Genomic DNA, 1,153,433 nt, shown 5'->3' on the forward strand with positions numbered 1-1,153,433 from the left:
AATTCCCTTTAACAACATAGATCTGTTTCTCTTTCCTCACTCCCTTATCCTTTTATTTAATAGGAGTTATTTTCTGTCTTACATGCCCCTGAAGGTGTTACCCTAACTACCTGAAAGCCAATGCAAGTAAGATTTGCATTAGGAAAAAAGTACGTGTTTTGTCAACTTTACATCCCACACAGAAATAGTGGGTTCTAAGTTTAGAATAGAATTTCAAACCCATGTAAATGGGATTTCATGCAGGGAACAAATTGGAGTTGTGAAAGACACCAGGGATATAAATTCATGCTATCTTTGCATGGTAAGTACGTAGAATAGATGGTTGGATATAAAGAATAAAGTAGAGGGTACCCTCATCCCAAAATGTGTCACCCAGTAGGGAAGGATCTTATATACAATTCAAAGGCTCAGTTCTATCATTTATAAATTGAATTTGAAATTTTTCTATTAAAAGGCAAACATTTGGAATTCAAAATTGTTAGCAACTGGATAGCACATACCCTTTTTTTCCAAGGATTGTGTCCTTTGCAGACACCACTTATTTTTTATAGCATTCTCTCAAGACTAGATACAGTCTTGAAACCCTCTCCAGCACAGCATTCCATGCAGGCGCTACAGTTCATTCCAGCTGGCCCTGATGATGAATTTAATTGCATGAGCTTGGGAAGGAAGTCAGAAGGACAGATTGAGAGGATTGAAACCCCACTGAAAGGACAAACAGGAGCATTTCCAATGCTAAATTTCATGAACCTCTAAATTTGGTGTAGGAGCTGCTGTTTCTCTGTGTACATGAATGCTCAGCATTATAATCTGCACAGACAATCAATTCTGACAATTCACTATTTCATTGAAACTATAAAAATCAGCAGTTACTTCAGCTGGTTCAAATTAGGATATATAATTTTGTTTTTGCTTTGGAGATGTTGTGGATTATAGACACTTTTGATTTAGTCCCTGATTACATTTACATTCCACTGGATTGCTCTGGCAACATCACACTTCTTTTAACTGAAAGCTTAAAGCGAAGAGAAGGGGGAAAAATAATGCTATTATAAGAAAAAAATATTAAGTACCTATTTAAATGTGGGGCACTTATTTCAAAGTGTAATTGGTTTAGAAGTGTCTGGGACATGCACATTCATAGTTTAAAGATCTTAGAATTAGTTGAAGCATTTTACAGAGGAGAGAGCTGAGAGTTGAAAAGTCTGACTTGTCCACATTTATGTGAATTACTATTAAAGCGCTTGAACTGGAAGCCAGTTGTCCACATTCTCAGCCCACTATTCTTGACATTACTCTTTGTTGGGTTATTGTTTTTATCCCATCTTTGGGGATTTGAACAGGAAACCTATTTATCATAAACCCCAATTCCCTTCTGTCTATTCTGAATCTTAAAGAGAGATGGATAGTTTTACATGTCTTTGAATCCAGGGACATAAATAATATTATTAGTACTTTCTCCATTTTTCAGCTCTGTTCTTATCTATATATTGGCTTCATTCTCTCCTATTTTATAAAGACATTTTCCATGTAGAGGGGCAAGTTATGGGCATGGCTATAGATAGCCCCAGGTTCATTCTAATTAATCAAAGTTATGATCCCAGATGAAAGAGAGAGATGTCCTTTTCCAGTGTCTGTTTATAAAAATTATAGGGATGGATCCTTATTGGTCTGGCTTAAATCACATACATATCAATCAACCTCTGTGACCAGGAGAATGGGGCACTTTGGCTCAAGCCAATCTCTGTGGCCCGAGTGGTTCAGTACAATGACTGGCAGGCTTACCAGAAGTCTTCACAATAAGGGGGGTGATTGGGGGAGGGGAACAGAGAGGAGCAAGAAGTAACTGCCCAAAGAGCAGAATGCTATTTTCACAAGATGATAAAAGGTCTACCAAGATGACCAAAATATATGCCTCCTCTTAATTCTGTATGAGTGCACACGCACACACACATTTCTCATATCCCAGATATATACATATATTAATCTGAATCTATAGCTAAGTGATACATTTAAATAATCTATACTCAATATGTAATAATGCAGAGAGAATAATCCCTTTAAAATGAAGACAAAGAGGTAACATGTGGTTGTCCCTGATCCAGAATATTATACACAATTTGGAAAGAAACAAGGATTAATTTGTTGTTTCCACTTTTCTAGAGAACTACACATGAACAAGGCCTCAGCACCATCTGAAAATTCTAGTCTCTCCTTAGTAAACTCAGCCAGGTGTACTCTATGTTCTGTCCCCTTTGCACCTTTCTGAGGATGCGCCTCTCTTTGGGGACCCCTCCTCACACAGCCTGTCAAGGAGGGGCAGTATTCCACTTTGTACCTCGGGCCTCGGAGGAACTGTTGGTGTCCTGCTGACGTCTCATCTTTTCTAAAAGGACAAACCTCCCTTTTCCAAATAGCACGCGTTTACTCTGTCTGCTCTTGCCATTAGCATCTTTTCACGACTCAGCAAGTCCCTTCATTCACTGAAAATGTGAGCACCTGCACCAACATCTCTCCATTTCTGCCCTGTCATACATCAGACAAGTGCTGCCCCGGGCCACATCAGACCCTGACAAAAGAAAACTGTGTACCCCAACACACTTATCCAGATATCCTTCAACATTCTGAACCGAGTTGGAAAAGTCAGGAAAGCTTTACAATAAAAAACATGACCGGAGAGACAAGATGGCGGCGTAGGTAACAGCTGCCCCCCGCAACCACATCAAAATTACAACTAAAACACAGAACCACCATCACTCAGATCCTCCTGAGACCCGGCTGCACAGAAGCCCCGCAGCCAGGGAGCTGAAGCAGCACCGAGACCCGGAGGAGGGGCGGAGACGCGGGCGGATCGGGGCTGAATCCCGGAGACACAGCCCAGGGCCCACACCCGGTGCCGCGGGTTAAACCCGGGAGGGAATCTCAGCGGTGGGGGTTTCCCGGAGGAGGGAGGGGTCCCAGCCCCACAGCAGGCCCCCAGCCCAGGGCTCCAGGGCCGGGAAGAGACGTCCCCACAACTCCCGGCTGTGAAACCAGCGGGGACTGTCCTGAGGGTCGCGGAGGCTGCGGGAGCCCCAGCAGCTCCTCTAAAGGGCCCGGCGCGGACTCACTCAGACGCTCCCTCTGAGCCCAGCGCCGGGCAGCAGCCTGAAAGGACCCGGGACACTCGGGGGGAACTGACCTGCCTGAGATCCGGGCGAGAGGCGGAGGGCGGCTTCCTCCCGGGCAGAAGGGCTGGCGGAGGCCATGGCTCCTGTGGCGAGTCCTCCCCGCACACAGCCGGCAGGCAGGCGCCATGTTTGAGTCGCCAGCACCTGACTCACACCTTTGGCCCCGCCCCGAGATTCCCGGAGGCCCCGCCCCCCCCACCTGCAGCTCATCCAGGCCATTTCCAGGGGCTTTTCTGTGCAAGTGGCTTCTTGAGCCTCATGCTTAGGACTTTCCTAAAATCTCTCAAACAAGCAGCAGCTGCCCCATACGGCTTGATCAGCGGCCCAGGCCTGGCACTAGCGGCAGCTGCATTGGCTCATAGCTTGGCCTCTCCTGGGCACCTCCAAGCCCAGCACAAGCAGCAGCCAACTACGGTTTGCTGAGTAGCTCATGCTGGGTGACCCTGGGCAAGGCACTGGCACAGGCTGACTTTGCACCTCCTGGGAGGCCCCAGGGACAGTGCACCTGGTGGTCAGACTCGACCACGCTGGATTACAACCCTACCACAGCCACAAGTGACACACTCAAGGGGCCCACTTGGTGAACACCAAAGCCCCACTGACGTAAAACCTGCTCCCCATAGGGGTGTCTCCAGCACAGCAGCTCTCTGGCCGTAGTTGCAGCTGCTCCTCACAGCCGACTGGCCTGGGGCTCAATTCCTCCCAGTGATGCCAACAGCAACCAAGGCTCAACTACAACAGGACAGTGCACACAGCCCACACAGGGGAGCACCTAGAAGGCCCAGCTCAGGTGACTGGGGAGGCTGAGCCACTGGACCCTACAGGACACCTACTACACAAAGCCACTCTAGAAACTCCAGCAGACATAGCAGCTCTACCTAATACATAGAAACAAACACCAGGAAGCAGCCAAAATGCAGGGGCAAAGAAACATGTCACAAAGGAAACAACAGAAGAAATATGTAGAAGAGAAACTAAATGAAATAGATCCAAGCAAGCTACTAGATACAGTGTTCAGAATAATGGTAATAAGGAAGCTCAAGGACCTTAGTAAGACCATTAAGGAAACTACTGAGATCATCAATGACATAATAAAGTATCAATCAGAAATGAAGGCTACAAGAACTGAAATGAAGAATATTTTACAGGGAATCAACAGCAGAGTAGAGGACACTGAGAATCCAATCAGCAATTTGGAACATGAGGAAGCAAAAACACTTAACCAGAAGAGCAAAAAGAAAAAAGAATCCAGAAATATGAAGAGTGTAAGGAGTCTGGGACAACTTCAAGCGGCCCAGAGACTCCTTATTATTCATATTATTGGGGTGCCAGAAAGAGAAGAAAGAGAGCAAGAAATTGAAAACCTATTTAAAAAAATAATGACAGAAAACTTCCCCTATCTGGTGGAAGAAATAGACTTACAAGTCCAGGAAGCACAGAGAGTCCCAAACAAGAGGAACCCAAAGAGGCCCACACCAAGATACATTATAATTAAAATTCCAAAGGTTAAAGACAGAGAGAATCTTAAAAGCAGCAAGAGAAAAGCAATTAGTTACCTACAAGGAAGCACCCATATGACTGTCAGATGATTTCTCAACAGAAACCTTGGAGGCCAGAAGGGAGGGGCAAGAAATATTCTAAGTGATGAAAAGCAAGACCTTACAACCAAGATTGCTCTACCCAGCAAAGTTATCACTTAGAACTGAAGGTCAGATAAAGAGCTTCACAAATAAGAAGCAGCTAAAGGAGTTCATCACCACCAGACCAGCACTACATGAAATGTTGAAGGGTCTTATTTAAGAAGAAGCTAATGAACAGAAGAATCTAACAAACTAAATTAATCCAGAGACATTGAAGCATGTAACAAACGATCATATTTCAGAGGGAAGAGAGAAGGGGGATGGAGGGTGTGAAGAGATTAACCAAAGAAGTTATATGCATATACGCATAACCCATGGACACAGACAATAATGGGGTGAAGGCCTGGGGAGGGGGTCAATGGGGGAAAAATGGGATACCTGTAATACTTTCAACAATAAAGATAAATTAAAACAAAAATAAAACATGACTGCATATAAAGCCCTCACTGCTTAATCTACTTGCATACCAATGCCTACCCCCATAAGTCCACCCAGTAGTAGATAATGCGGGCCCATAGGGGCTGAGAAGCTGCAGACTGTTGGAAATGACTGTGTGTGTTAATCAAAACAGCAACAGCATTTGAATGGGTGTTATATGCCAGGAACTGTGCTAGACACTTTTCACAGATTATTTCATTTAGTCATAGGTGTCTTCCCCTTTTCTATCTAAGCTTCATTAGAACAAGGGCTCTGACTATTTTGCTTACATTGTCATATTGTATTTCTAATACCTAGCATAGTGACAAGTGCCTGATATAGAATGGTAACAATACAAATATTGAAACAGAACTGAAAATGAAGTTGGATAAAAAACTTCAAATGACTTAACCTCTTTCCCAATATTTGTTTAAACCCTTTAAGATTGGACAAATTTGAATGGTTTTATGTTTATAAAAAGGCTTTCCTAATTGAATTAGAATATTCCTATTAAACAACATGCCTCAATAAATTGGATTTAGTTTCTAATACAATGAGTTTATATATGAAAAGTAATTCCACTTCTAGTAATGTCAGATGAGGTAATTATTACCAATTCTTCCACCAAAAACAGTAAGAAAAGCTGGACAATATATTTGTAAAACCCTGTATTTTAGAACTAATAAAACAATGAAGATTAGTAGGCCATGATACAATATGGATGGAGGCTCAGGTTATAAAATTCTCTTTCCCTGGGGTTATTTGTTATTTTAGAAGGGGCAACTGAAGGTTAGTACAATAGAGTTGTACTTTTGGCGGTCTTCATTCACTAGGCGAATAGAGCTTTAGAGTACAGGATCTCGCAAAATAAAATAGACTTGATGAACATCCTTCACTGAGAGACTGTACCTGGGAGTAAAAGGTAAATCCAAAATAGGCTCCTACCAGGACTGCGGCTCAGCCTCATGTAATATTAATCCGGAAATTAAGACAATCCTGAGAAGCTATTTCCCCAAGATGCATGACCAAAGTAATAATAATGATAATAATAATAATAAATACAAATCTGCTCTAGAGAAAGATAATATCCTAGACCACATATTATTTCTACCAAGTGTTTGCAAATATAGCTTGAAGATACAGTTAGAAATATCCAGACAATAAAGTCAGAAGAAACATGAATCAACAGAAGCAGAAACAACAGATAACAGAAAAAGACCCCCAAAGCCTTTGATATTAGAGACATCAGGTATTGACTTTAAGATAATTATACTATGTTCAAGGACATAAAAGAGTGAACACTTTGAAGGGGAACAATATACCTCAAAAATTGGGAATTCTAGAACTGAAACAACACAATAACTGAAATTAAGGACTCATTTGATATCTTCTTTAGATTAGGCATAGCAAAAACTAAGTTAATATATCCAGACTGAAGCTCAGAGAAAGGGCTGAAAAATACAAATGATAGGGTACAAAACAAAGATGATTGAGAGAATGTTTAGTAGGTGTACAATTGGAGTTCTCAAAAGGTAATTTAAAAAAAAATAATGATTGATAACTTTCCAAATGTAAATAATGTCATCAAGTCATAGATTTAAAAAGCATGAACAATTTATGGAGAATTAGTACCAAAAAATGTCCCAAGGGACATCAGTAAAACTACTGAAAACCAAAGATAAAATGGGAAAAAGTCTATATACAGCAAAATAAGATTTAAAAATCATCAGCTGAGACCTACAGCTGACTTTTACACAGGCAAATGTAAGCCAGAAAACAATGAAATGACATCTTTAAAATGTTGGAAGAAAATAACTGCAAACTTAGAATTATATTCCCACCTACAAATATTTTTTCAAAAATTAAGGTAAAATAAGGATGACTTTTAAAATGCAAAATTATTTATGAGTCAATCTGCAATAAAAATCATTGTAGAAGTCACTATTTAACCAGATAGAATGAGAGAACTGCAAAAAAATAAAATTAAGAAGCAACAAAAAGGTACACATGTGAGAAGACCCTTTTTCTAAATAAGGCCATATTCACGGGTACTAGAGTTAGAATTTGGACATGTTTGGCGGGGCTTCAATCAACTCACTAGGATGGCAATAAGCTTGAAACATTTTAGAAAATGGATAAACCTTTAGAAAAATACAAATGGTCAAAATTTACAAAAGAAAATATAGAAAACATTAATAGTCTAGAAAAAAATTAAATCCATATTTTAAATTTTCTTTTTTAAAAAACACACACAAAAACTTCAAGCCTAAATGTTTTCTGATGAATTCTACCAAATGTTTAAGGATAAATGAATGTCAGTGTTAATACAAAGTCTTCCAGAAAATAGATAAAAGAATTATCACTCTAATATATGTTTCATAAATTCATGATGACTTTGATATAAAACCAGACATAAACATTACAAGAAAGAAAAATTACAAACTACTCAATCTCTTCATAAATATAGATGCAAAAACCCTAAATAAAAAATAGCAAACCATCCCAGCAACACCTGAAGAGATGATACATCCATGTCCCATTTGAGTTGATTCCAGGAATATATGTTTAACATTAGAAAATCATTAACAAAATGTATCACATTAACCAAATAAAGAAGAAAAATAATATGACTATCTCAATAGATACAGAAAATTTATTTGATATAATAAAGTATTATTTAATATATGTGTGGGTATTTATAATATTAAGGATCTTCTTTCATCTGACAAATTGCCATTGCACAAAACTTAGAGCAAACAACTCATCTAATTATGAAATGCTGAAAGTTTTCCTTATAAAACTGGGAATAAAACACAGGTGTTTTCATGCAACATAGTACTAGGGGTGGTTGCCTTATTGCAATAAAAAAATAAAATAATAAAATGTTGAAAGATTTGAAAGGAAGAAATACAACCATCATTAATCACAATTTAAACACATTAATCAAAGTTAACATGATTGTGTACATAGAAAACACAAAATAATCTGCAGTTAAACTATTAGAATTAACAAGTTAGTAAACTAGATAAAAACTGGTAAGACCAACATTAATACTAATTCTACTCTCAAACACATATTCAATATAAATGCAAGCACATGTACCACATGTGTCCCAAAGATTTGTATGAGAGTGGTTCTAGCAGCATACATACTTTTTGAATAACATTTTACATGTATTTCACAATTTTAATGTTTAAAACAAAATGAATATATTTTCAAATTTGATCAAAGGCATCAAGAAAGCAAGTAATGGCAATAATTTATGAACAGGATAAGGATAAGGTTAGGATAAAATGAATGAGACACTCACCTTGGGTGCAAACTTTAAGGAAGAGCCAAAGAACTCACTAATCCCAAGTCAATAATATTGTAATGAAGTATTTTAATGAATCAATATTAATACAAGAAATTATGATGAACAAAATACCAAAAGGATCAATGACAAATAGCAAGCATGAAGACATGATCAGTATGCACCAGACACTGTTGTGAATGCTTTTATGTGTATTAACTGATTTAGTCTACGTGAAATCCTACAGGCTGTGTAATTATCCCTTATTTTACTAGTCAGGAACCTGTGGCACAGAGGAAAGTAATTTTCCCAAGGTCCATGGCAAAGCCTGAGTTCATACCCAATTCCAACTCTAAAAGGCATGTTCTTAGGGACAGAATGATGCTGTACCTGTCTAATAGCAGCAAATGCAGTCATGTTGTTACAGCCAGCGATCCCTTGATAGTACTCTGATTCCTTCCACCGTACACATGCCTTCCACATCCTATGTTTGTAAATGATTATTGTGTTCAGAAGGAAGATAAAATTGAAGGAAGGATATTAGGCAAATCAATATAATTTGGGATCTCATAATATCTTCATGAAGCCACTTTTTTCTTGAGTGTGATTCTCGTGGCATGGAATATGCCACATTTCCAAAAAAATCTTGTATTCTCCTAGTCAACTGATTCTATCCTACTACCATAATTCATGCTAGGACTCCCTTAAGGGTTAGGTCCAGTAAACAATAGTTGATATAGTTGAGTAAGAAAATACAGAAACTTTATTAATTAATTCAAAAATTACATCAGTATATTGCTAGATTCTAAAAGCATCTTAGAAAACTATAAAAAAAAAATCAGATGCCCTTTTGTAAGGATGAGGGCCTAAGAAGCCATTATATGGTCTCAAATTTTATTTGCCTTCTGAAATACCAACTCATTAACCAAATGCCATCAATTAGGTTGTTGCCTTCTAATAAAGCAAGCTCAGTCTAAGCCAGAAAAACAAATCAGAAAATCAGTTGATAAAAGTGCACAAAAGTCTCTCAAAATATAATGACTCTTAGTTCCCCTAAGGTACAAAAGTATGCTTGGAGAACAGAAAAAAAATTAAGGAGTTAAATAATTCCAATGAATATTAATGAAAGATGGGCACTTCTCAGGCAGAGTTTTGTAGGTAGAAAAGAAACAGATTTTGCAAGAAGGTAAATTTCAATAAACAGTTATTTATAGGCATGGGAAAACGAGTTCTGCTGAATGTCAATTCTTCTTAAACTGTGACAATGTCCATTTTTTTTTTAAACAAGTCAATTTTTTTGAGAAACAAGGCTTGCTATAAGCTGCCAACAAATCTCATTAGAACATGAAAAATTTCATTTAAAAACAGTTCTAAAAATGTTTCAGAAATAGCCAGTTTAATGGTTTCACAGAACTATCACTCCAAGTCTCTGAATCTTCAAAATTTCCTTTAAGTGTTTAACCATCCTACTTTCTGTTTTTGTCAAACTATGGCACAAAGTATCACTGGGAGGATAAAGTTCTTCTGCAGTAATGCTCTGTATATGACAATGATGGAAATCAAGTTGAGAAAGTAGAGCTGAAAAGCTGAGACGGAACCCTCAGCACTGATCTGGGAAGGTGGTGATAGAGTTAAGGTAAGACTCAGGGTACCAATCATAGTAGGAAAAAAATAGAATTAAATGTTTTAAAGAGCCATTGTGAAAAAGTCACAGTTTTTTTATTACTTAAGTTAGCAACCTGTGAAGCAAGTTTCTCTGAGGCTCATTTTGAAATTTTTAGAATGAAAATTAACAGAGGAAATGTCAGGTCCAAATTTTAGAATAATTTTTGTGATACTCGCTTGGGTCCCAAAGCCTTTCAATTCACCTCCTCCTCATTATTTTTTGTAACAAAAGGAGTTATTTTTGACTGTTAGTGTTTCCACGCAACCATCTTTGACTGTTAAAGCCAGAGATGGATCTGTCAGAGCTGTCAATAGCTTTCTGTGTTTGGGATTCCAGCCTTTCATCTGAATGTATAAATGTAGAGCTTCTGTGCTTAGCACTTTTGTTTTTTCATGAGCATAAATGCAAAAGAAACTGAGCTAAGAATGGCAGCTACAACTCGTCTGACAAAAAAAAAAAAAGATAACGCAAAAAAAGGCCAATTTTTAAAAGAGGGAAAATGTTTGGGGCATTAGAGGTTTTGTGACTCTAGCAATATGTTTCTCTTTTCCGAATTGTTACTCATTACTGTCAATCACCATCCGATCCTTAGAACTCTAGATCCTGTCATTCGCATTTCCAAATGCAAATGAAAACACACACACACTTTTGCCTTTTCAATTCAACCTTCAAGTTCATTTTAATTAGGTGTTTGGGGCTTTTTCCTGCACTGGAATCTAAGAAAATGCAAGCAATGGGGAGTACTCACCTAGTTGTAGTTCAAGGAACAAAAGCTCAACTCTTTCAAGAAGATAAGGCAATTTGTCCTGAATGTCAGGAGATTGCAGTGAACTGTGGACCACTCTAAAGGAAATGGGTATGGCCCCTGGAGCATACATGTAGATTCCACCAAGAGCCAACCATCCTATGGAGAGGACAAAGAGATTATCCAGTCCACCTCCACAGATTCTTCTTCCTTCCACCCATGATAACTGAATTCTACTCAGGTACTAACTGGATCTGGGGATATTATTGTGAGCAGTCCCAGCTTCAAAGAGATTATGGCCTGTGAAACAGAACTAACTAGACAACCACTAGGGAAACGGTGTGAGGGTCTCTGTGCTATTACCCTTTGCTTACTCCTAGAAGGCAGGGAGTCTATTAATATAATCATACAGCAGAGTCTGTTCTTAAGAAGCAATCAAAAAATTACAAAACGCTCTCTTTTAGGTGCTTCATTTTGAAGGCTTTGAAAGACCTGGAGCTTTACATGCGGACTAAATGAGAGAGGTTAATTTGTGAAAGCATGAGTCCTCTCACCTCACAGAAACTAATGAACTAATGATCAAACCAGATCACTGTCTGGCTCAAACCCCTCAAAGATTTCCCACTGCAACTGGAACAGAATCCAAACTTCCTCCAGGCCTGTAAGGCCCTGCATGCCATGGCCCTGAATACCTCCCCAAACTCCTCTTTTCATCCCTCTGATTAATGCGGCTGTCACGAGCCTCATTTCTGCCTTCAAATACGCCAAGCTTGTTCTCTTGCCAAGATACTAGTATGTTCTTTTGGCTTGGAAATCTCTTTCTCCAGATCATCATGGAGCTGCCTTTTCCTCCTCATTCAAGCCTCACTTCACAATTCTCTAAACTAAAATGACACCCTCTCCTCCCCTCTCCCTGGCTTCCAGTTAGTCGGCCAGATTTTCTTGTTTGACTGCTTCTAGCATTTACCTATATCTGAAATGATGTGTATGTTTATATGTTTATTGAATTTCCATAATCCTGTAGGCACTGCATTTCCTTCACTTGTCTGAGCCTCGGGTATTGCCTGGCTTCATCGTGAGCCTTCAGAAAATATTTGCTGACTAATTGCACTGACTCATTTCAAGGAATTCAGAAATATGACAGAAGGACAGGCAAGAGAGTTCCTATGGGCCTAAGGATTCAGACTAAAGAAATTAGTCATTTTGGGATTATGCAGTTTAATATGATAAGTGTTATAAAGAGAATAACTAAGAATTTGAAAGGTCAGAAATACCCAGAAAGTAATGTAGCTGAAACCTTCAAGATAAACAGGATATAACTAGCTTCTGGAAGACTAAAAGACAAATACAAAGAGTGCTTCAAACAAATGAATAGTATATACAAAACCCTAAGATGTTTGAAATCTACCACGAGAAAAAAGTCAAAGACATTGAAGTGTGAGGCAGGGAGAATGGCATTACATTTGCATAACAGGTAAATGGGAGAGTTGATACTCATCAGGGAACTGAGTTAGAGTGCTGTTGAAGAAATCCAGAAGAGAGATGACAGCAATCTTGAACATGGGTAGATCCACAGGGGATGGATAGAATTGAATGAATCAGGAGGCTTAAGGTTGTTGGAGAATCAGTTGGACTTGGTTGATTAGGTGTGGGAGTAAACAAAGGGAGTAACTTTATTCCAATTTTTCCTTTTAGACATTTAGATGTATGGTGGCTCCAGTCACTGACAGAGAGGATCTTGCAGGAGAGGCAGATTTAAGTGTTGAGCTTAAATTGTTTGAGGAACAACTGAGTGGAGATATCTAGGAGACGATTGGATATGATATGACATGTCTGGGAAGATACATCTGTGAGTTATCAGAATATGGCTGATAATTAACGTGATGGTAGTGAAAGAGGTCATACAGTAGTAGAACACAAACAGAAAATTATAAAACTAGGATGGAATTATAAAACATCAGTATGAAACATGCAAAAAACTATAAAAGAGCCAGTTATGATGTTTGCTTAGAATAGCTGGAAAGATGGGAAGAAAATAAACTAAGTGTGCCATCACAAAAGATAACAAAGATTTCAGGAGCAGGAGCTATTCAACAGTGTCAAGTGCTGGGGGGAAAATCAGGTTGCTTCTAATATTTAGTCAGAGGAAGCTAACAAACTAAAAAAGTTCCTGGTTTTAATGGAGTGGAGATGGAAGTGGGTTTAAGACTACAGAAATCGGCCCTGCTGGGCGTGGCTCAGCGGTTGAGCATCGACCTAGGATCCAGGAGATTGGGGTTCGATTCCCGGTCAGGGCACATGCCCGGGTTGCGGGCTGCAGCGGATCAATGACTCTCTCATCATTGATGTTTCTGTCTCTCTCTTTCCCTCTCCTTTCCTCTCTCTGAAATCAATAAAGATATATTTAAAAAAAAAAAGACTACAGAAATCAGAATAGGAAATGGGAAGCAAAATATGGCCATAATAAGAGGATACAGTCCTTCAAAGATATATGTCCATTGTTGTAAGGCGAGTGAATGATTGGAGCAGAAAGAGGGAGAGGGAAATGTTGTATTATGATGAAAGTAGCTGAGAATATTTAAATGCTGATGGAGAAGAGCCAGTAAGAGGGTGGTTTTGAAGGTATAAGAAGAATAAATAATTGAAGGAGTAAGATTACTGAGGAGGTAGAAGGAATGGCTATATAAGACTGAGGCAAAAAAACTGTGAAAATGGACACGTCTTTTTCGTGAGAGGATTATAAAAGAAAAGAGTATGTGTAGACCAAGTAAATTATAGATGTGCAGATAGGAGAGACAAATAACTAGAAGAACACAGGCAGATGACAGAGGGTAGTGATGATAGAGACTTTTCAAGACACCAGTATGTAAGTCTGTGATTTTTTTCAGCAGGGCTCAACGGCCTAAATCTAGAAATAAAAAGATGGTAGTTTTATTGGTCAGGGTTTCTGTTTTGTTGAGTATTCAAGGGGATGAGCAAAATAGCAAGGCAATTAAAACCAGTGGGAAGCTGGAATCATATTATCTGAAAAAAAAACACAAAACACAAAACAAAAAACAGGACATAAAGCAAGGCATAAAGTAGATGTTAACATAGAAGAAAGAAACAGGCTGGAAAAATTCCAAAGAGCTAACTTCTACTTATTTTAATTCTAATTCTCTATTTTTAATTAAGTCCAATAAAATCCCATCCCTGCCCACCCACAGAAATGTTTCCTGTGAAAAGCACTCAAAATCTCCACCTCACCGAGTACCGGCGGCGAGTGATCCTCAGTTTCCCTCTTCCTGGACCCCTGGGCAGCATTTCACACATGTTGATGACTCTCCCTTTCCTGAAATTCTTCTTTTAACTTGGGTTCCAGCACACCACACCTCTGGGTTGGCTCCTACCTTACCAGCCACTCCTTGGTGCGCTTTTCTGCTCCAGCACCTCTTTGTGAAGGGTAATTTCTGCAGCAACATTGCACAAGAGCTAACGATCACACTACTTAAAAGAGCCACGCGTATCTCATCACTTTCCACACCGTTTTTCTGCTGGATTTTTTGATAGCGCTTATCTCTACCAAAAATTATAATACATATTTATTTTTTGTTTGCTTCCCTCTCTAGAATAGACTGCCCTGGAGGAACCGGTCTGTACGTCTTGTTTAGCGTCTTCCCAGGGGTGGAACCTGGCGGAGTGCAGCGGAGGCCTTCAGTAGATGCTTGCGACGGAATGGATGCTGCTGCAGGGGAATCGCAACGCCGCAGGCCATGCCGAGGCGGACAGCCTGCTGGAACCAACCCGACGAGTGAGCGGGCCTGGTTCAAGGCTAGAGCCCGTCGTTTCTAAGCCCAGTTTTGAATTTGACACTCCAGGGGTGGAACACGTTTGGTTGCTAGGTCATGTGGCCGAAAGACTAAAACTTGTGCTGCCCAGACAGAGAAATCTCCCTTTTCCCCACACCTCTGATATCTATCAAAACCTGCAAATAATACTCCGTAAGTATCCTTTGAGGTCCCCTTTTGGAGAAAATTGGATATAACAATTTCCAAATGTGAACAGGCAGAAAAAAGTTATTTCAAAGTATTAAAGTCACCTCAAACAGAGGACTAGCTAATAGATTAAGTGGGGAAATGCTTTTATAAGAGAAATGGAGCACTCGAAACTGTAAAAGTAGTACTCGAATTATTTTAATTTGCCCATTAATGTAACAAGTAATTCGAGTCTGAGAAAAACTTCCTCTTCTTCCCTAATAACTTTTTACATAGTTGCCATATCAGAACATCTGTTCCCCTAATGGCTCTTCCAATGTTCTCGAAATAAAATGTCAATTGGCAGTAACATTTAACACTTTAAAATGCCCTGAAACTTGGGGTTTGTTAATTATTTCTCAGTTTTTCTGTGTTGTTACTATTTTCTTTTTGGAACAGTTCATTTTCCTGAAGGCTGTCTAATTAATGGTCAAGCACTGAGTACATGCTTAGCATTAGAGTGACACAAAGTCTATTAATTCTGACAGTAACTCCCTAACATTTTTATGCCAGTGCATAAACTCATGAACTCTGACTGAGGTCAGAATGAAAGTACTCCAACCCTTTCTTATGTGCCTGTGTCTCTCCAATCAAGAGCTGAAGTTCCAGAACAGAGATTCCAAATGTCCAGGCTTTGGTTAGCTGTCCACCATGCTAGAAGAGAACAGGGCACAGACCGTTTTGGGGAAAAGTGCCCAAAATGAAGTAGGGATGCTGCTCCTGAAAGAAGGGAGATGGCTGCTGTGTATTAAAATGTACTATACATAATACATATGTCTGTGACTTTCCTTAATGACAGCTAGCCAACAGACAAAACCCCAAGTTATTAACTGTAAAGTAAGTATGTTTGCAGAAATTTGCAGCACAATACAACTAAATTATTAATTAATTAAATACTTTACTGATTTATAATACTGATTTATAATTCTGACTATAAAGTACCTCCTAATTTTAGATAACTTGGGAAATAAATTAATATGTTATTAAATAGCAAAGCAAATCACTGATAATCTCATCCCTCAGAGAGAATAACTGTTACATTTTTCTATTTAGTTGCAATCATTTGTACACATAAATTCATTTTTTCATTTAATGCCAAATAATGATTTAATAAAATAAAATAATGATTGATATCATCAGTTCCTAGTCATATTTTTCATAGGTTTGTAAACAACCAAATTTATGAAATTTAGTATCTAGACACTTTCTAGGCTACCATGGCCACTTGGAGGTCATGAAAGTAATGAAAATATTTATATACCTTAAAAAGTTATTTATTCAATATCAAATCTGCAGAGCCTAAAAGAGCACTTTAACTATATGACTGAGCCTGTTCACATTCTCAGAGGTTCCTCAAGGACTTCTACACACAACATCCCTCACCCTTCCTGCCTGCTTCTGGACCTTGGATGCTATTACCATACACATTTCCTAATCAGGACACTGATGAACTCCTCAAATAAGATCTTGCACACATATCATTTTACACACACTTATCGCCCCAGGATACTCCTGTGTGAGGGGAGAGTTGGTTAGAGGAGGACACATCCCCACGCTTATATATGTTGTATTAGTTTCCTGCCGTTGCTATAACAAATTACCACAAACTTGGTGGCCTAAAATAACAAAAAGTTATTATCTTACAGTTCTGGAGGACAGTCGTCCAAAATCAGTTCTGTGGGGCTAAAGCCATAATGTTGGTAAGGCCCACTCTTTCTGAAGGCCTGGAGGAGAATCTGTCTCTTGCCAGTGCCAGCCTCTAGTGGTCCGTGGTCCTTGATCCTGCCCTTCCCTCCGTGTCCACAGCACATCCTGCCCGTCTTCTCCGCCTCCGCCTCCTTTCTCGTCCCTCTAATGAAGACCTTTGTCATTGGACTGATTACCAGCACAGTCCGGGATAATCCCCCATCTCAAAACCCTTAATTTAATCACATCTGCAAAATCCCTTTTGCCATTAAGGTAAAATTCACAGGTCCTGGGGATTAGGAAGTAGACATATTTGGGGGCCTTTATTTAACCTGCCGCAAATATTTATGACTTATGCTCATAGCTGTGCCCTGGACTACATTTACGTTCTCTTTCTGGTATTATTATATTGCTCCCCCTTTTGCTCATATCCACATCTTTACCTGAGCTATTCTTTTTGTTCTAGCAAATGCAAATATATTATACCTATCTCCCTGTTTTGGAACACGTAAGGTGATTTCGAAAATTCATAATGCTGCAATAAATATCTTTGAGCAAAAAGCACCTGCGTTTTAAATTATTCTCTTAGGAGAGATTCCCAGAAGTAGAATTACTAGGTCAAAGAATGTAAATATTTCATTATTCTTAAGAACTACTGCCAAATAATTTTCTAAATGTGTTGTCTTAAATGATATTCCAGTAAGTAGGAAAGGGCTTATCTCATGACATGTTTGCTGCCACAGAGTTTTTGCAATTAAAAAAATAATCATAGCTAACTTGCTTGGAAAAAATATATAGAGAAAAATGTTTTAGTTTATATGCCTTAAAGAATAATTATAGCAATTATTCCCTTTATTATTTAACTGTTGTTGCCCCCCCCCCCGAGTTATCTATTTATGTTTTTTTTAAACTGTGGTTTATTTCTTAACATTTTTCTCATTTGAAATAAAATCATCTAAACTCCTAGGAAAATATTTTGTTTAATGTATAATTATTTTTCTAATAAACCAATTAATTCTATTTCCTAATACTTTATTTAAAAGTTCCCATATTTGTGGATGCAGTAAATATTCTGGTATGCTATTGAATTTTCTTTTCATACCCCATCAGTCCATATCAACTAATTCTTCAATATACTAAAACACGGTCTGATCAAAAGCAAAGATTTATACGCAAGCTTCCTAGACTACTTGAGGTTAGGTTTGATAAAAGCTGAACATTTATTCTAGTATTTCTAGTATTTTTTATTCAGTTTCACAATTTTACTCTGATTTTTAAAATTTAAATATTTCAATACTTATCAACTTAGCTTACTAATTATTATTTTGAGTGTAACATCTTTCAAAAAGTAAACTTTATAAGTGCTTTGTAAATTATTTTGTACATTTGTAAATAAACATTGTATTACTTTTCTGCTAAATCCAGGTTTTAAAGAATCTACAAAATTATTTTTTTTAAATGTTTATGAATTTGATTTATTTAGGATTATTTTTAAAGAATATATATTGGAAGAGATGCATTATAGTATTTTCTATTGTTTTAAAAAGACATGTCTAAAATTACAATCTTAAATAAATATTTATTTATTCTATAAAAAGATAAAACTTTTTTTTTAATGTAATCTAAAATCTACGCTGCATGATGAAAGTTAAACTGGTCTGGATTATTTGTATATAATTTTATAGTAGATGCTTATATTAGCCTGACTTTACTTATTTATTTTGAGGTGGCTTTTCTTATGCTGATAATGAAACATTCTAATGGAATCACATTTTGGTACATTTTAATCATGTTTTATTCTAGTTTATTGCTCATTTCTCTATCTGACTGGCAAAGAAGTTTTCAAAAAGAAAATCTGGAATCATAGTAAATTGCCTTTAGAAATTTGATCAGTAAAAATATGAGGTAATTATATATTTTTATACCATATTTGATAGATGACAGGTGTATAGTTTCCTGTGGCTGTGTAACAAATTATTTAAAACAACAGAAATTTATTCTCTCACTATTCTGGAAGATAAGAGCCTGAAATTAGTTTCACTAGTATTGGCAGGGTGTACTCTATCTGGAGGCTCTGGGGACTTAAAAAGAAAAAAAAACAACTTTTCTTTCCACCTTCCAAGTTCTTCCAGGTAAGCTAATTAATCAAATTAACAGGAGAAAATCAAATGTTAATATTTATGAAGGGGGAATTCATATAAGCATGAAAATTCCCAAGACAGTGAGGCAAAAGTGGGTATACATGACATTTTAGACAAAGGAGAAAAGGGGAGGACTGGGGTCTTAGATTTCAGAAGTGAGAATGGTCGATTTACAGGTAGTCAAAGGAGAGCAGAACATATGTGGCAGGTAAAATTTTATTTCCGTGGGACAAAGTGGGGGATCTAGCTACCAGGCCCCTGCCTGCAGCCTTCTTACCTACCATACTTAATTCAAATCAGGCTAAAGGGAATGTGCTAAGATTTTCTTCCTGGTCTGGTCTTTCCATTTGAATCTCTTAGGCAGGAAAGGGGGAGGGTGAAAGGTTCTCTGAGTATTTTGTTTCTTAATTACAACTTAAAATCAATATACAATAAAGCAGTTTTAGGGTGGCAAAATTTTGGTCCCTTCAAGGCTCTAGAGGAGAATCTGTTCCTTGCCTCCTGCAGCTTCTGGTGGAAGTCCATTCCTTGACCTGTGGTTATATCACTCCATTCTCTGCCTCTGTCTTCAAATTACCTTCTGTGTGTATATGAGCTCTCCCTCTGTCCTACTTTCTGGATACAAGCGATGCATTTTGGGCCTACTTCAATAATCCATGATAATTTCATCTCAAAATCTTTAACTTAATCTGCAAAAGCATATGTTACCATAAAAGGGCCATAGACTAGGATCTGGTATCTGTGGGCATCACCTTTCAGCCCACTAAAACAGTATCCCAAAAGATCTTTTGATAGATGCAAATCTCCAGTTGCCCTTTGTGTCAAGGAGGAAAGAATCCAGCGAAGATTCTCTCAGGGTCTTACGTTTTGGAGAGTAGGTCTGGTATAAGCACTATGGGTGTTACATCGAGAAAGAGAGAGACGGAACAACAGAGACAGACACAGAGTCCTGGTTTTTCGTTCTGTTTTGTTTTTTATCTTGAACTATCGGTAGCTAATAAAATTTTCTGCTTCCCAGGGTCCTTATGACTTTAATTAAATGCAGTTTTAAATTCATATCTCTCTCTATCTCTATATATCTCTGTACATACCCCTCAGAGACCTAGCCTTCCCATCAGATAATCAGCAACCCCGAGGCAGCAGAGACGGTAGCCACGCCTGACTAATGGTCACAAGGTCTGCACCTCTGTCAGGCAAATGATAACATTTTGACCTAAATTATGTTTCAGCTCTTCAGCCCTAAAATGGAATAACCCTCTGGCTACTTACCCTTGAGACCAGACAGAAGGACACTGCAGCACGACCTCAGAGCTGCGCTCAAGACCTGAAGAAATGATTTATTACCCTTTCCTCACCCCCAACCAACCTGCTTCCAGCACAACCCCGAACCGCCTAACTCACGGTGTCTTGGGACTTTGTCCTATGTAATCTGTAACCCGCACAGCATCGCCACTGGGAGTCCAGTCTCAAGCATTAGCTTGCGGTCTCTGAATTGGCCAATTTAATATTAAACTATTTTACTTTCTAGACTGTAAACTTCTGCTCCTGCGTTTCTTTGGGCCAGTGTGTGCAGGTAGAGGGACTCAAAAGCATTGGGGTCCCGGTAACAGTAGGACTAGAGGAGAAAATGTTAGTACTAAAGAATATTATATTTCCCATGTATATGTGAAATGTTTGTTTCTGAAATAGGAGTATTCCAATGTTAAATAATGCCCTCACCAGCCAGCTCTGGGAATTATAATCTTAATGATAATAGATTGAAAGAATACTGGGTAAATCCAGCATTGTTGTAGTTATATGCACTAATCATTCATTTTTCAATAAAAAAGAACTTGATTACTTTAAAAATGCATTCCTATGCTTAAATATAATAGCATACTATTTTCTCTAAGTAGTTAATTACTTTATATCATAAAATATAAAAATTTCTATAAGTAGTTGAGCCTATTTCTACAATATCATATTTTTATTATTTTTAAAAAGCTTTTAAAGTAAAATCTATCCTTTTATGCACATACATGTAATACTCTCCATATGTTTATTTAACTCATAGAGCTATAGTGGTTTTTTTATTATAAGAAATGCAAGTACCTCTGTATAAACAGTTTATCCTTTGGGTACCTCTGTAACTCATAATAGTTACAAAAGAGCTTCTTAAGATTTGGCAGGACCATTCTCAAACATTTCAGTCATTTTCTTCTATAAAAACTCTTCCAAAAAGAAAAAAAAATGAGATTTTTAAACACACAATACCCTGTGTCTGCGATAATAAGACTGATACATGACAAAGGCAGGCCACCTCGAAAAAAGTGGTTATTCCTCCCTATCTTTTCTCCCTTCTTCCAAATACATTGGAAGTGTCTCAAGAGTGTGTTGGGAAAATTGATGGGGCATATGTAATGCAATACTTGGGCAGGAGAGAAAAATTTTCATAGTGTCGCACTTAAAATGTTCTTGAGGATGCATTAGATTTGAATCTTTATTTCTGCCATATTCTCCCATGTCTGTGTATATTTTTAATCCTAATAAAAGAATCAATTAATCACAGGTTTCTTTCTTGATACAGTTCTGGCAATTAATATTCACATTCACCTTAGAGATATTTTGCCCCCCACAGGCAGCCATTTGCTGACATTTCAATTGAGAGATTTGCAATTATAGACAATTGGTATCTAAATGAGTTGTGAGAGCTAAAAGAAAAATTACTGTTTCAAAGTTTTCTCTTATAGGCCAAATCATTTCATTGCTTAATTTTCAATGACACATTTAATGGCATTTTTCATCATGATAAAAGTAACATAATCCAGAAATCCATGGTCTTTTGACATGTCATGTATTTTGACATAAATAAAATAATCTATTGAAGTTTTAATTCACACCACATTATGGGTTTCTAGCTCATTGTTTTCTTATTTTTGGATATCTACAACCTATAAGGTCTCCTGAAAACATTTTAAAAGTCCCTGTCCTTTCTAAAACATGTTTGATGGTTATTTACTTTGTAAAGAGATTGAGAAAGTTTATTTACTAGACTTCCCTAGAGATGAGAGAAAATGTGGACATTTGAAAAATCCTCTGGCTGCAAGGATGTCTCTAGGGGGAATGAACTGCAGTGCACAAGCTTGACTACAAATGCTCGCATTATGTACAGCAAGGAGGCTTCCATATCAGGAGTGGGAGAGTAGATCTTAAATGTAAATTAAGAAGAGGAGACCTGTCACAGCAGATAGAGGAAGCAAAATTGGAGTCAACTAGAGGAAGAAATCGACACACTTTGTAAGATGTTCTCCCTGCCACCACTTGCAAATATTCACTGAAACCACAAATATCACAATGTGTTTGAGATAGAGTTTCTGTCAAGGTCATTAAGAGGAAGATGCAGTCAGTCTATTTGAAGTCGGGAATAGAGATACCTAGGAAGCTGAGAAAATAAGATGAAATTGGGAAATTTAAGTAAACCACCACATATCCTTGTGCAAGTAGTGCCTGCAAAATGCACTTGGCATAGGGGTCAGCAAGGGCTGAATTCAACATGAAGCCATGTGCCCTGAGTCAGAGTTGTGTCAGTCTGGTGCAAAAAGGACCCACAGGATATCTGAATTATATTTGGTGGCTCGTCTAGGATATTTGGACTGAGTACTAGAATTAGGAACTTAAATCACCATCTTTGCACTCTATCAAGAGTTTACCTTCCCCTTTGTTGAATGCACAGTCCTTGGAATGTCACTTCATAGTCGAGAAAGTCATTGAAACTGCTAACAGTAGAATCACAACCTTTGACAGGAAATGAACTATTTTATATTAAGTGGTCCAGGGAAGTAAGGAAGTTTATTGTATGACTTACTAGAGTGAGTAAATCAATTGAAAAATTTCAGACTAGAAGTTAGATTTCAATCCATCCTTGACTAACATCACCTTCCTTAAGAAACTGAAGTCTTTAGGGGAAAATTAGTTTATCTTGGCAGACACGTTTAGACCTATAAAGAACCCTATCCCAAATGTAAATTGGTATGTTCACTATGTAAAACAGTATAAAGGTTCCTCAAAAAAATTAAAAATAGAACTACCGTATGATTCTAGACTCTTCCTTTAACCATTCTGTGTATTATTTAAAGTAACACTAGGCACTGTTTAAACAAAACTCAAAAGTGCAGTAGCTTGAGAAAACAGAAAATTATCTCTTACTCATATAAAATTCAATGTGCGTTTTCCTGTTTCAAGGCCCCTTCCCTTCCAACAGTTGTTTAGGGACCAGGCTTCTATCTGTGGCTCTGTGATCTTCAGTGGTGGCTGTGCTCACCTGCATCAAGCCAGAGATTGGAAAGAACATGGGAGATGGCAAATGGCAGGTTTTTATGGATCAGTCCTAGAAGTGACATCACTTCCATTTATATTTTATTAGTTGGAACTCAGTTATATAAGCACATTTAATTGCACAGGAAACTGGAAAGTATGACTTAGTTGTGTGCCCAGGGAAACAGGTAATGGTCAGGTGCTCAAACCACAGTGTCTGTTATTATGCTAAATTTTCACTTGGACCCAAAGATCTATCTTGGAATAAACCTCTTTTCTGAGATGATCTCTTTTATTTGTTCTAAAATTAAGGTCAGGCAATATGGCCGAGGCCATCGTTATAAGTTTTCTAAACTCAAAAGATGCTGAGATCCAGTGATGCTCAACCCTAGGAGTTTTACTGAATTGTGAAAGAGGAGAAGCCCAGAAACTCTACTTACTAAGGTTGCTTAACTGTATAGGATAAAAAAGCTCAAACCAGCAGGCCCACCATATCAAATGAGCCAGTCAGAGAATAAAGCCAGTGCAGAGGAAAGCGGGGCCAAACGGTAGAGATACTTGAGTCCTGACAACGTTTGTGCTCCTGGATACACCCATGCTTGAAGCTAGTACATCCTCTGGACTTTTCAGTTATGTGAACCAATAAGTACTCTTTTTTGTATAAGTTTTTTAAAAATGCTGGATGGGCACAACATCACATTAACTTAGCAAAAGGTAGATAAGACACCCATCTGATTATGTTTCTTCCCAGTGTAAGACTCAAACCCAGAGGCTGGGGCTTTGAGTCAAATGATGACAGAAGTGTGGCCACGACCCAAGGTCAGAATTCAGCCTGCTGTTTAGATCCCTTTAAAAATGTACTGGTGAGTGTGATAGGGCAACAAATGCACATTCTCCAATCTCCGAGTTCTCCATGAGTTTTATTGACGGAGGAACCAGTTTTTGACCATCGGGCAGTGGAGAGCCCCATAGGTTGGGCATGATTGCTCCCCAAACATAAGCTGCTACTAGAAGGCATTTTCACCTAGAAAGTGACTCGGAGAAAATCTTCGTCCAACCACTAAGGGGGAGCATGAGTCAGAGAGATGTCAACTGAATTCCATGCTTTTTCTATACTTTCAATAATTATCTGTGCAGCAAAACTTGCTAGGGAAAGGGTGTTTTTACTTTTCACTCAGAAAGGGATTTAAAAGAAAATTTCCCCCAAATTCTTGAGTGTCTAGAGAAAGCAGATGCCTGAATACCAGGGAAGTTTATAAGACAGGACTATTGGAATTTGGAGGACCCCTGATTATTAGGGATTCTAAATGACCAACTATTCTGGTTTGCCCCCCAGACCTGGGATTTTCAGTTTTAAAACTGGGGTAGTTCCAGGAAAATCAGTGTGAGTTGGTCACTTTAGAGACATTTACAGAAGCTAAAAGTGGGGTTGAGACTACTGAGTACTTTACATTGTGACCTTCCTTCTTGTGATTAGATTCTTGGTAGAAGCAAAAGACAAGGCAGAGTTTTGCATCTTAGATGGTGGAAAGAATTCATCTAGGTGTCTTGTTAGGCACAGAAATAAGTCAGAAGGTTTGGCAATGAACCTAGCTGTGAAACTGACAAACTTCAACCTCTGAGGACCAAAAAAGTCTCCATAAATACTTTCACTGCAAGTTATACTTTTATAGGTTTATTTTGTTTCTATTTTATTGCCAAAAAACCCAAAACTCTATTGTTAAATATTTAAGCAGTTTTAGAGCAATAATAAGCTATCTTACTTTTAGCAATCATAGCCTCTCAGTTTCTCATATTCCATTTATTTTCATAATAAACTGTCAACAAAACAAGAAAGTCTATATATAATAAATGAAAGTAAAATGACTATAATAAATGAAAAGTGAAGTAAGATTTCAAACATTCTGTGTCCTGCCTCTTTATTTTAAGATAACTTTTTCTTTAGCCATCTGAAAAAAAGTTAAAATGATAAAAAGTTAAAATGATTGGTAAACCTTTAGGATTACAAAAAAAAAAAATCAGTTTAGCTTTGAGAAAATGCAATACCCACCTCTCTATTCATTGGAATATTTCTACTATATTCCCTCAAATTAGTGAATTTGTATTTCCTAGGTTACTGAACATACTTCTTGTCATCAAGTTTTAATCAGTAAGGATTTACTGATCATCTAAATATGGACTTGTGTAATGTACACACCTTTTAAAAAATATTTTTAATATGTCATTTTACAATTCATTTTGATAACATCAAGTATTTACTGAAATGTAAATTCTCTCCTTAGAAATTTTTAACAGATTACCATGCAAAAGAGTGCCAACATTTCAAGGTTTTGTCAGTATTTGAAACTACTAAATACTAGAAGATATGTGTTGTGTCTTTTGTTTCCAAAATCTAAATATTTTGATTAGTTAACCAACTTAAATTCTATTTTTTCAAATATAACTTTGTAAAACTGGGACCTAAATGCACTGTTTTTATAAACACTTGTGATTGCAAAGTATTAGAAATTCTGGACTATTACTATACCAATAAATTATTTTAAAGGTTCATGTAAGATTTTATTTAAAAATCAAATGTATTTGCAGTAATTCCTAGAGCAGTTATGGTTTTACAGCTAAAAATTTTCCATCTTTAGCCACTCTGAGAAAAAAGGATTCCAAATACTGTAGGTTCTAAATATAAGTACGCAGTGGAAAAACCAAACCATATCTTACTATCAGCTTTTCAAGCTGTACAAAGCTGCTAAGTTTAAGAATCATAGAATGTAAGAAAAATTAATGGAAACAAAGGTTTACATTTAAAAACATTTTTACAAAAAGAAAGAAAGAATGCAGTATTCGCAAGTGGAGACAAAAAAATCATAGATATGCCAAAGCACATCAGATACCTAAAAGCAATAAATTTTAGGAATTGTTATGTTAAAAAGAGTTGTGATACCCATGTTCAACAAAAGCTTTCACAGTGGAAAGCTTTTCTGGAAGAAAGGGTTTACCGAGCCAAATACTGGCCAGAAAAGGGCCAGGCGCTGGGACATGAAGTCTAACTCTCCAGCAGCAGGACTAGGTGGAGCTGCAAGCGTGTCTGTTTTCCTGGAGCTAATGGACCCTTTTATGCATTATGTCTTGGGGAAGAAGAAGGAGATACTTTGTTTAGAAAGAATTTACACTGGCTACAGTTAAGGGCTGTGTGAAAAGGTGAAGCAGGGCCAGTTTTAGGTTGGGTGATTTTGTTACTGTCATAACTAGCTAGATCACATTAAAATAGGAAGAAAGCAAAGGAGAGGCCAGAGATTAAAAGCATGGTCCTCTAGGCAGCTTCACCAGGAAGCTGTAACTTTACCCTCCCAAGGGGAAAAAACATATATCCATTAAGCAAAATGCAGGTTGAAAATACATCTCTGCCCTGGCTGGGTGGCTCGTTGGTTGGAGTGTCATCCTGTACACCAAGAGGCTGTGGGTTTGATTCCCAGTCAGGGCACAGGCCTAGGTTGCGGGTTCCATCCCCGGTATGGGAGGCAGCCGATTGATGTTTCTCTCTCACATCAGTGTTTCTCTCTCTCTCCCTCTCTCTCTCTCTCATCAATAAAAACATACCCACAGATAAGGAATTTAAAAAAAAAAAAAACAACTTGAAAAAAAATAAAATATCAGGTCATATCTGAAAAAAAAAAAAAATAGTAACAACTAGACATGCCCAGAAGTTCAGGAGTCAAATCTGTTCTTGACGGGTTTGGAGCGTTTCCCATGTTATAATGGTATCCCTATAGTTCTGTTGTTTTCACAAAATGATAAAGGTCAATAACATGCTGGAATGAGCTGCATTACCAGAGGACCTTCAGAAAATTTACTTAACACCGTGAGATTAAGGTCTTTTGAAAATGAATGGAGAGTTACTAGGCTACTGTTTGCTGATAAGAAAAGAGGATTGCTATTTCATTTGCTCTATTTGCATTTTTCTTAACGTGCACTTGAAATACCCACAGCTGAGAATGTGTTGCTTTTGAATTCAAATCAACAGATGAGCCATATCTTCCTCACCCAATGTTAATTCTGTTCCTTTATTAACTCCTATTTCTAAATAGCAGGTCACGCTAGTATCTTTTTCTCTTCAACAAAAGAAAGGCACTTCAGTGTTACAAATTTATTGCTGATCCATAACCCCAGCGATCAGAAAACAGCCCTGGTGACTCTTAGGGGTTTCACACCTGCCTCTAATTTAATCACCCACTGTGACTGTTGTTCAACACCAAAATATCTCAAGTAGTCTTCATCTGCCAGGAAAAAATATGAAATTTTTAAAAAGGAAGCTTACCAAGAGAATTTCAGCTACTCTGATACATCTCTAAGTAAAAAAATAACTTAAAAGCTATTTTTCAAGTGATTAACATTGATTAATTCACAACTAAAAGGATTATTTGCATAATTTTAGAATATATAATTAACTCGTGATTTGTCTGAATACTTCAGACATAAAGAGTTTAGTTTTTCAAGGTTTTTTCCCCCCTTGAATCAATTTACTATTTATACTCATACTTAATGTAGCTGAATCAAAGTATGAGCAATGTTGGGTAGAGGGAGCCTAGAAAGTGTGGAAGTTAGATCAGCTCGTTGGGGTTACAGACCTGAGTTACAATGTTGACTCTACCACCTACTAAATGACCTTCGACAAGTCATTTAATTCCTCTAAAACTGTGTTTCCTTACCTATAAATTAGAAATAAAATTTCAACCTCACAAGGATTTATAATTATCAGATGACATAGTATAGGTTACACATTTAGCCCATGACTGCATCAATAATCAGTTTCTGGCAGCTTTCGCTGTCATTATTTTGCTGGTGGAAATGGAATTCTTCCATTTGCTGGTGGAAATGGAGTCACAAGAAAAGCATTTCCAGGACCCACGCATGGGAGGATGAGGTGTAGTGGTAAGAACAATTGGACTGCCCCCAGGTGTCCGGTGTCTGTCTCATCCATTGCCAGGTGACTCGGCTCCATCCGGCTGTGGAAATTCCAGCCTTGTCTTCACCAAACCTAGAAGGGCCAGGGTGCAAAGATTCTGTGCCATTGGCCTGGCATGGGCAGGGCATCGAAGCTGCTGGAGTTTATTTTGTGCACGCCAAAGCTCAGCCCAGCTCAGTCTCTGCTCCAGGCTGTACTCTGCACCCAGGCCTGAGCTCGGACCCCTGCTTGGAGCTGCGTGGCTCATAGAGCGAGGACATGTGCAAATGGGCAGAAGTGTGTCACCTAGAGAGGCCTTTGTTAAGCTTTGCTTATGTCATCTCGGGCTTGGGAAAGAGCCTGCTTTCTCTTAAACTATCCAGCATCTTTCCTGGCTCTTCGCGGGCTTCTGCTGTGCTCTCTGCCTCTCCAACCTGATCCTTTCCCAGGCTGGATTCCTCCCCCTCATGGTTGCCCCCTTAGCTCCTACTGAGCGTGCTTCATAGAAGGACCTTCCCCTGAGCCATCTGGGCTTCTGCTGGGCATGTGCCCAGCAGCGGAATTGCCCCTTCATTTTTTTCTCTCTCCCTCAGCAAGGCAGGCTAATGGCCCGTGTTCCCCCTGGGGAGACTGGAAAGCCAGTCCTGAAGGGAGCTTAGTTAATCCCTTGGCCAGGGCCATGAGGCTATGCCCTGGAGTGTGTGAATTTGTAGCTTCCGACCTAATTAAGTGTAGCCAGTTTTGCTCCCTTCTCTTTTATTAATATCTAGCTACCTACAGTAACAATAACAGTGACTTTCATTGTTTTTTTATCATTGCCACTATATAAATTTCGAGGTCACCTTAACTCCACAGACCACTTAGTATTTTACTCAGTCTCACAAATGGTAGACTGCAGAAGCAGTGAGGGGTGGAGGAAAGGCAACTAGAGGGACTATGTCTCCAGAAGGTCTTCTCACTTAAAACGTGCGCCCGCTGAGAGCAGCGATAAAAATTCGCCTTTTGCGCTTCACATTGGACAAAGCCCTTCACGTGCATGTGTGTCTGTAAGGCAGCTTGGAGCTGCGCCAGCCGGAGAACGCTGGGCGAGCAAAGCGTCCGCAGAAGGCCCATGCTGCGGCCAAGGAGAAGCAGAGGAGAGATGGAGCCGCTGGAAAATGGCAATTTCTGCGCAGACAGACCCTGTGAATATAGTAAGTGGCAATAGTGAGTGGGGTCAGACCTTAATGAGCACCTCGCTTAGGCAGATCCAGGCTTAGGGAGGTGAAAAACTGGCATGCCTTGTGGGCCATGTGTAAGAAAAGGGGTACAAAAGTAGAAATACACGTTTAGGTAGACAGCTTCAAAAGGGGTCCATGCAGTCCAGGGGTCTTGAAGCTTCAGCTGCTTCCTGGTAGCTCCACTTTGGGTGCCTGACCCTCTGTTGAAAAAGAATATGCTACACCAGACGCTATGAACTCCCAAAGCCTCTGCTCCACAAGCTCTGCCATTCCAGGCAATTTTTCTTTCTTTTCTTTTCCTCTTTAAGCCTGATTTCCTTGTTTCACTGTGATGCTCAGGTAACTGTGTTGTTCTGAGGCTAAGTGAGAGGGATCAGGTGAAAGCAGGTGCCGTCCCCAATTCGCCGGCCTGCGAGGTCCGTGTCCCTAATCAGGCTGCGGCACTCTACTCTCTACTCTCATCAGAGCTCAGAGCGAAAGTGGACCTTCTGAAAATGTTTTAAAGTTTGAAGAGGAATGCAAAGTGTATGATTACTTTAGTACTCTTCTTTGTTAATATGTAAATAGTTTCAAAGAGGAACTAAGCCCTAGAGAACATATTACCAATTTGCATTCCCAATTCATGAACCAAGGCGAACTTCAAATACCAAGAAAATATGTCTGTAGACATCCTTAGTGAAAACTCAGACAGCGCACTGCTGCTCAGATGTTCTTGAATCTGTTTTCATTCATTTCCTTGAGGCCTGGGGCACTTTTTTTCAACATTTTTCCAATACAAAAAAATCACTTAGTTCTAAATAAGCTTGCTTAGAAAATGGGAAAAATTTTTTTTTTAAATTACAGAAATAGTAAAACTCTACGATCTTTTCAGCTTAGGAGTGATGCAAAGAAAATATGAGACTGTGTATAGCTGTGGTCTAAAGGAAACCACCATACGCAGGCCAAATCCAATACAGACAATCATTGATCTGATTTCTGTTACTATACATAGTTTACATTTTCTAGTATCTTACGCAAATTTAATCATGTGTTATATACTTTTTTTTTTTTGTCTAGCCCCTTTATTCAGCATAGTGATACTGAGATTCATCCACATGTTCTAAATAGTATTCGATTGAATAAATACACTACAATTTGTTTATTCACTCACCTACTGGATGTCTGGGTCATTGCTAGATTAAAATTTTTTTTTTAATCCTTGCCTGAGGATTCCATTGATTTTCAGTGAGAGTGGAAGGGGGAGAGAGAGAGAAAATCAATGCCCTTGGATGGAATCAAACCTGGGTCCCTTTAGTCCATGGGCCAACGCTCTAACCACTGAGCCAAACCAGCTAGGGCTAGATTATTTTAAATAAAAACTGCTACGATCATTGAGGCACAATTTTTTTTAAGAAGCTATATTTATAGAATAGATTTTTAAACTTTTAAATAAATTGGCAAACTATTTCCCAAAGTGCCTGTGCCATTGTACCTTGTGACCAGTAGTGCGTGAACATTTCAGTTGTTTCATATTCTAGCCAACACTTGGCATGATCAGTTACATTACTTTTGGTTATTCTAATGTTTGTGTACTAGTATTTCATTGTGGCTTTAATTTGAATTACTGTGGCTAATAAACTTGAAGATGTTTTTAAGTGTTTATTATATATTTTTTGTTGTAAATTCTATTCTCAAAACTTTTGCCCATGATTTAATTTTTATAATTGAGTTATAAGAGCCCTTTGTATACTTTACACATAATTAATTTGTGAGATATATGTGTTGTGAACATTTTTTGCAGTGTGCATTATTGTTATTTTCTTAATAGCATCTTTGGAAGAACAAACATTTTTAATTTTGATAAAATCCAATATATGAAATTTCAAGGTGATAACATACAAGTACAGCAGGGTCACCTTCCACACCCAGAGTTCTGACTTATGTTTTTCAAATATTTGCTGAGGAATTTTTAGGCAAGAGAATGATAATACATTCATTTTTAGAGACAGTAGGAAGGTGAGCATGTATATTTGCCTCTGGTATCCAGAGGTCAATGGGCATTTGGGTTACTTTCTCTTGCCTCAGGGGTTCAGAGGCTATGTCGCTTCTCTCTTTATATGGGGGAGGATCCTCGAAATAGTAGCCATTCTTCTACTATTTCCAAAACTGCGCCAAGGTGAGAAGAAATACCAACATTCCTGGGAAGGTGCACAGAGCTCTGGAGTTAGCTGCCTGGAACCGAACACCAGCTCTAACATGTGTTGATTCTATGACCTTGAGTATGTTTGTCCACCTCAGTGCCTCAGTTTCTCATCTTAAAATACGTCATAGGATTGTTTGGAGTTAAATTAGTTAATATACGTAAAGCATGAAGAACCATGCCAGGCACAGAGCAAGCACTCAAAATATAATTGTGATTGTTATTTCTCTTGTACTATTCTTAGCCTCCAGCCAACAATTAGCTTTCACTTGAAAATGAAATGTAATATCCTGCTTCATTCCTGGTCTTAGAAATGTCGATCTACACAGGAGATGCTAAGGGTGCAACTGCTCTGTCCTCAGCTTCATAATTCATTCATCGCGGAAGAAGAGAGGCAAAATAAGCTTTCACAAAGAAAACCGTTGATGCACACAAATGATTTTCTCTGCCTTGATAGTATAAAAATATTTTTATTTGTTGTTTTTTAGTTTTGAATTCTATACTATGACATCTAAATATAAAGTTTAAAAAAAAACACCCCAAAACAAAAAGGGCATGGAGCATGGAACCAGTCAGAGAGAAACTGAAAAATGGGGAGGAGAAAAGGAAAAGCTGCTTCTCCATAATTATAACAAAAATAATATTTGGGGAGGGGAGTGAGGTGAATAGTCAACTCTATTCTCATACACTCTATCTGCTACCCATCAGTACGTCCTGTCAGCTCTCCCTCTAAATATATTTCAAATATACAGCTTCTCACTGCAAATATTCACCTCAGTGAATGTTTCTGTGGTCCAAACTTCCATTATTTCTCCCTGGATTTTCAGTAGCTCCACTTAATTGTTCTTCCCGCCTATATCCCCAGTGTATGTCCACCACACAACCGGAACGATCTTTCTGAAGCGTAAAGGCTGTCATTTCACTGCGCTTTTACAACTGCAGTGGCTACCAGTTACTCTTAAATAAAAGTCTGAACTCTGTGTCATGTCCCACAAGGCCCGCTGTGACCGTCCCGTTGCCGTTTTCCTGGCCTCGTGTCCTTGCTCCCTCTCCCTGTCCCCTTCTCTACAGCCAGGGGCCTTTCCCTCGCCTTTGGAGCACCTCATGCCATTCCCTGGATCAGGGCTTTTGCACCTGCTGTTCTTCCTGCGTGGAGCTCTGTCCCCCAGGTCTCCACACGGCCGCCCCTTTGTCATCATTCAGGTCTCAGCTGAAATGTGCTTGGTCTGAGAGGTCTTTCCAGACCATCACAGGTAGAGCGGCATTCTCTGCTATTATTTATCTCCTTCATGACACCTTTCAGTACCTGAAATCATCTTATTTATTTTTAGGTTCACTTTTCATCCGCCTCAGTTGGTTAAACAGCCTGGAAAGACCTCTCAGTCTGTTTTATTTCTGTATCACCAACACCTAGAAACAACACATATTTGTAGCCTGACTGACCCATCCCCAGGTTCAGGGACCCCAGGCCTGACAGCAGCTCGCAAATGCTGCTTTTACACCATTGAAGCCCAGGCTCTTTCCAGCATTTTCTACCTCCTCTAATGTAACTCATAATTCTTTTAATCAAATATTTACTTTAAAAATATTGTCAATTGCAATAAAAGAAATGGAACTATTATATGTTCCCTTAAAAGTTATACAAAAGTCTGTAACATAAACCAGATGGATCTCAATGATTCCATGTTCCTAACCTAACTAGTTACCTCTACTCTTGACTAAAGGTTTATGTCAGAGGTTTGATACACCCAATAGAAAAATGTATATAGGTTAAACTGATTTTCAGAGATTACAGAAGAGAACATCCACATGGCACTACATTTTTCCTAAAATATTTTATTGCTGCCTTATCAATAAACACCATATCTATTATATCTGCCCAGGCAAGGAAAGGAAATATTTGTCTAGTTAATATAGATAGATAGAGAGATATAGATAATCTTTCTCAGAAAATCACATAAAATCACAGAACAGTAAATATATAAACAGTAAGTATACATATATATATTTGGCAATTTAAAGAGAAAAAATATATATTCAACTTATTCAAATTGATTACATTTTCACTTAAAATTATATCACACACTGGTACATAACTAATGAATATATTACTGAGCCACTGTTCTTAAGCAAACTCTATTAAAAGACAAAATGGTGTCAGTCCTTTTTCATAAAAATATTTGTACATACTTGATTTTTCAAAATAGTCTTTTCAACCCATTAAGGTGTGCTCATTATTTGTATCCTTTACTTAGAATTTATGGATCTAAACCTCTGACAAATGAGCCTATTAATTGTGTAAATTGCTAATATAATTTAGACTCTCATTACTACAAAATCACTCCACCATACAGTCAGGAAATCCAAACCTACTGCTTTGAGATTAAAGAATGCAGTTACTTCACTATTTCCGGTGAAAGTAAGGCAAGTTTGGATGCCATCTAAGTGTTAAAAATAAAACTCAAGAATTGACTGTCTAAAAATAATTTAGGTTGTGTGGGAAAGTACATTGTTAGAAAACAAGAAATTGCTCTGGGAAATGGATGACAGGACGGGTGGAAGGAAGTTGATTTGGAGGAAAGCAGCTGCATCTCCCACCTGCGGCTCACAGGAGAAAATGCTAAACATTACACAGCAGCAGATTTTTTTACCTCTCCATTGTGAGCACAAGAAAAGCCAATCCTGCTTCTGTGGCCGGTTTATAAGAACCCTTCTTCCTGATTTTAATGAGAGGAATTTTGGAAGGAAGGATCAGACATTTCATACAATTTAGCACACTGAAGCGAGGATCCCAAGGGATGGGATCCTTCTGCATGTTCACACTGATGCCAGCCCTGGAGAGCAGAGGGGCCTTCACCAATAGTAATGATCCCAGAATTTTAGACACAATTATTAGAATGAAGCAATGTAAGATGTTCATTTATCTGAAGAAAACTCAAATAAAATGGGATAAAATCTGCTTAGAGAAGTCAATGTTGTATTTGTTATGCAAATATTCTCTAATGGGTTTGTGAATTGAACTGTAGGATTTATTAGAATTAAAAGTAAATAAATAAAGTGATTAGGTAGCTTGGATTACTTAGATTTTTCTTCTTATCCCAGGGATTATATCATATCTTGGGTGGTAAAATAGTACATGAAGCAAGGTTTCCAGCTTCTGGTCAGTAGCACCGAACTGATAGGACAGAATATTATGTCCTTGGTCAAAATGAAGTAGAAGGAACGATGTTTAAAAATGTGATGACACAAGTGTGATGGGAATGAAACAACAAGGTGATGTAATATGAAAGAATCTCTCTTAACTAGCTAGAACTGCCTTAAGTCAGAAAGAAGAGAAGTTTTGGTAGAAAATAAGGTAGCTTGTTACAGGTATTTTTAGTTTGATGTGTCAGTAACGATTTCTAACTGTCCAGATATAGTTGGAAATTTGAAAATGAACATACATAGAAAAAAATTAGTAAGTAAATATGTTTAATAGAGGTTTTGAATTGCTTTACATATGAAGCATAACATAGCTACCCTACATGGGGGCAATGTAGAGTGGACGCTAATTTCACAGGTGTACCTATTTTAATAATCACAAGCATCCTATGTTTAAGTATTTGCTCATGTCACAGGCAAAACTGAGACAGAATGAAATGAAGAAACTTCCCTAAATCACGCAACTAACAAGTAACAGAACCTAGAGTTAAAATCAGGTCTTCTCATGCCAGTTTTCTGCTCCATTGTTTATGCTACAGCTCATGGACAAACAGATCATGGACAAACGATGAAGATAAAGGTCAAGAAAGAAACGTGGGCAAATTCATGACTCAGAATTAAGTTAGCACGAATTTTTAGTCAGCATAAGTTCGAGAATTTATTCAGCAAAGTCTATCAACCTGGGAATAAAATCTGGAAAACAGATGGTGGAGTGATTCACTTTTGAAGATTGGCAAGTTGACACAATGCAAGGCTAAATATACAAGGATATTTTAAGGTGGTGATGAGTACATCCCTGGAAGATTGAGCGGTGTTTGCAGAAAGTGAAGCCAGAAGGTGACTGATAGACGAAGGGGTTGAAAAAGACCTGACTGTCTCCTTTCTATCATCAAAGCTGAAAATATCAACTTTTCATTTTCTCAGCCTCTTTTCATTCTAGAACACAGGTGCATTGGATGTAGGGCAATTCTGCAAGCTTCCTAATATCCTCTCAATAGATTTCACTTCAACTCAAATTAATCAGAGGTCTGTGGTTTTGTTTCTTTTTTCTAATTGACTAATACAATATTTGATCAATTTGGGTTTATTTTTTCTTCCCTTCCTCTTATCCTAATTCCTTAAAATTACAGAAAGCATTTAAAACTAATCAAGAATGTGATCAACATCAAAGCAATTGGGAGAAACACTTAGAAGATTGAAAATAGATGGCGTTGGATTGACAGGAGTAGAAGAACCCACAAGCTTAAAACAAGCTCAGGAGGAAACTATTAGAAAGATTCATAGTAAGAGCAGATCCAAATACATTTATAGTAAAATGTACAAATGAAAAGAGAGCAGGTGTTCACGTATAATTATCTAAGCAATTAATGAACAGCATTACCCATAGCAAAACTGGCAGCCCAAGTAGGATTCTCTCTCCTTCCTCATATATGAAACACTAGTTGTTAGAAGTTGCATAATTCCCCAGGCTAAACAATCAGACCCACACCCTAAAGGAAGTGAAACCCCCATCTGGGGAAGATTTCTTAGGCAATGTAGGGGGGCTAGGAAATGAGCAGAGTCTAGAGCTCTGCAGAATTTTGGGACCTCCAGAGAGGAAAGCACATTAAAGACTGAGGCTGAAGACGAAGGAAGGAGTCAGTTTTCCCACTTTCTCCACACAGTCCCCTGAAAGTGAAGCTGGGCTGTTAACATACCCTATCCAAGGATGCAGAGCCCACAGTCAGTTCTTCACCTTGCCCAGAACATCAATCTAGCTACTTATGCTAATTCACATAACCAAAAACACATCCAAAGAAAGTAAAACATGTCTTTGTAGTGTTGGTATATCCTTACTCTATCATTTACTTTAAACCAAATCATTAGTTAAATCATTAGAAAACAGACTATTGCCCGGCCAGGCATGGCTCAGCGGTTGAGTATTAACCTAGGATCCAGGAGATCATGGTTTGATTCCCAGTCAGGGCACATGCCTGGGTTGTGGGCTCGATCCTCAGTAGGAGGCATGCAGGAGGCAGCTGATCAATGACTCTCTCATTATTGATGTTTCTATCTCTCTCTCTCCCTCTCCTTTTCTTTCTCTGAAATAAAGATATTTTTTTAAAAAAAGAAAACAAACTATTTAATGCTCAGAGGTATAGTCTCAATTCCTCTGAAATTGCCCATTGTCAGTGTTTTCTAGATTTCCCTTACCTAATAAGCCCTAATCTAGTAATCACCTATGGAACTTGTGGGGGCACACTTACACACACACATACACACACTTCTGAAGCCCAATCCAGACCTACTGAATCAAAATATTCATTTTGCCCCCATTGAGGGTCTCAGAAATATAAATTTTAAACAAGAGAACTAGGTAATCTTGTGATCTTACAAATTTGGGGAATACTGCAAAATATGGTACTATGCACAACCACAAGCACCACTTATCTGCCCCCTACATCCTTACACACACAGCATTTCTGCTTTATTGGAGACTCCCTTCAATGAATTTTTTATGTTCACTGTTTATTAGTGATATTAAGTGTTGAAAAAGGAGTGGTAACTTCTAGTGGGGTTCGCCAATTTTTTGTTAACCAGTATTATTGTTCTCAAACTTCAGTAGCCATGGGATCATCCCCAAAATGATTAAAGTAGAGACGCCCAGCGCCCCAGTGTCTCTGATCAGTCCTTTAGGAAGGGGCAGGAATCTGCATATGTAGCAAGCATCCCTAGGTGATGTTAGCCCTTTCAGGCACCCTTGCGTCCTCTCTCTTTACTTTCTCTCTCTGTGTCTCTCAGCCTTCCCACCCCACAACCTATTTATCTTTTTTGCCTTATTTTTTTGCTCTGCTTTTCCTGCCTTACCTAGCTCTCATCCAGTGACAGTGAACATGATGTAATTCATAAGTGTCATCTGTTTGGGTGGAGATTATCAGTCCTGTTTGCAAATACTATGTGATTTTACCCCAAGCAAAATAAAAAACACTACAAGGATATCCCTCATGAGTTTCCTTACTTGAAACAGGAAGGTAAGTGAAAACAAATTGGGTAAGAGTAAGCAGATCAATGGTTCTCATTCCTGGCTGCACACTGAAATCACTTGAGAAGCTTTTAAATCCACCCCCGGAGAGTCAGATTTATTTTGTGGGGTATGGCACCAGAAATTGGTTTGTTCTTTTCGGTTCTCAGGTAATTTCAACGTGTAGGAAGAGTTGACAACTCCCAAAGTAGATTTAGTGGCAGCCTATACAAAGGTCATGACAAGGAAGGACACACCACTAAGGCGTAAAAACAATGGAGGGAGAAAGATACTTTAAGGAAAAGAAGGAAGAAAAATAGATAATTATATGTAACCGGTGGAGGGGAAAATAGAGAGAAAGAAGCATTGTTAGGGCAAAGAGAGAAAGAAATCAATGAAAATGAACAGTCCTTCCTCAATACCTGCCAAAAAATTGGAAGAGTTTAAGTGGAATTGAGGGAAAAGTATTTTAGATGGATTACAAACAGATGCTGTAAAAGGAACATTCAATGCTTCCCACTCCAAAGATAATGAAGGGATTAGAGTCCATTTCTCCTTCCAGACTAAGCCCCAGAGAGAGAGAGAGAGCAAAAGTCAGAGCCTAACGAGAGAGAGTTTTATGAATGCCTATGAAAAGGGTGAGGGGGAGAGTGACTGACAGACGGATGAATACTTTGAGATGATAAACCTTGAAGCTCAGAGCACAAAAGGACAAACTAAACCAGAGTCAAGAGCACAATTAAGGGTAAGAAAAATAACTGCCAACACTATTAAGACTGAGGGGTCTCTAGACAAGTCATAGGAGGTTTGCATGAAACATAATCAGAAATAAAATAAAAGAGAAAATGAATGAAAAGGTTTGCATTACCAGAGCTCAGGTTTCCCCCTTTGGAAAAAGAGTGTTCCTATGAAAACTTTCATAAGCTTAAATGGCAAAAAGCAAAGAAGCAATGATCATCAATTTATATGGGAAAATTTTGAGTGTTCCCAGACCCCCCAAATAACCTATCAAATCATACGAAATAACACATTAAACCTAAAATAACACTAACATATAGTAAAACCATGAATATGATAAATATACTGTATAAAGTAAAATTAATACATGTGCAATGTAGTTTCATTTATTAAGACTGATTTCTGCTTACGTATAATATAATGAAACACCACATTTGTATACCCATCAATCCACTCAAGCAACAGACTTTCCATTTAATTTGTTACTGGATATTGACTATAAGGACCACTTTTCTACTATCAAAACCAACAGTAACTTTAGCAGCTTTAAAGATTTTTTTCTCTGTGTGTGTAAATATTATAAATGGTGGACAAAAGCAAATTCAATGCACACGCATGTCTTTATTTTGTTCACCAGGATTGAAACACTTAATTATGCCCAGAATTACACTAAGCATAATGCCCTTATGAGCTTTCTGATACCTTAGGACACATCTTGCTAACAAAGGCACACGATAAATCAAGACCAAGCGCAGCTGCTCACAGGCACAGTTCAAAGCTGTGGGGCTTGGTGCTGAGGTGCTGAGCATGGTTCCAGGGAAAGGAGCCTGGTAGGATCACTCTCCCTGCTCGGTGCTAAATGCTAGTTTTGCTTTTTTTATGTAAAAATCCTCTTCAGTTTTCTTTCAGTTACCAAAATGGTCACTAATGCAGGCCTTTTGTAAAAGCAAAGTAGTGTGACACATTTTTGAAAAGCGAAGAATACCCTTAATGGCATATTAGAAACTATTGTTTTGAAAGGACATGCAGAAAAACATATTTTAAAAATATTTTTTGTTTTAATACTAGAGATATGTCTACATTGGTTAAAGTTATAAAATATAAAATGATGGAGAAGGAGAAACGACAAATGTTTAAAATTTGCAAAAAAAAAATTTTAAAATCCTAAAGCAAAGAAAACGTCACTCTTGGAAAAAATGCCATTAGAAGGAGCCATAAGTCCAGCTAAGTTATTCTGCCTTATGCAGGAAGACAAAATGACTGATTTTAAATTCACTCGTAAGAGAGGACACTGAGGACAAACATTAACTCTTCGATTTTGAAAAATCAGCTCTTCTAAATAGATCAATTGGAAATGATTCTCAGAATAGAATGTTTCAGTCCAAATCAATCACACTCTTTAATGCAATGAAACAGCAGTGCCCGTGTAGACACACACGCACACACACACACTTCTCTGGTCTTGTTTAAACCTTGTTTTTCCTGGTCTTCACCCTCTTACCATGCATTTCACAGTCTGACACTCTGGAGAGAGAGTTACTTGTAACAGTATGAAATGCAATAAATCATAAAATTTGGCAGTACGTCTAATCAGGTGAATAAATAGTTCTGTTTATTATGTGACTTTAGTAAAAGTTTTTCATCAAGCTACAGATGTGAAAAAAAAAGAACAAAGGAGTACCATCTGCAGAAGAAACACTCCGTTACCACACTCAGTTTATTCTTCCAGATACAATGCTTTTGCTTGAGACATAATATGGGGTGAGAAGTGTAAATCAATGCATGAGAGTGCTTGTTTTGAATTTCTCAGTTTGTGTAACATGCGTTCTGGGGCTTTGCTCTCCATTTCCTCTGTTGTCTGGGTTTGAAAACCCACTGGTTTAATTTAAGTTCGCCTTTTACTTCACCTGATGACTGTTTGACACTATTGACCGTTCCGTGCTTAAACTCCTTTCTTGCCTTCTGTGGCAGCACTCTGCATTGACACTCATTCTTCTCTGGTCACTCTCTATCAGGCTCCTTTCCTGATTCCTCTAACTCCACCTTCTGTGGGAAATCTCATTCACAGCAACAAATCCCAATACTGCTAGTGATCATCAAATCTGTATCTCAGCCCTCGGCCTCCCCTCTGATCCCCAGGCCCGAACATCCAGCTCTTTGTTGAACAGCAGCTCCTGACAGGGAGCACTGTGATAGTTCTTTGAGTATATTCTCTTTCTTCCAACAGTGGCTCCATTTAAAGAATATCCCAACCATGTTAGTGACTATACCCTGTTTCCCAAACTGAATACCCTGCAGGCGCTGAAGCTGACAATATAGTTGGATTTTTAATTCAAACTAGAATATGTTTGATAATGAAATGGACACTCAGTATACTGGTCAATTAGAATATATAGTTCTGCTATACTTATCTTTTATTCTAAATTTCAACTAATTGGTCATTGTGTGGAAAAGTTGTTGACATTTTCAGGCCTATTTTTACTTAAGTGCTGACCATTTTATCCCAAGAATATTTCAGGCCTAACTCTTCTTGCTTCTAACATGTGCCTTTGACATTGCTTTTGAATTAGTTTTCTAAATCTCACATCTGATTATGTTATTCCCATGTTTAAAATCTTATTGTATCTATCTGCCTTTCAGGATAAAATTGAACCTCATATACATGTAAGCCCTAAATTATCTAATCCCCAGCTACTTTGGAAGGATAAGTTTATGTAATGATTAAAAACACAGTCTGGTTTCTGCCTAGGATATGGAAAGCTGGAATGAGCATCGCTCCTTCCCAACAGTGAGAGAAATCCGGATTAACTACAATATGTACATTTACTGAAAAATACACACACACATACAAATTTGAAATTAAAATCAAGGGAAAATTGCAGACTGCCTGCATGTGAATCCTGGCTCTACAATTTATTAGCCATACAACCTCGATTAATGTACTTAGCCTTCTCTGCCTGCATTCCAACATCTATAAAATAGGAACAATTATAAAGACAATACACCTACTTCACAGAGTTGTTGTAAAGAGTTAAAAATGTAATATTTATAGAGCAATTTACACATTAATTTTGCTATTGTTATAAAATTTCCAACCTGATCTCCCACCAATGTCACACAGTAGCATTCATCTAGTCATTCCAAACTACTGAAGGTTCCTTTAATTCACTCTACTGTTTTATACCATATGTCTTTGTGCCTGCTGCTTGATCCGCCTGGAATGCTCTTTTGTACCTTACCCACCATTCCCAGCAATAGCAAACTTCTCATCCTTAAAGACAGTTTACATGAATCCTCTGTGGGCTTGCGCTGCCATTTTCCACTCCTCTCCAAGTAAAGGGGATTTATGCCTATGTACCTAATACATATCTGCATTTTTTTGTATGAATCACACAGTGTTATAATTATTTCTTGAATATTTTTCCTATTCTCTCATATCACGACTTTGAATAGATGTCAGGCTGTCTTTAATTTTCCATCCCAGATCTTAGTTCGTGCATGACATATAATAGATTCTCAATAAATATTTGAGTAAATGAATGGATAAAGAAATCTAGTATGGTTCACTTCAATCCTGGTTACCTGATAACACAACAAAATGTTCTTGGCTGGTAACTCTTAAAATGCCAAGAATAAAGGAGCATCATAGCAAGAAATTATCTGTAATACCAGAGCATTAAAGTTAATACAATAGTACATGCTTTTTTTGGAAGTCAGAATATGCAGGAGGCTGAGGTCCAGGAAGATAAATGATGGATTAGTGATCAGGTAAGTGTCACAGCAGGTGGAAAGAAAGACCCAAAGCAGACTACTGTAGGCAACTAAACAGAATTAGGATGTCAGAGTCAGCTTGCGAAGGGCTTTGTGGGAGTCTGTTTCCATAGGCCCGCTGAGAAACGCAGGCTTCCAGACTCACTAGCTTTGTTAAGTTGATGGAAGTTAGATTTGGTGGCCTAAAGACCTGACAGCCTGATTTGCCTCTTTCTTGGAAATTTCTGGTTGTTTCTTATCATTAATCTGTACAGCACCCAGATCTTTCACTTTTGTTTCATTCTCTTGAGGTGGCCTTGTTTTACGTTTCGGTATGCGAGGGAGGCCGAGGAAGAATAGTCAGTGATGGGTCACCTGAGGCCATGGCACAATGCTGCGCTGCAAGGGGAACGAAAGCTGTGCAATAGTGAGAATGTGACATAGTGAAGGGGCAGAGCACCTGCAGAGCTGAGTATTTGCAACATAAATGATTCTGAAAACATGAAATAGTGTATGTCAGTTTATCTGCTCTCCACAATTGATAAAATCTAGAAGTGACTCTCAGGGGATGTTATTCCCAGTGATACCTCTGCTAAGGACATAGTCTAAGAATAGTTTTTGTTGGATGAAGGAAGCAGCTGTCATGGAAACTCCTAAACATAATGAGATTCCGGTTCTTTCTATCATCATTTGACTTTTCTTTCAAATAAACTGCAGTCTTCAGAAATTTGGAATTGCATTTTTTAACCTGCAGCAGCCCTGCTCTCTTGCAATAGGAGAATAGAGAGTCAATCCCTCATAATAAGATTCTCTCACCTGTAGTCATTAGGCTGGTGAACCATGCTAAGCCAGCATTTTACAGATATTCTCATCTGAATGAGACTTTGATTCTCTGATCTATATTAGAGGTCAAAAGAGGTCAAAAATTAAGTATTTGGACAGATAGAATATGCATTTCTGAATTAAGGAGCATGCAGAGTTTTAAAATACACACACACACACACACACACACACACACACATACACACACATTGTGGTCCAAACTCTTGCTATCTAATCTCAGGAACTAAATCTACTTTGAAAGCAAAGGATACATTTATCAGTTGGGACAAATTTCTTGTGTAGATTAATATTCAACTTCTATTTATTCAGTAAAGCATAAAAATTTATTTCTTCTTAAGTGTTAGAAATTAAAGATAAGTGAGATTTTTTCTGTCATTGTTGAGCTGATAGTGTAGGCAAGAGGGGTTTACTGCCATGTAGAAGGGCAGATGACAATATTACATAGTAATATTTAGTTAGGCCTAGTTATAAGATGACTCCAATTTTAAAACAAGTTTATCTCTGAATAAGGTTTTTCTTGCTCCAGCTAAATTCATTCATCTGTCAATGTGTCTGTGAGCTAGGAGCTATTAGCCACTAGAAGTTTAACAATGAAAGAAATACGTCCCCAGGGGTTTGAGTTACACAGGTCAAAGCATTTTTCAAAATTTTCCTGGAATAGAATACTTATGATCGAACATTTCCTTGTATATAAATTGTACCTCTAAAAAATCAAATAGAACAAAAAGGAATTATTCAACTCTAGTTAATGATGTGCACACTGAAGGGCTGTATCTGTAACTAATTTGAATTGTACCAAAAATAGGATCAATTTTAGATGTATAGCAGGACATATATGTGGTAAATTGCATGGTTAAATATTAACTGTAGAATCTAAGTGGTAGAATGTTATTGCATGTCTGAAATTTTTTATAATAAAATTTTGAGAAAAAAAAAAGGACTGGCCTGCTCCAGATTGAAAGTGAAGGAGAGCTCTAGTAAGATATAGGTCAGTAAGTTATTACAATTAAACTGAAGTCAGATACCAGACTGGCCAAGAAGAATCGTTATACCTGTGAGATGAATGTGGAAATCAGGTTCCAAGGTAAAATCTGCATCTGAAGCTAGTGAAATTTGACTAGAGTGCAAAGACAGGAGGTGTCCACAGGAACACGTGGACAGGTGCCGCTGCTGTTGGTTTTCTGCTGGTTTTGTTTTATCCCTTAGACTTTGCTTGTGAGAGTGTGCCTTTGTCAATTTCTTTGGATTCATTCAAATACTTATTGAGCAGCTAGGGAGACACAAAGCAGTATGAAACATGGTCAAAGAGATGAGGCAGGTGAACAAGTAGAAAGGAAAGTTCACCGAATTGCAGCAGGCATAAGAAAAATGCTGTAGGAGATTAAGAATGAGATCGCTTCGAGCCTGGAGTGGGCCAGGGTGGGTGGGAAATCAGGAAAGGGGACTGAGATGAAAATAGAAGACTTCAGTCCGGATCAGTGATGATACTCAGTACAGAATGTGTTTGTCTCTCCTTTCCTCTTTCCCCACCTTTGGGCTTAATTTACCAGTAGTGCCCAGGATTGTTCAGTGTGCTTCTTCTGCACTTGCTTGTATTTTTGCTTCCATGCCTTCAGCACAACTAGGTCCTTTGGTGTTTTGGGGAATTTTTTCTGTTTTTAGAAGGATTCTCGACCTTTTGATCTAAGTGTTGATGGTTTTGAGTCTTTTCTATTCTGGTTTGATTTTTGTGCATTTTTGGCTGGAGTGTATTGTCTAGATTTCTTTACTGGAGCTTTTTCTTCAGATTCATTATCCTCAAAATCATCATTGTCCTCATTATCTTCATCAGCAGCAACTTTTACTTTTTCTGTGGAAACTTGCTACCACTTCCAGGGGCAGAACACCTTACAGATAGACTAAGGAGTTTCACCAGCTTCTCCTCTTCATCTCTCGACTCTGCATCTCCCTCCATGGCTACTAGGTGCTGTTCACTCATGTGCACAGGCCCTGAACCACACTTCTACCACAAGGACACAAGTGGTGGTATTTCTAAGCCACCAAGGGAAACCATTGGCTGTAGAGACATTTTCAAAGTTGTCAGTGTCCATTTAATTGGCCTGCCTTCATAATTCATCGCCTCTGCTTCAATAATGTGCAATTCATCCTTTGCACGAGCCCCTACACTGACCTTTCATAAAGATAATTGGTATTCATCTTCATCATTAAATACCCTAAAGCGATCATCTCTGTTGGCCTTTAGTTCACAACCGAAAAGACAGTTCTGGGGTTCAGAAGGCTCATGCTCATGTCCATTGGATCTCCCATGGGGTGGGAGCATGCACTTAGGTGAGGGAGAAGGCAGATGGAGATAAAGGACCTCTGTTCCTCAGAATGTAGGCGCAAGACAGAACTGCACTAGAGCTGCCATTGTCCATTTTGATTGCAAGGTCTTCTAAATATATTTGAACAGAATCTACCTAATTAACATATATTTTCTGACTGTATATAATACATTAAGCCAGACAGTCATGCTTTATGATAAGCTTCTAATTGGATAAAATTAAAAGTCATACCTTTTTACCTTAAGAGGAAGCATTTCAGTTGGGTAATAAGTGCTAACAATAAGCAGTTTACCAAAAAAATAAAAAATAAATCTGACTGGAAAAATATGCTTACTATAGCAACCTCTGTGTAGCAGTTACATAAATTGTCCTTCCTTTTCTATTCAATAACACACAAAATTGTTAGCTTTCTATACTTTTCACGTGGTTGCATGTCTTTCTCTGAAGGGTCACATGACCTGGGTAATTCGCAGCACAGCTAAACAAAGGCAGGAATGGGAGTCATGCTGAAAAAGGGGCCGCATTACTCTCTTGAGTAGCTCCTAGCTACTGAAAAGCTCGAGAACGTTCGGCAGTTAGCACAATGTCAGTTTCCTGAGGATAAGTCCACATTATATCCATTTCTTGGCTGGTATGCACTTGATTTTCAGTAAATGTGACTGAATGGATGACTGATGAAAGTGGTAAACAGAAAGTGAAAGCATTTGAAAGGGGAAGAATCCAAATTGAGGGAGGAATAGTGCTGAGATTAATAAGCATATACTTGATGATAGAAATAAAAGAAAAAATATAAGTATGTGGAAAAATGTCTATGGTAAGGCAGGAAAAGAGACAGCTAAAACTGAGCAAAGTTTAACTTTGTTGGAACTAATGTAAAGATTTAAGAGAGGTGTGCTCAATTTAATCATGCTATTACCTCTTTTCTCTCCCCAAATGCTGTTACCTACTTCTTCCTCCCAGCATCACATTGAACTGAACAAAGAAATGAGCAAAAACTTAAGATAATTATCTGCAGGAGCAGCGAAAACTAGAAAGGTCTCTTTACAGGCCTGAAAATTTGATTAATTTCTGGGAGATAGGAGGCTTGTCAGCCTTCTAAGATAAGATTACTGTGCTGTCAGCTCATTATGAACCTCCAGCAAAGGCTGCTCCATGCAAAAGCAGGCAGGCTCGCCCAGCAAGCATGTGTGTTAGTCAGCCTGGGCCTTGTGAGAAGCACGCTGGGAGAGAAAGTGGGGAGGGCTCCAAGGGAGGCTGGGAGAGCCATCGGTCACGATTCCAATCTGACTCTGAGGAAGGAGAGGGGAAGGAAGGAAGCAATGCTGTGTGGAAACATCACTGACTGAAGTTCAAAGGAAAGCTTGGCAAGGCTGCTGGGAGCCAAAATTGCCATCAGAGGAGTCCAACCCAAGAGCAGGCCTGCCTTTGAGTCCTTGCCACCCTCACTCATTGGCAAGAACGTCCTGTGGGAAGTGTGACCTCCATCAATGTGACAATGGATGTGAGGAGACAGCAGCCGGGGCTCCCGGTGACCTCTGCTCCCTGCAGCCCCAGCCCTGAGAGGGGCATCCTCAGGCCGCTGCAGTCCCCCCGCGCCCCACTACACACATACAACGGAAAGCTTCCCTGTTCCACGGGCCTCCCTTCCCGAGGGAATTTGGAATAATATCAGTCATTTGAGTGCTGAACAGGGAGGTTTGTGAGAGGGATAGATAACCCCACTTGATCTGCACTTGATCTGGGAGCTGCCCCGCACTCTCCCTCCTCTGCTCTTTGTTCCAGAATCCCCTCGTCCGCGCTGTCACCCTGGCAGGTCACGGTGTCCGCCCCAGCCTTCATTGCTGAGGGCAGTGGCTTCTCGACACTCACACCCTTCTTATTCCGGGGTGGCTGCCCATGGCTGTTCGTAGTTACAGGTGGGCAGTGGAGCACCAACAGGTGTCCAAGCGGATTATCCTTTCCTGCCTCCACTTGTCGGAGCAGCCTTGCCTCCTCGTGAGGATCAGCATCCATTTCCCACATCACTAAGGCGACGCCTATTCTCGCCTGCTGGTCCCTGGCAACAAGGATTTCAAAGTGCCCCGGGGCCGCCGCAGCTTGTACCTTCATGGCACCCACAGTGCACACTTGCCATGGAGATGCCTCCTAAAGGCACATCATCTCCTCAGTCAGAATCGATTCCTCCTTGATAAATGAGACAACAATTTCTGGTGCGATAACAAGCATCACTTTTGTGATATGTTTCTGATTTTCTCTTTTTAATTTGCATCTTAATGCCATAAAATCACTTTGGAATGAACTATTTCCCCTCCTCCCACTGCACGCTCAGATTGTTGAAAGAAGGAAATAAAATAATGTATGCAAAGAAGATTAATGTAGTGCACAAAGTAAGAGTAAATAAATATTGAATCTTTATTCAAATCTTTCCCGATGATAAGCTATAATATACTTATAATGAACATTTTATTTCATATTCTATTATAGAATCTGTTTTTCATTTAACACACAATAATTGAGGGACAGTTTGTTTTGTGTGCAGCGCTAGGCATGGGCATGATTAAGGTGTGATTGCCTTTCAGACATTTGGAATTGAGCCCTATGCTCTCTAGTCCCCCTTTTATACTCTGTTTATAAAAATACCACAGGGGCTCATATCTTACACAAATAACTTAGACCTTACCACTTAACAAAATATTAAAATATCCTTGCACATTTTAAACATGTTATTATTGAAATGATGTCACTTTTTTTCCCAGGAAAAATTACCAAAAAAAATGCATTGTCCTCGATATGCTAATGTATAATTTGTACTTTAATAAGTAGCATAGTTTTAAACTAGTTCATAATAGATGCATGCAGTTTAAATTTGCATCTAGATATTACTCATATTTTGGATATTTAGTAAAGCAAACAAGTACTGATCTTTCTGACACTTTCTGAACAACTTTGGGACTTTTTTGGTTTTGTTGGCTGCTTAAAACTTTTCACTTTATATCCTCTGTAGTTTACATTGTCTGATAATAATTAGCAAGAAGAATTTGTTAAGAAATAGTCAATAGCATATCTCAGTAAAAAATCAGTATCCTAGTAACACCAAATTTTCATTGCCCAGAGGCATAAAAAACCATTATATTCTTTCTTGGTCTCTTCTTTTGTCCTGTCACAATATGTTGAATATTTTGCTTCTAATAATGTTCCTATCCTGGTGTTCTGTACAATTACAGTAAAAACCCTACACTTATCAAAAATATCAGGTTTGTAGCTGTGTTTAATTCACTGGAAAAATAGACTATTTGAGCAATGAAAAATGTTCTTTAAATAATAAAATACCAGTTGAAGAAAAAATAGCAAATATTTTAAATCTTTACAGTGAAAAAGTAAGATAGGTAAAGAGTCAGAAGAAGAAAGATAGAAGGATGGGCAAGGAAACAGATGGTAAGAAAGTTGAGAATATAATTATCATGAGATATAGAGTGTTGGGGACATTTTGAAATGTTTTTTATTCCATGTTATAGTTTAATCTTATCATATAAGTAGCAAGTTCCAAATATGGAACTTAAAGCCATTTTCTCTATTATTAGTTTGGGGTTTTGAAGCGATGTGATTCTGAAATTGCTCCTACTGACTAAAACATACAAGGTGCCAAGACAAATGGGATTTGGAGACTAATTCCAAACCTTTTTTGGTCACTTTTGAAATTGATAGTTTTATTATCATTATTATAAACAATAATCCACTCTAGTCTTCCAGAAATATAGGGAGAATAAATTCCTTTTATTTTGTGCATTATTATTTTTAGGATAAAAATACTGCACTGATTTTACGATCACAAAGTAAGAAATTGATTTATATTACACTATAATGGTTTGGGGCTAACTCTTGAGATAGGGGCAAAAAGGGCAGGTTTTTTGGGTGACCTAAAGTGAGAGGCTCCACAGTCTTACTAAAGAATACATTTCCCATGTGGGCTGGCCATGGGAAATTCCCAATAGAGTGATGTTAAAATTAAGTTAATGATTCCAGAAGGCCTCCATAATATTGCAAATGTTACATCAGCAAACTATTAATCTATTATCATTAACTTTTTAAAATTATGAATGGCTAGCTGCCACTTTTTAAAGTATGTGAATTACTGAAAAGACATGACAGAGGAACCCTGAGAGGACGCAGAAAGCATGGATCATGTCAGGTATGGACTCAGGACGCTGAAGTTCTAAGATGAGCTTCTGAAACTGGGGAAGTGTGATGAATAAATGTGTTAGGTATTGTCATCCTGCACTCAATGAAATGTTGCACTTTCTTCTTATTTTATGCTCCCAATCCCTGCATCACAGGGGCTGTGTGGCTAATGAACATATACCCCAGATGTCCTTGCAGCTAGTTTTCTGCATGAGATCTGCTTCTACCATTGAGATGCGCATATTCTAGTGGAGGAGGCCTTTGAGCAGCAGCCGCAGATGCTCTGTGCTAGTCAGCCTGTCCACACCAACACATGGGGGCCAGCGTCAGCGGTGAGGTCGGCAGGGGTGCGGCACTTTCCTGACCACTGGATGGCAGTAGCAGTTTTTTTAAAATGTCTTTATTGATTTGAGAGAGAGGAAGGGAGAGGGAGAGAGAGATAGAAACGTCAGTGATGAGAGAGTCATTGCTCGGCTGCCTCCTGCAGGCCCCGACCGGGGATGGAGCCCCAACCCAGGCACGTGCCCTGCTGAGGAAGGAAAAGGGATCTCCTGGATCCTAAGTGGACGCTCAACTGCTGAGCCACACCAGCCGGGCTGCAGTAGCATTTCTTGACTTCTAACTTCTCCAGCATAATCTGTGAGCACTTTAATTCTGGTATTGAATTCCTTTCTGCTTAGAAACGTTGAGTCATTTCTCTTCCCTAACATGAATACAGACAAGGTCTGAAGATTCAGGAATTAGGACTAGTAAAGAACTAACAAAGGAAGAAGGAAAATAGGTGCAAAGGGCTGCAGCAATGAAAGAGTGGCTTCTGCCAGGGAATTTATGTGTGCGGCGTTATAGAAGTCGCCAGTCCCCATGACATGCATCAGAAGCTCTTGGGCACAGGAGGGCTGTAAGGGGGCAGCGGCAAGAACGGGCGTTTGGGAAGGCAGACTGTGCACAGGTCGGGATCTAGGTGCTGCCTACGGGTGCTAGGCGGAGGCGGGCAGAGCAGCGGCCTGCTAAAAGAAAGGGCAAGGAGTGTGTCGCTCACTCTCTCCGAGCGGAGCTTGTGGCTTGTGCTTATAGACATTTGCTAACTTTTAGAAAAACTTGATGATGGATAAGAGTTTTTATTCATTTAAGTCTGCTTTGACAATTCAACATTTTATGGCACACTTCCATATCAGTGACAAGATCATCTTTCAAGTTTATAAATGACAGGGAGGTTTTTGTCAAGAAAAGAAAGGGTAGAAATACTTGATGAGAAATTGAGGTCTAGAGGGCTTTGTACACATCCCTGGTAAGAGGAGATAAAGCCTTATAGGAGATTCTAGGACAAGCCTTACCAATTGTCATTTAATGTTTTACTTTAATAGACTTAGTTTAGGTTCAGAAAGTCCTTAATATAAAGTATGTTAGAGATGCCACGGCTGACCTCATTGATTATAGGACCCGTAGGTGTGTGGTTCCATTTGATAGAATATCAGGTAATTTGCTATGTTATTGCAACTCAATTAAAATAATTAATCATTAGATTCTATAACCAAGATACAGTGCTAGAGAATGAACAACGCTCCAGAGTCCTGGCTTCATTCCCAGTTCAGTCAATATCTATTACAAATAAATAATATCACCTGCCTATTTCATTTTCTCCATTATAAATCAGAAATGCTTAGAGTTACTTAGCTAAGCCCTCAGAGCAAGTTGCAAAGATTAAGACGGCAACTGTTATAAAGCTGTTTGTAAATCCTCATTCATAAGTTATTACGCAAGGGTTATGATTATGCAGTTGCTGTATAAGTAAACAACATAAAATTATATTTAATCTTGAAACAACTAGCCAGGTAGAACTGCTGATATAACACACACACATAAACATACACACACACACAATGGCTGTTTATTTGCATATTTCCAAGATATATTCGAAAGACATAATATTATAAAAGGCAATGATTTCCATATGCCAACACAAAGGTGAAAATTAGAGTTAACTTATTTGAAAGTTTGAGGTCATTACCTGACAAAAGAAGGTTGCTGTCTGACACAAGTCAAAATCAAAGACAGAATTTAGCGTTCATCTACAGGACTAATGCTTTAATCTCCCAACAATCCAAAAACAATTCTACTCTCAGCTCTGTGAAAAACTGCAATTTTTCAAAAATTATCTTTTCCATTCAGGTTCCCAAATATAAAATCCTTGACTTCTTTTACTTCAAGCCTTAAGCCAACATATCCCTTTAAATTCTATCTTTTTTCTATCTCGTTACTAATTTAATTGGATAAACTTTAGTGATAGTGGATGAGGGATAATTTGATGAGCATACATGAAATTTTAAAGATTTTAAAATTAAAGAAAGTGCATTAAAGAAAATATAGCTTTTACAAGTATTAGAAGACAAGAAATCTTTAGGTATGAATTTGTGAGGAATGTTTAGTAATTCTATTAAAAGATTTAGATTAAATAAATTTTCATGAGAGAGCATTTTTTTATACTGTGAAAAATTGCAATAAGCTCAAATAGGTGACAGTGAGTACAAATGAATTATGCCTTGTGCATATAAAGAATTACAATACAGTTCTCAATTTGTTAATTTTGTATAATTTTAATATTATGAAAAGTGCTTAACTATGTTGCTATTTGAAAAATACAGCATAAAAACTGTAATACAGGATATTCCATAAATTTTAAAAATATTTAAAATAAAGAGCAACCATGAGGAAGGTATCCCAAAGTGGCAGTGAAATTATCAAAGAATTTTATTTTATACATCCTTACACACAATTTTATTTTTCAAACATTCTTCATTTGCTTAACATCTTAAGGAAAATTTATCAATTTGGATATGTACACTATGTACACTTTAATCAAATATTTACTTTTGTGATGCCATTTTAACAATTTATGTATATTCTTTTGAAATGCCTTTAGCATTCTATTCACTTAAAAGTTTTTAAATACCTCTTCTATGCTTCAAACACAAGTTTTCCAAAATCATTAAAATTAAAATTGAATGTAAAATGAGCTATTTTTTTATTCATGACATTTTGCTTCTCTATTCTCTAACAATTTATAGACTAAATTATTCCAGAAATACATATTGGCCTGTATCTATATGCCAGTTGCTACACATCAGAATTAAATTCTTTGTAATTTGTTCTAAAATATGTTTTTAACCTGTAATGGTAGATACTTAGAGGCTTTCTCAGCTTTTATTCTACCCATCATCTATTTGAAGAGGATGGAAAGCTAAAAGATACATTTTCCATACTTTCAAGTAGCTCAAATTCGACTAATTAGATGCATTTTCACAAAACTGAAAGTGCACATGAGGCAAAGGTAATCCTGTGACTTCTGGCTCTCACCACAGGTTAGGAAGGTCATGGATTCCCTGTAGTAGTTGCCACTGTTCCTTTTTCTTTCTTTCTTTCTTTTTAAATTTATCTTTATTGTTGAAAGTATTATAGGTATCCTATTCCCCCCCCCCCCAATTGACCCCCTCCACCTCCCTTCCACCCCCTCCCCAGGCCTTCACACCATCATTGTCTGTGTCCATGGGTTATGCATATATGCATATAATTTCTTAGGTTAATTTCTTCCCACCCTCCACTCCTCTTCCCTCTTCCCTCTGAAATATGATCCTCTGTACATGCATCAATGTCTCTGGATTTATTTAGTTCATCAGATTCTTTTGTTCATTAGATTCTTATTAAAGAAGACCCTTCAACATTTCCTGTAGTGCTGGGTTTGGTGATGACGAACTCCTTTAGCTTTTCCTTGTCTAAGGAGCTCTTTATCTGACCTTCAATTCTAAATGATAGCTTTGCTGGGTAGAGTAATCTGGGTTGTAGTTCCATGTTTTTCATCACTTTGAATATTTCTTGCCACTCCCTTCTGGCCTGCAAGGTTTCTGCTGAGAAATCAGCTGACAGTCATATGGGTACTCCCTTGTAGGTAGCTAATTGCTTTTCTCTTGCTACTTTTAAGATTCTCTCTTTGTCTTTAACCTTTGGCATTTTAATTATGATGTGTCTTGCTGTGAGCCTCTTTGGGTTCCTCTTGTTTGGGACTCTCTGTGCTTCCTAGACTTGTAAGTCTATTTCTTTCTCCAGGTAGGGGAAGTTTTCTATAATTATTTTTTCAAATAGGTTTTCAACTTCTTGCTCTCTTGTCTCTCCTTCTGGCACCCCAATAACACAAATGTTGGGCCTCTTGAAGTTGTCCCAGAGGCTCCTTAGGCTATCTTCATATTTCTGGATTCTTTTTTCATTTTGCTCTTCTGGTTGGGTGTTTTTTGTTTCTTCATGTTCCAAATTGCTGATTTGATTCTCAGCATCCTCTACTCTACTGTTGATTCCATGTAAATTATTCTTCATTCAGTTCATGTAGCCTTCATTTCAAATTGGTACTTTATTATGTCATCGATTTTCTCAATTATTTTCATCATACTCTTACTAATATCCTTGAGCATCCTTATAACCATTATTCTGAACTCTGTATCTGTTAGCTTTCTTGGATCTATTTCATTTAGTTCCTCTTCTAGAGATTTCTTCTGTTCTTTCCTTTGTGACATGTTTTTTCTGGTGTTTGTTTCTATGCATTAGGTAGAGCTGCTATGTCTCCTGGAATCGGTAGAGTGGCTTTCTGTAGTAGGTGTCCTGTAGGGTCCAGTGGCTCAGCCTCCCCAGTCACCTGAGCCGGGCCTTCTAGGTGCTCCTCTGTGTGGGCCGTGTGCACTGTCTTGTTGTAGTTGAGCCTTGGTTGCTGTTGGCATCACTGGGAGGAATTGACCCCCCAGACCAATCAGCTGTGAGGACCAGCTGCAACTACAGCCAGAGAGCTGCTGTGCTGGAGACACCCCCATGGAGCAGGATTTACTTCAGTGGGGCTTTGGTGTTCACCAAGTGCGCCCCTTGAGTGTCACTCGTGGATGTGGTAGGGCTGTAATCCAGCTCGGTCAAGTCTGACCACCAGGTGCACTGTCTCTGGGGCCTCCCGGGAGGTGCAAAGTCAGCCTGTGCCAGTGCCTTGCCCAGGGCCACCCAGCATGAGCTACACAGCAAACCGTAGTTGGCTCCTCCTTGTGCTGGGCTTGGGGGTGTCCAGGAGGCCAAGCTATGAGCCAATGCAGCCGCCACTAGTGCCAGGCCTGGGGACGCTTATCAAGCCGTATGAGGCCCGCTGCTGCTTGTTTGAGAGATTTTAGGAAAGTCTTAAGCATGAGGCTCGAGAGGCCACTTGCACAGAAAAGCCCCTGGAAATGGCCTGGATGAGCTGCAGGTGGGGAGGGGCGGGGCCTCCGGGAATCACGGGGCGGGGCCAAAGGTGCGAGTCAGGTGTTGGGGATTCAAACATGGCGCCTGCCTGCCGGCTGTGTGCGGGGAGGACTCGCCACAGGAGCCATGGCCTCCGCCAGCCCTTCTGCCTGGAGGAAGCCGCCCTCCGCCTCTCGCCCGGATCTCAGGCAGGTTAGTTCCCCCCCGAGTGTCCCGGGTCCTTTCAGGCTGCTGCCCGGCGCTGGGCTCAGAGGGAGCGTCCGAGTGAGTCCGTGCGCGGCCCTTTGAGAGGAGCTGCTGGGGCTCCCGCAGCCTCTGCGACCCTCAGGGACAGTCCCCACAGGTTTTTACAGCCTGAACTTGTGGGGACGTCTCTTCCTGGCCCTGGAGCCTTGGGCTGGGGGCCTGCTGTGGGGCTGGGACCCCTCCCTCCTCCGGGAAACCCCCACCTCCGAGATTCCCTCCCAGGTTTAAACGGAGGCACCAGGGGTGGGCCCCGGACGGTGTCTCTGGGATCCAGCCCCGATCTGCCCGCGTCTCCGCCCCTCCTACAGGTCTCGGTGCTCCTTCAGCTCCCTGGTTGTGGGGTTTGATGTGGTTGGGGGAGAGGCGGGTGCAGCTGTTACTTAAGCCACCAGCTTGTTTCCCACCCGCCACTGTTCCTTTTCAAGAAATAGTAGCATAGCAGCAACTTGACCTTGCCCTCTAATCCCTGGTTGCTAGCTTCATGTGTCCATTCTCTAGTTTTCCTATGTCTGGAGACTGTAGTGAGACTGATCACAACTTTGGACCTAGATTGGTACAACTGGTGGTGATATCAGATGCAGTAGCCCCCAGATGGTCAGTTTTATAGTTTTCTTGGAGTCATTCCAAGAGCCTCAAACTAGAAACAGCTGGTGTACCTCATCCAACAATTTTGCAAAGTATTTAAATCCCTATATTAAAATACTTCTTGTTTATCTAGAGTGTTTTCTATTTCTAACATTAAACCCTGCCTGATTATTTTCTTTAGCCACTTTACCTAAAATAACCACTGAAATATATAACAACAAAAACTGTAAGACAAAACAAAACAAAAACACATTTTTAAAAAAAGTTTCTCTCCCTCTTCATGAGCAAAAATATTTTTTTATTAAAATGTCTACTTGAGCCTGGCTGGCATGATTCAGTGGTTGAGCATCAACCTATGATCCAGGAGATCACAGTTTGATTCCCAGTCAGGGCAACTGCCCAGGTTGCAGGCTCGATCCCCAGGAGGGAGCCTACAGGAGGCAGCTGATCAATGACTCTCATCATTGATGCTACTATCTCTCTCTCCCTCTCCCTTCCTCTCTCTGAAGTCAACAAAGATATGGTTTTTTTAAGTCTACTTGAGGTAATAAAATAAATAAAGACTAAAAGTAGCACTCTTTATACGTGGAAATTTAGATGATAAAATTGATGTATGAGGTCAGCAGGCAACAGTGGATTATTTGATAAGTCAATTTAGCATAATTTATTATCCATTTAAAAGTAAGGTTAAATTGTTATCTCTCATCTTTCAAAAAACAAAGTTCAAATGTATCAATGAACATGTTTATTTTTTTAAAAATCAGTACGTTTATTAGAAGACAATGTCAGGGAATATTGTCTCCAATACAAAAATACATAAAAGCAAAATACACCTTCCCCATGAAGGAACAAGAATAAGGTGAATTCCCAGTCCATACTTCCCTCTGTCATGTCCTTGTTCTCTGATTCTGATGTAGGTTTTCTCCCAAGCCATACATGTGGGCTTGAGAATGATAATTCTGTTCCAGAGCCAACACTCATCATTCTTTTGCTATGGATCCTAAGATAATACATTTCTCAAAACATTCAATTGCTGGGGATTCCAAGATGGCAAACTGAGTGGAAGCTACACTGACACTCTCCTGGGACCAAACTGGAATTACAACTAAAATATAGAAAAACCAGCCTGAATAATCAACTGCAACTGAAGACGAGCTGAAGAGGACCTTCATAACCAAGGAGGAAAAGTGGAGACCACAGAGAGACTGGTGGGAAATGCGGAGGCGCGGAAGGGCTAGCTGAGCTCCCACAGGCAGCAGCTGAAGGTCCGGAGGGATATCTCAGCTGTGGGGGTTCCCACTGAGGGCTCTGGGGTCTAAACCCCAGGATGGGCTTCCCAGCCAGGAGCACCAGAACTGAGAAAGGTGCCCACATAACATCTGGCTGTGAAAAGCAGTGGGGTTTCTGTCTGCCAGGGAGAGATGGCTGGAAATGCATGCACCCTCTTAAAGAGCCAATGCTTAAAGTTTCATGTGCACCCACTCACCTTGGGTTCCAGTAGAGGGAGGGAAGAGTGGAACAGAGTGGTGTGAGAAGAATCTGGTGTTTTGGGCTCTGGAGATGAAACTCAGAGGGCAGCCATCTGGATTGCTGTGCTGGGTCTTTCCCTCAGACTGTAGTGGACATCTTTTTCAGGCAGACCTTTGCCAGCCAGGCAGGTTTTGCCTGTTGGGGAAGCAATTGCCCTACCCACTAGAAAACCTCTCACACCACTCTGTGTATTTTCTATAGTCTGAAGCTCATTAAGAGACTGAATAACAATCAACCACCCCAACCTGTGGAGTTTCTACAGCCTGAGTCTCATTAAAAGGCTAAGATTAATCAACCTGTGGGCAGAGGCAGACCTCTGGGAGCTTTGAGTCTTTGCCTGATCTTCTTCTGAACCTGGGCCTTAGAAAAGCAGACTTTGGTGTGCATCTTGGTCCTGTCCAAATCCACCCAGCCCAGCAGAGGGAACCACAAGCAGTGGGTTGTTGATAGCTCCAAACAGGGTAATCAAGGCCAGTCACAAAGAGTGTCTGACATTGGCCTGCACCAAAGACCCTCCAAAAAGGCTGAGAGTCCTAGCAGATCCACCTAATACATAGAAACAACCCAAACAGGCAGCCAAAATGGAGATACAAAAACCAAGCTCCAAATGAAAGAACAAGAGAAGTCTTCTGACAAAGAGCTAAATGAAATGGAGATAAGCAATCTATCAGATACAGAGTTCAGAATACTGATCATAAGGATACTCAACAGCATGAAAAACTTCCCTAACCTGGCCAAGGAAAAAGCCACAAAATTTCAGGAGGCACAGAAAGTCTCAAGCAAGAAAAACCCAAAGAGGTTCACACCCAAACGCCTCATAATTAAAATGCCGAAAATTCAAGTCAAAGGGAGAATCTTAAAGGCAGCAAGAGAAAAGCAATCTGTTACCTACAAAGGAGCCCCCATAAGGCTGTCAGCTGACTTCTCATCAGAAACTCTACAGGCCAGAAGGGAATGGCATGAAGTATTCAAGGTAATGCAGGGGGGAGGGGTTCAATGGGGATAAATAAAAAAGGGGATATCTGCAATACTTTCAACAATAAAGATAAATTAAAAACAAAAACATTCACCTGGCCAGGCGTGGCTCAGTGGTTGAGCATCAACCTATGATCCAGGAGATCTCAGTTTGATTCCTCGTCAGGGCACATGCCTGAGTTTTGAGTTTCGGGCTCGATCCACAGTGGGTGGTGTGCAGGAGGCAGCTGATCAATGACTCTCATCATTGATGTTTCTCTCTCTCTCTCTCTCCCTCTCCCTTCCTCTCTCTGAAATCAATAAAGATATATTTAAAATAAAAACAAAAACATTCAATCGTCAAAATGGACATACTTTTCCTTATGGCTAAATGGGAAATTATTGACATAATTTTATTGATAAGATTCAATGTTATATTCAGTATACTTAATATTTAAAATTGTGTTTAAGTGAAGTTTTAGCAGTTAAAATATAAGTTGAATTTAAATCACTTAAAATATTGTATAAATTTTAAAATCTTAGATTCATTAACATACTATGAACTCTTATTAATAAATATGATTATTTAATATTTTTGCCTTTATAACCTAAGATCCTTATTAGTATATCTTCCTTGTTTGGAATTATCAAATAGTTTCAATATTCTAGAACATACTTTTATAATGCCATTATATATTGCTAAAAATAGTATAAGCAACCAAGTAAGTAAAAATATTCTAACCTTCTAAACTAAAAATGTCTGATAGAATCTGGAATATTTCCCAGAAAGAATCCATTGAATGCAGGTTACCATGGTGATTAGCAAAAATGTGGAATGAAGTTCATTTCATGATAATTGCTACATATTTGCAGCTGAAGTGCATCTTTCAGTTTCACTCTCAGACTTTGAGACCATAATAATAGTTCTGGAATCTGAGTTATATATTTAAACCTATAATATTGTGCAGGGACTTATCTAATTCTGTGAAGATTCTTTTTTTGTTGTGACCACATGGTAAGTTTTGAAAGTTTACTTCTATTTATTGGGATTTCTGTGTATAGTTAATTGAGATTATGTTTGATTGATTCCTAAAACACAGAATTTATAATGTCCACAAATTAATTTAAAGATAAAATGAAAGAATTTTGTTATAAATTTCTCCCCCTTTAGGAAGAAAGTTGAATTCCTTTTTAAGGCAGTTGAATGCTCTTGCTTTGTAATTATTTCAGAAGAAATTCATGGTCTAATGCCAAATTTTTGAATTAATAAGTTTTGAAAAATGCTGCCAAATTCAGAAAATTGGTGCTTTAAAAAGCTATTTTAACTCCTTGAGGTTAGATGAAAATTAAACGTGAAATGTAACAAATTTCTAAGAGGTTAGTATGTGATACTGTAATTATATAAGTAAACCCAAAGATTCTTATTATTAGATACAGAATAGCTATGTTAAACTTACTTTTTATATAGTCCTACTTCAAGTTTGTGTAATGATTTGATTTTAGAATATTATCTGTTTTTCTTAATTCTTATAGCCCTCTGAATAAAAATATTAAAAAGAAAAATAGTAACATTCATTGAATAGTTATGTCAAAGACATTACATATACTAACTCAATACTTATAATAATACTAAGAAATAAGTTAGTAGTAGTAGTATTATATTCATTTTATGGATGATTAAACAAAGGCACAGAGAATTGAAGCAATTTGCCTGACATCGCAGTCAGTGTAGAGCAGAGCCAGAAATTAAATTCAGAAAGGCTGGCTCTAGCATCCACACTCTCAGCCGTATAATTCTACACTGTTGATCTGAGTATTATTATTCTCAATTACTAGAAACACAATTGAAGGCTCAAAGAAGCCAAGTACTGCCAATGCTACACAGTTATCAAATGGCAGGAATGGAACTGAAGTTTGCTTTCTGATTGTAAATCTAGGAGGCGCTCCATTATAGCTCATGGTCGCCTTTGACCTGAACGTAAATTAGTGTTCTTTCTACCTGGTCAATTGGAAATAAAACAAAGTTAGTTTAAACTGCCTGTTACAGTCCTGGCCTTCTGAAGGAATACTCCGTATCTCCTGGATATCGTATCTGCCCTTTCCATATGTCACTGATATAAAAGGGGTTGAAACCCCAAGTGAGCAGTGTGTCATGAACAACTAGCTTACCCATTAGCATTTCTGTTTTGAAAATTGTAGTTCAAAGAAAAAAAAGACTTTTCACTGTTGAGAAACCTGTGGAGTCAACCTTGACATGTTGTAAGAAATTCTCAGTCTGATCACAAGAGTCCTTTTAAAATTAAGAGAAATATAAAGAGAAGGGTAGGGTCACATAGCTTTGAGGGGCTGAGATTAGCTTTTTCCCTTGATTAGCCGAAGAGAGAGGCAGGAAGGATATTAGAATATCGAAATGTGGCCTCTAATAAACGCCAGAGAAGTAACCCTGCCCATGAAGAGGGTTCAAAAGTCCATTGTGTGTGTGTGTAAAAGAGGAGCAATTGAAATTGATGTCCAAATTTTTTTTAAAAATTCAAAACAAAGACAAACACACCAAAAAAATTTTTAAAGCCTACACCTCATCCTAATATAGTAGGACACGCTTCTATAGAAAGATACAAAGGAGTCTGACAGGGAAGGGAGAGCACATAGTAGAAAGAGAACCAGAGGAGCGGAACTGCTGGCTTGTGGCTCTCGCAGACATACCTCATAGAAACACTTGACTTTTATTTATTGATTTGAGAGAGAGAGACATGGGTTCGTTGTTCCACTTATTTATGCGTCATCGGTTGGTTCTTGCATGTTCCCTGACTGTGGATCGACCCCACAAACATTGGCGTGTCGGGACCATGCTCTAACCAACGGAGCTGCCTGCCAGGGCCCGTAGAAATACTTTAAATAGATATTTAAGATGAGAATTTTTATGTTGCTTTACATTTTAGGTTTAAGTCAATAGTAATCAAACACAACTGATATTTTTGACTCTCCAACATAGATTATGATATTAAAAGAACAGAACACCATTAAAATAACTTCTTTTGTAAGTGTCCTACTAAGCATGACTTATCCAGCAGCAGCATAATTATTTGGCCATGTTTATGAAAAAATAGTGTATTAGAATAAAGTATAATGAATGCCATTTAACTAATATTAAATATTTTTATAAAATGAAATTATAGCAACCTGCATAATAGTAGTAAATTTTGGTAGCTAAAATTAAACACTAAGTTGCAAAATTCTTTATCTTTACAGTGAAGTAATGGCAAGTGACAACTCTTTTGAGTACTTACATAATAAATACATTACCTTTGAGGATGCTATGATTGTCTTATCATCAGTGAAATAATAAGCCAGCTAGTTACTGAGTGTCCAAGTCTATGAAACATTTTACAAATCAATGTAAATGACAAATTTACACTAATTATGGACAGCTAGTTCACCACTTAGTGTTTGTTTGTTTTAATTTTGGTTGTTTACACCAATACAGTCCTTACTGGGTATTGCAATTAGTTCAATTATGAAGATTGTTTATAAAGGAATGATTAATATGAAAGTCTTCTGCTTTTATCTTGCTCAGCAAGCAAGAATATATCGATTCCTTATGGTTTGCAAAGTATAGAATACACTTGACATTGTCTAATAATACAGACTATTGTGACTCCTCAAATTTGTCAATGATATTTTAATACATACTATTCTCTATAAAAACACAATGCAATATATAGATGAAGTATCATAGCATTGTACATTTTAAACCTATATAATCTTATTAACCAATGACAACCTAATAAATTTAATCTAAAAGAAATAAAAATAAAATACACATTAAAATACAACTGAACATGTTAAGAAATGACTTAACTGATTCAACAAATTCAGAACAGAGATTATAGTTATTAAGTTTAATTTCCCTATTAAAACAAATAGGCACTATTGTGTATCTCATTTTATTATTAGTGTATCTAGATGAAGTTGCAATTTTTTTTTTTTCACAGCACAAGTATTGTTGCTGATGTTGCAGATAATAAAGTACAACAAACCCATGTCAGATTGTGGCTAGTGGGAGGTCGGCAGTCTCACCCATTAGCTATGAGTCTTTCCCACACATGTATTTCAACAAGCCGTGATTCAAAATGTGCCTCATCAAAATCACGAGTGAGTGCATATCACAGGCCTGCTAGTCACAGGAATAGAAACTGCAAGTGTTAAATTAGTAAATGCCAAGTATATGTTTGTAATTGAGACAGTTTCAAAAGAAAAATGGTATCTTTACAGAGCACAAATAATTTAGTTGGCAGAAAGAAGACTTTCATGAAACACTCAAAACAAACATCAAAATTACTACAAAAATAGAGTACATACTAAATGATTCTCCTCCTTCTATGAGAGTCTTCTTAAAAACCACCCTCTCAAAACAGTGCCCCTGACCTCTCAAAACAAATTGATAATTTCTTCCACTCTGAATATGTTTATTAAGTGTTTCTCAGTATCTGTTTCAATGGTTTTTCTATTGTGTCTGTCCTCAGCTGGAATTTGAGAATGTCAAACATCACAGTAACGCTGTCATATTCATCTGCATATTTCCTAATGCAATGCCTGAAATATATTATTGGTTATCAAATTAATTCATTCACATGAAGCTCTACTGGGCATGGATTGTTGGGCACAAATAATTATCCTGCCCCTGTTTGATCCAAGAAGGTATTTAATCAAGAAGGTGTTGTCTCTGGATTCAGAGCATGAATAGTGACACTTAAGTACATTCCATACAAGTGGTCACACGGTCTGGGCACCGTGCACACAGATACACAGAAAGGGGACATGTAGAGGTGTTATGATAGGTTAATGTGACAGTAGGAGGTTCCCTTCAAGAGGAGAAGCTGATGGTTTATCTTTGTTTTCTGCTTTCTCTCCAGATGAAAGATTTGCATGTTTACATTTTCACAAAAGACGAAGTACAGTGGCATATTTAACCGTTTGCTGTAGATCTATGTATTATATTTTATTTGCTGTCATGATTCAGACAGTTACATATTTCCCTTCTGTGACTTGCAGATGTTAAGCTGTGGTAGCAGGAGGCATTTAGATTCTGCCCCACCGGGATCCACCCCCTCCACAGCTGGCTGCCCATTGCTAGGAAAGTGGTGGTTTAGACCTGCTGGAGCACACCGGTCAGACACGCCCTCTACTGCTGAGTCCCTGACACCAGGCCTTTCATCGCTAGAGGTTCCTTATCATGATCTAATGAATTCTTCCAGTTTTTAAAAATAAAACTACTCATCAGAGAGAAATTGTTACTGTGACTGAACTGATCACATCACTTCCTTTCTAGATGGAAGGAATCTTAAAACTTCTTTGAAGGACTTGTTGCTGGAGGAGTACATGAATGAATCCTTGTTTTCCTCTCAAACTAATTAAGTATGGAATTTGGTTATGTTTTTAAAAATGTAATTTAGAAGAGGGTTCCAAGGTGATCCCTTTTTAGTATATTTTTCTTTTATATTTACCATAGGAGGTAGCATAGCATGACACTAACCAAAAATATCTAATCATTACCTTCTCATTTATTAGTTAATGAAATATTGGCCTTTTCTCTTTCAAATATCAAAGTGTTTTGCCTAAACTGTTAATATGATAGACAAGTAATGCTGAGATTTTTGTTAAGAAAGTGATTTCATTTAAAAAAAGACAACTCCAGAATTTTGATGCTTCATTTACCAACTATTCAGAAATCATGCTGAGTTAGCACTTACTTGGCAGCCTAGATTCAGTGGCACTATTGTGGAACCACTTAGCTCATTTAGAGAGTTGTACAGTCTAATTAAACACGATATTTAAACAATATAGAGGCTTTTCAGGAAAAGAAAATATGAAGATCTTAATTTGTGTTACACTAAATTATACCAAATATTGATATAATGTCACATAAACAAAAATACTTTTGCTTCTTTGCTTGTAAACCATCCTGAGAGTATTGCCTGTCCTTTCTTTTTTTTTCTAAAACTATTTTCAACTTATGCTCTTCTTGACTATGAAATAAAGACTAATGAGCACTTTTTGCTTCCAGAAGTGTGGAAATGTATTCCTTCTGTATGGTTATTTTCATAATTACTTTCTTAAAGCTTTCATTTTCTTTAAGATTGGTAGTAAAAAAACAACAACAACACAACACAATTTGCATGGATGATGGATATTTGGATTGAAAAATCAATTTCATACCACTGCAAATTTAAAATATATATGTATTTTTATATTTGGTCTTATAAATGTTTTGTCTATTATTGCATATCTTACTGTTCATATGTACTTCATTAGCTCAGCAAGTTTGAGATAAATATCCATATATTTATAAATATATACATATGTTTACCTTTTGAATATCCAGAGTTCTATTGGCAAAGTGTTTTATATAGCCAATAAGCAAGAGCAGAAAAGATAACCATTTTTTAGATAGAATCAATATCTAAATGAATTATTTGTCTAGTTATCAAAGATAAAAATATTATTTATGGTTACAGCATTTAAAGAAGGGTGATGTCAAGTTCTTTCACTCAAAACACAAAAATACATTAAGTGCCTGCTGTGTACTGGGCACTGTTCTGGGTCTTGAGGAAAATGCAGTGAACAAAACATTTAAAAAATTCCTACCATTGTATTTATACTGCTAATGGGGGAATTGCTATAAAATAAAAATAAGTAAAGTGAGATAAATGGTTATCTGGTAGAGAAAAAAATGAAGCAGAGAAAGAGAGTGACAATTTTAAAATAAGCTAGCCAGAGTATTTACACTAGAAGTTAGTTAGTTAAAATACTTACATATTTGTTGATACTCTGTGTGCGTGCATTTTTACAGTTTTTAGTGACCTAGCTGAGCTAGCACAAAAGTCTCTTCATAAACTCTGTAAACTCCAATGATGATCCTGAAACAGGATCTTTACTGTCTACCAGAGTCACCTTATTAAGCAACTGAAAACAACCCAGGGTAGGAACAGTGTGATTTTTCTGATTCTAGAGATCTTGTTAATCACTAAAAAAACCCAACCTGTACATTTTTTATTCAGCAGAAAAAGGAACATGTATCAAGACTGGTTGTGGGCATGGAAGGGGAGGTATGAAAGATTTTTTTCTGCTAAACAGAGGTTAGAATCTGATATTTGTTTAACTATTGGATCCCATCAAAGATAATACTTTTTTCATAAGTTGTAAGATTAATCATGAGTTTCTTTTGCATTTTGAAGCTTAGCTCAATAATAATGAAGTAACATTAGTGGGGGAGGGGGAGAAATCACTGTTTTAAAATAGAAAGTTTTATAATAAAATGAGATTTATAAGCTGAAATGGTAATAATAATGAGCTTAAAAAGATAAAAGAGCCAGAAAGATCAGGATGTATATCATGTAATATAATGCATATAACAGCAAAATCTATGAGAACAAATTATGTTGTAATTTTATCTTTTGTAAAAAAATTTAAAAAGTCAAATCATTTTGGGAACAAAACAAGTTTGTTTTAAATCTTAGTCTTATCCCTTTCTTTTAATGCTATTGGCAGAAAGAAAAAACTAAGAACTAAGCTCCATGTAGAATTATCTTTTACTCTGACATAGCAAGTTATGAGTAAACCAAAAATAATAATAGTTATAGTTGACATTTATTGAGGAGATATAATGTAGACATAATCACATTTGATCCCAACAGAAACTTTATGAATTAAGTATTTTTTCATTGATGAAGAAATTGGGGCTCAGAGACAATGTGACTTCATCAAGGTCAGGCAGGTAGTAAATGGCAGAGATTGGAATCCAGGTGGATCTATGGTCCATATTCCTAAACTACTAAGTCTGGCTCTTCTAAGTAATATTCTTGAATCAACTGTCATAACAGAAAAATTAAAATCAAAAGATTAAGAGAAGTAACGTACATATTGTCAAAATGAACATAATAAGAAAACTTTTGTATGATCTTGATTATAATGGAAAATTTTAGGGATTTTTAGGAAAATTGGGGTTGTATTCCAGCTATAAATAAATAAATAAATAAATAAATAAATAAATAAACATTTTTAGTAGTGGCAAAATTAGGCCAGTTACTAAACTAGATAAATGGAATGCAAACATGTGGGGTGGGGGATTGGGAGCAATCTGGGATCTCTTCATATCAAGGAACTAGTTCTATTCATAAAAACTCCTATTTTATGACCTAATCACCTCCTTTGCAAAAAATCTATTGTGTATAGTTATGTTGGTCTATTTCTAGGTTCTCGACTCTGTTTCATTGTTCTATATACCTGTCTCTCCACTGTTTCTTTGCTTAGATTTCTTTTTAAAAAATTTGTTTCAGAATAATATTATAATTAATTTTGAAACATGTTTATGATGGTTGATTTAAAATCCTTGTCAAATAGTTCTAACAACTGATTCAGCTCAGTGTTTGTGTCATTTAATTATCTTTTCTAATTTAAGTTGCAATTTTTCTTGTTCTTGGTATGATGGATGATTTTTAACAACATACTTGGCATTTTGTCTATTATGCTAGGAAATTTATTATGTTAAGAGATTCTGGGTCTTATTTAGATCTTTTATTGTCACAGTCACTCTCTTTAGGTTTAGCATGCAGGAAATGGCCAACTTTTGTGGGCTGTGGTTACAGTGACAAAGACTAAACAGTTTTGTTCTGGTTTATTTGTGTTTTATCTTGTGGCACTGGGGCTCACACTGTTGGGGAAAAGTGCTTTCCCTAAGCTGAGCAGTCCACTATCTCTTGGTGGGTGAGGGAGGTCTCAAGCCTACTAAAGTGTGGGATACAAACCCATTTTGACCCCTGGTGAAGTGTATCAGCATACATTGCTTCAAGATTATAGGAATATGAGCTGCAAGTTCAATCAGATAGGAGGCTATTTCCTTCTGATATATCTATTTTCTTGTTTTCAATCCTTTCACTTTTTCACTTGGTTCTTATCTTTCTTCATTTTATTCTATTTTTTTTTCCTTGTGATTTTGCTGCTGGAGTACTTAGAAAAAAATCTTAATGAGCCTTGCTGCCTTCCCCACGTGCCCAACCCTCCTACCAACAGAGAGCTAGCCAAGGTAGAGCAATTTTTTTTTTTTTTTAGCGTTTCTATTTATTTCAAAGAGGAAGGGAGAGGGAGAGAGAATTAGAAACATCAGTGATGAGAAAGAATCATCCGTCATCTCATCCATCATCAGCTGCCTCCTGTATGTCCCCCACTAGGGATAGCACCTGAAACTCAGGCATGTGCTCTGACTGGGAATCAAACCCTGACCTCCTGGTCATGGGTCAACACTCAACCACTGAGTCTACACCAGCCGGGCAAGGTAGAGCTACCTTGTGTAGATACCTAGGACTGAATAGCTAAAGCAGAGAAGGGGAAGTGTATGTGTATTTTAAGATTCATAAATGGAGAGTTTACATTTTTAGTGTGGAATATAGGAAAAAAGCTCCCCCAAAATATATAATTTCAGATATAGTAAGTGGTATAAGAAGGAAAGAAGAGGACAATGGTATGAAAAGTGAAAGGGAGTGTGTGCATAACTAATTCAGTAGTCTTCCAGAAAGACCTCAGAAATGCCAAGGCCTGTCGTGAGTTTGAACTTGGTGAGTTTAAGTCTAGTGGGGCTGGAGTATAGCTTGCTTCAGACCCATGGTAAAAAGCAACACTGTTAATCAATACATTTCCCTTTTACCAGGCTTCAGGTTAGTTTCTCTGACTTGGACAAACCAGTACCAACTAATTTCAGACCTGCTGAAATTAACTTTCACAGCCCATCTTGTAATCATAATGGTTTTTTGAGGGATAAGGGAATTTAAGTGGTTTTTAGGTACATATTACTATTACTTTTTTCCCCCAGATGATGAAACTAATGAACAGTTAAAAAATGGCTGAGTAGGAATTTAAATGCAGGTTATCCGAATCCCAAATTCATTCTCTTTAGCACCAGGCTACATTTCCTCATTATGCAATATTAGTTTCTCACCTCAAATGCTCAAATTAATGGAGAAGACAGACAAATGAAAAATGACAATACATTATGAAAAATGTATCCCATAAGGTGTTATAGAGGCTTTTTTGGAAGGTGTTGCCAGCTCAGAGAGAAACTTGTCAGAAAGGTTTCCTGGGGAGGAAAGTAGAATAGGAACTGAGCTTTGACACCAAATGTAGGTCACCATGAAAGTGTCAGGTGGGAGAGGCATTTTAAGCAAGCAAAGAAAATACCTATTGCAAAGAAACAAACCTGAGAAAGAAGGCAGTGGGGAAATGCAAGCGTCTTACAGGGAGGAGTAGGAGAGGTAAAGGGGATGGCCCCATACAAGGTTTTATACATCGTATCACGGAATTTTAAAATGCTAGTGGCTGTGTGTAAACATTAAAAGATCTCAAATAGAGAAGTTAATAACAAGTATATTTAACAGCAACATGGAAAATAAATTGAAGGAGAGAAACCCTATGCATTTGGAAAATAATGAGGAACTGAATTAAGATATTGGCAGTTGGGAAAGAGAAGTGAGAGAAGATTCAGCAGCTCTTAGGAAGGAGCATTTGACTTAAAAAACAAACTGATGGATAACCCCCAAAAGATGGAGGATGTGGGATCAAAGAAGATATTTTAAGAAGGCAAATTTTCACATGCTTTTTTACTAAAATGCAAGAAGTGCTGAAAGTATGCTGCTGCGGAAGCTGGCACACCGTAACTCAAATCATGACTCGACGGTCTGCAAACTGTATGACATGTGCAAGATATTTCAATTCTGCAAGCCAGAGTTTCTTTATTCCCTCTTTCTGAATGCCCTCTAGTCAGTGCCAGTGTACTATCACTTCTATTTTTTAAAAACAGTTTGAATCTGTACTTAGCCCTTTATTACATCTTGCTTGGACGGCAGAATCCTCTTAACCAATCTTAGCACCTTCTTCTAGTTCATCTTGCACATGACATCTTACAAAACAAATAAAGGAAATATTTTTTCTTTAAAGAATTCTGGCTTCAGTGTGAAAAATACATAATTGAGACAAGAGTTGTCCAGGGAAATTAGCTGAGGTTATTACAGTTTTGTAGAAGTGGCGTGATGATTCCAAAGTGATAGGTTAGAGGGGCAGCAATAAGGTGCACAGTGTGGCCGGATTTGGAAGGGACAGTTCTGGAAGGTGTGGGAAGGGAGAGACGTGTGAAAGATGACTCCTTGATATCTAACTTGAGTTACTAAATGGACAAGGGCCAAATGGGACAGAAAGTTGAGCTTGGTTGTGTAAATTGTTAGTGAAATGACTTTCAGAGATTCAAGTGGTTGTGCAAGGGAAGCAATTGAGTCTGAATCTGAGTTAGAGCTACACATGGGGGAGTCATGAGCATATAGGTGTCTGTGAATTTATAGATGTGGATAAGATTGTCCAATAGTGAGTACAGAATGAGAACATTGAAAGACTATGACATTAGAAATTCTAGTGTTTTATGGTAAACAGAAGAGAAAGAAACATAAGCAGCAGCCAGAAAGGTAGAAGGAATACCAGGCGTGTATGAGGTGATGGCAGCTGCCAGATAAACTGCTTCTGGAAGGACAGAGTAGCCACAATATTTCCATGCTGAGCAGTGAAGTAAAATGAAGTCTGCAAACTGTCCCTTGGATTTACTATTTAAATGCCATTTAAGGATATTAGTGGGCAATTTTCCCATGAAGTAAGGGGTAGAAAAGCAAGGAGTGGGTTGAAGAGTAAGTTTGATATGAGGAAAAGAAAAATAAATGCAACTAAGAAGTGAAACTGTGAAAAAAAGGAGAGGGGAGAGAGAGAAATTTTCTCTCAAGTGACATAGGTAACACACACACACACACACACACACACACACAAATGTATTTGGTGTGATGTCCATCAGTGCCCAGCAGACCCATATGGATCTCAGACAAAAACAAAAATGTGCACCCCTAATACACTTATCAATATACTCCCCCATATTTTGAAAAAGTGTTAAAAGTTAATACAAGCTTATAGTAAGATAGAATGACCGCATACATATACAGCTCTGCACTGCCCAGTATGTTCACTCGCCAATGTGAATCCTTGCGTGGGAACCTGGGAACTCAGCTGGTAGGAAGGCTGCTGTGCTCACAGTAATGGAAAGTCATAACACGAACAACTTATCTTTATTTAAAATTTTGCTATTTTATTTATCATGCGTTTTAAAAAGCACACTGAGTATCATTTATATTGATCACTGAGTTTATTAACATTCCTTCAAATTTGCACCTGAATTGAGTGCCATATTCTCCTCACTGCAGTGGTGACCCTAACCTAAAAGCAAGAACACCTAGTTTGACGTTTATGGTCAGTAGTGGAAATAATAGTATTAGGACTCTCCATGACAATTTAGGAAGTATGTTAAGTGCAGAGAGTCCTTAGGAAAGAGCTGTAAAAAAAAAAAAAAAGTGATGATGCAGCTTACAAGAAAGCAGAAATTAAAGGAACATTCACTTATTCATTCAAGCAGAAAACATTTAAATATTCAAAACAATAACTTGAATTTTAAAACCTCCATATTTACTTATATGACACAATTTCTTTTCTAATGAGTCCTGTGGTCTAAATTAATCTATTTTGCTTCCAAACTTTGTAGGTAAGAAATTATACTTACATGAATTGAGAAACATCATGTTATAACATATTTTCAAGTGAGAAAGGTTGCTGACTTTTAATGTAAATTAGTTAGCATTTAAACTAAGTTTGGATAGGAAGTTATAATTCAATGTCATTTTATTATTAATTTGAGTCAGTAATGTCAATAAAATTTCATCTTATGACAGCAGTAGTGGCTTGACTGTTTCTTTGCTGCACAAAAACACAAACATTGTACATATGCATTCTTTTCTTAGCACCTTATTTTGTACGTCGCGAAGCCTGAAAATATCAAATATTTTTGCTGAGGTCCTTTTACCAGTACTTTGACTGGTTTATCCTCATTCTGTTTATCTATATTAAATATTTCACTAGAATAGTGTTTAGTGCTTAACAAGAATATTACGAGTCAAACTTGGATCAGTGGATTTACCACTTCATGATTCTCCTTCTGAGCTTCTAGTCTACCTACGTACCTCATCCATGTAGAGAAAGTTATATATTTAAGGAGCTGGTGTTCTTTTCCCTGTCCCATTAGTTTATAAATCCAAACTATTCAAAGTTGTTTGCTTGGGCATATGTCTTCTTTTCAGTTTCTTTTCATTTTTTATGTAAATTCGAGATTTTTGACATACACCATTATGCATATTACTTAAAATTAAAATGTTACTTAACATCTCAAATGTGAAAGCTTTTATGTTTACTCCTTTGTTGCAGCTGACATATTTTCAGGGCAATATGGCTTTGCAGAGCCCAGCATATGTGCTTCCATTTGCTGGCATTTAAAGGGGTCAATAAATAACAGTCATGTCTTCTCCTCTTGTGTTCAAAACTGGTTGAGAGATTGGCACAGCAATCAGACAGATGAAGATAAATATTTTCACATTTAATTTTTCTTATAAATGCTTATCAGAAAAATGTGTTTTAAGATCTGTACAAAATGGACAGTGATACCCTAGAATTTGGCAGACTTTTAACCAGTCAGAGATTGAACCAGGCAACCCTAAGCCACCCACAATACCCCATTGCAATACTCTTGAATAAAGTCTTCCTTATCATTTTAACAAGTGTTAGAATAATTTTTTTCTTTAACAATATCTGGGCTAAACTTTAAATTTTATTTGCTGAACTTGCTTTTCAGGGTTGTGTCACACTGACTTGAACTGAGGGACATGATGGAAACAACAAAGTGCTAAAGAAGCAAAAGTTTTCCCTGGAAATCTTAAACAATTTTTATGTAAAAGGTAATTGAAGTTTTTTGCTTTTTCCCCCCGTTTTTTAATTACATTATAGTGGTGTTTCGGGGGAAACTCAGGAGAAATATCTCTCAGGTCTGAGCAACAAGGAACTGTTTAAGTATCTAGTTAGTTACTAATAAAGGAAGGGAGCTTTACTTTAAGCCTAATACACTAGGGAGCTGAATCGGACAATAAGCCTGATTCACTAAGAAGCCACAGCAGCACTCACTGGCTCCCCAGGGGACCACCACCACCGCATCCTCCGCCCTCAGGGACTTAATCCCCCCGAAACTAACTGGAAAAATCTCTGGGAAACAACCAGCCTGGTACCTGGATTATTAGGAGAGATGGGGGGAGAGTCCTTTGCCAGACGAATGTGCAGCAAAGAGGGTGACCCTAAAGGGGAGGTGTCTACTCTGGGAAAAAGACCGGATAGATTAGGGAGAGGGCCCAGCACAAGCCCAGGGAAAGCTAGGAAAAAGACTCATTAATTTGTTTTTAAAGCCTCTTTTTCCCAAGCCTAAGGTAATGTAATCAAAGCTTAACAAAGGCCTCTCTTGGTAGCACACTTTTGCCCATTCATTCATGGGCTCATGGGCGCAGGCTCCCGCCCTCTTGCTCTCTCTGGAACAGCTGCACGCCCAGGCGCAGGCTGCAAGCACAGCCCCAAGCAGGGGCCTGGGTGTGTCAAACCAAAGCTGTCCAGAGGACAACTGAAAACAGGGGCTAAGCTAGCTGGATGGGGACAGAGACTGAGCTGGACTAAGCTTTGGCATGGACTAAACTGAACTATAGCACTTTGGATGCCCTGCCAATGCTGGGCCAATGGCACAGAATCTCTGGACCCAGGGCCCTTCTTCCGGGCTTGATGAAAACAAGGCTGGAATTCTTTCACAGCCCGACAGCTGAGCCACCTGGCCCTGAATGAGACACTGGGAACCTGGGGCAGTCTTATTTCTATTGCAATAAATCTTACCACTACACCTCATGCTCCCGTGTGTAGGTCACCGAAATACTTTTCTCGTGATTCCATGGAGGGGCCCTATTTCCACCAGCAACAGAACATTGGACTGTACTTATTTTAACCCACTGACTTTTCCCTACATTGCAGAGTGGTCAGTCTTTTCCTGGCTGCTAGAAAGTTTAGGCTACATTAGCAGTGGTCTATTAAATGTACTTTTCAGCCTAAAAAATTTCTAGTATCCTCATCAAATTCCTAGCTTCAGTTTAGCTTCTCCACTCTCATTTTGTTCTCTATTCATATTTACTTACTCTTATCTACCCTCTTATTTTTTATGTTTTAGTTTTTTTAAGCCATCTCAAATCTTTTCCAGAAACTAGCAGAATTTCAAGAAATGATTCAAAAATAATAAGCTGAATAAATCACAGGGGCTGAGAAAGCAGTGGTTTTGAACTCATTTCATATCTACATTAAATATTAGTTATTATTTCCCCACATTTCTGGGTTAGAAAACAAAGGAAGAAGTGGAAATTGTAAATTTACAAGGCTAATGCTTTTATACTAATTAAACATGGGGACCTCAGGGTTTTTTGTGTGGTTTTTTCCTCCATAATTATTCTAGGATGCCTCTGTCACAGAGTGCCGCAACTTTTTCATTTGGAAAATTTACAGATCAGTGATATAAATGCAAATATAAATGAAAAGACTTAAAACATCCAAATTCCTGTCCTGACTAATTTACTAAAATATTCTCCCATATTGGCCTTTTTCTCCCTCTATGCAAAAGAAATTTATTTCTTTATTGAAAAACTCATTACATATGCTTGTGCAATGTCAATTAGCCATGGTGTAACAAGAATTTTATGTCTGAGCTACAATGAATTTCTAAGGAAATTTGTTTTCAAGGCTGAGGCTCAATTGGAAAAGATCCAAATCATTACCTAAATTTACATTCTATTTTTATGCATGAATCTTCTTACAACTTCCTACAGGGTATTTAGAAACAAACAAAAGTTTTGTTTGTTTTTTCCTCCTGCTTCTATTGTGTTAATACCTTTTTATATAGCTAGTATTTGGGGGTAAAATCTAAATTAGGAAAAATAAAGCCAAAGAACTAAGTCTCACTAGGAGCTTTACTTGGGAAAGAAGGAAACTGGTTAGAATCAGAGCTTCCTTACAGCATCACAAGAGAAACCAAAACCGAAAATAATACAGTAAAATCTTTATTTGCTATGAGAGTGTTTGCATTGTTTAGGAATTAATTTAGCCAATTATGTCTCTTTATTTTTTGTATCTAAAATCCACTTCTTTAAAAATAACATAAATGTATTTTATGATGAAAAAAGATTGGAGAAATACTATTGGGAAGGAGAAAAATTCCTCTTTACCTTCTCTGGTTCTTTTAGGCTGGCTGAAGACGCAAATCAGCAGAAGGCAGATTGACTGGAGAAAATCATGTTTAACCTCATGCTCATGCTCACACAACGCCACAGACATGAGAGAGCCAGAGACTCTCAGAGATAGAAAGGGGGCTGGAGGTATAGCAAACATCCTGAGCCGGGATGGGGTAAAGGCCTCGGGGCTTCCAAAGGCTGTTGCAGGGTGATAAGCGGGGCAGTCAGTTGCCCTGGTTTGACCCACCTATAGATAGGTCAAAAGAAGTCGCCTCTGATAATCTCTTATGGGAAAGGCCTCTAATTCAAATTCTTCTAGGTAGTTAAAGGGGAGTGGGGGACAGAAGTTTCTCTTGAGCCTGAAGCTAAAATTGCCTTTAGCTCAAAGTAATATGCATACCACTGAGGCTCCTCTTGGGGTGTCTGGTTCTGGACCCCCACAATATCACAAAGGATTACTGTTTCATAGTCCATCCCCCAGAAAACAGACTCCGAGATTGAGATTGGTGGGAAGGAGGTTGATGGGAAGGTTGCACCACAAAAACACTGTGCAGGGAAGGGTGCCAGTGCGACAATAGTGGATGACAGGGGCGTCTGGACCATTTATTTGTGCAACTTTGTCTTTGGGTCCTTCTTGTGCTAGATCCTAGACATACCATTTCTATTTTATAGTGGGTTGCTGCTGGGCTGGCTAAACTTATGACTTGATGCATGTGACCATATCCAGCCCAAGACAGGCACTTTTTGTAGCATAGTTGATAAGGGAAAACTCAGTCTAAAATGGCCAAGAATCGTGCCCCCCAACTTCTCCTTCCTGCGCCCCACCACTTTCCCGTGTGCTCCAAACTAGATAGGTCAGCCCCACCCTCCTACCGCAACATAGGTGGAAGCATGAATGGTATCTAAGTCCTTGGCCGATTGTGTTCGGGGCTCAGACTTTGGACTTGGACTCCTCTTGGCCCCTGGCGTAAAATAAACCTCCTGAACCCCAGGCCTCTGAGTGCCACTTGGTCTTTCCATAAGGTGAACGCCTCCGGTTCCGCAACATAGTCACTTGATGTCCCATGATTAGGGGCTCCGTCTTCTTCTACTGGGACTTTCTATAACCTCCACATGGCATCTTTCCCCCTCTGATAAAATAGATAGTCCTGGGTCATGTGGGTCAAATGCCAGGTCTGCTCAGACTCTTGCCTGGATCTACCATAGAGAATTTTCCTGGTTTGGGCCCCACTCAAAGCTGGTGGCCTTTTATGTCACTTAGTAATAAGGCAAGAGAAAACTTCCCAAAGGAGGAATATGCCTCTTCTGAATTCAAAGAGGCCTACCAGGCATTGTGCTCCCTTCTCACTGGTGGAAATCGCGGGATGCCATACTTTGTTCTTTATATTGAAAGGATGTCTCAGAATGCTCCAAACCATTTTACTGCTAAAAGAAATGCCTCTCATGTGGAAGTCTCCTGATTCTTTATAAGTTTTATCTCCTGAGTCCACTTCTCTCCCTACCCTTGCCCTCATGGAAGTCACTGATGTCAGCCAAACACACTTAATTGCTTCCTTTCTTAAAAATGTTTCCTCACTTTGCTTCCAGGACATTCTTAATCATCTCCTAGTTTACAGTTCATTCCTTAATAGTCTCTTCTGTGTATTCCTGCTCATCAACCTGATCTCTAAACATTAGAAGGCCCCAGGGCTCCCCTCTCAAAACACTTTTTCTATCTATACTCAATTTCCAGATGATCTCCTCTAGTTGCGTAGATTTTAGTAGCATCAATAATTTGACAACTCTCAAATTTTTAATTATTTTTGTAAATTCTCCCCGAAACCCCAGCCTGAAATATCCAGCTGCCTAGTCAACATGTCCACTGGAATATCTGAAAGACATCTCAATTTCAAAATGCTCAAAACCGCCCGGCCGGGCGTGACTCAGCAGTTGAGTGTCGACCTGGGATCCAGGCAATCGGGGTTCGATACCCGGTCAGGGCACATGCCCAGGTTGTGGGCTTGATCAATGACTCTCTCATCATTGATGTTTCTCTCTCTCTCTCTCTCTCTCTCTCCCTCTCCTTTCCTCTCACTAAAATCAATAAAGATATATTTTAAAAAAACCCACACAAACAAAAAAACCAAAATGCTCAAAACCAGTTTTTATTTCCCTCCTCTGTGCCCCTCTTCATCCCCTTCTGCGCAAAAGAATCTGCTTCTCCAGTCTGTATCCCATCTCCACAAAAGACACCTTCATTCTTCCAGCTGCTTAAGCCAGATATCTCCGGGCTCTCCTTGAATCCTCTTTTCTTTTATATTCTACATCCAACCCATTGGAAGTTTCTTTAAATTCCTTATACCTGATGTATGAATATTTTCACCCACATCTACCACACACATCCTGGCCAAACCACCATCATCTCTCGCCTGCACTGGACAATTTCCTAACGGGTCTTTCTTATTCCTTTCTCCTAGCCCCCATAGGCCATTATGTACCCCAAAGCCCGAGGGAGACTTTTACATGATAAGCCAGATTATGTTTCTTCTCAGATCAGATTCTTTAATGGTTTTTTATATTAGGATCAGAATATAATTTAGATGTATCACTAGAGCCTGGCAGGATCTGGTGCCGCAGTATTTCTCCAAACTCATCTCCAAACGTTCTTCACTAGAATTTCTTGCACACACCAAGTCTGCTTCTACTGCAAGGCCTTGCTTTTGCTGTTCCTCTGCCTGAAATGTTCTTCCCTAAGACCTTTGGAGTCTTTTTAAGTGCTCTTTATAAGAGATGCCTTTCCGAACCACCTTACATAAAATAATACCCCGTCACTCTCTGTCTCCCTTATCCTAACGTATTTCTCTTCATCATAACTACTTCCACTTGATGTACATTTATTTATTCACTTTCTTATTTCCTTATTTATTATTTATTGTAAAATCCACAAAATAACCCATCTTCTCTATTCTGTTTACCGTGGAATCATTGTGCCAAAAACAGTGCTGGCACATAACAGGATATTAATACATGTTTGTTACATGAATAAAAATAACTCTACCATAATTAAAACAGTGAACTGATTATAAACTTCCTTTCAGGCATGGAAATAAAATGTGCAAAATTTTATGTGGGTATATTTTATTATGATATGTATTTTTATTTCAGAGTACTTTGTATTTTTTTATTTTATTAGTTCTTTGTTTTTAAGCATCAGGATAATACCTGGACAAAGTTTTAAATATTGTCCTTGACATAGAGACGTTTTTTGCCACATAACCCTCTATGCAGTAAATGTGATATCAAACTTATTTTGTCTAATTACAATAAGAAGTCTTTCTAGATAACCATAATTTCTTTTTTGTTGTTGTTGTTAATCCCTACCCTAGGATATTTTTTTCCATTGATTTTTTAGAGAGAGAGAGAGAGAGAGAAACATTGCTCTCAGAGAGACACATTGATTGGTTTCCTCCCCCACACGCCCTGACCAGGACCAGATATTGAACCTACAACCCAGGCCACATGCCCCTGGCTGGAATGGAACCCAGGACCCCCTGGTTCACAGGCTGATGCTCCAACTACTGAGCCACACCAGCCAGAATTTCAGAGTAAAGCTCCAAAATTCACTTTAGTTTCCCAAGGAACAACTGGGTAAGAATAATATATTAGCAAGAATCACCTATACTACTTAACTGGTGCTTTCTTGGTCTAGGGAGAGAATATAGAAAATAAAATATAGAAAGGGCATTAGGTTAAAAAATGGTAGAAAAGATGAAGAAAATAATAAACTATACATTATATTTCAATTTTAGTTAAGAAAGTAGAAATATAGATGAAAAGTATAAATATTAAATAACAGATAAGTTTAATTAAACATCATAGCTCAGAATATTGAGCACTTACTATGTGCCAAAAATCTGTGAAATGCTATTTTAGTTCGTTTGGGCTGCTATAATAAAATATCACAGACTGGGTGACTTTTAAACAACAGAAGTTTAATTCTCACAGTTCTGAGGCTGGGAGTCTGATTAGGGTGCCAGCATGGCAGGTGAGGGCCTTTTTCCTGGTTGAAGGTTTCTCTTTGTATTTTCATAAAGGGGTTAGGGAGCTCTCTGGGGCCTCTTTTATAAGGGCACCAATCCCCTTCATGAAAGCTCCACCATCATGACCTATGCACCTCCCCAAACCCCACATCCTAATACCATCTCATTGAAAGTTAGCATTTCAACGTAGGAGTTTTGAGACAGACATTCAGACCATTCCAAATGGCATACATTTGTTTTCAAGTTTAGGACTCCATGAGGTAGATGCTGAGACCCTCTCTTGTTTCAGAGATGGGTAGTCTGAGTCTGAAAGAAGATAGTGAATGCTATCAGAATTGTCAGCTAGGTTTTTGTAGGCCAGAGTCATATTTTCTGTGCTCCTAGGAGAGATGGTGCATAAATTCTGAGTTTGGGAGCCGTATTCTGTCATCTACTGTACATTATATTAGGAATTTGCACTAAATTGGGCATTTCCTACCTAAGATCTTATTGGGGCAGTTGGATGCTTACCTATGATTTAACTACAGCAGTCCTTTAAATTGATGATAGAGGATATTACCCTTGATTAAAAAGAAAAGAAGGCTGCAAATTATTTTATTTTTAATATCATGTAATAGTTTGGAACTGTTGGTCTTCTAGCTAATAATGCAGTAAAATATTTTTGAGCCAATCATTGAGTGGAGGTTCTGATTATTAACATAGTTCAGGCTGGTGAAGAGAACTGCTCAGACACAAGAGAAATACAGACATTCCTCTAAAGTTATAAACAGTTGGGAAATGAAGCTCCAATGGTATATTTTTCATTTAGGCATTTAAATTTCCTAAATTTTTTAAAAAAATATATCTTTACTGATTTCAAAGAGAGGAAAGGAGAGGGAGAGAGAGAGAGAGAGAGAAACATCAATGATGAGAGAGTCATTGATCGAGCCCACGACCTGGGCATGTGCCCTGACCGGGAATTGAACCCCGATCGCCTGGATCTTAGGTCGATGCTCAACCGCTGAGCCACGCCCGACCATGCTAAATTTCCTAAATTTTTATTTAGGCATTTATGTTTGACATTTTAACCCAGAACAAGGAGTGTCCCTTGAGATGGAATTCAAAAGGCTTTTGGAAAGTTACATCAAGGTGCAAAGACCAGCACTGAGTGCTTTGGGTGACGCAAAGAAGTAAGATTTAATCCCTGGCTCTCAAGACACCTTATGCCAAAATATTAATCTTTGAACAATCTAACCTTATTAAAATACATAGAGTGAGTCCACATTGGTTCTTGGAAGGGATTGCATTGTGATTAGAGGCCTTAAAAAAGAAATTATGTTGCACTGCATGGGCAGCTCCAGTCGTCATTCATAGGGACATAAGCCTTGATGTATGGCACAGACCATTCTTCTGTTGCTCTTGTCTAATAGTTTCAGACATAAAGCATTAGCCACATGAGGTCACTGTTGCTCATGCATGAATTATAACTACTGTATAAATCTTGATTCTCCTGGTTGAGTGGCTGGGAGCTATGACTTGAATAAACAGTGAGTGTATGGTAAGGGGGTGGGTAGACTACTGCTCAAAGCATACTTTAGGAACACATTTCACTTAGTTATACTTCTGTAATATTTAAAAAATTATTTCATGGATAAATCAGCAATTATTTTCAATAAACTCAGAATTAAAACATTTTAGGGTAGCTTGCTTGAGAAAAAAAGATATAATAATGTGTACAAGAGCCGACTTTGTCCTTAGAGTAATTCTGTAATTATCCGCATATGAGACTCTTGGTCATTTAGTCTTCACAGGTGGTTTCATAATGAACATGCTAAGTTTCATAGTCTTATATTCAGTCAATTAGTTTGGAATATCTTTAGAAATATAAGAAATAAATTATTTATTGTTTAGATGGCATATTTAAAATTTTTTTTAAAATATATCTTTATTGATCTCAGAGAGAGGAAAGGAGAGGGAGAGAGAGAGAGAGAGAGAGAGAGAGAAACATCAATGATGAGAGAGTCATTGATCGAGCCCACAACCTGGGCATGTGCCCTGACCGGGAATCGAACCCCGACTGCCTGGATCGTAGGTCGATGGTCAACCGCTGAGCCACGCCCGGCCGGGCTAGATGGCATATTTTAAATCCATGGACCACAGCATTGATGCTGGTACTTTGCATAGTCAGAGGTGCATTTTGAATTAAGGCACTTAAGAGTTATTGAATTAAACAGTGTTCACACAAATACCAGGCTTTCCAGATAATGGAACGTCCTAGATCTAGTGTATCAGAGGACGCTATAATTGTGTGTGTGTGTGTGTGTTTAGTTAACCCATGGTGTCAGCAAAATCGATCTTGTCAAGGTTACTAACAACCTCCTTGATACTAAGATCAACACTGCTTAGCCCTCTAGTTATTGGATCTCCCAGGAACATTGGGCAGAATTGACCACACCCTTGTTCTTGAAGACTGTTTTGTCTGCTCTCTACAATGCTACCCTCCTATTTTTCTCCTACTTCAAGAGCTGCTTTCTGTCTATAATACCCAACTCTAAATCATTGGTATTTTGTCTCCCTCGAATCCTCTCCGCATCCCTCTCTACTCCCTCTCCAAGTGATCTAATTTCCATTTTTAAAATACCATGCATATTCTTATGACTACCTAATTTATATCTTCATTCCAGTTCTTTCTTTTCAGCTCCAGACTAGGACATCCAAACTGCCAGGTTAATAGCTACGTGGGTGTGTCACACAGACATTGCACCTCAGGACCTCGTGCGTTCCTGGCACACGGTGGCATGACAGATATACTTGTTGAATGAATCAGTGTGAGAGTGCACATGTGCATCATGTATGCACCAGCTCATGTATGAGTTATGTTTGGTTATCTTAACTCACTTACGTGGCTACAAGAGCCATAGAAAATGAAATTCTAGCATACAGGGAAGACGTCCCTAATGCTATTCTCTTTGCCAATATTTTTTTAAAGATCATAGGTAAACCACATAAAATATGCTTTCTTATCACATAAAATATTGAGAGTCATAGGGACTGATAATTGAATTTATTCTCACAATTGGTCATTCACACTGCTGTCCACATTTTTTCACATCCCTTCCCAACTCCATTTTTTCAATGGCCTTCTAGAGTTCCACTGTGGAGTCCTTTATTCCATATACTCCCTCTCAAACATTAGTAAATAAAAGGATATTGTGAAAGCTTCATTAAGATGTTCATATTCTTATAAATATTTCCATTGACTATTTGGCATCTGATTATTTTTTGCATACTTTTGAAAAACAAATTTACCAGCTTGAGTCTTTGGAGACATGAATGATAAAATCTTCCTTTAGATAAAGAAAAAAATTATTTATTGATAAGAGTATCATTCAGCAGTTTAATATGAGTATCATGTGAGATAAAACTAATAGGCACATTAAATAAAATAAAATGGGTCTGGTGCTTCTTCAGGGTATTTTCAATGTTAGAGTCTATCTTCCTATTCATTCTCTTTTTGTGATTAGTGGGCTAATTAATTTTGAAGAGCTATATTTGGCAAGCCCTTATTAAACTAGGATTATGTAGTCTTCATTGTCTCTTTTATGGGATCAGAGATAACTAATGAGAAAAAATATACTAACTTCAGATTTTGTTAATGTTTTTCACCTAATAAGTTCATTCTGGCTGGTTAATTTGAAGATTTATTTTGGTCACTAACTTTTCCAGTTCCTGTTACTGTAAATTATGAAATGTTGAGCTCCTTATCTCTGCTACTATTCCATACGGTTCAATTTAAACCTGTTTCTATTTATAAGTTTTAAGCATTCAATTTTCATCCAATGCAACATATGTTGAAGTCATGTATCAGGGCACTTGCCTATATTGTGTAAATACTTGGAATATTGATTGGCGCTTCTTAGGGTTAAAAATTACAAGGACATCATCATTGAAGACTATTTTGTGTTCTTTTAAATACCTATAATATTCCTGCATGTAGAGTGAACAATAAAATAATATATTTTTTATTTGGAAAATAACTTATTCTTTTCCTGTTTGGTAATAAATATACTCTCTTTCAAAGAGAAGAGGGCATTTTTCACCTTTCAAAGCAGTGCTATCAATTAGACACAGAACATAGAACCTGGCATGACAGGTAACAGCTGTCCTTCATGGTATTTTTTTTTCATTAGTCTCAGAAATTATTCCTAACTCAACTGACATCCAATTAAATACCTTGGGAGGCAGCAAAACATAGGGTCTTCAGAGATTGTTGATAACACCAGTGTGTGCGTGTGTGTGTGTGTGTGTGTGTGTGTGTGTACGCCTTCGCGCACCAGGGTATTTTAATATATACCCATGTCTGTTAATTGCAGGTAGGAGAAATAAGTAGATGCTATTCCAATAGAGCTATTTTTGCCCTATGATTTCTAGACCAGAGTTGCCTGGTTTCTATTTTAGTGCATAATCAAAATTCCTATGCTGTGGTTGCTATGAGATGTATCGTACGCGCTGTGGTCAGTTCTCTCATTCCCTGTTTTAGGTTGCCCTCCCTGTAAGAGGTTATACTTCCATGCTCTATTGACACTGGTTTGGCCACATGACTGGCTTTGGAAATGATGTTGCCACATCCTAGCAAAAGCTCTAAGTGCCATTGTGTGGTTTTGCCACTGATCTTCTTTTTTCTTTTTTTTTTTTCTGCAAGCACACAAAGAGTGTTTAACATTAGTGAGCTTTAGTTCTATTGAAATATTATTGGAATTATTCTAATAATACAGTCTCCCCAGATAGGGCCTGGTCTGTCAGCCTGGGTCCCATGTAGCAGACATGTGAAGCAAGGGGGTAGCTGACCTGCAGCTGAGACATAACTGAGTAAGAAATAACCTTTATTGTTGTGAGCCACTGAGAATCTGTGTTATCATGTCATTGCTTAGTAAAAGCTGACTAATACATGTACATAAAACTTCAGCATAGTAGGCCATGGCCAATATAAGTGTTATTCTATGATCTCTGCTTAATTCTCATGACAATAAACCAGTCAATTAATATATTTTATGATTTCAAATGTTTACTATTAAGCCAGAATGTAGTGAACCTTGTAGGCAAACAGGAACATTTACAATTCTTCAGAGCCCACCCCCCCATTCATTCAACTGAGAATAATTATTTTTTAAAAAGGCTTGAATGTTCAACCATTTGCATATAAACTTTCTTTTTGTTCCTTAATCAGCCTTGTTCAGCTGTTCTCCAGTGACACCTGCAAATAAGAACTACTTTAAGAGGTATATATACAAAAGTAGTGTATTATTCTTTAAGAGTGGTCCAGAACCTAATTTACAACAATGTTGTAATCTCACTGTATTACAGTGGTGCAACTAGTACTTTGTCTGTTGTATCATTGTAGTGAGCTTCAGTGTGTATGAGACAATTCTTATAACAAGTGCTATTTAAGTAATTTTTAGTTCTCAAAAAAACCAAGTTAGTTAAAATCCAGTATTATATTTTCCAGTTGAAGTACTGTGGCAGGTTACACTTTTTATATAATTATCTTTCTAAATTACAATTTGTTTTCTTGAAATTGTGGTAGAATGTCTCCATAGTCCTTTACCAGTTTAAGTAATGTGACACCAGTTGTGTGCATCTTGAAATTATCGAAAAAGGTTCTCTGAGATATGCTTATCTGTACCATGAAATGCTCATAGAAGATCTTACATACACTCCAATCAATGTTCTTAAAAAGAATATCTAACAATGTTTCTCCCCTCATCCCTGTATAAGTACTTCAGTTTCATCAACACTGATCCCACAGTCACTGAATACCTAAAATAATAAGACAGTCAGTTGAAGATACATAGAGCTTATGCCCGGCCGGGCGTGGCTCAGCGGTTGAGCGTCGACCTAGGATCCAGGAGATCAGGGTTCAACTCCCGGTCAGGGCACATGCCCGGGTTGCGGGCTCCATCAGTGACTCTCTCATCATTGATGTTTCTATCTCTCTCTCCCTCTCCTTTCCTCTCTGTGAAACCAATAAAGATATATTTAAAAAAAAAAAAAAAGATACATAGAGCTTACATTTATATAAGACAGAAAAAAATACTTTTATGTGTCAACAGAAAATAACATGTAGTATCATATGGGTGGCATAAGTACTCGAATGAAGGAGAGAAGAGTAAAAAAATGAATGTATGAATTAAAAACTGAACTTTGAAGGATGGGTTGGTATCTCAGAACTATTGTCCTTTACTGGATGTTCCAGGATGGGCAATGGAGACCTCCAAGGAGGTCACAGCTCCATATTCCAGCTCACAGCCAGAGAAGGTGAGCCCGAAATCTTCCTCCCTCATCCACCTCCAGATTTCAAAAGGACGATTTAAATTCAGGGTCCCATTAAAAATCCACTCCTCTTTCCAAAAGGGAATACAAACATTTGATTAGAATACTATATTTATATTATTGAATGTCTTTACTATAAAAATGACATGACTGTGTTTAGGGATTTATTTTTCTTTCCTCCAGAAGCTCAAAACATACCACAGTGTAAGGATTTTGAATTAATCCTATTATAAGTAAGTGCACTACATCTACTTTCCTAACATTTCTCTTTGTCACTTTCTAATATTCTATTAAATTGGTATTTATTATGGTTGTACAAGGATAAACTGGGGAAAGCACAGCAAATAAAGAAATTTTACAGTAACTATATTATCTGGAAAGATACTTTGAAACTGTGTAATAAATCTTAATTACATCGAAAAAATGTAGAGTACATATTACATTTGCCTCACTAAAGCCTAATCATTTGTTTAGTCGCATTCTATTGAATGGTTTAAATACTCTATTTCTCATCTCATAATTGTAGGAAATGAATTCCAACTTTTAACTTGCTCTTGAGAATGTGAAGTCATTTGAATGGAGAGAATGCATATCCTCTGTTTGCCTTGTCCACAGTATATGAGACCAAAGTCAAATTAATTTTAATCAATTTGTACTGTGGTTAATACAGAGCAACACTTTCTTTTATATTCAATCAGCTGGTTCCTCCGAGATGTAAGTATACAGGTAACTTTTTTATTGTGTCACAATAGCATTAATGTCTAATTTTATTCTTATTTTAATTTCCAGGAACTTAAAGGTAAATTCCCTTTAATTATGGTTCAGTAGAACAGAGGTTTGGAAACATGGCCCTCAACTTCTTTAGCATCCCTCCATTAATAGATGGGCATCTAGGTTTTCTTCCTTCCAAGCAGGGTGGGCAACTAATAGGTTATGGTTGAAGTGGAGCTGGGTGACTGTTGAGGCTGGGTGATAAAAGGCAGTGCTGTTTCTGCCTGGTTTGCCGGAAACTTGACCTTGGAACCCTCAGCTGCCTCTCAAGAAGTCAGACGACTCTGAGGCAGCCCTGTTGTGAGGAAACCAAGCTGCAAAGGAGAGCAGATCACATGTCTTCAGGTTCTTCCAGCTCATGTCCCAGACATGTGAGTGAATGTATCTTTACGTAACCCCTGCCCCCAGCCATGAAGCCACCTCCAGCCTTGGAGTCTTCCAGGCTGAAGCTCCAGACAGTGTGGAGCAGAGACACACTTTCCCCGCTGTGCCATCTTCGAATTCCCAACCAACAGAATTGGTGAGCATAATAAAATCATTGTTTAAAGCCATGATGTTTGGAGTGGGTTGTTACACAACAATAGCACCTACAACACTAGGTGTATCCTTATAGTTATTTACCAATTTTTTTTTTTTTTTAAAAAAACACAAACTAGAGGAAAATAAGGTGAAAAATATGGCTTTTCTAATCTCTGATAAATTTTTTTATTCTGAAAATTACATTTACTATATGAGATAACTTACTAAAATAATATTTATAATTAAAAGTTTTATATTTATAAAATAATTGTATTAATATCCCTTAGAATACCTCATATTAAATATGATTGAAATGTTACAAATATTCAAGTCAACGTATGCAGCTGATCACCAACAAGTAAGTACTGAGATCCCAGCATATTTATGGTAATACTTTACTTGATATTATATCAACTTTACAAAAATGACTAATTAAAATAATTTACTTTAAAAAGATATAACCTAAAAGGTATTTAATATAACTACATGATTGGTTAGGCATTGATCATAACTACAGTTCTGGTCATTGTCATGGCATAATCTGTCTTCTTGGCTTATCAGTATATCTTCAGTTTTCTCTGAAGGCCAGCATTTTGATCAAATAGATAAACGGACTTTTATTGCTAAGGTTCTATGTATACAATCTGTCATTGGATAATATTAGAAATGGAATTGAACTTTCAAGAGCAATCGTCACAGGAAGGTGAGAGACAATGTGATATATTAGAGGCCACAGTCCATCTTAGCATATTTACTGGGTATTTTAAAAAAATTATTGCATAAAAGAAATACAACTTAAAATGCAAGATGGAAAGCTCTTTCACGAACTGATAATATCCACTCCTGGTGCTGGCATAGGGAAAATGGCAACCACATTCCTTCTAAATATAAACTGATAGAACCCCTCAGGAAAATCGCTGTAATTTATCAAAAGCATGTAATTTTGCTCATTCTTTGACTCACAAGAGCACTTCTAGAAATTTACCATAAGGAAATAATCAAAACATAGGCAAAAACATACCTACAAGTATAATATTATAAAATTTCATTAATCATATTACAGCTCTATAGGTCAGAAGTCTGATACAGGTCTCAGTGGGCTAAAATCAAGCTGCGGGCATGAATGCATTCTTCCTGAGGGCTATAGGAGAGACCGTTTCCTTACCTTTTCCAGCTTCTAGATGACTCCAAGGTCCTTGACTCAGGGCCTTCTTCCTCTACCTACAAATCCAGCAAGACGCTTCTTTCACTTCTTCCATTATCCTCTGTTCCACACCTCTAAATTGGAAAAGGTGCTCTTTTTAAAGACTTAATTAGATCGGGCCTACCTGGATAACCCGGGCCATTCTCTCCACCTTAATCACATAGTCCTAATCACATGTTCAAAGTCCCTTTTGCCATATGAGTACCATATTCACAGGTTCCTGGGATTATGGTGAAGCCATGCTTGAGGGGCTGTTATTCTGCTCCCCACAAAACCTGTATGTCTAAGAAAAGAATATAATTAAATCACTGTGAAACACTCTTACATTGGAATGTTACATAGTAATTAGAGGTATATTGTATGCAGAATAATGGTAATTAAGAGTCTTAAAATGTTAACTATGTGCTAGGCACTGTACTAAAAGCTTTACTTATATTGATATGTCCCTAATCCTCTCAACAACCCTAATATATGTGCATTATTACTCCCAGCACCCTCTTAATAGATAAGGACACTAAGGCACAGATAGCTAAGTGATTTGCCCAAGCTCACATGGCTGCTAAATAGCAGAGCTTGGAAGATGAAGCCAGACTGGCTGCAGGGTCCGTGAGCTTAATAAGTTAACCAGTTGGACATATGTTATTGATCTATCGTTAAGTGAAAAAAAAGCAGACTAAAATATATTCTGTATGATATATTTCCATTTTTGTAAAAAAATGGTTTGTGCAAAAGTGAGATTATTTCTGGGTGGAAAGAGTATGGGTGATTCTTTTCTTTTAAAAATAAACTTTGAAAATGCTTTTATTTTTCAAACAAAAAATTCCGTTTGTATAAAACATTCAATGAATTAAATTTGTTGATTTTGTAACTGTAAAGATAATTGCGTCCTTGATGTTTTTAAACTATAATGAATTAAGTAAAACTCAGAGTGAAATGATCAGTGTTGTTACAAAGCCAGGCTGGAGCTTTTGCTCTTGATGAAATGACTGAGAGTTCAGCAGACAGGAATTCACTTTGTGGCTGTGTATCTATTGCATTCCATGAGTTTTCTGGGAGATACAGAAGATAATAGGTGTGAAACAACCTTGAAAAGTGTTTTAAAGTGGGAGGTAAGGTCAGCCAGATGGAGATGTGTATTATGTAACACAGTCTCTCCACAGAAACCAGATAATTAACAATAGTTAGGTCAACAGTCTAGTCAACTAACGTCTTATATAACTGAATAGCGTATGCCTTCTAATTGAAAGTGCAATTGACACGCCAATTTGAGATCTCTCTCTGCTTCATACACTTCTGTGGGATAGCTGATATTCTCTTTGTCTTTTCCACTAAGCCTCCCAGGTTAACAGGAAATGAAGCGAGAAGGGCACAGCCACCTTAAGGAATGGCACTGAATTCCTAACTAGGGCACCTTTATATAAATCAGGGATTGCTCACTCTTCTGAGACTACTGTGCCAGTGACGCCAGATCAGAATAGAAGCCATTGTAGACTGCCTTATGTTGGTTCCTCAAGGGGTAGCTCAGACACAAATATTTGAATGAAGTGGTTTATTTTGGAGGTGATGTCAGGAAGCACTGGTAGAAAAGAGGGAAATGAAGCAGGAAAGGCAGAAAACCACTTAAGAGTGCATGGCCCTGGCCAGTGTGGCTCAGTTGGCAGGGGAAGTGGGTTTGAATTCCTGGTCAGGGCACATGCCCAGGTTGTGGGGCTCCGTCCCTGGTCGGGGTGTCTTTGGGAGGCATCAATCACGTTTTTCTCCCTCTTCCCCTCTCCCTTCCTGTTTCTAAAAAAGCAAGTTAAAAAAATTAAAAAAAGAAGAGTGCATGAATGTGCAGGTTACTACTATGGGCAACTGTGGGCACTACGGGTTCAACCCTGGTAGGGAAGTTAATGGTGTAGACTAGACTATGTCTCAGGGGTTCCCATCCCTGGCTTGAGAAGCTGGGGTGTTTATCCATCAACTTCCATCCATTATTGGGTGAGAGCTGTTCTCAGGGCTGTAACTTGACTCTTGAATCAAGCACCTCCTGTGGTTAGAAAAAGCCCATAGTCAGTCCCAAGTGACTGCAGAAAGAAGATGCACATGTACTAAACGGCAAGTATCCAGGCACTCGGGGCAGGTCACTGAGAGTCAGCTACAGATAGCACCATGCTTCCCTTTAACCTATGTAGCCTAGAGACCTCTCAGGCTCTTGCTGGGTGCAGGGAAACTACTGCAGGATTATTGATGGATCCACATAAATGCATTATTGCAATTATGAATTTAAAAAAGTAATAACAGAATGCTTTTCACAATACGGCCGCAGCTTCTTCAATATTCAGCATCAACTTACAGCTTTCTTTTGGTTTGGCAATACAAAATACCTGCATCCCCAACAGCTACTGGACAGCTAACTGGTGTAGACAGAATAATTATAACTAATGGAAACATTTGCTACCAGATACCTCTGCCTTCAGTTTTACCAAGGGCTGCGGAGCAGCTATTACCTGCCAGGCCCGCAGTGGGTAAGAGCATACATTGGGCTTTCGTAATTTCATTAACATTGAAACAGATTTTTTCAGAGTAAAGTCCATTTACAAATGGGGCGATTAAAAGTCGGCATTTTCCTTATAGTAATAAAATTTCTGCATTGCATACATATAACAAATCAAATTCCTTTTCGATTCTCCATGGTTGACAAAACATTTCTGAAAATTCATTACTGGGCTTCTGGAGGCTGGGCTCCCTAAGCCCTGTTCAGTTTCTTGAAGTTTCGTTATTCTGATGCGCCACAATATTTCTTCAAAGAAAGCGATCACCTGGGATCCTTCCTTGCGGTTCCCAGCGGACCGTTATCCTACACAAGCGCCGTTTTCTCAGTCGGTCCAGGTCCCCTTTGCTACGGGGAGCTCTCGGCTTGATGTGCTTTCACCTGTCTTCATCTCCTAAGGGGGTGGGGAGATACCTGCTATTTTCCTAAACCGCTCTCCTTTCCTACCAACCTGGCACCTTGTGCCAAGGACTCAGAACCCTAGCAGATCTCAGCACCACGCCTTCGCTGCCCGGCGACACGGGAAACGGGAGCCCTGGCTCCCCAGTGCCGGCCGGCCCGCCTGGGACACGCAGCTCCGCTCCTCAGGCTTCGGCCCGCAGGTGGCAGCAGCGGGCTCCGCAGCGAGCCGGCGGGTTCCCGGGCCCGGCGGGCGCTCCCCCGCGGGGTGCAGGGCCGACCCTCAGAGCCCTCCCCCAGCCGGACGGCGCGCCGGGCCGGAGTCCTCGGGCGCTAGAACCACCCCGGTCCTTGCCTTTCTCCAGTGAGAGCCAACACCCGTTGTTAGCAGCAACTGCAACTCGCCGCGCCTCCACTCCCCGGGTCCCCGTCCCCTACCCACTCCCGCAGCACCGCTCCCCGTGCGGGCCCGCGTCGGCCCCGGGACCCCCAGCAGCGGCCCGCACCTCCCAGCGCGCCGGCGCCCGCGGCGCCCCTTCCCCCGGGCGCCCACTCTCCCCCACGCAGGCTTCCCGGATGGGCGGGATGCTTCGGCAGCACCCCCATTTCATCACCCCACCCCGCATCGCGACCCTTCCCCTCGTCCCTTCGCCCCCTGACACACACACACACGCACACACACGCGCGCACACGGCTCGCTCGCTCAGAGCGCTCCAGGCTCGACTGTGGGCGCGGGACCGTCACAAGCCCAGCAAGTGCGGACATGCCTCGGACCCCAGCGCCCCCAGCCCCGCAGCCGCCGCGCCCGCGCCGCTCCTTCCCGCCTCAGCTCCCTCCGCCGCAGGCCCGCACGGGCGGGAAGAAGTTGCGGTCTCGGGAGGGGGCGGCGGGGAGCGGGCTGCAGGATTTGTTGTAGGAGGATTAACACATCTGGGCGAGGGGAGGGGCAGCCGCTGCCAGGCGCGCGGCTGCGGGACGCGGCGCGGCTCCCGCATCACCGCGCGCAGCAGCCGCCGCCGCCGCCCGGGACCGCGGAGCCCGCGGAGCCCGGACGCCCCCTCCCGGCCCGCGCCGCGCCCCCGCCCGATTGGCCCGCTGATCCGGGCGCCCCGAGCCGCGCGCGGCGCAGGGAGGCGGGCAGGCGCCCCGGAGCCGGCGGGCGGAGAGCGAGCGGCCGGCGCGCGCGGGGCGGCGCGGGCGCGGCGGGGGCGCAACTCGGCGGCCAGATGCCCGTGGGCGCGGCGGCGCTGCGAGGCTGCCGCTGCCGCCCCCGCGGGCCCCGGGCGCGTCTCCACGGGCGGCGCGGCGCGTGCGGCGCGCGAGTGAAGGTATGTGCGGCGGGCGCGGCTGGAGCGGCCGGCGCCGCGGCGCCAGCGGGTCCTAATGCCTGTCCCCTCCCAGGGCGCCGGCGGCGGCAGCGCGGAGCCCCCGCGCCCTCGGCAGGTTCGCCTGGCCTTCCCGGCGATCTGATTGGATAAAGTGGGGGCTCGACGGTGGCCGACGTGGGACAGCCCGGCTTGGCCGGGGTCTCGGAGCCATGGGTTATTGCAACGGCAGGTGCACGCTCATCTTCGTCTGCGGCATGCAACTGGTAAGGGACGCGGGGTCCTCCGGTTCCGCAGCGCGCCCTGGAGAGAGTGGCAGGGGTCCGGAGAGGGCCCGTGATCGGTGGGAGCGGGGGAAAAGTAAGAGGGAGAGGTGGCAGATATGCTGCCCATTTATGAAATGACTTCGGGGCGCGCACCGGGGGAACAGGAGAGGGGCGCTTTCCAGCCCCCACCTATTTCTGTCCCTCTGAAGACAGTTTGGCGGGTGCGGGTTAAACTTGGCTTTAATTTATTGAAGCAGAGCAAGGCTCAGCTCTTGTTCTTTTATGCTTTGCATTCCTGTTAATCCAACAACGGGATCGCCACCTGTGATTTACTAGACAGGTGTTAACACAGAGACACGGAAGTGTTTACTTTTTCCCTATATACTGTGTTTTGCAGTGTATTTGTTTCTTCGTTGGCATGTGGTGTTTTTCACGGGACATACTGTCTTATAAGTACAGTGCTGGACGGACCACTAGTAGGGCAGATGGTATCTTGACAGTGGTTTCATCTGGAAGCCACACTGAGTTTTAAAAGTATGTAGATTGAAGAGAAATACTTGAATGAACTTAGCAACACCATTGTCATTGACTGAACCGGTCGCCTTCAAATCACAATTATTACAAACGATTCTAAGGAAAAAATATTCTGTCTTCCGTTATGTATGCGACGGCTCCTGAAATAGATACTGTTGTCTGATCCTAGAGGGTGGAGACTTACATGTGCTACTTTTTGAGGAATGTTGTTCAGTTGTAAAGAGGCAGGGAACCGATAATGGAAAAGTGTCATGTCCCTGAATTTAAATTCCCTAAGGGCAATAGAAAGAGGGGCTGAAAATACTTTAAAGGTGAAAAATGTACCACTGTAAGTGGGTAATTTGAGGTAGGAGGTACTTGCTCTCTCCTGTTATAAAATAGCTCTCCCTGGAAAGTATATATTAATCTGAATAGCCACTTAATGCTTCCAGCAGCTGTTTCGTAAAAGGCTGAAAGGACTACAAGGCTGAAGGAAATTTCTGAGAGCCCAGTCAGCCAAGTGTTCAAAAGAGCAAGGACTTGCTATTGGAACGGATAGAATTCCTTAAGTGTTCTTCTTTGTTTATCAGTTGTCATGAGTGGTGGTTGCTGTTATTGTTTTGTTTAGTATTTAGCTGAAGTAGTTCTTTTTCTTGTATATTATCTCAAGATGTTTTTCTTTTCAAGGGAAGTTATCTGATGTTGTATATTTTGATCTGTGAATTACTTGGTTTAAGAAAAAGAAGACAGACATATAAATATACTTTTAAAAATATAATATTTTCTCGATGATGTGTAAACCACTTTATTTTTTCCTACCACACATTAATTTAAATTTGGCAATAAAGGATTTTTACTCTTAATGAGGAAGCTGATCAGAACAATAAGCTAGCTTACTTTGTTAAAGTACATTAGGCTAAGTATGCCAAATAGCATAAACATTTTCAAAACATTTTTATATTCGTATATGAATCGGGAAATAATACATTTGCTTATTCATTGTGTAAAAGCATAAAACTGTGAGAGTGAGTGGGTGGGTAAGATCATTCGTGTGCTCTAATTTTTAATTTAAAAATATGATTTAACTTTAATCATTTAACATAGTAGGGCTTTGTTATGGCAAATGTGGCCATTAGATCTGTATGGTGTTTCGTGTGACTACAAACTCCTCAAGAACTTAAACAATTTTAGAAAAAGATAAATACACAAATAGAGAAGCTAAATACACAAAGTAACAGGATAGGGCTAAAGGTTTCTGTGTGTGTGTGTGTTCATGTGCATGCTTACATGCAATGGTATGTTGGAGAGGGGCTACATCACTTATGAAACAGAAATCTGAATCAAAGCTAAGTTCTCTAACAAAATAGAATTTGCTGCGTTATAGGAGTACTCAATGCAAGCAAGTTTATACATTTGAATCCCAAGGAATATTTTATGCTCAATAAGGATCCTGAGAAGTATTCTCCTATTCAGACATATGTGCTACCAGGATAACATAATTAGCAGCCATGTTCATGCAGATGCAGAACAAAAACAAAGGGTGAAGAATATCCCATTGGTTTGATAGGGTGAAATGATCACACTGAAAGGACCTCGGAGACTTCTGGTAATTGCTTCTTAGAAATATAGTACTTCATTTTAAGTAAAATAATTATTTTTTAAGTTAACAGTTGCAAAGCACCGAACAACAAAAAAATAGTGGGTATATGTATTTTCCTTTGCTCTTGATAGATCTTTAAAAAGTTTTTGTATCTTTGAGCTATTATGAGTAAAGATTGTTTTATAAGCAGCCAGGTTTCCAGAATAAGTTATGACTCCTGTACCCCTGATTGACACAGAAGTTCACTTAGTTTTGTTTACTTCTGAAGTGTGTAGTGTGGGTTCTTACAACATTTGGGTGTAGTCTTTTTGTAGCTGTACAGAACATTTTTAGTTTATTAAAATTGAAGACCATGATAGTCTAAGACAGAAACTTTATTCAGTTTCTTTCTTAAGTAACTTTATTAAGTTTCTGAAAACATTTACCTCCAATTCCGTGAGTAGAGTATATTTTCATTAGACTTAAAGGAATATTCATGTCTACCTAAGCTTGCAACTAATCTTAGGAGGAGGTGAGGTAGCTTTTGGTGTTGTGGAAATGGGAACCTCATTCGTTACTTTATGAACGATTGAAGGACAGAGACTATCCCTCCAGAGAAAGTTACCTGTCAAGATTCTAAATAGTTGCTTTTAATTATGTTAAACATGCTTTTAATTTAATGTTTGGCAGACTACAAGTGTAGATAAACATACATTCTTTTAAAAATCATGAAATCAGGTTATAAGACAAGAAATTAAAATTTCATACACTAGAGATTTAATACAAAACTTCCATGTCACGTCTCTGTCTACCATAAATTAAGATATTTGAGCTATATGGTTATTCTAACTTCAGCATTTAGGGTGATTCCTACCAAAAGGGGTGTGATATCTGGAAACTGATTTGCTGCATGTGCAGAAACCAGAGTTTATGCTCGTAATCTCAAGAAGGTAATTTTCTTTTTATCATTGCTGTTCTTAATGCTCAGAAACTGAAGATTCCAGTTAGTAATAAACATCACCATGGCATTTGAAGTGGTGGGTGTAGTGGGTATAGGATAAGAACAATTTAAATTCTTATTTACAATTTGCAGCAGTTTGAAAAAGTTTCAGCTTTAAAAAAATGTTTGATTGAATGAAAGAGTCGTTTATATAAATATTGAAAATTTTTACCAGATATTTCTCCGTGAAAAAAATCACTTAGTTATAATATGGAAGAATATAACTTATTTTAGATGACAAAGACAGCTTTGTTTTCAAGTAAGGAAATTCAAAATTGCTCATATTTTTGTTGCTCTAGACTCCTATGTGGCACAAAGCATGAGTCCTAAACTATTGAAAGAAAGTAGATTCACAGTCAACAGATTAACACTTGAAAATGTCATCCTTGCCATATGCTCTATGAAATATTGTTAACTTAGAGCAGGTGCAACCAACAGTTGGGTTAGTACACATGTGTGTGCAGCTGTGTAAGGAAGTACATTTGAAGCTTAAGAATGGTTGGTTGCTTTCTACTGCACAGTTACTAAGCATTTTCAGAGACACACATTTCTTAGAGAAGGCCATGAGTTCATAGGTGAGCTAAACAAAAAACACATTTATTACAATAATGGAATATTTTGTGGTGTCAGTTGTGATTTTGTGCAGTGTTCATACTTACATGCTTTTTGATTATGTCTTAGAAAATAAGGCATTACATGGAGTATCTTGAAAAGTGCAGATAGAATGTTTTACTTTTCCTAGGATACTTTTCCCAAGTTTGAAAGTTCTCCAAAAGTGCAGAATTTTGCCTGTCAGAAACACTCCTGCTCAGAGAATGAAACATTTTAGATTCACGTATCATTGATAATCAGATCTTGAGGTCATTAATCAATCTGATTCCTGGAGAAGACTAAAACTTTCCATGTAATATTTCAGAAACTTATGGTGTAAAAATATGCTGTGAGTTTGCTGAAATTACTTTCTTCTTTTTAGATGTTGCCTACATTTGCATCCCAACATTTTGACACACACACACACACATATTTAAATTTATTATTTTATTGTAACTCAGTACTACTCTCCTCTAATGTTTACCAAGAAAGATGTAGAAACTTCTTCCAGGGTCCAGTTCTCTTGGTTCACAACCAAGTAGTAGCTTTTTTTTCTCATACACCTGAAGTTTCAAATAGCCAATCTGTGCAGAGCTGTTTCTCTTTCTCAAATAAAAGAAAGCCTTGGATGGGCAGCATTTCCTGTGCAGAATGCCAGTCATCTCTGGCAGGGGCCCATATGTGGGCAATGGCCCAGAAATGCAAACGGGCATCGCCACCTCCTTTCCCTCTGGTGCTGCTTTCCTTTGGGGTCAGATTCTCTGCTTGCCCAGTCAAGAATTTCAGAATGGCAGCCAGGGACTCTTTAAAATAGGATGTCTTTATTTCTTGGTCTGTTTCTTTGTGTGTGTGTGTGTGTGCTTGACAAAAATAAAATCTGAGACACATTATGACATTTCTATATTTATACTAGATATAAAAATATTAAAATTATGCCAGCCATTGCATTAAATATTTGTATGTATTACTAATGGCTAAAATTTCATTGACTATACTTCAGTTATTTAGTAGAATTTCAAGCAGCTCAGTGTAATTTTTCCAAAAGTTGTTTTGGAACTAATATTGCTAATAATGGAAATGACCCTATCTCCGTGCTTTGTAACATGCAAACAGCAGAAATCAAGCACACATGCAGGAGAAATATTTCTAGTCTTTTTCATCTAGAAATATTATCTAGTTTTTTTCATCTAGATAATGAACTCTTCCAATCTTGGTGCCCTTTCTCTCCCATAGAAATTTGATTACTGTTTATTTTCAATATAATAAAATACACAGGTCTTTAAGATACCATGTTTATTTAGGATTCTTCCCCCCCCCCCCCCCATAACACCAACAGAAAAAAGTACTGTATTTACATCTACTTCATTTCAATAGGTTGGAAATATCAGTGTATGAAACATTTGTTCTTACCAACCCCAAGAAATTGAAGGACATGTAAAAATTGTGAAGACAGTTACATTGTTTCCTTTGCCCAGGTAGGGTGGAAAAAGAAATTTACAAACTGGGTTCTCTTCTTTTAATATTTCAGGAGTGTTTAGACTTGAAAGCTCTTGCCATGTAAAGGCATTCCTTGCTCCATCTTCTTGAAAGCAGCGTTTTCCTTTTGCTAAAACCCTAAAAAGGGCTCTGGGTGTAACTGATAGAAATAGTTGTAACTTTTAATCTAATGCGAACTATAGACTTTTTTTTCCAACCTGGAGTAGGACTAGAGAGACTTTTAATGCTAATAAATTGCACCTTTTAAATTACTTATGGATCACATGCTAAATTTGATCCCTCTAAAAACACTTTGAAAAGTTACAAATCAACTCACTTTTATATGCACTTTGAAAAAAAATAGTTTTTTTAATTTTTAATTTTGTGTTTTTAAAATTTGTTATGCTTTAAAAGTCTAGCTCTGTAAAGTGCTTTGTAAAGAATGAAAAGTGTTGGGATTTATTGGAAGCTTGTTCTGGGCTAATGCTAAACGTGTCGTTTTCATTGATTTCTTTCTAATAATCCAATGAGATAGGTAATAGGTATTAATATCCCCATTCATTCTACAGAGGAGGAAACGGAGGCTTTGGAAGTTTAAGGAACTTTCTTAAGTCACCCTCATCGTAGGTGGGAGAGCTTGCATTTAAAGCCAGGTCTGTCCAACTTGAAGACAGACTGAGTTTGCACTCCTGAGTCCTACTGCATCCTTTCCATGTAACGTAAAACGACATCAGGTAGCTTCCATTTGTTTTACTAATAAAGGCAACACAGACCTACTCATTACTGGTCTCAGAGGTGGGGTGGGGAGTGGGGGTTGGACTAGAGAATAAAAGGAGAGGCTTCCCCTGGCAGAATCAGTGTCCCTTGCTGAGTAAATGTGCTCTAACACTGTGAAACACTGTAGTTGTTCTCTACAGAAATAATCGCTGTTTCTGTCATTGTTTAAGTATAGGGGAAAGGGGTGTAGCTTCCATGAATTTCTGGTCAACTATTGAGAAATAACAACTCAGCAATGACTGGACACTTCCATAGGTATGCTTAAAAAGATTCTATGGGAAGAAGAAATGTATTCAGATCTCTCAAATGCCTGTTCTTTTTGAAACCAATCCCTGGTGAATGGCTAATGCGAAGGAATGATAGTTGCTTGTTTTGTTCTGTTTTTAACATGTCCCAATTCCTAAATCCATCCAGACCACTATCGGTGAGATTATTAGTTAAAATCATTATTGTTGGAAATGACTTTGAGTAATAGGTCATTTAAAACATGCATTGAATATCCTAGGGCATGTCTGGAGCTTGAGTGTGCGCCGGAAACACTGGCAGGCCTTTTCCACACAGATCAATGGGCCACACCAGAGTTCTGGTTCAGGGGGTCTAGGTAGGGCCTAGACCTAGAACTTGCACTTCAAATGAGTTCCCAGGGGACACTGATGATGCTGGTCAGGGACCAAACTTTGAGAACTCCTAACCTAGAACACAGGTCTTTATTTAATGATGTATGAATGCATGACCTATTTATGAAATCTTTCAACTCAACTAGATAATTAGCTCATTTCTTCATTTGGCCTCTTGCTTATGTGAAAGAAAACTTCTTCAGGACCTGATATGCCTATTTCTGACGTCTAGCTTAGTTCCTGTTCAGAAGTTTAAATAAAGGAGCTGGAAGGTCTTTTCACAGCAATTACGTCTTTGCAATAAATAGTGATGTAGAAAAACCTGAAAGCCATTCAGTGCCTCTAGTATACACCCTGTATGGCTGGTGATGCTGGAGCAGAATTGGTTTCTTCAGCTGCCTCTCTTTGCTGCCGTAGCCCCTCAGTCTAAATTTCTGGAACTGCTTCTCACTTTGCCTGGGGCAGAGAGAGGGAGAGGAGGGAATATGCTGAAAAGTCACTGGACTAAGTGAGCAGGCAGATTTTTCTCTGCCCAGTCTAATGCTTTCACACTGGACAAGTAAATAACTGTGACTTTGCTCAGACCATTTATATTCCCACGTGTCATTTCCTTATTTGAAAAATAGGGCAGGTAATTCCTGACCTATGTACCCTATGGAACACTTAGGAGTATCTGGGGAGAAAACTAAAAGTTTACATGAAACAGCTTCACGGATTTAAGGCTTTACTGTGGTGTTACTTCCAATACCTGGAAAATCTTTATAATCGTTAATACTTTAATATTTCAGAATGTTCATCTAGTGAGAGAAAGTAGGAGTAGTTATAGGAATGTTTATACTGTATATCATTTGACCAGTGGCCCTAGTTGCAATGACTAGTTTCCTGTAGAAACATTTTTTTTACTACCATCATTTGTGGGGGGGGGGGCTACATAAATGAGGATTTTAACACGAGGTGCAAATGGTTTAAACAGATACCATGATATGCTTATGTATCTGATATACCTACTCCAAGTGTTCATTAAAAATTAAACTTAGATTTCACAAACCAGTCAGCATGCTTTTTCTTTGAGCCTGCAATTCTAAAACTGTGCTCTGTGGGAGCTAGTTCTGCAAAATGTTCTACTAAACATGAACTCTGAGGTTAAATAAGTTTTGCAACGCTGCAGGTTTTATTCCCTCTCCACCTTACCCTTAAGAATCACAATACATATTAGCAGCTCCAGGAAGTCCAAACTAAAGAAACCCTTGCTTAATTCCATTTACCTCTGCAAATACTTACAAAGTGCTTACAATGAACCAAGGAACCTCTTTTTCTTTCTGATACCCCTATTAATCTTCCATGGAACTAGTATTTTCAGAAACACTTTTCAGTGAAATTTTCCTCTAGGCTAATGATACAGTCTAAAAGTTAATAATGTTATTATCTAAACACTATTTAAAGGCTAAGAATTAAGTATGGAAACTTATAACTCATTAAATAGGTATCTAACAAGTAGCAAATACATAAAGATATTTAAGAATATTATTATCCCATAGTTAAAATAAATGAGAGGAACCTTGTTTTCAGATACTCGGCCATTATTTTTTATGTGTACTTGAGTTTTCTTGAAATGTTTCAGCAACTAAAATCACAACCCTTAACATTGAAATTAAGTCTAGTCCATTGGCTGACGTTACGAGGAAGATGACTTGTTGCAATACGTTTCCAAGGATGTTTGGAACTTCAGAACACCTGGCAGAGGGCATCTGAAGAAGCACTTTCTTTTCAAAGCGGTGGGTGAGGAGCAGTGTCTGTATCCTACATCTCAAACCAAGTTCACTCTAGCACCACATCCTAAATCTTTGCCTGGTGGTGAGGAGTGAGTCCTCATACCGACTTTTGTTTTCTAATCAATGCATACACTCTGAGACAGTAGCACATTTCAAAACCCTAACAATGTTTCATTCTTTGAAAACAAATGGGCCTTAGTTTGGAATGGAGGGATCAAATCTCTCATGGTAACAGAAGTCTTTGTATGCATCTGTGTATGCTAATTACACAACAGAAGAAGGAGGGGTTTCAGGTCCTCTAACTGACAGCTGTGTGTCAAATGATAGTCAGTGTTCCGTCTGAAATGTTCAGTGGCGGGGAACTCACGGAGCCTTATCTGCATGGGCCTCCAGCCATGGGAGAGATACAAGGCAGGTCCCTCCCAGCATTACTTTTGGTCTCTGATGGCACTGGGGCACAGATCACAATGGGGAGGGATTCTACAGGCCCCAGTGAGCGGCGAACCTGACAGCCTGGTGGGGTGCTGCCCTCTGTGGTCTTTGCCCCCGGAGAAGGGGTCTGCTGAGTTGTCTTGGCCTTGAGCACCTCCTTTTCTATGGCACCTGCAGTGGCGGGAAGGCAGCTTACTCCTGGGCGTCATAATTCGTTTCTGTGGACACAGGGGTTCTGGCTTCATTCTCTCTATGTGCTAAGAATCGTGTACCTTGAGTGTATGGTGTACCCAGGTGCCACTGCTGATGGAAAGGAAGCTGAGTCCTTGGGAGCCCGCGCGGGCTCTGCGGCCCCGGGCGGCTGCTAGGCCCGCATGGCTGTGTGTCCCCTGGCAGGAGACCCCAGGAAGGAGCAGGCCGCTGGCTTACTGATGGGCCAGAGAGCTTTTCTTTGTTCCCCTGTTGTGACCAGGATCTTTTTCAAAATAACCAGTCAGCTTCCCAAGCTTTCCGGGCTTTGATGGATCCGCCCTCCGACCACTGATCCCTTTCCCAGGTGAGGCTGCCAGGCCTCTGTGGCTGAGCGCCACCCGCTGTGCCATTTTGACTTCTGCGACTGTGCTTGCCTCCTCCTGCCCCCCTCACAATTGGTACCAACAACTTGGTGCGATTACCTGTCCCCTGGGAGGGATTAAGGCTCCCTGGTGGGAGTCCTCCGGAGCATGTGTGAAGCTCTGGCTTCCTGGTGAGGCCGACAGGCTCAGTGTCCCCCCCAGTTCCCCAGCCCATCAGGCTCCACGGTGCCCCATTCTCTTTGCCTCCTCCCTTTAAAATCCAGCTACCCGAGGTAACGCCACCCGCTTGATCATTCTGAGGTGCAGAGACAAGATTGGGTCAACGAATGTGTTCAACTGCAGGTATTGGGAGCAGTGAGCACGCTAAATATTTGAAAGCTTTGGAAGATGTTGTGAATTTGATATTACGCAGGTGGTACAGAGAGTCCTAAGTCTCTTTTTTCCTTTTTTAATATAGCTTGCTCACAAATTTGATGATAGTGAACCTGCAACTTATGATTTTCTAAAATATTGGTGCTATGTGTTGGATTGTGTGTTTTTTACTCTTAGCAACAGGAATTAATTTTTTAAAAGAAGTTTTATTTGTGGCCATTATTCATAAAATACGGTTTCCTTTTATTTAATCGAAGGATAGTAGTTAAACTCTGGCTCTTCCGTAGCATTTATGAACCCAAGTTTTGCTTTTCTTTTGGCCCGGTGTTAAAGTTTCCCTTTTCCTTTATGGGACAGGGGTTCTGGTGGGGAACTGGTGAACGTCTAACAGTTTCGAAGCAAGTAATTCTACTCTCCTTAAAATGATGGATCTTTTTTTAAAGGACACTCTAGTGAAGTCTGTGAAGTTGACTGTGAATTCATGTATAGTTTTCTTAAGAACATATTTCTGGTTTCATATAAAACATTCCTGGGAAGTTCCATAGGCTCTTAGATGGATGGGGCAGTGCTGTCCCAGTTTACCATTTTATAGTGTCTCAGATTAGATTTGTTTTTGTTCAGTTAAGGTGCCCTAAACATCAGGGAAATGGCATATGTTCAGTTTACATTTAGTAACTGTAAATCTTGTGACAGCAGTGTTACATGCCTCTCTTACTTGAATCCTTAAGGGAAACCTGCTGGTTTTCACTTTGTTTCACAAGAATGAAGTAGTGATGATACCCCGTGACTGCACCTATTTTGTAGCTCTGGATTTGTTAGGTATCAAAATGGCCTAAAATGTTAGCTGGTCCCTAAAATTGAGAGAAATAAACCCCAATGGGTCCTTTTTGAGGTTTATATAGTATTTTGATGTAGACTTTACACATAACATAGTTCTGCTGCATTTTTGCTACTGATAGGCCCGTCTTTTAATTTAATCTTTCATGATGGCATGAATAAAAATGTTACATATTGAACTTTGATAGTAATACATGGATGAGAAATGTTAGCAAATTTGTTGACAGAAGCAGTGATCTCAATTTAGAGGAGAAATGTCAGCTTCTTAAGTGAAAAGTAATTCTGTGAGATTAAAATGTCTTCTTTACAAAACACATCTCTCTGAAAGTCTTTCTGATGGAGTTTGGATGCAGCAGAGGATGGCTCATTACCAGCCCCATGCTGAGAGCCAGCGTGCCCAGGGCCCTGCCTTGAGGTGCTGGGAGATGGAGAAGACCCAGGACAGCTCTAGGAATGAACCAGGAGTTGATTCCTACCCTACAGCACTGTTATGATTGTTTTATAATGAACGAATGAATTAATGAACAGTGGGAAGAAATTAAGTAATTACTAAATTAGCTTCATCAAGTGGGATTTATGAAATGTCCACCCATGAATAGCATAATGACATGTGCTGAATAAATTAAGTGTATGTTTCTACCCTTTTGTCAATTAGGATATGATATAACTGGAAGAGATGTCAAGCCGTGTTTCTGTTGTAAATTGATCTAATATCTAGTGGTTGTAACAAGTGAAGATTGGTTTAAATTGCAACCTGATCCTTATTATTTATTTTTTACTAGCCATATTACTTACTTAATATGATAGTAGCTAAAAATGCTTTAATTTTCTCTGTTCATTATGTGTGATACGATCACATCGAAGCTAACTATAAATAAGATCAGGGTTGGTGAAAAATTAAATATTGATGTGATCTCATCCATCATGGTCCATTTAAAAAAATGCTAATTTGTGGCCCTGGCCCGTGTGTGTGGCTCAGTTGGATGAACATCTTCGTATGGGCTGAAAGGTTTCCAGTTCGATTCCATCAGGTCACACATTCAGGTTGCGGGTTAGATTCCCAGTCGGGGTATGTATGGGAGGCAATCAATCTGTTTCTTGCCCACATTGATGTTTCTCTCCCTCCCTCTCCCTTCCTTTCTCTCTAAAAAACAAAAACAATAAAAAACATTAAAAAAGTGAGTTCTTTTAAAAAATGCTAATTATGTATCTTAAACTTATATTGCTTTATTTAATATAGTTGATACATTATTTACATATTACAAAGGATCTGTTAGATCTGACTATAAATAATGAGGCGAATTCTATCTTTATATTTTGTATCTCCAGAACAGTAGTTTTTTTAACTTTTCTGTGTGTCATAGGTGCTTTTGAAAGTCTGTTAAAAGCTATAACCTTTCTCACCAGAAAAATACTCATATCTTGAGGAGAGTCACACATTTTCACCCTAATCCATGAAACTTAGGTTAAAATACCTACAATTTTTCATCCCTCCCTCCCTGTTCCCTGCCTCCCTCCCTCCCATCTTTCTTTTCTCTTCTTTTTTTTTTTTTTTTTTTTTGTCTATAACATCATCAAGAGATTCTGCTTATCAACAATTTTAATTCAGTTACTTTGAATTTGGGAAACATTTGAAGAGATTATATATTTAATATACATTATAATATATTGTAAAGATATATATATGTACATATGTAAGTACATATGTGTGTCTATATGTGTGTAATGCAAGGTATAAGAAGCAGCTTTGAATGGTGTAAACAAACTGGACCTCTTTCAAGGAGAATAGTATCCTTGCAGCATAATACAGAATGATAAGAACTGTAAGAGAAGTCAGAATAAAGCACTAAGGAGATTTGGGAGAAGCTATCAGTTATGTCCTCACAGGCTGATCACACAAGGTATTCAGAGCCAGTGTATGGTGCGTAGGATTCCTATACCTAGAGACTGGCGGAAAGAGAATCTCGGGAGCAAGAAACGATCCCAGCGCAAGGGTGAGAATGAACGAGATCTATGTGGGACAGTGAAGAGCCAGACGGACTGGCCAGTGGGGGAGAATTGGGAGGTGAAGCAAGGAATGGAAGGGGTAGGAGTGCAGCTTGAGCATGGACTTCAGCACCTGTGGAGGGAGCTTACACTTTATAGGACAGAATGACCGTTTCTATAGTTGTTCATTCTCGAGATGAACGGCCCAGCTCCCCACAGCAGCGTATGAAACACCATGATGTGAAAGTGGGAGCAGAGTTTGGAGCGGCCCTGCGGGGAACGCGAAGGCCAAGTGCAATGCGTTGAAGGCCTGTCGAAGTGCCTCAAAGGCCTCAGTGAAGCCGCGTGGCCTGCATTTGTAGGGGAAACAATTACTTCTCCCTCGTTCCCCAACTTTCTAACAGCTGGATTGGAAAAGCAGAAAATAGAAGTTCCCTTGTTCTTAGATTGAACAAAACTGAGGGTTTGTGAGAGCGTTGTGGTGTCTTTGGGAAGTGAAATGCCTGACCACCAGTAGGACTGGGAGGGAAAGAGGGACGTCAGTGAGGTCACTGGAATGCCACTGCAGACGTTTGAGAACAGGCACGTGGGCACAGCAGAGGGAAGCAGTAGAAAAGCTGGGAGGTAAAATGATTGTGGTGACAGACAAGTGTGGTTTAGGTGTTGGAGGATCGCACTGCCTGGGTGGTGCAGGGGCCCTTGGTTGGCCGCAGAATTGGTGTAGGGCTCAGTGGCCGAGAAGGAGAGGCAGTGAGGTCCAGCTGTCAGAACCATCATTGTGTAATATAGTTTTATCAAAAATGATCAGAAAAAGGGGCCGAAGAGGAACACACCCAGGAGAGAATGAGAATTTGGTTTAAGCAGGTATTTGGAGCTAAAAAATAAAAAAGGGATGGTTGGGGACATTCTGGAGGCAGCTGGGGCAGGTAAGATGAACTGGGAGGAATAGAAATGTTTGTTTAATGAGTTGGTGAGTGGAGTGATTAGGGAAGAGGAAAGGTAAGTTGGGGCAAAGCACTTTCCTGCCTTCAGCAATGTTGCCATTCTGGACTGGGTAATTCTTTGCTGTGGGACGCTGTTCTATGCATTGCAGGATGTTAAGCAGCTTCCCTGGCCTCTACACTCTAGATGCCAGTAACACACTCTCAGTTTGGACAAACAAAAATGTCTCTAGACATTGTCAAATTGCACAATACCCTCCTTGTTGAGATCCATTGAGCTAACCCAAGGTGCTAGAAAGAGCTCTTAGAAATAGCAGCAGGATTTTTTTTCATAATAGATTTTGAGCTGTGTGGAGGCCAGTGGAGGTGATCATGAAGGGGAGATTAGCCTTGAGCCAGATCACTGTAAACCTGAGAGAGGAAAGCGCTGCTCACCATAGCCCAAGTCATAATCATGGGGAGCCTTCTGAAAAGTCAACACCAGAACACCCTCCTCTGGAAATAAAATCTTCAGGGAGGTAACCTAGCCATCTAGACATTTGGCAAACTCTCTCGGTGATTTTATTGTGTTTCCAAGCAGGTGGTGCATGAGGAAGGAGGCTAATGAATTAGTGCTTATGAAGGCACAGGGAAAGCAGGAGGAAAGGAAAGTGAGACTGGGAGGTAGGTTGACATACATTGGGGAAGGGTAGTGCTGAGTGAGCGTTTGTGGGAATATCAACTGGAGAGGCAATGTTGACTCTAGATTTACTTGAAAGCTACTTTTTATGGTCAGTTATGTGTTCAACCAAGCCATTGTATTCTTGGCTGTTTGGCTCACTTTAGTTTGAGCCACGTGGCTGTTATCTGAGACTTAGTGAATGTCATCTTGCCTTTGGTGCCAGTAAAAGCTGTCAATGAATATTTGACACTTATAATTTGTTCTCTCCCAAATCCATTAGTCTGCTAAAATGTGCAGTGTGTATGTGTGTATATCTTCATGAAATGTCCTGAGAAAGATTTCACGTAAAGAATACATATTAATTATGAGACAGACATGTAATATTTACATTGAAAGTGAAATGTCAGAAATTTTGGGTCAAATTATGAGTTTTTAATCCAATAAAATATTTGGATAAGAGTTACTATTTTGACAGTAAATTAAAAAGTAAACATTTTTTAACACTGTAAAGAGTTTGGAAACCTTTCCTCACTCTTATGGAAACGCATACACGCACATACACACAAATTATAACATTGCCTTTCAGGACTTAAAATTAAAAATATTTAAGGAAGTCATATTTTTAGGTGATCTCGTAAACCCAAGAATATTCAAAAGTATTTTAATATTTGATATCTTGATTCACCAGAAGGCCAAGTTATTGCTAAAGAAGTATAGTAAAACAGCAGAGATTAATCTTTTAAATTATCCTATCTTAGACTGTATAATTTCTCTTGGTCCAACTTAATTTCTTGTGGTAACTCTGTCTTTTGGTGGACTTTAATTTGCATGCCTGGAGGGAGGGAAATAAATTACATAACTTTGTGAAGGTTCTTTTAGTTTGACTCTATGATTAAGTCTTACATTTAACAATGCCTTTTTCTAGGAGATCCAGGCTAGAAGGTGCTTTTCCATCTTCATATTTGTACAGAGATCAGTTAATATTTCACCTCATGCATTTTTCTTTAACATAGTACAGGGCAAAATAGCAGTCACAGAGGGTAAAAGAAACAAACACCTTAATACACTTAGAAATAGATGAAGCTTTTTTAAAATTTGCATTTGTGCACAATCTTCCTAAAGATTTACATGGGTCCTATAAAAGTTTAGGGGTATGGAAGTGGTGTGTGTGTGTGTGTCTGTGTGTGTGTCTGTGCGTATTGAGAATAGTGGATGTAGGATGGGAGGAAGAGAGAGAATAAAATGATGCTTTTTATAGAAATTGACTTAGTCAGGTGTTCTGGTTATATGTGAGAAGAGAGATGCGGGTTTTCTTAGAATACACTGCACTTCTCAGTACACTATTTTTCTGGATGGGGTAGGTTTTCAGCAGGTCTTGTTAACTTGTAATGCTCAGGGTGAAAAACAGGAGCCCTCATAAAGCATCAATGGAGAATGAAATAGATACAGAAAATGGAAAAGACTACTGTATTCAGACGAAACCAGTGGAGGTTTTCATAGGCCAGATTGCTGTGATTCCCCCACTGGAATTTAGCCAAGACATACATTAGTGCATGCTACTTTCTGTCTAGCCTAATTAAAGGATTGTTGAGAACTAACAAACTTGGCTGACTTGCAAAAGTCAGTGCTTGCTAAAATTTGTAAGTTATAAGTGCTTAACACTGTGATCTGATTTTTAGGCTGGAGTCATCTTATTAATTAAAGTTTTCCAATCATCTAATTAGAAAATACAGCATAAACTGAATCTGAAGGATTCACAGTATTACTACTAATTTAAAGAAAAGTAATGCAGTAGAAAGCTGGATTCTGGACATGCCTTCAGAGATGCCCCATACTACTGGGATAATGATTTAGGATACACTTCCAGTAGAGACATTAAAGGGACACCAGTGAGTTAGCTTTTAAATGTAGAAATCCATGCCAGCCCCCAAAGTAACTCTTGGACTAGAATATGAGTACGCAATGGAAAGCTGGAAGGCACACCCAACACTAACGATTTAAACTAGCCCTGTGCTCACTGATGTTATGCCTTATTTTTCAGCTCAAATAATATTTTGTCAAAATAGCAGAAAGAGAAGGAAAAGTCTGATATGAGTTTAGATGATTACCTGACACTTAAAAGCATCACTTCTCAGAAAAAAAAAAAATGAAACTACATTGGTAAAATAATATTTGTGTTTTCTAAATGTAAGGTGTCGTCAAGTGAGATGCCATGCTTAAGTCCTTAATAGCCTGGACTTCAGTTGTCATCAGTTTCTTTATATTCACATCATACTAAGAGCTGTGCTGTATCAGAGAAATAAAAAAAAGGTTTCAAAACATTTTATAAAACTGTATGTGCCTCCTGGACTAAGCAGAGAGTATTAAAAGAAGGACACTGAGAGAGATATGTGGGCCAGTAGATGTCTGGTAGTTGAGTCATCAGTTTTTCTCATCTCCCACTTAAGTAGCCCAAATCAACTCACTATTTCTCTGCACTGCACTAGAAAATGAGATATTGATACAAAGAGGTTTTTTTTTTTTTAAAGCACTTATTTCTTCATAGTTGAACAAAAAGGAAAGAAGGGGACTTTTAATTTGTGTTGGAAATTTTAAAATAAGCTGCCTGTATTCTGAGTAGTCTCGATCAGTTCTCTAGACACCTTTGTAGGTGCATTTCCCATCTGTGTGGCAGGAGCAGAGTTCAGTGCTGTGGGACACACATTCTCCTTCCCCCCTTTCCATGCTGGCGGTGCAGATGCTTCACAGCTGAACAAACCCCGCCAGCGTCCAGGCGGCTGCGCCAGACCAGTCTCTCATTTTGTAAATCGTGAGTGCAGGTCATGGGCTGACCAGAGGTACATTTATTTGTCTCGTCACTGAATTGAATTTTAAAAATGTAATACTTGCTTTAAAATGAATTGGGATATTGTTGCCAGTCCTTTGCTATTTAGCCATATCCTCCAAAATACTTTTATTTTTTAAACCTAGAGGTAGATTCTACCTAACTTAATATTTAAAAGTTAAAATATAACTTATACCCATTTTATTATAAGATATTTAAAAATAATTCATGTTAAATAAAAATTGAAGCTTTAGGCCTCACTCAGAGATGCAGATTAAAACCACAATGAGGTATCACTTCACACCTGTCAGAATGGCTACTATCAATAAATCCACAAACAACAAGTGCTGGCGAGGGTGTGGAGAAAGGGGACCCTGGTGCACTGCTGGTGGGAAGCAGACTGGGGCAGCCACTGTGGAAAACAGTGTGGAGGTTCCTCAGAAAGTTAAAAATGGAGCTGCCTTTTGACCCAGCGATCCCAATTCTAGGAATATATCCTAGAATTACAAAACACCGGTCAGAAAGAATATATACATACCTATGTTCTTAGCAGTAATAGCCAAGATCTGGAAATAGCCCAAGTGCCCCTCAGTAGAGCGGATAGAAAGGCTATGGGACATTTACACCGTGGAATACTATGTACCCTTTGCAGCAGCGTGGATGGCCCTGGAGGTTATCATGCTAAGCGAAATAAGCCAATCAGAGAAAGCCAAATATTATACGGTCTCACTAATATGTAGAATCTAATGAACAAAATAAAGTGATGAACAAAATAGAATCAAAGGCGTGGATGCGTGGAACAGACTGACCGATGTCAGAGGGAGGGGGGGAGGACTGGGTAAAAGAAAGAGAAGAGATTAGCCAAAGGACATGCATGCATAGTCCTTGGACACAGACGACAGTGTGGTGAAGGCCAGGGGAGGGGGGCGGGGCTGGGTGGAGGTTGGCAAAGGAGCTGGGGAAATGGGACATCTGTAATAGTGTCAACAATAGGAAAAGGAACTTGTAAAGTGTTCCTCCCTGTTTTGCAATCAATAAAACTTAATGCAGTATATAAAAAAAAGTAAAACGGGTTACGTGTTACATTTCAATCACATAGTTCAGTTTTCTATGAAAACAAGTCATTTTTAGAAATGGAAAGATGACAAATAGACTCTGAAATATCATCTTTTTGTAAAATAATCACGAGTCTTGTTGCAATGAATTATTTTCCTTACAATATTCTTTATTTTTCAATATCTAGTCTAATCAACCTATCTTTATACAAAAAAAAAGTAGCAATTAGAGTGACTGTATCACAAACCATACAGAGTAAAACATCTTAGTTGTTTCACAGTGATTTGGCCTCAAAAGCAAAGCAGCTGATGGTTTATATCAACATTGCTCAGGACTCATTCATTTGGACTGTTGCTACTGTGTTTTTTCTGAGTAATATTACATGCCAGCCAATTACATATCACTAGATCCGTATGTAAATTGACAATTTAGAAGAAAATAAAGAACACTAACCTGAAATTATAGAAGTGAGGCATTTATGTAGCCAATGGAGATATATATATATATATATATATATATATATATATATACACACACATATATGTGTGTATTAATTTTACATACATACACAAATCAATTTTTAATTGAGAAATTGAATAACCCTTTAATGAAACATGGCCCCTTCCTATTACCCCTCACTATTTTAGATCTGGCGTCTTATTGTTACTTTGGAAGATGAGAGCAGCTGGTTCAGGCCAGGTGCTGATAACACTCATGTTGATATAAGATGCCACTCAGATGGATAGTGCGAAGGGAATCATTGTCCTCTGATTTGATCATGCAGGCCCTAAAGTTTATTTTTTGATCTGGCATTGGACTTTGCATTATACTCCTAGACTTGGAGATCACAAAGCTGTGCAGCTGCAGAGTATATATAGATAGAGACCCTGTAACATTGCCTCACACACCCAGCACTCACTGTTAGCAGTCTTTGTAAATGGAAGATTCTGTTGTGTCACAAAAGCCAGCTATTTTTCTTGTAACTAGAAGAGGCCTGTAGTGTGACCCCTCTGTGGGTATGTGAGGGAGCGAGCAGGTAGAGGATTGAGGCGAGGGGTGGGGCTGTGGGAGGATTAGAGAGGCAGCAAGATAAAAAATACGGTTTTCTTATAAGGTCTCCTTGCTCCTGGAATGTGTGTATGGATAAAGTGATTTTAGAATCTGATTCAGATTTTTATCTTGTTTTTAAAGCTGGTAACAGTAAAGGGGCTGAACTATGTGAAAAGATGTCAATTTTTATGCGTAGAGTTAATTTAAGTAGTTTTTTTCTGTCATACTTTTTAAAAATTTGATGCTTTTTTGTGTGAATGTATGATTGAAATAAAATAACCATTTACTTAACAAACTGTTTCAAAATCTTATAAGAGTTTAAAAAAAAAAACTATTGCTTGGAAAGGGTATTACTTTGCCCCCTGTTACCACATTTAATGAGATGATTTACCATATTCAGGTACTGGTTTTCAAAAGTGCTCTAATTCTGTGCAATGGGATAGCTGTGAAAAAAATTATTTCCAGGTTCTGACAACTTATTTTTATGCCTCTATCATCCCCTGGTTTTTCTTGCTTTCTAACTCGGGGCATTTCTGGAGGCTTAGCTCTCTCTTTGCCGTTCTTTAAGTTTTGCTCCTGGAATTATACATTCTGGAGTTGATAAATCAGTTGGTCAATAAATATTGATTCAATATATACAATGGGAGTTGTACTGAGCTTGATGTTGTAGAATATGTAGGGGAGGAAAAGGATTTTCTCCACACTCTTAGCATCCCTGGCTGAGACTGAAAATTAAACTGACAAACACAGTTTAATAGGAGAAAATCATACAAATTTGTTTAATACAAGTTTCATGTGGCATAGGAGCCTTCATAAGGAAATTAAGCCCTGAAGAAACAATTAGACCTGAGTGTATTTATGCTAGGCTTGATGAAGAGTGGGCAGCCATGTAGAAATATGATAGATTGAGGAGGTTGAGGTAATTGTAGTCACCTGGGAGGATCTTAGTGCCTTTTGTTGGAATTCCTCTTGGTGTCTGTCTTCAGAGGTAAGGGTGCTCCTTTCCCCCGGCGTAGGGAGGACGCCTTCCATATGAGTGTTGTATGACCGGTTTTAGGGAAGAGGGGTGAGGGGAGGGTCGGAGTGACTCTGCTTCTGTTATTTCCTCAAACTCCTTCCACTGAAAACATTGAGCATGCCAACGTGATATATTTTGGGGGTCGCATGTTCTGATGCCCATCAAATGCGAGGATGGAAGAAAATGATAGGGAGTTTTGCATCTGGTCAGCAGTACTGGCATGATTAGACTCTGTTCGGGAAGGTTCATTGCTGTGGTAAGTCTAGTTCAGTATTGAAGCATGGATAACATTTTGATGATTTAACAGCAGAGTTAAAAAGGGAGGCATGAGCCTGGCCGGTGTTGCCCAGTGGTTAGGGCATCAGCCCATTCACCGAAGGGCTGTGGGTTCGATTCCCAGTCAAGGGTATGTACCTCGTTGCAGGTTCACTCCCTGGCCCGGTTGTGGCACATGCGGGAGGCAACCAGTCGATCGATGTGTCTCTCTCACATCTACTTTTCTCTCTCTCTTTCTCTCTCTCTCTCTTTCTCCCCTTCTCTCCTCTCCCTTCCTTCCATTCTCTCTGAAAAGCAATGGGGGAAAAAATATCCTCAGGTGACAACAAAAAGAGAGGCATGGGACTGGGGCGATGGGAGGCATGCCTCCCCGTTTCCATTGGAATATTGATGCGGGTGCAGGGGGGCTGTGGATGCCTCGTTAGAGTTAGCCCCTGGAGTCAGATTGTCAAATGCTGACTCTGCGATATGTGTCACCTGGTTCAAAGTACTGCGCCTCTCTGCCTCACCTATTACTCTGGCAGTGATTATGATAATAGTGTTTACCTCATGCCGCTGTTGAAAGAATTAAAATGCATTAAAGTGGTGAGAACAGTCACTGGCACCAGTTAAGCACTCAGTAAATGCAGCTTTTGTCATGATGAAGCGTTTTGAAATCTGGCAAGAGTTTAAATTTTGAGTAATAAGTAACATACAGTCAGTACAGTTCCTTTATTATATAGTGACATGTTCAAATAGAGCACCAGTTCACGTGGAGGAAGGTGCAGCCAGCTAGGGAGACCACCTACCTTTTAAGCTGTAATAGGAAATATCCGGTTTTAAGAAAATGAGAGCCTAGGGTAGCAGCTACAACAAAAATGATGACAAAAATGTTTTCTTTACAAGGTACTTTGACATGGCGTTGCCTGTATTGATACAATACCTCCGGTTCAGGTGTGAAGAAATTGAAACTTGGTGCTGGCTTCCATCCTGTGGCAAACAGTAAAAAGCTGCTATCAGAGGAGCTTTAGAGAGGAAATTGTTGCTATGGAATGACAGCTAGGCGAGTTGGAGAGAGTGGGTAAGAGGGTGCTGGTCAGAGTTCTGAGGGAGGGAGGGGAGGAGTGACATTGGGGGGGTAATCGAGTGGGAGAGGGGACTGGTTAAGTGCGAATGAATAGGTTCTTGTTTTGAATTCTTTTGCACTAGTGACAGTAGTAAAATGATGGGAATGTCCCCCAGGCAGTTGCAGACTTTATTTAGAGGTCAAACATAGTAACTCAGAGTTGGGTCTTTCTGACTAGTGGGGAGCAAGAAGACGGCTGGGGGCTGTGTTTCCAGAAATGCCACTCAGGGTTTTGAAAAGGAAAAAGAATTGCTGAAGAATAGAGGAAAAGTTCAGTACTTGGAGTAGCAAGACAAGGATCATGTAGTGTATCATCCAGGGATGACACAGCACAGGGAGGAGCACCTAGGAGGAAAATTCCCTGAAGAAAAAGTCAAGAAGGAGGGCTGGGCTAGCGATTGGGTTCAAAAGTCAGGAAATATTTGATAAAACAGTTTTATTAGAATGGGGAAAATCAACTTGAGGGATTTAGGAAGAAATCAGTCATTAGGAAATGAAGGCAAAATATATAGAATATTTCTTTATATTTTGCCTTCATTTCCTAAGGCGTTAAAAATTCTGAGCTGGGAGGCAGGATTCTTGGAGTTTAGTTCTGAATTCGCCATTAACTGCCTGACCTTTGACAAATTGTAACTAATAGAATTTATCTGCACATAACCGAAAGTACTTATTTTCACATTTAGGAAGCACTTTTGACCTTTTTGATAATCTTAACATGTGTAATAATATAACACATAGGATCCTGACGAGAAGTGAACAAGGTCCCTGAGCAGCCAGGCTGACCGATGTCACAAAGTCCTTACATTAAAAGCCCCTGTTACCTACAAATAAGCGAGAACAGCAGGCCCTCGCAGAATTGCCTGTGCTTAGGTTGAAACTAATAGGCACGAATACAATTATCTGTGTTGTAAACCTCAGCCGACCACTTTTAGGGTCAAGGTAAAGAAAGAGCTTTGTGGCAGGTACGCTGATGGCAATAAAAATTACGTTACATAGTAAAATCCTAAAGGAGCAAAAGGTAAGTCCAGCAAATATAAGACTTAAAAAGTGTAGCATGTGGGGGCATTTGGAGAGAGGGTAAAATCAGCTCCTACTCACCTGACTGGACTTCGAAAGGCATTATTGTAGGAGCTTAAAGTAGTTTACAATTTAAAAGTTACTGGCCAGTTTGGCCCAGTGGTTAGAGCGTCTGCCTGCAGACTGAAGGGTCGTGGGTTCAACTCCAGCGAAGGGCATGTGGTTCCTCGGTTGCAGGCTCTGTCCCCTTCCCATCAGGTGCAGGAGGCAACCAGTCTCTCTCTTTCTCTCTCACTTTCTCTCTTCCCTTCCATTCTCTCTAAAAATCAATGGACAAAAATATCCTCGGGTGAGAATTAACAACAACAACAAAGTTACTGTCCCATAACCCAGTTAGCCCGGGAAGGGTGTGCTTTTCAGGACTAGATCTGATATGGAGCCAGCAGGCTGGCTCCTCTCTGCTTCTCTGCCTGCAGGAGAAGTTGGGTTCAGTGTGCCCTATTTTAGAAGTCAGGGAAGTGCATGACATGCTGTTAGAAAGATTTCCCGTCATTTCGGCTAAGCAAATTGATTTTTAAGAGGTAATCGTTCATTTTCTGGGAAATAGCAACTGTATTCAAAAGGTGTTTTTAGCTTAGAATAGATTATTGATACTAGCTAATTGATAAGGTTTGTCTAAAATTGTGTTTTCAAAGTATACTAACTTTTTGGCACCTATTTTGACACAAAAATCGTTACCAGTGTAATATCCTTATGCTGAAACGCTGCTGTGTCACTCAGCCCCAGTTCTGCCAATTTTTGCCCCGCATTCTCATCGTTGACAATGGATAATCTTTCTTTCCCTTCTCTTTATCTCAGATACCATTTAGGGGATCTTTAGAGTATTCAGGGTGGGTAAAAGTGGGTTTAGTCAGCTGTCTTAAAGCAAACTTTGAAGTTGAGGTTTGTTTGGAAAATCACTTAAATAGACTCTGTATAATTCAGTAAGATCAGACCGCCTTATTTTGCCAAAATTTAAAACCTCCCACTGTGTGTGTTTAAAGATTTCCTTTGCTTCTAAAACAATGATAAAAACCCTTATGCAGCGTTCAGAATGAGATGTGTTTTCAAACAGCAGCCCAGCTCATTTCAAAAGAAGCACTAAGTATCATTAAAATGGTAACTTGAATCAGTCAGAGCACTTTTCTGGAAGATTTCAATTAAAAGTGATTAAGAACTGCTGTGGTTTGCCAATAGACAGTATTTGGTATTACATTAATTTCCTCATTTAAAAATAGATGGCTGCTTTCAGTGCTGTAGGAGAACATTCAGTATCCCCTGAAATGCATAGATTTAGTGGGCTGATCCCGTGACAATCCTGATAGAAGACATCCCAGCAAGGCCCCTCTCTCAGCATCAGCAGATCCACCGCTAGGCCTGCAGGGAAAGGAGAGGTTTATTAGCTTTTGCCTCTAGATTGGCCAGGAGAAATTTGGGGAATAAAAATGTAAAGAAGTAGTTGAGCATTCCCAAAATGTCATTTTGAACAGAACTAGTTAGGCGCTTGGTCTTGAAGAGTGCTAATAATCTTGGCAGGAGATCAGGCAAATTAAAGAAATGGATTTTCTGTCCCAGATGTCTGCTTTGCTCCAGAACAACCGTGGAGTGACTTTGCACTTTTATGCATTTGCTTAATCCAGGCTTTTTCTTGTTCCTGTAGGTACAGATTATATAAAAAAGATAAAATTCAACTTTGTGACGGATTCTGTTTTCAGTGATGTTAGAATTGTCAAATTGCCCAGTAGATTAGGTAACTATATATTAGTACTTTGCTCTTCAAATTTTTTGAACAAACTTGATTTAGAAGAATGAGGAATATGTGAAATTATTAACTTAGATGTACCTTTTATTTTTGCAAAGGTGTCATTTGCATTTGAGCATTTTTTTTGAGATGGTGTTATGATTAACATAGTAAAAACTGGAACTACTTAAAAATATTTTGCAAGGTCTTTCTTGTTTTGAAAGGGCAACAGCTGAATCTAAAGCAAGATGAGACTAAAGGAAGAGAAGAGAAAAACAACATTGTTGTCTGTGAAGAATGTCTGAACCCTAGAGTTAGGCTTTCAAAACATCACAGGCTAGGAGCCTCATGCATTTAAATTGCGAAGATCTATTGGAATTGTTACTAGAAATGAAGTTTAAAGAAAAAAAAGTATTCAATTGCTAACCATTTAAAAGGTTTTCTCATGTTTTCCAATACTGAATAGGTAAAACACGGGAGCCTGATAAATTCCACATGTATTATCTCTAAACTTTGGGAGAAACTTCTGTATCAGACACTAAGGCAGAAGGCTACAGCACCCAGGCTCACCTCCTGCTGGTGTTTACCCGACAAATCCTAAATTCTGTTGTCTTTCTAGCAGAGCAGTGGAAGGTGGTGTGGGGCACGGAACTGGTCATCTAGATGAGCTGGACATGTTCCATCAAAAATCTTTGGGTTCTGGGAGTAAGCATCATACTCCAAGGATCAGTTTTATATTCTGAACATATATTGATTCCTCTGCAGTGCTAGGCAATTTGCAAGATGTAGGGAAATCTAAGACAAGACGACATCCCTGAAGAAGTTAAATACTCACTTAACTTGGTAGTATGTCATCTGTAGCAAAGCCTGTGGGAAAGGCTTGGGGACCGACAGGAATGGGCTCCCTGCTCTGTGTCCTGCACCTCACCCGGACTACTCAGCGCTTCAGGACAAGTATGTGGAGGAGATACTGTTAACATTAGTAACTTCATTAACTCGGACTCAGTCCTTCTTTCCCCTAAACACCTATTTGGAAAATGACTCAAGACTTATTAATTTACTAATTAATATGATGTTGGGTCCTGATTATACGTAAAAGATCATTCAGACAAACTCTCATTTTATGGTTGAGATTATGAGAGCGCAGAGGGTTGAAGACTTCCCAGAGACAGTCTTGTTCCTTTTGTTCCTTATAATCTTATTATTAATAAGCCAAAGAGCTACTGATACTGATTTCAAGGATGTAGGTTAATGAAAGACTAAAACAGTGAAAAGAAGCATTTCCCATAGCCTCTCTCTGGGGCATCTTGACCTGGGCACCACGAGGTCAAGGTAGCAGTTGACGGGCCCTCCTGCCCCCTGGGAAAAGCTGACAGGAAGAGGCGGCTTCCTCTTCAACTTGCTGCTTCATGCCCAGCCTTTCCGTTCCCGGGTTAGAGGTTTGAATTTAGAAGAAATTAAAAAGTAACCTCCATTTTTAAACTACTAATACTTTTGAGTTATCATTTGTGGGTTTTACTTTTTTTCTCTGAACATTTTGTGAAAACCCTGTAAAGTGTAATTTTACTAATGGCTGTTTGCATCAAGAAACTACAGTTACAAGAAAAAGTAAAATTGTAAGTCCTTTATTGGAACTTGAGTCATTTTCCCCTTTATTTCAAAATTAATTGCACCCAAATCTGTTAAATAATATCGTCACAGTATAAAACGATCTAGTCAACCTGTAGCGTACAGGTGTTCCGTTTTGTGATGGAGATGTCATTAAGGATGTTTCTGTAGAAATGTTAAAAAATTGTGCCTGAGCATGACTCACTATTAAGTAGAAATGCTCTTTTAATGGACAGAAGGCTAAATGTTTGCACAAGGGTTCTCAAGTTTACCTCAGCTAATTTTTTTTTAATTTTATTTTTGTTTAAAATATTACAGATGTCCCTTTTTCTCCCCAATGACCCGTTCCGCACTGTCCCTTCCCCCTCCCCAGTCCCTCTCTGCACCACTGTTGTGTCCTTGGGTTGTGCGCATATGCATGTAAGTTCTTTGATTACTCTCCCCCCTCCACCCACCTCACTCCCCAGCTAATTTTAAAATTACCTATAGAAAAAGCTCAATATTTTGCCAGATGAAATCTACTCTGTCTCTTCTTTTGTTGCCTAAAAGGAAAAACTTTATCTAATCTTCTGCAGAGTTTAAGATTGAACATGAACTGTGATAGACCAGATGGGGCACTAGTGAGGAGGTAATTGCGATATGCTGTTATGTTTTCTAATGGTATAAACTAAAAAACTTGCAACCCCTCTTTTCTTTCATTATTATTTTTTAAAAATTTAGAACAGCTTGCTTTCTTTTGTAAAAAATGCTGCTCAGGTAATCCTAATGCAGCTACCCTCCTGTTTTAAGTAACTATTGGAAGCTTTTTCTTGCACCTGTAAAACTGAAAGGAATCTGAAAAGCGAATGTAACTAATGGCCCATAAATATCCTGTTTTCACTGACTTCTGAAGTTTAGAGCACTAGTGGTAAATCCATTAGGCTTTTAAAACAATTTAAAATTAAGATATATTTAAATAGGAGAACAAAATGTCCTTTGTGTTTTGTGTTTTTAGAATCTACCTTCTGAATTTTGCCATGGAAATGTAAGCCAGGGCTTTGTAAAAAAAAGTTTTTACTCCTGCAATAGTCTTTACTATTAAAAAAAATGCAACTTACTTTGCAGGCTACCTTCCAATCTAGGGTAATTAAGTGTGTAATAATGTGCTTGGATTACTTCAATCTTGTAAACAGTTTTCCATTCTTTAAAGTAACCCTTGATGCTTTAATACTGTGTTTTTTTCTACCTTCCTCACTTCTTGCTTTTCCTCTCTTATTAAACTTCCAGAAAAAGAGGTGAATTATTTCTCTTTATTCATTGTTTTTGAGCAGCCCATTTCTTTTTCACTAAAAAAATACCATTATTCTCCTGAGTGATAAAATGAAAAAAGAAGTCCTTATGTAATAAAGATACCTAGAACTATATAATTTTAATTCAGTTAAAGAAGAACTTCAAAAATGTGTTCACACTCAGACACTTGTAGAATCCTGAAATCAATAGGAAAGATGTTTTGGAGCCATTTCCCCACCACTTTCAGTAGGAGCAGGATGATGTCAGTATCCTGTAGAATTTGATGTTACCCTCTTTAAAACTAATGTTACCCTATTACTGTTTCATGGTTGTTATTAGGAGACATGAGACTCCTGGGTCAGAGACAGATGAATTTATTATTCACAGCTCCCCAAGCAGCATGAGCTTCATTATAATTAGACCCCCCTGTGCCCTAGTCTTAAGGAGGGGATGGAGGGAGGGATGACTGTGGATCCAGATGGGTGCTATACATGCAGTAAAATTCCCTTTCTCAGGCTCCTTTTCAGGTAGGAGGAGGCCACGCGACTGGTTCTGGCCCGTGGGCTGTACAGGGACGTGGCGTGTCGTCTTACCAAGGCGGGGGATGTGATGACAAGAAACACCCTGTTTTGAGATGCAGGTGACATAGTGGAGAGAGGCGGGGGAAGAAATTGTTAGGATCTTGATTTCTAACTATTTTAATAACTTTTTATAGGAACTTTCTGTTTTGCATAACTTTTCATGTATACATATATTAGTGAAGTAAATATGGATTTAAAGAGGCCAGTGTACACATATAAGATGTGAACTCAAGTAGTTTTAATTGATAGGTATGTGCGATAAAAACATTTTGAAGACAGCTGACTGACTCAAAGAATGTTATTTTTATTAAACGTATTTATTGAGTATCTGTTATGTGCTTCGCACGGATCTAGGTGTTTTAGTTACTTCAGTGAGCAGAATGAAAAAGATTCCTGACTGCCTTGGTAATAGAACGTACATTCTAGTGGGGAAAGATAGAAAATAAGCAGTAAACATATATAAAGTATATATTGTGTTAGAATTTAAGTGCTATATTAGAAACAGCAAAGCAAGGTAAGGGAGATGAAGTTTGCTGTATGTGTCATTTCATAACACAGCAGTAATATTCAAATAACAAAAAAAGTTTGAGTTAATAACTTTTAAGAAAGTGGTTGGCAGGATGGAAGAATTTTCCCTTGGAAATAAAATATGGTGCTTAGATTGTTAAGCAACTCATAAAACCCCACTTAAAATCACAAACATGGAACAGAATTCTGGTGTCACTATTCTGTGCATTCCTCTGCTTAACATAATCAAATTGTGTCTCATCAATTCTGATAGAGTTCAAAATTCTTAAGTAGAACCTAAGTGCTCCTGAGTGATCTAATCCCTACTTAACTTTTGGCCTTCCTTTCCTGTTACCACCACATTGTCACTCTTTCGCTTCCTAAAATGTCTCAAGTGTCTTTACATCTCAGGAGCTTCATGCAGTCCCCTGGCCAGGAACGGTCTGCCCACCTTCCTCACTACAGCCAGCTTAGCTCCTGCTGAGCTTTTAGGCCTCAGCTTAAAAGATTCTCTATAAAACTCTCCCTGACTTTCAGGCCCAGGGGGGTCCCCTGTTATGTTATCATAGTGATCTTTGTGAGAACTTGATAAACATTGCTTCTGTGTGCTCCAGCGGTGCCTGGCATACAGTAGGTGCTCAATAAATATCCATGGACTAAAAACACATACTTCTTTTAAATTGGTGAATACAAGATGGTTAATAATTAAGATTTACAGCACTTAGAGATGGTATGCGGGGAACAAGATAGCAATGAGGGCTTCTGTGGTCTCTGCTCTGGTGCCAGCTGTTGTGCCCTGAGTGGTCTGGAAAGAAGGGGATTACTTTGACATTTAAAAGATACGTTATCTTAGATGCGAGAAGACAATAGACAGGCTCCCTTAAGGTAAAGATTGACCTTTATCAAGGAAGCTGTAGGCCTAGAACTTGATTACATGCCAAGACCTGTTATTAGTTAGGAATTTTTATGTTCAGACCATCCTATGTGGTTACTTTCGGTCTCTGAGTTTGTAAGGCCCGCCATGCAGGCCTCCTATGAGCTTGCCAGGTTTATATGGCCCCTTTTTCATCCACGCCAGTAACCATCTGCTGTACCTCTATGTCTGTAAGAAAATAACTTTATACTTCTGTACCTGCATAAGTTGTCTTCTCTAACTTTGAACAACCTGAGTCTTTCCCCTTCTAACTGTATTTTCCCCTTAAGCAATCTCATCCATGTCAACAGCTTTAATTATCATCATTACCCAGTTGACACTAAAATTAAAATCTTCAGAGTTCTCCCTTGAGCTCTATATCTATTTATCTCATCTACCTGACAGTCTCCCATGGATGTCTCAAAGGCACATCAACCTCGATGCATTAGTTAGGATATAGTTAGCTGTTGTAACAAACGTACAAAATTCTAGTGGTGTCGCCTAATAAAACTTGGATTTCTTCCTCATGTAACAGCCTGACTCAGGGTTCCTGGTTGGCAGGCAGCCTTCTATATTGTCATTTGGGGAAGCGGACTCCGTCCGTCCTTCCTGTAGCTTTGCTTTATTTTAAGGCTTGTAGAATTTTGCATGAGGCCAGTGGATGGGCAATGAGGAGATGGAAAAAAAACCCCACTACTCACTTCTTAAGGTCCGTGGCCCAGTACTATTGTCTGTATTCCATTAGTGAGAACCACTTGGGCCGAGCTAGATGCAAAGAGGCAGGGAAGCTTGGGAAATACAGTGCTCGGTAGACCAGCAAATTTCCACGATGATTCCCCACTATGAAATATCAAGTGTGACTCTTTGGCTGACAGCTAGTCATCTCTGACACATTCAACACGACCAAAATTCAACGAATTTTCCGAAATAGCCTAAGGAACCATCCAACCAAACAGACAAGATGAGCCCTGGACTTCTTCCAGTGTTTCTTATTTAGGATAATGCCTCATTTCTGCATGAGCTGGAGACAGATGTTGCTTTTGGCTCTGTTCCTTAACTCTTGTGTCAAAGAGGTATATAATTTGCCTGCTGCTTTAATTACTGTCCAAAAATCTGGGGGGGGGGGGAACCAAAAACTTTAAAGGTTAGGGAAATGGAGTCAGAGCCCCAGAAGGGTCATCCCTGACTCTTCCTGTACCCATCGCAGTCATTACCTGGTCCTGTCGATTTTGCCCCCTCAGTATATATATTGACTGGGTGCATGTCTCTTTTGCAGCCACCCTTCTCTTCTGGACCATGAAATATCCTCTTGTCCTCTGGCTCCCCTCTTGTCTTCTTTACACAGCAGCCAAAGTGAACATTTAAAATGCAGATCTAATCGCATTATCCCCTGCTGTTAACACTTCAAAGCCATCCTGTTGCTGTTGGCATAAAGGCACCACTCCTTAACAGGATTTACAACACAGGCATTGCCTGGCTCCTACCTGGATCACCCTCTTTTACTGTTTTCTGTCTTTTCTAGCCACACTCTTCTGGTGTTCCCTATGATGCCTTCTGCCATAGAGACTCATCTTCAAAATTATTTTCTCTTTTTCTCACCTAGTTAACACATATTCCTTGATATCCTTGTGAATTGTCACTTCCTCAGGAAGGCTCTTCCTGATCACCTTAATCAGGTCAACTTCACCCATGCAAAACAACTTATGTTTCTCTTTTGTTGCACTTATGACAATGAAAATCTCATATTTTTGTGTATAACTGTTGGATTAGTATCTATGCCTGCCACTGGATGTTTTTTCCTCAGTGGGCAGGGAATGTACATTGCTCAATTTTTTCTCTCCAGTGCCTGTATCACAGTCCTGACAAGTGATCAATGTTTAATACATTTTTTTGAATGAATGAATGATTTTGTATACTAGGTGTTAGCAACTGATGAATGAATGGCCATTATCTCCACAGGTATATAGAGATATTGATTTAAGAATTTTGACAGTCCCAGATATTTTTGTAGCTACATGGTTTTGTAACTTGTATATTTAAGGTTCTTTATGGAACAGTGCAAGCTTTGCAACGGTTAGTGCATAAAGACCAGACGTGAATTTGTTCTGCTTAGAGATTTCCATTGGATCTCTACATGGCTGAAACTCTGTTTTTCCTCTTTTCACTGGGTTTCTTAGCAATATATGTTGCCATTATTGTAGGACAGTCTATAGATAGTGATATCCTTTCTGTCTTTCTAAAGTGTTACATTTATCTACCCAGATATAATATGCTTTGCAATTGCACTCCCTAAATATTTATATCTATCTATATGCATACATGCATATTTATGATATTTGAAAATAGTATCATATATGCATATTGTACAATATTTAAATCGTTTGTAGTTATGATTCCCAAAAGTTTCCTTAGCAATAACATTTATTTTTAATTTCTGGGAAAAGTTATCCCAGCATCTAAAGGCTTAATTTAACTTTCTCCTCTCCTCTTATCACTCAGAATAACACCAAAGATCTTACTACACTCTGCCATTTTTCTTTCTGAAGTTGTCCCCATTATTACTGTTCACTTTAGTGTTGGATTTTTTCTTACATAGAGGAAATCTGAGATAGTTTTAATCACTGTTCCACTGTGGAACATTCTGTTCTGTGGAAAGTGATGTGAAAACTGCCTTTCAATAGATTCTTTCCTAGAAGTCCTTGTACATGGAAATAATGGCACTAATTGTGGGCAGTTTTGTAGATGGAACTTGGTTTTGATTTGAGAAAGAAGACACATTTATAAAAAGAAGTCATACGACTATTCCCGGACAATCAGATCTTAAGAAAGAAGCAATGGCAGATAGTAGGAAGAAAAGTGTACCCTGAATAGTATTTTGCAGAAAAGATTGGAAATCTAATGCCAAAAGTTTGTTTCATGAATGTAGAAGTGACTAAGTGGATTTTAATTTTCTCTTTTATCTCTGAGATAAATAGAGCTGCATTAAGGTAAATCTGGTGTTCTTATAAATGATAAGTAGGAGCTAAAATCCCGAAGTCAACCTTTTTGTTTCTAATATATATGATTAATTAACTGAAATGTGTTTGAATCCTACGTTATAAACTCTTTTTTATGAATCTATGTTCTTCAGCTTTTATTACCTCATAAATTCTGAGGGATGATTTATATAATTTTACAGCGTCCTTGTTTTTTCATTGTTGATCAAGAGAGCACTAAGCCAGTCTTTGATAGGAAAGTTATTCATATCTGCTGCTGGCAGAATGTAGTCATTTTTCTTTGAGTTATGTCAGTTTTCTACTCTTTGAAAGGTGTTTGATTTTATATTTGGAAAAAACACCACACTGTAAAATGCCATTTGATAAAAAATAACTAATATATTTATTTCATTTCCCATACAGAGTAAAAAGAAATGTGCCTCAGGCAAAACAGTCAATCAACAGAGTCCCAGTAAGCAAACACAGCACGTGGAGGGATCATTATGTTAAAGCAGTGTTTTTATTACAGTTCTGCTGAAGGGAGCTGGGGATCTGGGAATCTTTTCTAAAGGGGTAATTTCCTTTTAAATGTACATTTAAAATCAAGTGTCTTTCAAAGAGTGTGAGATTTCACCCTATGTGCTAAGAAAAGGCAATTTACCTCTCAAGGTTAGATTAGAGAACTCATCCTTTCTTTTTTTGCATGCATAAGGATGTTGCTAGCAGTGTGCTTTTTTGAATGTGGGTGGAGATCCCTTCTCACAATTTAACCTGCAGAATTGCTACTCATACACGGCTTGCAGTTCCATCTGCACAGAGCCAGTCTTGTCACGCTTCAAGTCCAGGGAGCAGAGCAGCTCAGGAACATCCTGTCCTGTTTCCCCTCTGCTTGTCCTGTTTGGTCAGCTCAAGGGGCTGGCAGGACAGAGCACACCCTCACATCTTAAACCTGCAGCAGGCAAAAGGGTCCTGAAAGGTTGTAAGACCTCCAAATTGAAATACTCCAAAAACAAAAAACAAAACAAAACACAAAATCAGAGACCATTTCAAAATAATTTTTCAAAGTTGTAAGATTTATGATTAATACAATTTTCTTTTTAGTAATTTAAGAAAAACACAGTGAAGTTATTTTAAATACTTCATAGACTCCTCATATGTAAAAGTTCTACTTTTATTTTGACTTGATTTAGAGAATTTCTCCATTTGAAAATGTTGAGAGCAGACAACACTTAAGTGTGTCTAGAGAGATTGCACTCCAGTCCTATCCTTTACACAGGATTTCACCTAAACAGTGCAAAAATGAGCTTACATCTCTTTTTTTGTTTCATACTTTAAAAGTTTCTAATTTATACAGTTTATTGTTACCATTAATAGCCCACTGTTTTTTCCAACTTTCAAGATTTGTTTTTATATTGGCTGTTAAAACTTTCCCCTGCCCTGCTTTTTTTTTTCCTCTTAGCACCACTGTCAGCTAATAATTCTAGTTTAAATAACTGAATGGTTAAAAGTATTTCAAGTCTCCATTTTTGTTTACAAGGTACATATTAAGGCTTAATAACAGAGGGAATATATGAATGGTTATGAAAGAAGATGTTCCTATGCTTCCTATCAAAATTAGAAGGCCTCTTAAAGGATAGAAGCAAATTTACTTGGAAAAATATTTCACATATCAAGAAAACAAATACTGAAGCCTGGCTGGGTAGCTGAGTTGGATAGAGTGTCGTTCCGATACATCAAGGTTGCAGGTTCGATCTCAGGTCAGGGCACACACAAAAATCAACCAATGAATTCATAGATATTAGAGAAACAAATCAATGTTCCTCTCTCTCTGTGCCTTACTCTTTCTCTCTAAAATCAATAAGTAAAGAAATTAAAAAAAAAAGAAAAAAATACTAAGCATAACCCCCTTAAAAGTAAATCAACCATTTAAAAACTGCCCCCATAACTGGACATGATTAAAAATAAATTGGTGTGTTACAATTTTTGTTTTCCATGTTTTCAATAAATTTGATGTTATTTTTGACATAAAATTGTGGATAACATAATAAACTCTAAAACTTTTTTCCCCCATGGTTTCTTTATAACCTGCGGAATTCAGTAAGTATAGCAGGAACTATAACTGAAAGATACTTTGTGCACGCTTAAGTATGTATGTTTTTGTATGTTTAATTACTGCTATTATCCAAAGAGTACTTAGGCAAATGCTATATTCTTATATGAGTATATGATGCTTCTAAAAATATTTACTTTTTAAACTATGAAAGTTGTACTCATAAAATTTGCATGTAAATTATATCTCTTGTGCCAAGAAATTATACAACACATAGGCAAAAAAATGAAACAGATTTTCCTTTCGCTTAGAGATGGATATTCAAGATTGCGAAACTCTAAGCAAAAAACTCACATATTTATGCCAAAAGTTATGTTAGATTGAGTGTAAACTTATAATTGTTTTAAGAAGATTATGTTTTTATAATTCCAAGTAATTGTTTATATATAATTATTGTATATCTTAAAATAAAAAACAAAGGAATTATTGATGTCAAAGATCTAAAATGTATTTGAGATACTTGTTCCAGTTTTGAAATCCACATTATTAAACTTTTATAGTACTTAGAAAAACATAAATGCATTATACAGATATTTTTGAATATCCAAAATGTACCCTGGTTTGGGGGACCAAAAGAGGGGAAAAATGTGCATTAAAACTATTTCATCATCCTGGGATTTGTGTGTGGTAGAAGGACCTTCCACCTTCATTACTCTTATTTGGTACTTTAATAATTTATGTACCTCTTTTGATTGTTTCCTGTAAGACTGTTAGAAAAATATTCAGAACATATTCTAGATAGGATTTTATAGCTTATACAAAGGGAAAATGAATTATTCTTTTAGAATTATTAATGTTCTTTCCATTTTACTATTGGCTGAGGTTGCAGACTAGTAGGACTTATTCCCTTTGTGTGTGTGTGTGTGTGTGTGTGTTTTATTATCTTTTTGTATTAATTTTAGAGAGAGGAAGGAAGAGACAGAAACATTGATGTGAGAGAAAAACACTGATCGACTGCCTGCTGCCTACACCCCACCCAGGAATAGAACCAGCAACCTGGGTATCTGCCCTGGCTGTTTATAGAACCTGCCATCTTTTGGTGCCCAGGACTCTGATCCAACCAACTGAGCCACACCAGCCAGGGCCCCTTTGTGTGTTTTAAGTACAATGGCAAATCCAATAAAAATCCTAAAACATGGGCACTTTAGGACCTTAGCACAACTGTTCTTTTGTGCCTCCACTAAGAAAGTAGCTTAGTCTGAGAGGTGTGAGTAGAGCAGTATATATACATAAATAAAAGAAGAAGCTTAAATTTCTTCTTTTTATTTTTGGGCCATATCTTTGGGAACTTTAACCTAGCATTCTCATTGGGACCAATTTACAGGTAAGATCATCTCATAACAAGGTAAGTTAGATATTCTTAATTAAATTCTCTTGGATGGAGTCCAAAGTAAACTGGCCTGATACCAAACTCTACCCTATAGTGAATGTTGTGATGGTGAAATGTCAGAATAAACTGTATGAGTTTTTAAGACACAATAAATATGAACAAATAAGGCTGAAGGGAGTGACCTGCTTTATAATGCTGTATGATACAGCTTCTTTGGAAACAAGGCAGCCTCTGCCCTTATAACTGCAGGGACGAAGAATTCACTTATGATGGTAATTCACATCTCTAAAACTTTCTTATATGGCATCCATCCATCATCAACAGCAGGGCTGTACACAGTCTGAAGAGGTTTCCCAGATGGGATATTCTGAGTAGGGTTCCCATCTCCTGAAGACAGTAATGCAACCAGGAGCTAGGGGAACCACTTCACTTCAACAACTCCTGAGACAGTCCTAAATAACCCTCAACACCCAGGCTGCTGAGAATTTTAGGACATTTCAATCATTTTCATCAGCAAGTGGAAAAACGGCAGAGCTAACCATAGCCACAGTCAAGAGATCCTCTCTCATTGTTAAGACCTTGGCTGGAGCTTTCTTGGATCAGTTACTGTGTAACCTTGTCAGTCATGCATTTTTGGAAGCAGCTATAGCATGACTTTTACAGAATGACAGATGCAGGATGGGCTGAGAAAGCCTCATTGAAAGTTCAATTTTTTGGGCCACTAAACTGTTGGATACGGTTAGCAGATAACGGACAAATTCCATAGCAGATGAATGGAAGCGTTAATTAGCTCATGTGAGTTTAGGAGGACTGTTTACCAACGTCAGTAGCCATCGTTTTGCTCTTTTTCCTTTTCTCCATGGTGGTAAAATAATGCTGACAGGACAAATAAACTCAATTCAATTTATTTTGACACATTATACATAAAAATTAATTTTGGTATATGTATTAGTCTGCTGGGGCTGCTGTAACAAAAACCAGCATGGGTGGCTAAAATAACAGAATTTATTTCTTACTGTTCTGGAGGCTGGAAAGTCCAAGATCCAGGTGCCGACTGATTCGGTTCCCGGTGAGGGGTCCCGTCCTGATTTGTAAGTGCCTTCTCCTTGTGTCCTCAGGTCATGGAGAAAGAGGGAGGGCTCTAGTGTCTCTTCCCCCTCCTATGGAGGCACCAGCTCTATCAGGTTAGGACCTCACCCTCTGACCTCATTTAACCTTTATAACCTCGAAGGCCCTGTCTCCAGATACAATTCCATGGGGAATTCGGGCTTCACCTTATGACTTCTGGGAGGATACAAACTTTCACTCCATAACAGTGTAGAAATAATTATCTAAATATGCTACTATGGGCTTCTTGGGAACTTCACCACTTCAGGATCTAGATGTCCTTGGCAATGATGACTAATTTAATTCTCTTCTACCTTTCGAAATGTACTCCCCGCTTAAAGGATTAGCTTTGCTCCATGCTGGAGGTTCAGTCTTGCTCAGAAACTAGGGACATCCAAGGGCCCCTACGCTGCTAGCTCAGTGAATCCTTAAGTATGTCTGGAGTGTTTGCTCTGAATTTCTACCTGACCTCCAGCAGTGATCCTCCGTTGTCTTCTCTGGTCTAGTCCTGTATCCTAGACCTAGAAACGAGGTCCTGGTCTTATGTATTCAGTGCTACAATTCATGCCATAGTTTACTGGTTTCTTGGGACACAATTGTTTTTAACTTCTTTATTCAGGTAACAAATACTTCATTGGTCTCCTTTTGGCCAGTCACTGTGTTAGGGACAAGCACCACAACTATGAATAAGAAATTCTCCAATATACCTTTCACAGTGTAACACTCATATCTTATATGCCTCAACTGCTAGCCAACTAGGTATTTTATTTTTCTAGCTACAATCTGATGTGGAATCGACCTAAATGACAATTTCAATATAGTACACTAAATGTTACAATAAGGAGGGATTACAGGATGATATACCAAAATAGTAGGGCACCCAAACATGACTTGGAGAGTTGGACAGTTTCTTGAACAAAATCGTAGTTACTTTAAGTCTTGACGATGAAGAAGACTTAGCTAAAGGGTTGGGAGGAGAGTGGTTCTGGCGGACGGAACCAGATATACAGGGCATTTTGAAGAGTTAAACGCCTGGCTGAAACATGAGTTTTGAGGGAGGAATTAGTTCTCCCTGGTTTCGACTAACATCTTCCAGATACTGGAATTGTGAGGTTGAATCACCATTTTTGTAGGACTGTTCCTCTGTACTTTCTGCATCTGCTGCCAGATCTCCTTTAGCTGCTGGCCTGTACCTAAACTCTGTTACTTGCCCTCACTGAACCATTCCTACGTAGCTGATATGTATGTGTTTTCTGATTAGACAAAATACCTTTCAGGCCATGCAGGTGTAGATTAGCACCAGGACAGATGTATGGGGCCAGGGAACAAGATCTAATTGCACCTCATGTACGTATAGTGTTTGATCGTGAATGACATTGTTTGAAGAAAGTTACCCATCTAGATTGTATGGCCAAGCTTACATATTTATCTCCACTGCGCTAGCGGCACGGAATTAAGTACTAGAAGGGAGCTAAGAGGTCATCTAGTTGTAACCTTGCTGTGCGAGCCTAACAGATGGGATGATTTCTGAGGGACAATTCTGAGTTCTTTCTGCATCACCGTAAGGCTGCCTTATTGGTGCATTGTTAGAGGCAGTCTCTTCCTCAAGAATTAGTTCCAATTTGGAATTATTTGAGGGGATATTTCCTATTGCAGGCAGGCCTGTGGATAACTCTCAAGTGAAGCTGAACTAGATCCCTTAGTTTGAGTGACAGATGAATATATATGTAAATAACGTTATCCAAGAAGAAATATGGGTTAAGATGTTAATTAGAAAACAACTTTATTTTCCAATTGAATAGATACCTTTTGGGTTTTGAGGACTCATTATAGGCTTTTAAAATATATATATATTTTTTAAATTAAAAAAATTTTTATTGAATTTATTGGAGTGACATTGATTAATACAATTATATGGGTTTCAGGTGTATAATTCTATAACACATCATCTGTATATTGTACTGTGTGTTCACCTCCCAAAGTCAGGTTTCCTTCCATCACCATTTATCCCGCCTTTATCCTCTTCTACCTTCCTCCACCCATATTAGGCTTTTGAGACTCAATAGGAGTTGAAGTGGAATATTCTGATTATAGTTGACCTTTAAAAACTTTGGGGATTAGAAGTGCCAACCCCTGTGCAGCTGAAAATCTGTGTATAACTTTCATCACCCCAAAAACTTAACTACAAATAGCCCACTGTTGATTGGAAGACTTTCTGATCACATAAACAGTTATCACATATTTTTTATGTTATATATATTATATACTGTATAATAAATATAATAAAGTCAGCTAGAAAAATAAAATGTTATTAAGAAAATCATAAGGAAGAAAGAGATGCATATACAGTATTTATTGAAAAAATATGCGTATGTGTGGATCCTTGCAGTTCAAACCCATATTGTTCAAGGGTCAACTGTATAGGTTTGTATACATGGAATAATATCAATATATGTACTTCTTTTCTCTTTGCTACATTTCTGTATTAGGTCTGAATACAAATACTATCAAATGTGATATCTATAACATACCACAATTCAATAATAAAAGAAATCCAGTCAACTGTGATAGTTCAGGAAAAGCCATGAAATTCAAATAGCTTAAAAGTCTTTTTACAGAAACAAAATGTAATAATTTTTAAACATTTCATAAGTTGACATGCAGTCGTCAAAAACAATGATACAAAAGCGACATGAGAAGTAGAGATTTAACAATTTTTGTCTTATGTGATGTATTTTCCGTTTACCCTTATGTCACATACTGTATTATTTATGTCAAGTGCCTTGTGCATTTTGTATTGCTCTTCATTTTCTTGATTTTATTATATAACTCGTACTTCTGATAGTTACAGAGAAGAGGCCATATCAGTGATGATAAAAGGTTCTAAATAAAAAGACTATTTGACAAAATCACATAACATTTTGGTTTCTAGGTTTAACTTGTATATAAACCAGTTTGCTTTCTTTTTTCTTCAGCCTCTTCAAGTCCTCTGCGTTCTTCCATGAAAGCTTTACCAAGTCTCTGTGACTCATCCCAACCTCTCTTTTGAATTCTTTCCACTCTCGTTTTATAACTGTGCTTGTAGAATCTTATATTTTTACTTAAATGTTTTATATGCATGTTATAGTTCCCTAAGTAGAAGGAAACGACTTTTTTGCCCTGTTAACATGCTATACTTGGAGCAGAACTCAGTGTGTATGTGCTGAGTTGGAATTAGGCTTTTAACTGTCTTTCTTAGGTGTATGTACACCTAGAAGTGGTAGAAAAGCCTGGGAAACTGACTCGAGCAAAAGCTTTTCCTTGCTAACTTAACTCCCCTCCCGCCACTGCAGCTAGGGCCCCGCTTGTGCCTCACTGCTTAAAAAGTGAGCCCAATACTGGCTTCTGTTCCTGTCAGAACACGGGGCCAAGTAATGGAGAGATGTATGTAGCTATGCGCTGTTTTTATTTGAAATCTCTGCCCCATGGGCTTTTCTTGAAATTATCTTGTCTAACTTGTAGACATCTGTTGCATAGACTTCTAATCCTTTGTGTTCTGTATTTTGCCTTTTAGAGGCGATATTATCTCAATTGTTATGAAACAAGTGGGATGTTAATGGGAGTAAAAGGGATTTTTAGAGCAACGTTGCATCAAAGGAACATTTGGTTGATACAGGATGTGAGGAACAGTAAATTCTTCGGAGTCAAAGGAAGCAAGCAGTGTTAGACTTAATTTTTTTAAAGCAGTTTTAGGTTCACAGCAAAATTGAGAGGAAGGTACAGAAATTTCCCATATACATCCTGCCTGTTATTAACATTCCTCACCAGAGTGGAACATTTGTTACTATTGACGAACCTACATTGACACATCATAAAACCCAAAGTCCATAGTTTACCGTAGGGTTCACTCAGTGTTATGCATTCTTTGAATTTGGTCAAAATGATAGCGACATGTATTCTTCATTATAGGATCATACAGAACAGTTTCCCTGCTCTAAAAATCCTCTGTTCACCTATTTATCTTTTCCTCCCCCTTGGGCTGTTATGTTTTGAAGCATCAAACCAAGGGGTGCATTCCTTGATAGATGGAACTCTGTGCTGAATTAGCAGTCGTGCCTGGTTCTGTTTATTGTCTATGACCTTGCATGCATCCCATACACTCTCTTAGGATTTGTTTCCTCTTCTTTAAAATGATTAAAATAAATACTATTTTTGTCTCATAGGTGTGGTATTCATGGGAATGCTTTATAAGCCAATAGGAATTATACAAATGTATCATTGTTTTTAATTGTTGGACCAACTACTGTCACCTAACACTCTCAATTTTAATATTGAAATTGATGTACCCAAGATTCAGACCTGTCAGTCTAAAGTGTTGGTTGCATTGAGAACCACCTAAAGAGCTTTTAAAACCAAACCACTGCCCAGGTAATAGGATAGGTTGGAGTGTGGGAGCCGTATTTTCTTTTTTAAACTCTCGAGTGATTCCACTGTGCAGTCAGGGTGAGAATTGTCTGTTTAAATGTCAAGTCCTTAAAACACGAGGACCTTTATAAATGGTCAGGCAGCAACGTTCCAGCCCCTAGAGCAGTGAACTCCATCTGTAGCCAAGAAAGAAATAGCAAATATTCTTTATCAGAAAATCATCACGGTGGTGGGGACTGTTAGGTGAAGATGGAAATACTGCTTCCGAGAGTATATCACTGTGGTCATGAAACTATATACATCAACGCCTGGAAATATTTTACTCTGATCTTGTGTCCTAAAGATGAAAAATGCTTTAGAAACCTGTACTGGAGCATATAGCTTGGATTGATCAATAGCCATACATAACAATGGGATACTAGGGAAGAAAATATGAGGCATCTACAGACTAATGCAGCTTGCACATGACTCTTGTGTGAGTGTTTGCACACTGCCACAGCCCACTTAAGGACTGGTGATCATTTGACTGAGACCAGGTGTGTGTGCTCACTTTCCGAGTGCACCTGCATTTCAGAATAGATTCTGACTAGTTGACAATATTTCTTCAATGCACTTCATACCATATTTGGAGAGAAAAGACTACAAAGCATAGCATCTCTGCTAATTTTGAAGAGGCCTCACATTACATCCATAAAAAACAGAGAAGTTGTAGGACTTTATTGATATTTTTACTGAATTATTCAAGCTAAACTTTTAAAATTGTATGATATGGCTTCTCCTACTTACAACCTTTCAAATGGGAAATGATTTTCTATCAAATAAGTTAACAAGCCCATTTTCTTGACACTCAAGGCCTTTTGAAAATTTGGCAACTTTATTTCCCTTTACTTTGTTATACAGCAGGTCCTTGAATAAAGTAGTGGTTTTGTTCAGTGTCATTTTGTTATAACATTGATGAGATGGTATAGGAACTTAATTCTTGTTTATATCCATTAGCCTGTGGTAAAACTGGTTTCATTATATGTCATTTTTGCCTCAGTTCCAGTAACCTATTGATGACATTAAATGAGGACCTACTGTACTTGCTAAATGATTTCTATCATTTTGTATAACTTTTAGGAAAACTATTTCATTTATCTTTATTATTTTCAACTATTATAATACATATAATACTCTTAGTAGTTACCTGTCTCTATAAGCTCTCCCTGAGATGGAATTCATGTGAAAGAGATTTGTTGGGAAGTGTTCCTGGAAAAATCCAGTAGCAGGGTGGAGAAGTAGATGTGGAATGGAAGAAGGAGAAGCAAGGGTAAGATACCCAGGAAATCTCACAGGAGTGGGGTGGTTGGACTCAGTCTTGCAGGATAGCTGTGGAGACAGCGTGAGACACACCGCAGAACTGTTCCAAGTAGGAGGCCAGGGGACTTGGGTATTTACATGTCTTCATCACTTATGTCATTGGCCAAGGGCTCAGGGTAGGAAGGTGACATGGACTCCCTGGTGCTTACCAGTCTCTCTGGATATAGGAAAGAAATTCTGCCGGTCTGGGTCTGGGGGCAGCCTTCCAACGAGCATCTGAGAGTACATGTGGGACTGGTGTGCAGGAAGCTGGTAAAGGGACCCAAGGGGATACAGGAAGGAATGCCATATTTTTTTTAACTTTTGTGTTAAATTACTTCTTGGATCAGAAGCTCCTTGAAAGCAGATATGTCATTTCTTTTCTGTCACTAACCACTACAACACCTTATTTAAAATACTAAAAAAAGTGCCTTCATAAATATTTATTCAGTAGTTGAATGGATGAGTCAGGGTTTAATATTTTCCTTTTCTTCAAGCGCTTCTTTCTATGTGTGCGGGTCCTGAGCATCCAGCTGCACATGTGCGTGGGGAATGCTAGTGGATGTGATCAGAATTCCCTCCCTGTTCTCATTACAGAACACCTCCCTGGGCTCAGTCAAGCAGCAAGGATGGCCGAAATCCACATTAGCTGTTATTTAGGGAGCTGATTTAAGATGCCTCAGAGTACAAAGGGCAAAATCACATTCCTCTACATAACTGGGGAGGACCAGGAGGAAAATGCAGATTATAGCACTTGTTAGTTGCCAAAACGATATATATATATTTTGAGCTAAGAGCTGATGATGGGTCTACAAGTGAATGCCACGAGCAGAGACAAGTATTTTGAATTGAACCCATAAACAATGAAAGGACATTGTACCCACGCTCATTATGGGAACTTTTGCACTGCTTAGTTGCTCTAGCTCTTCTTTGCATGAAACACTTCCAGTGTATTTTAGTAGAAGCTCCTCTTTCCAAGAGTTCACTTTGAACATTACTGGTCTCTTCCATACTCATTTTCATGGAAAGCCCCTGAAGGAATTTGGGGTGTGTAGAGTGGAAGTGGTTCTCCAAATAGCTTTTTGGAATCAGGAACAAGTCATATTTGTGCTATTCTACAGCATTAATGAAATTAAAAACACACACACATTTGCACCATTCTTTAGAAGCTTAGATGATAACACCATGTGTCTGTAGATTGGTGTCATTACCATCCTGTTGAGCACCATCACTGATGTAGCCTAAATAAGCACCATGATTATTTTGTAGCTCACGTTTTTTATAATGTGCACCACACAGTACAGTAAATAAAATTACCTATTTTTATGTGAATGACAAAATTGTTGATCAGTTTCCTACAACTGGTTAGTTTTTTACTTTAAAAAAAGATTTCTGTTGTCACAGTGGGAATTTAGTAATTATGCCTGCAAGAAAATACCTTATTCACCGTAAGCTTACTCAACTTGAATGAACATATGCCAAAGTTTAGGAAAATGCAGTGCCCTTTTTATACGCAATTCACAAATCTACAGTAGAAAAACTCAATGGTATCTTCAGCCTGCAGGCAAAGTATGGTGTAAAAAATATTTCTGAGGAAGAATTGCTCAATATTTTTCAAGCTAAGTAGTCACAAAGATGAGAAAACCAATAGGAAATTTAATATTAATCAAAAGAAAAGCAGAGAATTAAATCTGACATTCCATTCATTGATTCCTCAAATATTTATTATACTATAATGAAATCTTGGTTATTGCATTATCAGATAAGCAGAAACAAAAGTGCTGTGTTAGAAACACTAGCCTTTCCATTATATTTATGAAAATATAAGGAAAAATATATACAGGTGACACTCAGGTACTTGTAGTAATGACAAGAAAAGGAAGAGAATATTGAGTAAAGAAGTATCAGACTCGTAAAATAATTCATTTGAGTGATTTCTAACGTTAATCTACAGTTTACCTTTGGATGGAATTGTGAAGGAGAATTTTTCTTTTGTTATGTTTCTCTTAGAGCAGGGTAAGGGGTTTAAAGGTGAACCATGAGGAAAATTTAATTTCAAAGATGTATGGTAATCAATGCTTTCAAAACACAATTTGAAATATACTTTGCCATGCCTTTTTATGCTGTACAAAATACATCATTTATAAAGCTACTGATTCTGACAGCGCCTGTCTGCAACACAGGACAAAACACAGAGCAATCAAAAGGTATTTTAATTTTTAAAATGCTCTCATCTGCTTTTCCACTGCCTTTGGTAGCTTATACAATTTTAGAACATATGCTACAAGCCAAGTTGTCTGGCTTTATCTTCTCTAGAGGAAAAATGTCACCATAGCAATGCTTGACTGTTTGCTGGAAATGGAGATTATTTTATGGATCAGACTTATTGTGGATATTAAAATCCTAAGAATTATCATCAGTAGTTAATTATTACTACAATTAAGCACTTTTTATATGCCAGACACTGTGTCACATGATTTATGTACTTTGTCACATTTTATCTTCAAAGCAACCTTATAAAGTAATCATCAATATCCACATTTGACTGACCAGGAAGGTGAGATTAGTGTGCACAAGTAACTTGTGTGAGGTCCTCGATGTTAATGGAGGACAGCTGAAGGTCCCAGCAAGGGGAGGTAGGGGGTGTTGGGGAAGCTCCATCGTCTGCAGAGAGTGTGTGACTTGCCTGAGCTTTTCTTGGATAGAATTATAAGGTCATTAACTTAATTAGATCTTGGGGCCTTTCAGAGAAGCATGTTGAACACTGAGGCAGATCTAAAGCAGCTTTGGTCTTTCCTGGACCTTTCCTTGGCTGGGACAGGACCTCAGCAACTATTCCTGTTTTCATATGCTCTAGACATATCCCTGAAACAGAAACATTCTCTTTACTGTCTTTGGAGCAGCATTCTTACCTCTACTTTGTCCAGAATGTCCTTGTAGTCCAAAACCAAAGTCCATCAGGTAGAGATGAGTTTGAGAAGTGATAAAATGAAATATTATACTAGGAAATAGTATAAACATATTCCTTTACATAAACAAATTTAATATGTAAAATTTGCATTGCCTGAAATCCTTATTAATCCCTTCATTGCTGTAGGTTTTCAACTTACTGCATTTATGAGTTTTCTTAATAGCATCTCATTTCTAATTTTGATGATTTAAAATATTGTGAACAAATATTATTGCCCTTCTACCACAATACATATGGCTCAGGCAAATGTAGTGAAAAATATTCTTGGATATTTTAAGTCTGACATTTGGAAACTGGGTGGCATGTATAAAATACAACCAAGGTGACGTCATATTTCCTACTGATTCTGGAAACCAATTCAAATAGCAAACATTTAAATTTGTATTTTTATGTGAATGTTATTTAAAAGGTCTTTAACTATTGCAAATTGACCCAGAAGTGATGTGTGAAAAATAATGTTATCTAGCACTCATTTCCTTTCTGGTTACGAGTCTCCATGCTTTTCAGATCACCATAAGTGCCACCCACCCTTGTCAGACTGTTGTAGACCAGCCAGGGTTACTCCAGTTTCCTGGGCTCTACATGTCACGTCTGAGGGTGATGGAAATGAGACAGATATGCTGGGGTTTTTGAATTAAGAAGGCAGTTCCTGAGTGACAAGGTAATTTGTGTACCAAGTACATAAATATTGCCTAATGACGTCTGAGCTCACATGAATTCACTGTAGAAAACTTGCATAAATGCCAAAGAATTAATTGTGTTGCTTAGACTTACGGTGAAATGATTAGAATGATGGCTATATTTTGAGGAATTTTAGTTTGGCCTTATGAGTTGTACCCCGCAGGGTGTAAATGCATTTTTAGCAATTATCAGGGTTGTATTGTTTTGAAGTTTTACAATTAAGTGCATTTTACCCTTCCACAATACATTTTAAGATTTTATAGTTTCAAATGAGCTATTATAAATTGGAAATAATGGTAAAATGTTGCCCGTATCGTTGCTTTATTTAGATTTCTTACTCTTTCACTAATCATAATGAGCTGTCAAATTTATATGGCCTGTTTATTTTAGACCTTGGAATAAAACATCTCCCTTTTTTTTTTCTTCTAGGCATGTAAAGCTAATTAAATATTTGGGAATTAGTAAGAAATCTCATAATTTTTTGAAAACTTAGTGATCTTATAACCCCAACATTATATGGATATAAAAATCATTCTTGTTAAACTGAGGCAGTCTGGAATATAAAATAAATTTTATTTATATTTTCACCTTTAATCTCGCATTTATACCTAAACTTCAGGTTATCTGGTTTTCATTTATTCCTGTTTTAGTGATCTATAGTTAATAAAATGACCTTTGAGATCATCATTTGATATCATGAAAATTATTGAAAGTAGCATTGACGTGCAAGTATTTATTTTTTATAGATTTACTCTCTATTATAGTATCTATAAAAAGTTCGGTTGCATTTTGGGAAAAAATGCTTATAAACAGGATCTTGCCTCAGGGTGCCTGCTTTACAAATTACAACATAGCAGAAACCATTTTAGGAGAAATTGTTAATGGATTGGAAGGAAAGCAGTGTTTCTCACCAGGTGCTCTGTTGGCTGCTTATCTCTCTATCACCCCCTGTGCTTGTTAAGCAGCAGATTCCTGGCTCCAGCCGAGTGCTGCGGGACCTCCGAGTGTAATAAGCCCCAGGTAACTGAGCACACTTAAGTTTGGGCATAGCTGGCGTCTCAGTGCCCTCCTCCTCTAATGGAATAAGTCTTATCACACAGTGGCAATATAAATAACTGTGATTTCTGGCTCTTAAACAAAAAAAAATGTGGAGATAGACAGACAGACGTATTGAAGTACCTAATTTTCTCTTTCTTACCACAATAGTTAGATTTAATTCTTTATCTTTTTAATATTTTTATTTTTTGTAGTGGAAGTATGATACTCTATCTTTTATTTATGTTTTGATGGGGCAGTCTGATGGATGCTTTAGCAGTCTAGGAAAGCTGTGGAACCACTGTTCAGAAAAACACCTACCACATTTTTTCATGCAATATCAGGGGTTTCCGAAACACTTGGAGTTCACTTTGATTTCTAAAATAAGAATTCCCATACCAGTAGGACCTTAGGACCTTATGGTTAATATAAGACAGGCCTGTAATTTGGAGATTTATTTATTTATTGTATATATGATCATTGTTGGACAGTGTAACCAAGGGCTTTTCAATGTATATATTATTTACTTATAGTCTACAGTGGGTCCTAAGGAGCTATAAGCATGTAAAGTTGTAATTATGAAATTAAAAAAAATCTGTACAGTTCTTCAGGTAGTTCATAAATAGCAGTAATCTGTAAACATGCAATTATGCTCTTTTAAGATTACGCTTATTTCATAGGCCATGGAAATTTCAAAAATTTCTTTTTCACATTTGCAGAAAGATTAAATTGTAAAATTTCAAATTACAGCAAAGCATATTGTCAAATCAATATGGATGTACCTTATAAGAACTTATGATAAATTTTTACATTATAGAACATTTTTTTTCAGTTCTTTTGGATATATACCCAGAAGTGGGGTTGCTGGATCATATGGTAATTCTATTTTTAATTTTTTGAGGAACCTCCATACTGTTTTCCATAGTGGCTGTACCACTCTACATTACCTCCAACAGTGAGAAAGAGTTCCAGTGTCTGTTGAAGTGTCTAGAAGTGTCTATTTGATAATTTAAAAAAATCTGCCTCTATATTTCCTGTCTACATATGAGATTGATATATATTAATATTATAATTATCAGGTTTTGTTATTATATTTATACTTGCCTTGAAAATTATTTCGTGTTTTAAAAAATATTTTTCTCTGGCTTACTTACTTTAAATAATTTTGGAATCATCTGCTTTTAATGGTTACAATGGAATTCTTCTGTGAAAAAACGGACTTTTTTTAATATTCAGAAATTTAACACAGGGCAAAACACACACTTACTTAGTATAACTCCTCTGAGGTTTCAACATACTAAATAAAGACTTGTTTAAATAAGTTTGTTTGTTTGTTTTAGGAAAAAAGACCACACATATTGAAGCACAGAGCTAGCTATCAGTTGTATTCATCAAACACACTGCAGGCTTTAAGATCAAAGCCTCTCCTTTCATAATTTCATTTAATGTCTCCAAGATGTAGTCAGCTGTTCCATGTGTCAGTTCAATCATATTTGAAGAGTAAGAATGACACAGATTCCTGGCCTGACAAGGCTAACTGGGTAAACAAAGATATATCAGATTTTTCTGATAACTTAGAAAAATAGTGTGAATGTGTTTCTTTTGTCGTTTTGAGAGTGTATTACAGAGATATGAAAATGATGAATGAAAAGTATCCCCTCTGGGGAAGAAAGGAATTTAAATGTCCTCCCACATATTATGTACTAAATTTTCCTTTCTAGCATTATATTTTTAATTCTAACCCTAATTTACAGATGAGGAAATTGAGGCCAGGAGAAATTAAGGGGAAACATAATTTGCCCAAGTAGATGTGTATGTTTCAGGGAGAAGATAACCTGGAGCAACAGAGGAATGCAGGCTAAATCTCATTAAAGCATGAAGTTTTGCATTTACAGCTATGCAGATACTTCTCTCCCGGGCAGTAGAACTTGAGAACCTAGGCTAATGGACTTCAAGTGTGGATCAAAATCAGATCAGATTGGGCCAGTATCAGAAAATAATGAGCAGGAAATGAGTTCTACACACTACTGAGGATGCAGGGTTGTGTAAGCAGCTGAGGTCAGTATCAGGAAATTTGGGAAAACAGTGGGTGTTGTGTCAGAAGCTTTAATCAAGATCAGGGCTCTGAGGATACCCAAAGCTCAGATGGGCAAATTCATTTTTTCTTACAGAGCTTCTTACCCAAATGATAAGATTTTTATTGATATCTCTTTATTAGCATAAACATATATATGTTTTACGATTTTATATGTATGCCATATATAAATATGTGTGCCATATATATATAAATAATTTATTATATATATAAATAATTATTTTTAGTTACTAGAATGCTAATTTGCTGTTTTAAATGAAGAATTACCTCCCAGGACACGATTGCACAGTTTAGTAAGAGCTCATTATTGTTGAGTGACGTAAGAAATTAAAATCAGAATCTCTACAAGAATTCACTGTCACTGTGAATGGAAATACAAATTCCATGTGATCAGTACATTCTTTCTGTATAGATAGATTTACATGGGAAACAAAATTATAATTAAAAAGTTATGTTATGAGTTGGATGAATCAGTGTGGCTGATCATGACAGAAATACTCCAGTGTACCCAATGGGTTCAAAGCAACAACAAGCAAAATTTCCTTGGACTCCTAAGTTGCAAGACCTCATTTTAAAGAGACACCCCAATTTGGGACTTGAGAGATTTCTCCAAATCTTGTCTAGCAGCATTTTCAAGAGCATGTAGAGAAGGAATATTTTAAAAAGTGGTAACCACTGGTTTTGTTGTCTGCCCTGTTTCATCTGCAACACTCTCAGATTTCATCATGCTGTGAGAACAGTGGTCAGCTATAAGTCTTCCTGTCTGCTTTTGAGAAGTTTACTGGCCAAAATGACCCCTTCTTTTTAGTTGGTGAACTGATTTATCTTTAGCACTGCACTGAACGCCCTAGGAGGACATGGTGTCTAGTCCTGAGGCTCTCACCAAACATCAGCAGAGCATTTTCATGCCCACCAGCAGAAGCTGGAGAGAGATCCATGCACATAAAACGATGCACCCATCTTCCTCTACAAATGTTTCTCAAAAATGAAAAATAAGCTTGAAGGTATCCAAAAATATATATAACCTCCAGGAAAAGTAAACATAGGGCTGACAGTGTGGATTCACTTGAGAACCAACTGCACTAATGGGTTTCACAATTTTTAAATAGCGGTATGCATAATAATCTCTAGTAATAATCCTAGATCTTTCTGTATATGAAAAATGATCTTTCTCTCCTGTCTCTCTCTCTCTCTCATCCTTTCTCTCTCTTTTCTTAATATAATGTCTCTTTGCCTCTAATTCAGTCCAGGTTGGTGTTTGTCTCCTTGAGGAAGCTAAAGGAAATAATAGCATGTTTTGAGTCCTGTAGTGTTGCCAGTGCCTTGCAGGGCGCCTTCCCAAAGGCCCTCCTCCTCACCCAGCACTGCCACGGACGCCTGGAGGGGACGGGAGTGTCAGAGAGGCTGGGTGGGGCCACCCTGACCAGCTCCTAAATCTCTGTTCTTTCCACATCATGTCACCTCCCGTGCCTATTAAAGTACTTGGGACAGGTGATGATTTCCATATAAGTGTTCAGTTTACAGTCACCATCAAAGCCTATAAATCTTTGTCTTTTTAAAAAATATTTCTAATAAATCACAGTCTGAAAAAGGAAAGTAAATGTAAACTGAAGCAAGAAACAAATAAGAAGAAGTCCATTTTATTCCAGTAGCATTTCTTAGAGGTCAGGAGCAATGTTCTGAATATCTGTTTAGGGTCTGATATTCTGTTGTATGTGTGTCCAAATGAAATCAATCTATAAAGGGTAATCATGTAAAATGTGTTTCAGGTTAAAATTTATGGTGTGTCATAATGTGATGTCTCATTAGTTTATAGCTCTGGTGATACACATATTGGAAGACATTTGGAAGTGATAAAATAAAGTCAGAAAATACAGGCAGATTTCATCATTTCTCTATAGAAACAATAGCCTGAAAGTCACACAATTTCCTTGACATTCTATCCCTAGGTAACATTAAAATATGTTTTTTTTCTATTTCAAATTCTGTCATCTGTGGGGAGAAATCTAGAAAATATGTCAAGTAACCTAATAGGTAATTAATTTCATTGTTTTTATCTATGTAGTAAACACCAAAGTATTAAACATAACTTCTACATTTTTTCTTCTAGATTTTCCTTCTATCTTGATTTTGAGTATTGTTATATCACATATTTCAGATTAAATTTCCCTTTTTATTTTTAAAAATTTTTTTGATACCTGATTTGCATAAAAATCTTATTTGTACTATAACATTGCCAGTTAACTGTGTATTATAGAAGTGAGGAAAATGAAATAAATAAGGTTAATAGATTAAAAAATGCATGCATTTGATAATTTTATGCCAATTAGAAATCTGTATATCAGGGAACAACTTTGGAATAAAAAAATTGTGGTTCTGTCATTAGTATTAGTATAACCATGAATGCCCTCCTAGAAAGAAGTTATAATAGAATCTGGCAGTTTCCAATCCAGTTCCTTGATTTGATACTCACTACAGTGCAAGTTGTCTATCTTTTCTAAGCCTCAATTTCCTGGTATGTAAAATGGGAGTATTGTCATTTGTTGTGAGGAGTGAATGACGTATATAAAGTGCCTAGCAGGGTGTGTAGTACTCTCTCGTGTCGCTGAAACTCAGTATCGCAGAGTTGTCATTGATGTGCCCTTCTCCGGTGTCCCTGAAGCCAAACTGCCCATTCTGACTATCATCACTGTATTGGGACCCTTATCACAGCGTGGCTCAACTATGATGATTGCATCGTAATGAGCATCCCATCTCCTCACTCCCCCGTCTCAGTTCATCCACATTGCTCTTAGATTGCCGTTCATAATAAATAAACACAGCGATACCCTTAACCTTGTTTAGATTCTTTCTAATACTGACTTTTGCCTGTTGAGTTCACATGTAGCATCTTAACACCTGTGGCCTTCTGCCATGTGACCTTTCAGTCTCTTCGCTGCTGCTCCATGTCACATACCCTGTCATCTTAAAAATGAACTTTCTGTTCCTACTTATTCCTTACTTTCGCTTCTGTAGTTCCTTCTGACTACAGCAGCCATTCTCAAAGCCCATTTCTCATGAACTAGTTTCATACTGGGTTCCACAAATACATACAGCATCGTCGTCTTTGAACCTTCAGCTCCCTTGGCTTTCCTTCCCTTATGGCATGTATGTCATCTTTTCCTAGATGTATTATAATGAGACATGGTGTCCTTTTTCCTCCTACTCTATTGTAAAACCTTCCTGGGATAAAGACTGAGTCTTATTTACTATTGAGTCCCTCGGATCACTCGGAGTGCACATAGCAGGTGGCCAATGATGAATTGCTTAATGGGATAGCTGACTCTACCCCTCCTTCTCCTGTTACCAGTGCTATTGGTTTCTGTCGGCATACAAATCATTATCATAATAAAAGCTTTAAAATAGTCATTCTCTATTACCAGCTGGCCTCTACAGGAATCACGAGGGGTAAAGACATAAGGTCAGAGTTCGGTAGAGGTGGAGCAGGAAACAGTTATGTTGAAAGAGCTTCTAGGGTGCAAGTATATATTAAAATTAAGCGTTTTTATTTTCTAACTGAATTATTATAGTTTGCAGGCTGTTTGCTGTGATTAATGTTTGTCCGAGTTAGGTTTACAGGTAACTGCAATAATACCATAGTCTGAACTTCAAAATTATTTATTTAAAACCCCTTGCTGCTTAGTTTTACTTCCAAGTGAAGTTTTGTTTTGTACCATCTTATTTATATAGACAACATCTATGAACTTTCCACTGGTACTAGCAAATTGGAGAATTAAGATGCAACGGAATGAAAGTCTCCTGACCTCTTCTTACACTCTCCAGTGTATCATTAGTTAAGTTTTGATCAGATGATCTCACTCCCAAGAAGACGGTTCATAGCTATAGCATTAACTGACAGAAAAGCTGAGCTGTGTCAGGCCCTTTGGGCCTATGGGCAATGCTTGGAGCAGAGTTGGTACATTCCTTGGAGCCTTCCTTGCCTCACGTTCCTCCTGGGCCTAGAAGAGCACAAGTGCCTATTGCCAAGCTCTGTGCTGCGGGCTATAGGGCAGTGTGCTGAAGGTCAAAATTCTCCCCCCATCTGATAAATGCGTGCCTCATCTTCCTCTCCTGTTCACCTTGACTTTTTTTATCTCAGCTATGGAAGTGACCCTAATTCACCAAAGCCCAGCTATTTCTGCCATAACGATAAAGCTATATCATAAGTCAAATCATTTAGTTAGCATGAAAGGTATACTTAAATGGGAAAACACAGTTTATGGTTACATTCTGTGTATACCTTTTTTCTTTTTTCAGGTATAAAGATCAGAATATCCTAGAACATAACGATAATCTTTTAAAGACAGGTCTTACCTCCTCCAGCCTGTTTCTGTGTTCTTTTTTTGTCGTTGGTTTGCTTGTTTTGTTTTTCTTTTGTTCCTGTTGTTGAAAGCATGAGGAAGCCATAAAATGAAGTTTTGTGATCTGTCACTTAGGGTCTCTCAGATTGCTACAGCTGTTTTAAGTATTATAAGAACTAGTGAGGTTATAATTGGTTCCCGTATTATGAGCTTTATACTGTAAATAAATAGGCAGGGCCACATGGATAACTTAGAGTGGATTTCACTGATTCAGACTCCTCTGTTAATAGCTGCTTATGCTGGTAGTAACAAATCCATGATCCTCAGAAGAATTTTAGATCATTATTTCATTATGTCTATATTCTTTTTTTTTGATCACTTTATTTTTATTAACCTTAAGAAGTTCCATTGTATTGATTGATGAGTTAAGAGCAAAAGTTGTGAAATCAGATTACTTGAGTTCAAGTCTAAATTTTATGTGAATTGCACAAGTTACGTAGCCCTTTTGAACCTTTGTTAAATGAATGCTTATTGGTATGCCTGGTACATAAATAGGTACTCAAAAAGGCTATTGTTAATTGTTTGTGGTTTCCAGGTTGTTTTACACTATTTCAAATATGTACGCTTTTGTATAAACCATTCTCTATTCAGAAATGCACCTTCTTACCTTAACTTTATTATTCAAAATTTAGCTCAAGCTTTTCCTCTTCTCTGAAGCTTCCTTGAAGGGTCTATTGCACTGACCCTTAGGTATTTACAGCTGTGAATTCTGGGAAAGACGATAGCTCATTCATCTTTCTGTCTATCCAACGACTGAATGAGTGGGTCCCCTTCTTCAACCCTTCCCGAATGCTAAGTTCATGCAATTATGAATTGATTTGAAAGCGAAATTATTACCTCATTAAACTTGTATCAATCCTGAGTTGCAGTTTATACACAGAAGAAATAGGAAGAACATAACAGTTCTTCTGTCGTTAAGTGAGAGCTGGACAAATTGCGTAGTTCACCATCTACAGGGACACATTTTAAGTCACTCAACTCAAGTCATATCCATTTCTTGAGTGACTGTGCAATTTCAGGTGCTTTCTCCTGGGAAGGCTTTGGGAACACATGCTTTTCAATTTAGTTTACTTACAAAAGCTTCCCAACAACAGACTTGTTCTCTACTGTGCACCCATGTCCCACAACAACGCATTTACTCATGGTTGGTTTTCAGGAAAAGTCAATACTTGAAAGATAACCCTGATGAAAGCAAAAGTAAATAAACTAACTTTTAAGACACTGCTATAAGCCATTCTTTCTCAGAGGAAGAAGAGGTGCTGTGTTTAAGGACTAATCGTAGGGCCTGGTTTTCAGTAAATGTGTTTTCATCCATATTATATTTTTATGATACACTGAAAATGTTTTCACAAAAGTTGATAATCTCTACAACATTTTACAGTGAGTAACTAGAGTTGACAATATCATGTGGTGGTGGTAAAGAGCTCATATTCTAGATTCATGAATTTTCAAGTAAACTCAAGAATTTTTGACTGTATTATGAGCACCGAGGATAACACAGGTAAGAAAAGAGGCAAAATCTGGTTCTTGTGGAGCTTACATTTAATTGTTGAGACAGATAATGAACAATATAAATAAATGAATTATGTGACATTTCAGATGGAGAAGAACTATGGAGAAAAGAAAACACCTGGGTTAGAGAATGCCTCTGCTGGTGTGTGTGTGTGTGTGTGTTGGGATGGAGAAAATTGGTTTTCTTTTCAAATAGGGTGATCAGGGAAATCCTTCTAAGATGGTGAGATTTGTACACAGACCTGAAAGAGGTAGAACAGCGAGCCATGAGGATTTCTGGGGAACAAGCGTTCCCATCAGAGAGAACAGGAATCTCACCCAGTGTTGCTTTCTAGGTGTGAGATTTTGAGCAAAGATTGATATTTTCTAAAATGTAGTTTCCTTCTCTCTAATACGGGGACCGTTGTAGTAGGTGATAATGGAGTTGGAAAGAAATAGGCAGCTTCTGAAAATTATTTTGGAGGCAGTTGATATGCATATCAATTGTGAATAGATACGGGGCTGAGGAAAGGGTGAAGTAAATAATGACTCGTCGGTATTTCCAGGAGAGACTAAGTAGATGACGGCAAGATCATGTTCTGACCTTTTCTTATGTTCTGTGCTTATCAAGTACAAGTGGTTGTAAGCAGTGTTGCGTTACTCTTCATAAGGCACAGAGTTTAACTGTAGGTAAATGTATACTATTCATCCAAATCCTCTTTGTACTTCATGACAGAAAATTTTTCTTTTTTTTCCTGGTTTTAAATCTTCTTTGGTTAAAATACATTTTTGATATACAGGAAAAACAAGAAAAATTGTACTCATATGCCATCTGCTCCTTTTTAATTCCTTTCAAGAAAATTCTCCAAGGAAATGCATTGTCTTTTTGATGCCAATTTTGTTGCCAGACTGTTACATCCCAGGTTTGAATACTGTCTGGCTTACTGGATATGCCCTTACCTCGTGGGGAGCTTCCAACTGCCTCATGCTGGGCCTTGAGAAGGGGGATTCTTTCCTTCTCTCTTCTGATGTGGCGAAAGCTTGGGCTGACTTCCTAAATCCCGGTTTGTGATATGATTGCATTGTATTCGTATCTCAGTAGACTTGTAAAGTATTTATGACTTAAAAATTACATTACAAACTACAGATTACCTGGTTTATCTAAATAATCTCTTGTCTTTGAGTGATGAACCCTAACTTCAGAAGCATGTCCACCTGTTTGAAGTCCTGACTTCAAACAGAAAAAGGCAAGATTAAGGGGAAGCAGAGATTATGCATCATCATTACTGAATGCATCTCAGCAGCTATGTGAATTAGCATAGTTCCCAATACAGAACCTAAAGGCGCTTGTTGTGGCACTACATGAAATAAGTTTCTAGAAATGAAAATATCAATGCCACTTAAAAATGTAACTATTTGCTTTAGAAATGTATTTTTTCAGAATTATTGATTCTCATTACAATGAGATACAACATTACACTGAAAAGAGTTCATAAAAATTGAGTGGCTATATAAAAATATTTTTATTGTTTCTTTTGATTATAAAAATGTGTCTGCTATATAAAATTGGAAAAATATATGAAGTTGTGAAGAAGAAAATAAAAACACTTTATAAACCCACTGCCAGAAGACAACTACTGCTGCAATTATTGGTTAATTCTTTGATGTTTTCTCTCTATACATACATAGGTGTGTATACACACATGATCTGTATAAAATATATGAAGAAATTTAATGTCTATGTAGAGTTTAAAAATTTGAGATTATATTGTGTACACTATTTTGTATCCCACTTTTCTATATAATGATAGGTACACTGGAAAATTTAATCACTGAATTATATTTTATATACCATAATATATTTAACCTATTCCCTTATTTGGGGAGCTTTTAGGTTGTTTCCATTGTTTTTAGACCTTCAGATTGTTCAATAATATATTATGCTGAAATGAAAATTTTTTATAAATACTACATATTTAACATTTCTGATTTTTCAATAGCATAAATTCCTAAAATAAAATTATTTGGTTAAATTGTATGGACATGTTAAAAGTTCTTTTTCTGTATTATCAAGTAACTTCCTATATGCATAAAAACAATATATTTTGTTATGTTTTGACAATCTGTTATATTTTCAAATGTAGTTTGCTTATTTCAGTGTGCCTTACTTTAATTACTGGTAAAGTTGAACATTTTATCATATAAATGTATGCTTTTTTTCTGTGACTTTCACATCCATGTTTTTATCCTTGTTTCTTATTGGTGTTTTTATTGGGATATTAATAGTTTAATTATTCATTTGTTGGGTAAGTGCACCTTTCTCATGTGTTTTTAAAATTTTTCCCTAATCAGTCTTTGCTTTAAATCTTATCCAGAACATTCTGGTTATTATATACATTTTAAGGTATATATAATTAAACCTATTTGCCTTTTCCTTTGTAATTTTATTCCATATTTTTATGCTTAGGAGATTTTAAGGTATTAGAAGTATTTATTTGTCATCTATAGCTTTATTTAAAAGTTTAATCCATCTAATATTTACTTGACATAATTTTGGAGATGCTAAAACAGGATTTTATTACTTTGATCAGCAAACTATCCCAGAATCATTTGTGAAATTTCCTCTGTGAAATTGTTTTTCTTGCTGTTGCTGTTATTATTATTACATATTAAGTTTATATATAACCTCAGGAAATTTTAAGGCATTTTCTTTAGTTCTCCTATTCTGTTAATTCTTATGTATGATCATATTGTTTTAATGGTTTCCGTGTGTGCATATGTATACTTTATTCATTTTTCTATGTCTCTCTATTTGTTAATTTAGTCCAATTGATAAATACTGCTGAGATTCCTAATTATTTTTCTCATTGGAATTTCATTAGGTTTTACTGAAAATTGCTGTTATAGTTTCAGAAGTCTGCATGCTCGTATGTATTTTCTGCCCCAAAATATGGGATATTTTTTCATTATTTCAGAAATGTTTTAGTAGTGTCCCCTATAAAATCATATTGTATATTATTATGTATCCTGTTATTTTTGCTAGAAAAATTTAGGTTACTTAATGATTTTACAGTTATTTGTATTAGGAGTAATTTGATTTCTTTAACTATTTGCACATATACAGGGTGAAAATTAATTTTTGTTATTTTAATTTATCCTATTTTCTTACTGTTTTAAATGTGTAAAGTTTTTCTTGTATATTTCCTGGCAATTACTTGAAAGTATCAGTAATGTTATCTTCTTATTTCCAATACTTCTTATTTCTGTTCCATGTCTGATAGCATTGGCTAAAATATCTATAAAATTATCAAATAATAACACTAAGAAAAGTATTTTTGTTTTGTTTCAGATTTTATCAGAAATGCATATTTTGTTTTCTCTTTTGGTATGCCATACATCTAATAGTATTTAAAATCCAGACATACCTCATTTTATTGTGCTTTGCTTTATTACATTTTGCAGATATTATACTTTTTAGAAATGTATGTTATGTAGCAACCCTGTGTCAAGCAAGTCTATTAGTGTCTTTTTTCCAATAACATTTGCTCACTTTGTGTTTGTTACATTTTGGTAATTTTTGCAATATTTCAAACTCATTATTATTATATTTGTTATGGTGATCTGTGGTCAGTGATTTTTGATGTTACAATTATAATTATTTTGGGACATCACAAACTGTGCCCATGTCAGATGGCAAAAGTAACGGGTAAATGTCTGTTCTGACTGCTCCATTGACCAGTCCTTTTCACATCTCTCTCCATTTCCTTGGGCCTCCTATTCCTAGAGATGCAACAGTATTGAAATTAGGCCAGTTAATAACCTTACCTTGGCCTCAGAGTATTCAAAGTGAAAGGAAGAGTCTCGCATCTCTCACTGTGAATCAAAAGCTAGACATGGTTAAGCTTATTTGGGAAGACTTGTCAGAAACCGAGATAGACAGAAAGCTAGCTAGGCCTCTTGTGCCAAAGAGCCGAGTTGGGAATGCAAAGGAAAGTTCTTGAAGAAAATTAAAGTAATACTCCAGTGAACTCTCGAATGATAAGAAAGTGAAACAGCCTTATTGCTGACATGGAGAAAGTTTTAGTTGTCTGTATAGAAGATCATACCAGCCACAGCATTCCTTTAAGCCAAAGCCTAATCCAGAACAAGGTCATAACCCTCTTTAATTCCATTAAGGCAGAGAGAGGTGAGGAAGCTGCAGAAGGAAGGCTTGACGCTAGCAGAGGTTGGTTCCTGAGGTTTAAGGAAAGAAATGGTCTCTATGACATTGAAGTGCAAGTGAAGCAGCAAGTGCTGATGCAGAAGGTGTAGCAAGCAATCCGGAAGATCGAGCTGAGATAATGACATTAAACAGCAGCCTCACAGTTCTGTAGCTAGAGAGGGTAAGTCAATGCCTAGCTGCAAAGGCTCTCTTGTTAGGGGCTAACGAAGCTGGCAACTTTAAGGACCCCAAGTCCTAGGGTCCTTACTGATTGCTCCAAAGCTTCTCTATAAAGAGAACAGCAAAGCCCGATGACAGCACATCAGTTTGCAACATGGTTGACAGAATATTTTAAGCCCTTGTTGAAACCTACTGCTCAGAAAAAGAAGATTCCTTTCAAAATATCACTGCTTGTTGACAGTGCATCTGGTCACCCAAAAGCTCTGATGGAGATGTATGTGAGATTTATGTTTTTTCATGCCTGCTGACACAACATTCACTCTGTAGCCTGTGCATCAAGGAGTAATTTCAACTTTCAAGTATTATTATTTAAGAAATACCTCCCATAAGGCTATTGCTGCCATAGGTAGTGATTCCTCTAATGGAACTGCACCAGGTAAATGGGAAACCTTCTGGAAAGGATTCTCCATTCTGGATGACATTAAGAACATTTGTGATTCATGGAAGACATTAAAATATTAATATTAACAAGAGTTTTGGAAGAAGATGATTCCAACAATCATGAGTGACTTTGAGGAATTTAAGACTTCAGTGGAAGAAGTAAGAGTAGATACGGTGGAGATAGCAAGAGAACTAGATTTAGAAATGGAGCCTGAAGGTGTGTCTGAATTGCTGCAACCTCATGATCAAACTTTAAGAGATGAGGAGTTGCTTCTTAAAGATGGCCAAAGAAAGTCTTTTCTTCAGATAGAATCTACTCCTGGTGAAGATACTATGAAGATTGTTGAAATGACAACAAAGGATTTAGAATATTACATAAACTTGATTGATAAAGCAGTGGTAGGGTTTGAGAAGATTGACTCCAATTTTGAATGAAGTTCTTCTTGGCTGTAAAATGCCGTCAAATAGCACTGCACGCTGCCGAGAGAGAGTTAGTGAAAGCAAGAGTCAATTGATGAGACAAACTTCATTGTTATCTTATTTTAAGGAATTGCCACATCCATCCCAGCCTTCAGCAGCCACCACCCTAATCAGTGAGTGGCTATCAACATCAAGGCAAGACCTTCTACCAGCAAAAAGTGTGACTCACTGAAGGCTCCCATGATGGTTAGCATTTTTAGAAATACAATACTAAATGGACTATAAGTCTAATATAAACATAACTTTTATATGCACTGGGATACCCAAAAGATTGTGTGACTCACTTTATGTGATACTTGCTTTATTGTGGTGGTTAGGAAACAAATCTGCAATATCTCTGATGTATGCCTGTTCAATAAATTATTTTGTTTTTTTTCTCTTTTCTTTTGAAGTATGTTTAAAATCAAGAATGCATATTAAGATCTATTACATTTTTTTAGATCCTATTGAATTTGTCACTTTCTGTTGACCTGTTTCTATGTTACATTTGATTGTTAGATTTCTAAATGTTAAATCATCCTTGTGTTACTGGCATATTCTTTACCAGATCATGGCAGCTGTTGATTTTGATGTAATATTGAATTTGGATTGCTTGCATTTTATAAGACACATATTCTTCTATAATCAGCATTTAGATGGGCATATAGAGTTTACGAGAAATAGATTTCAGGTCGACTACAATCCATTCTTTTTCATGGAAATAATTATTACTATGTTGAGAAATAGTGAGATTGCTGGTTCAGGTCCATGGGCTTGTGACAGGGTGCTCCGTAGACCCAGATCTGTATTTTCCTCCTTGCTCTCGGTCATGTCTTATCCCTCCTCCATCTCCTCTTTCCCTTCCTGTGAACCTGTCATTCCCTCCTGCACCCTTGTTGCTCACAGTCCCCCCAGCACACCTGCATATGCTTTCCTACCTAGCAAACCATTACACCAGACTTCATTCAAAAACAGCTTCTCCGTGGAAGCTTTTCTTGACCTCACTAGCAGGGATAATGCTTCTTTCTACCTTCTGCTCTTGTGACCCTTCCCTTTTTTTTTTTCTGTATCATTGCTGAAATTGTTTGAGTGGCTTATTTTTTTTTTTTTCTAGAAGGTTCTGTTTTCATCTTTTAACCTCCAAACCTTAAAAAAGCACAATAGCATATGCATGTGATTTTATTGAGAAATCATATTAAATGTATTTCTTTTCTAGGCCTTGGCTTGCTTTTTGGGAACATGGAACTCAATATAGATAGTCCAAATAAAATGTTCTCTGTATTTCATGTCTGTTGCTCAGATAGATGTATTGTGTATTTTTAAAGCATGGTTATCTTTTAACAAATACATAAAAACGATGGACATCATTAATCCAAAATGCAGAATTTTACATTTTATCTTTCATGCTCTGTCCCACTCCATCTCATATTAGAGTGAAGGATGAGCTGCTGTAAGAAACCCTGAAATACAGCGCTTTAGGAACTAGCAATTCCTGTTTCTCATGTGACATTCTTGCAGGGAGGGGATTGGGTTGTTGGCACAGCTGGGCCCCTGTGGTCATGCAGGAACTCAGTTTCTTTCTGCCTCACCTTTCTACCATCACCTGAGGGCGTAGTCACCAACTGGAGCATGAGGACTTCAGTATCTAGGAGGAATAGGAAAGACAGGAAAGGGAACATTCAGGGCTCAGAAATGGTGCGCATCACTTCTGCGTGCATTTCTTTGCCATGTAAGACCTTAATGCCACGGGAATACCTGCAAGGGAGACCTGACAAAATATCCAGGCAACTGTAGCACCCTTACTGGTGGAGAACACAATGGAATTTAATGGTCCTTTAGCCACCCCCATCCCCACCCCACCACGCATCTCTACTCAAAGACTGCGTTTTTGATGAGGACATTTGGGCCTTGAAGAACTGAAAAGAGACCTAAAAAGATGGAAGTACAAAAAGTTTATCCTTAGCTTTATTTTAGAAACAGCAGCTTCCTAGAACTTGCAGTAAAAAGATAATGCTTATGTGATGTTTATCGGTGTGCTTTTGTTGCATCACTTGGGTACAGTCAAAAGTTAAACTGCTGGTTTTCAGAAAGTGTCCTTGGACAATAAAGATATTAATTTTCATGTCATTTTGCATCTTCAATCCCTTTTTTACTATAGAAAGTTATCTTTGACAGAATGGTAAATATTTCCTGAAAAACATCTAATTTGAAGTGGTTCTTTAGTCAGCTTTAGGGTGAGTGACAGGAATTGCCAGATATGATTCTGCAGATTTTCATCAAAGTCACATTAGAGGATGACAGGGCTGTGAGCGAGAAAAAAGTCCAACAGGGACTGCTGATAGTGTGCTGAGTAGACTGTGGCCAGGGATTTCATTGCAAAGAATGAGTCAGAAAAATAGAAACAAGCATGTGTATCTGAAGAATGGTTACATCTCTTCTGGCCACTGAATGGGAACCCAAGGAGGGCAGGAGGGGGAGTAATAGAGTATGGGAAATGAAATGAGGCCGTTTACAGCGAAACCTGATGTAGTGTGTCTGCTGTCATAATTTGGATTGCTCAGTAGGGAACAAGCTTGGCTTTAGCTGTAGGAAGAGGTAGGAGCCAACAGATTGCATAGAAAATGCACTATCTTTCTTAAGGAACTGTTTCCAGAGCCTGTTTTGTATGTATGCCCATTTAAAATTGTTTCCTATTTGTGCATTTCATATATAATGCTTCACTGGTGGTACTAAAGAAAAAATTGCAGTTCAAAGCACGAAATCATATTAAGATAGTTCCCTAGTGTCTGATATGACAGAAATATGAGACTGATTTTTTTTTCTATAAACTGCTATCATGATATAGATATATATGATATAGATATATGTTTCTCTCATGTATATCATATATATGTAAAAGAAGAGTGCACGGATTATATATAGGCCCTCCATACACAGGGAGCTGGAATGAGCAGGATACTTTTAGACACATTCTGTGAATCTTTAGTAAGATTTTGCATTTAAGTTCAATATAACTATTACTGTTCTTATTTATATTATTCTTAAAATTCCATAGTCCATATTACTGGAAAAGGATGATACCATATTTTAAATTTAGATTAACTTTTATTTGATGAATTATGTAAGAAATAGGAATGAATAGACTAAATATGCAATTTTTTTGAATTTAAAGAGATTATTAAAAAATTGTTAAAATTTTTCATATTGCTAAAGTATATAATTGGTAATTTCCACCATCTATAAAGATTAATGTCTTCATATTATTTAATTTTAACACTTGGTTTAAATTTTTGCGTAGTAAAGTATATCAATTATATATGTAAAAATAAGTTTATATGTATATACTGTCATTATTTGGGTAAACTCAGCACAAGGTATACTGAGACTTAGGCCATTCATTATGAAAAAATCGCTACTTTGGATATGATGTTGAAACAGATGAATATGTATTATTTGCATTCTGAAAAAAAATGTTCTCTCAAACTACTTGGAAATAGGGGAAGTAAATTTATTTTGGTTTTCAAGGATTATCTGTGAGTCTATGTAAAATGAATAGAAGTAAATAATTTACAGGTGTTGCCAATGGAATTGAATGCAAAATTATGTTGCATATTATTGTGAACTGACTAGTAATAACATAGTCCTTATTTAAATGGGATTTATCTTTTACTCAATATTAAGATCAAGGGGTGTGTGTGTGTCTGTGTGTGTGTGTGTTTGGGGGACATTTTAGTTTTATGTTAACAAAAATGCAAAAATCTCTTCTCCGATGAAAAAGTCAATTTCCTATCATGTTATTGAAGTAATTGTGCAATTAAAGGTTTGATAACTGGGATCTTTTAGCACAAATTTGTCATTCATTAATCATGCTGACTTGTTTAATACTTCAAAAGAGCACCAGAAAGTCTTATAAAAGTTGAAATGAAAAGAGTCATTGTTTAAGGAATAAGAAAATCAGAACAAAATATATTGATGTAGTTCACTCTAGGTGCCTGTGCATCTTATCATGTTCAGTAAATTTAAAATACACTGAAATTTGTCAGAAACTAAGCTGTTAAAACTTTGTGGCTTTTTATTTTGTCTGGATTGTGCCCTCGTGTTTGCTTCCTTTTAAAGAAGCAAACATAGGAATTAAGAAGAAATTGAAACATTGAATGCAGATAGTAAAAAGATTTTTCACACTTGGTGTGTGTGTGTGTGTGTGTGTGTGTGTGTGTGTGTGTGTGTTCTGTATGCTATGGGCAAACAACTTTTCTGAAGGAACTCCTTACACTTTTGCTTTTAGCTTAATACTCTAATGATTTGGTTTGAGTCAGAGAAATGTAGCAATGAAAAGGTAATTACAAAATTAGTTATTTCTACATTCCTGTAATTCTAATAATCTGTCCAAATACTTTCTAGGTCAACAATTCACAGACAGTAAAAGTAATTCATCATAATCAATCAATGCCCATTGGCCACAATATTAGATAAAGCATTCATTCAGTTCAGTATAGAGGCAGTGATTAAGTCTGTGACAAAATGAACATGGTAAACCGTTGTACCTCTGATTACTATTACAGCTGAGCAACAGACAGTGTCTTGATTTTATCCTGATTATTTCAGTTGCTTTAAGTGTATATGTATTTCTATATAATTTATTGTACTAAATATACAGCCCATTGTGTTGATTATCCATCCTTGTTCTGTCTGCCTTTAGAGCTCTCATTATCTCAGGTGCAAATAGGAAGCAATTTGAACAATTCACAAGGTTTGGTCCTGTTTTAAGTGACAGAAGAAAGTGATGATGTATTTATAAATCATATTTTTAAGTACCTTATTTGAACTTTTGCCTTTTAATAGATTTATTCACATAGAAATATGTTAGCATTTTTCTTATGCATATTTGCCCCCAAGCCCTATATTCTGGATGCCTGTCTTTCTGAACAATGTCAAGAGATTCTGGTGTGACTTCACTTTTTAATCAGGCTGCAAGGACAGTTGGCCTCTGATAGAATTACAGGGTAGCTTTGTATCAGATTTGCTTCTGATTAGCAGCTACACAACTTGGCCTTCTACAGCTTTCCTGTTTAACTCGTATCAGTATGCTGATAGTCCCTGTACAATAACTATATTTTAATTGTTTCTTACACATTGCTATTGAAAAGGGAAAAAAATGTTCAGATTAAAAGTTTTCTTGTTGATCAGATTTTGTATGCTTCAATGTTCTCAGAAAGTTTTTGCTTAGAAACAGTTACTATTTAGCCTGAAAATACTTGACAATAGGAAAATATACTAACAATAGGAAAATAAATGTGGCTCCTGAGTTTTAAAAGCAATTAACAATGAATCACTAAATTCTAAATTAGAGGCAAATACTTTTTCTGTGATACAAGAACAGCCACTGTTCTAAGGAAGTGCAAGAAAGAGACATTTGGATTGCTGAACTATATAATACTGTCTTGTATTAGTTTTATAGACTATGTTCGCCTGCCAATCAAAGGTCTTTTTTAGTTCATCATTGCTTCTTATTTGTAGGAATGTTGTATTTTGCACACAAAGACAAGAAAAGCAACCAAAAAATGGTACATTTTTTTCCTTTAAGTTTCTCTAGGGCAGAGTACTTTTCTAGACTTTTACTTTATGGTGGTGTTTCCACATCAGTCAATGAAGCGTCAAAAATCCAGCTGAGCTAGAGCAGTGATCAAAAGAAAAAAATAAGATTCCAGGTAAAAAAACAAAATGGCAAAGATACAGGCTGTTCAAAGAAAAGACAGTACGAATGGTTAGTAAGCAGATGAAAACATTTAAATTCACTTATAATAAGATAGGCAGATTAAATCATTTTGACCTATAAATTTAATGAGCACAAAAGCATAGTTTTCAATGATGATGAAGAACATACACATCAGCTGGTGAAAGGAAATGTCCATACAACCTTCAGGTCAACAGTTTGGCAGAAATTAATGCAATCTTTAAAAATGTTCATACTTTTGGCCCTAGCCAGTTTGACTCAGTGGTTAGAGTGTTGGCCTGTGGACTGAAGGGTACCAAGTTCGATTCTGGCCAGGGGCACGTTGCTCTGTTGCAGGCTTGATCCCTGGCCCAGGTTGGGGTGCTTGTGGGAGGCAACCAGTGGGTGTGTCTCTCTCACATGGATCTCTCTCTCTCTCTCTCTCTCTCTCTCTCTTCCCCCCCCCCCCCCCAGTCTCTCTGAAAAGCAATGGAAAAAATATCCTCAGGTGAGGATTAAAAAATATAAAAAAATGTTCATACTTTTGGATAAAGGGATTTTATTTTTAAAAACCTCTAAAGGAAAAAATACAGATGATAACTTGTTTATAAATATATATTAATAAAGAATTACGTTACTTCTACTTGATAGCGTATTTTGGAGTCATTAAAATATTTTGGAAGAACAGTAAAGAATTGGAATGTGCTCAGTATATGATGATAAATAAGAAGAAAAGACACCAAATATACATACCTTAGTATCTAAAGCCTGTAAAAGATATGTACATAGGGAAAAGTATGGAAGGAGCATTCTCTATTTAGAGAATGCTGCTAGACCTATATTGTGTCTGGGATTTTGATGAATTTTGTACAACAAACCTGTGTAAATTCTAATGTAATAATGAAAATTGCATATAAAAAGAAAATTGAAGACTAAACTCAAGCAAATAAATACCTTTTTCAGCCTAGAACATGTTGAATAGAGGGGTGGAAGTATATAAAGCTAATTTTTGCTGGAATTGTCCACAAAAACTGCCAATCAATTTAGTAAAAAGGAAAATCAATCAGTTTGTCTGTTCTTCAGAACAGTAAAACATTTTGTCAGTTGCTCCAGTGAAATTATTCCTCAATTGACTGTATCGACTAGCTGTTTTGCAGCTGTGTAGACATGTTTTTGGAGAAGAAAGTATTGCTAAAAAAATACTTAGTCAGTGAAATTTAATGAGGACACAGTGGGAGATCATTACAATGAATCCTCTTGCTTCATTGAGGCAATATATTGTAATGCAGATTGTATTGACTTACTGAAATACCTGTATGAAATTGGTGTTCCCTTAACCTGAGTCTATATATTAAAATGTGTATATTATAGAAATCAGAATGCAAGTTTGGTTGATATTGTTTTAACGAACAACCAAGCTAGTTAGACTATCATGTAGTTATTGGATCATCGTTAGCTTTCCTTCTAGCATTACACAGGAATTCATTAACTAATTACATTCTCTATTTTCTATCCCTAGTGGGCACTTAAAAGAATGAGCAGTTCATTCTACTCCTCTAAGTAGAGGAGTTACTTGCAAAGACGGTTCTGTATTTGTGACATTTCATGGAAATATATTATCCATTCACAAGGCCTACACTCAGGTACGACATGCTGTACTTTGCTGTGGGTTAAGAAGCAGCTCCCTCCTGTCTCCTGTGGTTTATTCACATAGTTTCTTTTCAGTAATCATTTACGCTTATCTTTACACTGAGTATACATTTTGAACAAAAAAGCAGTTGGAAAAATCAGGAATAATTAGCAGAAAGCTATGACAAAGGACACTAATTCTACAGCAGGTCATGCTGTATCCTTGTGTATATATATTCAGCATTTGGTGTCTTCTGCCTTTACACTCCCAGGTTTTTGGAATTCTGTTGCGGATGTTCTTAACTATTGTAAATATATTGAAGGGCAACAGTTCTCTGATTTATAGAATTTTAGAGAAAGAAGAGATCTTAATAAAGACCTCCCATTTCCTTAATGAAAAATGAGAAGTTCAGAGAATTCATGGAAATTGCCTAAGGTCTGGTATGGTTAGTGATAAAAATCAGAATTATACCTGTGTTCTGTTGTTCAGTTATCTAGCATTTCCTTCTTTGAGAGGCTGAAAATGAATCCTCTCCATAGCATGGCAATTAAGACCATGGAATCTGGAGCCAGACTTTCTGGATTTAAATTTTGACCCTACTCCTTACTAGCTTTGTGACTTTGGGAAAATTACTTAACCTTCCTGTCTATCAGTTTTCTCCTTTGTACAATGAGACAAGTGCACTACCCATTTCATGGGGGTAACTGTGATGGATGAGCTAATATTTGTAAGGTGCGTAAAATAGTTCCTGGGATAAATTAAGTGCTCTGTGTTTCTTAGTATAAATATTAAGAGAAAAAGAAATCTAGACAAAGAGGACACATTATCCCATATGCATATATGTTACTTTTAATATTCTAGCTAATGTTTGTTTTAATAATACCAATTTAATATAAAGGAAATATAGGCACCATATAACATGAGTTATAAAGATTAATGGAGGCCGTGTATGTTAGCTTTACTTAATATCTTCAGCCCTTGCATTTTTCAAACACACTATTTTCCTGTTGCTTAGAAATACTGTTCAATTGGGCCTTTTTGAATTGATAGTTATTTTAAATTTTATTTTATTTATTTATGAGAGAGAGAGATACATTTGTTGTTCCACTTATTTATGCATTCACTGACCGATTCTTGTATGTGCCCTGACGGGGGATTGAACAGATAACCTCCTTGGTGTATCAGGATGATGCTCTAACCAACTGGACTACCCAGCCAGGACCTGAATTGATAGTTTTTAATATGTACTTTTTGAAAACAAAGATAGAATGTTAACCTTGCCGGAAAATGAACAGAGGGACCATAGCAGGAGAAAATGCTGAGTGATGTCTAAACTTGATAATGCTTAAGTTTTGTTCCTTTATAAATCAGCACTTGACAATACTGTATTTTTAATCTTTTGTATTTCTCTTCAGTAACCCCCGAAAGATATTATTGACATGTTCTATTAACTATATGCAATCAATATTAAAGTTCTTATACCATACCTTAAATTTACGTAAGAATATTTTTCTTTGTTCAGATTAAAAAAAAAAAAAAGGAAACCAAGCCTGGTTTTTGCTTTCTTTGGTTTGAGGACTGAATCTTTCTACCTGATCAGAGGCCAAATGATCCCTCTGTGTTAATTCCTTTTTTTAAATGACCTCTATTTGCAGAGAATATTTTAGAGGGAAATTTTAACTATTTTTCTTAAGGACTGTCCAAAGTGGAGAAAAATAGCCTCAGACTTAACATTTTCTGTGCATGTTTGAAATGATAACGGTACCATCATGCGGGCTTTGCGTTCTTGAGCTATTTTCAGCTGTGGCTGCTTTTAAAACAGAGTGCAGCTACAGAAGGCGAGCTGGACTGTGCACTTTCAAGTCTAGACCTGGCCTTCAGGAACAATCTGCCGAACGGTATTGAAAGGATAAGACCCAGAAGAGATATTATTTTCTCTATTTTAATGCTTTCTGAGTGCCTTGAAAGTGATACTTGACCTGTATATCATAAATCCAAGCCAGAACATTTTAGAAGAGTCATTTATATCTCAGCTCTTCATGCTTCCATTGCATCCCCTGATAGTGCCTGTCATCATATTATTAGTTGGACTAAGTGCTTCTTAGGGGGCACTGTGAGTTGACATATGTGGAGCTCGCTGATCTGAATGGCGTATTCTAAATGAGGTGTACCACTTAAGTGACTAAGAATGGTTTCAGGGTGACCATTATATTTTGCCCTTTTCGGCACCAGAATGACCTAAATCGGAAGACAACTGGATTCATTCTGCTGAGAGTGAACCTCTGGCTCTGCCCGAATTTAGGTTTCTTGGCATTTATTCCAACTAGCAGAAGAGAGGATTGGAGAATCAACCGTATAGTTCATTTGCTAATGGTGACAGGAGCAGGCTGTCTCTATGCGAACAAAAGATTGAGAGAAGGCAAGGAAGGAGAAGAGGGAAGAAGGAGTTTTGGGATGATGGGGAAATACTCTCACCCTGCATCTTGAATGAATGTCCTTTATACCTCAAGTACAAAGGACTTGAAGGAAAGGCTTATTCTGGGCTTCTCTTTGAAATATTAGTTTGCTCAGAGAATATGGTTACATAAAACACTGATTGAGTCATTAAGTTTAAAATAAAATTAAATCAGCTCATGAATGTTGGCAATGCATAAGGTTGGGGGCACATGATTCACATGGCTGACATTCATGCTTTCACCTGTTTTAAACAGAATTCTGTTTCATCTTTGAATTTTTAAATAAACCCAGGACATAGAATTAATGTTCTAGGTATTTTAGTTTTCTTTTAATTTGGGGGTTGATTCTTGCTATATTTTCTCATTTATAAGCCACAAAGATGACATAATTTTTATGTGCTATATGTATGGCTACCATTCATCTTTACCTTTTCATTGATAAAAAATTTGCCATTCCTCTGTTCAGCCCATTTTTTAAAGTCCCCTGCTGTGATTTCAGCTGATCAATTTGGATGCTTTTGGCCTCAGGTACCAGAAACCCCACTTCACAATGGCTTTAAAAATAGAGTAGTTTCTTGCCTTACATAAATAACAGTGTGTGTGTGTGTGTGTGTGTGTGTGTGGGTGGGTGTGTGGCGGGGGAGAGGTTAATGAAAGAACTTATATGCATATATGCCTATATATGGACACAACCATTAGAGTGGAGCTCGCCTAGGGGGGCGGGCGGGAGTGGGATGGGGGTGGGGTGGATGCCAGGTAGAGGGGATCAGTGGGGGGAAAAGGGGACAACTGTAATACTTTCCACAATAAAGATAAATTTGGAAAAAAGCAAAATTGTATATTTAAAGGGAAGAAAAGACATTCACAGGTAGAGTGAGTTCTTTGGCTGACTGATTTTGGCGTGAGTACATCATCGAGGACTCAGATTTTTCTCTCTCTTTCTGCACTGTCATCTTTGGAGTTTCAGTCTTGTCCTCAGGCTGGTTGTAGTTATAACACACTCCAGGAAAAAACTAGGCAGCGTGTTCTCTATTTATCGTACTGGGGTGGATGGTAAGGTATAAAGAGAGATAGATTGTGGAACATCTTTTAAGCCCTTTTAAAGCCTTTTATTTTGTTTGATTGCATCTATCTTGGACCAAAATCAGTAATGAGAAATACCATGAGCCAAGCGGCTGACTAATCAGCACCACTGTCTGGAGCTGGCATTGCAGCTGATACTTGAGTATAATGGAATTCTTTGGAAGGTGGAGGAGTTTATTGGTGGGTAATTGTCACTGTCCGTCTTAACCACAAGTCTTATTTAAAAGACAATATAACCACTTCATACCCATTAGAATGGCTGTTAATAAGAGGAAAGAAAGAAAGTAAGTGTTGACAAGGATTTGGAGATATTGAAACCCTCATGCATTACTGATGGGAATGTAGTGTAGCAATTGTGGAACAGTTTGGCAGTTTCTCAAAGAAGTTTAACACAGAATTATCATAATTATACTCCTAGGTATATACCTAAAAGGACTGAAAGCAGAGACTTAAACAGATACTTGTAAAACCATGTTCATAGCAGTATTATTCACAATAACTAAAAGGTGGAAATAACATAAGTATCCATTAACACAACTGAATGGATACACAAAAGGTCATGCAGTGGGTTATTTTTCAACCGTTAAAAGGCATGAAGTTCTGACACATGCTATATATAACGTGGGTGTAACTTGAAAAAATTATGCTAAATGAAATATCAGACGCAAGAGAACAAATACTTATATAAGGTGTCTAGAATATAGGTACATTCATGGAATAAAGAGTAGAATAAAAGTTATTAGGACCTGGGGAAGGGGAAAATGGAGAGTTGTTTAATGGGTACAGAGTTTCTGTTTGGGACGATGAAAAATTCTGGAAATAGTAATGATGATTACACAACATTGTGAATGTGCTTAATGCCACTGAACTGCACATGAGAAATGGTTAAAATGGTAAATTTTATGGTATGTGTATTTGACAAAAAACTATACAGAACCAATTTGATATCATGTGTTGGTCGCTTCAAGATATTGTGAATTAACTTCAAGAATCAAGAAGTTAGTTTCTTCACTTTTTCTTATCCCAGCGCACCAAGGTAAAGAGGAACGGACTTTGGAGTATTGGTCTAATGTATTCCACTAATACTTGGCTCTAATTCGTCAAGATCAGATCTCAAGCATTGGTGTCTGTTCCCCATAACAAACTTGATTTCTTTAGCCATGTAAGGTTCTGATAAACTACCTTCAGCCATTCTTGTAAAGCAAATGTAACCACAATGGTTATCTTCAGTAATAAAAAATAGGGCAAATTAAGCTACATTTTTCCATGAATTTTTAGTCCTAGTGCTTGTTCTCAAATTTCTCACTCAACATACTGATAAGTTAGAAGCTGAAGTATAGAAGAAAATGCCCAATCTCTCTTTCTTGCTTTATTTATTGAATGAAATAAAGAATGGATGCAAAAATAAAATGGAAATGAAAGTAACCATTTTATTATTGGTTGTCAAGGACCCACATTTCCTTATAAAGTAGGACTCTGGTAATCAGTATGATATAGTAAGGTTTCTAACCACAACCCAGGTGGCCTTTTAGCTACTTTGGAACAGATCTGTGGGCAAGTCCAGCTTTGCAGGGCAGGCTTAACCTAACTCACCCAGCCAACCTCAGAAGACCTGAAAGAGTGAGAGGATGGTGTTCTTTCTTTTCTCACAATGAGTTGGTCCTGCCCAGATGTGCCTAAAAGTTGAAAAAGAAGTAATAATGAGCTGCTTTTGAATTTTGGAACACAGGTAGGTCAAACTGCATTATATACTACTTGACCTTAGATAAATGTGAGCAATGACCACAGAATATGATGCAATGAATGTCAGGCTTCTCCAATGCCATTAGCTGCTACTCCTTCCTTGGGGAGGAACATGCTCCTTTTTATACTCATGGAAAGAAGTCTAGATTTTCATCTAACAGGTGAAACTTGCTCTTTGGTGGCATCAAACAGACTAGTATGTGGAGACCTTCCAAGTGTATTTGGCTAGTGGGTTCTCTGCCTCAATCTTATTTCTCATACAGTACTGTCCTAAGAGTGAGGGTTCCAGATGTTCCTTACTTCATATTTATCTCGACATTGATTGAGCTCATACTTTTAGTATTGTTTCTGAAATAAAGTTAGGTAACAAACAGAAGGCACAAACAAGTTGTATGGAAAAGTTTCTAGCTCTTACAGCTCTTTCATTGAAGCTTATTAATATAGATCGATAACTTCTCCTAAAGGGTTCTCTTAGTTCAGACTTCTTTTTCTTGTTGTATTGAAAAACCAAAAAAATGTATATTATAAAATCTTAGAGCTGTAAGAGATGACACATATCTGGTCAATACACTCATTTTAAAGATTATTGATGCCTATAGCTGGTAAGTGACTTGTGAGCCCTATGTTATGTGACTGGTTGGTGGTAGGGCATCACCTGGGATGTAGGTTATTTGTTCATTTTAGTTAGGATTTATTCAAATATTCAAACAAAAGACTACACTGAGGCCCTTAGAAATACAGAGATATAATGTATTAAGATGTTGGGGAGGTCGTTAAAGAAACGTGGCCACCAGTTGTCCTGTTAGCTCGACCCAGGCAATTGGAGGCTTCCCATCCCTTCCCTGTCCTTGAGATGTGCATTCTGCTTTCCTTCCCCATTCCCAGAGGCTACCCCAAGGACACAGTCTTGAGATAGAAATCTGGGGTTGAGACTGCATGAATGGTATATATGACTGAACCCAGTAAGGTCTGTATATAAACTTACGACTTGGTGGAATGGTGTGAACATCTACTTGTCATGCAGCACCCAAGACAAGCCTTATAAATAAGTTCCTTCACTTATTAAAACTACTACTTACCAATCTGTACCGATCTGCCTCTTTCTTAGGTCTTTCTCTGCCCTCGGGGTAAGGGACTGGTTTCAGTTTTTGCCCAGGACGCTCCTGAAGAAGTTGCGGACCAACATAAGACCATATCTGACCCTTGGGTCTCATGCCAGGATCTTCTCTGTAAGACTCTGGCAGGGATTGTCCCAGAGGAAGGATACCCATTTACCTGTCTCAATTCAGAGAAGGCCTACAATCTTAAATTGAGATGGTTCACCTAATTTTCTGAGTAGCAGAAGGATATTGCCTGGTGTTTTTAGGTTAAAAGTGTTAATATATAAAATATGTTTATATTTTAGAAAGTATGTTTTAGAATTTTTTTCAGTTTTTGATGTCCCAGATATCCCCCAAATTGGGCTTTACTAGAGTCTCTCTGGATTTTTGAGCAGTCCTGTCCTTGGCTGTTGGCCACACAACCTGCATGACCAGGCACATGTTGCTCACTGTTGGGGAAGGAATTCAGTCGTTTGATAGCTCTCTCTGTCAGAACTGCCAGCTGTTTGGACCCTAGCCTTTTGAAAAACCCTTTCCAGGGTTTTTCAGGACTCAAGAATAATTGAAGGCAATCTGGATACCATTACCTTGGCAATGAAAGAGAAAACACTGAAATGGCAGGGAAGAGCCCAGGTTGTGAAGATTAGAGAAGGTTTTCTATAAGTTGCACAGATTGACTGTCGATGTTTTTAAGGGATTCGGGGGGGGGGGGGGATGAGGCAGAAAAGAAAAGCAGAGGAGAAAAAAGAATGAGAGTACCCAAGAAGGAGCAATAGTATAGAAGGAGTGCCAGTGAGAGGGACAACTGCCAAGAGTGGGCTTTTGGAGCAGAGAAACCCCAGAACTCCCGGAGACGAGTCATTTATACCCAAGTGTTCTCTAAAAGAATATCATGTCTCTACAATTTGATATGTGGATGGGGGGGGGAGCAGGGAATGGAGGAAGAGATGCACCTGAACTTTATCTCTAAGGTCAATCAAAACCTATGGCAACCACTGCAACTCAGCACATTATACAAGATGAACTTGACAGGCAGTATAAGTTGTGTTTTAATACCACTGTAATGTATCAGGCAAAACTAATGGAAGAAAAATATCCTCATAAGTTACTTCAGGAAAAAATAGGCGGTGTATTTTAAAGGGAAATGCAGAGTGGACGTGGAGCTTTAAAAGCCCTTGAGGCTCAGGGTATCTTTAGAGATAAGTGTGTTTCTCCTCTGGTCCCTTCTCATCTCTGTTTCTCTCTCTCTCTCTCTCTCTCTCTCTCTCTCTCTCTCTCTCTCTCAGCAGTTCATTACTTCCTCCTCTCTGTATCTTTACACTTTGAATTATATGTGGCATTATTTCACCATTAGCTGGCATGGTTTCTTGGTGTTTCCTTTTATACATTTTGAAAACAAAGACTCTAAATGGCTTAGCTCATCCTTTCAGATCTATCCATTATCTATGTCATATGCTCAAGTATAAATCAGGTGACCATGCGTCTGGTGCTGATTCTTGGGCCACTGACCTGGGGGCAGGGCCAGGGTAGGGTCACAGTCCTATGAAATGTGGATGCTTAGGCAAAAGAGACGGGATTGGGATGCGGAGTTAGCCAGGAGAGATCCTTTGTCATGGCTAGTGCAGGCTTAAGCTCTAAAGTATTGCGAGATAATGGGCACAGATGCAGTAAACAGAGCTGTGTGTACCGTTGTAGGGTGCCGTGTGGTTCAACACACATTCCAGGCTTCATTTAGAAAAGACAAGGCCAGACGCATAAAAAGTTGTGTTAGCTGTAAAAGAACAAACAAACGTTGAACTTGAGAGGTTGATGAATCACTATAACATTTGTTCATCTCCCCTCTATGATATCAAATCTTAGAAAGGCAGCTGTTCACATTTTTTTTTTTTTTTTTGAATGCCTGGTAAATCATCTTAAGCTCCTGCAGATTCAGTATCATGCATATGACAAAATGAGGCAAGTCAACTGTGTATTCCACGAGTGGCTCATCTTGCCTGATGCTCTGTTACATTTGCAGCTGCATCTGCATAGCAGACACGTAACATTAACTGATGTTCGTAATGATAACCCCGAGCCATTAAGGAAATGCTGTGTTATGTCTGCTGCAGTGCGCTTGAGAAGGAGAGACACAATGGAGAAGGACCCAAGACCTACTGAATGGCTGCTGAATCGCAGACAGAGAGGAGGTGTTCACTCTGCTTCCCTGAAGCAACAGACTCCTGCGAGGCAGGGACAATCACACCCACTTTAGAAGTGACAGGACATGTTCAGATAGGTTAAGTAAATTGTCCAAAGTCAGGTCAGGAATCCAAATCCATCTTACTGCAGAACTTATGCTCTCCCCTACACCACAAAGATGTTCAGTTTTTTTCTTAATAAGGTATTTTCAAGTCAGAATTTACATGAGTTACTCTTAGCCAGTCAAAGTCAGTTAATCATGCATCACACCCGAAATATCCACAGGGAAGAAGAGAACTACCGCTTGGGTATGACTGCCTGAGCGTTTATGATTCCTGTGAGCTATGTAGTAGTATCCTCAAGTGATATGAGTTCAGGAAATTGAAGTTCATTGAGATAAAGTGACTTGCCCAAAGCCACACACTTAGAAAGCTGTGGCTTTAGTCACCTTTGGAGGCTTCTCTTTCACAACTTAAATGTTAATTTTCTTAAGTGAGTTCTGACTCAGCTCCTTTTTACCCCTCCTACAATATAGTTTTCAAAGGTCGTTTCAGATGTAGTAATTACAGAATTAACTTTATACGTACCTCTCTCTCAGGGTCCCTACCTAAGTTAAATACTTCCCCCTTCACATCTTATGGCCTGCTTAAACTCAAAATATGGAATATGTTATTTTCATTAGTTTCCAAATGTGCCTTGCACTCTACATTCTTTGTCTCAGTGAATAACTCCAGTTCACCAAGTAAAAATCTATTTAACATTCAGTGTCAATAAATGCTGAACAATTTCCTTTGGCACCTTTGATATTCATCTTTCTATTCCCATGCATTTCTCTATTTTAGGGCAACCCTATATGGTTGCAATAGCCTTATTATCTGTCTTAATATCATAAGAGTGATTGTTCTATTGAATGATTTTGCTCATGTCATTTTCTTGCTCACAGTTCTTCAGTGGCTCCCCAAAGCCCACAAGATAGCATCCATACTTCTTTGCATAGTACACATAACCCTTCATTACCTGGCCATTTGCCTTTCTCATCTTACCACCTGCCACTCGCTCCAACCTTCATGATGATAAAGTAATTTAAAGATACTTACGGTTCCCCAGACATACCAAATGTTATTGCAGTTTTCTGACTTCAGATGTTCCCTTCACTTGCTGATGCACCTATTTGTCAAGGTTTATCTCAAATGATATTTGATTTCTAAGCCATTCCATTTTATTTCAGGGCTGAAACTACTCTTATTATACTTACGATATAGCAGATATCTCAGTATGCTATAATTACACACGGACCTTTGCCCTCTCAACTGATAATACTGAACTGAGATGCAGCAGGTACTGGAGTGGTCATACTGCTGTTTGTAGCAGGTGCCCTTTCGGATTGATTTGTTCTGAATAGTCAGTGCTCATGCAAGACACTTGTTAAATATTTTGAATATCACCTCCAGAGTTCTATCAAGCAGTGTGTGGCATAAAAAGGGCAATCAAAATATTGGTCCATTCTTGAAATTATGGATGATTGTTTGAGTTATGGTTGGCTCCAGAGCTTCATATCACCCTCTTTCTCTCAGTGCCTCTGGTGGTACTGTACTGACCCAGATGCTCCCTCTAACATATCCAGCTAAGTTAGTTCTGTGCTTTAGAAAAGCGAAGACTTAATGTATTTTATGACAAGCTTTCACTTATTTGAAAAAAGTTTGCAGGTGTCCTTGAGGCTTTGTGCTTAAACTAACATACTCACTTCCCTCAGTTATTTCTCTAATAGTTTTAAGACCTCATACTTTCTATAGATTGTGCTCTAATCATCAAGATTTCTGCTTAGCATGGAAATGAGAACTATGAATAATAAATCATTGCAGGATGAAGTTAGATGATTGGCTCCTGTTTGGATGCAAAATGTTTTTATGCATAGACTCTTGATTCTTGGCGTGTTTTTTTATTTTCTCCTGCTGTATGCCTTATCGGGTCCACAATATATAATTAGAGACTTAATTAAAGGCCTTACTTAGATTAATGAGTACTAGGTCTGAAACTTTACTTAATCTATCAATTACCTACCCTTATTGGAAAAGCATCATCATCATCATCATCATCCATCGTTTGAAATCAATTTACAGTTGTAAAGTCCACTCTTAGTTGTTAGCTGGACCCCAGTCCTGCATTTCAGAGTGATTTCTCATTTAGATTAGGCTCCCGTTCCATGAATTGGATGGTGTAAGTTCTCTCCAGGTGCTCTCCTGAGTCCCTAAACAGCTCACTCATCTGGCCTCCTTTGCCTGTGTCTCCTCTCAGCTGCCTCAGAAACTCAGATGCAAACTAATTTCAGTAGGGAATGTTGTTATTATTCTGAGATTTCTGTCATTGCCACAAATATATTTCCTCGTGGGGCAGAAGTAAATTTATAGTAGACATTTCCCTCCCTTCTGCCCCTACATATCAGTTATTTTTCTGCAAAGAAAGTGAAAATTTATTGAATGGGAAACTTCGAAACATCACACAACTCTCTCTGGGTTGTGGGTGTATTTCAAGCCTTTGAATGTAGACTTTTGTTCATTCTCACTTGATGAACAATGAGCTGTTGTTATAACTGGTCTGAAGCAAGAGTTCCCAAGATACAATTAATTGATAATTTTAGAGAATTGAGAAAAAGAGGATACATTGATCTATACTCGGGTCCAATCCTTTCTTTACCTTGAGACTTGAAGAACTTTAAATAAGGAGGCTGGTACTAGTGTTCTTGGTATGGTCTTGGTTATGTTAAGTAACTTTTATTTTAGTGGGCTATTAGGCAAATTTTGGGGAAGCAAAAGCAAAACTGTATAGAATAGTATTTGTCTCTGTAGAAACATAGAGTAACCTTTATGGTATGGACATTTAAAAGGGATGTAGATAATTTAAATACTGATGGACACAATCTATCAAACAGTAAGTCAGTTGCAAAATGACCTTGTAAAAAGATGACTATATTGAAGGAGGAAGTAAGCCATTTAGTAAAGCCGCTGCAGGTACACAGGAGGAAGCAGAAAGCTGCATAAAACAACCTTACTGGGGACTAGATGGATTGGATATTGGACATAAGTGGCTCTTAGGAGCAGAAGTTTTTGTGTTTATACTGCCTCTGTGCAGCAGAAGATGGTCTTACCCAGCAAAACCAAAATACAAAAGGCCCCCCAAAATGGTCCATTTTATTTTGCTTTAAAACAGGAATTCCTGCACTTAGTGTGAGGTAGGTAATTCAACTCCTTCAGTGTGCGTATTGCTGATATTAATATGTCGCACTACTATTTTTATATTAAATGGCGTTATAAACAGTAGGACCTACCTAATAATGATACTGAAACAGCACAATTTCCAGTCATGCAATTAATCCAAATTAAAGATTACTGCAACATCTTGGTGGTCAGGAAGTTTTTAGTGCCATCTTGAATTTTATGATTGCAGAATTGATTTAACAACCCTGTTAGGGGATACTGCATTCCAAAAAGAGACTTAAAGAAGGATCAATTTATTCAAAGGGGCTATATCTGCTTCATATGCATTCTTCAGTGGTATTCAAGAAACAGCTGTCAGATAAATTATAAAAATATATGATAAACAAAACCAGCTCATCTTTTTAATTGATTTTAATCTGGCTTCATCTAGGCAGCATAATGCTCTCCACTTACAGTAGAGTAAATGATATGTGTGCAATTGCTTAGCAGTTCACCACAAGTTAAAAATACACAGAGCTTTCATCTATTACTAATATAATCTAATGTCCACAATGGCAGATTATTGGTAGATCTATTGATGATCAATCGATAGTCATACTGCTTTGTTCAAGTTTAATTTCAAGAAACAAAGGAAGAGACTTGATTACTGGTAGTAATAGCAATTACTTATTGGAAATTGCGACTGAAAAAATTATTGATTGATAGCGACTGCAACTCAGTATCTTCTGATGGCTGTTGGCACAGCTAATGTGAAGCAATGCAACTGATGTCGGTCACGAAACCCCTGCCATATTAGCTTTTTCCTAACTGTTGCTTTGATTCCTCGCAGCTGAGAATGGAAATTAGATGGAAGAGTCATGACTGTACACTTGTTTTTTTTGCTGATGGAGAAAGTACTTTTCAGTTTTAAGTGTCTGCCAAAATAATGGGGAATAGATTTTGTTTAGTCACGTGCAGGAATATTAAATATTAAACTATGAAGGATATCAAGGTTCCTGAGTGTGGAGATGTGCTCTGTAATGTTCAACATCGAAGGTTAGTGCGGGCTCCTCTGTAAGTTGAGAGTGGTCCATGCTGCTATATCTACCATGTGAAAAGGTAGAACATTGACTTTGGCTGCTATTGTTGTTGTTCATTTCTCTTTCAAACTTAGCCCTCTCTCTTTATAGAAATTGGCTGGGTTTCTCTTGAATTTTATATTGCTTATCATGAGCTGTCAGGAATACAGTAAGATTTCAGGACAGGATTAATAGGATAGACCCAATTGTCTTGATATGTCAGATATTAGAAACATGCAGAAGACATAATGTGTAGTGATGTCATTTATTTAGTTTTAAACATGGTTAGTAAACACTAGTTACATTGTATTAATGTGATAAAAACATACCTTGAAAACTGTCAACTGATGATTTTAATCATTAAACTGTACAAAAGCTATTCCAAGTTATTATGTGGGATTTTCTATAAAGACAACAAGAGACAATCAATTATATGTGTCTGATTTAGGGACTGAATGTTGACAACATTTGTTTTCTAACAGATTTGGTTCATAATGAAAGTTTATCCGACAGTTATGAAGATGCAATGGCAGGTTACCTTTGTGTTCCTGTCATCTTCAAATTGATCAAATGTTTATTATCTGCCTGTTTTGTGCACAGAACTTGACCAATATTGTAAGCATATTACAGTAGACTTACCTAATGGGTCCAGGTGGTGGTTCTTCAGGTTCCCCTCCTCATGCCCTGGGAATGTTCAGCTCTGCTTTAGTGATTCTCATAATGCCCAAGTACATCTTCAATATGACAGCGGTGTTTTTTTCCAAAAGGCTTATAAACAGGAGTGTATGGGAGAAGAGTCTGTAAAACTGAGTAGTTAATAGCCTTTTCACTCAGTGAACATGTCCTTGAATCTGATATGCACTTATTTTCACATCTCAGAAATGATATGCTAAATGATATATAAACGTAACTAGCTGAACTTGATGGAGATGAAGAGAGAATGGGTTCTTGGGGGCAACCTGGTTTGACCTGCTTTGGAGGTGTGTCCTGTAAATCTTAATCCATCTGAGGTCAAATGGCCAGTGATTATATTTTTTCAGAAATCCGTAGTCCTGAATTAATCATATTATTTGTATATTTACAAACAATTACTAAAGGAACTGATTCATATTTTATATTCTTTAAAAAACTAGAAAATGGAAAAAATGCTAGGATAATTAACTCATTTTTTTATGAGAAATGTTTGGGTTCCTATCAAGAATGTGAAGGGTCTGAGAATTTATTCTACTTTCAGTCCACTATTTAGTCTTCAAGTCTCATGGCAGATTCTGGCAGGTGACATGATACTCTTGGATCAGAGACACACTATTCCTCACAGCACAGCAAGTAGCATGAACTTTCTTATCCCTCCAAGTGCTTTGGGGATGGCATGGAGGAGCCTGGGAGGATACTGTTTACACAGTGGGTTACTGTCACGGCTGAGGAACCTTGTATTTAGGAAACCTGAATCTTTATAATGGACACTAAGCAGATCTGCCTGAACCTTGTTCTGGAACGAGCCATTATCTTGATTTTACTGGACAGTAAACAAATCTGCCCCCAGTTCCCATGGGAAACACTATCTTCCCAAGCAGTTTACTCCTGGGCAGTTAATATCTTGTGCTCTCAATGTGCACAGAAATATGAGAGACCCGTGGAGATCTAGCTCCTAATGTACCTCCTAAACACTGGAGGTGGTGCTAGCTTATGGTGAGATGATGAACTTGCTTATGGTATATATTTCTGACTCATAAAATGAAGGGAATATACATAGATGAAAGTGAGCTAGTTTTACCAATAAAATTTTATAGTGTATCTAGGAAAAGAATATCTTTAATTCCAGTTTGAATTAATATGCACTGTCATACATCATATTCAGTGCTATTAATCTTTGATTGTGCATTTGAATATATATTTTATCTCATTGTTATTTTAACATGTATGTCTCATATATATCAAATTAAGATTGATTTTGGAATTGCATTCTGTCTTTTAAAATAATATATTTAACAAAAAAAACAAACATGTTACATAAGGTTTTGATTTTCTTTTAGCAGTCCCTGTTAAAGCTAAGTATTGAAATTCACAACCTTTTATGAGAAAGATTCAATCTAAACTATTTCTTCAATTATATAGTTATAATTATATCTGTGTAAAATTTCCTTTGATCTCCTTTTTTCCAGATTACTTTAAAAATTGTTTGGCCTTCCATACTTTTGTATAATCCTTCAATGGCTTTGGTAAATTATATCTTAGTGAAATTATTCACCTTAATTATCACCAATTTCTAAGCACAAGTTGAAAAGCTTACCTTCACTGAAAATATCTCCATTACCACATTTGTTTAACCTCATCAGACTTTTATCACCTCCCGTAGTAACTGTCTTTGTTAAATGAGGTTTAATACAAATTTGATACATGCCCTTTGGTAGGTTGTTATTTAAATTTTTATCTGATAATAAGGTTTTTCATCAAAGTACTTTATAATAATTTCTCATTTACTTAAAATTATTGGATAATATAGTATTCAGGTTAAATAAGCATTCTGGTGAACTGAATATTATTAACACATATATAGTACAACATTCATAATATAACCAATTTTTTAAGGGTTCGAAGCCAAGTATGTTTTAAACTAAGATTATGATTTGATCTTTCCCTTCCATTCATCTGTTCTTTTATTATGAATGCTGGTGATTTCTAAATACTTTTAAAGATTTACAGTATTTGACCACATCTTTATTCAACCCAGTATTTTATTTACTATTTGCTTATTTTTTCTATTAGTATGTTTCCCATCATGGTTTATTTTAAAAGCCTTAATACAAAATTTATAGGAAAAAATACTGGTTTCTTCTATTTTATATATATTAGCATTTCAAATGTATAGAAATTATAATGAACCAAGTTTCCCTGTATATATTTTAAGGTAGATTTGCTGCAGATATTTAAAATTAATGAAAATGTGTAATGTCATAGAACTAGAAGAGACCTCAGCAATGGTCTAGCCCAACATCTTCCTTTTACAAGTGATCAAATTGGGGCCTAGATAAATTAATAGACTATCAGTTTCCTAGATAATTATTTATTTAAAGAGTTGAGACCAGCTCTGTTCCGTTTGTCAGTTCATTGCTCTCATAACCTTATTATACCGAATCTAATGTGATGTTAATTCTAAGATGTACCATCGTTTCACATGTCACTAAGAAAGAAAAAAATGCTTGCAATAAAATTATGACAATTTCATTAATGATAGTCCTGCCCAACTCATGAATCCATCACATCTGTCCCTCATTGCTTAGAAACATTTTTTCAGCTATTCTGAGGGATTGGGCAATTTTGTCTTTTCTTCAGCTGTACTGAATGGCATGTGAAACAATTTTTTGCACAAATATCAGTAACTAAATATAGTAGCTCCATATATGTAATTATGGATATGTTTTTTGTGTTTCATAGAGCACACATTTCTTGCTTTGCGGAAAATCAGAAATTGTGGCCATCCTCCAATGAAGAATATTTTGCTAAGACCAAATTTATGTCCCATGATTTGTTGCCATGCATTTTAGGGTAAACAATAAATTTGTTTCACTGATGAATTATAATGCAAACATTCTGAAGATATTTTAAACAACAGTTCAACACATATTGTACCAACAGTGCACAGGAGAAAACTATTTGCTTTGCTATGGCTAAGAGCAGGTAATAGCAACCATGTAATCACTGTCCCTTGTATTTGTCTCCCCAGCATTGAAAGACAATATCAATTGTAAGAGGCATCTTGATTTCAGAAGTGTTAAAATGTAAAATAATAGTAATAGTAATAATAAAGTCAGTCTTGGAATTGGTGAAATATGATACCTCCTGAAAACTTGCTAGATGTATACCTCGAAAATTTCTTGTTGAATAGTATTTTTGCAGAATTCTATGATTATTTACCTATAAAAGTTTTTTTTTTAGTTAGCACATCTAACATCTGAGACTTTTGATTTCATGTACATCCCATTATATTTTTATATTTTGCCAAATCTAATAGGTTGCTTAGTAAATGCTCCTAGTACACGTGTCCAAAGTTCGAACTTTTGTTTGGCAGAAGGGCTCTTATTTTAGAAAACTTATTTACATGTAATGAATGCCATAGCGACGGTAGATTTTTAAAATTGAGAGTGGTTTATTCTTCATTATTCTTCAAAATTGAAATATATTTCAAGTGAACGTGGTTTCAAAATCATTCAAACACTCAGAGCATTTTCCGGTTATATATTGTTTATCCAAATCATGTTATTGGCTATTTGGTAATAAAGAGTTTGATTAGTGTTTATTTATAAATACCTTGGTTTGGAATATATTTAGTCTCTATAGATGACATGAATTTAATTTCAAATAAGTTTTCAGACAGTTCCTAGCTCACCAAGTCAAGGTTACTATTTTGACAGTTGTCTCATAGACATTTATTTTAATTGCATATGTTAGTAATTCATTTTAGCATGACAGTCTCTGCCATTGTTGTGTTGCTGAATTATGCTTACAGAAACCATGTCAGAAATTCAACATGTAGAGAACGGTAATTAACCTGAATCATCAGTTAGCTTTTGTGGATACAGATGTCCTATGAATACACTCTAGTTGTGTGTTTTTTCTTTTTAATTTAAGTAAAATCTCACTAATCCTGATGCTCTCTTCTCACCCCCTATTTCTAAGCCATCACTAAATCTTCTTGATTTCTTTCCTAAATATGTTTTGGGCCTGAACTCTTTTATTTCCATCATCATTACCCTCATATATCTTAACATTAGCTCTCATCTGGGTTCTGCTTGTAACCTGCTCTCTCCATGCACCCACTCTTGCCCCATCCAGTTCATTCTTCACCTTAGAAAGAGAGGAATTTTTATACATTGTACTTATACTTGTCAGACCTACTTGCTTGAAATGATTCATGGGGGCTGCTTAGGAAAAGACTAACATTCTTAAGCGAGGTTACAAGGCTGCACTTAATCAATCCCACTACCCTCTCTGAGCCTCTCCACGCGGCCCCCCATCTCTGCCCAGTAGCCACATTGACATGCATTCAGTCCCTTGAAGGTGGACCCCATACTTCCTCCTCCACAAGGCCCTTGCACATGCATTTGTTTCTCCTGCCTAGATGAGTCTTTCCACCCTACCTAGCTTTTCTAGGCCAGCTCCCCCAGCTTGCATCTCATGTCACTTCAGACATTGCCTTCTCTGACCACCCAGACTATGTTAGGTCTTCTTTATGTGTTTCAGTAGGAACTTGACCTCATCCTATATCATTCTCATTGCAGAGTGCGAACATATATTTGTGTGTTTATTTTAATAGGGTGTCTGTGCTGGACTAGTGAGCTTCACAAGGTTAGGGATTCTGTCTGTTTATCACAGTATTCCCAGCCATTGGTACAGCAACTGGCCGAAAATATGTGTGCAATAGTTACTTCTTAAATAAATAATACCTTTACTGCAGTGGAAGGGGTGATTACTAAATGTGGGGTGAAGTGAAGTTGACTTTTTTAAATGAAAGTTTACAGTGAAAAATAACATGATCCTTTTAAATGACCTTTGAAGAGTTTAACAATATATTTGGAAATACTCTTAATTTAAAAAAAAGGATCCTGAGATTTGTGAGTCAGACACCTTATATATTTGGTTGGACACTGACACTTTTTGGCTGTGTGAAAATGAACAGTTAATTACCTTTCTGAAATCTGCTTCCTGCTCTACCTGCTCTAAATATTTCTCTGGTTTGTTGAAAAGAGAAAGCAGGTGGGGGTGGGATGTGAACAAAAAAGCACTTTTAATTAAGTTTAACTGTTTATCAGATTTACTGGCAGCCATGTGACTTGTTTTTTACAGTATTCTTGAAAGTAGTTTCTAAAGTGTCTTTAAAATGTCTGCACTTCATATTTTGCAATAATTAAAACAGGCTTTCTTTAAGGGGACTTGAAGATTCATTCAGATGTCCTACTTAAAGTAATAGGACTTGTGAAATTGCTCTAATCTAGAATGAACACTCACTTTCATCTATCATCTATCTATCATTTATCTATCTATCATCTATCTATCTATCATCTATCTATCTATCTATCTATCTATCTATCTATCTATCTATCTATCTATCTATCTATCTATCTATCATCTATCTATCTATCTATCATCTATCTATCTATCTATCTATCTATCATCTATCTATCTATCTATCTATCTATCTATCTATCTATCTATCTATCATCTATCTATCTATCATCTATCTATCTATCTATCTATCTATCTATCATCATCATCTATCTATCATCTATCATCTATCTATCATCTATCTATCTATCTATCTATCTATCTATCTATCTATCTATCTATCATCTATCTATCTATCTATCTATCTATCTATCATCTATCTATCTATCTATCTATCTATCTATCTATCTATCTATCTATCTATCATCTATCATCTATCTATCATCTATCTATCATCTATCTGTCTGTCTGTCTGTCTGTCTATCTGTCTATCTATTGCACTTTACATTACTGAAACTAATCACGTCAGGGCTCTAAATTTAAGATATGATATTGATGTCATCATCAGTCTTCCCTAAAACTTTCTTAAATTGTGAAGTTGGTGAACACACGGAGGCCGGATACACCGATGTGTGTGAAGATGAGAGCAGTCATAACTTAGAACACGTGGAACTTTTATTTTTACATTCAAGATTGGTATTTTTATTAGTGATCTCAGAACCTCTTTTCTCTGAAGACAGATTTTGAAACTTTCTGTGAAGTTTTTTAAGAGTCAAATTCTTTAAAAATGAATGAAAGCAAGTGAGTTTGAATTTCACCCCTTTTGATTTTCCATTAGCATAAACATAATATACCAGCAAAATTCATGTGTGCCTTAGGTTGTGACTGTAATGCTTGCATCCTCTGTAGGCTGATACTGTTTTTTTGAAGGGAATATAAAGTATATATCCTAAGAACACTTTTCTCAAATTTGAACTTGAAATCATAAACCAGAATGTGTACTTATAGGCAACGACTCTAAAATTTAATTCTGTAGAAAAGTTTATAGCAAAACTATGCAATTGGAATTTCTCAGTATTTGCATTTATGTCATAGCACATGTATGTGAATAACCACATGTGAAAGGCCAGTCCTAACCAAATTCCAGTTTGGCACACTTCAAGTCTGCGAGAGAGTCCTCCTGGGTCTATTTCCTTTCCCACTTGTATTTTTTTTCCCTTTCCCTTCACATGTCTCCTCACTATCACTGTTCATCAGAGTTGGCCCTCAGGAGAGGAGCTGATGGGTGAGTTCATTATGAGTATTAATAACTGATAAGGCTGAACACATTACAGGAGGAGTTCATTATATTTTATTAATGCGAATCCTTGATTCCAAGTGAATTAAGTTCTTGTAAAATTTTCTCCACCAGCAATGCTTGGGAAAGGTAAAGCTGCAGTGACTTCCTGGAGCCAGTTTTATCAGCTCACCAAAGCTTCATTGTTAATATTTTAGGAATTGCTATGAGCTGGTGGTTAATATATTATAAAAATTAAATTATATGAACTAACAAGTAAATCTTATTCTTTTCTTTTTTTAATTCAATTTATTGAGGTGACATTGCTTAATAAGATTATGTCATTTTTAAGTGTACATTTCTGTGGTACATGATCTTCACGTTGCATTGTGTGCCCATTAACCAAAGTCAAGTAATCTTCTTTCACCATATATTTGATCCCCTTTACCCTTTACTACCACCCCCCCTTTCCCTCTGGTAACCCTCCATGCTTTTGTGTTTATGAGTTGTTTATCTTTATTGTTTGTTCATGTGTTGTTTTCAGTTTTATATCCCACATATGAGTGAAATCATATGGGTCTTAAATTTTTCTTTCTTACTTATTTGACTTAGCATGATATTCTCAGGGTCCATCCATGTTGTCACAAATGGCAGTATTCCGTCTTATCGCTGAGCAGCATTCCATAGTAGTATTCCATTATTGTACCACATCTTCTTTATCCAGTCACCTATTGAAAGACACTTTGGTTGTTTCCATGTCTTGGACACTGTAAGTAATGTTGCAATGAACATAGGGGTACATATGCCTTTGTGTATAAATGTTTTCAAAATTTTGGGGTAGATACCCAGAAGAGGGGTCTTACTAAAAACAAAGATTCTACTCAAAGCTTTTTACATGCTAATTATCCTACTACCTTCAATACTACCTCTGCTGTTGAGGATAGTTTCTCTGTTGGATCAGTGGGTTCTGTAGCTTCATGTGTTTCCCAACTTTGCTCATGTGACACTAAATTGGTAGCTCGAAATTGGCCAAGGTAGGTGTATTTATACTATAGAAATTAGCAAATACTCCAAATCAGAACGTTGTTTATTGTTTTGCTAATTATCTATACTTAAGAGAGTCCTGGAGAAAATATAAGCAATGCAAATTAAACTGAACAGTGTTATAGCTGTAGGTTTTACATTATTGAATAGCACAAAAATTGAGAAAATATTATTTTTGTGTTTGTAAAATATTATCCAGTCCAGCAAAGAAATCACTTGTCATTCTGACTCAAATTTTCTTCATTTCAAGTTCTTAGTGTTCATTAAGGCAAGAGAGAAGATCAACCAACATTCATGATGAAAATGCCCTGCTTGTCCATTGCAACCATAGGTTGGATACTGTCGTGGTTAATTTCATTTCTCAAATAGGCTAGACCATGATACCCAGATATATGGTCAGACATTATTCTAGGTGTTTTTGTGTAGTTATTCTTTAGATTAAATTAACATTTAAATCAGTATATTTTGACTAATGTAGATTGCCCTTCATAGTATCGGGCAGTGCATCCAATCAGATGAAGGTCTTACTAGAACAAGACGGACCTTTTGGAAGAAGAGGGATGCTGCCAGCAGACTCAGTTCAGACTGCAGCCTCAGTTCTTCCCTGGGTCTCCGACCTGCTGGCCTCCTTGCAGATCTTGGATTTGCCAGCCAGCACGATTGTGTGAGCCACTTCCTTAGATCAATTAATCTCTCATATAACACATTTATATATCTTCCATATATGATGTGCATATATACACATACACACACACACACACACACAAAACCACACATGCACATACATCCATTGGTTCCATTTCTCTGGAGAACCCTGGGTAAAACATACATGTGTGTATATATAGTTTTTCTTTCTCAGAGATTTAGGTGTTAAATGTTCTGCAGTAAAACACTGATAAGAGTATATGGAAGTTATTTTAATCAGTTTCTCTGCGTATGTGTGTATGTGAGATTTACTAAAAAATTAGAGCTTCTTAATTTTTATATTTCTCCCGGTACTTATGAAACATATTTAATATAGGGAAGGAAAAGCCATTCTTACCCATTATCAGCATTAATTGAAAGACAGATGTGAATCTGTTTTCTAGATGTGGAATAGCTAACATTGACCGTATTGTCTCTTTTAACGATAAACTCCAAAAGAAATTAACCATGATTTAATAAGTATAATATTGTCACAGACCATGCTGTTGGGAGGGGACACTGTTGTAAAGATAAAGTTCATGTGTGAATAACTGCAGGTGTTCTGTTTTCAAAGCCTCTGAAAACACTTAAACATTGAAACCTACGTGGTATTTCATCTCCTGAAGAGTTATATAGTTTGAGTGGATTCCTCAGTTGTTTGAAGTATGTAGTTTCATAATGCCCCAGCATTTCACATTCAAGACTTAATAATCTCTCACCTGCCAAGTCATCAAATGCCCTTTCATAACAGGATACTGTAGTACCATTCATTTCAGTGGCAGCCACAGGGTAATATGGTCTCAAGCCATTGATATTGATAAAGAACTTGCAGAGCATCAGTGTGGGGGGAAAAAAGAAAAATCCAGCCTGGATTTAATATGTTTTTGCTCTTTCAAATGGCAGGAAAATATTAATTTTTATTTATTCGGCTACTCTTTTTCCCCCCAATATGTTGCATTACATAATGTGGAAAATAAAATAAAAAGAATAGATATGCAAAATAGTAGTAATCCCTTTGTATGAACAGTGCTTTCTTAATTTTCAGTCATTGATTTTTTTTGCATGACTTGACTTTGCAATGAAGACGATGGAAAGGCAAAATCAATGTGAAATAAAATTTACATAAGGGCTGTTTTTTTTTTTGTGGCACACAGATTTTATACATTTCCAGAATATGTAGGTTTGTCTTTGCAGAACAGTTTAAAAAGAAGTATATGAGGTCAGTGGCAATAACACTATGACGGAATACATGCTTTATTTTGAGAATGGTGGTAATAAAATCCTGCTTTATAATTGCTACTTTGGCATTGACAGGTTTTAAATTGGACAGATTTGGGGTACATACCCCTCTAACTACTCATGGATTTTAACCCCATACTTAGAGCCAGTGCTACTTGATATTTACATATAGAGCTATGAACAAAATGTTTCCATTGCTGTTCATTTTAGATGCAGGAAATCCTAAGATGCAGGAAAGAACAAAGAGCGGCCACCATTCCCTATTTTCCGTGTAAGAATCTGGCATGAAGTGATGTAATGTCAGGTCTGATACGAAGGCTTTTTCATTCCACAGCATCATTGCCTGCGCCACTACGTCCCATCCAAGAATAAGTTATGAAAATAATTTGGATACTTTAAAACTTGATATAATACCCACATTCACATTTTGACTACATCTATTCAGTTGTGACAGATTTCAGATAGGATCATATGTAGCTTTATTAACCCCTGCTGTCTATCAAGATGATTTTAATGAACAAAAGCAGAAAATTAGCCATGTCTGTATCATCACTCAAATTGTCATCTTTAGAAGTTGTAAAAATAAATGTGTCAATATCATTGTAAAACAAACCAGAAAAGAAAAAAATACATCTGTAGGTATGGATGGTGTTTGTAATATAAGAGCTCGGTGCTTTTCCACCCCTGCTCCCCAGGACCTGGAGGGTGAGTGTGTGGTGGAGTAGTAGGAATAGAGGAATGAGCAGCCCAAGATTCGCTCTGTATTAATAGTGCTTGCTCACACGGGAGCATGGAAATAAGAATGGATTTTCAGGGCAGAGTGAAAGCACCAGAAATTATTAGCTTAAATGAGAAATGAGAGCACACAACAAATAAACTCAGAGGAGGGGAAGTCACAGCATCAGAGAGATTTTAAAAGTCAACCAGGCCAAATGCCCATCTGTGGAGCGCTCCCTGCTGTAACAGCCAAGGGAAATGGGCATAGCTTTGGGGCACACTCTGCCTTTAGAGACAGCCTGTTACATTGATGGACAGCTCTAATTTAAATTTTATCATACATTAAAGCAAAACTTTACCTTTCTATAACTTGTACCAAATTCTGTTATTCTAGAGTAATTTTCTAGCTCTGGAAATAATCAGCAAAATATTTGTATATTAATTGATTTATACCCTCACTCATAGAGTCAATATTTAATGAGTACCTATAACATGTAAGGCATTATTTCAGGTTCTGAATGCATCTAACCCTTATTTAAAGTCCTAAAGCCCTGAAAATATTTATTTTATCTCTCCAATGACATAATTCTATGTCTTTCACTATTCTGGTCTCTCTCTTCTGCTTGCATCCAGTTTGTCAGATGAAAAAATGGGAAGATGACCACTGGACATATCTAATAAGATGGGAAATTTTCTTATTTCATAACTATGGTTTATCTTCTTACTGCAGGAGATCACATAGTGTGTATCACATAGGAAAACTCAAATTCTGGTATTGTCACTTTGTGGCCATTATTCCATTGATTTGTTCTAAAATTGCCTAATTCGATGCATTTTAGTAGTATATAAATTATGAAGTGCTGTTTCAAGGTATATGACTATTATGCAGTGCCCATTAATTTTCTTAGGATTTCTGACCTTCAGTCTTCATTACAGAGACACCTGTCTAAATGTTTTCTCTTTAAAAAAAATCAAAATGAACTTGTTCAGCAACTTAATTTTCTTTCATTTCTCAAGAGGTTGCATATTTGAAAAAAATTAATATTCTCAGTTGATAGACAACTTAAATTGTCAAACAAGTTTCCAAATTTTTCAGCTATTGAGCATTGTCTTATTTTGAATTTATGCTATGCAGATTCTAAGGAAAAAATTATCTATGGAAATGGGAAGTAGAGAGCTTATCAGACTATGATAATAAATCCTTACCTGGATTGAGTATCATCTGTATGTGTTGTAAATTATTGGGGAGTAACTGTTTTACATATGACAATTCTGTTAGCTTTAGTAACTTCTTGGTCCATATTGATTTTTGTAGAACTTCTATTCAGATCTGAAAGCCCTATAGATAGAAAAATATTAGGGTTAATATTGTAAATTTCTTAAAAATTGTTCAGTCTTTTTCTTACAGGGTATCTAGTTCTAGCATTCCCCTGTATACAACTTTTGGTCAGTTTTGGGGTAGGAGAAGAGCAACTCAGATTTAGAATAAAATGCTACAGTCATAATAAATAGTGTCTGATTATTTATAGGATTGATGGGGTTCACTTTTCTCAATGTACATGGATTATAACACAGGAATCCTATCTATGTTTGTTCAGCAATATTTTTCAATTATTCCCTTGTTCTGAAAGTAAGTATCGATAGAAGTGCTAGTTAGGTGATAATTAGAAAACTAATATTTTACTGAATTGGTTTCTTCTTACATTATTGAAATATAAACCATAACTCCTAATATTTTAGTTTTTAATACTGAATAAATTTCCTGGGCTACAGTTAGAACTCAGCTCATTTACCACCCACTTTCTATTAGATATTATATAATTATGTTTTTTAGTATAATGGGGTTTTTCTTAGCTCACACTTAGCTTCTTTCTGTAGGTAGTGTCTAACTGGTGAGAAAGTATAGCATTATGGCTAAATGTGTCAGCTCCAGAGTCAGACTACTTGAGGGTTTTCCCTCCTAGGTGATCCAATCAAGGTTAATGCCTTTGCATTTCAACTTCCTCTTCTGTTAATTGGGTTTATAAAAGTCATTTATTAGATTAAAGAGTTATTGATGGGGCTAACTGATATCATACATATAAATAGCCATGTTAATGTTAGCTGCCCTTACTTTGAGGAAACAACTTATTAAATTTGACCACTTAATTTTGGTTCTGGGGAAAATAAACAAAGTAGATAATTATGACAATTAAATTAAGACTTTCAATGTTTCAGTTTGTATTACAGTTGACAACTGTAACTTTTCACTATAAGCTTTTAAAAAATGTTTTCCTAAGTGATTCTGAAGATGTTGCTTGCTTGCTTTATAGGAAATAAGGTTGGTTTTTCTTTTCTGTATTCATCATATTACTTGTCTCTAAAGAAAACCTTGGCACATTTAATGGATAGATCAGATTTTTAATGTCCATTCATAACAGACAGACATATCCATGTGAACCTGACCATGTCTGGAAAAAAAAAAAAAAAGAATTTGCTAAAGCAGGTAATGTGTTGCTTGTCAATATCAAGGATCTTTTCAAATGGGAACCTGGTTTTAATGGTTTTAAATATGAAAATGCTTAAGATTAATTGTAGTTTTGACAATTTAACATTTCTTGTCAAGCACTTTTCTATCCGTTTACAATTGAAATGAAAAAATATAGCTGACAATGATTTTGGCTATTGGGTTGGTGAAGGCAGTTTGAAAGTATGCTAAACTTATCCCATAAAATTCCATTAGGAACTCAGGATTGTTAAGTCTTTGCTCTCTACCCTGATATTACTCCCATAGTTTGGTGGTATAAACAATCATTTTATATTTAATCTTGTATATATGGGTGTAGAATATCAGAAACAATTCTCACTTCACCACCTGTGTGACTGAGTAAATCCCTTAACCATTTTGAACCTGTTTTCTGATCTATGAAAAAGAAGTAATCTTTCTATTATCACATCTCATAGATTTTATAGTAGGGATCAAAGCTTTATAATTTATAAGGAGTGAAAGGTTTATAAAATGGTGTTATTCTATGAAACTTGTAGTTTTCTGCAGAATTCATTTATTGCCCAATGATTTTTTTTCTCTGTAATGGGAATTTAACATATAGTAGAAAAGAGAACAGAGACGGGATTAAGTAGGGCCTGGAACATTTAGCTAAAATCTGTGTCTGTTTCTTCATCTTTTGAATGAATGGATTGGATTTGATGATGTCTACAGGTTGCATCTTGCTCTCTATTTTAACTATAATATGATTTCACAGTACCTTCTTAATTTTCTCCAGGAATCGTTTCTTTTGTAAAATCACAAGATGAAAGAAATACTTTTGCTTTTTGTACATACTTCAAAAAAGAATGAAACTAGGAGATAATGTGTTATATACTTAAAGATCATTTTACATATATGCATATATGTAAACTAATATATATGTCTTTTTATGTATGTGGATATCTTATAATTAAATTTGAGAAGCAAAATATTATATTATTTTATAATTGAAAAATGTGTAACTAAAGCTAAAAGAAAATACATTTATGAAGAGAATATAAAATTATAAAGTATGTTTTATTCTGTATGGAATTTTCTGATTTTCTAATTACTTGTCTAAGTGACCATAATTTTTATTATAGGTGCTAAAATGGGTGTGCTTATTCAAAGTACTAACTTTCCCTGTAACTATGATATATATTTTTAGCAGTAAATTATTTGAACTGCAAATGAAAGAAATCAGTTGGCTTATGTTTTTATACTTAACTCAAATTTTAAATGTGAAACCTTGTGTTATAAATAATTTGTATTCAAGAAAAGGAGCTCAGAATCATGACCCAAGTAAAAAGGCACAAGATCCAGAAAAACTAGCAATACTTTAGAAACATCCAAAAGCTATACAACAAAGGGATTTGACTAGAACTGTTTCCAATTTGCACTCGCCTCCTGGGTATCTGTTCCAACCTGCTTATGAATAGACTCTGACTGCTCTGTGAAGGGGGTTGGTTTTTGTTTGAGAGCAGTGTGAAGCATTTTTGTATAAGCCACACTAACTCACTGGTTATATATTACCCTGAAAGTTGTTTTTTTCTGTAAAAATTTTTAAAAGTCATGAAGCTAAAATGCAAACGTTATTTGCTGCTTTGGCTAGGTTTGCATTCGATACAGTTCTGAAGTCATTACTCTGACTGCATTAGTGAGAATTTAGGGCACTTTTTTTGGTGAACTTCTTTCTGATCATAGATAGCATTTCTGTGTTCTCTTCAGAACCATCTAACTGATATTTTCGTTTTGTTCACTGATTCCTTTTTCGTCTCTCCTCCAAGCACTGACATTTCTCGTACCTACCCCCATTCTCTTTGCTTCCTGCTCCGTGCGGCTCATGGTTGTGGCCGCAGCTGTATGAAATACTAGCTCCTTTAGGGGTACCCGGGAACACATTTACAACTCTCTTTGGAACATTTCTATGTAAATGATCCACGGTTATCTTCATCCAGCCTGTCGTAAACTTGACTCTCTACACTTCCTCAAATGCCTGCTAAGCGTTTTCTATCTCGGTTTCTTAAGCTCAAACCTTGAGCAGGCTTCACCGCTTCCCTTTCTCCCTACCTTCCACCAACACTTTTCTGTTCTCTTTAGAGATATTGTCCAAATGTTGGCCCTCATCTTTATTTTCCAGGACACCGCTTTAATCCGGACAATGTAAACGCTTTCCTTGTCTAGAATAGTGGCCTTCCAAAAGCTTTCCGTGTCACCAGTTCATCTCCAGTCAACCTCGGACATGCAGTCAGATCAGTTATTACCTTGTTGCTTAAAAGTTTGATTTGTGACTTACTCTTTGGGATCCTGCAGAATCTTCATCTTTAAGATCCTTCATAATTTGACCCAAATTCATTTTTGGTGTTTATTTCCCCCCTTCTCTTTGATCTCTCATTTATCCTAATGTGGAAGACGCTGCTAGGGGTCTACCCAAATCCAGTGTGTTCTGCGTGGACACATGCAAGGCTTGCAGCATTTTTGCAGTTAAGATGTGACGATGTGATTATGTTCCCAGTAAGGAAATGAGAACAAGTGATATGTAACACCTCGGGGTTTATACCCTTAAGGTATTGGACACAGTCTCTTTCCCCTTCCCTTCCTGCTGGCTAGAATCTGAGGCAACCATTTGGACAGTGGAGAGGATGACAGTGGGGGGAACCCCATTACCTTGATGGTTTCTTGGAGCTCAGCTGCCTCCACCTCCTTGGCTCTCTACCTTGAAATGACTATATGGAAGTGAAATAAACTCCTTTTCTTTTAGCCATGAGGTTCTTTGTAGTCTCTGGCCTCTAAACAATATTTCGTGATTTTTTTCCATAGAAACATTCTGTTTTGTCCCTGGGAATTCCAAATCTTTGCAGAATGGAGATATTAAAAATGGAGATATTAAAAAAGCCTCCTATTAATCAGTGAAACTGTCTCCAAGAATAGCACATATATTTTGTAGATATGCTTATCCTATATTCCAATATAAGGAATTGCCTCTATTTGCATGAGAATAGAAACTATAACCTGGCCCCTGGGTCCTTGAACTATTTTAGATATCTTCATCTCTAGTTTCCATGTGTTAGGATATCATTTGGTGTGTATGCAGAAGCAAGCACATTAAGATATTATTTAATATCCCCAGTTGGGGGCGTGCAGGAGGCAGCCGATCAATGATGACTCTCTCATCATTGATGTTTCCATCTCTCCCTCTCCCTCTCCTTTCCTCTCTCTGAAATCAATAAAGATACATATATTTTTAAAAAGTAGTTATAAGATACTATTTAAATTATTTTAACAAACCAAAAGAGAACATGCTTTAAGGAACAGAAATGCTTATTTCTAGAGTAAAATTCTAAAGCAATATACAGTAAACATATAATAAATGATTCCCTTTTCAGGTAATGAGGGGCGAAGAGGAAGTAGAGGCCCAGCCTTGTTATTAAGAACGTAACCTGTAATTTATAGAATGATTTCTGTCCAAAGCCTCTTGTTGAATCTTAATCACATGACCTCAACTACCTGCAAGGGAAGGTAGGGAATTTAATTCCAAGGCCATGAGCCCAGTTAAAACTTTGTTTAGTTCATAACTAAAAAAAAATGTAATGATGGGTATCAGAAAAAATGAATGATCTCTGACATCCTGCGTGACTATGTAAAAGCTGGAACATTACCTGCTAGATTGCTCTAAATGGAAATCTTTTTCTTCTTCTGAATATTCCTTTCCCATGGTCTACTTGATCTTGGCAAGCAGCACCAAAATCCACATAGTGAACAAAACAAAAAGCCCAGAATACTCTTTATTTCTTATATCCACACCTAGGCCATGGCACGCCCTGTTGGTTCTGTCTCATCATGTTGACATCGTGTTTACTCTTCTCCTTTCCTCTTTTCTGCGAAGATTGCAGTATAAGCCAGCACCATCATCTTGCTCGTTGACTATTATAGTGGATCTGTCAATAGTCTTTGGCCTTTTAATATTGTGTCCCTCTAATCCAGCCTTTGAAACCATAATTATCTTTCTGAAATTCAGGTATGATCATTGTATTCCTCTGCTAAAAGTCCTTTCATGATTTCTTACTGTCTATGAAATAAAATCCAAAGTCCTTAACAGAACACTTAAGACACTCCATGGTTTTACCTTTTATTTTGGAATATTTTCATCCTTACAGTTTATAATCTACACTTGACCCCTGCCCGCCCCATCCCAGTTTTCTGAATGGCATGCTGATAAAATCTCTGTTGACTTAACTCACAAATTTTCCTCTCCTGGGAAAGTTCTTTCTTTCTTCTTATCTCTGGCAGAAAACCGATCTTAAAGGCCTATCTTAATATTGTTCCTTTTATGAGGAATTTCTTTTTGTTTTTACTTGCTATTACTTTCATCTTTATTTTGTTTTGTTTTCCTTAATTATATTTTTGTTTAAAATATTACAGATGTCCCTTTTCTCTCCAGTGACCCGTTCCACCCTGTCCTATCCCCCTCCCCAGTCCCTCTCCCCACCATTGCCCGTGTCCTTGGGTTGTGCATAAATGCATATAAATTCTTTGGTTAATCTCTTCCCCTCCACCCACCCACCCTCCATCCCTCTGACATTCATCAGTCTCATCTATGCTTCCATGTCATCGAATCTATTCTGTTCATCAGTTTATTAAGTTATTTAGATTCCATGTATAAGCGAGATCATGTGATGTTTGTCTTTCTCTGCCTGGCTTATTTCACTTAGCATAATATTCTCCAGGTCCATCCATACTGTCCCAAAGGGTGCGAGATCCTTCTTCTTTACAGCTGCGTAGTATTCCATGGTGTAAATGTCCCACAGCTTTTTTATCCACTCATCTACTGATGGGCACTTTGGCTGTTGCTAGATCTTAGCTATTGTAAATTGTGCTGCTATGAACATAGGGGTGCATAAGTTCTTTGTGATTAGTGTTTCAGGATTCTTAGGATATATTCCTAGAAGTGAGATCACTGGGTCAAAAGGCAGCTCCATTTTTAATCTTTTGAGGAACCTCCATACAGTTTTCCAGAGTGCCTGCACCAGTCTGCATTTCCACCAGCAGTGTACTAGGGCTCCCCTTTCCCCACACCCTCGCCAGCACATGTCCTTTGTTGATTTGTTGATGGTGCCATTCTGACAGGTGTGAAGTGATACCTCATTGTGGTTTTAATTTGCATCTCTCTGATGATTAGCGACTTTGAGCATTTTCTCATGTGTCTCTTGGCCAACCGTATGTCCTCTTTGGAGAAGTGTCTATTTAAGTCCTTTGCCCATTTCTTAATTGGGTTGTTTGTCTTCCTCTTGCTGAGTACTATGAGTTCTTTGTACACTTTGGAAATTAGCCACTTATCAGATACATCTTTGGCAAATATGTTTTCCAAGACGGTGGGGTTCCTTTGTATTTTGAGGCTGTTTTCTTTTGCTGTGCAAAAGCTTTTTAGTCTGATGTAGTCCCATATGTTTATTTTTTCTTTTGTTTCTCTTGCCCTAGGAGATGTATCAGTGAAAAGTCCACTATGTGGGATGTCTGTGACTTTACTGCTTTTGTTTTCTTCCAGGATTTTTATGGTTTTGTGACTTATATTTAAGTCTTTTATCCATTTTGAGTTTATTTTTGTGTATGGAGAAAGTTGGTGGTCTAGTTTCATTCTTTTGCATGTATCTGTCCAATTTTCCCAGCACCACTTATTGAAGAGACTGTCTTTACTCCATTGGATGCTCTTGCCTCCTTTGTCAAATGTTAACTGACCATAGTGGCGTGGGTCTATTTCTGGGGTCTCTGTTCTGTTCCACTGATCTGTATGCCTGTTGTTGTACCAATACCAGGCCGTTTTGATTACAATGGCTTTGTATTACAGTTTGAAGTCTGGTAATGTGATCTCTCTCACTCTGTTCTTTTTTCTCAAGATGGCTGCAGCTATTCGGGGTCTTTTTTGGTTCCATATAAATTTTTGAAATGTTTGTTCTAGGTCTGTGAAATATGCTGTTGGTATTGTAATAGGAATTGCATTGAATTTATAAATTGCTTTGGGTAGTATGGACATTTCAATGATATTAATTCTTCCAACCCATGAGCATAGTATCTTCTTCCACTTGTTTAAATCTTCCTCTCTTTCTTTTTTCAGTGTCACGTAGTTTTCTGAGTACAGGTCTTTTACATCCTTGGTTAAGCTTATGCCTAGGAATCTTATTTTTTTAGTTGCAATGGTAAATGGTATTGCTTTTTTAGTTTCTCTCTCTGAAAGTTCATTGTTGGTGTATAAGATTGCCATTGATTTCCGGATGTTGATTTTGTATCCAGCTACCTTGCCAAATTCGTTTATCAAATCTAGTAGTACTTTGATAGAATCTTTAGGTTATTTCCTCCTGTTGGGTTGATCCCTTTAGTATTATGTAGTGATCATCTTTGTCTCTTGTTATGGCCTTTATTTTGAAGTCTATTTTGTCAGAAATAAGTATTGTTACTCCACCTCTTTTTTCCTTTCCATTTGCATGGAATATTTTATTCCATCCCTTCACTTTTAGCCTGTGTGAGTCTTTTGCTCTCAGGTGGGTCTCCTGTAGATAGCTTATATTTGGGTCTTGTTTTCTTATCCATTCAGCTACTCTATGTCTCTTGATTGCACCATTTATTCCATTTACATTTAAGGTTACTCTTGATATAAACTTATTTACTGCCATTTTTCCTCTTTATGCTGATGTACCTTTCTCTCTCTATTCTTTCTTTTTCTTAAAGCAGTCCTTTTAGCATTTCTTGCAATGCTGGTTTCATGGTACTGAGCTCCTTTAGCCTTTTTTTGTCTGGGAAGCTCTTTACTTCACTTCAATTTTAAATGATAGCCTTGCTGGATAAAGCAATCTTGGTTGCATGTTCTTTCTTTTCATTACTTGGAGAACTTCATGCCACTCCCTTCTGGCCTGAAGAGTTTCTGTTGAGAAGTCAGCTGTCAGCCTTATGGGGGTTCCCTTGTAGGTCACTGCTTATCTCTCTCTTGTAGCCCTGAATATTTTCTCTTTGTCCTTGCCATTTGCCATTTTAATTATGATGTGTCTTGGAGTGGGTCTCTTGGAGGGTTCCTCTTGTTTGGAACCCTCTGTGCTTCCTGAACTTGTGGCTTATCCCTTGCTAGCATAGGGAAGTTTCCTGTCATTATTTCCTCCACCAAGTTCTCTGTTCCTTGCCCTCTTTCCTTCTCCTCTTGCTTTCCTATAATGCGAATGTTGTTTTGCTTCATGTTATTCCAAAGCTCCCTTAGACTGTCCTCATGCTTTTTAAGTGTTTTTTCTTTTTGCTGCTCTGATTGAGTGATTTTTTTCTACCTTGTCTTCTAAGTCACTTATTTTGTCCTCTGCTTCATTGAGCCTGCTTTTAATTCCTTCAGTGTATTCTTGATATCAGATACAGCATTCTTTATTTCTGTCTGATTTTTGTTTATGTTATGTATCTCTTTTTTTATGTTTTCCCTAAAGTCCTCGATCTGATCCTCTATTGCCTTGTTTTTCTCATTAAGTTCCTTGAGCATCTTCATAATCTTTATTCTGAACTCTGTTTCTGATAGCTTGCTTAACTCTATCTTGTCATTGATTTTTTTTCTGGTGGTATTTCCTTTTTTTTTAAATTTGGGGGTGGTTTCTTTGTCTCCCCATTTGGTAGGTCTTAGTGTTTGTATCTATGTATTAGATATATTTGCTGTCTCCCAGTCTTGTGGGGTGGGATTTTGTCTTGTGAATCCAGTGGAGCCCAGAGGTGTGTTTTTTTTATACTTCTGAGCTCTTTGCTCTAGGCGTGTCCCTTTTGTGGGTGTCCCTTTTGTGGTTTCTTTATGTTCTCCTGTTGTGGTTGGGTCTAGATTGTCTTTGACCAGTCCTGGGAATGACTCTACTCTCAGGTTGGCTAACTGTGTGTCTCAGCCCCAACCTCGTCGTGTAAGCTGTTGTACGGGTGTGGACTGACTCTATGATGTTTCTTCAGTGCTCCCTACTCACACTCTGTCCACTCAGGTATGTTTCTCTGGCTGTGTAGTATTTTAGAAGTAAATAGCGTCTGTGGCTGGGAGCGGGGGCGTTTTGCTGCTTCTCACAGTGCTGCATCTTCCCTCCTCAAGAATTTCTTGACTCCTGTGTACATCTAGGTTTAAGAACTCACTCCTTAATACTTATGCTGTCTCCCATATAGTCACTCACAACGAGGATGCGTGTCATGAAGGCAGACGCAAAATTAAGATTGTACAGGTATTTACATTATAATATCTTTAGATGAATTTCTTGCATTTTTAAAATATATCTGTTACCTTTATTTGACTGAAAAGTCCTCAAGAAAATATCTTGTCTCTTACTTATATTTGCTGGCTCAGAAATTAACATGGTTTCTGGAATATAGTAGGTATGCGGTAAATGCTTCTTTAAAGATCTAAGAATATACTCTAAATACTAATGGTGGAAAAGTGAATTGGTACACAAATTTGTAAAACAGTCTGGCAGTGTTTACTGAAGTAGAACATAGTCTATTGTATGGCCCAGTAATTTCATTTCTCTTCATATATCCAATATAAGTGCTTTAACATGTATGCCAAGAGATATGGACAAAAATATACATAGCAACATTGTTCCTAATAGCTGAAAAGTAGGGACTAAGGCCAGCTGTCTATCAGTATTATAATGCATAAAGATATTGTGGTATAATCATACAATCTAATTTTATACAACAAATAAACTACAGATATATGAAATGCAATAATTTGGGTGACTTTCCCAAACAATAAAAGCAGAAATAAACAAAAATGCCTACTCTGTATGATCCTATTGGTGTAAAGTTATAAAACGAACTACAGTGTTAGACTCATGATGGTAGTTTCTGTGGTAGATGAAGAAGAAGGCATTGACAGAGGAGGGACGTGCAGATGCGCTTCTGGTTTACTGCAGTGTCGTATATCCTGACCTGGAAGTTGTTGCCTGTTAACTTTGTGGTAAGTGATTGAACTGTGTTTTATACTTCAGCAAAAATGCTGGAAAATGAACGATTGAACGATTGATATTCTAGAGTGAAAAAGGACCCAGAATGGCTCAGGTATCATTTGTTGCCATGGCTTTTTGAATGGGTGTGCTGGGAAGTCGCTCTGAGCTCCACCTGCTCTCACAGAGGATAAAGAAGATTGATCTCTGGTCCCCAATGACATTCCAGCTCTGGCATTTTATGCAGAAATTAGATATGAAAGGGCTCTATCTCATGTCTTTTCCGAGACTGCTGTACACATTATCTCAGGTCAAATGAAAAGAAAAAGTATTCCACCTTTTCTCTATGTGTTCATGCTTACATCAAATCAGAGTGCTGAGATACTTTGATTATAGGCAGCCGAAAAAAATAAATCCATTATGAAGTATTTACACTGCTATAACTTTTATTATATTGCAGATCAAATAAATTTCCTGGTTGGCATAGTAAAAGATGTGTACATCCCTCAATGTGGCATATAGAGCAAACATTGTGTAGCTCTTTATTACTTGTAATTTACAAGTGATATTGTGGGGCATTGTGTACTGAAAATCCACTATGAAGAGCAATCATCAACCTCAATAATTTCAGTCCATCCAATATATAAAACCAAGATCAATGTACAAACTCTCCAAAATTCAAATGAAAGTGAAATAATTGTCATGTGAATCTGGGTAATGATGACAGACAACATAGTTAAATCATTTCCAAGTATCATACTTTAAAATAAAATGCCAATTGAAATAATTTACTAATTGAGGAAAAAACTCTCAGTTATTGGACATTTAAAAAAATCAATTTTTGGTCAAAATTATTTGTATAATTCTTTTATTCATAATATTTTAAAATGTAGATTTATCCAGAAAATATTTTGGCTTGAGTTATCCAAAATATAATTATTTAATCCACATAGTTATTTAATCTACTTTCTTCAACTTTTTTTTGTCCTTAGTCCTCATGGTAGGATTGGGAATAGAATGTGTAATAATTCGGGTTTATTTTATTATAGCATATACTCAGTGATTAGACATGTCTCTGCTTCTATCATTTAGAATACAGCTTTAAGGAAAATGTTCTTTAAATTCTTGAAAGCTGGTGGGATGAAAAATTACTTTTAACTATGATGTCTTTGTTTTGACTTCTACAAATATTGCTTCTTTGGTATCTTGTTTTCTGCAGGTCATGTATTAGATTAAAAATTCAGTATATTAAATCCCCTAGAATAATAGAGGAGAGAGGAATCTTCTCTTTCTATGTGTTTATTATACTTCTCCCTCTTCTTTTAGTCAATTAGGAAATATTTATTGTAAGCCCACTTTGCAGACACTTGGAAGGACACAGATTAAGAATAAGGTATGTCTTCCTGTCTTTCTGAACCTTTAGCCAGGCAGAGATAAAACTCAGAATAAAGACGACAACAAAACAAAACAAAAGAACTTAGTAGAAGAGTGTTTAGTAACATGTGGAACAAACTATAAGGATAATAGTAATTCAGGAAGAAGGATGATTGTTGTGTACAGTTGCAATCTTAGGTGATTTCAAGAGGAAAATGAGCTTTAAAAATAACTACATCTATTTTGCCTGAGAGAAGGGATGTGGGTGTTGCAGGCAGTGTGAATACACAGAGTCAGTTAGAAGTCTTATTGAGCTTTTCTTTATAGAGGCTCTCACAGATGTTTCTACCTTCTCTCTCAGCAGGCGCGGTTCCCTCTTAACTCACTGAGACCATAAACGATTTCTGGCCTGAGTTCTTTCACATAAAACAGTTCAGTATAGCATCTTCTCATTTACATAGCTCTGTAGTTTCACAGGTTCTTGTCTCTTTCCTGCTGGCCTTTGATGAAGTGGTGTTAATGTTTTAATTCTTGGTCCCTTACCTTCCCACTCTATCACGATGCTTCAGTAACCTTTTCAGATTCTTCCATTTCTCACTCTCCGCTTAAATATTTACATGACCCTTTTGGATTAAAAATAACTTGCTTATTTATTTCTTCATTTTATTATGACCTTTGTTAGATTCTGCTTTGATATTTAGTTAACAATGGAATTGTAAATATATCCCCTACTATAAGTTTTCTGAGGGAAGCTCATATAGTTTCATTGTTGTTTACCTCCTGGTACCTTGCATATAGCAGATACATATTGTTGGATAAATAAGAGATTACTCATTTGTTTATGCTTCATTATGTTTTTCTTTTATTCATCCATCTGTCCCTTGATTACTCAAAGGACTGTAGGTGGTCTATAAAAATAATATAAATATTAGTTAATGGTAAAAACATTACCAATAATAAGTACATATTTTAAATGATTGTTCATTTACATTGAAACATTTTTTCTCTCTCACTTGATTCTATTAACCCTGCTCACCTCTCTTCTATTTAACTTTATTCTTACAAAACACATCTTAAAAATGAGCAGTAGAGGGAAGAGTCAAAGATGGCAGTGTAGAAGACCCAGAACTCTCTTTGCCATGAACACAGTGAACATGCATGTACATGTAGAACAGTTCTTCCTGAGGAACAACCGAGCAATGATTGAACATCTCTTGCACAATGAATGAGAGATGGACCACACAGAGAAGGATAGGAGATTTGGAGACAGGGCAACACTGGGAACCCTGCAGTAGGTAGAGCTGTCATTGAGGGCCCATGAAGCACACTTGCTTGCTCTGGGACACAGTGATAAAACAGTGATTTAAAAGGCACTGAGGCAATATCTAAAGAAAATCCATTTACTATCTCTAAGATATCTGCTATATGTATGGGGAGCTGTGGGAAACCTCTGTAATCTGTGAGAATTCTCCAGAATCAGAAGTGCTGGCTGGCAAAAGCCATTGTTTACATTGCTCCATCCACCTAGAGAGCATGTGGGTGCTCAGACCCAGGACTCTACCTGCCCTAAAATACCTCCACAGTGTGCCCTGTGCCACTTTGCTAGGGCCTGCTGCAAACCCGGCCTGCTGGTTCCCCAGGTCATCACCAGAGTTGTGTGCCTCAGGCCACCTCAGTTAGCACCTGCTGCAGCTCTGGCCAGCAGATCCTCTGGGCATCCCTGGAGTCTCACAGTCTGGGCCGTCTCGCTCCTGCCCATTACAGCTTCAGCCAACTGGCCACCAGATCATCCCAGATAAAGAAGCAGCCACTGTGTGGTTGGTAGAGGAAAGGGTAAGGAAGGTGTGGCATATTAGACAACGAAATATTCTGTAGAAATAAAAAAGAATGAAATCTTACCATTTGTGAAAACATGGATGGATCAATTATGCTAAGTGAACTGAAGTCAGACAAAGACAAACACTGTATGTGTGGAATCTAAGAAACACACAACTCAGGTGAACAAACGAGACAGGAACAGACTCATAAATACAGAGAACAAGCTAATGCTTGTGAGAATGGAGGTGAGGTGCAGGATGGGTGAAAAGGGTGAAGGGGAATGAGAGGTACAAATTTTAGTTATAAAATACATAAGTCTTGGGGATATATGTACAATAAGGGGACATAGTCAATGATATTGACCACTTCCTAAGATATATAACTGTAGAATCACTATGTTGTACACCTAAACTAATATAATATTCTATGTTAAGCATACTGTGATGAACTTTTTTTTTTTAAATTGAGCAGTACAACTGCAACCTGAATTTTATCACTACCCACTCAAACTTTAAACTCTCTAGTCTGACAGTTTTTGAAAAGCTACTTCCTGAGAGTGCTTTCTCCAAAGTCAGTTATGAATATGCACTTAAAAATTCAAAACACGTATCCTACCTCACTCTCTTTGCTCGATGGCTTGCAACACCATTCTACTCTTTTCTTCTTGAAAACATCATCTTCTGGCTTGGCTTCCCTGAGAGTCGCTATCCTCGCACTCCTGACACCCTTGACTGCTCCGTCTAGTCTCAAGCACAGGTTGCTCCTTTCGCCTCGCTCCTAAGCAGCGGTACCTCTAAGCTTTGACACCTGTCGCTTGCCTTCTCCCTCTACAGTCTTTCTTCCAGGGGTCTTCTGTAAATTCCACAGGGAACCCGTATGTCCATAACAGCAGCCGGATTTCCCTCAGGCCAAGGGCACTGTCCAGCATGGCAATGGACAGTTACTCTTCAATGCCTCTCTTCCATTTAAAAGTAAATATGTATGAAGTGGAGACTTTTGACTCTTTATTTCTTTTAATAACAGTGTGACTGTGGCTAGTGCCCAAGGGGTCGACATTTGGAGATAATTTTTTATTTCTCCCTTTCTTCTTCCTGCCATTTTGAGTCCCCAGTGCTTTCTTTAGATTCCCTTTTCCTTTAAGTATTTTCTTTCTTCTTTCTTTTGCACTCACTTCAGTGTAGGTCTTTATTCCTCACCGTTTTGTTATTAACATCTCAGGTGAGTGCCCCTGCATTTATTTCCCTTACTTCAGTCAGGCCTCCACAGATTAAAACTCATGAAATAGCTCCCCCTTCAAAATTCTTTACTGTCTCCCCACTACCTACACCAGCAGCCTTGATCTTCACATTTGTGCGGGCCGATTTCATCATTAGCAGGACCTGGTACGAAATGAAAATGTGGAGCTCCTTGTTCAGTTTTTTTTAAAAGTGCCATTAAGGGAACTAGACTATAAAATTTTTCTACTTTTCCAAGGTCTCTCAACTTGTCATGTTTTTTAAAATCTCGATTTAATGTTGTGTTTAGTAAAGAAAAATTGAAAATTTAAATTACTAGCATGGGTTTTACTGTTCATATTTACATTTTACGGTGACAGTTTTAAATGCCAGTATCAAACCATTTCACTTTTATGCAGAAATAGTGATGTTACACAATTTGTATTTTGTTATTTGTACATACATAGACCTTCCTTTCTTACCAGGATAATGGAAATGCTGCACACAGCAAACCAAAATGCTTTTATTTAACTTTTTTGATACATTTTAGTAGAGCTCTCATTTGCTTACAAATGAAGAAGGAAGGACTGAAAGTAAAAGAAACTGTCTTGTTCTTCCCTCTCTGTCATCGTTTTCAGTGCAAATGGTTGGCTAATAGAGGGAAGCAGTGCGAACCGGAAAGGATATGACAGGGTTCCATGGTGGTTTCAGTTGCTTAGAACGTGATTGTTTTTTCTGCCTTCAATGCAGATTTTGGGTTGAGCGGAAAGCGTGGCCACTGGGCCTGTCAGCGCGCCCCATTTCCTCAGCAATAGCTGTGTAGGTTTACCTGTATTCACTTTGAGTCTTACTGAAACCCTCCCTGCCAAACGCACGCTCACACATTTTGGGTCCACTGTTATCTTGTGCTCATGGGCCGCTGTGAACACTGTATATGAATGGAGTGGCAAGAATGGCAGCAGACAGGAGATCAGTGATGAAATTACTAAGAATTTCGTGATGGGTACAGCAGAATACTAAGTCTGGGGCCCTTGTTACCACGGGGCCCTCTGAGACTGGGTAGGTTGCAAGCTCATAACACAGGCACTGTCTCTGTGGATCCTTTTTAAAAGAGTCACAAATCCCAGCCCCTGGGAATCAGAATCTCTGGAGTGGGTCCTAGATATGTGTATTTGAAACTAACCACCACCACCACAACAAAAGCAACAATTTCACAGTAGATCTTGTGAGTTTATGTAACAGTCCGTATTTCCTTAGGCTAGCATTGAAAAATCTTTATAATCAGTTCGTTAACTACTTACTTAATTTTATAATTACTCCTCCTTACTTTGAGCTCTGTCTGTGACCCAGTAGGACTGGCTGCTGTTTCCGCTTACAGTTCCTGTTTTGGATGACCCTGTCTGGCTCACATCGCTAGCCCAATTCCAGTACTTACTCTGCTCGTAGGAACTGTGTTATTCTTTTCCTCAAATTCAAGCCCAACTTCTCTATAAAATCTTTCTCTGCTACTCCAGCCCATGGTGAACCCTTCTTTACCTCAGTTTTTATAGACCTTATGTTCTAGGCCATTTATTTAATGTGCTCTATTCTACCGTGTGCCATTCCCTACCCTTTTATGTGCATGTTCTTTTTTCCTCACGAGATTCAATGTGTCCTGAGAACCTGGTCTTCTACCAAGGTTTACAGTGGCCGTGATAACGTCTAAGAATTAGGACTGTCCCTAGAAAATCTTAAAGAATAAATAACTCTAGTATATAAGCTGGTTTCTGTTTCTAAATTTAACTGAACCATAGTACTTTTCAGAAAGGAATTTCTATTCAGAATTTATTTTTGTCAGTCACCATGACATCACTTTTAAATTAATTATTTTCTGTAATTCAAATAGGAATCATTGAAACTCATCTGAAATGTGAGGTCTTAGCTATGCTGTCACAAGTCTGTACAAGAGCTGTTAAATCTATTTTCTACAATTTTCACCCTCCCAAATGACACATGAACGGTTTTCCTGAAAGAATTTTCAAACACAATTAAGAAGCTCTTTTCAATGAATTAAAAAGGTAACTTTACCAGGCTTGTTTCTGTAGAATTGATTGGAGCCAGAAAGAAAGAGATAATTGGAATAGTTTTCTCTTATCTTGTTTTCTTGTTCCTGAAAATAATTGTCACTATAGAGGAATCTTACGCAGTGACATCTTTCCTGGGGAAGATGTGTGAACTAATGAGGCTGTGTACAAGTGGCTGGCCTGTAATTTCTGTAATTATTGTCAAAGCCAGTATTTTATAAAGTGAATTTGAATAGTAAGGTGTGGTCCTCCCAAATAAACATACACAGGCATGCATGTGGAATTCTTATGATAAATTAATTAAAATCATCACATTTTTTGATAAACTATTGGTATATCTAGATAATTTCTAGATATTTTATGATTCTGTGATTGTGTAGGTATAAGAGCTTTTTAAAGCTTACTCCTAATGAAAATCTTATTATATACCACTAGAAGAAAGGTATATTTAAAGATAAATATTTTCCAATATTATATCAAATTAGAAAAAGTTATATATTTACATATCAGTTACTTCTTGTCATTTAATCATAAAAATAAAATATCTCTGAGTTATAGCAGAGTTAAATACAGGATCGTCTCCTAATCCAAGTATTAAATTTAATTGTCCACCCGTGTGAGTCATGCTACATTTATAATCATCAAAAGCATTCCGGAGATTATTTCGTGCTTTTTTTCTTAGGCCACTTCGGGAGACTGGTGGGTAGCCATACTTCCCATGGCCATGCTTTCCTTCAGCCTCTCTTAAGGGGGGGTGAAATAGACGCCCCCAAAATAAGACGAAATTCATCTTTGCCGTGGCATTTCATGACACTTCTGCATTTGAGCATCTGGGAAGCCTAGAGTGACAGCGACAACCAAATTGATGAGGCTGCTGACTATATCCAAATATCACACACAACAAGACATCTAGGCACTAAAAGCACCACTTTAGTTCTGAAAAGCTCAATACAGTTTCTCCCCATTTGGGCCTTGAAGACAGAAAGAGAAGCCACATTTATTTTGAAGATGCATTCTGAGCATTGTGCATCACGCACATTGGAAAACAACAGTTCCAAAGAAAGGAACATGCATTATAGAAGAGAAGAGAGCAGCTGCAGAACCCGTCTAATTGCAGACCCTGGATGGATTTGATAATCAAATGACTGCTCTGCATAAGCGAGGAGTGAAATAGCAAAACATTGATTACTCCTATTATTGCTTTTAGATATTGAAATGTGGAACAAAATAACTGCATAAAACATTTTAAGAACAGAAATCTAAAGGAAAATAAAATTTCCATATTGAAATATCTGCAATGGTGATGAAAAGATGTCATGGGAAAAAATGAGTCCTAAAATAAAATGCTGACAGAAATAAAATAGAAGTTATATATCCACAGAATGCTATTACTTAAAGAAGTGATATGAGGGGAGGAAATAATATAAAGGGGAGGTAATAATATAAAGGTAATAAATGATTAAATGAACACAACATTTACAGTGTATCTTAGTCTGTTCAGGCTGCTATAAAAAAATAAACTAGGTAGCTTATAAACAACAGAAACTTATTTCTCCCTGTTCTATTAGAAGCTGGGAAGTTCAAGATCAAAGTACCAGCATGATTGCCTTCTGGTGAGGACCCTCTCCCTGGGTCATAGCCAGTGCCTTTTGTCCTCACCTGGTGGAAGGGACTAGGGGGTCTGTGGGATGTCTTATAAGAGTACTGATCCCATTCATGACAAACGCCACCAACAGCCTCACTTTCTAACACTAAGCATCACACTGGGCATTAACATGCCAACGTGCAAATTTTGGTGGTGGGGGCTGGGGATAGGCACAAACATTCTGACCATAACACAGTGAAATAATTTGGTTAATTGGCAGGAATTAAGCAAGACTTCTGTGTTGTTAGAGCTAATTATGCTGAGGTATTTTTATTTGTGTGCCAATAAACTTCATGTTTTACCTCAATAACCTGTGCCTGAAATTTAAGGACCTGTGATTCAGTAAGCAGTGAATTAATGAATACAAAATGGATTGATATTATAGAACATGGTCTTTGATATTATTATTCTAGAGGAAATAGCTCATTGATCCAGCAGTTTTTCTGAAATTAAAATCTCTCTGTTAAAAAGGAGCATTCTTCTGTTGTAACTAGGATTTGGAGATGTGTTTCCAGTTAAATTCTAGAGAAATTGCAACTAGCTTAGTGACCACTATACACTACTGCCCCCATAAGCAGCCAGTTCTATATGTCAAGGAGCAGTAAACCACCACCATCATCGCTGTCATCACAACCACAAAGGCCTTGCTTCTGACACGAGGTTCCCTGAGATGTCTGTTGCATGTTATTGTTTCCCCCTTGAACACGGATGTTTGAATAGGATGGCTGTGTAGAAGCCACAAGTCTAGTCCTTGCCCTGTACCTCAGGAATCACTTCTTAAACTGTTCTAGAAAGTTAAAATTATTCTTTGACCTAGAGCAAATTTATCTTAAATCTAACTGAGCTCTCATTGGAACTGTTTTGATTTCTCTGATAAGAGACACAAATTGATCTTCAATCTAGGTATTCCAATTCCAAACTTTCATTTTCTCTTCTAGTTAGTTAAACCTTTTTTTGTTTTTTGTTTTTTGTTTTTTTGTTTTTTTTTAGAACTAGTGATTGCAGACTGCTCTCCGGGAATTAGTTGTTCTAGTTTATATAATAAAAACATTGAGAGTATGCCATTGCATATGAAAACAGGGATGACATTTTCTAAAAACTGCTTAGTCACCACCAAAGGACTAAGAAATGTTTGGTGGTATCTTACAGTTCACATTATAAAGACTCAACTATTCATGAATACAGACAGAAAATATCTACATTCTTTGACTGATTGACTGTAGCTGGAGGTGGCATGAGGTGGTAAATTCTGTTAATTGCTAACTTGATACTCATTTCCACTGTCATCATTCTTAATAGAACACAATTTATTTTGGATAAATAGCACAAGCAATAGATTACTTGTTTCAGTTAACCTTGACGCCTTTTTTCCTAATTTGTACAGCTTTATTGGCAGCTGCAGGTGTCCATGTGACCCAGTCTGGTTGCTTAATGATTACTCAAGAAGTGCTTGTTTTCTAGATGAAAGAGGTCAGATGTGGCCAGCAGTGTCCTTTCTGCTCCCCCATCTTGTGCCTTGAGCATGGTTCTGATGCACAGATCTTCATAAGGAAACAGGCACTGGGAAAGGTCAAGGGAATCCCAGAAATTTCAGCTCTGATATTTTTTGAATTTCCGAACAGCAGCCATCTACCTCCACCCAGGCTTCTTTTGTGAGAAAAATATGCCCTTATTTGTTTAAGCTACTGTTAGCTGGGTTTTCTGTTGCTTATAGCCAAAAGCATTCCTCACTAAAATCACGTGTCTGAGAATTGAATAGGCTCATTGCTAACACTAGGAGAAGAGATAAAAGGGAAAGAATAAGTGCCAGGAAAACACACTCCAAAAATTGTTTTGCCTTCTTAGAAGTTCATTTGAGCATTTGTGGTTCACTGTGATCCCCTTTAAAATTCTTCTGTCGAGTGCCCAGAGATGGAACAATCTGCAGTTGCCAGAAAACCAGAACTCATTTACAAGGGCAGTTCTTCAAACATAAAATCCATTTTCTAAGGCAGACTCAGAGGATGGCCTGCATTTACTCAATATTGCAGGCCTACCTGATACCAAGAAGCTAGGAGGAAGAGCCCATCTATGGAGTCATGGAAAGACAGGTGGAAGTTGTTTGAACTCAGGCTCTGCTGGATATATTCGGACTTACACTAGTTGGTAAAGTTAGTGAAGGAAGAGTGAACATTGGCTGTGCAGAACTGATCCACATGGAGGAGCAGTCATTGATGTGCCGAGAATATCCAAAGAACATAGTAATGTCCAGCCTTGTATTTCTGGAAATGTTGATGGCTAGGATAAGGCAGAGGGAGTGCCCTAGAAGCAGGCAATGGTTCTGGAATGTGAAGTGCATATTGTAGCTGTAGTTCACTTTCAGAGCAGATCCCCAGGCAGACTTAGAAAGTTTAAACAAAAGGTTCTATATGATGAGAGGAAGAGTCTGGAAAAATTTGGGTAGAATGTCAAGGCTTGAACCAAGAGAGTTTGGGTTCTTGATAAGTCTTCAATCTTTATGAAGTCATGGAGTACCAATCAGGAAACTGAACTAGAGCCCAAAGATACAGTAGCTGAGGAGAGTGGTGGAGGTGGTGGCGGGTGGCCCTTGGCACACAGATACCCAGTGTTTGGTAAGGCATAGGAGATATTTATACACAGAGGCAAGCAAATTCCTTACCAAGCACACTTCTCAAGCTGAGATTTGTAATTGAGGGGTCAGTTCTGTATTTTCATTGCCCATTCTCTGTAGGGAGATACTTCATAAATTGGAAATGCTAACTCAGCATTGCTTTGTGGTAGTTTCTGCTTAGGTAATTGGCTTTCATACATTTTAAAATGTGACCCATGGCTAGACATTATATGACATAACCAGGACATACATTAGAAATGAAGGGAAAAAAATGTATGACCAATAGTTCACTTTGCTGTGAAAGACACACTGTGATATTTTCATTTTATTCAAATTTATCCTATTATTACATGAAAAAGGACCTTGATCTGTAGACTGATTTCATGACCCAATAGTAGGTCAGGTCCTGTGTTTTGAAAAGTCTTGCTTAGTTCCCGAGAAGATTCACTCTTAATACCCGATTTTGGTGTTCTGTTCCTCAAGTCAGGATTCCTCCAGCAGCAGGTAATTCCAGGTACCACTGGTGCAAGTGTTGTCCCAGCCTTCCGGGCTCCAGTGGAGTCAGTGGTGCCTTTCGTAATGCCAGAGACTTTCACCAATTCTGAACATCCTGAAGGTCTTTACCTAGTGTTTCCTCAACCATTTCCTGGGAGAGCCTGGAGCCATCATAATGCAGGCATGTCAACAACCAGTGCTATGCATTTTTAGTTTTCTGCTAAAATCTAGCCTATATTTGTCAGTCTTTAAGAGCCAGGACTGCTTATCAGAACCCAAAATAAATAGCAGAAAAAGACACAATAGTGAGGGAAACATACATAGATGAAAATATTTCACCCAGGATAAAGTTGTGGAGAGCTATTGGGCCAAAAGTTTCAGTGTCGTCAGGTGGACCACCATTGGCTGAAACCGTGCAAGCTGTGAGCTCCATGGTCACATGATACATATATAGTTTTTAGGAAGGTATTTGAGAGACAAATATTACAATTAGCACAGTAGCATTAAGCAGAATGCTTATTCGATCTGCTCTGCTGGTACATAACTTCTGGGAGCAGCTTCTCCGGGCGCTCTTCCTCTGCTTCAGAGTTCAGGAGGGAGTGTGCATGAGGAAATCCTGTGAGAAACCCCCTCGCGATTTCCTTTCTGTCCTAATGTGCACATGCACAGTGCTGCCGGGAGCCATCTCTTCTTTCCTCAGGCCCTTTGCAGATCCCGGCTTTGGGCTTCAGCTTCAGTTTGATTTCACTTTACCCTGTGGTTCTGCCAACCAGCCCCAGAGCATCAGAGCAAGATGTAGCCGTAAAACAGCTAGTTGACTTTTGCTAACATCATCATTTCATGGGTGTGGATAAAATTAGATCACTTTGTTTTCTACATCTTACCGATGAGTTCTCAGAACAGTTGCCCCTGTGGTTTCACTGAAATTTGTTACTGATTAGTATATGAGAAATAACTTTTTTGTTTATGAAATGAAATGAAAACCGAGCATATTGGAACAGAATGTTTCTGAATCAGTGCAATAGGAATATCCATAATAATGATGAATATTAGTGGAAAAAGACATAATATTAATGAGATTTAATAACTAACTGCAAACCACTGATACAGTTTTTCTGCATATATATAGTAGTTCTGCAGAGTGAAAAATTCCTTTAAGAGCATGATAAAATAAGATTAAAGTAAATATTGTAAAAATATTTGTCCCTGGAGTAAAGTTCTGAATTATACTAATGAGATACTGTTTAGGGATTTCATATTCTAAGTTAGATTCTTTGATTTTTACTGTGACACAAGACTGAATTTTACCCTGGAGCTCAGTATTATTTTCTGCCATGTGTTAATTTCTTGCATGAATGCCTTATTTACCTTCATTTAGACTATGCTGCAGGTGGAATACGAGCAGTACTTATTGCTGATATTTTTGTTGGCCGTCACTGAAGGACAACTCAGGGTCTTGCACAGCTCTAGGGTTTTCTGCCTCTGAAGACAATTTTGAGGTGTGATTTGTCATCGTGGAAGAAGATTGGTTTCTTAAATATTATCCTTTGAGCTATAATTTAAATTAATAAATTTTCTCAATAGCTTCAGAACAGTTGGTGTCTGTGTTAAAGGCTCTACTTTTTATTTAAGACTTCATTGTAGCAACAATTGAGTTCATTCCTGTAGGAATGCTTATTTATATAATAATTGAGTCAAGTACTCTAGTAAACCATTGTTAGGTTTTAGCTGCTATGTTAGAAGCGATTTTTTCTTTCTTAAAGCAGCCAAGATATTATTACATGTTATTCAATCGCATGTGTATTACAAAACACATGGCCATAAATATTGGAATGTGGTTTGCTTTAATTCGGTTGCATTTACTTTAGTAGTTATAATAGTTACATGTTTTCGTCAGGGATAGCTGGAAAAGAATGCGGTTGACAAACTGTTACATTAGGTCAACATCTGCTGGGCTTATAAAAGAACCTATTAATTATATCTGAGCTATACTTAATAAGTGTGTACAATACATCTAAATCTTTCAGAGGTTCTTATCACCTATTAAATATGACTATCATTATTTCCTTAAATACTTGTAAATCGGGACAGATATGTAGAGTTTACTTTCACTCTAACTACTAAACCAGTGCTTAAAAAGTCATTTCATACGCTTTGAATTACTATTGAGTCCTTCAGGGTCAATATTGATAAGAATACATGAGCCCGGCCGGGCGTGGCTCAGCCGTTGAGCATCGACCTAGGATCCAGGTGATCGGGGTTTGATTCCCGGTCAGGGCACATGCCCAGGTTGTGGGATCGATCAGTGACTCTCCCATCATTGATGTTTCTATCCCTCTTTCTCCCTCTCCTTTCCTCTCTCTGAAATCAATAAAGATACATTAAAAAAAACCCAAAAAACATGATTAATCCATCTTTAAGAATTCTCATATTCCTCTGGAGGTGATTCTTACCTTGTCCCCTTGTGGAAAGGGGACATGCTTTAAAGTCAGCAATCTTGGGATCAGTTCTTTGTATCCCCTAGCTTTATTGAGATATAATTGATATTTAACATTGTGCAAGTTTAAGGTTTTGATTTGATACATTTATAAATTGCGAAATGATTACCATCATATGTGAGCTAATACCTGCATTCTGTCACATAGTTACCATTTCTTTTTTATGGGGAGGGCATTTAAAATCTACTTTCTTATGGTATTATTAGCTATAATCACTATGCTATTATATCCCCAGAACTTGTTAATCTTATAACTGGAAGTTTGTACTCTTTGACCAATATATCCCCATTTCCCCCACCTTCCAGTGCCTAGTAATGACCACTGTACTCTTTCTCTGAGTTTGGCTTATTTAGATTCCACATATAAGAGATCATACAATATTTGCCTTTCTCTCTTTGAATTAGTTCAGTAAGCATAATGTCCTCAAGGTTCAAAATTGCAGATTTTCTCCTTTCTCTTGGCTGAATAATATTCTGTTGGGTATGTATACCACATTTTCTTTATCCACTCATCTTTCACGGAAACTTAGGTTGTTCAGTATCTTAGGTATGGCGAATAATGCTGCAGTGAACATGAGTGTGCAGATATCTCTATGAGATCCTGATTTCAGTTGCTTTGGATATATGTTGGGCTTGATTCTGACTCTGCCTCTAAGCTCAGCCTCAGTATTCCAGTTTGTAAAATGGAAATAATGTTCCACATCATTGGGTTGTTGTGAAGATTTTAGGAGAAAAATACATGAAGTATCTGACTCACAAATAGGCAAGCTATAATTATTAGTCTTCCTCATGAAGAGTCAATATGACTTTAATAGTCATCTCCACTTCATTAAAAATTAGACTTTAATGTGACTTAGCGTCATTGGTTATTCCATTCTTCTAGGTGTTCAGCTGAACCGAGTAGCTGAAAGAGATGCTTATGATCTTTATGTTTAGAGACACTTTAGGGAGGTCAGAACACTTTAGCTTGATAATACCATTTTTATTCCTTTATCAAATGCTTAGTGATGTAATAGCTTTAAAAAAGAACAAAAAAAAAAAAAATCAAACACAAACACATGCATTGTTCACAGGGCTATGTTATTGGACCTCATTGAATTCAAGTATTTACCTGTCAGATACCTCTGAGTGACTTCTTAGATAAATATTTGTAGGCACTAATTGATTCCAAAGGGATTCTTTGAAGTTTGCTCTGTAGTCCTTTGGGATGATTCTAGTTTCTTTCAAAATTTGCTGGGCCTAAAGCAAAAAAAGGTAAGTGTCAGCCTTTTTTTCTTTTCCTATACTTGTGCCTTCCTCTGTCTTTTCACCTGCGGGGTGCCCTTTTCCCAGGTTCTGATGCAAGCAGCGAATTGGCAGCCTATTGCCAGCCCCCTTTCCAGGTCGCCCCCACTCTGGTAGGATTTAGAATTAAATCGTTCTTCCAGATGGTAGATCCTGTGGCTTAGGCTGTGAGAGTTATGAGATTTCCACTTTAATCTGTAATCAGATTTTAGACCTTGGCCCTCTACCCCAAAGAATTAACCCCCAAGTCAGCTTTCTCCCTGCGTCCTGGCTCTGTACTGTTGACCACCCCCCCCCCCCCCAACCGTTTAGCTTTATGCTTTGATTTTTTATTCCTCAGCTAGTTGAGGAAGTTACTGAGAATCATGTCTTCATGGTCACAAAGCCTTATTGACCAGCCCTCCTTGGGGCTAATATCACCCACATCGTTGTGGCCATATCCCAGGTATTTGACTTCTACTCCGTCTCAGTTGCAAACACTTTGATAAGGGAGAACATAAAACTTGAGAAAGTAGTCTCCTGTTTAATGAGATAATTTAATTTTTGGATAAAGTGAACTCTGAAGCAAACATCCGGACTTGCTGTTATGTAGATACAGTGCAGTGAGTAGCAACTTCTCGGAATTATTTACCATGCCTTGGTATCTTCAGAACTCTTCCACTGAACTCCCCAACTGAAGGTCAGATTTTAAGATCTGGATAGAATTTTGCTTTACTTTGTTATGTTTATGTTTATATTTCTTTCACTTGGATATCTAAGGAATAGAGCAGTGTGAGTTGTGTTGTAGTAACTGCCAAATCACACACACAAACACAAGCACACTGACACATAAATTTTGTATGTGGAGAACTCAGCATTTATGAACCATAATTTAGATATTTGCCCAAAGTTATTAAGAAGGGTAAAATAGAGGGGGTTCATAAATTAAAGATGTGGTTAATGCTTAAAATTATAAAGCACTCACATTGAGCTCTCATTTTTTCTTCCTAGCTTAAGAATAAGCTAGGTCAGTATGACTGCTTCTATTTTTAGCAATTACTATGCTAAAAATCCCTGCTGTGATGGTTAGTACAGTGCTATTAAACTTACTAATAGTGATATTTGCGACAATATTCTAAAGCTATCACAATCTTGAACTTTATCTTCACTCTCTGCAATTCCTTGTTTCTGGGTTTACCAGGGCATCTCTGAGGTCAAAATTGGTCCAGCTACTTTTATTGTTGAGTTTACTGGTGCATTATAAAATAAAGACGTGTCTAATATTCTCATTACAGTTTTGGTATATTGATAATTTTAATTGAATGAGCACCTTTCATTCAATTGTTTCATTATATCTCAAATAGATATAACTTCCAAGTCTAAATCTGAGGTCCTTTGAGAGGGTGAGGTCCAGACTAAATGTCCCTCATAGCCCTTCAGTGTTAGGCTTGAGCTTCTTCCATAGTGATTGTGTGACTGTGAAAATGTACCTTTTAGTCTCTGCCGCTGTTCCCCAAACCTTGTAGCCCTGCGGTCAGGGTGGCAGCTGTGCACCTGCGGCCACTGCTCGATGCATCCTGTTTTATTGTGTTAGACTCACTCCCTTCTTTTCCCCCTCCTTGTGTTTCAGCAAGTAAACCTTTGTACTGTAACTTGTGTTGACATGAATTACCTTGGTAAGTGAAGTATTTCTATATAACAATTGAATTTCTGAGCTAATTAATCAATTTTGTCAAATTAGTCATGTATAATTCAAGTGAGATTAAACCATATTTAGAATATTTAGCCCTGATTCCTGTTGGGTAAGTCAAAAAGAAATCCACTATGGATGACTGAGCCTTCAGCACAATTTCACCCTTAAATTATTAGTCTGTAATTTACGGTAACATCTGTTTCTGATACCATATCATTCCCTTAAATTGCATATTTTCTTTATGCCAGTATCAGGTTCATTCCATTTTTATTATGGCTTTGGAGAATAATATGTAATTAGTAGCAGTTATTTCAAAATCTGTAACCACCTGTATAGTCTTATTTGCATAATAAAAGGGAGGGTAATCGGCTGCACAACAAGTTGCTGTACTGTGGTCGGTTCATGGGGAATTTAGTTTATGAGTAGAGAAAAGTAAGTATCTTGGAATTAAAAAGAACCTTAGATGTAAGTAATGTTTTTAAGAATGATACCTATAATTTCAGGGTCACACATCATTAATTTCCCTGAAATTGTATTTATTGCCTATATTTTTCCTTTAATGTTGATTGTGTGAAATATTATTAAAATATGTTTCTTTGAAATACATTGCTCTGTTATCACATTGAGGTAGGATGTGCTTTAAATGAAATTTACACTTTAATTTTTAAAACTAATTTACATGGTGTTTGAAAACTCTCACTGTGTTAATAAAATTATCACTGTGGAAATTTTACGTTTCCCTTAAGGAACTTGAAGTCTTTTCATTATTTTCAGATGATTTGCCTTAAAAAAATTAACCGAATTACATTATGTCTGATGATTATGTCATTGGTTGTATTGTACAAAGGAAAATCAATTGGAATTGGGGGCAACCTGCTGAATTGCTGCTAATTCTAAAGAACAAGCTAACTCTGATGGTATAAAACCTATAAATTCTGTAAGTCAATTTATTTATATTCCCAAGAAATCTCTATGTTGATTTTCATCCCCCCCCCCCCCTTTCTTGATGTTTGGTAAAATGTAAAGTAAAGTCCTGCTGAACCTGTGCTCTGGGCATCAAAGTGAGAGTCATTGCTTCGATGGAAGGCACTGATTGGCTGTCCCTCTATTTTGGGAACCTATGATTCAAGTGCCATCCTTGCGGGTTCTAGATGTTAACATACTGAGGAAAGAAGACCTTTCTTGCTGGAGTCTTTACTAATCTGTTGTATAGCTGGTCCTTCCAAGCTTGCCTTCCTACACTGACCAACAGGATGGAGTCTCAGACATGGGAGTCACCTTCATCTGGACCATAGTGCCGTTAGGGGCAGTGCCCCAACTGATGTGAAAAAGCGATATGGCTGCACAATTCAGTTATTCTAGCCCTTCATCTGCTTTGTCAGAACTTTGATCAAGAAAGCATGTTATAGCGAATATAAGATAAGGTTTATACAACTCTGACTTTTTCTTTATGAGCCCATCCAGCTTAAACTGAATATGCGTGTCTCTGTTTTTCCGTGAAAATTCAGATTATGGATTTTGGCACTGGGGCACAGATAATGGCATTTCAAATATTATATTTGTGACAGTTAACTGGTGTCCATTCCTCTGAAATACTCTTTCATGTTAGTTCCCCCCCCCCCCTTTGTACACCACCAGAGTATTACTAAAATCCTATGGTACAGAAAGCTTTATTTCAAGACATGATTAAGGATTTAAGAGCATATATCTGGCATTGTATACTTTTTTAAAGCCAAGCCAGAGGTCCAGGGACATGGGTTGCTAAGGATTAAGAGCTCTTTATGCTCTCCTGCCCATTCCCTTCCCTGCCCCCCAGCTGCCTCAGCCCCAGAGCAGCACAGCTGTTGAGTCCAGGTTCTTTGGGCCATCTCCCTGGCTTCTGTTTTGTGTTTGGTATCACACTGCCTTGTCCTTTTTGACATCTCATTTCTCCATTTGAGCCCTTTGGTACCCAAGAGCTGAACTTTCTGACCAGGGAATGGGGAGCAGGAGATGTGTTAAGAACGTTTCCAGCAGAAGAGGCTGAAGGCAGAGAAGGAAACAGTGGTTTGGGGGAAGTTCTCTGCAGGACCCGTGATCCTCAACCTGTGAGATGTACTTAGGGGAAAGTGTGCAGAAAGTGGGGAAGGGGGGAGGGGAGGAGAGGACACACGTAGATTGAGCTGATTAAACACACTGGCATTTTAAAGCAAACATTTACTATGACACATTTGTGGCTGTAGGGTAGAATTGTATATAGCTGACTCTCAAGGAGGTACTGGAGAACTGGGAAGATGAAAAGCCCAAACTTCAATTGGCTACGTAAATGCAGAACTGATTATATTAATTAATGAGAATTATTTATTATTTGTGGTTGTCATGATATAGACTAATGATTATGGATATCATGATGCACTTATTTGGCTGTTACACTAAACTGTTCACGTATATTTAATCTGCTCAACTTTCACGCTTGAGTACTGAGAACACAAATGTGTAGGGCATTTTGCATGAACACTTCATTCTTCAAATTCCTCATTGCTGAAATAACTAGGTAGAGTACCGATGAAAGGTTCAAAAAGCCAAATATGTAGTCATATTATTCCCTTAAAATCCCTGTTGGGTTAAACATTTATATTTAATGGCATTATTTTATTTATAAACTCGATTGCAATTAAATACAAAATGCTGTATGTATTTCTTTAAATGTTCTTGGATGCTTGACTTGGAAGGAAAACCAGTTACGTGGTCCTTATTTCACAAGTAGCAACATCTGTTCTGGAAGATTGGTGAGTTTCAACGTGGGAATAGCCACTCACTTGCTGCCTCTTCCTTGGAGTGCAGAACCATCTGATTCTCAGATTATTGTGGGAATGGACATGTTCCTAACCCTCCCGTCCAAGTCATAAGATGGATCAGGAGAAAGAAAACACTGCACTTTATACCTGATATGCCATTTGTCACTGTTTTACTCAAGAGATAAAGCTACCCCCTCTGAAGGTCCGTGCTGAGAGAATAAAAGTTAATTTAGCTAAGACTCCTATGATTCTATTGCCAAGTCTCTGTTTAAAATCAATTATTTTTTAATACATAAAATTTGGGATCAGAATTGGCTGTGGAAGTGTAGCATTGCATACAAAAATATAATTAGCTTATACAAAAATAATGTAATTTTAAGTACTCCACCAGTACTCAATTTAAACATAGATAAGTGAATCATCACTATACTGCATCACTAACTTTATCTTTTCAAAATGTGTCACACTGGAACTTCTTTGGAGCATGTCTGAGGTTTACTTTTATATCATCAGTGCCTGGCACAATACTGATCACATCATGGAAACTCAAGAAAAGTGCATTGAATACATGAATGCAGTAACATGGTATATATTTATGTTTTTCAATAAACAAAGTATTTTTCAGTTAATGTTATATTTAACAGAACTAGATCCATTTAATTAGTTTTGAAAATTCTTTAATTATAAGTGGTGATTATCTAATTATTGTCAAGGTTCTCAATTCTAACATCAGTTCTTATTTTTCTGACATAATTTTTGTTTTTAGTTTAGATGATTACAAAGTATATTCATGTGGTATGAACTTGAGTTACACAATGGAATTACCTACTTTGTAATATAATTTATTCTTAGAGGAATTGTATCTTTACAGTTGTTTAAGTTAATATACTACTGAAAACGTCAACTTATTTCTTAATATAATTGAGAAGGTACAAGGTTAAAATGCAATTTAAAAAATTTAATTTCTTTATATTAATCCTAAGTGTTTTTATTACATGATTGTTTCTTTTTACTGAAATTCTAGTAATTTAAATATGCAATGTGTGCATGATGCTGTTATGGTTAGGTTGGATAACTGTTTTATAGCAGGAAAATATGTAGGTAATATTTGCAAAGTGCCATGTATTATGATACTGGTAATATTTTTAGGAGTGGAGGGGTTATTTGCTGCTAGTATGTCTTCCCTTAATCATGGTTATTGTCCTAAACTTGCGACCCTGAAAAGGTAGAAAGAGAGAGGTTTTAGGGTTTCAGCTTCGCAATAGCTTGGAACTGGGCAGTGTAGGAGGATGTCCTTGAGTGCTGCTGTGCCTGTGACCTGGGAATTTGAAAGAGAACTTTTGTAGGATTAAAATAATTTGCAACTCATTAGAAGTCATGGGAAGGGGAAACAGGATTTCTAAATGTGAAACCGTATGCTGTCCCACCTATGGTCCTCCTCCCTGTGAAAGCTGTGGGGACTCGTGAGGCAAGATGCCCCAGGGACGGCAGTAGCGACTCTGGTCACCTGTTTCCGCATGGAGCCATCAGTGCCCAGGCCAGTCTTCCTGAATTTAGATTTAAAGTTCCTTGAGTTGGATTTAAAGTTGTTTCATAGTAGCTTCCTTCTCTGTCCAGTTATCTTCTCATCAGGCAACTGATGCAAGATGTGCCGGGTTTAAATATTGAACCCATTGAAATTTAGAGTCTTAGATTCAGTTTGCATTTTTACCATGGCTTGCCAGCTTTCCTTGGCTGACCTTGCCCACAAGCTCCTCCCCCAGTGCCACCTCTAATTCTTTACTATGCCCCAGCGGGAAATAATTGTATACAAATAGAAAACCGACTAATACATTACATTGTACAAATTTATTTGATGATAACTCTAAACTCCTTCTATGGATTAACATATCCTGTTGGCTCTATCTTCAAAATACTTTCCTGACCTTACTGCTGCTTTCCTCATGCACAGCACTAATCTTAGTCCCAACCATTCTCACTGTCTTGCTCCTAGACTTCTGCAGTAGCCACTTTTCATGCTCTCTTTCCACTGTCTGTATTTCACAGTATAGAAGGAGTGATCTCGCAGAAACATAGTCAGATCGTGGCATGCTTTGAGGAGAATCTCTTAGTGGCTTATAATTACATACAACTCTTCTCTGTGGCCTACAGAGTCTTAGAATACTTTGCTTCTGTCTTCTGAAACTTAGAATACTCACTTCATAACACTCCCTGTCACTCACTCCTATCCAGTCAGGTGGTCTTGGCCGTTCTTGCCATAGGAACTTTCTAATTATTTCTCCTTTTAACTAGAATATTCTTAACGTAGACCTTCCCTTTGACTCTCTTCTCTACTCCAATGCTGTCTCCTTAGAAAGACTTCCCAAACCACTTTATCTCAATAGCACCCTGTATTGCCTATCCTATTTCACTGTCACTGACGTTATATATTTCTTCATCTCTGTAATTAATTGCCTTAAATATAAGCTTCAGGAAAGCAGGGGTTGGCTGAATTGTTTACCTCTTCCTCAAAGTTTACGAGAGTGCTGGCCATGTAGTTAATATATCAATAAATATTTGTGGAGTGAATGCATGCTTATTCTTTATAAAGTGGAAGAAAAGAAAAGAAATTCCAATGGTCAATAATTTCCTTAGCAGTTATTGTCCATTGCTCTTGACTATGTGGCTTACATTAATGAGGGATTTTCCTTGAGAGGAACCCCAGTGAAGCTTTTACTCCTAGGTAGCTGAAAGGTTTACTGAAGTTGTCAGTGTGAGTATTTAGTGGCTAGGGACTGGGAGGAGGAGATGATATAGGAAAGAAAAAGTTTATGAGGAGGAGTTTATATATTCAGTAGGTCAATGGGTCTAGAAAATGAGCCATGTTTTGCCAGGTCTATATGGCAGTAGAATTAGATGGAGAATGGCATTCTCCCTTTGGGACCATTTAATACATTGATGCAGTAAGGCCCTGAGTTTGCTGTGGCCTAGGGAGTGAACCTGTCTCTATACATGCCCCCTTTAAATTATTGAGACCTCATAGAGTTGTTTGAGGAGTGAGAAGGCACTGAGCCAGAGGCTTATGTCTTCCTGCATGTGGCAGGCCTGCACTGTCAGGAGCCCTTTTGGTGGCTGGGGAAAAAGGAAGACAAATGAGAAACATAGATTTAATATTGGCAACCAGTGTACTCACTTTACAATGATTATTTTGAGAAAGTGGTTGTTGTAAAAACATTTTTTATACATCCTTGAACATGATATTCCTTCCATTTCTATTGTGATTGCCAAATGGATTATTCATATTCCTTTCTAAATGAAGAAATAGGTTCTCTAGCTCAAATTGGGTTTTGTCTTTCTTAAACCTGTTAACATCATGTATAGTGCAGAAATATATTAATTGAACATACAAATTCTTGCTAACTTGTTGTGTAGCTCAGATTCCAAATGACTACAGTGACTAGGGAAATGAGAATATTTTTCCCCCAAAAGACATATTGTCTTAGTTCAAGCAGCTATAACAAATATCATAAATTGGGTGGCTTATAAACAACAGGATTTTATTTCTCACAATTCTGGAGGCTGGGAAGTCCAAGGTCAAGATGCTGGCTAATTTAGTGTTACTGTCTGGTTCACAGATGGCTGTTTTCTTGCTGTGTCCTCACTTGGTGGAAGGGGCAAGGGAGATCTCTGGGGCCTCCTCTATAAGGGGCACTAATCTCTTTCATGAGGGCTCCACCCACATTATCTAATTACTATCCAAAGGTCCCCCTCCTAATACTGTCACATTGAAGAGTAGGATTTCAACATAACCGATTTGAGAGGAGGAACACAAATAATTAGTTTATCCCACATATCTCTCAAGATATTTTTTTCTCTTTTCCCTTTTTATATCATAGGCATGAATAAAACATAATTCATAGTCAGGAGTTGTAGAAGTCTAGGAACTGAGAACATCTGCCTTTCTAAAGAGATAAACACTCTGAGCCCCAGGTGATTATTATCATGTGGGTTTGCTGTAATGAAAGATTATATAATTTTTAAAATAAACTGGAAATACATCGTGAAAATTCTATATTTTAATATTGGCATCTAATTTACTTTTTTAAGAAAACAGTTGCTGGCCATTACTAGGCGGCACACCACATTAAAGATATTGATGAGTTGCTGTTGGCCTATGGCCATCATTTTTCTCTCTCTAATTGAAATCTAATGGCATCCATCTCACGTGTTGATCCCATCCACATCCCCAACACTGCTTTATGTGCTCAACAAGCCCTTGATATTGTCACTCACCTTGTGGAGGGACTGCTCTTCCCCCTGATTTTCAGTGTTCTATCTCCCTGAAGCGCTCAGCAAGGTGTCTATCACTAGACAGACTTTCCTAGGAAGCTGTGACCTTCTGTCTAGAGAGTTCCTTCTCCAGAGTGCTCAGCTGCCTCTGGGGAGCAGAGATGGAGGCCCTGACTCAGGTGTATACTTCCTTGACCATTCTTGAAATGAGGTCATCACATAATTTCAGCTCCAAAGTCCTCCTAAGGGGAGTCCTATGCCTGGGCCACAGGCATTTGCTACATGTTTTCATTAGGTGGAAGCGTGCCCCCAGCCTTTCAAGGTGAAAATTCGTATGTGGTGAGAGGCCCACAATGGCTCCAGACCCCCTTACTGTATAAACATTTCTTAGACTCTTTGTAGATGAATGAGAGCCCTAATGATGGACCTCTCTGATAAGTGGGGGAAGTGGTGTTTACTGTAGCCCTTGTTTGTTTCCTTTTCAGGATTTACCAACCTAGGCAATAATATCAAGCGTTATTTTTGACTCAAGACAGAAAGAAATCTCTTCAACTCTAGTTCATATTAAAAAAAATTTAAAAATAGTTGTGAGTGGCATTTCCCAGCTTGACTGCCTTTTCCAGACACTGCGCTGGGGGTTTCAGAGGCACATGCAGTGGCAGGTACAAAGCAGGAGATGTGTGTCATTCCCCTCGTACAGGTCTGCAGCCTGCAATTCTCGCTACTGTGCCCGGTGATCGGAAATGAACATTGGCGACTCTAAATCTGGAAGTGACATTCCAGTAAAGGAGACACAGCAGAAGGGGGAAAAAAGTGTCATAAATGCAGTGAGTTTCCTCCTGTGCCCCATTTTCTACAACAACAACGACGAAATAAGTCTTAAAACTATACATAAACCCTTTCTCGTCGTATACTGCTATTATTCTTGATTCATTAAATACTTTCGCGGCTGTAATCAAACTTGTTTAAAGCTCACATGCTCATGGGCTAGAAAAACACTTTAGAAGAAATGTGAACAATCATAGCACAATTGCCAGCATATTATTATTGGTATTTTTCAGCATAATGCAGTTTCTGTTCTAGCTTCTCCCCTTTCTGAACATTTAATGTCTTTAGGCATATGCAAATGCAAATCTCTGATAGAACTCTTATTATGTCAGCACTCGGGCTGTATTTACTTGCCAGAATATTCGTAACATTAGGTGCCTTATAAAAAACCTTCTTATCTCATGGCTGAGATTGTATTGGAGAGGTGACGGTGTGAACCAAGAATGACCACTGCTACTTGCTATTTTTCGAATGATACAATCTACTATCTCTGTTTGATAATAGATAAGGGCATATTTTTAACATCTGGTAGTAAAGCTTTTCCCTTTTCTACAACTTCTTGAAGCACAGTGTTAATGTTGATAGTGTTGAACTTGTGTAGTTTGAGATTGACATAATACTTTACAAACTTTACAAACCCAAATACCTGGCAAAGTGAGTGTGAGTGCAAAGCATCCTCTTGTGCACCCTTACGGCATAGTATCTCAAACTGCCCTACTCCCTTCCACTCTCTGTGCACACGTGCACACACATGCGTGCACACACGTGCACATGAGAGGATGGACCTTTGAAAACGCTGTTTGCATAATCCTGAAATAAAATGTCTACAAGATGAATTGTTCAAGAAGAAACTGGTGGTTCTTAAACCTTTACTTTAAACCAGGGGCCCCATTCCATTATATACAGGGTGAGACAAAAGTAGGTTTACATGCAAAATAATACAATAGTTAATAATACAAGCATAAACTCTGTGTTTTGAATACTCACAATGGTAAACCTACTTTTTCCCCATCCTGTATGTGATGAAAAGTGAAATTCAGTATTTATCAGCCAGCAATGGAAGCGTGGGATATAAAAAATGAAAAGTGTTAAAAGTATACACTCCCCAACATTATGCACAAATGATTATAGACTTAGAGCACTTGTAAATCTGAGAGACAGTAGGAACTAAAATATAAATAAGGTTATAAAGGCCTCAGAAAAAAGTCATTGATTCTAAGCACCTCTGTAAGGAGAGATAAGGAAATGAGAAAGTATCTGACTTTGAAATGATGAATGTCAAATGTGCTCTCCCAAAACTCATTAATCCCTCCACAAGAGACTTTTCTCCAGACTAATTCTAGACCAGAGCGATGAGTGGTGGGGCTTCATATAAAGTAAATCATTACACCAACATGCATTCCAAAATGACCAGGTGAAAAACCACATGTTCTTTCAGAGTAAATAGGGTTTGAAAATAAATGCTAAGTGTTTGGTTGGTGTGATACTGTTAGAGGTTTTCATTCAGATAAACTAAATAAGATGTTTACTTTCCAGTTGTCTTAAGATTCATTATTAAATGGTCAGGTTGCATATCAAAATAAATTTATCTTTTTGTTTCCATTAACATACAGTAGAAAAAGGGGTAAAGTTTATATGAACATCTAAACTGTTTGATGTAGAGATTTAAATAGTTGACTTTTAAATTATTTTTTCCTGTCCCATTAAAGTACTAATTTCAATAAAGCTTCTACTGGCATACTCCCGCTATGTTATAAAATCATATATTAAACTCTGATTATATATTCTTAAAATAACTGAATCTCTAGTCACCAACAGTTTTGGAGTAAAGCTAGTCAAATAATGGTATCTTTAAACTATGTTTTTCTAATTTACATACATACATTACACACATACACACATATGTATCACACACACACATGCATATTAGGTATAATAAGGCTTTGTGATTACATATAGTAATATCGAATGTAAACTAGAATAGAAAAACAAAAATGGAAAATAGTCCCTGGGTCCCAAACCTTGTGGAGGTAAATAAGGCTTCGGAAGATCTCAGCGAGGCCACGTTTTCTGCCCAGCGAGAATAGTGTGCATATATTGGCCCATTGCTACCACGCGCATGGTGGTGTTAGCTTACGGTGGTGAGTGAGGACCTTGCTTCATTCAGAAAGATATTGTTTGTGCAACGGGGAGGACATCGTTCAGGGGAGGAAAATAACGATCTAATTGATGTTGTCAAAGCCACGAAGCTCACACACTTGCCCGGCACCATCCTCATGAAGGAGGAGGGCTTGGCCTCATAAGCAGCTGCTTCCTGACACTTCTTCAGTTGCCTTTTTGTGGCCTCCTCTTACTTACCTTCTAGTAACAGTTAATGTTTTCAGAGTGAGGAACTAAAAGGGGAAGAGGTGAACTAGAGAGCCATAGGTGAAGCTCTTCCCTTCAAATCCTCACAAAAAGAGGTGAAGCGACTTTCTGAAATGAAAAAGCTCAGCTTTGGACACAGCTCAAATGGCATGGGAATGCTTCTGCTTGTTACACGGGAGTTTTGAGAGAAAAAGCATTTGTCCAGAGAGGTGGTGCTGTGTAGTTGTTTGGATCCCGGTTTCAAAACCTGGCTCTGTCCCTTATCGCCATGTGACTTGAGGTAAGTGGCCTCATCTCTCTCACTTATAAAGTAAGTGTAATAATTGCACCAGTATTATAGTGTTGTTATGAGGGTTAAATAAATTAGTACCTATGAAACATTTAGAAGAGAACCTACAACATAGCAGATATTATAGAGAGGCAGACAGATAGACAGACAGATAGATATGAATAGAAAGTTAAAAAAAGAAAAAGAAAAAGAAAGAAAGCAGATACTCAAGGAAACTTCCATCATACCTAGTTTCAAATTCCAATACTAGCCTTCCAAAATAGTCCCTCTGAACTCTGAGAAGGCACTCAATATTGTTGATTAAATATTTAAATTTTATTTATTATAGCTCATATATTCATTTTTAGATAGGTAAAATTTACAAGGCCGCTAAGTTGTAATATTATGTGCGATGTGTACAGCTTTATGGTTCATTTGGGTCCCTTGTATAATCAACATGCACTGTTCATTTATGCCCATTTTATAAGGGCTAGGAATATAATGATGATACTTTAAATTATTATATAGGCCTAACATTATTATGTCTTTTCCTTTATAACATATTGTTGATCATATCTCTGATTTATTTGAAAATGAATCCTTGTTCAGGTACAAAATATGCAATTACAAAATTAGTCCTAGAGGAAAATACAAGCTGTTTTATGGTGTGATTTCCAAGAATGCATTGTGGTGTAAAGTAGAAATTACCGACATCATTTTTTTAAAAACTACCTCTGCCTTCAAGTTTTACCTTCTTTGTTCTAGGATCCTAGAATTTAGTAAGTCAGTCAGCATGTTATTCCTGTACAAGTGTTCACTCATCCAGTGATCCTTCAGCGGCGCCTTTTCTTGAACTTTCTCTACTTTCATTAGATTTAATTAGTATCAATTTTCTGTGTCAGCAACATCGGATTGCTTTATAAGGCTGCATCAGTGGCCTCTGATGGTTTTAACGTAAACCCTAGTCATCTGAGCTCAGATGTAGAAAAACTGTTTAAAAGTGGTCTCTGCCATAACTACATAATTTCCCTCCCATCTCTGTGTCATGTCTGTTTCCTCATTTCATTACAGAAGGGACATGGGATGTAGAAAGGGCATATATAAAAGTTCCAAAAATGATTAAAGGTTGGAAAAATAGTTCTTAAGCAAAAATGTCAAATGGATTTTGGAGTGTTGCCCAGACATCCATGCAGGATCCATCTAGTTTTCCTTACCCCATCTGGAAGCTCAGCTTTGCTCCCGTTCCTGGAACCGGGCCAGCCCACACCAAAAATGGAATGAGCCCTGAATCCATTTCTTACCTAACGGATTCAAGCCAAACATGCTTCCCGGTCCTGTTATCTGGGCTCTTGTTTTATTCCTTTGCTCATGTTCTCACCTTGTACCTATCACAGCCTCCCATCTTTTCGTCTAAATTTGAGTCTGTGCTGAAACTTACTGACCAGGTCACCATTTCCCCTGGATTTTATCGTTTATTGTTACTGAGTCCCTGTCTTCTGTGTCAATCTGCCTTTTATGCAGAATATCTGTGTATGTAGCTTTCACTTCACTCGGTATTTAGAATGTCTTGCTAGCATCTGTGGTCTCTTTTTGAGAGATATACCCACCCATTGCCACTGGAAATCCCTGAAGTGAGAGCCTCCTCAGTCCTGTCCTGGTCACCTATGTCATTATTGAATCCAGAAATGTACTAAAATGTCCAGAGGTGCTGAAAATAAAAGCTGGGCTCTGATAACCTGGCCTTGCTTATCAAGAAGTATCAATAAGTTTATCAGTAGTAGGTGACTTTTAGTTTACAGTGAAAGGAGAGATTAGAAATGTTCGTGCAGCATTGGGAGATTAGTTTGATGGAGAGATTAGAACTGGAAATTTAGGTTTGGGAATGATCACCCTTAGCCTACTATGTTAAGGCCCCTTACTCTAGGTTCAGAAACCTCTGCTGTCTCCCAGTGCTGCCAACGTTTTGCTCATTCTTATCAGATTATTCAAGACTCTGCAGTTGGTATTAATTCCTTTAAATCCGCATGTGCTGCGCTTCCCCACTTATGCTCTGCGATCTAAGAAAACTGAACCACTACTTTATTTCCCAAACCCCTCACAATGGGCATCTTGTTGCGTTTGTTCATTTTGTTGCGTGTGTCTCCTCACTTCCATCTATCAGAATCCTACCTAGCTTTTGAAGGCAATTTGAAATGCCACTCTGTCAGTGATTCATTTTCTCTTTTCTCCAATCAGGTGAGAGTGCTTTCTTCTTTGAATTCACATAATGATTTGTTTTGGCATCTCTTATTGAATTGATCCTTAAATTTTGTCTTGTATTATTGGTGTACAATAAAACACAGCCTAATTAACATTCTTAAACGCTTAAAAGATTTAAAATGTTAGCTCACTTTATTGAGAAATTAATGCATTAAGTATAGGCGAACCTGAGTTGCTAGCTGGCGGTAGTTCTCAAGGTGGGGATGACTGACTACTAAAACCACCCCATCCTGCTCTTGGCTGTGGTTTGACGCCACCTGCTGGTCAGGGTCCTTAAAAGCTTGAATATGGGTGGGGATGATTCAGGGCCCTGTGGTTGGCGGAAACTTCTAGGATGATGGCGGCATTTTCAGGAATCTTCCCTTTGGTTAACTCTCCCACTGTTAATCTGACCCAGGGAATTCTGGCTGGGGGAATACTGGAAATTCAGGGGCACTTCTCTACTTTCTTGTTTTCTGAAACTCAGAAAACATCCAACACACTTATTCATAGAATTTCACTGCATGTGTATTGTATGCTTCACCAGGGCAGTGATTATCTTTGTAACCCGTCAGCAGGGGGCGCAGTGTAGTGATTGACACCCTTTGTGCACAGTGGTTTGTTACTTGGATTGAAGCTGAGACTGACTGAGCTCTCCCAGCAAGAGTTTGTAGACGGTGGATTTTCTTACAGAATGTACATGACGTCAACAGAAGCAAGACACCGCAGTTCATTTGTTTGTGTAGCAAAAACACCCAACATAGTTGAGCAGGTCACATAACTTTGAGCCTAGAGATCATCATCTTTAAAATGCTAATATTAATGCCTACCACAGAAGGCTGTTTTTCACTTAACAAATATTTCTTGGTCACTTATCATGTGCCAAGTATTAGGAACATAAGTTCCTTCAGTGAAAACCACAGACATGGTTCTAGATCTCAGGACATGTTTTAATATGAGATAGGATTATTTCATGCTTTAACTATTAAAATTAGAAAGGCACGGTTGACATAAATATTATAAAAATCCCTCTAGTCCTATAGATAAAAAACCCTTTGGCTTTTAGGAAGGATTATTGTAGGGATATCTATACTTTTATTCCCTTTCAGTAAACTCCAAAAGTATTTGTCCAGATGGAAGGAAACACAAAGCTGCCTTTATTCATAATGGGAACAGGCAACACTTTTGTTATATGTTTTGAGAAGCACTGGGGTGTAGCTTCCTCATAATTTCCTTCAAAAACAGCCTTACCTACCTATTCAAAGTTCAATGTCAGAAATATGTTGTGTGTGTGCTGAACAGGTGTATATTTTAAGCCATTGCAACTCTGAGAGTTCCCTTTGAAACAGAAAATGCTCTGGAGGTGATAAAAATTATTATCAGTTATAAATATAATTAGTTTCTCTGATTCTTCTCTTCATGGCACCTACCTGAGATGATCAGGAAGCCAGCTAGTAATGCCCTAAGCAAACACTGGGACAGGCACTATTTCTGTACTTAAGAAACTTAAAAGGTATTTTCCTTTTACTCTACTACTCTATTGTATTTTTTTGTCGCCTTGTCCTCTCTGTTATTTCAGCTTTTCATGTCCTCATTAATGTTTGAAGTACACTTGGTCAGAAATGGAGCTGGGAAAGTCTTAACTGTGGCTTTTCACCTTCACCTGTGGGAGGAGGTCTGTGTAGAGCACAGAAGTTTAACATGGACAATGCTTCATCACTTGACAAAAACATCTCATATATGTGCTTATACATACATATATATTTATGTGTAACATGTATATGTATATGCATATATATGTGTATGTGTAATATACACACACACACACACAAACACACACATAATATTAGTTCTTAGCACACGCTTTCAACTTATAAATGAAATATAGGATTGGAATTCTCTCTTTGATCAAGCCAACGCTCTGAATATGAAGAAACCGGCCTTGAGATACTGAAAGTGCTCTGAGGAACCGGCGTGCTTGATCTCCATGGCATCACAACATTTAACTAATTGTGCCTATAAAGTAACACTCCGAGGGCTCCTTAACAGGAGGAGAAGAGGGTTCAGGTGCCTCTCAGGATGTAAAATGATGAATTCTGCATGCACATTTTCAACAGATGGACCCGGCATTGCCAGGCAGCAGGTGGAGGCAGCGGGAAAGCGGTGCCACTTGCAGGAGCACTTGACATTAATTACACCTGTTGGAATTCTCGCCCAATCTTTTGTTTTCAAATGTGTTCTCAGTATAATCTCTGTGACGAGTGGGGGCAAGGAAAAGAAGCCGAGTACTGTAAACAGGACATAGAGCCCTGGCACTGTAAGAAGAAGGAAAAAGGGGGGTAAGTGGGGGCTTCTCTGGCTTATGTCTTCTGATTAATCACAGGCACAAAAAGAGGAACGAGGCGCGAGATTACTTGTAGTGATGCAGTGATTCCATCTTGGAGCTGAACAGGACACTTTAGAAACTGAAGGTTTAAAGCTGGAGTATGCATTCAGTTCTTCAGAAATTAAACATGTTCCTCTGTATCTGAAGAGATTAAATATATACAGTTTTCATTTTAGATCATCTGAACACATTTGAAAATACTTTCTTTTATTTGATGATTTTTTTTTTTTTTAATATGTCTTTATTGATTTCAGAGAGAGGAAAGGAGAGGGAGAGAGAGAGACAGAAACATCAATGATGAGAGTCATGGATCGGCTGCCTCCTGCACGCCCCCGACTGGGGATCGAGCCCGCATCCCGGGCATGTGCCCTGCCTGGGAGTTGAACCTCGATCACCTGGATCCTAGGTCGACGCTCAACCGCTGAGCCACACCCGGCTGGGCGATTCTTTTTAATGCTTAAGATTCTTCATCCATTTGTGCCTGTGGACTTGGGTCCTAATTTCCACTAGGCTGTGCCCTTGTCAACCAGCACAGTCTACATATCCTGCTACTGAAGTTCCATTTATAATAAACTTCGACCATGGACTGAAACTACCTGGGTGTCTTTTGTCTTCCCTCATGCCACTCTTTCTCTCTGGAATGCCTTTGTCTGCCTCTCAAATCTCTGCTCATCATTAAAGATCAACTCGAGGCTTAAAGCCGCACTGGAGATCTCAGTGATTGTCCCAGGTAGACCGGAGCCTTCCATCCCCCCAGCCACAGGCCCTGCGCATTCGTCCCGGAGGAGCCTGGCCCCGGCCTGTGCTGGGGCTGCCTCCCTCTCTGCCCGGGCTCCCAGGGCATGATGAACTCCCACTGCTGCTCTTCTCAGTCCCTCCCTCCTAGCCCAGAGTCAGCCCTTTATTTACTTTCCAAACTTACTCTCTTTGGACCTTCATTTTCTCATTTGAGAGAGGAGGACTTCATGCTAGATTTATTATTTTCTTCATTATTCAACAATATTAGTTATTTTGTAATAAGACATGGTTTCAAACATTTTATTGTTTGAATAATAAACTGTGGTGATCATAAAATAAACTGTGGTGATTATAAAACATCAAAATTGTTCACTTATTTAATTCATATTTATTAAATACATACTCTATGCCAGAGGCTGTTTCAGCATTGGGAATATGGTATAGAAGAAAAAGCCCTGTTCTGATGAAGATAATATTCTAGTTGGGGGAGATTAAAAATCAGTTCTATATATACCTGGTATATAACTGGTGATAAATCCATAAACAAAATGTAGCAGGATTAGAGAGTGCTTAGGACATGATGGCAGTAGTGCCAATATTACTTTAGAATCTAAAGTTTAGATACTTAAGGTTTCTTTGATAAGGGGACATTTAGTATAGAAAGAATCTAAAAATAATGATTTTAATTATATATGTGTTATCTATAATATAGGTTAATTATAATTATTTTAACTGCACTATATTTTAATTCTGGGTTTTATATGCTTCAGTGGGGTTTGCTCGTTTTTATTGCACGCACAGTGCTTTCCCTGGCAATATTACTGTCCTGTCATGATGGACACATTCTCTGCTTTCTAGTCAATCTCTTTGTGTGAGTTTGGATGGAAACCTGCGGTTTCATCCCTGCACATGTAACATTCTAGGCTGATATTTCTGAAGTACTCTGGTGAAAGTATCTCCTTTAGGTAAGCTTTTTGCCCTCATCACATCTGTATGAAGCAGTTATTAGATCAGTGTGGGCTGGTATTGGGAGGGTTCAAAGGATTTTCTTATCAGTGGTCTCCTGCCTCATGGACAAGTGAGATATTATAAGATCCAGACAGGTTATATGTCCATTTTCTGCTTGAAAGATTAGTTCTTGTGTCTGAAGATTAATATGGTAAAAGTTGATATATTCCTAAAAAGGTGAAAAGAGGGCTCTAAAAGTTAATTGTATTCTAGAATGATCTGGACAACACATATACATTATTATTCAGATTTCATCAATGTGAGTTTTTAATATGCCTTGATTTTAGGTCATTACAGAACTCATGGGGCTCGTGATAAATCGCATAGTGGAAGGTTAATTGCAAAATGCAAAGGTCTTAATATACTGTGAAAATTGATAATAGGAGCTAAGTTTTAGCATCTCAGTAACTGAGAATGCTGCCACTTAGCCCAGTGTCTGAAACATTATTGAATGATTGAAAGAAAAAAAATACATAATTGAACTGTGGTATGTTGTAGAAAGCTCCATAAGAGAAAAGAGCACCATATTAGCTTGGAGTAGGTCCCTCTTGACCCATTACTAGTGGCATGACCTTGTTCCTACTCAGAAAATGTCCACCATTGTTAAAACTCACAAACATTTTCCTACTTTTAGCCCTACATCATTTACTCTTTAACTTCTAGATATAGGCCCCCTTCCCTACTGTGCAGATCCTAGAACTGTAGATTTGGGCCTGCATACACGGCTGTTGTGTGGTCAACATAGATTATAGAAAACACATATTGTGCTTAGAAAGTGCCTGATACATGGTAAGCACATAGTATTTCTAAATTTATTATTATTAATCAAATAAACCAGGGACTGAATACTATCAAAATCAGAGATCAATATATTTTATACTTTTATATTTGCTGCCAGATTTTCTTTGTTCTTCAGATACCAAAACAAATATTGTATGTTTGAAAAAGCTAACATTTAATCAATTGATCCAGAAGAGTTCTGGCTTCATCTCTAAGCAGTCTTCTCTGTGCTGTAGTGTCATCTGGAAAGAGGGCTCTTCTCTTCCAAATACATTATTCCTGCTAGAAACCATGGAGTCTAATTTCACCATCAGAACTTACTGTTTTCTGTCTCCACATGCCTGAGCTATACATACTCTTCAAAGATAACAACTTATTGTTGATGGTAAAAGACAGCAAGTTAAATAAAATATTCCTGAAAAATAAGAGACAGGCTAGGATTTGAGGTATGAAGTAAATTTGGAGAGGGGAAGAAATGGGGGAGGATACTAGGAAAGAGGAAAGAGATGCCAAAAGGGCAGGGTAGGGCATTGGCCTTCTGTAGCCTATATCATTCTTGTGTCTGGAGCAGGCTCTGTCCTGTCTGTATAGATAGAAGAAAAGAAGGTTACTGCTTACCAATAGATGATTTAAGTTAAAGATTCCTAGACTTCCCATTCAAGGGTAAGAATCAGAATTTATCACCATAGCAGGACTACAGTTTGCTTCCTGGGTTCCTAGCTATTCATAATTCCAGGTTCCCAGTTTTTACTCATGAAATAATATGAGCTGTTTTACCATATCTATGAATCCTGCTACTCTGTTAGATCCTTGGCCAGTAGGTTTGAAGAATTATTAGAGGATAGAACTCTTCTTATATAGCCCAATGTTGTAATAGATTCACAACCCTAAAAATAAAGTAAAACTATTTATAAAAGAGAAGTCCCCTAGTTTTGGGTTTTTTTTTTTTTAAGGTGTAAAAAATAGGAAGGAACAAAATTTCATGGAAATTTTTGATATTATGGCTAAAAATCATAAAACTTTTTTGTTGCAAGAAAAAAGAAAAGTGGAAATAGAAGTGCTTTCATATAAATGATGAAAATGAATCTGTAATACCTATCCATTCATCTATAGAGAATGTTATTAGATCAGAATGAGAACATCCTAATAAAGAGAGGAAATTGAATAGGTACGTTATGAAGCATTACAGGACGCACAAAAAATGGTTTGGATCTTCCACAGCTGCCTGAGGTGAGTGCCATTATAACTCCCAAAATTAGTGAAACTGTAATTCTTCTAAAAAGGATATTTTCTCTGAAAGATGAGAAAAAGTCAAGAAATAATGTCTTTTTTCCAGATGAAACTTTGAAGTAAGGATCGCAGTAGGCTTGATCGGTTCCTGCTGTGCTTTTTTTTCTTTTAGATTAAAACTGTGTATGTTCAAGGGGAAACGGCCATATCAGTTAAAATAAAGATTAACATGGTTCTTGCAAGCATCTATTTTAGTGGCTCCCACAGAGGCCCTGAAGTTTTCAGTGGAGATCACAGACTGTGCGATGTAAGTATCGAATTCTGTGAATAACTTGAGACAAAACCCCAGTGTTAAAATATAAGCCTACTGTTTTGGCATTTTGGTTTGAGAGTTATCAGCTTGTATAGGCGAAAGGTTGGCTATTGAATTGCGGGATGTACTTTTCAGTATAATCAGTTCTTGCCAGGGAAAGGCCAGCTGACTCAGAGGTAAGATTATGCAATTGAGGTGGAGCGTGTCAGTGGGGACCCTTGAAATGGAACTGATATTATGGCAGACAGTATCTTCTATTTTTTAAGTTCTAACAGAAAATAGAATAGAACTTGGTGAAGTCTAAGTTTATTGCCTGTACATTCTTATTAACATTTTTTTCTTGTTCTTGAGAGAATATGTCTTGCAGAAGGTAAGAGAAGATAAAAGCACTTGTCATGCTTATAATAATGAAACGTTAGTGTGCTTGACTTCTGCAGCTACCCATCATTAAAGAATTAATTTTCTCGACCTGAATCCATGTATTGCCTCATTTTAGCTTATATTTAGTTATTAAGAGGAAGGAAGAGGAAAACTTTAAAAATGAAAGCAGAAAATAAAGTCATTAACCTGTCTTGCCAACAACCCGCTCCAAGTAATAGGGAAAATATTGAACTACTAGTTAGGTATTCTTTCCATAAAGTTAAATGGATAAAATAAAATAATACAGTTCTAAGAAATAACAAATGGTGACTAAACTGGGTTTGAAGAATTATTATTATACATTTTTAAAGGGAATGGAAATGCTTAGGGAATCCACTACTCAATTTTTGTTTCCCTTTTTTCATCTGAATATGAAAAAAGTACAGAATTTTCTTATTTCCATGTGGGTAAGAAACTGCACAAATGAATCACACTGCAACTAAGATATTCTCATGTACATGGAGAGCTTTCTGAAGTACTGTAACTCAATTATGGATAAAAAAATATCCTTTTATGGAAATAATTTTTAGAAGTTACTGGTCTTTCTACCATTTATTAGTCAGGTTTCCCCAGAGAGAAAGAACCAATAGGACATGTATAGTATATGAAGAGATTCATTATAAGGAATTAGTTCACATGATTATGGACCCTGGTGAGTTCTAAATCGGCAGTGTGGGATGGCAGGCTGGAGACCCAAGGTGGCCAATGGTGCAGTTATAGTCCACACGCAGTTTGCAAGAGAATTCCCTCTTCCTCAGAGAAACCAACCTTTTTGTCCTATTAAGGCTTTCGGCTCACTGGATGAGATCTTTTTACATGTCAGCCCTCCAAGTTGAAACCTTAGATTAACCATCACCTATCAGATATTCACACATGGCCAAGATTTAGGATGTGCTACCTTGATACTTAGCTGCATTGGAAACAAAATTTTTTACAAGAGGAATGAATTAAAAATCAAAGCATACAAATATATAAAGTTGTGAAATTTTCCCCTTCCATCATTTCAGTGTCATTATTAATTCATTTCAATTTCAATGGATTTAGAAAAACAAGATAGGGGCAAGAACAGTGGTGATGTTCACTCTCCTTTATCCACCTGACTCTTGTGATCTGACTTTCTCCAAAAAGAGATATGGGATATTAATATTCTACTCATAGATGCATTTTAACATTAACATTAATAGTCACTTAAAATCAGGAAGTCAGCTTTCTACTAGGGATTTAAAATTTGAAAAGAGAAAACTAGTTCAGGGTGATAAGGACTGTATATATTGGGCTACGTTTTAGTCAAATGATTCTCTATTGAGAGGAAGGCTGTAACTCAGTAGTGGTTATAGGATATATATCATTTAGGAAAAATATGCTAACTAACATGTAAGACAAATTTCCTTGCTAATTACTTATATCTTATCAAAGCCCTTTCTCCAACAGTTAGTTTAATGAATGCAGAGAGTCTTTCTTCTGTGATCTTGGTCATGTTTGCACTTCAGACATCCTTGGGCAGTTAGAACAGGAATAACAATAGGTTTTGCAGATAGATTTTCTAAATTCAGAATGTACATCCCTTGCATACAAAAAATTGCATCACTCATATTTTTATGTTAAGCAGAGGATTAATTTTTCTTCCTTTTATCTTAACTACCATTGGATGAAAGCCTGTATTCATATTTGAATTTATTTGAACAAACCCTCAAATTTCACAGATAGCCAACATGTTGTAGGGAACTTTTAAAGAACATAGTTCATGTATTTTGAGGAGGAATATATGATGCTAGATGAGCATGATAAGCAATACAAAAATGTGTGTATCAATTTAAAATATTAAAATGCTGCTTTTCACTTATAAATATTTATCTTTTTTTTCTGTATTATCATTAAAAACAATTCTTCTCTTTTCATTATACATGAATTTAAAAAACTTATCCTGTAGGAATTATTTTTTGTTTATTTATGTTAGATGCATATCAAATAAGATCTTGAATGCTCTTGCTCAATCGCAGTTGGACTCTGTTGGTTTTCTCACATTATATTTAGGTCAATAAAGTAGAGTCCCAGAGGCCTGTAGAACTCCAAAGAAATGGTGGTTAAAATATAAGTTGAACAAATTACAAATATGTGTACTAGTTTCCCTCTTGAATTATGAGTCTATAAATGCATTAAAATTTGTAACTTTAAATCATTTTAGAGTTGCGAATTGAACTTCATACTTTGGGGGAAAATGTAAATAGAGTATAGCCTGTTAACAGTTATTACTATGATACAAAGCAAATTTAAGCATCAAACAGTGAATGTTCGCCCCAATGACCCATGTTGATGTATAGTGTCGAATATGCAACTTGTCTTTATCATAGTCTCCCAGAAAATGAATGCATTATTGAGCAACTTAATTAACACAAGACAAAAAGTAACACTAAGCTTTTAAAAAATTCCTGTTTGGTTTTTAATTTCTAAAGCTCAAATATGCATGTGTTTGTGTATGAGTGAGTGAGTAAGCACACACATATTACACATACACGTATACATTATTAAGGCTTGTTCTCAACTGATTGAATTGCTTCTACAGGGCAGAGAATATTGTCAATAAATTCAAGAATTCAATGTTTATTAGGCCAATTAGCTTCATGGTTAAATAGCTATGGACTGACTGCCTTCTAAATCAAAGATGACACATTTTTCTTTTTTAAACTTTATCACAAAGTGTATGTATGTTGCTGATTAGGACTTTATTCTATAGGTATGAAAAATCATTGCATTTAATCAAGGGTTTAATATGGACTGAATCCCACACTCTCTTTAGGAGATATATTAAGATGAAACAGGTATTGTATAATTATTGATCACTTTTAAGCTTAAATTCTGGGCCATTATGCTTGTGACTGTTGCCTGGTATTACTGTATAAACATTTTTTTATATTATTCTTTTTTTCCCTCTCCCTATTTTAAAGAAGAATCAAACATCAATTCTGATTTGAGCTGGGCAGTGCCTAACTCTAAGACAAGTTTATGTATTTTTGAAAAGTATTATGTTGATGCCTTATCATTAGAAAACCATAAATTTAAATTATGTTTTCTAGGTGCTGGCAAGGTGATGACATTTATTATCAAGTGATTGAGCTGCAATTTCAGGACAGTGTATATGTGGGGTATGGTGTACATGTGTGTGCACAAACGTAACATGCTTCTGGCCTAAATTATCTACTTGTTCTACCGGATTGTCACCAAGACTTCTTGGTGTTTACTAGTATTCTGAGACCTTTGAAAGTCTTTGGATCTGTTAGACATCAAACAATGTCAGAGCCTAAATCCTTTGTCAGTGCAGTAGTTTACACCACCTAGCATCCCAGAGAATTATCTCTTTGCTATTTCTTTAGTTTTCATTTAAGAAGGCCCACTTACCTTACCAGGACCAGATACGAATATTATGAAAAACTAAAATCCCATTGCACTGCACTGCATTGTTTAGCTCTTCATCTGTACTGTGGGTCGACTTGTGGTCCTCATTGCCCAAGCCTTTTAGAAAGTTTAGTTAACTCAACAAGATGCATTATAGAATGAGGTTTTAGTTTTCTGTTTCTCCTTAACACCCTTCTGAGCTCGCCCTGGTCTGAATGAGTAATCAGGACAAGACAATGAAACCTGAGCAAAGGATGTAGCTCTTGTTTGTGTTTGTTTTTCTCTTTCTCTGTAACTTAAATGGCATCCAATTATCTCCTACAACTACCTACAGAATTGTTAGTCAACATTATGATATAGGTGTTAGAGAGTCATTTGTCTAATTAGTTTTGTGAACATTTGCATTTTCAGAGAGCTCTTAATAAATTGGGAATATTTTTGAATTTGATGTTCACATAGACATTTTGTGTCCTTGGGGACGCTTTGATAATTGCTGTTAAATTTCTGTATGCTTCATTATAGAAGCCAGAATACTTGCTAATAATAACATATAGGTAAATATTATTCTAGTAACACCTCCAAAGGTAAAGCAGATTTTCTAGGCATCTCCTGAAATAAATGTCTTTTGAAGATCCAAGACTGTGAAACTGCTAATGAGATATGGAAGGGACATTTGTAAAAGTGACAAGTTATTTTAATCAAAAAGGTCATGCATGTCAGATAGCATTATTGTTTCCTAAAGTGGCTTGACTTTGCTTAAGTCAGTGAGAATTAAGATTTCAATTATACATCACTAATGGCTAGGACAGAGGGTGAGTGAGGTAGAGGTTTAAAACCTAAGTGTTGCTGAGACGTCGTCTTGATTTACTGGTATCACTGCTAAGTACTCTGTAAATGTCAGCAGTTTATACCAGGTCACTGGTGCCCAAAAGTAATGCACATTAGAATTGCAAAGCAGAAGGCATTCCCCAGTTTGGGCAGCAGAGTTAAGTTCCAAGCAAGATCTGAATACTAAAATGAGTGCCATCTTTGAGAAGGAAAGCTTTGGAATGATTAAGTCAGTTCTGTTTGATTATTTAAGTGGGGCTTAGGGGATACTTACTCTCTGATCCCTTAGTGGAGTTTCATAATGCTGAACTTCTGATCCCTTAGTGGACTTTCATAATGCTGAATTGGGATCCAAGAAGATTGGAATAAAAAGAGAGATCCTGGGATTAAGTGGGGGTGTTCTATGCTACTTTAAATTATCGTTTTTTGTCCGCTAATCATTCCCTGCTAAGTGAACAGGGTAGTCTTTAATGGTGAAGATTTCTTTATCACATGAGCCCAATAATATGTATATAAATGTATTAATTTATGTAGATAGATTAACTAGTGCTGAAGGAATGGTGTCAGCTAGTAGTGGGCTTTATAGCTAGACCAGAATAGTCTTGATCATTTAGGGCCTTTCTGACCAGGAAAAGCAAGACATGTTCCATGTGGGCTCATGCACTTCGGCATGTCCTACAAGGCTGAATCCTGGCTTATCAAAGAGCCTCTGTAAATGTAGACTATCATGGCCATCCTGTTAGCCACTCTCTGGTCCCAGTTACTCCGGCTCCAGTAAATATGGAAATCAAATTAACTGCCCTAAGGAGAGGGACAACAAGTGTACTCTGCTCTACAGCCCATGGAGTTTTATTTCTCTTAAAGGACTGGGCTGTTTGCTCCTCCTAATGGCAGAAGAACTAAAATCATGGAGGGTGAGATAGTGTCCAAATTACTTGATTGATAATAGATCACTGGGTGTTGAGGGAGTACTGAACCAATGAAGAGGGTTAAGTCCAGAACACCATAATTTTCTTCAGATGTGTGTGTTTGTGTCTGTAGGGGGTGGGGAGGGGTGGAGACAGGGAGAGAACGGGGGGGGGAGGGGAGTTGGGAGGGAAGAGAGAGAGAGGGGGGAGAGAAAGAGAATCAAGCAGACAGAAGGCAGGGAGGAGATTTTTTTTGGGTCCAGATCAGTGTGTCTTACGAGGTTAGTGTTTATTAAGGTTGGTCAGTATCAGAGTGATTTGCTGGGTGTTGATTCAACCAATGTGAGGATCACTGGAGCACTGCAGTACTGTGAAATGTCAAGTTAAAACTATGTAACCTTTCTGATGAGCTTAAAACATTTTCTTTAGGTCTATCAAACATGTTCACGCCATTGACTTAATCTTTTCTTTCTAGAAAAGAATTTTCAGGTTGCTGTCCACCAAGTAGCCTGACATTCACAGAGCTGTTGTTAGCTCTGGTTTGGGTGCTGGAAGTGTAAACATGTATGAGAGGCAGACCCTGATCAACCTTCAGAGATGACACCCTAGGGAGTCCTGAAATACAAAATTATGTGCTAGTATTAGTTATGTTCAGATTAAAATGAATATTACAATACCTAAAATTTTGTAGACTCACAAAGAGGGTGGGGTTTCTTAATTCTGAAAGTGTCAAAGAAGGCTTTATAGAGGTGATTTTTAGGTTGACTGTTGAGGAGAGATTTAACTCCACAGGGTTTACATGAGAAGGAATTAGGTTTTGAGATTTCAATTTGTGAACACAGACTGGAGAATGGTGGCAAGAGCGCCATGTCCATGTCATGTGTGCCTCTGTACGACTTTGGTGTAGATGGGAGTAGGAAAAGGGTTGGGTTTTGGGCTGCCAGAGATGGAACTATGAAAGCATACTAAGAATAGGATTTTAAGGACCCAAGTAAGCTAAGGACTTTGAACATGATTTATAAGTAGTGGGATCCATTAATACATATTTTTAAACCAGAGGTGACCATTGCTATAAAAGATACTGTACAAGATTGATAAGTCTAATGGCAGGATAACAGTTCTGAGGGATGAGAGAATGGTGGATGGGTGACAGGAGACAAGTTAGAAGGCAATAATCCAACAACAAAAATGGAAGTGCGTGTCAAGGGTTGTCATTGTGAAAATATAGTAGAAACGTGGGTTCATGTGGGCCTCCATTTAACCCCAAACTGAAACTCCCTTCCCTCATTCTTCCCTTTTCTCTATCTATCCTTTCTCTTTTTTCCTTCCTCCATTTCCCCCCTTTATTTATATATTGTTATTCAGTTCCTGCTGTGTGCCAGGCTGTGGGAGTGAGGAAGGGAGTGGATCAAAGATAATGCCAGGAGGTCTAGCTTGGTGAAGTAGGAAGACTGTTAACTATGACAGGGAACATTTAGGAAAGGAAACAGTTTCACAGCAGGGAGTAAAATGACTTTGAATTTGGACCGATTGATTTGGAAATGCCTGTGGGACTTTCTCATTGAGATGCCCAGCAAAGAGGTGGAAGAGCTCCCTGACATTACTGTGAGTGTGTGGAATGAACAGTCTGCCTAGTGAGCCTTGAACCCCTGTCACTAGGAAGGGACATGACTTGGTCAGGTGGCCTTGGTTCAGACATATTACATGGAAGTCTGATGTGGGATTATCAGCGTACTTGAACCAAAGGGGATACAATGTCTGTAAATCTGCAGATGCACGTGTGTATCTATCTAGCCTACTAAGGATATTCTAATACTCCCTATTTCCCCACCACCCACTTACTTCTTGTCTAATTAGCAGATATTCATGGTATTTGCTGTAAACTAAATATCATTTGGTACTTTATATTCTCAACCAAATTAGGGTCAATAGTTGAGGATATATTTACTATTCACAATATCAAGTGTTAAGATATTCTATTATAAATTAGAAATGTAAAATTTTATAGAATGTTCTTGATGATTTTCTTTTGTTTATTAAATTTTTGTAAATAAAAGTAGACTAATATTTTGCCAGTGACTCTCCATTTTTTAAAGTGAAAGCTCAACGTGTATTATTATTATTATTATTATTACTGTTGTTGCTTCTATTAATTATTTACTTCCCACTTTAAAAATAGTAATTATACTTAATTTTTAACGTATACTTCAGTGGCCTTCTGAGGCTTTGGGAAATGTGTGAAATGGTATGCTTTCCTAAATTCAACATATGTAAAAATGTGCCCAGCCGGGCGTGGCTCAGTGGTTGAGCATCGACCTGGGATCCAGGCGATCGGGGTTCGATTCCCGGTCAGGGCACATGCCCGGGCTGCGGGCTCGATCAATGACTCTCTCATCATTGATGTTTCTATCTCCCTCTCTCCCTCTTCCTTCCTCTCTCTGAAATCAATAAAGATACATTTAAAAAAATATGTAAAAATGCAATTCACATCTTACATAAGAATCCAAAACATGGACATTGGCCTACACTGTAATATCAAAACTAAAAAATGAGATTGTACCTACCATCTTATTTTAAGTTTGTGCGTGAACTGCTGAAACTGTCTCCTACACATGAAAGTTAATATTAGATCCTGTAAGATTTTTTTACTGAATTAGGTTTGGGGTAAGCAAAGCAAATGCTTAAGGAAGCTGTTACTACCATTCAGTCATCTCTCATGAATTTGCTAGGTGAGTTAAGATTTAAAATTTTTACCTAGAATACTAGTTTGCACTATTCAGTTTTCACAGTTGTGTAGTCATTATTGAGTTATTTATTGAGGTTCATACATGCATTGATTAAGATAAATATAAATGGCTTTTTATAATAGTAAATAAAAGAAAATGATGAGTTAACTTTGAATAAATAAAAGAAAAATATAAACATTAAAATAACAATACTGATGAAAGTATAAATGAGAAAGAAAACTTGGAGAAAAATCTTGCAAAATATGTCAAATTAGAATTAAATTAAAATGATAATTTTTTGCCTCAGTGACCCCACCTGAAGTATTCTAAGCAAATAAATGTACAGGTAACCAAATATGTATGTATGGTAGTCCTCCTTATATACAGGGTGTTTGATCCAAGACCCCCAGTGGATGCCCCAAACTATGTATAGTACTGAACCTTGTATATGCTATGCTTTTTTCCTATACATACATTTTCACTTAAAGGAAGCACTTTTCAGCTTCTCTTTGGCATATCTGTATTGCCAGCATCACTACTCTTGCGCTGTGGAGCCCTTATTAGGTAAAATAGTGTTGCTTGAACACAACATTGTGATACCAGAACAGTCCATCTGATAACTGAGATGGCCACTAAGTCAACTAACGGGCGGCAGCTGATACACACGACAAAGGGATGATTCAGATCCTGGGTGCCATGATGCAGGGCAGGATGTGCAGGATTTCATTATGCTGCTCAGAAGCAGACAATTTAAAACTCATGCGTTGCTCATTTCTGGAATTTTCTGTTTAACATTTTCAGACCACGGTTGACCTTGGGTAACTGAGACCACAGAAAGTGAAACTGGATAGAGTGGAACTACTGTGCAAGGACCTTGATTGCACCGTAAGTTCTACTGATAAAAGATTGTATCAAGCTGATTTATAAATACAGAAGAGTATAAAAAATGGAATTCTATAAAGTTAAAGAATGAGTTGGATCTATCTATATGTACTGTCTTGGAAACATTCATAACATCCTGTTGAATAAAAAACACAACATACATGGTATGATCCCATTTATAAATATATTTATATGCATTCAAAATCCGGAAAGAGGCACACCACCCTGTTAGCACTGTTTCATTCAATAAATATTTAGTGAGCCCCAATTATGCACTGAGCAGGTAACAAGTGGCAAAGAGTTAAACAGTTAATAAAAATTGACCTTGATGGGTTATGCTGTGTTTGGTTTTCACTGAGGTTGCAAGGGTTGCCTGTGAGAGGGGAACTCTTAGTTTAGACACTGGGAAGACATTTCTGAAAAATTCATGTTAAATTGAAAACAGAAGGGGAATGAAGAATTAACTGGAGAACTATTTAAGGCAGAGGAAACAACATCTAAGAAAGCCTATAGGCCAGGGAGATTTAATTTATTCAAGAACTGAAAAAGGTAGGTACGAATGGATTGTATAGAGTGTAAGAGAGGTTTACCTTTGGGGTTGGCATTATATATGCAAATTTACTTCCTCTTCTATAAATTTCTCTTTTTGTTAATGAAGATGTTCCCATTGTAGTGTAAATAATTAAGAAATTAGCCAAAATTATCACAAAGAAAAAATAATGAAACAGTTTAAATAGGATGGAAAAATAATAAGACAAAAGAAGTTGTGAACGATTAAATTATGCCTGAACCAAAAGGATAACCTTATATATTAAGCTGAATTGAAGGAGAGGAATACAAACAGTGGTTTTAGAAGACAAAGATACTTCTTTTAAGTAGGTTTAAATAAGCATTAAATAAAACAACAATGTAAATCAGATTCCTATTGTAGAAAGGCCCACAGGAATATTTGCATCAGTAGAGCTGTGAAACTTTCAGCTGACCTTCCTTTCAGCCATTCTAAAGCCTTAGCTGCCTAGATGGAGGTCTTGAGGCAAAAACACAACCCCGTAGTCCATGTTAGTGCTTTTCTTTTTCCATTGCTTTCAATCCAGTTAATATTCCCTGTAGTCCCTTCCAGAGGGATGCTTCAACTCTCAATCAGTGGCGCTCAGCAGGCTCCATGTTAGAATTACCTGGAGAGATTTAAAAAATTTAGACACGCAGACCCCACTTCAGGTCAATTAGATCATTTTCTCTGACACTGGGACCCAGGCATCAAAAGTTTTAATGCTCCCAGGTGATTTTCATGTGCACCTGAGATTGAAAAATCACTACTCCAGGAAGGTTTATCCTATTAACAGCCTCAGTATGTAAACAAAATTGCCTAGCAGCAAATCAGGTAAAACATTACTCAAATGGACAACTCCAAAAGCTGAGTCAAGAACTAAGAATGAGAGGATTCAAAATTCATTGTCTGGTTTGGTGGTGAGGTTGTTTGGAATATGGCCTTTGAAAGGTGTTATATGCTGACTGAAGATGGGCTCTTTGGTAGAGAGACACCTTAGCTATAACATACAGGAGAGAGATAAGTTTGAGATAACAGATATATTAAGGATAGACTTCAATACCTAGGGCTCTTGTTTTCTCATCTGTAAAATGAAAATGTAACTACATCATCAGGAAGTTGTGGCAGTTAAATGAGAGTGCTGCACAGTGAAGTTCACTTACAGGTTAGAGGCTCAATCAATAAAATAAGAAATAGAGAAGTAGAGAAACATCTCTCTCATACCTTTTTTGTCAAATGTGTTATGGCTTCAATTCTTGGTTACCATCAAGTACATTTATTTTCCTTTTAGTGGATACCAATGGGCTTTTGTTTCAAGTACACAGCCCAAAATGATAGATAAACAGACACTGTACATACAGAAGTGGGCAAAAGTAGGTCCACAGTTGTTTGTATAGGAAATAATAAAATAAAAAATAATAACATAAGAATAAACTCTGTGTTTTGCATACTCACATCTGTAAACCTACTATTGCCCGTCCTGTATTATCTTGGGCAGGTATAGGGGCAATGCTCTTTTGGACATTTTGAAGCTATTTCAATTTCCTTATATACAGGTGTCCCCCAAAAATGTATACACATTTTGAATGAGTATAAAGTCAGTGTTTATTAACATACAGTTCATTTTCAAAATTTAAAAGAATCTACAGCAATGAATTTTTTTGTTGTTGTTAATGCCTGTTTTCAAACTGGTGACTGTTCTGGTCCAGGCACTGCTGATAATGCCAAGCAATGGAATCACAAACATCAAGAATCATTTCCTTCAGTATTTGTGTGCCCTCAATTCAAGACTGGGCCAGTTTTGTACCATAAACTTTATCTTTTATGTATCCCATAAAAAAAAATTTAGTGACACTTTAGGATAAACTTTCTTTGTTCAAAGCTTGGTCTGGCTTCACTCATTATTTCAAATCAGTTAAATCTGAAAAGGAGTGAAAATTCAGTGTGTTATCAGCTGTTAAGTGTGTACACATTTTCTTAGGACACCCTAAATTAGCTTTTTGTTGCTATGTAGCAAGTTACCCCAATGCCTCTTAGAGGAGGTCATCGAGAGGCTGTAACCTCTGGTTGACCCCTGAACTGGACTCGGGCAGGGGCTCCTCACCCCTCCTCTGTCCTTGGAGTGTATGTTCTGCCCACCGCCCCACAGAGGGAGCTGTTCCAGGAGGTCGCCCGGACAGAGGGAGGTGTTGCTGAGAGCACTGGATGGTACAGGGGACCCCTGTGTAAACTTTCAAGGTTCTGGCCGGGCAGGTGCAGAGACCAACTCCTCCGGAGGCGCTCAGGACAAGCTTCATACGTAAGTCCCCTTGCCGGTTAAAACTGCCATCTACGCATCTGCAGTGATCTACCCTCTTTCTTAGGTCTCTCCTTGCCCTCCATGTACAAGGCCCTGTTTGCAGACCAACAGCGGCTTAAAACACTTGTTTCTTAGCTCACAGTTATGTAGGGAAGAAGACTGGACTGATGAGGCTGGTTTCTCTGCCTAGGATCTCACAGAGTCAAATCAAGGTGCCAGCTGGGCTGCAATATTATCTGTAACTCAGGGTATTTTTGCAGGTCCATGTGCTAAAGGCAGAGTTCAATGTCTGGAAATTATAGGCCTGAGATTTTTGTTTCCTTCTTGGTTATTAGCCAGGGCTGCTCTCAGCTTTTAGAGACAACCTGCATTGCTTGTCAGTGACAGAGAATTTCCCTCTCACGCGTCCAGCCTCTGACTTTCTCTCTTTCTCTGACGCCTATATCTAGATTTAAAGGGCTCTTGTGGTTGGATAAGGCCTACTGGAGAGACCTGTGCTTTCTTCAAGTCAGTTGTTCCAAATAACCTAATCACGGAGGTGGTGATGGCCCATCATACCCACAAGCATCTCTCATACCAAAGGGAGATGGCTCCATAAGGGTGTGGGTCACTGAGGATCAACGACGAAGGGTGAGTGGGCAGTGTGGCCTGATAGGCGATTTTTAAAGCCAGGAATGAGCAGAATATCACTACTTCACTTTATCGGTGGTTACCCATTTCATTCCGTGTGGTGTATAAAGGTATTGTTGGAGAGGGGAGAGCAGCCATGATGTAGTTCCTACAGGAAAAAAGGGGGGCGGGAAGCATAGAAGGATATTAATTCGTAAGTTAAAAATATGAGCTTTTTTGGCATTATGGTTTTAATGCCTAGCAAAGGCTATGTGCTCTCTTATTTTCTTTTCATTCTTAATAAGTAAAATTTCTCATACATCTTAATCCCATGACAAATACATCCTAAAAATACAAACCAAAAAGAAACCTTCCTAAAGGAACTACATTCCACAGAAAAAGATTGACACATATTTGTTGTTTTGTGGAGGTTGTATTGTTTGATATAAGAAACCAACAATAGCTTGTTGTGCCTTCCGATACATTGAGTGTATGCGGTTGTTTGAGTTTCATGGATTTACCACAGAACAGGGAAAGCCTCCTAAAGCTGTAGAACTGCTCAGCACTTGCCTGAAGTACTTAGCTGCTTTCTTAATTCCCTGTAACTCTGGTTTTCATAGGAAACATTGTTTCAGGTTGAGCCAGTTTTCTGTTTCTCAGAACCTAAGGAAAGACACCTTCTAGTTGTTTTCCAGTTAAATGAATGGTTGTTACTAACAATGCAATGTCTTGTTTGGCTAATACAATCTTGCTGAAGAAAATAAAACAAATACTGACATTTTAGGGGAGCTTTCTATATAATTTGTATTAAAACTAAATACATTGCTATAAATATTTGAACCATTAATGTATGTGTGTATCTAGAAGGGGGGTGTGTGTGTGTGTGTGTGTGTGTGTGTGTGTGTTTGATGCTGAAGATAGGAAGATCCTTGGTAAATCTTTCATTTAAAGTATTTGATTCCCATCAACTCTGTGCTCCGTCTTTACTTACTGGTATACTCTTAAGGAGAAGTGAACATATCCAAATGTAATATAAATTGCCATCTTGATGGTGTGTAGTGGACTTTAAACTGGGGTGTGCGTATCCCTGGTGCTATATGAGGATTTTTCCATTGGGATATAGACTCAGAGAGCTTCCAGGATACGAAAGAGAAAAAAACAAAACAAAACAAACAAAAAACTGGAGAGGTGAAATAGCTCTGATGACTGGGTAATAAATCTATTTGCAAGTCAGGTGGTATACACTTCTCTACTTTAAGCAAGGTTGCAGAAGGGCCTAATTGAGTTGTCAGCCCATGTATGATTAAAATAATTTTTGATGAAAGATGACTGACTTTTAGCGTATAACTGAGAAGGAGTTCAAGGGATTGAGTGACATTGCTATAATGGAAGGAGTTTCTTGCATTTCCATCTATTTATGTGAACAAAGAATCTTCACAGCTATAGTAATAAAAACATAAACTAAAAAAGAAAAAAACAAGAAAAAGAAAACTGATTCTGATCCCTGTCTGTTTTTAGTAATACATAGCAGTCACTATGGAATACATGACAAAAAAATAAAGGGAAAAAAATTAAAACCCAATACATCCATACATCCATCTCAGTAAGAGATTCATTTCCAGTAATTGTGTAATCTGTGTTTAATAATAATTTATCACAATTTAATAATTGTTTTGATAATTGTGCTCTTCAAATAATTTTAATTATAAGTCAACCTGGAAGAAATTTTAGTTTTACCTTTAAGAGTCATATAGTCACAGGAAATGTTTTACAAATCATTTTTAAATACATATTGTTGTTGCAGAGAAATATTATTAAAAAGACTTTCAAGCATAAAACTTACTACTTTAGGATAAAATTCAGTGGAGATAGAAATGTGAGTTCAAAAAATAGGAATGAAGCAAAATTTCCAACTTTATAAAAGATCTTGTTCATGCAATTCTCTTGAGTATTTAGATTACTCTGGCTTCATTAAAAAAAAAAAAAAAGTGTTTTATTCCAAAACATCAATATTTTAATATGTTATAGCTTATATCCTTTGCTATTTAAACTTGTGAAAAAATTAAATGTCAACCTCAGATTGTGTGAGGGGTGTAGATTTATAACATTGCTGTAGAAGGGTAGATTGAAAACTAGTGCTGTGGAAAGACTCTCCATGTAACCGCCGGTGTTCTCAATGCTGCAGTAAGGGGCTTGGTATAGGGCCTAAGGCCCCAGCTGGCTGACACTGCCAGTGACTCGCCTTTCTCTGAACACCTGTGGCCCTCGCCAGTCACCTCAAACACTTAATGGTTTTTATGTTTCTGACATTGTTGACTCAGAGTTTTGGTCATATGTTAGATTGGATATTGGCTACATTTAGGGCAAGCTCTTAATAGCCAATCAAAACAGTGTCACAGTTGGTCTCAATGAAATAAGTAACCGGTTTGTTTTCACATACTTAAAATAACACTTCATTAAATGTAATTACTAGCTTCTAAGTCATAATACTAAGGTAATGATAATATATATCCAGACTGATTTTATGTATATGCATATTGTATATTTTAATAAGAGTGAAAATAGATGGTACAAATAATAGTAGTAAAAAAATAAAGCAAAGTTCTTCATTTTTCTAAAGAGATAGAAGATTAATTTGAGCCAGTGTTTATTTGAGGAATGTCAATTTGTTTTATTTAATGCAGTTTAAAAGCCTGCAATTACAATTTTGATTAACAGATGCATAATGAGTTCTTAAATACTCGAGCCTGCATTCCCTGAAGGGTTCTGCCCTTTGGAAGCATCAGTCCTACCCTTTGCAGTCAGTGACCTGGAGAGGGCATTGGAGGTTACGGGCAGGAAGGAGAGGGGGTAGGCGGAGAGTGTCCTGTGAGAACAGAAGTGGGGTCCTCTGATAGTAAGTGATGGTGGGGGAGGAGAAGTGAGGCTTAGAGGTGTCCTGAGAAGTAAAGTTAGAGAACAAAACTGGGAGCACACAGGGCTCACAAAACAGGGGGCAGTAGTGCCATGGGATACTTAGCAATGAATATGAGGGATGAACATGTCTACTGGATTTTTTTAACTTCAAATATTTTCAAGGACGTAAAAAATAATTCAAAGGGTAAAGCCTCATTTTCTGTAGGTTACGTAGATTTAGGAAAATAAAAACTTGGGGTGGCCTTTTGTGGTCAGTTTGTTCTTTCATGTCATACTTCTAGTGAGAAAGAAGCAAAAGGAGTAGCTTTCAGTGGTCTCTGGGGGCTGAAGGGATGGGGGGTGGAGGCGAGGGGGTGGCGTGGAGGGAAGGAGGGCAGAGGCTGAGATCTCCACTGACCTGGCTTCTACATCCTTTTGTTTTCTCTTCTCCCAAGAGAGAGAATGTGTGCAGGAGAGAGAAGGGCAAACAGGCTGTCCAGAGGTAAAGGAATGACGATTGCATATCCTCAGGTGGGAAGGAGAGGGAATGGGTGAAGCGCAGGCAGTGATGTGTGGCTAGAAGAAAAGTTTCCTTTATCTGCCTATGAAAATGGATGCTTCTGTTTTCTTATGAAGCATGAAGCAACTTCTGTTGAGAATGAATGTGTGTGGGGGGAGGTGAGTCCCAGTTGCTGTCAGAGGTTGAAGACGGTAGAACATTTTGGAGAACATGTGCAGGGTGGGAGAATGGATTGATCTGGAAACATAGCAGGTTTGCTGGACTTAATGGATGAAAATATTAAAACATTAACCCAAATCTAGTCTTCCTTGAGGAGAAAGTAAATTAACATAAAGATATATACTAATAATCAAATCAGAACAACAGGTATTTGAGTTTGCCACATTGAATGTAATGATTTGAGGGAACAAGTAATAAACCTTTGAAGAAGTACATAACAGAAAACACAAAGATTGCCTTTATGAAAAGAAATCGCTTGAAATGGATGGACTGTAAAACACTTAATGACAAGAAGAACCAAAGCTGGGATGGTCTTATTAGAAAAAATCAAATGACCAAAGATGATCTTTATTAGTGGGAATTTAGTAGAGTCATTGTCCCTTGTTTTTGCCATTCCCTTGTGATACCTAAATAAAGGCCTCTAGCTTTTGTTTGCCTCTAAAATAAGCTGTATAAGAAAATTATTAACAGAATTCTTTCTTTTTTAAATATATCTTTATTGACTTCAGAGAGAGGAAAGTAGAGGGAGAGAGAGAGAGAAACATCAATGATAGGAGAGTCATTGATCGAGCCCGCAACCTGGGCATGTGCCCTGACCGGGAAGTGAACCCTGATCACCTGGATCCTAGGTCGACGCTCAACTGCTGAGCCACACCAGCCGGGGAAGAAAATTATTATGAGCTCATAATCTTAGTCATGCTGACAGGGTTTGCAGGCCAGCTCTGCTACTTATCAGTTCTGAGAACCCAGACAAATTACAAACTCTCTTTTTTTCCTAACTAGTAAAACAGAGATAATAATACACCTATCTCATAGGTGTGTTGTGAAGATTAAATAGGATAAATTACACAAGCTTAGTACACTCTGTGGCGTAAGAAAACTTACTCAATAGTTGTTAACATATTATCATTATTAACTTTCTTAATAGGGCTCTTGAGGCCCAAGGGTATTCACCTACCTCTGTCCATATCATTTTCTGTCACCGTTGTACTGTGCTAATTAACCTAATTCATTTCATTATAATTAATACGTGATAATACAAGTGGGGTATGAAAAACTCATTTTGATCATTATAAGGGAATCAGTATGGTAACAGTATTCAGTTTAGCAGTCTGACCAGCTTTAGGTGAAGATCAGCAGTAGCCTGTAAATTTTAAAACTTGATAAAACTTGTTAATATATTAAATGTTTTGTTTTTCAATATATTGAAAAGGACAGTTTCTTTTTACGTTTCAAGATACATATGGGTATAAGACATAAAATGTCTTTCATTGGCATCCCGTTTTCTGACTTACTATTCTTAAGTAAAACATTTAAATGTTGAATCTTGTTGTTAACAAGACCAATACCACAGATTAAATGAAAGCCAAGTAGGTAGTTATTTTGACAATCAGTGCTTCTAGGGTGATCCACATCAGCTGTGCACTACCCAGTTATGTTGCTTGTAAATGTTATGATTTATACAAGGTTTATGTTCCAATATTTTTCCAAAGGCCATCTTTTATGTCTATGTGTCTGCTCTCAATTATGTCAGTAACTGTCCATTTTGTATTAAGGATCACACTGAAAGTAGTTTTTGCAATATTCCTGACTTATGAAAGAATTTCATTTCTTTTCCAATAGGACTGTGCTGCAGCTGACATATATTATGGCTGTCCACTAAGCTAATTGTAGGAAACATCATAATTTGGGTGGCCTTCCATGGTACTGGAATGGCTAATAAAACTCACTTTGTCTTGGCTAAGTGCAGATTTAAGGTATAGAGCCATATCACCCGCAGTCATCAATGCTACATCCCCAGAGAGGGTTCAGATTGTTGGACAATTTTCTATTGAGACTAGAATATGTTTGTTCTTGGGCAATAGTGGCTTTAAATTTGGTTGTTTTGCCCACAGGGCTCGCTGAAATAGATCTAGGTTTGGAGCAGAGAAGAGGGACAAAGAAACCAAGATTTTTTTTTCAGATTCTGTGATAGTATCCACCAACCTGCTCAGTGTACCTCTGGGACCCTGAATGGTGCATAGAAAGGCTGTTTTGTTTTCAGTTGTTTTAAAAATCAATCTGCTCCTAAACTTCTTCAAATATTTACTACTGTGGGTGGCAGGAAGGGATTTTTTCCCCTCTCAATTTTGCCTTGGGGAGGAAACATTTCTGTGCTCTCTCTAGCCCAAAAGGGACAGTAGGATTAGAGTTTCTGATCTAGACATAATTACCACCTTATTGTAGGTTATGCCCAGCCGCTGTGTAAGCAAATAGCAAGGCTCTTAGGACATTTTCCCCAGAGGTCAGTAGGCTCTCCACTTAGACCAGAGAGAAAAGCATGATCCAGCTACAAGTGCTGTCCCCTTACGAGCTTCCCCACCCCAATAGGCTGCACCCAAATAAACCCCAGGTGTCTTTCTCCTTCCTCAGCTTGTTTGTTGTTTTAATTTAAAAATAGCGTGCTGGGTGTTTTTTAAGCATTAACGTTTGATTTTCTCTTAAACGTGGCCTCCCTTTCTGTATATTAAAGACCCACACATTGTTGTGTACCTGCGCTCCTTGTAGAAATTCCTTAACACTGTGAGCTACATCTGTCTGCATTGTTGAAAGTCCCAAGAAACTTTATACTCTCCCATTACTTTGTGTTACGGCATATTTGTGTGCGAATGAAGTGTTATGCTCCCTTTCTGAGGTGAAAGCCAAACATAACTAAGGACCAGCTTGATGAAGAAAGTTCAAATTCTGATTCCTTTTAAGCCCTCCAAATGAAAAGCCCACGATGGCCTGGCAGAATCTCATTCACTCTGTTAGCATCTGCTGACTGTTAGCTGTGTGCCTGGCACTTCTGGGGAGCCTGGGGGCCCAAAGAAAAGAAAGACAGGAATCCTGCCCACAGGATCCTCACCGTCTACTCGGGGAGATGAAATGAAAAGCTCTGACAAGTGACATGATTGAAGTAGGCATCATATATACCAAGAATACCGGGGAACTGGCCAGGTGACAGAAAAGGACAGGAGATTTAGAAATGGGAGAAGGTAACAGAAAGAACCTGGCCTTCAGAAACAGAACCCCTCCCCACGACTGAACTGTGTGAGCTAGGATCCTGAAATGTAAAAATACAGGTAGTAATTCTTACCTACTGAAGGGTTTCCTGAGGTATAAATAGAATAATTTATGTGAGGCACTAAGCCAGGTATGTGGAGTTGCTCAAAAAGCATAAATTCCCCTTTATTCCCTTATACTAGCCCCTTAATAGTGACTTTACTATTTTAGAGGTGATAGATTTAAATGTGATAAAAACACGAGTAAGTAGTCAGATGAATTGACCCTTATTTTTGATGCAGTAAACTCCATGAGAGAGAAGTCCAAAATAGCCACCTTTGATATAAAGTAAGGCATTAAAGCATTACTAACTCTTTTGGAAATTTACATAAAATTTTTATTTCTAAACCTCTCGAGGATTTTCTTGGTAGATGCTTTAATAGTTACTCAATACTCCTCAGGTTGGTTATAAAAAAATTGAAAGTCTCCAATATGATCTGTTGGCTGAGTACATATTATATCTGTCATTTATTGTTATTGTTATTGCTGATTGAACAAAGGATTAATAAAATTTATGGTTGGAGTCAAGTACCAACCATACGCAAATTAACTTATTTTGATTTTTCAACAAATTAGCTTATAATCTTGATAAACGGGAAGGTTCCACTTTTAATTACAATCTTCATGAATCAGTGAGCTCTAGGTATAAAATCTAAAAGCTTGCATCTTAACAATATTTAAAGCAATAGAAGGATGTATGAGAAGGGAAAACAATCAACATATAGAGATGATGCCTTTCCTTAAATGTCACTTTTAAGCCACCTTTCCTTTCTCTTTTCTTCCTTCCTTCTTTCTTTCTTACTTGCACTGACTTTTGTTTTCTTCTACTGAAAGATGGAATGCATGTCAGGTCTATTAATAAGGGGAAACAATAAACAATGCTTTTTTTTCCCTAGTAAGGCTCACAGGACTTGGCCATTAATATTGACAGTAGCCTGCTATCATCAGAAAATTTCAATTAAATATTATGCCATTGTACTCTTAAATAACAGGTTATTTTCCAATAAAGAAAATAGTTTCCTTGGCAGTTGGGAGTTGGAAGTTAGCTAACAAGCTGTAATATCTCATATTAGTATTAATGTCTAAAGAAGAGCACATGATGACAAACTTTATATTTGAATTTGCTTAAAGTTCAAAGGTAAACATTTCCTTAAAGAATTTCAAATTATCAACTAGTAAACAAAGTCTTAAATATAATTTCCCTCATATTTTAGTGATAACTGCCTTGCCTTATTTACATCTGGGGCATCTGAAAATGCTTTGCTCTTATTGACATTACAGAGTATAGATTGTTTTCTCTTTAAACCTAAACTCCTTAATTATTTGAGATTAGCACATGTGAGAAATTTCTTAGAGTGTATATCTTGTCAAATCTTGGAAAATTTGTTTCTTGAAAGATGTTTATTCTGATTAAGAGGCCCTTTGAGCTTTATTTCAGCATATGCCTACTTAATGACAGATCATTTTACCCCACTAGAATGGTAAAATACAATAGAATCATTTATGAGTGGAAACAGAGCATTTTAGTGGTGAATACCTTCATTTTGATACCATCATTTGAAAGAGTTGTTTAGAAATACAAACCTGTATTTTATTCCAAATTACATATCTTTTTTTCTTAAAAGAATATTAGAGATTTGATATAATTGAGCTATGCCTCTCTGATGGGTAATGACATTCAGCACACAGCAACCATTTGTCACCTATCAGTAAATCTAATACAATGTGTGATCAGGAGATAAATGTATTATATTAAGGCATTTGAATAAACTTCTCTTTATTTTAGGCTAATGTGTTTTTAATAACAAACTCTAGTTGTCATAGATATCACGCATTAAGTACAATCTGTTTTAAGCATTTTCTCATGCAATATTTCTGTCTGTTCTCTATAAACGTAGCTAAATGGAACCAGCCTATAAAACGTGTTTCCTCTAATTCAATGCTAAGCATGTGTGGCTGTACCATGTGGGAGGAATCAAGAAACATCAGGTCTGCCATTCTCGTAACATTCAAGTGGCCTCCAGGTGATAGGCTTGGCCAACTGTCTTGGCCCAGTGCCAGTTCACAATGGCACTAGCAACCAGCACCACTTAGCAAATTACTTTGAGGCACTGAATTTTAGTGGAACAAGAAAGGATTTTGCAAAGCGGATATTTTTAAGTTCTCTTATCTGTGAACCAGGATGTGTCACTAGCTGGAGTCTGTTCTCTGTTGAAAGAATAATTTGCTTTCTGGCCTCTCCAGGGTTTTTCAAGTGGAATGCTGAAAACAGTTGTGTGCAGATTTCCTAGTCCTTCGTCCCAGTTCCCTCTAACTTCCACACCATTGAAATGTCTTTTTTCTTGTCTGCTGTTGATTTTTTGATCAAGTGCATTTTATGTTAATTAGAATTGTGGGTTTCACTCCTTAAATAACTTACATTGGTTTGGCTTTGGTTCTTCGACATAACAAAGATAGAAGGGAAAAAAGGCAACCTACCAGGAAATATAATTTGTTGGTATAAATAGAGATTATTTAATATTGAATTTCTCAGTTACACATTCTCCTTTTACTTAGAAGAAATCCTCCCAAGGGAAGAATGGGTATCTGTGTATTCTTACTGAGACTCATTGTGTATTATATTAAACAATAAAGATTAATCATATATAGACAATGTTAAATTAAACAATGAAAACAATGTCCTCTTTTTGTGGTGAAGTTTGGCTCTATCAATTTGATCATCTAAAGCAACAAAAACTGGAGAAAGCTATGCTCTGTTGCATGTTTTAAAATGAAAAACCCGAGAGAATGGAAACCTCAACAACTTCAAAATTAGGGGCAAATCTAGACCCTGAAATCAATGGTTCTTATAGGGCGTTGGCAGTGGCATCTATTGGCAGATATTTTAAAGAGACATGGTCAAATTAGTTCTTGTCTTTGGGGAATTTATAGACAAAGCATATAAAACATGTAATCAGGACTATAAAAATGGTAACAGGTATTGTCACTAGTTAAACAACATTTTTAAGAAGCTCAGTTATCGCTGGCCTAAACCCTAGATCCTTCGAACCACCATTGTTCTTGGTTGATGTGAGTTGATACTAGATGGCTTCCTGAACTCCGTGGTGGTACAAGAATCAGACTATATTTTGGTGTGGGTGGGTTGATGACATCAAAAAAGTAAAATGAATATTCCTCAATTATGCCTTCTCATCTTAACTTTCGTTTTAGTTTAAATTTTTCAAAATACTACCAGTTTTTATACTGTCATCATTGAAGACTTCATAGCTTTAATTTTACTTTAATAAACTTAAGTATTTGCTTGATTTTTAGGAGCCAGGTGTAGGCTCCTAAAGTAAATAGCTCATTAATTTTTATATCGGCCTTGGTGTTATTTACATGCATACAAATGAAACTAAACTACCCCAGGGAACTTGCAGAGGGTCAACTTCCGATCGGTGAATGAATACAAATGGTCAGGTTGCGTCACCTGGGTATAAGCTGCGAGCTTCGGAGAACGGAGGACAAGCGATCAGGTAAAACAGCTCTCTAGCCTGCATTATGTATGAACACGGAGACCCTGGCGTTTATACGCATCCTGCTGTTACCCGAGCTAGAGCTGCGGATTTGTGCAGGTCCGCGGCAGCGGTCACTGTGACACTTGGGCAGGGAAACCACTCCGCTGCATCTTTATTCACGGGAAATCCACAGGGTCTTTATTTGACCTACTGTATTTCTAATGGTTATTGCAACCACATCTGAAATCCCTACCGGGTGAGAGCAATTATATTTCATCCATTCTAAAGTGCCATCAATTCGAAGATGCATTATGTTCGATACACCACCGAGAGAGAAAAAGTACTTCCAATTAAAGTATGACTTTTGATCAACTGAAGATTCATCCCAATTTCACTGCTGTGAACATGTGGGGAAAAAAGTCACCTTAGAATTGTTGAAATACATGACTGCATTTGTTGTGTCACATGTGCTTGTCAGCTTGGAGGTGAAGATTAAACATTACTTCCAGAGGGCTGTCTCTGTTAGACATAGATATTACCTGCAGGGAATGAGAGGTCAGCGATTGCATCTCCCCCATTAGCACTTTAGAGGGAGAAATGTGGGGATGTTAGGGTTTTATCTGATAGAGTGCTTTCGATCTCTGCCTCTTTATCTATGTTTTATATTTAACTGCTGCCAGTGAATTTTAGGAGGACATAAATAGGCATATGAACACTTCTGCCAGTGTTTCGCATACTATACATCTATTAATAACATTTTTTTAAATTCTAAATTTTCTCAAATTAAAAGAAAGAAGGCAGACATTCTTAATAGAATGCCATAATAAAATGTATTTCTAGGAAGTTGGTTAATAAAACAAGCACAGTCCCATCTCCTTAACATCTCATCCTACTCCAAAAACCACTTCCTTAGCAACATCAAAGTGACAAAGATGGCTGGGAAAGGACATAGTAACAACGAATAACTTCTCTATTCTTGAGAGACCCAGAATTTCAGTTCTACCACATGTACACTTATTTTATTTATTAAATCCAAGAGTCCACAGACAAAAGGTAGTGCGCATAACTTGAATTTTAATAAATGCGAATGAGCCCAAAGTAGGAATAATCAGCTGAAGTTCCAGGGTAAAATATTTGTATTTACCTTGGAATTCATCAGCTTTTACTCGGAAGCCTCAGGAGTGAAGATAAAAGGTATGAAATTATTCCAGGAATTTGACAACTAAGAAATATAGGTCATAAGTACTTAGGATTTGAGCATAGGAAACAATACACATTCCATGAAGCCAGATAAAGAAATAAGACAGTCTCCTCATCTCTCTTCCATTTTATTTCCATTCCATGGATACCCTCCCCCCCCAATGTGTTTAGGACCTAGGTGTTTCAATTATCTCTTAAAAATACTCTGCAGGAGTTATAGCCTTTAAATATAAAGATAGAAGGTGAGCATGTCGTTCTCACCAGGTGATGGGTTACATTGTTTTAATCCCAACATCCCTGAATTACTAATAGAGTTCTTCCCTATTGGTAGGCTAAATCCTGTTATTTGTTGGTTTTGCTGTTCATTAGGAAAGGAGTTCAAAAATCACACCTAGAGACAAGTACAATTACTGTTTGTTAGTGGCGTTGCTTTGAGGTGTCCCTTCTCTCATTATAGTGTGATTCCTTGGTTAATTGTCTCTCTGCTCCAGTAAACTATAAAAATCTATAAAGGTAAACTAGTTGTTCATCATTGAGGTAAATACTCAATCCCTGACACAGCACAGAGCCTGGCACATAGTTGGTCCAAATATTAAAATATCACATGACCTGGTTTTAACATCACACGTATTTTCAGAATGATCTAGACCAGGCCCAATGAGAGATGCTATCTAGTGATGCTGAGAAACTCCCATTATAATCTCTTTTTTTTTTCATTGCTTTTGGAGTAACTTTATTTTGGAAATTTTATTTTTCCTTTACTTCTACTCACTAAAGGGAATGGCTTTGACTGTCAGATTATAAATTAGACTATTTAAAGAACTATTCAATTCTGAAAGTCTACTGTGACTGACTGAAGCTATATCTACATAGAAGGAAAAGGAGGTGAGCAATTTTGTAGTAGATCTGAGCTAATAATGTCAATTATATGAAAAATGCAGATATCCAGAGCTATTAAGATAATTAATTTCACTCCTCATTTTCATATGAATAAACAATAGTAAATAGGACAAAGTAACAATATTTCTTAAATGGACACTCACACACTGCTTTCCATTTGTAAACATCTTGGTTTTTGTAAAAAAAAAATCACAATGAATCAATATATTTTCTAAAAAAATTCCAGTAATGTTCCAACTAAATATACATATGTATGCATATATATGTGTATATATATGAAAATGCAGAGTGTCAACTCTTTAGAAAGGAATGAAAATTTATTGGTGCTAAATTGACAGATTTTAAGGAATTTTTGCTTAGAAAGGTGAACAATGAGTCATGCACATAAAATTCAAGTGAATTCTATAAGGAATGAGTACTATAAATCAGTATTTATGCCACTTTCTTAGTAGAATGTGTAAGATGTTCTCTTAGGTTCTGATTACATATGCAAGCATAAATGCTCTGCAAATAAGGGTTAGTCAAAGGAAAATCATCGTTTGCCTAGTGTTATGATCATGTTGGTATTTCTACATTGAATCATAGTCACTGTTAGTTTGAATACAATTTTATGCAATTTGTTCATTGAAAAATATTTATTGAACCCCACGACTACATCTGAGTGCTTCACCACAACGATACAGAGACAGATTAACTCCTGAAAGATTCTACTTAAAGAAGAATATTTCATATTTCACTTCCAAAAAATGTTAATATGTAACAATAATAACCAAGTTTTATTTGTTATAACTTGTACATTCTGCCTCTAACAGTAAATGAACACAATTTTTTTGGTGCCCTCTAAATGAATTAAGTGATCCAGGTGTATCTGATGCTTGAATATTATGGACATTCCAAGACTATAATACGATTGGGGGAGAGAGAGCAAACACTGAAAAAGGGTAATTAATGATATAGTATTCTCCCTTTATCCTCAGGTTCCCTTTGCATGTGTTCAGTTACCTATGGTCAGCCACAGCCAGAACATACTAAATATAAAATTCCAGAAATATACAGTTTTAAATTGCGTGCTGTTTGGAGGAGCACGATGAAATCTTGCAGTGTGCCGCTTCGTCCTGCCTGGAATGGATCCCCCTTTGTTGGGTGTATGCCACCTGCCTCTTAGTCAGCACCCCTCTCGGTTACCAGGCCGACCGTCTTGGTATACTGCTCGTGTCCAGGTAACCCTCAGAGTGGCTGGAAGCTGTGTCAATGCCTGCGTCACTCACCTCACTTCACCCGTCACACAGGCGTTGTATCATCCACAGCAGCAGCATCGTAAGGGGCGGTGCAGCAGGGTAAGAGATTTTGAGAGAGAGAGAGCACATTCATATAATTTTTACTACAGTAGATTATTAAAATTGTCCTATTTTACTGTTACCGTTGTCAGTTTCTTACGGTGCCCAGTTTATAAGTGAAACTTTGTCATGGGTGTGTATGTGTAGGAAAAAGCAGTATACAAGGGGTTAGGTGGTGTCTGCGGTTTTAGGCATCCGCTGGGGGGCTCGGATTATACCGACTGTGAATGGGGGAAACTATAAGGCCGCATAATCTGAGTCAAATGAATAGTCTATGAAGAAACAGGAAAGCCTTGTGCTGGTGCTGAATCACTGAAGAAACGACAGAACGAAGTGTTACTGTTTGTTTTTTAATTTATTTTTTTAAATTTATTTTATTTGGGTGAGATTGGTAAGAAGATTATTTAGGTTTCAAGTGTACAATCCTGTGACCCATCCTCTGTATATTGCATTGGGTGGCTCACCACTCAAAGTCAGATCTTCCACCATCATACATTTGACCCCTTTTACCCTTGACTAGCCCCCAACCCCATTCCCTCTGGGAACTACCTTACTATTGTGTGTGTCTGTGAGTTTTCCTGTCTGTCCCTCTTGTTTCTCCTTTCACTCACCTAATTCAGACTTGTATTTTCTTCCTGAGTTATTTTTAAAAATTATTATCCTGACCCATCACCCACCCTGCATATCATCACCAAATTAGTCTTTCATAAGTCAGCTTTGACTCGTATAAGCTCTACCTGCTTTATTTTGGCATGTAAGGTTGTTCAAAATTTGGCCTGCCTATGATGTTCATTTTACTTTGGCTCTATCCAGAAAAAAGTGCTAAATTTCCTTTCTACTATTGAAAAAAAAAAAAAAATTAGAAGAGTAATCACGAAAACAATTTAGTAAGAGAGAATTGACAACCATTGAAGTATTATTTTGTATTTGAATTTTCAAGTCCACTGAGAATGAGAAAGTTCTCAGTATGGATTATAAATAGACTTTGGCAAGCTTTGAACTGCCCACTCTGTGTCCTAAGCTTTGAGCAGAGCTCTGCTAGCCTGCTGAACCAACTTAAGCTCTGATGTGAGTTATAAAGACACAAGGATGAGTGGCTCCGTTTGGGGCATTATGTTAGCCAAGTATGTAAAATGAATTCATGGCTGGGCTTTCTTTGCACATCCCTTTCATTCCTCACAGGATAATTATGATATCCCTCCTTGGCTCAAAGCAGATAAATTTCACTATTTTTATGAAATGATACTTTATTATTTTAAATAATAGTATGAGGCGCCAAGATCCATTTCACTGTCAGTCATCTATCAAAAAGTGGTAACATCAGAGGTGTAGAGATCCATAATTACATCTTCATAGATTTACTAATTGATGACATAAGTTTGGTCACTTATGTGTTTTACATTTTTCTAAAAAAGAGTCATGTTAATGTGGGATGATCTTATATATTCTGAATTCACATTATACTCTTGCCATGACAATATATGCATAAAGATCATGTTTATGTGAACTCAACATTATGGAAACCAAATATCACTTTGGACAATACCATCATTTTCTACCTATTGATGTTCTCATTTTTGGTATAGCCAGACTTGCTCAAAACCTTCTTATGGAATGCAGCTGTCCACCAAATATTTTTCTGTGGTGTATTTAATGTTCTGGTACTGTTTTACTGAGTGTCCTATCTCTAGGGACATTGATAAGACATGGGATTTTGTACATACCAAGACAGGGCAGGTATGGCAGAGTGAGTGGGAATAATCCAAAATGCAACCTGAAGGGCTAAGCAGATTTGATATTGGGGGACAATAACTGCCCGCAGTCCCTGCCGGCTGATTGAACAGGTACAGAGTAATGACTACGACAGTGTGCAAAGGACACAGCCTTCTCCGAGCAGCAGCACAGAGCAGGGCCTCCCAATGGGGCAGCAGGGATCCTCATGGGTGAATGGAGCTCGGCAATGGAAATACAGTGTTAGATGCTTAGATATCAGTGAGGCAGGCAATCACCATCAGGTTTTGGCCAAAGGTCCAGACTTCAAAGACATCATGCAGAAACTAGACTAGAAACTGAGCCAGGAAATTCTAATACTAGAGGGGAAAGTGCATGGAGGAAGTGGATTTTTGTGTGCATGTCTAGAATTTGTATGGACCAAGATACTAAGCTAATTCCAGAGCAGGCAATATCATCTGCTAATTATTTCATTAGTAACTAACTTTTTCAGATAAATGATTTTCCAAACTGGTGACATGGGCCACTTTTAATACATTGGAAAAAATTATTTAGATGCTATGCCCATCTCAAGTCTCCTTGGTAGGGGGGAAGGTCTGTTTTAGCCTCTGGATGGTATAGTTGTGGCACTTTTCAGTTGAAAGAAGAACCAACTGATCACAATCACATTCTTTTATTCTAAAATATCTGCTTAGATGATTGATCTTCAGTGAAGAGAAATGAGGCTCATGAGCACCCAGATACACGTTTATGAGAAATAAAAAAACTCATTGAGTAACCACTTACTGGAAATAAAATTTCCAGAAAGAAGGTAGTTGAAAAGAAAGAAAGAAAAAAAGACAATGGATAAAGAAAAGGAAAGGCAGGAAGAAAAGGGAGAGGAAACAACTAAAATTTATTAACTTCTTTAGAAAGGTAAACTTAAAGATTGAAAGGATGTTGAGAAAAACAAAGTAAAACATTTCTACTTCTCATCTAATTCAGAAATGCAAATTCTTTTCTAAATACCTTTTCATTAATGCGAAAAAAATCCATGAATGACTACAGATATTTGCAAATATGTAAAACATACTACTATAGATGTGTTCTTGGAAACCAATTTAACACATGTTTAAACTTTATTTAAATATATATATATATACACACACATTTATAAGTGTGCATTTTTATATATGTTATATGCTATGTCATAGTAATATAATGGAGGTTCGAAATACTTAATATCTGTGTTCATGTCTCAAGTATTATGTCCCTTTTTATTATTATTATTTTTGCACCAATTCTGGCAAAGTGTCTACTTTATTTGGAGATGGCATAGTCATTTAAATATCAAAAATAAAATCACAGTCCTATGCATTTCTATAGCCAGCTCCATCTATGTGTCACCTAAGATAATTTTAGTTCTGATGGTCTGGAATGATTATAGCAGTGTAACAATGGAACATGATTCAGAAGACCTGGTTTTTGTACTTTATCTTTATTAAGCCATTTCAGCCGCTGGGGCAATCTGCCACCAATTTCATCCTTCTGCCCCAAAGCTTAGCGCTGCTCGTTCTTTTCATGGCTACGGTCACTCCTTGAGATGGGCCTTTGTTCTCTCACCATGGGAATCCTGTGACAGACTCCTGCCAGTTCCTAGGCATCTTTTTCTTCCCCTGCCCATCCATCCTTTTATTCCAACAAGCTAAATCTGTTCAAAACACTGCTACTTTATGCATATTGTATAGAATTGACTTGAAATAATCCTCTGTCTGTGTACCATAAAAAACTCAGTGTTTAAGGAGGAAACTCTGAGGTGCTCCCAAGAGGAGGCATGGCTGAGATTTTAAAAAGGACGTACACTTTCTGCAGGGTCTTTAAGAACAAGTGGAATTCAGACAGGAACATATTCAGGGAAGAGCAATGGCATGAACAAGATTTCAACAGTCGTGGCTTTTTCAAACAGTGGTGAGTAAAATGAGATTGAGGTCCCAGCATTTGTGGGGGATCAAGTTGTCGGGTGGCTCAAATCCAGACTGTGCAGGGAAGGGGCTGTCAGGCCAAATCGGAATTTCACTCTCTCAGCCTGGGGAGCAGAGTCCAGGAGGGCTGCATTAGTTGGCACTCTTTTCAGTTTCCAGTGATAGAAACGCAACTCAAATCTGACATAAAATGTAAAAGGGGGGATTTCTGTTGACTCACTTAACTGAAAAGTTTAAGTGGCATATTGGCGTAAGGTCCTGTAGAGCCAAAGGCTACACTTTAGAAATCAAACATTAGAATATTAGAAATCAAACTCTCTTTCCATTTTGTTTTCTACTCCCCTGCCCTCTGTGACCCAGCAGAGTTATACCTTAGTGTTTGCAAATCCAGTGTTATTGTTTTCTAACTTTTCTAGCAAAAGCCTTGGAGTTGCTTCTAATTTCCGTGGCAGGATGTGGGCCTCCAAGGGTCCTCTACACAAACCCGAGGCTGGGGGTGGGTTAGGACATCACCAAATGGACTAAGAGGAGAGCAGGACTGGGATCCCAGAAAGGAAAAAGCTCTATTACTAGAAGAGGGTTGTGAGTAGTTGAAACTAAAAGTAGTCATTCCAGGCGTTTGTCAGCAGAATATTGTGAATAAAATAGTTGCAATTAACTGACCTAAGCAAATATGTCCATTTAGTAGGACAGCCTTCTGATAAATTTTCTATAGTCAGTCTCTGTTGGTTAGAGATAAGTGGACTCTATGTCCCCCACCTTCACAACCTTGACATTGCAACCCGTGGGCCTGCATCCAGAATAAATGTTAAATGTACCAATATTCATTGTCAAACCATCACAAAACTGTCCCCCAGTTCCTTCTCGTAGCTCAGGGGCAGCTGCATTCTGCCTGCAGGCACCTGACTGGCCCCCTGCATAGAATTTACTGAGACAGATGCAGTGATATTTTTAAGGCAGGATTGGTTAAACCTTCTCGTTGGGTCAGGTGACAAAGTCATTGAAGTAGAGCCACACCGGACTAATGGGGGGATCTAGACCACCAGCTGTGATGTTTATTATAAGAGAGTTTGTTGTTGTTGTTGTTTTTATAAGAGAGTTTGCCAGACAGATCATTTTAACCAACTGTTTACACTGAGCACCTCTTACTACACCAATGAAATATGATTTTTTTACATCCATTATACTCTCTGCTGTAGACTTTGATACTTGAAGTCCTTAGTTTTACTACCCTTGGGTTTATTTCTATTCAGGACGCATCAAGTGCTAACCACCATGAGAATATGGATTAAAGTTAATTAACAATGCACAATTTTAAAAATGCACAAATCGGAGTTTAAATTTATTATTTCAAATTGTGATTAGTTGATCATGACATAAATTCACTGGGTCATGACCATCTTTTAAAAAGTAAAAGTAAAGATCAAAATAGAACAGAATAGGATTTTTTAGAATAAAACATTTAATAAGTGTAAGGATTGTTTTGTGAAACTTTAGTTTCAAGTTTTAAAAATCATATTTGTCATAACATATATTTTTGGTGGACTACTGTTAAAAATGTTGCGAAAACCACTAATTTAAAGTATGTGGGTATTTTATTCTCTGACTTTGTTACTGGCACAGCTGCTAGTTGGAGTTCAGTAAATACATATTTTATCACAGGTATTTTATGTGTGTGTTTTAAAGTTAGATTTGAGTATGTTTATATTGTATCTGTAGGTTATTTTTACACAAAATGCATCTCTAACTTTTTCATATACTAAAGGGGAAATTGAATTTACTTAACAGAATTATATTTAAAAGCACTTCTGCTAGAATGTACTTGCTCTCTCTTCTCTCTCACTCACTGTTATCTGTTTCTCTTCTCCTTCCCACTTCCTTTCTTTCTTTACTAATAATCATTGACCACTAAGCACTTTCTAAATATTATTTCATGCAGTCCTCTCCCCCTGAGGCACTTAATGTTGTCCCCATTTTACAGATAGGGATGTTAGGAGACTTGCCAGTAGCTTTCCCAAGCTGACCCTGTCAGTATATGAACCAGGCAGTATAACTCTAGAGCCTGTGATTTTTATTGACATGTTTTCTTTTTCAGATTCAAAAGAACTAGTTGGATCCCTCTGTCAATGCCTTTTGCATCTATTTGCCCTGAACACAGGGAACATAGGGAAGGAAAGCATTGGAGTGTCTCCACCCACTTAGCCACAGTATGCCCTGCCAACTCCAAAGCCTCATGTCTCTGGGGCTTTGAATTTTGGGATTACTGATCCAAAGGTAAAGAAATGAATAGGGAGATAAAAGATTGAAAACAAGTTGTGCACCTGGTAATTCAAAAGAGGGCAAATAGACAATGACATACAAAACCGTGTCCTCTTTAAAGCTCACCGTCTCCTGTTGGTCATGCTGACTCTGCAGTGACACATAAGTCAGTCCTGAGCACAGGGTACAGCCAGGAGGAAGACTCTCAGTTTTGGGGTGTTTTTGTGTGTGTATGTGTAGTTTTAAACTTAAGCTCTCCAATAGCTCTGCTTTGTCCGATGCTTTCAGTGGTGTCAAAAAGAGGAATGTGATCTTTCATCTCACGTGTTCTTATTTTTCCTCCACTTTGCATTCCCATCCTGCCAGTCAAGAGTATATGTACAAACATCAGTTATTTTTTTCTCTTGACAACTAAAGAGTCGAATTGTTGTACAAACCGAATGTGAACAGTTTTGTTCAAAGGGAACCAGATAATCTTAGGTCATGGCTTCTTTTATAAAAACAGAACTGTATATTATGTACATCTTTCTGTAAAATACTTGGGAATTAGTAGTTCAGTAAATGTGTGAGTGTGAAATTCGTTGTTGTGCCCTTTAACCTCTGAAGAAATCCATGTGCTCTGGGAGCCCCTGGGGTAGAAGAGGAAATGACATGTGTTAAGCAGTTCCAGAGAATCAACAAATCCCATTACGAGGCCTTAGAGAAGACCAGCCTGAAGTTAGTAATTGAGAAGTAGCAGGGGCTGTGGCAAAGCGCCTTTGCTTGGATGAGGGCTTATGGAAACTTGTGCTGATCCCGTAGATTCTAAAGGAGATATTCCATAACTAGAAGTTGGGTCAAGCTTTAAATCTCAGGTTTGTCATCCTAAAGAGTGATCCTGATAAATGGCTGTGTTGGCAACAGACAACATGTTAAAAGTGACACTTGACCAGCCAGGACAGGTAAACTCCTTAATGCAGCCCAGGTGAACTGTAGTGTGGTTGATGCAGTGGGAGACCCTCTGAGGGCCAATATATGTACCTGTGAGTAAACAGACATGTTGCCGATTGGTGGTTGCTCTTGGACAGGTGATAAACCTCTCATGAGATTTGGGCATGTGCTTTTAAGGATGGTTTTCCACACTTCTGCATATGAAAGTAAATTTTATATTAAAATTAAAAAGACATAAAATAGATTATTGGGCTCTACAGTATTTGATATGTCAAAATTAATATTGATCATAACAAATTTACACTGAACAGTTGTAATCCTGAAATACAGAGCTTTGTTCTGTCCCTTCTCTAGAAACTTGAAGTCCTTGTTCCTCATATTCACTATTTCTTGCTCTCTGTCTCTGTCTCTCTTGCTTTCTCTGTCTTCTTTCTGTTTGTCTCTGTCTGCCTGTCTTTCTCCCTCTGCCTGTCTCTCTTTGTCTCTCTCTTCTTTCAGTGTCTCTTATCTTGTCTCTTGCCTTTCTCTGTGTCTCTTTCTTCTCTCTGTCTCTGTCTCTCTGAAGAGGAAGACTGCCCAGTCTCCATATTTATCTAGCTATCCAGCTGTCTTGTATTTTCAACTGATACTGAGAATGTTTGTTATGTAAGCATAATGGTAAGTAATAATCAGAGCTGATTATTACGTTCTCAGGAAGTTCTAAGTCGTGAGTAGTCTACTTTCTTGCTTACCTTACCACGAATGGGGCATTCCCTTTACAAATGCGCAGGAATGATGCCGGGTGGCAGCTTCAGGGGACTAGCTGCTCCTGCCACTCCACGCCCCTCAGTGTCCTGTCCCTCTTCCTCAATGTCTAGACCTAAAGACTGTTCTTTACCAAATGGCTACTACTGATGGTTACTGCTTGTATTTCCACACTTGCCTTCATTCCTCTGACAGCTGAAATTACTTTCTGGTTAGGTTTAGTTGCTTTATGTGCTGACGTTTCTAATTCTGAAGTTATTGTTTTGATTTTTGTAAAACAAATAGTGGGAACATCATGTATTAATCAGGGCAGTGCATGGTACTAAGTAGGCCTTAAAAACTTTCCCACTGGTTTTTGGAAAGTGTCTGTTTTGCTTGTGGTGCCTCTCCCTCCCTCTCCCCCACTCCCCCTTCTCTGCCACACTCTCTGGCACTCACACGGGGAGTGTTTGCCCGTAAATCTTAAACTCTACTTGTTTTTGCTAACAACAGCCCTAACAAATAGTCATACATAATTTGAAGGAGGATGATGTGCCTTTTATTTTCTTTCTCGATATTTAAGAATCAGAATATTAGTAGTACTAGATAAAGCTATACTCATTTACTTATTACTGTTCAAAGGCATCTCTCAAAGTATGATTTGCAGACCTTTCAAGGAGTCAGGAAGGCCAAACTGTTTTTCTAATGATACTGAGACATTATTTACCTTGTTCAACTTGTTGACATTTGTGCTGATGGTGCAAAAAGTAATGATGTTTCAGTCACCTCAGCATGAATCAAGGTGGTGGCACCAAACTGTACTGGTCATTTATTCTTTACCCCCATGCACTCACAGTATAAAATCAAGCAAACAAACAAAAACTTTAAAATCCTTGATGAAGCAGTAAAAATTACGAATTTTGTTAATTCTCACCCTTTGAGTACACATCTCAATGTTTCGGGTGACAAAATGGGAAGTGTGTGTAAAGCACTTTGCTGATTGCTGTCTGGAGGAAAAGTGCTGGCAGTTGAATTGTGAGCTGAACTGGATGTTTTTTTCCATGCTTAACACCGTTTTTACTTGAAAAACAATTGACAGACAAACTGATTGTTTAGACAGGTATTTTCAGACATTTTCTTGAAAATGGACAAAGTGAGTTGTCACTTCAAGGAAGACAACTGATAGTATTGTTGTCATGGGTAAAATTTGAGTTTTAATTTTTTCAGTTTTGGAAAACTTGTCTCTGTCATTGTGGGTTTGTCAGCTTCCCAATACTTGAAGCCTTTTCTTATACAGTGGATGGTTGATATTAATGAATATTGACTCTAAATAAATATTGTTTAATGAAATTAATCAACATTTGGAAAATCTGAATGATCAGCAAACCGTTATTTTCAAATTACCAATGCAGGATATTACAAAATAATTCATGGGCAAAAAAATCCATTCAAAGTGCAAGATACACAAACTGATTATAATGATAGAAAATTTGAAATTATATTGATATAGTTTCAGATCCACATTGCAACTTAACTTTTAAAATTTATGACTTTCAACTTCTGGTGTAGTATCAATAATATTGAAAGGCTATTATATTACTCTCTCCTTATCCAACTACATATATGTATGAAACTAGACTTTCTACATATTTTTCAACCATGGTCTGTTTCTTAGGGGGTTGATTAGATCACTGCCATTTCATCAATCTAAGTTGGCTCCCCATTATACACACAGGACAGAGTTCAGACTTGCAACAAATTGTATGACAATCTGAGGCTTAGTTTACCTGTTCAACTGTATCACCTACTCTTCCTTGTATTTTTTTTTTTTTACAATTTATTGAGGTATAATTGACATGAAATGAAATGCACACAATTAAAGTATACTATCTGATAAGTTTTGGCATAGGTATACAGCATGGAACCAAGACCATAATCAAGATAAGGAATATATCCATCATTCCAAAAGTTTCTTTGTGCCCCTTTGTTTTCCTACCCTCTCATCTCTTAAGTCCTAATTCCACATAACAACTGATATCCTTTGTGCCACTATAGATTAGTTTCCATTTCCAGAATTTTATGTAATTGGTATCATATAGTTTCACTGTTTCTTTTGCTTGGCTTCTTTCACTCAGCCTGATGGAGAACCATTCTTATACTGCTGTACATATTCATGGTTCATCCTTGTCATGGGAAGAGTGCACCGGTTATGAATATATCAACATTTGTCTATCCTTTCACCTATTGATGGACATTTGGGTTGTTTTTAGTTTGGTGTCAAACATCTTGGGTTTTTAATTTTTTTTAAAAATTATCTTTGTTGATTTCAGAGAGAGGAAGGGAGAGGGAGAGAGAGAGAGAGAAACATCAATGATGAGAGTCATTGATCAGCTGCCTCCTGCATGCCCCCTACTGGTGGTGGAGCCCACAACCTGGGCATGTGTCCTGACCGGGAATGGAACTGTGATCTCTGGGATCCTAGGTGGATGCTCAACTGCTGAGCCATGCCAGCTGGGCAGATTTTTTGTTTTAGAATATACATTTACATAAAAAGAAGTTTTAGGATGACTGTTTACAAACTACCATCAATATTTTTATGTCATTATTTTGAAAGGTAACATACATATTATTTAACCATATAAACATTTCATTGTTTAACACATATCCTGCTAAGGGATACCTTATTTTTATTATTTTGATATTTTTTAACTTTAATTTTATTGTTTACATTATTACGGATGTCCCCATCCCTCTCCCTTTACCGACCTCCACCCACCCTCTCCTCTCCTTCCCTCTGCCATCACCACACTGTTGTCAGTGTCTATGGGTTATGCATATATGTTTTTTGACTAATCTCTTCACCTTATTTCAGCCAATCTCTCTCTCCTCTCTCCCAATATTCCAGTTGTATCATATGTATACTTTTTTACATTTTATTTGATTATTATGATAAACATTTTAGAGATAAATTTCCTATTCCAATAGGATGTGTAATTTGAAGGAATGGGAATCATATTACCAGATTATCTTCAAGGAAATTTTAATTCAGATCACAAATAGCAGAGTATGAAGGGAATATCCTGCTTGCCTGCTCAAAGGCATTTCTCCCATTTTCTTTGCCTATAGAACACATCTGTATTTGGGTTTTGACAGCTTAGGGAGAAGTATGTTTTCTCTTTCTTGAGAGTAAATTCTGATTGGTGTAAGCCAACCAGGGTTAACCCCCTTCCCTTTGTCAGTGAATTTTTTAGCAATAGGACTATAACCCAATTTTGGCCAAAATCTTTTTAAAAAAGGGTGTTTTTTTTTGCTTCTAAAAAGAGATACATTCATGTCCTCTTTCCCTCATCAAATTATACTTATCAATATTTCTGATAGTTTTGGTAGGGTCTTAAGTTTTACCTCCTCATTTCTTTAAAGTTTCCAGTTGAGTCCTAGCTTCTTAAATCCCATCACCATGAAGTAAGTCACACACTGTGCCTCATGCTTGAGAGGATCTTATTGGATCATTTCATAGTTCATTAAAAGAACCACATTTTAAATGGTTCAGCTGAGAATAAAAACCACCACGAGGTGCTGCAAAGCTGTTCTGTAAGTTTAACATAACTACTCAGGCCTCTGGTTAGCCATAAAATCATTAGCTGTGACTGAGTCATTAGTAAAGATAACATCTCCTTTTATATGTACAGCAGTCCAAAGAAGTTCTGTTCATTTTATTCTATGCCTCTCATCTGAGTCAGTATTTGTAAGTTCTTCTCTTGAGAAAATACTGTTCCAACTTTGCTTTTAGTCATCCCCTTAAATACACCTGGGGGGTAATCCACCATCTATGGTGACAAGCACTGGGACTGGTCTGATTACTGGATTTTTGTCCTGGAATACACCTTACTGCACACACATATCTCTCCCTCCCCCTCCTCTTTTGCAGTTGATCAGTCTACACTGCTGAAGTTCCAACAGTCCACATTTTATATTTTTGTAGTTGTTTATAAATCTAAGATTTTTTTCCTTTCCATCAGATATTTTCAATTTTGATCTGTGAATCTGATGATCAATTTGTAGAACAAGTTTCACATATAAAAAAAAATTGCATGAGAACTGTTTAGATCTTTTCTAATTTTTACATTTCAAATTTTATTTTAAATTTTTTAACAAAAATATTTAAGGCAACAGTATTACCAATTAATACATGAGTAAAGACTGCCAGTATTAGATCTCTCTTGGCAAAGATTACATGTGCAAAAGAAACCAAATATTCCTTTATCATTTTTAATGAACGCCAAAGACTCATGGTCAGGTTTTGTTGTAAAACTTGCAAATTTAAACACTGAGGAAATTTGTCAAAGCCTCAAAAAAGTGTACTGTCAAGAACTGGTTAGTCATAAATGTAATAATCTGAGTTGCTGGATATAAAAAATGAATTTGCATTTATATGCACTGCATGATGTACCTTGATTAACTTGGCAGTTTAGCGCATGCTTTCCCTGAAAGCAGTGATCAGTTTTTGCTCTAAATAGATTGAACTGCTGTATGAATTCATGCCACAGTCCACAATGCTAATCAGTTTTGAAGAAGCAGAAATTACGTTTTTAGTTGGCTTTGAAATAAAATTCCTTTGCTCAGCTTTCATCCCTCAATTTCACTTTCTCTGAGGCTACTTCCCTGGCCCACAGGCCTGTCTGTCTGTGTACATAAATTAGCCACCCCAATAGCAGCATCAGCCATCCCTCAACCATAGAGGCAACTTACGAGTCATCCATTTTGTTCCAAATACAGTTTTAAATTCTTTACATACATTTTCTCTTATAGTGCTTAGTTTTCATTATTTCTGTCTTACAAATTAAGAAAAATAACCAAAGACCAGAGGTTTTCATTAATTCACCTGCCTAAGGAATGTGTTGGAGCCGGTGTTTGAATCCACGTGTGCAGTGCTGCTGTGTCCAGTGCTTGTGTGAGACTTAGGCAACACCCCCAGACTGTCACCATGCCTATGGGACCATCACACCCGCCCACTCTGGTGCAGGTTCTCACCATGAAATGTAACCCATCAGTTACATGTGTGATTTTCTTAACATCCCCTCCTTAATGTGCAACCCTTAAGGTATATTCATTTTAAGTGATATTGCCTTGATTTTTCATAGCACGATTCCTGCCTCCCTCACTATGGCTGTGGAAAGAAAGCATATTGGAGTAAATGAATATATGTTTGGCATTTGAATCACGAAAACTTCTGAAATGTTTTTGTTTTAAGGCCTTTCATCTTGCAGTTTAAATTGTCAAATTTGAAAACAGATTTTTTACTAAATCCTTGTATTTTCTAGAGCAATAAACTCTTCTTGGTCACCTGTACCTAAAAAATAATGTCATCAATTTTGTTGGGAGGAAAAGGGTATCTTAGTAAAAACTTAGTAATTATAATGGATCATCTTATAGAAAAGATGAAGATTTTAGATCCATTTCAGTATAAGGATGTTTATGTGGAGGGAAATATGCAGCTCAGGCATGGAAATCTAGTTGTTTTGTCATCTGCATTTAGATCAATCAATGCATTAATATGATCAGAAACTGTAAATAATCTTTGGCGTGATCACAGTGAAAAATCAGTTCTCTTTGTACCCCAGTTGGACATAACCACGTTTTCACATTATAATTAAATATTTTATTATTTATTAAATAGGAAAGTCATTATATTTGGAAACTCATTCTTATGAAAAACAGTGTTCAATGGAAGCTATTAAAATATAGTTTATTGGTATTTATTATTATTTTTTTAGTAAACTTGAATCGTTTTAGGTGCTATAGGAGATAGGCTTTTTTTTTGCATATCCATTTAATTTTTTTAATACAACTGTTCACTTCAACCTGAAATAGTATTAGTTGGCGTGACCTCTCTGTTCTGCTGTATAATATTTGAACAGAGAAGGTAGCGGGAAGAGATGACTTTTCCCCTGAGACCCTGTGAAGGGCATAGCTATACCTATGCCGTCTGTGCTTATTCTTTGTATTTTCAAAAGCTAATGTGGAAATGAGTCATTCTTTCTTGGTGAGGGAGTGATACTCTTTCTGCAAAAATTAACAGACATATCATTGATCAATGTCCTTTGCATATTAATATTAGAACACTGTTTTGACACTTTTTTATTGGATCCATTTGCTTAGCATCATTTCTCCCTACGCAAGTTATCCAAAATTGGTGAGCAGGGATAACACTTCCTAGTGTTCTAACTTTTGTGTTTATATCTTCAGAATAGGCTGAAATAGAAGAACATAAAATGACCATTTCGGGAAAAGACTTGATATATATTATAGTGTTATATAAGGACAATATTTAATCTTTTGAAGCAGGATAAAAATAAGATAAGGACATTTTCTTGTATTGGCAGTAAGTGAAATAGTGAACTCCGGGTTTTCATTCAGCCAGTACCTGTTGAGCACCTATTACATTCTGGATACAGTTGTAAGTCCTGAAGACAGAGTTCTGAGAATTAAAAAAAAACAAAACAAAAAAAGGTTTTCTCATAAGCTTAAAGTCTAGTCAGAATTATTACCTATATTACATCATTTCAATTCATATAACATATATTCCCCATAGTATATCTCTGAATATTTTAATATTATATGTTGTCAACACTCCTCTCTCAAATTATTAGAAAATTTCTCTTCTAAAAGTGACTCAGAAAGAAGACTAAGGTTTAAACGCTTTTACCTTACATTTTTAATGAAAGTTTGAATCACATAAGGTTTATTTTAAAAAGAAAAAGCAATTTTTAATTTTTTTGCTTTATGGATTTGCTGTGTAGGCATATATTTTGTATGCCTTTGCTGGGGAATTTATTCAGGAATTCTCCCCCACCCCCCATATTTAACTGCATCATCTAGGTCTGCATGAGATTTCTGTGAAAGTTAATTAAACACATGTAGAATCTAGTCATTTTATGACCATACCCTTTCACCAGGTGGATATAAAAAATTGAGTTCCAATTCTAGTAGGTCTAGACATTTTTGACCATTATTTATCTTTTAAATGAAATAAAAGGAGGGTAAATTATAGCTTATTCCATTCGTTTCCAATTACAAAGGGTTAGAAAAGCCATGATCAGCAGCTAAAGACAAGTTATCTACAAATGCGCCTACTTGGAAACAGATCAGCAATTTAAATGATTAAGTTAATAAGATCCTCCCACAGGCTTCAGCGTGTGAGTGCCTGGCGGGAATCCCTGGGACAAGGGTGGAAATGCTTGTGGGACGGGAGAGTTTATAAGGAAAACACACACAGCCACACGGTACACCTGCCGCAGGAGCTCTGTGGGCTCTGCTGCCCGGGTGTGTGTGTGTGTGTGTGTGTGTGTGTGTGTGTGTGTGTGTGCGCGCATTCATTTTAGTTAAATACATGTATATATACACGTGCATGTTATATAGTGTGTATGTGTGTGTACTTGTGTATATTATATAATGTGTGTAAGTGAGTTGATGTACAGGGTGGGGCAAAAGTAGGTTTACAGCTGTTCATATAGAAAATAATAATTAATAAATAATAATACAAGAATAAACTTTCGTGTCCTCACAAATGTAAACCTACTTTTGCCCCACCCTGTATATGTATTATACAATGTGTGTAGGTGTGTGTATGAAATAATGTGTGTACAGGTATACACACTTGCACATCCATGTTCCAGATGACATGCTGAGCGCTCGTTTTCCTCTCTGCGGCCTGGTTCACCTTTTCCTACCTACTCCTTCACTTCACACTGCTCCCAGTTGTTGGCATACTGCCCATCTTTATTTGTGAAAGCTTTCCCCTTGAATCGTTTAATTTAGTCATCTTTAGTAATCCTGTTCCACCTTTCAAATGCTACCTTTTCCTGCTCTGAGCCTTAATTTTTTTAGATGTACTTTTGTTCATTTTTTCATCAACATGTGCTTTTGTTTACTTTTACATTCCTCTGAAATGTTAGCTCATTGATATAACATCATTGTTACGTTATTGAAGAAATGTTGGCATTGTCAGGAATAATATATTTCAAAGAATTTATGAGATACTAGAGAATTTCTCATTATTGAAGGACAGATTAACTTTACATTGCTTTTCTCATTACCACTGCTAAAATGCAGAATCTGTCTCACAAATGTTGCTCAAAAAAGACATATGTTTGTATTAACATGTTTCAAATTGAAAAGTTACAGGATGACAGTGTGGTGATTTGTGGGAGTTGGGAGATGGGTGGAGGTGGAAGATAAAGAGAAAAAAAAGAAAAGTTACAGAATGTAAAGCCAAATAATTGAAAGATCTGAACTAGGATTACCAAGGAAAACTAACAAGTGTGGCTTCTAGAGTTTAGAAGCAACCTCTATTTGTAGACCAGATGGGATAGGGAAAGGAAGGGACTGATACAGAAGAGCCACATGAAACTGACGTTTCTGGATGCAATCGAACAAAGTATAATATCCCCCCTCCTTCTCTCTCTAAAATCAATGAAATTATATCCTTGAGTGAGGATTAAAGGGGGAAAAAAAAACCCACTCACTAACTTACTTTTATACTTAATATATTGATTTTAGATAAAGCAGACTGTAAGATGAGCAATTGTTTGTGTGATATTATATATGGCAATAATTATGAAAATTAAAAAAGGAAAATTCACGACTCTCTTCAACAGAGTGCTTTTCCTAATTAAATATTCAAGTATATTTTATGAAAATTCATTATTAGTATGCATCCATTTTCTACATGGCCTGTGTCAAGGATAAGCTGTCTCACAACTGTGTGTATAATAAATACAAAGTACAGGGAAATGCATTTTGCATCAGTTAAAGCCCTATTTCTTGGTAGGGCTTTTATTCCCAACTCACTAATATATACCCATTTTTCTCTTGTCTATCTCTTGGTTACGGAGGTTGAGGATTTTGAGGTAGTAGCTATTAATTTTTCCAGTCAGTACTCAACTCACAGATCCTACTGTGTGTTGACTGTCTGGGACATGTCATAGGTGTAACAGGAGCTTCATATCTGTGATACATGAGGATCGGTTCTTGTCCCAACCCAGTGTACCCACAATTCTAGAGAAACAACGATGTCGCAACAGCAGAAAGAACCCCTTGCAGGTTCTTAGCAGCCAAGTCAAGATAAGAAGTGATAAATGAATTTAAAACATAACAACAGAAAGAATGAATGTCCTAAATGAGTGACAGGGGCCTCTTTCTTTTTCACCTTTTTTAAAAAGTCCTTCAAACACATTGTTAATTAGGTAAAATAATGCCTTGGTGTTCATATTTGTGTTTCTCTGATATTCTAGTAACCAATTTAGCGGATCCTAGGGAAGCCTATTTGTGTAGTAGCTCAGCTGATTGTTCCCGGTAGCTCCTTGATTGCTTTGTTCTTCAGTTGTCCTTCCCTTTTCTATCAGGCAGCTGTAATATTTATCAGCACGTCCAGTGTGCACCTCATGTACGGATAACCCGGACATTTGGAGTAAGCCTGCGAAGGAAAGGCGAGCCCAGCACGTCCCTGCCACCGCCGCTCCCCTCCGCCGTTGGAGCTCACTCATCGGCAGTCGCTGCTTTTTTTTTTTATACTCCTCTGAACCACACAGACGTCACGGTGTTCTTGACCTGTGTTCAGCCAGCCACTGCTGATCAGTGTTGGCAGAAAAAGAGAAAAAAACACTGCACAAAACAACAAAACCGGTTTCATATCTCTCCTCGGTAAACATGTTAAACTTTCCCATCCTACAGTAAAACAAAACCCTGACCCACCTTGCACCAGAGTCACTGTCTCTTAATCTCTCCTTTCCTTAGCTACACGTCTTGAAACAGTGTCTGCACTCGCGGGGCCCGCTTCCCCCCGCGCAGGTGCGGCCCTGCCTCTGCGGCCTGCCTTCTCTGCCCAGGACCCTTCGACGGGGCAAGTCTGAGAATCCCGAGACTGCGCCGGCGTTCAGCTCTCACCTGCCTGCTGCTCAGTCTTTACTCCCAACCCTCTCTTCCTCCCTTCCCTCCTACTGTCTTTTTGTGTCTCTTCCTGCCTGTCTTATCACAACCCATAAGCTGCCCACCCTTAGCATTTGTTTTCCCTGGGGTGTCCTTGACCCACTGCGGATCTCATTCTCTGCATGTCCCCTCAGGATTTTAGTTATTTGACTTACAGTTTGAGGACTCTCGAGTTCATAGTCCCTACCTTCGCCTCCCCTCTGATATTTATTTATTCTTGTATATATCAGAATTCCTGGTCATATCTTCTCAGATACCCACAGGAAGCTCACGTGTAGCATGGACACCTGCTAGAGTCTCTTTCTGAGGATGCCTTCATCATCTAGCCTGGCCTGCTTGGCGGGACACAGGCACTGGACATCACTCCCACATCACCTGCACCTCGGTCGCATCCACTGCCAGGTTTCAGATGACCTCCAAATAGTTCTTAATTCTGACCCTTGTCTCCATGTCTTCACTTCCCTAAGTCAAGCTTTATCACCTTCTAACTAGTCTTTTAATTTCTCATTCTATAGCCCTTATTCTCTTTGCTGAAGGTAAAGAAAAATAAATATCCTAAATGAAAATTCAACCATTCCATTCACCTAATAAAAATCTTTAAATGCCTCCTTAATTCCTGTAGAATAAAGGACAATCTCCTTAACAGAACATTTAGCCCTCCATGATCCAGTTCTTATCTAACTATACCTTTGGGTCTTAGACTTTAAGGGCACTGGAAGATGTGTTCTCTGCCCAATCCATGGTGCTTCATGGCATTATATCTTCATCCGTAGCACTATCTAGGACATCCTCTCCTTTCTTTGCTGGTCTAACTTACACACCCTTCAAGGTTCTGTATCTCCATTCACTCTATAAAACCTCCACTAAGGTTTCATTCGAGCCTACGATTTTTCTTCTCTGAGCCTCCGTAGCATTTTTAAACATACAGTGGGTTGCATTACACTCACATAACTGAAGATGTCAATTTTAGAATTTAAACTTTCAATAAGGAGTGGCTTCAGACTTGGGCTATAACAGCCAGTGTTCCAGAGCCTGGGAGTGATGATTATTAAGTGGCGCCACAGTGTCACCAGTTTTGAAAAACAAAGAAGCACATGGACAGTTTTACTCACACTTTTCAAATGCAGATCTGATAAAGATTTAGATCCAATCGAGCAAACAACTGCCACTGACTATGTGCTACTTAAGTTAGATACTTTTAAATGTATTATCATGTTTTAAATCTCATAAAAACAAAATCAACCTTCATTTAAAGAATCGAGGTTCAATATTAAAATAGAATTGAGTAAACATGTGGGTGAGCAGGCATTCTTTAAAATCCTCCACTGTCTCCCTATTTGCTCAATAACTTAATAATTATGAACAGAAAATATTGACTATCCAGTCATTTCCACAAAACTTTTTTATTCTTCCTTGAGTTTTACTCAGCAGTTCTGACAATGCAAAATCACGAGGACAGTGATGATGTATAAAATGCTGATACTGGATTTCATGGATGATTTAAGGAATTTACAGGGTAATTTTGCCTGTATGTACCAAATGTGCTTTCTTTAGAAACTAATTTTACTTAAGATGAGATGTCAATTATGACATAACTCTTAGCTGTCAAAACTATTTCCTTTGGGAGCAGACAGCTTCATACGCATTATAAAGATGCTTCTGGAGTGCATGAAATTATTCTTCTGTATGTCTGTATCCAGCTTAGTGCCTGGAATGAATTAAGTGCTCAATAAATCTGTTCAACTGAACTAAACTGGAGGTCAACACTACTAGCACCTGAAATGGAGGGGACCCGCGGGCTCCCTTTTAATGATTGTTAACCACAGAATGATCCTTGTGCTGTTTCTAGTTGGGTGGCTCTTATATCTCAAGAAGAACCAGCCAGGTTCTCTGTTGTGTGTGGTGACAGAGCTGGCAGAGGGCCGGAAGTAAAGAAGCAGCACTTTTTAAATCATTTGCTGGAAGAAAGCAAAAATAAAAGATGAGCCTGAAACGTGGGTGGGGTTGGGAAAGGTGAGTTAAAGGAAGTATCAGAGACCAACACAACACAAATGTGATGCCAAATACGGAGGAGTCTAGGTGTCCAGTATTACTGTACTGATATGTATGGTTCAGTACAAGAGATGGTCAGGAAGTAATCTTTCCACTACAGTCTTCACTAATCTGTCTCTAGAGTGTGAGCCCATCTTCTTAAAAGTCTTTAGGAAGAAATCGATGATTATCTGCCTGTGGAGTTTTATAACTTCATCTAGTGAAAGTAATGTATTTTTATATACCTTTCAGTTTCTTGTTGTCATTTTTACTATTTGATACAAGTAAGTAGGTGGGTAGGTAGATAACTCATTCATATTGGAACATTTATTAAAAGCCTAGGGGGAAGGGCACTATTAAATTCAAGGGCAGGAGCTACAAAGTGATGTAAGAAATGATCAGGATTGCCGTTAGTATAATAGTGAAATAATAACATTTTTAATGTCATTTCATTTTTCCCAATTAAAAAATAATAAAAAAAATTAAAAACAGAACACTCAAAGGCAAGATTTTTTCCCCTGAAAGATCTATCTGTTTAGCTATTCCTTCCTGTTATTGTCATGGCTGCAAACAAGTGAAGGTTAAGTAGCAATAATTTAACATTATTTCCTTTCCGGTGATGTCTTTTTGCCTAGTGCCCTGCTTTTGTCTGTAATACTTTGTGTTGGTTTGTTCTCTAGGAAAAAAAAAAATCAATAAAATGCCATTGATTAACAACACACAGCCTACATGTTTTAGTAAACTGAACCACTTTGCCTATTGCTAGCATGATAGACACTCTTTATTATAAAATGCTAAGCCAAAGGAAAGCAAATGTGTTTCTCTTTCTTTTACAAAATTGTAGAGAACATAGAGGCCAGTGATTCACAATATAAAAAGTTTTTAAAAAATCTTTGAAAATCACTCAATGCATTAGCCATTTATAAGTATGCAGGAGTAGCATATTGTCTGGTTCTCCTGACTTGAAGAAGGCCGAAGATTAGTGTTCTATTATGTAAAGTTAAATGTGTTGCATTAACGCCTTAAAATAACTTGGATGATTATGTAAAAACCTGTTACATTTTTAAATACCTGCTAGAACATATTTCAGTGAATATTATTTTGCCCTTCTTGTATTTGTTGTACAACTTATAAATTTTTTTAAATAAATTAGTGCTATACAAGTAGGTGGAAGAAAGCCAACCATTGTGTTTTAAACAACTGCTTCTTCAGAGTCCTTGGACATCCATTGTATCACGGTTATAAATGTACTTTCTAACTAGCATCCAGTGTAAAATTATCTGAGAATTGGTTACCAAAGGTTAAATCACATTTGGGACATTGAAAGGAAATATGATGGACAGATTGTTGATGGGTGATTCCATGCTCACTAAGAGAATATCCCAGCAAAAGAAAAAGAGCCCTTTGCATTATTTAAAGCCTGTTCTGTGACACTGTTGGGAATTTGGTTGGGTCATGAAGGCTGGCAGGTTGTCAGGGAAACAGGAATAACACAATTGAATGCATAGTCTTCCTGCAAAATGGTTTTAGCATTGCTCCTTTGGATTGTCTAATGGCTGATCTGGAATTTCTAAAAGTAACATTAATGGAGAAAAGCATATTCTCTAGTTTAATTACATATACCTCTCCGTTGGTACAGTAGTAATAAAAATATTTCTCTAGGTATAGAGTATTATGCTTATAATCCAAAAGGAAAATATTTTCTTACCACTAAAGTTTGAAATCATGTAGTGATTAAGTTTTTTTAGTAGCAATGTGGGGGTTTGTGTTAAAGTCAGCCACAATCACATTCTCATAACCCTTTTTTCTAACCAGTGCTGTTTAGAAAGAGGCCTTGGAGAGTCTATATCTAATGCATGCTCTCTGAGAAAATCAGACTTCCTGATCATTTGATTGGAACCCCAATAGTAACCACAAATTCGTAACGGCAAACATCTAATAATGCTTTATCACAAATATTTATAATGATATAAATCTATAGAAATGCAAGAAAATAAAGAAAATGGGCCTCTCCTGCAAGAGACAAATAAAACCTGAAGTGGAAAAGGGCTGTCAATCGGTTGTTCAAAAATTAGGGTTTGATCTTTCCAAAACAAAACCAATAACTGCATCATAATTAGTCAAATATTTGTGTTATAGGTCTAAGATCATTGCACATGAGCTTAGAAAGACTTGATATTAAATTAGATCATGTTTTGTGGATATAGCAAGCTTATCTTGAGGAATACCTTTTCCTCAGCTTGCTTAAGGAAACCACCTTTAATATCTCTTTAATACTTGTAGAATAAAAGTATTAACCTCATCTTATCCTGGCGGTCAGGACCCTGCATCAGCTCCCCTCAAAATCGTCCCCAGTTATTTTCCTGTGGTTTCCTGGTGGTGCCTTATTTCTTCAGAGAGGCGCCGCTCTTTCCCAAGAGACCTCACCTACTATGTGATTCTGTGCAAGTTATTTCATCCCTATGCCCCTTTGTTTTGTCGATGACTTGGTCTAAACAATAGTGGCTGATACACAAAGGTGCTTAATGACTACGAACCAGTGTTTTTATTATGAAGCTGCTTCTGCCAATAATGCTTCACATCCCTTTCACCACCATTCAAACCCTCCCATGCTTTTATGTAATAGTAGGATGCTTTTATTTAATATTGTGCTAAAGAAATTCAAGACACTGTCACTATAGTTTGGTACTGCTTGTGAGCTGGACATAATGTGTGTGGGCTTCCCTTGGGATAGCAGAAAGGTCAGGCCCAGTGTCCCAGAAGAACTTGTCAATGAGAAGTACCTCATGACAAGGATGCTGGCTGCTTGTGATAAGTCGCAAAGCTTGCCACTACGATAATGTAAAAAGAGCTTAGAATTACTAGATATTAAAATAATAAATAGTGGACATTGTTTCTTCCTTAAGATTGATATCATGTGAGACTGTGTAATTCGGAATTCTCTATTATATCTCAGCCCACTTGTTATACCCATAATATCATTGGTCTGATAGCCACAAAACCCACATTGTGTCTGGCAGGCGGGACTTTTCTCAAGGCCAGATCTTCCGGTAGGAAATCTTTTAGAGTATTGGTGTTGGAGACATGATCTTGACTTTTCCTATTTTTCCCTTTACAGACTTATATGGCCTTGAATTATGTATCTAGGTTTGATACACATATTTTTCTGTTGGACTCAGTTTATGATAATTTTCCTGTTTTCCTTCCTCTCCCCACTTCCTTGATGAAGATTGAATCTGTAGGTTCACTTGCTTCCGGTTCCCAATGCAACTTCTCTGTAGTCTAGTCCAAGTTATTTTTATACTGTGTTTGTTTAAAAGTTAAAATGGTGCCTTTACACCAAGCCTAAGGGGATAGTTTCTTTAGAAAGAACTTGTCATCTCCCTTTTCACTCTGAATATAACAGATACTTATCTTTTATTGAGGGACCTAAATGAACAGTCCACCAGCTAATCTCTCTCTTATATATCTATTTTGGTTCCTTTACAAACAAAATATCTTACAAGCCCAAGAGCAGTTAAAGAAATTCCTGACCCTGCCTATTTTTTTTTTTTAAGACTGGGAAGTTAAACTATGTCCCATAGCAATCAGGCATCAGAATCATTTCTTTTCTACTTCAAAAGTGTGCATGTGGTTTTTTTAAACTGCTAATGAAAGCATTACAAAGATTGGCTTTTGAAGTGGTGAGCAGCTTTCATTTATTTTCCTTCTGGTATTCCCTCTGCCTCCAGCTAAAACTCAGAACCTTAAAAATGTTGCTCTTTGTTGCTAAATTCAGTTGATGTTCTATCAAAGTGCGTTTGGATTATATAAAGCTCTGTTCTTATCTTGCAGCTCAGTATTCCTGAGAGAACACTCGTCAGGTTAGAATGGACAAGGCCTTACCTGCTACTTTCAAACCGGAGCGGCTCCCTTCCCTGCCACGGGCACCGGTTAACTCTTGCCCGTTGCCTTACAGGGAGATAGGTGCCCACACTGTTAGGGTAAAGGGGGCAGTGCCAAAGAGCAGCTTCATCTCTTATTACAATGGGAGAGAATCGTACAGAAGCTACCAGCAGGGAGCGAAACATGGTGATATATAAATAGATTCATAAAACTCAGGGAATTTAGAAACTTTTTGCTTCATTGTATTTTTACCTAAAGAAGGCTGCTTGATTTTTTGGGGTTCCTTTAATGACTTCTGACATGAAAATATTTGGATACTAATCATTCAAGTGATAATTTTACATCAATAGTCTTTCTCTTCTTGAATGTCATAAATTAGCAACTGCGATTATTTGTTTTCATAGTATTTCCCACATCCCATTTTTTTTTGAGTCCCCATAATTATAGGCTCCTGAAAACCTGGGTAATTTGGGATTTCATAGCATTTGCCTCCTTCTAAAATATTCAAACACATCAAATTTAATCATAGAAATCAGATTAAATCAGTATTATCTCCCATATGTACCAAATAACATCTTTTTTCAAAATTTATTCATTTATTTTTTGTTGTGGACAGTATTATAGATGCCCCCCTCTACCCAGCCCCAAAGTTGAATACATTGTAGTTATTTTAAGTTTTATTTGTTTAATAAATGTGTTTCGGGCTATGAATTTTCTTTTGTATACTGCTTTACTCCTATCTCATAAGTGTTTGTATTGTAGCATTCTCTTGGTCTCCTCTTTGCCAGAACTTTCTCAAGACGTAATTCTTATTTTGCAGACGTTTTGGGTTTTGTTGTTGTTGCTCTTGTTAGTTCCCGGTCCTTCTCCTCCTCGGCCTCTTTCCTCCTTCTCCCCCCTCTCCTCCTCCTCCAGTATTTATTATTGTTCTATTAGCATAAACTGACGGAGCATTGTATTCTATGCTAAGCCTTTCATCAATGATACCACTGACTGCTCCCAGACAACTGTCCTGCAGGTGTTTTCAGATGGACACTCTGGGACCACCCACATGGCTTTTGTGGTTAAGCATGTGCCTCTCTTCAGGCTGAGCTGCTTTAATTTAAATCTTTAGAGCATGTTACCGGCAACAAGTTATTTCACATTTTTTATCATTGTGTGCTCATTACTAAAAAGGGATGAAAGTGGTACCTATTTTAATGAGATGAAAATTAAACGATATAATGCAAGTAATTACCATAGAGATGAGCCATTATTATTACTATTATTATTGTTATTTATTTACTTACCTTGTATATTATGCTGCTACAGCCATACACCATTCCCAGTTTGCTATTTTTGTGCCCCTGTACTCATTTGGGGAGCTCACAAATTGGGGCGGGAATTTGCAATTGTGCATTAACAAGTCCACATTTTTAGGAAGCCATGGGAATATACTTTTGATTGAGCTATTGTTATAAGAATATTTATTACTTTATTGTTATTGCAACATCTATTGTGTCTCGTTTAGCCTTTGAGTCACAGATGTAAATACCACCCCGTCAATATTATCAACTGAGTGGCTTATGCTTTTAATAATTTTCCACATATTACCTCATGCTGTTGTGAGGACAGTAAAGGAGACTTCTGCCTTTTAAACCATGTTAGATAAGCAGAAATCCTGAAAACTGCGGGCCAAATTGAATTTGTTCAAACTAATTGCAAATACTTACATTCTGTTAATTTTATCCTATTGAATTTTTTTGGATTTGCTATTCAACATTTTAGCACTGCTTTCCTGCTTTGAAACACAAACATTATTTCAAATAGGGTAGCCTTATACCATTTAAAATGAAGTAAGATTTTATTTGAAAATCCCTATATTTGTGACTTGAGTGTGTTCATTTTAGTGTTTGTTATAAAATATTTATACTAAACAATAAAAATAGCATTTTTGTTGCTATTAATAAAATGAAATGTTGGCTCTCATATCTATGCACAGCACGAATGAAAAGGAAAAGAAAATAATTTATGAATATGTTCATTTTCACAGTCATTTAAATTGGGCTAAAAATGAAGTCATGGTAGCATAATGGTTTTAAATTTTTAAATAGAACCATGTTAATTCTTAATTTAATCAATAGGTATTCATTGATATGATACCCCTAATGATTAATTTATTTTCTGAAAATTAGCTCCTTTTTAGTTGGTTAAATTACTTGCAAGAATAAATAAGACATCCATGTCTTTCCTCACTTGGACAACTTTAAAAAATATATTATTAATACTTCTCAGTTTTAAATAAACTGGAATAAACGAATGGATTCCTTTGTTTTCACCATCTGAATGATGTTTGGGAATCCCACAGTGATAATAGAAACAACTGGTATTGATGACATTGGGCTCACTTCTAGAAAGGAAGTCCGGATTTAAATCATGGCCGAAATTGGTAGTTTTAGTCCACAGAAAACTTGTGCATGGTGTACAGCTAGGTAACAGATAAATTGTATACTCAATTTTCTAAAATTTTAAACTTTAAAAACACTATTGAGAATCAGAATACTTTTTTAAAAAAATGAACTGAAATACCTAGAGTGTCCAAGTGGAATCTAGAAAAACAATATTTTGAAAAAAGAGTTTGCAATTCTTTCCATTAGCCTTTTTTTCTGAGAAAGATTTGTCATACTCTGGATGAATGGAAAATGCCTGTGAAGTGAATTTTAAGTAGAAAGACTTGCTGTGATATATTTAGCACATGTAATAATTATTTTATTTTGATGAAGAATTAAACATTTTTAATATAAAATTTGTTTTATCCCTGTCTCTACTAAAGTATTAGGCAGATAGCTAAAGGATGTTTACTTGAAGGGCTGCTAATTTAGAAACCTTCCCTACTATGCACCATCTAAGCTCTCTCCTATATGACAGCAAACAATCTAAAATTTTTATTTTATACAGATACCAGAGCTCTTTTAAAAGGGATGAAAAATCCAATTTTGCTTATAAACTCAAACAAAATATCCCGTAGTCATTTGGCAGACAAGATCCATTTTGAGACTATTTAAAATAATATCTCCTTAAACAGAACCTGAGCATTAAAACAGAACTTACTAAAACACCTGTCAGACCAAACAACCAGATGGTAGCTGGGATCATATGTCTTTAGATTATAGCTTTTAAATATTATGGAGTTTGAAGAAGATTTTTCGCAGATTGTCTTATATTCCTTGAATGCTCAACTCTCAGACACGTGTATTTGGAGTAGCTAGGATATATAGGATGTTGTATTGGGGACTGACGATGTATGGAAATGGGGTCTTTGCTTGAAGGCAATATGTGTGGGGTCTTGGATCATACACATTAAACAATGACTTCTCTGGTGAATGGAAAACGACAGCCCGTAGTTACTGTAAGAGGCAAGAAGTGTAACTAGGTTCTGTTCATTATTACCTGGACGAGTGCTCTCCATATAAAACTCTAGTGAGTTGCAGTGGTGTGATGGAAAGAGACTTGGATTGGCACTCAGGACGCTGCTTTTAGCCCTTTATCTGCTTCTTGTGATTTTTAGCAAATTATTTAATACTTTAAAGCCTTAGTATCTTACATTACAAAGGAACATGTTAATATTTCTAGGATCCCTGTAAAAGATTGGGGTTCTTGCTTTTTCTTTTGTCTGTTTTTTGTTTTATTTTTTATCTTATAACTACACTAACCAGTAGGGTTGCAACTCCTCATTATTACATAGTAGACCTTTACAAGATGTCTAGGCATTTTAAGGAGTCACCACTTACGGTGAAATTAGTTTAGAACCAAAGCGAAGGAGTCATTTTCAACTGTAGGAAAGTTCTAAGGTTTCTGAAAGAGAGTGTAGTAAAATTCCCCAAATATAAAAACTAGGGAAGTGGTTTCCACGTACATGAAGTCAGGACTACTCTGAACTAATCCCTCATTGCTCTCCCATCTCAGAAAATGTCCAGTTTACCTTAGGATCATCGAAAACTGTCTTTTAAAGTAGTATCGCCGCAGTGACGGTTGCCAGTTGGAGATGGCCCTGTCTTTCAGCACAGGATCATGGGAGGTCAGTCCTGGAGACCAGAAGTTCCCTCTGAGTGCTGGACCCATTCATCTCACTCCTGCGCCAGAGGCACATCTGCTGATTCCACACCCACTGCCTGGGCCCCAGGCCCCTTGAGGAGACTCTCAGTGCTCTTTCCTCAATCTCTGTGCACTTAACAAGGTCATTCGCCCCTAGATAGACTTTAAATGGCATTTTTTAACCTCCTACTTTGCAGGTCAATTGCTTTGGCAGAATACTGACCTTTCTCCTGAGTGCCGATCAGTTATCTGTATTTTCTGTGACATCCTCAAATTATCATTACAAAATGTTAAGGGTGGAATTTTCTTACCAGCAAAGAGACACATAATCAGAAGAAAACTTCCTTTTGATGGGTAGAGCTGATGTTGAGTACACATAATCACTGTAAAGGAAAGAAGTATTATTATAGTGTGTTTCTGATTCTGTTGTTGTTGCTCTCTAGCCTGGTATCATCTCACATATCATTGGAACTGAATAAATACAGATTGAATGGATGAGTGAATGAATGAAAGAATGCATGTCCCTTTTCCATGGAAACATACAAAGAATCTGTGAAATTTATGCAATACCATATAAAAAAGATAAGAATTTCTTGGTTTTACACTTACAGTTAATATTAAACACATTCATAAGGAGAGGAAATGTTTACATATGTGGCTATAAATACCACATAAACATTTTCTTTCTTGTTTAGAAAACAATTTCTGTCTGCCCTTGTATAAGAGATTTGTGAAGTCCTCAAAATTAAGTACTTAATGCACATCAAATAGAAAACAAGGACCATAGCCTAGTAACCTTTGTCTGCATCAGAGGATTGGAAATGAGGCTAAGTGGTGTTTTATGAAGATGATGATTATGTGTTTCAGCTTATTTCAATGTATAAATGACATTTAAACTGTGTTCTGTAATTTGAAATTGATACATTATGGTTTTAAAAGGTTACTAACAGTAGTCCCTATCAATCTCTGACCCTTTCAGTAAATAACCAATGTTTAACCTAATAGCTTAATGATCTTTTGATATAGTATTAGAGACACATTGAAGTTTAAATTGAAATAATTATGAAATTCACAAATATGATTTAAGAATCGGGACTGTCTGGAAATGAAAACTTGTAAGTCTTTTGTGAGTTTCTGGTTTAGCCATCAAGTTTAAAATAAATTAACTAATTAGCTAGCTGGCATTCTAATAATAGCTACCCAGTTTAAGAGAGGGAAAATAAAAAATTATTTTACAATATTTCTCTGCAGGTTTTAAATTTGGATTTGGATTCAATAATAGGTGTAATAAAACCCACTTTCAATTGTGGGCTTAAATATATTGGAGTGAGTTATCTTAAAAACTAATCAACCTTTTTACAGATATATGCAGCATCCTAATATATAAATAATGCCTTCCTTTTTGAAGTGATATAAAAGAAAAATGATCCTACCTAATTTCAGTCAGTCAGTTATCTGAATCCTTGGGGAAAGGACACTATATCACAAATTATATTCCCAGAACACTAGTGTTCCATCAGAAAATAATTCCATAATGAAACAAGTTCTGTAAAAAGTACTATTACTACTAGTAGTTGGACAGTCACAATGCGCATTAGCTGACTTAACACACTGAGAAGTTCTCCAATAAAGAAACTTATTTAACTTTGCTTTACACAGAGTTTCCCAAACTCTCTTGACCACTTGTATCATTCTTGATTCTGTGTAAACCCTTCTGACATTTTTTATTGCAGTAGGTTTCAGAGGAGGAGAGTTTGAATTAAATGATAAAGGACTCTTACACCTTGCTAATTTGTTCTTTCTTCACATTTGATAAAGGAAAAGTTCTCTTCAAATATTAAAAGAGTGTTTTTGTTTTAAAGACTATGCTTTTTTAGAGTAGTTTTAGGTTTAAAGCAAAATTGAGAGGAAGGTACAGAGATTTCCCATATACTCCCTGCCCCCTTCCCACATGCATAGCCTCCCCCATTATCAACATTCCTCACCAGTGTGTACATTTTTACAAGTGATGAGCCTGCATTGACTTATCATGATCCTCCAAAGTCCAGAGTTTACATTATGGTTCACTCTTGGTGGTGTACATTTTTTGAATTTGGACATATGCATAATACCATGTATCCATCGTTATAGCATACAGAAGATTTTCATTGCCCTATGAAGGGTGCATTTTATTCAGCTCTGTGCCATGAACACAGATTCCAAATAAAAAATATTTTATGGAAAAGGAGAGAGGAGAGAGAAAGATAGAAGGAGGAAGGAAGAAATGGAGGTAAAGGTAACACATGGACCAGGCAGTTGCTGAATCTGTCTATAGCAATACTTTCTCATGATATCCCTGGACTAGCAGCATGAGAATCACCTGAGATCTTGTTAAAAATGCAAAATCTCAGACCTGCTGAATCAGAAGCTCTGGAGGTGGTGACCAGCAAGCTGTGTTTTAATCAGTTGTCCAGGTTATCCTGATGGATGCTAAATGTTGGAGACCACTGTCCCACAGATGTAATGATCTGAGAGAAGACTCTGCCACCAAGCATGGGAATGTGATGTTGAATTCTCAAGTCTCTCCATGTGATGAGTGAGCTCGACAACCTATCTTTGAAGTGCTTGCTGAAAAGCTGTCAAAGAGTAGAGTAGGGCAGTTCTGTGGTATCTGTTATGATGACAGAGCATGTATCAAGCTATTCCCAATGCCATTCCTGATTTATAAATACTTATTCTATATGTCAGACAAGGCAGAGCTCATGTGAGCTCATGTGAGCAATCTCAGGTTTGGAACAATATCTGCCAATATCTGCCTTTTTTTTTTTTCTTCTTCAAGACACCTTCTGGTTAACTCTTTATAATCTGATTACTGTCATGGAAAACCTTCAGATAAGTCCAGTTTGTGAGGTGTGAGGTCTTTGCATTTGCCTGGTGACATTTTCCTCTGGCAGGACTGTGGATGCAGTGCTCAATGTGGAGCATCTCAGATCTCTGCCCTTTCCTAAAATCAGGCTGTATTTGCAACCAATGGCTATATAGGTAATCTACAAATCCAATGTTTTGGACTCTTCCTTGATAGTCTAGTCAATCTAAGCTTGCTTTTTATGTGTCTATAAGTATAATATAGAGTAGAATAAAGAAGTGGGGAAAATGTACTCATATAAATGTATAATTAAAGAGCAAGCTGCATGATCTTAATGAGGTAAGAGAGTTGACATGGGCCACACAGTATCACACTGAGTAAGATAATATAGGAAATGGAGCTTTTCCTCTGGCTTCCAAGCTGCCTTTTAAATGGCTCTCCTGTAAATCCAGCAAACCCATTTGTCATCTCCCCTCAAAGCTCAGTGAGTGATATCAGCTCTGGGGCCCAAGATATTTTGGATAGTAACCAATTCCTTCTTTAAGCAGAGAGCAGGAGCAATTTGTATAATACCCAGCTAATTCTAGCCACTGATTTTTAACAAGGATAAAGAGACAGTGATGAACTTTGATCAGTCTGTCTCTTGGAATGTAGCAGTATTTACCTTATTGCTACATAATCAAAACAGTAGCTTAGCTATGAAGGGGAATTTTTTCTTATTTTGGTAGACCCCAGATCATGCCCCCCAGTTCCCAGGATCCCAGGCATGTGACTCAAATACTAATCAGGTCCAGCTGAACTTAACTTTGTGCTTGGGTATACTTGAGCACTTTCAGAATGACATGGCCATAAATATCATTATCAGTTATACTGCTGTAGTATTGAGCATTCTTGATATCTTTGTAGATAGATATCTTTGAACATCAGACTTTCTGACACACTTGTTTCAATAGTTTCCAATGTCTTTTCTAACACTCTTGCCCCTATTGGTGAACTTTCACACCATCCATCTATGGATGCTTTCTTCTTGCTTCTGGGTGGGGATATTTAATACTCAAAAGAATATTAAGCCACACACTAACTGTAGGAATCAAACTACGTTTTTGGTCTATGGTAAGTTCTTACTTTTGCCTCTTTTATTTTCATAAAAAAATCTGATGCTTGAATTACTTTTTTGTAGACTTGAAGAACATATATTTCCTTTATTGTACTTCCATTTCCCAGAGATTACTACTCTTTGGTCTATATTCCTTTCATTTTTCTGTGTATACACACACACACACACATACACACTTTATATGTTCAATATCCAGATTGGTATTCTACTCATTTTGCTTAATATTATGCATTGTGTGTTTTCTCATATATTAAAAATATTGTTGATAGACTTTTAATGCTCCATCATCTCCATCATATGGATGCATCTCACTGTTCCTAATGATGTCTATGAAGTTCTGTGTGATACTAAATAACTTGGTGAATCATCCAAAAAAGACTGGATTAGATTCAGTAATACCTGTGTTTATTATCTGTTTATTTTAATATTATTAATATATACATGGAATATAAATCATATGAAGTATACTAAATAGCATATTTTAAAACTAAACAATACAACCATGTAGAACTAAAGACTTGGCAGAATCATTAGTTTCTATCAGTGGATTTCTACCGTGGATTTGTGCAGGTTTGATGACTGCTTAGATTATGTTTCAAAGGTAAATATTTAACAAAAATAATAAAGTTGTTTATTTAAAATAACATTAAGTGCAGTTTTGGAATTTTGTAATTCCAGAAAATAAAGTGATGTTCTCTGAAGAAAATATCTAAGATTGATTAGAAATCTTTCAAGAAAACTTTACAGAGCTGGTTTTTACACTGATTAACACAGACAAGAAAAAGGAACAGACTAGAACTATGGTACTAAATTCACTGTTACCTTGCAGAAAAAACACAAGCAACTAAGTACATATAATTAAGTAAAGATGTTTACTAATTACCTAAACCCTTAAAAAAGTAATGAATTTTCATTAGATCATAAAGACAAGAATAAATTGGAGGATACATTTAACATTTAGGTAGCGATAGGAACACAAAGACTGTTAGTCGTCTAAAACTTAAGGAAGCATCCAAAAAAGGGTCAGAAAAGACATGAGCAATATTCAGATTAGACTTATATGTCCTTCTGTAGCTGAAGAATACGTATACTTATGACTTTCTATCCCATTTATGCCAAAATGAGATTTCTAAATCCAGGAAAATATATCAGAATGATCACTCAAAATATTACTTAAAGATAAAATAACTTAGTTTGATTGAGTGTTTGCTATAAACTGGATGGTTTCTTTCATTACTCCTTACACATTTTTAAAATTCTAATTGGCGCAACTTCCATTACAACGTGGTTTTCAAGCCCTTTTACTTTATGGTACTTTAAAATTCAGTGAGGAATGTTGAAAGTATATGAAAAAGATATAAGAGGGAAGGGAGAAAATAGTATAGTTCAGGATGTATCTTTTCAGATGAAGGAAAGTGAAACTGAAGGGTAGAAGAAAGCCTGAAGCAGTATATATGATGAATGAAAATACTTTTAGTACCTTGACAAAAAAGTAAAATAAAAATTGTCTCTTTGAATTACCTGTTCCATCTTGATGTGATCGCAAGAAGGAGGCCCTCTTAGAAAAGGAAGTGACTCTTAAACATGAGTGTGTCATTGCCTTTAGCATGGGTTGGAAGAAGACATTCCAGGAGGGAATGCACGAGAAAAGCAGAGACACCAGCAGCTTGTTTTACAGAAATTGAAGTAGTTGGAATATGCACAATGGGGAATGTAAAGTAGGCACAGTGGTTATGCCACAAAACATTCTGAGCTCAGATTATAAAAGCTTTTGTATAATATAATGTGGAGTTTGGACTTTCCGATATCGAATGGGGAGCTAGAGTAGGATTTGAATAGGGAAAGCCTATGACCAGATTTATATTTGAGAAACATTACTCTTACAGAATTACAGGGAAGGGAAAGGGATCTAGGGTAGAGTTAAGCATTGAATGTAATCATTGTCTAGTTGGGTGGCTAAGATGGTTCCATGAATGCACTAAATTAGGAGAGAAAAGACAGAGCCCTGGAGGCTATTTTGTGTGTACACAATTAAACAGGTTTTTATAGAGTTGATATTAAAAGAATGAGGCAGATTTAAACATTTCAGGAAGGATTTTCTGAACTGACTACTATTAAGACACTATCAGTAAACATTCCATTCTAACTGATCAATCTTTCCTTCCAGTAGTAGAAAATATGCCAGAATCTACACAAGACTGACGGTTACTTTGAGAATGCGCAAGAGAAAAAATGTCTTCTCGGCTCTAAATTCTTGGGGATATTTTTGAGTCTCTGAGATGTTTATCAATTAATTGAAAGCTATTTTTATTTTTGATGTAAGGAATTATTGAAAATTCAGCTGTCAATAGGACAGTAAACAAAGGAAAGGCAATGTTTTTGCAAACACAGCAAACTACTTAATGTAGTTTTGGTAATTTTTTCAGGTCTATCTCTCAGTCACATTTGTTCTGTATTTTGTACTCATTGATCATTAAAAGCTAGAAGACAATGAATTGAATATGACTGATAGTATGAACTTATCAAATATTCTTGAGAGTTTGTAGAATTTGTTTGAAAATATTTTTTATTGTGTCTGTTGTTTAGACTCTAGTTCCATTTATAAGATCACATGGTTTTTAAAACATACTTTGTTATAGTCAATATTGATTTTTATGTTGTCATGACCTTGACCATTTTTGAGTCAATTCTCTACATTTTATTTTTATAATTATAGAAATCCCAATATTAAAATGAGAAGTAAGGGCTTTTATACATAACTCTTTTTAAGTCATATGCTTGTTTGCAGTTGGCTTAGCATAGTTTCTTGCATATAACAGGTTTCAAAACAAATGAATACTAAATTATTTTGAAAAATAGGGCCTTATTCACATTCAATTGAAAACAGTTTGTGGAAATATTCCCCATTATACCCTAAGATGCAAGGGAGGTTCTGGAAGTTCCTGTGACCCCTTCTCTCTGATTCTTTTTTTTTAAAGTTTATGTTTATTGTTATGTTTACTTTTTTAAAATTTATGTTTATTGTTGAAAGATGTTTCCTTTTCCCCCCCCTACTGATCCCCTCTATCCGGCATCTCCCCCCGCCCCCCCTCCCAGGCCTTCTCCACACTATTGTCAGTGTCCATGGGTTATGCATATATGCATATAAGTTCTTTGATTAATCTCCCCACACACACACTCCCCCACCCCCGCCTTCCCTCTGAGATCCCTCAGTCTGTTCTGTGCTTCTGTGTCTCTGCATCTATTTGGTTCATTAGTTTATTTTGTTCATTAGATTCCACATATGAGTGAGATCATGTGATACTTGTCTTTGTCTGACTGGCTTATTTCACAATGGAGTAAAGACAATCTCTTCAATAAATAGTGTTCAGGAAATTGGATAAGTACATGCAAAAAAGTGAAGCTAGACCGCAGACTCACACCATGCACAAAGATAAAATCTGATTCTTCCAGGCCTCTCCCAGCCATTTCAGAGCTCCATTTGGTCTCTGAAAACTACCTGGAGGCAAGGTCATTAAATGTAGTTACTTCGTCTATCTATCCTCCATGTACTCCTCATTTAGAATGTGTTAAATACTGTGTCACACAGTGTGCTAATTGGGGACTGAAAAGTAAAATGCTCTCCTTGACCCATGGAGTTTATAGTTTTGTGGAGCATTCATACATTGGAGCAGTAAGGATGATGAATTTTGCCAAAAAAGAAATTTTGGTGATAATGGAACATAGGACGGGGCTTTCATTTAGTCTAACTGATCAGAGTACAGGATGAGGTTTCTACAGAAGAAGTAAAACATACCTATTCTTGCATTCAGCGAAGTTAATGAGAAGACCTTGGGTCCCATCGTCCAGTTGCATCATAAGCAGGGTCAGCATCAGCATCACTCTTCCCAAGTCTTAGCATAATTGTCACATGACTGAGAAAGACGGGGGCAGTGAGTTCTCTTCGCCTGACTTGGGGCTCAGTGGGTTTTCTTGGAAAACTACCCTACAAAGAGCTGATAAATAAAATTCATTGTGTGTTCTTCACCTGACTTGCCCAGTCAATAAATTGTGGTCAGTTTGTGCCTTTGCCATCAGTACAAAGAAGGCAAGCTCAATTCACTTATTTTTTACAGTTAACTTTGTTCCTTAGTTTAGGTAGGGCTATTCATCCAATTAAATTCAATAATTCTTAAATATAATTCATTCAGAAGAAGTTTATTTTTTCTATCTATCTAAAATTTTGAGTATTTCAAATGATATAAAACCCTAAAGTTAGGACCAGGACTGTGTAAAATCAATTGTACCTATTGAATCACAGAGAGTTTTAGGAATTTTGTGGGTGATTAAGATCTTTAAATACTTATTCTTTGTCATTTTGTAGGGGGAAAGAGAAATAAGTGTGAGTCAAAATAACTGAAATATCAAGCATATGCCTTTGAAATAATCTATTTTAACAGGTTAAATTTGTAGCATATAATAGTTGTGAATATAAATTGATTTTATTTTACAAGCTATCTAAATTATTTCAAGTGAATTCCTGTGGCTAAAGGCTTGTGTTGTGTTCATGTATTTAAACAGATAATATTTTAATGATAGTCGGTCGTGGTGAACTTTATGGACATTTTTGTCTCTCTAAACACCTCCTCAGAGCCTCTCTGCATGCATTAGGATTAATTAGATAATGTCTCCCAAGTGTTTAGAGCTTTTTGGAGAAAGGGAATGAAGCATTGTGTTAAAGTGATTATTACTGATTTCAAAGACAGCTATATGAGAGTACAGAAAGGCCAATTTTATTCATAGTGACTCATAAATGCCATTGAGAGATAGCCTTAGGTGATGTTACAAATGATCACTTATTTTGTTAGGAGGTCAGTCACCTTCTTTTCTTTATTAGATCTCTTGAGGAAGAAAGTAGGAGTTTGTGATACCGAGATACAGGATGGGATGCAATGAAGGGGACCAAGAGGATTTGCTCAAATTGGTTAAGTTCATTTATGGGCATGGAATGATTTTAGCGTTGGCCTCCCTGGGTGCATTGGTTTAGTAGTATGAGATAAAAGGCCAAAAGCAGATAAAGCTTACGGAATTTTACTTCTTACAAGTGTAGGGGAAGTGGAAGTAGTGTCACCAAAGGAGAAAGTTCAAAGAAGTTAAAAGTGGCCCCTAACAAGTCACTGCCTGCTCCTGACTGACTAGGGCAGTAGGGGGGTCAGAGTACCAAGTAGGTGGTAGATTGCAGTCCATACCTCTCTAGGTATATTTAAAATGGGCCAATAAGGACAATTTCAATAGTAACTTTCTTTGTATAGCACTTTGAATTTTATAGAGCTTTCACACACATATTATTTGATACTCAGAACAGCTCAGTGAGGTGGGTACTATTATGCTCATTTTAATGATGAAGAATCTGAAACTCACATAATTTAGTCGATGCAATCTACTAAATCTACTAGATCTATGCAATCTGAAAGAGACACAGATAGGATTGGAACCCAGTTTTTCTAATTCCATTTGAGTACTCATTCTAATACACAGTAATAGGATAGTAGCTCAAGCTTGTGTAAGCTAGCACAAGTATTAATGTGACGCTGTGCAACTATATAGTTGGTTTAGTGACATAGCTATGTCAGTGACATATCTGCTTATCCTCACTAACGTCTTCCTGGTAGCAGTCCCCAAACCTTGAGTTTACAAGAAATTATTACTTTTCAAGTGTAATTCAACTACCTTTGAGACATACTCAATAATACTCCATTGTTTTATTTTGCAACTTATTCATAGAAAAAAAAATCCCCATAAATTTATTGTATTATTGTATCTTGAAATACTGTTGTAGGAATTTTTTAATCTCCTTCATCACCTGTCCTAACTGATTTACCGTCTTTCCTGGTAGAAGATGCACTTCTCTTTGAGGTGACTACTGAGTTTACAATTCCTTTTCAAATTAAAAAATATAGCTTCACCCACTCATGTATTTTCCTTTAAATGCCAGGTGTATACAGTAATAATAATGGAAAAAAATGGGATATTCTTATTTTCACAGCTTAGTTTTTTGAATATTTTGCCATTTAGAGCACAAGTGTTATATGAAAAATGACTTACAAATAAAAAGATGTTCAAAGAGGGAAAACTGAATAAAATTTCACAAAGTAAACAATATATACAAAGAAACCTGTGCTGTGGATGTTCACCTCATTATTGTCTATAATAATCAAATTTCACCCTCCATGTCCATCAGTTGGTGACTGGATCGATAAAACATAGCAAAATCACATAAAATCAGCTACAAGCATAAAAAAGGGAGTAAAAACATCCATATTTTATCAACATTCATGGATGTTATATAAATAATTTTGAGTAAAAACAGTAATTTTCACAAGAATACAGGAACTGCTAAATTTGTAGTTTAAAAGGTACATACAAAACGAACTTACAGACACAAAAATACCACATACACAAAACAATAATATACATATTTTTCATCGGTAGATATAAGCACACAGTGAAGGTGGTTTGGGGAGGACATATATTAAATACAAATAGCAGCTGTTCACAGAATGTGGAACTGATGATGGAGAGCTAAAGGGAACACAAAAAAGTCAGGATTTTAACATATGATGTATTATTGTGTCACTAACGGAGGCTGATACTTGATTGAATCAATATACTCCTGTGTTTATAATTTGTGGGCAATACTCAAAATTTAAAAATGGATATTTGATTCATATTGTAAGGCTATGTCTGTGTAACCATATCAATAATAGCTTGGACAGCTCTGTACATCATCTTTTAAAACAACAGGACTTAGCCAGAATGTCACACGCTGTGGGTATATTGATCTCTGAAGAAAGGATTAGAATTACAGACTAATACTTTTTGCCTAATCCCCCAAAGGCTACTTTATTTGTGATGTCTGCAGTCAGATGACATAAATCCAGGCTCTTTTGCAAGTATTTTACAAATGTGATAAAGCATGCCCTACTAAGAAAACAATGTCAAGGAGCATAGATTTTATGCATAACACACACATATATATATATATGTTTCTAAGCATTTTACTTGAGGGATTTTTTAAGTTTTCTCTTAGGAAGGAAAAGTTCCTGGAGAGTACAAATTAAATTTATATAGGATTTTTATTAAATGATTAACAAAAAATACAATTATTGATAAAGGACAGCCTAATGCAGCAGTTACAAAATTATTAAGAAATGCAAATTAATTCAATGCTTTTGCCTCACAATACAACAATATAAGCTTTACAAGATGCGCTGTATAAAATTGATAAGCTATTTGTATGCAGGACTGTAACAGATGGCAGAATATGGCAAGTGCCCCAAATTATCTACCAAAAAGTATTCAGAGGTATTTACAGAATGGTAAACACCATTTTCATTTAATAGGAAGATGAAGGAAATCAAGAGAAATATGTTTTATAGTGGGAGGCATGTGTGAGATAGACCTTTATGTATGGGCCTTAAATCTGTGGATTCATCTCTGACTCCAGTGATCTGAATGTGGAAATAGAAAGGGTAAGCAAGTAAAGACTCAGAAATTAGAATGGAGGCCACCTGAAAAGAAAGGGGGTAAAAGAACAGATGGAGAGAAGGGAAGGAAGGAAGGGAGTGGGAGGGGGGAGAGGAGAGAAGAGAGATGCAGAGGGAGAACTCAAATGAATGAGCTGGGGAAAGGAGCAAAAATGATTAACTTTTTAAATGTAACATCTGGGCACTGACCACCCCGTATATGACATACAATAGGCAAGTAAAATACCAAACCAGAGGAGAAAGCTCTCCGCTTAAAATGTGAGGTGGAATAATGATTGAAAGCAAGAGACAGAATATTTTTAGTCATACCTCTTTTCTTTTTCTCTGACGTGACTGGCCGTTAAACACCTCCTGGTCCTAGACCAGCACCCTTGGCAATGGGCTGTTGGCTACACCAGAATAGGTGTCGGCAGAATCGTTACATTATTAAGTTCTGATGTCCTTGACAAAGAATTTATGACCCTGCAATTTCCCAAGGAGAGGCGGTGTTGTTACCTTGTTTAAACAATACTCAGGGCTTGATTCTTTGTGTGCTCCTCAAGCACAGTGAAGACCAGTTTTCTAACGAATGGATTCCATTCCCTGAATTACTAGATCATTTTTCACCCCCCTCTCGGTGGTGAGGTTTGAAATGGCTGCAGGGATGAGCATATGAGTATATCTAAAGGGTGTGAAGAGAAAAATCTGTTCAACAATCATACAGTTTTAAATCTGGATTAGTCTGGCAGTTAGGAGGTTCTTGGAATGATGAGTTTAGTGCGTTAGAACTGTTATCCTTCCAGATTTCAAAGTCCCTAAGGATGGAGAAAACAATAGTAAGATTGAGACCTACAAATGTAAGGGTATGGAAAGACAGTACAGTCCATTTTTAAGGAAGGAAAAGAAAGTAGTATAATAAATTGATGGCATGAATAGAAGTTTAATTAGTATTTTTATTTGGTAAAGCATTTTAGATGTATTATCTGTGTAGCTTCACAAGAGCACTCCAAAGAGAAGTCAAGCTAAGAAAGTCACTGGGATTTGAATAAAATCACATCAGATATAGGTAGCGAGATAGGTTTCAGGACACTGATCTTCTGCATCAAAGCCTTATTTTTCCTATAACTTCACATTTCCTCTTAAGTAAAAGTTACTGAAAGAATGCAGATGGGAGCCCTGGCAGGTGTGGCGCAGTTAGTTGGACTTTGTCCTGTGCACCGAAGGGTTGCCAGTTTGATTCCTGGTCAGGGCACATGGCTGGGTTGCAGGCACGATCCTTCAGAGGGGACCTGCAGGAGGCAGCCGATTGATACTTTGCTCTCACATCAATGTTTCTCTCTCTCTCCCTCTCTCTCCTCTCTCTAAAAAAAGTTCACAAGAGAAAAAGAGTACAGATGAGAGATCGAATTAGGCATTTCGGCTATGTCATTAGACTGGTGGGCTGGTAGAGGAGTCCTGGGGTATAAGATAGGATAGAGCTAGATGAAAATCAGTGGTTGGAGATAATAGGACTTATGCCTAAGGTTATGACCACCGAGGACATTTGAAAACTCCTTTGAAAATTAGATAAAGTGGGCTTTGTAAGAGAGGAGGAGTTATACGTTTTTATACAGACAGTAACGTTTGAAAAATGGGTAAATGTATTGTAAGAGTATTCCCCGGCTCTAATAATCTTCATAATATCAGGCTGAAAAAAATCTCTCTACCTGAACAGAATTATAGCTTTTTTCATCATACGGAGGTGACAGAAACAATTTGTATTCTAAGTTCCACAAAGTTTTAAGTACCCTTTTCTCCTAAATCATCACTGCATTTAATTTCTTTCTCATGAAATAACAAAAGGCAGCGTAAAGAGAATGCATAATTTATAGATGGTCAAACTAGAATAGTTAGCCTAGATATAGAAGAAACCATTGGTAACATTCAGCAAATGTGTCAGGTAGGGCTTTTTTCTGTCCAGGATTTCTGGGAATTGCACTATCAGAGTTTTGAACAACTTGTTCCCTTCCCCCTCACCCTAACTAAAGGGTCAGAATGGGAAATTTTGTCTCTTAGCAAACCTGATTTCCTGTGACCCAGATTGCTGTTCACAGTGATTAAGGAAGGAATGGGCTTTTTATCTACAGTCGGCACCTCCTAGAAACACACACACACACACACACACACACACACACGCACGCACGCACACGCAGAGCTTTACTAGCAGGCTGTGAGAAGCAGGGTTGGAAATGAGAGGGAGGGATCCTAACTGCATTCACGTCCCAGGGTTCTTGGTTCCAGTAGACTGACTCCTTCCTGGGGCTTGATTGGAGGAACCGATAGTTTCCCCTGTTTTGTTGAATTTCTGTCACTTGTGATTTAAAGTGCCCTCAGATAATGACCAAAGGATTTTCTTGAAGTAATATGTCACTATAATTCAAAGGTAAACAATCTTTACTAATTTGTCATTGGATATTAGTTTTTGGCTGGAATAAATGATTTACAAATTTGGCTTAAATTTAGTTGAAATGTATTTCAGATACTATTTCACATAGTTTGTCTTATATATAGGCCATTAAAAATCTCTCTACCTGAACAGAATTACAGTTTTCTTCATCAGAGGGAGGTGACAGAAACCATTCATATTCTAAATTCCACAAAATTTTAAGTACCCTTTTCTCCTAAATTGTCACTGCATTTAATTTCTCATGAAATAACAAAAGGCAACATAAAGAGAATGCTTAATTTCTAAAATAATACACTATGGCAGTATTGAATGAGTAATATTTTCCTTTCATATACTAGTGCCCTGGGAATTTTTTAAATAAGAAAAACAATAATTGTGTCATAGACTGAAAAATCTATTAGTTTTATAAGATTGAAGTTAAAAGTGGGCAGGCAACTTGAGAATTAGGTGGATATTTAGCTGTTTGTTTTCTCTACTTATCCACTGCTTTTTTAAACTCAGCAAGACAATTCACCTTTGAATGAACTCCTCTCTTTCATCCTCAGAGACTAAACATTTAGGAAAACTGGGAACAAGTGTTTTCCTAGTCATGTCAGCTCTGGGTGGAATGCCTGATTATTGGGTAATTGTGCAGCTCTAGAATGACACAGCACAGTTAATCACCATGCCCTTTAGGCCCAGGAAGAATCCGAAAATTCTAGATGAATATGGGGCATGTTCTCTCATTTAGACCGACTTTTAAAGACTCACTTTGCTATTCTGTCATTTGTTGAAATTAACAAAAATGTGCATCATTTTTATCTATTTTAGAATAAAACTGACAGGAAGTGTGATATTCAAAATGAAAGGCAATGGGAATAGCTTCAAATACCTTAAACTAGAATACCTAATATGTCAAGAATTGACTATTATGGTTGAAATTGTCTTTCATTTTTCTATCAACTGGTTGGTACCTTTTCTACTGTGTGTGTCTCCCACTGCTTTTAGGTGAGCTGATCCATTGCCCACATTTCTCTAAGTATGCCACAGATCCTATGCCTAAGCACAACCTTGCAGTAGATTTGGCTGAGCAATGCAGGGTAATAAAAGTAATGAGGCCATTGAAATCCCTTTAGCTTTGTGCTGATGCCTGGAAACTGTCATTTATTTTGTAATGCCTTTAATTGAGAAGGTTTTTTTTTTTTAAATTTCACACAGTAATTGGTACTACAATTTTTTTCCTCATATTAAAAATCAATATAGTTATGGATCTTGTTTCTTGATTCCTAATAAGCTTTGATAGTTTGTGGTTTCTTTCAAAATTTTATTTTTATCCATTTGTTTTGGTATTATTGTCACAGAAAACTTAAAGATTCTTTTTGGTATGGTGAAAGAAGAGATAAAGGCCAGTGCTTGTGAAATTTATATGCATGCAAGATTGAGAGCTCACCTTCTTCAACTGTTTCTTTTCCCCTTTGCAGTGCATAATACAGACTCTCTAAATATAGGTGAATAATAAATGTGCATCATTAATAATTAATAGCATTGTAACGAAACACAGTGTCAGCATAACCCTCTAAGACATTGACGGGTGCACGTTGCCACTTTAAACAATGGCATGAAAGGCAGTGGTGCTCTCCAGTATGGATCTGCCGGAGTAAATGAGTTTGTGTTACTGTATACATTTTGTTCTACATACCTAGTTATCAATAATCATCCTCATGCCTCTCCAAGGGCAGCACAAGCAGCAAAAGAATAATTGCCACTCTTCATGGAGCCAGCTTATTGATGAGGTGGACACAAGTAATATTTTTAGCCTGCTGGCTGTCCATCTGTAAGCAGTTTCCTGGAGCTGTCACTTCTCCTTTCTCTGGAATCTGTTATGGCTTTGTCTGCCCAAGAAAAATAATGAGATCCATCTATCAAGAAAAAAATAAACAATAAACCCTATACCTTCCAATTAGTTTGTTTTCACCTATGTTTACCTATGTGCATTCAGTTAACTTTCCATCATGCTATATGCATGTTGAGAAGTGCATTTTTCAAAAGGTTGAATCCATTAACCCCTTTTCTAACCAAATATATAGGCACCCCTTCCAGCTAAATCAGGGGCTTGTAAAAATCAATTCTTTCACAGAGCTCATAAACACTCGCTCTCTTTCCCTTGCATGCCCAGTGTTGATAAATCTGCAAGCTTAATATAAACCAAACAGGCTGTTCTCATTCATCCCTCCAAACTACAGGCATGTTTTTCCTTAAATGCATCTTTGATTTTAATGCCACCCTAACATTTTCAGAAATTGGTATGGAATGAGCCCCTTAAATCAGCAGCTTCAACTTGATACTTTTTTTTTTATTTGTTAACAACAATTTAGTGGAAAACGGTAGCATATATTAGCATTAAAATAGGATCTTTTTTTCTTTTCCCTTAAAAAGTATATATTTTTCTAAGAAAAAAAAAAAAGACACCGAAAATAATGATTCAGGCAGTAATTTGTTGATAGGGTTTTGCTGACACTTATAAACTATTTGAGCATTACTGCTGCTGCATTGCTGGCAAGACACTTCAACAGGGAAAGTGGTCCTGGAATTAAGTACCCCCCTCTTTTTTTATCCAGCTGTATTATCAAAATAGACAGCCACCATTAAAGAAACACTTGTCAAATGCGTTATAACCATAAAGGATTATGGCAGAGAAGACGGAAAGCCCCCAAATTAAAAGCAACCTGTGTTCAAAGAATTCATTTTAAAAGATAATTGTTTGAAATATAGAACCTATAATCCTCAATATGGGGGTAAAATTCTCAGGTTAATACTGTAGGACTATAGGGTATCACCTGTTTAAGACTGTGCAGTAACTTACTTGAATCTTTTAACTTGACACCATTTTATTATAGGTACAAGGAAAGAGAGAGAGCTTTAGGGATTTGCTCACAACACAGTTGCAACTGTTACTACGCTGGTTGTCAAAAGACTAGCATAGTGAAAGTAGATAATAGGTACATTTCTACCTAGAAAACTATTTCTTAAGGAGAAAGCATACTTCATTTGAGAAATATGAAGGGAATAATTATGCTTAGAAATTCTACAGAACTTACAACTATTCAGTGATTATATAGGTTGAAAGCACCGGTTCTTTAGTGTTTAGTTTTTAGTTTCTGGTCCTGACCAGTGTAACTTGGTTATCATGATAGTTTTGATAAGGATGAGAAGGGGGGGTATGAAAAAGAAAGCAAGAGGGAGTAATGAAGAAAGAAAGAGACTAAAAATATGCAAGAATTAGAAAAAATGAGAAAGAAGAATGCCCATCAGGAGGGTGCGTATGAAAGTGCAGAGTGCTATACTTAGCAGTGTGGTTAAGATGTGGGCTCTACAACTAGATCATCTGCCTGGAGACCTTGGGTGAGCTCCTGAGACTTACCTTTGTTTATGCCTCTGTTTCATCACATGTAACACCAATTACATGAATACTAGTATTTACCTCACAGGCTTGTTATGAAGAATGCCCAGCACATAGTAAGTAAGCCCTTAATACATGTTAGTCACTGTAAGGGTCACCATCTAATTTATTCTCTACACCAGAGATCAGCAAACTGCAACCCATGGGCCAAACCCAGCCGTTTATTTTTGCATGGCCTGTGAGATAAGAATGAGTTTGATGTTTTTAAGTGATTGGGGGGATCAAAAGAATAATACTTTTCACCATTATGGGTGGTGAAAAAAATGATGGAAGAGATAGCATGTTATGCAAATGATTGCAACTAGGGTCATTTATTAAAGTGTAAATCTTGCTGTTTCTCTCCTTGCGTCGAACTCATTTTCCAGAAAGCACATGGAGTCCAGCCCCTACCTACGCCTTGGTCACCTTCTCCAGTGGCTTTCTTTTTTTCACTGTGCTCTCAGCATATTCACGTTTCTCTTCCAGGAACATTTCCTGCTAGTCACCCTCTTAGGGACTTTGCAAGGAAGGAAGAAAAAAAAAAATTAAAAATTTTGCTTATTATTACACCTCTGGCTGGAAGGGTGCTTGCTCCTTCCCAGAGTTTTTCAAGTCGGGTCTCCGCCCTCTTTAACCCTATCTAATCTGGCATCACCCTTCTTTCCATTACTTGATTTTATTAGCTCCTCAGAACTACCACTCTCAGAAACCTGGAACCCAGGCTCCATGAGAGCAAGGATTTTTTCTCCGGAGGCCTGGCCTTTGTAGCTAGCCCCAGTGCCCATCCCAGTTCCTGGCGTGGAGTGGGCGCCCGTGTGTGTGAATGCATCCCCCTGAGGGTCGTGCTGTGCCCACTCCTTCGGTGCTCAGCGAGTCTGTGGCTCAACCCTCAGCTCTTCTCGTCCTGCCCTTCCATCAGGTTTTGGCTCTACGTGGGTTAGTTTGGCGTCCACACACATTTTGGTCTAGGTCCCTGGTCTAGATGGGCTCTCCGGGCACAGAAAATCTCTTTGATTGCTTTGTCCTCCCGTTTCAGTAGTTTGCTTGTATTACCTGAGCTTGATTATGTGTGGATCTAGCAGCCCTTTTCTATGGAGGGGCTTCCAGAGCCCAGCCTCGCTTGTTCATCACTTACAGTCCTCACCGAGCAAAGCAAATAGCTTCCTTCCAGCTTTTACTACATTATCTTCACTTTTCAGAGATTCCAAGGTTAGGAATAAACTGTTTGTGGGCAGGCACTTTTAAACTCTATTTCCTTGTATCCAGTACAGAACTGGATGGAGCAGGCAGGGACTATGCTCAAGGAATATTAATGAATGAAGAATATGGTGACTCCCCATTACTCTCTGGACTAATGGACTAAGCATCAGGAATAAAATCGTAATAGCTGATACTATTAAACTCATTTGGCTTTCAGAGGCATCCTTTGACCCTGCCACCACTAGCCCTTGTGCCAGTCACAGGTGTCTCTTATTTGTGTTTTTTGTTAAGTTGGCGATGGATTTGCACTCTCAAAACTCATGGAAGCCAGCCTGACATCATATGAGCCTCTTTGCAGTTCTTAGCAATCGACTGTGCAGCTTGAGAAAAGCGGGGGGGGTGATGGGGGATAAGTTTCTTCTGTTTGTTGGCTCACAAACTGGCCCCTGGACACAAAGGGGAGGAAAAGCACAAAGAAAGGCAGACCACTCAGATTGGTAGATGACAGTTTTAACAAGCAGGGAAGCTTTCCAGGCTTGTTTTGGGCAGTCTCAAGACAAGCAGATCTCCACACCTGCCCATCAGAATCCTACAAGCTTATATACAGGCCTTCCCCTGGTGTACTCACATGTACCTTCCAGATGGTCTCAGAAGCGCCTTACTCTCTCAAGAATTCCTCCTTGGAACAGCTGGTAGTGTATGTGTGGGTGGGGAGGTGGAGTTTTACATTTCAAGGACAGGACAGGAGAAAGGTGAGGAGCCCCTGACTGGCTAGATCCAGCTCCTCTCCAAGACTTCCTCCAACACTAATCTACCTCCCCACCCTCCAAATTGAGGCTACACAGAAAAGAGAAGAAGTAGAAAGAAATACAGGTTGGAACAGTGAAGTCTTCAACTCTTGATTGGCAGGAAGAAAGCCTGTGGTCAATTATCTACACGTTTAGATACACACCTAATTTTAGAGTTTTCAAAAGAGAACCAGACACTCCTCACCAGAATGTAAGTTACATGAGAGGAAATATGTCTGTCTTATTTAACATATTATTTGCTATAAATCCAGTGCCTAGAACATAGGGAATAAATAAGTTTGCATGAAAGACTGACTTTGTTGCTTCCTTAATCATTTAGTAATGTTTACAGACTGTGTAGGTAAAAAATAAAATTTCATCTTCAATGTTTAATTATAAATATCTTCAAAGCAGAGCTTTAAAAATATGAAACTTAACAATAGAAGAATTAGAAAATATGCAACATGAGGTCCTTTCTGGATGTTGTCAAATGCTTTGGCATGAAAATATTCATTCCACTACAAACAAAATATCATCTAGCAATGGAAAAGTACCACAATACAAAAAAATTTGATGGAAAAAAGGAGCATTGCTATAATGATTAACAAAAATATGGCTTTTTATTGTAAGTACTCACAATTTAGGAGAAAGCTTTCAGCATATATATAATGCGTTGAAAATAAAAGTTCATGTGATTTGATCAAAGCTCTAACCTTTGAAAGATAGTAAATAATACAGCACTGAGGAAATTGCTTTAAATATTTATTTCTCTGATTGGCTAAGATTGCTCACAAATTGCTGCACATTATAGGTATTGAAAAACAAGTCTGAATAACACATGCATCTTGATGACAACTAGGAACCCAACACCGTTTTTATGCTAAGTCTCCATAGTAATGACATTGTCCTGGGTGTTTATAATGTTTTTCATTGACCTTCATAGCTATTTTATGGGGAATATAGGAGCAAGGCATTTTTTTCAAACTTTATAAAAACGTCTTTTAATCTTTCTCTCCTTTCTCCTTTTGTCAAAAATTAGATAAATGCACGTGATTCTATAGTGGGGAGTCCATTAACTAAGATGTAATTTAAATGATGAAAACCTTATTACACTATTAATGTCTTTTATAAAAAGGCAAGCAAGCTTGGTATGAAAAGAAAAGAAATGGAGAATTGTTAAATATTCTTTTCCTTTGTACTCTTTGGATTCTTTTATGTTTTACTAGGTTTTTTTTTAAAGGTGATTTAAATATTGGGAGATATATGATTCCTAAACACTATCTACAAACTATTCATGTTGCTCACACTACTTAGCAACCTTAGACAATGAATGAGCTGTTGTCAAAGAAAATATTTATTACAAAAATCTCAGAATTGAATTCACAAATTCACAATATCAAAAATTATTTTCAGACCTTTTACAAATAATGCTCAGTTAAGAAAAATTTAGAAATGATGCCTGTAGTTGATCCTAGCCTTTTCAAAAAAAATGTTCTTCATTGGTTTATCAGGATTAAGCTGAGTGAAGTGGAGCTAGGGACAAGAGAGAGTAGGAAAAATGACAAAGTATCACTGTATTTGTGTTTTAACATAAACATTGCAGAAACTAGAGTACCTTTGACAATGGAAATAGTCATACTTATAATTCTATCTACCAAATAATACCACCATTATAATTTTAAAACAGTTCTTTCCAGTCTGTTACCCAAAGTATCTTTTTCCATCATAGTGGTATGTAAATACAAATAAAAATACAAACATAAACATACATGTGAAATTTGCTAACCTATTTTTTTATTTATTTAAGATTATGGCCTAAATTGTTTTCTGTATTTTACATAGTCTTTAAGACAAGGAGTTTAAGATCAATATTAAGATCACTATTAGTTTTAGCATATCTCTCTAGTGAGGAAAATACTGTATATGATTATGTAATTTTTCTAGTGTAGGGCATTTCTTTTTCCCCACATTTTTTTACTATGATAAATATTGTGAAAATTAATAGGTTTGTGTTTGTGCGTGTGTAAATTTCTCCAAATTTTTGTATATTTTCCTTAGGAATGAGTGAGCTCCAGGAATGGAATATTATTAATGACCCATTTTATGGGTTTTGAAATATGATTCCTATTTATATTCCAAAATATTTTTGTCATTAGCAGTGTAGGACAGTTAATGCTTACTGGGTTCTTATGCATTAGACACTCTTGAGAATAAACTTTCACATTAATTAGCATATTAATTCTCGCAGTAGTCCTTAAAATATATGGTATTATTGCTCTCATTATACAAAAATAAATTGAAGAATTTAATGTGAAGAAATTGTACCTTAGAGACGTTAATTAACTTACCCAAAGATGCACAATTAATAAATGGTACTAAGAGTACTGGATTCTACATATTCTTTAATATTAGACAAAATATATTAAATTTATTATTGCTAAGAGAATGGGCAAAATAATAGCTTTACGTTGTTTAACTGTCATTTACTTGATTAGTGACAAGACAACTATTTTTTATTTTTCCTCCCACTTTTTTACTACTGGATTAATGACCTATTTCATGGCATTGTTATGGGGAAAAAGTTAATACATGTAAAGGACTGTCAGTGTTAAGCATGGTCATAGCTATTTGGTGGATGGTGGCTTTAAATGTTATTTTTAGCTAGCTACTGAGAGGATTAAGACAAAAATCCAGAACCAGGTATCTATATTGAATTCACTATTTCTTCTGTTATACCACTGTTTTTCTTATTAAAAGGAAGTCAGTCTTAGTTCAATATATTTACTTTATATATAATTGCTCCTGAAAGTAAGATATAGCTAAATGTAATTTCTGGAATGGAATTGAGTATTATAAATTGTTTTACTATCTCATTTCTGGCAATACAATATATTTTAGCACACAATACAAATATATGTATAGTTATTTATACTGTACACATACACTATGCCCCTATCAAACATAAAGAATTGACTTATAAACAGATTGCATGTATTATAAAGAATTTATATATGAAGTATTTTAAATCATTTTATCTTATTTACAAATGTTATAAATTACTTGTTTTTGCTAAAAATATAAATATGCTTCGTAAAAGTCATATCAGATATGATTAGATATCATAATTTTTACCTTGTATTCTGATAGACAGGAACTCCTACAGCTCTGCTGCTTTTTTATTTTTTGCTTTCATTTGTTTTAATTGTATTACTTTTGATCTGTGTGTGGGGGGGGAGGGGAGTTGTGTGTGTTGTGTGGTTTTTTTTTTAATTCTCACCCAAGGATATTTTTTCCATTGCTTTTCAGAGAGAGTGGAAGGGAGGGAAAGAGAGAGAGAGAGAGAAACATCGATGTGAGAGAGACACATCGATTGGTTGCCTCCCACCAGGGCACTGACCAATCCTGCAACCCAGGTAAATGCCCTTGGCTGGAGTCCAGCCCAAGACCCTTTAGTCCAAGGGCAGATGCTCTAACCACTGAGCAGAACAAGCTAGGGGTTTTATTTCAGAAATCTTTTAGACCATTTTTGAGTGTAGGGTTAGTCAAAACTAGATAATGAAATTTTGAAATCCTCTTCTCTCAGCAGTAATAAACTGAAAGGTGTCAAAATATCCTAGACTTTAAGAAATTTACTCTCAAAATATCCCTAGGAGGTGACATTTGACATCTGAACCAAGTGGGAATGCTAATTTAGATGAAATACTTTAGACACAAATAAATACCATTGGATGTCACCATGGGAGAAATGTGTGGTGCTTAAATGCATGTGGTGTAATAAAGTATATGTATACCTTTTTTCATGAGTCTGAACACATGAGCATCAATATCTATATTGTTGGGTGGCAGAATTATCTGAATGGCCTGGGAGCCCAGGGTGGGGCCAGTTACTTTGCATTAGATTAAGAAGATGTCATGAGTCCTAGGCAAACTATCGGGGAGGGTTGGTGATGCAGATTTGGAAGGCCTGGGGAGGACTTCTGTCCCCCTGTGGTCCATGGGCATTTCACAGGCCTAGATTTCAGTCCAGTTCCCACTGTTTAGGAGATGTGTTGCCTTGGGAGGTTTTAAGCCTCAGTTTTTATAAAAATGAAGGTACTTTCTCCTGGGGCTGCAAGAAAAACATTAAGTTATATAAGTCGATTGTTTAGATGAGGTTCCGGTGCAGAGCAAGTGCTCAGCCACTGTTGCTGAGCCAGGCTGCCTGGTTCACCCCCGCTTCACAGAGGGCGCCCGCCTGCTCTATGCCTCGCTTTCCTACAGTGATGACCCCCTTCACGGGGCCATTAGGAGGGTGCGCTCAGCGGTGTCACAGCGACGGGTGCTCAGAAGCACCCGCCACTCACCCAGCAAGCACGGGATCCTGCTGGTGGTGTTGCTAGTGTTGTACATGTAGCGCTAGGACCTTGAATAGCTCCCAGTGCCGGCAGCACAGCCGGGGCAGAAAGGGGCTCTCTCTTACCCGGTTCATCAGGTCTCCCCCTCCCCTCCCGTAGCGTGGGTGGGCTTCCCGTTACACCTGGAAGTTTCCTTCATACTCGATTTTCCCCCTGCTTTCCACCAGTTAGCTATCCCTGGGCTTCGGTGTGGAGGTTAGTCCGCCTCTTCATGCTTAGTATTTCCTGGCCCTGAGTTAGTCACCCTTTTCAATGACCCGAAAAGTGAGACAGTTCTCAAGAATGAACCATGAAAATTCCACAAACTTACTTTTATGTGTTTTTATTTTCCTTCTTCCCTTTAACACCTTTACTCACAATGTTACAGAAAGTACAACTGTTAATTATTTCTACAAAAGTCAAGATCTCCACAGTATTTCCTTTAATTTTCTAATCTCTTATTCCACCTGCTGTTAAGTTCTTAAACTTCACGTACATAACTTTAAAAGGCTTTCATAGTTCCCATTAATGTAATAAAGTGAGTGTGTATATGTAGATATGTGCATATATGTGACATACTGAACAGATGCAACTGCATATCTGTAAGTTCCAGCGGAGTGAGAGCGGGAGTGTGATTGAACGGCTGGAAGCGGGAAGAACACACCATGGCTCACGCCTCGGACCACGTGTGTCCTCGCAGCCTTTTAACTCCTCCAGGTCTCAGTGCCCAGGAGTATGAAATGTTGGCTTCATTGAGAACTATGCAGAAGGATGTGACCCCTCACTCTGTCCTTGTCACTTTATCAGGATGTTATTTTTTTCTGAATTATAAGTTTATCTGGGGCCTGTAGATTATTATTTTTATCTTTCTGTGTCCTGAGCCGTGTTATCAAAGTGGCACCCTCTTGCTCTCCCCTGTCATCGCCTCCCCCTCCTGGCTTGGCTGTGGCTCCTGACGGCCCTGGCAGGAAAGCGCATAGCTTTAGCTAATTAATTGCTTTGGCAGAGCAGTGAAGTGTACTTATCCAGAGTGCACTTCCAGCAGGCGCTATAGAGGTACTAGAAAAAGTGGTGGATCTTGATTCATAGCTCATATAAGCATGTGCACATTAGAATTACAATTGAGTCTTTATAAGTAGTGTGTTAATGACTTCTGAGCAATAATGGTCTAAGACCATTGTACATTTAAGAAGTAGAAACAGCAGAGCTTAATTTTTAAAATAAAATTATAGCATATGATTTAGTCATATGCATTTATATGTAAAAAGCTTGTGATTTAGAATGGGTTTCCTTTTGCTTCTATAACCATTTTAATAAGCAGGAAAGCATATAATCATTTGAGGGTAGAGCGTATTGTAGGGATCTTATTTCTAAACATATAGATGCAACTTGAAAGTGCGTTTCAACTGTGCTGCACTATTGTTTGTGTTAAAAGCAGCAAACGCTCAAGCTCCCAGCTTGAGAATATCTTAAACGCAACATGCCCTTTATTTGTCAATCTAAGTCAGCTTCCTTTGGCCGGATGAGAAGACCCTCTGTTTGGCTGATCTGTGAAATGTGACAGACGCATTTTGTAATGGGCATTTTCCTGGGGCATCACATGGCAGGTTTCTCGCAATGTTTCTAATCATTTTTCTTGTCAGCTACTCCGCTCCTTTCAGCCTCTCCCAAGTTCTTGTCTTTGGAGTGAGAGGCAGACTGACGGCAGGTTGGACTTCAGTGTGACAGCTGGGCTTCTTCTTAGAACAGACCCAGAAAGGATAATATGATTTTTGAATCACATCTCTCTCATGCTGAACCCTCTCTGAGGAAAACATGGGTGTGAGTAGCACAGTATCTCACCATTTCGTGCTCTTAGAAGACCTTGCTCCTAAGTCTGTCTGTATTTTTGTCTTCTTTTGTTCCTGCCCTTCCTTTTCACGTCATAGTCTTTCCTTTTTTCAACCACAGGCCATTATGAGAAACGCCGATTCTCACTGTACTTCACTTGGATGTGCTCATTATAGCAACAGAACAAATGCTAGAAATAGAAGTCCGAGGATGAGCTACCTAATTACGGAATTACAATGAGAATCTCTAAAATGAAACGGAACATAAAAAGGAAAAAAACACACACTTTGTACTGAACCATATTTGTTGGACATTTTCCCAAGTGAAGCTTTCATGCAGTTGTTTCTCAATAGCAAGGCCTTACATCGTTATAACCTATTTCTCTCTATTCTGCGACTAACTAGCTGCATTTTTTCTTCTTTATTTTTTGACATGTAACTTTGTATTAGTTTAAGGTGTACAACATAATGCTTTGATATATGTATATATTGTGAAATGATCACCACAATAAGTTGTTAATATCCATCACCTTACATAGTTATAGAAATGTTTTCTTGTGATGAGAACTGTTAAGATCTACTCTCTTAGCAACTTTCATTTATACAATACAGTATTATTAACTATTGCCACCACGCTGTACAATACATTCCCAGAACTAACTTCTAACTGGAAACTTGTACTTTTTGACCACATTCACCCGTTTCCCCCACCTCCCACCCCTGCTTATGGCAACCACTAATCTGCTGTTTCTGAGTTTTGGTTTTTTAGGTTCCCCATATAAGTGAGTCCATACAGTATTCGTTTTTCTGTGTCTGACTTATTTCACTTAGCATAATGTCCTCAAGGTCCATCCATGTTGTCACAAATTGTATCACTTTTTCTATATCCATTCACCCATTGGAGGGCAGTTACATAGTTTCCATGTCTCAACTCTTGCAAATAGTGATGCAGTGGACATGGGTGCAGATATCTCTTTGAGATACTGATTTCATTTCCTTCAGACATATACCCAGAAGTGGAATTACTGGCTTATTTGGTAATTGTGTTTTTAATTTGTTAAGGAACCTCTATACTGTATTCTATTTGATTTTCTTCTTGAAGATGCAAATTCTGCTATAATCCAAAAATAATGATATCTACCTTACCGAGCTAGTGTGTGGATTAAGTTAAATCTATCCTCTTATCCAGATATTTATTGGTCCCTATTTTGTGGCAGGCACATAAGAACTAGGGGCAACCATCAGTAACAAAACAAAATCTAGTTGAAGAAGTGGACATGTCAAGAGAATAATAGCCACGTGCCGCATGCTGTTCTGAAGTCTTTACCTGCCCTATCTTATGCAATTTATAATACAGCTTTACGAAATGGGCACTGTTTTTACTCTCAATTTATATCTGGGAAAACTGGGGCATATGAAATTTTAGTGACTTACTCAAAGTTATGTAGTTAGCAAGTTGAAGGTTAAGGATACAAAGCACCTAAGTAGTGTGTCTCCACCCCAGGCCTCTTAAACACTCTAGTAATAATTACACCAAGTGAACGCGAAAGTCAGAGAAATGCAGTTTCTTATGGTAGCACTTGAGTGAGAGAAGATGATATAATTTGCAAGATACGTAGTATGTGTTCAATAAATGTTACTCTCTTTTCCTGCTTTCTGGTAGGTTGAATTTGAAATTACATGCAACATTTGCTATGTCAGTGAAACTTATGCCAACTCTGTCTCAGCCAGTGATTTAAAAGACTATTCAGTAAACTTGGCTTTCATTCTGTTCATGCTTTCGGTTGTATTGCACATTTCAGTAGTGTACCTCACATATGCTCATGTTCCATTTTTTTTGGAGGGGGAACGTGGGAGAACCTACTTGTGGCCAGCAGGGCCATTAGTTGATGCATATGGGCAGTGTTAAATAATATTTTTCAGTTTGAAGAAAAACGTTTTCTTGCCCACTGAGCTCTGTACTTATTTTGAAGGATAATTTAATTATAAATGTTGGGGAAATGGACCACCATAATGAAGCCATTTGGCATTGTTTTCCAAGGGGCAACAGAGCTGGCAATGTAGAGGGAAGAAAGGAAGCTTTTCATGAGAAAGGGCCTTCCAAGAAAGGAGCAATGGAGGGTGGGTGCTCTAACCCATGCCAGCTGGTCCCATGGGCCTGAGTAAAGGGACATAACTTGGAATACCATAGAGTAGAATTTAATCATGCTTTGCTGTTTTAGTGACTCCTTAAAATTATTTTAGCTCCTGTCTACAGGGATCACAACTTTTTTCTCCTGTTTCCTTTTAAACTTCTGCTATACGGTTGTTTTGATTTCCTGGCTGGGAATCTGCCTCTATGGAGGGCCAACTTAAGTTACACATGGTTTTTCAACTGTGTGGGTGGTCAGCTCCCCTTAACCCCCATGTTGAAGGATCAGTTGTATTCAGGGAGCACACTACATTTTGAAAACATCCCTGTCTATCTGTCTCTTACATTTCAGGAATTGTGAGTAACCATTCTGCAAACAGAGTTGACCACTACATCATCTGTCTCTGTTTCAGTGCATATGGAATTTCATCTTTATCACTCAGGTTTTATTGAAGTTTATTGCCTCTCTTCAACATTTTCTCTTAGAAATTGTTCACAGTCAGCTCAATTCCACAGAGCAATGACCTAGCAAAATTTTCACACGTGAACCTATCTTCATTAAAATTGCTTGCTAAAAATCCCTGAGCTTCAGGAAAATTTTGAGTGAGAGGCTGTGCTATTGGCTGCCTCAGTTACAAGAATCATCTACTTGGGGCAGCTGGCCAGACAGCCGGGCTGCTGCAGTCACTCCAGGCAAGAGTATGCACAGTAAACCTGTAGTCAGGTCATTCTGGAGAGCGGCCCCAGTCCGATTTTATAACTGGGTTTGAATTTTCAATTGTGTAGTCCAGGAGAGCACAGGAAAGACGCTGTAGCACAGAAGCAGCTCCTGGTTATCTAATGAGGTGACCTGCAGGACGTCCAGACTGGGCATGTGGCTCGCTCAGTCCCAGCTTTCCTGTGGAGGTGTGGCTCAAATATCGGTGAATGGATGAGAGCCACGCATAAAGGTGATGTTGCTATTTTTTCTCTGAGTTCTGCTAGCAGGTGCCACCTGCCTCAATCAAGAGCATCACTGATGGCTGTGCCACTCAGCAACCAGCCAGCAGGCATCCGTCCCCTTCTGGCACTTGTAGACAATTCCAGATGGTATCTTGTGAAGCTGACCTCTGGTTCCATGCCAGGGTAAGCTGTGACCATTGTCGTGTAGGTCATTTATGACATTTTCTACATACTGTAAACTTCCTGGTATGAAATGGCATTGAGAGCAGTCATTGATTTATTATTATAGCCTAACAAGTCAGCATCTACTTACATTTTCCCTTTGGTCACCCCGCTGTCGGCCCATCTTTCCTTTGAGGCTAGAAGCCTGTATCTCATTTATATCTTCTCACCTGTAGTAGCCACAATGCTCCCTGCATTCCTTCAGCTAGGCGCCTTGTGAACTTTCGTCCTATTGATTGTAGACACCTTTTAGGTGACTAATGGCCTTGTTTTTGCCCAGAGCATGACTTCCAAGGCCTTCATACCTTTCTTATTCCCCCAACCTGTCACTTCTAGTCGGGCTGTGCTCGGGCTCTGACCGTGAGCCGGAGCTGTATATAATCCTTCATGTAATGCACAGGCTTCCCGTCTGCCCTACACTTCTGGAACTTGTTGTTACTCCAGCTTTTTATTCCTCATACCTAGATGCGTTTCTTCTGGATCTGAGCGTGATCTGATAAAACATCAGCTAGTGAGGGTCGCTCTTCCTCCCGTTCCTCACCCTAACCCGTTGTGGGCTGTGCTGAGAGTCCTTGGCATTTATCTCGTGGCTTCCTGTCTGGAGTGGTGACCTTGGCGTGGCTTAGAATTGGAGAAGGCTCTCTAGCCATATTGCTGAGGTCTGGGCTTCTGGCTTTGTTCACTCTTCTAAACCCAGTCTGAACATATCACACCTATGTTCAAACACCTACGAATGACTCCCATACCCTATTAGAGAATTCACCTTCCTGGAGCATTCAGAAGCCTCAACAAGTTGGTCGTTACCTTCCATCCCAGATGTGTCTACCCTTTCCTTCCTCCACCTGCGCCTCCAGGCCATTCTCGATGGCAGTGCCGACCTCTGGGCCATGCTCTTGTCCCCACTGTTCTTCCTGCGAGAATGGCAAAGCCTCACTCTACAAAAATGTCAGGAATTTCTTGATTTTCAAAAATGCTGCAAAGGTTACCTTCCTTGTGAAACATCATTTTATTTACCAAACCAATTTTTATTTCTTCCTCCTTGGAACTGTGTACCCCTGTTGTTCTACTGTCTATAGTGTACTTTGTAGGCTGCTATCCCTTCTTTTTTTTTTTATTGATTCCTAGTTTCATGGAACAGACATTCTTGCCCTACCTCGATTTTCAATTACATTGTAGGTTTTTTAAGGACTGGGGCAATACCTACATCATTTTTAGTCCACCTGGACTTACAGTTAGCTCATTTCCCCCAAGAAACATACTCTGAAAGTAGGGATTTGCTTGCAGGTATATTATAGACTAGTCCTTTTGGAAAGAACACTTGTGAGGGAGTGAGGGAAGCAGAATTGGGCAGAGAGAGAAGGTGAACAGTGCTGAAGTTGCAGCAGATGTTCAGCCCGTCCCACAAGGAGCTCTAGAGCTTAGATGATACATCATCTCCCCAAATCCAGACTAGGAGGCTGGACTTTTCTACCCTGATCTTGGCCAGTCATTGGATGCAGCAAGCATCAGGAAGGAGATGTGGCCTTGGGGAAAGCAGCTCCCTTTTGACCAGGCAGTTCCAAAGAAAGACTGAGATATTAGCTGTCAGCAGCCAGCAGTCCAGCAGCAGTGGGGGGAACTCGTGTTTTAGTCTTGAAGAGGGGCTGGCACAGAACAGCATTCACTCCACTAGGACAGAGATTTATACATATCCATGGCTCAAGAAATATTTTACCATTAAAGTGATTCATAAATGTCTTATAGCTGCTAAGACTTTATAAAGCAAACTTCATGTACACAAGTTTGACCATGAACTATAGAGGCCACAAAAGTACCCATGTTGCTCTGTCCTTTCCTTTCTCAGTTATTGTTCTACATGAAGTAGTCTATTATTTTTAATATAATAGCAATAGTTCTTTATTGAATACTTATTCTACATTGTGTCCAAAATTATGTAGACAAATTTATAGAAAAAGCAATACGTGTATCTTCCTACCACGTTTTGATCTTTGCAATGGCTGCCCTGCTGAATATCTCTCCAACTTTTTAAAAATTTTTTAAATTAAATTTATTGGGGTGACATTGGTTTGTAATATTACATAGGTTTCAAGTATATAATTTTATGATACATGATCTTTATATTGTATTGTGTGCCCACCACCCAAAGTCAAGTCTTCTGTATTTGACCCCCTTTACCCTTCACTGCTCCTCAACCCCTTTCCTCTGGTAACCACCACACTATTGTCATATTTCTCCAATTTAATGCCCGATTACACATGCCACTGTTAATAACTCTCCTTACCCCACCCACCCAGAGGAGTATCCAGATTTTGTGGAGCTAAAAGGCTAGACAATTCGGGGATCCTCTTTAAGAAAATGACTACAAAACTATTTTACTTTTGAACATCTTATAAAACATATTGTATTGGTGGTCTCTACAAACTCCCAGGTTTGATAGTATGCTAAGAAGACTCATAGGACTTAGCATTTAATTGTACTCCCAGCTTCATTGCTATGCTTTATGATAGTTAAAGGATACAAGGCAAAATTAGCAAAGGGAAAAGGTTCTTTGGGCAAACACCAGGGGAAACCAGGTACAAACTTGCAAGAGTCCTTTCCCAGAGGAGCCACACAGGACATGCTTAATTATACAAGCAACGGTCTGTGACAAGTGTGAAATGTTGCCCACCAGAAAAGCTCATTAGAGACTCAGTGCCCAGGTTTTTATTGGGTGCTGGTTTTGTAGACATCCTAGCATGTACCCAAATTCCAAAGTTCCAGAAGGAAAACAAGTGTTCAGCATAAAACATTTTGTTTATACAAATGGTTTTGGTGCAGTGAGCCGCTACTATCATTTATGAAGTGGTGGAAATCCTCCTGAAATCAAAGTTCCCAGGTGCTGACCAGGAGCCAACGTTGTACACATGCCTTTCCAAGGATGGCAGCCTCGGGTCTGAGAGTTTAACTCTTTCCTGAACACATACAACCATTTGAACCCATTGCTAGGGCTCCTCCAGGGCCTTGGATAGGGCTGATGCAGGTGAGGGGCCCTGACACTGCAGCTTTATTAGCTTTGGTGGTAAATGCTTCTCAGGACCCAGCCACATGGAGGTGTTTTCAGTACCTAGACTCACTAAGTGCTTGCTTATCTCTGGCTTTTGCCTGTACTAGTCTCTTCGCCTGAACCACCCTTGTTCCTTTCTTCAAACTCTTTTCCTCATTTAGCTTTTAACTTAGCTGTCACTTTCCCCATGTTTCTGATTTATTTTGCCTTGTAGTGAACTGAACTTTCCTTAGCATAGTACTTCCCATAGTTAGTGAATCCCTTCCTGCTACGCCCTATGAGGTTTGAGCTCCTTGAAAGCAAAGCCCATTTATTCCTCACTTGCCTAGCATTGTGCCTGGCACATAGAAAACTTATAATAATATTTGTTGAATGATGTCACTCACTAATATTTATCAGAATTACCATAGCTGTGCAGTTAGTCCAAGGGATAGTATTTTATTTTATTTTTTTTAAATTTATCTTTATTGTTGAATGTATTACAGATGTCCCTTTGTTTTCCCCCATTGATCCCCTCCACCCCACATCCGCTTCACCCTCAGGCCTTCCCCACACTATTGTCTGTGTCCATGGGTTATGCATATAAGTTCTTTGATTAATCTCTCCCCACCCACTCCCCCACCCTGCCTTCTGAGATTCATCAGTCTGTTCCATGCTTCTATGTCTATGGATCTGTTTTGTTCATCAGATTATTTTGTTGATTAATTTAAATATTTGGATTAAATTTTGAGATGTGTTAAATAGCAGTATTAATAGTGCAATGATATCAGAGAAAACCTTCTGCTACAGTCTGTATGGCTCTAAACCTATTGGAAAACCTCTAGGCATTCTCCCTTAGCAGCAAATATTTGATTTAAAAAACAAACAAACACAACCGTAACCCATATAGACTTGCTAAGGAAACGCTTGTGTAGATTTTCATGCACCTATGTATACGCCATAAAAAGCAAGCTGCTTGACGTTTTTCTTTTTTTGGGGTAACATTTATTTTTCATGTCTGTGCATATAAGCATGATATCACAATTGACATTAATCAGAGTTAGATTAATTTTATTAAATTTTCAGAAAGCTCTGAAAGCTATTATTAAAGTAGGCATTATTAACTTAGTTGTCATAATTTTAAGATGCATTTCAAGATTGGCTGTAACTCAACCCGACCTACTGAGAATTCTCTGCCTCAAAGCTGTGCTGTGCATTGCTCCTATAAAACTTGAGGAAGTATAGCATCTTAAAACTGCCACTCTTGGCACGTGGAACACAGGCATACTCAGTATTCATTCATATATGCACAAGATAGGAGTGGAAAGAGAGACAATCTGTTTCCCTTGTATCCCTCAGGCAGGCCCTGTGTGGGATTATCATTAAAACTGCTGGCTGAAGTTACAGGTGGGTGGTATCTTTAGCTCTGAGCATTGGCTGCCAGAAAACACTAGAACTGAAAACATAGGTCTTGAATCTAGTGTTCATAGGTTTGATTAGAAATAGTTTATCCTCAAAGAACTTATAACTGAAGGAGATGATAAGAGGATGATGATTTAGCAGCAACAGCAAGAAAGTTCCCCAGGTGTAAGAGTATTAAAAAGTTGAGACAGATATCAGCTATGTGAGCAGAAAATAGTGGCTCAGAAAAAGGGGCGATAGCATACTTGGCTGGAGAGGAATGGAAGAGAGTCGAGGTGACTGGCATTCCCAGGCGCCCTTGTCCTTTGGGTTTGTTTCCTGCCGGCATTGATGATTACTGGACGGAAGGTCTCTATTTTGCTGGGCTGTTTACGAGCTGACTACTAAACGAAAGGAAAAGTCAAGAGGAGGTGAAGGAACCTAAATCCACCCTATGCAGCCATCTGTATACTGTGTGCTTCAGACAGAACATCTGAAGGTGAAAATGGATTATTTAATAGAGACAATGTTTATAAAATAGAAATAACAGAAGGTTTTCTTTTACAAACATGCCTTAAATACATTGAGACCTCACTGTGCGGAGATGTTCTTACATGTAAGATGGCAGTCAAAAAACAGCCTTCTTCTGCGTTTCGGCGGAACCCTTGAAAACCTCTGTAAGTGTCAGCATGAATCTGGAACACAGAGGCCTGGGTCCATACAATGGCTTTACCAGCAGCTTTCTGACCTCACACAGGCTTAATGCTCTCTCGCCCTTCGTTATCATGATCTCCTTCATAAATGGGAGGTCACACATCCCACCTCAGATAGGGCCTTCGAAAGAATGTCTTAGTAGGCACCTTGTAATTACCTAATGAATGAATGTATGCGGAGCACTTACCGCCTAAGACCCTTGGCAAGCACTAAATAACACTGAGTAGCCATCTGCCCTGTTGAATGGAATATTCTCGAGCCGTCTTCCCCCAAAGCCATCATCCTGGGCATCCGTTATGTTCTGTGCTGCAGAGCAGCCGCGAGCCCCCCGCACTGCTGGGACCCATTGGCACACGCTGGGTGTGAGCCTGCACACACGCTCGCACGTACCCAGTGGCCTTGGGAAGCTTGAAATCTTTTTTGTGATTATTTTTTAATGCATGCATTTTACTTCTGTCACGTTTTTTTATTTTTTTGTATCCACCTCAGTCTTCTGTTTTGCTGCTCATGCATTGCTGTTAATTTGGAAACTGTGTAAGATACTTGATAGAAATGTGGATAAGCTCAGAATGAGAAATTTCACAGGTAGAGAGCGAGAGCTTTAGTTCTGATTCAGGCGGGTGGGGTTTTGTGCACAGCACGTGAGACATCTACCTACTTATCTTCTCTGTCGGCTTTTAAAATGAACAGATTCCTGGGTTTAAAACATTTTATCAGTGCAGCAGGCAAATGAAGTAAAGGAGACAATTTGAATATTCTATGCCAAATTTTTAAATTCTTAATTCAATTACATTTCATGATGAAAAACTGAAAGTTTAATTATGGAAAATATCTTAGCATTGAGGTTAATCATTCTTTTCTTTTGCATTTTACTCTAGGTGACCACTAATTTCATTTGTGCTTCAATCCTCTTAATTTAATTTTCATTTAGGGTATGTATTGTGAGAAGAGAATATATATAGTTTCTTGTCAGGTGTTTGGCACGATACCTTTTTAAACAGGGCTGGAAGCCGGACCTCAAAGATGTGAATTAATCAAGTATTCCCATAGAAAGCTAACCGTTTTAATGGAATTTTTCTGTACAAGTGGACTGTTTTCTGTATTTTTGGACTTTTACATTTATTGCTTTTGATTTGGCTTAGCTTAAAATAATCTCTTAAGGATTCACTGTGGAGTAGTGGAAGTTAAATCTATTTTTATTTTTTTTTATTTATTTATTTATTTTAAAATTTATCTTCATTGTTGGAAGTGTTACACATATTCCCCCTTTTTCCCCCTATTAAACCTCCCTACCCCGCTCCCATTCTGCCCAGGCAGACCTTTTTTTAAATCAACAAGTATTTATTAAAATGCCAGCTATGGCTCTGGATAATGTGGCTCCGCTGGTTCGACATGGTCCCATGCATCAAAAGGTTTCCCATTTGATTCCCGGTCAGGGCACATTCTCAGGTTATGGGCTTGATCCCCAGTAAGGGGCATGCAGGAGGCCTTCGATCCATGTTTTCCTCTCACATAAATGTTTCTCTCACTCCCCTATCCCTTCCTCTCTCTCTAAAAATCAATTTTAAAAAATCTTTTAAAAAATGCCAACTATGTGCCAGGCACTATTGTCAATACTTTACAAATATTAACTCATTAAATCTTACAACAGTCCTTTGAGATAGTTGCTATTATTAAGTCCATTTTACAGATGAGGAAATTGTAGCACAGAAAGGTTAAGTAATTTGTCCAAGGTCACACAGCTAATAAATGGCAAAACCAGGTTTGAGCCCAGGTGGTCTAATACCACAGTCCATGCACCTTTTCAAATCTGAGAATAATCTGCATGAAAAAGCAAATTGAAGAACCCTGATCTTTCACATGCTATAATCTTTGTCTAAAGAAGTTCCTTTGATTATTTTTTTAAATTTCTATGATATTAAATATTTTCACCAGTTTTGAAAATAGGGAATTTATTTTACCTATGGCAGACTGAGTGAACAAAACAAAGATAACTACATGTTATTTGTATGTGTACCTAATTATAAGCCAAGTAAAATTCAATTATAAACCAAGTAAAACAGAGATTTTATTTTTAAGTAGTAGGTTATAGGTTTGAATATTGCATTCTTGATATAATTATTTTATCATTTCTGAAATAATGAAAATGTTGAAGTTATTCGTGTTAGCAATTTTAACAAAAATGTATCTTGGATTATTTTTCTTCTTTCTCTTCCTATCTGTGGTATTATTTCCTAATTGCTAGTAAGTCTTTATCAGGCACAAGCACTGGGAGCAAAGAAAGTGATCCAACTTCAAATTAGTCCATGTAGACAACACTTACTGGAATGAGTTTTCAGTATGAGGTAGAATCACTAGCAAAAATAAATAAATAAGTACATTATACACACACACACACACACACACACACACATATATTCTTTTATCTTCCACGTGAAAGCATAAATTAGAGTTTTCCCCCTCTGTGTTTGTGTGTGAGAAAGAGGGATACAGTTGATTTTTTGAAGTATGTATAACCTTAGGTAATAATGTGATCACTTAAAAAAATTAATAGTGTACTTATTTTTCATATAGCTGAAGCAAGATATGGTTTACTGACTTGTACCCATGCTCATTTTTTCCCTCTTCCTGCTTAGCAATTCCACTAAGTCATCATAGAAATAGATAACAGGCTATGTCAGTTCAGAACTTCTCGTTCTGGGCATGCCTTTATATTTCTAAGTCTATAGCACTGGGGAGTATTAATAAAAGCATAATTTACTCTAAAGTGATGGGCTCCTGAGACACAGGAAACCCGCCTTTCTCCCGTCAGTGAGGGAAAAAGAAAATACTCAAGGCAAAAGAAAAGGCAGTGGACAGAGAGGAAAAAATTGATATTCAGATGAAAAGAAAGAAAAGAAAAAATAGGAAAAAAGCATTGTCCTCAGAGAGAAAAGGCGGGAGGGACGGGATTCCAGACCTAGAAGGGAGAGAAAGCTTTGGCATCAAAGAATGAAAGAAGTGTGAAATACAGATTAAGGCCCACAGGGGTGGAGGTTTGCTCAGCAGTCTTCTGAGAGGCCTCCAAGGTGGCTCCCTACCCTGGGCCGCTTATCTGAGTCAACCTTGGCTGATGTATTTTCCCATTTCCCCTTGGGGTTCTACATCTGTAAATTGAAGATAGTGTATGATTTGCCCCAGATATTTGCTAATTTCTTCAAGATCTTACTTGAAAGGCTGTCTTATTCCTAGAAGATTAGAACTGGGTTAGTTGGTCTCTTGCAGTTTCTTCTAGATCAGTCTAAATCTACTCATGTTATTGCTCTTCACTATTTTTTTAATTAACTACTTCTGATGGTCAGTAATATTTAAAAATATTTGAACATCATTGTTTACATTTTACTAAATTCTTTTGTGTATCTTAAATATGTATTTTATCAGTTTCCAATTTGTATTTAATGTCCAGATAGACTGTTGATGATGTTGTTTGTTATAATCTTCCAACAGCTATAAAATTACTTCCCTTAAGTTTATATTATGTCAAAAATCATTATAAAAACTAAATTTCTCAATAAAAAGAGAAAGAAAAAGGAAGAAAATACATTAAAGATAATTAGCACTTTAACTTAATGGCCCTCCTTGTTTGGATCTAGGTTTGCACACAAGTGCACACACAGATACTAGCAAAAATTATTTTTCCCGCTCATTATAGGAGATTTTTTACATCCTTTCCCTGATTTCCTCTACTTCTATAAATGAGAAAAAATACTTTTGTAATAAACATCCTGGGGACAGGAATCCTTAACATTTTTCTACTACTATATTGACAGATCTGTCATATTTCCACATCATATTGCCAGAAACTTCAGAGAAGTCAGGAGGCCTTGCAAACTAAATTTTTGATCATAAACTAACTTGCCTAAATCAGTGTAAAACCACCTGAGTAATAAAACTAGGTTGCAGAGAAGTTGGTTTTGAAGTATTTATTTATTCATTGGCACATGATGGTATAAATAAAATAAAAATAAATTTCCTAGTCTTAAAAGAGAATCACTTAGTCTGATATTAAAAGATTTATATTGCACATTGACACTCCTATATGTAGCTTTTACTTGGCACCTCTGTCTCAGAGATTCTGATCTGCCAAGGACCCCTTGATGACTGAGGAACTTATTTTATTTACCAGTATAACTGCAAAAATATAAGGTACGGTGTTTCTGTATAGTAATGAAATCAATTTTATATGTAATTAGTGGAGTCAGACAGGATTTTTCAAATAAGGTTATATTACTAGTTTACTAAAATAATCATATTTCATTTACTTAGGTTTTACATAAAATTTGAATTTGTTTTTTAAATAACATATTCTCTTTCTGCTCTTTGCTAGAATTAATTGGTGTTATATTTAGAGTGTCTAAGTATAGTCCTTACTATAGAACTTGGTAATTACTCATAAATTCTGTTTTCTCTTGCAGATACATTTTGTAAAAGGAACTTAAGGAAAGGAGAAAATTACTTGCTTATTACTTTGAGTAAAATATGCTATAATTTAATAAACTTGAGTTTAATCTTCTAGCAGATTCATAATATAAAGCATTTAAAAAAAATACTCTGATGGTTCTTGAAAATACTGAGAAAGGCCAATTTGCAATGTGAAACTATATATTTTTCAGGACCAGACTTTACTTGACAAGATCCAGTTATAATGTCCCTTTACAACTTGGGGAAAATAAGGTCAAAATGTTAAATCACATTTTTGTTGGATGACAATGCTTGTTGGAGCAAATATAATTATATTTATGTTACATATAATTAACAGTTATTACCAAATTACTAATCTGACCTCTCCAGCATCTTGATCAGCTCCATGAGGATTGCAGGTAGGCAGACAGAGCACTGAGGTAAATATGATCCAGCTCCTGACCTCATGAAAGGGAGAAATAAAGCCAAGGGTAGGAGCTTGAGAAAGGTGTTTCAGGAACACAGAGAAAGAGGCAAATAACCCATCATTAAACATGGGGAGGCATGGTGGAATCCATGGTAATGGGTGGGAAGAGACAGAAAGGGAAACTGTAGCGGGTTTTGGATTCTGAATTAGTGGCAAGGACTGGATCTGAATTAGCTTTAGTTCTCTAACTCTGACATTAGTGATCTTTCCACTATATTCCTATGCCAAACATCAATGAAAATCAGACTGTTATTATATGTTTACTAGATTCTTTCCCCCTAGTGACTTAACATTGCTAGCTATTAATGTAAGTGTACAATTTTCTTAATTTCTGAATCATTTAAATGCAGACAAGCCCTATTGCATGTGAGAAATTTATAAAAATATGTGAGAATTGGTTCCTAATGTGTATTTGTATACAATTTAAATTAATGAATTCCTGGGGTTTTGCTTATTTTGTTTTTCCCTTACAGATTCCTTTTATCATCCATTCATTGAGAAATGGAAACTCGGGTTACAAACTATTTTATTAGAGCTGAAAACATTTAGAAAAATAAAATAACTTATATACCTGCTCCAAATATTTGCTCTTAGCAAATGGCCAATATAAAAATTAAGATATTCACTTAAATTCTTCTAAGTTTAGGAAGCCAGTATCACAAGTTTTAGAATTCAAATTTAAAATGAATCCTTATAAGGCAGACTCTCTATTAGACTTTCTATATGGTATTTTTACCTGAATAGGATTTTACAAAATAGCATTTAATACAATTATGTTGAGAGTTGAAAAATTTACACACACACAGGCATTGTAAATATGCAACTTATATAATCCACATTAACAGATAGCAAGTAAAATTACATAAGATTATTATTTAGCATTTATTACTGCAATAAATAATCATTATTCCTTTCATATATATCAACCATTTATCTCAAAAAAAAGGTCTTCCAAATGTGAAAAAAATATTTGGAAGAAAATTGGACTGCTTTTTATTTTGATTCCTAATAAACTCATATTGGAATATATAGCTTATGAGACTTTATATTAAAAAAAAGAAGTTAATATTTGTATATATTACATACATATATAATATATCATACATATATTGCATACATATACAATACAGTATATAATATACATCTATTGAGTACATATATAACATCTATATTATATTATGTATTATATGTTACATATTATATATTATACATTATATTCCATATTCCATATAATATATATTTGTTTTGAATGATTTTGGATTATAAACTGAATTCAGATTTTTTTTATTAGTAGCTCTGTGATTTTAGGCCAACTACTTAACATCTCTGAACATCAGTGTATTCATTTACAAATATGGTATTTATTTTAAAATTATAGGGCTGCTTTAATAATTAAACTAAACAATCTAGGCAAACAACTGGTAGAGCCCAGCCAGTGTGGCTCAGTGGTTGAGTGTCAACCCATGAACCAAGAGGTCCCAGGTCTGATTCCTGGTCAGAGCACATGCCTGGACTTCGGGCTCAATCCCCAGTAGGTGGCATGCAGGAGGCAGCTGATCCATGTCTCTCTCTCTCATCAATGTTTCTATCTCTCTAGCCCTCTCCCTTCCTCTTTCTCTAAAATCAATAAAAACATATTTAAAAAAACAAACAACACATCTGGTAGAGTGCTTGGAACACAATCATGCTCAATTAACTGTTCACTAGTCTTTTGGATATTGTTATTGTCATCATTACTTTTTTGAAAAGAAAAATATCAGTAAACACTACTTGTGTAAATATTTTTCTTTGGCCTTAAAAAAAACATGGAAGTCTTACCTTTTGCAGCTACATGGATGGACCTGGATATTATTATGCTAAGTGAAATAAGCCAGTCGGAGAAAGACAAGTACCATATAACCTCACTTAGATGTGGAGTCTAATGAACAAAATAAACTGATGAACAAAACAGAAACAGAGTCATGGATACACAGAACAGACTGACAGCTGTCAAAGGAGACGAATGTTGGGGGACTGGATGAAAGAAGTTGAAGATATTAACCAAAAATATATATACAAACATGGAGACACAGACACCAGTGTGGTGATAGCCAGAGGGAATGGAGGTTGGGTGATAGGTACAGGTGGGAAAAATGGACAGAAAGAGACTTTATTTGTGGCAGTGGGTGGGTGATGCAGAGTGCAGATGATGTTTATTGAGTTGTACACTTGAAACCTTTATGGTTTTGCAAACCAATGCCACCCCAATGAATTCAATTGAAAAATGAATAAATAAATGAATATTTTTTCTTTGGCGGAAGATGATAATGGCTGTTTTATTTTTAGAGAAAAATATATCTCAAATTTTCCTGAATTTTGATTATATAAAATTGTATTTTGCAATGACTTTTTCATCAAGACATACTTTCCTTATATGATCAAAAGAATTTTTCGTTGATTTTCATATTCATAGATTTCAAATCAATCTATTAATATTCATCCAAGTCTTTGACTCTTTTTTTCTTGTTTTATTCCAAATTCAAGCTCAGACCAGTTCTCAGTTATCTGTAACAATGGACTGTGTCTCTACAATTAGAGTATCTACAAAAAGGCGCCTGTCCTTGCTTAAATGTGCTAGTAGTCCTTAATTCTAAGAGAGATTGTGACAATGATCAGGTATCTACAATTGACATGGGCGTAATGGCATTTTTATTAAAGGCCCCGAAGTAATGCAGAGCATGATGTTTTCACAGAATTGCAGATTGCAGCATGGCTATATGCTAGAGTGAAAAGACAGGCTAGCTGCAATACAGCCTTAGAAAACAAAATAAAAGTTTGACCTTAATCCTGAGAGCAATAGGAATCGATTAAAAGTTTTAAGGAATGAAGTGACAAAGTAGATTTCCATTTGGGAAGGTCATTTTGGCTGCCATGGGATACTGAAATAAAGCAGCCAGGATTCCAGTAGGTAGATCATTCCAGTCATCTAACGAGAAGGGCTGAAGGCAAGGGTTGAATTGGTGACCATGAAGATACGGGCTCGCCAGCTGGTTAGGAAGCTGTATCTGGGGAGATGTAGATGCAGTGGGTTTAGGTGATCTCAGGCCTCCAGTGTGAGTATCACTGTGAGGATTTCCTATACAGGAGAGGAGAAGAGATGGAACAGATTGAGGAGACTGAGGACAGAAATGCCCTCCCTTTTGGACATTATGTCTCATATGTCAGACCCAAACTGTATATTCTCCTTTATATTTGTGGAGAATATTAATCTTATATTTCTCAGAGCCTGAGAGTTTCCAAAGTGCTTCCTCATGTGCTGCCTCATCTCTTCCATGAGATACTGTGAGAAAAAAAGAAAGAATGTTCTCCATCCACTTGTGGAAATCAAGGCTCAGAGGTCAAGCACATACACACTGGCTCGTCTAGAACTGAAGTCAAAGTAATTGTACTGTAATCACACGAGAATCTTTTTGAGTCAAGACGAAAGCTTACCTGAAAAGAATGTAGCAGGGTTTACAAGGATATTCCTCTGTCCTTATAGAAAAAGAAAAGAAAAAATATCTCTATGCTTATAATTTTGCTATGCTTGCTGAGAAACCCAAAGAATATTTCCACCAAAAAAGCAGTACACAGCAGGTAAATGATATGATGATATTTGCTCAGAGTTTAACATTTGTTAAAAGAAGGCTTACACCAGGATCTTATATGTCAGTTTTCCACATGCATTTTATAAATAAATTACAAATGCTGTAAATAGCGTACTTTGTGGTGAAAAACTGACAGTGTCATCCTCAATCATGTGAAAGCAAAATCAAGAAAAGTGTCAGTTTTAAAATAGATTATTAATACATTTCAGTAAATTATTGTATGCTCATCAATTTGAATTCACATTTATGTAGCAATGTTTTAGTAACCATTGAATTGAAAATTCATAAATTTCCCAGTGGTTTATTTCTGAAAGAACTTTAAAAACTATAATTTATGCTAAAGAGAAATGAAATAACCCTGATTTCATGTTTAATAAAAATGTATTAATAACAAGTTTAAAATTGTATCGAATGAAGTGTACAGTATACATACTTGCAGACTATCTGTGTATATCTCTATTGTAGAACTGGGTGAGGGAGTAGGCACATTTGAAGATTAGGCAGCAGGTGTCCTTTGCATCTGGCAGATGCAGACTTAGGCTTAAATCCTAGAAACGACAATGTTTGGCTTGGTATCCTTGGCATGTGGTTCACATTTGTTGGCTGCCATTTCTTCACATGTAAACTGGGGATAGTAATATTTATCTTATGTGATCTCAAGAGGACTAAATAAATACAATACATTATTCATGAATATATATTCCAACTATATATTGAGAGACAAGTATGTGCCAGGCACTACTTTAGATGCTTATGATATATATATATGTCTGGCATGAATGCTTAATAACTTTTAGTTGTGAATAAGAAGATATGAAATTTTGCCAATATGTGTTTACTTGCATTGAAGAAAAGAGTTATTTTTAAAAATCTCATCCATCTTCTGTATCTGTCAATTAAATAAGTTTTTTTGAGACAAGTAGTGCATAACAACTAAAGGCATCATTTATCTCCCTCCTGGGTAATCTGCCTAGAACTAAACACTGTAATTGTCCTTGCATTTTAAAGGTAATATAACTTTTAGGTAATATCCTTATTATTTTTCAGATAGGATAAGGGCTTTTATTGTTATAAGTCACTAGTGTTATATAGATCAAATCACCATCTCGGATTAAAGAAATATTCCATTCTCAAAAGGCTCAAAAACAAAATATCTATCTATCTATCTATCTATCTATCTATCTATCTATCTAGATATATATAGATATATACATTTAAGTATATCTTTATTGATTTCAGAGAGAGGAAGGGAGAGGGGCAGAGAGAGAGATAGAAACATCAATGATGAGAGTCATTAATAAGCTGCCTACTGCATGCTCCCGGGCATGTGCCCTGGGGATCGAGAGCACAACCTGGGCATGTGCCCTGACTTGGAATCAAACCTCAATCTCCTGGATCATAGGTAGATGCTCAACCACTGAGCCACGCCTGGCTGGGCTCAATAGATTTTTAATTATTCATTAGTCTAATTAAATTAATTATGCATATAAATTAATTATATGTCAGTTTTCCACATGCATTTTATAAATAAATTACAAATGCTGTAAATAGTGTATTTTGACCATAAAGATACAGGCTTGACCATAAGGATAGCATAGGTATTTTCACAGATGCTCCAAGTGTTGGTTTACTCCTTCTCTGGCACCCAGCTCATATAAAAATGTCGTGATTATAATGATCGAATTTTTTTTTTGTGACTGAAATATGACTGATTACTGCACTGTGAAGTCATTTGACTGAACTATGTAAGTTTTAGATGATATTTTCTGGACCTATCGTCATGGTATTAGACAGTAAGGAGCTGGTGAGAGCTAAATAACTTTAAAACATACTGTACTCATGATGCCTTTTAGGTGTTGATACTTGTTTTCTCATCTTGTTTTGTCTCATGTGAATATTGTAGCTATTTTCCTTGTTTGTTTTTGGGACAATAACTAATACCAGTTGTGTGGAGAACAATTTAAGCTCTTCAAAGTAATTCCAAGGAATTCAGTTAAAATATATTTGCTGGACATCAGTACAAATCCTAAGGATATTAAAAGAATAATAAAAGAATACTTTGAACAACTCTATGCCCACAAATTTAATAACCTAGATTGAATGTTTCAGACCAGCCTCTTGAAAGATACACTTTGTTAAAACTCATACAATAATAGACAACCTATAAATAGGCTTATATGTATAGAAGAAATAGAATAATAAATAACCCTTCAAAACAAACAAACAAAAACATCTGGCCCAGATGGGTTTATTGGTGAATTCTACCAAAAATTTAAGGAAGAAATTATACTAGTTTTCTACAATCTCATTCGGAAGACAGAAGCATAGGGAATACTTCTTAACCCATTCTATGAGACCAGCATCACTCTATAACCAAAGCCAAAGATATTGTAAGAAAACTACAGACCAATACCTCTTATAAGCATAGATGCACAAATCCTCAGCAAATTATTAGCAAATAAAATCCAACAATGTATAAAAGAACAACACCATGACTGAGTGGAATTTATCCCAGTTATGTAAGACAGTTCAAATTTGAAATCAGTTCATGTAATTAATTACATTAACAGGCTAAAGTAGAACAAAGCCCTACATTATCATATCAATAGATGAAGAAAAGTCATTTTATAAAATCTAACATTCATTTATAATAAAAACTCTGAGCAAATTATGACTAGAGGGGAACTTCCTCAACTTAATAAATGACATCCACAAAATCCAACAGCCAATGTTATATTTAATGTAAGAAACTTGATGCTTTCCCACTAAGATCAGGAATGGGCCAGGATCTATCTCTGATTGCCTCTTCTCAACATTGTATTGGAAATCCTATCTAGTGCAGTTCGATAAAGAAGACAAAAGGTACACAGGCTGGGAAGGAATAAATAAATCTTTGTTTGCATGTGGCACAATTTTCTATGTAGAAACTTGAAAGAATGGACAGAAAAAAAATCCTGGAACTAATAAGCAGTTATAGCAAGGTTAAAGGATACAAGGTTAATATACAAAATTCACTCACTTTTCTTTATACCAAAAATGAACAAGTAGAATTTGAAATTAAAAACACAGTACCCCCCAAAACGAAATACTTAGATATAAATCTAACAAAATACATACATTGATTTGTACAAGGAAAACTGATTACAGAAATCAAAGAACCAAGTAAATGGAGAAATACTTAATGTTCATAGATAGGGAGAGTGAATACAGAATTGTCAAGATATCAGTGCTTCCCTATTTGATCTAAAGATTCAATGCAATCTCAATAAACATCTCAGCAAGTTATTTATGTATTTATTTAGTTTTGGATATCAACAAGCTGATTTTAAAGTTTATATGGAGAGGCAAAAGACCCAGAATAGCCAACATAATATGGAAAGAGAACAAAGCTGAAGGATCTATGCTTACTTTAAGAGTTATTATAAAGCTATAATAATCAAGACAGCTTGATATTGGTGAAAGAATGTAGAAATAGATCAATCGAACAGAAGAGTGAGCTGAGAAATAGACCGCATACATATAGTAACTGATTTTTGATAAAGGATTAAAGGCAATTCAATGGAGAAAATATAGTTTTTTTCAACAAATGGTGCTAGAACATGAGGACATTTACATGCAAAAAAAAAAAAAAAAATCTAGACACAAACCTTACACTCTTCACAAAAAATAACTCAGTTGTGATCACAGGACTACATGTAAAACACAAAACCCTAAAACTCCTAGGAGAAACATCAGAGGGATCTAGTAATAGTAATCTTGGAATAATAATAACTTTTTAGAAACAATGCCAAAGATAACATCCATAAAAATAATGATTGATAAGCTGGGCTTCATTAAAGTTAAAAAATTTTGCCCTGAGAAAGATACTGTGACTACAATAAGAAGACAGGTCACAAACTGGGGGAATGTCTATGCAAGTCATATCTGATAAAGGACTGTTATCCAAAATATAAAAGAACTCTTAAAACTCAAAGATAAGAAAATGAAAAACCTGATTAGAAAATGGGCCAAAGATATTAACAGGACTTGACTAAAGAAGACATACTAAAGGTGCCCCACATCATATATCATCAAGGAAATGCAAATTAAAACAATATGATTCTGCTACAGATCTTTTAAAATGACCAGTATCTGGAACACTGACAACACCAAATCCTGGAGGGGATGTCAATCAGCAGACTGTCCTTCATTGCTGGTAAGAGTGCAAAATGCTACAACTTTGGAAGACAATTTGGCAGTTTCTTATAAAACTAAACATACTCTTACCATGTGATCCAGCAATCACACTGTTAGCATTGATCCAAAGAATTTAAAATATCTATGTCCATACAAAACCCTGCACATGGATGTTTAAAGTGGCTTTATTTATAATTGCCAACATCTGGAAGCAACCAGGATATCTTTCAGTAGGTGAACAGATAAATGTGGAGCATCTAGACAATGGAATATTTTTCTGTTTTAAAAAAGAAATGAGCTATATGGAAGATATGGGGAAACCTTCAATGTGTATTAATACGTAAAAGAAGCCAATCTGAAAAGGCTGCATACTGTATGTTTCCAACCATGACATCCTGGAAAAGGCAAAGTGAAAAGATTAGTGGTCACCAGGGGTTGGGTGAAGGGAGGGATGGATGGATGGAACAGACTGGGTTTTTAGGGCAGTGAAACTATTGTGTATGGTGTATACATGTTCAATTATGCATTCATTCAAACCCATAGAATGTGCAGCACTAAGAGTGAGCCCTAATGTAAACCATGGCTTTGGATGACAATGAATGTGTCAGTGTAGCTTCAGTGATTGTAACAAATGTGCCACTCTGGTAGAAGACATTAATAATGAGGGAGGTGCGGGGGGACAGTAGGGATATGGGTACTCTGTATTTCAGTTCAGTTTTGCTATGAACCTAAAACTGCTCCAAAAATAGTCTATTAAAAAACAAATAAAGAAAACATATGGCATATGCAATAGAGTGAAAGAGTTCCACATAAAAAGCCTGTATACTGTATTTACCTCGAATAGCTTAACCAAATTGGTATACCTTATTCGCATTGGTAGACATGGGTAGTTGGCATTAACTTCCCTTGGGGAAAAATATTTTGGCTATACTCCAAGAGTGTACACAGTTGAGAACGTTAGTTAACACTCTTTGAAGATTTTACTACAGTGGAATCCACTTAATTTTCATATCCTAGTGGAATCCAAAACTGTGCAGCTTAAGTATTTACCACAATTATTAGAGAGTGTTTATATTATATTCATTCTCATTTTCTCTTATGGGATTTCTTTCAGAATAAGCAGTCTATATCTATCTGAGTCACACATCCTTAAAAGCAGTTGTAATAAAGCAGCTAACAAAGTTGCCAAAGATATGTATGGCACAAAAATGTGTTTTGCAGAAAAACAAATGCAGTTATTTGCAGAAGACAGTCTTTCAGATGTCTCTGCTGCAGAAGTAGCAATTCATAACATTGACAAGTTGCTCAACTTGGGGAAATGGAAAATTGACATTGATCTTAGAACTACTTTTAGTTGCCACTTATCAGTTTGTTTACTAAAAAGTTTTTCTTTGTTCCTAAAAAATGATTCAGCTTTAACCTGCTCAATACAGTTATCTCTAGTACCATTGCTCTCTGTAGCAATTGATGGAACTTAATCAAAACAGAAATCCAGAAAATACTCACTGGATTTAATATTTTAAGCAGAGGCCATAGGAAGAAAATATTGGCATATTGATTGGCTGCATACGATGGTTGGATGATTTATATATGACTCATTTTCCTTGTTGGTTTGTGGTTAACAAAAGATATAGTAGGATATATACTAAATCTTCTGAACTCACATGTATAATATAATTAAGTTTATTTGTTTATTTTGTACATCATTAAAAACCTTTGATTTCTGCTAAATTTGGCTTCATTTTTATATACCTTCATCATAGTATAGTAGTGGAAAATGTTGCTGTAGATACTACCTATAGGACCTTTGCAAATACTTTAAACATTCGAAAATTATCCTCTGCTTTCTCAAACAGAGGTGTAAAATCATGGTGAAAATGGTTCAAGTTAACTATGATATAATAATTTTGATTGAGTATAAAACAAAGTCAGTCAATCACCATTGACTTAATTGATATAGATTATCTATTCCAGGACTAATTTCTTTTGAAATTGGGTACTCAGGTTACTACTCTCAACCTAATTAGGAATGTGCACTGGGCTTGATTAAATCAAACACTGTGCATAGTTGTAGCCTACTCTTCAAAATGAGCTATATAAGGATACGAATTACCTGAAGTCATCATTGATTATCCATGTCAATGCAGGGGGGCAGAGTTATTTTAAGACAGCAGATATTATATTGAAATAAATGGTGTGCTTTCTGTGATGAATTTTAGCAGAAACATTGGTTGTTTACCTATTTGGGTGGAAAAGTTGAAATGAAATAAATCTGCAAGTATTCATGAGATATGTGTGAACTCTCTCCTGCTTCAAATAGAGAATATTTGAAAAAATGCCCATGATATACTCTATGTTGATCTAATACAAGTGCTAACTTATATACTTACCATAGAATTATGAAGTTAGTGACAAAATTAATCAAATAAACACAGATTGTTATCACTCAGTTGTTGCTTACAGAATATGTTCAGCAGGATATGTAAGTCGGAACTTGTGGTAGTTGTCTTATTTTGCTTTATCAATTCTATTCAACAGGCATTCACTGACCACTTAATTTGAACAAGCTATAATTCTACCGAGCAAATCAGTACTTGTATTGTGAGTGAGCCTGAGAGTCATGGTCATTCCCCTGAGTTGTTTAGCATCTAGAAACTTAGTTGACATTTGAGGATCCCTGCTGGTAAATATTGTTTTTTTCTTTTCTTTAGTTAGTTTGTCTTTACAATCTCGCTTACCACGTCTCTCATTTAACTTTTTAACCCTGCTATTTTAATCTAAAACCCTGTGCCCTTCCATATTGAGCAGCAACACTTCCCCAGTGCATCATACATTTCCATTTCTCTCTGCCCCCGTGCAGGTGGCTCCCTCCCCCAAGAATCTATTTCTCCTTCCTTCTCCATACAACCATATCAAGGTGCAGGACTAATCAAGGTCAAACCATGAAAAGAATTTCCTACCACTAGCTGCCTGCCTCTCTCCCCTATAAAGAATAGATCAGTCATTTGTCTAGGTTCCCATAGGCCTTTATTTATACATATTTATAGCACATTACCTTATAATAAATAAAATGGATTAGGTAGCTATAATTGTCAGACACTAGCATTCTCTTGGCTAATTCTCAATATCACCTTTTTGCAGAAATATCTTTACCCCATTTTTCGCATAAGAAATCTGAAGTACACAGAGTTTGTGTAAGTTCCTCAGTCTTGTCCAGCTAGTGAAGTGCTGGATCATCATTCAAACCCAAAAGCTTTTCCAGAGTCTTCTCTGTTAACCAGCTTGCTATTGTTCATCTGCAGACTGTCTTGGAGGTAGTTGTATAAGTTTGCACCATTACACCTCTTCCCCCATCTCAATACTGATATTCGTAAGTTCAGAGACTATAACCCTGATATTCAAAATACTAACCATTCTTTAATTCTTTTTAAATACTTGCAGAATGGTTGTTGAATAGACAAGTTACAACTGCATCATGTGTTATAAGAATGCTTTAGTAATCTCATTTTGAGACATTGATAAAAATGTTGCTTTTACCTTCAGCTCTTCTAAACATAACTCACTTTAGAACATTTAGCTGAAGTCAAAGTTTTGGTATGAGGACAGAGAAGTAGGTCAGAGGATCTTTAATAAGAAAGAAAATGAATTCAGAATATTAAATCCTAACAGCAAAATATTAGCATATGCATAATGGGTTATAAACATTCTAACCGCAATCATTTTGATATAATTCTGTAATAGTTATAGGAGTTTATAACGCCTCTTGTATAAATTAATAGTGGAGCTTTTACACTATTTTGGGTGGTTAGAAAATTATCCATCTATAGGCAGGAGTCAGATTAAGTGACAGGAGCTATAGTGGTTGAGAACAGAACTCCCAAGTCAACATAAGTCTTCTTAAACATAAACTGTCTTCTATTCAGAAAACTACTTAACATCTCTAAGCCAGGACCTGCCCTTATTAACTATGCAAATTACTTAACTGTTCTTCATCTCATTGAAACCTCAATAAAGAGATAACCTATCTCAGGTTTTTTGTTAACATTAAGCCACAGAACACTCAAAAAGTGCTTAGCACATTGCCTGCACACATTACCTGGTGAACTATAATAATTACTCAGTGTACTTACCTATACAATATAAAGAATAATAATAATGTATACCCTGTAGAGTTATTTGAAGAATTAAATGAGATAATGTACATAAGACCTATTAACACTATGCCTGGCATGTAGTAAACCAGAAATAAATGGCAGCTGTAAACCATTATATTATCAGATAAACATCCATAAGTTCTTCTAACTGCACACCTCTTTCAATCATAAGTCGTAACAGTTTAACAGTCTATTTTAAATACACTTTTAAGCTGGGTATTAGTATAGTACATTACTGTGATGGTCTATGTGTTCTGTGTGACCAAACCTCAAGGTAAATAAAAAAGGTTAGCAAATTGAATGTGAAATAAACATTTAATTGATTTTAAGTGAAGCCTGAAGACATTGTGAGGTCTAAGGAAGCTGTACACTACATAAAGTATTGAGGCCACAGGATAATCCACCACTGCAAAGGAGTAGCCCGAGGCTATAAATTAGGAAGGTTATTGAAGCAGGTACATAAACATTTGATGTCCGACGTGAAAAATGTAGGATCTGATGGCAAGACTCATCTTTCAATGATGTATTCTACTTTATCAACATGTTTTTGTCTATGTGGTTATATCAAATAATGTGAATGTTTAAGAGATGAGCTTTCAAAGAATCAAATGTAATTACTGCTATAACTGCCTGTATTGATAATGGGAAGACAGTCTTTAAACATTGGTTTTCCAGCAGACAGTGGGGAATGTGAAAATAATATTTTCCTACAAATGGCTGAATGTTTAGAATAGAGTATTATTATCAAATTCTGAATCATTTACTGCAAGCAGGCACCTTGCTACTGTGCAGAGCACCTGCTAAGTAGTCTCCCACACTTTAGCCTCACGTCTGTAATCCATTTAATATCAGGTTGCTGCCTCTCACAAATAATGTTTACACCACGTCGTTTATTTTCAGTGGTTCCCTTCTCATGTGCATTCAAGGCATCTTTTCTACCTCTTGCACTCGTATCCCTTAGTCTTCCTTTCCCAGATCACAGCCAAGCCTTTCATTTCTATTCACTTTGAACTTTCTACATCAATTAACAGTTTCACATGCAAACTCATTCATAGCATCTTCTTCCCGTCCACCTCACACTGTTCAATCTTTCATTTTAATTTTCCTTGCACTGTGTGCTTTGTTACTCTTAAATTTCATTACCTTTTGCCTTTTGAATAGTTTAGTATTCTTTATGTCTACATTCTATATGCCCTTTCACCCCAAGTACATTTGAAGGGGTTGAAATTTATACACTTAAAATTTTGATTGCCCATACTTTATATTTTATGTCTTGCCCAGGGTGTGAGAAATTGAGAGGACTACCTTGTAGTTGATTTCACTTCCAGATGTGATAAGAACTTTCAGAGATCATCAGAATTTAGAAAATATAGAAGGAATAATTTTCAATAAAAGTATTTTAATTATCATTATAATTTATCATGTTTTAAAACCCTTTTGCTGCTGATTTTCAAAGGAATTTGAAGGCTCCTTTCCTTTATGGGACGCTACACATTAGATATTTTAAATTATTATTTCACTATGGGCTCTGCCACTACAGAACTATCTTACTCAAGCTTGCATTAATCAACTTTAGACTGACCTCAAGTAAGCTTAACCTCTTTTGGTCTCAATTTTTTCCTGATGGGGTTGAGTGATATCTAAATTCCTTTCTAGCTCTCAAATTTTGAAACTATTTAAATAAAATTTTGCGTTTTGAGTTCATCTCAGTCCTACCAGTCTTCATGTTCTTGGCTTACCACAGTAAGTTATTAAGAGCTAGAAGGAATGAAAAAATTCACCTGAATAGAGCTGATCTCAGTAGATATAAAACTATTAACCATTTCCACATCATCAACCTCTATTGTCTTCAGCACTTTGGCTTGATTAAAGATTTCCCCCCCACTGATTTTTCTATTTAATCCACTTAAATTTGCATCATTTTGTTTTCTTTATCATCATTGCTTTCGGCTTCCTGCCAGTATGAATTTGAAAGTCTTATAGTCTCTAATTCTCATCTGTTTAAATGTTATAAATGTTGTGCAGATCTTAGCTGCATGATTCCCTCTGGCCAGTTTTTTTTCCATAAAGCTTACTTAAAACCATTGAACTCTCCCTTCAAATCTACAAGTTCCTGTTTGATTTGGTGAATATGTCTATGGAAACATGGACAGATATAAGAAATTTCCTTGTACAGTCTTAGGTCAAGAGGAATTTGATCCCTGTACAGTTTCAAATGAGCAGCTTATTGTTGTAAAGATGCTGCTGAGATAATGGGGTAGATATAATAGTGTAAGTGAAAAGCCACACTCCCTAGGTTCATGTCCAGGACCCACTCCTTACTAGCTGTGTGACCTTGAGCAAGATGCTTAACCTCTACCTCATGGGATTGTTCTGAGGGTCAAATAAAGTATGTAGATGGTGAAGCAACTAAAGTAACAACTAGTTCATAGCTGGTCTTCAACAAATATTGTTATCATTAACATATTTAAAGATATTTTTAGTGTAATTCTTTAAGTAGATAGTTAGGGGAAGGGGGAGATAGCATTCTTACATTCCCAGGATTCAGAAAAATGTATACTTTGGTATTCCTGTTTAATATATGAGTTTAAGTAAATGAAGTTTCATATAAAAACCATGGTTCTAGCAAAATTTATGAGATGGGAATATCGATTGTATTCTTTCTCTTAGTCTCTAAGCACCCTAAAGAATAGGGACATGCAGAAGTATATAAAGAAGGTTATTATAGCTGTCAAGATGAGAACTGCAGCCTCATTCCTGCTTCATTGCATAAGGCATCTCGTAGAACACATCAAGAGGAAAGAACATCAAGGAAAAGGTTTGCTTTTAGCATCATCTGTTTTCTTGTCTAAAAGAAAAGATTTGAAATACCAAAATCAATTTTTATGTGATTTTCGGGACCTGACTTTAACTGACAAGAAAGTCACTTGATAAATGGAACTGGGTTTTTATCTTTCTTGTGCTTTACTCTGTCTGGACAGAGCTGTAGATGATCTCAGCCCATCCCAGAAAAACCATGATGCAAGTCCGTCATGTGGTACCACTCCCAGCACAGCCATAAGAAATATTTATCTTCTCCTGTGAATATTTACAGTACTGTTATTTCTATTAATGTTCTAGCACTTAACACTCTATCAGAGAACTAGAGATTTATTTTCTAGTTGTTCCAGATACTTAAGCTTCATTTCCTCATATATATTAAAAATTATTTGAAGATCAGAGCCTCACCTTATATTTTCTTTTTTTTTTTAAATATATCTTTATTGATTTCAGAGAGAGGAAGGGAGAGGAGAGAGAAAGATAAAAACATCAATGATGAGAGAGTCATTAATCAGCTGCCTCCTGCACGCCCCTGACTAGGGATCCCGCCAGCCCTTAACTGGGCTTGTGCCCTGACCGGGAATCAAACCGGGATCTCCTGGATCATAGGTTGGTGCTCAACCACTGAGCCAACCCAGACGGACTCTTCTTTAAGCCTCTCATTCTTATCCCAGTTCTAGAATGTATTTTGGTTAATATTTGATGTAAAACACTGGTCTAGTGATGTTTCTTACTCTCTAGAAATTGTCTTTGCATTGGTTCTTAGGATAAGTGTGGAATTAAAAAATATATAGAACTCTACACATTGGGTGTCCTCCCTCCCTCCCTCCCTCCCTCCCTCCCTCCCTCCCTCCCTCCCTCCCTCCCTCCCTCCCTCCCTCCCTCCCTCCCTCCCTCCTTCTTCCCCCTTCTTTCTTTCTTTTTGTTTTTATGAAGACTGAAAATGAGACCAGGAGATTTAAAAAGATCACAGATCAGCCCTGGCTTGTGTGGCTCAGTTGGCTGAATATCCTCCTGTGCACCAAAAGGTCACAGGTTTGATTCCCAGTCTGGGCAGGTGCCCAGGTTGCAGGTTCATTGGTCATGGTGCCTACCAATGTTTCTCTCTCCCTGTCTCTTCCTCTCTTTCAATAAAGACATTATTAAAAAAAAGATCACAGATCAAATTTGAGAGCTTTCTTAGAATTTGAGCTTCAACTGGGCGGGAACTGCTGGGGCAGGTTTCCAGTCACATAGTTACAAGTCTCATGATTTTCATTGTTTTGCCTTTAGTTCTTCAGGTACCATAACTCAAAAGAACGGACTGAGGCTATGTCCACCCAGCCAGTATGTATCAACCTTGTTTACATTGTGACACAGCTAAGAGCTCATTTCTGGAATCAAACAGACCTAGTTCAAAATTCTGTACCTTCCTATGCTCTTCGGTAGATGAACTAGCTCATTCCCCTATTAAATAGTGAGCTTTTTTTTACTTGCTGTATGATTATGAGCCATATCTTTATTTTATAATAAATTTTATATTTCCTTTTTGTTACATATAGTTAGAATTACTGAGTTCCAGACTCCTGTCTTCATTTATTGTCTGTGCAACTATGAAGAGGGAACTTCACTGCCTCAAGTTTCAATTCACTACAATGTAGAATTGAGACATTAAAAACCTACTTAATAGCTGTCCTATTCAGTTCAGGCTGCTATAATAGAATACCATAGATTAGGTGGCTTAAGCAGCGAACATTCTTTTTTTTTTTTTTTTTTATAGAAGGAGGCTGGCACTGCAACATCAGGGTGCCAGAATATTCAGGTTCTTAGTTGGGGCCTTATTTCTAGTTTTTAGACAGTTGCTTTCTTGCTCTATCACATGATGGGAAGAGAGAGAGAGGAAAAGACAGAGAAAGAGAGATATGTCTTCTGTCTTTGTTTCTGGTCCCTTCATCCTGTTATAGCAACATCAATCTCATCCTGATTCAAATGCAATTACCTTCCAAAGACCCAAACTCAAATTTTATCATATTGGGGATGACCACAGTTGAGCAGGGGGCCTACATATAATCTTGTGATGCATTGTGAATTCACATTAGACTTAATGGTCTAACTTAAAAATTTGTATATTACTTAAGTGTATTTACTTTTAATTGTTAGTTTAATTATATTATTTTAAAAATATATGCCACTTGTTAAAGTATACATTTATAGAATCCTTTTGAGCAGAATGTGGATTTTTGCTCTCCTTGGCCGCTTAATTTTAGTATGATATATATTCATGCTATACTCAAATGTATTTCCTTTCTACACAATTTTGATGGAAATACTAGGCCTAGAATTTTTCTAATAGGAAAAATTTCACTTGCCTTAGTAAGTATGCAACCCCCTATGAAATAAACTTTATGAATATACATTAAATATCTCCCTAGGGCCTCCTTTTTTATTTTATTGCTTTGTAATATAATATGAAGTGATCCTATTTTTCAGCAAGCTGGTTTGCATTAAACATCAAGCTCACTCACTCCCCTGGGTACTGTTAGACATACTGTTATGACACCTTGGATAATGGTTGAAAATCAAAATCTAAAGTTGTATTGTCTTGCATCCGGGCATGCATGTGATAGTGTGTATGTGTATATCCCTGGGCTCAGGAATCTATTTGCTGTGACAGATTTGGGAGAATTTTTTATTCACCTGGGAAGATCAGGCAGATTATTCCTCTGTGAGCAAGGAGCTATGAGCAAGTACAGTGAGGAACCACAGGAAGACCTTGGGAAAAGAAAGCATTGATCTAATGAAGTGAGTAATAGTTTTCACATGAATAAGTAATTGCAGCATCTACTTGCCGCTGTTTGATTGCAAGAACCGAGGTGGAATATTACAATGACAGGATTTCCATTTCATTTTTATAATGTGATGTTCTCCAAAACCGTATAAGATAGCCTAATATTATCAATAAAATGGAATTGTCACAGATTAGCCATTTCCTTCGCATCCTTCAGCGTGCTGAAATCTGTCTGGCTGTTCTGTGGCCCGATTGGAAAAGCTCTCTCAAAGTGATACACGTGTGAACTCATGCTACTTTGATGTTATAATGAACGAGTCCATGAACGTCTCTACAGACCTCTGTTCTGGGATCCTCACCCTTTATACTGAGGCTCTCCCGAATCTAAATTGTTTTCAGTTGTACCATGCTGTTCTACCTCTTTGATCATATTATTTCTGAAAATCCTTCTTCTGGGAAATTCTTACTCATCTTTTAAGACTTACACTGTATTTATCTTTCCCAGGAGTCGTTCACTGAACTCCAGGCTGGCTGCAGATAATATTTTTGTTCTTCACATTTCACTTATATTATTAAAATGACCTACCGTTACATGTTTGCTTTCTTCACTAGGCTTGTTAGCCCAACACCTCGAGCAGTTTCTTACTCATATTAAGACTTTCAAGAAATGTTTGTTGAACTGAATATGATTTAGGAAAACAGATGAAATCCTTGACAACTAAATAAGGAAGTTGTGTCTTATTTTATTGATAACTATACTTGAGATTATAGAAGCCTTCAAGATCAGGAACAACACAAGATATTTCAGTAAAGTTATCTTTTGTTTTCCTTCTAGAATATAAACCATAACTTAATTTAACATAAATTGAAATGCAAATTTTATTTTTAGATAACTAACAAAAGAGTTCTCCAAATTAGATGGACCTATAGATAAAAACTAGCTCGTCATTTTTCCTTTTGCTGGCAGTTAAGTTCATTCATAAATAACCTGATTACTTGGTTATTTGTTAACTGCGTACACTTGGCAGGTGTATATCTTTAAACCAGAATTGTGGACAGTATTGCTAGGTGAGGTCAGCAGTTTGACTAAACTTTGGAACAAATGAGAAGTTAATAATTCTACATGTGGAAATGCTGATCCATAAATAAGTCATATCCATGTGCTTTGGATGCTAATTTTTCTAAACATTAACATATGTTTGTGCAAAATGTATACAGGAAAACTATAGAACAAAAGGGACCTTACTGTAGGAAGAACTTATTAATCTGGTTGGTAAGGACAGGGAAGAGTGTCTTGCAGAGCTAGCATTTAAGCTGAGACCTGGCATCTTGGATATTATTTGGCAGTGTCTCAATCTGGCTGAGGGATAGACTGTATTCTCTTTTTTTTCCTGGATTAGTCACCTGGAAGTGAAGAATGATTTCACTGGATCCCTGAGTTACTGGGTGGAAGGGGATTCTTGAGCCTGTTAGCCTAGTGAAAGGAGGGGATGTTTTATCCAGGTGGGGGGATCATGTATCCTGGAAAAGGTGACCAGGTTCTCTATATTGTTTTTACTTTGGTTAATTATTTTCTGACAATTATGTGCACTTATTAGAGTTTCACTTCTGTAATGTGAAGTGAGAATTACAAAGCATAATGTCCATATTACTTAATATGCAGTAAATGTGCCATCCTTGAGGACAGGTATCAAAGCTGATTAGAATTTTTCATATGTGAAGAATATTGCAAAAGATTCATGTGTTGTGTACAAAGTAGAGTGTGTCCAATGTGATTCCTGTTGAATATTAATAATAGTGTAATAGTGTAATATTAATAATATTAATAATAGTTAATCTCAGTAATATGCATTTCATTGGTTTTAAACAACTGCTTAGGAAAAATGGGTTCCAGGATAGTTTTGTAAGAAATGACACTCCAATTAATCCTTTAGTGAAGTTAAAGAGGTTGTTTCAACAGAAAAAGAAATGAAATGTATTTCCCCCTTTATTATCATGTTTGGAAAGAATACAGCCATATTCTTATAAATGAAGGGTGAAATAATAGTGAAGGTTATGTTTAGGCAATTGCCTGTTTCATCATAAGAACAAACTGAATAAATGCAAATTTCACTTTTTTAGAGAACCAGGGATCATCCAAATATTTTAATCCTAGTTTAATTATTAAAAAGCTAAAAAATATGTTATTTCAAAGGTAAAGCAGAACATATATAATAAATGATATTTTTATACTTTTATGGCTATAGGCATGAGATAATGGATTATCTAATATGAGGCATATCCTTCAGGGATGTTATCCCATTCAACTCCTACAATTATGCAAAATAGAGATAGTATTGTTATCTGTGATTTTTAATATGAAGATTGGAGGTGTCAGGAATTTAAGTAACTTAATCACAATTACACAGCTTCTCAATGTTAAATATGAAATTTGAATTTAGGTTGCCTGACCCCAAAATGCAGACATTCCTTTAGTCACCAAATTACACTATCTCTAGACCAGAAGGAATCCAAATAACATCCATGGCATTAAATTTAACACATTTCTTAGGTATAGATACCGATATAAAGATATTGTTCTGCCTTTGCACCTTTTCATTTTTATAAACATTAAAAGTCAGCTTTTCTTGCTCAATAAATAGCTCTATGAAGGAAATTCCATTGAGAAGCTAGCTAGAAGGAAATGAGATTAATGAGATTTAAACAGTGGTTCTAAGGATGGGTGAGGGTGGAGGGGGGGGGGATTTTGCATCTAGGGGACATTTAACAGGGTTTAGAAACATTATTGACTACCACAGTCTGTGTGAGGGTCCAGGGAAAAGAGAGAGGAATGGGGAAGGGGGGACAAGAGGCTCCTACTGGCATCTGGTGGGTAGATCCCAAGGATGCTGTTACATACCCTATAATGCAGGGGATAGGCCACAGCAAGAAAGAATTATCCAACCCAAGTGTCAATAGCGCTGACACTGAAAACTGGATTAAAGCCTCTGTATGGAACCTACATATTACTGGATTACTTTTCCAGAAGCAAATTCTCACTTGTTTTTATTTGAATTTCAGTTGGGTTAAAAGATGAATTACTACTAGTATTGCTGCCTTCTAGGGGAAACATCTTAATTTTTAAAGACCTTTATTCTAGTGATTGGATTTTAAATCAAGTGCAAGTTAAAGAAATGTTCTTTCACATGTTAAAATTGAAAGTGGTTTATTCCCTACTGCAAGAAGTTTCTTCCTTATTCACTACCTGACAAAGCCACATATTGTTTCTCATAAGATTTCTGATCCTTGAGACATAAAGGGATGCTTGAGTGCTTCCTTGAATTAGCAGGTTTTTGAGAGTGTATGCAGGGCAAGTAATGAAGTTAGAAAGTAATTTAAATGTAAAAAGAACACTATTAGTGAAGTTAACGTGGAGTGAAACTGTCTTGGAAGATACTATTCTTTAGAAAAAAATAGTCTTATCATGTTTGAAAAGTAGATACAAATATATAAAATTTACTTTTGCCTTTCAAATATATATATGCAATTTCTATTACTATGTATTGAATTTAACACTTATTTAGTGCCAAGCGTTTACAAAGAACCAACCAGATACACATTTCTTAACAACTTCAAATGGCAAAATAGCAGCAAAGAGAATAGTTTATGTTAATATTAATATAAATCCATAAATAGAGACACAATTCTTTTAAAGATGTGATTGTATCAATGTAAGGACAAAAAAGGAAGTTTTCTGCCACTCATTTACCTCATGTACTGTTTCTAAAAAAAAAAAAAAGAAAACAATAATCTCTTTCTGCTGTTTGGATGTTGATGTCACATCATGACAATTTAAATTAGACAGTTTTGCTTTTTAAGAAGGAAGCAGTCAACTCAGCTACAGGCTTCTGAGAGTTGTGAGGCCTGTGGACTTCTGGCCTGTTCCTTGTCTTATAGAATCTTCTCTCTTTCTCTCTAACTGCCCTGTTAGCACTATCCCAACACATGCACACACACATACACACACTTGCACACACATGCACACTATGCTCTGGCATATTGATGGAAACTTCTGCTTTCTTCCCAGTATCATAATTCTTCCCTGAGACAAGGGTGCACAAAGAGGCTGGCTGCCATCTTGGCATTTGGGGCATAGACAAAATACAGGAAGATGACAGATTTATATCTAAGAGAACTATCCTGCGGTACCTAATATATTTACTGGTACAGTAGAATTGCTCAACTTTTATATCCGTTTCCCCCATTGATATAATCAGGTGTATTCTGATGCCACTGAATTATTGTGTAATACCCCCAGAATGGATAGGAAAGCCATATGTATGTATTTCAAAAAACAGTGAGTAGACAGTGTGAGGTGAAGAAGAACTGACCTGGTGGACTTTAACACTGGCATTTTTGGTTCCTACAATGGCCACCTGGACACTAAAATATACAGGACTCATGCAGACATCTGGAAGTCTGAGAAAAATTGATGGTTATCCCCGAAATCAGTGATCTTTAAAGACCTGCCGGATGCCTAAGGAAGAGTGCTGGGGGAGTCTGGCCTCAACCTAAACCCAGCCTGGATGTGTTGGTCACCATTCCACTTTAGGCTGCAGGCTGGCCAGAGGAAGTCCTATCATTTAGGGATAATGGCTCCAAGAATAAATCTTAAAATCACAAACATCCAGCTAGATGGATTTTTGCTGGGCAAGATGTCAGGTCATCATTTCTGTTACTTTCTTGTTATGCTTCTTGACAAAGCATTATTTTTTTTCTATCTCCTTTAATTCATTGGGACTAAAGAACCAACCTGCCTTTCAGTTCATCATGATATAGCTAAAATGTGTTTAAGCGTCATGAGGTGAGAGCACTCGGGATGGGCTGTAAACAAAGATGTAATTTAGTGTTCTGGGGCCGTGACTTAGTGCTGCATATGTGTGCATGTAGCAAAAGGGAGTGACCAGTTTAAGGTGAGGCAAGCTGACCTGGGTATAAAGTCCGGTGAATCCTCAGGCACAGGTCCCAAATGTGGACAAGTAACCTGGGCGGGGACCTACTCACCAAGGCAAATGAGGAGTAAAGAAAGATGAGTTGACCACACACAAGCCACCAGGCAGGCTTGAAATGGGTTCTGTAGGGAAAAACTTCCTGAGTCCCCAATTCCAGACTTTGTCACTACCTAGGTATTGGAGTAGGCAAGGAGAGTATTCAGAGAATAGCTAAGATCTGGAAACAGCCCAAGTGCCCATCAGTGGAAGAGTGGATAAAAAAGCTGTGGTGCGTGTACACAGTGGAATGCTACATGGCTGGAAAAAAGAAAAAAATTCGACCTTTTGTGACAGCATGGATGGACCTGGATATTCTTATGCTAAGGGAAATAAGCCAGTCAGAGAAAGACAGATAACATCTGATCTGACTTTTATGTGGAATCTAATGAAGGAAATAAACTGATGGACAAAATAGAAAGACAGGCATGGATACATGAAACAGACTGACAGCTAGCTGCCAGAAGGGTGGGTGGTTGGGGACTATATGATGGAAGGTGAAGGGATTAACCAAAGAAACACATATACATGACACACACAGACAACAATGTGGTGATAGCCAGAGGGAAAAGGGGGTGGGGCTAGGTAGAGGTGGGCAAAGGAGGGGAAATGGGCACTGAAGGAGAGTGCTTGGGTGAAGGACACACAGATGCAGTGTGCAGATGATGTTTATTGAGTTGTGCACTTGTAACCTGTATAGTTTTGCAAACCAATGTCACCCCAATAAATTCAAGTAAAAAACAGAAAACAAAAAATGCATGGTTCAGCACTCTGGACACGGGCAGGCTGTAGCAAATTTTGTACCAAGAGCCTTGACAACTTTAGTATAGCATCCAACTTCAAGAAAGAAAACTGGCATGTGCAAGGCTGACACTCACCTGGGAGGAGCTACTAGGTAGAGTGGAGAAAGAAGTGAGCTCTCAGAACTGTGGAAATGGAGATGCTCAGGCACAGAATCAGAAAAACACAACAGGATGTGTGAAAGTGCTGCCACATCAATGGTACAGCCAATGTGGGTCACGGCCTTCACGGTCCTTCCTGCCATGAGGAAGCCTGGGCCTATGCTTTCTGCCAGTTGTGATGGCCGAGAACCTCGTGCCTGGGTCTGGAATTCTAACTTCATTCCAGGCTCCAGCTCCCATCAGAAATGCAGGGCCAGTTGTAGGATGTGGAAGATTTCAGGAGGTGTTAACCCTTCTTGGAAACTGGGAATGTTATGATCCAAAAGATGAATTAATGTGAGGTGCTAAGGAAGATAGAGGCTGGAGCTGGGTGACTCTGGGTGAGTGGCGGCCAGATGCCTCAAAGGGGAAGACTGAGATTAGAGCACAAGGCACTTTCTTAACTGAGTTGGTGGGCTTGTGTTTCTGTTTTAGATTCATCTGCGTTGATCTATGGTGAGACTCAAATGAAGCATGTGACTTGTGCACAGGGCAGTCCCCTGAAGCATGTCCCCTTTTGTAAATGCACTGTGCTTCTTCAAAGAGCCTTTTATAACTCTTTCACATCACATCGATTGCTCCTTTCAAAACATCCTGTAATGCAGCTGGAAAAATGTAATGGAACATTTAAACAGTCCTTGCTTCAGAGTCTCTAATTGTTTCAAGTACGCAACTCTTGTTTTTCTAGAACATTGGTAGGGAGAGCTGTCCTGTTGCTTTTGTTTTCCTTATGAAAGACCTAACACAGTGCTACTCTAAACAAGTGATCAAAACATCCTTGTTTTTTTCCCAATCAATATCTGCAGAATTCTGCACATGGCCTAGAAACACTTCTTGTGTGACATTGCACTATGAAAACGGTAGTCTGGAAACCTGTGGACTTAAGTTCTAATCCTGAAACTGTGTAAATTTATGTATGAACAAATGATGATTAGGTTATTTAGCTGTAAAATAAAAATGCTCTTGTCAGTGATCAAAATTGTTCATGTGAAGGGGAACAGAATGTGCTGTCCCAAAATATTCCACTTTGGCATATTGGTTATTTTGAATTGAAGTTACTTAAGAAACAGCCTCTGCAGGAAGGGCATTCTGACCCTCCTCTGTCCCTCTGAAAACAGGAACTGAACCTCCTATGTGAAGGTGCCCTCTGTTTACCAGGAGGCAGAAGCCATCCTTATTGCCCGAGAGGGGATTCAGGGCTGAGGAGGCTGTATAAATGGACTTTGTTACTAATTCAATAATTTGCTACCCCCAAGCCCAAACCCCTTTGTTTTGTCAAATCCTCACAAGGAATTGTTTCTTAACAATTAAGATATAAAAGCTGCCTGCTTTGGTCACATCGTTGCATCTCATATCTTTGGGGCTTCTGAACATACAATATTAGATTTGTTTTTCTCTTGATCTGTTTTATGTCAATGTAACTATTAGAAAAGGCAAAGAACCTAGAAGGGAAGAGAGGAAAAGTTGTCTTCCCTTACACATGGAAGGAACGTATTCAGGTCTGTAGATATAGACTGAAATGAAAGGAAACCAGACTTTGCTTCCATTCCCACCTTGAGTGATGTTATGTAATATAATTGACACAGAAGTTTGATTACATGAAAAATATATTGTGAATCAAAATGTAGGATTTTTCCAAATATTACCAACATATGGGATTTATTTTGAAGAGTTTATGCATGTTCACATTCATTTTTCCAGGAAAACCAGTGAAAGAGTAAACAATGTAGCCATCTTGTATGAGTGAGTATAGTTGCATTGTCTTCTAATGTCTATTAATTTAATGCTTCACAGCATCTTACTATCAGTATCTTTAGTAATATCAGCTCATTAAAACTATCTGGGCAGCATTATCATAGAGCTAATGAGCAGGTGACCCCGTTATTAATGGAATTATTTTTCTAACGATGACTTCAAATTTATTTGAATGGCAGCTATTAAATAGAATAATTGTAGAATTAGAGAAATCGTTGCATTATATTTTAAAACAAGGATGCATTGACTAGGAGGCATACTTTTTTTCTTATTTTAAAAATGGAATAATAAACCAAAGTAGAAGTGACCTAAGTCACTTTCTTCTTTTTCAGTTATATCATGATTTTAAAAAAATTCTAAACTCTATAGCTTCCCTGCTCACCTTCCCAGAATCCTCTCTTTTTTTGATGAGTAATACGAAGCATGAAGGAATGCTTTCACACTTGTGTGAGTTTTGGATTCACTGTCTTTATGAGAACTCTGATACGGTCATTTCAAATGGCCTGTGGTTTTGAGGAATGCTCTCTTTGTGTCTCTCAGGTTGTCGTTGATGATGATAATGATATTTTGGTGTTATAACAGTTTACATTAAATGCTCATTTGATTTTTTTCTCAGTAGGATGGCACGTATTTATGTTTTTATAATTTTTCATCTTAAACTAAGAATGAGATATCTTTTCCAATTATATATGGGTTAGAAAATTATGAATATTTTATATTCTCAATATGTATATTTTCTAAATTTTTACAATTCACATCTATGTATATCTGTATGTAATATAGATATATTTCATTAATATCAAGAAAGATCTCTCTGATTTTTTTTAAAAAGTCTCTAAAATAAAGGGAAATTAGTGTTAGAGTTTTGCAAATAAATACAGTGCTCACATTAATGATCAACCTGAGAAATTAATTTTGTTCTAAATGAGGTTATTTCTTATCTCTGCTGAGTTTCATAATTATTGCATAGCATTAATCTACAATAGCCAAGGGATGCCACTAGCATTTTTTCTGCTGTAACAAGGTATCCCACTGGCCCCAGGCTGTGCCATGCCGCCAGTGTGTAGGGATAAGCAACACTTCCTTCTCAGAATCCACTTAGCTGCACTGATTCCCAGGGAGACTGAGATACCTCTTGCAGTGGAGGAGACATGACTTCCGTCCGCAGTTGAAGTTTGGATGTGTACAAACATTTGATGAATTGTGATTGTGAGATACTGTGGAAAAAGCAAGGTTGCAAACAGGGAAATGTTCTCTTTAAAGAATGAAGTCTGACATAGCGAGCAGGGTGGTGTGGCTGGTGTATAGCCACAGGTACAGCAACCCAGGCAAGTGTAAGTGTGTAAGCAAGAAAAAAGCCCCACACTTTCTGGGTGTGTGTTCAAGCAAACCTGCGTAAACGTAGCACAATGGCAGAAAGCGTTTGCCTTTCTGAGGTGCTCTTGTGGCAGAGGATTTGTTGACAGCAGTGTTTGGTCTAATCGGTAAAGATCTGTTGAGCCCCTGAGGCCAGTAAGTTTGGTTACAAGGGGATAAAGGTAGCATGGAGTGTTTTATGTTAACAGTGATGGGATAGGGCCAATGCATCAGTGTCTCTATAGCATTGTAGAGAATGACAAGACTATAGTGTGCCCAGTGTAGCTGGGCGTAGAGAGACACCTGGAAGAGATCTGAATATTTAAAGCCATGGTGTTTGATGACGTAACTAAAGGAGTAGGTGGAAGTGGAAAATAGATTAGTTCTAAGTACTAAGCTTTGAAGTCCTCCACAATCCCATTAAAAGAAACCAGGAAAGACTGAAATGAAGCAGCCTGAGCAGAAGGAGGAGACCAGTGAGGGTGTGGTGCTCCTAAACCAAGACTGGAGTTTACAATAGAGAGGGAGTGATGGACTGTGCTGTGTTGCTTAGAGGAATTATTGTTGCAGCCAAGGTGCTGGGGGGACAGGATGTGGTGGTTCCGAGAGTGAGATGCTTGAAACTGATTGCATGTAGGTTTCCAGTTATTAGTAATCTGGGAAATGACCATTGAGACAATACCTCATTAGGATGAAGGATCAGATCGCAGGAAGAAAGGGGTTTAAGGGACCGAGTGGCCAGTGTGTTTGGAAGCATGTTGGAACAAATGAGACACTGTTTTGAAAAGTTACCTGTAAGTATAAATATATTAAATGCAACAGGAAAATCATGATTTAACATTAAACCAGACATATAGAACTTAATGGATTTAGTTGACTGCATATTTAGTAAGGGTTTGACAATTAGATTATCAATAATATTTATCAATAAGCTTTCCCAGAAACAGTTTTCTAAAAACATGATTAACTTTCATCTGCATTAAATAATATTAACCAAAATAAGAAAGACTGATCCACTTTAGCATAGGTATGCAACATTTAAATACCAAGTTCTTTAATATAGTCTACATACAACTATCAAGGGAAGAGAGACCAGGGGTATGAGAGAATTTTAAACCAGCCACATGACCTTACTGTTGCCAAACAGACATTTTCATATATTTCCCTTAAGAAAAAGGAAAGATTTAGGGAAAATCAAATGAATGGCATTCAATATTTCTCCTTGAATGTAGTGATGAGTAAATGTAGAGATACCCCTGTTGACAGCAGTAAAAATGTTTCTATTTTAATGATTCAAAGCACTACTTCAATGTCTTTGAAAATGAAGACATTGAAGTTAACTTTATGGTGAAGTCTTGTATATTATAGATTCTAAGGCACCATCAATTATAAGATACACCATAATTTTATGTAGGAAGCTGCCATTAAAGCTATGATATAGCTTTACTTTTAAAACCCCTCCTGATTTCAGAAATATTAAAATATGAAAAAAGTTTAGCTTCTATTGATGATATATGGTAATTAAAAACTATAGTTCTTATTTTTAATTATATTGGTGTCTTTGTGTGCTATGTATCTTTTAAATATCCCATATTGGCATGGAAATATATACTGAAAGCATAGAATTTTCTGTGGAATATCTATTTTTATACAATAATTACATTTTTATTGCAGTTAGAAAGAAGGGTATATGTTTTCCCTAAATAATTTTTAAAAACATGTTTAGCTCTTTGAAATTAGTAACAATGTTCTTATTGGAATGATATCAGTTACCCAGGCAAAATGTGATTCTTGGCTTATTACACCAAGGCCATTACTTTTGACTATTCGTAGGAAAATGGAGAATATATAAGCATATGTTAGACGATACCATGTATCCAGACTTCTCCCTCTGCAATGCCTGCAGCAAGTTTGCTCTGAGAAGTCTCTCTGGCTGTGTCATAAAGCAGTTCATGCACTTTGGGCACCTTCTGGTTTATGGAAGGGTTTGTCAGCACATTCCATCTTTATTACCAAGAGATCTTCCTTTAGGTCATATTAGGCTATCAGGGGAACAGCGCACTTCTGAGACGTGTGTGTGATGTTGATTAATATGACATTGTGCTGTAACTTATGTGGTAATAATTCATTATCATTGAAAGTAGCTGAATTAAAGATATTTTAATTCAGGCTCTCTTATGAAGAACGCTAACAATTTGCTATAAAAATATAGTTGAAGTGACACTGTTTTTGTGTGAATATCTAGTAGAAAGCTGTATTTGAGTGTTAAATAATTTTATTGGAAAATTAGGAAATAGCACTTTAAAAAGTAGCTGTAAGGCAGATGTTTCTATCACCAAAACATGTGGTAACTTGTAGGCTTGATGGTTTTCTAATTATTGAATTCTAACTACATGTAACCACAGCAGTTATATATTCATGCTTAAAGATCGAACTAAAGGAAAATCATAAAATCAGGTATTATTTTACCTTATTAGTTGCTACTTAACTATGAAGCAACCTTATTAGTTGCTACTTTCTTATGAATGAAATAGAAAAATATTTTTTCTCTGAAAACACTAAGCAGGACTTAAAAACAAACTTCCATTGGAAGTTGAAGTGTTTACACAGGAGAACTTGAGAGGGGCATGAAGCTCTGTTTTGTTCTTGTTTTTTTTCTTAGAAGTTTTGTTTTTATTTTATTTTTTATTTATTTAAATATATCTTTATTGATTTCAGAGTGAGGAAAGGAGAGGGAGAGAGAGATAGAAGCATCAATGATGAGAGAGTCACTGATCGAGCCCGCAACCTGGGCATGTGCCCTGACCGGGAATCGAGCCCCGATCTCCTGGATCCTAGGTCGACGCTCAACTGCTGAGCCACGCCCGGCCGGGCGGGAAGCTCTGTTTTAGATGCTATGGTGATTAGGTATAAAATGCTTTCTTGGTTTGAACTATTCACCTTGCTCAGCCTTTACCTTTCCATTATGATATACGGCGGGAGGTGGGTCATTTGCTTTTATTGCAGTGCTGAGTCAGAAGTGAATTCAGTTTTGCTTAAGGTAGACAAACATTGCATGGAGCAATGCTCCAGGCTGCTGCAGTGGAAAAACTCGCATCAGTGTATGTGCCTACCATCGTGAGGTTTGCTGAAGGACCAAGCCCAGCAGTACTGATTACTCGCATCTACGCAAAGGCGGAGCAGTTTCTCCAGGTGATGCCTCTGATGCGTCTGAGAGCATCTCTCAACACTGGGGATTGCCTAGGAAGCGAGCGGCAGGGCAGAGCGGTCAGCAGCGTCCTATGTACTTTATCTGGCCACAGACAGAGAGTTGACCTGAACATCTGCCTGTTCTACTCAATCCTGATTTTATAGCTTCAATATAATTCTATGTTGGCATCATCCCCCCTTCAACTTTATGTCGCATTGCCATATAAAGATGCCACTACAGCATGGACTCTGTCCTAAATCTCATTGGATCTCTATAAAAGTCCTTAAAACTGTGAGGCCAATATGGCCATAACCTAGGAGGTGTTCTCACTAGCTAAGGGAATCCCTCAAGATACAGACCTGCACAGCTGCAGATTTTTTCAGCTGAGGTCTCTGTAGGGTCGGAGTATTTCCTTTCCTTATCTCCTAGAGGTTTAAAGTGAACCCTGGGGATAGGGCATGATGCTGTCGTAGGAGTGGATTACTGTGACAGGGGCAGAAGGTACAAGTGTCTTTTCTTTCAGGTCTTTTTCCACATAGCTTGTGCTATCATTTATTTATGTCCAATCTTAATTTTAAAAGATTGGGTGAGAGAAACAGGGAACTCTGTAGAAAGCAATTGTCTGAGGGTCTGTAAAGAGTGATCCCTAAGGACAAAGGACTATGATTGTCTGATTTGGTTTTCAGGATAAAAAAAAAAAAAAGAATATCTAGAGTAAATATTTTTGTTCATGCGGGCCATATAGTCTTAATTCAATGACCATTCAACCCCACTGCGGTAGCATAAAGCAGCCATAGATAACATGTAAACAAATGGGTGTATCTGTGTATCAATAAAACTTGACTTACAAAATCAGGCAGTGAGCCAGATTTGGTTTGTGAACCAGTTTGCCAACTCCTGATCTAGAGAAATAAAGACTCTGTTCCCTTTAGAGTTTCCTCTGTATCTATAATTCCTCAGAACAAAATTTTAATAAGCATTAGAAAACAAGGACTAGAAGACCTGAGAAAAAATTATATTATTACGTAAAGTAATATATGATATAGTTCCCCAACCAGAAGTCTGGTTGACATCTTTATTTGAAAAGTAAATCATTTAATAAGAGCTACGGCACCTCTGAATAAAGGAGATTGAAGGAGTGCAAGCAATCTATGTCAACATCCACCCTCCCCCACGCTCCAAAATTCCACATCCTACAGAAGAACAGATGTATGCTCACATGTGGGACATGGAAGGTGTCCTAATAAATAATGCACACCTGGAAACAGAAGCAGAAGGTCCGGCTACCTTAGACCTGCAGTACTGGATGGGAACGGTCAGCTGTCCGCATTAGCAGGGCAGGTGGCCTCAGGTGTCCCCGGCCCACCAGCACACCTGTCTCCCTGATGCCAGGCATCATATCTTATTTTTTCTTTTTCTATACCTGGCCCTCTTCATATTTACAATACCTGCGTAGTTCTCATTAGGAGCCCAGAGAGTAGTGACCTGGAGAAATGTAAATCAGGAAATTAATAGGATTTCTGTGAGAAAGGAATTCTATAGCTGAACGTGCTTAGGGCTGCTCAAAGAAACCAAGAAACTGGATGCCTTCCCGTGGGCCTCTCATTACCCTTTCATATACTAATGTGCAGGTCCAGCCTCCAAGACAGGAGTGCACACTATCACTTTTTCGACTTTAGCAAAGAAAAAACTTATACAATCATTCTTTAGTTTTAATGCTCCAAGCAGTTGTGGGCCACATTTTCCCCATAGAACGTGATTTGGGAAGCACTGCCTTTATCAGTCTGAAAATCCCCACAGTTGTGTAATTTGAAAATGAACATTCTAGATATATTTGTTTCAAATTATCCACTGATACTAGTTCAGGTAATAGCATTCACTGATTACTTGATGATTGAATCTACTTCATAACATTGCTGCATAACAGTAATGCCAAGTTTAATATAGCTAAGATTGATTACCTATATGCAATGGGCAAGGACTTTGTTGGATTATATCTTTTAATCCTCAAATTCCGGGGAAGTGGTTTGCCTTATCCCTGTCCCACAGAAATGGAAATGAAGCACAGAGACGCTCAATAACTTGATGAAAGTCACACAGCTGCTAAGTAAGGCTGTACTCCACAGTCTTGGATAAATGCAGTGACAGAAGATACCTGCCTCAAATTGTATCTAAATTAGTGTGATCTTGGACCATGTTTCTTTCACTCAGTAAATCTATATAAATTGCCTATTGAGAATTACTCTACCTTTTCAGTATAAAATGTTAACAGGAAAAGAAAAGTATATGTTATCTTTCCTTTCCCTTTTTCCCCCCGACATGTGTCTGGCTAATTCAGTTAGATATATAGAATTGCAGTAAAATTGAAAAAGAAGAGGTCATGATCCATCACTCCTCTACAATTTCAAACTGTTATGTGATCTGATGAGATTGTTTCTAAAGATACTGATACCCATGGCCCTACTAAGGGACAGATTTCTTATATTAGTCCCTGAAGGTACTGATTAGCCCCAAAATGCTCCCTATTTTGAAGCAAGAAAGACCGATAAATGCTACATATAATCTGTTGTTCCTGAAATCTTCTCTGTAAGGTGGTAGAAATTTAGCAGTGATTAACAAAGAAATAGAAATGCCTCAATTCCCCTTTTCTCCATGTACTCACTATTCACCTTTCCCTGAAGTCTTGTGAATAGTTTTTCCCCAGGAGGTACACACTTCCAATAATTTAAGGGAAAAGTAGAATAGAGTGTTGGAAACATGTTCATTGAGGTCCAACAATGGTCAATAAGTAAGAAGATGTTTGCTATTCAGTCAATTGGTGGAGAACAAATACACAAAATAATTATAATAAAATATTATCACCCATAACTAATTAGTAGTTTTAAGTGTGTATATAAATACAGCAATGTAAACATAAACATGTATACATGCTACATTTCATTGATATCAGGATGGTATTAATTATAATATACACCATTGATGTAATCAAAAGTTTTAACAGAGAAGATAAGCATTATATCAGAAATGGCAATTTTTGTAAGATGCATTCATATTTCAGGAACTATGAGAATTCAGATACGTTTTATGATGGTGTCTGGTGAGATGGAAGTGATGGATTATTCACTGATCATATGTGGTGATTGTGGCCAACATGAGAGAAAAGAAATTGAGGTGGCTGGGTGAAGAGCAGGGATTGTTGGATCTGGGAAGCAAAGTGAGATTGTGGCATGCTGTGAAGTTTATTTATGAAATTCCTAAAAATGTATATAGTTCAAAGCCTTGTTGAATTAGTTGGGGTTCTCTTAAGTGGGTCACCCTCTAATCGTGCCTTATTTGTCCCTCTGGTGTATTTACAGGTACTGAAGATGGATGGGCATCATTAGGTATCTGTTAATATATTGTCCCACAAATATCTTAACCGTGAGTTTTTCAGAGTAATATTTTCCATTCATGTCTCCAGGGTGATATCTATTTGAAGAATTCATGACCATGCCTAAATGTTTATGTTTCATTGATATTGTTACATTAAATCACATAATTTTCTTCCAGGGAAAAAAAGTGGGGTTTTTTGTTTTTTAATAACATGTTTTTCTTTTGTTCTGAAAATGATTCATGGTAATTAAAGACAATCTGGAAAATGTTGATATAAAAGAGGTAACTTAAAGTCACCTAAAATTGCACACGTACCTATAACTACTTAGTGTGCAATGTCTAGTTTCTTTTTCTTTAAAAAACTTTTCATATAAAATTAAGATCATGGAGTATGTATCATTGTAATTCTTTCTCATTAAAATGGCCACTGTGAGCATGTAATTATTTTTAAAATGAGATGTTTAGTCTGCATAGATAAGAAAGCACATATTCAATAGTTTGAATCAATTAAATAATAATTATTTCACACAATTTAGACTTATGTTCATCCACGTTATTAGTCTGACTTTAGAGAGGCGAGTTTTATAACCTCTAGCTTTAAGGAAAATATATTGCTATACAGAACTCGGCAAGTAGGAAAGAGGACCTAATTATTATGCCCCTAACCTGCCACTGTATTTTTTAATATGATTAATACCATGAATTCTGGGAGCTCCAGATACTTGCAAATTTGAACAAGTTAAATCTTACAAATTACAATTGACAATAACACTTCAACATTCCATAGTATTTCTGAAAAAAACAAACCTAGTGATTCCCTATCATTTGAAATTGTCTTCAGAAAGCTCCTTAAACTGTTTTCTAGACCATCACTGGTTTTTAATCATCAGTAAGAATATTACAAGTTGATAAAACTCTTTAAGTCACAGATCTCTGACCTTGATTGAAGAAGTGTTCATAGCATCGTAATTTATGATTCTCTTACCAGAAGTATCCGATATCCACATTGGTGTTAAAATAACAACAAAGAAATTGCATAAGACTTTAGAAATGGATTTAATTAAATTGATTTATACTATTTATCATTGGGCCCATGATTTTAAACTCCATTTTGATAAATATCAGACAACATATTTCAAAATAAGCTACCTTTTCTTTTAGAGCTTGACCATTTAGAGTTAGACCTATTATAAATGTAAGCTGTTGTCCACTGGCTTGCCAGGATGCCTTGAAATCCATTGCCTTCAACCATCGGATTAATATGTCAAAGGTCACCTTAAAATGTGTGGTGCTGGGCAAATGGTAGATATCTGGTGAGTGTGCCACAGACTACCTGCTGGGAAGCTGCTATGACAGGCTCCGCAAAGGAGGGGAAATGCAGAGCCTGGGAGGGTAGAAACATGGGGTGCTCTTAGGGCAACATGGTTATGTTGGAGAGAGCAAAAGCAGCTGAGTAAGAACCAGGGAGACGAAAAAAGGAGCCAGAAATAAATTCTGGTATGTAAAGATTAATTCTTGTTCTATTTTTTGCTAGAGAAAGCACTTTTTAAGTACTCTTTTCTTGTGATTTTTCATTTCCTGGTATTATACCTTAGACATGGCTTGGGAATCAAGAGGTTTTTATATGCATATGTATTTGTTGCACATTTATTACAAAATCTAAGACTGTCATTTTGGAGATTATGTATCAGTCATGAAACAAATGATGAGGAAAGCTACATAGGATCTACTTCTGGGGTCGGATGGTGACATATTAAAGACAGTAACTTTTCATTTTAGTTGTGATAGTGACTTTGTGGTCCTAGTCATAAGTAAAAGTTGAGCTGTTGGATTGTGTGCTCCCTCACAGCAGGCGCTGGGCCCTTCAGCCTGTTATATTTTCCTGTATGTAGTTGCTGAGTCAAAACCACTCAAAACTGCAAGGAGATTCCGTTGCATTTGAAGCCAAAATTGATCGCCTAATCAATGTTAAGAGATAGTGAGAGAGAGAAATCCGAGCCTTGACTTTGGTTAATTGGATTGTCTGGTTGTTCTCACGAGTCAGGATACTGCTTCATCAATATCACTGACCACTTAGGATGAACTGTCACTGCCCTCCGGGTGCCTTACTTTATTACTCCCTGTCACTTTTGGAAGATGCAGCTAGGGTGCTGCCATATTGCTTTTATGATTTATTGATTTTTTAAAAAGAGGGAATCTATTAATCCAATTTTTATTTATTTCTAATTGCAAAAATGATGGATGTAATGAAATCAGTGCACTGGAAAAGGTGCTTTATGTTTGTTTATAGTTGGAAAAGAAAAGATTTTGCAGTAGCTTCATTTGTCTATCAGTATATGCAGCTTCATAGTCTTTTCTTTATTTCAGTAGTTACGTCAATAAGTCACTAACTTTAATGTCATTTATAAAGATTATATATATTATATACATTTCCAGTTATGATGCAGCACTAATGGGAAATTGTTAATGGAACTTTGAATCATCTAAAGTATCCAGAATTTCAAAGTGACAAATCTATTATATATTATGAAAACTAGTCCCACAGTTTAATATGTATCTAATAAAATATACATTATTTTTCAAATGTAATGATTCAGCCTGATTCTTTGATAATGGAAGAAGAGATAAATGTTAACCAAGATAAGAATGTGGATTTTCTAAGATTCCTTCTACTCCGTTCTGCACATAGGCTCATTTCTCAAACTGTGAACCATAATGGAAAATGGAATTGAAGTAATTTTTAGCTTGATGTCTGTCTTTTATCCATTTTTTTCTTCTTCAATTTCCTTATGCATCACTGCATGATTTAGTAAATATCATTCTTCCAAGTCAAGACGCACTGGTGATATTTGCTTTGGAGGTATGGAGGTGGATGAGCCTGAGCTTTTTCATCTTCGTCTAGAGTTTGCTTTTCTTTTTGATGTCACTGTCACCTTTCCCTCCATGTACTTCCGTCATAAATAGAGCTAATACCAGAGAGTCAACTGCGCTATTCAAATAACAGGTGTGAGTCACCTTGTATTTATTCTATTGTGTTATTAAATATTCTTTTTCATTTAGTTTGAGACTAAGATTCTGTATTTATTTGAATATCACCTATCATTAAGTTATTTAACCTTTTAACTTTAACAAAGTTCTAGCTGCTATATTGTCTATTCTAAATATTTTTAAAGCATCAGTGGCTGTATAAGATATAGAAAAAGGTCGTTTCCTTAAAGCAAAAAATTATGTATAAAAGTATATTTGATTATTTTATGATGGTTTTACAACAGCTTCCTGTGATTGATTCACAACTCAGTGTTCTGTGTGGGAGATGCACACATACATGCATCCAAGTGTACACATGTATGTGGAGCATTTAATTTTGCCTGCATATAGCATTTCCCACAGTGGCGACTTCTCTGTTCCTCTTTATTCTGTTCTGTGAATCTCTAGTTACTCTTTAATACATGTTCATGAGCTATCAATTTTTATTCCCTCTGTATTTTGAGAAGAGAAACACAGTTAAGTCAAGATGACTAATGGGATGGTGGGGAGAAGTATGGGCTGATTAAAATGAAATAGGCAACAAATGATTCCCCTTCAGAGCCATTCTTTTAAAATAGCTGATTATTCTGAATAAAAAACAGCATTATTAAGTATTGCTTTTAATTAAATTTTGTGATAGAGGTTTTTTATCCTTCTGCTAAGTCACGTTACCTATAGTGTTTCACAAGCATTAACAATTGGGGAGAACATTTGAGTCCTAGAACTGTCACAGAGAGGTAGGAGTCTTATTTCATGTGCTTTAAAGTGCTAGAGATAGGTGTTTTTTGTTTGTTTGTTTCTATCAAAACCACAAAAGACAATTATTAGCACAATTATGTCTTCATCCCCATCATTTTTTTTTTTTACCTTCCTACTCTCTTCTGATAAGACTGCACTCTTAGGAGCAGCCATATGTGGCTCCTCTTTTCTCTGGTCCCTTTCACACTACCAGGTGTCAGGTGGGGCTAGGATACTCCTCACCTCCAGGCGGGGCTGGGACACTCCTCAACCTCCAGGCGGGGCTGGGATACTCCTCACCTTCAGGCGGGGTTGGTATACGCCTTCTCCTTCATTGCATTGCCTCTACTGGACATTTCTCCCTCCCTGTCCCCCAAAAGCACACAGTTGTAGGTTAGATAGTGTCATAGTAAATGACCCATTATGTTACATTTCTTTTTCAACCCCCAGGAAGCCATGGAGAGTTTAGCTTTTGGCTCACTGTCACTCTATTTAGTGCTGCTCTTGTCCTAATTATTGGTGATTTTTCCCATCCAGGTAGATGACCCACCCAATTACCAAGCTTCATAGATGGGTTTCATGGACCTGTCTCCTCCAATAACTTTGTCCTTACCCTTTTCCTAACTCAGGAACTAACTCCGTGATCACATCCTGCCACCATTCCACATTCTCAATTCCAAACTGTCTAATTTCCAGCCATAATACTATTTTTATATATGCTTCCTCTATTATTCACTCTCTAGAAGGCTTCAATTACACCAGGAATCTGAACCCACCAACTTTTATATTTTCCTGTCTTTACACCATCCTACTTACTACTTATTCCAAAGACACATTTTTTTTCTGGATTTATTCAAACCTCAACCATCTCTTCCTCCATCTACCCTCTCACCTGGCTAACTTGGTTCTTGCCACCCCAAGAAAGTGGGGGCTGTCACAAACTTCCACAAGCTTCCATCATCACAGTTAAACACCTGTCTGTGACTGAAGTTTATCTACTGTTGATGAACGGTCCATGATCTCATGGAAGGCCACTCCCTCCAAATGTCTCCTAGAACCTACCTTGCCTACTCAAGGACACTGCTCTAGCAATTAATTATTGCCCAGTCCTCCATTACAGTGGACAAGTGTAATATGATATAATATTATTTTTTAAAAATCAGTATTAGCTTTCCTGATATGAAGAATAACATATGCTATATTTTCAGTTAGAAGAATGTGTATGTCATATATAGAGAGGAGAATATTATATAAATAAACTCTGGGTTATGTGTTATAAACATACTTTCCAGCATCAGGGATGTGAGAACTATTCATATATGGCTTCAAGAAGCTAAGACTTGAGCTGAGTATTTATGGATGAAGAGATCGGGAGGTAGGTACGTGGAGAGAATTAAAGCAGCCATTCCAGGCAGAAGACACAGCATGAGCAAACATGCAGAGATGCCAATGAACATGGTGTATTGGGGGCTCGGAAAGGAAACCTAACTAGAATAGAGGCTTCATGAAAGCGATGATGTTAATGGAAGCTTGGATCCTGAATAATGATGGCCTTGGATTCTAGGATGAATAAAATATGAGATGATAGTAGAATGTCTACATGAAAATATATGCTAATGAATTTAGTGATTTTTGAACTGAGATTGGATAATAGGATACACTTAGATTCATGTCTCCACTGGCTTTCTATTTAATACCTTCATATTGCATAGCTCAGGATTAAGGGAAAAGATACATTTACCCCACTGAAACAGGTGGTTTGGTTAACAGTGGGGAGAAGCCTGGACACATGGAAGTTCTACCCATTAAGTGAGATGCATGAGGGTCAGACCTGGGTACCATAGGAGGCTCTCCCAGTGAACAGGCCCAAAGTTCAAGTTCGGTTTACGTTTCCACCTTTCTGGTCTTCAGGATCCCAGGCAGAGACAGCAGGCCTCATGAGAAGGGACTAGGTCTTTAAACTGAAGAGACTGATGGTTGCTATTTCATGGGTTAACAGCACAGAGACCTGAGCCATGTTTTACATAACAAACCAGGTCTTTTACCTCACCTTCTGTGACCCTATCATTAGTAGAAAAAATCTTACAGCCTGGGGCATTGATGTCCATTAGAACTATCTATGATAATGAAAATGTTCTATAACCTGTGTGGATACTGAGCACTCGAAATGTGGCTAATGAAACATTTTAGTGTATTTAAATTTAAATCTAAATTGTCACATGTAGCTATTGGTTACTGAGTATGTCAAGGCAACTAGGAAACTGAACTCTAGCTAACATTTAATGAACCTGTATCAGTTGCCTGGCCCAATCTAAGAACTTTCCATGTACGAACTTATTTCACCCCCATGAGAATCATAAAGAGTAGGCATTCTTATTTTCCCTATTTTAGAAATGAGAGAATTGGGGCAGAGAATGGTTTAGCATAAAGAAGAAATGACAAAATTGGGATTTAAACCTAGGCAGTGTATTCACAGAGCTTAAATAGCTGTGTCTTCTCATCTTTAAACCCTAAATTAATCTTGCTTTTTCCCCCCTTCTTACATTCATTTATTTATTTGTGTGTGTTACTACCATGTCTGTTTATTCATAAAATATGCTAGTCATTTCTCTTGGGAGTTTATATTCTTCTCCCTCACCACCACTTCTAAATAGCATGGGCTTATGTAGGTAGCCTAAATCACTGAATGACTTTCTGCCCCTCACACCACTCCTCCAAAGCAGTGCTTCTAGAACTTCAGTGTGCAGCAGAGTCATCTGGAATATAGGCGTTTGTTTCTGATGCAGGAGGTCCCGGAGACCCTGAGAATTAGCTCTTCTAATACATCTGCGGGTGATGTTGATACTGCTTGCTGGTCTGGTGGCCGCACTTAGAGACACATTGCCCTAAACCACATTGCAAGTCTGTTGCCAGTCTAATTGACTTCAAAATAGGATTGTTAATACTTCTCACATTCTTTCAGTAAAACAAATAATCTTCCATATTTATTTTTTTGTTGTGTATGTTGCACAAATGATATATGTATTCTCCCTTTGCCAAAAGGTGAAAATCCAATGAAAAATAAAGGGAGAGAAAGTGGAAAGGAAGAAAGGAGGGAGAGAGGGGAGTGCCAAGAAGAAAGGGGAGCAGCAAGAGAAAGAAAAGAAAAATGATTTAAATAACTGAAAGGCCAGATGTAGATCAAATCAGACCCTCTAGGATTCATGGAGGGGTTGCCATCTGGGACCCACCAGATCAAACTGGCTACAAAGCTATTGTTATCAGAATAATATTTGAAAAGTATAAAATTTAAATGGTTAAAGTATCTATTTTTCCACAGTCCCCACAAATCCATTTTGTTTTGGGTATCGCTTTACACATTAGTATCATCTCCCTGCTAGAGAAGGGCTTTTAAGTTTGCTACTCCAAAGTAAGAACAACAACAAAATGGCATCAAGACTTGGCCATGTCCCAGATCATGGTTTTACCTTCCTCAAAGTAAATTTTATTTTCACATAGCCTGGCTTAGTATGGTGATGGTTCTTGTCAGCTTCAGGCTTACATGAATTTCACTCCCTGCAATCTCAGTGAAAAGAAGCATTGCTTTTCCCCAGCAGATCTAACAAGGGTCCATGATTAGCCCTGACTGGCCCTGCTTTGGTCAGGTGCTCGTCTCTTACTAGGGTGGCTGGACTGGGGAAAGGAGCAGGCCCTACAGGGAGAGTTGGAACGCTGGCTCCCCGAAGTACAGTTAAGGTACTGTTAGCCATGCAGCAGGGCTTGGGCTCTGGACAAGCCAGTGAACCAGCTATCCACTCCACAAGATGGGAACCAAATCATGTTTTGAACTGTAACTTTGGTAATACTATTCCTTTCATCTGAAATATAGTGATCGTATGCTTATGCCATCAGTATGAGATATACTACTCATGGTATGTCTCAGAAGCCTCATTCATAAAAATTGTTACACCCCCTTTCTGAAATTAATGTTTCTTATGTCTTCAGCTACTGGAACATCCTATTAAAATACCTCTCATGTGTACCAGATATAAAAATAACTATATATATATGTATGTGTGTGTGTGTGTGTGTGTGTGTGTGTGTATTTGCTTTCTTTCACCTATATTTCCAGGCATTTGTAAATAGGAACAGTTTTAATGCATTACTCACAATATAGGTATGATAAGTAAATTAAATGTTTGGTTTCATTTTCCATTATGTTTTTGTAGACTGTTGATATCTGGTGTGTAAACCTAGTACCTAAGATCATTGTTCTTGCCCATTTTTACTTTCCTTGAATTATTTGAGGGCAATAATCACCTGTCTTTTAGAATGATTTTTAAAAAAGAAATTGTGATTACATTTATTTAAAAATGTATAGAATAATTATCTGGAGAACAGTAAGCAGTTTAATTTATGTATTCTAAGTAATGGTGGGTAAAATCTAGTACATGCTACTCAGCATTCTCTGTGTAACCATTCACATGATAAATCGCTTTTAGAAGTTAATTGGGCTAGAAAAAAATGGACTCTGAGTAAACTACTAAAGATCTTTAATTTGAAAAATATTCCCATTTTAATTGATAAAAAGTTCAAAATTAAATTTAATGCATAAATAAATTTAGTAAATTACTCTGAGATTTATATATAAAAATCTCTTTTATGATTTTTAATCAACCATTCTAGGGTCTTATATTTTTTTCTGAAAATTACCTTGAATCGTTTTCATCTAATTCTTTCTTAAGAAGACAAGAATGAAGGAGAAGGGAGAGAACCGCAGTGCTTAAGAGAAACAGGATATTTCCACCCCTTTTCTCCCTCATGCATAATACAAGTTGCAGCTTCAAGTAAAATTTATTAAGCTAAATTTTTTACAGCCAAAACACGTGGCTTAATTTTAAGATCTGTGTTTCATAAGATGATACACTATCACAAGTTAAGATCCCAATAATTTTCATTTTATTCCCTGGAAAACAGAATCTTGGAGAATATTGGCTGTGAGCTGAAGCCAACACTCCTAGTTGATATCACAAGTACAATTCATTTAAATAAGAAGTAGAAACTTCAGAAAAAAACTGGTAAAAAACAAAAAAACAACAAAATGAAAACAAAAAAAAACCAGTGAAATTCTTTAAACTAAAACTAGTTGTACTAGAATATTAGAATTATGAAATACAAAAAAGCATCACATGTTACTATTAGACATCAATCTTTACCCTCGAGATCTTTATTTTGCATAATCTAAAATGTTGCTATGGTTACAAGTCATACCTTTATTTTGGGACCAAGAATAATGCAAAATACACAGTATGTTGGTTGTAAAATTAACGAGAGTTCTCTGAATGACTGAAAAGCATGAATTCACGATACACATCATATTTATTCATCATTTTAAAAGTTGTTGACAATTCTATTGGCGTGATACAATTTGCTATCCATTACCGGATGCAGGTAGAAACATTAAAAAGACATGATCTATGCAGTGGGTTTTATGAGCTCAGTTACTGAGGTGTTGCCTTCCTTTTCAGGAATGATCCAAACAGTGTGCTGCTTTTTTCACTCCACCAGTTTCTACCTAGAGTGGCTTAATGTTAGGAACATTTGGGAATGATTGCCATCTTTTTCACTAACTAGCAGCATGACCTTGGGCCAGAACGCTCTCTGGACCTTAATTAACTGGCCTCTAAAATGAGGCATTTGAACCAGCTAACTATTAAATTCCTATCCAGCTCTAACAAAGAGTATTTATTTCTGTATTATATTTTTATTGCCTAAATAATGCACATTTTATTGTAGAATTTTTTTTTGTTTGTTTTAAAATATGTCTTTATTAATTTCAGAGAGAGGGAGAGGGAGAGAGAGAGAGAGAAACATCAGTGATGAGTCATTGATCAGCTGGCCTCCTGCACACCCCCTGCTGGGGATCTAGCCCACGACCTGGGCATGCACCCTGACCAGGAATCGGACTGCTATCTCCTGGATCATAGGTCAATGCTCAATTGCTGAGCCATGCCAGCCAGGCTAGAAAATTTTTTTCAGTTACAAATAACAAAAGCTTTAAAAGGGAGGACTATCTATAGTTCCTTTTTATAATATGAAATGTTTTGATTTTGTTATCCTTCTAGCTTGACCCCAAACATCAAGCATTTGTAATGAAATCATTTCTGCAAACCAGAGATGCATCTCTAGTTATAAATAATATTTTTAATAGTATGGAGACAAGATTATGGCAGTTCAACCTGAGACCCTCAGCTTTTATAATCTTGCCTCAGTTTTTAAAATCCTTTAATTAGGATGAAATTTGCAGCGACCACTGCCATATGAGATTGCTGCCAATGTTACACTGGGTTGACCAAGTAAGATATCATTGGAAATTAAACCACTCGGGAAACTGTCCCTAGCATTTATTATTCAAAACTGTCAGGAGCCATTTAATCTTATTGAATCAGAAATGGGGGGGGAAATCAAGATGTATGACCTTAGTTTCCTGGGAACAGTGAAGATCACCACGCTTATTTCAGGGGGATTTACAAAGAAAAGAAACTGTTTTCTGTTCTAAATTTCTTAGACGGTTTGCTTAAAATGTTTCAGCCAGTCTAGCACAAGCAAAACAAACAAACAATATTCACAATAGTTTATTTCATTTTGTGGTGAAATTGAATTTTCTACTGTTTTAAAAATTCAGGTATAAAAACAACAACAACTGTTAACTGTCAGGAAGCTCAGTTCATCCTGAGTCTGCTTTTCTACTCTGGAGAGGAAAGCTTAATCTCCCATTGAGAGTAGCTCGGTGGCTGCTGGTTTTAAATTCAGTTTTGGCTTAACAGGGCCAGTTCATATTCTCCTTCGTTGCCTATTGTCCCTTCCACGCCCCACGAGCTTCTGAGTTCAGGAGAGTTTTACTAAATGGTGTATATGTGGGAACTGGGTTTGCAGTTGCGATTTGGTAATCTCTCATTGCTGACTTCTATTGAGGGGGGACTCGTCCTATCAGATCAGAAATGGCTCCCTTGTCCCTGATGCATCTAATGATTCTCAGTAAGACATTCAATTCTCAGGTCTGTGTGCACCTTGCATTCTTGGACTCAACCTCAATATCTCTTCAGATAATTTTAATATCTCAACCAGTTCACTTCTCTCCTGAAGTTTCAAAATTCTCAGTTTATCTTCCTATAGTGTGTGGGCTTGTACAGGATATAGTGAGGCTGTATGTTTAGCCGCTATCTGGTAACTTTCCGCAGACAATGAGTTTTCACCATGTAGGTGTCATCTTAGTTGTAAATTTTCTGTAAGTCTTTTATTATCTCACACAATATCCTGGACAACTCTTCTGCTCAGAGATTACCCCATAACCTACTGAGATATATTCTAGAGTTTCAGTTGTCCTGCCTCACCTCCACATCGCGATTCTACAGTGGGACGGGCCCTCGGTCCCACCACCAGAAACCATCTCTGTCCTGTAAACATCACTATTCTTTTCCTGCCTAGCAATGAAATTCTTACTACCTTTGGATGAGAAAACATCTCTTACATAGTCATGAATTCTTTACTGTATTTAAAGCCTTATAGGACTCAGAAATTAAACAAAAACAAAAATTTTTTCTCTCAATTTATTTTCTTATAATTGAAAACCTTGGAATTTAAGAATGTTTGCAGCTTCTATTAGATATTCTCCCAAGTGCTTTAAAGAGTAGAAAAGCCCAGAGTGTGATTACTGTTCTCACTTTATCAGCTCTTCCTGAATGAAGTGTATTTATTGATAGTGGATGAGGGAAGGAAAAAATTAACTGGAAAACACACACAGTTGGATATCAAAACACTATGCTGCTGTACTTAAATTTACATATTAAATAAATGTTTGAAATAATATCTTTGCATTTTAATTTTTTTTATTTTCATAAAAAGCTTAGATTTTATGATTCTTATTTTAAAGAACAGAAACCCAATTTATTATGTTGTGCCTAAAGGAAGAAAGAAAAATAATTAGGTCATAAATTAGGGAATGCCTATATTCTAATTATAGCAAATTTGATCATTTACAGAGCATTCATTTTTTCCTCAGTTATTATTTTTACATTTTATATGCATTATCCCTACAATATATAAAGTAGATAAAATATATTTTTAAATTATATCAATGAATAAATGAGGGGAAAACAGATGGCATTAGCCAAAACAAATCAACAGACAATGGGCAAACAAGGACCCAAATCCAGGTCTCTTGCTTCCAGAATCCATGCACTTTATAATTATTCTGTATGGTGAGAAAATGACTTAAGCTCTTACTTTTATCTCATTACAAACTTACCATGAATCTTAGGAGCACCAACAACATTTTACAACTTTAAAAACTCCAGAGCACTTATCAAAGTCCTAAGCACATAAGGAATACAGATGTATTTGTGAGAGTTTCCAGTACACACTATATACATATATATTTAGAACATATCCCTATTGATTTCAGAGAGAAGGGAGAGGGAGAGAGAGAGCTGAAACATCAATGCTGAGAGAGCCATCACCGATTGGCTGCCTCCTGCAAATGCCCTGACCTGGGATTGAACTGCGACCTCCTGGATCTTAAGTCGATGCTCACCCCCTGAGCCACGCCTGGCTGAGCAGATAACACTGTTTTTAATTTAAAGTGTCAACAACCATTTGTGATTGAAATAAATTTTTTCGTTAAAATAAATATACTCACATCTACATAGATGAATCTCACAAAAAGAATATTGAGCAAAAATACAAATCAGCCCTGGCCGGGTGGCTAAGTTGGTTGAAGCATCATCCTACTCACCAAAAGTTTGAGGGTTCGATTCCCAAGCAAGGCACATACCTGGGTTGCCGGTTCAATCCCCAGTCAGGGTGCATATGGGATGCAACCAATCAGTGTTTCTCTTTCACATCGATGTTTCTCTCTCTCTCCCCCTCTTCCTCTCTAAAATCAATGTAAAAAACAAACAAACAAAAACAAACATAATCTCGGGGGAAGATTTAAAAACATACAGATAAAAAATACACTATGTTCTACTTCAAAAAGTTCAAAACTAGCAAAACTGAACATACATTATTTAGGGACCTATACAAAAGTGAAAAGAAAATTATTGAGGAACAGAAATGATTAATTATAAATACTAGGAATATGCTCTGGAAAGAAGAAAAGGGTGATTGGGGAGGGAGTAAGCAGGATTCTAAGGTATTGCTAATGTTCTTTTTCTTTAGTTGGATGACGGTTACAGTGGTATTGGATTTATTTCCATCCTTTATGCCAAATATATCTGCTTCTTTGTATAAGTGATGTATTTCACAATATAAAGTACCATCACCACTCAATTACGTTTACTAGAAATACCTTTCAAGATTTTGTAGAGTGGTCCTTGCACTTGCAATGCTCTTTGGCTAGTCTTTAAATTGGGGCTTCTCAGCCTCTGTGCTGTTGGTATTATGGGCCGGATGTTTTTCTGTTGTGGGAGGCTATTCTGTGCATGGCAGTGTGGCTAGGAGCACCTTTACCACTCAATGTTGGTAGCATCCCCCTCTCAAGTCTTGAAAACCAAAACTGTCTTCAGACATTGCCAGATATCCCTTGGTGGAAGGGTTGGGGTTGGAACACAAAATTACCACTGCTTTATTACCACTGCTTTAAAGTCTTGTCTTTCCTGGGACTACTTGTATTTTCACTGATTTCAGTATATTTGAACTTTATTTTTTTCACTGCCTTCATTACATGATATTTATCAGCACAGGATGAAACAAGCTGGGGATTTTTAGAAAACATTCTCTCCAGTCTTTTCCAGCACATTGTACATTCATTCCGGATACACTGAAAAGCGGGGCCTGTGGATCCATCATTAGAATGTTCAGGTCACCCTCACTAACCTGAGGACAGTAAACAACAGCGACTGCATCTGTGGGTGGCTGCAGTTTCACTCTTGACCCACGGCAGTGAAGGGTCACTTCTAGAGAACATGCGCCCCTGTGCACGAGCGAGCTGCAAACATGAGGTGGAAGCAAAAAAAATCTACACAGAGCAGTGATAAGATCCAATTCCTTCCTAGAACAAAGAGATAAAAAAGCTAAAATAAATGTTCACATGAAAGGTTTACTTTCCAACAAGATTCTCAAAAGAACCTGGAGAGTTGATTACACAACCTTCTATATTTTGAGGTTTAATTGGGTAATGTCTGGGGGGAGGGGAAGTGGCGCTCCTCAAAGGAAGATGCTATCAAAGTGACTCTTTTTATTAACTCTGGTAATTTTGAAACATCTTCAGCTGATGCATGTTTGCTGTCGAAGCTTGTTCATTTTGCCTCCACAAGCTAGTTCTTTTAAGCCTTCAGTTTAATTGGCCATTACTTGCACTAGTAAAGCTATCAGTAGGAAGATATCTTGAAGTAATGTAATACTTAAATTTCAGTTTTGTTTCTTTACCATATAAAGGGCCATGAATATTTACATATATAAAAAATATATTCCCTCTTCCTCAGAATAAAAACACATAGCTCCAGCCCTAGCTGGTTTGGCTCAGTGGTTAGAGCGTCAGCCTGCAGACTGAAGGGTCCCAGGTTCGATTCCGGCCAAGGGCACGTATCTCTGTTGCAGGCTCGATCCCCGGCCCTGGTCGGTGTGCAAGCCCGAGGCAACCAATCTATATGTCTCTCTCACATTCATGTTTCTCTCTCTCTCCCCTCCCCGCACCTTGCGCGCTCTCTGCAAAGCAATGGAAAAAATATCCTTGGGTGAGAATTAAAAACAAAAACAAAACCCACAAAAAACGCCCCATACCTGGACAAAGCTATTCTCCTCTCTATAGTTTCTATTACAGCTCACCTTATATTAGCTAAGGTCCCAGTATTTGATATAGATATTCTATAATCATTCGTTTTCAATTTTTAAAAACTAATAATTTCTGCTCTCAGAATAGGGGTTCTTTTGCCTGTATATATATTTGAGTAAAGGCCTTTATTTGTTCATTCATTTAAGTCCTTTAAACAGTTCAGGAAACCTCTATTAGGCACCTACTTTCTGCAAAGAATTATGAGATATAACAGAGAAATCACATTTTTGTCATTAACACGTTTCCATTTTAAATAAGTTATTGAAATATAATTCACATACCATAAAATTAATTCTTTTTAATTCATACAATTCAGTAGTTCCAAGTATATTGAAGAGTTGTGTAACCATCACCATAATCTAAGTTTAGAACATTTCTTTACATGTAAAAGAAACCCCATTCCCGTTAACATTCATTCCCCACTTCCCCTTTCTGACCCCCCTACAACCACTGATCTGCAGATGTATCCATTCTGAACATTTCATATAAGTGTAAATATATAATATCTGTTTTTTTGGACTGATTTTATTTACCACAATGTTTTTAAGGTTCATACATGGTATAGCTTCCCTCAGTACTTCAGTTCTTTTTATTGTAGGATAGTATTCCATTGTATGAATGTGCCACAGTTTGTTTATACATCAGTTGATGTACATTTTGGTGGTTTCCACTTTTTGGCCATTATGAATAATGCTGTTATAACATTGCGTGTAAGTGTTCACATACAAGCTTTTGTACGGGTGTGTTTTCATTTCTTTGGCTATATAAATAGAGTGGAATTGGTATGGTAACTCTGTGTTTAACGATTTGAAAACTACTTAAGTGTTTTCCAAAGTTACTGCACCATATAACGTTCCCACCAGCAACATCGAGACTAAGGATTACTGTTTTACTGCATCATCACCAGCACTTGTTATTGTTATTTTAATTGTAGTCATGCTAGTGGGTGAGAAGTGTTATCTCAGTGTTGCTTTGATTTGCATTTCCCTGACTATAGATGTTGACAGTCTTTTCATGTTCTTATAGGTCATTTGTATGTCTTCTTTGGAAAAGTATTTAGGTCCTTTCCACATTAAAAAAAAAAAAATGGGTTAGTTGTCTTTTGAAATCAGTAAAGGACAATGATGAGAGTCTTATTCTAGATTAATTTTGAAAGCATATACGTGCAATGTATATGCAATTTTATATGATTGCACAGTTGCACTGAATGAAAATAAAAAGCAGATTATGCTACTAGCTTCTAAATTTTGGGAACTGACATATGGATGATAACAGAGAAACAGATAATTGATGCATAGTGAGTGGAAGATTACTAGAGCTGATATTAGTGTACAAAGACATGGGCATAAATGAAAAGACAAAATGGCATGAACTCATTTTATATTCCCCTACATGCCTTTGGTTTTGAATTGTACCTTAAGGTTCTTTGAACAAGGCTCCAATAATAATGAGAAATCCAGAAATACAAATTTTGGGGGGAACAGGCAAGGGAAGGAAAAGAGATACTAGGCACCATTTTTCCTAAACTTTACATCACATCTGATGTGTAAGTGGAATGAAGGAAGGTTGAAGTGCTTTTGAGTAGGAGTAAAAGTCTGGGAGTGTATTATGAGCTAGGGGTGCCTTATCTTTGGGAACAATATGTGATTTTAGAACTTTAAAGGGACTAGGGTAGGGACCAGAAAAGAGGAAGATCACTGGATACTGATGCATGAGTAAGGCAAACCAGAGAGCCATAAAAGGATTGGACTTCATGTTTTTTCTAATGTATGCAGCTTCTTCCAGAGCAGAGGAGGTAGTTTTAGGGTTGGTATTCATGATTCATAGATGCATAATTATTTATTGAATACCTTCTTTGTGCCAGGAACTGTCCTAGGCACCAGGATCTCAACAGTGAGGAAGACACACAAGATTTCTCATTCTAGAGGAAGAAAAGAGAAAATAAACCATTCAGCATCAATACATGAACAGGATAATTTCTGAGAGTGAAAACCGCCACTAACTAAATGAACAGGGCCATGCCATGCAGCCTGACAGTTAAGGACTACTTTAGCTTGGATACTCAAGGTGTCCTTTCTGAAGATGTGGCCTCTATGATTAAATATGAGTAGTCAGCTAGATAGTGATCTAGGGGGAAGAATATGCCAGGCAAAATAAATTTAATACATAAGTAAAAGCAAGTTTAAGACCACTAAGCCATTGCTTAGGGACCAAAAGAAATCCAGTGTATCTGGCAAAGCATGGAGTGGGGGCTCAACATGGCATGGGTTTGCGAGGGACAGTCAGATCCAATAGGGCTTTGCAAACCAATGGAAAGAGTTGGAATTCTCCCTTAAATCAAAGAGAGAATTGTTGGAAGCCTGTAAGCAAAAAAATGAAAAACTTTCAATTTACATTTTTAAAGATCATCAGACTGCCTTGTGGAGAATGCAGAAGTGGAGTTAGGGAATATAGTTAGGCAATCATGATAGGACACATGACACAAAATGATGCACTAACTAGAGCGGTCATAGAAAACATGCAGATAGTGCTGGGACATATATTGGAGAAACAGCAACCGGCATTAAATTGTCTAGAGCCGCAATATTGGCGCAACTTCTTCTATCTCATGGCACACATAAGCTAATTACTAAAACTGGCACACCAAAAAATATATTTTTTTGCTGATCAGATTAAAAAAATAGGTATAATTTTGATTCATTCACACCAGATGGCTATTGTTGTGTTGACTGTTGTCATTTGTTTATTTGACAATCTAAGGGAAAAGATGTCAGTGCCCTTGACTAAATAGGTATCAAATGTTTTAAAAATTTTTGCACCACAGCAGCGTGTCTCTTGCAGCACACCAGTTGAAAATCACTGGTCTAGGGTGTAGGGTGAGAGGTGTGTCCAATTAGGAAAAAAAAATATGTACATATATGTATTTTTCAGATATATATATATATATATATATCCCTGAGCCCAGCATGTTTCTTTCTTCACTAATCACAGTTACCTGCATGTTTCTACCTACTGTATGTTGACAGTTTGGTTATATATTAAAAGTTTTTACAGCTATTTAAGAAAGTTAACCAACTAGTTTTACTTTGCTATTTCACTTTTGTGTGTATTTGTAATACATTTTTTGTCTGACATTGTTCATAAATAAAAGAAGTAATCCTAAAAGAAGTAGAACTATTGTTTTCTTTTGGAGAGATTGGTGAAGTTGTTTTTACATTCAACTGGGGAGCCATTGTTAAAATTAAAAACCTCATTCTCTCATAACTGACATCTCTGTGAAGGCCAAGGATCGCTGACACGTGACTGAGTGAGTTTATTAAATATTCTCCCTTTAATGTCTCTCCTACTCCATTCTTGATCGTGTGTGTGCCTTTCACACTTTGCCCATTAATGCCTCTAACACTCAGTCTCTTGAGTTATTAATTTTATTTTTTTATTTTTAACTAGCTAAGAAGTTTGTTGTTCTCTCAGATTATTTATGTTGAGTTCATTAATGTAAATAAAAATTAAACTAATTAAGGTGTGGGGGATTATTTCTTTTTAAACTGTGATTTACTTCTGGTAGTTACTTTTTTATGTTGATGTATACAAGCTGCTTTCCATTTTAAAGTGGGATAAGCACTGAGAACAAATTTAATTAGAGATGAAAGTGATTCATTTGTGTCCACATTTACTCAACCTGCCTACATTTGTAGTTTTGTGCAGAAGCTTGTATATCAGAATTCCTATACAGAATCCAATATGAAGAATCTATATAGCTATTTTTTCTACTTGTATTAGATACAACTTTAATAGCTATTATAGTAAGTCCCCAACACTTGGCCTGTGTTTGAAAGAAGCATATGCTTTGGGGGTCAGAGAGACCTGAGTTTATATCCCAGCTGTACCACTTACTTGATCTTTAGCATCAGTTTTCTCTTTTGTGAAGTAGGGTTATTAGTATGTATCTCATAGGGTTTTGGTGGGGATCAATTGAGGTGACATAGATGCCAATCCTGACACATGTGTATATTTTAGGACATTAGAGTGCGAGGATATGGTAGACTACCATCTTTTACTCACTCACTCACTTCTAGTCCAATTTCCCCTGTGGACATTTCCATATTTGTTTATCCATTAAACATACAATAATATGGAAAGGACCTCATGTCTTTGCTGGAAGATACAGCAGGGTCCAGTGTAACAGAGTCCTTCAGAATTCTTTTACATTTATTCATACAAAGACTGGTGGGTTAACATCCTTAGTATTAATCATTTATTGCCCTACCCAAAGGAAAATTTTCTCAATTGTGTCAGGGTATAGTAAAAACCACTCAAGGACACTCAAACCCAAATCAGCTAATATTTATAGTGGTGCCTTATATTGTGCCTTGCTTTTGCCACTTTTCAGAAATGCCCTCCCTCAGACAGTGGCACGTACTTGGCAAGGAAAAAGGAAGAAACTGGGTCATAACTAATTTGAATAATGAATTCACCTGTTGGCCTCAGCATAGTGGAATCATCAAAATTGAGGAACTAAAAAAACTGGGCTTTGAAGTGACCTCAGAAACCCAAGAGCAAGAGGCTAGTTTTACCTGTCAAATCTTAGTTATGTAGATATGTCCAATACCAAATTATACCTGTGGAAGAAAAATAGAAATAAGCCAGACCATGCAATGCAACTGAACAGAACCTGAAGCTGCAAATACTAACTAAACCAAGGCCTGGCAGTCGGGGGGAGAGTGTTCAGTGTTCCACAGCCAGCCGGTGTTTCTCTCTCCCTTTTGCTCTCTTACTACTTCTTTTTGAAGCCACCATGGGAGTTGGAACTTGGCAAGGATGCTTATTCTGACTAAGCAATGAGGCTCATTTGGTAGAGGGCATCGGGAAGCCATAAACACTAGCTTGCATATCCCATGAGTACAGGAAAAGAGTCTTCCTTCAAGATAATATATCTAGTGGGAAATCTATTCAGTTGGGCCAGGTGATCTGCAGCAAAAAGGGGACAGAACTGTAGGGTAGGAAAAATAGCCCCTGGCTTTATCTACACAGCAGTCTCTTCTCTTTCACATTAAGCTCTAACAGCAGCAATCTGTTCTCAGGGCCACTGTCATGCTCAAGCCAAGACCTAATCACTTCCAAGTGCACTTGAGTATTGCAAGTTATCAAGAGGGCACAAGAGTAATTCCACCAGTAAAATATATTCAAGTTTTCTTTTGGAACAGCTATATTTGGGAACAACTCTATTTCCCACATTAAATATGTGCATCATTATATGCTACAGACTGTATATATGCATATATATTAAATTTAACTCCAAATACATGTCTGATTTATGTACAAGATAAATGTTCATTTAAAACCAATATTTTTGCATTCATCTCAGTTACTAGAATGACTAGATTTGATTAGTTAAAAGACAGCAATTTTATTACATTTATCTTAAACTACCAAATCTAGAAATTTCAGATTCAGGAGAAGTGTGATATATGTAAATATGTCTGTGCAAGTATTATGAAGGTTTTTATAGTTTTTTTGGAATATCTGAAATCCCAAATTTATAATCAAATTTCAGTGATGTTTTAGTTTTATGTATGAAGTTTCTGCTTTTCCATAGGAGTTTCTCATGAACAGTTTGAATTTTTTATGTTTTACATTTCAAGATCCAATTATTCTCTTATAAAAGTCACTCAGTAAGGACTTTCTTAGACATACACTTCTTGATATTGTTAATTGAACAATGTTTCATTGTTGATACTATTATAGATGTCCCCCGTTTTCACCCCCTTTGCTGTCCTCCACCTAGCCACCCCCCCTCCTGCTCCTGGCCTTCACCACACGGCTTTCTGTGCCCATGGGCTATGCATGTATCCATATATGTTCTTTGGCTAATCTCTTCCAGCCCCCTCTACCCCCTCCCCTCTGAGATCATCAGTCTGTTCTATGTATCCGTGCCTCTGTTCCTATTTTGTTCATCAGTTTGTTTTGTTCATTAGATCCCAAGTATAAGTGAGATCATATGGTATTTTTATTTGCAGTTTTAATTTACATCAAATGGGGTTGTCTTTGAAAGGACTGTTGAAAGCTGGTCCTATTAAGTACAAATTATCGCATTAATAGAAAATAAATCCAAAAGCAAGCTCAGTCTACCTTTTAAATTTTGTGCAGTGCTTTTTACTGATAATACCCACACCATTGGAAGTAGCAATGACACCAAGGTTTGCCCTTTATAAATTGAAACCTAAAGTTTGTAATAATTGAAATGTTAAAAGTAAGCATGCCCAGGACATGTTATATGGGAACGTCAACTTTCAGGACATTTCTCTGTGTTTTATATTTTAAAATTCTTTGAAGTTTAACAGGGACTCCAAGTTTGTTGGGATAGTCTTAGAAAATAAAAATTAAATTATATTTTAAATTTCTTTTCTGGGGACATCAGAGATATCTGACATTAAATCCCAGTTGTACCTTTACTTGATTTCAATCAGGTCAGATAATTCTTTAAGCATCAGTGTCCTTGGTGAACTGGTGACATTAGTATATACCTGAGAGGGTTATGTGGGGATTAGTTGGATCGTATGTTAGTATTGATGGAAATAGTAAACATTCCATAGGAATAGGACAGTTAGAATGGAACTACTCTATTCTATCTGATTTATCAACCACTTAAAATCTAATTTTGCCTGGATCTTTTTGTGACATTAAATAGATACCCTTTCAATGAGAGAGTATTAAACTCGAATGGAGTTTTGTTATTTTTATCCCATTAAAAATAAAAATTGGTACAGGTATAGTACAATACAGAGTAATTGAATTATGCATGTCTAAAACACAGGAAGGAGTAGAGATTTTGCTGGATACCAGATGCAAATAACATCTTTCTTTTCCATAATGCTCAGCCATTCCAGTTCACAAATGTTTACGATACTTGGAAATGTAGACTTCATTTCAAAGGAGAGTAATGAATGTTGATCACAAGCTCAAAATTCTGTGAGTCAGGAAGTTCACATACATAAGAGAATGAAACCTAGTGAAAGAAACCATAGCAAGTGAAGGCCAACACCGAGGCCCAGACACTGTGGCCTTTTAAAATACACCCTGGGGGTAGCGTTCAGGGATATTAACAATGAGGTACCTTTTCAAGAACTCTTTGTGTTTAAACAGTTAATATGATAATACTTTCCCAGACATAATAAAGTCCTTTTAGGCAAAGTTCTAATGCATATGGATTTACTATTTATGTAGTAATATTCTTAATCTAGTAGAAATAAATTTTGCTGTCCATGTCTGTGTTGCAGTTGCACACTGTCTAGCCTGCAGCATCCTCGTTTTCTGATTCTACCCTTGCTACACCATTGCTTTTTAAAATGTTGATCACATTTATATATCAAGCAAACTAGTCTGTCTTTGATCTTTACACTGTTCATAATGATGACGCATTGGTACAAAATACTAATCTATGTGAATTGGAATAAGTTCAAAATTTGACTCTAAATATATTTTTTAAAAAGCAAATGATTCCTTTTTTCCTCCCCTGATTAAAGAAATGTACTTTAGTTGGAAAATAAATAAGTATGAGTTCCTGGTGAATATGCTTGTAGTATAAGGAACAGTGCCACTGGATATTTGTTTATAAATCTAAAATGTGTCCATAAGAAATGTGTTAAACAATTAAAGTCAATTTTGAAAAAGGCCAGAAAAATATCTCGACAGTCTTTTTATTTTACATATATATAATTTTTTAAGATTTATTTCTTTTACTGATTTTTAGAGAGAGAGGAAGAGAGAGGGTGAAAAAGATGTGTGGCTTTCTCTAATAACAGTCCTTTCAAATTAGAAATGGAACTACCCTTGAGGGAAAACTAGAATCAGTCTTTATTGGCTTATTAAAATGTTGCTAATTTTCAGGAAAATTCAACTCTGAATTAAAACCTCCAGTAGTGAGAAAATATGAAAGAATGTAATTCTGAAGTTTATTCAATTTTCTCTTTTGTTACATATTCCCAGTATGCTGGGCGTTTGAAAATGCTTTGTTAGTAAAATATAGCCTCCAACTCTTGGAAGTCAGTTCATGTGTTTTGACTTCAATGATGCCTCACAGATTCATTTATTTTTATTTAATTAGTTAGCCTTTTTAATTCGAGTCCTGAAACATTGCAGTGTCATGTTTATCAAAGTAAATGTGACCATGGAGATGTACTCCTAACCGTTTCCTTCTCTTTTGAGAATCCCAGTCCCATATGGTGCTCACAGAGAGTCAAGCATTTATTCTGCCTCAGTGCCAAATTCCTTGTCATTGCATTTGAATCAGAGGTGAAGAGTTTGAAACAAAATGTAATCAGTGTCTGTCCTGCCCTATAATATTTTTGTGAATTGAACATTTAAGTTTTTAAATAATACTGCATAAGATCATATCACATTGTCAGTTTGAGTTATTAGTGCCATATCTGCTGGCCATAACTCTAGTAAAACCTGACAGGGGGCCTGGGACTAATGGCCTGAAATAGGTCACATGCAGCTGACCAGTAAAAATGCTGTCAGAATAATCATACTTTAAATTTCTCAAAATGGTTTGGCATTTGTGACAGCAATTGAATTATTTTAACTCTCATTTATTGTAGCTTAAATTATGTTTCAGAATTATATAACAGTGTAGGAAGAATACTGTTATATGCATAGTGAATTTTAAAGAGAACTCTTTTAGCTGTACATGGGATTTTAAAAACCGTTACAATTTAATCACCTAGGAGTTACAGATGATTTCCCCTTATGTAAGAAAATAAATAATAAATAATGTATGTAACAGGAGTTAAAATCTCTTATGTTTGTTTTTATTCTCCTTTTTAATTTTTGGCTGCGCACTAGGAATTACATACCTATTTACACAAACCATTCTTTTGAAAAATATGAATTCATTGACCAATTAGAGTTATGTGTATTTAGGTATTGTAAAATTAGCCCTGATACTAACACTTTATCTTGAAAGGAAAATCAAGCAGAATAAATATAATGAATAGCAACAACCTTTTGTAAATTTTAGCAAATATATTAAAAATAATTTCCTTGGTAGCTGTGGGAGTGCAAAAATTAACTTTCCTCCCACCTTCTAAATTCTTTTGACTAGGCTAATAATACAACTAAAATGAAAGAACTTAATGGGAGAAAATGTCCAAAATTTATTCTGGTGGCCACGCTGGAGTGCCATAAGCATGAGAACCAAGTCGGCCTTGGGCAGTTGGGGTTTAATTGCCATTCTGGAGCTCTGGGAGAAGGGGTGGGGGTGCAGGGTGGTGGGTTGGGACTTCAGAGGGCAGGAAGGCAATTGCCATGGCCGTGGGAAAGCAGATGCTTGGTCAACAAATGTTTGCTGGGCCATCCTCAGCAAGGGAGCCTTTCATCACAGGGCCCTTCTGGGTTCCTCTCTGTCTGTCACACTAGTTTATTTTAAACTACAGTTACCTGTGGTGATATCTACCCCTTGGAGCAGGTCCTCTATGTAAATTCCTTTTAGACAATTAGGGGGAAATTCAAAGGTTTTTCCTGAGTCTTTTGTTCCTGAATGTCCAGGTTAAAATTAACATTCCAAAAGACATGTATTGGGGTGGCAAACTCTGTTTCCCTTCGTAGGCATGTCCTTTAAGGGTTGAAGGGTGGATGGGCTTCCTAGAAGGATGGCAAGTCAACCAAATTAGTGTCCAAGTTCAGGCTTCTCCCTTTCCCGTGCAGCATCTCCCTTTCTGTAAATCCTCCCCTGGTTTGCTTGCTCACTTAATTCACATCTCAGCCCAAATAGGACCTTCCCTGGTCTTTTCATTTAGTAGTTTCTGCTATCCTGTTTACCTTCCATCACCTTCCACTGCTTTCTTTTCCCTCGCGGCACTGTTTGGAATTATTTAAATGTTCCTTGTTGATTTTTCTACTCTGTGGTTTTCCCCTAATCTCCATGGGACAGAAACTTTGTCTTGTTTAGTATACTTGGAACAGTACCTGGCATATAGTGGGTGTTCTAGAAATATTTGTTGGATGAGTGATTAAAAGAAGATGTTCAGCCCGGCCGGGCGTGGCTCAGTGGTTGAGCATTGACCTAGGATCCAGGCGACCGGGGTTCGATTCCCGGTCAGGGCACATGCCCGGGTTGCGGGCTCGATCAATGACTCTCTCATCATTGATGTTTCTACCCCTCTCTCTCCCTCTCCTTTCCTCTCTCTGACATCAATAAAGATATGTTTAAAAAAAAAAAAAAAGATTCTCAGTCATTCATTATTTTTTTTTGGTCTTGAAAGCTAATTTTATTGTCAGAAACCCACTGAGATTTTTTCCTGTGGTTGTGCTCTTTAGCATATCATTACAATTTTAAAATTTTAGGATCTAGAGATCTTCATCTTAGTTTGGTCATAGTAATTTGAAATAAAATGGCAACATTTGACATAAGAATAAAATATACAGGGTGGGACAACAGTAGGTTTAGTTATGAGTATGCAAAACACAGAGTTTATTCTTGCATTATTATGATTTTTCATATGAACAACTGTAAACCTACTTTTGCCCCATCCTGTATATGTTAGAGAATTTATTTGTTTCTACAGCTTATTGAGGTACTTTCTAGAATATTTTTTTTCCTAATATGATGAATTTTCTTAGCCAATTAGAAAACTAAGATATTTGCCATAGTACTAATATAAATAAAAGTGTTATTTTTCCTAAGATAGGACCGCTTTTATTAGAGAAATGGAACAGTCTTTTTTATTATAGAACATAGACTTTAATACTGATTTAATATTTTAGTTTTCAAATTCTTTAAATAATCTACAGTATGTTATTTGTTTTTTAAAATATGGTTATTGATTTTTAGAGAGAGGAAGGTAGAGGGAGCGAGAGAGAGAAACATCAATATGAGAGAGAAACTTCGATCAGTTGCCTCCCGCATGCATCCCAACCGGGGATCGAACCAGCAACCTGGACATGCGCCCTGACCGGGAACTGAACTGGTTACCTTTCAGTGCACGGGACAACAACCAACTGAGCCACACCAGCTAGGGCTGCACTATGTTTTTAAAAACTTTTATAAAATCCATTACAGAATTTTGAAATAAATTAAATGTATCAAAATTTGTATTTTCCTAAGTGAACTAAAATGGAATAAGATAGGACAGAACAGAAGAGAATGCTGGAATAGGGTAAATAGAATAGAATATCCTGGCTGCAACCTAAACTGTACTTCAAAAGTTCAAAAGCCTAGGCGAGCTGCGTAAGCCTGGGATATTATTGCTCAGTTTCCTTTTGGTGCATTTGATTTGCCTTGAATTTAGCCCAAGTTTTTATTTTGAGATTTGAAAAATATATGTTCACACCAACCTGTTTTTACTTATTTGCTAGAGTGTAAGCCAATTATAACAATCATCTTTATTTTAACATTCAAGAGTCATTTTCTCTTGTTAAATGCATAATATGGGAAAACTCAGATACAACAGTTTACTGAACCGTTGATTCCTTATGTCATACCACATGAGCAAGACTGCTTCCTCTAAATGTATTTTTGAAATTACATCCATGTACTCTCAAAACTTTTCATTTAAATGGCTGTGTGACAAATATATTACCTCAAATGATCAGCTGATTTTATAACTTAGGTGGAATATGATTGGGATTTATCTAACATCTAAAACCCTTTCAGTTTATTTTTTTTCCAGTCTAGTCCCAAATAATGATGTTTTCTATTATTTAATTTCATGATACAAAATGCATACAAAATTATATTAGGAATTGCTTTTGTTTTTATAAAAGCATGACTAGCCTTTAAATATAGATTAAAAGTGAGTGGGTTAATTCTTAACATGGCTTAATACCAGCATTTTTCTCTATGCATTCATTTTAACATATATAAAATGACATACATAACATTCAATTAATATACTTTTGACATGTGATATGTATGTTTTAGTGTACATAACATACATTACATATATTACTTTTAATATATGACTGAGGATTTTACTGGACATGCTGTTCTCTTTCACTTTCTAGCAATAATAAGCTAATATTCTAGTTGCAGTTATAAAGGGAGCTAATTTATTCCTAGCTCAAAAAGTCAGCTCACAAAGATTGTCATAAAAAATTGAGTCTTAAAGAAGGAACAAAAAGGTTAAGTATACAAATACCAAGTTGATTCTTAGCAAAATATTCATGGTTCCTTTTGAGAAATTTCTAACAGAAAGCTTCAAAGGGTCAAAAGCAGGGGATATATATTGCTAACACTGCTACAAAACTAATTCTTTATAAAATTATAATTAAAGTTGAATTTAAGTTAAATGTTGATAGCAGGTATCATTTTTTTCTTGTTTTCTCTGAAAGTATAGGGAGAGTGAAATGATTTGAATGTTTTCCTTCTTTATGATATAATAATAATTATTTTAGTGTTTCAAGATTAATGTAATAGAGTAGAACTAGCAATATTAGCGTCATAATTAATGAACTTAAATGTCACCTGTGAGTGATTTGTTAATAATTGATTATTGGTTTCTAAGATGATAGCTATTGTTCTGAAAATAAGGGATTAAGACTTTCAGGCTGAACATTTTGATTCTGTTTATATTTATTTCTAGAATGCAACAGAGATTTTCTATAGTCATTTTATGGTAAGAAGGGATATTATGTTGAAGTATCGATTTCTTTTTTCTACATTTAATATTATTGAGGTCTACTCTATTATACTGGGCCATTTAGCATGGGTGTTTATAAGACTTAAAGAAATATTTTCTATGTGCAAAACAATATCTATATTAAATAAATAAAGTATGTTTAAAAAAACTCCCATAAAAAAGCTCCCACAAAAAAAGAGGTAGTTAGAATCCTTAACTCATGGAATGTCACAGAATCTTGGCTTTGGAAGGAAACTTAGATGTTGTCCATCCCAACTTCACATTAAAAGCAGATTTTAGTTCAAAGGGTTAGCCATTGTTTTAAATGAAACTTTATTAAGTGCTTCCTTAAATCCGAGGCACATTTCTAGATTCAGGGAAATCAAAGTAAAAAAGAAAACCCTCTACCTTGCAGTAGTGTATTGGTCAAGACAAGCTGACTGCTCTGAAAGGCAACCCCTTAATTTTAGTGGCTTAATGCAATCAGTGTTTATTTCTTGTTATCCGGCAGCGCATACAGTACTCTGACCTTCAGAGTTGTCCTGGCATCTAGCATCTTTTTTCCTACCCACAATCCTCTTACCTAATTACTTTAAGACCTGTCCACTCAACTAGGCAAATGGCAAAAGAGAGTAAGGGGAGGGTTGCATTAGGAGATGTTTGTGGGCCAGGCCTAAAAGTTAGTGCCACTTCTCATATTTGGTTATTGTCATATGATCATACCAACTAACAAAAGTATCAGATATACGCAGGAAAGCCTTGTGCCTAGGAGGAAGGAAAAATGACTAATTAGTCTCTCCAACAAGGTCTTTGCAGTTTATTAGTATCACTGAAACATTATCTCTCTAGCTCCTTTTGACCACCTACATGTCACTGCTTAAGTAAGAGTGAAAAGCCATGTATGTGTGAACTTGCAATTAAATCTGAGCATTTTGTAAAATAAAATCTGAGGATTTTAATAATGATTCCAATTAGTAAAACGATTCTTTTGTGAGTACCTGTATCTGACTTATTAAAATAGTCCATTTTCAGTTGAGGTAGTAAATGGGAAATTTTGTATGTGTGTCGTTTTAAGTTAGGTTATTAAAATGTGGGTGCTGAATGGTATTAACACAATTGATTTTCTTTGCACTTTGAATTCTATTAAGAAGCAGTTATTGTTTGGTTCTCATCGAATAGGTAACTGGGAAGTGCTTGTATGAACCTTTAGTTCACCCTGAGTGACATATAAATGAATAGCATGTCTGCAAAGAGGCATTGCCATTTGTAGAAAAGTAACAATATTATGCTTCATGCAAGGAATGTTATAATAGCCAAAGTCAATATTAAGACAGTCGAGATAAAATATTTGCTTAATTCATCTGACATAAACTTAAATAGTTGAACTCCCCAGAGATGTTCAAAAGTTAAAACAAGTGCTGAAAATATATGACAGGAGCCCCACATAATACAGACCACCTGGACCTAAAGGGAAAATGAGAATTACATATTTTTGGATCTGATCAGTTCACACATTTCAATAACCACCCACTTAGTAGATACATGTATTGTTTATTGCCTCCAGTCTTTCACTGTTTTCCTTCTGTTTACAGAATGAACTCCAAACTCTAGTTTGTCATCTCAGACTTTTTTCAATATGGCCTTACTGGGTTCTCAACATTATTTTTCAACCTTCTAAATAAACTAAACTTGTTACTCTACAAAAACATTTTCCCCAGGTTCATTCTCTCTCTCTCTCTCTCTCTCTCTCTCTCTCTCTCGCACACACACAAATTCAAATTAATGTTATTATCTGCTTTTTAATTTTTTTTTTTAGGTATTGAGTCTACTGCTTCATGTTCCTCTCTCACCAGCAATTCTGTAGTCCACAGTTTGGATTTCAGGACTAGCCAATTATTAACTACTGGATTAACTGTATTTTGTGGATTCTTTGGAATTTACTATATATAGAAGCATGTCTTCCAAAAAAATATATATATTTTTTTTTTACCTCTTCCTTTCTAATTTGAATACCTTTTATTTCTTTTTCTTACTTCATTGTTTTGGCTACACCTTCCAGTACAATGTTGAATGCAGTGGTGAGAACAGACTTTCTTTTCTTGTTTCTGATCTTAGGGAAAAACATGTAGTGCTTTTAAATAGTGTTGTCAACGGAAGTGTTTTTCCTTGTGGTAGATTTAGTATAAATAAGCAATAGCAGCTTTATAGAATGATACACACGAAGATTCTTGGCTTGTTAATACATAATTTAAAAACAAAATAATATGTGTATCACTATGAATGAGCACAACAATGATATTTCATTATAATTTAACAAGGATTTGATTATTAGTGAGGTTGAATATGTTTCATAAGTTTATCTTTTTATTTTTCAATCACAGTGTACATTTAATACAATTCTGTATTAGTTTCAGATGCACAGCATAGTGTCCAGAAAATAATGTATTTTACAGAGTGGGCCCACCAATACTTCACGCACTCACCTGGCTCCATACATGATTATCATGGTATTAACTCTATTCCCTATTCTGCAATTTACACTTGTTGACTATTCTGTAACTACCAATTTTTACTTCTTGATTGCTTTCCTGTATGTATTCTTTGGTCATTTTCTTTTTCATATAATTGTTTACTTTTTGTCTTTTTAAAAATAATATGCAAGTTTTAATATTAACGCCACTACTCTTTGTCTGTCTTGTATCTTATAAAGGTGTTTTCTAGTATGGTTGATATTTTAGGATTTTTTATTTTTTTACACTTTTCTATATAGTTTTTAAACTCAGTGGCATAAAATGTATCCTTTATTTTATTGTTTCAACTTCACACCATTTAAAAGTTCTACCTTGGTAAAATAAAACATATGCAATATCAAGTTGCTCTCCAAAATATTCTTGAAAATTTTACAAACTCTTGAAATGCCAATGAAACAGAATTTTCAATTAATTACAAGTCATAAATTGGCAGTAACGTTACACAAAATCTGAACATTTTTGCTGATCTTTGGAGGCAAATAAATTCAAGAAGACTAGGTAGAAGCAATGCAAATTTTATCATATATAAATTTTGGACATTTCCTTATAAGGGAAAAGTAGAAACAGTTGAGCATGAACTTCACAATGTGAGTTTGGAATATGGCAACTCCTGATGCATGTGATTTCCTTAAGAATGACACTTCTGGTGCAATTCTGCCATGATTCTGGAAATAACTACACATGGCATCCTTCTTTGTGGCTCAGATATTTATTTTCAGGGAAAAAAAAAAAATATCCTGAGAAAATAGGATATATAATAAAAGCTAATTCTTGTTTAGAGATTGTTGCATAACAGGTACAATTTTACGTGTTTTACATACATTAACATTTTGTCATATCATCCTTATGAAGCAGATACTATTAAATAGCCCCCCATGTTATGGATGGGGAAACTAACCGCTATTGTGCTAGTGTGGTTGAGTAACTTTCTCAAGGTCACAGAGCTAGCCCGTTAGAGAGCCAGTGTTCATACCCTGGCAGTCTGGCTCAAGACTTTATGCTCCCTGTATGGTTGGCTAATTTGGATTGGAAGAGTAATTTAATAAATATTTTGAACACAATATGCTCAAAAACAAAATATCCAATTCTGACTACAAAGAGTGAATTCAGATTTTTAAATGTGGTATAAAACCAAGACCCGTAAGTAACCTGCACCAGGTGTACTATGTTTAGTGAGGGAATGTGCATTTGCTTCCGATGTCTGTCCTTGACCTAATAGAATTGGAATACCATACAGATACCACAACATGATAAACAATAGCAAAGACCATTATCGTGTTGACTTGCAAATAAAAATAAAATAAGTTCTGGATCAGAAATTCAAAACCATGATGAGTAATTAAGGTAATAAGATGTCAGGCTATGTATAGAGTTGTGCCAAACTATGATCAGACCTAAGCACAACTTAGTAACGACCAGTGCGTTTCACACTCGGGTATATCAGAAGGTGGGTGGAGAAAACTTCATTACTTTCATTCATATAGGCCATGCAGACCTTTACTGTCTCATTTAAAACTGAACATTTTGTCTTCCTATCCCATGTGCAGATAGCAAGGGATTTGGAATTAAAAAGAGGTGAAAAATACAGTGACTTTAAGTTAGCTAATGTCTTAAAGTGTCATAGCACCTGTCTTATGTTGGAACAAATAAAGGCACGAAAAAACAATTGACAGAAACATAAAGCTCTATGCAATTTTAATTACTTTGGTAATTAAAGTTTAAATTGAGAACCAGAGAAGTTGTAAGGTTACTGTTGAGGGGAAAGGGAGCGGAGCAGGGAAGCAGAAAGGCAGTGAATAGAAAGCAGAGGACAGGAAGAGTGATGCGTACTGAAGGTGCATATTCCCCTTTTCATCAATTACCCACAGGTAGGCCTGGATGCTGGGACTTCTCACAGTAGGACTTCTGAGGGTGATTGTCACTATGACTGTTCTATTGGTTTCTTTTCCTGTGAAGCAATATGCAAACATTAAAGACATTTCCTATTAGAATCAAAGTACTCCTCAACTGGAAATCTTAAATAATGGAGGGTACTTGAAGATGTCAATTGTCGTTTTAAATAATTAACTATGTCTAATTTTGTCAGTAACTGAACTTTTATTTTCTGCGAGAGCTTGACACACTACTTGATATAGAGGAACAAGTTATTTAAACATTGCACAGAGTTTAAAGCCACAGATTCTGAATAAACTTCCTACTCCCCTGTATGACGCTTTTTATTTTTTAGGTAGATTTTTCTTCTTTCATAGATAGTTAGATATATGTAGGTAGATAGATAGGTAGGTAAATAGGTTGATTTAGATATAGATCAATGTAAATAAAATATGAATATCTAATTTAGTTTATAGTCATGAATCACTTTATAATTTTAAGTATTTAAAAAATCACTACTTCATTATGAATTAAGACAGTCTATAATTGTTACTATATTGTACCATAGAAAGGTACCTCATCTTTTCAACAATGTATTATTTGAAGCGACCAATAAAATATTTTGAACATAGCAAGTCTTCAATAATTATTTGCTGAATTGAATTGGTATTCTTTACTGTTATTATCCAAGTAATTTTTATAAAATTAAATTTACTTGCATATTGTATTTGGAACATTTTAGTACCAGGTGGTTTTGCTTGATTGGAAGCCAATGAATTCCTCAACTTTACTCCCTGTAAGATAGGAGAGGAGATTTGTCTGTGTACATATTTTTATATTTTGGACTTCAGACTAATAGACCTGCTTGAGAAAGCAATTCATATGGCAGATGGTCATTATATTTTATTAAACAAACATTTATAATGGGCATCTATTCCAGGCACTATTCTAAGCACTTTAAAAATTATAGGGAAAATGTAGGTCAGGCAAGTACATATAGGAAAACATTCGCTTTATGAGAAGTCTGAAAATATACTCTGTTATCTTAGTGTTTACAAAATATACCTATTAGTAGATTCTGTTATTACAAATGTGAAGCCTAGACATAACTGGAATCAAAATGTTGAATATGTGAGATATTTTTGTAAGATGAAGAATTAATTGTTATCATTTTAGCACCAACCCACTTATTCATGACCTGTATATGTCTGTGGAAAATATAGATTGAGAGTTATGACCATCTACCCTATGAGGGGTGCCATGGTAGAAAACTCCTGAGGAGCTTTTCACATTGGAGTTAAGCAATCAGAGATCCTGTTTTTGCAGGTCTTAGCATAAAACAGGCTGAATAGGCATATAATGATATAGGGAGAAAACAGACATCAGGACTTGGAATTATAAGCAAATTGTGAATTAGGAGTAAAGTAGTAATTATACTGCCATTGTCTGGCTTATATACACATGCACAAATATAAATATGTTTATTACTAATTTAGTGCTTGTATATTTTGTTTACTCTATACTTCTGTTGTTGTTAATAAAAGTTTAGCAACAAGTTGATATAAATTATGTTAACAAACTTTGGACATATAAGAGTAAATTACTTAAATATAGGCTCTGTATGGAATGTATTACATTTGAAAACTTAATCCTTTAATATGTTTCTTGCATGGCAGAATTAACTGTTGGTTTCCACAAAATAGCCTCATTATTCTTGAAAGATATGAATTTATATTTAGTAAATTATTTATATTAATTAATTTTCATGTTAATATTTATTAAAAATTTTCCCTAAACTTTCTTTTCTTAAACGCTGCCTTTCTCCTTCAAAACTAATTTATTGATGTAGCATCTTTTGATGGTTTTCAAGAGTTCATTTTATATCTTTCCTAATTAACTGAGATGCTGGATTTCATCTAGGAAATTTCATGTCCTCCAACTTTTTTCACAAAACTATAAAATATCAGAATGTGATAGATTATTTCATTTGCAGATGCATGTATCTCATTAGTAAACCCTGTTACTTTTTCAAGATTGAAATTTTACACTGTCACCTTTAGTACAGAAAATGTTTTTTAAAAATGTATGCTTGATTGTCACTTAAAACTGCAACAATAGTGATGAATAGAGACATCTGCCACCACACATACAGATTGATAATGACTTTATTTGTTCTTTGGCCTAATGCATATCCTGTCAGATCATCAAAACAAGAAAAGGAAAATCTCATCAGATAGTAAGAAATGGCCAGATGCTCACAAGATGATGAAAAGTCATTGTCTCTTTGGAGACAGTGTTCAAATTATGCAAAGAAGACACTGTTTTATTATAGATTTTAAAATGAATGTAACTTATCAAACTTAACTGCTACTTTAGGGATATGTCAAGCATCCTGGTCTCAAAATGTTTGCTTCTCTTCAGCTTCAATGTTCATTCTTTCTTCTTTATTGTCAGTCTTTCAACAAACTCGCTGAGAACTGTAGCCTTGGAAGTTTAAAGATCTCAAAGGCTCCCAAATCTTTTGGTAGCCATTTCCGTACACTTTATTTTATACCCATGCTTACAAATCTCATCAATAAACTCATGTTTTCTAAATCCTTCATTATGGTTTATTGTATCAAACTCCTGGCATCATTTCATTTTTATGTCATCCTGCAACTTATGATCAGCCAGTTAGCTTTGTTCTCAGGAGCACCTGAACGTTCCCTTGATCCCTTGATCTCCTACCGCTTGTATCTTGGTAGAAAACTCTGAGTTTCCTCCACTGTCCTAGAGAATTAAGAAAACTATTCTAATGGATTTACTGTAAAATCACTTATTTTCATAATTGATTGATTTATCCTGGGGGGAGAAACAACTAGTACAGACATATATATATAATATTTATCTTTATTGTTGAAAGTATTATAGCTGTCCCCCTTTTTCAGTCAAGCCTATAGAGATGTCATTTTAATGGTGGGGGAAAAATCTAAACTCAAACATAACATTTTTGTTTAGTACTAAAATTAAAGGGATTGGAAAAAAAACCTAAAGTAAATTCTTGTTAAATATAGACTTACAAATTATATTTCTTCAACAACTGTTAACCATGGATTTTAATGGACAGAGAAGTAGATTGGGGACAGGGAAATTAATTAGCAGAAAATTGAATTAATTATTATACAACGTACACCTATTTCTACCATTGGTTGGACGAACAAGTGAAAGTATTCTCTCCATATTAAAATTTATGACATACTAATTCTTATATCTTGAAATACATCATTTACTCTGTTTGTGTTCATTAGCTTCCACTGTAACAATTTAAATGTAAAACATATTTATATTTCGGGTATTCTAGGGCCCTTTTGACTTGGGAAATGAAATTCATGGCAAAATGCTTCTATGTTTAATATCTTCAACTTGAATTCAACTCTTTCACTTTATGGAACTTTCAGATATATTATTATCTTACAATAGTTTTGTGCCAGTAAATTATTCATTTCATTAGTACTGTTATCTAAAACAAAACATTTTCAATTTTCACATAATGCGTTTTAAAATGATGAATTCTGGTTCTTTGGGGAATTCTTCTAATAGTAGAAGTCACAGAAGTACTATGTTTCAGGTACAAAGCCCTAGGGATTTTACCAGAAAATACATCTCCCATGGGACCATAAAAATAAATGCTGATACAAAGAATATCCTTTATGTTCAAAGAAAGATGCACTTTATATAATGAACAGTAAAAGTTTACATCTAATGTCTGTATTATTTTTCTGCGCTAATTGCTGCTATAACAAATATGAAAAGTCTAATCTGTATAATTATTCCAATGAGCACATTTATTTAGGAAGTTATTCTAGAAATTCAGGAATGTAACAGTTCTTCTCCCTTCATATTTTTCAAAAACTATGCATTTTGAGTGTGTAAACATAAGTATTATTTATGTACACTATGTGAAAGCTCTTAATGATCTTCTAAAGTTGTCCAGCTTCTTTATGTGGTTAAATGTAGCTGTTAATTGAGGCTCCTCTTGTTTATAATTAAATGTTGTGAGTTCTTTGTATGACAGTATTAGATATTTTACAGAAACTACCGACATCAAATAATATAGGAAAACAATATGAAAGTGCAAATGGAAAGCATTTCCCCTTAGATTATAATTCTCTGTTGAAAGACAAATAAAACTTACATTGTATAATTATTTAAATCATTTGCTTGTTGCCTAAAATAGGTACAGTAGAAACTCAGAAAAAGAAGATTGGAAATGTTTGTCTCCATAATGAATGTGAGGGAGTTTCAGGGGAGACAGTGGTGGAGGCTGAGGGAACAGCGACATAGCACATGAGGGACCTGCCAGTTGACATATGGAAAAGGGTGGGGAGGAATAAAATAGTATTTTAATGTGTGTAGCTTGTATGTCTATTGTAAGTATATATAGACTCTAAAACAAATAAGACATAATTATTAAGGTTTTTGACAGTCCTTGTTAAATTAATGATTTAAAATATACACCTATGTTTAGGAAATCTGTCAGATATAAATGTATATATCTACTACCCCATCATATTACTTTATTGAATTTACTATGCTAAAAATTTATATTTAGTGCTAAATTAATATGCCTTCTGTAGATAATCCATGCATCTATTTTTAATTAGGTAGATAAAAAGTTCAAGAAGACTTTGTAATAAGAAATATTTGATTCTCTGAATGTAAGATTAGAGCCACTGAGTTAGTGGCTATGCATTTCTGAACAGGTCTGTTAAATGTTATTGAAGCTAATTTTTTTAATTGTTCTAGAACATGACTTAAAAAATAAAGAAAAACTATTTTGGCTGACAAAAAAAGAAAAGTACTGGATGAAGTTTTTTGTTTTAATTGTTTTGTTGTTACGTAAACTACCCACATACAGTTAGTGATGATACAGTGCTTTCTTGGAGCTGTTTGTGGGATTCATCTAGTCCATAACTTTCCATCTAGCTTTGTTGGGACATAGATGACTAGACAAACCTTAAGGATTGTCTTATTTTACTTGTTTTAATTTTTTATTTTATTTGTTAGAGTTCTTTAGTCTCCTCCTTAATGTAGCCGTAGCTTTACTGATAATTAGAGATGACTTCATGACCTGCCCTAGCGTTTTATTTGATGTTCGGTTTTGTTTTTTATTCTGGGACCTCAGACATTGTGCTGTTTTTAATTTATGGACAGATAAACCATCTTGGCATTTCATTAAGTGTTTACTCCATTCTGTAGTTCTTTTGTTTGTTACAACTGCCATAATCCAAATAGGTCGACAGTGTAGTTTATGATGAGAACAAAAAGTGTATTTCTAGGAAAGTAAAAGAATGTGAAAACAATGACCAAGAGTAATAACACTTGTATGAAAAAAATGTCAAAAAAAATAGTGCAATATGCAAGCTTTTTCTTGCTACTCATACATAAACCAGAGACTATGATGCTGTGATTCTTCAAGTATAATCATTGCACCACTTGCATCAGAATCATCAATGGCATTGGTTTAAAAAATAGAATTTCTGGGTCCCACCACAGGCATACTGAATCAGAATTTCTGAAGGCCAAACCATCATTCTCCTCGTGACCCTCCTAAGAATTTTTACTAAGCCATTTGGATTACTACTCTGTCAAGGAATATCCACATGCCCTAAACGATCACCTAGATTGCTTTAGTTATTTCCTTTATTAAGATGTCATTCACTAAGAATTATACCATTTTCTCTGAAACACATTCAAAATGAAATTGCATATTCTTACCTGTCCCTGTGTCTGGAACCAGTAGATATTTATGGCTTTCCTTTTCTGCCCACTAGAGATTCGATAACTGTAATCGTCTACCTTACTTCAAATAACATACAAATAACATGTAACCATTGCAGAAAATAAAAATGCCTCATAATTCTAGAGCTAAGAGCTAAAAGCATGTTAAAACTCATTGATTCTACACTTTGCCTGAATTTTAGTACTAGAGCCATGTGTTAGTATTCAACCAGTGAAGCAAACCCGGCAGGAGAAATATATTAAGAGATGTATTGCAAAAAATTATCTCACTCGATTATGGGGGATGGTTAGCTAAATCTAAAATCTATAGGGCGTGCTGTCAGGAAGGGCAGACTAGAACTTTCAGGCACTGGCTGAAGTGTCTGTTCTCAGAGGAAATTTCTTTTCTCAGGGAATCCTCAACAGTGCCTTTCGATTGATTCATTCAGGCTAACCCAGATTATTTGAAATAATCTCCCTACTCAAAGTCAACTGCTTATGGACTTTAATTACATCTACACAATACCTTCCAGGTAATACCTAGATTAGTACTTGATTGAGTTACTGGGGACTGTAGTTTAGACAACTTAACACATTAAAAAGACCATTGCCTGCTGCATGTGGATTTTTATTTATTTGACCTAGCGCTTTCTGTATTGGCGTTTGCAGTAAATTATTTCCTAAATAGAAGTTTTTACGCATTTGAGATCCATGCTTAAGTTTATCGTTTTTCCTGGAAACAGTGCCCACAGAGAATACTGTAAGCCTGTTGTATGCTGGTAAGCCTATTGGTCAATAGTTTGACAGAATTTATAGCTATGTTTCAAGTCTTTTAATGGCTCTCTCAAAGTCATCAAAATCCATGCGTAAATGCCATGTTCAATGTAATTAAATATTTAACAGCTATAGAATATCTTTTAAGCATTGCCCTGATTCCTCCCCTAACAGCTTGATGAGGGGAAGCTCAGTTACTGATTCCAGACACATTTTGCAAAGCATTATTTCTGAAGTATTTATAATAATTTGGAGAAACGTTTTAACTAAGCATCAGATTTCTTAGTATCTCATTGATTTACAGGACAGCCACATCATTTTTGTTGCCAACTAAAAAATCACACCCTTAGGAATTCTTTTGCATCGAGGTGCTTACATGAAGGAAGAAAAAAACCCAACATTTTATGCTAATAGAAATCACCCAAGAAACAAACGCGAGATTGCTGAGAAGAATATAATAAGCCACTGATACATATAACATAATTTTGATGTGAAAATAGGAATGGATTTGAATTGTTTGTGCTCTGAACCAGCTGTGTCCTTTGACAATTTAAATAAATAGCAACCCATAGAAATGGAACTCCATATTGGACCAGGATTCTTTTTGCTGGTTAATACTGCAAAGACAATTGCTAACTGTGCAAATGTGGTTATACATGTTAAAAAAGAATACAAAACAGCTGATAGGAAACTGTCCTGGGACAAAATTCACAATGGCAAAGTGCCAGAAACCAGTGTGCCTCCTCCTCTTCAGTAATGACTGCCCTTTGAGTGTCACACCCAGAGAGAGGAGCGCTTTTCATCCTTGTTGTCCCAGCTCAGACAGAGTCAAACAGAACGTTAGGAACACAATGAGCCTTCACATTATGTGCCCTCGGTACTTTGATGTCTGTATTATCTTTTGTAGATTTTTCCTTTTAATAAAAACAGTATGGATCAGAGGTCAGGTTTCCTGACAGTGCTCATTATGCTAAATTTATTAACTATTGGCTCCTTGTTCCAAAACTCCCTGCACATGTCTGTGGTGGAAATAGTAAGTAAATTGGGCCTGCAGACCCAATGTGGGCTGTTCCTCTGGTAGCTTGTTCTTCAGGGAGACCATCGCCACTTTGTGATGTCATGTGGAGTTAGCAGACCCACCGATTTGTTCTTAATGTCAGTTTCTTTACTTGGGAAATAGGCTTCATTGTTAGGTATTGTGGGGTTATCCTATGGCTCAAATGAGGTGAGGTGTGCAGAGCATCGCGTGAATTATGAAGCACAACACAAATGTTAGTGATTATGTTAGATGATTTTAGCCACTCACATGAAAAGTGAGTCATTCAGCCTTGTAGGTAGACGTTCAGCATCATGTAGGACAATTTGAATGATTAAATTTCTCATTTGTCTTTGAAAACATCACATCTCGTAACTGTTTTGAACATACTGAACATTTTTAAAATAGTAACTGGTCTTGCAGGTTGTTTGGTGAAGACATTTGTTGGAAGAATAGATTCTTTCTGTAGTGGCTCTAGAATTGACAGTTTTGAATTTCCTCTTGCATTAAATATTTTTAGTATGGCAATGTGTTCGGAGCTGCAAATTGTTAATAAGCGTATACCCAGATTGTTAATGAGCATATACAGTGGTAAGGGATGCAGTGTAAAATTCAACCAGAAAACATCCATCTTCTCAGATGACAGAGTGTCAGACAAGGAAAATTACATGTAAGATTAAGACATGAAGAGAGTTAATTTCTGACACCTCCTACCCTGCCAACACCACTCCACTGTTTGTTAGGTATGTGGTTAATTTTTGAAAATCTTTTTAAAATAGACTTTATTTTTGAAAGCAGTTTTAGGTTCACAGCAAAATTGAGTAGAGAATAGAGAGAGATCCCATATGCCCTCTTTCTCCTTCACACAAACAACTTCCTCCACCATCAACACCCCACACCAGACTGGCACTTTTTTGTTATAGCTGATGAGTCAACACTGATATATCATCACTCAAAGTCCATAGTTCAGTCTTGGTGTTGTACAGTCTCTGAGGTTGGGTGAATGTATGATAACATTTATGCACCATTAAAGTATAATACAGAATAGTTTACACTGACCTAAAAATTCTCTGTGTCCCCCCTATTCATTCCTGCCTCCCCCCACATTCCTGGAAACCTCCAATCTTTTTACTGTATACATAGCTTTGCCTTTGTCAGAATGTCATTTAGTTGGAATGATAGTAATCTTTTGGAGTCACGCACTTTTGAGATTGGCTTCTTTCACTTAATAATATGCAGTTAAGTTCTTCCATGTCTTTTCATGGCTTGATAGCTTATTTCCTTTTAGAACTAAATAATATTTCAATGTCTGTTTGTACCAGTTTATCCATTCACCTACTGAAGGACATGTTGGTTGCTCCCAAGTTTTGGCAATTACAAAGGAAGCTATTATAAACATCTATGTGCAGATTTTTGTGTGGACATAAGTTTTAAATGCCTTTTGATTAATACCAAAGAGTATAATTGCTGGATCATATGGTAAGAGTATGTTTAATTTTGTAAGAAACTGCCAAACTGTTTTCCAAATTGCCCATACCATTTTGCATTCTCGCCACCAATGAATGAGAGTTCTTATTTCTTGTGAGCACTTGAGGTTGTCAGCGTTCTGGATTTGGGCCATTCTAATAGGTATGTAGTGTTATCTCATTGTTTTCATTTGCATTCCCCTGAAGATATATGATGCAGAGCATCTTTTCATGTGATTTTTTTGCTATCTATGCCTTTTTTGAAGTGTCTATTTAAATCTTTGGACCATTTTTAAATTGGGTTCATTGTTTTCTTATTGTTGAGTTTTAAGAGTTATTTTTATATTTTGGATCACAGTCTTTTATCATATATGCCTTTTCAAATATTTTCTCCCATCCTGTGGCTTGTCTTTTTGTTCTCTTGACGTTGTCTTTCACAGAGAAGAAAATTTTGATGTTATTGATTCTTTCTTTTATGGATCATGCCTTTGGGTTGTATCTAAAAGTTATCACCAGACACAAGGTCATATAGATTTTTTCTGATGTTATATTTTAGGATTTTTCTAGTTTTCCACTTACATTTAGGTTTGCAAACTATTTTGAGTTAATTTTTGTTCCAGCACCATTTGTTGAAAAGACATTTTTTTTTCTCCATTGTGTTGCCTCTCCTCCTTTGTTGAAGATCAGTTGGCTCTGTTTATGTGGGTCTATTTCTGGGCTCTCTATTCTGTTCCATTGATCTATTTGTCTGTTCTTTCACCAATACCACACAGTCTTGGTTAGTGTACTATTATAGTAAGTCTTAAAGTTGCATAGTGTCAATTATCCAACTTTGTTTTTCTCCATCAGTATTGTGGGAGGTATTCTGGGCCATTTGCCTCTCCATATGCCATGATCTGGATGTTTGTGATCCCCTAAGTCCATGTGTTGAAACCTATCTCCCCAACATGATAGTTTTAGGAGGGAACTTGGAGAGGTGATTAAATCATGAAGATGGAACCCTCATGAATGAGATTAGTACCCTTATAAAAGAGGCCCTAGAGATCTCTCTTGTCAGTACCACCAAGTGAGGATAGGAGTAGTCTGCAACCTGGAAGAGAGCCCTCACCTGATTATGCTAGTACCCTGATCTTGGACACCAGCCTCCAAAACCGTGAGAAATAAATTTATGTTGTTCGTAAACCATCCAGTTTATGGTATTTTGTTATATTGTATTAGCCCATAGGATCTGGGACAGCATATAAACTTTTGAATCATTTTGTCTATATGCACAAAATAACTTGCTAAGATTTTGATTGGGATTGCATTGACTCTTTATATCAAGTTGGGAAGAACTGAAATTTTGACAATTTTGAGTCTTCTTATCAATGAACATGAAATATCTCTCTATTTATTTCATTCTTTGATTTCTTTCATCAGAATTTTGTAGTTTTTTCTCACATACATATTGTAGTTGTGTTCATTTTTAAAGGATGTATAAAAATTTCCAAAAATAAACTTGTATCTAAGTTAATGCAAAAAGACTTCAAAGGTCATTTAATTTTCTATATAATTAGAGTTATATAAATCAATTGTTTCACAAATTCTGGAAAATATGCAATGTTATACCTTTCCTTGAATATTCTGGTAACCCTGAGATTTTTATTGAAAATCAATTTACTGTATATGTGTAGGCTTATTTATGGACTACTTATTCTTCTCCATTGATTTTATATTTATGCTTGTGTCAATACTATACACTAGCATTACAGTAAGTCTTGAAGTCAGAAAGAATAAGTCCTTTAATATTTATATTTGTCAAATTTGTTTTGTCTCTTTAAGGTCCTTTCGATTTTAATGTAAAATTTAGAATAAGCATATTGATTTACAAAAAAAAGCTTATAGTGATTATAATTGGAATTACATAGAATATGTAAGAATATATAGTCTTCTTGTCAGTGAGCATGGTATGCATTTTCATTTATTTATATATTTAAAAATTTCTGTCAGCCATGGTTTGTAGTTTTCTTAGTACAGGTCTTCCACATCTTTTGTTAATTTATTATAAGTACGTTTTTTGGTGGTATTATAAATTATGTTTTTTATTAATTTGACTTAAAATATTTGCGTGTCTGTGTTAGATTTCATAGAAAGGCAACTGATTTTCCCCTGTTGGCTTTGGATTCTGCAATCCTGTAAATTTATTAACTTTAGTTATATTTTTATTGCTTAGGTTCCTTTACAGAGATGGCTATGTCATGAGAGAATAGAGTTTTGTGTTTTACTTTCCAATATTTGTAATTTTACCCTTTGCCTTTTACTACTCTGCTTAAGACCTCCAGTACAATATTGCTTAGACAACTGTGAGAGCAGACATTCTTGTGTCGACCCCATTCATTCAGTATATTACCATTGAAATATATGAATTCAGTCTTTTACCATTAAATGTAAGATAAGCCCTTGGTTTTTTAGATGGCTTTTATAAAATTAAGGAACTTCACATTGATGTATATTACTAGTTTACTGAGATTTTTCATGCATTGTTTTGAATTTTGCCAAAGGCTATTTTTTCTACACTATTAAAATGATTATATTATTTTTCTCCTTAATTTTGCTGTTTTGGTAAATTGCATTAATTTTTTTTTGAGTGTTGAATCAACCTTCCATTCATAAGGTAACCACATTTGGACATTATGTATTATTCTTTCTCTTTTGATGTTGTGGGATTCTATTTGACAATATTTTGTTGAGAATATTTGCATCTGTTTTTATGAGGGCTATTGATCTGTAGTTTTCTTGTAATGTCTTAACAGATTATGGTGTAAAGGTCAATCTTCATGTCCCCTTCTCTGTTTTCTGAAAGAGTTTCTAAAAGTTATTTTGTTTTTTCTTAAGTGTTACACAAAATTCACAAGAGAAACAACCTTCACCTTAAGTTTTCTTTGTGGAAGACTTTTTATTACAGATTAATTTTTTGTACTTTATAGGGCTAATGATATTTCCATTGTTTCTTAGTTTTCATAATTTGCATTTTTTCCCAGGTAATCTTTCATTATATCTGTTATATTTATTGGTCTAAAGTTACTCATAATATATTTTATTATCCTTCTGATATCTGTAAGATCTGAAACAGAGTCTCTCCTTTCTTCTGATATGGGCAATTTTTTGTTTTCTCTTTTCTTAATTAGTCTTGCTGGCAGTTTATCAAATTTATTTATATTTTCAAAGGACTAATTTTTGCTATGTTAATCTTCTCTATTATTTATCTGTTTTCTATTCATTTAGTTCTGTTCTTAATCATTTCTAACCATGAATGTATTTGGTCTACTTTGCTCTTCTATTACTTTCATCTTAGAGAATAAAATTAGGTTGTTGCTTTTAAATCTCCTTTTCTACTTTAAATATTTATGGCTATACTTCCCACTAAGCACTACTTTCACAGCATCCTACAATTGTTATATTTTTATTATAAATCCAGTGGAAAGATATTTTACTTTTTCACTGTGATTACTTTCTTGATTCATGGATTATTGAACAGTATGTTATTTACAAATTATATAATGGTTTTCTAGATATTTTATTAGTGAGTTTTAATTAAATTCAGTTTTTTCAAAAAATATGTTTTTATTGATTTCTGAGAGAGGAGGGGAGAGGGCAAGAGAGAGGTAGAAACATCAATGATGAGAGAAAGTCATTGATTGGCTGCCTCCTACATGCCCCCTCCTGGGGATTGAGCCTGCAGCCCCAAGCATGTGCTCTGACAGGGAATCTAACTGTGACCTCCTGGTTCATAGGTCGAAGCTCAACCATTGAGTCATGCTGGCTGGGCTAATTAAATTCTGTTTTGATCAAAGAATTTATTCTATATCAGTCTTTTAAAATTGATTGCAGATTATGTTATGGCCAAGCATATAGTCTATTTTGGTGAACATTTTTTTTCTATTTGAAAAGGATGTGTATACTCCTGTTGTTGCATGTAATGTTCTATAAAAGTTCATTTGGTCAAGACGATCAATATTGTTGTTTAGATGTTATATGTCCTTACTGTGTTTTCTTTGGTCTATGTGTTTTATCAATTGCTGAGAAAGGAATTTTAATACCTCCAACTGTAATTGTGATTTTGTCTGTTTCTCTCATTAGTTCTACCAATTATTGCTTAATGCATTTTGAAGCTCTGTTATTAAATATAAACACATTTAGGATTGTTATGTCTTCTTGTTTAATTGCCAATTTTTTCATCATTCTTCATTCTTTTATAATATTTCTTGTCTTGATTTTATTTAAATACTAAGGTAGTCATACCATTTTTTATGCTTACTATTTTGTACACTATATATATTTTTTCCTTTCAACATACCTATTTCTTTGTTTGTAATGAGCATTTCTTGACAAAATATAGTTTTATCTTCCTTTTTTCTAACCTGATAATCTTTGCCTTTTAATTAGAGTGCTGCTACATTTGCATTTAATTAATATGTTTGGATTTACTGTATTCTTACTATCTGATTTACATTCATCCCCTCTGGTTGTTTATTCTGTGTTTCCTTCCTGCCGCCTTTGGGGTTAATCAATATTTATTCATATTTCATTTTATGTTCTCTATATTCTAGGTCAAAAGGGCTTAAGTTTTGATTGAGATTGCTCTAACACCATGTTATCTTATGTCTTTTTATTTCTGTGTGCACTGTCTAAATCAACTTACAGGCTATATCTAAGAGGCTTTCATTTTACTACATATAACGGAGGGGGAAAAAGAGGAGTTAAGAATTACTTTAAAATTTGAGTAAGCTCTCGTGCCATTTCCTGGAATAGGACACACTGGAGGATAAGAAGCGAGACTTTTGTTTAATTTAATCTTGTACATATATAGTTTGAGGTGCCTGTAAAATATCAAAAAGAATATGTTAAAGGGTACCCAATGCACAAGGCTATGGAAATTAGAAGTGAAAGTTTCATGTTATTTGTCTTTTAATATTATTGCACTTCTTCACTTTAAACCTTTATGTGTAATAATACAAAAAGATGAAATTAATTTTATTATTCATTTCCTATTATCAAATATTGTTGAATATTTATAAAATTAATTTATAATTAATGTTAAATAATAAATCGTTGCAACATTTGTTATAATCCCTTGAATAGCCTTTTTAACTTCATTTATAAACATTTTTAAAGATAAATCAGCCTCTACAAATAATATACCCCTGTTCTATAATAACCATAATGTAAGTCAGTTCCATTTAAATTGTATCCAATTTTGTGAGATCTCATTAAAGGTAGATCAACTTCTGTAGAGTTCATGCATTCTAAAGATAACTTTGTCAAGTTTAAACATAACTAGTTTTAAGCAGCTTATATAAGTTGTTGACCCAATGAAGTGAATACAAGTTTGAATATCTTTATAATGAGAAATAATTTCAGTGTTAACCCCTCCTGTTCTGTATCTTGTCTAAACATTGAAGCAAATATTCATGCTAACACTTTCTCAGCATTTGATTAAAGTAGTTCCACGTGTAAATATATATATTTTTTGAAAGGAATCCTAAAGACTTATCATTTGCATATGAGTAAACTCAGTGCCAAAGAGTTGAGTGATTTTTCCAAAGACAGTGAAACCACTGATAGGGTGAGACTTGGATCAAAGCAAGGTCTTTTCACTTAGCAGCTTCTATTTTATTTTCATAACAATTTTTCAATGGAAAGGTTAATTTTTTCATGATCTCAAAAAACTGTGATGGACATATGAGCTCTTGAGTGGTGTAGGTTAATAGATTTATTTATTTATTTATTTATTTATTTATTTATTTATTTATTTATTTATTTATTTATTTAATTTTTGCTTAAAATATCACAGATGTCCCTTTTTCTCCCCAATGACCCATTTCACTTCACCCCCTCCCCCTCCCCAGTCCCTCTCCCCACCATTGTCCGTGTCCTTGGGTTGTGCATATATGCACATAAATTCTTTGGTTAATCTCTCCCCCTCTACTCACCCGCCCTCCTCCATCCCTCTGACATTCATCAGTCTCATCTATGCTTCCATGTCATTGAATCTATTCTGTTCATCAGTTTATTAAGTTCTTTAGATTCCACATATAAGTGAGATCATGTGATGTGTGTCTTTTTCTACCTGGCTTATTTCCCTTAGCATAATATTCTCCAGGTCTATCCATACTGTCCCAGAGGGTACGAGATCCTTCTTGCGTAGTATTCCATGTTGTATATGTCCCACAGCTTTTTTATCTACTCATCTACTGATGGGCTTTAAGCTGCTAGTGTGTGTGTGTGTGTGTGTGTTTTATATTCATCTCCCTTTTCCTTCACTCCCAGCCTTATTTCTTGCTACTATCTAAATGTTGCCTCTAGTACCTACTCTCTTATCTTCGAATTTGCTTAAGAAACATCAATATTAACCCAATTTTCTCCAACATATAATTTTCCTTTAAATCTATATCACAATTTGTTCAGTCTTTAATGAAAATGTATACATATCTGTCAACAAAGATGATTATGGATTTAAGAAAAGCTGCTACTGTCTAACAAGCTGGTGATTAAACTTCATTCCCTATTTGAGATTCCAATCTTATTATATTCAAACTTGCTTTTGAAATACTAGTTCCTTCTCATTTATCAGCCATTATTCAAGAAAAACAAAGAACAAATCAAAGTTATCCAAGTAAGTGTAACTTGAAATACAACACTTGAGTGTCTTCTAAGTTAGCAAAATGTTAAATAACACAGCAACAAGGACAATTCGCATACATCAAATGCTTTCCAGGTGACACATTATAACAACTCTATAAACAAGAAAGGTACTATTCTATTACCCATTTTATAGATGTGGAAACTGATACTTAAAGAGATTTTTTAAAGTTGCCAATGTAACTCATATAGTAAATGATTCAGTCATCATTTAAACAGACTTGATTTTATTCCTGAGTCTGTCCAAGACCCAAAGGTTGGGTACATAAACACACAAGCTGAAACCTGTTTCAGGATTAATAGGCAGTAAAACACAAAGCTAAAGGCTCAAGCTCAGACTCAGGAATAAAATCAAGTCTGTTTAAATGATGACTGAATCATTTACTATATGAGTTACATTGGCAACTTTAAAAAATCTCTTTAAGTATCAGTTTCCACATCTATAAAATGGGTAATAGAATAGTACCTTTCTTGTTTATAGAGTTGTTATAATGTGTCACCTGGAAAGCATTTGATGTATGCGAATTGTCCTTGTTGCTGTGTTATTTAACATTTATCATTTGCTTTGCATTAACATTATCACACATTCAATTTTACATTAACCTTTAGTAAGTGTTTTTAGTATACAGTTTCACAAAGCATACAAAGTCATACATTTTGATGTTAATTATTTTATGCAAACTTTATTGAACTCTCTATTAGTACTGATGATTGAACTGGGCCTGTAAAATATATTTTAAGTATTTTATCATGGTGATTATTTTGTTTATTTTATAAAATCTCTCTTTATTAATAAGTTTTAATTCTTACACTAAACAACTGGGCTAAAACTTGTGAACTTTCCGTAGTTTGTCCTGAACTCATTGCCTTAAGGTATAGGCATGACCAAGAAAAATATTCAATATTTTTTTTTATTTAAGCAACTAAAGGTATTAAGAAGGATGTTATCTGTAACATATGAAGGAAATTTTAAAAAAGATTTATTGACTGCAGTATCCTAGTCAATGTTCTTTAAAACTTTCTTTAGCAATGTGTTTAATATTGCTAAAATATTTGAAAATTACTTGCCTTTTCACAACTTGGCATTCTATACTCAGCACTTATTTTAAAATACTGTATTTAGTTTTTAACAAATGCTTTTTGTTCAAAATTTAGAAATATTGGTATATTCCTTTTATCTTCTTTCCTTTTTTCTTACTTTTATTGTTGTACTTTCCTTACCTCTTTATATAGCTTTGTGTGTACCACATTCTTTCTACTCATTTTAAAAGTCAAATTCATTGACATTTTCATAAAGTAAAATTCACCCTTTATGGTGTACTATTTTATGAATTTTGACAATGCATACGTTTATGCAAATACCACCGGAGTCAAGATGTAAATAAATATTACCATCACCCTAAAAAGTTCCTTCATGCCCCTTTGTAATGAGTACCCTCCCTCTTTACCATACTAGGCAACCCCTGATCAGTTTCCTGCACTTAGAATTTTGCCTTTAAAATAATGACATATGTAGTCTTCTGTGCCTGTCTTGTTTTCACTCACTACAGTGCTTTGGAGAAAGACCATATTGCTACATTCATCTATACTTCCTTGTGATTCCTGATGGCATTCCTTGTATGGCTGTAGAAACTCGATAGTAACTGATGTATATAGTATCTACATTTAAGAATGGGCAGGTTTCAACATCTGCCGGGCCACTAGTGTTGGGGATTGAGCCACTCACATCAGGAGTTGACGGGGTTTGGGTTTTGACATTGCTGTTTCCTGGGCTGAAATTCCCCTGGAGGTAGACCATCTTCACCTTGTGCTTAAGCTCAGATGATGGAGGGTTTTTCTCAGTACTAATCTTCTGCCTTCAACTTGCTTCTGTCCCTGCAGGTCTGTACCACCAGGGGCTGAGGTGGATCTGTTAATATTCTTGCCCTTTTCCAGTAGTAGGCTACTATTACTTGGTATCACATGGTAGGCTTGTGCTGGGGAAATAGGGGTTCTCTACTGCCTGGGCCCAGCCACAGTTTTGCAGAAACCTTGCACCTGGGCTCTGGTGCCTGCTACTTCTCTGGCTGGCAGGCAAACTCTCTGCCTTCTATCTGTTGTTGTTTATAACCCTGCATGAATGTTTTTATTTCAACCCCCAGCGATAGAAGATTGAGGTTTTGAGTCAGTATAGGACCTTACATCCAGGATGGTTTTCTGCCCTTCATATAAGCACAGAAGTTTGCTGTGTGTGTGTTTTCCCCCTACCCTTTCCTCAGCTACAGTGCATCTTTACTGCCTCTCCCCTCTGTCTTAAGGCTTTTTGCTTTGCATGAGAGAAGAATCTAGAGAAGTGCATGACATTTCATGCCTGTATCCACAGTGGCCCATCTCCTCCAGATGCCTGCCCCACCTGGGGGTCTCTCCTCAGGCTCCTGCTCCTGCTCTGCCCGGGTGAATGCCACTGAAGGGAGCATGCAAATGAGTTTTAAATCTGTGTTGTTGTTTTTTCACTGACACATATATTCTAAGCAACATTCTTTTATAATAATGAAGTGGTATGTCCACAATTTGTTTGATCAAAATGCTATTTTTGGATCTACTTTTCAAAACCTCCTACTAAAATTTTAGTTAGATGACAGGATTATCCTTTGCACAAATAGTAACATGACAAGACCTCTTCTAAATGTGGTTGAAAATAATTATTGTGAACTGTAAAAATAAAAAGAAAGGAGGGAGTGGAAAGGAATATCCATTCCATTAGTAACAAGTCTCCTTCCAAATGGGTTGGTATGGTGTGATCTTTTAAAGAATTATGAAAGGTAAATGTAAGACCTGGCAGCAGTCCCATGTCCTTGCCCCCTGCAGTAGATTTCTTGCCTGGAATGCACAATAGGTGTTCTGCTTCAAGGATGGCCAGTGCTCAGGGCTCACATTCATTCTCACTCCTAAATCATGTGACGCGTCCTTTCCTCATTTGACATCTTCAAAGTGAAACGTGTCACTGCCAGGGAAGCATGAAAATATAGTCAGTCCCAACGGCTGTCCTGAAAACCTTACAGAAAGGTCAGTCTGGTTTTACCAGAGTAAAAAATAAATGTAGGGGGAAAATTATTCATATACATTACTACTAAAGAATCTAATTTTCTTAATTGTTTAAAGATCACATTTTGTAGAATTTTATAATATGGAATGCCACTATAGCATTTTGAATGAGGCAACTAGAACATAAATGATCTGATTCAAAGCCTGGTGTTTTGAATATAGTGAAGTAATTGTTCTTTTAGCTTTAATTGCTGAGACATTATTTTAGCATAGTGCACCAAAATGTATTTCATAATACTAGTGACAATTCAACCTAAACTTGGATAAACAAAACAAAAACAACTTCAAGTAGAATTATAGTCTTGAAATACTGACTTTTTAAAGCATATAAATATTTTTTTACATTCTGATATTCTCTTTTAAGTGATTTTTAAAATTTAAGTAGTGATAGAAGATGGGATGAAAGTTAGTTAAAACACACACACACACACAATAAAGAAGAGACCCTATTCATAAATGACCAAGATTTAAATGTTGCATGTTTTATATAAGCTCTGTCAGGTTTTGATTATCCACATCCAGATAACAATGAAGTAAGGTGAATTATAAAATAATTTTTCAGTGAACACTCCCTGCCCCTTTATTTACTTTTACTTGACTAAGGTAGCTCATAGCTCAGTAGAAAGCGTCTGAGCCCATACCTACAGTCATTTCCTTAAACTGAGGAATATATTTTATAAGAACATAAATGTTTGAACTTTTCATGGCCATCATCAGTTTTAGGGGACATCTTGTCTATGTTGAGTGTGGGGTAAGGAACAGGTAATGTACTGCTCTGGGCTAGGGAACCCAGCTCTGTTTGGTTCAGGGTCAGTGAAACCTCCCCCTTCGAAGTGCTGTAAGTTCACTATCATCAGGTATTTCTCTTCAGATCTAACCCTCAGCATGCGTTTCTACAACAAGTATATGTGGTATTCCTCAGCTTGTCCAGACCTTGCTATATTTACATCACCAGCCAATTCATAAGTATCTTAAATTTTACATGTGTATTTCCTTTTCCAAGAATTAAGAATTAAATTAGAACAGCACAGTAAATTGTGCCTTGTCTTTTCTCAATGAAGCTTGTCCAATTATTCAAGTGCACTGTACTTTGAAGTTCATAATCATTACCTCCTTTTTTATTCTAACTTTCAAAAGTGAGGACCTGATTATTGCCATACGACTTGTGCAAATATTCCACTTTGCAATATGTGCTGCATATAAATGTGCGGTTTGTATAGTAGGGGGTAAAATGGGCAGCCTCCCTGCCATCTGTGTGCTAATTAACCAGTGTCGAGCACAGTCTTGTCATAGGAAAAAGTCATCTTCATTTCTACAGGGTGCAAATTATATTGCCAAGAAGATCACAAGGACAGGGTCAAAGTTGGCTGTCAGCAGTGGTTCTTGGTTTAGTTTGTGCTTTGAAAAGCTATAGGATTTTTCTAATAAAACATAGACTAAACTGTGCTTCCATATCCAGTTTGTACGCCTACATGATAAAATTGTAATCATAAAACAAAATAAAAAAAAATCAGCTTTTTCATACACTTAGACATTTGTAACTGGATCCTTTTCTTTTGGTATCTTGTTTACTCTAAAACGTACATACTTGGGAGAGAAGTTAAATTAGCACATTCAATATACATGGGAACACAAAATAAATCTGCGTTAATGGTTCTATTGCTTTTCAACACTGAACAATATTTGAACCAAATGCTCAATCAAATAGTTACTTTAAAAAAATAAAGTATTTGCCATTTTAAATATAGTGACCCATGAGTTACCTCTTTGGTAAGATAAAGAATAAAACAGCCCCGGCCAGTGTGGCTCAGCTGGCTGGGTGTCCCCCTGTGCACCAAAATGTTGCCGGTTGGTTGTGGACTCTCGGGTTCATTCCCGGTAGGGGTGTGCAGGAGGCAGCCTTGATGTTTTGTTCCCACATCGATGTTTCTCTCTCTCCCTTTCTCTCTCTCTAAAAATCAGTAAAAATATTTTTAAAAGAGTAAAACAAACAATTTAAAACATATATTAGTTTTAAAATTCAAGTCAGCTCCAATGATTCAAATTAGGAGGACTCCTAACAGAAGGAGAAGTTAAGGGAAATTGGTTACCTATTGTTGTCAAATATAATTTTAAAGTTCAGGGAGAGGGGTGTGGGGAGAGGTAGAAGAGGGTGTAAGGGGGGAGAAGTGATGGAAGGAGACTTGACTTGGGGTGGTGAACACAGTACGACATACAGATGATGTATTATAGAATTGTACCCCTGAAACCTATATAACTTTATTAACCAATGTCACCCCAATGAATTCAATAAAAAATTCAGTAATGGGTAACAACAGATTGTTAGCAAACATGAATGCATGCACATCTGTAACTTGTGTCCTACTCTGCCAATATTGCTAAATAATTAAAAATGTAATATCATAATATTTTGCACATATGTCAAGATAATTATGCTCATAATTAAAATCTTGCAAAAGTTGGAAGGATAACACTTTACTCCTGGGGGCAAACAGAGAGATATAATATTATTTCTCACTTATCCTCCATGCCTAAAATAAAAACAAAACAAAAAATGCCTATACATCAAATTTTAGGACTTTAGTTAAATTATTATTATCATAGCATTGATTTACTATAGACAGTAAAAACAAAAAAAGAAACATCCCAGGTAAACATTTTATAATTACACATTGTACTTTATGAGTCAATTTATTTGAATATTTTTCAAAAGATATACTGAGTATGGACCATAGGCCAGATACAATGCTAAATGAAGGTAATTATGAATTTAAATAACATATGGACAATATTAGGAAGGTCATAGTTTATCTGGGTATGTTCAATGATTTGCTTTTACATGAATTTTTTAAATTGTAGCTGGTTTTTTAAATGTTGGAAAGCAATTATACGATACTCTGGGTTAATCTGCACTGTCCTGGACGCTAAGACAGAAGACCCTTTAATTGGCATCTCATTGGCAAAGTCTTACATAATTCTTATGTAATGCTCTGACAATTCTGTCACATTTTTATGTGTGTTACTCATGCATTTCAGAATCCTTTAGACTCCAAGGCACTCACTTCATGCTTATCTCTCCAAAAAGGATCTTTAGAGTTTAATTTTTTTTCACTAATTCTTTCATATCCTTTAACTCGGGCATCAAAATAAACTGCGCCTCTCAATTTTAGAGTCTATATAAACCTACAAACCAAGCTGCTGATGTTCTTATTCACATTGAGTGGTCACTGGCTTCACTTGTGAATCTTCTAAAGATACATTTAAAGAGGTTTCTTTATAACGTCAAATCTTCACTCAAGTGATTGGATCTCACAATAGAAAGTAAAGAGGGAAAGTCATTAGGAAGAGAGCATGGGGTGAAGTCTCTGACAATCCACAACAGTCCTCCTTCATGTGTGAATATATCTGATTGCTATGCAAGTTTGTCTAAGTCATTTAAAAATAAGATTAGCCCAGTGACTAACAAACATATAGTCAGTTGGCCAAATTAGTTCTGGCCTCAAAAATAGTAGGTTGAATTTCTGTCTATATGAAATGGTAATGGTATTTTCTTTAGGCTCAAAATATGGGATTAACATCTAACATCTTCTTTCTCCATTAAGAAAAATGTGAATTTGGGACTATTACTCAATGGACTGGCAAAATATATGTGGTTAGGGAACACATTTCTTATTAAACCAAATACATTAAATTATACATATAACCTAGCTCACACCAGTGTCCAAAACATGTCCTTTGAATAAATGGATAAGCAAATATCACTTTAAAACAATAAGGAACTTTCTTATAAATCTATTAAAGGCAATCTATTAAGGCATTTTCATCTCTATTATTAATTTTAAGGATATTTAAACTTTGTTTGTTGAAAGAATCTACACTTGATTTGCTCCTTGAAAACTGGTAACCTTTTCAGCAAGTAAATGAAATATATGTTTCTAAACAATTTCATTCAGTTACACTATATGCTGTTAGTTATACCATTCTCAGTGTTGCCACATAATTTTTATATATTTACTATAGCCCTCATTTCATTGTTCCATTTATTTTCTTAAGAGTACTTTCCTTGTCAGGGGCTTTACAGATTATGTTTTCTTTTTTATGCTCTGCACAGTGCTTGACATATAACTGTACTCAACAAATATTTTAGGAATGAATGAGTAAATGAATTAAAAAAATATTTTTCTTAATTGCATAATTTACCATTTTTTGAAAGACAGAGGTTAAAGGATTATATATTTTACACTGAATAAAGAAACCCTATTTTGTTTTGATCACAGTAAAGTCTATAAATATTTATTTGTACCAGGACAACAATGTAAGCAACATAATGCAGAACACAGTACAAATAACCTGTGTGTCACTTGCCCAATTTCAATTGTAAGCAGTGAAATATTAATCATATTAAATAAAATAACTGTTACATGCATTAGAATTCCATACTGACTCACTGGATAATGAACATTAGACTTGCCTTGCACACTTGCTTTGGGATAATTTATTTATAGTTAAAATACCAGAAAAATCTTCGTAATGTTTTGTCTTTTTCCCCCCAAAATACATCTTTATTGATTTCAGAGAGAGGAAGGGAGAAGAAGAGAGATAGAAACATCAGTGATGAGAGTCACTGATGGGTTGCCTCCTGCACGCCCCCTACTGGGGTTCGAGCCCGAAACCCAGGCATGTGCCCTGACTGGGAATCGAACCCCTATCTCCTGGATCCTAGGTCGATGCTCAAGGCTGAGCCACGCCCGGGCGGGCGTAGTGTTTTGTCTTGATGGCTATTCCTGTGTCACTGTGGAGTACAATGTGGGGAACACGAGCTCAAGTTGCAAAGTCACAGACTGAAATAGGCCTGATTCGAATTCTCGCTCTATTACCAGCCTGCTTGCTGTGTGCACCTGCAATAGCTTATTTAGCATCTCAGACTCAATTGCGTGGTCTGTCAAATTTTAATATTAATATTACATACTTTATAAAGTAGTTGTGTGGGTCCAAGATGATTAGCACAGTCCCTGGCGTGTACTAAGCACCTAATGTAACTCAGCTAGTAGTGCAGTATTTGTTGTCAGTGCATTAAACTATTAGCAAACAAATACCCCCACATTCTTCAGTAGAAATTTAGATTACCATGTGATGCCTACTGATAGATATAAACAATGAAATACAAGTTTTTATATGCCAGAAAGATGAATTATTCATAACTTAAATAGTCTTTATATATAGGGTGTGGCAAAAGTAGGTTTACAGTACTAAGTACACAAAACAGAGTTTACTCTTGTATGATTTATCAATTATCGTATTATTTCCCATATGAAAAACTGTAAACCTACTTTTGCTCCACCCTATATTGATACGTTTGCTTGCGATTTTTTTTTTGAGATTAACAAGTATTTTCAATGAGTTAGTGACACACGAATTTTTTTGTTGTTGTTCAAAATATTACAGATGTCCCTTTTTCTCCGCATTGACCCCTTCCACCCCTCCCGCCCCCCTCCCCAGTCCCTCACCACACCATTGGCTGTGTCCTTGGGTTGTGCACATATGCATACAACTTCTTTTGTTAATCGCTCCCCCTCCACCCACCCGCCCCCCTCCATCCCTCTGATATTCCTTGGTCTGATCCATGCTTCCATGAGTGACACATGTATTTACATTATGTATAATGTTTATAAATTCTAATTAGTAGACAATTAAATTGCAACAAACCCAGATGTATTATATCATATTATATTGTTTGTTCTACTGTATTTTTATCCTGCACAAAATTTTATTAAAATATCTTTATTTCTATTATATATTTTGTGATTTTTCTGAAGAATTGTATTTGAATGGAAACTATGACATATATTATTCCCCTGAATGCATTAAGAAAATAATTTAGATTATGATTACAGGGTGGTACCTTAATAAATATTAGTGGAGCAATAGAAATATTAGAGGCTAATTAATATTTATTGAATTTTCCTTGACTCTTCTCATAAAAAAAATACAAATTTTTGCCAATAAAATTACCTGGTTTCTCATAGGATATAATACCTTCCATTATGGGAAATATATTTCAAAGATCTTTGAAAATAGTAAGTATTCAGAAAATGTTACAGAACTGAAATGGATTTGATCTTTTAAGTCATGACAATATCTCCTAACATATTCCTGTTTCCTTCATCCTGCATAGTTCTGTTCTGGTATAAGAGAAATGACTGACAGTTCAGAGCACTTACTGTTTTCTAGACACTGTCACACACTGCATTTGGTAGTGGGTGAGATAAGAGTTTATTTCAAATGAATTCCTTTAAAGTTTTGGTGGAATGATCCTCTTAGATCTTGGAAAACTCTACATTTTCTTTGCCCTCTGCACACATGACTGAGGGCTTCTTAGAGGTCTTGGTGCATACAATAGCTTGCTGCCAGCAGGATGATTTGCCAGCAAGTAGTTTAAACTTTGAATTTAGATAGAAAATCTAATTTTTCTTTGGATTTTTATTTGTACAGTGACAAAATATTTTGAGGAAAATATACAAAAACCAGTAAGTTGTGTTTTGCTTAAATAATGCCCAGTATACAAATGTTTCACCAATTCCAAATATCAATTTGATATATTTGATTTTCTTTGGATGAATGATATTGTCCAACTACAGTGTTAGTCATGATTAAAAGTGCTGACATAATGGGCTTTCCTTTATTATAGAATATTTTGTGTTAATTTAATCTGGTTTTGAAAGATTTACAGTTTATTGAATGGAATATGACTATTTGTTTTTAATAAGATAAAAAAATAAACATGGTAATACATTGCTTTTAAAAAATAAATGTAGAATCAAATGACTTTTAGACTCTTGCCATTCTCTAGTGGCATTTGCAATAACTTGCCTAAACCATTCATGCTAATCACTTTGCCATCATTTGTGTTTTAATTGTAAGGATTTTTAAAAATTAATTCCCTTCACTATTTTTGTTTAAACAGCAATATGTGATTCTCTCTTAAAATCTTCTTTTAATGCTTTCAACTGAAATATTTAAATAAAAGGGAAAAAAGGGATGTCCTTAAAATGCAGTAATGTTGAAGCCTGCATAAACAATCATCAGTATAGATAATACTTAGTATAATTTGGTGAGTTTTGAATCACATCAGTAATATTAGTTAATGGAGCATTAAAGAGTTTTGCTTTATGGCATTCTCGCCTAGGGGGTGATCCTCTGGCAGCTACTGGGAGGACATCACAGTGAGGCCCTGGGCAGATCCTTTCTGTCAAGGAAACACAGCTGGTATCCATAACAAGCCATTTGTGTACTTTCATACTCAACATTTTAGATCTCCAGAATTCTAAATCAGAAAACCTTGTCTTGCTACATTATTAAAGTTCAGAATTCAGATATATTTTTTAAAACATCTGGTATGAATATTGATTCAAATTTTAGCATTAGTTTCTCTGTCAAATATATGTTTTTTTATATAATGATAAACATTGGGCCATTAATTAAAGTTGCCCTTTCAGTGTTTAAAGATATATTCAATTTTCTGATGAATTATTTTACTGAATTATCACTTGATTTAGTTATTAGACTCAAATCACAAAACTTAAGCTTTAGCTTTTCTTTAGCGTGGTAAAGACTTCAGGACCAACATCTGTGAATCAAGGAAAGGAGAGAACAAAAATCAGTTTGATAGCTCTCCTGTAGGCACATTCATAAAGGACAGTGAACTGCTCATCATTAAATTTACTAGATAACTTTGCATATTTTTGTGCCTTTATTCAGACTCCTTTGAGCAATAATGCCTTCTGCCTGTGGGTCTTCTCCCTCCATATCCAAGCCCAACCTGTCTTTTCAAATTTAGATCTTACGTCACAGCATCCTTATGAGATGTTTAATTATCTCCCCAGCTGTCAATAACCACCTTCTCTGAGTTTCTCCTGGCACAGTATCTATATCTCTTAGGGCATGTACCATTTTTAGCTTTCATTATAGTAATTTACATACCTCCATCCTTTCTCTATTTTGGATTTCTTGAGGGCAGATTCTTTGTTTTACAGATCTACTTTGGGTACTCAATAAATATCAGTCAAGTAACTGAATAAATAAATGAAGAGTCATGTTAAAACTAAATTGGTTATAGGATTCTTAGTTAAATCTAGCTCTATACAAATATTTTTTATTTTTATTATCGCTCACACATCTCTATTAAAATTAGAGTAAAGAAATAAGAACCCTAGCATTAATACACCCACCAGAACAAAGAGAATAGATAAGAGGTGAAAGCATATGAGAAAGATAAACACATTTCTGAACATGGATTTTATAAAAATTGTAACATTATCAGAAGGGGGAAAACTTTAAAGTAAATTCCTATATTACTACTAAATATTTAACAACTAGCTCTCTAAAAAACATATACATGTGTATGTGTACTTAAATTTATTATCATACAACTTATAAATAATAATATATGGTAAGTAATAAAACATATAATTCCTTTTTATAAAATCCACATAGTAATTTGATTCTTACAGAATGTCTTTGTTGATTTTTGCAGATTTAGGTATCTATCACCAGTCTATTGTTGCTAATGGTGCACTGGTCTATTTCTTGCATGAATAGTATTGACAGTTATGTTTACATAAATAAGTAAGATGAAAGTTAAATAATGATTACATATACATATGTGGGAACTTAAATGTTTGAACAATGATGTCAGCAAGTTCTTTCTTGAATTGGATAATAACTTTTTTATTAAATTTATTGGGGTGACATTGTTATATAGTTTATATAGTTTCAAGTGCACATTTCTATGATACATAATCAGTATACTGCATAATGCTTTTAAATAGTGAACAAATGTTTTCTCCATTTGTTGTATTATTCACAATGTAATGTACAGAGATGCTAACATTTAAGTTTAATTGGCAGTATTAATATTTTCCCTATTACATTCTTAAATCCAATCAACAAAATGATAAATTAAGCCCTGCTTTGTAGAATTTGCCAATTTCCATGTTGTACATCCAACTAACATGACCAATTTCAAGCTATTGATGTCATGTCACTGAATGTGAATTTGATAAGAGATGTAAAATGCTACACCATTATGTAGCATTTTCCAGCACACAGATACACAGATGTAAATAGTAATAGTAAAGTGTTAATAATATAAGAAAGTATGAGTTTCTAATATGTATTTATTGTTAATATGTACATTTATATTTTAATATAATTTGTTTAATAGTAAATTATATAACTTACTTTTTAAATTAAAAATTTCTGAAAACTTAAAACTTGGATCTCAAAAAAGATAAAAACTTCAACACATTTGATCCCACAGAGAAATGGGCTTGAGAGTAGGAAAGAAACAAGCAAATAAATGGTTTGAAAATTTTCTCAATGTTGTCTGCACCCTCAATCAGAAAATTACCCATCCCCTTCCCGCAAGTGCAGGTTGTTGCCTACGTATAGGGAGCCCATTCAGTTTTCTGCAGCTTGTAAGAAAATACTCCTATATATGAACAGAAACAAAAATGCAAAACTAACAACAACAAGAACAAACTCACAGATAAGAGAGAGAAGTGAGGGGAATCAAAAACAAAATATAGGAAATGTTTGCATGACACAAGAGACTGATGTTTTTTGGAAAAAATAATAACCAGAGCACATAAACAAGGGACATTTTTAATTAATAAGAACACAGGAAAAACATTTTGGAATTCAAACATTATAGCCAGTTATTTTTAAAGAATCAGTAGATTACTTGAAAAATAAATCTCTGAAAAATGTAATCAAATCAGATGAAAATTAGTAGATAAAAGATTTTAAAAATTAAAAGATCAGCCAAGGAAAACCATCAGTTTTATAGGAATTTTATAAGAATTGGATAGAACAAAGAAAAGTGACTTCCATACACATGAAACATAAAGCATCCAAATTTGAAGAATAAGTGTCTCCAATATGAAGAGCTTAATCTCCATGTGCTACATAATATGAACTTAGAAAGTTTTACACGTGGTACATCATCTTGTAACTTCAGAGCCACGAAATCTTAAAAATGTCCACATGGAAAAAACAAAGACAAAAACAAAAGCAGATATGATCGAAAATAGGAATAGCATTTAGTTTACTGAATCATAGCTATCTACCAAAACCTTTTTAAACTTCTGAAGAAAAATTATTTTCAATACAGAATTTTATACCCAACTTAACCATCATTAGGAGAGTGTAATAAAGATCTTCTCACATATTTATATTTGGGGAAAAAAATGTAACTCTCAACTATTCTTTCTTAGGAAGGCAGTGAAGCACTCCTCAACAAACCAGGTAAAAAGACTTAAGATGAAGGAACTAGAGGAAAACCCACAGTAGGTTGGTTAAAGGTAGTCCCCAGGCAACACTGGTAGGCATTCAGTCTAGATAGGAGCATGACTGGGAGTAAGGAAGTTTAGAGATGTGTGTGAAAGTTTTAAAGAACTAGGGATTGAAAAGAAGGGGTGAAATGCAGTTAATTCCATGGGGGGGGGGAGGGGAAGGTCTTCTCCTGGAGGAAATACAAGCACAGACCAGTTTTATTCTCATTATTCATTACTCCTGTATTTTCAGATTTGCCTACTGCTAACATGTGTTTGTAATACCAGGATCCATGCACATGGTCCACTCGCAGTCATTCACAGACATGCGAAGAGAAGCAACTTTAAGTCTCGTGGCATGCACGTTCCCCGCTGAGGTTCAACTAGGCTGCACTCTGTCTTGTCTCTGCTCCTATACGAATATGCATCCTTTTCACTGTCTATTTAGTGCCATATTTTTCTAATTTTTATACCTTTTGTCTGTGACTTCCCTGTTTCAAATGGGCTCCAATATAGAGCTGAAGTGCTGTCTAATGTTCCTAAATGCAAGACTGAGCTGGGCCTCAGGGGGGAAATGCAGGTGTTAGATAAATTTCAACCAAGCATTAGCTATAGTGCTGTTGGGCATGACTTTTATGTTAAAGATTCAACAATATTATTAGATAGGTGTCTTAAAACAGAAACACACATAAAAGAAGTTTTATATTGGTTAATTGATGAATATGCTGTGATGAGAGGCTTGCAGGAGCCTAGCCCTGTATTTCCCATAGGAACAGAAGTTCAGTATTCACTAATTCAGTGTTTGCAGCTACTCTACAGAACATAACTGTCGTAAATACTAAGAACTGACTGTGTATTACTTCATTTGGCCTGGCAAATGGACATTTAAAAAATAAATGTATAAATTTAATATTACTATGACTAAAATTTGTCATTTAACCATACTGAGAAAATGGTAGGAGGAGAGGCAAAATAGGAAGTAAATGGGAATTGTCTAAAGTTAATATCAGGAAATACTAGTGTGAGCCTATTTATAGATATGTAGTTACATCAAGAGAAACAAAGACTTCAAAGTGGTAGTTTATGGAAGCAGACTGGGAATTGGCAAGGAGTGAGGTAGGAGAATGTTGTTTATAACACACATTTTAATATTGCATGTGGTTTTAAATTATGATTAATTATTTACTTGAGAAAAATAAATTAACATTTAAAAAATTAAAAATGAAAACAGTTTTGATAATATGTATAATTAAAATTTAAAGCGTAACTACATGGTTAAAACATTAGATTTTAAAGTAACAGAGTTTTGTTTTGTTTTCTTGTTTCTTTGTTGTTTTAATTTGTGGTAGAAAAAAAATTTTAGGACTTTTTTGGTGACAATGAAAACCATCTGTAAGATATTATGTGATTTTATGTTTATTTTATTGGAAATTAAATACAGATAAAAATATATTTCTAATTTTGTTGTATTTGTTTTGTGTATTCATCCAAAATTATTTAGACATTTGGTGCTGTGAAAGCATGACTAGTTAGATCACTTCTTATTGTAGAATTCCAAATTACAGTCTCAACTGCATGAATAAGTGATTCTACTGGATTTAATCTTCCATTGTCTCATGCACTGTAAGGCAATGTTGCATGTTGGCAAAATTCTGCTGACAGATACATATATAACGCTCAAGTTTACACTAAGGTATTCTTCATGCCAGTTGTTTCTAAGATATACATAAAACTAAATCAATTGAGCTTCATATAATACCATTAACACTTTTTTTATGGAATAAGAATAGACTAATAGCTTGGTTGAAACTTTGGAAAGCTATATTTTCAGGGGAACAAAAGGAAAAAGAGGAACTCTTCTAGTCAAATATAATTGGCAGAATGATATACAAAAAGCATTATTGACTTGCAGAATGTTCTAAATATAACTCATTTAATAAGCACATCTTGCTAGTTGACACACAATTATGTTAATGTAGTAAAAGTTGAAGAGTAATTTAAATATAATTAGGGCTTAAAAAATAAATGACATTGAATGTGGAACTTGTTTTCCTGTTTGTGGAGTTTTTTTTTTAAATAAAAAATAAAAATAAAAGTAATCTGTAAATGAAAACCCTTACCATGCTTTCATTTTAGCTTGAGTCTGTAATTGCATGGCTGATAAAGATGATGAAACAAGTGAATTATTTTCATGTACATTCATTTTTATTCAATGTCCAGAGCACCATCCATAACCAAACCACATAACATTAAGAGAAATTTATTCTACTCACCATTAATAGCCAAACAATAATATTAAAAATCACTTTGGTTGATATATTTTCATCAGGTTTATAGATTTTTTTAGATAGTTGACTTTAGAATAAGTTGTAGACATGAGAGGTAAACAAATACAAAAAAATAGAATGTTTTCCTTTGTTTCATTTCACCTTGTCTCATAAGCATCTTTCCATGACTTTGAGTATGCACTGCACCACCCTCACCCAACAGTGTGTTTTTATTAATTTTTAGAGAGAGAAGAAGGGAGAGAAAGAGACATCAGTGTGAGAGAGAAGCATTGATCAGTTGCCTCCCGTATGTACCCTGACCAAGGGTGGAACCCACAACCTAGGTATGTGCCCTGATCAGGAATCGAACCTGCAACCTTTTGGTGTACTGGACAGCACTCTAACCAACTGAGCCACCCGGCCAGGGCATAGAATACCAGTTTTAATGACTTCTAGTATAACATCTTTTTTTTAAATTGGGGTAAAAATGACATATAACTTATATTAGTTTCAGGTGTACAATATAATGGTTCAATATTTTTATACACTGCAAAATGATCACCACAATAAGCCTTATTACCATCAGTCTCTATACAAAATTACTCTCTTTTTTTATCTTGTGACCAGAACTTTTAGGATTTACTATCTTGGTAACTTTCAAGTATGCACTACAATATTATTGACTATAGTCACTCTATTGTATGTTACATGTCCATTACTTTCTTATTTCAAAATTGGTATTTTGTGTCTTTTGAACCTTTCACTTATTTCATACCCTCCCCAATGCCCCTTTCCTCCATGACCATTACTTTGAACTCTTTATCAGGTAAAGTACTTATCTTCATTTAAAAGTAACTTTCCCGAGGTTTTATCTGGTTCTTTTGTTGGAACATATTCCTTTGTTTCCTCATTTTGCTTGACTCTTTCAGTTTGTTTCTATGTATTAGATAAAACAGCAACTTCTCCCAGTTGTTTTTTTAATTTTATTTTTTATTAAAATGTTACAGATGTCCCTTCTTCTCCACAATGACCTGTTCCACCCCGTCCCATCCCCCTCCCCAGTCCCTTTCCCCACCATTGTCCGTGTCCTTGGGTTGTGCATATATGCATAAAAATTCTTTGGTACTCTCTCGCCCTCCACCCACCAGCCCTATTCATCAGTCTCATCTATGCTTCCATGTCATTGAATCTGTTCTGTTCATCAGTTTATTAAGTTCTTTAGATTCCACATATAAGTGAGATCGTGTGATGTTTGTCTTTTGCTGCCTGGCTTATCCATACTGTCCCAAAGGGTACAAGATTCTTCTTCTTTACAGCTGCGTAGTATTCCATGGTGTGAATGTCCCACAGCTTTTTTATCCACTCATCTACTGATGGGTACTTGGGCTATTTCCAAATCTTAGCTATTATAAACTGTGCTGCTATGGACATCGGGGTACATATATTCTTTCTGATGAATGTTTCAGGATTCTTAGGATACATTCCTGGGAGTGGAATCACTAGGTCAAAAGGCAGCTCTGTTTCTAATTTTTTGAGGAACCTCCATACTGTTTTCCATAGTGGCTGCCCCAGTCTGCATTCCCACCAGCAGTGTACTGGGGCTCCCCTTTCTCCACACCCTCGCCAGCACATGTCCTTTGTTGATTTGTTGATGGTGCCATTCTGACAGGTGTGAAGTGATACCTCATTGTGGTTTTAATTTGCATCTCCCTGATGATTAGCAGTGTTGAGCATTTTCTCATGTGTCTCTTGGCCATCTGTATGTCCTCTTTGGAGAAGTGTCTATTTAAGTCCTTTGCCCATTTCTTAATTGGGTTGTTTGTCTTCCTCTTGCTGAGTGCTATGAGTTCTTTGTACACTTTGGAAATTAGCCCCTTATCAGATTCATCCTTGGCAAATATGTTTTCCAAGACCGGGGGGTTCCTTTGTATTTTGAGGCTGTTTCCTTTTGCTGTGCAGAAGCTTTTTAGTCTGATGTAGTCCCATATGTTTATTTTTTCTTTTGTTTCTCTTGCCCTAGGAGATGTATCAGTGAAAAGTCCACTACTTGGGATGTCTGTGACTTTACTGCCTATGTTTTCTTCCAGGATTTTTATGGTTTTGTGACTTACATTTAAGTCTTTTATCCATTTTGAGTTTATTTTTGTGTATGGTGAAAGTTGGTGGTCTAGTTTCATTTTTTTGCATGTATCTGTCCCATTTTCCCAGCACCACTTATTGAAGAGACTGTCTTTACTTCATTGGATGCTCTTGCCTCCTTTGTCAAATATTAACTGACCATAATGGTGTGGGTCTATTTCTGGGGTCTCTGTTCTGTTCCATTGATCTGTATGCCTGTTGTACCAATACCAGGCCCTTTTGATTACAGTGGCTTTGTATTACAGTTTGAAATCTGGTAATGTAATCCCTCCCACTCTGTTCTTTTTTCTCAAGATGGCTGCAGCTATTTGGGGTCTTTTTTGGTTCCATATAAATTTTTGAAATGTTTGTTCTAGGTCTGTGAAATATGCTGTTGGTATTGTAATAGGAATTGCATTGAATTTATAAATTGCTTTGGGTAGTATGGACATTTGAATGATATTAATTCTTCCAACCCATGAGCATGGTATATTCTTCCACTTGTTTAAATCTTCCTCTATTTCTTTTTTCAGTGTCACGTAGTTTTCTGAGTACAGGTCTTTTACATCCTTGGTTAAGTTTATTCCTAGGTATCTTATTTTTTTAGTTGCAATGGTAAATGGTATTGCATTTTTAGTTTCTCTCTCTGAAAGTTCATTGTTGGTGTATAAGAATACCATTGATTTCTGGATGTTGATTTTGTATCCAGCTATCTTTCCAAATTTGTTTATCAAATCTAGTAGTACTTTGATGGAGACTTTAGGGTTTTCTATGTACAATATCATGTCTTCTACCAATAATGACAGTTTTACTTCCTCCTTTCCAATTTGGATACCTTTTATGTTTTCTTCCTGTCTGATGGCTGTGGCAAGGACTTTCAGTATTATGTTGAGTAAGAGTGGTGAAAGTGGACATCCCTGTCATGTTCCGGTTTTTAATGGAAATGGTTTTAGTGTTTGCCCATTGAGTATGATGTTGCCTATAGTTCTGTCATATATGGCCTTTATTATGTTGAGGTATGATCCCTCTATTCCCACTTTGCTGAGTTTTTATCAGAAATGGGTGCTGGATTTTGTCGAATGCTTTTTCTGCATCTATTGATATGATCATATGATTTTTGTCCTTCATTTTGTTTATGTGACGTATCATACTTATTGATTTGCGGATGTTGTACCAGCCTTTCATCCCCGGAATAAATCCCACTTGGTCATGATGTATGATCTTTTAATGTATTGCTGGATCCAGTTTGCTAGTATTTTAGTGAGGATTTTAGCATCTATGTTCATCAGGGATATTGGCCTGTAATTTTCTTTCTTTGTAGTATCTTTATTTGGTTTTGGGATTAGGACGACACTAGCCTCATAAAAAGAGTTTGGGAGTTTTCCCTCCCCTTGAATTTTCTGGAATAGTTTGAATAGAATAGGTGTTAATTCTTCTTTGAATGTTTGGCAAAACTCACCTGTAAACCCATCTGGTCCAGAAATTTTGTTTGCTGGGAGTTTTTTGATTACTGCTTCAATTTCATTAGTTGTTATCGGCCTATTCAGGTTTGCTGCCTCTTCTTCATTCAGCTTTGGAAAGTTGTATGCTTTTAGGAATTTGTCCATTTCCCCCCATGTTGTCCAATTTATTGGCGTACAGTTGCTTATAATATTTTCTTACAATCCTTTGTATATCTGTTGGGTCAGTTGTTATATTGCCTCTTTCATTTCTGATTTTATTTATTTGGGTCCTCTCTCTTTGTTTCTTAGTGAGTCTGGCTAAAGGTGCATCAATCTTATTTACCTTTTCAAAGAACCAGCTCTTGGTTTCATTGATTTTTTGTATTGTTTTTTTAGTCTCTATATCATTAATTTCTGCTCTGATCTTTATTATTTCCTTCCTTCTACTTCCTCAGGGCTTTTCTTGCTGTTCTTGTTCTAGTTCTTTTAGTTGTGTTAGATGGTTCATTAGATCTTTTTCTTCTTTCTTGAGATAGGCCTGTAATGCTATGAATTTTCCTCTCAGGACTGCTTTCGCTGTGTCCCATAGGTTTTGGGTTGTTGTCTGTTCGTTTTCATTACTTTCCATGAAGTGTTTGATTTCTTCCTTGATCTCATTGGTAACCCATTCATCCTTTAATAACATGCTATTTAGCCTCCATGTGTTTTAATATTTTTGAGTTTTTTTATAGTGGTTGATTTCTAGTTTCATGGCATTGTGATCCGAGAAGATGCTTGATATGATTTCAATCTTCTTATATTTGTAGAGACTTGCCTTGTGCCCTAACATATGGTCTATTTTTGAGAATGTTCCATGTGCACTTGGGAGGAATGTGTATTCTGCTGCTTTGGGGTGAAATGTTCTGTAAATGTCAATTAAATCCATTAGGTCTAGTGATTCATTTAAGGTCTGCATTTTCCTGTTGATTTTTTGTCTTGATGATCTGTCCAGTGCTGACAGTGGGATATTAAAGTCCCCCACTATGATTGTGTTGCCGTCAATCTCCCCATTAAAGTCCCCCAAGAAATTTTTTATATATTTAAGTGCTCCTGTATTGGGTGCATAAATGTTTATAAGGGTTATTTCCTCCTGTTGACTTGATCCGTTTAGTAATATATAGTGACCATCTTTGTCTCTTGTTATGGCCTTTATTTTGAAGAATGTTTTGTCAGAAATAAGAATTGCTACTCCAGCTTTCTTTTCCTTTCCATTTGCATGGAATATTTTACTCCATACCTTCACTTTTAGCCTGTGTGAATCTTTTGCTCTCAGGTGGGTCTCTTGTAGACAGCATATATTTGGGTCCTGTTTTCTTATACATTCAGCTACCCTATGTCTTTTGATTGGACCATTTATTCTATTTACATTTAAGGTTACTATTGATATCACCTTATTTAATACCATTTTCCCCTTTATGCTGATGTACCTTTCTCTTTCTATTCCTTCTTTTTCTTAAAGCAGTCCTTTTAGCATTTCTTGCAATGCTAGTTTAGTGGTACTGAACTCCTTTAGCCTTTTTTTGTCCAGGAAGCTCTTTACTTCACCTTCAATTTTAAGTGATAGCCTTGCTGGATAAAGCAATCTTGGTTGCATGTTCTTTCTTTTCATTACTTGGAGAACTTCATGCCACTCCCGGCCTGAAGAGTCTCTGTTGAGAAATCAACTGTCAGCCTTATGGGGGTTCCCTTGTAGGTCACTGCTTGTCTCTCTCTTGCAGCCCTTAATATTTTCTCTTTGTCCTTGACATTTGCCATTTTAATTATGATGTGTCTTGGAGTGGGTCTCTTTGGGTCCCTCTTGTTTGGAACCCTCTGTGCTTCCTGAACTTGTGTGGCTTTCTCCTTTGCCAGCATAGGGAAGTTTCCTGTCATTATTTCCTCCACCAAGTTCTCTATCCCTTGCTCTTCCCCTCCCACCCCCCGGCATTCCTATAATGTGAATGTTGTTTTATTTCATGTTGTCCCAAAGCTCCCTTAGACTGTCCTCATGCTTTTTAAGTGTTTTTTTCTTTTTGCTGCTCTGATTGAGTGATTTTTTTTTTACCTTGTCTTCTAAGTCACTTATTCTATCCTGTGTTTCATTGAGCCTGCTTTTAATTCCTTCCAGTGCACTGTTGATATCAGATACAGCATTCTTTATCTCTGTCTGAGTTTTGTTTATGGTATGTATCTCTTTTTTCATGTTTTCACTAAGGTCCTCGATCTTATCATCTAGTGTCTTCTTAGGTTCCTTGAACATCTTCATCGTCAATACTCTGAACTCTGAACTTCTGATAACTTGCTTAACTCCTTCTCATCAAAGTCTTTTTCTGGCGATTTTTCCTTTTCTTTAATTTGGGGGTTGTTTCTTTGTCTGCCTTTTTGGTAGGTCTTAGTTTTTGTATCTGTATATTAGATATATTTGCTGTCTCCCTGTCTTGTGGGATGGCATTTTGTCTTGTGGGTCCAGTGGTGCCCAGAGGTATGTTTTCCTTATACTTCTGAGCTCTTTGCTCTAGGCATGTACCTCTTGTGGGTGTCCCTTTTATGGTTTCTTTATGTTCTCCTGTTGTGGTTGGGTCTACATTGTTGTTGATCAGTCCTTGGGAGGACCCTCCTCTCAGGTGGGCTAACTGTGTCTCAGCCCCAACCTTGTCATGTAAGCTGTTGTACGGGTGCTGACAAGGCAGGACAATACACAACTAAACTTCCAGGAAACAAGAGGTATCTTACAAAATATCTTGACAGTCACAATGAAAACAACCCATGTGAAAACAGAACTGGGAGAGTGAAGGGAGAACACACACACACACACAAAAATGCTTAAAAAAAAAAAAAAAGAAAAGTAACACATAGAGAGAGAGAGATGTATATTGTTGTTAATACTGGTGAAAATTTAGAAAATAATAATAAACTAAAATGTAAAAAGTAGAGAAGCTAATGGGAGATAACAGAAGCAGACAAAAGATTCTGAAAGAAGGCCCAGCAAAAAATTGAGGGAGAGAATAGGAATAGGATAATAGTTGAAAATGAGAAAACAAAATACAATAAAGAGAATAAGAGAAACTAACAATCGAACAAAAAGACAGGAAGACAGAAGGGAGAATAACGAGAGAATGAAAGAAAAGTAGAAAAAGAAAAAAGAAAAAGAAAAGAAAGTTATGCCAATGGACCAAGAGGAGAGAGAGATATAGCCCAGGCAGGGAGGGAGTCCAGTAAGAGATTTGGTGGAAACTATAGAGGAAAGCTGTAAACTTGGTTATAATGATAAAGTCCCAGTCGTTAAGCAAGGATATCAAGAAAGTCTTCATAGTAGAGGCAAGGATAAAACAAAACAAAGCAAATAACCAAAACAAAACTAAAATCAAGCTAAGCAAGACAAAATTCTTCTATAAAAAAGAGAAAAAAAATTTAGTTAAAAGATGTTTAAAAAAAAAATTATTATAAAATTTAAGAAAGAAGAAAAACAAATTTCCCCCCCTTTCTCTTCTTTCTAAGGAAAAAAGAGAAAAAATAAACAAACCCACAAACAAAAAACAAACAAAAAAAACAAACCAAAACAAAAAAACAGAAGAAAAAAGGGTAGTCAATCAGGTGAGTTTCTTCTGGGCAGCTGATGTTGTCTGTGGCTCACTGTTTTGTGTGCTGATTTCAGTTCTGGAAGGTACTTGTGCATCAGCCAATGTGAGGAGCCGTCTAGGTTTGGCTCTGGTGTCCTTAGGTAGATGGTTTATCTGAGGCTCTCTGTGGACCACCTCCTCTTGTCAGCTATTTTGCAACTTTGTAGTTGCCTGGTCTTACTCCAGAGTCTTCCGTAGAGTCTTTAGGGGGCAGGGTGGCTAGTGTAGCCCAGGGTATCACTCCCCTTAGAGGTGTCGCTGTCAGGCGCTCACTCTGCGGGAGTTAGTCTCTGTTCCACTGCCAGCTCCTCAGTCCCTACCCTGTCCTCTGATTCTAGTTCCCCGGGCTCTGGCCTGCTGCAGCTTCAGATTGATTTCAGCCTGTGCCCTTTTCTGTCTGGGCCGTTTCAGCAGCCTAGGCTCAGTGGGTTCGATTAAAAACATTCTGGTGAGCCCTTTGCCTTCCCAGCCCCCAGCAGGGGTTTTCAGCATTTCCTATGGTTCCTAAACAACAGTCCCTGAGAGTCTTATTCTTGTGATGTCCTCCTATGAGCTGCTCTCCCTTCCCCCTCAGGACTGTGCCCTGCGGGGGTGTCTGTGGCTTCAGGGACCCACCCCTTTCCTGGTGGGGGCGGTGCTCCCAGCGGGCTCCGCCCCTCCCTGCTCAGCTCTGGTTGGCTGGTCGCACCAGGCCCGCCCCTCAGACCGTCTACTGTGCAGACCCCAGTCCCAGCCTCTGCTGGTCTGTCCGCGCCGTGCACGCCGGGAAGGTGGGGGCCAGTTCTGAGATCAGACTCAAACACACAAAGCAACACACCTGCAGAAAGTCCACCCTGTGGGGTCCCGCTGCCTGCGCAGCAAGGCCCCCAGCGGGAGGGGACCCAGAGTCAGCTCCACGCAGCTTCCCGCACCGCTGGTCTCAGCAAAGCTGGGGCGGCTTCACACGCCACCAGGACACCCTCAGGGCTGGTCACCGATCCGAGCCTCCCTGCACCAGGAGCTCAGGGCGGGACGGCTCCTCCCCTCCCCCGCGGCCCGCAGGTTCAGCGCTTTCTGGGGCTCAACACAGTGCCCCACAGGGAGGAAGAGGGTCCCCGTGTGCGGCTGCTCAGCGCAGTCCTCTGGGCCCTTACCACTTGGGTGCCACAGACCTTGGGACAGCCTTGCCTATGGTCGGCACCCCGAGCACTAGACGCCGGTCGCAGCCGCCACTAGAAGCTTTGTTTCGGCAGGATGGCGCCATCCGCCATTAGAGGCCCTGTTTCCTAGGAAGGCGCCGTCCGCCATTAGAGGCCCTGTTTCCTAGGAAGGCGCCGTCCGCCATTGGAGGCCCTGTTTCCTAGGAAGGCGCCGTCCGCCATTGGAGGCCCTGTTTCCTAGGAAGGCGCCGTCCGCCATTGGAGGCCCTGTTTCCTAGGAAGGCGCCGTCCGCCATTGGAGGCCCTGTTTCCTAGGAAGGCGCCGTCCGCCATTAGAGGCCCTGTTTCCTAGGAAGGCGCCGTCCGCCATTGGAGGCCCTGTTTCCTAGGAAGGCGCCGTCCGCCATTGGAGGCCCTGTTTCCTAGGAAGGCGCCGTCCGCCATTGGAGGCCCTGTTTCCTAGGAAGGCGCCGTCCGCCATTGGAGGCCCTGTTTCCTAGGAAGGCGCCGTCCGCCATTGGAGGCCCTGTTTCCTAGGAAGGCGCCGTCCGCCATTGGAGGCCCTGTTTCCTAGGAAGGCACCGTCCCCTCCTCGTGGACTCACCGCTCCCCTGGGCCCCTCTGCCCTGTGCGCGGGGCGCTCCTTTCCCTCTCGTCGCTCCGGGTGTGGGATCCCCGCTTTTGGAGGCCATCCGCACTCCCGAGGGGGGGAGCTTTGCAGCCTCCAGGCCTCCGGGCTCGGAGCCCAGCACAGGCTTCAGGGGGCCTCCCCCTTCTTACGCTCCCTCTCTTACCGGACTCCGTGATGTGTCTTCAGTGCTTCAGTCCGTCCACTCAGGTATGTTTCTCTGGTTTTTTGAAGCTGGTTACGTAGGATTTTAGGAGTAAATCGAGTCCGTGGCTGGGAGCGGGGGCGCTCTGCTGCTTCTCTCCATCTTCCTCTCCCAGTTTTAAAGAGTGTTCTTGTGTAGGAGATGGACCCCCTCATTTAACCATGCCCTAGCTCTTGATTGTCTCTTGAATCGTTGTGACTGTTTATGTAGACTGATTTATTCTTGGTGCCAGTTGTTGAGGATGTACCAAAACCTGTCAGTGTCCCAAAGGGTGGGAACTGGGTTAGCGCCTTGTTTCTGGCTGATTGGAAGCCAGATCCTCGGGCCACAGCTTTTAAAGAGTGCAAATAAGTACAGTTTTGTGTGGCTGTAATTGTGAACCCTGCTTGCCTCCAGACCAAGCAATTTGGAGGTGACACAGGGTGACAGTGGCCAAAAATTGGTGCTGTGTACAAATGTGTAAGCATCTTTCTTGGAGGTACCAGCAAGTGGTAGCAAGCCCTAGGGAGAGCATAAAGATCGCTTTCCCTAGCCTACAATTCCCTGAGTGCACTTTAGCCTCTAGATGTGTGGCAATCTTAACACCTGCTACTAAGGCTGAAGCTCTCGGACAAGTAAATAGGCCTTTTTCACCAGAAAACAAAGAGTATGTTTTAGTCTGCCTTTTGTGCAGTGGCCTGGGTGATAGCCTGCCAAGAACTCTCTCTCCCATTGTTGCAGTCTCTTGGGTCTCAAGAACACAGGACCCCATGGCCACCAGAGCCAAGCAATCAAGAAGAGTCTCCTCTAGAGTCTGTGTACATCCACTGGCTTTAGCGAGGCAACCTGAGAGTACAGAGGTTGGGTGTACCCACTGGCTTTAGCAGAACAGTGGTAGAGTTCAGGAGCCACTGGTGTCTGCTGGCTTTAGCAGGGCAGCTGGAGAGTGCAGGAACCGTGCTCCTGTGCTTGTGCTAGCAAAGTAGCACTTTCTGTGGAGAGAGATTCAGCAGGCCCCTGCCCCTTTGGCAGATTCTCTAAGATTAACAAATGAATGCTCTTCACAAATAATCTAAGCACTTTTCAAACTGTGGCTTTGGGCTGGGCCCAGGGCAAGTGAGTCTGCATGTGGGTCATTTAAAGTGGAATTTAAGTTTGCTGCAGCCCTTTTGGTCTTCTGTACCTTTGCTCCATTGTTTTTCAAAGCTAGATGTTTTGGGAGCTCCTCTCTCCATTGCAGGTCCCAGGATTGGGGTGCTGCTGTGGGGCCTGAACTCCCACTCCTCAGGGAGAAGCTCCTGCTTAGTGAGATCCCTCAGCATTATATAGCCATTCCAGGGGTGGGGTCTTTTAGCTAGACCATATCTGTGCTCCTCCTCCTATCTTGATGTGGCCCATTGTCCCTTGTTGTGACATAACTGTTCAACTAGTTTTCCGGTCTTTCCGGAGTGAATTGTTTCACAGGGAGCTGTAGATTTGGTGTGTTCATGGTAAGAGGTGAGTTCAGGATCTTCTTATCTGCCACGTTGAATCACCCCCTACTTACTGCTCTTTTAAGTGAGCTTTTTGGAGTTTGATTAGGTCCCTTGATATGATGAGTCTTGCATTCTAAACTTCAGTGCTAACTTCTAATTAACTGGACAGAACCAGGCAGGAGACTCCTCTTTTCCAAACTCCTAACGCCCTCTTGATGTGGCCAAGCTGGGCCTCTGAACTCAGCTGTGGACATAACTGTGGGCATGGCTTCCTGTGCTCTGTCATCTATACTATCTTATTTTGTCTGCTCCATCATTTATTTTTGACATCTTTTTGGTGGCCATATAAGTTATTTACAAAATTTTCCTAATATAATTTTTGTTGGAGTGATTAACATAGATATCTGTGTACAGATGTGTAATGTGTATCTTTGTGTGCATTCTTGAGTTTTTTCTAAGATAAATTCATAGAATTTTAATAACATTACCAAGTAAAATGGTCATAGTTAAGCCATGATGTTGATGATTCTCTTCTAGTAAGTTTGTTCCAAATTATATCCAAAGTAATTGTACCAATATACGTGTGTGCTGATTTGCTGATTGGCTATGTCTCCCACTAGAATGTAATCCTTATAATGATGGGAAGCTTTGGCTTTATTCAAAAAGGGCTAGAATAATTCCTGGAGTATAGCAAGTGGTTCATAAATATTTATTTGACTAAGTGAATAAATTTTCAAAGGACATAATTTTCATCCAAGCTAGTCACATATTTAGATTCAAAATCTGGCTGATCTATGTGAAAGAAGTAATCTTTCTTAGTGAGAAACCAAAATAATTAACAGTAATTTTATTTAAAGAAATGTATCTGGGTTCATGGCTCTAGCCAAGTGCTAGAACTAGAAACTGCTCCTAGGATGAAAATTACCTTTAAAACAAACAGGTGATTAAGATAGAGAGTTGCCAGTAAGAGTTTTTGTTTAACCAGAAAAATTGATCAGCATAGAGCACTGTATATTCATATCATAAAACAGTCTCATGGGTGTAAAGGACCAGAAATGATGCTAGAAAGTGGATCACAGAATTCTGTGAACCTCAATTGCATATACAAAAAGGCTATAATTATCTGAAATCATGATGCCATCTTTATCTTCTTTGCTTTCTCTTTTGCTAAAATACTCATAGGAAGAATTGATTTTGATGGAGATGCCTATTATAAAAATGCTACTATACCTGGTTAGAATGAAACAGATTTTCATAGTCAGAAAGAGTGTTAACTCTATCTTATACTGATTCGAGGTTACTTTATTTGCTCAGTATTGTTTTTACATCACAAAATGTTTTCAGTGAAAAATGTACTCATGAACAGAATCAATCATATTTTCATACATTTTTATTAAGAAATTACTATCTCCTTGATCAACATTTGTTCTATTTCACTTTCTCTGATAAGTCTGGAAAGGAGATGATCTCAGCTCCTGTTTTAGCATTGTGTATTTTCATCAAAATTACTAAATTCTACCTTTCCCATAAAGAATTATATGGATAGGAAGCTGATGATGGGTAAGTCCATGATGTTGAAAGAAAACTGTTAGAAAATCTGTGTTATGATGCAAGAGGAACAAGCAAAGGCAAGTGGTTATTAAGTGGTGAATTTCTTGCTGAGAAGCTAACACAGGTGCAGTCAAGATAGCAATTTGCCATCCTACCAAAGTTGAATGGCTGTTATTTCTTTGAGACAAATAAAGATGTTCTGTTTTCATGATATATGAAAAAACATGCTAAGTACAAAAGGATGGTTCTCCTTGATTGTCAAGAATCTTTTTTTCTAATAAGTAAAAGACAAATATACTCTTATGGTATATCATTGGTGTGTTTATTTCCTTCTTTTGTTAAATTTAATATTGTACCATGTTGAAGGGCACAAGGACAAGACTTCTCTAGTATCCAGAATGAGATACTTAATCATGACTTACTATGTCATTACCTCATTTCATTCATTATTAGTTGCAGCAGTAAACAAAAAGAAATATAAAGTATTGTCATCATGGAGATTATGGTCTAGTTAGGAGAAAACAGAGAATTAACTAAAAACTGAGTAAATCATTAAGTACATACATAGTAAGTTATTAACTATATACACATATACATACATACATACAATAAGAAAAAAAGTATGGAGAAAAGGAAAACAGAAAAGATTTGGGAGTATTGATGAGATTGGATGTTAATTTAAATTGAGTGGACAGTGAATGCCTCATCTGGGGACTAACATTCCCCAGGAACTCTCTTACAGGGAAAGGAAATTGTAAGGCCGTAGGCCTAGGTCAAGTTGATGAGGGAAAACCAGCAATGGAGACTGATGAGGAGAGGAGAGGCCAGATGACTGAGGTGTACAGACTGCCAGGTTAAGGTGTTTCAAAGGCAGAAAGTCACTATGTCACTTGCTGCTTAGTCATGTAAAATATGGACTGCGATTGGCCAGTTGGCTACGTGGTAATCATTGCTGATCACAAGAGTACTTCTTTTTCCCCAGGGTGGGAGTGAAAGCCTGGCTGATATACATTCAAAAGAGAATAGAAAGAAAGAAATTGGGGGAGAGTGAGTAGAGACAGTTATGGTAAGTTTTGCTCTCCGAAAATAATGACATCGTAATTGGAGGGGGAAATGCGAACAAGAGTGAGCTTTTTGGTCACTGTTGTCCCTTTTGCGGGAGAAATAAGGACATGCTTATATGCTAATGGGAAGCATCTAGTGAAGAGGAAAATGACTGATGGTGCAGGATAGACAGGAGAAAATGCTAAAGCAAAGTCTCAGAATAAGCAAAAGGGAATAGAATCTAGGGTGCATCTCTTTCAACCAGCTGGATATCCTTTCCCCTCCTTACCGCATTCTTTTTTTTTTTGTACTATATTTACACAAGGTATTACTGTTAAAAAGGCATGTACAAGAATTTCATTAAGCTTTTTTTTTTTTTTTGTAATTTGATTCTACTAAGGACTTGATATGGGCAGATAAAGGGACTTAAAACGGTTTTCTATTTGGACCAATTTGAAGATTTTATACAAAATACTGTATAAAGTTAACTTTAGTTACTTGTTTTTGTTTCTCTTAGCAACTTGCATGGACAAATTGAAGTCAGTGTTGTATTATTTTTATATGGCTCATTTAGATATTATTTGCTACTGAGATTTAGTTAGAACATTTGCTTTCAGTGAATCATCTGCTGACTTGGGATAGTTACCACCTATCACTAGATCACAAAGACAATGAACTGAGATCTCTAGAGTAATAGCAAGTGAGACTATCTACTGCCTGTGGATATTTATGTCCAGACAAGAATGCAGAGGGAAAATGTCTAAAATAAGATGGTACATGGGGAGGATAGTTTTGTTAGTCTAATTTGATTGTAAAATTACAATTTTAGGAGTGTGTGATTTGGGGGGTTATTTTTAATTGATACTGCAATCTGTCATAGGCAAGAATAAGAGATTGTTGGAGGGCTAACATTTCTTTGTGGGGGTTTTTGTGTATACATATGCACATATACATGCCTATAAACATGCATATGTGTATGCATATGTAGATAAATTCATATGCGTGCACATATATGTGTACAAATTTGTATCATATTTTAAGCAAGGGGCTCCTGACTATTGTTTTTCCTTGAACTACTTAACTATGCCCCTTTGATAACTCTAGATACATTTACTTGGGAAATATTGTTCTGGAAAAAAAATCATTGCAATTCTGATTGATGACCAGCATAGCAAGCAGTCTTTCAGATTCCTCCCTTTCAGCCCAGAATAAACATATCTAGAAAATGATTTTTAATCCCTTTTCTGTCCAAAGGTTTTAGGAATTCGGGTCTTTTCACATTATATAAAAATTGTTCCCCGATGACATGGATCATTGGCATTAATAGAAGCAGTATCTCTCTCACCTTTCTGAAATCTCTGTAAGCCTTGAAACTTTTCTGGATGTTAAGTTTGAACAATTTCTTTTTAGAGTTTGTGACTAATGGTATAGTATTTTAGGATGTTGCTTTCCTTGGGTGGGAGTAAAGGTTTACTTGGGAGTATGTTATTTTTCTCATTATACTCAGTCAGATATTGTAGTCAAGTAGTACAGTGGACCTTGAGGTAATTAAGAAAATGAAAACTTACCCTCTATGTTAATATGCATATACTGTATCTACAGCTATCTAATTATATCTAATTATTATCATTCACCCTTTCATTCTATATATATTTATTGGGCATTCAATATGGATCACTTCGTGTTAAGAGATGACTATTCCTAAAAGTAGAGATGAAATTATAAGGAATTCAACTAAAATGTTTCTAAATATTTGTTCTGAACAGTTTTCTCTTAATTGAACTTTATAATTTGAAAACTTTTAATTTATTTTTAGAAAACCAAACTTTATCAAGTAAGGACTGATACATTTACCTTAATGGTACTTTATCTTTTTAAGGATAGTATAAAATTGCAGCAAAATTTTAACACCATATCTATATTTATGTGTTTTTCTTTCCTAGCTGATACCATATCAATTAACAGTTTTATATTAAACGATTCTTTCTGATTATCTGAAATTGTGAGTAAGTTTATGTCCTACTTATTACCATCTACCTCCATTTTCTAAAATAATCCATTTTAAACTTTATTTTTCTTTCTCTAAGATATCGTTGCCATTCACAGGAAGTATTTTAGAATTATTTTTAATTTTATCTTGTCTTAAGGGTCAGAAAGTAAGTTACTTCTCTTTATAAATTGTAATTTGGAACTTTTATGACATCATGAAGCATCTGCTGCTATGTCAAGCATCATAGTAATGTTTTGAAATAAAATTATATATGTAAAATATGCATATAAATATATAAAATTTAAGATAATCTTATTTCATTGGTTATTTTGAAATATGTATCATATCCCTATAAAAATATAAGCATCTACTATTTTGTGGAGGTTTTTTTTCCATTTTGGTTGAAGAATTTCATGTCCAGATGTGCAAAAACCTTTGAGACACAGGAAGAGTTTTGTCACACAATCTAGAAAAGTCCCATCAAAACAAAGCTCTGTTCTCTGGTGGCATGAGGTATATGGTACGATGAGTGGTTCTGTTTTGCTGTTTGTAAGCTGGTCATTCTACCAGGTGCCATTTATTAAGGAAACAGATGGGGAAACATCAGTTTTGTACCTTCTGTTTACTATAAAATGTTGGGAGACTTGGAAAGCAGAACTAACGAAACTGAAGGCATCAGAGAATAAGCCATGTATGAGAGGAGAGAAAGGATGTTGTCAATTCCAGTAGAAACAAAATATTTGTTATTACTGAAAGCTTTGGAATAACTAAATTTTTTTAATGTAAGCTACTAGATCAGTGAGTATTTTGTGAGGTTTTTAAAAAAATTATTTTTACATGAGTTTGACTGTTGAATATATTGAAAGTTTGTAAAAGAACCTCAACTACTTTGTGTAGTAAGTCAGTGGAATTTGATATCCTTTATGATCAGATTTTTTTTGTTGTTGCTCATAATAATTTATATAATATACAAATTTCCAAGAAGGGCATTTTCTTTAAAATAAGTCTCTTTTCTGCCAGAGTGTTCCAAAATATTTTTATTTTATTATTTTTTAACTTGAAATTTTCCTGCATCTTCTTACTTGACAAATATTTGTATCAGAGTCTAGAGTTGGCTAAGTCATGGGGACAATCTCTTTACTTTTGTTGACCATGAGAATGTGTGGTGTCTGCTTTTAACAAATAAGAATTGTTTTCAGTAACGCTACTAAATCTGCCAGGTAGGATTTTAGGAGGTATTTGGGGAGGTATTTCAATTTTATTTATTGTGTTATTACTTATGATGGATTTAGCACTTAAACAGAACTATCTTTTTGTAAGAAGCACTTTACAAATATCTTTGAGTTCTCCCAATGACCCTGTAAGAAACAGAAATAGAGTATTTTTAACCTCCATTTCACAAGTGAAGCTGCTGAAACCACACATTTTTATTCTTACATGTTTAGCTCTTTGAGAGAAATGTCTCTTCAAGTCTGGAAGGTTCACCATCACTACTCTTTCAAAGGTCAAAAACAAAGTCTAATAATACTCTAAATCTGATGGCCTAAAATCAGACCTTCTTATTGAGTGTCTTTATGGCACTTAGAGGGACTTGATTACATACTTCTATTTGGATTTTTTTTATGTTGACTATGGGCTAACTTTCCCTGCATTTTAGAGCTATGTAGCTGAGTCTATTTCTGTGTGATGGTTTATATATTTGACTTAAAAGAAAGGAGAGCTATAACTTCACTAGTTTGCAAAATCATCTAATATTGAAGCTGGCATTTACATGCATTTCTCTAAGGATTTCAGTGCTTGTGTGTTTCTGTAATCTTTGTGACTATTTAATCTTTTAATCTGTTTTTTATTGTAAAACATTTAGAATATTTGCAAATCCAAACACCCTTAAATTAAAGGAGTAGTATTAATATTAATGTTATAATTTTAGACGTAGAGACCATTAATAGTCATGAACCACCCAGTTTTCCAAAGATGTTACAAATTGTATTTGTATCTGCTTCTCCTTAATGGCTTGTGTTTTAGGTAGACTCTGTTTCCCATGCACCTTTCCCAGTCCATCTCTGCAGTGACCAACTCAAGCTCAGTTATGACTTCTTAGATCATGGAACATAATGCCCCAGACTTGAAGGAAGGTAGGCTTTCTGGGCCAGCATGGAACACACAGGTAATCCTGTGGTAGTAGGAGACAAATAAACAGACCTAAGAAATGTATGAGACTAACCATGGTAGTGGCCAATTACCTGCCTCCCATTTGCTTCAATCTGCATTATAGTCCATTTTAAGCCTGCTGTATACTCAACAGTACTATTGACAGTGAATACCTGCATTCTAGAAAGCAAGTCTCTTACCCACTTAACCTGTGTGTTTACTATAAATCTATTGCCAGTCTTTATTTTTTTGAAATTCATCTCTAATATGCAGCCAAGTAGTTTTAACATTAAATGATATTTTAAAACCATTCACCAATGCAAAGTAATATATAGTAGAAAGATATACATAGTGTGTACTAATATCATGCATTCTAACATGGGCAGTTTTTTGTCACAAAAACATAGGAAAAGACATTCTAATAAGCAAAATCTTCTATTACAAGTGGAGAAGTGATATTATAAACAGAGCGGAAGTGAAGGTGTGCTTCTTAAGTCATGTTGGGTACAAAGTGGGGAAAACATATGTAGTGATAAGGAGGTGTCCAGACATTTCAAACTATTTTTTACACTAGCCTAGCTCAGATGAGATACTTAAAGATAGGAATATTCTGATTGGCAGAGAAGATGGAAGAAAAGTAACAAAAAGTAAAAGAAATGGAGAATGCAAACATGACACAAGTTAATAACTCATGACTAAAGATGGATTTATATAACTGTGGCAGGCAGCTTATTCAGTATCAGGTAAGTCCAAACAAACTGAAGTTTAACTTTACCTATCTTTATAGTATAAGGACTACTGTAGGATGATTTTGAGTCTGGGCCTTAAAAAAATGTCATGAAGAAGTTCTCTCATAATGTATAAAATCATACAATTTGTTTTCTAATAGTATATTATATTTAAATTATTTCCAAGTATTTTCAAATATATATACATATGAATAAGCATATATCTGGAAAGTATTCAAAAATACATAAATAAAAGACACATTCATTTTTTAAGCCCTACCATTTCTGTCTCCCCTGTTTTAACCTTCATAACTAATTACAGTATAACATTCTGATATCAAAACTCCTCAACTCCATTTCTGTAGGTAAATATGATTTACATAATAGCTTCTAATCTTTAAATCTGTCAGCATTCAAATATTTGCTTCCCTTCCCTGTCTAATTTCTTAGCGTACTGTTAGACAGGCCAATCATGGGGCCTTCCAGTTTTCTAGCTTCTTCCAAGCAACTGGAAACCCTTTACCTCTGAGTATCACTGACTAGACTTCAGTGGGCAGCTAGCTCAAGGGTGTTTCATCCATAGGTTGCTCAGCGAACTATAAAATGGCCTAATCTGAAAATATTTGTTGAATGAACTAGAAAATACCAAGGGAATGAAATGGTGATTAGTGGGTACTGATGTTTGAAAGGAAATAAATAGAGAAGAGCTATAACAAACCATGTCACAAAAAATCACAACAAGCCTAAGTGCTAAGGAAGACAGGCCTACAAATAAGCAGGATCTTTGAGGTAAGTAAAAAATACATAAATTCAGTGGAAAGCATAAGCCAATTGGGAATGAGAAATGAGCAAATCTGTAGAAACTAGGCACAATACAAAATAAACTATTTACAGGGAAGAGAATAGACACTAATCCTTAATCCAATTCTGTGTTTATCCTTACACAGATAGCTCTCTAAGTCTAAATATTTGCAAGTCTTTGTTCTTTTCTTGATTAAATCTATGTTATTTTTCTCTGAAATTTGCTTATAGAAAATATTCTCTAATTATCACTGTTTATAATCGCACTAATGCATGAATTTTAAGGGGAAAAAATCCTGTTTTGAGGAGACTGGAACAGCTGCCTTTCAGTATATTCTGCTGCTCATAGTACTTCTCTCAGTTTACTTATCGTACAAAATAAGGAGCCATATAGACCCCTCCAAACTTGGAACTAGGTTATGACAGTTTTACGTTATTTGGTAGAAGTGGGGAGATTACAGACCTTCCATACTGATTCTTTAGAGAAGGAAAGCACAAGAAATAGCCTGGGTGGCAGCTTTAAATAGGAGAGGAAGGAAGTCAGAGTTGCAGGGCTGCTTTGGGAGCCAGTCTGGAACTGAGAAAGAGCTATTTGGTCTTAACAGTTGGAAGATTTATGACCTCCCATAGTGACAGCACGTGTTCACGCATCAAAATATTTATTATACATTGCCTATTAGGCTACAATATTGATCTTGTAAAATTTACAGTGTAAATGATCCTTCTTGAGCAAATCTTAGAGGACAAAGTTGCCTTCTTAAGAGAAAACAGAAGACATTCTCTTCATAGCCATATTTTAATTTTGAGAATTCTACACAAACCGTCGTTATCTCCCATCATAACATTTCCTGCCCTAGCATTGAAGCACATCGGCTGGATCCATTGCCTTTTTGACAAGGTGATGGATTTTGCTTTCTCCCACCTGTGTATCCAGGTGTCCCAGCTCTGCTGTTCTGTCCCCTACAGTGAGTCCTGATGGCGACTGTGATGCTGCCAAGGTAAGATGACTAAAATCTTGCCTGTGACCCATCTTCCCATTCCAAGGCTTTGGAACAGAGCTAGGAACATGCTTGTTGGCTTTTCTTTGTCACTCTTTCCTCAGCGTTCACACTTACATATAAGAAGACACAGTGAAAATAGGTCCAAACAAAGCCATCTTTACTGTCTTCACATTTTAAGATACGACATACTTTGACTCCGTCTAGATTTCATTTTCCATGCCCCTAGGACCTTTATAATTTGTTACCTTGTTATTTTTATGTGATGTATAATCTAAATGCCTAGGAAAAGTATAGGGTTCTTCAAAAATTCTGAAATAGCCTAAATGAGATTTAAAACCTGCCTATTCAGCCCGGCCGGGTGTGGCTCAGAGGTTGAGCGTCGACCTAGGATCCAGGCGATCGGGGTTCGATTCCCAGTCAGGGCACATGCCCGGGTTTCAGGCTCGATCAATGACTCTCTCATCATTGATGTTTCTATCTCTCTCTCTCCCTTTCCTTTCCTCTCTGAAATCAATAAAAATATATTTAAAAAAATAAAAAATAAATAAAACCTACCTATTTATGTGCTAAATTATGCTTTCACACTATTCTATATGAACATCCCCAAATCTTTCAGGTAGGATCAACATTTGTTTGGAAGCTATTTTTCTCAATTATTAACCAACACAAGCTTTGCTTTGAATCGCTAGTTCTTAATATTAATCACTTTTTCCTCTGTATCTTAGGCTTTATAGATTGTTGCCTTCTTCAAAGTTATCCTGGACCTTAGATATTGTTTGTGTGTACCCCTGAACTTCATCAAGCCAACCTGACTCTCACTTTCTTTAGCTCTTCCTCTTGTCTGTTTTTTTCCTCTCAGAAGTCTTTGCAGACTCATGTTTTAGAATCAGATTTGTCTATTTCTGTCCTTAAAGCATCACTGAATCAGAGCATGACACCCCAGTGATATAGTTACCAAATCTTAGTTCTTCCCCATATGCAAATCTTTTCTAAACCCTATTCCAGCCACAGTCCTTTTTAGTTCAATAAGAATTTATTTCAACATAGCTTTATTAGTCATCTATTTGGGTTCAACATGATGCTAGCTATGCCATTATAATCATCAATGTGCCTTTAATAACCAGGAGGTCTGGTACATAAAAAAGAATAATTTCAAGTAAAACAACTAGAGAGCTCAAAATAGGGGTACCTTATCAAGTACTAAATCCTCTTGTGAATGTTATATATTCCTTAGAAAGGCACATATACTTTCTTTATCTCTTCCTACTTATTCAGTTGTCTATCATGACTCTAGTCCTGTAGCCACTACACAATATGGATGTAATGCTTGCTGTTATATATACTGATAAAATGTTAGCTATTTACATACTCCGTGCTCAATTTTGTTAAACATTTTCTTTCACCTTCCATCAATGGTGTCTTCTAAGGTAATAAACTTTTATGATGTCTGGCTTTGTAAGCTTTATAACTATACATGTAGCTCAGTAGCCACTATATATTATAAATCATATTCTACAACTAACAAAAAAGTTATAAAGGTTTTATCTTTTATTGAATAAATGAAGAATTTTGGATTGGCAAGTTTTCATTATAAGTGCAGTCTATATTTTTGTACTTATTATAAGCGTTAAGTATCATTAACTTTAAGAATAGTAGTTCCACAGCAGTGCCATTGTCCCATCATGCGACTTAATAAGGTAGAGCTGCAATACTGGCTGCCATTCAGATGGTGACAGGTGGCAGAGAAAGCACACAATGGGATTTTCCATCTGTTCTCCACTTTCTATCCAAGGCGTAAAGGGCAGAGTGCATTTTGTTATACTCTTCAAACACTTTTTTTCCATCTAAACACCATTTAAAAATAAATTTGTACTTTAGCTTACAGGAGCCTTACAAATCTTGAAGGCCAGAACCACATGCTCATCTCTCCTCACCTTTGTTGAAAAAGCACCCTGGTTTATTTCTTAGGAACAGCAGAATTCTGGCTGGGCTTTTACACTTAATCTATGGAAAATATCTCACAGGTTAAAAAAAGTATATCTTAACAGCTTGAAAAAAAAGCAGAATGTATGTATCCATAAAGATATATATCTATAAGGGTGTATACACACACACACACACACAGATATATATCATATATATGATATAGGTATATTTCATACTCATCAAATTGTTAGATGTATTAAAGACAGCCTCACTTTGTTATTAATAATGGTTTTGCAAGGTTTGGATATTGACAGTACTCATTATGGAAGCAAGATTATAATAATACTGATAAAGAAAATAACTTACAATGCATGGAGGGCTGCCAGTTTTAAATTTTGTGTACAAAGACAAATACTGTACATTTTAGATGGAAATGTTGAGTTTTGAATTAAAACTTTAGTTTTTTCTCCTTAGTTTTATGAGTCATTTTTATATGGCCTGTTCTATGCAATTATAATTAAGACTCATAAGAGAGGCAGAAAACATGTAGTTATGTAGGATAATTGCCCTCTTTTCACTGACTACTTGAGAAATTGTTCTGAATGGCCAATAGTGAAGACTATATTTTGATATGTTTAATTGCAAGTGACTTTACCTACGTAAATGGGTTAAATCTAGTAATTCAATTTTTCTTTAACAATTATTACATATTAATATATATAAGGTGCTGTGCTGTGTGCCATATAATGTGCAAAGTGAACTATGTCTCTGTCTTTGAGGAGCTCATAGAGTTTCTCGAGTGGAGGAGTGAACAAAGAGCTAATACAAATAAGACAGAGAGCATGAATCAGAATTAGACTGTGTCTTGGTGGTTCCCAAATATGGGTGCCTAGAATGATCATCTGGGGAATTTATTAAACATACGACATGTTGGTTTAGTCAACTCTAATTCTAAAAGTTGGAGTCAAACTGGGTTTAAAAGGTGACACAGGTGATGCTAAACAGAGGTCCATACAGCAGATTTTGAGAGGTCCTGAAATCTCAAGAGTGAGAGGTGAAAAACCTGTGCTTGATTTGGTAAGCAATGGGAAGACCCTAAAGGTTTTTGAAAAGATAAATTTTATATTAACAGAAGAATGCTTTTAGAAGATTCCTCTGGTGTAAGGAAAAATAAGTTGTGACAAAAAATACAGTGGAGAAGAGAGACATGTGAAATAAATATTGGTCATGTTGAATTCTTAGGGCTTGGCAAGAGGTTGGGTTTGTGGGACCAAGAAAATTTGTGGTATCATTGACAACAGTTTCTACTCTAAAAGTAGAAGTGTTGGAATGGGCAGTGGAATAACAGACACAGGTAGTCATTTGCTTAAGGAGTTTGACCTAGAACGTAATTTGGCTTTGCATGTGTTTTGGGGTTTAAGGTTCTAAAAGTCCATCTGGACAGAGATGTCTATTAGGTACTTGTGATCACAGCCCTGACACTCAAAAGACAAAGATTTGGATGATTCACGTAAGTAGTGTAGTTTAAAACATAGAAACAGATGATCTTTGTGGGAAAATACAGAAAGAAAACAATCAAATTAACAACTTTGACACTATCTACGTTATGAGACAGAAGAGATTAATCTAAGAAAATAGAGATACAGTATAGTAGAACCAGCAGGGAAATCACGTAGTGGAGGTAAGTCATGGAATTTAGGAAACTGGGTGTAACTGGCAAAGTGAAACATTGCAGAACAATTAAGGAAGGTGAGACCTAGAAAAGTTCAGACTTGTTGTGCCGGAAATTGGTAATAACTACAGAAAGGACATTTTTGATAGCCTGGAACCAAGCAAATTACAATTGGTTAAGGAATGAGTGGATAGTTAGCAAGCTGTGGCAGAGGTGTGGAAGATGTTTATCTTTTTTCTTTATTTTTTTATTTTGTTGTGGAAGGTAGAAGTAGGACAAGAAATTAATAAAGTTCTTGTGAAATTAAACAACTAAGAACTATACCCAAGAAGGCTAGGTGTGTGTGATTGTGTGTGTATAGTGAAGTGTAGCTTTCCAATCGAATAGAGTATTGGCAAAGTAGGAGACATATTTCTTCTACAGAAGCAGCAGTTAGTGAAGAAAGGAAATAAAAATACTAGAAATGTTGCTAAAATTTGTTAAACATTCTGAGGCTTGACTGACAATATAGCAATGTCCTAAATATATGTGGCAAGAAGAGGATTCTTAGGTAACGTTGATATTTTGAGCTTGATAACTGATAGATGAAGCTATTATAAGGGTAAAGCACAAAGAAGAGGGGTTGTATTGAGGAGACAGATGATGGTATTATGTTGGATGGTGGGGTTTTTCAGATGCCATGAAAGCTTCTATAAGACATTTCCAGCAGACAGTTAAATGTGTAGCTCAAGGGAATTAACATCCTTGCAGAGACTTATTTAACAGTCATTTGCAAAGGGGTGAGAATTGAAGCTGTGAACTAAGGCAAAGCAAAACAATTGACAGAGTAGTGGAAAAAGCAAGACAGCAGAAAAAAGTTCAGTAACTGCTCTTCCTTTTCTGACATCTGAGGGGTAAATAGATGAAGGTTAGTCAAAGAAGAAACTGGGAAGGGGAGGAAGAGCGAGAAAAGGAAATCCTGGAGATACACAGACAACTGAGAGAGGAGAGATTTCAAAGAAATAACAGTTTTTAATTATAACAAACATAGCCGAGACATTAAGGATACAGGAAAAATTTTAAGTATATAATCACATGGTTTTTAATGTCACTTGATGCCTTCATGGAAGCTATTTTAATTAATTAGAAAAAAAAGAATTGAGGCTAAAATAGGTTGAAGGATATCAGGCAAAGAGTGTCGATGCCAGTAAATTTAGACTATTTAAAAAAATTATTTTGGAAAAATAGAAGATAACATAAAAGGGAAGGTTTTGAAATATAAAAAAATACATATGTTAACATAAAGTTTAGAATATAGAGAAAAATCTCCAAAACTTTATTATTGCAATCACATCTTCCATCACTATTAAATGTTACTCTTTGTATATGTCATGTACATTTTCACTTATTTGATAGTGTTTTTTTAAAATATATTAAATAGACTCTACAAAAGAAGGCATCTTACAATGAGAAATTTACAGTAATTTCTCCCGTGGAAAGCTTTTCCCAAGTATAGCAAACATGAGAAGGAAGAACAGAGGGAAAAATGGAAGATAAAAGTGAGGAAAGAGACAGAGTTCCCAGGAAATATTTGATGAGAGAGGCATAAGGGTAGAAGTGGGAGAAGTAGGTTTACTAAAGATCGGGACATATTCTGAAGCAGGAGGTAAAGAAGAGAAGATGGAGAGGAAGATGTTGGAATTGAGAAATATAAGGAATGTGGTAACCAGGATATTGGGAATGTCTTCCACATGGAACTTAAAAGCATCAAGTTATTGGTACCTTAGCCTTCCATAAATGTTGCTATCATTTTATAATAATTGTTTTTTGTGTGAAGAACTCCATGAATCCTCCAATTATACTCTCAGCATTTATTGATTTGGCTGTTCCTACAATTACTCTGCTCCAGAATGGAATCCTACCTATATTATTGAATAAGATTGAAACTTTCAGCAATTTTAGCTTGGCTGATTGCTTTTCTTATCTGTAGTAAACTTTGTCCACAGTGTAACCAAGTTATACACAAGGAATTTTACAATCACATGCCAGATTTTGGTCCCCAGATATTATTTATTTCTCAAAGTATTTTGAGGGTTTTTTTGCGAGAATCAACATATCTTGTTATTTATAATGCTGATTATATGAAAATAGTTTTAGTATGCCATAAACATATCAATCACTTCCAAAAGTTTCCTCCTACACTCTTTATTTATTATTTGTATGTGTGTTACAATTATTTAATAGAAGATCTAGCCTCTTGGCAAATTTCTAAATTTTGAGTACAGTATTGTCAGCCATAGGCTTTATGCAGTATAGTAGATCTCTAGGACTTCTCGTCTTATATCCCTGTAACTGTAACGGTTTTACCCTTCACCTAATACCTCCGCATTTTCTCTTCCTCCTCAGTCCTTAGCAACCACCATTGTTCCCTCTGGTTCTATGAGTCAGATAATTTTGGATTCCTCGTTTAAGTGGCCTTTCTTTGTCTGGCTTATTTCACTTAGCGTAACATCCCCCAGCCTCACCCATGTTGCTGCAAGTGGAGAGATTTCCTTCTTCTAAAGGCTGGATAATATTCTCTTGTATGCATCCCCCACATTTTCTTTGTCCGTTATCCATTGATAGATACTTAGTTTGCTTCTATGTTTTGTCTACTGTGAGTAATTTTACAAAGAACATGGTAGCGCAGATCTCTCTTTGAGATCTTCATTTCAATTTCATTTGGAGCCCAGAAATAAATCCATGTGTTAATGGTCAACTCATCTTCTACAAGGGTGCTAAGAAAACAGTGAAGGAAGGATGGCCTCCCCAGTGATTGGTATTGGGAAAACTTTATACGCACATGCAAAAGAATGAAATTGGACCTTTATCTTACACCATACACACAAGTCAAACTCAGAATTGATTAAAGACAAATGTAAGACCTGAAACTCTACAACCCCTAGAAGAAAACCTAGGGGGGGCAGCTCCTTGACATTAGTCTTTCAATGATTTCTTGGATATGAAACCAAAAGCACAGGCAAGAATGCAAAAATAGACAAGTGGAACTGTATCACATTAAAAAACTTCTGTACTGGAGGGCTGGAGGCTGGGTGAAGGTGGGCAAAGGGGGGGATGGGGACATCTATAATTGTGTCAACGATAAAAATAAATTTTTAAAAAGCAACATAGAAAACAGCAACGATGATGACAACACAGTAAAGGAAGGAGTCAACAACATAAAAAGCAACCTCTGGAACGGGAGAAAATAACTGTAACCCATGTGTCTGATAAAGGGTCAAGGTGTAATATCCAAAATGTATAAGAAATTCCTGCAACTCAATAGTAAAAATAAAAACCCAGCCTAATTTAAAATGGGCAAAATAACTAAATAGACATTTCTTGAAGGAGACAGAAATATGACCTACAAGTTTATGAAAAGGTGCTCAGCATCACTAATTACCAGGGAAATGCAAATCAAAACAATATCACCTCACACCTGGTAGGATGGCTACTAGCAACAAAAAAAAAAAGAAAGGAGAGGTGGAGGAAAGTGTTAGCCAAAATGTTGAGTGAAGGGAACCCTTGTTCACTTTTGGAGGGAATATTAACTGGTACAGCCACTATGGAAAACAATGTGGAGGGTTCTCAAAAAATTTTAATAGAATTAAAATAGAATTAAATTAAAATAGAATTGTTCAGTATATTTTAATCTACAACTCAATCCCTCTAGATCCATTTCTATCGCATGTTGGCTCTGTCCTCAAACTGTATTTTAATTAACATTCAACTTTGTGGCATTAATTAGAGAAGCTAGCACATTTTTAGTTCCAAACATTTCTCAAGCTATTTCTCAAAAGTTTGCTCTTGTTCAATTGTACTAACATTTTCTTATGTCCTTTTTTTTTACTCATGTAATGTTTTCCTCTTAGTATTAAAACCTGATAGTATTTTGAGAGACATTTAACCCATTTATGCTTTAGCCCTTACATATCCCATTTTATCACTTCAGTACATTGTAAAAGTTTTTTTTTTTTTTTTTATCCAAAAGATACTAAGCAGCCAAGTGAGTATTTAAAGACTCTTACTATGAGAGAAATAAAACTTGGCAATTTATGCCAATTCCATAATTTTAGCATTTTGACTTAATTTAGCGTAGAACTTAGAATCCACAGGAGTGACATATATGTATTTATAGTTCCATTAGTTTCAGATCTTGCAGTTTAGCTGCTACAAGTTAGTAGGCTATTTCGTTGCTAAGAATAACAAGATACTTTTCTCCAGCTGGAATTTGTGTTTGCCCCCAGTTTCTAGATTAACCAGAGGAAAATATCTTTGATGCTTCAGTAACTGATATTAAGAAAAATATAATTAACTTCTTCTGAAATCCAAAGCTTTACCCAAGTGTAATACCACTTTGCATCAGGAACCGGTAGAACATGCCTACAATACACTGGTTGGAACTTTCAATTCAGATAGGTCTGCGTTTGAAATCAGCCTTTGTTAGTTACTAGTATTGTGATTATTGGCATGCTTTTTCTCCTTTCTTCCCTCAGTGACAAGGTCTGTGAAAGGGACATATTAAGAATACCAATCTCATTAATTCATTGTAAGGTGAATCTGAGATAAGTCATTTACTTAAAGTAGAGCCCCCAGAACACAGTGCTTAAGGAATGCAAATGTATATAAGCTGCACAAAGAATATCTGGTAAATGCTCAAAAGTGATTACTTGGTAGAAGTCTCAGATTATGAAATGTCATTCTTCCACTGCATCCTGCATTTGACACTCCTCCTCAAATCAGTATTTTGGGTTTGGTTTGGTTTTCTTTGGTATCTCAAAACTGCCATTTTCTCTACCTTAGCCATAGTTTCAGTTTTTCTTGCAGTTCATTGAAGCTAATGTTCCCATAGTTTGGGGTTTTTTATTTTATACTCTGTTGCTACTGCAGTTCTTTCTCCACAGATCCACTAGGTTGATCGTGTTTCATAAGCCGTATTCTTGTTCAAAAACCACTGATGCCTTACCATTGTCTGCTGAATATTGCAGGTATATTCACCGTGGCATTTACTGCCACTCAACCTGACTCCTGTCAGCATCACCTACAGAGACTGCTGGTGGCTCAAGACTCATTTTTGGGAAAGGTGTGGGGATTTCATTATATGAAATATTCATGTTTATTCATGTTCCAGATTCTCTCACAGAGAAGATAGGATGAGGCTTACATTTTCCACTAGTGTAATGGATGAGATGTCCTGAACAATTCTTCTTATTGAAGCAATAAGGTGCTAGATAAAAATATTTCTAAAAATCTGTTCAAAGGCACTATGGAGACAACACACACACACACACACACACACACACACACACACACACACACACACAAAAGGATCCAAGAGTACTGAAATAAAATGGGACTTAGTACTATGGGAGTTGAGTGAGCACCAAGATCGCTTTCATCCTGAAGGTGGGTGCTGAACTCTCATGACCTCGAGTTTCTACTTTAGAGGCTTCCTGAGACACAGAGGACAGGAGTTAAAACCTAGAGGTGGTCAAATGTAAGAGGTCTAATATGAGATCTTAACAAAAAGCTGGAAACTCAAAAGACTGCCTCCATGTACAAGGCTGAATGAAGACCAAGCCCTGTCACACAGAAGGAGGTAGCAAAGAAACTTTCCTATCTTGGCCTCGGAGGGGATGCGGGAAACAGGTGCACCTTGCAAAACATAACCACAAATTTTGTATGGCTGAGAATTTATAATCATCCAAAGCTTTATGACACTTTTTAATCCAAATAATATTACATATTTGAAGATGGGGTGAATCTAAGGAGACAACTTAATTTCAAGTTGCCCTTGGTTTGTTATTTTCCCAGCCAATAAGAATAAATCATGCAATTTCTTTTGTACGAATTCAGCTTTACACAGCAAGTGACTTAGTGTCTCTGAACTTCAGTATCCTTATCTTTAAATTAGGAATAATAGTACCAATTCATGAATTTGTTATGATCATGACAAATTCATGTTTATAAAGCACTCAGAAAAATGTCTGACGCAGATATGTGTTAGTTAAAATAATAATTCCTTTGTCTTCCTTCTTGTGGTTATATATTTACTTGGCAGAAGCTGTGGAATAACAAAGATAGGGAAAATACTAAAAGATATTGATTGCTTTTGCATTGAATTTATAATCAATTTGGGAAGAATTGTGTTTTGCAGTTCATGAACATGGTCTATCCCTACTTATTTAGATTGGTCATTTCTCTCAATCATGTTTATAAATTTCAGTGTAGAGGTCTTACACATTGTTTTACTAAATTTATTTCTAATTACTTGATAAAGTCGTTGCTAAAAAGAATATACCTTTTATCAAAATGTCAGTTTAAGTGTTTATTTATAAATAGCATTTGCTTTACAACAGCAAATTTGCTACCCACACATTTAAATTCTAGTAATTACCTGTAGATTCTTTTTTATTTCCTGCATCAGAAATCATGTCTTCTGCAAAAGTGATAATGTTATTTTTCTCCAAATAAAGGACTGAAAAAATAAGAAGAGGAAAGAATTATATTTTTAGAGCATTCCTCTCAGAGTGAAGATTCAATATCAGCACATCTAGGGTAGTTTGTTAGTGTGGAGGCTGCTGTAACTCCTCCAGAATCCAACAGCACCCTTCTTATCGTGAAGGGTGTGTGTGTGTGTGTACGTGTATATGTGTGTGTATGTCCAAATCATTACTATTATTGACTCTAAAAATCAGAATCAAGCCTTCTCTACTCCCTAATAGCATTTATAACATTTGCATGATGAACTGTAGATGCTATTTGAAAGAATGCAATAGCTTGTCTTCTAGTTTGTTAACTCACTCTGTGACTCTGAAAACGTGTCTTTCTGTATCATCTTTTCTTTAATATTTGTCTTCATGTGCAGGTGCTATTTTATTAAGTGCTCTATTTTCAATTGAAGCAATTTTCACAATGTAGCAAATTCTCACTCTTGTTCTGTTGTATATAGCTGATGTTTGAGGGCATCCCTCCGAGACAAACATATGCCAAATATTGTACTTTGTTTTATAAAGAGACTGCTTTTAGGAGATGGTGAACTGCTTTCTTGTTGTTTTTCAGGAACTAGAGAGTGTAGTGGTGCTGTAAATATTGATTTGTATTTCTTCCTTTCCTTCCATGGTGGGTTATTCATTTCATTGTAAAAGCCAAAATAATGGGAGCTTTCAAAAAATGTGAGGTGGTGATAAGTACACGTATGGTGCAATTCAAGATAATGATTTTGAATATGAAGAAGCCCTGCATGATGGACTTTGAAGTCTTAGGACATTATTTCATCATTGAAAGGATGCTACAATTGGATGCATCTTTTGGCTGAGCACTGCTTCTCCATCCTTAACCTCAAATATTGATATTAAAAAGATTAAAAGTAGATAGTGAAATGCTCTAACAGAAAAAGCATTACAAACAAAAGTACAACCTAGTATGCCTCATCACTTCATGAATATCTCCAATTATTACTCTAATGTAGTCACTTCTATTTATAGTCAGTTTTTTATTAGGCTTAATAGGCTTTCTTGCTCAGTCCCCCGCCTGCTTTAGTGCTCACACTGAATGGAATTCTCCTAAAATTGAGGCCAGGTGATGAGTTAGGCCCCTTGGCTCTGAAAGTGAACGAGTAGAGTCCAGTTGTCTAAAGAGCTATTCCTGTTCAATTGCATTATTGCGTTTCCCTCCAGAGTGATAATTGCCAGACCACATTGTAGCTTATTTCTTGATAATGCCTGTAACAGTGCTTTTCAAGGGAAGGAATTGCATATTTTAGTGCTATGATAAAATGCAAGGAGGCTTGCAGCTCTCGTGTGGTCGGCCCCGTCTCGTGTACAGCTATGAACATTCGTATTTATCACAGCCATTTTGCACTAGTGTATTTGGGAAGTGGTGAAATGTTTATGTGCTCATACACCAGCATTTGTGAATATTTCATATTCTGCTAAGAATAAAGTACACTTGTCTAATTTCAAACATTTGTTTGAACAGTGTCAACCTGGGGGGAAAAGGCAAAGTGGCTGTCTACCGCCTCCCTCTGTAAAGAAAATGTGCGTGTTAATTCATGCTGATACTTGAATGAGGTGCGGCTGAGCTGCTGGATAACCACGTGGTGGTTCTATCTCGCAGAGGGTGCTGCCTTTTCATGCAGCCAGCCATGGAGCAATAGAAAGAAAGCTTCCATTTTGTAAACTTGTTATGAACAGAAAGTAAGAGAAAGGGAGGCTCGCCTGTAAGTAATAAATGAGAGAAAGCCCATCACAGTCAGTATTGCTCATTGATACCCAAACAAACCACATGGAGCTCTATTTGCTCAAACCATAAGAGAAACCATCACCTGAGCCATAGTCAGTTATAAGATGTTTGCATTAAAATATATTCTTATTTGTTGTTTGGTTTAAAATTATTTTACTGAGCAAAATAAGCCAGTCAGAGAAAGACACACACCATATGATCTCACTTATATGTGGAGTCTAATGAACAAAATAAACTGATGAACAAAATAGAACCAGAGGCATGGATATATGGGACAGATGGACAGATGTCAGAGGAGAGCGGGGAGGGGAGATTGGATGAAAGAAGGTGAAGAGATCAACCAAAGAACATATATGTATAATCCATGACAAATACAACAGTGTGGTGAAGGCCAGAGGGAGGAGGCTGGGAGGAGGTGGGCAAAGCAGGGGCGGGCAGAGAATGCGGGTATCAGTAATAGTGTCAACAATAAAAATAAAGTAAAAAACCCACACTTTTTGTTCTTTTTTCCCTTTATCCGTGTCACAGACACTCAGTGCTGGTGTTGTCTCCTAGGCATTGTTTCCTTGCTCAGTCTGCTGCTCCTCAAAACCTCTAATAATTGTCAAGGAGCAGCATTGCCTTTTCTTGGAAGCTCCTCTCCACGGAACAAATGGATATGGAACAGAAAGTTCACTTTAGTATCTCATAAAATCACCTTTTACAAGGCTAATTACCCCTATAGTATTGATATGCTGCTCTATTCTCAGCCAGTCATTCTGCAAAAATGAAACTTTAATCTTTGGGCTCTGATATCATCATCTGGGGAAAATATTTTGATCATAGGAATATGTTGCTGCAGTAAAAATCCAAAAGGTCTTCACCCACACATACAGGTCACAGGTTTATCTAAGGAAAACTGCATTGGTTTCTGATGAAGGGTGATTTTCTTTCACCTGTTTCTGTGAAAAGTGTATTTTTATTGCCTCTGTTAGTACAGAGAGCCCCTACAAGCCTATGTATAATCCATAGCCTTGTTGAAAAATGTGAGACAGTCTGATTAATCTTAAATATAACCACCCACCTTTGCCATTTCAGAGCCCAGAGAAAGGTAACCCAGAAACTAGATGGAAGCTGACAATCATTAAACTTCTATATAACTTCAACATCACTACCAGAAAAAAAGAAAAAGAGAAAACATAGGATCCTAAATTTAACAGTCTCATATCACAAGTATTTTTTCCTAATAGCTTAGCATGACTATTAAGAGTATATATTCTTAGAATTCAGAAATCTTAGTTTCAAAACTCTCCTCTAATGTTTGGTCTTGTGCAATTTACTTAAAATATCTGTGCCTCAGTTTCTTTATCTGTGCAACAACATAATAGCCTCCATCTTAGCATTCCTGAGGAGGTAAGATATTCCAGCTTCTTACTATATCATAACATACATTGTAAGCACTAATAAACATTAGTAAATAGAATTTGTGCTTGGGTGTTTCACAAGGATAGAACTCATCTTCACATTTTCCCCAGAGTGTCCTTCTTTCCGGCATAAACACTGTCTCAATTAGCATTCTTTTCTTGGTAAAAAGTTAGCTAAGAAACAATACACAGCAACATTCAAAAACAATATGTTGTTTTAGAAGTGATAAGTAAATAAAATTTTGTGCCTGAGACTGTCAATGCCTTTCTCCTAGGCTATGTCGCTGAATGGATTTCTTTTCTAGAGGGTCAAATTCCACATCCCTCATCTGATTGGTCATCCAAAAACCAGTCCATTGTCAAGATGGGTGAAAGCATATGACTAACAAAATTTAAGCTAAAGTATTTTTATTGCCTCTGTTAGGCTATAGTCAACTAACCAGAGGGTAAAACACGGAATCTCTACCCTCAAGCTCTTGTAGCTCTTGCATGCTCCTTTTGAAATGCTCCATGGACAGAAACCCCTAACTGCTGGAGCCAGGTTCCAGGTCTGTGGTTTCGAATTTGCTTCAGGAATCCAGCTGCCCAACTTTTCACAGCATTTCTGGGCTCAGAGAATGCAGTTTGCCCTGCACATCACCTAGAAGTAATTTATTCACCCACAACTTTCAGAACAGTGAATTTTCTCTTAGAATATACCATACTTAATTGGAGTCTTCGTGATTATAAACTTGGGAATTTTTAGGGTTCATAAAAACTCCTTAATTTTCCTTAACCATTTATGGAATCCATTTGAAATACAACACGGTAAAATATCATTTTATATAAGACCTAGAAAGTTCTACCCTTATTTCCCAGCTATGAAAGAAAAGGCCAATTCAAAATAGTGCCTACTTTAAAACTTAGACATTCTTTTAAAGCACTCCCTAGGTGCCAGCACTCCTCTATGCACCTTCCGTATAGTAACTCATTTAATTCTCAAACTGCTGTATAAAATAGGCGCTACTGTGATGATCTTTTTAAAGATTAAAAGAAATGAAGTATAGACAGAGGAATCAAATTGGTCCAAGTCACACAGTTACTAAGCAGCAAAGTTGGGTTTGGGATTCAGGAAACATAACTACAGACTTTGCTCTCAGACAATTCTATACATTTGCATTTTCACATTGTTTGCTTTTTTCACTATGACCTATTTCAAAAGAAAATGAAGGATCAGAAGTTGCATCATGAAGGAAATCTTAATTTATTCATTTTTTTCATTATTTGGTGCAAGCATTAAATCAATGTAAAAAATAACCCAATGATTAAAATCATAATTTTGCAAAGGCCTTATTTTCTTAGCTTCCTGTTTCAGTACATCCAGGAAACCATGCAAAGCAAAACAGTAATTCAAAGCAGTGTAATATCTATGAGTATAATATCATCAAGACTTGAAACTCTATGATGCCGTGATTAAGAACATTGGAAACAGTCAGACCTCGGGACAAATTACTCACTAACCTCTCTGGACACTTTTTTTTTTTTCCAACTGTAAATGAGGGGAAATAGTTCCCCCTACTTAGAATTGTTTCAAAGAGAAAATAGTGCACACGTAGCAGAAATGAATCTCAGTTGCGCAAGGGACACATCCTTTACTTTCCACCAAAAATGATCCTAAATTTCTGTTTAAAAAGATCCTAAATGTCTTCTTTGCCCTGGAAGTTTTCACCTTTGCCATTTGGGGAGTTCTCCCCTCCATGCACCCCAGTCAAGGTTGCAGTAAGTTATGTAGTGCCCAGGCATCGGGACAGCAATGGAAGCTCCTCTATCAGGAGATTAGGATAACTGTATAATTTACATCTTCTCAATCATTTGTGAAGTACTGTGTAAGCTTAGATTAAAGACCACACATGCCTGAGCTGGGATGTTCTCTCAGACACCTTTGTCTGCTTCCTTTTCATAATCCCTCAAACTTACGCACAAAAATAAAGTTTTGTGGGCCCATTCTGTGACTAAGACATCTTAAGGGATTTGTGCCTTCTAGCAAAGTATAAGACAGATAAGATTAATGATAAATATTATTTATTGATTCTCATTGGTATTGATTTTGTTAAAGATAGTGAGTGAACCTGCTCTAGTAATGATTACACAACTTGTTAAAGTTAAAAGAGCAACTATAAGTCACTTCAGTAGCCAGCTAGTACCCATCCTAATTTTTAACACTTCTTATATTTTTAAAAAATATTTTATGATCATTATTGGGATTTATTCAGTCCTTCAGCAATATATATTGAGCACCTGCATTATGTCAAGCGCTGTCCCAGGCACTGAATAGATTATAGTAAACCAAAGAGAAAGCTCCCAGACCTCTTGGAGCTCATATTCTGGTGGTGAAGACAGGAAATAAGGTAACATACATAGTATGCGAGAGTGGTGAGTGTTAAAGAGAAATAATATAGCAAAAGTGGGAGGTTTGGAGCATGTGGTGATGGATGAGATTGTAAATTTAGATAAGATGAATATAAGGTCTCAATGAAAGAATGAATTTTGAGTAAATAACTGAAGGAAACGAGAGGGTGAGCCATACGGGTAGCTGGGGAAAGAGTTTTCGAGGCAGAGAACACAGAACCTGTAAAAAGCATTAAGGCAGGAAAGTGCTGGCTGTGTGCAAGAATCAGCAAGGAGCCCAAGGGTGCCTGCAGTAGGATGAGTTCAGGGAGAGTTACAGAAGAAGAAGTCAAAGAGGTGAGAAGCAGGTGGTGATGCAGATAATGGAAGGACTTGGGCCATTATTTTATTCTGAGATGCAAAGCCATTGGAGAATTTTGAGCAGACGGGTGACAGGATCTGAGGATATTTTAAGAGGATCACACTGGCTTTTGTCTTGAAAGTAGACTGCAAGGGAACAAGGGCATGTAGAAATTCTCTAATTTATGAGCTATTATAGTGAGCGTTTTAATGGAGTCAAGACCCATTGAATTCTAATTCTATAAATTCTTCTTTTATTTAATGCAACCTAAGAATTGCGAAGTGAAATTCTAACACATTTGTAATTATTTCCACTCAACACTCAGTACTTGTGCTGAGGGTAATATGTGTAATATATATTTCTGGGCACTGAGAGCAATACCCTAAAGAACCAGGGAGAACTGCTTTCAAGAAGTTCATCTTTCCAGAAGCCATCATAGAACATGTAAATATGTAGACTTGAAGAACATCAACAGAGAGGAAAATATAAAGGATTGACTCCAATGCTGTGGTTGCTCAGGTCTCTGCCAAAAACTCTCAAAACATAAATGTCATCTACAGATATCTCAGATATAAGAAATAACCAATCAATCTGTGGCCCAATAGGGTCTTGTTTTCTTTTTCTCTTTTTTTCTTTTTTCTTCTCTCTCTTTTTCTTTGTATTATGAGGAGACACTAAGCATGTTGACAGCATTAATTGATGAGTTCAGCAAATCACTATATTTGGAAACAACTAGCCATTTCCTATTTTGGATTATCATGGAATGAACAGGTCAACAGGGCTAGTTACAACTGCTTTACCTCTTTGGATTCCTCAGATCATAATGGCACCACATAAATAACAACCTAGCTGACTGTCATAGTTATCAAGATGTAGGTGAATACAGCTGCTAAATGGCAAGAATTCTATTTTATTAGTAATGGAGGTGTAAGTGACAATTTGGGGGAATATAGCCTTAATGTCCACCCTCCCTCCTTCTCTCCCCAGGCTGGGCTAATCGTTTTTCTTCTGTGCCCACCTGACACCCCATGCATAGCAATGTTAGTGGAATGTATCAAAATTAACTGGGAATGTGCCAGTGACACTCTGGCACCTCTTTGAGGGCAGGGCTATGTGTGGTTCACACCTGTTTATACCTGCCACATGCCTTACAGATGTCAGTGTTCCATAAATATTTATTGAAGTAAACTTTTGAACTTGCTGCTAATATAGTACTTAAATGATTTTCATATGAAAAGTAAGTAGACATTGAATAAATGCTTTTGAGGGCCAAATATTTGCCAGATATCAAGCACTTACTACTCAAGGCTACATCAAACTCTTGGAGGAGCTCACAGTCCAGTGAGGGAGAAAGACCTGAAAACTCATAATTGTGATGCAATAGGACGTGACTATAACAAGTTAACCCAAGAGGCGCCACAGAGGAGGTCACTGCGCTCTCTCTCCAAACTGACAGGATTCACTGGAGAAGTGTAGTCAGGATCTTGAACAGTGAATATCACCTGGTAAAAATAGGAAATCGTTCTAGAAAGTGTTCACTGGATATAGAAAGGTGTAGAAGTATGAGAGAAAATGTACTGACGATTTTAAGATAGTTAGGCTGTGTTTGAGAGTTTATTGAATGAGTAGAATGAAAACTTGAGCCAGAAGCTAAAGAGTATTTTCAGGCGTGAGAATGAATTTGAATGTATGGATTAAGTGAAAACACATTGAAAATTACAAAGAAATAATGGATTAGGATTATATTTTAGAAAGGTCAATTTGGTGGCGTATGGAGGATGGATTAGAAAAGGAAAAGGCCAAAGACTGACACTTAAGTTAATAATAAGCTGTGGTGGGATATCACACAATGCAGGGTTTTGGTTGAAAATGTGAACTCTCGAAGCAGACTGTCTGGATTTGACTTCTAGTCTACATGGCCTTGTCTAAGTTAATTAACTACTCAGTGCTTCAGTTTCCTCATCTGTAAAATGGACATAACAATGAAACCTACATATAGGGGTGTTATAAGTATTAAGTAATGCATATAAAATTCATGATACATAGCAACCATTTAAGTGTTTATTATTAATATCTCATTCAAATAGCATAAAAGCTATGAGTGAGATGAAGTGTTTATAGCCATTTACAGATACAAATATTAAGGCTTCTAGACTTTAGGTAACTATGATGGCTAATCACTATATATATTTGCATATTAAATACACATAAACAGGTCATAAGACAATGGGTGGAATCAGGATTTGCTATCTATTAATATCTCTTAAGGGAGTTAGAACATGCTAGTTGCTTCATGCAATTATGAAGCTCCCATTTTCTTTAGTTTTGCTATGAATTCAGATTGGGATGAAACTGAAGCAACATAATGGCGCATATAGAAAATAACCTTTGACACTTTAAAGCTGAAAAGTATAGGCTATAAATGATAGTATTTTTTCCACTGGCCTTGCTGTGCAAGATAACCCTCATCTTCCTGACGCTATACCTATATTTCACCTGTCAATTGAAGAGACACTCTGTAGACACTTGGTTTCACAATATGTTCATGTTCATACATTTTACAAAGTTGCATTTCTTGTCAAGAAGAAAATAAAATTTGTCATGTAGTTAATTCCTAGCCTTCTGTCAAACTAACAGCCCCGATAAGGTCAGCATTACAACTGGTTTATAAATCATATCGTTTATCCTGCAATGCCTGTTTGTTTTTTCATTTGTTTATAATAACAGGTGACAACACCATCTGCCAGCTTAACAAATGTTGTATGAACCCCATGGTTCTTTAAGATATGTAGCTCTATCATACTTCTCCTCAGATGTGCACAGTATCACTTGGTCAATAACAAATTCAAATTTGAAAAGCATCTATGCTTTATCAAGCAGTTCGCAGTGGGCGAGGTGTATTGTGTCTAATGTGCATGCAATGGAAAATGGCAATTTTGAAGCAGCTATCAGATGCATTTTCAGGAGTGTTAAGAAGGAGCTGATAAAAGTCTGTCTTCCTTGTAGAGAGTGAAGGAAATAGATCACCCTATGGATAGGACCTAACTACCTCTTAATATTTCTCCTAGCCTTTGAAGTTTAATACATTGCATTTCCTCAGCTCATGTGGGTTCAAGCCAGAACAGCTTCACAGAATAAAAATTTCTATTAATTTTCAGAATATCAATTTATGTTTATAGCAGGGGAAGTAGACCGAGAAGCTATTCAGAATTGAAGAATTATATTAAAAGTTGCACATTCAAATTTTATTTAATAGTAACTTATTGAAACTCTTCTTTCATATTATAAATTTCGGAGCTTCTAGTATGCAGACACCTCATTTCAGCAACCACTTCTCTATCTCCCATACCACTGGCCTCTGTCGAGGCTCCATCTGGAAGATCTCTTATTCAAGTCAAGCTCTAAAACATTACCTGACAGTGTGTAGAATAAGCCATCGTGGGAAAATAAACATCAAACTTTTAATATTCATTAAAGATTATTAACTTTTTTCTTATGTATTTCTATATCGTAGTTTGGAAACATAAGTTACTTTTCTAATTAAAAATAAGTCTAATATAGAAAAAAATTTATTGTTAGTTATTCCAGCCAGCTGGTTATTCCTAATGAAATTGCTCTATAAAATAGATATAAAACCTCCCATTTCACTAAATCTCAGTTACACTGTGAAATGTGAGAGCTGGCATCACTCAGTAACCTTAGAATGAGATTGAACCTCTGATGAGAACACATGCTCAATAGCCAGTTGGAATGACTTATTTCTGTACCTTTTGAGTATTGGTAAACTCTTTTTATTTTTTATTTTGTCCCAAATATATTGAGGTATGACTGACAAAAAAATGTATCTTTAAAGTGAGCAATGTGATCTTTTATATTAGTATGCCTGGTGCAATGGTTATCGCAGTCAAACTAATTAACATATCCATTGTCTCACACAGTTGCCATTTTGTAAATTCTTGAATAGGTCCAGCATCAAGGTATAGTTTCAATTTTCAGTTGATATTTTAGAATCTATATCTTCTATAGTGTTGGTTAATAGTTAATATAAATAATGTTTGGGCTTTTGTGTGCCAGCTATCTAAAGCGGTGAGTAAAACACTATTCCAACCCTTACTATGTTTAGAGGCCAGATACAAATCATGTCATAATGCATACCCACCTTCTAATATGCATGATCTGTTTGTTGATAAGTCGCTGCATAAATGTCACAATTTTATACAGACAGGTCCACATCCAAAATATGTAGACACATAAATTGCATGTATATTATATACATAGATAGATATAGACATAGCTATTGACATGTAGCTAATAGAAATAGATCTAGATATGTACATGTAAATTTCCATAATTCATAGAAACCCATGGTGTTTGGTTCCTTTCTCATACCTTAACTCAAATATGCTAAAATTAATAGAAAGTTATATCATTTTCATTATTAGTTAAACTTTAAATTATGTCTATGTTTTAGGTTCAGGTTTGTGAATTTTGAATAAATAACTCGATCTGTGATTATTCCCAAAAATACAAAAACTTTGGAACGTTTTATAATTTTAAAATTATCATAGTCCTAAACATATTAAATATATAAATTTATTATTATTTTCAATTCTATTATATACAAATTAATTAAAATTAGTTTAATACAGGACTTCTAGCGCATATCATTATTGTAAAATATACCCAATTTTAAAGTATAATTCAGACTTAGAACTTTGAGAATAGATACATTGAAACAGCCTAAAATTGCCAGCTTGTTTTGAAATAACGTAAGGGAGTCGAGGTCATTTCATTTGCTTTTTATCAAAAGACCCATGATTATTTTCTTCCAGAAAAACCATCAGTGCAAGTAATTAGTAGATTGTGCCCACTGACCAGGCTGATTTCTAATTCCCACCATGATGCAGCTTGATTCTCTGTGCATTTACAGGACTATAATTACCTACGAGGGCTTAGACTTTGCTTGACCAGCAAGGCGATCAACCCACTTAGAACTGGGAAGGGCAGCGTGGCAGGGGGGGGGCCACGTGAGGTGATGTCAGACCAGTATAAGCTGCCTGAGTAATGGTGGGCCTGGCAGAGCTCAGCTCCATTCTAGGAATTGGGGATCTGAGACTGACATTATTTCCTTCAAAGCAAAATGTAATTATCAGTGAGGCAAGTAAAGCCAGTCAGAGAGAAATGAAACAGAAAAAAAAAAATAACAGCAACAACAAAGCCTGAGATTAAAAAAGCAAAACATATTGAGACTTTTTAAAAATTTTGGTTGCAATTTTTATTTTGGTGATTTGATTGTTCACAGGTGAAGCAAAATTTATTCTGCACAATTTAATTTAATATCGTTTTTGAATCTAAGTCATAACCTGCCACCCATAAACAATACTCATAATGACACTTTATATAAAGAAATGGTTGAAAGACTTTTATTGACAAATGATTAGGTAAAACTCTATGTATATGACTGGGATGTGGCAGGATTCCCACTGCATTCATGTAAGGGATGCTCTCATGTGTATCTGTATCTACATCTATATCTGCATCTATATTTATATCCATATCCATACCCATATCTATATTTCTCTATACATGTGCATACACAGACACTTTTTTTTTTTTTTACTTACCCTGATATTTTCTCCAAACTCTGTAAAGTTGATGGATAGCTTTAGGATGCATGTTTTGCAAGGGTTTGAAATATACTACAAATTTATGGAATTTTTTGCCAATGATATTTTACTACTTTTAACCTCTCCCCAGGATATGTAACTGGTTTGAATCAGAGATAGAAGACATTTTTAAAGGTATCAGAGATGTTCATACAGACCCAAGTTACTTAAGCACTGTTTAGCATAATGAGGGAATAAGAGAGAGAGTAGGGCTTCAGTCTTCATATGTAGCTTCAAAACCTACCTGTGCGACTTACTGTCCTTAAGCAACTTTTTCAGCCTTTAGATTAATCAGTTACTTATCCATCAAATGGAGGTTATAATATCTAACTTTCATATTTTGGCAATTAAATGAGATAAAAACTAATAGTATCTGATAGAGGATGTATATATATATATATTTATATGCATATATGTATACACATATACACAATTCTTGGCCCTAATTACTGTATCTTTAAGATACAAGGGAAACGACAACACAGTCATTCTTTTCAAGCCTTTCTTTCTCTTCTATGATTAGCCTACTTGAAGAATTCAGAAACTGCATCCTAATTGTAAGGGAATTACCTAAAGGTAGCATGGATATTTCAGCATCATTTGAAACTCTCAACTCTAGAAAAGGTAGACATCAAACACCAGGAAGCCTGGTCAACAAACGAATCTTCATGCAAAAGGTCAAAGCTGTTGTGAGAACTTTGAAAAACAATATAGCTCTAGAACCTGATAATTATTCCTGCTGAGATTGTCAAGCACAGAGCAAGTGGACACTGAGTTCTGATTAAATATTTATCTACGGGCTCAAGAAAAAAGATTGATAATTTTGAAAAAAGTTACAACTGCTTCCATGAGGGAAGTCAAGCATGCTGTTACCACTCTCCTGGCTTCTATTTGTTCCGAGGTATAAGGTATTTGTCAGAATTTATCTTTCCTAAACAATGTCATAAATAGAGTGCACAGAACTATTTGAATGCCTTAGATTATGGTGTAGTATAGTGGGTATGTTACTTATTTTGTACAAAAATTTAAAAAATATCTCAAGTACCCAAATAATAATACAATACAACGCTCTCTTTTGACATTGGGTCAGTTAATCCAAAACTTTTTTTTAAGGCAGTGAATTATAAAAGTCGTACATACATATCTGACACATTTTATTGTAACTCAAACTGTAAAAGCCCCTTCTGTTGATGTAGGGCTTAGGATTCTTTTTTGTGTGTGGATTGCTGGCTGTAATTTCACATTTTATTTTTATGTGTTTATGTAAAAACATCCATAATTTATTGTCTATGGATTTTATGGTTTGTTGTTGTTGTTTTACAGTGGAATAAGAACTTAAAGACTTGTAAAATCATTTGGGAAAAGATGCCTTTGAGATTTTTATCATTTTTCCCCAACTATTCTTATGCCTTTATGTATTCTTTCTAATATGTTACAGTACACTTTTTAAATTGTATTTTTGCACTCATAAATTAATTACATATGTAATAATTAAATTATGTAGTGAGCCATATTACAAATACAACTGCATAACCAGGTATGAATTTGTGCATACAACTAGCACTTTGTAAACATAACATGTGAGTGATAGGATATCGTACAGTGCTTTGGACAGCTCATGACTAAATCTGACCACTTAAAGATAGTTAGCACCCTAAATTTCTCCCATATAGTAGCATAACTTCAGAGATATTGTCTAATAAGTTCCTCATTTCCAGTGGAATGTAACTGCATATCATGGAGAGATGCAAGACAAAGTGTTGCTGCAATGTGGTACCATGCTGAGGGCTACATACAGTAGAAAAAACTCAATTACTTAAAAAAATTTTCAGGTGATGTTTTGTGTGGTTTCATCAACTTATTGGACCCACTGAAAATAAATGGTATGATGAGTTCCTAAACCTAGAGAAAAAGAAATCATTCTTGAAACAAAGTATCACCAAATAGGATATATACATTTGTATCTATAACAACATACATATAATAATATATACACACATATATTCTATATATGCTCATATTTTATTCATATCACCTGGGAGGTGTATGATTATGGTTCAAAGGTTGGACTCTAGACAAATCATCCTCAACAATTAACAGTCATATAACCTAGAACAATTAATCTCTCTGCCTTAGTTTTCTCATCTTTAAAATGAAAATAATACTTCCTATCTTGTTAAATAAGCCCCTATCTGTAAAATGCTTGGAATAGTGTTATGAATAGGAATAGTGTATATAAGGTAAGTGCGCATGCAGACAGAGAAACCATGTATATGATTTAGGAGTACCTATAATGCTTTGAATGTTCAAGTGTAAGGTATGAAATACATTTCATAGCTTTACAGAATTTGTCACTTCGAGCCTGTTCCAGTTATCCATGCTACATTAATGGAGCCTATGGTAGAGCTCCTAAAGCTGATAGGGAACATCATCTCTTATTACATTGAGCCATGGACCTCCACAGACACCTCTTGTCAATAGGAAAACAAGTATTATGGCTGCCTCTTTTCAAAACAGAATCTCCATGTCTGTGTTAAATTCAATAATATGGTTACTTTAAAGGGCATGGAAGACATGGTATTTACCATGCAAAAAATAGTGCACCTCACGACAAATTCTAAAATGTTTCTGGAGCCATCTAAAACAGTATTCTCCCGTGTTCCTAGTTGCAATTTCTGATATAACCCACTGCCACAGTGACTGCCAGTGCATGGTAGTGATCTTGATAACATTTGTGATTTCATTTCAACCCTTGATTGGCCTTTAGCAGTGAGAGTAAGTGAGGCTGTCATTCCATCTCCCATCTTTATGAAATTGAATTTTATGAAGGAGACATAACCTAGAGTTTGAGAGGTTTGACTGACATCTTCCATGTGGCTGCCTTGCTTTAGTCACGTAAACAGTGCCCTGAAAGTGCTGGTGCCTTCGTTCAAGCGGGGAAGAGCAGCTGGGAGAGAAAGAAGACAGGGAAGATACCAGGGTGCAGGACACTGCTCTTCCCTGCGACAGTGTGTGCACCTCCAACTCCAGCCCAGTGAAATACACAGCATTTGCTAAACAGGGAACACTGATAATGGTAATTACATTGTTAACTCACGGCTTCAAATGGGGAGAGGACAGGGGTATTGGAGTGGCATTTTACTTCGTTTTTAATTCACAGAATAAAAATCCATACAAAGATACACAACTATTTATTAATACCAAACCTGAACGCTACCTAGATGTTACTTCTCTGATAATGATATATGAGGCATGTTTTTGGCCTCCTTATCAGCTTTTCAAGCAAAAAAAATCTGCAATTTTACCTAGTTGACAAATTTCAAATTCTCCATATGGCAGCTTTAATATGTTTAATATGATTGTGCTGTTAAAAAATGGCAATAGAGTTATCTCTAGAGAAAGTAATTTGCTATGAGAAAGCAATACCATATGATACATGAAAGCAAGAACATTGCAAGCTATTTTTGTTATTTGGCTTTAACGGAGCTCTCGAATAGAAAGTCAGTACTGAGCAAATAGATAATGCTGATGATGAACTTAGCAATGTATTCTACCCAATTCCTAAAATCCCTTATTAAATATAGTCAACCTATTCCTCGTCTGCTTTTCCATGTTTTGGTAATATTAGCCATGCCATGATGTCATTGTCTACATGTACTTGCTACAGGAATAGGAGGAGATTTGGAAATGGATCAGAATCAAAGCATAGCTCTATAGTGAGGGTGTCATTCCAACAGCTACACCTGGGCCCTCTTGAGAGTTTTGAGGATTTCTGCCCTAAGAACCATTTCAGATACTAGCATATCTCATAAGACTAGTTCTTCCAGATAACATATAAATTGTCTGATTCACCTTGTCGCCTATTCCCACTCCCACATACTAGTGCCTCAGATATACTCTGTGTTGCTCAATACTTATAATACATCATCAAGCCATATTGGAACATGAAAAAATATAATAATGTAGTCAATCATTAATTATCTAAAAGAAGATAAAGTAATCTCAGTAGATGCAGAAATAATAATTGATAAAGATCAGTCCCTATTTATATTAAATAGTAAAAACCTCATAAGTGATGGTAATAGAAGGGAACAGTATTATTTGCGGAAAGCAACAAATTATGCATTTATAATAGGCTAGGGTTCAGAAACCAAACACCACCAAACATACTTTATATAGAGTGAAATAGGCATGAAAGAGACTCCTTCCATAAGACTTTTTATATGAAAACCACGCACTCAACAGCAGTATATGCTTTCCAAGGCTTACAAATATACAAATGTTTGTAAGGCAGGTGAGTGAAAGGGTAAAGTATATCACAGAGGGTCCAGCGAGAGAAAGGAGACCAACACTGAGAACGTGGGTTGAAAGAGGCAAGTAAGAAAATAAAATGAGCAAAACAAAAACGGAGCTTGGCCTTGACCAATGATGATATAATATCATGCTGTGATTAGAGATTCTCTGCATTAAATAAATAAGGTAAAAATGTAGCATATGTCTTGTAAGGAGCAGAGGTCTGCAACATAAACTGTGAAAGGGGTTTGTTTCAGAACCAGGCGTGACTGGAGTCCACCCACTAAGGACCAGCACAGGGGCCATGCACAGAGACTACATTTCTGTCCTACCACTTGCCAGTTTTCAGACCTCAGCGGACCACTTAGCCATACCACCTCTTAGACTTCTTAATATGAAAAATGGGACAATAATATTTACCTCTCTGGGTTTTGTGCAGAATCAATGAGATCATACATGACTTGTGAATAGTGTGAATGCCCAGCACAAATTGTGTTTTAACAAATACTTGCTCTCTTTCCTCCAACCCCACACCTCCCCCTAGTCATTGTATAGTTGATGCACATTTTATTGGAAGGGATTCTTAGACAAAACTGTAACTTCTGTAAATTATAACTCCCTTGATACTCAAAGATTTTTTCAGAAAATCTTTCCTTTTTCAGTCCTAGCTCTAAATTACACAATCTGTGACAAAGCTACTTATGATGGCTAACAGGGCCATTCAAAAAGAGAGGAAAATGCAGAAATGTTGTAAGTGAAGAATTGCACATTAACTTATTCAGTCTGCATAGCCTTGTAAATAATGTTCGATAAAACTATTAGTTCTGTCATGAAAAAAGGCTGACAAATGTTGCCGTAACTTCATTTTAGCTTTGCAGTCATAGCAAGTATATTATCATCTATATATTTTTTATAATTAACGATGCTACTGCTATTTTCTTCCATAATTGAAGCATTTACTGAAATTGCCCACTGTTTGACTGATGTGCTTCGTACTCTGTACTTTTTCCCTGTTGTGTCCCTACAGTTACGATGCTCAAAATTTATAGTTTAGATTCTTCTTGCTGCTGTTTTACATTCCTACTTACTGATTATTCATGGGATGGGGATAAGAGAAGTCTGTTAGTGAGCTTTTACGTAGGTGATTAGCAATGATGCTCTGAGAATACGACACCATTGACGCATTCTGCCTCATGTCACAACGGGTCTCCTTTATATGAAGCGTCAACTGCATGGTAACAGTTGAAGGAATGTTTCATCAGAAGGCAGTTCAAGACTTATGAGGCTGGAGTTATGCGCAGGTTCCATGACGGTCTGGTTGTTAATCAACCAGAATATTGCGGTCCGCTGTTGGGACTCTGCTGGCATTTGTGGATGTAGATTGTGCGGGGTAGAAGAGACTAGATGCTCTCCTTGTAATCACTGCCATGACTAAGTGAAAATGAAGATTTGAGTAGGCAGGGCTGTTCCTGTTGCAACCATTCCAGCGGTACCCAGTGTGCCTTAGAAAATGCAGGTGTTATGCAAACAGTCGTCATGAGCTTATTTTCTCTTCAATGCCTGATGGAAAATGTGCTGCTCAGTTAAAGGAATGGGAATGGTGATCATTCAAGCAGTCTTCAAACCGAGCTACACGTATTTCATTTAAAAGCTCACAGTTTCAAGAGTTAGTATGTCCTTCTGACAAGAAATAAGTTTAAACTGTAGTGATGTTAGTAACAGGGGTTGTACAATAATTTTCCTTTAAAATCCGAGTGAGAAAAGCATTGTAGACTCTTTGTTTGGAACATCAGGTCCTTTCACTGTGTTTTACTCTGAACAGGCAGCTTGTCATTCCACCTGAGGGCAGGCAGGAAGGGTAGAGCTGTGTTTGACTCACACCATCCCTCCTTGCCTTGTTAGACCTGAAGGGAGGCTCACCAGATCTCCAGGTTTCACTTCTCAGTTTAAAATGGCACTTCTGAACCAATCTTAGTTTTATTTTTTAGTCTTTTGCTGTTTGGTTGCTTATTTGGTTGATTTGCTTTCTCCTCTCACTACTTAGATAGTCACATGTGTCTTAACTGTAACATTATAAGCACAGATGAGTGTGGGAGAATTTGAAATGACTTAAGTCCCTTGCTTTTATAACAGTAATACTTTTTTATTTTTATTTCCATTGGAATGAAAATTCCATTTTTAATTCCCTTTTCGAGCCCTCTTTTTACCTGGTTACTATAGGTAACTGGGTATGACAAAAATTCATGCTTGAATGACAAAAATTAATACTCTTAGGGTTAGAAGGACCCTAGATATGAATTGGGAGCCCTATATTTTGCAAATGAGTAATCAGACCCCTGGAGGAGGAAAATTACTTCCCAGGGCACTGCAGCTGCCGAGTGGCAGATCTACGTGCAGAATTCAGGTCTCTTGACTTACTCAATAGTTCTTTTACTTCTATATCAACACCCTTTTTTCTGTGTCCTTACATAATAACATTGAGCAGATACTAACAACAAACCCTTCATGTGGACTTCGGGAACTTTCTGTTTGATGAGTTCAAGTGCTTGACAGTGACTATGACAATATAGTTTATCCTGTAACTGCACAGATGACATCCCATGGATACTGCTTGAAGTCTCCACAAACTCATCCCTGAGAGGATTATTAGTGTCTATGGATCCACAGCTCTCATAGTTTTCAATTGAAATATACCTCAAAATGTCATTCTCACTGTTAAAGACAAATGTCAGATATGGCACCACAGTTATAATTGCTAGTTAGAGTGTCAATGTGATCCTTTTTAAAAAATCTTTCATCAGAGCGCTGATCTTTATATCCTGTTTTGCTATTCTAGGTTTGCGTGCTGGAGAGGCAAATATTTGACTTCCTTGGATATCAGTGGGCACCTATCCTGGCAAATTTTGTACATATTATTATCGTCATTCTTGGTTTATTTGGAACTATTCAGTATAGACCTCGTTACATAAAAGGGGTAAGTACCCTTCCTGCCTTTTAAAAATGTTATTGAAATACAGAAAGATATGAAAATGTCTTAAAAATGTATATGTATACCCTTTCCTTAAAGTATTATGTGTTTGTTTTCATAGTTTCAAATTACATCTACAATAACTGAAAATGTCATTTAAAGCTCTTGACAGAGAATGTAATCAGGTGGTTTTCATAAACTACTTTCATCAAATTTTCTTTTGTATTTAAAAGCAGAATTATGCCCTGTATTTCCAAATTACAAAGTCAGAGCCTCTGATTTAATAGACTTACAGGGAATTTAAGGATAGTTTAAAATTAATACAAATAAACTTATAGTTTCAGTGTGAAAATATTAATGCACATTAGGGTTAATACTTGACATAGTTGAAAGCCAAAAGAGCCTGGGCCAGTATCTCTATGTTCTCCATGATTTTCTTTTTGGCTCAGAGGAAGTATTTTGCATTCCCACTCAAGTTAAACTTACTTAACATAAAAGTGAAATCCAACAGTGTTGCAGTTGCTATGGGAACCGTAACTTAGGATTTTTTCCTTTTGTATGTGCCTCAGATCTCAGCTATAGCTCTTCATTAGTGTAGTTTTTTTCAGTCTCATCATTTTTTCTATTTCTTTTCTTTTTAACAAAGGAAAAGTCTATAGGCATTTAATTTAAAATTATAAAGCGGGTTTGTGGTAAAGGCATATGTAGAAGACAGAACAGGTAAAGCTCTGCCTTACCCAACACAAAGCAGCAGGCTGTCTGGGTTTCATGAAGCCCTCCCTCACATAAAAGATGCCTCCTATGACCTGTTCTCTTTGTCATCTGGAACTCAGATAATGCTCCTTGGTTCAGAAATAGGCAATGGGATAGCAGGTGGGACCCAGGGATTAACTATCTGGCTAAGAATGAGTGAAGAATTCATAGTCCTCTCTAAGTACACACCCAGGAATGAGTGCATGTCATATCTAAGGCTACGTAGCCATGCACATCTTGTAAAAAGAAGGATATGTTCTATTTCAGAGTGAAGTTTTTTAATGCACAGGATATTGGTAGTGTAGTTCATTTTTAAATATAAATTGTAATTTGATCCAATATAGTCACAGTATTGCAGGGATGGAAGTGGGTCTTCTGAAGTCATAATACCTGGGTTGAAATCTAGCCTCTGCCAAACTCTGTGTGACTTTAATATTTTTATTTATTGATTGATTTTAGAGAGAGAGAGGGAAGGAGGGAGAGAAAGAGAGAGAGAGACCTTGATTTGTTGTTCCACTTATTTATGCATTCATCAGTTGATCCTTGTATGTGCCCTGACCAGGGATCCAACCTGCCACCTTGGTGGTATCAGGACGATGCTCTAACCAACTGAGCTAAACTCTGTGTGACTTTAGACAGCATAACCTCACTAATCCTTAGTGTTCCAGTCTTTAAAATGGAAGCAATAATTATATTAATTCATATAATTTAATTAATTGATATATTATAAGCCATTATATGAAAGATTTATAATTTAACTTTTATTTTTTTAATAAAAGACTTCGAGGTTTCTCCATGATTTTATTCTTATAAATGATGCCACTCTGATCATTATACAGATAGATATGTTATCTCCATTTCTGATGAGGTTCTTGGGATAAAAATCTAGATAGGGATCAAAATGTTTGTAGAGTTTAAAAACTCAGAGGTTTGTTTTGAGGAATAAATGAGATATTCTGTAAAATATATTTAGCACAAAGCTTGGTGTTTAAAATTGGTAAATAAGTCCTGGCTGGTTTGGCTCAGTGGTTAGAGTGTCAGCCCGTGAACTGAGATGTCCTAGGTTCGATTCCCGCCAAGGGGACTTACCTCGGTTGCAGGCTGGATCCCCGGCCCGGTTGTGTGGGAGGCAACCAACCAATGTGTCTTTCTCACATCGATGTCTCTCTCTCTTTTCCTTTCTCTCTCCCTTCCACTCTCCGAAAAGCAATGGAAAAAATATCCTCGTGTGAGAATTAAAAAAATAAAATAGGTCAATAAATGTTAGCCGTAATAGCTTTCTCCTTCTTGTTGTTATTATTTGAAAATAATACTAAACTGTATGGACTAGCAATAGGCTGACAGGCAATTTAAAATAGAGTAGGGTGTTCCAAGCTGTTAGCTGAACTATTTCTAACCCTTTTATTCCAAGCTGCTGCAACTCTTAAAAAAATTTTATGTGAATTCTATGTATCAAATTATAATCCCGTCCCTGTAGATAAAATACATACCCACAAATCTTTTCAAGACAGGCTGCTCTCTGTAGCATGAAAGGTAAAAGAAGGATGCCATGGGACGTCTTTAAGATGGTTAGAACTGTTGTATACCTCAGAAAGTCTCTGATATCTTTCGGAGCCTTAACAATGTGTCTTAGAGCTACATCTTTGATTTGATCTTGACTTGCAGACAGAATTCTGAATTTGATCTTTTCCTTGAGACATTGTCTTACTTGGAAAATCTTTTGCCAGCTGGAGATACTGTAAATGTGAACCTTTTATTTTCTGAATCAGGAAGTCCTGAGTTGGAAATATATCCTCTAAATTACACTTGAAAAAATTAATTGTTCTTTTTTTGCTCTTTTTTCTCTTAAATATCCTGTTATACGTGGCAGTAGCACTGTCCGTTGTTTGCTTGGAAACTCTCTTATCCAGATTCACAGGTTTTTAGGTATATTTTCTGTCTCCCCAGTTACTGCAGGCTGTAGTCAGGCTAACTGTTCTGACAATACTCACCGTGAGTCCTCCTGTCTCGGGCCCTCAAACAGCTCCCTTCCTGTTGTTCCCGCCTCCGCCAACAGACTCCTTGCCGCCCCCCGGCTTCTACCTGCCACCTTGTCTTAAAACGAATGCTGTGTGCTTTGGTTTGTGTTACTGTACCACTCAAGCTTTAGTACCAGTTCACCTTCTAGTTATCTATTTCAGTGTAATGTCTGTGTAGCAAACCATTTCTGTATAATTAAATGCATGGAATCCAATGGCTCTAATGCCATGTTGCAGGTCGAAGGTGCATTCTGGAAAACAGATAATTTCCCATAAAATAGAATGAAGATTTTTTTTTTTTTTAATTAACTTAAAGATGGCAAAAAAATACAATTAAAAGAAATTTGAATGGCATCATAGATGACAAAAATTGTCATCAGTGAAGGATCTGGGTTTGCCTAATTGAGGACAAGGCGCAACCAGCAATAATGTATTGCTGGAGTTAAGAAATTTTCACAGGCCGTCTGTGCAATGGAAACTTATTCATGGTGAAATTTATTCCTCTTTCCTCTAAAAATGTAGGTCTTTATGCTTTCTGTATTTGCCATTTTATATTTTGAATTAGAAAACAACTCAGCATAAGCAAACACTAGGATAATTTCACAACCAAAAATTATTATTAATGTTTTAGCTTATTTTCTTCATTATATGCAAATGACACAGCTAATTGTTACATCTTCAAATATATCTTAAGTTCTTTATTTAATGTTATATCAATTTGAAATTTATACGACCAAACTCATTGTTCATTTAATCTGTTACACTATTGTTGTGTGTTATGCTATATAACATAATATATAATATATATCATGTATTATATATTATGTATTGTGTTATATATATTACATATTATGTTATTTCCATATTTTTATTATAAATAATTCCCTGTTATCTCCATTTGAAAATCCTAATCTTTATTTGTGATTTAATTCCTTAGGAGGAATTTGCTAGGTAAAATGAAATAATATGAACAATTTTAAGGCTCTTAGTATATAATTGGCAATTACCTATTGCAAATTATTTTACTGAATTTTCCTCCCACCAGTGTACAGCAAAGACTATTATTTCACTGCACTCTGGCTAACCCTCAATATTATCTGTTCTCACTTTTGTTAATCTGATAAGAGAAAAAAAAGTAATTTTTTATTGCATTTCTTATTTTTACTGAGTTGGACTTTTTCATATGTTCATTAACTATTTTTATTTCCTTTTGGGGGGATTATCTTTTGGTGTTCATTGTTCAGTTTTTTCCCTGGCTTCTTAGTGTTTATATATATGGATCACATAGTAAAGATATTTGCTCTTCAAATTTTATAAATATTTATTATTTTTCACTTATTAATATGAATATCCCTTTGTTTTGTGATATCTTCTATTCCTTTAAAAATGATAAAATTTATGTATCGTTTGAAAAGTGTAATGTTAAGGCTTCATTATCTTTAGGTCTAAATTTACTAAAACAAAAAGGCAGATGCCCTGAAATAGAGTCTAAGGAAATGTGTCCCTTTGCTGTTTATAAAAAGTTTTGTTTATTGATGGGACATTTTATTCTACTTAACTGAAAAAAAAAAAAAGCCAAAAAACAAAAAAAACATGTTGACTTTGTCTGAAACACTAAACACAGTAGCAACAAATAAAATGTAGAGTATCGGTATGCTTAAGATTAAAGAAGAAAAAATTTTAAATTTAAAACGGTTAATTGGAACAAGAAATCATTAGTATTTTTTGAGGGCTTCTGGCTTTCAAGCAGGATAGTATGTTAAAGGAAAATAAAATTGATTATTTCAATTCCAAGCAAAGGAACTCTGAAGCCAGAATTCATAGAAAGCATCTCTATTGTGTAATTCTCTACAGCATCAGTCCAAAAAAAAAAAAAGCCCCAATTAACTCTGGTGGAATAATTCATAACTAAATACATACATACATGGCTCCCATGAAAGCATTACCTTATTTCATAAATGGGATTGTATAATGCATCTTCTTTTGGGCCTAAGGCAAGCAAAATGTAATTTGGGATATCCAGTGTTTATTAGTTAATGACAGGAAAATGTTAATGAGTTACACTGCTTTAAACTTTCTAAAATAACCTGAAGAGTATGTAGGTTTCTAATTGCTAAAGGCACAGCAATATTCTAGGTGATATTGCCAAAGGACATGTTGCTATAACACTCAAAAACGTTTCTTTTCCTCCCTCCCTCCCTCCCTCCCTCCCTCCCTCCCTCCCTCCCTCCCTCCCTCCCTCCCTCCCTCCCTTCCTTCCTTCCTTCCTTCCTACCTTCCCCCTTCCATCCTTCTTTCCTCTTTCCCTTTCTTTGCTACTTTCTACTTAGTGATTTTGAAAGAATAATGTTATTATGGAGTTTGGACCCACTGGCTTGGTGAAAGAAACCCAGTCCCAAAACTAGAAATAAATTCAAAACAACTAAAAATGTATTACTCAAATTTAATAAAAACATAGACAAGTACAGCATACCAAAATCAAAGTAATATTTGTAAGAATTATATAGTTTATTCTTACCATTTTCATTACCCTCCATCTCCATACCTTTCTCTACAAACCCTATAATCCTCACCTGAGCTTCACAAAGCTTTTGCCTAAACTCACATGACTAGGAAATAGTAGAATAATATGTGGACCCAGGTCCTCCTAACTTCCAAACCCATGCTCTTAACCACTGTGCCGAACTGTCTTTTAGGAGCACAGTTCAGAGGGCCCAATCTAGCTAACAAATGAAAGCAAGTTTTGTTAAATTGTTGGCAAGTTTAAAATCCATTATGGCATTTGCAATTTGGAGAGCATTTAGATTTTAAATTATGCTCTACTATCCCTATATCAAGTATTCCATTTTTAGCTCTATATTTAATGAGGAAATGACCTCATCTCTTAAGAATAGAAAACCCTTAGTGATAGATATTTTATTCTTGGTAAAGAACAGTATCACAGGGTATCCTGAATTTCCAGAAATTAATGTGCTAGAATGCTACATTTTTTCTTATAGCAGTCAGCATTTTGCTGTTGACAATTCATATGTATACATATATACATATGTAATATAATTTACATCTGATGTGTAATTTAATTATATATTAAGATCAGAGTATCTCCACATTTGTTTTTTGTAAAGAGCCTCAAATAATTGATTGGAGAATTTGCTTTCTATGTAATTGAGAAAATACATTATATACCAATAATATGTATGTATATTACATATCTAATGGAGAGTCTCTCCATGACATCAGTTTAAACAAAAATAATCCTAAAATCAAATAAATGGGGAACGTTGGATTGTAGCGGTTTTTGTTTTGTTTTGTTTTTTTACTGGAAAATCAAGAGATTAAAATAATGTGGTTAAAGCTAATTTGATAAAGCAGAGCTGTGGTGATTAAAAAGATAAGCCAATATTCATGAATTTTCATCCCTTGTGTTTGAAGAGGAATAAACTGTTTGACTCTCTATATTATCATATCCCTATTATTTCTTCCAAAACAATGCAAAAAACTGAATATATTCCTTTTAGTTCACATATCAAAGTTTTAAATGGTAATTTCTGCTTATTGCTGAACATTAAATTTGGTTCTTCAACTGGGGCCACAGTGGTTTTGGGGTTTTCTTAACCACATATTTTGAGGTATTGCGCATGCTTGTCAATGAGTGTGGATCTGTCAGTTGCCATACGCGCTTCTCCCCATTGAGAGAGGGCACAGAACAGAAAGACCAGAGTGAGGCATTTTCTGTCAAGGCTTCACCTGCTCTGACTTCCTTAATTTTGCTTTTCCTTGAGCCAACATGATAAAAAAAAAGGATCCCTCGCCACCCTGGGCGAGGCTTGGGGGCTGCCTGGTGACTGGAGTGACAAAGAGAAGACCTAGTTTGTAAAAACTTTCTAATGTGGCAATTTGGGAAATGTATAGACACCTCAGAGGGCCTGTGAAAGCAAAGAGTCACATACTTAATGTGTATTTAAAAAAAAAGAAAAAACTTCTCTAGATTTCTGGAATTTACTGTTTACTAATGATCAGCCATGATTTGAATTTTAATTGTCCATGGAGCTCAGATCCCCACGGACAATATAACCAATAGCAATAAATGAGGAGCACTCTCTAAGCCCTATTTCCAGGTCATATTCTTCTTTCACTATAATAATGTTACCTCCCTAAAAATTTGTGTACTCCTGCAGTCATTTCTAGGAAGTTATTTATTTATGCTCAAAAGTTGTTTTGCCTCTTCTGTTTAATTTTTCTAGGATAAAAAATATCTAAAAGAAAATTCATTGCAGCTAAAGCATTAAAAATGTGCACTTTCTGTGTTCAGGACAGAAAATCAATGTAGATTAGAGATGAAGAGACTTGAAATAGTAGTAAATTAGCAATGCTTCTAATGACTTACACTAGTTTTGAAAATAAGCCTTTTCCCATAAGCCTAGGAGAAAAAAAAAATCAACATCATTACAAGTTTTACAAATTTAGCCTATAGTCTAAAGTAAATGTAATAATGCAACATGGTGAATGCAATTGATTCTCGAAAGGATATTTTCCCTCTGGGAAATACGGACCATTTATTCTAGAACATACTTTATGCTCACATTCTGATGTTAGGCTGTGACTAAAGATTTATATAACAGGGCAAATATAAGTAACTACATTTTAACAGTCTAAATTCATGTTTGTAAATCATCTAACAACTTATAGAAAAATTTTTGAAGAAACATGTTATGATGTGTGTGCATGTAGTAGTTTCTTTTCTAAAAAAATAAATAATCAAATTAACTCATGTAGATATTTTTAAAAACCAAAAAGTAAATTTGACATAAAATAACAGTCCTTTTCCTTACTCCTCTCCAGTTGGTCCTTGTGTCCTTATAGTTTTTCTGGACTATCTGCCTTGGAGGTCTGTAAAAGCAAAATCATTTTAGTCTAATTTACTTTTAGATCACACCTTGTTTTTATAGCCCCTTTCTCCCTCCACTGGAGTTTCCAGTTCCCTTTATTTTATTCTTGTAAGAGAAAAAAACAGGCCTTTTTTTAAAGAAAAAATTCTAAATAGATTTCTATTCCGTTCTCATTTAATCTAGTGCTTGGTATTTATTTTTCTTCTTATTTTAGAAACTCATTGCTTTCCTGTTTGAGTTTAGACCATTTTCTTTATATGCGACCGTGATTTCATCTGTAGCTTTTTGTTTTAATGGTAGCTCTTATTCCCTGGAGATTTGTTTCTCTCATAGTATTATATCCATTTGCTCCTATCAAAATTGATTGTTCTCTGTATCTGTTAGACATCTGTCTTCCCTGCTCTGCTCTCCTGAGTTAGATTCATGCTTGCTTAGATCATGTGGATTTTCTTCCTGATATTCTTCACAAAACTTTCTGAAAAGGTGAGATGAACTTTCTGAGTGTATTCTACCTTTCTGCACTTGAGAAATACCTTTGCTAGATGCAGAATTCATGACGAGAATTATTTTTTCTTAGCGCACTAAGGTTGTATTCTAGGAAGCAGTGTTACTGATGGGAAGTCTGATATCAATCTGTTCATTCATTTGTAGGTAACTGTTTAAAAATTTCTTAAAGTACTCATTTTATACTTGTTTTAGCATTTTAAAATAAGGCATATAAGAGTTGACCTAATTAAAAACAATTTTAGGCCCTTTTGATCTGAAAAAAATGAATGCCTTCAACTCTGGACTGTACACATGTCATTTTGATGATTCTTTATGCTTTTGAACGTTCGCCTTGGTTATCTCCAGATAATTTTATTTAACAGTTATTATAGAAATATATATATGGTAACTGTTTATTTGTGTAGTTACTTACATTTTTACTTACTCACTTATTAAAATCCCCTCCCCCCCAGAGAGTCAAATGCTTGGCAGTTTCTAAAAGTGGTAGAGGGAATATCCCTGTTTTCTGGCCCACTTTCACCCTCACTTTTGTTCACATATCCCTTCCTCAAGTCTCCGGAGTACAAAGTTCTGCCTAGCAGTTCAGCTTCCTTTGTGTCTGTTGCCCCTCCACACATATTGTGGCCAATCATTCCAGTCTGCTTATTAATCAATATTTATATGTCTGATCTTCCTCTTTCAGCAACTGACTAAAATATCTCTGCTGCTAATGCTTTAGTGCTAATAGTTGTAGGACTATGTGTTGCATGCTCAGTTTGCCTTTTTGAATCAAAAGTGGAACATTAACTATTAAAGCTCATTAAAGATAGTTTACTTTGGAGTCATTGCCTTTTGTCAATGAGATCTAAACAAATGACAGTGTTTTATTAGACACTGGTATGTTAAGTAGTCAGTACCAAAAATATAGTAACATATGGGAGAAGCCTGCAATCATTTCACTAGCCTATATTCAGTCACCCTGTGCACAGAGTTAAAGGATGCAATCACTTACCTGTGCATTTGCAACCAGTTTATGTTATAAGGTGTCTGAGGTATTGTCTTGGCATGCTCATACTTTATGTGACTAAAGGAGGTTGAGTACCTGCACCCAAAACAATTCTCTAGTTTAAAATCAATTGCAGCAAATTTTGATGGTGTAGTAGATTTTGGGAGATTGCCCCTCTGTTGGTGAGGGCAAGCCCTGTATTTTCTATAGAAAAGAACTCTGATCCTGCTGCTGTGCTTCATTAGCTGGCCTGTGTGTCAAGGTAGGTGGTTTTCATTGTCAGGTACAAGCCTTATCTGACTCCTCACCTTTCTGGTATCATTCCAACCGCCAGTCAACTGCCAGTTAAAGCTCTTGGGCCTCCAGTAAACCAGTATTAGAGAGTGTCTGCATTCCCAACACTTTATCGTAAAACCTCAAAATCACTGCCTGTCAATACAAACCAAAGATCAGTTAAGAAAAATGACATTTATGGAGAATTGGCTAAGGATAAGTAGTCCATATATTTTCTCACAACCTCTGTAACTCATTTTATACCAACAGCACTTCACACCTGCACTGTATCAGTTTACTTCTTTCAGGGTATTTTTACTCCTGAATTTCATTTGAGCAATATGTCAATTGACCTACATTAAATTATTTTATTACAAATAGGCTTATGACATTTATTTATTATAAAATTTTGTTGAAAACATTGCTTTAAACACTCACTGAAAATAATAATACTTTTCTTATATATTAGGTTGTTTTATCTAAAGGGCTTGATGAATTTATAAAAAAAGCTGTCTAGATTTATTTTCTGATAAAAGTAATAATTATTTTATTATACAACTATTTAGCACTTACTGTGTGCTAGATATTTTCCTAGGCACTGTGATTTCAGCACTGAAAAAAACAAAGCCCAAGCTGTTACGGGGAAGACAGATAATGCATAGGCAGTAAGTATTTAATAGGTCACAGGATGATGCTGCAATATAAAATTTGTGTGTGTGCACACATTCTGTCTTTGATACTTTATATACGTAGTAAATTCTCTTTACTGAGCTCACAATTATTCTACCTTTACACTTGAATAATAACAACTGATAGAATGTACTTGTCAGTTACTACCCTGGAGAAGACTGAAGAAAGATAAGGATATTTGGGTACAGAAAAAGAATGAGAAAGGCATTAAAATGAAAATAAAACATTATATTCCCTAATAACCAGAGATAATTTCATTGTTATAATTTTTATAAATACATTTTCTATTTTTATAATATACACACACATTTTTATTTTATTTTTAAAACTAGTATCGTGTTATACATGACGTGTTGCTTCCTGTTTTACACTTAACCATGAACTTCTTACATTTAATTTTATATTGTTGAATTGTTCTTTGAAGATGTCAAATTAATTCACAATTTATAAAATGTCCCAATCTTTGCCCATTTTTTGTGTCTAGTTTTTTCTTGTTAGTTTGTATTTATAGCTAATTAACATGATTTAATATTATAGAAATTAACCTGACATTCTTCAATATGTATTGAAAATTTCCCCAAATCTCTCTTATATTGTGTTTTTATTTCGGCCACTTTGGTCAAAATAATTTTAATTTTTATCCAATAAAATATGTATAGTTTTTTAGTTTCCTGTATGCATTTAATCTCCTATGATTTTTTCTAAGATATTTATTATTTAATCTTTTTATAATAAAATTTTAACTCATCTGGAATGTATTTTAGTACTTAATAGGACACCAACACTATTTTCTTTCCTATGACTAATCATTTGGGCCACCATTTATTTTCTCAAATAATTGAAATATTTGTGTATATTAAGTTATCATAAATTCTGTTCTTTCCTCAATTATCTGTTCTGTTCCACTGATGCATTTGTATCCTTTGTCACTACCTAACTGGTGATTACAATGGGTTTATAGTATGTTCTCACAGATGGTAAAACAAATTTGCTCAGTATTTCACTTGTTCATACTTTCCTTGGCTATTCTCCAGCATTATTCTTTAATGTTAAGTTTAAAATCATTATATTCAATTAACAATATATACAGTTTGCACTTTTTAAATTATATTTGTTCCTATATATTTTGTAAGTTTTATAACAATTGTGAATGGAAAATGTTCATCTTTGTAAAAGCTCATTATTAAAATGGAGAAAATATGTTGTTTTGGCATATTTTTTATGTTGGAAATCCCTACTTACAGTTTTTGTAGCATCTCTTTGGGTTTTTTAAAATATATCTTTATTGATTTCAGAGAAAGGAAGGGAGAGAGAGAGAGAGAGAAACATCAATGATGAGAGTCATTGATTGGCTGCCTCCTGCACGCCCCCTGCTGGGGATCGAGCTGAAACCTGGGCATGTGCCCTGACCGGGAATCAGACCTCCATCTCCTGGATCATGGGTCGATGCTCAACCACTGAGCCATGCCTGCCGGGCTCTTTGGTTTTTATAGGTGCTATCTTTAGACAGAAACTTTGACATTTATGTCTAATATTAATATTATTTACTTTACATTCTTATTGTATTCACAAGGCTCCAAGAAAGCATAAATATAAATGGCAAGAGCAAAACTCTCAGTCAAGTTTCTGAATTTAAATGTAAAGATTGTATTACTTTGTAATTTATTGTGTAATTGCTATTAATATTCAGTAGTCTTTACCATATTTAGTTTCCTTCACTTGTCAGAAATGGCAATGTGTTTTCTTAAACATTTTTGAACCTATATTAGTATGATAATATGATTTCTTTTTAAAATGTTGGATGTATTTAACTAGGTTGATAAATATTAGGTTGATAACATTAAATAATGTTAGCTGAACCTTCCTTTACTAGACTATACGTCATTTGCTTGTAATATATTATTTTTTGCTTCAATTACTGTATTCTATGTCCAATATTTTTATTTTCATTTTATATCTTTATTCAAATGTACGGTTCATTTATACTTTTAACTTGTAATACAAGGTGTGGCAAAAGTAGGTTTACAATTGTGAGTATGCAAAACATAGTTTATTCTTGTATTATTATTTATTAATTATTGCATTATTTTCCATATAAACAACTGTAAACCCACTTTGCCCACCCTGTATTTTGCAAATTATACAAGCTTCATAACATAAGTTGAGGAGATTTCCTTCTGTGATCTAATATAGTTTAAATAGTGTCAGAGCTATTAATATTTCCTAGAACTCATCTATGAAATCTAGTCCTAGTACTTTAATGAATGGTAGCTGTTTAATCATCTTTCTAATCCATTCTTCAGTAATTGATCTTTTCAAGTTTTCTGCTTCTTGCATTATTTTGGTAATATAAATTTTGACAGAGTGCCTATTTTTGTGAACTTTTGTTTTATGTTATTATCATAGAGTTCCAGTATTGTTCAATTTCTTTCTTTTTAAAAATCTCTTTTTTATCCTAATTTTCTGTTTTCTCAGCACCCCCCTTTTTCTCTCATTCTTGGATGTAAAGTTATGTCTGACAAAGAGAAAAGTGAAAACAGATAAGACCAAAGGCATCTTGTTTCAGCTTTTTCCCTCCTCCCTCATTCTACAGTAATAGAAAATGGCAGGATCTTGATGTAGCATGGACACCACCTCCAGTTTATTTACTAATTTTTATGGCAATGGATATGGCAAATTGATGATGTAGATTTATGACTTTTCTTGATTTGGATTTTTTAGCATAGTCTGTGTGTCAGATAACAATTATAAACAATCATTTAAAAAGAATTGAAGATTTTGACTGAATAAAAGATTTCACCTTCAAGTTATTTAATTCTGAAATTCATTAACAATTTTTATTTTACAATAACTGCCAAATTGACACTAAATGAAGAACGGTCTTTGGGAGCAGTAATTACTACAAAACCACTTTAGTATAATATTCTCTATAATATTTATTTCAAAACAAGTCTTTATTTGTAACAATATTACAAAATACTCTGAATTTGACCCTTCAGATGACTTGGGAACAGTTTTCGTTGCAGGATGCCTTTTGATTGCCCAGCTGTCTCCTTAATGGAATAGTTGTCATTTTCCTGGTCATTTCTGTGTTTATTTGTGGACATCTTGTCAGTGGTTTGGGGAAATGTTGACTCATCTGGGAACTCCAGGCACAAGAACATGTTATCTAGCCTCCACAGTTAAACCTCTGTGTGCCCAGACCTGTCATTTTCAGGAGCACAATGGAATCAATTTTCTCTCTTTCACCCCTGTTTCCTTCTTTTAGAGGTTCCACTGATATTTAAGGAATTTGACAAAAAGAAATGTTTTCCTGCATGTGTTGAACACATTTAGTCTATATTTTATTTTGGGGTTGTCAAGGAGTGCAGGGAAAAAAAGGTGCCCCTTGAAAATGAAGTTGCTATTTTCTAAATAATTTCAGTCACAGTACAGTAAAGTTGGTACCAGGAGATGCCTTAATTTAATTCTCTTGTCATTAGTTTTTGACAGAGGGCTCAAATGCTTCCATTTACCTTGAAAGGGACATTTTCAAAGTAGGCCATGTCTACAAACATATACTTTTGCATAAAGTTCAGATAATTTTCATTCTGTCTTCACAAACCTTTGCATCTTCCGCCTCACCTCTTTTTATTCTTTTTCTAATTACTATTTTATTCTTCTTCTAATATAGGGCATTTAATCAAAAGCATGGGGAAACTGTGGATTTTTTGAGAGGTCTCAGCGATGTTCAGCTGACAACTTAGTAAATATGGGGCTGAAGCTTAGCCCCATAGGTTTAGGTCAGCCTAGAACAATGAGTTGGACCTGACTTTCCTAACTAACCACTGTGTACACCAATATAGAGTGAGAATGAGACTCACCGGTAACGAAGATGTTAAAAAAGATCAGTCAGTTTGAATGAGCTTAATACAACTTTATTCAAGGAGACATTAGTATCATTTGTAATGTTTACTATGCCCCCCCTACTCTTGATCCACAGGGGTTTAAGCGAATGAATTTCAATAAACCAAATAGAACACTTGCCTTTAGATGCCTGGTACTAACACCTTTTCCCAAGGCATAACATAATTATGCATTTTCTGAACTGAAAAATACATAATGAACTTGTAAAAGTTTTCAAAAATGTTATCCCTTTTTCAGCAAGTGCAATTTTCCAGTCTGAACTCACTTGCACTCTTCTTCATAAAATAGTAAAAAATAAACAAGAACTCAGGGAAAATTTGTCATTTATCTGGTGATGCCTCCTTCCCTGTGCCATCCCCACCCTCTATATAATGGCAAAAAGACTATCCATAATTGCACAACCCCACATTATTTTCATTATATAACATCACTGTTAATAAGAAAAAATACTCATAATTTATTTTTACCAAATTTAAAATGAAAAAATTTGTGCTTTTTAGGATTACTTAGGAAATATAGCATTCCCCTCAAATTGCTTATTCTTTCACACTGATCACCTTACATTGAAATTTCTCCATGCATAAGCCTCCACTCAGCTTTTGTTTCTTGTACACTAGTGCATAATGAAGTAAATTTGTTAGTGCTATTGCCTTCAGATATGTGTATGTGTGTGTGTGTGTATGAAGAATTGACAAGACAGAGAAGTTTGGGCTTGAGTTAGTAAATTAGTAAAGTAGTAGAGTTTGTTAACACAACCTTCTTGTCCTTGAACTCCCTGTGTCTGGTGATAAGGATGTCTCTACCTCCCAGGACCGCATCCTTGCACTGGCTATTTCTTTAATAACTTTAATTCAAAATAATCAATAAGCCCAGGTGGCACATTTTCTGCAGCCTGCACTGAATCCCATCAATTTGTGAATGTCATGCCTAAGTAAAAATTTATGTTTATCTGCATAACCAAATTTTCAGATGAATCAGCCAACAATTTCCTGGGGTGAGAACCTGAAAGTACAACTTAAATGACTAGCCAAAGAATTATTTTAAACTCCATGTGTTCTTTTGATTTGATATTCAAAATAAAATTTTAAGACTTCTTAAGACATTCTTTTCTTCAGTGTGTTCCCATGTAGCAAGGGTTGTTTCCGTACCTCAGCCACTCTGTTGCAGTATTGCCACATTTCCAACTTCTGTTGATGTAGAAGGGCTACAAGGTCTACTAAAACATGGAAGATTTCAGTGTAGATTATGTTATAACCCTCCTATACTATCTACCCCTTATATTCCTATTCTGTCAATAACTTTTTCTTTTACTGCTCATCTTCATTTGTATCACACTCAGAGATTTGATTTCACAGTTTATTTTTAGTCCTGTAGCCTATTGTCAATAATTGGAAAGTTACAGAACTTTGTAATTATACCCTTACCTCAAGAAAAATAATTTTAAAAAGCACATCTTACAAGTTCTTTTATAGAGGTACATAGAAATATAAGGGTCACATTCATCAAATGTATTAAAGAATTTGGGAAATAATTATATTGATAGTAAATTGGCTACAGATTCACGTATCAGCATACTTATAGGTATGATATCTGTACAAAGAAACCCATAATAAAAAAGAAGACAGAAATGGAAATTCTTTGTAGAGGAATCAAGATAGGTGAGTGAGCTTTAATACATTATATATAGTACATTTTTCTTCTTTCATCAATGGCCTTGCATCTTTTCTCAAAAAGCATTCAGTGGATGCGTTTTCCAAAGTTTGTCTTGATATGGGGTTGTGGTGTAGAGTTAGGTTAGTAGCTTTGTAAAAAGTGAAATCAGATTATGATTGCTGAGCTGTACGTATGTTTTAATTATTTTGGAAGTAAAAGTTATAAATTATGTCATACTACTTGTTATTTAATATAGTAAAGTTTCAATATTTAGAAAGTTTTATATGAAAACTACTTTAATATTTAGATGAGTTTGCATAGTGTAAAATTTTATTTATGTGATATTGGTAACTAGTTAATTGTTAAGAATATAAAAACACACATGTTCCCTACTGCTTTTATTTTCTCTTTTTAATAATGAGCAGTCAAGGAAACCCTAAGCTTTCTGTTATTATATTTAGATTTTTATCTAGCTAGCCTCTGGTTTCATACATTTATGATTGTGATATATAGTGAATATAAACTTTTAATTTTAATTCAATCTCATACTCCAGGAAATAGCCGAGTAAAAATACATTTTTTTAGAAGAGATGGTCTACTAATTTATCACCATGAAAATACTAAAGCTTTAGTTATTCCTAATTTTACTCCCTTTTCTTCCCTAAAGATACATACCAGTCCTTTCCTAAATCACCGTCCTCACCTCCACTGTCTGGTGGGTCCGTTGTAACCACAATACCAAGTTTCATTTCAGAGTAGTTTACCTCCTAGGCAACGATGGTCGTATTGTTTGCAGGGCTCTTGCACTTGCCTTCTTCTTTGGTTTTGGACGGTATAGGTCTGTGTCTTTCTTTCTTTTTTCTTCTTTTTTTCAAATATATTTTTATTGATTTCAGAGAGCGGAAGGGAGAGGGAGAGAGAGATAGAAACATTAATGAGAGTTATTGATCGGCTGCCTCCTGCACGCCCCTTGCTGAGGTTCAGCCCACAACCCGGGCATGTGCCCTGACTTGAAATCAAGCCTCGATCTCCTGGATTTTAGCAAGATGCTCAACCACTGAGCCATGCCAGCTGGGCCAAGTCTGTGTCTTTCTTGATTTCTTGGTAAAACAAGGGAATGTTAAATTCGTAGTGTGAAAAAATGCAAATAAATGAATGGCAGTTTTTTTATTTAGGAAAAAGTTGTTTCTTTCTGAGCAAGATGATTTAATAGAAACTTATTTTTCTATCTCTATGGGTTCATTTTTCCCCAAACTTTTTAGACTTCTGATTTCTTCCAATTCCAGCATGGTTTTTGGTATTTACTTATGTATCTATAAATTTATTTATTTGCACCCTTACTCTATTGCAGAATTAATTAAGTGGACTTTCAATGTACAAACCAATCTTTTCAATTAACTTGTCCTCTCTGAATCCTTGTGAGAACAGGAATATTTGTAGACCATAAAAGAAGGAGCTTTTTAAAGTAAGTGGCTCTTAGGCGTTCAGCTAACAAATTATGACTCAGTATATGAGTTTTTCTAACATATTTTTTCCTAACTCTTAAAATTGCTGCACAGGATTATTATTCCTCAAATAAAGGGTTCAAGACTCCTTAAAGCAGTGTTACTCAAAGCATCCCCGGCAATGTTAGAAATACAAATTATCTATGGACTCCTCCTGTCGAATTAGTAGCTGGGCCTGGGGTCTGCCATCCCCTTTGAAACATGCCCTCCAGAAAGTCTGGTAGGTGAGGTCTTATGACATGTTTTTTGTGTGAGATAACTTACAAGAGGTTTTTTGGTTGTTTGCTTTGCTTTGCTTTGTTTTGTTTCCTTGCAGTGTAATTGAGGAACATAGATTTTTTAAAATCTGTAAGTTGCTCAATCATTTGATTGTCTTTAATGATGGTTATACTCTTTTAGGTGTACTGGTTAAAAGGAAGGCTTGTGTTGGCTTTTTAATAATTCACACACTGTGCATGTTCTCTGATTTGCTAATGAGGAAAAGCGGGAACCCGGTTTGCTGCTGTCACGTGGAGCACCCCTGTGGGCTCCCAGCCTTAGAAGGAGGTTATACATGAAAACAGCTAACTGGGGTTGTATTTAATTTTTCTAATTAAATATTTAGCATCATCACACAGAAATGATCAGTCCTGGAAATGCAAATTATATAAAAACTAAGATGATCTTGATAATTTCGGAAGGCAGTGATGCTCACTACTATGCCACCAACACACAGATCTTGATAACTTTGAAGGACCAAAGAGAAGGACAGGCCTTCAGATGAAGCCATTTGCTACCAGCCTGGAAGGTTGGAAGTCTTCCTTTGAGCTGTACAGGCCCTAGTGATAAACTTTTGCTCCTGCATTTAGAATCTCAATTATAATTTAGCTAAATTCATTAGAGCATGGTTACCCTGACTTTGATCATTTGCTTTCTACGATTTTTTAAGAGCAACACACTCCCATCTGTGACAGATCCTCTCATTCCACTCCATAGTCAGACAACATATTTGCTGTTTTAGGGGAAATGGAAGGCCAAAATTCAAGTATTGTGACTATCAATATTTCCATGGCAAATAAACACAAAACAATGTTTCATTATTTAAATTGGCACCCTTTGATATTTTGATTTGCTCTTTTGTCAGTAGGATTTGTAATTTAAATCATAAGTGAATATTCTGAGAAATAGATAGTTTACTAGGTCACTGTCAGGTGGAAAGGCAAGTCTCTATGACTTTGCCCTTCACACTTGGAACGGGGACAATGATTTGTAACTGGCATTTCAGAGGAATAATCTATTGAAACATTAACACATCAGAAAAAATAATCTATGCAAAAGTTTACATAAAACTATTCATTGCTTTTGGTTGTGTTCCTAACCTTGATCCAGGCTGTGGGGACATAACTAAATAGGAAGGTGACTCTTCATCTGGAATTCTCTCTAGTGATCTCATCTCTAAAATGTTGGTGATGAATGTTAGAAGTACACCTCTAGTGATACTATTTTCAACTTGGTTTGAAAAGAAATTCCTGGTACTAATTTCCTCGCACTCAAAACAAATTATGCTGAACTAAATCTTGTTACAACAGTGCAGCTTGTAGGGTTAAGTCATAATCCTTTAAAAATGGAAAGCTCGTGGTACCTCTGCCATCTGCCAACGAACAGAATTGTCATAGCTTCACATGTACTTACTGGAAGTTGAAACTTTGAAGCCCCTAGACCTCACCAGCTGGCAACAAAATAAAATTATGGGTCCTTTAATATCCAAATTAAAGCCTCCAAGTTCACATCTTCCCAGATTAGCATAAAGTGCAATTTCCCTTGCTCCATCACCCTCTTGCATGTTATGTCCCAGCATGCCCAGGGCTGCTTATTCATGTCCAAGAAGTTAGTCCTGATTATTTTACCATACTAATAAAATCTGTACTCAAATACACTTCCACATGGCTGAAGGGACCACACAATACCTACCAAAAATGCTGAGTGCTCCATAAAATGCCACTACCTGCTATAGTATAATGACCACACACAGACAGTCCAGTTAATTTTCCCTTTTCCATTTTCGCTTCTACTATAGCTACTAGGTGTCAGAGGTCAGTGTTCCCAACACCTTCTGTCACAGCATTACTCCAAGTCTTCACAGACACTAGTCTCTGAAGACTGGTTCAGGCTTTGATGGCAGCCCATCCTCAGAGAGCCCCTTCCAGCTCTGCCATGCCCAGTCTGTGCTGGACAGATCATGTGCCTTCCCCCAGTGTTACAACAGCTACCCTTCAGTCTGTTCTCTAAAGCTCCTCTAGAGTGCCCGGTTTATTAGGGTTAGAATGTCGATTACACCTTATCTTACATCCAGCACCTCTTCTGATTTCCTAAGCCCTAGTATTACACTTGAGTCACTAGTCCATGTTGTCCTTATGTTGAGATTCCTAACAGGATTCCGGTTTTTCTCTGTCATTTAGTGTTACTTGGGACTATTTTAGGAATCAGATATAGTCAAACAATGTTGATTCTCAAATGGAAAGGAAATGGGTTGTGAACCCTTTCAATTTCCATTATCTCAGGAATTGTTTTAGTCTATGCCAATGGAGAGATTCTTACAGGTTCCTAGGGAGGGATATCAAATAATTTGCGTGCTAGCCAACAACATGTAAGTACTTGCCTTGACCTGATCAGACTAGATCTTGTTATATAGTTGTACTTTCTCCACTGACCTTAAATGAGCTTAAATGGGCGCTTGCCTTATGTAACTAAAAGACAGTGTTAGCAGAACTAATGGGGTGTCTGCACCAGTGGTGTGAACAAAGACCTCCTCTCCATGCAAATAGCAAGTTTCATTCTCCATCAGTTTTAATGCCTAGCTGCCCCTGGGCTTTCCATCACTCAGTGAAGAGATACAGCAGAATAACTGAACTCTAACCACATACCCACTGAAAAGAGTTTTATCCATTAGTAATTTTTAGAGCCACAGTCTATCCCCACTGTTATTTGGGACAATGTTGAACACTTGGCTGGAAATTGGCAGTTGCTCATACTTAATATAATTTTTCCCTAAAAATCGTAAAATTTGTTAATGGTCAAGGTTCTGGAATCTAAGGATTAAGGATCTGGCTCTATTATTTTTGAAATGTGTTGACCTTTCCACTCTTATTCAAGTCAGATAAGCTTTTTAAGCTTTGGTTGTATCTTCACATCAGTTATCAGTTGTTGCAAGTATAGAATGAAAGGTTAATATAAAACATTGAGCATATACCTGGCATAACTAGGCTCTCAAATGATCATCTGCTACATTTTTAAAAAAATCACCTGTTTGTCGGTTTCAGCTTCATCCTTGGTCATGCTTTATTGAGACTTAGTAGCAGACACACATCATCTAGGAGTCAAAAAGTTTCTGAACTAAGAGATAATCAAAATTATTTAAGTCCTCTTCTGAATAAGGCTCCACTGCTCTTCTACCAGGGCTTTATTTTAAAATGTTCTTTATGTATCTGTTTGTCACAATTCTATAACAAAACTATAAATAGCAACAGACCTGCTTTTCTTCTCTTCTTTATCTCTTTCCATTTTTAATGTTCCCATCATGATATCCAACGTTCAGGGCTCAGCAAAAAAAGGGGCCACTACTATTTCAAACCTTGCTCACTGTCATGAGAACCATTACCAGGGATGAAACATTTTCAATATGACACTAAAAAGCAAGATAAATAACATGTACGGTTGTAAGCTGCCGCACTAAAGATGTTCCAAAATCCCCATTGCTCACTATTCCTGTAATTCACCTGTCAACAGCTCTATTTATTTGGGGATTGTTTTTATGGGTTATTGTCTATCTGCAGACATAGATGATAAGGCCACCCACATTCATCTGGGATAAACAGAACTATAAATTATCCATAATTTTTAATGTAAAATGATAAAGATCCCAGAAAAGCAACTTCTCATTTTTGGTGAACTCAGCAGATAATGAATGAATTGGTAATGTGTGGAAGTATCTAAGACCATGCTACAAAGTACCCATTATCAGTCGAGATGCTGTCATTAAACCATTTCAGGATGGCCCAGAAAACGTTTTCCTATAATGCTGTTGTAAGGGCTGCCACAGGAGTTTTGTGAAGTCCTCAGAGAGTAACATGATTTTCGCATGCCCAGGGCTAATGATGTCATCAGGGGTCTCTCCAGAGTAGTCGTGTGTGGTAGCCTATGGATGCGCCTTGTGATCAGTAAAGAAATAATCTTCCCAGTTGCTAAATTCAAGGAATAAACATTGTAATCTACTTAAATGTTTTATATTTAATTGATTCTGAAGATGTGGGAAGTCGCTGCCCTACCAGGCACAAAGAAGCATTGGCACTTTGTTACTTTTGGAAAATACCTATAGAGGGTCTGCTACCATTTGAAGAATACAAGGCATTTTTGTGAAGGGTTTTGATTATAGTAATAGTTATAATCATAAACATAAGAAACCACTGAGTATCAGTCCCTAAAAGACATAAGTGAGGAAATTAGGGAAACAAAATTGTAGTATGTTCAATTTCTAAAATTCCCTTTGGGAATCACATAGGTTTCTACCAATTGCCTATCCCCTTCAGTATGGATATCGAAACTCCTTATAACTAAAGCGTTGACAGACAAGAAGTTTAAGGAGGGGGCCTTTGTAAAATAAATGTCTGCTCTGTGGTGGCTTCCAAGTCTCACTTTCCACAGACCCAGGAAAATACTAGGTGAATAAGTAGCATTTCAATAGCCTCTATAACTATAAATTGCAAAGAGGTTTAATGATTCATTGCTATGTAAAGATGTATATTCAGTCTATATAGAGGAAGCATTGTGAAAGTGATGCAAGAATCTTTTACTTTCTAAAACACAAAAATATGGACCTTAACTCCTCATGTATAAACTAGATGTTTCAGAAATGTTAATGTAAACAAGTGTTACTTCAATCCAAACAACTGGTGATTAAAGAAAGCCAGATCTGCTGATTCGGCACCATTATTTATCAATTTATTAACCTTCCTTTGAAACTTATGTGCTGAAGGTTTAAATGTGTAAATGAAATAGGTACCAAATTACTCAAATGCCCAGCCATGATATATGAATTCTTTACTATTATTATTATAACTTTCATTTATTCTATCTCTACCTAAGAAATGTCCAGAGTATGACCTAAAATCTGTTTATCTTTATAACATACTAAGTTCTATTAAACAGTGAGGAAATGGATCCCCCCGATCTTAAGTAACTAGCACAAAGTTATAGGATTAATAAGTACTGATTATGCTTATGAATACTGGAACAATTAATTGTTTTCTCAAGATATTTGTAAAAATGAGAGGCCTGTGACATTGTTTAAATAAAGTTTGTCTAGTGCCAGGGGACTTGATGGCCACATAAAATTATTTTGAGTCCTCTTGTTATCTGTGGAAGTGAACTTCTTGGAGTGCCTCAAGGAAATGAATTTCCTGAGGCCCCCACAGGTGATGGGGTATCATGGAAAGCTTTATTGATGATGTAAAGTTAAGGGGTTCCCCTCCAAGGTCCCATCTCTTTCCATCTTGCCATGGAAGAAGTCCAACCTTGTCTTCAGCAAGGCCAGAATTAAGGCCACTGCCCATAGTTTCTGCTCCATGCTAAAGTACCATCCAGTCCAGCATCCTGCATGTGAGGCCTGAAGGGCCATGTGGCTGCTGAGGCCACGGGGCTATGGAGAGAAGGGCGACACACAGGCAGGTGCGGGACACCACTCAAGAGAGAACAAGACAGCCAGGGAACTCTCTGGGGAATTTAGCCCATAGCTTCTTCAAACTAACCAGGTAACTTTCCAAAATTCTGTGAGCTTCCGATGGGGTCCCCCCCAGCCAATCCTTTGTTCCCCAGGCTAGACTGACCGGCAAGCACCGCCCTGCGCCACCCAGCTTCTGCTGAGCATGTGCCCGTCTCCCCCTCTCCCCCAGCAATGCAGTGTGGGATGGGAAGGGAGGGGGCTCGTCCCCTCGGAGGAGCACTGCCCTGCGAGCTGTAGCCTCCTGCTGAAAATTCCCTGGGGACCATGCTTGCAACGTCTGACTTCCCTTTCCTTTCTTTCCTTTATTAATATTAACCAGCTAATTATGATGATAACACCCTGATAGCAAGGAATGTACTCAGATCTCAACCCAAGGTCAAGTCCATGTCATGGTGTATTTGAACTTTTATGAGAAGTGCCTTTTATTCTTGTCTTATTCATCTTTGGATATCAATTTATGTTTAAAATATATGTGAGTGAATAAATTACACACATTTACATGGGTATATCTACACACATAGTAATATACTTACATGTATATATGTCAAACTTATGCTGCTAAATTTAATTGAATCTAATCTTTGTCATTAAATAGAAAATAAAAATCAATAATTCATATTTTGTTTAAAAAGGTCTAACAGATAGAGGGCCTCTATATGAAAATTGTTTTTCTGATATAAATTCAAGGGAAAAAAATGTATTAGTAAATGTGAATAAGAGTGTCCCTCTGATAGCGAATTACGTAATGGACAGGAGAGAAAGCAAATGAGTAAGGTCTGCCCATACTTATTGGAAGGCTACCAGCAGGTATTTTAGCAATTCACTAATAAAAGTAAGCTACGAAATGTTCTTGCTAAATAAAGGTAAAGAACAATATAATTTCTTGAACAGCACAGTTTGAGAATATGTAAAGTAATTAATATATGTTTCAGTTTTTGCTCATCAGTTTATTTCTTATTCCACAAGATACAATTTCGTGAAACCTGGAGAAGACTGGTAGGTGGGTGAATGAGAGGGGATGTTGTTAAAGGTTGTTTAACAATTTGAAGGTCTGATGAGCAAATGCTGAAATATTTATGTTTACGGGAGAAGAAACCATTAACCTATCCTGTACAAATAGCTTACAATCAATAGCTATGTGTATCCTGTGGTCTTCTCTGAAGGAAGTGGAAAGCTTTTAATATGTGTAATGGTTGACAATTACAGTTGAATTCTTGCTCTTTATTAGTGTGAGCCATAGGGAGATAACCTCTTAAAGCAATGTAAATTACTATATCTTGGAATTATTTATTAAAATATGCTGGTTTTGTTGTACCTTTTAAAATGAATGCATCAGATAAATTATTCAAAATAAGCATCTCTCAGACATATTTTATTAGTCTTTAACAAATTTAACAAGCTTATTGAAACCAAATATAGATATTTTTTAAACATAATAACAAATTTCCAGTATTTGTCATTTAAACATATAAAATGTGAGGCATGGTAGAAAATGTATTTATAACTCTAAATGAAAACAATAAGCAACCTGTTCACCATAGCATTAGTTATACACCATTGGTTATTATTTGATGGAAGATTGACCAAACCTCATAACCACATTTTTTATATGTCTAAGGAATGCCATTTGTTTTATCTGTTAAAAATACACCAAGTTTACATGAGATCTAAATATAATCAAAGTTAATATTTAGTAAGCAGATATAAAAATTCAAAGCTGAAATATTTCCTGAATAATTAATGGCCTGAGTTCTACTCCCCCCTCAACAGTAAACATTGGAATGAAATATGAAGTATTGTTCTACTTTAGAGAGATTCATATCCAATTATTTGATCTCAGCAGCCTCTTGCCTACTTTCCAAAATATATCTAAATTCCCATCTTAAATGTTTTCAACAATTTTGTGGTCATAGCTCGGATTAGAGTAATCTGGCACCTATTTAATTTGCACATTTAAATTAATATATGATTGAAGTGGTGGAAAAATAAATTCAGATCCAAAATCTTCCAACAATAAAAGGACCACACTTGAGTTTTCCATTCAGATCACAAAGGATTTAGCACATGGTACAGCTGAACCCAATATATCAACAAATACTTTTATCTGGAGAGTTGAACAGAAAGACTATTACAGAATAATAATGCTTTTGACTTGAAAAATGGATGAGATTAGAGAAACTGAGAAAAGCACCTTTCATGTTATATTTTGGCTTTGAAATTTGACTCTTCTTTCTGGAAAAAATAAATGTATTAAATTTGGAAGAACCTGAAGCTTATTTACATAGTAATTTAATTTATAGTAAGCTAGAGTGGACAGGGAATTTAGATGTCCTCAAATTGAAACTGCTAACTTTAAGTGAATTACTGGAAGCTGAAAAAGGGTTAATTGTTTGCTGAAAGCTATACAGGTCTTATAAAAGACTCTAGCCTAGAATTAGGTCTCTGGCAGCTTTTCAATCACACCATGCTATATGAAGTTATAAGTCATACCAAGAGCATTTTCTAAATTAAAAATATATTTTGGCTACTTTATTAATTTAAAGTAATAGCAGGTCTATCTCTGTGATCAAGTTGGCATTTTAATGAGTGATGAAATTATGACTTTATGTTGTAGTAGATACTTCTCTTATTGAGGTTTTTAATAGCCTATACCTACTCATTTTTTATTTTACTAAGACTTTCAACTATCATTATGACAGCTTACTTTTGTATTTATTTAAATAACTCACTTTCACTTGTGACTTTTCTCTTTGTATTTTTCAGTCAGGAATCCTGGACTAGATACCAAGAGTTTAGAGTTTCCAGCTCCACTATTTATTGACTGCATGACCTCAGATAAGACAGCTCTTCTCAGGGACTTTGTTCTCTCAGTTGTACGTAGATTGCGTTGGACAGTGTGGCCCTATAGACTCATTGCTGTCACAATATTCTACACAATATTCTATCATTTTTTGGCATTTTTATTGTACCCTTTTAATGACACGCACTAATCTTCCTTGATCTTAGACATTTTACCTCAGAATGTTGATCAATGAACATCCGTTTCTTTCTGACTTTCTGTCCTTTGTTCTTATTTCCCCCCCTCTCTTGACCTTATTTCGGTTCTTCTCTCCTTCATTCTCCATCTTGGGATTTACAATCTCAAACAATAGTAAAACAGGTCAATCTCCTTACTTAAGCTTATTAAGATACATGTGTCACACTTAAAATACATGTATTTCATAGAAACTTAAGGCCTTTCAGATAAATAGGGCTTGGCGGAAAGAGGTGCTCCCAATGTGTTCATTACAGAAGCATGAGACTGATTAAACACTAAAATGAGTTCCAACAAGTAAGCCAAATGAAGAAAAATGCATTGAAAGCCACATATTTGTTTCACTAGGGTCAACATGGGATTAAAATGTGATTTACATAGTGAAGTTAGCATTCTCACTTATGTAGACAATTTTTGTTGTGATTTTAATTTTATTATTTGTGCAGCTGCGTTGGAAGTGCCTTGAATTGCCATCCCTGCTTATAATGGTGTTGCTGACACATCACTAATGATAAGGCTTAAATTGCATAAGATAAATATTTTATACTCTTTCTAAAATTGTGATTAGAAAGTTAATATTTTAAATACATTTGATGTTTTAACAAGCAGAATATGGGCTATAGATTTTTTGGTTGTGTCTAGAACTCACAAAATCACCATATATATCTTCCTGAGTTATAATTTGTTAGGATTGACTTCAAATATTATTGTCTTTTGGAAGACATTGTGAACTTATGGTGCAACTGAAACATAGCCATGTAATTCTCACAGGATGAGTAGGCTCATTAGAAAATTGCCTGAGGCTGAAAGTAACTATTCTACCAAATATAACCAAAATCTCCACTGAAATAAGAGGTGATGTTATTGAGCAACTGTGATCTTGACTCTTAGATTTTATGGGCACACCCCTCTGAATTATTTTGGCCAGAAATATTAAGAATCTCAGGCCTTAGAAGTCAATCCGTGATACTAACAAAGAAGTTAGTAGCAAAAGGAGGCAGTGTGGTAAATTGAAACACACTGACCTGAGATGCAAATGCTTGGTCCTGGTGTTGGTTACATCACACTGTTTGGGATGGAATTCTCTGAACACATCACTTTCATAATCAAACAAAAACTAATTTTGTTTTCTCATTCCTAAAATAAAATTGTATGATAACAACACTTTCAAATTTCTTTCTATAAAAAATTAAATCTTGATTCCCTTTTTCATCAACTTATTAAAAGAGGTGTTAATAAATATAGAGAGAACTAAGAAAAGTGAAGAGAATCACGTGAAAGCTGAGGGAGGAGACAAGAGCTTATTATTGGGGCCAACCCCCATGCCACCCAATCGGTCCATAGAAATAACAGCATAGTACTCTGCAGACTTTGAGGAGACTGAGAAGCCCCCATTTTGGACAAGATCCCATATCACACTCACAGATCCTGCTTGAAAAATATGCAGAAAATAAAATGATACAAATTCCCTTAGAAATCCATTTTAATAAGATTAAAGGCCCAGCAAAAAAGATTCCCCACTTGTACAACCATTCTCTTTTCTCTTTGGGCCCACATCCTTCCAATATGGATACACTTCTGAGCTGACCTGAGAATGTTTGTATAACCACTGCCACCATGGAAAAGTATAGCTTTTTTTCCCTCCATGTTTTAAAAGTAGGGATTCAGAAGTTAGCCAGTTTCCAAACACCACATCGACTGCATTAACTTATGTGAAACCAAATGTAAACAGGAAGCAAGAAACAAATAGGAAGGAACATGGACCTCTATGGAGTTAATAAACTGTCTAGCATGATTTCTTACAGGATTTTCATTTATATGCTCAATAGAGCCCATTCTGAATTGGCACCTTTAGCAGTTATAAAGTCTTGAAATTTTCACTGATATCTGAAGAAACCTGCATGCAGAAAAGAGACCTCTGCCTGACTGATGAATCTAGTCCTTTGACTATTTTTCTGTTTTTAAAATATATATGAATAATTTTATCTTCAAAAGTTAAATGTAGCCCAGCCAGCATGGCTCAGTGGTTGAGCATCGACCTATGGTCCAGGAGATCGAGGTTTGATTCTGGGTTGTGGGCTTGATCCCCAGCAGGGGGCATGCAGGAGGCAGCCAATCAATGACTCTCTCTCATCATTGATGTTTCTCCCTCCCTCTCCCTTCCTCTCTGTGAAATCAATAAAAATATATTTTTTAAAAAAGTCAAATGTATGTGTTACAAAAAATGCAAACAATATAAATAAAGCAAAAATTGGGTCTCACTTTCCAGTAATCCTAGTAACCACTGTTAACCACTAGTTTTAAACTTTGGAGAGAAAGAGATATGTAAATATAGAAAACATATACAAACATGCACTTTTTATTTGCACACACCAGGACCAAGTGCATACATGACTTTTTATTTGCGTAAGTGGAATCCTCATTTCTCTGTGGACTTCTCTTTTTCACTCAGTATTATGCTGTCACACATTTTTTATGTAAGTATTTGAAAATTTTGAAATAAAAGATTGCATACCTGAAAATCCATTTAGTAAACAGAAAATTGGCCCTTCAGTTAGTATATCTTTTCACATAGGACAGTAAACTTTTAAATTAAATCAATCATTTCCAATAAAGTTGGCTAGCATTTCTCCCATATTTATACAAATGAAATATAACTAGTTCCTGAACATTTTTACCAAGGGGGGTGGGTACATGGTTTTCTCCATTCATTACCCTTTGTGCCCTGTCTGATCTTTATGGTGTCCCAAAAAATGTATACACACTTTGAATAATTTTTTATATATTCCAATGGGTTAAACTGAAAAGATAGAAAACATCAATTGAGCTATCAGCCGTTGGTGTATATACATTTGGGGGAACACACCCTGTATTTCCCATTACTTAAAACCATCTCAGGCAGATGTCATAGATTCCCAAACTCGTAAAGATATTAATCCTACAGTCCCGTCCAATATAAAACTTCAGTCACTTATCCAGTGTATCACTTATCCTATCCTTTACCTCCCCCCCCACCCCATTCAGGTAGCTACACTACACGGCTTGCTTTTTTCATGCTTCTGCTTTCTCCCTCCTCTTTGGGATTCTTTATTCTCTAGTATATTGGTGATCAGAGGGGAATTGGGGGAAAGGGGATAGATATCTATTACTTAATTGATGGTGTTAAAGTTCTCTCATGTTGATTATTGAAATTTTCCAATTAGACTCTCTGTGTGGCTGGTGCCCCCATGCTGGCTTTTTAATAGAGTATGTGTCATTTCCTTGAAGGATCTTTCAGCAGTCTCATCATGACAAAATCAATCTTCAATGCAGAAAATCCACTCTGGCTCAACTTCTGTTAACCTCTCCCACCCACCCCCTCCCCAAGGCACTGAGGGCCCAGTAACAAGCCTGTCACCAATATGTCCTATTGAATGAGAATCCAACCTCTCCTCTTTGCAGTTATCTCAGATTGTTACAAGGGATTCTCTTGGAGCTCCTAGTGGAGGGAGAAGCTATGGCTATCTCTAACTAGACCAAGGCTTGCTATTCATACCTTTCAGGCTCTGCTTAAATAGGCTAGAATGGGAGGGCTGAGATGGAGGTTGAGGGAGCTGAAGTGGTTGGGCTGGCAGGGGTGTAGAAACCCATTGCTTTTACTCTTTTTAGAATGTGAGGTACCTTCTTTGTGTCTTTGTTTCCTAGCAGTCTCAGACAATTTAAACTAGTGGAAAAGCCTTCTCAACATCCATTAGCAAAAATTCTCCAGGAATTTGCCTTACCTTTTATATAGAACAAGTCATTAATGGAAAACTAACAAAACATTCAGGACTCTGTTTGGCACTTTCTGTTTGGTGTTGTCTGAACTAATTTCCTAAAGAGTACTCCTAGGAAGTGTTACAAACAAAAAGGATTAGAAGTTTTATTCCGTTGGGTTGTATGGAAGCGCACCATGAGATACACAGTGAGATGACAAATTGGGGAGTGTCCTGGGAGACACACCTACAAGAAAGTGAGGGAGCTGAAGAGGGTAGAGGGAGAAGCTGCACTGCTATTGCAAATGAAGTCTCAGCTCAGCCTACAAGGATTTCTAGAGCAGGCACAGCCTTTCAGTTGTTTCAGTCAATACTAAGGTTAGGGCATTTCTTTCCCCACTTCAGCCAGTCACTACCTGAATCATGTCCTCTGAAGCCAGGAACAATGCCCAGTGAGGAAGCTTTGAGCCCTCAACAGCTGAGAGGACAGGGAAGAGGACCACTGCAATATCCATTACAGAAATCACTTGAATTCATTCTAATATTCCATTAGAATAAGTTGCTTCTGTTTGAACTTACATTAATCAGATATTCTATCTCATGAGTGCCTGGCACACAGTATGAATATTTCAATTTCTATAGAGGACCTGCCTCAGTTTCCCTAAGTGTAAAATGAAAATTCTAATGTGGAATATTGAATATAATAATCATGTAAGTTCTTTATTTAGTATATGATTAATATAGGCCTGAAATGCTAGTATATGTATTAGTTTCAGTATATTATCATTAATGAAAATCCCTAGAACTTATATTTGGGGAAAGTTGATGGGGTAGATATATTTACATTTATAAGAACTTCAGCACATCCAGAATCAACCTGTGTTGGTGTATTATGGTTGTGAACTAGTCAACAAAGCCATCCAAGCTTCCCAGGCACATGGCTACAAAGTGACAGGAATTAAGAGATAAAGCTATGGATTTTTTCCAATAGAATATTACAAAAAGCAAATGAGCAGATATCATTTATAGAAAGTATTTACAGTGTCAGGGAAGGTAATGAAAGCACTAAAAATGATTTCTCTTAGGATAGCAGCACAAAAAGAAAACCTCATAAAACTGAAGAAACTCTTACAATTTTGGAAGCAATTGACACGTGTAAAATTATTCATGGATCAAAAGTTGCTAAGAGCCTGAAATCTTTTCTAGTTTCTAGAGAACCAACATATTGAAGGCATGACTTTAATTGTAAAGACTTAGCATATGAATAGAATTGGCAGAGGATTAATGTTCCAAAGTGTTGCATCTCCAAATATAAAGTATACTTTATTGGCTCTTTGATCACTGAGTGCAAATGAGAAAAGATACAATCCTGCTAGATGTTCTTGTTTTTGCCTCGGAAAATGCGCATTTGGAGCAATGTCCAGTTCTTATTGTGTTCCAGAAATGAAAAAATGTGAAGATATATTATCATTAATTCTTGTTTGCTGATATTTCTTCTTTTTCAAAACATCCTATTTTTCTGTTAAAATAAAAAGAGCTGTTAGAAACTCAGAATCTTTCTATTCTTGTAATATTCCTATTACAAGATGGGTGAATTTTTCCCTAGAACTTTGAATCTAGGAAGTTCACAATCATGAAAGAAATATCAAGAGTGAATTATAATCAAATAGTCATTAAATTTTGTATTCACTTCCATGACTATGTATACCTGTGTGAGACAGAAACGAACATCAACATGTAGAAAAAGATGATTGATGGATCGACTCAGTATAATCTGTAAATAAAGCAGAATATGATATATGCTGTCTTCCTCATTAACATACACAATAATTTGCATAGTTACATTTTATATACTAATTCTGAAAGTCTTAAGGATAGAGAAGTAATTTTATGATATAATATTGATGAAAATTATAAAAATAAAGTGGAAAAAGATATATTAATGAGTTTTATTAAAATTACAAGAGAAAGGTAAGAAAAAAAGTTATGAATTTTAGATTAAACCTATTTTCCAAATAGGTTTTCAGTTTCTTTCTCTCTTCTCTCTTCTCCTTCTCGCACTCCCATGATGTGAATGTTGGTATGTTTGAAGTTGTCTCAGAGGCTCCTTAGGCTATCCTCATTTTTTTAATTCTTCTTTTTTTCTTTTTCTTTCTGTTCTGATTGGGTGTTTTTTGCTTCCTTATATTCCAGTTCTCTACTTCATCTTCTCTACTGTTGGTTACCTGTAATTAATTTTCCATTTCAATTATGCATTTTTCATTTCTGACTAGTTCTTTTTTATGGTTTCTTGAGCATCCTTGTAACCATTGTTTTGCACCCTGTTAGTTTGCTTGCCTCAATTTCATTTAGTGCTTTTTCTAAAGATTCCTCCTGTTCTTTCATTTGGAACCTGTCTCCTCATTTTGGCTGCTTCCCTGTGTTTGTTTCTATGTATTAGGTAGAGCTGCTCCATCTCCTGGTCTTGGTAGAGTGACCTTATGAAGTAGATGTCCTGTAGGGCCCAGTGTCGCAGCCTCCCCAGTCACCCAACCTGGGTGCTCCAGGTGCACCCTTATGTGGACTGAGTGCACTGTCCTGTTGTTGAGTCTTGATTGCTATTGGCAGATCACCGGAAGGGATTGACCCTCAGGCTGATCAGCTGGGAGGACTGGCTGCAACTACAGCAGAGAAGCTGCTGTGCAATGGCCTACCCTAAAGAGTAGGACTTATTTCATGGGGGCTTTGGTGCCCGCAGTGTCCACCCATTAAGTGTGTCGTTCATGGAGGTGGTATGGTCTGAAGCTCTCCACCAGGTGCAAAGGCACTGGAGCCTCCCTGGAGGTGTAAGGTTGCAAGGTCAGCCACCACTTGTGCCCTGCCAGAGGCCACCTGGCACAAGCTATAGAGCAATCTGCAAATGGCTGTTACTTGTCCTGGACTTGAAGATATCTAGGAGAGGTCAAGCTGCTAACCAAGGCCAGCTACCACTAGTGTCAGGCCCTGTACCACTTAGCAAGAGGTACAGGGTATGCAGAGGCCAGATGCTGCTTGTTTGAGAGATTTTAACAAATTCTGAATCATGAGGCAAGAGAGGTAATTTGTATGGAAAAGCCACTGGAAATGGCTTGAGTGGGCCCACAGGTTGAGTGGGTCAGGGTATCAGGGAATCACCAGGGCAAGGTGAACAATAATAGCCAGGTTGATGGGGGCTCACATGTCGTGCCTGTCGGCTGGCTCTGTAAGGGGAGGGTTCAGCAAAGAAACAATGGCCTCTGCTAGCACTTCTGTCTGGGAGAAAGCTGCCCCTCTAGCCTTTGCCCTGAAACCAGACAATTCAGTTCCTCTCCTTATGTCCCTGGCATCTTTGAGCTGCTGCCTCAGTGCTAGAGTTCAGAGGAAATGAGCCCAAGTCTATGCGTGGGCCTTTTAAGAGGAACTGCCTGGGGCTCTGGCAGCCCTCTGTCTCACTCAGCCACTGTCCCTGCTGATTTTTATAGGCCAAAATTCTGGGGATTTCTCTTCCCAGCACTGGAACCCTCAGCTGGGGGTTCTGATATGGGGTGGGACCCCTTTTTCCTTAGGGGTGACCTCTGTAGCTGAGATATCACTGCTAATTTTTAACCACCACACGTGGGTATGGGAACAGCCCGTTCAGCTTCGCCCTTTCTACCAGTCTTGATGTGGTTTCTTCTTTATATCCTTAGTTGTAGGACTTCTGTTCAGCTAAATTTCAGGTGGTTCTGATGGTTGTTCTGTAATTTAGTTGTGGCTGTGGGAGGTTCCAAGAACCATGTTTACCTACACCATCATCTTGCCTGGAACCCTGATTAATTTTCTTAAGTTACAGATATCTAAAATATATTTATTCATACTCAGAAAAAAGACTAGAGCAAAATATTCTTTCAAGTATTTTGATCATCAAACTATTAGGTTATTCACAATTTGTAGAAATTTAGTTGAAGAATTTTCCAACATTCTGGTCACAATAAGAGTCACTATGTTCATAACTCCACCAAATATGCCGAACATGTAGGCCCATTTCATATAACACTAGTAAACAGTGCCTTTTACTTTTCCTGTAACTTTCTTGGCTAATGAAGTTTGCTGGTTGGATTTGTTCTGATCATCCTTAAATCCTTCCATGCTGACAGTTTTAATTAAAAGAAAAAATTCCAATCATTTCTCTAATGCCAGAGAAATGCTAAATACAAATCTTTTCTATTCAGAATTTCAATACCATGTCCTCTGCTAAAGCCTCATGAAATAGTTTTGGCATTTATAGAGTTTTTCATAGGCTGCATAGTAAACGTGAGCAATACTACTTTACTTATTGTAAAAAAAAAAAAGTATGCAGGGTTAGCATAAAGAGATTACAAATGCAGTATAAATTAGTACTCATGGTTTGCTATTTTATTTTTATTATAGTTTTATATTGCACCCCAATTTTGAAGTTTTGTCAGATTTGCCATGCTTTCCCCTAGATATTCAAATAATTCTTTATCTTGTTTTTTGAGTTTTATATCTGTTTCTGACATTCTCTTCAAATCATCTTTGGAGAGAGGAAGCAGATTATGTATTTTCATTTTAGCAACATTTTCCTTATCTGCTAATAAATTATTATTGATAATTCTTAAGACAAGGATGACCTCTTAGTAGACTTTTTGTTTTTTTACATTCTGATATCTTAACATTATTACCCCTCAGTATCACTGGTTTTTCTTAAAATGTCCCACTATCATTTTCATATTTTTCTTTCCTTACTTCAACTTTTCTTTGACTTACAACTTTGCAGCTTAACTTTGAACATAATACCCAATAAAAGAAATATGTACTTCTGCACCAGAAATACATATACTGAGACTAAAATGACAGAATCATGATGCTAAATGTGGAACTATAGGGTGTAGCCCAGTCAGGGAAACAAGTAACAGCCTTGTGTGATCGAAGTCTGACCCTAAAATAACAAGGCTAAATTATTTATTTAAGCCTCCTCCTGCCCTAAGCAAGGGAGGGAAGAACCTGGGTAGTGGACCAGGTTCTCTACTCCTCTTCATAGCTGTTGGAAGCGCATTTACATGAGCATTATGACCTAAATTATGGCTACCATCCCCCCAGGGAAAGGGCTTGGACCCGATGCGGAGATGGGAGTAGGTGACGAACTTGGGTCTCTTATGCTCTCTCTGGTGCAGCTTCAGGAAGACATTCAGCATGCTCACAACCACCTCAGGGACCATGAAGAAGAGGTCAGGGCCTTCCACATGCGAGCACAGTCCTCCTTGCCATGGGTGCCACTAAACATAGGTGGAGCCAGCTGTGGCCAGAAAGACCTAGCAGCCCAGAAACCCTGGACTCAGCCACCACCACATTTGACCAGGACCACAAGACAAAACATTCACTTTTATTCTCAGATCCCAAGGGAAAGAGATTCTAAAGCTCACTGAGTAAACAACTCTGGAGCTTACACTGAACCAAGAGACATTCGTGAACATTTCCCTCCTTGGAGTTTATTCTCATTTACTACAGGTATATGCATTTAACGTAGAATTGTTCTGTGTATTTAACATAGAATTGTGGTTACAGGCGCTTTGCTTCTTTACTTTGAGCAGTGGTGGGTTACCCAGGCTATTTGTGCACTGCAGGTCCTTTTCAGGCCTTAGTGTCCAATTGAGTTAGCATATGAAGATAAAGCTGTGGTCTGCTGCCCCGTCCCTAGAAAGGAAGTGATAAACCCCAATAAACTACTTTATAAGTAGGAAAACTATGGCCCAAAGAATTTGTAACTCACCAAAAATTATGAAAATAACACATAGTAGAGAATATACTTAAATCAAGATCTAACTTCAAGCCTTACTTCTATTTCCAGTCATAGCTAATATTTCAGTGCATTCCAATTTGGTATTCAAATGATGATTTCATTCCCACTTTGCCCCACAAAATATAGGGTTATATTTTGTCAGCTAACAAATCAGAGAGGTCTGGTTACCTCTTTACTCAGCAATAGAATTCCTGAAGATGTCAAAGACATGTAGAGAACTCTTACCACATGTCATTGGTGATAGATGATTTTTCAGAGAATTTATTTAATGCTCCTTGAAGTACAGCAATATAGTTATCTTTGCTATGGATGTTTTCATTAATTAGAAAATTATTCTGTTCTTTTTTAATCCCAGGTATTTTTGTTTGTTTCCAATGACCTCTTGTAACTGAGGGTGCTAAAATGTTATTATGCATGCTGGGCAAATAAATATGTCCATTCATTTCATGTATCTTGCCCTTTAATTTCATTGAGTTTGTCCCCTCAATCTCTTATTATGCATCAGGGTACAAGGGCAGAACAAATTCATTTTCATTCTATCCTTTGTTGTTTTGAAAAATCAAAGTCAACTCTTATATTTCCTATTTTTCTAGATTGATAATTCTGTATATTTAACATCTAAGTTTTTAATTAGTAACAGACAGATCATCAGATAGAGAAGTTAGCAGCCATAAATTAGGTCACAGTTTTAAAATAAGCTTTAAGAAATATGTTGAAAGGTGACCAGATGGAATATATTACACTTTCACTGTGGACTTTGCAGAGGATCCATTTGGCTCATGAGGCTTCTGCCCTTGAATTGAAACCTGGGTTAATTGAGGCAAAGCTGAACTTGCTCTTTTGTGAATGTGTGAAAGACTACTGCTCTTTTAATTGCTAGAATCATCAGTGCTGTCTTTACATTTGGATATATTCCCATTTTATTTAAAGTATTAGCTGTTAGCTCACATATTTAGTTACCTCTTGCCCTATCAGGTTTTTTATTTAAATTTTCATCAAAAATGGCATTTATCTCTAATGTTATAAGAAATATATTCTTGTAACTGTAGTCTAGTTCCATAAAACTAGGAACCCAGCTCAAAAGAGGAAATTTTAAGAATATGCTTCCTCTTCGGAAGGTCTTTAAAATAAAAAAAATAAAAAGCAGTTGAGTAATGACATTTTGCCATCCTCTGAAAATTCCCAAGGATAAGATTCATCCTTAACGGAGAGCTATTTCCTGTATTACCCATAACATGTTTCCACATATGAAAATTACTCATCGCCTTGCCACCTCCCCTAGTAGACAGAGATCTTTAAAGGCAAACTGTTTACTACTTATTGTTATATCTGCAGCTCCTGGCCAAGTTTATGGGCTCAATAAATGTGTGTTATGAGAATAAATATTTAGCCAGAATGGCAAGAATGGAGCAAAAGTAGTTGACCATTTTGATTTAAAACATTTCATCCATGATATTCAGTGAATGCCCCCAGGTACAATGACTGCCTTATCCTTTGTTTGAAGTGGTGAACTTGATGGAGCTGTGAAGACTTTTAGGGTGCGTGTGGGTTCTCAAACAGCTGGTAGTTTCTTCTATAAAGCTTAACTGTTTTCATACAGAGGATGACAGATGCGAACATTAAAGGCAGCTTTAGCTAGAAAATACATAGAAATCGGTTAGCTCACTGATATTTTAGGTGACCTGAAACTTTCCTCCCTCAACAAGGCAAAGTTAGGGCCCTGATAACTGTTTCTAGTGCCCCTGAGCAAAACTTTCATGGCACTAATTCAAATAATCACATTAAATACTAAATTATCTCTAACCAACCATCATTCCCATGCCTTTTGTTGACTGTGAGCCAGTGAGAAAAGGCAGTGCATGGAGTGTCATCTCAAAGTTAGTGCCTGCCAGACAGAGTGCCTGCCACAACTCAGTGTTCAAAAAGTCAATATTTCTTGGGCACTTCTTGAAGTAGAAAGTGGTTGGAATAGATGTTTTCACTGAAATCACCCAAACCATGTCAATCTTGCCTTCCTTTTATCACTTTTTAAATCTCTTTTCACTGCTTATTTTAAATTTTCCATGACCCTTTTACTCTTTTTCTAAGAAACCCATAAAGCTTTCTTGCTACTCTCATACACATTTGGATAAATAATTGTACTTACAAGAGTTTTGTTAAAACAATCAATAAAGCATTCCACTTACAAGGTAAGTAGTTAATAAAGGAACCTTTTTACTACGTGTAATATCTTAATTTTACACAGGGATGTATTTCTGCAAGCTCCCATCTCTTTGACAGATATTATTATGTTTACAACAAACATCACTGAAGAGCCAGGACAGAGTGTGTCATGTCGCCTTCACTCTATAAAGGAACAACCTGAGCTTCGATTGCTAAGTGATTGCCTCACAGGCATGCAGCTCATCACTGGACTGCAGGACCACTTCTGCAAATTCTGTCCTGGAGCCATTCAGAAGTGATGAAAATGTTGGCTTGACTGCTCGGAAAATGCTAGGCTGGAGTCTTACAAGCAAATCAGTTTATCTGACATTATCCACATGCACGTAACATTTTAACAAGGGCTACTTGTGATGGAAACAAACAGAAATGTGTAGAAATACAACACATTTTGCTTTTAAATGCTGACTTTAATATTTACTTATACATTGTGGAAATTCTATAATTTTTAGCATATCAAGTTCTACAATAATCTAGCCATCTCATGATAAACTAGTTTTTTGTATAGAGCTACATATTAAAAATTCCAACCAAGAAATAAGCACCTTATATGTAAACAAAGACACGTAGCACTAAAAAACTTTGTAAATCTGTTTTGTTAGAATAAACTTGTCTCTGCTTAATAAAATGAAAAGGTTTATTTAAAAACAAAATTATAAAGCATTACACTTGAGGGTGCTCATTTTTAAAAATAGTTCTAGCTGTAATGAGTAAATATCAATAACTTTCTAAAAAGATAATAAAATAGGTTTAGCTTTATATTTTGAATAGTTATAGAGTCCAGCAAGTTACTAACAGTAAGATGAGCGGGCCTTTGTATTCCCCCGTGGACCTATCACTGGGTGTAGGCTGCCTACAGAAGTGGGACATGATTTTGAGTGAGGCAACTCCCTTTGACTAGGGATCAGTTTCTTGAGAGGGACTCAACTGTGAGATATTAACAGGCCACCGTGGAAGAATAAGTTCTTAATGCTAGAGGAGAAATCGGGGTGGCGCACCACAGAGTACACTGAATTCCATACTCTGCATTTCACAATCCACTTGCTTCAGGTAATACTGCCATCCATCTGGAAACAGCTTGTACAGGTGAGTAGGTTAGTATTTGGTTTCTTTTCCGAGGTGAAATTGCAGGATTAGTGGAACAAACCACAGCCCCAGTGTTAGTCTTGGGACAGCAATTGATAAACTTTGTCTCCATCCTTTACTATCCATTCTGTGTTCTCTGGACCCTTAGTTATGTCTATGTAATCCAGACCATTCAAGGGAAATAGTGACTTAGACCCCTCAAGTTTGAGGATCTGGACCCCTCAAGTTTGAGGGGTCTAAGTCACTGTTTACCTTGCTTGTAAAGTGTGGCTATTCCTCCAATGCAGTGCCATCAAAACTGGATAGGGTCAGAGGTTGAACTATAGTACAGCAGCACCAGAAGCCTCAGCTGATCCCATGGAGAGTTCTGAAGCTGGCCTGGACTTTCATAAATGTCCCGAATTGAGATGCTTTGTACTTCATTATTGTTAGCAACCAGTCATGAGATGAGGGTTGCTCCTGGAGGTGAGCATAATCATAAGCAAGCAGCTCACTTTGACTGATGGTAGTTCCAACGAGGGACTTGGCTGTGAGCTGTCAACAGGCAACACTTCTGGCAGCTGGATCATGATCAGCACCTCAGTCCAAAGGGGGCACCTTGGCAGTGCCCGCAGCATTCACTGCAGTCTGACTTCTAGAATGCTTTCTTTGAATTCTGTTTATTCCAAATATAAGTTTGTCACCCTGGAACTATGTACAGAAATAAGTTTGTGCTGACACAAATTAATGATCTTTTTCAATTCACATGTAGGCTCTATTACAAAAAATACAATGAAGATGACACTATTGGTACACCAACAATAAATAGGACACATGATTTTATAAGTTGTTGAGATGGATTTTTACCATTCCTCATATTCGCTTACCTTATAATACCTTGCAACTTGTATTTGCAAGGCATGTGTCTGCTAAGACTAATGTTCTGTAGTCCATACCAGGAGAAACCCTAAAGAGCATATATGGGCGTCCAATCCAAGACCATGGCCTCATTACTGCTCTAAACACCTGGGCTAAATAGTCACAGACTTACATAGTAATTTGATGAAGATACAATAACTATTTGATGAAGATACAATATACAAGTCAAATATAAAACTTGATTTCTTACGCTGATTTGGGCTAAATGCATTTTTACTCTTGAGTAGGAGAAAACATTTTTAAGAGGAAGGTACATTTTAAACTTTTTAGTCCTTGAACACTATGTTTAAGCTAAGAATTAGTAATTTTAGCCTTAGAGTGATTTTAAAAAATTGGAAGAAACTAATGTGTGTGATAAAATATAACTATTATCAGTGCTTGCAGATCATCATTACTTGACTTTTTTCATCTTTGGAAAAGTTAATACATATTAAGCTCTCATTCAAAGGTCATTTTAATTCTAAATGTACATTAAAATTTATCAATTTTTCGGCATAATTTTAACATACTTTCCAAGGCCCTGTCTACTGACAACACCACATTTGATCAAATAGTATCAGTCTTGCAAATAATGTGACTATTTGATAGCCATTAGAAGGCCTGATGGATTTTCTCGATATATTCCTTAAGGAATTATAAATACATTCTTTATGAAAGAGTTCTTGTATAATAATACAAAAAGTGATTGCCAGTGCTAATACTTTTGGTTGATATCACTCTGCAATCATTATTTCCAATAAAAATGATTGACGGTCTAAGTGGCTGACATGAGGATTGAAACACTCTGTTTATTGCTATTACCATTGTTGGACTAGCCCATAGGCACTTACTTGCAGCTAAGGCTTGTTATGTGAGAAAGGATATACTTCTCCAGAAAAATAACAATAAAATGACCTTGCATTCATCCAGAAATGTTAGTTTCAAAAGTAGATAGAAATACCAATATTTTCCAGATTATAGAGGTAGATTCATTAAGGAGTTAGGATTTAGACCCAGGCCTCCTAACTTCTAGATATATCTTTCTATTAAATAATTTAAATAAATCATCTTAATAATTATATTTATGGAAACCTGTATAGGCAAATTAAGGTAATATATAAAAATGTCTTAGAATTTTAAAAAAATACATATGCCAAAAGTCAGCCTGAAAGATTCTATTAAATCCAGTGTACTCAATATACAATGTATTTATAACAGTTGGCCTCTTCTGAGAAATTAGTTGACAGTTAAAAATATTTTATAAAAAAACTTGAAAACCTCCATATTAATGTATTAGTTTTATATTGTTGCATAACAAATCGCCACAAACTTAGAGGCTTACAATAACACCCATTTATTCTCTCATATTCTGAATGTCAGAAGTCCAGGTGGGCCTGGCTGAGTAGTGTGCTTAGGGTCTTCCTGAGACAAAACTCAAGATAGTGACTGTCCTGTGCTCTTGTCTGGGACCCAGGAGGTGGAGGTGGGGAGGGGAGGACTATTGACTTTCAGCTCATTCAGGTTGTGAGCAGAACTCAGTTCTATTTGATTGTAGAACTAGGTCCTCATTTCCTTTCTGTCTATTGGCCTGGGATGGTTTTCAGCCTCAAGTGCTTCATATTTCTCTGACTTCCCCTTTGGCCACCAGCCAGAAAATGTTATCTGCTTTAAGACTCCTGTGATTAGATTAGGCCCACCGGAATAATCTCCCTGTTTTAGGTCAAGCTGGAAAATGTCCCTGTTTTATGTCTATGGCATAACACAATCACAGAGTGATTGATTGCTCACTATATTCACAGGTTCTGGGTATTAGTGTGAGACACATTTAGGGGGCATTCTGCTTACCACAATTAAAATAAGAAATAAAATTAAAGTGATTATTAAAATCACTGGTTGACGAATCCAATTTTTCACTTAAAACCCAAGGCCTTAATTATTAAGGGAAGCATGTAGCTACATTTTTGTACTCAAAAACTATAAATGAAATCAAAAGGACATTTTTGTTGGGCAGTATTACTATTTTTAGAATATATTTTGCATAGCCAAAAGATGCATAATTTAAAACTGAATTATGCTCTGCATTGGACCAGGTGAGTGTAAGAGAGTTTTCCATTTTCAACTGACTGATTTAAAAATAAAATAATTCCTATGTTCCATTATGACTTATTTTAGTTCTTTTGAGGGTAATCTTTCTTTATTCATTGTTTCTGTCTTATGTAGTATACATTTAAATACAGATATTTCATTAAAAGTGATAATTTTAAGTTTGTCTCTCTAAGATTGAATTAATAACATTTCGTTATGAAGATATGGTTATCTCTTTAAGAGGTTTCATTTTCTGGGCCTCTTAGCACATCAGAACATTTGAGCCCAAAATACTAATATAGCAAAACAGCACCCACCAGATACTGCATGACTAAGCTTTTCCTATTGACAGTATCCATTCAAGAAGACAGGCATTCAGAAGACAGATATCACATGAAACATTGGTAAATGTCTGTACTGTCGTTTATGTAGGGAGGGGAAAAAAGTTCGCTCAGTAAAAATGTTGATGGAAATCTTCTTATCCAAAAGCAAGTGAGGAGATTATATTGTTGTAACAGTTTAAAATGTTTGGGAGAACTTTATATTCAGCCCGCACTTACAATCTAATGTCATATAAAGGACCCAAGATGAATGACGTTTACTTAATGTGTCAGCCTAAAACAAGGCAACAACAAAAAGTATTTTGACCTGCATCTGTATTTGGATGTTTTTAAACCAAACAAGTAGACATTTTAAAGGTCATATTAATAGATTTACCATATCCCCCAATTAGGATAATTTGTGTATTTTAGAAGGCTGTTTACCTATTAGAATTGCTTTGAATCTAAGATGAAACCAGAGGAATGGAAAAGCTAAGAAGAGATTAAAACCTTTCTGGAAAGGAGACCAGTTATTTTTCTAATTCCAAAAGGGAAAAAATAGACCATGCTTACTCTATCAAAATTCTCAGCCACCACACATCTGCCATATCACAGTGAAGCATATTTATATAACTTTTGAAAACGTCATTGTTTACTTTCTGCTTTTGACCTTTCAAGAGTTCATTTTTTTCTTATTTTAATATTCTTAATATTTCCACAATATTTCTTTCTTATTAAGATATAGATGTTTTACATTTCCAATGAGACCTGTAGCACAATGTATATTTTTCTTCTTAAGTTGAATCTTGCAGATTGTAAGACACTCTGGTTCATTTTCTCCCTCCATGGATCATCTGAAATTATTTACTTAATACTTAATTTCTTTTCAATTTATTTGAATATGTATAGTCATGCTGAAGCAAAGGGTTTTGCTATTTCTCTAGGGGAAAAAAAGAGACTCAAGAAATTCTAGCAGTTATTCACATTTGCATATTAAAGGAAACAAAATATTAGATTGTACATAGTTTGCAGTGGCAGGTGGCTCCCCCCTCCACACACACACACACACACACACACACAGTCTCTACTAACAGAATCTCAATTTTGTTCAGATATTTGGATGATCAGCAGAGCACTCAGGGAAGTCCAATCCTCTCTCAGGTCCAGGGGATGAATTACAATTGGTTTACAACAACCGCAATAATCCTAATCCTTTTTGCCAGTGACTGAGTTCAGGAAAATAGGCATAAGACTTAGTTTTACCTAATAAGATGTAAGGAAGTCTGCTGAGTGCCTCTGGGATTTTTTTTTTCCCCCTGAAAGACTAAAGTATTGCAGAAGGAAGGGAGTTTTTCTGCTCAGCTCCTTTCTGCCTGCAGGTGTGGTAACTGTGTGAGGATTTGAAAGAACATCCCACAGTATAGATCCAGAGCCATGGAAGCACAGAGCCACTGAGCCAACAGTAGCCCACTTCCAGACTTCATGACTGAGAAAAGATTTTAAAAGCCCTGTATGTAAACTTCCTGTAGTTCAATGTTATGTTACTTGCAGCCAAAAGCATTTCTAGCTAAAGCAGTTGCTTTTTGTTTTGCTTTCATTTTTATCCAATTTACCAAAAGTAATCCTGAAGATAGTAGATCTGAGTCCTGCTTTTGAGATAGTAAATGACAAGCTCTTTAGTAAACCGATGGGGGGGAAAAGTGCTTTTAAGAGGGGGGGTGAGGAAACTATGTAGTTTTCATTCATTACTAAACACGTACCGATCTATTAGCATCTCCAAATGAATATCTGCAATCTATAAAGTACTCAAGCACCTAGTTTAGAATACTCTAGGAAAAATGTATATATATGTTTTCATGTGGCCACTGAACTGAAATTTGCCTCATGGATTTGTCCATATTAACTAAAATTTATCTTTTCAGTGGAATCCCCCTATTCTTAGGGCTGTAGCACTACTATAAATATCTGGGTATAAAATATTTTGCATGATTAAAAAGAGAGAAATTAGTCATATATAGGTATGTTCATGCTGAATGAGTATCATTGTTTTTTCAAAGGGAATTATATTCCACATTTTGCTTCAAGAGGAAAGAATACCTTTGGGGATACTGATTTTATTTGGAGTTGCATAAAATTTAATAGCCATGTTTATGTGTTCATTAAAATCATGCCCCTTGGATATTCTAACATTTATAGTCTGTCTTAGAAATAGTCTACTTAAGTAAACTCTATTAAGATATGATTTAATATGTCAAACTAAACTAAACATTTTTAAACATAATCTAAATATCTAGGAATTGATCAAAATAGAACAATAAAAAAAGCACATAAAAGTTAAAGGATAGAGAATTAGTTGAATGACTCATGGTGTATCCTTGAATTGGCGGCATATATATTGCTGAGTACTCAAGGAGACTTTTTAATCAAATGAAAAGAATAAAAAAATTAGGTGACAGAATATGAGCAAGATTCATATTTAATTTAAACACACATAATTGAAACATATTTATAGAAAAAGAATGGAAGTATATACAATAAAGTAATACTGTTGATTATATTTATTGTACAGTTTAAATATTTTCTATAATAAGATATTTATGTAATTGGGAGAAAACATAAAACTGATTTTAAAATGAACTAAAAGTTATGCAATCTTTACAATGTCTAAGTAAATATAAAATCACAAGGAAGCTTGGGCGTATGATAGCAGCATTCATAAAAATGAGAAAGTAGAAATCAGCCTTCCCCTACAATCTGCAGAATGATCTGTGATTAGAGTAAGATTTCTATCAGATTCTGGCTGATTATCTAATCTGATCATCCCTCTTCAAACTAGAAGTTGTAATAGTGTATTTTTATAGGCATGTTGCTTAAGGGACAAGCTTTATAGCATGAAAAACATGTAACAGGATTTGTGAATTAGAAGGTAGGATTTAAATCATAAGGCAGACTGTCCTAAAATGGGCCACTTGTGCTGTTTATTTATAACAATGGATGACAAACTGATGAGAATGCCTAAGCAGATTAAATGATACTGCTGCTGCAGTTGAGAAAATTGAGCTAAAATATAATTAACTTTCAGCAAAAGATGACTATATTCCGATCATTTTGACCAGGGATATTTGTTTTATGGGTATACAGTTATATGCATTAAAACACCTTCATAGTTAATATTAGAACACCTGATTGTTAATAATTTTAAACTGATGCTTAAAGAAGTTGTTTAAGACATGATTTGCTAATCCAGGCTTCTTAGGAATGCTGTCCCAGTCCATTAGAACTGATTACATTGTTTTATTTATATTAGAAGTCTATCAGCGATATTGGTGAGCTGATACCAGTGTTGCTTCCTAGTTAAAAAATCACACCTGAACACATTCCCATATATTACAGTGATTGCCTATCAATGATAAATATAAATCATTTTAGGGAATAAGTGATTCAGTTACATCGTGTAACGTTTTTCTGCAGCATCTGTCATAGTCACTTGCATCCTGCTGATGCTTAATAAACGTGAACTGATTCACGGGTCCAACTCTTTTTCTAATTCAGCACTTATGGAATCATGTGTCCAGTGTTTGAATTGTACTACCCTCTCTCAGCTTCTAATAAGTATGGTGATATTATCGAATAATAGTTTTATATATATAAAAAGGTTTATATATGTGTGTGTGTATATATATATATATAAAATGTTTATATATATAAAAACATATATTTTTATTTTGAAATTGATTTTGAAATTGATTTTAGAATCTTTGTGAACAATGAGAAAGATAAGAAAATTTAGTTGCCTTAAATGATAGGCTCCTTTTTCCAGAATTTTTCTAGAAGAAATTATTTTGGTAATACAATGCCATAAAGATTGGAGTTTTCCCCAAAATTAATCTATGAATTGAATGTAATTTGAATAAAAATGAAAACATCATATATGTGTTTATGAAAACCTAAAAAACTGATATTAAGTTCATGTGCTTTGTCTATAATACCTATCCTTTATAACTTAAAAAATATAGACTTTCATTGTAGGAAGCTTTATTGTAAGAAAAAGAAGTAGAAACACACTGACAGTGTTGTTAAGGTGTGACTCGGTGTTTTCCAGGCAGATGTTTATCAGCCTTTTACTCTGGGGTGCTACTTTCTAGTTATTATAAAACCATGCCATGCAATATCACTGTGACTCTGGATCTGGCCAACATTTTGGTCTGTCATGATTGACAACCTTATCTAATTTTTATCTTACACAGCTAATTTGATTTCATCATTACAGCCCCAAATACAATATGGAACCCATGATGATTCAATTACCTTTTTTCAGTTGATAATATTAACCATTTAGCTGGAGACTCAAGTTAAATCTACCTCTCAAATAGTCTACTTAGGCCTACAGAAATCAACCCTTAAAGAATGATTTACATCATCAAATGGGCTTTGTCTGTCGTTACAGATAGTCTCATAATTTTTACCTGAAACATAAAATATAAGATTTTTTTTTTTTTTTAGAAGAAAAGATGAGGCTAAGAAATGCAGCAGAAACTGTAAGTTAGGTGCTATCTGGCAAACTTGAGACTGTTATCCTGTTAGGTCATCTCTCCTGGGCAGTACATCATTTTCAATTACATTCAGACTGAGCCATTGTCAGCTATGTCACATCAACTAGCTGAAGCAACTGGGAAGAAGTTAGTATGCATTTTTACACTCTGAAAGAATTATGAGTAATTTTTTGAACAGTGTGAATCATGGGATTTATTGACAAAAATCACTCATCGGCCAAATTACAAGGGGATGCAAAATCTTCAGTATTTAGGCAATTATGTACAATCCAGTTAGAGGAGATGTGATTTAGATAAATGCCAGTTGCTAAAATGAGAAAAGCAACAACACAAAAGAATAATAATAAAAAAAAAGAGGAGAATGAAGAAAGATGATCTAAGAAGTTAAATGAGAGAGAGTTAATGAGTAAAGTTAAATGAGATACAGCGAAATTAGATAAAGCCCTGCCTTTGGGTAATGATGCAAGTGAAGGATTACCCTTGGTAGCAATGTGTGGGTGTCCCTGTTTATTAAAGTTGCCACGTCACTAAAGGTGATGATTCTCTTACAAATCTTTAAGGAAAAGGAGTGCATGTGAGCTAACAGGTTTGTAATAAAGGCAATAAAATGAAAATATCCTTCTGGATTACTCTGAGAGCAAGGGGATAAAAAAGGAGAGCCCTGGCTGGATCGTTCAGTCGGGTAGAGCGTTGTTCTGATACGCCAAGGTTCTGGGTCAGTCTCCGGTCAGGGCGCATGCAACAAGCAACCAATGAGCGCACAAATAAATGGAGCAGCAAATTGATATTTCTGTCTCTCTCTCTTTTTCTCTCTCTCTAAAAATCAATAAATAATTTTAAAAATAGTAGGATTTTAAAAAAAGGGGAACAAAACCTTTATTAATTAATACTATAAAAGAGAAACCAATAAAATATGATATAGAAAATGCTTTATAATTTTGTAGCATGATAAGTCAGAAATAATAAATTACCATTTAATGAAACCCAATGAAGAAAGGTTTGTTTTATAAAACACCATCTGTCAATTTTGGCTTTAATGTGTCAAAAAAGAGAAAGCATTCTAGTGAAGAATGTGATGCATTAGGGAAACAAAAAAAACAAGTCTAGACTGAAAGTTCAGCTAGTGGAAGAAGCTTTTACATGAGTTTATGTAGAAAGCATATTGGTTAATATCCTAAGTATGTTACCATGAACAAAGGACATGATAGAACACTTTGTTCAGTCCTCCTTGTATTTTTTCTTAGTCACTTAAACCAAGTCAAAGGAACCTCTACTTTTTATTTCTTCTCACCATGTTACCCTTGAAGTAGGACCCAGAACATCACTATATTTCTAAAACTAAAATCCACATCTTCAAAGCCGTTGAATAAGTTTAAATTTTAGCCTTTTGGTTTTTTTTAATTCTGAGAGATGAATTCACACTTCCCAATACTGAGCAAACTTCGATGTCTCATTAGGTCTCTGTGCCAGAACCGAGATCTTGGCTGCAGACAGCTCAGTTTCCTTACCTTATTTCTAGCCCCCAGCCCTCAAGTCAAACAGCCTCTCAGACCCTTTCTTTTGTCTTGGACCATTTAGTTTTGTCCTTACTTTAGTCTCACTGAGCATTGCACCTATCCAGCAGTTAGATGAACCCATCACCTGAAAAACAGCTGAGTAATTATTATGTATTATGTCAACTCATCATGTAGGGCTCTCAGTCCTCACACAACATGGGTGATCATAGTATATTCATAGAAACCAGGTCTGAGGGGGAGAAGAGGTTCTGCATCAGAAAAATACCAAGATTTTCTTCACATTGCTCCTCATTATTTTATTGATTTACAAAATATGTTCTTAGTGCCTATTTTGTGCAAAGTTATAAGTTAACAAATTAGAGATGTAAACATACATTTTTAAATGGTCACTTTTCTCAAGGAGCTTATGCAAATAGATATGACATTTGGAATGAAATTAGAGCAAGATCTTACTGGAGCACTAAGCAGAACTAAGCCAATCCCAATTAGATATCATTTAGGAGGTGATATTTAAATTGACCCTTGAAGAAAAATAAAATATTGATATATGGTAAGAGGAGTACCTAAGGGATAAAAAAATTATTAAAGAGTAAAGGAATAACATTTTAAAAGGCACAAAGGTGGCAAATAACTTTCCATGTACATGGAACAGCAAGGAATCCAATATATTTGGAATCTATGATGACTTGAGAGATTAAATGAAATGTGTCTGAAAAATATAGTACAAGATCATGGAAGCCCTTGAATGATAAAATAAGGATTTTAGAACTCATTATATAAAGAATGGGAGCCATTGGTGTTTATTTATCAGAGAAATGACATGATATTCTCTTGTCCCACTTTTTAAAATTCACATCAACTGTTTTCTTTGTTTACAGCACCCTTCCACCATAGTCCGTCCAACCCTCCATGATTTTTTTTGGTAAAGTTTAGAAGTTTGTTTGATACACCTCTTATGAAAAGAATTTCACCTCTTCTGCTAAGCTTTGAAGGACTAGTTTTTCTCAGAATAAGTTTACATTTCTCCCATTTTCCTTGCTTATGCTCAGAATTTTTTTAATGATTTTTGTATAATAATCATCTTTTTTTTTTAAATCTACCCTCACCACTTGACTTGATTTCAGGGAGAATTTATCAATGCTCTTTATATCCTCAATATCTTTATAGCATGTTATTTTCTAGATGCTTAGAAAATTTTAGTTGACTGACTGGTCAGAACTATGTCTTGGTAAGAAACCTTCATCCTCGGGGAAGAAGACAAAATAAATAGAAAACAGAAACAGAAGGACTATTTGAGGATGAGCCCAAATAATTTGGAGAAAAGCTGTATTATAATGGTTTCATTTTGCCAAAGGAAAATATGAGTTCCCTCTAAGGGGTTGTATTTCATACTTCTTTGGAACACCCAATTCTTTAGATACCTAGAAGCCATCATTGTCCCTTAAAATAGAATCTAGCCTACTCTTTTTGTTTTTTTGGTCTGAAAACTTAAAAATTATCTTTAAGCAAGTTTAAGCTGTAATACTATGAGTTCATAACAGTGAGAAAAATATCAAAAGAGATAAATGCACATCTCGTTCTGTTCCCTGGGAAGAAGGTGTATCTGATATTTCCCACAAATCTTAATGTTTTAGTGTTCAGAAGTTCAAGTTCTATTTAAATCTCACTCAGCTGATTCAAAATTAATTATATGCTGTTTCTCTCTTGCTTTTCTACAGTATGCTGCCTGGCTAGTCCTGTGGGTTACGTGGAATGTGTTTGTCATCTGCTTCTATTTGGAGGCTGGGGACCTCTCAAAGGTAATTTGCCATCTATTTGCCTGAGTCATCAGCAGTGTGCTGATAAGCCTCTTCCCAAGTAAGGCAGAGTCTCACCCTGCTCTTGTCACTTAGATGGGCCCCGAACGAAAGTACATTGAGAAGCTCTCTCATCTTGATCTCTGCGTTTCTACCATCAAAGATATGTTTTTGTGTTGTCACAAAAATGTATTTTTATTTTTAAGCAAAACTAATGTGAAACATTGATTCCTATAGTGGCCATGCTGTAGACGTTTAAAACATTGACTGATTGAGAGATTTCTGCAGCAGAATAGGAATTTTTTTAGAGATAAAATCTTGAAGATTAAGTCGTTTAGTTTGCTTATTGCTCTGCTAAAGATTTTCCTGATTGGGCCCAAATAGCAATGCAATAATTTGAACAATTAATGGGTTTTTAGTTCAGTAAAATTGTTATCAGAGGTGTATAATTTGTTATTTAGATAAATAAAAGAAACATTTTATTCTAAAATAGTCTACAAAATACTTATAATACTTTCTTTTTCACTAGGTTTCTTTAGTTTGTGCTGTCCTCATGTTTCTTTGCTTTTGGGTGTGTGTATTGCTATTCTTTTTCTACCACGAATCCCTTTACTATTGAAATAACGCAGTCTTTCGATCTCTAAAACCAAGATCTTTCTTTTGGAATGCAGTTCATACCAGGTAAATCAAATGAGATAATCCAGTCAAAGTAACAACATATCTGGCTTGAAATGCTTGAGAGGGATGCAAACTTGTACTTCTTCATATTAACTTTAAAAGACAGATGGTAAAATGTTCTCTCGCCCATCCCTTATTAGAACAGAAAGACCCTGCAAAGAGGTTGACATGTTAAAAACCCAGAGACGATAACGTGCTTTAAAAGGCATAAAACCCCAACTGAGCTGTAAAGTCACCAGGAATTACTTTGCAGGGCTGTATATTTTGGGAGGTGGGTGATGGGAGTAGTAGTAATGCACATTTTTAATCTAGCATGCAAGAGTTTTACAAAGCACTCTGAGCATTTGCAAGGATGCTGATCTGACCTGGTAGAGGCATTTCTATGATTCTTGTAGCGCATTGTCCTCCACGCTCTGGGCAGAAGGCAGTCTTTTCGGAAGGTGCTGTAGCCAATGAAAAGAAATCGTTCAGGTGACTCTGGGAAGAACATAGACAGGACTGATGCTGTGTCCGTGCCAGAGAAGCAATACACACTTCCCAAGGACTTGAATGCCTTACCCAATTTATATATTTCCGCTGCTCTCTAACCCATTTTATTCAAAGAAATTCCACACTAGAATGACTTTTAATGATATTTTTAATTTCAAATAATCACCTTAAAAATTGGAAGGCATTTATTCAGGCATATTGGCTGAGTAAAAATGATCTAGCAGATCAGTTTGTTTAATATAAAAGGAGAGAGGGAGGGAGAGAGATTTGAGCCAAGCAGGCTGCACAAATGTTCTGTAATTGTGTTCGCTGTTCCACGTGATAACTGCAGGCACAGTATAGAGCTCGTGATCTCATGACCTTGGACATGGGCAATGAAACCGCAGCAAGGGTACATCCTAAAACATTACAGTTCTAGACAGTTGCAACCCAGATGACTAAGAATTATTCTAATGTACACAGGCAGGTAATGACTACCCCTTGGCAGTTAATACTATTTCTTTTCTTTTCACCTTATAAACCAATGCTAGGCTCCACAGAGCACATGAAAATTTAATATTTTTAAACAAATAATCTAAAAGAAAACCATAAAGGGCAAAGTTATAATAGTTATCTGCACTAGGATTTTTTCTCCTTTTCCTACTCAAAAGGTTTGAGAAAGGAGTATGTGTACCATTTAATTCTTTAGCTTCTGTAACTGCCTCACATTCTTTAAGTGACAGAAGGAAGCAGTGGTGATTGAAAAACGTACAGATATATAAAAACTCAAAATGGGACTCCAGAAACTGCTGATAATACTTAGATTACAGAATATAAACAATTTTTTCTCAACCCACCAAAAAATAAAATAGTTTGACCATAGGAATGGGTCATTTTGTTTGAGGCTGAGGGAGAAATATGGGAAATTGATTCAGAGAGGAAATTCTTATATATATGAAAGAAGTGTGTTTATTTTTATAAAATATTTTATAAATCATGATTTCTTCGCAGTGAATGTTGGCAAGAATGTTAAGGCAATCTTTAGTTACCTGTTAGAGTTTAGAATATTGTGTGGTCATTTTGCACAGGGTCTTTTCTGTTTGTTTTTTTCTACACTGTTTACCTGGTACTAATGAGCAAAACAGAGATTAGAGTCATTAACCAACCCAGTGTGTACATTCAGTAATGAAATGGCTTAATTACAAAGATATGATACACAGGACTGACCTGTTTGATCTTCAGTTTTCTTTGTACCCATAGTTGTATAGTCAATGAATATATTTTAATTTTATCCCCATAACATTTAAGGAAAAATAAAACTAATCCACCAGAGAAACTGCTTTAAAATGTTTGTATCTCAGTTAAATTAAAATAATTGGAATATAGTATAAAACAGTGATAGCAACCGATGATAGCAACAAGCATATACATTATATAATAATTATTTCCACATTGTTTACATTAATGGTTTAGATTTAATGTTGTAACTAAATATCCTATTGAATCATACAGTGTGTTACAACTTTGGCTGATATTTTAATAGATCTTCTATTAAGGAAACAGATTTGACATTAGTTTGTAACCCAGAGTGTCTGCTAACTTTGTAGGCAATTGCCTTTGAGCATTCAATGTCTATTGAATTAATAATTTCAGACTAATAGTTTTGAGAATTCCTCATGTAAATAATCTTATTGTTCTATTGTGTTGTTTTGGACCCTTCTGATTCTCTTGCTCACATGTCAAATAGACAGAAATGGGAACTAATTCCAGCTATCAACTGGAACTGAGTTATTCTGAAGAGAGAATATCTGCTATTTGTTCTGTAGTACAATTTTAACTTCAAAGTGCATGGTAGTTAGAAGGTAAACACATTTAATGTGGTAATTTACCTATTAGGTTCATCACCTGGGAAATAAAATTTATTAAATAATTTTTGAATAGTAATACAAAGGAAAAAATGTAGTGGTCTTTTGTGGTCTGTAAAAGCCTCTATTTTATTGGATGTGATAGAATCGAATATTACTCTTAGGCTAAAATTACATTCTAACACTTTCTTTACATGACTATTTTGAAATCTCGGTTTTTACATTTGTAATTTATGGGGCACCATTGGTGAATGATATACCTAACTTTAGAAATAAAACAATAAATTTACAGAACATGAAGGAGCAATCAAGGGATTATTTTACACTTAAAACAACCAATTTCTTTTAAACCCCTTGAGACTAAGGATTCAGGTATATATCCCTCAGGCTTTATTATATTATCAGACACTTACCTAGTTAAACATATCCTAAAGCAATTAATTATACCTAGTGATATGTAAGTTTCATAATGAACACTTTTAATTGCAACTTCTAGATAGCTGCCGTATTTGAATAATGTGGATAGTTGTTTATGTGATCTAGAAAAAAAATTTTACTTTTAAAAATAATATAAAATAAACCCATGTAAGAATGGGGCCTATTAAAGCTTTGGAGAATAAAATTGCCCCCTTGCAAATGTAAGAGACAGAAAGAAGATAAAACCTGCCATTCACTGTAGGCAATATGGAACACATCCTTTAAGCCAGATGTGAGGGCTGTGTGGATCAATGTACTATTGCAACAGTCCCTATTTTATTCCTTCTATTTTAAAAAAAGTACTCATTTAAAAAGGTGCCTGATATTTGGATATTTTCTGCTCAATGCAATCAATATTTGTATAAAAATTTGCTTTTATGATTTCATACAAAAAAGATGATATGGAGAGAAATCTCTTATAATAATTTTTATATTTGAATTAGTGCTGTTCTTCAAGAAGCAAAAAATATCTATGCAATTACGAATAAATAAAGAATTCCTCTGATAATTGATTTAAGACTAAGTTAAACAAATATCAAGAGGTCAGTTTTTTGGATTCATATCTTTTTATTTTGCTTTTTTTTTTTTTACAGAAAAATGTATATAGTCTAAGAAAACTTGAATTAACAGTTACTGAACTAATAAGAAAATTTTCACTTTCCAACCATCAAAGTAGATTTTGTTTTAGGTTATAGAATAAAATGTCCTATACATAATTAGGAATTAAGAATGTAATTTTTGGCCAAAATAGAAATGAACCAACCTGTTATAATTTGGTTAAAAATTATTAGAAAAACAAACCAACAAGGCATGATGTGTCTTATCCACCGTAGGCTGGCTCCTCACCTGAGCTGTGCCTTTTCCACCCAGCGGGAAGGACAGAGCCGGGCCATGGGCTGTGGCACCAAGAGCCCAGTGGGTCTCCTGTGTGAGGAACATCCCGAGTGGCTGTCGGGCTGTGCTTCCCAGTGTGTTGTTCATGTGGAGATGTGAATGCCTACTGCTTAAGATATCTCTATAAAGTGCCATGTGATTAAACCTTTTTCTTATTTCTGGGGTTTTTTTGTTGGTTTTGTTCCTTACAACATACAAAAAAGACAAGGTGCCACCATTAAACCTGCCTCTGCCATTCAAAAAAAAAAAAAGTAATTGCCTAACTTCTCTTATATTCTTTAATAGTGCATTGAATTAAACTGCTGACTTTCTTCTTCAATTCCCTTTCCTTTGCTTACTCTTCCTACTTCCTTTCGATACTCCTAAAGTGAGTAATAGGGAAACTGTCCACTTCTCTGTCTACCTCCTTTCCCTTGAAAACGCATCCACTGTAAGAATTTAAACTATCATTTCTACACGTCTACCAGATTAATATCTTCAGTCCTGACCTTGTTACTAATTTCAAATCCCACATCTCAGACTTCCTGTTAGTATCATGTCGATTCCACTGTCACCTTATATTCAACATATCCAAGGAAATTGTCATCATACCAAGGAGGGGAAAAATCCCTGAGAGAAAAATGGAGTTTCAAGAAAGTTAAAAGATAGATATGTGAATTAAAAAACACAAAACCATAATTGTAAAGTGTTATGGAATTTAAATGTATGTGGAATTAAAATGCATGAAAATAACACAAATGGCAGAAAGTTGTCGAAGTGTTTTAAGTTTCTAGTGTTTCATGGAAATGGTAAAGCTAATACTTATATTAGATTATAATATTTCAAGGATTAATAATTTTTTTAGTAATGATTAAAAGAAAGTATATCTACAATACCCAACTATAGCTAAAAAAAAGTAAATAATATAAATAATTGATTACTCCAAATGAAACTAAGAAATGAGAAAAACCAACAAAAACGGGAGGGCAACAAGAAAAAATATCAAGATAGATGCTATAATCCAAAATATATTATTAATTACATTAAATGTAAATAAACTAAATACTCCAGTTAAAAGATTAAGATTTTTCAGTCTAGATAAAGACACAACATGCAATTGTATATTGACTATAAGTGAAACACCTTAAATAAAATGATTTAAATTGAAAAGTTAAGAAAAAGTAGAAAAGATATACACACAAAAATGATGTAATAATTCTAATATCAGACAAGGTAATGTTTAAAGCAACTAAAGATAAATAATAAAAAGGTCAATGCACTTGAAGATGTTGTAATCAGTATTAACTGCATAAAATATTATAGCTTCAAAATATATAAAATAAAAATGGACAGAATTAAAAAGAGAAATAGCCAATCACAACAGGAGATTTTTAACACTCTTCTTTGAACACATCAATCATCAAAATTCAAAAAGGATATAGAATATCTATTTAATACAATGAACAAGCTTAACCTAATTGACATATTATAACACTACACCAAACAATAAAAGGATACATATTTTCAAAGATATATAGAAAATTCAATTATACAGTGATTCCAAACATAGAATTCTCAAAATATAGAATGATTTGCCCTGACTAGTGTGGCTCGGTTGGTTGATTGTTACCCTGTGCACCAAAAGGTCACAGGTTAGATTCCTGGTCAGAGCACATACCCAGGTTGTGGCTTGTATGGGAGGGAAGTACCTGATGTTTCTTATATCAATGTTTCTCTCTCTTTCACCCTCTCTATCTAAAATCAATAAAATATATATAATAATTTGCAACTATTCATCAAGTATTCTTGGGCACTGGAATTAAGCTAAAAAAAAACCACACCCAACAAAAAACAACCCGTGACTGCTTATAAATTAAGCAGTACACTTCTAAATTACCTATGGACCCAAAATGTTAGAATGTAGATTGGAAAATATTTTGTACTGACAAAAACCTTGGGGGCAGGAATCTGAATAGGTGTTAGAGTAAAATGTGTGACTTTGCATAGAGATATTAAAGGAGAAGAAGTACTGAAAAATTAATGCTCTAAACTTCCAAATCCAGAAGCTAGTAAAAAAAGAGTAAATGAAACCTCCAGAAGTAGAAGGATTGAAATAATAATGAAAACAGAACTCAGCAAACATACAACAGGGAAAAAAAAGTCAATGAAGTCAAATTATTTCTTTTAAAATGTTAATTTGAAAAAACCTATTAAGAAATATTGAGGGGAAAAAGTAAAAATACATTTTGGTAATATCGCAAAGTACCCTACAAATTAGCTAGAAAGCGAGAGTATGTTATAAATAAGGTTAAGCCAGTATATTTGACTATCAGGATGAAATGGACAAATCTGTTGGAAAATACAACTTGAAATAAGGTAAAAACTTGAACACTTTTATCCTTTAAAGAATGTGAATCATTAATCAAAACCTTTGACAGAAAAAACAAAACAACGTTTTGTCTACATGGTTTCACTAGTGAATTCTTAAAAGCTTTTAAGGATGTTGCAATGCCAATTTTGCATACACTCTTTCAAGGAATAAAGTGGAAAGGTCATCTATCTTAACTTATGAGGCCAGCATACATCGTTTGTAAGGTAGAGGCGTGATTATCAAATGAACTACACATTACTGAATTGAAATGTAATAATGTAAACAAGGATAAAGGAAAAAATGGTAAATATCTCCCCACAATAACTCTATAAATAATGATGTAATATTTTTCACACTGTGTTATATTTATTTACATTTCCATATTTCCTACAAAACTTCAACTTTCTAAAAAGCCATATGTCATTGTCATTATTCAGGAGAAAGTCTGCCCTTGAGGTACCACACAGTACTGAGGAATTATAGAATCAAGAGCATTTTAGATGTTAAATAAGCCTAATTGATCCATCATAAAATAAATACAAGTTGCTCTTATTAATATATTTCAATTATTTGTTTACTTAACACTCTTTCCTTCAATAGAGGAATCATTTCATATTCATCCCTGGGACCAAAGGAAATGCCAGACATAGGAACAATGTTCACTGGAATAAAATTAAATGATAATATAATGGATTTCAATTACTGCCTAGCTCCATCAAATAGAGCTGCTGGAGGTATTCTCTTCTAATCCACCATCGCATAGCTAATGGAATCAACATCTCCCATTCATGGCTGCCCCAGTGCTCCGTGGTGATAGTAAACACAGGAAAAAAGTCTGAGCAGTTGGCCACCTAGATTAGTGTTTTTTAAGATTCAGAATCATATGAATCATATGAATTACCTTCATATCTTTTTAAATTAGGGACTGATTTCTTTGGAGTGAGGCCTGAGTTATTTCACACCTAATCAACTCCTACATGTTGACATTCTTATTTGTACAGTAAACATACTTTGATTCGTAAATATTCGATTACCTGACGCTTTAAACAGGGCCCAAGGGGAGTTTCTTTTTCTATTTCTGGATGTCCTTTAGAGCTGGGATCCCATTGTAGATCTTGATATCTGTGCATATGCAAATGTATTGATTGATTTATTACTTAACACTGACTCTAACCAAGATATCAAGCAAAGCAACAGAACAGAATACCCAGAGCTCTGGGGAGAACTTATGCTCAAGTTCATCCTTTAATGCCCAAGTCCCAGCCATCCTTTCTCCCTGTAGCAAAGTCCTTTCCAGGATCCTCCCCACGCCTTCCTCTATGGTGGAGCTGACTAGACCGTGAAGGCTGTGCCTCTAACTTTACCATATTTGCACAAATTTATTTTTATTACTGTTGAATTTCCAGAAGCCCAGGATCCCTATTTCCAGAGCAACAAAGCTATTGCATGCTCAGTGCAGCTCTGGTTAAGAAATATAGTTACATGTGAGAATCCTCAGTTAGATTCCAGCCCTCTTCACTTTTATGGTTAAAACAATGTCAACCATTTAACAGTTCGGGTGCTAACCCTCATGCTGGAGCCCTTTTCTCTCTCCACAAGAACTAGATGGCATATACAGTTTCTGTGATTCTAGTAAATTAACCGGTTTCGCTTGTAATTTCGTACTTTGGTGTATTTTCCTCTTGCTAATTGTCCTTCCAAATGCCCCTGTGGGTGTCAAAAACCTCACCTTTTCTTTTGTGGGCTTATACGTGTCTTGGGTTTTGAAGAAGGACCTTCCATGTACAAGTCTCCATGAGCACTAACACAGTCTTAGGGCATGAGCAAGCATTATTATTTCTGCTGGGTGATTCACGGGCCTCATGTATGCAAAATGTTGGTAGAAAGTCCACTCAAAGAGAAATGGGAAGGGGCGACCTGAGCAGCTCCCTGGAATAGCAGAGTGGTCTCCGGGTGTTGTTGTGGCCCCCCTGAGGCTCCATGCTGCTGGTGAAGTTCAACAGGACACCTCAGAATGCTGACTCAGTGACTCTGCTTGTCCAGAATCTGCTACTGATTCAAAAGCACCCCTTTCTCTCCAGGGATGAGCTTCATGGTTTTGTCTCTTCTTTCCAATCCATTGTTAAGAAATAGGCTATGTACAGTTTTCCTTATCCAAGCTTTTTTTGACAGTAATCTCTTATTTTTTCTTATAAATCAAAAGCTTTGGTTTCAAAACTATTTTTTAAAGTAAAATTTTAAAAAATATTTTTCTTATTCTTAATTGATCTACAGATAGACCTGTTCAACATAATAGCAACAAAGTATCACATTATGTATGCTTATATGTGTACATATGTATATATATTATATGCATATATATACATATATAAGTACATATTCATATATATGCTTGTGTATGCTTATATATAAGTGAAATATGATAAATGACAGCAATGATACAAGAGATGAAAGGGAGAAATTAGAATTATTTTGTTAATGTGGGAAACACAGTACACATGAAGTAGTATAGGGCTCTTTGAAAGTGGACTTGGGCCTGACGCTCAGCGGCTGAGCGTCGACCTGGGATCCAGGCGATCAGGCCTCGATCCCCGGTCAGGGCACATGCCCGGTTGTGGGCTTGATCCATGACTCTCTCATCATTGATGTTTCTGTCTGTCTCTCTCCCTCTCCTTTCTTCTCTCTGAAAGCAATAAAGACATATTAAAAAAAAAAAAAAAAGAAAATGTACTTGGATTACTTGTAAATGTTAATTGTAAACTCCAGGAAAACTACTAAAATTTTGTCTTTTGATTGAATTTATTGGGGTGACATTGGTTAATAAAATTATATATAGATTTCAGGTATACAGTTTATAACACATCACCCGTATATTGTATCGTGTGTTCACCATCCAGATGCTTCTCCTTCCATCCCCATTTATCGCCCTGTACCCTCCTCTGCCCCCCCCCCTTTCCCTCTGGTGATCCCCATGCTGTTGGCTGGTCCTATGAACTTTGTTTCGTCTGTGTGTTTGTTCCTGCTTAATCCCTGCACCTTTTCCCCCCAGCCATCCAACCCCACTCTCCTCTGTCAGTCTGCTCTCTGCATGCATGAGTCTATTTCAATTTTGTTTGTTTATTTTGTTCATTAGATTCCACATATAAGTGGAATCATGTGGTACTTGTCTTTCTCTGACTGGCTTATTTTACTTAGCATAATGCTCTCCAGGTCTATCCATGCTGCTGCAAAAGGTAAGATTTCCTTTTTTCTTTTATAGTCAAGTAACATTCTATTGTGTCAATGTAGCAGTTTTTTTATCCACTCCTCTACTGATGGACACAAGCCGTTATTTCTGATGTGGACTTTGAGAGCCTCTTTTGGAAGTCAAAATATTAAGAATAACCATTTCTTTCTTTTTGCCTTCCTCCTAAAGCAATGGTAATCTCTTTGAGGTAGTGAAGATGTCACTGACTCACTAGGGAAAGTTTGCAAAATGTAACTGTGAAACATAAAAGTACAGAAAATAATATTCTAAGATAGTATCCTGCCGGAAATAAAAATAAAACAGATACAAACATGCTCTAAGCAATTGCTGTCCTCAGTTGTATCTAAAGCCCCATTTATAGAGATCATTGTAGAACAGGAAATTTTATTCTCTGCCCAAAATTAAAACAGCTATATTTTTATAGGTTTATTACTGACAGAGCTGTGTAAGAATATAAGAATATGTTTGAATTAAGAACCCCATAGCTTTAAATTTAGAAAAATTTACTTGTTAAAAAATTGAAAACTATTACAATTATTTTTTAATCTTGGAATTTTTGGTCCACATTAAATGATCTTATGTATAAGTGGGCCCTTAGATTCTGTAATAGTTGCAGAACCTCCTTGTGAATTATGTCTGATTCAGCATGGCCCCCAAGCTCCTAGTGTGCCCTCCGTCTGTGATAGCCTTATCACAATCACCCCCTTTGCTGTAAACCATCATCCTACCATGACCCCTGGAATTCATTTTAAAACTAAATTGGAATTTGCAGTTACCAAATTAGCTTTGGAGGGCAACATGTCAGTTTTCTATGTCTGTGAATTCACTCAGGGACAATTGATGCTTTGAGGAACTATGGGAAATATAAAAATACAACCCAAGGAATATTAAATAGTGAAATAAACCTTTTTTTTTTCTGCTTCCAGCATCCAGGGTGGTTTAGCCAGAAAGAACAAATAAGTGACTATTTTCCATGCCTTTTATATGGTAACAAAACTACTGTAATTCTGTCCTGTACTTAAAATTTACATTGAAAACACAGTTGCGCTTTGGATTAGTAGTTCAGTACACCAGAGGTAACCAGGGAGCAATGTTCAGCAGACACTGTTATTGGATGTAAAGCAATACAAAGAAAATGAAATATTTAAATATCTTTCCTGGTTGAGAATTATATGGAGAAATTTTGAAATATTTAAGCTGTTTGACCTACCAGTGCTACACTTAAATTGTTACTTTCCCTCCTCCTATTTAAAGATTTATTTTTGATATTTTATAAAGCAAAATGTGTATACGGCCTGATGCAACCAGAAAAGAAGCTTAGAAGGTTAAAAAAAAAGGATGACTCATTAATAAACAGCCATTTAGAGAATTATAATTAGTTTTTTTCCCCTTCATTAGTGCATGTAGCCTGCTAGAGGAATGAGTCTAATGGCAATTGCAGGACTCCAGGGTCTCACACTCATAGGTAGAATAATATATAAAACTGAAGTAATTAAGAGGTATTTCAAAAAAATGTCATCTTTTTCACAGTGTAAAAACGAGGCATTTTGCAGGGAAGTAACTGCATTGATACCATGGGGACACTGTCCCTTTTCCACTCTGACAGAAAAATCTCTAGGACAGGTCCTCAAATCTTATTTGAATCACAAGTGAGAATGAGTTTGGCGCTCTCAATTAGTCCCAAGAGGGGAACTAATATCACACAATTTGGCACACTCTGCAGCCGCTCCTGGAGAGATCTGCAGCTCGCCAGGCACTCGGAAGGGCTGTGACCCTCCTGGGGGTCCGTCCGATCCACTGGCTGCATCGGGCCGCCTGCAGGATGGATGGACTCCAGCTTTTGCACTCCTGTTTTATGGGCACTGAAATTAATCCATTAAGCATTTTGTACACCCGGACCCCCCACTACTTACTTTGTAACGCATTTATATAGTAAGTTAACTGTGGCATCCTAGTGTGCAGCGTAATGAGTTCAATTCTTCTTGTCCCTGCTTCCTGTTTCCTTCTCAATGAGAAAAAAACACCCGCGAAACAAGATAGCTTAGTTTAATATTGCCAAATAATCAGTGCTGCTGGATATGTTTTCTCTTTAAGTTTTTCCTCAGAAAATATAAAGCCATAAGAACAGTTTCAAAAACAAAAATAGCAGAATATTATCTAATAGAAACAATGGACGTGAATGCACAGTGCAAAAACCAAAAAGTGTTCATTGCTGATAACATAATGAGAAAAGAATATTTCACTGCAGTCTTCTAACCGGGGAAAGACGGACCCTCAGTTTGCGACTCATCCCAACGTTTTGTAAGAATGCAAGTTGTAGCAGCTTTATGGGTTTCTTTTAGAAAAGTGAAAAAAAATAAACCACACTGTAAATGTGATTTTAAGTGTTATAACATTTTCCAGGTTTAGATCGCTTTCTTTGTGATAAGCATTTTATTTTCTGAATAATTTCATTCTCTTGAGTATTTCATAAGAGCAAAATCTCTCTGAGGGGCACAAGTGACATGATCTCATTTGGAAAACATATCAGAGTCAAGCGAAAATGCAAATGAGACACAAACCCTAGTATTCTCCTTGACAACTGTGGAATTACTAAATCTGAAGACATATGAAGACTGAAAAAGGAGGGAAATAAAATAATTGCATATTCAAACAAAAGGAGAAACTGGTATGATTTGGATGATAAATGTATTGGCACAAAAAATTAATGTAAATAACCTTAGAAAGGATTATTAGTGGAAAAAATACAGCTTCAGAATTACATATTCTCACAGAATATTTTGTGATCTAAATCATTATCTGACCATGTTTGGGGCCAAAGTTCAAGTTCTATTTCCCCCAGAATGTGTTAAGAGCAAAAACAACATGAAAAGACAATACTGTGAGTAGCACATACGGGCATTCTGTCTGTGACATCTATCACCCCTCGGATCTCCAGGGTCTGTTCGATCTGTGTTTATTTTTCCTGAAGCTGGCCACTCGCTTGAGAAGGTGCCTTTCCCAGAGAGAGCAAAGCCAGCTTTCGAACTCAATAGAATTGCTGTCCTCGGGATTTTTAATGATTTTTTTGTTTGTTTATGTTAATTGATAAACTGCCTTATAAGAGAGAAACTCAAGCTTACTTCAGGCTGAAATTTTCTGTTTAGGAATTCATATTTATACATTTTGGGAAATTAAAAATATATATATGTTGATGTGAATTTTTAAAAATTACCGTATGTGATGGCTTTACATTGAATTTTTCTGTGTTTTCATAGTATAACCTCTGTTTATGAGTCAAAATTACATATATCTCAATCACTGGCAAATACTATTCATCATCATTATTCTAATTCTTGCTCAGTTTTTTCTATGTCTTATTAATATAATTTACAAAAAAACTAAATAATAGATCTTTGTTAAAAATATTTGAACATTATAGTTTAATTTTCAAGTTGCAGTGGATGTAAAACAATGTAAAATTACTCCTAATTTTTCTCAGCTTTCTGAAAAATGCATAGAGTTGGGCCATTATTTTAAGACTTTGAGACTTTGAATAAGGTAAGAATGATATGAGCTATTTATAAAATTCTATTTATAAAATATTGCCATGACTGTTGTGAAAATATACCATAGGGGAGGCAAGAGTAACAGGGGGACAAATAATTTGGATGCTTTTATGTCCAAGTTAGATTCTTTTGTCTTGGATTGAGGAGATAGCAGGGGAGGTAGTAAAAGTTATATATCCGAATGCCATTCAAGATCATATCTAGTTAAATTCTCAATATCAGTTGAGGTTAGGGCAACAGGACTTGCTAATGCCCCGGATGCAGGGTACAGGGAGAGAATGACCAGGGTTGACTTACAGGCTTGTAGCCTATAGGCTTGTAGGAGAATTAGGAGTTTCCATCTATTGAGCTGGAGGCAGGCAGGGCAAATTTAGGAAGGGAGGGGTATGTGTGCAGAACTGGGTGCTCTATTTTGACACGTTATATCTGAGCTGCCCATTAGACATCCCAAGCAGTGTTGTCAAGTAAACAATAGGAAACATGAGTCCTGCATTTAAAAGAGGTTTTGAATGGGAAAGATAAATTTGAGTTATCAGTATATAAATGGACATTAAAGGCACACAAAAGAATAAGGTCTCTTAGGGAAGACACACAGAGAAAGGAGGAGAGGTGAGGGTGGTGCTCTGGGCTCTACAACTTGACTGGTCTGGAAGAGGAGTATCTGGAAAAGGAGACCAAGGGGAGTGGACTGGGGAGGAAGAAGCAAGGAGATGTGTGTCCGACCATGGAGGTGAAAACAAAACAAGTAAGATGGAGGGACCATAAGTTGTGACAAGAATGAGAGGAGAAAACGATACCAGCTATGGCAAAGCGGAAGTTATAGCCGACTTTGAATACAAGTGATTTCAATGGAGAAATAATAAAGAAATATTTATGAAATGAGCTGAGATGAGAAACTTAAGACAGTGGATAAAGTCAGCTTCTTCAAGGACTGTTGCTGTAAGAAGCAGAGAAATGGGAGAGAATTAAAGCAGTCTAGGGAGGTTTGTTTGCTTTTATATGTTTCACTGAATGCAGATATTGGAGCTTGTTTTTATGCTGATGGAAAACTCTAGTGAGTGGAAGAAGCTGATGGTGTAGAAGCAAAGTTCTTGTGTAGCTGAGAGAAGACGGGATCCAGTGCTGAGGTGGAAGTTTTGACCGTAGAAAGAAACAGGGATGGGATATCTAATACAACAAGAAAACGCAGAGCCCATGAGTTTAGATGCAGGCTGACTGGTAGATTTGGTAGTGAGACAATAAAGAAATTCTCCTTTAATTGCTTCACTGTGATTCAGTAAAATCAGGGACAAGAATCATCAATTTGGGTGATAAAGGAGTAAGGAGCCAGGGTTTTGAAAAACTGGAAATTGTATATGAATGGAGTGACCCACAAGATTGGACTTAACATTGATTTTTCTAAATAATAATGATACGGATGTGCTGAGCCATCAACGTGGTTGCCAAGTGTTCCTTATGAACTATGAAACTCATGGATACTGTAAGCCAGCACGGCCATTTGCCTATAACCGTTACAACATTAGCTTCATGCTCTTTTGAACCAATTAAGCACATTAGATTCAGAGAACTGACTAGTGAATAAGCTTATTTAGTATTAATTTTCTTTATTGGTTCATTACATGCAGGTTTTAAGTTTTGTTTGTTTTTAAACAAGTTGTTAGTAATTAAAGGCAATTTTAAAGCGTCCTGTTATAGATATCATTAGGAATTGGGACATAGTGTTATGTGCAAAGATGTAAAAGCATTGTACATATTGGTGGAAAATACCTGGTAACAACTGAAATATCCAACAGTAAGAGAATGATTAGATAAGATGTGATATATCCATATGTAGCTTATTCTACATTCTTTTTAAATCAGGAAAATACTTCTAAAACTATAATAAAGATAATTCTGTAGGAAAGCATTCAACACATGGCGTGCCAGGCGCTGTCAGAAACGACTTCTGCCAGGCTCCAGCTCTTCCTGCCCCCTTCACCTTGCCAGACGCCTTTCCAGCACACTCCCTTCTGCTACCTCTCATTCCTCTGAACACATTTTTGTCTCAGTTCCTTATTATGTGTTATTTCCTCTGCCCAGAGCCTTGTTCCTCAGACCTTCTTATACCCCACAACTCCTTCTCTTCATATAATTCTCCATTTAAGGGTCACTTCTTTAAAATGATCTTAGGCTATTCTGTCTAAAATAGCTGCTCCAGCTCTCACTCCTGTTACCATCTTTACTTGTAGTCAAGGCCCTTATCAGTCTGACTTTACTTTGTACATTTATTTGTTTTTCATCCAAGTGTGATTAAATGAGATTTGGAAGGTGGCTGCTTGGTGAAATTACTGTAATGATCTTGAATCAATGATTTTTACAGTAAAGAACGTAAGTTGTTCTTTATCTACTGTCTATTTTTTAGTTTGAATAATGCAAAAATGTTTTTATTTTTTAAAAGTGGACAAATGCTAAGCAGACAGTATCCCATAGTGTGAAATACACTAGTACATTAAAATATTGCATTAAATATCTCCTACAAGGAAAATTAGCCTGAATGTATACACTATATACTTGCCCAAACCAAATTTTATTTAAGCCATATTTCAAAATTTAAAAGTTATCCCTATTAAATCGGAGAGCTTATGATGGAAATGAACTTTTTCATATCAGTGTCTTTGTATACTCCACAGTTAAATACTCTCCTCACATCCAGCCCCAATCTTTTCAACACAAGACAAAATAATGTATGCTTCTTAAAACCATGTGTTTTTTTTTAAAAAAAATAGTTTTCTAATATTGAAAACTATGATTTATCTCACTTTGATTTTCAGTCCTTGGGAAAATGACATAAAAATCTGTGCTGTTAATGGTGTTTGTTTTTATCTAGAGGTATCCTAATTTATAAAAGAATACGCATTGCCTTTAAAATAAATGTCTTGGTTAAATTTGACTGTATTTCCCTACAAATTAAGTTCTTGATCAACAAATTGTTCTGAGTGAAGGAACTTTGGTGTTGTCAGCACTGTTGATGGATGCTTAGTAAACAACATTATATTGTGTCATCTATTTAATATGAATTTTGGATTACAAATAAAGTTTCCCGATCTATTCAGCCAGCAAAATGTTGTTTTTGCAAGGAATTTAATAGTATGCCTTATGGATAGAAGAAATATAGTATCACTAAAAACAGGTGTTATTCCATATCAGTGCAGTCTTTGGTACTGAACATTTGAAACAATATTCCAAAAATCTTCAGATCTTGCCATTTACTAATATTGTATCATTGCAGTCTGTCCGCCCTTCCTTCTTCCCTCCCTCCCTCCCTCCCTCCTTCCCTCCTTTCCCTCCACCCTCCCCCTTCCTTCCCTCCTTCCCTCCTTCCCTCCTTCCCTCCTTCCTTCCTTCCTTCCTTCCTTCCTCCCTCCTTCCCTCCCTCCCTCCCTCCCTCCCCCCTCCCCTTCCTTCCTCCCTCTCTCGATCCTCCCTCCCTCCCTCCCTCCCTCCCTCCCTCCCTCCCTCCCTCCCCCCTTCCTTCCTTCTTTCCTTCTTTCCTTCTTCCCTTTCTTTCAATATGTATGTTTGAACATCAATTATATGCCCTGGACCCACAGGTCATGGCAGTGAGCAAGCCAGATCCAGGTTTTCTGCTCATATTTTCTAAAGTCTAGCAAAGAAGACAGGTCACTAAAATGTAATTGCACTGATGTGAGATGAGTATAATAACAGAGCATGAGCAAGACAGATACAGCTGGGGGACCTCACTGAGGTTCAGGACAGGACCTTAAGATTTCCTTCCATGAGACTCCAGCCTCCTCTCTCTTTCATATCTGGGGTTTCCAGTGCCTTTTAGACTCTCAAGAGAGAAGAGTTGGACTTACTTGAACCCTGCAGTGTGTCAGTTACGCTGGCTGGTAGATATGACCTGGATCCCAGAAGCTGAGTGAAATGTCAAGTCCCTTTGTACACTCTTAGTGCCAGTGTGACTCCTTGCTCCAGTAGCAGTTACACTTACTAAAGGGTACCCGGCCACACTGGCCAGCACCTTTAGGAACATTTGGTAGTTCATAACCAAGCTTCTCAAACCAGCACTGCACCCTCCAGGATGGTGGAGCTGGAAGTGGTAAGACAATTGCAATTTTGACTGTGGTGCTAAAGAGCTGTGTGGTTTTAATGATCTGTTCCGTTAAAGACTGAAGTAGCGATGAGCCTCTCCAACTGGGGGTGCAGGCTGTGGGGAAGTAAGGCCTTTTTCATGAGGTGAGAGGGCTTATGAGCCCTTCCCTGGGAAGTGTGAAGCCCATCATGTACCCAGCTGCAGCTGAGTCACTCGGATTTAGCATAAGTTCAGGGAAGGAATATGTTACCCAGTCTGGCCAGGCTACCCCAGAGGTCAGTACTGGAATGTGCTGGGGATGCTGAGGTCTCTGGTCTGGCTGCACTGATTCTACAAGAAAATCAGTGTCTCGGCCATGCCTAGTGGAAATTCCTCATGCTGTAAAAGGCCCAAGGGCCAAACAACATAGCATCTGCCCAATATCCTTTTTGCTAGTGGAGGCTGGACTCAGAGGTCTAGATTTTATCACCTTTGTTACCCAGATTCATTTCCTCTTTATTTTTATTTTTTTACTGTGTGTTCTCTCTTTCTATCCTCATAGAATGTTATGTCGGTGGCCCTGTATTCTTTGCTAACCACTGGGCATTGACTGGACTCATGCTGGTCTACCCTGACAAGTCTTCTGTCATTCTGTCTCTGAAACTAGGAATAGGACTCTGGGATATTAGAGCTCTGCTCTCAATCTCAAGAGAGCTGACCCATTCAGGTTCTGTGTCATCTGGCTTCTCTCTAAATATAGCCCATGACAGGTACTCTCCAGATTGGTAGAAACTTGGCAAAAAGAAATAAGAAGCCAGATATTTCTTTTCCTCTCCCTGTGTGCCAGAGATCCCACCATGACTACATCTCCTCTGTGTCCTGCTGGTCATACCTGCTGTGGTTCCAGATTCTAATAGTGGCCTCCAGTCATGGGCTCCAATAGCTCTGGTTCCGCTCCTGGTCTCCAGCCTAGGATTGGGAGTAGCCTCCTGCTGCTACGAGTTTCTGTTTTGTTCTCAGTATCCTAAGTCCACCTTCTCAGTTCTTTCATCATGTAGCTAATCATTTCCCTGCCTTATTAATTCAGTTTCCAGTTCCTAAAGTGCTTTCTGTGTTTCTGATTGGGCCTAACTGATACAAGTTTTATAGATAGTAATGATAAAGGCACAACAGTTCTGGGTGGTAAAGCAGGCTTGGAAAAAGCCTGGGATCCAGAAGCTTAAGTCTGATCGCAGAGTGGGTACTAGATTATTTTTTCTATAATGAGACACTGCCTCTCACGGAAGAAGGTATGGCATATGTCCTCTTGAAAATTTCATCAAGACGCCCAGTGTTAGAGCTACGATGTGAGTTGCACATCAGGAAAGACATTATGAAAAGGAACTTGGCTTATCTTAGTGAAATATTATTGTAACCCCTTTGTCATGTAACATTTCACTGACCCTTTACCAGAATCTCTGTTAGTCTTTTTTTTTTTTTTTTTTTTTAATGTAAGGAAATAAATAAAAATTCTGGAATAAAATTCCAGAATATTCAATGAGTTCACCAAGGAGAAGAGCAGGGATCAGGTACTGAAAGGGAGGGAGAATTTTACTTTTTAACTTATATGTCTTTTGAAACCATTTTTACACATTTTTACTCCGTGAACTTACTACTCTCCTAATAAAGTTGCAGGAAAGAGACCCTGAGACGCCTGTTCCATTGTTGGGTGATTAATGCAAGGATGAGCAGAAACAAGGGGCAGCTCCTGTAGTTCCTGGTGTCCCGGTGATTGAGTGATGCAGCTGAATTACGGCTGCATCCCATTTGCGAGGACCTACCTTCTAGTTTTTCACCCACGTTTAGAACTTCCTTAAGATGTGACTACGGGCCTGTCAAGCAGCTGAGGTTGAAAGATTTCCTCCTGCAGCCCAACACGTATACAGCTAGGACATGAGAGCATTTTGGCAACAGGATGGTAAGATACCCCCCAGGAGCTATTTTTCTGGCTCCCTTCTCTTGCATCCAGATGTTACCATATATATGGTTTACACTAATGAAATACAAGCAGAAATATGTGTGTAATTTCAGGGAAGTGAATTTTAAAATTCAAGTGTGATACTTAGCTCTTTCTCCTTCTACGGGCTCAGTGTGGACAAAATGAGGCCTTGAGGAGGACAGGGAGGCCACCAGCTAGAAGGAGCCAGGGCTTCTGAGTCGTCATGTGGGACAGTGGTGCCTTAAGTATTATTCAGACGCCTGGGAGTCCCAAAGACCTTTTCAGAAGGCCTGAAACTATTTTTATAACAACACTGAAAAAAACATCAGTGATATTAGTAAATGTGACTTTTTGATATTGTATAATGAAATAAGTTAACATTTGGGAGAGCTGTATAATTCAAAAAACCAATAATTTCTAAATGATTACACATATTACAAATCATCCAAGGGTAAAAAAAAAAAAAAAATCCATTCCAAGTGCAAGACACACAAGTGGATTTTAACATAAAATGTATAAAAGTACATTGATACAATCCAGCTTCCACATCACAACTAACTTTTTAAAAACTACCAATTGTTGAATTTGGGTATAGGATCAAAGACTATCCACTATTATTTGAAATGCTTATAAATATCTGAAAGGGCCACTGGCTGGCGTGGCTCAGTGGTTGAGCATCAACCTATGATCCAGGAGATCACAGTTTGATTCTCAGTCAGGGCACATGCCTGGGTTGCGGGCTCGATCCCCAGCAGGGAGCGTGCAGGAGGCAGCCGATCAGTGATTCTCATCACTGATGTTTCTGTCTCTCTCTCCCCCCTCCCTTCCTCTCTCTGAAACCAATAAAAATATATTTTAAAAGTATATCTGAAAGGGCTTTGAAATCACTCTTTCCTTTGTTTAGTACATTTCATCACTATATATTTTTTAAGTATATTACAACCAAAGCAACATGTCACAACAGATTAAATGAGGAAGAAGGTATGGAGTCCAGTGGTCTTCCACTAAGCCATACATTACAGAGAGTCACAAAAATGTAAAACAGTGTCACTCTCCTCTCCAAATTTTTGTTTGTGGAATTGTTATTTTTTTATAAAAATACATTATTTATGGTAACATGTAGGTTTGTTATTATTTTAAAATAAACTAATACACATCTTTAATTTCCTCACTTTTAAGTTTTAAAACTGTAAATATAGATAGATATAAAATATTCCATGTAGACAAAAGCTCTTTAGGGCCCTCAGTAATATTTAAGAGTGTAAACAGGTCTTGAGATAAAAATTTTGAGAACCACTGTTGTGGGAGAAAGCTGCCTGCCAATCAGGGACTGTTATGGTGCAAGAAATAAACTCTATTGAGTTTGAGGCATTATGTATTTGATACATGTCATATCACAACTATATTCTCAATAATGCACACACCTAAGATCTCTACCCCGCACCCAAGAGTGAGATAGCATATATTTAATTGAACTTTTCTGTAGCACTGGAAAGACTTGAATATCTTCACATCTGCCATTAAGGGGAGTAGGTTGATGGTTGCCAAATAATAAAGATCAGCCAAACAGAAAAGTTTTTGAGAACTTTTAAAAATGCTAGTTGCTTGTGTTCTTCAGGGACAAAAATAATTGAATTTCTACTTAACACTGGTCAGGAATCTTCATCTGTAAATGTTACTTTTAAGCCACAGATGAGTATTTGCATATGTTAACATTTGCATTACTTGATTCTAAGCTTCTCAGTGCTCCAGTATGAAAGCATACAGTTTGAGGTTATCGACCTCACTGTAAGGCTATAAAATATGTCTTCTCCTTATTTTCAGACACATCAAATTAAGCGGTCACTTTATTTACAGTAGTAAACAGTTCAACCAAAATGCTGTATTTGTTTTTAGAGGAATCTCGAACTGTTAGTTAGTTTTTAGGAACAGCATTTCTTTTCCTCTATCTGTCAGGTTTATGATTGAGGTACTGTAATGCAGTTGCCCGATTCTCTTCGTGTTCATATAAAAGGTATAAGACAAATGCTTTACTGTAATCCCATATTCAATCAATACATTACATAAAAGACTACTGACTGTGGAAAGAAGAAAGTGCAGTTTGTATTGTTGATATCTGTGATGCATGCTTCCTGTCCAAGAGGAAAAAAAGGGAAATTAATTTATGGGCAATCTATATTTTATTCATTTTCCAACTCTTCTCTTTCTGTCCATTGTAACTGAAATCATCAGGAGACAGGCACCTAGCCAAATGGAAACAAATGTGGGCTCAAGCGCTGGTCTGCCTGATGGGCCCAGCCCCAGTCTGGTACAGTTCTGTATGATGTGCTCATGGCACATTAGAAGATTTAGCCTGAAGATATTCCCTGATAGGTCCTTTCAAGTCTGCTCAAGCTACACAATATTGAGGTAGTTTGTGTCATATGACTCTCTGTCAGAAGCTCATATTAAATGGCCGTGAATGTAAAACTGGGAAGCTTGGTGGACCTGTGGGATTTCTCTGTCCTCAATTATACCCTACATACAGAGTAAACAGAGAAAAACAATGCCCTAATATTTATTAAAGGGTCTTAAAAACCCATACAGTGCAATGTCCCAAGGAGAGCAACAACATTTCCTGTTACAAATTTCAGATTTCTCTAAATTCAGTTTATTTGGAGTGATAACTTAATCATGACTATTTGTTATCCTTAACCATTGCTCAGGAAAGACAGCGAGCAATAAAATGATGTCCAGTCTGTTGCTCACGACATTAAAATAGCTAATGGTCTTTTGGCATGTGTCCAGAATTGTCCTAAAGGACTTAGATATTTTGCAGTTCATTAGTCCTCACTGCAGTCCCTGAGGCAAATGCCACTTTTCTCCTCGTGGTGCAGATGAGGAAACTGCAGCCTAGCAGTTAGCAGTTTGCCTGATCTCCACCCCATTCTTTTGTTCCTCACCAGCACTGCCATTCAGCCAGTCTCTCAAGCCTGGGGAATTTGCTATCCCTTCTCTCCCAAGCTTCCTTTCCCTTCACAGTCACCAAGTGGTATTAATTCTGCCCCCCTAATATCATTACTAGAGATAATGTCCATCCCACAGCTACTGGCTGACTTAAATTGTCAACTCTTGGCTGACCCGCAGATGAACTTTCCCAATTGTTTTCCTGGCTGCCTGTCTGACTCTCTCAATTCCATTCTCAACACTGGCAACAGGCTGATCTTTCTAAAAGGGCAAATCGTATAAGGTCATATACATGCTTGAAACACTTCAGTGGCTCCCTGTTAGCTACAGAATAAAATCAAACTCTCCACTGTGAAACACAAGGTCCTCCACAATTTGACCTCTGCCTATCGCTAATTCTATTACTCACCACCTGAATGACCTGAAGCAAGTTATTCCATTTCTCTGACTTTTAGTCTCCCCATTAGTAACATAGGAATATTAATTATACTAACATCAGAGAATTAGTGTAAATATGAGATGATTTTATAGGAGTAACATTCTTAGTTAAGCACTCATGCAGTGAAATTATTCAATAAACACAAATCAGTATTAGCTATTCTCTGGGAACATATTAGGAATACTTTTTTCCCCAATGAGTTAGTGTATTGCCAACGACTACACCAAGTGTAGGGGTGATGACTAGGGCCAGGAAGGTTCACTCTAGTTCCTAGATCCAGGGACAGTTGGAAGGAAAAACCGTGGACTTGAAGGCGGATGAGACATTTCCTTTCTTTGGCTGTGGTGGGCCAAACGTACAAGATAAACACACCCACACTCTCACCTGGTGGCGGCCAGCTGGGCATACACGGGGGGACACTGCACCCCAGGGGAACAATCCGCCCAGGGGGAACAAACCCGCACCTCTGAAAGTCCCGGGCCAGTCTTTGAGGGGGCAGGACAATAGTGGCTCTCAGCCAACATGGGTCAGACAGTCAGCGATCAGGGCATCTGTTATGACTATGCTATATCGTGTTTACATAACTGGGGCCTTCGCTGGGAGAAGGTGGCAAGAAAGCCTAAGTGTTTTCACTTTTCCTAAGGTTATCTTCATATAACTTATCATTCTCTGAAAGTATCTTGTTTATATATGTTAAACATCTGTCTCCCCAGACTTAGAAATGAGAATTCATGAAAACAATGAACTTGGCAAATGTTCGCTATTGTAATCTTATCACTAGCATGTCATAGGCAGTCAATATGTTATTTGAATAAATGAAAAAAATAAGTAGACTATGACGCAACCTAAAAAAGTGACATGAGCAGGGAATGAGAAGTATTCAAGTAGAATTAAAAACACATTCGAATATTGCACAGTTACTCTGGATCACCTTGACCAAAAATAAACAGTGCTCTACAAGACTATATAAGATTATATTGAAATTTTGATGGCACTTGATTAAATTATGTGCCTTTTTATCAAGGTACAATTGATAGCCTGTACTAATCACAAAAATTATTGAGATGGACAAGGACTTCTGTGTAAAGGCACTATTTGCTTTTTGATACATAATTGCTAAAAGTGATTTGATTCTTTTACTCACTTTTTAAATCCCCCTTAACTTCATTTCTAACTATAAGCCATTGCTGTCACTAAATGGCCAAGATTTATTAATTTAAATTTGCTGACCACTTAAAAATAGTATCCCTGAAATTGCAAGAATAGAGTACAGAGGAGACAACTGCTATAAGCAGATAATACCATGTTGCCAAATATCTGGTCGAGACAGACTTGGGTCATAAGTGGGAAAGGCCTGACACCTGAATATGCTTTCTTGTAGCCAGCTAGGAGGTGTAAAAGGTTCTGCTGCACATTTCACAGGGTTGGCTGTAGACAAGTCCATCAGCAGGACTGGGCATTTCAGGGAGATGGACGAGGTACTTTGAGAAGCTGTGAAAGAAAATATAGGAGTTCCTTAGCCACTGACAGCCCTCTCACAATTCCTTGAGACTGTTTATTGACCTGCTGGGAGGCTTCTTCCCTCTCATACCGCTCTGTACCAGTGCAGCCAGTCTCTGTCTCCTCAATGCATGATTACAATCACTCCTGGATCTTCTTAAACATAAAGATTCCCAGGGTCCTGGCCAGACTCATTGAATCACTGCTTCCTAAAACTGTAAATTTGAATTTTTTATTTTCTATAGCTAAAGTGATCATAAATCCTTTTTTTCCCAGGTCAGTCTTTACATTCCTTTGTTATTCTACCGTAATTCACTCTACACTTGATCTTAGCCAAAAGGCCAAGGAGCAATACTACTGTAATTCACTCTAAAAGTATCCTGGTTTGGATAATAAATTTTACGTTCACCCTATGTAAAGGTAATTCACTTGAGAGGCCAAGATCAAGACTTCCTCTCAACTATTGTTTCTGGTATTTATGCTCTCTATATGGAGCTCTCACTAAAGCTTCCTTTGATATATATAATTTATACAATATGTGTGTGTGCACATACCTCTGTATGGCAGAAGTAGGTTTATAGTTGTGTGTATCCAAAACACAGAGTTTATTCTTGTCTTATTATTTATTAATTATTGTATTATTTTTCATATGAACACTTTTGCCCCACCCTGTAAATGCGTACACACACATACATACATATCTTTTAGACTTAAAGTTAACTGTAGAGAAGGGATAAGCTATCAGTGACAGGTTGGGTCCTCAGTCTTCTGTTCTATAAAATAAAGTCATGGCCTAATTAAAGTTTTCTTCCATCACTGCAATTCTCTCAGAGAATATGAAATGACTCTCGCCTGCTGCTTGCATGAAACTGAACGGATGAACTGAAGTGCTTCAGAATGTTTAGGCCCTTGCCCCCGCCCCTGGTCATTTAAGCAAAGCATCAGACCCAGAGGCACAGGCATGGCATGCCAGTGTCTGCCTGACGACCTCCGCTTCTGTTCGCGCACTGCATTGTGCTCGGTGTTGACAAGCACTAGCTAAAGCTTGAAATGACAAACGGACCACACAAAAGCCAAAGTGTATCAGTAACAAAGTTCCCGTCTAACATTTGTGGAGAGCTCTGTGGTTTCAAAATTGGATTTTTCTCACCTCCAGAATGTCAACAACTAAATCTATCGGTCGATGGCTTAAATCTATATAAAATCAGAATAAGAACACTCATTCCCCACCTTTTAAAGATGGGTTAATTGGATTCTAAATGTAAGACCTCAGGAAAAATGTCAACATAAACTGTAAACTGTGCCTTGTTCATTTCTACCTCTCTACCTCAAGCCCAAGCTGAGACCTATCTGGTGGTTAATAAATACTAGCTAAAGTAAGCTGAATAAACTAATAAACAGTTCAAAACAACACTGCTCTAAGTCAGTAGTTCTCAATCAGGGACAATTTTGCCTACCAGGGGGTATTTGGTAATACCTGAAGACTTTTTTTTATTGTCACAATTAAGGAGCGATGTGACTAGTATCTAGTGGGTGGAGTTCTAGGACATTGCTAAATACTCCACAATGCACAGAACAACTTTAAGGACACAAACATGTCCAGCCCAGGTTGTCAACAGTGCCAAGGTTGAGAGATCCTGCTCTAGGCCTTAAGACCTTAATTATCAATTTTGCAAACTTGTTTTCCATATGTAAAGCAAAAAAAAAAAAAAAAAAAATTACCTTATTAGTTTGGGATGAAGACCGATATTATTGACTTGGCCATCTGAACACTGACAAATTATATTATACCCTACTTACCTACCTACCTCTGCTTATTTCCAACTGTTACTCTTCAGGTGGGACCGTCTACAGTGGTAGTTCTCTGTATCACAGTCACCTGGATGGCTTGTTGAGTCCCTTCCCCAGAGACTTTGATTTAGCAGGTCTGGGATGGGGCCCAAGAATTTGCATTCTTTACAGTTCTCCTGGTTGTGCTGCTGCTATTTTCACACTTTGAAAAACACTGATCTACAGAAACATGATCTACTTCTGTACAAATTCCCAAAATTACTGTGCTCTTTCCCTCTCCCAGGATATTTTTAGTAAAGACCGTCTGCTCTCTTTATATATATATATATACACACAATCGATGCCATTATTAATGTGTTCCATATTTTCAAATTTTCCTACTTGCTAAAATTTATTTATAACCCAAAATTAATACTCACAGTTCTTTCATGCTCATTCATGCACATGAGCAGAGCAGCATAATGTTTGAGTCACCTACCTAATGCGCATGTTCTTAGCTGAGCTGAGCAAGGCGATGCTCTGCCTTCTTGTTTCAGCTCTTACACTGTAAACAAGTGCCCTATTCGCAGTCTATTTAGTATCACATTCCTGCATTTGTGTTTTTTCTGTTGCTGATTTTGCTGGTCAAAATGGCCCCAAACATAGTGCTGAAATGCTGACCAGTGTTCCTAAGCACAAGAAAGCTGTGGTGTTCCTTATGGAGGAAATGTGTGTGTTATCTAACCTTTTTTCAGGCATGAGTCATAGTGCTATACACTGTGAGTTCAATGTTAATGGATAAAATATATATATTACACAAGGTGTTTTCAAACGGAAACTCATGTAAAACAGATTGTGTATTGATGGGCTGATAAAAATGTTTTGACCAGAAGTTCACAGGGACCTAATCTTATTTTTCCTATAGAAGTAGTGATTCTATGTTCACTAACTCAGTGTTTGCAGAGACTTTATAGAACATAACTACCACAAGTAACAAGAATCCACTGTGAATAAATCTTTCTAACCACCTTCCCCACCACTGCCCCCCACTGCCCTGCACACATAGAACTCCCTTTCTTTGCATTCAAATAGCTCCTCCTATCTGCAAGACACTTTAAGCAATAAAAAATGTGCTGCAAAAATGCTGCTGTGATTTTATAATGCCCTACTAGGCTGGGTTTGTATTTGGCATTCTTTTGGTTTCTTCTTTGTTAAGCATAGTGCTGGGGTACTTAATGTGTGTTTACTAAATAGATTAATTCAAATGTGAATATGTCATCTCTGTGGAGGGACATTGCAATGTTAGCATGGATCAGTTTGCTTACTCCCTGGAACCTAGTAATACCCTGAGGTTGACCTCACAAGTCAACATTAAGAAAGGATAACTTGGGTGTAGGGTGGAAGGGGTCAATGGGGGGAAAGGGGACATCTGTAATATTTTCAACAATAAAGATAAGTTAAAAAAGAAAGGATAAGTTACAGAATGACTTGGGGATGGTGGCAAAAAGGTCGAATCCTTTACAACCTGTGTGTGGGGGTATGTCTATGGGTTTAAATCAATTATTATGGTTCAACTGAATTAAGTGTTTTTGAACCAGTGAACCTAAGAAGGAAAATAAAAGCCCACTTATTGGCATGTCAGAAAAGAAGGGAAAAAAATGACCTGACACTAATTACCAAACAGAGCCTCCATTGTCATTCCCTATCCATTTCTAGATCATGGGCTCTATTGGAGCCTCCTTTTTGGCACTAGAGTAGAAAAGTCTCATAGGTGGCTATTGCTGACAGAAGCAGTCATGGTAATGGATATTCCCAGACTGTGGACAAGCTACATGTCAGTCCCCATCTTTCAACCCCTAAAAGCATTTGAAGGCTTAGGTTATAGTAGCACCAGCCTGACAGGATAGATATAAGGCCACTTGCAGTAGACCTGGTAGGTAGCCCAAAGCTCTATAAATGTTTAATGTTTTTTCATCTTTGCCATCAGTGCAAAGTTGCTTTTTTTTATTCATTTGTTTTTTTCTAGCTCTTTTCACTAAAGTCTTTCATATAAAAAATTCAGAGGTGAATGTATGGGGATTATCTTTCATTAGCTTATTCTTACCTAAGACTGAAACAAGATTTCAATGAATTTTCCTTAATTAAAATAGAGTTAATATCCAAAACACCTAACCACGGGTAATGCTTTAGCACAAACCAGTCAGAACTGAAGTCAGCCACAGAGTGAGCAGGGGCCCAGAGGCCCTTTGTTCTCCTAAGTGTGAAATACTTATTGCTGGGTCTTGAGCAGGTTGGGGAGGGGCCTTCTTGGAAGGGGAGCCAGGACGGTGGTACAGCGCCCAGGGAGCTTGGGGCAGGGCTGTTTACTAACTGTTTGGAAGTTTTCTATATTCTAACAATTAGACAGACTGAAGTGAACGGGCTGGAGATCAACTATGAAGGCAAATTTACTGAATTAGAACATTATTCTGTCTGAGAAGTGCTAACCAGTAGAAGACTGACTTTTATTTTTTAAGACACTCTCTGAACACTAGATTTGGTTTCTGTCATTCCCAAATGGAGAAATACCATCTGCAGATGAAAATTTTCTAATACAGGCAGAAACCTGCTTTATATTTTCTATCCCAGTCCCAGTGATAGATATCCGTGAACAGAACTTCAGACACATTCACTACAGAATAGATCAGAAAAGGCCCAGTAGTGTAATTTACAAGGAAGATGAACATATTGGAAACATCTAAGGAACTTTTTCATCTTACCTTCCCCAGAACATGGTGACTTGCTTCTCTCAGTCTTTCGGGGCCTGTGAACTGGCGGGAGGGGCCATATCCACAGCACAAGGGAGTGGAAGAAGCACGAGAGCTCCAAATCCAGAATTTAAGTCTGTCGACTAAGGAAAGGACTAGTTTGCCCTGCATCTAGAAAGCCGGGGGATGTGGCAAAGGCCATTGCAAGTACTATGAGGCACTAGGAAAAGAGAAATAAAGAAACATCTGAAAAAAAATTTAAAAGCCTAACTTCTGGGACTGTTTGGGGATTTTGATGGAAAATTCTTCTTAATTTTTAAAATATATTTAAAGGAAATTTTCACTTTCTCATCCTGGTGTCCATAAAATGGATAACTATATTGCAGTAACCCAGCACTGTGCTGGGCATAGGTGCAGATGATCAATAAATACACACTGAGTGATTAAAGCCTTGCTGCCCAGGTTAAAACAATCCAAACATGAGTGCTGACTGGGTAGTATCAGTTAAAGCTCTAAGTTAGAAACGAACTGCAATGAAGGTTCATATTCTGAAAATTATTCTTGTCACAAATATACCTGTCAGCTGATGATGTGATGTTTATATGTGTGGGCAAAAGGGGTTAGCAGGTATCTGTAATCATCCTGTCCTTTTGAACTTATTGTTTTCTTAATCTGTCAATGGCAATTTGGCATGATGTGACCTTTTAAAGTCCGGGACTGTGCCTGTCTTGTTCACCAGTGCCTGACACAGAGCAGCTACTCAATAAATATTTGTTCAGTGCATGAGGAGCCCTTTAACAGTTGGGAGCATATACGTCTGCAGAGCAATAGACTAAACCCATTCTTAAATCTCTTCTGCTTTCTTGCCTCTGCACATTCAAAAGAATCAGAACACACAGAGGGGGCTCTCCATCAGGTAAAAACCTCCCAGTGACTACAGAGTCTAAGGTTAAATATAATTTTTTCAAGTTGTCTTCTAGGATTCAGAGTGCTCAGTTTCAACTCAGTGTTCCCAGAGGAAGTTCAAAAAGCAGGAAAAAATGTGGAAAGACTCAGTCTATCTATAAATTACTTTTGGTGTTATACAGAACATGGTCAAAACTTGAACTTCTTGTGATCTTATGAACTCTCCAACCTCCCTGTCCTCAACCTCTCCCTACCTAAGCCAGAGAGTGGACTTAATGGATTCTGCTGGTTACTAATCTCTCTTTAGCAACCCAGCACTTGTGGTTATTTTTCTGAAACAAGAGCCTCCAGGTAAAAAGTGATTTATCTGGCTCCTTGGCGCCAAGCAACCAGTTCACCTCATATCTACAGTTCATTGAACATCTGTGCTTCTTTATATTGGCAGAATGCAGGCAAGGCATTCTCCTTTTCTGATATCACTATTCCTTTCTGTTCTGAATTAAAAGTACTTTGAAAACTGAAAAACACACTTTGGCATCTTTTAAATTTCTAATTATTCTTAAAATAAATAGACTTCAGGGCAACAGAATTCTTAGAATGATGGTTGACACAAACTGTAAGCTTTCATAAGACCACTGTTCTTTTGATTGACCATAGTATCCAACACCTAATACAATGCTGTGTGCATAGTAGATACTCAATAAATATTGGCTCAATTAACAATAGAAGAATAAATTGGCCAGAGATGACCTTTAAAGTTTCGAAATCATAAGCAAAGCAGATTGATTTTTCAGTCCTAGAAAGATCCGGTAAGAACTTTTCCAGCAGAGGACATCGTGAGAAATACTACTTCATTTGCCCTGGTCTGAAGCATTCTAGAGCTGTGCTTGATTGTGGCAGTCACCACTGGAAAAACTGTGAAAGCATGCTAGTTTATTTCATGGCTTTGTTCCAATCACATAGAAAACGTGTATTTATGATGGAGGAGAATACAATTCTTCCTTCTACTGACTTTTGAAGGGTAAAACAATTTAAAAGATACTACATTTGACAGAAATGTCAGAATCTTAGAATTTTGAAATTATTTAATGAAAGCCTTGAGATCTTACCTCATGCGAAATAGGTTCTCTGGTCTATGGTTAATCACCGAAGAACTGTGTTCCTAGTCTTTTATTTTCTCTTTCTTTAAAAAGTTTGAACTCCGTCTCTTCTCTTTTAGGCCTTGCTCCCTGTCAGATTGTCAATAAGTATATAAAACTGAAAAGTTGAAAACAGCTGTGGCTTAGTAGAACGTCATTGGGGTTAAAAGTAATGAAAGCCAGGTTTAGTTTGACTCTCTCACTTGAGTAAAAGAAAAAGTTAAATAAGTTAAGGCATGTGAAACTTATACCTTTAAATTACCTTGTACCTGTGAAGTACTGCACGGATATTTATTAGCATCAGTGTTGCACAGTGGCCCAATACATGGGCTACAACTGGGAACCAATGAGAACAATTCTTCATGTCACTTACAGAATGCATTTTATTTCTTTTGGAAATATCTCGTGCGATCACTCTTAAGTAACGCAAATATATTAATAAGACTGTGGGGAGTGGGAAGAGTTGAAATCAGAAGACCTGGTTTCTCATCTCAGCTGTACCATCTGCTGGGTTTATGATATAGACAAGTCACTTTTCTTTCTAAAGTTACATACTCTATTATAAAATTAAGACAAAATAATACTCAGAGCATTGCTGAAATTTCATATATGAAACTGAATAATGGCTGAAGAGAATTCTATCAGTATAAATAAGTAAAGGACTGAGTCATAATGAAATGCCAGGTATTCACAGAGACTGGCGAGAAGTCAGGTCTCCAAACCTCACCCCCTGTAAGTACTGCACACCCAGCAAGTAGCTCCTGTAAGTTCCATCTGGAGCCCAGTGTTAGTCACACACACATAATGGCTCCTCAAATATAGGGACCGTGTTTTATGTGCCATTCTATGCCACTCAGTAAGAACTTTGTGTGTTCTTTCATTTAATTCTCAAAGCACACCCCAAAATAAATGTTTTTCCCACCTCATAAATGAGAATATGAAGGCCAAAAGAGGTAAAGTCAGTTGACTAAGGTTAGACAATTTTTAGACAGCCGAGAAATAAAAGAAGCCCGGGATTGTTGAATCTAACGTCTATGATGTTACCTAGTACACTCAGGGCCTCAGCACCTCAGTGTGCCTGCAAAAACCTAGATATTATGTTCTAGGCACAACACTTATACCACCTAATATTTCAAGAGCTGTATTTTAAATATACATTTCCTCTTTACTTTTGCTTTATTATAATGATTAATTACTCTGAACAAATGGCTTTGAACAAATCATATTGGTAAGGGAATTTTAAAGCACGCTTTATCAATTTCTTCTCTTTTACTTGGCTTCCTTTAATATTATATCATAGGGTCAAAAAGAAAAAAGGTAAAATATGACCTCCTAATAATAAAATGCCCCCTGCAAAAGTCAGGGCTCTCTTGAGAAACAGAACTAATGGGAGATATATCTTTGTGTATTTAGCTATATCTATAGCTATGTCTATATAGCTACCTATTTATCTAAAAAAAAAAAAAAGATTATAAGAAGCTGGTTCATGCAATTTTGGACTTCCCAGCCACTATAACTGTTTGAAATAAATTTCTGTTGCTTATAAGCCACCCAGACTATGGTATTCTATTAGATCAACCCAAGCAGACTGAGATAATTACTTTCATATAAAGAACGATCTGTGGAGTGTAGAAGCATTTGGGTAAACAGTTGCTGAGCTTACATCATAGGAAAATAAGTATAGTTGCATTTCATGCTGAGAATATTGTTATATGTCTGTACAGAGTCTCTGCATAGGAAGCATGGATCAGATCTTGTGGGGATATAGTGACTGATTTATTCATTCGGTGTATTCAACAAATATTTACTGAGTAACTACTATATTCTCAGCCTCTAGGCTCTGCAGCTGTAGCAGTGAACAAAACAGGCAAAACTTCTGCCCTCAGAAGTTTATGTTCTGGTGTAGCTTTCATGTTACTTTGTGTTTATACACATCTCCAAGTGCTCCCAGTCCAAGAAGAAGGTACTACTACTTTCCTGCTCTCTAGAAATGGATCTTCTTAAGAATAAAACATTAGAGGTACTTGATCGTTCTAAAGAAAGCAATGTATATCTTACAATACTTTTTAAGATATGCCACATGCACCATATAGGGGCTAGAGGAACATTAAAAATAAATTGCAAATACTAGAATGGAATGTGAGGAAGGGAAAGATAATACTAAGAATATTTTTGGAGCAAAAAGAGTGGCTGGGGGTCAAAGAAACTGGAGAAAAAACATGCAGTGAAATGCATTGAGATTTGGATAAGGTTTCTTATCTGAATTTGGTGGAAGATTGTTGGTTGACTAGTGGAGAGATTTAAGGGGAATAGTTTTAATGAAATACAATAGAGAGTCAGAAATGTGATTTCAGTCATGTCATTTTGGCTTAATTAGAACGGAGAAGATTTAGAAGCAGAGCTGCTGATAAGAAATATGTTTCAGTGGTTCAGGCCAGAGAGTATTAAGAACTTACAGAGATGGAAAGAAAAAATAACTATTAAAGATGTTGTCGAAATAGAATTGTACGTGGGAGGAGTATGAGAACCCAAGGATAGCTTAGAAAGTTGCTCGACTCAGAGATGGGCTAGATGGTTGCATCTGCCACAATGATGGAAATGTTACATAGAAAAAGAGAGGAATTTAATTCTTTGAAATGTATTTTTAACTTTAAGACAGTCAGACATCATTTAGGTTTTTTATGGAAGAATATTAGTTGTCATTAGAGCTTTATTGTTGTCTATAAATTATAGTGAAAATACTGAAATGTATTGTACAATAATTTTATTCCTTATGTAGAATAGGAGCAGTTGACTGTATTAACAGCGCTGGTTGATCTTCAATAAAATAAGTATAGTCCTTAACTTTTTATTAATTTCTCTGGGATATTATATAACATTATATAACATTTCCCTCAATATAATTCTTAATAAGCACAGTAAAGGTAACTGTGTGATCGTTTTAACAATTACAGCATAGTATTTCTCCTTTGGCATTTTCTTCAAAGGAATTAGCCCAGAAATACTTTTCTAAATCGCATAATAATTTAAATTATGTAAATAGTTATAATAGTAATTTTTCAGCAACTGATAATAATTATTTACTTCTTTCTAAAGTACTTTATGGTAGAATTCAAACATTTTTCAGTGTTTTCTAATAATAATAAACTTCAAGAGCAACAATGATAAAGAATGGCTCTTAGTAATAGCTAACAACTGTTAGGCATTGACTGTGCACCTGTCATTGGGCTAAGTGCTTTGTGCCATTTAATAATAAATACCATTATTGTCCCTGTTTTATGGATTAAGGTGCTGAGCCACAGACAGGTTACTTTGGGTGACTAGATTGGCCCTGGAACCAGCTTTTGAACCCAAGGATTTGAATCACTATGTTACATAATACTAGGTTAGGTGCTGAAATTGGGGGGAAAAGAAAAGGAAAACTAGAGTTGTATACAGTTCAAATTGTTTTCTCATGGATTTTCAAAGTCAAAATTGTTTTTAAGTGGCAGAGTCAGAATTTCAACACTCTCTGTTTTATCTTTTTATTTTTAAATTTGATTAGTTCTATTGGAAGAAGTACCTGAACTGCCCCTAAAGCCACATTCTTAGATTCTATTGGGCTTTAAAATTACCTGGAGAATTTCTTTGAAATAAAGACACCTGAGCCCAAATCCCAGGTTATTCTGATGAAGGTGGGTCTCTATTTAGCTTTTGTCAGAAGAGCACCTTACAGTTAGAATTTACGTAGGCTGAGGTGAGGGGATGAGTGACCAAAAGCAGGAAAGTGAAAATCCTAAGGTAGGTGGCAAAAATCAGACAAGTTGATGGACGGACGTTGTGCGGAGGTGAAAGAGAAAGGTAAGGTGGAAAATAAGCTGGGAGGAATTTGTGCAGATCAAGAAGAGAAATATTAGCATGTGAATTTGACCCAGGCCACAGCAAAGAAATCCTAAAATTTCAGTAAATTGTTTTTAAAAACTATTTTATTTTAAAACACAGCACTGAAACAAAAATGGGTATGTGTGCATGAAACAAAACAAATTTGTGTGTAAACAGCATCTAGGTCAAGATAAAGAATGTAGATAGCATCTCAGCACCCTTCTTATATGCCTTCTCTCAATCTTACACCAATATCCTGACTTTCATGGGTAATGCTTATTTCCTTTTATTAAGATTTTTCATATAGTTTTACTAAACATTTATATATTTTTATTATAATATGTTATATATTTTTTTAAAGAATAAAAGATAGGTTTTCATGACAGCTTATGAAAAATTAACTTAAAGAGGACAATATCTACTCTATTCTCTCTGGCTTCTTTCAAATACCATTATGCTTATTTAGTCAACTCATTGGTCCATTCTGTTTTTGTTGCTATAAAATAATTTATTTTTAATATAGTATATGTACCCCTTTTGTTGTCAATGGATGTATGAGATATTTCTATTTCTTTTCATTACCAAAAATAGGGCAATAACTTTTTGTATCTATCTCTCAGTTTGTTTGATTACATTTCTAAGGAGTACATAGCCTATGAGTGAAACTGCTGAGAAGGCATGGGTGATTTAGAAGATCTAATTTAGGAGATAATGACAAATTGTTTTCCAGGTTTCTTGTACCAATTTACACTCCCACATGTGTTCCTGTTCTCTACATCAGAAGTTAGCAAACCACGGCTGACTGGCCAAATTTATAATAAGGGTGTTTTGGAAGACAGGGATGCCCGTGTGTTTGCCTGGTGTCTGTGGCTGCTTTTGTGGCACAGTGGCAGAGGTGGATATTTTGTAACAGTGATCACATAGTCTGTAATACCTAAAATACTACCCATCCCTCTAGAGTAAAAGTTTGCTGACCGCTGTCTACACCCTCGGTCCCTCTTGGTATTGTCAGGAGTTTCCATTTTGCCATTTCTGGTGAGTGTTACAGAATTTCCTTTTTATTTATTTGAACATTTCTTTTTTCTGTATCTTTCTTGGTCATTTGGATATCTTAATTTTGTGAAGCCACTTTGATCGGTTTTCTATTAAGCATTTGCGTTTTGTTGCTGAGTTCTGTATAAAATCTGGTTTGCGCCCCTGGCTGGTTAGGCTGCTGCTGTTTTCTCCTGCTCTCTGGCTGGCTTGTTTACGCTCCTGTGATGTCTTTTGATGAACAGAATCTCATTATTTTAATGAACTCAAGTTTGACAGTTTTTACTTTTGGTTAGAGCATTTCATGTCCTGTTTAAGAAGTTGTTCTTTATCCTAAGTAATAAATACTCTTCTACATTATCTCCTAGAACAGTAGTTCTCAACTGAAGGCAATTTTGCACCAGGGAACATTTGTCAATGTCTGAAGACATTTTTGGTTGTCTCAACTCAGAGTGTTCTACTGGCACCCAGTGCACAAAGGCCATGGATGGTGCTAAACATGCCACAGCGCATAGAATGTCCCCCTCCCCCAAAGAAAGAATTATTTGGCCCGAATGGCAATAGTGCTGCTATTGAAAAAATCTATTCTTAAAAGATACTGATTTACCTTTCACACTAAGATAAATAATCTAATTGGGAATTGAGGTTATGAATGACGTGAAGTAGGGCTCAAGTTTCACTTTTTTCCATATGCGTATCTGATTGCCCAGCACCATTTACTAAAATGACTACTCTCTCCTATCATATCTGCTTTGCAATAATTGAGTGTCCATGTATACAAAGTTCCATGGGCTCACCGTGCTATTGCATTGGTCTGTCTATCTTTGTATCTAAACAATTTCTCTTAAATATTACAGCTCTATAGAATGCCCTGATATCAGTAGGACATTTAATCTCAATATATTCTTCCTCTTCAAGCATGTATTTAACATATTTCCATTTTTATACCTTTCTGTTGAGTAGTCTACTCATCTATTTTCGTGTTTTTTTCACAGATATTTTACATTTTGATGTTATTTTACCTCTTTTAAAATTTGACATCCTAACTATTTCTAGTATAAATATATAAATTTGATCTTTGTGTGTATTGACCTTAAATCCAGCATCTTTCTAAATTCACTTAGTAATTGTAATAATTTATATGCAGACCATTTTAGATAGCATACATTCACAATCACAGCACCTTTGAATAGCAACAGTGGTGAGTTGATCTCTCTCTTCCCCCGTTCCTCTCTCCTTTTGTCCCCAACGCCCTTTCTCTGTAGCTTCCTCACTAATTCTAATACCTTTTATTTTCTTTTTCTCTTTTTCTTTACTGAATTATTCTAGAAAATCATTTAGTATCTTATCAGCACACACTGCCAAAAATATTGCAGTGTCAATTGTTATAGGAATGAATTTTTCTGAACAAATATTTCCTTTATCCAGCAATTTTTTAAATGAATAGCCACTGTGTACCAAGAATTCCAGTAGGCACCAGTGAAACCTCATTGAGCGACATGATCCTGGGATGCAGGGAGATGACATTATAGTGGAGGAGGGACACTGAAAACAAATGGGAAAATAAGTTGCCTCATTCTGTATATATTTTTTGTTTTAGATTTTAGTTTACTAACTTTCATTTTCATTGTATATAATCTGCACTTAAACATATTCTTTGAGCTTTTAAATTTGGTAACTGTAATTTTCAGTTTTAAAATTTTAATTTGGTTCTTTTTAAACCTATTCTGTCATTTCCATTATACTTTCTATTTCTTTGCAAAGATTTTAACCCTGTATTTTGCTTTTTGAATTATTTTAAAGTATATATAACTGTATTCTAATATCTAGGGCAACTCTGGGTGTGATTTTATTTTTTATTGTTTCTATTAATTCATGTTTACCTTCCTATATATTTGTGTTTTCTTTTTTTACTTACACTTTACTTTTTTAGAGCAGTTTTAGTTTCACAGTAAAATTAAGGAGAAAGTACAGAGATTCCCCAAATACCCCCTTCTCCAAACATGTACACCCTCCACCTGTTATCAGCAGTCCCCACCCAAAGTCTGTAATTTAGATTATTGCTCATGCTTTGTGTACATACTGCAGGTTTGAATAAATGTAGAATGACATGTATCCACCATTGTGATATGACATCTGTTTGTTTTTTTTAATATGTACCAGACATTGTATCTGGAAACATTTGATAGAAATGTTAGGGTCTTGAATGATTTTATCATCTTTCATAGAAATTTACCTTCTGTTAATTGCCTGGGCACTAGCAATCCTGTATCACCTTTATCCATTTTCAGGAATGGAGATAATGGGAAGGGAAGCTACTATTCCTGGGAGAATTTCTCTACTTCTGGTTAACTTTTATCCTTGGATGGGGGACTTTGAGTTCCCAACCCAAAGGGTAGAGGGTACATCAGGGAACACTTCCTGGTGACTCCTAACATCATTCACGGGACCCCAGCCAAGAGAGGCCGCCAAGATTTTCCTTAGCAGCCCTCTCAGGAATCAGCAAATAGTCACAAGGAATCGTGGCACCACCTCCGGAGTCTTTTTTCTTCTCCAGAGACTGACCCAGTAATCCTTGCCTATCTTGTCAGATCTCTAATTCCTTCAGACTTTTTTTTTTCCAATCTGTTGCTCTAGTCTGGATATATTCAGTAGGAGAATTGGTTAGAATTACTTAGTTCACTGTTACTGGAAGGGAAGTCTTCAATAATTGTTTGTTTATGCAAAAAAGAGGGATGGAATTTAAATTTCTCAAAAAGCTTATTTTCTAAATGTTTTATGTATACTTTCAAAAAGTTTGAAATTATTTACATATAATATTTTAACCTTGCTAAATTTACATCGCTTTAAATTAGAATTTAAGATATATTTACTATATAATTAAACTATAAATTCTGTATCTTTAAATTATCAAGAGAATCTTTTCATTAATTTTATTCCCAAATGAAATATATATACTTAATAAGGAAAAATTGTTATTTAGTCTATATCCTCCCATTGCAGTGTTAATGCCATGAAGCCCGAGATCTTGTCTTTCTTGTTGACCATTTTACCCCAGTGCCCAGTGGAATGTCTGGCCCACATTGGAAATGCAAATGAATATTCATTGAATGAATGAATGCTGAGTTCCAACTATTTGTTCCTATAATCATGCCCACTGCAATACTTCTGACAGGTTGTAGGCCCAATAAAAATGGTTGATGATCATCCTGGAAGAATTTTCTGACACAAATTATTGATGTAGTTGAATATAAAGCCATTTTTTTATGATTTACTGGCTTCTAAATTTATGCAAATATATCTTTTTTTAGCCTAAGTTTTACAAAGTATAGTGAAAACCACAGATAATCTTAATGATATTTGGATTATTAATATAAAAATAATAAAACTTTCCATAAAATTTATGAATGCTTATCATGAATCTAAGAAGCCTAGGGGAATGGTACAGTTCTGTGGGACAATTTTCAGACTGTTGGGCATATTCTCTTCTTCATCCAGATATACAGGAAGGAATATTTATTTTTAAAGCCTCAATATGTAAGCTGTTTTTGTTTGGTGATATTTTTAAAGTATTGTGAATTCACACTATCAAGATAAATATAGAAAAGTTTTTTCTAAAGTATTAGGCAGCTTTGAGTGAAATTCCAGCTGTCTAAAATTAGTATGTTTCTTAAATTAAGTTTAAAGTAGGCCACCCTTAAACTAGCTGGATTCATTGTAAACCTGTACTCTTTACCCTAGTGTCACTCATTACTGCCACAGTGTGTGTGTGTGTACTTCTATATAAATGGGTTAGGTTTTTATTAAAGATTGAGACATAATTAACATGCAATAAACTGCCATATTTAAAGTGTACAATTTGATGAGTTTTGACATATGTATAGACCTTAGATACCATCACCACAATCAAGATAATAAATACATCCATCACCGTGGAAAAGCTTCCACATGCCCCTTTGTAATCCTTCACTCTTGTTCCTTCCAACACCACCTGAGCTGTCCCAGAGTAATCATTAATCTTTTCTTGTCACTATGAATTAGTTTGCATTTTGCATAATATATGTAAATTAAATCATATGGTATGTACTCTTTAATTTTTCCTGGCTTCATTGATTCAGCATATTTATTTTGAGACTTAGCCATGTTGAAGGACATACCAATAGTTAATTTCTTTTTCATTTCTTACTAGATTTTCACTGTATGGATAAATGACAATTTGTTTATCCGTTCATCTGATGATGGCATTTTGAGTGGTTTCCATGTAGAAAGCATAAGTCCATACAAAGACTTGAATACAAATTTGCTAAAGTTGTGTGCACAGGTCTTTGAATGGACATGTGCTTTCATTTATTTTGGGTTAATTCCTAGGAATGGAATGGCAGGATTATATGAATCATTGTTTTGTTTAATTTTTGATGAAACTGCCAAATAGTTTTGCAAAAACAGCGATATCACTTTACATTCCCACAGCAGTGTATCAGAATCAAATTCCTCTGCGTCCTTTCTCCTGCCATGCTTGTTACGGTTAGCCTTTTTCACAGTCTCCATTTTACTTCCTCCCCAAGTGAGGCTATGTGGTTGGTTATCTGGTAGGTAGCCGGGAATTTTTAAAAGACATTCAGATGGACAGCAGCCAGCGCTCTCTTCCTTTATCTCGGTTGTTTTTGGAGGAAATACACAATGGTCGTTAAGGGAATGAGATTCGGAATCAGACAGTCAGGGTTTAAATTCCACCAATCCTACTGTTTAATGATGTGACATTAGAAAAAGTACTTAATTGCTTGCTTATGACCCCATGTAGAGCAGTTTAGAAAAGTGAGAGACATATTAGTCATTTCATAAATGTCAGCTTCATTTTCTGTCTTACGAAAAAAACAAAAGGAAAAATTGCTATGACCTTAGAGAGTCAAAATAACTTGCAGCAAAACCAAATGGAAACCAGGTTATCAACAAAATGCTTGTTTTCCTTCCCTTGAACATGAAATAATACATTATTATAAAAAAAAAAAAAAAAGACAGGGTCTTCCAAGACTGTTTCTATACCCCAATGCCTTGGGGCTCTCTGAGGATAATAGAGCATTTTGTCAGAGTAAGTAAACCCATTACCAGAGTTTTACCATTTTCTTAGAGTAACTTTCGAATGGGAAGGATACGCATTGCTGCATAGTTAACTGTGGCACACGATGTACAGCAACCCAGAAATATTATGTAGTTCATGCCAATATTCACTTGTGCTTTGTTCTCATTAAGAAACTGGAAAGATTTCTTTTCCTGTGTCCAAGATAATGAGGTGCCTGTTTTTGTGAACTTTCTTAATGTCTTATCCCCGTACCGGTCACTGATGGGCCCTTAGAACTTTTATCCCACTTGCCCTGGGCTAGAACGAGGGGTCATTTGGTTTGGTTCTCTCACTGGTGCTTAAGCTTTTGCATAGGTGAATGGTTCACATGACACATAGTCTGTGTCAAATTGTTTCTGAAATTCTTCCTCAGTATTTTTATTTTAACCAAGGAATGATTCTCTCTGAAATGAGAATGTAGTGTCTGTGTCTGCTTTCCATTCTATGATCGGCATTCACTCTGCCCATAAACAACCAATCCTCACACACTGTCTCTCCTCAGCTTTTCTCTGTGCACCTACTGTGTTCCGCCTTGCCTCTCTGCGTACCCCAATATTCATTGCTCTGTATTATTTTTCAAGCTTCGACTATTAGAAAAGCTGCTGGTATATAACCAATGACTTTGAAGTGACATCTGATCACCTGCCATAGTATTTTACGCCCCTAAGACCACCAGATCAGTGCTGGGAGGAAAAACTATTCCTCTATTCTCTTATATTCTGAATGAAGGGGCATGCAGATTAAACTAACAAAGGCATTAACAGGAAAAAGGGCATAGGAATTTTATTAATATTGATATGCATGGGAGTTCACAGGAAAGGAAGTGAAACTCAAAGAAATGGTTAGACTCGGGCTTATATACCTTTAACAATGAAAGAGGGGTTGGGCTTCAAAGGAGACAAATTGTGGGGAAGTCGGTAGGAAATATATGGGAGAGCTCATGGAAAATAGGGCCTATTTTAGTAAGTTATGTTTATGCAAACTCATCTTGGTGTCAACTCCCTGTCCTCAAAGAAACTCACTCTTCTCTCCCTGGTACAAGGCGGGCACCTTCCTCAAAAGGACATGTATGCCTTGCTTTTAGGCAGATAGTGGGAGAATAGAGAATTCTTCCTGCATCTGGTGATTCTCTGTTGGCTTCAGCTCAAAATAACCCTTATGCCAAGGGGGCATATTCAAGGGTAGCATATTCTGACCCCCTTCATCAGCCATGACAAGTTCCCTAAAATTCCAGTGTGAAATGAAGCTCTGTACCTAAGGGGCTTTGTTCATTGTAGTTTGGTTAGAACCAAGGTGCTCTGACTGGAGCGAGGGAGTGGGAACCATGTTTGGTTCAGTTAAACGCATTGAACATTGCAGACTCAGAGTTGCTGAAGAGAGAAGCAACTAAGTTCCAAATTTTATGCCAGAAAAATACACAAATAGTTTGGATGAAGAGACTTCTATCTCTATGATCCAGGTTAACTACTATTGTTACTCAGAAAGCAGCAAGTTCATAGTCCTAAATCGACCCATTCATTCAGCAGCAGCAGAGGACATAAGATAATAGTTTGCTGCAAACGGTGATCTACATTCCCTATTTGTTCCTTCGTGAATTATTCTCCAATTCTGGCAATGCTTTAACCTTTCTGAGGTGCAAGTTAGTTTTAAAAAGTCCAAAAATCTCACTAGGGAGAGAAGCAAAAATGACTTTAATTGTGGTCTCCCTGTATTTATAATATCTTTAACGGCAAATACAAGATTCGGAAGCACTGCTGACTGTGTGAAAAGGTTGCACGCTCTCTTCTCAGTAACATCTCTCCGTTTGTCCTGATTATTCTGGAATATTATCCTTTGAACAGAGTGTTCCTAAAAAAGGAAGATGAACTGAAAAGGAAGAATTAGAAAAACACTACTATTAATTTAGCCAGGGTGAATTAAAGATCATTAAACTTGGTAGTACACTGTGGTGGTGTTTGTTTTTTTTTAAAGGAAAAGAAAAATTAAACAATAACTTCAGAGAAATCGTTATTTGAAAAGACAGGCTTTTGATGCAGCTTATAAAAAATTAAATCAAATTACTAGTTCCGTGGCCATTAGTGCATTGTGAAGGAATCCCTTTTGTTCTGACGGTTGAAGTGGGGACCCATTTCCTTTGTCTTGGCCTTAGTCTCTGGATAGTTGCTTGGAAACCCAGTGTCCTAGAGGTATTTGCCCATTAAAGTGCGGTTAAGGTAACATGTTTGGTTTTCAGATGATGATTCCAAAGAAGTGGAGTGAGGATAAGTTAAACAAAATGAGATTTTCATTTATGTGCACATAGAGTTTAAAATTACTCATAGTAGCTGAGTATAAACACAGAAGAATTGAGTAGAATTACAAAGAGAAGAGTAAAGCTACAGGGTAATTTCTTTAAGACAACAAAAAATATCTTTCTCAGTGGTTAAAATTGTAAAAGGAACTGTGTGTAGAATCTCATTATCTGCACAGTAAAACAATTAACAGTTGACGGTGTGCCAAGCACTTTCCCTTTGAATCTTCCAACATTGCCCCAGACTGATTCAGATTGGTCAACCGTATTGCTAATCTAATTGCTTCGTGGGGTCCTACCAAAGACACTCAAAGAGCCTGGACAAATGATGAGGTTATGTTTGTATGTAGATTATCTTATATTATTTCTGCTCCATTTGACTTTCATGAAGCTTTATTTTCTTTCCAATAATATAGAATTAGAAGTAAAGCACTGTGAGAATAAAATTATAATTACAAATGTTGCTCCCTAGGATTTCCAATAGAAAGAAAAAATAAAAGTAGATGCCTACCATGACTATTTCACCACATACATATAAACATAATATTATATATACTTCCTGTATTCATCCCACATCTGAGTTTTAGTCAATAAATAGCATTTCAAAAAAAAATTCAGAGGACCTGACAATGGCTGTCACTGTCCAAAGCCAAAAAGACATACTCTCTCTTATTTTCCCCATTATTCTTGAAAAAAATATCCTGAGTGGTTAGTTGACATTGGTTTTCTCTCAGAAAGTAGAGGTTTACCTACTTCTTCCAACTGAACTGCTGCTCCCATGCTTTACTCTTGAGGGCTCTTGCTATGCTGGCAACCAAAACCATAATGACCAAAAGAATATTAAATCTTGTAACTACCCTCAAAATTTCAGAAAGCAAGGTAGTTTTTACTTCTAACAGATGGTTTGTTTTAAGATCCAAGTAGGGCATTAGTAGTGACTGAGCATACAGATGAGTTCTGAAAGTTACCTAAAGTCTATCCGCTTGAATGTACTTCTGTGGCCCATTTCTTTGTGTGCCATCCACGTAGGGCAGAACTGTTCTAATTTCTCTTAAAATTCTTAGGGTTGAATTGTATAGCTTTATAAAGAAAAATAACAAAGACAAATGACTTAGAGCTAGAAATTCTTATGTATCTTAGGATCTACCAATTTCAATATCTGCTGAATAGGGCAAGTTGAAGTAGGTAGCAAAATTGTCTCTTAGTTTCCCTTTCCTTCCTTGGTAGCTGAATCTAATGGGTAACTTTAGAAACAAAATTATGTTGCCTCAGTAAAGGTTAGTTATTTCACAAGACTACAAAAACCGGTCATCTCTGTACTACTTATTTCTGCCTGGTTGTAATTATACAAAGAAGTCACCATATTTACATTTTAATTCACTAGCATCTTAGGGAACATTTCACTAAAAATAAAAAGGAATTCTCTATTCAAAAAGTTAAGAAATATATAAATAGGAGAAAATACAAACATCAAGAAGCAGCGTAATAAGGCAGTGCCCTTTTGGTTGGACATAAGAGTGAAACATTTTTAAATGATGACCAAATGGAAGTCGAATATACTCTTTAAGGACACCTAACAGAAAATGTCACTTGATTTGGAAAGCTTCTGGGTTGGTGGACATGTGGAGGTGCAGGGAAAGTGGTGCGCCAGGAGGGGCCATGGAAGCTCCACACCCTTTTCCCAAGCCTTGCTCTGTGCATCTCTCCCAATGTGCTGCTCCTGCATTCAGCCGTCGAAGTGAGAACATCCAGACCCGCCTCCCTCCTTCCTTGCCTCGCACATCCACTCCCTGAATCATCAAGCACTCAGGACTGTTAGGTTCTGGTCATTATCAGTCTTAGGAACAAAGCCTGGGGTCTTATCAGCATGATTGTTGTTGTTTTTTTGTATTTTTTGCGACTTCCTCAAATCTCCAGAAAGATTGGGTTTGCTTGTTTCTTGTTCAACAGTTCTTTTTTTTTTTAATATCTTTATTGATTTCAGAGAGAGGAAAGGAGAGGGAGAGAGAGATAGAAACATCAATGATGAGAGAGTCATTGATCTGCTGCAGCCCGCAACCTGGGCATGTGCCCTGACTGGGAATTGAACCCCGATCGCCTGGATCCTAGGTCGACGATCAACCACTGAGCCACGCCCGGCCGGGCTCTTGTTCAACAATTCTAACCTGACATCACGTAGATAGAATCACAGCATTTTTCTTAATTCAGGCAAAACTAGTTGTAGGTTTAGAAGTTGCCTGTGTCTTTCGAATGCCTCTACAATGCGCTCTGGTTAAAAATGAATCGACAAAATTTTTAGCCATTCTTTCCCTTACACAATTGAAATCCGTTATTAATGGCCATGAAACATCCAGGTGAGAGATTCATAGAGAGGGTCTTAAACAAAGAGCTTATGTTGTCTTGGAGCTCAGGAACCGGCATGCTGGCATATAAAAGCATGTACACACCCTTGACTATAACGGCAAATGGGAATTCTAAATTAACTATAATAAAAGTGGCATTGACAATGAAAAAAAAATTATTTGTGTTGAATGGAACTGCATTTATCACAACTACTCTCACAAGAACTTAACTATAGTGGTTTTAACAGATGCAGCAGTAAATGGGTTGCTGTTATCTTCACTTACGATTCCGCGTTGTAATGCATATCAGGGTTAAAGATGGACCATGAACAGGCAACAGGCGTTCACTTCATATGGGCTATCATCTGTCATCCTTCACATAGATCTCTTTTATTGTGTGATATGAAGTCTTAGCTGTCATCCCTTATCTGATAAACTCACCAATGCAGGCAACTTGAGTAAACACGGGCAACTCAGAAGACATTTCCCTAGTCACAGCGATGAAATTGGTAGACCAAAAGATAATATGCTAGCAATAGTCAAGCGGGATTGTTTACTGTGTAATGGGAACTGTGGATTATGATCAACATAATACCTGGCACTTAATAGTAAATTATTTTAAATAAATGAATGAATTCATATAGGGAGATTGAAGCAAAATGCAAGTGAAATAACCTGTAGAGTGACAGGAAGAATAAAAGTATGATTTAATGTGGTAGGATTGAATAGTTCATTATATCAAATATTAGATAATATTGTGATTTATTATTAATTTAGTTTCCTTTGATTTGTTATTTAACCCAAGGCACTCATTTAAATTAACCTTTTTTTTTATAATGGCAGCCAAATAGGACATACTGATGATTGGCTTTTTGGGGAGCTGTCTTAAACGTATTTTATCAAATTTAAAAGACAACAGTAAATAGTTCACATACTTGTAAGGTCCAAAGTAGAAAGGTTATGAGAACTCGGAATGTATTTCTAAACATAGAACATACAGAAAAAACTCTGTATCATCACCTGCGTGGACTAACCAGGGTTAGCTTGTTTAGCAATTAATTTTCTTACTCAAATTATTGCTATGTGCTACCTCAGAAAGAAAAATTTTCTTCTCTTGGTCTTTGATTTGACTTTATTAGTGACATTACCATACTCAAATTTGGCTTAATAAGTTATTCATGTTGAAGTAATGAACAACTGGATTTTGTCTTTGGGCCTTTGCCTACAAAGAACACCAAAAAAACAAAATAAAAACAATGACAAACAACAATAATGACAATAAAGCAGCTCACTTGCAGCCTGGATCAAATATCCTCTTTATTTTACTATTCTCAGCAGGGCCGGAATTGCACTGAGCCAAGACATAGCAGTGCCATGTTGAAGTTGCTTGTCTTTTAAGGTTCAATGAAAATCCTGTGAGGTTCTGACCTTTCCTACAGATAGTATGTGTTTGGGGCTGTTTCAGTTTTTGCTATGTGTTCCTCAGGATCCTATTATAAATGGTTGAGTGAATTTGTAAGCCTTCAACTTTATGACATACAAAAGAAAACTATTTTCCAAATCATATAAAAACCCCAAGGAAAACATAATAAACATACATTATAGCAAACAGGTCAAGAAAAATAGTTGGATGTAAATGCATTTTTTTTTTTTTGCAAATCTAAATGGTTTAAACATTTCTGTTGCTGATGTTGATGGTCAGGTGCAAATGCACACACCCTCGCTCTTTTCTGTGGGCATTCAAAGTGCTGAAGCAGTGCCAGAAATGGAAGTTTTTTCCTTTTTCATTTTTTAGTGACTAAGATCATTAATGGTTCGGATGGACTCTTACTGTGAATATTAGTTGATAAATAATAATGAGGAGATTGTGCAAGCATTGATCTTACAGCCAACTCTGTTGTCAGAAAGACCTAAACTCTGAAATGAGCTCAGTTATTAGTTTGTGTGAATTTGGCCAATATATGTAACCTTTGTGAGACTCGGGCTCCTACATGTAAAATGTACAAAATAATAACATCTACCTCATAAAATTTTCAAAGAAAGTCATATACAACTGCCTAACACCAGATAGGGCCTCAAAAATGGTTTTTATTTTAGTATTACAATAAAGATACAAAAGTAAACTCTGTAACATGTATTATTCTGTTGTAAACACCTTTGACTTATCCACCTTGCTTTCATGCTTTTATAATTTTTGTTTTTATGTAACTTATTTTTACTTATATACTTCTGTAACTAACAAGGATGGAATTGCTCAGACCAAATATGACATGAATACTTAATGGCCAAACACCGCTTGCCGAGGCTCTCTGTAATAATTGGCATTTGTGTCTTTTTTCCATTTCCTTTTTAAACCTGTCTTCCCCCTTGGACTACCTGGCAGACTGTATTTTCCAAAGGTCATTGTAACAATATCTTCCATCCCTCATGCCTTTTTTATACTGTGGCTTTATATTTGTGCCATTGCTCCATGGAATAAGTGATCTTAAAGCTATCAGCTGAGATTTATGCATGGCTTACCTAAAATTGTCATGCTGTACAGAAGCTCAAACTAGCCCATGTGGAGACACTATGTGGAGAGGATCTGAAATTAGTTGAAAAGAGAGACTCAGGGACCCCCAGCTACTTCAGTTCCCAGTTGTGCTAGCTCCAGCCACCGTCTGCCCACAGCCTCATGAGACATGCTATACCAGAACCACACAACTCATCCTTTCCTGAATTCTTGAACCACAGAAACTTATATGAGATTGTAAAATAATTTTGTTGCTTTAAGCCACTCAGTTTGGAATGATTTCTTTTGCAAAAATGTATATAAGTAAAACAGACTTATTTGCTGGAGGAACTCTTGGTTTCCCTTGTCTTTGGCATTCCTTCTTCATGATCATCACAAGCTCCATTTCCTCCTGCTGCCCATTATGATAATTGACACTCATTATGTTTTTTTATATAATATTTTTAAATATGTTTTTTTAATTGATTTGAGAGAGAGAGGAAGGAAGAGAGAGAGATAAAAACATCAATGATGAGAGTCATTGATCGGCTGCCTCCTGCATGCCCCCTACTGGGGATCGAGCCTGCAACCCCGGGCATGTGCATGTGCCCTGAACGGGAATCGAACCAGTGACCTCTTAGTGCATGGGTCAGCGCTCAACCACGGAGCCGCACCAGCCAGGCATGCCCATTATGTTTTTATTCACACCTATTATCTTTCTACTTTATACATATTTCACAGGCATTTTGTTTGCTGGTATAACTGCAAATACTACCTTAATTTTGTTGAGTAACACAAAAGGAGGAGAAAGGGCAATCAGAAAAAATTATTTAAATAAATTATGGCAGAAAAATTTTTAACTTTAATGAAAACCATAATCCCACATATCCAGAAAGTTCAATAACGTGAAACATAGAGCAAAGAACCATGAATAAAACTCTGCCAAAATACATTGTAATAAAATTGTGTAAAGTCAGTAACTAAAAGAAAATCTTAAAAGTAGCCACAAACAAAAGACACTTTAGACACAGAGAAACAAAAATAGGTGTGAGAGTAGATTCCTCATTGGAAACAATGGAGGAGAGGTGGAACCCATCTTTAAAGTACAGAAAGAAAATAACCTGTCAACCTAGATTCTCTACCCAGTGAAAATGTCTTTCAAAGCTGATAGCAAATTAAGTATTAAGAAATTAGAAAGTTAAAGAATTAATTACTTAGCAGACCTGCACTGAAAAAAAAATGTTAGCGGAAGCCCTTCAGGCCAAACTAAAATTATTTCAGATGGCAATCTGGATCTACACAAAGGACCATAGAGAACCAGCAATGTTTAACTACATGGCTAATTATAAAATAATGTTTTCCTTATTTTAAAATCTCTTTAAAAGATAGTTGATTGTTTAAAGGATAAATGATAACAATATATTGTGGAGTTTATGGCATATTTGAAATAAAATGACAGCTTCTCACACAAAGGCTGGAAGCTAACCCAGTATAATGTACAGTTCTTATAGTATATGTGAAGTTCACAATATTGCATGAAGGTAGTATGTGATAGGTGGAGATGCATGCTGTAAACCTTAGAGCAAGCTGGAGAGGCTCTATTAATATTTATCAAACTTTATTTCAGGGCAAAAAATAATATTACCATAAATAAAGAGGGTCTTTCCACAATGATAAAGGGGTCAATTCATCAAGAGAATCTAAAACTCATAAATATTTGTAGGTTTAATAGAAAATTTCAAAATAAATAAAGCAAAACCCAATAAAACTGAAAAAAGAAAAATACAAATTCACAAATATAGTCTGAGACTTCAACACCCATCTCTTAATAGTATAAAGAGCATCAGTAATGAAAGAGCATCAGTAGTGATACAGACTTGAGCAATCCTATCAAACACTTCACCTAATTGATACTTATGTAAATACCAACCAGCGATAGCAAGACTCAATTTATTTTTACGTACACATGGAACATTTATTAATACACACCATTTATGGGCCATAAAAATTCTTAATAAATTTTAAAATGTTTTAATCATATAAAGTAGTCTCAAGGATTCTGAGTACAATGGAATTAAATTAGGTATAAGTATTAGAAAGATATTTGAAAAAATCTCAAGTATTTGACATCTAAATAATACACTTCAGGAGCAGATAAAGATAATCTATGAAAAAAACCTACAGCTAACAGCATATTTATTATGAAACACTGATTGCTTTCTCACTAAAATCGAGAATAAGCCATAGACAGCTGGTCTTACCACGTCTAATCAATATGGTACTAGAAGTTGAAGACAATACAATCTGGATCTACACAAAGGACTGAAGAGCACCAAAAATGATAAAGGCATTAGGTAAGATTTTAAAAATTAATTTGCAGAGAAGTAAAGCTATTTATCTTTGCATATGACACATCTATGTAGAAACTCCTATGGAATCTACAAAAAGCTACTAGACCTAATAAGTGTGTTTAGCAAGGTTGTAGGATACAAACGTGATCTACATAATCAAGAGTATTTTATATACTAGCAACAAACAACCAGGAAATGAAAATTTTAAAACAATATTTTATAAAATGGCTGAAAATATCAAATTAAATAATATCACAAAATATGCTAAATATTTGTACACTGAAAAACTAAAACTATTGATAAGAGAAATTAAAGAGAACTTAGTAGATAGAGAGATATATAAGTTCATGATTGAGAAGTTAGTTAAAATGTTAAAATGTCAGTTTTCCCAAATTTACCTAAAGATACAACACAGTTTAACCAAAATCTCAAATTTTTTTAAAGAAGTTGAGAAGAAAGCTTCTAAAATGTATATGGAAATCCAAAGGACCTAGAAAATAAAACAATTTTCAAAGAATGAAGTTGAATGACCTCCACTACCAGACTTCAAAGCTTTATTATAAAGCTATACTAATGAGGAGTGTGGTATTGTCATCAAAATAGACAATCTTTAAAATATAATATAGGGTCCAGAATAGACCCACACATATATCACCAACATTTTTAAAACATGTATAGGCAATTCAGTGGAGAAGAGATTGTCTTTTCAATAAATAGTTCTGGAGTAATTGATAACTATATGCAAAAATACTCTACTTAAATCCATACCTCATTCACCATGTAAAAATTATTTCAAAATAATCTTAATCTAAAGTAAAACTGAAAACTATAAAATTTCTAGAAGAAAACTAAAAAGCTTCTAGAAAACTTCCAGTTAATTTAATGGGAAAAAATCTTATGTTAAATTAGGGGATAAAAATTTCAATGACACTAAAGACTCCTGTTCTTCAAAAGAGACTGTTAATAGAATCAAATATAACCCACAGAATGGGACAAAATATTTGCCAATCATATAGCTAAGTGCCTTATATCCAGAATGAATAAAATTCTCACAATTCAAGAATTAAAGAACAAAATAACACAGGCAAGAGATTTAAACAGACTCTGCCAAAGAAGATATACAGGTGGAAAATAGTCCAAATTAGTCATTAGGAAAATGCAACTAAAGTCCACACTGAGATGCCAGAACAAATGGTTGAAATGGAAAAAGAAAAAAAAAAAAAAGGCCACACCAAGTGTTGGCAAGGATATAGAGGAACTAGGACTGTTGTACACTTACGGAGAGACTCTAATATGTTACAAGCATTTCAGAAAACTATTCATTGCTTTTTTAAAAGTTAAATATATGTCTATCTTTTAACATAGCTGCTCCACTCCTAGATATTTACCCAAGAGAAATGAAAGCCAAAGTCATACAATGAATTGCAATAAATGTTCATAGAATTTTATTTGTAATAGGCAAATGTGAGAAATGACCAAAAACTCCATCAACAGATGAACGGACAAATTGTGATATATCGATATAATACTATTCAACAATAAAAATAATGAATGACTGATACACACATGAATAAATCCCAAAATAATTATCCTGAGTGAAATAACCCAGGCAAAAATGAGGATTACTGCATAATTTTATTTGTACAATATTCCCGAAAATTTAAATCAGTCTATAATGACAGAAAGCAAACTAGTGGTTGCCTGGAGAAATGGATATAGAAGGATTACAGAGGTTTACAGAAGACCACAAGTGGGTGGTGGATACGTTTATTATCTTGATAATGGTGATGATTTCACACTTGTATACATACGCCAAAACTTACCAGATTATGCTCTTTAAATATGATCAATATTGTGTGTCAATTGTACCCCAGAAAATCTGTTTTATAAAGTAGAGCAAACATTCTTGGAGAGTCACATTCAGATACTCCATTTAACTAACTCTGTGACTTTTCAGCAGTTTATTTAATATCTGTTTCGTTACCTGTAAATTTGGATAATTATAGTGTCAACTACATAGCTTGTTGTATGTTCTAGTATTTATTAAATGAGCTAATCTCTATAAACCTTTTAGGGTGCCTGGACCATAATTTAAGAATTAATTACTAGCGCTGCTGAATATGTTGGAAGAGGTAACATGTTCCTTACTGATCTTATGGACCACATCTTTCCTGATTTAATGGAAGTCTGTTGGTTCCTCCAATCCCACAAAAAAGGGATCCCACAGAAAAGGGATCATCTTGGGCTACTGGAACTTGTATCTGGCATAGCTACATGCTTCCAATTTAAGAAATTGTTTAGAATTACGTATTATTTAGGTTTTACCTTAAGAAAACAGAATGACAAAAGCAGATTTTTCTAATCCTTCTAAAAACATTTTCTATATTTTTTCACTTTCTACCTAGATTCTGTGCCAATTTAGTGCTTTTTGGCTCAACAGAATGCCTTCTCTATATCCCTACAAATAGTAGATCCAACAATTTTTCCATTGCTCATTTTACTCAGCAATTTTATTGTTTTAAAGAATCTTTGATTCTGAAATTCCTTCCACTCCTACCATCTCCTAAGAACCATAAACTAAGTTTGTAAACATAAATTTCCTTGGAGTAAGTTTTTCTTACAAAACAGAAAATATCATCAGAGAGCTGTAGCCATGTGTAAACCCAAACCCCCCGATTGCTGGCAATGCCCAGGATTCCTCCACACATCTCTTTATTAACAATATGACAGGGCTGAGATGACAGAGCTAAGAGACCGAGCTAAGTCTGCTTGGTTTTTTATTTAGTCAGACTGAAAGCAGCTGCATTTCTGTTTAAATTGCTCCCTGAGCTCTCCTGCAAATATATAAGAGGATGTTATAAATAAGTTAGGGGTTGATGATTCTCATTTGTCAGTGAGGGCAGCCTAAGTGAAAGCTGTAGCAGGGAGGAATGGAGGCAGAATGCTAGGAAATCCTTCATAATTGTAGAGCGAGTGAATCCTTCAGAGGCTATTCTCAGAGACCTGAGGAAATACTTCAGGCCAAGAATCATCCCTCTTCTTTGGGAGAGGTAAAAGGATGGAGATACATCTTTTCCGAGATTGGGTGTAGGATTTTATAACTCGACTATCCAGTATTACTGGATCAGTTTTAACACTAAATGGTACTCAAGCCTGAAAATATGTGCATCTGTGAGTGTGCAGGGGAGATTATACAAGGGTCGAGAATGTGCACTGCATGCGAGGCTTTTACCATTCAGCCCTCACCTGTTCTTCCAGAACATGTCTCGCTCTCCCCATACCCTGTGTCCCTCAGCAGCCCTTCGGTTTCGGCTACTTTCTGTTTCCTGAGCATGAGCCTTGACATCTGTCTTGTTCTCATGTGGTTGAACTCATACGCTTTTTTTTTAAATTTTCATTTTTTTCTTTAATTATCACTTCCAGCATTGTCTTATCTGAGACATCTCCAGTCTTCCTAGGCTGACATGGGAACTCCCTTTTCTGTGACCTCGTAGCCCTTGACTTTTGCTGCGGCCAGGCGTTCATCAGAATCAGTGGGGTTGGCTCTTTCCAGAAGAAGTTTGTGAAGACACAGGTCACATTTTATTTTTCTTTGTATCGTTGCTGCTGGGCCAGTATTTGGCATTTTAGTTGGTGTTCTTTATAGGCTTGTGGAGTGATTGACTAAGTAAATAAATGAACAAACCTGGGACCTCATCAGGCAGAGGACAAGGGCAGCACTTGGGGGCCTTAATGAGCTGGCAGTGGGACTGGTGACACAGCCGTGGGCTTAGTGGCCGTGTCTCTGGCAGCTGCTATTGCCCTTGCTGCCAGAGCTCCTTGTGTCCCTTGGCCAACCCTGAATTGCTGGGGAGTCTGACTGGGGAAGCATTTGAAAATGCTAAAAAAGAAATTACTTCATGCTAGAAAGAATCAGTAACAGGAACTAAGCTGAAATAAGATGATTTCTATGGTCAAAGAAATATTAAAATCAGGTAGATGAAATAAAACAATGAAAAAGTCAAAGGGAAAAAATTTAAAAGGTTTCAAAAGGAAAGACTGTAATAAAGACAAAATATTTCAACATTTTTGAAAACCCAAGAGATATATAATGGAAGTTACAGAGTTCAGTTATTTTAAAGCAGTGATTTTCAACCTTTTTTGTCTAATGGTACGCATAAACTAATTACTAAAATTCTGCAGCACACCAAAAACTATATTTTTTTGCCAATCTGATAAAAAAAAAAAGACGTATAGTTTTGATTCATTCGCACTGGACAACTATTGTTGTGTTGGCTGTTGTCATATTTTAGTTTGATAACCTAAGGAAAAGGAGGTCAGTGCCCCCGACCAAACAGTCACGTGTTGCATGTTTTAAAAATTTTTGCGGTAAACCAGTTGAAAATCACTGTTTCAAAGGATAATAAACTATTACAATAATTATTTGATTATATATCATATATACAATTAATTTATTCAGATTTTTAAAAAGCCTTTTTTTAATATTCCTGAAAATACATGAACATGATCGAATCATTCTCGTTTCGTATATAAAATCGTGTTTCTGTTATCTATCGCTGTGTAACAAGCTATCCCAAGTTTCACTGATTTAGTGATTTAGAAAACAAGTGTTCTATCATTATCTCGTGGAAGTTGCCCGGACTCAGTGAGGCTGTCCTCACTGGGGTCTTTCGTGTGGTTGAAGTCCTGGGGTGGCTGGGACTGCAGTCTTCCAAGGCTCACTCACTCATCCCATCTGCCACTTGGGCTGGTAAGTGACAGGCAGCTGAGGGCTGGAGTAACCTGGGCTGTCCCGCACCTCTTTCCGTCTTTGTAGTATGTCCATCATGGTGGCTTCAGGTGGTATTCTTGCCTGGTAGCACAGAGCTCCAAAGTTGTGCATACCAAAAACATGCAAACACTTTTCCTTCACAACTTTAGAGAACATGCAGTGTCACCTCCACCACAACGGTTTATCAAGAGCATCACAAAGTCTCTCATCATTTTTTTAAAATATATTTTTTTTAATTTCAGAGAGAGGAAGGGAGAGAGGGAGAGATAGAAACATCAATTGATGAGAGTCATTGATCGGCTGCCTCCTGCAAGCCCCCTTTTGGGGATCGAGCCTGCAATCTGGACGTGTGCCCTGACCAGAAATCAAACCTCAATCTCCTCACTCATAGATCGATGCTCAACCGCTGAGCCACACTGTCTGGGCAAAGTATCTCATCTTTAAGGGGAAGTGACATAGATCTTGATGGGTGGACATTTTAAACCATCATTCACATTTTCAAGTGCAGATTAACACCCCCCCTACACACACACACAATTTTTTTACAAGCTTTCAATTACTTGGGTGTCATGAATTTTCAGTATGCTTTTAGAACTGCTCATGTCTCACTAATATGCATGAGCTCCATAGACAAACTTAAATGGAACTTTATTGAGTGAAATGGCAATAAATTAGAATGAGATAATAACTTCTTCACTGCCTATTTTTAGAGAGGCTAATTCCTAGAGAGATTTTATAAAGTGCATATGATTGCAGTGGGATTGAGATACTCATTCTGACACTTTGTCACAGGCAAAGGTTGCTTGGGAAACAGAAACTGCCAACTGTTCTGCATGCAGGGGCTTGTTTGACTGGATAACTGATTTTTCTCGCTCCCTGTTCTTTATTTACTCGCTACAATATCTCTGGCTACTTTCCCACATGTAGATTTTCTATTTATGCCTTATTTTTGGTTCTCTTCAGAAAAATGACTGAAGCTGCTATCACTTCACTGTAAGTCAGAATGGTGCACTTACTTCCATGCTTTAGGTCCAGCCACGCTGTAGTCAAGAGGAGCTGTGTTCTGGATCAACGAATTTCCAGGTCGGAACATTCAGGATGCACTGTTAGCAAAAAAGGAGAGTTTAGTCTAGGCTTTCCCTGTCCTGCAAAAGGAATGTGAGTTCTGGCATGTGGTTGTCAAGCCACATGTGTGGTGTTTTCTGTCCCATAAGTACGATTTTTAGATATGTGATATTGTTTATCCTTGATCTATAACTATATGCATGTTCAATCTTAGATTTTCTGAGCATTTTTGGAGGGCTCTGTTTAAAATTATGAAGTTTGAGTGAACCATTGAGTAGAGAAAGACATGTTTAGATTGAAGTGAAGGTGCAATAAACTGACTAGACTTCCAGACTTTATGGACACCACTAGGAGAGTCACTGGTCCACTTGGTGCAAACACTGAATATGAAGATTGGATTTCACAGTCATCCCCTCTGAGTGGTCTTCCCTGACTCCTCCCTACCTCACCCCAACAATTGTCCACTCCCCTCTCTGTGTCTCAAATGTGCCAGTGTCCTTTGCATGCGGCTACACGGTTATGAAATTGGGAGCCCCTAAATTATCAGGGCATCTCAGTTGTTTTGTATCCCTAGTTTGCAGCAGAGTGATGCACTTGTAAAATATTTTAGAAGAATGGGAAGCTTGCTGGCAGATTATTCTAAATTAGTTTGATTGATTTTCTTCAGAGCAAACTTGGTGTGGCCTCAATATCAGCTCCTGACACTGACCATTCTCACTTAGAAGATACCAGCACTGAATTAGGTGGTAGATGCAGTCAAGTGGACTGGACCACTTTTCCTTGCTTGTTAGAACAAAGGTATAACTGTAATCTGTAACTCACTTTCACTCTCTTTGTCATGCAGAAAACGCTGGAGAAAAGAAAGCTGATGGGATGTCTGTCAAAGGGGAGAGAATTTGTATTTAGTTGGGTCCCAGTTGTATTTTTATGGTTGTATTAATGGCTTTGGAGGGGCATTCTTCCTCAGCTACAGGATAGAACTTGTCTCATTTTCTATCACCAGCCCCTATGACTTCATATAGAATTCCAGAATTCTGATAAACTGTCATGTGGAAAAATGATAAAGTGATTTATGCTCAATTTTGCTGGAAGGGAGAAATGCAAGGGCTGTCAGTCTGAGTCTTGAGAACAAATGAGTTACAGTTCATGAGGCAGCTCAATAAGGCTATCATTTCCCATCAGCTCCCATCACTGACAGCCAAGATTTACTGGCTGGAGAATGGGAAGGGGGCTGAGATTTGGTGCCAGGTGAATCGCCACTATTATTCTATCAACCAGGCTAGTATAGACAAGAGGCTACCATGAATATTTGATGGTAGTGTCTTCCCAGAAATGCTTGTGAAACATTGCATTACTTTTCTTCCATTTGCTAGGAGCCTCTCCATTCTATCCATGTGCATGTGCATCTCTTTGAAAAATGACCACTTGTAAACCACAGAGGCATTTGGGATTGTTTGTTTTTGCTGCTCCAGCTGGTGGCATGTTTCTCTTGGCAGTCAGGGCATGCAGTACACTAATTCACTGTCCTCTGTTCTCACAGGATGAACTGAAAAATCCCTCATCTACCGAGATGCTACATACATTACATCTATCATTATCCATCTGACATAGTGGCAGGGAGAGGACAACCTCAAGCCCCCTATGTGCTCAGAGAAAACAGACTTTAATCTATGGCATTTGTTGTGTTCTCCAGGCAGATAAAAGGTGGGGAGGTGGGGTGGATTTAGACTAGGCCTAAAAATAGTTCCTGTTTATCTTCTTCAATGTAGAAATTCATAACTTTGTAAAGTCTAAACTATAATAGGCCTCTTTTCCTTGAGACATTAGTTTTCGGTGGGAGGGAACCTTACCTCAATACATTACTTATGGGTTAGGTTTGTTTTAAAAGAAGGCACATTTAACCTTTGCTCTATGGAGCTAGGGAAATGTGTTTCTAAAATCTCTAACAGGAAGTTTTAGTGTTTATTCAAAATTAACTCAGGATGATTTCAAATAATCCTTATCTATTTCATCATTTCCCAGTGTAGTCTTTGGTGTATTAGTTCAAAACCATAATAAGTGTTTTGTGAACATATGTGGAATTGGGGGCCTAGGACAAGGGAGAAGTTTTTGAGCTGCTGGATATTTTTCTTGCCTTTCTACCGGGACTACGCAGGCAGATTGGTTCCCCAAATCATGAAACTTTTAACGTCTCTTAAGAAATAATCTTAACAGTTGAGTGAAATATTGAATAAAATAGGTTCTTCTATATCAGTGATTTTTAACTGGTGTGCTGCAAGAGGTACACTGGTGTGCCTCAAGAATTTTTAAGTCATGCAGTACCTGAGTGTTTAGTCAGGGACATTGACCTCTTTTCACTTGGATTGTCAAATAAAAAATTGACAGCAGTCAACACAACAATAGCTGTCCAGTAAGAGTGAATCAAAATTATACCTATTATTTTTGTCAGATGGCAAAAAATATATATTTTGGTGCACTGCAGAATTTTAGTAATTATTTTATGTATGCCATGAGGTGGAAAAGGTTGAAAATCACTGCTCTATATGAAAATGATGCTGGTTGCTGAACACCAGTCATTCCTGCACTGTGAGTCGTCAACGTAAGAAACATTCAAATCTATAGAGAATTTTTTAGTTTACTTGAGCTAAACTGATGACATATACTGGGGAGCAAGATCTCAAATGCTATGAAGAATGACCATTTTGCAGCTTCTTTTATGTATTGAAATTAAGGAGGGAACATAAGGAATGTTACATGGAGGTGGGAGAAAGCAAGGTGGGGAGTGGATTACAGGTTAGTTAACAAGATTATGTGCCCTCTTCAGGGTGGTCATGGCGTATTTCAAAGGTGTGTTAACCTAGGTGCACAGAAACGATGCTTAAGGCAAACATAAACCTTTTGCTAAAAGTTATATGCCAGGAGCACGGCTGCTCACCATGAGCTCCCCAGTTAGGAATTTATGATCAGATCATCCTGCGAGGTCACAGAGTTCTTGTATCTCTTAGCAGTGTAGGTTTGAGGCTGGGGAAGCCAAGTGCTTCCGTGGGGCAATGGTGCGAGTCTGGGAGACAGCATGTAGAACTAAGTATGCAAAGGGTGGGCAGAAAAATTCCAATTAAAGAGATAAAAATTTTTAGTTTTAACCTATCTGTACATTCATTCAGAAAATATTATATGCAGGCACTGTTCTTGCTACTTAAATAGTTTTGAGTTCTGTAGCTTGTAAGTTAATTAAGAGAGAGAAATAAAACACATTATCAAAAAAATTTCAAAGTCACAAATTTTTGGAGAGAACTAAGCAGAGTGGTTGATTATTGATTTTAGTTTGGGAGTGAAGAACATTTCTCTGAGGCAATGACTTTTAAGGTAAAACTGAATGACTAGAAGGAATACATCATCCCAAGGTCTCAAGGAGAAGCATTCTGAGGGGAGGAAATACCTAGTACTGTGGCCCCAGGATAGGAGCTGATTAGCATATTTGAGAAATTAAAAGAAAGCCAGAGGCCAGACCATACAGGTATAGGGAAGCCATTAAGTTGGTCTGGAGCAGAAACCCTTACGTTCTCTTTCTGGCCTCAGGGAATCAAGAGCACTTAATAAGGTATTTTTAAAAGAGGAAAATAAATATTCTGTTCATGAATATTCTTAACAATAGCTAATGTTAAATTAGTGTTTATTATGTGCCAAAACATGGTTCCAAGTGCTTTATACATATGAAATATTTAATCCTCACAACAGTTATATAAGGTCAGCATTTTTATGAACCCTGTTGCTATTGTTCAAAAACAAAATTCAATGAAGTAAATTTGGAGATCTATATAGCTTTATTAAGCTATTCTTGAATCAGGCAGCATCCTCTCTAGCAACTAGAAGCACAGTCTCAGGGGTTATACAAAATGGAAGGTTTTTATAGGAAGAAGGGTGGGATGAGGGGAACTGTTAACAAAGTAAAAGAAAGGGTTAGTTGGGGCTGGAACAAGAGGAAGGGTTTTATCATGCAGATTGCCTCTTCTGTATGGTGAGGACCTGTGTGACAAATGACCTCACTTGTGCTTGACTAGAAAATTCCAGACTGGTTAAGATTACACTTCTGAGGGAGGTTAAATCTAGATTTGGTTTCATGGGCTTTTAGCCTGAGCGATGCCATTGGGGCCTGTGGTTTCCTCGTTAGAGCTCACTGTACAGGAGGAAACGGTGTAAATTGTTCCTTCCTATAGGGTTAGATCAGATGCCTTTCTCAGCCCCTTCTCCTAAAACTCAAGGAAGAAATACCAGAAAGAAGGAATTTTCCAATTAAAGAAAGTCTTTCAAGTTCACAAGTGCTTATTTTGCTACCATTACAATAGCATACAGTAGAGTATATTTTTTATTCATTAAATTTAGTACTGATCTAATTCATAGTAGTCAGTAGATGGGAATAAAAAGGGTTTGTGTTCATTCATATAAACATGGCTGCTTTTGAGAAACAGAATCATAGATGAATAAAACTTGCACCCACAGAGTAGGGATTCACCATGTCTCTCGGTGCCTCTTTCTCCCCAGCCCACTCCAGTCTACCTTCAGGGTACACAGTATGAATTAACTGAATTATTTGCTGTATTTCTGACAGAATGGTGTCCATATTTTAAATATTCCACACATTTTTTTGCTTCATCCATGATGAACGAGATTGACTACCTCCAAGCCACTTTACATGCCTCACTGAGACGGCTGTACCGTAATGGCTGAGGCTTTCGAGTCTTTAGCCATAAGACGCCCATGTAAGAACTTGAAGGGAAATCGGAGTAACCATGTTCTGTATGCTGTGAAATCACTTATGAGGTCACTGTATTCATTTTTCTTCAGTAGTACTTATTTTAATCTAAACCACCAAATTTTTCTTATATTAAACATTATACTCTTAAATTAGGCCTTCATTCTACACCAGCGCTTTTCAACCTTTCTTATCTCATGGTACACATGACTAATTATTAGCATTCTGTGGCACACCAAAAAATATATTTTTGCCAATCTGACCAAAACAAGGTATAATTTGGATTCATTCACACGAGATGGTTATTGTGTTGGCTGTTGTCATTTTTTTATTTGACAATCTAAAGGAAAAGAGGTCAGTGCCCCCGACTATATAATCAGGTATTGCATGTTTTAAAAATTCTTGTGGCAGGCGGGTTGAAAATCACTGCTCTATACAGTCGTCTCTAAGTATCCATGGATAATTGGGTCCAGGACCTCCCACAGATACCAAAATCCAAGGATTTGTGAGTCTCTCATATAAAATGAGGTAGTATTTGCATATAACCTGTGCACATTCTCCCATGTACTTTAAATCATCTCTAGATTATTTGTCATACCCAATACAATGTAAATGCTCTGTACATAATTGTTATACTGTATTGTTTAGGGAATACTGTAATGACAAGGAAAAGTCTGTATATGTTCAGTACAGATACAACCATCATAGGCCTACCTACATAGTACATGTCAAAAACAACGTAACTTTTCTCTTTTCTAATATTTTTTATCTGCGGTTGGTTGAATCGGTGGATGCAGAACCCATGGGTTCAGAGGGCCAACTGTATGTGGTATATTTATATTATATAATGTTTTAAAACATATTAAATGTAACTTCTGTTTGCTAACATTTTTGTGTCTCGATAGAATTTTAAACTGAAAATTAGACAAGAAAATAATATTTCATTGAGAGAAATGTCTAATTCAAAGAGATTTTTAAATTAAATTTATTGGGGTAACATTAGTTAATAACATACTTAAGTTTAGGTGTACCACTTTATTATTATTTTTTTAATATATCTTTATTGATTTCAGAGCAAGGAAGGGAGAGGGTGAGAGAGAGAAACATCAATGATGAGAGTCACTGATCTGCTGCCTCCTGCACAGGCGTGTGCGTGACGGGGGAGGGCTGAGGCTCACCCCTGTATAAACATCCTCCGTATATTCCAGTGCGCGCTCGCCACCCAAAGCCCAGTCTCCTTCCGTCCTCATCTATTTGAGCCTCTTTACCTTTCCATCCCGCCCCCAGCCCTTCCCCGCGGTAACCACCATTCTGTTGTCTACAGCTCTGAGTTTGCCTGGCTTGTTCCTCTGTTGCTTTTTGTTTTATATCCCACGTGTGAGTGAAATCATATAGTTCTTGCCCTTTTCCGTCTGACTTACTCCACTTAGCATAATGCTTTCAAGATCCACTCATGTTTGTCACAACTGGCAATATTTTACCCTTTTTTATGAAAATGAAGAAATCAAATCTGAAGAAATTTTATGCTAAGGATGAATCGTATGAATATTTTATGGAATTTCTTAAGGATGTATGTGTAAAATTTACAGTGTAGAATTATGTGTACTCAAAGAAACTGAAAATCTGCAACAGTTCATAAAAGGGAATTGTTAAAAAACAATAGTACATGCATGCAGTAGAATATCTGTAACATTTTGTTGCATTTTGCAGACTATAAGGTCAATATAAAGAATATAGTACGTATGTGAATTACAGTATGGAAAACTCTGCAGCATGTGCTTTCAAGTAAAAGAGCGAGATGGAGAGCAGCAAGGCGCGGAGTTGTCTCTTTCTCACAAATAAAACTTTCTGGGAAGTTACACAAAAATATTGTTAATACCTCCTGGGGAAAGAGATTAGAAGTTGGAAGCGCGAGGACATACCGTTCACTTTTTATATTCTGCCCTTCTTTACTATTTGAGCTTTTATCTTATACATGTTATTTTTACTGTAAAAATTAACTTTAAAAATGTATTTTTATTATTCCATTAAGGAAATAAACATCTTAATATAAATGTCCCTATATAGTGTTAAGGGATGAGATTCTAGAGTGTTATCTGAAAATACTTATAATTTTATATTTTGTTTCTCAGGTCATTCAATATCTGATCTCCTCTGGAAAAGCAACTTTCCAAAGAATCAATAAGACTCTGCCATTATTTCAATATTAAACATGCTCCAAAATTTTCCCCAATTCTCATACCACTGTTTGGTTAGGTTTAAGAATCTTATGCAGCATCACTCTGCTTGTGATTAACACCTATAAACTTTTACCATAACAACAATAATATAATAAATATTGATGGAAGCATTGATTGAAAACCAAATATTATTGTCAAGTAGTGGACTTTAAAAAAACAAAACAAAACAAAACAAAAAACCAGTAGCTACTGCCCGGGCTTGGCAAACCATGAAAGGGTGTTATGTGCCCTCTTCACTGCCTTTGAGAAAAACATATGATTGCCAGTGGCTAATCCTTGCTATCCATATTACTATATTGTTTTGCTTCGTAAGATTTTATCTAAATCAAAACAAAGAAGTGTCATTTTTACCGAATTTTATATGCATTTAAAGTGAGGTGGAATACAATACACTTACTTGCTTACCGAACTGCAAAGTAACAGCGCAGGATTGGTCTTGCTGGGTGTCTTGCTCTGCTAGGGACGCTGCTCACTGAGATGTGGCAGGATGCACATCTAGTTTATTATTTTACACCCATTGTCTTGAAAGCAATCACTATGCTATTCTTTTCTTCTATATTTTTTTTGTCTCTCCATGTTGCCTCTGTAAGAGTGTTGCATACATGAGGAATATTCAAAAATTAGAACTATTTCTAGTGGTTCATATTAGTCTAGGAATTTGGATCCCTTTTGCAGAGGGCAAAGCTTAAGCCTCTCTTTAAAACTGCATATATTCAAAATATACTAGTTTTGTAAAATATTACAGGTATATATATATGTACTTAAAGGCAATGGGATCTATGTGACATCTTGGCATCCATTTACTATATATGGGATAAGATAAGTTCTGTTGCGTGGCGTAGATGACCGTGATGATTTAGCTTCCACCAGCTGCCCAGTGGTTTTCAGCTAAGGTTCATTGTGCCCACTGGAAGATATATGGAAAGGTCCGGGGCCATTTTTATTTTCCTGACTGGTGGTAGCGTGTGCTACTGGCATCTAGTGCGTGGACACCAGGGACTCTACTAAACATCTGTGAAAAATGCACAGGACAGTCCCAACAATAAATTATCAGGTCCAGAATGTCACTAGTACCAGGGTTGAGATATCTAGGACTACTTTTAACTCCTGCTACTTTCCACATTTCATTCAGTCCCTTTTTCACACAAAACCACTTGCCATTCCCATGAATGTTTCCTCTTCCTGCCACGCCCTTTCCCCGTGACCACACATGGTCAATTATGTTTGAAGTATTTACTTTTGGGTGACTCCTTATCAGTTTTTGCACAGAGCTCTGCTGTGAATGCCTCCATTGTGATACTTTCTTGTAATATGGACCAGCATGCCCACCAGACCTGGAGCTCCTTCAGGGCTCCTGAAACCCTGGTGCCTGGTAGATGGTGGCCACTCAATAACTATTACTTGAATGCTTACTGAAGAAGGACAAGCTTTTAAAGGTTAAAATATATTTGAATTCTAATTGATGTTTTCATGACAGAAGGATGAAAATGCCTTAAGCCGGTTGTCCTTGTAATGGATGCAGGAGGTTGACTATTATGAAATTGGGGGGGAAATAAAATTTCAATCACAACAAAGGAATGCTCTTTTTGCGAGTTAAATCGGAACTGTGCAGGGCAGGTGTTTTCATTATGCAGTGGATGTAAAATACAGTGACTGAATGGCACTTTAGTGCACAGAGATGATACAAGTCATAGAATCCTAATTGCCTTAAGTCTTTTAAGCATCCTACTAGCCTATAGTCATTGCAGCCTGACTTCTGCTTAATTGTCTCCCATCTCTGCAATGCACAGTAACTCTGGGAGCTTCTCTAGGACTGAAAGTTTTAAATACCAATGAGTTCATGGAGGTATAACTGAAACTCATTCTCTCTATTCCTCACCCCCCTGCCACGCATCAGCACTGTGTCCTCAGTTTCAGCATTGCCCTGTGAAGTGCCATTATCCCTTCAAGCCACTTGTTTGTCCTTTGCGCTAGAGTAAATTCACTCATGTGATGTGAAAAGTGATGCCATGCAACAAACTCTCCAGTTTCTCTAGTTCAGGGATCTATTTTCAGTTTCCATTGCAATACTGTGTACATTGGACTTTTTAGAACACTTCTCTGAGTTCAGGCTTAGCTGTTTGTCAATTAAATGGCTCTTTGCCTATTATTTGCTACCTTGGGCTTCAGTTTCTTTCTCTGTAAAGTGAGGCATTGGGATAAACGATCTCTAAGGTTACTCAAAAAGTCTAACCTTCTTTAATTCTATGATTAGTATTGATAAAGGAAATCTCTGCTCATGGCATGACTCTAAGCCTTGTTGATCTTCAAACAGCTCATCAGACCTTACTGTGAACAAGGCTAATTTCTTTTTAATAAATTTTTGTTGTTGAGTGAATTCACACATAATGTTAAAGCCAGCCTTTTATGTTTAAGGGACTCTGTGACTCAAATGAATTTGCACTCCTTTAGTGACTCGCACCGAGAGACACTTGTCAGTTCCCTTTAATAACCAATTAAAAAATGCCTTTCCTTTATTTAGAAGGAACTTGCCCTATATCTAGTCCCTACAATCCACATTCAAGGAGACTGGGTAACCAACAAGTAGACACTGCCCACCATTGCCTGGCTAGTTAATAAATTCAGCCTCCATATAAGTCTATTTTGTGCTTTATTTATACTTCTACAGCATAGGGTTAGGAAATATTAAGCTCAATGCATAGATAGCTACACATTTCCTATATTAGGATGTTAGTAATCCATCATTAACCATTTAGTCTCTGCTGGTTGTCCTGACTTAAGGAAAAACTAAACTCTGGGAAAAGAATTGGATCTTCTTGGCGTGGATTCTAACCTGAGGTTAACTTTTTTTAAAAAGAAAATGCCTGTCAATTTTCTCTATTGTATAGAATTCATGATCAGAATTTCAAACATCTGTCCTTGTTTCTATCTGCTCTATTCACTTGTATAAGAAGATATTTGGCCTCTTTAAACTTAAAGATTAATTGATGGTATATTCCTTAAATCATGCCTGTCCAAGCTTTCCATATATATATACATACCAACATATACATAAGCACTTTTGAGGAAGAAGGAATTATTAATTAAATAACATCTTAAAGAATTGAAAATATATGCATAAAGCTGTCTTACTGAATGTGCTCCATAATACGTATTCAAAGGCAGCCACATAAATATTTAACAATCTCTTTTCATGAATATTATTACATTTAGGTTAGGCTCCTTAAAAAACTCATAAGAATTCAGATAAGCAACCTAGTTTTAATATAAGAAATATCTGAGTGTTTTTAATGGTAATTTGTAGTTTTATAAAGTAGCTAACTACCAAAGATATATTTTCCAATATTGTTTTTCAGAAAATGTAATTTAATATAACTTCAATATTTCTGTTTTTATAATGGCTGTATCTTGGAAAATAATTGTTTGAGACATAAAGCCATATCTAAATAGGAATCAGCAGGCATGTTTAGGGTTGAGTGATGTACACCAGCCAGAGCCCAGGATATCTTTCAGATGTAACTAGCCAATATTGTGAATAAGTAGAAAGTGATAGAGAACATGCATCATTTTTACACATGACCAAAAATAGAGATAAATGACAAATCTAGATGTCAAAAAGTCAACAGGTCATCTTTCATGCAAGGAAAAAAATGCGCACAAATTAGTGCTGAGGAAGGTTAAGAGTTGTGGGGATGGGAAGAACGATTTTATGCTTAGACCTTGTGAGCATGCATACCTCAATTTCAAGGAAATTTTGCATGCACGCTCACACATCAAATTTTAAAGTTGTGAATCATTATGAGCTTTTATTGAGGATATCCAATATTATGTAAGTGAAACAGCTGTTGGTTTAGTCGTGATAGTTTGGAATACTTCTATGACCCAATATGTGGAACTGTAGATCAAATCAAAAAATGCTATTTATATCTGGGCTGTAAATTGTTCATAAGTGCCAGATTGATTATAAGGTGTGACTTTTTGGTTAGATGTTTTATTGCTTTTTAAATTTTGTTTAGTATAGACAAAGACTGAAGTAAATTAAATAGAATAAATTTGACATTAAATAGGTACAATCAGCAAATAATAACCTCCAGAATGAGTCTTTAGATTGTAATGCTAATTTCAATTTTTTTATTATAAGAGGAGAGTTGCATCTTCAAATAGGAAGAAACAAAGGTATTTCCTTATATCAACTTTCGTTGTAATTGTTTTCTTCCTTTCATGTTTATCCTCATTATTACATTCTGAAAATATGACATTTCATTTTTATGATCCACTAAACCAGCTAGTTGGAAGACTACAAATATTAATAGAATAAATTTCTAACCTAATTTTCTTTTCTAAATCATCCTATATATCACATGGAAACTTTAGAATGTGTGTGTATGTATATATAATCTTGTGTTTTCTAAGTGTTAGAAGTAGTGTGCTTGCAATTCTTAAAATTTTGCTTATTTTAATCTGAAAACTCCCTTTTGTGTGTGTATAGTATGATAAATTTTTAATATCCAAATTTTATATGATTAAATGCATAGTAATCATTAACTAACTAATTGACTAAATCTTAATAATTCCCATCAACACTGCCATATAAAAAGACATTCTTATTAATAGTATAAATCTCCATGTATAATTTTAACTGGACATTCTAAGGATGATTTTTCATAACAAAAAAGCCTTCTTCACAAATGAAATCAAAAGAATAGACACTTTCATTTAATAAACTCTGCATATCTTGATGGTCAAACATTTAAATACAATGGAAATACCAGTCTATCAATTTATTCCTCACATTTGAACCTGAGATTGTAAGATTTTTTTTTACAAAGTATTATTTTAATTTAAGTTGACTTTGACCAAAATAACTTAGCATTTTTACTGAAGAAATGATCTTTTTTTGTTTGAATTTTACCAGTTGCTTACCTCCATGTAGTTTTTTTTTTTAATTTATCTTTATTGTTGAAAGTATTACTGATGTCTCCTTTTTATCCCCATTGACCCCTTCCACCACACCCCCACTCCCTGCCCCAGGCCTTCACCACACCATTGTCTATGTCTGTGAGTTGTGCATATATACGTACTTTGGTTAATCTCTCACCCTCACCCACTCACCCCCACCTTCCCTCTGAGATTCGTCAGTCTGATCCATGCTTCCATGTCACTGAATCTATTCTGTCCATCAGTTTAAGTCCTTTAGATTCCACATATGAGTGAGATCATGTGATGTTTGTCTTTTTCTGCCTGGCTTATTTCACTTAGCATAATGTTCTCCAGGTCCATTCATGCTGTCCCAAAGGGTACGAGATCCTTCTTCTTTACAGCTTCATAGTATTACATGTAGTTAAAAAATGTAAACATATATGATTCAAATTGCTCAAGGTTTGTACATTTACCTAGGAAGATAATGTAAAAATCAGTAATGAGGTGTAAAAAATACTTAACCCAGCTATGCAGGAATACAGAAAATGGCTGGAACATACATCAGTGAAACCAGAAATGGAAAGAATCAGTCAAAATAATAGAACCTTTTAGCTCAGGCACACTTTCTGTAAAGTAATTTTATCATGATTATTCTAGGTCCCTCCACATAAAATAACTTATCTATATTCATTGAAAGAAAAGCCAACTGCATTATCTGTAGGGTCCTAGTGGATTCATATTTATTTTTCCATTTTATTTTAGGCCCATTGATCTTTTTGTTCCTTGCAAGTGTGGGTGTTTTCTTAAAATAACATAACATAGCAGATGTTTAAAATGCAACATTACGATGTAATGAATTTGCCATTTGCCTTTAAAACTCATGAAGACAAATAATTATATTTTCAAAGAGAAACTATTTAATTTAGCTATATAAAATGGGTTATTGATCAATGGAGGTTATATTCCTTCTCTAATTCCAGAGTGATCAGACCCTACCTAGAGTGTTGCTTGCACTTCTTGGTTTCCCATTTTCAGATAGATATTCCCAAGCTAGGGCTGTTCAGAGCACAAAAGGAGAGAGCACAATTGTGGCTTAGAAAACATACCCCATAAAGGATGGTTGAAGCAAGTGAATATGTGCAACTTGGAGACAGTATCAGTAAGAGGAGCCTTAGATAAATTAGTTCAAATGCAAAAGGCTACCATGGAAAAGAGCGAGCAGATTTCTTTTTTTGTAGATTACCAAACCTGTGACCACATAGATCAGTATAATGATGAACGTTCTAATAGTGGTGTCCAAGAAGAAAGTGCTTCAGGGGAGCGATGGATTTCATTTTGGTTTTTTATGTCTTTTCCCCCAGTTTTATTGAGATACAATTGACAAATAAAAATTGTATGTATTTACTATGTACGATGTAATGTTTTGATATATTTATGCATTGAGAAATGATTACACCACCAAGTTAGTTCATATATCTCTCAACTCACAGTTATCATTATTCTGTGTTTGTATTGAGAACATTCAAGATTTACTCTTAAGAGAGCAAATTTCAAGTATGCAATACAGTGTTTCTTATACTGAATTTATATCTGTTATGGATGTGATAAAGTGGATTTCCTGGTTGAACTCTTAAAATCTTTTCCAACTCTTAATTTTATACATCTGTAATTGTATTGAGATTTTTTTAAAAAGTCAGTGTGTGCTGAATTGCTTCTTTTGCAAGCCTCAATTTGTTGGCTAGCACATTGGCCTTCAAAGGGAAGTGAGCCAACCCAACCCCATGGGATATGCAATACAATCCATTGGGAAAGAGCAAGAACTCCTATTGGTGTTTATTTTACCTACTTTTATACTTTCATACACTTTAATGATCAATATAATATTAGCACACTTATACATGATTATGATTTATAAATATTTAAAATTTATAAATATCTAATATAAAACTTATTGATAAGGATATGATATAAAAGAAAATATTTGGGATCACTGAAATGCAGATATGGAATGGAGGAAAGTTAGTTTAGAATAATTGTACTGGAATTTCATGTATCTGTGACAGACATAAAGTACAAATCAAAGACAACCTTTAGATTTTTATGTTTTTCAAGTTTATGCCAGTAAGGCTATGCTCAGAGAGTATACTGGAGAAACAGGGCTTATTAGCGACATTAATGTTAATAAGTTTATATATTGTCACAAAATTAATTGTGTATGTAAATTGGGATACAGTAATAATGGCATCGCAGATGAAGCACTACCCTCTCACATCTAGGGTCATTCTACATCTAACCCAGGGTTTTAACCACAATTATTTTAGTGGTTTGGGTTATTACCTGCTAGGCAGCAGTTATCCATTAGAATGAATATGAAGCACATAATTTATCACAATTAGGCTTAATTGGCTATCTTAGTCTCTGTTCAGTAGATGCCAAAACCAGAGACAGCAATTCTCATCTCAGTACCCAAAAAGGACAGTTTTAGGTCATTTCCTGCCAAGTTCTGTGATAGATGTGACTTAATTTCACTCTCAAGTACTCAAACGGGGCATGCACACCTTACAATACCATATTTTATTTTCACTTACTAAGAGTTATTTACTATTTCTAACAACTGTATCAACAGCACTCACTATTGAAAACTAAAATGGATTGTGTTTTTTCCTCTCTTTTAATAGTCTCTAGGTGAAGATGCTAAATATTAGAAAAGATATTTTGGAAATATTTAGCTAAAAATATTCATTACTTTTTTATCTTCATCATACAGAAATTCTCTCAGTATCCAATATAAATGCAGGCATGACATTTATTTATGTAAATTGTGGATCACACTGTTACAGTCATATTCCTTTTTGTATATTCATTGCTTGATTGGAGTTTCCTGATTGACATCAGAAACTCTGTGTGGGGAGGTGGAAAAGAGGGGTAGGAGGTGAGAGAATGGAACCGGAGAAGGGGGGGAAACAAAGCTGCGGTAAGAAAAACTACTGTGATCTACAGTACTCTTTATGATTACCAAGTGTTCTAGAGAAACTGAAAATCAAGAGACAGCAATAAAACATTATTGGATGAGAGCGATGGATTTCCCTCACCCACAGGGAAACAGACTTTTTTAAGTCACCCATCAATTAATAGATCCGCCACCATCATAGTTAAAGAAGTGTTGATTTCTCCCTCAGGCATACGTGAAACAAAATGCTAACATTAAGCGTGTAAAAATTAATTTATTGGGAATAAGCTGAGGGGAAAAAAGGGCAAATAACTTCAAAGCCAGAAAATCACAATCAACACCATTGAGTAAATAAGTTATCTAGTGGCTATTACAAAAACTGTTCCTAAACCAGAGGGTTAAATAAGGGTAAAATAGTTAGCTGTTTGATGTGTTTCTTTTTCCTGGTTTATATGCTGACTTTCATGGGTACATGTCGACAAGACTGTTACATAGAGCTAGATTACACTGAGATCTGTGTGTAGTGAGGGTGGTGATTATATTTAAAGGCTATTTGTATCTAGTATTGTATCAGAAAAATAATTTTTATTCACTTGTGGTCTTAATTTAGACTTAAATTCTCTGACTATAAAAATGGCAGTAATATAAGTAAAATTATAGAGCACGAAATGAATTGCCAAATGCAATGTCATATACAGAAAGCATTATTGCAAGTATGAAGTTTTCCTGTGGCTGTGCTATAAAACATAAGCACGTAAAAGTCTTGATTTAATATATGTGCTAATTTTTACATTCCTTAAAGTGAATGACATTATGTAGGTAAACAAAGAACCCTGAGTTTTGGTTGTAGCTTAAAAACTGAAAATCTATTGATGTAGGCTAAAATGAATGGTCTCCTTTTCTAAAACTGAAAATCTTATGAATGGCAATACATTTCTCTGTTAGGTAAAAATCAGTAGAGTGAGGATCTTATTTTCTGAAAACATGCTCAGATACTTATTGAATTATTGTTACTGAGTTATTCTTCTTATAGGACTAATGAGCATATGAGCAGAAGGAGAGGAGTGTCTTGTAATGAATTGGAATGTGTGAGTAAAACTGAGAATTTTATTACCATTCAGTGTATTTCAAAACTACTTAATAGCACTTAAAACAAATAGTAGTCTCTCTAATTATTGGATATGGTATTGAAGTATCTCTATAAGTATAATCACCCTACTTGGCAGCCCACAAGTTACCAGGCAAATGGAAATTGGCAATCCAATTTTGTCTATGTATCAATCTATCTCAGTCTACCAACCTGTAACTATTTAGATTGTTTTTAATATTAAAATCAAACATGTGTGGTCATCTTAGCACTATCAGATATGTTGAAATGAGGTTTATAAAGTTTTGAACTTTACTTCTGCAGGTTACTCAGTCACGTTCTGAAACGTGCTTACAATATTGGTGTTGGTCATCATTGAGAAACAATGGGTATTTAATTTAACAAGTATGAATGCCCTTAGTGTCTGGAAATAACCACTACACAGATGTTGAGTGCCTGCAAATAGGCTTGATCTTCAGTAGGAGCTGCCCGGCCACTCACATATGTGTACAGGCACTTGTGAGTTAAAGAGAGAATTTGAGATGAAACACTTGAAACAAAGGTACTACCAGCGGAAGTGTAAACACATTTAGGAAAAACAAATAACATTGCTCTAGTTTTTAAAATGATATTGAGCACTTGGAGAAAATGTGTAAATGGAAAATGAATAGTTTATACTTCAGAGAAGCCCTGGCAATTGTAAGCAGTGTTCATAAAAAAAAAAAAAAAATTTCAGTAGAAAACCACTATGATGACATTAAAGTTCCAGAGTTCCCTTTTAGTGTTTTTGGTTTTATTGTTTTAGGAATTAGCAATATTTCTCTTATTTACAAAAGCAAGATTGACTATAAAAAGGAATAAGAAAAAAGGTACCTGCTAATCAAGATTAATGTTAAGTTGGTTAGTATTTGTGCAGGCATTTGTAAATATCTATGTAAATATATACACAAACACATAAACCAACGTATAGTGTAACACACATCTCTTCAGTGAAATAAGCTAATCAGAGAAAAACAAGTACCATAGGATTTCACTTATTTTTGGAATCTAATGAACAAAGTGAGCTAACAAACAAAATAGAAACAGACTCATAGATACAGAGAACAGACTGACAGCTGTCGGAGAGGAGGGGCGTTGTGGGGCTGGGTGGAAAAGGTGAGGGGATTAAGTAAAAAAGAAAAAAAACACCTCATCGCCAGAGACAACAGTGTGGTGATGACCAGAGGAGTAAGAGGCGATGAGAAGGTAGGAGGGGGTTAAGGGGAGGTAAATGGTGATGGAAGGAGACTTGGCTTGGGGTGGTGAACACACAGTACAATATACAGGTGATGGATTATAGAATTGTATACCTGAAATCTATGTAATCTGTTAACCAATGTCACCCCAATAATTTCAATAAAAAGAAAAAAAAGAAAAGTGCCTGGGACATTGGAAGCTGTCAGGGAATTTTCTTTAATTTTACTTAATTTTACCTTTTGGATTAGGTTAAGTTGCAACTCCTTGTAGTACCCACTCTATATACTGCCTCCACCAGGTGTAGGGCGTATAGTCGAATAACAGTGACTGCAAATAAATGCCTAGATTCTAGATCTTTCTCAGGCAGTTGCTAGTTAATTAGTAACCCTGCTAAAGCAACTTGATATTCTAGGCGTCAGTGTCCTGCCTGAGAAGCTGAGAATCAATCTCCATGTCAATTCTTAATTGTCATTTTGCAAGTTCTGGTTATATGAAGGGTTTATATATTTTAAGAATAAGTGAAATAAGGTATAGAAATGCTGGGTTAAAGAAAGTTAAGTAAATTGTGTATGTGTGTGTGCATATGAGAGAGAGACAGACAGACACAGAGAGTCAGAGAGAGAGAGAGAGAGAGAGGGAGAGTTTTAGCACAGGCCTACTCAAAGCCATTACAATTTCATGTGTTGTGAATCTGCATGTATTATACAATGTTTTCCAAATGAATCTAACCACAGCCATTTTTTTTTCGTCAGAGAATTTCACAAAAATTAATAATTTGTGAAAGGTGGGTTGTATAATCCCTGAGTCCCCTCTCTTCTCTAATGTTCTAGAAATGTCAGATACTCTGAGGCTAAGCTGCACTATGATACGAGATCTTGATTCTCAAGTTATTCCACAGAATACACACTATTAACGCCCAGTTTGAACAGTTACCGTGTTTCTTGCTCTGGCCCCACATAACCATGTATTGACTAATAGTGTTAATACTTCCGTTAACAGGACTGTGAGGGCACAGATACATAGGACTTGGTGCTTTTTTCCAAGCCACTGGTAACCCTACAATATTTGGGGAGTATATCTATTTGTTAATTTTGGAACCAAATCTACTTTGTTGAATCAGTTATTCAGTAACCTGTGTGCATGAAAGGAGCATCATTTTTTATTATTGCAATATTCTAAAGAGATCAAGTTTGTTGCTTTTTCCAAAATTACTTTTTTTTTGCAGTGTAAGAAGTATTCATGCTTTTGATAGCCTTTAAATTGGGACACAAGTTTCTTCTGTGTCATATTTGCTTAAAAGAATTCTATAATCAGAGCTCTGTATTTAGTATGGTTTATGTAGATTTCTTGCATACGTTTCTAAGGAAATTTATTGGAAAAATAAGGCATGCAATTTATTGAAATATTACAGTCATTTAAAAAGTAAGTAAGCCATATGATCAAGGAACCATTCTATGGAGCTATTCTGTGACTTAAGTATTTTAAGCTAGAATATAAAATAACCAAAGCAAATCTAAATAAATAGGTGCAGCAGGTTTAACATTTTGTTGTTGTTGTTGAAACTCTAGCAGGTTATTTAACAGTTGTAGGTGTTGAAAAGTGTACTCTCAAAGAAAGCTAAACCAGTGTATTGAATGGAAAGGGTAGCTATAGGACTGCAGCTCTTAATCTGCTGTTGGCTCTGTATATCATTAATTGCAAGCCACATGAGACACTGAGGAAATTCCGCACGTGTCTGTACCATATCCATTATCATTAAAGGGACTTACATGCGCTTACATTTAAAATAACCTATTATGCAAGAAGAAACATGTAAATAAATAGGAAAAGAATAAATACAATTTAGAATCCTGATACCTTCAGATAACATGAGGAAAACTGTAGAACTCTGTTCTAAAGTGATCTCCTTTTAATATTATAACTAGACATCAAAATATATCCTTTAAAACTGTAGATTCGCTTTGGATCCAGTCATCCCACCCTTATAATTGGGGACTAGAAACAAATGTGTAAACTTGACCCTCACAACTGCCTATGAGGAACATATTTTGAGATCTGAGCGCAGTCTCAAGTGGGCAAATGCAGAAAAAGGGTCAAGCAGAGCCTCCAACCTTGCCCTAAGTTTCCGACCATTGCAGGGACTGAATGAGTTCTTTCTGTAAGTCCTTGTGACTTCTGACTTAGATGTATGGGGTCCCTGCAATATATAGTGATTTTTGATCAACTTTTTAGCTTTTCATTACCAAAAGCAAGTATAATATGAAAAAAAATAATATTCCCTTGCTAATGTAAATTTAAAATTTATTCTAAACTGCTTTTTAGGTCACTGAAATGAAAGGAGCAGTGACTTCAGTGGTCAGAACAAAGTCCACAAAACAGCCAGAGCCTGATTCCGTGTCTTATGTATGTCCTTGAACAAATCAACTTGCTGATGCATTGTAAGGTGAATTGCATTAGCACATTTACATTAAAATGTGACATGATATCAAAAGATTATGAGATTGCAAATCTTTGGCATACTACCTGGGAAAAAACTGGGGATAAGTGTCATGTTAAAAACCTTGTTCTGTCATGATTATAAGTAGAGTAGTAATTGCAAATGACAGCTTAAAGAGGATAGAGAAAAACTACCCTGACACTGAAATGATGATATTGTTATCTATATTCTGAGTAATTTTACTTACAACAGGTATTGCTCTGTAATTTTTTTTTTTTGTTTCTTTTATGATCCATGTTTCATTATGAAAGGAGAAGAGCATTCAAGTTGAATTTTATTTTCCTTGAAATATATTTACCCTGATATTGATATTTCTTCACCAGCTTTTATACAATTGGTATATTATAACTTATTTTCATCTCGTTAATGTAAAAGTCCCTATGTCATTTTGCTAAAGTATATCTTCTACAAATAGTATGTAGCTGGATTTTATATTATTATTTTGAAGAATCTCCATCATTCAAGAGGCAAGTTTAGAAGCTATGTGTTCTATTTCTAATCTTTCCATGTTTACTATTAACATGTTGACTTTGTGGTAGATCAGTATCACTGTGTTTCTACCAAATAATATGAAAAACATAGTTTTCTAACCTTAATTTTCACACATCCAACCTTATGTGATTATTTACTTTTCTGGTTTCCCTTTTTAAAACCTCTCATATTAGTCAATGTTTGTTTTGACAATGAATCTTTATTTACCTTAATCAATAAATTGAATGATTTAGTTGCTCACATTTGCTTTGTGCATCCTCTCCCTTCATTCTGAGTTCAACTTTCTTCTTACTAAGGTACATTCTTTAGAAGTTTCTTAAGCATGGGTCTGTATGTAAGTGGTAACATACTTGTCTTTGAAAATGTCTTTAGTATGCCTTTGCCTTTTCAGTGCTAGTTGTGCAAGGTATGGAAGTCAAAATTGATAGGTTGAAAACTCTGTTCACTTGACACTATTAAGACATCATTTCATTGCATTATTATTGCTGATGAGAAATCTGCTGTCAGTATGTTGTTCATTTATTTATAGAGAATATGCTTTTTTCTTTTATTTTTAAGGCTTTTCCTTTTGTGTTCTAAAATTTTACCATAATTCTGTCTAAAAGTGACTTATTTTGTTACTTTGCTTGAAACTTGACATTCTACTTAAGACTCATGTCTTTCTTCAGCTTTGGAAAATGGTTGACCATTTTAAAGAATAGTTTATTGATTTTTAGAGAGAAAGGAAAGGAGAAGAGAGAAACATCGATGTGAGAGCATAACATTGGTCTGCTGCCTCCTGCGCATCCCCTACTGGGGATAGAGCCTGCAACCCAGGCATGTGCCCCAACTGGGAATACAGGGTGGAGCAAAAGTAGGTTTATAGTTTTTCATATGGAAAATAATACAATAATAAATAAATAATAATACAAGAATAAACTCTCTGTTTCTTGCACTCACAAATATAAACCTACTTTCCCCCCACCATGTATATAGAGCTGTTATTAAATGCTTTATTTAAGAACTGCTTTGTGATTTGGTTGCTATTCAAAATGTTATGGCATTTCTAAGTCATTTAAACATTGTAGTTATTTTTATTGTGCTTGAATTCTGAAAGGTTTCAATTCAAAACATGATATATAGAAATGTATAGAATATCTATTAACCTCTAAAGATAGTAAGGTTGGTACTGGAAATTATTTGGATGGTAACTTTAATTGGACAATCTCAGAGGCCTTGACAAAATCCCACATTCTTTATTACATATCTAGAATGGTGTTAAGAAGTTGTATCGCCATTCTTTTAATTTCATGGCAAAAATAGCAATGAACTATAAGCTTTCTTAAAAACCTCAACTGTTTCTTAGTGAAAGTGCAAATAATGACTCTTAATTTATTACTCTCTCTTCCAAATGAGGTATAATTATCCCCAAATTGGCTTAATGTCCATTGTATATATTTCACATTTATTAGATTATTAATTTATTACCTAATATGAACAGTTAGTCTGTTGTAAAAAAAAACAAGACGCTTATCCTCAGAAAATTTCTTTGATGTTGATAATTCTTAGTTTCATCTTCTATACAAGATTGTACTATAGAAACTGCATAGTTACATCTATTAGTTATAGTGCTTTTATTCAATAAACTCCATAGCATTAAGAAGACATTTACCTAACTCTGAAGCAGTTATATGCAAAAAAAAAAAATACATTGTATAAATAGTTAGATTATTTTACACTTATAGAAAATTATTACATGGAAATAGCATTTATAATTTTGTACATTATATGAGTTAATGAAATTCTAAATATGTGAGGATTTGCTAAAAAATATTTCATCTGCCCTTTAGTTCAGGAAAGACTTCTATGAAAACAAACTCACAGATAAAGACACATCAATATTTATACATTCCCTTTATTTTTAAATAATAACTCATACTCATTTAATAGTTTTGGAATCTTTATTGATGGGATCAGTGTAATGTTTCATACAGTGTTTGGCTGGCAGTAATTGGCAATTGGATTAATAATCCAAATTAAAGCCCAAACCCTTGGATGACAACAAGAAACCCTGATCCATGATCTAATGCAAATAAAATATCCAGGTTTTATAAAAGGGGGTCACTTATAACTAATCATGACATCATAATACTCATAGTACAGTTTTCAGTGAGAGAACAAGCTACTCTATGTCACAAAGTGTTGAAATCGAAGAGTTTTATATAAAATGTAAGCAACTTTTAGTAAGCAGTCCCAAGGAACTTGAAAAATAATTCAGTAATTTAGCTTTAAGATCATAGTGTTCAGTTGTTTAAAGGTCACCTGCCCTTGGCCTCATTTCAACTTAATTGGGACAGGTTCATCTTCTTTTCTGTTTTTCTTTCAATTTGGAATGAAACTGGGATCTCTGTTAGTACTCCTCATCCATCAAATCCTGTGACCTTGAAAGAAGACGTGCAGCTCTCTTCTCAGGAGAGAGTCTGAAAATGAGAATTAAAATAGGTCTTCTCAGTGGAGACCCACAGCAACATGTAATAAGACATGTAAAAAAAGATCCTATCACTGCAGGCATTCTGTAATATTTCTCTAAGTAACATATGGAGTTGCAAAGAGAATTCATTTAAGCTCAGATTTTTTTAAAAAAAGAAATTAGTAAAAGATGTTAAACATTAAAAAACTAATCTGTGAAAAGTTTTAATGGAAGTCAACAATTTTATAATTTGTTTCTTAAGCAATGCTTATGAAAATCTCTGCACTTCAAAATATGTATCATTTTTTTACTGTAACTCTCTAGAAAGACTTGCCCCAAAGAAGAGTAGTAATAATTGCAAAAGGTATTGATAATGATGTAATTTTTTATTATTATAAAAATAATCTTTTTATTTTAAAAAGTGGCATTTTTAAGTAAGCACAGGTGGGCTGCTTTTATGATATAAATGCAAAATGAAGATGAATATATAAGAAGCACTGCTATAGCAGTGATATTCATTATCTAAGAGTCAACATTATTTCACTATTTTTAGCGTATTGAGGAAAATTCCCAAGATCCCAGACCACTATGAAAAGTTTATGAAAGTATCAGGTATAATGCTTCCTTTTAATTTCACAATAAGTAACCTATACATACTAATCATCAAGTAAATTCCCATTCTTCTTTCAGAATTTCCAAGAAAATATCAAAAATGCCAATAAGTTTGATGAATTTACAACTTAAGTGTTTTTTACACAATTCATGGCTACAGAGATTTTAGTCTGACCAAATAAAAAACACTATATTATTGTAATCTTATTTAATACCAACTTCATGCAAGACCATTTATTATCTGTAAATGGAAGACCTGCATGGTTCCCCTAACTAAAGCCATGCATTAGAATGCCCACATCTCTAAATTTAGTGCTGTTGTCTATAAGTTGTTCCATTTTCAAGGAAAAGTCAGACAATATTCACTAAAAATGAGTCAAGGTCCATGGATATTTAATGATCACCCATTGAAAAATTTTTATATTTACATTAGTATTTAGGGTAACCAATTTCATACACACTACCTTATTTCTAACTATAAAATTATCTATGAAAATCAACTATACTCTTAAAATCTGATACAAATAAAACATCAAAAGAATAGTGATTATAACATTTCATGTTTTGTCATTTAGAATAAAGTGTCTTCTTTAAAAATACTATTGAACATTTAGTGATCAAAGCTCAGGTTGAGTCAACTCAGAAGGACTCAGTGTTCTAGTTTCACTGCTTTCTAGTTGGTGGCCTTGGGGAACTTATTTAACCTCTTTAAGCTTTAGTTTCCTCATGTGTAAGCTTGGGGTAATAGAACCTACTCATCATTGGTCTATTGTAAAGATTAAATGAGAAATACTGCTTGGTTAATATAAATAGCATGGTGTTAGATATGGAGTAAATGCTCTATAAATATTATTTAGAATTGTTCCCATTTGGGCACCTGCATAGGTTAACATGAGTATGTTTTATAAATGCAATATACAGATTATATATTGTTCAATATTGATGAAGAAAGCAACCTATTTTGTACTACATAAAGCCTCAATAGAATTTTCAAAATAAATTTGAGCAGGATGATGTAGTTGTACTGGAAAATAAATGTTGTAAATGTCAACCAAAGGAAATATAAGGATGGCAAAATTTTGAAATCTTGATTTATAAGATCTTTCAATGTCAGAATGGCTATCATCAATAAATCCACAAAATGACAAGTGTTGGCGAGGATGTGGAGAAAAGGAAACCTTTGTGCACTATTGGTGGGAATGCAGATTGCTGCAGCCAGATACCCAGTTAGATGTTAAAGTGAGTTGGTGTCACTGTTGATCCACATGGCATTAGCTATCCAGTCCTCAATATTGAAGTCTATAATATTATTGTTTACTGTAGCTAATGTTTGCAATTTAAACTCTTCTGACATTTTGTTTTACAAGTTGACTTCTCTATGTTCATGGAGAAATATGATAGGAAAACAGGATGTCTTTACTGAAATTGTTTTAGCTCAAATTGCATAAAATTTCCTTTACACGCTATTATTACTCAATCCTCTTTATCTGTGTATGTTTATAGGACACATATATATTTAGACTTTTGTTCCACTGACTTCGTAAGTTGAAAGAAAAAAAAAGATTGCTCTATTAATGATTTACATTCTGCGTTTAGTTCTACCCGATGCTGAAAAAGACTATAAGAAACACATCAATGAAGCTTATGTGGGAAAGTTGCTGTTGGAGAGTGGAGCTTGCAACTTGAGGTAGAGAGTACAATTGTACTGTAGCAAACAAGTACACTTGCATTTTAAACTGAACTAAAAATGAGACCAGAAAATATTATGACATAGGAGCAGATTGTTTTAGTAAAGTTCCTCTGAAAGGTAACTTATTTTCTTTCAATAATTTAATATTTATCTTGTAATTATGTAAAAGTTCAAGATATAGCTCTGTCTTATTTCACAACATGAGCTAACCTATTAATAGCAATTCTGCCCTTCAATGCCACCCACATTGGGACCAATATTCCCAGATTATACCATGAGAAGGTGGCCCTAGAATTCCTCAAGGTAGGAGCCCTGTTGGTGTCTAGGTGCTCTGAGTATCTGATCGAATTGTTTCCATCAAGTGTAGTCTTAGTTATTTCTCAGAGTAACCATTGCTTACAAAGTATTCCCTTAGGTGACTTTTTCTTTCTATTATTTATTATTTTGATGGAGCAGTGTGCAAAGTTATGGTGTTACAAAGTTGTAACATTCTGGCAATAAATTTTAGGACAAAAAGATAAAACAACATAAAACTCAACTAGCCTATGAAAAATAATTCCTCTCAGCAAGGTTTTCCTTCTCAAGATATCCAAGATCTTGATGGAATGGATATATTAATGGACCATGGTTAACATAATTGTATGACCCTTTAAAGAAACCAGATTATCTCTTCCAAATAGTTCATTTTAATTGACTCATACATTTTTCTTCTTGCATGTTTGGACACTTTACTCAAAGACCAGATGGTGAACTTTGCAATTGCTGCCAAAATATAAGATGAATGTGTGTGTGTGTGTGTGTGTGTGTGTGTGCATATATTCAATCTGTCAATATTCAGGAAATGAGAAATAATCTGATTATAATTCATGTCAGTTTTTTCCAGTACAAAAGCCTATTATGGTTCTTTTTTCTATTTTAGCTAATGTAAACAATGATAATATGATGCTATGTACCTGCTTATAAATGTGTTTAAAAATGAGTGTTTCATTTAAAAACAGAAAAAAATCACACTCCATTCAGTCTCCCTACAAAACCCTCCTTATAGATCTTATTTTATCAGGCTTTATAATTACATTCATTAGGGTAACGTTGGTTAATGACATTATATAGGTCCCAGGTGTACAAGTCTATAATACATCATCTGTATGCTGCATTGTGTGCTCACCCCCCGAGTCTAGTCTCCTTCCTTCGCCATATTTTACCCCCTTTCTTCTCTGTCTTCCCCCACCCTCTTCCCCTCTGGTAGCCTTCGCTGCTGTGCGCCTGCTGGAGCCAGGAAGGGTAGAGGAGGGCGGGCGGGAGGGGCCGGGGTGCCTGTGTCCGCAGCTTTGCCTTTGCCCTGGTGACGGTGACCGCTGGACGGCACCCGCCGCCCTTTGCACCGTTTCCTCGCCTGTCGCGGGGCTCAGCCTCAGTGCACGCAGGCCCCTCAGGCAGGAATGCCGCCTCCAGCCCTCCACGCCGCTCTTGGCGCCCGAGTGGGGACGGCCACCAGGGCCTCCACCGCTGGAGCATCCCTGGGACTGCAGAGAGGGCCAGACTGCCCTGGGGCTCCTGTCTCTGCCCTTCCCCGCCTCCTGCCTCCCCTGCTCGCTCTAACGTGCCTGCCTTCAAAGGCCACAACATGCGGATCTCTCAGGTGTGTGCCTGTTGAGCGGGGAATCCTTTATTGAGGTATAGCTGTCCAACTTGTAACTTTAAGGCTAGAGACTAAGAGGTTTTTCTCACTCCTCCACCATGCTCTTATTTTGTCAGTTTTTTAGGGAGAGCTTTTTATTGTCCCTATAAATAAGGGACCCCAGAGACCCACAATAGGACATAAAGTATAGGCTTGAGATGAGGAAGAGGAATGGTACATATTTCTTATCCTCTTATTACGGACTCTGAACGTGCCTCTCTGTCTGAAGATAACCCCATACTTGCATGGTCTTGAGAGTAAGTGTATCCTTAATGCCTCGGGTACCTCACCCTAGTCCAGGCCTTAATGATGCAAATGGAGTCCCAATATCAGAGGTTTGAGCTGCCAGTGAAGTCAGGGATGGATTTACTGGGAAGTGAAGCTTAAGATAAGCTCAGAAGGATGAGTAGAAATGAACTAGATAAGGGGAGTGGGGGAGACTGTTTCAGGTACAATGGCACATACAAAGGTCCTTTGATGGCAGCGAGTATGACTAATGTATAGAACCAAGAGCAAGCCACTGTGACCAAGGCCCAGAGCATGGGAATGCACCGGTGAGAGACCAGGCAGGGAAGATTGCAGGAGCTCCGAACTCTGGAAGCCTCGTGAAGAATGTTACTTTCTATATTAATTAAAGGAAAAAAATTAAGCAGAGTGGCTCTGCCTTTTGAAAGTAACACTAGAGCTGCAGTGTCCAGGAAAGGACTGGGGTTGGGATCCAAATCAGGGACTTTGCAGGAGTTCAGACAAGAGATGATGGAGGTAAAAAAGTAACAGCTCTTTAGGAAGTAGATCAATAAGACTGGACTGCGTAAGAAGGATGAAGGTGTCAAGAATAACTTCCAGGTTTTATGGCAGTTGCAATTAGGAGAGATAATTAGGTCAATATACTGAGCACACATACACATAGAGAAATAGAAAATTTACTCTCTGGTTAAAAAATGGTCATCCAGATGATCATATTTGTAATTAGGAACTTGGAAGTCTCAAATTTTAAAGAACAGGGAACAGCATGATCAATGATGCAGGCCTGAGTAAGCATAAGAGGGAGATATATACACATATGTGTGTGTGTGTGTATATTCAATAAACATCCATCCTTTGGATTTTCTTAGAATTGTATTTGAAGGGAGAAAAATTTCTACCTGTTCATGGTGGCAGCTGCCAAGTTTCATCATTTTAAAGGTGCCCTTTCCTCTTTGTAAGCTATTTTAAGTTTTTTATCACAAAGAAGGAAAAAAAAATAAACAGAAATTGGATAAAATCAGCACAGTCTATGTTAAAACAAACACCCTCTGAGCTTGCTTCAACTGGGATACAAGTATGGTCTCTAGGAACATGCCATGCATACTGATTGATGCATCTCTTGTCCCATGTGAGGAAAAAAGTAGTAATTCTTCAAAAATGCCTCCGATAATTGTGGTGAGAATGTTTGTTCTAGCAGTGTGTGTGCATATAAACACTATAAATACACATATATACTTTTAGTTGAAAATGAAGGAAAAAAACTAAATATTTTAAAGAAGGCAAAAAAGATACCATGACTAGCACATGCTAAGTATTAAATATTTGATAAATGTTGTAAGTTTATAAGTAACTTTCTTTGACATAACTTTTGTCAATGGCTGTGCCTACTAACTAACTAGTTTGGGGCCTCTTTGTAGTACATATTTCCTACACTGATCTAGGAGATTTTATCATCCCTGAACATAAGTATAATTTGTTCAAGATTACTTCTGTAGTTCTTTTGAACCATGTGGACATCAGCAATGCATTAGTTTAGAGTAGAACATTCTAGAGCTATCCTAGTATAAGTTTTTGAAAAGTCTGTGGACAGACTTCTCAAGCCTTAAGAAGTGGGTAGTAGACATGCAACTCAACTGACTTGGATGTGACCAGAAATTACCCAAATTGGAAGACAAATATCAGTTAACATATACGCCTCTCTCTGTGGGCCTGAGCAGGGTGGCCTCACTTTATCTGTCTCTAATTATGAGTTATTTTCAGAATCAGACATTTAGAGCACATATCTCCAGTTTCTGCTAAAAACAGTTTATCAGTTAACACTTTGGTACTTATGCTACAGCATATTATCACTTTCTACAACATAACATTTTTAAACCAAGCAAAATGGTTTAGCTTGAAAAATCTAACAAAACCTAAAGATAGAACATGTAAAAGACCTGTGGGTTTTCTGCCATGAATAGATGTAAATGCTAATGAAATGTTCCCTAAAACACATTTAAATTAAACAATGAGCTTCCTTCGGTGATTTCATGAGGTTCAAGAGGGATTGAAAATGTAACTCCCATTATGATAAGACAGAGTACCGGCACTCTGAGGGGCCACATTCAGACCGCAGTAACTAGGCTGAAGGTGGTTTTCCTTTCCCTGCATATTAATAATGACAGGTGGTGCTGCAGATAATTCTAACCAGATTATGGTGAGCTGTAGTTCTGACTCAGAGACTTTTTTCCCTGCTTTGTTTGAATAGAGTATGACTGAACACACTTTAAAATTCATTTTCCCCCAAAAGCATTTAAAGATTTTTGTGAGAGAACTGATGAAGTACTTGTTATGTTTCAGAAATAAGTAAATAAATAAATAAAATTTTGAAAAGCTGAATGCACTGATTTTTTTAAAGGGCTTCTCAGACATTTATATGATGATAACTTTTTCCAATTCCTGAATATGAAGATGCCTGTTCACAGAGCTTCCAAATGTTGATGTGTGTGTGTGTATAAAGAATGCACAGAAAAAGAGCTTCTCATTCTTGGACTTTAAACAAAGCTCCTTCTAATTGGCAAGATATGGAAATCATTTCAACCAAGAAGTAAATGCTTATGTCTCTTTGGTGTGTCAATCTTAAGAGGAAAAAAAAATATTTTCTAAGTAAGCTAAGTTTTGACTAGAATTTGCCTTTTGGTCAAATTCTGAGGCATTTGGATCTCATCAAAAATCTTGAAGTTTTAAATCAATCAAATTTGTTTGATTTTGTGTGTGTGTCTGTGTTTGAGAACTTAAGAAAAATATATACTCTTCTGATTTTTGACAGACATGATTAAGGCATAGCCTCATTTACTAAAGCAATTACAAGCAACATATTTACTCAGAATTCTCAAATACCAAGTTTAGAAACCAATTAAATATGGTCAGTGTTGAGACTTTAAACTGCTTAGCAAAGAGTTTCCTTTTCTAAAGCAATGCTATATGCATTATGAAAACAAAGGAAGTAGATCTGAAGACAGCACCAAATCATTATAGCACAAATAATTCATTGTTATTTAACAGTCACTGATAGCATTCTTCCTATATTCAACCTCTTTGCAAATATGAACTCAGTACACTTACCAGGGCTGTGAGCTATGAATCTGTTTACTTAAACAACCATACTCAATAGCCTTAATCAGAGGGTCACCCTTGGAACAGAAAGCACTTTATGAATACTTAGTCTTGAACTTGTTTTCATCAGTTGGATAACACCGAAGAAGAAAGGAGAAAGCTATACCACTCTGCATTAATTTTTTCTGTCAGATATACCAAGTACTTAAAAGACATCCCTGATAAAGCTCTTTCAGGGGGTGGTGGATTTGCTCTAATCTTTCGCCAGAGTAAGAAAATACAGGAGGCTTGGTGGGTATAAGTCTTAGTCCACAAATGCAAATGAGCTAGAAATATGCTTTAGGGCTCTCTAGCTCAACATAGTTTGTGACTCTGAACTTCCCTTTATGGCGTCACATCAGGTTTCTGCTCTATCGCGTCTTCCACAGTGTCAGGATGCTGGGGAGGAAGGGAGAGATGGGCCACCTGCTCCAGTCAGTGGCACACTCAGGTTACCAATGAGATGCCCCTTTCTCCAGTTCTGAAGACCTCTTCAAATCCTGTCAGCTTTCTGTGAGTGCAAAGAATCTTTTGCAAGTCTGCATATAATCCTGTCTGCTTGGATCTACTTGTCTGGAGCTTCTACAATAGTGCTATCCCTGACTGATCCTCCAAAATAATATCCATCTCTCTCTATTATATATCTCTCTCTCTTTCCTCTCTCTCTCTCTCTCAATATTTAGGAGTGAATCTCAGGATTTTCTCCCATGATCTGGTCAAAACTCCCTGTAAATTCCAATAAATATACTTTTACCAAGGGCATCAGTGCTTTGAACACAAATCTAAAGAGACTGTCAGGGTATTGGGTTTTTGCCCTACCTCTTCACCCTTAGACAATGAACACAAAGTCAGTGATCGGCTAGCTCGGGTGAAAGGTAAAGAAAATTCTAACCCAGGCATATAAGTTTACACTTATAAATATTATGCTTAGCTCAGAATGATTGCCCTTTCAGTCAGTAAGTTGAATGTATTCTGTATTAACAGGTATAACGAAAGGGCTTTTAAAAGTAGAATATTTGTCTTAATATTAGTGGTGCTGTCAGATTAGAAAATACTGTTTAAAAACACTGTTGTATTCATCAAGTGAAAATTAACTGGTACATTCGGCATGCAGAACAATCTTTTTTTAAATGCCATTCTCAAATAAAAGGAACCAAGATTCCTTGGAGAAATGACTGATTTCAGGGCTGCAGTAGGCAATGTACAAGATGAGCCTGGAACATCTGGTAACACCAGAAATTAAGAAAGTAATAAAACACACACATACACAATGATGGTGCTGTCAAAGGGACACAGGAGCCAACAGAAAGAGCTCCAAATGGCAAAATCTGGAACAACTTGGACAACATAAATAACATAGTATTGGCTTCTAACCCGAAGTATGAAGTAAATATGATTTTATACTGATAAAAATAAATGATTAAATAGATTGGAAAGAATAGACACATCTATGCAGAATTCCAAATACCATTTGTAGATACTCTGCCCTCCAGGAGGTGGAGCATAACTATCCATTCCTTAGGTGGAGGCTGCCCATAGTGACTTTCTGCCAGACAATACAGTGTGGAAACGGGGGGAAAGTAACCTCGCAGTGGAGAAGCTGACAAACCCCATCTCAGCCAGGTGATCAAGATTCCTATCAGCAGTGATCTATCATCATGTTGATAGCATGTTCCCTTCATGTGATATGAGGAGAATGGCGCTTTTCCTCTGTGACCTTTCTCTCAAAACTATTACCCCAGTCTAATCGTAAGGAAACTAGACAAACACATTCTACAGAATGTCTGACTACAACTCCTCAAAAGTGTCAAGGCCATCAAAAAGCAAGGGAAGTCTGAGAAGCTATCAGTTTAGAGTCTAGATTAAATGTAATGTGGTCCCTTGGATGGGATCCTGGAACAGAAAAAGGATATTTAGGTAAAAACTAAAGATATCTGAAAACAGTATGGATGTTAGTTGATAATAATATATCGATATCCATTCATTCATTGTGACATTCACTAGAAGAAGAGCTAAAAGAAGCTCATAAATATCTATTCTCTGGGAGAAGGGAGGCAGCGAATCATTTGCAGTGGAGCAGTGAACTGTTCTGGCCATTAGTATGTACCGTACTAACGTGAAATGTTAACAACCAGGGAACTGGTTGTGGGTATATAAAAACTCTACTCTCTTCACAACCTTTCTGTAAATCTAAAACATCTCTTAAATAACAAGTTTATGTTAAGAATTCAACTGGTAACCAAACAATTTATGGAATGGAATGGGTCATCTCCTTGAGCTTTCTCTGCCATGTTGTCTCAGCAAAGGCAAGTCCCCGATGCTGGCCTTTACACAGTGGTGTGATGGGAAGACTTCTGTTGGTGGCAAAAGTCATGACACAGGAGAGGGTTAAGAGTCGAAAGCTTTAAATGTTCAAGTTTCTTAATGAATCATTTGTTTGCTTAAACCAGTATATGGGAAGAAATTATTATTTTTTTTTAATCTAAAAGCATATTTTCTTAAATTGCAATTTTGCTCTTTTCATTTTTTTGAAATGTTTGAGAGTCTGTAGTAAAATACAATTTGAGAGCTTATGGAGAAATTGTAACTACAGTTAATGTATTTTTTTTCCCCAATTTAGACATGTAAAGAGATACTACTATGCAGTTACTTTGAAAACGGAAAGAAAAACAAACAGAGAAAAAGAAAAATCTATAGCAGATTAAATTTAGGTAAAGGTACTAAACCCAATTAGAAAGAACATTGAAAAACAAAAACAAAAAACAACAGAAAAAATAAAACCCCGAGAGAAAGCATTACTCTCCGTAGATGGAGTCACAGCTGTGCAATGTGAGACACTAATGCATTCTGCATCAAACAGATTGCATAGGGAAAAACACTTATTTTAGATGCAGCTGAGATTTTGGCACTGTCTCCCGGTTTCTGGGGTCACTTGCTTTTTCATTCATTCCAATGCATAGACGCTGCTCAGACCTTATTAAATGCAGATTTGGTGTATCAGTATAAGTGAGGTAATGAAATTCCCTTTTTTTTCTTAATGTCTGTATAGCATATTGAGAGGCTTTTGATTTTAGGGATTAAAATATTAAGTATGCAGGTGGCTGACTGCCAGCTACAACTTACCACTCATCAGCTATGAAGGGGGGGGGGGGAAATAAACAACTAGTTTACCATTGGCGCCTCTTACTCCCCCTCAGGTGAAAGTTGGTAGGTTTGCAAGTACATTAAGGAAAGCCTACAGTTAGTGAAAAGAAAAGTGTGTGAGATGTGAAGGAGCAGATACTTCAAAGATATATGCCAGTATTTGACTTTTTGACTTATAACTTTACTTTTATTGATTGAAAACTCTTATCGGAATTGACACTGGACACTCAAAAGATGGCATCTTTATACTGAAAACATAGATCTAGGTTCCTGAATTTCATGTTAAGTTCTGTTGCATGTTGTATTGAGAAACCATATTCAAGGAAAAGGGGAAAACTATCATTTATTATTGGTTTTTTCCTGGCAGATTAGAGTTACTGATTTTTTCTGGAGTGGGCCACCCCAAAGAAAAGAAACTCTCTTAAGAATTATAACAAATACTCTGGGCTAAAAAGAAGAAAATCCTTTTCTAAGATTTGAGCAGGCATCAAATGGCTCTGGAAATACCCTTATGTCTCAGATTCTACATTGTTATAAAATAATTGGGTAACAGTGGGCTACAAGATATCTTCCAGCTCTAAAATTATCTTATCCTACAAACACAGATATCCTTATTCTTTACAAAATAATCAGTACTATATATAGTTTTATAAAAGTCTGTCAAGGAATAGTTTAGTCACATCTGCCATTATCAAAGAGAAAAATGCAGTTCACTTTAATCTGCAACAATTATCATGATCAGCCTGCTAATAAATCAGTTGTTTTTAGTTCTATTTTCTAAATCTTTGATGCAGACTTTTATCTGGTACAAAGTATTTTCTGTTTCAAAGATTTAATGAAATATTATTTTAGAGGTTCTTTTACCACTTTTGTTTTATAACAAAGCAAGTCATAACTGAGCTTTCATTCTTATATAATATAGTATCACTTTAAGAAATTTCTTTACACATTCATTAATAAACAGAGAAATCTTGAAATCTGTGGATCCCAAGAAACCTGTAGTTTCTATAGATGATGCATCTTCAATGGGGATGATATTTTCTCCCAAAGGGGCAAAAATTGTTTTGGGGGTAAAGATGAAAAAACTTAGCTATTACAATGGCTTGGGGCCTTCCAAAGAGCCGTTATACATAAACAGATGTAAATATATTGGTGGTATTAAAATCCTATGGGGCCCTGGCCGGTTTAGCTCAGTGGTTGGAGCATCAGCCTGCAGACTGAAGGGTCCCAGGTTCATTTCTGGCCAAAGGCACGTACCTCAGTTTCAGGCTTGGCCCCGGTTGGGTGCGTGCGGGGGGCAGCTGACCAATGTGTCTCTCTCACGTCGATGTTTCTCTCTCTCTCTCCCTTTCACTCTCTCTGAAAAGCAATGGAAAAAATATCCTCAGGTGAGGAGTAAAAAAAAAAAAATCCTGTGGGGAGTGATTAGGAAAAAATGTCTAAAACAGTTTTTCTTGGGGCAATAATAAAGAAAAGATCAAATCACTGAAAAGTCAAAGCAGTTTAAATGTGTATATTTTTAAACTCTCAAAAATTTATCTGGGTTAGAAAGCAAAGTGCTAAGTCTCTTCCCAAAGCAAATTAAACTGGCTGAATTATAAACCTTTTGAAAATTAGACTTATAATGAGCGTACAGACAGATTTTTAACTACAGAGATGCCTTGAAGGACTGGGCCCCTCTGACGTTCTTCATGAGACTAATTGAAACTGATTATGGTTCACACCTCATAATGCACTTAGTTTAAATGAATTTTTTTTTTGGGGGGGGGGCTCTAAAAACACTTTTGGTACCATGTATTTCTAAAATGTACAATGAAATTCCTTTATAATTTAATAAAGATAGGATGTCCAAAATGTTGACTTTCTGTAAATATTTCCAGCTGCCTTTTAAAGCACAAACGTGAACTAAACCGAGCTGCAGGCCAGAGTAGTCCTGCTGCTTCACATTCGCCTTGGGTTTGTGTGGACTGGTGAGCTTCCAGGGGTTCTTCCTGACAGGCTAAATCTTTGAGAGCATCTTTTTAAGTAAAATCTGGGGGAAATACCAGTTGTCATCTTCAGAACTGATTTTGTTTTGTAAGTGTGTTCAAGAAAATTAAGAATTTTCCGATAAGTGAAAACTGGCTTCTGAGATTCATGATTACCAGGAAAAAGGACACCTTTGATATAATATGTGATTCCGTTGAAAATGCATGTGTGTGGTGTATGATAAAATAGTTTCAGATGGCAACAGTTTACCTTTATGTTATTTAAAATTTTTTGCTAATAACTACAGTAATCACTCTCTAAGAAACGCAGATTGTAAATTATAATATCAGTCATACTAACAGTATAAATTATAACTGCATAATTGTAAAATGCTTTCACTGTAGTAGATCTGTCAAGTTTTGATGATGTAATTTTTTGCCAACATCACTTATGTTTTTTGCATCCTTTGTCATGCATTTCACCAAGAGGTAATTACATCCAAGAAATACTGGAATTGAGTCACAAAACAGCAAGTGCTGCTAATAAAGCAAAGCAAATCAGAAAAACATGGTGAAAATAGTAGTGCAGATTATCTTTCCAACTGTAAGCCTTAAGACTTATTCTAACACTCTTACATTTCTAATTTAAGTAATGGTAAATATAGTTAAATCTTTGACTTCTTAATTCAGACATTGAGAAAAGAGAACCTGTTTTGTCTGTGCTCATGACTAGGAAAAAAAGATGTGTAGTAGAATAAAGAAAACAAATGTGAATAAGGTAAACTAAGGCAAGACTCTATCATAGTTTTAAAATTAGATTTTAAATCTATGAAAGGACAGAGCTAGAAACCACATAACAGTCTTGATTCTTTAGAATCTCCACAGAAATAAAAACTGTACACAGTAACAAAAAATATAACAATATTACAAATAAATGATTTCATAAAATGTTATAAATAGTATTTTACATAATTTAACTAAAATTAGATAAGGTGGCTTTTAAAAAAGTGCACATCTCTGGGCATGTTTTCTTTTCTTTTTTTTAAGGAGGTAGTTGGACTAAATACAGGTTTCCAAAATTTTTATTTTTTTATTTTTTCCTAACAAAAAATGTTTTAATGTAGGACTCAACATGTGAACAATAAGAAGTTTCCTCAGTCTATGTTACATGTTTTATTTCTTCTAAGTGTTACATCTCCCACTGACTGCAGCAGGGTAGTGACCCCAGGTTATGCAGTCATGGGGTTCACTCGGGAGACCCCCTGTCCCTGTCGTCTCTATTTGCTTTTGCTCCTGCCCTCCTCTAGTAAAGCCCTACCTGTCAACAGGTAAGTTATTCAGATCCCCGACTACAGAGTGAAGCATTTGGGTGGGACCAGATCTTCAAGTTGATGTCAAAGGCCTGCTTCCATGGTCTTATGTCCGTGGATTGTACAGGCAACTAGGTTGATGTCATGAAGTCCCACGAGAGGCACAGTTACCTGGATGAAGACGTGGACTCCAGGTCTTAGAACTGTGGATTTTTTTCATAAAGCTGAGTGCGGAGTAGTGTTGCCTTAGTTATTGACTCTGACCTACTTTCTTCTTAACAAGCTGACTCTAAAGATTACTGAGTTTCCATTGTCTTTCTTGATGTTGGCCCTTAACCCAGGATCCTTCTCACTCAACCCTTATACTTTATAAGAAATTGAGAATAATAAGAGGGTATAGAGTTCCATAATACAAAATGAAATAGATTGAAACATAGGGAGTGTGCTGAATATTTCCTAAAACTCTTTTGTTAGTCAACTGAGAGAAATATGAAACATCAGAATGTTACAGCAGCAGAATTTCATAAGAACTCATTTGTGAAATATTTTGCGTAATAAAAAGGGATAGTTTATAAAATAGAAATAGAAACAGGAAGTAGATAAATATCTCCAAGGGAGAAATAATGAAAAAACTTCTTACTCTTTATTTTGAATGTGTGCAATGTATCCGGTTTTATTTGTTTTTATTTATTTTGGTTTTATTTGTTTTTAGAAGATTTTTTCACATTTATTTGTCCTCTCCTGTATGTTTGAATATTGATCTTGGCTTTACCAATTCTCTCTACTGCTTTATTCAAAAATAATATCTTTAAAGCCAGGCAATACAATGATATGAGCTATAAATCTATACGTTGAATGTGGTCCATTCTAAATATTATCTGACATTCTAGAAATTTCTGATGCTTTTTATTGTTATACTCAGTAAACTTCTGTTTGAAAGTATTTGAAGACCTGTCCATTACAGAATGTGAAAATGGAAAGTTTATTCTTTAGTTTCATCACCTTTCCTATTGTCGTATGTACCCATCCTCTTCATGCTCTTCCTTAGTTCCTCAGAGAACCAATTGTGATAACTCACTGGATATGATCTTCTAGTTCAACCCTTGCTTTGCCCACTATCTGAAGCTACCATTTTCTTACCCTGTGTCTATTTATTTACAAAATGTATTTCTGACTATTATAATAATCTAACTTAAGCTAAGACAGTAGTTTAAATGTATCAGTTTTCCCAAGATGATAGTAAGTCCTTTGTAGGTTAAATGTTGTCAGGTCAAGACTGGAATCAAAGTAAGCACAAACAAGTTTACTGGGCACCTCCAAGTAATTTTCAAGCAGTGTGTCATAACTTGGGAGTTAGAGCCTATACTAAATTATTTGTTAAAATTATTCATTATAGAAAAAATTGTTTCTTCCCATTAAAAAACAATATTATTGATCAGTGTTCCCAGAGGTGTCCAAATTTCTTACTTAGATTCTGTTTCCAATGATTCTGTTCACTCGGTGTCTCTACTATAGTTGCTGACAGTCTTCTTATTTACCAAGGTCCCTTGGATGCATGAAAGCCATAAACTGTGCAAGTATAGTCTTTATCTGATATGGAGACTCTGCCATTTGTTCAAGAAAATCCTTCTTCTAGAAAATTTCCTAACTATGCAAGTATTTCCACTTTTAAAATTCAACGAGTTTAATTTACTAAGAACTTTAATATATTAACATTCCCAAATGGCATGGCCTTTTAACAAGGAATAACAAAGGCGTGACTAGTATGGGAACTGCAGACCATGTGGCAAGTCCATGAGGAACATCTATTTGAACAGTTGCTCAATCTTCAATCCTCACAGCAATAATTGTTAGAAATTTGATATACTTTTTATAAAAGAGAAATAGCAGTACCCTTGTCTATCAGAAATCATACTCTTCTCTCCTTTATGTTTGTAATTCGTATTTAGAGGTGAGAGATTCCTTTTATAAGGTATTGCCTTCACAGTGTTTGGAGTAATAAGACTAAGAGAGAGCTCTGAGAATATCTGTTCCAAGACTATTAAGTACCAGAACATGTACTTGCCAAGGTTACAAAGGAAATTAAGACTGTGCCAACATAGGACTTCTCAGTATGTCCAGTTCTCTCTCCTTTACAAACATGACACCTTTCATGTTTTATTGCATAAAATTGAAAAGCCAAGTGATTTTGTTTTCCTGTCTTCAAGAGTTATTCAGAGGTGTTTGTTTATATTCTTGTTGTTAATGACAATGTCAGCTAATACACTGGAAATTTCCTAACATGGAAACTATATATGTGGCATTATCTATCACTTAAATTGAGAGAAAAGCATGACTAATGCAGCTGGCATCAAAATTAGTTCTGTCATGAACTACTCTGTATGAGTCATAGAAGCCACAACACTGTATTTAGAATAATAAGACGGGGAATAATGCCATCCTAAAATTTAATGAGGTAGTTTAGCTAAATGTACATTGTTAGTTTGTGTCAACCTACTGCCCATTGCAAGCAGCACGTTTTTTAACAACCTTGTGCAATGGGGCTGTAAATTACTATAATTAAATTAAGCCATAACCTTATCCAGGCAATATGAGGTGTTCATACTTTGCTTCTGTAATCATACTATCTACTCAGAACAGAAACCACAGTGGGGAACACAATCAAATAGCACAATCAGTCATGTCATTGGTAAGTTTTCAAATGTAAAATAAGGCTACTTGGGATTATCTACCCATTTTCCAGGCATGTCCGTCACAAATTTCTTGATTTAAGTAATTACCATTTAATGCTTCTCTCTTAACTGGTTGGTAAATTTAAGAGAATACAGTGTGGGATAAAAAAAAATAAGTTTGCCTTAAATAAGCATATCTGCCTGAGTTTAGATTTGTTTCCAATCTCATTTTAAGATGATAGGAAGATGGAGGGAGATTACGAACTTGACTTTATGGGATGTTAGAGATTTTAATAGAGACAGCCAGGAATCCTGGAAGCAATATAATAAAATTAGCTTTGTGGGGTTATTACTTTATTATACTTTTCATAAAATTTGTATTGTTCTGGGACTATTTTGTGTGGATTATTTTATTAAGTGTGTACTGGTTTCCCCTGGGCATGGTAACTAAAGTTAGGAGATGCTTGTTAATGAAGTGGGAAAAGGAGTTAATCATTTGTTCCTCTCTATCCCTTCAGTTATTTGTAATATTTGATAGAACTTGTGATATGTTGTAATCAATATTGTTTTCAGGCCTGACTTCCCACTAGACAATAAGTTCTTTGAAGTTGGAACTATGGTTTATTTCAAGCTGTACCACATGCCTAGCATAGTCCATAGTAAAAAACAGGTGCTCAATAAATATTTATTGAAAGAATAAAAATTAATTAGAGAAATGAGATGTGTTTTGTTCACATATTATGATTTATAAAACCTAAACTTTATTTTTTTTCACTTTTAAGTTTCCTAAAAACTTCCTTGTATGGGTTAAAAGGCCAGGTGGTGGAATTGAGCAGTCATGAGAGATGTTCTATTGTTTGTAGTTTCCACAAATACTTTTAGTGTTAAGAAAATGTGGACTTAAAATTATCATTTTTGAGCTCTGGTTTCTGACGTCATCACAGTTGCCCTGTCTAATTTACTCATAGCCCCAAAATATTTCTTAAAATAGGAATGGAGGCTTCCCCAAACATATACATAGCAAATTTACATTTCTTTATCATGGAATACAACTGTGCCTACCATACTGTGTTCCTGGTACACTTTCTGTCTGAGAGACATGAAGTGGGGCACAGGCAGGCCTTTTATGGCCTCGGTGCCATTGCGCATCCCCCTTTCAATCATACAGGAGCTGGAACTGGCAAGATAAATTAGGAGACAACAGGTATTTCTAGGAAGATATTCAAGTGCGTGGACGGGATTGTGAGGTTTTGGTCTGTTAGTATACGCTGCTCTCAAGGCCAAGGTTGGACTGGCTTTGCTGCTTGGCCCTGGCTATTTATTTTGACCTGGCTCAGTAGAACTTAAAATGCGTAATGCTGGTTGTTCTGGGGGAAAAAAAAATAAAGCCAGAGTATAAGTCAATCAAGTTTCTTGGAGCATCTGGAAAAACAACAACAACAACAAAAAAACAACACAGAAAAAAGAAGACAGGCTAGTTCCCAGTAGACTGTAAGTTGATTTAAAACATATGTGTTCTTGTAATTATCTTCCTATCAATAAGAGCAAAGAACTACAGTCCACTTTGTCAAATTGTTACATTATTCAAAATGGATGTTTTCTAAGTCCTGAAGATCATATCTGATATTTAGCTGAGCCTCTAGGATGGAAGTTATTTTCTAGAAAGAACTCACTTCCAAAGCAATTTACTTATTTTTCTATTGTTATCATTGGTTCTATGCCAAGTTACAATACATAATGTTCTATATTTAGAAATTTCTGATTGTAATGTTTAGATTAAAATTTCTTCAAATTAATATTTTGAGAGAAAATAAATATCAATTTTTACACAATGATGAACCTTCATTAGTGAATCAAGCACTTGATAAATGCTATACATGTGTTAATACTTCATTTTTTTAAATGACATGTAAATAGTTACCATTATGCCCACTTTACAGATGAGGAGATTCAAGTCACCAGTGAGTGGTAGGGAAGGGATTAGAACTCAATATAGCTCAAGAACTTGAGCCCGTCTGTATTGTACTGTAATTTAGCCCTGAGTATTTGTTTTTTTCCCAAATATCCTACCAATTTATTCACTGAACAATAATTAATTTTTATGACTTTCAGTTATCTGATTGATAAGACAGATATTTTAACTCTTAAGACTTCAGGAAATAAATGCTATTAAATATTGTTGAGAATACAACGATAAAGGTACTATGATATACTACTACATTTAGAGTGCAAATAGGTACAGTCTCTTTAAAGAGCAGTTTGAAAATATGAGTCAAGGGCCTTAAAAGTTTTTGTTCCCTTTTTTACCTTGTACTTCCATAGTGGTAATTTATCAAAAAGGAATAATGAAAGATGTAGATAAGGATTTATGTCTAGCCTGTAACCATCTTTGAAGAGAATGTTGAATAATACTAATAAATTTAAAATTTGCAAACTACCAGATAAGTTAATATAACAGAGAATGTTCTCAATTCCAAACATGCAAGTAATAAAGTCTGTAATTGAGGTTAGTGACAAGATACTAGCCTTTGTAAGCCTATTTCTTCAACAGTAAAATGGAGTTAATTATGTACCTATTTATAGGGTTTTATGGTAATTAAATTAGAAAGGAAATGCAAAGAATTTAGTACTTTGCCTAGCACAAAGTGACACACTCAGAAAATATTAACAATTATTATTGAGAATATCTGAGGGAGAACTGAATTGATCACATATCACTTTATTACCGTGGGGATTTAATAAAGCATAATGAGCTAAGTCAGAAATACATAAAAACATATTTAAGCCTAAGTATAATGAGTGGTACATGTGAAGCCTTCAGATGAACTGAGTCAGTCAGTGACCATATCAACTTTAACCCATAGAAATGTCCTGGAGCTATTCCTGCATCATAGAAATGATATGAAGAAGAAACACACTTAGCATTTTCTCAGTTGGGAAATACTCCTGTGGATTCGGAGTAATAGAAATTGAAATAAATTTGGTCACAAACATGCAAACCACGTTAGATGTGCTATCATATAATTGGCTGACAATGGTCCAGAAGCATGTCCTCTGGGTTTAGCCTGCTAACATCACCTGAACTAATTTCTAGAGTTAATAGCTAATCATCACTTGGAATAATCTTTTCTCTGTACTTCTTGGAAATCCCTTGGCCATTACATATAGGGATATTATTGCATATCTCTGCATCTCTCCACCTTATACTACCTCCTAAGCTAGATGGATCTGCCCACCCATAAACTTCAACATTTCCAGTGCTGTGCATATTCCTGGGGACAGCCTTGCTACCTCCATCCCCAGCCAAGTAGCCCGCAAGCGATCCTTGGTTGACACAGCCCCTTGCTTCAGGCGGAGCCAACACAAGAGCCTCCCCTGAGACCAGGCTGATTTTCTTCATCCAAGGCCATATCCACACTGAGCTTTGCTGCCTCCTACTCCGCTTTCCCCGTTCCCCTTCCCCCGAAAACACTCTCCAGAAAACACTTTCTCAAGAATCCCTTTCTCAGGCTCTACTTCCAGAAAATCCAACCCATGACAGCTTTCTAACTTCTCCAGACCAGTCCTCAGACAGCAGCCTCCGTCATGAACATGCCCGTTGCGTTACCGCCGTTGCAGTGCAGAATGCGTGGCCTGGCGGTAGTTTCGCTGTCTTTCTTCCTACAGCACTGATCTCTTTGAGAAGAAATCCTGGCTTACCGTCTTTGGATTCTTAAAACCTGCATGGTGTCTGGCACATATCAGTTGCTAAATAAATGTAGTAAGTGAATAACTCAAAATATGCTCCTTTGTATTAGCACTAACATGGACTCTTTTTTATATACTCATTCAAATACACGGGAATATTCACTGAAAAGTGTCTTTAATATAAGCAGCACTATTTTAGTATAATAAGATTCTAGTTTACTAAAAACATTTTAAACTGCATCTTAAAATCAGAACATTTGGTTTTATTAATCTTGTTACCTTTTTAAATAAGGATTTTCACAAACTTAGAATGGTTCTTAATGGGAGAATCACACACATGCAATTTAATAAACTGTAACATGTAAAACTCTGTAAATATATCTAAAATAATTATATAAATCATAGTGAAATGAATTATCAATTCCACCTAGGTTTAAATACAGCGAATAAACCAAAATATATTCAATTTTGATTTGAACTCCAAACAACATGATGTTAATACCCAAAAGTCACTTGATTGTCACTTTTGAATATTTTAAATGGGTGCATATTTATTTTTATGAGTGTTGCTTTGATTGAGGAAGAACCTGATTTTTTTAGTCATATTTAAACTTTTTTAGAAGAAAAATAAAAACAAGTATTAGTGTTACTAAAATAAGAAAGCAGGGAACTCATCTGAATATTTTTTGAAAGCCATTTTTTTCTTGCTAATATTATGAAAATCACTGTACTTAGGATTGTAAATATTTCTCTATAATTGCAATGAAATTAATATTATATAAATATTCTATGCTTTATGATAATGTTATAAAAATGTTTATTAACTATAATTGATTAGAAATGAGCAGGCAACCAGCAAGTCATGACTCACTTGAGGTATTCTGAGCAAGTCCTTATACCTTACATGTTTTTATTAATTCTTAATCCAGATGACAACTTTTTAAAAAGGAAATGAAGTACATTGATTATCACAGGCAATATCTTAGAGTAGGGCGGTTATTTCCTTAATTTTAAAAGATATTTTTAAATTAAAAATATTAGATGAATTGAATTTGAAATTTTGCTCCTATATTTTTTATACCTTTTCTAATCACAATGAGGTACAAAAATCACTGGATTTTTTCTTGACCATCTTCTGCCTTAGAAGCTGTGATTCCCAAAGTCTAATGGGAGTAGGCATCGCCTAGGATCTTGTTAAAACGCAGACTCTTGCTGAGTAAAGGTGGGTGGTGGCCTGAGAATCTGCATTTCTCAGTAGGCCAGGGTGATGTCAAGGCTGCTGTTCTGCAGTCCAGACTTTGAGGAGCAAGGTTTGAGTTGCTCACTTCTTCTAGTGCCAGACTTAGTCTTTATTTTAATTCTTTCCCAATAAAGGAGATTGTGAATGATTCCCAGACATGATACCTCTGCAGAGTTACTAGTTGGATCTTCATGCCAGACATTCAGCACCAGCATTTCAGATTCCATTTCTGATTCCTTTGACTTCCCACCAGGGATGGTGCCCAAACCATAGACAACTTCAGCAGTGATGTGCTAATACATTGGCACACAGCAGGGCTTCATCGAACTCTGGTGAAATTTTTTTAGATGCCCAGAAAGTGGAGTTGGCACAACATATAGAAACTTTGCTCTGACAAGAAGGCAAGATAGTTAGTGGCAGTTTGACAAGTCTCCCTGCGTGAAAACAAATTAAGATGCCTTGACAGCTCTAAGAAAGCTGTTCTCTTTGGCATTTCACTTCTTCCACTGTCTTCAAGCATGTTATCTCAATTTCTTGTAAAACTACACTTATAGCCCAAGAATTTCTTTAGTAGCCAAGTCACACCTCTGAGCTCTGTCAGTTGTGAATACCCTCAAGGATTTTTATTCCCTTGTCACTGTGCATGGATAGTTTCCAGCCATCCGGCCTTGCATTTCAATAACACTTTTATTTTCCCAAGGCTTTCACATTTCTGATCTTATATAATCTCATCTTCCTATTGAATAAAATAGTATAGATAACCTTTTTTTCATGTTCATTGACACAATAAACATTAATTAAAGTCCTGCTACAGGCAGGGTTACGGTAGGTACCAAGGAAGATATAAAGATTAATGAGTCGCGGTGTTGCCCTCAGAGAACCCGCAATGTAGCAGAGAGATAAAAACAGGTGCATGAATTGTGGGGTGGAGAGGGATAAGTGCTTCAGTGAGTTACAGATCACATACCGGGAGAATTTATCAAAGCACACGGTGATTCCCAGCCCAGGGCAGTGTGTGGGGGCTGCAGATGGAAGCACAGCGCAGTAGCTTCACAGCTGGACTTTGAAAATGAGTGGAATTTTGTGGTGGGGATGAGGGCAGGAGCTATAGCGACACATTATGGAGCTGGGAAAGTAGAGATGCTGCCTAGGGAATAGATAGTATATGATCATTTTGTTTGGGTTGGGATCATTGTACTTAAAATATGATTGACAATAGAATATGGAAGGTTTATATAGAGAAGATGAGGGTTTAGACTTATACTCACATCCCTAAAAGTCTTCTTTACAGCTGAATAAAATGAGGTACAGAGCGAAGAGATGACTGGTGTAGATCCCAAAAGCTCAGAAATGGCAGTACCCTGTTTTCAGCCTCCTAGCTGGGCTCCCTTTTCTGCCCTCAAGGTTAGTGACATGTTGGGTCCCTACCCGAACCCTCCACTTAAGCCAGAAGGCCTCTGGCGACCCCTGGGGGCTCAGAGGGAGGGAGAGAGAATCTCTTCATACCCCAGGGACAAGAGGGTAAATGGCAACAGGTTTTATCTGAAAACAGACGAAAGATATAATTAACACCCAATTTGCTTTTGCTTGGGGATTTTTTTATACTAAAATATCTGGGTTTTATGCAACTCTTAATGATATATTTTTATTTTTATAAAACTACAAACTTTTGTTTCTATTCATGCTTCAGGTTCATCCCTTTTTACAAGATCTATGACTTACCACCAAAAAAACACAAATAGGTAAATTGCATTTGGCCAGCCATCATATTTAATTTTTTTCTTAAACTGTGCTATTACCTCCTAGGCACTTTCTGCAGCACATTTGTTCAAAATAGATAATACATCATCATGGCTTTTCACAGGGAAGAAGGGGATTTTAATGAAAATGCCACTTTTAATAAGAAACCTCAATAATATGTGATCTTGGTTGTTCCAGCTAAGATATTAATGTCTAGCACTTTTTTCTAAAATTCTGTAACAAAAAGGTGCGAGAAGTTTGTTTTGAAATGCAGTGCTAAAGAAGTTGGAAAAATAATTGTCTTGAGATAGGAATATATATAGTGTATATAAAGTAAAATTCTCAACATTTACTTCATGCTATATACTATTTATTCTAAGTGCTTTTTTTTCTTATTGCCAGGGAGGGAGGGAGGGAGGGAGGGAGGGAGGGAGGGAGGAAGGAAGGAAGGAAGGAAGGAAGGAAGGGAGGAAATAATTGAGTCAAATTTTGAAAAAAATTGAGGCAAATTTTACTGAATATATGTCTACTATTTTAAATTTCATGGATTTGTTTCTAGTAAAGGAAAAAAATATAGACAAAAGATTTTAAAATCTTCATTGCTTTGTTCTGAAGAGGTTTGTCCCCACATGAAGGGAAATCTGAGTATCTTTAAATTTACATATAAGAAATTCTCAAAATGTATATTTCCATTTTCTTTTCTCCCCAACCCAACAAAGTGATCATATCCACTCTTTAGGAGAATGTAGATAGCTGAGAAGGATAGAATGGGTAACACACCTTTCCTTTTCCATTTTAAAAAAGTCTAAACACGGCAGAAAGTTTGAAGCAGGGGAGAGTTACCAAAAAAAAAAGTCATTCACTCATGTGACATCGATGAATTGGGTAACGGCACTGTGTCATCACGGGACATGTGGCAAGGGGACAAGGCAGAAAGATTGGCAGGGCCGTGCATGGAGGGCCGGGTAGCCAAGCCAGCAGATGGACTGTATCCTCAGTCCCCAGCCCTCCGAGCACAGAAATGCCCTTGATTATTCCTGAAGGAGAGGACCCGGCAGGAAAGGGGGGAGCAGGTGTGCCCGGTCACGCTGTGGAAACTGGCGGAGCTTAAGCGGGGCTGGGTGAGTGGCAGCGTGTCACCGTGGGCTCTAGGACAGAGGCCGCGTCTGTTTGATTTACCGTTGCCCTGTACCCGGCGAGCACGTGGAGATCTGAGACTCAGCAGGCACTCCCTATTTACTGACTGCCCCAGCCCGCCACTTAATAGTTGGCTAATAATCACCCTGAAGGTTTTTTTAAAACGTTTTACAAAATCTTTTTGAATTCTTTGTTAAACTTAATTTGTGCTGTATTTGATAGTGGTTATGAGTTATTGTAAATCAGTTATACTAAATAACTACTGAATTTTACCAATTAAAACAAAAAAACAGTCAATTCTTTTAAAAGAAGAAAGCAAGTAGGAATTCTAATAATACTCCCATAAAAGTCACATATCGTAAATTCTCAAAAACATGCCTCTCCTAGGAGAGCAGGAATAGGATTGTTTTAAATAATAGAACTTATAAGCATCTCAACATAATGGCCTAGAAAAGGGAATAATTATATTGACTGGAATATAATAGAACCCTCAAAAGTGCATTGAACCAGACACATACAATGTGAAACATAGATCACTGTTATATCAGCGTTATATGAAACTGAAATCATACATTTTTCATTAAGATGAAAGTCAAAGAAAATCTGAATGTCTTCTTAGGAAAAGATTTGTCTATCGCCAATTCTTATTACTCTCTTTTTCACTGTATGTTGTTGGTACACATGGTCAGAGAACCTAGTATTTTGCACGCTGTGGATAGTACTTGGGACAATTTTGGTAATTAATACATATTTTAAAATTGTTTCTTCATCAGTTAAAGTACTGCCAAAACATTGTTATTGAAAGGGTATTATAGAAACAGCAAGGAAAACAAGATTTATACCATGTCATTAAGTCCTTTTAGATGTAGCATTTTTGTGATCCTGATCACCAATACATTTACTATAGTTCTCAACTCTTTTAGAATTTTTGGCTTTCCAGTTTCATCGTAGATATATGTCCCTAAAGCTTGTAGACAGGCATTATTGGAAGCTGTGGATCTTGTAGCCCATGCAAAGATAAAACAGAAATTTAAAAATTCACAAGTTTAGAGAGTCCCATATCCTAAATAGCCTTTCTGGGCTTACCAAAAACCAACAGTTGACAAATTATTAAATTACCAAGTCATTGAAATTATTTTCCTCTTATTATTATCCCAGCTATATGATTTCTCTTGTGTTTCTGGCTGAAGAAAATATTATCTTCTGGACAGCTCATCGAAGAAACATAGGCTGACTCATACCTATTAGAGAATAGTTTTGTCTGTCAGTGAAAGGTGGGCAACTCCACTAAAGCCCAAAGAAAACCTTTGGCCCCTTTGCAAGGCTTTGAGATCCTACAGAATAAAGAAGTTTAAAGGCGGAAGCTCCCTTGGTCTCAGTGAGCCGTAAGTCTTTGTGCTCATATCCAAAGCTTGGTGAAGGGTTTATATGGCATTATATATATATGGAAGGAAGGAAGACTCTCTGAGCCAAGAGTTCCCAATACTTCAGTCTATTTCAAAACATAATCTGCTTTCAAGTTTGGGGACATTAATGATTCTCCACATCTTCTTACTTGTACGTGGACAGAATAAAAGTATGGAGATAGAAATCCTAATCTGAGGGTCTTTACAAATATATCTGGATGAACTTTTCCAAGCTATCTTTCTGAAAGTAGTAGTATTCCAAGAGATATAAACAAGGATGATGCATGACAAAGGCTTAATACAGTATCAGAAATAGAGTCTATGTGCAATAAAGGTTGCTAATCTTTATTGCTATTGTTATATTGTGCTTTGAAAAAGGCCAGGGGGCTTCGTGGTGAAACCAAATATAATTTCATCTATCTCCCACTTCTTTATTAGCATATAAAAGTTTCTGAAAAACCTGTTTAAATTTTTTCCCTAAATGTAAACAGACCTTTTTTCATGGAATCAGTTGGGAACCAAGGTTAGGAAATATCAATCTAGCCACAGTGTATGAGTATAGGAACCTGCATAGTTACCTGTATAGGTACTGACTTTTTAATGCATGTCCAGCATCCATATTGCAGCAAATACAAAGAAGTGAGGTAGAGATGCTAATTTTAAAAGAATCCAAAATGGGGGAATAGGATTAGTGCACACAAAGCAAGTCAAGAAAACATTCACATTCTGGAATGTTTCATACTAAATGCAGTAGTTGGTGGGAAATGGAAGAAAGGATTTTAGACTAACTACTATGAAAAAAGGGGGCCTTGTATGAGAGGTTGGATTTGAGTGTACCTAAGAGACTAGGAGGCCCACCGTAAGCAGACAGGAACATAGGAAAGAAGTTAAATAACTAAAGAAAACTTCAGTGATGAGCAGCAGAGAGCCACTCTACAATACACAGCAGAGAAGCTACAAGCCGATGAAAGCAGTGCTTTATGCAGATAACTTTTTTTTTTTTGAAAGAGTGTGGTTGCTTGGGGTGAAATTGGAAGTCATGGTAGCAAGAGAAGCCCTTCAAGCTGGCGTCACAGAAGCCCTGGCCCACAGAGAACCACTGCAGCTTAGTGGTGGAGAGGAGTGGCCTGGACCCAAGTGCTGGTTCACACTCCACTTCCTTCACATACTGTGTGAACTTGGGCATGTTCCTGAATCTTCAGTGACAGTTTCCATCCATCAGATGGTATTAGGAATGTTATTTATGCCGTGAGGTTATTTCAAGGTATAAGTGAAACGCATGTTAGAACAGTGTGTGTCACATAATTAGCATGCAGTAAATAAGATAGCTCTAATTAGCTGTGATGGAAGGGAAAGAAAGGAAAACCATTTCAGGGTGTTAATTAAACAGACTCTGTAACCTACTGTAGTGTGGGAGATAGTCCAGTCCACCATCCAGCAGCCCCTCACTGCCTCTGATGTTGTCACCTCCCCCATTTCATGCATACAGTCAGTTTTCACACTGCCACCAGAATTATTTTTCTAAAATGCAAATCAGACGACTGCATTCCCCTTGCAGTGGCTCTCTATGGCCCCCAGGATCAAGTCCAACCCCCTTGACATAGATTACAGAGGCCGGCCTGCCCTGACCCACCTCTCTAGCTTTTTCTCCCACCAATTCCTTCCCAAAAACCTGCACTCCCCCAAGGGCCATGAGCTCACCTCCGGGGCAGCTCACATGCAGGAATCTCCTCCCTGTCCTCTTTGTCTGGTTGTGCATATTAGCATAAGGCATGTAATATAAATTTAGAGATGCGGAAACCTTTGTAGTCATGTGTGAAGACAAGAAGAGGCAGCTTGAAAGAGAGTGGTCCATAGCAGCATGCCAAGAAGAAAGTTATTTTTTCAGACCTGGGTTGTCTTGGTTACATGCACATTAAAGGGGCAGTCATTGCAGGTTATTTCAGGGTTATATGTGCATTTTCCCTTATGTTACATTCTTCTTAAATATATATATTGAAAGAATAAATGGATATATGGTGAAAAGTCTCCTCACCACCTGTTGGGTGCCCTGCAGCCACTGACTATCAGTTTATTATTAATTCTTCCAAATATATTTTGTGCATTTTGAGAGAACTATATGCAAATCCCCCACTTACAGAAATGTGAAAATTGTGACTCCATCAGGTTTGTCAGTGTTTTCTACATTATGTCTCATGTTTGGACTTTACTTGCTCCAAGATTATAGGGGAACAAAATTCTTATTTCAGCTAGTACATTTACGGTGTTTTTATACTTACATTTTTAATACTTGATGTGTAAGATATGAAATGTTGATCCAACCTATTTTTTTCAGATTTTTTAAAATTTCTGTAATAATCTATTATTTTGCTACTGATTTGAAATGCTCTTTGAATCTCAACCTTTAGTCTTCTATGGACTTTTATTGCTGTTATATTGATCTGTTTATCTATTTATACACATCATTTTTTTATGGTTTATTCATTATAAAATGTTTTAATATCTCCTAGGGCACCATTTCTCATTGCCAAACTTTTCTTCCATAATTTCCTGGTACTCCTTGCTTCTTATTTTTCTACATAAATTTTAGAATCATCTTACCTGGATTAGAAAATAAAAACATATGGCATTATCAGAATGGCATGGATTAATTTGGGAACTGTCAAAACCTTTTTGACGCTGAGTCTTCCTAAGAAAATAGTATGTCTTCCTATTTTTCCAGTGTTCATTTAAAGTTTTCTACATATAGATGTTGCACATTCCTAGTGTGTCATGTTACTGAGTTTAATGAGGCATTTAATCAATGACAACTTTTAGCTAGTGTTTGTACATTACATTGAATTCTTTAACCCTGATCCAAAAGCAACCAATCAAGCAAAGTCCAACAGGAAAATTACAGGGATTCAGTTCAAGACCGCCACTTGCAGAAAGTACCTTGGAAAAATTCCCTTCAGATATAGTTAGAGGACACCCCCGGCCAGGCTATGATTTCTGTTTGACACACTCTTTTTTTCATAATGTAGCTAAGGGTGTTAAGGTTACTTGCGCTGACATGAAAATAGCTTGAAGTACCCCTCAAATATTTTCTACTTACACAATACTGACTCATGCACGAATTTGTACAAAATAAAGACCAGTTATGTGAAGCTGTCTTATAGATAAAAAGAGTACTAGGTAGGAGGGGGTACACTAATATTCAGACATCCTCCTATGGTGTTTTATGCCAATCAGAAGTCCCCTTCGTCCCTGTGTGACTTAGCAGTACTTCATTAATGATGTCGTCACCAAGTACCTATTATATACCAGTCAATGTCCTAAGTGCTAAAGACACAAAAATAAATCTTTTTTAGCTATCACTACTGAACATTTCATATTCTTAAGAACAATAGTCTTTGTCATCGAAATTAGGCTAAATGCTTTCTATATGCCCTTTCAACATCATAGTAGAGTGTTCCGGCTGAGGAAAGTTTGACACTCTAAATAGGAAGATAATTTTGTTTGATTTACTATTTACTACTGATTAATCAGGGCACAGACGCTATAAATTACACATTAATTTGAGATGATTGATAAATACTAAGTGATTTCTCATAGAATCATAGAGGTTGTAGTGTTACTGCTCTGTAGAGCATTACTATTTTATATTTAACTTATCAACACAAGCATTGTTTATTTTCCACTGAATATATACAATTATATATAAACATAATAGATATTTTATATTAATATATATTCATATGTATATAAATATATACATATATACATAGAAACCATATATACCAATGTATGAATCAGTACCACTTTCTCCTATCCCCTTTAAGCCAACTTTATCATTCTACTGTCTCCCTCATTAATAAACTAAATAACCTTTGATGTGCTCTCACTATATTTTTTTATTGGAATGATGTTTTAACTTTGTTAAAATTATATTTCGATAATATCAATAAAGCCTCATATATTTTTCCTCTTCGTACTTGGGCTGATTTCCAATGCCATTGTTAGAGAATGATGGCACTTTATTTGAAAAAAATTGACTAACTTTTGCTTTATAATAAGTTCCTTTAAAATTCTTTCTCTACTTTTGAATACAAATATTAAAAAAATAACTCATCAACAGAATACTCTTATTACTGTTTCTCAATGCTAAATTCTCAATTTTCAAACAAGAACATTTAAAATTTTTGAGCACAAGCTAGTCATTTTTTAAATAATCAATTATCTCTCATCATATTAGAATAAAAAAATAGAATTAAGGTGAACAGAATTGAAAATATCAGCAGGCATTGCTTCCAGCAAGAATAAGGATTTATATCTGCAGTATGCATTATTAGATCTTTTATACTGGAGTGGCAATCAAAAGAGTTGGAACACCCACAGTGGTTTAAACATCCTGTGCTCTAGGCTAGTGCAAGATCAGTGAGTTTACCCATATGAGTTGACTCTGGAAAGTATGAACTAAATGATCAGAGGAGCCAGATATTTGAAACAGCGGCTGAGGCTGTTGTACTTTTGCCTACCTCCTTGTGTATCCTTTAAGTGGACATAGTTAGTACAGGATGAACGTTACTGATAGACTTGCCCACAGACTCAGCTTTCCAACTCTGCATTGATTATGGAAATGAAGGAAAGGTTTATAACTCACCTCTAAACTATATCTTAGGTGTCAGAATATAATGCATATAACATGACAATTAGATCTGAACTGAAAATGAAGCCAATGCCAAAGCGTTCTGAAATATGCATTAGAGAAATATAAACTAAAAGAAATCCAGTTTCATGTTTGAGATGAAAAATTGCTTGTGCTTAACTACATGATATATTCTATGAGTGTAGTGTGGGGTACTCTGCCGTATTTCATTTTCCTAATGTATCCTTGAAGTTCAAGTGTCATTTGCCCCTCTTCAGTATGGAGAGCTCTGTGTAGCTGGTTTAACAAATTCAGTGTATTTAAATGAAAATATAGAGCCAACCAAGATAAAGACATCAAACGTATTTTAACATCGAAATTTCTTTCATCAAATTGCCATTCATAATTGTGACACAGAATTTTACTTCCATGTAGAAGGGAGAAGCTTTTGCTGAAATAATTTCATGCTGAGACAGCTGTTTAATTGGAAACTTCTACTAAGCTAGACAATGTGTTCAAAGACCAGGACAAGTTTCAGGATGGAAAATGACCTGCTTTTTTGTGACTAAGTTCTATCACCATATTGAATCTGTCAAATATCTTTAAGTCCCAAAAAGAGAGGCGTAAGTGTGGATGTTCTTTTAACACAAAGTGTAGTTTTCTTTTTGTTATCACTCTCCAGAATTGACTAGGGGCCCACAGGGAAGCACTGTGGGTACAAGTGGATGGAGCACGTGTCCAGATCTCCAGAGGTAATTTTAAAACAATTTTGGCCTTCCTCCAAAGTGTCTTCAGGCTGTTGCTTTAACTCTCTGGTCCTGACACTCAACACCTCTAGGGAAAGCCTTAGTGAGCCACGGTGGAGGTTGTTAGTCTCTGGTGTATTTAGGGATAAAACAGTCAAAACCTTTCATTTCTGTAGTATGGAGAGTGTTGCCTTCAAAAGTTACTCTTGCTTTTTTAATATATTGCCTTATATCTGAGCGATGTCCTTTTCAAGTTCAGGTTTGGAGGTGGTCAGAGGAAGTGTTCTATGGGGCTTTGCTGTTCAGAGTGCAGAGCGGTAAGGGCCGATCAAGTGCACCTTAATGCGCAGTCTCTCCATGGCAGTGATAGTGAATTTGGCCTGTCCCAGAAGGGTCAGTGAATTGAAGAGCTATTAAATTTGCCAGAATGGCCCCATTTGAGCTTTCCATATCTTTCTCCTCTCTCAGACAGTAGAGTTTAACTCAATGATAGGAGCCAGGCTTAAGAATGTTTTTAGGGCAATTGCAAGTGGAAACTTTCCCAGGGCAAAGAAATAATGAGCTCTAAAGCCCAAGAGATATTGTTTTAGTGGAGCTATTTTCTCTGTAAACTACTGATATCAGAGTTTCATGTAGGAGGAATAAAGAGGGAAAAGGTTAAGAAATAAATGTACTTCACTGGCCATTTAGACTGTGTGGTGTGTGTGTGTGTGTGTGTGTGTGTGTGTGTGTGTGTGTGTGTCTATAAAGATGTAACTTGGGCCTTTGCAGGGTATTTTTTGACTGATCTAAAATGCATTGCTACTCAAGATGTACCCCCTCACCCCTCACGAAATCCATAGGCATCACCTGGGAGCTAGGCAGAAATGCTGCATCTCAGGCCCCACCCCAAGGCTCCTGAATTAGAACCTGCAATGTTAACAAGATCTCCAGGTGATCTGTATGCACATTAACATCTGGAAAACTATGGCTGAAGTGACAGTGTTCTGTTACTAGAATACTCACTAGAGTTAATAGCTGCAAAGGTATAGTTGAAGATGAAACGGTAAGCATTTCAAAAGTTCTTCGCACACATTTCTGGATTGTACCTCAGGAAGGTCTTACTGATTTTTATTTGCACCAGCAGAATATGAGTGGTCTGTTCGATTACAGCCTTGTCTTTATTGGGCATCATTATTATTTAAATTGTGAAATTTGCATGTTTATTCCACATGATGGTATGAGGTAAGGATCTAGTTTTCATAATTATTAAATAGTCCACCAGTTTTCCCAGAATTAGTAAATGGATAAATCTTCCTCTATGTGTTGAATTGAAATGCCGCCTTTATTTTATATTTCTATTACGGAGCTTTTGAACTTTGTAGTTTTTCTATGACTATACCTTTCTGTTTGGACATTAGTACCATGATATTTTAATGATAGTGGGTTTGTTCCAGGTTTGAATATATTCTTCTGGTAATTATCTTGTCCATCTTGAACTGTGTCTAAGAGCTTCTCTTTATCACATTCTCAACTATAATGTAAATCCCTACAGCAATCTATGTATATTTTCATAATCAATATAGATGTAAAAGAGGTTTAGCTTTTCATATTGCTTATTTTACAGACATGTAGTAAGTAAAGAAGACGTGACCTTAACACTCAAGACATCAGCATTTTTTTGTCATTCCACCATATGCTGATTTCTCTTTACCACATTTTATAATATGAGGTTTATTAAGACAAGAAAATCTGCCTGGCCGGGCGTGGCTCAGCGGCTGAGCATCGACCTAGGATCCAAGCGATAGAGGTTCGATTCCCAGTCAGGGCACATGCCCGGGTTGTGGGCTCGATCAATGACTCTCTCATCATTGATGTTTCTATCTCTCTCTCTCCCCCTCTCCTTTCTTGTCTCTGAAATCAATAAAGGCATATTTAAAAAAAAAAAGAAAAAAAGAAAATCTATCAAATCCCTGCCTTCAACATGATACCAAGCCTACTGGCATGGTAAAAGGGGATTCGAAGTGAGGAAAAACTAAGGAAATAGGATTCATGAGCATCATTCTTAGGGAGATTGCAGTATAACTGAGAATTTAAGTTAGGCTTAAAACACAGACTTGAATACATGTAAAAGTACCCAATTAGAGAAAATTAAATGAACTTTAATTAGTTTTCTAGGACATCGGTAACAACCAGGAACTTAAACAACAGAAAATTATTCTTGCACAGTTCTATAAATTAAAAATATGAAATATGAAATCAAGGTGTCCAGAGAGCCCTGTTTTCTCTCTGAGCTCCTGGGTATTACAGGCAACCCTTAGTGTTCTTTGCCTTGCAGCTGTACAGTGCCAGACTCTGCCTTCATCATCACATGACTGTCTTCTCTCTGCATGTCCGTGTCCTCCAGTGGTCTCTCTTCCTCTCTTCTCTTTTTATAAAGACACAAGTGTTACTGGATTAAGGGCCCACCCCACTCAAGTATGACTTCATCTTAACTAATTACATCTTCAATGACTATATTTCTAAGTAAGGTCACATTCTCAGGTACTGAGTGTTTGAACTACAACATATCTTTTTGTGAGATACAGTTAAACACATAACAGAGCTCCTTAAAGCAAGGGGATGACTCAGGTGGAACTGAAGTTGGTAGTCACTTTGGATTTGCCTTAACAGGAAAATCACATACCCTTACTGGTAAATAATGCAATGAAAACCCTGTAAGAAGGATTTTGTCACCCTTCCTCGCCCCAGCAGATAAGTCCAAATTCAACTTAATAATAAGCTATCTTTCACTGGGTGATCAGCTTGGAGACAGCTCCATTGGCGATTAAGATTCAGGAGAATATGCTATTATCAGCAGCTGTTCGAAATGTAGGAAGGAAAGAGTCCACGAATGACTGCAAAGTTTATGATCTTAGAAAATTGAAAGAAAAGAATGCCAACTATATGGATGAGTAGAAAACATTACCCAGGAATTTGTTGGATATATGTTTTGTTTTGTTTTCCTACCCGTATAATTAACAGACTGCCTTATTATAGGTCATTGTTAAGCTCTTGTTAATTTTTTTTTCCTGTGGTTTATCTTGCTAGTTAAAACTCTATTTTGTTCCACTACAACACTTGCATTTCTAAACAAAAGTGTTTTCTGAGCCCATGACTCGTCCAACCATCTGTCACTCACTTGGGTAATGACTGCATTTATACTTATACCCACTCAGTAATTTGTGAGCAAGAAGCCAAGGTGCTTGATTAAAGTAATTAATTTTCTCCCATCATCCTTAAAATGAGCAAGATGCAGAGCCAGGTGGTTTGGCTGATGTCTTCTAAGTCTACCCTTACTTGTTTTGTTTGTTTTCATCATGTGATTGAACACAATTCCAAAAGGCAGCATATGAGAAAGGCTACATCGTAAAAAAGAGGGGGCTGGGGGCTCTGGAGGATATAGTCAAATAGAGACATAAGTTTTATGTTCATTTTGAAATGAAGATCCAAGTAAGTAGAGATATGGGATTTGAAATTGTTCCTTAGAACACATGTGAAAGAAAATATTACCTAACTCCTGAGACATACACAAAGGAATATTCTAAAGGTGTTCAAACCAAAGCCTCTTTAACACATGAACAATTCATTTAATCTCTATCATTTTCCAGTTTTTCCCTAACTAGGGGCACAATGTCCTCAGCAGAATAATTACTCTGGTTTTTGAAATTTGGTAAAATCCTTGGTGCTTTGGTGGGAAAAAAATGATAATATTTACAATGGTACGAAATGTTGGATCTCATAGAACTTTAGAAATTACCAAGTCTAACACTTATGTTTTAAAATTGTGGGACCAAGTTCTTTCAATTTATCTTAAAAATAGAATTTCACTTGTTATCTAGGGAAATTTGAAAAGGATCTTGTTTTCAATGCTATTTTAAATTACTTTGAGAAGTCATTTGAGTTTTTTTCTTTAACCAAGACCTTTAACATCATGGTAGAATCTGATGTATGACATTTGACATCCATATAATTGATCGCGAGAGGTCCAATGTAATGGTTAAATGCATGCTTCCTCATAACTACTGGGAAGTGACTTAATTTTCCCAAATGTTAGAGTCTGCTGCTGTCTTTCTAAAGTTAAAGGATTCATGCTGTCCTTTATGCGTTTGATATTTACAGTTGAAAGGCCTGTATCCTAAGCAATCCGGTTCACAGTTAAGCGTTAAACTTGACATTTTATAAAGCATGGACATTTGAGTTGTCAGCTCTTTCAGCTTGTTTTGAGCTAATTACAAATTAAATGGTGGGAGTGCAGGCTATGCATATTTTAATTAATAGCTCTTCTTGTCATAATTATTTTTATCTGACTACTCAAAAGATACATTTTATCAAACATTTCTATTTTTACCCATATCTAGAAAATATTTTTGGTAATTTCTTCCCACAAAATATTGAGGGGAAATTCTAGCTACATTTTTTTCAGCATTACCTATTAGTAAACATATATGTATTTCAAAAATATACATTTTGGGTTGATGATAGAGCAGTAACTTCATCTCAACATACATATAAAGTGTTTTTGGAAGACCTGGAAGCAAACTGCTTCATATATTCTGATAACTATGCTGCCAAAGACAGAACTAGCAGTACTATTTTCAAGTGAGTCACACCAGAGTTGATAAGACTGGAAAAAAAAAACAAAAAAACAGAGACTAATTATATATCCTCAGTCCTCAGAAAGAAAAAGATGGTTGACTTATGGGTAATTTCAGACCAGGGATTGGTTTTAAAAATTGGCAAATTTGTATTCATTACATATTTTTAGTATCTTAGTTCAGAGATTATAAACACTACTTTAGATCAAATAAAGAGAAAAACAGACTAAAGCCACTTTTTAATCTTAAGTCTAGTGAAAACATGATGAGTTCTACCCTAGAGCAGTTCTGAGAGCTAACTGTGTGCCCTGAGCTCAGAATGTTTTTCTTCTACAAATAGGACAGAAAATCATAGGTCACTTTGTACCTTCTTACAGAAACTGCTCACATATGAGAGCCCAAGGCAATTAAAAATAGAAAAAAATAATTTTCTCCATCCAGTTTGTGTGCATTTCACTTAATTTCTCCTTTTTACAGATATCTAACCCTTCCCTAGTCAAACCTGAATTTATTTTCTTTAGCAACCATCTTTCTGAAAACTGTTTTCAGAAAATATCTGACAAAAATAATTCAAAACTAATATTAATAATACCAAGAACTAAATAACCAAAAATAGTTCAAAATAATACATAAATGAGTCACCACTTTTTTAGGTGGCACTTTAATAAGAGTAAATTCTCTGGATCTTGAGAGATTTTGGGCATTAACATCCCATTGGGGGAAATATTTAGGGTGATTAGGGATTTATCCTTGTGTTCCCTAGATCCCACTAAGTTAATTTACTTGTCAAAAAAACCCAGTGAGCAAGAATTGGCTCCCCAAATCTCACCTGGCTGTACCCTCTTTCCAAGCTTCCATCCCTCATAACCCAACAGCCAAGTACAATTAAAGTAGAGGTGGAAAATAATTATCTCATTTGACAAACGCGGTATGTTAACACATGCACCTTTGTTGGCCCTCAAAAGGGCTCCCCACCTTTGAAATAATTATTTGAATTTATTTATAAAACCATCATATATATGAAAAAGCAATAGAGTTCAAAAACAATTTCTTTTTGCTCCTCCCACTGATTTTATTGTTGAATTTGCTCTAGAGATGATATATGCCAAGTTGTGCTTTAATTTAAATGTGCCCTAGGGATCCCTTGGCTAACACAGCTACATGAAAGCCTTTTGTATACAGATCCATTACCGAAGTCATCCTTTGGAGAATGATGGAAAGGATATAGATCTGACAACATCCTCAAGTCATGCCACATATTGCACCCACACAGGAAGCAGAATTGCCTCCAAATACATCATGGGGTGATGATCTTCCTCTTTCATCTCTCCAAGAAGCTCCACTTCCTTCCACAGATTTTTCAAAATCTGTCTCTTGTTGGCAGATCAGAGAAGCATTTAACAAAAATTCATGTCTTTTATGTGTCACTAGGACTAAAAATAAATGTAAATAGATGAGAAGCTGGGCCTGTATAAACATATACTCAGTGACTCCAAGTTGCTTAAATTATCTAAATTTTAGAAAGTAGTCAGAAAGAACAGGAAGCCAACAGTGAGTCACAGAGAAGTAGCCATGAAGAAAATTAAAATAGCTCGAAAAACATAAACAGTAGAAGAACAGTAGAAGTAACAGGTGCAGGACTCAACACAAAGGAGTCAGCCAGTTGCCATAGGGCTTGTCTGACTGGCAGCCCTTGACACAGTGCACAGCCACCCGCATCCAGGCTCTAAGAGAAAATGTGGTTTGTGTCTCATTTTGGTGGGAGAATGGTGACAATCTGTGGGAGGACTGTCAGCAAAGAGAGAGAAGTTGGTAGGCCACTTTGAGAATTTTGCTGCAGTTTGTATGTTGTTACTGGTAGGAAGGACAGTTAGAAGATAAACAGTAGTTCCAGACTTGTATATCTACAAGACGTTAAAAAACAATCAAGATATCATAAAAGAAAGAAAATATTTATGGCATCCTGAGTCTGCTAAGAAAATCAGCAAAATGTCAGGTGTTCTTTCAGCCATGGTTCAGTGAGAATGCAGAAACACCCTCCAGGAGACAAGAGCAATATGAATTAGTGGAACAGAACTGAGATTCTTTATTGTGGCATTGTGCTGTTGGGGCCACATAAACTTTTTGTCAATAACCAAAGTATTATGAAAAACGTTAAACTCCGATGTTGTGAAAAATTTTCAATGTATGACTAAAGGTATGTTGGTTCACATTTATAGAGATATATAGAATCTAATCTCATATAACTATTACTTGCATTTCCTAGTATTGGAAAAAATGAGAATTTTTACTGGACAAAAATCCTCTCCTGAATGTTTCCCTTTCAGCTGTGTAAGAAAGTGACTAATCTGGCAAATGCAAAAATACATAGCAAGTAACAAAGCCTCAGCCTTGCACTGCCATTTAGTGACAATATTATATCAAGAGCTATTTTATTAATATCCTTTCTTTTAGCTCCTCTGTTTAGCCCATGCTAGAGATTCCTTTTTTCTGTTTTTTTCTTTTTTCTGTTTGAAGTAATCATCTTATTGAAGACCATTCCAGTGTTAAGCAGAACTGTCATCCCATTTGGGCCATGGAACATAGCACCATGCTTAACAATGCTCTATTTGGGTAAACCACTTTGCCCCCACCCCAATATTTTTATGCAGGTTAAATAAAATAAAGTTCTAAAGGCAATAGAAGAAATATTTAGTAGGAACAGAATAAAAAAGGACCAATGTGAGAGTTGTGTAGAAAGCTGAGAACGATTTTGACTTGGTAAACCACTGAGCTGGCTATCCAAATAGTTTCAGCCGGCACCGGTGCTGTATTCTTTTTCCTGACCAGCTTCCACAGGGAATCGTAACCCAAAATGTAGGAGCCATGTATATATAGGATGTTACTAAGTGTTCGTTATGAGATTAAGGAAGCTTTCTTCTTTTTCTGTTTGCTGTGAATTGTTTTATGAAGGATGTGAATTTTGTCAAATGCTTCAGTCATTATGTTGTATTTTAATTATTGACTTACATTCACTTCCCTAACACTCCTTTTATCATTACCCTAGTGCTCAACGTAGTACCTGGAATATAGTTGGTAATTAATAAATATCTATTCAGTCATTAATACATGAATGCTGGGCATTGTGCTAGGGCTCAGAATTGTCTAAGTTATATTCTTTGCGTCCCTTTTCTGTAAGTGTAATTCTTTTTTCTGCAATACATTTTAGGTTCCAAAGAAACAAAAAGGATTAATTATGCTCATGAGTAATTGATGGTGTGGTTTTCTCTTTATAACCTTGAATTCAAGACTAGGCAAAATGTTTTGTGCATGGGCCCAGCTATCCCCTGAAAATGTTCAGTTATAATAGATGAATCATGGACACTCTATGTGTGCCATACTAAAACCCTCACAAACACAGAGATATATTTTTTAGCAAATGAATTATTTATAAGTATGTGTGTGTGTGTGTCTCAATGTATACATATCTATGTTCCTATCCTTAAAATCATTTTCACCCTCTTCAGTGAACCACCTTAAGTTTAGTTTCCTAATCACTAATAGAAACTGAAAATATATCCTATGTAGTGGTCCCCTCTTAATACTAATCTCACCAGATTTTTCAGCTGCTGCTTGATTTTTTACTCTGTTGTTCCCTTTCCCATACAACTCACTTGCTTATAGTGGCTTTTACTAGGAATAATGGATTCTTTTGTAGACTTGCTATAAACCATTAAATGATACTTTTCTGGCCCAGAGTTCAGTGCATAAAGTCACTATTATATATAATGGAGTATTTATAAAGTCATGGTATATTCTCTAGTAAGAAAGAAGCTAAAGTAATGTAAAACTGCTTCCATATAATATAGAATATAAGATATTTCTACTCAATCACATATATATTCTTTATTATAGCATGACATTTAGTGTTGTTGTGACAGTTTTCATAGGAGGATTTTGAGAAATATATATCCTAAAAGGCTGAGCATTCTTTCAGGGGAAGATGTATTAATAATTTGGTTTTGGATGAGGCTGTGCATGGGAATAAATACAAAATGCTTCTGTGGAGTGTTGTCATTGAGTTTGTTCTCCAACTGGGTACTGTGATTTTCTTGTCAGCTTATAGTGTCACCTGCTTAAGTGACAGAAAACCTGTGGTTTCCTCTTATTTTCTATTATAAATAGAAACCTAGGAAAACACGCTAGCCACAGATTTTATCTTGTGTGTGAATTTGCAGTTCTACAGGAGCTCTATGATTGATCCATGTGCAAACTTCCCTCTTAGTCCAATTAGTTTAAAATAGATGCTTCCATTTAAATCAAGATGGAATATGTATATTGATAAAACTTCTGATGTTATTTCAGGGGGGGAAAACATAGTTTCATGAGTTGGGTGTGTTTTTTATGTTGGCAAAAATGATTTTTAAGTGAACATTTGTTTTTTACTATCTCACTTTCCATAATCCTCTCTTTTATTAAGAATAACCAACTTCTATATCACAAAACAAGATCGGGATTATGTCCACATATTTCACCTGCCTCATAGAAGTGGATGGTATGATTCTTTTATACTGTCCGGCACATGAAGAGGATTACCATTAAAACCCTTTGTGTCTTAAACCATGATTCTTCGGCATATCATTGTCTTTAGGAAGAGCCATATTGAGTGTGGCTATACTTACCAGGGACTTTTCTGTGAAAGATTATTTCCACACTTTTCCCCAAGGATTCTCTGGTAGTGAGAAGCAAATGTGAGTCATAATGGAAAGAAATGAGGTAAATATGGTGAACGTAATGTTGCTATTTAATCACTTTATCAATGCAAGTTACTTATAGTGATTTGGAATTGGGCAGAATTAGAAACTCTTTAATAAAACTTTGCCATTTTGGTATATAAAACAGAGACTGCCATGGGGACATATGTGGAAAGGTTAAAGTATGCTTTTGTTCTCTCTACACAAAACCTGGCCAGCAAAGGACCAGAAAGCAAGAGGGGGAAAACCAGTATTCCTAAGGTTTAAGCATAGATTATGAAAGTATTATTCTGATTAAGAGGTCTTCAAAGAAGACACAAGTCTTCATTCATTGCTTGTGTTTAAGAAACTTCTAATGTAGTGTATCTGTAATATTGTAAGCCATAGCAGGCAATATTCTGGTAATTGGTGGATTAAATCTCAGTTCCATAATTAACTGTCCAGAATAAGTGGAACAAATAGAATTGTATGTATTGAAAGTCTGGGAATGACATGCTTTGTTTAAAACGTTACATAAATGACTACTCCTTTAAAAGAGCTTAATAATATTTTTCCAATCAGCAGTTACTATTTTTTTCAGATGGTGTGTGTGGGAGAACTGAAAGTCTGTCTTGAAAATGTGCTATTGATCTGGATGAAGCAAGATCAATAGGTATTATAGTTATTCAGTGACTAGGTTATTAGAAAAATAAATTTGGAATATCTTACTGGCAAATAAGCACAAATTTCATAAGAAATGCTCAAATTTGTTTACACATGATTGTGTTTTTATTGTTTCTTTACAAATACAAGTAAGCCTTTCCTAATGTTATAAACTTTATTTATCATATGCTAGAATTCTGTATCTGCTTGGAGAAATTTTACTGTTCTACACAGGACAAGTTTATATAATTAATTTACTGTAACTTAAGACTGTTTAACATATCAAAGTCCACTGCCATTTAAACAAAAATAATTAAAATTATAACAAAATAATACTACCTCCTTAGGTAAAGCCCACTACACATACATGCTCTATCTACAGATATATGTTTTTCTGATATTTTTACATGCACTTTTGATTTGTACCCCAGAAAAACTTCAAGAAAAAAATAGGGCGTGTGTACTTATCTCGTGTGATAAAGTACATTTGGGTGACAAAATTCAAGGGGATTTCTCAAACTGACATAAATAACAGAACTTCTGATTTAATTTCTTGAATTCTCATGTGCTGCCAGGCCCACTAGCTTTTAATGTATCCCTTCTACCCAACTTGGTTCTCTGTGCTTAATTGAATAAGTATACTTGTTTTACGTAGCAGTGATGACTAAAGGCAATTTTGACATTGTTGCAGGTGGTCTGTAGCGTAAGATGCGAAGGAACTAGCGTTTGAGGCTCCAATACTGAAATCCTCTCAAAGGTATTATACCTACCGCCAGTCCACACATGTTCTGTACACGGATGTCAGGTAAAATCCCCGTGGATGCAAGACTGCTCTGGTAAACACCAGCACAGCCGGCAAACACTTCTCAGAGTGGAGCTGCGGGTTTTCTGGATGTGAAAGATGAGAACTCTAGTTAAGTGACACAACTGGTTTGTGAAGAGAAAGGCTGAGCTCCTTTTGAACTCTGTGGATATCTTTTGTAGCCCAGGGACCCATTGACAGAAAATGAGACAACAGCTTAGACAGAGGGACAGGAAGGAGAATATGAAGGGAATATCTGAAAGGTCACCAACAGGACCTTATCCTCTGAACGTGTCACTCTCTGGACTCAGAATTGATTTTTGCCTTAATTAGAATTGTCTAATTTATCTCGCATCGGCAGTGGAAGTTTAACCTTTATTTTTCTTATATGATGTAAAATAATTTCAAATGAGGTATTTTCTGAGAAAATTCTTATTTATCATTAATGGTACAGAAGGTTTTTAAGTTGATTTTTCTTAAAACATAGTAAACAAAGTAAGACTAGAATCCAGCCAGAAAGTAAAATTGGCTCTTTGCACAACTTTTTAGTGTTTCTAGCAACTTCATGTGAATGGTAATAATTTGATAAGCAGAAAGAGCAATCAATGGGAAGAAACTTCCATGGCCCGGGGCGTTCTCCTTTACATCATACAGTTTTTAAAACATGGATTAGGACGTCATCTTTTGTCATAAAAATTAATAACTGCAGTTAATTTTAATTCTTTACCATAACGTAGAGGTAGAGAAGGAATATAACTCAGAGTTTTTATCGTTGTTTTATTTTAAAGTATTAATTTCCATGTGCAGAAAATACAGGGTGAAGAGTGAGGACTTTAGCAAACACTGTGTTGTTGGAGGTACTTTGAGGGTGAAAGGTGTTAAGAATCTGGAATCCGTGGCTCCAAAGCTGAGGAGCTTTTGTAACAGGTACATTGGGGAGAGGAAATAAACAAACAAGAAATGGCATAAGAAAACTTACTAAGTTTTGTATCAGGTACAGATCAACATGGCACAAAATGAGTTCCAGGGTGCTCAGAGCATGCAGACATATAGCAATATAGCAGTTAAAAAAAAAAAAAGAATGGATGGTAAGGTGGATCAGGCTTACTAAAGAGGTAAACTTCAAATCAAATCAAATGTAGAGGTAGCTTATGCATATGCAGTAGAATGTATAGTGGGTGCATTCTAGAAAGAATGGTAATGTGTATAAAGGTGCAAAAGTGGGACATGGTAAGGAACATGAATGAGATCATCAAGAGAGGCTGGGATAGAGGAGTGGTTCTGAGAAAGAAATTAAAAATCCATAGAGCATGCCCGGCCGGGCGTGGCTCAGCGGTTGAGCGTCGACCTAGGATCCAGGCAATCGGGGTTCGATTCCCGGTCAGGGCACATGCCCGGGTTGCGGGCTCGATCAATGACTTTCTCCTCATTGATGTTTCTATCTCTCTCTCTCCCTCTCCTTTCGTCTCTCTGAAATCAATAAAGATATATTTTTAAAAAAAAAAAAAAAGCAATAAAAATCCATAGAGCAAGTGCATTTAGAAGAACAGGAGGTGGGAAAAAAGAGCAGCCGATAGTATTGGAGCTTAGGTAAGGAGTTTAGAGTTAATGTGGTAGGCCCTAGAAAAGCCTTGAACATGACAATTACATGGGTTAAATATATCTTACAGGTTAAAAAAAAATTCCTGGAGAAACTGAGGACCACCAGGTTATTTCTTTCTGCCAAATGGAAGTGGTGAATGCGTCCAGGCCGTTTATGTAATAATTGCTGCTGGGGTATAAGAGGGCTCAAAAGAAATAGAAAGAGATGTATTGCAGAGACATTCCCAGGAAAAAGATAATAGAACCTAATAATGGGTTATCTCGGATGGAGTCAGAGAAAAGAGAACAGTTAAAAAAATGAATCCATGATTTTTGAGCCCAGTGAACTAGGAGGAAGCTGTAACTGAAAATGACTCTCAACTAATCTGTTTTTATTGAGCACAGTCTTATAGAAGGCATGGTTCTAATCATGCAGGAGTCAGAGAAAGGGAAGGGCTAGTCCCAGTTTCTTGCATGACTTTTGGGTCAGTGGAAGAAGGGTTGTGTGTGATGAGTTTATATGTTAATGTGTAATGCTAAACTCTCAGTACAGTAGCAAAAAAAGATGTCTTCTGGTTTGATTTTTTCCCTCTTAACTTCAGCTATTGTAAGAATAGGTTTTGTACTTTGCACCTTGCATTGACTACCACCTAACTACCGTGTTACCTAGAAATCTGGAAACTAATACTATAGCATTCCTTCCTTTAGAAAACTGGAAATAAGTACCTTTCCAGAGCTATTATACAACCTACACTTTAATGTAATTAGAACAAATAGGCAAATCAATACAAGGTCTTTTATTTGCAAAATCCCTAGACGCATAGTCAATGTGGTTCTACAAGGAATAAGAACAGACCACAAGGACTTTTTAGTTGGATTTTTTATTATAACTTGACTTATTACTCTTTTGTACCTACTGTGGTGAAAACATTGCATAACATTTTAAAATGTCATAAAAATATATATGATTTTCTCCTTGCCATGTGTTCTTATTCTAAGCCCTGTTCAAAACAACTGCTCTGAAAAAGCTAAAGTGTCTAAAGTGTCAGTAGCTCTGTTTTCAGCAACCCAGTGTACTTCTGAACTTCTCTAAATGGCAAACATTTCTGAAGGTATATCATTAAGAATGAAATGTTTCCTGACTGTTGTTTCACATTATATACTTCTTTTTATCGTGGGGGTCAAGATGATGGATTTTTTGTGTTCATCTGCTCTATGAACAACTTCATAAAGATAAAATTATTCATGTACTCATAAATGTAGCTAATGTTTATTGAGCACATACAATAACAATATACAGTCATGTGGCCATTTGGAGAAAGCAAACATGATAGAGCATGATTAATATGATTTGGATCAATAGAGAGCAATTGGGGACACTAACAGAGGTGCAGATGACCCAGTTGGAGTGTAGCAGGGTGGGCAGGAATATGCTAGGAAGGACCTAACACACCCCTAAACTGGGTCTTGAGGGATGAGTAGAGGTTGAACCATTGAAGGGAACTGGAAAGACTTTGCAGGCAAATAGTGAAGTTGGAGACTTCAACAGCCACCAAATTATTAACCACATTGCATCCCATACCAAAGAGTTTAAACTTCACCCTAAGGGAACTTGGTAAGGAGGAGTATGATATGCTTAGCTTCACACTGGGGAAGATCAGCAGCAACATGAGATTCCTTTGGAGGGAATAAAGGCTGGAGGATCGAGATCCAGTAAGAGGCTGTTCAAGCAACCCACAGCGAGCTGCTGGTAGCCTGAAAAAAGATAGTACCAGTGGATGGAACCAGAAAGGTGTATTAAAGTGCTGTGTAGAAATGAGAACCAAAGGGAATCTAGATGTTCCTGCTGTGCAAAGTATTAAGTTCATTTTACCTGGGCACTTCGGTTTGCCCTCTGTTTACTGGACATTCTTCTCTATATGCTGATGGACATAGTTTCTGTTTTTATTAAGCAATGGGTCAAATACTGTAGTATAGTATTTTGCCTTTTTAAGTAAAAATTCACAAGGGGTTTGACACCTTGTGCAAATGTGTTAAGTATTTGCTTACCCAAGGCAGTTTCTTAGACATAACTGACTGTCATTGGATCATTTTAGCCCATTATTCTAAAAAAACCTGCCACTCTGTAATAGTTGCAAGAACTGAGATTACCACATAGCAAGAAATATTATCAAGTTCTGGTCTAGTAATTTTCTTCAAAATCAGTGCCTACGGGAATATGAAACTATCTAATCTTTTAGAGAATTAATAACTTTCTGTCTCCTTTAAAGAAACCGAGTATGTAGAAATCCTCAAAGGGAAACAATACATTAGAAAGAATGTCTTCTCAACTACACCTACTACTTAATCGAGGAAAAAGATAAGCTATTCTTCAATATGCAGAGCCTAGCAATAAAAATCAACAGCCAACAAAGGTTATTTTTAAAGCAATTAAGAGATGCCAAAGAGGATAAACTAAGGTTACAGATTCAAAGAATTTTAGAGTTAGAAGGGAAGACCAGAACCAAGTTTTCAGATAGCAATATGGGTATATAGTTAGCGATAAAGCTAGACCTTGTTTTAGTTTAAAGTTCCTGCCAACTCAGAAAGCATATGGCTTCTATGCTCAGGAATGTGGTTTGGGGCATATTTTATTGTCATATTATATTCATGTTTGACTCAATATGAATAATTGATTATCATGGCAATAGTCAATTACACCTTGACTAACCTTAGTGCCTAAGCATCAGCTTCTGCCTGGACATTTGCTATTAATGTATATGTAATAGAAACAACTCAACCTGGGATGAGCAATGAAACAAAATTAGGGGCAGGGGATGGAGGACATGCTTACGTTACCAAAAAGCTCAAGGCCCACATGGACCTAGGAGTTGAAATAATGTCACCAAGATCCACCTCTCTCCTCTTCCATCTGTCTGCATTGATGTCACTCTCAGACAGGCTCTCCATTTAGTCAGCCATCTCAATAACTCAGCAAAGAAAAACCAGCTTCTCTTGCCCTGTAGTGACAGACAATATTGGACTACCTGGGGCCACTAGAGTCAGATTTCGTTTTCCTTTAGCCCTCTACTCAACCCTCCCTGCATAACAGTGCTGCATCTAAGGGAAGGACAGCTCTGATTGGCCAGGCCTGCAGTACATGTACAGTCTTGGTCAGCAGGTTTGCACTATCTGCACAGAGATTGACAAAAAGGTGGTTTCCCAGGGGAGAAAGAACGTGGTGGTCTTAGCAGAAAAAGGAGCAATGGATAACAGTAGGGTGAAAACAGCAGATGTTCTCTACACTGCAATTTCCTGATTCTCTTTCTTCTTTCTTTACCACTCCTATCACAGTCTATCTTTCTCTCTGCCAACTCTTATCAAACTAAGCCTCCAAATAGGCTTTTGTTGGTTAGGCCTTTGTCCTAATCAAAACTTATTCCTTATTAGGAAATGCCCCTCTTGTCCTAAACCAAATAGGTGTTACTATTTTGTTTACATGCAATCCCTGTGTCTGAGGGTATCCAGACTTGGAGATTATTAGAGACAGCATGAAAGAGTACAGAGGCGTCATAGGAAATGGCCAGAACACTGATTCAAATTCCAGACACCAGAACGCTAGTTCTCGCGTTTACCACCATGGGTTTCCTCTCACCCAGAATGAGGAGGCTGGTGGCGCCACATCTCTTCCAGCTCTGATGCTTTGTGATGCCTTCAGAGAAGATAGGTGTGCACATTGCTTTCCTCAGAGTTCCTTTAAAATCTCTTGCTTGCTCCCATTACTAATATATATTTATCAGCTTTCTCATATGTTCATTTTAAGTCAGGTAAATTATTAGTGACTTGACTCATATTATGCTACAATATATTTTGTATCCATTAGAGCAACTAGGTCAGTGTTTTGCAGATAATAGCAATTTAAAAGTTCCTGCTGATTAGTTGATGTTACTGCCATGGATGGGGAGAGAGGGAATTAATGACTAAGATGTGTATCTTCTCCCACCACTCAGTGTCTGCGCCAACTATCAGTACCTCAGGTTCTTTATCTGTAAGTGAATCTTATAAGAATATCTAACTCAGAGTGTGAGGAATAAATACTGTACCTGAAACACTTAGCCCAGTGTCAGCACAGAGATGCTCAGCCCTACATTTATGGGTTATTAGAATTGCCCTTAAATTATGGTCATTGGTACTTCCAAGGTACACATGTGTTTTTGTTTTTTCCCAACTAACTACTGTAATTAACTTGAAATTAGCCCTGTGTTATATGGAGCTCAATAGCTGATTACTAAATGCACGTGATGCCAAAAGTTGATAGCCATTATTGAGAATGACGAGTAGTTGGTTTAGATTTTAGGATACCTCAGTGTTTTTCTGAGGAAGCAAACATGGGAATGTGTAAGAAAGGTGCTTATACTTTATCCACATTATTAGTTCTGCCCAGCATCCCCTGCCTTCTCTCCTTCACTTGTCCCATTTCTCCAATCCTTTGGTCATGGCCCCCTTCATGAAGCTTTCTCTTTCCCCAGCCCACATTGACATTTCTCAACTCTCACTGCATTTAAAAATCTTATACAACATTTGGCTCTTATCTTTTCTCTAAGGCTTTACCTGTACTAATTGTATCTTTCCAACTAGATTTTAAGCTGCCTCAGGGCAAGGATCACATCCAGTCCATTCTTTATCTAGGACAGGAGTTAGCACACTGCTGAGTTCACAAGAGGCTCTGAGAAAAGACTTGGTTGATTGGCTTGCTAATTAAATCACATTGAATTTCTAAATTTTTATTTCATCTTACTAGTTTATTTCTAGCCAGTACTCAAGTCGGAAGCTATATTTTGCAATGCTACACCACTGGCCTTTAAAGCATGACAGTTATGTTACAGAATGTCAGTTGAGGTGTGGGATCTCTGAATCGTTTATTGGAATGAAAAAGTAAACAAAGCAAACAGTTCCTTTAATTAGAAAGCCTTCGAAATTATAGTGCATGAATCACCACGTTGCCCTTAAGGAATACTGGATTTTTTCCTGTTTAAATGCTCCAAAACCAATACTTCATTAGACTTACTGTCACTTCCATGTGCCTGTTTACACTGAAGAATCCAATGATAACACCAGTGACCTGAAATAATTGCCATGTAAGTTTGCTTCTGATGAAAGTTCAATTTTTGCTGAAAGGTGCCTGGAGCTCAACTGCTGCACCAACAGCAGCCTCCAAGTTTCTCCTTTTCTGGGCTAGGAAAGGGGCAGGAGCAGTTCCAGAAGGAGGGCCTGCGAATTCCCTCCCTTCCTGCTGCTTCCCTCCTTCGCTGCTTCCCTCAGGCATGAAACAATAGTTCGGGCTTAAGAAAAAAATGAATCACTATTTTACTTTCGTGATAAGGCATAGGATGCTGCGACCTGCTGATGGGCAGCTGGGCCGGGCGGGTCAGAGTGGGCCTGGGGAGACTGCCTTGCACGGAGCGACACAACACAGGGCAACGCCGGACTTTGCAAGTAGAAGAGAACTACTGATCTAGAAATCACTCAATAAAAAATTCAAACTCCCAAGTAATGACTATTGAACGCAAGAAACACATAGAAACAAGGGAAATGAGAAAGAATTGTAGAACAGTAGACATAAAATGGTTTCTCTTTAGCTAGGCTACCTAAATATGTTCTGCCCTGGAGCTCTTGGCAACTGCATCTTTATTGTGTAGGATGTATTTATTTGTTTATACCTTCAGCAGGCCAGCCCTGGGCAAAACTCCTCACCTCCACTGTCCTCCCCAGGTCCCCTAGCTGGGCTCATCTTAAGTCTCCTTGGTGATCTCTGCTGCCCAGTGAAAGGCCAAGTCCTGCCTGGGAATGTGCCATAGATGTGCCAGGTGTCTCATGCTCTGAACCTTTCCTGCCTCCTGACCCCTTACAAGCAAGTGAACCCCTATCCTTGCAAGTGAACCTTGCTTGAATTGGTTAGAACTCTCTCAATTCTACTAACGGAAAAATGCATGAGCCAGCTCATCCAAAAGGAGAATTTATCATAAGGATGCAGGGGTGTTTCACGCACTTCAAGGGCTGGTTAGCTGCTAGGCTTCAAAGACAGGAATTGCAGATTATCGGGGTCTCTCGGGCTCCTTTGCTGCTTCTCGTAGTTTTTATTTTTTTTCTCTATCTCTATGAAATATTTTCCTCTATGGAATCCACATGGCAAACAAACAAACAGGCAAAACAAATGCAAAAGAAAATAAACATGACTCGCAGCAAAGTGCCATTACATAGCTAGCCATGGGGGGGGGTTCACTCATTTCAAACTTCAGCTTTATGAAAAAAGACTGCTTCGGACAAGCTTCCATAGAATGGCTGCCCCACCCCAACTAAGGCGAACGTAGCTGCCGCCTCTGTGACCATGTGGAAGGGAGAAGCGGTTCCTATAAAATGGGGCAAGAAACCGATCGGTGCACACCTTTCATACCTTTGGCTACAAAGCCACTGCGCTGTTCTCTCTCTTGCATGGACCCTGGGAACTCACTGCTGCTTCCTTCCTCGGTATAAACAAACCGCCTCTCAGGAGAAACACTGGAAATGTCTTGTAAATTGAGATTTAGTGCTGATGGAAGCGGAAATCAAAGTTTCTCAAATCATAGCAAGTAGATGGAGTGTTAATCTGTTGACCCTCATTTATGTTGTTCTCCGTGTGATAAAATTGATTTGAATAATAAACACCCACAACTCATTGGCCTCTCGTTGGTCAAATCTGGTGTTAGTGAGCCTAGTTACAACCCTACAAGTTTGTTTGTACTGTAAATTCTGTTGCTTGCTTTAGTAAATGTTTTATTTATTTATACTTTTAAAAATACAGTTTCACTTGATTGGGTACAATAGTTTTATACATACACATATGTGGGTGGGGGGTGTATATATTCACGGTTGTCAAAACAGGTTTGTTGTTCAAATCTATATGTTTACTATCTTTTGTGTGTGCTAAATTTTTCAGTTTCTGACACTATAATTGTAGATTTGTCAATTTGCTTTGTCAAATTCTGCTGGATTCTTTATTATATCTGCCTTGTAAATAATTTCTTTTATTCATGTGCAGTGTCTATTTTTATTCTATTGATGCATTTTTGCTTAAATTCTGAATTAACTGAGAATAATACTACTACATCATAGTGGTAGCTATTGTTCTTGTTACCAGTATTTACCTGGTAAATTTTTTACATTTTTTTAAATATTGTTATGTAATTTTATTTTTTAGATATATATATATATATATTTTAAGAAGTAAGACTTGAATAATAAATTATACCTTGTTTATTCACTTTTATAATCTCTGACTTTAAATATGAGATAAGTCTATTTATATTTATTGTCATTGTAGCTATATTTTCACTATTTCAAATAGTTTATTTAATGTCATATTTTCCTGTCCTTTTACAGACCATAGTTAATTTATTTTAGCAGGTTGTACAAGTTTAACTTTGTATGTGTTCTCTTTTGTCTTACAGTCCTCATCTGTGTCTACTTTTCTTCTTGATAAGTTCATCTTTTAATAATTTTCTCTCTCCCCACCCTGCCCCCCAGGGGAAGGGTTTATAATAGGGATAACTACCTTAATTATTTCCTGAGAGTGCCTTTATTTTACCTTCATTCCAATGATAGTTTAGCTGGGTTAAAATGTCTAAGATTACTTAGTGGCATAAAGATATTACTCTTTTCTTCTACCATCAATTGTTTCATGTGAAAAAAAATTGGATTTGTTCTGATTATTTTCTCTTTGCAAATTATCTATCTTTTCGGTCTTACAGCTTTGTGTATTTTTTATGGTTTTTTTATACTGAAGGTCATTATAATAAATTTACATGTGGAATCTACCTCGTGTTTGACAAACACTAGAATTTGTGAACGTATCCATTTCAAAAATTCACAGTTATTACTCTTCAGATGCTGTTTCTCTGCCACTGCCTCTATTCTAGTAACTGGGAACTCATTTTTGCCTTTGAAAAAAACTCTCAGATTGTTAATTGTGCCCCTTAACTGCTTTTTAGTACAATTCTAATGACTGTATCTTTTTGTGCTGTGTTCTGCATCTGCTGCAATGTAACAGTTCCACAGTGCTGTATTTCAATATATTTATCTTTTCATTAGCTCAGTTTAACTCGACTTATCCATATTAAGTTCCTTTTTATTCAATGATTATATTTTTCATTTTCAGAATATTTAATTGCTTATTTCATAGTCAATTATTCTTGTTTAAATTTTGCTTGTTTTTGTTTTATAGTACTCTTTTTAAGTAAAAATTTTTTCTTTATTTATTACGTGGAGCTTCTTAAACATACTTTTACAAAATCTCTGTCAGACTTGTTCATGAAATTAATTTTACTTGGAATTAATGATAAGGCAAGGGTCATATCTTTTATCTCTACATTCCTGATGTCATAGCACATGTTAGGCACTTAGTAGAGATTCAGAAAAAAAAAAAGTTTAATTAATTTATCAATGTTCTATTTTTGTATAATCAGAGATATTTATTTATCTAGAGTTAAGAGAATACATAATTCACTCCTGCTCTTGTTCAAGGATAAAAGAACTGAAACTCAGGATAACCTTATTACTTTTCTGTTAAACCATCTGGGTTAGAGCCAGGAGGGAAGCAAATGTCTTTCCAAATGCCCCTATTCTGTGCTGCCTCTCAATACTCCTTTTTCCTTTAGTCACTCATTTATTCATGCATGTACGCTTTCATTCCTTTTTAGGATTTTTCTTTTGCAAGTATGCTAATTAATTATCTGGAATAAATTTTCCACAGAGAATCCTATTTTATAATTTGATTTAAATCTAGATAATGTGTTTATTACTTTGAAATACATATCTTGTTAAAATTCAGCAAGAAAAATTTTAATTATATTTGAATTAATTTACTCAGTTGTTTTAATAACTATTTTTAATAGTTATTAAATACAGAAAATGGCAAGACCCATCATAGATTTTTAAGCCATATTCTAGTCAATCTTAAATTTGTTATTTAAACCCAAGGTTGTAAAATGTTTACATATTAAATATGCTCAGTGTCTTCTGTAGCAGAAAGGATGTGGATTTTACATTTGATTTCTAAGCAAATTAATGATGTAGTTGGGAAACATAACAGGATATAGTGGGCTATAAAGAAACCAATTTAAGTAATTTGTGCAAATACTTAAAAGTTTTATGGATTAAATTACAGACAAATTTCCTATGGCAAGGCAACTTTCTCACAGAGTGCATCTCCAGTTGTATTGATGTACAGATAGGCAATTAAAAAATTCAAATTAAGAAATTAAGGCCCAAGGGTCTAAATCAGCTGATTTTATAATTTACTTTTTTCTTTGAAAACAGTTTCCTTCAATTAACTATGCCAGCAATTAATAAAGCTGTCTTCCCCTCTTCCTGTTATTACTGAAAATTTTTGCACATCTTTAATGATCCATGTTCCTTTTAAGGAAATATAGTTCCCTAGAGTGGTTGAAAATAAAAGTATTTCAGTCAGCATACCTAGGTTTCAGTCCTAGCTTAGCCGTAACATGGAGTTATCCTGCTCCTTTAAGCCTCAGTTTACAGGTCTGTGAGACTGGGATAAGAATACATACTCCATAATGTTTTGATGAAGAGAAAATGAGAGCATGTGTTATAAAGTATTTAGTGCGCATTAAATGTTACCTAGCTCTCTGAACTTATTTCCATCTTTATACACATATATAGACACCGTGCATTAACCTGTATTTCTAAAATATGTATACTATTACTAATGATTACTTCAAACCCATTGTCTTACTGACTCATGAACATCCTCCTCAGAGGAGAACTCTGCAACATTTAGCATGGCATGCAGAATATTATAGAGGTTAACATCTTGATTTCAGTCAGGCAAATAAGGCTAACAGGCAGCTTGAGCAACTCACTTCTCTAAACCCCAATTTCCTCATTCTTGCAATGAGAAGATAATGGAGCTATAGAGTGGATTAATGTATGTAAAGGGTAGCCCAGTGTGTGGAACATATTAAGTGCTCAGTTAACATAACCTTCTATAATTATAACCATTATTATAAAATGTACTTTGGAAAATGTACATAGAAAGATGCCTTTGTGAGAAAGTATGTGCTTTCCTTGGTGTTAGAGCTAATACATTGGCAAATGTCCTTAACACTTAGACATTCAACTGTGAAAACCAATTATTACACAATTAGGAGCCTCCTCAATTAGAGAAAGATTAGGTCATGTTTTTAAAACACCCACCAATATTTTCTGCCAATCCCATCTGTGACACAAATTAAAGAGACCCCAGTTAGCAGTTGTTTAAGTCATTTTCCTAACACTGGCATCCGTCTCCTTGGAGACATCCATGGGACTTGTGTTCACGTCTTTCAAGTTGCATCTGGATAGGACTAATATGTGATTAGCCTCTTGCCACATTTCATTGACAGACAATACAACATTTGCCTTTTATTCTATTTTTAAGCTTGTTTGTAATAAATAACTGCTTCATTTTATATCTTTAAAAATGATATAACCATAAAATCAGAGCATGTTGATTTTCTAGAAAGGATACCACTATATATTTAGCAATTTATCTTCTGGATATAAGATATTTACTGAAAAATTAAATTTTAGATATAAATAAAAGTGACTATGAATTTCAAAAAATAAGAAAAACAGATAAATACTGTGATATAAATTTAAAGGAAAAGGAAAATGGGATGCTTTCAAAAAAATATTACCTGTTTGCAAGGGGCATGCTTATTTTTATAATTTAAATATATAGCATGTTGTAGCTACACTATTGGTTTTTGCTTAAATAAAAACCTAGATTTAAAAGTCAAAATACTCTAGAATCTCCTGTTGTCTCTTAGGTACAAGGAAGAGAGGGTATGGTGGTGTGAGTGGGAAAAATAAAAATACTTAACATTGGTATACAATTTTATACTTTTTTATAAATTATTTCCTATCTCCGAAAGTTTGGTATTTTTAGCATCATTTAAATAAAGAAACAGAGGCTCAGATAGGTGTCCTGGCCAACTGGTAAAAGGTAGAACAGAAACACAAATTCAGGTCTTCTCATTCCAAGTTCTATTTGAAAACTTTCATAACTGCCTAGCAAAAAAATGAAAAACAAAATACAGACTATGAGTTTAGATAAGATAAAGGCATGTCTCAGTCTTAAAATCCTTAGTGCAATAACAACATTGCTTGTCTAACATGCTAAAGGAGGAAAAGAGATTGTATAATCTCAAAAGGGTCTTTATAGGCCCAGGATCAAATATAGTAGCCCCTTAGCTTCAACTTTGTTTATCATAAGTTCATGGTCATTAATATAATGGCAATAGTTACTAAAATTGTTTTCTTGACTAACCAATAAACTAAAGAAAAGTAGGCTATAAAATCATAATGTTATAATTTTCAAACTTTTTAAAAGAAGAATGAAATAAGAACTAGTAAAAAAGAAAAATATATGTTCATCGAACATTTTGATGAGCAGGTAGTCTGAATTTCTAAATACAATAATACTAGCTTTCCCCCCTTTATCTAAGTACTTCACAGCACTTGGTAAACATTAAATTAGATCCTTACTCAGCATGGCTGCTTAGTGAATATTAAGTAATAATAAAAATAATCAAAACACCACTGTGAAGTCAAAGGAGTATTTCTTTTTACTAGATATTTCCCCCATGTTTACAACTTTAATAGAATTTAAATGTTATACACCATGTATACCAACTGTTCTGAAAATTAAGAAATGTGGTTGATGCTTTGTCATCTTAATCACAATTCACATTCCATTTACCTTGGGAAACTCCACAAGCTGTTATACAACTAATCCTTTCACTATCTAACCAAATAATTAATACCTCTACAAGCACATCATAAAATATAGATTAGTAAATAACTCATTATGCACTTAATTTCAATACTAATTGCCTACAGGCTTAATGAGCTCTTCATTGTAATAAGAAAACCGATGTTCATTTATATTAGATTTAACTTCAAAACAAAACACACTTTACCGATCTGTGACCCAATTGATGTATAATAAAATTCTTAAGGGGAATGTCTCGCCATTGACTAGTGTTAGATGATTTTTAAATAAGTATTTTGATATAGAGTATTAAATTAGAAATTTTGACTGATGCACCAAAAGATGCTGAATTCTAAAATGGTACAAGACTACATATAGAATTTATAAAAGTAGTACAAAACCTCCAGTCCACATTAAGTGGCTAGAGGATGTGACTGTGGGAACTGAAGGAGCCAATGGAGGGGATTTTAGCAGAGAGCTATGCTTCGGAGTGTCCTCCCCGCCCAAGGGAAGGAGCAGTACTGAAGGCAGGAAGGGCCTTCAGCTGGGGCATGAACTGTGCGCTATGAGCTCTGCAGTTAGTGGGCATATTGGACTAGATCTCACCCCTGCCTGGAAACCTCTAAGGTAAAGACAAGCTGGGTAGTACTGAACAGACAGTGAGAAAGTTGCTGCTTCATTGGCATCAGTCTGTTCCCAGTGTTGGTTGAAATGCACGCTCGTTGTCCCAGGAGTTGACCCAGGCCGCCTCTAAGAGGGAGAGTCGCATTAGATTCTGTCAAATGAGGCCTCCAGAGGTTAACCTTCTTGGTAGAGAAGGAACCGCGAGCAGACCACTAGAATCTGGGGTGCAGCAGAGTGCACTTGCACTGGTCAGGTGAACTGCATTGTGAGGGAGCCACGTGGACCACAGCCCTGCCGAACCCCCAGGCTCATGCCGCTCCAGCAGCTCTCACAGTAACGCTGCAGTCAAGGACTTTACAGCTTGTCCTACTTCTCCTTTCACCCCTCACCTCCCAGCTAGATTCCCAGCCTCAGACCCCTCAGAAATCTGTTGCAAGATAGAGGATAGGGAGCTGTGAAAAAGAGAACCACCATCCCCCCTCCACCTCACCATCCCTGGGTCCCCTCCTCTGGCAGGTACAGCTGTGGAAAGTGCAAGCAGCAGCACTTTGGGATAAACAGGAAGCCTTTGAAAATTGTATGGAGCTGGGTCTTCTAATTACAGAATTTCGTTTGTGTTTTACCACTCAGAGTGAACTTTTCAGCACCTAACAGAAAGCAGAAATGCCACAAAACAACTTGTGTTCTGATCCAGGGGTAGGGAAGGTTTTCTTCATGTCAATAAATTTGAAGTGACAGTAGGAGGAAAAAAACTGGACCGTATCTGATTAAATTCAGTGAGTCCTGCTTGTTCGACCTACCAGTCACAACTGTTATATTTAAATTAAAAACAGGTTACAAATAACTTCAAAACTTCCTGAAACTCAAGATCCCTAGCTTTTAAATAAAGGACTGTAAGGTTTTTAAGTATTTAAATCCAGTATCCTCCAAAAGTTCTTTTGCGTATCTCTAGATAAAAATGAAAAGAATTTAGGACAAAGGGTTGCGTGGATAGATCCCTTTAAATCTGTAATTGATAAGTCAAGGGAACCATGGAAGAATCAATAATTCTCCTTCTCTGGGCGCTGACTTAAAACTCTTCTATTAGGATAAAGTAAGGCCTTCTCGCTTCATTTAAAAAGGAGAGGGAAAGTATTTCAATTTTACATCAACTGTATTGCCGCCAGAGGTTTAGGACTGAATTCTATTTAACAAGGCACATCTTGTGTATGCAGGATTGTATCAATGCCTGCCCTGAAATAGCTTAACTTTGAGTCACTTGCTCTTTAAATGGAAGTTGGAAGCTGTTAGACTTGAAAATAATCTCATAGGCTTAGAGAAGGAAAGCAAGCTTCCTTTCATTAGAAACAATGAAAGATAATTTGACAATGCCTTTCTCTCCTCCCTGCTAAAACCAAAACCCCTTCCAATAAAGACAAGCAATTCGTTAAATCCATGCAAGAGATAAGATCATTGGTAGGGAAGCATCAAATGCATTTCAGCAGCACAACTAGTTTATATCAGCTAAATCTTATGGTGAGATTCCTTAGATGAATCAGACAATTTGTAACACAAGTTATTGTGTTCTTTCTAAGCAATTGTTATTTGACAAACATAATTTTAAACCAACTTATATATCCATTATTTTCTCCATTTCAAATCTTACAATAAATCATCTGGAAAAGGTATATCTCTAGGATATACATACATACATATATATATACATATATACACATACGCATATATAATAAAATTATTTTTATTATGGTTTATTTCCTACATTTGTGTGTACCCATCAAATGCTAACTGCTTTACTCGATGACACTGATATAGTTGTTTATGTGCAATGTACTAAATGATGGTAATATAATTGATAAAATTGGCTTTCACTTACCCGCAAAACAACTACAAAATGAAATGACACAAACATTAGTCTCAGGAATTCTGCCATGAAATTTGATTATTTGATTCTGTGTGAGTGACAGATACTGTATACTCTAATGACACATTAGAAGTAAATAGCAACATTCAGTGACTGCTATCTTCTCTTCAACTGTTTTCAATGTTCTCTTTTGAACAAGCTCTCCCAGGGAAAAAATAACAGTGGAGAAAAACACCAATTTGTTGCTTTCTGATTTCCTTTTAATTCTCATTTCTGATTAAAAGTCTTGGTGTTGTATTTACAAATGAAAGAATGGTATAAATAAAGACTAATATATGGATCAGGGTGCAAGTGACATTGTTAAACTCACATGCGCTTGCATCAAATTTCTGATTTATTGAGACAACAACGCAGAACTTAATAGAAGCAAGGTTAATAGAGCAGTAGCAGAGAAACACGTTAGTGTGGTTTTTGTTCCCTTAGTTTGCTCCCTTCATGCCCCAACATGGTTCCTTAGTTCCCAAACATTGCAAGCAGATACTGGTGATACTGTTTATGTAGATATTGTCCACCTAGAGTTAAGAAAATTGCTGAGAATTTGTTGGGTAATTGCTTTAATATATCACCAGCAAGGCCATGTCCTCAAACAAAGTCAGAAAGCGGGTATTTCTTAACAGAATCTGAAGTTATCTAGGAGATATGCATATATTCAGATATATTCATCTCATCACACCTAATAAAATCTGAGTATATCTTTATTTATTGAACCTGTTGGGAGATTACAAAGGAATAGCAGAAGTGTATAGATGATTCCACCCTTAGTTCAGGCTGCTATAACAAACATACCATAGACTGGGTGGTTTAAAAAACAAACATATCTCACCGTTTTGGAAGCTGAAAATGTCAGGATCAAGGTGTTGGCAGATCTGGTGTCTGGTGAGAAACCCCTTTCTGGTTTACAGTGTCAGTCATCTCCTGTGTCCTCAACTGACAGAAAGCAGAGAGAGTGGAAGCAAGCTCTCTGGTGTCTCTTATAAAATGCACTAATTTATGAGGGCTCCATCCTCATGACCTAATCACCTCTCAAAAGTTCCACCTCCAAATACCAAAACATTGGGGATTTGGCTTGCCTGTGTGAATTGTGGGGGGAAACAAACATTCAGTCCTCAGCACATCCTGAAAACATTTGCAGTCTAATTGAATGAAGTCTTATGGGAGAGTAGAGGAACCCATTGTGGTTCAAGAACTCAATTAAATTACTAATGAGCAGAATATATATTTAAAGTGGGCTTTAAAGAAGAAGTAAGGATTTGATTGGGAAAGTAGGTTAGAGACAGGGGAGGCAACAGTGAGTAGGAGGAGAACATTCCAGGTAGAGAACTGAGCCAAGAGGAAACATCTGAAGGCATGTTCTTGATGTCACAGTTGTGAACACTGAGGTTTCTGAATGTAAGCTGCACAGCAACCTTTACTAACCGACAAGGCAGGTAACTGAGCACACAGAATTTCTGAATATCAATGACTCTCTGGCAACTCAGAACTATTTTAGATGAACACCAAGATTTTGTTTCAGGTTTTTTTTTTGGACACAGACTATATGGTTCTTTTTTGAATTAAATATGTGGGAAATGTGGGTTTTTTACATTTCAAAGAGAAACAAAGTAGGAAATGGTTATTTTTTGTAAAAGGTATTAGAGAAAATTAAATGCCTAAAATAAGTTTGGACAAGGATACCATGAACTGTTAAAATACCACCTATAGCCCCTCCCCCTTGGTAAAATTCTTGATTTACTAGTAGTTCAAGTAAAGTAGGAAGAGAGCATTCTATTGCTTTCTGATCAAACTGTCTAATATACACAAATTAATTGAATGGTATGAAGTATTCAGGGTCTCTAAATTATGTTTGATTATAAAATTTTAGATATGTAATAACATATATAAGACTTGACCATTCAATTATAAATACATACAGAAATTAGGTTAAAGTCTAGAATATTATAAGACGATAATTTTTACATTTGTTCTGCCAGTACTTTTAGAACAAACAAAATTGAAACACTAGAATCTAAAACTGACATTTGTAATACACAGAGGCAATAGTTTATATATTGTATTTAAGAACCCCAGTAACATGCTAGTTTGTTTAAACATATCTTTATTAATTTCAGAGAGAGGAAAGGAGAGGGAGAGAGAGAGAGAAACATCAATGATGAGAGAGTCATTGATCGGCTGCCTCCTGCTCGCCCCCTACCGGGGGGATCTAGCCCACAACCCGGGCATGTGCCCTGACCAGGAATCGAACCCCGATCGCCTGGATCCTAGGTCAGTGCTCAGCTGCTGAGCCACACCAGCTGGGCCATGCTATTTTTTAATCAACTGCCCTGTAACATGTTTTTGTCACCTGAGAATACGATTCAAAAAATTTTCTTTAACTTTGCAGTGTAGGTACGATTGGGTGGTATGAGAAAAGTCTACTACATCTAGGGCACCTGTCCCTTTCCACCCTACCACCCCCCCTTCACACAAGCAAACTGATAGCCATTCATTCAGGTCAGTGAAAAAGCACGAGCCCGGCCAGAGTAGCTCAGTTGCCTTGTGCTCCAAAATGTTGCCAGTTCAGCTCCCGGTCAGAGCACATACCTGGGTTGTAGGTTCAATCCCCCGTCAGAACATGTACGGAAGGCAACCAATATCTACCTTTATCTCTTTCTCTCTCTCTCTCTCTCCCCCTTCCTCTCTCTAAGCATGACATCCAATGAGGATTTAAAATAAAAAAATATTACAAATCTGCTTCTAATATTTCTTGGATTCATCATTATTATGTGAAATTTCAGAAAAGAACTCTCAAAGGCTTACGATGCCAACCATGTGTTATTTCCTTTTTCTTTGGAAGCAGAGGATATTAACATTTCCTAAACAAAACATGCCAAGGAAATGACTCAGTCTACTCTTTATTATATCTGCAAATCATCACTTGGGGATTAAAATGTAATTAATCTAATACATGAAATAGAAATTCATTTGTATTAACTTGTGCTTTTATTATGTGTGGCCTCTTAAATGTATTAGGAAGGAAATTGTTTCTTTGAATTACAAATGAAGCAATAGGAAGCAATAATGGGATTGGATTGGACAGTGAATGTAATTAACTTTTTCCAGTGGAATATGGTATTTACCCTAAAAAAATACTGAAAGGATCAGATCTCCCCTTCCCCTTCACTGAAAGGGAAATGTCGAATATTCCAGAGATAGATGCTCAAAACTCAGTTGCCCCTCTGTCCTATTCAGCCCTCATTGCTGAAGAAGAAAACCAAGATCCTTCAGGCAATCAAAGCTTGTCACCTTCAGATGGGGAGAGGAAAGGTCAGGCTGAAGACACGGGCATCTTTATAGCCTTTCAAACCATGGGAGTGGATAAATAATAGAGGGAGGGTGCAGAGAAGAGAAGACAGCCAAGAACTAAATGGAGATTCCTGCTTTTACTGAGACAGAGAATGACTCATATGGAGAAGAAATGCAGAGTAAATCACACAGAAAACCAGGACTGTGTGTGGACATGGAAGCCGAGAGAACATAATGTTCAAGAAGGAGGATATTGCCAACTTTGTAAACTGCTCCAACTCGGAGATGGAGGTAGATTAGGAAAGAGAAGGCAGCATGAGTTTTGCCAGCATGGAGCTGTTGGTGACAGTTTTAGTCAGTGGGTCCCTGTAAAGCCTAAGTGAAGTGGTGTGGAAAATGGAAGGCAAGGAGGGAGATCAGGAGCCACAGACCACGCTGTCAAGAAGCCTTGCTGTATGGTAGCTGGAAGGTGACACTAGGTAAAAAGGATCTTTTATTTTAATTTTTATTTTGAGATAATTTTAGACATACAGAAGAACTACAAAAATAGTGCAGAGTTCCCATACACCCTTCACCCATCTTCCTCTTAGGTTAGTGCCTGATATGACTACAGAGCATTTATTAAAACTAAAAAATTATCCTTGGTACAATACTATTAACTGAACTACAGAACTTTAGTGTTTCCATTGATGTCTTTTTTTCTCTTCCAGGATCAAAATCAGGATCCTATATTGCATTTAGTTGTCATGCCTCCTTAGTCTCCTCCAGTCTGTGACAGACAGATTCTCAATCTTTCCTTGCCTTTCATGACCTTGACACTTCTGAAGAGGATAAGTTGGTTATTTTGTAGATGTACTTAAGCTTCGGTTTGTCTGCTGTTTTCTCATGATCATACTGAGGGAATGTATTATTGAAAAGAATATCACAACAGTGATGTGTCCTTCTCAGTGCTTCAAATCAGGCAAAGCATGCTGTCTAACTGTATTCTTGGTTGCGTTGAGCACGACTGCTTGGCTAAGGTGGTGCCTTCCATGATTTCTTTGTTAAGTCACTATCTTTTCCTTTGTATTGCTAAATGTTTTGGGAGAGATACTTTCAGATCAAGCAAAACTCCTATTTTTTTAAAAGCTTCACAGATTTTAGCTTCATTGGTAGATCTTGCCTGCGGCAAATATTATTGTGGTGTTCTAATGGTGATTTCTGTTTTCCTCATTCATCCTTCATTTAGTACTTGGAATTATTCTCTAAGAAATGTCATATCTCTCCCATTTATTTAGATAGCTCGTTAGTTATTCACTTATTTATTTGTATCAGTATGAACTCCTATTGTATTGTTTTCTTATTGTCCAATACTATCATTATTTATTCTGTTGCTCAGGTTTTGTGAAATCTTGCCATTGAAGACTTTTTCAGATGCCTGCTAGCACCTATTCATATGCTCATCCTTTCATTTTTTATTTTACTTTAAATTTCTTTTACTTTCTCTGTGTGTTCGTGTATGTATCTTTTTAACCCAAAAGACAGTGAGAAGTTGATTATGCAGAGCAGGAGTAGTACTACTTTTAGGAACAAATTGCTTGAGAAGGAAATCTTGATGAGCTACAAGTGGCGGGGTTGGCCTTTGATAAACACTGGGGCATATTTATTGTAAAAGAATAAAAGAAAGAACATGGGTTCAGATTCAAATAGATTTTTATTTTGGTAGAAAATTAGAAAAGTACCCATTTGTTTTCCTGTTGTTACTAATGTATAAGGCAAAATCATTAGCTAAGAGTGAAGGAGAAAAGTGATGGAATTTTGAGGAGAGAAGGTGTTGGAGAGCATGAAACCTAATATATTAAGGAATTAAAGTAGAATTGTGGAGTATTATGGATTACCCTTTTGGGATGTGTGGTCATGAATGCAAAATGTCATATCATGGTTGTCTGATGTAGGCATGGAGTATGCAGATAAATTTGATTAACCTGAAATTGAGTTTTTTCCTGGTGACTATAATGAAAAGGAACTGAACAAGGGAGTTAAAGACATTTGTAAGTCGGCTTTTCAGTGTTGTAATGGTGAGCCATGAAATTAAAATAGATAAAGGAATTAAAGGGATAAAATGGTCTGTTGTCCTAGGAAAAACATTTGGTTTTGTTTATAGCTATAAATTAATTTGCATAATTACTTGAGGACTGTGTAACTAAAATTGAGAAGTGTAGAAAATTTCTACCAAGTTCTTTCATTTCCCTTTAAATAGAGTTCACACCAGCAGTGCTACCATTTTCCCTCAGTTCTCATTCCTTGACCTTGGTAGTTAACCTCCTATCTCTTACATGTCTTAGTCTCTGACATTCCTTTCTCTCATCACCAGTTTCTACCAAATCTCAATATGTCAGCACCATTTCTCAAGTGAGAATACAATTAATTCCTAAGCAGTTGAAGCAAGTTAAAAGGGAAATAGTACCGTTTTCAAAGTCACAGACATACCCAAGCTTTTGTCAGGGAAAGGTGATATCTAGCTTGGGGGATTATGGTGAGCCTGCACAAGGTCACTAGAATAACAAGTTTGAAAATCACTGACAGCATCATTGCCAGTATTCTATCTGAAAGCATTTCCTCCATCCCAATCAAGGTCATATAAATGAAGCCAAAAAAGTAAAAATAAAACCTATTCTGTAGGAGGCTCTATTAACTGATCTGAAAACAAATTGATGAGAGGATGTGGTTTAATTTTTCACTGGTCAGAGTCATTACTTTGTGAGACATGTTTGGTCACCTTTGATGTGTCAGCTAAATGGCTGTTTCTAAAATTACCTTGACCATTATTCATGAGAATGTCAGTAATTACTCAGTGGTTAATGAAGTTGGTTTCCAGTTGATGATCGTTAGAAATTGAGCATGACCCGTTGCACAACAGCATACTGAGCAGAAGTCTCAGATTTACCCACCCTGTGCTCACTGGACTTGGTTCTGACCTGAAAACACTATTAATAGCTCTGAAAAGAGGACATTTTCTAAAAGAAACCTTCCTTGACGTGCAGAAACCCCAGTTTCTATTATCTACTAGTGACACTACTGGTAATACTCTGACACTCTGTCTGTGCTCTAACTAAAAAGTACTTTAGGGTACGTATTAGTTTTTCAGGATTTTTTTAAAATCCTCATCCAAGGATGTTTTCATTGATTTGAGAGAGAGAAAGAGAGAGAGAGAGAGAGAGAGGAACATTGATGTGAGAGAAACCTATCGGTTGCCTCCTGTACACTCCTGGATGGGGGATCAAACCTGCAACCAGGGTATGTGCCCTGACCAGGAATTGAACCTGAGACCCTTCAGTGCATGGACAATGTGCCAACCAACTGAGCCACCCCAGCCAGGTCTGTATTAATTTTAATCTGCCTCTCTCAACTAAACTTCAAATCCCCTGAGGGTGGATACTGTTTGCCTTGAATTCCCAAAGTCTGGCAAATACTGGACATGTAGTGGGCACTCCAGTCCGAATGAGTCAGGTGAGCACTTCTCTCATATCCAGAGTTAAGGAAGTTGGAGCAGTCTTTTTGCTCATGTCCTTTGTATCTAAAGACCACTTATTTATATACACAGATAGGTCTACAAAGATTCATAGTCTTTTAGATATGAAAGGAACATGTAATCTAGTATTTCTTTTAAAGGAATAAAAAATTATCCCAAAGGGTTAAGTGTATTCTCCACTATAACACAGCTAGTGTAGCTAAGCCAGTGAGGCCACTTAGTTGAATATTTAGGAAGAACAAAATTTTCCTGATGCTCACTTGGCCACCAGAAGGAAAGAGGATCTCAGAATCACATCTAGAGGTTGAGCCACTCACTTATTGGGGAAAAATTAATCACTTATTTTTCAATCAGTTCCCATTGATTTCCTAGAACATTACAGAGGTTTAAGTTCAGGCATAATACTTGGTTTCTAAATGTATTTATGCAACTAGAAATTTATAGAAATTTAAAAGAAATGCTGCTCTGGTTCCATTATTTGAATAATTTTATATTTACTTCAAGCTGTTCAATTAAAGACTACTTTAGAAGGCAAGCAGAAGGACCTTTCAAAAATCCAATTCTTTTCCTCTCTTTGATTGAAAGACAAAGCAAAAACTTCTCTCTGGAATTATTTAGGATGTGGAAATGTCTATATGTTTCCTAGTCCTGTCTTTGAGTTCAGAAATATTTACTAACAAGTGGAGGAGAAATTTAAAAATCAGAGCTGCTTTGGCAAAAAGTTTTGAAATTCCACAATGAGTCCTTATTTGGCAAAACCTCTAACAATGTCAGATTTTTCATCAGGATTATGTTATGATCCCTAGATTATAAGGGGGGCAAAACTAGCATTTATTGAATATCTACTATGAGGCAAACACTTAGGGGTTTTATATATTTAACTCATTTGATCTTCACAGAGACCAACAGAAGTATATATTTTTGAAACATTGCACCATTTTTCAGCTGCATTTACATTAGAGAAGTAACTTGACCAATGTCATAAAGCAGAATTTAATTGAATCCCTAGTCTGTCCAAATCCAGAGGTTTTACCTGCATCTGGTAGAAAATATTTAGATTTAGCAAACCTTGTTTTTCTGGGATGGAGAAGGGGCATATCTTGATAGGTCCTTCCTAAAACATTACTCCATTAAATCACCAGAAGTCCATCTTCTCTCCATCACATAGTTAATAGATACACTGGTATATGTTTAATGAGACTGGGGTATGACCTTTTGCAACAGGAAAATGGGAAGATCTGTGTTCTCCTTACGCCAGTGACAAAATTGGACTGTCATAAACCAGGCGCACACTGCCCAGGCAGTTGAGGTTGGTATGTAGCTACAGACAGAAATAAGAGCTCAACCTTAATTACGTCAATACCAAAATGATTGTCTTTGCTAAATTTTCTTCAGAATTCAACGGGTCGGTTCCAAATAACTCTGCTGACCAAGTGGGCCCATTCCCTTGCTGAGGGTGCGCTTCGAGCCCCTGCTCTAAGCCAGCGGCCCTGCCAGTGGGGCCTGTTCTCCCCAGTGAAGCACTTTTCAGCCAGAATCATATCTGCTGTGTTGTCTGGTGTGAGCGAAGAGTTTCCTCTGAGCCCAAACCAACCTAAATATCTTAGAGAAGGACCCTGAGCCGCCCCCAGTCGCCGGGTTATGTGCTCTGCACAGAGGAGCCCCACAGCCCTGAAGCACCGATTGTCACCTTCAGTTCTCTGAGGCCATGTCGTACCCAGATGTAAGCAAATGGAAATTTATTCTTTCCTACAACTAGTGCTCATTTCTCCTCATGAGCCCCACCACAGTGGGAAGGCAAGTCACTTAATTTAAAATTACCAGTTAAGAGGGTCTCTTTGGGGTTAAAAATAGTTTAGATTTGGTACAATTTGTGTGACTTCCCAGTTCAGCTCGGAATGAGCAGTCTCCCCTTTCTTCTTTCTTCCGCCGAGATGGTTTCCGAGCTTTAGGAAAGGGCCCTGCAGGCTTCTCGGGCATGCAGGCGGCAGGGGGAGGCTGCTCTTGCACCGGCCTGCGTGCTGGTCTCATCTGCCCGGCGTGGCGTGGTCCCCCTGTGCATCCTGCGGCATCTGCTGCTGGGTCCCTTGGCTGGTGTAACTCAGAGGCTAGTCTCTGCCTTCAGGGACTTTCAGATGCAACTGACTTTAGATGCCCCTTGGTCTGATTCAGATTAGGCCCCTGGGACAACGCTCAGTGAAAGATCCAGACCCAGTCCTGCTTCTCTTTGGGGCCTCCAGCACTTTCTCCACCTGGAATCCCTGCTTCTCTCTAGGACCCCCAGGCTACAGAGGAACCTCTGGATCACTTCCATTCTGTGCACAGGCTGTTGGTGCAGGGCTACCCCAGGGGGGTGGCATTGGTCCCTGGATGCCAAACAGAGAACATGACAAATGTACCCCTGATTTTAAGTTTCTCTTAAGCCTATCAAATACCTATTACCTCTGGGACTTTGGATGTGACGACAGCCTGTCTTTCCTGCCTGTGCTTCACAATCCCCAAGCCGAAGAAGTGGACTTTATCCCCCCTATACTATGTGACAAGGACTTACCAAAATTCTCTTTAGAGTAAAATTCTATAATGTAGTCTCTTACCTCTGCCATGTAAAACTCTATGAGGTACTTGGCAAGGCCTGGCTCTTAATATAGAAACATGAATTTTTTAAAATTAGAATATTATATTCTCTTTCCCCAAGTCAAGGATTTCAAAGCTATGTATTCTTGTAACTCAAGAATTCTCTTTTGTATATCAAACTCTTACTTCTGGCTCTTTGTTTTTCCTTGCATTCTGCTTCAAGTATCCTAATTTTCCCAGAGGCAAATGGGTGATCTTGTTCGAATAGGTCAGCGAGTCAAAAGACAAAAATTATTAAGATGTTAAAAAAATATTGCACTTGATAATCCAGACAACCCTATCTAACTTGGTTTCCAAATTATACTAATTGTATGAACCAATGTGCTCTCACTAAGAAACAAAAGGAAATAAAAGAACAAAAATTATCCTCTATTTAGCTCTTGTCAAAGCCAGACCGAGAAAGGAACTCCTTATCAAAGGGAAGTAAAGGTTTTTGTCACCATTCCTATACTCTTTTATCTGTGTGTTAAGTTAAATCACCAGCCAGTTGAAACACTCAGTTTAGTGAGTTGTTTAAGTGGTGCTTGCTCTTGTCTTTTATTAATAGGAAAGTCATGTAAAACTTCTTCCGATTTTGTATCAGTTATTTGTCCATTATATTATTGACTTTTCTGTGTGAGAATATAGATTCCAATAATAGGAAAACATTTATATCTTTTGAGAAATTAACCTACTTTTACCTTACTTTGCCCCTGTTCTGTTAGTCTGTGTATTTCTTCCTATTTCCACTTTTATCCTGACTTGAAGGAAGCTCCAAAACCAATAAGATACTTAACTATTTCCACCTTTCTTTCTTAGGAAGACCTTTTAATATTATTCCATCTATGTCCCTCTTAGCCACTGCAAACTCTTGAGGTATAGATAGGGTATGATTGATGTGAACCTCCACAAACCTCATGAGTTAGGTATTATATCTTTTACAAATGAGGAAACTAAAATTTACAGCTTTATAATTTGTTAAGGTCCTATAGCTGACAATTTGTAAGGATGGGGTTAAGAATCCAGCTTTCAGACTCTGTATCAAGTGCTCTTTCAGCTCCACCAAGAATGTTTTCATTTTAAAAGAAACACAATTCCCTATTTAATGACCCAAGCCTTAGCTGTTCAATTTGTCATATAAAAATATATGATTGAGAAATTGTTTTGAACATATGCTTATATATGATTGAAAAATCATATTTATTTTTCCTTACCCTCATTTTGAAGCATTTTACATGCTGTAACACTCTCTACACCAATGTATTGGTTAACAACTTTGATAAACACCAGTAAATTATGGTCACTATAGCTTCAGAAATTGATAACACCTGCTTATTATTGCACAGTAAGATGCAGAAGATTCACCCATACCATTAACATAGGCAAATATTGATGATTTTTTTGGTGCTATTGTAAATTAGCTCCAATAAATCATGGTGAGAAAAATCCCATCATGGAGAAATGCCTCTATACCTTGATTCATCAAACAGTATATAGTGGAAATGGATTTTAACATTTGAGAATTTAATATTCAAGGTACAAAGAAGCAGAGATTTCTCTAAAGATGGCTTTCCTTTTTATAGGAAAAAAAACAAAAAACTCTTTGGGCTACATATTGCTTTATAGCTCCATACGAAAGAGGCACAGCTTTCTTTTTTCAAGATAATCCTACTTTTTCAATTGTGTTTGTGGACTAAAGCTCCCTTTTGAGTCAAGTAACTATGCTGATTAAGGAAAACAAAACAAAAGCCCCAAACTTGTATGGCTGAGTTTTTAACAAATTAATACTGTCCCCATACACAACAGGAACCCTTACAGGAAAACAAAGAGGAATTAAGTAGCACTATCAGTGGCTTTTTCCCACCGTGGGACTTTCTGCAGGATTTAGTGTAATCTAAGCTTTTTAATGTTTCTTTTACTTCTCCTCTGAGATAATCCTGCTCTATTTGAGGTCAGACATGAAGCATAATTTATGATGCCTGACTGCTTTAAAAAAGCTAGAAGCTTCCTACATTGTTCATTTATGTACGATTGGCTTAAAGAGGCTTTCTTATTAGAAAAACTTTCACCCCTGTTATTAACAGTGTATCACTTTGACTTAATACTATTAGATTTCTAAAGTAACTCATTCTGATGAAAATGAAGGTGCTGTGATTTTAAATTATTATAGAAATATGAGTTTAAATATTAGCAGTTACCCCCAAATTTGCACATAACCTGGTAACACATGTATTACATGGCATAAAATGCATTGCTTTTTAGATCAAACAAAAAAAAACATTGTGTTGTTCTTTGTGCTTCAAAATCCATTAACTTTTCTCTCCCGGGAGAACATAGTCTAAATCTGAACCTTTCTCTGTTCAATTTGTGATGGTGATGGTGATGGTGATGGGACTGGATGGGAGAAAAGCAACAGGTAATGGTTCTACTTAAAGAAGGCCAGACATAATGCTTTTGTTTTTGTTTTTTGTTTTTGTATCGGGTTCATATTTGTTCCTGATTTATGTGTACTTTCATAGTTCTCACGAAGGTATTCAGACCAGTATAGGTATGAAATACATAGTCAAGACATAATGGAAGATCCTTCATACAGATGGCCAAGAGACATATGAAAAAATGCTCAAAGTCACTAATCATCAGAGAGATGTAAATTAAAACCACAATGAGGTATCACTTCACATCTGTCAGAATGGCTCCATCAACAAATCAATGAACTACAAGTGCTGGTGAGGGTGTGGAGAAAGGGGAACCCTAGTGCACTGCTGGTGGGAATGCAGACTGGTGCAACCACTATGAAAGCAGTATGAAAGTTCCTCAAAAGATTAAAAATTGACCCGCCATTTGACCCAGTGATCCCACTTCTAGGAATATATCCTAAGGAACCCAAAACACTAATCAGAAAGAACTTATGCACCCCTATGTTCATAGCAGCGCAGTTTACAATAGCTAAGATCTGGAAACAGCCCAAGTGTCCATCAGTAGATGAGTGGATAAAAAAGCTGTGGGACATTCATACCATGGGATACTATGCAGCTATAAAAAGAAGGGTATCTTACCCTTTGGGACAGCATGGAGGGAACTGGAGTGTATTATGCTAAGTGAAATAAGCCAATCAGAGAAAGACAAGTACCACAGGATCTCACTCATATGTGGAATATAATAAACAAAATAAACTGATGAACAGAATAATCCAGAAACATAGAAGCATGGAACAGACTGAGGGATCTCAGAGGGAAGGTGGGGATGGAGGAGTGAGTGGGGAGAGATTAATCAAAGAACTTACATGCTTTTATACATAACCTATGGACACAGACATTGGTATTCGGAAGGCCTGGGTGTGGGGTGTATGCGGGGTGGAGATCAATGAAGGATAAAGGGGGACATCTCTAATACTCTCAACAATAAAGATAAATTTTTTAAAAAATTTTTAATTATACCTATTTTAAAAAAAGACATAATGGAAGATCCTTGATTGAACAGGTGAATATAGAGTGAGACTTGTGACATTTATAAATTCCAAATTAGTCATCTCACCTCCAGTCTCTCCTTTCTATGCCATTTTCTTTCTTTCATTGGCCTTTTTGCCTTAAAGAGGTTAGCGTTCTGGCTTTCTAAGTCTCTCTCCTTATGAAACCAGGAAAAGAATCACTTTGATTGTAATTCATGTTGATAAGCTAACTTTCCCAGGTATTTGCATTTTTAGCTCTATTTGTGGAATGAAAATTTTGGTATTTTGTTCAAGACACCCTAAGAAGTGGTGAGAAGGAAGGAAAGAGCCTTCTCTTTGTCACAGAAAGTATGCTAAGGTTTAGACTGGCTGACTGAGAGCATGGGTCAGTTTAATCATGTAAGATCCTTAAGTGAAACAGGCACAACAAAGTCAGCATGTGCCAGTAGATTCTTTTTCTTCTTCACTCTTCCTGCTTTAACACATTATTGGTTTAATAAAGATTTATTGGGATGATTTGAATCTTGAAGTACCAGGGTAGGGTGGAGAATGGGTGAATACAGAATGAGCAATACAAATTCATTTTCTGCCTTTTTGGAGCTCATATAAAATCTTATAGAGACAAGAGTAAATAATGACAAATACAATGAGTGATATGAAAAAGGAAGCCAGTGTTAGGAGAGTGTATAGCAGGACTTTTAACCTAGTTTTGAGTAGTCTTAAAAGTTGTCCTAGAGAAGTGACAAGCTGAGCCTAAAATGACTCTCAGGTGTCATGGATCATTGTCTCCAGGCCTTGGTGAGAAACTAACTCTTCCTGTTTCAGCTTACCCTCCTCAACGTGGTGACTTTAATGTGATATAATCTTTAGGACTGCTTACATATATCCCAACTTTCTATCTTCTGGGCATATAAAGGGATTATACTTTCCCCTCAGCATTGGGGCGGGGGGGAGTGTGATTCTCTTAGGCCAATAAAATGTGAGGAAAAATGACATACATCACCTCTAGGCAGAAGCTTTAATGGTTGGCAAATGCTTTGTCACATTCTTTCTTCCCCCAACACTACTACATTGGAATGGATAGCAAGCCTTGGGTCAACTTGAATTTTGGTGTGAGGACAATGGCAATGTGGAGCAGAGCCCCCAGCTAGCCAATGATGGACATGGAACATGAGAAAAAAGTAAATCTTTTTTTCCTTAAGCCATCAAGATAATGTGTTGTTTGTTACCGCCGCATAACCTAGTCTATTCTGACTGATACATCTGCCTACATTGCAGTTTGTGCAATTTCAAGTCCTCTAGCACAACATTAGCATCCATTCAAAGACCTATAGGTCAGAAAATGAGATTAGTGACTATATATGGTATTACAAATGTGGCATTATGTTTTTGAGTACTATATTATTTATTGGCAAGGAAGTATAGCATCATAATTAAAAGCATGTACTCTTTGCCAGCCTGAGTTTGAATCCTGAATCTTGTACTTATTAGCTGTGTGACCTTGGAAAAGTTATAAAAGACCTCTTTATCTCAGTTTCCTCATGTTTAAAATGAATATAGCAATGAGGCTACCCCATGTGTATGTTATAAGGATTCAATGAGAACAGTGTCTGGCACAAAGTATCACTATATAAGGATTCACTATTATTATCCTAACATTAAATTCAATGTAGGAAAAAATCAACCTTCAAACTAATAAATATAAAATGTAGTGATTTTTGCTGCATATCACATTTTATGTCAGAGAAAAAATGGAATATTTTCTGAATATTGTTCTTTGTTTAAATCAAGAAGTGAAAAATGACAAAGAGTGAGTATGTCATTTAATGCGAAGATCATTTGAATACTTCCATATCCTGAATGTGACTGCCTATTGGAAGACCCTTCAGAAGTAGGCAGATAATTAAGGCACCAGGCATTTTAACCAGGCCCAGTAACCTTCTAGGCTCAAAGATGATAGGAAATTTCTGGGCAGGTCAAAGAATTTCTGGGCAGGTCACCTAGAAACAGAGGCTGAGTTCTCTGCAGTGCCCTCATCAGCCTTGATATTAGTCACTGTCTTGCTTTAGGGCATAGAGCAGCATTGATACAGAGTGATCACTGGAGAAAAGTCTGGAGTAAGAGAAACAGTGCTGCCCTAGGAAACCTTAAGATTCCAGATTCCTGCTATACAAAAAGCCATTTTTGGTCCAAATCTGCAACTGAAATAATTGGTTTTACCATATCCTTCAAGCAGTTTAGCCAACATATCTATATAGTGTACATAAAGATCCCACAGCCATTCATCATCTCTCTCCTGTGACATTTGCAACCTTCTGTTATATGCAGCCAACTATTATGTTAAACCTGGCCGATTGTGCATTTCAGTGGCATTGTGAAGTGTCATAGCATTTGACGGAATGGCAAGGCTGTAAATTGCAATCTGGTCTGTGGGAAAAAATTACTTAAAAAACATTAAATTTGTTTTTGTTGCTTAGCTTATTCTCTCTCTCTCTCTCTCTCTTTCAACCCCCCTCTCTCCCTCCCTGCCTCCCTCCCCCTTTCTCTGAGTACCATTCTCTATATAACAAGACTTAATTAGAAAAAGAAAGATCACAGTGGTTAGAATGTATTGTTTTGTGTTTTTCTTAATCTCTGACTGGAAAAAGAAGAGTAACAGATTTACCCTACAAACTGGGACAGGTGGGAGATAGGTTTTTCTTTTTGTGTGTCTAATTCCATTGCATTATTTTAATGGTAAATATATCCTAAAAGGAGATAAATCTTATGCTGTTTTCTGCTGAAATAGCCCATGTTTTTCAAATACAGTGGGTGCTTCCTTTGCACTCAGACTGCTAGCAGCAAAGATCCATCCGCAGCTGTCAGCTCTCTGGATAGCAGTCCACAAATGCATGGCCATGAATTCTTCACATAAGTCAAAAGCATTGCACACGGTGCCTTACATTCAGGTGAACTGACTTCAAACTGGGCAGATCTCATATTTTATCTCTATGCTGTGTTAGTGTCTGTCATTGTGGAGAAATTTACCATTAAGATTTAAGTCTCTGGGATCTGGTGCCTTTGTGAGTTTTCTGAAAGCTTAGTTCATAGTCATGTAAATGTGTAGTGACTTTTCAAGTTCCTTCTGAGAGTCTAACAATCAACATAAATTCTTTTCAATTTCAGCACTTGGAAATTCATATAATACTGTGGAATGGATGCTGGGTATGCTAAGTCATCAAAAAGAGAAATTTGCCATTGTAGAAAGACTAAAAAGGCATTTCCCTCCTTGCTACTGCCATTGAGACACCATCACATTCAAATGAAAAATGCAGTGCTAATTCACTAGGACCTTCAGACCCTCTTAGATCAACAGTCTCAGCCCACAACAGCTAAGGCACACACAAGAAACTTGTTTTTTCCATGATTTAGTTTATTTCATAGAGAAGAAAATAAATGGGTAGTATCAAATATTGAAAGCTGTATTTGGCTGGACTGGAGGTTTTCCAAAGATTTTGATCTCAAGACCTCTTTATTCTCTTAAAAGTTATTGAGGACCTCAAAGAGCTTTATATAGGTATTAATTACCATCATGACAATTAAAACTAAAAATGTTTTAAAATTTTACCTCAATTTGTTTAAAAAGAACTTAAATCCATTAGAGTTTACTACAGATAACATATTGTCATGAAAAATAATAATTTTGTAATACAAAAAAATGTATGAAAAAAGTTGCATTGTTTTACTTTTTGCAGATTTCTTTACTGTTTGGTTTAATAGAATATAGTTGATTTTAATATCAGCTACATTAACTCTGTCACAATATCATACATCTACTGTATTCTTAGGAGAGAACAAAAAAGGCAAATGAAGTCTTAGTATTATTATGAAAATAGTTTTTTCAGAAAGGGTCCTTGGATTATACTTTGAGACCTCTGCACTAGATAGACTCTAGAGATTTCCAAAAATAGTTGAAACCTTGGATAATTTGTGAACATTAATATTATTTTGATTAGTTGTAAACTGAGACCTAAAGCAACAGTAGCACTAATCAAGTTCCTTGAAATATTTTATTTCAAGGTAATTTTTTTTATTTTTAAAATAAATTTGCATTCAAATTTCTACTGATACCATCCTTGTACTTCACCGCTCTGAACCTCCTCTCAGATCACATTCTCTCTGGTTCATCCCCTTCCTCACTCTTTTCAGGATGAAAGCAAGATTGGTGTGTTTATAATAACCAAAATAGTTGCAAAAATGCAAGACATCTTCTTACAGACTGATTCTCCTCTTTAAATATATGTGAAGTAAATAGGACCCCAAATATTTTCACTCCAGTTACTGCTTTTCCTCCAGTTTTCTCAGACTGACTTTTATTACTTAGTGGATTATACAAACTTCTCACATTTCACTACCCAAATCTCACCAATATCTATAAAAGTTTCTGCATTTCCCATTTTTCCAACTCTTGTTATTAGAGCAAGAGATTTGGCTGGGAGATGTCCATGAACTTAGGGAGAGTCTCACAGGGTGGTGGAGGGACCATAGCCAAGGTTCTGACTTCCACTTCACATGTGCAGAAACGTGATCCTTTGAGTGCAGGTAGAATTGAGCAGACTCAATGGAACGTTTGATATTAACCTCCTCAAAGAGACTGAACGTAAACCAAAATGCCAGTTCATAACATTTTACTGAGTGATATGAATTCCAAAGAGACTTGAATAATTGTATTAACTGGGTAGTATATTCCTGCACCTTAATACACTCTGTATGAGAAGCCAACGTATAATCAAAGCAAAGGAAATCAGCGGGATTGTCTACATGGGTTTTTTATTAGGCTACTGTAATCTGATGTGTCTTTTGCTATTCTAAAAAAATATTTATCTCAATATGTGATTAAGGCCCCATTTCCCCTGGATCCTGCTGCAGACTTAATCTCTCCCTCTGTAGATTTACTCCCTCTTCATTCTCTGTGAAACCACTGAGGGTTCCTTGCATTCCCAGCGCTGTTTCATGCCTCTGCATCTTTACAGAATGTACCAGGCACTGATCCCACATGGCTTGGCCTTGTATAGGTTTTATTTGGGTGGATAAAGAAGCCTGAGGTGAGTGAGACAGGAAATCTTTCTAATAATGGCTGGATATAGGATTTCAATGGGAGGGTGTTGGAACCTTGATTCCAAAAGGCAAATGCTTCAGGATGAGGAATGTCTGCAGCATATTTTAGTCAACCTTGGATACTGTTAATTTTACCAATGAGAGACTTTTGTCATGTTCCTCATGATAAATAAAAACTCAATTCTACGGAAAGAATAGAATCGCTGTGCTAAGCAGTAGGGCCTGCAGTCTTAGTCAAGATCTGAATAGCGCGAGGCTTTTGGTACCACCTCTGGAGTGAGGTCTTTCCAATGAAATGCCACCTCCACTGGAGGGAGGATGCTCGCCAGTCCTGAGGATGCTGGCCAGTCCTGACTGCACCCAGCATCGAAACTTAAACCAACTAGCAATTAGTGTCCTTGTCTGTGTTCAAGTATTTTAAAGAGAATTACAGATATGGCAGCGCAATTCAGGTTTTAACTACTCCTAAAAGCATTTCATATCCTTCATTCAACCCCACCCCTTCCCTCAACACCAAGTCCAGTAGAGACCTGGGCCCTCTTCCTGGAGAGAACTCAGCATAGATCTATATTAGTATTTACATTGCCCACGGCAATTCATTTTGCTAGTGTCTGTTTCTCCATTTGAATTGTGGGTGGAGGCAATGCTGTATTCCTTTTGTTCTGTGGTCACTGTGATGTAGCAGGGGCTCAGAAGTTGTCCAATGCATGACTCAGTGAGTGAATTGCTATGGGACTCCTCTTTTTGACTCCATGAATCCTCTTTTCCTCATGTGGACGCACTATTTCCTCAGATACATTAATACAATTGATTAGCTGACACCATTGTTTACTAAACTGTTTTCCTCTGCAGGTTATTAATGGGCATTAAGCAATAAAAGATTTTGGTAGGCAAAAAAGTCTGTGAAATGCTGAGTTAAACAAAGTCTTATAAGACTCTTTACTGTAGGACTTCCTAGAACTAATATACTAATATGCATTTTAAATCTCCAAGAATTAAACTAGGGTAAACTCTTAGGGAGGCATAACTGAAAATAAAGAAGGCCATATTTTAATATTTCACACACAAACAAATTTTTTCCAAGAAATATTGTCCTGTAATTTTCAGAAAGAAAGGAAGAAAAAAGAGAATGGGAAGAAGGAAAGATGAAAGGTAGGAGAGTGGGTGGAAGGGAAAAAGGGAGGAAGAGTGGGGAGGGAAAGGAAGGAGAATTTCCATGACTAAGTAGGTTTGTATAATATGTATTTCAAAGCCATTAATGCAAACATGTGTTCTGACTATAAACTTTTGTTCTTTTGGTTTCGTTGTGAGCCACAGTCATGCAACCTGTTCTCTAAATTCTTCAGTATCTTAAAGCCATGACCTCTTAACATTTTCCCAATCCACCAGCCCTCTCTTGAGGCTGATTTCATTCTCATTTCAGTAACTCTTGACAATACACCAAGTTCTCATACCTTCTGGTTCTGTTATCACACCCTAGTTGTAAATCCCAATTCTACAGGAAACCAATAATGTGCTTTAGACCATCTACCTCCTCCCACCAAACAGCTTAACAATGGGATACAGGACAGATGAGTGTCCCTCTAAATTCATGATCATCAATTCCCATTTTCAATGTATGTTATTTCAGATGTGCACATTTATTATGCCTTGAATAAAGAAAAATTAATTTGTCCATTAATAGTGTCTTCTCTCCTAGAGCAGCATTTGCAAAATTGCCGCCTTGTTGTGATGTTTAGAAACTAGGAACAGTGGGAGCCCTGCCCTCAGACCCCTTCTAAGGTGTTTTTTGTGCCTCCTGACTTTCTATTTTCCCTTAGAGCCATGACTCCCCAGCACCCTGCTCCTACACAGTGTGCAGTCTGTCCAGTGGCACAGCTCTGCTGACTCCTACAAGCAGGCATCTTTTCTGTCCTGTGCCATCAGCCTTCTTCCCATGCGCCCTTCTAGGGAACTGCTCTTGCCTATGGAAGCTGCCTTCTGAGGAAGGTTCTCTCTTCATCTGTGTTTGTTTTAGTAGGAGCCTGAAATGAAGTTTCAGTTGATGTGTCTAAAGCAGGTGCTGCTTCTCTCTTAATCTCCTCGCCTTTTCAATAGCCTGGGGCAGTGGTTCTCAAAGTGTGGTCCATGAACCCCTGGGAGTCACTGAGACCCTTTTAGGGGGCCCATGAGGTAAACAGATATTTTCTTTATAATGCTAAATTGTCATTGACTTTGTTCACAGTATAGATAGGTGCATTGAAGGTGCAAAAGCAATGGGTAAATCAAACTGCTGGCACCTTAGCACAAATAGACAGTAGTATTAAACTGTACCAGTAGAAATTATATTCTTTACCAATGTGCATTTACAGAAAGAAAAGAAAGCCAATATCACTTAGCAATATCCTGATCAAATAGTAAAAATTATTAATTGTATTAAATTTTAACCGCTGATGACCCTGCTTTTTAATATTCTGTGTGATGAAATGGGAGGTATGCATAAAACACTTGTATTGCATACTGAAGTTTGATGGTTATCTGGGAAAAAAAGCATCTGTGTGACTGAGTTGCAAACTGAACTAGCCACTTTTTTTTTAATAGAATATGATATTTACTTTAAAGAACAACTGACAGATAAAATATGATTATGCAAACTTAGATATTTGGCAGACATTTTTGTGAAAATGAACAAATGCACCTTAATTTTGATGCCAATGATAACATTTGAACTTTCTGGCATAAATTAGAGTTGAAATTTCTATCAACCACAGTGAGCTTAACAGCTTGCAAATATATAAAGATATTTTTGATGAGATTCTTGGTAATATTAAAATATATGGGGTTTTTGATATTTTGTAATGAAGTATGTCAACATTTGGAAAATCGACATAGCTCAGTGAGCAAATATTTTCCAAATGAGCAATAGATGATTTCATAAAATCATGCATGAGTAAAAGCTTTATGTATAGTGTAAGATATACCAGTTTTATTGTGAGGAATAATGAAAAGTTCATTGATAGGGTTGCAAATACTTGCACATTGCAAATACCTTTAAGAAACTAATATTTATTGTGTTTAGTGTTCAGTCAAAGAAGATCTGTTCCTCAAACCATGTACAAAAATTAAGTAAAAATGGATCATAGGCCTAAATATAAAACTTGAAATTATAAAACTGCTAGAAGAAAACATAGATGAAAAGCTTGATGACCTCTGGTTAGACAAAGATTTCTTAGATAAGACACCAAAAGCCCAATCCATAAAAGAAAACTATGATAAATTGAACTTTGTAAAAATTTAAACCTCTGTTCTGCAAACATGGGTAAGCAAATAAAAAGAAAAATATTTTCAAATCGTATATTTGATAAAGGACTTATAACCACGCTATGTTAATATTTCTCAAAATTTAAAAATAAGAAAACAAATGCCAAGTTAAAAAAATAAGCAAAATATTTGATTAGAAGCTTGATCAAAGATTACATGTGGCAAATTAGCATATGAAAGATGTCCAAAATGATAAATCATTAGGAAAATACTAATTAAAGGCACAGTGAGTTATCACTACATTCTTATTAAAATGTTTAAAACAAGGAAGAAACCAAAAATATTAAATACTTGCAAATATGCAAAGTGAATGGAACTCTCATATATTGCTGGTCAGAATGCAGATTGCACAGCCACTTTGGAACACAGTTTGGCAATTTCTAATAAAGTTCAATATACAGTTACCATAAGACCCAGCAATCCCACTGCTAGATGTTTAACTCAGTGAAATAAAAACTTACGGTTACACAAAAATCTGTATGTAAATGTTTATAGCAGCTTTATTCAGAATTATAAAAAAACTGGAAAAACCCAAGTTTCCTTTAATTGGTGAATGGATAAACTGTGATACTGCTATACAACAGAGTGCTACTCAGAAATAAAATGGGACAATGTACTGATACATTCAACAACATGGGTGACTCTCAAGTGTATTTTGCTGAATGAAAGAAGCCAAACTAAAAATTTACAATTTTATTGATATGGTTCCATTTATATGACATTCTGGAAAAGGCACAACTGCAGGGGCAGAAAACAGATCTGTGATTTCCTGTGGCTCAGGTGGAAGGAGTGGGCGACAAAGGGCACGGGAATTTTGGGGGGTGATGGAACTCTTCTATCTATTGACTGGACTACTGCATGCACTTATCAAAACTCACAGAATTGTAAACTTTAAAAAGGGCAAATTTTTGCCCTGGGTGGTGTGGCTTAGTTGGTTGGGCGTAGTCCCATGCACCGAAAGGACGCAGGTTCCATTCATTTTCAGGGCACATGCCCAGGTTGCAGGCTCAGTCCCAGGCAGGGGGTGTGCAGGAGGCAGCCAATCAATGTTTCCCTCTCACATCGATGTTTCTCTCACTCCTCCTCCCTTTCTCTCTCTAAAAATCAATTTTAAAAATTCTTGAAAAGGGCAAATTTTTATGCATGTATGTACGTGTATATCTAAATTTTGCCATTGTCATCATCATCATAAAAGGGAACAAAGCGTTAAAAAGGGGAAGGAGGGTAAGATAGAGGGAAGATCACAACCCCAACTCCTCCTTTATTACTGCTAAAGCTGATACCAGAAAATGTAGTGTTCATCAGTGGGCAGGTTACTGAAGTCGCAGGCTGTGGCCAATATGAGCAGGTCTCGTACCCACGGCCAGGCCACCAAGCCTAAGCGCACTGAGAGCCTGAGACCAGTCAGAACACCCCAAAGAGAAGAGTGGGGTGGAAAGTGAGCTTCTGGTGCCTTAGTCCGCTCCCAGACCTCCATCAGGCAACTCATCCCACCTCCACTGGATGAGTATGGGGTAGAGAAGAGGCTGATTGGTTTATGAAAAATCTCCCCTAGTAGAAAACAGAAATGGGAAAGAAAACTGCTCTGCTCATATTGCCAATCGAATTTTCTTTTATGAAAAAATTTAAGCATATTGGAACCTAACAAAGCATAGCTAGCAGGGTGTTTAAAAAGAGCATTTTAACAGCAAGTGCCCAATCCTCTAATAGCACTGTCTCTAGAAAACTCCGTTTCTTGCAAGAAATCGCTAAAGGAGCATGCTCCATTGATTATACATGGCCCAAGTAAATTATGTGGCTTCCTTTGCAATATCCACTTGACTACATGTCATTTGAGTCTCAGTGATTTCTCATAGGTACAAATATTATAGCAGCCAGGAATCATGTCTGTTTAATTACCGATCAATTGTGCCTAACACAGAATCATGGAGAGATAATTAATTAAAAATTACTTCTATTAAAATGATGGCATGTACTAAAGCTGTAAGTATGAATTTTCTGTCATTTGTTTTCTTTACCCATCACATCCATCTGCTTCCAAAAATTTGAAAAGATTCTTTACCAAGATTCTCACGATATAAGAAAGTCTTTTATTTTAAAAATATTCACGGCCAATTACAACTTGGAAAAATTGATCATAAGAATTTTAAAAGCTCTGGCCTGTATTAATAATTATTATAATAATCACCATACATTTATTTACTGAACATATTATGTTTTCTTTGGATTCACTATTTTTGAATTTTTTGCCACTTTTACTGATATATTGCATTCTAAAATGAACCTATAGGATGGATCAGCTCAGTAAATGAAATTCGCTTTCAATTATGTATACTAATAATTGGGTGAGCTATGGTAAATTATTTGGGACTTTCGGCCCATATATTTTTCTCAAAAAAGTGAGCCCAGAGATACTCAGAGGTGCTACCAATTTGGGATTGTAATGGAGCTCTTGATTCTATTACAAGCATCACAGACTTTCTAGTGTACCCCCAGCTGAAAGCTCCTCTAAAATAAGCCTCAGGGACCATGGAGAGATTGGTCATTTATCTGAAATAATGTTATTTCTGTGGTTCAGTCTGTTTGTGCAACCTCTGGAAAATATTTCCTATCTTGAATTATAATTTTTAAAAGTATGGTTCACAATTGGGGGAATCTACTTCAGTGACCTATTTTGGGTATTTTCTCATTATGGGAAATAATATATTATACTTCTTAATGTCTTCTTATAATGATGCTGTGTTCCTTTTTCATCTGTACATAGAATAGCTATATCTCTGTAGTATATAATAATGTAAAAGTAAAGGCAAAAGATAAACTTATGTATCAGAGAAATATATATTTATGTAGTTAAATATAGCATGCAAATCTTTTACAAATCAATAAGAAAGGGACAGAAATTGTCTACGCAAAAATGCTCTAACAGAATCTAGGTCGTCTTGCAGAGTGTTTTCACTTGTTAAAGGAGAACAAACACTGAAGCACTAGGTTTTTTTCAGGATAAAGCCTCATTTTTTTCTGCTGCTGCTGGAGAATTCAGTGTGTGAATTTTTCAGATAACTGGACTATAATTTCAACAATCTTCCATACTACTTATTTAACCTCTCTCCCCCGTGGGAGATATTTTAATTTTTAAATATTTTAAGATCTTTCTAAGTAAAAAACTTTCAATACAATTTAAACCTTTCTTAATAATTTAGGGTCACTATTACACCACACTTCCTCCGTTATGACTTCTTCATATTAGGAAGTCCAATTGCTGCAAAAACAAGTCTTCAAGGAAAGACAAAGTAAATATTAAATATACCTATTGACAAGATGCATGCATGTTAATTTCAAAACATTAAAACATGTGAGGGAAAAGTACAGTTTGATTGCAGAAACTACGTATTCTTAAAATGTTTTCTAATATACAGCAAAATACTCTTGCTTTCAATCATCTCTTTACTACTCATCAGATTCCCAGTTGTCATTTCTCACCTGTATTACTGTCAGTATAAACTCATGTTCATTTTCTTCTATTTTGCTTTTGCCCTTGCTGTTGGCTGTGAGTTGGGAAACTCAAACAGCAAACTAACAAATAATTATGTGCTAAGTAGTAGCAGTCAGTTTCTTCCCTGAGACCCATAGACTGTACTTCAGTGCTGATGCCCTGTGACAGCTGCTTCTATGCTCAGAGGTTTCGCATCGTACTCAGTGTCAGGACTGTGTCCCAGTGAACTAGAGTTGCTGGGAACTTTCACTTTGGGTGAGTGCCATGTTAACTGCATTAGGAATTTTGCAGTGCATTTATGCAGAAACCTGAACAATCCTATGCTTTCATTTCTTGAAAAAAATATATGAAATGTTGACACTGCGTATCTTCATTTCAGAATAGACTGTCAGGAGATACAGTGGGATCTCAGGGACTGGATATGTGGGAAACAAGAACTGGGGAGCAGGAAGAATGCCACTTTCACCTTGCTATCAGGATCTGTGGCCCTGAGACCCCTGACCCAGTGCCCCATATCTGTGGCAAGCTTATGGTGGTATTTCCAAGGGATGGGAGAAGGGGGAAATTCAAGTCTTGGGTGACTCTCAAAGTCATGAAGAAAGCATCAGCATGGGTTTTTCATAGCATGACTTATGCCGGTGTCTTCTCAGGAGGCTTAAAAAAGGAGGGAACAACCTCCATCAGCCCAAGGGAAGTAGATAACAAAGCTGGCCAAGGTCTTCAAGCTCCAGAGAAGCAGACTGAGTTCTACTTAGGTGGCAAGGTTCCAGCTGATAATTGGAGTGTCTGAAACTTTGGAAAGATAAATATTTTCCAACTGGACCTACAAGATAAGAGTAGAGAAAATGCAATTACTCGAGGGGTACATGGAGTTTGGATGCCTCCTTTCTATGAAAGAGATGAGAGGTTTATCAGCAACAAAGAGCAATCCCAGCCATCACCAATAGGGGAAGAAGGTGTCGGATCCCTATTTTGCGTTTTGTTAGGGATCTGGTAAGTTTGAACCTGGAGATCATGGACACTTGTACTCTCCCCTTGTGAAAACTTGGAAAATTCTAGAGAAGTCAAGAAATGACAAGCACATGATTGTTTTCAAAGTTGGTGTCACAAAGTGCCATCAGATTTGTAAGGAAAAACCTAAATTTAGACAAAAATCTATTTATAAGTCAATTATTTATAACACTAGAGTCTTCTGGCCTGGGGCAAGAAGCTCTTGAGAGAAGGAGGAGAGAAATGTGACAGACTGGAAAGGAACTAATCTGACTGGGTGTGAGGGGTGGAGAAGAAAACTTTAGGGAAAGTATGAAGCTGAAGTGGAGAGGACAGGAAGATGAAGGAGTGGATATCTTTGAGAGTCGAGCCTTCAAACCAGTATGTGCTTTTGGGGATGTTTCATTGCCTTGAACCATTTCTCCCTATACTCTGTCTTTTCTTCCACTGAGGTTGGTTTATCTGCTCCCTTTCCCAAGTTTTACTTGCTACTGCCCATTGCACATATGTTTTTCTTCTTCTCTTCTGTTGCCAAAACAATTTTAAAAGGTATTGTTGTTCCTGTCGTTTTTGATACTGTCATATTAAGGAAATAAATAAAAATAATAGTGAACCAGATGGGTAATTAAATTTCTTCTTCTTTACCTTCCCCCCATCCTATTTCATATGTTCTGTGAATAAGGAACTCGGCCAAACTATGGGGCTAACAAAAGGAAAAATAATTGCAGTGTCCTCTTGGAGCATACAATCTAGAGGAGAGACATGTGCAGAATCTCAATGAAAATGCATAGTTGTTACAATATTAAGTATGTTTCAAGGATATCAGAAATCTCTAAGAAAGAGCACTGGTCAAAGACAGGGAATCAGCCAAGTGTTCACAGGGAAAAAAAAATTTGTTAGCTGAAAAACAAACCAAAACTAATAAAAATGACCACTCTCACCAACACAAACAATTAAACAGGAGTGGGAGTGCAACAGATCCTTGGAAGTAGAGTTTGGGACATGGATTCAATTCAATGGGTAGGACTTATTGGGAGAGTACACTTCAAGAAAAACCTGTCACAAAGGAAGTGAGGCAGGAGAGGGAAGGGCAAAGAACTGAGCAAGGATGTGGTCTCAGGTAAAGTTCTAAACACTTAAGAAATTACAACTTTGAATTTCAATAAGCTTCCTAACATCACATTGTTAATAAAGAAAAACAATAAGGTTAAGTCTTGATGAGTAAAAAAATCCATACAATGGTCACCATACCAACTGTTCTTCTATGGTAATTATACCCAAAAGAGTCAAGACTTTGCTTGCTCAACTTTGATGAGAATGAAGAAAGGCCACTCTAATGAAAATGCCCTTGACTAAAGAGTTTGAGCTAAATTTGAGGTTATATTCATTAGCCTAGAGGTAAAAAAAAACAAAAACAAAAACAAAAAAAATGCTTTTAGTATTGGCCAGTTTTCAGAATTTTATATAGTTGTTTTTACATATCATGTTCTAATTATATAATATTTTCTTTACTGGTGTATGTAACCTGAAAGAAAATGTTTCAGTGAAGAATTACATTAATACATGGATAGTGTCCGTGAAATGCTGGAATCAAGGAACCTCTTAACTCTGGAAATATACAAGTAATTATTTAAACCACAATAAACTCATATTGCATAATCTTTTGTATTATCATTTTTATTCCTAACTTAACTGTTGAAAGTGCATAGACTGACTATGAGGAAAGCTAAAGTTTTCCTGAGCAATAAAGCACTGGAAACCTCTATTTATAGAATTTTAAAGAGATCTAATTCACCTTCTCTTTTCACCCAAAGTTAAGTTGCAGAGGCAATGAAAATATTTGTTCACCAATGCTTGGGCCCAAACCATGCTCACAAGATGCTCACCTCACAAAGCAGTTTCTCTTATCATGTACTGTTTAAGTTTACACCTGGGGTTGCCACTTTGCTGCTGTGTAATTATAGGCATGTTCCTAAGCTTTAGTTTTCTCACCTGTAAAAGGAAAGCAGAATATTCCATGTAAAGTACTTGGACAAGTGCTAGGCAAGTAGTAAGAACTACAAACTATTGAGTATAATAATTACTTTAAACTTTAGGCTAGCTATTCCTCCACCAGAGTCCTACTGAAAGTTTCTCTAAAGATCTCTACTTTCTTATATTCTACCAGCAAACTACTGTATTCTTTCCTCTACTAATATCCTGCCAACGTTGCCTATTCTCCACATCCTCTTCCCTATGCCCTCTGGAACTTGACTTCCATTGTAAACAAACTCTTCTAAACCCCAAGTCTCTTCCCAGAACAAGTCTTCTACTTCAGCTTCTTAATGGAAATTTTGCTTTACTCTAATGACAATGATTTATGTTCAGTCATGCACAGGAGAAGACAATAGGGCTGAAAATCAAGAGAGACAATGGTGTAAGTTCAAGTCCAAGTCTGAGATTGATGACCCAGCTTAAAGACAGCCTTTTGCTTCTATTCAGACTTTCAACAGATTGCATGAGGCCCACCCACAATAAAGAGGTCAATCTGCTTTACCCAGTGTACTGATTCAGATGTTAATCTCATCAGGAAACACTCTCACAGAGAAACCTAGAAGTAATGTTTAACCAAATATCTGGGAACCTTATGACCCAGTCAAGGAGACACATAAAAGGAACCATCACACACCATCCCAGTATCAGAAGTTTAAAATTTTTTCTTTATATTTAGATTAAGACTCATATTAATTACACCAAGATATTAAGGGAGCCATGCAATATTTGAGACATATTTCACACTAAAATATTATTTATCTAAATTTAAGTAGGCATCCTCTATTTTATCTGGCAACCCTAACTACCATTCCCTATACCCAAATGAATAATAATCTGAGTTAGGAAACTAGACAGGCATTCTCATTTTATTCATTTGACACTCTCTATATAAAAAATAAATTGTACTTGTTTGGTTTGTTGAAGTGGAAATGCATTAGGAACAGCAACAAATAATACATGTTGTTAATGTGTTAACATTTGAGGAGGAAGTTATAAGATTATTTCATTTTCCACCTCAGATCCACCCCTGGAATTTTAAGGGACTTGATATTCATACTTCAGTTAATAGTGAAATAACAGAAATTCTAGTTTCCTGTAACCCTGAAAAAAGTGGTTTGAGCTCATAAAATCATAGTGTTTTAGAGCTATAAGGGATATTAGGGATCATCTTTTGATTAAAACTACTCTTGTACTTTAAAATGAAAAATTTCTGGTTTTAAAGAAGAGAAGTTATTCGGATGATCTTTCAGCTCAGCTGCCTGACATTCAATAAAGCAGAACATCTAAGTCTTACAATCAAACAGCTATAACCCTGCTGTCAAGTACGACTTTTTAAATCTGTCAAACAGTCATTAGTTCTCACTTCTTAAAACATCTAACTTTGAAGCTGTCTAACCTTTCCTGAGAAAATTCAAAGCATACAATCATTTTATGAAAAATTACCTACAGTGACTTCTTCCTTTCAAAAATACATCTGAGAAACTACAACGGAACATTTTAATTATTACATTTCCAGGAAAAACTAGTTGTGAGTCTTGCTAATTGGAATGCCTCAATGTTTATTAGTTACATTTCCCTAAATAATTGAATATTTAAAATTATAATCAACTTTCTCTTTCATAAAGAATCAAGAGCATTAAACCTCTTTGGTTTTATCATGATCCTTAAAAATGTCAGCTCTACATCACCTCATGAATTAATACATACCCAAACTACCATTACGTTTAAAACTCATGAAACAAATGGGCTTCGGTGGCATTTTTCTCTCCAGAGTTAACATCCCCTTACTGTCATATATGGTTGTTGATGCAAAGGAAAAGCGACTAATAGTAGAACCACGTGAAGGGTCTTAAAGTTTCTGCTTGGATGTGGTGTGTCACTTCCACTCACATCTCATTGCCCAGAGCAAGTTCACAGCCAAGCCTGACATCAATGCAGTTGGAAGTATACTCCTTCCACAGGGAGGCGCACCAAGGAGGTCCCTGCAACAATGAGCCCAATAAAGAAGTGCAGTGAATTTTTGGGGAGGGTGCTATTTAATATAGGAAACTAAAGCCCTAAGTAGTCCAGAGACTAAGCCAAATGGCCAAGTTCACAGTTGGTTATTAACACAGCCATGATTGGAACACAGCCTCCTAATGAGCTGTTCATAGGTTTTTTTGGTCATTTGTATTTGGGCCCCTTCTTATGGATCTATGTACACGTGCTCCTAAATACAGTTTCTTCTTAAGTTACTTTCTCAGAGATTTTACCCACCTTTATGTTCACAAAAAAAAAAAAAAAATGAATTAAATATTTCTAGAATCACTTTAAGGGGACTAATATTCACATTCATAGACCAGTAAGGTAAATGAGTTACACAATCTGTTTTCTCTGTTACAACCTAATATCCCTCTGTAGTTCTTTCAAGAACCTAATATCTCATCAGAGGGAGTGCAAACAGCTTCTTGCCAACCAGCGATCTCTTCTTGGAAAACCTAACAATTACTTCCTATGTTTGCTTCCCACTAAATCCCTACAGGTTTGAAAGTTTCATCTTATATTTTTTATCTTAATGCAGGTAATATTGAAAAATAATAACTGGAGGGGAAAAATATGAGGAATAAGAAAAAAAAAGGGTAAATCAGGGAAAATAAATTGGTGCATGAAAGATAAGAGCTGATTTTGAAACATGGAGATTATTTGTAAGAAAAAAAATGTATCTGTTTATAGCTTGAAGTTAGTGTGGATTTTAGCAGGACAATTTTAATTGGAGCCAGACCTCAGAGTTCCATTTAATCTTTTCTCTGAGCTTCACTATGAAATTCCACAGAAATCGCCTGCTGAAAAGAGCACGTTCCTGCAGCTCCAAGTAGTCAGAAATGTATCCTTATGTGGGAGCAGAGACACAGCCACAAACTTGTACCCTGCTCTTTGAAACTGAGCATCTTTTAAGATGGTGGATACTTCTTGAGTGAGGGCTAGAAATAAGAAAAGACAGAGTCATTGAAATGTCATTTTTATAAAAGGTGCTCTTTGCTCTTCTTTGAATATCACTGAATGGCTAAGAAATGGTCCATAATGTGTCAAGGAGCTTTCTCTTGCAGTCAGAAGGGGCCCAGCTATGAATGGCAGAGTACAGCCACCTCTCCTGTTCTTTCAGCTCCGCATAACCAAGGATGCCGATAAGTGACATCCTCGGGACACCATGAAATAGATCACAAGCCTCTGGAATATATGAGGCACGCTCTGTGTCGGAGGCTCTCTCCGAATGAAAAGCGGTGCAGAGCTACAAAATCACCTTTAAGGGGCCAGGCGTCATGGCTGCACGAATTTGTGCCAGTTAAGGTTTCCAGGGCTCCCCAAAAGATTTCATTGTCTGTGGGAATGTATATGAAAGGAGAAAGATTGGGCCACTATTTGAGTGAGAACCGTGTAACAGTGAGTAAAAGGGACTGTTAGTCTTCACTTCTGCAAACCAGGCAGCTGTGCCGTAACTACACAGCGTCACCGCAGTTACCAGTGCTGTTTAGAGGAGGTGTAACAAGCAGCTGCTTATGGGCACCCACACACACACTGGACATGTAGAAGTTAGCATCCGGCTGATTTCCAAATGCCATCCATATATGTAGCTTTTTCGAGTGCAAACAACTCTTTTTCAGAACAACCCATAAAAGCATCTGAAACCAATGGCATATTTATGTGCTCTTATAATATAAAAGCAATCAAACTGATTGAAACTGAATTTTATTTTTACAAAGGAAATTTATTTTTGAATCATGATTTATGTTGTAGTAAACATTTTTCTATGACTACAAGCTGCCCCAGAACCCTACTAAGAATATTTATTTTCAGGAATTCATGTTTATAATTTATTTTTGCATTTTCATGTTTATGTTGAGTCCTTTAAAAGAAGATAATTCATTTACTTTGAAATTATTTTAGTATTTGAGGAATCTATGGGTAGCAGCAAATAGAATCCAAAGAGTTCAATTTATTTAGCATAGGTTTGATATTTGACTTTTTATAATTGCAGAATATTTTGATTAACTCCATTTATTTGAATTCATCACAGAAAAAAAATTTAAGTAAGCCCCCTGTAGATAAATAATTCAGTTACACTTTTTAGAAAACAAACATTTTTCATAGGTTGAAGAGTAGGAGGTATTCTCTCCATTTTGACCATAAATATTTTTTCAATAAATAACAACACTCTACATCTACTAGGCCTTTTTCTATGTTTCTTAATTGATGGGGAAGAACCATCGGACAAAATGGTGATCTAAATAAAATCTCCCAAATGGTATATGAAACATACATTGAAAGTATTGACCTCCTGCTGTAAGTGGTATTTTTTGAGGCCCCAGTAAGTTCTACCTTGAAAGTCCAACCTGTTTTCCTATAGGTAGGGAGGATAATAAGGTGCTCAGTTTACACAAGAGGAAAGAGAAGAAATTTAAGTCCCTCTGATCAATTCAAGCTCTATGCATAATGCTCTGTCAATAGACACACCACGAGGCATCTTCAGTCGAATGCTAATCCTTCCATTTTAAAAAGGTTACATAGCATGTTAGCTTCATGACTTCCATTAAAACCAATGGGAGTCATACCATTACCATGCTTCAGAAAGAATGCCCTCTAAGGCTATTGATTTTGATCTTTTGAACTCACACTCTGATGCCTGTGTCCATTGACAACTACCCTGCCTAGTTCTCACAGAATTCTTTGCTTCTGAAATACTGGATTAGCAAGTAAGCTCCCTTTTCAAATTAATCAGCTTGTCTATCTGAGACAAATGTTTTTATCTTAATACTCTTAGAAATGCCACCTATCAAGCTTATTTCCCATAGTTAGAGTATAGACGTGCCAACCGTGAATTTTGTAGCAATACATAGAAGACCCAGCCCAGGAAGAGGAGAGCCACTGTGACATGGTCAGATTTTTATTGTAGGAAGTGCAGTGTGTTTTCACAGTAGCTATTTGATTAGGAAATGTGGGTAACAGAGCAAGACAGAAAGCAGAGGCACCAGTTAGAAGGTTGCTGAAGATATCCAGCCTGCAGATGACAGGTTGGACTAGGGTATGGGCAATGGAGATGTGGGGAAAATGAAGGAATACCAGTGATAATTAGGTTGGAGAATTGACATGGGCCAGGTTTGCAAAACAAGAGTGAAAAGGGTATCATTAACAGCTGAATATTGTGGATTTGTGGCCTAAATAGTAAATGGAAGAGCCCAACCAAAGAGGACTCAGATTCACCCATTTGTTCCCCAGCAGGAGTTTGGGACTAGTGCTGTCAATCCTCCCAATTGAAAAAAAAAAAAAAAAGTGTACATTTGGATATTGATGTGAATCTTCCGATTTTTAAGTAATAGGACCATTGTGTATGTACCATAGAACATGTCTGGAAGCTGAATCTACCCATGAGCTGCTATTTCGGGCCCTCTACTTTTGTTTCTAGCACATGATTGGGACTCAATAAATCTGAATCTACATTGGATGCATGAGTAAATAAATGAATGAATGGAATAGAGTGCATCTGAGGTTTTAAGTGGTCTCAGTTATTTGTAATTTTAAAACCGAGCTTATATCAATACATGCTTTATACTAACTGCATTAGAGAGAAAAAATCCTATTTAATAGTGTGAAGGTTAAATAGTCTTTTAGCTTTCTTTGCATAAAAAATATGTTTGTATTTTATATTTAACATCTTTTTATTCTGGCTTATTTATGATGTTTTCTACTTGAAACAGGTATAAATGATGATTATTTTAAGCAGCTAATAATAAGGTTCTCTTAGAAATAATTATGCAGCATAAGCCACTTTTAGATGAATGTTGAGCATTAAAATAAAGGCATAAAATGCTCTGCATTAAGAACGAAAAGAAAAGAAAAGGAAAGGAAAGGAAAGGAAAGGAAAGGAAAGGAAAGGAAAGGAAAGGAAAGGAAAGGAAAGGAAAGGAAAGGAAAGGAAAGGAAAGGAAAGGAAAGGAAAGGAAAGGGAAAAGAAAAGAAAAGAAGAAAGAAAGAAAGAAAGAAAGAAAGAAAGAAAGAAAGAAAGAAAGAAAGAAAGAAAGAAAGAAAGAAAGAAAGAAAGAAAGAGAAAGAGAAGAAAGAGAAAGAGAAGAAAGAGAAAGAGAAGAAAGAGAAAGAGAGAAAGAAAGAGAGAAAGAAAGAGAGAAAGAAAGAGAGAAAGAAAGAGAGAAAGAAAGAGAGAAAGAAAGAGAGAAAGAAAGAAAGAAAGAAAGAAAGAAAGAAAGAAAGAAAGAAAGAAAGAAAGAAAGAAAGAAAGAAAGAAAGAGAAGGAAGGAAGGAAGGAAGGAAGGAAGGAAGGAAGGAAGGAAGGAAGGAAGGAAGGAAGGAAGGAAGGAAGGAAGGGAAAGGAGAAAGAAGAGAGAGAGAGAAAGAGGGAAGGAAGGAAGGAAGGAGAAAGGAAGACAGTATATGAGTTAGAGAAAGAAAAAAAAAAGCCAAGGAACAGGCCAGAAACTATGGTGGTGAAGGATTTTTGTTGTTGATTTATTTTCCTCAGAATTATACCTTTGTTCTTCATTCTGCGTTTTTTAAAAAATATGTTTTTATTGATTTCAGAGAGGGGAGAGAGAGGGAGGGAGAGAGATAGAAACATCAACATCGATGAGAGAGAAATATTAGCTGCCTCCTGCACAACCCTTACTGAAGATCGAGCCCACAACCCAGGCATGTGCCCTGACCAGGATTAAATCATGACCTCATGGTTCATGGGTTAATGCTCAACCACTGGGCCACACCAGCTGGGCCTTTCATTCTGCTTTTAACTCTCTACTTTGGGACTCAGCCATTGTTGATCCACATCTCTTTTTCTATTATATACATTTGAGGATACAAATTTTCTAGATATGTCTTTGCCTGCATCACCCACATTGTGGTATATAGAACTTTCAATGTCCACAAGCTTGGAGAGAAAGCCCCTTTGTATCCCCTCTATCTCCAGTGTCCTCATTATGTAATAATTGTCTGCTGCTAATTACATCTGATCTAAAATCAGTACAACTAAACAGAAACTTCAACTACTGTCATGTATCATTGAAGGCGCTCACCTAGTGACAAAATCTATGAACAATGGGTATAACAGAGCATGAAGATGAGATAGGCTTATGCGTTGTAAACAGAATTTATAGATCATTTACAGTATTGCTACTCTATTTCACTTTTATAATTTAATCATCATGATGACCCTTTTAGGAGATATGATCCCCATTACACAGTAGAAGAAAAGGGCAATCACAAAGATTAAAAAATACAAACCCACAAAAGCCACGTACTTTTATTCCACAAGATCTAATAACTCCATGTATCCTGATAGGTTCCCTCTTCCCTGCTACTGAAAATGATTCTGCATGGTAATGTGCCTTTTCATGTCTCCCTTCATAGCAAAATGATGCTCTTATCAAAATATATATATGTGTATATATATACTCTTATCAAACCATGTATTTATATACATATGTATATTCCCATTACTACTGTCATTTGAAATGATTTTGTTCATCGTCAATTTTGATATTAATGTTCCTTGATTTCTGCATCACCATTTTCATTACATAATTTTTAGTTAACAATGTTTAATTCTCTTCAGAGCTATAAATCATAATTAATTGTTTCAACTGCTTCATGTATATAAAATTAACAAATTACTTCCATTTAACTCTTTACTTTGTGTCTGTATGTCTGCTCAAAATTATGAAAGTCATAAAAATGACAGAATATTTTATTAACTAAGCTGAATCAAAACTTAGTATTCCTCATTGAGTTGTTCTACAAATTAGGGTTTTCGTAGTTCTTTCTACTATATTTATGTAGGGTGAGCATATCATTTACTGCCCCAAATGGTAACTATAACAGTGAAAGAGACTAAAAAAATGAGACAGCAGGGCTCAGCAGACTGTCCTGGGAAAATCAAGATGTTGGTCTCCCTAGAGTGAAGTCACAGTAGACCAAATGGATATGATCCCTTTCCCTTACCTAAACTCAAAAGGATCAACCCAAGTTCTCAGCAATGTTGGCCTCAGAATTCAGCATCACAAAACTCTAACTTCACGGAGGTTCAGTGACCTCAAAAAGGCCTCAGCTATTTGGGTTTTCTGCCACTGGAGGATGGCAGTGTCACAACTGTAGGTCTAAGATATAAGGAGTGTAAGGATGAAGATGATAGCTTTCACCCAAGGGCTAGAACAGAACAAAGTAGCAAGCGGCCTTCCTTGTAGTTCTCATAGCTGAGGACCCTGCGATGATTTCCAGGCCCCACCCTGGGCCCACTCAAGTAGCAACTTCAGGACAAGGCTCAAGAACATGAAATTTTAACCAAATCCATGAGTGATTTATATTCACTCTACATTGTGAGAAGCACTGATTTGAATTAAATACAAACACTAAAATAACGTGATATAATTCCAAACTGCTACCTTTCTTAGCCCTTTCCTTGGCGTATTTGCTATCTTAACAACTGTCAAAACCCTCCACCAATTTGCATTTTATCCATAAATTTGGGTTGAATTAAAGCATTTTCAGCCTTTCTAAAATTCTCTGTCTTTCCCTCTTCTTTTCTGTTCTCTTTATATTTCTTTTTCCTCTCCTCATAAGAAGTAGATGAATCATCACTAATCTTTCTCTCCATGTCTGATAAATTTTCCTAAATATCATCACCAAAACAATATAAAATGTGTTTTTAATGAATGTTAATATTTAATGATTTTAATGAAAATATACGGTGGAAAAGTGATAGCACATACTCCTTTCCCAACTAAAAGGTACTCAATACCTTAAGCATTTTACCTGAGTTGAAAAATGAAATTTGCTCTCCCAGTTACTTCATTCATTTGCATGTAATGCTGTAGGAAATCTGTCTGTTACAGATTTCAGGGCTCTAGGCTCAGTGACCTTACCACCTGGCTTTGACAGTATTCCTTCCAACAAAGCATCATAAGACTGGAGGGCAAGATCTCTGCTGATTCATTGTTGTATCCAGAATAGCTCCTAGCAGAATGCCTTGTACAGGGAAGATACCCATTAATATTTGTCAAATGAATGAACAGGGGAAAAGAAAAACCTGGCTTCCGCTTAACTTGTCACACTGGGCTCATGAGTAAATCAAATACATAAAGAGACCCTTTCATGGTATAAATGAAACTAATAGCCCCTGCTCTGTGTGGCTTTGTAACAATATTTTAACAACTGAATTCAATCTTGTAGGTGTTAAAAGGGAATGTTTTGTAGGAATAAATAATTTTAAATATTGCTAGGAAACTTATGAACTTGTTGGTGTTACTTTTATTCCCTGAGTTTGTGAGAATGTTGGTGGTATCGTTAGGGACCTTTGAGAGGCATGATTAGCAAGCATTTATTGGGCCCTTGCTGTTTGCATGGTACTCTTTAAAAATGACATAGCTGATTTAAAAGAGATAAAGTACATGACATTTTCACTTTCTCTGAAGCATGCAACCTTGATGGAAGGCAAGATACCTAAAGCACAATTAAAGAACAATATAAGGCTGTGTACAACAAAGTGCTAAATTGAATATAATTAAGCGCATTTTTCATGAATGATTCCAAACTACGAGAAGTCAGAGGGGGGGAGTTTGATGGTGGCTGCCAGTATAATGAGGCATGCCGAAATTAATTTAAGGTGGAATACACTGGATTTCAAATTATTTTGTGGGAAATATCATGGGGGTATTTTCCCAGGAGATTTCGTAGCTCAAATTTTCCCAGATAAAATTATGAGGAAAAACTTCTTTTATGTCAGAATTTTTCTTTATATATTATTTTGAAGAACCCTCTATCTCGTGAATTTAGGATAAGCTCTCATTGCTACCTAAAAGAGAAAAAAACACACAAAACTTTGTATTTACAACAGATTTTCTTTAAAAATATTTGTTTTCTGACAGTGTTTGTACTGAATTCTTTTAATTTATAGATATTACAGCAGGGGACAGTCTTCTTAATGGAGTCCCTATAATGGGGTGCTGGATGACCTGAGCCTCCACTGGTCTTTTTGAATGCTATGTTCCTAAGGTCCATATATATAGTTCTCTGAGATGAACTCTATTTGCATACAAAAGTTTTTGAAAGATAGTATTTTGGACTTTAGGAAATACTTTTTTAAAGTAAAGATCTCATGTTAGGTAGGTGCTGTTTTTCATCATTTAAGTTTTATATAGATTTAAATTTTCTATTTGTCATCAATTTTAAATCCTCCTAAAGTAGTATTACAGCTCCTAACCTCCCACAACTCTGTATTCATGAATAATCTATTTCTTGGAAATACCTTGATCTCATAGCAAAGAAAAGCAAATAGCATCCCGGGGCTGACTTTTCCCAGAAGACTTCCGCTTTTTAAATTTTGTTATTTTCACGCCAACCTCGTTTTCTCTCCAAGGTAGATTTATTTTTTTTTACAGAGGGAAAGAGCAGAAGCAGAATGTAGAATAAGTTCAAAATCACACCTCTATTTGCTCTTTGTATTTAGTTAGTAATTAATATCTCAATGCGATAGTCTTCAGCACTATAGATTTTTTAAAATACAGCTATTAAGGTAGTTGAAGTATTGAACAGTTTCAGAAAATGTATGAACAACCTCTTTAATTGTACACCTATTAGTAATAGCCAAATGGAAGAGAACTTTCGATTGAGAGAGAAAATTAAATTTCACAACTTCTGCACTTAATGTAAGTGACAAATGCATGATAACAGAAATGATAATATATCCTTTAAAAAGCACTTTAGTAGTAAGATTTATGGAATGAAGAAAAACAGAGAAGTAAAAAGGAAGAGAACTTATCACAGTTTTACCTTCATGAAGTAAATCAGAAAAGGTCATTGTAAATCAGTTATAGTGACAGTAAACAATCAGTGGCTCTTGTCACCTGTTCCACTCTGTATACATCACTAGCACCATTCTTGCTCCTTCCAAAGACGGGCTTTAGAATTCATACTTATCATTTTGAACTGTATTTCAAGAAAAGACATTAATTAAATTTGTTAACAATTAACTAGGACACCAGTTGGCTCACATAATGGGGAGCTAAGAACCATTTCCGATGCTACTAAGCAGATGGCACTGTCAGGTCATTCATCAACGTAGGTAGGGATGAACTGTAAGCAATAGAGAAAAGTAAAATCATGGAGGGAAACTTTGGAGTTTGTTGGACTTCAAGTTGTTTCTGGAAAACATAAATGAAGTGGAATAGAGAGACATGAACTTGGAATGCTATAAAAACCTATTATAACTTATAATTTATATTAGTTTTAGAATAATTTGGTCTCTGTAAAGACATTAGATCCTAGTGTTCAATTTAAATGCTGATAAGGTATGATTTTATTATATATCTATATTCTTCAGCTTACTACTGCTTCACTGGATTGTAAAATTTAATTTTGTTATACCATGTGTATGTGTAAACATATGTGTGTGCTTGTGTATATTTGTACATATGCAGGCAGATAGAGAGATGATAGATGATGATAGATAGATGATAGATAGATGATAGATAGATGATAGATGATAGATAGATGATAGATAGATGATAGATGATAGATGATAGATAGATAGATAGATGATAGATAGATAGATAGATAGATAGATAGATAGATAGATAGATAAATAGATAGATAGATAGATGATAGATAGATGATAGATAGATGATAGATAGATAGATAGATAGATAGATAGATAGATAGATAGATAGATAGATAGATAGATAGATGATAGATAGATGATAGATAGATAGATAGATAGATAGATAGATAGATAGATAGATAGATAGATAGATGATAGATAGATGATAGGTATAGATGTCTTTCTCACATGCATAACCTAAAGAAGGAACTACTCGTGGTAACATTCATGTTTTTATTACCAAATCAATCAAACCGTTTGGCTTTACCGTGATCTTTTGTGTTTGTTTTTCTTCTACCATTAGTCTCTATGCTCTTTAAGGGTAAAGACTTCATTATATTTGTACCAATTACCCATACCACATTACTGAAAAAAAACAGATACTCAGTAAATGTTTCATAAATTGAACTGAATTGTCTTTCTTATCTTCCCCTTCAACAAGATGGAGGTAATAAATTGTAATATATTGGGGCAAGGGCTGGAAGTATAACCTATACCCATCTGTAATAACAGAATAACAGAGGAAAATAATTCAGATATCTGCTAGAGCAGACAGGCACCCTGGTCATGAATGGGGGTGGAGGTGAGAGTGTAGAGAATGTGCTCTCCCTAAGGGGAACTATGGCCACTCAGTTTCCATTGATTTCCTACCCAACCCTATGTTCCCAAATCTTCCAGTTTTCCAAAGCTAGACATTCCAAAAATTATATGGAAACTTCTGGTTTTTAAATGTTGACAATTTGTAATATTTTTAAAAACACTGCCCTGACAAACAAAATATTTCTGTGGCTCACATTCAGTCCTGGGCTGACAGTTTTTCACCTCTCTTAGGGAAGTGGAAAGCTGACCAGGAGGGTAAAAATGTTCATTAGGTAGTCCTGCTGGCCACAGGCGAGTGCTTATAGACTATAATTCTTCATCTCACTGTCACCTGTCTACAAGATAGCAGTGTTAATGACATTTGAGCAAGGAAATATATATGTCCATAAAGATTTGTCAATCACTGGTGTATTCTCATAATGGCTGAAAATCAGCTGTCTTATTTGTTGTTATGGTTTGTCTGGTGAAACTCTGGGTTTGGGAGTATTTGTGGCTTAAGAGCTTGGAAACTTCAATGTAAGTAAACATAGGAACTGTTCAGGAGGGAGGTAGATGGATGAGGCAGAAAACCAGAATGCCACCTCTAATTTCAGTTGTTGTCTGGAAAGCAAACAGTGCGCCTAGTTACCTGATCAACATTTCCCCGCAATTTAAATGATTTGATGAAGAAAAATAAATACTGTTTCTCGTAGCTCCAAGAATAAGCAAAAATCCTCTCATGGCCTTATGTAGAATGTAAAGTTAAAAAAAAAAGAAAAGAAAGGAACGACATCCAAAATCATTACAAAGCTTAAGGCCAAAGTCACTTTTACTTTATTCTTTCATCATTCACCCTACAATGGTTTTATAGGATATTTTGAAAGATTCTAAGATGAAGAGAAATCTTAGAATCTCCAAATGTTACACATCATGTAATAGAATATTTCTAAAACTCATTCAGTCATTGGCCCCCTAGAAGTCATGCTGTGTGGGAAATTTAAAAAGACATCTGGAACATTTGTCATGAGGGGATGGGAGGACGAGTGAAGATGATGACCTGAATCTCCAGTTCTGTTCTTACCGTATGGAAGGGGTATTAGAGAAAACAAAAATATTCAAAAGATGGAGTTACCACCCAAAAGAATGTGGAGGAAATCTAATTCTTGAAGTGTTATGCCCTTCAGGCAGCAGATAATAGGGGAGGCTGAAAGTCAGTGGACCCTGACTTTAGTTTCTGCTGTGTACAGCTTCCATGTTCTATGGCTTAAAAATCTCTGGAGCAGCATTTTCCTCTCCTACAAAGAGAACCTATTGAGTGAGATGATCTCTAAGGTCACTTTTAAGTTTTATGAACATATGGATCAAAAGACAAAAAGCCCAAGAAAGAGATAATCACAATGCCCCCAAAATAAGTAGACAGCTTAAAGATCATATAGCTTCAAATTGTTCCCAACTATGTACTTGCAATGATGATTACTAATGTGGTTATTATCTGTTATCTGCATGGGAGAGTGTTGCGGAACATCTAACTTTTGGAGAAGCAACTAAAAAAATGAAGGAAATAGGATAATCTTTTGGGAATTACACTGTCAAATCAATGTGTTCAAGAGGCAAGAGATACAGTCGCCTGAAAGACAACAGGCGGCTGTTGGGCCAGCAGGGCTGGAATGTAACTTTTTGAATGTTTCAGTATATCCAAAGCATGAATGTATGATAGTGGAATTAATCATTAGTCCTTGGAAGAACAGAAAAAGGAGAATTCATGCATAAATGGTGGCTGGGCCCATGCAAGCATAATCCAGTGGAAATGAGTGCTTTAGGAATTTCCGTGTTAATAAGAAGACCATTGTGAGATGAATACAACAGGTTAACTTACGGTGATGCTTTCATTCATCTGATTCCCCTTGTTCTGACTTCCTGCTCACCGAGCTAACTTCTGATTGTAATCTAACATTTCATGGAAGTCTGCCTACTGGGAGAAAGTGCACTGAGGAGACACACTTTAAATGTTTCCTGCTCCTATCAGTGATTTCTTGTGGAAAATTAAGATGGGTTTCTGATTATGATTTGGCTTTCCACATGTTTGATCACAGGGAGGAGATCATGCCAAGGTGACTATTCTAGTCTATATAAGTACATTTCTCATTATAAATGAATAAATCAGTACTCTGATCTTATATGATATGTAGTTAGCATAAATTGACATGTAGAGCCTTGGGTGTTAAGAATGCCTGGTCATTCAAAGCAGAAGGCCAGATTTTCAGATAAGGCAATTAATCAAGGCACAACCCAGTGTTCTTAAGTAACACTCCATTCATCAACCTATTTCTAAATGAAGAGAAATGTCACCAAGAGAATCTAAACAATCTTGTTTTATATAGGTCAATGTCCAGTTAATTTTAGAAAGATGCCAAATATAATGGCACATTGAGTATCTTTTAAGCTATACTGACCCAGAATATGTAAGGATTTCAAGTAGAATTACTAAATAATAAGTATTCCATTTCTTTTCTTTTTTTCTTATAAGAATGCAAGATTCAGAAAGGCAAAGACTTTGCTTTATTAATCACTCTTTGTCCAATACTTAGTAGAGGTTTTGTTATCACTCTTTGTACTAGTACTTAGTAAAGCGACTTAAACTTAGAAGATGTCATGAAATGCATTCAGAACAAATAAACGGGGCTTATTCACACTTGATACCACTTCAGTTTTCAACTTCATTGCTGTGCTACTTTTAAGCAAGAGATCTCAATCCCATTGCTTCTAATGAAAAGTATGTCATGCGAAATCTTCTCTTTCTCTTTTGTTTTTTAGCAAATTACCTAGAAGTGCCTATGTATGGTTTTTCTAGTATTTATCTTGCTTGAATTTGTATGTCTTTCTCTAGATTTGGGAAATTTTCAGCTATAATTTTTTCAAAATTTTTTTTTCTGACACGCTCTTTTCTTTCTCTTCTTTGGGGATTGCACTTACATGGATATTACCTTTTGATATTGTAATACAAATTTATAAGATTCTGATCATTTTTCTATTTTAATCATTTCTGTCCTTCAGATAAGAAACATTTTATTGCTCTAGCTCATAGTCACTGACTCATTCATCTGCCATCTTCAATCTGCTATATTAAGCCTGTCCATTGGGTATTTTTCCCCCAGATGTTATATATTTTGGTTCTAGAATTTCCTTTTGGAAATTCTTTTTTTATATACATAGTTTCTACTTCTCTGCTTAGATTTCCTATTTTTACTTAATTATGAGCATCTTTTCATTTCCATCATTAATCATGGTTATAACAGCTGCTTTAAAATCCTGTCTTCTTGTTCCAATATCTGAGATACTCAGGGTTGATCTTAGTTTATTATTTTTCTCTTTAGAATGAATAATATTTTCTTGAATCTGTATGTGTGGGTTTATTATGCACTTTAACCTGGATATTGTCATTTTTACATTGTGTAGACTCGGGATCCTGTTACCTTACTCTGAGGAGTGTTGACTTTTCATTTGTTTATTAGTTTTAGTATGTGATTAACTTGGTTGGATTCAAACTGTAAATCAAATTCTGTCCCTTGAGCAAAAGCTCACATCTCCATTTGGTTCTCCAATTCTTCATCTTAATGCTTGGAGTCTGCCCTGTACACATGTGGTTCAGGGCACAGCCAGAGATTTGGGAAGATTTATACACAAAATTTGGGACTATTCCTCTCTGGCTGTCTCTACTTTTGTATTCTCTTCTTATTTCCAAGCATTTGTGGTTGCCCTAACTCTGCCCTCTGGTTCTTCTGACCAGAAACTCTGTGAGTTTTTATTAGAATTTTATACACTGCATGAAGTATGCCATTCCCTTCTTCCAGGTGTCAACTCTTCTCTACTTTTGACTGCAATTTTTCACTCTCCATTGCCTTCAAGCTTTTTGTATTTAGCCTAAAGTTTATAGTTGTTATTTGCATGAGTGTTGGTCTGGTAGGCGCTTACTTGGCGATATCAGAAACCAAAATCCATCTCTGTTCTTTTAATTGAAAACATTCAGTGCATAAATGATCTTTCTTGTAAATCTCTTCAGCATAATTTTATATTTCTCATGTACCTATAAGGTTCTAGTATATATTATAGTACTTCATAAGCATATATTAGCTGCGTTATTTGCTGAATTATTAGTTCATTCCGTGCAAGGGCTCCCTCATGTATAGTATGTTTTCTAGATGAGTGAACAAAGAGTATATTTGAATTCTAAAACTATATTGTCACACAAATAGGAACTATGCTCTCTGGGATTTTAGTGCCATATATTAGAAGAATTGTATTGAGGAGACATATTCATAAATATGGGTTTAATAAAAGATTAGAGCTTCTTCATATTTATAACTATCTATGAATGATTCCATTAGCCAGCTGAACCTAAACATTCAAATGGAAAATTCAAAGGGATACTTGGACTTCAAGAACAGTTCATTAAAACAGTACTGGAGTGGGGAAAGCAAAGGCTAAAGGACTTGCTTTTTACAGTTGGACAAATGAGTGAAAGAGCAAATATTTTATTCAAAATATTATGCAGACAAGAGCTAATAAATCTGAAATCCTCTTAATAATGAATCTAAATTTTGACAGGAACAATACATACTATAATTGCAAAGACGAAGACGTTCAGAAGGGGACATGATGGTGTGAAAAGCAATTCATTGATTTTTTTTTTTTTTAATGCCTTCATGAGTGGAGAGAAAAATAGCTAATGAGAAGATAGTTTTGAGACTGTGGCATGTCAAGATTGCAGGCCCACTAAATGTGAAGGAAGCAGAGATAAAAGTGGTTTATATATTATATGCATAAACCATTTCTTCTGAATAGCTTGTTGTGACATTGTTGATGTGTTAATCATCTTCATGGCCAGGTGTTTCTCTGTAAATGAGTTTTTTAAATAAAAACTCGTTTCCTTTGGATGAATTTAAAATAAGAAGGCCATAGCTAATATTTCTACACTTTTTTAAAAAGTAGAAAAAAACTTCCTCTTTTCCCAAAAGTTCCTGGGAAGGTTTCCATAATAATCATCACATTAAAAGAAGAGAGTTATATTGCATACTTAGAAAATGAAGATTAAATCATTCTCAATTTTGGTTTATTACCTAAGGATCAGCTAGAACCTGAGCTGGGGAGCAAGGGAGGGGCATTTCCTTATGTTTGCAAAGATTCTCAGCCTGTGCCATGTTAGAGTTATAATCCTATTCCCATCAAAATGGAAGAGGAGGTTTTCTACCAAGTTACTTACTTTTATATACTCTTTGGAAGGCAATAGGACTATTTAGGGATTGATTGTGGATAAATAAATTATTTTAGATAATGCTTCTTCCATTTCTGACATTTTCTAAGCCTCAATTATATTTTCTGTGAAACTGAGATAATAAAATAGTTCCTTTTCACAGTATTGTCTCTAAAACAAATGTGTTAGATATTGAAAGCATTCAAACTCTTTAATCTGGTAATCCCGCTTCACTTGAGGAAGAAAATATCCAAAATTCCTATAACAAATATTTATACTCAGAAACCAGAATGCATACATTTTTTAACATTGTATCCTTTTACAGAGGCCATTGTGCCTGAGCACACTACTACTTTAGTGTTGAGAGCATCAAAGAGATGCTAAGACCACAAACTAAAATCTGACAAATGGTTTCTAGGGGCACGAGGAATCTGCACCAGCCCATGTCCTACATTGAATTGGACCTTCCAGATCTGCAGTATAAACATTAATTGGTAGGAAAAAAGGTGTGATAATTGTCAGTGTTTCCTATCTCTTTTTAGATGAAAAACTATCTTTCTTTTAGAACTGGGAATCAGTATGATATAATGGCACACAATTGGCTACGGACCTGATCTTAAATTCCAGTTCTGCCATTTATTTGCAATATAACCTTACATTTCTTAACATCTCTGGGCATTGGGTTCCTCACCTCCTTGTCGTGAGGATTAAATGAGACAGTACCTGGTACATATCAGGTACTCAACTAAATAATGTTAAACTAATAAACAGTGTTCTAAAACTGCCTGGTTCATAATCAGTGCCTACAAATATTGGAGTCTTTTTTTCCCTTGATGTAAGTGACATTGAACAGAAACAAATGACATAATGCCATAGACCCAGATGATTTCTGCAGGGTTCCTATTCTTCTTGGATCCATTAGGCACAACTTTTTTGAATAAATATCATACTAATATGATATCTTTTTAGTTAATGTATTTTTTAATTAGTAATTATCTTTTTTCTTGAAATCATATAGGCAAAAATGTATAGTAATCCCGTATTTCCAAAAATTCCGACTGACAATTTATCTTTATTTTTCTTTTACAAACTTTTTCCATGCAAATCACTGTAGTTTATTTATCCTATAAGACTTATAGGTGAAATATTTCACATCATTTTAAAAACAAGAAAAACTGAAACTCAGAATGGCAAACACAGCTACTCAGTGGTAAAAAAATTTGCTTTATGACTTAAAAATCCAGTGCTTTTTTTTTTTACCACATGCTAGCTTCAAAGCCCCACGTTCTAGAAGTTTCCAAGGTTTATTCTAAATGATGTTCAGTGTCATATGCTCATAGAGGCTGGAGCCTAAAAAATCCATAATTTGCACACAATTTAACATTGGTATTATAACACTAATACCTTTCATGGGCTAAGCTGAAGGGTTTAAAGATAATACAGCCTATCGGCCTGTCTCATTTGGAACACTAAGCTTTTTAGCAGTGTGTATGGCCAAGTTAAATTAATTGTTCCCTGATAAAATAACTAGCTCAAACACTTGGAGAGGTTTTCATAGAATAAAAATAAATGAGCATAGTCTACTGAGGCTAAAAAGATATTCTCTAAACTCTTGCTACAGAAAACTAGCAACAATTTGCCAGAGGAAACACAAACAAGATTAGAAGCTGTCTCCACAGAGGTAGTGAACTTCAAAATCTTGACACAACAAATAGGCAATATTTAGGGTTGCTATTTAAAGTAAAAGCTTTCTTGTTTTCCTTTTCCTACAAATCCTGTTTGTGAGTTAGCTATAAAACAGTGGGTCTCAGCTTTGCCTGCCCAGAAAAATCACCTGGGGAGCTTTAAGAACACAGCGAGGCCTGAGTGTCACTCTCAGAGACTCAGATATAATCGGCATGATCGGATACTGGGTACTGGTTGGTTTTCAAAACTGTTCGGGTGATCTTCGTGGGCAGCCACGGCTGAAAACCACTACTCTAAGGCAATTTCTTTGGACATACATTAATGGAATTCCAAGCTAATAGTATTTATAATGTATATTTTATATTTCAGGAATTAAGTGGCTTTACATAGTATATCAACACTCTTCGGGTTAAATATCTTGGACCAAATGTAATTTATTGAGTATTGTAACTAAAAAGTCTGGGGGATACAGCAGAGCTGAATTTGAGATCTTAAATCATATAACTAATGCCTCACTTCTCTCCCAATCTCGGTTTCAATTTTTCTGCTTGGCTCTATTCTAAGACTAGATGTCCCTTCAGAGTCAGAAGGTAAATCAGCAGCTCTCAGCACTACAGTCTTCTCACACTTGAATCCATAAGAGGACAGCAAGGGCTTCTTTCCCAGACTCTGATCGGAAGTCTCATTTGCTCTGATTGGATCAGAGACTGTTCAAGATCCCAGAGCTGAGGCTGAAGCTGTAATTTGCACTAAGATCTGTCTTATTAGAGCTTCATGCACCTTTTGCTATATATATCACTGCCTCAAGAAAATAAACCCAGTTTGATTAGAAGAAAATGTTTTTCTCCTAATGAAGAACTTGAAAAATAAAGTGATCCCTAACTGAGACTGCTTATATATGAATACTTCTCCCAGTTCTGGGCTGGAGGCCCCTCACTCTCCTCTCTGCTTTGCATCCACTTGCTTTTCCTTCTTATTCTGGAGCCAATTCTCTCCAAGGGCAGGCCAGGGCTGTGTCCCAGGCTGGGGACCTCAGTAACAAAAATAACAACCTGTGCACTCACTGGTTCGGAAATAATTGATTTTCACATTTGTATTTCATAATGCCTGTATTTGTTTCCTGTGGCTGCTGTAAAAAAATTACCATGAACAGCAAAAATTTATTATCTCACAATTCTGGAGGTCAGAAGTCTGAAATCAAGGTATGGGCATGGCCATGCTCCCCCTGGGGCTCTAGGCAAGAATTCTTCCTTCCCTCTTCCAGCCCTGGTGGCTCCAGGCTTTCTTTGGCTTGTTAAGGCAAAATTTCAATTTCTGTCTCTGTCTTCACATGGTCTTCTCCTCTGCGTCTGCCTTCTTTTCTTCTGACTCTTTTGAGGACACTTGTCATTAGACTTGGAGTGGACCCCAATAATCCAGGATAATCTCATCTAGAGGTCCTTAATTACATCTCCAAAGATTCTTTTCCAAATAAGGCCCCATTCACAGGTTCTGGGAGTTCAGACATGAATACATTTGGGGCAGGGGAGGGGGCACTACTACAATGCTCACTGCCATTTTACCTGGGAAGTAAAACATGTTTTAGGTTTTCACTTAGGGCTTTGGTTAGTCACATGGAGGAGAGGGCTGCAAAGGAAAGGGGAGGATGAATTTGCCATTGGTGGAGAAAGGGATCACTCAACTGTGAGAATAGGAAGCCCCATGGGCATGTACAGTTTATCGTGAAGACTAAAAGTCATTCCTCAGGGCACAACAGACATTACTGAACTTCAAAATGTAAGAAGAGGAAACACAAAAGAAGAGGTATGCTTGTGGTTTTTTTTACATCTTAAAGTTATAAAGAATCACGACTGTGCAATAACAAGTACAATTAGCTGTGGAAAATTTGTGGATGCAAATAAAAAATAATACTGTATTAAAATTCTTTAAATCCAAGTGACAGGAGCCCAACTCAAGCTGGGTTAAGAAAAAAAGAATAAAGGTATTGGCTCCTGAACTCAAAAGTCTAGATAGGTGGTACTAACTTCAAGATCACAGAATCCAAGGGTACTAGAGATGTGAATCCATCAGAAACTTGTCTTTTCATTTTTTTCATTGTTCTTATTATTTGCTTTTCCTCCCCTGTGTTATTGCTTCACTCCCAGACATGTTTCCTAATGGGTTAGGAGAGATGGCACTAGGCCTCTACACGCTGCTGGAGAAAGCCTCGAAAGTCTAAGTTCAGGATTGATTCTGAAGAACTGACACGTAGCCTTACTCAAATTCTTAAGAGCTTTCATAGGAGAAACATACATACACAGGCAAAGCAGCTGCTTGCTTCCAGTGGTGGCCGGCCAGGAATTATCCACACCCTCCCAAGACAGGCTCTCTTTTTTATAGGGGGTTAATGGTAAAACCATATGGTGGGTAGTCACATAGACCACCAGAAAAAACAGTGCATTTCTAAGTGAACAGATAACATCAGGCAGTTATCACACTCTCTACATTCATTAACCTCCTTCCTGGGGGCATGACATTTATCTTTGGGCTTTGGGTGGCATTCCAGCTTTCTGGGTGGTCAGCCAAGCCTGAGGCTACAGAGAGTTCAATAGTCACAGAAGGTGAAACAGAGAGCTCAACACTTCCCAGATGCCTTCTCTACTGGAGCCATATTGCATCTCAGTGAGTTTCCCTGCGCAGGCTTTCTCAGTCTACTATATATTCTTTCTCAGAAAGAGAGACACTCTCTCTTTCAAGGACCATTTTAGTCCCCAAATGGACTCTGAGTGTCCCTACTTGAAACAAGGATTTTCTCTTTTACAAATCAATGTGTTTAGGAGGATGAATGCTATGATTGGTTAGCTTAACATCATGTGGAAAGGCGGATCCCAAAGCAAAATAGTATTCTTGTTATCAGAGGAAGGAAAGAAGGGTGTGAGACTGGTAATAATAACCCATCAGGAGTTACATGCTCTTAAGAAGAGAAAACCTTCTGGACTCTTATGTTGTGTGAAAAAATCAGTCCATGGGATCAATAGAGGTAATTAGTGAGTGTGCTCGCAGATAGCAAAGTCCAGATGTTAAAGAAAGGAAGAGAAAATAGAGAGCATTTTGCTTAAACGATGATCTCTATAAAGTCAATAGGATAAAAGTGCATAATTTGTTCACTTTAGAAGAATAAAAGTGTAAAAATGAACATTGGTATGAGATTTAGGAGATTTGGTACTTCCATCTGGTTCTCCTACTTAAAAGCAGATAATATAATTTCTGAGGGTTTTTTGTGCCTTTAAGACTAAAAATTACACAAATCACAGAAGATGGAAATTAAGTGAGCTCAATTTTAATGCTTAAATACCAATTTTCTTATCCTTTCATGAGATGGTGGAATGGTTTGAAGGGAAAGAATATGAATTTAGTAAAAGACATTCTCACAGGCATACCTCCATTTTTTTTATTTTTTTTTCAGAATTCCAATTCTGAGGAAGTCTTATAAATTATGTCTGGAATAGTATTTATATTTTCTGTACTTTCCCAAAAGCAGAGAACAAAATTACACTTTTTAAGATAAGGCTTTTAATTCTTGCCCTATGTTGTCCTCAAGAAGTTTGAGTGTGTTTGTGGCATGTGTTTGTCTGGAATCAGAGTATGTACCTGTTAAAATGAGAGGTTTGAATTTGAAAATATCACTTGAGCAAATGGTTATGTTATTTAAGTAAAAAATGAAATCCATCATAGGATCTTCTCATTAGTCCTTTTAAATAGACTAAAGTGGCTCATTTGTCATGCTTAATGTCTTAAAATTTTCCATCTTAACTTACAGCTTTCTCAATCCAGCTTTTCTATATTTATTTTGTTCTAAACTAAGAAAATTCAATCGCTAAGATGCATCATTCATATATCAAAAATACCAAGTAGGAAGAAAAGTCATTTCCTTGAGCACCCTCCACAATATTGATCTGTGTTTGCCTCCTCTATCTTCCTGACACTAGAGTTTCCTTCATTCCACTTACACACTACCTACAATGATCAGAGAGTCTAAACATAAATTGCAAAACCAGAGTTGAGTATAATTTCTTTCTTTCCCTGGGACATATCTTCTCTTAAAAATCCAATTTTTAAACCTCAGAGGCAGCAGTGGGAAGGGACTCTTGGCTACATGGCAGTTTCTTAAGTAGAGTTTCCTTTGCTGTCACACCAGGGGACCTAGGTGCCCAGAAAAGACGCTGCTCTTTGATAAGGCCATGACCCCAGTGACCGAGGAAGGAAAATGCCAGAACTTATGATTCAGGAACATGAAATCATAGTCCTTTGGTTTTATTTTATTATCTGGTGAGAGGTAGTTTCTTGAAATGATAGCAAGAAGGAAATAACTGGTTAGTTTGCTAATACCAAATAGCTGCATATGAACCAGTGGTTCATCAAAAATATTTTTCAAAAATCTTGCATAGCTTTTCTCATGTCATTTTTTACAACTTAAAGTTATTATGAAATGAGGAAAGAAATTATTTTCATTGAAAACTTACTTTGTGCGGCAGATGCTTTATGTTTTTTGGTCTCACAGAATAACTTAAAAGTATTATCTACATTTTAAAGAGGAAGACAGGAAGGTTAATTAACTTGACTAAGGTCACACAGTTAGAAACTATTGAATGCCAGATTCAAAGTGTGTCTTTTTCCAAAGTGCTTACTCTTTCTGCCATAACACATTGTCTTCTTAAAAAAGAAAAAAAGTAACTCAATTTACTTAATTTGTGTTACCACTTGAATATGGAAAAAAGAATATTATTCTCTTCTTGCATGAATACCTACAGAGGAAGTAATTGCCAGGATCTGAGCTAAGTAGGAATACAGCGAATGGGGTATTAAAAGTTGAAAGCAGAGGTGAAAGGCCAGATTCCAAAGTCTCATTCAGAAAGCTCTCTCCTGAGTTTGGAGGAGCATGAGATCAGCTCTGAATTGATGAAATTTTGAAACTTCTGAAAAATAGGCAGTAAATGAATCATGGATTCAGAATATAATTGTATCAAGGGGCAGTCCTAGAATACCTGAGCTTTTATCATCAACTTTATGGAGATTCATGGACCAAAGAAGCAGAATTTACATATCCAAGTGTGTAAATCCATCTATTTAACATGCATTTAAAGATGCATTAAACATCCAGGAAATTCATTCTGTCAAATGACTCATGCCTCATTAAATGCCTTCCATTCATAAGTAGTAGGCTCAAAGAGGAATTCACAGATATCAAGACAACTGATAGTTCCCTCTTATTCTGTGAAAAGCAGTATTTCCAGAAGTGTGCTAGACTATGTGAGGAGGTACATAGCCAGGCAGGTTTTTTGTTTTTTCAACTTAATAGGTATACTCAGGGCCACCACATAATGCTGTGCAGGTTCTGTCCTGCCCCAAGGCACCTGCCTGAAGAGGTAAGTGGAGGTTGAAATCAATCTTAGTTTTGTGCACCAAGCCCTGTGCCTTTAAATCAGAACTAAAGTGGTGGACCTTGGGGTTCAGGACTTGGGGGTATATCTTTCTATTACAAAAGATACCTAATGGGCTAGCTAGAGGCTGCCATGTTATATAGGAATTTTTAATTTGTATTAGAAAAGCATAACCTGCACATCAAATAGTAATATTAATTTCCTTTTCAAAATAAGTTATAAATGTAAGTTAATTACAAGAACAAAGCTAAGAAACTAGCACATTGGTAATAAGGCAAACCAAGGAAGATTATGCAAATCATTAAAATTTGGAAATCAGTGGTATTGGGGGGAAACCATGAGCTTTGGAGTAAGACAAATTGTGAGTTCAGTCCAGGTCCCAGTCGTCCTTTAGCAAGTCATTCAATCGCTCAGCTTCAGTTTTCTCGATGTAAGAACATTCTCTCCAAAGGAGTGTAGTGAGAATGAAATAATTTTGATAAAGTGTCAACATATGTTAGTTTACATCCATTGCTTTTTCTTATGCAATGCAAGCCTACACCCTCAATCATCCAAGCTGGCTTCCTAGATTGTATGAACTCAAAAAGATGCTCCATTGGTTCCAAGGTACTCAGTCCTCTTAACTGTGTGCGTGGTGCCCCATGGTTCTCATCTTGCCTATAGCACACCCCACTTGCTGCCTCACTACCTGCCCCACAGTGATTGTCCTGGCAGCATGTGCATATACGCACACTCACATACTCACACTCACATGCACACCCTCACTCACACACATTTACACATGTACACACATGCTCACTTACACTCATGCACCTTTACACACTCGTGTGTGTTCACGCACAGAGATTTAGACAGTCGTGCTGACACAAACTCACATACTCATACCCACTCACATATGTACACACATGTAGAATAGTAAACCACTATAGCCCCACAGACTAACTCACCATTTCTTAAATATATCCTTTGTAAATCCTTTTGTTCACTTTGTACCTTTACCCACATTTTCCTCTTAAATCTCTTCCTACTTAAATTTTCTTTGTTCAAGGCCTAGATAAAATGCCCACTCTATTAAGCCTTTCATGATAATGCAACCAGATGTGACCTTTTCTTCAAAAGTGTTTTTTACTTTCTTAAGGCTATAGTCATGTTTTACCTTATGATGTAATTACACATGTTGTTTGACTGCTTATCAGATTGCACAGTCTTTGAAGGCTAAATCATATCTTATTTATATTATATCCTTCACAGTAATGGCCTTTATTTTCTTAAAGAACTATAATCTTAGTTAATTTTCATGCAATAGGCCCTTTCAGGTTACCATTTCAGGTTTTCAACCAAGACATATTTAGAATACCTATAATGACTTGGGGGTGAGTATTTTAATGATATGCAGCTAATTTTATCTGAATGTATTATATTCAATCTGGGCAACAGACAGAACCTAACTGGGTCTGTTGATCTTATCTGTATAAGCTTTACATTCATTATCCAATTAGCTGTGTACAGAGATTTCGGGTTACAAACTCAGTAGATCTGAAAACTGGACTAAGGGTATGTAAGACCCTTTGGATATTACAAACTTCTCTCCAGTACTTTCCTTGGGCCTCCTGTTTCCATGTCCCATTCTCTAGTTCAGTGTCATTTAGCTTCCAGACATACATTCAGTTGAGCTGCATATTTCTATGAAAATAAGCATAAAATTATGAATGTATCTTTATAAAACATCCATATGAGATATCACTGCAAAGAAGATGTAGCACGTGCCTCTGATTTCACCCCATGAGCTTATAAAGATGGTGTGCACTCTGCAGATAGGCTGTCTCCAAATAAGAGGAGAGTTCCGACTGAACCGAGCATGCTCATTCCTTTTTCCAAACTCCCCCATCAAAATCAGTCACTCTCCATGGAGGTGGCTCAGCTAAGAGAGAAGAGACATGGGAGATATATTTCTCCCATCCTTTTCCCGGAGGAGAAATGAAATATAAATTATTTTTCATCTCTGAAAACCTGAAGAGTGGGAAATAAGTATGTTTTCTTTTTCTCCTAATCTATTGAGTCTAAGAAGTAAGCCCCAGAGATATGCAAGGGGGGGGGGGGGGGAAGGAACAGCAGTCAACCAGAACAGTCCTCCCACTTCCAACGGATTTTGCCCCAAATACTAACTGTTGAAATTTCAGGTGTTTTCCTCCGACACTGATAGGCAGTTTATCTTTTGCCTCTAGAAGGCTCTGAAATGATATCTCTCTGACCAGCCTCCAAATTCATACTCAATTCTATTTCCTATCTCAAATTATGCCCCCAAAAAATCAGTGTATCATGATTTTTTTAATTTATTTTAGCCCATGGGAAGGAATAATTTACCCAGGTACACAGGAGAAATATTGTTTTCTGTTTACATTGCAGAAGAAAGTAAGTACCCCGGAGCTTACGAGAAGCAAAGCAATACCTACTGTGACCATTAATCTAATTGAACACAAGCTTCTTATTCATTTCCTTTAGCCTCTGTGTTTATGGTTTAAATCTGATAAACATCAAAACCTTTTTCAACGTTAAGATATTGCAAAAAAATTATGTACTTTCGAGATATCCATTTTAGCCAAAAAGAAAGGTTAAACCAACATATAAAGAGACAGAACTCACGTGACCACAATACATTTATTCTAAGTCCATGCAACCTGCAGACTCAATAAATGTCACTTTGAAAGTTATACTGGACACTTGTCCTATCCAAAGGATGCATATGCCAGCAATTAGTGAGTATATTTAGACTCTAGGTGCTATGCTGACGTGCCTTATGTCTTGGAAAGCAGGTAGGTACAGAAGTTCTGTAGGGCCCAGGATCTGAAGTAAACTATGCTGGCAGGAAGCTACAGGCAGGACACAGCTATCATAGGAAGGTGTCACATAGTTACTGCAATTTCATGTCCAGTCTGAAGTGTTATGTTACAGTGGAGAGAAGACGGCTTAGAGCAAGCTAGGAAAGTCAACATTGTGTTTAGAAATATACACAGACAAATAAATGTAGGTTTGCTACACTTAGGCAGAGGTCTGAATAGGGGGTGGGAAGAAGCGCTGTGGACAAAGTGACAAAGTGGAGTAGCCAGGACATAGGATCTGGCCACTAACACTGCGAAAGCATCTCAAGACTGGCCTTTGCTAAAGAGGGGAGCGTTTTAAGTGATATGGAAAGGTTGTCAGCCATGTGCTAATCCCCAATTAAGGACTCGATTTTTCAGATGAAAAGGGTTCATTATTACAAATTGTCAGAAATCTCTTTATGTCAGCACGCTGCAGAGCTTTACCACTAAGACCAAATTCATCCTCACTCCAGGTAACAACCCCGTTGTACTTCTCTGGGAGTCGATTACCTGGAAAGGGACGGTCATTATCTCCTCTGTGTCACAGAATGAGAAAGCTATATAGAGGACGATGCCCATGGTCATGGGCTCAAGTCGTCTCTTTCACAGTGTTTTACTTTTCCCACCAGCCCTGCTATCTTAGTTTCCAGTGGTAAACAGAGCAAAGAAATTGCATAATTACCTGAATAATTTAGAACCACCAGAAAAAGGGGAAAAAAAAGAAGTGATTGCAATGAATTACATGAGCTCTTTCAAAATTTTCCTGAACATGAAATATTTTTACTCTTCCCTTTTCTCTTATTCTCAGTCATCTGACAGGCACACACACCTCTCTTTATGGAGAATGATTAACATGGACTCAACTAGGGAGAAATCAAATTATACAGTTAATAAAAACTAAAGCTTCCTTCCATGCTAAGTGACAGTGTAGCACCAGGGAAAATTAATAACTGCATTTTAGAGTGGAAGGAGTCAGACAGGTCATTTGAATTTCCTTAGCCTTAGGATCTACAATAACTTTCCGTTCCTTTGTCACTGAATTTTTTAAGTACATAACCATAATCTGGTCATCGGCCTCCCAAATATGCAACGGTGGTCCCATAAGATTGTAATAGAGATGAAAACTTCCTATCCCCTTAGTGACATTGTATCTGTCGTAAGGTCACAGCAAAATGTTTTACTCACATGTTTATGTTGATGCTGGCGTGAGCAAACCTGCACTACCAGTCATAAAAAAGGATGGCACACACAATTAAGTACAGTACATGATGTTGATAATGATAACAAATGACTGCGTTACTCATTTATGTATTAGCTACGTGATAGCTTTTATTTTAGAGTGTACTTTTTTGTGCTTATAAAAGAGTTTGCTGTGAACATGATGTGCTGTTACTCTGGCAGCACCCTCACGCCTCTCGCGGTTGCTGTCTCTCGCGGCATCATTCTCTCTTGTGCTTGATTTCATCTCGTGCTGTTTTGTCCAGTCACATGCTGCACAGGCCCGTAGCCTCGGAGCAGCGGGCTACCCCATGTACCTAGCTGTGTACAAGCTGTGCCGTCAGGGTGTGTGTAAGTGCCCTCTGTGATGTTCGCGCAAGGATGAACCTGCCTAAGACAGCATTTCTCAAAACGTGTTCTCATCATTAAATGGCGCATGACTGGTCCAAAGTTACTGAAAACGGTGTAGCCGTATTCTATAAAAGCAACCTTTTGAACTTTCTAACTAGATTAAATTCTTAAATTGCTTGAATTTTTGTAGAAATCTTTCCAGATTTGATGTGTAAATTCAAGTCGTTCCCTTGGCTCTAGCTGTGAATAATCAGTGATTGGTGAAAATTTATTATAATTGCTCCTTTTCACAAGAGAGGTTAAGTGATTTTGATACTCCGAAAGAGATTCCTAAGTGCCCTGATGCTGAGAATTTATATATAATCATTGTCAAATACAGCATAGTACAGTATTTAATCGCTAAAATGAGTAGTTGTCAATGGAGGCAGGTTATTAGCTGGGCATAAACTAGCCATTTGTAGACTTTAAATTATAGTGTAATTTTCTATTTTATATGAAGCAGGTAGAGTGATATCCTCAGAAGTTTACATTACCCTGTGAGTTTAAGTGGTACTGAATAAACCTGGGCAACAGAAAATCCTATCATATGTGATATTTAATCTTTTTCTTTTCCTGTAATCAGAATCATTTTGAGGGAAGAGATTGTACAAGTTTTGAGGGCAGCCTTCACTCTTAAATGAACTTCCAACTTTTGCTTGAAAATGACTGGCTGTAAAAATTCGTTCTTCAGAATGCCACCCATTCCTTCTGAGAGCACCTCTGACCCTTTGGTCTGCCTCACCTTTCAGAAAAATTCATCAGTTTGAATCTTTGCCTGCCTTTCTGAAGGTAACTGAAAATAATCAGTCTGATCCCCCTGGATTTGGGTATTTCTTTCAATATTTGAAGGTAATTATGAGTATCCTTCTGATTCCTTTCTTTTACAGACAAACCAACCAAAATTATCTTAAGGTTCCTCATATGACATGGTTTCTAGACCCCACAACCACCCTGGACACAGGATACAATTTTATCAGTGTCTGGTAAAACACTAAAACAAACCGTCTTCATCCAAATGCATGGCAAATATAACACTACTGTAAATGCAGGGCACATTGAATTTTGTATTAGAGTTGGCAAGCCATCTAAGAGGACATGTCAAAGTCTTTTATAATATTGACTAGGTTTCTGAACTGCATCTGGAAATTTTTGAAATGAACTGTATGAATTATGTGTCCACCATTTTTTATTTTAGTACATTCTCTTAAAGAAGACCGAATATGGTATTTTGACAGTGATTGATTGGGTGGTCAAGATAATTTCCTTAAAAGGCAACAAGGTCCAGTAGGAAAGCATGAAGTCAGAAAAAAATAAAAGTTTGAAAACTAGTTTCATTCTTAATAAAAATAACTTTTTGCAGATATAAATCCATGCTCAGCCTCATTTTTCTTCTGTTAAATAAGTATAGTAATCCCTAAATGTTGTTATAGCATTTACTAGGTAATGAATGCATAAACTTTATTTCCTTTCTTTTTTGAAGTATAGAGTGCCTCAAACTTATCAATAAGTTGCATAACTCATAATGTACCAAGAGGTACACTTATCTTCAAAATTAAAGATTTACAGAGATTTTTACAGAGAAATTTTCTGTTACTTAGCATTTCATTTCCTCTCCAGTTATGGCCATTGTCAATAACTGAAAAATGACTATGAAATCCATCAGTAACATTAACACTTGGCTGATCTCTGTTTTGCTATCATTTTTGGGTCATTTTCCCATGGATTGTTCTCTCCCAGAGAATGAATGAAGAAAGGACATGAAACTTTATTAGCAACTCTGGTAACAAATTAAACCAATATACATTTTTAGCTATGGATTCAAATTAGATTGGGCTCCCAATTCAATTTCATTAACCAGTTAACACCCTTGAGACAAGCACAGATGCCACCCAAGTCAGAGTTTCAGACGCTGGGGACATGATGCCAGTCCCAGAGGTGGGTTGCATATGTAGGTGGGATAATGACTGGTAGTGGTGGTGGGGAACCATTCAGGAGGACATTGCAGTGTTCCTTCAATGTCTCCAAGCCTTCCATATCATCTGTACCTCTGTGCCTCCATGCCAATTAAAAATCCACAGAAGTGTGCTTTGAAAACAAATGAAACGGTGGTCTTTTGGCGAGTGCTGCGATGGCAGTAACGTCTCTTGAAATAGCTAACATGGTCTTTGCCTCCCTGAGCCCCTAGAGGGAATGCAGATCACTTTTCAAAGCTCTTAGACTGGAAAGGAACACTCACGAGGTGGAAAAGATACCTGCTGGGAGGGAACAAAAGGGGAAGGTGAGAAAACAGCAGGCAAAGGCTGCCTGAAGAGGTTTCAGTACGTGGAAAACTATAAAGTTAGTAAGAAGTTGATCTTTCATTATTGTAACCAGCTGAGAAAATTCTGCCTCTAGCATCTGCTTGTAAGGCTGTGAAAGAGAGGAGAGAAGACTCATTTTGCCAAACTTAGATCCCACTCGTAGCAGATGGGTCCTAACGTGAGAAGTAAAAAAAAAATAAATGAAGAAAATAAGACTTTTGAGCCTGGAGGTTCAATTAACTTTAATATAGCATGGAGGCTTCTTTATTGAATTCTCTCTTTTTTTGGTTTCCTTTCCTTCTTTTCCTCTTAGCCTCCCTCCCTCCCTTCTCTCTTTTCTTTTTTTCTCTTTTAGAACATTACAGGGATCATCTTAACACAAAACTTGTAGTCCAGATGCAGACTTTCTTCTCCAGCCAAGAGTTAATATGCATTTCTTGAGCAGGAATGGTGACTTTATGGAGGCTTAACATACTTCTTTACCCTTCAGAAGAAAGCAATTGACCAAGATAATATTGCTCTTGAAGTACCAGGTGTAACATTGTGATGTTGAAAAAAAAAAATGGGATTAATCAGGGAAAGCTTCTTAGAAAGAGTAGCCCAAAATATGAATTATAATGTTGAGAGATACACAGGCTGTTGATAGGAGGTATTGAGGAGAATTTCATAAAAATCTGACTTTAGTAGCAATGCTCAGGGTGCAGACAGTGCAGACCAGTTGTGCAATAATATAGAACATTTATCTCAACTAAGAAGGCGGTCAGGATAAGATTTAGAAAAGTGAAATACTGGCTTTTTGGGGGGAACACAGATAAGAGAAATCTATTTTCAGGCTAGAAACAATGAAAACATAATGTCAATGAACTTTAAATATTATATACTAAATTTTTAGTGAATCTTTCTACCTAATGGGAAAAAACACATTTTGTTTTAAAAATTCTAGCTTTTAGGAATCTGTAAACCATCGGACTTTTCTCATCTGTTTCAAGCGCAGTGGTTGTAATGTTTCCCAAGGTCACAGAAATATTTTCTTAAATCTTTTCTTCAATAACAACAGAAATCAGAAACTGGAGTTAACATTCACGATGTTATCATATTGAACTTATGACCCATAATCAGCCAAATCTCAGCTACCCATAGTTGAATATTCTAGACGAAAGTATGGGCACAAATGTATATTTTATGCTCCATCTACTTCTTGTAAGTGCATCATAGAGTAGGATGAATCACGTCTTTGGATTTTAGAGCTGATAGATTTGAACTTCCTTATGTTCTGGGCTACATTCCTATATATGCAACATTCATCCAACCTGTTAAAGTGCACTTGTAATTTTGCTTATTTTTTTAAAACCATATTTTCTCAGCTCCGTCTTTCTGGCATCTTGAACAATATGATTTGCTTTCACTGATTCGTATGTTACCAGGATAAATTTAGCATTGGGACTTTTATATGTAAAAGCAGGTTTGCATAGATCTATAAATGTATTAATAAAAAAAATAGCTGTATTTAGGGTTAGAATATAAATTCACCAGACAGAAATTAGCCATGAATGATGATGATCTTAAAGACTTTTTCAGGGTTTCCTGTGAATTAGTATCCACATGTAGATATCAACAATGAGATATGACACAATGCTTTCTGACAGTATTTTAAACTTTAACCCAGTGTATATTGGTTGTAAATAAATAAGAGTTTATTGGGGAAAAAGTGATTTTTGGTGTCAAATATAGCCTTCCCCACTATCCCAAATCCTGCCTCCTCAGCTGATTATAGAATATCACTCAATCACAGAGTTTCCTAACTACTTCTCTCAGTCCTAATAACTAAATATATGCTTTACTAATATAAATATTTTGACTCCATAGAGTGTTTTTGTTGTTGTTAAAAGTTGCTTCTTTCAATTAAATGTGCTTGGTTGGCATTCCTCTAATGTCATCACCAAAGTATGTTTTAAGGTAAGGGGAATGCCAGCTTCTTCCTGTTCTTACACTGAGAGTGCTGAAAACACTAGTCCTGGACCTAACCTCCCCGGACCATTGTAGAGCCCAGCAGAATAGTCTGGGGTGACTAAGGTCAAGCATTTGGGTTTTATAGCACTTGTGTCATCACCTCTATAATGACTTGTTTAATATAGCACCTGCAATGTCCACTCCAGTGCTCCAGGAGACTGGATTGTGTGTATTATAATTAGTCTTGGTTCATGTTGGACACTACCAATGTCCTATTGCTGATCAAAAATCTTTCAATAAACCAGGACATTTGATTTGACATTTAGGTCACTCCCCAGTCAAACCCCAACTTATCTTTCCAAAACTATTTTATACTACTCCTTCTTACAAACTCCTTTCTCATAAAATAAAGGCTACTTACAGATCCATAAATATATAATTAGTCTTAGCCTTACAATTTTGATTATTTGGTCCACTCTACTTCAAATGTCCCCCCCCCAGGCTGATGGCTGTCCAAGCCTGGCCCTTCTTTCCTGCCCCAGTTAGAGTCCCCATCTCTAGGAGGCTGTCTCAGCAGATTCACAGGCATCATCCTCTCTAAGGACCTGTGCATAGATTCTCCACACCTCTCACTACAAACTTACCCAATGCTGCCTTGAATAGTTATATTTTATCTTTATACCTTGTCCCCCAAAGAGACAATAAGCTCTATAATATTAGGAATAGCATTTTATATCTGTTTACATCGTTATGGCCTGGCAGAGTGCTTTGCATATGGCATATGAATAATTAATACTTGTTGGTAACTATGCTGATAACTGGAACCTAATTGTCAGTTACATAGAAGTGCAGTTTTCCAGCACTTCAGATAGTGACTAAGCAGTCTAGAAATGGGAATGTATCAATTTTCGATATTATTTTTCAAAAAGAAGAACTAAGTAGTTGAATACTTCAGAAATCTAAGAAAATATTTCAGATTTTCAAAATTTCTCTCTCTCACCTTCCAGCTTCTAAACTCTGCAATGCAACCTCCACTGCTTACTATCAGAATGGATATATTAATATATACCCTTCAAAAAATACATATATATATACTCTTCTTCAATGCCATAACCTGTGAAAGTAAATTTTAGCTTTTTATTGAAATTCTGAGATATTATTAATATCATTTTCTTATTTACTTGTCAACTATTTTTTTTTATCAAATGCTTATTATTTGTTGAGCAATTAGGCTTCTTGTGTTGACCTGAATACATGTAGCCCTTTTCAGAAATCAATTTTAGTGTAATAGCAGCTTTCATGTAACACAGCAAACCCTGTTATTTTGAAAAAAGTGACATGACCAAAAAGGAGGTCCCTTAATCTGAACTTTTTGAAGACTTACTAAGAGGGATGAATAAATATATTGGTACAATGAATTTTTGGTCACTATACTAATCTGAACAAATAATTATGAAAATTTTCTTCAAATATAAAAGTTTTTGAATCTTAAAATTCTGAGCCCATTTTGTGTGTTTTTCAATATAAATCCACCCCAGATTCTACAAGATTTGGTTTGTGGTTTTCTGCCTTATTTTGTACTACTGAGATTACTTCTTTGTCTCAAAAGGCCCTACTATTTTGAAATCAAAATTATAAAAATATGGTAATAAAATAGAATATTGATTATGCATGGAGCAGATCACTCTTAGGAATTTCTGATGAATTTAATAGGGGACTTCAAGAAGACCTTTATATTCTCTGTTTTACAACCAAGAATTTATATTTTGTGGTTAAAATAATACACATATTGTCAATTGATGGTCATTGATGCCAATTCAATACCAACAGGAATCCCCAATTTGGAATGTGGTGAAGAGGGAAACTTTATTTGGTGCAAACAGCTCATGGTTATACAGAATGGCTGTGAAACAGCGCTGCTCTGGAACAGCTCTATGGCACTGCAGCCCCCCCGAGCTCCCCACTGGGCTGCACTGGGAAGTGTGCTGTCCTAGCCAGAGGGGAACTGGTTTATAGAGACAGGAGCCCCTGATTCCTCAGAATAGAGCTGCTCCCACAGGTCAGAGCCGCACAGCTCTGATTGGATGGGGAAAGCCCCAGGCCTATTAGTTGACCTAGGACTCCAGTAACTCTTTTATAAGGGCTGGTTCAGGTGACAAAAACACAGCCCAGGCAGGTAGTTTAGGGGCCCAGAGGAAGACAGCTTAGTGGTGCAGAGGTGCAGAGGCGCAGAGGCTTCTCCGTTAACGTGTGGTTTGTGTGAGAGGCCCTTGCACAGAAATGGCTGCTAGGCTCTGCCTTTTGTTGTTGTTGTTGTTGTTTTTATTTGAGCCCAGGTAGCCACCAGGATGCCTGTTAGTCCTCGGGGTTCACAACATGCACATACTCAGAGAGACCTTTGTTTAAACATCTACAAGAAGTAAATGAGAATATAAGATTATGCCAGGAATCACTGAGTTAATGATTGCTGCAGGTTGAAAATATGCACTTACTTATATTTCATTCTGAATTCCCGCCAAGTGATATTAAAGAATAAAAACTGATAAACCCACAGTAAAACGAGAATAGAAAGGGGGAAGTAATGGACAAGAGAGGTGACAACAGATTTTGAAAGATAAAAAGCAGATGCAGGATTGGCAGGTCACTTAGAAGTGTGAAAAAAATCTAAAAACTATAAATATGCAGAGGAGGGTTCCAATGTACAAATTTGACCTATAAGACCCTTGCAAAGTCAGGATTTAAGAGTGGAAGGATTAGAAGGCTGAGACAGAGGACTAAAAAAGGGGAATGACTGAATAATCTGTTCAAGGAGGAGTTACACTGCCCCAGGCTCTTCCTTTCGGTCATACAACCAGGCTTCCCCTCTGGACAGGTGAGACTCTTGTGGCACAAGTAGGCATGGCTAAGTTTCTGATGACATGAGGATTAAATTTAAAAGACTGGGCACTGGAAAAAAAGTCCTGCATACTATGTAGCAAGACCACCAACTCCCTCTCAGTTTAGCCCAAGGACACTGCAGTCTGGTATCTACCCATAAGCAAACTGGAAGACCCAGAACACAATTCTCCACATTCCCACAGATCTAGCATTTAGAAGGCACTGCCTAGTCATTATATGTGAAGGATACCAGCTGACTACCCTACTAATACATTAAAAAAAAACTTCCAATCAAGTTTTACTTTCTCTTCTTTGATGTAAACCAACAACCAATGATCACCAGACTTTTAAAGAAAGGTTCCAACAATAAAGTCAGAGACGAAAACAAACATAAAAGAAAATCTACGGGGCGTTCCCACTAGCTGTTCCTTCTGATGGGAATGTTCTTCCCATGTTTGCTCTCTTCAGTCCTACACTTCATTCTGGACTCATTCAAATACAAATTAATAAGAGACATATTGTCTTACCATTGTATCTAAAATAGTGTCACACTTGCCCCACCACCCAATTCTACATCATTCTATTTCTTTCCTTGAATATATTTTTCTTTGTATGTTAATCCCTACATAGATATTTTTGTATTCTTATGTATTTGTTCTCCCACTTTAAAATGAACACTCATAAGGGTAGGAGCATTGCCTTTGGCACACAGTGAACCCTTGATAATTATTTTTAATATTATTTATTTATCTACTTTTTAGGTAGTAAAAATAAATAACTTTGATACAAAAGCAATAATTAGAGAAGAATAATTAATTCTTAAGAGTTCAAAATAGTAAAAATTAAAGATATAGTTCAATGTAAGATTGGGAATACTTGGTAAAGAAAATCTCCAATAGAGTAAAGAGAAATATAAAATATGAACAATAGGAAAGAAAAAAATAAGAATGTAAGAGATTAGGTCTGGAAGTCAAATGCCTGACTTACAGGAACTCCTGTAACAACAGTAGAGGGAAGGGAACCATTAAAGATATAACACAAGATATTTTTTAAAATGGAAAGAAAAGGCTCCTGGATGGAAACACCCTCCAGTTGCTCTACAAACTAAATGAAAAAGAAATCCATCAAGGTACTCTCTCACAGAATTTTAGAACCTGAAGCTGAAAAAAGATATTCCACATAGATAATCCTAAAAACTATAATATGGAACCAAAATAAGTTATAGCATATATATACATTTAAAAACCTAAAAAACATTTTATATCATTACTGAATATTTACATATTCAATAAAACTACAGAAAACTTTCATGAGAATAATAATACCAAAATCATGATAGTAATTATCTGTGAAGAGGGAGAGAGGGCAGTAATATTCAGGAGGAATACAGTGGAGATATCATTTATATGTACAACATTTTATTTTAAAAATGACTGCAAGCAAATATAGTGTAAGATTTAATGAGGCTCAGTAGTGGGTATAATGATATTATTATAATGGCCTCTACACTTTTTGATGTTTTTGAAATATATCACTATTTATAACAAAAAGATACAAGAGAACAAAAGAAATAAAACAGGTTACATAAAAACATTGCAGGAAACAAAAAGATAAATTTCTTAATTGTATTATTGGGAACTAGAAGATACAGTAATGGAGAAATGTCCACTCAGTTATGAGAGAAAATTATTTTCAACCAAGGAGTATATATCCAGGCAAAATGTCAGTCAAGTGATATAAAAGTAGACTGAAAACACTTGAGTTTTAAAATCATTCACCTATTCTTAAGAAACTAGTGAATTATGGACTCTGGGAAACAAGAAAGCAAATCAAGTAAGAGAAAGACATGAGAGCTGTTAAGAGAAAATTACACTGGACACTTGTTAAAAATGGCAAGACAGATTTTATTTTAACTACTGCAGGAGGAAAGAGAGGTTTCAGGGTAGAACTGAGCGCAACTCCAGGTTGAACAGGCAAGGGCTTTATTCAAGAGGTTATTCAAGACTATTGCAATAAAAGAGTAAAATTCAGTTCCACTCCACTGAAGCAAAAGTTGGGAGGATTTTTAATGCCCGGTGATCTAATGGAAAAGTACTAGAGAACTTTTTTGGGGGGCGGGGAGGGGTTAGTCGGTGTGATTAAACCATCTGTGTTTGTTAATTGTCGCTTCTCAGAAGTAGACTTCTATCTACTCAAAAGAACTGAGAGAAGGGGTGCTTTCTTGATAATTACATTCTAAAAGGATGGCTCCCAGGACATTGAGAAGGACATTCCTACATTTTAGAAATTTACATCTTGCCCAACCAGGCCTGGCTCAGCGGTTGAGCATTGACCTGGGATCCAGGCGATCAGGGTTCGATTCCTGGTCAGGGCACATGCCCGGGTTGCGGGCTCGATCAATGACTCATCATTGATGTTTCTATCTCTCTCTCCCTCGTCTTTCCTCTCTCTGAAATCAATAAAGATATATTTTTTTAAAAAAAGAAAAAGAAATTTACATCTCAAAGGAGCAGAGTATGAATTTATAATTGCAAGCTTCTAAAGTAAATATTCTAAGGAAAATGAAGTCAGAGGCCTACACTTAGGGAGAAACATGCTTAGTCAAGCTGAGAGGAATGTTAAGTCATCTGAGTCAGATCCAGGAAACTGAGGATCCAGCATAAGAGAGAAATAATAATGGTAAGTGAAGTCCCATGTCCAGTTTTACTCGTCAAGCGCATGGAGCCTGATGGAAGCAGAAGGCTGTGGGATTCCACGTCAGAGGTCCTCAGCAGGACAAGCAAATGAACAAAAGACTTCATTGGTTCTGAAGTGTTAGAACATGTCGAAACTAATACTGAATGAGTCCTCATAGTTCTCTTGGTCACTTTTAAAAAATGAGTGTTAGATATGCTATGGACTGTGAAAAATATGTAAAGGAATCAATAACCGAAAGTTAAATGAAAAATCCCCAAACACTGGAGATTAAACAACGCATTTCTAAACAACACATGGGTCAAAGAAGAAATCTCAAGAGAAACTAAAAATTATTTTGAACTAAATTAAAATGAAAATACAACATATCATACTTTGTAGGATACAGGGAAAGCAGTGCTTAGAAGGAAATGTATAGAACTGAGTGCATATATTTAAAAAGAAGAAAGATCTAAAATCAATAACCTAAGCTTCCACCTGAAGATACTAGAAAAAGAAGAGCATTTTAAATCTTAAGTAAGCAGAAGAAAAATAAATAATAAAAATTAGAGCCGAAATAAAACATTGAAAATAGGAAATCAATAGGGAAAATCAACTATATCAAAAGCTAGTTCTTTGAAAATATTAATAAAATCTCTAAGCTGTTAACTAGGCTAAGAAAAAATTAGAGAAACAAATTACTAGTATGAGAAATGAAAGAGGAGTCATTACTATAGATCCCTGCGGCATTAAAAGGATAATGAAGGAATATTATTAACAACTCTATTCTCACAAGTTTGATAATCTAGATGAAAAAGAAAAATTCCTTTAAAGACACAATCTCAAAAACTCACACACAAAAAAAAACAATTTGAATAGGGCAATATCTATTAAATAAATTAAATAACTTTCCCAAACAAAAATCACCGGACCCAGATGGGTTCACTGGTGAATTCTACCAATAACTAAATTATATCAATTTTCTGCAGTCTCTTCCAGGAGATAGAAGTAGATAGAAAACTTCCTAACTCATTCTATGAGGCAAACATTCACCTAATAGAAAAACTGCAGAAAGACATTACAGACAAAAGAAAAACTACAGATAAATATCTCGTGAATATAGTTGCAAATATTCTCAGCAAAATATTAGCAAAATGAATTGAACAATGTACAAAGAGAGCTACACACCACACCAAGTTGAATTTATCTCAGGTATAATAGACTGGTTCAACATTCAAAAACCAATTGATGCAATAAAAAATGTAGGCACTTTTTATTTGGCCACTTAGCAAGTAGCTCCAGCCACAGACTTTATTTTGAGAGTTACCAGGGCTGAGTCAGAAATGAGTCTGCTGCATCTCCCAGGTTCCAAGGGAGAGCTTGAAGCCTCTCTCAACCAGGCTTGAAGGGAAGAAAAGTTACTCCCTCTCCCACCACCACCTTATGGAGATGGTGAGATTCATAGCACAGCTCTCTCCAAAGGAATCCCCCATTTACTCTCCAAATTCACTGTTCACTTTAGCTCAACCCTTTCGCATGTTCAGGGTAAGTGAGTGGTTCAAGGTCACAAAATCTGATTTAAGGTATTTTCTATGTAAGATCTACCTGATCAGTCTAGTGCCTCATTTTGGAGTGAGAATGGGTCACTGACCCTCTCTGTTAGAATTCATTTTCCCTGATGACTTGCTGAGTAATAGAATGTAATTGATGCATTCCTTTTCACTATTTTCTTCCTGGGAGACATTTGTCCATGGGCTATTGATAGCTCCATGTTTGTATATGTAATTATAAGCTCTCTAAGTACAAAAACTATGCCTTTTATTGCATTGATAGCTTCACATGAATATGCTGAACTTCATCTAAAGAATTGTTGGCTTATTTTCTCTGCCCTGCAAGAGGTTGCTAATGATATTTCTTAAGAAATGTTATGGCTAATTGTATAGTACAAGTAGACAAGATTGAAAAGACTGGGAAATTTTGCTAAAATAATAGGAAAGGGAAGGAAAACAAGTAGTATTATGTTTTATTAAGTAAAGGTCTTACAAATTTTAGTATTAGCCCTAACATGTTAACTTTTGTTGAACTGAAGTACAACTCTAATATTTAAAACGGGCAAAGGGTGAATATTCCTAGGGAGAGGAAAATAGATTTAAAATAAGATGAATTTCACTTGACACAATAGTTTAAATTATACCCTTTGTAATATTTACAAGTCCTAAGAGATAAGGACTCTTCAGTTTTACAATTAATGTAAGTCATTGATAATTTTACTAATAAAAATTTTTATTTATATTGTTATAGTCAGGTAAACCTCATAAGTAGAATCCATAGATACACAATCTTCAGGGATAATGGATAGTTTTACTTTAGATGCCTTTTTTCTACCTGTAAAATACAGTAAGAGGCCGGGGGAGTCACATTTCCAAATGGGAAACTCAGAACAAGTCAGTCCAAATAAGCTAACATTTATAAAGTAATTCTCATCCTTATAAATTGCCTTCTTGCAGGAAACAGACCTTATCCTGACTTTTAATATTTCAATGCACCGATCTTGGTGGATGGAGAATGGACCAGGATGTACGGTGACATCAGTGACACCTGCCCCAGACTGGGCCCCAGAAGACCATCGCTACATCACGGTCTCAGGGTGTTTTCTGGAGTACCAGTACATAGAAGTGGCTCACAGTTCCCTGCAGATTGTCCTCGCAGTAAGTGTTGACAGCCAATCGCTCTTTTTAGTGCTTCTGGAACTGTTTTATTTCTGGGCAGTCTCGGTACACACAAATGGACTATGCAGGTAACATGTGGCTATTTACTTTTTCCTAATTAATGCCATTTTTAATAGGTGTTTTGAGGTTAAGCCTTGCCCTGAACTGAGTGTGCTGATTCTTTTCAGCAATGACTCAATAAACCTTGGTATCTTCAGCATATTACATAAGAAATGCAGCCAGTTAAGGTTTGATTATTTGGCTTTTGGTAGATTTTTCCAGAGATTCTGAAGGGAAGATCGGAGAGTTTTCACTACTAACACGCTGCAGTCCCCAAGATTATAAGATTTCCATAGCTATCCTTCCCCTCACCCGTGCTGCTTTCTGTGTGTATGCTGGGCCTGAGACTCCTTCTCCATGTGCCCTATCTTCCCCTTCCTAGATTTCCCCCAAGTACCATCCATCACCTTTTATCCCTGCCCCCCTTCAAAACAATTCCGCTTTGCTATGGATTCTAGTTTTAGGACAATCTGCCCACATTTTTCACAGTATTATACTGATAAAGAACTCCCCTAAGTCCTTCGTATTTGTGTAACATACTTGTGTAACGTATTTGTAGAACATATTTGTATAATACATGCCTATGTTATATAAAACATTATTTTACACTGTATCACTATGACAAAGAGGTAAGATAAATAACATATCTCTTTCTCAGGAAAACCTATTACTAAGGTTAAATGAATAATTAAATGGGCTTTATAAAGTTAAGGCAACTTTATTATACATGTCTTCATTTATTTATTATAGACCTATATGTGCCCATCCACATATATTTTTCTAAGACTCCATGTAGATCTGCAATTAATGTGCATAATCTTAAAATTGTTAACAGCAAATAATGCAAGTAGGATATACGTTTTACATTTTTCTTCATGAATTGCTTTGGGAATGATATTATCTCACAATTCTTAATTAACAAGACATAGGTTCTGGGTAGAATGGCACCAATTAGTTCACACAAATTTTTTTTGGAATTTAAAAAACACGTGAGCATGTGTGTATTTAATTAACTCATATATATAACTGATCCAATTATATAGCCAATATGTCTATTAGATATTTTAAAATATGTTTTTATTGATTTTAGAGAGGAAGGGAGAGGGAGAGATAGAAACATTGATGAGAGAGAAACATCATAATTGGCTGCCTCCTGCATTCCCCTTTGTGGGGAGAGAGCCCACAACCCAGGCATGTGCCCTGACTGGGAGTCAAACCCTCAAGATGCATGGGTGCATGGGTCATCAGTCAACCAGTGAGACACACTGGCCAGGCAGATTATTAGATTTTTTTAAATGAGGAATATACATACACAATACACATATATTTTCATTTATATATGTTTTATTATATATATATTACAATAGGCTAAGTATGCTGTGCTAGTAAACACTTTCCAAATCTCTGTGACTAGAAACCACAAAAGTTTATTCTTCTGAATCAGCAGGAAATTCTACTACTGTTGTCACTAAAGAAACGAGGTGGTAGAGCAGCCACCATCTGAGTCATCATGGGTTGCCATGCCAGAGAGCAAAGATAGATCTGAAGCAAAAAGATGCTCCTCCATGGGAGGAGAAGCTCATTGCTCACAGTTCATTGTCCAGAAGTAGTCACGTAGGCCTACCCAATCACAAAAGGGCCAGAAAGAAGGGAGAACTGTACATATTTAGAAACCAGCATAAATCGTTTCTATGATATTTGAAAGTAGCTAAAGTGCTGAGTGATCTTTCTCAAAATGTCCAAACTGAGACACTTCTTAATAAACAAACCTTTCTATAATATGTTTAAACTCTAAAATTGTTCATTTTGATTATCTTGAATTTGATTATCTAGTTAAATTTGATGGGATGGAAGTAGTCATTTTATTACTTAAAATCCATTCAGAAGCCGGCCGCGCGTGACTCAGCGGTTGAGCGTCGACCTGGGATCCAGGTGGTCGGGGTTCGATTCCCGGTCAGGGCACATGCCCGGGTTGTGGGCTCGATCAGTGACTCTCTCATCATTGATGTTTCTATCTCTCTCTCTCCCCCTCCTTTCCTCTCTCTGAAATCAATAAAGATATATTTTTTTTAAAAATCCATTCATATGAAGTACTCATTCTCACATGGGATAAGTAAAGTATTTCTGGTTTTAGTGGACAGATAAAACATCTTCATATATATGTTGGAGGGAGGTTGTACATAAAATATTCCTTCTATTGGAACTTCCTTTTGTACTGTACCCAAACATATTGGAAAGCTTCTATCTATGTGTCAAGGATGCTATAAAGATAGAGTTTATATGCATGGGTAGTTATATTTTAGAGAATTAGTTGAAATAATGTGTGTATGTATAATTCACAGATTTATTAAACCCCACGTAAAAATTTGGCAGACATGTAATTTTCTAAAAAATACATTTGGACATGGAAGTATATGTTGAGGTTTATATACTGCCCAAAGAAAAATTATTTTTACATAAGTAACCATCTGTACAGGCAAAGTGGCTACAGTACAAAGAAGATGGTTGGAGCGTCCCTGAGAGCAGATGTAACTGATATTTCAAGCTCCTGGCTCTGAATTCTGTCTGCATTGCCCCCAGCTGAGTGGAGAAATGGTTTGAACAAGCTATCACAGGATGTGGCATTTTTACCTCTCCCCTTCCCACCTCTTCTTCTGTCCAGGGGGCACCTTTTGCAATGCCAACTTGCATCACCAAAGAGTAATTTAGTAACGGTGTGCCCAGGCCAATTGCTTGGAGAAGTTTCAACATCCTTTCTGCCTTTGGCCTTGCTTTTGTCTAGTCAGCCTTGGGCTGAAAGTATCTGTTGTGCAGAAAACTTAGCAAATCTTAATTCGTTTTCGAATGCAAATCAAAATTGGGCTTATCTTGAACAATTTACTTCACCTAGTTAATGGAAGCCTTTCAACTACAGTTTCCTGTACTCATGCTGATCACTCTGCTGTCATGATTAAGAACTGAAACAGGGTCTTGAATCTGCTCCTTCCATTTTTGTGTTACCCAAATCATCCCCCTGACAATCTAATGCTCAGTCCAGTCCAGTCCAGTGGACACTACCTGAGTGTGTGGCCTCTGCTGGCATCCAGAGAAACAAATGACCTTGAGGATGTCAGTCAAAAATGGGGTGAGGTTCCTAAGGATTCAAGCCAGGTGCAAATAGGCACTTTTCAGGGATGTGATAGACAGAAAATACAGTTTGTGTATTTTTGTGGCATAACCCTGGCTTATTAGGGCATCCTGCTGTTTGGAAAGTCAGCTCCTCTCGCTCTTCTCATTGTTTACCCCAGTCTTTGAACCTGCTCTCTCTTCCAGGATATCTGGCTTACATCTGCTTTCATAAACTGCTGCTCTTCCAGCACTGCTCTTGATTAACTCCAAACCTCTCTAGCTCTTTTTCTCCACCTTCACTAAGCCTTTCTTTCACAGGCTCCTGACCCCTGGCATGCCTGTCACCCCGTTGTTCAGTTTTCTGCCAATCAACTCCGAGCTGGTTTTGAAATTAGCATTCACAAAGCCCACATTTGCATTGCACATACATAAGATATTTCTTATCTGCAGCCAAAGGAAGAGGAGTTGTCCGTATAATTGGGAAGGTGGGCTGCTAATCACACCGCTTCCAGCCCAGAAAGGACTGCCAGAACCCCTAATGACGAGCCAGGTGCGAGAGTGTGAACTCTCCCCCCTCCAGCAGCATTTTCCCCTAGTTAGCATCAGATAGCACATTCAAAAGGAATGCAGGTGTGCACAGTTTTAATAAAACCAAAAATAAAAATAACCCACACATAAAATAGATCAAATAAATATGTATGGGGAGACTAGGAGGAAATCAACTAGAGAGATGGTGTTGTGCACCCTAAAAAAATTAAGCCGATTTCTTCAAGCATGTGGTTGGAACTGCATGGTTTACAAAACGTGTTCACAGGAATTAATTTTTTTAAAAATATATCTCTATTGGTTTTAGGGAGAAGGGAAGGGAGAGGGAGAGAGAGAGATAGAAACATCAATGATGAGAGAGTCATCATTGATCGGCTGCCTCCTGCACGCCCCTGACTGGGGATCGAGCCCGCAACCCAGGCATGTGCCCTGACCGGGAATCGAACCTCAGCCTCTCGGATCCTAGGTCGATGCTCAACCGCTGAGCCATGCCCTGCCCAGCAGGAATTAAATTCTTTAACGTGTAACAGTGCTGTGAGGGCAGAACAGGTTAACAGCCTTCCCCACGATTCCTTAGCTAGTAAATAGGGAAGGATGCACATGCTGACCTGTTTTTCTCTGGCACTGAGAATAGGAAATATTGTGGTAAAAATTTTTGAAGATAAAATATGTACCGTCAAATGGATGGAGTCACAGATGTTTCCAATTATTTCAAGTTACTGATAAATATTTGCCATTTGGCTTGCTAAGACTTGCCAAGAATACCATTGGTGAAGAAGTCTTCAGAACTGTGACTGCCTTTGTCCAAGTGGATTTGGGGTTGTGTTGGGAATGGTGCGCAAATACTTCTGTGGGTGTGGCTGATGTGTATGGTGTGGGTGAGAGTGAATGGCCTCATTGCTCATACTGCACGGGACTCCTTCAATCTGGAAATGCTTATTCACAAAGATCGGATTATCAAAGATTTGGGTCCTGATTTTCATGTGGCTTAGGATATTGCTATTAAAGTAGTAAATAGTAAGTCGATGCTATGAACTTGCATCTTTCTAAAGCGGTAAGTGGGGAAATGGTATGAGCTGGTACCCAGCTACTGCTCCATTCTGAAGTGGCATGGTTGTCATATGGATACTCTTTGAATCAAAAAAACTAAGATTTCTCTTTTTTTCCTTTATTTTATTTTATTGTTTTTCCATCACCATTTATCCCCTCCCTGCCCTCTTCCTCCTCCACCCATGCCCCTCCTGCTGTTGTTCATATCCATGAGTTCTCTTTCTTTTGTGCTCAATCCCTTCACCCCCCCCAACACCCCCCCCTCCCCAAGCTAAGACAGATTTCTTAAAAAACAAAGTAAATTTGATTTGGTTGATTTGTTTCACCACTGAAAAATGATTTAGCCATTTAATTTATCTTACTGGCTTTCCAGTTTTTTTATAAACTAAATTAGCTCTATCTGCAGCTATACAGTTTGATAAAAATATACTCAAAGCACATGATTTTATAAAAATTAACAAAAATATTATGTTAACAAATATATTGAAATTAAATTATATTTCAATATTCCCAGCACGATTTATATAAATCAGATCAATCTAGATGCCTTTAAGAGAAAAAGTTAGGGGCATAATTAATGGTTGTTGATTATGTCTTGGTAGTGGTTTTGGTATATTTCCCAGATATTGCTGTTGTAAATTGGGCAATTTTCAATTCTTTGCTTTAGTTAAAGTTGAAGAAAAATCTAATAGATCTGTCAGTTAGTATATTATTTGAAATATTATTTAGATAATTATATAAATTGTGGCACCCAAATTAGAAGTTGTAGGAGTTATGCGACGCCATTGTAAAAAAAAGTCTCTGATAATTCTATATAACAAGATTTTCCTGTGCTTAAGCCTAAAAAAAAAAAAAAAAAAAATAGAATTTATGCTGAACTCTGCCTCAGTCTAGTACTAATGAAAAATGCATTTCAAAAACATTTTATTTTTGTACCTAATGATTTTGATCAACATCTGTAATAGGCTATGTTGTTTTGATCAATTGTATGAAATCATAATTGTGACAACCCAAATAATAACATTTTTATTTTCTCACCAAAAAAAAGATAAATATGTGAGGTGATGGATGTGTTAATTGACTAGATGGTGGAATCCTTTCACAATCCGTCAATTTCAAATGTACACAGTTTACAAGTGAAATTTTAAAAATTATTTCAGGGAGTAGAAATGCTTAAAGACCACTACTCTAAAATCAATGGTCCTAATGCTGGCTTAGAATAGAAATTAATTGCTTTTTTAAAGGATTGCCATAAACATGACCTATTTCTGGAATTTTTATCTCCTTAGGCCTAAATAAGGTGGGTGCAATTTTCAAAATTTTCACCAGAAATATTAATGTTTTCTCTTTTTTAAAACTACCAATCTCTCTGTTATCCTGAATTACTCGCAAGCACATAGTGTTTGGTCAGGAAGGTGATGCTATAATACCAAAAATGGTACCACGGCTCTGGTTGCTCTATCAGCTCCTCTCTGGGCCCAGCCAATCACATAACTGGCCTGTCATCAAACCCTGAATCTGTGTTTCTATACTGTGTCTACTGTATCTCCACACTAAAGAGTCAGGTAGTTTAGAGCTGGAACTGAAAACTGAGTCTTCTGATGCCTAGTTCAGTGTCCAGACTGTACAATTCTCTTCTTAGGACAAAACTACTTTCTGCCTGTGATGGAAATGGACAGAGTGACAAGCATCGACTTCTTTACTAGCTCCTGTGATGGTCCAGTAGCTTTACTGCTCGGCTTCAAATCTTGTACACACTGCACCAGCTCTAGTTTTCCTGGGTACTGAAATACACAGGCATACTTGTCGAAAGGTAGTAACCGAGCCTATGAAATAAATGGGACTTGTCTTTCCGTAACGTCAGAATAGTTCATATAAATATTCACAAAAGTATGGGAAGAAGAACCAAATTGTGAACAGGGGATTTTTCCAATGACAAAGGTACTGAAATAGGGACGATGCAGATGGAAAATAGAAACAGGAAAGGGTATTTCTTGGCACAGTTGAGTACTGCAAAAGATATGAACAGCGTTCCACAGGCTAATTTTAGAACTCCAACTGGATTTATCTCTGAATAGTGAGAAATGATCACGGCCCATTGGTACTTCTAAAACGGGCACGTGTTTAACTTTACAGCCATTCCCAGTTCCTCTAGACAATGACAAAATACCCTGATGTCTTAGCTACAGATGTCAATCAACTTTAGATAAAAGTAAAGCCTGAACAATCAGTTATCATGTCCTTCAGTTTATTTGGCTTTGTTCCTGAAATGTGCCCTTATAAATCGGTGAATATTTCTGTGAGTTCATGAACAAGTAAGCAGAGTGCGAGAACTTGAACAACCTCTAAAGACAAATTAAGTCAGAAAAAATTATTTTTGCCTTTAATGTTCTCTGGAATTCCCTACATGCAAATTCAGAAATATAAGTCAAAATATTCACAGTCGGGGAGTAACAATCCTTAAATCTTACACTCAGCTGTATAATAAACTATTTTGTAATTATGAACTAAATGAGATAATGTTTAAGAAATTGCCTTGAAAACAATAAAGGTAGTATTATTCATTTTCTTCTTAACTCAATTTCTTCTGCTCATTGAGAATACTTTTTTTTTCAGGCTAACTCACAGTGATGTGCAAAAATGAACCAAATCCTACTAAGTCTACTTACTCTCCGATAGAACTGTGATTCTTAGAGTCAGTGAGAAACTGTTTAGTGTGCCAACACACTAGCCTACACAGGGGAAGTTTATCCCATATCAACCATTATCCATCACTGTGCAATAGCTGCTTATGTATATGCAGTGTTTAAAGTGCTTGCTTGCCCCCAAAGCATAATATCACTTGATCTATGAGAATGCCTGGAAACATCATGGGGTAAAAATACCAATACATTTAAGGTGGTAGTGAGGATTATAGGCTACAACAAATCAACAATAATTAGTTTTTTTTTAATAATGAGATTTAAATTGAAATTATCTGCATAGAGTATTGTGCAGTGAACCATGTACAATTCCACTTCTTATATTTAATTTTATAATTATGAATTTGTTTCAGAATAAAATAGTAAAGTATAGTAAATCATAAATTATGTCAGAAAGAAAGAAATCATATATATGTATATATATACTAAAATAGAGTATAAAACATAAGCTCTTGGCTTTGAGCAAAAGTTTACCATCTTCCTTTTTAATACATAATATCTTATATTTGGGGATAACTTTTCAGTCATGATCAATCATTATGATAATTTTTTTTTTACATTTCACATACTTTTCTTTATATGCACAACTGGTAAAAAAACTAGTAAGACCGTGACACAGTCACCGGGTGTCATGTTACTCCTCAGAACACATCAGTCACTCCTTGTTATTTTTATTAGGCAAGTGTGTATATTTTCTGTAAATTATTTCACTTGTAAGCAGAACTGGTGAGGTTTCTTTCTCTCTCTGTCTCTCTGTGTAGGCTGCTCCCTGGGCCTGGTCACAATATGCCACCACAGTGGGAGCAAATCACCTCCCTCTTGGGCTGGGGGCCAAGCTTCATTGTAGGGACCACCAACCAGGATTTCTGCTCGCAGCTGCTTAACCTCTTGCTCCCAGCTTTCCCTGCGCAGGTTCTTCACTCTCTCTCTTGGCAAAGTAATCAGGATGCACACATTACCTTCTCAAAAGCATGGCGCCACCTCAGCACCCTCAGGAACTTTGTAATCCTCCTCTCTCATAGAAGGTGCCCCTGGGAAGGCCAGGGGAGATGTATGGCTGAGGATGCTGATGATGCCAGGATTCTTCCCCCACCTCCCTACACAGCTGGTGACCTTCACCATGTCCTTCCATCCTTATGGCCTTCAAACCCAGCTCTCATCAAACAAGCAGAGCACCGCTCTTTGTCCCTGTGGATGCACCATGCCTCCAGGTGGCACAGCGCTTGCTTCTAAGGCCCCAGCACCTCCTGCTGGTGGGTCAGGCAGGCCCCCTGTGCAGGAAACGCCAGGACAGCCCCCCGCCCTCAGCTGCCACTGGGGCTCCCGGGAATCGGACTGCCCATGATACAAAATCTAGGAAACAAGTCTTTGTTGACAATTGTCTTTTTCTAGGAACTTCTAAACACAGTGATAGTTATATAATAATGGTAGGATGCGTTAGCGTTTAATTGCAAGGTATTCTCAAAGGAAGGTTGTAAAGATGATTTATAATGACAGCTATAATATGAGGGATAATATATTGCTTAACATGTTATACTTGAGTGAAAAAGAATTACTACAATATGGGCAAATATACTTAAGCTAAATAGTGTTTACACAGTAGAAGAAGAGCCATCTGTAATATTCTTTCTGTACCTTTTGCTTGTACCAATTCTATAAACCGGATTTTTAACTACTATTCTCAACCCAGACATTCTTCTGCAAAACTGGTCCACATCCCTAGTTTTCATCATTCCCTTGCCTATTTCTGTCCATGTGGCATCGTGGCTCTGCCCTTTACTCTCCTGACCTTTAACCTCATTCCCACACACAGGTAAATTCCTCTCCAGCAGTGACCCTGAGAGTCAAAGCTACATCACCTTACCCTCATATGTTTATCACTTATGACCTTCTCTGAATACAGTATTATATTTTATTTTACTTAAATGAGTCAGCTATTTGTCACATGATTATTTGGGTTAATGCTAATTGCAAATATGGCTCCAAAGTCAAGGGCTGAGTTAGAGATTGTCATAGATCCAAGGATATTTGGGGTTTATGTCTTTTTTTCATTCTGAAATGTCTGCATTACTCTACTCTCCTTATTGATCCTCAATCTCTCCACCTTGCAAGTCTGATCTGCTTATCAGCAACTTTAGAAATACAAAGTGTTCCATTTACCTCTTACTACCCGGTGTCTTCCAGTCATTCATCTTCCCTTTTCCTATGCCTTTTCCATACTTTATTGATTTCTTGATCATAAAATTATGGATAGGTTTTCTCTTTTTAAAATTTCTATATTTTACAAATAATATTTGTGTAGTTTCATGTCATCCTAGCTATCCTAGTAGTCACATCCATGTTTAGGTTGATTTAGTCCTAATAATCTATGTAGGTTACAATGAAAATCCATTTTAAGAGAAATTACGCTGCAAGATATAGAAAATGCCCATATCAGTGATTTAATAGTCGTTCACAGATTTATTTCAGCAATGTGCTTATTTCACAAATTTAAGGAAGTCTATGTTGCTTACAAATTAACAGATTAGGGAAATGTTGTTAAAGGAAGCTGAATTCTGGGAAGATGGTAAAGGAGTGGTCAGAACTAAGTGAGAAAATGTGTTTGGCCACTCCTTAATCGTTGTCCTTCAATTATAAGTCTGAGATCTGAATTGGAATGACATAGTCATGTGGTACCCACACTTCTTTGCTACAAAGTTACGGTCTTAAAAACTTAGGGTGCCTGTGGTACTTCATCTGGAACTACGTTGGAGAAACCATATCACAGAAGTGGGATGGATTTATCTCCTGGCAAAATATCATGACTATATAGAATAGGATACCCATAACTTATTGCCCAAATAGCATATGAAGTAATGGGTCATAATTGCTATCTTCTAATGCATTCAGGAGCTTCATCAGAAGCTGGATTTAGGGTGACTAACAGTCCTGAGCAAACCCAGATGGCTGGTCATTCTACATGTTCTTGAAATTCTATTTCTTTCCTTGTAGATGAAACTGAGCCATATGCAGAATATACCATTCCTTCAGTTATTAACCCTGCACACATGTCTCATTTATATGGAATTAACACACAGACTTGTGCCCATAGAGAATGTTAATTTCCTTTTCTTATTTCAAGTCATCTCTTATTGGGCTCTGTATTGCAGGTCAAGGAGCTCTCCTCAGACCTACTGCTCCTGGGAGAGAGGCCAAATTGGAATGAAACAAAGCCAGACTAATCATTCAGTTAAAAAATACAATCAGTGATTCAGTTAAATCTGATAGACACCATCACTTACCCGTGGGTGAAAGTTTTCATTTTTTAAACGGTAGTTTAAGGTTATATTGATTCAACCTAAACATTCAAATTTAAAAACAATTTTATTTCTCCACAGTGTTTAACTGCTTGGAGCTAGAAATAGCTTTGCATTCATTCAGTCACTAAACAAATATTTGCTCTCATGGAATTTACATTCTTATGAGAAGATATACACATATATAGTGTACTCCACACCTGTTCTACTGCAGAATAAAGGGAGACAAGCTAAAAGAGCCACTGGAAGGTGGCTCTGATAGGTAACTTTTGAGCTGCCTTCCGAGTGTAGTGAGAGCTGGGCCATGTAAATATTTGGGAAAAAAGAACATTCTAGGTAGTGGATAAGTAAGGGCAGTGAGCTCTACTCGTGAGGGTGTGTCTGCAGCTCTGACCCTGTGTAATATTGTCACCAGGCTGCAGTCAGTAAATACAGGTCACCATTCTCAAAAGTAAGGCAGCTTGCCTTCTGCCTTCAGTCCAATTAAATTGTCCTCTTTCTTCAAAATTCTCAACGCTTCCCTTCAGAATCTGGTCACTCTTCCCACTCTTTATTTCCCGCATTTGAATCAGCCTTAAGTTTATTTTTTAAACTTTTTGAATTCACTTTGCCATATTCCATTTATCTGTTTCGTCCGCCTGTCATGCCAGATGGTGAGCTTACCACTCGCTTCCTCAAGCCTCTGCCTGCCTGTCCCCTCCGCCACTGTCACGAAGAGCAGCGTTCCCGTTTCTGAAGGTCGAAACCATGACATCATCTTCCCTCTTTTGGTGCCATGTCTCCTCCCATCTTAACAATCCAAATGCATTTCTGTGGCACTAAATTTTAGAGAAACATTACTTATTTGCTGGCCAGAAGCCAAAATTTTTCAAGGTTTTTCTAGAAAATTTCTCCAAGTGTTACATCTTACTTATTCATATATCTGGTTATAAAATCCATCACAATCTCAGTGAAGCTAAGTAAGGTTTTTACAGTAAACAACGCCTTACCAAAGGTTGATTGGCATGACGCACTATCATTGGTAATCCCCCTGGGTACCAATTAGTTCATCCAAACCTTGAAATTTGGGGGTGTGTTTTCTTCAAGGTTCATTCAATGAGAAAAGTCGAGAATAATAATAATGAAAATATAATTTGGTATATCATTATTTTAACTATAGTCTATAGAACATTTTCACACATAGTTACTGTGTTGTATTCAACAACTCTGTGAGTTGAACAGAGTTCACTGAGGGCCCTGCTGGTTTGGCTGCAAAATTATTTGATCATTTATAAAGTTAAAAATTTTTAAAAATCATTGAAAGCGCCATTTAAATTTATCTGCATCAACATTTACCTGAGATTAATCTTCACTTTTATTTTCGTTTTGTGACCCATTTTGGATTCTTTCTCCTTTCCAATCCCATATGCTTACAGATGTTTATCTCCAGAGAAGCATAATGATTCTCCCAACAAAGGCAGTTCGTTGCGTGGCTTTGCCTTTGCTGAAACCCAGGCAGAGGCTCTGATGACAGATAGTCTGCTTGTCAGCTTTGCCTCATGAATCCCAAGAAAATGGAACTTATCGGGAGCTGAGCCTCCAGCACTAGCTGTGCCTCTCATTTGGGCCATTTCCTGCTGCGGTTGGCGGAGGTCTTCGTCTTCCATCATTTCGTTCACTGACACAGAGAGAAGGGAGCTGTTGCACTTTTAGGTACCACTCTGCAGACTGCTATATTGCAAAATAAACAAACAATATATTTTTAGGGCACCACCTGCAGCAAGCAGCTGTACCAAACAGAGCAGAACCACGAAGGATGTGATTTGTTCCATTTAACATGAAGCCTTGAGGTTTGAGAAGAGAGGGAGGAGAAGGTTCTATGTATACAGCCCACACATCCGCAATTTAAACTGAAGTTGATTTTCTTTTTTGGATTGGAATTGAGGTATCATTATATCTCTCCTCCTTTCCCACCCCACAACCTCTGACTGAAAACAATTCTATTATTGGGGTTATAACTGTTAACTGAGAAAATCATTTTTCTCTGCCAATAAACTTCCTTTTCCATTCAAGGGCAATTTTCTCTCATAGCAACCTATACTTAAATGCCAACATCTGCTATATCTAAGCTGCATATAAAATGGTGTCTGGCATTTACATGATGCCAATGACATGATTAGAGAAGCTCATATACTTGGCTTACATAGAATTTTCTTCTTATCTTATAGCTCTCATCTATTTCGGTCTGATTCAGGATCTGTCTGCCTCTCTAAATGTGCCACCCAAGTCCAAAATACTCTGAAAGCTGAACTTGTAGCTCTTATTCAGATTGACAGTCACTTCTTGCATTAACTCCTACCTATCCAGATACTAAAGATGTGTAACATCATGATAAAATTCCACTGTATCTGCATTTTCTGAGTACCTAGAATTGTGAGGCCAATATGAGGGATATTTCAAGTACTTGCTTTTTTCCCTTAGATTTAAAAATCTCATTCTCTTAATGGCTATTGATTCTGACCTCACAAACCAAAGTCACCATTTCATTATGCGTTCCTCTAGGTGAGCTGGGATACATATAATTAAATTATAGATGACTCTGGAGGTGATTCAAGTCATCACAAATTGAGGTCATTTTAAGTACAGAGAGGGACATTTACCTTTAATATTCCATTGGCCACCAAGAATGATACAATATTTTGCTTTTCCTGACAATGAACATTTTTTTAAAAGAGAGAAAACTTTTAAATATTTAAGAGGTATACTAGAATGTCATTCTTAATGCCTGTACCACTGACTAGATTTTTAGTCTGAAGGAGGAAAGTTCTTTGACCATCTTTTTTACTTCATTAACACTTTTTGGTGGGACTTTTGCTCTCAGACTCAGAGATGAGATGCAGGAATTACAGATCTGCAATGATGCATACCTCCAGCTAATAAAGGAAATCAAAGCCTTTGAGCCAGGAAGCCAAGTTTCCTCTATTACTTTTACCTTCATCATTAAGATGGTGGTTTCTAAGAATATTGAGCACAAAATAAATTCCTGCCAAAGTAGTCTCTAGGAGTATTGAATGTGAGAATTGCTTTCATCTCTTTCACCTTTATAATATTTTAAAAGAAATTTTCTGGAAAAAAGTTTCTAGACTAGGTTTTGCTAAGTTATATCTGTTTCTTACTCCTTGTCGATCAATCAAGTGTCTACTTGATAACTATGGGACAGTGCTTTTTAACTGTATGTCACTGAAATTTTGGAAGAAGGAAGGGGAATTTCTTTAGTTCCAAAGAACAAAAGAGGACCTTTCATTCGGAGCACCATGTTCCAAAACATGAGACCTTTAGATTGACCTTTAGTGATTAATTATAGTATACCGAATATTCCTCAGGACTCTCTTGGAAATATTAAAAGAAAAGAGAGAGTAAGTCTTTGACCTTGGGGCTTAGTGAGTGTGGAATGTGGGAGACAACTGAATGAGGTGGGTGTAACTGGATAGTGAATGAAGTTAAAAAGAAAGTGGGTGGCAAAGGAGAGGATTGACCATTTCCAATGATTGAAACTGGGTGTAAAGGGTACAGAGACCAACAGTAGGCATCTTCTCTAAGCCTCAGTTTCCTCATCTCCCATAGGCATAACAATAGTATCTACCTCACTTTTTGTATGTGGTAAAAACATAACATGAAATCAACATTCTTGACAGCCTTTTAATTGTACAACACAATATTTTTAACTATATGTACATGTTTGTACTACAAATCTCCGGAACTCTTTCATTTGCTTGACTGAAAGTCTATATCTACTCAACAGCAACTTCTGGTTTCTCCCTCCCCCGAGCCCTTGGCAACACCCTTCTTCTTTCTGCTTCTATAAGTGTGATTGTATTACATACCTCAAATAAGGGAAATCAATCAGCATTCGTCTTTTTGTGACTGGCTTATTCATATCACTTAGCATAATGTCCTAAAGGTTTATTCATGTTGTCACATGTGACAGGGTTTTCTTTTTTTTAAGGGTGAATAATATTCTACAGTATGTATATATCTTATTTTCTTAATCCATACATCTGTCAATGGGCATTTATGCTGTTTTCATCTCTTGACTTTTGTGGACATAGAATGGCAAACATATTTTAGAAATCCTGTCTTAAATTATTTAGAGTAAATAGCCAGGAATGGGATTTCTGGATTACATGGATTCATTAGTTCTATTTTTGATTAATCGAGAAACTTTCATACTGCTTTCTTTCCATTATGGCTGTACCATTTTACATTTTTAATGACAGGACACAGGACTCCAATTTATCTACCTCCTTACTAATACTTGATTTTTAAAATATATATATATCTTTATGGATTTCAGAGAGAGGAAGAGAGAGGGAGAGAGAGAAGCATCATTGATGAAAGACTCATTGATCGGCCGCCTCCTGCACCCCCCCCACCAGGGATCAAGCCTGAGCTCCGGGCGTGTGCCCTGACCGGGAATCAAACCGAGATCTCCTGGACCGTAGGTGGATGCTCAACTGCTGGGCCACGCCAGCCGGGCAACACCACTTGATTTTTTTAAATTTACTTTTTTTTTTTATAATAGGCATACTGAAAGTTAAGAGATGATATCTTATTCTGGTTTTAATTTGTATTTCCTTGATGATTAGTGACATTGAGCATTTTTCCATATTCCTGTCAGTCATTTTTACATCTTCAAATAAATGCCTGTTCAAATCTTTTACTCATTTTTAATTGTCTTGTTAGTTTTCTTGCTCTTGAGTTGTAGGTGCTCCCTCTGTACTTTAGAAATTAATCCTTTATCAGATATAGGGTTTGCAAATATTTTCTCCCATTATGTAAGTTGCTTTTTTACTCTGTTGATTGTTTCCTTTGTTGTGCAGAAGCTTTTTCATGTTATATAGTCTCATTTGTCTATTTTTGCTTTTGTGGCCTGTGTTTTGGTACCATTTCCAAGAAATCATGCCAAGACCAATGTTATAAAGTGTTTCCCCTATTTTTTTTTCTGTGTTTCTTGTAATTCTCTCCTTCTAAACACCTTCACCTATAAACAGGTGAGAAACCAGAAATAGAAATAAAGGCTAGAGAGATCATTGAAATTCAGACTTTGTATCATGAGCACCAGTGAAGCAGATACTCTTACAGGAAAGAGAAACTAGTGAAAGAAAGGAACAGAGGCAGGAGGATAATGACAGGAAAGGCAAGAGAAATGCCAGAGAAATGCAAAGAGGAGCGCAAACACCAGAAAAGAATGTAAGATGCATGTCCCTCCAAGAAGCTAAGATTTACTTCAAATTCCAGATACATATACATAATCAGTGACAATGATATGTAATCAGTGATACACCTAAATGGAATGGTGAACAGATTCCAAGAACAAATTATTATGAAATAGCTAATCATTAAAGAGCCAGAGAGCTATGATGACTACTATCATTGAAGAGCCAGATACGTAATATCTGAGTCCAGTACTAGTATTCATAATACCAGTATCCTGTACAGGTTGAAAAACATTATAGTCATAAATAAGAAAACTTCAAAAAGGCTATTTGAAAGACACACTGACACCATACACTTGAAAGTGGTCACCATATTAATTTGTTTATGATTTAGATCTATAAAAGGATCACAATGTTTGACTAAGGGGCATAAACAGTAAAAATCTTTTATTAGCTAAAATTTTCACTTTTGGATTATGTGACATGAAGTTCTTATAATAGAGGCCAATATCTCTTTAAAACTCATAACCATAGGATATTATTATGTCAACTCAGTATTAAGTCTTGAGAAGAGTCATGTAAGCAAAATAGTATTTAAAGTCACTGCAGTCCAGAGAGAAAAATACTCTCAATACCTGTGATAAAATACCAACAAAATTTGCTGACTTAGATAAGATTTTTCTTCCTGATATACATTTTAAGGGAGGTATAAATAATGTTCTGTAATATATATTCCAACTTAAAATCATGACCATCAGAATCATGAACTGAATAAAACAATGTTTTTCTTAAAAATGTTAGGAGGCGAGGTTAATGCAATCTCCCCAATCGAAGCGGCTCCCACAGAGCTATCCTGTCAAGGTTCCAAAGTTGTAGGCGGTGATAAGTTTTGACTGTGCCACCAGCATATGTCAGGATACATTTTCAACTCTAAGTAAAGAGAATACACACTGTTCTCTGATCGAGATCAGGCTTGCTTTCCCACCCACCCTCTTCTTCAAACACGTTTTGGAACAAACATAAGCAAATACTTGACAGGTGAAATATTACCTGTGCCATTCATTGAAAGAGAATGAACCATAAGTCGGAAGTGTTAATTCACTACTGCAGTCACATCCCATTAGCAGGAAAAAAGGCTCACATGTTCCCATCCCTTTAATGTAGACACAGAGAACAGGAACCTCTGTTCCTGGGGGCGACGAGAGAGCTCCAGATACTTCAGTGTGGGCCCGATGGGGACTTTTTAATGAGCCTTCTCTACCTCGCCGTGTGCTTCCTATTGGCTGTGTTTAACTAACTTCTCTTTATCAGACTTGAATCCCTTTGTTATTTCTGTGCTGCCCCCATGGCGTTATCTCCTCCGCTCAGAGAAGCTGCTTCCTGGCACAGAGTTGACTGGAAGAAGGGAGCTTGGCAATGCGTCTGCGGGCAGATTCCACCTGAAAGGCTCAGGGAGACGGGGACCCCTGTGGAGGAGCCTGTGGGGCTGAGCGGCAGCACATCGCAATCAGCCTCGGGGGCGGGTGCCTGACCAGCGTGCACACACTGAATCCATCCCCTCCTGCTTTAAGCACATGAAGAGCCAACACCAGCCTCTGCTCACTCACTCTAGCACACGCACTAGCTTCAAAAGCAGGCACAGAAGGGGCCGCTGTTCATTCACAGCAGGCGGGAAAAGTCGCTATGCAGAGAGATACGACCTGGGGCTTGGCAGTAAACGGTGAAGCCCAGTGGCTCTGGCTAGTGTACATGGGATTCTGAGACTCCTGTGGGAAGTCTGGGCTCCCTGTAATCTGGTAAAAACCACTGCCTTTTTAAAGGACAATGGGTTCTTTACAGGTGAGTTCATGCTAGAAACCAGTAAGTTTCAAAACAAAACAAAAATAAAGCCGAACAAATTAGGAGTGGGCATTTATAGCATAAAATATTTCCCTCTCTTGAGTATTCAACTTAAGGTTTGTTTCCTGGGTGATGTAAAGTGATTCAGCATATGAATAAAGTTTCAGGAATGTACCAATTTCATAAAATTGGTTACACCTGCAATCTGATATCATCAAAGGCAATAAGAAAATAACTGTATCTCAGCTTGAAATTTTGTTTGCATGAATCTGTTGAAAAGATTTTACATTTTTAAACCTATAAAACAGCAGTCAGCAGCCTAACTGCTTGTAGTGAAGATTCCTTAGCACTGGGTTTCTCAAAGTGTGGTCCCGGGACCAGGAGCCTCAGGGGCATCTGGGAACCTGTTACAGATGCATATTTTCAGGCCCCACCCCAGACTCCTCAATCAGAAAGTTTGTGATGGGGCCCAGCAATCTGTTCTTAACAACTCTTCCAGATGATTCTGATGCACACTAAAGTTTCACAACCACTGTCTTAACTAGCAAAAGTAAAATTTTGATAACAGCTCCCATCAAATATTATTTTAAAATATTTGGGGAGAGGGTGAATAAAGAAATTTTATAAATCAAATAAAGAACCCATTAAAGAGAATCCAGAATGCAAATCTGGCATATTTAATCATTGTAATAGGTTTTCTTCAGCCAAGGGGATGAAAATATAAGTCCCTTAGTCTAATACATAAGGTTCTTCACAGTATATTCTGATCAATGTATCCAGCCTCCTTCATTAGCCAGCCAGTCATTTAACCAATATTTACTAAGCTGCTGCCACATTTGGACACAAGTAACTAAACAGAGGAAGACAAATAATGGAATCCAACTGCCATAACCCCAAAGGACAGAAGATCCAGCTCCATGGGTCCCACTCTCTGTTCTTTGGTGATTGTGAAACTTGAACAAGCTTCATATTCTAAAGCATTGTTCCACTTCCCCTCTTTCTTCTCCATCAAGCAGATTCTTAACCATGCTTCCTAGAAGAGTCAGCTCAAACAGTCCAGTCTTTCCTGACTCTCAGATAAGGTTGGTTACTGGTTGCTTCTGGGCTCTTACAGAAATGTATTTTCTTTTTTTTTTTTTTGTTCGTTTGCTTTTTTCCTGCACTTACCGCATGGTATTGAAATTCATCTGTTTATAGGTTTTCGATAGACTAGTTTGGGGGCTTCTGAAGATGAGAAACTGGCAAAGTAAATAAACAGCTAAATACTTGGGATATTTCTCCTATGTCACACAAGTGACTTGAAATAAACAGGTAGAAGGCTCCTATGGAGACTTGAGAAGCGTATAAGCTCTGCCTGTTTTAGTCCCTGAGAAGTGAAGGATTTTAATTTACACACAAAAAGGTAGAGAGTCATTATAATTAATAGTAAAAGATACATTAAATGTGAAATGTGACTGTTTAATGCAGTGATTTCTCAAAGTTTGATCCATTTGTCATTGTTCAAAACTGAACACTAAAAAAATGGCCAACCACATTATAATATAGGGTGTCCCAAAAGATGTACACACACACTTTGAATAATTATAAAGGAAGTGTTTATTAAAAATACATTTCATTTCCAAAATTGAGCTGTCAGCTGTTAAAGCGTGTATACATTTTGGGGGACACCCTCTATGTGAGATTGTTGGCAAGAAGTTATGCAAAACAAATGATCCTAGTCATGACACAAGCTTAGATCATAGGAACTGGAAGCTGTCCTAGAGAATTTTCTGGTCAGCCCACTATGAAAGTGAGGTGACTTCAAAAAGGATTCTTTAAAAAATGAGAAGCCAAAGTAGGGAGAGCAAAACCAAAACAGAGATGCTGTAAAGAATTACTAGATCCTTGACCAAAGAAACTAGAAACTGGTACAGGAGGTAAGACATGCATGATTCTACATTTGTACGCTTCTGTGTAAGTTTGAGTGCGTGTCCCTCAGCCGTACCATTGCCTCAGGCCTTTTTAACCTTAAGAGAACATTTTTCCCGGCCCCTCTTCTCCAGTTTGGCTCCTCTCACCTATTCTTTTCCTAAAGGGCGTCTCAGGTGGAGCCTTCCTCCCTGTTGCCACCACTGGTGTCCCCTGGCATCTCCCCTGGGTGGGCATAACAGCTGTCCCCATGAACATACCCACTGCGCCGTGTCCCTCTTCTGTTACGTTGTTCTGTATGCACTTACTCTTCCTTCTGAGCGTTGTGTTCGTGTTGTCACATGACTTCCTTTGGCCTGTCATTTCATAATCAACTATTTAAGACCCCTGCTCATTCCCCCATCCTGCTCTCCCAGCTTCTCACTGTGTCTGGAGTAGGTTTTTAACATGATTTGATGGAAGGAAGGAAGGAAGGAAGGAAGGAAGGAAGGAAGGAAGGAAGGAAGGAAGGAAGGAGGGAGGGAGGGAGGGAGGGAGGGAGGGAGGGAGGGAGGGAGGGAGGGAGGGAGGGAGGGAGGGAAAAAGAATACAAGAAAAGCAGCAGGTTAAGCTGTAACTTTTTATAATTCTCTTTAAATTCCCACCTTTCCAAATTTCACTATAAAAAACATTACTTTTATTCCAAACATGGAATTAAGTTTGTCTTTACCTCCGTATTTTCTTGTGCTACATTCAGATTGTTCAAAAATCCGGGATCCCTTCTACCCAAAGGTCTCTAGAAATCACCTCTCCATCCCCGCTGACCAGATGGTGATCTCTGCACCCATCACTACACTGCTGGACACTTCAGCTCCATTTCCACTTAACCTCGCTGCTCTCAACCCATCTCCTTTCCAATCAGCACACAACACTGCTGCCAAAACCAGCATTATTGCCTGCCAGCTCCCTAAACTCTGGGTTTGCTCCCTGCCACTCCTGTGTAAAATTCAAATTCTTCACAACTGATTTTTCCAGTCCTTCAGGTACTCGGGCAAGCTAAAATCCACGGTCTCTTATGTTGTTTCCACCTTCGTCCCTTATCTTCAGGTTGTATAGCCACTGGTTCCTGTGTCAATTCACAGCTTTGCATTTCTCTCTTCTGCGTTACCCAAGCCTACCTTTCATGTCTGCCCCTGTAGGAAATTCACCCCGACCAAACAAGGATGGGGAAAAGTCAGACTCCCAGCATTATCCAGAGAAAAGTGTGACCTATTTGTCTGTTCAACTCCGAGACATTGACCCCATTGGTAACAGGTGAGCCTCCCTCAGGCCGCCTCCTCATATAGCACAGCAGGCACAGTCAAGAGACACACAACAGAAAAACGCACATGCTAACAAATTCAAGTGCTTTATAGTTTCTCTGAATATAGGTCTTTAAGGAGGCGGATCAGTGCTTCTAATCTCTTCCCTGTGTCTGACGTACTGTGATTGCCTCGAAGTCACCTGGTGATCAAAATACAGTTAGTTATATTCTGATACTTAATGGTACAGCATAAAAATCTGGAACGTGATGTTTGGATAAAACTGAGTATTTAGCTATCATTCATTAAAGGGACATAAAACCACTGTTATAAAATGTGCTATACATTTACTAATACATTTTGCCTCTCTTTAAATACATTTTGCCTTAACTTGTATTGTGATGAGTAAGTTATAATTCACCAATGCAGCAAAGAAGTAATGTTCCACACTAGTATTTCTTTCAATATTCTCTTGAAGCATAAAAGTAGGGTGGAAGGAATAAACAGAAATATCTTTGCTATTTTTCTCAGAGCTTTATATAAAAGACTTCAAGGTTTGTAGATGACACAGTAATCACTGAGTTACAACGTTCCTATTGTCCTGTGGTGCTGTTTGCCCCTCTCCCACACCATAGCCTAAAAATAAGCATAAAGCTAAGTGAGGTAAGTGAGCACTGAAATAATTTTTTAAAACTAAGGTGGTTATTTTTCTCATAGAAACTAAGATTTTTTATGATTATTATGGAGACTCTTGGTATCCCACATGCTATAATTACTTACTATGAAAAAGTCAGTTATGTGGTGCAGGCTCCAGTAGTCACACAGGATAAACTATGGGTTTGATATGGGAACCGTGTTGTTTTATGGTTTCAGTACCCAGCCTATTTGTTGGAGCCATCAGTATTATTTGAACTCATTACAATGGGCGGCCCATGTCACAGTGCAGATGTTAGGGACCCATGATCTAGGCTGTACTCTACACTAGTGTATACTTCAGTTCTCGCAAGTTACATTCTTAGAAAAGCGTCCACTTGGAAGTCTTCTAAGTCGGGACAGCATCATTTCGTATACAGATTTCCTGCCCTCAGGAGTATATTCCAAGTTGAAGACAAATACATATTGCAAGGTGATGTGATAAGTAGTAGTATAGGAAAAAAGCCAAAGTAATAGGGGAACTCAGATAAGGAACACCTAACCCACCAGGGGAGATTGGGAAAGCAGGGGTGGAGATGAGGTACCCTGGCTCAGTCTTTTTTTTTTTTAATATATCTTTATTGATTTCAGAGAGAGGAAGGGGGAGGGGGAGAGAGAGAAACATCAATGATGAGAGTGTCATTGATCAGCTGCGTCCTGCACACCCCTCACTGGGGATGGGGCCCGAAACCCGGGCGTGTGCCCTGACCGGGAATCGAACCTCAATCTCCTGGATCCTAGGTCAATGATCAACCGCTGAGCCCCCCCCCCAGGGACCCCTGGCTGTTCTTGGAGGGGAGGAGTCATCTAGGAGCAGCAGGTGAAGGGGAGGAGGGAAGGGCAGACGTTTGTGTGGCTGGAGGACACAAAGGGGCCCAGAGCTGGGTGTGGACCCATGAGCCCACCATGCCTTATAACCCCATGTCTAAGGACTTGTGGGGACAGGACCTTAAGAATCAAGGGGACCTAGTATGAGAAATAAAGTCACCAAGTTGCATCTGTTTCAGTCCTACCTACTTTGTTTGTAAACTGTAAGAAAAATAAAGGTCCTTTTTTTTTTTAATCCTCACCACCCCCCCCCCAAGGATATTTTTTCTATTGCTTTTTCAGACAGAGTGGAGGAACAGAGAGAGGGTGAGAGAGAGAGAGAAGCATTGATGGGAGAGATGCATTAATGGGCTGCCTCCGGCACATGGCCGGGATCGAGCCTGCAACTAAGGAATATGCTCTTGGCCGGAATCGAACCTGGGACCCTTCAGTTCATGGGCCAACGCTCTAGCCACTGAGCCAAGCTGGCTAGGGCAAGGTACATTTTTAAAACAATTCTAAAACATTTTTTTAAAAAGAGAAAGCAGGTACTATTCCATAAAATCAGTAACCCAAAGCCATTACCATAAAGGCGTCTCACACACCCCATTCCATTAAGTGTTTCAGGCATTTGCCTAAAAGCACCTCTGTTTGCATATACGAACACTTAATATAGAGTATGTAGTTAAACGGGTATGTGTGTGTATGGATACATCTTTATTGAGCATTATCTTTAGCAAAAAATAATGGAGTGTTTTGCACCCCGGCATCCAGGATTCTGCTGTCCTGGCACATATGGTCAGGCACTCCAGGCAGCATTCTGTCCTGTCCAGTAAGTGCTCCCCCATCCCTGTCAACTGCGTCAATGGCTTAGGCAGTGCTGCTTACCAATTGGAATTGGCAATGTTAAATTAGCACCAGCAGATGACTAGACTTTTGCCCGGTGAACTTCATGTTCCCTGTTGAATGCGTTCATTGTTGCTGTTCCTGCTTTGGAACATGACTTCCCTAGAAAGCATTTCTTCATTCGCCTCTGTGCTGGAAACACAACAGCTTGGAGCCAGCAGCTGCTCTTGAACAAAGCAGGTAGAGAGGCAAGAAAGGCTGCTGAAGCCGTAACAATAAGCACATCATGACATAATTACAGTAAATCTCCAGAGTGACCCGCGCACATTTAATGCCATATGGTTATTTTTGGTGCTGGAAATGTGTAGACAGAGCCATAGTCTGTAGACAGAGCCACTTTCCACAGCATTCCTGCTAGCATGAAATTGATTTTTTATATCCAGAAAATTAACATGAATATTTATTGACAGAAGTGAAGACTATATTTGTACAGTCAGCTAAGTGTTCCAGTAGATTTAATTAAAATATTTGAATTTTGCCTTACCTAAAATATATGGATAGGTTTAAAGAAAATTTGTATTTTCTTTGTGTGTGTGGAGTTGTTTTGTTTTGTAATACTTTTATAATATGCAATATATGCCATTCAACCTCCTCTCCCCCCACCCCCCAATTTTTTGGACACTGTTTCTTCAGGGGTGCATGGAAGGACTGTTTTCTGTTTCTCTTAATGCTTTTATTTGACTTTGACCAGGTTAATAGGATTTACTGCTACTATAGCTTGCCCAGGAAAAATAGACTATCAATATGGACAACACCTTATCTTCTATCAGGAATTAATAGATTGTCCTCTCTGTCCCTGCTTCTGAAAATAATTTATTCTGCAGAAGATTTAGCTACATACACATGTCAAAGCCCCAGCCTCCTCAACTCGCTGAGGGGCTTCTTGGGGCAAGTATAGTCTTACCTGGATAATGGAATGAATCTCAGATAAATGTAAATATGCCATCATTCTCTTGCAAATATTTTTGATGCAGTCACACTTATTCACTTGATTTTTGAGACTTTATGTATTCTGGGCATTCACAAAATACAGTAGCTCCATCTTGATAGCAGAGACCCAAATAACTAAACCCCAGGCCACGTCTGTCCTAAACCAAGAGCCCAGAGGATTCCGGGCAACCTGCCTTGTGTCTCAAGAGATAATTTCTTTCTAGAAGACTACGATACATTAAAAACACTCCATTTTAGAATCACATTAAAATTAAAATAAAATAGAGGACAAATCCCACTGAAGTGGGAAGGCTCATAGAACATACAGGTTCATATAGAGTGAGGGCCAAATACAAAGTGGTTTCACTTCAGAGTTTTCTCCATGACCTGTGCCCTAACCATGAGCTACCTCAGTGCCTGAGACCTATGGGATAGAAAATATGCCCCAAATATGCTGTCTTCTGGGGTAAATAATGAGAGTTCCCCTCTCCTGCCTGGTAGTGTTATATAAAGAGCAGGCCTTTCTTATGTCTTCATCACATGAAGTCAAATGAATCCCTAGTAACAGAAATAAGCACTCCACTCTCTGTGTCACCCCAACAAGTTAAATTGCTGAAACTATAACCACTTTTAGGTCCCTTCTTGAGAATCAGAGAAACTAACACGTCTCATAGGCTTATGTACAAAAAAGTGAAAGGATCTATTTTATGCAGGAAAATAACTAGCAGTAGTGGCAGAGGTCAAGAAGCTTGGACTAAAACAATTTAGGGAACCTGTTCAGCAGCTGGCACAACCGGGACTTATGTAGGCCATTGTTATTTCTTTGTCACTTTTATGAATGTGGGTTCCAAATGAGCCCACTTGGGACTTAGGAAGTAAGTGCCTCAGTAAGCAAAGAAGGCTTTAAAAAAAAAAAAAAAAAAAAAGGCATCTTTTCTATTGACTCGCTGCATGACCTTCAGTGACTTATTTTCACATCACCTCTGTCACCTCTGTTATAAACTAGAAATCATCATATTAATCAGTTTTCTCCCAGGGTTTTCTTAAGTCTTGAAAAACTTTTTAAGTGCAATAAAATCATAAAAGACTAATAGTCAGAACACATATCCTGAGCTTCTGCAGAATCCCTAGGCCTTACAGCAGCCAAAACAAATTAATGAGATTTTCAGAATGCAAAGGTAACTTGTCAAAGGCAATAAATATGGCAAAAATAATGGCAGAATGAGGTGTGGGAACCAGATGAAGAATAAGGAAACAATGTTTGTGCGGATAAATATACTTAAATTAACTGGTAGCATTTCTGGCTTAATCCTTGGTTACTCAAAGGTTTTTAATCTAGTGACTCATTAAACATCTAATACCTAGCATAGATCCTGAGTTTTTAGCTCATAATTTGTTACATCATATGAAATATTTATTATTTTTATATTGCAGTTTATAAGTACATTTACGTGTATTTATTACACTAGAGCCCTCCCAAATGACAAACACGACACTGCGATACTTACTCTGCCTGAGCAATGCTTCATGAACTCCAGTAGACACCAAGGCAAGGGTTTAGGTCTGCAAAGGAAATGTACATCAGGCAAGGGTTTAGGTCTGCAAAGGAAATGTACATCAACAGGCATTTGTTGTTTATACCGATTAAGCTAATTTTTCCTACCTATATTGTTTCTACCCAAATTGCTAACTTTTATGGTTCCTATAAAGCATACAGATAGTACTATTTCTTTTTTTTCTTTTTCTTTTTTTTGTATTTCTATTGATTTCAGAGAGAGGAAAGGAGAGGGAGAGAGAGACATAAACATCAATGAGAAAGAGTCATTGATGGGCTGCCTCCTGCTTGCCCCCTGTTGGGGATCAAGCCTGCAACCCGGGCATGTGCCCTGACCAGAATCGAACCTCAGTCTCCTGGATCCTAGGTTGATGCTCAACAGCTGAGCCACACCAGCCGGGCTAGTACTATTTCTATTGTACACTGACAGAGATCAGTAAACAAATATTTTCAAATATTTTCCTCATCTAGGAAGAGCCCAGGCCTTCATTTAGTCCTACCCTTAACACTCCTGTATCTCACACATTGGCAGTGCATGGACTTGTAACCCATCTCTGCAGTTGGTCAGTCTCAGCAGGAAATGGTATGTGTTTCACCCTCAGAAGTCTTAGTTTGGTGGGGTTGTGCTACCTCTGACTTGATTAAGAGTATACCTGTGACCAAACAGGTAAAGAAACAGGAAGCAAACACACAGAGACAGGTGGACTAAGACCATCATAACTGTAGTTTTACTCGGTTATAATTTTCACAAACTCCAGGTGATTTCTGTGTGTTTTTTATAGCTTCACTCCCCTCAGGAAGTCCCAGCGGACCTTGAGACAGAAGAGAGAGATGCATCTGGCTTTTGTCTAGGCCAGTTTGCAATGTGGGCACTTCGGAGATTTGTGCTATGAAAAAGCAATTAGCTTCTTGAGTCACGGGTGCCATTTAGAATATCTAAACTACTGTGCTTCATCATAAAATTGACCTTTTTAATTTTTTATGTCGGAAATTTCCACTAAAAGTGTTAGCATAAAAAGTATAGCTCCAGGGAAAATATGAAAGGCATGGGAAGGAGTCATGAAAGGCTGTGTTGCCCTGAAGGAAAGTTGAAATCATCTCCATTTGGATATAATAAATACCATGTCATGAGTACCCTGTGCTTAATTTTAAATAATTGGTATCATTAAGTAACATAACAATGACATAGCAACACCAGATCTGTGCAAGAAGTAGACAGGCAGTGTATTTTAGATTTACAGCCAACTTACAATCATGCAGGATAATTGCTTTGCTCTCTGGAAAAGAGGTCCTTTTCTCATTATTTTTGACGGTCATTCGTATGTTGTAATCATCTTAATGTGATAGTAATTTATGGACTAAATTTTTCAAAGCTGTATCAGATGTGCCATTTTAATTTCCCTGTCCAACTGCAATGTTACAGCAGGAAAAAAAAAAAAAAAATGTTGTCAATAGAAAAAAAGAGGGGGGGGGAGTTATTTAGGAACAGAAGAATTGAATTGCCACAGAAGGTCATCAGAGTCATCCATGCAGTCCACAGTTCTGTCACTGCCAGTAACAACACAGCATGGTTTTTAGAAAAGCGTGGAGGAGTGCAGGATAAAGGTTGAGGTTAAATTACCTACGTTCCAGTTCCATCAACCTTACTTACTAGCTCTATGACACCAGGCAAATTTTTAACCTTTTGGTGCCTCAGCATCCCTGTCTGTAAAATGGGAATGTGATCTAGTTAGTTGCAGTTGTGTATCGACTCAGGTTTTTATGGATTGACCGGGCTCAGCTAGAAGGTTCTGGCTGGGGGAGTTCAGACTGATGATGGCGGGCCTGGGGCTGGAGTCATCTGGACTGGATATCCGAGGTGGCTCATTCACGTGGGTGGCAGTTGATGCTAGCTGCCACTGGGGGCTCAGTTAGGAGGCGAAACTGAGTGCCTACCTACAGCCAGTCCATGTACCCTGGACTTCTCATAGCATAGAAGCTTAGTTTGGAGGGAGAGAGTATTCCAGGAGAGAGCCTTCTTAGAGATCCAAGAGGAAACTTCAAGGCTCTTAGGACCTAGACTTGGAAGTCTCACCTTCATGGGGCAAAGAACTAGACTCCATGTCCTGAATGGGGGGCGAGGGGGGGGGGCAAGACCACATTGTGGAAGAGCAGGTGGGATGGTAGAGATCACTGCAAACAAATTTGGAAAATAAAATCTGCCCTAGGTTAACAATTATAGTATCTACCTCATACGGTTAGAGAGAGAATCATATGAGTTAGCAATACTAGGCAAATATTTGGAACAGTATCTGGCATATCTTGAGCTCTCAGTAAGTGCTGGATGGTAATATTGTCCTCCAGAACCTGGAATATTCTGCACTGTGTTCAGACCTTTTTATCCTCTTGCTATTTGTAACTGTGGTGATTTTCCCCCAGTGTTTCAACATTATCATTTCAACCCATATCTAGTCTTTCAGACAGGGAAAAGGAAACAGTTGCTGATTTTTCAGGCTTGGGTGAATATGTAATTATTCACTCTGCTCATGTTCTTCATAGTTGGTAGGTTCTCAAATTTTTCCTCTTAAGGAGCAGCTTTCCATATTGCTGAGCCCCAATATATTCCTTCTGTGTCCTTTCCGTGCTACGCCATTGCCTCTACCTGTGATGACTGGTTATGGCATGTGGAATCTCCAGTCTGTAATGAGTCTGTTCCAGTGCTATATAAAATCTTACATAGAGATGAAAAAGTGATCACATTTTGAAAAATTAAAACAGTTCTCAGACCAAAACATCTTGAACTTTACATTGCTGGATAAAGAATTCAATTTAATGTACAAAACCTTATTCTTACAACCAAAAATGCTGCAAAAAATAATAAAGATCAGCAATGTTGATAAAGTACAGTTTCATTGGTATTCTATCTAAAAACAAATGGAGCAAAAATTAAGTTTCTTTTATTTGCTCCGTGCAAGTTAAGTAGACTTTAGAATCTAACAGAATTCTTTGCTCATAGCAAATACTGAAAGAAATATCTATTTATAAAGATGATTCATTGATATATTTTTAATTTCACATTTTGATGTCTTCCAACACACCTCATCACTAATATTCAGAATAACATATTTTCACTCTTTAAGTGAATAACTAATCATTGTTCTACAGATGAATATTATGGGAATTAGATGAAAAATCACGCAAAATTCTGGAAGTTGTAAGGGAAAATAACCCATGCATTATCTATTTTAGTAGGATTTCACCAAGGTGTGGGAAAGGACATTTAAAAATATACTTCCCTCTAAATTAATTAGTATTACTTTTGTTCACTCGGAATCTCACTAATAAAACCCAAGGTATTGAGTTACATTAGTAACTCTGCTAAAAACAAGAGGTTCATCACACTGAGAAATTAAATTATAATCACAAGGCGGAAGACTTTATGTCCAAAACACAGTGCGGCCCTTTGTGAATTCTGATAACTGACTTGGGCCTCCGTTTGTGAATGGGTAGCATAATTTTATTTTTACCAGATTTCTTCAAAGATGACCTGAAAATTAAACTAAAGATAGCAGCCATCCCCGACCAAAGATGCAAATATGTGCCCCCAAAAAACGTTACAAGTGAGCTCAGTGACGTTTACCTAGAAGCTGGCTTACAGGTATTTAGAGCAAGGAAAACATGAAATACCTGATAGAAACAAAATAAGAGAGAAAAAATGCACCTAAAACTGGGTGCCCTAACACAGAGCTCATTTTTCACCCTGAGACAACAGAATATGGGAGTGCTTTCCTTGTATCCTCCCAAAAAGAAATACACATCAGGCTCTTCCTGTAAAAATTTTCTTTCCTGATATATAGATTCTGAAATGAGAACATTTTAAAATAATGCTTTATAATTTTGAAACTGTGGAGACAAAGTCCTAGAAAACTTTCAAAACTAAGCTTATTGTAAATTACTTTATTTACTCGTGGAGTACTGTCATCTAGAACTTTTAGCATAGAAAATAAAGCTTTGTTTGACAAAACTAAGGATATATAAACCAGACTATATACATCTTGAAGAAAAAAAACTGGGCCACAAGTTTAGAATTTTTTTTTTTTTAAATGTTTTGTCATTTTTTTCTTTGCTCAGTTCTGTTGTGGTACTGTCACTATGAGAAAGGACATTAAACGATGTCATCTTCTCAAGTCTTTCTTAGGAACAATTCATTGACCATGACTTTCTTTGTTTGAGCTGCTTAACCTCAAACATCTGTCCATATGAGTTTTGTACATATATTGTTGAAAAATAGAAGATTAGTTATGCATGTAATTATTTATGATTTTTTCTCTGTCTACTAAAAATTTGAGACAGCTTTATAAGGTAACAACATAACATAATACAATTTTAAAAAACCAGAAAAACAACATATTTAGGGAATTAAAGAAGTAGATGTAATCGGTTAAGTAGGACTTATTACCTATAACATTGAATAATAATAGTTTGTCAGGACAGAAAAACCCCATGATAATAAATGTAAACAAAATTTTCTTATTCTGAACAATAGTAAAATACATTTACATATGTTGATTTTCTTTATGTCATTACCAAATTTGAGTTTTTTATTTTCCACATTAAGAATCTCGAAGCTTTAGAATTGCTCTTGGTCATCACCAGTTCTGCCATGAGAACCAATCATTTAGTTTTATATATTTATCAGAATTATTGAATAACCCAATAGAACGTGTCTTAATAAAGATGTCAACACAGTTTTAGGATTTTGGAAGGGGATTAGCTCTGTCCTTCCATCCCAAATTGGGCTTGGAATTTGTACTGACCTCTGGACCTACAATGAGCACACACAGGACATCTATGGAGGTTCTAGACCTTGGACATACAATTGGATCCGTTTGTATTTTTTAAATATTCCTCTTCAGAGAATAGTTTAAATGTGGATTATAATTGACTGACAGATACAAATAAATGCAAGTACTGCTATAGGTACAGGTTTGCCTATATATAGGTTTGTATAATATTATGTATACTTACAGGTTTGCCTGTAAGTATACATGATGAAAATGGCATAAAATATCAAAATCAGATACACAAAGCCTTCTAAACTTATTTAGAATTCTTTCAGAATATTTAATATTTTCTATACATCATATTTTGAATTTTATGAAAATCTTCACCTTATAAATCATAGATGTGAAAGCTCGGCTTTTGGAGCGTGACATAGTTGCACTTAAACGTATAAGGACAGACAGCGAAGAGCTCATTCGTGTGGGCTTGGATGACTAGTAAGCTTCATAAACCTCAAATCTGGCTGCCAGGGACAGCCAGCAAATTCTTGCCTAGTGTTTTTATTTTTATTTTTTCACAATGGGGCGTCTTTATTACAGAGTTTAAGTAAAGTGTCAGAATAAGGCAATTTGTAGCCAAAAAAAAAAAAGTGGAAGAGGGGCAGAAAAAAATAGACTCAGGATACTTCTTTCCAGCCTCGATATTCTTCACTCCGGGTCCGCCCCCCTTGATGTGGGTTCTGCCCTTTTCCTGTGAAGTTGACAGTGCTCATTAGCTTTCTGGGAGCAGCAGAATGTAAAATTTTAAAAGCTAAACTGACAGCACAAATACCCTGCCATTGGGCATTATATCTCTGTGCCCCCAAAACTGTCAGGGTCTCTTTAGTCATTAAAAATGCAAACATGGCATTAAAAATAGTGAGATTATTTCAATGCTATCTGGGTAATTTTCCAATTCAGATATATTCCTTAAATGTATGGTTTCATGAAGTTATATTTGGTTCACTGCTTTATTCACATGATAACATTTTTATTTAAGAACAAATTAAAAATAAGCTCGGTGGGCTTAGAAGCCATCTTGAGTTCATGTGCCGAATAGAGTAAATGTTGCGTGCGAGGAAAGGACATCGCTGCTGTTTCCATCATTCGACTGGGCGCATTTAAATTCATTCAGCCAGTGCTGTGTCTTTCAAGAAAGTGTAAACCTTTCACAGATGTATTGTCGCCAAAAGACAAAAACTGTGATCTGGAAAAAACCAATGAACCTTGAAGACTACCTCTGACAGGTTGACTGTGGGAATCTTCAAAGGTAGATAAAACACAGTCTCCAAAGTAAAAACGACTGTAGGAAAGAAAGAAGAAAGAAATTACTATGTGGGAAAATTCCTTTCAGACCTCAAAAAATCGGACCTCAAAAAATCAACATAATCATTGAACATCCGGCACTGATTGCTTCTTACCATCCTTTCCTTTCTTGGGGAACTTTGGAAGTTGTTTGCCTGTGATGACTTTGTATAGCAGAAAATGCTGCTCTTTAGTTGGGTTATTTAATCTACATATTTCTTTAATTTTTATGTGGTGCTTTAATAACAATTAACTCATGCATTCCACTGTATTTTGTGATACTATAAGCAAGAGGGGAAACACTAGACGATTGTACAATGTAAAAACTGGCAGCTTTAAGTGTATGGAAAATAATTGTGAGTCCCAGTAGCACGAGACTAGTCATGAGGGTTAGTGCAGTAGGCTGGGGAGTAAGGAAGTGACCCTACAGCTCCGGCAAGTCTGTTAGGAGATAAGCTATCTTGCCAGACACAATTGAGAACCTGCCAAGAAGTATGAAATTCAATGACAAATATTTACTACTACTCGTTTGTGGGTGAATCTGGAATAGACCAGAAGAGATCTAAGTATATGTTTAGGACATTCGATGTCGTGTGGGAAATAAAAAACTTTGGAGCACACATGTGCAGTTTTCATCTCTACCATTTAAAAGTGGTATATCTGGACTAAATAAATAAATAAGGAGTAATTAAGACCTGACTATGTATGTGGTGCTAAAGAGCAGTATTTGTTTTTCTAGACCATGATTGCAGATGTCAAAATGGGTGTTCCTGGAAAATAATGGTGTAGATCATAAGGATGGCACAAAAGGCATTCCTAAGGACAAAAGAAATGTTGTGCGATGAGCCTCACTAAAGCACTGAAAAGAATTTGACAGAGAAAAATGCCCTCCTTCCTGAAGTAAAACCAGTGAGAAAGATGTCAGAGATTAAAGCATAAAATTTAATAATATATTCATTCAAACATTTATAAAAATAATCCTATATAGGAGACACTGTATTAGAAAGTTCCTAGAAAAACATTAGGAAAGAAATCAGAAAAGATTGTAGAAAGAAGAAATTAAGAGCATTGGTCATAAATGCTGTGACTACAATATCGATATTCCAACTTATAGAAATTAAACAAACAATATAAATTTAAATTTGAATATAGGGTTATAAATATAATCTTTTAGGTGTACCCAAGACTGACCAGAATGACTTCTGATTTATGGCAATTGAAAGACTAACTTATTCCCCTCAAAATTATAATGGAGAAGTAAAAAAGAGTGTATGTCACAAATATATAACTATAAATATTACTGTGGTTAGAATAATGGACAGCATTTGACTACTGGGAACAAACGGTGAGAGAGAGAGAGAAAGAGATAGGGAAAAGGGACCCCACGTTGGAAGTATATTACATTTGTTCTCGTTAGATGGTAAGATTCTCCTAATGCCAGCTGTGAGAAAAAAAAACATCTTAATTCTTTTATTTTCTGGAAGCTACTATGGTTTATATCCTGTTAGAACTATAGCATCTAATAAATTCTCAACTTAGGTTCTGGGGAGGAAGCGAAGGACCATGACCGGGAGGGGCCGGTATTAGCTACACTTAGTTCTGATCACCCACGAAGAACCAATTAACAGTAAAACGGAAGGAAGAAACTCTCTGTGAATGTGTTAACAGCATCTTAATATTTATAATAGCCACGGGAAGACATACGTGATTTAGCCACAAATGTATCCTCTGCTCTTACAAGAGTTTCCACTGAAAGATAGATATGAGCCAACGGCCCAAACCCCTTCAAAGGAATATTGCTCAGAAAGAAACTAGGTGCTCCCCAGAACAAAATCCTGATCATAAAGAGACAACTTGATGAATGCTAGGAAGTGAATGAAGCTGGCTGCAGAGAGATTTCTGTGGCTCCCATTGAAAAGGAATACGTGTAAAACATTAGAAATCCTTCCGCTATTAAGTGGAGCAAGCTGAGGCATTTGAAAAATTAGTAGAATAATAATTTTTTTTCTGGTATGTTCAGAACAAGATACAAATATGAGAGAATGACTCTGCTATTAAGATAGTTGACAATGGTATCAGATGACATGGTAAATGCAGAAATTCCCAGCTGTTTCCTCTTCTTATCTGTTTTTGTGTGTGTCATGGTTTGAAGTAGAGAAGAGAGAACACTGGTGAGAGAGAGTTGAATCCTAAGTGGAGAAAAGAGGGGTACGCAGCCGCTCTGCGTGGATTTGAATCTCTTGCTCAGTAAAAGCCGCGTCGCAGGTATTGAAACACTGGAGACTGCTGAGATGCCGTCAGTAGCACTTGGGGGCTTATAAAGGCCTAGGCATTGGGAGACTAGAAAGAGGCAAATAGGTGCTGATTTTCAAAAGCTACGAGTAAAAAACAGACTTCTGAAGGAGAAAAAAGACAAATAAGCTTTTCAGAGTCAGAGTAAAATCTTAAGGGCTACCACTGAACCCAGAACTTGGAGCACACTGCGCACATCACAGAACGTGCTCACGCACACTCGGGCGTCCCAGCCCGTTGCACACCCCGTTGCACACCTGGGCTGTGCGGGGCTGCGAGCCTGGCCGCACGTTGCCGGGCAAAACAGCAGGAGGCTCCGTCAAGCACCAGAGGAACCGGGGCCGTCAAGAGATGGAGCAAACGGACACCTGCGAGGCCGCTGCTGGTGCACCTCAGCCCGCGCTGCCAGCAAGCTCTCATTAATGCACAGAAAAAATACTGTAAAACAACAACAAAAGCATAATAAAAACATAAACCCGTAACATAGTTGTTCATTGTCATTACCAACTATTACGTAGTATTCATAATTGTATGTGCTGTACTTTTTCATGGCCAGCATCGCCACAAACCTGTGAGTAATGCGTTGTCCCAGGGCTGTGATGACTGCAGTGCCGCTAGGTGATAGGGATCCTTCATCTCCACTTCAGTCTCAGGGAGCCCCATGGTAGATGCTTTAAGGAAACAAGGAGATGTTATCTGGTCCCCTGTCAGAGGTATGAGGAAGGCGAGGAAGTGACTGAGTCGTTTATGTTTCTAAGAAGCCTATTTGCTTATTTAGCAACCTTAAACTTGGCTTGGACAAGGTCTAGCTGTTCCTGAGCCCCAGCTGTAGTGTCCTCAAGACATTTCCCTGAAATATGTCCTTTCTGTCAAGGTAACTTTTTCCCCTGAAGAATGTATACCAGACTCTGTCTAGTTGTTTCCAGGCCTTTCACATGTCCGCTTTATGAGCCCCTTCTGTTGCTGTAGTGACTCTGACTTCGAGAGATTGAGATGTAATCTATATACCTGCTGAAACTGGGGGATCTAACTTAAGTTAAAGCTGCTTGGTTTCCTTTAAAAAGCAGACCAGGCTTCTGAATAGAGCCATAAGCACAGTCATGAGTTTTTCAACCAGAGGCAGGTCTTTGATTGATAAGTCAATTTGCAGGAATATATTAAATGATTAATGAACCTGTCATATCAACTAGGACACTTGCTAATTGTTTTCAAGGTTCCAATAAATGTAATGGCAATTAATTGCACCTGCTATAATCCACTTCATGCTTGCAGATGACGTGGAAGTTTAACTTTCATTTTTTACTGGTGAAAAGCCTTTTGTCTATTCTGGGGCTTTCTCCACTCCTGCCTGATAGAGGGAAACAATATTTGTGTTAGGCTGACTCCTGCTTATTAATGGCTATAGCCCTCGCAGCTCTCTCTACAAACAAAGGTGAGAAGTTTTGCAAGCTGCCCAGAGAAGAAAGTGGTGTACTTACAAATCTAATTTTCATCTGACTATAGTATATTGTGGTTCCCTGAGGCAGGCCTTGATATCACAAAAGCAATTTCTGGCAGATTGGAAGGACTACTCCCTCCAGGCTTCCAGCATCTGACAGGAGATCAGAGTGGGGGTCCCACTCTCAGGGGACTGGCAGCTTCATGAAGCAGGTGGGACCTGACAGGCTATTTCCACGAAACGGAGGCTCTGAGGCAGGAAGCAGGTATGCCCGGCTGAGCAGTGGGAGCCTCCTCAGTGAAGCCGGGGGAGTCAGAGCCCAGCGGTGGCAGAAAGCACTTATTCATGTCAGAGAAGCGTTGACAGCCATGTCAGCAACCATAAGAAGACAGAAAGACTCAGAGTGCTGAGCACTGGGCTACAGGATTCATTAGGCAGTTTAACACTGTTAATGCCACCTACTTCCTAAAAATTCTGTGAAAAAGTAGATTTTGTTTTATTACACTTCATGGCTCATCATGCTGAAGCCCTTAAGAGGATGGGCATTTTCCATTTTCTCTTCTCCCGTACAGGTCACACTCACTGCATTCCCCAATCTGTAGCTGCTGAGAATGAGAATTGGCTGCTGAGTCTCCCTCCACACTCCAGAACAAGGCATGACAAGGCTCGGGGTGGGGTCGCATGGCTGCCACCTCAAACATGGATGCTTGCCCACCTCTCTGAGGAAAAGGGTGGTGTAGAAGATGAAAGATGAAAGGGTTTCTCCCCCACCTAGTCACCCACTCTCACCCTGCCCTGTTATCTTCGTGACCCCTTTCCTTCACCCCTCCCTGTGCTTCCAGAGCTGGAGGGACTATTGCCATGAGTTCCCAACTCCAGCCCCAACACTAATACCAATTACTCTGTAGACAGATCTAGAAAGAATCCAGAAGAGTCCTGTGCTTCGGGCTTTGACTGTTCCCCCTCTGCAGGCAGGCTATTTTTACACCATTGGCCAACCCCACCTAAGGCAGCCAGCAGCATGACCAGGTAGGAGTCACTGAGAGGCATCCATTGAGATAATCAAGTCACAATGTATATTCCTAGTGTCCTATGCAGACTACAGGCCATCCCATACACACCTGCCTCTTGTCACTACTTCCACCAAGCATCACAAACCTGACACCTAGCTTCCTTTCCTCTTTCTCTTCTGCCTGCCTTGCACTTCCTCCCCCCACTAACATACACAAACTAAATGGAAAATATAACATCTAGAGTCTGGCTGAAGCTACTGTTCTAGTGCTACACATCAGACTAGGTTTGAGGAAGCGTGGTTGTTGGAGGTGTGCCCTGAAATAATTCCACCACACATTTCCCCCTAGAATTAGAGCAATGTCTTTAGTCCATCTGGCCTGAAATGTTTCTAAAATCCTAGAAGAAAACATAGGCAGTAAAATCTTGGACATTTCTCATAGCAATATTTTTTCTGATATATCTCCTCTGGCAAGGGAAACAAAAGAAAAAATAAACAAATCGGGTTACATCAAACTAAAATGTTTTTGCACAGCAAAGGAAACCATCAACAAAATGAAAAGACAACCCACTGAATGGCAGAACATCGCCAGCAATACATCTGATAAGGGGTTAATTTCCAAAATTTATAAAGAACTTATAAAACTCAATACCAAAAAAACAAATGATTCAATTAAAAAATGGAAAAAGGACCTGAATAGACATTTCTCCAAAGAGGACATACAGATGGCCAAGAGACATATGAAAAAATGTTCAATGTCACGAATCATCAGAGAGATGCAAATTAAAACCACAATGAGATATCACCTCACACCTGTCAGAATGGCTACCATCAAGAAATCAATAAGCAACATTTAATTAAGATCTTGCTTTATGATCAGGGTTAAGATTCAGGACATAATTTTTAGGTAATGGGCACTCTTCTCACTTTACCCATATCTTCTATACCTACCAGATATAGGAATTACAGGATAGTTTCCACCTTAGGCTCCTTACATTCCTAAATAACCTTTTATATACTCTCTCCAGCAACACCCAGAGAAGCTTGGGAGAGCTTTATGAATGGGCAAAGTAAGAGACACCTGGTCCAAGATGTGGCATGAGGAACACTAAAAATGCCAACTCCAAGAATACCTGTGTGGTCATCGAGTAATGAGATAGATTGTTAGAAATCATGTCCTTGTCACACTTCAGGCTAAACTCAGCAGTGCAGTGATCCTTTAAAAACATAAGCTTTATTACATCACTCCTGTTATCTCCCTGACTACTTCTTGAACGTGCTGAGAATACTCCAGCCTTAGAGCTTAGCACTGGCTATGTCCTCTGCCTAGAACTCCCTTCCCTGATTATCCCACAATGCTTTCTTCTCACCCCTTGCTTTCTTTTTCTCCATAGCACTTGTACCATCTCACATACAATATAGTTTGCTAATTTGTCTTGTTAATAGTCATTTTCCCCATTGGGGTATAAACTCCATGAGGGCAGTGACTTTTGTATGCTTTTGTTTTCTGCTGAATGTCCAGCACCTAGAACAGTGCCTGGCTCACAGTAGGCCTTCAATAAATATTTGTAGAATGAATGAATACCATCATATATGTGTAGGTGAATCTAAACGTGTGTTGTCTAATACAATTTTAGGGTAAGATGACATCCTAATTAAAAAGAATCATCCAGAATGTTTGTGCAATCATCTGGTTTTGAGCCCTGCTTTATCACCTTCTCACTATTTGTGTAATTTTTTCATATTCTATTAAAGTGAGATTTTTAAAAATCTTGCAGAGCTTTTGTAAGGATTTCTGAATTATGTAAAATAATGTAATAATTTATAGTGGAAGTAAATATCCATTACTCTTCTCTTCGTTGATGTCATCTTATATAGTAATAGATTTTCCCAGTGTCTTAGGCACATCGATACCCAATGAATATCTGTAAAATATCAAATGAATTACACAGCAGCTACTCAAAATAATGTAAAATTCTTCTTTTGTAGATACCAGATAGATTTTGATTTTAGAACCCCAGTGATATTACTTAATGTGATTATAGGTCATATTCATTTACTTTGAGTTCAAATAACTTTTGGCATATCTCAAATATAAGATTCATCACCAAAGAATTAGTTATTTCCATTATTCAAGAGGAAGCATCAAAACCTTCTAAAACTATTTCAGAGTGACATTAACAATCTTTGTAGTAATAATGAGCATTTAAATCAAGAGACATAGACTATGGATAAACCCTCCCTTGGTAACTGCTTTGAAAGGAATAACACTAATTCAGCCACATTATATTAAAAAGTGTATTTCTTCCATCAAGGTATCTGGAATTCTATCATTTAAGGCCTATTTCTATGCATTAGTTGTGTGTGCTGGGGATTCATAAGTATGAGACTTTAGCACACTTCTGTTCTGGCCATTGGTGGGGCACTCTCCCTGCTCTCCTGGAGGAAGGTCAACCTTGGATATTATTTTTCTTTCTGTAACCCAAGAGAACAAAGGGAAATGAGGAGGGATGCTGATCTTTCAGAATCCTTGTAGAGGTGTGATTCTCAGGCATATTAGCAGATGATTTCTGAGTTACATGATTTCATCTCTAAGGGTCCACCTTCTTAATATTGTAAAATGAAGAAGAAACATGGGATCATTGGACATTTTATAACTGAATTATCTTTTTTAACATCTTATTGAAATATTATTCACATATCATAAAGTTTATCCATTTAACAGATACAACTCAATGATTTTTAGTGTAATCACAGCTGTACAGCCATCACAACCTAAGTTTAGAACATTGTTATCTCTCCAAAAAGGTGTCTCATGCCCATTAACAACCACTCCTCACCCCTCCTCCCCAGCCCCTGGAAACCTAAGTCCACTTTCTATCTGTATAGATGTGTCCATTCTAAACATTTTATGTAAGTGTTACCAACAATATGTAGTCTTTTTAAACTAATTTCTCTTACTTCCCATAATGTTTTTAAGGTTCATCCATCAGTATTTCATTCATTTTTACTGTCAAATAAGTTTCATTATATGAATAAGTTACATTTGTCTCTCCAGTCATTAGCTGATGGATATTTGGGTGTTCTCACTTTTCACTAATATGAATCATGTGCCTATAAACATTTGTGTACAACTTTTTTGCTCACCATCTTTTAACGTATCAAGTACTATGAAGAAATTCACAAACTTCACAACTCCACAGTCTAGCACTCAAACCCCAGCTTGCTGTGTGATTTTGCGTGTGTGTTTAACTTCTCTGAGTATCTGTTTCCTAATCTGCAACACGTCCTGGCAGAAAGTAAGTAGTCAAAAGTGATGTTATGCAGGAAACTCAAAAAACTTCCAAACATACTCTTCTGCATCTGTCATTACAACTACCTTACAAGAAATTTAAATAATCTAAATTTTGCAGGGAAAATTTGAGGAATAAAAAATAAGCTGCAGTGTACAACATGTGTTAATAGAGTAAAAGCTCAATTTAACATGCCACTTTTGATGAATAAAAGTGACTTACCAGTAAAGAAGATTTAAATAATACTGTGAGTTGAAATGTTATCTTACTGACCTTTTTGTGTGTGCCAATTTGCCAATATACAGTAAAAGGAAAAAGGAATACGCTTTATCATCTATCATTAGTCAGGCTATTTTTCCCCCAATAACATTCTTAGTATAAATTGCTAATTTCCATTTTCTGTAAAAATCAATTTTTGTGTAATAGTCTTGGTTTCAACCTATTCCATAAAACTGGAATTTACTGTATTCAAGTGTTGACAATGGTTCAGATTTTAATAGGAGAATATATGGAGAGTATTTCTCTTTTTTTTTTCCTTTCTGACTATGGTACATTAAGTCTCCAGAGGGGGCAAATGTTTAGCAACATATTACTTATCACTATGTGACTGTATTAGAATCTAACTCAGAAATGTCTTTTGCAAACAGCAATGACTTCTTCCTGAACTACACCTACCAGGCGGTCATGAGCAAATTCTGTGCCTTTAGAGACAATCTGTAGACAAGTAGTTTTCTTTAAAAACCCAAGAGGACTTTTATGGCTTTTCCAAGGATAACATCATTTTTTTTCCTCCTTTATACCCTAAACAGCTTTCTCTTCCTAGACAGTAAACACCACAGTTGACCTATAACCAGATATTTCTGTTCATTAAACTTATCCTGCTAATCCAAAGAAATAGGAAATTTTGTGTGCATAGGCATAGTATTAATGGTGGGACTGATTTCTGCTTGTTCGTATTGTAATGAAATTTTCCCCCTAAGGTTCATTCGTCACTTTAAAAAATTAAGCCAATTTAGAAATATAATTTGAATGTATAATTGAATTTGTCAGTTGATCTTAGCCTTTACAAGTTAATCAAATAACAGAGACTTAAGGAAGCTTCCCACACATGCTCCCAATAATGGGCAGCCAATCATCCCCTAAAGAGAATGTCAGGTTCTTTGAGGAGTTTTGTTGATTAGATCGTCATTCTTTCTTTAGAGGACTGAATCTTTTTTTTCCCCTGGCAATCAAGAGTCATGTTATCAGTCAAACTGAAAGGAAGAAAATGGCATAATTTTAGCTAAAATACGAGAAATGACAAATAAGTGAAATATGTTAACTGGAGTGGAAAAGAAATGTGTAATTAAGCAGCACAAGGACCATATGTCAAATTCTTCTATAGTAATAGATGGGAGGAGAGTTTTTACAGAGACCAATGTAGCTGCCAAGAAAGTTTAGTCCTCTGTGATTCACTTGATTCATTGGGGACATCTCACTTCAACCAACAACTGACAAGTTGGTTTGTTTTTGTTTTTGTTTCATTAAGTGTCGGAGTGTGGGTCAGTTACTTGTAAGCTGTGACGAACTGAGTGAAGCACATTATAATGGAAAAAAGGATAGAAGCATTATTTAAGTGCTTTAAGTACATACGAAAATAGGTTTATTTGGAATCGTGGAATGTCTGAATTGCTACCTTTCAAATCCTTCTCAGCCTTGTGTCAAGCATGTTTTGAAATGGTTAGTGAAAATATGTGCCACACATAAAATAGCATCTGCTTTGCAGTGCTCCAGTGGTGCTCTAGGCATAGAGCCCTCTTTAGATTTTTGTCTAAAAACCTAGGAGGCTGAACATTCAGGTTCCTAAAGGGTTGTTATGGCCCTGCATTGTGTGGGCAGAGTAGCTCCTCAGCACCAGGTGGCCTCACCTTCCCGAAGCCCAGAGAAGCCCAAGAACTAGATTGATCCATTTGGAGAAAAGAATGGCAGGATCTATAAGCTTCGATATGCAAATATTTCTAAACTCTGAAGGAGATATAATTATAGGTCTCAGTATTGGAATTCGTATTCTTTATCCTCAGCAGTGTGCTGCAATTGCCAAGATTATTATGTTTTTCAATACGAGTCCCATTTGGTTCATGGAATCAATATCATTAGCTCGTTTTATGAAGAGGCATGTGAAGTGCAAGAACCATGAAGTGAACCTCTTCCTACCTTTGGCATTTCTGAAGCTGGTAATAAAACATTCAGCATTCCAGTGCTATCATGGTTCCAGTCGGATAAGTAGGGAAGACTTTTAACCACAATACCTACCCACTTTCACTTACATCTTGGAAATACGGGAAGACAGAGTCCCTCAGACATTTTACCTGATTCATTCTCTTGTGCAAAGTGTACATGGAAGGACTGAGGATACTGAGAGCCTACCAGTGTTACTTGTGAGTTACAAATATATTTCACATATATTTGATTACCTTGCATCACATCAACATTTCTCTCTTCATGGAGTCTTTCCTTCAGTTCACAGTCTTTTTTGAGACTCTTCCATTCAAGCCAAGAAATCTTTTTATCTTTGTTCTCCTTCAAACTGCTGCCCATCTTGTTTTTTCTTCACAACCAATGTAACATAAAATTTACCATCTTAACCACTTTCAAATGTACAGTTCAGCAGTGTTAAGTACATTCAGACTGTTGTGCAACCAATCGCCAAAACTCTTTTCACCTGTAAAACTGAAATTCTATACCCAATAAACAACAACTCCCCATTCTCCTCCCAACCTTCTTCTGGCAACCACCATTCTACTTTCTGTGTCTATGAATTTCACTACTCTAAGTACCACGTATAAGTGAAGAAGAATCATATAGTATTTGTCTATTTGTGTGCCTTGTTTCACTTAGCATAATATCCTCAAGGTTCATGCAAATTGTAGCATATGCTAGAATTTCCTTTCTTTTTAGGACTGAATAATATTCCATTATAAATACATACCATAGATTTTGGGTTGTTGTGTATTCATTTTCATTTGTTTCCAGGAAGTTTTTTTATTTCTTTCTTGATCTCATTGGTAACCCATTCATTGTTTAAAAGCATGCTATCTAGCCTCCATGTGCTTGAATGTTTTTGAGTGTTTTTACTGTAGTGGATTTCTAATTTCATGCCATTGTGATCTGAGATGCTTGATATGATTTCAGTCTTATTGAACTTGTAGAGACTTGTTTTGTGTCCTAACATGTGGTCTATCTTTGAGAATGACCCGTGTGCACTTGATGAAAGCAGTTCTAAGAGGGAAGTTCATAGCACTACAGGCCTACCTCAAAAAGCAAGAAAAATTTTGAGTAAACTATTTAACCCTACAACTTAAAGAATTAGAAAACTCCCCTGTGAAGCCATCTGGACCAGGGCTTTTGTTTGCTGGGAGTTTTTTTATTGCTGCTTTGATTTCATCAGTTGTTATTGGCCTATGCAGGTTTTCTGATTCTTCCTATTCAGTTTTACATGATCTCACTCATATGTGGAATCTAATAAACAAAATAGACTGAGGAGCAAAATAGATCCAGAGACAGAGAAGCATAGAACAGACTGATGAATCTCAGTGGGAAGGTGGGGGTAGGGGAGTGGGTGGGGAGAGAATAATAAGGGAACTTATATGCATAACCCATGGACACAGTGTGGTGAAGGCCTGTGGGGGGGGGGGGGGAGTGAATGCGAAGTGGAGGGGATCAATGTGGAAAAAAAGGGAGAATATCTGTAATACTTTCAACAATAAAGATAAAGGAAGGAAGGAAGGAGGGAAGGAGGGAAGGAGGGAAGGAAGGGAGGGAGGGAGGGAGGGAGGGAGGGAGGGAGGGAGGGAGGGAGGGAGGGAGGGAGGGAGGGAGGGAGGGAGAGGAGGGAAGGAGGAAGGGTTGCAAGTGACATATATTAGAATCACTTCATTAACATATTAGAAACATCCATATTCCAGAATCAAATCCCTAAGGATTAGGACTAAGTGATCATTTAACAAGTTGTTCAGATGATTCTTGTGAGGACTTTTGACATATAACTTACCATATTGGATGGGAGTGATGTGAATGTGCCTCAAACTCAGAAAGAAAATACCCAGCCAATCCTATAAACACTGTGTAGAATAGAATACTTGCTATAAAAAATGCTCACTTTTTATCTGGGAAAATAAATTGAGATGATGTAGAAACAACTAACAATTGGTCACCTCTAGATGTGTAATTTTGCAAACATAACTGTCTTCGAGCCCCACAGCGACACTGTACAGTGTGTTGCTGAATGTTACTGTTACCAACACTAAATTGATGGAAAACTATAAGTGCTTTCATTATGTTCATTTGTGTGTGTGTGTGTGCGTGTGTGTGTGACATATATGTAATGATCTCTGACTTATAGCTATACTGGCGATTTTTACTTTTATCCATTTTCCTTCTTTTGAGCCCTGAAAGTCAGGGTTGACATTTCAGTTCTTTTATGATTATTTAAGTCCTTCACACTGACTACTTGTGCTAGGTACTATTTATTTTCTGCAAATAGGGTAGACAGTGCCTTAGACCTTAGCTGTTTGGGAAAGTGCTTATTTATTATGAGAGAAAGCCTTAGGGACTAAAACGAAATTGTGTCCAAAATGACAGTGGGTAGGAACATGAGCTGAAGAGGAATAAAATTAGTTTTCACTGAAAGTAAAGAATGAGTTGAAAGGTGCGTCATGTCAAGATTCGAACTAAGAAGCTTTAGTTTATGTCAAAGAATTTTTAAAATTTAAACTATTTGTACTGATTTTGTCTCAGGAAAATTACATTTATAAAATCATGTATAAGCAGACCCTTCATTTCTAAAATACTGGGCATCTTTCCAAACATAGTCTTCAGATTTATTGTGTTGTCTAGAGTTCTGTACTGGTCTTTTGTGCTTGTGAAACCCTGTCTGCGTTCAGCAATTAATAAAAATATTATGGGTTTTGATTTGCATCACTGCAGCATATGAACTAAATTACTTTTCATCAGCAGGTTTAAAGCAGAATAAAACTCTTTGTGATAAAGTTTCATACTGTTCAAATATGAGTCGCTGAACCGTGGAATCCAATGAGCCAATACCAAGGCAGCCAGGAAGAGTGGCTGCATTTTGTTCCAGTTTATATCATTCCAGCTAAATAGTCTGTTGTTCTAGGAGGTTTAAATGCTAAGCCCCTATGTGGCTTTCAAAAATTGATGAATAATTTTCTGACCAAAGCAGCCACTGAGCTAAAACAGAGCACAGCATCGGATGGTCCGTTATGGTTTAACAATTGCAGTTGCTAATTTAGTGCAGAAAACTTTGCTCTCAGAGGCATTTAAAGAACAGATATTATAAGTGATTATATCTTTACTAGAATATATTTGACATTCACTATTCAGTGCCTCCACCCAAGGGTAAAATCAAAGTGATTTCTCCTTCTACTGATTACACTATGGGTACCTGCCATCCTTCACTGCGTCTTCCCTTTGCTCTAGTTCAGTCCACTGTGTAAAAATTATAGCTTATGCAGGTAGTGTACTCAATTATTTTTTACTGTGATGTAAAGAAATTTTTATATATATGCCTCTATATATATAGGGTGGGGCAAAAGGAGGTTCACAGTTGTTCATATGGAAATAATGCAATGATTAATAAATAATAATACAAGAATAGACTCTGTGTTTTGCATACTCAAAACTGTAAACCCATTTTTGCCCAACTCTGTATTCTAGAATAAAGGATGGGATGGGTACTATTTAGATAACAATTGTTACATCATTACAAAGCTAGGGAATAGTTCATTAATAACATTAAGGATAGGAATTATGTTTATTTATATGCATACCCCTCTCAGTGTTTAGCATAGTTTGTCGCATGTAATAAAGAATCAAACTCTACATGTATAAATTAATTAAGCAGAGTTTGCTGAGTTAGTTTTGTCTAGGTATAAACATTCCCCTTTGACCCATAAATTCTTCCACAGACCTTGCCCTTAGCTTTTTCTTCTGGATAACCTACCCTAAATTCCTCCCGGGCTGAGTTACTCCCCCCCCCTTTTTTTTTTTTAATATATCTTTATTGATTTCAGAAAGAGGAAGGAAGAGGGAGAGAGAAACATCACCAATGAGTCATTGATCAGCTGCCTCCTGCACGCCCCCTGCTGGGGATCAAGCCCGAAACCCGGGCATGTGCCCTGACCGGGGATCGAGCTATGAGCTCCTGGATCCTAGGCCAATCAATGCTCAACCGCTGAGCCAGGCCCTGCCGGGCAAGTTACTTCCTTTTAATAACTATTTTATTCTCTTAGGGTGTGTGGGGGGGGTGTCTTTTATAAAACTGTAATGATTTTTCTGTTCACTTCTCTCACTAACTCTACTACAATTTGCCTGAAGTCTACTAAGAATTCTATCTTCTCCCTTTCCTCTTTCTAAAGCTTTTGATTAAATCTGCTTTCTGGTATAGGCTTTTTTCCCCCTCAAATGAGCCATTCTATTAAGTAGTCATCTTGAATTACCCAGCGTGTCCTCCCACCCCACTATAGCGCATTCCCCATTCTTATGTCATTATTTGGATACTAGCAAACTGGCTTTTGCCTTTGTGTTAAGCTGTTTGTTAGCTTTCCCTAACTTGGGTGTCAACATCCTAGAGTATTTCTGTTCGCTATTCTATTTCTAGTTCCCTTTTAAAGAAAAGACTTCTAGTTTTTCCTGTCTTTCCCTGGATATCATATGACCAACTTATTTTACTTTTATTACTCAAACCTGGCTATTACATTTCCTTTAAAGCAAGAGTATTCCAAAAGGTACACTGTGGTTGTATTCTGAAAGTTTAATCACTTGTTCATTTTTTAAAATAATTTATTTTTATATTTTAATTATGGTTGACATACAATATTATATTAATTATAAGTGTACAACATAGTGATTAGATAATTATTTGACTTATGAAGTGATCATCCCAATAAGTCTAGTACCCACCTCGCGCCATATATAGTTATTACAATATTATTGACTATGTTTCCTGTGCTATACTTTACATGACCATTCTTTTATAGCTGGTAATTTGCACATCTTAATCCCTTCTCTTTTTCCACCCATCCCTCAACCCCGCCTCCCACCTGGCAACCATCAAAATGATCTCTGTATCCATAAGTTTGTTTCTGTCTTATTTGTTCCATTATTTTGTTTTTTTAGATTCCATATACAAGTGAAACTATATGGTATTTGTCTTTCTCTCTCTGACTTATTTCACTTAGCATACTACCCTCTAGGACCACCCATGTTGTTGCAGAGGGCAAGATTTCATTTTTTATGGCTGAGTAATTTTCCATTGTATATATGTACCATTTCTTCTTTTATTCAGTCATCCATTGATGGACACTTAGGTTGCTTCCACATCTTGGCTATTGTATTTACAATACAGTAATGCTGCAATGAACACAGGGATGCATATGTCTTTTCAAATTAGTATTTTGAGTTTCTTCGGGTAAATACCCAGAAGTGAAATTGCTGGGTCCTTCTTTGCCTCTTATTGGAACCTTTGTTTTAATGTCTATTTTGTTTGGCATAAGTATTGCTACCCCATCTGTTTTTAAGTTTCCTTTTTCATGAAATATCTTTCTCCATTCCTTTACATTCAGTCTCTGTGTGTCTTTTAATCTGAAATGAGTCCTTTGTAGGCAGCATATATATAGGTCTTATTTTCGTACCATTCAGCACCCTATGTCTTTTGATTGGAGCATTTAATACATTTACATTTATAGTAATCATTTCTAGGTATGTAGTTATTGCCATTTTATTATCCATATCTTCTATCTATTTGTTTTCTTCTTAAACAACTTCTTTTAACATTTCTTATAATACTAGTTTGGTGGTGATGAACTCCTTTAGCTTTTCCTTGTCTGGGAAGCTCTCTATCTGTCCTTCTATTCTAAATGATAGCCTTGCTGGGTAGAGCAATCTTAGTTATAGGTCCCTGCTTTTCATCACTTTGAATATTTTATGCCAGTCCCTTCTGGCCTGAAAGGTTTCTGTTGAGAAACCAGCTGAAAGACTTATGGGAGCTCTCTTATAGATAACTAACTGCTTTACTCTTACTGTTTTTAAGATTCTCTTTGTCTTTAACCTTTTGCATTTTAATTATGATGTGTCTTGGTGTGGGCCTCTTTGAGTTCATTTTACTTGGGATTCTCTGCACTTCCTGGACTTGTCTATTTCTCTTGCCAGGTTAGGGGAAGTTTTCTGTCATTATTTCTTCAAATAAGTTTTCAATGTCATGTTCTCTCTTCTTCTGATACCCCTATGATGCAAATGTTGGTACACTTGACATTGTCCCAGAGGCCCCTTATACCATCCTCATTTTTTTGGATTCATTTTTCTCTTTGCTGTTCAGGTTGAGTGTTTTCTGCTACCTTGCTTTCCAAGTCTATGATTCTATCCTCTGCTTCATCGAATCTACCTTTGATCTCCTCTAATATATTCTTCATTTCAGTTATTATATTCTTCACTCTGACTTCTTTTTTATGTTTCCTGTTTTCTTTGTTAAAGTTATCTCTGAGTTCATTGAGCATCCTTATAACCAGTGTTTTGAAGTCTTCATCTAATAGATCGCCTGTCTCCATTTTGTTTAGATTTTTGCCTAGAGTTTTGTCTTGTCTTTTTATTTTGGGACATGTTCCTTTGTTTCCTCATTTTGGCTAACTCCCTGTGTTTGTTTCTATGTATCAGAAGAGCTGTTATATCTCCTGGTCTTGGTAGAGTGGCCTTATGTAGTAGGTGCCCTGTGGAGTGCAGTGGCACACTCTCCCTAGTTACCTGAGCTGTATGCTCTAGTGTGTGTCCCTTTCGTGGGTTGTAGTTGAGCCTTGATTGTCATTGGCACGTCAATGGGAAAGATTGACTCTCATGCTGATTGGCTGTGAGGACTGAACATGACTACAGCAAAGGAGGTGTAGTGCAGTAGCTGACCCCTTGGAACAAGTTCCCTTTAGTGAGAGTCTGGTGCCTGCCAAGTCTGCCCTTTGGGTGTGTTTTTTGTGGAGGTGGTTGGGTTGTGCTCCTGTGTGGTCTGAAGTTGGCCACCAGGTCTCTTGGTTCTGGGGCCTCTTGGGAGGGACTTTGGTGCAAGTCAAGTTCAACCACTGCCTGCGCCCTGCTCAGGGCTACCTGGCATGAGCTACAAAGTGATGTGCAAGTGGTTGATGCTTTTGCTGGGCTTGGAGGTGCCTAGGAGAGGCTAAGCTGAGAACTGAGGCTACAGCTTTAGCGATGTGGGGCCATCCTCTTCAGCCCTCGCTTTGCCTTTTGAGTGGGAATAGCATCCCTCAATTGTAGTTCATCTCTGGAGGTTCTACATAGGGAGGGCCATTGAACATATTAGGTACCAAGGAAAAGAATAAGAAGTGGAGATTCAGGCTTTTGCCGGGAGATGAGGAATAGAGCAGAATTTGGTAAAATGAGAAATAGGAGGGAAGTTAAGCATAAAGCTAAGGCGAGGAGGGGAATAAGAATAGAGTTGGCTCATGATGATGGAATGAAATGGGATATTTGAATGGTCACTATGTGCAGAGCACTGTGGTAAGCATTTTATATAATTAGCTCATTTAATCCTGCAAGAGCTTAGCTAAGTTTGTGCTCTTATTTCCCATTTTATAGATGAGGAGACTGAGACCTGAAAATTTCATTTTTCTGTGGTTCCCCATTTTTAAAAAATGGCACAAATAAGTACAAGTAAAACCATCAAAATCTGAATAGGATCAGTTGATGGTGTCAGTAGATGATTGTGACATTTTACTGTCACTTTGCAAGATGTTCCATTTGGGAGAAACTGTAAAAAGTATAGCCTTAGTTTTTAGGAATTCTTTATATTAAAAATATTAGCCCTTTGTCATATATTTTGTGAGTGTTTTCACTTAATTTTTCACTTGCCTTTTCTCTTTTTATATAGTGTTTGGATTAAAGAGGAAAAATGATTTTGTGTTGCCAAAGGTATTATTCCATTTTTACTTATGAAATTTTGAGTTACAGAAAGCTTTTCCTTACACCTATGTTAAAAAAGCAATTTACCCATGTTTTCTTCCTGTACCTGTATGGTTTCATTTCTTATGTTTAGTTACCTAAATCCATTCTCAGGCTATAATGCAAGTTTGATCCCATAGGAAAACTGCTGAGAGGTTTCAAGGTGACAGTTTTTACTCATTAGTCGTGAAAGGTTTTTCTTAACACATTGATCTATGCACATTTTTTCCCCAGCATAAGTACCCGATAACTAATGGTGTTTGATTATTGCTTTAGCACTACTTGCACAGAAAGAATGCAATCAGGAACAAACTTCCAATGAAAAGATTCGAGATTTTTATCAGAACCGTCTGTGTTAGAATGGGGTTTTAAATTCACATGAATTTCTAATGAAGACAAAGAGTTTATCAACTGGCTCCTTTTCTTAACTCTTGAGGAATTGCTACATTAGAAGTGTGGATTATACTATCTGTGGCTGTTTTCAGTACTTTGCTAGCTATTATGAAGAATATAATGGCAAAGCAGGCCATAATGTCAAGAGTCTATGGACACCCAGTAAGTGTTTGGCTCACCTTGGGTGAGAAGTCAGCATTTGCTGGCTACTTCTCACCCTAATTACTGATTTCTGCTCTGTGTAGAAATATACTGCCACTCTATGCCCTGACTGACCAGTTGTTTGAGCTTTAAGGAGAGGACTTTGTTCCTCTCCCCAGACATATTCCCTTGCTCTTTGTAAGCATTTCATAGATGCTTATTGATTCTGATATCAAGGTTTTGTCAAAGAGGATGTCAGTGGGAGATTAAAGAGGTGATATTAAGATGAAAAAGTTAAATGACTTTATGGCACATCATACCCAGTTTAAAATGACAAGTGTGAGTATTACTAAAATGTCATAATGTAAATAATTTTTTAAGGGTAAGATTAAGTAGCTAATGAAAGCTAATCATCTTTCCTTTATTTTTCCTGTTACGTGTCTGGCACTATGTTAAATAACAGGAATATTGTGTGCATGTTTCCCTCAATTATCTTTCAATCTATAGAGAATTTCATATGCATATACAAAATATATATAAATATGTATATATATGTGTGTGTTTATATACACACAAATGTGTGTATATGTATATGTAGTGTAGGTAATATGTGTAAACACACACAGAAGGAGAGAGAGATTTTGTCATTAATTTTTCAAGGAAGAGAAATAGATACACTCTCGCTTATATAACCAATGCAATTGCTATATAGAACTCTTTGAAATATATGCAAATAAAATTTTACAAAGGATCAAATCAGATAGAATCTGCACTGTTGAGTAGTATTGAAATTTATAAGAAGGCAAACTTATGAGATTCATATTCTATTTGTTCCCCTCTCTAGGAAAAATACACAAACATTTTATTGTACTTCAGAGAAAAATACCCCATTTATGATGAAAATTTTCTAAATTCACAAGCAAAATGAAAGTAAAGCATGAGAGTCCCTTATAATAGGCCAAGAAAAAGTCTTAAAGCACAATAGTAACATATTTTAGAGTGCATAATTCAGGGTAGAACTGCAGAGAGGTTATTAAAAGGGAACAAAAAGATTATAAAAGTGCAAATGTACTATACAGGAAGTGTTCACAGAACATAAAATATACATTGCTGCAGAAACTTAACAACTGTATAAATGTGGAGGTTTTATAGTGCATTATGTTAAAGAAAAATCCTAGTATAACAAAATCAAAACAAAAAATTAGATCTACAACATACAACCTTCCAAAAACCATTGGCTCTGTACATAAATTCAAGGAGAGCACTGAACAACACTGTGAGGAACATGAGCCCAGGGGCCAAGGTCATATTCTTGTACTATCAGACAAAAGTTAGATAGGTTGGCCTTAAGCTGGCAGCTTTAACCCTTCTGTGAAATTCTTATTTTTAACAGTACTTACATTTTGAAAGAGACTAGATTACTAATGTATTCTCTTCCTCAGCCAAAAAAAAAAAATCACAAAACTGTACATGTATAAAGACTCTGACATATCTAATTTAATTAACTTATAATAAAGCTGAGGAATCCAAAAACCAAAAAAAGGTGACTTGCCTAGAATCACAGGGCTATTAGTCATATAGCTAAAAGGATGAGGTGACTGAATCCACTCTGTGAAATGAGGCGGGGGGGGCTGGGTTACCTCTACTTGGTGTGTATATGAATATATAGGGGGGCTGGGTTACCTCTACTTGGTGTGTATATGGATATATACTATATATAGTGAACAAACAGGTATATAAGAAAATGAACGTAAATAACACAAAATAGAGTTAATATACAATTATACAATTATATAATGTGGCTTAAATGCTTTACACAGAAAAATATGGTGATGATATATACTATTTTGTCTAAATACTCATCTCTGTTTAAACATTGTACTTCTCTCTCACTTATTCTTTTGTGTCCTATCTGTGTACGTATCATACCATCCTGCATTAGAATAGTTACTTTCTTGAAACTTAGACTTTATTTTAATTGCCCAGCAAACCTGCCCTGGCTCAGAGGTGGAAGCATGAAGTACAGGCTCTTCCCCAACGACGTTTTACTAATCCTGGTTACCCCCCCCACTAACCACCGCCGGGCTTGTGCGGATGCCTGGCACCTGTTCCAGTCTCCACGGCCTTCCCGAGTTCATCTGTGTCTGTTCTCTCTGCTCTTTCATCTCTGTTCAGTCTCACTCTGACCTGCAAAAAGGACCAGCTACTTAATTTGTGGGGCCCTGTGCACAATGCAAACATTAATTTCCTTGTTCAAAAATGATCGATAATTTCAAGGTGGTGACAGCAGCCCATTAAGCCAGATACTGGACCCTTCTGAGCATGAGATCTCGGACCCGTGAAGCCAGCTCCTGCCCGCCACGGTGAATGGAAGGGTTTGAGTGCCATGATGGCTCCTGGCGGGATAGAACCGATTCCGAGCTAAATACAGCCCACTGTGCAGAAGCCACTGACTGAACGATGCTCCGCGTTTCGCCCTGCTGCACAGGCCCCCTGGCTGCCCTGCCCCCTGGGTGTTGCACTTTAACTGCTTCCTGTGCGTATTTCCTTATAAGCTTCTCGGGGGACTAGAACTGAGGCGGCCAGAATAATTCCATAAGCTTTTCAACTCTATTACCTTCCTCCTGATTTTTCTTGTCCTTGAGATAATATCTATGAATGTCTCTACCAGTCCTTGGAATAGAATAGATACTCAGTATGATATTTTTATTAAAATACAGACTCACAGACAGAACTTGAAGGGACCTAACCATCCTTGACATTTTCCAGAAGAACAGAGATGAATCACAGACAAAGTGACTCAATACCTCAAAGAGTTCCTGGCACAGACCCCCACAGTTCTCTTTCCTTTTGCCAAATGCCCACCTTCTAGGAATTTTGTCCTGCTTGATGCTATGCTGGGAGTTTTCTTATCCAAATTATAAACCCATTCTTTTGGAAAGTATGAGATGCTTATTTTCTTTTCCATTGTTACTTGACTCTCTTAAACATAAGAGAAAGCAAACCATAATTTTATTTAGTCAACAAGTGGTGACTGAGCAGTTACTAAGCATTATGCTAAGGGATGACATAAGTACATGAAAAATATAAAAAGGGCTCATGATCTTCAGAAGCATAATCTAAACATGAAGCAGCTAAGTAACCCTAAAAGACAGGTGACAATTGCATGCCAAATGCTTTTAAGAGAAAATTACAAGAGTCCATTAATGGGGAGAAGAGATGAGGTGAGATTGACTGGGGAGGGCCTATGGGCTCCCCAAAACCAGGAAATACAGGTCAAGGGAGAGAGGGAGGTGCTAGTTACATGACTAGGGGCCTGGAGACCAGATTTAGCATGATTTTTCCACTGACAGTAAAACTGTTTAGTTTTTTTTTTCCATTAGGCTTAAATGTACTTTACAAACAAGGATAGTGAAGCACTGAAGTCAATCAAAATCTTTTGAAGAAAGCAGGATTATAAAACATTCATTGCTAAAAGGACTACATGACATGCTTCTAATTTCTGAGTCCTAAGAAATTGCTACCTGCCAGTCTTGGTGAAAGTTAACCAAACACATCATTAACCTGGTAAGAAGCATCCAAAACAGTATACCAACACTTTCACAGCTATCTTTTCTCAAAATTTCAAGTATTGTTAGAACTCTGTGAAAATATATAAGGAAGAGCAGGTAAAAGGATCCCTCCTGAGAAAAGAATTCTTATTTTCACCTGTAACCCACATTTATAACAGCGGCGGGCCAATTGTTTGAGCTTAACAGCACGACATATTCTCACTTACAGTTATCCACATGCATCAGCCAATAATAGTTTCTCTGTCAGATAGTATCTTCCAGTCTAGATTAGCTAGAAAGTGACTATAATGTGTCATCTTGTCATGGTTAAAAATAAACCCTTGGAGTTGGGAACTTCATACAGTTTGTCAGATATATTTAATTGAGTTAAAGAAGTCATTCCACAGATCAAATCCAAAGTCATTATAACATAATAAGAAACAATATGCACAAACATAGAGGAAGTGCAGAGTAATGGAAATATATGCAGTCATAAATGCTTCAAAAGAAAATAGTAATGATAAAATAAAATGTGACATAAGGTTCAAATGGTCTATGAGGCCCAGTGAATGTTAAACAAATGTGGTCTAATCCTAATCTTGGATCCTGTGAAGAATAATCCTGGCTCCATATTTGTCTCCATCCATATCCTAGTTGATATTGGCATTAGATCAGTTAGCATCAAATTTGGAATATTAAAAAATTATCAATAATACTGGCTATAATAAACAGCAAACTCAGCCATTTTTTTATAGTTTTGCTATGTTTGGCAAAATACCTGCCATTTAAAAAGTTGTCACAAAAACAATCTAATCAATAAGTCAAGATAGTTTGAACATAATTCTTTCTCTTACATAATAAAATATAGCAAGGAAAAATAAAAATAACTTTAAAAATAAAATAATTTTTAAATGTCTAAGGAGTGGTTCAATAATCTATAGCTCTTTCTTTATTCCATAAAGCAAAATAATATTACCTTGTAAATATAATATTTTATATCTATATGTGGAAAAACAATAGAAATTACTGCTATATTATATAGCAATATTTTATACTGTTCTTAATTATAAGTCATGAATTATTGAGTATGCATGCAGCTTCTCTTCACCTAGACTGTGCATCTATGAAGAGCAGTTACCAAAAGACCTTGGTTGGGGTCCTGTTTCTGAAAGTCATTTTGGGAAAATCACAAGCTCTTTTGATCTCATTTTCTTCATCATAGAATAGAGCTCAACATCTCTCTTATAGCAATAAGAACTAAAAGGTAAATTGTATGAGAAAATTATTTGAAACTTGCAATATATCGTACACATTAGTGACTATTAAATTTTTTGTTTATTTTTAATGAATTATTTTCCCCAATGATTCCCAATGAGTTTTAACTCAAAGATATGTTTATTAACTCCAGTTTATCTATGCAGTTTATTTAATACATTCTCTTAAATTTTTATGTTTTACATAATGGTTATGACTACCAAAAACAATTATTGAAAAAATTTATAAAGAATTATCATAATCTCTCCAGATTTTGATTCTTGAGGCAATGATAGCCAAGATCAGCATAAGCAAAATTTAATCATAGGCATTTAAGGACTCTGTTTTCTTCCCTGTGTGTGTTGTGTGTATCTGTGTACCATTTTTCACAAATAATTAGGAAGTGACTTACAGTGGTAGCTTACGTAGCATTGTGGCTCTTCCATAGTGTGACCTTTGAGAGACCTCGCTGGTAATTGTTGGGACCAGCTCAGGACTACACATTCCATTGTCGACATCATATGTCTCTGGGAGTGACAGGAGGAGGTGGGAGTGATGTGGCTTATTTGACTGTGTTGAGAGCATGGAAAGAAATAAAGAGATACCATACACATCTTGAAGATGTGTTGAACTTATATTTTCAACCAGGTCATAAATGACATCAAAGGATGCACACTTCAAGCAGCCTAATGTCTAGACCATCAGAAAACACTTCATGATTCAAAGAGAGCCTGTGTGTTCCTGCTGCCCGCATACAAGACGGTTAGGTCTCCTCAAGAGGCCTCATGATGTCTGAGTAGCTCCCTCACAATCAGCATGTTCTGGCAGGGGAAAGGTGGATAGAAGATAGACTGTTCTAGGTGGCAAGGGAAAGTATAAGTGCTCTATAGTTTCGGGGGTGCCCCTCCAGATATGTTTTATTCAAGACAAAGGGGCCTAGAGAGACACTTAATGGCCGTTGCTTCCATTTGTGCAGGGAATTCAATTGCATTCTCTCTAGTCTTCCCTCAAAGGCTTCCATCCAAAAAAAAAACAAAGGTTGGTTACCCTCTTTTTTCCTTTTCATCATTTCATTATTATGACCAAAATGTACAGGTTAAGTATTATAATAAGTAGGGAAAGAAGAGTGATGATAAAGAATCAATAGCGAAGATAGGGTTAATTCATAGCTCACATATCTATACCCAGGGAATTTATGTATGTAAGTATTTATTTATTTCAACAAATATTTGCTGAGTGCCTGCTAAGTACCAATCACTGCTTGAGGCCCAGAGAATACATTAAAGAGAAAGACAGACACAGATCCTACCCTCCTGGAGCTCACAGTCCAATGAAGTAGACAGAAAATAAACATATTCGTAATGTAATACCAGGAAGTGACAGGTTCTATGAAGAAAAATAGAGAAATGTACAGAAACAGAGGGGAAATTATGGGAGGAGCAATTTAGATCCGAAAGGGCAGGGAAAGCATGTCTGATGCCATTTAAACAAGGACCTAAATGAAGTGAGAAAGTAAACCATGTTCACATGTACGGAAGGAAAATTCCAAGCTAAGGAAATGCAAGAGCACAGCCCTCAGATGGCAGCGAGTTTGCCGTCATCAAAGAACTGCAAGATCGCCAGTGTCTGTGAAGAGGAATGGGTGAGAAGGAGCTTAGTAGAAGATAAATTTGCAGAGGAAGCCAGATGAAGTGGAACAGCACAGGCTGTGATAAAGACTTTGAATTTGATCCATTATAGAAAAAGTTTTATAAAGATTTTGAACCACACTGTAAAGAATTGTGGGATGTCAAGAGTGAAATTCATAGAGAGACCAGTTTGGATGCAATTAAAGTACATACTTTAGCTGAGTAAAGATGGTGACTTAGACCAGGGTGGCAGAGAAGAGGAGGTGACAAAATATGTTCAGATTCTGGCTATATTTTGGGATCTGCCCAAAATACGCATATGAGGAGAGAAATCGTGAATAACTACTAAATGGGCAGCAGTTGAATACTGATGCTACTTAGTGAGATGAAGAAGATGTGAAGGAGTAGAGTCAAAAGAATAAAATCAGAATTCTGTACTGAGCGCTTCAAGCTAGAGATCTATACTCACGAGCAAAGATGCTGAGCAGGCAGGTGAGTCTATTCATCTGAGCTTGGTGGAGAAGTCAGTGCTGGAAATAGAAATTTGGGATTCATCAGTATTTAGATGTTACTTAGTTCCATGAGATTGAATATGAAGGTAATGACTCATTTTCTTCCATTAAAATTCATTTGAAAGTAGAAATCTAGTAGAAACTGTTCTGTGATTTTACAGGACCTACAGCGAATGATTTTTAAGTGTAGAAGATGGATGCTGAAAATAATACCGTGTGAATCACAAGTACAACACTACACAGGTTCTGACTAATCCACTCTCACAGTGCGAGGCCCCTCAGATAGAAAGGCAATGTTTGCTTATCCCCGAATAGAAACACTGTCAGGTGAGAGTAGAAAATGAGGAGCTGAACATCCACTGAAGCTCGGGGCAGAAGCAGCTGAGGACTGCTATTGTTATTATTTACTGTGATTATGATTCTGTATTGTACCCTCATTTTGCAATTTGTGAAGGCAAAATGCTTTATAATTGATTTTACTAATCCATCACAGGCTACTATTTATGTGCCTTTCAGTCTTATTTATTGTCTTAATTCACATGTATTTTAACACATAAGCCACTTTGATCCCCCTTAGAATACAATTCCTAAAAGCAAACGTTTGACAATAAGCAAGCTGAGTCAGTCAATAGGTAAATGGTACAAGTTCAGCTTCTTCAGTGAGGAGCAGAGACCTAGGGGGATATTCATTGGCTTGTCCTGTGTCATCCAGCAATTCAACAGCAAGAGTAGAGTGCTCATATTTCAACAGGGTCAATGGCAAGCCTGGGATGTTGCCTCATTGACTCCTCAGGTTTCATACCCCAAGCCATCACTACCCTGAAAAATGCATCTATTTATTTTTTTCTACTTTCTCTCAAACTTTGGGGGTAGGGCCTTACTTCATACCCATGTAGTAACCATCAGACATTTCCAGAAAGCTTATACTTAGAAATGAACTCCCAGCCACTTTGAAAGCAAGTAACATTACATCTATTCTATTTTGTGCATTTGGGGTTACCTAGGGGCCCCATCAACTGATTAAATAATGATGTAAACCCTTTCTACTAAGTTAGCAGTGGTCACAGTTGCAGAATACACTGATTTTGGCAGAGACATTTGCCAACACATCTTCCTATCAGCACTTTCCTATCAACACTAAAGAGATAGATACTGTCCATTTAGAAACATAAAACTAAAATGTTTTCCAAGAAGCATCCTTAAGATGGTAAAGTTCAAACAGGGAGATGTCATCCTTGGCTACATGTTAACTCCATTTTCCAGTAAAGGCCAAATGTCTCACACAATTAACAAAGATTCCATCAGCCCGTAAATTGCCTGGCTTGAATACTAACCACTTTCATATTGCTGAGAGATCTTTGGATTCCTTTCTGATTTTTTTCCCCCAAGTAATTTTCTTCAGACACCTAATACCATAGTGGAGAAGATAAATTAGGCTAATGCAGGATACTGTAAAATGTTCAGTTACTGCAAAAGATATGGCCAGTTCCCAAAGGAGGAATTTAATTGAAACTAGATCAAAATGGGAAAGTGAATGACAGAATATGTAAATATTCTCACATACTTAAAGATGATTTTACAAAAAGGCTTTTAAAATGAATATATAAGAGTAGATGTACAAACACTTAGAGGCATTCAATTTGTCCATCACCTGGTGGGATTTTAACATTTAACATGATAGAATTTCTGAGAGAAATTTAAAAATGAATCTAATATTCAGGAGAGCTCTCATTAGTAGAAATTTTATAGGTATCAGAATTTTCCAAAAATCTCCTTATAATGTGAAATATGAATCTGCAATAATTTTTAAATTGTATTTTTCAAAAAAATATGAAATAAAAACATACAAATTACAATTTTTTATTTATTTTACACATCCTTTTTTAGATATTATTTTTAAAACTTTCTGAGATCTGTGACTAAACATCAAATTTAGAACAATCATAGATGCTGAAATAAAAAAAAGTCATCTCTCCAAAAAGGATATCAATGGCACTGTTATTTCTTGATTGTATGTCTATATATTCTTTATCTAGACATTGCTGTGTTCCCAAAATCAGAAAAATCATTAGTGCGCAAGTCCATGTAAATATTCTCTTTCTACAGGATTGCCAAATTATTAAAATAATAATAAGTATGTTAAGTTGTTCATTAGTCTTGAGACAGCCTATGGCATAAATCAAAAAGAGAAGAGTTATTAACTGAATGCCAATCTCAAGATTCGGTAGTATGGGGATATTTTCCACACAGCAAAGATAAACAAAATGAAAAGTAAAAAGTATAGGATATTGATTTGCTATCTACTCCTTGTCAGAATGGTATGCTAGTTGTATTGTAAAACTCTGGTTAGGTGTCTAGCAATTTGGGTATATGTCTACTCTTTAGATCTTGGCCATATAGAAAAGCAGTCTGGTGTAGTTAGAAAGAACTAGATTTTGGTGTGTCATGCTTGTCAATGCCAGGTCTGTATGATCTCTCGGATAGTTAACACATAATTCAGCCCATGGTAAGAGCAGAAATTCAAAAGGATGAGCCTGAATCATAAGAAAAATTAAAATGTTCTAATACTCTATGAAGGACGGCAATAAGAGAATTCATGTCCTTAATAGATAATAAACATATATAATTCACTGAGGGTGATACGATCAAAAGTACAAAAAATGGACAAAAGGGGGAAAAAGCACAGTGGTTTAAAAAGAAGTACAAAGAGCTAAAAGTGTCCCCTTCACCAATGACCACAGATACGTATACTTACTGCTGACCACGCTGATAAATTCTGTTTTAAAAACACAGCCTGGAGAATTTTTTAATGACAACAAAAACATTTATGACATGTTAATGTGGAATGAAAGACGAGGATACCAAGCTATGCAATTAAATCCCACCATTAGAGGACAGCTGCGTATCTATATCGATATCTAGATACAGTGAGAAATTATTAAGAATCCTTATCTGAATTATGGAATTATGCAGAATTTAAATTTTTTATACCTCTGTATGTCCCAAGTTTTCTGCAATGATTGTTTATTACTTTCATAATCACACAAAGAATATTTTCAAGGCCAAAAAATAGGAAAACTTTTAGACTTGAGTCAATCATTAATAAGCTAAGTGATCTAAGGGAAGTCATTTACTCTCATTGAGTCTCAGCTTTCTTGTCTATAAGATTTTCTCATTTTATAATGAAAAAGTTGAACTAGATCACCTCCTAAGGTCACTTTCACTTCTATAATTCTGTGAAGCTACCATCTATTACTAACTCTCTGATATCCAAAGAAAACAAAGACTAATTGAAAAGTTAGTAACAACAAAAGTTATTGCGTGTGCATTGAGCCTAATAGGCATTTATAGCAAACCACAACTCATGGTTATTTCCCCTCTATGAATACTACTTTAATGTATTTATAATAATATTAAATTTCTAAAACAATTTCAAAGATAGCCTTTAATATTTTAATAGTCCCATAAGATTTGCAGGAGAAAGGCCCCCACGGTGCAGAGATGCTGCGCAAGGTCAAAGCTCGGGGAACACATGTTCCCTGATCCCTGACCTCCATCAGGCCCTTCTCACTTCTCAGAATCCCATCAGGTTGTGTGTCATTTTCATTGTGCCATTTTCATAACCAGTTAATCGCAAAACTCTGGTTTTTTAATGATTTGGGGGATTCTTCCAGTAATGACTTTACAGCCATAATTAAGAAATATGTTAATCCTTCTGTCAGTTAACTTAACTGATGTGAAAAGCTGACTGGTCCAGAGAGCGATGGATTTCACCAGCTGCACCTTATCAGAACACAGCTTAGTGTGAAGGGGAGAAGGTATGCGGAAGCCAGAGCTGCAAAAGTGTCAGGAAAATTAGCCCAAGCTCCTAGTAGAGTGAGGAGAAAACCGTGCTCACAGCTAGTGTGGGGATGCTGTTCTAACAGCTAGGAATTATTTCAGAATCTTTAGTTGTTGGGATGAAGAGTTGTATAAATGTTTGCCATCTGAAAGCTTCTTCCTAGACCTGCGCCAACAGGAAAAATGGAGGAGGGGGCCTGCATGCAAACAGAGGAGAGGCATTCCTTATGTTTTCCATAATGTGGCCTGCTGAAAACATTTTAAAATCTCAGACCAAAGCAACAGCTGAGACAGGACACCCTGACTTGCCTACTTTCCCTCTATTTTCGTCCAATCTAGTCTTGACACCTCTTTTAAGTTCTAGACCAGTGCTTCTTAAACTCTCTGGGTTTTCTTTTTTTTCCCCCCCAATCCATCACAGTGGATGTTTTTATAAAGTATAGGAAAAATAAATTATTACAAAAACTACACTTAAAACATAAAAATATGTTTAAAAATTTTTATTATTAGATTCAACACTCATAAAATCACTCTGTCCATTTGCTATAAAGTTTCTTAACATTTAACCCTGTACATTACCATCACAGGCTAATAACATACAAGTCCCAGCAGGTATTTCAGAATAGCACTGTGGTCAACAATTACCCTGTAAACACTTATCTCATCTTTTTCACACTGCAACTGTTTATAGGTCTATGCACAGCCATTTAACTAGTTCTATAAGGGGTCAGCCAGCACCTAGCTAACACTCAGAGATGCTTGGCAAGTATTTATTGAATGAATGACTGAATAAATGAATAAAGCACAAAGGAACATAAGCGTTTTTGCTACATCTACAGGCATCCTTCTGACACCTAGAATAGCTACCATGCCTCGCTTCTTTTAAGAGATTTCGGAATAGAGCATAGACTTGGCCTCTTGGTTCCTGCTGTTCAAAGATAATAAAAACCCTGGGATCCTGCACCTTTCCCATTTGGTTTATTGTACCTATGTGAAAATATTTACTAAATCTTTCTTTGGAACCATTTGCTGCTTCCCTTGGCTCTGACATTAGTGTACAAGTGTATTCGTTTTTTATTACAGCTCTAACAGATTGCCATAAACTTAATGGTTTACAACAACAAAATGTATTATCTCACAACTTCTGTAGGTCAGAAGTCCAACATAGTTTCACTGAGTTAAAATTATAGTGTCATTACTGCTGCATTTTCTCTAGGTTCTAGAGAAGAATTTATGTCTTTTCTCATTCAGGTTCTTGGAAGAATTCAGTTCTTTGAGGTTGCCTGACTGAGGTCCCCATTTCCTTGTTCCCATCTTGTAAAGGCCACCAGCTCCATTAACTTGTAGCCTCCTTCATCTATTTTCAAGTCCAGCAATGGCAAGTGTCCTTCTCACACTGTACCTTTCTGACCCTCATTTAGAAAGGTTCTCTGCTTTAAAGGGCTCATGTGATTAAACTGGACCCAACCGGATAATACAGGATACTCTCCCCATCTCAAGATTTGTAACTGTAATCAAATCTGCAAAGATCCTTTAGGCATGCAATGTAGCATGTTCACAGGTTCCAGGGAATAGGAGGCGTCATATTTAGGAGCCTTACTCTGCCTACCACAACAAGAAATCCATGAATTTATGTAGGATCAATAAAGAAAATTAAAAGTATAAGTCATTAACTTTACATCTTTGGATAAGGTCCTCATTATAGGAGGACTCCCGATAAGGTCCTAAGAGCCTTTATGATGGGGTCTATGCTCTGTTCATCTTTGTTCACCTGGTCTATTGGATGGTTCCCCAAATACTCTCCCAGCGCCAATGCAACATCCAGATAGCTATGATAGGTAACTCAGACCCTGGCCCACTGCCTAAAACTTCTTGTAGATCCAAATTCCACACAATGAAATCCAGTTTCTTTTATCTGACAAATTTGATTCTTCATAATTTGGGCCCACCCTACTACCCAGGCCCAGTTACCACAATTTCCTACTCCTTGCCTACAGCATACCAAAGTACTTGTAAAATTCTGTGCCATTTTGCACTTCTCTTTGCACATGCTCTTTCTGCCAGGATGGGACTTATTCTGCCCTTCTCTTTGGGGACATTTGGTGTAATAGAAATAGAATAAGCTTGGAAGCCACTTTGACTTGAATCTGAACAGGTAACTCTGCTATTTAGTGAACCTGAAGCTGCCAGATGCCTCCTTGGCCTGGGGAGTAAAATGAGATTATGAAAACCTACTTTAGAGGGATGTTTTGAGGCTTTGAAATAATGTACATAAAAGCATATAACACAATGTCTGTCATATAATAGACCTTAGCTAAATGTTATTCTTTTGCCCTAGAGAACCTAATTTTTTCTTCAGGCTTCAGCTCACCACCTCTCCTTTAAAGCTGTCTCTAACCTGTCAGGTACAGGTAAGCTCAAGCCTTAGGATTTAGTACTATTACATTTTAGGGGTAATGCATATACCTACCTATGCCCTCTAGTACATTATGAACTTCTTGGGTACAAGAATGTCTTAGATATCATTTTATCTATACCACTTAACAAAAGGTATAAATTGATTATTTGTAAAAAGTTTGGATGGATACAAAGATGGATGGATGAATGGATGAAAGAATTATTGGAGAACCTAGCATAGTAACTAACAGTACATACTTAATAAATTTATTCTGTGTTGAAATTAAATATACCTATCTTGTAAGTATACCATTCTGACTGTGTGTTATTTTCTTTTTTTATTTCTTTAAAGGTCTTGCTACTAAATGGCAATGTCTGTGTGTTTGCATTTTTATCTCTGTAACCATAGTAAATTCCTCAAACGCTGTGTCTTCCATTTCCTTGCTTCCTTTATTCAAGTGGTACTCTGTGTTCTGTACATAATGAGTGCTCAGTGCAGTTTGACAATATGTTCAAAAAGATACTATAATTTTTAAAAACAACCTTATATTTTGGTTTTCTAGGTGGGCAGGAGCTGATTCTTACAAAGCCAAATGTGTACACAGGAAAGTTTCAATAGTTGACCTACTCACAATAAGAAGTACAGTGGTACCTCGGTTTTCGAACATCTCCGTTGATGAATGTTTTGGTTTTCAAACGCTGTAAACCTGGAGGTAAATGCTTCGGTTTTCCAACATGCCTCGGAAGTCGAACATGCCACACGGCTTCTGCTGAGGCAAGATCCTGAGGCCTAGCTGTCGGCTATTGATCCCTCAGTTTTCGAACATTTCAGAACTCGAACGGTCTTCCAGAATGGATTACATTCGAAAACTGAGGTACCACTGTATTTGGAGACTCCTTAGTGTTGAAGCCACCTGTTTGCTAATTGGCTTTACCCAAAGGAAACATGAACTTTCTAGTATCTACATGACAGGAGTTCTACAACTTTGAGGAGGGCACCCAATGAAGTTAAGCTCCTATCTTCCCACAGAAACTAGGAGAGAGGGGTGTTCTCTTTCTTGATGATTAGATTTCAGATGGATGGCCCCCAGGACCCTGAGAAAGATATTCCTGGGTTGTACAACAGGCAAGAAACTTTTCAAAAGATTTACATTCCAAAGGAGCAGAGAAAGAATTTACAAATAACCTTTTTCTAAAGCAAGTGCTCTAAGAAAAGGGAATTTAGGGACAAAGAGTCTGGAAGAAGTGTGTCTAAAGTTTAGTCAAGCCATGGGGAACTTTAAGGCCCTCCTGGTCAGTAGGAAGCCAACTGTATATTTCAGGAGGGATGAGTTAGAAATGTCCCTTGAAAAACAGGATAGGCATGGGTGAATAAATTCCTTAATGGGATCCATCAATCATGCTGCACCTCAGCAGGTCTACTGACATGCAAAGTGAACCTAGCAAGCCCTTGGCTGTGGTAGAGTGAGTATATACCCAAATCCTTAGGTGTAAAGGCATGCTTGGGTTAAAAAGTAGAGATTTTAACTTGGCTTCATATGAACATATATGTAGAAATGTCCATATTTCAGAAAAGTTATTGCTTCAAATTGTTTAACTTTGCTTTTCAACTCCCTTTTTTCAATTAAAAGCAGTGGGAATCACAACCCCAATACAGGGTCCACATCTTCACTTCATTCCTAGTCTTCCAATTACAGAAGAAAATATAGAAGGAGAAGCTCAGATATTGCTCTTGGGAAAGTGTTGTGATAACTGCAGGCGTCTTCCAGAAGAATTTTTAAATCCCAATAGTTTTGGCATATTTTTCTCCTTTGCTCTTCACGTTTATCCAAAACTCTTTATTCTGAAATGCCCTAAAACATACTCCAGACATTACATAAACAGTGGGAAGCAATGGTAGAAAAGTTATTGGTTTCTCTTCTTCCCAGTGTATCTTCTTTTATTTTCTCCAGGATTGCTTTTCCTCTTCTCTTCATTCTTACCCCCACCTACTCCTTGTTATTTCCTCCATTCTGAAGATGGTCAAGCTTTCTGGTTATCAAAATGATAGATTGATACTGTGTGTTAATGTGTGTGTGTGCATGCCTGTATGTTTGGGGAATGTGAAGATTTGTAACAACCAACCAATTTTATCCCACAATTATCTGGCAGAGCTTGGCTAGAGTTGTGGTTAGGTGAGTGGAGCTCATCTGCACATTCCTATACTATTGACACAGTGACAGGTTAACTGAAGAATGTATATCTAAGCACACATTCTGGGAAGATAGAAATCAATTCTGCTTATGAAATGAATGAATTCTGCATATTAAAAATTATATTTATCAAATTAAACTTACAGAATGAATTCCAACATATATGCTAAAATATTTTAAATATCTCATGATCATGCATAAGCAAAATAAACAAGAAAATGTTGAAGTTTTGTATTACTCTTCCTTTTATAGCTTGTCATCGACTCTTAATGCTCATGTTCAGGCATCATTTTTAAACACTTCAGTCAGCCAGTTTTTAACTGAAGAGGTCAGGTCGGATTAGGGTCTTTCTAGTGAGTCGCACTCTATCTGTGTGAAATTCTGTCATACTTGTCATTTCTCAGTTAATTAAGCTGGATATCTCCTAAGAGATCTTTCTTATATGAAATTGGAAACTGGCTTCATTTTAGTGGTTGTACCAAAATGGGCTCTAGAATGTAAAAGTCTCTAATCCTCTTTTAAAAGGGCAAGTGTTTCCTCTCCCCTTGTCCGTAAAGCAAAATCTCTCTCAATGAAGGATGCAGCTTTGCTAAACTGAACAGTCTGATTATAAATCAGCCAGGACAATAGGAGTACTGCAGACACAACCTCCTCAGGTAATCTCTTTAGCACAAAATTGTATTCAGAAAAATGAAAATCCTAACAAGAATGTGATGTCTGTCGGTTTAGCTTTTCATGCATGCCATTTACACTAAGAATTTTTTTCACACTCTTGCTACCATTTCAACCTGGAGAAAAATGGCTTATTATATGATCAGAGTTCATATGCATGGACCACATGGGTATAAAGCATGTGAGGATTTATATCAAGAGTCAAAATTTCTAGAGATTAGAGGGCATTCAAAGGAAGGAAATAAAAGTGATGAGAAGGCCACGATTGGCTCATGAACAGAGTAAAGGGACTGAGGTGCACAGCTGGACTACGTATATCATGCCGGGAAGGAATGAACAACCTCTGAAGAGTGCAGCTTCAGAGAAGAAGCCCAAATTGTTTATTGTTGCCCCAGGGAGGTGTAATTGGGGTTAATGGGATAAAATTAAGCAAAGGAAAATTCAGGATGTATATCAGGAAACACATCTTAATAATGAGGTCTTTTATGATATTGTCCCAGTGGAAGTATTAGAAACCCTTTTGTTTGCGTCATTCAAACTTCAAGTAGGAAAATTTATGGAAAAATAAGCTGCAAGAGACAATCTTACACCGTCCTCCAGGGATGAGTTACATAGCACAATCAGATCCTTCTCAGCTCTAATTTCCATGGCTCTTTCGGTAACTTCCTCAAAGGCTTAATTTTCAAAACGCTTGTTTAATTGTTTCCACTATACACCTGCATCAGTAGTAGCTTCCAATTAACTGAGCTTGCAGTTGTGCACTGCAACTATTGAGAGGTTTGCCTGAGAACTTTGGAAATGTGCAGTCGTTTGGGATGATCTCAGTCAATGTTTATGGTTGCGAATGTAGTTAATATAAAACTCAGCATAATAAAGTTCTGAAGAATGCTACCGGCAAACTCAACTAATTGCTGCACTGAATTCCTTGTCTCATTTGATTTCTCATCACATTCTTTAATTCATTAAATTGTAATTTAGTCAGAATCCCCTATCTCCTGGTCACTGAGTAAATGCTGGGGATAAAAAAAATTAAAATATTAAATAAAGTTTGTTTTTTCCATTCTCTTTGAACTGCATTCTAGCTAAAGATTGTATCTTTCTGCCATTGCATGCCCTGACACCTAAACCAATCTGCCACACATATATTTATTGAATGAATGAATGAATGAATGAATGTCCACACTTGAGCCTAATTCACTTGGTAGATTATCTTAGTTTCCATATGCTCACTTTGTGCCTTTCCTTCAGTGTATTTATTGTAAAAGATATATTTTTAAATAAAATGAAATTGATTGATTGATTAATAAGCAATCAAGCAAAAGAAGTGATGGTTTAGGCACGTTACCGAAGAATTTGTATTCCAGAAGTTCTGGATAAAAAGCCCAAAATAACGACAAGCCAGGGCTGGTTGCCTGAGGCCACTTCCTCATTCTTAAATGTGAGATTGAGGCAGTACTTGGAGGAAAGATTCCTTCTGTTTTTAACCCTGGGCTTTTTAAAGAAGCTGGAGTAAGCCTACCTGTGTTTTCTTTGGAACGGGCGAAAGATGACTACTGAAGACTTTCCCTACTCTGCCACTATGACCAGCTCTGCAAATGCCCAAACTCAAGAGTGCTAGTTCTCTATCCCAATGGGTACTAAAAGAATATTTAAATGGGGAAAAGGCAGCTTATCCTAAAGAAAATCAAGAGATAGGATGATGGAATTTATAGTAGATTACAGAGGTAGCATTAATGAAACCATGAGCTCGGGTGATTTTCAGACTATTGAAAGCTTTTCTCTCCTTTTCTTTCTTTATCTTTGGTTCCTTTCATGTCATTGGTCTTCCTTCGTGTTATATATTATAAAAGCACCTTATTTAGTTTTTATTTCTTTGATCTTCATTTGCAAAACATGTTTAAATGTTTTTAAATAATTGCATTCTTTGCTATTTAATGCGGCCCTCGTACAGTTTTTAATCTTTTTCTACAAATATTCAAATGTAAGTTATTTGCTTCATTTTTCCTACTTTGTCTCTACATTTTGTCTGAAGAAAACTTTAATGACATTGTTAGAACTATATATATATATTTGTAGCATTATTTTCTATACCTTTTGCCCTCCCCTTTTTATTAGCCAAGAACAACTCTGCTGCTAATTAACTGGAATTTTATATTAGAGGTTATTTCATCCCTACTATCTTTAAAATATGTATTTGAAACATCATTTATTTATCTGGCTTTCAGTGTGATTTTCCTGTCCTTTTCCACATTTGTTGTTCCTGCATTTCATTTTGTTAAACAGAATATAGATTTCTTTGGTCATTTAGATGCCTCATTTGCCTTGCCACTAATTTATTCTGCATACCTTAAATTCCTGTCACTATCATATATTGATTCATATTGTTACCTTCTGGGATCTCTGTTATCATTTCCTCTCATATGTCCAAGATGCATTAGGAAGAATTCACAGGCAAGATACCATTTACATTTTATTCAACTAAACATTATCAGAAATCAAACCAGATACATCTGCGTATAAACTTGTAGTTCATCTGACAAGACTGAGTTTGACAGTGATGGGCTGTTTCATCTAAGTTTAGACCAACCTATATATTGATGCATGTCTGTAGAATTAAAACAGGCTTCTCTGGGATACATATTACATTTCCCAAAGCAATAAAGCATGACAGGGTGTAGTCATTAAAAGGTAATCGTTCCTGTGGAGGTGGAGCATCCTGGGGCATACAATTTTATCTAGGATTTTCCAGAAATGAGCTAATCTAATGAGGAGTGACTTGTTATCTTGGAAATATAAAATATGCCAGCACACTAAATTAAACAGACCCAAATCATTTTAAAGGGCATGGGCTCCAATTTAAATGCTATTGAGATTAAATATAAAATAGCCCACATTTCAACATCAGTGCCAATACATATTTATTGTTCTTAACAAATAAGGTATTGTTGCTTTAAGAAACTCTCTTTTTTAAGGGAAGGTAGGAAAATATGAAAAAGAATTACGTGTTCTCCACAGCCTCTGAATTCCTTATTGTTGTAGGCATTTCCGTTCAGTCAGTTAAACTGGGAAAGGAGCATTAGGGTCCTATCCTAAAATGTTATTTGTTGTGTTACCAGTGCCTTAGAGGGGGCTCAATATTTTTAAAAATATTTTGAAAAAAGATTCAGCTTCAGATTCCAGTTTCAACTGCTAAGTATCCAAGTGTCTATCAGCAGCTCTACCCAACACACGCACCCTTCCCACCATTGCACACTGGCCTCCCTTCTGAATTTCTTGTTGCCCACCAAGTCATTCTAGAAGCTACCCCTTGATCAGGCCCCAGTGTCGGCCTCACCCCAGTGGAAGAGGCTCACTGGTTAATCTCTGTCCCCTGCAGCAGCCAACCTGCCAAAGAATTCTGCTTAAATTACAGCTCAGTTGGCTTATTTTCCTCTCTTTTCAAAAAATGTTAAATGGCTCCCCAGTTCTGTTGAATTACCTACAAATTCCTAAATCCGGAATTTAAAGCCTTATATGATATGGCTTTAACGTATCTACCCAGTTTATCACTTTCTACTCTCTGACTCAAACCTTATATTTCAGTAAAATTGAACACCTTGTATTTCTTCATATTTGTATTTTCTCTCTTCCTGGGCACTGTTTTTATTTTCCTGTGTCAGGAGAGTATCCATAACATGATTTCAAATATTATCTACTGTAAAAACAACTTTTCTAACTTTTCAATCATGTATTATATTTCACGTTCTTAACACACTGATGGGTCATTTTTTCCCCTCTTGTATCATGGTGGTTTTTTATTTGCCATTTTCCTGGTATTGGCTCTTCCACCCTGGAAGAGCAGGTACTGCATCTGACTCGTCAGCAGCCAGGACAGAGCCAGGCACACAGTGGCTGGTCATTTACTCAATCACATAGTCGACAAAGACTTATCATGTATTCAATAAGTGTCAAACACAACACCCTTGCTGTTACAATAGAGTTTCATAAGTAAGATAAAAAAAATTCTTCAATCTCACAAAATGCTTTGGACCAAAATTTTTCTGCATCACCAATTACTACCAAGCGTTTATAAAATTATTTTGACATAATAAAATTCATTAAAAACCTAGTCTATATTATATTAAATATTACTTTAATAGTATTTCAAATGATCTATGTCTGGGATGTTCATCCTTCTCATAGAAGTTCTCTGGGTTCTCTCTTCACTCCCTTCAGTTCTTCACCCAAATGACACTTTCTCAATGAGGTCTGCTGAGGCCACCCCATCCAATATTACAACACGCACATGTGCGCGCCCACACACACACACACACATGCAGATGGCCTATATTCTTTTCCTGCTTTATTTTCCTCCTTAGTGCTTACCACTATATAACATATAAATATTTTACTTATGTATATATTTATTGTCTCTTTCCCACAGTAGAATGTAAATTCCATGAGAGCAGTTTTATTGAAGAGTATATGGATATTTACACGAATAGTGCGCCACAGTAAATGTAAAATAGTGCTTGTTAAAGAGGTTTACAAGCAGATGAATGGCAGAACAAGCATTAGCCCACTAAGAGGCAAGTGAACCTGGACAGGATGTCCGAGTCTCAAGGAGACACTGCCCTTGGGCCATTTTACATAATCCTGGGGGGACAGGAGGAAACGGGGACACTCAGTTGATTCTGTTAACAGTGAAAACTTCCTGGCCCGAGAATGGCTTTCTTAGAACTGGGGGGCTTCCATTGAGTCAGATTCCTACTAAAAGGAAAGGATTTTATTTTTATTTTTATGTTTTTGTGGGAGTTTTCAGCTTTTATTTATTTATTTATTTATTTATTTATTTAATTTTTTATTTTTTCCATCACCATTTATCCCCCCATACCCTCTTCCACCTCCATCCACCCCTTCCCCCCACAATCACCACAATGTTGCCCACGTCCATGAATTCTTTCTCTCTTTTTTCTTTTTTGCTCAATCCTTCCATTATAAGTTCTTAATGTGAGGTTCTTGAAAACAGATGAGAAAATATTACATATCTTATTTCCACTGACTTCTAAGTGAAATATAGCATTTCTTTCTAAAATGAATACAGACATGTGTCGCTTAATGACAGTCATATGTTCTGAGAAATGATCAGTAGGTGATTTTGCTGTTGTGAAAACATCACAGAGTGCACTTACACAAACCTAGGTGGTATAGCTACTACACAGCTAGGCTGTATGGTATAGTCCTTTGCCGCTAGGCTATAAACAAGAACAGCATGTTACTGCCCTGAATACTGGAGGCATTTGTAACACAATGGTAAGCATTTGTGTATCTAAACATAGAAGAGCAACAGTAAAAAATACAATAGGAAGATGAAAAATGGTAGGGCCCACCTGTAGGGGCCACTTACCATGAATAAAGTTTGCAGGACTGGAAGTTGCTCTGGGTGAGTCAGTCAGTGAGTGGCAAGTACATGTGAAGGCCTAGGACATCACTGCACACGACTGTAGACTTATAAACAGTGTATACTTAGGCTGCTCTAAATTTATAAACACTACATGAGATTAAATCAAGCAGAAGAGAAAATGATGCGATCGAGAGACATGATAAACACCAAATACATGAGCGTGCCGTCCACATAACATGGAATAATGTTTCGAAGCAAACTAGTTTTATAAGTAAAGCAAGTAGAAAAAGTACACTCTAAAATAACGATAAAAAGTATAGTACAATAAATACATAAACCAGTAACACAGTCATTCATTATCACCAAGTATTATGTACTGTGCATATTGTATGTGCTGTACTTTTACGTGGCTGGCAGCAGAGTAGGTCTACACCAGCATCACTGCAGACATGTGAGTAACGCGTCGCATGAAGGTGTTATAATGACTACGCCATCACTAGACAATAGGAATTTTTCAGCTTCATTATAATCTTATGGGACCATCATCATAGATGCAGTTTATCATTGACTAAAACAGTGTTATGCTATGCATGACTGACAAAATTGGCCAATATTTTTATAGGAAATTACAATTATTGTGAGAATCTTGAATATTTTTAAGCTCATCTAATTCAAAATTAGAGATGTTATCAAACCTGATGCAAGGTATTATTTATTGTTACTAAAGATGCACCTATTTAAACATTATGATTTTTAAATATTTTGATTACTATAATTGTGTATAACTGATTATTCTATAAGCCTTTGAGTTTAATTTTTAGGCATTTAAAAACATTATTCTGGAAAAAGGGGTCCATAAACTACACCAGACTGCCAGAGTTGTCTGTGGGATACAAATGGTTAAGAATCCATGCTTCAGAAGAAGTCTATATATTACTCAAATATGGGAAGTACTACCTTGTATTATTGTTCCTCCTTGCTGTAAGAAACCTGTATGTAGGTTTTTGCTTTGACCACTAAGCCATCTATTTCTGTATTTATTAGACTTCTCTGAGTCAATACCTCTGAGCCTTCCTAGACAGCTTCTTAGCACTTGAAAGTTGACTGTAAATGGATTCTTTTATTTAGTTTACCCTGAAGTCAGAACAGGCAGGAAGAAATCAGGTTGAAAGGAGTAAAGCATATAAGGAAAATTCTATCAATTAAGTTTTGATGCAAAAAAACTTTATTCTCTTGATTTTTATTACTGTAGGGTGAAATTCAGCATACTGAATGAACTTATCTCAAGGTTCCCTAAATGCTTGCAACTGTTGGGCACATTCTTTCACCAAGTGCCACTAGGAATAAAATGTAAATATACAGTTTCCACTTAACCAACCTCAAGATAAGATTTTTAAAAGTAATGAAATAACATCTGAGCTCCTCGGATGGAAGCTGCTATATAAGTACAAACTACAGGCCCTATTATTTTTATAAATATTTGGATATTCGGATCTCACTGAAACATTTAACATTCTTTTCAAAGGACCTGTGCATAGGAAAATGCAATCAAAGCATGTTGCACTGAAAATATCTGCTCTCCCTCCTTTCTGTGAGAAGTAATAGACTCTCAATGAATAGCTTGCTGAAATTCCAATGACTTTCTCAAATGAGACCATGGCCAGTTTTGTCCAACAATATTTAAAACCTCCCTTAGCGATTTCACTGCATTTACAGAGAGACCTCCACAATCAAGAAGGAAATGTGTGTTTTGCTGTTTCTTGGCTCACATTAGAGCCTGGCTTTATCAAGCTGCTGCACAGCACTTCTGTCCTGAAAGACATCTGTGTGACTTGGATACCATTTCATAGAGTCACACTGGATCCTCTTATGTCTCGCCAATTAAATTATCTCCTCCAGCCTTTATTCCTGCCAAAGAGGTTCAAGCTGAGATTAGGTCACACTCCTCTTAAGTTGTTCTTTGAAATGGTGTGGAAGCCTTATGGAGGATCTGAGCATGCACAAGCATTAATGCCCAGTCTTCCCAGCCTCCACGGTAGATACCTGAATATCTTTGTAGAAGTTCCTCCTGTTGTGTGTCACCACCTGAATCTCTGAGAACTGAAGAGCCCTCTTTAATCTCATTAAATTAAATTATAGCACTACCAAAAAGTTGTGGTAAATGTGGGATTTGACTATCACTGTGCCAATTGAATTAAAGATCAAGCCTTTACAGGAGCTGAAAGGGGGTTCTTAAATTGGTCCCCTTAGGAGGTGCTGGAGAACAAAAAAATGGTATATTATGTCTTTATAAAACTGTCACTACCATGATCCACATCTAAAAAAATTAATTTTAATGAGCTATCCAGTTATTTGCTATTTTACATATTTTGCATCCTGCACTTTCCCTCAACTTTTTCTTTCCCCACCAGAATGTTTCATAAGACACAGCTAAGGTAATTTTAAAGAAAACATAAGTTATAAAATTGAGTTTTTAGTGAATTTTATAGTATCACCAAGGAACTAGCTTTCCATAAAGAACCAGCCTCAACCTCAGCTCTAGGCTTGCAGGAAACTGGAGAGCCTTCTCTAAAACACTTGTTTAAAGTGCCTCTTAAGGACTGTTGAGGTGGCCCAGATGAATTTCACTTTTCTTGCCCAAAATGAGAGAAAGAGGATCTCATGTTGCCTTGTAAAAGTGAGCCCAAGGGCCCTGGCCGGTGTGGCTCAGTTGGTTTGGCACCATCCTGTGCACCAAAAGGTTATCTGTTTGATTCTCAGTGAGGCACATGCCCAGGCTTGGGGCTGGATACCTGGTAGGGAGGGTGCAGAAGGCAGCAAATTGATGTTTTGCTATCATATCCATGTTTCTCTCTCTCTCTCCTTCTCCCTCCCTCTCTCTCTAAAAATCAATTTTTAAAAATATTTTTTTTTTAAATGTGAGCACAAGGACAAGAAGTCCCGAGGGTGTGCCCAGTTCTACTCACAAACATACCAACTTCTGAAACCTAATAACTCTCGGCCACTTGTCCCCCCTCTGCCGAGTAACAGAATCATAGCCATGTACTGTCTGAATGCCTACATTACATCCTGTTTTTGCTCAAAGATTCCTTCCGACCCTTGGTGCCCTGGTTCCCCACGCCTGCATGTGACTTCAGAGAACACGCTGCCCACATTGCAGAGGCTGGAACAGCACAGGAGCCCTTGCTTATCTCTTTGCTTACACAGTTGCTGGCTTGGTAGAATATTAGCAGGAGGGAAAGATAGGCTCTAGAGGACATGTTTTTCCACAACTGGCTCTTTATTAAGTGTTCTCAAGTCAAAGAATCTTTAACAGATTTAATAGGCTAAAGGGTTGAAAATTTTTAGGCAATGAGACTTATCAGGGTGATCACTTCACAAGGTACACAGATGTGTAATCACTATGTTGGACACCTGAAGCTGATATACTATGTATGGTATGTCAACTATAATTTAAAAATAAATTTTTAAAAAAAAATTTTAAGATTTTTTTTTTAGGCAAAGGAATTGAAAATAGAAATGATTTGAGGAGCCCTCTTCATCTTTGAGTATCTCCCTTGAGATGTCTGATTTTTATTTGAAGTACAGGACACACTTTGTGTTTCATATGTCTCAAATTGTACTTCATGCCAACTTCCTGTGTTCCTGCAGGTGTTAATGAGGGAGAAGGGAAAGAAAACGGAGCAACATTGTTCACTTTCTTGTTGTTGTTTTTTAATTTTTTTTATTTTTCAAGTACAGTTGACATACAATATTATATTAGTTTCAGGTGTACAACATAGTGATTAGACATTTATATCACTTATGAAGTAATCACCCCAATAAGTCTAGCACATATTTGACACCATAGTTATTACAATATTATTGACTATTTCCACCTCTACTTTACATCCCATGACTGTTTTTATAATTGGCAATTTGCACATCTTAATTCCTTTCCCTTTTCACCCTTCGTCCCAATCTCCCTCCAATAGGGCAACCATCAAAATGTTCTCTGTATTTATGTTTGTTTCTATCTTGTTTGTTTGTTTATTGTGTTTTTTAGATTCCACATATAAGTAATATCATATGGTATTTCTCTTTCTCTGTCTGACTTATTTCACTTGGCATACTACCCTTTAGGTTCATCCATGTTATTGCGATGGCAAGATTTTACTCCTTTTTATGGCTAAGTAATACTCCATTGCATACAGGCACCACTTCTTTATCCATTTGTCTGTTGGTGGACACTTAGGTTGCTTCCGTATCTTGACTATTGTAAATTTTGCCACAATGAACGTAAGGATATACATATCTTTTCAAATTAGTGTTTAGGGTTTCTTCTCATAGATACCCAGAAGTGGATCTGCTAGGTCCTTCTTTGTCTCTGTTATAGCCTTTGTTTTAAAGTTTATTTTGTTTGATATAAGTATTGCTGCCCCAACTTTTTTTTAAATTTATATTTGCATAAAATATCTTTTTCCATCCCCTTATTTTCAGTCTCTGTGTGTCTTTCAATCTGAAGTGGGTCTCTTGTAGGCAGCATATGTATGGGCCTTGTTTTCTTATCCATTCAGCCACCCTATGTCATTTGATTGGAACATTTAATTCATTTACATTTAGAGAATTATTGACAATTGTGTAGCTATTACCACTTTATAGTCCATATTTTTAATCTTGTTTCTTCTTCCTCTTAAAGAAGTCCCCTTAGCATTTCCTGTAATACTTGTTTGGTGATGATGAATTCTTTTACTTTTTTTTCTTTTCTTTTTTTTCTGCCTCTTTCCTGTTTTTTGACAATGCTGTTCCAAAACACTTCTCCATGTAAAATAGATTTCACTTTGAGATTCCATTAGTTTTCATCCACCAAAAAAATACTCATGGCAAGAAGGCAGTGGACTATGTGCTCTTGCTTTAATGGTTGAAGACATTGACATATTCAAGTTCCTCATGAATATTAATTTACTTTTAAATATTGGGGGAGTATGTAAGGTGTCAAGTGCTCAAAGATGCTTCCTTTTTTCCCTTGCCAGTCCACAAACGTACACACACGATCTTAGTCCCTCCCTCTCACATACACACCCCATTTGTAAATGACTTTGCAATGCTTTTCTTCCTGTCCAGTTCTTCTCAAGTCCCATCTCTCTGCCATGTGCTCCATTTTCTTGCCTACTCCATCATTTCTCTATATTTGGCCATTTTACCCAACTAAACAACTTTACAAAGTACCTACTTATATAGGTTTTGTAAGTTTGTTAATTTGTACTTCTCAAGTCCCATCTTTCTGCCATGTGCTCCATTTTCTTGCCTACTCCATCATTTCTCTATGTTTGGCCATTTTAGTCAACTAAACAACTTTACAAAGTACCTATTTATATAGGTTTTGTAAGTTTGTTAATTTTAATTATGCTGTGTAAAAATAAATTAGGTGAAATCTTAGCTGTGTTCAGATATGTAAAAAATAGATTGCCAATACTGATAGAACTAAGTACTGATGTTTTCCTGTAGATTTGGAACAGCATTTTTAATTCACATTCTTTACAAGTCTAATTTTTTTTTTCCAGATTCCTGACTGGCTTCTGCCTACCCTTTTAATGTCAGCTCCCACCATATTTGCACTGGCTCAAGAAGTTCTAACCCCATTGATTTTCTTTCTGGTGCCCAAATAATGCCAGGCATTTCCTACCATGGAGCCTCTGCATTTGATTTGCTGGGCCCCTATACCTAGAAAGCTCTGTCACCAAATCTTTACATCACTGGTTCTTATTGCCAGTTAGGTCTCAGTTTCAACACCCAACCCACATCTAATTCTTCTTACTCATACAAGGGGTGATCTGATAAAGGTTGACTATATGAGTAAAAAGATTTCAGTACTTTAAAAATGACATATATTCTGCTGTCTTCTAGCTTCCATTGTTTCTGATAAAAAAATCTTTATTTATTTATTTATTTATTTATTTATTTATTTATTTAATTGAGGTATAATTTACATAAAATAACTTGTCAACCTGGAATTCTATACCCAAAGAAATTTTTTCCAATAAAAAGGGTGATAAATTCTGAGATTAATATCTGTCAGCAGATATGTATGTACTATTAAAAATATTAGAAGGCGTCCTTTCAGTTGAAGAGAAATGATACTGGGATATATATTAAAGAAAGAACACTGTAAATGTTAAACATGTAGATAAACATAAAATGTTATTTTTATTTCTTTCGTCCTTTAAAAGACAACTGATTGACACCTGCAGAGCAATGAAATTGAGCCACTACGTTAACCTCTCACAAAAATTAACTTGAAATGTATGAAAAGCTTAAACATAAGACCCTATGCTACAAAACTCTTAGAAAAAAACATAGGAAAGAAGCTACTTGACATTGTTTTTAGTAGATTTTTTGGATGACAGCAAAATCATAAATAACAAAAGCAAAAAGCATTAGCCCAGCACCAGAAGCAACTACTGTTCTTCTTTCTATCAGTGTCACTTAGGTTGCTAATGTTAGTACTTTGATATGTATGGAATCATACAGTATGTATTTTTTTCAAGAAATAATTACCTATTAATGTTTTACATCATATCATATGACAATGGCTTTATATTAGCTAAAATTATAAGCATATTAGCACATTAATCTTTGCAATACCATTAAAAGTAAAATAAACAGAATGTTTGTGTCCCCATACTACATATAGAAAAAAAGTCCAAAATGTTTAAAATAAAAATGATAATTTATATTTAAGAGAATATCTTTAAAAACTAAGTGTGTACATTTATATTATTTTTAGATGGTATATTACTATAATGTGTGAAAATGTTGAATATAAGAGACTGGGATTGAATTAACTTTTTATTAAAGTCCTATATGCAGCCTGATTGCAAAGGAAAGCATGTACACACTCTACATTTCTGTCAGTGTGAAGAAATAAATTTTCCCTCCGATAATGCTGAACAGTCATCTCAGCTAAGATCTTTGCTCTCCATCCAGACATCAATCTAATCCATCATTTCAGCAGCACTCACTGGCCAGTCTGTGGACCATCCCTCCATCTTAGCCATTTCAGAGCCCAGGCGCTTAACCTACACCATCAGAAAAACAACAAATCAGACTGTCCTGACCTGACAGTGCTTCTTAAGCTAAAATAACAACATCAAAACCTTCATAAACAAGGCTTTTGAGTAACTGTAAACAGATGTCAATCACTAAATACGCCTCAGTCATTTACTACATATAGGAATTGTCTAATTACCCACACTGCAAATTTTCTTACCTAGAGGGAGAAAAATGACCCTTCTATTTGATTTTTCTCTGCCTTCTTTGCAGTATTTTAGTAATTGGCATGGTATATGAAATAAAAGTTTAAACCCTGTCTTTTAATGCATTATGCTTGTTTCCAGGGGAGAAATATTGCTGCAAATACCATTTAAATACCCATTTTATAGTATCACATTTACAAAGATGTTTCGGATCCCCACAATCGTTGGAATTCGCTCACCCCTCAGAAAATATTTCATCCTGTTCATCACATCCTATTTTCACCCTCGTGGAAAACGAACAATCTATAGTCACGTGTTGTTTCTTTCTGTAAGGCACCGTTTCTGAACGGAGTGTCTAGCATTTATAATCCACTGCTTCATTTCATTCAGGTCAATTTTAAATGCTGGCATCCATTTGGCGGGCTGTGAGGGGCCTGTGGTTCTGTTAGATCTACAGCAGGAAGAAACAGTTTTTCTTATCCTGACCCTATAGCTGCCCGGGAAAGGTGACACATGGCAAGAAATAATGATAAGAAAGGCTATGGGAGCCCTGCGCAGTCAGATACCAAAGCCAGATGATTAAACAGTTCTGGAGAATTCCCCAAAGAAAAAGCAGGGGGAAATTTTTTAAATGATGAACATTAAAAAATAAATAAACAGCCCCCAACAGAACCTGCACATGCTGTATGTGTTTTTGTCCCTTCAAACCCCACTCTCTGCCTCTATGGTTCCTCCTATTAACAAAGAATTCAGAAAGGGAAGAATGATCATTTTTTAAATGTCTGTTTACTGGGAATTCTTCAGGTATTGTGTAGAAATATCAACTAGATTAACATGAAAATAATCATAAAAGGGCTTAGAATTTTCTCCATCTCCCCATGAGAAAGGTGGTTTTCGTTCTTTCAAGCAACAGACCTAAAAGACACATTCATTCCTTTTACTGATGCTACTGACTTATTGTTGTAATTCAGACACATTAAACAGTAAAGGAACAGAAATATATTCCAGACAGTTGAGACTGCTAGATTAATTACAAGCGATTGATGGGTTAACCTGGCAACCTCAAGACCTATTTGATTTTAGAAAGCAAACCCTTAATCCTAAATCCTACCTGAAGATTCATAACATGGGTACATGGTTTTCAGGTTGTTGGGACACACTCTATATTGACACTGGTTTTAGGCAGAAGAGCAGGGAAGGAGCAGGCATGGTGTATACAGTTTTATATCACACCTTCTGGAAATTCAGGAGTTAACTCCTTTCCTTTATTATCTTCAACTTGGTTGAAGGCAGGTAGCAGCCCTCTCTAGAGACGATTCTGTCAGCACTTCAAGAGCTCCCTCAAATGAGAATAGTCGCATTCAATAGCAGTTAGAGAAAATAGAGGGCATATTTGCCCTAACAGCAGAAGAGGAAAACATTAACAAACTAAATGTGCTCTTTTAAATAAATGAAGGCGTCATGTTTTCAAGTTAAAAATGCCTGACTGAACCCTACCATATGATGTTGTTTATCACCTGCACCTAGGCACAAGCCCAGCCCCTGTCCTGCTGGGATCGGCCTCTCACTTGCCAGACAGTCTACCCTTGGGAATTCCCTGTTCCCTGCCTGTTGGTCTCCATTCACACCGTCAGACTCATTTTAGTCTTTCTGAGAAAGGACATGATAAAACTTCGCGAACCTCTTAGCAAAATTCTAGCTGTGTATCCAGGAACAGTGTGCTGATAAACACCTTCAAATGTCCCCTCCCATTTCCCCACAGAACTGGACCACCTGGAGGGAGGTATTAGGGGTTTGTTTTTCATTTTTCAGTAACAATATCTCTTTTTTCAACTGCCTCTGCATGACAGCCATTTCAAAATTTTGTTATGTAATTTCCTTTCTTCCGTTTCTTTTCCCCCCTTTTTTCTTTACTGCCTAAAGTCCACCTTCTCTGGTTAACTGCTCTCTGACTCACTGTTTTACCTCTTATCACCTGACTGTTTCAAGTCCACCAGAGGCTGTTTCCAAGGCTATTAAACGTCCAGAGGGCTGCCTGGCACTGTCCCTTTAGCGCAGTGATTCTCACTCGCTTCCTGCTTTTTCTCTGATACCCTCATTAAGGCTACCTTTCCAAGCATACACTATATTATACTTATCATTAAAATAATACCAAAAGACTTATCCGCAGTTTATCTTCCTTTTTCCACTTCAGAAGCACTATTAAGTTGGGGGGGGGGGGCAGAAATGGCTCATCTCACTATTAGCAGCCACTGCTTATTCCAAGCGTTTGTTTTTAAAACTTCTCAGAACCTTATGGCTCCCCTGAAGGTCCTGACTCCATGACCATCTGGCCAGTCCAACAGCTCTGGCTCCTAATTTAATCAAGAGCTGAAAGGAAAATAAGTGTTTTCTAAGACAAGTTTTTTCACCATAAGGCCTTTTGGAAAAGTATTATGATGTGTTTTATCTAGTTTAAGCTATGTTTAAAATAGAGTTTGAAATTATTTATAGAAGGATTAAGCAAAATTTTGCAAAACGTGTAAAGTTTAGTAAAGGGTCCATGCCAACAATTCCATTCTGAATATACCCTAAAGAAATAATTTGATAAATTAATCAATGTGTATGTTTCTAAAGGATGCCTTTAATAGAAAAAAAAATTGAAGCTACCCAAAAATAATAGCAGATTGAATGCCATACACTGCATCTATGATGGAATATACAGGGTGTCTCCCCAAAAAATCTATACACACTTTAACAGCTGATAGCTCAGTTTTGAAAATGAAATGTATTTTAATAAACACTGCCTTTATAATTAATCCAAAATGTGGATATACATTTGGGGGGGGGGACACCCTGTATATAACCATTACAAAAAAGAATGACTGAGAGTTCTGTTTATTATCATCGAAAGATTTTTCATGATATTTTGCTGAGAGAAAAGGGTGAGTTTCAAATAGAATATATAATATGATGGTATTTAGCACTGTTGTAAAATTGTGGTTTTATGTGTATTTTGTAGATACATTTTACTAGATACATAGGTGATTAAGTGGCAGAACTATGAGTAAATTCTAGGTTTTTCTTTGTAGGTTTTTATTAGTGAGCATAGCTTAACTTTGAACTTAATGAAATTTAAATTCAATTTTAACAAGTAGGGCTTGCCTCAGAGTCGGAACTTTCAACAAAGAATGAGGAGATGTCTAAGATAGGTTTTGAAGAAACCGGATGGATTCTCAAGATGAATGCAATAGCTCCCTTTCAGGCAGCCGGAACAGTAGGGGCAAAGGCTAGTAGGTGTTGGGGGCTTGTTAGAGAGAATGGCATTTAGGAACAGCTGCAAGTCATTCAGTGTGGCTAGAACATACAGTGCAACGGAAATAAAGTTGGTGTGACAGGCAGAAGGCAAATCTTGAAATACCACATATGCCAAGTGAAAGAGTTTGAATTTTGTTCTGAAGGATTTTTTTTTTTAAAGAAGACTGACATGATAGGATTGCATTTTTAGAAAGATCACCCTGGCAGCTCTGAGGAAAATAATTTGCCAACCTGTTACACTAAACTCTGCAAGAAATAGTAAGGTCCCAGATATAAGCAGTGGCAATATGTTTAGAAAAAAAGAAAACCAAGTTTATCGACCCTTAGTAAGTAGAAAGTCAGGACTTAGTAGGTTGGAGGCAAGAGTGCAGGTGTCAATGATAGCCTCTGGGAGTAGATCACAGTACCATTCACTGAGACAGGGAGCCAGAGAGGAGGGCCAGAGTTGAGGGCAAAGAGGACTCGGTGCTGAACAGAGGACATTCATGATGCCCCCAGCTCATTCAAGAGATGATGCCCGTGGGCAGCTGCGTATTAGAGTCTGTAGTACTGGAGGGACATCTGGGCAGCAGATGGGAATTTGGAAGTCTTTTTTTCTCATTTGCAACCAGGTTTTTTAAGGATTAGTTATACTTTTTCCTCATATGACTTTCAGTCCACAATCCAGAGCAATGAGGCTTCCATCTTCTCTTTATAACACTGTTCTTAGTAAACTTATATCTAATGATCTTCAGGATGCTAAGTCCATACACAGTGCAAGTTGTGAGAATGAATACAGGTGTATGTGATGTGGGTAATGAAGAGAGCCCAGGAGACAACTAATTGATATTACAATTACTTAACGTTCTGTTAAAAGAAAAAGAACCCAGAAATAAGTCTGAAATTTATCAATAGGTAGGAGAAAAGCCAGAAGAGACTATTGTCACTAAAGCTAAGGGATGTGATAATTTCAAGATGCTGTGGGATTTTCAATGGTGTTGGAACTGAAGCCAAGTTAAGTACAATAAGGTCTGAATATAGTCCCTGGAGTTAGCATCCTGAAAGTCATTGGATATCATCTTAGAACAGTTTTGACATGGAGGAGAAAGTGGAAACTTGATTGTTCTGGATTGTGGAATGAAAGACATATGAAGAGCAGTATAAAATAATCCTTCAAAACGCCTGGCTGCAAATGGATAGTGGGGAGTGGAATAGGAGAGAATGAGGCAGAGGAGAAAGGAAGAGAGGGAGAGGCTGGTGTCAATGGAGAGCTTTTTAATATTTCTATCCAAATTATTTGTGCCAAAATAACCCATATCAACCACACAATTAACTTTAGAAATGGAATTGAAAGGACTTGTACATTAATCAGATGAAATTACTATGGAAAAAAATAGAGCAGAATTCAAGGCATTGAGTGCCAAGAAAGGTACAATTTAAAATAGGTCAGCCCAGATAAGCCTCATTGAGAAGGTGGCATTTGAACAAAACCTAGAAGAGGTACAGAGAGAATATCAATGCCTAAAGGTTGCCATTGGCCTGTTTGTTCAAGTAATAGCAGGAAATCTTCATGGTGGTTAGGAAAGAGTGAGCAAAGAGAAAAAGACATAGAAGTCGAGTCAGCAAGATTAGGTCTCTTTTGGGGGCCACTGTAATAACTTCGGCCTTTACTCTGAAAGCCTAAACTCTGGAGAGCCAAGAGGGCTTTGAACAAAAGGGTGAGATGATCTGACCTATACAGAATTCTTAAATGATCACCCTGGTGGCTATGTTGCAAGTCATTTACGGATGGAGGGGAAAGATGGGAAGTGGGGAGATGGGTTAGGAGGGTCTTCAGCAATCCAGATGAAAGAAATGAAAACTCAGACCTGGGAGACAGCAGTGGTTAAAAGTGGTCAGATTTTGGATATACTTTGAAGGCAGATCCTACAGCATTTTAGAATATGAGGTACTCAGTGGATTGAGTGGTAAAGGCAAGAGCAGGTATTGAGACAATTTTTGAGACAGGCAAAATGCAACTCAAAAGTGAGTTCTGCATCTGCCAGTTTCCCAGGAGACAAACAGGCCCAAGTCATTCTGAATCTCCTTTTGCAATTCGTTGCAATGAAGAGAGACTTTAATCTCCAGAGAGGAATTTCTATTTTCACCTGTTGGATTAATGGTTTTACTAAGAAGTTGATATGGGACAGATTTTTTTTTTAAACCTACATTATAAATTGAAGTCATCTTCAAACAATATATTAAAAATTCTAAATTATTTAAGAAACTTTGACCACCCAGAAAATGTGACATTATTTCTGTTTGTTTAATCCCATTTCATTTTCCCCCAAAAGCTCTTTGAACAAAATACAGTTGTATACATGTAAAACTCTGCAATCTATCATGAGAAAATCTAAGTCCACATGAACATAAGGAGTCAATTATCTCTGAAGTGAGAAAATGCCCGTAGCTTCAATCTCTCATTCAGCTTGAGCAGCCACCTGCCATCTTAGCTGTGATAACGCTGCGAGGAACCCAACTGTATTAGTCAGGATTATTGCACCGGGCAGCTTCCGAACCCTCTTGACACTGGTTTAATTGAAATAAAGATTGTTTTCCTCTTACTAGCTTGAACACTTCTGTTCTCTTAGGCAGGTCAAGCTGCCGAGGTACCAATAGTATCCAAAGAGCCGGCCAAGGGACCAAAACGGAAATTTGAAGTGGCCCAGCCAGAGACGGTTAAGTGGCATGGAAGTGCCCCACTTGTGCCAGCTTCAGTACTCCGCTCCTTTTGACCGGGGCTGGAGTCTCTGGCACAGAGAAAATCAGCCCTCATTCTCCTAAGTCGATTCACAGTTTGGTTTAGGGGAATTTTTGTTCTGAAACAATATGCAGAGATACCTGTTCGCACTCAGTTCATCCGGTGAGGAATGATTAACCCCAATTTGCCTTGGTGGTTCATTAAGCCTCCGCAGATTTTTTTGCCTAACTATGGACTTTATATTTCTCCCCAAAAGAACAGCATTGGATTTTCTCTGAAAGTCCTGGAGCCCTTGGATTTACTATGCACGACACTCGATTTTGACTGAAGGCATCATACTTGAGACTGACGTTATTGAGCTTGGAAAAGAGCAGAAATTCTAGGCTAGTAGAACTGAGAGTAGAAAGGGGATTGTTTCACCTCTTATTCATCTGTTCTCCAGTCACTCAGCGTGTCCCCTGACATTGGGGAAAGGAGTAGTGACCACAAAAACTTAGTGAAAAAGTGCAGTCATTCCAGTTCTTTATTCCATCTGATTCAAGAGATATGTGGTGTGTGTGTGTGTGTGTGTGTGTGTGTGTGTGTGTGTGTGTGTGTTTCTCTTGCTCCCCAAATAATCTAAGCTTCTGAAGGTGGGACTATACATTTTATTTCTATGGTAGCCTTTTATTCCTCTGCCCTACTTTAATATAGCCCAAACGGTGCTATTATGCATTTTAAATTTTATTACACCTTTCTACTATACTGTATTTTCTGAGATAATTATTTTTTATTTCTCCGACAATAGCTAGAGTACAAAATTTCAAATTATAGGCACTTTGTAATGACAATTATTCATGTATTTTTTGTGCCAAGTCATTTTTTTCTCAGTTATTTTACCCTTAGGGAAATTAAAAGTTCCTTTTTCCTACAGCTGGGTATCTACTTTTCATTTTCCCTGCAGATACACAATTTAGGTTGAAGACGGGTATTCCACTAATTGTCACTAATAAATAGAAATAGTTGATGTGAACCTGAATTTTTTTCCTCTGCAAAGTGAAATGTAATCAAATAAATGTATTGTCATGTGGTCAGATTTTTTAATTGCCAAAAGAGTTAAATACAAGAACAATTATTCTCTATAATTCAAATTTATAATAAGTAAATAATGTTAAAACCCAGAAGGAAAGCTGTGCTTTTTGCTATTTATTTATGTTTACTTTCCTAAACAGCTGCATTTCAAGACAGAAATTTTAGCTCATGAGGTAAATATTCTAAAAAGCCACAGTGCCAGTGAGAATGCAGGTGGGGTGTGGGTGGAGGGGATGGTTGGAAGTGGGGAGTGAGGCAGGGGCTACGCAGCAATCCAGATGAGAGAAATGAAAGTGCAAACCCGGGTTGATAGCATAGTGTAGCGGTTAAGAGCGTGGATTCTGGAGCCAGCCAGCCTGGGTTTGAATCTCTCTATTATTTACCAAGAGGTGGCTTCAAATAAGTCATTTAACTTCCCTATGCTCCAAATTCCTCACCTATAAAGAGGTTAGATTATTATGCCAACCCCATAAAGTGATTTTGGGGAGTGGAAGAATGTGTGTATGAACCGTGCCTGGCACAGAGTGAGTCCTGCATAGATGTAAATTATCCCTCACTGCCACCCAGACCGAATGTTTATGGGCGATGAGCGCCAGCAAGGCCCGCCTGCCTCTCGGGAAGCCTCGTGGATGGGACAGGGCAGGCGACAGCCACAGCGGTACTGAGGTTTCCAATAGCTGGGAAGACAGGGCTTTGGAAGGAATCACACTCACTCACGTATTCTACAAGGGGACTCTTGAAGTGGAGGGGAAAGTCAGGCATAGAAAAATATCTTAAACTGTCTTAATTTTAGAGAATTGATGGGCAGAAACAGACCGGGGCTAATTTTAGGACTCAACTTTCAGAAAAGACCATGAAAATCACAGAATGTCATGTCTTACTATTTCTTGCTGCCTTAAAACCCATGTTCACACACACACACACACACACACACACACGCACACACAGGCTCTCAGCAGTGACATTCGGTAATGAGTTTTCAACAATTTTGAAGTCATTAAGGTAAAGTGAGGAGATAGATTGTTATCAAGCCTCACTTTTCTGGGAGACAGCATCTTTAAAGACAAGAAAATAGCAGATGGGCTTCTCTCCCTGTGAGTTCTGATGCTGTGGCTATGAAAAATGTGCTCCTTTGTATCTTTTCAGATGTAACAAAAGATGTATAACAAAATGAAGAACATAATTCCCAGGAATTGGGGGGAGGGGAGCCGGGAATCTACAAGTCAGTGTCGATATTAATATGCTCAGGTAAAGGAATGAAAACTTGGTTCTTATAGCATCTGGATCACAATTTTAAAATAATAATTAAAAAAAAGTTTTTAAATCTTCGCATAGGGGAACATTCTCAGCAGTCTCTCTCTTTTTTTCATATCTTTAAAAACTCATCAAATACTTTTGTTTTCTTGTTTCTCTAATGGATTCATCAATGTTATACTCTCCTTGATAATTTTTGTCAAGTGTATAGTGAGAAAATGTTAATAATATAATACTTGGAAGGAGAAAATAAGAACAGATAATCTGGATAGAATTAGTTTGACATAAATATAGAAAGAGTGAGAGCTCAGAGAAGTGAATAATATATACCAATAAAGAATACATAAATATTTTCAAAGTACACTTAAAATTTTGGAGTAAGGGAGACAATTCTAAACCCCATGTTTTTAAACTTCCATTTTAAAAGATGTTTCCATAAAATAATCTCTAAATTAGCTGACAGTTTTCCTTACAGGAAAATAAATAAATAAACAGAAACCACTTGAGTCACTCAGTACATGTTGGGGGCAAAAAAAATTTAAAACTACCTTTCATCTTGTGGGAATCACTGAATCGCCTGAATCTGATGAACTTTTAGAGGCAGAGAACCATTACAACACATGGTGTTTCTCCAAGGAGCTCAAAGTGCATTCTTAGTTATGATTTCATTGATTTTCACACTGACCTGTAAACAATATGAAACATACCTCTGTGTCACTATTTTACATGAAATCTTAAAGTATAATTATTTAAATGAGTTAGCCAAAGACATAAGATTGAAAGTAGCTGAAAATAGGAACTAGTTAATCCTCAATAGCCTACTAAGTGTTAGGCATTATGTTTATTCATTTGCCAGTGAAAACCTTCAATCTACTGGGATCAGTTTGTTCTTTGGGATTAAAAAAATAGTCAAACATCCCATTTCATGTACAATGTATTTTGCACTATCATTGGGGAATTCTTGGGGCCATTCTTAAAACACTTAACTCCACTCTTTCAGCTGAATTCTCTATTGTCTCTTTACATATAATCTTGTACATGTCATCTTCATTCCTTCAGTTCCCCAAAGTACCACTCAAATAAAAATGCATAGCAAAACTTTACTGAAGTTTAAGGTATAATGAGATGTTGGGATGATGATTACATTGTACCAACATAGCAAAAAATTAAAAATAAAATTTGGATAATAGGAATCTATATTCTTGAAGAATCCATGCTTATATTCTCTGTTAAGTATTTCCAGAGGCCCAGACCACTTCCCTCCAGACAGGCTCCTGCTCTGTAATGACCCAGAAATTCCTCTAATAGGTATTTTATTAAGAGAAATGAAAATATATGGTCACAAAAAGATCTGTAGAAAATATTTAGGGCAGTCTTATTCATAGGAGCCCAAACCTGGAGGCAACCCCAATGTCCTTCAACGATGAATGGATAAATAACTTGTGGTATCATGGGAAAACTTTGCTGTAATGACCACCCAGTCATTTTGACATTGGGATAGCAAAAATAATACACAAAGAGACTCAAAAAGTTCAGCCTCCTATTATTGCTCCTGGAACCTGCCACCTCAACGTGAACAAGCAAGATTGCCCTGATGGATGATTAAATACCTGAGACCACAAATAACTGGTCCATTTGTTCTCATCACCTCAGCTAACAATCAGCCAAACCTGGGGAAAAGATCTGCCTAGATGATTGACAGCCATCCACAGATGCATGAGAGAGGTCAACCGTGTCTAGCAAAAGAACTGCCCATCTGAACTCAGCCCAAATTACCAACCCACAGAACAATGAGCAACAATGAATGGTTGTTGTTGCAAACCCTAAATTTGGGGGTGGTTTGTTATGTAGCAAAAGTTAACTGATAATGAATATTCATACAATGGAATGCCAGTTGAAAATAAAACAGAGTAAATTACTGATAGTACATGCAATATCTTGAATTAATCTCAAAAATAATATGCTCGATGAAAGAAGCCAGATACAAAACAGTATGACTCTATTTGTATAAATTTCAAGAACCAGCAAAATTATTCTATAGTTATTGAAATCAGAACAATTGCCTGGTAGGTGGTGTGGGGAAGGAATGGGAGGAATAGTGATGAGAAAGGGTCAAGAGGGAACTTTCTGGGATAATAGAAATATTCTTGGAAAGCCTTGGGAATGCTTATATCCCCATTTAAGATTTAATATGACTTACAATAAAGTGAATTAAGTTGTATAATATAGGTTTTTAATAGGGTGCTATATGAACACAGAGCAAATAGTGCTTACCTGTGCCTTTTGGCATTTAGGAAATACTTACCTGAAAAGTAGACTTGAAGTAGCCCATGTTGCATGTAGGTGCTCACGATATGGTGTTTTTTTAGATAGGGAAATACACATATTCAAAAGCACAAACAGTATGGAACGTGTGTTGGGGGAACTGCCCAGAGATTCAATATGGAAAAGTAAAGGGGAGCCATAAGAGTTGGAACTAGAAGGTAGCTTTGAGACAAATCATATGTTCTCTAAAGCTTTGCTATCAGTTCTTTATCTTATGAGCAAAGAGAGCCATTGATGAGATTTTCCTGCCCTTAGAACCATAGCACCGAGTGTGAAGCTCGCCTTGCTCACCAGCAGTAAACTGAAGGTAATTAGTGGCTCACCAATATATTTCTATTAGAAGCCCACTGTGGTGTGTAGAAGCATATATAAACAAATCAGAGGAGAACTATAAAATCATGATGAGTTGGAACCACTGAAAGAGAACTGAAACGGTAATTAAATGAGTGGGAGGAACACTCCAGCTCTCCTAGATACTCCAGGTTTCCCACGAGTGGCATTAAACTCCTCTGTGGTTTGTCTGGTAGCTGAGCCAGTATGTTTCTTGCTGATTTCCAAGCTGTGCTAATCCAAACCTCAATACTATCCTCTGTATCCAGATTTCCAACTTAGAAAACTAAGTGCATTTCATTTTAGGAATTATGTTTTCTGAATTTGAATTTGGATTTACTCTGATTTTTGCAGTCTTATGTTCCCTTCCTTTAAGAGAGCTGTCAGTTTTACCTGTTGGATAAGTTAACAATACTGCGTTAAGAGTAAAAAACATAGGATTTCAGGTTTGTAGACATAGATTCAAGTCCTTTCTTTACTATCTCTTCATTTTGGGACATCACTTAATTTCACTAAGCCTCAGTTGTCTCATTTATAAGTAATAGGTGATGATAGAAGCCACTCTTTTTGGTTCTGGAAAGAAAATACAGAACAATAGTTACAAAGATGTTAGCATGTGCTCAGAGTACAGTGGGCACTCCAGCAGTGCCAGCTCTTACCCTGAACATTAGACACCACTCACGAGCCTTTCCTTTTCTACCTCTCAGCTGCTACCAGGATGTGAAGGCTTAGTTAGGTGATTGGTTGTTTTGAGGTTTAAACATTGAAAAATACGTAAGTAAAACACAAATACAGTTGCAGTTCTTCCTAGTTTATATATTCCCAACTGACAGTGATTCATTCTCAGTAATTAATGAAATCTTTTCTTGATGAGATAGCTGACACAGTGTCTTTCAACCTCATATTACTATAAATTGTGTGGGAAGAAGGTATTCTAGGATTTATGCTGAAAATAAGGAAACTCGGATAGAAAGGAAGAAAGGATCTGGGAACAACACAGTCATAGCCAAGTTCTCACTCCAAAGTTGTTCAATCCAACTAGATTATACTGCCACACACGGAGAGAGTTGACGAGCCTTTTAAGTGACACTTTGATTCAGTTTTGTGCCTTTTAAAATTGTTTTGGGGAAAAACTAGTCTTCAAATTTGTGTCTTCCTCAATCCACATCTTATTACCCTTGGGGATTCTTTTTCTGTGACTGACTTCACGCCCATTCCTCGCCCTCTGCCACACACTGCGCCCAGTACCCTGCTTCAGAAGCAAACTTCAGTGAGTGCTACATACAGCACCTCTTCAGAGAGCACAGGTTGATTCCCAAGGATGCCGTGGTAAAGAGACCAGCTGCTCTAAGGTTTCTATTTAACTATATTTTCAAAACCCTAATAACACATCCAAGTTTACGATAACATTTTGAAGCAACTGTTTTTACTAGCTGGTATGTGCTGTTTCCTTTTTATTTAGTTTTTTTTTTTTTTCTTTTTTAGTACAGTGAGATCACTATTCTTATTGATATCATTTTTATATAATGTTAATTAGTAAATTATTTTTTATAATGATGAGTTTGCCTCAGCTGCCAAAAGAAGATATGTCTTGTTAAGATTCTTCAAAGTTGGACCGCATTAACTTTTTCTTATATCCAACAACATAACCAATCAGCCTGGGCCAAAGATTCTGGACTATGAGAGGATAGCCTGTGTTTCCAAGTTATGGCCATGCTGAAAGCCAGCGAAGAGTTGGAGGTCAATACGTAATTTACCTAATGAGATTTATGATTTTTAGCTGCTTTTCTGTGAAGAAACACTTAACAGAAAGTCAACTTTTAGTTCAGGTGGCAGTTGGTCAATCCCAGAAAGGTCTCTAATGGATTCCAGTCTACTTGGTATCCTCCAATGAAATTGGAAGGAATGGCTGTTGCCCAAGTGGGGAGCCTGGAAGTCTCCAAATTCTCTTAGAGATGTGGACCAAACAGAATCTTAGAGACCAAAGATAATTTCTTATTCACCATCCTCCAAATAGTAAATTACTTGTTATATTTTATCACAGTTGCTTAAACATGGAAAAATACAGGATACTTATTAATCTAGCATGGGTTGAGGTACTCACTTTGCCCTTTGACAAATGCTAATTTAACTGCTTATTTATACAGAAAACATCTAAATGGACTTTTTATTTTTAAGCAATGATAATTTACTCATTTCTTTTTTTTTTAATATATCTTTATTGATTTCAGAGAGAGGAAAGGAGAGAGAGAGAGATAGAAACATCAATGATGAGAAAGTCATTGATAGAGCCCGGGCATGTGCCCTGACCAGGAGTCGAACCCCGATCACCTGAATCCCAGGTTGATGCCCAACCGCTGAGCCACACCCTGCCGGGCTTCATTTCTTATATTTAAAATGTCTGAGGTGCAATGATTACAGAGGTCATCTGATTTTCAGTGATGTTCCCAGGAAGCAGTTGACCATCAATTGTACAGGGAATTCTCCTTCATCAACATCCTCATAGTTATCATCATCATCATCATCAATATATTTATTGAGAACCTTCTATGAACCAGAAGTTTACTCATCATATCTCATCCCTCTATCTCTTCACAGTGTGGTTAAACTATGTTTAGGTGTCTCCAACACTGGACACTGTCAGCATTTTGACTGACAAGACCAACAGGAAGCAGGGCTATTCACCTCCATTGTTCTAAATACAGTAATTCTCCTCAGGTAACCTAGGACCACTCTGCTTATTTAGGCATCCTCCACATAATTACAAAAGTTGACAATCAGACCATTGTTCTCCTTCCTCAAGAAGCTTGAAATGCCATACAGAAGAGTATTTAAGGTGAGACACCTAAGGCATGCTTATTAAAACTTTCCTCCAATTCCAAACTAATCTGATCTCTTCATCATTGCTCTTTTCAGAGTCCAGGTCTTTTACCAGATAAAGATCGAGTGTATAGTCTCCATGTATATTTTATACATATACATACATATACATAACACATACACATACACATATTCTGGTGATGTCATTTCATTTATGGTTTCTTGAAATATGGTGTTGTAATATGTGCTGCAGACCCAGGTGAAGTATATGTTCTACATTTTTCATATCTCCTAACTTAGCATCTCTGAAAAAGAAAGAAATGTTAATATAGTTTTAACATCTTCTTTAATATTAGTTATTTTTGCAACTACTATTCCAATACAACTCTCCTAGTGTCTTCAGAAGAGTCTGGCCTTATATTCCCACTATTATCTTTGGAACAGAACACTCCTTCCAGTGAAATACACTGAAATTTTTAGCCTTGTCTATTAATGTTGACATACCTAAGATGTGCTAATTTATTTTTGCACATGTCTTACTAGTAGAATCAATTTTGCTTTAGATTCTCTGTTATCTCTGAGCAAAAATTATGTTATTTGTACCATTTGCTCACAAAGGAATCATGTACTTATTTTGTTGAAAATTTCTGCCCAGTGGTATTGATTGTTTACATTCAACAGAACAGTTTTAAATTGCACTTTCTTTCTCAAATGCTTCATTATAAATAAATGAGAGTCCCTATTATATGTAACATTTGTACAACCTTAAACTTAGTTTTACTCCTAAAATAGTAGGGTGTTGTTGGTAGGTTGCTTTTTTCATTTCCCATTTCTTTCATTGAGATATAACTGACATATAACAGTGTATTAGTTTTAGGTGTACAACATAATGCCAGTTATTTTCAGTGAACAGTTTTGGTTAAGGACTCCCATTATGGTTCCTACCTCAAAAACTGAAGGCATCTTATCTATTGAACTAGATAAGCTATTTCTTTTATCACTTCCCAACTGTCATATGTATAGAATGGTTGAACTACTCTCTCAATATAGTTTTTAAAGTTAATCTTATATTTAAACTCTGAGAGAGGTATTAACCATGATGACCAATTTGACTTTATTAGTATCTTTTACCCACCTGAATATCTTCTGCTCTGGCCACTTTACTAAAACATTAGACTCATTTGAACTCGGGTAACTTTTTGGTAAGTTTGCCCTGAAAAAATACCAGGTTCCAGAGGCCAATTTATAATGGGAATTATTGGTTAAGCCAAGGTTGGCATTTGGTTCAGTCCATTTCCCAGCCTTAAGTAGATAATACAAGTTTGCATGTACGCCCACTTTTATTTAATCTTTTAAAAAGTGTTTAATACAGCCATGCTTGATGATGCAGCACAGTACCTGAAGGCTGGTATTAAGATATGTTTCTGATCCTCTGAAAAGCTTTTCTGACTCAGTAGGCTGTGAACGTTCACAATAACCCTAAAGGTAATCCTCCATTAGTTATTGTAGATTGATACCTGCACCTGGATTATTCGCAGCAAAGACAGCTTACAGCGTGCTCCCTGACAGTCCAGCCAGTGAAGTAGTGTGGGGTAAGAATCACCTGGTGGACACCGGAGATGATACACCAGCCCCGTTAAAAATTGTCATAAAAGACCTTCATTAATAACACTGATATAATCATGTTGGAATCCTTTGCTGAAGCAATCTCAGATTATATAAAGGAACAAGATGCAAAAGAGCAAGTAAGATATTTACAAATTAAAAGGATATTAACTGAGGGCATACTATCCTTCTGTTCAATTTCACATTACAAAAATCATGAATTTGATTTATGAACTCAGAATAAAAGTAGATGATTTAATTTCAATGAGTTATAGAACTAATATATTTGAGAATGAGATCATTGTAGATAAAATAAAATAAAAATAGTGTTCACCAGCCCCAATCTCCACTCCCAGTCAAAAAAAGTGTTGAATAATGATTAGATATTGTATCAACGTCAAAAACTCTCGTGGACTTCAATTTGATCCAAGGGCTCAGAATTAAAATATGTCTTTGTACTTAAGAAAACAAGTCTGTCCACTTTGTTTAAATATATTTGAAAATTTTAAATTATAGTACAAAAAGTTTTTAACATAAGTAATAGTGCCATAATATGTATAATTTTAAAATTAAACTTTTTATCTGAAATAATTGTAGATCAGGATCAATTGTATAAAACGATAAAGTGAGATCCTATGTACCCTTTACCCAGTGTCCCCCAATGGAAACATCCTGCAAAACTATAGTACAGTATCAATATCAGGATACTGAGATTGATGCAGTCAAGGTGTAGAGCAGTTCCGTCACCCAAGAATCCCTCAGGTTGCCTTTTATTATCATTATCAAAGTAAGCGCCTTACTTTTCCTGCCGAGTAGTATTCCATGATATGGGTACACCACTGTATACCCACCTAAGGACATTGGGTTGTGTCTAGTTTTAGACTATTATGAACAAAGATGCTGTAAACATTATGTACGTGTTTTTGTGTGAACATGTAATTGTATCTCTGGGATAAATGACCAGGAGTGCAATTGCTGGGTCTTTTTGTAGTTGTGTTTAGTTTTTAAAGACACCTCCAAACTGTTTTTCAGAGTAGCTACATATAAATGTTTTCCTCTTTCTGCTTTCAAGATTTTTGTCTCTGATTTTCTACAATTTGACTACCATGTACTATCTTGGTGTGAATTTCTTTGGGTTTATCCTGTTCGGACTTCAGTCAACTGAGCTTCCTCCAACATTTTAAATATGTAAGTTTAGGTCTTTTGTCAAATTTAGTAAGTTTTTGTTTCTTCAAGTACTTTTTCAGTACTGCTCTCTCTTTGCTTTCAGGACTGCAGTGATACAAATGTTAGATGTTTTATTATAGTCCCATGGATCCCTGAGGATCTAAGTTCAGCTTTTTTCAATGTACTTTTTTCTTTCTTGTTCATATCCGGTTATTTCTATTGTCCTGTTTTCAAGTTCACTGATTCTTCTGCCTCCTTCATTTGCAGTTTTGTTGTTTTGTTTTGTTTTTTTGTTGTTGCATTTTTTTAGTTCTAAATTTTCCATTTGGTTCTTCTTTATATCTTGTATTTCTTTGATTTAACTATTTTTCATTTATTTCAGGCATGTTTGTAACTGTTTGTTAGAGCATTTTTTTGTGATACCTACTTTAATTCTAACATCTACCTACAGATAATTCTAATATCTGTCATCCAGTTCTCTGTTAGCTCTCATTTATTTATATTTTCATTCAGGTTGAGAACCCCATCCTTATTGGTATGATGAGTAATTTTAAATTGAAACATGGACATTTGGAGTATTATGTTATGAAACTCTAGATCAAGCCTGGAAGTCTAAATTCCCAACGTGGTCTCTGCTGACACTAGGGAGAAGGGCTTTCTCCTTCCTGGCAGGAGTGAAAGTCCAGGCTCCCACCCTGACTTCTCAGACACCACAGCCTGGCCAGGAGGAAAGTCTTGGCTCCCCATTCTTGGCTGCTGTGCTTGAAGAGTGGGCCTACCTTTTTTTCCATGGTGTTGACTGAACAAAAGCTATTATTGTCATATAATTTTTTGTCTTGCTAAGCTGTCCCTCTCCCGATTCTTTGGCTAGAGAGAGCAGGCATTTGTTGGGCTTTTTTGTCTGTGTCCATTGGCATTTCTGGGTTGTGGGCTTCTTTTGCTCCAAGTCTGATATATATGAGCCAAAAGGAAAATATTGAGCACTCATTCACATGTCCTTTCCTGGGTCCCAAGGTTCCTGGCCAACCTACCTCCTTTCTGTCTTTCAGATTCTTCCTATGTTTGGTACATATATAATATCCAAGGGTTTTAGTTGTACATAGTGGGGGAGTTACGGGAAAGTACATTTATTCCAAGTTCCTGGCAACAGAAGTCCAAATGATAGAATTTAAGACACTAAGGTTGCTACACTTCCAATTACTACGATTGAATCTTTCTAAATACTTACCAACAGACTTCAATTACCTCTTATCTATTAGCTTCTAAGTGAGTTTCTGTAACTTACCATCATAATTTGGTTTGTAGATTTTAAAAAAAGTATTTCAATCTGATTTAGTTATAGAGAGAAAAATATTTCCTTTCAGCTAGTAACGATATCAAGATAATACGTAATTCCCTATCAGGTGAATTAGAAGTGAACAAATCATATTAGATGTATCAAGGTGAAAAACTGAATAAAAATAAGCACAGTAAGGCTTAGCTCTTCTTTGAATGCCAAAGACTAATACAACCGGAATATTCTGGGTTTTTCAAAGTGGATAATTGTAGGCTTGCCTAGTATAATATCACTGGTAACTTTTATTATTATTCTAGCCATCTTTTAAAAAGGAACAAAATAAAATAATTGTATCTTAATTCCAGGTACTCAGATTTACTTTGACAACATAAGTCACTGTGCTCTGCTTCAGGCACCATCACGCCCCTTCACGTTGCCCAGACTGTGCTGCACCAGGCCATTTGCCCCTTCCTGAATAATAATTTACACCTTCCCAGAGCTTTTCTGAGTTCTGTTTGGAAGACGTCCTCTCTTTTCCCCTCTCAAAGTCCTTCCATCTCTTGAGGTTTATCTCCAGCGTGCCAACCTACACCTTACCCTGATAATGATTTTCCAGCTCTTGGGAGAGACAGCACTTTAATTTAGTCTTAAAGGATGAGTTAGAATTGCTCAAAGGTGCAAGGCTGAGCAGGAAGGGAGGGAGCAGGAGGTGTAGGGCATCCACATGCTCCATTGGCAGAATGGGTTAACGCGTTAAAGGACAGAGGAGGAAAACCACCTGATACATTTCAGCACACCACCTACAGCTTACTACTGGCATCAATTTTGAGAATAGGAGTGGTGGGAAATGAGGCTAGAAAGTGAGCTAAGTATAACATTAGGAAGGATTTGTATTCCATGGAAAATATTGTAATTTTTCAGTAATCGCTTAGTAGGCATTCAATGTTTTTGTTTCTCACTCTGTAGACATTCAGTTTTATTCCTTCCTTCTGATACTTATCTTAATTTACTTCAAATTATAATTATATATGTGTCCTTGCGATAAGATTGCAAATTCCTTTAGGATAGGATTGTATCTAAAACAGTAGCTCTCACCAGTGGCAATTTTTCCCCTTAAGGACATATGGCAATGTCTGCTGACATATTTGGTTGTCCCAATTGTCAACTGTCTTGATGGTAAGATGTTACTGGTTAAACATCCTCACACACAAAAATTGCTTAACCGAAAATGTCATTGATGTTGAGATTGAGAAACCCTGGCTTAGCTCATCTTTGCAGCCCAGGTAGCAATTAGCAGAGTTGCACATTATAGGAGGCATTCAGAGTTGTTAGAAATGATTTGAAACCCCTTTTCTATAGGTAAGTTTTATAAATTGCTATGAGGGAGTAAAAATTAAATTAGAAATTTATATGGTGTAGGAAAATTAGAAGATAACGGGTTTATGAATCTTGATTAATTGGAGAAACAAATTTTCATTTGTATTTAGAGGAGACCAATTTAAAAGCTAAAGTTCTCTTAATCAGCAAGCTTTTGTAATGAAATGCAGCAGGATTTACTCTTCTATCAAAGGAGCCTCCCCTGATAGTTAAAGAATGCAACGAAATACAATTAAAAGATCACTGGTAAGCAGAATGCAGTTCCTTCCCTGTGTTCTGGGAGAGTAGTGCAGTTAATAATCTAGGATCTTGTGACACCTTAATGAAAAATTTAAACTTTTTGGCCCTGAATCTCACAATTTATCAATGCTGTTTACCTACATCTTTATTCCTGAAGTAATTATACGGTAAGTAAGAATCAAAAGAAAAGTTTGTGATTTTGTTTTAAAAAAATATGCTTTATAGGTAATTCAAGTAATAAATATTTAAAACTGAAGAGACATATTATTGATAAATCTGTAACATTTAGCCATGGATGGTAAGGGCTTCATGTGGAGGAAAGGGAGAAGCTATAGACATACCCAGGGCAGTTAACCAAACCATTGCCTCTTTACCTAGCCACAGTCCTTTCCAAGTACAATGACAGAGAATCCATGGGACCAGGTCACTAAATGACTAGAGCACATTTATGTGTCCTGGTGGATAAAGATTAAGAAGTGTTAGCATAATCTATTTTTCCAGTACCCGTGAAAATGCTCAAATCACCATGTGATTTTGTTTGGTCAAATCAAAGTCTTCACTAAAACCAAATGGGAGACACTGGTTTTTAATAGTACCCTGTACTTGAAAAATAAGTCCCATAAAAACAATGATCCTGATGATTCTATTACATAAGAAAATAGTTCTTACAATTGCTATTTTATTGCCAATAGCAACATATAATTCAAAGAGAAAAATGCTGATTTGATGATTTTTTGAGGATTTTTTTTAAAAGAAAACTAACTCTGCTAATATAACATCAGCGGTATCCTTAGTTAGCTGTCTCTTATGTGTAGTGGTTCAGATGCTACATCTGGGTTTGGAGGGCAGGGGGTACACATGCCCTCTCATCTGGGATCTGAAAACAAGCCCCTGAAGAATATGTTGCATAGTCTTCTCTCCCATCCATTCCTCCCCCAACCAGGGGCACTACTTTTGTGCCAGGACAGCCCCTGATTCATCCCGTGCCAGTTTTCCTTCAGACAGAAATTACAGATTGTCTCAAATTTCTTTTAACTGGACCCACTTTGTCTCCAAATAGTTCTGTGCTCGTTAAATACCTAAGAGTGCCCTCTCTGACTTAAAATGCTCTACTCACATCTTCCAGAAGGATTCCTGTCATCTAATAAAACAACTTCATTGGGCTTATCAGGCAGGGCAGCCGTGTTTCTCAGCTTCCCAAGACCGCAGCCTTTTTTAGTGTTCCCGCCCCCACACCAAATACTGTCCTGTAGGGAGTGAAGGGGGTCTTACTATATGGTGATGGGAGAAGATATGACTTTGGATGGTGGGCACACAGAGCAATATACAGACCTTATAACATAGAAACCCATACCTGAAACCTATATGTTCATATTAACCATTGTCACCCCAATAAATTTAATAAAAAACAAAACAAATACTGGTCTGTAGGGTCAGGTCTCAGCAAGATCAATGCCTTTCTCAAATGCCGCCATGAATAATCTTCATCTCAGCTCTGAGGACATACTTTTAAAGATTTCCCCAAACTCGATTATTTGGGGTAACAATTTTTCCATTTATCAAGAAGTATATCAGTTTACTTCCTTCTAGCTGTGCTCATAATTTGACTAAATGACTATTATACTGATATGAAGGGTCACAAAATCACTCAGTCTGAGGGGATAGATATCAAAGAACTTTGCTGTGCTCCTGTGCAGCTACCAGTTTCAGTAAGTGAAGACTTGCCTGACCATAGTGACCTTTTGTGGTATGTTTCTGAAAGGACTTTGTGATGTGTATATTCTGAATTCAATGCGCTGTGATACTCATTACTGACAGGTGTCTACTGCAGGGCTCCTCTGTAACATATCATCCTAACTGTACTTGGTATACCCAGTTCCTGTTACAGGTCTAAATAAGAAGTCTTTTTACTTGTAAAGTGTTCATGCAACATGCCATGGAATCTCCTTAATATTTTTCCCTGAAAATAATTTTATGATAGTTAGTGACTAATGTAAGTAAATTAGAAGTTGATGGGCACAAATGCAAATGTTATTGCATTAATGAATGGCTATAATTCTTTTTTCTTTTCCTGCACCTAAAATAACTTGCTTTAGATCTCCTGGCAATTAGCAAATCTTACACATAATCGCAGGTCAGAGGGAAATATTTACTTATCAGGCAGGTAAGCTTCCTTGAATCAAGAATCCACATGGGTTGAGACGCAGCCTGATGGACCATTCTGGAACACCAGATCTAGTCGTAAACCACCTGCCTTTGAACAGTCGCTCCCCCAGCGAGCTCCAGGTCTGTCGCCTTTGCCTCATGTCTAAAGCGTCTTTGTTTTGTTTCAGCTGGCAGGGTTCATCTACGCCTGTTATGTTGTGAAATGTATAACTGAAGAAGAGGACAGCTGTAAGTATTAAAGCTCTATTCTGTTTCTTTCAAGTTCAAAGCCTCTTCTTTACTGCCTCCTACCTAGCCTTACTAGTTCCCAGACAATATCTCCCACACATTAGAATAGGCAATAAGCCTTTTGCATCCATAGGGCTAAAGTGTTTTCATAAAAGTGTACAGGATAGTGAAACATTGGGGAAGGATTCATTTTGAAAACATATCTCTTTCTTATTGGAAAGTACTTTTAAGATCTATTCCTCTTACAACAATTCAAGTAGGGAATATAGAGGGGAAACTGGAGGCAGAAGTGATTTTTAAACGTGGTTCACTTGACTGTTCTCTTTTTAGAAACCATTTATTAGTACTGATAGCTAATCAGTTTTACCCAAGACTATAAACCTAAACAGTCAACAATTTGCAATAGTTACTAAAACTCTCACAAAAACTGACTTCAGATTAACTTTTAAAATGTATCTTCAGAAAAGCAATTTTTTATATTTCCTTTTTGTTCCTACACTTTGATTCAAATAGCTAAAACTCTATGTCTCGGTCTCGGCATTGAGTCCTATTGCTTGACCCAGAGTTGACTCGGTGGTGCCCTCCCACAGGCCTCCGAGTGGCTCCACTGTCCTCTGCTCTTCCAAAGCTGGACGGTACAAGGTTTCACTCCTTCCGTGCCTCCGAAGGACCTGAAAGAGGAGGCCTGGAAGAAGTTCCTCCTAGTCTCTCTGAGCACTGTCATGGCTATTTACCCATGCAGCTATATTTACTCAGGGAAAATCAAAATTGGGAATCATTCTTTTTGGTTTCCAAAAATATTCATAATGATTGGGGTTTGAGACAGAGGGAAAAAAAGAGGAGAATTCACGGCTCTGTTACGGGATGATTGGAGGAACACAGAGTGCATAGTTTATATTATTTTGTGTGTGAAAGGAAATGATGGCCTTGTTGCTAAAAAGGCATTTGTAAAACACTTTTCAATGCACCAAGTGCTCTGTCAGGCTTTGGAGATTTTAAGATTCGTAAACCACAATGTTTTACCTCTAGGAATTTACCATCTGGTAGGTGAAAGCAAACGTGGACAAATAAGTATCATAAAACCCTCTAGAGCGTATAGTAGGGGGAGAGAGGCAAGGGGCCAGGAAATGCTTCATAGGGAAGGACACTCTTGAGCTCGGTCTTGGGAGATGAATAGATGAAAGATGAGTAGGGGAGCCAGCGTGTGAGTGAGAGGGTCCAGGAAAGAGGTGGAGAAGCAACAAGGCATCTCACAGCCGGTCATGGTGGGGGCAGAGAGGCCGGGTTGACGTGGCTGGATCGCATCCTGTACTAGAGATGGGTGTCCAGAGGAGATCAGGAAAGAGAGAAAAGACAGTAGAAAAATGGTATGACAGGGTGAGGAATTTGGGCTTCCTTTTGTATAGCACGATGACAAATCAATTGTATTGTATAAAAACAGAATAATGTAATCAAAATGTAATCACTTTAGAAAAATCACAGTGGTATCAGTGTGGAGGAAAGACATTGGGGGCAATGAGGCAGGTTAGGGGAAGGGAGACTAGTTAGACACCATGACAATGCCGGAGAGACAGGATGGTGAGGTCTCACTGAGAACCGTGGTGTCGATGACACATGCTGGGACAAAATGATTAATGGGCTGTGGATGGTGCTGTGTAAGGACAATGAAGGAACTGATAGGTTCCTGGGTTTCGGGTATAAGTGACTGGGTCCATGGAGATGTCACTTGAGGAAAATAGAACGGGAATGTGAAAAGTGGTTCAATTTGAACAGGTTGAGGTGAAGGTGCCTATGAATATACAAGAGAAGACATCTAGTAAGCACTTGTCTTATGCACAAAAGATGTATTCAAATTAGGAAGGGCAATAGGTTTATGGATTTTAAAATGTGCAGACTCCACAAATTATGTAAGTGCAGTCAGTTGTTACCATTCAGTGTTTTTGTGCCAAATCTTTAATGAAAGGAAAGTCTACAGGTTAAATTTGATATGAGAGTTGAGTTCCTTAGACTATAATGATTGATTTCATGTCACAGTGATGCTAGTGCATTTTTAACTTCACAAAATACTGAATACCCAGTGTCCTAGACAGATCATCAGTATCTCTCCAGAATAGTGCCTCCCAGAGGGGATCTCAGAAATGCTGATTCCATAAGATGTACTGCTCAAAAAAGATCCCAAAGCCAAACAAGTCTGACACTGAAAATTTAGAATGCATGGTTACATATTCACGTCTTTGTGACTACTGCAATAAAGAAGTATGTTCCATTTTTCTTACATTTTTCTATATTTTTGTTTTAACCATATTGCTTTGGGTGAGGTATAATGAAGCCAAGCACAGATCAAAGAGAGAAACCACAAATAGTTTTGTGGGTTTATTATACTCATAGTTTCCTGGGGAGAACACTGCATGCCACAGAGGGCCACACAGAAAGCGCCAGGAAGCACCAGGGTAGGTTGCAAGGTGGAGAGAGAGCGGAACTGTGGGCAAGCACCTTTATCGTGGTTTCTTTCCATCTAAAGAATTGAGCAAGGCAGGCTAAGCAGGTTTAGTATTAGCTAGCAAAGTTTGAAAGTGGCACCTTGTGAAATTTGTGTTCAGTGTGACTGTTAGAAAATATGGTTTGGGCTTATCTAAAGTCTCCAGATGTTTTAGGTGAGCTAGGGCTTACCTGGGATCAGCCAGTGGTCATTCTGTATATGTTAAGGCATCAATTTACAAAAATTAAAAGTGTAGTAATATCCCAAACGTCTGAAAACAGAATGCTTTTTCCTAAGAAATCTTAATATTCTAGAGAATTAGAATTCCAGAAAACACATTTTAGGAAATTCTGCCCTAGATCTAGTTTTGGCCAAAATTAAACATCTTTTGGAAGATCAGGTTTATCTTTCAAGCGTCAAATAAACCATTTTCCAAAAGACTCTAAAATAATGCTTCTGTCTTTATATGTATTAGCTCTTCCTTCATTATTACTCCAACTTCTCAAAGGCAAGTTTTAACCTTTTTGGTCTTTTTGCTCAGTGGGCAAGATATGAATTACTCGTTTATTTTTATATCCAAGTAGACTGAGGCTTACCTTAGAGTGTCAAGGGACTAAACAGCCTGCAGGAGATGCTCACTGGGGCCAGTCCTCTGTCCAGTTAGGTTCATTTACTTGTGGCCATTCGCACATAAACGGACAGTCACGAGTGTTGGGTACAATACTTTCGGTTGATATTTCCATGAATTATCACAGTTTTGGTCATTTGTCTGTATGTTCATCTCCAGACACTCCTTAGAACACATGACTTCTAATGCTCAAGGGTAAAGAAGTCTCTGTCTAATTTTTGGTGATTATGTCACAAAGGAAATTATTTTGATCCTTTAAAATATTCTGACTTGATGAAAGTCAAGCACACACACACACACACACGCTCTCAGAAAGTGCGCCCTGATGTATGGGAAAAGCTTAATGTCTGTGTAATCAGGGAAGAGCTGGATCTCTGTGTCTGTTCTCGCCTGCTGTGGATTGGTAATGAAGCATCCTGATAGGAGTGTCATGCAGGAGGAGGTGCTGGCTACCTGCTGCCTAATTAGTTGAGTTTCCATTCCTCAGAGCCCCTTAAGGAACAGAGGGCAGTTCTGTGCTGAGATAAAGGCCCAATTATGGCAAATGGAAGATTAAAGTATTCTTGGTGTCAGTATGAAGCTGACCAGCCACGTGCTCAGTTTTGACACTTCAGGCCTCAGCAGCAACTGTGGCCAGGGAGCCTCCCAGGCAGAGACCTCTGGGAGCGATGGAGAGGGGCCAGGCTCCAGGGGCACAGACTCAAACCTAGATGCCATGAAATAGCAACAAGTCAGCCTTGAACAGGAGGGAGTGAGATTGCATGTCAAATGCCTGAGAATTTTGTTTACCTTATTTCTCCTTTTAAACAGAATCTCATTTGTTTTTCTAGAGCCCAGTTTGATTAATATTTATGTGGACATTTTAATGCAAAGTTGTTGGTTTTTCCCATGAAAAAGCCTGGACCTTGAAGTTTACATCTCTTACCCTTTGGTTATCTAAGCCAGAGCCGCAGCCTGACAGGCCGGCTGGCTGTGCACACTCACAGGACAGCACTGCCATCTGCTGTGCTTCCCAGGAGATAGCAGCCACCCTGGGAGCAGAGCTGGCAAACAGGAAGGTGGGACACTTCTGTCCCCAGGTATTAGTCACCTGGGGCTGCAATAGCAAAATACAGAAACTGGGTGGCTTCACCAACACAGTTCATAAGGCTAGAAGTCCAAGATCGAGGTGCTGGCAGGTGTGGGTTCTTCTAAAGCCTGCTTCTTTGGCTTACAGATGACTGACTTCTTGCTTTGTCCTCACGTGGACTTTCTTCTCTGTGCGTACATGACTGTGGTGTCTCTTTTTCTTTTTATAAGGACACCGGACCTATTGAATTAGGGCCCCACCCTTATGGCCTCATTTTACATTAATTACCTCTTTAAAGGCCTCATCTCCAAAAACAGTAACATGGGAGGTCAGGCCTTCAGTATATAAATTGGGGGGAACACAACTCAGCTTATAACATTCCATACACACACACACACACACACACGCACACCATGTGGCTCCTGGATATTTGAAAATACCTGTGGGGCACAGGGCCAGGCTGGCTTGGCTCACAGGCCCATCAACCGCCTGTGGGTAAGGGGCCCAGGCCGCACGGCTCCGGGCCTCCTGGGCTCCGTGCGCACCACCCAGGAGTATACGGTCAGCATCTCCTGCCACGGGCCAGGGTGACCTGCCTTCAGATGAGAAGCTCCTCACCAGGAAAAAGCTTGGACCCTGCTCCGGAGGGTGCGCCTTGACACTTGAACCCTATTTGAGTGGGGCAACCATCACAGCATATTTTATATATTTGCTCATGAAAAGGAAGCCGCATGTCTTAGGGGAAAAGGCATCCTCCAGGAAAGCGGACGCCCCTTGCTGAGCTGGCTTTGTGGCTGGCTCTTCAGTGCACCGTTTGTTGCCAGCCATGCAGAGTTTTCCTTATGACCTCCAGTCTTTTCTATGCCCTCTACTTGTTCTCTTTCACAATAGTCTGTGAAAGAAATAAAATGTTCTGAGATTCCTGGTCCGATGTGCCGGTTATTATACACTATGCAGCTCTTCCCTCACCTAATCCTCAGCTCTGCACCACAGTCAGATGTCTACTTGCAGTGGTAGGACTAAGAATTTACGCCTCTGCTTCATTAGCATTGTTAGATGAAAAATATCACTAATCCATAATAGAAAAAAATCATTATTTGTTTTCTCAAATTTAATTATATTCTCTTATAAACCTTTTGCTTAATGGTTGAGCTAAAGCTAAATATCAGTCCTCTAAAAAAAAGGGGGGGGGGAGTCCATTTTTTCTAAGTAGGCACTATCTTTTCTAAAAGAGATCTGATATATTTGCAAGTGTTATTCAATGTTAAAATAATCTGGAGAAAGTTATGGAATGTCACCTTAAAAATATATTTTAGAGGACTGATTTCAGGGAAAATATTGAAAAATGAATTCTAGATGTTTAAACACATAGAGGCACACATGCAGGACCCCACCAACCAAGCACAAGTTCATAAAAACCTGTCCTGAATTCTTCAGAATCACTGGCCTTGGGATAAAAGTCACAATCGATTTATAGAATCTTTCATTTGAAAAGCAAACCACAGGAAATTATTCACTTCTCTGAGGCTAATAATTTTCTGTTATTTGTGTTTGATTTTTCTTCTAAAGCCTGCTGGCTGCGCGTCCGTGTATTGAACTCCATTCTGCATGTTTTGGTCATTTTTCCAGTTTGTCAAGATCACTGAGTTTGGGTGCAATTCTTTGAGCATAATCATGTACTCTCCTACCTGTGAGGGAAGCTGGGGGGGGGCAGGGAGGACTACTCCCCCAGTTAAAAATATTTGTTTCTTCCTGTTTATAAAGGAATGTCTGTTGACTGGAGAATGTATAGAAAATACAGATATAAAAAATAGAATGACCCCACAATTTTGAGTTGGTTCTCAGTTAACATTTTCACACATATGCCTCCTGGTCTTCCTTCCTTCCTTCCTTCCTTCCTTCCTTCCTTCCTTCCTTCCTTCCTTCCTTCCTTCCTTCCTTCCTCCCTCCCTCCCTCCCTCCCTTCCTTCCTTCCTTCCTTTCTTCCTTCCTTCCTCTGTCTACCTGGTTGTTAGGGCCACACCACACATCTGAGCTTGCTTTCTTATTATTTATAAATCACTTTACAAACATAACCCAAGGGGAAGGCAATTAGCAGTTTTAAAAAAAGGTGCCAACTTCTTGGGTGTCCGGTTGACAGGCAGAGTTATAAGGATTATGTGTCTGTTTTACTTTTCAAGTATCATCCTCAAGCAGTCAAATGAAAGGGTAGAACATTATTGTTTTATCATCTCTTTATAACATGTGTTTTGGAATTCTGAAGGTGGCTGAGTGAAATAATATTGTCCATATCTGCCAGCCTCCCTCTCAACACGAAACTTGACATTACTTCCCCATCTCCGAACAGAATCTCACATTATCAGAGCCTGGAGCCCCAAACTTTGAATGCTACGAATCTCTAGCCAGGCTCTTCAGAACCTTGGTGGGACAAGGTAGAGGGTGTCACCTTGCTCCGTCTCCAACTCCCCAAAGCACAGAGCTCTGCATTTGTTTAATTTTACAACTTTTTCTTCTGCTTAATATTTCTTTTGGACTAAGAATACTGCACGGTTTAAAATGATGGAAAACTATTGCCTATAGCTCTATTTCAGCACCTTAATTTTATAGACCCATAAAGATTAAAAGATGTGCCCATGGTCACTGAGCTTATTTGTGAACTTTTGACACCAACACAGCACATATTGACTCCTTCAGAGTTAGAGAGCACTAGGGGATGCCGCTGGGGACCACACCTCTCTTGGCCACCACTATATCCTCAGCATCTCACATATCCCCACCCTAGAGCAGGATTCAGTAAGTATCTGGGAAATCAATGGATGAACCATTCACCTCTGCACAAACATTTCCTGGACTGTATGGAAACTGCTAAGGGAATGTGACATTTCCTTAGGCCCCAGTTTACTTAAATGAATAACCAGTTAGAATAAAGCACCTTTTGTCATTTCCTAAGCAAATAAAAGGAAAAACAAAAGCATGCTGTCATATGTAAAAGACTAAATAAATATTGACCCCGAAACAATGCCTACGTGTATATATATGCCTCCTGTCAGTCACACCCAAGTTCCTGTCAGTGACATCAGCATTCCCTAACAGTGAGACCTAACGATTTTTACAGTAAGTCTCCCAAAATTAGCTCTGCTCTTTTTGCAGCCTACTGTTACATTGCTCCCTCTTGTGGTCACTGAAGAGAAAATACACTGTTACGGGCTTTCATTTTTCAATTGGGATATTCAGGTCAAAGTGGAGGCTGATTCTTCAACAGTTATTTCTTACTTTGCCCCTTTCTCACGTCTCCTCCATTGTACTACACTGCCTTTTACACACACACACGCGTTCACACATGCCCATCCGCACTATGATTATCTTTAAATAACTCTTATGTTCCCAATTCAAAAATATGAGAGAGAAATCTATTCATTGTCTATCTTTTATTGATTCAAAACAATCAGGACCCTATTCCTAACTCTAGTGCCTGTGTCACGGAATCAAGCGCAAGGCCCTTGTTTCTAAAGAATCAGTGTTGAGGTGACAATATTCAGATTAGCGAAGGAGGACCTTTAACTGGGGTGTGATAAAGGGGGTGCTTTATTCAGAACGCTCAAGGTATCTAAGAGCAGGTGAATCATATCCAAGTTTTTTAAATCAGTCTCAATTAGAAAAGAAAGCCAGAGCATGTGAATGGCTTTAACTGGGGTGTGATAAAGGGGGTGCTTTATTCAGAACGCTCAAGGTATCTAAGAGCAGGTGAATCATATCCAAGTTTTTTAAATCAGCCTCAATTAGAAAAGAAAGCCAGAGCATGTGAAGGGAAGAAGGGGCGACGTTTTCAGAAATGATTCCGAGAAAAGCCTTCCCCCTGATCATCCTGCCGCTGCTCCTGAGTCTGCGGCCCGGCCCGCCAGGCTGAGGCTCCTGTACTTGTTCCCTCACCGTCTCTGAACCCGCATTGGTAGTGACGCGAGAAAGCCAGCCGCTGGGTGGCAGGAAAACAGGGTGCTTTTAGCACCAGATGCAGAGACACGTGCTCGCAGACTCAAGCCGCTGTGTCCCTTCGTCCCCACTCGAAAGAACAAATGAGAACTGGACAAAGTGCTGGCACAGGGAACAGAACTCTGGAAGCTCTGGGGAGCGGAGATGGCTGGAAGAAGACCACACGAAGTCCGTCCTGTGATAAGAAACGATGCTGGCAGGGTGCCCACTTCATCACATCCAGTTGTGCTTTCTTTTGGGAAGTGGCAGCTAATGGAAACAGGCGGCTGGCCTTAGCTGTTTCCTTTATAACAGCAGCAGGACTAAAAACACTGCGTCTCTAAGGATGGCCACCAGGGATGTGGGACAGAAACCTGAGCATAGCAGCCTTCCAGGTGGCACTGAAGGAGCACCTAGGTGAGTGTAGGGGAACCTTCCAGCCTGTGTGACATTTAAATGAGGCTGTTCCAGCCGCCGAGAGGAGACTGGCGAGGCCTCTGCTGGGATCCGTTGGCCTTGTGTCGCAGGGAGTGAAGGGGAAACAAACTTGAAGCTCACAGGAGGTGAGGTTTGTTTAAATAATAGAAAGTAATTAGGCTGAAGACAAAAATCAGCGATGGCATTTTATAATTACAATTAATTTAAAGGTTAATTTCCTTTGGTGCTAAAATCTTATTTAAAACATTTACCAGAAAAGGAAATTAGGATGTTACTATCAAGAGGCATAGAGTGCTTCTGGGAATCCACGCCTGTTATCACTTGAAATTAGGTTAGGCCCGAAGTGGGAATTTCCATTCATTTCTGTGTAATAATAGCTGGTGGTCAGGGCTCAGAGTCAGCAGGGTTGGCTGGGGTCGGGCAGGGCAAAATTTGCATTTTTGGTTTGTTGGTTTATAGGATTAATTGCAAATGTTTCCAACAAAGGATCCTGAGCCTAGTTTATACATGAACAGTCCTGACACAAAAAGAAAATTGGATATGGATTGCTGCCGTTGTAACTAATGAAGTTGATGTTAAAGGAATTCCCAAGAGCAGAGAGGCGGAAGGAAGCACGCGGTCACACATCCATGCACCTGCCTCACTGAAATAAACTGAATGGGGCGCCAGTATTGCTGTGGGCTCCAAACCTGCCAATCCTACTCCGCTCTCCCAGGCCCCATCTTTTCTATCGCTCTGTTTTCCAGCTGGGAATTGTCACATCTCAGGTTTCAATTGCCCTATTCGCAGACCATTTCCCTGGAAACTTGACTAGGAAAATCAATGCATAATAGTAGCAACAGCCGGAGGGAATTAATTCTTCAGTCCTAATTTTCCCACTCACTGTGCCTTTGCGATCTGCTCTTTTTAAATATTTTATTAATACCATTGGTATGTAAACCAATCCCAGCAATATGGAATTGTGCAGAACCAGAGAGCTACGAACAGCATTAGCAATCACCTACTTTAATCCTCTAATTTTACAGCTGAGGAAAGGAATGCTCAAATTGACTTGCTCCAAATCAAACAGTCATTTAGAGGCAGAACTGGGAGCAGAAGTTAAGCTTCTTGATTCTAAGTATATTTTCCACGTCACTTCACTGTGACACTCTAGATAGATTCTTTCAACACCCAGTTCTCGAGAACCACTCTCGGGTAGCCTGTGGGTTGGTCCCTAAGCTGGAGGCAGGGAACCACAGAGATACTTTCTTTGCCTTCATGGTGCTTACAGTCCAGCCACAGTTCACACCGGGAATTGCACTGAAGCGTAATGAGAGGTCAGACAAGGAAAGCAGGTGGTGCGGTGGGAATGCACCCAGGGGCACCTGGTCCAGTTAAGAAGACTAGAAATTCTTCCCTGAGGAAGTGACATTTCAAACTAAAACCTAAAAGATAAAGCAGAGGGCTGTGTACAATTCAGCCAAAATAGATGTGCCTTTTTTAAACAGGACTGTATGTCTGATCTCTATTGACCAAATGTATACCATAATTCACACAGGAGTAACAAGTGTTTTTAATGAGCTCGATATAGCAAATCTAGTTTCAACTTTCCTAAATACCAATGAAAAGGTTAGAGCAACTGCTGGACACTCTCTTTCCTAAAACTGCCACTGTCCTTCTAAAAATGATTAATTTAGGCTCAGGAGCTTGGTGATTTTCCTTTCTGGAGGCTGCAAAATGATGCAAAGATTATGGTAGCAAAAAATTCAAGGCAAGAGTATTTCTCTATTGGATTATTATAGCATGCATGCTCTACTTTTATTTTCCTAATATGCATACATTAATGTGCCCACACCCAATTAGGACCGCTGCATCTAAGTGGGCTGTGCATTCTAAATATATTCTGGATGTCAGCTGAGAAACACACCCAATCGTGTCTAACTAGCTCACCTATAGCTTGTAATGACACTCTCAGTTTCAACTGAAAGGCATGTCATATATAATTGAAAGCCATTCTAACAAGCAAGGACAAAACGCTGGTGAGCCTAATCCATCCAAACAGCAGGGCACAAAAGGAGCCGGGCAACTACAGGTGCTTAGCGATTTCATCACACCCCGCTCGCTTCTCCACCTCTATCGAAAGTATTAAAGGTGTCTGGAGGCATAATTTTCTGACGCCAGCTTTACAAACTATTGACCTTCTCAGCTCTTATCCCCCTCATCGCCGCTCATGTCATCCACCCCCTTAATTTCCTTCACCGGGGAGGCCGACTTGGATCACTGTCCCTATGGAGACCAAATGGTTCTTCCCAGTCACCAGTGTGCAGATTCCCTGCCTGCCTGTGGACTCTTTTCTACCACCTTGCTCTCCCGCCGCCCTCCTGGAGAAATTCTTTTATTCTGTATTTAGGGGCTTCCCTCCACTGAAATCTTTGTTTTTCTCACACTCTGGATCTTTCTCGCCTTCGTCTAGCTCCAGGATTAGTAATGGCACCGATGCTCTCACTGGCACCCTTGGCTCCCTTTCTTCCTTTCCCCATCCATGCCTGGCGAGGCTCAGGTTCAGATCCCCACTTCTCTCCTGGGCTGCCGCGCATTGCTGGACAGAGCGACTGACACGGCTGGACGCTCTCTCCTGCTCAGCGACCCCCCTGCCCTCCGCTGCTGACAGTCCCTTCCCGCCTTCCCGCTGACTTGCCAACGGCCTGTCCCCAACCTTTCCAAGCTCCTTAAGCCTAGGACCCAAACCTGAGGAACTCAATGCTATCAAACATAAAATCTTGCCCAGCCGGCGTGGCTCAGCGGTTGAGCATCGACCTAGGATCCAGGAGATCGCAGTTTGATTCCCGGTCAGGGCACATGCCCAGGTTGCGGGCTGATCCCCAGTCGGGGGCCTGCAGGAGGCAGCCCATCAATGACTCTCTCACCGTTGATGTTTCTCTCTCTCTCTCCCTCTCCCTTCCTCTCTCTGAATCAATAAAGACATAGTTAAATATATATATAATCCTCATTTCACCCCCAGAAATTCAAAAACACTCTATCCCAGCATTTATTCTTTTGTCTCCTTGCAGCCCTGCCCAAATCTGAGAGGAACAGTTAAGCTTCCCCTCTCCAAAGTGGTCCTCCCACCAAGCACTGACCTCATCTCCTCCCGCTCATCCAGGAAGATGAGCTCTCAGTGTCATCAGTCTTGCCCACTCCACTGGATCACTCCTCTCCCCACGGGCGTGCCTAAACCTCACAGACCACAAACCAGCTGGTCCCAGTCCCTCTCTGTGTCCTTTAGGACAATCTACAAGGTGATTTTCAAAAATATTTGAAACATGGACGCTCAGATCTATGTCATTTTTAATATAAAATCTTTCCTTTTTTCTACATTATGTCACACAGGCTACTCCTGTTGCTTGTCAGACCACAGTTAACCGAGCAAGTGGGCATTTAAAGGCTTGCCATGGACCTACACCAGCCTTCCTCAGCTTCTGCTAATGACTTTTACACTTACGCCATTCCCTGAAAAACTCTAGTAAATTCTAATGCAAAGTTCTCATTCCCTCAGTAAAGAACCTAAATGTGTATTTAAAAATGAAATTCAAATAATTCTCTTTGTATAATCTCTTAAAAAAACAGATGAGATCCCAAATCTACCCATAATGTATCTTTAATATACATGCCTCTAAGTATTGCACACACATGATTCTCTCAATAACCCTATGAAATTGGATTTCTTGTATCACCCCCACCTCGTGGAGGAAGAAAGTAAGTCTCAGGTGAATTGTGACCTGCTTATGGGTAAGATGCTGGTAAGAAGTGACAGCGTGAGCTAAGCCAGGTCTTCTGACTCCAAAGCCCTCCATCTTTATGCCACTTCACAGCTGCCCTGTGATGTATCCAGCAGCGGCTTATATTATTAGAAGACTATTCGATAGCAAGATCCCGGTCTCAGCAGAAAACCAGCATGTGTCTCACCTAAGGTATCACCCTCACTGAGAACAGGCAGAAATAGAGCAAAAAGACAAAACAGTTCATCAAGTGGAACTTATATTTCAATTTTTATAAAGTTTTTTAGAACCAAAAGCTTAAAGTGATTGCTCAAACTGTTTTTAATTAAAGAAATGTTTTATTTATTATGATACCATTGTAAGGATTGCTTTTCACTTTCATTTTTTAGCATATGTAAATGTGTTACTGAGTTTAAAATATTGAAGATCTGATCCTGATACAGCTATGAGAGAAACATGGAAAATAGGACCCTAAGACCCCGAGAAAATGTATTTGCCGAACAGGGTTAGGGAGTGAAGCATCGGTAGTGATGTAGGTAATAAGTCTCACTTCATTCACTGTGTCTTCGCCTACCAGAAGCGCTCTACAGCACCACACTTCGGTGCCCTCTCAGGCAACAGCAGGATAAAGCACCCTGTTGTTAGGGTGCTGTTTTCCTAATCAGAAAAAAAATGCTCAGATTCCACTCAGGGGTGTTAGCCCAGGCCCAGCACCTCAGGCTCACACAGTAAGCTGAGTTGGCGCCACCAAGTGGGAGGAAGGAGGTTCTTCGGGGCCTATGGCTGGTTATGGCCTAAATTCCTTTTGTAGACTGGAGAGAAGTACCCTTGAAATCCTACCTGCAGAGATAATGGCTGTGCACTCTATTTTCATAGGCCCACACAAATTCTTTTATGTCTTTCTATGTGTTCTCATAAATATTTAGGCTTAGCTTTCTGTGAACTGCCTTTTAAAATTTCCCTTCATGGTCGTTTCCACCTTTGTGTCCAAAAGAGAGAATGTTGACTAGTGGCTTTGTCATTAATAATCAAGGTTCAATTTTATGTTACAACACCCCACTGCCAACAGGTATTTAAAAAGGCTGTTTTAAGTTTGCTGAACTCAATGTTCACGATTAAAAGATTTAAATAAAAGGAAAGCTCACAACAGGGAATATATTTTAGCAAAGAATACTTATTCAAAAAGCATTTTTCTCCTACCTGGTAGTTTGTAAATTCTATTGTTGTTAATGCTATTAAATCACAGTTATTAAACTGATATGGGACTTTGCTAATAAAAAATAATTGGACCTCCCTGTGCCTCCATAGATCAGATGTAAACATACCCATATTGCGGTTAGGAAAACTAAGGCAAAGCGAAAACTCTGTAGCAATTGCAAAGAAAGTTACAACTGTCCTGAGCTGTCTTCATAGGACCCAAAGCAGATTCCTCCATTGAGTCAAAGATTAAGGAAGTAAAAGTTTTATTTTCTCATCTTCTACCCAGTTGTATACCTCTGTTTAGGATGCTATTAAACTGACCAGAAAGAGAGCAGTGTTTTTTCTACCAATTCTCAGTATTTGCAACACTTGACAGCATTCATTAATAAATAATCTTCTCACCCTAGTCATTTTGATGCTAAAGGATATCCTCACCTTTTTCCTTCTACTCCTCTAGGGCAAAGAGAATCCAGTGGTGGCTTCTCCCTGTTGGTATCCAAAAAATTTCTTTAATCTCACAGGACCCAGGCAACAACCCACATTCTAGATCTTCCAATAAAAGGTCTTCTCTTTATTATTGTTCAAGGTCTTATGGAGGAAAGGGTAAAAGTATTCAGTCAAATCCCACTGGAAATGTTATCTGTATCTTCCATACTCTAACCAATTATTATTATTTTTTTACAGTTCATTCAGTAAATACATATTGAGAGTCTTCCATGAGCCAGACTATGTTCTGGGTTCTGGGGCTGTAGAAAACAGTAGTAAACTGTCCATCTCATGAAGTTACATTGTAGTGGTGGAATCAACAAATAAACAAGTAGATTTACAACATGCCAGGTGAAGATATGTTGCAATGGCAATGAAGCAAAATAAAGCTGAGTGAGGGAGAGAAATTCATGATTTATGGGGGGTAGGAAGAAATCACCTGAAACTAACATAATATTGACTGTCAACTGTAATTGAAAATTTTTTTAAAAATAACAGCAAGTCCCCAACTTGTTGTGCACCAATTACAGTTACATTTCCCTTTTTCCAAGTGTTTTCTGGACCTTGCCATTTATATGTGCCACTTATAAATTAAATACTATGTTTCCAAATGAAGCCAAACACCAACTTATTCCTGACACTCTTTTTTGTTCTGGTAAAAGCAGCACCATTCTTCTAGCCGACCAACTCCTAAGAGTCAACTTTGAATCTTGCCTTTTTCTTCCTTTCCCTCATATGAAAAACGTTGGCATGTCCTATGTTTTCTACCTCTTTCTCCATTTATCTTGTACCCATTGTCGTATTTTCTTTCTAATTCTCCTCATTCTAATTCGGGCCTTTAATAATTCCTCGTCTCTCACGCTTTCTGATAAGCATTGCAATAACAGAGACAATACGCCAAGTGGCTAGAAGAAGAGCATCTCTCCGTACCTTGAAAAACATGCTGCAATCAGAGTTGCACGAGACGGGGCTGAGAATATAAATAATTTCTGGGAGGAAGGACCGCGTAAGGCTTATATGATGTCTGCCCAAGCTATCAGGCACAGAGGAAATGAACTAAGCCTTGAAAGATGCTCGCCCTGTCACCCCTTGAAGAGACATCACAGAAATCAGAGCATATCTGTCGCTGTCACGGCAGCCAGCACCGGGGGCTTCTGCTTTGTTTATTGTTCACATCCGAATATTCTGAGCATATTAGGCTGGAGTTCGGAAGAAGATGAAGGATACGTTTTCTAGAAAGAACAGAGAAAAGATGCTGGAGACAAAATAACAAAGGGAGACGTCTACAACCAATAGAGGACCAAAGGAAGAACTCGGGAAGTTTCCTGAAATGAACATGGGAAAGGAAAAGCCTAAAGGTTTTAGGTCTAATACCAAATGTGACGCAGAACCTTTGGTAACCTTCCAGGAATGTTTTTGGAATGGGACGAGTAAAAAACAAACATCACTTCTTCAGTTAGTGTGTGGCCCCAAGCAGTCAAATAAATCTATATTTATCTGTAAAATGAAGGTAATTATTCCTACCCACGTCACAGTAGTATTGCAAATATAACTGATATTCCCAAAAGGGCTTCAGGAGTTATTAAGTATTTTGCAGTTATTGGGACATTTTTATTTTTAGGAATTAAGGAAATTCCTGATTAATAAAAGGTACTTTTCCCCCCTAAATAATGCAGAGTTGTGCTCAAAGGCAAACATCTAGATGCCATCACAATTACTTGGAGAAGGACCTGCCTGGTGTTTTGTGACTCCTATTGCTCAGAAAAAAAGTTAACAGTATGCAGTAGCCTCTTTAGAGCCTGAATAAATTGATTATATGAAAGAAACTGAAAACAGACCAAAATGGTGTTAAGGGTGTTCTAAAAATGTAAACTAGTCCCAGTAATTCAGTATTCTGAGAAAGAAAGTAAGTTTATTCTACTTCTGTTCGCCACCCACATGCACCCCGAAGACTTCCAGACCTGACAGAAGCATCATTCTGCAGAAGGAGCGAGGTTCCAAGTCGGCTGCACTCATCATCGATGGCCTCAGATGCACCACTCTGGGCCATGTCGGTAGGAAAAGACTGTATGTGCATGGAGACAGGAGGCATAGATGAACTCTGTACTTTCTGCTCAATTTTGCTGTAGACCTAAAACTGCTCTAAAAAATAAAATGTATTTTGTAAAAAAGGTGCCCCCACTAAACAGACAAATAGACACCATGGACTTTAAGTTGCTTCACACCTTGCTCCAATTTCTATCTGTGACACTTACGATGTTATAAAGAGAACCAGAGTTAGTTCAACCAAGCCAACAGAATTAGATACTAGGAAAAGTATGGCTGTCCCGGGCCACCTAAGTCAGCCTGGATCTCCCCTTCTTTTTCCTCCCCGTCATCTATCTTGTCACCCTTTCTGTTGTTTCTGTCTTTTATTCCCACCACGCAGCTTCTGTGTCCAGGAGGGGAAGAGAGAAAACAGAAGCAAACTTTTTCACAGTACTCACAGTATTTACTGTTCCAGTTACCATTGCTGCCAGATGTAGTGTGTAAAACAACCATTTATTACGCTCGCGGATCCCATGGGTGCAGAATTCAGACAGGGAACACGGAGGATGGCTTTTCTCTGGTTCATAATGGGAGGGACTTCAGCTGGGAAGACTCCGAGACTGGGCTGACTCAACAGCTGGGGGCCCGAATCATTTGGAGGCATCTTTTCTCACGCCTGGGTGTTGATGCTGGCTGGCTGCTGGGGCCTCAGCCAGCCTCTCGGCCAAGATACATATCCATGGGTTCTCCATTGGTCTCTCCATGTGGGCTAGTTGGGGTTTCCTAGTTTGGGCAGATGATTGTGTTCCAAGAGAGAACATCCCAAAAAAGCAAGAGGGAAGTATGGCATTCTAATGATCTAGCTTGGGAGTCACATAGTGTCCCTCGTAGTGTACTCTATTGGTCAAAGCAGCCACAAAGTTCTACCCAGGGTCAAGAGGAAGGGACATAGACTGAAACCACTGGATGGGAGGTGTGTCAATCATATTATAAGCACATATGGAATAAGAGGTATTGTTTTTGGCATTTGGGAAAAGATAATCTACCCCAATAACTCTTGCTATATTTTATTGTACTTTAAATATCTAGGTATGTATTGCATTTGAATGTTTGGTTTGCTCCACATCTTTACTTGTGTTGTCTATTTCAGGTTATAAGCCACATGATGGCAGGGACAGACGTGTTAATTTTCATGAGCTCCAACCTAGCACCTTGAACTTCACAGTCACAGTATACAGTATTATTCCTAGTGATGTAATTGCTGATAGATATATGCACTTGAGCTATCATTATTTTTTACATGTGTAATGTGTTGCAGAAAACCTCCAAACTAACAAAAAAGACATATAGCATCTTTAAAACTTATTGATTTGAGAGAGAGAGAGAGAGGAGAGGAGAGAGAGATTTGTTTTTCCACATATTTATGCATTTATCGGTTGCTTCTTGTATGTACCATGACCAGAGATTGACCCCACAACCTTAGTGTATCAGGACAATGCTCTAACCAACTTAGCTACCTGACTAGGGCCCATACAGCATGTTTATTATGCAAGTGAACTTTGTTAACAACAATTAGATCTTGTTAGTTTGGGAGGAGTACGTAAGTTCTTCCAAGTGAACAGATTGTTGTAAAGCAATAATTGAATATCACAGGTGAGGAGGGGAAACCACTACCTTGAGGAAACTATCTTTTTTTTCCCTCCACAATTAATCACTTTCATTTTACTAGATTATTAAAAGGTTTATATGACGAATCTGTGTGAGACCTTGATCATGAACGTTGATCTCTTCTGGAGAGTTAATTAATGAAGGCACTTGTCCCTTTTCAGTCGACTTCATAGGTGGCTTTGATTCTTATGGCTATCAAGGGCCTCAGAAGACATCTCACTTACAGCTACAGCCTCTGTACATGTAAGTACTTCCCTTGGGAGGTTTTCTTCTGGATACTAGAAGACGGCTTAAGAAAACATGTTTGTGGCACAAAATAGATGGCATGCAACTTCCCTTTGGTTATATATTTTAGTATTTTCTCTCCTGTTCATATTGTTTTGACTGAGATCATTCTAACGACATTTTCTTCATAATTGTTTGTAACTTATCAGAAATGCCACATCTAAAGTCACCTTTAGTCTAGTATAAGTATCAACTACATTGCTAAAAAAAATCCTATATCATATACTAATTTTTTGAATTATCCAAAAGTTGTATATATTTAAAATGATACAACATTGTAGGTAGTCATGTGCGAGTATATATAAACCATATGTTTGGGTTTTCCCAGGATAGCCTCGGTTTACACGGGTTGTCCTGGTATAATGATTACCAGCACCCCCATTACTCTTAAAAGTGTCTTCATGTGAATGATAAATGAGAGGTTATCACTCTATTTATATACAGTGTTAAAAAATTAAAAACTGAGCAATACTTTATCATTTTTCTGATGTGAAAAGTGAAACTGAAACCAGAATATTAACACTGAAACTTATCAGACCTTAACTCTAGCACTCAAGAGAGCAGATACACAATCAGAGCCTGATTTTTATATCTGTGTTTAGGCAAATTCCCTTGGATAACAACTGATAACAAATTCTATATATCAGCATCAAGTGATATGCTGAATTGCAAGCGAAGATCAAAATAGAAAGTAAGATTCCAATTCATTTCGAAATGTGAGCTTCTCTCTTTGAAGATATGTGTTTGTCGTCCTCGTCCCCCACCATCGAATCATTTTACCTTTTAGTATCGTTAGTGTGCAGGATAATAAATGGGTTGTTGGACTGTTTCTCCGGAGAAATTAATATTTTTGCATAACTTTTGAGCTTTTTAAAAAGGGAATGATCTGTGCAGCATGCCTCCATTTCTCTTTGTGTCCTTTGTAGTTCCCTGGAAGCATTGGTAACACCACTCACAGGACATCCTTTATCAGTTGAGTTATCAGGCAATAGATACGTCATTCACAGCCTTCCCTTGGTAAACAGCACACCACAGGTCCCCTCTTTTACATCCCCACAACCACTGCCCTTATTCTGGCATTCATGATCTTCAGTTTTCTATTCTCTTTCTTATTTTAGGACCGCTAGCCCATCTTTCATGTGGCCTCCAAATCGATTTTCCTAAAGCACCACTCTGACCATTTCACTTTCGAACCCCAAAACTGTCAATGACTTCCTGTCACCCACTGAACAAAGTCCAAGCTCTTTCCCATAGCCTGAAAGTCTACTCTGATCGGGCCCCAAGGTTTTGTTGAAGCATTCTTTCTTCTCCTCAACCCTTAATAACTTTTAAGTCCCAACCATATGCAGATGATGCTGGGACACCCTAGGAAATGTCTCCTGAAGCTTATACTGTATTGAGGGCATGAATAGTCTGATATCTCCCCTTAACCATTTTTTTTCAGCCAAACTAGAACTTTTGCCTTCAGCAAATAACATATTTTTCCAATAGTCCATGCCATTCTCTTGACACAAACATCTTTTTTCCCAAATTTCACTCTCTGAAATTCCACTAACTTTTAAATTTTATCTTAAAATATAGTTCCTTTGTGAAACATTTCTTAATCTCTTTTCCTCTGTGAATTCTCCTCCCTCCCCCCCCCCCCGTACTATGGTTGTTTTCTATTTATACCACACCTTTTCTATCCTTCCAGAAAGACTTGATAGCTGAAACAAAAAATAAAATGATAAATTCTCTGAATACTTTACCATTCTCCTCAATAATATATCATAGCTTTATGTAAAGTATTCTATTAAAAAATAAAAGTAAAGTATTAAGGAATAGTGGTTTGGATGGCCGATTGAAGGCAGATTCCTGAGATAGAATTCCTTATGACTTTGGACATATAACTTTATTTGAACAACTTTATTTATTCTCACCCAGTCTAAGTTTCTTCACCTGAAAAATAGAGATGATAGCATAAATACTTCATATAATTGTTATAAACTTATATGAAATAACTCATTGTAAAGCATATAAAACATAGGACATGTCATATGTTTAATACCTGTCATAATAAGTACTTCATAAACATAATTTATTTTTAGTAGGAACAATGGTCATGTTAACCAATATTACTCATGAAAAGACTGTATCAAGTCACAAATCAATATATACTATATTTCATTCCCAAAAAATTTCCTCTATAAACAATATATCTCCTATAACACCAGCCCAAGTAATGTAACAATATGTTTATGCTCAACAGTAAACCAGGATATCTCCAAGGCTTGCAATTGCTTGCTCTGACAACAGCACATAACATTTTTAGCACACAGCATTTCATTGTGTTCATCAATAGGAATGATCAATAAATACGATCAAGCTATAATAAATTAGATGTAACCACTTATGGAGGGATCAGCTATAATAATAACATGAAAATGCTAATTATGCGTAATCAAGTATATTATTTCAAATCAAACATTTATAATTCTAATGTCTTTAAAGAGGGGACTCTGTAAATTTTTAAAATTCCAGCATTAAATTCCTTGAAAACAAAACTGCCAGTGATTTTATTGAATAGAGTACTTTAAATGCTAAATCAAAAGTAATAAAAATATCATTCTCTTCTTTACTTCCAGGGAAGAGTAAAAATTATATAAGAGCTTTCAAGTCTCACTGCTCATGAAATAAGTCAGATGTTTAATGGAATTCAAATTTAGGAAGTTAGAAATAGTTAAAATATATAACACACCAGTCAAAATATGACTACTACTCTTTCCACAGAGCATCCCCTAGTGGCCTCATAGATTAAGATTTTATTTTACAGATGAAGAAACTGAGCCAAGGGGAAGGAAAACAAGCTCACACAATTTGTCAGTTGTGTAGCTCCAATTATTAACCAGTTTTCTGGCCCCTTAGTTCAGTGTTCTTTCCAAATTCGGAGACGGACTGTGAGTTTGCTCTGGCATTACATTCCCTGATTCTTAATATACTTATTTCGACTGCTTCACACTAACTTAGCTGCCATACATCCATTCATGCCTGCACCCCTCCCCCTTTTCTGTGTTTCTTTTCTCCCGTTTGATTTCACATTATGCGTCGTTGAATGAAAAAGGGCTTTTTCAACTTTGCAGACCCCGAAATCAATCACCGGAGAGCCACTGTCTACCCAAATCCTATGAAAAAACAAAACTGATTCACACATAAACCACGTCCCCTGTTGAGCAGCAGAGACCTGAGCATCTCCTATATCTTTAGCCTCCGGGTTTACCTCCTTCTATCAACCTGCCATAAATAAGTCTCCTAAAGTAAGAGTAATTTAGCACCGTGGGCCAGTTCAAGCACCCTAACAACATTATATAACAACTGGAAGTAAAAGCTGCTCTTTAGAAGGAGAGAACATGCTTAAAAAGCAATGTTCAGGTTTAGCTGTGGGGCTTCCATTGTCCCCAGCAAAGCTTCTGTGGCGGAACCTGGACAGGGCTTTGAAAACACTGCCCAACTGCCTTCCCTTCACAGCCATGTATACCTTCCCTTAGTCAGTGAACAGACAGTCCTCCTTTGATTTTATTTGTTACCTTTCATAAATGTTCTTGGCCTGTAATTCTTCAGAGTATATATAACCCATCTAAAAAGGAAAGGAGACCTTATTTTTTCCTTATAGTTCTGTAAACCTTGTTGAAACCAACAGTAGCTATGAAGTTGCCACACAGAAACATTCCCGTGTCCACAAGTTAATTTTCTAACAAGCCGCTGCTTGACCACCACTGGCCTGTGTGCCCTAACAAGCAGAGAGACCTGCGTAGACTCCCTGCAGGATAAACTGTGAGGAAATCCCACGGTCTACTAGGCAACATTTGAAAACATCGCATTCTTCCTGGCAGCCTAATTGTACAGCAATACATATTCGTTTTATTTGTCCCCAGAAATGGATTTTAAATTACCCTAAGTAGCCTCTGTATCCAGGAGGTTGCACTGAGAAAAAAGGAAAGGAGAGGAAAATTGTCTATTTAAAGCACAATTGGGCTTGGACTTTTTTTTTCTTTTTTTTTTTTGCTTGCTCTTGAGCTTGGAGAGGCGAGAAAAAGTGCCTAGCTTTCCCCCTTGATTAAAAACATCTTTTCTCTCTCTCTCTCTCTCTCTCTCTCTCTCAGGTCAAAATAATACAGATGGCTTCATAATGTCAGCTCCTGGACCTTACAAAAAACTTGTTTCGCAGCGGCCTCCTGCATTTTATGAAGAGCAAGAAACAACTGAGTTTAAATATACACACATATTGACAAAACAAGCACCAAGCCTCGCGTACACTGGGACACACACACAAACACACACCGAGGCGCACACCGACTCCGCTCGGCCTCCTTTTCCAACCTGAAATAAATAGACAAACATGCAGGACACGCCCGCCTTGGGTCTCCCGGAAGCAGGCCCCGTCCTCCCAGGCCTCTGGAAAGTGCACAGGGCGACGAGCTGGCGTCACCTGCTGCCACCCCTGGCTCCGCGGCTCGGCCCCTGGGCCCCTGTGAGCCCGAGAGTCCTGTCTTCTGCACTCCACACGGCTCTGTAGGCAGCGACACTGCGGAAACGAACAAACGAAACACGCCACGAGGACCTTGTAGCCAAAGCCTGAAATGGCAGGTGGTTTGCCCTAAAGGCTGTACCGTGCATACTTGCCTTAACCCACCTCAGTTGTGCGCCCGAGAATCTCAGTGCAGAACATCCCCAAGTCACTTCCTTTAGGCTAACACACTGCTGTTCATTCCGAACGAGTCTGAGTCTGTATGTTTTATGTCAGGAAACGAGACTGAACAGCCCAGCAGCCCCGGTGTGTCTGTGTGCAAAAACTGCCAGCTGTCAGCAAAGTGCTTTACCACTGAGCCTCCACGGGGGCCAAAAGACACAAGGAACAGTAACAACAACAATAATAACCGTCATCTTTGTAATTCTTAAATATGGTCTCCTGACGGGATTGGGTGGGATAAAGTAAAACTTAATAATCTACTACAATCGTTAATCTACTGGAAGCAGAAAGCAGAAATGGCATAACTCACTGGTTTTATTTATCGCACTCTAGGTGCTTTTATAAGTATCTACAAATGTCTTACACTAACACAGAAACAGCTGTGGATTTCTATCAACAGAGGCCAACTGAATACGTATTAGCTATGTTTACTCTTTTATATCTAATTCAAATGGAAGACCCTATGTAGGTGAACTTTTTTCCTAACTTCAGCGTATGAGATTATTTTTGGGGTGGGCGGGGTGGGGGGAGCAATAGTTACCTTGGTGAAATATTTGAGATCTCTTTGTGGTGACTGGGGGATCTGTTGTGTGTTAGAGTGTACTTTAATCCTCCTGTATTATTGTGGCAGAAAAACTGTGCTGTTAACGTAGTTGGCAACAAGATGCCTTTGGAAACTTAATAGTAGGTCAATGTGTTTATGGAATATTCTGAATTTCTAGGAAATTTTGTTCTCTATATTCAAGCATTATTTGGTTTTCATTAGTGAGAAACATAATTAGCTCAGGCTTGTCAGGAACTCAGATGAGTCATGTTTTTTTTCTTGGATCCATCGGAGACATGAAAATCTATTTTTTAAGATGAATATACCATCCTTCAATGCAGTGAAATTCAGACCTGAAAAGTTATACATTGGCATGAAGCAACTTTTTCTCTTGGTTTCTATGAAGTTTCAGTTATTGGGTTAACCTACCTTGGACCTTATTCCATCCAGAACTACATAAACCAGCCCCATTACCGTGTTGCATGGATATCTATGATATACACGCATATACACTCGAAAACGATAAAGGAACAAAGGTTCCTATTGGAACATAAACTACAAAAAGAGGGTTCCAGCACTTGTGCTTGAATTTCCTCAGTGGCTTTTATATGTTTGTCCATACATACATGTATAAAAACATACAATTGCAAACATGTCAGTGAAACCTCATCTGATGATTTTTATAGTGACATGCATGTTTAATATATGAAAAAAAGTATTTACCAATGTATTGTCCTTTGATTCTTAAAATACAAATACTCTACATGCCAGAATCTAATATAACTGTTACTGTGACTATTAAAATGAGGTTTCACTCTACATTCATGCTGTGATCGGACTCCACCTTCTAGGACATGTATATGGATTGGAATTGAAATGCACAGAGAATAAGCCCTCATAGTCCTGCCTTAAGTTGCAGCCAACTTACCACCTAATCACTACTATCATCACCACCAAAATTTTCAAAAACAGTTGTTGACTACTAAAAAGTAATCAGTGGACAGGTCGTTTCTGGGAGCAGTGAGCACAGTAGTGTGGTTACATCTGGGGAAACATTGAAGTTGTACAGCTGTACCCTCCTCAAAATCCAGTGAAGAATGCTATTTTTCTAGGCTGAGCTTTTGTTATAAACCTAATATTCAGAAGGCAAGAGTTACAAACCTGATGTGTCTTTTCCCTTTTTTTTTTTTTTTTGCGTTTGTTAATTCTGAATGTATTTTTAATAGAGTGATTTTTTTGACTTACTAGTGTAATTTGCATTTTAAAAATAAATGGAAAAACAATTATGTTTCTGAGCCTTCCCTGAAAGCCCCTGCTCCTCACAGTGCACCTGATTATGTCCCTGACAGGCGAACCCCGGGAAATGTACCGGAGGCAGTGCTGATGCCCCTGGCATGCTGAGCAGGGATGTGTCAAAAAGAAAAAGAAAATGCCAGGTCACGGCACCATTTTAGCTCAGTCATATAGGTCGCATGTGCTTTCATTATCTTCTATCATTGAGGGTTTTTACGAGACTGCCTGGAATAGACTTGCCATCATTTGAAGAGCTTTTTTTTACCCACTTCTATCTGGAATTTAGGGTTAGCATCAGGCTGTTATCTGACAGAGGTGTTAGGGCACTATATAAAGAACCTTTGGTTAACACAGGTAGAGTTTTTTACCTTTTTTTACACAAATAATTTAAAATAAAATGCTCATTTATTGCCCATTTGATGGCATGGCCTTTGATGGCAACTATAGTGAAGCATGTTGGGGTAGGATAAGCAGTTAGAAAAGATTAACCCCTGGTATTGGGGATTGTCCCACCATAATTTCAGCTGAGGGTCACTGTAGGGGCTAAAGGGACAGAAGGCAGCAGACTCGGGCTGCTGGTGAGGGTGTGTCTTTGCTCTCACTGTGCAGACACCAGCCCCAGAAGCCAAAGCACCAAAATTAATTGAAAACAAGGAAAGCTTTGAGGCAGCATTCCGAGAAGCTGAACACCAACTTGTGGTTCTCACCACATGCTGAGAGCCTGGAAAAGAGCAAGCCTTGTTTTCACTTTTGCTTCCAGTGTGGACTGCGTGCTGACGCAGATGCGCTGAAGCAGGTGCGGAGGACGGTCGGCTTGTCGCTCACACTGGAGGTCAGATGCACGCGATATCTCAGTTGATTATAAAGAGACAAAAGTTAATAGAGCAAATACATACAGATATATATGTATATATATGTATATATATAATCTCCTAAAGAAAGGAAAGATTCCTTCTTCTGGAGCTCTCAATGAAACTGTGTGCATTCAGTAAATAACACTACCAAGGTCTTCATTTGGTAACTATTAAAAAACATAATCTCTGATACAGCGAAGCAAATATGTAACATTCCACTGCACTATAACAACTGGGTTATTTAACTCAGAAATACAAATTCATTTTAAATGGGTCACATTGTAGAACAAAGTTCTGAGAGCCAACCCGTTAGTAACTCGCTACTCCACAACAAAACCCAGAATATGTGTACTCAGGTCGGAATAGAACAAAACATGTCCCAGACACTGTCAGCTGGCCCTGGACTCTAAATCAGAATGAGCCCTGGTAAAGAAGCCCCTACGGGAGTATAAAATCATGAAATGCTTCTGAATTATTGTGTACTAGGTTCAGCATAGTCTCAGTGTTAAATATGTTTTATTATATTATAGTTCTTTTCAAGACCAGTAACTCATACTCATATGTAATTATATATATCCATATGTGTATATGTGTTCTATATTAGACAATTATGTTCAGCTTCATGGTTAGAAAATTTTCTATTATTTTATAACACATTTATGAATAGCTAATATTAGAGAAATTGAGATTACTTAAACTGTCCCATCTTAAATACTTCCTTTGATTGTAAAGATACTCTTCCTTCAGACATTTTATGTCTTTGGCAAAATTTTGGCACTCAACACTTGTACTCAGGAAGCTTTGATATCAAGATCTTTACATCTTAAAAAAAAAATTAAGCCCCAATTATTCTCATCACATGTGAATCTTTGCTTAGGATTCATATTCAATCCTATTTTCATTGTACTACGTCTACCTTCCACTTACTTTCAAGAAGGGAAAGAACAAAGTCTGTGATTTATATATGATGCCCAATGTTAAACTTACTAGTATCTTGAAACAATCATTTTTGAGAGCAAATTCTCTAAGACATTTATGTACACTGTGCCTTTTAATTCAACAAAAAACTGAACAAAAATACATTCAAGGGTCCCATGAGATATGACTGCCAGTGACAACAAAGAAAACAAAGGTGAGTTCCTTCCAGAAGATCTTCTTATAGTCTCTAGAATTCTAAAGAAAGTCATTTTAATCCTTAAACATTATGGAGTTTAGAAGCAAATGAGCTTAAAATTTTGATGGGAATGAAAGTTGATTTCTGTAAGATAAATTCAGAGAGGAAAATCCTTTTATAAGCCACATGTGGATGCTCTGACACCGTCTAAAGCATTATTGAAATTGATGTAAGCCTTCTCTGTAATGAGAGCACAGAATTGTGGCACCTTAATAATAAAACAGGTATATTTTTTAACCTCTCATTCTACCCTCATATGAATTTAAGCTGTAACAGCAATGAAATAAAATAACTCCCCAAAAGATTGCAAATTGATGCTGTCATCCCACGGATGATGGATTGATTCAATTAATCGGTAAGTCTTTTCTAAGAGTCCTTCGGGGAGTGTTTACCAGAGGCATACCCTGTTTATTCCTCTCCGTGTGCCTGTCATTTTTCTTCATTATTCTTCTAGTTTTACTCATTACATCCTCGGGGACTCTGTGGATCTCCACGTGCAGAGAGGTTTTGCGCACAGCTGTCTGGACATCACGCTTCCAAGCCTCACGCTGGAGGCACCTGAGCACCTGTGCCTCTTGTCACTGTCGTCTCCGGCTGAGCAAGGCTCTCAGGGTGAAGTCGGGCAAAGGGACACGAGTTACAAAACGGTAAGTCACTGGGAGAGTATCAAGCTGAGTGAAGACCATGGAAGAGCCTCCACTGGTAAGGATGTGACAACCGGCGCTCCACACACTAGGCAGGCCCTGGCCTTCCCGTCTCCAAAAGCAGGCAGGCAGGGAAGAGGAGGGGACTGAGCCCCTGGAGCCTGTGCTTGTGATTCCTGGAAAAACAAAACACTCGGTGAGTGTGTTGTTTTGATGAAAGGTAAATATTCTTAAACAAGAAATATTTCCATTTCTAATGTGCAATCATCTGTCAGTTCAAATTGTAAAGAGTAAAGACCCAGGGTGAAGATGTGTGGCTAAGCCCAAGGGTAAATCTTGCTATCAGGGTTGACTATGTAGTTTGTGGGGCCCCGTGCAAAATGACAATGTAGGGCCCCTTGTTCAGAGAGTCCCCTCACTCACTACCAGTACTGACATACTAAGTTTTTTCCTTAAAAATTATTTTATCTTCAGTCAATGTAAATGAATGTGATACCAGTCACTCTTGGCAAATGCATCAAGACTGGTTTTTGATCATTTTTAATTTTGAGAAGAATCTTCCTGCTGATGCAACTATTACTGGCGCTATGAAGACTATTTTATAAATGATGACAACACTGGGATAAGTTTCTCATAAATTATTCTGAAATATAAGTAAATTTTTGTCATTTGAGTTAATGGCTCAGATCAATTTTTCTAAAAGGATTTAAATCTTCATAAAAGTTTAATTAGGTCTGAATTTAATTTTAAGTAAAAATTAAACAGTAGCATTTTAGTGTTTTCTCTGCCATTTCCTGTAACTTGTCGAAGTTGTTCAAGAAGGCAAAATGGCTTCGTGATTTCTATATACTTGAAAATATCCACTTGTGTTTTCGGTTGCCGTATCTTCAATTACAAGGAAAACAATTTTAAAGTTGTCTTTCTCATTAATAATTTGTTCATCTGAGGCACCGTATGAAAATAGTTCTTTTCAGTTTACTGCTAATGCTATAATCTTTACATTTCAGGTCTCCGTGTAAGCCTGAGGATATTTGTTTCACAATGTTGCAGCAGTCTTTAAAACAGACTCTGAACTCTTTGAATAATTCTAATAACTCTAATAACTCTGATATGCTCTATTGCGATGTCCATATGTATACTTTTATCTTGTAATAATTTACTGACAGTTTACTGCCTGAGCACCAGCAATTTCTGTCCCAGCCCTGAGCCAGAGTTAATATTTGTGCAGAAGCCGCAGGGACTGGCCTCTTGGGGAATGAATGGACAGGCTGGCCTCCCACAGTTCCCAGGGCTGCCCAGGGCCCTGCTTTCCCAGGGGTACAGCTGCCACTTCTGCGGCTGCTGCCGTCACTGTCACCACTGCCAGTCCGGTCCCAGGTGTCTCCTCAGCCCAGTGGCTCCTCCGACTGCCCTGAGGCAAACCAGGCCAATTGCCCTGCATGCCCAGGGGGCTGAGCCACTGTCGTTGGCTACTGATGCTAGATCACAAACATTCACATGGGCTGTCACTCCAGGGCATCTCCTCTGTTCCCCACGTGCTCAAAAATGATGTATTAACAATTTCATGAAGACGATAATAGAGCATTAAACCAAACGTCAGACTCCTCTGAGCATGGGGACCATTGTGTGGTGGCACATGTCACATGCCCATAAAGCTAGCCCTGCTGAAGCCAAGAGTAAAAAATTATTCTGTCCCTACCCCCACCTCAAACTTACCCCCATTTTGTTACTGGAATAAAATCACTGTATTGGTTTCCTATGGCCGCTGTAACAGAGTACCACAACTCGGTGATTGACAACGGCATACACTTATTGAGATAATCTTCAGGAAATCAGGAGTCCAAAATGGGGTTCACTGAGCTAAAATCAAGGTGTCGGCAGGATTTTGTTCCTTCTGGAGGCTCCAGAGCAGAATCCATTTCTTTGCCTTTTCTGGATTCTGGAGGCTGCCTGCATTCCTTGACCAGAGGCCCTTTCATCTATCTTCAACATCAGAAGTGTAGCATCTTCAAATCTCTCTCCGAGTCTATGAACTGTAAATGCATCCTCACATCTCCTGCTCTGACACTGAGTTTTCTATAATATATAACATCCGTTTAGATTCACATCAACCTGAGAAAATATGAAATATATTGAACATTTTTCACATAAGCATAATATAAATTAACTTTTAAGTATTTATTAACTAAAAATAATACATGCACACATTAGAAATATAAATACTGAAGAAATTTATAAACTGACAAAAGTCATCTACCCATACATTCACTCTATTTCTCTCCCATTTCATGTGTGTCCTTCCAGAAAAGCACACTGGTAAGTAGAATAGCATATGTACATAGTGTTCTGTGTGTGATCCTTAAAAAATGTCCAGAAATTCTGTTCGTCGGTTTATTTTGTTCATTAGATTTCACATGTAAGTGATGAACAAAATAGAACCAGAGGCCTGGATACATGGGACAGACTGACAGCTGTCCGGGGGGGGGGGGGGGGGGGGGGGAGGGGGGGGAGGGGGACTGGATGGAAGAAGGTGAAGGAACTAGCCAAAGAACAGATATGCATAACCCATGGACACAGACAACAGGGTGGCGATGGCCAGAGGGACCGGAGGCAGGGTCTGGGTGGAGTTGGACAAAGGGGAATGAAATGGGGACATCTGTAATAGTGTCAACAATAAAAATAAAGTTAAAAAAATATGCAAAAGAAGCCAGTCAGAGAAAAATAAATCTCACATGGTTGCACTTACATGTGGATTCTAGTGAACAAAATAAACTGACGAATAAAATAGACCCAGAGACATGGAGACGTAGGACAGACTGACCCATCTGAGAGGGAAGGGGGAGGGAGGGCAGGAAGAGATTAACCAGAGAACTTGCGTGCAGAGATGTGTTGCCCAAGGACACAGGCAACAGGGTGGTGAAGGCCTGGGGTAGGGCAGGAACTTGGTGGAGGGGGGCAATTCAGGGAAAAAGGGGGGGATATCTGTAATGCTCTCAACAGTAAAGATAAAAATAAATGAATAAAGGAAAAAATATATAAATGTCCAGAAATAAAACTGCACATACTGCACTTCGTATTTGTTCACTTACTAATTTATCTATGCCTCTCAACCTCACTCTTTTTATGAGATGCAGAGTACATTCCATTATATGGAATACCATAATTTTTTACCTAGTCCCTTATTGGCAAACATTGTATGGATTCAAGGGTTTCCTGTGTGCATTTTTTTTTTAGTCACAAAGGGCTATTTAAGTTTGTTTGTTTGTTTATTTATTTATTTATTTCAGAATAGATAATATATGAACTTAGTTCAAAATCTTAAAGGTCGCTTTCACAGCCCTGTCTTTGGCATCCGACTTCTCTTTTTAAAGGCAGTGGTAGTTATGCATTTTGTGGGTGCACCTTGCTTTTTCTTTACTTAACGAAATACCATGAAGATCCTTCCACGGCAGCATTCACAGTCTTCAGCGAAATCTATTTCACATCCTTTAATCATCACCAGCTCTGGGAAGAACTGTGGCTTTTTAAAGAGCTTTTGGGTGGGAATTTTGAGGGTTTTGGTTGCTGGTTTTTGGTGTGATTTTTTCAAAATATGGGAAATGTGCATTTGTTTATGATCATTCAGATCTTCTTAAGGTAGGGCAAGATTTATTAATAAAAATCTATTGTGAGGCCAGCCATTCCAGGGCCCAACAACACTCGTGATGGAGACACTCTTCCTCATTTATTCCAAGGGCCCTGGCCAGCAATTTAAGCTTTGTCTTCAATGAAGACAGAATTGGCTGCTTATCACTCAAATAATGGTGATAAATATCTCTTTTTAAAAATCTGTCGTGTGGGTTTTCACTTGTGTCTTAAAATTTCAAAATAGCCCTAATCTTTGATACATCCAAACATTTGTAAAGAGAAACATTTGAACCAGAAAAAAAAGGCAAAGAAGCCATATGTGGGTGCTTCCTCGGAGAGGGCACCCAGAGAGGAATCCAGCTTCTGACAGCTGTAGCATCTGTATCAACCGTGGTCAACAAAGGTGGCAATAACTATTCTTTCCTCATCAATGAGGAGGAATGATAACGGAGGGTCTCTCGAGGGTACAGATGTATTCAAATTGTGATAAAGGTTGTAGCTAAACACCACGTTTGGTTTCAAAACGGATTTATAACATTTTTTCTCAAACTCTAGAAAATGCTTAGGAGTGCAAATCGTAGAAAGTTAAGCTTTGAAATATATCACTATTCTCTGTAAATTTCTCACTGCATAAAAACTACCCACTTTTCAGAAATAAAGTTTTTTGCTGGAATAGTCTCACATTACTCACCAGACATTTCACTTCTAAATGTTCATTAACGTATCTGAGTGTGGCTGAACAGATCTCAAATTTTCCAACTGGGATTATCAATGACTTGAACCAATCCTGTCTTTCACAGCTGTATAAGTTAAGTCATATGTCTTGAGGACCTATCATGTACTTTTTATAAATTCTGGTAAAATAAAAAGGAATGTTAAGACTGAAATATATGCTTCAGTGAACATAAAGGATTAATAATGCGTGTGAAATATGCAGTGAGTGCGATAGACATAAGTGCTAATTGGAACCACTTATGGCTAAAAACAAATAGTCTAAATTTCAAAGATTTATTTCTGATGCATGGTACCAAGATTTCACTAAGCAAATAAGACTTAATGGTCTTACTAAGGAAAAATGAAACACCTCTGATGAAGATAGGCACTTATATTGTGAAAAAAACTTACAAACGTTTCATAAGCTAATATGGCAAAGAACCAAGTGGTCCGCTGCAGAAGATGCCAGACTGATGCTCTCACTTCTTCTCCTACCCCAGCTTCCCTCTCTCCTCCAAGCCTACTACAAGGAGAGAGAATGGACCTTTGCAAATATGCAAAGGTTTTCTATCTTTTTGTATTGTATTTTCTCACTTTCAAAGGTGTTGAAGAATCAGAAACCCCTGCCTTGGTTCCGGTTGTGTAGTGTCAAAGGACTTGTCCCAAGCCTGTGCCATCTAACTAGTCTTAGAGGACTTAGAACAAGGGGGTTTAAAATTTAAAATAAAGTGTGCCCTATTTCAAATATCAGGAAAAATACATTAGTTTTCATGTTAGACACATACGGAAAATGAAACTCTGAGAAGCTAACCTGCGTGTTTTCCTTCAGGTAGTAAAAGCAGTAACTTCAATTTGGTGCTACAGTAGCCCCCCCTTTATGGGGAAGGGGGTGGGAATCCGTTTCGGGATCCTCAGTGGACACCATGCAGTCCATCCAATAACCCAGGCCGCTGCTAAGTAACGGGATGAAGCTGGGCAAGAAGCTGATTCACATTGTGGGCAGGATAGCGTGAGATTTGATCACGCTACTCGGAAGACTGAATAAACTTATGAATTTTTTATTTCTGAAATTTCCACTTAATACTTTCAGACCCAGTGAATCACTGTTTGACCGTGGGTAACTGAAACCAGGGCAAATGAAACTGTGGATAAGGCGGGGACTACTGTACTGCAATTAGACCTGGGTGTGTTTTTCACCGCTAAATGCTGTTTTGCTCTCATTTGAATTCTTTCAGACACGTGGCCTCTAATTGCAGTTAGTGAGATTCTTCCAATGCACCTTGGGACCGAGTCCACCTTCCCAGAGCCAATTCCGAGTTCAGATGCTAAATACCTGATATCCTGCCGAACACCCAATTCTATCAAATCCCTTCCACTCTCCTAAACCTGCCCGGTATGTGCTTTGGAAACTGCAGGTCTATCATAAGCAAAGTCCTCCGTGTCCTTATACCCTTCTCCAAACATGCCTCTTGCCCTACATCGTGGTTTTCAAATATTGGGTCATGTGCATCACCTGGAGTGCTGGAGAAGCTGCAGCAGCCTTTCTCCCGCCACCCCTTTGCCTCCAGACTTCTCAGGGGTCCACAACCACCTAATCAGGGGTCTGGGGCCACCGGATCGGGCAACCACTGTGGGCTCCTTGTCCAGCCAGCAGTTCATAGGTGGCAGCACAGGAGGAAGGCACTGGAGGACGTGATCCTGGCAGCAGGAGAGCCCCAGCTGCAAGCAGGTCCCTGTGCACAGGGGCTTCAGCTTCCTGGCCCTGGCCACCAGCCCAGAGGTCACTCTGGACCCTCAGTTGGATGTATTTGTGCCCCAGAGTAAACTGCACAGGGAGGACTTCCTGGGCACGAAGGTGGGTGAGACAGGCAGTTCACCTTTACGAAGTCCTCCTAGGGACCGGAACCTCTAGGTGTGACTGGCCCTGGTGGGTATTCTGTATTTAGAGTGAGAGGCAATCAAAACAGAGGAACATGCACAAGTACAAGGTAAAGGGAGGCAGGTGATACAGCTATGGGGGTCTAGACCATCAGGCCAAGGAATGCAGGCTGCCACCCCAGCCCAGCAGTGCCTTCCTGCCAGAGAATCAGCCATATGGTGTCCTCGTGTTCACTGAAGGCCCTCGGGTTCAGAAAAGTCAACCTACTTTCAGAGGAAGACAAAGAAATTCATAGCCCTGCTGTCTCCCAGAGGCCCAGAATTGAGCCACAGTGGCTAGGGGCTATCCTTTTACCATCAGGAAGCTTCAAGGGGCAGGCACCAATCAGCAGAGTGAAGAAAGTGGGGTAAGGTGGGTAAAGGCAGCTGGCACTGCCATGTATCTCAGGCCAGGCTCACACCATCGCCCCCTCTTCCTTTCTATCAGTGCAGTTGAGTGAGGGAAAGGAACTCTAACCATGTTCTGTGCAAATGCATGTGAGGGCTTAGGAGGAAACCCCTCTAGAGCCTGCGTGCTATATCAGTTCCATCCCCAGAATCTCCAGCTTCTGAAAGGAGATAGGAAAGTTGTTTTCCTTTTCCTCTTAAAAAAGAATATGTAATAATATTTCCCATGTCAGAGTGAAAAGATTAAACATGAGACAAGACGGATAGGTCCAACCCACAAGCCACAGCATTCTATAAGAGAGAATCTCTTAGGAGTAAATCAGGGTTTTTATACATCCAGTCTCCTCATAACCCACTCTTCAGATAGGCTACCAGGACCTGTCCCCCAAAAAGGGGTGGTTGACGGAACAGCTACAGACCTGCTGCTCCTAAACTCACTCCCACCCATATTGCATTCTGGGCCAAAACAATTTTATTTGCTCCTTGGATAACTGCACCTTGGGTTCCACTTTCTCGGGATGTTAACTGCACTAGCTCTGTCCAAACGGCATATCTTGTGCATTTTTACTTTTTGTTTTATATTGTTGAAAGTATTACAAATGTCCACTTTTTCCCCCATTGATCCCCTCCATCCTGCACCCCCTCCTCCAGGCCTTCACCACACTATTGTCTGTGTCCATGGGTTATGCATATATGTATATAAGTTCTTAGGTTATTCTCTCTCCACCCACCCATCCCTGCCTTCCCTCTTTCATCAGTCTGTTCCAAGCTTCTATGTCTCTGGATCTATTTTGTTCATTGGTTTATTTTGTTCATTAGATTCCACATGAGTAAGATCATGTGATACTTGTGTTTCTCTGACTGGCTTATTTCACTTAGCATAATACTCTCCAGGTCCCACCATGCTGTCTCAAAGGGTAAGGGATCCTTTGTTTTTACAGCTGCATAGTATTCCATGGTGTAAATGTCCGAGAGGATGCTTGATATGATTTCAATCTTCTTGAACTTGTAGAGACTTGTTTTGTGTCCTGACATGTGGTCTATCTTTGAGAATGTTCCATGTGCACTTGAGAATGTATATTCTGCAGCTTTGTGGTGAAATGTTCTGTAAATGTCAATTAAATCCATCTGATCTAGTGTGTCATTTAGAGTCACTGTTTCCTTGTTGGTATTTTGTCTGGAAGTTCTATCCATTAAAGACAGTGGGGTGTTAAAGTCCTCTACTATGACTGTATTGCTGTTGATCTCTCATTTAAAATCCTCCAGAAGTTTTTCGGGGTTTTTTTTTCTGCCTGTTGGAGCCTTTTTTTCTGAGGTGGGATTATTCTAGACAGCATATATTTGAGTCTTGTTTTCTTATCCATTCAGCTACACTATGTTTTGATTGGAGCATTTAATCCATTTATATTTAAGGTTATTATTGACACATCCTTACCTATTGCCATTTTATTTTTCTATGCCTATGTTTCTTTCTCTGTATTTCAACTTATTATAGCAGTCCCTTTAACATCTCTTGCAACGTTGGTTTGGTGGTGATAAATTCCTTTAGCCTTTTTTGTCTGGGAAGCTCTTTATTTCACCATCTATTTTGAATGATAGCCTTGCTGGATAGAGTTGTCTTGGTTTCAGATCCTTGCTTTTCATTACCTTGAATAATTCATGCCATTCCCTTCTGGCCTGTAGAATTTCTGATAAGAAATCACCTGAAAGCCTTATGGGAGCTCCTTTGTAAGTAACAGCTTGCTTTTCTCTTGCTGCCTTTAAGATTCTCTCTTTGTCTTGAATTTTTGGCATTTTCATTATGATGTGTCTGGGCATGGGCCTCTGGATTCTTCTTGCTTGGGACTCTCTGTGCCTCCTGAACTTGTGTGACTTTTTCCTTGACCAGGTTAGGGAAGTTTTCTGCGATTATTTCTTCAAACAGGTTCTCTAACCCTTGCTTACTTTCTAGATCTTCTGGTACTACTATGATGTAAATATTGTTACATTTCATGTTGTCCCACAGCTCCCTTAAACTGTCCTCCTGTTTTTTAATTGCTTTTTCTTTTTGGATCTGAGTGATTTTTTTCTAACCTGTCTTCTAATCTGTTTACAGATCCTCAGCTTCCCCTAATCTGCTATTTATTCCTTCCAGTGTTTTGCGTTTTCTTTTTATTATTTCTACTATGTCATTCTTAATTTCCTTCATAGTTTCCATATCTTTTCTAACGCTGTTGAGCATCCTTATGATCAGTATTCTGAACTCTATATCTGATACACTGCTTATCTCCATTTCATTTAGCTCTTTTGTTCTTTCACTTGGGGCTTGTTTTGTTTTGTTTTTTGTCTCCCCATTTTGGCTGCCTGTTTGGACTTGTTTCTATGGATTAGGTAGATCTGCTAGGACTCCCAATCTTTTGGATGGCCTCTGGTACACGCCAATGTCAAACGTTGTTTGTGACTGGCCTTGAGTAGCCTATTTGAAGCTTTCTGCGCTTCACAGCTTATGGGTCCCTATGCTGGAGCTGGGTGCATTTGGAAAGGACCCAGGTACACACCAAGTTCTGCTTTCCCAAGCCCTGGGTACAGAAGCAAATCAGGCAAAGACTTAAAGCACACAGAGGCTGATTGGTCTTAGTCTCCTAATGAGGCTCAGGCTGTAGAAACTCCACAGGGTGGGGCAGCTGATTGTTATTCGGTTTCTTAATGAGCCTCAGGCTGTAAAAACTCCACAGAGTGAGGCGAGAGTTTTTCCAACAGGGTTTGGCAGTTGCTCCCACCCCAGGCAAAAGCTATTTGGACTGTAAATGTCTGCCTGAGAAAGATGTCCTCTGCTCTATGGGGGAATGACTCAGTACCGGAATCCAGATAGCTGCCCTCCGAGCTCTGTCCCTCAAGCCAGAACGAGTAGACTCTCCTCACACAGTTCCAGTCAACTCTGCCCTCCCTCTGCTGGAGCCCAAGGTGAGTGGCTACACATGAAACTTTGTGTGTTGGCTCTTTAAGAGGGTGCCTGCATTTCTAGCCTTCTCTCACTGGCAGACAGAAACTCCACTGCTTTTCACAGCCAGATTTTATGTGGGCACCTTTCTTACTTCTGGTGCTCTAGGCTGGGAAGCCCAGCTTGGGGTTTAGACCCCAAAGTTCTCAGTGGGAACCCCTACAACTGAGATATCCCTCCGGACCTTTAGCTGTTGCCTGTGGAAGCCCAGCCAGAACTCTCTGGCCTCCACACTTCCTACCAGTCTCTATGTGATCTCCGCTTTACATCCTTGATTATGAGGGTGCTCTCCATCTCATCTTCAGTTGATTATTCAGGATGGTTTTTCTATATTTTGATTTTAATTCCAGTTTGGTCCTGGGAGAATTTCAGTGTAGCTATAATCTGCCACCATTTTGGACTCTCCCTACTTTTTTCTTTATATAAATATTATGGTTTTGTATTTTTGTGTATTTTAATCTAAGGTCCTCATTTCTGCACTGTGTTTTCACATACATGAGCAATCTTTAGGACAAGTGGGCAGCAGCTCTGGGTATTCCCAGGAGGATTACTTTTTGTTATTGTCTTATTACTACAGAGAACAGCTATTTGAACTACCTCATTTTTACCAATGAGAGCTGGCTTTTCTGCCACAGTGTCCTCTTGAAACCCCTTCACTTTCAGTGTTTCGTGGGACACTTGATCTCTTTCTACTAGAAGGTTTGAAATTGGTCTGAACAGGAAAAGATGGTGCAGAGAGGTTAGCAGAGCTGTGTCAGGTGAAAGGCATGGAGAGGATGCCAAGACCAGATGAGGGCTATCTAATAAACAATGAAGATTTCCTGTTCCAAGGCACAGCACTCACTTTACACACCAGATCCATCCTTCATTGAAATGAGTCAGGTCTACAATGCACAGTAGGGTGTGTGTGTGTGTGTTTTTGTTAAAAAATATAAGTTTGGTAAGAATAGGCTTTAAGAATAATATTCTTGTACCCATCTTTTGCTGCCCAGGGGTGGATAGTTGAATCAAGCACTAATATCTTTCACCTTTACAAATTCTGGGCTTTTCTGCCTTGGCTTCCAGAAAGACCAATAAAAAATGGCTTCTTTGTGGTGCAGGGAGCCAGTGTCCTGCCCTGAAAGCTTAGGGAGAGGGGGTTTTCTTTACCTGATCTCATCCTTTAGTCCTCTCAGTTTTGTACACTGTTCCAGTAACTCTGGCCTCTTGGTCATTTCTTAAACATGTTAGGCATCTTTTCTGTTTACTGTGGTGCTTTCTGCCTCGAATGTTCTTCTCCCACATACCCACATGGCGGCCGTCCACACTTTCTTCATATCTTTATACAGAGTCATTTCAGTGGAAGCTTCCTTCAACATTTCATATCCCCCTACCCTCTTCATTTTTCTTTTTATCACATATAATTAGCATGCTGTAATTCTTTTTATCATGTTTCTCATCTATTCTCCCAACTAGAATGTAAACTCCTTCAGGGCAGAGATCTTTATGTGTTTTATTTATTTCTTTATCCCCAGAAGCTAAAACAGTGGCCTGGAATATCATCGGTGTTAATCATATATTTGTTAAATGAATGAACAAACCCTTTAATGTTAAATTATTCCTCTTGATTTAATTATGAATAATATTAATGAAGAGAATGTATGTTCTGGAATCTTTATTTCCCTTCAAATATTAAATAAGTAAATTTAACATAATTTGAAAAAAAAGAGGGACATCTATAATACTTTCAACACTAAAGATAAATTTTAAGAAAAAGAAAAAAGGGATGTATAGAGGCAGAGTCAAGGAAACTGATTAAAATACTCAGTATCATGCATATGAGAGGTAATTTTGATTTGGAACAGGATAGCTGGCAAAGAGATTAGAGCAGAAGGGGAAAACTTGGTTTCACTGTGGGAGATGATGAGATGGCACGGAAGAAGGAAGGCAGAGTCAGGACTGAGATAACACTTTGAGTATTAGTTACTAAGAAAATGACCAAATTAGGAGGTTCCTGAGTGGCAAAGAAATTGAGTTGCCAGCGGGCATTTAAAGTTGTGGAGTCGAAACTAAAGAAAAATACATAGTAGTGATGAGAAGTTGAGGATTATTTACATAGAGATACAAGCTGAAATCATGAAAAAAAAAGAAAAAAACTCTTGAGAAATCAGAGTAAAGAGAAACACATAAGACCAGCCATGGGCCTTGTGATATACTTACATATTTATGAGGAAAGAGGAGGGGAGAAATGGGACCAGGTAAGGACCATCCAAGAGGTAGGTGGAGATGACAAAACAGCAATATCAAAGAAGCCAAGAGAGTGCTTTAAGAAGGTGTTGATGGTCAACAGTGATAAAAGCTTAGGGAGATTATAAAAAGTAAAGTATAAGACAGCCGGTTGGATTTTTCAACTTAATGTTCGGGAGTCAATTTTTAAAGTATTAAATTAAAATATATAAAAGGAAATAGATTTTGATAATAGAAATAGATATGCTATGATTTGGTGTCCACTTTCTATTGCATTTACAAATACACATAAATTTATAGCACACTAGTTCATTAACCCTTTAGGGAGTGATATATTTTATGTTAAGGTACTAATGGTTTGGCTAATAATACATCACCCTTTTTAGGGGAGGTAATACAACTTTATTCTTTTGGAACAGGTTTAAGTAAAACTCATTGAATTATTTCAGGGTTTACATCAATTTCATTAAGAGAAGTTAACCCTAATTCCAAACCAGACTTGGGCAAAGAGAAACAAAGCTGCTGAAGTGCCCTCCCCTCCCTTCCCTTCTTCTGTGGAATAGCTCTTGCTATCCAGTGAGGTTTATATGCTCCAAGAAAACACTAACCTCTCAAACACACTGAAAAGGTGATAGCTTCAAAATGGAAATTTTAGCAGTTCTTCCACTCTCTATTCATTTATAAAAAGAAAAGGAGTTTGGACTCTACTTACCAATCATCTGGCTACCTAACTACCACCAAGTTTAGACAAGGGGTCAGCAAAACATTTTTTTTAAAGGCTGGAAATAATACAGATTTTAGGCTTGTTTACTATACAGTTTCTGTCGCAACTACTCAACTTTGCTATTGTAGCATGAAAACCATAGACATGGTAAAAACGAATGGGCAGAGCTGTGTTTCAATAACACTTCACTTATTTTTAAAAATGGCTGGATTTAGCCCATGGCTGCAGTTTGCTGACTCCTGATATAGGCTAAAAGTATGCTGGAAGAGGGAACTATGACCTTGAAATGTTGTCTATGTCAAGACAGAACCATGATTTCTTGTAAACATAGAAGAAAACACCTTCCTTTATTTTCTCCAAGAGTCTCTGGTTGTTGCATATTTTATTTTAAGTACACCTAAGGCCAAAATATTGAGTTCAAATAAACAGGCAGAGAAAAAAATGTGCTGTGGCCCTCAAATCAAACAGTGTTTATGCATTCATTAATTTATTTTACCTCTATTTGGAGGTTGCCTGTGATGCACAAGTCACTGTGCTAGGTATTATAAGGGATGCAAATATGAGTGAGATTTAGACTCTTTCATCAGGAAGTTAAGAGCCCAATAGGGAAAATAGCACATTCATAAATATATATAATACAAGGTAAACAAGGAAATATGTCACAGAAGAAATATAGATACATTTTTCTAGGTGAGGGAGAAATTATTCTTGACTGGCTTAAGGAAATAAGGAGTTTTGGGAGAGAGATCAGAGTCCTTTTCGTGAAAGGAAATGATTTACAAACCAGGTTTTATAGACCTAGGCAAGTAGTAATTAGAAAGGCAACACCAAGAGAAAGGGCATAAAAAACAAAGAGAACAACATAAACAAAAGTCCAATAATAATAACAAAAGAAGCATAGACTGTATGGAATAAAAATGAATAACTACTTTTTATAGGACTACGAGATTAAGAGCTGAATATAGATAAAGCCAGGGACTTAAATAGGAGCAAGGTATTGGGTGTAACATGCCTTTGAGTTGGCCCCCAACTCCTGGCAACTCTGTGTATGGGTGATGTCCCCAATGTCCTCTCCTTAATAGCCCTGCTCAGCTCCTGCAGACTCGTGTCTGTGCTCCTTTTACGGAGCCAGTTCATCTCGCATTTGTCTTCCTCTTTTCCTACTGCCTTCTATTTTTCCTCAGCATTATTTTCTTTCAAAACAAAAAACAAAAGAAACCTCCCTTCTCATGATGTTCCTGAAGTAGGACACAAGGCATTAGCAGGAATTAAAAGGGGTTGGAGCAGAGCAGAGCCAGGTCTAGATTTGTGCAGTCTGAAGCTTACACAGATTTTTGGAGCCATCATTTAAGAGAAATAATACAAAATTTATGTATAAAAATTAATATGTATTGGGAATGAGAAAAGTCACAAAAATGAGAAACTTCTGAAAGCAGAATAGTACTGCAAATGCCACAAGATACAGAAACTATGGGAACACTTGCATTCCCTGACTGTCTCCCTGTCCACTCCCTGTTGACTGGCTACACTCTTCTATCTGACCTCCATATGACAAGGAAAATAACAGCGTTTCCTCTAGCATAAGTGATCCATATTTGTTTATTAGCATCAGTACACAAAGTTTCTTTCAGCAGGCATGGCTCAGTGGCTGAGTGTCGACTCTTTGATCAGGAGATCACAGTTCCGTTCCCAGTAAGGAAACATGCCTGGGTTTCGGGCATGATCCCCAGTAGGGTGTGTGCAGGAGGCAGTCAGTCCATGATTCTTACCATCGATATTTCTGTCTCTCCCTCTCCCTTCTTCTCTCTGAAATCAATTTTAAAAAAACCATATATAGCCCGACCGAGCATGGCTCAGCGGTTGAGCGTCAACCTGGGATCCAGGCGATCAGGGTTCAATTCCCAGTCAGGGCACATGCCCGGGTTGCAGGCTTGATCAATGACTCTCTCATCATTGATGTTTCTGTCTCTCTCTCTCCCTCTCCTTTCCTCTCTCTGAAATCAATAAAGATATATTTAAAACAAAAAACAAACCCATATATATTTTTTTAAAGTTTCTTTCAGTTTCACAAAATATTATTGATGATGAGTCCATTTTCAGGACTGCTATCAAATTTAGGAAACCCTTTATATTGGGAAATATCAGAGCACATCAAAGTATTCTGTGCAGTGACTAATTATAAATATTCTTTGGATTGATGACAAATCAATCATGAATCACTGATGTCCTCATGTCATCTGTTTCATGCTTTCTTTGTAGGAGGAAGTTTTGTGTCAAGAATTAAAATCTTTTATCAATATGTTCATCTAAATCATGTCTCATCATTAATTAGATTATCTCACAGTTCAGGAACCTATTCATTGTTTCCTTTTGTTAGTGAACTTAGAGGGGAGCAACCTCAGATGATGAAGAAGCAGTATCTGTGGGTTGCTGAAGTAACACTTTGAATGATTTTAATGATAAATTATGTATTTCTACAGTTTGGTAATCTTATTACCTGTATCAATACTCAGTTGTACTATTAGCACTTAAATTGTTTTAGATATTTTTTAAAATATAAACAAGGAATACACCATCTTATATGGTCATAAGATCATTAATGTTTTTTCCTGATGAATACAGAATTTATCATGATATATTTATAGTGCCATCTAGTGTGTGAAAGGCTTCATAGACAAAATAAATAAACAATTTAGTTTTAATTTTTTGTCAACATACATTCTTTGGTTTTAACATCCCAGTGATTCCTTCTAAGATTTTATATTAAATATTAACAATAAAATGGTTAATTGCAAGGTCATATGAGCTTTTATAAACTAAATTAATCCTTATGCAATAAGGTGGATTAAATTATTCCTTCATTATTCTGACAGGAGGTGTCTGGCGGGACCTCAGCCACCATAAGACAAAGAGACTAGCTCTCATTAAAATGCACAGTCAGAATTTTTTCATAGACACTTAGTTCTAGAAGGATATGTTTGATTCAAACCAAGTTAAATTTAAGCAGTATATGATATTTTTAAATAAATTTTTATTTTATTACTAACTTTATAGCTCTATTAAAAGCAAAATAATTTAGCAAACCAATAGATTTTTTTTATCACCATTACCAAAAACAGATGCCTAAGTACTTTACTTTTATCAAAATAACAAAGCTTGCTTGGTTTTGCTATTTTTATCCTATAACAAGCAACACTAGGTTAACAAAAGCGTATTTAAATTATGTTATTGTTATGTGTGAAATACAAAATTCATCTCTGATCCATTAACATATATCATTTCTCTATACTATTTTTCTATACCTTCTAGGTACTTAGTAGATATACTCCAAGTGATTTCTCCCTTTAAAAAGAGCAAATGAGAAAACTTTTTGTATATAGAGAAGCAATTTTTGCCTCACTAGTTTCTGCCTAACACAGGCTCTGTTAAATTCCACCTGCTAATTAGAGCAGCAATGTTCAAAGAGCTCCCCCAAAATACTTCTTGAATTACTCATTTTTAACCTTAAAATTAACCCTGGTTTTGGTGAGTGATTGAATCTGGCCTGGCAATTCCCGCTTACAGTCCATTAGAACACTAGTCCTCAAGCTGAATGTAGAAAAGAGAAAGGATTCTACATCTGACTTGCTGCTGTGTTTCGCTCTGAACATCCCATTAAAAATTGCTTTATGTGTGGCATAATGGTATGACACACCAAAGCTTCCATCACTGCAACATTTTCAGGTCACACATTATAGATCTTGTTAGTTTTCCAAAATAATGAATTTCTAGGAAAGTTACATGTATGTCTTTTATTTGTAAAAAATCATTTTATTTAGCCCATTGATTCTATCTTCTTTTCCCTATGGAATCATAATTAAGCGGCCTCAGGCAGATGAAAACAACTCATTTTAAAGAATTGTCTAAAAGCTACCTGCATTAATCCACTTCAGTGCGTCACAATTTTGTCTGTACAGAAATTCTTTTTAACAAATACGACTATGCTGTTCTTGAATATTTATAACAAACACCCAAGATAATCTTCTGAGGTCCTGTGTTCAAAGAAAATCAATACCAGGGCATCACTCTCTTTCATGTGCATGAAAAGCATGCTAAAAGATTCCTCGTGAAGCTTTCCTCCACATGGTAAATAATTGTCTCTTTTTTTCCAAGCCTTCACCACAGAGTCTCTAAGGCCAAGTGGTTTATCTATTTAACTATTCATTTGTTTGTCTATGTATTTACTATTGAAATCCTTTTTTATTACAAAAAAGAGCCTGAGGCATTTTACAGATTTAAAGGACAGTTTTTAGAATAAAGCACAAAGGAAGGCAAATGCAATTAAAATATTTAAATATTAAATACACAAGTGTCATTATAGGAGGAAGACCAAATGCCCCCCACCCTGGTCATCGGTTTTGAAGCGACCCAGCCCCTCACTCACCTCACAGAGACTGGCACCTTTTTTTCTATTAGAATCATCTTCTTCTTCATTCCATCTCCACCCCCTTCCTCTTTTTTATTTTATTGTTTATTTTATTTTTCAATTACAGTTGACATTCAAATTTTTTTTAAATATATCTTTATTGATTTCAGAGAAAGGAAGGGAGAGGGAGAGAGAGAGACAGAAACATCAGTGATGAGTCATTGATCCGCTGCCTCCTGCACGCCCCTGACCAGGGATGGAGCCCGCAACCCGGCCTGTTCCCTGACCGGGAATGGAACCGGGATCTCCTGGATCCTAGGTTGGTGCTCAACCACTGAGCTACGCCCAGCCAGGCTGACATTCAATATTAATTTATATTAGTTTAGGTGTACAGCAGAGTGATTAGACAATTATAATTTACGAAGTGATTCCCTCAACAATTCTAGTACCCACCTGGCACCGTACATAGTTATTATAGTAGTACTGACCACATTCGCTATGCTGTGCTTTATGTTCCTGTGACTACTTTGTAACTACCAGTCTGTGATTCTTAACCCCTCACCTTTATCACCTATCCCACATCACCTCCTCTTAGCTCGGTTCATTTCTGCTCATTCCTCAGATCTGTGGTGGGTTGTCTTTTACAAAAATGGCCACAACGAAACTTCCTGTCCCACCTGAGTTTCTCAGAACCCTGCCTTTCTCCCATCATAAGTTAGAGTATATTTTCCCTTCCCTTAAACCTGAGCTGGCCTTTGTAACTGATAGCTTCTGTCTGGCTCTTTCTCTCTCGGGATTCTTGTATCTGGAACCCAACCATTATGCTATAAGGAAGTCTAGGCCTCTGAACAGGCCACCTATGGCTGCTCTGGCCAAGAGTCCCAACTGAAGTCCCGGTCTACAGACAGCTGAGGGACTGCCCACTCAGATGACTCCAGTTCCCAGCCTTAGAATTCACTCATGCCACACCACAGTTCTGGAAGCCCAAAATCCTGCAGGCTCAGTTTCTCTGGGCCCCATATGCTTGACATCAAGGGGTTAGCAGAGCTGCATTTCTTTCTGGAGGCTCTGGAGAGAAACCTGCTTCCAAGTTCATGTATGTTGTTTGACAGAATTCATTTCCATGGAGTTGTAGGACTAGAGTACCTCTTTCCATGCTGGTTGTTGTCCAAGATTTGTTCTCAGCTTCTAGAAGCTTGCCTGTATTTCTCCATTCACACCAACATTGCATCCAGTCTTTCTCAGGTTCCAGTATCTCTGTCTTCTCCTGCCACATCTGACTAATGTTTCTGCCTCTCTCTTCTGTTCTTAAGGGCACATATGATTTCAATCCTCCCCCCACCACACACCCCACCAGATAATCCATGACAATCCAGGATCAGCTGATTAGTAACCTTAATTACATCTGTAGAACCTCTTCACAGCAATGTTGAGATTAATATTTGAATCGAATAATGAGGGGAAGGGAATCTTAGGGGGACAGTTTTAGAAATCCTGACTAGAGTGTTAAATGCCATGCTGACTGCTTTACCTACATCATGGTACTTAATTATCCTAAAATAATATAACCAGGGGATAAGTACTGTTTCCAATAAAAACAAAGGCAATGACAAAGATCCCCATATTTTTGTTTCCAAACTAGACAACTATAGCTACCAAGGCTACTTTGATAAACCTATAACAGGATTTTATTTGTTAGTTATACATTAAAAATTAAATTCTTTAAAGGACACGTCTGTTGCAAAATCAAGGGACAAATATAACGGAGATTATTCTGAATCCTCTTCAAGGAAATCTAAACTTGCCTTCTCTCTACACTCATTTCCATAGTATGTCTCCAAATTCTGATGCTGAATCAGTGATCACAACATTTCCATGGCAACACATCAGGGTGCCTCCAGCATAAGGCCATCTTCACTTAACAATTCACCTGATTACGGGCTATTAAGGGGCTAGACACAAGGACATGTGGGTAGAAAAAGAAAGGGAAGGCCCTTTTCATGTACCTTGGAATACATTTTGGCAATTCCTAATAAGCCAAGATGAGAAAGAATATGCTGATAAAATGGTAAAGAATTCTTCCAATTGGATTTTGCAAAAATTGGACAGGTACTCAGCTAGCTGACTTTGTAGACATGCTTTTGAATGATTCAGGGTGGTTTTTCTCTGAGCAAAATGCAGATATTGAAACACTTTTCCCTCTCTTGCCCTCATTATTCACACACACAAAAATCTTTTTCTTACTACATAAAACACAAAAGTGTTTCTTACCCAATAGTGAGAAAGTTGATGACATACTTGTATTATGTACTGTAAGTGTTATTTCAAACCAAGAGAAGGAAGAAAAAGAGTATATAATTTTGGTTTCTATGTCAGGAGCAAAACCCAGAAAGAGAACAGCTTTTAAAAATCATCATCCACAATGTTTAAGTCCACATAAATGCATGGTGCTGTCCTTGGAGCTGCCTACCAATTTCCAGTATAGATAGCCTTCACCTCCAAATTGTGACTTTTCAGGTAAACCCCTCACTGATATACCTACATGTCCTCATCTAGGCTGTCAACCAACACTGAGATTTCTGTTTACCATTAAGCTTTTTAAAGTTTAAATTTTCCTGGGAGAAGAAATGTGTTAAGTCACGTGAAGTCAATGAGTTTTTATCAAGTATATATAGTATCTTGCTATCTGGCTGCTCAGAGCCCCAGACTATCTTTAAGAAAAAGAGGGTGAGCCCTGAGCAGTGAGGCTCAGTTAATTGGGTGTCTCCCAAAAGGTTGCTGGTTTCATTCCTGGTCAGGGCACATGCCCAGGTTTCAGGCTTGATCCCCCATAGGGGACGTGAAGGAGGTAGCCAATCGATGTTTCATTCTCACATCGATGTTTCTCTCCCTTCTTCCCCCTTCCTCTCTCTCTTAAAATCAATTTTAAAAACCTTAAAAAAAAAAGGGGGGGGGTGATTTCCTTTAGGTACACACCTCCTACATGCCCCGAAGGCTCTTTCTGCAAGTTCTTCCCCCAGGAGTGCCCTTGCTGTGCATTTCCCCTTTAGGCTTCAGCCCACTCTCCACCCTCCACTGATGATCCCGTGTTCAGGCAGTGTGTTTCACCTGCAGACAGCTTTCCTGTGGGTGGATTTCAAGCACCTACACATTTGACAATCCCAGCACTGAAAGTATTAACGCAAAGGATTCTCCCCTCTCTGACGATGACGCAGTTTTACCAGGAACTCATTAGTAAAATTATTATTCGGCAAGCTTAACACTTTGATCTGATAGAGGGCTGTTGAAAGGGCAGACTATTAAGTAAAAATAATACAGCCCTTCAGTGTTATAAGAGCTTTTGATACAACCAAGTAGAGCACTGTATGGCGATTACTCTACAGAGCAACAAAATCCAGCAGTTGAAAAGCTGTTAGCATTCATGAGCAGTCGCATCTGCAAGACCCGTGTTTCATTTTAAAAATGGAATTATATTTTGATGTGTAAAGTTTAATCACAGTTATGATTTAGCCTATAAAGCCTGTAAGAAAAGCAGTAAATCATACGCTTCAATAGGCAAGGGAGAGTCAAAAAGGCCCTGAAGAAATTCTGTTGGGACAGATGCAGCTACGGCCCAGTAAGAAGAGCATGGGCTTGAGGGTCAGGGAAAATTCTCTCCCAGACCTTACTTGGCAACTTACAAGCCAGGCGCCTTGGGCAAGTTACTTAATTTCTCTGGGACTTTTTCCCACAAGTGTAAAGCATGGACAATTAGAAAGACGAGTAATAGGTCATTCAAATTGAGATATTTGGAAGAGTAAAAGGAGACACTATTAATAATTACCCCTGGACAATAGGAGTTAATCAAGACTGTCTGGAAGCCAGAAAGTATGGTTGTCCTATCAGGGTAATTAAAAATCACTGCCTACCACAGGACTGTTGAAGTCATTAATACAAACAAAATACATAAAATGAATTAGCATGGAATAAACCACGTAAAAACAAGTGTCTTTCCAGCTTTTCCTTCTTTCTTCCCCCCTCCACTGGGGAATAAGAAAAACACATTTTTGTGCCTTAAAAGAAAGGGGTTAAGAACACAATTTGTTAGTGTTTATTATTAGGTAGTGAGGAGACTGTCCTACGTCTAACAGCATTCATACTCTACGTGCCCACTGAAACATTATATATTAAAATACACCTTATTTGAACACTACATTCTCTACTATCCCCAAATGTAGTTATGCCTGTTAAAGGAGCACATGAGTAAATGAGTCACAAGCTCTCCTCTGTCAGGCATCACTCTTTCTGCCAGCCCCGACCTTTTCTCGTGTTTGTGGAGAGAAGACAGGCTTTGGAATCAAGAAGACCCGACGCCTGGCCCCACAAGTTACACAATCTTGGGCAAGTCACTTAAACTCTTTGCACCTCAGTTTCTTCTTTATTAAACCCGCAAGCATTGGCATCTTTGAGATGATGGCCAGCAAATTCCTAGCACCTCAGCTGAGATACAGTAACTGCTGCGGCGCATCAGTTGTCTTCCTTCTTTCTTCTTCCCTCCTGGTGTCCCGTTGGACCCCTAAGATGCAAAGCATCTTGTGTCCCAGGAGAGGCGTCTGGTGCACACAAATGGTTCCTGGTCATCACTCACTGCATTTCAGGTAAACTGGACAATCACGAACTATGAAAACGAGTGATTTACAGTTACAATACGGAAATTTAATTCTAAAAATATGGAAAGAAATTCTGTTACAAATCTTGGAACCCATTGATGAAATTCAGAATTTCTCATGCTTACCAGGAACCAGAAGAGGGCGATCTAAGATTAGAATAAAACTACAGCCTTCTTAAAGCTAAAGCTATCAAGTTTTCAACATAAGCAAACTCCGAACCAAAATTACCTAAATTATATAATAAATCCAGAAAGACAGCAAAAAAATTCTGAGTCTTTATCCAGAGAGTTAAATATGAAATAATTTATCTTTTGTTCTAAATACAATATAAACTCTAATTTTATTAATCTGAAATTTTTTTTCAATGCATTTTATAAAACATGTCAACTCACATATCAGAATATGTACAAGTATTTCAGAGTTGCCCTATGTACCATGATATGCCATGTTTGATGTTTAAAAATGTTAGAGAAGGTGGAGCTATTCTCCCCTACGTTGCATCCTCCTTATAGCATAATTTCTCCTGGTTGCTAAAGTTTAAGGACATGTTCCTAAAGTTTCACAAATGCTCAAGTTCTGCGAATCTCAGAAAAATGAGTCTCTTGTCCATTCAGAGTCAAACCTGACTGGCTTTTACTTTTCCTAGTAGCTACATCTATCTATCCATCTATGTATCTAACTACAATTTCATCAGTTACCCCTAGTAACCTATATACTGGCAGTTCATCAGAGATCAGCCAGAAACTCTGAAAGCCATCATCATTTCACGACTTCCTTCCAGCAGCAGAAGTGGAAGAGCAGGTCGAGAACTGCTTCAATCAGTTGAAATGGCTGAAGGAGGAAAAGTTAATCTCCATTCAATCAATATTATGGCTTAATCACATTTTCTAGAAGAAAGCAAAAATAGGGAATTGGGGGATTTGAATATGTTTCTACCACCAACTGTCTGTAGGGCTCTTGAAGCAAGATTTCTCTTACCTCAATTCTAAAATGAAAGGAATAATTACCATTCCTTTCAAGGCTGTTGTGCAGGCTAAATGAGCTAATATACGTGAAAACTCCCCACACAGTACCTGTAACACACAAGGTCAATCTGCCTGACTTTCCTCTGTTCTAATTTTACAAGTCCTCCATCATTAAAGTTTTTATACCAACGACATACAGAAAACTCTATTAATCAGATTTCCGCATACGAGCTTTCTCATACACAGAATTGATTGTTGGTTCTATAATGATAGTACCAAGGCAATGCCAAGTTCTAACAAAACCTAACACTTTTTTGAGCGGTTTAGCGGGCATTGTATATCATAAATTGGTGTTAATCCACTTGTGAGAATCTTTGGAGCTAGGTCCTCTTACTGCCATCCTTTTACCCCTGAAGGCATGGAGAGGCTACTTAGTTGACTCAAAACCACACAACTAGTGATCAGCAGTTTGACCCCCAAAAGCTAGAATTCTTAACCATTGCCCTTTACTGCTCCAGCATATTCTGAAACAGAAAACCTGCTTAATCGTTATTTACAGTAGAGTTTCAACTCTCAATGCATTTTAACAAACTGGTAAACAAAGTGATTGTATATATGTGCCAACTCTGAGAATTTGATTGATCTAAACATCACAATTGCCAACCCCATTTGTTCCAGATAGTTTTCTATATCATTATTACAATTATGTCCTAGAAAACATTAAGTCTAGTAAACAAGTAAATCAATAGTAAGATTATAAATTCATTGACACTGACACAGTATTTTAATGTATAAATAAGGACATCTTCTTTATTCATTACTGGTTAAAATTCAGCAGATATTATTTGCAAAAATAACCCACTTTGTTGAATAACATGGAAAAGCATGTTGAGCAGCAATTGCTTACTGGCAATCAACTGTTAACTCACTGATGGTTTCGAGCTCACCGGTGTTTTAACCAACAATGTTGTCTTATTCAGATGTCTCTATGTTTTGAACCAGAGGAATTTCCTTCTGCTTTACTGACGTCCCCTAAAATGACCAGATTCTTACCTGCTCCATTGGAAAGCCTCTCATTTCGCTCACCATGCTGTCCACCTTCTACTTTATATTTCTACTTCATCAACACCTATTTGTAATACTTAATATGTGCCAGGCACTATTCTAGTCATACTTGAACTCATTTAAACCTCATAGCAACTTTGTGAGGTAGGTAGTTTTACTACCCCCACTTTACAGCTGGGAAAACTGAGGCAAGAGTGCACTAACTTGTCCTAAACTAGTAAATAACTAAGAAATAGCAGAGGCAAGATTTTAACCCAAACAGTCTAGTTCTAGATGTTATCCTTTTAACCACTGTGCTATCATTCGTACTATCTCCAGAGCTGATTTCCTAAAATGCAGATCAAATTACAGAAAATTAAATCAAATTTCTTGGCTTACCAGGCAAGTCCTTCACAATCTGTCTTTAGAAAACTTCCGCCACTTTTTTTACTACTGTTCCCCAGCCTCCACTTTATCTGAGCCCTCATCAAAGTTTTGGCCACTCTGAACTTCTATTTCACAAATATCCCATACAGCAAGTCTTTGCAAATCTGTTTCCACTGACTCAAGTGACTCATTTCATTTTCTTTTCCTGGCACACTTAGACCCATTATTCAAGTCTGGAGTCAAAATTCCCATTCTCTAGGAACTTTTCCTGGAGTTTCCTGAAGTTAATCACTTTGTTCATTTTTGTCATCACATAGTTGTATTGTGATTTAATTAAGTCCTGGGAGTGTTGCTGCTTGAGAGTGAAGTCAGTATCTTTTCCATGTTAGTGTCTATGTCACCTATCCGCATATTAATTCCACACAATGCTAATCATTGGCAGCTCTGAGCAGGGTATTTACAATCTGCAGCAATTTCAATGTTTTTATATGAGCTCTCTTACATATTTCTAAGCCTTCAAAAGGTAAACAGTATCCCCATTTTACTCATGAGAAAACTGAGGGTCAGAAAAAGACACGTAACACTTAAGCTCTAGAGACAAAATAAATATACACACAGGAAAAAGTTACTAATGTCCATGTAAAAGAAGTTCAGTGATAAGGAACTTTGGGGAATGCTCTAAGCATCCCTACCCAGCAGAAAGCAATCCAAGAGCTATTTATACTAAGTGGAAATATTATTATAACTGTCTTTGAAAATATGCCTTTGAAATTTAGTAATTCAATTTGATAATAATACTAACAGAACAGCAAGTATGTATAAGGAATTGAAATTGAAGGAAACCCTCAGATGAAAAATAATGATGCAACCACAAAGCTCATGTTCTTTGGATCTTGGGGACAGCGTAAGGGAGCACTTACCAGGGAATACTGGTGTACCCGTGACATTAGAAGGCCTGAGGACTTGAAGTCAGCCATCAGGATCAGTAGCTGTTATGAAAATGACTTGAGGGCAGAGACCTTATCTTAGCCTCTCTAATGCATGTAACATGCCTTTTGTTATTAAAGGTAAGGAGGAAAGAAACAGCTGGGAGAGTTCCCCTAGCATTCTTCCTTGTTTCCAGAATAACATCAAAAGCTCCTCCTAAAAGCCTGCAGTTTATTCATTCGCTCATTCACTCATTCCTTCATGTTTTCAGTAAATATTACGTGGCTCCCGCTTCAGGCCAGGCACTAGCCTATGAGCCTGATCCGCAGGGAGCCTGATCTGCAGACAGCATTCCTGCTTATGCCACATGCCGGTGTTCTCTTCCTTAGGGGTAAAATCTCCCGCAGGAGAAGTTCTTTGCATTGGGACATTTGTTTATCCTGCTTTTGATTTTGCTTAATGAAAATCCTTATTAGCTGATGAAATAATTCATCTGAGTTCCAGTAGTATCAAATACCACTTGGACATGGAGGGTTAAGATACTCGGTCAATAGAACAGGAAGAAGTAAGTCCTTTAAAACCTTCAACTCTGTGACATCATCTTAAATTGTTATGTTCACATTTTCTAAAATGACAAAACTTGGGAAACAGCTATAGAAAGAAAGACTCTGCCTGAATCCCCAGTAACCAGCAGAGACAAACAGGTACAACACTAAAGGCATGATTTTCTCTCTCTGAATTACAATAATAGTGCTTCCTTCCAAATAATATAACAATTTTCTACAGCAGTTGATTCAGCTTCCTAATTCTTCCTTCCTAGGTGGTAATAAATGTCTCCCATCCTTGCCAAGGACAGAATGTGTCATAGGTAAAACACAAATGGTTGAAAATTATTGGAGAATAGATACGCCTCTGGGTCACCAACTATAGGCCTGACTCCCGTGTGTCCTCAGGCAGGCTGGGTCGGTTCCTTATTTATAACTCCGCGTTCCCAGAGCTTGTTAGTAAGAATGTGTGAGCCCTCAAGTAAAATTTGGTACATGATGCCTCACGCTCAGAGTTATCACATTATTACCCAAATTGGAATTGGCTTTGTGACAGATTTCAGACACCAGAATCCTGCAAAACAACTGCAACAAGTCTGTACATTCCTAACACTTTCAAAATATTGGTGCCTCTGGTTTTCCCCAGAGGGGCAGCTCCTGCCGCTCAGGTTGCTGCGGGACCTGGAGTGACGCCCCCTCCTGGCTGGCAGCTCTGCTGTCAGCGGGGGGAGCACAGGGCCCATGGCTGCTGCTGGCCTGCGGCTCAGACATCTCAGCTGATGGTGGATCAGGCCGAGCTTAGAAACCTGCCAACAGAGATGCCTTCTCCTGCACATGGAGATTCAGTCACCCCTGTTGGGCCTGCACAGACCCAAGCATGAGAGAAAAATGCACTTAAAATCACCTCTCTAAGTTTTTATTAACAGGAGACAAGCAAAGGCAGAAATATGAGCCTTGGTGCTGACACCTATGGTTTTGTGAGAGAGGGAGAGAGAGAGGGAGGGAGGGAGAGAGGGAGGGAGAGAGAGAGGCCTTCTTTGCTTTAAATGGCACCAGGAGGGACAGGGGAAGGTCGAGGAAACATAAGCACACTACAGTTTTCCTCTTTTTTCTGCAACTTGTTTCTACACAGGATTTCCCGGTCACATCATGAGGAACTATGTCAATATGCCCCCTTTGACTGAGTGGCAAGAATCATTTCCTGTCCCGTTCTTTCAAGAAAGATAAAAAGACACCACTCCACCGCCCCCCAAAAACCCCCCAAAATACAAAGGTATAATTTGTCATATGAAATTCAATCAGGAAAAATTCTTAAGAGAGACAGCATTATTCTACAATTCATTCTATACTTCCTTGCTTTTGTTTAGTTTTATATTCTTCTTTGGGGTCAAATACACTTAGGTTGGGAAATACACTGGTAATCACTGCTCCAAATAAATTCACCTCTTGAAAGGTTTAGGCCTCCTATCACCTCCAGGGAGATTTACTGTTAAAAACATATCCTATTTCTCCCCATTCTAATCCCACCTTTTTGTTGTTGCTGTTTATCATGAAAGTGAAAAATCTTCAGTTTAGTTTAAGAAACAAAATGTTCTAAAATGTTTTTCCACACCAGGACAGAAAGAAAAAAATAAATTCATAGAACTAGATGGGTCATTTGTCTTCTAACCTAAATGAATCTTTCTCTCTCTTCTTTCTCTCTCTCCCTCTCTCTCTCCCTCCCTCTCTCCCTCTCCCTCTCCCTCTCCCTCTCTCCCTCTCCCTCTCTCCCTCTCCCTCTCCCCCTCTCCCTCTCCCTCTCCCCCTCCCTCTCCCTCCCTCCTTCCCTCTCCCTCCCTCTCCCTCCCTCCCCCTCTCCCCCCCTCCTTCCCTCTCTTCCTCCCTCTCCCTCCCTCCCCCTCTCCCCCCCTCCTTCCCTCCCTCTTCCTCTCCCCCTCTCCCTCCCTCTCTCCCCCCCCTCACTTAGTGAAACGTGTGCCTGTGGTAGGGGTCCTTAGGAAGCTGTGTGTGAGCACAGTGGAGAGTGACTCAGCCTCAGGTAGTTCTAGAAGATTTAGAAGAGGTGACGCATCAGGAGGATCTCGAAGACAGAGGCATAAAGCCTGGCTGTATATTTGGGGTTTCTTGCGTGATGGAAATGGGGAGCAGAGGCTGGGAGTGATGGGAGATGAGGCTGGGAAGGCAGGTGGGGGTGGAGGACAACATCCCCCCGCCAAGCTCGGGGTCTAGACTCCCCTCAGGGAGCTGAGAGCCTCAGGAAGGTTTTAACCAGACGATGACATCATGAGGTGCTGTTCGTCTTCTTTAAACTGTTCATCAAAGATGATTAAAAGTTTCCCCTTAGTCTTTAAAAAAGTTTAAATCAGACTCACGGTCTCTGACGTGCTCTTATGCACACAGCAGAAAGGCAGACAGAAAGCACAAGCCTCTGAGCCATGTCTCCTACGACAGCAAACTGCTCTTGATCAAAGCTCTCAGAGAAGAATTGCAGCCCGATTGGCTTTTAAAGAAATATACTTGTCTGGCCGGTGTGTCCCAGTGGTTGACCATTGACCCATGAACCAGGAGGTCAGGGTTCAATTCCCGGTCAGGGTTCAATTCCCGGTCAGGGCACGTGCCTGGGTTGTGGACTCGGCCTCCAGTAGGGGGTGTGCGGGAGGCAGATGGCTGATTCTCTTTCATCGTTGATGTTTATTTCTCTCTCTCTCTCCCTTTCCATTGCTCTCTCTGAAATCAATAAAAACACTTTTTTAAAAAACTTCTTAAAAAAAAGAAATACACTTTTCACAACAGTTTTTATGTGGAAACTACTAGTAAGGTGTAGCTTTACCTACGTGTAAGTTTCCTTTATGAGTCCAAAGTCTGTTGCTGTCAGTGGGGGTCCAAACTCTTCTCCTCCTTCTATGACAAAACAGCCTCATTGAGATCAGAAAGACACAAAACCTACGTAGGTATAAGGTACTTCTAATAGGTTTCAGCCAAAATAGAAACCAACTTTGTGACACAGAAATGCACTCAGGAAAGCATCCTTGAAAGCTCTTTTCTTTCTATTCTTCCCTGGTCAAAGTGAACTTATAAAGCATTACATAGTCCTAGGGCGATTAGATTTAAGGCAGCAAAATTTGATGGTGGCCTCAAAAAAACACAGACAGGTGGAACCTGGTTATTATTGGAAGGCAAACATGTTACAAAGCCATCAAGTGCAGCCTTGGGAATGTAGATAGAGGAAGTAGGAGGGCCACAAAAGATAGAACTAATCATCCCAAACAAATAATCATCTTCTGATCTCCTTCCTTGGATGTCCGTGCATGAAACGAGAGTAGAGGAGTGCCTTCTTCACAGGACGCATATGGGAGCTGAAGTGAGATAATTGCTCAAGAAAAACACTCTGGAAACTAGTGTTCTACAAGTTTTAGTTCCTCTTACTAAATGACTGTAAACACAGTCTCAGCTCCTTCAAACACTGGCTTACAGGACCATATCCCTCTGCAGTTGCCCCATGTAAGTCCTCCTTGCAATGAAAAGTCCTGATTCTAGAATTTTCTATGTGGTCCACCATGCTTTGGATCTACGGCATTTTCTTGCCCTCATAATCAAGTACTAAGAGAAAGGTTTTCAGTGATGTAGTTACAGGCAAAGGTCTGTTAATTTTCTACTCTAATCTCAAAGTTTTTCTACGTGTGATTGTCTATGTTGTTTCTTTTCCCTGAAACCTTCCTCCTGGCTCTCACAACCGTTCCTGTTCTGGGCTCTTCACCCTTACTGACCGTGTCCTTCTGGCATTGCTTTTCCTTCCTCTCATTGAGCAGAGCACCCTCCAAACAAGAATTTCTGCTCATTTTCTTCCTTCCTTGAAAAGCCCATCTGTTTCAGGTCTTTCGCTGTCGTTTTTTGTGAATGATTTACCCATCGACCCCTGACCCCATCAAGTCCCACATTTCTTCCTGTTTTCTGATGGTGACACCCTCTGACCACCCTCTCAGTTGAAAAAGATAAACACTAAAGTCTCCATTTCCTCCCGAGACTTGTCCACCCTCACACACAGGACCTTCTCAGCTGCACTAACGCTGTAGAAACCTCACTCCATTCTCGCCAGTCCCTTAGAAGACTTTTCCCCCATCGCGCTTAATCAGTTGCCAGAGTCTGTCGGTATTTCCTCTGTGTTATCTCAGAGATCTGCTCCTTCCTCTCACTGAAGCAGATACCTGAATCAGATTTTCTTGTCTTTGACTAAATTGGCTCTCATTACCCTTTGTACCACAGTTCTCAGTTTCAAGTTCTTGAATTTGTTTCAATTCTCAGTATCACCTTTTCCACCCACTTATTTATTCCCATTCTCCTCCAGACTTTCTTTTCACTTTGCACTCAGTTCTGTGTCATTTGTTTTTGGTTTAAAGAACTTCATCTAAAGCCGTCTACAAACATCATCTCTCTTCTTCACACTCCTTTTCTTTACAATCCAACTGAGAGAACTTGAGTACTTTCTAACTAATTTGATATGTAGTCTACAGATAGCATCAATGTCTGCACTTCCAGGACTATGATCGGCCTAAATCAGTACCATCCAATAAAACCCTCTGATGATGGAAATGTTCTGTCCCTGCATTCTTTACAGGTAGCCATTAAACACTTGTGGCTATTGGATGCCTGAAATGTGGCTAGAGCATCTGAGGAACCAATTTGTAAATTTTACCTTATTTTAATTTTAATTTAAATAGGCACATGTGGCTAACGACTACTATATCGAATAACACGGTCTAAGTCTAGGCCCTAGACTATCAAATATTGAGAGTTCAACTCATTCAAACACAATAAGCTTTTCAAGGACATGGGGAACTATATGAGACCTGAAAAAAATATTATAAAATGACGTCAAACCTCAAAATTGCATTTAATAAATGTTTAAATATTGCAAAACATATTTGGTGAGTTTTAAAAATTATTTGAGAACTCAAAAAATTGCAGTTTCCAAATAATTTGTTTATATTTTCCCTCTTCACAAGAATTCCAAATATATATAATTGCCAAGAAATCAGATCACAGCCAGTTGTAAATGAAATGAGTTCTCGTGGCTAAATTCCATCAAAAACGAAAATATAAAAACCCCTAAAAGTTTTATAACAAAAATTTATGTTTAACATGTACACTTTCATGTTTTATATGACACAAGATACGGCCTCTGTAAGACTGCTCAGTCCATGTTCAGATATAACCTACCAATCTACCCAACTACAAGTTTCAAAGCACATACCTAGTCTCTCTTTCCCTTTACTCAGGCCTGTCCTTAACATTTACAGAGTAAAGTAGCGTATAAATGGAGCTTCCTTCCCTATAGCCACCTTTCTGTCCATTCCACTTCATCCAAGAAAGACCTCATGCTCTTACCTATGGATATCTCAGTCCAACTTCCTTGCCTCCAGAAATCGTCCCAGGAAAGTACACACCTGTAACTCAGCCTTCCCTTTAGAATACAAGCACCATTGGGAGATTCGGGGAGTGGAAAATTCTGGGAGTGCTGATTTGGCCCCAAGAACTCCTTGCTTTGTGGACAGAGTGAAGTCCTTTAATGTATGGGGCCTGGGTAGTACTTCTTTTACCTTTCAATACTCCTCTCATAGAATGTAACACTATCTGAAATATTCTTATGATTGTTTTTTATCTAATTTTTTAAAATATTGTTACCACTGGATTAAGAGCAGACTTTGCCTTTTATGATACCTAGAATAATAGGAATCTTGATGATAAAATAGCATCTGGCTTAGAACAGATACTAAATAAATATTTGTTGGAAAAATAAACGATTTTTTTTTCACAGAAATTTCCCATGAAAGAATGGCATTTATATTGGAAAGAATATTGGTTAAGTTAAATTGAATTCCCTCTTACCCAAGTTTTAGTCATGGCCTCGTTTGGTGGGGATAAAACGAAAATCTATTCAATGATATTTCTTTCATTTTCTCCAAATTTCTTTCTTTTTAAAATATTTTCATGCCTTAGTGCAGTCTCTATGTCAAATTGTGGTTTGCCACCTGTCAGTGGGGTTTGCAGGTACCAAACAATTTAGCATTGCAGTTCCAAAAAGTGTGGTTGGTGGAAACCAAGATATTTTCAGGTGATTCATGAGATCAAAGTGACTTTTATAATAATACTAAGATGTTATTTGCTTTCCCCACTGTGGTGACATTTGCAACACAGTACATGATATTCCAAATCATGGTGTGAATGGAGTAGTGGGCAACGCTGCAGACCCTCAGCAAAAATCAAGGCAGCCGCACCAGACCGTACTAGTAGCTGCTCTATTCTTCACTGCAGCACACTCACAGTTTTTAAAAAATGCTAATTTCACTTAGGAATGTCTTTGATAAAACAGTAAAAGTATTTATCTTATTAAACCTCAATGGTAAGTGTGCATCTTTCCAGTATTCTTTGTGACAGTATGGGAATAGTGAAGTAAAATGTCTCAAGGAAAATTCTTGGGTTATAAATGAACTACACACCTTTTAAATGACATACTATTTTTACTTGGAAGAACACTAAGAAACTATTGTTATTCAGACAAACATACTTGGCCAACACTCTCTTGAATTTGAACAAAATAAGTGTATATCGTCATTGCCATTGTAAAATGCAGGCTTTCTAGCAAAATTTGGAATTTTGAAAACTGAGTCCACCACTGTGACCTTGGCAACTTCCCAACACTGAATGACTTGTCTGATAAGATGGATGGTAATATTAACAAAAGCAATTTTTTTTTAAATCCTCACCCAAGGACAGGCTTAGAGAGAGAGAGAGAGAGAGAGAGAGAGAGAGAGAAACATCAATGTGAGAGAGAAACACCAATCGGTTGCCTTCCACACCCACCCCGACTGGGGTTCAAACCCATACTATAACCTAGGTATGTGCTCTGACCGAGAAGTCAACAGGCAATCTTTCCATGCACAGGATGAAGCTCAACTAACGAGCCACTCCAGCCAGGTGAAAAAAGCAATTTTTGATATTATATAATACAGTATATAAACATTTGGAAAATCTTTATAATTCAGTAAAGCAGTATTTTCCAAATGACTAATGCATAATATCCCAAAATCATGCATGGGTAAATAAACCATTCAAAGTGCAAGATAAGCCAATAGATTTTAATAAAAATGTGCTAAAAGATCATTAACATATTGTGTATGTATGTATGTGTGTGTGTGTATATATATATATATATATATATATATATATATATATATATATATATATATGTATAATCTGGGTCAATAAACTTTTAGTACATTTTTATTATATGTCCATGTTATATGTGTTTATATGTATATGTTCTTCTTATTTTAAAAGTAACTTAGAGTTTAGATGTTAAGTAGGTTGACCAACTAGCGTTTTTTAAATTTTCTGTTTAATTATATATCTATATTTTCTGAACGTTTATATATCCTTCTGTCAAATGACAATAATAATTTTTCCTAGAAGTAATATATAACCATAAATTTAATTACTGTGATAATTATAATCCCTTTTTTGTGGAAGGTAGAAAGAGAAACATAGAGAACAGTAGACATAGTAGTTATTTCCCAGACAGCAGCAAACAAAATATGTGTTTTTTCCATACATGACTAACTACTGGCCCTCATCCAGCTCCAAAATGATTATAAATTATGTCAGACTTCTGCAGCATTTCTTTCACAAAGTAATCATACTTTGTGAATATTCTTATAGGGTTTGAGGGACAGAAAATAATGCTAGAGGAAACTTTTATTTTATTTATGATCAAGGAAAAAACCAAAAGTTGAAAGTGAGGGGTAAAAGAAAAACTATCAGCAATCAGACGAATATAAGTTAACGTAAAAAAAGTGTCTCAACTAAGATGGCTAAAGAAAAAAAGAAAGGAAGTTCATAATAGAAAGAAAAAGCCAGTTGGCAGCATTTTCAGACTAGTCCTGATTGAAGCATGACACTCATGTCACCTTAAGCCTGGGACCTAATCCTGCATTCTTAGTAAAGTCATTGTTTCTACTCACTCAGGGATGTCCCCAAGCTGATCCTCTCGCCACCTCAATCCCTGGGACGACTCAGAATGTTCTTAATCAACACAGGATACAGTGGTTAGGGTTAATTTGTTCCCATAGAACAGAGATATTGAGCCTGGAGTTAAAAAATGCCCGCATTGTGGCATTATTGCCATAACTAATTTTTTAATGAAAGAAATTATTCAAAATAATAGTACATAAGAGATGAATGGGAAATAATAGAAAAAATAACCAAGGCTGTACAATATTAATGAGCAATGAACAGGCAATTTGTTACTTTTCTATTCATTCTTTTATTTATTTGACCATTCAGCAATCATCTATTGTGGATTGAGGAACATAGGTGAGACAATGTTCTTTTCCCTAAAAATCTTACAGCCTACTATCTGGCTGCACCTACAAACCTCAAAGTTACCATCGCTAATTTGAGGCAGCTATTTGGTGAACAAAATCTATAAATAAGAAAGAAAAAAATGAAGATTATAGCACAATAATTTTATAGTTTTACAGTTGTGATATCATAGTCATTCTATGAATTTGGGTTACTGTGTTTTTTAGAGTAAAAGAATCAGAAAAATTAGGGAATCGTTCTGCAGAAACTGACTCTGAAGAAGGCTAATCTAACCCCATTTGTAGTTTGGCATAACCCAGAGAGTGACCACTATGGGAGCCTTCGGAGATTTCCTGAACTTTTACTCCACAACATAGTGTTTCGTTTTTCTATGGAGAATACCAATAAAACCCTGCAAATAAGCAGGTTCCGCATGCTTGCTCAGGGAGGATTAGGGAACTGCGATCTAAGTGATGTCTTTTTTTTTTTTTTTCTTATGTATATCTTTATTGACTTCAGGGAGAGAGAGACAGAAACATCAATGATGAGAGAGTCATTGATCGGCTGCAGCCCACAACCCGGGCATGTGCCCTGACCAGGACTCGAACCCCGATCGCCTGGATCCCAGGTCAATGCTCAACCTCGGGGCCAAGCAATGTCTTTTTGAGTGGCTGGCCGAGAGGACAGAGGAGCCACAGGACGCTCCTGACAGCGGAGAAGGGAAGCAATCTGCAGATGCCTGAGGTTGTCCTGAAGCTGCCAGAAGAAAAGAAAGATAAGGAGTCAGGTTAAAGGAGGCCCCGAGGGCCTTACCCGATGTTCCAGTTCCTATGTTCCTGCATAGTTCCCTTTAAATGTGTCTCAGCTTGACCTTCCAGGGCAAACATGCTTCTCATGCTTATGTTCTGATGGATTTAGGAAAAGCATGCAAAAAACCAAACACACAGAAAACAAGCTCATTCTTTCCTCATGAAATAGATAGGTTTGGATTTTATATATCATATATTAACGTTGATAGAATGTATAGTCCATGCCAGACACTCTACGTGCACTCTTTAATTTAATCTCGTAGCAGCTCTACGATGGAGGCCCTTCAATTAAGCTCAGTCAGCAGCAGAAGGAAGTGAGCGGGTTAGTCCTGGGTCATCTGGGTCACGCAACTCCTGAGTGTTGTGACTGGGGATCAAAGGCTCTGAGATTTTAAAACATACTGCTTGCAGCTGCTTTGAGCCCTTTCCTAACCCTGTTTTTCAATAGCTGTCATGTTTACGGAATTTGTTACCACTTTGTTTTTTTGGCTAATATTATTTACACCACAAGTAGTACACAACCTGTAAACCTCCTGGCTTCTGTAAAAGCTCCAATGCGGGTGGACCCAGCACGTCAGAGAACAGCTGTGGCATCTCCTGAAGCCTCCCCAGGTCTCAGCCTCTTTGTCTGGAAAACGCAGGAGTTAGATTTGATGAAAGGCCTCCAGCTTAGAATTGATTACATCTCACTAGTTCACTTTTATTCAAGCATAAGACCCAGAAAGAGCCCTGGCTGATGTGGCTCAGCTGGTTGAGCGTTGCCCCCTGAACCCAAAGGCCACCGGGGCACCTGCTCTGGTGGTTCAATCCCTGGTCCCAGGCTGGGGTGCTTACAACCCTTACCCGTGTTTCTCTCTCACATTCGTGTTTCTCTCTCCCTCTCCCTTCCTCTCTCAAAACATAACAATAAGCAGAAAAAACTTCTCTTTATTTCTCTTTAAATCTACTTTTTGACAGCTAAAAAAATAAAAAGGCTGAACAGAAAAAATATCAAATTTTCACATGTTGACCATTTTCCAGTGTATACAGTTTTTTGCATCAATTACATTCACATGGTTGTGCAATCATTACCACCACCTATCATCTCTCTTTTCCCTCCACTGAAACTCTTTACCCATTAAACATGAACTCATCATTTTCCTCCCCACAGCCCCTGGCATCCATCATGCTACTTTCTTTCTCTGAATTTGACTACCCTAGGAGCCTCATGTAAGTGGAATCGTCAGTATTTGTCTTTTTGTGATTGACTTTGTCATTGATTATGTTTTCAAGGTTCATCCATGTTGTGGAAGGTGTCAGAGTTTCCTTCCGTTTTGAGGCTGGACGCTATTACATCCTAAGTATATACCACAGTTTGTTAACCCAGTCATCTGTCGGTGAACGCTTGGTTGCTTCCAGTTTTTAGCTTTTGTGAATAATAGTGCTATGAGTATGAGTATGCAGATACCAGTTTGGATCACTGCTTTTACTTCTTTGGGGTATATACTCAGAAGTGTAATTGCTGGATCACATAGCAATTCTGTTTAATTTGTTGAAGAACTGCTATACGGTTTTCCACAGCAGCTGCACCATTTCATAGTCCCACCAGCAATTTTGTATGTCAACTGCAGTTTAAAAAATTAATAAAATAAATAAACAAAAAGGTCTGTTTTACCACATCATCAAAGAAGATGTACAAAAGCAAATGAACATAGGAAAAGATGCCCCATATCACATGTCATCAGGGAAATGCAAATTTAAACAACAAGATACCACTACACACCTATTAGAATGGTCAAAATCCCAAACACTGACAACACCAAGTGCTGGTGAGGATATGAAGCATGAACCCTTATTCATTGCCAATGGGAATGCAATATAGTCCAGCCACTTTGAAAGAGAGTTTGTCAGCTTTCTACACAACTAACGTACACTTAACCATATGATTCAGCAATCATGCTTCTTGGTATTTATGCAAAGGAGCTGAAAACGTGTGTCCACACAAAAGCCTGCACATGGAAGTTTATAGAAACTTTATTCACAATTACCAAAATCTGGAAGCAATCAGGATGTCCTTAAGTAAATGAATTGATAAATAAACTGGGGTACATCCAGACAATGGAATATTATTCAGCACTAAAAAGCAATGAGCAGTCAAGCCATGAAAAGACATGGAGGAATCTTAAGTGTATATTACTAGATAAGAGACTACACACTACATAATTCCAACTACGTGACATTCTGGAAAAGGCAAACCTCTGAAGACAGTAAAAAGGTCAGTGTTTGCCAGGGTTTGGGGGTGGGGATGAATAGGCAGAGCACAGACTGGTCTTAGGGCAATAAAAATACTCTATATGATACCACAGTGATGGGTGATGTCATTATTCCTTTGTCCAGACCCCTGAAATGTATAGCACCAAGCGTGAACTTCAGTGTAAACTGCGGACTTTGGGTAATTACGATGAGTCAGTGTAGGTTCATCAATTGCAGCAAATGTACCTCTCTGGTGGGGGTGTTGATAACGGAAGAGGCTACGCATGTACAGGGGCAGAGGTTATGTGGGAAATCTCTGTACCTTCCACTTGATTTTGCTGTGAACTAAAGCTGCTCTAAAAAAAATAATAAAGTTTTGGGGTTTTTTTGGTTTTTTCATTTTTTTAGAAAAAGGCCTATTTTGAGTTTCTGTTTGAAATGATGAATAAGATCTGGAAATAGATATTAATGATTATACACTCATTAATTATACAATACATGATGATGTGGCACTATGAAGAAACAGAAGGGCTTCCAGGAAATTCTGGAAAGTCAACTGGAAAATTTTAACTTAAATGATATGTTTTAAAGCAATTAAAGTAGAAGATGATTATCTAATTCCTCAGGATAAACCCTAGGGGATATAATCTCGAACTGGAAAGTCAAGTTAATGGAGCAATTTTTGACATGAAATTCGAGATAGCACTTGGTACCCAGTCAAGTTTTTTCCTCCAGGAATCCAGAGATGTAGAGGGAAGTACTCGCTCCAAACCTGGGGACCCACCAGAGAGGACCCAGAGGCCTTTGGCTTTTCCTCAGCTGTAAGGAATCCTGTCTCTCTTGTGGCTTCTCTCAAAGATGAGCTGTGAGTCTGGGCACCAGCGGCCCCCTTCCTTAGTAGTCCCAACATTCTAGAGCCAATGTTTCATAAGAAGCTAGGAAGGATGATTTGGTGTTTTTTGTTCTTTGTGTGTTTTTGTTAATCCCCACCCAAGGATATTTTTTCTCATTGCTTTTCAGAGAGAGTGGAAGGGAGAGAAAAAGAGAAACATCGATGTGAGAGAGACACACCAATTGGTTGCCTCCCACACGGGCCCTACCCAGGCCCAGGGACTGAGCCTGTAACTGAGGTACTCGCCCTTGGCTGGAATCGAACCCGGGACCCTTCAGTCCATGGGCTGGAGGCTCTCACTGAGCCATACCGGCCAGGGCTATTTGGTGTTTTTAAATGATGACAGCCTGCCTGAGAGAAAGGGGGCAGTAAGGCCCTCATCCTACCCCAGAGGGGGCCTTCAGGTTCCTGGCCCTGGAAGTCAAGATTAGCCCTGGGTGTGCGTGCAGCAGGGGCAAGCCTGCAGGGTCCCCGAGCATTGCACAGGAAGGGCAGAGAATGCAGGGGACACGGGGGCCACTGTCTTTGAGGAACTTTCAGCACAAAGGGAACTTGACACAGTCTCTGCAAAGCAGCTGGGTATGCATTAGGCTCGGGGTGTGTTCACTCACTCAGTAATTCTGGGTGAAACACCCTCTGTGAGCTGTGTGACTAGTTCTAAGATTTGGGGTCACATAGACGAGTGACACGCACTTGTGTGACACGCACTTGTGTGACTTGCGTGTGCAGCCGGAGGGGAGAAGCGAGCAGGGTCTGCCCGTAGCATTTACCGAGCTCTTTCCGCATTTGTTTAGCTGCCAAGCACTTTGCTTTTCTTCTTTCTCTTACCCTGAGGACACGTTTAGTGATTTGAGGGAGAGGAGAGAGAGAGAGAAACATCTACTGATGGCCTCCCACAAACCCGAAGCCCAGGCATGTGCCCCGACGGGCATCCAACCTGAAACTTTTTGGCGGACAGGACGACGCTCCAACCAACTGAGCCACGCTGGCCGGGGCAGCACTTTGCTTTGAGTCATCAAATCCTCAAAAAACTTTGAAATAGGAATTAACACCACGATGTCAAAGTTGAGAATGCTCAGGCTTAGAGAGGTTAAGTAATTTATCCATGTAATTACATAATTTTCAATAAAAGTGTTCCTGTCAGATAAACAAAATTCCTTTTTTGTTAAAAAAAAATAGCACCTACATGATAGGGGGAAAAAATGTATAGAAAATGGACGCTATGAACACACTATAAATATGGTTTCCTCTGGCAGTGAGACTGAGAGAGCAGAAGAAATTATAAATGTTTACTCTAATCTGTTAGATGTGGTCCGTGGCTTGAATGTTTTCACTACAATGACCATGCATTATTTTGTAGCAAACATGTTTTGCTTTAAAAAAACAAACAGTTCTCTAGGGTCACACAAGAGTAATTAAAACCCTGAGGACTGTTACTGCATCATATTGTTTTGGATTCCAGCTCCAGTATAAAATGCGTAGAAGAGAAGTCTTCACCCTCTATATCTCCTTTTGACTTATCAGAAAAAGTTCTTGAACCCCTGTTTGACCATAATGAAACCCTGTTTATTAAAAGAAAAGTAATAGTTTCCTAGCCGTATTAAATCATGCCGAACGCTCCTAACGAGCCTTCCGAGACAGGTGCTGGTGGGCCCTGGGAGCCCTGGGTTGCATGGGAAGATCTTGCCTCGTGATGGACACGGTGGAAAATTATGCTCCGAGTGCACAAGCAGGAGGTCTGCACCATTCTTCTGTTGCCTGTTTGGTTTGGGTTTTATTTTCTTGACAATTGAAAGCAGTTCATCTATGTAATTCTCTGGGAATTATTTACTACCACTTCAGTAATAAAAAAGTCCTAGAAATGTGAATGCAAATATGGCAAGTCTTTACATTTGTAGAAGTACAGAAGGCTATTTCCTTTGTCTCCTCCAGCTAAGCTAGGTTAGAATTATCTTCCCTTATAAACCAAAATACTAGGAGGGAAAGGAAATACTTGGCATATGGTTAAAGAGAAAAATAAGTTCATGAATATTGAATTTGGGAAACTCATTCATTGGTTCCAACCATAAAGTTATTCTCTTTCTGTAAGTAGTTGTCAGGAGTGAGATTTTTATTGGAACACATGTTAAAAAAGGGGGGGGGGAGCTTTTTAATAGAAAAAGCCAAACTAGAGTTTTCAAAGAATTGGGATATGAGTCCAAAATAATAGAAATAATAGTTCTTAAATGGTAAGCTTTTTAATGCATTTATATACTTAGAATTAGAATATTACAGCCTGACTTCCACGTCCTTGCTCTGCTTAAGTAAAAGCCAGCATCACTGGATCCATTTTTTTTTCCCCTTGAGCTTGCCTTCTCTAATTAAAGGAGATAGTAATGGCACTTAGATTTCATCTAATCTGGCTTTAGGTAATTATGGCTCATTGTAGCAATTACAAGTTACATTTATAATGAACGATAAAGGGAAAAACCTTTCAAATTCAGTTTATTAGACTTTGAAAACCTGCTTTAGAATGAGCAGGCAGGATATATTTACTGGGCAATCAAATATTTTAGTGAGAATGTCAAATTAAGTCTAAGGAATTCACACCAAAGGCTCTCTTTAATCTAAAACTCTAAACCCATTTCCTCCACAATTCTCTGCTAATTTTCCCCAGAATAACACTGCCATCCGAATGCTTTCTCAGCATTATATAGATAACCCACTATATTAATTTGTATTGTTCTTAAAATATGATTTTTTTTTAATATTTCATGGGTTTGGTTTTTTTCCGGTGTCTATAGTCTTTCATTTATATGTAAGTTCTAAGAAGGCAGAAATCATTATCTCTGTTTCTTTTGTTTCTTTTTGCAGCATCTATGCAGTGTTCTCTTGTCTGTGTTTTTAACTTAAATTCCTTCACTAGGAGGGCTCTTCAGTATTTTCAAGATCCAACTAGAACCATATTTCTTTTCAGAAGTTTTTTTTTTCTTTTTGCTATTCTAAAACTAGATCCTCTCCTCTGCCAATCCCCTGCCACATTTCCCACACCCGCCACTTACTTAACCCCTATAGTATATTGTCTCATGTTATTAAGGATTGCTAGCTCCTAAAAATGAAAAAAAATGGGTTATCTACCTATCACATATTATCAAACTTTGCCCATGCATTCAAAGAGTAATTGCTAATTTTTTTTTTAATTACCACCCAGAACAATGGCTGTTATAAGTCTATTTGTCTAAACATTGCTACTTTTTAGACAACCAATTTAATTAGTAACAAGAAAACATATGAAAGCCTAAATCTCACTAGTAAAAGTTAAGGTAGTAGATTAATCACTTAGAAAACTAGTATAATAGTTAAAAGACAAAAGCCGTAAAAACAGCCATGACTACAATAATTAGCTAAAGGATACACAAGGTAAGAACTGTAAAATGTGACATCAGACACAAAACATGGAGGGGAGAGTAACAATGTAGAGCTGTATAATGTGTTCAAATATAAGTTGTTTTCAACTTAAAATAGACTTATAAATATAAATTGTTTTATGCAGGCCTCATGGTAATCACAAAGCAGAAACCTATAGTAGATACATAAAAGATAATGAAAAAGTTAATCAGAGCATAACACTGAAGAAAATCATCAAACCACAGGGGAAAAGAGCAAGGGGGTAAGAAAGAAAAGGGAAGCAGAAAACAGCCGGAAGGCAATGAACAAAACGGCCATAAGCATACACCTGTCAATAATTACTATTAATGCAAATGAACTAAGCTCTCCAATGGAAAGACAGAGTTGCTGAATGTGTGAAAAACACAAGACCTGTCTATGTGCTGCCTACAAGAGACTCACTTCAGCTGTAGGGACACAGCCTGAACCTGAAGGGGTAGAGAAAGATATTCCACGCTAAGGGAAACAAACAGAAGAGCTGGATTAGCTCTGCTCGTGTCAGACAAAATAAACCTTAAACACACACATGCACACGCACACACAACCAAAGGCTAAAATAAGAGACAAAGGACGATAAAGGGGTCAATCCAGCGAAAGGATACAAGCCTTATAAACATTTATACACCCAACATAGGAGCACCTAAAAACAAGGTGAGGCGAAAGTCGGTTTACAGTTGCGAGTACCTGAAACAGAGTTTATTTTTGTGTTATTATTTATTAATTATTGTATCATTTTCCATATGAACAACTGTGAACCTACTTTTGACCCACCCTGTATATAAAGCAAATATTAATAGACCTAAAGGGAGAGATAACTTTACAATGATAGCAGGGGACTTTAATACCCACTTACATTAATAGCTAGATCATCCAGACAGAAAATCAACAAGGAAACATTGGCCTAAAATGGTACCTTAGACCAGATGGAAAAGGGCTTGGTTTCTAATATTAAAGGGGCAGAAACAAAATTAAGGTTGAGGGATTACTAAACATAGAACCCCTGAAGAGTAACTTGAATATGTCTTATCCCATTAACTCCAATAATGCAGTACTTGTGGTAATTCTTTGGAACTGCAGTTGTGATATAACCCCATTAGGACTCACCTGATAAGCAGATTATGTTAAAGGACACAAATAAGTGACTTTAATAAATGGTGCATCCTTTAACGCTTTTAATTGCTTGTGAAATTTAAGTCTTGAAGCAGTTACAATTATAACCAAAACACATTGCAATTTTGCTTATTCTTCTGCTTTCAAAGAGATAAAATAGTTAAATCATACCTACTTCACAAAATAATACTTTCTGTTTATCTTTCAACCTAAAATCCTTCAGTTTTAGGGTTTCAAGCAATTATTTCAAAGGACCTACAGATACTAGTGTTAATAGTGTTGAGAATCATTCCTTATAGGCCTGATTCTAATCCTACTTGGAGGATCACTAAATTGAAGGGTATGCCTCAGGCTTGACTGTCCCATCCCTTTCTTTATCCCCAATGCTTCCCAGGAATTAAGGTTCCCAAGAGTAGGCACTAGTCATCCTGCACTCACATGGACCTTGCTGGAGACTGACACACACTCTACCCTGGAAGACACTCCAGGTTCCATCAAGCCCCATCTTACCATATTTAGGACACACTATGTAATACACCTAAATATGCATTTAAATCCATTGGCTTCATAATTTCACTTTAAAAGCAACAGATTTGAGACCTTTAAAACAAAGTGTGCCCACAGTAAATGCTGTAGAAATAAAATGAATGGGTCACGCACTTAATTGACTGCCTGCTACAATGTAGAATGTGAAGGAGAGCGGTCCTGGCGATTCTGAGGTATAGCAAAGCTCACAGTAGGGTTTCTTTTGAAAATGTGTGGGCTACTTCTTGTTCTGCTCTAAAAACCCTGCAGAAGGTCGGGATTTAACTTGCCAGCCTTCCATTTCAGTGTAACTTATACTTCTCCCCTCCCCAATATAAAGAAATTTAGCCCAAAGAGCAGATTTCCACGAGAAAGAGACATCTGTAGTTCTACCATTACACAGGCGTCACCTCAGCATTCCTTTCTACCTACCAAAAACTTTTTGAAAAAGGGACTCATTTCATCTCCTTTTTAATGTGCCCCAATATGTTTTCGCAAGTGGGAGATTTTCTCAAATGTGGCATTCATAACAGCCTGTGTGGGTTATGTGGCATGAGTAAATCAAACAGGGAACCTCACCGTTTTGACAGTCTGACTTAACTGGGCCATTTTAAAGCACTGTGAACAGCGAGAGCAAATACAGACAAGCCAACCACGGAATTTTTAAGCCGGTCCAATTGAACCGCATGTTTATACACACAGACGCCCTCAATCACCTGAAAAACTCTGAATTTAATTATATTCCATGCTTTTAGGGATTTCATTAGAAATCTGTAAAGACAAGAATTACTCTATGCCTTATAAAAAGGAATATTTGTGATTAGCAGAGATGTGCCTGCGTGGTCTAACTCCATCATTCCCAGTCTTAATCACTCCATCATGTATCTAAAAGTCCCGGAGAGCATGTTTGGGCCAGTACTAGATATAATTGTTTGATTAATTCCATAGGAAGCCTGATTCACTGAAGTTAATTTCAGCCAGTCTACACTTGGTTTTCTATTTAAGCACCAAAAGGCAAATAAGCCAGTTGCGTTTCATGTAGAATAATTAGCTTGTAATCTGTGTCTTTCAACAGAAGGCTCAAGTCAGCTTTGACCAGACTTATTCAACCAAAATGGATTCAACTTCTATCCCATTCCTCTAATTTGGTGACTTTGGTAGTTGATGCCGTAGTCTTTGTGTCTCCAGGACTTAGTCTTTTGAAGATGTACTCAGGATACTGGAGAATCCCAAAGGATTCTCCAGCATGCTCACGACAGAAAACAGCAATTTCCCAGCTGTTTCAGAGATAAGAGAAATTCTTTTTTAAAAAATATGTACATTGATGTGAGAGAGAAACGTCAATCAGTTACCTCCCACACTCACCCAACCACGGGCCGAACCCAAAACCTAGGCATGTACCCTAACCAGGAATCAAACCAGCGACCTTTCCATGCACAGGAGGACACTCGACCAACTTAGCCACACCGGCCAGGGCTAGGGAAATTCTTCTACACCGTCAGTCAGCTTTAAAGCTTCGTGGTTTATGTAAAGGGAGGAACTGGTTACTGAGCAAGGAACAGGTCTCTTTACTGCCAGTAGAAAGGGATAGAAGCTCTACTAGATAGAAGGGCATCTATAACCAAGATGAGTTAGGAGAGGAAGCACAGATCTATTGTTTTTTCAACTCCACAGAAACACTCACCAAAAGAAAGAAACTTTGTTCAGAAAAATTAAGTACAGGTTAAGAGAGTAAATAATTTCTTTGATGAAAAGGAAGGAAAGGAAAATCTATCCCAGGAATATGTAATATACAAAGAGAGTCTTTTTCTAATATTTTAGGTATTAGCCTCAATGGAGCAGAAAGCAAGGGCATGAGATCTTAAAATATTGTCTACTTCTAACAATCCATAATTCTATATTCAAACATGATGGTATAATTGACTTGATAATAGCATAAACAATTTTTTTGCATTATGTAGGCAAATATTTTTTAAACGTTTACTGTTTAGTTCTGTGTATCTTAGATGATGTAATGCACTTTTTAGTGGTCTGTATAAAACTTCTCTTTCTGATTCTATTCGCTGAGAGTCACTATACCTACATTCTGCTTTAGTTTTATCACTTTGCATGTATGAGTGATTTTGTCACCTACCTGCCTTGAAACACCATTTCTCTTATTGTTTTCAGCTCAGGGTTTTAAGCCAAAAAGACCTAAGTTTGAACACTGTCCCAAGTGACTTAAAGCAAAATTTTAATGTCTACAAGCTTCAGTTTCCCCACCTGTAAATGATAATAATAATAGCATTTTTCTAATAAGGTTATTATAAAGATAAAATGAGACATGATAAAATGAATGTAAAGCACCTATAATGTAGAGATTAAAATAAATGTAAAAGAAATCATACTATTCTTCCATAAGTAAAAGCATGTTTGGGCCAGTACTGCATATTTATTACTATTTTTTAAAATATTGGCTAAAAATTTTGTTTTCATTGTATAATTTTTTATTATCTGGTTCTCTTAGCATTAGATCAGGAGCCAGGGAGTAATTTTGACCATGCTGGCTGTGTGACAGCAGGTGAATCTCTTACCAATTTAGGACCTGGGTTTTTCCATCCACAAAATGAGGATGCTAATAGAAAGTGATAGGTTTTTCTCTATGAATGTTATATCTATATAAGTTGTAAATATTCAATATAGCATTAATATAGGATGTCATTTACTTGTTTAGTCTTTTCATTTAGTCTGACTTTCCAATGTGTCCCTTAACTTATTGGTTTCTTAATTTTCAGATCTTCTTTTGTAGGTAGCACCTGACTAGCTCCATGTACAGTGAAAAGGAATTTTAATAATTAATACTATTTGTTTATTGATTTTTATTACATTTTTCTACAATTAACCCATCTTGATTTTTGTACATAGCAATATATCACTTTTAAATTCTCAATGGAAAATTACATCTTGAACAAGTCCCTGGGAAATGATATCATGTATTATATCACCATTGAAAAAACAAATTTTTCCTGAACTTAAATATTTCTTTATATACTGCATTATATACCCCAACCAAAATGTTCCTTATTTCAAATTGCAAAAGGGTTTTCATTTTAAACAGTTAAAAGTTATTTTAACTACTTGGGTTATAACCAGGTATTGAACATCTAAACAACATGTCTTAAAATCTTGTGCCTAGAAAACACTGCTGATTTTTTTCTCCTGGAGAACTGGCCTTGATTTGCATTGAATTTCAATGACTTCCTTAAGCAAACACCTGGGATCCTCCAATCTAATGGAAATATGGGTCCACAGACACAATTCTGTAAAAACAGAAGGCTGAAGGTTGGCCATTGTCCAGACCTCAAGCTGTTCGCACTGTGATTCCAGACAAGCGGTGCAGGCAAGTTACACTATTACTCTTGCTTGAGTGAAAGGATTGGAGCTCAGATCCTACTGAAAATTGATATTTGTACAGTGGAACAGTTTCAGTGTCATGATGAGTCATGCTCATGACTTTCGCGGCTCCTAAACACTGTGGTTTTGGACATCTGCCAAATCTTCCAGCCCAAAATGGCACTCCCTTCAGAGCCATGCGGATGATCTAGATTCTAGACTATGTCAAGAATTAGAAAGGAGAGCATGCCCCAAAGTTTCTCTGCCCCCATCCTGGGAGCCCCGATTTAAGGATATCTCAAGTTCCCTCTGCCTCGATTCTGAACCAACTACAAAAGTTGGAGCTCGTCCAAAGAGCAGCAGTCGTTGGTAGTGCATTTAGAAAAGGGGTGAAAAAGGCCGACAGCTCGACAGCAACAGAAAAAGAGGAAGCAAAAGTCACTGCGTGTCTGGAAAATATTAAATGACGTAGAACAATAGGAAATTCAGATAGAGCATAAAGGCATGAATCAGGAGAAAAGGAAATAGACGTATGAGCAGATTAGATTTAGGAGAGCGTTTCTCAACCATGGCACACTGTGGGTCACCGTGTCACTGGGAAGTTCAAAGGGCTTTGTGGACATTTTTATACTGTGGAAAATATTTCTGTGGGGAATGAAGATACATAATATTACAATGTGAACATTTAGATGAGCAGGTTTGACCAGAGAGAGAGAGAGAGAAGGTTGGCTGTAAAGAAGTTCAACTTGCGTTAAAGAAAAACAATGTATTTACAAAGATAGCCAAGGAATTTGCTTTATGAGTCTATGACAGAGCTAGAGCAGTAAAGAGTTTTTTCCAAAGGCAGAGTTCAGAAAGCCATCAAATAAATAATGTTGTTTCTATATAGATGCTTTTTTTAAAATCTGTGAGATCTTATTATATGCAGAATGTATTTATTGTAAATTTTGATGATTTGTTTTGAGCCCTTTAAATGTTCCAAATTTCCAACATTTTTGTTCAGAAGTTATCTCAAAACAAAAAGTTTGTGAAGCCATGACCTAGAAAAGTGATTTAATTTGGAGTGAGCGAGATAAGCATCGCTGAGCCCGTTTCTGATACATCCCTCAGTGGACCAGGTCACCAAGACCTTCCCCAGGAAAAAAAAAGTTTGAGAAAACTCTGTTCCAAAAAACTATTTTTAATATTGTGGTTAATCTGTGATTATATGATGAATTTTCAAAGACACTGAATTATATAAAATGAAATGTAAAAAATCTGTAGATGTTATATGTCCTGGGCATTAAGGTAGTCATAAGAAATAGGAGTGAATCCATAAATTATAATTTTTCCTTATTACTCAAAGATAATTTAATTTTTGAATTTAGTTTTATCACATGAGATGTTAACTTAAATTTGTTGAAATTTAGCTGCTAACTCATTATTTGAAGATTCATACTCTAGTTAACAGAGAAGTTTTGCAGAATAAAGGAAATTTCTTTAGGAAACAGATTATATGAAGTCAGATGAAGGAATTCTTATTTCATCTACTCATGTAAGTATAAGGTTTTTAAAAAATCTAATTCTGAAAATTTTGTCTGAAGGAGAAGAGAAATGTAATTAAGTGGCAAATTTTATCTATCCTATGTACAGATTGATCACATTTAATTGCTTCATTAGATTATTTCCTAGAATACTTTTGAATTATTAATATTGTAAAACTCTTATTCTGAATGATGAAGTAGGGTTTTGTAATATTACTACTCCAAATGAATTTTTTATAAATGTTCAGTGCTTAATAATGCTTCAAGTAAGAAAAAAAAGAAATAGAGGGAAATGATCAACCATTCTGTTAAGAATTATACATGATCTAATTTGGATAATACAGTGACTTAGTCTTAATTTATTCCAACATTCACTTGTATATTAGAATGAACAGCTGGTTAATTTAATAATGTCTATTATAATTCATCTGCTTCTTAGTTATAGCTTTTGTCTGCTTATTGTTCATCATGTAAAACTATGGAAATACTTTACTCTTAACTTTAATATAATATAAAAACTATTGCCCAGTCTTTTCTTCTTTATAAAAAATAATTGTTCTTGGTATGCAGATTCTGCTCCTAGGATTGCAACTCTCAATAAATTAGATGATCATTTTAGATTTCTCTAAATACATTTTCCAAGAACATAAAATTAAGCAAAGTATCCTTTTGGATTCTAGCTCTAAAACTATGCTTGTATTTTATTGAACTGTTTTAGTCATAAAATAAAGTCACGACAAGCTCTCTATCTTTTTGCCTTTAATGCCCAAAATGGTTCCTCTCTTTACTTTTTTCAGGTCCCTGTTGAAATATTGGCACTTTTAATACTTCCAGATTCTTGAAGGATAAGGTCCTGCATGCTGGAAAGCACACACAGGGTATGTATAACACATAAAAATGTTTATTTGAGAAAGGGCCATCAGCTTTACAGAAGCAATAGATGCCAGTCCCTGGATTAGAAGGAAAGCATTGTGCTATAATCCTACTGGTCCAAGTTAGTAATGGGAAACGACTTTGAAAACTATAGCTCATTAGAAAGTGCATATGAGACCTCCAAAGATAATTCCTATGACCACTGACCTACAAGCTGATAACTGATGTGTGGCACCAATAAAACCATGGATGTTTGTAAGAAGCAATTGTTGACTAAAGTAAAATGTGATTGGCTATTATAGCATTGCTAATCTACAAAACAAGTTAATATATCTCTAGTAGACAACAGGTTAATACCTTTAATATATAAAAATCAATTAATAGAAAAATGGTCAAACATTATGATGGGAGAACTACAAATAGTGATACTCAATGGTACTAGTATTCAAAGAATTGCAGGCTTTTGGGAAAAGAGAAGAGAAGTTTAGTAAATTAAAAAGGCAGAACATTCTCTCATGGTTTGTGGGCCTAAACAGAAGGAGCATGTGTCTCTCTATACACAATGTTACATTTCTCATGGAAATCTCTTTTTCTCTACTATTTTTACAGGAATCAAAATCATTGCCTCAATTCTTTCTTTTGTTTTGACTGTGAAGGTTTGTTCTTTAACAATGAATACAACTTAGAAATAAAGTGAATTGGGAACTTTCAATTTGACATTTATCTTTAGTTTTTGAAGATTTTTCTTAGTGTGTTATATGTTTTATTTATCTGTCAGTAAAGAAAAGAAATATAAAATGTCTCAGTAAAAGTAATTAAGAAATTTTTAAAAATGATTAAGGTATCTAAAAATTTAGAAACTTAAAAGAAAGAAAGATTATTCAGTGGACTCTATATCTACAAAAGAAAGGTAATAGGCTAATATTTCCATTTATTTATTTTTATTATTTATATTGCCATATTTCTTTCTTCTCTAAGAAATCACAAAGTGTTAGATCTCAGTGAGACCTTAGAGGTCATGTTGTTCAACCCATTTTCACTCAAACTTGTGAAATGAAGACATGAAAGCTAAACAACTTGTCTAAATCACATAACCAATTCATAACAGATATGGCACTAGAGCACCTTGGTCTTTCCACTAACTTGATTGGTCTTTCCAACCCAACTTGATTAAATTGACAAATTAATTGCTTTAAAAAGAAGTACAATTTTACGTGTTTTTTCCACAGTGCTTCCAAGGATCTCATGTTTCTGGACAGCTTTGCTCTTCTCCAGTCACTTTCTTAAGGACGTCTCAATGACACATCCTTCCTTCGTTCTTAAGGTGAGGGTGGGGCTATGTTATTTACTATATCTCACCTCTTTCTCTATGGTGTCTTCTCTGTGATTTCTTCGGTATTTCCCAAGGAATTTTTAACCCCACTGGGCATTTTTAAATGATTTGGAATGGCGTAGAAGCAGGACTAAAGCAAAAGGGAAGGCAATGAAAAGTATGAGTTTGTCAAGAAAGAAAATGAATAAAGTTAGGATAAATGGAGAAAATCCAGATTCAATTACATTTGGAACCAATAAATCTAAGGCAAGAGAAATATATTTATATGGGTGTTCTTTCTGGAAAATCAGGTCAGACAACCTAGTCCATTAAATCACAATAATATATTCAATATTTTGCTTGCTAAGGAAGTAAAGGAGGAATTTTAATGCCAAGTATATGGCTAATTACTCACTCTTTTCCAGAACACTTCATAATCATGTTTTTATCCTACAGCTTTAGTGAAACTATTTCTTCTAGACAAATCCATCATGTTGGGGGAACAGGTTTCAACATACGAATTTTGGGGAGACACAAATATTCAGGCTATAATACCTTGTTAGTACTTTCCTCTCCTCTTCATAAAGAATTGTTTATGAATTAAACTATGATCATTCTTGTAGAATTACTGGGTCATAGGGTAAATACATGCTACCTAGTTTACAGCAAATTGTTAAAACTTTTTACTGAAGTAATTATACCCTTCTACATACCAAGAACTATGTATGAGAATTCAACCTGCTCAACTTCCTCACAACATTTGGTATTATCCATCTTTTTAATTCTAGACATTCTGATGGTTATGTAGAGGTATCCCCTTGAGGTTTTAATCTGCATTCTCCTGACAACTAATGATGTACACACTTTTTCTTGTGCTTATTTATCACTCATATACCTTCTTTTGTAAAAATTTATCTTCAAATCCTTTGCCCATTTTTTATTGGATTGCTTGACCTTCTTATTATCAAGTCATGGAAGATATTCGTACAACTTGAATACCAGTCTTTTATTATCAGATATATATTTTAAAAATATTTTCTTCCAGACTTCAATTTGATGGTTTGCACACATCTTTTGATGAGCAGTTTTAAGTTTGATAAATTGATAATTTACAATTTTTTTTTATAGTTATTGTTTTTCATAATCTAAGAAACATTTGCCTATGCTCAAGTCACAAAAATATCTAGGATTTCTTTAAAAGCCCGGTGATTAAGGCTTTAACTGTTAGGCCTAACACCCATGTCCAATTAATTTTCATGTGTGGTCTGAGAGCAGGGGTATTAGAGCTATTATATAAGTGAGAGTCAGTCCAATAGAAACTTACATGGCTATTGAAGCAGAACTTGACTGTCAGTTTTTGAAATTTGAAAAACATAGAGAACTGTTAAATCTCTAGGAGAAAATGTTCAATTATAATATCTAACATGTCAAGAAAAGTAGATATGTACTTTGAAAAGTTGTACTTTTTATTGAACTTGATCCAAGTTTAGTTTCATAGCCTTTAGGAGAGTCAAAGTCATGATACAAGTCCCTTGTAACATTTTATTGTCTTAATTGTTGATATATTCTGGACATGGAAGAATGTAATTATTTACAGTTTAGCTAGTGATGGTGTTTTAGGATTATAACCCTTAGAGATAGAATACATTCAAATTATCCATGTAAACCCTCTAATTTTGAAGATGAAAAGATTGCCAACTTCTGTATATCAGACATTCTTATGGAATAATGTTGACTAATGGCATGAGATAATGCATGTGAAAACACATTGTAAATTGTGCTACAGATATATGTGATATTATTAATGATAATATCTACCCCTTGTCATTTGGAGGGTAGCACAAAGGCCTGAAGGAATCGGACATAAGTATGGTAGGTTTTGATGGAAGGAATGATGAAGGAAAATTCTGGGTCTTGCCAGGTTAATATGGTAGGCAACACTATCTTTCCAGTAGCAACACAAGATTCCAGCACTTATACCTGAGCAAAACACAATAGAAGAAACATCAACACAGACATTGTTCACTGCACAATATTTTTGCAAAGCTAATCTCAGCAAAAATATTCTGGCTGCTTTAGATTTATAGGAAAATGGCATAAAACCAACAGTCATAATTCTCCTTAGCCAAGAAGATGCCATAATTTGACTTTTTTCTTTTTGGTAACTTGATTATATTTTTTCAATAAACAACTGAATTTCTCTATATGTTCCTATTTTTAACTTTTACTTAATAGTCTTTAAAATGAGTACTGTAAATAAAAAAACAAATGATTATACACTCTGAGTTCCCACTGCTGCATTTTAATGAACATAAAAAGTAAGCATTATACCTAGACTTTAAAATACTTTATTTATCTTATGGTCTGAGGGAAACAAAGACAATAGTTATTGTGTTTGAGTCAAGTTCATTGACAGTTACTTATCACTGGTAACATTAAAAATGATCCTAATTTTCTTACTGCATTTCCCCTATGAATTTAAAAGGATTGTTTTTAAAATAATAACATAAATGCTCTCTAGAGCACAGGGTCTGAGAGGTTTTGCAGATCCAGGCATGACTCACTGTAACAATTAGAGGTCAGCGTGTTATGTCCCCATAGCCTGCAGAATTTCATCCACAGACCCCATTTTGAGAAAAGCTGGCACCAGGCTGCACAATTTCTTGGGTGTGGGAAAGTCTGTGCCATTGAGTTGTAATTTCACAATATCTCTTAGTCAACCACAAAAGTGAAAGCAAGCAATTAAATAACAAATATCATACATCACAGAACAAGATGGATAATCACGTCAAACACATTGGCTAATTCTCTAAGTTAACTATTTCACGTAAAGAGGGAAGTGTTTCATCAACTGATAAGCCATAGGCAAGTAAGACTGTTACACGAAGTTAAGGGAAAGGGGGGGGAAGCTGTAGAAGTCCCAGCCACCACCCACAGGCAGAATGGAATCAGTGGACTCTGTTAATAGAATAACTATACACATCAGAGGCACCATCTTAGAAATGTATTTGAGTCACAACCTACTCACAGGTCTCGTAAGAATGACTGATTTCTATGACTAACATTAGGGTATTTCAAGACATTTGAAACAGAGAAAAACTTTGTTGAAATGTAAAATGCAGAAATAACTAAACTGAGTTAGAAAATCATGTTTTAGAAAGGCATAAAAATTACTTATGTGAAATCAGGTCTACCTAAGGGGGAGGAAGAATAAACCTTGGAGGTATATTTAATTCCTTGTATGTCATCCTTTTGACTACCTTATATCAATGACCATATTCCACAGCTTCTATCTCTAACGGTGACTACCATTTAATAAGTGTTTATTGAACACCTACTATGTGCAAGGCACGTTTCTATCCACTGGGGACAGAATAAAAGACAAGTAAGGAAATATCCCTGTTCTCATGGAACTTAAAATCTAAGGGTTTGGGGGAGGACACAATTAACAAATAAAAAATATATGAATAAACCATGTCATCTGGGGAGAAAAATAAAATAAAGGGCTAGAGATGACTGGGGATAAGACATATGCGGGTAGTGAAGTTTATAGAGGAGGTTGGTTAAGGAAGGTCTCTAAGATGAAGGGGCATTTTGAGCAGAAACCAGGAGAAAGTGAGGGGTTGATGCACATGACAGGGTGCAGGACCTCACCAGGCAGAGGGAGCATGAAGCAGGCCCTGGAGGAAGAGTATGGTAGGGACATTTCAGGAACAGTGAAGGGCCAGTGAGAGTCTGTGTAGTGACTGAGGGGAGGTGGGGGCAGGGATATGAGAAAAGGGGGAACCTTTGGAAAGACCTTAAGGAAGATTTTGGATTTTACTCTGGGATACAGGAGGCCCTCGGGGTCCCTACCCACTTCAGACCCTGTCACATCTCAACAGGAGCACGTAACACAACAATAGGCTTCTATCTCATATCTTGCCTCCCGTGTCTCCTTCCTGTAATGCATATTTTACTTTTCCGCAATATCTATTGCTCTTAAACCCAGAACTGGTCATTACTCTCCTATTAAATATATCCCAGTATCTAAAACAAAACAAAATAAATCAAAACACCTGGTCAAATCGTTGTCAAGGCAATCAATCTACATAATCAGAATCTCTGAAGAAAACATATGGTACAAACATACTGGGTAGTTTAAGAGAGTTTAGTAAGGGGCGAATCACAAAGATGTGGACAGGGTTTAGGACTCGCATAAGAGACGGTGCAACACACTGGTGTTAGCAACTGTGGGGAATCTTAACTGCTGTTACAAGTTGAATTGTGACCCCCCCAAAAAATATATGTGAAGTCCTAGCCCCCCTGTACTTCAGGATGTTATCTTGTTTGGAAGCAGGATCATTGCAGAGGTAGTTAGTTAATATAAGGTCATACTGGAGCAGGGTAGGCCCTTAATCCATTATGACTGACGTCGATATAAGAAGAGACATAGAGACAGACACAGAGAGAAGATAGCCATGTGATGACAGAGGCAAAGATTAGAGTGGTGCTTCTGTAAGCCCAGAACTGCCCAGGATCACTAGCAAACACTAAAACCTAGAAGAGATGAGGAAGACTCCCCCCCCCCACACACACTGATTTCAGAGGGAGCATGGCCCTGCTGACACTTTGGTTTCATACTTCAAGCCTCCAGAACTATAAGACAATAACATTTGTGGTGGTCATGGGCAATCCAGTTTGTAGTATTCTGTACATTAGCCCTAGGAAAAGCATATACCTCCCTTTGGTCCAAAGAAGCTCTCAGATCCCAGAGGTGACAGCACCCATGGCCTTTGACTAAGGGGCACAGACAACATGGAAAGACCTGCCAATTGAGAGCCAGAAAAATAAAGTCCAAAACCACCTGGTCACCTGCCAGTGTCTTCCCGAGGTGGGCAATTGAGACTATTGATGTGTGCCCCAATGAGTCAATCTTCAGGGGCCCAGAGGGTAGACAAAAGCAGAAATGGGATCAAGAAGGGAAAATAGAGAGCTATGCCGCACGAAGCCCTTGAACAATTCCTAGTCAGCTTATCTTTTCTGCCTCAACTCCTGTCCTTTCTCTACACGTTGCATATGATCAGACACCCAGGACCGCCAGCTGCCACTCAGCACCATATATGTTCTGCCGTCATGTGTTTGCTCTTATAAACCCCCTACTGAAATATTTATTACCCTTACCACGTCCTCCATCTGTAAAACTCTAACTCGTCTTCAGGCCCTCCATGAAACTTTCTATGATCCCCTTAGGTAGAGATCTCCCCCGCATTGCGACTCCCAGGGTCCTGAGTTTATAGTTTTATAATAACGGCCATCAGAACTTATCTGATATTACAGCTAGGCATCAGTCTTCTGTTTAATTACAAGATTCCTCAGGGCATGGATTGAGTTATAGTCACCATTTGTAAGCACTATGCATTTCACAATAATGCACACAAGGTCAGATTAATATCTATTGGTTAAATTGAAAATGATTTTAGTGCTGAGATGAACCTTAAGGTCATCCAGTCCAATCTTCCCACTTCACAGAAGTAAAACCTGAGGCCCAGAAAAGTTCAGGCAAATAGACAATCAGTGACAAAATATGATTAAGATACAGATATCCATTTGCCCAGTCTTGTTCTTTTCCCATTTTATAATTATGGAATAAAGCACCATTCTCATAAAGTCCATAATAACAGCTCCAAAGACCTCTAAAGAAAAATACATGATGTAAATGAGTTAGCAATTTGTGAATAAAAATCCTTTTGATATACTTGCATGTGGATAAATTTTTGAAAAGTATTTGGGGAAATATTTTGAGCTTTATTGATTCCACAATGTTTGAGAAGCAGCTTGTGACATTTAACAGCCCCCAAAGGCAGCTGGGTTCTCCCATTCCAACTTGGTAGCAGTATGTTAAGAGATAAATAGATAAATGTATTTGCTATGATTCTAAAATAAATACAACTGAATTGCTTAAGCTGTCAGTCTGGAAAATTTCAGAATCATTTAATCCTCTTGTTAGATTTTGTCAAACAAATGTTAAAACCGATTTCAAACAATCTGTATATCAAAAAAAGTCAGTTACTTATTTCTACTGTCAGAGGAAATCAACCTTCTTGTGTGACCAGAACAAGGTAATACATTTTCTCTTATTGTCCTTTTAAATTAAATTTGTCCATTTTTGCATTCTTGAATACCATACCTTCTCAATGTCATCTTTTCGCTTGGGAAAACAAGAAAAATGAAAACCTAAAAATGTTAATGAACTTCTGTTTTTGCACTGCTATAGTTCAGGGAGTTCCCATGAATACCCTCAGGTCCAATAATTCTCTAGAAAGACTTTCAGAACTCAGCAAAAGTGTTAACTTACAGTTATGGTTTATTGCAGTGAAAGAACACAGATTAAGATTCCCAACAGGCAAAGACACACAGCGTAGGGTCCAGGAGAGACCAGGCATAAAGCCATCAGCTGTCTTCTCCCAGGGCAGTTGTGTGGGCGGCGCTTATTTCTCCCAGCAATGCTGTGTGACAATGTGCGTGGAATATTGCCAGCCATGGATGCTCGCTAGCATTAGTGTCCAGCGTTTCATTAGAAGTCAGTGAGATAGACATGGCTGATCTTAGTCCCCAGCCCCTCCATAGGTCAAGCTGGTACCACATGACCCAAAACCCCAACATAAATCAGATTGTTAGCATAGGCTAAGTGCATGGCCTACAGACCCCAGGGGAACAAAGAGACTCACTGGTTAGGCCATTTCTTCATTCCGGGCCTGGAGTTTACCTCCCAGGGGGCTGAGGGCAAGGACCAAACCTTTCTTTAGGCAAGGTTAATCCTTTACTACACAAATGTCTTTTGTAAGTTTTAAATATAAATTTCCAAGAGAGGAGGGTCTCTATTCTGTTGTTTCTGCCCTATAGCTGAGGTTTCCTACCCAGGGCTCCAAACTTTCTTGGTTTATGGAGCACTACGTCTTATTCTTCATGGAGATTTTAGGCCAAAAGAAATTTCTAATAACGTAACAGTAGTAGTTTGTGTGGTGTCCAACATGTGATGCTGTGATTCCCTGAAAAAGTTTAAATATAAATATCCCATGGTGACCCCAGAATTTGCTGTTGTGCCTTAGGGTACCTGGGCACACAATTTGAGAACCATAGCTCTATATATGCTTAATTCACTATAGAAGACTATCATTTCATTTTTCTTTTAAAAATGTTTTATTGAGAACTAAACATGTTCAGAAGGCTAGGAACCAGGTAAGATATGCTCTGGACAGTTTAAAGTGTTTCATGCATGCTATAAAGTTAATAAAGAAACAAAATTTGGGGAAAGAATTATTTTCTCCATTGAACAAATAAATAAACTGAATTTTCCAGAGCTAACACAAGATCTAAAAGACAATCAGGAAATGTTTGTTGAATTGAATTGTAACACAACTAAAAGAACTTGCTCACCTTAAGGATCACGAGTGTGCATGCAAATGACATCTATTAACACAAGCTTATTTCTTGGTTCATTAGAATAAAACTTTCACTCTTTTAAAAAATCTTTTTCTCTCTTTTACATATTATTATAAAAGCAACATAGTATATCACCACGTCACCACCCTTATATAATAACCACTATTACTTCCCCCCCCCCCCCCCGCAGAAAGACAGGGCTTTATTGGGGAGTGGGGACAGCTGAGTTGGGGACCTGGGTCCTCTAACAGTCAAGTCAAGGCTGGAGGGAGAGGATAGCTCGGTTTGCAGTTAGGTGGCAAAGGGCTGGGCAGTTTCAATGGCTGGGTTTTGGGGAGGTGTTTCCCAGTGGGGAATAACAGTTTTAAAGCAGAAACGGGTCAATTTTACAAAGTAAAGTTCAAGGATGGGCTGGTGCATTTCATCTTCTCTGGTTCAGACTGCTGGCTCCTCTCCAGGACTTCTGATCTGGAGGGCACCCCTGGATGCCTGTGTGGGGTCGTGACCAGCAGTTACTTCCAGCCTGGGGTCCCAGCCTGCTTTAACCTCAGGGGATTGGGAGTGCTCAGCAGGATAACCACTATTACTTTTGTCTTTATTTTATCATATGCATGCCACACTGCTGCAGTCATGTTATGCAATACATTTTTCTTGCCTTTTTCAGTTAACATAGCTTTGTAAGCACTTGTCCATTGTTTTAAATAAATTTTCTCTAAATTACCTTTTCCTTCTTCCCTAATTTGGAAGAGATTTACTTTCTTTTTTGCTAAGAAAATCTTTCCTCTTTCCAGAACTAAAAGTGTTGTCATGTACATGTAATTGGATGCTTGATTAACCTTTAGTTTGAACAAAATGATATCCTTTCCCGTGAATTACCCAGCGAGGATGATACTGAGCTCTGTGCAGGAGGAGATTTATCTTGCTCTTGTTTACCCAACAGAGAAGGCATTCCAGTCTCAGGGACTGGGAGAAGCTAGCAGGCTGTACATTTTTCTGACTCCTGCTGTAAACAAAGCCTGTCAGGAGGCAGCTGTGACTTGACACCCACTTCAGAAAGGGACACTGAGAACAGAGAGAACATGCCTCCCTCTTCATGGGACCAGGTGCCTGGGGAAGAGGAGACTGGAGATTTCTAGATGCAGAGCTAGGACTAACATCTTTCTAGTAAACACAACCCACAGTAGTGGGAACTTTGAGTTGCCTTTAAAGGTCTTGGTGACTCCTTCAGTGAGGAGGGAAGTGGCTCCCTACGTAGGAAGGGCTGATGTTGCATTGTTGGTGAACTTGCCTTAACTCAAAGGGCTTCCACAGAGTGGGCTGAGAGATTTCCTTGGCACAGCATTCATTTGGGAATGAGTTTGGGGCACTCAAATAAATATGCCTGTATTTTGTAAATGAGGGATTGGCATCTTGGATTTAGAAGTATTAAATATGACTGAGTTTAGCTCTGAGCATTTTTAGAGCACTATTTTCACTAGAAGAGGTAAAGAGGAAATTCGAAACAGGTAAGGAGGGGGAAGCTGTCAGAACCATAATCTCAGGAATAAGGAGCCATAGCATATAGTGCTGCACTGTAAATATCCCAAGGGTCATCGACAGTTAATGTTTGATATTTCCCTTTTATTTAAAAGAATGTGCTTATTAATTAAAAAGTGAGATATTATTTACAGCATTTAAAAAATATATATATCTTTATTGATTTCAGAGAAAGGAAGGGAGAGAGGGAGAGAGAGAGAGAGAGAAATATTAGTGATGAGAGAGTCACTGATCGGCTGCCCCCTGCATGCTCCCGACTGGGGATGAAGCCCACAACCCGGGTATGTGCCCTGACCGGGAATCAAACCTCCATCTCCTGGATCCTAGGTCAATAGTCAACCGCTGAGCCATGCCCGGCTAGGCACAGCATTTTTAATTTTCAAAAATCTTATAATCAGGGAAGTAGCCTCTCTCATACTCTCACTATTGGTGGGATTATAAATTGGTGCTATGTTTCTGTGATAAAGCCTCAATATTACACCTACCCTTTTCTGCAGCAACTTAATTTTTAGTACTTTATGCTAGGGTATGTTAGGAATATGTACAAAGTTTATGCTACATGTTAATACAATACACGTCAACATATTAAATGTTATATATATTTTAAATCATAAATAATCTAATATTTCAAATAAAATGGAATTGTTAAATAAATTATGACACACTTATATAGTAAAATTCTTTATGGTCGTGAATCTTGATGTACAGATATTTTAATATGAAAAATGTTAAGGATATATTAACCAAGTTAAAAAAAGAACACATGTCCTTTAATATATATACTTAATAGATCAGAAGCAAACACTAGAATGAAATATACCAATATATTAAAATAGTTTCAGTGGTTATTTTGAGTAGTGGGTAATAAACCCCCATTTCCTTCCTCCTTTCTCTTTCCTTCCTTCCTTTTTCACCCTCCGTCTTACTCTCGGTTTTCTTGGTTTTCCAAGCTTTGGGACTTTCATTTTATAATTCAAAGGAATACACTATCTTGTTTTAGTCTTAGCATTATCTTACAAAAGTCTGTTTGAATTTTCCTTAAGGAATTTAGGTGGAAAAAAAAGTGAAACGGTTGTGTCTGTTCCTCTCTTTTCTATTTGATGTCCTTCCCTTAATAATTAGAAGGTCTCTGCCTCCCTGGCTGAAGAGGACCCTCAGTCCACTGTGCCTTTCGGAAGAGGCCCTAGCGAACAGTCCCACCCTGTTCATTCCTCTTCAGGAAATAATTTTTAAAACATTTATTTTACTTCTCTTTACTCGATTTGGCAGTTGAAGAACTGGTAGAAAAACAAGTCAGGTATTTGTTGTATAATTATTTCGTGGTATTTAAACATCACGCATTTCTTCTCCACAACAGTTAAGAAATTAGTTTTACCTTTAATATGTAAAATTTAATGATTTACAGCTTTGCTGATACTTCATAACATTTTTCTAATAAGTTAATAAAAATCTAGGCTTTTTAACTTTCTAATTAATATCTGAATAAGATTTTTCAAGAAAACCAAAACAAGTCATATTTAAAGGCCAGGATAAGAAAAGTGGTCATAGAAACAATAATATTCAATAGCCACTGAAAGCCGTTGACTACGTCAATTCTCAAACTTGGCGTAGTCTCCTGATACCGAAGGCTTAGGTTTAGGGAAGGTTCATAGCTCACTACAGGTTAAGAAATATTGAGAACTGAACTGGTAGTGGCAGATAGTGCTTATATTGCACTAACAGCTGTATATAGTCTGACATGAGCAGATGGTATGAGTTTCAATAAAATTAAGCTTGTGGTAGATAAGTGAAACTCATGCCAGAGTCTATTTTCAAACAATCCTTCTAAAAAAATGAATCATACCAGCACAGTCATCATAGGTGCTTCATGCATTTCTTTTCGGAGAAAATTGATGGTAGAACCAGTGTTTTAACTTTGCCTTTTAACTCGTTTCCATGCTCCTGGTGTCCCGGCATCTCAGATTGAACACCTGTGGATGTGGGCCGTGATTCAGGCAAGTCTGACTCTGTCCGGGGGTTGCAGATATGACGTGTCCTGCCTCTGTTCTCCCAAAGGCCAGATGAATTCTGTGGGGAGGAAGTCATGGCAGTAAGAAGGGCTGAGAGCCACGGGCCGCCTTCAGGAATCCCAGCAGGAACTTCTCGTTGGTTCAGTGTCAGGGAAAGCCGCTGCCAGAGAACTGAAAGCTGAGGGCTAAGGAACCAAATGGTGGACTTTGCAAGAACAAATTCTTGGAATACCTATGACAAATGTAAATGGGGGGAGGGGGGGAGTCCCAAACTGTGGGAGGACCTTGAGGGGTTTGATTCCTACAGACACTGTGGAAATATACTTTGGATCCATTATAGTTACTCTGGTCTTACTTTCAGCCTGTGGTCACCTGGAAAACATTCTTTTTATATCCCCTTTGAAAGAACAGTTTTCAGGTGGTATCCACAAAAGGCACATATGTGGGCTTCTTGTTCCTGCTTTTAAAACAATAAACACCAGAGGTATCATTTGGAGAAAACAGCAGTTACCAAGAAATTAATTAGCCAAGTTGGGGGAAAAAAATCCCTGAATAGCATTTAATCTTCCAAATAAGAAATCTTCCTTCTTGGGTCAGATTGATGAGGTGGCATTTAGACTGACAGAGTCATCCCTTTGGGGTACAACTGAGCATCAGACACACCTGAGGGACATATTCTACGGTATTAGGCTGCTTTCTTCGTATAGCATAGTGAGTCCCCTTTCTAGCATTTGTATCTGATTTGGAAAATATTTTAGAAAAGCCCAGTAACAACTTCAAGATGAAAAGTTTTTGTACACACTTCACAGCTCCTTCCTGTTACATGAATGTGTAAATTGAATTCTCTCTCAAGATGAAAAAAACAAGGGTTGGCGTCCCAAAAATGTTTTCATTGGCTTTAGGGAACTAAAACACACCAGCCTGGGTGACTAATACTTCCTGTAAAATAAAGATAGAGCAACATATAATTAAGTCCTGGCTGAAATATAATTGTTGTCTTGGAAACAGTTTGGGGGATAAATATGGTTATGCTAATGAAAATCCTTATGGTTCCCACCAGGGATCCAGTTTATTAATTAGGCCAGGCCATTTTACGACCCTTTTGGAACATTTAAAGGGTTAAATACAGTTCCTCAAAGAACACTGAAGAGGGGAAAAGAGTGCTAAATCTAGCTATCAGCGCCCATAGGATTCCAGCTGGAGGAGCGGGTTAAAGGTGCTTTTTTGCTTACTTGTGGATTTCAGAGACCACTCTTACCCAGTTAGGCAGAAAACAGAGCTGCATACACCGAATTCTGAGCGAATAATTCCTAGAGTAGTTTCTCTGAACTCTCCGAGGGACTTAAAGTTGGACAGACCCAGAGGAGCGGGAGGACCCCGTCCCCGGCGGCCCGCGCAGCCCCCGCAGGACGCTCAGCCCCGCGCGCGGCCCGAGCTCCCGCGGGCGTCGCGGAGGCCGGGCGCCGACCCGGGGCGAGAGCGCGTCGCGGCCCCGCGGTCACACCCACTCGGGCTGCGCGCGTGGCGGGGCCGCGGGGGCCTGCGCGCGCACGTGCGGGGAGGTGTGCGCCCGAGGGTGGGGTCAGCCGGCGAGGAGGGCGCTAGGTGCCGCGCGGAGGGAGGTGCTCGCGCGCGCCCCGCCCGGGACCCCGCGGGCCGCTCGCGCCCCCGCCCCGCCCCGCCCCGCCCCTCCGGGTGCGCGCCGCGGCCGCAGCACAGGCCCCTGGACCCTCGGACCGCCGCCCTCCCGACGCCCGTCCCGCGCGGGCCCGCGATGGCGCGGGGCTGACGCCGCCTCCCCCGGACCCTCCGCCCCGCCCGGGGCCCGCGGCGGCCCCGGCGCCGCCCCGCTCTGCATGTGGGACGGGCGCGCCGGCGCCCCGAGAGAGCGGCCCGCGGCGCCCCCCAGGCGGTGCCCGGCCGCGCGCGGGGACGGGAGGGCGCAGCGGCGGCGCGGGCCCGGCTCCCCGCGCGCCGCCCCGGAGCACGGGCCCCCCGGCGGGAGCTCGCGGCGGCCCCGGCCCGGCGGAGGGACCCGGAAGCAGAAGCGGAGCCGCGCGTGGAGCCGAGCCGCTGCCCCCGCCGCCCGCCGGCGCCGGGCGGGGGTCCCGGCGGCTGGATGGGCAGCGGCGGCGCGGGCCGCGGGCGGCCATGGGCGAGGAGCGCGGCGCGGTGAGCGGCGGGCCCCCGGAGGCGGGCGACCCCGCCGGAGGCGCCGCGGGCCGCCCTGAGCCCCGGAGGCCGCGGGGGGACAGCGACGGGGCGCCCGGGCCGCGCGGCGGCGGCTGCGGAAGCGCCTCGGGCGGCGCGGACGCGAGCGCCCCGGAGCCCGCGGCCAGCTGGGGGGGCCCGGGCCGGCCGGAGGGCCCGGCGCCCGGGCGGCCCGCGGGACTGGGGCTCGCCGGGCCCCTCAACCCCCAGACTTTGCCACAGCAGCTGGAAGACGAGGAGGAGGAGGGCGCCGGGGACCGAGGAGAGGCCGGGCGCGGGCGGCCCGGGGCGCCCCCCGCGGAGGAGCCGGAGCCCGGGACCCGCGTCGGGGCCCCGGACACCTCGGTCCTGGACGTGCTGGGTCAGCGGCGTCCCTCCCCCGCCAGGAGGCAGGTCTTCTGCTCCGTGTTCTGCGTGGAGAACGTCCTGCCCCAGGGCCCCGCCGCGCAGCCGCCCCCGCCGCCCGCCTCGCCCCCGCGGGCCCCGACGGCCGCGGACCCCCCCAGCGCCCCCTCCCTGCCCAGACCGCGCCCGCCCCTCCCGGCGGACCCCCTGCCCCCCGACGGCGGCAGCATCGAGCTGGAGTTCTACCTGGCGCCCGAGCCCTTCTCGGCGCCCAGCCTGCTGGGAGCCCCGCCCTACGCCGGCCTGGGTGGGGTGGGGGGTCCCTACGCGCCCCTCATGGTGCTCATGTGCCGGGTGTGCCTGGAAGACAAGCCTATCAAGCCCTTGCCCTGCTGCAAGAAGGCCGTGTGCGAGGAGTGCCTCCGAGTCTACCTGAGCTCCCAGGTAACGTCACCCCCCCCCGCCCCCCGGGCATCCCACCCGGCCCGAGTCGGGGCGCCCGCGCCCCGCTCCGGCGGGGGAGCTCAGCCACCCCGACCGGGAACCTCTGTCCCTCCCCACGTATCAGTTGTAATGTTTGTGTGTTCTGTCCCCACTGGTTAACTTGCCTGGAATTGAACTGCTCGGAGCGTCAGGCTTAGGCTGGCCCCCGCGGGAGGAAGGGGTGCAGCGCCCTGCCCTCCGCTTATTTCTGACTAGACCGCCAGCAAGAGCTTGCTCCAGGGCAGGGCACTGGGAGCGCCTCACAGGCCTGGTACCCCAGAGACTCACAGACTGGGGACATAACTACGTATTGACTTGGTGAACAGAAAGGTTGGAATTAATATTTCTGGTCCGTGATACCTGATCAAAAAAAATTTTTTTTGCTCCATTGATATATTCCAGAAGTGTCATTTATTTATTCCTTGGCTCTTGCTCACTTTTCAGTTTTCTTTTTCCGCAGTAAAGTTGAAGTGCTTTTCCTCACTGAACTTTTATGACAGCACAGTACTTTATTTCTTTAAGAGGGAACAAAACAGGGCAAAGCAAAGCTAAGAGGTTGAACAAAACAAGGGCTGCCGAAACCTCCTTCTTCAGCTCCTTATTTGAAAGCTTGGTGTTTTTGTGTGTGTTTTTTCCCCTTGAAAAGATTAAGCGTGCAACAGACCTGCTTTCCTTCACCGGTGGTAAATGCGTTCTTCCAGCAGTTTTCAATCCGTTAAGTTTCTGCCAGTGCTTTTTGCACAATCTGGAATGCCCTTTGATCCCCTGTCTGATTGCCCTAAGCCTGTTCATCTTTCAAACCCTGGCTGTTCAGGTGCCAGCTTTTCTGTGAAGCCTTCCCTCGCCCTCCAGGACTCTGTTTATATACTTTGAAAACACTTCTGTGTGTTCTGCATTCACTGAAGTTGTTCCTTATGTGTCTGTTTGTCTTGCCAGACTGCAGGGACAATGTCTTATATTCCTTGTATCTGTTAGTTGCATGTTGAGTCCCTTTCCTTTAATAGCGTTTAGTAACATTGACTGAAGGGAACCGAACAGGATTTCACCCGGCACAGTGTGGTTCCTTTGTGTTTTGTGGCTAATCTATGCTCGTGTCTAGACTGAAAGTGAGTCCTATGCCCAACTGAAAATGCAAAGGGAAATTTAGACAGAATGGAATGTTACACAAACAGTAACTTGCCCAAGATTGTTGAGATTATCCAAATGCCTGTAAGAGACTATGATGTTTCTTTCATGCTTTATCCACTTAAAACAGGAGGATGTCTGCTGCTCATTGTGGTAGTTTCTATGACATCACCGACAAACAAAATCAAACCGTCAGATACTTGTGCCATCCATGTGCAAAGTCATGTGGTGGGATTCAGACATTTCCAATTTATGGCCCGTGCTCCAGTGAAGTCACTGCGAGAGCAGATGTGTACACAGCAATACAAAGTAGCAAATAATGAGATGTAAACAGAGCAACAATGTTAGGCAGTGCTTAATGTTAAACACTGGATACAAATACAATGGGTTACAAGTTCAAGGTTCTCTGCATTGCAGTTTGATTTCCTTAAGGTGGGCCCGTTCCCAAAAGCAGATTTTTGTTTTATACTTTCTTGAGTTAGTTTTAGGAAGTCGGTGCTTTGATCTCTAGTGGAGAAGAAATGGAGTGGGAGGGTGGCAAGGTGAAGTGTCACTGCCGCACACAACCACTAAAAACTCCTCTGAAGTGTCATATTATCTGAAGGTTGTCTGCAGCATTTATGATTGTATGTATGTATGTATGTTCCTGACCTTCTTCCAAAGTATTCGTCAGAACTTTCAATAAAGAAAAATATGTTTTGTTTAAAATAATAAACAACAAAAAGATGAGTCATGCAGGCCAAGCATGCTCCCACCTCAGGACTTTTGCACTTGTCCCTAGTGCCTGGAATATCTCTGATGCTGGCTTAGTTCTCCCCTTTCTCCCTTCCAGGTCTATATGCAGGTGTCACCCTTAAGGCCTTTATTAACCACTCTTTTTAAAGATGAACCTTCCCCCACACTCTTGGTCTCCTTTCCTGCTTTTTAGTTTCTCTATAACACTAACGTGCTCTATCTTACACTTCTGTAATTAATTTCCTTGAAGACAGAGGAGTGCCCTCATGATTTGTTTGCTACTGTATCTTTAGCACCTAGAACACGGGATGACATATAACAGATGCTCTACTAATAGTTACTGAATTTATGAAGAGCTGAGTGACGACAAAAAAAAGGGTGAGAAGAAAGGGTGAGATAACCCCCAGAAACCACAGCTGGGAAGTGGTGTTCTGCTTGGGCTCTAAATTCTCTCTGAGCCTCTTGATGTTTAAGACAAAAGACAAAGACTTAATAGTTCTAATATAGAGGAAAAGACAAAACTGACAGGCTTGCTGTTATTGAACTTAGAACTAAAGTTTTTTGACAAACTTTTAGCTTATACAAAAATGGATTTTTTTTTTAGTTGGATAAAAATGTGACCTTGTGGTTGATTTCTGATTTGTGTTGATTCTAAAGCCCCGTCTTTTCAGAGGGCCTGTGTTTCTGTGTCACTTAACCACTCTGTGTCTTAATTTCCTCATCAATGAAGTGGAATTGCAGACCATGACCTGTAATGACACACCAGCTCTAAAGCAAAACAAAATCAAACCGCAGAGAGTTGTCTGGTTGCCTGACTGAACCAGATCAAAAGGGCCTAGTTAGTGCTTTCTTGCTCATTTTATATGGTTTCTTGGGTTGGACAGGAGCAAATCTGTCAAGCCTGAACTTGCAGCGTTCTTAAGACCTTTAAAATAAAATGATATATTTAAAGTAAAAAGTTATTAGTGACTTTTTCACCATTTTTTGAGTCTGTGCCAAATAATACAGTATTTAACATCACTTAAGGAAATAAAGCAGAATCCCTGTTAAGCATTATATACAAACATTAGAAATGCATCCCAAATGTGAGTTGGACTATTGCCTGGTTAAATTAACTTTCTTCTAAAAGGAGATTCTGTGTTCTTTGAAAGAGTATACAAATGTGGATGTGGAAGATAGGAATGCAGTTCCTTAGATGAGTCTTATTTCCATCTGAGCCATGGACTGAGTATGTGGTAAAGGTCAATGGGTAGCTGTCGCCCTAGGTGTTGACTTAGAGGCTCTAGAGCACCATGATGGGGATAGCGGGAGTTATATTGGTTCATGCCTGGGTACATGATGCTTTGGTACATAAAATTTAGAAGTACATTTCCCAGTGACCTACCTGCACATGCATGACTCTGGCTAAAGCGCACAGTCCCAGGGATGTCTGCAGTGTCCTGCAAGACAGAGCCGTTATAAAGATTGAACTTCCCAGCTGGTTTAGCCTTTAGCACATTTTCCTAGGAGGAACGGTTGTTGCTTTCTTTGTTTCGTACAATGATATGAAATGAGATAAAATTATTTCATTTCAGAAATCCTCCACAGATCTTTTCCCTTTGTGATTTTGGTTTTAGACAGTAAAAATCTGTTGTACTATGTAGTATTAATACTTAGTACTTTAGATAAAGACTGGAGAGAATTGGGCATGCTGAGGGCTGCTGGAGGTAACAGCTGTGTGGCTTTCATCACTCCGCTTCAAAGTGGTCGCAGCTGGCACATACATAGGAGTTGGAATGTATACACCTGTCAAGTGAGTATTAATAGAGACACTCAGAACATTTCTCCTACAGATTTTGAACAAAACAGCTGAGAGATGGCAATGTCCTAAAATGACAGTCTACTGTAGTCGTCCTAGAATCAGTGACCTAGGGGCGAAAGCGCATGTATCCTATTATTAAACTCTGAGTCATTCAGACCTTTATGGGTAAAAGCGTAACCTACTTTTCCCCCATAAATCTTAAAGCAACCTGTATATTTTTAGAAACTATCGCGTTTGAGAGGGCGTTGGAACGCAGTTGTCTTCACACAGGTGAATTTACAGATCCTGTCATGCCAGGTGTGATTCTGGTAGTCCTGAAAATGTGGAGATTAATCTGAGACTGAAATCCGTTAAGCCACTATGTACACTTCTTTTGTGTACCGATTTTGTGTGCTTGTGTGTGTGTGTGTGTGTGTGTGTTTGGGGATGAGGTAACATTTACTTTCCTGCCTTACTGACTCATGCCCTTACTTTCCTCTTCTGCCTGTTTAATATCTCTTTAATAATTTCTTTGTTTCTCTTTAACAATTTCCTTCATTTTTCTCTTGTTCAAATCTGATTTTAACCGGCAGTTGATTTCTGTAGAGGGAACCCCTGTTGTAGCCTGAGTTCTCTGGGCAATGTGGACATACCTGAGTGCTGATTGCTTATAATTAACTTATTCATTTGTTAGTGTACCATTTATGCACTTAACAAACATTTATTGGGTACCTGTATACCAAGTACCATGAGATCAATGCCTTCAAGAAGCAATCTTACAACCTTCTCAGCTTTATCTGGTGACGTCATCTTTCCTTTAAGTTCCCAGACATCTGTGGCTCTCTCTCTCTCTCCTGCGTCCTTTCTGGTAAGACTGTACTAAACCAGTTCTGGAATACCAGCGAACCTTTTAGTAAACACATTGCAATTCCTCCTGTTATGTTTAATCTAAAGTAATAAATCCATCCATCACTTATTTCTTAGAGCTCTTTCTAATTGTTGGAAATAGAATATTAGTAAACATCTTGCTGCTTTCAAAATATTTATTTATTATTTAAAACATAATTTTGCTAAGTTTGTTTTGGATCATTCATGACCATATGGTGTATCTTTAAAGTTATAACACATTTTTTTAAAATTATTTTTTTCAAAATCACTTTGTCAGAAGGGTTTCATATGATAAATGAAATGAACCTCCCAAATCAAGTCCTGTTTTAAAATAAAAATTCAGTGTCCACAAGAAAATAATTCCTAGAATATGGCATTCTCTTTCAACTTTATTAGTACTATTTGCCCCATCAATTTTGGGGTAATTAATACCTGAGCTTTTAATTTTCCATAAATAATAAGAGCAATCCTTTGTTGAATGTCTAGATTCTAAGCATTTTAATACATATTTTATTATTTAACTTTAATTCACGTACATTTTAAATACCTGTTATATACGAGGCACTGTTGTAGATATTGGGGATACAAAGAACAAAAACAGATAAAGCCCCTGCCTTCAGGGAGTTTATATATTAGACTGGGGTGGAGGGGAGACAGAAAATAGGTATAGTAGGAGATAATAAGGGCTATATAGAAAAAGGAACAGTGGAAAGGTGATAAGAAATTTTGAGTTTCTTTATATAATAGTTTTGGGGGGAGTTTCAGGGAGGGTTTGTTTTACAGGTGACTTTTGAGTAGAGATCTTCATGACAATAGTGAGGGAGCAAACCATGAGGATACCTAAGGGAACAGCAAGTATATAGTTCCAGAGTCAGGAGCGTGCTTGGGGGTCTTCCAGGAAAGGCAAAGGGATCCATGTGGCCGAAGCACAGGGCATGAGGTTAGGAGGAGTGGGGAAAGCTGGCTGGTTGGGGTTTTAAGGCCATAGAGTATTTGCATTTTCTCTGAGCAAGATGGGAAGCTAAGCTATAAGAATGTTTTGAGCTAACCAGATATGACTTCACCTCTAAAAGGGATTACTCTGGCTCTGTGGAGAGCCTACTGTTGTAGGAGTCGAGGGTGTCAGCAGAGACATCAGTTTAGAAGACTGGCAGTAATCCAGAGGAGAGATGATACAGTTCAGACCAGGATGATAGAGGTGAATATGGCTTGAAGTGGTTGAATTTTGAATATATCCTGAAATTAGAGCTAACAGAGTTTGCTGATGGTTGGGTATGGGATGAGAGAAAAAGAGTTCCAGATGACTCAGCGTTTGAGCCCAAACAATTAGAAGAATAGTGTTGCCATTTAATAAGGTGAGGAATATTGTGGGAGGACTAGGTTAGGGACAATCAGGAGTTTGTACTAAGTTTGAAAATTCATTTAAACATTCATGAAGGCATGTTGAGTAGGCATTTGGTGTCTGGTGTTCAGAAGCGAGAGCTGAACAGAAGATATGAATTGGAACTTCTTTGGCATATAGATGGTATCTAAAGCCATTGAGACTAGATGAGGTCACCTGGGGAGTGACAGTAGAGGACGGTTGAAGATTGAGTTTGGGCATACCAGTGTTGACATATATGGAGCCTGGGACATAGGAAAGAATCAGCAAGGAGTCTGAAAGGGAGTGGGCCAGTCAGGCATGAAGAGAACCAAGGGAGAATGGTTACCCAGAAGTCAAACGGAGACAGTGTTTTAAAAGGAAGACGTGATCATCTTTAATGCTTCTGAGAGTTTCAACAGGGTAAGGCTTGAAATTGACCATTGAATTTCCCAATGAGCTGATTGATTGTGACCATAACCAATGCTGTTTTCATTGGCAGTGCTGGGGTTGGCTTTCTGATAAGAGTGGGTTCAAGGAAACAGGAACGGCTTCATTTCTGTGCTGGAGGGAGTATAATGTCATATGAGGAAACTCAAGGTTACAGAGAATAAATAACTTGTCCTATGTCACATAGCTAGAAAATGGCAAAGGTAGGATTTCATTTCAGGCCCACTTGGCTCTAAAACCTGTGACCTTTTTACAGACTTCAGATTTGTTGTTATACAAAAGTAGGTTTTCAGTTGTTCGTGTGGGAAATAATACAATAATTAATAAAAATACGAGAAAAACTGTGTTTTGTGTGTTCACAACTGTAAACCTACTTCTGCGTAACCCTGTATTCATAAGTTAAATATACATATATTTATAGTTGTTGTTGTCGTTTTTTCTTTAAGTTTATATCTGTGTTGTATAAAATCACAAGTCTTCCAGTCCAAGAAGAAGCAGCTTAATTTCATGCCTTGAGGAAAAGGAAGGCTCTTGCCCAAATTTAGATCCAGACGAAGATTTCTACCAAACTCAGCCTCATCTTCATGTGAGGAAATCAAGGGGAATTGAGTTTAGAAAAGCTATGATTTGCCTTGCTTTTAAGTTTTAATGGCAGCGTACTCTCCTGTTTTCTTTCTAACTCTCTGGCCATTCCTTTTGTTCCCATTTGAGCTGTATTTTACCATCTCCTGATGCTGGTGTCTGTATAGTCCTACCCCAAGCCCTCTCTCTTCTCACGTTGTGTATCAGTGGGACCATCTCGCTCACTCCCATGGTTTCAGGTAACACCGATATGCTCTTAACTTCCAAATCTTGACCTGTAGCCGAGATCACTCTTCTCACCTTCAGAACCACATAACTATCTCTTTCCTGGACATTTCCCTCCCAAAGAAACCTCTAACTTCTCAAAACAAAACCTCCCTTTCCCCCTCTTCCCTCCCATGCCCCTAATGCCTTGCTCTTCCTGCAGGGCTCCCTGTTTTCTTCGCTTGTACCCAGGTACGAAACTTTGCAGTCACCATTGACTTTTTTCTTTCTCATTCCCACTTCTGATTAATCACCAAGTTCTTTCAATTCAAAAACTATTTCTGTCTTCTCTACTTTTCTCCACCTCTACTGGCATTCCCCTGGCTCGGGTCTCCACCGTCTCCCCCTGGATTTCAACCACTGCTTCTCACTTGGTCCCACCACTTCAGTCTTGATCGTTTCCGATATATTCACTGCCCTATTGCCAGAAGGTTCTCTGTAAGATGCAAGGCTGGTATTGGTGTTCCCTTCTTAACCTTTCAGCATTTGCCTGTTGCTTTTAGAATAGAATCTAAACGTGTTTTACAGGTGCCTGAGTGATAGGATTCCTCTTTACCGCTCCTAACTTTGTTTCTCAGCAGGTTCCCCCTTAGACCTTTAGCCATATTGAACTTTTTGTTCCTTGAGCACGCTGTAACTCTCTTAATTTTGAGCTTTTGATTTAGCGAGTGACATGAGGTTCTGTCATGGGGGATCCCCTTAGTCCCCAACTCTGGTTTGTCCCTTTCATACCTACCCATTCTTCTTGTCTCAGCTTTGACATTTCTTCCTTTGAGAATTCTTCTTGACCCCCTGTATCTGCATTAAGCATCCTTCATATATTCTTTGACAGCTCTTTATACTCGCTATAAGATTCTTCTTATTTCACTGTATTTAAGTTGCCTATTTTCTGCTCCATGCTCCCTCCCCCCCCCCAATTAATTTCTTAGCTCTTGGCATGAAATTAGTATTTTTATAGCAAACTTACTTATTTAGACCATAAGCCAGAGGCTAGTGTGTTGCCAATATAGAAATTACTGGAGTAGGTGGCCAAAATGATACTTAAAATGAGTATCTCAGCATTTCATTATCTTGCTTAAAAACCTGTAACCTCCCCATTGCGCTACATAAAGGTTCCAGTTCATGACCCTGCTGATGAGGGTTGGCCTTGGCCTCCTTTTCGGTCCCTACTGTTTATGCTTTTAGAGTCCTTTTTACTCCACCACCATTGTATTTTATCCCATTTTTGTCATTACACGTTTGTGTGATAATTTGATAATTTGATGTTTGGTGAATTATCTGCCCTTCCAACCATTCCTTGAGCTGCTTTTAAAACTAGCCCTTAGCACAAAGCCCAGAATATAGTTGGTTGCTCAACAGATCATTCCTAAGAGACTGAGTGAAGGAGTCAAAGTAAATTACAATATGTTTAGGTTGGTAGAAAAAGTAAGATAGATATTTGAACCTGAAATCTTGATATCTTATCCCACAATATATTTAAATTTTTAAAGCAATAGAATGCTGTAGCGTGAATCTTTACCCTGGCATCCCGTCTCTCACTGAGGTGCTTCTGTAATTATAAAACCTATTTTGGTTACCTTGTCTGCTGCTTAACAAATTCCCCCAGAGCATAGGGGCGTAAGATGACCGTGTTATTTTGATCATGACATGTGGGTCAAGAATTTGGGAAGGGCTCAGCTGGCCAGTTCACGCTTAGGGTTTCTCATGGGGTGGTAGTCAGATGTCAGCTCACTCGCTTGGCTGGCAGCTGATGCTGGCTGCCGTCAGGATGCTCAGCTGCGGCCGTCTCAGAAGTGCCTACACGTGGCGTTGCCAGCATGGTAGTCTCAGGGCAGTGGACGTTGTCCGTGAAGGCTCGCTTTCTCCAGGGCCAGAGTCTCAAGGGACCCAGGTAGAAGCTGCATGATCTTTTCTGTCCTAACTTTGGAGGTCACTCAGCATCACTTGGACAAAGCAGTCACAGTCACAAGTCTGCCTACATTCAAAGGGAAAGGACTTCAACCCCAACTTTTTTATGTGAAGGTGTCAAAGAATTGGGGGCCATATTTTTAAACTATGTACTATTTCAGACAAAAATGAAGAATGCTGTGAATTTAGGTAGCAGAGCTTTTGAGCCTCAATTTTAATTTTTTAAAACATATTTCATGTTTTGTCAATCATTTAATTAAATATTTCCAGCTCATTATTTTGATTAATATACTTGGGTGTTATGTGGGGTTTTTTAATGCTTTATCCTTAAATAATTGAATAGTAAAGCTTCATATAGCTTTAAGCAAAGCTTGCATAAAAGTCATTCACTGTTAAAATGATTTAGATAATTTCATTGTAACTGAAATATCTGAAGATCAGTTTCCGCTTCTAATTCTTCTAATTATTGACACCACTTAATTTCCTTTCCATTATCAAAATTTTAGTGTCAATAGTGGTTAAAAATATTATTGGAAAAAGTCCAGTATCTTTCTGAATAAAAAGAGTTGATGTAACAGATATTTTTTGCAGTCCAGGCATATTCTATACAGAAATAATATTTTATCTAATGATACCTTAGAATTAACTACTCTAGTTAGTCTTTGTTAAATTGGCCCACCATTGGATTTTTATTGTTTATGCCATTTTAGTTTGATTGGGTGATTTTATCATTTGATTAGTGTCCTCTCAAGTAGATAACCATTTAAATTTCTGGAAGCACACCCATTAACTTTTCCTGGTTGAGGATGTGTGCACCCTGAAACAGAGGGCGTATATTGCTTTTATGTTGGGTTCCTCCCCCTTCCCAGGCTCAGGTGACAAAATTCTGGGCTTATTCATTCACGTGAATGACTAATCCCTTTTTAAATCTTCCTAAGCTATTTGCCTCAATAATCTTCTCTACTGTAGATTCAGAAGCTAATTATAGGCTACCTACCAAATTACTTCCTTTTTTGTGGTGTTGATTCTTGTGTTATTTCCTCCCATGATTGTTGGCCATTCTCAGTGTTCCTGAAGCTCATTAGCCCTGGGTTACCCATGGCAAGTTAAATGACTGCAGTCTTTTCCTCTGGTTGCTTAACAATTTAAAACAGGTAAAATAAAACAATTGCTCCTAATATTTCACTAGAGTTGTTTCCTTTGATAATGTCATTTTTTTAATGTTTACAGTTTAGTTTATTATTCGTTTATATTGAAGTAGAGCTGTTGGGTCAAATAGGAATTGGCTTTGTTATGGCCTGATCTTAATGCACCCTTTTTATGGGAACATAGGACCTAGGTGGGAAAATGAATTTCTTTCAACAAGTCTATAGAGAGTAGGGAGTTTTTATTCTCCTGCCCAAGATGCCCTTGGTGAGAAATGGCAGGTGCATTCCCAAGAGTTCTCATTTCATCCTACTTTTATCTAGTCTTACCATTAACTTCAGTGTTGTTGTTTTATGTTACTATTTTTTCTCTTCAAGATTATTTGGGGGAAATTTTTTTTTTAAATAATAGGCTCCTAAAAATAAATTTTCCATATGTACGATGTGTTGGTGCTTTGTATTAAAATTGTGTGTGTGTGTGTGTGTGTGTGTGTCTCAAGGTTATTTGAGTATCACAAGAGGATTGTTTGCTGATCTTGACTTATAAATATCTAACTATATTCATTTCCAGGTAAATTCATGGATTTCTCTTTGTTGTTAGTTTTTAATATGTCACTTTGTGAGTCACTGAAGCCTCCCCCTTAAGGTGGAAGGAGAGTTCAGAAGGAATGCTTGGGAAGGAAATATTTGAAATGATAGTATTTTTCCCCCCAGTACATTGCCCTTTTTTTTTTTTTTTTTAACTTTTCAGGACTTGAAAAATACTGTTTGTTCAGAAATGCTTTTCTCTTTAAAAATCACTGCAAACTTTAAAAAGTTGCAAACGGTTTTTTTTCCTCAGTCTTAAAAATCACCCAAATGAATTGCTTCAAACAGTTCTTAACCTATTTGTTTAAAAATTTGGCACTTTCTGATTAGCTGCAAGAACAGTTGGTTGACATCTGGGAAGATGTAAATTTACTAGCTGAATTTCATTAACAATCTTTGAATGGTAGAGGAGACACAAAAGTAAGTATAATGACTTACTAAGCACAGGCAGCAATGTTCTTTTTTGGCAACTGTTCTGAGTTGTTTTTTGTAATGACAGTCATTAAAACGATGTATCAAAATAAATTGAACAGAGACTTTAGATGCCCAGTATCTAAATGCTGAGTGAAGATTTTTTTAAAATGAAGCCAGTTATAACACATTGTTTTCACAATTATTAGTAATTTTATTAGTGATAAGATGTTTTATATCATTGATAAAATTAAAATTAAGTTGCTAAAAATCACTGGAACTTTTGGATTATTCTGTTACATATGTGTGTGTGTGTGTGTGTGTGTGTGCGCGCGCGCGCGTATTTTGGTTTGTTATAATTTAGAAGGACATAACCCTGATAGTTTGTTCAGGATGCTAATGAGGTCAAGGTTAGCAGTCAGTCTTCCCACAGGCGGTTTAATGACATTCTTATCTGTAGCCATAAACTACCCTTAACTTTACACAGTCATATCGTAAAGTGTCTGCGTCTGATCATGAGACTGTAGCTGAGACAAGATGGAAGAATTACTATTAATCTCATCAACATTTCTGAAAAAAACAAAATAAAGCACGTGTTTCAGTAAATAATTAGTCGAGTTGCAGAGATCTCTATACAGAGAAATCTTTTCCGCTGGCCAAGACTTTCTTTCACTTTGGTCAAGCCAAAGAATACCTGTTCTCTATTACAGTAAGTCCTCACCTAAAGTCATTGATAGGTTCTGCGACTAAGGTGAGAGCTAGTCAGTGGAAGAAAAACTTCAGCAGAGAGCAGAGCGCCTGGGGCAGAGGGACAGAGTAGAGGGCCATGTGGTCTGAGATGGCTCAGAGAGGTAGATGTTGGTCCGATTTTTATTATTTTTTTAAATGTCTTTATTGATTTCAGAGAGAGGAAGGGAGAGGGAGAGAGAGAGAAACATCAATGCTGAGAAAGTCACTGATGGGCTGCCTCCTGCACGCCCCCGACTGGGGATCGAGCCCGCAACCCCAGCCCGGGCCCTGACCGGGAATCGAACCTCCATCTGTCTCCTGGACCTAGGTGGACGCTCTACCGCTGAGCCACCCCAGCCGGGCAGTTGGTTCGATTTGTAGAGCTGTGTTTTGATCCCCTCTCTAGAATTGATACTTTATTCCAACTCTGATGGGAAGTCATTGGCAGGTTGAGTAGCGTTGCCAAACGATAACGCTTCGAAAAGACGCCGGCTTCCGCGTGGAGAGGAAACTGTGAGGGGCGGGCGGTGGCAAGAGAAGCGGGGAACTGGGTGCGCTGGCAGCCGCGCACAGGGCCGCCCCGTGAAAGCTCGCCTTCTGCCGCTTCCCTCTAACGAACGACCCGCATCGGCGCCTGCTTCTGCTAAGCGAAAGGAATCCAAAGAGGACTTTCGCTTTTAGGAAAGAAGGCTCAGAGAGAAGTTACTCGGTTCTGCGGCGAGCGAGCCGTGGCGGGGCCCAGCGCGGGGAAGCAGCGAGCGGGGCGCGCCGAGCCCCTGCCGCGCCGCGCCGGCGGGGGCGCAGCTCCGAAGGTGTCTGGAAGGCTGCGCTCGGTTTATTTCGCGCGTTCGTTAGCTAGACGTCTCCTAAGGCCATCGCTGCTTTGCTCGACGCCATTTCAGCTCAGGCAGGTTTCCCGACGGCTCCGCTGCTGGAGGCGCTGAGCCTGGAGGCCCGGGAGGCCGGCGGTGCGCGCCGCAGGCTGTGGAGGGCCCGTCTCCATCCTGGGCCCCCTGGGGCTTCGGTTTTGAAACCGCGTTGGGGCTGCGCTGCCTTCGGCGCAGCAGCGCCTCGGGCCAGTCCCCGCAGCCTCTCCCGCCGAGGCCCCACGTTGTAAAACTCCAGGGACCGGCTGCAGCCTAGATCCTCCGCGCGGCACAGGGTTGGCCTTTGCGCCGCGTGATTTCCGCTCGCCGCCCACCCGCCCCGCGCGGTTCCGTGCGTGTGGGTTCAATTGTTTGGTTCCCGAGGCACCAAGTAACAAGCCACCGCCTGGAAAATATGGCCACGTCTTTTAACAGGTGTCCATACTTGTTATTTTACTGATTGCCAGAAACAATGTATCCAAGAAGTTGAGCTACCCTCTGCCACCTAATTTTTTTGCCCTTTGTTATTCTTTTAACTCTTTCCGCAATTTCTGCCCAACTCGGATCTCCGGCCCTTCCGTTCCCATGGACGGCAGAGGTCTTACTGGTCAACGGTCAGTTCTGAGAGGAAGCTAGTAGAATTTTTCGGTAATTCGACTTAGTGCCTATCCTTACTTTATAAAATTGTTTTTGATGACTGCCTCGTTTCCTCCGTTAATTCCTATTTATTTACACACGTTTGTCTCCCACTTCTAATTCTTGTTTTTGTAACAGTTCTCTTTGGTGTCCGTTCCACTTCCTCCACCTCTAATGGGAAAGGCCCTGGGGTCACAGCTTAGCCATACAATAGCTGCTTTATTTTGACTGTGGCTGTCATTTTCTTTGTTTTTAGGAAGAGTACACTGAGAAAGTAACTACATCAACAAGATTTACTTTGTGGATTTTAAGCTGAATAACTGAGCTCCCTGCCCCTGCTTACTTTCATTTGTTTATTTCAGAGTCCTGAAGTGTTTCCTCTAATTACATTCTACTATTAATCATAAAGTTAGTAATATTTCTGTTGGGGGTAATAATATGTTGATTTTTTTTTTTTAAATTTATAAAGAAAACCTCAAGTATTTATCTCTAAATCAGGTTTGTACTGTGGGTTGTCTCAGCACAAAACACCACTGGATAAAAGTAATTTAAGGAACAGTGATGTTTACTAAATTTAAAATATTTTCAAATTAGGGAGTGTGAGCAATCACAGGAACTGGGTACTATCTAGGAGTGCTCTAGTGTTTATAAAACAATTTGAGAAATGTTAAAGTAATTTAAAAATTGGACTTTATATTTTATATTTAGAACATTCATTAAATTTGAGGGAGGAAAATGAAACAGTAAACTAGGATAAAGGACAATTCACACCCTGGGAAAGTGGTTTTATGATATATGGGTCATAAAACTTATTATCCATAGTATATAAATACTCCTACAAATCAATGAGAAAATTTATTCATTAGGAAAATGCAGTTTAATGATATAAATGGCCAGCAAGATATAAAAAAGTTCATTGTTAGGGTGCATTATGATTTATACTAAAGAAGAAAACACAAATTTACAACAACAAAATGAAATAGTATTTTACACTTAAAAGTGGTACGATCAAGAAGTCTGATTGATGCAAACCAAGTGCTGGTTAGGAGATGGGAACAAAGGGATACTCAGACACTGCTTGTAACTAGGAATACTGCATATGTGTGAGAGGGATGCACAGGGCTATGTATTGAACATTAATTATAATAGTTGAAAAATTGTAAACAAATTTCCATTATTAGGAAATGGATGAGTGAGTTCTAGTATATTCATAAAGTAGAACTCAAATGCACTTAAGCTTAACTAAATCTATAGATATTAACATTAATACATATACTGAAAATACAATATTAGTTAAAAAACAGGCAAGTTTCAGAATTTTAACAGCTTTAGAGCACTGACATTTTAAAGAACACATAAAGTCATGACGTATTGAGGAGATACATTTTTAGTGTACTATGAATAAAAACACACACCCATAAACCAGATTTATTAAGAGTATCTAATTCTCTTTAGAGGGGAAGAGAGGAATGGTAAGGAATTGGTTTATCTGTAATATTCTACTTTTTATTTAAAAAATAGAAAACATGATAAATTGTTAATAATGGATATTATGAACATGTTTATATTACATTAATCTACTTTTTAATATTTGGTTTTCGGAAAATAAGTATTTTTATATTTTAAGTTCACTTTAACACTCTGTGGTGTCCTCGTAGAATCGGGATTATGAACACTACAATCTCCAAGATTTCTTCTCATTCTAATATTGTATATTTTTTGTCCTCTTAGGACATCCCTGGTGACAGATAATCTAGGTTCATTTTGTAAGTAAGCTTAGCAGTTTTGACTAGATAGCACATGTCTGCAAAGTTCAAGGTAGCTTGCCACAGTCAGGATGACTGAACTCACCCTCTAAGGTTTGTTGCCCTGCAAGTGTAGCCCTGTGTGTACCAGCCAGAGCTCCCTGATGGAAATTACGTATGATAGTCTGTAATTATTCATCAGGATGTTAAATGAAGATTGTGCCCATCACTCTCCTCTGCCTTCAGTTCTTTCATGGCCTTTTAAAGTGAAATCTGGATAAGTTACAAAGGGGTGTAATTCTCCATTTCACGTCCAAGTGCAAGTATGCATCTGTCTTCACTGCCTGGATGGCATTGTTCTTGATCTTAAACTAGTATTTCTGTTTACAGAGCCAGAGCTCACTATTTCTATATAAATGCTTTACCTTCTTTTGTGATCTTGTTTTCTGTTGTCATATTAGCCTTTTTTCCTGCCATATTGATGAAGATGCAGTGTTGTGGTTAGAGGGAAAAGAGAGGACAGCCGTCAGGCAACAGACTTACTTTATGATTATTTTCAACTCCTAATCTTAAGTATTCTCTGGAGTTTTTCAAAGATATAATATGCATCGCTTCCATCATTAATCCCTTCCTTCGGTTGTCTTCAGCCTTTGCTGTAATCTGTTTTGATTATTACATGTCCTGTTTCCATGTCAGTCATTGTGCCCCTAATCATTTCCAATAGATTTTTTAAAAGTCTGAATTAGACAAATCTCATTGGACAAGAGCTTCCTTTTCTTGCTTGCTTAATTTTTCAACATCTGTATCTTTTTCCTATATGATGGGTTGGGTAGCATTTTCAGTCAAGGGCTAGATAATAAATATTTTCGGTTTTGCAGGACAAGAGGCAAAATCAAGAATTATTTTCCTATAAAGTAGGAACTTATATGAGAAAAAAACAAATTTCTACATCTTTATTGAAAAATAGAAAAATAAAGTAATTGTACGGTATTTTTTATTTGTAACACAGACCTACTAATAAGAACAATATATATTTTTTGTGATAACATTGTACCCCCTAATTGGTTCAGTGTTAGTGGTCCCTATTATCAATGTTAATTGAAAATATTCATCAGTCAATTCTGATCTGTATTGAGATTTTACATATTTCATCTTTAAAATGTCTTTTCACACAGGTAGGTATTGCCAAACACTGGTATTAACCCACTGGCATACATTTATATTTATCTTTTAGAATTCCTTTATAGGATTCCTTAGATTTTTCTCTTGGTATTCGCTTTACAGAATGTCATTACATTGTAAATTCCTTCCATTTGAAGGTTAGGTGGAAGTGCATCGATTGCACAATTAAATGGATTTTTAAAAACATCCTTATTGAAATGTATTTCGAGTATATAGTTCACCTATTTAAACTGTATAATTAAATGTCATTTACTATATTTACAGATTGTGAAACCATTATCATCTCATTTTAGAATATTTTAGTTCCCTCTTAAAGAAACCCTATACCCATTAGCAGTCACTCCCTGTCTCCCTCTCCCCACCCCATCCACCAGTTCTAAGAAACCACTATTCTACTTTCTGTCTATATAGATTTGATTCTTCTGGATAATTCACATAAATAGAAACATATCATATGTGGTCTTTTGTGACTTAAATAGATTTTGAAATATGAAATTGCATATCGAACCTGCATCAGGGCCTACACAATGCTGCTGGAATTGTCGTTTGAGCTCAGAAAATATCTCTTCAACCAATTTGCATGGGAGTGGCAATCTTGTTTCTCATTTTAATTTTTCACAGTACAGGAAGTTTATAAAGCAGGTTGACATTACCTGTGATTCAAATCTTAGTAGTCAAAATGATTTCATTACAGTATCACTTTTGAATATAAGTTCTGTAGTCCTTGTGATTTTTTTTAGGTTGAATTCATTAATAAACAGTATAAAGTTTTAGCAAAAGCTAATTTCCAAAGATATTGAAGGTGGTTCTTATCATTCAAAAAAATTTCAACCTGACCCTGAGCTCAAAAAGTACAGTTAAATTTTACCACTGCTAGCCATTCAAACTGCTGTGTGGTCAGTCAAGGCAAGTCAGGATATTCAGCTTGCATTTCAGACAAAATTCACAGAGCTAATTACTGTTAAGTGTATGAAAGCAAGTGAATTTCACTGGTGACACTACTGGTTCAATAACATGATAGATTTGAATATTTTTCACAAAGTACCTGCTGATGAATAATGCAGTGAATAATCATAGCCTTTAAATAATTTAAACTTTCACTAGCTTTGCCAAATTTGTCAAACTAAGCCCTTTTCTATTCTACAGATATTTTTACCACAGTTTGTTCAAACACATCTTAGCAGATTCTGCTTCAGATTATACTGAATTTGTGTTTACTCAACCTCATAAAAATACCCTTGCCTATAGTTATTCCATGAAGACTGTTCAGAAAGAATAATTTTCCTATCATTTTAGACTCAACATTGATTCCTCAGAAAACAACAACAATTAAGCGGTATCTGTACCTCTCTGAACACATATAAAGCCAAGGGAAATGATTTCAGATTATTTGCCTTGTTTTTAAATTGACTACTGATGTTGCTTCAAATTTCCTCAACTCTTTGTGAGTAGTGTTCTCACCAAAAGGCTAATAGTCTGAAACAAGTTTATTTTCTCTCAAACATACCTTTGAAAGATGCAATATAACATAATTTAATTAACTTATACATGGTAAACCACTTTTTAATGATTGTCTAAAAAATATGACATTTAAATTCTTAACTTTGGTTGTGGCCTCATTTTAGTTTTTATATTTCGTGAAGACATTCTGCTTGCTAGGTATTCTGTTTTGAATTTTCTAACTTTTCTGACTATTGCTTTCCTATGAGTTGGGCATATTTTGATGAGTGCTTAGGCTCATGATGTTGACATATTTTTTAGTGTAGTTATGGTGTTACTACATAAAAAACAAAATCCTTTGCCATCTAGTTCAATAATAAAATAATCCATACTCCACTGTGCCTTCAAAGCATGACATTTGAAGCCCATTTTATCTCCTTTTGACTGTGCATTGGTAATGAAAAAATAAAGTGTCACTGCATTACCATATGCATGGTACTTGAAATGCTGTCCAGTTATAACTCTGTCATTGTGATTCATGGAGCACTGTGCAGCAGTGGGAATTAGTAAAATGTCACCTATGATCATCTCTTATCACAGAAAGTCAGCTCTACCATTGTTGAGCAAAAGCAGCCACAGCCACTGCATCAGTGATGAGCCTGGCTGTGTGCCAATAAAGCTTTATTTGTGGACACTGAAATTTGAATGCAATGTAACTTTTTTTTATATGTCATGAAATATTATTCTTTTGATTTTTCTTTTTAATCATTTCTAAGAGTAGAAATCACTCTTAGCTTATGGGCTGTACAAAACAATAAGAGTCCAAATCGTTTGCTGAACTGTGTCCTATATTATTGATTTTTCCTTTTATTGGCTCATTCTCATTAGCACATGAACTAACTGCAGTTGCTCTACTCTTAAAAAAAAAAAGCTACTAAATAAAGACAAATAAAAACTCTGCATGGCCCCATTTTCCCTTGCAGCTAGTATTATTTTTCTCTGCTCATCTTACAATCCAGTTTTTTGTAAAAGTTGTCTGTACACCACGCTGTCACATTTTTCTTCTTTCCATTGTCTTTCGAACACACTTCAGTCAAGCTTTGCCTCTCCCTCTCCACTGTAACTGCTCTCATAAAGGTCATCATTGGCCTTCACATTGTTTAATCTGATGGTCATTTTTTTGCTGTTACATGACTTGATTGCTCAACAGTATTTGACACAATCACTCCCTCCATTTTGAAACATTTTCTTCACTTTGCTTAAAAGCACGATAGTCTCATGATTTTCTTCCTTCCGCACTGCATATTTGTTTATGATTCCCTGTTATTTTCTCCCCTTACAAGTTACCTCTTAACTTTCGTTTGAACTCCCAGCAGTCTTGGCCCTCTTTTCTTCTCCATTTATGCTCATGCTCTTGTCATCTTAGACAATTTCTGCAAATATTCTCTATACGACATTGATTCTCTAACTTATATCTCCAGGTTAGGCCATTCCATTGAACTCCAGACTGGTTTATCCTTCCGTGTGCTGCAACTCCACTTGGTTGTGCCACAGGCATCTCACATTTAACATGTAAAAAATTCAGCTCTTTGTAGTTCCCTGTATGCCTGCTCTACCCTCCATCTCAGTTGACGGTCATTCCATTTTTCTAGTTACTTAGATGAAGACCTTTGACATCAACTTTGACTCTTCTCTTTCGCTCACACTACCTTTCTGTATTTTGTGTGCTATTATTGTTAGCTCTACCTTTAAAATATATCTAGAATCCAGCTGCTTCTCACCATTTCCACTGCTACCGCTATGAACCAAGCGACTATCATTTCTGACCAGGGATCAGCAATAAGATCCTAACTATCCCCCCTGCTTCTGCCCTGGTACTCTTGTAGAATGATCTCAAGTGAAGCCAGAGGAATCATTTAAAAATGTAAGGTATGACACATTTCTCCTTTACAAGGGATCCTCAGAACAAAGGTCAAGGATTCACAGTGGCCTGAAGACCCTCCATGATTCATGAGCCTTTGTTCTTTTTTGACCTCTCTGACTCTACCTCCCATTTCTGCTGCCATGGCTCACTCACGTGCAGCTTCCTGGGGCACTTTGCTGTCCCTCGTTCACATCAGGTCCTTACATTATGACTTTTGCAGAAACTACTCTTTCTGTGTGCACTTCTCCTCCCAATATTTACATGGCCAATTCCTATCTGCTTCCAGTCCTTGCTCAAATGTCAGCTTCTCTTAGCACCCCATGTATGAATGCTGCCAACCCTAATCTCCGCACCAGCATTCTACATCCTTTCTTAATCTATTTTTTTTCCATAGCCTATTGTCTTCCAATGATGTTGCCTTTTTTTTATTTGCAGTATTTTTATTGTCTTTCTCTCCCTGTGAGATTGTAAACCATGAGAACAAGAATTTTGGTCTGTTTTGTTCATTGATGAAGCCTGAGTGTTTGACCCATAGTAGGTCTTCAACAAATATTTGTTTTAAATATAGTCCTGAATATTATTTTGTAAATCATTTTTTCTGGACCTAGAATTTTAAAATTTTAGAGCCAGAAGGGATTTTATATTATCAGTAGCCTCTAGACCTGAGCTCTCAGAGAGCCACGTGGTGCTATTTAAATATAAATTAAAGTAATTAAAATTAAATAAAATTAACAATTCAGTTCCTCAGTCTCAATAGCAACATTTCAAGTTCTCATGTAACTAGTGGCTGCTGTGTTGGACAGCCCAGGTATAGAACTTTTCTATCATCACAGAAAGTTCATTAGACTCTGCTGCTGCTCTGAGCCCTTTGTCATACAGGTGGATTCCCTAAGGTCATATAGGTCATTAGTCCAGAATTGCAGTTGAACCCAGGGGACCCAAATGATTTATGAAAATTATAAAGCAGTGCTTCTCACGCGAAGACCCTGTGGGGTCTTGTTAATGCTGCAGAATATGATTCAGTGGGTCTGGGATGAAGCCCAAGTTCTGCATTTTTATCAAGCTCTGAGGTGATGCCAGTGTGGCTGGTGTGAGGCACCACACTTTTAAGAGTAAGGCTGCAGAGCATTCAACAGATGCTAAGGAACACCTGTTTTTTATTATTATCTTAGTAGGACACTTATTCATTGTTATCACAAAAGGGTACTTTTGTAATTAGGGTAATGTTTTGAAAATAAAACTAGCTGGTATCTTTAATACTGGTCTCACATTCAGCTACATCTATTAAAGCATGTTCCCTATTCTCAGATGAAAGCTTGATAAATAATACATAGCCAGGCAGGAGACAGCAAGAAACTGAGAGGCTGTAGAACATTCATTTTAAGACTGTACCTGACAGGATGCTTTGTGATGCTTTGCATTTCTAATAGGGTGTAGATGTAAAGTAATGTGATGGCTGCTTGGCTGATTCCTAGAGTGAAATAATGGATTATGTTAGTTCACTGTGTTTTATGTAATGAAAATTTAGAATAGTGGGTGGAGGGGAGGCTTTTCTTATTGAAATAGGCTTTGTTGTTGTGCAAAATTTGGATATGGTTTTGAAAAGTATGAGATTAACTTTTGAATTATTAAATTGCATTAGTGGTTCCTATTCCAAATTTTTGAAAGAATAATTATTCAGTAGGATATTATTTTTTGTTATAATATACTTTGTTGTCAAATTCCAACTTTAAAGTACTTGAAAGTTTAAATAAACTTATTCATATTTGTTAATAAAGCTGAGCAGCCTCTTTTACCTGAGTTTATTTTTTTGATGATGTCATGCTTAGATATCGGAAAAAGGCATTGCTGTGTGAAGCCTTCTAAATTCTGCAATTTAACAAAATGTTTTTCCATTTTATAAGCTGAGAAACCAGTTATCATTGGCCCTGCCCACACTAGGATTATTCTCAAATGTATATATCATGGAATAATAAATACTAGGCAACAATGAACTTCAAAATGAAAACTGTACATGGTATCATATGAACTTTCTTTTTCTTTGTACTGCTAGGCCAGTTATTCCCTAAAGCTGACTTAACATCAGAAATGCATGAGGTACCGGCTGGGCATGGGTCAGTAGTTGAGCGTCGACCTAGGATCCAGGAGATCGGGGTTCGATTCTCAGTCAGAGCACATGCCCGGGTTGCAGGCTCGATCCCCAGTTGGGGGCGTGCAGGAGGCAGCCGATCAATGACTTTCTCATCATTGATGTTTCTCTCTCTTTCCTTCTCCCTTCCTCTCTCTGAAATCAATACAGAGATATTAAAAATAAAATGCATGAGGCACCTGTTAAAAATAGATTCCTGGCCCCTGCCCCAAGAAACACTGATTTAGTAGTTCTGGGATGGGGCCCAGGAATCTATATTTTTAATAAGTGTCTTGGGTTTTCTGCTTAACTGAATTAATATAGAATGTTTACAATAATAACTGGCAGGTAGTAAGCACTAATAAATATTAGCTTTCTTTCCCCTCCCTCCATAATATTATTATTAAAATTGTCATTAGCCCATCTATTGACCAGCATGTAGTTTTTCCTTTCTTTGATGAAAAGGCAGAGGAAATATGAGAGAATAAGATTATTCTTTAATTGAACAAATATTCACTGAGTGCTCTCTAGATGCTCCATGCACTGGAGATACAAGGCACGCATGCCATATTTGAAGGTCAAGGAGTTACAGGCTAGACAGGTAATCATGTAACTAAAAGCACTTGTCTTGCAGTGTAGCAGGCACTACAGTAGGGGTGGGTGCAGGTGCTGGGAGGAAGGATAGGTAGGTGTTTGTCAGGGAGGATTTTGTAAAGAACAGTAGGGTCTTGGGTGAGACTGGAGAGTAAGCAGAAGTTAGCCAGGTGAGGAAGGGACTGAGTAAAGAGTGTCTGGGCCTGAGAGAACCACAACTGAAAAAGCATAACTCTTCCATTGAATTGAAGTGGCTCAATAGAGGCAGGAAATACTCTGGAGAGATGAGTAGGCATTAGTCACAAAGAACCCTGTAGTCCAGGGAAAGGAATTTGAGGCTTTATTCTGCAGGTAGTGAGAAGTCATTCAAAGTCATTGAAACAATAATGTTTTGCATTTTAGAAAACAAATCATTTTCTTGGAGTATGGAGGAGGGATTGGAGAAAGGGAGTTCGTGATGGCAAGAGGAAGTGGCAAGCCTGAAAGAAATGGTAAATTTAAAATGTTAGCCTAGAGAAAAATTATATAAGGCCTGTGTGTGTGTGTGTGTGTGTGTGTGTGTGTGTGTGTGTGTGATGAATGTGTCTACACGTCTTTTTATTACATAAAATTTAAACATATAAAAAAATGGGCCCATTTTTATAATCCCCATGTGCCCATCATGCAAATACAATAATGACTTATGACCAATTTTGTTCCATTTCTACTCACTTCCCCTTGATTTATTATTTTGAAATAAATTCCTGACATAATTTCATCTGCAAATATTTCATTGTGTATCTCCATAAAGTAAGGGCTCTTTAACAGAACCATAATACATTATTACATCAAAACAATTAACAATATTTCTTAATGTCATATATCTAATCAGTATTCAAATTTCCAGTTGCCTCGTAAGTGCCATTGTTCACAAGCTTGTAAAGGAGATAACTAAGATTGCCCATCCTTGTGACTCCAGATCTCAAATGCTGATTCACTTGCATTTGCTGCCTCCAGTTTGGAGAAGAAAGTTAGTTACTTGCATGACTTTACATGGGTAACAAAATTTCTCCAACCTACTTTTAAATGTATTCTAAAATGAATGTATTTGAGGTGCTCAGTGTTTTATTCAAAGCTAGTGGGCCATTATATGGCATTATATTTCCAAATACGCTTTTATCTTTTTAGAGTAAGAATTATGCTTAAAAATCTGCACCTGTTACTTGACTCTGAATGTCATAGCTCTGTGCTGACTGTTGGCAGCCTGGATGATTTGGAGCTCACTGCCTGAAAGAGATAGCATTGGGATAGTCAAGGATTTTTGATGATCTAGGAGTATATAATATCATTCATAAGGTCAGGCTGCTAGTATTATGAAAAGCAGAATGTTAAGTACTCAAATATTGCCTCAGGAAAACTTCTATTTCCATTAAGAAAAAATCAAACAAGGTTATTGCTAGTTCTTGATTGCATTTGTAACACTGAATAAGGCAATGTTTGTGGCTTGTTACTTGTAGCTTCATCTCCTTGACTCATAAATTTTTCAAGTTACTAGACTTTTATTGCCTTTCTCTAGCCTCTTCTACAAATTTTATTTCGTGAAATGTCAAACATGCAAAGGAATGCATATAACATGGTTAGTCTAAAAAACAATAATAAAATGAATGCTTAAATACTTACCACTATGCATAAGAACAGAACCACAAAAGTACCCCTGTCCTGCTCAGTCCGTCGTAGTGCTCATTCAAATCACATTCTGTGCTCCCCACGTGACAGATAATCAGTATCCTGGATTTTATTGAATCATTTATTAATATCGTTTCACCACAGATGTATGTATCCCCAAAGGGTATTGTTTATTTTTGCCTGATTTCATTTTTATATAAATGAAAACATACATGGTACATTTTTTAATGTAATGCTTTTTAAATTCAAAGATAAATTTCTGAAATTCCTTCCTGTTGAAGTGTGCGGTGGCATTTTGCTCATGTTCATAGCCATGTCATAGTCCACTGTGTGCATACACCCCCATTTACTTAGACGTTGTACTATAGACAGATATTTGAGTCATTTCCGTTGTTGTCTGCTATTTCTATTACAGATAACACACATGTGCAGGAATTTCTCCAGGGTTTGTATCTGGGAAAGGTAAATTGATGCTTCACAAGAATGTGCATCTTTAGCGTGGCTTGGTATTGCCAAATTGATTTCCAAAGTGGTTGTGCCGATTCATACTTGTTCTCACAACTGACAAAAGTTCCTCTTGCTCCATAACTTTTTAGTACTTTGTAGTGCCATACTTTGTCTTTTGTCAGTCTGGTGGGTATGAAAACAAATTTCATGATTTGAGGAATGCATTTCTCTCACTTACAGTGAGGTTTAATTTGGGGGTTCTTTTTGGTTTTTTGCTGATTATGGTTCATTCGTGTTTTCTTTGAAGTGCTTTTTCATGTCTTTAGCATGTTTTTTTTTCATTTGTAGTTTGGGTTATTTGTATCTTACTTATGGATTTATAGGAGTTCTATTTTTATACCCAGAATACTAATTCTTTGTTAGTTATGTGTGTTGCAAATATCTTTTCCCAGTTTGTAGTTTTTTTCTATACTTTTTAAATGATCTTTCTATGAAGAGTTTTAATTCTCTTTAATCCATTGCAATATGAGTTTGCCTCCACTGTTCCACAGATGTTGTTCTTTTGAAGGTAAAATCTATAATGAGAGGTAGGTCAGGGTTTCGTGGAGTCTGAAGCTTATACATAAGGCTGTATTTTTTTTAAGACAAATTATACTAAGTTGTGAATATAAAATTAGGTGCAGAAAAGTGGTTGGAATAAAAAAATAAGTCAAAACAAATTAGAATTTTAAAAAGTTCACAAATACTACAAAGTCATACAATTTTAAAATATATTTGTATTAACTGCCTGGTACATGTTCGTATTATTCTTGAGCTATTTTCAACTGCAAACACTTTTATTGCCTTTGTTTCTATGACAAAAAATTGTAATATAATTTTGGAAAAAAGAATATAGAGATGATCCATATCTGCCTCAAGCAGTTAATAGTAATATGTTTTTAGTGTTGCTAGCTGGGATGTATGAAACCTGTACCTCCACACGCAGGCTTGTTGTCTGTAGTACTCCTATAAATCTGTGTCCTACAAACACAGACATGCTGATAAGTTCTATTGTATATCGTTTCTCTCAAAACAGGAGAAAAATTATGGCGTGTTTCCCTTAAACTGATTGAAGAGAACTACTGTTTGACCTAGACAGAGAACAAAATCGGTTTAAAGTGTTCTGTGTTTGATGATTGGGAGGACTTACCTGCAGATAAGTTTATGTCTCGTATTTCATACCTCGTTTTCCCTCCACTACACAGGTCTTTTCCACCCTGGGTTTTGCAAGACATGATACAGTCCTTGTACCATGACTCCAGTGAGTCTGTACAAAGGAAGGAAGATATTCCGGGAAGTCATTTCTACCCTGGGGCCTTACCAATTAGTTCACTATTTTCGAAAGAAGTGACTGAAAATCATGTGGACATATCCCCCAAACTCAGATATTGTATCCCTAACTCAGATTCTTCTCAGGCAAATCTGTAAAGCGCTCACTTCTAATTATGGCAGCAGACACAGCAATGGAGGGGAAGTCAGAGTAGAAAGTGACAGTGAAGTCATCCAATTGCAGGTGAAAGATCTTATTTCTGCAGAAACATGTAACCATGAGTACTCTCCTTGGTCTTTGAAGGGAGCCTGTGAGGGAGAGACCCTGACATCAGCTGCAGGGCCGCTCTGCCTGCAGCCGTGAACACTGCGGTCCCTGCTTGCTTAGCATTCTCCCCGTTTGCCCTTATTGCTGTCTCGCCCTCCGTGGCTTCTCCTGACACTTTCTTCTCATTAATGTATTTCTCTACGATCTGCTTTCAGACTGTTCTCCCCCCACCCTGTAAGCATTCCCTTGACCTCATAGCTGCCCTCATTCAGGAGTGACTCCAGGATTTCCGCGTTTGGCCCCCATCTGTCCTGCAGGCTTCGGAGTCCCTTTTCTGATTGTGAGCTGAGGCATCTCCTAAGAGACGTTTCTTCTCAAGTACCTCAAATTAAATTTGTCCAGAGTGAAGTGTTTATATTTCCTCCAACTGTTCACCACTTCTTTTCCCTGGGTTCCTTTCTCAGTTACTGTCACCTCATCTTCCTAGTATCTTAGCCTCAAATCTTGGTCACCTCTGACAATTACCTTGCTTTTCTACAGGTCACCTCCCCATTTCGCTTGTCCACTAATGACACCTTATATGTCACTCACATCTGCCTTTTCCCCCTGTGCTCCTTTCCCATTTCAGACTCTCAAACGGGTACAAACTGCCACTGATGATGGAGAAGGAGGAGTGAAGAGTAACCGACTGAAGTGTTCTCATGTAAATCCAGAAGGTCACCTAGATCTTTACTTTGCCCAACATCCCAAAATTCAGAATTCTCTAAAACCCATTTTCCCCTACACGTTATTTTTTATATTAGTTATAGCCCTTATCAAATTGATAGTAATTATTTGTCAACATAAGATTCTAAGTGCCTGTAAGATTATAAACTTGTAGTTGGCAAGGGGTCTATCTTCCCATTTTGGTCAAGAACGTTGCCTTACATATAACAGGCACTGAATACATACATGTTGAATTGAGTCCTTTGAAAGTGCTTTTTGCTGCCACTTTTTGTTCAAGAATAAATAGATCTGTTTATACCTTTATAAAGAGTCTAGAACTTACAGTTGATTTACAACAAGAGTTACTGTTGCGCAACTTCATGTCTCAAGGTGACTTGGATCCTCTAACGAATGTACAAGGGAAAACATAGAGTGTTATGGTGAGGACAAGCAGGGCCTGCTGGCTCTTGTTAGCTCTGGTTCTAAGCCTCCTAATCAAGTCCCGAGAGTGGTTGGTCTTGGGATATTTCATTTTCAATTTCCTCTTGTAGGAGCAGCATTCCATTTTTAGCCTGCTTGTGACATCAGTGGCTAACCGCAGGTGCAGGGGGCAGTTGGCACTGGGAGCTGGCAGGGATTCATCGCTTCCTCAGCTGACATGCCCAGCAGCCCACTTCTCCAGTTTCACTGGATGCTTTCTGCCTTGTGAAGACCTATAAGTGTGTTTCTTCTCTCATCTCTCCCACTTCTTTTAGAAAAATAGCAAATACAAATGATCTTTTTTTTCTCCCGTGGTTTAAAATTAATTCCAACTCACAGATACGGTTAGTGTGGTGTTGCAGAAAAAAGCCCTGTGCTCAGCCAGAGCCTAAGGTATATCTACAAGCAGGGCAGGTAACCTCACGGTGCCGCGTTTGCATAGTCAAAGTGGAGCTGAGCCCTGCAGGGCTGCTGTGCAGGTCAGATGGAATGGTAAAGACTGCTTTGGAAAGTAGGGAGCAGGGTTTCTTAAAACAGAAATATTCAGATCACTTTTAAAGGAAAAATATTGTCATGGACTCCCTCCTATAGAGTTAACCCTATAATATACATAAACATCCAGTTGTGCTTTTCACATACTTCATACTTATTCCTCTCACACAGTTCTTTCTACAGCTAAAACTGAAACATTGAAATATAGATCCCAACCAATAGCTTAACTACAAATTAATAGGAACAGTTTAGTGTAATGAACTTTTTAAAAAAATAAAAACAACTAAATCAGTGGGATGAAAACTGTGCTGATTACTCTGCCATTGGTCGTGTGATGAGTCAGTTTTCTCCAGCCTGTCTCCATTTGGACTTCTGATAAACCCTGGTTCATAGAATGGGATCTCATCATTTAATGTTTACTTTCTGCATTTACATCTCTGTTCCTTTCCTCTTAGCCCTTGGCAGTTAGCAGTGCAAACTTTGCTGTGTTGTGTCCTTGTTTTGGTAACAAATCAATGTTTTAATTTATTTAAGAGTCTAGAATCTAAAGACATACCCAATTTAAATGGTGTAAGACATGAATAATCACTTGAACAGGAGTTTTGTCTTTAAAACTTTTTTTTTTAAAAATCTGTGAGTGCAGTAGTGGTGTGTGTGTTGGATTCCAGTTTAAGAAACACTAACACATAATTTTATAATATATGATGTGTTATGTATAACACATAATGTATAATGCAAGGGGAGGTATTAGAGATGTCAGACAAGAGTTATAACTTGTCCAGTGTCATTTTTATATCAATATAAATGCTTGTGAAGAAAACTTTTATTATTTTTTGACAAACAACTGTTGACTTGTTCACCCTTAAATATTATTCTTTCATGGTTTCCTAAGGAAATTTTGATCCTTACATTAATCAAGTATTCTAGGAAAACATAGCACATTCAGATTTGTATGCATATCAGAGAAATAAGACATATTTTATTAAAATATATTGACTGAAATATGGACTATCTGTATCTTTCCAAGGGAGTGGAAATAATTTCATGACCTAATACATTTTGAGGAAGTTTTCCACGTTCCAACTTAAATCATGCCTTATAGTTCAGCCACATGCTTCATTAATGGGAAGAGGGAGTCCTGAATGGATTATTATAGTCAAAAGATTGTTTTAAAAATAGAGTAAGCTTAAATCTTAGGTTTGAAGAGTAACATACTTGTATCAGACATTTTTGTTTTTCCTTTTTAATGCTACAAGGTGTTTCAAAGTATAGAAGTATAATATATGAGCACTATCTTCTATTGCACATAATCTAAAAATTCCAGAACAGCCTTGGAATATAGTCACAAATTTTCAATCAGCAATTCAATAAAAGTAAAAAAGATTACCTTTTACTGATTGATTTGGCATTTTGCAGAATATTAATTTTTAAATTGTCCTTTGATTTCCTTATTGATTAGTGTTCACCTCCTACTGATTTATGAAATGTCTCCCATAAGGGAAATAAAAGAAGGCACAGTATTTTGAGGATTAGAGTTCTATTAGAGAATGCTGAATTCAATATTTATATGAAATTCTTTTTACTTTTTTTGTACTCTTAATGTGTTTTTCCTTGTTATTGGTTTTTCAGAGTGCTATTCCCCCCCCCCCCCCCACTCCTACTACCGTTTATTTTTAGAGGCTGTGCCTTTCAAGTCAGTGATAAATGGAATTGTGCTTTTAGACTCGTTGGACTTAATTTGAGAACTATAGAACAAAGCATCTGGTGAAAACTGGGCCCCATAGGATCTGGTGGTAATTTTACCATCTATTAGTATCTTATAGCATGACAGATAAAGAGGCAATGATACATTTTTGTCAACTAGTAATTAAAATATGACAGAAATAAATTGGAATAATTTTGTTAATCCCTGATAATTCTCATAAATATGCTCTTTTAAGTATCAAAACATAATGTTAAACTTTGAACCACAGTCATTAAAATTAGAGATTATTGCTTACTAGTCCAGAATTCACACACTTGTTTGGTTTTCCCTTTTGAGGTTACAGTTATGAACTAGGTCCAGAATGTCTCCGTCTGTGATAGCAGTACATTGTAATAGAATCTTCCATGCATCACTGCATGGATTTTGTATTATTTGTGCTGAGAGAGGGAAACAGAATGATTATCTTTTAACGCTGAGTGGTGTGATCCAGAGCCACGATAAGTCAAAAAATGCACAGCAGCTGGGGAACAAATGTTACCCCATCCATTATCCCTGACAGATGAGGGGGTGTTCTGAGGCAGACCTCTAGAATTACTGTGTTTCTATCGAGGGGAGGGGGTGCTAACGTAACTGTTGCAGGTATATTTTAAGTGCTGTTGTATTCTAAATATAAAATAGGATCTTTAGCTACAGAAATTTTTATAAACTTCAGACTGCTAGTGGGTGGTATGCATTAAGTTATTTTGGTGTTGTTAGAGAGCAAAATACTGGAAAGAATAACAACCCCAAAGTGGCCTACTTTGGTTACCCCGATCTTTGTGTAGTTGTGAGCCTCTAAATGAAGTGTCTGTCTGTCTGGCGTGTTGCTGTTGAGTGTGAGGAAGCCTGTTTGGCTGCTGAGGAATGTGGCTGCCCCTTTCCAGACACTAGAACAGTGTGCTCACTTGTGGATTAAGTAAACCATGACCTCAAGCCTGGTGCTGCTCATCACGAGCGTGGTCGGCGCTAACTGGCCCAGTCGCTTGGACTTCCTGTTTCCATCTCACTATCTCAGTGCTCTCTCGGCCCCCCCCTTCATCTCCCAGGGGGACGCAGAAGAATTGTTGCTTCTCTGTGCTTTGTTTTGGTTCCATTTCCTCACTTCCAACCTGGATGCCTTCCCTGACTTTCATCCCCAAAGTTATTCCCTTTGACCCTACAGTTCGCTCCGGCTGCCGCCCTGGCTTCCTCTGCTGCTTTCCATTGTCAGCCTAACTGCGGCCCTTTGCTTTCCTGTTGGAAGTCTCTGCGAGCCCTTCCCCCTCTTCTCTCTCCTCTACTTTCTGCCATGTCCGCATGACTTGTGTGCTGGCTCGTCACACTTCATATCCCTCCTTAGAGTGGACTCTCCCCTATGATGTTATTGTTGTAACTAAGTACTTAGTGTATATTGTGGGATCTACTTGGTTCTGCTATATAGAGATGAGAGAGGCTTGCCAACTCTGCTAGTGAGAAGGGGCTCCTTGCTGTGTCGTGATAGCTCTGGATCCACAGTATAAGGCAGGTATGTGAGATAGGTAAGAGCTACCAGGACGCTATGGAGTCTGGAAACCTTATTGTAGGATAAGGTGACAGTAAAGAAAATTTGGCGGTATATTAGGAAAATTGATTTAGTAATAATGGTGGCCAAAGACTGAGTGGCCTACCTTAGTAAGTAGTGAGCTTGCTGCCATATATATAATATATATTACATATATATAACCTGAATTTATCGCATACATAATAATAATTTCCCATAATTCCTAATTATGCTAAAATGCCTTATATTCTATAGAAAATCATATTTAACTAATTAGCAATCTATACTTGAAAGCTGTCTTTCAAGTACATATGTACACACATGCACACACATGTACACACAAATGCGTACATAAATATACACACTCATGCCCAGCCCCGTAAAGGTGGCTGAGAATCAGATATGTGGGTATAATAGGTGAGTTTAAAGTCTTGACTTTCAGTACTATGATTTAGTGATTAGCATTAGCATTTACTCTAAAATGCATTGGTTGAAATGAAACAGAATTCTTGTTTTTCATCTTTTTTGAATATTGCTTTGTATTTTTCCCCAGAGTGTGACATACATAGCTGTGACAGGCAAAATCTGGGATTTATACTTTTTAAATCAATCTAAAATACATTGTTACACATCATAGGTTTATTCGAGTTCCAGTCAGGAAGAAGCAGAATGGAGTGTCCACATGTTTCTATAATAACTGATAAGAGAAGGGAGTAAGAATTTCTTTGTGGAAAACAACACTGGCTCTGGAGTCAAAAGGATATGTTTGTTGGCTGTGACCTTGGAAAAGTTTTTAACTTCCCTAAACCTCAGGGTCCTCATGTTATAATGGTGCTACGGTAACTAGTACATAATAAACACTCAACAGTGGTAGGCAGCAACATCATCATTATCATCAAAAGGTAAACGCATAAAAGGAAAAGCGAAATATTTATGGAGTGTCTGTGAGTAGCTATTGTCAGACCTCATACTGTGCTTGTGAGTAGCTATTGTCAGATCTCATACTGTGCTCTTTCACTTATGCTGTCCTTTGGTCCTCAAAATCTCCTCGTGAGGTAAATAGTTTTAGAGAAGTTGAGGTTCAGAGAAGTTAAGGCCTGTGATGGCAACTCAGAACTAATTGATCTCAACATCTATGTTTAGTCTCATGGTCCAGCAGCCAAAAGATTTCAAGTTCTACAAAACTCTGCACTTGAAATACATGTCCTTTAATTCAGTTTTTACTTCTGGTCTTTTTTCTTTAATGGTGAGTTAAAGTTTTTTCCCCATAAAATTCCGCAGTCAAATATGGTTACCTTTCTCAGAGGTGGTTTTGAAAAAATCCACTAGGAAAGTTTTAGATAGATGTATAAATAATAGATCCAAAACCAAATATTAAAATAAACAAGGTATGCAATGATATTATTTCTCTTTGACTTAGGGCCTGCATCCAGTTGTAAACCTGTTTACTGAGGTACAGTCAGTGGTGGACCTGTGTGGTGATGACTGTCATCACAGGGTGTTCCTCTCTCCTGTACCCTAGCCTTCCAACTCTTAAATGCCTTTTCCTTTGCCCTCACCCTCAAACCACACCCACCGGGGTAGTTTTCCTGTGGCTGATGAATCACATGGTAGGAGGGATGGGGGTGGAAGTGGAGGGGAGATCAGCAGAGCAGTGAAGGCGCTAGCTCGAAGGGGGATAAATGTCAGGCAAATTCAAGATAGCGAGAATGATGTTCTTGCCTGTCTAAGAAATTACACCCGGAGGCAGGCACAGAAGTGTTCTGAGCCACAGTAACATCATTGGAAGAAGAACAAGGATGTTAGGTGCTGGGAGGATCTGAAGCTTTTTAATGATCCTCTGTTATGGTCATTACAAGCCTTCTGTGCAAAGAGAGGTAAACCTGTAAATGCATAAATATGTACACAGAGGGCCTGGGCCACAGCTCAGGTTGAAATATTACTTCTGATTTGTATCTTAGAAAGTTAGTCTCACTATTTTATAGTCATACAAATACAGGGTAGGCTTATAGTTGTGAGTATGCGAAACACAGAGTTTATTCCTTGTATTATTATTAATTACTGTATTTTCTCTCATATGAACAGCTGTAAACCTATTTTTGCCCCACTCTGTGTTCAGTTTTTTTAGAAATGGTTGACAAAAGGGGAAAAAATCAGTTTTCCAAAGGCCTGTGTATAGGATTTATGGTTGTATTAGGAAGGACTGATTTTGTAAATTGCATCTCAAACGTGGTGCCTCAGGTCACTCGGGGAAGTGTCCGGAGCTTCTTGACATTGAAATATCAGAATATGAAGACATCAAAGGATAAGGATATTCCATGGAAAGATGTTGACTCTGCAATTTAAAGACAGATATATCTTGCATAACATACGGGTACAAGGTGAAATTCCTCGATGATGAGAGAGCAGATAGACTTTCTGTTTTGCAGGCAATCGAAGGAGAAACTTGAGCTCTGCAGGAACATTTTTTTGTGTGATAACAGCATATATCTGACTTAGGTTTTCAGTCATCAAGTGGTCATCACTTAAGCTTGCTATAACAGATCTTCAAAGTTTCCTTTGAAAATCTTTTGGAAGAATTTTTTCTTAAGTCCAAACCTTTGAAAACTGGAAGAAACACTAAATTTTGAATTTTAACAATGTAATACTAGAAGTTCACATAATTGACATAGCTGAATATGAATATAAGTTATTCTCTTTGATTGAATTACATGTAGTAGAAAACGTTCACGTATAGATTGCTAATTAATATGGTTTTCTATAAAATATAAGGCATTCAAGCATAATTAGGAATTATGGGAAATTACTCTTTATGGGGCAGATTCAGGCTTAATTCGTATTTCACTTTCTAGGAATAGCATTTAAAATGCAGGTAAAGATGACTTACACTGTGTCTGTCCCATAGCCTTGGGAAGTAGGTAAGAAAAGGTATCCATTTATAAGAACCCTGTAATGGGCTATTAATTCAATAGACGTTTTTTGAGGCACTCTGCCAGGCCCAGCAAAGTGCCAGCAAAGTCTGTATCATCTCCGGCAGCTCCTGCCAATGACTAGAGGCCTGAGAATGCTTCCCAGGGAGCTCCTGCTCCTCGGAGAGGGCTTTTGCCCACAGTGGTGTTGGTTGTAAAGAGGGGAACATAGAAGTAGAATATCCCTTTATGTTGGAGATGTTTAAGTTGTATCTAATGACGGGAAAAGAGACTTGAGATTTATTCTTGAGATTCCGAAATTTGCATTATAACTGAGAAACCTCAGTTAGAGGCACGGTCTCATGCAGGCGGTTAGTAGTACTCAACTCCTAACGACAGGGCTACAGAAAAAGCCGCAGTAGACTCGCTCACTTCCCTGGCACAGTCACCGGTATGATGCTGTCAGCTGCATCATTTTCGTGGCTCTGCTTTTCATCTAGAATTTCTATTTCTCTTTCACCTCTTTTTATTTTTTCATGCAGCAGCCTTACTCTTGCCTAATGTTTGTTTTGTATTCGTTCGTTTTTCAGTTTGAACATTTGAAACCTGCTTAAAGTCTTTTTCCAAGTGTTCTGCTGTCTCCAGGGCTTGGGATGCAGAAATCTCTAGTGTGTGGCGACTAGCGCTTCTCACATGTGCGTTTCTGTGTTCTTAACATTGCACTTTCTTAGGGTTACAGGCATTTTACTGGAATTGTTCTCCAAAGACACCCGTGTGCTCCAGTTTAGAGTACCATACTTACAAAGAAATTAAGCATTAACTACTCCCAGACCAGTTGTATATGTAGTTTTCTGTTTGGGGTCCCTAAGTCACAGGGGGACTGTGAGTCTGGACATCCAGCCCCCAGCACAGCCCAAGCCTCGGTTTCCAACTTCTTCAGATGTCTCTCTTTTTACCTTCAGTGAAGGCTGATGGGAAGCCTTTTGTGCATTTAGCTCTGTGCACTGAGCTCAGGTCACAATCTCCTTGTGACTGGATCCTTTCCCTTCCTTTGATTTGGCCTCAGCTATAGCTTGTATCTGGCCCCTGCCTTCTGGATCCCTTTTTCCTCTGAATTTCTTCGTTCTCTTGGTTTCAAGCTTAACTAGGTAGTAAAAAAGTTTTATTTTACTTGGTAATTTTATGTGTTTGTGTCTAATGGAGAGATTTTCCCTATCAGCTCAGTTCATCATATTGAACCGAAGTCACCAAATTACTTTTCAAAAGAGCTTTCTAACTTACTGTGCCCCTGGCAGTGCGTGAGAGTATTAGTTTCTTCATACTGACATTAGCAGAAAGTTACTTTTTAAAAAGTTTTTTTCCTGATTTAGTATTTGAAAATGATACCTTACCACATGTAGTTTTATACCACAGCACACGTAATTTTATGTAACTAGTTCACAACGAACAAGGAAGTAGGTAGAGTGGGCTTCTCTGAGCAGAGGTGTCAGAAATGTATGTATGAGAGGATTTGTTCCTTGACCTCCGACCATTTTTTTCCTCATATGCATGGGTCTCTTGCTGGAACGTGGGTAAAGGCACAGAATCGGACAATCAAGGCTGTTGTTTAACTCGTATCCATACTTACAAACCAGTTCACGAAAGGCATGAGGTAGGTTATGTAGACATAGGGGGCAGATATATTTGTGCTGCAGGAGCTCTTGTAATTTTTCAAAACACCTCCTGCCATGCCCCCGAGAGACATGGCACCTGGACAATAGATTGCTTTCACTTCCTTTCAGATGACGCCACCTCTTTCTAGGAAGAATAGGAAAGAGGCAAGAGGGGGAGGAGGGATGAATATATGTCATGGGAGCTGTATTCATGGGATCGTGCACCAAGATGCCACAGACTGTGGCTCATAGCGGCTGCCTCTTCTTGGCATTATAACTAGATACAGGCGATCTTACTCTTTTCTTTCTCTTCTGTTTCTTCTTTCTCTCTACCTCCCTCCTTCTTTCCTTCTTTTTTTCCCTTCCTTTCTCCCTCCCTCCATGCTCCTCTCTCTCTCCTTTCCTCCTGCCATTGTGTTATGCCTCTGAAACTCTTAGGTAAGTCTTGATCAAATGTCAAAGCCTTTGCCTTCCCAGCTACTGTCAGGGATAAACACCTGACAAGCTGCATTCCCTCTCCATGCACATTCATTGGGAGAAGTTTCTGCAAAAATTTCATATTCTTGCAATTTTATTTCTAATTGATCTTATCCATGTTATATTATAGAATAGTTTAAAATGTTTATATACTCCAGTTATTTTAGACTAGTTTCAGTAAATAGCTTTTTGTTGCTGTTCATACTTGTCTCCCTCCACCTTTTGCTGATGCAGAGACAGCTCAGCATTCTTTTTCATGAAATCTAATGGTCACACAGGTTTTCATATCGGCAGGTTTGGCTTTTGCAGAGAAAAGGACAGACAGCTGGTGGCCGGCCACCTTCAGGGTGTACTGTATATTTTCTCTGCATCTTGCCCATGTCACAGAATTGAAAGGAGCAACATCATCTTAAATTAGTCTCCTTGAGTATTTGCTCTAAACAAATGAGGGTGGTGTTATTTAGTAGTAGATACAAAGCTGCTATTGTGATTGTAAATTATTTCCTCTTAAGATGGGAACTTCCAGAACATAATGAATGATATACTATGTTTTTGTTTATTTTTGGTTTATTACTGATGAAATATGTTCAACTTTAATTTCAATTGAGCTTTCTTATTGTAATGTGCTAAATATAATGTATGAAGTGATTTGATGTAAAAAGTTATCGTATTACATTCAGTATCTGCCTTACTATAATTGTCTTCCAAATAAGCAGTTCATGAAGTAGCTCAAGGGAGCATTGTGTTTTGCAGATTTGAATCCCTGTACCAACTTCTATTCTTCTGGTACAAAATACTTCACATTGAATCACTAGGAAATTCTGTCAAAAATGCTTTAATTGAGATTTTTAAATTCAATACAAAGTTCATTGTGTAAAAAACAGTGGACCTTTTAGAAATCAATAAAAAAGCAACCACTTTTGCTTAAATATGTACTTGCCCTTAGACCCAGTTATTTAATACCTTAAGCAGCATTTACAGAAAAGTGCATTTTGCCTCTTTGTTCCTAGCTACCCCATTGTATCATAGGTAAACCAGGGACTGGGGTTTTAGTGCCTTTAGTAGCCTCCCTAATGCTGCTATGCTTGGGTGCAGTGGACTAGAGATCTGAGATATAATCTAAGATCTGCCGGCTCCAAAGTCCAGCCCTCCCTGGTCTGCATTGGTACCTCAAATTCTGCTCTTAGATTCATGTTTTAAATTAAGATGTGTCTCCAAAAAGACAAGGGTAAAGTCAGTTGTAACCTGGAAAGGTTAACACACTACGTTATTGGCATGCCAGACACATTAGCACAGATTGTTTAGCATTAAATCACTTTGGAAAGCAATAATTTTGAAGGTAGTGTGGTGGTGATCAAGTGAACCAAGAATTCAAGAAATGAGGTGGGGACGTTAAAGGGGAAGGAAGTAGAAATCCACAGACATTTTTATTTCATTTAAAAATTTTGCCTAGGGTTGACCTCACAAACATTTTAATCTTTAGGGACAGTAGAAAGGTAAAGGCTAAAGGCAAGTACTGAGTGTCATTGGGCTCTCACCTTTATTGATACAGGTAATAATCATAGCTACTGTTTATTATCTTCTGTTAGTCGGGTGCCATCCTCCATGGTTTTCAGTTTTTTTATGTGATTTTTTTAGCCTTTTTAACAATTTTATGTAATATCAAAAATCACTAGGTTAGGTAACGCCGTAAAGCATTTGCACACATTCATTAGTGCGGATGAATCTTTCAGTGAATTAGGGGCAGAAGTTTTACATGAGAGAACAAGGAAATACTAGGTTCTGAAAAAGTCACTTTTAATTTTAAAATGATTACTTAATTAGGAACCCAGTATTTCTTTCATTGTATTTTTCCATACAGTTCTCTGGTTGCCACTGCATTTTGTTTTTTCTTCCCTTTTCTTTCCTCCTCTGTATCTACTCCCGTAGGCTGTGGTACTGAAAGAAACTCTTCCTGGTAAGATACTCCTGCCAGGCCTGCTGTTCGCTGCTGAGTTCTAGGCTTTTCCCTCGGTCTTCACATGCATGTTAGTGGGACCTGAAGGGTCACATCTGGAGGCCGACAGTTATTTTTAAATCAAAATCCTTTTTTTTTTTTTTTAAGAAGAACAGTTGTGGAACAAATATACATTGAACTTTACTAAAAGCCTTGATTAAAGAAAAGAGATAATCAGAGGTGGTTTGTTTCTAGTCCTTTAAAAGAGAAAACATACTTAAAAGGAAGCAATAAGACGCTTAAGGAATGAAAAGGAAGTGAGGCATTCTAGATTGTTTCCAACTATTTGAAATATATTTAAATGTATATAATGCTAAATAGAAAGCATTACAAAGACCTGTCCTGGTAAGCAGAATGGAATGAAGATTTTTATGTTTGAGTACTTTACCTGACAGAATTTGGGAAGGTTTTGCAAATTGACATTTAAAAATGTTGAACTGATAAATGTAGTGTAACTACAGTGAATATGACATTTTAAATGTACTCATCATATTTACAGTGTGTTTTTATATGCTAATTGTATTAACACTGCATGTTCCCATTATGGGTAGTGGTTCACAGTTGTATATACTATGTTTGGGCTTCTATTTAAAAGACATTTTCATAGTGACTATAATTTAACATGCACTTTATTAATAAAGGTGCATTTATAATTAAGGAATTTTACATATTCCTAGAAAACATTAGTTTTGTGTTTTATAGAAATTTATTCTATTCAAAATTTTCCAAGAATGTATTCCTATGTTTTCCCCGGTACTCCTTAGCATAATATGACAGCAGACAGTCTGTGGGAATTAAAGTTATATCCTGCTTTTATGATGTGCTCATGTCATTAATATTTTAATAAGTTAGAAGTAATGATTTGACTTAATTTAATTAGAAGCCTTATTGGCAAATCTGTGATCAAATTGAAGTTTCTTACTCATGTTCCTTATTTTATGACGACTGTGTTCCACTTCCCTTTCAAATGCCTCTTTCCTAACTCCTTAAATGGAAGGTATCCTTTCAGAGCTGGGAGTAAATTATCTTTGAACAACACATTTGTCATGGGTGGTTTTTCAGATAGAGAATAGTAAGTGTTTCCTAAAAGTTGGCATTTCTAAAAGATTTTTAAAGGCCCATAGGAAAAAAGGATATATTAAATCATTGATATTTAATTTTGATTCTTTCACTGATTCACCATGTATTTATTGAGCACCTACTTTATTATACATTAGCTGTTCATGGTACTGGGGCATAGCAACTCACCGAAATGAGTCCCTGCTCAATTTTTGGAGCTTATGTTCTAGTGGGAAAAATCAGATAATAAAAAAATATACATAACAGAATAATAGTGTTAATGGTTTTTGCCAGAATAATAAAAAACCAAGTAAGAGGAAGGATTGGGATGGGTAGAGTAGGTGCTTGTGTGTGTGTGTGTGTGTGTGTGTCCATGTGCTGGTTTTGAGGGTGTGGTCCTGGAAGGATTCATGGTTGATGAGATGGTTCAGAAGGGACCTGAATGAAGCAAGAGAACGAGTCGTGTGAACACCCACCCAGAGAGGAGCCTTCCAGAGAGAAGGGTCAACAGGCGCAAAAGCGCTAAGGCCAGAGTATGATCGGACTAAAAAAATGTTTGAAAGCTTTTGCTACTTTTTAATGCAGATTTATTCATTGCATAGTTCTTATTCATCTACCATCTCTAGTTCATGTTAAGTAATACAGTAAAGAGAATATTTTGTGAATTCTGAGACAAGGAATATAACAGGAATACTCCATGTATATTCCTTGTATCTTAATCATTAAGTAAGTGGCAACTGGAAAAAGCACAAGATTTTTTGTCTAGTAGATCAAGGTCCAAATACCCACTTGGTCATAATTTATCTACTGGATAATGTTTGTAAGGTAAATGACATATAACAACACCAATTAGTAAAAGCAGTTATTACTTATTACTATAAGATAGAAAATTATCTTGTGAAATTAGTATAAATCCTAGAAATATGATGCCATCCAGGCTACATATGCAAGTTATACTAAGTCAGCTAGTCGAGGTTTACAAAAATATATATATATTTAAGATTTTTTACTTATCAGCTTGTTATTCTCTAAATGGGAACTGTCTCTGGACAAAATTCAAGACAAATATGTTACACAACTCCAGAGCATGCCGTTCATGTACATAGCCCCAGGTGGTATCATTCATACTGTATTCCCTGTATTTGGGCAGAAAGGATAGCTCTTAGTACACTAGGTGTTCCAGAGTAGATTAGAATTTCTTCTCTGCTTTTATCAAAATATCACTGTAGAGTAGATAGGACAAGAGTTTGAATAATAATCATAGTAATTAACTAATATCACTGTAGAGTAGATAGGACAAGAGTTTGAATAATAATCATAGTAATTAACTAATACTTACTAAGTTTGTACTACATCCCAGGCTTTACTCTAAATGCCATGTGCATATTAGCTCACTAAATGCTTGGAAAAACTCTATGAGGTATGTATTGATGATGAAACCAAGGCACATATAAATATACTTAGTATAGAGCTCTGCTTTCCCCTACTTAATATTACAGTTAAATTATTTGGTACAGCTATTAATTGAGCAGTATCCTCTCTGATGATAGAAACAGGATGTAAATTCTTCTGTGTACTGATTACATCATCCAACTGTAGATAGAACAATCAGCCTCAAGAGACAACTGAAACTTTCAGCCAGTTATTGTTAGAAACAGTTCAAAAAGCAAACACACCGAAACCAAACTTTTCCTATTGGGTAGATACTTGGCATTTTGACGGACAGTAATGAAGACTTCCATTCCTCTAGTGACTCTTTCGTTTACCTGGGGTACAATTTTCTGAAGAACCCATTTTTGTAATATAGGGAAATTACTTTTTTAATTAAAAATTAATACTATTTCAGGTCAAGGTCATCCATCTCTTACATAATTTATAGTATAGTATTGATGAGGACTTAATCATTTGCTTGATTGAATTTTTGAGCAAATCCAAAGCTGCTTCCTGATGAACATGTTGACCCTGCTCATGATATTGTTTAGACCACCTGTGTTAAGGGATGAACTACTCCTGCAGCTGTATGCATTTATTAGTCACGTGTTTTTATTTTCACAGACAGCCATCCAGATTGCCATTTAAATACCTAGCAACTTTCACTTAACACTTAGCAGCCACTTAGCAGTTTTCTTGATATGTAGTGTTTATTGGAAGGTCAAGGAAATTTGTTGATATTCCAGAAAAGGAAGCAAAGGGACACATTAAGTGTCCTGTCTGAAGTCACATCTTAAGAAAGCTACAGGCCTGGACTGCATTACTTTACATCCTTGTAGGACCTCTCTTTATATAATTAGTGATTTTAAAACTAGCCATGTATTAAATGTATCAGACATCTTTTTAAAAGTTCATACTTTTAGCCCTGGCCAGTTTGGCTCAGTGGTTAGAGTGTCAGCCCACAGACCAAAGGATTGAGGGTTCAATTCCCAGTCAAGGACATGCACCTCGGATGCAGGCTCGATCTGGTCCCCCACCCCGTCAGGGCGCCCGTGGGAGGCAAGCAATTGATGTGTCTCTCCCACATTGATGGTTCTCTCCCTCTCTTTCCCCCTCTCCTCCTTCCCCTCCACTCTCTAAAAAAAAAATCAATGGAAAAAATTTCTTCAGGTGAGGATTAAAAAAAAAAGGTCATACTTTTAAAGTCAGCAATTTTATGAGTTTTTCTAAGAAAATAATCAAAACTGCACACAGACATGCACACACAAATACTCATCACTAGATGCTCACCACTGTATTATATAATAGAGAAATTGTGGAAAACTTGAAATGCCGACTGGTAGATACTAGTTTAATAATGGCACATCCATATATGCAGCACTTTAAAATATTTTAGGCGGGAAATATGGTTAAGGTATAATAATCACGAATGCACATTACAATAGTGATTCCTTCTTATTTTTATTATATTTTATTTAAGTTATATATACATATATAATTATATAGCAGATCAATGTGGATACTACTATATATAGTTATTTTGTCTGTATTTTCCATATTTTCACATCATCTTAAAGAAAAGAGTGATATAAAAAAAGAGGCAGTTCTCCCAAGACTCAAGAATTGTACTTCTGGAGATACTCATTCACACATGACTGGAACATTACAGGGATATTCATGGCTAAACTATTTCTAAGAACTAACATTTGGAAACGACCTCAAAGTCCACCAAAAACAGATTGGAATAATAAAATATGACATACTTATGTGATGGGATATTATATAGCATTTCAATTGAAAAAATTAAATCTTCATCTGCCAACATAAGTAGGTCTCAAAAGATGCTGAGTGAAAAAGGCACTACGCAGAACACTATATGTCGACTCTCTATTCAGATGGATACATTTGTCCATAAAAGTATAAAGATAACGTGAAGGCCTGCCAATCTAATGACAGTGGATGCCACCAGAAGAAGAAATGAGAATAATGGGGCTGGTTAAAAATGACTTCAGTATTTGTACTATTTTATTTATTCTTTTTAAAAATATTGTTCTTGATTTTTAGAGAGGAAGAGGGAGAGAGAGAGAAACATCAATGTGAGAGTGAAACATCAATCAGCTGCCTTCTGCATACCCCCTACTGGAGATTGAGCCTGAAACCTGGGCAAGTGCCCTGACTGGGAATTGATCTAGTGACCTCTAGGTGAATGGGACATGCTCAACCAACTGAGCACACTGGCCAGTGCTATTTTATTTCTTAAAATACATGTAAATATAGCATGTTAATAGTTGTTATTGCTAGATGGCAGAAATATGTTTTTCATTATTCTTTGTACTTTTCTAGATTTTAGAAGTTTTTCAAAAAATTAAACATTAAGTTGGAAGTTAGAAAGTAAGATAAAATATAGAGCACTTGGACAAGTTTTACAGTGAAGGAGAGCAGAGAAAAATTAAGAGCCTTTAGGGAAATATTTAGAGGGATTATTTTGTTCAAGATGGGATACTTTAAAGCTGTGTTTTCAAACTGAGTCATGACTCATTAATAAGTTGTGAAATCAATTCTGTGGGTCGTTAGTGCATTAGTTTAATGGAATCCGTTAAGAGTTTAGCATAGCAGGCTCAAGCCTGCCAACCTTAGAAAGTCCTGCTTGCAAGTTGGCCCCTTGGCTGACATGTGAGAACTTGAGTGGTAAGCATTTTCTCACATTGATGTGAACCTTTCCCTAAGAGTGGGTCACTGTCCCCAGGCTGTTTGTGCACACAATATAGTATATCCTAAAAACCTGCCTTTCTTCTGGAAATCTGGAATTTTGGTAGATGCCAGGCAGAGGAAGCTTATATGAGCAGTCCCCAGTAAAAACCCTGGGCACTGAGGTCTCCAGTGAACCAGGATACTCAAAGATCTTTCCATTTCTTGTCCATTGGGTCCTGAGTGACTCAGAGGGAGAGCACTCTTGGAAACTTACACCTGGTTTTTTCTGGACTCCTCCCATGCACTTTGTCTCTTTGTTTCTTTTCCCGTTTGCTGTCATAAATCTTAGCTGTGGCCATATGAAAACATCTTTTGAAAATGGTCTTTTATGACACTGCCTTTCATGGTATTCAGTGTATTTTAGATGAAGTGGCATACACATTTTCTTAGAATTTCCTGTAGGAAAAAGTCTTTCGCCCAGTGAGTTAGAATGCTTTTTAAAACTGGACAATAACAGCTATTTACCCCATGGTTTTCCCTGTCTGTCTTTGCACTGGGGAACACAGAATTAAATTTGGAGATTAATTAGGGCTGTCCTGAGCAAGCTGTTTAATGAACATTAGCTCTTTGATGAACTGACAGGTAGGTGTTCTTTGGCCCCCGTTTTTCAATTTTATTGTACTTATTTGTCTAATCATAAGCTGCATTAGGGTCCTGTGAAATTATAAATTAGGTATAGAAAATAGGTACATGAATGCACAGACTAAAGAAAATAACCTATCATGGAGAAAAAGATTTCTGAATAGGTAATGTTATTTTGGGAAGTGTACACATTTCTCTCTACTTGGCCCTAGGATCACATGTTTTATAGGCCTGTACGCTCGAGTACATATAATCCTATGATTAAAATAGGGATTAAATTTCTTCCTTAATTATGTATATTAAAGTGCCATTGGTATTTTGAGAAATTATTAAGTTTTAACTGCATGTATATTTTTACAGTGTGGGCACCAGTCACTTTAATCTTTCTGTTCAAATTGTGTTCGGTAGCTATTTTGGCACAAGCATAGCATTATAAATGGATTAACACATTCAGTGGTAAAAGGTTAAAATAAAACCTATAGAATTACCAAGCCAGTGATACAGAGAAGCATTTACTCACTTAACAAAAGTCACCACATTATTTCCCTTAATCAGATTTTCTGATGCATTTAAACTATTTTTGGTTACACCCAACCCAACCTGGTGGTGCGCAATCAGTAGAATTAGAGTTTCTGTAAGTATAACCATAAGCTGTTTTTAATGAAGGCTATTCAAGAGTTTGTGGTAGAATAACATGTAAGTATTAAGGAAAGCTTTATGTTCTTTATAGAGGCATGGTAGAAGGGCCCCTTTCTGTGATAGTAGCATCAGTTAATGAATTACAGAACCAAGAAATACTACTGCTTCATAGCTGTGTTTTATACTTTTAATAATTTCTTAGTTCAGCCATCCAGCTGACATTTGAGGAAAGGTACAATTTTCTTTATTTTCATAAGATTAAGTGACTTGCTGGAAATGCAGAGAGCACTGGTATTCAGTTTTTTTAAAAAAAGAAAAAAAGAAAAAGAATTATTTACAATTTTTTTCAAAATTTAGCTTAATTCATACCTCATTTTGATACAACAGAATGAACTCATTGTATTTCTTCAAGACAAATCTCCTTGAGTACAAGAATTTTCATTGAAAACAAAACGTCTTGTTTGTTTTAGTTAAAGACTTTCCAAGCACGTTGGCATTCACAAAACTTAGAGTTCAACCCACAAGGACCATGAGAACAAGGGAAAGGACAGCAGTGGACCAGAAATCCAGACCTCTTTTTAAAAGGAGAGAATGGATGGAGGGATAGCTGACTTAACAGAGCTATTTGAAACTTTGGTGCTAAAAAAAGGGGGGGAGGCTACCAACAAGAAAGTTTAGTCTGCACCCGTGAATCTCAGAAAGGCTTTGAAATAGGAGGCACCAGAATATTTAGAAGATAGTGACGAGTTGTGGAGCTGAAAGGAGTAAAAGCAGTTGAAAATTTGAATAAGGGAGAGGAACCTCACCCCCTTTCCCTTTCTGGACCCTAGGTGATTCCCTCTCTGTCATTGGAGGTTTGGGAGGCGTGCTGCAGGCCCCCAGTGTGATGAGGTAGGGGCAATGCACGGAACATAGAGATCTGAGGGCAAGTGCATACAAAGGGCAATGAATCCTGCAGATCCTTTGGCCACATGGACAACTCTCCATACATTTCCAGGTATAACACTGCAGGGTTCTTCTCTGGAGAGGGTGTAGCCCCAGGGGAAATGCCTAAGGTTGCTGACACGTGTGATTTCCCAGCAGAAAGGCCAGCTTGCCACATGACTACAGCGATGCAGTCAGCAGTGAGGCTGGCTCACAGACCTTCCGCTCAGCTCCTCACTGCCACACTCTGAAGTGTGGATTGTGTGGCGCCTCCGTGAGGATGCTCTCCAGCAGCACAGGGGAGGGGAGGCGGGAAGCTGTGGGCTGCAGCACCCGTTCACGCTGGGGCAGGACAGAGGGCTCCGCAAAGTGTGCTCTAAGAAAGGAGAAATGGAGCTGGACGAACGTGTTCTGATTATGTGGAATGTAATCTTCAGGGAAAGTTTATGATGCGGTTGGAGAATTTTAAGAAATATGAGTAATAGTGTAGAAAGCTAGGAAATAGAAAAACAAGGAAAATGTTAAGTCCTAGGAATGCAATTGTTACATAAAAAAATGAACTGGCATTATAATACACTATTAGGCTCAGCAGTAAATAGTACATACTGCTTATGTAGTCACAGTATTCTAAATATGGATTATTCATTAACAAAAACTTGTGCTACAACTTTATTGGGTGGATGGAAATAAGTAAAATGATGAGAGTTCTACATTTTAATCTAATATAAGAACATAAGAATATTCTCTGGAAACATAAAGATAATAACAAAAGAAATAAGAGTTGAAAACTCCTTTCCTCTCAGAATAAGGGTGAGAGTTGGGTCTCAGTTTTTATTATCTACTTTGTCAGAATCATTTGACTTTTAAAAAACACATGCATATATAATATTGATGAGTGAATAGGTGACTTACCTAACTCTAATTTTTAAGCTGCATAGACAATATTTTATTGTTCTGTGACCCTAGGAAAGTTACTTAACTTATGAACAGCCTTAGTTTCATCATTTACAAAATGGGGATAACGAAGGTAATTATAATAATAAAAATAACCTCATATGAATGTTATGAAGAGAGGGCAAAATGACTCATACATCACACATGGAATAGTGCTTGGTATATGTTATCAATGTTGTAGAGCATTAAAATAATACCATTTTAATATTTTACTACAAATGTATTTGACTCTCTAATCCATTAAATTTATGATAGGCTTATGGAAAATCAGATTGCATCTGATTTGGCTTTACTTAATTACTTTTAAATCCAGAAATGATCATGTCTGGATATTTAATCAATTTCTAGCTAAAGGTCATGCTACTAATAAAGATTTTACTTCTGAAGCCAGTTAGAGTTATTTATTAGAACTCTTTATTTTAAGTCTTCAATTTTAAAGTGAAGTATTAGCTTGTATACTCTATTTTTAAAATAAGCTTTTAGGTTATATGTATCTCTATTGCTAAACATTTTTAGAATTCTAAGGTGGATTTTCGTGATTTTCAGTGTCTTCCGTATAGTGAGAACTCTTCCTTCTTGTCAAGTGCATATAACACGTTGTTAGTGCTCATTTGATGGTCAAGAATAAATGCAAATAATGACTTGCTTTAGGTAATTTTGAAAATTCTAATCTTACTGTGTTATATGTTTATTTGGTAATGCAAATTTGGGGGTGTTTATGGCTTTTTGGATTCTATGCATGATTAAACTGATTTTTAAAATCTGTCTCTCAATACCTCTGAAGAAGACCACAAGCACATTTAATACTAGGTGCATGTATGAACTACTTTTGTCACCGATATTCTGCCTTCCATTCATTCTTTAATTAATTTTTTATGTGGGAAATCTTTATCTCTTCAACTAGATTAAAAATACTTTTGGGCAGTATGTGAAAGAAGAATTTATGTGCTTATTTTTGCAAAAAGGAACATAAGAAGGATACACTAGAAACAGTGAAATGGTTACCTACAGAGATGGATGGGAATGGGGTGGAAGGTAGAGTAAAAGTAAAAATACTCTGACTGTAATACCTTTCTATATAGTTTTGACTTTTGAGCCATGTTAAGATTTTACTTATCAAAAATTAAAAATTTTAGAGTAAAAAGAAAGCAAGCCTGAATATAGAATATGAACAGAAATAAAGGAACTAAATTATCAAATTGATTGCATAAAGACACAGAAAAATTAATTCAGACAACTTGAAACACAGTGCTTTGACTATGCTTAGCAAGATATAGTCTGAGTACAAAGAGAACTTCATTTCAAGTAAATCTTGATCTTTATGTAGTGGTTTGTTGTTGCTAGTTTGTTGGTATAGGAAACTCTTACATATGTATTGAAAAATAAAGCAAATAAATAAGTATGTTGATATCAATTTTCTCACCATAGGAGAGAAGAGATATAAATATGGAGTGAGGAAATGCAAGAAAGAACCCTTGTAGCATTGGGTTAGACTTAGAGGCATCAGTTTGAAATTATCAGATTTAAAACAAAGAAAAAAAATATTTTAAAGACATGTTTTAGATTTAAAAATATATTTAAATATGCTATATTTATATAATTTATAAAATAAAATTATATGTATTTAATAAACTCTGATGGCTGAAAGGACCTAGAGGCAATGATACCCAGTAGAAATAAGGTCATCTGAAGCTTGGATCTTGGTTTCAAAATATGATTCTCCACTAAAAGAAAACAGGGTTCTTTGGAGAAAATCATGTATTCTTTTATTTTTTTAAAAGTACTTCAGCAAAATCTTTGCCAGTAGAGACTTAGTCAAGATGTTGATTTTGCGAAAGGAATGGTGTGGAACTGGAGGCAGTCGGCATGTTTCCTAAAATGTGGGATAGGTCTTTGTTAAATGTTTTGAAAATATGCAATCGAGTAATAGTAAGGCATTAAAATGAAAACGTCTAGGTTGCTAACTCAGGTGACACTCCTCTCTTTCCCTTTGAGGATTGCCTGTTGCCCTCTGTGTATTGGGAAACCTTGGCTAGAATAATATACATGAAAATGATCATCTGTTGCCAATTTTGTTTATTAGGTGATGTCACAGTTTGTCTCATATCTCAGTCAGCTTTATGAAAGACTTCGCAGCACACCCAGGCAGGAGCCACGCGGGCAGGGAAGGCGCTCCACCTGCCTCCGAAGCCAGCGCTCTTCTCTCTCGTTGGCCTTCACATGCAGCGTGGCTGGTGTGCTTCCTTTGCCAGACTTCCCACCAGCAGCAGGACTGTAGACAGAGCTGTTTATTGTGATGATAAACAACTACCAGTACAATTAAGAGACACCCTCTGGCTTGAGGTCAGACATCTGCCAAGGCTTTGATTATTCTATTTCAATTTATTTCAACAAACAAATACTAAGTGCTTACTGTATGCAAGGCAGGGTCCTGGTGATTTCCAAGGATACCACGGTAAATAAATATGGCATGTGCCTCTGAGTAGGATATAATCCAGTGAAAGAGGGCGTTAGACAGTTACAGCAATATCTATTATTAAAAGGCAGAGAATGAGAAGTGATTTAAGAGTCAGAGGTCCCCTGTCTTTCGTCCCGCATGCAGGTCTTAAAATGGAGGAGCGGAGCCCAGTTATCCAGATGGTTTTGGACATTTACAGAACCATGATTCATGGATGTGAGATTGGCTTGTATTTTTTAATTGCCCTGCTTTCTGATGTTAATTATTGCAAGTAGGCTGCCAAGCAAACATCTGTTCTGGGTTGGATTCTGGATGCGGGCTTGTTGCTTTGGCTCATCTTGCTGGAAACTATTCTGACTTCACATGGAATGTTATGTAATCTCCGTGAATACTGTGGAGTCTATACTGAGCGTGACGCGGGTGCAGGTCAGCACCTGGCTGGGAGAGTCACAGAAAAGGAGGAAACAACAAATAAATATGCTGATATATATGTTAAAGCTTACAATTAGCAACAAAAAACGAAAACCACACACATTCAAATAATATTACCATTTTTGCTTATCACATTAAAGGCAAAAGTTTTGCAGGTTTTTGTGTTTAGTTTGTATGTTTGAGTTTTTGTTTTTTGTTGGGGGTTTTCAGTGAGCAAGGTGTGGTAAATGGTTAGTATCATGGACTGTAAATAAATACGACTTTTGGAAGGCAGTTTGGCAGTGTGTGTCATGAGTCCTATAATAATCACATACTTTGACCCAATAATTCCAATTCTGGAATCTATCCTAAGGAAATAATCTGAAATACAGAAGAAGCTTTATGTATGAGGTTATTCATAACCACATTATTTATAACCACACAGAATTGGAAACAGCCTCCACAGGTTATCTGTGGCTCATCTACTTTCTGAAATGCTACACTCTACAGATGGTAATAACATGGAAAACGCTCATGTTATGTTGTGGAAAGATAAGATACCAAATTGATTTTGGAGAGCAAATAGAATAAATATAGTATATTCTCCAAAGAAATACATGAAATTCTTAATATTGGTCATATTTGGATAATAAGGCAAGGCCTAACTTTTCTCCTTTTTAATTTTTCTAAATTGCCTTTAAAAATCACTTATCAGTTGCACAAACACAAGAGACCCCCAAGACTGTCATCAAACCCATCCCCACACTCTAGGCCCCCAGTAGGACTGATACTTGTTTTCCTACCAGTTCTAGAAGGTAAGGCCCAAACCAGGTCTATTTGGTTTAGGGAAGAAAAAAGTGTTTCTATTCTCCCTCAAAAATGATGAGATTATTCAAAAGTTAGATAAAATTTATATAGTTCCATTTTATATATATAAAATATATATATGGGGTCCAGTGGGATTTTGGTCAGCCCACAACAGTTTTGGTAACTGGTGCATTCAAACAGAAGCAAAAAAAAAAAAAAGGAATGAATGCCCTTTAATCAGAGCAGCCTAGGAACACTTTGAAGGAGTTGAACTGGAAGAATGGGCTGACCAACAGAGAGGGCCAGCAGTGTTTCCTTCCCTATGTACCAGCCTTTTCTCTTTCAGATAGAAGGAACAGCTTGTTCCAGAGGCAGACCAGTGTATGACTCCAGGTATAGCCTGCAATGAAGGGAAGAGCAATAGGGAATCCAGAAAAGTAGTGAAATCACGAATCAGGTCTTTATTTCACACACTAGGGAGTTTTCACTTAATCCTGAACGCAAGGGTATTATTGAAGTATTTTAATTACTGGAGTATCATGAGCAGATTTGTGATTTAGAAAGAGTACACCAGAGCCTGGACTGAGTGGCAGTGGAGATCAAAAGATGTAAATGGTTCTTTGAAGTGTGAGTAAAGTAGAATTTTACTGATTGGTTGAAGGAGAGATGAGGCAGAATAAAAGTCAGGAAGAGATAATACTTTGTTTTCCAGTTTCTTTGTCATTCCTGTGATAAAGAACATGAAGGAAACTGGGCTGTCAGGGAGAGATGGGGAGGCAGTGAGTTCGGTTTTGGTCTGAGTTTGAAGTATTTGCCTGGAGACATTGAGTAGGGAATTGCTTGTAGATCAGAAGCTCAGTAGAGAGCTCTGGGCCGGAGATTGGCATGGGGAAGCCTTCAGCATATGTGGGGAGTTCCAGCCCTGGCGGTGAAGGAATGGCTCAGAAAGATTACTCAATGAGAACAGTTCATTGTAAGTGGAATCTTGGAGACTCGGGAAGCTTTGAGGCACAGATGTTGGAAGAATCCTCAAAGCAGACGGAAGTTACAGAACCCAAGAGAATGTGATGTCTTAGGGGTGAAGAAAGAAGCCTTGATTCACAAAGGCATTTGGTAATGAGAAGGTCATTGCCAGTTCTGTAGAGAGTGACAAAGTGGAGGGTGAGACAGATAGTAGTGGGTTTTTAAATGTGGACATAGAGACAGGAACATTTAATAATCTTTTCGTTAACTTGGCTCTAAATGGAAGGACAATAAGATGTAAAGACTAAGGCACCTAGAGTCCTAATGAGTTTTTATTTTGTTTTTTTGCTATGATGGGAGAAACTTGAGCATGTTTATGTGCTTAATTGTCTGAAGTTACCAGAGAGGGTTGAGGGCGCTGCCGAGGTGGGTAGAAATAGTCATCCTGGGAAGCTTGGGGAGCTCTGCTTTCTGCTAAGCGGAAGAAAACGCACCTCCTTCTGTGTGAAGAACAGGAAGTGAAGGGCTTCTCATCTGACCACGTTAGATTTTATCCTGTCAGCTGGGAGGTGAGGTTGCTGTTTGCATGTGTATCAGTCAGGGGAAAGGGGAGGTTGGAGGTGAGGCCTTGAGGCAGGAGGTGAAAATTAGAAATGGTTCGCAGGTGAAGAAGGGGTGGCTCAGAGGGGCCCAGAAAAGAGCTGCTGCTAAATTATGGCATCCAGAGGAGCTTGGGGACCATCTGCTTGTCTACAGGACTGTGCCTAGAGGAGACAGATGAAGGTTAGAATGCTCATGGTTATCAAAGTATCCTGTTTAGAAAGGCATTTACTGCACTTGATGAAGCATTTAGGAACTCACAGTGGCCAATAGCAACATGGCATTATTCTAAGTGGCTAATTTTGCCAAGTCCAGGTAGCCATCTGCAGGTGCACAGTGGCATGTGCTCATGCCCTGGCAGTGACTAGGTTTGCATGAAAGCTTCAGCGCTTTCTGTGTGAACTTGGGCAAATTCCTTACTCTCCTGTGCTTTGGGATCCTGATAGGATCCTTATCAGGTAAAATGAGGTGACTGATAGAAAGTGCTTAGAACAGTGCCTGGATAATAAACATTCAATAATATTAGCTGCTTGCTGCTGTTATTATTCACTTCTTCTGACAATACCAGAAGTTTCTGGAAGGTTTACAATTTAAGCCTTCACTTTAGAGCACGAACATGTCATAAATACTCCTCTTTTCTATGGTAGTAAGAATGTAAGAGGGCACTGTGCATCCCTGTTTGGAGAGGAAAAACTAAAACATATTAAAAACCTTTCTCTGAAAAAAAATCGAGAATCCAAGTTAGATGTTTATCAAGTCAGTCTTTTTAGTAGGCAAGTTTCCTTCTGCAGTCCTTAAAGTCTCCAGGAATTGTACTGCTTTCCTGGGTGACGCTTGACTCCAGGGAAACCAAGTGGACATGTGAATGACGAAGCTGCCCAAATCTATCTCCCTGACTGGAAAAAAAAAATACAAACAAATACAAAAGAACAGTGGTGTACTAACCATCCAGTTAGCATTATTTTTGAAGCAGAGTGGGATTTTCTAAAATGTATTCATAATAATTCAAGACATTTAGCATTGTGAGTATTCCAGTCCTTTTTCCATCTAGTTACAGAACTCTTTAGTAAAAGTTTATAGTATCTTCATTGGCCATCCACGTCTTTTTTGGACACCTCTCTATCCCACTCATATTTTTAAAAACATTGCTATTCTCCTAGAATAAGATTTCTCTACTTTTGGAAGTATAAAGTTCAAACATCGAAAGAGAAAGTTTAATTTTTTTTTTCTTTTTATATTCAAATGCACTTTAGCTTTGTTCCTGGGAGGTAGATATTCAGGAAAATTTGGTCACTCTACACAAAACAGTATTTTATATCTGGAAATAATGAATAGCAGCCAGGAAGGAGAGAATTATTTTTTTCTTTATGGATTTTCTACATACTCTAGGTAATGAACAGACTGTTCCTAGAACTGGGTGGATAGTGCACAAAGATACTTTGTTTTGGCATGAAAAGACCCTGTTGAAATTGCTCTTTTTACTTTAAAGAACTATGTTAACTTGGTTGATGTTTAGGAAACCACTGATGCTTGCCAATACTGAGACCAAAACCTGTAGGGGGGAAAAACGTTTACATGGCTGTAAGTAAAAATACAGAATGTGTCAAACTTGGATTACCTTCAAGTTCATAAGGAGTGTCGTAAGAAGCGATTTTGTTTTCTATTTGTTTAAAAACTTTCCAGAAGAAAGGTTTGGGATTAAAAAAATACCCAACTATGTGACATCAGCTCCATAAAAAGAACATTGCCGAGATGGCAGCACTGTGTGGGGTGGGATTCCCACTGCGTTTAATTTGCTTAGGACATGACTGCTTTCCCCACCGCACACTGCAGAGGGTTAGGACAAAGCCTAGAAGTCATTAGTGCGATGATGTACAACATAAACTAGACTACCAAGTGCATTAAGAAATAAATTTAACTAATGTTCCCATTTCAGCTTTGATAGGTAGAAACCTATACCGTGATTCTCAGAACCCTGTCTTGTTTTCAAGACCAATCCTAAGTTTTGGTTATTGGTTTTGCTAATAATTCTGGATCCATCATCTGTTATAGTTTGGAAAACACTACTTTACCCATGGTAGGCACTGAATAAATACTTGGGTATTGAATTGAAACTAATCCATAAAATCATTTACAGCAAAGGGATTTAAAAAGAAGTTGAGAAGAAAGGAGCAAAGTCATAGGAGGAAAATGCCAATAAAAAGAGGGGAGAAGTGTCAATATTAATTCCTGATGAGGTAGAGGGAGAATTTAAAAGTGTAAAAACATCAATAGGGAGAAGACTATTTACGAAGATATGTCATAAACCTGTTTGCACCAGCAACATTGCAGATAAATGTGTGAACCGAGAATGCATAAACTAGCACTGCAAAAATACTTTGAAAAAATTATAGTAAGCAATTTCAATACCCCTCTTTGAGGATCAGGTTGAGTTGCTAAATAATTAATGAGCTCATAGAAGAATTGATTTAAAACATCAAAGCTGTGATTTAATAGACATCTATATAGACTCTTACATCTTTTGATTAGAGTAAAAGTTTTTAATGTCTGAGAAACATTTTTAAAAGATTATTTAATGGGCTAGAAATGAAGCCTTAATATTTTTAAAATTAAGATTTTACAGTCTACTTTCTCCATTCATAATCAAGTAAAGTCAAATATAAATATTAAAAAAAAGTCACCAAAAAGTCTTAACTGCATAGAAATTAAGAAACACTAAGAGGAGGTGAAAACAGAACACTTTATGCCAAAATTTTAAAACACAGCAAAAACTGTAATCATAAAGAGTAAAAGCAGAAAACAAAGGGTCTGAGGAATCATCTTAAGAAACAAGGAAAAGAATAACAAAATGAAACAAAAAAAGATGAGGTTAATACTAAACTTAAAATTTTTTTAAAGGAAAACAAAAAGAAGAAGTAGTACAAGCTAGCCCTGAAGCTAGTTATTTTAAGAAATAAAATAAAAGATTAATTCTTTTAGGATCCTGATTTGAGGATCCCAGAAGTAAAAGCAAACAAGATGAGAAAAGAGAGAAAACCGCCGAGAGAAAGAGGGAGAACATAAGCGACTGTTCAGTGGCAACAGGTGAAAACCCAGAGAATAGATGCTTTCCTGGAAGACAGACCCTAATATCTTCTGGAATTGGCCCATTCAAGTTTCCCATTTTCCTTGGGTTCATTTTGGTAGCTTATCATTCCTAGGAGCTTTTTCCTTTGGGTTTTTCTTTCAGGCTTCACTGTGGTTAAGGGTAATCCTGTTTCCCCGGTGGCCACACCTGCATGACGGTCCTGGTTTCTGGGTGTCACACTCTGTTACAAACCAACAAAGCCAGGAAGGAGAGACTTCAACCCAGATGTGAGAATAAAGATGTGGGGATGTTTTCCTGGCAGAAATCATCCTGGAGGGACATGGTAACTGTCCTCATATTTGAAGGCCCTTCACCCAGAAGAGTGGGTAAACACATCCTATAAGACCCAACAGAAAATGAAAAATACCTTCCTGTGTACAGGGAACAAATTTAGGGAGCTACTTTACTACTCCTCTTCGTCAACATATCAACGTTGCAATAATTTCCCCTAATCTGTTACCTTAAATGTGCCCACACTTGAGTCAGAGGCACTCACCTGCCTACTCATAAACCTCAAAATCACCTCTATTTGCAAAATTTTGCTTTCTTGTTTCACTTTTCAGGGTTGTTTAGAGAATTTGTTATGATTTGGTTATGTTTTCCATAACCAAACCACCAATGGCTTTTGCTTTTGGCATTTTTAGGATATTTAAGCATATTTTGGAGGCCAAGAGAAAGTGACCCAGTATAATTTATTGAAAAAGAAACCCTCCCCACTGCTCTGTTGTGTCAATACATCTAGTGTCCATATGTAAGTGGTTCTGTTCTGTACTCTTTTCTGTTCTGTTGTTCTATTATGTGACCCAGTCTATCCCTGGGTCAGTGTAACACTCTTGTAATTACCGGAGCTTTATGCTTCATCTTATATCTGGTAGAACAAGTCTTACTACTTTCTGTTTCTAGATCAAGAGTATCATGACTGTCCATATGTATTTTACAATCAACTTGTAATTTTGAACCTACCTTCCTCTCAAAAAAAAAAAAAGAAAAGGAAAAAGAAAACTACTGGAGATTTTATTGCAATGGCCTTGAATCTGTAGATCAATATGGACTGAATTTACCTTTTTACTATATTGAATCTTTCAATTCAAGAACCTGATGTATCCCTCCATTAACTTGCTGCTTTTTATGTCCTCAAAAATATTTCAAATATTTCTTTGTAGAGGTATACAACTTTTATTAGATTAATTCTTACCTGATGTTTTGAATATTGCTATAATGATATTTTTTCTTATGAATATTTGTTTCAGTTATTCCATTTTTAATTAAGTTTATTGGGATAACACTGGTTAATAAAATTATATGTTTCAGGTGTACATTTCTATATTATTTTCAAGTTGCTTGTTACTAGCATATAGAAATACATTTGATATTTGTGTACTAACCTATTTAGCAAATTTGCTAAATTCACTTATTCTAATAGTATATCTGTATATTATTTTGGATTTTCTATATATACAATCATGCAATCTGCAAGAAATGGGGGATTTTATATCTTTATTTCCAGTTGTCTTATTTTCATTATGCTTTTGCTTTTCTTGCATTGGCTGTGAGCTCTAGTCAGTGTTAAATATTGAAAGCAGTGAATATTTGCCCCATTTCCAGTCTCAAGAAGAAAGCTCCCACTAGATCATCATTGAATATGATGTTTATTGTAGATATTCTTATAGATACTCTGTCAGATAAAAGATGTTCTCATCTCTTCCTAGTTTGCTAAGATTTTAATATGAATGAATATCAAATTTATTAAATACTTTTCCTGTTGAGATAATCATTCAATTTTTCTCTTATTTTACTAATGTGTGAGTTATATCAATTGGTTTTTTAATATTAAATCAACCTTACATTCTTGGAATAAACCTTTAATCATGATGTATTATCTTTCACATGTATTGTTCAGTTTGGTTTGCTAACATTTGTTTAGGACTTTTGCATCTATGTTTATGAGGAGATAGGTCAGTAATTTTCCTTTCTTGCAATGTCCTTATCAGGTTTTGGTGTCACAATTATGTTGGCCTCATGAAACAACTTGAGCAGTGAATCTCCCCCCTATTTCCCTATTCTTTGAGGAGTTGTATAATATTGGTGTTTCATCCTTAAATTCTCAGTAGAATTTACCCACAAAACTTTGGCACCTGGGGCCAAAGTTTTCTATGTGGGAATGTCTTTTTCCTCTGTTGCTTTTAAGGTAATTTCCTTTTGTTTGGTGCTTGACACTTTTACTTTATATCCTAAGTGTGATTTTCTTTATATGTATGTTGCCTCAGATTGAGAGAACTTCTTGGATATTTGGGTTGATGTTTTCCATTAGTATTTTCAGTTATTAAAGGCATCTAACACATTGCTCTGTAATAGCTGCTAAGTAAACAAAAATCATATTTATCAATAAAGCAGCCACCTCCTATAATCACTGATGATAAACTTACAGGAAAATCCATGAACCTGAAAATGAATGTGCCTCTGTGGTGCTCCACAAAGTCATTAATGCACAGAAAGTGCTTAGAACAGTGCTCAGCATGTAGAGGGTACTGTATCCGTTTCATTATGACTGTTACTGCTTTTGTTGTGGCATACTCTTCTCTCTGCCACATTGACATGGTCCATTTTTAAGGAAAAAGGAAACCTGAAATTTCCTGATATCACATGAACAAAAGGCCAAGACACCTTGTAAACTATCATGACCAACACTTAAAACCAAGGCCAAAACCATAAACCATATATTTGATAAATTGAGCTTCAAAGCCCAAGGTTTATGCTTCTGTTCTTTTTTCTGGATGATTTAATTAATTAGTCTACCACTTATCCAGAGGTCTCCTTCACCTGTGTCACTAAATTACTTTTGAGTTCTCCCAGGTGGCAAATTAGTCATCCAGCTTGAGCACTAAGTGGAAACGAGTGCCTCTTACTAGCACCCTTGGAGATTGTTTTAGAGTTAAGTAATTTGTCTTACAAGAATGGACATGTTTTTGCTCAGAAGAATTGGAGAGTATATTTTCCAGTGATATAAATAGTAGTATTAGCGTTGAACACAACTGAAATTTAAAATATCATCGTTTTAAGTATATTAAGTCCATAAAATCTTATAAACAGAATTTAGATGGCACGTTATTTAAACTGTCATTTAAATTGATTTTGAATAATTATTGTCTTTTGTGGAGATATTTGGTATCATGGTAATGTTTTTAAAAGACTTACTTTCTTTAGACCTATAGTGCAGTATTTATGAATGAAATGACATGATTTTTGGTACTTGCTTCAAAATAATATGGGAGGACCATCTGTGTCAGGGCACAGAATAAAACAAGAGTGGCCAAGAGTTTATTGTTGAAGCTGGAAAATGAGTCCTTTCGGGTTTGTAATACCAATCTGCCAACTTTTGCATATGTTTATGATTATCCTTAATAAAAAATTTTTAAAACATTGGGTATAATATTAAATGAATTTGTACCATCAAACCCCAAGCTGCTAGAAGAGACTATCAACACAAATTTAATTACTGTATCTTCAAATGCCACGAAGGCAAAATTCATGACAAACTACTTTATATCCTTTGTGTGTGATATTATAGGAGCTCAATATGTTTTTTTGGATGAATTAGAGATCTTTATTCTTGTTACTATAATAAGTTTGCAGTGAATCATTTCCAGCAAATATTACATATTCCCGTAAAGTATATTTCATTAGAAACTTCTCAGTAGCACCCACCAGTCATCAGATTATTTCAAACAGAAACCTAGAGTCATTCTTGGTTTCTTCTCTTTCTTCATACTCTGTATCTGTTTCATCACCAAACCCCATGTGGTTCCCCTCCCATAGTGAGCCTCGGCCCACTTCTGGCTTCCTAGCTCCGTCTCTGTCATCTGCCGCCTGCAGAACGACTGGCCACAGTTCGATGCCACTGGTAGGAAGAACAGGTGCAACCCAGAGTCCTACTATTTTCCCAGTTTCCACTTTGGTTCTTCTACAGTTCATTCTCTGGGAAGAGCCTGAATGACTTTAATGTAAATTGGGGTATTCACTCATCACAAAACCAGTCAATGACTCAGACTGAACTCAGAATACAAGTCATACTTCTTACCACAGCCAACAGAGCCTTTGTGTTCTGGCTCATTTCCAATGTGTTTCAGTCCCTCCATTCTGTTCTCTGAACACAGGCACATTGGGCACATTCGGCCCCGGGGCCACTGTCCTTGTTTCCTTGGCCGGCAGTCCCTTCCCCAAGTTCTCTGCATGACAGGCCCTTTAGTTCTCAGTTTAAGTTGTCACCTCCTCAGATCCTTCCCTGGTGTGTAGTTCCTTCAGAACTGATTAGTCTGCTTGGTTTATTCACTAGTTTATCGTGCATTTCCTCCAACAGAAGCCCTGTCTCTCTCTTCATATCTTCAGAGTCCATCATACTGCCTAACCCATAAAAACCACATTTCATTGAAATCTAAGATATGATCACTTGTAGGATGCGATATTATATTCTGAGCCACCAAGAAAATAAAAACACTGCAAATTAAACTATGGCACAATGCTGAAGGCTATTGATTTGTAAGATAATCTTGACTTCTGAGTTATTAAAATGTTGAACAAAAACGCATGCTTGAATTGATGAAATATGTGTCTTGTTGAGTAAGTGAATGAATGTACTTTGCTTAATCATGATGACTTGAGATCTTTTCAGGAAATTATTCTGAAAAAGATAGACAGGTAGAGGCCAAGCAGTGTAGGCTGTAACATTTTATTATGAAAAGAGGGATATTGTTTGTATGAAGAAGTATGTGTAATCCAAAGGATCAGATGAGTAATTGTTCCAAACCACCAATGACTAGCTTATCAGCAATGAGTAAAATTTTTTAGGTACTGTGGGGGCCAGGGAGCTTGAATTCTTAACAGATACTTCAAGAGGCTCCTGCGGTTGTTCTGGAAGTAGATTCAGGCCCTATACTGTAAAAGGAAGGAAGAAAAAGAAAAAAAAGAAGAAAAGAGGGGACAGTTAGCAGGGGAAAAGTGGAGGAATATGATCATAGTGATTCTGTTTAATAAGCTATGAGGTCCTTTGACTCACTGTAGTCGGGTAGGGAATTTGGAGCTTCCAGAAAGAAGGTATGGAATAGGCAAAATGCAGAAAATGTGAAAGCATAAGGAAATTATGTATTCCATGGAAATAGAATAGATTTGCAGGCAAATCTGAGAAACATTGCAGAAGAAAAGGTACTTGGTTGGATGTTAGCTGGTAGGAACCCTCATGTGGTGTAGTAACGAACACCCCTGCTGAAGGAGTCACGAGGTCACCTGCTCCCTTAAGCTGCCTTGCATCGTTCTGGTCCCTAAACGATATTGCATTTCTCTAAGACCTGACTGTTCTTAGGTAGCTGTGAAAGTGCTGCTTCCATTGTTATCATTTATATGGTTAGAACAAGTACATTTATAGTTGAGAGAGGCCAGATTAAAAAGTCTAGCTATTACCCCATATAGTATGTTCCTTCCCAGTAAGTGAGAGTCACTGAGATGGCCCGAGTGAGCCCCTTCTCTGTGGAATGAGAAGAAATCACCTTCTACACGCTGAAACCGGTTTTCTGTTTTCATAGGGAAAGCGCCCAGACTTCTAAGGTGGCTTCATGCTCTGCCCTTGTGCTCTGATCTGTCTGTACAGCCCTGTCTTTCTAAACCCACGCTCTGTGCCTCGGTCTCACTGCCCGCCTTTCAGCCCCTCTAAGGCTGCCATCCTTAAGTTAGGATGCATGTGCTGAGGGCAGGGTATGTTTGATCCAGTTGGGATGTGGGGAAGATACGAATATCCCTGCTGTAGTGTGCTGTGTTCTCTTTACCTCCAGGCCTTTGCTCTTGTGTCTTCTGTCTGCTTGAAACACCTTTAATCTTGTTTGATTAACTCCTACTAATCTTAAGATCTCACTTGAAACCTCAGTTCTTCAAGAAGCCTTTTCTGAGCCTCCCAAGTGTGAGGCTGCCAAGCCTCCCCCATATCCTCCGTGACACCCTGTCAGGCGTTCTCATCACTTTGGCCTCTTTACTGATAGACACTTGCAAAGTTTCAGTGTCTAGCCCAGTACCTGGCTCAGAAATGGGCTTGATAAATGTCAACAGAGTGTTAAGAGAGGAAACATTTATTAATTTTTTAAAAATCTTGTCCATCTCATTAAGCCAGTTTCTTATAATATCACACATGGTTTCTGTCTATTTAAACATCTTCAGAGAGCCTCTGTCTTGAGTTATAAATGAAAATAGTTTATGATAAAACATAATGTGGAATATAACGTTATCATAACTATAACAATGTAGTAAAATCTGATTGTAACTATAGGCAGACTCACCAAAAAAAGTAGAAAAGAATCATTTGGGGCAAATATTTGAAAAACTTCTCTGGACCATATTTTGTACAATAATAGCATAAAATTATGTAGTAATTTACACTTCCAGCAGGTGGGTACTGATCAGGAGGTTTGTCCAAAGATAGACTCTTATGTGCACTGTTGTGATTGGTTTAGTTTTCTTACTTGTTCCTGCAGTTCTGATACGAACTATTATTATATGTTCTTTACATGGAAGGGTCAGGGAAAATAGAGTTATTTTTTTGGCAATAATTTTTAAATTACTAGATTTTATTTATATATATATATATACACACACACATATATACATATATACATATACATACACATACACATACATATACATATACATATACATATATATATATATATATATATATATAAATATATTGATGCTGAAGTATTCTGTAGTAAGGTTGAGAAATCTGAAACACCTTGTCATCCCAGCTGTTCCTTTAGTAGTGCATTGTCTGAGTGCTGTCTCACCCTAGGGTTTCCAGAGATTGGGATGATAATTTGCATCTTTGGTGAGCCTGTGGTTTAGATCCATTGAAATGCACAAATACTATAATGATAGAGAATGCTTAAACATGCTATAAATCATTTTGGAAACATTATATACTGATTAATTATTTTGGTACTTCGCAATATAGGTACCAAAGTGATTACACCATTTACTATGTTAGGAATCATGAAAAATAACAAGTAATTCTTTACTGTAATTATTAAAGAGTACTGTATAGAAACAAGAAGAGAGATGTAATACTAATGCTGTTTGTTTTTTCTCTCCTCTGCTCTTTCACACAGGTACAGCTTGGCCAAGTAGAAATCAAATGCCCTATCACAGAATGTTTTGAATTCCTGGAGGAAACAACGGTTATCTATAACCTAACGCATGAAGACTCCATCAAATATAAATACTTCTTAGAACTTGGCCGTATTGATTCCAGCACCAAGCCATGTCCTCAATGCAAGCACTTTACAACCTTCAAGAAAAAAGGACATGTTCCCACCCCTTCCAGATCAGAAAGCAAATACAAAGTAAGCATGTTCACCAGAGCTGTGGGTTAGATGTCACATGATGGGAGCAGCCAAATTAGGCCAACTGGTGGTGGGCATTAAGTGGGCTTCCCTCCCTTACCAGACTCTAAGGTGAGTATATATTGGCTCTGATTCTGAAAATGTACGGTTTGGGGAAGCTGATGATAGGAGAGCACTCTTGAGGATTTAATTAAGGATTTTCTTTGACTTTAACCATGTTTCACATTCATCTAGTAGCATAACTGAAAGGCTAATCTTTAAAGTAATTGTCACTACTATTACTAAATATTAAATAAATACTAAGACTCTTTTTAAATTTAGTATAAGCTTGACCTGTTCAGCAGACCCATTATGAATCCCGTCTGGCTCTGTCTGTAAAAAGTGAAAGTAATATGAAATGCTATTCATTCATTTATTTGGCAAATACCAAATGTCAGTATATGCTAGGCAGTATGCTAAGTTTGGGGGATACAGAAGCAAATGAGACATAGTCCTTGTTCCAAAAAATGTCTGAGAGAGACATGTGCTCTAAAATATGATTAGTCATAAGAACAAAACAAACAAAAAACAGACAAACAAAACATGAAACCCAATACACTTGTGCTTTGAAAACACTGTGGAGTGGGGGTTAGAATGTCAGGAGAGGCTTCATAGAGAAGATACATTCTCCAGACAGATAAACAGATAAACTGGAGAGCATTTCAGAGCAAGAGGTGAGTCAGTGCTCTGGCCCAGAGGCTGAGGCAGGCATGTAGGAAACAAGTGCTTGGTGGAGCTTGTGGACAGAGTAGCGTGAGGCATCTGGTCAGGTATTTAAGAGCAGATCCTGTGCTCAGAAGTTTGAATTTAATTCTGTAGGCATTACAGAAAGACCATTCTGGCAGCATTAATAGAGGATGTCACAGGAGGCAGGGAAATCTAAGGCAGCAGCTATGGGAGCAGATCATTGGTTCACAGCCTTGACTGCACGTTAGAATCACCTGGAGAGCTTTTAGATATAGCGGGGCCCCAGGCCCACCCCAGAACAGTTGTCTGGAAAATTTTTGAGCCTCACTAGGTGACCCTAATATGCAGCAGAACTGGGAAACCTCGGAGCGAGTGAAGTGGAAACGTGATGAGGCCTGCGGGAGTAGTTTTCATCCTGTCATTGCAGCAGAATGGCAGGATGACGTGGTCGCAAAGGCTGTGTGAAGTCATCTCCATTCATGGTGAGTTTTCACCACGTTCCGTGTCTCGGAAGGCCTGGTTGCTGCTGCATTCATTCTGTAGCTTTGAGGGGACCATGGCTTAGCACGTAGTTTCCTCCACTGTTGGGCTGATGAACTGGATTAGGTGAGCGAAAGCCGCGGAATGACTGACTGGCCTCTGAAACTGCTTGACTCTCATCGTTAATTTTTGTATTTCCTATTTTTGTTCAGGCTTGTCTCTTTAAGGCATAACTGTAAGAAATGAAACTTTTTTTTCTTCTCTAAAAAGTGCATTTTTGAGGTTATGAAATTTTATAACCTAAATAATACTCTCACAGTGATTTTGAATGCTGATTTAACAATAGGATACTTTTATTTGACTTTATATTCTTAGGTTATTTTTATTTCAATTCTATATTATTGATGCTATCAGAAATTACTTGTTTTAGAAGGCCTTATTAGTCCATAACATAGGCTATTTAATTTTTTTCTAAATTACATTTAGAATTATATATTATACATTTTATAAAATATACATTTGTATACTTTATATATTTATATAATTTACATGTTTATATGTAAATATATATAAACTCAGACTATACTATTTTAGAATTTGTGTTAATTAAAATATGTGTACATTAACTGAATCAAAGTGGAAACAATTTAAAAATATATTGCTCTTATGAAGTGGGTAAGAGGAGATATGATTTAAAGTGCAATTATATATAATAGTAAAATGTTACCCGTTTCATTTCATCCAAAATCACCAAGTTATGTTGTGATGAGCATAATTTATCCCAGCACACATGTATTGAGAGTGAAATACAGAAAATATGAAAAGTACAGGGTCCTATATTTGTGTAATTCTGAGTGAACCAAGGCCAGGCACTCTGATAACATTTCCCAATATCAGGCTTCCTCCAGTATCTATCAGTGGGGTTGTAGGTAAGAAGAGAAGCAGGGGGCAAATGGATCGATATCTTGAATCTAATAAACTCGGTTTTTTATTTTGATGAGCAGAGGAGAAGGAAATTTAGGGAGAGGGGGAATTCAATACAAAATAAATGTTACTAATTATGAAGCAGTTAAAATCCACAGCAATGGGTGAGGGATGAAAATCTCAATATAAACTATTAAGCAACTTTCAAGAAAAATGAAGCTACCACAGAACTGGAGGCTGAGAATAGTTGTTACTCTTCTTACATAGAAGACCTATAACCAAAAATGTAAATAATGCCTCTGTTTTATGTTGTTAAAAGTTCTAGGAGTAATTCAAACAATTCCTGAAGCAATGATTTGACTATTTAGTGTAATACTTAACCAGCATTTGTCATTGAACCATTGAACTCCAGGCTCTCACCCTAACATTAACTCCCTGATTTGCATGTCCATGAGGAGGGCCATGGCTACTCCAGCAAACCAACTGTGACACTCATGGTTACAGTAGCGCCCTAAGCTGAGACTAAGATCTTCATTCTTTGCAGTGAACCAATGAATATTTTTTAGGTTTGCTGTATTTTTAAAAATTGCACTTCCCCAATAACAGAACCCACTTCCAAATTGATGTCGTTCATCATAACTTTAAGAGTAGTGAATTCAAAGCACTCAAATGCAGTAAATTGAGTCATTATATGACAAACAGGGGGGGGGGGGAGAGAGAAAGGGTTGCTACTAATGTGTGACATGCCTGAGCAATTTAAAATCTCTTTATAATGTTGTTTACAGCCTACAGCAGGTTTTGTGTACTGACAAAACCTTTGTAACATATATTTCAATATTATTCTTTTGAGTCATTGAGTTACAGTATCTTGATCCAAAATGTCACTCTTTGAGCATCTATGATGGTTTCGGCTGCCAATTCAGAAGCATTTAGCATAGAAGGTTAAAATCCCTTGAAACCAGCACAGCTATTTTATAGCAAGAAATACGTTTGTATCTAACATGAAATTTGAGAGCTGAAATATCATATATGGGGATTTCATTTGAATAGGTTTTGGGGGTTTTTTTGGTTTTTGGTAAGTACCACTTGTTAAATTTTTCGCACTCAGCGGATGGAAAAGGTATAAACAGAACATATCAATAAGCAGTAACAAGAACTCTTATGTCCCAGTTTATGCTCCCAGGCTGTCACTCAGCATCTCCCTTCTGGCAAAAGTTTGAATAAATAGAGATTTTCATTATGTTCTGAACTCTGTCAAACTTATACTATATCAAATATAACTAGTACATTCCTGAATTGAGAGATTTACATTGAGACAATCTTGCCTTTGGTCAAATCTCGTCTTTTTCGTCCATAATATTTGTCTTCTTGTTCCTTCAACTCTTGTCATGAGACCAGAATGTTTACCATTCCATTTCTGCAAGGTTAATTTCATTTTTCTCAATTAGAAATCTAATTTCTAACCTAAACAGTTCCTATAATGTATTAATTCAACTGCATATCAATACAGGCAATAAGTTAGTGGTGGGGAAATATAAATGTTGAGGTTGTGACTTTACTGGCACTCAGGTGATGCCTAGAGACAGACACATCACCAGCACCTGATATCTTTCTCCATAGCAATTATCATCTGGGATTTTATGGTGTATTTGTGTGGTTATTTACTTAAAGTCTCTCTTTCCCACTGGTCTCTAGGAGGCCAGGCCCAGGCTTGCTTACTGCTGATAACCTGTATCACGCACTGTGTCAGGTAGAGTATGCTCTCAAAATATATTTGTTGAAGGAATTGATAAATGGGCCATTGCATAAAGAACAATGTGTATTGTAATAAATGTGAATGGAAAATACTGACATCACAGGAAAAGAAAGGATAGGAGAGATTGGAAAGGCTTCATTAAAGAGTAAACACGTGAAACTAAGCCTTGAAATTCTGAATTTGCCAAGCTGGAGGAGGTAGACAGAGCACTTGCTTCAAACTAGATTTAAACCCTCAGCCTGCCACATACTAGCTCTGTAACCTTGAGTACATTTCTGCATCTTTTAGTGGTAGCTGGGGTAGTCATGGCACCTGTCAGAAGAGTGTAGTAAGGATTAAATGAGCTCACACATATTAAGTGCTTAGCACCATCTCTGACACATCCTGAGTGCTCAACACACGCTAGAAATTATTATGCTTGTTTTCATTTCTGGCGGTGCAGCGGAGTGAGCCGTCCCGGGCTATCGGGAAGGCGACGGAGGAGTCACAGAGAATCGCGGCAGAATAAAAGATTGGGTGACTGTTGGGTGGGTGGAGTAGAGGAGGGATGAAACTGACTGTCTTGGCGAAGAAGAGTGAGTTTAGGGGGTGGAAAACTAATTTAATGTAAAATGTGTTGATAATGTTAAGTTTGAAGACCCTTTGGGGCATCAAAGAGATTTCCAGGAAACATGAGTCTTATGCTCAGCAGCGATCTGGTGGAAAGCACTAGTATTTGGGAGGGGTGGTCATTGAATTCACAGAAATAAAGTATGCTTGGGCAGGGAGGGAAAGTTATAGTTTTTCATGGAAGAGTGAAGAGAATTGAACATAATTAAAGGTCATTATTTTACTGAGGTAAGGGCAGTTCTAGGTTTCTTATTTCCAAGTGTAGACGAAGAAATGACCTTGCTTTTCATATGATTTGGGGTGCATTGAAAGGTATACATAAATCAGCATAGGGAACATGGTGGAGGTAATTCTCTTAATGGTTTCCTTGAAGGAAAACTAATGATAATCTTCACTCTTCTTGCCACAAATACAAGGCAAAATCTTGATAACTCACAAAAATGGTGCTTTAACCCATCATAAGGTAAAAGAAATACATTATTTCCTGCATTTGGTAAAAGAACTTTTCTGTCCTTAAGAACATAATCAAATCAGTGGGTTTCTTATTCCTAAGCTTTTAAGTGAAAGGCTGGAATTCAGGTAATACTCAGTTTACCCACTATTTCTGCTTCTGGGGGCCTGTCAAGCCTTTGTTCAAATCCCAGCTGCACGTCTTCAGTTGTACTTCTGATAAGCAATGTGCATGTATAATTAAACAGATAGATGAATGAATGAATAGTGTTTAAGCTTCCTTCTTGTGAAGTAGATTTGAGACTTTTTCTACATATAAAAATGTTGAAAGCTTTCCCATGACTATGTAGTTCATGCACTGCTTTGCTCTTCTGTTTTTCTCTGATACCAGCACTTTGAGTTGACAGTGTTTGCAAATTGAGAATTAGATTGTGCATCAGCCCTTCAAGATCAGTTTAGTTTGACACACACCCTTTCTCTTGGCATTAATGCATCATTGATGCCAGTAGCCAATAGAAAACAAGTGTGTTTCTTAAATGATTGTTGCTAGCATAGATTTGTGAAGGAGAGAAAGATGAAGTCATCTTAGCCCAGTTTAAAGAAACCAGCTTAAACAAATGGGTGCGTTATATGTTACCTTTGATAAAATATGTATCACATAGCTATGATGCAGAACTACTAAAGTGCCTTAGGATGCACTTCTCCCTCTAGTTACTAATGACATGCTTTGTTGAAGTTTTCTTTGTGCTTTCTTGATGCATACATTAGCCATAATATTTTACAAACTCTTTATTTGTGCTTGAACTTCTAACAACAAAAGTCAAATATTGGGATTCATTTGATATTTTAACCCATCTCTGACAATGAAAACTACAATAATTGTAATAATCAAGGCTCACAACTACCACAAACTGACCTGCAGTGGAGCTGAGAACTGTGTGTGTGTGTGTGTGTGTGTGTGTGTGTGTGTTTCGCTTTATTACATCATCCTTGGACCTTCAGCGTAAGAGACAAGTGAAGAATCATTTCTCTCTGATGACCTGCTGAGTAATAAGTAAAAAAGTAAGCCAAGGCTGGTGCTTGTTACAGAGTGGTCTAGAAGACGTTAGGACTGTGTGTTTCTCACCTGCCATGCCCTGTAGTCTGTCTTTGCTGCATTTACCCTCTCAGATCTGTGAGGGAACCTAATGCAGCCGTCGACATCTGCATGAGTCTTCTCTACAGAATGCCTCCCAGGTGGCCTGGGCACTGACTAACACTTCCATTGTTGAGGAACTTGCTACTTCTAGAATCTTTCCTTTCCATTTTGAAAGAATTCATTGTTACCTTTGGGCTGAGATCTTTGTCCTGCCTTCGCCCACTGGTCGCAGAGAATACTTCCACTTTCTCGTGGGACCATGTAATTAGATGGCCCTCTGGCTACTTCATGGGGTATCTCTGTGGGATGTGAGCCTTATTGTGCTGTGTTCAGAATAGAGTGCCTGTTGAAAAGGGAAGTGAGCTTGGGCTGCACAAACCAGGACACTCTTCTTGGACCTTTTATATTCCTGATGAAGAGGTGGGTCCTCAGACAAGAGGTAGACCCAGACAGATAAGACTTCTCAAGGACTTGCTTTCGAGGTTTAGAGAAGAGTCTATAAATGCTTAAAGGTGCTTCTAGGCTGTAGAAGCAAAATGGGTTGGTATGAAACACTGATTTTCAAATTGGGGAGAGAGGACTCCTTTTAAAGGATGAAACCCCCCATTTCCCAAGTTTAGAAAGGCTGCCCCAGAAGAGCATGTCTCTCGGTTGAGAAGAAAAGCCCGCACTGAAGCGAGTGTGTTGTGTTATGTGAGGGAGGTCGTTGATGTTATTTAATGAATAATTACTATGTATCCATACAGGTTATCTTACCATGTGTTACTCTGCATTTTTGTCCCCATTTGGTCCCCAACCCTTAGGAAACCGTTTCATTTTCCAGCTTAGGTTGAGCGATGCTGAAATGAAGGAAGGGTGACTTGGCCACGTTTGGACAGTGGTCAGGGAGCACTGCTTCATGAAGCCCATGTGTTACTGGCACTACAGCAGGGAGAAATCCCCAAGCAGGGGGTTGAATCTTAGGGATAAGAAACAGGCCCAAAAAAAAAAAAAAAAAGCAACAAAATGAAAACAAGCTCATAGATACAGAGAACATACTGCGGTTACCAAGGGGAAGTGGGTCGGGGGGGTGGAGAGGTTGAAATGGTGAAGGGTGTAAATTGTGTGGTGAAGGATTGTAATTAGACTTGGTGGTGATCACTTTGGAGTGTGTACAGGTATTGAATTACAGTGATGAACACCTGACACATATCAGTTTTGCAGGGTGGAGGGTCAGTGGGGGTGTGCAGAAGGGGACATCTGTAACACTTTAAACAATAAAGATAAATGTAAAAAGAAAAAATCAAGACAGGACGTCAAACCGTTTTTTCCCACGTGGAGAACCCCCTTCCACTGCCATTCTTGCTTTAGGATTTGATCTTCTAGGGGAGGAGTTGTTACAAAATGTTTTGTAACTATGAGATTTCCCTCTTTTTTACATATTGATCAGTTTCTTTAGGCATACCATATTCTGACAGTCATAAGTTTTACATGTTTCATATCAGGACATGTTTCATTTTGGACCACAGTGTATTTTGAGTATATATCAAGAGTATAGATACGTTAATGTAATTCAACCTGGGTTTTGGATGCTTCAGCAAGGCTCAGGGTCAAGCCAGCTGCAGTGACATCTCTGTTCAGGCTACACTAGAACACGTGCTTTCCCCAGTGCACCATGTCCTCTCAGGCCTCCGTGGTGGCTCAGGCTGGCACCTCTTCTAGAAGTGTTACCCTGTCACTTGTCCCAGTGACATCCCACGCATATTTCAAGGCCATACTAACCCTCCAGCCTTCCCTGGAGCATCTTTCCCATGGCACCCACTTGTCTAAGCGTCTACTCTAGCAGCATTACCTGGTTACATCCCCCTCTGGATTTATAGCTGTCTGCCTTCAGTAAATTCCTTGAGGACAAAGTGTTCTCATTCTTTTTTACGTGCCTAAGTTCAGTACACTCAGCACCTGCGGCTTGAAGGTGCTCAATAAATATTTGTTGAATGAGCAAATGAATTGGTGAATATGTTTTATTATTGAGTACTTGCCTTAACCTGAAGTTCTAATAAAGCAGATTCTTCTTGGAACACTGAGTTATGTGTAATGCTACATTTACACATGGAATTGTCTAATATTTTGAGTTTGATAAGTAATGATTCTGTGATTTATTTAAAATAATTATGTAGGTAGAAGTATATAGACTTTAGGCAAAGAAAGACTTATCTGGGTTGCTTTTAGGTTTTGAACTCTGTTTTAATTTTGTGGATTAATTATTTGGCAGGATGAGCTGTCAAGAGAAACACCATTTGCTTAGGAAAAGTGGGCTGGTTTAACTTGTCATCTGAGTGTTATTGTAGCCCAGATTTCCAGAAAAACTAAGGGAATTCAAAAGTTAAAAAAGTAATATGAAGTTATCTCACCTTAATTAAGATTCCTAACTCTGATAACTTTATTCTTGGAACACGTGCAGCCCTGCCTCTTGTAGAAGAGTTTGCACATTAAGCATGATGCTCAGTAAAATGTCATGTGGGTAAAATATTTAGTAAACATCACCTGCTAACCTAAGAAGTAATGATATCATCTCAGTCACTGGTCATAAATTAAAGGTGTTGGTTTTTCTTTGAATTACTTTAATGTTAGCCAGTATATAGTACTTGCTCTGTGCAAAATAATTCATTTTATAAATGATTTACTGAGTACGTTCCATGTGCCAGGAGCTCCGAGTTGCCTAACTCAAGAAATAAAGGATCAATGAGCTGTGGCCCTTGCCCTGCGTGAACTTGCAGGCCGGCAGGGACATTAGACATCTACGTGTTCTGTAAGGCAGATGCTGGGTCTGGTTGGAGGAACAGGGAAGACACCTTGAAGCAAGTAGCATTTGATCTGGATAAGATTTCAGTGGACAGATTGTGTTCATTGGACTTTCTCCACTTACGAGAAGCAGAGATGCGCCCTCTCAAGCTCCCTCTGTTAGTGAGGGTTACTGCAACTCTCGGAAGGGCAGGGAAGCGGCTCAGCGGCCACCCGGGCGGGCCCCATGGACAATCGGACACTGGCTCTGGCGGCGTGAGAGCCCCGTCGCTGTCCCACGAGCCGGGACTGCTGCTCCCTCCTCCCACCATCTGCAGTGGTCCCTAAGCTCTCCTGCGTCCTTGCCTCCGCGGCAAAGGGAGCGTGTGTGTGTGTGTGTGTGTCCCCTTCACTCCTCCAGAGGGAAGCCTGACTTGGCCGATCTCTATTCAGCAGTAAGCTCCCTGCCGCACACAGCGCATGTCGGCCGCTGGCACATGCTCCTGGCTTAGGGGCTCATTCCTGGCGTAAATCCTTTGTGGCCAGAGAGATGGGGCCACATGGTACAGAGCAGTGCTTCTCAAACTCAGGGCGTCTGTGAGTCATCTGGGGACCTTGTGAAACGGCAGCTCTGATTCAGCAGGTCTCGGGGGGACGTGAGCTCTTTGTCTCCAGCAAGCTCCCGGGTGATGCTGAGGTGCTGCTCCTCTGAACACACTTTGAGTAGCAAGGAGAGAGCATGGGGACGTCTGTGTGACTACAGTCACCCGGAGGGCAGGCCTGTGTGCGGGAAGTCTGTGCCTGTGACATGGCACTTCATGTGAAGGATAAATATAAATAAGTATAAATAAATTAACGGAGGAAGATGCAGAGTTGATGTTTTTGTGTGTGTTAGAAAAGGCTGGTTTTGAGTATGGTTAAGGTCAGAATGAATAAGGCATCTTCAGACCAAAACGTCAGTATTTACACTCTTCGGGTGAGTCTCTGAATAGCAAGGTTGTGGGGCTGGCTGTTAGTCCTTTCCTTGTTTAATCCAAAGCAAAGCAAGAGTTGCCTTAATGTTTTCAGTTACAGACAGTACTCATCTGTACTGGAGGGCTTGATGCAAAACTCCTTTCACAGCTTGTAGGACCTGCAGTAGGGCTTAGTTGTTTATCACAAGAGATTGATAGCCAGAGACCCTCGTGTTGGCACCAGCTGGCAGATTCCTTATCTGGTACCTTAGGAGAATCACGCGTTTCTAATCGTCTTCATTAGAGATGCGTAGATGTGAGAGGTCAGCGCTTGGCCCCAAAGATCCTTGAACCGTTATAATGTCTAACGTGTAGAGTTAACCCCCGTTTCAAACCACCACTATGTTTATTCTTCTGTTCATTTCATAAACACAGTCGAAGACTGACCGATTGAAAACCAGAGAGTTTTTCGTTGGATGGCGCTCGAGTCCGGTGATTTAGAATTAGGAATAGTGTCCAATGGAAGAGAAGGGAGCTGGGTGTCTAGACCCTCCCGACATAACGGTGGTTACTCGAGGAAAAGCAAAATCTTCTGGCATCTTCCTCATTTCATTCATTACATTTGAAAATTACATTCGTTTAGGCCCCGTGTAATACTTAGATCTTTTCCTCATGGTTCAGTGACATAGGGGAATGAGCATTTTATATTCTTTCCTTATCTGGAGCTCACACACTCTAACTCAGTCTTCTTTAAATATGAGTTATTTTCACTTTAATAATCAGAAAAGGCAAAAATGGTGATTAACATCCCTTTTTAAAAAAAGCTAAGGATTGTCTTATGTAAAATCTTGAAAAAGATTTTCAGAGTTCACCGTATGTTGGTAATCATGTAAAATTATGATTAACTGAATAGTTTAGTTCCATGACCTTCTTTGACTTCCACAGTTTGGTTTTTAATTGTCAGCGTAAGAATGTTGTTTAGAGTGAGGAAGGCTTCTGGCTCAGTTCGAAGAATGCTGGCCTTGGAGCCTACAGACTTCTTGTTTAAATTTCTTTTTAACACACACTTGGTATATTACTTTGGGCCGGTTATTTCATCTCTGTGAGCCTTAGTTTCCTCCTCTGTGAACTTGTGATGTTCATACCGACTTTGTAGCATTATTTTGTTGACAAAACTAAGTCATGAGTGTCCAGGAGCATAAACATCACCATGTAATGCAATTTCAACAAATAATTAAACATGAAAATTTTAAAAATTTATGGCAAAATATTACTTTATTTTGATATAAATGAAAAACAGAAGTACTTTTGCTCCTTCACATTTGCATGGGAAGAACATTATTCTTGACACACGTGAAAACTGCAGTGCTTTGGGTTATAAATGGAAGAGCTGTGATTGTAATTGCCACTCAATTAATGTATGTATTGGAACCACCGTTGTCAAAAAAGTAGTTTCCCAAAAAAGTAAGTAGTGATTTTGTATTGTTTACCAAAAGAAGTTCTAACTGATTTTCAAAATGTAGTCAGTGAATTCATTCACGTTACGGGGAAGTAATTAATATGCAGGAACTCAGAAAAGAATAGGCATTAGTGTTTTTCATAGTTAGACATTTTATTAATTCACTTTAATCAAACAGATCTAGGAAGATCAAGTTATGCCCATGTTTTTAGAGAGTGAGGACCAGAAACACTGTGAGAGGATGGGATACTCCACCGCCCTTCAAAACAAAGGAAGTCAGATAAAGTCTCCCGTGTCACGCGGAGGGCAGACAGTTTCAGTGAACAGACACTCTCACATACGACATCACACAGTGAAAATGCAGTGACATCTTTCTGATGGTTTCCTAGCTAACAGGCCACAGTACCACCAAGACTGATAGATTTCTAATAGGATCCTTTATTTTTTATGATTAACCTCCCTTAGATTAATAACAAAAAAGGGGATAGCCATTATTTTAGGTGGTGCTTCATAGCAAATGTTGGTATAGCCATTTATTTGCCAGTGTCCTTTTATCTGATGAAGCACCTGGGTGCTTTTTTATTTTTATAAAAGTGAGCGAAGCCATTGATAAAAAGAGCAATGGGAGTGCTTGGGAAATTGGTCCAAGAGAAAGGTGAATTCAAGGGCAGCCGCCTGAGTGTGTGGATTTGGGTTATCCTGAGCCTTCAGGTTTTATTCCATGTTTCAATCTAGGATATTTTCTTAAGACCAAGTTGATTTCCAGAATGTCCCAAGTGTTTAATTCTAGCATAGCCTACAAACGGCTGAATCAGTCATGGCAAAGGAACTGTCTCCTCCTTTAATAACAGAATAGCCCTATCTTATTGTAGTTTACATCTTGTCGAGGGGGAGATACTTTAAATCTGGACAAGTTATAACCTTTTAGCTTATTTCCCGAAGCATCACCATTCTTATCCTTTAGACGCTTTCAGCATTTCTACTACTATTTAATCCTACTTTTCCTTACACAGATCCAGTGCCCCACTTGCCAATTCGTCTGGTGTTTTAAGTGCCACTCTCCTTGGCATGAAGGTGTTAACTGCAAGGAGTACAAAAAAGGAGACAAACTGTTGCGTCACTGGGCCAGCGAAATTGAGCATGGACAGAGGAACGCCCAGAAGTGTCCAAAGTGCAAGGTGAGCTCCCCTGTGGGAGGACGGGGCAGACGGGTGCGCATCTGGGTATCACTGAAGAACATTATGGCAGCACTGGAGGGAATTGTATGTATCACTTTACTATTGCAGGTGTGGAGAAAAAGAATAGTTGCTATTTCATTTTAGAAGAGTAATTGTATTACATAAGTAAATTGAAATTCTTATGTAGGAACAGTGTATATTATTTGCATTACATTTCAAAATTTAGGGTTGCTACATATAAATAATTGATTTTAAAGGTACAAATTCTTCTTTTGCATTGAAAAGTGGAGATGAGTGTGCAGGGTAAAGCTAGTATGAAAATGGTAAAAATTATTTCCAGTTTGTTACGTGTATTATAACTTCTCCATTAGACAGGCTCTGAATCCTTGTGATCCTCTGCTTGTCCTTCCCTCTACCGTTGCCCATCACTTCAGGATTACAGTAAACTGATCATTTGCTGTTTGTAAACCTGGTGAGGCAGAAGCTAAGAGCTAAAATCAGGACTTAGGAATTTTAGGAATTCCATTTTTCTTTTGATAATCATACAAGTAATCAAGAGTCAGCAGCTTTTGAGCTTCGACCTTCATGTTGAAAGTCAGCCATGCAAACAGTCCCCAAAGAGTGTCCTGTAGAGAAATCGGCAAGTCAGTCCAGCCAGAAAACTTTGGGTTTGATGCTGGCAGGATAAGAATTGTGGAAATCTGAAGTTTCTTAAAGTACACATTAGAAAATTGTATGTGTGTGTATGTGTGTGTGCAGTCTACCATATGGGGTTTCCACTTTTTGCCAAATTTATTTTTTTAAATCATGTCTAAATTGGGCTTTATTTCCTTTTAAGAACAATTCTGCAATTTCTCCCTGGAGACTTAGCACCAGATAAATGAAATTTGAATTCTCAGAAATTTTTAAAAATTAATCATTGTGAATTCAACTTGAAGCAATAAAAGTATATCTGAAGCTGATTAATGAGCATGAATATGGCGTACAGATTCACTATGCCAAACTCACATGCTAGTTTATACATATAGTAAGTAAAAGTATTGCCTGAAATAACGGGTCACATTCTTAGCAACTGGAAGAAATTTTTGAAATAGTTTGGGTGACCTGGCTCTGTTAAAAGTGAGGTCTAAAGATGTCTGTGCTGAAGCTTTCTTTGTTTTCCCCGTAGGAGGCAAATTCATCTGCAATGATCCTTTCGATGTTAGGGCCTCTTCAGATCACTGCATTCTATTGCTCAGTACATTTTATTCTTCGTCCATTGATGGACAATGAAAAAATAAGGCCTTTCCCCCTTTCTGTTGTCTTTTCAGTTTATTGAAAGCTACTGCTCAGTTTCAAACTCAGTGAAGGCCAGTAGGAATTTCCGTGTGCTGTTAAGTCATTCTACTTAACACTTTGTACATAGTCTACTTTGTCTCTCTCTGGGAGGCTAGGAAAACAATTACCAGTTAGCCTGGCTGTGACACTGTATGCTGAATGAGCAATCCTGCAGCACTGTGCCACGGGGAAATACTGAATGAATTGCGGTAAAACATAAAAACATACATTTGTTACTGTAATCTCTCATCTACCATTACATGGACTCTGATGAATAGAAGGAAAAGGCAGCCAACTGCAATGACCTAACTGAATGCACTAAAAACTTCCCCCAGTTTTAACAAATATAAACAGTTAAGAGAAACATACATGCTGGTTCCTTTGTGAGGTAAGAGCTAAAAGGGGAGCTTTAAAAGGAATTACCTGTCAAATAGCTGAGAGGAAAGGAGCCAAGGAAGATGGAATCAGTTTACATGACTTTCTTGTAGCAGAGAATCTACTGTCTGGTGAGATTCAAGTTCCACAACATTTATGTCAGCTTAAGTCATGTTTTATTGCCTGTTTTGAATACAGATGGTTTCATTTCCTTTTAAGAATAGGACTTTAAAGCTTTGCTTTCCTTCATGGTGATTCTTTTTACCGTAAAATTATGTTGTTCCCATGAAGCATTTCTGTTCTTATAATAGAAATCCATGAGGAGATATTATGTAATGAATTAACACTTATTTTATACACCAAGGCTTTATTTTCATAAGTAATCATTTTAAATTTGTAAATATACAAACGGGAAGATGCTAGGAGTTTGTGGAAAAAATTTCATAGAGTGCTTCTAGGTAAACAAAACAGGGAGTGTATATTTTCATATGAACATGTTTTCAATAATGATAAATGTATTTAAAATTGTTTTGTAACCAAACTGTGTATATATGTGTGTGTGTATGTATGTGTGTATATATATGTGTGTGTATGTTTCTTATCTTTATTGTTGAAAGTATTACAGATGTCCCCCTTTTTCCTCCTGTTGACCCCCCTCCACCTCACAACCCGCAGGCCCACTCTACTATTGTCTGTGTCCATGGGTTATGCATAGATGCATATTTTTTTACCCTGCATAATTATAATTGTTTAGATTGATTTATAATTTTAATAATAATTTTGATTTTTAAATGATTGCTCATTTATAATGATCACATAACATATAATAGAAATTTGGAAAAGGGAAAAAATTCATCCATAATTCTGCCACTCCAGTATACTCGCTGTTAATCTATTGGTGTGCCTCTTTGGCCATTACCTGTTTAACTAACTTATTTTTATTAAGTTTTAATTGTAGTAGACAGATAATTCAATATCCTTTTTTTTTCCGTTTAACATGTCAAACCTTTCTCATGTTATAAGTAGTTTTCATAACATTTTAGTAATTAATATTTCCATAAATATCCTTCTACTGTATACACTTTAAGTTGTTAATGAAATACTTTGTAAACAATATTAGTACTCAAATAATGCTTTTTGTATTGTGGTATAAAACCATAAAATCTAGCATCTTAACCATTTTTATGTGCAAATTGTGTTTTTTAAATTTATGTTTTGTTTGAAAGCTTGAAAGACTTAAACTATTCTGAAGTGCACACTCATTATGATTCATTAAACCAAAGTAATCTATTATATTGTTTTTGTTTTCAGAAAGTGGTAAACACATAAAATTTTATTGGCCGATACACACATTTTAAAGTGTGTTTATTTAGAGCAATTTTTTAAATAAATAATTATTTTAATTTACTGTAAGTGTGTAGCAAAACCCCAGCTGGATACTTCTAAAGGCCTGAAAATTTTAGATAGTAGAAGAAGAATTAAAAATATCAATATTACTGTCTAATATAACAGTAAACATTATTAAAGATAAAAACAGTTATGAAGCCTTTAAGAATGTGGGGAAGAACTTTGTGAGACTGGTTAACAATCCTGTCTTTTGGTTATTCCTTAAAAGGTTTAATATTACTCAATTAGTGTTACTTATCTTAACCAGACTTTGACTATTAGCCATATTGTGTTTTTTCTTTGTGAAGTTTTAAATTGTTAAAACCCCATTTTTCCAAGGCCAGATTTCTGCCCTCTCAAGTATATTTTTTTTAACAAGTGTACTTTCGAAAGAGAAGTAGACACATCTTCTAGCCCTTTAACTGGTCATTTGACATAGGCCAGTTTAAAGTAAACAGGAAGTTAAAGTTAAGAAACAATTATATAAAGAAGGCAGTATATAAGCATTGTCTCTTCAAAAAATACTTCTCAAGTAAATATTGAAACATGTTACCATTATTAAATGTGCTAGTGAATCTGTGTATGTGTATTACATTGTTATCGCTAATTTTTAAAATGTTTGAAATAGTTCGTGATTAGAAATAAATAAAATGTAGCAATAGAACAGAAAGGCTATAACATGATGTCTCTGGAGCTGCTTAAACATCTCTATTTGCCTACACAACCTCTAAGGATTTGGCTGTTTGTGTGTGTGTGTTTTTCCTTCTTCAGGTAAAAATTAGATATTGCTCAGAGTATGGGCTTACTAAAGCAAAGTTGGGTTAATATTTCTCAATATGGTTAGTGGTTTTGTTAATTTGGAAAATTAACTGGCAATTCCTCAAACTTTCCTTTCCCAAAGAGGTACATTTATACAAAGGTAAGAGGAATATTCATACAACGTTTATGTAACGGTGGTACAAATGTAGTCACAGCCAACTAGATTGCATGCAGGGGACCATCTTAATTTTCCTCTTACATAAATAATCTCACATCTCGATATTGGACATTTTCTAAGACATTGAATAGAGATAATTAATTAGGAAATTATACATTTTGATAGGCTAATATATAAGTAATGTGATTTATGAATTAATGAGTAATTAAGTCATTTATTTCATTCCAGGGTCAACATTTCTAGGTAACAAGGTAGTCACTTTTATTTTTTTATAAGGAATGCTCAGATATGAATAAGGAATGCTGAATTCTGACATGCCATCATTATTTATGAAAATGCATTTGTACAATGCTCTTTTTCATGCCATCATTACTTTATTTATGAAAATGCATTTGTACAATGCTCTTTTTTTTTTTTTCTGGTGTTAGCGCAGTAATAATAATAATAATACTGTCTAACATATACTGATATTTGTTACATGTCAGTCTCCATTGTAGTTTTATACATATGTGTCCCTTCAAATCCTTGGATGTTATCCTAAGATGCTAAATTCCAATGTGCCAGGTGGCTTTTAATGATTCAGCATCCTTTGGTAAAACTTTAAGATTTTGCACACTAATGCAGTATGTAAGTTACGTTTGTTGCCTCATTGAATTCTCAAAAGAAAGTCGTGAAAAAAGGGTAATTACCACCATTTCAAGATGTAGAAATAAGTTTCAGTGAGGTTAAGTAACTGCATAAAAAGCAGGCAGGGGAAAGTGAATTATGTTCATAATTTATTGTGATTTGAGAATTAAGGACATTTGTCATGATACTTCCTTTTAGATATTTTATTCTCTTGAATCCTCTAATAGGGTGCTTTGGGAAAGAATGTATTTTCAGAGACAGTGATTAATTTGCCCCTGTTCACATAAAATTAGCACAACAGCCGTGTCTGTGGGCTCTTACCTCTGGGCTGTGGCTGTGTTGTCTGTGGCTGCTGAAGAACTTGGAGTATTAATGTTGGATTTTATAGATAATCCTGCAGTTCTCTGATACCGCACATACCACTACAAGACTGCTTTCAAGTAGTGCCCATGCAGAAAATAAAACAGCTTCTCCTTGACTCCTGATTATCCAGGGTAACTCCCCAGATTGCTCGAAACCACTGCTTTTGGAGCAGCGGCTGTCACTGCTCCTGTTTTTTTGTTGCCGAATTCTAGACGTTAGTGATGAGAAGAGTCTGATTATTCGATGGTAAATACTTTCTAGGACATAAACTGGATTGCCTCCAATGCCCCATCGTAATGACAAATAATTTATAATGTGATTACATAGACCATATTATTTAAAAATCAATATAATGTCCTAAATATAATATGAAATAGAAATTAGTGAAGCTATTATAATGAAATAATATGTTTTTCAACAATTGGCCTTTTCTCAGTTTGCACAGTAGTTATTTAACTAAAAAATCCGTTATCTGTTAAAACCATATAGACATTATTTTGCATTTATATATAAGATGGAGTTGGATTCTCTGTCAAGATATTTAGCAACAGGTTTTCGCCTAGATGAATGTCTAATGCATTAGAAAATGAAAAGCAAGATGTCCCCGGCGTTGAGGATAGCCATAAATGCCAGCCTCAGCCACCCTTGTGACAACCAAACATCCTTCAGCAACAGAAAAGCAACTAACCCACATTCTGAAGCATTTCCAGGGGGCTGAGAGCCCCCGTTGTAGACAAAGGCTCCTGAGAGGGATGAAATCCAGGGAGCAGGGTAGACAGGAAAATATTTGAGTAAAAAGCTGCCCGTTTTTCATATGAATACAAATTGGGCTAGTTTTGCTAAAGGATCAAAAGCTTCCTCGGGTGATCCGTTTATTTTTATTTTCATTTTAAGTTTTTAAGAGTTGCTCTTTTTTCCTGCAGCAAACTCAACTTACCATTCAAAACAGGGCACAAGTTTTACTGGTGGCAGCCATCAAGAGCAGAACAAAGGCTTGGGGCCACCCTCTGCTCCAAACCTCCCACGGCTCCCACCTCACGCAAAGCAGAAGCTATGTCTTACGCTGCTCCTATAAGGCCACACCGCGGACACGCCTCCACACTGCCATTCCTGTCACCTCTCCTCCTACCGTCGTCACCCTCCAGAGACACTGCCCTCCTTGCTGTGCCCCAGAAAAACCAGGCCCGTTCCCTCTCAGGGTCTCTCTACTTGCTCTCCCCTTTGTCTGGAATGTGATTTCCCCAGGTGTCTGCATGACCAGCTCCCCCCCCCCCCCCTTCATGTCTGAGCAAAATTCAGCTTCTCGGGAACCACCTTTCCCTTCCCCAATAGTAGTACGCCCCTCATATGCTTTATTGCGTCTCCATAGCTCCTCGTTGCTTATCACTGTTTAAAGTAGTGGGTATATCTTACAGCCTGAGAGCAAGGATGTTGACCCATGTAGGTCCTTAAAGTACCTTAGCATTTAGAGCAGTGCTGGGCACTAAGTAGAAAATTGTTGAACGAACGAATGTGAGTTTTATGTCCTCCTTGTATGGACTTTTACTGCAAATCCCTTATGTGCTCTGTAAGCATGGTCCTTTTTCTCAGAATGTCGCAGAAGGGGAGACACGGTCGTTGCCCTCACAGCGGTAAGACACTGTCGCAGTCCAGTAGGGCTTCGCACAGAGTGAGAGGGTTCGTGGTGAAAGGCACGTCCCGCTCATCTTGGGGAATCCAGGGAGAGCTGGGGCGTTAAGGCTTATTGGGTGGATTGGGGCTGATGGATGGCATCCAGGAGTGCGAGTGTTGCAATTAAAAGTACAAGGGCCCCGAGCCAGGAAATGTGTGCTGTGAACAAAGAGCCACAAGTACTTTGTGGCTCCCTTAGAGTAAGGTTCACCTGGGAAGGAAGTGGTGAAAGGAGGGGCTGCAGAAGCAAACAGAGCCCGGGCTTTGCATGTGATGTTAAGAAACTTGGATTCCACCCTCCAGACTGAAAAGTTGTAAGCAGGGGAATGGTGGAATCAGATATCTATTTTAGGTTGGTTGTTGGTTATATGAAGGTAGTTGGAGACGTCTAGAAGGAAATGCTGACAGGATGAGCTAAGCTAGTGGTCAAACAGCCGGAGAAGAAAAGAATTAGCTAAGTATCTTAGGCCCAGAATCCAACCTTGATGGTGAGTTGATTATGTGAAGTAAACAGAGTATGTCCACCAGATACCTAACTTGGGTGTCTAAGAGGGTGGTGATACCGTAGACTGAGCTAAAATACAGAGATGGACATAGTTTTGTTTTGTTGTTGTTGGACCAGAGGGTCATGGAATGATGATGAATTTGGTTTTTCTTATTTGACTTTGAAATGGCTTTAAGGCATTTTAAGGCATCTAGGTTATACGTGAGCAGCAAACAGATCCTGCATTATGTGTCTGCAGCTCAGGAGCCAGGTCTGCGGTGCAAATTAGAAAATGAGATCTAGTTGTGGGAAGTTGAAACCATTTGCCTATGGACGAGATTACCCAAAGAGTGTGTGCAAAGCGGTGAGCCATGTGTGGAATTAGGGGTAGGTGAAGAAATGGGCAAGAGAGATAAGAAGAGCCCCCGGAATAAAGGTGGCATTGAAACAAGAGTATATAAAAGGTCAGGAGGTAGTGATCTACTGATTATATGACACAGAGATACAATTAGATAAGAATTTAAAAATTGGACTTGGCAATTAGGTGGTCATGGATAATACTTGTTTTTTTTTAATAAAGAATTATTGAGAACATGCTATGTGACAGGACTTGTTCCAGTCTCTTTAATAAAACAATAAACAAGATGACCATGAGCTGGGTCCTTTTAGAGCTCTCATCAGCTGGAAGAGTAGAGGGTTTGAGTGGAAGGCTACAGATAATTAAAGAGTTTTCAAATGTAGAGAAATACTGCGTCGGGACTAGTGCAGGGTGCTTCTCATTTCACGGATACGGTGTCACGAGTATGCTGTGCTGGGGATGCTCTCCCTCCCTGAGTCCTGTTCGCTGGGGAACTGCGCCTCACCTGCACTTCTCAGATCAAACGTCACTTCCCTAGAGAAGCCTCTTCTGAGCCTTAGACCAAATCAAGCTCCCCTTATTAAGTACTCTCTTCACAAGCTGTTCTTTTCCTTCGTAGCGTTTGTCATAGCTTAACTCATAGCTTGTGAGCGTATGTTTATGTGTACAACTAGGGAATGTCTTTCTAGACCTTAGACTGTAAGCTCTCAGGGGCAGGACCGTATCAGATCTTCTCGATGGACACGTCCATACTTGTTGAACGCATGGATGAGTGAAGGTTTCCTGGAGAAAGATAGCTGATCTGGGTGTTTTAGTAACATGGGGCTGCGGCCAACTGAGGAAGTGAGGGTAGAGTGTTCCTTTAAGAAGCTTGGTAAAAATGGAAGAGTGAGGGTAATTATTGGCCAGAAGTTCATGTGGAATTAGAGGAAAGATTTACTAGGATGTGGCAATACCTGAACTATTGGCAGGCTGAGCAGCGTACAGTTGCAGAGGGGAAGAGGGGAAGGTAAATGTGAAGGGGGCAGGAAACTGGGGTCTGACGATTGAGAACATGGGGCGTGGGCTCCGGGGAAGTGTGGTAAAAAAGAAGGAAGAAAAGGCTACTTTTTAGCTCTACCCCGGACAATAAGAATAGCACAGCACTCTATACTCTTCTTCAAAGAATTTCTGTCATAAGTCCATCATAAGACCTAACTTGTAATATATGTGAAATTTCCTGTAACAAAGAAAACCAGTACATTGAAGGACAATTAAAGTTATCAGAGTGTTGGCCTTAAAAAGCTACCCAAGCAGAAGGCAAAATTATTTTGAAATCAACGCCTTACCTCTTGCAGTGTAGTCTACCGTAATAGAGGCAACTGCTTCTAGTGTGGCCTGACAGGTGAGAATTCCTATCTGTCCATTTCTTTGCTTCTCCTTCCAGTGTTTATTATTTTAATTCTTCCTTGGATGATCTTTAACCTTTAAATAATGTACCTAATTTTCCAGTCAGTATTCTAACAACTTGAGATTGGTATATGAGGATCTAGGCCTCCTACAGTTCTCTTTGCTGCATTCCATTTCCCGTAGTCTTCACGCTGTAACTTTGTTTTTATATTGTCAAATTTAATAACACTCACATTGTATTCTAACATAATATTTAACACTTGGTTTTTCTAAAGGATGATGGTAACGTTTAAAAACCAATTGCGTGTTTACGCAATCAAGCACATATAATTATGGAACTGGGATTACATTTCCTTTTCAATGCGATCACAACTTCTAGGAAACATGCCCCTGGCATCCTAGCTCAGTATCAATGAATCATGCCATATTTTGTTATGCCTCAATTTGGAACTTACATGCCTTTTGTTTCTCCTGAAAGTTCTCATTGTTTTTTGGTTTTTTGTAGGGTTTTTTTTGGGGGGGTTTTTTTGCCTTATTGAAAGTAGAAATACCCACATTATTTATCACATTGTTTAATATTTATCTCCCGAGGAATTGTATTGCTTCCTTAATATTCCATTATTATTTTTTGAAGATGTTCTTGAAACCAACTGATTTCCTGTCCCTAGTTGGACTGATTGCTTTTCAGCGTTTTCTTTCAGATTACTTACATCATTTTTTGTATGTGCTAACATTGTCTGTTCTTGAATTTTCCATTCACTTATGAAGTGCCTCCTTGAGTCACAGCCCAGAAAAGGTGCAGAGGAGTCTTGGCATCTCTGGAACTTTTTTATTTTTCCCCATAGATTCATTTTGTAGCTGGACAAGAGTTTTAGGTGCATAATTGTTTTATTGGATCTTTGAAGGCTTTGTCGTTTATGTTGGTATTCTTTAAATCTCTGCGTTATGAAGAATTTATAGTGAGCTAAAGTAAAGAACTGAGCATTGCTCATGGGATATTTTTTAACTTTCTCATAATTGTTGCTTCTCATTAATTCTTCCAGATATCAAAAGCCACTAATGCAAAGACATATATAAAAATACTTTTAAACATAGAGTAAATTATTTGTTGGTGACAATAGCATAACAGTTAACTAGTTGTCATTTCCTGCTTTAAAAATAAAATAAGCCCTCATTTCTTGAAGTGGATAAATACTTATGGGCGATTATTACCGACTAATTATAAAATGAGTTGGATATTTACAAGTTCGTTTATTCTTATTCTTTCACCTTATGATCAAGGAGAATCAGTATGAAAATAGAAGGCTGAATTCTAGTTCTATTTTTAGAACTTTGTGGACATTTTACTAAACTAAATGAAGAACATGAGGAGGGTAGATAGTAAAAATATATATGCTTGTTTTTTGAAAATCAAAATTCTTTTGGTACATTCTTTTAAAAACAATCTGTCATTACCCAGGAAACAATAAGGATATTTACAATTATGTACCTATTTTTCCAGGATCATCCGGACCTATTAAGCCCAAGCACTAATTGCCCTGACACTGATTACATTTCTGCCACAGCAGTGCATAATGCCCCCTTCACAGTGCCATTTCAGGTTGCCAGGCAATAATGGGAATTAAATTATAGGAGCATATGTTTTTCTATGAATAATCTCTTATTACAGGTGTTGATGTGTCCTACGAAGAATAGCATAGGTTCAGAAATGGTCCATGTTATTTCTGTCACTACATTGTGAACTTAATATCAAAAACTCTTATTAATAAAAGAAATATCTGGCATATTCTGAACATTCATTGCATGACTTATAAGTGTAAAGAGGTATAAGCAACATTTAGTGTTCAAATAGTCAACTCCTTAAGGATCAGTCACCCTTATTTGTTGCAGATGGAGAAAAGGAACTCTGAGTAATAACAAGCCGCATGACCTTTGTGGTGTGTGAGTAGTCATTTCAGTCTAATGGATTAGGAATCTCTTGTCCATCCTACTCTGTTTCTATCTCTTAAGTAAAAACAAAGTTTTGATTCTAAATTATACCACTGGGTGGTTCATTTGGTGTGTGTTTTTTAGCAGAGCTAAATTGATGAATGTTTTGAAACTATAATAAAACAGCTTCATTGAGAAATAAAAAGAAATTCATATAAATGTAATTTAAGCCTACATTTTAAGACTTTATGTTTTAAAAATAAAAATGGCATTGTCAGAGTGTGCTGTTTAACCAAATATACAGGAAACTTATAGCGTAGGAAATTTATTATCCCCTGGGTGTTAGGAGACCAAAATTACAACTTGCTTAGCAAATGTGAAAAGTAATGTCTCCTGCTGCACAGTAACTTGCCTTGTATCAATTCATTTTTTGGTTAGTATCAAGTTATAATATATTCACCTATAATCAAGATATATTCACAGTAGTATTAAAGGAAGTACTGTGTATTTCACAGTTGGTAAGTCATGAAATCATTTTTTTCATGACTAAATCATTGCTTTTATGTGTGTATTCAAATTAATCTATAGAACCATTTAATTTTGCAATATACAAGGTTACTATAGAGTATTGTCAAAGCTTGGAATTTTAGCACCACCTATACAGAAATACTGGACCAACAATATTCTAGTTGCCTACTGCGTTCAGAATATTATTTTAGAAATAAGGAAAGCCTGTTCAGAGAGACTGTAAATTACCATCTTTGTGGTTTAAATGAAAAAGTAAATTTGCCTCATAAAGATTTTAGAAGCTAATGAAACAGTATTACACACAGATATAATGACAGTGAAAACTGTAGGTGAAATTTGGAGGCAAATGAACTGTCAGTGACAAGTTTAACTTCCTAGAACAAAATTTCTGTCAGAAAAGTTTTTATACTGTTTTAAAGGAAGAAATGAGTCGTCGTCGTCGTCATCACCATTTCGTCCCCCACCCCACCCCCCAGCTAAAAAAAAAAAAAAAAAAGCTAAAACAAGCAGAAAGACTCAGATTTGCTGTGCAGGAGAGGGAGCAAGTGTATCTGATTAATGCCAAGATCATGCTGCCATTTAACAAAGGACCTGATTGACCTCTGAGTGTACCTTTAAGTTTATAATAAGAGGCTGCTTAGCATCACAAAGAAACAGCCACGGTTCACAATCCTGCCTCCTTTCTCTCCGGCAGTTGACTTTTCTGAGCTCTGGTTGGTTATGAGTAAGAAGGCCAATCTCGTGGTCCGCTTGTGAGGCTTAAAGGTGCTAATCTGTTTACAAAGCTTGGCACATACTGGGCTCTAAACAAATATTTGCCCTTTTTTCTTTGTCAGTCAACGCTGTGCTTTATGACCAGGAAAAGTTACGCTTTATTGTCTTCGTTTTAAGATGAAATATAACACACAATTAAAAGGTTGAGTGTATGAGGAAGTAACCTTCGCTTTGGCTGCTCGGCCGTTCTCCTCGGACAGGCTCCGGTGGTTTAAAGAAGGGTCAGAAATGGTTCCAGACCTTTGGCCTCCACCTTTCCTGAACGCCACCCACTGTGCTAAGTGGACCCGGCGCAGTAATTGCCCTTCGGAATCGTTCCCAGAAACAGGCGCAGCAGAGGGGCGGCCTGGGCTAGGGATGGCTCTGCCGGGAAGCCAAAGAGCCTAAGCTTCAGAGACCCTCCCCTGCACAAGTCCCTTCTGAGGCCTGCATCTCATTTGTGTTTGTAATTCACATTCTTCTTAAAGAGGGCCCTTCAAATTAGATAACCTTCGGGCCCCAGAAAACCTGGATCTGCTCTGACTGGACGGTCAGGTGAAAGGGAAACATTTCAATACAATTTTAAAAGGACGGGTTGGCCAATAGCAGAAAAAGTGAGTTTGGTCCAGATTGACCAAATAATGATATGTGAGTAACCCTTGACCGCAGATGCTCATATGCCCTTAACCACAAGCTGGCCCTTATCTACCTAGGAAGGTGTTCTCTAGCTCAGCACCTGCCTAGGAATTACCAGCGTGAGCATGTGAGGAAGGGGAGCACCTGGCAGTCAGGAGGTGTGCAGCTACATTGCCCAGATATTTGGTTTCTCATATTTTTAGGTGGGTAAAGGGGGAGAGTTGGGAACCAATATTGTGTTGACCTGACTCAGTATGTGCCAAACAATTGGTTAAGCACCATAGATGTATGATCACATTTTTATTCTCATGTTAAATAAAATCATCAAAACTGGGACTTGGGAGAGGTCAAGTAACTTTTTTTATAAAGCTAGTAGAGCCAGAATTTAAACAGAGGGCTTCTTAGTGTCAAAGCCCAGGTCCCTTCAACCTCCCTATGTGGCTGAGACTTACCTGCCGAGAATCATCAGCCACTGGGAGGGAATGGACATTGAACCTACAGTCAGCCTAATGATTTTGAATACCTAGCATCCAGCCAGAAACTGAGTACACTTTTCTGTCTTGGTTCATTCCCTTGTCATGTATTAAGTGCCTGCGGTGTGCCAGTCACTTTGCTGCCTTCTGCTCAGTTATTATTTCTGCAATATTGTCACCACCACCTAGAAGCTGCCCAGATGGGTAGATAGGTAGATAAATACACAAATAGGTAGATAAGTTGGCAGGTAGGTAGGTAGATACACAGATACACAAATATGTATATTGCTCAAATGAAACTTTCACCATTACTATAATTAATATATTTGGTTATTTTAAAAGCAGCCTCAGAAGTCCTTTTAAAATTCATATCGCTCCTTTAAATCAAAGTTTAAAATTTTAGTTATTTAATCGCTAAAACTAAAATACTGCATGTGATTTGGAATTGGCAACTTCAAAATTTTTATTTTCAAAACTTGGAAAACAAGGTTATAATTTGATAATGTTCTTTATCTCTCAATCTTTTAATTTCTCTTTTTAACTTAAAGATCTCCTTTTCCTGGATGATTTCATCCCACTTCCATAATCGTTGTCCAGTTTTTGAAAAGTATAATTATAACTGCACCGCTACAGAAGATTAGACAGCTACCCTGTGTATCGGGGAAGGAGGGCATTATTTCAAGTGAAATATGTAAAGTTGTGGGCCATGGCCAAGGCCTAACTGAAGAGTCAGGCGACCACTGGAGGATTTGACTCATGTTAACTGTGAAGTTCCCAGTTGCACATAAATATTCACTGAACACTAGTCGCAAAGCAAAGTCATAGGTAGAAACTGTGAATTGTCAAAATGGTATTGGGAACATTTTAAATAAGTTTTCTAAACAAAGATATATATATATATATGATTAAAAACTTATGTATGACTTGAACATAGTAAGTGCCTACTCTGTAGTGAAATGAGACTTTTTAGTTGGTCCTGTTTCAATCACATGAGAGCTGGACAGTGTTACCAAACCTTTTTTTTTTTTTTTAATGAAATACTAAGTTCTCTTTCATGAATACTCACCTAAGAAACTAAGTGTGCACATACTGGAATGAAAGATGGCTTCAGTTTATGAGTCATGAGGATTCTGTGTCAAGCATTCAGTTTTATCTCAAAGAGAAAAATCTTGGTTATAACAGCCTCAGTGCTTGAGACAGTGCCTACCACATTGGGTATACGGTGAACTATTCAAGAATAAAATCCTTGTTACATTAAGGGTGAAATTGTGTTTACATGTAACTTGATGGCAACAATTGAGGAAGGTACTTGATTGCACAGACAGAATTATGCAAACAGTTCTATAAACATATTTGCAAATGATATTAGAGTTGGAGACGAAAATGGAATTGTGAATACACTTATAGCTCCTGTCATTTCCTTCCTCCAAAAGAGCCTCTGTTCCTTGATATTTATTCGTGAAAGATTGTACATAATCCTTGCTTTTAAGAAATACTCAGCTCCTCTTATTCCCCAAGTCCCCTGTTCTTGGTCATCATAGCATAAATAAAATCCACTTTTGCAGCATTTTTAATGCCTCCTAACCAGTGAGTTAGGTGTATGTCTAAAAAGATATGTGAATTTTCTTTGGGATGCATTAGTTTATATATTAGAATCAGCCAACAGTATGAATACCTGAAATGTTACTGAGCTGTGCACACATGAAGTATTTGACACAAACACGATCTTGGAGAATAAAATTACAAGCAAATTGGCATCCTCAGGAATGCTATGTAAGGCTAATAGATTGGAGAAACTTTAAAGTTCTGTAACATTTGCCAGTTTTACTTGTTCAAAATGTTAATAGCCTTTCCTTCCCTTTCCCTCTTTTGCGGACACAGATCCACATCCAGAGAACTGAAGGATGTGATCATATGACCTGTTCACAATGTAACACTAATTTTTGTTATCGATGTGGGGAGAGATACCGCCAGCTCCGTTTCTTTGGAGACCACACATCAAACCTCAGTATATTTGGATGCAAATATCGCTACCTCCCAGAGAGACCTCATCTAAGGAGATTAGTGCGAGGGTCGGTCTGTGGTGAGTATCTGACGTGACTTCGAGGGATCTTCCCTGGGAAGTAAGCAGGGACAGTGGAACTTAGACATGGAATAGCCGCCGTAAGGCTGACCACCTGCCAGGTATTCTAGTGGGGCTTCACCCGCAAACGGAGAGAGGTGCTCTCTCTCCCTTTGAGTTTAAAATTAAAAACTTTGTTGTCAGGATCATACTTACATGAGCAAGCAGATTTTGTTCAAAAAAGAAATTATTAGTTACTCTGCAGAAATGTGAAGTCATTAATCTTTTACATTTCTGAAACCCTATGGTAAGGCACTTGAGAGAAACCATGTGACATTTATTTTTACATTGACAATATCTAGCAGCAGACCTTACACATGCCCTCTCTTTGTTCATGGAACATATGCCAAACTATAAAAAGCCATGTTTCAGAGCCCTGTCATGGAGTCCCATTCTGTCTATATAGTTGATGAGTCAATTGTAAAGATATTCTATTGTAATAATAGTTGATATTAATAGCTAACGATTAATGTCCTGGGTATCAAACGCCCTCAGAACATACAAACCCAAGTTTAGAGATCCACGTGCAGTGCTTTCTGGATTGGCTTGTTTCCCCCTCCTCATCCTCAGCAACACGGTATCATACCCAAGTGTGCAGACGCAAGCACGGATTCCTGCTCTGGCCTCCTGCCCCGCCTCTGCGAGAGGCAGTGTCCTTCAGACCTAGTAGTTGTTTCAGTAGCACCGTACGCCGCTGGAGTGTGCCCATGGTGGGATTTCTGCCTCTTTTCATCACAGAGAACTCTATTATATAGTCTTACTGTAGTAGTCCTTCCCACATATATGCAATACTTTTTAACATCTTCCACATTTCCCTTTTTCTACCTCCTCTGGCCTAGTTACTTCATGAAAATCTCCCTATATCGCTCTGTAGCCCTCCATCACTGCTATAGTAAACCACTCCCCTCTCCAGAATCATATGATGGTTAGTCAGACCAAAGCTGGGGCTGATGGCGTATTCCTATCAGGTAAAAGAGATAGGAATTTTAGAATTCACCTTAACTTATGGAGACCAGTGCCATCATTTTCTAAAATCTTATACAGTCTCTGTAAAAATGTCCTTACTGAAATTTAAACATAATTTTCCAAAGCCAGTAGAATTCAGTATAGTAAAGATTTGGTTTTAATTATTTTGAGTGATTTTCTTTATTTGCTTATAATGGTATATACTATAATTATATACTATAACAATATTTACTTATTAGTTAAATAGACTTAGGAGGGAGAGCCAGGGACTCCAATCCCTACTTATAACAGTAATACCATGAGAAAACGAATTGCAAATTAAGTTTTGAGCTGTAACCTATTTGTAAGCCTATATATACAGAGAACAACCTAAAAACACAAAAATCCAAATTTTTCTGCCTTGTTAGTTATTTTCTCTCCTAATTCAATGCTATTTTTGTGACAGGATACTTCCTTCCATTCACTAGAACCCTCTTCGCAGGTCATACTAGAGCCCAGCTCCTTAGCCTGTAGAATGGACAGCCCCTAGACATCGTCAGCGGGAAATGTTTTCTCTGTACCTTTTTTCTGTTTTTATTTAAAATTGCTATGGCCAGCTTTCCGTCGGTGGTTTTCTTTGAGGCCCGTTTCCCCCTCTGTGTGTGTATGTACGTGTCAGAACAGACCTGGCAGAGGAGGGAGCAGGCGGTGTGAAGATCCGCTCTCCCTGCCACACGTGGCTCCCCACCTCGGCGGCCGCTCTCATCCTGCGGGACCGCAGCTCTCAGTGGGGTGAGGGATTCTCGCTTCCCCGTCTGCACAGAAGGCAGGAAAGGGTTACTCTGGCAGTCACCAACTTACCTTTGCCCTGCCGTATAGGAGGGAAGATGGACTGGTCATAGCAAGGCCCTCCCACCCTCTGTTCTTGTGGGATGTAACCCAGTTTGCTCCCTCCGTTTGGGGCCACAGCCTCCAGATGTTCTAGGACAGAGGCAGAGAGGGGACCTGCTCTTCTCTCTCAGCTGGAGGCTGGGAACCGGGGTCTATATTATGTATGGCCACATGCCCAGCCACAGATCAGAGCTTCTGGTTCTAGGGAACAGTGGACACCAGAGATTTGGGGACGATTAGCAGCCTCTCCCAGGAAGCATCTCCCTGGTAAACAGTAGGCAGATTATTCAATTAATGGTTTGGGGAATAAAAGTGAGGAAAAATGCTTCATTCTCATATTATTCCATGCAGATATTCAAAGCATTAAATTAAAGCATATAATGGCAAAGAAAATATAGATATTTAATTGATTTCTAGATTGCAAATAATTTATATGAACAAAAACAACGGCACCCCCTCCAGTAATATTTATTTTTTTAAAAAGAACAGAGACGTCTGGAACTAGAATTGAAGACACAGAAATAGACAATAAACATGTTTAAAAATATGCAATGTCATTAGGAGTCAGAGACATGTCATTTAACATGAAATATATATTTTTACTATTGCTTAGCAAATATTTTGTCAAGTTAATAATGCTGGACTTTTGTACTCTACTGAATAAATTGAAAATTTTGTGCAATTCTTTTGCAAGGAAATTTGATAGTAATGCAAAGGACATTTGAAAATGTTATATCTGGATAGGCCAACAATGGTATTTGCAAGTATAATTTAAAATAGCAAGAAAGGGGGGAAATTAAGTATAAGAATAAATAAGATATCATAAATGGATATGATAAAGTATTAACTATTGAGAATGATATTTTAAAAGAATTGTTAATGATCTAGGAATAAAAGAGTGTATGCTAATCCCTCAAGACAGTTTCAAAAGTAGACTTAAACATGTATTTATTGCATGATTGGAATAAGTTTATTACTTCCAGTGAGAGAAAGCACGTATCTGGGACTTGGAGTTCCATAATGTTTGGAAAAGAATCAGTGCTGTCACTTTGCTGTCATGTTTCATTTCTATTATGAAAATATACTAATAATTATTTTAAAAGGAAGCATGAATGAACATACTGAGGAACATGTACAGAAAAGAGACAAGTTCTTTTAAAACGTGCAAGCCAGTATAGTCTAACCAGTTTAGCATAGCTTTAAGAATGTACAGAATGTAATTTCTCAATGGAATTCAGTATTACTTAATTGGATTCTGTCATTGGTGAAAATTACAAGTAAAACGCAGGGTTAGACATTGTGTCGAGTGGCAATTTTTTTTAAGGCTATTCTTTAAAAATATACATGCATATATATATATATCTGTGTGTTTTTGTTGATTTCAGAGAGAGGAAGGGAGAGGGAGAGAGAGAGAAACATCAGTGATGAGAGTCATTGATCGGCCGCCTCCTGCACGCCCCCCAGTGGGGATCCAGCCCGCAACCCCGCATGTGCCCTGACCGGGAATCGAAGCGTGACCTTCTGGTTCATAGGTCGATGCTCAACCACTGAACGATGCCGGCCAGACAATCTTTTTCAATTAGATGTTAAAAACTGTATTTTCTCTCTCTCTGATTATGGTTTCCAAAGACCATTTCTTAGGAATAAAAACACTGACTTTTTTTCTGGCTCCATTATGTTTCTGTTATTCTTACATAATTGGTTATTCCAAATTACTGCCCTTTATTTGCAGAATAGTATTGCTGGTTTATCTTACACACCTAAGTGGTTCCACTGCAGAGCCCCCCATTCCCCCCTCACGCACCTCGTGTCTGGGCTCTGCAGCTACCCTGCTGCCCACGTGCCTTAAGAGCAAGATTACTACACGACAGGGTACTAACTGTTAGGCTCCTGGGAGTGAGCCAGTGCCTTTCAAAGTTAGTGGGATGCCGATTGTGAGCTTTGTGCTGTGTTTGCATATAAATAGAGTTTATTATAATAAGTGCTCCATTATTTATTTAGGGGGAAAAAAGCTGATTAATGCCTTTTGGGATCCTTGTCAGCATTTAGCCTTAGCACTTATAGAGTACTTCCTTTTTAAACGTGTTAACATTATATACTTGAATAACTTTCAGTGTATTCTATGTTTATTGGTAGTTTTCTCTAACAGTAATGAAAATGACACATCTCATTTGTAGTTGCTTATTAAGTGTTCATGTTGTTAGTTTTCTTTGGACTTTTCCAGATGTGAGCTTGGGCAAAAGCCCTCGACAGCACCTACCAGCTTTCCATTTTGTGAGCTAATTATATATTTTGAGACACAGCTCAGAATGTGTCACTCCTTTCTTAATCTTTCAGAATCTTGAAAATTGAGCATGGAAGAGATCTAAAAGAAAAGCACAAAGATGACTGGTCCTGGTAGAATAAAGTGAGCCAGTAGCTTTGGAATTTTTTTGCTTATAAAGGATAAATGATTTATAAGATGTTTGACAGATGTGCCCAAGACTTCAGTGAAGTTACTAAACCTACATATGTATATAATTGTTCTACACCTGATACATTTCCTTAGAGAAACATTGCCTTAATTAGAATCAGACTTCTTTTAAAAACTAACATACACTGTAGTGTTAAAAAATCATTGCTGAAATTGTCGGGTAAGTTTTTTATAAGACTCTAAATGGTTTTGCCTTTTGTTTTCCAGCTGGAAAATTATTTGTTGCACCTCTAATCCTGGTCCTGGGATTAGCACTAGGGGCCATAGCAGTTGTAATTGGTAAGAAACACTTAACATATCTGAGATTAGAATTCTCTGAGTGCCATAGAGAGAGTATGAGTGTAAATGTAATCATGTGAGTCTGTTATTAAGTGGACATACCTGTTCCATGTTTGCTTTAGATAGACAATTAGCATATGATTTACAGATTGAGAGGCTCATGTTTCTTTCATATAAGATGCATTTGTGTGACACTTGCTCAGTCTATGGACACTTTGAACCATGAATCTTATGAAGCATCACTAACCCCTTTTGAATAGCAATATTAATACAACTAGTATTTTAGTGAAAGAGTCCAGTGACCTAGAACCGAGATTTTTCAGTTCTGAGTTCATGTTGGAGCATCAAAGAAAAGAGTCTCTGGTACACCTTTGGGTGTTTGGTTTGTTCTAGTGAAAGAATGCCCTGGGTGGAAAAAGATACCTTTGATGTGATAAGAACATATGCCCAACATATACTTGACAAATAGAAACTACCAGTGATTTGTATAATTTTATTCACACAAACATATTAGAGCATATTTTTTAAAACCGTGGTTTCTCAGACTCCAGCATGCTTTGTAATAACCTGGAGGACTGTTTAAAGCACAGGTTCTGATCCCTCCCCACAGTTTCTGATTCAGTGTGGAGGCAGGCTCCATGGATTTCTAGTTCTGAAAAGTTCTCAGGTGATGCTGATGCAGAGATCACATGTTGAGAATCATTGCTTTAGAGACTATTAAATACTATAGATATAGTTATCTCTGATGATTGTTTCACAGAGTAGATGGAATATTTTTTCTAAATAAAGTAACTTTTCATATGTAAAGTTCTATTTAGTAAGTAATTTGCATGTGTAGAACCAATAGAATTATAACTAACATTTAAGTTATTACAATGAGTCGGATTGTATGTTGTAGATACTGTTATTATCTACATTTTACAGTGAGGAAATTAAGGCTTCCTGGGCCAGTCATAAGTGGGAGAGCTGGGGATGAAACCTGACATTTGGCTCCACAGCCCCTGTTGTTCAGTAATACGTTATTCTGCCTGAAATTGAAGCATGAATATCATAGTGCACAAATGGTATAACAAGAGATAATAAAGAAGACTTAAACCTAAGGTTTGATATTTTGATAGAAAACATTATTCCATTTTCAAACAGGTATCATTGAGGTTGTTAAAGAGGGGAGAGAACTAAAGAAAAGTAATAAAGAATGAAATCTTGTAGAAGTAAATACACTTTGTAGCATAGTCTTCCCTCTCTTTGTTTTCATGTGTTGCTAAATTATGATTTCTTGTAAATCATTTGCAAAATAGAAAAATTTCAACTATATAAGCCTAAATGCCTCTCCTCCTAATGAGCTCTTTTTTTTTTTTTTTAACCCCTAGGTTTATTTGTATTTCCTATCTATTGCCTTTGTAAAAAACAGAGAAAACGATCACGGACAGGTATGCACTGGTGAAATGCAGATGATTTCATCTAACTGAGCTGGTCCGGGCGGGAGCTGCACAGAATGGCACACCCACCGGAGAGTCGTGTCTTTGAAACACACCGAGAGGAACCTTCTGCCATCTCGCGTCCCCTTGGTTCTCTGCAGGTGGCAATGCCGCTAGCTCCATTGCACTCCCCACATGGTGTCCTGTCCTGTCCTTAGGCTGATTGCTGCTTTCAAAAAATGGTCACTTTCACACACTATAAACATCTATATCATAATTCTGACCTTCTTCATGGGCCTTGGAAGAAATTATTTTAAATCAGAACCAGTTATCCTCAGAGCTGTCTGAGCATGCCTCTCCCGAGAATTGCTTGGACTGTCTGCACCTGAACCCTCCAGCCCATCTGGGAGATTTGGTGTGAACAGCTGAAGTCCTGCCTGTACCAACAAGCAGGGCCACTTTCAGACGAGAAAGGCTCACCATATGCCCGTTGGCATCTGTGGCCCAAGCAGTATAATTCCTTCATCCTTCAGATCCTATAATTGTTTAAAATCTCAGTGCCCAAAGGGAACTAATGAAACTAAATCAATGAAAAGAATCATGAGTTACTGAAGTGTATGCGTAGGGGTGTGAATGTGTGTGTATAAATATCTGTATTAAAACTTGACCCAGTAAGTAACCTTGTGCTTGTCAAGTTCCATGCCTCTACACTATTTTTCCACATTTTCATAGATATATTTAAAGATGATGGTTCCTTTGTGGGCATAATTTGGGAATGTACTGAATTAAAGTCGTTATAGACAACAGGCTATTTCAATGTTGACCCTTTCTATTTCTTGCTCTGTCCTTGTCTCTCTCTCTCTCTCTCTCTCTCTCTCTCTCTCTCTCTCACACACACACACACACACACACACACACAGAAATGTGTGCCTTGTCACCCCAAGGATTATCAAACTTTATAAACTGACAAAACTGATTGACTGGTTTTAGGAAATTCTCAAGATCTGAACATTCAGTCTTTTCATATTTCTTCATTTTACGAATAAATTCTTTAGGCAGAATTAGTTAATTAAATAGCAGGTTTGCTCTAGAGAAAACTGCATAAGCCTTTAAACAGATCCCTATTCTGCTAATTTTTTAGACAACTTGTAATTACAGATAATTCTGCTTTAAGACAAGGTATGGTTTTATTTACTACCCCACCCTCTTATCTCTTTCTCTCTTTTTAATTTTTCCCCAAGTTTTACTGGTTTTGAAGGAATTTTCTTATATTTACTGCTCATATACATAAAAATGTGTTGATATCTGCTTATGGAGGGGTAATTTTAAAATAAAACTTTTGTGTTTGTGGGTTTATCTAAAATATAAACTGCTCTTGGAGAAGGAAACCAAAAAAAAATGAAGGAAATATTTTCAGAAAGTTTTACCAAGCTTAGATGTCTTTAAAAATAAGAAAAGACCAAGTAACTAAATTATTTTATTCCTTTGTTTTCATCACAAAAGTTCATCAGCAGAAAGGAAGTAAAGACCCCCCAAGAAGCCTGAAGTGTTCACGTGTTTCCAAATTCTTAAAATTAGCTATCTGCATAGAGGTAGCATTAATTTAACAGCAACCTTGTGGGAATTGAAATGGATTATGTGCAGAAACATGCATTAACATGAATAGTGTCTTGTTGGACTCCAAAGTATAAGAACATTTATGATTTTTATTTGACCTAAAAAGTCCATGATAATGAGGTTTACTTGCATGGATAAACAAGACAGCGCATTTCCATTCTTTCTGAATGACACTCAGTAGCTATTCTATAGCCTCTGGATTAGACTATTTCCAGTTAGAGGAGGGCGTGCCCTTTATGGTTCTGTAATGGCATATTACTAAAGCATAACATGATACAAGAAAAAGTGATGTGCTTTTGTTTCACAAAATCATGTTTCCATTCATTCATCCATCCATCCATCCATTCATTCGACAAATATTTATTAAGTGCTTATTTTACATGCTCTAGTATTAAAACCAAGAGAATGAGAATTTCCACTCTAAATCCATGTAATTCTGTCATAAAGTGCTTGCTTTTTTGTAAATTTGTTTTTCCCAGACATAGGTGTTAGATAATATGTGAATATGATCATTTTAAATCTAGTGGATATATTTCCCTAGAAACATATGTGTATGTATATTATCCATATATTTATGTATGATATATATGTATACATATATACTATTTCCATAGATGCATATGAATACATATGCCACATACATATATACCAACTGGCTAAATAATATTCTCTCTGGTCTTAGATAATCTATTTTCTTAGGTGATTGTATCTGTTGCCTTTGGCCTACTCAGGGATTTTTATTTCTTTCTTTGAATAACTTATCTTTGGGAGATATTTTTCTATTATTTGGAAATGTTCCAATTTTCCAGTTACAAAGTGGTATCTTTTATCAGTGAAGGCTGTTTTATCCATGCTTGGGCAAGTATGCACTGTGTTGCACAGGATTTCCCATTTTCTATAGCATAGATTTTTTTTTTTTTTATATATAATGTATGTGTTTTTCCTCTTTAAAAGTTGTTACAGATTAGGCCTTTTCTTGTTGGTGACTTAAAATAATTATTTGTGATTTTTTTTTTAACTAAGTGGCATTAAGATCTTAAAAAGAGAGAAGGTAATAAAAAGGATTTTTATATGTTAGTGCCAACACTGAAGGTAAAACAATAATAATAACTTTTGGGATGAATTCTAAAAACTACTTTAGAGAAAGAAGCATACACATAAAATAAATGTCTTTCTATCCAAAGCTTGTCATTTTTATATGTTTTTATTGTAAATTTAATATATACCTTTTTAAAAAAATCAAACCATATAGAATTATAAAATACAAATTTCTCTGCTCAACCCACCCCTTATTTCCTAGGGGTAGCCACTGTTAATAATTTGGTATGTGTCCTTCCAGACACTTTCTACAAATATACAAATAAGTGTTTGTGTGTGTGTGTGTGTATCAGTTTTATACAAATAGAATAATAGCATTCTTACTGTCCTGGACTATTTTTCATTTTATTATGTATTGGTAGACACCTTTCCATAGGAGTTGAAATAGATTTACCTCATTCTTGTGTACCATGCTACATATCCCACTGTGGAGCTGTATTTAATTTATTAGTTAGTTCCCTATTGAAATCAAGATTGTTTTTACTTCTCTAATATAAAGCATCAGTGAAGAACCTTTACATAAACTGTTGTCAGTTTGTGTTAACATTTCCTAAGTTTTTAAATTTGGTTTTTGTAACATGTTTGTAAAAAACCTTAATGCATTTCCTGTGAATGAGATCATAGAGATAGTATATTTCAGATCTTTTTCTTGGAGAAAAAAATGATTATATATCAATGCGTAATTTTTAAAGAAAAGTACCTTTGGCAGGATAGTTTTACTCCTGCTTAGCCAAATAAATATCTTGCCAAAACATATAAAAGAAAATTAATCTTATTCTAATAAAAGTGAAATGTAATGAGATGTCTATGCAATGTCCAAGAAAGATGCATTGATATTTGGATGTCCTAGCTATAAAACTTGAGGGATTTAAGTGAAATAACCAAATTGATCATATTTGTTTCATTTTTTTTTTTGTAAACACTATCCATGTTCATGCATGTTGCTGCAACAAAGGAGCTTAATTATGCTGTTGTGAAAAGTAAGAAGCAATATCTTGGCAATTATGAACGGCCACAGTTACCTATAGAAAAAGAATTTAGATTGTGTGTAAGGTTTGGTGGTTTATTGGGATGTTTATAAATTGTGGAACTATGCGAAACCTTCCTTTTACAATGAATCCCAGCAGTTCCCTAGGAACCTCTGCATGTGGAGTTGACGAGAGGGGTCAAACCTTTGGGTACAAGCAACACCCTGTTGCCACCACCTTGATCTTCTGATAGGTGCCATTGTATCCTAAAGGTAGAACAGACAGGGAGACAATCAAAGATAATTAAACACCAGTCAGGGTACAACCTGATACCTTTAATTGTACTTTCTCCACAGTGGTATCAGGATTCAGCGGTTCCTGGCAGGAGATCCCCTGTCCTGTCACACCCGCCATCTCTTGAGTCCCTAGGCCCCCGCTGAGCCTTTATCTTTCAATCCTACCATCCAAATACCTGGCCCCTGCTGACCCCCCACCGCCAGCCTCATTTGTCTACTCCTCTGATACTCTAGCTCCTGTTCACTAAAAGACACGAGGAGGGACAGGAGGGGTGAAACCACGCTGTGGCAGGTGGGAAGCACCAGCGTGCCTTCCTGACCTTTGTCAAATTAGAGAACATCTGCCAAGACATCCGTCCCGCTTCTCCCTCGTTAAACAACTGCAGTTGTTTTTAGCGTTAGACTTTTGTGCTGCCTGTTAAGTTCATAATTTTTTTTAAAGTTAGTGGCCTAAACATTACTAATTGGTATCCTTCATTAAATACTTCAAAATTAAAAATAAAATTATGCCAAAAGCCATTTTAGATTTTAATTTTCTAAGTAAGCTGCCCATATGCCTTAATGTGAGTGTTCCCATTGGATTGTTTGCTTACCCTTTCATATTTGTAGCTGAAATCTATCCCAACTATGGAAAGTAATTTTTTCCTATGGTCAGCTTTATTGTTTTTGTGTTAATATCTATTATTAATATAGCCTTAAAATTCATTAATGCACTTTAAAATATTTGTGCCATTTAAGAAATTTGACAGAATTAAAGAAACTGATTACATTTATTTGAAGGAGGCAGTAGAATAACAGTGTTAGCAAATATGTGTCACTTCTTTAAATTTGGGGCACAATCTGAAGGTGAACATTTAAAATAAGTAAAATATACCTGAAAAAACTGTAGCCGAGTTTCTGAAATTAGAGTAATCCTAAAAATTGGTATCAGGAGCTCAAACATAGCAAGTAATTAATAAATGTTACCTAAAAACCATGTTGGAATGTTTGTTTAAAATATCAAGTTAATTTCAACTGCAAGTTTTAATGCCTTTTCGTATTTCATGAAATCTATAAAAGACATTCCACTGACTAGAAACAAAAGTAAATGAAAACTATCACCAATAGCCAGTTTGATAGTATTTGTTTTTCAAATCTTCATAACTTAATTATGACATTTTCCTACTATGGAAAATAAGTCCCAAAATCCCCTTTTTAATATGTATAACCACAATTATCACATTAATAAAATTGAAATAATTTTATAGAATCATTACGATACAGTCTGAACAAAAGCAGAGGCTCAAAAGTTGGGAACTGTTGAAGACTGTGAAATGTTACCTTTTGGGTGCAAACCAGTGATGCAAACCTTTAAAAGAGAAATGCAGTGGAACTCTTTGTGACTGTGGTTTTAAGGATAGAATAATACTCATTTCACAGCTAACAGTGTGTAGGACTTCCATTGTGTGTCACTGTTGTGAGGCTGGAAGTGTAGTGGACATTATCCAAATCCAAGAAGCAGAGAGTCACAGCAGTGTGGGACTTGTGATTATCCATTTGGCGCATTAGCTGAGGCCCTCAGATACCACATACATAGTGCCAATTTTAGAAGCATGTAGTTGTGCCTGTGACAAACTATATTCTTTTTTTTTTTTTTTTTTTTGGCTATAGAAGTTACTGTGTTTAGAATAACAAAATGGACATAACAGGCAATAAATTATTATTTTTTTAAAAACGCAAAAGATTGCCACTGCTCTTTCCCACTTCCTTTTAGCTTATAAAAGAAGTTTCATTAGGTATTCTTAACTCCACATCACCTAGATATACAGACTTATTACCATGGAAACTATTTTTTTTTCAGATCTATCCCACATTTTAGTTCCATCACTGATATTAAATGACTTCCTTTCCTACTTGTGAAGTGATACTCTCACACCTCTACATCAAGTTCCTGGCGGGGAGGGGGTTGTTTGCTTTTTTAGATTTCCTAGTTGTCTTGCTTTTTCCATGTGCAGTTCCCTTCCCATCTTTGCCAAATGTGGGATAAATTCTGTCTCACCATTAACTCCTTTGACTCCAGTGAAATCATATTCAAGGAAGGAAAGGACTTCATGATTTGGCAATGGTAGTAAACATAATACAAGGTTTACCTTGGCTTATTTTATCTGTAAGTTGAAATGTATCAGGAGTACCTGGGACAGAGTTGGAGAACCCTGCCCAGCTGTCTGACAAGAGTAAAATGAATGAGAAAATGTCAGTTGGGTCATAGAGCCTAAAATACTCTACAACCAAGCCCCAGAAATTGCTTCAGGAATACTGTAAGGTCAATATTGTGTTTGTATATTAGTTGAACAGAAAGTGTGTGTGGAGATTCATCCAAAATGGCCAAATGTATGGTTTATGGTCTTTGTTTTAGCAAAAAGTCCTACCGCTTGGACTTGGGGCTGCATTTATATAGTGTAGCGTTTGTATATAAGACTCAATGATGAGTTCATAATTAGAATTTTTGATCATCTAAAGTAGATTTCATGAACTCTTAACTGATATTAGCCCTATTCTGGAGAAACCATTTGTCATTTGCAAGTGTTCACCTTTTTCATTGATAAGATTTAGATACAAGCCACGCTCAAGATAGATTTCGTACATGATGTGGGAAAGTTCCAGGGAGAGTCAAACAGGTATTAAAGGGCCCATAAATTGCAAAAACAATGTCATTTCAGATTCTACCTTGCAGCTGGCAAGCTGTGTTACCTTGTCATGTCCCAGATGGGAAAATAGTCTCATTGATCCAGTAAATTCTTTAAAATATTTTTTCATTAACATATCCTGTGTCCAAATATACTTTCACTGTTCCATTAAGTAAATACTACCTAATATTTGATATATTATGCTTTATGTTCCTTTATAAAGAAAATTATAAATAAAGTATATGATTTTTTATCAGCTGACTACAAGCCCTTTTTCTAAGGCCCATTTTTTTAAAAGTTCCATATGACCATAGTTTACTTTTGACATTTAATCATTTTCATTATGATTAAAATTCTGTAGATGGTATTGAAAAAATGTAAACCAACCTTATAATTCATATGAAACCTGGAGTGGTAATTGATATATATCTATATAGATATAGATATCTAAATCCACTTACCTTGTCAAGGACAATCTGTTACAGATTTTTGATATGAAAATTAATTGGCAATCTTGTTGCTTATGAAAGCAATTACTAACTTAAGTAGTAAATTTTGAGAGATCACAAAAAAACTTTTATGTAGAAGGAATACAAAAACAGTAGCATTAAAATGATGTTATGTTAGCACATTATTTATTAAGATTCCCCAACAGTAAGTTGTTTTATTTCTATATTAAGCAAGATTGATTAGAAGACATTCATGAAACAAATATATTTATATGTATGTATACCTGCTGCAAAACTGCGTGAGAGTTAAATTATTCACCTCTTTTTTCACAAAGTGTAAATTGCTTAAAAAAAAAATGTTTTGATGTTTAATATATTGCTGTATATTCAGAAATTGCAGTTTTAAGGAACAATTGTCATTTCTCATTTGAATGATCAGAAAATATCCCATTTTAATTAAATTTCCATGAACAATAGCAAATGAGAAGAAAGTTTTTAAAAGAGGAATGACTTGTATTAGTAGTTGGAAGCAGATCTTGTCCATCATTTCATTATGTGTAAAATTTGTAGTCACTTTCCAAATAATGTCCTAATATTTTTATGCTTAAAATTAACCTAGTTGAAAAGAGATTTTCTTTACTCTTTCAGTGATATTGGAAAATATTTAATTTTATTTTTAACTTTTTTTACATTTCATTAGTCAAACTATTAACTTAGGTATTCATAAAACCATATGGAGGAAACCATTATGAATATATGCTTAAGAAAAAGGCAGGTAGAAATAATTTTTAAAAATATATCATGTAGAAATCCCCGAAAGAACATTGGAAAGGAAAGAACAGTCTGTTGAGATGAAAATGATGGACAGGAAGGAGTATTTAAGACCTTAATCAGCTTCTTATTGCCACATGATGATTGTGTGCTGTTGGTTCCATGAATTGTGCTTTTAACATAATGTCATTCCCCCATTTTAGTGTTTATACATTTATTACTGAAAAGAAAAGAAAAAATTGGTGAATAAAAGCTATGGAAACTGGATTTACCATTTTCCAATAGCATTAATGTATAGTTCCCTTTAACCTTTCCTATGGTGCTTTGTGTGATGAGAGTATATAACATTTATATATGTTATTGGTGCCTTATTTTTTTCACTTGACTTTATTTCTTATCTGAAGAGCCATATATTTTTTGTGAGTTTTCCCTGGTCCCTCTATTTAAGGCCTTGATGAGACAGTGTACCTTTAGGGATGTATATAGGCTGCATTTGCTTTCTTAATCCACTGTATTCTTTCTAGAACAGCAGGTTAGCCAATGTATTTTTCTTAAATTCATTGTTCATTTTTAAGCTAAAGTATAAAAAAGTATGAAACACCGTAAATTAAAACTGTTATCATTGAAACATTTTTAAACCACAACAAAAGAATGATGATTGTTAATGTTTAAAGCAGGAGTTGGAATGGCTACCAGTCTTTATCTATAGCTACTATTAGGACAAAATTACTTTGCAACAGGCATTAAAAATAAAAGTAATTAGATGGTACTTCAGGACTGTGACCAGTTCTCTACAGCCTGTCTTTGGCAATATGTGATCTGTCATTCACTCCCACACATGCTGAAAAACCGTGGTGTTTGCTATTTACATGGAGCTGTTCATTCACAGGGGGCTGTATGGACATCAGGACATTTTGTACAATATATTATTTTGCTCTTCTTGGTCTTGCCTTTTGTTTTGCTTTATACAAAATGCTACTTTCCTTGTATTCTTCATGTACCGTAGTATATAAGTCAGATTTTCATGATGAATGTATAATGAATTATTAAAATAAACCATGTGCTTAGAAAAGACAGACACAGGCTCTATGTGCAAATATGTGTAAATATTTGACACCAAAAAAATAAATAAATAATCTTCCTGCCAACAGATATGTCCTGCTGGACAGGACCTGGAAATTAACAGGTTTTTTTTTAAGCAGTGAAATTGAAAAATCTCTTACCTCAAGGATTTTCAGTGGACGTGTCCGTGTACCGCCCCTCCTTCGGAAACGCAGTGTCACTTGCTGCTGGCGGTAAAAGCACCCACGTCAGGCCACACAGATGTTAGGGGCAAGTCTTTCAAAATGGACACCTTGTGATATTTTGGAGTCTACTTTCGGACTTTGGAATGTCCCTACGGCCTTTTGCCGTGGTTGGGCTTGCCTTGTCATTGTTTTCGCTGGTGGTGTAGAATGGAGGGGTAACCTTCATTACCATATCCGATCTCGCGGGGGCAGAGCGCGGCCGGGCTGAGCTGCGCTGGTTGTCACTGTCCGCGCTTTGTACGGATGCTGGGGGCTGTGCTCCCACGATGTGTGCGACGCCGTCTAGCAATGCCTAATAAAAGTTCTTAAGAGAGAGGAATCTTGTCTTTTTTCCAATCGATTTGGACTTTAAAGGAATGAAAGGTAAAAGTTGACAGGGGTTAAGTTACAGGTCTTGAGGACAGTTCTGAGGTCTGTGGCAGCGTCTCTCTGTCTGGTCTCCCTGGAAAATGGCCAGGGGGGTGTTTCACCCTGGGGCTAGGAGCCGAAACAGACCGGGTCGAGATGTTATCTTTATCCCCCCAAGGCCCAGACGGTGGGGTTAGGAGGTCCCAGCCGCAGCATGCTGCCTCGGGGCTGTTGGTCATCCAAGGGGAAAGGCTAGGTCTCTCAGGAATGAGTATGTACACACACACACACACACACACACACACATACATACATACATACATACACACACACACAGAGAGGCAGAGATGATTTCTAGAACTAGGATTTAAACCTAAATTTAATCAGTCATAAGGACCCTGGATTTTAATATCTTCAATCATTGGATTTAGGGCCCACTTTCATCTGGTATGACCTTGTTAGGGGTTAAATTGTGTCCCTCCAAAATGCGTATGTTAAAGTCCTGACCCCCCAGAACCTTACTTAGCATGTGACTATTTGGAGATGGGGTCTTTAAAGAGGTAATTAAGTCAAATTGAGATGGTATCAGTGGGTCCTAATCCAATACAAAAAAAAATTGGAGCCCTGGTCAGGCGGCTCATTTAATTGGAACATCATCGCATACACCAAAAAGGTTGCGGGTTCGATTCCAGGTCAGGGTCTTACTGTTGTAACTAGCTAGTTATTAATAATAGAAAAGGAAGGAAAGGGAAGGCCAGGCATAAGAATGGTCATCTGGGCAGCTTCCCCAGGGAGCTGTAACTTAACACGCCCCAGGAAACCACCAGTCCATTCCCTGAAAATCACTGGGGGAAGGAGAGGATGGGCACATGTGCAGCAAAGTTGGGGTGATATAGGGAGGTGCTTGTCTGTCAGTCTAACCTGGGAACAAAGATCTTTGGCTAGGAGGGTGGACCCCAAGGCAAGCCTGCAGAAACTTGGGAATACATAATCCCCAGACAGAGGAAGCCTCTCTACTGTTCCCTGCTTTGGCCCCTGCTTCCTTGCACTCGCTTGCTGCATGACGGGTGCTAGCCCACCGTATGGCCCTAGAAGCTGCCTGGCCCGTGGCCATGCGAACCCCACACACGGTGGGCCGCAGCTGGGAACGCAAACTACCCAAGCCAGATGGTAGACTTCATTGGACTCTAATATGGAGCAGAAACTCTGCGCAGGAGCTTTAATCCTGGCCCTGCTGATGACAAAATGGGACTTTTTCCATGGTGGGACAGAGGGAGATGGGACCCTAAAGGGGGACTCCCGTAATGTTCCCTCATCAGTGAAGCGTTCCACAGCACCCCACCCTCCCACGGGGACCTCGGAAACATCTGGCTCCTGTGGCACCCCAAGAAGCCCACTCCCTCCAGCAGCCGGTGGGGACACAGAGGACACCCAACCGATAACAAGGGCACGTACCTAAGTTTCAGGTTGTGTACAGAAGGCAACTGATTGATGTTTCTCTCTCACGTTGATGTTTCTCTCTCTCCCTCTCTCTGAACATGTCCTTCAGTGAGGGTTAAAAAACAAAAACTGAAGCAGCGTGATGCCTCTGCTGGCTGTGAGGAGATCCCCCTGGGGGTGACCACACTGAACGAGCGCACTCAGTCTCGGTTAAATTTTAACTTCAGATAAACAATAATTTTAGTATATGTATGTCTCAGATGTTTTATTTCTAGGAAATATATATAATCAGGCATGACAGACATAACATAGACAACGGACACAGAGAGACAAGGCTGCAAATCTCGGCTCTGCTGTTCAGCTCAGGGAACTGGCACAGGTTACCTAACCTCCCTCTAAAAGTAGAATCCACTCACCTGGAAGGGCTGTTGTAGGATTAAATGCCTGTTATGTCAGTAACTGGAGCAGCATCTGACACACAGTGAACAATGGCCTAACATATTTTTGAAGGAATGAACACTCCCCTCTTCCCTATGTGGAATTCTCCGGAAGACTGGGACAGTTTCCAGCCATCCCTAAGGCAAGACCTAAGACAGACCACAGCACAGTCTGGGGAACATAGCGCGCTTCCATTTGAAAACTTACTACACAGTCGCTGTTCCCCAGGATGACCTAGTTCTAGGATGCAGGGGAATTCTTCTCAAAGACCCACAGCCAATTTGACACGGGCACTGTTTTCCTCCTAGAGAAATGTGCCACTGCTCGTGACGGTGCTGTGGCACCAACCTCTTATATTAAAATAGGAAAGACACTAACTTTTCCAGCCCTATTTCCACATGGGTTGCATTGAAGGGGAAAGCACACTCCTCCTTGTGACAGTGATCCTAACTAATTTAAATGAGACTAAAAAGTTATACAATAGCAATATAGGCAACTCTCATTTTATTAGAAAATCAATTGAGCGGCATATTTATTTCCTAGGGCTGGGGTGAAATTTTTCTGTTTTCTTTTACAGTATGCCTTTTTTGTTTAACCCCTTGGTAATAGAGAAAAACATCTGAAAAGTGCATCATTTGTAGATAAAGGCTATTTCTGTTCAGGAATGAAAATTATTATAAAAGAGAGTTATTTTCTTAATGCTACTTTTGTACCTAGGAATTTTGCTCTTGACTTGCATTCCTAACCAAGAAACTTATATCACAGAGATCACTGACTAAAGGCCCGAGTCCTATTGCCTGCTCATAGGTGCTGTGGCCTTGGACCAGGTGTTCAGTCCTCTGTAGCCAAGTTTCCTTCCCTTGATATGGGGAAACCAGCTCCCTAATGTACCATAACATATGCAATGAACAGTAATATGTAATAAAATTAAACTACAGCGATTAAAAACTTCTTATACAATTTAATAAAGTTAAATTTTGCTTTAACAACTGCGCAATGGGAATACTGCGGATACTGTGGCTACTGCTCATACAGGAGGCCCTAAGTAGTATTCAGTGAATGGAAACTCCCTTCTCCTTTCCCTCAAGCGAATCGCTCTTGACCCTGAGAATGTCATTAACAATCGCTGGGTTGTAATTGTGACCCACCCACCCCCAATTAACATGCATCTGATTCTGGTCATTAAACTTTGAACTAACACATATTGGCTTGCCAAATTAGAATTTGGGGCTGCCAAGTTAGACGCAATTACAAACTTGAAGACATTCTAAGACTTGTTCCTCTTAGGCCATCCACTATAGAAATTGGGCATGGGAAGTGCGAGTGTCGGGACAGCCCCAGAAATCACCCGGGCATTCCATGAAGGAGATTGGATCATTTCCCCCTGAACCAGCAGCACAGAGGCTCTTTCAACACCCAGAAATAGATCTCCCATTGAGCCTCTGTTCATCTCCTCTGACCATAAAAAGCAGCTGGCCCTGCAGGAAAGACTGGCGGCTGCAATTAACTCCAGGAGGCCATGGGCTGGAATCCTGAGCAGCAAGAATAAAGCTGCTCGAGGACTTCTGGAGTCATGTTGCTAGCTCATTGCTAGAACCATTCAGGCCTCTGAGGAGTAAATCTGTGAAGTAAACACCACACACACCACTGCAAAACGCCCAGTAACCACCAGAGGCACTCAGAATCGTTGTTCTCAGAGTTCCTTTGGTTGACTGCTTATCAAATATATACTATATGGATTAAATACTGAGGGCGTTTTGTTAAATGAAAAGTATTTAAAAGGATTGATTGATACTTTGTCTTTAAGTTTATTTCAGAATTAGACTAAGTAATTATGAAAATAGAAAGCAGAATCAGATTTTTTTTTAAGGCCACCTCAGGCAATAAGAGTTTTCTGTTGGAACAGTTTGCACGTCACTGCTGAACAATTACCACGTCATTAGGAAGCAGCTTCAAACATCTCTCATATACTTGCTAAGAGCCCTCTGCAAACGCATTAATGAAGGCCTGGGAAACTGCAGTAACTTAATTCACTAGGCATGTGTCCAGGAGCAGAACTGGAAAGTATCAAATGCAACCAAATGACCCTGTGAAACCTATTTCCAGATGCAACTCAACTTGATGCTGTTACTCTTAAATAAACCAAAGCCCCAAATCATTAACCCCAAATTTCTTTGAGGCTGAACAAATGTGTTTAAAGCTATAGGTGGACAATTTTATTATAAAATTCAAGCTCTTTGCATAATACTTCTATTTTATCTAAAATTTGTTTTATGAAAAAAAATGAATGTTTCTCATGAATGTGGGCTCTGCTATGGTGATGTAAACCCCCCAGCAGCTGATCTCACCCTGCTGCAGACAAGTATAAAAACCCACTACCTGAAGAGGTTGAGAATAAACAAGACTAGGCAGACTACAGTGGGGAGTCCAACCTGCAGAAGCGCCCACCATGGTGGTAAGGGCCTCAGTTTCCCTCCAATGATTTGCCTCGAAGGCACAGTTTTAGAGGGCACAGCTGCTAGAATTCCAGGAGAACCCTCTGCCATCTCACCGGCCTTCAGGACCAGAGAAAAAAGACAGGACAAGAGGGGAGTTGTGGAGGGGAGATTGGGTTATGCATAGAAATTCTTCGGTTAATCTTTCTCCCCACCCCCCCTTCTTCCCTCTGAGATTCGTCAGTCTGATCCATGCTTTCATGTCATTGAATCATTTCTGTTTTTCAGTTTATTAAGTTCTTTAGATTCCACATATAAGTGAGATCATGTGATGTTTGTCTTTCTCTGCCTGGCTTATTTCACTTAGCATAATATTCCCCAGTTCCATCCATACTGTCCCAAAGGGTACGAGATCCTTCTTCTTTACAGCTGCGTAGTATTCCATGGTGTGAATGTCCCACAGCTTTTGTATCCACTCATCTACTGATGGGCACTTGGGCTGTTTCCTGATCTTAGCTATTGTAAACTGTGCTGCTATGAACATCGGGCTGCATATATTCTTTCTGATTAGTGTTTCAGGATTCTTAGGATATATTCCTAGAAGTGGGATCACTGGGTCAAAAGGCAGCTCCATTTTTAATTTTTTGAGGAACCTCCACACTGTTTTCCATAGTGGCTGCACCAGTCTGCATTCCCACCAGCGGTGTACCAGGGGTCCCTTCTCCACACCCTCGCCAGCTCATGCTGTTTGTTGATTTGTTGATGGCAGCCACTCTGACAGGTGTGAAGTGATACCTCATTGTGGTTTCAATTTGCATCTCTCTAAAGATGGCATCTTGATCTAAGTTACTTTTCAGCTCCAGAGCCCTAACGTGGAATGACCACCTGTTACCAGTGGAGAGAGGGCCTCATCCCCACCTGTTGCTCATGGGAGTGGAATTCTTGTGATATCCTGAGAAAAATAATTTTCTGAGACTCACATGGGAAAATGAGGGATTTTTATTTGCACGGAATTAAATCCCTGAGTTTTCAAGGTCCCCTCTCCCTCTGTCCCGCCATAAAAGACGTGTAGCTGTGACTTGAATAGGGCTAGAATTAGAGCCAGTGTCCAGAGTTTCTGTTCCATGTTGGAGTAGTCCAATCCATCATCAGGTTAGCTTAGTTTGTGTTTCCCATGGCAGTCCATCGGTCCGATGTGTGTGAGGTACTTATGGCCATGGGTCTTACAGGTGAATGCAAGAAAGCAGGAACAAGAGAGCGCCACGAACCAATAGTCACAGGAGGGAGAATTCCTTTGTTTAGGGTGATTACGTATTCCCAAATTTTCAAAGCTTTGAAGTGGCTACGCCCATTCTGACCAATGATCTCTGTTCCCAGGTGTGACTAACAGGCACCTTCCCTAGTCACCCCAGTGTCACTGAGCATGTTTCTATCTCCCCTTCGTTGGGCCCCTCCCCCCAGTGATCTGCAGCGGATAGGTTAGTGGTTCCTGGGGAGTGCAGAGCTGCAGCTTCCTGGTGAAATTGCCCAAACCACATGCCTGTGATAGCTTACCTTCCCTTTGCTCCTTTCTCATTATTAATAACTAGATAATTACAATGGTATCACGTGTGGCTGCTTTTTCATGAGACCAGAGAGAGGGACACTGGAGCAGACCTCAGAACTATTCTTAACACCTGAAGAAATTATTTATTACCCTTGCCTCACCTCCAACCAAATAGTTCCCAGCACAACCCCGAACCTCCTAACTCGCGGTGTCTTGTGATTTTGCCCTGTATGATCTGTAACCTACACACCACCGGGGAGTCAGGTTTTTAGTATTAGCTTCCCTTCTCCAGATTGGCCAGTTCAATATTAAACTATTTTTTCTTTCTATACTGCAGACTCCTGTTTGTACACTGATTTGGGCCACTGGACACAGTCAGATGGACTTAAAAACACTGGGGTTCCAGTAACACACCTAAATAAACAATAATAGAATTTTTATTTTCTCTATTCTTTCTAAATTCTCATTATGTACATGTCTTTCTTTTGTGTTCAAATTCTATGTTTTAAAATAGGGAAAAATTAAAATTTTTTTTTCTAAGAGACTTAGATTAAATATAGTATTACTCATCTGGTTATTTATTTGGGCATTTTCCTTTAAAGTTTTCAAGAACATTTAAATTTAATATTTGTCTTGATTTATTTGATATATTGTGTGTTTAAAGTGTTTCTTGTTTTATTTTATTTGAATTAGCTGGCCTTCAGATTTCTGGACATCTGAAACAAAAGAAAAACACAAAAATACATTAATCAGAAATAGCTGTCTTACCATACTTAAATAGTTCAAACCTAAGCCAAAAATAATATAACCCAATCTATAACCCAGAATGGTAATGGATTAAAACCACCTTCTGAGTTCACTATTAATATTTTCTTTTTACTCACAGATGTGAAAAGTAACTTAATCACAATGTTCTCCTATTTTAATATTATGACAACTGCTTCCATAACCATTTAAAACAGTACATAAGAATTTTGTGTCTTCTTAATGATACAATTCCAGTATGTAGTTATAAGAACTAATTTTTTGTGAATGTGGGCAGGAGAAATAGATAGCTTACTGAGTAAATGTATATTGATTTGTCTTTGATAATTTGCTGGTGTATAAACCTTAAATAGAAGAAGCTCAAGGCAATTGATTTTATAGACAATTGTATATTCTCTTTTTTCCAGGGCCCATTTAGATTTTATCACACAGCTGTCTTTTCTTTATTAGAAGTTACAATCTGAGCCAAATAGTCTTAATTTGCAGTTAAACTAAAGGGAATAAAAATCAAGTGTTTTGTTAGACAAAACATTAATAACCCACTTGGTGTTGGTGGTGGTGATTATATTTCATCAAATCTCTATCGTTCTATAGCCCTGGCAACAAGCCTGTAATCTCAGGCTGCACCCTCCCAAAAAGGAGAGCCCAAGATTGGATCTCACTTGAAGGTAACAGTTTATTTGGGGATGTGAATCCAAAAAACAGAAGTGAGCTGCTGGGAGCATGAACCAAGAAAGGAAGGAATGGCGCCCGAGGACACATGAGCAAGGGACTCTGCCTCCATCCCTCAGGACCCTCTGCAGGGCCCGGCAGGCCGTGCCGGGCCCTGCCCCCCAGACACGGGAGGAGACGCTTATCCCCCTGCTCTGAGCCCCATTGGGCAAGGGTTGTGCCCTGGGACAGGCCCTCCCTCACGCTTCCACGCTTGCACACGAATCTCAAGGTCTGCAGTCTCCACGGGGCGCCCAACGAAGCGGAGGCAGAGAGCGCCCCAGACGAGGTGTGAGGAGGGTGCTGCGGGTCTCACTTGCCCACAACTGACGGCTGACCCCAGAGGGTGGGCTAGGAGATGTGGGAGCACAGCGGTGTCCATACAGCACTGTGGGGATAAATGCACCAACAACAAAGAGAGAGAAGGCAATTTCTTAGGCATTTTAGGCAAGGAAAATTACATTAGCCTCCAGCACACGTGCTCGCGCACACACACACACACACACACACATCCCTTTATGTATATGTGTGCATGTCCTGAAGCTGGCTCCCATCAGCATTTCAGAGTCAGTTATGTTCATCTCTTCCAGAATCCTGGTTCAGTAACATCAAGTTGGTACTTTCAAATGCGGAAAGAAGGGAGCGTTTACACTACAGAAATTGGCAAACTCTATAAACCAGAGCATTTGGGGTGGGGCTGGTGGTGAGGGGTGAGGGCCGGGCAGAGAGGTGGTTTACCAGCACACCACTGCCATGTATGTATATCTACATGTGCATGTGTGTGCATATGCATAGGCACACATGATAAAGGTGTAATTAATTTGTAAATTGTATTCTTGGGAAATAATGAAAATTAATAAAAATTTAAAATAATAATTTATTGGTTCCAAAATACTATTCTTTCTGTGAAGAAATAGACTTGAAAATATGAGGAAAATGTTAATGACATCACCTACCAACCCACAGATTATACAGAGAAGAAAGAAAGGACACTAGCTCAGGTAACAATCATATGACAATCTGTAGCACCCATGAAACTTAACAGACATTCAAGGATGGAACCATACAGTACAAAAAGCCCTCCAATCTTCCCAAAGTCCCTCATTAAAAAATAAGTGTGTTTTACAATTCAAACATAGCCATTTGGGGCCCAAATTCAAACTATTGAAATCATCATATTGTTTATAACTTCTTGCAATTTGCAAGATCTTACCTATCACTTTAGATCCACAAGCTTCAACCAATTAGAAGACAATGTATTGAGCAAATGTAGAAAGGCTCGTTCTTTCAAAGGGCCAGAGCACACGAAGGGAGAGACCTCTGCACAAGCAGTGCTAGAATTCTAATTATCTTTGCTGTTAGGAACCAGGCCATTCTATTTATGTTTTCCCCATGTGATTTATTAGTAAAGTGAATATTCTAATGTAAGACTACTATCACATTTTAAATTTCACAATTTAAATTTCTTTCATGATATTTCCACTCTAGTAGAAACTAAAATAAAAGTTTCTTGTGGTGAACACTCTAGGCTCTAGTGAAATGTGTTTAGCAGCGTAAATATTAGCTGAATCAAATAATGATTATTAGAATCATAACAATTACAATTATTACCCTGGAATCTCTTTGTGTCTCTCTCTCTCTCTCTCTCTCTCTCTCTCTCTCTCTCTCTCTCTCTATTTAATAGAGCACTCTCTTGGTATGTCTTGCATCTCTAAAATGACCCAGAGTCCTGTAGCCAAAAATGAGTTAGGTTTGAACTTATTCTTACCTTGTTACAAGTCACTTTATCATATCATTAAATGCCTCTAGTGTACAGTGGTGAATTTATTTAAGTCTAGTGGTTCAATCTCTTCTTTTTTTTATTTTTATAAATACACATAAGAATATTGTCATAAACTTCTAACACTTGTATCAACATTGTTGTGGCTTGTATGATGATTGCTGTTAAAATTTTAACCTACTACCACACTGCTATATGCCATTGTAATTAATATGTTCAATGTTATGTATTTAATACATATGAAGAGAAGCAGGAAGAGATGAAGAGAAATAATTTACTCTTAGATCCTTGAGAAGCTGTTTGATTTAGTGAAATTGGAAGCTTTAGCTTCAAACAGACTTGTCTCCACCAATAACTGCCTTACCATGTAATCTTGGGCAAATTAATTAATCTCTCTAAACTCCAGTTTTTTCTTCTTCAAAAAAAGGAAAGCAATATAATCTAGCCTACAGAATTCTTGAAAATTATAATTTAGATAACCTATAGCACCATGCATGGAACCATGTTACATCAAAAGATCAAATTGAAACAAAACAATAACATTGTTATTATCTATAAAATTGAGATGATAATAGCTAATTTCAAGGGATAGTGTGAGAAATAAATGAGTCTATATATGTAAACTGCCTAGCAAAATGCTTAAAACAAAGTAGGTAATCAAGAAATGATAGCTATTATCATAATTGGATTTGTTGCCGTTGAACTAAGGCCATCTTTTACAGGATTGTGTTTTGAAGTGCTTGTGATTTGGCGCCATCTGGTGTTCATGTTGGGGACTGCGATTTTGAATGGATGGTGTTCAGCTTAGATCACTGATCCCTCATGGTGTTATCATTTACACAGTGCTTTGCCATGTCCAACAAGCTGTTCCTTGTTTTTCTTTATCCTCAGCTGAGAACATATGTATTGCAGATGTGATTCCCAGTCAGGGCACATACCTAGGCTGCAGGTTCAACCTTGGTCGGGCATGTATGGGAGGGAGCTGAGGATGTTCTTTTTTCTCTCCCCCGCCCCCACCCCTCTAAACATATCCTCGGGTGAGAATTTTTTATAAAAATACTGACAGAAGAATAGACCTCTTAGAATGAAATGGGAATACCACATGCCGAGCAGAAATGAGTACCGCGGCAAGCAAGTCTGAGTAACAGCAAGTCTAGCCATGATGATAGACTAAAGGTGGAATACATGCTCAACAGCAACACGTAAGTTACGGACAAAACATTTCCCTTTTACTTGAACACTTATATTGTGTACTTCAAAATTCTCGTGCGACTTTTCTTGAAAACGGCAGATCTCGGTGAGACACTTCAGCTTATGAAACGGGAGAAATCCGTTGGGAAGCCTCCCGTGTGAGCTACCACGGGCAGAGGGAGCGTGTGGCCTGTGTGGTCCTGCAGGTGGTGTTTCAGCAAAAGCGGCCTGCAGGTGGCGGTGGGATTAAAAACGGAAACTAAGGCAGAAAGCACAACCTGAATGTATAAGGGGAGTTAAAGGGGGAAGGAAATCTTTTTTTCCAGGACAATGAATTATTCACGCGGTTTGGTGGATCCTGTTTGCTCCGATTGACTCCACTCGCCAGCACTGAGGTGGCTGCTGTGCTCATTTGACAGTTATGGGGAATAATTACGCATTTTCCTCACGGAGCTGGTTTGAAATGTCACGTTGCTTGCGAGTCCCTGCAGTTTGTCAGGTTGCGTTAATTTTCTTTGTTTTCCCAGGGAGTGCTTTCAACTGCTAACCCAGCTCATAAATAGAGCAACCCCTTTCTTCCTCCTCTGAAAATGACAGGTGACTGGTCATGAGAGACACAGAAAGTGAAGCATCCGAGACCGATGGAAGTCAATATTCTTAACAGAAAGTCAATGTGGTTTTTGTTCTGGTTTTTTGGTTTTTTGTTTTTCAAAATTTCCCATTAATCTTATGCAACATTTATTTTAGGTTAATTTAGTCCGTTAAACTTGGCTTTTAAATTATATTTTCACCAACCATTCTCTGATATTATTACTGAATGAACTGTGATAGTAACTATTTAACTGTTTCCAGGAAGGGAGGGAAAGAAAATTAGAAATTGGAGGCAGACTGTTAACTGCGTTAAGGGCACTGGTTGAGGAATTTAGTCTGGGGTCGTGTCCCAGCTCCACTGTTATTAACTGTCTGACCTAAATCATTTAAATAATCTCAGTTAAATAAGACTCAGCTTCTTTGTCTATAAAATGGGGATAATAATACTTTCCTCCAAGGAGATTTTATGCACACACACACACACACACACACACACACACACACAGGAGCCATGAGATGGTCGGTGGCGAGCACTTTTAAGGAGATGAAAAAAGCATGAGGACAGGTGTGAAGATGGCATCGGGAGAGGAAGGCTGGTCTTACTGGTGGACACTTAGGCTGTTTAAAATCTTCACTATTGTAAATAATAGCAACGAGCATCTTCATGCATGTAGGCAAGGGTTTCTCTAAGTTCAGGTGTGTACCTAGGTGTGGACTTGGTGGGTTGAAGCTTGTGTAGACCCTCCGATTTCCTAGACCTTGCCGAGTTGTCCTCCAGCGCCGCCTCCCAAATTTACGCTCCCCCAGCAAGGGGCGCGGGCCCTGTGGTCGCCACCCTGCCCCGGCATTGCTAGATACTCCCCCCGGTTTTTAAGGTGGAGTATCCCCATGCTGTCTTGTTGTGATGATAATTTGCTTTTCTTTGCTTTCCGGTAAATTCAAATACTTTTCATTGACTTATTGGCCATTTATGTTACCTCTTTGTGAATTGCCTTTTCATTACCTTGGTCCAACGTATTGAATTCATGCCCATCTGTATTATTTGTAAGTGACAAAAGTCACTCATCCTTGACCTACACAATTCTCATGTTAAATGGTGGCTTCACTCTCTCCCCAGACAATACACTTTAATCTCCTGACATGTACACAGTTGTGCGGTAATTTTCAATCCCGTATACATTTTACATTCGGCAAAACATTCTATTATAATTTGTAGCCAATATTTATTTTGCTTTTCCCCTCATATTCACCATTCGTTTTTAATTCCGTTCTGCATTTCTGTCCTTTCACCCAGAGTCATTTTCTTTTTGCCTGAGTCACAGCTTTTTCTATTCCCTGAAAACCTGACAACCGGCTCTCACCAACCAGCACGAGGCAGGGCCCGGACTCTGCTGGTTCCCTTATTGTGTTTACTGCAGGTAAAGCATACGCGGATTCCCCGGCTCAGCCTTGACTGGCAAAGTAACACACGCGCGCGCACACACGCACGCACACACACGCACACAGTTGAATTTGGTTTGCCTTCATTTATTTAGAGCTTTTGCATTGATACTAATGATTTTTCATAATTTTCTTTCCTGGGACTGTTCTTGTTGGGCTTTGGTATCAAGGTGATAGCTACGCAAGGTCTTTAGAGTCTAGAGACTTCATCTACTGCTCTATTGTTGCTGTAAATTATTTTATAATTTGGTCAAAATTATTTTATAATTTTGGTCAGTTTCAATAGATGAAAGTTTTCATTTTTGAAGCGAAATGATTTTCTTCTATGAAATCTAAATTTGAAAGTACTCCTCAAACCTCAAAACTTAATAAATATTCAATTATATTTTCTTCTAGCTTTTCTATGATGTAAAAATATTTGATATTTGAATTTCTGTGGAATTAATCTTGAGATAGGAAGTGAAAATAATGTATAAATTAAAATTGTTCAAAGTTCTTAATCAGAAACTTCAAAAAATGATAGAAATTTTTGAGTTTTTTCCAATTTTAAAAATCTACTTTAAATTTTTTTGTTTAGTCTTGGTAAAACCATTTCATAGATTTTCACAATTTAGTCATTGTTTTGTGCTTAAATAACTTTTTTAAAAGTCTTGAAAATAGTTAACTTATGACAACCATATATTCTACATGAGCAAAAAAATACAATTTATAGATTCTTTTTACGTAGAGTATGTGTTTGAAATTAGTGAATATAAAGTGTAAACAATTCTCAAGTTAGTTATGAGTCAATATTATGTGGGATGTATTTGACTTGCTCATTTTTGCCATACAGTTTACTTCATTAACTTATTGCTGGAGCGCTCTCTGGAGAAACAGATTTCTGTTCTTTAACTGTCACTCCTGGGGAAGACTGAGGACCAAAGACCAAGAACAAGACCTTCTCAGAAGATCTCAGAAACTTCTCTGCACAACTCTGCAGGCACATTTTCTCTACTAACTCTTATTCAGAAGTTTAAATATTAGAATATTGGAAGAATTGAAGTTTAGAATGCTTTAAATTTTTCCTAATTCTAAAACGATTTTTTTGAATAATTATTAATTATGCATTTATTTTATTCTTCCACAAATATGTTGGAACATTGAGCAATACAGTATTTCTGATTTGAGTTTAAATTGCTTCAATTCATTTTCTAGTTTGCAAAATCAAAAGTTAATATTGTTCATTTATTCACATAATGAGTAAGAGCTTTCTGATTAGGTCATAACTGAGACAGGCCTACCTACCAGGCCAGGTCCTTGAATTGGACATAAGCTGGCGTGACAGAGCTTACGTTGGCATGTTATTACTGACGTACTGCACAGTTTTCATGATCGATTTGGATTGTTTATCACATTTATTTAAAACCCAGTTTAGATTATTTCAGAGTGTGAGTCACTTGTAAGTTTTAGGAAATAGCTAGTGTGGTTAATAAACAATCCTTTGCTGTTTTACAGTGTTGTTTGTGATCTACCCTGTGACTGTGGACAATATATGTGTGTGCCACCATCAAAATATCACGCAGATTTCTGCTCACCAAAATAAATGAGCCTCTTGGATCATTTAACTTTCCCCAAGGATCTTATCAATAATCCTCGTGACGTTCTACGTGACCTTTCTCTAATTTTTCAATATTGCTTGTAAACAATGAACCCAGAAGTGTCCATTGTGTTTGAAATGGAATTAGACCACACCTGATTTTCTGTTTCGCGAGAATGGTGTGGAAATACCCATTTATCTAAAGGTCAAGCTCTGGCAAGAGCAGCAGCTGGAAACACAGCCACTAACCACAGAACCTGCTAGTCAGCCCCAAGGGACCCTGGAGCTGTAAAGACATTGCACCTTTGAAAAAACAAGACAAAAATCCTCTAAGAAGTGGGAAACCCAAATAATGAAGGAATTGATGGCGTGGCAGAGGCCTGTCTTTTTGTTCTGGCCCTTTGTGCCTCTCTCTTGGAGTTTTCTAACTTCCATCGCCCCTGCTGTGTCCCGGACAGGCCCAGCCCAAGCTGACAACACATTTCTTTTCTTTCTTTCCTTGGTGCTACTGAAAGAGCTGAACATTTTGAATGGAAACATAATAAACACTAAGCAGAAAAAAATACGAAAAATAAACGAAAGAAATACAAGCAGTTTGAAAATAGTCAATTTCTCAAATGACAGGTTTTGGAATCCAAGAAAACCAAATGCCAACCATTACATAACCGGTGCAGGCCTGGGGCTTTCCCCCCAGCATTTCGGATTCCTTGTGCGGGACGGTCACATTCCAACCGGAAGGCCGATGGAAGTGATGTCTCCTCAATCCTCTTGGCGACCCTTCTCTCAAGAGAAGAGATGGGGCTAAGAACACAATTACTCGCAGATCACGTGTATTCCCGAGCGCCTGGCCGTTTTCCAGCGTTGTTAGTGATCTGTCTTGTGACCATGGACGACAGACGTGTGCCCAGATGGATCAGTTGAACGTCAGAAAGAGAAAGGCCTTCTGGTGCTGTTCTCGCGCAGAGTCCGAGGGCGACAGCCCAGGGGTCCTGCTGTCTCCTTGTGCTCTTCCCTCTTTCTTCAGAAAGGAGGTGAAGCCCTTCTGAGTCCTTCCTTGGACAGTGGCGTCTGTTTAGGCAGCGAATGAGGAAGGACTGAAGACGAGACAGGAGAACCCTGAGAGCAGGTCTACGTGGAAATAATGGGGCCAGTCCCCCCCCCCCCCCGCTAGGCTCAGAGGGCCTCCCTGCACTGCAGGCCCCCTTGAATCATACCGGGTAATCGCTTTCATTCGCAATGATGCTGGATCTTCAAGAAACGGTTGAAGTTATGGTCCTCACCCGAGGGTAGTTTTGCTCTGCAGGATACATTTTACAGTAGCTGGAGAAATTTTTTAAAATATTTTTTATATTGACTTGAGAGAGAGAGAAAAAAACATCAGTCGAACCTGTGAACTTTTGGTGCCCAGGACAATCAATACTCAGCCAGCTGAGCCACACCAGCCAGGGTTAGGGAAATTTTGGATTGTCCTAACTGAAGAGTTGCTGCTGGTACCTGATGGGGACAGGCCAGGGATGTTCCTACACACCACGCAGCACAAAGAATTAGCCAGTAAAAAGACCAGAAGTGCCGAGATGGACATGCCTTGTATCAAGACCTTGGAAAACAAATACATTTCAATGTTTTTAAAGACTGCTCTTTAAAAATGAGTATATATTTTAAAGTTTTAAAGTATAAAGGAGTAAGCGTTAACATTCACGTATATAAGAAAGTCAGGGTAAATTTAAATAGTGTCCCTTTATAATGAAAAAGAAAGCACCGTTGTCCTCTAAATTCTCTGAACTTTCATGCACGCTTGATGGATCCAGGAAATATACCAGAAATTTTAGAGGAAGCTGGAAAAAACAAGATGTGTACACTAGGCTTTTTTCAAATGATTTTATATAGTGAGCAGGAAAAAGGAAGGACATAACAATAGCCTCCCTTGGCTAAACCATTATTTGGGGGCTAACACAACGTACCTCGTCAATTCTTTCAACCTACAAGACTCAGCTGAGGCAAACATCTTCAAAGACATGTTCACTCTCTTCAGCAGCCTGCGTTAGGAGACCTCCTTCGCTGCTCCCCTCCGGCCAGGCACTGAACACATCGCACTGCTTTATAAAGCGTCTGTCCACCCCTCCTTCTCCCCAGACCACGAACTCCCTGGTAAAAAGGAACATGCCCTTTATTTGTATCCTTAACATCTAACACAGTCCCTGGCACAGAGAATACTCAATAACTATTTCTGAATGAATATCAATATTTTGTTATTATAAACAATGGTGAAAGATATTGAGGAGGTAGTAGCTTAAAATTTTATAAATCAGAGAAATGAGCCAGAGTTTAGATGAAGGTTAGATGACTCAAGCTGGAAAGTCATTGACTATTTTTAGCTCCCTTTAACAGCTGGGAGTCAAGCCTAACCTGGTGTTTAATTTCCAGGGTGGAGGGGACCAGAACAACTGCATAGACTCTAAAACTGATTTAATCACAGACTCTAATTTGTCACTTGGTACATCCATGGTCACTGTCACCAAAAGTCATTTAAAAAGCCCTATTCTTGGTGTTCTATAGAGCAATTTTAATGGCAATGATTACAAATCAGGGATATATTGACTATCACAAGAAAAAACACTGATGTGTTTTTACATGTGCCAGGAAATCATGAGTGTTCCTTCTCTCAAACGCATTAATGTTTATTAAGTCTATACTTTGACAGTAACTTGGGCATGGATAAAATAGAACCTGCTGGTGAGTTAATTGTTTATTCAATAAATCTTTTCTTCAGCTATGAATTTGCATAAGGCTTTTTGATAGGAAATACGGGGTGCTCAGTACGGGACTGACACTTGGCCCTGACAGACTTTACTATCTATTTTAAGAAATAAATTTTAAAAACTGGGGGAGAAAAGGCAAACCAAGACCAAATGTAAATATACTACATTTCATTTTATAGATGAAGATTGTGTAGATGTGAAGAAAAGGGGGAGCTCTGAGCAGCTAAAGGCCTGAGCAGGGGAGACGCGAGTCGATAATTCTTAGTCTCTGCCCTGCTTTCTGGTCACGTTGCCAGGCCAGGCTTGGAATAGGACTGTAAGTTTCTAGTCTTTTCTTGAAAGTGTGGCTGCTCCCTCAACCTACAGACATGGCCTATGGGTTTTTGGATTAGAAAATATATACAGTTGCCTTATTATTTGAAAATTCCGTATTTGTGATTTTACCTCCTCACTAAATTTTTTCTATAACTCCAAAATCAATACAGCACTTCCACGGTCATTGCCAGACACGGGCAGAGCCCTGAAAAACCTGGGCAGACAGAGCATGCCTTCCCAGCAGAGGTCAAACAAGGCTAAGCTCTACCTTTTTATTTCAGCTCTCAGGCTGTGAACAGGTGCCCTTTTCACAGATACAAATAAACCATTTTTGTGCTTTTTTTTTTGGGGGGGGGGGTGATATTTAAAATGGCTCCCAAGCACAGTGTTGAAGGTTTCTAGTGTCCTAGGGACAAAATACATACGTTTAAGAAGCTGAGTAAATTTCATGCAGTATGAGTCATAATGCTGTTGGTCCTGAGCTCAATGTTAATGAGTTAACGAACAATATATGTTAAGTACGGTATCTTTAAACAGAAACACGCATAAAACAAGGTCATATATTGGTCAGTTGACAAAAATGTTGGGTCCAGAGGGTGACAGATACCAAGCAGTGTTTCCAGCAGGAGCGATAATGCTTCCCTGCTGTAGATGTTCCCTCCTTCCCCTCTCCCCTGGCATTTGCCCTGACACAACCAGGGGCAGGGCCTGGTTGGTCTCGGGCCGCATTTACTCGGCCTGAGCGCGCCCTGAGCCGGGAGGGGGCGCTCTCCGCCCAGTGCTCCGAGTGGCCGCCAGGTGGCGCCCAGCGGCGGGCCCGCCCCGGTGCGGGCGGGGCCAGGTGGGCCGGAGGGGGCGGCGGCCACCAGGCGCGGCGGGCGGGGTGCCCGAGGCTCCTGGCTCCCCGCGCGCAGAGCTCGCGACACGCGGGCGGAGACGGCGCGGGGGCTGCGCGCCGCGGGCTGAAGCGGCCCCGCTGCCTGACTGCGAGCACCCCGCCGCGCTCAGCCCGGAGTCGGCACCATGGAGGCGCAGGCACAGGGTGAGTGGCGGGGCTCAGCCCCCGGGGGTCAGCCCCTCGGCGCGCACGGGGCGCTTTTCCCGCATCACCTAACTTCTCGGGGAGCGCACCGGCGCCGTCCTCGCAGGTCCGCGGCTCTGCTCCTGCCCGCGTCCGCGGGGGAATTCCTGCTCCCCACACTCGGGGTTGCTGTGGGGCTGCCACCAGTGAAGATGGTCCCTGGAGAGGTCCCTCCGCAGGAAATTCGCCCCCGGAGTGCCCTCGCCGCTCTCCCCGGCCAGTCCCCGCTTCCTTACCTCGCGAGCGCCCCCGGGACCTGTTGTACCGGGTCCTTCCCTTTCCGCGGGGAGCGGGAGGGAGCGCGGCTTCCTCGCGCCAGGCGGTGGCTCGCGTCCCGCACGCGTTTCCAAATGCGGGGCTGAGCGCGGGGCGCGCCGAGGTGGAGGCTCCGCGGAGACCCGCGTCTCCGGGATACGCGGGAGGCTGGGCGCGCGGGGACCGCCTTCCCGGGAGAGCAGAGCGTTGCCCGCCGCCGATCCGCAGCGGACCCACCGGTTTCCCGGGGTCCCGGAGCGCCCCGCTGCCTCCCGGGCGTGCGGTCGCCCAGCCCCCCCCCCCCCCCCCGGGGCCGCCGGCTGGAGGAACCCGCGACGGCTTCGCGAAGGGCACCCTTGTTCCGGGGTCACACCGGGACCGGGGCTTGGGGAGCCCGATGGCCTCGTGCGAGGGCGGGAGCGCACGGAGCGTGGACGGGAGCAGGAGGCCGGGAGGAGGGGCGCAGGTTCTGGGGTCCGCGGGAGCAGCGCCGGGGAGGGACGGGTGCAGTTCAGTCCCTTCAGCCTTAAAGCAGCCGTCGCTCCCTCCTGATCCCGCGCAGGGCATTCTGCGGTGGCTTTGAAGGTAAGAGGAGACGAGGTTCGTGACCCTGTGCGCTCGCCCGGTAGGGGCAGAAGCGGCCCGGGGAGAGCGGCTTGGCCGCACGGGGCCCGGAGCCGCCCAGCAGGTTTGCTGCCAGGGTTACGACGGTCCGAACAGCCTGAGCCAAGATCCCGTCCATGAAACAGCCCAATATTTAAATAAGAAAGGAGAATTCAGCCCCCCTGAGGTTGGTCAAATTCAAGAGCAGAGGTCGGCTAAGAGGCTTTCCAGGTGGGAACCTCACTGGAGATTTCCGGCCTGATTTGCAAATTAGAGTTATTTGGAGAGTTTTAAATACTGGCTCTCGCTAATCCCAGACCAGTCAACCTGGCATCTCTGGGGCCTGGGCACTGGTATATTTGAAAGCTTTCCAGGTCATTCTATTACTCGGTGAGTTGGAGAAAAACTAATTCTGAAGACATTTGAAACTGCAGGTTGGAACCACGGGGCCATTGGTTTGCTTTACTTGGGAGATCTGCTTAACAAACATTCTGGTGCTTTTCTTTGCCACGCACTGTGCTAGGAGAAGCAGACACAGATTTGATTTCTGCTTCCAGAAGTTTACAGTAGAGGAAGAGACAGACATTCATTTGAGGGTTATTCAATAAATATGAAGTTGCACCCTGTTTATGATGTGGAAAGAGGACCACATAGTGCAGGGAAAGCCTGAAAAACTTTAGGCCTGGTAGGTGATAATCCAAATAGTGAAGTTTGTATGCTGAGCCCCTGTTTCTGTTCTTTGTGCTTTACATGTGTTGACTCATTTCTTCTTTGCAATAGTCCCATGAGGTAGGTAGCGTTCCCATTCCTACTCCACTGAGAGGAAATAGGTACAGGATGTAAATGAAGTCCTTGTAAATCAAGTAGGTAATAAGTAGCAGAGTTGATGCTTGAGTGCCCCATTACCGCTCAGAGCCTACTGCTTTTAGCTGAAAGATAAAACCTACCTCCCCACCTGTTCTCCCCTGCCCTCTCTGCCACTCTTCCCCTTCCCCTCACGAATGGGAACCTGAGTGGGTTAGAAAGGCAAATGAAATATTCCTAGGGAGACTTGGATTAGGGTGACAGTCAGTCAAGAGGAGAAAAGTGAACAGATTTAAAAAACATTTAGGAAGAAAATAAAAATAACTTTGATTAGATATGAAGGAGGGTGATGTCAAGGCTGACCTCAACTTTATACGTCTACAACCAGGTGAATATTTGCCTTTTAAATCCTTATTTTCCCAGTAAGTACTTTAAGTTTTTCGTTTTAAGGCCTTATTTTGATCATTTAAGTTCTTTAAGAATAAAACTATTCACAAAACATTTATAGTTTACATTAAAGAGAAAAATCTTTCCACTTAGCATTTTTTCTGGCTAAATGAAACTGACTCTTAGATTCTAAGAGAGTCCTTTGCAGGTTTGTGTCATCAGCACAATTTATTTTAGAAGTATCTGGAGTGGAGATGACTTGTCTTTCTGCCTCTTGATCTAGAGAGAGCACAGGTGAGTGAGGTTAAGTAGGAAGCTGATGATGAGATGGCCCCTGTCCTTTCCAGGAGACCAACCAGGTGCTGTGGACACTATTTGCACATATACTTCAACAAATACGGCAGCCAGTCCTAGAAACTTTTAGGAAACTTTTAAGTGAAATTCTTGCAAATATGTCCTTAGACTTTGTAAAAGGAAAGATTACTTTCAGCAAAACAAGGGCACATTCTGGGAAGTTGGTAGAACAAAAAATTCAGAAGTGGGCTTACAAGCAAAGCGATTCAGTGAGGTGGGGCTGGAGAACAGTGTGGAATGGGAGCCCACGTGATGCCAGCATTCCCAGTTGCCTTCCTGGTACTAGAGAATGTTGCTTTAATATAATGATATGTTAGAGAGGAAATCTGGTTAGGAATGTAGTATTTTCTTGAAACATATGGTAGTTCTTTAAAATAAAAGGTCCATGATCTTTTAAAACTACCTTACAGTATTTCATTTTTTTCTAGGAAGTAACTTTGCTTTCCCAATGTCTTTAATGTTGAAAGAAAGAAAAGTTTTCTTTCCACCTAACCCCTGAGTATATTCAGATTAATAGCTGTATTAGTTTCCTATGACTGTTTCAACAAATTACTGCAAATTTGGTGGCTTAAAACAGCAGAAATTTATTCTTTCACAGTTCTGGAGCTAGAACTCCAAAATCACTATCACTGGACCAAAATCAGGGTATCAGCAGGGCTTCGCTTCCTCTGGATGCTCTAAAAAAGAATTTGTTTCTGCCTCTTGCAGCTTCTGGTGGCTGTGGGCCGCAGGCATTGGCTGTGTCACTCCAGTATCTGCCTCTGTGCTCCCATTGCCTTCTCTGCTGTCTGTTTCAGATATTCCTGCCTGCAATTTGTAAGAACACCTGTGATTTCATTTAGAGCCCACCTGGGTAATCCAAGATCATCTTCCCATCTCAAGATCCTTAACAATCCCATGTACAAAGACCTTTTTCTTACATAAGGTGGCATTTACAGGTTCCAGAGATTAGGGCCTGATGTGCTTATTCAGCCTACTATAGTAACTATTTTTTTAATATTCAGACATGCTAGGCAGAGGGTTCTCAGAAGTCCATGAATGTAATACATATCAGATGGATCCTGCCTGATTGCAAATTCCATTAAAGTGAAAATGTCCTGCATATCTTACTTTATACTTTGCTCACGGGACATTGATTTACCCTCATCTTGTTCCAGGAAGAATTTAGGGGAGTTTAAAAAGGTATATGACACACAGCAAGGTAATGTAAATTAGAAGCAGAGGAAATAAAGATAAGAACAGAAAATGAAGCAAGGAATGAAGCTCTAGAAAAATAAGTACAATTATATCATTTTTATTAATACTGTATGAAAAACAAATTCTTGCTTTGTGAACAAAGAATGTTATTTTGTTTCAAAACAATAAAATAATCTCTCCTTCCCCTGCCAAATAGCAGCAGGACGAATCTCTTATATTGTTGGGATCAGATTACCCAAAGAAAAAAAGTATTTTGCAAAATTCGGTGTAATTATAAACCTCAAGCAATGGGAGCTAGGTGTTATACATTTTGATTTGTGATATTTAAAAGCATTATTAAGAATATTTTTTTCTGCTTCAGAGCTACCTCCTGTTGTTTTATTTCGCTGTTCAGTGCGGAGGTTGCAACAGGGCAGAGGAGGGGTGAGCAGGAGAGAGCTGCAGCCCCCCGCCATGGGGAGAGCTTTGCCTGGGCAGCTGGTTTGCAGGCACTTGAAAACCTGGGGTCGGAAACACTTGTTCAAATTATTTTAACTGGACAGTGAAAGCCTCATTTGTAGAAATAGAAGCTACAGTCATTTGGTGGCTTTTTTTTCTGTAATACACATGGGACCTGCTCTGATCAGCTACTTTATTGACATTTATGAGAAAATATGTCCATATCCTTGTGTTGTTTAAAAACATTATTCTGTGTGCTGCAAGTAGTTATTGGACTAAACATGAAAAACACTTATTTCCTTCCCTGAATGTGCTACCTCCCCCAACTTCTCACTGATAGCCAGACAGGGTTTGAAATATTGATGAAGCTGAATCCATTCATCTCCGTATTTCACTGACGTTTCAATGTAGAGCATTTTTAACTTTGCTGAGAAATTAGGGCAGAGGAACTCTTTTCCAGAAATAACAGATTATGTGGGCATTCTTTCAGTTTTGTGGAACTCAGCTTAGATTCTGTAACATGATGTTTGAGTCATCTGTAGCCGTATACTAATAAAGTAGCATAAGCTTATTTTTAAGTAAACTTCCAAGAGAGTACTGTGTAATTTAAAAAGCATATTCTTGTAAAATCTGATCTTAATATAGATTGATATAATAATTTCGATAATCAATTGCTCGTTTAGGTCCTAAGTAAATACTGTCATTGTGCTATGAAACTACCTCTGACACCCTAGCAGCATGGTAAAGGCTGCTACTAATACGTTAGTGTTTTGAGCTGTGACATATAGTTATCAACGCATTGGTCAAGTGCTCCCTTGACCAAGACTGGATGGCTGGGCAACCGTTGGACATTTTCTCTGACTCTGCATTTTTCAAGTCCACTTTCTGCTTTCCCATGTTTGCTCAGGTGGCTTTGCCAACCTCAAGTGCTGTTTCCCCTCATTTCAGTTTGTCAGATCCCACTGGTGAGCTCATGATTTTCCCACTGGAAGTAATCCTCCTCTGCTCTCAACTCCCACAGCATAATGAATCTGCTTTATGTCCTTAAGAAGTAGCATCATAATTTAGAGTTAGGAGGGACTTCGTAAATGATCTGATACCGTCTCATTTTGTAGATGAAAGCGCTCCTACACACCAGGGGGTTTGCCTGGGCTAGTTTCCTATAAGTGGGGGGCGCAAGAACAGGAACTTGGTTTTCTGCCTTGCACCCTGTGCTCCTTTCTTACACTTTTAAGTTCAGCTTGCAAATCTTACTCTATTTATAAAACTACCAAGCGTAAATAATTACTTTTAAAGGAACCTGGGATAGTATGATATTTAAATAGTAGGATATCACTGATATACAAATTAAGCTAACATAAACAATTTCATATTTAAGTGCTTCAATTTTCTAATTGACTAACCTCCCCAAACACTTAAACCTAAAAATTAAATATATAAATATAGTAAATCTAAAATTCTCTTAAGTGTTGTAATATTACTTGCAAATTTAGTAGGATTTCCCCTTAAAAATCACATTTAAATGAATTACCAAATTAAACATTTAAAATTGTAATTATAAGCCTGATAGTCTCTCAATAGACCAAATTCTCTCAAACATAATATAAAATACCAAATATTCAGATGCCTTCCCACAAATATACTAGCTCTATAGCTTTGTTTTTATTAATTTCTTCATCAACTCATCATTCAATAATTATTTAAAGTATCTATGGGCCAGGCACTGGTCTAGGTTCCAGAAAAACACAAGCAACCAAAAGGAAAATTTCTGCCCTGAGGAAGTTCATATTGTAGGGAAGAGGCAAATAGAAAATAACATATATTAATAACGATATAGTATATTAGATCTTGGTAAATGCTGAACAATAAACTGATGAAGGGGGGTTGTGAAATGTGGGGGTGGGGGGAGTGGTTGTAGATGATTCTACATCTCTGTTGGATTAATACTCTGAAGAGACTTGATCAGTTAACTGAGTACTTTCCAGCAGAGAGGCGTGGCTTTCTGAGTGCTCCTGAGGATGCACAAGTACCAGAGATTTGGGTTGGGACTAGATTCCCACTCTTGACCCTGATGAATACTTTGAACTGATAATTGACCTGTCCACCACTCATGACTTCTAAAGGAAAACCTGCAACCCCCACATCACTGGATTGTATTTTGTATTTCTTTGGCTCTTACAAAATGTAAGCATACTTTGCGCGAACTGTAAAGACCTTTGAGGGAACCCTGAATTCCTCCATATTTTTCAGGCCACTCAGTTTTAACAGACATAGCTGACTGAATTCCAGGCATCCCTCATGGTTTTGTCCTGCAGTTTGGACACAACTTCCCCAGTTGCTTTCCCGATCAATTTTAACTCTCCAGGAGACAGTGAAATTCAAGAGGAAAAACACTCTGCCTCAGCTTCTCACCTCTGTAGGGTGTGGAGTGCAGTGGGTTACGCAAGGAAACCCGCAGCACGTGTTGGCTGAGGCGGGACCGTGCAGCCCTAAGACATGGGGCCACCCCACTCGGGCTCCTATTGCAGGCAGCTGCTCAGAGCCTGCGTCTCCCAAGAGTTCGTAAAAGTCCCCACGTGTCTCAAAGCACTTTGTAAACTAAGGAATGCTAGTTTTCCTTAGTGTTAGTAGTTGAATGTTTACTTTAAAAATCACTTAAAGCCTTTCATCGATGAGCAAATCATTCTCTTCTCTTTCTATACAGGATTTATGACAATGTGAATTGCACTGTTTTGTTTTTACAGCGTTGATAATTTTATTGTACCTGGTATATGTTTAATGCACACATTCTTTTTCACAGAATAGCTTCAGTGTAGCAGAATGATCACCCGTTTGTTTTTTTTTTACTCTATGGCACTAACTCACTTTTTTCCCATTCCTTCAATTTACTTACTCAATACCAGTGATCTTTGTACGGACTGAAATGCTGAGAAAGCAGCTCTTCTTTAAAGTGAGTTTCCTGCTCTCGGGCATGATACCATCGTTTGAGCATTCTGAGAAAAATTCAGAGGTGGTTTTGAAAGGGCCGTGTCGCTCTGGGGAGCAGCATCTTACTGGCAGTCTGGTTAAGGGAGGGGGTTTGAAAGGCATTTCAACAAGGAAAGTCACTTTCTCCCTGGAGTCGGAGCTCACCTGACTCTGCCGTGGGACAGACCTCTGACACCGTCCTGACACCACGTGTACATCACCTTTAGCCCATAGCTCTGCTTATTGCTGTCCTTCAGTTTTCGCTCTGGCATGCAGGTAACTGCTGTACTCAGTCTTTGGGACTCATCACATGTCTCAGTTTCCCTCAGTGCTTTAAAATAACTGCTGCACAAGGCCTACTTTCTTTTTATGTAATTATTAGTTCATCATATGTGATGTTGTAAACCAGTTCAACTTTATGGAGAGAAGATAGAAGGGAGGGAAGGAAGGAAAAGAAAAGCAGTCTTGTACCATTACATTTTCAAAGGTAGATTTATTTGAAAGTGAGTATTTTCACAGAATTACAAACCACCTGCTATGGTTAATTGGACACAGTTAGTGCCAAATATGGTTGATAGTGCTTTTTAATTGAGCAAAATTTTACTTTAACCTTGAAAGTCCTGAAATTACTGAATTACTGACACATTAGAGTTTGCAAATTAAATGTGGTACATATATTTTAAATATATAAATACATATGTATATGTTGGTATGTGTATATTCAGCTGTTTCTTGATCAGAGAAAATAAAGGAGGGTGTTAATTACTACTCCTTTACCCCATTCTGGAGAATTCAACTTACAATTGCAAACATGAAGTGGGACCGGCTAACATCAATATAAAACCCTGTTCCCTGGTCCTTCTAATGACACATTCAGGTATCAAGACTGTTTTCTATTTACTTTCTCAGAGTTCTTTTAAATAAAGAAACAGAACGCCCCAGCGTCCTTCTCTGAGGCCCAGAGGATCATAGCCAAATGACTTGCTATCGCCATAGCCCTTTGTGTTTGCTGAGTGCTTTTCAACACTGAATTGTGAGTCTTCACAGGACTTTCTGGTGGTGTGAAGGAGGCTGCTGTTGCTCTTGTGCAGATTACAAACCAGAACCAGAAGAGGGGGGAGACAATGGTTTAAAGTAATGTTGGACATGGGGCCCAAAACTACAATTTCTTTTTCTCTTTAAGATCTAGAAATGTGAAGAATGTGATGGTAGTGAACCAAGCAGTGAATATGATGTCCTAATTAATTAATTTTTACCCTGTAGTAATGCATTTGTAGCAGTTAATTAGCAAATCTGATAATATGTGATCTGTATGATTAGCACAAGTAACAGTGCCAAGACCAAAATTCAGGAAGATTCAGAGGTCAGCATATAATAATATACCTCTTCAGGAGGACTAGCCAAGGGAATTAAATAACATTTCGGTCATGGTGGAACATGGAGCTAAGGTAGTTGGGGAGTTCAGTGGTAGTGCAAAGGGAAAATAGCTGTTTTACCTTATTATGTGCATGCTATCTGTTTTCTAGAGAATAAAGAGAGAGGGGAAACTAAACTGAGACTTAACTGACATCATGGGAATTAAATATCAGACAAATAGCTAGAGAATTTGGGTATTTCATGCTAGCACTGAGGACAGACCCAGATAGAAGCAATGTAATTTTATGATAATATTTATTTACTGACAAACATCTGTTGAGCGCTTCTGTGTGCTGGGCAATGTATAGATTCTAGGGCTGCAATGATGAACTAGAACAGATGCTAAAAGTGTCAACACAGATAACTATGAACATCCAGGCCTTCTCAGTGTATCTTGGATGGTGTGAGCCACAGGTTTTTGGGCAGTTTCTCTCATCTCTCAGGTTGTCAAAGGCCAGAATTTTCCAGAACTGGAGTGAGTCAGTATTGGATGGTACACTGATTGTAGGGTCTAAGGAATGTCTGGGACATTAAGTTTAGTGGGCAGTTGAGTTTCATTTGGAAAGTTGGCTTTGGAGTGCCTCTGTCCTGGTGGCTCCTGTCCAAATCACTCCTTTGGGACAGTCCTCAGAGACAGGGCTGCCCCTAGGACACTTGTGGCTTTAGACAGGCACTACCGTGCTTCTTTGCAGCTGTACTTTGTGGAACCCAGTTACACATAATGCCCGAGAGTCCCTGGGAAGGCAGGTATGCACAGATGCTGAGTCACTGCCGGATGCTTTTGTTAAGCCAATATTTTTCAAAGCATGTTAGTTTGTCTGGGCATTGTAAAAACCAGTATAAACAGCACTGTGCCTTCTCTAAGGCAAATGTACAAACATCAAAAGCACATAGAGCGCAGGGGAGGTATGTAAACCCAAACAGCTTCACAGTGTTGTCACTTTTGACCACGTACAAGCACAAGCTACCTTTTTCAGGAGTCGTGAGCCGAAGTCGTGAGCAAAGTGTTGTAGGAGTTGCAGTTTTTGAAGACAGAGGTGGAGAGAAGTGGCTCCCTCTGTAATAGTCAGGAGACAATTGTTGAGGGGGTGGTTTTTGAGAGTTGGTTGAAAGTAAAAAGGAAGGGAACCTGCCATCTGGATGCGTGATGACATTCCAGGCCTTGGGTACAGTGTCTTAAAGTTCTCTTGCTTTTGGAGTACATCAGAGAAGAGAACATTACATTACTTTGGCTGAGAACAGCTGAGGGAGCACTAGCTTGGCAGTCAGACATCATCATCCCTACAATTTCCTTACTCGGGACCTGGACAACTACTAAGTAGGCATTGCCATGCAGGGTCCCAGTTCATCTTCTCCCAAACACAGCTATGCAGTAGGTGATAGTGTCTGCGTTTCACAGTTGAGTAAATGGAAGCCTAGATAATATAAGCAACTTTTGCACAGAGTACTCAAAAATTACTGTGTACGTTGTATGTGTGTTTATGTACCACATATGAACACACACATATTGTGGGGATTAAGAATTCAAGGAATGTCATTTTTGAGACTTTATACCAATCACTGTGTTATAAACAGTGAAGACGCCCAAAAAGACAAATTTCCCTTTTTTAGGAACTTCCAGTAGAGTCAGTCCTTATACAGTAATTAGAAATGAAAGTAAATAGGAATGTAAAGAAGACTGAAAAGCAAATTTGGAAAGCAGCACTAAAGGTGCATGTAGAATACTGAAGAATCCAGAAGGTCCACGGGGGCTAAGCTGGGCCACAATTGGACAGGTGGACACTTGGAGGGGTGATCTTGGAGCCAGGTTCTGAAGTCAGAAAGGATAGAAATATTTGAAAGAAACAAAGGTAGGTGAAGAGTGCCTAGTGAATGGCCCTGATTAGAAGCACATATTGATGTCACTGATATTTCTCTATATGATGCCACTGGAAAATCTTAAGGGAAGTACTTTTAATAAAAACAATGAACCAAGCATCACTGGATTGTATGAGAATAAAATTGCAAAACGTTTATAAAATCTGTGGAAGGTCACAGAACACTAAGACAAAGATCAAGCTTTAACCATCCTTTTACCTGCAAAGCCAATCTCTTGGTTTACTCAAGTGTTGGTCAAATGTAAAAACAAATGATGATAGTAATTTGGAATGTGTAATATAAGAGCTGCATAAAGATTCTTAATATAGAAAAGACATATTGAGTGGGAAACTGAAACCAAAAATACTAAATTATTGCTGTCTCAGTAAAATCCGTGAGTTCTATGGGGAGAAAGGAAGAGTATGTATGATTCAGGGTCCATTTATAGAGGACAGAATCCAACCACTTATTTTAAACGGGAAGAATTTGTTACAGGGCCATGTTAAATGGCCACAGAATCACTGTGTGGCCGGAGTTGTAGACTCTAGACTAAGCTTTAAAGAGCAGCTCTTACAGCTACTCCCCAGTACTGAGGCCCCAGTTGCTTCTACATGGCTGCTGTTAAGAAGCATTTGGGATCAAGAAGCCACACCATCAGGACTTGCCTTGACACCAAGCTGCTGCTCCTGCCATTGGCTGCAAAACTGTGCTACACCTGCTCCTGTTCGCAGCAGCAAAACGAATGGGTCACTCCATGAAGTTGGGAGGGGCACGGGGACCTCCCCCACAGAAAGCCGATGCCTTCACGTCTGTGCCTGGCTGCGGGAACAGCTCAGCTCCCGCAGATTTCCTGCCAAGGCTTCTGAGGACCAAACCCAAGTCACGTGGGCCTCTGGCTCCGAGGAGCCAGCCTCTGGGGCTTGGCAGTGGAGGCAGGCATGGCCATGCAGAGAGGGAGCTCAGCTCTGGTCTTGCAGGGCCAAAGGGGGAGGCAGTGTACGAATAGCATATCCGGAAGGAAGAAATAGTTGGCATTTTGTTTGTGTAAGATGGTAAACATTTGATTTGCATTAGGCATTTTGTTTTCAGAAGATTTTAATACAAGTATTTGCGAAGGGAGGGCAACAGCTTACAGAATTGAAAAGAGTAGTAGAAATTTTACATCAACAACAAAAGAAAAAAAGGAATGAATAGAAACCCTACCAAGCCAGCAAAATAGTAAAGAGAAAAAAAAGGAGGAAACAACAAAGTAAACTAAATTGTAAATATAAAATAAAAAGTCAAGTATACCATTGTTGCATTAAAATATAAAAGGTGTAAATATCCCTACGTTAAAGCAGAGGCTGCTGGCATTAACATAAAAACACAGATGAGAGTTGCTACAAGAAATATTCTTAGTATTTTTAAAGGTTGAGGAAAGACAGGCAATAATACTCAAGGCAAAAAGCAAACAAAATAAACCATGAGGAACAATAATTAAATTAGTAAGAAAACATAAAACAGAAGAAAAAGGCATAATTTGTGAAGTCATGCCCATTTGGCATATCAGCTAGAAATTCATAATCAAAAGCTATCACAATTGCAGGAAGAATTGTTTTAATAATTAAGTTTCATAATGGTGTATTTTAATAAGTAAATAGTATATAATAGGTAAGGACAGAAGGACTTCGAATGATCCAATTAAATTGAATTAATAGGATATATTATAAAATTTTATGTAGAACTTCATGTCCCTAACTCCTTTGGTGCCCTGAAGCACTTAGAAAAACTAGTGAACTACTTAGTCCAAAGAATGCCTTAAGACATTCAGAAGAGGCTTTATAGACCACATTCTTTAATTGTCAACAATATTAGAAATAAATATTAAAATATAACTGAAAGTACTTAACAACTTAGAAATTAAGAAACATGCTTGGGTCAAAGGTAAAATCAAAATGAAATTCTGTAATATCTAGAAAATAATGAGAGAACCCTCCAAAATCTGAGACACAGAGTAGCTACAAATAATACAAGTTAATACTGAGAAACTAGAAGAAAGTACACTAAAAGAGAATTTTAAAAGATCGAAGCAGAAATTAATAAAATTGGAAACAGCAACAACAGAAGTAACAGAAAGGATAAATAAATTCAAAAGTTAAATTTTGGAAAGATACATATTCCTTATGAACCTGTTCCGGAAGAAAAGAGAGCAAAGTGAGAAATGAAAAAGGAAATATAACTAAAATATTGAAGAAATTTTAGAAGGTCGAGAACACCATGTATAACTTTTAAAAAAAAATAAATTACAGACAAAGAGCAGGAATCTACATACTTTTTCTATAAAGGACCATACAGTAAATATTTCAGACTTTGAGGAGTCAAATAGTCTTTGTCACTATGAGTCACAAAGGACCCATAGACACCATAAAAACAAATGGGCATGTCTGTGATCCAACAAAACTTTATTTACAAAAATAGGGCCAAATTTGTCCTGTAGGCCAGATTTTCTGACCCCTGAACCAGAAAAAGCATATAGCAAAATATAAACTACCAAAATTGATCCAAGGAGAATATAAGACTTCAATAGATGGATTAATAACTATATTTAATGTAATTCCATTTAAAGTCCCAACAAAGATATTTCAGAATTGGATAAAATGCAGAAGATTGGATTACCTACAGAAGAATAAATGTGTGAGACTAGACAGTACATTGTGATAAAGACAACTGGGTGGGGGAAAGAGTTCCCTTATGGACTCTTAACAGATTCCATAAATTCACTTTCATCAAAACAACATGACCCTGAATCATAGATAAGTACCACAAAATGGAATCCAGAATGGATCTTGAATATTCTGAAATTTAATATATTCAATTCAATGAGAAATATGCTTTATTTAGTCACAAGTGCTAGTACATTTGACTGTCTGAAAAAATAAAGTTTGATTATTATTTTGTGCCTTTCAAAATTAATTTTATATAGATTAAAATATTTACAATAATAAATAAATGCAATATTAAAAGAAAAGTGAGATGACTGTGTACAATGAAATAACAGGGGGACTGTTTCAGCCAGGAGGGGAGATACAGAAGGTATAAAAGAAACACAACAGACATTTTATTCTATTTTGTCCTGTAGGCCAAAATATCAAATTCAATAGACAGACAGTAGATGGGAGAAAGAATTTTATCACATATAGCAGTTAATGGATTAATATCAATAAAATATTTTAAAAATCTAATAATTTGGTATACCAAAAAAATAGGCAAATATTTTTAATGGACGGTTTACAGAGGAGCAGGTCCAGTTGGCTAATAGCATATGAAAAGATGCCTAAATGAGTTATTTTAGAAAAAAGCAGATTTAAGTAACAATATGATAGGGTATTTTGTACCTTGGACAGGCAGAAAGTTAAAAGTATGGTAACTCCAATTGCTGAGAAGGAAGGAGACAGAGAAAACTTTCATGTGTTGCTGGTGGAAGTGTGAATTACTCTAGTTTTTTTGGAAAACAATTGGGCAACATCTATTTAAATTGAAATTCTCTTGGAATTTTTTTAGAACTAAAACTACCTTATGTAATGACAAATACAAAGTTGTTTATTGCAACACTAATTAAGTGGGTACCTATCAACCCAGAAAAAAATGAAATAAAATAAATGTCCATCTGAAGGGCAATGTTTGAGGACATGCAGTATTTACTTACCATGAAATATTCAGCAGTCATTTAAAAGAATGACTTACAACTGTGCCATTTGGCACGTATATTAAGTATGAATTCTGAAGTAAGAGTAGCAAGATACAGAGGAATGTGTAACTATGGTGCCATTTTTGTGAAACAGTGGCAGAAAGGCCATGTGTATATATAACTATGTCTGTACACACACACATTGCCAAAAAATAAGCAAAGCCTTGTGTTATCTTTTTTTTTTTAAATATATCTTTATTGATTTCAGAGAGAGGAAAGGAGAGGGAGAGAGAGAGAGAGAAACATCAGTCATGAGAGAGTCATTGATTGAGCCCACAACCTGGGCATGTGCCCTGACCAGGAATCGAACCCTGATCGCCTGGATCCTAGGTCGATGCTCAACCGCTCAGCCACGCCCGGCCGGGCCGCCTTGTGTTATCTTAACTCCAGAAACTGTCATATGCACTTTTATTTTTATACCTCCTCATGTACCAAGGTTTTTTATGGTGTTGAAGAGCAAAGGGTTACATTTAAGAATAATTATTAGAGATCCTGTTTTGGAAGTTTGCATGGAGCAGGTGTCAGGTTTTATGGCATCACCTATTGAAGAAGCTAGTTATCCAAGCAGACTGTACATTTCAGCAAGGCCTTTACAGCTGGCTTGGTGTAGGAACAAGCTACCGTAGCTGAGAAAACCAGTGACCCCAGTGGAAACTTGACCTCTCTCCTCTGTTAAAATACCTGCACCACTGACTTGTTATCCAGGGGAAAGGCACGTTTATATCCCTCAGTGGATCTGCCTTCATGTGCTGTTGATTCTTCCTCCCACAGCTGCGTTCCAAGTATAGCAAAAAGTGGCTTCATCCCGTTGATATGTATAAAAAAATGACTAAAGCTGGAACAAGAATTCATGAAACTGCTTGCCCTTACTAGGTGCATTTCTAATAATTTCTTCTCTATTCTAGTCTACTTTATTTTATTTCATTTAAAATATGCTCGTCAGAGCCCATTAAGTTGACTTAATGACCCATTCAATGGAGTAGTGATCTGCAGTTTGAAAAAACACTGCATCAAAGGACTCCTATCAAAGCTGCATGTACAGCATTCCATAGTCAGATTTCCACTGGCTGGCAAGGCGGTTTCTCAGGGAGGTCACATCCAGACCGAGGCGTGTTTTGTTTCATTTAGTCTTATGTGGAAGCCAGCCTGAGAGCAGGTTCCTTACGTAGTTTTAAGTCTGTGATACTTTTAGAGAATTAGCTTAAACTGGGGGCAAATACTTTTTTACTGCTGTAGTTGACGCCTTAGGTAATGATTTTTCTCCAGCAGTTGGGACTGTCATGAGAAGGCTGATCATCTGGTATAAATAGAAGGCATCTCAGTTGATTTCACCTCTGCCCTAAGCATTCTTGGATTATCTTTCTCATATAGACTTGAAAACTGTATACTCAAGTTGGAAAAAGAAGAATTTCCATAGCAAACTAAAGAATAATTAAGTACACTCTTTGATAATAATTACCCCAGTTGGGCAAACTGCTAAATTTATTTTTCTTAAGACCGGTAAGATCAGTCATGCATTTCGTTCCAATACAGGATTTGTGTGGGTATAAGCACAGAGGTGGCTGATGCGTAGGCTTTTAAAGTAGAAGTGTTTGAAAACCTGACTTATGGTTTGGCCACAAAGGAAAATGATGTGTGTTCCATCTAACTGGATTTTGGGGCAAAGAATTTCAAAAAGAAGACAGCAAAATGGACTCTGCCTATGGAATCCTTTATATATACCTAATTTAAGATGTGTATTTAAAATTTTTTTTAAATACTCATTAAAAAAGAAAGGCTGTTATAGCCTGCCATTAACTTTATTTTTAAATCTAACTCCCCCTCCCCCCCAGCAATTAACATTGATGCCTTTGATGTGGGTGTTGTCAAAAGACAGTTTATCACATGGGGAAAGGGCAGAGGAGAACTGGCACCTCTCTCTTCTTGGTACTTTTCCATAAAATTCTTTTCACCACCCTCATTGTTATTTCCTTTTTACTCTGAAGTAGTTCCAAATCTGATAGTGTAGGAGCTTGATTTTATTTCCTTACTACATGAGTATTTGAAATAAGTTGAGATTTTTCCCCAAGGTATTTAATAAACAGCACAGGAAGAATGTAAAGTGAAAGCAACAGTAACAATAGCTTCCAGTTGACAAAACACCTAACATAAAGGGAATGCTGAGATGTGGAAAATCCAATGATAGGTACTCCTAAAATTCACCTTTCCGTTTTCCTCCCCTTACTAGAATTCTCTGCCAACAGCACAGTGTTGGGAGTTAAGACCGACAGGAAGTATAGGTAGAGCTTACTGTTCTTAAGACATTTACCACTTCTTTCTGCAGTTGAAGACAATTGACCTCAGAGTAACTGAAAGTGTCAGAGTGGAGGTCGTTTCTATGAACTATAGTGGCCATAATTTAAACTGTCAGCTGTGACTCTGTGACTGGCAAGAATTAATATGCCTCCCTTGGTTTCTAGGACTGTCAAAAAAACCTGTAACCAGTCCCAAATGAAGCAGACGATGCCCCTTGGTGCTCCATTTTCAGAATTAAGTCCTAGGTCGATCTCTCTGAAAACAGTACTGAAGTAGGTGACATGTGAGAGTCACTGCAACCACCAAACTGATGACAGGAAATCATGAGACTAAGAGCCATCAACATTACGTCAGCCTGCTTTAGAATTTTTAAGAAGTACTCAATGTATTCTCTTTGCTCTATCAAGGGAATGATAAGATCGAGTCATCCATTCTTTTTGTCTCCACTCTACATTTGACTACAGGGACTTGTGTTGTAGCACGTGATGTTATACGGAATCTTAATTCAGCCGTTTTCCAAAGTATAACTAACATTTTCTTTTAAATTGAATAATTTCTTGCTGACCTTGGGGTTTTATTTTGTTCTTGGTGTGTGTGTGTGTGCGTGTGTGTGTGTGTTTGGTTATTTTGTTCAAATGATATTTTCTCCATTTCCTTATTTCAGTAATATCCCTGGCTTTATTTACTAATGGATGATTTTTCAGAGGAATAAATTGTCCTTGGACACTTGCTTCTCACCCGACGTCCACTTGCTCGATGTGTTTCCGTGAGCACACTTCTCTTCTAAAGGAAGAAGGGAGACACCAAACGTTCTTTTCGAGATTGCATGAAAGTATGGATTTAATTCTTTCTCCTTAGTTTCAAACGGAAAAAAGATAACGATGTATTCAAAATGGGGCGAATGATATTCTTTCTTCCAACTGAAACGGTGTAGAGGGACCTGCCCGCTGTTGGATATCACTGCTGCAACATTTAGATGCTGAGAATAGCAGTGCTTCCCGTTTGGGTGGCTGTTCTCTCATGTTGTTTGTCAAAATAGAGAAACAGGGTACAGATATTCTGGGTGTAAGACAAACACCCTCTGAGTGTGTCTCTCTCCCTATCATCTGAGGAGAGAGAGCACTGAACAGAGGAATAAATTAGCAACTGTGGGACATCTCGCAGTCCTCGGTGGCCTTCAGATGCCTGCTTTGCCCCCTAATTCTGCTCATCGGACAGCAGCGTACTTTGTCATAATGAACTATTATTTTTTAACCAAGGTAAGTTCAAGAAAAATGAAAAAGAACCAATATGTACACGGTGTAATAGCATGTTGAACCTGCAATTCTAAGGCAGAAGCGAAATAAAATCATAAAAGATTTGAACAAAGTTTTCAGAGAAGGACCCAGAGTAGCTACTACATAGCCACCAGCTTTCCTGACGCCTTCTGGAAACGTGCTGTTGGGGGAGAAACTACGCCTTGTTATCATTGCTCCCTCTGCGCCTTCGGTGTCTGAGAATAGTGGGAGGGGCTGAAGATGGCTTTGATTCCGAGTGGAAATTTTTCTTTTCTTGATGAACTTGCCTATCACTCAGGTCACCAGCTGTTTAGCTCTAGGCATATGACTGTCACCAATCATACTGACACCTGCCCTCAATGCCAAGGGTTTCAAACCCAGCTGATCCTAGCTCCATGAAGTGCTTTTGGCTTCACTGTAGCAATCAAACTGTGTTCCTGCATCCAAAAACGTATTTGCTGGTAACTTGACAAATAGTCTGTTAAGAGGAGAACAAATGGACATGTAGATGTAACGTGACTCATTCAGACTTTGTCCCTTTAATGGAAAAAGCCCTGCTGTGACATCACCGAGTCGCCAGGGGATGGGCTGTTGCCAGAGAGCTCTCGTTTCAGCCACTGGCACCCCGGAGAGTGAAGGAAGGCTGGGTTTGGTGCAGCAGCACCTTACGGAGTCCTCCTGCTGCCCAGCTGCATTCCTAAGAAAATAAGCATTAATTTTTCCCCCTACTTTGTTAGCTTGCTGAGTCCACTTTTCAGAGTGTTAATAAAGAGCCCAGAGAGAAAAGAGAATATTGTATGTGGTTGCAAACCCTGCCGCCGTCCGCTTTGGCGCTGGGCCCGTGTCTGCACTGACCCTGCCACCCCTGCGGACTCGCCTCCCTCGAGCTCTGCACCTGATTCCCACACATGCCCGCGTGCGGCCTCTATAGTGGGAGCTGCGTCTGTACCAACTGTCCCACCTGGTTTCTGGAGAGACGTTATTGGCATCCACACCCTCCGTGGTAAGCAGTTAATTAATTCTAAGGGCACTGACTGTGCAGTACAGCTCTGCTGGCTGGTTGTTTATAGTCATCGCTGCTGCCAGCTATTCATCATCCCTGTGTGTCAGACTTCGTACCCAACAGTTGATAGAATTTAATCTCATGTAATCCTCCAGACACCTGTCCGAGGTAGTTACTATTAATTTTTCTCTTTTGCAGATGAGGAAAGTGAAACCTAGAGAAGCTCAGTGAGATGGCCAGGATTATTCGGCTGGTAACTGGGTGCCAGGACTAGAGCCAGGCCCTCCTTGCCCCCAAGGCCGCATTGTCTGTAGACTGACTCCCAGTTTACCGGGCGGATCGTGGCAGCAGGGCTCGGGCCGCTGGTTCAGCTGCTGTGTTTACAGTCCCCTTTCCCCTTTCCTCCTGCCCTGCTTTTCCCCCCTCTGCCTGATTTGCTTTCCTGCCTCGGTGGGTGGGCGGCGGGCCTGTCCTCGCCGCTGAAGGTCACGGCCACCCTGAGTCAGCGTTCCTGAGGGGGTGTGCTGTAGCCTCAGGAGTACAGTGAGAGAAAAATAGCTGAGAACCAGTGGGCTGGAGGAGGGCTGACAGATCCCCCAGCGATTTTCCTGTGACTTCCTGTGTGTGGAGTTTTCTCTTTGGTGGCAAAGTTTCGGGTGGAATACACAGCGGCAGAGTGCTGAGGAAGGATGCAAAACGGCCTTTATATATATATGAAAAACGTACGTATATTAAAATAGGAAACATATAAAATGCACATATACAAGGAAAACGTGCATATGCAAAGCACACATTTGTGAAAAATACAGACCTCTGTGAGAGCAGACTCTAGGTATGCATATAATGTGAGTGGCTCACAGCCGTGCCACTTACATAATATTGTATTATTTAAAATCAGTGGTTTTCAACATTAGCTGCCCATCAGTGTCACCTGTGGGGCTTAAAAACACACAGATGTGCAAGGTTCACCTCAAAGATTCCAACTCCTCTGGCCTGGAAGCATGCTCTTAAATTTGGCTCTATGAATCATCAAAAGCCCAGGAAAACAAGGAAAGAGAAGCTATCCATAGCTTCCAAAGTTGTGCTTGCTTTTTAAGACTTTCTACATTGTATTTTAAATCCTCACCTCATATCCTTAATCCTTGTGACTGTCACAGAGAGATAACAATAAGATCAAGCATGAACTTAGATTAGCCACAGAAACATCTGGGGCAGTTCCAAACTTTTAATTATTGTTTCAGTCATGTAAGAGCTTAATTACAGTTTTAATGTATAAACAAGTTTTGGTGTGTTGCCCTACAAATAAAGGAAACATAAATAATTATCAACCAGGCTTCTGTCTCAGTGCACAACCAACAATCACCAAATTATTTTTAAGAAATGTACTACATATTAAATGGTTATTTTTCTTTTAAAAAAAAAAAATATCTTTATTGATTTCAGAGAGAGGAAAGGAGAGGGAGAGAGAGAGAAACATCAATGATGAGAGAGTCATTGATCGAGCACGCAACCCGGGCATGTGCCCTGACCGGGAATCGAACCCCAATATCCTGGATCCCAGGTTGACACTCAACCACTGAGCCACGCCCGGCCGGGTAAAATGGTTATTTTTCTGTTAGCTTATATACAGTACATAAGAGTGAGTAACTTGAAATAAGTGCTTATGTTTTCTATAATATGTCTCTGGTGTTTATCTGATTCCACTTAAATCATACAACAGATTTCCATGAAAATAGAACTTTCCTTTTTTCCTCATATTTGTGTATTTGATATCAGATTTTATTCTTAAACTCACCACCTCCCTCATCACCATGGTATCTAAACAGATTCCTACATATGACATGATGTCCCCCATTGGGGATCTCCGGAAAAGATTTCCTCAACCTTTCCTAGACCATGAGGAGCTACATTAAATTTATCATCTTAAAACATTTCTACAACAGTCTCAACATCGTGCTTGCTGAAATGTTTCATCCGTCGCTGAGAAGAGCTGGCGCCCTTTGCCCTTAAATACACCCTCTCGGTGCGAAGTTTCTGGAGATGTCCCTTTTCCAGAATAAACCTGTGTATGTTTTCTTAACATGTTACCACTTTGACCTTCCAAACCCTGGAATCATTTAAGTTTGTCATCTTGGTAGATCTGTTCCCTTCCTAATCTCTAATTAAATAGTTCTAAACCACACATGCCCACCAGTCAATCCTGTTCAGTCTAGAGTGGGTTTGAATTTAGTTCACAGGCCCAGAAATGCAAGAAATGTAACTTTCCTTGTTTTCCTACAACTCATTTCCATATCCATTTTGGGTTCTTTTTATACCAGGGAGAATTTTAGAGAAACGTTTGTCCCCCAAAGCAGGAGACACCCTCCTCTTACTCCCTGCTAGGCCCCACAGTAAAGACTTTGTTGAGTGTAAGTGTGAGGTTCAGAGTTCTTAAGAGGCAGAATAGTTGAAAGGATTTTTTAAAAAGCAAAGTCCATTTCCACCCAAAGTAGAATATAATTAAAGTACTAATCAAGTATGAAAACTTGCTATTTCTAAAATAACATATAATTTAATATTTTCTTGCAGGTAGGTCACACTCCAGAAACAAGAGTGGCTCTCAGATGAGATCTACTCCAAAAGGTTAGGAACACTTGCCAAGTGGCTTGCTTGTCCTTTCTGGTTAGTGCCGAGGATTCAGATGAGTGGCAGGAACTAAGCGAGCGAAAGTGTACATATTGGAAGTGGAAGACGCCAAAGGGAACTGAAGCTCGCTCCACCTCAGAGGGGAGGGGTTGTATCATCTATTGTCAAAGAGTCTAAAAAAGGCATCTGGGGTCCTGGTTAGAGCCGGGGCAACTCAGAAGGCTCTCAGCCCCTGGGAGGCTCTTAGAGCGCGTTAAGCCCTGCAAGGCAATCTGAGCCTTCTGTGCCTACTGTATTCCCACTTGTCTGGTGGAGTGTTTAAAACCTACAGTGGCAGGGTTAAGTGATTGTTCACCTCTTCACTGGAGATGGAAAAATTGTGAAGTCCCCTCCTTAACTTTCCATCTCTCTTCACTTGCAGTGGCTGCTCCAATTCTATCCTTGCACACACATGGTTGGATGCATGTGTTTACAAACACATGACCAGATTTCAAAGCTGGGAGGTCCAGGAACACACTGAAGTGATAGGTCACCTGAGTATAAAAAAAGCAGGGGAACCCAGTTTGACCACTTTCTGTGAATATTAAGTTTCTCATCTATAAATTAGGGATACCTACCCATATGAATTAATGTTCATAAAGCTTCTGGCCTAGTCTATGACACATTGTGAACACCAGGGTCAGCTGGTGCCCAGAGCCATAATTGTGGACATGGAACTCTCTCTGTGCCAGAGCAGAGCTTCCCCACTGGTGCTCAACTAGGCATTGTTTTTGACCTACAGGGGAAAATGGAAAATGTCTGGAGACATTTCTAATAGTTACGACTGGAGAGAAGGGCACTACTGATATCTGGCTGTTAGAGGCCATATGTGCTACTAAACATCCCACAATGCACCGGACACAACAAAGGATCCCCCTGCCCAAAATGTCAGCAGTGAGAAAACCATCTGGTTAAATAATCATAGCAAAAAAGGACAAGGCTGATTTTCCTTCATCCTTAGGAAAAGGAATGTATTAAAATACTATTAACATACCAACATTATTGACCTCATCTGGCACTGAAGGAGACAGAGAACCTAAGAATCTAGACACTGCTGTGAAATAATCCAATTCTGGTGAAAAAGAACTTTTCCTTGATTCTAAAAGGAAGGTAAATAATTTTTTAAATTTAAATAAGTAATTCTACTGAACTAGTTTGTTGCACTATGGATTACAGGATCTAAGGCTGGATTTTGTTGATTTTAATTTTTACCAATAATACAGCCTAAAATCTTCTTGATAGACTTGTATGATTTATTAAATAATTGCTGATATTTGCATGACACCAAGAAAAGGTCACTTGTTAAGTTCTTCATATAGAGTATTATTTCAAGTCAAATAAAACTGAAGGAAAAAATGATATTTATCTTGTCTTAAATAGAATTTAGTACTTATCACAATATATTAGAAATCAGATGTTAATAAAATTTTTAAAATGGTTTAACGCATGAAAACACTTTGGAGTCATAGGGCAGTTTTTAAAGCTCAACTTTCATTGCATTTACACATTGTTCCACTGTTAGGTAAAGTCACCTCAGTGGGTGGGTCACCACCCAACTGCCTGGGCTGGGTGCCTGGGGACACATGAGAGAGCCAGCAGTCATTGCCATGTTCTACTGTTGCTAGTCCACGTTAAACTTTTGACACCTCTTTAAAAGAAACATACACTTTTAAAACCCATAATTATTATTAAAGTCCTTCTTTTAGTCATCTCATTTGCAGACTTTCATTTTTTAGTTTTGTTTGCCAACTAGGAAGGATTTTAAAGGAGAACTTGGGCCCCTTCCTGCATCTATGTTTAGCATGCCATAAGTTCCATTAATAAATTCTTAGGGTAGTTTGATCTTCTATTTTTTAAAAACAGTTCCAGATTTCAGTCGTTTGTTAAAAAGGTGTTGAAAATTGACTAGCCACAGATTTAAGTACCTATTTTCTCTGATAACATTTTTATCCGAAATATCAGAAATGTTTTCAGAAAATAGACAAAAGATGTACATGCTCTCCCAATAATTCAACATGACCTAATTTTTAAATGTTCCTCAGTAGTCATTTATCTCCAGAGTGTGCAAAGGCTATGGGTCTGCAAATATGGGACACTCTAGCAGCTGCTGGTGACTTCTGCTTATAGGTTCATAGACGGCATCTTTTTGCTGTGTCCTCACCTGGTAGAAGGGGTGAGAGCTCTCTGGGGCCTCTTATAAGGACATTAATCCCATTCATGAGGGCTACACCCTCATGACCTAATCACCTCCCAAAGGTCCTACCTCCTAATAGCATCACATTGAGGATTATGATTTCAACATATGTATCTGGGGAGACACAAACATTCAGTCCGTTGCTCATGCTTACTATAACCGGCCAAGTTTTACAGAGGTATGTAAAGGAGAGTTAATCTTTATTTTCTTATCCAATCTCAACCGTTTGCAGTAACCAGCATTAACAATTTGGTATATATCTTTTCTCACGTGTCTCAGTGCTCATACAAACACATGGGCATTCCTGTTCACACGTAAGTTGTTTTTGTTAAGCAGAGTACTGTGTACTGGTTATTAAACCCAAGAGAGCAGAACACTGTATCAGCCCCAGGGCAGGAATCCAGGCACTGCTGTGTGTTGCATCTTGGTATTGGATTTGCCAAGGAAAAGACAGTCAAGCACTGGATGGAATAACCCTTTACTGACATAGAGAAGAAACAGTAAGATCAGCTTCAGTAGTGTGCGTCAGTTCCTCGCGGCCAGCAGGTCACCCCCTACTTCCCAGCAGCTGACTGGGCTGTTGGCCTGTGTCCATCCCTCTCGTTTCTACCACTGTCAACCCCACCCCCTCTCTGTGCAGTCTGAAATACTGAAACTAGGGATGTCCCCAACGGTCACTGATACCCTGTGCTTAAGCAGAGCAAAAGAACACATACTGAGCCTGAGATAGGGAAAGATATTCCCTCACAAGGTGATAAGCTGGACACGGGGTCTGTGGGCTTTGTATCTCTGGGAGGAAGTGTTACAAGCTCAAGGCCCATTCTTATTTGTGGGGGTCCAAAGGCTGCATGCTCAAGACTGCCTTTCCCAATGATTTTTATTCCTCTCCCTCAACAGATCACGTGCGAACACTACTCAGCAACTTGCTTTTCACATTTGGCAATAAACAATGAACATTCTTTCAGGTCATTTCTAATAACTCAAAAATCGTATAGTGGGTGCACTGTACTTGTTTCATATGTTCCCCTACTGAGGGGCATCCATGTTTTTATAGTTGTCTACCACTGCCAACAATGCTGCAGTAAATATCTAAAACCTATCTTAGGTCATCTTCTTCTATAAGACTGAGTCTCTAGAGTGAGATAGAGGGTCAGTCTCTCAACCAGCTGTCATAGTCCAGAAGCCAGCAATATATTAGAGGACCTATTTCTCCACAACATTGCCAGCACAGGCTGTTATGCAACTTTTGCATTTTTGCTAATCTCTTGGTTAAAAAATGGTCTTTCTTTGTGATTTTAATTTGCATTTCCTTTATTACTAGTAAGGTTGTCTTTTCTTATTTGACTATTGCATTTTCTTGTGTATGACTTACCTTAAACTACTCCAATTCTTGTATATTTTTGCTAAACATTTAATGATTCAGAAACACACATTTTCATCTCTTCTAGCACTTATTTTTTCTACCCAGATTTCAAGAGAAAAACAGATTTTCTCCTGGACATTGTCAATAGCAGTCATTTGAAATGCTAAAGATTTGATAAATCAAAGTGTAGAAATGTGAATGTTACTGAACTAATTGCTTAGAGTAGAGGGAAGGCTGTTTATACCTCTGATCAATGCTTTTTAAAAGATCAGGCTCCTGAGTCCGGCTACAGCAGCAAAAGTCGTGGATCCAGGCTTTCCATGTGGCCGTGATGGCATTGTCGTAACCATAGCCGTGGTGTTGTGTCGGGACTAGAGAACTTGATTAAGTTCAGTCCTATCTGAAGAGGTCCTTTGTAGTAGTATCTACCCTGTTCTTTAAATGTGCCCTGGTGCGCTTCACTATTTTCCTAAACTTGCCCTAAAGGGTAGTCCAGCACTTTATAAAGCCCAGTGAGCTTTCAGGGAGTGACTGAGGTGAGAATGCAGCCTGTCCAAGGAAGCTGACCACAGACACAGCTGTCTGTCTGTCTCACTCCCTCAGGGGTTGGAGGAGGCAGAAACTGGTCCCAGAGTGCTGGGCTATAGCTTGGGTATCTCAGGACAACTCACCAAATGAATGAATGGAAAACCCAGGTCCCAAGTCTATTTCTGATGGTGCAAGGAGGAGGAGACACAGAAGGGATTTTTTTTTTCTTTAAAAGTGTTACTTTTTATTAATGAATTTGAACTGAGAACAATTTATTACCCGGAGTTTTCTTAGCAATATAAGTGAGACTATCTCCCTTTTTGCTGAAGGCAAAAGTCTAAGGCTGGGTGTCAAACTCAGAGGTGTATCTTTTGTGATTTTTGGCTTCCTTAACCAAGTTGCCGGAGAGGTAAATTTCAATATATGTGCGTGGGGTAGGTGTGTGAAATGAGGGCGGAGTTGCAGAAAACAGTAGGATATAAAGGTTATAATGGTCTGCCCGTGGATGGTTTGTCTATACACATTCCTGTAATAGTTTTAATTTTTTCTTATGCGATGTAGGTGTTTATTCAGACAAGGAAGTTTCCAGAGTCTGTGCACCAGGAACGTTAGCTATTTTTGGTTTTCCATAACTATTTGTTTGGTTTTCTGTGTTCACAAATGTGTGGCTGCTGTGTGTTTATGTCTCTGTTTTGGGGTTACTTTGGTCTGAGTTGCTGTTTTATCCAGGGTGCATCTATTTTGCATGTGTGTCAAACTATGCCTTTCAAAAGTAGCAAATAGTGATTTGAAATGGGAAGAGTATCCCAAATGCCTAAATCTTATATTTGAAGCTGAGGAGATTTGTGATAAATATTTTACATCTTTTAACTGAAAATTGACCTCTGTGGTTTTGAGTCATCACTGACATGCTCATAACCAGCAGAGGCCACTGGTGTGGATGCGGTCATGTGACCTCATAGGAGGAATAAAAGCCCAGGCCTGAGAGGCTCCCTCTTTGGTTGAGAGTGAAGTTGGTCCCACTGGAGTGAAGTTCAGAAGCAGCCCCGGAGGAACACATTTACCACATCACCTGTAAGGAACTTCAGCTTCTCTATTTCTGGCTTTCATTTCAGAAAACCTATGTCTTCTATATTTGTTCCATTTGCCTATTTATAAAACAATGTTTTAGGAATTTTCTACAGTATTAACAGTTAACTAAAGTTTTATTGATATATTCTAAACAACATGAATTAACCTGGAGATTGGAAAGTATAGCCCAGCTATGTCCTTGGGGCATGAAGAAACACCTTTCTGCTAATGGACAGTTCCAGGTATACATTAGTTTTCAGTTTATCAGGATGTTGCTTTAGAATGGGGTGGGGAACGGCCGGCCCCCGCTGGCTCGCCATATATGGCCAGGCGAAATCATTTGGTCTGGCCCCGCCAAGGCAGCCGCAGGCGGGACTCGAAATTCAATAAATCTAGGAGCTTTTATCATAGCTAATTTTTAAGTTGATAATTTTGTATGACCCTCGAGTCATGTTATAAATATCCAAATGGCCCTTGGCAGAAAAAAGGTTCCCTACTCCTGCATTAGATCCTGCTGTAAGTGTCTTTTATTACCAGAAGCAATTAACTAGGGTCACCCTTTGTGTCACAAAGATCCTAATTCATCTTAATCTTTCTCACTTTACTTACTTGTAGCCTTTTCAAGGAAATAGAGGCTTAGCATTTGCTTTATCTGGGAAGGTAAAGGTACAAACTCAGGCAGAACATTGATAGAATGAAAGCCGGCCTTTGGCTTAATGTAGTCCTTGAAGGGACTGGATGCAGTAACAATAACGGAGTGTTGTTACCAGTACAGCTGATACACTGATGTGTGCTGATTGTTCCTTCTCTGTCACGTATTATTTGCTATTTCTTTCAATGGTCACGGCATGGGTTGTGAGTCTTAGTTATTTTTGTCTTCAACGCTACAAAAAGAGAGATGCTCCCTTGACTGAGTATCAGATTTAATTTATAGGCATTTGAATTACATATGTGAGGTCATGATAGCTAATTAAATTATTCCACAATTGCATACTGAGAAACTAGTAATAACAGTGAAGAAAATATCTTATAATCTAAAGGAGAAAGACAATGAATCATGCAGTTAAAATACAGTATAAGTGCTACAGTAATCTTGAAGTCAGCTAACTCCCTTTAGTCTTCCCAGTGCTTACCAATAATCTTTTTCTCTTCATTTGGTTTCTCAAGTAGATTTTATTCTGAGGTTGTAAAAAGCACAGAATTTGACAAAAGATATTTGGCCTACTTGGCAAATCAGTCTCCCAGGAGATTGGTTACTAGAAACTATCATCTAAGAAGCTTATCACGGCACTATGAACTGGTGAAATAAAATTTCTGGGCCTAACAAACCACAGCAAATGATACAAATTTAAGTTTCATATGTGATATCTCAGAACATGACATCTCTCCAATATGCAGCCAACCCAGAGGTGCCAGCCTGAATGGCCAGCTGGTCTTACACAGTAATAAAAGCTGTGTGTTAATGCAATGTTAGTCTCTGTAGTTAGCCCATTAAAATGATGTCATGAAGGAAGCCACTCCCATGTCCCTGGGTGGTGCCACAATAGCTTTCAGAGGAGCAGATCCTGTCCAATGCCCTAAATTCCTACTGCTCTCAGTGTCTTCAGGAGCACCCTAAAGCTGTGAGTTGGGCATGAGACCAGGGAAGCCTTGGGTACTTGGGGCCTGTTCAGGCTCCCTGGAATTCAGGCTTCCTGGAGCTGAATAGGAGTCCTGGTCAGACCTTAGCCACAGAAATGATTACTTAGGTTTTTGTGAATCCTTAATTGGTTTGACCTCTTTGAAGCTTGCTTACCCTTGATGGCCACATGGTACATGTTTAACTATTGGGTGCTATATATTTTCTGCTATTTTTAGTATTCTAGTGAATATTGGTGACTACAACAATACACAATTAACCTGAGAATTTTATATCAAAGTCATGTTTCTTCTGGGAGTCAGAAGACAGTCACCCTGTACATGTGGACAAATAAGAGATGGAAGGGCGTATTTCCATATATGTGTTGATCTCTTTCTTATAGCATGTCACTTTCATCTTTAGCCAAAATTTGTTTTTGGCCAGTCACAAATTTTTCTTTAGACATTAGAGTCAATTTTAATCGGCATCTATTTAGATTGTCACCTAAGCAGCGTATTTTTTTTTAAAGCTGAAAGATGGATTATAAGAATTTAATCTAACATACTACAACCTCAGAAGCATCTTCTGATGAAATATTAGTAAAAAGCATAATATTTTTCCTTATTCGCCTGATCAGTACCCACTCAAGCTGAGTGTTACAGCTATGACTTCTTTTTTTTAGCTACATTATTAAATGAAACCAAAGCTTTAGAAAACAATGCTATTAATAGTGGTGACTCTTGTATTCATGTTTTAAGAAGTACAATAAATTTCTACAGGACAGTGTTTGAAATATTTTTTTCATAAAGTTGTTTAACTATAATTATAGTAATAGTATTATGTGCCTTAATGCAATTTATAATGCAAGTCATAATGTAGCTTATACTATATATAGTATTTAGTAGTAATATGCAGTAATGTATATGGTAATACGGATAGAAAACAAAAAAGTCAGCACTTTAGATCAATTTAAGTCACACAACATGTCATTCTAGTGTTGTTGGCAACCTGGTAGGATTCTTAGAAGGGAGACTGAGGAGGAAGAGGAAAGAGGCTTTTGAGAGTGATGAAGAGGCACAAAAACATAGGGTTGAATAGAACGTGACTGAGGGACACTGCATATGGCAGCCCGCCCGGCTGGATTCAAGGCTTGGTGGAAAAATAAATCATAGGCTGACTAACTGGAATCACCAATGCTAGTATACAAATTTTCAAATTTAGGCTGGAAGCAATTCCATCCTTTGAATATTTTTTGAACTGAATTTTGACATGATGAAAGTAATATATTCAAAATATTGATTTGAGTGTTGTGTAGGCTGGGTGTTGGGGCGATTGCAAGCAAGGAGATAAAATTGAGCTAAGATTTTAGTAGTCTGAGCATGTAGAGATAAAACCTAAATCATTGTCAGAGCAATGAAAATTAAAAGGGGTAGACAAATATGACAGATAACGAAAAGATAAGGAAAGGGTATCAAGAAGACTTCACAGTTGATCTTCTATCCTAAGGAATTAATTCAGCAAACATTAGTTGAGCAGCTCCTAATTGAGGGAGGTTAGGAGATGTAAGCCCACCCTGAACTCTTCGGAATGCTTAACAAGGTGTGAGCTACAGATTGACCTTGACATTCAGGGAGCCTCAGTCTTGTTGAGCAGAAGGTTTTCTGGGGTGGGATAGAGAGACATCTTAGTCCTGTCTGATCTCTGCATGAGATTATTTTGGTCAAGTTGAAAAAACATGGCTCTGTAACCTGATAAACTTGCGTTCAACACTTAAGTCCACCACTTACCAACCGCGTGAGCTTGGGTAAGTTATTTTATGTTTTGAGCTGTCATTTCTTCATTTGCAAAATGAGAAACCACCTATAGAAGATGATTCTTCATAGATCTCTTGAATCTCTGCCCATTTTGCAAGCAGAGACTAACAACCTTATTTTTTGGGCTATCCTTTCAAGGCAACAGCCTTGGAAGGTAGAGATGGTATTGATCTCTAGAGCAGAAGTCAGGGAGTCCAGTAGAATAAAGATGTAAAGGTCAGACAGGTTTGCTTGCTCCCTATTAAAAGCAATCAGATTCCCTGAGCTTGGAGTTCTTCAGTCGTGATGGAAATCCACTGAGTGAGCATGTTCCATCCAGGTCCCTCCAAGTCACCTCTCCATGGCACTTGGTGGCAAGGGTAACAAACCTGAGTGTGATGTTCATGCTGCTGGCTGGGCCATGAGTGTCTGATCCAGGAGCCTTGGGCCTTCTGCTAGCACCCATGAAACTATGGCAGGCTAACTTGTTAGCTCGAAAGTTGGGTAAAACCTGAAATCCTTTATCTTGATGCCACCTGCCCAATGTGTTTCTGGGGAAGATACATTATGGGATCAGTTGGGGACCTTTGATATGATCTGATTTCAGATGAGATGAAAAAAGATGAGAGAGTTGTTTGAAAAAAAGATCAAGTTATAAAACAATGTGACCTTATTTGTAGATATATGGGTATATCTAAATATATATATGTATGTATATAATATATATTAGATTTTAAATGTATTTATATCTATATTAGATTTTTCAAAGCTAAGTTAATTCCAAAGATTTTAAGATACCCATTGTTTTATGCACCACTAAAAAAGAAAAATGCTGCCAATTATTTGTAAGACACCATTGATTATAAGAGGCATCCTGATTTTAGAGACATAAAGCGGGGGGGGGGGGGGCGGTAGTGTGTGCAGGATATAGGAAAAGATCTGGAGAGATGTACATGAAAGTTGTATAGTGGTGACCTCTGGAGTTGGGATTACAATTTGTATTTAATTATTGCTTATCTGAGTTTGCAGACTTCTTATATTGCTGCTCTCTTCCTACTTCACTCTTTACCCCACTCTCAAAGGCTAGAGGTAGGTGACCGTGGGCCTTGGCAGAACCTGTTTTCAAATCTTCTAGTGTGTCAAGCATTAGGACTTAAGCCTTGGCTCGAGGATGTAGGGGTGGTAAGCTCTCACTGTATTGTTTTTAGCAGGCCTCTGCCAAAATGCAGAGAAAAATACATGAAAAGCTCTATCTACTATGCAATAATAGACCAGGTACAAGTTATTGGTAAATGAATGAAAAGAGTTCATAATGGAGGTCCATAAGAAATGATATTTAGGTTTTTGTGGTAGGTTTATTAAATGTGTAGAAAGGATTCTCATAAAGAAATTTGTTTTATATCTTTAATTTCTACCCTCCTAGAATTAAACATGTATACAATTTGTGTGCACTTGAAGATAATTGTAAATCCAACATTAATGAGATTAGCTCAGTAGTTTTTCCCTTGAGGGATAAATGGAGATATTTTGAAATTTTATGTTTGCCTAAAGTTATTTTTACCAAACATCATAAAGAAAATATAATTAAGTAATAAATATTACAATCTTAAATTTATTATTTAAAACATGGTAAATTTTCATTTAAGCTACATTGCATCCTTTCTTTTATGATGTCCTGGGATAATTTTGTATTCTTTTTGAAAACATATGCTTTTCTTCCTGTGCTTGGTTAGACAGATAAATTTATTTGTTAATCCCTTAATATGGTTCTCATTCATATAGATGCAAGATTATTTTGCTATTTAAAAGAGTTCTGTAACTTTTATATATTTCCTAACAATGCAGAACATGGCCACTCATCTGAAAGCATAGTTTGTAATCATTTTAACTCACAGCTGTCTGTAGTGTCTCAGTCATGTGCATGAAGCCATGGGGTGCTTGATGGGGTGCATTAGAAGTGTGTTGGTGCCAATGAGTGATTTTGTTTCAAAGCTAAAGGAGGCACTCTAATCCAAAACTCACCTTTTGATTTTTACTTTGCAATATTTTTTGTTTACTATTTTTTAAATGGTTTTAAGACAGGGAAGAGTATAAGCTTTGGAGTCAGACTGGTCTAAGTGAGAGCCCAACAACCTGTGACTGAGCCAGACCCTGAATCCAGGTTCCATGAGAGAAGGTCCTCATCAGCAAAGCTGGGACCAGCCACAGTGACTTCTCAGTTGGATCTGGTTCCGTTTGTTGTGTCATTTAGCTCCACATGTGGGATTTAAGTGAGTCACCACTGGCCAATTGTAAGTATAGTGAAAGCAGGAATATGGTAGCATTTGACAAGTTCTCTAAGACAGACCTGCTTCCAAAGATGTCATCTGCTCATGGAAAGGCACAATTCCTGCGTTAGAGTCAGATCTGTGGGTATTTGTTACCTTTATTAAAACAAGTCTATGGCCCAGCTAAGGTATCAGCAGTACTACAAGGTGCTGGTGGTACACCGTTGATTCAGACAAAAAGATGTGGGTCTAGTGGACTCAAGAGGGAGGCCAGCTTCAGAAGAACTTTGAAGATCGGGCCATATTTTTACTCTCTTTAACTAGAATGCTCTGATTTAGTAGGATATTTATTTACTTTTCTCTCTTGACTTTTGACAAAATATATTTTAACTGTTTTATTGAATAAAAATACTACCATGGAAGTTCTTATTAATGACCTCTGATGTTGTGGAATTGCTGGATTGTAGGGTGTTTAAATGTTCAACCTTATTAAATAATGTTAATTATTTTCCCAGTTATTTGTATCTATCTATATTCTTGTCACCAGTGTTGAGGCTTTCCATCCCCCACATAGTTACAAACTCTCAGTAATGTCAGACTTTTAACTTACTGCTAAACAAGTGGGTGTGAAATGATTTAATGTGTATTTCCCTGAACATCAATGAAGTTGAGCTTGTTTTCTTGGGTTTATTAACCAATTGTGATTTCTCCCTATATAGAATCTTTTGGGTCCTTGGGGCCATTTTTTTCTATTGGGTTATTAACATTTTTTAAATTGTTCGTAAAGATTTTGTATATTCTGGGAACTAATTTTTTGATAGTTGTACATGTAGGAGATATCTTCTTCCAATTAGTGACTTGTCTTTTCATTTTCCACATAATGTGCTTGATAAAGAGACATTTTTAATCTTACTCATTTTTTCTTTCATAGTCGCCCTTTTTTGTGTCTAATTTAAGAAATCCCTTCCTACCTAGAGTTTCATAAATGTAAATTCCCATACTGTCTTCTATAACATTTATAGTTTGATTTTTCTGAATGATAAAGGTGTCCGATTTTATTTTTTCTATATAGATAGCTATTTGTACCAAGACAGCTTATTACCAACCTTCCTCTCCGCACGGATGCATAAATGCCAGCTGTCATAACTCCTCATAAATGAAGCTTTCGCATATGAGTGGGCCTGTCTCCTGGGCCCTCCAGAGAACATATGCATTTGAGTTGGCCAGATGTTGAGGGACTCCATTAGGAAACTTCTTTATTATCTTTTTAAATAATAAGGCATTTCTCTCACATAACTAAAGTTGAACTGTGCCGGGTAAGTCTGTGGCACAAGGATGTCATAAAGAGCCCGGGCACTTCCCATTTTCCCTCTGCCAGAATCAGTATGTCTGTGATGTTTCCTCGCGGCTGCAGCTGCTCCAGATTCCATATCTGCCCGTTACCACATCCAAAGTGCAAAAAGGGCTTAATGCTCTGAATTCTTGTCTCGAGGTTGCTTTGGACCACCCAGGTAGGGGCCATTCATGTTGCAGGTCCCACTCAGGGTTATGAATTCTCAGGGAAGAATCCTCTGGTCTGTCCATTTGTGCTGAGTGTCAAGGCCGGGGGTCTGCCTTGCAGGACCCTGTGGGGAGCACAAGTATTTATTTCCAGTTCACCTTACTCAGGGTGTAACCCTGTGGAGACAGATTTATGTAAGGGTCTCACCTTAAACTCCTCTCCTTGGGTGGCCCTGGACTTTAGTCTCTGTCCCCGGAGCCCCATGAGACAGTGAAAACCAAAGCTGGAATTCATCTTCGTAGCAAAAGCAGAACTAATGACAACATTTTGTTTACATCTCTGGGTTCCCACTTTCCCTTAGGTTTTTGGCTACTTAGTATTGTTTACTTTCTTGGAAGCTTATGCCACATTTAGAAAGACTTTTTTCAGAAATTTTTAGGTTTTTTTTTTTTTTTTTTTTAGTAGGAGGGTAAGTGTATCTAGTCCTTCAAACTATGGAAATACAAGTTGGCTAAATCCATTTTTAACATTTTTTAAAAACTTACAAATTTTTAATTTTTTTATCTTTTTCAATTACAGTTGACATATTAGTTTCATGGGTACAGCATAGTGGTTAGACAATTATACAATTTACAAAGTGATCCTGGGATAGATAATTCTAGTACCCACCTGGCAACATACATAGTTATTGCATTATTATTGACTATATTCCCTAGGCTGTACTTTAACATTTTTTATTTAAGTATAATTGGTATACAATATTATATTATTTTTATTATTTACAGGTGTACAATATAGTGAATGGACATTTTCATACCTTATAATGTGATCACGTTAGCAAACTTATCACAATATTATTGACTATATTTCCCTTCACTTTTTCACCAGTTCCCCTCCCCCTCCCCTCTGACAACCAGCTCTTTGGTCTCTGTTTCTATGAGTCTGTTTTTGTTTTGTTTATTTGTTCATTTTTAAAATTACGTTATGTTTTATCAATCTTGCCTAAAGGTTTGTTGGAGACTGAACCATTGCGAGGAAGAGATGAAGATGCAGTAGCCAGTGCTGACTTCTCTAGCATGCTCTCTGAGGAGGAAAGAGAGGAGCTAAAGGCAGAATTAGTTCAGGTATGCTTAGTAGCCTTATTGTTGTTATGTGTATCTCTGGATCTTGAGAGTTACTATTAATTCAATATAAATCCGTATTACAGTTGTTATATTTCGTTCAATAAATTTAATAAATGATATATTGCAAGGTGATTTTATTTAAGAGGGTATTTTGTAATGCTGCTTGTCAATTATCTGTTGGCTACAGAATGAAAATGAATGGTTGTACTGCTTAAGCAACGATGATAATTAGTTGTAAATACGCATCTCTTACTCTTTTATTATCAAAATACCATGGGAAGGATAAACCACGTACAAACCTGGTGGAATTCTTTCAAGACCTTGGTGCAAGTACAAGATGCTCTTCCAGAGCAGTTCTTGTTTTAGGTCAGCAACTTAGCTCAGTAAACACTTGGAAATGACTTAGTTTTGTAATGAAAAAGTCAGTCATAAAGCAACTGGATTTACTGAGTTGTGTTCTGTACAGAAGACTAAAGCTCTGGGGACCGAGAGGAAAGCTGTGATGAACATAGGCTTCATTAGCTCTTAGGTAGTTGTTGGGACATCTGGACTTAGAGGTGAGGGGGATGGCTGGCTTATTGTGAATACAAATCTTTGTTCAAGCCTTTTGTTTGCAGCACCTACTAACCCTTAAATACTTTGCTAAGGGTTGGTTACCTTACAGGAGGAGAGGGCTGGACACAGGGAGCCTCCCAAGTGCAATAAGCAGCAGGGCAACAGGGGTGAAGCCAGCATCCATCCCCTCCCCATTCTCAATCCCAGGCTCAGAGGGCCGGGAGCTCCTGGTCCATCTGGAAGCAAGGCTTTGCCCCTTGCCCTGGCCTCTTCTGCAGGCTGGGGACAGAGCTCTGAGCTCCACCTGCCGCTCAGCCCCCTTTGTCCACTCCAGACTCCTCAAGCTCTCATGGTCTGATAGTGTGTGTTCATGACAGTTCATAATAATATTGAAGGTTTTTCAGGTGCTTTCACAAGACACACCCTAAAATAACTTCATTATAAAATAAAAGAGCAGCTTGTTTCTCTGGTAGAGCATAAATCATTTTTGTAAGCATAATACTTCAAATCGAATAGCCTGCTTCTTTAGCTGGGTTTGTCTGTGGCCACTGATCCAGAACCACTCAGTTTACTTCAAATTGGCCCCACATTCCAGAGTGCACGGACCAAAGTCAACTTCACTGAGAATGTACCAGCTCCACATTTTCTTAAGGCCTGGAATTCTAGTTCATGACCTGTTCATGTCAGTTGTGGTGTCCAAAAGTTATATTCTGTAGACCAGTGTGAGCTTACTGATTCTCTGTTAAAATTTAACTCCTTCATATAACAGTCCAAGTTTAAGTTCAGATACAACCTCTGTAACAGGACAGCTTTTATAAAATGACTTGATTTTTCTGGGTTCTGGGATTACTGGGTTATGCATATATACATATGTCAATGTATTTTTGTGTGTTCGATATTTTCTAAATGTTCAAGAGTGAGTATGTATTACTTTTATAATCAAGAAAAAGTAAGCCTGTGTTACTCCATGAATATAAATAACCAGCAGTGCTTTCAGAAATCCCTGCCTTATTTGGCCACATTAATAAGCTTCCAGTACACCTCATTCCTAACACTTCAGCTGCTCACTAGCTTAGTCCAGAAAGAATAAAGGTTTTGAAGGAAGGAACTGAGTCTGTAAGCCTAAGAGCGTGAGGGCGCTATGTGTTCTTCCTGGGGAACCACACACCCAAGGAAGAGAGGAGAGCCCAGAGAGGGTGGAGGGAGCCTGAAAATAGGTTCTGCCTACTTGGTAATGCTGTCTGGTATTTTTCCTAGTCCTATTAATACCCATTTTTCTTAAGTCATTTTTTCAAGGGCACATTGGCAGTTTTTGATTGTATATAGCACAGATTCACAGTACTAATGCCAACACTTCCTCCTTTCCAAAGGCCAAGTCACGTTATGGAATACTGAGCATAAAATGCAGCTTAGTGAAATGAAAGTGGGAGTAGATGTTAGTAGCACAGAAATATTGAGCAACTTTATTTAAACAGGGAGACAGAGGGAACGAATGCACAGAATAGATGTGCAGAGGCCTCCGCGATGTCAGGAGAAACTGAAAATAACACCAGACTCCCATCACTGTGTTCAAGTTACCAGGATGCATGTTTTCCTCCCCTGAATGCGTTAGCCTCCATGCTTGCTGTCTCTTATTTCTGGATGCCTCAGAAATGAGGGAGCATTGCATCATCTTGCCAAAGGTAGCATTGCGGCTCCCGTGGGCACAGCTGTATGCCCCAGGCCCAGTGAGTCTTAAATTTTACTGAAACGAAGGGAATTTTACTATAGAACCTGAGAATAGACCCAACTGAATAAATGAGTTCAGGTCTCCATCATTAGAAGTCTCTTTCCCACAAATGCTTTTTAACATGTGCATTGATTTTTTAAAAAAAATATTAGGTGTGGGACTTTATATTTCTTTCTTTAGAATGATATTTGGTAAATTGGGCACTTCAGTGTTTCTCACTATTTGGGGATCAAGAATTTCATAAGAGCCCAGCTAGCGTGGCTCGGGGGCTGAGCATCGACCTAGGATCCAGGAGATCGTGGTTCGATTCTCCGTCAGGGCTCATGCCCAGGTTTCGGGTTTGACCCCCAGCATGGGGCGTGCAGGAGGCAGCCGATCAATGACTCTCATCATTGATGTTTCTATCTTGCTCTCTCCCTCTCCCTTCCTCTCTCTGAAATCAATAAAGATATATTTTAAAAAAAAGAATTTCATTAGAAAACTATGAATCTTTTACTCACTCCCCCCATATAACTAATAAATATTTCACAGCACCCCAATTTTGAATAAATTTCTGGGATTCCATAGATAGGAGTTGAGAATATCAAGATGATTAAACCTCTTTCTCTACATCTGTAATTTCTTTCTGCAAGTTAATAATTTTCTAATTATTCTTATTACACAGTGGAAACTCTAGTCATACCTGATGTATAAAAATAAAAAAACAGACTCCCAGTAATATCAGACACTCGAAACATATTACTTATCCAAAAGAAAGCAAAAAGGTCTTTCTAATACAGAACAAAAAGCTGACTTGTAGCCAACGCATTTTCTTTGGTAAGAGCTAGAGAATCAACCTGGAGAATTCTTAGGCAGATTAAATGCAGGAAGACACATTGACAAAGGGGGAATATAGCCTGGTAGCAAAAGAATAAAAGGGTTTACTTTTTAAAATAACAGTGTGTTCTCATTCAGTGGAGACTCTAAAAGTATTATCCCCTTTAGTGGTCTCTGAGCATAGCCCTTTCGCAGTAGAGTACACGTTTGCATGCTGAAGACTTGTTCATCAAGAAAAGACAGGGCCCTATTGATCATAATGTGTTTGTGGAAAGTATAATTCGTTTTAGAAGATTTTCATGAGCATAAAAATAAATGTTCCATTCGTGTAAAAAAAAAATAATAATGTTAAATTATGACATTTTACTGATTTTATTAAAAACCCAAGATACTGTTGTTATTTTCTACTATAGTATTGAAGATGCTTCTGCTTCAGTATTTCTGCCTGTTTTGCTTATTATTTGTGTATATGAATGTTCACAACACTATTCCTGTCTGTCCACCATTGGGACAAAATCTTTCTTACATTCATAAAAAGGTGAATTTTTGCAAACTTAGCTGCCTTTCTTGAGGTGCTATGCCTCTGGTGACCCACGCAACACGTTTGCAAGATGACTGATGGAATTAGTGACGCACTTCGTGCTCAGAAGTAGGGTGATACTTTGAATGTAAATGAGACACAGCTGCTCCATATTTTTTAAAGTAAGAAAAATAGTAAAGTGTTAAGCTTTTACTACCTCCATGGATGTGAGATACTAAGGGAATCCTAATGATTCTCTTCTGGCTTCACAAAGAAAGTCACAGGTATTTATACTTTTCAGGAAATAAAGATGTAAATTTAAGCAATACTACCAGGGCAATACATTATAACATACAACAATCAATTAGAATCAAAGACTTTGTGAAGGTTCAAATTTATTTTCATAGCAACACCTCTAAAATCTAGGTGTTTTACAGAACTCTTTGTTAGAAATTACATCTGCAAGAGCAATTTTATAATGCTGAAGGAGGAAACTTGTCCATACAGAGCCTTGTACATGAATGTTCATAGAAGCTTTATTTGCATTAGCCAAACCCAAATGTCCTTCAATAGGTGAAGAGATTAAAAAAACTATGGTATATCCATGCGATGGAATACTACTCTGCCATAAAAAGGGAAGAACCATTGACAATGCAACAAGGACTTAGAAAACTTCTGAAGGTGATGAATTGATATGTTCACTATCTTGATTGTGATGATGACTTCACAGGAGTATACATATGTGAAAACCTCCATTTTGTACACTTTAAATGTGTGCAGTTTATTGTATGATAATTACATCTCAATAAAATTATTAAAAAGAAAAAAACAGCACAAACCTCTCCTTTACATGCATCCCCTCCTCTCTTGTTCCTAAAGTACTAGCTTGGCAAAATCAGTCTGCTAGGTCCGTGTCTGCACTGATGCAGCTGTGTGTCGTGACCAAAAATAAACAAGCAACACTGACTAGTGACTCTTGAAAAGCAGTTGTTTATAAAATAAGGCCTACAATACAAAACCAATTTTTTTGTTCAAAAATTATGTCTGTGTACAGTTTTAGAAAAATGTTTGGAAGATTAGAAACAAAAAATTTAAGTGATGGCTCTTTCCCAGGAGATTACCCAGGTGATTTTTATTTTCTTGTTTCTATTTTGCTGTAGAAATAAATTTTTCACAAGGAGCAGTGGTTACTTTTATAGTCATTACAACTGAAAAATCTATTTCTATTTCTCAGTATATTAACCTGTCATCTCTGCAGGGTGTGTGATTGTTGTAGCGTAATGTGGGCTGTGTAGACTAGAGAGTGCAAAGGCTGATTTGGACACAGAGACTCTGGCAGGTGTATGTTTTAGCTGGTCTGACATCTTTCCCCACCTTTTCCCTCCTACTTGTAGCTAGAAGACGAAATTACAACATTACGACAAGTTTTATCAGCGAAAGAAAGGCATCTGGTTGAGATAAAACAAAAACTCGGCATGAACCTGATGAATGAATTAAAACAGAACTTCAGCAAGAGCTGGCATGACATGCAGACCACGACTGCGTAAGTATATTCGCAGAATATTAACGAATTGCTTAGCTTGCCGTCTTGCCACTTCTCGATTTCTTTTTCTACAAGGCCGATTTGGTACTGTGGCAAGAAAAAAATACTTTCTCTAAAAGTAGAAAAAAACTCAATAATCATTAAAAATGTTGCATGTGAAGCAGACTCCATAAAGTAGCTTTATGAAATTAAACTTTGTTCACTAAAATTCTATTTTCACTTAGACCACTTTTATGGGATTGCATATTTAAAAATGTTTTCTCTTTATCATATATTTTAAGCATTTGTTAAATATGTATATTTTTTCTTTATGTTTCCTCATAAAATTGTAAGTGGACATGGAGAGACCTGGTAGTAGGAAGAGGTACCAGAATTGAATAGATGGCAATTATTTCAGTTTTTCTTGGGGCCAACTTTGTCCACTGACTCCTGAGGACTAAGGTCTAAGACCTTTTGTTCCTGCATGAAGGTGCCCTTTGTTTGAGAAGTTGGATCTAAAAGGAGTTTGCTATTTCCCCACTGCGGTTCCTTTAGTTTCCAGGAGAATGTTCTCTCCCCCTATAACAGCCTAGCAACCCTATAGGCTTCTAGCCTTGTGTCCCCTCAGGGCTCATCCCAACAGGCTCAGGGCACAGAGTAGGGCAGGATGGAGCCAGGGAGCCCAGCACTTTACCTGCAGAGGCTAACCAACCTTCCTCAACCTGATGAGGACCATTATAGAAGAAGATAAAGTTCATAAATTTTAAATACGTATCACGACGCCACATGAACAATCACCTAACAAGAATACCTGGATTTTAGGCACTAAATTAAATGAGCTGACCTGATAGTAGTTTAGCTTATGTATGCACTTTGGTGACCTATACCAATTAGTGGCCCTGACAGCGTAGCCAGAACAATCTCCAGTTCCTCGGGTCTGGTCACCTCTGTATTTAAGCCACATCTGCAGTCTTCATGTCGCACAGACCTGAACCTCCTTCTGGGTGGAAGGACCAGCCTGGACCTTTCTGCTTGGCCCCCCTAACCACACTGCAGGGATAAGCTAACCAAGTGGAAGGCCGGGCTATTCTGTTGCTGAAGGGAGGGAGGGAGCCGGGAGATGGGCAGAGGGTGCCTCAAGTATACCCTTGGGGACAGGGTGGGAGGTGGGCCAGTGAGGGGAGAGACTCATAGTCCTGCGGGGACAGGGAATTGGAGCAGGCAAGTTCCAGGAAGGCTTTTCACACAGGGGAATATGTAGTTTGTATTTTTCCCATGTTTGAAAAACAAATTGGTTTTATAGTCAGGCATCCTACTTAGCATCAAGTTTTTGTTGAATGAATAGAATAGATTTATTCTTTGGTGTATGGAGTTTATAGTCTAGTTAGGAAAATGGAGTGTTGTTTTTGTTTATCTTATAAGTTATTATTAATTACCAGTTAAAAGATAAGTGTGAAATACAGGGTATTGTCGGGTTGGAAAGCAGGAGACTGAACCTTGCTGGGGCCCAGGGAAGGCTTCCGAGGGTGTTTAAGCAGAGCTCTGAAGGATGAGCCAGAATTTTCAAGCCTGGGGCAGGAGGAGCGTCCTGAGGGAGGCGCCCTGGTGAAGGTCCACAGGAGAGGAGGCCCCTCACGCAGGAAAGCAGTCGGTTACTTACTGTTGAGATGGCAGGGAGAAGTGTCCTTGTGGCATCTGTAATAGAGTTATTCTTTATCCACAGGCAATGGAAAGCCATTAAAGGGGTCGTGACAGTTCATTTGTACAACTTTAATGAGTGTCTACTCTTAGGTACTATTACCCAGAGGCTAATCTAAACCCACAGGATATAGGCTCCAGCAAGATGGACAAAGTTCCTACTCTGTGTGGAAAGGAAAGAGAGCAAGAAACAAGTAACAAAATCACAAATAAGGAAATATCAGGAAGTGCTGTAATGAAAATATCGGAGGGGGGTGTTCTAGAGGAGGAGACCGAGGCTGGGGAGAAGCTGCTGTGGCTGGGTCCCGGGCAGGGAAATCCTGTCCTGGGAGGGTACTTCGAGCTGAGACTTGAATGGTGAGAAAGATCCTCTGATGATCTGAGGAAGGGCTTTCAGGCAGAGGCAAAAGTTTCTGCAAACACCCTGAAGCCAGAACAACGTTTACAGGTTTCTGGAACCCAAAGGAAGTGCCCTGTCTGGAGTGTAGTGATGTGGAGAGGAGATCAGAGCCACTGGGGCCTCCCGGGCCAGGGGGCGGGTGGGGATTTCCTTCCAAGAAAGATTTTCTTTCAGAAAGATCACTCCAGTTACTTGTGTAATACAGACTGTGGCGAGGCAGGCGAGGAAACCTGAAAGTCATTTATGAGACTATTGCCGTAGCCCAGGCGGGGATGGTGCTGAGGGAGAGTCGTGGACAGGGAGGGGACAGGATTTGGAGGTCAGGCCAGTGGGATTTCCTAGTGGTTGGGAGGTGGGGGGTGAGGGAAACAGAAGGGGCAAATGTAACCCTTCGGTCTTTGGTTTGGGCTCCTGGGTGGTGTGGGCACTGCTGACTGTCGTGGGAGTGGAGCATTGTGGTTAGGCCCATGCGCTGTGGTCTCCAGTGGCTCGGGTTGAAATTTAGGCCTCCCTGCATCTGCGGATTGAGATCATATTAGTACCTATTTCATAGGAAGCGAGGATTCGATGAGTTCATATTTGTGCAGAACATAGGACAGTGTCTGACACTTTATAGGCAAGTTCACTTTTTTAAGAAAGACTGAGGCAGATCTGGTGAGGAGACCCAAGAACTGTTTTGACTCTGTGAAGTGTGAAATGCCCAGTAGACAAACGAGTTTGTATACCGAGAGGACAGCTTGGAGGAAAAGTCAGAGACAGAGATGGACATTCTGGAGCTGTCTGCTTACCGATGTCTTGAAAGCTATAGGAGTAGATGACATTTCCTCAGAGATTACTTAATAAATACAGAGGAGTATGGATTCACTCACCTTTAGGAATGATGTGAATTTTGCTTTGTAAGAAAGAATCAATCTCTTTCTTAAGAGGGAGGCATTCACCTATCAACAGCATCATTTTGGGAAAGCGTCTTGTCTTCCTCCTACCCTTTTTCTTTGGCTGCTGAAGGAAGGGGAAAAAAGTCTTAATCACATGTTGGGGTTGGGGGGATAACGGGATCTGTTTTCTCCATTAATTAATTAAATCCCAGCTATTAGTGTCCATGATACCCATTCCATGACAAGCTCTACACCTCATATAATGAAAATTTTGGTGTGAGGAAATTTGGGTGGGGTTGGGTTGGGTAGAATTAGATTTTAAAGCACTGAAAAGAATTTTAGCTGTCAGAGAATTGCTGGTGACTACCAGAGGCAATACTGTGCATACTGATTAGGCAATCATGACCTATTTAGTTGATTTATAATGAAAAGAAAATCTGTGGTATGGTAATGAAAGATCTTGGCATATTTTAGTCTGTGCTAGGATTCAAATTGGAATAGGACTGGATGAGCAGGAATAATTACAGAGCAGACTGAAATTATCTCCTTTATAGAAAGATAACTGTACAATAGCAGGTCAAGAGACAGCCTGTGTCCAGTGTTAGTTATTGCTCTTGTTTTTGTCAGTTTTTCACATGCCTTGATTTAAGAGAATCTAAGAGCAGACACAAAATATTCCCCTATCCTTTTTTTTTTTAACAATTTCTACTGCTTTCGTAGGTCATCTTTAGGCTTCAAGGAGGTATGAGGGATGTGTGTGGCTTTGGGGTCTAGCTGTGGGGAGGCCACAGGAGGAGATATTGAATCTCTCTGTAGAGAGAGGGAGCGGGGATACAGAAATGCAGCATTGTGGTGGCCCATCTAATCCGATATGCTTCATTTTAATAAGTGTGCAGCCTTTGCTAACCCGTGAGATTCTCCTACTAATTAATAAACCCCTCTGAGTTGTACCACAGACCAAACGGTAGGTAGGTCTCCAAAAGGTTTTTGGAAAGGAATTCAGACCATGCCATCTTTTTGGAAAGTGTAATAACTTTATCCTTTATAAAGAGGAGCGAAACTTTAACATTCAGCATTATTTTAAAAATGCACAGTGCTTGAAAATTGCCATTTAGCTTATGACTTATTTACTCTTTGATTGTGTGCTTCTAAGACTTCCAGGCCATTATGGTCAGTAAGGATTATTGTCTTTTCATGAGGAGCCTGTTGCAGCTCCGTTGAGTTCAGAAGTGGCAGTGACGATTAAAGACCTACTTCTAAAGGCCATGCGGAGCCAATCTCAGTTAGTTGCTCTTTCTTCTTACCTTTCGGCTTCATCTCATCACACAAGGCACGAAGTAGATTCTTTTTTTCTAGATTCAAGAGGTAAATCTGTGTTTTGACAACATGTTTAGAGAACCTTTGGGGAAAAAATGAGCCTAAATATTTCTTGTAACTTTGGTAAAATGCTGCATGTGCAATCATTAAAGTAATTCTTGCTTTTAAATCCCATGATAGAAAAGGTATTTACGCTATAAAGTATCTTGTAAAAAGATTGTTGAATTTTTAATTTTTTTCTTCTTTTTGTATGTAGAAAAATGCTTTAAGATAAAACATTTTAGAAGATGACATGCTTTCCCCTTTTGACTTTAAGGATGAAACCACTACATTCAAATCTTTCTGTTTCTAAGCCCGGTTAATCCCAGTGTTCGGGACACTGCTCTGGGAACCTATTTAGTGGCCCATTTCTTCCTAAGAGTTCTCAGCAATATCATTTCAAGATCACACCTCACCCAAATCTTGCAATAATGACTGATGTTTTTATTTTTGATCATTAACATTCAGTACTATTTTAACTGCCTTGTCACTACTAACAAGTTAGATGTTAATATTTTATTTCATATGTAAACTTCCTGAAATTCCATGGTTTCATGTAATCAGAAAAATTTTCCCCATAATTAAAACCCAAAGTCATGTAGTAAAATGTAAAAATAAAATTATAAGTTAAATAAGGTGGTATTTTTGTACCTTCACAGAAAACAAAATAGGAAAACATCCCAAAAGCTACTCTTTTCTTTCATTTTCTTACTTCTCATTTGCTGCTTGACCCAGAGCGCCTGGAGCCCCCCTCCCATTCTACTCACACAGCCCTCTCCAGAGACACACATCCCCTCCTACTCGCCAGATTCTTCTGTGACCCACATTTTTCTTGGTCTTTCCATATTTACTAGGAAATGTTCTGTTTAGTAAGTGGGTATTTTGTTTGGTTTTATGACCTAGACAATATGATTTTTACGCTTCCTGAAAAACAGGCATTGTGTAAATAAATGGCATATGGTGCTGCGACACTGTAAACTCATTCCTTCCCGCCGACAAAAGGAGTGGTTCCAGCCCCGAGGAAATCCAAGGGGCGTGCTGCGAAGCATTTCCTTAAGGTACCGAGCACGTTTAGGACCGTGTGACTTGTGGGAGACGGAAGGGGTGGGGGGACAAGGGACATTTCTGCACAACTGATTTCATATACTGAAAAGGCTTCTCGGAGGTTCCAGAGATGCAAGCGCTCTAGACTAAGCAGGCGGCTTTGGGGACACTTACCTGGGAGCAGGGTATATTGGAAGAAGATGCTATGTGCACTATATGAAGGAGTTTTTAAAAAATCTGTTCAAAATGCTTTTGTTTGGTGTTGATTTCAGTTTCGCAGAGATATAACTGACGTGCAGCACTGTGTAAGTGTAAAGGGGACGGCACGATCACCTGACTTCGATTGGGGAGTGATGTATAAAACTTGTTCATTTCTCTGTATTCCCTCAGGTTAGGTGTCTTTTGTTTCCCGCTTTAATAGCTCTTAAAAATTTCTCAGACCTGTGGATACAGCAACTGTTCTTCCTGTCACTATGCTCAAAACCCCAGTCCGATCTTCTCATCTTGTTCTATTTGTCACTTATCGCCTCCTCTCAAGTCTGTGCATCTCTGTGACCCCCCACGTCCTCTCTGTTACTGCCACGACTCCCCGCTCGGCCACAGAGGAGCATCCTCTCTGACCGTCCATTTATTCATCTGGTATTAACTGAGTTCCCCTGTAACCCTCTGCCGGACGCTGCTGACACAAAGATGAATGGCTTCCTTGCCCTCAAGGGATCAGTCTAGTGGGGACATAGGCTATGAACAGGCAGATCTTTGCAGTACTATATTCCTAAAGCTGTTTTGAAAGTCACTATGTTATCTTAAATTATGTGCCTTTCTTAATCTCCGATGTAAGTATTAGAAAAGTAAGTTAAATACTACTTATATCTGGCCTTTTTATGGTTAATTTACCCATACTAACAGTAAAAACTTAAATTTCTCTTTGAAATACACATTTTTAAATTTCTGTGTTATCTTCGATGTTTAGAGCTTGCTTTCATTGACAAGTGTCTCTTCATAAAGTAAATACAGTTCTTTAAGGATGACTCTCTACTCTGAGAACAGCTCCACTCTGTGATTAAAGATCCGCATATTCAGCTCTGTGCTTGCCTACGTGTTTTCTTCCTGAATTCAGACTTAATGTTCTGACTTTCCCTCTGATGAGTGGCAGCCAACCCATCATTCCCAAGCAATGACTAGAAACAGTCATCAAGAGCAAGATGGACGGTGAATGTTTTATGGGCCATCATGATATATAAGCTATTGTTCTGTTTCACTTCTAGCTATAAGAAGACACATGAAACCCTGAGTCACGCAGGGCAGAAGGCAACTGCTGCTTTCAGCAACGTGGGGACGGCCATTAGCAAGAAGTTTGGAGACATGAGGTACTGTGGGAGAGAACCTGGGAATGGCTGTTCTTCCTGGCATATTCATTTTTTATTGGATTAAAATATTATGTGCCAGATTGTGATTGGTCACTGAGATAGATTATTATGTTAGCACATTTTCTAACTGAAGGTCAGCTTAGTGGCAGGCCTAGTCCCAAATATGCTTTTTCCACTAGGACCTGACCTAGTAAAAACAGAAGATAGAGGATGTCTTTAATCACTAGTCATGAGGGGGGATTTCAAAAGAATGCAGCACACACTGAATTTTAATTATTGTAATTTAAACAGTAAGTTAAAATATGCATTCAGTGGAATGTGCTCTGATAAACTGTTGTAGCTACAGTTTTATGTATATCTATCTAGTATTTTTTCTATACTAAATACGTAACGTATGTATTATTTTATTCCAAAAAGATACTAGTATATGGGATATATTTCTGATAGTTTTCTTTCTTCACTTTAGCAATATTGTGAATATGTAAAAAAATTACACCTTCATTTTTAGTGGCTGTATTATCTTTCAGTGCATAGCTGGAAGTCCCCTTGCACATTTTGGTTATTTTCTGTAGTTCACTATCATATAAAATTAGGGTGAATGTCAAGATTTTGAACTGAGAATCAAATGTCCTCACTATAGTCACCAGAAAAACATTGCTATATTGACCATTATTGTTTACATTATGTGCTAAGGAGTTATCTTATATAGAATTGTTACTCTGTTTTTAGCTTGTTTAAACTATCATAGTTTATTTTGAATTCAGCTGATATGCTTATGAGATTTTTCCTTAGCAATCAATTTCCTTTTTCTCTAGAAATCAATTCATTCTTTAAAAACTTTTAAAGTACATTTTACATTTTCTTCTTTTAAAAAGATTAGTGTGTATTATTTCACTGGATTCTTAAACTATTAATTTTTTGTTACCCTGAAGCCTTGATACCTGGAGGCAAATATTTATATCTTTGTGTTTAAGTTATTTTTGCTTCAAATTTTGCTAGATTATGCCCAATATTAATGCACCATCTTAAAAACTTGCCATTCATGAGGCTAGAGTTAAGTGAGTACATGTACATTAATCTGAATATTTGTACTAATAATGCAATAACGAAAGCCATTGAGATTCTTCAGAGGCAGCATGTGATTAACAGGTAAACATCCTGGATTTTAATTAACCTTAATTTTATTACAAATAAAACTTGCAATCATTTCAATGGTATTAAAACATTTGTCTACACTAATTAAATAATTTCCTAAATAGGGAAGACCTTATTATCTGTTATATCCAAGAAAATAGATTTTGCCATGTATATAAAATTCATTCTCTACCTATTTACGTGAAACCTTTCACTTGAACACTGGGACCTCAGTGTTTCTCCATCTTTAGGGGACTTGAATCTTGTTTAAAATACATATTTCCAGATTGCACCTCTCTGAGGTTGTGCCTTAGTAGGTCTTGGGTAGAGTCTAGGAATCTGCATTAGTGACAGGCTCCCAGGTGATGAAGCCAGATGTACTTAGCTCGCAAATACCTGAGTTTTGCAGTTATGAAATGGAAATAAAGGGTAACAACGTCATCGAGTTATTTTAAAAGCAGTAGAAGAGAGCCTTCCATGTATTTAGCACTCAGTAAATACTAGTTTTTATCTTTACTAAGTGACTCTCTCAGTACAAGGTGGCCCCATATGACAGAAACTGGAAAGAGTCCACTCTGTACTTTATAAAGGCCCTGCTCATTGTTTTTCTAAGTGGTAAGGAACAAACACCGTATTTTACATATGCAATATGTTGACATCCTCCTGTTCGCACACTAGTTGGGGACAGTATCAAGGCTGTGTTGACTGCCTTTCCTCCTGTTTCTGTGTGGCTGTGTTGTAGTGTAAGGAATAACCTACCTCCCAGGAGTTCTCAACGTGTTGTTAACTATTGCCCTATGTAGACGATGCAACATTTTCATTATGAACTGTGGCTAGACAGTGGGAAATATAGCCTACGTTACTGGAGATGCAGATCATGGTCCTATGCTATTTTGTAGACCCATTTTTTCAGAGCTGTATTTTTCTCTAACTATAATATATAACATTTTATATAAACGAGGATAAGTCCTTGTGAAAGCAACAAATTTTGCAAAGAATTTTTAGTTTCAAATTATGCTAGAAGTAATGTAAATAAAAGTCATATTTGAAAATTGCTTACATTTAATAAATATTCTTAAATGAGAAAAATTAATGTTTTTTTTTTGTTGTTCAAATTAATTTGTCAATTTATAACATGGAAGGGAGGGAATTTTAAAATTTTACCATACATATGTTACTTGGAATCCCTTTCTTGTTTAAGAGTATATTATCCTATATTTTTATTAGTTATAGGATAAAATATATTTGTGCATTCTGAAAAACAAATTTCTAAACTTGTTCAAAAAGAGTGCCACCAAAATTCGGATACCTGGGAAGAAAAACAGTACTTCTAGTTTAAAAAAAAAAAAAATTCCAAGTTAATATGTCCCAATTTTGAAAACCTAAAATTTGGCCTTTTAATGACTGAATGAAAAGCTCTATGTTAGAATTTAATTTATATGTTTTATAAAAATAAGTAATATTTCCCAAGCTAAGATTCTCATTCTAACCTGATTGTCATTAAGCAAAGTCCCCTTAGCCCAGTCACAGACTTACTCAGTCTCCTTCTCCACCCATAAAATAACATTGTTGAAAGCTACCTAACTAAATGTTTCCTGTGAAGTTGAAATGAGGTCACAGTTATGAAAGTATTCTGAAGAAATGCAAGCTGTTGGAATAATTTTTACGCTATTGTCATCTTTCTGGTACTTCTCGGTGAATTTGTTCAAACTGCACGTGATCTAGTGCAGAGGAACTCTTTGGAAAAGACACATAATTTCAGTAGAGAGTTTCACCATTGTTACGTATCCACGACAATAATAGTTAGAAGCGCCACTTACAACAGGTTGGTGAAATAAGACACATTAAAAAGACAGTAGACTCACAAAGTGTGATGAGCGGAATTACCGTTTGCTTCGGGGCCCTTGGGAGAGGGGACAGGGCCAGCGCGTTTCTCTGCATCCTGATGCGCTAACTGCTCCTGCTTTCTCTCCTGTGCTGCGCCGGCTGCAGGTCCCACTCCATCGGGTAAGCGCTGCCCCTGGGCCCTGCGGGCTCCTGGCCCCCCTTCCTTCCCGAGCGCGCTCCCACGCTGTGGGGGTGCCTCGGCCAAAACACTAAATCTCCTCTCCTGAGAGTGCTCCTGACCGGGGAGTCACAGACTATAGGGCACCGAAGGCATCTGAATTTGTTTAAGCACACGCTTGTCTCATTTCTGAATCATTTACCCCAGTGTCACTTGCTGAGCAATCTCTTGCAAGTCTCTTTTTCTGCATCATTTCTTCCTTTATTGGCAGAGGTCCTCCCAACGGAGAGAAGGGAAAAAAAGAACATGGATGTTGAGAGTTGTGTATTTTTATAGAAGTTAGAGAAAGTAAGGTCAAGGAGCAGAAAATTATTTACTCTATAGGTCGTCACGTTTTTCTGAACATCTTGTAACTGTTACTAATGGTTCATCTTCAACTTTCTGTGCTTTCTGAAGTTGAAGAGGGAAAAAGTTACTAGAGAAGCACGTGTTAGGACATGTGTTCTGAATTAAACCTTTTTTTTTCTTTAAAGCTGAAATCTCATTATATACTTTTTTTGTAATTGTTTTTCTGAATAACTGTCTGTATTTAAAGAGATTAGTAGATTGATAATGCTGGTGAATTTCTTTTAGTAATTCTTTTTTTAATGTAATTTCTGAGGAAATATTTTGCCTAGAGTTTCCAAGTGGAGTGTCTAAGGTAGGACCGTAAGTGTCCCTGAATCTCCTCGTCCTTTTGAGCTTGGTTCTGGCCGCGTGCTGACCTCGGCACGGCTGGGACCGCAGTGGGTGTTGGGGAAGGGCGATGAGTCAGATCCCTTCCCAGGTTGCTTCTCGGGAGGAGAGAAAGCAGGGATGGTGTCGGACCGCGTGCGGGGGAGCACCAGCCCAGGAAAATGGACCTCACTTTGCTTCCTCCCTCCACCCTGACTTCTGAGGAGACCTCCCACAGAAATGGCAGGCAGGCAGGCAGAGGGAAAACGGGTCAGCTGCTGGTGGGTTACTGGAGTGAGCAGGCCGAGAGCCGCGGGGTTCTCGGAAATGGGTTCGGATGTCGTAGCTGCATGCAGAAGTCCCGGCTCCCACGTCTGGCTGTGCGAATTGTGTTTCCTACATGTATCCCTCTGGAGAGCTTCTCTGCAATGGGACGATGAGCTTTTCCCTGCCTGGCTCTGCTTGGACAAGCCCTTCCTGTCCTCTGGACCGAGAGAAGGGGGTGGGGAAGGAGCTGGACCTGCAGGGGATGCCCAGGGCTGCTGGCTGGCCTGGAGGAAGCCAGACATTCTCCTCAGATCTCCTGGCCTCCAGGGAACCTACGGGAAGTAAAATAATAGGCAATAATGCACTGCCTGCTCTTCCTTTATACCCTCGGAGCCCACTGTGGCCGCTGCTACCCAATGAAAACAAGTATCTTGGTGGGGTGGGCAGCAAGTACTTCAGGCAGTTGAAACTGCTGTTTGAGAACTGTGAAGAGGGACGTTTCCTATGTACTTACACTGTGCTATCTTCTTTTGTCTTTTTCTTCCCTTAAATCTGCTTTTGCCCTGAAGCTACTCCATTCGCCATTCCATAAGTATGCCTGCTATGAGGTAACGTGTGTAAATTCTTTTACGTAATATCAATTCAGAATATGTATGAAGTGTTACTTTATTGATATTTACTTTGTGGGGTTTTTTTTTCTCCTTTATACAAAAGGAAGTGCCATGTGGATTGTTCTCCTTCTTTATGTGAAAGGAAGGGCCATGACCTACTTTATTCTCTTTCTGTGTGGGCCTCAGGAGAAAAGGCTGGCAACTCGGTGGAAGTATTGTAGGTGCAATGAGCTTGGGTTTTGACCAGATACACCAGCCTAAATCCAGGCTCTCCAGATATGGAGACGTGGGACTAGTCTTCCTTCTCTTAGCTGTGTACTGGAGAAATGAGAGCTACTTCATACAGTTGTGAGATGTAAACAAAGTAACCTGTGTAAGCACTTAGCACAAGGCCTAGAACATTCTGAGCACACTTGTAAAGGCGGAAATATGTTTATTTCCCCAGAATTAAATACAAGCCTGGAAGAAAGTTTAAATGAAAGGACAGGAAACTAAGAGGACTACAGGTTTGGAAAAGCTATCATTAGGATTTTTTAAGGTATAAATTAAGGTGAGGTATCTGTTGAACAATAAAAATGTCATGGAAATTATTGGCTAGATGCAAACTGAGAAAGATGTTCTCCGCTTCCAGTTTGCTTGACTTTGTGATACAGTCAGATAAAATCAGGCAAAACGGTCGTATAGAGGAATGAATGTGAGATTGGGAATCAGGATACAGCTGGAAGGTGAACTCTGCCAAGAATGAGCTTTGCAGCCTTGGAAAACTCACCTCGGTGATACCAGTTTCATCTTGTTTACAATAAGAGGCTAGACCGGATTTACTGCTTTTCCCATGGCGCTGGCCTTGAGTTGCCATGGTGATGGGGGGAGGAATGAAGGCCCTGGGACCCTCCCCCACTTCAGTTGGAACTGTGCCTCTTCTACCTGCTTTATATCATGTATTGTGGTGCGGGTACAGGGGTTCAGTTGCTCTAACTAGTTTGAGATCTCCAAAGCCAAGTTCTTTCTGGGGTCATTTGCAGTGCTAAAGGTTTGTAGTTGTATATGATGTGATTAAATGAGTAAACAGTTTCTCCCTGCTCTCCAGCATGTATTCTACTATAATTTAATTCGAGGAATGCCTATTTTATTATGTCCGATGATGTCTCTTCTACACTGGGGTTACTTGGTTACTTTGGGAATTTAATCACAGTTTCTATTTCCCTAATTTGGTGATAGAGAGCATTGATTCAGGATTGCTTAGTTTATATTTGCATGACTTGCTCCCCCTAGTATAAGAACACCTAAACTGAGTGTGTAACCTGAGGCTCTAAGCTCCTTTACTTGTCAAAGTTTAAGTCTGGAGCTTGCAAAAAATTAACATGATTTTGCTCTGTGAACCAGAAATTCATTAATAGCTTATAGGTCAAATTCAGTCTTCATAAACTTGCCTGAAATTAACTTTAAAAGAAAAATGATTTTGCCCGGCTGGTATTGCTCAGTGGTTGAGCATTGACCCTTGAACAAAGAGGCCATTGGTTCGATTCCTGGTCAGGCCCAACCCAGGGTTTCAGCTCGATCCCCAGTAGGGGGCATGCAGGAGGCAGCCGATTGATATTTCTCTCTCTATCCCTCTCCCTTCCTCTCTCTTTAAAAAATCAATAAAAACATATTTTTTAAAAAGAAAAATGATTTTACTCACCTAACATATACCCGCGAACTATTAGGCAAACTGTCTAGTGTGGTCTAATGTAACTAACAGACGACAACAGTCATGTGAGCAGGTTTATCCAAAAAGAACTTGCAGTGGGAGTCAGGCGCCAATAAATGTCTACTTTTCAGTCATTCAAGTATAATTTTACTAATACTTCCTCATGAAACGGAGGGCTGAGGGAGGATTCCTATAAGCATCTGACTCAAGTTCGAATCAAATGCAAGATGTGTTGCCATGCTGGGGCCCCCTGATCTCCCCATTGTGAATTCATGCAGCCAGAGTGCAGATGCGTTTCTGATCATCTGGAGCGTCAGAGGCTTGGGAGACAGTGCCTAACAAGGCCAAATTCGCTCAAAAACCTGTCCTCTACATTATTTTCCTCTTGGTAGCATTAGAGCCATGCTTCATCCCACACCATACAATGAAGCCTATATTTTATAGCCATTCTCCTTTCTGAAGTTTCTCTAGGCCGTGCCTCTTATTTTATTTCTTCTGCACTCAAGAGAGAATCGTAAGTGGCTTATCAAACTGAATTATTTGATCTGAAAATAATGGCAATCCTTGTTGCTGAAAGCTGACATGGATATAAGATTTAAGATACATTTCTAGTTCAGGTGTTATTTCTTTAGTTGCACTTGGTAATATCAATTTTAGTGGTAATATCATTAAATCATGTCATGTGGCCAAATCCAGTATAGGAAACCAAAAAGCACCAAATGAAGTATTTAACACTTATAGGTACAAGTGGTATAGAGATTATTTAACACAGTGATGAGTCACAAATAAAATGTCAATAGACTGTGAAGGTTCTCTCTGGTAAGAGAAAAAATAGGTATATCTTCTTCAGGAGGAAAAATGCCACGTGCTAATAACACCATTTTTAAAAATGTTTTTATTTATTGAGAGAGAGGAAGGGAGAGGGAGAGACATAGATCAGTTGCCTCCTGCACGCCCCCAAGTAATATTTCAACTTAAAACAATCAAAGCATTGACTTTCAGAAACACTACTTGTCTCACATTTACTGAAATAAATAACTTCAAAATTCCAAATGGGAAAACTCAAACATGACATTCTTTAGATAGACTCTGTGTGCTTACCAAGAAAAAAAAAAGAGAGAGAGAGAGTTGGGAAAAAGATTGTTGTGATAGAAACAATTAGTAAATGAAAAATTAAGCTATCACTCTTTTGACGCATTGATGACTCATGGTGCACAATGGAATTATTACATTTGTACCATTGCCAAATGCTCTGTTATTCTACAGTTGAGTATCTGACTATTTTACTTAGAAAAATTCCATGTCAAGTTATGATTTCTGGGTCTAACCTAGCAGAAGAGAAATATGTGTTAAAACATAGTCGGTGTAGACGACACACCGACAGCCAGTTCTGGTGCAGAAGCGATGTTCACAAGAGCAGAAATCAGACAACATAGTTACCAAGACAGGTAGGTCTTTGGAGCTGACCTCTCTTTTTTTGTTATTTTAGGAATTCTCCTACTTTCAAATCATTTGAGGAGAGGGTTGAGACAACTGTCACAAGTCTTAAGGTACAGATGAAGTGAATGTTGTGTCATCGGGGCCATTGAATCAGGACAGCATAGTTATTGCTGCAGTTAGTTCCAAAGGTGGGGCTGCCAGGATCTGGTGCAGTAAAGAAGGCAGCCTGCACAGAGTCAGTCTTCACATACAAATGTATAAACAAAACCAGGATTGAATAGTGTTACTGTAGCCTTACAAAGTTGTTCATATAAACCACTAGGAATGAATTGTTTAATAAAAGGAATTGGGGTTTATGTTCATCTCTTCACTGGTTAGCTGGTTAGAACTCTTAATGCTATTCTTCGAAAAGTAGGTAAGTGAGAGAGCATGTGGACGCAACAAAGGATCTCTGAAATCTGAATTTAGAGTGTACGTTTTGTAACAATTCAATGCTCCTCTGGTTTGGACGTGTACTAGCACAAACAAACTTGGCTCCATGTTATAGTGCCATCCATTACCTGTCGGCTGCCTAAACTTGTTTACTCAATTCACATATTAAACACAGCACAGTTTGGTTATCACGCAGGGAAAATAAAGCTGAGTCACAAGATGCATTATTTTGTAATAGTGCATTAGATCCCTGGGTATAAACTCAAAATATACCTTTGGCATACCTAGTAGGAGCTAAAAGAAATTCATTGAATTCATTGTTTGAGCATAGATAATTTAGTCTACAGAGGAAAAAAGAGCAAAATTAAACTCAGTCTAGTCTTAAAATGTATAGAACTTTTAAAGGAGGAAAAATCATTGAAACTACTAAGATTATATTTTGAAAGATATCACCTAAAAATGACTTAATTATATCTTGATATAATTATCACTGTTTTGTAGACAATCCATTTCTGCGTTTCTTTATTACTGAGAAAATTAAGAACAAATATTATCTTTAACCTGATTCAAAGCAGGTATTTCTTTGCACATGCTGACTCCAGCTGCTGCTGAATCCCCTGTCACCACACTGCTCTCACCGTGCTGCCCGAGAAGGGCCCGTGAGGGCGTGTTACTGCTCACTAGACGTCCTAGATGCTCCTACTGATTTGGGCCTGGAAGGTCCTTCCCCTTAGGGGAGGGTCTTTAACGTAGGAATCTTCTGCTTCTGCCTTATCAGGCCTGTGATTAGGTGTTTAAGGCCCAAGAATGAAATCATTCCTCAGCGTCTGCCATGCCTTCACTGGTTTCATTTACCAGCAGTTTCTCCTTGTGCAGTTTCATGCCTCTTCTTGTCAGCATCATCGCTTGATTGACCAATAGGAGCCATTAAATTGTCCTCATTTGAGGGGAAAACTTTTGATAGGGAGGGACATGCAATATCTTGGACATTTCTCTTGCCAGAAGGCGGAAAAAACCCTAAGAGTCAATGTCTCCACATTTGGTTCTCAGCCTAAGACGTTCCAAAGAGGATGGATTCTGTTGCTTGTTAGACAAGTTCTGACATAGGAGAAGTTGTGCTTTTTAGGTTTTCTTTAGAAGAAGGAGCTATGAAGAAGCAAAAGAAGAATAAAGAGCAACCTATTTTCATTTGCTTTTAGGAAACTCTGGTAAGCTCGCAGCTCACGTATGATTTTATGATTTAAGTGTTTGACCTGCACTCTCAGCTCCTCACTTTCTGACCTCACTGGGATGGAAGGTACAGAGCCTGTCTCCTCCTTCAGACATGCACAGAACCAACTCACTCAGCCAGCTGGATACTAGCGTGTGTCATGACCTCCTGAAAGTGAATTCTGTGTCTGCATGATCTTCCATGGCTTTAACCAGACTCACGTCCCACCCACTTCCTATGTCACGGTCAAAGCCTAGTTCCTTCTTTTTCCGCCCACCGGGCAATGGAAAATAGCTAATAATCATACTCTGTGTAAAACCTCCCACTTCCTCAGTAATTACAAATTTCTTTTCCCTTTTTTCCTCCAGGCTAAGTAATAGATGTTTGACCCCTTTTTATATAGCTTATTTTCTGCATAGTTTGCTTTTGTGTCCTAAATCTTTTACAAAATTTCTGTAATTTTCTTCCATTGTGGATCCTGAGGCTGTTTCCTGCTGAGGGAACGACTGGTGACTCAGTAAGAGTGAAATTCCTTGCAGGTCTATATGCCGCATTGCCATTCTCAGATATTGCTGTAAGCTTGATTTTCAAACAAAAAACAAGATTCTTATTGTTTCTTTGTGTCCTTTCAACCAGTTATTTTATTATGAGAGATCAGGAAGCTCAATTCATTAATTCGAATAAAATTTTTGCAAAGAACAATTATAATTTTGGGAACAAAGTGACAAATTCTTGGATGTAAAACCGTTACAAAGGGAAGGGCCCAGGAGGGGTTTATTCTTCACATCTTTGCTTGGGCAGGTCCTTGCCCAAAGAACTGCAGTGGGCAGCCATTAAACCCACGTGGTTAGGAAACACCTTCATTTCACTGCTCCTGGCCAAATTGCTTTATTTCAAAGCGGTTCCCTCCTTCTTTATTTTTCTATTTTGATGTGAGAAAATCAAGAGCTAGGAGAAAAGAATGGAACAAAGCCCAGAAGAAAACATCAGCAATTTGTATTGATCCGATGCAATACTGTGTGTAATTTCTATTACAAAAAAAGAATGGGAATAAAATAAAGAGGAAAATGGGAACTATTAATAGAGTTCATTACAATGGATTAATCTTGTTTCTCTCAGAAAGAAATAAACATAGTGAAAAATATCACGTAATTGAAAGGAACCCCCCCCCCCCCCCCCCGCCCAGTGCTAAAATAACACCGATCAGAGGAGAAACCAGTGCTCTGTAAACGAAGGCTTGTGGACCAAATTTAGCTGGTCACCTATTTTTGAATGGCCTGTAAGCTAAGAATGGTTTTTACACTTCTTTTATGGCTGAAAAATAAAAATGACAAAGAAAAAAATAAATTTGTGACTTGTGAAATTTAAATTACATGAAATTCACACTTCAGTTCCATATAGTCTTCCTGACACACAGCCGTGCTCACTCACTCACGCATTGTCTTTGGCTACTTTCTACAAAGGCTGATTTCAGTATTTGTGATTCCCAAGCCTAAAATATTTGTCACTTTCCCAAATGGATTTCCTGACCTCCAGCAGATGGAAAAATCCAACTTTGTAACAGGTAAAGAGGGATGTTAGTCACAATTGGAGAAAAGTGTGTGTTTTTTTGCAATTGTTGAACTATTAAACCCTGGTGAAGGCTTTAAAAGGGCAGGCCAGGCAGCGGGCGGATACATTCCTTCCCCAGCCTGGTTTAGGTTCTTGGGAGGGGTCACTTTGGCCACAGTGAGGTGTGCACAGTTTGAGAGTAGCAGCGTTATCTATTCTACACCTTTCTTTTCCTCAGAGTGTTTTTCCACATTGTTCATGCTTAAAGAAAGGCCAATGAGACTATAATTAAGACTTTCATTAAGCATTCTGGATGATTAAATATTCATTCAAAGAACTTCTTAATAAGGAATTTTTCAAAAATACTTAACCATATTTCTTAATTACAAATTGATTTCTTCCCAAGTCTCTGCTTATTGGCCAATAACAAGTACACAAAAAAGGAGCCTTGCAAAACATTTTAAGGGCTCCTGTAAAGGCAACTGCCCGGGAGCATGTGAAGTGCCCAGGGCTTAAGACTTCATTCATTTCCAACTCTCGGAGCAGGGACCAGAAGTCAGGTTCAGGGGAGCCACTCTGGCTTTCCCAGAGGCAGTTGTCCGAGACGCAGGCTTTCTTGTTCATCTCAAGTAGAAAACCTAAGTCGAAGTCACTAAAAATGCCCACGCCTTTGGAAAATTGGGGGTTATACCTAAAATCCAGTTCCGTTTCTATTCATTAAATCGTTACTCTGGGTGAGTGAGTAGATGGGGCGAATCCACAGATCTTAAGTGTAGGAGAGAGAAAGAGAGCGTTGTTGAAATTGTACAAAATGCAAGTTTCTGTTGCAATCAGAAAGTTTCTGTTGCAGTCAGAGCCCAGGACGAATGACATCCTGGCACTCGCCGAAGGAAGCCTCTCTGCATCCTTTACAAACCTTCTCAAGGAAAAAAAAAATTTTTTTTCCGAACTTGAGAGTAATCAATGTGATAAAAACATTACGGCAAGAAGGCACTAACTGCGTTTTTGCGTCTCTGCCCCTTTCAGACGAAAGTAGGCGGGACGACCCCCGGCGGAGGCAGCTTCGAGGAGGTGCTCAGCTCCACGGCCCACGCCAGCGCGCAGAGCTCGGCGGGCGCCCCCCGGCGGGCGGAGGAGGAACTGCAGTGCTAGGGCGGCCCGCGCCGCCGCCTGCGGAGGCCCCGCGCCCCGGGCGTGCGCGCCCTCGCCCGACCTGAAGACCAGAGTCCCACCCGCAAAACCCAGGCCTCGCCCTCAAATGGCCTCTCCGCAAAGTTTCATAAAATGATTTCCATTTGTATTTGTGTTGATCATGGACCACCTGACCACACACTTCGGTATTCACAGATCGTCACCTTTTAAAATGTCCTGATTTGAGCAGATGCAAAATTGGTCATGACCCTTTTCTTTGTGTAATTGAAACATATTTTTCAAACATGAGCTGTTAAGTATTTGCATTGATTTTCGCTCGGACGCCACCACCATGTGCATGTCTTTGCAGGCTGAGTGAGCACCCCCTTTCGTTCGGTGGGTCCACTGGATGGAGCTGTCTCCAGCAATGGGATGACACTGCAACTTTCATCAAACTGCTTGTGATCCGCCTCACCTACGTCGATTACATGTTTATTTAAGCAATTAAAATAATTGATTTTAATGACGACTTTGAGTTTTTAATTTCTTTGAGTCTTCAGGGATATTGATGACCTTAAAAGGTGGTAGCAATAATTCTGCAGACGCTATTTTAAATCAACTTCTGCTAAGCTGGTGAACTTGGGAGAGCATATATATGTAAATAATTATAATCTCAGCTATTTTAGGATGACAGTCTTCAATTCTAAAACTCTCTAGCCGGGAGATCACGATTTGATTCCCAGTCAGGACACATGCCCGGGTTGCGGGCTCCATCCCCAGTAGGGAGCGTGCAGGAGGCAGCTGATCAATGACTCTCTCATCACTGATGTTTCCCTCTTTCTCCCTCTCCCTTCCTCTCTCTGAAATCAATAAAGATATATTTTTTAAAAATAATAAAGAAACGCTCTAATCTACAAATAGTAGTAGTTAAGTCAGGTAAACTGCTAAATATGTAAGGGATACTTGCAAAGGGAATATAGCAGCCAAAAAATGGGAGAAGCCAGGAACTCCTTCCAGTTTGCAAAATTGCCTACATGAATGAAGAAAGCATCATGTTAATACAGTCAGATGTCTGCAGTAACTTTTACCTTCCACATTCTATGCCTCTCTTTTCTTCTAAATGGGGGACATGCATTTGTTACTAGGTAGCAGAGGTACATCCCATAGATGTATTTTAAAAATGCACATAGCCTAGACCTACTAACTTAAAAAAACCCACAATTTATATATATATATATTTATAACATATAATCCATGTAATACATGTTGCCTATATATATTCACTGTTCATTTTTAAAATTTATTGTTAAGTAGAAGTGTACATAGTGAAATAAAGCCAATCTGAAAAATCCTATTCTAATTAATGGAGCAGGACAGTTTGTTTATCTAACTGAAAATCAAGGAGATTCAGAGCCACATAATCTGATATGCCAGCCATTTAGTGGTCAACATGAAGAGGACACCCGAATCGAAGCTGCTTTTCTGTCACTGTATATTGCTCCAGAAATTTATCATACTTAAAATGGTGCGTAAGGTTGTAAACTTCAACCTCAACACTCTCCTCTCATTATCAAATTGGAATGTGGATGGGTGTGATAACAGATGGGGATATGGTTAAAAAGTGATTTCAGCCCTGGCCAGTGTGTCTCAGTGGGTCAAGCATCATACCATGCACTGAGGGGTAACCAGTTTGATTCCGGGTTGGAGCACATGCCCAGGTTGCAGGTCAATCCCCAGTCCGAGTGCAAGCGAGGGGGGTGGGGGGGAGTAGGGGAGCTCTCAACATCTCTCCCTCTCCCTCTAGAATCAATAAAAACATTTAAAAATTTTTTAAGTGATTTAAATACAAAATGCAAAGCAACTTCAAACCTGGTGTTCAAATATAATTTCAAACTGTAATATTTGGCAAAATCTTATGGTTACTTTTGATAATCTCTAAGAATGGTGCAATCCTTTATTCTGCATTTTTACTTGACTTAATTTAAATTATAAAGAGTATGTAGTAAGGCAAACCAAAAATTATCCTAAATCTCCCATAGAAATCATCCCTAATCTCACTTTGAATATGAAGACTAGCAAATTACTTAAATAAAAATGCTGGGTACAGAGGATGCTTTTTCACAAGGCACTTCATCGATCATTTATCCAAGAACATATCAAAGGACTTTTAGATAAACAGGTTGTTAGAATCAACATTTTTTCCAGTACAATGACACTGTGAATTATGTAACGGCTAATGAACTGCTAGCCCACAAGGAAAAAACAAAGAATTCTTTTGGGGGGAACAACCCTCCCTCCCCCGGTCAGCACCAGGGACTGGGAAGGGAGAACTGGCCTGAGGTGTGCCCCCAGCAGCCCTGCTTTCTGCCCTCTCCTCCTCTGGAGTGGGGTAGTATCTCTTCCTAATTACAAGGCATTAACAAGGAATATTTTTGGTTGCATTCATGTTGGCAGAGGTCATCAGGAGGACATGACTGCTGGCTGACTTGCAGGCTGGACCTGGGCGATCAGAGGCTCCTCACCCACACCTGTCCTTGGAATGAATGTTCCGCCCACTGTTCCCATACGAGGCGCTGTTTCAAGGACACAGCCTTGAGAGAGTAATACCTTGGTAAGACCACCTGGATGGTGTGTGACTGAACCCACTTAAGGCCTCTATATAAACCTAAGATTATGGGGGGCAGGGGCCGAGATTTACTCATCTTGTGGCCACCCCAGACAAGCCTCATATGCAAGTCCCCTTGTTTATTAAAACTGCCACCTATCAGTGTGGAGTGGTCTGCCTTTCTCTCTGGTCTCTCCTTGCGCTCTATGTATGGCGGCCAGTTTGTGAACCAACAGTTCAACCCAAGAATAAGTATCTTCTCTGCATCATAATTGCAGGGTTTGTTATTCAGAAAACCAATTCCAGGAAAGTAGCAGGTATTGTCCAAGAAAAATATTTTTTTTAAGTGGTAATGCTCAAATATTTGTAGACATTGGCTAGTGAATTCAATAGCTTTTTCTACTGATCATCTTGTTCTTATATTTATAGCACCATTATATTTTCATTGTTTTTAAACATATTATGTCAGCAAGGAAGGCTTTGAACCGTGTGAACCCTCACTTGGCAGGTAAATGGAAACAGATCATGACTAAGTGACCAGTATTAAGTCTGACGCAGTAGAGGGTTCCAAAGTCTCTCTGTGAATTTATGAAAAATACAACAGGCGAAACATCCCAAATAATACTCCAGGGCCACAGGAAATCTGGTTATAAATATTTGAACCTTATTTCAAGTTACTTTGTGTACATTTTCATGCTAGGAGAAAAAACTCCAAAATACTAATATATATGGTTCTGTTTCCCTACTAACTTTATCTCCAGTAATAACCACGCTCTGATTTTCAACCACTTATCACCTTTTAAATACTGTTATGATGCAGCAGAATTGCTCTTTTCAGTGCAGAGCAGCCAGCTATATGTACATGTGTGCGCTGCTTCTAAAGAGATCACGCACCTTGCTTCCTGCAGATTGGGTATCCATGGAGACTGCAAAGAGTTTCCAAAGAAACGCTGCCTAGATTTCTCACCATGCCAGCCTAAAAGGCTTTCTTCAAATAGAAGCTGACATTTGAATTAAGGGGAAAGGCATCACGTTCCACACCAAAACCTATCAGTACAGAATAGTGAGCAGGTTTGCACCACAGTCTTCCCTTCCTTGCCATTCAATGGTTGAGCATTAATTAAAGACCAGTGGGCCAATCGTTTGCCCTATGAAAGGGAAATGAGGGGAAGAAACCAGGTCTGATGTGTTCCCTACATAAGGTCTAGTGACCCCAGCAATACTCTTACTATTATATATCTCACTTGGTGATACACATTCCTGTCATCAAGGTCTGAGTATCTGTCAATCAGACACGGGAAAATACAGAGGAAGACAAGTAGCATTTGAAATGGTATGCCCCAAATTATATCTCCAAATGACAAACAGAACTGGGGGAAGGGCCAGAACCTGTTAGGTTTATAAATCCATGATCAGAGGCCTAAAGCAGGTCATAGTGAAATTTAAAAAGTGGCTCCGGAGAGTGATTACCTGAATGAAGCAGCATTTCCTCTGAGGAGAGAATGCATTACAATGCATTCTTTCTCCTGGATCCTTATCACTAAGCTGAAAAAGCCTGTTCTTAAAAGCAATTATTACTAAATTTTCTATCGTTCAATGAATCTGGCCCTCGGGTATGTAGTATATAAATTCAGATTTAAAATCTCCAATAAATACTCCAAAGTTTAAGGTTTTTAAAATGTATTTAGTTCATAAAAAGACACCCCCTTCCAAGTCTTCATCCATGCATTTAATTTTCACGACCACATCCTGTTCTGTGGCTTCTTTTATGGCCCAAATTGTATCACGTTTCTTGCTGGAGTCCAAGCAAATTGAAAATAGACAGACTCACATCTGGGGAAATCAACAGACCAACAGTAGCAAACACAAGACCATTCAATGGAAACATAAAATGTTTGTTACAGGAGTGCAACAACGTAGAGAGCATCTCAGGAGTGAGGCTCACTGGCGGCAGCAGCTATGTTAGCGTTTCTTTCTGCCTCAAGTTCAGAAACAAGCTGGAGTATCTCGGGGTGGCTGAATTTTCCTGCAAGGCAAGAAGACGGAAAAAGATGAGAATAACGCCAATTTCTCCAGCTCGATCCCAGGCCCTTGTCAGGGGCTCCGTTCTGTGATGTGACCCGTGCTTTACTCCAACGCAGAACGCAATTCCAGGTCCCTCCTGATTTTGGAGAAGGCCCAAAGGGGACCACCTGGAGCTTATTCTCCATCACCCCAGACGCCACCGCACATACAGATGAGAATCGGGCAAAGAACTGTCATTAGAGCTGGGAGTAACGTTCCAGGCAGCCCGTGAATGAGGAACCACAGGGAAACGCGGGAGGAAAGCACTGCAGTAAAATTTAACCTCAACTGAGTCATGGGCACAGAGCGCTCTTTCCAGGCTCAAGTTTCTTCCTCAATAAAATGTGGAGTTTAAACTAGATGACTCCTCCAGCTCCCACATTTTAAATTTTACTAGTATTTTCATGTTTCATTTTTTGTTTTTCATTGAGAATGTGTCAAAATAGAAGACAATCATGTTAAAATGCAAAGCACCACATACATGATTTAGTTGTATTTTAGCTACATTACTGGTGAAATATGCTATCTTAGAACCCAATCATTGCTTATAACACAGCTGGCAACCCTTTTCTGTAAAGAGACAGTAAATATTTTAGGTTCCGTGAACTTATACGTCTCTGTTGCAAATTACTCTGCTGGTGTAGCACAAAAGTAGTGTAAACCATATGTAAAGTGTGGCGGTTTCAATAAAATGTGACACAAACAAGTACAGCAGGCCGTTTTGGCCCGTGGGCCATAGTTTGCTGACCCCTGGTTTACGACTTTATCCTATTTCACTGAAGTCAAACATTTTTGAGCACCACCTACATCAAAGACAGACGAGACAAGGCTGGTCTTGGTCCTCAAACACCTTATTATAGGATGGGGTGAGCAAGTGGGGATTTGGGAGGAGACCCAAGGAGGAGCATCACTAGGGAGAATGCAAGTCAGATGTAAACCAGTACAGCAAGCTCTAGACCAAGTGCAGGTTGAGCAAAACAAAGGGAACACTTAATTCTGACACAGAGGTTTAGGAAAGGAAACCAGAGAGACCAGTGGCCTTAGGCTGCAAAGCTTTATAGGCCACTCAAAAGTGTCAGGATTTTATTTCTTAGGAAGAGAACAGCCATAAGAGTTTTAAAAACAAACACGCGACGATGCTTGTATCTACAAAGGAGGAGACACTGACACGCAGGATGAATGGCGAGCCTGGCGGGCTCAGTCAGGCAGTTATAACAATGGCCCCACACAAATAACGAGGCCGTGCCTAGTGCAGATGCAGTCGGCTCGGAGAGAAGGAAAATCGAATCAACTTCATTACAATGCAAATCATATTTTGGAGCTTAGTCTGTGATCTGGGACCTTCCTCTATTTGGTGGGGCACAGGAAGGTCCCGAGAGGTCCCATAAAGGCCATCTCTAACCACTCTCAGGGGAGATGGAGGCTGAGCTGAGCCTGAGGAGCTCCCAGGGGAGAGAGGTGGCGTTTTACTCCAGGGAGGGACAGGAACACCAGCCATCACACATCCAGGGTACTTAGCTCCTCACTCTGGAAACTGTACCAAAATGAAGATAGCTAGGGCTTATTACCAGGAATTATTCTAAGCAACTCACGTGAATCAACCCACTATATCCTCAAACAACTCCATAAAGTAGATTCTGTAATTATCTGCATTTTCAAAATAAGAAAACAAAGGCCCAGAGCTAGGTTAAGTAATTTATTGGAGATTACACAGATTTTATGTGGCAGAACCAGAATTCAAACCCAAACAGTCTTGACTCCAGGTCTGTGCCATGACGACACCGTACTGGTGACTTCAGCCATTTGGGGTTTTCTTGTTTTAAATCCCTATTTCTACCTCTACCTCACAAGACCTTACACCTATAAAGCACTTATAGATCATAGTGCACTTTTATATACATTACCTCTCCTGAATCTCAAAACCAACCTATGACGTAAGTAGGGTAAGTATTATGATGTCCATTTTTCAGAAAGGACATAGCGAGGTCAGGAGGCTGCCCAGGGGCACACGGCCAGTAGGTGTGAATGTGAGCCTGGCGCTCAGACTCCAGGGGACAATGCTCTCCTGCACCAGGCCAGCTTCCCCGTGAATCTCACTACTTTCTCTTTAGATGCTTCAGATGGAAAGGTCAGAACTGGGGAACAACAGTGGATTCACCAGCATGATGTTACCTACACTAGGAGGAAGCCAATCGATAACGACGCTCATTGAGAACAGCACTGAGTACCTGCGGTGGAATCGTAGAAGTCCTGCAGTCTCCCAGGTTTGTTCTCGAGGTCTTCATATTCAGATGCCTGAAGAATCATCTCACACTGGTCCAGCTGCTTCACAAATTTGGCCTCTGCACTAGATTGGGTCTCATACTCCTGAGAGACAATTAGAGCAACATGATTAGGGCTCATGATAGAGTGATCCAGGAAAATTCTGATTCTGGTACCTGACATCAGAGTCACAGCTAAAAACACATTCTGAACCGGCCACATTTCTCCACTGTCTACAAACCCTTCATGGAGAAGCGTCACCTGTAATCTCATAGCTAACACCATCACTCCACGCAAGAGGGACGTGCTCACACCTCCGTGTGCCCCACCCAATGCCTCGGAAGTCTCGTCTGTTCGTATTGGCACCGCAAGCATTTTCCTTCCTGTAGCTTTTCAAGATTGCTATTCTTCACACCACCTACGTGGTGTAGGTCTTTTTTAACTTCAAGCTAATATTTCATCTCATGCCTCTGAAATAATCTCTCCATTTAATGTTTGGTTTCCTTTTCCTTCAAGTAAATGTCTAGCTTTCTCACTGAACTTTGGTTACCACTTCACCCTTGGATTCTCTGTCCCTGCTTAGTTCCTAAAGAGGGGCAGCTCAGGCCCTCTGGGTTATGACTGGAGAATGCCGCCGGGGTCTGCGAGTTCCTCACGCAGTGGTGTGCGTGCCTGTGCTGGTGGCCGGGAGGTGGCGAAGGCAGTGGACAGGCAGATTTTACCTTTCTTCTTCCCACTGGTCCCTCCCTCCTCGGTGCAGGCCTGAAACAAGAAGCTACAGGAGGTCTGTTTCTTAGCATGACACATTTCACACAACCACAAGTTCCAATTAATACGATATAGAATCATTCTTCTATTAAAACCAGTGTTCCCACTGGTTTCCCGGCAAAGTTCTCATTTGTATTCCACCCCAGATGTGTTCAATAATGAACCTGTCATGCTTTCTTGGCATAGTGTGCTGTGAATCGCTGAAGGTTTCTTAGTTTTTATTAAATGTCTTATTCTTATAAAGAGAGCTATTTGAATTTTGAAAGAGCTTAAAATTGTCCAGGAAAATCATTTTAATATAAAACCAAATACATTTTGTTTTATTTCAAAGGTACTTAGAAATAGTTAATTTAATTTAAATGTTTATTTTCATTTATATTTAATAAATTTAAATTCATTATTTAACAAAAATAAATGCAGTGCTCTAAGCACAGCAGTTCAGGATTTTTCTCTGTTGAAAGTGAGAAAAAAGAATACAAGACCTTTTGGGAAAGAACACATTTTATAAGAAATTCTGGCGAAATTACACATTTCGTTTTTTTAAAAATGTACCTTTATTGATTTCAGAAAGAGGAAGGTAGAGAGAGAGAGAGAGAGACATCAAGGATGAGAGAGTCGTCACTGATTGGCTGTCTCCTGCACCCCCCCCCACTGGGGATCGTGTCCACAACCCGGGCATGTGCCCTGACCGAGAATCGAACCGCGATCTCCTGGATCCTGGGTTGATGCTCAACCACTGAGCCACGCCCAACCAGGCTACACATTTCTTTTAAAAATATAAATCACTGGGTTTTCTCTTAAAAAATAATGGTACTGACATTCCAACCAGGAGGGAGGGCAGGGAGAAGCATACTGCAGACAGAGCTCTAGCAGTGAGGAGGAGCCACGGCACCTCTGGGGAACTTCCTGCGCACAGCTCCTAACGGCAGGATGGAGAACTGAAGGGAGGGAAGGGGAGAGGTAAGAAGCTGACGGTGGAGGAAGAGCAGCTCCTGAGAGGCCTTGTGGTTTATGCTCCAGTCTCAGCGTATCCTGCAGCTACTGGACATCACTGAAAGTTTCCAGCAAGAAGTGTGACGGTCAGGTCTGCACTTTGGAAAGAGCATTCCAGCTTCAGTGGAGACAATGGCCAGACTGGAAGGCTTTGAGACTTGGTAGCACTAGCGGAGAAGTTATGAGAATCTGGCAATGAAGATGGGGAAAAGTGGGCAGATTTGAGAAATCTTAAGGATGAAGCAGCAAACCAAAGCGTGAAAGTGACTGAAAGGGAGAGTCCTAAGTGACTTCCTAGTTTCTAGCCTGGGAAACTAGGAGCAAAACAGAAGAAACAGGAAAAAAAAAAGTTATAGAGCAAAGGAATAGCAAAACGAAAAACCTCAGGGGTAACATTTACAACAAAACCGAGGGTCATAACATTACCAAGAATCGTACAATATACAAGTGGGGACAAACCTCCTCCAGCCATAATCAGCATCTGTTAGGGAAGAATCAGAGAAGATTACGGGCAACAGGGCTTCCGATGGACCTAAGAATAGGAGAATCTCTAAATAGACAACAGGTGTTCACATTATTATCAAAATGTAAGAAGAGAGGCCAGCACTGACGGAACCTTGCCGACCCCACTGCAGCCGATAGAAGCCCAGCCCTGGTGAATTTGCCAACCTCACTTGCTGGGGCTCCTTCCAGCTCAAGGCCCCAAAGGAGGAGAAACTGCTGGGAGTGAAATCAAAATCGAGTGGGACAAACATAACAGAGATGAAGAAAAGGAAAAGTCCAGATCAAAGTAGGGAAGGGGAACGAAGCCAGGAAATCTCTGAAAGTAAACCACCATATTTTTAACACTACGCTAAAACAAAACAAAAACAAATAAACAAAATAAAAGAGGAAGCTCTGTGAAGCTAAAAAAAAGCTTCATGAACCAAGTTTCCTTCCAAACGTTCAGGAAAACTAACTGCCTATCAAAGTGAGCAACATAAAAAGCACAGGGGCCGGATTCCATACAAATTTACCTTAAGAAAAAGAGACCAAGAAGCAAAATAACATCTCTACAGAAAATTCACATCAGAAAGACATCCTCGTTTTTAAAAAGGACCATATCCACAACAAACTATTTTTAAAAGAACTAAGAGATATTAAGAAAACGGTAAGAAGTGAAAGAGCATAAAAATAGAGATAAAAGAAAAAGTCATCTGAGAAAGACTAAGCATTAGGAACACGGGGATAGTTAAACAGGATAAATAATGCGTCAAGAGACAGAAACTGAAAAGGAGGCTAAGTTTAAAAGTAAAAAAGAAATAAAGATGATATAAAGAGTTTGGGGGAAGGTAATAAATATTGCAGATAGGCAAAGAAGAACAAACATATGGATATATGGGAGTCTTGGGGGAAAAAGAAAATGAAAGCAAAAGGAAAAACTTATTTGAGTTGTTAAATAATAAAAATGGCCACAGATGATGACGGAGTAGGGCCATGCTGAGTTGGGGTTCCTATGGATGTTTAGGTGGCGCTGTCCATCAGGCTGCTGGATTCTTGAGTTTGGAGCTTAGGAGGAAGACTTCCCAGGAGAATATGTGGAATAATCAGCACATGATCACTGAGGCCCAAAAGAAGTGTAGGGAAAAGAGAAGGCAGCCAAGGACACAGGCCATGGAAGGGAAACAAGGCCAAAGAAGAGAAGCACTTGAAGGAATTCAAGAGGAACAGCCAGAAAGGTACAGAGAAAATCAGGAGGGAGCAATGTCACAGACCTGAGGGAATGAGAGAACTTCGATAACAAATGGCAACATCTCCTATGCCGCCAGGGTGCCGAGTGACACGTGGACAGAGAAGGTTTGCTGGTGGGGCCACCCAGAGGCAGTCTGTGACCTTAGCTGTGAGGAAACAGTCGGAGGTGTAGACAATGCCCTACCTATTTGGTCATGAAGGGAAGTAGGGAAACGTGGCATCCAGGGAGATTTATTTCAATATAGGGTTGTGTGAATATATTTACAAGGTTTACAAAGAACTAAAAAAGGCCCCATCTGACTGTCTCTGTTTTCCCAATGAAAGAGGAATGACTATTGGCTACAAAGCTGGGGGAGAAATGGCAAAGTAGGTGGTTAAAGAGAGGGAAGGGCAGCTGATGTGAGGCCAGAGACAGAGAGGTAACTGGGGGCCACTGAGGAGGTGCTGGCAGCCCTGAGGCTCAGCAGACCTTAGAGGCCTTGATGGGCAGGGACTCCAGTTCCTTTGGCAGAGATGAGAGGGTCCCACCATCAGCTCTCTGCAGCTTTCAGGTGGGCCTGGGGAAGACAAATGACTGAAATAGCTCAGCCTGGGGTTGAGTAGAGCAACAGAAAAACAAGTTCACGCAGGAAAGAGGTACAAGTTGTAGGTTCTGGAAATAGAGGACTGAAAGGAAGAAAAGGTGAGATAAGAGGAGGATGATGGTAAGTTTCTTCCGTCTCCCTGGGGAAAGCTGGCCCTGACCACAGCGTTGATATACATGAAGTTTATCTCTTGCATCTTCCACTCTCCCACCTCCGAGTGACTCTCACTCCAGGAACCAGGATCTTTGTGTTGCTTTATATCAAACTCCACAACAACATACTGTACCTGTACTTCAAAGGATAGAACAGGGAGACCTTTTGTAAAAAGGACTTGTTAACCCAATTGTCTCTCCAACTGATTGAACTTCAGACAATGTGGAAACAAATGTGGGTGGGAAACAATCCAAGGGCTCTCAGGGGTGCCAAGCATTCAGCATTGGGGACTTGGGCGGAGCAGTTCCTGCACTGCCTTGGGATTCAAAGGGATATTTCTTCAAAGCAAAATGCAGGTTGTGGGTTAGGCCTCCTCCTGTGATACTTGGGGGAAGGGATGTGTGTGTGGGGGGGGAGAAAATGGTTTTTCTTGACTTGCTAAAATTTGATTTCACATTTGTACGGTGCAAGATAAATTAAAATCAAGGATGTTTAATTGCTTTAAACAGATGTGAGTCTCTGGGCTGACAGCTATTTATAGTGGTGAATAGCTGTGAATAACATTTCAGAAATCAATTAATTGGCACTTTCTATTAGTACTATTCTAAGTTCCCTGGGTACAGAATGACAACATTTTCTCAATCCAAATTCAGAACATATGGACTGAAAATAGAAGAAAAATAGAGCTTACTGTGTATCAGGCAATATCCTAAATGCTTTACACATATTAATTTGATTACAATACAACCCTATAAGATAGGTATACTACTATTATTGCCATTTTACAGATGAGGAAATTAAGGCACAGAGAATTGCCCAAGATCACAGAGCTACTAAAGAGAGGGACCAATATTTGAACATAGAAATTTGATATTGAAGTACATGTACTAATAATATGGACATGAATTATAAAAATGCTTAAGTCAATATGAGAGTTTATATGGGTTGAATAATATTCCCCCCAAATTCATGTCCATCTGGAATCTATGACTACAACCCCATTTGGAAATAGGGCCTTTGCAGATGTTATCAAATTAAGATAAATTCATACTGAATTAGGATGGACCCTAATCCAATGCCTGGTGTCCCATAAGAAGAGGGAAAGTTGGGTACAGATACAGACACAGGGAGCACACCATCCAACTGTGGAGGCAGAGACTGGAGCAGTCACTGTGTCTATAAGGCAAGGAATGCCAAAGCTAGAAGAGGCATTCACCAGACACTGGGGAGAGGCAAGGAGGGGTCCTCCCCTAGAGCCTTCAGAGAGCATGGCCCCGATGACACCTTGATTATGGACTTCTAGACTTCAGAGCTGTAAGACAATACATTTTTGTTGTTTTAAGCCATTCAAATTTGTGGTAATTTGTTACGGCAGCCCTAGGAAACTAAAAAGAGTCTCTTGCTTATAATAGGTAACTGACATGGTACCATGAATACACTAGACAGAACTATAAATGCTTGTTCAACCAACCAACATACAACATAATGACATAAAGAAAGTGCTGAACTAGGACCTGGGCTTGTAGCTTTGTCACCCACTAGCTAAGAGTCCTTGGGCAAAGTAAGGCTCTTCAGCCCTTAAGTCTTCTTAGCCAAAAAATAAGAGAGTTGGAAACGGGTTTTGGTTCAGTTTTAACTTTACAAAATTCTAACAGATAGAGTAAAGAGCCAGAGACAGAACGTAAATTTAAAAAATAGCTAAGAATATAATAAAGTAGGCCCTGCATGGTACCAAAGGTATCAGAGAGAGAGAGGAGGAAAGAGAGAGAATTAGTTTGCTAGGGTTGCTGTAAAAAGTACCACAAACTGGGTAGCTTAAGCAACAGAAATTTATTATCTCGTAGTTTTGGAGGCCAGAAGTTGGAAATCAAGGTACTGGCAGGGCTGGTTCCTTCTGAGGGCTGTGAGGGAAGGGTGTGCCCCAGGCCTCTCTCCTTGGCTGGCAGATGGCCTTCCTCATGTTCACACAGCATCCGTGCCTCTGAGTCCAAAATCCCCTTTGCAGAAGGACACCAGTCATTTAAACTTGATTACCTCTGTAGAAGTCCCATCCAAATAAGGTCTTATTCGAAAGTACATATGAATTTTAGGGGGACACCATTCAACCCATATCAGAGAGAGACTGGGAGGGCATGCAGTATCTTCTTTGGTACCACCTAGAGCTGACATGTAAAGATGAAGTTCATGTGAAAAAGTAGAAAAGCTCAAGACTTTTCAGTCGTTCACATCCCACCGTATTACCAATAAAGAATTTAACCCTCTGCTGCCTTCTTGAAGGTGTTGGTTGGCCGGCAGCAGCAGTTCTAAAGGAGGGCTGTCATATTCCGGGGCGGCCACTGTACCAATCCTGAGACCTCCTTCAACAAGCTTAACTAATTCAACCAATGACTTTTACAAGATTATACAACTGTTACCTGTTTGGGGGTTACAGAGTCATTAATGCTCTAGGTGTTTTATATTTTTCCAAATCAATGTCTTTCTAAGTGACTGTTGTAGTGTGTTCTTCATAAAATACTGTTGTAAGTAAATAAATTTTGCCATAAGTTTTATTTAGCCAGTTGTTGATAGCTAACTAAGAAAACAACAGGTACTGCAACCATATTTACAATAATAGGAGTCACAAGGGTACAAATGTGTGTAAAAGGTTTTCAAATTATGACGTCTTTCCTCCTTAAGAGACAATACATGGAATTAGTTTCATAAGCTCAGGGGCTAGTTTTTTACGTATGAAATGCAACACAACTCCACTCCATTCCCCCACCCACTGTGTTCCAAAAGTTTACTTGCAAGTAGACTGGAAGGACGGAATCCTTTGCCTAAAGAAACTCTGTTATATCTAGTAACAAATGCCACCTGAGCCGGGATCCAGCCAGATACCACACAACCTTTGTCAGATTTAAGTTTCACAATTCTTTGACAAGGTAAATATTAAAGGCCTACGATCTCTCATCTTAAATCCTGAGGCCAGAACTGTTTGTTTTCAGCATTTTTTATTTTATTTTAGAAAATAATATGGTACATATATTACAGAAAACTTCTAGTGGGGTCTAGGGCAGATTCAGTTAACAAACAGATGAGAGTTTCTACATCAAAGCATATTAATTTTCACACCAAAGGGGATGAGTTGGGATTCCAAACAGCCTCTAGTTGAGTCAAGTAAGGTTTTGCTGCTCAATCAGTTCAAGTTGGGTAGTTTTTAAAAAAAACAACTGGCTCTCTGAACTTTGTAAATTTCATAATTGTGGCTAACACATGTGTAGCTGTGATTATTCTCATTTTCTAGAGGAGAAATAAGTTGACTAGAGTCAAGAAACTTCCCCAAGGGCAGGCAGCCAGGAGGTAGGATTCAAATCCAGGTATCCCTGGCTGCCAGCCCCTCTCTGCAGCACACCCTACTGCCTTAAAGGGGTCACTGCAGCCCACGATGTGGCTGAACCACAGAAATGACAGCACCCTGCAGAATCTCAGCACTGAGTAAAACGGCATTTCTAGAAATATCTGCTCAGGGTTTCGACTCCTGCACTTCACAGCTGTTTCCATCTTCCCAAGCCAAGGAAAGACCCAACTTAGCACACAAATGGGAAGACTCCAGGAAGGGAGGTCTCCACCAGCTTTGAGGCTCAAACAGAGCAAGGCAAGGTGGGGGCCTGGGGATGTGAAAGAAAGGTGGAAGATCAGACTCTGAAGACAGGAGGGAGGAGGGCTCTGAAGGAAATGTGCAAAGTGAGAGAGGGAGGCAGAGCTATCCTAGAGTAGGAGCGGGGCTGGGGGGCTCAAGCAAAGAAGGGCCCGCCAGGTTAGATGGGAGGGAAGTGAAGAACTGCAGTAGGCAGGGGTTTGTTGTTTTCTCTCTTTGCAAATAAAAAACAGCACTAGGAGGGGGCCAAGAGGACCACAATGGCTTTCTATGCCCTTTCCCTCCACCAAGCTGCCCCTGCAGACCTGGCCGTCAACAGCACTGGGAAGAGAGTGAGCACTGACAGAGCCCCTGTTCTGTGTGGGCATCGCGGCAGCATTTCACCTTGACCTCAGTCAGCCCTAACAACCCTTCAGAGCTTCATAGATGGCAACACACAGAGAGGGGAACGAGCCCAAGGTCACTGAGCCAGGAAGTGGTGAGGTGGGAGTCAAACCTAGGTCTGAACCACCCAAAGCCCATGTTCTTTTCAAGGACCAGAAATGGGTGGTGGGTACGGGGTTGGTGGGGTTGGCAGGATTGGGGGTGAGAGCAGTACATCAGGAAATCCAGCAACTATGAGTCAGAATCTGTACCAGGCATTATGGTGACAAGGGAAATGGGGAAACTGGAGGGGGAAAAAATTAATTTAGTCATGAGAAATTCCTGCAGCAACTGAGAGGTGAGAAACTGACACAAACCTAAAACACTGATGAGGCATATAAATTCAGTCACAAATAAAAAGTAACCCATCATATATACTTACTTCCCAAAGTTCATAGAGCTCTTTTCCGAGATCCTTTGAGAGAAGCTGGGCTAGCTGCTTCATAGCTTCCTGAAATATCAAACCATTATTTTAATCATGTTAACATTTAAACTCATCTATAAAAGCCAAGTGCTGGGCTCAAACTCTCACGCATAACTTCCAAGGGGGGAGCAGAATACTGGACAATATTTATGGCTTACAAGGAGGGCAGTTGTGTACATTAAATAAGAAAATGTATTCATTCACATAGACATCACAGAGCACTTAGTTTGTGGCCTGAAGCACACCACACACAGGAAAGGACAATGAGGAGGGTGTGAGACAATTATAAAAATATCATAAGTGAAGCTAAAGATTTTACATCTTGTGGGTGAATCGCAAGATGCCCCCACATAAGTTTCAATCATAAGCATACTAAGTTCAACACAAACCTGTGAGTGGAAAGAACAGGAGAGTAACAATTAATTACAAATCTCAATTATATCCATTCTCTATTGTTAAAGTTTTTATTGCAAAATGAAAAACACCACACAAGTGGGCAGTTACCGGCATTAATGAAACGTAAAGGAAATTACATGGTAGCATCTTATAGGCTTACAGACTCATTGGCTGAAAACGGATATTGAAGGGTAATCAGCCAAACCACCCATGACAAGTATCTGAATCCTTCAACCACGTCACTCCACACTTTCTGTCCTCCCTCCAGAAACATGTCCATGGTGGGGACCTAGTACCTCAAGAGGCTGCCCAAGTGGCTTGTAAGCAGCACTGTCAGAAAGTACTTTTTATATCAAGTTGAAATTGTCCCTGTAGTTCTCCCACTGTGCCGAACCCCTCCTCCTGCTCACAAACACAATATCAAACAGCCGGGCAGTGACCCAGCTGGGCCAGAATTTCTGCGGCCACAGTGACTGGTGCAAGGAATGGCCATGTTAGTCAAACCAGTCACTCGGGAGCCATTTGAATGATTTGTCCAGCAGAGGCTGGGAGAAAGAAGACAGAAACAGAAGCCCGAGAGAGTCAAAACCCAAAGAAAAGAGAATGAGAGAGCAGAGGGTGTTCCATGCTTATTTTTTGTCTCAGAAGTTCCAGGAGCCACCCTCATTCCCATTGCTTCCTTCATTTCTGTTTTGCTCCAGTTTCCTTCTAAAATATCAAATTTGGGGGGTATGAGGTCTGCAAGTTACTCTCAAATGGCTTCAAATTCCTTGACCATCTTCAACCTACACCCCTTAATCTGCTTCGGTTCTAACCAGGGGTTAGGCTCTTTGAAAAGAATACGCTTGTAAGAACCATTTTTGGTAAGTGGTTATATCAAAGTGGCAAAGGTATATAAAATCAAAAAATGAACTGGGATAAAGCAATAAAAATAAATACGATATCTGTGTGTATATTTATTTTTTGCTGGGAGGAAATATGTTACAGAGTACAATCTCTTCCAGAGCAAAACATACTTGCTAGTGTCAACAATCTGTTCTTATACATAGTAATATCACCATCTTGAACGGCTTGTAGCATCAAACCACCCTTAGAGGGTACAAAATTTAGATTACTTTGTACTTACATTCTCCCTTGTTTCTGTTTCATAAATCTTGGCAAAATACTTGAGAAAATACTTTGCATTTAAAAAAATTAAAGGTATCTTCATAAATAATTCGCATTTCCACTATTCCAGAAACAAAGTTTGCCTATTGCTTTTGTTTGAAAAGAATGAACTGAATAACATATATGTACAGGCATATCAAAACCTAAACTTTTAGAATACAAACACAGAAGTTCTGCTTTGAAAGAGATTATTTTATTCCATTTAAGGTTATGTACACAGCTCTGAATGGAGTTACTGATGTGTGGTCTGACCAAGGTGGAACAGAATGGAACCTCAGCCTCCTCAAGCTAGATGCTGTATTTCTATAAATGTAGCCCAGGGCTGAATCGGCTTTTTGGAGATCATATCCAATTACTGACTTATATAATAAGCTTCCTGTTGACTAAAATCACCATGCTATTAAAAGACATAACAGGTAAACAAGAATATTGTTGCTCTCTTCCTGAAATTAAGCAACGATTTTCTGGATCTAAACTCATAGATATCGTTTGTCACTATACAATCCGAATTGCATTTTGAGGCAGCATTGGCCATAGAATTATGCCCACCTTTTTCAATGAACCCTGGGAAATCGACTCTGCAAAAGTCCAGGTTGCGTGGCTGAAGATGCCAGACTTTCCCTTCCTGATGGTGAGCCCTGCCATTCCCACTTCTATACTTTTTTCGCCTTGTTCACACATAAATTTAGAGATAATTTCCCTTGCTTCTTCCTGCTAGCAAAACTTGTCAAGAATCTGCCTAAAGTTCCAAGCTGAATGAAGCTTTCAGCAAACATCTTGCATCAGTTTTGTGACAAGCACCCAGAAAGCATTATGCATCACTCACGCGTCACTGGTGAGGCTGAACAGTGGCGCCGTTAACTACCAGTTCAGGCGGGGTTGGGAACAGGCTGGCCATTTACTAGCTGTGGAACCCTGGGCAGATTACTTAGACTCTTTGCCCTTTGGGTTTCTCATCTGTGAAGTGAGGTTTACCAATGGTACCTACCTGAAAGGATTGTTGTGTGGTTTAAATATATATAAATATATAAAGTGTTTACTACCTGGCACATACTAAGCACTCTATAAAATGTCCACAATATTTCTCATTTTCTCCATCTTGCCATGTTCACTCTCATGATAAAGTTTGGTTCTTCTTTTAACCTCAGTTCTTTAGCAACTTTAACCCTCGCAGATCTATACACACCATGACTCTCCTGCCTGAGTTTTTGCCTTTACAAAGGAATATAACCTGCCATTGATGTGCTCAGCCTCAAGTTCCATCCCACTAGTTCTTGATGATCCCGACCAGACGTCCTCTATCAACCTGGGCTATAGTGCAAAGTATATTTTATCCTGCTCACGAAGGATAAAATTGCTCTTGGCCCCTAATTTTCTCTTCTATACCCCCATCTTCCCTTTCATCCACATTCTTGCTCTCCTTCAAAGCAAGCAGCCTTCCAGGCTTATCAAGTCCTCTTCCTCCCTCCTCCTGTGGTTTAAAGCCTTCCTGACGCAGTTGGCCAGCCTCTGGGCAAATGATGATTTAATTATCTGAATGCATGGTTCAGACAGTCACATCTGATTCATAAATACCATCTGCATAAAGAATGGTTCGTCTCCCAGATCCTTCTCTCTGTTCCCAAATCCTTGCCAGCGACAGGAAGAAGCAACCGCAGTATCAGCGCTCTCCAAGCCTCCGGCTTCTTGTCCAAGAACTTGTGGTTCTCTAAGACGCTTCCCTTGTCCCTTCTGATGACAGTGTTCATTCTCCTGTGAATCAGGAGGGGTGGGCGGCAGGCAGGAGGTTTAATGAGGCCGGAAAGGTTTTTCATCACTGCCAGGATACGAGTCCAGGAAGATAGCAACACTCTCGCTGATGGTTCAGGTCCGCTCTATGCCCCTCCATGGAGGCCAGGGCTCAGCTCTGGTCAGGGCAGCAGTAGGTCTTCTCTCATCTCCAGTAGTTGAGGATCCTTCCTCTGGACTGTGCTTTTTCTTCCCATGGTTCTGACTTGGTCCTTTAGGGAGTAGGCCTCAAATTCACTGCATACCCACATAGGGACAGTTTGTCTTTTCTTCTTCCTGTGTCACTTTAAAGTCTTTGGTTACCCTCTGGCATTTCAGTATATGATTTCTTGTCGACAACGTCCCCATGTACTCTTGAATAAAAGTATCATATATCCTGAAATGAGCTGTATAATTGAGGAGGTTTTCCCCCTTCTTTTTGTCTATGTCATACGTCATTACTCAGCATCCTCTGGTTGAGGGCTAATTCCTTTCTGTAACTCCGTGTCTTAACTGGTTTCTTTTTAAATTAATTCTGTCAATCAGCCTAGGAATTTTTTTTTTTTGAAAAATGCTTTCCTTTTTTTAGATTATTTTTTAAAATTTATTTTTCCGTTATAGCTGACATACAATATTATATTAGTTTCAGGTGTACAACAGTGATTAGACATGCATATACCTTATGAAGTGATCACCACATGATGACAGTCTAAACTCCTATAGAGAAACATTTCCTTAGCTTCCTCCCTTTCTATGGCTGTCATGATGCTGAGCCTGTATTTGAGACCCGTATTTTGGCAGGATAAATACATTCCTTACACTATTCCTCTTGTTCCCATAATTTAGGATGTGTTGTAACTCCTAAATTGGGATTTCTTGTGGATTTTCTTGCCTATAGAGAGGCAAAAATGCTGTTGGCTACTAAGGTCATCTCCCCTCAGCTCTGAGAACAGCTATTTAAGGCCACCTACCCTGTTTATAAACCATCTTCATAAAGGACCTGCCCACTTATCAACTTAGGATCTCTGGCCTATAGTAAAAGTAGCTTGCAATGACCCCTGAACTGAGAACCAGACATTCAACATTATAAAAACAGCTTCCCAGGATTTTGCAGCCTCTAAATACATCTTCCTCTTTGGCCCTGGCCTCTTTCGAGCCCAAATTGATATTGATTTCATATTTTATAGATGTTCATTTCTTACTAATACAAATATTTATTTTTTTTATACATCTTTATTGATTTCAGAGAGAGGAAGGGAGAGAGAGAGAGAGACAGAAACATCAATGATGAGAGAGTCATTGATCGGCTGCCTTTGGCTGCCTCCTGCATGCCCCCAACTGGGGATCAAGCCCGCCACCTGGGCATGTGCCCTGGCCAGGAATCGAACCGTGATCTCCTGGATCCTAGGTTGATGCTCAACCGCTAAGCCACACCCGTCCAGGCTAAATTTCTTTACTTCAAACCACTAAATTAAAGGATTAATTTAAAATCCAACAAGTTCCAGCTATTTTCATTGTTGTAATGAAAGCCATGCTATCTATGCCCACTAATACTAATGAGAACGGAAACCAACATAGAGGCTGGGAGCAGGCCGGAACCAACTGGCTCTTACTCCAGGGAAATCCTTGCTTCCAGAAGCTTAGACTATAAACCACCCAAAATAAGAGTAAACACTAATAGCTTACTCTTCAAGAGTGTCTTTAAGATTTTGCCTCACCAATCCCACCAAACCAAGACTACTGTCCTAAACTCTGTGCAGTCTCAACTAGCTGCCTTCTTGTAAGATCCATTTAAACATCTTTCAGCCCAGGCTCTAAAACTCTCTAAGTATCCTTCCCTGATGTTCCCCTTCCCTTCCTGAAACAATAAGACTCTGTCTAGGTGGTGCACTCCCTTACTCCAATAGGTCTAATAAACTTAGCTTTGCTTCAGCAACAGGTTTTTCTGGTGATCCCCTGTGGAGTCAATAGTCAACACTGACCTCTTCTCGCCTATGTTTTTCTTCTTTGGGGATGTTATCTGCTGGTGCTATGTCCCCCACGATGCATTCTGCCATATCGTGAACCAGGGCTAGGCGTACACATCTGACCAGGCAAGAAATGGTGAGTAATTACACAGAATTATATTCACTACAAACTCCTTCTCTATACTATTTTGAAATTACATAATTTATTTTTCTTTCTCCACCCTCACAGAGTATTTTAATGCAGTATTTTCTAAAATAACTATATTATGCCAGCCTTCAACAGTTCTCAATCAAAACTGCTCTTTAATATTCAACACAATACATGAGAGTGCAGAGGAAATTGTTAGCCTCTATTTTTTTTAGAAATGGATGGATTTTCAAATATCACTTTAAAAGATTGATAACTTCAGATTACAAAGCCAAATGAACTGGTTAAGCACTTACTTACTGACACAAAATTCAGAAACAATCATTCCCCCAATATACTAGTTAGATGGCAAAATGAGGCCCTTTACAGAAAAATGAGTAGAGTTGGACAGATCTGGTTCAAATCCATCAACCAACATTTATCAGCTGTGTGACCTTTGCCAAGTTACTTAATTTCTTTAAGTGCCTCTTTTATCAGTCTTCATCTTATCATCTGTAAAAAGGAGATAATACTTCATAAGGTTGGTATGAAAATCAAATTTGATAATTTATGTTCCTGGCACATGCTGATCATGCAACAAATGGCTATGATTACTAGTGATAATGTTAGTAGTTAAGATAATCACTGTCAAAATAATGAAGGCAGGTCATGAGATAAATGCCACAGAGGGCCAGTCTGTTTCAGGTTCCCACTATTACCAAGGCAGTACAAGGCCTAACCGACTCCTAGTAGGTGTCCCCTTCCCGCCTACAGTCTCTCTCTCATTCAGTTAAAATCTCAGGATTATTCTTAGATTCATCTCCATTCAACACCATGTCCATCTTGCACCGACTGCCAAAAATCTCAGTTCCATCCATCTACAGAGAAACAGGGCTCCTCAATCTCCCTAGTGAAACATTGCTGCAATTAAAGTGATTTACTTATTTCCACAGTATACCTTCACTTTCCTGCCACTGGGGCTTTGGTCTCTATGCCCTTCCCTCTGAGTGCTGTGCCTTCTACTTTGCTACCTAGTCAACCCTTCAGAGCTCAACTCAGATTCCACCCTCTCCATTAAAATCACCCAAGAACAGGTGCTCTCTCCTGTTGGGAGTATGGTGCCAGCTTTCTAACATAACTTATTTTTGAAGCCACTTTGCGCTTCTGTAATTCATCTGGTATTTACTTAATGTCTCACAGTGCTAGGAAACTTGGTCCTATGCTCAAAAAAATATTCTAAACACTGTTGATTGACTGAAAGAAGAGAGAATATGTCTCAGTTATATCTTGCACATACCACTCCAAAAAGTCCCCCCACTAAAAGGGGCCAGATAGCGTACTAATACAATGATAGAATGTCAGACATAACATACCCCCTCTGGCCCTGGAAACCTTAATATCACACTTAGGTTTCCTTGAGAACAAGACAGGCTCTTCACTTGCCAAGAGAAAACCTAGAGCGCTATTAACAACTAAAGCAATCAACACAGACAGTTCCCCTCCCCACATCCTGAATCTGTATGGGTTGCCTCAAACAAACTTTCTTGATATATAAACTAACCTACAAGAATTTGACACAGGCCTCAGTCACGAAAAGTGGTGCATAATTACAGAGCAGAGACCATACCTAACAAGCACCAAAGTTCACAGCCTACCGGTCTTTGTTGAGATGATCATCGTTGGTCACCAGAGCCATAACTGCCATCCTGTACATGTGATCTGATACACTCTCCGGCCTCTCGACATTTCTGTACACCCAGCCAGTCCGAGGGACTCTCTGATGAAAATAAAGAGAAAGAAGTTTATAAAAATAAACATTTTAACTATCTGCTATGCTGTTGAACAGAAGTCCAGGGAACAGGGCACAGAAACAGGGTAATTGTTTCAGAACATATTAAAAAGTACTTAGCTAACCAAAACGATCAACATCTGGAATCAAATAAACCAGTGAAGTCAGAGACTGAGAAACAGGTATACGATGCAAAAGTCTAGGAGTCACGCTGCTGTGCTACTGATGTATAAACTTCGGAACACATGCAAGTCCTTCAGACATAAAAACAAAAGTTTAAAGTAGCTTATTTTTCATAACTACAAGATCTCAGAAGTTTTGCGTTCCAGCAGCCGCATTAGACGGACACAAGTGGACAACACGCTGACAGCTCGGGACCGAGCAAGTGCCGGCCTTCGGAACCCCGAGGCCGGCGGGACACAGGCAGCTGGGGCCGCTCCCTTTCGCTTACACCCAGATGCGACCGTGAGGCTGCCCTCCCCCTCGAGGCCGGCCTTCCTCAAGAACCTGACCGACTGTAGTGACGGTGGCAGGGAACAGATAATCCTGGAGACTGAGCTTGGAGAGATTCGGCAAAACCCCTCACGGAGCGGCGGGGGGGGCGCCCCGAACGGGAGGTCACGCCGCGCACCACCCAACGCCCTCTGAGAACGGAAAGGCTCCCCGTTTCCGCAAGTACCCGCGGGGCAGACACTGCGCACCCCGCCCACAGCCTGCGGGGCCAGCGGGGGCTCGGCAGCGCGCCCCACCCGCCCAGCTGTGGGGTCGCGTGCCCCAAGGGCCCACGTAGCAGGGCGGACGCGGGCCTGTCCCGAGACCCGCGGGTGGCCGCCTGCGCCGCGCCCGGCGGGGCCCGCGCTCGCCTCGGACACGGGGCTGGACCCCGGGCCCGGCCGGCCTCGCAGCCCCGACCGCCGGCTCGCTGCCGCCGCCTGCCGCCCGCACCGACCACGCGCCGGGGCAGGGGCAGGGCCGGCCCGCGCTGTGCGGGAGCCCCCCGCCGCGCCCCCGCGGCCCCCCCCGCCCCCCCGCGGCCCCCCCGCGCCCGCCGGCCCGCCTCGCCCGCCCACCTTGAGCTGCCCCACCAGCCGCAGGAAGCGCAGCAGGTCCCGGGCGCCGCGGGCCGCGGGGGAGGCCGACGCCATGCGGGCGCGACGCGGACGGACGGGGCGGAGCGCGCGCGGCCGCCGCCCGGAGCTCCTCCCCCTCCCCCCTCCCCCCTCCCCGCCTCCTCCTCACCTTCCCCCTCCTCCCGCCTCCTCCTCACCTTCCTCCCTCCCTCCTCCCTCTCCCCTCCCCTCTCCTCGCCCCCCCTCCCCCGCTCCTCTCCGTCACCCGCTTTCCCAGGCCCTCCGGCCCGTTTCGGGGCTGCCCCCGGCGCTGCACCGTCCGCGGCAGACGCGGTGCCGGCGCCCAGCGGGCGCTCATGGCTGGTCCGCTGAACCCCATTAACCGAACCCCGCAAACTTTGAAAAGGACCCGCCGCTCCAGGGAGAGGGTCGGGGGCGGTGTGTGTTCGCAGGAGGGGGAGCTAAGCTAGCCTGCGCCCAGCCTGCCCTTTAGAGCTGAGGAGCTCTCCTTAGAGATGGGCAAACCATCCACATCTGACCCGAGGTGCAAGGAAAGTGCCCCGAAGGGCAGAAATTAATTGGTAATGACAAAGACACCGGTAGGACTTTGGGGTTAGTCACAGCCAAGGACCTTGGAGATGGACCTAAATGGGCTAGAGAGTGGAAACACTCCCAGGATGAAATCACAACCTCCCTTAACACCCCAAGAGCTGACAAATCTAATCCCCAAAAGTTGATTAAAGGTCGGTCTCAACCATCTGCCTTCATTCCATCAGCAATCATTGGTAACTTTTTTTTTTTTTTAATATGTCTTTATTGATTTCAGAGAGAGGAAGGGAGAGGGAGAGAGAGATGGAAACAGCAATGATGAGAGTCATTGATCGGCTGCCTCCCGGACGCCTCCCACTGGGGATCCAGGGAAACCTGGGCATGTGCCCTGACCGGGAATGGAACTGCAAAGTGCTGGATCGGAGGTAGATGCGCAGCCAGTGAGCCAGGCATTTAGTGGACAAGCATACTGAGGGACTCAGGGAGAGGCGTAATGTTGAGAATAGCTGTATGGGGCAGGCAGGGAGCAGGGAGACCAATTAGGAGACTATTGAAATAATACTTTGGAGAGATGATTTTGGTTTGGTCCAGGGTGATAACAGTGGAGGTGCTAAGATGTTGAATTTTGGGTACAATCTGAAGGTAGGACTGACGGGACTTGTGACAGATGGGACATAGGGTATGAGAGAAAGAGAGGGATCAAGGGTGACTCCACCAATTTTGGCCTAACCAACTGAAAGGATGGAGTTGCTATTTACTGAGCTGGAGAAAAGTGCAAGAAGACTAGGTTGTGGGGAAGGGTAGGAACCGGGAGTTTAGGACATGTTGAGATACCTATTAGAGATCCTAATAAAGATATAACCCACAGGTCAAGAGAAAAGTAAAAATCTTGTTTCATCAACATATAAGCTGCTATGTAAAACCATGAACCCGGATGAGACCACCTGATGAGAAATCATGGGTGAAGAAGAAACGCTATCTAAGGCCTAAGCCCTGGGGCAACCCAACATTTCAATGAGTTCGGGAGACCAAGAATAAGCAGCCAGGGAGGTGGGAAGAGAACTGAGAGAGAGCTGTGTCCTGGAAGTCAAACGAGGGAAATATTTCCAGAAGGAAGGTGGCAGGCCAAGTCTTATCAGATAAAGATTGAGACTTAACGCCAGACTTGGCAAATTCAGTGTCATTGGTGACCTTGACCAGAGAAGATTCAGTTGTAGTGGGGCAAGCAGAACCCCAACTCAAATGGTTCCAGAGAGAGTGGGAATAAGTGTTGCAACTCATTTAAAATGGATGGGGCTACTAGAGGAGAGATGGGTGTGTTTTTTTAAGACAGAAAATAGTATTGTATATTTATTTACTGATAGAGTGACCCAGTGGAGAGGGAAGAATTGACGATTACGAGACAGAAGAGAAAAATGCTGGAGTGGTGGCTTTGAGTAGATAATGCAATCTCCTGTACAAGACGAAAGAGTGGCCTTAGGGATGTGGAGAATTCAGTCCTAATACAGAGGGAAGAGTATGTGGTGACTAACGGCAGATATGGTCTTGGGAGACTGTAGATTTCTCTTCTGTTTGCTTCTATTTTCTCACTGAAATAGGAAGACAAGTCTAGACTAGGTTATGTTATAGTAACAAGCAACCTCTGTATCTCGGTGGTTTAACACATCGAAGGTTAAATGTCCGTTGCTGGTCAGCTGGGGATGCTTCCCTAACCTCATCCAGGGGACAAGGGGACTCTTTGTGCTCCTCTATTGCTGAGACTGAAAAAAAGAAAAGTGGCACCTTGCCGCCTAAAACCTATCCCTGGAAGTGATAGATGACCTTTCTCTATATCACTGGCCAAAATAAGTAGTATCTCCACATCTAACTTCAAAAGGGGGCTGTGGAGTACCATCTTCCCATGCTTCTAGGAGGGGAGACCAGAATATTTGTGATTGGAACAGGAGGCATTGGAGGGTTGAGGAGAGAGAAGAAAGCATAAAATAATTGTTTTGGAGACTGGGACAACAACAGGATTAAATATGACTAAGCACCAAATGAATGCCAAGGACAGTGGGGCATGTATTAAAAACTGTTAGGACGATAGACAGAAGCTATTTTTATGGTGGTAGGTGGTGCTAAATAAAGAATCAGAGACAAGTAGTCAGGTCCCCTGGAGGAAAACAAACAAAAGAATCAGTAGAATAAGAAATATGAGGATATTTGACTTGCAGAAGACTATAATGAGCAATATTCTAGAGATGGATGCCATGAAGCATCGGGGCTGCAAGCCAGATGGTTAATGCGCACTGCAACCTGTTGGGTGTCCTTCTAAGTGACCTCGTCACCTTTTTTGCCCACGGTGCCTTGATTTCCTTTGCACTCTTCCTCAATCGTACAGGCTTGATTTAGTCTTCATGGGTATCTCTACTTGTTGTTTGCAACTTTCTTTACAAAATACATGTGAGTTATCTTAACTTTGTGTAATGAACTATAAAAAATATCTCCAGTTGTCTAAATTATCAGGAGTTGGAAAACATTATGTTGCTGAGAAATTATGAATTGGGTATATGTAGCTTTTGAGAAGCCCTATTTTAAAGATGATAATGGGTTGTTGTTTTTTACAGGGATATTATTAGCCAAAGGTACATGGTTATAATGACAATTTTTAAAATTCTGCCAACTTGTAGCTTTTCTAAACTGTAAATGTTCATCAGAGCTTGTAACAGGGCTTATTTCTACCTTGTCATCAAAAATACCCAGAAGAAGGTGGCTATAGTACATAAAATAATGGCCTCCCATGTGCTAAGCTGCAGAGCCTAGGAATATGTTACATTACATGGCAAAGGGGAATGGTAGCAGAAGGAATTAAATTTGCTAATCAGTTGAATTTAAGATGGGGTAATCCAAGATAATCCTATCTTAAATTCAACTGATTAGCAAATGTAATCACAAAGGTCTTTGAAGGTAGAAGAGGGAGACAGAAGAATAAGTGTCAGAGTGATACCATGTGAGAAAGATTCAACTGGCCATTGCTGGCTTTGAAGGTGGAAGGGCGTCATGAGCCTAGGCATGTAGACAGTCTCTGAAAGGTAGGCAAGGCAAGAAAATTAGATTTCCCCCTCAGTCCTCCAGAAAGAAATGCAGCCTGGCAACACCGTGAGTTCAGCCCAAGACCCATGTTGGACATCTGACCTCCAGACCTGTAAGATGAAGAATATGTGCTGTTTTAAGCTACTAAGTTAGTAGTAATGTGTTACAGCGGCCGTGGGAAACTAATACAGTGACTAACCATATTGAATGACCTTGATCCATTTTTACCAATTACCCTTCTTCACCTTTTTTTGCACTCTACCAAACCAATGACCTATTTCAAGGACCTGTTGGCCAACCACTAGCATCAGGAGAAATAGTAATCAATTTCTTTCCACAGAAGGGAGTGCCAGTTTAAAGCAATGGGCAAGTAAAACAATTGTGCACCACTTACTTGAGTCCGTTGGAGGAAAAGATGAAATAAGGAGACTCTCATAGCAATTCTTTACTTGGGCTCACTATACACTTCAGTGGTGTCTGTGAATATTCTAAAACTGTCTACAAATTGTGTTAGTTCTGAGGATTTTTCTGTTTATTAGATCCTAAAGAGGTCTCTGACCAGAAAAAGGGCAAAACCTCCCACTACTGAGAAAGCTGCTTCAATATGCAGCTCTGGTGTATAGTTTACAAAGCTTTGGTCTTGGAGTGATAAACAAGCAAAAAAACTATAACTGAGTGAGCCTCTGCTGGTGAGATACAGTGCTACATATCACACCTCATTTTAAGTCTCCCAACATCCCTCTAAAATATTAATAATCCCACATTTCAGATGAGAAAACTGAGTTGTCCAGAAGCTGAAGAACTGGCCTAGGTTTTCATAGCCAGTGAACAGTGGGGCCAGCATTGAAGCTCTGGCCTGTGTTCATCCAAGTCTTTCTTTCTGTGACACCCTGTTGCTTCCCAGCCAACTGATTATTAGTATCCACTTCTTATCATTGTGAAATTGAGATTCTGTGTATGAAAGAGATTTTGTAAACTGTTATATGTAAGAAGTTGGGCGAGGGAATAGATAGCAATGGGTTGATCTGAGAAAATTTGCCCAGAAAACATTCACCTGTATGCTCAAGGAACTAACTAACCAGTGACGCCCAAGTCTGACTAAAATCCAAGTTCTTTCTCCCCACCCCTTTAAGACATCTCAGGAAGAAACAGCGCTTCTGCCTGCTATATACTCGCAGATAAAAAGGTTAATAGTTGGTCTGTATCAGCGGTTCTCGAGCTCAGGGTGATTTTCCTCCAAGGGAACATTTAGCAATGTTTGAGAACATTTCTGATTGTCACAAAGTGGATGTGGTGTGTGTGTGTGTGTGTGCAGCTAGTGATCAGGGGCCAGGGCTGCTACTGGAAGTCCTACAAAGCACATGACAACCTCCCACGACAAAGAATTATCTTGTGCAAAGGGTCACTAGTGCTGAGCTTAAGAAGCTCAGTCTATTTGTCCAAAAATAAAGTTCTTACAATTAAATTCCTTCCATTGTTGATAAATTGTAATCAGCAGAAAATTGATGTTATGTTTATATTAAAATGAGCGAGGTAGTAAAGGAAACAAACAATTTTCACGTGGTAACCCCTCTTTTATGAAAATGATAGAAAAAGCTCCTGAGCTTGGCTCTGATGGAGATTTTGGAAAGATGAGGGGTATTTGAGGAAGGTTTTGATCATTTATGTAACTAGGTTAAAGGTTGGGGGCTGGTGTCAATTGAGCCAACCATGTGGTTAGTGTGGACCTTTCAGTCCTCTGCCTTCCCTGATCTCTGTGGAGAGGAGAAGGCCTGGGTGTTGAATCACTCCCCAGTGGCCCATGATTTAATCTCGGAACCCAGAGAGGTGAACACCTGCAGGTGTGGGCAAGGTGGCAGTCCTGGAGAAGGCATGGAAGCTCCACGCCCTTTCCCCATGCCTTGCCCTATGCATCTCTTCCATCTGGCTGTTCCTTTTATAATAAACCAGTGTTCTAGTAAATGAAATGTTTCCCTGAGTTCTGCGAGCCACTCTAGCAAATTAATAAAATCTAAGAAGAAGGGGGTCTTGGGAACCTCTCATTGTAGCCGGTTGGTCAAAAGTACAAGTAACAACCCAGACTTGCAACTGGCATCTGAAGTGGGTGGTGGGATGGGGTGGTGGGGAAGTCTTGTAGAACTGAACCCTTAACCTGTGGAATCCTGTACTACCTCTGGCTAGATAGAGTCAGGATTGAATAGAATTCTTGGACACCCTGCTGGTACCTGAGAATTGTTTGTTGGTGGTGCGGGGAACCTCCCCCCACATTGGACATTGAGCCTCAGAACATCAATTTTTATTTTATTTTATTTTATTTATTTATTTTTTAAACATATCTTTATTGATTTCAGAGAGAGGAAAGGAGGGGGAGAGAGAGAGACAGAAACATCAATGATGAGAGAGTCATTGATCGGCTGCCTAGCCCACAACCCGGGCATGTGCCCTGACGGGGAATCGAACCTCTATCTCCTGGATCCTAGGTCGATGCTCAACTGCTGAGCCATGCCTGGCCAGGCAGAACATCAATTTTTAGAGACGCCATGTCAGAAAGGCACTGCCATGTAAATACTGAGTGAGTCTGAAATGGCTCTATTGCCAAGGACTCATATTTTACAGCTTGGAAGGGAATAATTGAGCAGAAACCATTTCTATATAAAGTGCATCTCACTTTATATAGGTTATATATATTATAAAATACTATATAAAGTATTCTTTAGGGATACTTCAGCTCTTTGTGTGTCTTTGGCTCATCCTAAATGAAATGGCACTTGAGTTAGGTCCAGTTTCTTTCCTGATGGCTGCTCCTATCTTTTCACAGTGGACTTGACCTTAGAAGGTGAAAGAACCAAATAGCCAAACATGAAGCTACTGAAGCATTCTCTGACTCTTTGGAAGTACATTTCTGAGCTCATGGAATATTTCTCGGGCAGTTTTATCATGATGGTGATACTAGACAGAAAGATTCTTGGGGGTAGACACTATCTGATCCATCTTCCGTCCTCAGAATCAAGAACCTTGCATGACATTTCCCTGAATGTGGTGATGTAGAGAGAAGACCCATTTCAGGGACAGAATCACCTTGCCCAAAGGAAGAGGTGTGAGGTATCAGGATGTTTGAAGGGTGGCACAAATCAGAAGCTCAAGAATTTTAATTTAATGAACAAAACCAGTCTGTTTGGAAGATGTTTCCCAACCCTACTGAAGAGATACTATTGGTCCAAGAGCCATGGGATTTCTGTAAAGCAAAGATATTCAGGACTGGGACATGCCTGCTCTTCTCCTCTCCCACGCCCAGGTGCGGCTGGGGCAGCAGGGAGTTGAGGAGGACAGGTGTCAAGCTGCCAGGACGGTCCTTCCTGTCTGAGCCCAGGCCCATCTACCACCAGAGCCACAGCAGCAGCAACATCTGTTCTGCTCTAACTTTCTGCTTTTTTCTCTCCCTCTCCATCTGAGCTTTTAAACTGCTTTTAAAACAGGAGCAGCCATGGGCCCGTATTTGCCTCCAGCTGTTTCCAATTCTCTCCCAGGCCCTCTCTCTCCCAATAAATGACACATTGTAGAAGGTGTTTTACAGCCTAACTTGTTAATAGAGCCAGATCATTCTATAATAAAACCTAACACGGCAATCAAGGTTGAAACACAAGTATCACAAAAATGTGAGTTCAGTAAGTATAGTGTCATCTATTTAAAAAGCAGCGGGGCCATTTTTTGAATTTTCTAATTCAAAAATTCTAACCTTTATGAGGAGATTTCCTCACAATTGAAGGATATGCTGCTTTATAGTTGACTATTGGATTTTTCCCCTGTTGGCAGCTTTCGTAGATTCTACTATAAATGAGTGAATGAATAATATAAGAATAATCGAATCTGCTCATTTTATCTTTCCCTGGGGATTCAGGACTGAATGTCTGTAGAGTTCTGTAGGACCTCTCACTTAACATCATTGTGTTTAAAAGATAATTGTCAGCAAGTAACTGCAGGATGCACCATCATAAAACATTCTTCCTTAACTTTCATAGTTAAAAGTGAGCATTGTCTACCTTCTTTTCCGGTGGGGCAAGGATTCTGAATGGAGATTAAAGCCCAAGTTTAACTTGCAAATATCAAGAAGGATCTCATCACCCTTTGATACTTTGTGATTAATTAATATTTTAGCTAATTGCTGTCTCGTTGCTAATGAGCTAAGTTATCAGCACAGAGAGGCTCTAACTCTTCATGTAGAAGCAATAAGCAAGCTAGTAAAGCAGTGCTGAACAGATGCAAGTGTGCTGTCCACAGTCTGCTTGGGACGGGAAGGAAGAAGGGTGTGGGTACACGCCGTGTGCTCCCACCTGCGCAACCAAGACCAGAGGCTCCTTCAGCAATTATTTCCCCGCCTGCAGTGCTGGGAGGCTACCACTAAGTGGCAGCATCTCACCAGTGTTCCCTTTCATCAGCTTGAAGCCTGTTTAGCTTCGCTTCTGGACCAGGGAACACAAAGGTTGTTCTGTGATTGCTGATGGAGCTTGGAAAAAGCTTGCTGCTCTCACCATGCTTCCCTGGATTTTTCTATCTTTCTTCTTGCCGGTGTTTTCTTCGGTTCTTGGGAATCTGGGTCAATACCTTGGGCTGGGCATAGAGATGAAGGCCATCATGGTGGTAATAATCACAAGACAACTTAAAGGAGAGAAATACTGATAGTGACCTTTTATCGAATACCTGTTATGTGTTAAGGGCTTGCCAGGTATCACTTCCAAGACCCCTGGGAACTCTGCAAGGCTGCCTTCATTTTCTGAGCATGGAAACTGAGGTTCAGAGAATTGAAGCAACTTCCCCAAGGATACCCAACGAGTAGGTAATAGAGGCAAGACGTGAATCCAAGGCATTAATGATCTTCCGGTCATCCACTTGAATATTGGGCACAGTGAGAAAAAACCAAAAGGTTTAGCCTTTGTGAAGGTCATAATCTAAAAGAGAGAATGGAGTAAAAATAGAGGAATCAAAGTACAAGTTATTTATAAATAAAGGGAAAAACCTTATATATGACTGATGTATAAGCCTATAAAATTTATAAAGGGTTTGAGATTATTGGGGACACGAGCTAAGCAGTCAGTTCTTATCTGGTTAGAGACATCGTTCTAGTTCTGAAGACGACAGTAAGGAGGGCAGAATAAAAACCAGATATTCTTGGGTTTACCCTCAAACTCACGAATCCTTACTGTCGAAGATTCTGTTTTATGACACTTGAATTCCCTCTGTGTCCTTTGAAGCGATGTCTCGGCTAGAGGTTTGTACGGAGGTAACCTAAGTAAACTACTTTAAGGGCTAAGAAGCCCAACTCTCCCAGGTACAGACCCGTAAGAGCAGCAGGACCCTCGTGACACTAAGAGAAACTGACGTTTATGTGCTGGGGGCTGGACATCCCACCGGGTGCCTTGCATTCATTACTGTCCTTAATCTTAACACAGCCCAATAAGATGTGCACTAAATTGGTATCCCCTCAGGATGCCAAGCTCAGACAGGCTCAAGAGCTCTCCAGAACGGCACACTGCTTGTAAGTGGTGAAGCTGGAATTCCATCCAAGTTGGCAGGTCAAAGAGCCAGCTTTTAACCTTTAAACACACTGTGTCTGTTTAGCATGCTACATGGCAGCGAGCAAATGCTCTGGCCATTGTAAAATTAAATTTGGTTATAAGTTTCAAAGAACTTACAAGTATGTTATGAGATTTGATGCTAGCAACAGTCCCATGAGAAAGGCAATTTAGATTTTCTTACTACTCCCTTCCCTACTCCCACCCCTAACCCCTCTCTCCCTCCCTCCCTCCCTCCCTCTCTCCCTCTCTCTCTCTCTCTCTCTCTCTCTCTCTCACACACACACACACACACACACACACACACACACACACCCCTCCACCAAGAGAGTTTGGTGACGGGTTAAGTCAGAGATTTACTAAGTGGCAGACACTGTACTTGAATCCAAAGTTCTCATTCTTAGCCCATTGGCTTTCTCCTGCAACAGAAACATTCCTTTATAGTAAATAATATATAAGGTAACATTTTCTCCATTGGCACTCAGAATACATTATCTCCAAAAGTCGCTGTTAAAAGTCAAGCATGCCATTTAGGAAGAACAGTATGCTTATTAAATAATACATACAGGTATATATTTTAAATCACTCCCTATAAGGAAAGAATAATATAAAATATTTTTTAAAAATTTTACATGAGTGATTTTAGAGACATCTGTAGTGAAGTATATAACTCTGTTTAGAGTCAACATCTGCATTTGTGTGTGTTATGAATAGAAAGATTTGCATTTTATCAGCACAAGCAGAACATAATAAAAATACAGTGGTACCTCGGTTTTCAAAAGTCTCTGTTGGCGAACATTTTGGTTTACGAATGCCGTAAACCTGGAAGGAAATGCTTCGGTTCTCGAACACATCTTGGAGGTCGAACATGCCACACGGCTTCTTGAGTGCAAGACCCTGAGGCCTAGCTGTCGGCTGTGGATCCCTCAGTTTTCGAACATTTCAGAACCCGAACGGGCTTCCAGAACCGGTTACATTGAAAAACCGAGGTTCCACTGTATAAAGATAGCAGCTCTATTAGATACAGCCTAAAATAGATATCACGATGAGTTTCCACACAGTCCCCATCTCCCAGGACCCTCTATGCTGCAGACGCCAGGGGAGAGTAGTCCAAAGGAGAGGGCCCGAGGGTAGTGATCAGTGTGTGGAGTCAGCAGGGGAGGCCTATGACGTCACGGCACCACTCTGGACCCAGGTTCCTCACCTGGAACAGGAGGAGCCTAGAAGCCATCTAAGGTCCCGGAAATGCTAGGGAACAATTCTTAACCTGAATAAAGTTTGGAGACATGTTGTATTCAGCAGAAGATGCAAACATTTTAAGAATGGTCCAGACTAAGAAGAAGATTAAGAATTTAACATTACTCTCTTTTAAAACTGAGTTCATAGATAGTGAAAAATATATATATATTGGCATAGAAAACTTGGCTTTCATTTTCAGAGCCCAGAGTCGCCCATCTCTGTGCACTTCCACTAAAACAGGCATGATGTACAGTCTCAGGTGCTTTGCCCTTATTCGTGAGAAGGTAATTGCCGTGCAAAGAACAAAATGCTAGTGACAGGCAATTAACTCCTTCCTCCTCTGGCTCACTCTGGCCCACAGGGACGCCACGCTGGCTTCCCGAAGACAGGGGGCGCTCTTTGCCAAAAGATCCCCACAGAAGCCCGGGGGTTGGGCGTGAGGCTCACCACCTTATTACTGGCCTTTAATGGGCCACAGATGTTCAGTATAAATGAACGCGGGACGCATGGCTATCAAAGAAGCGGTTATCGAGTACCACGTTCCCTTGGATGAGAAACTTCCTTCAGCATTAAAAGAAGAGGGAGGGTGCAGCGAGGGGGGAGGGGGAAGAGAAAATCCTGAAAGACTGCCGATGTTTCCAGAAATGCTGGCATTCTCTTATGAGACGGCATTAAACTAATTTGAAAATTTGGACCCCAAATTAATGTGACAAACAGGTAGGCAGAGCCTTTGGTTCTGCAAGTAGAACAAATTGGGTTTTCAGGACCTAGAAGCCCAGAGGCCTAGACGTATCAGCATTAATATAGAGAAGAAGACCACGTTGTTGGAGACTTTCGAAGATACAGATGTTATTCTCCATAAAAAAATCAAAGTATTATACAGAGAAAGTGAAAACTTGAGATTTAATAAACTGTGGTTCAAATTTAACACACAACTTCCAGAAAGCAAGATTTAAAGTGATATTACAGGATGCATCTTTTTATACCCTTTAAGTAGTGAATCCCTTCATGGTCATGAAGTGGAAAGTGTTGGAATTTTTCCTTGGGCCTGAAGCCAAATGGGCTGCCACTCTGTTAGCTTATAGATCTGGTCAAGTTTCCATCGTATACAGCAGGATCCCCAGCTTATGCTTGAACTCCTCCAAGGATGGAGAGCTCACTGTCTCTCATGGCAGCCCACCTTGGACAGTGCTTCTTATTAGATTATTCTACTTCCATTAAAATGAAATTTGCTTCCCTGAAGTGTTGTGTGTGTTTTTTAATTCACCAAGAAAACAATACTTCAAGAAGGATTTTTGAGCATCTGCCACATGTCAGGCCCTGTTAGTCCTTCGGAATAAAAAGATGAGGAAATTATATATTCTCAGTTGATCTTGTGGAATGTATAGTCCAATTTGATAAATCTCTCAATTTTTTTTTTCATTCTTACATGCGCAAGAATTAGGTCACTCTCCCATGGATACCAGTGACGCTCTACTATAGCCACATGAACATCTCAGCAGAGAAAGGGGTTGTACCCCGAAGTCCCCAAGACCAGCACACCCCCTTTTAGAAATCACTGCTCTCATGGTTCTTTAATTTTATAGAAGTCCAATCCTACTTTAACAGGCTTTAGGTCAAGTATCTGAAGACCACTGTCATATATCCTTCAGCCCACCTCAATCATTTGTTCTTTAGGCTATTCATGCCTAAATTCAGAATCCAAACTCTGGTTATTGTATTCCTGAAGAAAAGGTTGGCTCAGAAAAAGCTGTTGATAGCAGCTGTAAATGTGTTTTCATCTGTGGTAAATGGAACTGATTCCTTTGGGCCAAAGCAATAGCTGACTAGGAGCAGGGAGAAGCTGAGCCACACCCGGTGCCCTGGGGATGTGGCCTTTCCACCAGAACATAGCCTGTGATGACCAGCCCAAAGCGAGGGACGTGGGGCAGGGAGGGGGAGGCGGCTGTACTTACTGCCCCACTTTCTTGTCTTCCTTCTAAGGCACAACAGACTGTTCCGTGACGGGGTTAGAAAGGAGGGATAAGAAAGCATATTCTGTACCGATTGGCAAAAGTTAAGATTTAAAGGGGGTGGAGTAGGGGAAGAGAAACAGAGAGAGACAGAGAGAGACAGAGAGACAGAGAGAGACAGAGAGAGAGGAGGAAGGGAAGACAAGCTGAGATAAAAATCGTTCCAGCTTATATAGCTGGACTGTTCATGATGTAAAGAGACAGCCGCCTTAAAGGATTAGGCCCTACGGCCTGATTAGCATCATTTGATCTTTTGCTATTGAAAAGACCCTGTGTGTTTTCAAAGGCAATGGGCTTCTTAAGTAAAACCAGGAGTCTGGGGTAGAAGAAAGCTGTTAGAAAACAATTCATTTTTTGTTTAGTAATCTTTTGTTCTACCTTCTTCGTAATCTTCAGTTTCCTTCTCTCTGTTATTGGGGGCTGCATCTAAATCTGAACATTGGAGTTCTGGCATATCTGATGTGACGAAAACAAACATAAAAAATGATCGTGACCTGAATTGCTCAGATCAGATTTTCCCCATGAACATCATCATAAGGGAGCTTTTTTTTTTCCTGTTTTGTTCTGATGTTATTTTTTAATTCTTTACTCTCACCCTTAACAACCACCATGCAATTTTAGTAAAGTGATTAGCAATTCATTATATACCATAGCATTTCCAGGATTTACTCTCTCTATCTTATCTGCTTTCTTTTTGCAAGTTTCAAGTGAGATTGATGCTGCTATTGAATTAGACTGATTGTCAGGAAGTCAAAATTTTCCATTAGCCCACTGGGTGCAGAATCTTGGTGGGAGGAATCTGAGCATCTCCACATCCCTGCTGTCATCCCAGGGTGGCTGGGTGATGAGGTGGGGAGGGCTTCTGGTGGTTCGAGAGGACCCAGCAGTCGTCATAACTAGTTCAGTCTCTGTGGCACATTCAGCTCTTGGCATCGCTGCCAAGCCAACCAACAAAGGAGCATTGTAATCCTGACAGTTTCCCAGCATTGACTGGATGGGCACAGACCACCAACCAGCTCCTTTTGCTTCTACTGTTCACAAGTGAATGGAAAAAAGTCAGTGGCAAAAATCCCACACCCTGCTGAACTCGGTGTGTGGATGCTGTTCTAGCAAGCGAGTCTCCCTCCAAGCTAGTAATCCTCATACCTGTTTTCCTTTTCATTTTTGTTTGTTTGTTTTTAAATACAACGTGCTTGGATGGTAATGTATAATCCTCATCGCGGCCTGCCAAAATATTAGACTTGGGTTTTGAAAAACAAGCATATGGCATGCAGTACTTCAGAGAATAGAAAGGGTAATAAAAAAGAAATGTCACAAATGTAAAAAGATAAATTGAGATAAGCTTCTAAAATGAAAAGCAGTAATTCCAGCTAGTTCTAGAGGCCACTGTGGTTCTTAAGAAACTGAATTTTGGGGAATAAGAATAGAGTTTTTAGGTATAAAATGGAATAATTTTAAGTCAGTTTCAAATTTTGGATGTGCAACCAAAAGTCTGCCATTTCTGTGGACCAAGGGAAGGACATTTCCAACTCTGATTTTAAAAGTAGCAATAAGTAAAAGAAAATATTTAAGAACAAAGTAAACTTAGAGATAGTTATCATGCATTTATCACTGATCGAGAGTCAGGAAATATTTTAACAATCAGATAAAATGATCTTTTAATACATTTCAATGGGAAATGTGGATAATTCTGTTGATTTAAATTGTTCTTTATAAGTATAAGTTACAATAATGAGATGCAATTTTAACTTACCGGTTATCAAATAAACAAATGGTAGCGCTTTATGCTGGTGAGGGGAAGTAGAATAAGAACACGATGTTTGAACAGGATCCAGTTTTAGAAAGCAACTTAGAACCTTAGTAATTGTCTGCCCCTTTGACCTAGTCATCCTACTTCTTTTTTTTTTTTATTAATATATTTTTATTGATTTCAGGGAGAGGAAAGGAGAGGGAGAGAGAGAGAAGCATCAATGATGAGAGTCATTGATCAGCTGCCTCCTGCACGGCCCCCCGTTGGGGATCGAGCATGTGCCCTGACAGGGAATCTAACCTCGATCTCCTGGATCCTAGGTCGATGCTCAACCACTGAGCCACACCAGCCGGGCTATTCTACTTCTTAAAATATATGTGTGCATGTATTCTAATATTTTAATATTATATTAATGACAAAATAAGAAAATAAGTACAATATTATATATCAAGGCAAATATAAAAGCAAAAACAAACAACAGGAAAAAACAAAGCTGTTCCCTCCCCCTACACCTACCCAAATGAGAACAATAGAATTAATTGGTAAGTAAATAGTAAATTGTTAACCCAAAGTAAATCTACATGATGGGATACCATGTAGCTATTAAAATGGATGTATCCAGAGATTCTTAATAATAAGAGAGCATGCTTATTTAAGTGTCAGTTGTAAAGAGGAGTTGTAATTGAGTAATTGGTAACTATTTTAACTTGCAAAAGTACAATAAAATACTAATGGTCACTGTCTTGGTAGGTGGCATTATAGTTGATTTTTCAATATTCATTTCCACATTTTAAAAATTATTCCCCAAGAGCATATGCAATTTTTGCAATGAGATAAGAAAAAATTATTTTTTTACAAACACCTTTTTTCTTCTGTTGTCAAAAGACTAAATTTCCACCTCCCTTACTCTAAAGGTTACTTTACTTAAGGACAATACAAATGAACACCTTAACCTGCTACCAGGAGGTCCTGCTGGGACAAATTTTGATGTTGGTGAGATAGATCTTCAGTTCCTTTATTTTCTTCTCGATCTACTCCTAAAAGTGTACAACCGGCTAGGAATGGAACCTGGGATTATTCTTCCCCGTCACCAACATGCTGTGATTTCCCGCTCAACAGCCCAAGCCCATCTCCGATCTGCTCAGGCCTCTTCCCTGGTTATTCTCCTGAAAATGCTGTCACTGGGATAACTTAGAGGCCCCAGAGGGGGTCGGGAGGCATTTTGAGGGGTGTGGAGGGAGCTGGCTGTACAGACTGACACAGCGTTGTAAAGACTGAGAATGCAGCGGATGCTTGGCAAATGTTATTTCTGATACATCCCCTTAGTTTCTTATCACGTATTTTCTGCTTTGAGAGGAGAGAGAGAAAAACAACAACACAACCACCATGAGAATACAAGTTTTTACTGGGGGACACTATTTTTCTTCCCCCCAGTAACTGGGCTATTGTCCTGGCCCAATTCCAATACTCTGTATTCAAGCTAATTATATTCCTCCCCACTGGATAAATTGTTCTTCACTTCCCCCATAAAACCATCATGTTATACTGGTGAAACAAAATGCTTCTGTGTCCTACCACACGTGCAAAAGATGGTTGTATTTCCATATATATTGTATTTCCCTGTGTGAGTGATTTGAGGGTTCACTGGAATTTATTACAGTGAGTTCAGTTCAATGATGGTGTCTGAGTAATGATAGACTCCCTATTAAGGGGGCACTATCACAAGATACGTTTTCCTGGTGATGTAATATGACACAATCTTTTTTTTTAAATCCTCACCTGAGGATATGTTTTTATTGATTTCTTTTTAAAGAGAGAGAGAGAGAAAGAGAGAAAGAGGGAGAGAGAGATCTGTTTGTGGCCTCCAGTACACACCCCGGACCAGGGATGGAACCCGCACCCAGGTATGTGCTTGACCCGGAATCTAACCCGCGTCCTTTTGGTGTAGGGGACAGTGGTACAACCCACTGAGCCACCAGCAGGCGAGACAATCTCTTAAAGCACTATCTGGGTGGAGACTAAGCAGTCGCGTTGTTGAGCTTACTTCTAAGTCACTACATCCCCGAGCAAGTCACTTACCTCATCACGTCAACTTTTTTTTAATGTTAGAGGCCTGAGCATTCAGGAAATGGTTCATCCCAAATAATTAAGAGTTGTGATTTTAAAGTAAAGCTGATAAAGCTGGGGAGAGAAATATGGAGGATTTTAAGAAGTCTGTCTCCTTTTTCTCTCCCTTTCTTCGAGCTTAGCAGCACTTGGGTATAAAATCCCTTGTTGGTGATGGATTTAGGTACGTGAGTTTCCTTTCTTGAGATCACAGAGCATGGAGTAACAATGGTAAAATAATAGTGACTAAATAATAGCGGCAAGTTTTCATGAAGGAATAGCGGTTAGGGCCAAGACACGGCCAAGGACACAACGGGCTCCCCTTAGAGAAAGAATCCAAGAAATGTCATCTCTAAATCTAAACTATTCTAAGTCCTTGGGTTTTATTTTTTTTATTTTTTTTAATTTATTTTTAAATATCTTTATTGATTTCAGGGAGAGGAAAGGAGAGGGAGAGAGAGAGATAGAAACATCAATGAGAGAGTCATTGATCGAGCCCACAATTCCTGGGCATGTGCCCTGACCAGGAATCGAACCCCGATCGCCTGGATCCCAGGTCGAAGCTCAGCCACTGAGCCACGCCCGGCCGGGCAGTCCTTGGGTTTTAAAGACTTCATGTGGGACAACCCTCACCAAGAGATACCCTTCCCTGCATTGCGCTTGTTGGGAAGGGACCTTGTTACTGCGAGTCAGGAGTGCACTCTTCAGGCCTGGTTCGTGCGGCCGCTGTGTGCGGGACCAAGACGTCCTCCCGCGTTGCGCGCCGTGGAAGTGGGAGACACTGGCCACCCGCCTCTGCTCTCCGTGAGGACTTATTGAATTATAGTAAATCCTCACTTAATGGGGTGGCTAGGCTCTTAGAAACTATGACTTTACGTGAATTGATGTGCAAGGAAACAAGTTTTACCACTGGCTAATTGATATAAACAAGAGGTAAGTTCCCATAGCATATTTCTGGTTATAAAAACATCATCAAACTTCTGAATCAAGACCCCAAACACTTCTAATATTAAACATTGAAATTAATGTGAGCTATACATACTTTAAAGAGAGGTTAATAAAAACAAGTAAGATTATTATTTTCCAACCCACTTATTCCAGTTCACGGTCACAGGTGGCTGGAGCCTATCCCAGCAGCTCAGGGCACAAGGTGGGAACCAAACCTGGACAGGACACCCTTCCATCACAGGGCACACTCACACACACACCCATACTCACTCTACCGGGGCAGTGTAGACACACTAATTTACCTCACAGGCACATCCTTGGGAGGTGGGAAAAACTGAAGGTCCTGAAGAAAACCAATGCGGACACGGGGAGAGTGTGCCAACTCCACACAGACAGGGGCCCCGGCCAGGAATCACCATTATGTTTTCCTCTTCAGTGTTTTAACAGTGACATTGAACAAAACAATGCTATTCGAGGACCTGCTGTATTTTGTTCCAGGTTCAGGTTTGGGTAACCCAGGTCTGTGACTTTTCAACTTCCAGTCTGAAATGTTTTTCTCATCCTAGTTCTCTAAAGCAAAGCAAGTAATCGAAACACTGATACCAGTCTTTCAGGCCCAAATAACTATTGGGGAAAGGATGTAACTGAATGAGCCAATGAAATGTAGTTGTTTTATCTGATCAGTTCTGAAAAAGAATCTCAATTATTTGTCTTTTGTGGTGGAAAGAATTTACATTAGCTTTTCATCCCAGTTATTGCTGTCATTTTCTCCAAGCTGGACTCAAATTGGTAACTACAGAATAGAACTTTTGCTGTAAGAAGAGTCTGATGGGCATTCTGGTTAATGATGCTCCTGACTTCTCAAGGTGTGCTTCTCCACGGGTGAAAAACTGGGGACATGGAAAGAAAGTCTGTTTTCAGTTTCTCCAGCAGATTGATGTGCTTGGCACATGGTAGATGTTTAATTGATTTCTATGCATATATGCATAACCTATGGACACAGACAATAGTGTGGAGAAGGCCTGGGGGGTTGGGGGTGGATTTCGGGTGGAGGGGATCAATGGGGGGGGGAGACATCTGTAATACTTTCAATAATAAAGATAATTTTTTTTTTTTAAAAAAGGAGGACTTAAGGACACTGACTAAACTAATTGACTAGCAATTCAGTTAAGCAACCAGTTGCTTAGGAGCCACTTGAAAGGACACTTGTTAATTTTGTAGTGACCATCTGAGCAAAACTTGTGGGTAAAAGTGGGAGAATTATCAATACTAGAAAAGTGAAATCAAGGCAATATGCTAACTATTTGTAACCATGGATAAACCATGTGAAAGTGAGACCTATGTTTGAAGCATGGGTTGGCCATTTACTAACCATGTATTTTGGGATAAGTTTTTAAACTTTTTTTTAAGTCCTCAGTGTCTAAAATTCATTATTAGCAAAATGAGGACAGTAATAGCCTTCATCATGCTATTGTGAGCATTTATTGCTCTAATGTGTGTGAAATGCTTAGCATAATGCTTGGAACAGTAAGTACTCAGGAAATAGAAATTGTCATTTTTATTAAGAAACTCATATCATTTTCTGTTTACCTTCTAAAAAGAAATAGGAGTAGATTATATGTACACTCCATTCAAAAAAAAAAAAAATCTCTCTAAGGATAAGAAACCAGAACCTGTAGGGAAACTTGCATACTGAGTTATTTGCCTTCATTGCAGCATTCAAGACAGTGCCTCAGGAACTTGAAATTTTATTTAAATTTTGTGAACTTTGCTAGACTATGATGTCTAAAGAGAGGAGAGAATAGTAGTCTACTCAGAGCAAGCATCTCTTTCTAGTTCCCATAGTTCTCTCAGTATCATTATTCTCATGATCTTGGCTCAAAACTCTCATTTTTGAAGATTTCAGTCCTTCACCTCATAACCAATCAATCACAGTGATCTCATGTTAAGTCCTTCCTTTCTGCTCCCATGTCCACCACCCTAGCTTGTGTGGCAGTCACCTGTGCTTTGACTATTGCAATAGCACTGACTGCCTGAGGTGCAGCTGGAAGCCCTTCTCTCCCCAGTTCCTGTCCATGAGGAGTGGTGTGACCCGGTCCCCAGGGATAGGATTGTAGCAAGAAGGCACGTGTTAAGGCCATTTCTAGAGATACTCTGGGCTCTCTTGCTCTTGAAGCTGTTTACTCTCACCTTTCTGAGCTGCCCTTCTCAGATTACTCTTGTCTCACCATGAGAATGATTGGCTATGGAGAGTTAAGAAATATGAGATGTCTTGACACTCTTTTGTTGAACATTGAACACTAGTCCTGCCTCTACCCAGGTAAACAGAGTTTCCCACCCAATCCATCTGTCTGGCTTCAGGCAGCAGACCTCATTCATTAAGAGTCAAGACTCCAACATATTAAAGGACATACTTTGGCTGGGTCTGGTCCTCTGAACACAAATTCCCCAGGGAACTGCTCAGCATTGTGATCAAAAGTATGTTTGATCACAATGCAATATATAGATCATGTGTCATAGAAATGCATACTTGAAACCTATATAATCTCATTAACCAATGTCACCCCAATGAATTTAATTAAAGAAAAAAATAGCATTTGAGGGTTCTGGCTCCTGATTCAGTCATCTCTTTTAAATTCATTGCCTTTCCCTCAAGGTCTCCAAATTGATCTTCTGCCTTCAACTGGTTCTTTCTCCAATTTTCCAGCCCAGTTTATTCTGACCATTTCTTAAACATGACTTTCTGCTTATTACTTGCTTGCTCAGAAATGTTCAATACCTACCACTGATTAAAGGGAAAAGACCAGCCTTTTGTGCATGGCATTCAAGGCACTTCTGGACCTGTCCCCAATGTAGCCTTCCAACTAATCCCAGAGGTTGTCTGAACTTCCCCCTATTGTCCTTGTGAATAGCTGGCATGACTCCCATCTTTCTTGCATCACCACCACCACCACCACCCCTGCCTAAGCAAGTCCAGAGAGAGTGGAGCATTGCAAAATAAGGGCATGGACTCTAAAGTTAGATTCAACTTCCAGCTCTGTCACCAACTCACTGTATAAACCTCAGATAAGTTACTTGTACCTTGGGTTTCTCATTTCCCAAATGGGGAAAATAATAGTGCTTACCTCATAGGGTTGTCCAGAGGGCCGAATTAAGGAATGAATATAAAGTACTTTAGATAGTGCCTGTTGTATGTGAGAGTTTAACAATTGTTACATATAACTTTGCTGCTCAACATCAACAGCTCACACCCTCACTGCCCGGTGATTCTTTCCCGCTTTGTCTAGGTTCTTTATTAGACACTTATTAGATGTTGCCTTAGGGTACTAGTCAATTTAATTGCTTTTAGAAAATATTGAACTTACAATATTTCTATCGAATTTGAAGGGTATAAAGATGAACAACAGTACAAATATCTGTATTTTTGGGACCAAACTTTGGAGATAAACTATTACTAACCTCCAAGGAGGTCTTTGAGTATTCCTTCCAAATATCATCTACTTTCATTCTTATTTACACTGGGTAACCTGGATTCAGACATTTTTCTTTAAATCAATAGTAATTATTAATAAGGGTGATTCAATATATAGTTTCAAGTTTCTTTTTCACAGGAGAACTTTCTTAAATTATAGATTTTAGCATTTGTCTTGTGCCATTACTTTGATTTTTTCCCCCCTTTCAGGCTCCTATCTGCTGTCTTCCATATCTATTATGTTTTCATGAGTTTTTTATTATACCTTCATTTTATTTTGACTTTTTAAATTCCTTTTTAAAATCTAATTCTTTTAAAACTATATTTTATAACAGCTTTATTGAAATATAATTCACATGCCATACAATTCATCTACTTAAAGTGTATAATTCAAGGTTTGTAATGCATTTACACAGTAGTGTGATCAACATCACAGTCAATTTTGGCATATTTCATCATCCCAGGAAGAAATCCCTTACTGATTAGTCATCACTCCCCATTTTCCCTAAGCCCCCAACACACCCAGCCCTGAGGCAACTACTAGTCTGTGTTTCTACAGATTTGCTTATTATAGACATTTCATATAAATGGAATAATAAAATATGTGGTCTTTTGACACTGGTTTCTTTCACTCAGCATAACATTTTCAAGGTTCATTCATGTTGTAGTGTACCAGCACTCCATTTGTTTTTGTTGCTGAATAATATTCCACTGGATGGATATATCGCATTTTATCAGTCATTCTCTATTGGCGTTTGGGTTGACTTCATTTATGTCTGTTATGCATAATCTTGCCATAAAAATTTGTGTAGCAGTTTTTGTGTAGACATACATTTTTGTTATTCTGGGATGTATACCTAGAAGTAGAATTGCTGGGTCAAATGATAAATCAATAAAACCTTTTGGGAAGTCATCCAACTGTATTTTAAAGTAGCTGCACCATTTTACATTCCTTCCAGCAGTGTATGTGGTTCCAGTTTCTCCATATCCTCACCAGCACTTGTTATTATCTGTCTTTTTGGTCACTCAGTCCTCGAAAAGTGGTATGCCATTGTGGTTTTGACTTTTATTTCCCTGATGGCTACTGATGTTGTGCAACTTTTCTTGTGTTTATTGGCCATTTGTATATCTTCTTTGGAAAAATGTTTATTCAGATCTTTTGCCCATTTTTAATTGGGTTGTTTGTCTTTTTGTATTGAGTTGGGAAAATTCTTTATATATTCTAGATACAACTTTCTTATGAGATACATGATTTGCAAATATTTTCTCACCTGTGGATTGTCTTTTTGCTTTTTTGATAGTGCCAATTGAAGCACAAAGGTTTTCATTTTGATGAAGTCCAGTTTATCTATTTTTCTTTTGATGCTTGTACTTTTGGCATCATATCTAAGAAACCATTGCCTAACCTAACATCTTCAAGATTTATGCCTATGTTTTCTTCTAAGAGTTTTATACTTTTAGCTCTTATAAATGGATCTTTGATAAATTTTGAGTTAAATTTTCTCTATTGGGTGAAAAAGAGGTCCAACTTCAGTCTTTTGCAATGTGGACATCTAGTCTCAGAATCACATGTTGAAAGCCCATTCTTCCCCCCACTGAACTGTCCTGGTAACTTTTGAAAATCAATTAACTGTGAGTGGGAGAGTTTATCACTGGACTCTTTATTCTATTCTGTTGATTTGTATTATGACTTTCTATATACTCTTATGTCATTATTCTGCTGTCGTGATTACTATAGTTTTCTGTTAAGTTTTAAAATCAGGAAGTGTGAGTCTTCCATATTTGTTCTTTTTCAAGGTGTTATTTTTCCCCCCATTCTGAGTGACTTGAATTTCTATATGGATTTTAGAATCAGCTTGCCAATTTCTGCAAAGGAGCCAGCTGGGATTTTCATTCATGTCTTCTTTCATTTCTTTTATCAATGTTTTGTAGTTTTCAGAGTATACAGTTTGAATCACTTTTGTTAAATTTATTCCTAAGTATATTATTCTTTTAATGTTATCATAAATGGAGTTGTTCTCTTAATTTTATTTTTACTTGCATGGTCTATTGCATATGTGTAGAAATAAAATTTATTTTTGCATATTGATTTGTATCATGCAACTTTGCTGTACTTGTTTGTTAATCCTAATGTTTTTTAAATTGATTTCTGAGGGTTTTCTGTATACAAGATCATGACATTTGCAAGTAGAGAGGGTTTTACTTCATTTCCAGTCTGGATGCCTTTAATTCATTTTCTTGCCTAATTGCTCTGGCTAGACCCTCCACTACAATGCTGAGTAGAAGTGGTGAAAGCAGATATCCTTGTCTTCTTTCTCATTTTAGAGGAAAAGCGTTCAGTGTTTCACCATTAAGTATGATTTTAGCTGTGAGTTTTTCATAGATGCCTTTCATTAGGTTGAGGAAGTTCCCTTGCTTTTCTAATTTGTAGAGTCATCTAATTCTTGAAAGATATTATCTGTTGTGTTTACTTGTTCTTGCATCCCTTCTATTTTGTCTTAAAACTATATCATTTTTTTCTTTTCTAATACTTTTATAAGTTGTCACCTTTCTTTTTAAATTTTTCTTTTCTCTACCTCATTTTTTAGTTTTTACTAATTCTAATTTGTTTTTCTTTATATGTTCTATTATTTTTTTCACTTCATTTAGGTTGCTTCTAAATATTAGATTATACTTTTTATCTTTTTGTGTCTTTTTGATACATTTTTATTGTTTGTAGGAATGTTATTTTCTCTCTCTCTCTCTCTCTCTCTCTCTCTCTCTCTCTCTCTCTCTCATTTAATAACTTTGTATGGGATTCAACTGTGATAGTTTTCTGATGCTATTTTTTAAGGAAAACAAATTTTCCAGGATTTTTGGAGTGGTGGTGGTAGTTCTGGATATCTTTTCTAGTTTGGTGACTTTTGCACTCCCTCTTCTGTTATTTTCATGACACTTATCTTGACTTTTTCTTTCATTTCTGTTACACCTGACTCCCAAATTGGAGTTTATTCCAGCAATTTCTTCTCATTGTGGGGCTTTATCCTGGAGGGGAGCTTTGGTGAAAACCTCTAACCTAACCCACTCTCTCAGGTGGCTTTGGGGTCTCCTTTGAGAGCTTGTTAGCTTCTCCTGTTTTTCAGGGCTGCCAGATGCCCTGCTGACATCCCTCTACTTCCTCCTGTGCTAAGGATGATTGCACACGAGTCTTGTAACTGTGGGTGCCCTGGTTCTTCATATTTTGGGCTTTACAGGGGATAGTTTGTCATCTAGTTTTCTGCACATGTTGCCTGTGGGTTTAGAGTTTGCTATCACAGTTGCTCTGGCTGGTCTTTATGAGATGATTCAAGAATGTTTAAATAGCATGCTTCTACCACTGCCATCTTCCCGGAATACTTGTAAGCCACTTAAAATCCTTTCTGATGCAAGGCAGATTATAAAACAAGTGCTACATAAAACTTAAAGTTGTCCTTCATACACTTTATAATACTCTATGTTACATGTAAATAACTCATATGTATTGACATACTCTAGTCAAAAGAGAAATATAGTATGTTTTTGCAGTTCCTGAGAAGTCGCCTGCTTATTGATTAGATCTTTAAAGTCAGTGTTTTGGTTTCTGTTCCTCATCAGAATTGATGAGAATCTGATGTAATCTCAAACCAGGGAGGCAGCTTTCATTTCTTGTCTGTTTCCTTCAGCCACGTGCTTTCCACCTGTGTGCTCCTTGAGTCCATTCTCAATGGAAGTGGAAAATGGTAGTTTGGGGTCATGCTGTGAATATAGCCAGGGGCCACTTCACAGTCTTTTCCAAGAAACTTATTAATCTTAATATCACAAATGCAAGCATACCTGTGACATTTTTATAAGCTTCAATGTTTCTTTCAATGGATGTATCCCAACCAAGTAGTATACTTTGGTAATACTGTGTGTGACTATCAACAAAGAATTAACTTTTGGGTTCCTTACAGCCTATTCTGCTTGCTCTGAAAAATAATTATTCTACCTTGCTATAACCATAATTTTATATTCACTTCAAGTCCAAGATTGGTTGATAATTTTCTGTCATTCACATAAAAAGTAGTTCTCAATAATTTTATTTGTACAGTGTCTTTCTATTTCTAAATTAGCATTCAATTTTTCTCATCGATTCTATTCAGTTTCCATCTGACCACATTTCCAATTTACCATGATCACTTGGAATTCAGATCATATCCTCAAAGACAGAGGAAAACAGTTTTTGCCCCTAAGTATTGATAACCAGGCTTATATTCAACCATGAGTCCTACTGATGAAATTATTAAATAATGCTGAATCAGAGATGTACAGTTTTCTGAACTTAACCATGTGCATCTTCAACATAACACCACACTGTCTTATGAAGCCCTTTAATGGAGCAGTTGTGATGTAATTGTTGTCTACTTTTGCAATCTGTGTAGATAGCACCATGATAAGCATGTACTTATTCTTGGTCAATACTGTTTAAGGAAGAGAGAGAAGGAAAGAAGGGAGGAAGGAGGAAGGGAGAGGAGGAGGAGGAGGGGAGGGAAGGAACTGTTATTTACTGGTATGCAGATGAGTGCTGAGCAGTAATCTACTAGAGTTCTCGTGAAATGGCCTTAAGGAAAAAAATTAAGACTTTATTTTTTATTCTTTTGCAGGAAAATGCTAAGCGAAGGTACACGATATTTTACTAAGCAAACTGCTTCAGAAGTCTTCATGTTGTAAAAACAAATGGAAAATCATCCAATAGCCCTTTACCGTAGGAGGTAAAAACTGAGGAAACCAGATTTTTTTCAAAAAGAAAGCTCAAGGGTTGAAACTGACTACGGACTGTAATATTCTCAGATTGGAAGTAAACATCGACGGGGCTATTTTATGAAGTGCTTCTTTACACCACATCGTCTACTATTTCCTTTTAAGTGGATTATACAGATGTTCTTCAAGCTAACACATCATCAGTTTTTATTAAGTTCCCTGGGATTTTTTAGTTTTATAAATTTCCTGGGATTCTTTTACCTTATAGCTCATCTTTGATGCTGAATCAAGCTGCAATTGCTGTGTCACATGAAACTTTATCCCTGTCAAAAAATCCCAAAAAACCCCTAAAAGATAATATTGTTATTTTCAAAGACTTTTGTTTATTAAGATTGTAGCAACACAGTCAAACCTCATGACGTAATGGCTTATTATTACATGGATATGGGTACACCTGGGATCAAGAAAAATTTTATTTGATAAATTGATTTCAAAAATTAGACAACTTGTGTTTGTTTCTATCCCCAACATGAGCAGCATCATAAGGTTTCCAGTATAAATACATGTGAATGTCTTTAGGTTTTTCAAAATAAAGAGCTTAAATATAACCTTGTAGCTATTTAACTTGTCATGATATAATTTATTCCCAATTTTCTTGCCCGCTTGACTTCATCATTGAGCTTTCAGTACTATTTAGCATATTGAATACTCATTTCTGTGTGCTGCCTTGTCACAGGTGGTGACTCTACAAGCATTTTAACAGCCCTCGGCACTGTAGGTGACCCATGTGTGGGTTTCCAGTGCAACTTGCATGTCTCCATCATAGTTTCTTTCACACTGTGCTGTAAATGTGGTTACTGGTTTATCTCTTGCCTCTTTGGGACCAGTGACCAGTTTGTCCATTTCTGTGTCTCATGCCTAGGACTTTTCCTGGCCAAGAGGAAGCAATCAATAAATTTTATCAAATCAAATAAAATTTACACTTTATGGGACACACTAGAACTTTTCTTCAGTAATGACCTTGGTTCTCATTATTTTAGAAAGTATGAATAGTAGTCCCTTTCTCCTGAATGGTTGAAGATATTAAATTATAATAAAAATATACAGATGAAAGAGAGCATTAATGACTGCTGATGGACACATTCTTTGATAGTCTTTGTCCAAGGTGCTCTTTGGAAATTGGCAGGCAGCATTTTTCATCAGTGAGCATCCTACGCACTGACAAGTCACTGTGATGACATTAGGAATGTGATAGGGCCAGAAAATGACTCAACAATGAAACACAGACATTACTGTGATGAGTATTTATTGACTCTAGAGCAGTGATTTTCAACCAGTGTGCCATGGCACACAGGTGTGCTGCAAAAATTCTAAAAATATTCAATACCTGGACTGTTTAGTCAGGGCCACTGACCTTTATTCCCTTAGACTGTCAAATTAAAAAATGAAAACAGCCAACACAACAATAGCTGTCCAGAATGCATGAATCAAAATTATACCTATTTTCTGTCAGGTTGGCCAAAAATATAGTTTTTGGTGTGCCACAGAATTTTAGTAACCAGTTCATGTGAGCCATGAGATGAAAATGTTGAAAAGGTACACATTACCTCCCGCCACAACTGGGAACAGAACCAGTCCAGAATGCCACGGGTCCGGGGCACAGCACCAGGAGGGACAGTCTTTGTCAGAGCAGGGTGGGGCTCTCAAAAGGCGGTCATGGCGATCACATGGCATGTATGTTCTAGATCCATCGAGAAGTTCTAGACAGCAGGCATGCAGTCCAACAATCTGTGCCAGTGCCCCTGGCCGCTGGCTTCCCTTATTTCTGCTCCTGTTGCTTCCATGAGTGCACAAGCCAAGGTTCCCTGGGGCCTCTGCCTCTTCTTTTGCCCTCCAGCCTGCGTGTTTGCTTCTGCCTCCTGGCTCTCCTGGTGCAGAGGTTTCTAAGAAGATGGTGCTAAGGTGCAGAAAGAATCAGATTCACATCTTAGCTCCTGGGTGCTTTTGTTTAGTTATATCTAATAATATAGCTATAGTATTTTTTTCATGGACATTTTCACTTTGAAACTTGGTTTTATTTATTTATTCATTCATTTATTTATATGTTTTTATTGATTTCAGAGAGAGGAAGGGAGGAGGAGAGTATGATTTTTCTTTTTAGTTTTCACAAACTAAATTCAAAGGTGTTTCTAAAAGAGCAGTTCCACAGGCTTTTAGGTAAATACAGTAACATTGGAATAACCACATACTTCCAGGATTAAGAAAAATAATAATTTGGATATTTAAGTCCTGGCATTTAAAAAAAAAATCATTCTCAAAAATTTATGGTCACATTTATGTTGTATTTGTATAGTATGCAGATATAGGTAGACAGTGATCTCAGTACATGCAAATTAAGCAGCAGAAAAAGGAGACTGAATCCAAGTATGGCATCCTGACCAGTAACACCCACCACTAAACAGCTGAAATTCATTCTTAGACTATTCTCTTCCATCGTGTATTCAATATATTAACACATCTTTTTCACTGTCATTGTTATTTACTACTTTGGCCAGATGGTCTTGTGATTTTTCGCTATTCAGATGTCATTTAAAAAATCATATTGACATACTTTCCCTTGTCACGCTGGCCTTGTGAGACAAGCATTTTAAGTGCTACAAGGAGGTGCTGTTACTAGTACAAAGGTTATTATAGGAAGGATGAAAGGACTTCATTGGGAACAGTAGCCCCATACATGACAAAAGAAATGTTACACAGTTCCAGACGCATTGTAACAAGAGTGGAGGGAACATAAATGATCTCAGGTCACCAGATTAGTGCAGATAATAGAAGGAAGCATGTGAACCCAAGTTCCCTCTATGGATATAAACTGGGAGATGCAGAGGAATCCACAGCACGGTGTACTAGGAGCAGGACAGTGTGCGACCGTATCCTGTGACCTGGTTATCTACAGAACACTGGGACTGGGTCCAGCTACTTTGATCCTCTAGAGAAGCAAGGCGGCTTCCTCGTGTCAAGCTAATTTGGTAGAGTTCATGGGGAGTACAGAGCTGGGTCCCAAAGCAGGCGTCCAAGTGACCTCATTGCAGGGCACACAAGATCTTGGGTGTCTGCCATTCTCCTAATCAGAAATCCTTGATATTGTTTGTATGGTGTGTTTCTTCCTGAGATGCAATTTCGTCACTCCCAGAACAATTCTAAGGCTAATAATACTAATAATACACCGTGTTCTGATAGTTTAGGGGGATCTGTTGATGTTTCTGATTGCAGGCTATAAGCAAGAGTCGGTATTCAGACAGCAGTCCTCCGTCCCTCGAGCAGATGGTGCTGTGGTTGGAAATCTTTACAGCATTCCAGTGGAACTATTGTGCCTCTGATGCCATCATGACGAGGCCCAGAGCTATGGAACATATTACCTTACCCAGAAAAACCTGCCTTACGCTGGTCTGGCACTTGCGAAAATGGTCTTCACACTGAGTCCCAGAGTGTGCCTCACAGAGTAATAAATTTCTTTACCAACAGCCGCTATGACCTCAGTGAGAGATGCATGCGGCCAAGAGCAGCTCCATGTTACTGACAGTTAATTAGCGTTGGTGCTCATTAAAGGTGGGAGTGGGGGCCTGGGCAGGATCCATTTCTCATTGTGAGTGGAGTCGAGGGACAGCATAAACGCCGGCCAAGCAACCTAAAAGCAAGAGCCGGGGAGCAGAATAAAGACCCGCGAACGCATTGGATGCTCGGTTATGGTGCCTTCCCGTGTGAGCGCACACTCACGCACACACACTCCTATCCGGAGCCCTCCCTTGCACATTTACACATGCACGTCCACTAGCTCTCAGAGGTCACGCTACAGGCTGAATTGTGTCCCACCCAAAAAAAGCTGTGCAGAAGCCTTAGCTCCCGCTACTTGTGCATGTGAACTTATTTGGAAATAGGTCTTGGCAGGTATGATAAGTTAAGACGAGATCATACTCGATTTGCAGGGACCCTAATCCAATATGACTGGTGTCCTTAGAAAGAGAAAACAGAGACACAGGGAGGGAAGATGGCATGTGATATCCAAGGCAGAGATTGGGGTTCTGCGGCCACGGACCAAGGAATGCCTGGGGCTACAAGAAATAAGGAAGGATCCTCCCTTAGGGGATCTGAGGAGAGCGTGGCTCTGCAGACACTTTGATTTCAGACTTGTAACCTCAAGAACTGTGAGACAGTAAATTTCCGTTGTTTTAAGCTCCCAGTTGGTGGTATTTTGTTACGACAACCCTAGGAAGCTGATACAGTTCACTTCTATGAAATGGACACCCTCAGCTTATGGCATTTCTTGTGTGTATCTGGCAGGCACACTTTCACACTCAGGTTCATGTCTCACTTAAAACAATTCAAATTTGAACCCAATAAGCTCATGCACTCCTACTCCACATATTTGTGTGGTGTGCAAGTGCTACTTTGTACACTGCTTTGGAAGTAAGGAAATATGTACCCCTTTCATTATGATTCTTCAACCCGGAAAACTGTTGTGATAGAATTACAGTAAAAATCTTTATTTAGAATATATTTGTCTATTACCAACCTAATTTTGAAACTCCAGTAAAATTGCCCATAAAGAAAATAGTCTTTTAGGGAGTTTTTTAATGTGGCAATTTTTAACCAACTTGAAATTTGGGCAGGAAAAAAAGTGACTGTTCATAGCAAACTTAAATATATGATTGATTTTCTTGTCATTAACTGTTTTTTAAACTATGTCTTTAAAAAATTTCCAAATGAACATTTACTTTGCTTCTTTAAAATAATCTGGAAAATTTGCCTCCATACATCCTGTTTACTCCTTGCAATGGTCATGGTAGCTCATGTTTGTGTGTTAGACTCTATGGCAAGTATAAAGGATATAAAATGACCTTCCTTGTCCTCAAAAGTGTTTATAGGCTACAACCAGTGTTCTCCAATTTATACCCCCTGCCCACCATATATGTTTTTTCTGAGCTCCCCACTTTTGAATCCAACCTTCTGCTTCCACATCTCCACTTGGATATCTTAAAGGCATTCAGACTTAACATACAGAAAACCAAGCTTTTATATTTTTTTATCCCAATTCTCTTTCATGTGGCCTTTGATGTGATCATCCATCCACATATGTATGCAAGTCAAAACCTGAAATCAGCTTAATATCTCCATCTCTTCCCACCCTCCCTCCATCATGCCACTTACATCTAATTTAACATCACTATTTATTTTACCTCCTAGGTATTTTTGGAGTCTGTCCCAATTTCTCCATCTCTCCCACTATGAGT

General features: G+C 37.7%; 4 protein-coding genes, 1 long non-coding RNA gene and 1 pseudogene across 11 annotated transcripts; 3 read left to right on the forward strand and 3 right to left on the reverse strand.

Annotated features, from left to right (window-relative positions):
• Positions 1 to 44,500: 44,500 nt before the first annotated feature.
• Positions 44,501 to 45,241, reverse strand: LOC308559141 (nucleophosmin pseudogene; annotated as a pseudogene). The gene has a single exon. The product of its transcript is annotated as a nucleophosmin pseudogene (transcript).
• Positions 45,242 to 91,263: 46,022 nt separating this feature from the next.
• Positions 91,264 to 849,730, forward strand: NKAIN2 (sodium/potassium transporting ATPase interacting 2; the record flags this gene model as incomplete). 2 transcript variants are annotated; one of them, XM_081140145.1, is made up of 7 exons in its annotated part: positions 91,264 to 91,573; positions 467,966 to 468,103; positions 517,996 to 518,076; positions 723,903 to 724,103; positions 825,129 to 825,189; positions 843,074 to 843,155; positions 847,337 to 849,730. In XM_081140145.1, exons 1-7 carry the CDS (start codon positions 91,520 to 91,522, stop codon positions 847,344 to 847,346), a joined length of 627 nt encoding a protein of 208 aa, XP_080996271.1. In that variant the 5' UTR covers positions 91,264 to 91,519. The 2 variants fall into 2 exon arrangements, with proteins under 2 accessions (XP_080996271.1, XP_080996272.1); XM_081140146.1 differs by lacking the exon at positions 847,337 to 849,730 and having other exon boundaries at positions 843,074 to 843,159.
• A 65,742-nt stretch (positions 849,731 to 915,472) lies between these two features.
• Positions 915,473 to 1,021,890, forward strand: RNF217 (ring finger protein 217). The gene is made up of 6 exons (XM_081140979.1): positions 915,473 to 916,352; positions 978,385 to 978,618; positions 990,887 to 991,051; positions 1,006,159 to 1,006,360; positions 1,010,916 to 1,010,987; positions 1,012,358 to 1,021,890. The coding sequence occupies exons 1-6, from the start codon at positions 915,504 to 915,506 to the stop codon at positions 1,012,429 to 1,012,431; spliced, it is 1,596 nt and encodes a 531-aa protein (XP_080997105.1). The 5' UTR covers positions 915,473 to 915,503; the 3' UTR covers positions 1,012,432 to 1,021,890.
• A 14,445-nt stretch (positions 1,021,891 to 1,036,335) lies between these two features.
• Positions 1,036,336 to 1,037,914, reverse strand: LOC308558383. The gene is made up of 3 exons (XR_013998993.1): positions 1,037,800 to 1,037,914; positions 1,037,053 to 1,037,158; positions 1,036,336 to 1,036,932 (listed from the first exon to the last, which is right to left on the reverse strand). It is a non-coding gene; the product is annotated as an uncharacterized lncRNA (long non-coding RNA).
• A 1,846-nt stretch (positions 1,037,915 to 1,039,760) lies between these two features.
• TPD52L1 (TPD52 like 1) lies at positions 1,039,761 to 1,099,286 on the forward strand. Of its 5 annotated transcripts, XM_081140045.1 has the most exons (8): positions 1,039,761 to 1,039,954; positions 1,074,581 to 1,074,696; positions 1,079,711 to 1,079,859; positions 1,086,477 to 1,086,578; positions 1,091,268 to 1,091,306; positions 1,094,489 to 1,094,549; positions 1,095,998 to 1,096,079; positions 1,098,659 to 1,099,286. In XM_081140045.1, the coding sequence occupies exons 1-7, from the start codon at positions 1,039,936 to 1,039,938 to the stop codon at positions 1,096,040 to 1,096,042; spliced, it is 531 nt and encodes a 176-aa protein (XP_080996171.1). In that variant the 5' UTR covers positions 1,039,761 to 1,039,935; the 3' UTR covers positions 1,096,043 to 1,096,079; positions 1,098,659 to 1,099,286. The 5 variants fall into 5 exon arrangements, with proteins under 5 accessions (XP_080996171.1, XP_080996169.1, XP_080996172.1 ...); XM_081140043.1 differs by lacking the exon at positions 1,095,998 to 1,096,079; XM_081140046.1 differs by lacking the exon at positions 1,091,268 to 1,091,306.
• A 3,745-nt stretch (positions 1,099,287 to 1,103,031) lies between these two features.
• On the reverse strand, positions 1,103,032 to 1,122,823 carry HDDC2 (HD domain containing 2). The gene is made up of 6 exons (XM_081139735.1): positions 1,122,691 to 1,122,823; positions 1,121,487 to 1,121,608; positions 1,119,720 to 1,119,822; positions 1,114,366 to 1,114,434; positions 1,105,661 to 1,105,799; positions 1,103,032 to 1,103,394 (listed from the first exon to the last, which is right to left on the reverse strand). The coding sequence occupies exons 1-6, from the start codon at positions 1,122,763 to 1,122,765 to the stop codon at positions 1,103,297 to 1,103,299; spliced, it is 606 nt and encodes a 201-aa protein (XP_080995861.1). The 5' UTR covers positions 1,122,766 to 1,122,823; the 3' UTR covers positions 1,103,032 to 1,103,296.
• Between the last annotated feature and the right edge of the window lie 30,610 nt (positions 1,122,824 to 1,153,433).

Source organism: Miniopterus schreibersii (genome assembly GCF_964146895.1).
Source record: "Miniopterus schreibersii genome assembly, chromosome: 6".
NCBI classification, from domain to species: Eukaryota; Metazoa; Chordata; class Mammalia; order Chiroptera; family Miniopteridae; genus Miniopterus; species Miniopterus schreibersii.

What these genes read in the sequence shown, in the direction of transcription:
- RNF217 (XM_081140979.1), top strand. Translation starts at nt 915,504, where the DNA reads ATGGGCGAGGAGCGCGGCGCGGTGAGCGGCGGGCCCCCGGAGGCGGGC. An exon ending in GATCAGAAAGCAAATACAAA is followed by an intron (nt 978,619 to 990,886) that starts GTAAGCATGTTC and finishes TTCCTTACACAG; the next exon opens with ATCCAGTGCCCCACTTGCCA. An exon ending in GGCCATAGCAGTTGTAATTG is followed by an intron (nt 1,010,988 to 1,012,357) that starts GTAAGAAACACT and finishes TTTAACCCCTAG; the next exon opens with GTTTATTTGTATTTCCTATC.
- TPD52L1 (XM_081140043.1), top strand. An exon ending in GACATGCAGACCACGACTGC is followed by an intron (nt 1,079,860 to 1,086,476) that starts GTAAGTATATTC and finishes TTTCACTTCTAG; the next exon opens with CTATAAGAAGACACATGAAA. An exon ending in AAGAAGTTTGGAGACATGAG is followed by an intron (nt 1,086,579 to 1,091,267) that starts GTACTGTGGGAG and finishes TTTGCCCTGAAG; the next exon opens with CTACTCCATTCGCCATTCCA.
- HDDC2 (XM_081139735.1), bottom strand. Translation starts at nt 1,122,765, where the DNA reads ATGGCGTCGGCCTCCCCCGCGGCCCGCGGCGCCCGGGACCTGCTGCGC. An exon ending in GATCATCTCAACAAAGACCG is followed by an intron (nt 1,119,823 to 1,121,486) that starts GTAGGCTGTGAA and finishes TTGCCTGGTCAG; the next exon opens with ATGTGTACGCCTAGCCCTGG. An exon ending in AGCTCTATGAACTTTGGGAA is followed by an intron (nt 1,105,800 to 1,114,365) that starts GTAAGTATATAT and finishes ATTGTCTCTCAG; the next exon opens with GAGTATGAGACCCAATCTAG.